Source organism: Pogoniulus pusillus, chromosome 2 (genome assembly GCF_015220805.1).
Source record: "Pogoniulus pusillus isolate bPogPus1 chromosome 2, bPogPus1.pri, whole genome shotgun sequence".
Classification (NCBI taxonomy): Eukaryota; Metazoa; Chordata; class Aves; order Piciformes; family Lybiidae; genus Pogoniulus; species Pogoniulus pusillus.
Window position 1 is genome coordinate 10,483,868 of NC_087265.1, and position 1,153,433 is coordinate 11,637,300.

Consider the following 1,153,433-nt stretch of genomic DNA (forward strand, 5'->3'; position numbering starts at 1 on the left):
GCTGCCCAAACCCAGTGGAGTTTCTACAGAGCTGCTGTTCACATCCTGGGTACCAAACAGAATGCTCAATGCATGGAGCAAAAGGGAATTTGGTTCACCCTGTAGGCATTGTTTAATTTCTAAAATCCATTTTTGTTATACATGAAGGATGGTGGGGTGGGTCTTCTTTTTTGTCTTTTTTTAATTTTGGGGCCAGATTGTCTTTTATTGGGAAATTAGTTTGCTAATTACATGAAACTTCCTTTTTTCCTCCCCTGAGAATTGTCTGATTTCTGACAAAACCATTTTTTCTCCCCTGAGAAGTGTCTGATTTCTGATGAGGTTTTGTTTTGTTTTAATCTGGAAGTGAAATATAATACATTGAAAATCATAGAATCATAGAATCAGTCAGGATTGGAAGGAACCACAAAGATCATCTAGTTCCAACCCCCCTGCCATGGGCAGGGGTGCTCTAGCCTAGATCAGGACACCCCACCCTAGATCAGGAAAGTTGAAAATGAAAGTTTAACTCCAAAACCTGGAATATTCTCTTATAGAAACACTTCCCTTTTGCAACAGCAGCACCACCAGTCCAGGAGTTTGCTACAACCTCCTGTTATTTCAGCAGAGGTTTGTATTCAGAGGCCTCTGCTGATGCTCTAGTCAGCAACTGCCTGGCTCCATACAGTTCTCTGGTGGATGCCAGGCTGCCTTTTTGGATTGCTCCCCAAACTGATAGCTTTCCTGTGAGAGAGGTTTGCTAGTTCTTTCCTTCCTTTTTTGGACTATAAAGGGGTGAGTTGTATATTGGGCTCTCTGCTCAACTGTCATCTTCTAGCAACGCCTGTTTAAGAGAGCTGCCTTTAAATTAGACACTCCACCCTGTTTTAAGCACTCATGTGCATAGAGCTCACAGGTATTTATGCACCTGGCTTTTCTCAAAACAAAATGTTACCTCTTGGGATGGAATTGAATACATTCCACTTCAAGTAATTTGTCAGAGAATTTCTATTTTTCATGCAATAGTGGCATGCATTTTAATAGTCTCCTTAATGCATTCAGATCATTCCCATGGAAAAAAATGAAACCAAACAAATAGAGCAAAACCTTCCTCTCAAACACTCTCAAATATTTTTCCATAATGAATTTTGATAATTTTCCTGGCTCATTTGAGACCACTCAAATTTTGTCTGGGAAATGAATTTTAAAGTTGAAATTAGGAAACAAGACTTGGTATTTCTGCCTGCATATATTCTTACTATACATCCTTATGCTTGTTTATTACTGGTGCAGAAATACAGAAAGGAGGCCAAAACACATCCAATTATAAATTTCTTCTTATTCAGAGGAATTCATACTATGGAAACTGATATAGAACATGTAATGAATTTGGTAAAATACATAATAAAGTGGCATAAATAAGAGAGAGAGAAAGAGAGAGAGAGAGAGAGAGAGAGAGAGAGAGAAAGAGAGAGAAAGAGAATTGTTTTTCTTGGGTTTATCATAACAAATTGATATAATTTGCCAATCAAAATCAGGGCTAGTAAGGCATTTTTAAGGCAACTACTTGCAAACCAGTGGTGTTTTCTGTATCATCAGATGGGCCTGGGCTTTGGAAAACAGAACTCATTCTTGAAACCGTGAAGATCACAGAACAGAATCATAGAATCAACCAGGTTGGAAGAAACCTCCAAGATCATCCAGTCCAACCTATAACCCAGTCCTGGCCAATCAGCTAGACCATGGCTCTAAGTGCCTCATCCAGGCTTTTCTTGAACACCTCCATGGACAGCATCTCTACCACCTCCCTGGGCAGCCCATTTGTATAGGGTTAACACTCCAGGGGGGCGTAACCCTGAACCTGACCCTAGGGGTCTTGGCCCCTCTCCAGGGGTGGGCCACACTCCAGGTGATGGTTAGCCCACTCCCCCCACTTCCTGTGGTATAAAAGAGAGAGGAGCTTCCTGTCTCTTCCTCTCTTTTCTTCGCTCCCTCTCGACACACGCACACACACTGCATACCAGCACACAATAGGTGGCAGCCACGAGGCAGAGACACCATCACATTGCTCGGGTTGTATCCATCCTTTTTTTTTTTGTATTTTGCTGTTTTCCCTTCCTTATCCTTTGTAAACTTCCCTACCTCCAATACCTTTTCTAAGTTATTGTTAAACTTTTCCTTTTTTTTTTTACTTCCAAATCGAGTGAGATTGATTTATTTGGGTGTGCTTACCTCTCTCTCTCTCTCCCTATCTTTGGGAAAAGGAGGGGGAAGAGGGGAGGGCACTCTATAAATTCTATAAATTGTCATTGGATCTATTAAATTTATTAGAGTCTCTGGGAACCTGCATTTGAACCCAAGTTCCAATGGCAAATGACTCTCCCTGTGAAGAATTTCCTCCTAACATCCAGCCTATGCTTCTCCCGGCACAACTTGAGACTGTGTCCCCTTGTTCTGTTGCTGGTTCCCTGGCAGAAGAGACCAACCCCCACCTGGCTACAGCTTCCCTTCAGGTAGTTGTAGACAGCAGTGAGGTCACTCCTGAGCCTTCTCTTCTTCAGGCTAAACAGCCCCAGCTCCCTCAGCCTCTCACAGTATCACCGAGGTTGGAAGAGACCTCACAGATCATCAAGTCCAACCCTTTACCACAGAGCTCAAGGCTAGACCATGGCACCAAGTGCCACGTCCAATCCTGCCTTGAACAGCTCCAGGGACGGCGACTCCACCACCTCCCCGGGCAGCCCATTCCAGTGTCCAATGACTCTCTCAGTGAAGAACTTTCTCCTCACCTCGAGCCTAAATCTCCCCTGGTGCAGCCTGAGGCTGTGTCCTCTTGTTCTGGTGCTGGCCACCTGAGAGAAGAGAGCAACCTCCTCCTGGCCACAACCACCCTTTAGGTAGTTGTAGACAGCAATAAGGTCACCCCTGAGCCTCCTCTTCTCCAGGCTAACCAATCCCAGCTCCCTCAGCCTCTCCTCGTAGGGCTTGTGATAATTCAGTGTTAGCTCCAAAGCATCATTCCACGCTGCTGTGTGCCTGTGGGATGGAGAGCTCTTTGTATGGCAATAATGTGAGACACAGCAGCAAACCTAGCTCAGCATGCAATTGTTGAGTTTACAAGGACGTTGCGCTGAAACACATAGGGTTTGTGTTCCAGGCCTTTCACCAGCCTTGTTGCCCTTCTCTGGACATGTTCCAGCACCTCAACAACTCTCTTGAATTGAGGAGCACAGAAGTGAACACAGCACTCAAGCTGTGGCTTGACCAGTGTTGATGTCCAGGTGTCCATAGGTACAAGATGTCCACAGGCAAGGATCAACCAAAATATGCAAAAAACTAATTGATCTATGTTGCAAGGTGTATATCTGTGATGCAGGTTAGGAAAGCATCAGAGGTGTGGGTAGCTGATGGGAGTCTGTCACTGTGCTCTGTCTGCTGCCAGAGCAGCAGCCCCCTGAGGTTGTAAACCACACAGTAGATGGATAGTGCAAAATGCACCTGGTGGGTGCCCAGAAGGCACAATCAAGCTTTGCGCATGGCAGCCCTCGCATCCCTTTGTGATGCCTTGCAAAATATCCCAAAGCAAAAACCAGTCGTGCAGGGGCAGTGCCAGAATGACAGCACAGCAGTGCTGCAGCTCTAAATGTGGGAATAATTTAGCATATAGATTAGATAATTTTGTCAAAACAGAATGGTGATGCCAAGAAAGCTGATGCTTCTTGGAGGGAGCTGGGAGCTTTCTTCTCTCCTGCCAAAAGTCCCATGGTGATTAGGTGCAGGAAGTTATTATGGTGTTTGGAGAAAGGGGATTTGACAATCATACCAATTATGCTTTGTTTTGCGAGCAATTTCAGGAGCACAATAGGGGTCAGAGAAGAGGACAAGTCTTGTTCCATGTTTTTTTAGTACCACGTTGCTGAAGTATTTTCCAATTTTCCTGCCTTCCCTTCAGTTAAAACAAAAATGCCTCATTAAAACCCAGTAAAAGACACTGGATTTTTTTTATGCACCCAGAGATTTGCCATTGCTTTCTGTCTGCCTTGTGAGAGCTCAAACTGTAATGATTCAAATCTGCCCTTTATGTAACTCTATTCTCTCTAGTTAAATTAAAGCAGGGGGGAATTAGCCTCTTTGATATTTCACTTCCAAAGCTAGTTGCAAGTGTTGTACATGTCGAAAATGAGGTTTTAAATGGAAGGAGAATGACTCATATTAATTTAAAACCCAAACTAAAGAGCTAATTGCATATACTATAACTTCTGTTATAATGGGAAATTAGTCATAAGGGATTAAATACATTACAGAATTCAACTGATTTTGTAAAAATCATGTTTAGAGTTAAATCCTGTCCTGGATGGCACAGAAAATGCAGAGGCATCTTGCTTCTTTGGCAAAGGGGTGGCTGCTGCTGGCCAGACTAATATTTATTGGGGTGGGCTGAGGGATTTGCTGAGGAAACATTTTGTTGTTTACCCCAATTCACTCACTTATCCAGCCAACCTCACTGCTTTTTGGCCAATATGGCATTTATTCCCTATTCCTTAGAGTTTCTTGAGCTTTATGTTCTGATTTGCCTTTTGAAAGCCAAACTTTTTCCCCTCTAATTTCCTCCTCTCCTCTTCTTTCTGACCAAAAGTTAGCTTTCAAAAAAAAAAAAACAAAAAACCAAAAAACAAAACAAAAAAAAACCAAACAAAAAAAGCCACAACCAAAACTATTCCTCCATGTTCTCTAAATACCTTTTCTATGTGAGCTGTGAAAGAAAGGCCCAGCTCTGCAGAGATCCAGTTCCTTATTCAGTTAGACTTACTGGATTGACTTGAATTACAGTGGCAGGCATGATTAGCAGTAGCCAAAGAATAAAATGTTAGGCTTTGTATCAGGAAGCCTATATTCCAAATGCCTTGGCAAAACAGACAGGTGGCTGAACCATCATATGGGGGTGAATCACGCAGATGGTTGGCAAAATCACAGCAATGCTATGGTCTAGTATTTGTTTTGAAATATTGTGTACATTGGAGTCTCATTTTATCTTAACTGTGATGGTCTGGGCGTTACCCACCCCTTCACTCTTATGAAACCACACAGACTAGACTCAGCTGAGCTGGAAATTAAGAATGAAGCTGTGTTTACAGCTTAGCACCATATACAAGCATATATACACAAATACATACAGTTATATACAAATTGAAAGTAACACAGAAACACAATACCCCTCCCAGAAACAATCAAAGTCCCCAGGGGGTATCCCGACCCAAACCCTTCCCCCTCCCTCTTTCCCTCCCTTCAGAAATAACCAGATCAACCCAGTCTATCTCACGTGATAAATCTGGAGATCTGAGGTGAGATGTCAAAAAAAAAGATGACAAGGAGGTTAGAGGAAAAAGGAGTTAGGTGGATTAGAGAGTTAAAGGCAGCCAGCCACTGAGACCAGACTGCCATAAAGAAGGCAGAGCCCGAAGTGAGAGCTGAGCAGTGTGTGTGTGTGAAGTGTCCATCTGATCTATGTTTTGACTAGTTGTGTTTCTCAGCAGAAAACTGAGGGATATAGATTACTGTTGGTTTTTTTCTTTCCTCTCACAGCTAAGGATTTAATTTCTCTCAGTAAAAACAGCCTCAAACCAGCACATTAACACAAATCAGTCTTGCCAGTCCTGATGAATAAAAGTATGGGTTGGACTGGATGATCTTGGAGGTCTCTTCCAACCTGGTTGATTCTATGATTCTATGGGTTTGTTTAATTTACTGATTTGGTTGGTTGTTGTTTTGTTTTGTGTGAGTTTGGGATACTTTTTCTGAATGCTTATACTTAGATCTTACCAAATTCAAAGTTCTTGGAGTAAAATAACAAATCAATACCTCTCCCCTGCACAAAGCGTGATGTTGCGTATGTACCAGAGTAATTGCGCTTTAAAAGCAGAGCTTAGATTTGGAAAGTCTCAGTAGAGAGGCTGTTTCTTTTATGGTCTTTAGGAAGCTTAGTGTAACAGCAGCTCTGATATTTTCCTAGGTCTCACTGAAATTCCTAGAAGTATTTTAGTGCTCTTTATTAAGTTATCCTGTCTTCAGCTTTGGTGGTTCTTGTTTGTGGCAGATACCTCAGGGAAAGAAACAACCAAAAATGTCTCAGTAGCTTAGAAGGGCATTTCCCCATCATTTTGGCATTCAGACCTTTCACTGACATGAAAAGAAATTTTGCTTTTAGAGAGATGCCAGTGTGACAGTTCCTACAAAACAAAACGGATAGGCTGCTACTGCTGCTGCATGATTTCTTTTCTGTAAGATTTAGTTCAAATAAGTGTGTCCTGCATGAAATCACATTGCTCAGCTGCGTATTAGGATGAGAACTCGATAGGTTTTCCAATCGGGGATGTTATTTTGCCACATGTGTCCTATCTCCTTTTGAGCAGGGTCTTCTTCCTGCTGTGATACCACAAGGCTGCCTTCAGCTTCCCAGCCCAGTGCAGTGCTAAGCTGAATGCCATTCAGTGGCACCTGAGCTGAGGAGGGTGTCTGGGACCACAGGAGGTCATTGCTCTCTTTTCAGCATCTTCTTTGTTCTAAGGCAGATGATAAGGCTCCTCTATTTTTGTATTCTATATCTTCTTGTTAGGAGGTGGGGTGGAAACAGTGACATCCTGGGTGTGATGGAAATACCAGTGTTTTTGACTGGGAGAGGAAGTTCCTTGGAACTAATGAGTTCTGTCACCATTACCGGTAATGTACGACACCCTAGAAGGGATGCTTCTAGGCAGTCAAACAGTAAACAGATACATATGTTCATCTCAGACATTTCTGTTTTCTGTTGTGATTTGTTATATGCTAAATCGATTTTTCTTGTTTCTTCTTCTTGCAAATTCTCTCATTAAATTAAATAGTCTGAGAGAAATAGCCATTAAGCGTTCATTCCTTATTAATTAAGTGGTTTAAAATCTAAGTCTTTGAACACTTCCCTAATTAATTGTATAAAGCTGGGTACAAAGTTAACAGGGAATGTAAGAGTATTACTTTAGGGAAGTGCTTTACAATAGACTAGCAAGATATCTACTATCCAAGTAGTGCAGAAGTGGTAAGACATTAGTGTTCTTACAGGCAGAGGTGAAGAAGTCTCTGTCCAGCAGTCATGGATACACGAGAGGAACTTTTAGAGTTACATTCTAATTACAAACCTATGTGATACCAATGTCCATCACATAACTCTTGTGTCCTGTTGTGCTCTCTTCTGCCTTCAGCCTTCCCTTCTTCCTCTCCCCTTCTCCAGCCTTTTCAACAGCTCTTAAAAAAAAAAAAAAAAAGGAAAAACATTTTGGACATTTTAGGTCCTGTTTATCATGCAGCCAAATATTTAGATTGCCATTCCTCTTCCACCTTCTCAGTTGTGGAAGCTGCATTTCACTGGGGATTTTCTACAATGAGCCTCTCACTGCCACAGTGTCAAGATAGTCCATTTCACACCTTTTAAGGACACTTAATGCTTGACATTTTGCAGTTCTAAAATCTGTATTACTCTGTTGGTTGATTTACATAATCTACTAATTCCCAATATTATTGACTACCTTGCTAGTTATTAATCTTACAATGAATTTATTACCAATCTCTTACATATGCTTCTAAATGCAATGTATAGCAGCACTGAACTAAGACAGATACTTGTAAGTCTGTGCTTTAAGATCTATCTGGTCTATAATTTTAATCATTTAGCATGAACTTCATTGTGCAGTCTCATAGAGCTCTTTTCAGTTAGGGCATTTCTGGAAGCAAATCAAATGGGATACAGAAGCCTACTCTGTCAGCATAGCCACTCTGACAGCTGAGTTTGTACTTTCATGGTAAGACAACTTGAATTTTGTTTCAGAAGACCTATTTTCTATGCAGCCATATACACTGCAAAATAAGTCTATTCCCAAGTTCTAACTCCTTATTGATTGTGTGTCTTTAGGCATTTTTTGATACAGAGGTGTTTGTTCTTAGAGCCATGGAGCATTATGTATTTCAGAGGCTGCTATGATTCACAAACACCATCTCTTGAAGATTCCAGTGCACAGGAAAGCATGCAGAGTCTCTCAGCTTGGGCACAACACCTCATGGTGAACTGGTGTGTTTTGCCAAGTGAACCTGCACCCACACCACTCCCTAAGTACCATCCAGGGTCAGGCAGTAAAGATACAGAAACACTGAGCAAAGCAAATTGGAATTGTATCAGTACAGGAAAGACTCAGATCTGTGTCAGATGTATATGAACGACTATTTTTTTCCTGTTTAGCTGAGAATACAAAGATCTGCTGTTCTGAAATGGGGCTGCTTCTGCAATGTGAAGAATTCAGCCCTTTTAAAACAACTTTTTCTCTTAAGGGCATCTAATACAGCAAGGTTTTGTCTGAGCTTAAGGAGCTTCTTTGGGCATCTCTCTCTTCTCCTGCCTTTCTTCCTAATGTTTTAATATCCGGAGATTGCAAAAGACACTTCCATCAAGAGTGTGCCTGGCACTGACAGAAAGTTTCTGTAACTAGAAATAAAACTACAGGATGTGAAATGTCTTTATAACAGAACAAAGCAATCCATCAGTTCATAAAATGGATTTTATTATTTAGCCATCTGCAGTAGCAAGAGACTGGACTGAAAATGTCTTTCTAGTCTGAAATAGTATGACTAGAAACATAGGAGGCAGCAAACATGTATTCCCTGTTATCAGGTCTCTGCAATGATTCTTTATTGAACTCCAAAATCAGTGCAAGACCTGTTGTGCTGATAAAATCTCTGCCATTTCCAGACAAAATTCTCACAACAACTGCATGCCATGAGAGCAGTGAAACCACAGATGGAGATTCATGGAACTGCAAGGGTCATCTAGCACAGACCATTGCAGTTACAAGGTCTATGTTATAAATGTTTTCAATAAATGTATGAACAGAAGAGACACAACAGAACTATGGAACTAACTCCTATCTGCAATAAAGGCAATGACAGGACCTGTTTAATCCAGAATTTACTACAGAATCTTACTCCTTCAATCCATTTTTTTTTCTCTTGCCTCCACTCAGCTTCACGAATCCAGTTTTGAAATCTCTTATTGTCTCAACTGCTTCAGAAAGAATGGGAGAGAAAGAAACACTGTTACTGGTGACACCTGAGTAATACATCCAGCCTAGTCCCTTGGCAGTTATGTGTCAAGAATTTGGGATGAACAAAACAGATTAGCACAGGGCAAGATTCCCAGGTTGTATAAATTGGCACAGCTTCTTTGGGTAGCTTTTCTATTAAATGAAATTGGCTTTCACCTCTTGAAGTTGTGAACCACAAATTGAAGCAGCATAAAGATTGAAAAATAAATAAAGTTCATGTATTTGTTGGTTTACTTCCAGAATTTAGCCCAAACCAGCCTCATTATGAGGTCTGTTATTTATTCACTTTTTTTTACTTGGACATTTGTATCTTAACAGATAAAACAGGAAGCTTGAAATTTCTAAGGACTCTGTAATTAAAGAAAGATGTTTATTTTATTGCCACTTTACCCCCCTCGAAAAGTAGCAGGGAAAATAAATTCAGTGTGAAGCAATGTAATCAACCTTCTCCAGCATCCCCTTATGAAAACTGCTCAAATAATTCACTTGTCTCAGGTATCATTAGGGGATCACCTGTCAGCTCAGGAATCATGAAGAAAGCAAAAACCCTCCCACCCAATCACTTTTCCCTCTGTACCTTCATAGCAAATTCCTGTCTCCCAATTGAGTGATGCTGCAGCTGCCACCCAGGAGTAAAACAGAAATGTGGTGCCATGTGGGAAGCAAAAATGGAAAGATTTCCTCTGATGCTATTTTATTAAAAAAACCCAACCCAACCAAACATCTCCCTCCCCCAGAACAGTTGGCTTTCCTCCTTCCCAAGCCAGTGACTCTCCTGATGATGAGCAGAGAGGCCAATCCTTTGATCAGATTGACAGCATCACATTAGCCATGCAGATCAGATGCTGCAGTCTTGTGGTATGTGCTGTCCTCATTCAATCCATTAAAAATCCTGCATTTCCCTGCCAGGCCTATGTATGCATTCTGGTAGAGAAATGTGTTACAGAGGGCTGAACAAGGGAAAAGAGCAAGTTTCCTGCCCTTGAGATTGAAATGTCCCACGGCATGAGGGTGTTTTGATTCCATTTCCCAATATTAAAATGTAGTAACAATCCACAGCTCCCCTTAGAATGCTGGAGTTTGCAGGGATCTCTTTGGATCTCTTTGGCCTGCTAGGTAGCTTTGCTGTTGCTGGCATCTACATCTCACTTGCCTTTTGGGGATCCTACAAAGCAAACAGGCAGCTCTTTCAAAGTTTGTGTGTCTGCACTTTGAAGACTAAGGAGAGCTAATACAAAACTCCATGTTTATAGAAAGAACCATCAGCCCTTGTCCACATTAAAAAAATGTCTTGAAAATGTACATGGATTCCAAATTCAAAATAGTTATCTCTTCAGTTCCCATAGAACCATAGCATCAACCAGGTTGGAAGAGACCTCCAAGATCATTCAGCCCAACCTATCACCCAGCCCTGACCTGTCCTTCCAGAGGAAGAATAACCTCCCTTGTCCTACTGGCCGCACTGTTCCTGATACAGGCCAGAATGCCATTTGCTCTCTTGTCCACCTGGGCACACTGCTGACTCATGTTCAGCTACTATCTACCAGTATGCCCAGGCCCCTTTCTTCCTGGGTGCTCTCCAGCTGCTCTGTCCCCAGCCTGTAGCGCTGCTTGGGGTTGTTGTGGCAAAGCCTATTGCTGTTTCCCAAGCCTCTTTTCAACCAGCACCCTGGGGTGAGGTTTGAGGACCAGGGAACCAGTAGCTCTTCCACAGAAGCTAATTCTATCAGTTTTTATCACCATAGCCTGGTGCTATTAAGAGCAAGCACACAACAACCCACAGACTGTCTGCTTTAATTTGATGAGCAGCTGGTAGAGCTATCACAGAAGCAGCAAAGGCCAGTATTTACCTAGAGCCTGGATGAAGCTGAAATAAAGGTGATAAAGGAAAAGGAAAGTAAGCATAAGTACAGAGACCTTTTTTTTCCTCTTCAGAAGGATATGCTACTCCTGGTAGTGCTTTAGCTGGGCCCATCCTGAAGTTGAGTATGTCTGATGAGCAACGTTGTATCCAGGACCTCCCTAATTTCTCAAAATAATCAACTGGAATTAAAGAAGGGTTCAGAACACACCTAAACCATTGCTAAATTAGGGACAAGAGGTTGTAATTGATTTAGTTTAAACTACTAGCAGAATCACAGGCATATGTCAAGTTTTGGACTGCAAAGATCCACACTGTTTAGAGAATCCCTCAATTCCCAAGTAGCTTCTTGGCATTACTGTTGTCATATCAGCCACATCTATATTGTATATAAATTGCTTTGGGATCCTCGGGGTGAAAGACTTTAGATAAGTGTAAATTACTGTGTTGCCTCTAATTATTTTGAAGTGGTGATTGCTGGGCCATGCTTTCTTATTCGTATCGCGGGGGTTACGATTCGAGTATAGAGATATGGCAGCTTCAGAATTGGAGAAGAAATATGTTCTGAGACTTTGATTTATGTTTTTCTATTCTACTCTTTGAACACCAGTAGGAGGGCAAGAAGGAGAGCATGAACGTTTAGTGAACGTGCTCCTGCAGTGTAATTCATCTGTGAGACTGAAACAGCGGGTTTATAAAGTTGGTTAAGCAAGTCCCAGTTTCTCTGCTCTTTTTGTTTCAGCTGCTGAAGTGCTTTTGACAAATCATTCACATCAATAAAAAGGTATTTTCAAGATTATTTGGAAAATACACTGCAATTAAAACAATTACTGGATTATGTGTTTGGAGGTAGTGCCCTTTTACTGTATGTTCAGGATGGCTCTGTTACATTTGTCTCTGGAGTTAGAAGTAACTGTAATGAACAGTGCTTGTTTTGTTCATAGGTACTGTAGAATAGAACAGAATAGAATCAACCAGGTTGGAAGAGACCTCCAAGATCATCCAGTCCAACCTAGCACCCATCCCTGGCCAGTCAACTAGACCATGGCACTAAGTGCCTCAGCCAGGCTTTTCTTGAACACATCCAGGGATGGTGCCTCCACCACCTCCCCTGGGCAGCCCATTCCAATGCCAATCACTCTCTCTGGGAAGAACTTCCTCCTAACATCCAGCCTATACTTCCTCCAGCACAACTTGAGACTGTGTCCTCTTGTTCTGTTGCTGGTTGCCTGGGAGAAAAGACCAACCCCCCCTGGCTACAGCCTTCCTTCAGGTAGTTGTAGACAGTAATGAGGTCACCCCTGAGCCTCCTCTTCTCCAGGCTAAACAACCCCAAGCTATCAGGGAAGCCTGCATCTGAAGCCAAATAAGTATAGATTTCAATATTTTATCCTAAGATGAGAGCAGGATAATATAATTTCTAGATTAATTTATTAGAAGATTGCACATTTGCTGGAGAATACATAACTGCACAAGACTCACTTGTTCTTGACAAATTACTCCCAATACTGAGTCCCACAGGTCTTAAACAGTTCCCTGTGGTTTACTGAAAGGCTCACAGCCTGCTAGAGAGAAGAACCCATTCCTATCTCTTGTCTTCTTCCTTGGTTAGATTAAGCATTCCAACACGGAATATAATTTCCTTTGAAACAGTCATTGTTTCATTGCAAAGTACAGGAGCAGTTGATCCACATTGACCAACTTGATCTCCTCTTATGATCAGGTTTCCTGCCTGGTGAATGTGGGGAAGGCTTTGGATGTAGTCTACCTGGACTTCAGCAAAGACTTTGACACCCTCTGCCACAACAAGCTCCTGGCAAAGCTGGCAGCTTGTGGCTTGGACAGATTCACTCTGAAATGGGTCAAGAACTGGCTGGAGATCTGGGCCCAGAGAGTGGTGGTGAATGGTGCCACAGCCAGTTGGCAGCCAGTCACTAGTGGTGAGCCCAGAGGATCAGTCCTGGGCCCAGTCCTGTTCAATATCTTTATTGATGATCTGGACCAGGGGATTGAGTCCAGCATCAGTAAGTTTGCAGATGACACCAAGCTAGGAGCAGCTGTGGATCTGTTGGAGGGTAGGAGAACCCTGCAGAGGGACCTTAACAGGCTGGATGGGAGGACAGAGGCCAGTGGGATGAGATTTAACAAGGCTAAGTGCAGAGTTCTACACTTCGGCCACAACAACCCCAAGCAGCACTACAGGCTGGGGACAGAGTGGCTGGAGAGCAGCCAGGAAGAAAGGGACCTGAGGGTACTGGTAGATAGTAGCTGAACATGAGCCAGCAGTGTGCCCAGGTGGCCAGGAGAGCCAATGGCATCCTGGCCTGTATCAGGAGCAGTGTGGCCAGTAGGACAAGCCCTATGAGGAAAGGCTGAGGGAACTGGGGGTGTGCAGCCTGCAGAAGAGGCTCAGGGGGGACCTCACTGCTGTCTACAACTACCTGAAGGGAGGCTGTAGCCAGGTGGGAGTTGGTCTCTTCTGCCAGGCAACCAGCAACAGAACAAGGGGACACAGTCTCAAGTTGTGCCAGGGGAGGTCTAGGCTGGATGTTAGGAGGAAGTTTTTCCACAGAGAGAGTGATTGGCATTGGAATGGGCTGCCCAGGGAGGTGGTGGAGTCGCCATCCCTGGAGGTGTTCAAGAAAAGCCTGGATGAGGCACTTAGTGCCATGGTCTAGTTGACTGGATAGGGCTGGGTGCTAGGTTGGACTGCATGATCTTGGAGGTCTCTTCCAATCTGGTTGATTCTATGATTGTATGACTTTCCTCATGTAGTGTTCTCCTTTTTTATAACAGAAATATGAAAAAAAAAAAGATGCTAATGTGTAAGGAAATAATTTCTGTGCATGTTTAAGTGATATTGGAATGAGCAGCTGGCAGTCATGTTGAGTCTCATTAAGGAGATAGCATTTCCTAAGTAGTCAAACACAATAGTTGATGTTACTGAAACTCCTTGATATATCTGTGCGAAGGTACATTGGCAAATGCAATGAGATGCAAACATCTCACAGTTCCAACAAAAGGAAGTAAAAGTGTTCACAATGATTTTGGGCAGCCAAAACTTTCACAGCTTGTCAGCTGAAGTGCAGCAGCAATCATGGTGGCTGAGTAGCGTGGGCTTTTGACTGACACCCTTGTGATTGAAATGAAAAAAAGTGAGATAAAGAGAATTTCAGATGTTCTCTTATTGAAGAGGCATCACAAATCTGAAGAGACTGAAAAATGTTACATGTGGCAGAAGAGGGCTGTGTTTCAGGAATATGCTTAGCAGCAGCATTTATAGCTGGAAGCAACAAGAGTCAAGGTTACATCTGGTCTTGGACTGCAATCCTATCACCATCTTTGTAGCTCTATGACAGGGATTATATCTAAAATGTGTGGTTTATTGTCTCCTTCATTACTGGTACTTTAGCCAACATCTTCCTTCAAATGCCTGTCGTCTGTCTTCACCCACCTTCAGGTTGTTTAAGCCTTTAAGTTGTTTAAGCTCCCCAGCAGTGCTTTCCTTGTATTATCTTGTATCCGCATTTACTAAAGCGATGTTTACATAATCACAGAGTCACAGAATTAACCAGGTTGGAAAGGACCTGTGGGATCATTGAGTCCAACCCATCACCCAACCCTTCTCATTAACTAAACTATGGCACTAAGTGTCTCATCCAGTCTCCTTTTAAACACCTTCAGACATGGTGACTCCACCACCTCCCCGGGCAGCCCATTCCAATGGACAATCACTCTTTCCATGAAGATTTTCTTCCTAATGCCCAGCCTAAACCTGCCTTGGAGCAGTCTGAGACTGTGTCCTCTTGTTCTGTCACTGGGTGCCTGGGAGAAGAGACCAACCCCTGCCTGGCTACAACCTCCTTTCAGGTAGTTGTAGAGAGCCATAAGGTCTCCCTGAGCTTTCTCTTCTCCAGGCTGAACAACCCCAGCTCCCTCAGCCATTCCTTGTAAGGCTGTGCTCCAGCCCCCTCACCAGCCTTGCTGCCCTTCTTTGGACACATTCAAGCACCTCAACATCTTTCTTAAACTGAGGGGCTCAGAACTAGACACAGTACTTAAGTTGTGGCCTAACCAGTGCCGAGTACAGGGGCAGAATGTCCTCCCTGGTCCTGCTGGCCACACCATTCCCGATGCAGGCCAGGATGCTATTTGCCTTCTTGGCTACCTGGGCACACTGCTGGCTCATGTTAAGTTGGCTGTCGACTAGTACCCCCAGGTCCCTCTCTGCCTGGCTGCTCTCTAGAAATTGTGTAGAATCCCTAGTTGATGAAGTAGACTCAGTCTCAAACAGCAACACAGCCAAAACAGCCACTATCAGCTTGCATGAGGCTGCTGCTATTCTCAGGCTGCTCTCACTTGCCCCAGAGATGGGGAGGCAAAAACGTGTCCTGGTTACAGACACCTTGGAAATCTGAGCCTCAGTCTTCTAATAAGGCTGTCTGCTATCCCATCTTTCATCATGTTTAATTAATATGATAGCTTTTGCCATTACAAAGAAACATGTATGCAGGCTATGCCCAAACAATAAATTCATAGTGTGAGAAAATAATAAGCAAAAAGATGAATCACTCAGCTGCTGTTCTCTACATGTGGCAGTGATTTAAAGCCTTCTTCAGCGTCTTGAGAGTCTTGCAAAAACATCTTTAAGTGAGGATGTAGGGAAAGAAGACCTTGGATTGGCTTGAGGGATAGAAAAAGCAACTTTTCATTTCTGATGGCAACCTCTCCTTGTTGCTCTTTGAGCAAACAGCTCTGTAATGTTTCAGGAAAATCATTCAGTTGTAAATTATCTTTCATCTGTAGAGAAACATCATGTTATGTGCTCTTGGACTACTTACATCAAGAGAAGGAAGGGAAAGTTTTGACCTCTTAGTAACATTGATGCATAATGTTAAGAACAATTATGGTTTCAATATTATTCTTCTAAAGTTTGAGGTATTTTCCTTATGCCCATTGGTGCCTCTAAAAGTTTGCTTAGGTTTGTATCAACTCACATAGATGAAAGAAAGAGATCTGCTGTTGTCATTGAACATTTTTGCTTTGTTTCATTTGGAAAGAACCTTTCTTTTCTGCAGTCTCTGAGATCTAACACAATCCCATCTACTCTATCACTTCAGTCTCCACAGCTACAAACTATTAATTAAAACTTAAAATAATATAAATACATTTTCCTTTTCTTTCCAGGTGATTTCAGGATGCTGCCTCTACACACAAACAGCTTGAGATAAAATTTCTCAGCCCCACACAGAGGTTCAAAATAAATTTTGCTTGCATGTGATAGCTAATGCAGCTATTCCAGGTGCAGAAAGAATCACAGGTATCTGCTTCATGTCGAGGGGATAAAGAATTTGATCAGATCAAGTTCTGTCATAATAAGCTTGGCAAAGCCTTGAAAAGGCTCCCTATCAGATACATAAATACTTGGAAAGTTGGATTGACTCCCACTGTAGGAATTATGTTTTAGAAGTTTGGCTACTAGCTAAAGTCTGATCTTTAAAAAGGAGGATGGGGGTGAATTACTTCCAAGTGGCTTGTTATAGATACTGTAAATAAAGGAGAGGATCCTGCTTAGATAAAATATCCTCTTTAATTTAATTTTAATTCAAACTTGTGTCCTAATCTTAGACCTTCAATAAAGCCTCTCTGGACTGTGAATTTTGGACATGGTCTCAACCCAGTGATACAATCCTAATGCCTGTCTTCAGCAAGCAAAATTGTCTTTGGAGGATCAAGACTGTGATGTTTTTGCCGAGTAAGTGTTATGTGTGGAGTTCAGTATTTTCCATGGCAAGCAAGGTTTTAAGGCTTAAAGAAGTATAAACTTGTACAGAAAGACACTTCACACTAGTTTTGGATGTCTCTGGTATTTTGTGACAGTTCCTGAGTGCTGTCCAATAAAACTGGGAAACATAGGCAAGGAGATGGTTAGTTGTGTTCCTGTGAGTCTTCACATGTTCAAAAACATTACTCAGCCTGTAGCTCTTGCATGGCAGAAATACTGAATCCTGTTAGTAGTGTGAGTAATAGTTATGCATGAAATTAAATCTACTTCTCAGATCAATCAGGTTCACCTTTTTCTGTTTTATAATGCAGTAGTTCCTGCAAATAGAAGGCTAAATGCATGCAGAAAGATGGAGTGCAGTGCTCCTGGGGTCTACTATGGATTTCACGCAACATAGAAGAAAAAGGATTTGTTCTTCTTTCCTCAAGATACTCAAGTGTGAAGTATGTATATCTGTCATTTCCCCCCCTATTTCCTACATTTTTGTGCATTTTCTGGCCAGTCTGTAAGTGCTGGGTGACAGCTACATTCACGCTGAGCAGAGCATAACTTTGGTCTCTGATATCAAAAGATGATCACAGTGTAAATACTTCCTCTCTTCTCGTTCTCTTTTGGAGTCTGGTAATAAGCATACACAAATCAGAATGAAGGGATCCTAAAGACATTGTTTGCTTCTGCCACAGCTTGTGAATCATTAGAATTCACTTGGCAGCCTGGAGAGACCCAGTAAGAGGTGCATTGCAAAGTACCACTCATAAAGTAATCTACTGTCTGTGCAGGCTTTTGCAGGCAACACATCGAGCTCACTCAGGCACAAACTGCTTTCTCTTGCCTCTGCTTGCAATTTTTTTTAATCTCAAAAACTGCTTGCTCCTCTTCCCTGGCAACAAAGCAGTTGTATGTAAGCTGTTTTTCACTTCCATTGCTTCTGACAACATACTCCTCATATCAAGTCAGTAATATGTATACATTACTGATCCAATTTTCATGATGTCCCATGTTTGCTGGCAAGACCTAGCCACAATAATTCATTATTATTGTAACAGGGAGGACTTTTTTCATTTCCTGGTTGTAATTTAATGCTGTTTACCTTCACTTCTACAGAATATTAATTGAAGGCATCATTGTGCATGTACCAGAGTATTTTAGTATACCATTTTTCTTTTTTTTTTTCCCTCTGAAAGATGTACAAATATTTCATCTAAACATTTTCTATTTAAATGAATGTAGTGAATAAGAACAGAAGTAATCATAATGAAGGTACCCATATACTTCTATGGATATTGGCTTGTGCACATGAAGATCTTTATTTGTTTCTTCATCAGTTCCGTATATTGGACTGGGTATTCTAAGCTTTGAGCACGTATGTCAGCACTGGTGTGAATTCTCCTTGGTCATGTTCAAAGCATGAGTTACTGCCCCACATTGGGCTGCTTAGAAAACACCCCTCAACACCTGAAGACAATAATCTGGGGGGGAATTTCAGGGTGGTGAAAGGAGTGAAAATATTTGTAGTGAGTAAGACAACACCTTGCAGGGATGATGCAGTGCTTTTTTCAATGGGACAACTGTTCATTCAGAGGAACCTCTCATTCTAGTAACTAAACACTGACGCTGAGGGTTAAGAGAGCAGCAGCAGCTCCTGGCACTGCATCCAGACCAAAGCCTGGCATCCCACATGTTTATTGAGTCTGTTTGAAGTTAGGCTTTGCTTGAAGGAATTCTCCTTCAAATCTCCTCCATCAGCTGTAGCTACACAGCCAGTTGCAGGGTACGTGAAGGTGTGCATGTACGAATGCATGTGTGTGCTTAAAGCCACACTGCTGCAGTCTTCCAGAACAGCTTTTCCTGGGGTACCCAGAGCTGTGTATGAACTTGCTGGCCATGACCATCAGCATCATGATAACTGCTGGACTTACTCTTGATAGCTCTTTGAGATAAGAGGAAAGAAATAAGAATTTTTTGCACAGCTGACTGGAGGGAGGCTATGCCCTGTCTTTGTTTCATGCAAGTCCAACATTAACATGTGGTGTGGCTCCTTGAGGCCAGCAATTCTGAAGAAGCTGACTGCCTAGCAGCCATCCCAAGTCCCTTGCAGTATTAAAACTTCTCTGCCCATAAAGAGAGAAGTCTGATTGTGAGCCAGTGTGAATTAGAAATTGAGTTCATTCATGTCAATAGCTGCCAGAGTATGCGAGCACAGAATTAGGCCCTGGGTATATGGAACAGCAGTAAGAGTAAATTTTATGTACTTGCATAAAAGACAGAAGGAGGCAAACAGCTATAGAAAATCATGTTGTCATGAAGTATATCTAACTGCCAATTTACACCTCAATTTTTTATTTCTCAAAATAGTGATCATACAAGGTAATTCATGAAATGTGACCTAGAAAATGAAGAAAGGGTTGGGTTGTAGGATTTTTGTTAAGGAACATAAGGCTTAAAAAGCAAGCAAGCAAGCAAGAGGCAGGAAAACGTGTGACCAGGGAACTGTATCAGGAGTTACTAACAGCAGGTTACTGCGAGGCTTGAATAGTGATCAGGAACCTTTGGGAAATGCTGCCTCCAGCAGCAGATCTGACTGCCAGTGGCCACTTGCTGCATTTGGACAGTCGGACAGGCAGGGTTTTCTATCAAAACCAGAGGTTTTCTTTCCACTTAAACTTTCTGGATAGCTTAATCATTTTCCCTGGTGGATCATGTTGATTTCTTACTCATTTTAATATTTCAGGAAAGAGGTTTGTTCAGTGCACTGAGGGGCTGCTCTGACACCAGCAGGTACCACCTGCTCTATTGCAATATGTACAGAGGCATCTGCTCACTGCTTTAATATTCTCCAGCATATTTTGGTAATCACTCTGTTATTTAATTGCACCCTAAAGGCACTGAAATTTTTGAAAACCTCCTTGCAGGGCTAACATGAATACTCACATTAGCAGTCAACATCCAGGGTGAATTGCATTTTGCTAAGCAGCCAGTTCCCAAAGAAGATTACACACTATAGAGGATTAACAGCTGCAGTGAGAAACCAGAGGGGTGGCAGTGAGTGACATTGCTGGAGAAGAGAGCAGCGGAGCAGTGCTCTGCAGGATTTCAGTCAGCATGTTGTGACACCCCACCTGATTGATCTAACTTGTTTCTGAGGTATCTTATAATGACAAACAATGCACTTACAGAGTCATTACAGCTTCTGATCACTTCCAGTAGGTTCACATTCTGTTTAGGTTCTACCTCCCTCATGAGAGCAGGAGGTTAATCAGTGAAATTTACACTTTCTAGGAATGAATCTATTAAAATTTGTAGAAGTTAATTTAAAAGCAATGCCAGCAAAATATTGGTCTTATCTCAGTCTTTGGCAGATTTTTTTACCCAGGCCGGTTATTCTTTGTTATTATAAGGAAGAGATTTCTGTGTTAGCCTAAAGCTGGTTTTGGGGCTTGCATGGAAGGTCACCCACAATGAAGCATAAAATCAAGTGTAACAACTTCACAAAAAGTTTTCACAGGAGCTTACAAAAATCCACAGATACTTAGTGCAACTAAAAATATCCTGAGTTCATTCTTTTGGCTTAAAGTAGTTCCCATCTGAGGCTGCTAAAGACAAATATATTTCAAGATGAAGAAGAAGAATGTGTTTGAATCTTCCAGGTTGCCTCTGCTTGCTTAAGCTCCTGGTGCAAATAACTTGGAGCTATCATTTTCTTTTCAGTATAAATGTTTGGGCATGAGGCAGAGTATGTTGAAAGCTGGATTGTTAGCCCTTTCCCCAGACAGCTATTTACTCATTCCTTCATCCTCAATATCACCCAAAGAACCTCCAAGTCAAATCATGTTTCATTTTTCTGTGAGGTTTTTCCCCATCTGTATCCATTAAGTTTTACTTCTTGCATATGAGGGAGGGAGGTGAGAGAACACTGCCCAGCCCATGATATGCTTGCTAAATGTGTTTTTATGGCTCAAAATCCAGTAACTCAGTTGTAGTGCAGGAGGCTAATGTGAGCAAGTCCTGCAGGCTAACGACTAGCCCTCATGTTGCATTTGTGGTGCATGGATGTAAACATGTCTGGGCTGGGAGGAACCATCTTGCTATGCCTTTACTCTGTATTTAGCTTCCATGAGAACGACATTTTCCTGAATATCACTGGAGCAATCAGTCTGACTGCTCTTTCCTCTCTGGAGGAGATGTTTGTACCCAGGGCCAATTCCTGTACAGGGCTTCCTCATCATCTCTTTGCAGACTGAGCAGAAGACCAGTCTTTTCCTCACCAACTCAATCTCTTCTTCCATCAGTTTGCAGCAGTCCCTGCCTTTGAAGAGTCTGAGTTAAGATGTGCAACATTAATTTTGCCTTTGGAAATACCAGGTTTGAGATGATTTTAAAAAGATTTCCTTCCAGGGAATTAAAATCTTCTGAAGATGAACTTCACTTAAAGATCTCAAGTGGACATCTGATGTCATGATGAGATTTACAGAGCTTGAAATCTTTGCAGTCCTCCTGGAGTATGTCTTAAGCTGTGAGCAGAGGAAGCTCTCAGACTTCTCTCTTTTCCTGTCCATCTCTTGCAGACTGAGATGGACCTTCAACTAGCATCTCTAGGCCTGAATACAGGTACCTCTGTGTATATGATTGGAAGAGGTGCTTGGCATTTCTTCGTGCCACTCTAGGCACAGCTTGAAGTCTTTAGCAAAACTTTTTTGTTGTCTTGCATCCCTACTTTTTGGACACATCCTTTGTATAGCTTCTTCAAATTACTTAAGAAAAAGTGGGAGTGAGACTAGGTTGAAAAATTGAGAGGCAGAACTAGAAAGTGAGCTCAACCTGGGACCAAATTCCCCAAAGCCATGCTATTTTTGAGCAGTGGCTTCCTGCATGGAAAGTGTAACTTTTGATATGATATGAAACAGTGCTCAACAGCCTTCCTCTTGAAAGAACAGATGCTTCAGAGATGCCTGAAGCTGGAGTCTCATGCAGTGAGAGACTGCAATTCAGTAGTTTCTTTGGGAGATTTGCGCCATGTCTTCTGGCTCAAGTCTGTCCTTTATCTGCTTCTTCCTGAGCTGACTTTAACTGCCCAACTGCAGTTTCACAAACACCTCAGAGATGTCCCAGGAATGCCTTGGTGTGTTTTACTGGGATGTTTCTCTATAGTAAGAGATCATCTAAGAATACTACATATAGTTAAGTTATGGCATGCTCATTATCAGCCTGAGATGTAACAATATGTGCATGGAGCTTTCCATCTTCCGTCTCCAAATCCTCTGACACCAGCTGTAGGTTGGACCTGTGAAGCCCTGTTATGTTTCTGGCAAGTCCTGCTCATGAATTTGGAGGAGATAGTTTTTAAGCTTGTACTACAAACAAACCCAGAAAAAGTTAGAGTTGCCTTTCTTCTGCTCTGTTGCAGTGCTGAGCAGAGCCCAGAGATCTAGGCAGTGCCGTGTGAGCTGGCAGGGGGTGCGGGGCTGATGCTTGTGCCTCGTACCTGTCTTACATAACATTGCCTGGATCCCGGCACCGCTGTGGGCTCAGGCGTCCCACAACCAGAGGCGAAGACAGCAGAAGGGAACGGGGAAAGCGGGAAAATGCCTGGGAGCAAGAAGAGAAAAGCAGCAGCATAAACTTCTGTTGCAATCTCACTAATTTCAGCTAAGAACGCTGCGGGGTTTGGCTTTCACAGAGGGGAGCTCATCAGGCTCAGCCTCTGCCTCCGGGCCCCGGGGGCGAGGGCGGCGCGACTCGGCGGCGGCTTAGTCCTGGCCTCAGCTCGATCCCTGTCGCAGCGTCGGTTCAGTCCCGGTCCCGGTGGACGGCGCGGGGCGGTGCCGGGCGGGGCGGCGGGGGCGGGCGGCCCCGCCGGGCGGAGCTGTCGCGGCGCCCCGGGGTGCGGAACCGTCGCAGCCGGAGCCGCAGCCGGAGCACCCCCGGCCGCTGAGGAGGCGCCGGGAGCTGCGGGCGCCCCGTGCCCGCCCGGCGGTGCTGCCCGCCGCGCAGCCCAGCCGGCACCATGAACCAGACGGCGACGGTGTCCCACCACGTCCAGTGCCAGTCCTCCCGCGCCGTCAAGGTAGGGCCGGCGGCCGGGCAGCGCCGGGCTCGGGTGGGGCGGACGGCAGCGGCCGTGGGGCAAACCCGGCAAATTGGCAGGGCACCGCGGGGCTGCCGCCGCTGTGCCCTGTCGCCCGTTGCGGCGGCGGAGAGGAAGCGGGCCGCGTACGGGGAAAGTTTGCCCAAGGTGAGGGCAAAGCGCGGGAGGATGCTAGAGGTGGAGGTCCGATACCGGCAACTTTGTCCCGCGAGTTTCGCCGAGCTCTGTCGGGCTCCGTGAGGCGGTACCTGGCGACTGCGCTCTCTACGGTCATTCGCCGGGCTCGGCCAGAGCTTAGCCCCGGAGGAGGTGGCTACTGGTCACGGAGATAGCGTTGCCCCTCTAGTTGCTCTGTAGTCATGATGTGGCTGAGGCTGTGGTTGAACAGTACGGTGTAAACCAGGTTTGTTAGTCGTGCTTTTGACGTTGCCCAGTCGGAAGGATCCCGGATGGCAGGCGGCTGTGTGCCTACTGGTTTTGTTGTCCCCACGTGCGAGAGAGGTGTGTGGGTGCTGCAGCTGGGCAGGGAAGATGAGGATGGGGGAAGACCCCGGGGGAATAGCGGTCTCTCTCCGGGCTACCTTCTTCCCCAGCCTCTGACACGGTCCTGCCTTTGCATCGATCTAAGTCTATTTTCCAGCCCACTTACTGCTCTCAACGGCTATAAAATGAAATCCCCGAACAGATTTGTATTCACTAGGAAGTATCTCTGCAGAAATAAGTGTGGGTTTTTTCCTTTTCTCTTTTTCTCTTATTTTTTTCCCCTAGATGCCTGAAATAAAATAAGCAGTCAGTGACAGTATTTGGTTATTGACTCTTAGCTCTGAAAAAAATATCCAGAAACTTGACACCAGCTATTTTGTTTCATAAAATGATGTGAATGCTTAAAAAGTTCTCTTTAGTGCTATGCTGTGGGTGACTCAGGATCACCCAGTGAGAGGCTGCGCAGGTTCCTGCAGGGCGAGGAAAGCTGCTGGGGCTCCCATCCAATCGCAGGCAAAGTTGGGGGGGTTGGGATTTGTTTGTCTTCTCAGAAGGAGCAGCTAACTGCACATTGTGTTAGTAGCTTGTCAGTTGGGCTTTATGCAGTTAGTGCTGGGAAGAAAAGTGATGACTTAGAGCTGAGGCAGGAGGGGATTGAAGGTATAACTCTTCTGTTAGGACTGTTGTTTTCATGTAGGCTGCATTAGCAGTGTACCATTAGTAATGCAGAATGGCTGTGGATTGAGCTGTGGCTGTAATGACCAGGTGTGTAACTGTATGGATAAACGGTTGGTTAGTTCATGCTCACATGGGCATGGTCATTAAAAGTGATGAATTCCTATTGCCATGGCCCATTTCAAGAGTCAGCATATACAGTATTCAATTGTTGAAAACTATTTCATCCTCTCCAGGTCTGGCTCTGAAAGCACCAAAGAACAGAGTACAGTGGGATACTTACTTGGGGTAGTATTCTCCTCTTGCATTTGTTTCAGCGATGCTAATTTTTCACTGACAGCAACACTTATTAAATTCATTTGACAGGACTTCAAAGCCAAAACAACACCACCACCTACCAATATCAATATACCATTAAAAAATAGAAAGAAGACCTAGACAATTCAATAGTCTTCAAAAAGAGAGAACATGAATCAGAGCCTTCTAGACATGAATCTGTTTTACAACCAGTGCAGTAATACTGATGCTTTTAGAAATCTGTCTCATTTTTTTCACTCTTAATTCAATGTGTCAGGTGTAAAATGTGCTTTCTAAATAGTTTCAAGTGCTTCCATGCCAGACAAATGGATACTCCATGAGAAAGTATTTATGACTACAGGCGAGCAGTAGCTGCCCTATGGTAATGAGGACCTTGCATTGGAAATTACTTTGGAAATATATCGTTAGTGACCAGACAAATATAAATTGCATATTAATTGTAACTTACCAAGAAACAGTGTTAGTTCCAGAAATCATGAAAAAAAAAACCCCACCAACTTTACAGGAAACTTCACATCTACTGGCATGGAACCTATACTCCTCCCTCTCTTCTCCCTCCTTTTATTCCCCCTCCCTGTTTTTGTTATACTTTATGTTTCTCCCCAACTCACAAACCCATGACATATTAGCTCCTGGGTGTTCCCATCAATTTAATGTTATTTCTCCATGGTTTTTTTTTTTTTTATCATCTTCTGGCTGCTATGTAACACAGCAGAAACATTTGAATCCATGTAACTAGAAGTGGAATGATCCGTTTGTCCTCAAAACTGAGTTGTTCAGACTTTATCTGTGACAGTTCCTGTTCTGAATCACCCTGGGACTGAGGAGGGCCGGTGCCAAGGTGTAGAGACATCCTATCCTTTTCTCACGTTCTTCCTTGTTGAGGGAATGGTGCAACTTTTTGCATCCATGATCACTGAGAATTGATGGTACTGAATCTAAGTAGCTTTGCTGATGGTGAACCAAGCTGGCAGAGGAAATCCAACACAAAGCAAGAAGAAAAATGCTGAAAGATACCAACTCTCTTGAATAAAATGCAATAAAGCCTTCTTTTACCTCTAAGCCTTTTTACAGCTTTTCTGAAATCACTGCAAATCCTACTACCTTGCTGACACCACTATGAATAATGATCTTTCACTCTTGGATCTGTAACAAAAAACTTCTAGGGACTAGGTAGGAATGCTAAATACCTGCCTTATTCCTGAATCATTAAAGCCTCGACTTCAGGAGCCCCTCCCCCCGCCCCAGGGCAACGAACTTGGTTTTATTCTTCACAGTCTTGGCTCATCTTATCAACACAGCAAGTCAATTAGCTCTTCCACGAGGATCACTCTGTTGTTGTGCACTTTCATGTTGCACTGCTGGCCAAATGGTTTTAAATATTTTTTTTCTCCCTGGCAAAGGGTCTATTAAAACTTTGTTTGCCTTGTTTAGAGCTAAAAATCCCAAACAAACCACAACCCAGAAACAGAAAATAATAATTTATCTTGGCTGGTCAGGATCTGCCATTATAAGTTCTTTCAAACCAGATGTTTGTACTGAAATTGTACTGTACATGGACCAGAAATACTTATGTCTTGCTCTTAACACAGTCAGAAGTACAATTTGCCCTTAAAAAAAACCCAGAGATGAATTAAGCTCATATTCCTGTGGTTTTCTACAGTCTTTAATAATAAAACATTTTCTACTAGATCATGACTCTCTGCTGTTATCAATCTAATATTGATCTGACTGTGAGCTAGATCATGGAGGGAGTTACTAATTGGCATTTCAGAGGCACATAATTACTGTGTAATATAATATGTATGTTATACCCTTTTACCCTACTCTTCCTTCTTCCCTGTCTTCCTTTCACTTTTATTTATTCATTAGCTCTTAGACCATAAACTACAAAAGGCAAGCGCAGATATGTCCTTAACAAACATTCTGCAGCAGCAGGGACAGTATTGGGAATTTTTACATTTAAGGTTTGTTGTAGTAGTATTTTAACACTCAGTAATTGATAGTGGTTTACTATTATTTTTCTTGCTTGCAGCTAGGTTGAGGAGCTTGTGCTTAAAGGGTTTCTTGTGTTCTCTGTGGAATTAGATATGTCTTTGCAGTAGCTAAGATTTTTATACCAGAACTACACCTTAGCAGGAAACATCTGCCTCCTCTTGCAAGCTGCTGTACATACACTCCCTCCTTATAGAGAAAGATGCCAGCTGGTGGCTGTTCCTGTTCATAAAGGCTATTCAGTAGTACTTTTCAGGTTGAAATTCCAGGTAGTTGGATCTTCCAGTGCCCACAGGATGTACACAACCAGGCTTTGTGCAGGTATAAGAATGACTCAAATCTGTCGGCTGTTTAGGAAATAAATCCTTTAAAATGAGGACAGCATTTCTGAAATCCATTACATCAAAAGCAAGTCACTAACAGATAATCTCAACGAGTGTTCAATTATGAATTATCCAGGATGATACGTAACAAAGGGCACAAGTAACACAGGGCTGTTGTCATTGTCAGAAAGGCAGCCTATGGCAGCATAATAATGCAAGAAAGCCAAGAAAATGTAGTACATTTAAAGCAAATAGGTTTGGGTGGTATTTTGCTTAAGGCATGAGTTGATTAGAACACTGCTGTGCTGTGTGGAAACATAGGAGGAGGTGGGGAAGAGCAGTGCGGAGGTGGCAGTGGAGGCTGGAGGCAGGTTGGCTGTGGAGAAGGCAGGTTGCTGTCACACCTCTGGATGTGGCTGTCTTGAAATGGAGATTTAAAACACACGCTTTTTAGTGTCATAAATGCTGAGCAGACGTGCAATGCCCTTGGGTTCATCCTGCCTTTGAGACTCTGTCTGAAGGTGTGCAGTGAACCATTAGGGGACATCAAAAGTGGCTATAGCACTAGTCACAGAGAGCAGCTTGTAGTGTGAGGGGAAAGCCTCGAGACTTGATCAATGAAGGCACGCATCTAGGGATCTTTTGCATCCTCATCATCAGCAGATGCTTTTCATCCATACTGGTTAATTGCCTTTGATCACATTTGCTCTGAGTGGAGTTGCTGGTGTCATCTTGCTGACCAAAACCACACCTCTGATGATACACATGTAAGTACGGGGAGAGCAACCTGGAGGTCCCTAGATGGAATGTTCAATCTAATCACACTTTGTAAATCCTCCTATTTCCACATATTACCTGTTTGTATTGTTTCAGTCTCCTTGCCAACATCTGTACTACCCAAGAATAACCAGTGCCTTTTCTTTTTGAAAAAAACAATCCTCTGAAAATGCCTGGTTACAAACAAACAGCTGCAGAAATGAGGGGGGAAAAAGGCAGGCACTTAAAAACTAATATACTTGAACCTTATGATAAGTTATATTTAATAATAGGTTAGTACTTTCTTGGATTGTAATCTGTATAGGGTTAACACTCCTGGGGGAGTAACCCTGAACCTGACCCTAGGGGTCTTGGCCCCTCCCCAGGGGTGGGCCACACTCCAGGTGATGGTTAGCCCACTCCCCCCACTTCCTGTGGTATAAAAGAGGAGCACTTCCTGCTCCTCTTCCTCTTTTGCCTTGGCTTCCTCTGGGTACACATACTCACACTGCATACCAGCACACCATGTGGCAGCCACGAGGCAGAGACACCATCACATTACTCGGGTTGTATCCATCCCTTTTTGTATTTTGCTGTTTTCCCTTCCTTATCCTTTGTAAACTTCCCTACCTCCAATACCTTTTCTAAGTTATTGTTAAACTTTTCCTTTTTAACTTCCAAATCGAGTGAGATTGATTTATTGGGGTGTGCTCACCTCTCCCTCTCTACATCTAATTCCCTATCTCTGGGAAGGGAGGGGGAAAAGAGGGGAGGGCACTCTATAAATTCTATAAATTGTCATTGGGTCTACTAGATTCATTGGAGTCTCTGGGAACCTGCATTTGGGCCCAGGACATAATCATATGAAATTTTTCTTACCTGCAGTTCATTACTTTAAGAAATGTGGCATTAGGTTTGACTGGCTTTGAAGCCACTTAAGAGAGGGGTCTGTGAGTGTCAGATAACAATTTCCCACTTTCCTGAAAGGATAGCACATCTTAAGGAATTTAATCTTTCTCATTCTAAAATCCCAACCTGTTCTACTAAATATGTGTGAAGATAATTTTGTGCTTATTTTGTTCAGGGTTTTGCTCTTGATCTTAGCATGGTAAGGCTTGCATGCTGTCCGCCCACTGAGCATTGTTTCGCATTTATCGAGGACCTTTCATATTTAAAGATTTTTATCCAAGGTCTTCAAATTGAATTATAAAAGCTAAATTATGCAAGATCTAGGTTAGCAGTCATGCTGTGTTAATCATTAGGCAGTTTTTTGGATTAGTGACTTTGACTTCTCATGTGCTGACAACAGCCAGTGTTAGTGTCATTATGTGCCAGAAAAGAAGAATCATCTTAGGCACCTACAAATTAACCTCTACGGTTCTTCTGAACGAGGCACCTAATAGTGGCAAAATGCTTTAGGGGCTTTTTCTTGCAGAGAGAGAGAATTAGATATGGAGGTTTGTCACACTGTGAATGGAGTTAGGAGTCATTCACAGCAATACAGCCAACCCATGGTACCTAATGGAAGGCAACACCTAGAATCAGTCATCAGCTTAATTGAAGACTTTCCACAGTCCTGAGTTCTGAAGTTAATGCAACTGCTGCAGATGAGGTAATGATTTATTTCGTATGAAATGTAACCACTAAAATAATTTGAGTGAATTGTGCTTTAAAGTTAATTTTTAAATGCTGACAAAGGGAGCACCATCTGAAAAGAGCAGCAGGTACTGCGGGCATCTCACAGGTCTCATCTCCACATCAGGAGTGCCAGAAAGAGGGAGAATGGTGGTGCCATCCAAGGGCCTCAAGGAAAATAGTACAGAGTCCAAGGATTTTTAAAGTTTGGTGTTAGAGTTGCCAACCTCTTTCCTGAGGATATATCAAGAAAATAATCTGAAATTTTACTTTGGAAAGAGGGGAACTGGAACTAAAGCAGTTTGTGACTCCATGACCCAGAGACAGCAGTTCAGTTTGAGTTGATGCGTGATCTTACTGAGGGAAAACAATGTGCAGGGTGAGCCCCATGGAAGTTTTATAGAAAGCTGAGAAGGAAACAGAGACCATATCTGAAGGACACCTTGAGGCAGTGATGGCAGCTTGGCAGGAGAAGGCAGTCACAGGAGTCAAAGGAAGTTGAGATCTCAGAATGCAATTGACTGTTAAAAGCTGCCTAGCGAGTCAAGGAGTATTAGAATGGAGAACTGTATTGTAGCTTCAGCTAGAAAGACGCTACAAGGGATATTGGCTGTTAGATTACATTGCTAAGTCTGGCCAGTCACACTGAAGTTGTTACAGAAAGCCACGGCTTTAAAGGAGAAACCAAGAGGCAGAAGTAACACACTTTCATTGATGATTGCCAGAGGTGAGGTTTATAATGTCATCTAAGCGTGGCTCCCTAGGAGCAAGGCAGCGCAGTGTCTGCAAGCTTCATTCTGAGGAAGGGATCATTTCTTTCTCCACATTAAATATGCTTTCTAAACATAGTTTTATTTGCTGTTTATCTTTCTATATATGTATGTATTTGGAAGAGATATGGCAATAGAGGGGAAAAGTGGAAAAATATAAACAGAGTTAGTTACAAATAGGTCCCTCGGCTTGTGTAGCAACATAGGAACAGCAACAAAAGAAGCCAACCCCCTATTTTTTTGAAATTTATGACAAGAATTATGAATTTTTTTCCCTTTGAAAAAAAATATTTTGGAAGCATGCTGAGATAATATTTTGGTAGCCCTTGTCCAAATTTAGCTACCTGTGCAGCAGTAGTTCAGCACTGTGAGAGTCAATGAGAGCATATAGGTGTGAAAGTCTTAGTATTTTCAAAATTGCAAGTTGCTTTAGATTTATTCTGCAATGATTTAATTGCTATAACTTGTAAAAATGCATATTCCAATGACAATAACAACAATAACAGTAATAATAGTAACAATCATAATCGTAATAGTAGTCCTACTACTTGTAAAACCTGAGCTGCTTCTGTAAGAGATGTCACCTAGAGTAATCCAGTGTCATTTCTGTTCACAGATTGCTGAGAACTTTTGTGTTAACATAGTTGTGGAACAAACAAAATTAAAGATATTTGGGTAAAAAAAGCCTGCAAGCTCTTGTGATTTACGGTAGCAAACATCAGAGGTGCTTAGTGGGTTGCTAAGCATGGAAAAATGGATGTTGTTATATTAAAGGATGACACATAGGTTGTTTTGTTTTCCTATAGCTTGAGAAAGTTATGCCGTGTTAGCACGTAATCTCAAATTTGTGTTACATTTTGTATCACTAAAATGACAAACTTTGCTTTCAAAGGCAAGCCCGTGCTTTGGGGTGATAATCCTGTCCCTTCTCCTACTGCTGACTCCTAGGCAAGCACCGTGTCTTACCCCTTTGGTGATCCTAATTATCCATTGTGCTAATTGTGTGCTGTTCAAGCGACATCGCTGGCCGGTGACTGTCCTGCAGTGGTTCACCAGAGAGCCCTGCTTCAACCAGAGGTGCAGTAGGTAGAGTGATCTCACCCTGTAGATTAAGTAGGTGATGTGGAGATGTTTTCTGTGCTGATAAAACAGAGACCTGTAAAAGGATTCCCACTGGGGAAGGAGAAAACACGGGCAAATGCCTGTGCCCAGCAGTCACATTTGTGACTGTAAATGCTCTGTTTGTGCTCCTGTGTGAGGTGAGGCATTTCCTGGGCGGTGGAAGGAACCACAGATTTGCTGGGAGATCTCCAGTGCTGTGTGATCCAATACCCCAAAGTCCTTTAAGCATAAGGGAAGCTGGTCTCAAGACGGTTAGATGTCAATGGTGAGGGCTGAGTGCCTCTCTGGGGATCACATTTCCTCATCTCCTGCCATTAGGGGAATGATCAGTCAGTGATCTCTCAACTCAGTGTGTCAGGCACTGGAATTACTCTTCAGTACAGCAGCCAAGGCATGAAGAAACTTGATTTAAATAGTGTTGGTTTATTAGCTTTATTTATGGTTTTAAAGTTGTGGCTCCCACAGTGTAAGGGTGAGTGTTTATCCCTTAGCTTAGCTTTCCTTGGATGTTATCGATAAGTAGCAGGTTTGTATTTTGAAATAAACTTCTTTTCTTTTGTAAAATCAATTGCTTATGCAGGACAATTCCTGACTTCCCAATTAAGCAGTTTGTCTAAAAGAAATCTTTCCCCCTTCCTTTTACAGCCCTAAACAGTTAGTTTGAAAGCCTCACCGGTCTGCCAGTTTGGGATTAATACCACAAACAGTTCTCTTCATATTTGCTGCAGAGATGACCTGCAGACATGAGCATCATGTTAAAAAACAGCTTTGTAATCCCTTGTGTGTGATAACTGAGAGCCAAAACCTGCCTCTCTTTTCCTTTATTTTCTATTACTGGTTAGAGGAGAAGATGCAGATGCAGTGACCCTCCTTGATGTGGCACATCCAGTCCCTTGCTCACCCCTGCTGCCTTCTCAGGCTGAGGCAGCTGCAGACATTGCTTTCCGGGTGTGATGGTGCTGGCTCTGCCGTGTGCCTGTCTCTGTGTACACCATGGGAACTCCAGCACGTACGTTCCCCTCCACATTCAGCCCTCTGGGCAGTTTGTGAGCACCTACAGCCTGGTGTCTCCAAACTTGAACTGAACAGCAGGGAGGACTTTGGGCTTACTTGAGCTTTTCGGTAAATCTGGGGAAGGGAGGAGTCTTTTTACTTTTTTTTTCTTCAACCTATTTGTCCATTTTTAGCATAAATAAATTTGGACATGTTCTGAGATTACCACTGCAGTTTCTGAACACTGAAAAGAATCAACCCTCTAAAGTTTTAATTTTTCCCATCACTCACATTCCACCTGTACTAGAAATCCACTCTGTGCGGCACTGAGCGCCACCACAGTCTGTTTATTCAGTCTCTGTCCTAACCTTGCTCCTCTGTGAGACTGGAAGGAAATTGCTGTGCTTCTGCTTTGGCCCCTTGTGGGACATATTACTTTCTGTTGCTGGTAAGGATCCTTTCTCTCTCTCTCTCCTGCTAATCCAAACCCATAAAAGCATTTTAGCAGTGCTGAAATGATTGACTATAGGTTTTCTTTCTGTAATTTATACACATATCAATAATTACTTAGTTGACTTTTTTTGTACAGTCTAATGGCTGGAGATATAAACTGGAAAACTGGAATTTAGAGTAAGCTTATAAGCTCTGTCCAAGACCAAGTATATGCCACCCATGTCTCTCTTTCCCTGTGATAATTTTTAAGTTGTGAACTCCCCACAGTTGCCTTCAGTGAAATACAAATTTACATCTATGAGTACATTTTTTGGTATAGATTTAGTCTGGAGTGTGAAAAAAAAATCTCAGTTTTGTAATTCAACAGCTGTAATGTGTTTTCTGGGAACATTAATCTCTCTGAAATTTGATTATGTAAATATTTGTAGAGAGCAAACAAAAGCTCAGTGAAAACAAATCCATAAAATAATGAAGGAAATGGTGGTGGTTTTCTATTTTTCTATTTCCCAGTCTCTCTGGAAGCTTCTTTCCCCTCACTGATTTAGAACTCTTGAATGACACAAGTTACATCCCAAGTGAGGTCACATCTACTGGAGATGCCATTTTAAGTTGTTTCAAAGATACCCCTGGCAATATTTATAGTTTCTAATGACGTAGCAGCATCAGCAGAATTACAACACTAAACACTGCTCAGATCTGAGGAGTTAAGGAAAAGAATTTTAGATGACCACTGAGATTAGGCCCCTTGATTTTTGGTGAGCAGCTGTTGTTTTCAACATCTAGTACATAAAAATGAAGTAACTGACTTGATGGTTATTCTGTGAAAGATATGTGTTTAATGAATTTTAACTAAACAGCACTTTCCCCCCCCCCCCCCCCTTTCTGTAGGAATGTTGGATTTTTTCATTTGTTTCTTGTCATACACATTGACTTAAAATTCTGTAGGGTCACTGTAGCAATCCCAAGGTAGACAAGATAAGTTTGGATTGAGCTCTGGACACACTGAATCAAGCTGTTTGTGTATCCAGAGCACCAGCTGAAGTCCCAGGTAGGGCTCAGTTGTGGTGGTCTGAGTCAGGGATTCAGCAGACCACTGCTGACTTGTGAAGGTCAGGTGGTGGGGAGCCATATGTGGTCATAAGGGAGATAACATGGGAGACCTTCTCTGGTTTATGTGATAGCTTTCAAAGTGAGAGACTTCTCTACCTGACCTTGTGTACTTAGTGCAGCTCCATAATCTTTGCACTGGATTGGAGCTGCACAAAATAAATGTATTCATAGTCTCAGGCAGTGTTCAGAATGAGTGTTTATGCATAAAACTGTTTGCTGAAGTAACTCTCTTGATGCCACAAGAAAGTAGGGCCAATTGAGGATTTGGTTCACCCTACATAAGAAGATTCTGTAATTAAAACATCTTTTATAGAGCATATTTGCATTTTTACATTGAAATAACTGAAAAAGCCTTTAAGTTTCAACCATTCTATCCCCTTTCCTCTTGAAACATATTTTTATAGATCCAAATCATTTAGTGGCAAATTCTGATACAGAAAAAAGCCAAATCCTCACTGCAGGATTTTCAAAACCTTCTTCCTCCTGTTGAGAAAGACTTTAAATATTTTTTTCCCCTGCCTTTGAATACTTTATATGAATAGGTCTACAGAATAATGCTGGCAGAGGTTACATGCCATGGAAATAAAAAAGAATGAGTTTGAATGAAAAAAAACCAAAACCCAAACATTGACACTCAAGATTTTTGTGTTTCGTTTTCAAACTGCAATCCAAAAAGTGCTGTATGCTCTGCATGCATGATGAATACTGCATACACTGCAGAAAAAAGTGCCTTGCAAGACTTTGGAAAAGTGCCTGCAACTGAGCCAATGGGTTTTGGGCAGAACTTTATTTTTTATGGCACAGAGTTTTTAAAACCAGTAATAGTCATCAAACCTTCTTTTTGCTTGGCTCAGTTTTTTTGGAAGAACAATTCATAGAATCATAGAATCAACCAGGTTGGAAGAGACCTCCAAGATCATCCAGTCCAACCTAGCACCCAGCCCTATCAACTAGACCATGCCACCAAGTGCCTCAGCCAGGCTTTTCTTGAACACCTCCAGGGACGGTGCCTCCACCACCTCCCTGGGCAGCCCATTCCAATGCCAATCACTCTCTCTGGGAAGAACTTCCTCCTAACATCCAGCCTATACTTTCCCCAGCACAACTTGAGACTGTGTCCCCTTCTTCTGTTGCTGGTTGCCTGGGAGAAGAGGCCACCCCTCACCTGGCTACAATGTCCCTTCAGGTAGTTGTAGACAGCAACGAGATCACCCCTGAGCCTACTCTTCTCCAGGCTAAACAACCCCAGCTCCCTCAGCCTCTCCTCATAGGCTTTGTGTTCCAGGCCCTTCACCAACTTTGTTGCCCTTCTCTGGACACATTCCAGCACCTTATCATCTCTCTTGAATTGAGGGGCCCAGAACTGGACACAGTACTCAAGGTACCAGTGCTGAGCAGATCAGTCCAATGTTTTATAGATTTAGAGCAAAGGAATGCAACTGCTAACATTATTGTTTAGTATAAAATTTGCCTTTTATATTATTTATATTTAATAGCTTTATATATATAATTTAAGACATTATTTATATTTAATAGCTGTTACTAATGATGACGTGTGTGATCATGCACACTTGCATGATTAGCTTTTATATTTTAACATTGCAAATTAAAATGTTGGAATTCCTCCCGGCAGGGAATATCCAGAGTACATGTGATAATGTAAGAGTTTTCCAGAATAGGACTATGAATGTTTGACAGAGCCTCATAATGTCAAAGTTTAAATTATTGAATAGCTACAATTCTGATGTAGAAAGTGCAGTGTAGATTAATAGACATAAAAGGGAACTTCATGAAGTTGCTGAGTAAATAGATCATCTAAGTGGTTGATAAAGTAGCTAAATTACTGTAAACAAACAATAAAACATCTTAGTGGAAATATCTCCAAGAAATTGTGTATTGGAAGAGTAAAGAGATAAATGCAAATTGTAAATATACAAAAGGGAAAGGCTGGGGGACAGGTTTTTGATGCAATATGTAGGCTGTCTTGGCTCTCTGTCTAATAAAGTTGATGTTCTGGAAGAGTAATGACTGTTCCCCCTGACGTGGAGTGAAAGGCCTGGAACACAAAGCCTATGAGGAGAGGCTGAGGGAGCTGGGGTTGTTTACCCTGGAGAAGAGGAGGCTCAGGGGTGACCTTGTTGCTGTCCACAACTACCTGAAGGGAGATTGTAGCCAGGTAGGGGTTGGTCTCTTCTCCCAGGCAAGCAGCAACAGAACAAGGGGACACAGTCTCAAGTTGTGCCAGGGGATGTCTAGGCTGGATGTTAGGAAGAAGTTCTTCCCAGAGAGAGTGATTGGCATTGGAATGGGCTGCCCAGGGAGGTGGTGGAGGCACCGTCCCTGGAGGTGTTCAAGAAAAGCCTGGATGAGGCACTTAGTGCCATGGTCTAGTTGACTGGCTAGGGCTGGGTGCTAGGTTGGACTGGATGACCTTGGAGGTCTCTTCCAACCTGGTTGATTCTACGATTCTATGCTAGCAGATGACAATTGATATAAGATGGATACAATCTATGTCTGCCGTTAAAGGCTTATAATGGAAATATTTCTGGGCCTTGTAATATGAAAATGTTCAGTAAAAGTAAAATGTTGTATACATCATTAATTAATGCTAAGCCATTTTAATGCATAATGGAGTGAGAAATCAGAGTCCATAGATACTTGTTTTACTGGTGAACCCAGTCCTGCAAAGTATCAATTGATTGCATGCCACACAAATGGCTTTCTCCCCCCCTTCTTTTTATCATTATCTTTGAAAGTTTTAGTTTGCAAGAAAATATACAGGTTGGAACTGATCACTAAGGCTGAAGAGGTGAAATATATGGGTTTATGCCAAAGGTATTTGTGGAAGCATCAAAATTCTTGTCTTGCAACCAGTGGCTACATGCCATCAGCAGCAGAGGCAACTGGGAGTTTTCAACAGGTAGCTAAGGTACAGCTGTGTTGTAAAATAGTCTTACTTACTTCACAGAGAGCACCTGAAGTACTGCACCTCCCTCTGAAGTCCTCTGTACAGGGAAGATGTGGACCAGTTTGAGTGGGTCCAGAGGAGGGACAGTAAATTGATCAGAGTGTTGAAGTGCCTCTTCTGTGATGACAGGCTGAGAGACTTGGGATTGAGAAAGCACCAGGGAAACCTTTCCATGGGGAGGCTATAAGAAAGATGGTGACAGACTTTTTAGTAAGGCCTTTTCTGACAGGACAGGGGTTAATTGTTTTAAACAAAAATGAGACAGCTGTAGACTAGATATAAGGAAGTCATGTTTTAAGATGAGGGTGGTGGTGAAACAGGTTGCCCAGAGGAGTGGTAGATACTCCATCCCTAGAAGCATTCAAAGTCAGACTGGATGGAGCTCTGATCAAGCAGAGCTTGTTGAAGATGTGCTTGCTTACTGTGGAGGGGTTGGATTAAATGAGTTTTAAGGTCCCTTCTAACACAACCTATTCTAGGATTCTATGAAGAAGGTGAAAATTAAATGTCTTAGCCAAGGCAGCAGAGTTGTCAGTAATGCCCTCTCCCAGCTAACAGGCAGCCTGGAGAAGAGGGAAGAATTTGTGTCTTATGAGATTGTACCTTACTTTATGCTAACTTTTTATCTTTGTATTGTGTTTTTCATCCTGCTTCTAGTGGAGAACTCTCATGTAGATCAAAAGGTAATGGTAACAAGTCAAACCAACCAAGCTTTCATAAGAAAGGGGGAGGAAAAGAAATAAAATGTTGTAACTGTTTTCAGTGAGTATGATTGCTTCAAAATGCTAGATTTCTGATTCTCATTGTCTTCTGAAAATGATGCTGAAAAAGAAAGTATAAAAAATGTCTAAGAAAAGGAAGATAGTTAAAAAAAAAAACACTAAATTACACTGATGACTTCTAAATTCAGTATTATTTAATGTAACAAATGTACTCATTATGATTTACAGAGAACATCAATGGCTACAAAAGCTAGATCATAAACTGTGGGGTTTATTTTTCTTGTAATAACACACCTAATCCCACAAGCATAATTTAATCAAATGTTTCTTTCAGAGGTTTTCTTAGCCCTGAGTCAGGTCTGTGACATTTAACATTTTCTGTAGGTGACAATTTACATTTTCAAAGAACAAATGAAGAAATAGTCAGATTGTTGCCACATGCCAACACGATGAACATTTAAGCACTATTAATTCCCTTTTATGCTGGGCATGGAGGCAAAGGAAACTTAAATGACCTGCACAAGGCTGCTGAGGAATTAGTGATAAAGATGATGAGACCTTGTGGATTCTTTATCTCCTTTCAATACCCAGCTGAAATACAATTATATTCAAGAGGAAAACGACTGACATAACAGTTTGTAAAAACCCTAAGAAAAAAAAGAGAATCAGAAGATGGAAATTCAGCAAAAATGAAGAAGTGCCCCATTTTGACTCATTCTTTCCACCAAATGACAACTCCCTGGTCAGCAGAGACTCATCAGGTGTCTCATTCAGGTGGACAGTATTTTAATCCTTGGCATAATTGCTCATTCATCCTACTTATCTGTTGTGTGAATTACCCAAAAACTAATGACTTTGTCCTCTTACACTGCGTTTATAGAGACTTACAGTCTCTTTGCTCACAGTAGAAGTTGCCTGAATCATGTGACCCAGGGGAGTGCTGCACATCTTTATATGATGTCTCCAAAACCCCAGTCTTGTTCTTTTTTTAAGACAAAGTGGCAAAAGTCCCATTGATTTTTCAAAGAACATAACTACTGGATAGATAAGCTCTGAACTCTCCTGTTAAAATACAATGAGGTTATTTAAGTAAGGTGCCTTTAAGCTAAATCATACCTGAACATGGAAGGACTGCTGGCAGGCAAAGTACATAAAATCCCTCCAAAGCCTGAATCACAGAATCACAGAATTAACCAGGTTGGAAAAGACCTCTGAGCATTGAGTCCAACCTATCACCTAACCCTTCTCATTAACTAAACCATGGCACTAAGTGCCTCATCCAGCCTTCTCTTAAACACTGCCAGGAATGGTGACTCCACCACCTCCCCCAGCAGCCCATTCCAATGCCAGTCACTCTTTCCATGAAGAATTTCTTCCTAATATCCAGCCTAAACCTGCCCTGGTGCAGTTTGAGACTGTATCCTCTTCCGTCACTGGGTGCTTGGGTGAAGAGACCAATCCCTGCCTGGCTACAACCTCCTTTCAGGTAGTTGTAGAGAGCAATAAGGTCTTCCCTGAGCCTCTTCTTCTCCAAGCTGAACACCCCCAGCTCCCTCAGCCACTCCTTGTAGGGCTGTTCTCCAGCCCCCTCACCAGCCTTGTTGCCCTTCTCTGAACCTGAATGGCCTCAAAAATTTCATCTAGAACTTAGTATTTGCTGCCAGATTTTCAGGTATCCCATAAGCCACAGGTCAGCCTTAGTGTATCAGACAAGGTCTGGACTAATGCTGCTGGTGGATTTCTTCCTCTTGCTCTTTCCCACAGCGTCCCCAGATGTGCCTGTTTGCCAGTGGCACAGCACCTACAAGGAAAATGTTGTTCCTTGCCAGGTTTCCTCCATTTTGCATTCCTTAGTAAGAGCAGAGAGCTCTTCTGGGGCAGTGATGGAAGTGCAGTACTTGTGTGTAGCAGAGCTGGAAACAATGCCCTTTGGGATCACACACTTTCCTTTACTGCTGTGTTGAGAATTGCTTTATAAATGTTCCACTTTCAAATTACCACTTCCTTCTAATTTCCCATTTTCATTTATTTTTGGTCTTCATCAATAGTGGTTTTGGCAATGCAGATTATTTCACTTTATTTCCCTAGGTACTTTTTATGGCTCACATTTAAAACCCCCAATATCCTACTGAATAATATTTAGCATTTAAGCCTAGTTTCCTTGAAGAACAAAACCAAAACCAACCAACCAAAGTACTGTGGCAGTTCTATGTTCAAAGTAGTTTGGGGTTTTTTTTGCCTTCCAACCAGGACTTATATGATATATATTTACCTTTCCTAAACAGACAAAATTATCTGAAATGTGGAGGAAATAATATTTAGCATTTGAGCTTAGTTTCCTTGAAGAACAAACCCAAACCCACCCAACCAACCAAACTACTGTGGCAGTTCTATGTTCAAAGTAATTTGGTTTGGGTTTTTTTTTGCCTTTCAACCAGGACTTATATGATATATATTTACCTTTCCTAAAAGACAGAATAATCTGAAATGTGGAGGAAATAATATTTAGCATTTAAGCCTAGTTTCCTTGAGGAACAAAACCAAAACCAACCAACCAAACTACTGTGGCAGTTCTATGTTCAAAGTAGTTTGGGTTTTTTTTCGCCTTCCAACCAGGACTTATATGATATATATTTACCTTTCCTAAACAGACAAAATTATCTGAAATGTGGAGGAAATAATATTTAGCATTTAAGCTTAGTTTCCTTGAAGAACAAACCCAAAACCAACCAACCAACCAAACTACTGTGGCAGTTCTATGTTCAAAATAATTTGGGTCAGGACTTATATGATATATATTTACCTTTCCTAAAAGACAGAATTATCTGAAATGTGGAGGAAATAATATTTAGCATTTGAGCTTAGTTTCCTTGAGGAACAAAACCAAAACCAACCAACCAAACTACTGTGGCAGTTTTATGTTCAAAGTAGTTTGAGGGTTTTTTTTCCTTTCAGCCAAGACTTACAGGACATGTATTTACCTTTCCTAAAAGACAGAATGACCTGAAATGTGGAGGAAATAATATTTAGCATTTAAGCCTAGTTTCCTTGAGGAACAAACCCAAACCCACCCAACCAACCAAACTACTGTGGCAGTTTTATGTTCAAAGTAATTTGGTTTGGGTTTTTTTTGCCTTTCAACCAGGACTTATATGATATATATTTACCTTTCCTAAAAGACAGAATAATCTGAAATGTGGAGGAAATAATATTTAGCATTTAAGCTTAGCTTCCTTGAAGAACAAACCCAAAACCAACCAACCAACCAACCAAACTACTGTGGCAGTTCTATGTTCAAAGTAATTTGTTTTGGTTTTTTTTTTCCTTTCAACCAGGACTTATATGATATATATTTACCTTTCCTAAAAGACAGAATTATCTGAAATGTGGAGGAAATAATATTTAGCATTTAAGCCTAGTTTCCTTGAGGAACAAAACCAAAACCAACCAACCAACCAAAGTACTGTGGCAGTTCTATGTTCACAGTAGTTTGGGGTTTTTTTGCCTTTCAACCAGGACTTATATATATTTACCTTTCCTAAGAAGACAGAATTATCTGAGATTTGGAGGAAATAATATTTAGCATGTAAGCTTAGTTTCACAGTATCTCAGTATCACCAAGGTTGGAAGAGACCTCATAGATCATCAAGTCCAACCCTTTACCACAGAGCTCAAGGCTAGACCATGGCACCAAGTGCCACGTCCAATCCTGCCTTGAACAGCCCCAGGGACGGCGACTCCACCACCTCCCTGGGCAGCCCATTCCAGTGCCCAATGACTCTCTCAGTGAAGAACTTCCTCCTCACCTCGAGCCTAAATTTCCCCTGGTGTAGCTTGAGGCTGTGTCCTCTCGTTCTACAGTTCTACATTCAGAGTAGTTTGGGGTTTTTTTTTGCCTTTCAACCAGGACTTACAGGATATGCATTTACCTTTCCTAAAAAGACAGAATGATCTGAAATTTGGAGGAAATATATTCTGTAAATAATGAACACTAGAGTGAATAGTTTTTAATTATCTCTGCATTGCCTAAGTGCTGAACCAATGTAGTTAGGATCTTCATTGCTGTGCGAAGAACAGGGTAGGGATTGAAAAAATAAGCAAGACATCTAATGAATACCTTCCCTGTCCAACCACATGTGATTGATTTGCTTGTCTTTCAGAGAGAAATGCCAGAGAGCTGGAAAATCTGCCTGGCTCTGGCTCTGCTGAGGGAGTTTGAGTTATGTTTCTTAATAACACTGTGTTATATTTAGTGGTGACTTAGGAAGATTTTGCCCTTCTTTCCCTGAAGGCAAGATATGATCCAAGTTGCCTGATCAGATGAAAGCTGGTGTTGTTGAGTGTAAGCAGCATGTATCAAATAACCTTATTAGGCAACCTGATGGTACAACTTTCTTGAGGCTGACTCTAGGCCTTATTGAATCCATCATTTTTCTGCAGAACAGGGGACGTGCTGGAGGAAGATGCAGCATGTATAATGCATGCCCGAGTAGCACGCTGATGAAATGGGGATGGAATCACATAGTAAAACTGCAGTAATTGTTGAAATCTGCCCCAGGTGCTGAGTGTAATTGATAAATAACTACTAATAACCAGAGTAAAACCAGTGTTGTTATGCGTATACTCAGAAGAAGTTTAGTTTTCCAGGGGAAGTTCAAGTATATCTGAGTTTTTCTCAGCCTTCGATAGCAAGGCTGCACTGCAGCTGCTCTGCATTGCCTTCTTGCGGCACAGCAGCCGCACGGAGCCGTGCTGGGAAGGGACTGTGCTGCACAGCCGCTTTCTGTGCTCCGATGAGCTCAGCTAATCAGGGCTGGGTAGGAACACACAGAAGGTTACACCGTCTCTGCTGCTGTGTGTTGGCTGTCAGCTGCTGGAACAGGATCACATCTGACATGGGTTTGCACCCCTAGTTACTTGACTTCAAGACTGTTTATGAAAGCGTGTGACTGCACTGTGTGATGGGCTAGGAACTTTCCCCCCCACTAATGAAATCTACCAGACTAGCTCAGACGGCCTGGAAGTAAGATGAAGCTACGTTTACAGCCAAGCTACATTTACAAGCATATATACACAATATATTTACAAGTATTTACAATTCATATAATAATCTGTATAGTAATACCAACTAGAAATAATACACAAATCCAAACTCCCTCACGGACAAAGGACTGCCCAGAAGGCTCAAAGCTACCCCGTTTCTCTCTCTATCTCCCTTCCCAGCTAGGCAAACAGAAACAACATCCAGCAAAGCTTAATTGTTACTTGTTAATGGAGAGACAGTAGAGCAGAGTGAAAGGGAAGTGAATAGATCCAGTGACACAGCCCCAAATACAAGCCCTATGAGGAGAGGCTGAGGGAGCTGAGGGTGTGCAGCCTGGAGAAGAGGAGGCTCAGGGGTGACCTCATTGCTGTCTACAACTGCCTGAAGGGAGGCTGTAGCCAGGTGGGGGTTGGTCTTTTCTCCCAGGCAACCTGCAACAGAACAAGGGGACACAGTCTCAAGTTACAGTATCACAGTATCACAGTATCACCAAGGTTGGAAGAGACCTCACAGATCATCTAGCCAAGAGAGGTCTAGGCTGGATGTTAGGAGAAAGTTCTTTACAAAGAGAGTGATTGGCATTGGAATGGGCTGCCCAGGGAGGTGGTGGAGTTGATGTCTCTGGAGTTGTGCAAGAAAAGCCTGGCTGAGGCACTTAGTGCCATGGTCTTGTGGATTGGACAGGACTGGATGATAGGTTGGACTGGATGATCCTGGAGGTCTCTTCCAACCTGCTTGATTCTATGATTCTAAATGACTGAAATTGTTCACATTTTGGCTTTTTTTATCCCTCAGCAAACCAATGAACGATACAGACTTAATTATTTTCTTTGCACAAGCAATGGTCTAATTTCTCTGATTAAAATATTCCAATTAGCCTCAAACCAGCACACACTGTTAATGTCTACTCTGACAGCCAGCTGAGATGGTCTCTCAGCTATGGCAGAAAGACTTCTTTAATATTTAAGAACATCAAATTCACACAAAATAATGGATGACTTTATGATTTAGTGTGATGATAGGCAACTTGCACTGATCTTCTCCTCCTTAATCCCATTTGAGTAGGTGGCTCTTGGACAATAAAGACTAGTAGCCTGCCAATGATTATGTCAACTTTAATGCCAGCTTCTAAATTTTATTTAATCACTGTGAGATTCACTTTAGGTTTCCAAGCCAGTAACATTTTATTAATTAGTGACCTAAGAGACATAGAACACTGCAATAGTCATTTTGATGAAGATTTTGTTGGTTAGAATAGGATCAGGCACTGCTGCTATAATGAAGGGCAGCCCAGAAAGCCAACCAGATCCTAGGCTGTATCAAGAGCAGTGTGGGCAGTAGGTTGAGGAGAGTGATCCTCCCCCTCTACTAGGCAGAAGGTTGAGGGGAGCGATCCTCCCCCTCTACTAGGCAGAAGGTTGAGGGAAGTGATCCTCCCCTTCTACTCTGCACTGGTGAAACCCCACCTGGAGTACTGCATCCAGTTCTGCAGCCCCTGTTACAAGAAGGATATGGATGTTGTGGAATGCATCCAGAGGAGGGCCACAAGGATGATCAGAGGTCTGGAGCACCTCTCCTATGGGGAGAGATTGAAGGAAGTGGGGCTATTCAGTTGGGGCTATAGAGGAGAAGACTCTGAGATGACTTTATTGTGACCTTTCAGTATCTTAAGGGAGCCTACAAAAATGCTGTGGCGGGACTCTTTAGGCTGTCAGGTAGGACATGGGGGAACAGAACAAAGCTAGAAATGGGTAGATTCAGACTGGATGTTATGAAAAGGTTTTTCACCATGAGGGTGGTGAGACCCTGGAATGGGTTGCCCGGAGAGGTGGCTGAAGCCCCATCCCTGGAGATGTTTACGGCCAGGCTGGATGAGGCTGTGGCCAGCCTGATCTAGTGTGAGATGTCCCTGCCCATAGCAGGAGGGTTGGAACCAGATGATTTTTGTGGTCCCTTCCAACCCTGACAAAATATTAAAAAAAAAAAAGGAAAATAAAGAGTGCCTATGAAGATGGAGGACCAGCACAGGCAAGTGGTGAGAGAAGATCTTGCTGCTGCAGATGTATCCTGGTGGGGCAAACAGGCTTGTCAGCTGGAGGGACAGGCAGCTAGTGAAGTCTCTAAGGGGAAGAGGTAATTCCCATGAGTGAATTAAAGACTGTCTTAAAAGCAGCTGAAGTACCTGTCTTCTGGATGGGGTCTCCTCTGCACTTCTGTGGCTGGAAGGGACTCAAGACAGTTTGAGAGAGTTAGAAAGGGTATTTACACCAGCAGCTCAATCTGCAATGCTAAAACCAGTGTTTGTGTGGGCAGGGAGTGATAAAGGTGACCCCTTCCCATAGACTCCTGGCTGCCAAGGACATTTCTTACATGACTGGAAAAGGCTGCTTTGAGGTCTGGGATAGCAATGAGGCAAAGCTGAAGGTACAGCCACAAGCTCTGGAAAGGAACCACTGGACTCAAATGTCATGTGTTGTTAACTGCAAATCTGCAGAAGCCTTTCTAAAAGAGATGTTTACATTAAATCCTCCTGTATCTGTCAGAATGAAGTTGCTAGTTTCAATGAGTGCTTTTGTTCCAACGGGTTCCTTCAAGAATAATGAAGGAGATTTTCTCATTTTTCTATTAATATTTCAGTTAAATATTTATAAACAGAAGCCTCTGTGTTGCACTTTGAAGCCAGACTGTTTCTGAGATACATATTAGTGTCCAAATCTGTCACTGTAAAGTCCTATTTTTTTTAATTAGGTTTGTCAGCTCATAAGCAAAGTGAAGTTTCTACATCAGATGCTGCTTTGAGACACAGAAGCTATTTCCTTGATGTTTTGGGTTATTTAAATTCTCTGCAATGCAAATTCCAGACATAGTCTTAGAGAAGGCTAAATTGGTTTGAAAGACAGAGGTCATATCAAAGCTGCTTTGAGTTTGTACAGTAGAAATTGCTGTAAGGCTTCTCTCTTATGTGGCAAAAGACTTCCTTTCTTCTTCCTTTTAACAGTTTTGCCCAAAGTTGCAATTTAAATTTCCCTATAAATTAACAATATAAAAATATACTTAATTGATAATCCTCTCTACATTTTCCAGAAGGAGCTGTATCATTTTATAGCACATTTTATAGACCATATTTTCTGTGGAAGGCAAGCTTTTCAGATTCAGAGTTTGATTTATTTTCCTTTGGATTCTGCATGGCTAACATGATGAAACAGTCAGAGTCTGCATGTGTCATAGATTCCTTCTCATGACAGGACATATACTGGGGAAAAAAAAAAAGATGCAAGCTTTTACACTGCATGTGAGCAGACAGCATTCCACTGCGTTCTGCCATGCCTGTTGTTCTAAGGAGCAAGGTTTGAAAGAAAAAAAAATGCTACTTTCATTAACCTGATGGTCCTGAAGGTCCAGAGAAGAAGCAGAATGTCTCAACTTGCCTAAAGGTATTTATTTCCCATGCTAATGATGATACAAAGGTTCAGATTGTAGAATAAAGTTGATGATCAGTAACCACTGCATTCTGCCGTGCTTGATGTTCCAAGGAACAAAGTCTGACAGACAAAAATGCTACTTTGATAAATCTGGTGGTCCTGAAGGTCCAAAGAAGAAGCAGAATGTCTCAACTTGCCCAAAGGTATTTAAAGGAGAGATGTTTAAGACAAATTTTAATGAAAAATACTTTTAGAGCACTTGTATAATTTGCACTTAATCTTATCTTTAGAACTTGTTATTCTTTAAAATGGACATGGAACCTTATGTAGAAGTACTCATGCTTTGCACAACAGTGTGCTGTCGTACTTTGCAAGCTCTTTGTGTTGAATTGAGGTCAACTTTCCCATGCTAATGTTGGTATAAAGGTTCAGATTGTGGAATAAAGTTGATGGTCAGTAACAGCTGATTTTGCTAAGTGAAGGTTTTAGAAAACGTTATTACTTCAGAATAGTTCCAGTTCACTGGTCAGGCCACACCTTGAGTCCTATGTCCAGTTCTGGGCTCCTCAATTCAAGAGAGATGTTGAGATACTGGAACATGTCCAGAGAAGGGCGACAAAGCTGGTGAGGGGCCTGGAACACAGCCCTGTGAGGAGAGGCTGAGGGAGCTGGGGTTGTTTAGCCTGGAGAAGAGGAGGCTCAGGGGTGACCTCATTGCTGTCTACAACTACCTGGATGGAGGCTGTAGCCAGGTGGGGTTCGGTCTCCTGTTCCACGCAACCAGCAACAGAACAAGTGGACACAGTCCCAAGTTGTGCCAGGGGAGGTCCAGGCTGTATGTTAGGAGGAAGTTCTTGCCAGAGAGTGATTTGCCCTTGGAATGGGCTGCCCAGGGAGGTGGTGGAGTTGCCGTCCCTGGAGGTGTTAAAAAAAAAGCCTGGCTGAGGCATTTAGTGCCATGGTCTAGTGGATTGGACAGGGCTGGGTGACAGGTTGGACTGGATGATCTTGGAGATCTTGGAGATCTCTTCCAGCCTGGTTGATTGTATAACTCTATGATTCAATTACTGGAAAGAAAGAAAGAAAGAAAGAAAGAGAAAGAAAGAAAGAAAGAAAGAAAGAAAGAAAGAAAGAAAGAAAGAAAGAAAGAAAGAAAGAAAGAAAGAAAGAAAGAAAGAAAGAGAAAGAAAGAAAGAAAGAAAGAAAGAAAGAAAGGAAGGAAGGAAGGAAGGAAGGAAGGAAAGAGAGAAAGGAAGAGAGAAAGGAGAGAAAGGAAGAGAGAAAGAAAGAGAGAAAGAAAGAGAGAAAGAAAGAGAGAAAGAGAAAGAAAGAAAGAAAGAAAGAAAGAAAGAAAGAAAGAAAGAAAGAAAGAAAGAAAGAAAGAAAGAAAGAAAGAAAGAAAGAAAGAAAGAAAGAAAGAAAGAAAGAAAGAAAAGAAAGAAAATAATTTGGCAAAGAATTTGTGGTTAATATACAGCCTTATATGTAAGAATTAAATACAACAGAATTTGGCTTGAATCTAAACCATATTACATGATTCAGATGAAAGGCTTGATACTGCCTTCTCTTCTAGTCTTTAGGCTGACATAAGCTCCAGGGAGACTGATGAGAGTTTACTTCATTAGTGATCACCCATGTGCTTCTCACTGCTAAGCTTCAGACTGCAAAAAACGTATGCATGTCTGTTGTCCTGGAAGAAGGACAAAACACAATGTGAAATATAAGTATGCAGAGGAAATCAGAAGGGAGAAAACCAGCATTTGTTCTGAGCATGGATTATTCTAATAAGACTTTAAGGTAAAAGGAAGCTGTAAACTTTAAATTTTTGAAGACAGGTGAAAATGCTGTAAAAATCGAATGTTTGGCTCTACAGGGAGTAAGACATCTCAAAGCTCTTTTTGTAAGTTAAACTTAACAGCACTCTCAGCCACCTTCTTAAAGGAGTGGGGAGTGCTGAAACACTTTGAAGGCAGACAAATAAATATTCCTTCTCTTTTCATCTCCCTAATTTGTTACAGTTTGTGGAATTTAAACAGGTGAGCAGCAAAAGGCTTACAGGCCTTTCTAGAAGAGAAACAGGATTGCAGGCAAAAATGCCTTTGGAGTTTTGAAAATGCTGAGTGTTTTTAAGAAAAGACACACCTATTAAAGTTTATTTTGCTCAAAGTGGTGATAAAAGACCTAACGTGCAGTGTGTGAAGCAGCTAGTTTTGACAGCAACGATTCAAAACAAATTGCAAGTACCATAAAATTGGAATGCTTTACAGAAGTGTTGAAGACTGACATTTTCCTTCTTCTGTCTGGGACTGTCAGAAGTTTGTGAATCTGACTTCTAAAACTCTCATTACTGCCTTACAGCCATGTTCACAAAAGCAGACACCTCATGGGACACCTCTGTGGGGAGGATTTTTCTCAGAGATGAAAATGATGTTTTCTTTAGATGCAGTCCCATGGCAGCCCTGAAGATATTTTTGGTTAGCTTCTCAGAAACTGGAGACTTAAAAAGCTAGGAGCTGCACTTAGAATTTCTCTTCTAAAAATGATGTAATTTGCAGCTTTCAGTGAGGAAGTAACATCACCATTGGGTGAAGCTGATATCATTTTTTTCCTTCCACTCAAGGTGGCTCAAGCAAGTTTATGACAGGAGCACAGTTGCTGGTGCTCCAGCTACATCAGTTTCAGGCAACCCATCACATTGCACTGCAACCCCATAGTGCTATGTGTTGTCTTTGTCTACTGGAGAGCTGGGCACAGAGGAACCAGATGAAGTTCAACAAGGATATGTGCAGAGTCCTGCATCTGGAGAGGAATAATAAACTCCATCAGTACAGGCTGGGAGGTGATCTGCTGGAAAGCAGTCCTGTGGAGAGGGACCTGGGGGTCCTGGTGGATAACAAGTTATCCATGGCACAGCAATGTGCCCTTGTGGCCAGTGGGATCCTGGGGTATTTTAGGAAGAGTGTCCAGCAGATCAAGGGAAGTTCTCCTCCTCCTCAACTCTGCCCTGGTGAGACCTCATCTTGAATACTGCATTCAATTTTGGGCTCCCCAGTTTAAGAGGGACAGGGATCTGCTGGAGAGGGTCCAGCAGAGGGCTATGAGGATGATGAGGGGACTGGAGGGCATGGCTTATGAGGAGAGGCTGAGACTTGGGACTTTTTAGTCTGGAAAAAGAGAGGACTGAGAGGGGATTTAATAAATGTTTATAAATATCTGAGGGCTGGCTGGGGATGGGGCAGGCTTTGCTCACTTGCTCCCTGTGAGCAATGGGTGTAAGTTGCAGCAAAAGAGGTTCCTCTTCAACACAAGGGGAAACTTGTTACTGTAAGGGCCACAGAGCAGTGGAACAGGCTCCCAGGGAGGTCGTGGGGGTCTCCTTCTCTGGAGCCTTTCAAGGCCTGTCTGGATGTGTTCCTCTGTGATCTGTGTTAGATAGTATTGCCCTGCTCTGGCAGGGGGGTTGGACTCAATGATCTCCTTGGGTCCCTTCCAACCCCTAACATCCTGTGATCCTGTGATTGAGTGTCAATTGAAGACCTTTGGTCTAATTCTTAATTTACAGCAGTTAATTAGTTAATTTGGGAAGTAATTAAAGTCTAATAAAAATTGAGTAAGTGAGCACCTTGGATGGTGGAGTTTACTTCTGTGTGGTAAGGAAAAGCCCATCATCAATGAAGATGTTGAAGGGCTTGGAGAACAGTTCTGTGGGGAGAAACTGAGGGAGCTGGGATTGTTTAGTCTGGCAAAAAGGAGGCAAAGGGGAGACCTTCTCACTCTCTACAGCTCTCTGAAGGAGGTTGTAGCAAGGTGGGTGTTGGTCTCTTCTCTCTAGCAACAGGTGATAGGATGAGAGGAAATGGCCTCAAGTTGGACCAGATAAGGCTTAGATTGGATATTAGAAGAAACTTTTTCAAGTGTTAGCAGAACTTCTGCAAGTGTTACAAAACACTGGGACAGGCTTCCCAGGCATGTGGTTGAATCCCCATCTCTGGAGATGTTTAAAAGATGTGGAAATGTGGTGCTAAGGGACATGGTTCAGCACCAGACATGGCAAGGATAGATAATGGTTGGACTTGATGATCTTAAAGGTCTTTTCCCACCCAGATACTGCTATGATTCTATACTTCTGTGTGAGTTAGTTTTGAATAAGAGGTAACACCCTACAGTGACAGTAATGTGTCAGTATATTCAGTGAAATGGAGATGGTTGAAATATTCTATCAGGAGTAGCAAAGACTGTCAGCAGCAACAGAATTTGTGTAGACACAGCTAATAGAGCCATGGCTGATATGGACAAGTTTTTGGGCACTCCTGTGTGACCAGCAAGTAGCTGTCCAGGAAGCCAAAATTGAAGGCATATTTCTTAGGGTGATTTAGAGTGACATTTGCATAATCTTTAATAAGCTATTAATTAGAAAGATGCCTGCATCTGCAGCCTCACCAGGTACTGCAGAACTGTGCTGTGGAGTGTCTGCTTATGCACGACTAGCACAGGCAGGCTGAGCCGGAGGCAGACAGAAGCCACAGGCACAGAAATCCCTCCAGCATTTGAATATATGCAAATAATGCATTAGCTTTCCATGAGGAATTTGTGGTGGAATTAGCATCCAGGTCACCAAACTGTGTTTTTGTCGGTCCCAGGCTCTCAGAGAAGTAGCTTGCACCACTGCCACCCCCATGCTGCTCTGTGGAAGGCTGTCATTAGTGATTACAACTTTCATATCTTTAATTACTGAGATACTTTAATTCAATCTGATACAAAATGAACTTAAGGCTCTGTGGATTCTCCTTTGTGCTTTTTTGAAAATAGAGTTTCATAACAGAGCCTGAAATTTAGTTCACGGCAAACGTTCTAGAAGTTGCTGTTGTCAGTGAGTTTGAGACCAGTTTTGAGCAAGACTGTTTATAACTTTCTGGGAAACCTCATGAAAATTGGAAGCTTTGGAGGAGTTCCCTTACAGTCATTATTTCATGTCACAAGGGAAAGCCCAGGGTATTAATTTTTTCAGGTTACTCTTACTTTTTAGCCCAAGTCAATAAGGCTGCTGTTCACCAGAGCCCTCCAAAATAGACAGTCTGTATCTGCAAGCTAAAGAGCAATGAAAATAGACATATGGAGAGGAAAGTGATTTTTGAAGATTATAAATAGAACAATGGTAAGGCCAAAAATACTACTGAGCTGCACACACTATTTTTAATCCTTTGCTGTCTCCTCCAGTCTAAAGCCTTCACTGATTCTGTCTGCCTCTTGGCTCAGATGGGTTTAAGCAGTGTTATGTTTATTGCATATAAATACATATGGAAAATGGCAACATTGTAGTGACAAGTGTCTAATTTAAATAGGACTCACTGGTTCACGAGCCTCATTGCAGAGACTTAGGTACATGACATGCACTTTCCATACAAGTGTCTAGCAATAGGACAAGGAGGAATGGTTTTAAGATGAGGGAGAGTAGGTTTAGACTTCTTAGGTAGAAGTTCTTCAATATGTGGGTGGTGGGACTCTGGAATACTCTGCCCAGGGAGGTTGTGGATGCCTCCTCCTTGGAGGTGTTTAAGGCCAGGCTGGATGAGGCCTGGAGCAGCCGAGTCTCATTCAGAGAAGTTCTTCACTTCCAGGGTGGTGGGACTCTGGAATAGTCTGCCCAGGGAGGTTGTAGATGCCTCCTCTTTGGAGGTGTTTAAGGCCAGGCTGGATGAGGCCGTGAGCAGCTGAGTCTAGTTGAGAGACATCCCTGCCCACGGCAGGGAGGTTGGAGTAGATGATCTCTAAGGTCTCTTCCAACCTAAGCCATTCTTTGATTCTATGATTCTTTATAGGACCAGATTCAGACCTGACTTGCAGGCTCCACTCTGCCAAGGTTATTCTACTTGTCCTTCTGGGGCATGAGCTGGATGCCAGCCATGAAACCCTGAAGCATATTAAATGACCCTACAGATGTACTTTTATTGCATTTAAGCATCAAATTTACTCCAGGGATGTCTGATGTATACACTCAGAAGGAGGTGTTTGCAAGAAAACAGACATCACCCATGTATAGAAGTAACTATTGGCAAGTAGTAGGTGCTACTGCAAGGTAAAGTTTTAAAGAACAGTGTGTCCTTCAAAAGTAGCTTTGTAGATGCCTGCAGGGAGCTGTCTGGTGAGACAGCACTAATTTATGTGTGGAGTTGTAATGCATATAAGTAAGAAGATTCTCTTAAATGCAGTTGAGTGGCACTATCGTGTAGACCAACTAATGCAAAATAACAATCTGATTATCTTCCTTTTGTCTTGTGGCATTTGGTATTGATCTAATGCAAAAGTAAGAGCCAGATAAAGAACAGGAGTGAGTTAAGTGACTGCTGTAACTCATCCTTAGTTAAGCATTCTGAGAAACAAAGAAGTGCTATCTGGAGTCAAAACTGCAACTTGCTTAAAGGGATGCCCTTGGTGCAACACTGAGAGAAATGTACTTAATTTTGCTTAAAAATGAATGCTTTGCTTTGAAATGTGAAGAACCTCTCACAGTCTAACAGTAATTTTAGGACAACATAACTGAAGATATGCAGGTATTCTTTCTTTTGCTGTAGTCAACAATGATGCTGTTATACTCTGCAGCCCTATTGCACCTGCCTGGCAAAATGGAGAATCTCTGTTGGGTGGGCTTGCTGAAAAGATGTCAAGAAATGGGTGTGGAAGTTACTAAGGGTATTTTCCTGCCCTCTCCTCTGAGAATCTTGCTTCCAGGCTTCCTAAGGTGCTTGAGAAGAGTGAGAAATCAAAATTATGCTTGGAGTGAGAGGCTGCCTGCAGCTAGCTGGTAGAGTATGTTAGCCCTTTAGAGCTTGTGAGAAGAACCATTCTGTTGCCACCCAGAGATCTGAGGACCAGGCAGACATTTTTCTCAGCAAATGACCTTTCAAGAGGAAACACCTACAGCTTCATTTCCAAGGTCTGAAATCCTGCGTTGGGAATGATGTGCCATGTTGTGTGCTTCCTGACATGAGGACCATTCCCTGCAGGATGGAGCAACAGGGCCAAGTCCCTGCTGAGCCCTGCATTACTCCTCTTTGGGCTCTCGGTTTGCTCACTAATCCATTTTCTCACCTTCTGAGTGCTACCAGAGCAGCCCAAGTTGAAGCCCGAAGACAAGAACTGTAGGCACATAACATGGGGACTCCATTAGTAATGGTGTGTCTCCAGAGACTTCTGTTTCATGGTAACTAACCAGGATGATCAGCATAGAAGATTTTGCTCTCTGCATTTATATACATCAGAGCCACACACAGGAATTAGTGGAACATTTGCTGAAATTAGAACCTAACACAACTAGCTGGCACCGCATATTTTTCTCCCTGTCAGCAGCAACAGCAGAGAAAGTAGGAAGGCATGAAAAATGTGGTCTGTGAGCCTTTTGAGGGGAGATGAAGTGGGAGAAGAGGTGCCAAGCCTCAGGTGTAGATAAGGTGTTTCTACAAGAGTCAGGTGGCAGTCTGGCACTGCAATGTATTAAATCATCCCTGCCTTTAAGTTAGCTCCTGTTCCCAGCTGCTTCTGCCGAAAGCACAAAGTGCAAGTTACCCTTTGCAAGCAAGTAACAACATTTTCTGCAGCAAAGGACACATCCATTGCTTTCACCCTGCAACGGAGGAACAATCCTCTGCAGTGTTATTGTAACTATTTTAAATCTTTTGCTTTGCTCTGACATTATGCCAGAACCTGCTACAAAGAGGCAATATAAATCTCTGTGCTCTTGCGTATAGTAAATGAGATTGTTGAATATGTAAATGGTAAATCTGGGTGGAACTGCAAGTTCATTACCTCAGGTAAAGGCTGTTTTCAAGAAACGTATCACAGACTTTAACCACTAATCTTATCACTGGGTCACACTCACCAGTGAGCTTTAGGAAGGCTGAATAGTAGGGATGTGTCTTGGATTGACAGGAGCAGTGCTGCACTACTGAAAGAGAAGATGCAGTTTATAAACAACTGCTGCTTTCAAGGCAGAGAAGATAACCTCAGTGCAGACAACTAAAATCACCTGAAACCTTCTGAGGAAAGATGCCAGGTTTCCCCAGCAGGTTGACCAGTCTCCCCTTGTTACAAAGCCTTTTCCATACAGACATTCATGATTTTTTGCTGGGACTGATCAACATTAATTGTGCTGGGAGGCTGCTTTGCTGTAGAACTACCCAACTTCATATTTTCTGCAATCTTCATTATTTTATCTGTCCTCACCTTTTCAAGGCAAAATATTCATATTATTCTGATTTTTCCTTATGTAGTGTCATATATTTTATGATTGAAGGCTCATCCAGTCTCATCTCATGTAGATAGCAGGCTCCAAAATGTGCTTAATTACTTTTGTGTTAGGTTAGACTGCAGCAGAGAGGTTCTTGGGAGTCTAAATGCTCTGTTTGGTTTGTACTAACAGTGATGCAAAGACCCCCAGGTCCTGGCCCCTCTAACCTCACATCAGTTTTGGGCTGCTTTAGCCCATAAGCTTCACCCAACCAAGACCTGCCCACTCCTGTTGTGTGGAGTAGGAGTGGATGTGTATAGTGAGAAACAGGGGCAAAGGATTGTTCCAGAGAAGGCTGTCAACTGGGAGGTGAAAGTAGAATCTGTGTTTTATGTCACCTAAAATAAATATTGAACCCTAGAGCAAGATGTTTAGTTTTCAGTTGTACAGTGACCTATGCCTTCCAAGACCTGTTAATAACCCATGAAAGCTTTAATTTTGATGCCACCAGGCAGACTTTTCTCCCAAGGGCTGAGCTCTTAAAAAAAAAAGGAGGGAGAAAGAAAGGGAGTAAGTCCTGAAAACTTTATTCACAAATACTTTTTTAACAGAAAATGTCAGAAAAACATGATGGAATGTGCTAAGTGTGGCTTTCTCTTAGCACATGATCCTGAATGTACATGCAAGTGTTAAAAAGATGAGTCTTTTAAAAGAAAGATTGGCAGCAGAACATCTAGCATTTTCAAGAGAAGATGTATATTCCTCTTGATGCGGATCATTGTGCCAGCAAGGAGGGGTAATCAGAAAGTGTCATATTCACTCAATACCATCTCTTACATAATGCTTTTATGAATAATTTTCATCAGATATGACTAATTTAACACATCTTTTCCTGCTATGGGATATGCTTGCAGCTGTAATTTCAGGTCTTTAACGTTTGTTCTGTCACCCTCTGGTTTGGTTTTATTAAATCTAGCCTGATTGTTTCAAAAATTCTCCAGAATTTTTTATTCCCATATTCATACCATCCCTGGGTTTGCACAGTTTATTAAAAGCTCATATAATATTACAAGTTAAGCCATAAAGCATGTGTGGTTTTGCTAAAGATAGTGTCAGTCATTGTGTCCAGTACTTCTAACATAGATTCCTTGACTAGCAGGAGCATGAACAGACTAGAGAGCCGAAAGCATTGTGCTAGAAAAAAGCATTCCAAAGTCATTTGAGCAAAACACTTAGCAGAGAGCATAACCCGTTGTACAGGTGAGCATCCCATAAAAGCATCCTCTATATGTAAGCTGAGACAGTAAAGAAACACTCAAGACAAATTTGAATTATTTATTTCCACATGTTATCCTTTAAAAGCACTTTAAGATCACTCCAAAACACTCCTGTCAGCACACAGTAATCTCGGAAACAGGAGGAGATGAAAGACGTGCTACTTGGGAGAGGCTTGGGAGAATGGAAGTGCAGATAACTGCTGCTCTAATGGGCCAGCACTGTCTTTCTCTTGTTCTTTAGACAGTGTGATAGGACTGACACGTTTATCTGAATTTTGCAAACGGTTTTGCCTGTAATATCCCCAGCCCTTGTGATCACCACACGACACTGCCCGGCTTTGAGCCACACACAGAACCTCTCTGTCTTCAGACTGAGGCTCAGCTGTGCAGTCAGCCCCAAACCTTTCTTCCTGGTTGCAGGAGCTAAGGGAAGTGGGTGTCTGTGCCCCAAACCAGTGTGAAAGGGCACGGATCATCTCTCCTTTTCTTGAGAGAAAGAGGACAGGCAGCGCCACAGAGCGTGACATGACACAAGCTGTTTCACTGCCTAGCAGGGAGCTGTGATGCAGGCAGCCTCTTGTCATTGCCTTGTGCCACTCGGCCTTCTTAATGGAAAACAGGAAAGCAAACCTGCACTTTCACTCCCTCTTGGTGTCTGCAGGGGCCATGCAATGCTCCCTCTGGGTCTGGTAATCAGACTTGAAAGGTAATGAAACATGTTAGAGGTGTTCCTGAAGGGTGGTTCCTGGAGTTTCTTGTCTTGCTGGTCAAGATTTGTCAGCGTCTACAGTCCCTTACCTTGTTTGGTGCTACCAGTTTGTGATGGTGTGCTGAGCTCTCTGTCTCTGAGCTATCTTCGTGGCCTCTTCATTCCTTGTCATCTGCTTTGTACTAATGTTTATTTTCTTCCTTAGAAAGAAAAAAGGAGTAGAGCAGACAATTTACTCCCACCATCTCTTTAGATTTCTTCCATCTATCATTCTAACTGAAGAGGAAATGAAGAGGATGAAATTCTAGGAGAGTAAGTTGGGTGTAAATGTTTGTAGCTAACAAGTGTGAAATTCTGCAATTCTAGTTTACAGTGCCACATTAACCCCTACGATTATGGAGCTTTAAATTAGCTTTTCCTAGTGCAGAGAGACTGCTGTCAAAACAATTATTTGTATGAAGGTACAGAACTCACAGATGCGATTTACACTCCACTGAAAATCAGTAGGATACGTTTAAAGCACTGTTGTGCTCTTTGAAATCACACCAAGGATGTGGGCTGCCAAGGATGCCAAAGTACTAATTCAGCTGCTTTGAACTCTAACATTGTTTCGAAGTGAATATCTTGCTTGCTTGATGGGAAAGGAAATGCATCGATCTGTTTTTGACAATCCCCACCACAGATCTGAAGGCACAACTGAGGCTGCTGGGTACATTTATGTCTATCTGAAGTTCAGATGCAGTCTGTGGCTCTTTTGACTTTTCTGTCAGAGTAGATTTCTGTTAGGTGATACAGCCAAGGTCGCAGCAGAGAGTAGCGTAAGACTTGGGAGAGTTTTGCATGGTGATTGAAGCCTTCTTTGATGCTTAAGTGGAAAAGCCATTCCAAGAATGTAACTGAACAGTTGGTAACTGAAGAGGAGGCTCAGGGGTGATCTTATTGCTGTCTACAACTACCTGAGGGGTGGTTGTGGCCAGGAGGAGGTTGCTCTCTTCTCTCAGGTGGCCAGCGCCAGAACGAGAGGACACAGCCTCAGGCTGCACCAGGGGAGATTTAGGCTGGAGGTGAGGAGAAAGTTCTTCACTGAGAGAGTCATTGGGCACTGGAATGGGCTGCCCGAGGAGGTGGTGGAGTCGCCGTCCCTGGAGCTGTTCAAGGCAAGATTGGACGTGGCACTTGGTGCCATGGTCTAGCCTTGAGCTCTGTGGTAAAGGGTTGGACTTGATGATCTGTGAGGTCTCTTCCAACCTTGGTAATACTGTGATACTGTGATACTGTAACTCAATTTGGCCTGCTTATAACTGTCTGAATGTCATGTATGGCACTTGGTGCCATTGGACATCAGGGGAAATATTTGTAACAAGGCTTTGTCATTGGAAAATACAGATTTTTCAAGATGGGAAATGGTTTTTGTTAGTGTATTGCTTGCTTGTGGAAAAAAAACCCAAACCACCTTTAAATTGTGGGAATATTTTATTTAAACAATGTTGTGTACAAAGTCACAATTACAATCCTCTCATCATTCAGTTTGGTGAGTCATATATTTTTAAAGATAAACAGAAGTAAAAGGAAACATTTGTTATATGTTATAATAGAATCATAGAACGGCTTAGGTTGGAAGGGACCTCAGAGACCATTCAGTTCCAACCCCCTGCCATAGGCAGGGACACCTCCCACTAGAACAGGTCGCTCAAGGCCTCATCTAACCTAGCCTTGAACACCGCCAGGGAGGGAGCATCCTCAACCTCCCTGGGCATCTTTCTAATATATATGAATATATTAGAATACTGAAAGTAAACACTTGCCTATTTAGCATATTTTTGGTGGTTTTTTTGTTGTTTTTGTTTGGGTTTTTTTTGGTGTCTTTTTTATTTTTAATTTAAAAACTTTTCACCCTGGTTTACCATGAGAAAAAAAAGTCATAGAATCATAGAATTACTTGGTTAAAAAAGCCTCTTAAGATCAGTGAGTCCAACTGTAAACACTGCCAAGTCAACCACTAAACCATGTTCCTAAGCAGCACACTAGATGTGTTGTTTAAATACCTCCAGGGGCGGTGATTCAACTGCTTCCTTGGGCTGCCTGCTCCAATGCTTGATAACTCTTTTCCTAATATCCAATCTAAACCTCTCCTCTGGCCACTTGAGGCCATTCCCTCTCATTCTGTCACTTGTTACTTGGGAAAAGAGACCAACACCTTCCTCACTACAACTCCCTCAGCTCTCCCAGATCTAAAAGGACAGTGATTCAGTACATAGGTAATATCTGAAAGCACGTGAGCTTGTCAGCTTACAGTATGCAGAAAGATAAAGCCTTACCACAAAACCAAGAGCAGAATATAGATTTCCTAGAAATTCTGTTGAACTAAAAAAAGCAAACTGGAAAAACATGGACTTGATGGGTGGAGCACTGCTGGATAAGGAACTGGCTGGATGGTCACACATAGAGAGTGGTGATCAACAGCACAATGTCCACCTGGAGACCAGTGCCAAGTGGTGTCCCTCAGGGGTCAGTGCTGGCACCAGTGCTGTTTAACATCTTTGTCAGTGATATGGACAGAGGAATCGAATGCACCCTCAGCAAGATTGCAGATGACACCAAGCTGTGTGGCACAGTCAGCTTTCTAGAGGGCAGAGGGACCTGAACAGGCTGGAGAGGTGTGCCCAGGCCAACCTCATGACATTCAGCAAAGCCAAGTGTAAGGTCCTGCACCTGGGTAGGAGCAATCTGAAGCATAAATCCAGGCTGGGTGGTGAAAGGCTGAGAGCAGCCCTGAGGAAAAGGCCCTGGGGGTCTGGGTTGATGAAAAGCTCAACATGAGCTGGCAGTGTGCACATGCAGCCCAGACAGCAACTGTGTGCTGGGCTGCAGCAAGAGAAGCATGGCCAGCAGGGCAAGGGAGGGGATTCTGCCCCTTTACTCTGCTCTCTTGAGACCCCATCTGGAGTACTGTGTACAGTTCTGGAGCCCCCAACACAAGAAGGACATGGAACTGTTAGGGTGAGCAGAGGAGGGCCACGAAGATGATCAGAGGGCTGGAGGAGCTCTGCTATGAGGACAGGCTACGAGAGTTGGGGCTCTTCAGCCTGGAGAAGGCTGAAGGGGCCCTACAGGAAGGCTGGGGGGGGGACTATTTAGAAGGTCTTATAGAACAAGGGGACACAGTCTCAAGTTGTGCCAGGGTAGGTATAGGCTGGATATTAGGAAGAGGTTCTTCACAGAGAGAGTGATTTCCCATTGGAATGGGCTGCCCAGGGAGGTGGTGGAGGCACCGTCCCTGGGGGTCTTCAAGAAAAGACTGGATGAGGCACTCAGTGACATGGTCTAGTTGATTGGTTAGGGCTGGGTGCTAGGTTGGACTGGATGATCTTGGAGGTCTCTTCCAACCTGGTTGATTCTATGATTCTATGATTCTATGACAGGACAAGGGGTAATGGGTTTAAACTGGCAGAGGGGAGATTCAAACTAGATGTTAGGAAGAAGTTCTTTCCAGTGAGGGTCATGAGACACCGAAACAGGTTGCCCAGGGAGATTGTGGATGCTCCCTCCCTGGAGGTGTTCAAGGTCAGGTTGGATGAGGCCTTGAGCAACCTGTTCTAGTGGGAGGTGTCCCTGCCTATGGCAGGGGGTTGGAACTGGATAGTCTTTGAGATCCCTTACAACCTACACCATTCTATGATGAGTTATAGACTCTCTTCCACTCATCAAAGAACACCATTACTAAATCAGCATAGAGGTGACCTTTATGAGGATTTCCCCTCCCCAGATTTCCCAGTAACCTCAGCTCATAAGTTAAATGAGTTTTTTCTGAAATGGAAATACCTGGAGGGAAAACCTGCAATATTTGTTGCGCTTTACTGAACAAAATCTGCATTTCCCTTCTGAATAGAAGCAGCTGAAATGATTGTGTGCAGGATGGTTTACAGATTATAAAAGACACAATTGTGGAGAAGGGCCTGAGACTCTTTTAGATGGATGAATTTTCATTTGAAAGGAAGGCTATATAAGTAGGTAATAAACTAAAATGGAATGCAGTTTGCCATAGTCAGAACTTTGTTTTCCAGATACATCACTCATCACAAAATTTAATGTTAAACTCAGGGCAAAAGTTTAAATATTTAAAAGTGAGTCTAAGTAGCCCAATAGATGTGCATCTGTCTAACAAGTTAATGAACTACCTTACCTGCTCTGATGGAACTTCCACCATTTAGATAATTGCATAAACAAAACCTTTTGTGATGGTTTGGGTGTTACCCAGACCCCCATACTTAAGAAAATCACTCAGACTGGACTCAGCTGCTGGAAATTAAAGAATGAAGCCTTATATTTACAGCTTAGTACAATATACAAGCAGATATTTACAATATATACAGAAATATACAAGGTAAAAGTGATACAGAAACACAGCAGCCCTCCCAGAAACCTGAGTCCCCAGGAGGGGCTCACAACCACCCTTCCACCTTCTTCCCACCCCTCCACCTTACCCCAGACTTTACTTTATGTTCAAGGCGAGTTTGGAGAGTCAGCCACGGGGGGTTAGGAAGCAGAGGGATTAGTTAGGCAGCAAGTTAGAGAGGGAAATGCAGCCCAAAGCCAGAGAGCAAAACTGCCTTATCTATGTTTATGTTCTTGTTTTTATACATCTCAGCAAGCCTATGAGTGAAGCAGACATCACCATTGTTTCCTTTTTACAGCCTATAATCTAATTCTTCTCACCAAAATACCCCAGCTAGGCTCAAACTAGCACACCTTTCCATGTTTTCAATCTCTCTCTAGAATGTTGATCTGAACCTCATTTAAGTAATTCAGATTGATTCAATGTAAGATTAATCAAAAAAAAAAAGAGTGGACACTATAGTACATTTTACCAGAGATGCAAGATAGCTTTGCCTTATCTGTGTGTCTTGTCAGGATAGATAGGTGCTTCTTTTTCATCTAAATTCATCTGCATGGTAGTGTATTTGGAAGCTGAATAAACTAAAATTAAGTTATAGTGAAAAAAAAAACCACTAACCTGCCCTCAAAACCTGCTGACAAAATAAAAGTGAGTGCGTCCTTAAATAGATGTCCATAAACCAAAGCTGTGTCTGCTCATAAATCACAGAATCATACAATTATTTCATCTGGAAAAGACTTTTAAGATCAGAAAGTTCATCCCTAAACCTAACACTGCTAAGTCCACCAGTTTCCAAGATAAAATTCTCCATCATTCACCTTGTCTAGTAAAATTCTTTTACAATAGGCCTTCCTGCATTTTGATTTGATTTAAAGCCAGTATAATCCAAAAAGGCAGAGCCGTGGATTCACTTTCTCCTTCTTCCAATGTATAACATTTCATCCTTGTTGCAGAAATTGCAAATGCTCCTTTTAAAATGCATGAGGAAAGTTTAATATAACTTGCTGTAATTATTCAGTTTCTTCACTACATATGAAAGAAGCGAGGAAGAGCGCAGCAAGATTAGCCTGGTTGATGAGAGCAAAGCTTCTGCTGGGTGGAAGAAGAATGCAGATGAGAAGGCTCATGGTGGTTACTCACCGTCTGGGTGCTGCAAATTATTCTGTGAGCACTCTGACAGACCTGCACTTCTCTGCCACATTTGATGTCTCTCTCTCTGAGAAGTGTGACTTACTGCCTAGGAATTGTACACGACAGACAGGTGGGAACTTTCTGGAAAGCGTGCTTCACTCCCCGAGAAATACCAGGAGGAATTTTGACTTCCCAGTCTCTTACCAGGCTGCCTGCTCTGCAGGCAGACCATCAGAGCATGGATCTGTTTCCTGGAGAAACACTTTCATGCTTTCTTTGAATCTCTGACTACAGGGCTCCTGTTATTCTTGCCTTACAGTGTGGTCTACATCTACCTGAAAGGAGGGTGTAGTCAGGTGGGGTTGGTCTCTTCTCCTAGGCATCCAGTGACAGAACAAGAGGACACAGTCTCAAGCTGTGTCTGGACAGGTTTAGGCTGGATGTTAGGAAGAAGTTCTTCACAGAAAGAGTGATTGGCATTGGAATGGGCTGCCCAGGGAGGTGGTGGAGTCACTGTCCCTGAAAGTGTTCAAAAGGAGACTGGATGAGACATTTAGTGCCGTGGTTTAGTTAATTAGAAGGTGTTAGGTTGGATTCTATGATCTCAAAGGTCTTTTCCAACCTCATTAATTCTGTGATTAATTCTGTGATTCTGTGATAATTTTCCCCCTCAAATAAATACAGATCCCATGGGAATTTTCTTTTGGGATTTGGAGTTCCGTATGTCAGGAACATTGCACCAAGTTTCCTTACTAGCACTGCAGGGAACACATGACATCTCCCTGGCCCCGGAGCAGCAACCTGGCTGGTAGCTTCAGGGAAGGCACCAACAATGAAATTAATATGCTTAATATTTTTTGAGGAAGAGCAAAAGGCTCTGCTTCAGTCTCAACAGGCCAGAGGTTGCTCAAGCAGGCAATTTTTGCTCTATTATGAAAATCTGTAAATCTTTAATGGCAGCTATGCTCCTTTTGCTTTTGCTACCTAGTTATTTTTCATCTATGTACACTTGCAGCCCAGAGGGTCAACCAGATCCTGGGCTACATCAGGAGAAGTGTGGCCAGAAGGTCAAGGGAAGTGATTTCTCCCCCTCTACTCTGCTCTGCTGAGACCCCACCTGGAGTAGTGCATCCAGTTCTGGAGCCCCTATTACAAGAGGGTTGTGGAGATGCTGGAGTGTGTCCAGAGAAGGGCCACGAGCATGATCAGAGGGTTTGAGCAGCTCTGCTATGAGGACAGAATGAAAAAGTTGGGTCTGTTCAGTTTGGAGAAGAGGAGGCTCTAAGGTGACCTTATTGTGTCCTTCCAGTATCTGAAGGGGACCTACAAAAAAGCTGGGGAGGGACTGTTTAGGCTACCAGGGAGTGACAGGACTAGGGGGAATGGAGCAAAGCTGGAGGTGGGGAGATTCAGCCTGCATGTGAGGAGGCAGTCCTTCACCATGAGAGTGGTGAGAGTCTGGAATGGATTGCCCAGGAAGATGGTTGAGGCCAGGCTGGCTGAGGCTCTGGCCAGCCTGATCTAGGGTAGGGTGTTCCTGCCCATGGCAGGGGGGTTGTAACTAAGTGATCCTTGTGGTCACTTCCAACACTGACTGATTCTATGATTCCATGTATTTGTATGTTCCCCTTGATTCTGAGAAATGATTTACATGTGTTAGTTTAAGGAATGGCACTTGCTGTGTTAGCTGGAGCATTTCTTTTCTGCCCCTGCAGGACAGAATTTGTTTATAGATATGTCTGCAGTTCAATCCTCTGGAAAAAAAAATGGAGCAGGGAAAAACCATTTAATAGCCTTACCACTTGCTCACCCACCTTTGAACACACATCAAAGCAGCATTTCAAGGGGAAAGAATAACTATTTTGTTTTTGTGGAATAAATTTGTAAGGGCAACTTAATAGTCTGGTAACTGTGGCAACAAGAGAATATCTTTGCTATTTGCTTTCATGTAGATTGAAAAAAAAAAAACAAAAGAAGGAAGTCATTTCTCCCAATAAAAATGTGGGTTGGTTGTTGTTCTTTTTTCTGTTGACACAATTATGGAAACGGTGCAAACAGATTTAGAGCTGTTAAAAACGTTTTAATGCACTGCACTGCATTATATCTAGTATTGTCATGCAGTGTTTTCTTAAGAAATAATAGTTCTGGGATTTTATTGAAAAAACTTAGGGCAAATATAAATTTTAAATATTTTTTTTCTTTGTAGAGCACAATTGAATATTTATCTTCGATGACTTTTTAATGTCAGAAGTAATTTCTGCCTGGAAATTTATAGGGATGCCCTGATTAACTTGCACTAGAATGGTCTAAAAGGTGAAAAAAATAACATTGCCCTTTTCTCCTATAGTGTGAATAAATATTACAGATTAAGGTCAAAACAATTAGCCCAAGAGTGCCAAAACAAGCATGCTAAATTAGGGCCATGAGCATGATCAGAGGGCTGGAGCACCTCTCCTGTGAGGACAGACTCAAAGAGTCTGGAGAAGAGGCTTCGAGGTGACCTTATTGTGGCCTCCCAGTATCTGAAGGAGGCCTACAAAAAAGCTGGGGAGGGACTTTTTAGGGTATCAGGTAGTGACAGGACTAGGGGGAATGGAGAGAAGCTGGAGATGGGTAGGTTCAGACTGGACATGAGGAGAAAGTTGTTCACCATGAGAGTGGTGAGAGCCTGGAATGGGTTGCCCAGGGAGGTAGTTGAGGTCCCATCCCTGGAGGTGTTTAAGGCCAGGCTGGATGAGGCTCTGACCAGCCTGATCTAGGGTGAGGTGTCCCTGCCCATGGCAGGGAGGGTTGGAACTAGATGATCCTTGTGGTCCCTTCCAATCCTGACTGATTCTGTGATTCTATGAAATTTGGTTGCTTTACTCAGGCCAATTTTCAGTGCAGAGCACAGGCTTTGATTTAAGCAGTTAAAATAGAGTCTGATGGCCACAAATAAATAGTTCAAATCCACATGTGGCCACAATGAGTACCAGTGGTGTGGCTATGACTTCTTTCATTGTTAAGTTTTTAGCTAAACCTTTCCTCCATTAGTAGACTTTACTAATTACAGTGATCTTGCTGGTATTAAGTAGGCAATTTAGTGGAAAATAAGTCTATATTCCCTGAATCAGAAACCTCCTTGGAAATCTGATATTTGCTGTTACCTGGGTTTGACCTGCTTGTGAGTGACCCACAACCTGTAGACAGAATGCAGTTAGGTTTCATATTATGTTCTCTGCTGTATCTTATCTGGCACCAGTGTAGGCACTTCCTTCCTAACACTAAGGACAGGCTGGGTGAGGCCTTGAGCAACTAAGTCTAGTGAGAGGTGCCCTCGCCTGTGACAGAGAAGTTGAAGTACATGATCATAGAATCATAGAATCAAGCAGGTTAGAAGAGACCTCCAAGATCATCCAGTCCAACCTAGCACCCAGCCCTAGCCAGTCAACTAGACCATGGCACTAAGTGCCTCAGCCAGGCTTTTCTTGAACACTTTCAGGGACGGTGATCTCTAAGATCCCTTCTAACCTAAGCCATGTTTCTGTGATTCTTTGTAGGACCCAGATTCAGATTTGACTTTCAGGCTTCACTCTTCCAGAGTTACTCTATGTTTATTTTTCACTTGTGTACAAGCAAAGTAATTTACAAAATGCAGCCTCAGCAATCCAGTGTTTCTTGTGAGATTTTATTCTCTAGCTACTCAGTTGAATTTTTTTTGGTGTAGAATGCTCTTGAGGTAAAGCATCATTGCATTGCTTCTGCATCTGAGCTTCCAGCAGCTGGGTTGCCCTCCCCCTTGGAGGCTTGGATGGCAACACTCTATGCTGGGTTAGGAACTGGCTGGAGGGCCGGACCCAGAGAGTGGTGGTGAATGGTGCCACATCCAGCTGGCGGCTGTCACTAGTGGTGTCCCTCAGGGATCAGTGCTGGGCCCCATCCTCTTTAACATCTTCATAGATGATCTGGATGAGGGCATGGAGTCAGTCATCAGCAAGTTTGCAGATGACACTAAGCTGGGGGCAGATGTGGCTGGGCTGGAGGGCAGAAGGGCTCTGCAGTGGGACCTTGACCGCCTGGACAGATGGGCAGAGTCCAATGGGATGGGGTTCAATAGCTCCAAGTGCAGGGTGCTGCACTTTGGCCACAACAACCCCATGCAGAGATACAGGCTGGGGTCGAAGTGGCTGGAGAGCAGCCAGAGAGAGAGGGATCTGGGGGTACTGATTGATACCCGCCTGAACATGAGCCAGCAGTGTGCCCAGGTGGCCAAGAGAGCCAGTGGCATCCTGGCCTGCATCAGGAATGGTGTGGTCAGCAGGAGCAGGGAAGTCATTCTGCCCCTGTACTCTGCACTGGTTAGACCACACCTTGAGTACTCTGTTCAGTTCTGGGCCCCCCAGTTTAGGAGGGACACTGAGATGCTTGAGCGTGTCCAGAGAAGGGCGATGAGGCTGGGGAGAGGCCTTGAGCACAGCCCTACGAGGAGAGGCTGAGGGAGCTGGGATTGTTTAGCCTGGAGAAGAGGAGGCTCAGGGGTGACCTTATTGCTGTCTACAACTACCTGAGGGGTGGTTGTGGCCAGGAGGAGGTTGCTCTCTTCTCTCAGGTGGCCAGCACCAGAACAAGAGGACACAGCCTCAGGCTGCGCCAGGGGAAATTTAGGCTTGAGGTGAGGAGAAAGTTCTTCACTGAGAGAGTCATTGGACACTGGAATGGGCTGCCCGGGGAGGTGGTGGAGTCGCCGTCCCTGGAGCTGTTTAAGGCACGACTGGATGTGGCACTTGGTGCCATGGTCTAGCCTTGAGCTCTGTGGTAAAGGGTTGGACTTGATGATCTGTGAGGTCTCTTCCAACCCTGCTGATACTGTGATACTGTGTTCAAGGCCGTATTGGATGAGACCTTGAGCAATGTGGCCTCTACCCATGGCAGGGAGTTGGAACTGGATTATCTTCAATGTCCCTTCCAACCCAGATCATTCTATGAAGATGTGTAGTATCTTCATAGAACACTGCCTCTGTGGTACAAAGCAGGCAGGAGGTTGGAATTATGACAGGGCTTGTTTGCTTGATATTCCTTGTCTTTTGATACTGTACTACGAAAGGGATAAAAGTAACCAATTTAAATGCAACTATGTGAATAACTTCTAGCATATATATGGTTAGAATTCTGTGAATGCAGCTTGTGGAGGCTGGATGTTGAAAAATGCTGTGAGAGGGGGCACAGTTTGGGGATGCTAAGCCAAACTTCTGTCTCTAATATTGACATATTGAAGATGCAAAATGAACAATCCAGTTATCTTAGAGAGGTCTATGACAATGAAGATAATAAAGGCAACTACAAACTTTCTGCTTTCAGCTTAAAAATAGCCAACTTGTAAAACCAAGTAAGATTACCTAGCTACTGAAGAGACAGGGTGCCTGGTTTTTGCTTGTGGGTTATATAAAAAGATAGCAGAACTGAATGTTAGATGTACTGAAAACATTAACTTTCTTTTAGCTCTGAAGGTGAAAGCCTGCATTGCAGTATTCTTCCTCAACAGAATGTGTGTTTTAACCTTTAATATAATGTTAATTTTGCCCTAAACTATGGGATAATTCAGAATGCAGTGTAACACATCTTAAAATATGTTGTTTAATTGTTTAATTATTTAGACTGTCTAAATGATGTGGCTGCTTAAGAGTTTATGTCCACTTTGAAAATGAGAGGCATTCTTAGAATTGAGATTTAAAAAAAAAAGTAATTCTTTTTCTGCTCTGGAATATTTTCTGAAAAATCAAATTTCTTGGTTCAGAGTTGTAAAGCCAAATCAAGAGAGCCAGTTAAAGGCTTGGACTTTGTTGTGGAGGGGAAATTAGCTGATGCGAGATGATATTTTTTCCCAATATTAATATTGTTTATTAATTTTGCTATTCAGAACTCTCACCACCTCTGACCACTAATTCTAATAATATTTTGGTTCTTACACGCTCATGGAAACATTCTATGGATAATATCTACATCTAATATAACCAGCAAAATATATATACATTAATTGAACTGGAAGAGAAAGTTCCCATGGTCAAATGCCGCTTGCAGTTAATATGCTGCTTGCCCAGTAGGTGGACTCAAGGAGCTCTTTCTGCTCACAGCAGAAAGCAACAGAGAATTACAAAGAGGCATTTAAGCATTTACTCACAAATTATTATTACCCAACTCTCAGGAGTTAGCCACAGTCCAGACAGTGCCCAAATGCTTTCAGGGGACTCTGTCTTGTCGGACATTGAGACTGAATTCTTCCCGGCTTCTGGGAGAAGACACAGGCAGTCTCTGACCTTGTTCTCCTGGCCTCTTCTGGATGATCTGTGTGTATGTGCAGAACTGCTAAGCAGGACTTTGAGGTGCAGAGGCAGATGTTGTGTAGTCTCAGCACGATGTCACGCTGACCACACAGGCTGATTGTGTGCTCCTGGTAACTCACGGCAGTCAGTGGGGTTTACCAGGCAAACAATAAGGCAGTAGGCAATTGCAGCAGGCAACGGCAGAGCATGGCTGAGCACAGCAGAGAAGCACAGCAAAGAGCAGGGAAGCAAAACACGTTGTTTACCTGCATATCTCCTTTGATCAGTGTGGGCCAGGATTAACTGCCCTTTGGACACAGTTAGCCAAACCTTACCACATTAGACAAAGCCATAGGATTTCTTTTACCCAATTTTGGGAAAAGCACAGGCTCTGCACAAGCTAAATGTGTACCTTGTTCACCTCAGGACCCTGGGCAGGCCAGACTCAGTGGCTACAGGTTCTTTTGTGTCCTCTTCCCCCACTTGCCTCTGTGGTGGAGCAGAAAAACATGCCTAGGCAAGGCAGGACATGTATAAGCCTATTTTGGGCCCATCAGGCCTACCACAACAGACTTTTACTGACTTGGTTAAATATGCATATGTGCCTTCAGAACTCTATTTGCATGTATAATCTGAAGGACAGGAAAATATCCCCACTGCTCAGGAAAGCAGAGAGGGAGATTACTCTTTGGTGACACAGGTGTTTGCTGTTTGAGCTCTTGGTATAGCTTTAGATCTGACTCTGCAAATTCAGATACCTGTAAATTTAGCTGCTCTTCCTATCTCAAGCAAAAAAAAAATAATCTTAAGCTTTTTACTGAGTGATCCCTGGCAAGAGCCAAGAAAGGACAAAGCTCTGTACCAAGATCTGTGATGATGTACCATGTGTGTGTGTGTGAGAGTCTAAATCCTCTCTCTCCTTCAGCAACAAAGATAAAGATTGCATCGTCTCTCCTTAATCTTGCTACTTCTGGGACTCAGACTCGGGGCTTGGCCCAAAGCTCAGGGATGCAAATCAACAGACAACACCTTCAGAACTCCTGGACCTCAGCCTGGCTGGAATGCCCAGGAGGCCTACATCTTATCTCAGCTACCCCCAAGGGAAAAGGTTTATGTGCATTCAGGGTATGGACAGGTACAGCCAGGGAGGGGGCAGAGGCCCTCTCCCCGGTGGCGCCGGACCCCTGCGAATGCATGAGAGTACGCAGGAAGATGCCCTGGGGAGCTGCAGCTGGACACTGAGCAGAAAGCTGTATAGAAAGGCAGGAGAAATGCCTGCTAAAGGGTGGCATTCCCAGCGGACCACCAGTGCACTTCCACCGGACCACCAGTGGCATCTCCATTGGACCACCAGTGGCACCTCTACCGGACCACTGAGGGCAGACCACCACGAGACCACCAGAGCTGCACACCACCTGAAGAAACTCTGACAGACTCCACAGCAGACCACCCCTGGGCCACGCACCCGTCTCTCTCTCTCTCCCTTCCATCTGCGACTGAGGGTAATATGATCACAGCTTTTTTTCCTTCCCTGCTCCTTCTTCTCTTCCCCATCATTCTCTTTATCTCTCTCTCTCTCTCCCCCTTCTCCCCTCTCTCCCTCTGTTTTGCCCAACCTTATCCTTTAATAAATAGTTTCATGGTGATCTCTGGTCTCGTTTGCACCTTAATTTCATGACACGCAATCCATAAGAACTGGTCTTGCTCCTCTGGACAGAGATACTGTTAATCTCTGCTCCTCCGGACCTTGACAGTGTGTTCATCTTACTCAGAGTTGAGTTCATTGTAAAGAATGAGCTCAGTGAAGGCAGCATGTTAAAAATGGCTGAATAGATTTTGCTTAAAAAAAAACCAAAACCAAACACCCAAAACACAACAACAAAACCCACAACAACAACAAAAAACCCCACACCACAACAAATTTCTACAGTACTCCTTACTTACTCTGACAAACATCAGAGAAAAGTTAGAGAAGAGTTAAAAATAATTAGGAAATGTTACAGAATAGAATGTGTTTGTTTGTTTGTTTGTTTGTTTTTGAGAAGACCATTTCTTTGTTTTGATTTGTTGGTAGAAAAATAGTTTAATTTCTGTATGGACTGATTTGAAACTTACTGGAATGTGCTGGTTTGAAGCTAGCTAGAATGTTTTGGTGAGAAGAACTAGATTACAGGCTGTGAAAAGGAAAACAGAATGATGTCTACCTCACTCATAGGCTTGCTGAGAGATACAAGAACAAGAATCCAAACATAGATAACTCGCTTCTGCTGGGGAGCTCCAAGCTGCATTTTCTCTCTCTGGCCTCTCTGCTGTCTCTCTGATTAATCCACTTTGCTTCCTAACCCCCTGGCTGAACCTCCATTCTTCCTTGGGACCGGGGTAAGGTTGAGAGTGGGGGAAGAAGGTGAAAGGGTGGTTGGAAGCCCCTCCTGGGGACTCAGGTTTTGGGAGGGGAGTTGTGTTTCCGTATTACCTTTTACCTTGTATATTTCTGTGTATGTCTGTATATACTGTAAATATCTGCTTGTATATTGTGCTAGCTGTAAATAATAAGCTTCATTCAATTTTCAGAACCATCTGAGACTAGGCTGGGTGATTTCCAAAGTGTGGGGAGTGGGTAACACCCAAACCATCACATGGAAGATCTATCCAAAGTCAGAGTGCAAATAATATCATACTCAGCATTGATAACTTTATAGCTGCAGAGGAAAACAAAGCAATGAGCTAAAAAGCCACTGGAAACTATGTAGCTGGTGTAGTGCTGGAGACTTCAGGAACCATTATCTCACGGTGGAGCTAGGGCAGCTGGTTACAGGGACACGGCAACTGGCAGTAGCAGTTTTGTGATGGAGCTTCCCATGGACTGTTTGTGGAATCAATCAAGTTTAATACTTTTATTAATGACCTTGGAACAGATAGGAGTCTGCTGATACGATTTGCTGAAAAAGCAAAGCTAAGAGGAACTGTCAATAAGGCTTGAGATGCCTTACAGGAAGAATTGTATGGTCCTGATTATAGTAATAGAAATGAAATGGAATTCAATAGTACAAACTGGAAGGTCCTTCCCCTGGGAGTTAATAGTCAGAATGCAAGGTACTGGTTGGGAGTTAATTTGGCTGTTGGATGCAGCATTATAACTGTACCTGTAGAGTAGGTAGGGTCAAGTCTTTTTGTTCTTAGTTATCTTTTAAGCTTAACAAGTTGAAATTGTGATTATGAAAGAGTTAATACATGTTGTGTTTTTAATTTTTTTTTATTGGGACAGCTACTAGCTGTGTGTCTTACCCAATTCAGATGTTGTTAAGCACATAGAATCATAGAATCAACCAGGTTGGAAGAGACCTCCAAGATCATCCAGTCCAACCTAGCACCCAGCCCTAACCAATCAACTTAGACCATGGCACTAAGTGCCTCATCCAGGCTTTTCTTGAAGACCCCCAGGGACGGTGCCTCCACCACCTCCCTGGGCAGCCCATTCCAATGGGAAATCACTCTCTCTGTGAAGAACTTCTTTCTTATATCCAGCCTATACTTCCCCTGGCACAACTTGAGACTGTCCCCCCTTCTTCTATTGCTGGTTGCCTGGGAGAAGAACATATGTAAGTATAAACCCGATGGGGTGAATGACACAAAAAAACAACCCCCTTGCATTTATCTGTGAGACAGGGAGGTGAAAAAAGGGAGAAAAAGCAAGGAAGGAAAATTCAGCAGTCACGTACTTAATCTTGACAGATCGCTTAGATTAGCCGAATGTGTTTTCCCCCTTGCCCAGGTTGAGAGAGCTCCTGTAAGAGCTCCAGGAAACCTTTGAAGCTCCAAGCTTCGCTTCGGCGCTGCCAGCTGCGAACAACCGGCACGCGGGAGCAGCGGGCCCGCGCGGAACGGAGCACCCCGCGCGGCTCCTGAGTGCGCGCTCTGAGCCGCCAGCCTGGGCTCTGCGCGGGCCTCACTGCCGCCGCCGCCGCCGTCTCACCGGCGCTACCCGCTAGCACCTGCGGCTGCTCCCCGTGCCTGACCTCGCTGCCGCGGGGCTGGTCTTCACGCCTGTTCCCTCACAGCTGGGCAGGATTTGCCCTTTCTGAAAGGCCTCTTCCCTGCGGTGCCGCGGGGCTGGTTTGCACGCCTTTTTCCCCTCAGCTGGGCAGGATTTGCCCTTTCTGAAAGGCCTGTTCGCTGCGGTGCCGCAGGTTACTGTGGCAGAGGGGACGGCTGCAGTTCGTACTGTGCTTCACAGAGGCTTCGCAGCGCACCCCGGCTGCCGGCGCAGACAGTGCTACCCAGAGTCCGAGATCTGGGAAGTCTTGGGCGTGCAGGGATGCATGTGGCTTGAAACGCGTTTGGCAAGCCGTAGAAAGCAGCCAGTGACTGGGAAGCCCCCTCCTGCCTTCAGCTTCGAGGGTGGGAAATGGACGAAGAGGAGAGCGTGGGTGCGCCGCCTGACAGGAATCAGTGTCCTGATCCTGCTGGAGGAGAAGAGGCACATGTCGTTCCCACTCATGCCAGTCGAAAAACTAACAGAAAAGGTATGTAACTGAATTTGGCACTGCTGTGTATAGTATCATCACTGTGGCTTCAAAAAAAGCTCCCCTCCTCACCTTTTTTTCCCCACCACCTGTGTGCTGAGCTGCTTTGGTGAACCAGTCCCTCTGATAAAGAGTTTTTAATCGGAGAAGGTGAGAGGTAATGGTTTAAAACTGAAACAAACAAAAAAAATTTGGCAGAGAAATAGACGTTTAGTTATGAATATGGTAAGGTATCAGAACAGGTTGCCCAGAGAAGCTGTGGATGAGCCCTCCCTGGAAGTGTTTGAAAGCAGGTTGGATGGGGCTTTGAGCAGCCTGATCTAGTGAAAGGTGCCCCTGCATATGGCAGGGTGTTGGACTAGGTGACCTTCAAAAGGTTCCTTGCAACCTAAACTGTTCTAGGAGAATGAATGTGTCAGGAAAAATTTGGAGTGGTTATGCTTCCGACTTGCTTAATATATTCCTTAATGGCCTTGACATAAATATTATGAGTGCACTTATAAAATTTGCTGAAAATGCAAAACCAAGAAGCTCTAAAGGAATAAACCTGCTGGCCCAGGAGGCCTCCTTCAGTTTGGGATGACCTGAAATGAATTTTTCATCTTTCTTTTCTCTCTTCTTTTTTTTTTTGGTCATTGAACTGAAACGGTTTCTCACACTGATCTAGGAATAATAGCATTTATTGGCAGTGTGCTTTCCTGCCTTTGGGATCATGCTGCTATCAGGAGCAGAGAGGAAAGATGAGCACAAATGTTTTGAGGTTATTCTTCCCCTGTACTCAGCACTGGTCAGGCCACACCTTGAGTACTGTGTCCAGTTCTGGGCCCCTCAATTCAAGAGAGATGTTAAGGTGCTGGAACGTGCCCAGAGAAGGGTGACGAAGCTGGTGAGAGGCCTGAAGCACAAACCCTATGCGGAGAGGCTGAGGGAGCTGGGGTTGTTTAGCCTGGAGAAGAGGAGGCTCAGGGGTGACCTCCTTGCTGTCTACAACTACCTGAAGAGAGGCTGTAGCCAGGTGGGGGGGTTGGTCTCTTCTCCCAGGCAACCAGCAACAGAACAAGGGGACACAGTCCCAAGTTGTGCTGGAGGAAGTATAGGCTGGATGTTAGGAGGAAGTTCTTCCCAGAGAGAGTGATTGGCATTGGAATGGGCTGCCCAGGGAGGTGGAGGAGTCACCGTCCCTGGAGATGTTCAAGAAAAGCCTGGCTGAGGCACTTAGTGCCATGGTCTGGTTGATTGGTTAGGGCTGGGTGCTAGGTTGGTCTGGATGATCTTGGAGGTCTCTTCCAACTTGATTGATTCTATGTGTAGAGGAAAGCAGAAGAGAAAAAGAAACCAAACTGGGAGAAAACATATCCAAGTTAGTAAATAGTAAACACAATGAGAGGGAAAAAACCTCTAAAAATCATAGAACCATACATCTCCATGTGGTGTATCACAATGGAGAACTTTCTTCAGGTGCAAAATATAAGGTTTCTTAAGTTTCCATGAAGTTGTTTCAAAACACCTGTGCTTGTTACTGTAGTAATTTCAGGTACACAGGTGTACAGCGGTGGTGTGAGTTAACTTTCTCACCTGTGGTGGCCTGTGACTATTCTGCTTCAGATGTTCTGACTGGCAGTGGAAGATTAAAGCCAAAGCTGTCCTCACTATTTGCTTAAAGGAAGTCAATGAACACATAAATACAGTATTTTGTACCAAAACAGGTGTATGGATGAATAGTCTTTGGAAGAAGAGGGCTTTTGTTCATCCTTGAGTTTGACTCCTTGAGCAGTCCAGGGTTCACATGGCCACTTGCACATGATAGATGGACCATAAAGCACTGATTTATCTTAAAAATCCTGTCATGAGTGGTAGTGTAGAAGGAAAATATTTATTCCTTGCAGGTATTTGGACCCCTAAGAGTTTTATATTTTTCAGGTGTTTTGACCACACATGCAGGGCCACAGGTAGGAACGTGCTGATCCCAAAATGGGGGAAAGAGAAATGGGAGAGCAGTGACAGGGTAGTGAGGCTCAGAAATAATCTCCCGGGCAGGTTCATATCTGTTCTGAGATGGAGACATGGAGACTTGTTGTGGTTTGGGTTTTTTTTTTCCTATGAATGTTGCTCATCAGTGTGATCTTGGGCACATTGTGGGAGGTCTGGTTGGGGCTGTAACATACTTGAAATCTCTGGGATTGAGTTTCAGCGTACTTCGGTCTCTGCAGTCACCTGAACTAGCAAGCAGGATATATTTTGTTGGACTGCTCTAGGATCAGCAGAGGTGGCCCCTACTGGCCTCTATGATAAGCATTGCTTAGGGAGCACCCTAGAATAATAATATAGTCTTTATAGAATTTCCACTTAAAGAAAAATCTTACTAGGGGAGGACTTAATCCAGTACTGTGCAGCAGATGTGCTTTGGTAAGTGTGGGAGTGTATCTGATGGCTTTCAAGGTAATCTTTCTTTATTGTACATTTATAGCAGCTGTGTAAAAATAAAATTGAATAATGGATATCTTCTTTCTCTAGAGTATGCAGAATTGATTTTTTTTTTTAGTTAATTACTGATTGGATTGATTTTGTGCTTACGATAGTATTGGACAATTAAGTGTGTAAGTGACTTTGATCTCTTGGATACTTTGCTTGATCTACTGTGGCAAGTTTAAGCTTTAGGCATGTTTATCATGACAATTACAGAAGGTAGAAATGGAGAAGTTTCTTAACTCTTTTAGGCTTTCTCCTGACTGGATAGAAATTTTGCTAATATATGTTTATTACTAGCTTAATTCTTTCCCTTTTAATCCTAGACCTATCAATATATATGTATATATTTAACAAGATACCAGTAAATGGACTATAATAAGCACTTAGGTGAAAATTTCATTAGAATTGTAACTGCTTCTCTTGGCACTAAACTTTGTCTTTAGCCAGGATGATTTTTCTGGTATTCGGATTGAAATCTCTTTTTAGTTTTGTTTGTTGCCTGTTAGTACTCAGAGGTAGGTGGGAAGGTGAGATGATCCTGACAGTTATTACTCTAAGTGTGTGTGGAGCTTGCTATTAGATTAGGAAAGAATTTTACAGCTAATAAGTGAAAGAAGAAATCTGAATCCATGGAAAAGATGAGAGATTCATATTAGAGATAACAGTCTGAAGGATACTGAAGAATTTTCTTTGTGTATTCATGAAAGCAGGCCTCCTAGGGGCAGCATCCTACCTTTTCAGGGTGGATTTTTCACTTTCTGATTTCATGTAAGGAGACAGCCTTCTCTTCCGAGTTGTTTACATACTTCTGCATTTACTTCCTGGACTTTTCTTCCTCTTTCACTGGTGCTTGCACAGCCATGGTGTTATATGCTGTTACTGATAGCATTCTAATATCCAGATTATTTTTGCCCTCAGTCTATCCTTCCTCTGTGGTATTTATATCTCATTTCTGCAATATCCAAACACCTCACAGTCTTTATTGTTTTGTTTTATTTTTCCCCTGTTCCCCAGTGAATTAGACAAATGCTGTTATCCTCTGTTGAGAAGTACAGGACTTGAGGTACTTGAAAACTAAAGGCCATAAACTGAAATATATTTGGGAACCTAAATGTGTGAAGTGTCTAATGTGATTTTCTAAAACATCCAAATGCATTAAGCATCCAACTCCTGCTGACTGCAATGGAAGTTAAGTATCTAACTCATCCAGATGTTGTTGAAAAATGAGTATGGTCTCCAATCTGTCTCTCTTCATATTTAGTTAGATAAATATTTGAAAATACAAGGCCAGATGTCTTGCTCTAGTCTACACAGGGAGACCCCCAGCTGATAGCCTATTACATTAACATTTTTTCCTGAGCTTTCCAGCTTTATTCCAATTGGTTATTCTACTTATAAGATAATTTGTAATACTTTATCCTAAAATATTATAAATGCAGCACTTTAGCTATCAAGTTTCCTAGCAATTCAGCAGCAGTACCACACTTAGACTGAATCATGTTTCGATTATATTGCTCCTAAATCAGCTCTTTTTATAACGGCATTTATCAAAGCAGTTTTGAAGCCTGTTATGGCTAAATGCAGATAGTAGCTGAATAGGTAGGGGAGAGATTGTGTACTGACAGTTAGATTTTTGGATAAAAGCTATGTTTCATATTTCTGTTTTTAAAATCTAAATAGTACTTGATAAAGCGATAAAATGTAACAGCTGCATTTTACACTCCTGAATTAAATCATTTAAGTCTGAGACACTGCATTATTGAATCTTTACTGCAAGGTTTCTAGAAGCCTCTGGAGAACCACAAGTACAACATGTACCTGAAGGCAGTGTGAAGCTCCTGGCGGGATCTTCTGTGCACTGTTTGCTATAGGAGCTGCTGCACGTGCACTTCAGACATCCTCCATAAAGGATCTTTCCTTACTTTTGTCATCATGCTTCTGCCTCAAGGCAGAGCAGGAGTGAGAAGCAGAGTCAGACCCTGGGAACATCTGTTCTCTAATCTGTACCTGCATTTTTGGAGATTGACATCTGATCTCTCTGGATCAGCTCACTCCGGCGTGGGCATTCAGTCCTCAAATCCCATGGTTGCAACAGATGAATGCTTGTCACTGACCTCCTGCCACTACCTCTCTGGTGTTTTAGAGAAGGATTGTTCTTTATCCTTAAAACCTTCATTCTCATGTGTGCCCCAGAGCAACTGAACATCACCTGGCAAAGATGAACCTGACTTCTGGCCGTGGCTGGGATATCCTGAAAGAATGCATTTAGCTGTGCCTGAGTCATAGCTAGGCTCTATGAGCCTGGGTTAAGTGCTCTGTGCATGAAAAGGACGGACTCAGGGAACGTTGCTTGCACTTGCTTTCTTCAAATTACTTGCCTAAAACTGCTGGATTTGGTTTCTGTAGTACTATTTATAAAACATTAGCTGTTAATACGTGTCAGCTGTGTTCAGCTGTAAGGGCCTCACTTTCAAATGGTTAAGGGGCTAAAAAGCAGTTAGAGGTGTCAGACCAGTACCACTTAATGGTAATTTTACTTCAGACTGACTTCCAGCAGCTGGTTGCTGGAAGCAAAGACCTACATCTGTCCTCTTTGCCTGTGCACACCGAGTAACACTACTCAGAATTGGTTTTCCACAAAGATGATGCAACTAAAAATTACCTGCTTGTTTAATATCATAGCTCCCTTTGGCAAAAAAAAAAAAGTGCTCTCAAAGTGAGAGATTCCAGAGGGTTCTCCAAGTTTTGTTATTTAATATTCAAACTTTCTTTTTTCTTCCTCTCTAGTACATGATGGAAATCACTTGCATTGAAAGATGAAATTGAAAGGGGATGCCTCTTGTTAAAAGAAACACCAAACCGCTTTGTTAAGCAGTAATTTGGTTTACAAGGGGCTTAAAATTTGTAGTCAAAATAACTTATAGCAGCAAACAATGCTTCTACCATTGATTTCAGACCTATTTATAGCCTACAGCATTAAAACCGCAATTAGAAATCCCACACTTCATTTTAATGAAATAATTATTCATCTTCTACTCTCCAATTAATAGTGTATTATTACATTTTTTACTAAGGAAATTTATTTCTACACTACTGGAAGCAGTTAATGCTGTATTTGATATTTGGTATGTGACAAAAATCAATCTTTAGTTCAGTGCAAAGAGATTACCCACAAAATTCTCCTAAAGTCACACTTCAGCTTTAAATAGCCAAAATCTACTCTGGCAGTGGGCTGCTTACATAGTTTTATGTGGATAGAAAGGAGGGTAAAAATTTAAATGATTGAAGAACTTTTTCTGCTACTGGAACAAAGCTGGGTGTGTTTTGTAGTCAAATTCTGGAGACAGGCTGTATTTCTGAAAGAAAGTCTGAACTGTGAGAGCTGACTGTGCCTCCCGGTGGCAGTGCAGCGCAGCTCATTTTTCCTGCCTGGTGGAAAGTGTGTGACTGTTACTCAAGTGAGGAACAGCTTATGGGAAGTACCTTTTGCTGCATTAAACTCGGATTTTTCTGGACTCTAGAAGCAGACAACACCAGTTTCAATAGATAAAGAAAACTGACATATTTTTCGTTTTGCATGTGACTTTCATATTCAGTGATACTTTTATGAGTAGAAAGATCATAAATTAGTCTTCTGTCCTTTGGAATTAAGTCTGGGTTTATTATAAAATGTGTTTTGGCGCTGTATGTTGTTCAAAATGAACGCCTGTGATCCTGAAAGGAGATAGTCACAAATATTTTGCTGCAGTTATACTGTCATTTTACTCTGATGTAGCCCAGAACAACCCCCACACCACCCCAAGAGGAGGGGCAGTCTGTGTGGTCATCCAGTAAGACCAGAGCATGGTTTGGCATTCACCCCTGTGAAAAAATCCAGCCCAGATTCTTGCTGGAGTGGAGGAAGTAGAGAGGAGGTAGGTCTCTTGGTAGCCGTAGCAGAGTTCTTTTTGTATGGTGAAAGGCTGATGCAGCTACCCATGCCATGGACCTGCTGAGCCCCACGGTGTGGGACATAGACACTGCCCTCAGGAGATGAGACATGCTTCTGCAAAATGCAGTTTTCCGGAGTGAAATAGGACTTCTGTTTTGAAGTGCCAGCGGAGTCCATCCTTTCCCACTGACTTTTTGAAATAAGCCAAAACCTTAAAAATATTTTCTGTTGAAGAACATATGTGGAGGGAAGACACACACACACACATATATATATATATATATATATATATATATATATATATATATATATATATATATTTAATATGCTGTCGTTACCTGAAGTTTCAATCTGAAAGGTTTGTGAAATGGCAGTTATTTGAGACACAGTTGATGTGTAGAAGCTTGATTTCTCTAGTCATGACTTGGAGGTGGCTAAGAGGGTGATCACTTCTATAATGACTTTTTTTCCAGAGAAAGTACTTTTTTTCCCCAATTATATTTCAATACCCTGTCTGAAAGAGTAAAGCCTTCCATAGCTGAAGTATATCATGCTCTAGGGATAGGCTGTACTTGCTGCTCTTCAGCAGACCAAAGTTTGTTACATTGTATGTTCATAGAATTCCTGTGGCTGCGCAGCTGTGTCTATTATCTGTCTCGAAAAGGGAAAAAAGGAAAAGAACTATTTTTCTCTTGGGAGTGCAGCACTGAGTTTGTCAGTATAGGAGCTAATACAGACAGTGAGGTGGTTGTTTTGTGGAGAAATGGTTCACTGTGTTCTGGTGAGAGGTGCTGCACAAGGTTTGGTGGTTAACTGCTGTTAAGGAGTATGTTTGCCCAGCTCTCAAACTTGTTGCTGGGGCTCCTGTAGCATCAATAAGTGAAGAGGAACTAAGGTCTGCTTTGTTAGTGGCTCTCATCTGCCTCTTGTCTCATGTATTCGTCAGAATCCAGATCGTTTGGGGCTTTTTTGTTCTCTGTTTGATATAAATCAGATAAATTCTGAAACACACGACCACTTGAAACAAAACCAAACATCCAAAATGTACTATTTTAAGTTAAAAAATATATACACATCTTCTATTCTGTGAGAACAGTTTTGTCATAAGCTGACTGAGCTACCCAGGGAGAGAAAAATCACAAGGTTGATTGCCTGAAAGGAGGTTGTAGCCAGGTGGGGGTCAATCTCTTCTAGGCAACCAACAGCAGAACAAGGGGACACAGTCTCAAGTTGTGCTCGGGGAGGTATAGGCTTGATATTAGGAGGAGGTTCATCACAGAGAGAATGATTTACCATTGGAATGGGCTGCCCAGGGAGGTGGTGGAGTCATTGCCCTTGGAGGTGTTCAAAATAGACTGGATGAGGCACTTAATGCCATGGTCTGGTGGATTGGCTAGGGCTGGGTGATAGATTGGACTGGATGATCTTGGAAGTCTCTTCCAACCTGGTTGATTCTGTGATTCTAACAGGTCTTCCTTGAAAGGCTATTTGAGTGTCCTGACCTGTTGGAGATTCTGTCTGGTCATCTAGTGGGGGGAGGAAAAAAAAACTTGAAAAGCCAAAATAATTTCATTTAACTATTTTGAAGAATCTGTATTCCCTAAAATTGAGAGGACAATTATTTCATCACAGGATTTCTAAGCAAATAACCCCAGCTGTTTGCATTTCTTTAGCAAGTTTCATCCTGCTATGTAATGAAATGCTTTAAAGCTACATCCATATGTGGAGCAAAAATTACTGTCACTTTCGTCTGTTTTGAAGAGAGGAAACCTAGCTTTTCTGGGGCTCAATGGAGTATCTTGAAGGTGGCAGAAACATCAGATCAGGTGGGGAATTACTCTTAGCATTTCTGGAAGGTTGAGGCATCGAGTGGTATGTTTCCAAATGTTGACGTTTTCCTTTTCAGGGCATGGTTGTATTGAGAGGCAACCTGAAACCTCACAGCTCCATCAAGTCATGACAGCATCAGAGAATTAGAGTGGGAAAATTTTCATGTGTGCCAGCAATGGGCTTTGTTTAAAAAACGTGAATATTGCTTTTGACACTTGAGGCAGTAGTTGTTGCAGTCGTGGTGTCTTTTCTTTCCACTTGCACTACATTACTGGGTTTTGGGTCACAGATCCAGCACCTTCTCTAGGTAAAAGTGTACCTTTATTTGTGAATGGTCAGAAATAATCCCAGTCTTCCATGTGTAGTTAACACTAGGGCAATAGTCTTGCTTTGTATGTTGGGTCCTTAACTTCTAGAGTCAGATTTGTACATCAGTGTCAACAAATCAGGCTCTATATCCATAGCCTATGTTTATAAAGCGTACATCAAAATGTCTGTTCTGTTTTGCAGAGCTTTTTGCTTTTTAAAATGTCTCTACTTGCTATGTATTTTCTGCTCCTGCTGGTTATCACTTGTCAACTCTCAATCAGCTGTCCTCATACATCACACCTCATCATCACATCCTTTGTCATCTTGTCTTCCATTAAGTATTTTGTCTGCTGTATTCATCTGCTGCTTAAATCCTTCAGAGGCTTGAATGACTGTGCAGCCCTCCATTTCTAGAATGACATCTCTTTGGCCAACCTTTCAGATACGTTTTGTCTGGTTTAGATGGAATGAAGGGCTTCAGTATGCACTTTGGGATTTTTTTTTCCTCATCTCCTTCTTGGAATTGTCTCAGATCACTTTCAGGCAAAATCTTATATATAGAAATTATGGCTTTGAGTGCAGCTAAAATCTTGGCAGTATTGGCACACTGCTCACGGGGAGATGCAGTAGAGCAAAATAACAGATTTCTTGTGACTGGAGTCATAAAACAGCATTCTTGATGGCAAATGTATGTGTGAGTTGTCTTTGGACTGTGGGATTTTGGTAGCCTTCCTGAGAACAGATCAGCATTTATGGAGACCAACTGTGGCTTATTACAATGAGAAATGATGATAACAGAAAAATTAGGCATTTTTTCCTTGGTTTTTAAGGTGATATTTTTGATGGAGCTTAGCCAAAACTATAAAATACTCTACTATATTGAGAACCTGATCTGCATGAAGCATTCCACATCTGAAGATGCTGTTCCCTGACTTTGCCCTTCTGATGTTGCACTTATATATCCATGTGTCATTTATTCACAAGCCATGATGGTGTTCTGGTTTTGGTTGTGTGTTTTCTCTTTTTTTTTTTTTTTTTTCCTTTTTTTTTTTTGGGGGGGGGTGTGCCTATTTGCCTCTTTGTGCTTTTTGTTCAGAGTTTTTGTTTGTTTTGTTCTTTTTTGTGAATTTGGGTTTTTTTCTTCTGGCAGTTTCTGTCTTACAGAGATCTGCACTTGTACCTTTGCTTTTCATCCACTTTTGTTTATAGTCCTTCATTTTATCTTTCTACTCCTATTTATCATCTCTCATTCTTTCAGTCTCTTCCTGAGGCTTCTAATACCTTTCTGCCAGTTCTGGCAAGTGGTGTTCTGTGGGGTCGTGTCCTTGAGCGTGTCTTCTCTACATGGCTCAGATCTGCCTTTTCCCCCACCTAACCTATGGCACTACTAGGATGCAAATGCCTGCAGAAACCTACTCTAGGCATTCTAATAACTTCTGCAAAAAATAATATCAAGAAAGCAGAAGTCAAATCAAGGGCATGGCCATTAAATGGAAAGGCAGAGAAAGCAGCAAGTTGAAAAAATGAGCCTTGAAGTGCTGCAATTAATTTGAATTTCTCTTTACCTTGACATATAAAAATGTATTTAGAAACAACTGTTTGGAGACGCATGTAATATTTAATGAGGTGCATTTAGTCCTTGTGAAAGTTAATTATCAGAGCAGCCATTATAGCTGAGAACAACATATGTTTCCTCTGGAGTGCCTTTTTGAACTCATCTAAACTTTTTTTTTTTGTTCAAAGAAAGTGATCCTTGGAAGTCTGTCTGGTGTGTGGTGTTTCCAAAGAATTGAGAGCTGATCTTCCCTTGCTCAGAAGGTACCCACTGCTGTTGGGTGCCCATTACTTGGATTTGTCATCTTGGTGCTTTCTTCTTCCTTTCTCTGTTTGGTAATTACCAAATTTGGTATAATAGAGGCTGAAAGAAACATTTTTTTTTTACTCCAAAGATTATTTTGATTCTGTACAAAGTTATGGAAGGTTACTTGGAAGTGATTTGAGGAACCTGGACAAAAGGAAGGGAAATGAGAGACGGGTACAATGGTGGATGAAAGGAGGACTGAGATTAGATTATGAGCAGGCTACCTGCAGTTGAGACTCTCGGCCTGTAGCAGTTGAAGGGAAGAGGAGTCTCCCATGTGAAGCTTCCTGGTGTAATTGCAGGAAGGTGACACAGTGCTTATCCTCGTTAACATGCAAACAGTCAAATTGTTGTTGGCATTAGAGTGGTTCATTTTTTGATCTTTAGTTTTTTTTTTTTTTTGCTGCTGTGTTACTCTCTTGACGTGCAATGTGCTATTTCACACAAACCCAGGAGAAACAGTTTGCTTTCAGAAAAACAGTCTAATGGTTGCACCTGTTGTGCAGGCAAATGAATTTTAGTCCTGAGCATCATGAAGTGTTTCCTAGTCACAGAACTGTGGTGTGAAGTTTGTAGGAATAACTTGCTATATTGCTGGGGGAAAAACACAAAATGAAACAAAATCTTCTCCTCCCCCCCCCCCCCCCCCCCCCCCCCAGAAAAGAAACAAACCTCAAACAAAGAAACCCCACCAAACAAAATAAAGCCACCAAAACCCCAACCAAACAAAATAAACAAAAAACAAACCCTCAGCCAAATAAAGTAACCCCAAAACACCACGTACATCAAAAAAATCCTCCCACAAACAGCAAACTCTATCCAAAGCCCACCCCAAACTGAGCAATATTATCTTGCAGTAAGGCTACAGACTATAAGCTAAGTATTTATATTTTTGTTATGACTTTTTCAGGAGCAGGAAATGTGCTGTTAGAGTAACTTTTTGTGGGGTTGTAGTTATCTATAGAGATTTGGTAGGGCTGCAAGTTTTTTTTCTGAACTCCTTAGGTAACATAGTTCTTGCTAACAAACTCAGTTTGTCTAGAGCCTCACTGATTTGATCCTTATTAAAATCTAAGATTTTCCCTACAAACGTGACCCTCTAGGATAATGAAGTGAAAAAGCTCACAAATTTGAGATTACTGAACCATCAAAGAAATATGCAGTCTTTACTCAGTGACTGAACTATGAATTTACAAAAGAATAGTTGCCTTTAAGAATTGATTTCTTTAGAACTTAACCCAGGAGGGGCTTTTGATGGTGGCTATTTTTACCTTCTCCATGAGAATCTCCTTATAAGTGAAGTTTGGCTGCCAGTTGCTGGCAGCAGTGCACTCCGGTTGAAATGTTCACCGTTGTGTTAGACTCTTTCTGCAGTTGCTTTCACCAGTCCAGTGCAATGCAATGCTCTGAATTTAATTTGATAAAATGTTTGATTTGAATATAATGCTTAGATTCTGGAAGTAAATGAAACTTGCATCAACACACACTGTTGAAGGATGTTGTTACTTATTCAGTTTATAAATCAGCCCTGTTTCTGTGCTGCTGAATGTAATCCAAACACTGGCAAAGAAAAAACAATGATAACATACATCATTGCTGCATAATTTTAAGGATTTTATAGCCAGAAGTGTGTGGTGCATTCTATGAAAGTGATGGATGACACACCACTGTAATAAATAGCCATAGCTTATGCATTTTGAACTGAAGTTTAGACTCAAATGGAAATTATTTTCCAGCAGATTGGATATGAATTCAATCTCACAACCTCTCTGTACAAATGATTTTGATCTCCTTTTATTTGTCTGTATTCTAATGGTTGTATGCACATTTCATTAGGTATAAATACAGTAAAGCTTGGTCATATTTTAAAGGTATATGAAATCAGTTACACTTTGTACTATAGTAATTGCATCTTAACATGCATCTATCTCAAGGAATAAGACAAAGTGCCGTGACTGAATTCATAATGACTGATTTGTTGTCTGTTTATGATGTTTGTCTCTTACTAAGTTTAAATGAATGAATCAGGTATGTGCTGCATCTTTATCATGTTAATTAAATCCATCTCACCAAGGGGAAAAAAAAGGTACTTCAATTTAACATAAATATTTACAAAAAATAAAGTTGCTTGGAAAATCTTAAACTTACTAGAATATAGGGTGAGTTTTCTGGGAAACAATGTTCCAGTGGTAGTCTTACTAATATTGGGCAGATGGATTGCAGTTAGAGTATTTGTGGTAATGCAGAAAAGCATTACTATGGGATAGAAGACTGCAAACCAATATTAGACTCAGTACCTCACGGCTAATTAAGCAATGTAATAAGTAATCATAAGGCTCAAACAATCTGTGGGCTTTGCTAAATTATTCTATGGGTAGGTTGATTTACACAATATCACTAAGTAAACTTTGTCTGCAATTATATTACTGTTTACCAGACTAGAACAGATTCTGCTCAGCCTTAAACAAAATTAATTTCTAATGGTGCATCACAATGATGTTTGAGACTTCACCACTGTGGCTGAATCAGCTTGTAGTGGGGAATACAGCAAGTCCATGTATTGCTGATAGGCTTCATGACAGATTGGACAAATGCACAGTACTGTAAGAGAAAGGTTTCTGGTTGCATCAGTAAACCAGTATGGTTGGGTCACAAGGTCAGTTTGCAAAACTGCAAGGTAACATACCTCAAAACAAAACACACTCTTTTGTTTTGCACGGTAGTTGTTGTACCAGGTTGGGCTGTATCAGAGCTACTCCATGTCTGCTAGTGCTTGTCGTGAGCAACATTTTGGTCTGGAGGAAGGCACAAACAGTCCTGTTATGGAAACTGCAATCTTGCCTTTGGAAAACGTGTCCCATCTCCCAGAGGTTACTTTAAACTATGAGTCTGCGTTTGCAAACTTCAAAACATTAATTAAATCTTTAGTTACAGTTCTAGATATTTCATTAAGCTTGATACTGCTTAAAATGACATCTACACACTGAGGAATCAAGTTGAGGAGAACATACTGTATCAACAGAACAATTACCCATATGGTCTGGAGAACTAATACTGTGCATCAAGTAGTGAAATTAACAAAACATCAGAATAATTAAAATCTTCCTTTTAAATGCCTGTACATTAAGCACCTATGCAACTACAGTGATGTGTGGCTTTAAGAGCTTTGTTTTACTCTAGGGTAAATAGATATTGGGAATTGCCAAAGAATTAAAAAGATGTTTAGATCAGGTTGCTGAACTACTGAAAAGAAAGAATCTGCAAGTGGTGTGAAAGCACAAAATGAATATGAAATTTAGCTGCACTAGTGTGCTGTATCTTGGAAAGCTTGAAGTAGCACAGTGTTCTACTAAGAAGGTTAGTAGTGCTTAGAAGCCAGTAAGTGTCCTATAAAGATGTAAATCTTCCCATGATCTGAATGCATAAATCCCTAAGGACATGATATTCCAAGTTTTGTGACCATTTAAGCTCCGGGTCAGTTAAGTCACTTGAACTTGTGCTTCGTTTGGTTTAAGAGGGTTTATTTGAATATAAGTAGAGTACTCTGACTCAAGGCAGAGTATGTGCTCAAATGTTCCTTGAAATCAATGTCATTTGTTTAAGTTCAAATTGCTGTAATTTAACATCTTTTTCATTTAAAGGCAGCACAGCTCTGCGCTTGAAGTGCTCAGAGCACCAATTTCTAAGCAAAAGTATCCAACCCACATAATAGTGTCCAGTGCTTTCCTCATCACGGAAACAGAAAGCAGTACCTAATGCAGAATCCTTTGGACTTGAAACTCCAGGAGCTGTTAAAGTATATTTTTCACTCAAGAATATTTCCAAGCTATTGCATTTATTCTGGAGTGCCAAAGCACCAATAATTTTTATTCTCAGCTGTCCATGACGTTTAAGAACAGAAACTAAATATGTGTATGAATATATTGACTCTAAATGGGCAGTTAGAAAGTGCTGTAGAAATGGCACATTTTTTCATGTTGATAATGGTACTTGGTAGATTGAGCCAATAATTTGCAAGTTGCAGAGTGAGCTGATGTGGAGCTGGGTTTCAGAGCTCATCGAGGGCAGCACAGTGCTGCTGGATCTGTAGGGATGCTCTGTCTGTGCTGCCGTCTGCCAGCTTTGGTGCCTGGTGCTGCTTCAGTTTGAGATAAAGCTGAGCAACCTAGGTAACAGACCAGCAGTGGTTTATTAATTTACCAAATTTTAAGGTTTTATGCTAACAGTTTTGTATATTATCATATCTGTATTATAGATTGAGAAGTCCTCTTGGCATACAATTTTTCTCTCTGGAAGAGTAGTATGTTTTTAGATACATACTAATATCTTTGCTTCATGTATCCAAACTGGAAAAGATAACCTCAGGCCAGGGGCTGTTGGGAGATTTTTGAGTAGTTCAGGTTGCATTCTTACAACTGGGTGGTAAAATGTAGCTCTGTATCTTGTGTACCTCCTTGTGTTACTGGCAGGAAGTAAAGCAAAGCCTCCTGAATGCTCAGCTGCAATGCTTAGGTGCTTATATCTCCTTTTATGTTTTTATTGCAAAATAAATTCATACTGGCTGGAAGTTACAGATACCCTTTATTCTTGTAGCTGCAAGTAGTGAAATAAAGGTTCATCTGCAGTGAACTTTCTCGAAGACTGCTTTTTATTCCTTCTAGGAGGCTTGCTTAGTGTAAAGTAAGCCACTTTAAACTTAAATGTATCTTTGTTCATTAAGTATGAAAAAAGAACATCTTCAAATGTTGACATTACAAGGTTCTTTTGAAGGGAAATTCGCCCTACTGCTCTCTTATACACTCCTAATTTGTCTTGAATAAATTGTTGAATATATTTAAATGTGGAATGAGTTATATTGCTCTAAGAAAAAACTTCATGGAGTTGTTAGCCACTTCTATTTTTGCTGCTATTTAAAGATTTTATTTTTGTTTTCTAAACTGGCTAAGATGTCACCATGCCCAGATCTTGCAGCTGTGTCTCCCATGATGGCAATTCTCACTTCTGTTTTTCAAAGCAATCTTGACAAGTGAAAATGTATGCTAGTATTTTAGTGTTTCATAAGAAGCTGTCACCTAGAATTTGCATTAGCAAAAAGCTTTTCAGTTGCTTAACAAACTCCTTAGCTGAGCATCATCAGACAGGGGAGAGTAACGAAGTAAGTGGCATTTAGATTCAAGGAGCTGAGACCCACTGTTTGAGCAAACTGTCACAGGGCAAGAAGTGAGAGAGACCCCACCTGACATGTCAGGTTTAAATGATCTACAGGCTGTGTCTAGGCAGGATTGTACTAGAGCAATCAATGACAAGTCCTACCTTCACACACATTGCAAGCCAGCCTTTTTCACAAGGACCTTGCTGTCATCAGCCTTGAATATACAAATGGGATTTTAGCATTGAGTTAAGATATTGAAGCTGGTGTTATTAAAAGGACACAGAGCTGGTATAGTTAAGAGTTGAAATCACTGTTCTCTAACTGTGTAAATCTCAATAGTGCTAAGGGTATCACTGCCACAGTGAAGTAACACATGAGACAACAGACACTGCTAGGACTCATTAACATCCACCTAAATCTGAGGAATTTGTGAGTGGAGGCTGATTGGAGTGGCAATTACTTGAATGCATGGCAAACATGAAGGACAATCAGAGGCTGAAAGGAGGAGTAGAGAGGTAGACTAAGGTTAAAAAGAAAAAGCCTTTGGGAAATTTGAGGCGATAGTGTGTTGAACCACTTTGATTTAGTTGGTGAACTCTGGGCAGTAATAGATTTATCTCCAATGTATTCTCTGGGGGATGAATACAGAGCCTCGATTTTTGTACTATTTTCTAAAGTGACTTCTTTTTTTTTAACCTAGCTGAACAGTAAACTTTATAGCAAAGTTTAGGAGACCGTTAGAAATTGTGAGGTCAAAATGCAATTCAAGATGAAATGTGAAGGAGGAGTGTGGTAGGTCCTGGTGTAGCTAAAGCTGGTGGCTCTAGCAGTACCTTCACACAGAACTGATGCAAGGATCTACTACTGTGTAGTAGTAGATCCTTAGAGCAGGAAGGGTGTGGTACTGGCATCCATATTAGACATCTTTTGTGGGTCATGGCTGTGTTGTGGTTGTGGAACTGAGCAGCCATCAACAGCCTGATGTGTGCCTTTGGCTGATGCCCTGGGAGTGTGCCAGCCTGCTGACTTGGTGCTGCAATCCCAGTTTGGTAAGAAGCCACGTTGGGGACAATGGCATTCCCTCAGAACTGTATTCCCAATCTGAGATAAAAGGTTTGTGTAGACTTACTCATTAGTTGGAACATGGAAACTTGACCTCTGTGTCCTCTTATTCATGGTTTGTGTTTTGAGTTTGGTTTTTTTTGTTTGTTTGTTTTGTGGTCTTTGTTTTGTTGTTTTTTTTTCTACCTCGTTGCACCCACGATGGGTCTCTGGCTTTAACAGTAGGTCTAGAAGCTCAGGACAATGAAAAAAAGGATTTTTTTTTTTTAAACCACTCTGTGAATCATTTTACTTCTGTGTGTATCCATTAAACTGAATAATGGCTTGCTGATTATATACAATACAATTTGTATGTATATATGCAATATAGATAGATTTGGAAAAATAATTACATTTTTATTGCAAATATTTACTGCAACAAAATATCTCCTTTATTAAAAAGTATTAATATAATGGAGTATATTATTTATCTGTATAGTCATTGCTTTTACAACATGAACTCCTACAAAAAGATACATTCTAATAATTTATTGAATTTATAAAATGTAAATTGAGTAAAAAGGCCTTGGGCAAAGAATAAAGACAATTGTTAAATTTCTGTCATTAATTTTTAATTGTACAAAAAAATTAGTACCTGAGCATTTGCCTTATTATGCTGAGGGATTACAGCTGCACAGTGCAGCCCTGCAAATAAAGCAATTTGACATTAGTTTTGGATGACATCCTACACAAATACCAATTAAATGTTTATGATTAATTCTGATTTCTTAAACTCTTTCCTATATTCCAGTAACAGGAGTTTAGAAGGAAATTCTACAGCAGGTTTCAGGCTGCACTTCACATGCAAATTGTTTTTCAAGGCATTACAAGCTAGAAGTGTCCTGAAGGGGAAGAAGCCATGGGAAGATACATGTTTTAATTGAAACAATTACTGTGAGAAGATCAGCAATCTCTATCCCAGTATCTTTCAAGTAGGTTCAAATGTCAGCATCTTCCCTACAGGAAAGTTGTTTCTTTCTGCAGAGCCACTAATGGGGTACCTGGGGAAAGAAGATTGTTCTCATTGTGATGTTTGTTTTTTTTTAAACCCACTTGGTAGTTCACTTATTAAGCCATCAAATATGTTAGATAAAAGGCTGTCATTAACAGTGAACATACACCCAAAAGGAAATAGAAAGTCAGGTGAATAGTGCCTGAATCTAAGATAGTGGTCAAAGTTCAGAAAAAATGTCTGAAAGACTAAAAAGAGACTTCTCACCTCCACAGCAAGAAGAATCATGGAATCATCATAGAATGGCTTAGGGTGGAAGGGACCTTAGAGATCATCTACTCATTTGGTTGCTCAAGGCCTCACCCAGCCTGGCCTTGAACACCTCCATGTGAGGGACATCCTCAACATCTCTGTGCAGCCTATTCCAGAATCTTGCCACCCTCATACTAAAGAACTTCCTAAGATCCCATCTAAACTACTTTTCTTCAGTTTAAAACCATTCCTCCTTGTCTATTGCTAGACACCTGTATGAAAAGTCCCTCTCCAGCTTTCCTTTAAGCCCTCATCAGGTATTGGAATCCAGCTATGAGGTTCCCCCAGAGTCTTCTCCAGGCTGAACAGCCCCAACTCCCTCAGCCTGTCCTCATAGCAGAGGTGCTCCATCCCTTAGATCACCTTCGTGACCCTCCTCTGGACTTGCTCCAACAGTTCTGTGTTCTTGTAATGGAGACACCAGAAATAGATGGAATATTTGAGGTAAAGTCTCGGAAGAGCAAGGGGCCACCTCTCTTGACCTGCTGGCCCCACTCCTCTTGAAGCAGCCTTGGATACATTTGCCTTCTGGGTTGTGTGAGGACACTGCTGGCTCATGCTGAGCTTCTCATCATTCAACGCCCCCAAGTCTTTCTTCAGGGCTACTCTTGACCCACTCTGCACCTAGCCTGTATTTGTGCTTGAGATTGACCTGACCCAGATACAGAACCTTGACCTTTGACTTGTTGAACCTCATGCAGTTTGCACTGACCCACTTCTTGAGCCTGTCAAGGTCCTCCTGGGTGGTCTCCCTTCCTTCAAGTGGGATTTGTCCCTGATATTTGGGAATGGAGGCAACTTTCCAGTGTGGCTTGCCATGTGGCACTCTCATGTACCTCTGCTATTCAGGTGTACCTGAACTTCAGTGAATGTTCTTGGTAGAACAAAGGTATGCTTGGTGATTCTTGCCAGCTTTGGTGATTTTGGGATAAGTTGCTCTTCATGATGTTGAAGAGTATAGAAAGAATTTCTTCTTATTTGGTAGTAAGAATAAAGGAATAATTAATATTTCTCAAAAGCATATAATAGCTTTACCTGACTATTGAGATTGTGCCTTCCTTTCCCCTTAGCTGCCTGTTGGACATTTAACACACATTCTCAGAAGTAGTTATCTAAAATAATGTGAAAACAATCTGACAGCTACGGTACTTCACTATTACGTATCCATTGGACTAAATTTGTGCTTATGAGTTCGATATAATTCCAATATATATGTGCTAGTATGAAGCTAGCTAGAATGTTTTGGTGAAAAGAACTCAGTTACAGGCTGTGGAAGGAAAACAAGGCTGATATCTACTTCCCTCATAGGCTTACTGAGCGGTATAAAAATAAGAATCTAAACATAGATAAGGGAGTCCTCACTTCTCTTGCTGGGGAGCTCTGAGCTGAATCTCTCTCTCTAACCTCACTCTCCATTTTTTTTCTTACCTCATCCACTTTGCTTCCTAACCCTCTGGCCGAACCTCCATTCTTCCTTGGGACTTAGGTAAGGTTGAGAGAGGTAGGGGGAAGGTGAAAGGATGGTAGTGAGCCCCTCCTGGGGACTCAGGTTTCTGGAAGGGGTGTTGTGTTTCTATATTACCTTTTACCTTGTCTATTTCTGTATATACTGTAAATACCTGTGTGTATATTGTGCTAAGCTGTAAATAATAATCTTCATTCAATTTCCAGAGCTGGCCGAGTCTAGTCTGGGTGAGTTTTCCAAAGTAGGGGGGGAGGGGGCAGGGAACATCCAAACCATCACAATATACAAAACTTTCAGGTGTCTGCTGTGGATCTGGGCAGGATTTGGGATCATATACTTCTGTATTCCAAACAGTTTGAAAATCTGCCTTATGCCTCCATTTTGTCTGATGACAGTGAGCTTTGATAGTTTCTGCATAGTTCTGTGACAATATGGAGTAGGAAGGGTGTTGTGCAGAGGCATGTGTCTCTTGGTGCTCCTACTGCATTCCAAGTCCCTTTGTGTTCATAAAAGAAGAACAAGATGGAGATGGTGCTCACAGAGATACACAGTTAGAGGAATGGTAAGGCGTGGTAAAAAAGCATCACAGTGCATGATTTATCCTCTGACTGCTTCTCCTGCATTTCCCCAAGTGGAAATCCAGTCCTATGAAGAACAGACTGCTCCATGGACTCTTATTTTAGATAATGCCAAGTGTCTCAATCTTGTACTTGTCTGGTTATTTTGAGTAATTTTCCTTCTAAGCAACTCGACTGATTAGAAGAATTTGTTCCGTTCAGAAATGCTGGACATGGTGACAGATGCTCTGTGGACATCATTCCCATAGGCAGCAATAGAGGATCAAGACAGCAGGAAAGATGTTTTATTTTTTTTGGCTGGTTTAAGAGGCAATTTTATGAGTCAAGTACTGTTAGGCCAGCCAGAAATGACAAATCCAGTAAGGCATTTATGATCATTTTATGCTAATGAGCTGCTAAAGTTGAGATATTGCTAAAGCAAATATTTGCCTGTGTATTTTCAGCTAGTAGGGTCGATTTAGATGGAGTTGTTTGTGGTCTGCAAGGTTTTTCCCTCTTAAATGTTACTTTAAATTGCTTGTGGTAGCATGAGAATGAAAAAATCTTATTTGTTACTCATGCTTAAGAGTCAGCATTTAATAATTTTAAATTTTTGGCAAATTTATACTGACTTGAATTGTAGGGATGTGAGATTAAAATAATCTCCAATAATGACAGAAGGTAGTTTAACATTTATAGGGCCTCAATCATTCTACCCTATGAGGAAAGGCGTTTTTTGCCTTTTCTTTTTTTTTTAACTTTGTGATGGAGTTTGGTTCAGCTGATTCATTTTGACTCTCATATTTCACATGGGAAGAATCACCATGATAAATTGATATATTATGGATTTGATGAATGGTTACTTCCTACTCTGTATAATTATCAGTTTCAATGAAAGATGCTAGGAAATGAAACTTTTCACTTCGGATAACCATCCACCCTGTCTGGCAAGAAAAATGGATCTCAATTTTCAATGTATAACTGTGGATCAAGGCCAACAAGGGGAGGGCAACAGTCTGTAAGCTGTGAAAGATAGGATGAATTTGAAAAAGTGCCTGTCTAAATGAAGTTGTGAAAGAAATTCTGATGACAAATAAATGAACGTGCAACACTGAGAAGCCTGATTGTTTGAGAGAGCTGACTTTGATTCATATCTGGCAGGGAAAGGAATAACCATTTATAAAAGGCACTGGAATGTGCTTGTGATCATATAGGCATGAGGCATCCATTCAGAAATAAGTTGGATCTTGGAGGGATGCAAAATGGACTCTGTATGTACTTCAGAGAAGACGTTACAGCATGTTATTCTCATGAATAAAGGCAGCATCTGTGCAATCTCAGTGCTCACAGAAGTTGCTTGTTGCTGCTTTTAGTGTTGTTTGATCCAGAATGTGCAGATGGTATGCCTGGAAGAGCGCACACATTGTTCTTCCAGATTTTGAGAGAGAGTTGTGGGGAAACATGGTGCAAATGGAGCAAACAGAAACACCAGGTCTGGGTCTACTGTCCCAGTCTATAAATGGAACTCAGCCACTATGCTGCAAGTGCTTGGATAATAACAGAGGTACTTTGGAGAACATGGCTGTTCTTAGAGATGTTTTGGTCTTATTTCTGTAGTGGGTTATATGCAACTAGCAGATCTAATAATAGCACACAAACAGTTTATTGTGGACAGAGGTAAGATAAGAGATTGTTATATTCAGATGAAGCCCATAATAGCATCAAGATGCTTGTGTAACATTAAGAAATTTCTTTCTAATCACTCTTAGTCTGAAGGACTATTCCATCTCTCATCTTCAATGAGGGAAAAAAGTGTTAAATGCCAGGAGAAGTTCACAAAGATTAATTCAGGAAGAATAAAATTAATATTTTTGTCTTATATCAGTTTAGAAATGCTCACCTGTGATGTTAGTAATTAATTTCTAATTTTCAGCTTGTTTCTGAAAAGCCTCATGTTGTAAGGTCAATTGGTTATTATATGCCATTAAAGCAGAAGTATCAGCCTAGCTAACAGCTTTGCCAGTGTTTACTTCACCTCTCGTTAAAAATCTTGTTAGAATTTGAAGCAGTTTCTCTTCTGAAGTGCTTTAAGGAAAAGTTGTTTCCTGCAGAATTGTGCCAAGATGCAAAAGAGTTGATGTTCAGCTTTTTATGTTAAATGCCATTACAAAAGATAAAACTTTCAATGTGCAGAGAACGGTTTATTTTCAAATGATATCTCATGACTTAAGATATGGCAACGTTCTCTACTACAAAGATGACTTGGGGAAAATGTATTAATTTATTCATTTGTGGGATCTGAAAGAATCATAGAATCAACCAGGTTGGAAAGAAGTTCTGTGTTAAGCTCCACCAGCTGAGCTATGTTGAATGGGAATGGGTTCTCAGCATCTTTGGCATTATGTAGTCATTTTCCTATAGATCTTCATTTTAAACTACCTCTAGGTTTTATTGCAGCTTAAAAAATAATGATTTTTATCTTTTCAATTTGTCTCCTTGTTCTTTTAAAGCGTATTTGGAGAATATCCAGCAGAACAAAAATCACTTTTCTTTCCAATTTTTCTTAGCCTTGTAAGATCAACCACATGGCAAGGGGAGGATGTTTCGTCTTTTCAGTTGGTCCTTCCTTTTAAGAGAACTGTAGAAAATCACCCGTCCTTGAGAGTATTCTGCTTGCTTGTAGAATGAATATAAGATGCAGAGTTTCATCAGGAATATTTGTTCTGCTCCTCCCTAAAAAAGATTATTTTGTTTTGCCAGATTTGCTTGAGACTCTTATAGGTCCAAAAGATACTGGGATGAGGACAAAATGGCAGGTGGACATCACAGATGTTATACCCATGTGCAGAACTTAAGCCTGATTTTCCAATAGCTCCTATACTTTTAAGGATAGATTGAATAGGAAAATCCACATCCAAATGTGGAAAAAGACTTATTAACTTAGAGTGTGATGTTCCATTAAATTGAAATTTGACAGCTGTTCTATTACTGGAGAAAAAGAACAACCAACTATAACATCTATACTAGAGATCAGTACTGCAGATGAAGCTTTAAGGCTAATGTGGAATTACAGCAAATTATCTATGAAACAATTATTTTAATACAAGAATCAGGTTAAACTAATTGAGTAAAATAAATGAAGCATGTCATGTTTTAACCTTGTGGTATATCAAATACATATAATTACATACAAACAAAAAAATCCCAAACCAAAACCCACCTCATAACTACTCTTTTGTCTCCTGAGGTAGGATAAGGACACACTTTGAGTGTTGTGTTCAGTTCTGGGCCCATCACTATAAAAGGGATCTTGAGGTGCTGGAGCATATTTAGAGAAGGGCAGTGATGCTCATGAAGGGTTTGGAGCACACAACCTATGAGGAGCATCTGAGGGGGCTGAGGTTGTTCAGTCTGGAGAAGAGGAGGCTGAGGGGAGACCTCATTGCTCTCTACAACTACTTGAAGGGAGATTGGAGTGAGGAGGGAGCAGCCTTGTCTCATTAATGTCAAGTGATAGGACTAAAGGAAATGGTTATGAGTTGCACCAGGGGAGATTTAGGCTGGATGTTAGGAAACATTTCTTCACTGAAAGGGTTATCAAACATTGGAATGGTCTGCCCAGGGTGGTGGTGGAGTCATCATCCCTGGGGGTTTTTAAGCAATGTGTGGGTTTGGCACTTAGGGACATGGTTTAATGTTTACTTAGGGACGTGATTTAGTGCTGATCTGAGGGTTGAACTGGATGATCTTTGAGGTCTCTTCCAACCATATATATTCTGTGTGAGGAAAGCTGGTATTGCAGAACTTATTGTGATGTGTGTTTTGTTGGAGAAACAGAGAAAAGAGGTGTTTCTTTTTCAGCCTGAGAATTTATATTTCTTTTATAATGAACAAATGCCCTGTAACTCAGTTTGAATGAAAACTGACTGACTAATTATCTGAAGTTCCTGTTAGTGTTAATTCATAGTTTTACAGACATGCAATTGCATAGGACTTTTGTTTCCAGAGAATGTACTGGTAGATTGTTTTTCTCCCATAACTATATATTATTTTCATGTTCTGTGGCTTTTGAGGAAATGAAGCAACAAATTGCAATGATGAAAAAAGAAGTGGCTGTGCTGGCAAAATGATCAGAAACATGCTTGCTGCATACTGGGGAGAACTCTTTCTGTGGCCTCTGTAAAAGATATGAGAGGGCTTTAAAGGATGATAATTATGTATGCTTGCAAATAAATGTCACTCTCTTCATAGACTTTGCTGCTTTCCCAAGTCTTACATTTTTTTCTTTCATTTGAACTCCACAGCCTTTGGACCTCATTTCATGTAAATTAACCACAATTTCACCATCAAAGCTCTGACTTTTCAGATCTTCCTTAGTGGTTATTTTGCTTCACTTTATGGTTTGCATCATACTCGTAACATTCCATTTATTAACAGAACAGCTGCTTGTCCTGTCGGGTTTCTCTGGAGCGGTGCACTGGTCGCCTTTCTCCACTAGGGTGTACAAACAGCCTGTGCAATTCCAGGCAGTGGGATAAACATGATCTTAATTCTGCACAAATTTCAATAGTTGCGAGCTGGCTTAGATGAATCCTTCACTGAAACAAGCAAGCAGATGGAGAGATTTTGCTTTCTGAAGCAGAAATTGCTGAAACCAAATCTAGAAAAAATCGCATTTCAGAGTAAATGAAAAGTGTATATTTCAATCCATACAACTCCTGGAAATGTGACATAACTCAAATGTTGCCTTGGATTTCTATTCTCTTGAAAGTTACCGTCTATTGTGGTAAGATTAAAGGATTGACAGCATCATTCAAGTAAATCTCATACAAATATATTTTGAGTGGATCCCTCAAACATGTTGAGTGGGATACTTAAGACAGATATGTATCTAAACATATAGGAATACCAATCTTTATTCCTCAGTGGAAGCTAACCTGAATACTTTAATGATAAGTAGTATGAGAACCTTAGCTAGAATGTGATTCCTGATGTGGCGACTTGAATTTTTATTTCCCCAGTCTGAGTTACCTCTAAAAGCTTATTTCCTAGAATATCCTTAGCTTGCAATTTGATTTGGGCTATCTGCTTTAGCATATACTAAAGATGTGATAGCCCACTCCATTTGTTAGTCAGGGAGGCTGTGAGGAGTATGTACCTGATGGGTTAAATGAAACCTGTTACACAGAGTATGTCACATCCTAAGAGCACCCTTCCTCATTGCTCAACCTTACCATGACAGTGGTTTCTTTTCTGGGGCAGTGCATTTGGTTGTTGTTGTAGAAGCATTCTCACATATGCCACAGACAGCTGAACAAACAGCAACACGTTACTTCATGTTAGATTGGATGATTGTGGGTTCAGTTGTCCACCTGAAGACTGGCCCACAATGTCATAAGCCATTTCTGACTCTCTCCATTATCACTGTGCTGGGGGGGTTAGCAACAGAGGTCTGGTTCTACTCCATCTCCCTGGGAAAGGGCATGGCTGTCTGCTGAGCCTCTGAAAAAGACAGGAGTAATAGCTGTTAAACTGGAAAGCATTAAGTGTATTGTGGAATGGTGGAAGTAAGGCTCATAAGGGGAGAAATGCAAAGCACAGATTTGCTCAGCTAATTTGAGCAATACCTTTTCTTCTGAGAGAAAAGGAAAGATGTGTTAAATTGCTAATTTCATTAGATACTCAGAGCATTAATATTCTTAGTTTAACTTCCTGCCTGAAAGCTGAAATGGAGCATCATAAAAGTAGAGAACATGCCAAACCCCAAATCTTGAATTCTTCATGCTAAAAAATATAGCTGAACAGCCTGATTTCTGCCATAGGATACAGCAAATTGTTTTACACAGATAAATGGAAGACACATGGGTTTTGGAGAAACAGGCAATTTGCTTGTGTGTGCATCCATCTGTCCCAGTTTGGGCCACGAGCTACCTGGGATTAGAGGACAAGAAATGACTCTTAACCCTTTCCAGCTGTAAGAATGAGGATGCTGCACACTGATTGGATGTTAAAGAGAAATTCTGTTTACAGGAGTATATATACAAAAGGCAATCAGGTAGAGTAAGTGCAAAACTCACTAGGCCCAAACTGGCATTCTAGAATCCTCCATCCTTTCCACCTTCAGTAGGCCTGAGGGTGGGCTGAAATCGCCCTCCCCAGCTGGGGCCTACAAGGCTTCAGTGCGCCACATAATGCAGCTCAATTCACTACCAGCCACCTCCCACATGAATCACGAGATAAAAATGGGTGCTCTTCCCAGAGAAGTGAAGGGGAAGAGATCAGTTGGGCACTATCCTTTAAGCTATAATATTGAAAGATCAATAGAACAAGGGGACACAGTCTCAAGTTGTGCCAGGGTAGGTATAGGCTGGATATTAGGAAGAAGTTCTTCACAGAGAGAGTGATTTGCCATTGGAATGGGCTGCCCAGGGAGGTGGTGGAGGCACCGTCCCTGGGGGTCTTCAAGAAAATACTGGATGAGGCACTTAGTGCCATGGTCTAGTTGACTGGATAGGGCTGGGTTGGACTGGATGATCTTGGAGGTCTCTTCCAACCTGGTTGATTCTATGATTCTAAGATGGACTAGAATAACAATATTACAATATCCTGGGATGAGCAGATCCATCCCCCTGGGATGGGTCTCTGTCCTTATGTTTTTTTTAAGGGAGACCTAGTTTGAGGTATCCTACCACACCATGTTAGCAACAGTAAGGGGAAATAAAAGGCCTGTGATACCAAGATGCTTTCTCATGCCTTTCTAATCCATCTTTATGACTTCAGGTGGTTTTGTGCCTTTGTGGGGCACTGTGAGAAATGAAACATAAAAGATATCCTTGGCTCAATTTGAGTTAAGCTCAAAGTCTGCCTCTTTTTTCAGTAATACTTTATTTTCTAAAATGCAATTTAGATGATGCTAGATGGAAGCTTCCTTTCAATGAAAATATAAAACGAGATATATCAAATCTACCTTGAGCTTCTTTCTCAAGGTATTTCTGAATGTTAGTAACAAATACAGTTTATTATTAAAATAAAAGCAAAGATTAGGGCAGCAGTATGTAGTGTGCTCTACTTACATGAGTATATATATGATTAGTTTTCAAGAAGCCGCTAGCAGATTTGTCACATGCTTCATATTTTTGATATGTTCATATGCCAACTTTAATATGTGGGAGTATGCCACAGGCCTCAATACCACGGGTATCAGAAGAGACGGGGAGAAGGCTTAACATAAACAAGTTCCAATTCAAATCCAAATGCAGTTTATTGCACCCCAAGCATGGGCTTATATACTTTCTACCAGAAGGCTACATAACAGGGTTACAAATCATGTTAGACTCTGATTGGTTACATGCATTTGCATTAGGACGACGCTAGGATTACACACTAATTAGCGTAGACATTCTTCATATTCTCTCAGCTACACACATACTGTGTCTAAGCAGTCAGTCAGCAGAGACAGGTGGAAACCACAGACTCCAGCCTTACATTTGTTTATATTTGTTTCACCATTCTCTAAGGTCATTCCAACCTTCTACTTTAACTCTGCGCTTACTGAGCTCATGCACTCTCACCTGTCCTTGGCTTATATTCCACTGTATACTATTCCAATGGCTGTACCACATTCAGACAATTCTATAAAATCACTACATTTAATATTACTATATCCAACAGGAGTAGTGTAGTCTTGATCAGTTGTTTCCATCCATGACTATCACAGTTGGCATCGGTAAGAAAATATCAATTCCTTAGAAGTAATGCACTTGGGTGAGGTTGAGGTGCCCAAATTCAAGTCAAAACCTTCATCTGAGTAAACGACATCAACCTTTTATGTGCTATTACCCACCAGAAGCTGGTAGTCCCAGCTATGCTGTTCTTGCATTCTGTTGGTGTTTCATCATTTTATTTCTTCCAATAGTGGAATATATCCACTGACTTTTACTTATATACATGTGAGGTATCTGTATGAGACAGGCAGAGGACACACTCTTGGAGGTTAATTTTCTGGTGGCTGTTGTGTACTCACAGTGTCACTTGCAAGAAGATTTTCCAGTGTTGTACAGAAAATGTAATTAGAAATGGGAAGATTTTATTGAGGAATTGGTTTCTCTGAAGGCTGAATCTTCATTGTCTTCTGTACCTTAGTCTATCTTGAATTAATGCTTATGTGACTAGTTAGGCAGGTACATCTGGATGGTGAGGGATTCACTTAGTAGAGACAATAATGATGAGAAACTGTTCTTGACTAATGACCAGATCTGCAAGTTTGAAGCTAGCTAGAATGTTTTGGTGAGAAGAACAAGATTAAAGGCTGTGAAAAGGAAAACAGAATGATATCTACTTCACTCTTAGGCTTGTTAAGAGGTATAAGAACAAGAATTCAAACATAGATAAGAGAGTTGCTTCTGCTTCTTCTGGCAGAACTGGCTGAGCTGCATGTCCCTCTAGCCTCTCTGCTGTCTCTCTGATTAATCCACTTTGCTTCCTAATCCCCTGTCTGAACCTCCATTCTTCCTTGGGACTGGGGTTGAGAGTGGGAGGAGAAGGTGAAAAGGTGGTTGGGAGCCCCTCCTGGGGACTCAAGTTTCTGGGAGGAGAGTTGTGTTTCTGTATTACCTCTTACCATGTATATTTCTGTATATATGTGTCTATACTGTAAATATCTGCTTGTATACTCTGCTAAGCTGTAAATACAAGCTTCATTCAAATTTCCAAAGCCATCTGGGTGATTTTTGAAAGTGTGGGGAAGCAGGTAACGCCCAAACCATCACACCAGACTTTTTTTCTGTTGTGGTTTGATCAACCACAACCTACTGCTGATGTTTTCCCTTTCACTCCTTTCTTAAGAGCCTTTATCTATGGTAGTGTATGCTGCCAGCATAGTATGCCACCGTGGCAGGATGGAAGAGAAATTCTGTTTTTTTAAAATCAGCCTGTATTAAAGATTAGGCTTGAGACTCTGCAGTTCACTGAATATATATAAATAATAATGTGGATTTTTTTTCCATATAGGATTATATGAGTGCTTTTGCTTGATACTGTATAAGCAGTTTTACCTTCTTAGAAGTGAAAGATAATATTTATCACAGAGTTAGCTACCTGCTTGACCTCAGCAGAAGAACAAACATTTTATGCTATTACTTCTCATAGAATTATTTTTACTTTTATTTCTACTTTTACAATGCATTTCACATGGGTAGAGAACTGCCAGTTTGGATTCAGTTGTAGGATTTCTTGAATTAAAATTTGAAAATAGAAGAGTGGGTCTCAGCTTCCATTTGCATTTCTAATACAATCATGCAGCTCTAACTGACATAACCAGAAGCAAATAAATTGTTTTGCAATGCTGTTCTAAAAAAGCCTACTTTAAAATTTGTCTTGCAAGCGCAAAATATATTTCAAGGCACACAAAGAATACACTTAAATGTGTAATAAATGTGAAAATAAGTCTTTGTAAGGTATTTTAAAAATGTTAAAATAATACTTCTACTGTTCACTGTATTTACTCGCACAAGTATTAATCTCTTACCACATAAGAGTTTTGAAGTGGCATCTTCTAAAACCCCTAGCTCTTGCTTTTTCCTGAAATTATTATCTTGGTAAATGATAATTCCATAGATCTTCTACTTAAAATTCTGCCTTATTTATGACTTGGACTGTAAACCTGCAGACCTATATGGAATGCACTTAGCTTGTAAGCCCATTCCTGTGCATCCATTGCCCTGCTAAATAAGGAAAATGACCCAGATCATACCTTTTGAGGCAAAATCACTTTCCCCCCTGGTATACATCTCCTACATATTGAATAATTCTTAGGCTAGAAAACAGCATGGTAGAAGCCATTGTCTTCCTTTGTGTAGTGTTACAGCATAGTCTTGTGAACAGCTTGGTGTTAATGTCCCTGTGGAAACAATGGAAATAAAAGGAAGTAGGAGCTGGATAGAAGAGTTTTTGACTGACTGCAGATGCAGTTCCTTTGTTTGCATTCCTTATGCACTGCTGTTGTTCCCAGCCATGTTTTGCTTCATACAGAATTTTAATACTCTTGTGGGAAATGACCATCTTCCTCTTTTGTATTTGGAAAGTACTCAATACAACTCTGTGTAAGTAATGGACACCTTCTCCCTTCCCTGTCTTGTTTGCATGCTATGTTTCAGCTGTTTGTATGACAGATGTACATTAGTCAGGTGGATGAGAAGAAACTGAGCACTAATGTTTGGAGGTAGATTCCTGGATGCAGTGCCACAACAGTCTGACTCTGCAACTTGGGTAAAGCTTAGTCAACATCAGGCATGTTGGCTGAACTTTCTTATGTGCTTGTTTAGGTGTGGCTACCAGTAGGAGACTAGAGTTTAAGTTTGATCTTTCTTGGGAAATATATTTAGGTGCTTATGCATTTTTACTCCCCCTCTCCCCCAGCCCAAATTATTCTTGTTAACATTTGTAGGAATTTTCCTAGCTAAATGTATGCACTTTATGTTAAATGTTAACTGCTACTTATTCAGAATGTTAGTGAAGTACTGGAGAACTGTAAAAATCCACATCTTCAATATGGTGGTTTATGAGAATGGTTCTTGAAGTGGTAGAGTATCCTGTTACTTGTTGAGACCTGAAAATATGTGTTACTTGGGCCGTGGGATTTTATAACAGGAAGCACAAGAAGGATGCTGCACAAAGGGGCTACACGTTCAGAATGAATTCAGTCTGCAGAGGAAAAATTTTCTCATCAGTCATTTTTAGTAACTGTAATAGAGAGGAAATGCAGTATGGTCTGAAGATTAAAATCCTGTCAGGTGAATCTGGATTCAGTGCTCCACCCTGAGTGCTACTGAAGTCTTCTCTCTATTCTAGGAGACCATATATGTGAATTGAATATGAATAGTGAAGTAGAAAGCATGAATTAGAGATCTCCAGGATTTCAATTTAAGTGTAATATGCTGTCCTGAAAGACTCTTCCACTGAAGCTCTTCAGTGAGTGCTGTAAGCATTGTTTATTAAACTCAGATGTGCCTCAGCTTAAGGCAGTTACACTCCTTAGATTTTAGTGTCATGGGAATTTCTTGATTTGTATTCTTATATTCTAATCATACCAGAAGCAAGCCAGAACTTTGACATTGGTACTCTCTAGCTTATTTCAAAGATGTGGGTAATTCAGCAACTTGAGGAGTTTTCTTAGACATTCTTGTAAGTGAGAGTTACCTCTCTGATTCTGTAAAGTGCCATTAACTGCATAATATTCACAAATTCTTAAATATTCTGTAAACTTTAGTTAAACCAGCCTTTATCTTCATCAGAAATCCTGTTAGAGGTATGAGAAACATCCGTGTTGGAAAAGCCCCTCAGGATCACCAATTCCAACCAATCTCTACAAGATTCACCTTAAACCATATCCCTAAGCACCACATCCAAATGACCCTTACACACATCGAGGATTGGTGACTCAACCACCTCCCTGGGCAGCCTGTTCCAGTGCCTGACAACTCTCTCCATGAAAAAACTTTTTCTTAGTATCTAAACCTTATACTCCCTTTCCCTTTACAAATATTCTTGTATCCAGATTGCCACCTAGCATTGAGGATGTAGTAGTATATTTAAGTTAATTGATAAGGTAATGCTAAGATGTTTAACCTCACCTGAGTGATCATGCCTCCATTCTTAAGTCTCAAGCACTGGTCACTACGCATCTAATGTTCAGGTTAGGTTTTTTTGTTTGGTGGTTTTTAGTTTGGGTTTTTTTTCTTTGCTTATAGCCTAAAGACATCTCTGCCTAAGCTGTTATGGGCAGCGTTAAGAGGTTTACACCATTTGGTACATACGTCATTCGACCTCTTCACAAGGGCTGATTGGTCTCCTATTAGGAAACTCCTGTGTTTCACTCAATTAAGATAGATTCCTGATAAGGCTTTCCAGATGTGGCTTCCTAGCAGCTTTATTAAACTGTCCTCAAGATAGAGTTTTCTGATTGTACTTCTCAGGTGTGCTTTCCTAATTGCTTTTCCTTAGGCAGCATGCACATAGCAGTTAGGTTATTTGGATAAGTCGTGTTTGCATTTTTGGTTTAATTTTGGAATGGGCTGTCCAGAGTGGTGGTGGAGTTGCCATCCCTGGAGGTGTTCAAGAAAAGCCTGGATGAGGCACTTAGTGCCATGGTCTACTTGACTGGATAGGGCTAGGTGATAGGTTCTGACTGGATGATCTTGGATGTCTCTTCCAACCCGGATGATTCTATGCTACCATAATTCACTAAAATAACAAATGTATAAACTTATTAATGAGTTAATTGCAAAATAGATAATTATGGCATTTTAATGTCAGTACTTTTATTTTTAACTGAAGTTCATTAATTCCCTTCTGGTTGGAACAATATCTGAACCTGTATTTTTACTGTAACAAATGCAAAAATCTTGAGAGCCTAGAAAATGAAGGTCATGACATTAATTACTCTCATTCTTGTCAGTAGATTGCAGTTGCAGGTGTTAGGTCTGGTTAACACGGCCAGGATCTGTGGCAAATTGTTACAGGATGTCAGATGATAAAAATACAGCATGAAGCACAGTGTTACTCAAGAACTCTCCAAATGAGATCTGTCTGTATATAAACAACTAATAAATAGTTAATGTAATAAATGATTCTTCAGAAGATGTTTCTGTTTTTTTCAGACTGGTAAAAATTATCCTTTGCAAATGCATAATTCATCATGTCTCCAAAAATACACTATCATTTGCTGTTTCCTTTCTGAGATCAGCAATTTGAAGCCCCAGAGGCAAGACAGGAGAATATCACTTTATTACTTTATATTCTAGCAGCAAAAGTTAAAAAACAGACCACCTCAACTTCATTTTTCTTGCCAACAGGTCAAGCAAGAAATGTTTTTGCTTACATATTTTTGTTAAATAAAGTTTTGGCTGAGGAGTTATTTCATTGCTAGGCCCTAGTAACAAGTAAGCAGTAGAGCATTGATAAATATGCTTAGGGCTGAGGACCACAGCAAGGAAACTCCTTTATTCAGCAACAGTGAATGGAAACGTAGAATTTCTTATGCTGTGGCATTGGGATGTGGCTGTATAAGGCAGGATCCTGTCTGAGGCATCAATGTGTTCTCAAGTCCTTACCCCTCCTTTCAAAATTTCTGTACCACAGTAGCCGAGATCTCCATGAAGACCCAGCCAGATATGAATTAAAATGCAAGGCATGTTCTGTTAATGTCTTGAAATGAAAAACTAGTTCAGGAGAACCCTGCTTAGGGTGTCCTTTTGATGTGGAAAAAAAAAGAAAAACATTTGTTCTAGGAAGTGTTGCTGAATATCAGTACTTGTAAGTACTCACTAGTCTCAGAACAACAGGGATTGAACAGGATTGTAATTTTGGACAAGATAGGAACTCTTCTATATATCTAGAAAGTGGATAAAACTTCAAGTGTTCACAAACTGGCTGAGATGTCACAGATCTACAAAGCTTCTGAGAGGAGTTTGTACATTGTGAATGTAGTGCACAGCAGGAGAAATAGAGTCCTTAAAAAATAGAGCTTATACACTCCACAACTGACTAGTCCACATCTTTGGGTTCAGTGTATCCTGGATTAGTCTTCTCCAAACTTTAAGGTGCTGTCTAGGTGACTTTGCTAGGACACTTGGCTTTCTAGTGTGTTTGTCATGGTAGACTTGGTAGGCTGAAATAGGCTTATACATGTCCTGGTCTGCCCAGGCATGTTTTTCCTGCTCTCTCTCCTTCTGTTTTGGTGAGAAGCCACTGCAGGAAAGAGGACAAAGAACCTGGAGCCACTGAGTCTAAGGACTTGTTTACATTCTGTGATAAACAAGGTACACACACTTAGCTTCTGCCTGCCCTGTGCAAGGCCTGTGTTTTTTTTTTTTTTTTCAAATTTTGATTTTGGAAAAATATAATCTCACATTAATTACTCCTTCATTACATGGGCATCCAGAGATAAATGGCTCAAGGTGCATTGCTCTCTCTGTGGGAAGAAATCATGAGTAATTTGCTTCCTAATTCAGTTGCTCTAGAGATGATTCTGATGACAGGTGGGACAAGTCTAGGCCTTGTTATCTGTAGCAGTAAAAAGTAATTGACATCAACTTTTTCATGTGGTGATGTCAGGGAATGACTTGCAGGTTACTGATGCCCTGCATCATTTGGTTCATAAATGGGTACCTGCAATAATGAAAAGGAATCCCAGTTCCTTGTGCTGGTTGGAATGACTCATGTTGGTCTACTCCATCACCAATGTGTGCTGCCTGTCCTAGGTAGTTTTGGAGCAGCTGTTCCTCTGGTGCTCGCTGTCTAACTGTGACCATATTGTATCACAGAATTAACCAGGTTGGAAAAGACCTCTGGGGGATCATTGAGTCCAACCTATCGCCTAACCCTTCTAATTAACTAAAGCAAGGCACTAAGTGCCTCATCTAGCTTCCTTTTAAACACCTTCAGGGATGGTGACTCCACCACCTCCCCAGGCAGCCCATTCCAATGCGCAATCACTCTTTCTGTGAAGAATGTCTTCCTAACATCCAGCTTAAACCTGTCCTGGTGCAGTTTGAGATTGTGTCCTCTTGTTCTGTCACTGGGTGCCTGGGAGAAGAGACCAACCCCCACCTGGCTACAACCTCCCTTCAGGTAGCTGTAGAGAGCAATGTGGTCTCCCCTGAGCCTCCTGTTCTCCAGACTGAACAACCTCAGCTCCCTCAGCTGCTCCTTGTAGGGCTTGTGCTCCAGCCCCCTCCACCAGCCTAGTTCCCTTTCTCTGGACATGTTCAAGCACCTCACCACCATCCTTCTTAAATTGAGGGGCCCAGAACTGAACACAGTACTCAAGGTGTGGCCTAACCAGTGTTGAGTACAGGGGCAGAATGACTTCCCTGGTCCTGCTGGCCACACTATTCCTGATAGAGGCCAGGATGCCATTGGACTTCTTGGCCACCTGGGCACACTGCTGGCTCATGGTTAGTTGGCTGTCGACTAGTACCCCCAGGTTCCTCTCTACTTGGCTGCTTTCCAGTCACTCTGTCCCCAGCCTGTAGTGCTGCATGGGATTGTTGTGGCCAAAGTGCCGAACCTGGCACTTGTTAAAACTCAGGACGTTGGACTGTGCCCATCTATCCAGCCTGTCCAAGTCCCTTTGCAGAGCCTCCCTGCCCCATGCTCCCAAATTGATGTTGACTGCAAACTTACTGATAGTGGTCTCAACCCCTCATCCAGATCTTCAATTAAGATAGGAAACAGGACTGGGCCCAGCACTGATCCCTGGGGCACACCACTAGTGACTGGCCTTGTGCTGAGCATGACCACAAAATATCTTGTTCTAATTGTAGTAGAGTTTAAAACCAGCTTTTGGCTTCTGTTGTTGCCTTTCTCAGTGCCAACTGGATGGTCTTGTGGATTTATTTACTTTGTCCTGGTGCTCTTTAACTTATGCTCTTACTTGAAAGAGCAGCTGTTAAAATAGAGGTCTGCTTGTATGCCAGTATCTCAAAGGAATATGTTCTTTAATGTAGCAGTGAAAAGGATTAATAAACTACCTGACATCAGAATCTGATTGAAATTGCTCAATTTAAAGAAATTGGAAACGTTTTGAAGTACAATACTGGAAAATTAAGCTCTTAGAAATAAACTTTAAACTAGATAAAAAAAAAACCCAAAACACTTAACATCTTCCCATTATTACTTTAAAATGGGCTCAGATTTAAATGGGTTATGCACAGGATCAGACTGAAAGGGCTGCTGCTGCTGTCCCATGGCTGGAGGGAGGGAGCAGTAGAGACAGCAGGGGCATCCAGTATGTCTAGCTCACTTTGAACTGCACAAGTTGCAGTAGTCTAAAATTATTCATGATCACTGAACTTTGTACAAATTGCCTTTTTTGTTTTCCCACTCCCACCTTTTCCCATAAATAGTAGGAATATACTGGCAGCATTACTCTGCCTAGGCTGTTACGGAGTTTTTCCCTTAATATGCATGCTCAAAAAGTCAGAACATGCAGAGCTTGATTTTTATTGGTTTTAAATGCTAATAGCATTGCCTAGTTGAAATATTAATTACATTTATGTGATGCTAATTTAATTGGAGGAAAAAAAATCTTAACAGACCACTTCAGATATCTTGTCAACATAAACTGGATGACCTGAATAGATGTTGTGCACAGGAAATTACATGACTGAAAATTTGGTCTAATTTTATTAATGGAATTGTTGATTTTGATGTGTGGTTAGACATGGTGTTTGTATACAAATTCTATGTTAATGTATGAAAATTGAGGAGGAGTATGAAGAATTGCATTCGTTGGGTGAAACTGGACAGGCGATAAATGAATTGCCTATAATAGCTCTGGCAACCTTGACAAATTAGTAGGGCATAGTTAGCAATGTTTGTAAATTGGATACATCATGCCTCTGGAAGTCTTACCACTGAGACTGCTGTGACTTGGCTGCTGGTGTAGTTCCTAAACCTCTTGACTGAGGCACAGGAGTGCAGTAACAAATGTAGAACTCTGCTTCTTGGTATCTTCTGCTCTTATCCTGACAGACTCTTTTTACATGTGCCTAACTTTCAGAATACGAGTGTTTGCTGTGAAGATTTGTTTGATGCTTTGCTGGATTAACAAGTCTCCATGCTGCTCCAAATATGCCTCATTTTTAAATGCTGAATATTTTTTTTGTGTGTGTGGATTGACAATTAGTCTTGAAAATAACAGAAGGTGCAAATTGATAGCAGTATGAGGTAAGCCTTTGTAATACAAACAGCCGTGAACTAGTGTAACAAGCCATTAATACCTGCAGTTCCTAACATTTTCTGTCATTACTAGTTGAGAACAAATTTGAGCCTCTGTTTTGGAGGACAGACATTTAAGTCATTCAATGCCTAAGTCTTTGAGGATGTTGCATAATGCAGTATTTAAGTAGGCATGTACTGGGTGAGATGCGTGAAGGATTCTTGCAGGGATAAGAGGCTGCATTCAGGTCTGAGCATTATGTTTTCTGAAAGGTACACAGAAATAGAGAATTCAGATGAGGCAAACAGCTAGAAGTCTTGTAAACTGTGAAAGAACTGTAGCTTATAAGTGTGTGGGAGGAAAGTGAAGGAAGACACATGTCCAGCTCTATGAGATATGACATTGAATGAAATAAGCTACATACACTGTGGATGAGACAGAGGGTAATAGGATTCAACTTAAGTGTAGGAGACAGATCAGATGCTCTCAAAAGCTTTCCATTATCAATAGGAATAGTGAGACATGAATAAGTTTGCATGGGAAGGCATTAAAGTCTGCCACTATGGACTGTTAGAAATCATAGAATCAACCAGGTTGGAAGAGACCTCCAAGATCATCCAGTCCAACCTATCACTCAGCCCTATCCAGTCAACTAAACCATGGCACTAAGTGCTTCATCCAGTCTTTTCTTGAAGACCTCCAGGGATGGTGCCTCCACCACCTCCCTGGGCTGGTTGGACTGGATGATCTTGGAGGTAGGTCTCTTCCAGCCTGGTTGATTCTATGATATGGGTGTTACAGAAAGGATTGGACTCAACAGCCTCTTTTTTAGATTATTTTCAGGTGCTGAACTATGAAGATTGCTATATTGCTATAGAAATGCCTGTGGTTAGGGCACAATCTCTGCACATGGCACAGAGTTAGGGGCCACTGGATTTTACTATCATTTGGTGTATCCTTTAGGTTTTCGAGCTCTGTCTCTGTTCAGTGTGAATCTGCCCCAAATCTATTTAGTGAGTATGTGCTGGGAAGTATCACTGCCAGAATGTGACCCTGATGAAAACGCTGTTATGTTTGCCAGGTGATTGATCAACAACTTGAAGTTAATGATTTGCAGAGATGTGAATACTTTAACCAAAAACCTTGCGCATAGTGAGTGTGTCCTTTTAAAATGTCAGCGAATTGCCAACTCATGAAAAGGTCCAAATCTTACTTCTCTCAGTTCTGTGGCGCTTGCTACAATCACATTGCTGCTATTTAAGAGGATGGCTATGTCTCATGTCAAAAGTCCTGACATGTGTTTGAACCTTCAGGTTTTTGAGCGCATTTATTTCCTGTGTTCTTGTACTAGTGTCACCTTTTTAAAGCCTACTTTGTCACTAATAGCTCTAACTCTGGATGGATAAAATAATCCTGCTGCTAGTGAATGCTTTAATAGATACCATATGCCATAAAAGAATATGAATAGAGCAGACATAGGCAAAGATGTGTTTGCTTCAGTGATAATCCTGTTTGACTCTTTCTCTGACAGTTGTTTATCAATATTTGGGTAGATTAGTCCTATGTGAATGTGGAGATATGCTGTGATTTCACAGAAAAGGAGACATTTAATCTCTAAGATTTAACCTGAAATCTTCCTGCATGCTGCAGTTCTGAGGATGACATTGGCATTGAATTTGCTGTCTACTAGAAAGCTGGTGATTTAGCACTGCTTCTGACAGATCTGTAATACAGATGGTATATTTATAGAAATGTATGGCTTCTTTAAAGACTGGAGATATTTTTAAAGTTTGTGGATTTTAAATTACATTTAAATATGTGGCTGTGATATATTACTGATGAAACCTCAGTAAGGCCAAATGACAGGTCCTGCACTTGGGCCATGACAATCCCAAGCAAAGCTACAAACTTGGGAAAGTGTGACTGGAAAGCTGTCTGGCAGAAAGGGACTTTGGGGTTATAATAGACAAAAAACTCAGTATGAGCAAGCAGTGTGTCCAGGTGGTAACAAACGCCAATGGCATTCTGGTTTGTACTGGAAATGCTGTGTCCAGTAGGGATAGGGAGGTGATTGTCCCCTTGTACTTGGCTCTGGTGAGGCCACTCAAGTATTGTGTTCAGTTTTGGGCACTTCATTACAAGAGGGATGTGGAGGTGCTGGAGCCATTGCAGAGGAGGACAACGAAGCTGGTGAAAGGCCTGGAAAAGAAATGTTTTGAGGAGCAACTGGGGGAGCTGGGGCTGGTTGGTTTGAAAAAGAGGAGGCTGAGGGGAGACCTCATTGCTGTCCACAACCACCTGAAAGAATGTGGTGGAAAGGCTGCTGCTGGTCTCTTTTTATAGGTGATAGAATAAGATTGAATGGCCTCAAGCTGTGACTGGGTGGTTTTAGACTGGGTATTAGGAAACACTTTTTTTCACAGAAAGAGTGGTCAGGCACTGGAATGGGCTGCCCGGGGAGATGGTTGAGTCACTGACCTTGGATGTATTTAAAAGTCATTTGGATGTGGTGCTTGAGGATATGGTTTAAGGGTGAACTTTGTATAGTAGGGATAATGGTTGGACTTGGTGATCCTGAAAGTCTTTTCCAGCTGGAATGTTTGTGTGGTTCTGTGCAATGTAAAATTTGTTTAAATCTGGCTGGAGTGTCCTGATTCCCATGAGATACTCATATTGGATGGTTCTCAGCTGAAACTTGTCTGTTTTTGAGTCAGAGTGGCACTGCTCTGCATTGGCTTGAGTCTGCTTTCACTGAAGACACTGGAAGGAGAAACAGCCTAAGGCCTCTGCTTCTCAATCTGTCAAACTTTGGCCTTGTCCATTCTGTGCTTTGGAGTGCTATACATAGACGTCTGATCTACTTACTGACTTGGCTTTGGAGCTGAAGTGGTTCTCAGACTAGATGTGACTGAGCTTCTAGTTCCAGCTAATTATCTTAAGCATAATACTGAGAAAATACAGTTATGTAGCCTTCAGGTCCTGAACTAATAATGACACAGCACCGTACTGAGCTGCATGGTTGTACTGTAATAAGTTTGAACTCCTGCTGGGATCTTTGCACCTTACTCTTCCATCTTGTAAATTCCTATTTTATTCTTTTCTGCTGGAAGATGACCTAGAGTTTTACTATCTTCTATTTTCCAACACCTAAGGAGTTTATCTGTCAAAAGGAAAAGCAGCATTAAAATAGAACACAATTACAGCACTTTCACTTCTCTCTGGACTAGGGAACACTAAATACAAAACTAAAAAGCAACTAGTCCTCTTTAACAGTAAAATATATTTTTCTGAGAAACATGTATTATTTAACAACGTTTAGAGTACTTAATTTTAATATGAACTGTAACTGTGATTTGCAATCTCAGCTTGTGCAATTTTTCTTTGTTATTGAGTATTCATTACAATAGTGATGAATAGTATATTATGATATAAACTTTAGAATAAAATATACACGCAGTCATTTCAAGTTCAGTTATCCTGGAGCCTCTGCCCTTGATTATAATCAGTTTCACATACTTGTAAAAGGAAAACTTTATAGCTGTATTAAACAAAAATTGAACCTTGTGAAACTGACCTCCTCAGTGGGTAACACGTAAATTGCAGTTTATGGTGTGGAGGTAACTAGTAAAACATAACTTCCAGTGAATTTGGAGATGGTCAAGTTGTTCTAGGTCACTTGAAGAGGGATATTTAATCTTTGTGGGGAAAAAAAAACACAAAACAATTTAGACGTGGGAAGCAATTTACTGAAAGGGAGGAGTTAAGCTATTAAGATTGTCTTAGTCTGTTTCTTGGCAGGTTGTCCTTGTCCTAGTGGTATGGTTAGTCAGCATTGCTTCAGTAGAAACAAATGGTAACTGGAGCCTTGGAGTTGATCTGAGAGCAGTGAAAATGGTGAATGTGCATGTTTGTATCTCCATTCAGCTACAGATGTAATTCTTGAGTTTATGATCATGCAGCCTCAATGTATGTCACTTCCACAGTGAACACTGACTGAAATCCCTTTCAGCTTCTGTTCTCTTGCCAAATACTTGTATTTCTAAGGCTGGGAAAAGAGAGAATTTTGCACATTTTGCATCTGGTTATGTGTTTGTTGCTGAATCTTTTGTTTTCTCCCATGCACTTTCATTTCCAGATTCTCCCTCTTCTCTCTGCAGTTGGAAACCCCAATGGAGGCCATTCCATTATTGCAGAGAAAAGGTTCAAGATGCTTTTACCTTCTGGTTATTTTTTTTTTGGTCTTTGTTTACTTTTCCCTTCAGATCCCCATTTTCCCTTACTACCTGTAACATAAACAGTTCTTTGCATCTGTACCCTCAAGCTCTGTTTACTTCTTTGCAAGGGAAAACAGAGTTGTCTTTCTGTTCTTGACATGCTGTTTGTCTTCTTCCAAGGTCTTTCACTTGATTTTTTTTTCCCCCCATAGATCTTGGTTTTTCTTTCAGCTTCCCAAAGTTTCTTTCCTTATAGCAATGCTTGTAGATTCCTTTAATCTCTGCTCATAACTTTCTGCCCCAAAACATCAGAGAAGCTGTTTCTGCTTCCCATTGCTTCTCTGCTTTGTCTCTGTGTCCTCTGTGCAGCACTGCTCCAAGGATCCTGATCTGTCTGCTACCTCCTCCCTCTGGTGCCAGTAGGCATCTTGGAGACTGTGTGCAACCACTTTTGACCAGGGGTTGGGTGAATGTATATATAGAATTTGGTGTGCTCGAGGCTATAGCTAAGCTAGGCACAGGACATAGAAGTAAAGGAGACACATGAAAACATTAACATCTTGAAGCACATTTAAAAGTTTTTGATACGTAAGGGTCACGGTCAGAGGCTTTTCTCCTTCTGTGTTGTAATGAATATATATATATGTGATTACAACAATACATCTAATTCAGAAAAAGAAAATCAGTATTTCAATTGCTACAAAAAGCAAGGTCCATGGTAAATGTTGTAGAACATTTTTATAAGGTTTCCTGGCTAAAGCAAAAGTCTATTTTAAAGTTATTAAAGTTCTATAATAAGCTACCTTTCTAAGCTCACCAATAAAAGTGTAATATTCTGTGGCTCAGCATAATAATTCAGTGAAATTAACCAAGTAAGTGGTCAATGAAGCAAATGATTAAAAAGCAGAAGATTGAAAAATGAAGATTAAGAAGAGATAAAATTGCATTTTCTATTACTGTACATTTTGTAGGTCATAATTAAAGTCCACTGCATAAAGAGGAAAAACATCCTTTTAAAATGTGTGAAAGTATACTGAGGTGCTTACATCTTTGCCCACTGTATCAAACTGTGTTGCTAACTTTATGCAGTGCATATAAAGGGGGGTGACAATCTTACATTCATGCCTGCTTTCACGGCTACAAAATAGACCTTCAGCAATATTCACTAGAGACTTCAGACTTCTCTATTTCTGATAAGCACTTTTATTTTAAATTAAGTATACAGATTGTCAAAACTAAAAGCACATTAGCTAGGACACCTGCTCATTTTTCATTCTCATATGTAAAGCGGATTACAAGGTTTAAAACATGTGCAAGAAAATCTTCAAACCAGGAAAAAAAAAAGGAATAAATTATTGAAATGATCTTCAGCAGCTGTTTCAGCTTTCCTGCCTTTCTACTGGATTTTGCTAGATACCCTTAGCTGGATTATACAGGCACTGTGGGGTATAAAAATTACCAATATCCTGGAAGACAGAGCATTTTTATTTCAATTGCTTATATGAATAGCTGGGAAGATTATGTATTTATTTTAATGATTGTATGTATGTATTTTTATGATTGGCCTGCATTGTAAGATCTCTTATTTCATATTCAGCACTGAGAGAATTTTAAAACTAGAGTGGTTTGGGAGAAGTGCATCACATTTTGTGCAGTGGAACAGGGTTATCTGAAAATCAGCAGGCTACAGAATAGTGACTGAGACTACTTAATTTCTGCACCCCTTATGTCAGAGGTTGTTTCAGAAACATGTCATTGTCACCTGATAGCCCTTTTTCCTGGGAGTCTGCTTATGCTCAGGGCATGTAGCTTAAGATTTGAAGGATCAGATGGACGTTGTAGACTGCATTTCAAAAACCATGTTTGTTCCCAGTACTCCTTTGGTGTGAAAATTTATCAGTGTGTTTCTTCTGAAATCTGCATAGAAAATGTGTCAATAATTTTGACATCAATTTGCAGCTTTGGTGAGCCCAGCAGAAATGCTTGGACATTGGACATATAATCTATTGTGCTCTGTTTTTATTTGATAGGCTTCTGTCTCTGATTGTCTTGTGCATGGAAAAAATATTTGCAGTTAGGTTCACAGAGCATATCAAGGCCATGTTCAGCCCTCATATTTTTCACGGAGACAGAATATTTGAAGGAGCAATGGGGACACACATAAAAAAAACTAAGCCCCAAACCAACCGAAACACCCCACACACCTCCCAAAACAAAAAAAAAAAAAACCACTTTGGAAGTTTCTTGAGGTGTTTTCTAAACTCTTTCTGTCATTGATTTGGTATCAAGCAATAGGTGGATGTGCTTGTGTGAACAGAGTAGCTACAAAAGGGAAGGAAGAGACTCCGGGTTAGAGATCCTGCTAGGAGCGATGTCAGTGGAGATGTGTTTGGAAGTTGTCAGGAGCTGTATCTTGACAGGCTGAGCTATATCTGTTAAAAGCTAGCTGCTCTTAAATGTTATTAATTGTCACTCAGAAAATTCCTTTAGACTTTCAGTGTTGATGGTAATAAGCAGCAGACTAGAGACTCTCAGATGTGCTTTGCTGTCATTTGTTGGCTGTGCTACATGGTTGACCTCACGCAAAGACATTGCTACAAGATTTGTTTTCTTAACTTTTTGACATTACCTCCTGGCATTGATACCCATGTCTGGATTTTTGCTTTCATCACATGGCTGGTATATTTTTACCTTTGTGTTCTTGACATGAAGAGAATTTTTTATCTCTGTGCATGAATTAGTGGCCTGGATTTTATCAGACTTCCCTAATTCCTACTGGTGTCAGTGGAAATAACTTGATCTTAATGCCCCTGAATTTCAAGCCATTAACTTTAAATATGTAAACAATTGTCCTCAGGCAATTGAGTGTAAATGTAGTGGCTTGAGTTTAGAAACGCTAGTTCTGTAACCAGCTAAGGACTACTACTCAATTTTGGCATTATTAATTTCTTTTAACTAATATTTAGCAATATTTCAACAGCATAGGTATTACACAGGAGTCTCTGACAGTCTCAGTGTATTCAGTTTTCATAATTAAGTATAATTTTTGTGGTTACCTTTTAATATCCCAACTTGGGGACCTCAATTGAATCTAATTATGTTTCAATTGAAAATAAGATATTCCACAGACTGAGGCTGTAGATCAGGGCTCATTACTAAAGCAGCTCATTATTTTTAATGAGCAACTTCATTATATCTGATTCTGCTGAGAACAAGACATAATTCTGTTGATGCAGAGAAGCTTGTTAAACTTTGGTAGCCAGCAGCATGTGACTTAGCAGCCTGAATTAGGCAACAGACATTAACAGGGTTAAAGAAACTACCTCAGGATACTTCCCATGGGACAGTTACTGCAGTCAGTCTGCAAAATAATTTTCTATTTCTTCTCTATTGGTGTGAACTCATTAGGTTAGAATGGTTGTATATTACCTTTTAACTCTGTTTTAGAAAAAATGCAAAGAAAATTCACAATGAAATATAATTTTCAGGGAAGTTCTACTCTAAAGAAGGTGGTGACAACATCTTCCTGCCAATCCAAGTGTCTGCTGGGAGCATTGCAATGCATGAACTGTTCCCTAGTGCAGCATTTTGTGTTTGGTCTCCGAATTAGCTTACAAATGTGTGAAATTGTGTTACTCAACAACTGTCTGGGGAGGGTACAAATTAGCAGAGTATCTCAGGAAAACATACTGTTAGTACATGATACTGGTATTTGTGTGCCTCCTGGCAGGGAGCTCCATGCTGTTCTGCTGCACTGAATCCATCAGGGATCCACTCTGAAGGTGCAGGAGCTTTGTCATCTGTGCTGAGAGGAAGAGTCTGTGGCTCTGCAAATCTACTCCAGGATTTCCATTAATGTTTAAAAGGAAACAGGTAGTATTAAACAGTGAGGATGTAGCCAGAAAATGGGCTTACCTGTAAGCCTGATCAATCTTTTTGTCATCTTGGACACACAAACTATTGGTGAAAAAGGTAGCATTTTAGTTAAATTTATTAGGGACTTCTAGCTTATTTATTGGTGTCTGTGGTCATAAAGTTGATGTTGTCATGTCTCTGGCTTTCATGCTCCAGCCCCATGGCTATAGACAGTTCTGCAGGGTGTGGAGAGCTCAGCATCAGTTTGCCCCCCCTTCTGCCTAGGCATAATGGAGCCAGCACCAGCCCAGATCTGCTGGTACAGGATGATTGTGCTTGCCTTTGTGCTCTCATACCTGCACTTAAAGAAATAAATTTGAGGATCTGGGTGTAAAAGCAAACTGAAATCCTGCAGTTTTTGTCCAATCTTAAATTTGGGCCTGTCTGAACTCTGGTTAACTGGAAGAAATAAAAAGGGTGGTCTTTTCTGCTTAGCATCTTCCCTTTCCCAGTGGTGGTAATAGGATTTCTGTAGGACTTGGGGCTGCACACGTGTGCTGACTGCTTTGGCACAGGCACCAAGAAAGGCGAGATAGAGATACTAAGTTTTCAAAGGGAAAGAGGAAACAGCACCATTCACATTTCTTCATCTTGTCTGGGAAACTGTTGAGTTATTTGTGAATGAAACTATAAACACCCTGAAGCAGACACAATACATACATTTCAATGCGGTCATTCTGGCAAAGTTACAAGCAACTGAAAACAGAGCTTTATAATAGGAACTGGCTTTTCAGGCTGGCCTGTCAGCCCTGCCTAGAATCTTTTGCCATGATTCAGATTCTACAGAAAGATGACTAGGTTAGTACACACTTAGATGGGCATCTGATTTAAAACTTTAAATTGTGATGCTGGTGAGGCTCCTCTTGGTGAAGTGACAAATCTCCATGTTTGGGTAGAGGTTTTGTGTGCTGTTCAGTGGAGCGGATGCAAAGATTGCTACTCCCACTTGTCTCTTCTTATGTTATGCGAAGCTTCTGGGGTTGGTAACTGAAACAAAAGCACAAAACAGAGGACTTTCCTTAGTGCTTTGATTGGACTGTTTCTGAAACATTATCCCTCTACTTAGATGGGTAAGAAAGCAAAATGCAAATCATTTCATGTGCAATGCATTTACTGTTCCGTTTTTCCCATTTTAGGGATGCTTTCTTGCTTTGATGTCACTAAAGTTGATGTAATTATCATGGCAGTTATTATTATTTCTCCCATCTGCAACTTCAGACACCAGTTAAGACTGAAGTGCTTTGGGATCTTATTGATTTTTAATACCAGTAGAATCAAACTGTGATGAAGTTGGCTGCGCTGTCTGTCTCAGAGGAGCTTTGTGATTTGGTTTCTGTGACTGCAGTTGGTATCACTGACCACTAGCCACACAGTACTTGTTCCTCTTTTATTTTCCATATGTGAAATTTTAATGTAAATCTCTCAAAGCAGATAAAGATCATCAAGAACATTACAGGAGTTTGTTTTTACATAGAAAGCAATCCAATTTATTTCCTGCCTTACTGGTACACTTTCTCCTACTACTTTTGAACTTAAAGTACATTTGTACTGTTTTAAGTTCATAATAAAACCTTTCTTCTTGTATATCTATTCTGTTTATTAATTCCTCTCCTTATGATATAAGAGAGCATTTCTACAACATATAATCTTCTATTTAATTAATTTCTTCTCAACTTAAAGCTGAATAAACAGAGTGTCCATTTTGTTGGAAAAAAACTTCCAAATTTTTTTCCAAGTCAAAGCATGTCAGAACTGGAATTGATCAGGAGTGCTCCTGTCTATTCAAGTCAGAAGCAATTATCAGTAGACTCAAAAGATAACAGTATCTGCGGAACAAAAGCAGCTGATAACAAGGCTGAAACTACATTTAGAAGGTGTACTTCAGGCACTGTTTTGATGTGCTGCAAGATGCAGTGAATAGACTTACTGGCTTTGTAACAGCACCTGCTAATGTCCCATTTCTGATCTCTAGACATCTTGGTACTTTGGCTTTGCTCCTAGAAAATAGAAGTTTGACCTTGAAAGAGGTTGATTGTTGAAATGAACAGACCGATGCAGAATTCTGTACAATGCAGATACTTCTCAAAACCTGTAAACATGATAAACCAGAAGTCAAGCCTAACAAAAGCTAGTACTTTTTTTTTCAGTTGGTTTTTAGTTATGTCTGTCTAGCTCTGCATAGAAATAAATTGTGTGACTCCTGATGAATGCTATGTAATTGTGTAACAGAATTTGCAAGATACTTAAAAGAACGTGGGGGAGAATAGTTTGCTACTCTAAATCTGGAGCATCTGTTTCCTTGATTCGGTCATAGGTCTGTAACCAGAAGTGCTTTAGTCTTTGGGTTTGACACAGCACTGAATTGTTCCTACCTACCAGTTTGGAAGTGTCCTCACATCTCAAAGTGGATTCCTTTCTGATGATATGACATCAATACATGCTCTCCAAGAGTGGAGCCTATGCTTCCAACTCCTGGATAACACTCACAGTAACTATAGACCAAAGTCCCAGAAATACCTGTGCTGTGGATGTTGGCTTCTCAGCATGTTGTACTCTACAGAAGCATAGACCCTGACTGTCACTCTTTAGCTTCTTTTGTCTGAATAGATGGGTGTCCCAGAGGAGTCCTGTTGATACCTCATGATTATCTTAACAATAAAAAGCTCATGCTCCTGGATTTTCTTGCCCATGTGCAAATCCTACTAATTACTGTGCAACACAGGTTTATCTTTTCAAGCTTAACTCTTCCTTTGGCCACCCAAAATAAATATTCATGGTAGTAAATGAATTAAATGGCATGTAGTTGATCTATGTTCAATTAACAGTTCCATCTTAAGAACTGAATCTTCACTATATTTTTTCAAGCAAATTGGCATTTGTTTTTACTCCTTGTCTCAGGTAAGAAAAACTGCCATTGACCAACAACTACACCTCATTTGCTATGTATATGTGATTTTATTCCTTTATCTTGCTTCAATTTAATGGCCTTTTGTAGTGGCCTATATTTACAACATCTTATAAATGGTGAACCCTCTCTTAGTTATAAGAACAACTTTGCATAAACAAAACTTCTGACTCCATTTTCACCATTCTTCCCTGCATTCTGAACAAGAGATGGAGGAATGCTTTATTTATTCAACTTGATTGTATTTAGCAGTAACAGATATACAAATGCCAGTTTGATAATTAAGCTTCTATTTTAATACACATTCCCGTGTTAAGGCTCGCTGCTTTGAGGTATTTATAATTAAAGATGTGGATGGAAAGCAATGCATTTTGAAATTCTCAGATTTTAAGAAAGGAGTAAATAAGCCTGTGTAATGCGAGATAATCTTGTGCTAGTTCCTGCTGGTGTTTCCACATTGGCCTTTAATCTCAGAAACTGTTTTTCTGATACAACCTGAATAAATTCTGACAATTCAGTAGAATTCTCAGAATTCATTAAAAAAAAATATAAATGGGATCAGGGAACTGTGATTTGTGTGATTTAATAACATATTGCTAAAGCAGCATGTCTTTGTCTTGAGTAGTTCTGTGGTAGTATTCCTTATCACAGTATCAGCAGGGTTGGAAGAGACCTCATAGATCATCAAGTCCAACTCTTTACCACAGAGCTCAAGGCTAGACCATGGCACCAACTGCCATGTCCAATCTTGCCTTGAACAGCTCCAGGGACGGCGACTCCGCCACCTCCCCGGGCAGCCCATTCCAGTGTCCAATGACTCTCTCAGTGAAGAACTTTCTCCTCACCTCCAGCCTAAATTTCCCCTGGTGTAGCTTGAGGCTGAGAGAAGAGAGCAACCTCCTCCTGGCCACAACCACCCCTCAGGTAGTTGTAGACAGCAATAAGGTCACCCCTGAGCCTCCTCTTCTCCAGGCTAAACAATCCCAGCTCCCTCAGCCTCTCCTCGTAGGGCTTGTGCTGGAACCAGAATGGGATTGTATAGGTAGTATGTTAAAATTGTGCGCTAACTGCATTTTATTCATAGTGCTAATCCAGAAGGGTGATGCTTCATATTCACTGTCCTCTGAATTTATGCTACATACCTTAGTGTTTGTGCAAGTACGTGAGCAACAAGTGTACCTATATAGTTGCTAACTGTTGTGGGGCACACATAGCACTTGGACTATTTAACCTATTTTACTGTCATTTTTGTGCTTGAATATATGTGTGTGTGTGTATATATATGTGCGTATGTCTATACATAAAAAGCCATTTGTTTTCAGGTGTAAGTGGATATTTCATCATGTCATTAATAACAGGCATAAACTGGCATTCATGCAAGTTAAGGCTTTAATAGAGTTGCAGGAATCAAGCAATGTACAGGCCCGGGTACGAGGGGAGACTCTGCTCTACCTCAACGCACACCCTTTGCCTTCAGTTTTCTCTTTTTATACCCTATTCTATTACATATCCCTGAATAAATTCTAAGGAAAGGTTGGGTTTTCTTTATCAGTTTTTAGGAATGTGAGATGTCTCTTCCACACATGTCTCCTTTTATCTGGTGGTCCCTCTGGTAATCTTTGATGAAGTAAGGGGTCTTGCTTAAGTGTCTTCCTCATGAACTTCAAAGTCCTGGTTCTTCTCTTTGCTCATACAGAAAGGTGGCACCAGGAGGAATGCATTTCCATTTAAATATGCAAAAGACTATCTCTTCCACATGCCTCCCTCCTTTGCCAATCTAATTACTCTTATCTTAAGCTTATTGCATACCTTTGCGACGGTGGTGCAAGCAGGAATGCAGTTTTATTCAAACCCCCCCTTCCTCCTTGTCTGTGACCTCTTGCCACGAATTGATCAGATCAAACACATGACTATATATATTTCTCACAATCATGATTGTAATACTAGTTTTTAAGTGTGGTGCAAAAGGGGTTGATTAGCACAATGTCAAAGTATGTACATAGTGAAATTGTATACAAGACACTGCTATCTATGTGGTCTATGAATACTGCTGCTTTGAGTGGCCCCGTTCCAAATATTCCAAACATCTATGGGTGTTTAAATCAGAGGTTCATAATAAAATGAAGGATGGTATTCTTAGTTGAATTTTCGGAATTAAAGTGGGGTGGAAGTGTGGATTCGTGCTTTAATGAAATAAATTGGTTCCTGTAGAATGACAGCAGAAACCTCCTGTTCTAATTTGTTGCAAATAACCTATAATGTTTTTTTAAACAGGGATCTGATTGTAAAGGAAATGGATTGGCATTTGACTTTCAAATGCATAGTCCATTAAAGTGTCGAGTGAATATTGAATAAAAATAAGCTGCACATTTTGACAGTGCTTCCACATGCAAAAATTAAAATTATGCAGCCATGACTTAAAGTGAGATTACTCATTTCTGTTAAATGAAGTTATGTAAAAGATGTGTTGAACTATCACTAGCAAACTTCAGTTATAATGCTGTACATAATGCACTTGATACACTTAAAAAACAGGAAGAAGATCCTAATTCTGCTTATACATGTGATCTTTGAATGTGCTTGCACTCCGTAATGTGCCAAGTGATTAATACTTATCAGTAACAAAACCAATAATTAATAATATGGATTTTATTGCATAATAATGTTTTTAAAAGATGATGCATTTCAGTTTTATATGACAAGCTCTGATTGTATGTATGCAAATGCATATTTTTCACATCAACTTTTCTTCTTTTGTGCTGAGATTCCTTCAAAGGGATCAGAACTGGATTATATCTACGGGGAGATAATTGTAATTGATTCAACCTTTCACGCTGATTTTGCCCTTTCTTCGTCTGACTGTGATCTGTGTTGTTCAATGACAGTGAATCCACCAAGTTATAGCTAAGTGACCTGCAAAAAAACCCCATTGATTTGGTGCCTCTGCCACCATGTTCCCTAGTTTGTAGCTTCTTCAGGGGGCCGGGAAGATCAATGAAGCTGATGACTTGTGCAAGAGCAGAAAGATCTGTACTAGCAGGCATTTCTTTTCTCATTGTCCTGGTAGGGCATACATTCTGCCAGGCCAGTTTAACCCTTGCTCCCCTCCTGTTACGGGTCTGGGAGTTGAGTGGATGAGCCACTGGAGTGTTTGGCTTCCTCAAAGCCTTGAGGCCTAGGGGCTTAGCACCAGATGTCAGGTGTCTTGTGGTGCCCCTCGACATGTCTGTCTGATCGCACGAAGCTCTGAATTCATTGGCCAGAACAATGATGCTAGTGCCTATTGGCCAGTTGAATTTTCAAATGAATGTATTTAATGGGGGGGGAGGTGTGTGTGATTTAGAAACTGCCTTTCTGCACTGCCTCTCCACCGGGAGCAGCACCCCATTCCCAGCTCGTTAACTGGGAATTATTGCAGCCATGTGTTTGCAGCTTGCGCTAGCTCAGCAGCAGCAGCAGCTCAGTAGTTCTTCCCTCTGCCTGGAATGTTTTGTATTTTACCCTGGGATCATTATCATGAGCTTTGGAAGAGTCTTTGTACAGGAAACTTGCTCAGGGACCAAAACATCATGAGTACATATGCTGGAGTTAATGCTAAGACTCCATAAGCATAGTTAGAATTTCCCTGTTTTCGCATTCCTATTTTTCCAAGTTCTGATTGTTTAAACTGTTTAATTCTGTGTTTATAAATGCCCTTTGTGTGACTACTTCTTGTCGACTGAAAATTCAAAGTATCTCAGGGAATTTCCCTGTATGTTTGAATATTAATATTAACAATATTAATATAAAAATTAATATTACCGATAACCTATTATTAATTTCCACAACACTCATTTAGAAGTCCTCGGAAACTTAACTTTTCTTTGAAGAAATTATATTGGAAAACTTTCTCTTACACCTTATGTAGGATTGGCTTATCAGAATTTCTGTTGACAGCCCTGCAGATTTCTTGTTTGGAACAAGAGGTTGTCCTTGGCACTAAGCCTAGTTACACAGTTTGTCTTGCATATACTGGCAGTTTCCAGATGATGCTTCAGTACAGGATAATGCTGGGCTCTTAGCTTTCATTGTTTTCTTCAGTTTTTGTTTTTCTAGCAATAATTCATTGTCACAAAACATTGATATAGAAGGACCTGGATACCTTGTATGTGTATATATTAAAAATTAACAACAAATTGCTGTTTCCAATGACAGTAAAGTCAGTGAGCTAGAGAATTCCTAAGCACCTCATAGAATATTCATGGTCAGTAAGTACTACTTCATGTACTATACTTCTCTAAGTAGAACTCAATGGGTGTTAAGTAAATGCTGTAGCTGAGGTGATAAGAGATAAGACTTGAGAAAATAAATGTGCCAATAGAAATTGTGCGTTTTTGAGGAAAACAGTTGCATTGCTGTTAGGAATAAATCAGACCCCTTGACCAAGAGTTTTGGGAATGAGCATACTACTTTTTCGAGTGTGCTGTTTGATGTTTATCAGAAATAAGAATTCAAATTGTTAGTTGAATAGTGTGAAAAGGATTTTATTTTTTCATAAAACTGATGTGCTTTTACAGGTAGTTTACATTTACAAGCAAGCCAGTAAGTAATTGTCATAGTTTTTTGTGTGAGAGTGCAACAGACTGAGTTTATCTTACTTTACTCCTCTTCTAAGGAAAAAGCGCAGTGTGATGGTTTGGGTGTTACCCTCCCCTCCACACCTTGGAAATCACCCAGACTAGACTCAGCCAGCTCTGGAAATTGAATGAAGCTTATTATTTACAGCTTAGCACAATATACAAGCAGATATTTACAGTATGTACAGTTATAGACAGAAATATACAAGGTAAAAGGTAATACAGAAACACAACTCCCCTCTCAGAAACCTGAGTCCCCAGGAGGAGCTCCCAACTGTCCTTTCACCTTTCCCCTACCCCTCTCAACCTTACCCCAGTCCCAAGGAAAAATGGAGGTTCCGCCAGAGGGTTAGGAAGCAAAGTGGATTAATCAGAGAGATGGCAGAGAGGCTAGAGAGAAAGCAGTTCAGCCAGTTCCCCAGCAGAAGCAGCGACTCTGCCTTATCTATGTTTGGTTTCTTGTTCTTGCACATCTCAGCAAGCCTATGAGTGAGGCAGACATCAGCCTTGTTTTCCTTCCACAGCCTGTAATCTAGTTCTTCTTACCAAAGCATTCTAGCTAGGCTCAAACTAGCAGAGGCAGTAAAATAATAATGCTCTCTGTCTGAATTGGAGATGAATGCAGAAAGGTTGTGTTTTAAAAATGCTCAGGAAAAGATAAGGTGTACGTGAATCCTTAACACCTAATACAGATACAAGATACATGAGAATTCCTCAAAACCCTTCCTCCCTCAAGCAAACCACATCTCGCCAAAAACCAGAACCCCAGCGCTCATTTTCTCCCATCCCCCATCCTCCCAGTTAGACCCAAGCAGGCCGAAATTCACTTTGTCCTGCAGCCTTGAAGGCTGTGGCCTGCAGGGTATTGCTTACATAGTTACAAGATAAGGATCCTTGTAGAGAGTTGGAGAGGCAGAGAGAGAAGAGAAGGAATTGATCTTGCTGCTTACTTTTCAGATGTTTGCAGGATTATGGAACTGAATAACACAATTACAGTGTCCCTGGGGGTATTGTCTGTCCCCTGGGATGGATCTTGTCTGTGTAGTTTCTTTGGGAAATCTGCGGTAACCTGGAACCCCTCACACCACAACAGTCATTTAAAGAAACATAAGCAAAAGGAGCCTAAAGCAAAGATTGAGTGAAGGCAAAGACTTTTATTAAAGCAGGTTAAGAAAGAGAGGCTGCTGTACCAAACATCATTCTCAACTGCACTGCAGGCTGTCATAAAACCATAGAATGGTTTAGGTTGGAAGGAACTTCAAAGATCATCCAGTTCCAACCCCTCACCATAGGCAGGGACTCATCCCACTAGAACAGGTCACTCAAGGCCTCATGCAGCCTGACCTTGAACACGTTCAGGGAGGGAGCATCCACAGCCTCCCTGGGCAACCTGTGCCAGTGTTTCATCACCCTCACTGGAAAGGACCCTTTCATGATGTCTAGTTTGAATCTCCCCTCTTCCACTTTAAACCCATTACCCCTTGTCCTGTCAATACAAGACCTTGTAAACAGTCCCTCCCCAGCTTTCCTGTAGGTCCCCTTCAGATACTGAGAGGCTACTATAAGGTCTTCTCAAAGCCTTCTCTTCTCCAGGCTGCAGAGCCCCAACTCTCATGCCTCTCCTCATAGCAGAGCTGCTGCAGCCCTCTGATCATCTTTGTGGCCCTTTTCTGGACTTGCTTTAACAATTTGATGTCCTTTCTGTGTTGGAGGCTCCAGAACTGCACACAGTATTCCAGGTGCAGTCTCAGGAGAGCAGAATAAAGGGGGAGAATCCCCTCCCTTGCCCTGCTGGCCACACTTCTCTTGATGCAACCCAGGACACAATTGCTGTCTGGGCTGCTGGTGCACACTGCCAGCTCATGTTAAGCTTTTCATCAACCCAGATCTCCATGTCCTTTTCCTGCAAAAGCCTGACTTCAAGAGCTAACTCATGACTGGCACTGCAAGAAACTTCATGGGGGGAAAAAAGGTAGTCAAAATTTGTGGTAAAGTTAGGAGTGACCTTGTGCTGTGCTAAGTAGGATTGTGTGCTGACACACGAGCAATGCAGGGGCGTTTGCAGACAGAAATAGTCATTACATTAGGTGCCCAAGTGGCACCTGGCCATGGAGATCCAGAAGAAAAAAGGAGCTAATCATTACTGGATTAGAGTTTCTTAATGTAGTCTATGGATTTCAGCAGCTGTAAATATTCTTTGTGAAAGAGCCATGCTGCCAGGGTCTCTGTGATGAATAGCTGCCCTCAGAGCTGTCTCCTGGGAAGTATTTAGGAACAGTGAAGGTAGAAATGGCATAAATGGAGCACACTCCCTTTTCAATAACTTGGCCTGGCTTTGCATACTGAGTGTTTTATTGTTGTTGGTGGTGGGGTTTTTTTGTTGGTTTTTTTTTTTTTTTTCTGTAATGGGAATGATCCAGAAGAATCTAAATAACCTTCAGCCTTGCAGCATCCTGTACTCAGAGCTTCTTTTTGGCTCAAATCTTATGGAGGGTTTGAAGAAGGCTGCTGCTATGTCAGGGAATAGTTTTGCTTGATCTGTCACTAGAGAGACCTCAAGAACAGCCTAGCATTTTCAGTTTTCCTCTCCCAAAATCATACTTCCTGGAAAAAAATGTGTGTAATTGGAATTGAATGAATGCCAGAGTTGAGAAGTTCCTAAATTGTTTTAGTGAACTGTATTGGGTAATGCCATGCATTTAGGAATTGTGTAGATTGTGATGGGCTCTCAGATAATTCACGAGGTACAGATCTGGAAGATAGAGGTAGACATCACTTGAACTTAATCTTCATTTGCTCCAAGGAGCAATGTTAGTAGCTTTTTCAAGTCAGTGACAGCAGATAGCTGAAGACTTGTATTTTCCACAGAAACTCGTACATAAACCACCCTCCCCAGCTGTATTAAGTAGCATAGGGAAATCATCTTAATTTTGATGTTTTAATTAAAACTACTACTTTTTTTTTTTTGTTTTAAACATGACTGGGAAACTAACTCACAGTTAAGAAAATTGTGCAATGATTTAGCAGTGACCAGAGGACACAAGTGATTTATGGAATTAATAGCCGTTAAGTTCTCAGTGGTCACTGGTGGCTTTAGAAAGCAAAACTGATTACTAAATCTTTTCTAAACACTTTGTATTTAGAGATTAGGCAGTTATTCTGCCTTGCTCTTGATAAAAGCCTTGTTGTAGTTCTGCCAGTTTTCAAGTTTTGTCCCCCTTTATGTAATTTCAGAATTTTTTGTTCTTAGTTGCAGTGTGTTCCTTTTATGCATTGCAGTTAGTCTGACTCTCTTGCAAAGGTGGACTATGTGCTGACTAATGTCTGTAGCAGGAATATTGCTGAAGGGTGATTTACAGAGGCATATTGGGTGGGACTGCAGACTACTGACACCAGATTGTCAGTGATTTCAACCTCTGGCTACATAAGGACTTCTTAGCCTGTGATTGCAATTGGTCAACAGAGTAATGAGGTATTTTTTTAGGAACAAAACTTTCAGAAATATCAGTTGCTATGCTTTTCCCCCCCCCTTCTTTCAATGACATTTTCAATTAAAACTCAAAATTCAACAGAGAATAAATAACTTCATTAAAGAGAGCTTTATTAAAAGGGAGACCAAGTTTCAAGTCTTCATTGTCAGCAGGTTAGGGGCTGCCTAAATGTAGTCGAAGATGGATTGTCTGTGAAGAGTACTTTCTAGTGTGCTTCCTCTGGCCAGTCTCTAATCTTTTTTTTTTTCTCCTGAAAACATGTCAAAACCTCAATGCTTTTTGTGTAAAAGAGAATTATTGGTTTCTGGATGACCCTCTGCTGATCTATGTGGCAATCACTCAATTTTCTGCAGCAAATTGATCCAGAGAAGCCATTAAAGATGAGTGTAGTGTGAACTGATTATTAATGTTGAATAAAACTGGGGGAAGTCTTAAAGTGTGGATATTTACTGCTTGTACTGGGATTAGTTCAGGGAATCTAAACATGTACCAACAGGTATTCTTGAATCTGCACTGTAAGCAGTAATTAATGCCCTCACAACTGGTATGTCATGAGATGATGGAAAATCCCCAAATCTATATCCTTATGGATTTCAGGATTTCTGAAGCTTCTTTAGCATCTATCTCGGTATCTCTTGTTTTAACATCACACTCTTCCATGGAGCACTTTGAGAGCTTGTTGTGAGATTGTGTGGCAATTGAAATGCATGTGCAGCTCAAAAGTTGCATTTTGTTGTCTGTATTCTGCCTCTGCAACTGAAATTGAAGTACTGCAGCCTGACAGCCTTACAGCTCTCCAGTTCTTACTTTTATTCCCTTGTACAACTGGTTCATGACATAGAATCATAGAATCAACCAGGTTGAAAGACACTTCCAAGATCATCCAGTCCAACCTAGCACCCATCCCTAGCCAGTCAACTAGACCATGGCACTAAGTGCCTCAGCTAGGCCTTTTTTGAACTCCTTCAGGGACGGTGAGTCCACCACTTCCTTTGGCAGCCCATTCCAATGCCAATCACTGTCTCTAGGAAGAACTTCCTCCTAACATCCAGCCTATACCTCCCCTGGCACAACTTGAGGCTGTGTCCCCTTGTTCTGCTGCTGGTTGCCTGGGAGAAGAGACCAACCCTTATCTGGCTACAGCCTCCCTTCATGTATGTGAAATAAATGCCTAATTAATTTCCATAGTCCCTAATGCCTCTTTTGCTAGCCTGTACATTAGGTTTGGTGCCTGTGGTGGTTTTTTCTGTTTTACATGCTTTGCTGACTCATCTTACTCATACTTTTGTATGCTTTTTAAAACTCTCTATATATGTGTCAAGGTCCAGAGAACAGAGATTAACAATATCCTTGTTCACAGGAGCAAGATCTGTTCATATGGATTTCTGTGTTGTGAAATTAAGGTGCAAACAAGACCATATATCACCACAGAGCAATTTATTAAAGGACAAATTTGGACAAAACAGAGGGGGAGAGAGAGAGAGAGATAAAGAGAATGACAGAGAAGAAGAGAAGAAGCAGGGAAGGAAAAGAGCTGGGATCATATTACCTTCAGTCGCAGATTGGGGGGAGAGAGATGGGTGCATGGCCCAGGGATGATCTTCTGTGGAGTTCATCAGGGGGTCTTCTGGTGGTGGTGCAGCTCTGGTAGTGTGGTGGAGGTGCACCCTTGGTAGTCTGCTGGAGGTCCACTCTTGGTAGTCTGGTAGAAGTGCCCACTTTTGGCAGGCCTTGCTCCTGTCTTTTATACATTTTTTTTTAGATCGGTGTCCAGGTGCAGCTCCCCAGGAGATCTTCCTGTGTATTCTCATTCATTTGCAGGGGTCTGGTGCCACTGCAGGGAGGGCCTCTGCCTCCCCCCTGGCTGTACCTGTCCATACCCTGAATATACAGAAGCCTTTTCTCTTCATAAGATGTAGGCATCCTGGGCATTCCAACCAGATTGAGGTCCAGGAATTTTCCAAGGCATTCTCTGTTGATTGGCATCCCTGAGCTTTCAGCCAAGCACCTAGCCTGAGTCCCAGACGTTAACAAAGGTAATCTTTATCTTTGTTGATTAGGGAGAAACGATGCAATCTTTATCTTTGTTGATAAACAAGAGAGAGGATTTAGACTCTCACAATATAGTACAGAAATTTCATGCACAATGAAATTTGATTAATAATAGTCTAAAAATTCAAACAAACAGAGGCTTTGAACTACTACATCCATCCTGAGTTTTTCAAAACAGAAATCTATCAACTTCTGAAATTCTAAATTATTTGCCCTTCAAATTATGAAATTTTCAAAGGTGAATAATCAGCATGTTCCAAAAAATATGTATCTGAGCATCAGAAAGTTCTGAAACTACTAGCAGATTAAAGTATCACTCATGGAAACATGAGTGGCAGAATTTGATTAGCTTATCTGTCTCTTACTGATTGCCGTGGCAATGCATGCAGCTATCACTAAATAGTAAATGAATATGGCTACTTGTCTTTTCCTTTGGGGAAAATAATTATAATAGTTGTGGTGTTAACAAGATATCTGCCACTGTCACTTTTATTTGTTCCTGTGGAACTCATTAAAATGAGATTCTAGCCTGACTAGGATGTTCCATTCTAATGTAGTACTGTCAGAAAAGAATAGCTAACTTACTCTAATGATATGCTGTGTCCTGCTATCCATCTTCCTGTTTGCTTCCCAAAGTTGCAAACATTTTAGGCTGATGATTGTCATTATCTGCTTTACAATGTCTGAAACAATGCAGCATGGTTCTCAGAAAAGTATTATAGATAAAATAATAATCATTTTAAAATCAGCACTATGATTCTCTGTGAGTCTGTAGTTTAAAATTTGTATCTAATTATTTTTCATCTGAATTTATGCTTTGATATTAGGCTAAATATTTGTATTTTTGCTTTGAGGGTTAAAGTGAGACTGCTCCTCCTCAAACCATTGAAGAGCAGCAGATTAAATTAAAAATGAGGCTTTCCCAATACAAGGAAAGTGTACAGGTTCTGCTTTTGGCTTGGAGGAATTTATAAAACCCACTATGTGGGACCTGGTGTCCCAAATATACACCTTGATTGCTCCATGTTTTTGAGCTCGTCTGTTCTAGATTTACTCTAAGCTATGGAACGGGCTAGGTGTCTATTCCTTTCCTCACACCAGTACGACTCTGTGTGCATCAGACACCTCTCCATGGTTAAGAGCAGGATTCTGTGTGGTGGAAAAAAAGGCTCCTTCCTCTTGGGAATGATCAAGACTGACTTTTAGCTGTGGTTCTTGAGGAGATGCTGTAGAACAGCTACTGACTTCCACACAGTTGATTCCTGTTGAGAGAATTGAGCAATTAAAAGCTGCTGCAACACTGAGCTACACAAAGTGCTGAGCCACTGAGCTAATCTAGCAAGCATAACATCATCTTCTGACTTTGAAATTGGACGATAGTTTTATCAAGTATATGAACAGTCCTGACTGACTACCTTTAGAAGAGAGGAAAGGAACAAGTATTTCCTTTCCTTGGGGCTGAGCTGGGTCTTGTTCTGAAGGCAATAGCAGGGAAGGTTCACTCTAACTCCTGTTTTACTTTTTTGTCTCCTTGTGAGGATCTTATGGCACTCTCAAGTTTAAGATGACATTCTTTGAGGTAATATTTGTGCCCTCCTGATCATGTAACTTATCTAACATGTACCTAAACACTGTGAAGTTTAGGTACATCTCAGTCGCTTTTAAGGTAGTTAGATCTGGTTGTGGCTTCAGGAGAGGAAACTTAGAGATGGCTTATATACTCTGTTAGACTTACCTAGGATGCTGTCTCGGCTGCTCAGTGGTGCCAGAGATGCAGGAGTTAGCAGTTCTGCTTCTGGAGATGTGAGAGCTAGACTGTTTTAGGAAGAAGAGGAAGATAGAAATAGGAAGGGGTTGGATGGGAAGAACTGGAAATTCAAGCTTAGAGCTCTTGTACTGTGCACTTGCAGATACCGAACTCCTCTGTGACACCCCATGTCTACAGGAGAGAGAAGCACCCTTCAGCTGAGCACTCTGGCACAGAGAGAGCAGGCAGCTGGCCTGGTCTCATTTAGTTGCTTTCAGCAGCCCACAGTCTGAGGCATCTGCCCAGTTTGTGCAGAGACAACTTTGAACATAATTTAAAACCAGAAAAAGGGACCTAACCATCAATTACATGCACACACACACACACACAAAAAGATCACATATAAGCCTAAATTTCAAAATTAAAGTTTTTTTAGGAATTCAAAGTATATGAAAAGAAATTCTCTAGTGGAAAAAACTTTAATACTTGTATGTAATGTTTTGCAAATATGAGCACCAACAAAACCCAAGCCCCTGTGTGTTCTCAGACAAGAGTAGCAGTAATTAGTGTTGCTCTTGTAGATGACAGTAACGTACTGTCTGCTTTAGTTGCTCTGTAGTATGTAATGAGTATTCCATTTGGGTTATAAAACAACATGATGAACGAATTGGGCTGTATCGATTGAACTTCTGTACCAGTTAGTAATCATTTTGTTTCTCAAGCTTTTATGCTCTCAGAGTGGGAATTAAAAAATGGTTTAATTAGAACATAGGGAGCTATTCCCTTCAGTCAGCATCTGCTAACAATAAAGATAAAGGGCTTAAAGCAGTAAAGACCAATGAGTTGTTAAAGAAAGTAAAAAGTCCTGAAAGATGGCGGTGATTGTTTCATCAGACTCTAAATATAGTCAATCTGGTTTACATTTTTCTTATTAGTTTTTCTTCATGTTACTACCTATTTGAACAGCCTATTCTTTTTCAATAATTTATCATTTAAAAAATGTAATAAAATCCTCAGTATTTAATTTAAACAAAAAACATTTGAAACATCTAGTGATAGAGAATTAGGGCAAAACTGCTTTTTTTTTTTTTTGACCAGCCTGTTTCTCATGTTCCTGATTCTTCTACAAGTTAAAAAACCCAAAGCAAAACACAGCTGAATTCTTCAGGAGTTATTGCAATGTCCATACTCACATGTCCATCCTATTACTTTTTTCTTACCATTCCCATTCCTGTAGAGCTGTTGACTAACAAAAATGTGTTTCCTTTGAACTTGATTCTAACATTCTGTTTGGCTTTAGGTTTGTATGGTCTGGTTATTTTGTGTCCTAGCAAACAGGAATTGCCTTCAACTATGTAGACTGATGACATACATATGGAGGGACACTGGATTTGTCCTATCAGTGGTGAAATTTAGTCTGCCATCAGGGACCACACCTTATGTAGCATCATGGATCTTTTGAAGACCCTTCATTAGAGGTGAAAGTCATGGTATCAGAGGAAGAGCTTGAAATACAACAGCTGAGTTTTTGTTGTGGAAAATCAACCTAGTAACAAAAAAGTTGAGTAGCCAGCTGTTCACTTTTCTCTGTAATACAATTTAGAAATAGCTCTTTAATACCTCCATTCTTTGTTGCTGTGTGCTTTGAGTTCATTCTGGTCTTTGATAGGACTTGTGATTTTTCTTTTTAAAAATGCCAATGCAACCCTCTCAAAGAAAACCCAAAATACTCTGAAAATGGATTTGAAGTGATTTCAGAAAACCCAATAAATTCAGAAGTGTATGACTGAAACATGTTTTTCTCTGAGTTATAAGCTGGCTGAGGACAATAGGTGGGAATTAAGGCTCAATGCGGAGCACAAGGGGAACAGTGATTCAGCTGGTGGCAAACAGAGCTTATTTTGTGCTGTATGTTCTGGGGGCACCTCCTGCAGCTTCTGCTCCCAGGACCTCTTGGTGTTGTTGCTGCTTCAGCAAAGCTAAGGAGGCAGGGCTGCAGCTCAGTGTCCATGGAAAGGAGAAAACCAGCAGGGCTTTAAGAAAGATTAGGGCCACAGCTCAGGGTCCAAGGAAAGGAGAAAACCAGCAGGGCTCTAGGAAAGATTAAGCCAAGAAGTTTAGGTGTGGTTTACTCTTAAGACAATACTTTTTCAGCGTCCATTCTGATTTCTGGGGAGAAAAGAGAAGAGAGGGACACGTGCTCAAGTAATGAAATTTAAGATGAAGCAATAGTGATTTTTGGTAGTCTTTGAACACCCTGGGACAGAGATGTAGGGATGGCAGAGTAGGTTACCAAGCAACTGCTGGAAGGTGATTAACTCCTTCATACCAATCCTTTCTGCATCTGAATGTAGAAGCTGAATTTCTACAGAGAAAAGACTGAGAAGATTCCTGCTTTTTGCAGTGTAATGTTTTGTAGGGGCAGTAATTAAAATGTTAGTAAATAAAAAGCCCTTGAAATAATGTAGCTTCTGTTTAAAGCACTGTAACTATTTCTAGGGTTTATTAGTATGTTTATAACCATGATCGATGTCTATCACTAGCTCTAACATCCCTGCAGTACCGTAGTCTGAATTTCTCTACCACGTAATATGTATGTGATGTCAGTCAGTTACTGACCTTCTGCACATCTGAATTTCTTGAAGATCAGAGATATTTTTTTATTACAGATAAAAATTGTAGATTCTATTACCTCTTTTTTTTTTTGGTAGATCAGACTGACAACAGTCATCAAGATTCTCCAGTCAAGAACCATAGTTGTTGCTCCAGTCAAATTAGTTAAATCCAAGCACCTAGACCAGATAAAGATGTAACTGACAATATAGCATTACTGACTAATAAAGCTTTTATTGACATTAAATCTCTTTTTAGGTGGAGGCTATTCAGAAGGCAGTAGGGAATAACAGGTTAGACTCAATTACAAATGTTGTAAACCAAAATAAAGAGAAGTTGATCTTAAATTACTGCTAGTCTAGTTGTTGCTGCCTAGTCTGCACAATGATTGCTCTCTCTCTCAAGGTACTTGCAGATATGTGGTATTTTTTAGGTGTTCTAGCTGCTATATGGATTTTTTTTTTTAATTACCTAGGCCATACCTGCAAAGAGGCACCAGATAGAGCAGTCCATTGATTCTTCTGTCAGCAGTGGAAGAAGGAATTCCATGGTTCAGTGGGTAGATAGGGATATATTCTTATATGTTTGTGTATCAGGGTGAAATTAGAAGGTATTGTAATTTTTTTCCTAGTGGCATTGCCATGTTACTCTGTGTGTATCAGCTGCAAATTTATAGCGCAGAGTTGCAGGCAGTGTGTCTTGGCAGTCTGCTGCTAGCCAGCAGTCATTAGAGTTGTTGCTTTGTAAGCCTCTGTTCTTTTGAATGTCTTCATGGAAACTAAGATGCACAAAGTTAATTCTCTTGGGTGTGTGGGTTTTGTTTGTTTGTTTTGGAGTTTTGTTTTGTTTTCCTTGCCTTCCTTTTAAAAAATGTGTTTAGCTTCTTGCAGTTTTCTCATACTAGGTGAGCAGAGATTTAATAATAATAGATTTTATTATGCAAGAGCAATGGCTGAAAACAGGGCTGAAAATTCCAGAGTAAGAGGAATATGGTATGATAATAGCTACATGGACAACTTTAAATTACATCAACTGTAATACTATTACTGCCTGTATAGCTGAATACTGACCTTGATTTTGATTGTGTGAGGTTATGTTTTCTTACACTTCCTCATATGAGAAACATAACTGAAATTCTAATTTTTGGCATGTCAAGTATTATTCATGTTTTAGGTGACAGTTTATGAATCTCATACAAGAGAATCTTTCAATTTTTTCTTTTTTTATTATTCATGATTCTTTCTGACCTGTCTGGCTCTATGCTGAAGCAGTGAAAGTGTTCACCTGAACCCTCAATTACAGTTGACTGTGTCTGTACTGAAGGTAATCCAGCCTTTCATCTTGATTCTTTCAGATGAGGTGAAGAATTTCTAAGAGAGAGTAAGAGCAAAAATAACTTTGTGTTCACCTCATGCTTGCTGTAGCTGGTGATGACAAGGAAATTGTGGGGTGGTCATTGAGATAATTACTCCTGGCTTTAATTTTCATTTCAAGCAAGAATATAAAGTATTGCAGTATGTAATTTTCTTTGCATTGTGGCATTAACAGGCAGCTATTTTCAGGAAAAGTGCCTTTGAGGAGGTGGTCGTAGTAGTTCTGCAGGGCTTACAAAACTCAAAACAGGAGGACTGCAGAAGCTGTGGAAGTCTGACCAGTTCACCTTCAGTTACGTTGTGCAAACATTACAGAAACTTAAGGCTAACAGCTGGCAACGTTTTTACCTAAAGCATGGCATAGTAAAGCATCTTGTCCTGATTTATGGCCATCTGTAATTCCAGTACATGGAATGAAGCTTATCTGAAAGGTTGAATAGTTGGGACCATAACAAGTCCAGTTTCAAACCATGTTTCTCCAAACACAGTAGTTCCTCTGAGCAGTTTGGCTGTGGATGGCACATATCTCTGCAGAGAACCACAGTGTGATCACAGGGTCTAGCAGAATTCCTGTGGGTTGAACTGGGAATTCATCCTGTACTTTTGTGTATGCCATCTCGTGTATCACTTCAGCTCCAGTACTAGTTATTATCTTTCTTCTGACTTCATGGAATTGATTTAATGTTTAAAAATGCTCACTTATTCTGCTAGTTTTAGGAAACATAGAGTTTAATTGACATTTCCCACTTTGCCTGGTGAGCTGTAGTGAATAGCATCATATTCTCCAGGTATCCTCTGTCTGTCCCACACAGAACACACTGATAGCTCTGGATTTACACTTTCCAATTCCCAAATTTCCCTCAAAGATGTCCAAGGAGAGAAGAAAGTAGTGAATCTTGTAAGGTGATATGTATCACCCTGGCTACTTCATTTCTGTCCTTACAGTTTTAGGTAATTCTTTCAGGTAGTGATTTTTCTGAGTTTATGGAGGTGTCACAGCCTAATGAAGCAAAACATTGAAATTGGTTTCCTTTCCATCTTACTGACATGAGACTGGCATCTCCTCTGTGCCATTCTTTTTATCATGTAAGCATCTCAGTGTGCTTTCCACTGTGATTCCTCACTCTGTGAATAACCCAGGGTGACCAGAGACCTACTCTACCAGGCATTGTGCAAACACTTCTGAACAGCTTTCATTATATTGTGGCTGACTTCATAGAATCACCTCTCCAGAAATAATTTCAACAGAAGAAGAAACAGTGTAAACCCTGGGCAGAGAAAGCAAATATTCATCTTCATCTATCAGGACAGCAATTGTGCCACTGAATATATTATTTTCTGCTTCTTTTTCCTCAAGTTTGAGACCTGTCTCTCTTTTGCTATGAATGCTGGATGAATTTTTTGAGTTGACTATTTGCTCTTCTTATTCAAAACCATCCTGCCTCATGCCAGCCTCAAAACAAAAGCGCTGGCTGGAGCAAAGTATTATGGGCCTTGAAGTTCAGATTGTAATGTGAGAGGTTTCCTGTCATGGTTGCTGCTTTTGGGTTCTGGGGTTTGAGGTGTTAGCTGTCTTTCATTGAGATGGCATTTGGACAGGGGATGGGGAGTAGCTCCCTGGCTTGTGTTTTTAGCTTACTTGCTTCTGCTTGCTGCTGCTTTCTGCTGTGCTATCTCTGCAAATAAGCTAAGGTTGTTGTGCATTTATTTTGTCTCATTTATATTAAACTCTTACCTCACTCTCTTTGTCTCAACCCAGAGGGTAGGGTCAGGCTTTCTGTGTGTTGCATTTCCCCTCCATTCTGTGCTGGGGAAAACACACAGGTTAACCCATTGGTTTGTTTTAACTTGTTATGCTCAGTTAGTTACACTCAGAGACAATCTGAGTGTCTGCTTATCCCAGCCCTTTTCTTTTCAAGATCCTTTCTCAATTTCTCAGCTATTAAAATTGGAGATGATCTCCCTAAACCAATCAGACATTATAAGAGAGCTTCACAAGTGGATTTGACTGAACACTATTTTTAACTTAAGCAAAAGACTTTGCAATTATTTCATAAAGATCTACTTATTTACTATCACTGTGCATTTTTAAAAACAGTCAAACAAGACTGGAGTCTTAAAATGTTTCTCAAACATAAGCCTGAAAGGCATCAGTGGTTATTAAAGAGACAAATTTCAGTTTTGAGGTGATGTAGGCAAACTTACTTGCCTCCAGCTGCATCCTGTGGGTTTTGGGGTTTTTTGATGTGTGGAGTTTTTTTGTTTGTCTTTTTGAATACAGTAAAAGTTAGCTTTTGAGGCTTTACTGATGAAGTGTAGTCAGAGTGTTCTTGATGTTTCTCTTCTTTCTGCTGATTCAGAGAGTAATAAACAAGATATGGGACAGAATGAAGTTGATATTAATTGCTCCTGTTAGGAGCAGTTTAGGATGGCTGCAAATGCAGCTATTCAGGGTCATCATTCATTTCCTAAGGTGGAAATACTCCAGCAGGAAGTACATGTCCACTAACCCAGTCCTAAGCTAGTTCATGTTACAGGATGGACAATAGAACTTTAATGACAAATTTTTAATTGCAAATCCTTTCATGAAGCAGCTACATTCCAGGATAGCAGAACCTCTGTTGGTGTGATTTCTGTGAATTGTTGTCATCCTGATGGAAGAGTAGAGGCTAATAGAGATCAAAAACAGAGAGGAAAAAACCAACTGTTTAGTTTCTGTTGTGGAGGGAATTTCTCTTATTCCATCCCTATTCGGGGAAGGTGAGAAATTAATTTGAGGCAATATTATTTTTTAATAAAATTATTTATTAAAATTAATATTCACAAATCTGTACCACCCCCAACCACTATGTAATTAAATTCATTGTGCAAAGTTATGAAAACAGTTTGGGATATATTTACAGGGATTGGATTATCAAATGGAAATATCAAATTATCGACAACTGTAGACAGAGAGAAAGATTCCCTTAGGCTTAATGCCTCTTAACAACTATACTGTTTGCCCAGCAAGGGCTAAAACTGTGTGTGCTCTTCAGACAGAGGTAACTTATATTACAAAGGAATTAAAGATTGCTTAAATGTGTTGCTCTTAAGTATTAATCATTAATCACCCTCCCGGGATCGTGTCACAGTGTGTGCCCCGTATTCGGGTCTTGGTGAGGCTGGAATCTGTCCCGGCTTGCAGGAGAATGCTAAGTGTTCCCAGTCTCTGGGGTAAACAGGATTTCTCTGACCTTCTCTCCTGCTGTGAAGTGGTCTCTGCCTCGGTGCTGCTGCTGGTTCTTCTGGATGCCGGTGTCCAGGGATGGTCAGCTGGCAGGATTTCCAGGTGCAGGAGGAGGATTTGTCTGTACAGCTAGCAGGCTGTGTTTGTGTTCGCAGACAATCTGGAAGGATCTGCTGAGCCTAGATTTTTCCAGGCTTACAGGGCAGCTGGCAAGCAGGGTCTGCCGGGCTGCAGGGAGACTTGAGCTCCATAGCTAAATGCAAGATAGCAAGCCAGTATGTACAGCTGCTCTAGGCTTAGGCAGGGGGCTGTCGGCTCCCCATATATGTACCAAATGCAGGCGTGCATGTGCTCTGCTTCTCAAAGGGTTCACAGACAGCCTTGAGATCAATGCAAGAGTGCTGAGCTTCAGTAACATTTGCAAGAGAGTGAGGGCCTGACTCTGTGTCTAGGCCATGCAAGCAGGTCTGTGGTGCTATGTGGATCAGAGAGCTGAGCTTGAGCCTCTGAACACTCTGAACACGTGGTGCTCCTTTGCACTCCTCTTTATAGACTCTGAGCCTAGATTCGTGGCTCATTTGGCCATCTAAAGTGACCAATCAGGCTGGCAGTAAGCCCAAACCTTACCTTAATAGGCAGTAGCTGTTTGCCTGGACCCTCCCAATAGGGGATTACCTGGGCGGACCCCAGGGGTACACGGGCTGGGTGTGTGTGTGTTACACAACCTGTTAACTGCCATAGGTCCCTGGCAGAAAAACATGTCCAGGCATGTAGAGGCATAGGGAGGCCTCTGTTTTGGGACTGTAGCCCCTCCACCACAGTTCCTCACGCTGTTTTGTTGTGCATTGGACTGCATTTATACAATAGGGGAACCGCCAGTGGAAGCGATCAGTGGTTAGCTTTTGAGCTGTGACTTGCAGGCTTTTTGGATACTGTGGTGATGCTTGTTCTCTGGCAGGCAAACAGTAGGAATTTCACGCTTCCTGTGCCTAGCAGCTGAGTGCAATGAGAGAGCAACACACACTGTTGCTGTTGGCCCTGCAACAAGTCTTGAGTCTTGCACTGGAACTGATGTAGTGGGACTTCACTTTTGAGAATTTGGGCAGTGGTCATCAAAGTCAGTCAGATAAATACTCTTAGTATTTTTCTCAGAAAGGCACTTCAGATTTGAGCTCTTTCCTCCCTTGTTCAGCCCTGCTGGGTTCAAACCTTTATGCCCAGGGTTATACCTATGATCCCAAATTACATACCAGAAATGGTACCAAGGGACATGTATTTTGTAGAGCTAGGCAATAATATAGATAACTGACTTGTATGTTGTGATGGTTTGGGTGCTCCTCGCCCCCCCACACTTTAGAAATCACCCAGACTAGACTCAGCTGGCTCTGGAAATATGAATGAAGCTTTTATTTACAGCTAGCACAATATACAAGCAGATATTTACAGTATATACAGTATCACACAGTATCACAGTATTATTAGGATTGGAAGAGACCTCACAGATCATCAAGTCCAACCCTTTACCACAGAGCTCAAGGCTAGACCATGGCACCAAGTGCCACATCCAATCTTGCCTTGAACAGCCCCAGGGACGGCGACTCCACCACCTCCCTGGGCAGCCCATTCCAGTGTCCAATGACTCTCTCAGTGAAGAACTTTCTCCTCACCTCCAGCCTAAATTTCCCCTGGCACAGCCTGAGGCTGTGTCCTCTCGTTCTGGTGCTGGCCACCTGAGAGAAGAGAGCAACCTCCTCCTGGCCACAACCACCCCTCAGGTAGTTGTAGACAGCAATAAGGTCACCCCTGAGCCTCCTCTTCTCCAGGCTAAACAATCCCAGCTATACAGTTATAGACAGAAATGTACAAGATAAAAGGTAATACAGAAATACAACTCCCCTCCCAGAAACCTGAGTCCTCCGGAGAGGCTTTCAACTGCCCCTTCACCTTTCCCCTACCCCTCTCAACCTTACCCCAGTCCCAAGGAATAATGGAGGTTCGGCCAGAGGGTTAGGAAGCAAAGTGGGTTAGCCCAAAACGGAGGGTGAGGTTAGAGAGATGCAGCTCAGCCAGCAGCCCGAGCGAGAGTGGTGCTGAGTGTGTTATCTGTTTTAACTTACGTTTTTATGCATCTCAGTAAGCCTATGAGGGAAGTAGATATCACCATTGTTCTCCTTTTACAGCCTGTAACCTAGTTCTTTTCACCAAAACGTTCTAGCCTGCTTCAAACTAGCACATATGTAATGAGCCGAAAGAAAGTAAGCATTTTTCCCTGAGCAGTAAGGCTTTGTTGGTTGGGTTAATTTGGGGTAATCATAAACATCCATGAATGTAAATAGCATTTTGTTCATCTTAGACTAAAATTCTTGCTTGGTATTTCATTTACTGGTTCATTTTAAGTTAGAGCCTTGCCTTGGAGTTGACCAGGAAATGCATGGATACAGGCGACAAGGCTTCTCTGGTTGTACAGTATGGTGGTGTTCTGCAGAAACAGATTGCTTGTGTCCATGGACATGTAGAGTTGAACTGCTTTATGGTTTGTTTTTCAGTATCTGTGCTAGGCTTAATGTGTCTGTTAATGTGAAGTGTTCAAAATAAGATATATGTTTCATAATAGTAATGTAAAGAAAAAAATCCATTGCCCACTGTGTGACATCAGACTTCAGAGTTAGCTTTTCTCTCTGGCTTCTTACAGTGTTCAGTTAAATGGTAATTACTGATGATTCTGTCAACTTCCTACCAAAGGACTATTGCATTTCAAAGGCACAGCCCAATGTAGAATGTGAAATTGTGATAGGACAGCAGCAGATGTTTTTAGGTGGGTGTTTGAAATGCTAAGCTACACAGATTCCTTTACTTTCTGATTTTTCTCCTTGTCCTTTCATAGACATGAATACAACTCAGGCTTGGAATATAACATGATATGGAGCAACAGCAATAGAAAAGAGGTTTTTGAAGCTGTTTCTTTTTATCATGTGTTACCCTTAACAGAGTTCCTCTGGCCTAATTCCTTTGCAGTTCTAAAGAGAATTACATTTCAAGTTCCATAATTGCACCAGGGAATTGAAACCCTGTGTAAAAAGAAAGAAATTTGTGAAATCAGTCTGTGGCAAAATGCTTTTATTATTGGCTAGTGTTGATGGTGATGTATCAGAAGATACATCAGATCAGAACTGTTGTATTATAAAAAAATCCTGCTTATTAAGAATGTCTGCAAAAAGGACCACAGACATTAGTTTGGGTACTTTTAATAGAGGCTTTTTGACCTCATGGAAACATGTTTGAGAAGTTATGCCAGCACTAATGCTACAAACTTAATAATCCTGTCTTTTTAACTGAAATGGAGCTGTGACAGTCATTGCTTATTATCTAAAATGTGAGGTCCATGATGCTGCTTTATGTATTTGTGTGATATTTGTAGACATGTTAATTTACCACTTCCCAACCTATGACATTAGATTTTCTGAACTTTGTGCTGAACTGAATGTGACTTTGCAGTACCTTACCTATTTTCCCAACAAGATTGACCAAGAAAACCTGATGGTATCTCTGTCTTATTTTATTTGGAGTATTTAGCAGAAACTGCTGAAGTGGGTTTGCCTTGCTTGGACTTCCAGAGGAGGCTGCGTGGTACACAATTCCTCACAATACTTTGCTGATGTGATCTCCTTCTTTTGGGTGTCCTCTTAAGAAGGCTTGGTGAGGTTCTGCTGTATTCAGTCAGTTTACATGTGTAAACTGACTTTACGGATGTTGTAGGTCTTTATCTCTCCTGGAAGTATGCAAATACTGCTGCATGAGGGTTTTTATCATAACTGGAAAAACTCTGCATAAGTCAATCCAAATATAAATTATTTGGGAAACTGAAAGTCTCTTCCTGCAGCTGAAGCATATGATATAGAGGAGCTATGTGACTGAAAACCAGCACATCCTTCTACTGGTGTAGCACCTGTTCTGAGCATAGGTGCAGGTATTGCACCCAGCGTCTCTGCTTACACACCAGGCAGCTTCACCACTACATTGGTCCCAGAACTGATTGTACTGACAACAAATCAGTGCAATGATGGAATTGTTAGCTAACAGCCCTTTTGAAACTCAATTATATACAGAATGTTTGAATAACAAGACTACAGTTGCAGGTGAAAAATCTGAATTGCTTATGAAGTTTTCTGTAGAACTTAGTCAATACTTTTAAAATGACCTTCCATGCAAATCTCTGCAGTTTCCATTTGTTTTTTTATGTTGGAAACATTGAGCTCTTGTGTGTCTCAGGAACCCAGAGTTTGCAAGCACAGAGACTCTGTAATAGAGCATTTTTGAAAATTTAACAACGTGAACAATCCACTGAGCAATATTACCCAGAGAAACTGTGGATGGCACTGTGGATTTGCAGCTATGTCTCTGCGAAAGTGAAGGAGGGCAGGTCAACCTTAAAACCCAAAGCAACAACCCATCAAAATAAACCCCAAACCATCTAAAAACCCAAGCCTAGGCTAAACCATAAAACAGTGCTTTCTTAAAGTGGGTGGGTTGATTCTCCAGCTGTCAGCACTCAAATTCTCAAGCAGATGAAGATAACATGTACGATTCATAAATTATTTAAACAAAATACTTCTTAAATTAGGTCATTTGTTTCTGTTTTATGTTGTGCTTTTGTCATAGGAGTAAACAAGTTCAGTTGGCTGAAGTGGGAGAATGGCAGTAAATTAGCTTGGCAAAGGCATTAGAAGAACAATGCCTCCCTTACTCAAGCTAGCATAGTGGTATCTATGTGTTTTGAGGCTTACTGCAGCAAGATCACACCTCTGCAGAGGAGCAAAGGGAGTGTATTCAGTCTTTTGGAAACTATTTACACATGTTGTTTAGAAAATAAACTGCAGTCATCAGTTTATTGGAGGGGGGATGATAATTGGAGGGGTGGGTGTATGTGGTGAGGTGGTGGAGTCGCTGTCCCTGGGGGTGTTCAAAAAAGCCTGGATGAGGCACTTAATGCAATGGTTAGTTGATTGGATGATCTTGGAGGTCTTTTCCAACCTGGTTGGTTCTGTGATTAGATGACTTTGAATTTTTGTTTTTGAAAAGATCAAATTCATGTTTGTGTTGCCCAGTTTTCTCATAAGGTCTGTGATACGCTTGAGATATGGGCCTGTCAGTGTGCAGTAATCAGTGCAAATTATAGGCACAAAAAAAATCTTAGAACTGAGCAAAGAGCTTGCTAGGTATCACTCATAGGACTTCATACTTTGTCATCAAACACTGAAACTGAATTTAATTCCTGTCATGTAAATATCATTTCAATAGAGAATTAGTCTGTTAAGGGGAAATACCAAAAGATCAGTGTAACTGTCATTATCACTAATCCTTATTTCCAATGACAGTAACATCTCCAAAGAGACAGAAAATTTATATCCAGAAGGTTTAGTCTATTTTGAAAGTATGAATTTAGTGTTGTGACATTTCTAAAATCCACCAAATATCTAAGCCCTCGAGAATTATATAGATGCTTGCTAGCTAATAAATGTGCAGGGCTGTGAGTCTTTTATCCTTCTTTAGAAAGAAGATACCTGTTGTAGTTCATGGCAGTGATGGTAAGAACTCATTTAAATTTATGAGGAAACTACTGGTTGACTAATTCAGTCCAAAAATAAGCCCAATGGCTGCAAACAGAAGTACCCTTGTGTATAGTACCAAATAACTGAATTCAGCCTGCTATAAATACCACTACAACATTCTTCAGAGAATGAAAAACAAGGTGTAAACTATGGAGCTATAATGCAGAATGTCCTTTTTTTTTTTTTTTTTTAAATAATGTGCATTTTTAAGAGAATTAGCATCAAATCGGGTTCAATACTGATGAATTTGAAACTCAGCCTTATCTTAATTTTGTCAAAGGAAAAGATCTGGTGGATTTAATGAGGCAAAGTGTGTACTTCTTGACTAAATGAGCCATTTCAGTGAAGTGTGAGTACATGCATGGCAGTTTTGCTCTTCAGTTTTTTGTCCAGCTTATTACCGACAACACGTAGAGACCAAACAAATGCAAGAAGAAATGGCTTAACTTACTGTGAGCTCTTAATTCTTTTCAAACAAAAGCACTGAATAAATCCCTCACCGTGACAGACATTGACTGTCCTGTGCTCTGCAGTCAGCATGTTGTGTATGGGTGTAGGGGTTGCTGCTCTTTTCTGTTGCTTCATGTTGACTTACAGAGCAGAACTTAAGATGTACAGACAAGTTCTGTCTGTTCTTATGAAAAATTCTGGTCATGATTATGTTTCTTCCTGTAGTTCAGATCTACATAATTCCACAGTTGTGGAATGGGTCAGTTATAGGTCAAAATTGTTTTGACCAAGGATAGTAGTGTTAATTATCAGCCCACAGATAATAGACTTTCCTCCATAGGCAGAGACTTCTATAAAAGGTATGTCTCAAAAGTGATTAAAAACATTCCTATGGGTTGATAAATTTGGAATTTAAAAGGGAAGTAGATTATCATAATTCCACCAAACTTCTTTTATTTAGAAGAAAGACTGGTGCATTGTCTGTGTTTGTGTTCTCTATTAAGACTGCATGTGCTTTAAGGAGGGGCTGGTCCTAAATTAACACCTTTTAACACCAAAGCAGTTCCTAATATTGATTCCATAGCTATTTAATCTGCATCCTGTAATCATCATCGAAGGCAGTTTTTATTTACAACACATTTGTAGTCTAATAATGCATCGCATTTAGGAGATGGTAATGAAATTATAGCACTCTCAGTGCTAATTTTCTATATCTAAATTCCCTAAAACATATCTTCTGGCATTTGTGCCAGATCCAAAAATACCACAGTGTTGCCAGATGATTCTGCGGCATGTTTTTAATGTGCTGTGGGGTGAGAAGGAGCGCTTATGCTTCCAAGGAGACAGTGCCATTTTTGCACACTTGGGCCCTAATGCAGTCAGTTCAGCCTGATTTTGACCATTTGTATGGATCCTTATAGCTTGTGTAAAGCTGAGCATTAATGATTGGTTTTAACAAGTTAAACATGACCTTTTCTGGTCTGGATGGAAGGAGAAGAGAGACCTTTGTCTACCCCAATATGACCAAGCAGCCAAAACAATCTTACGCTCATGTCTGTTTTTCCCACCTCAGGAAAAAGGAAATTTAGAACTTCCACTGTCACAAAGGAATTTTGCCTAATTTGTTACCTTTTGCTTTACCTCTTTCTTTGTTTTCATACTACATAAAACCAAGGTGATTTTTAACTTACAAAGTAAGGGCTCATTATCATGCCTTAGATGAGAATCCTTTACAGTGATGAACATGGCTGCCAATAAAAAGGCTATAGGAGGAAATGAAACAATTTGGTCAGGGAGGAGGGAGAGAAAAGTGCAATTCAAAGAAACAAGGAGGGAAAAAAAGATAATGATAAAATAGTAAGCTGAAGCTAGCTTCAAAATTTAAGAAGAATGCCGAGCAAATCCCTTTTTCTGCTCAAATTCCTGGAGAGGAAATTGAATGCAGCCTTCTGAAATGCTAGGGGAAATAGGCTGTGCTAATAGAAAAACCTCAACATGGATATCAGCCAGCAGCAAAGTAGAAAAATATGAGTTTGTGCCAAAAAAGGGGGCTAGAAATATTGACTAAAAATGCAGCTTCAGTGTTGAGCTTGCCTAGCTTGCAGATCCTAATAAATCTTCTTTCTAAATAGGCTTCTGGTTTACAATCGTGTTGTGACTGATGTAGTTTGTTCTTTAATTTGTTTAAAGTCTTTCATGAAGATAGAAAACAAACAAAAAAATTAGATTGAGAAGTGACATTACTCAATTTACTAATTCCAGATTATTCAGTATACATTGTTATATGCTGTGTATGTATGGTTGTATAATACGGTCTGTCTGAGCAGATAAAGTGTTTCTATTATATGAGTGACTCTTACTCCAGAGAAGGAGTCTCTTGAAAAGCCTTGTTGCTGCACCAAGTGGTTAACATTCTGGGTATCACTTTTGCTTAAATCCACACTGTCCCTCCTGTGGAGTTGATAGAGGTAATTAGGGATTTCCAGGAAGTGATGTCCACAGATGGATAATACAAGCAAATAGAAGTTCAACAGCTTTCTATATGGCTATGTTAGGGTTATTATGCACTGGAGTGGGTTCCCCAGGGAGGTGGTTGTAGGCTCATCCCTGAAGGTGTTCAAAATATGCATGCGTGTGCTGCTACGGGACATGGTTTAGCACCAGATTTGGTAAAGTTGGGTAATGGTTAGACTTGGTCTTAAAGGTCTTTTCTGACTGAAATGATTCTATGTTGAGGTGTCTATTGTGTTTAAAGGTAACAGCAATTTTGGAGAAAAGGGGAAAAAGTAATGGTACAAGTAACAAACCTTGAAGAGCATGCAGAAAAGTCAGTGGTAACTGCATTACTGGCAATATGATGAGGTAGATGTTACAATATTTTTTCAAGTCCAATTCCTCTTTGCATATTTGCAGATTTCAGCAAACTTAGGCTGAGTTAAAATTTTATAAGCAAACCATGAACTTTGTGATTTGTAAAAGCTGTGTTTGGATTTTGTTTCTGAAGTCTAGATTATGGTTGGCTAGTACTAAGGGCTCCAGAAATGTGACCATTAAGAGGACTAGTATTAGTTGACTGTGGTAAATGCTTAGTTATAGTCTTAAACCAGATGAGGAGCTTTGCTGAAAGGCTACAGGACTAGCTGTGACATGAAATCTTTGGATGATGGGATCTGTGTAAGCCAAAAAAGATAGAGCTGCCTTGTACTAGTGTCACTGCTTCCTACTGTGGATGGCCTTTCATCTTCATTAGGATTTTCTCTCTCTTTCCCTTTTTCCAAAGCACTTTAAGAGTCCTGTGATAGTCTGTCCTTTACTGTACTGGCTCTCAGACAGGGAGATGCATTTCTGTAGTGTGATTTTTGTCCAGAACCATCTCTCTGGGCTATGCTTTCATAGACCACTGTTAATTTTTACTTCTTCCCTATCCAGACCTATGTCTTTATTATGGTAACTGTTTGGAAGTTTCATAATTAGATGCTTGGAATATTGAAGTTTGTCAGCATAAACATTATGTTGGAAGGGCCTAGTTAGTGTGCCTGGCTGGCCTTCTTGGTTAAAATGTCAGATTTAGCTGTGTTAGCTCATGGGTAGGACACTGAGAGCCTAATAAATCTCTCCTATAGGAGCCAGACTGCTTAGTGAATCTGCTTTTATTGAAGCAACAACCTGAATCTTGGTTATGCACATTTGCCATGTTCCTAATCACTAAAGAGTCTCTTTTCTTCTCTGTTCTCTCTGCCTTCCTGTGTGTATGATTTCTCAGTAAGATGGAGGAGAAGCTGCATAATAGACACAGTGATTTCAGAATTCAGATCTGTGATAAAGACTGTCACTTGGAGAGTTCTGGTGACCTTTAAGATTCTATCTCTGAACAGCATATTACCACTTGTGGATAATCCCCTTCTTGTTTTGAAAAATTGTGAAGGTTTATGGTTGTTACAGTACAAAACAGAGTATTTTTTATGCTTTCAAAGCTAAGGAATGCTGTTTATGTCCAGATGAGAAACATTAGTGATGTTTTTTCAGGACCAAATGTGTTATCTTTCAAACTGACCTCAGCCAAAGGAGTGGTCTTTGTGGTAAAATGATTTCATGTGAAGATAAAACCAGCTATGTCATTTGGATGACATCAGTGCCAGTTACATGAAAAACCAGGGATGGGAAGGAATGACATCATAAAGAAAACCCTTTAAAAATATAAAGTCAAAATACCAGAAGGATAGATTTAAAAAAAGGGTAGCAACAAATGACTGCAACCCTGAACGTTAACTTCTGGAGAGCATTAACAACACTTGTGTACAAAATGTAGATTCATTTTGCTGTATACAGCTGGCCATCAGGAGGTGGCAGTAGTGCTTGCTGAATTGCAGAATATGAATACTAAGGAGAACCCCCTAGACATTAAAATAAGCCATTTTGTAAGTTTGCCAGAGCACATAACAGTGTTGTAATTTATTAGAGCTGTGTACAGTCCTCCTATTTTAATTGCACCTTTTATTGACTATTTGGTATGCTTAGTATAAAAGGTATTAGTTTTTATTTAAAAGTCTTGAGAACTGTCATGTGTGTTTATCAATAACATATGAATATTAGGAGTTTGAAAGACTTTCTAGAGCAAATGTCTGATTTTATCCTTGGCCAAATTTATCAGTTGTGTCTCTTGAAAGGTTAAAGCATCTGTCTTATTCAGGGGAGCAGGTACTACATAAAGTAGTAATTGCTGCTTCCTAGACCCAAAACTGTACTGCTTTATATACAGTCATTTAATTTTACTGAGTGTGTGTGACTCAGAAATATACACTTGAACTCTTTGTATAAAATAATGAAAAGGGAAACTCTTCTTCTGTGTGCAGAGTTTCCACATGTGATCTTTGCATTGTAAAAGTGTCTTTGGTTTCCTTCAGCACGTGCCTGATGTTTAAAATATGTTTTGGAGGCTAATCATAGTTTAAATGCTTTGAAATGCCCCAAAAGGAGGGAAAAATGTTTTTATGAAGTTAAAGGAACCATGTTTCATAGGAAATGGAGTTATATTCAATTAGTACAATGGTCAACAATAAATGTTGAACAGTAGCATATAATGTGTAGCTAATGAATAAATGAGACTATGTGGGGTTTTTGCATTTATGGAAGAGAAAATTCTGAAATGAAGATCATGTGGAGAAAGTATTTCCTTAATTTCTGATTATTCTAAGAATATTGTCTTTATCCTTAAGACGGTGAACAGCTTGGGGTTTTTAAAGAGAAACATATGTTCACCTTAAAAGGTTAGCATTGCTAGATAGCAGTCCCTACAATAAACACTGAACTGGAGGACAGGAGACTGCAGGAAGCCTTCCAGTATCTCAAGGGGGCCTAAAGGAGGGCTGGGGAGGGACTATTTACAAGGTCTTGTAATGACAGGACAAGGGGTAATGGATTTAAACTAGAAGAGGGGAGATCTAAACTTGATGTTTAAACTACATACAAAGAAATTGTTCATGCAACCAGAGCTCAGGTTAGGAAAGCTAAAGCACAGCTAGAATTAAATCTGGCTAGGGACATTAAGTGGAACATGATGAACTTCAGGTATATTAGTGAGAAAAGGAGGACTAGGGATAATGTGGGACCCTTCCAGAAGGGAGGTGGAGAGCTGATAACAAAGGATAGGGATAAGTCTGAGGTGCTCAGTGACTTCTTTGCCTCAGTCTTCAATGGCAAGGTCTCCAACCACAATGTCCAAGTCCCAGAGGGCAAAAGTAAGGACTGGGAGAAGGAAGATCTGCCCACTCTAATTGAAGATCATGTTTGTGAGCACTTAAGGAATCTGAACATGCAGAAATGGGGCTTGATGAGATCCACCCACAGGTCCTGAGGGAACTGGCAGATGAAGTTGCTAAACTACTGTCCATCATATTTGAAAGGCCATGGCAGACTGGTGAAGTTCCTGCTGACTGGAAAAGGGTAAACATAATGTCTATCTTCAAGAAGGGAAAAAAGGATGACCCCAGGAACACCAGGGCAGTCATTCTCACCTCTGTGCCTGGCAAGGTCATAGAGCAGAATCCTCCTGAAGGCTCTGCTAAGGCAAATGGAAAACAAAGCAGAGGAGATTGGTGGTAACCAGCAATGGCTTCACTAAGGGCAATCATGCCTGACAAAGCTAGTGGCTTTTCATGATGAAGTCACAGCAACAGTGGGCAAGGGAAGGGCAACTGAGACCATCTACCTGGACCTGAGTGAGGCATTTGACTCTGTCCCACATGACATCCTGGTCACCAAACTGGAAAAAACACAGACTTGATGGGTGCAGCACTGCTGGATAAGGAACTGGCTGGATGGTCACACACAGAGAGTGGTGATCAATGGCACAATGTCCACCTGGAGACCAGTACCAAGTGGTGTCCCTCAGGGGTCAGTGCTGGCACCAGTGCTGTTTAATATCTGTCTCAGGTTGAGAAATATAGGGTTAAAAAAATCCTTTGGGGACTAGAAGATTATTATTCAATTCCCTAATTCTGCTCTCTCTTTGTGAACTTACAGTGAGGTCAGCTCGTTCTCCTTTCCTCCTCCTCCTCCCCTCTGTCTGTCAGGAGCCACTTTGCCAGGAAAAACATGTAATCAGTAGGCCTGTTCTGGGGCCTCCAGAGCCTTCTGTTTAGGCCTCTTGGATGGTGGAGGCACTGGGAGGGGAGGATTGGAGTACTTGGGATTATAGATTTAGTTTTTGGGTTGGGAGAAAAAATTCAAGGGGGTTTGCCAGGGATGTGGTAATTACTTTGTAATATCTTCTCTGTATCTCTCTCCAAATATAAATCTGTATTTTTTTCTCCAATTTCATTTGAGAGCTTCATTTCTGTTGACTACCTTTCAAAAACCACAACAATATCTTTGCCTGTGGTATGGACAGAGGAATCGAGCAAGTTTGCGGATGACACCAAGCTGTGTGGCACAGTTGACTTGCTTAGTGGGCAGGGATGCCTTCCAGTGGGACCTGGACAGGCTGCAAAGGTGGGCCCAGGCCAACCTCATGGCATTCAACAAGGCTAAGTGTAAGGTCCTGCACCTGAATCGGCGCAATCCCAAGCACAAATACAGCAAGGTGGCGAATGGTTGAGAGCAGCCCTGAGGAAGAGGCCCTGGGGGTCTGGGTTGGTGAAAAGCTCACACAAGCCAGCTGTGTGCACATGCAGCCCAAACAGCAACTGTGTCCTGGGCTGCATCAAGAGCAGTATGGCCAACAGGGCAAGGGAGGGGATTCTCTCCCTTTACTCTGCTCTCCTGAGACCCCACCAGGAGTACTGTGTGCAATTCTGGAGCCCCCAACACAAGAAGGACATCCAACTGTTAGAATAAGTCCAGAGGAGGGCCACAATAATGGTCAGAGGGCTGAAGCACCTCTGCTATGAGGGTGGGCTACAAGAGCTGTTTGCTTTTCCAGTTGTGCTGATTCATATTTGAAACTGTTGTGACAAGTTCAAAGATTAGAAATAAATATCAGGGGAAAAAAAGCAAAATGCAAAGTATCACACAACTTGGAGTAAACATTATGTTAATCACTTCTGTATTTGTGAGATCAGCTTTTAAATCCATCTTCATTGCTGGCTCCAGCGATCAATCCAATAATTTATTTACACGTGTGTGAAAGATTTTCCTTTTGTTCTAAAGCTGCTGCCTGAAAAATTCATTTGGTGTCCATTAGTTGTTATTTTATGAGCAGTAGTGACTAATCATTCTTTAGTCATCCTTTCTCACTTGGCATTTTTCCTCAAGTGAGGAGTCTGACTCGGCACTCTCCTTATACTGAAGCATTGTATCCCATTGGAATGGGCTGCCCAGGAGGTGGTGGAGGCACCATCCCTGGAGGTGTTCAAGAAAAGCCTGGCTGAGGCACTTAGTGCCATGGTCTAGTTGACTGGCTAGGGCTGGGTGCTAGGTTGGAATGGATGATCTTGGAGGTCTCTTCCAACCTGGTTGATTCTATGATAATCCTGGTTGCCCATTCCTTTCATCATGTTGTCCTTGCGATGGGGCAATCAGTGCTATAAGCACTGTTCAGGATGCAGGAACACCATGAATTTAATGTGGTGAAATAATATAATTATTTGTGTCCTTTTTCTGTATTCCTTTGCTAGGAATTCCTGAAACTCGGCTTGTCATCTTGCTGGCTTGTGAATGATGTGCTGGTGTTTCAGTAACTTACTGAAAAGATAAACTTTCTGAGTAGTATGAGCCAAATGCTCTGTGGGTGTAGTGTGGTTACTTTTTTCTCCATTTACAGAGTTTTGTGTTTATCAATACTAAGTTTCAGCTGGCATTTTATTGTCCAGTCTCTCACCACTATGAAATTCTTTCTAGTCAATTTTAGGTTTTACCACCCTGAATAATTTTGTATCATCATGAGATATTATCACTTCTCTCTTCAGCCTCTTTTCGAAGTACTTATGTGTGTCTCAAATAGCACAGGTTCCTCTACAAAGCTGTCAATGTGACCTCTCTGTTCTGAAACATCTTTTACTCCTGCTGTTCCTCTGCAGCTGCCTTATTTATCCCTCTCAGCTTTTGGGCGGATAATGAAGGAAGAAAAAGCTTTTAAAGTTACAGCTGTTAAAGTAGTTTGTTTACACTCTCTTTTATGTTTCAGTGTACAATATTCCAGCCTTTTGCCTACATGAAATTTTCTTTTGGTACGTTTTGACACCCTCATGCACATTCTCTTTTTGAAATGAAACTTTCTTTTTTAGGATGGTTTTTATTTTCTTTCTTTCACTCTAAGGGATGTTGAATTAGAGTACCAGGTAAACACAGTATTGGACTAGTTACATTGTTAGAGTAGTTACATTGCACAACGTTAACATCTGAATCAAGAACATTTTTTCTACTAGTTGCTACAAAAGGGTAATTATTTATTTAATGGTGTGCTAATTTGAAGCAGGCTAGAATGTTTTGGTGAGAAGAACTAGATTACAGGCTGTAAAAGGAATACCATGGTGATGTCTGCTTCCCTCATAGGCTTACTGAGATGTATAAAAACATAAGTAAAAACATAGATTACACACTGGGCACCACTCTTGCTTGGGCTGCTGGCTGAGCTGCATCTTACTTTCTGACTTCACCCTCCATTTTGGACTAATACACTTTGCTTCCTAACCCCCTGGCCGAACCTCCATTCTTCCTTGGGACTGGGGTAAGGTTGAGAGGGGTAGGGGAAAGGTGAAGGGGCAGTTGAAAGCCCCTCCTGGGGACTCAGGTTTCTGGGAGGGTTGTTGTGTTTCTGTATTACCATTTACCTTGTATATTTCTGTCTATAAGTGTATATACTGCAAATATCTGCTTTTATATTGTGCTAGCTGTAAATAATAAGCTTCATTCATATTTCCAGAGCTGGCTGAGTCTAGTCTGGGTGATTTCTAAAGTGTGGGGGTACAGGGAACACCCAAACCATCACAAATAGTGTTTTTTTTTCCTGTGATCTCACTTAATGTTTCATACTTGGTGCATTAAAGTTGTGTTTCACTTGCACAATCCTTATTATATTTGTGCAGGTAATGAAAATCTCTGGCTGTTCTGCAGCTTTTGTTACACTAAATTTATTACATTTGGCTGTAGGCTTTCTTTCACAAAAAGTCACAGCCTTTTCTGGCACATCTAATTCTGCCATTCCTACAAAGTCAGTTTTGAAATATTAGTGTTCTAGTGGTTTTCTCAGAAAACAATTTTCTAGTGTTTTTGTCATTAGATTGTAACATAGTTGCTGAAGACATTATTGCATTTGTAGTGTGAAGACCTGGCATGTCAGTGTTATGTCTCTTTATGACTGGACATTTGAAAAGATCTATGAGGTGACCCAAAGCTGTTACATCTGTTCAGTTTGGTCTTCTCTCTGTAAGGAGTTTATTGACTCATCAGGGGCAGTAGAAACAAAGTTTGACTTAACTTTGTAACACAGATAATTTTACGTGTCTTGCTTAGGAGAAAACATTACTATTATCTCCAGTCCTGCTATTAACCGTGTGACCAAAGTTTTTTCCCCAAAGGCTTTGTTCTTTTCTATTGCTTCTCTTTACAGCAGGTGTATCCAGAAGAGTTTGGAGAATGAGAGATGATGTGTGTTGTGCTGTGTTTGACAGTGTGGCTAGTAAAGGTGACCGACACATGTCGATTTGCTGTGCACACAGAGGGCCAAAATCTTGGCTAAGGATACTCTACACATGTTCAGCACATGCCACAGAACCTTTATACCCCCTTGCATGCCAGGAACCTCACCTCAATAAGCAAGGTACTGGTCTGTCCTGCCCAGGATGCAGCTCCCTAGCTTGGGGTGCAGGGGCCTGTTCCTGACCCTGGGGCAGTGCTTACAAGGTAGGGAACTGCAAGAGTTCTGTGCACTGAAGGCTGGAAGCTGGTGTTTTCTTGAACAGGGAGGAAGTCTGCTGCTCTGCCAGCAGCTTGGTAACCACAGAGTAGATTCAGTGCCAGACTGGCAGCAGGGGCCCTAGGACATCAGTCCTTCAAAGTGTCTGTACTGGTTTAGCCGCAGACATGCAGAATGTCTTTGAGGAAGAGGTGAGTTATCATTCTGGGAGGCTTCCTGTTCCATGGTATTGCGGAGCTCCATCTGCTGACCTGGGCAGTTGTCTTGGGAGGTTTATGGCTTGAACCCAGGAGCTTGGATCTGGGATGTAGTGGAAAGGCTGTGAAGACTTTTCTGTTCCTTGGACTGTCCCCTGCCATTTGTCTATGTGGGCAGCAACAATACTGTTACAGGAATCTTGGAGCATATTAACTGCAACTGCATGGCTGTAGCAATGATGATCAATAGTGTAGGGGCCCGTCTGATCTTCTATTCAATCTTCTCCGTGAGGAAGAAGTGTTTCAGGAAGAGTGAATGGATTCTGAAGGTCAATAAATGGTTGCACAGCTGATGTAAATAAGGATTAAGCTTCTATGAGCATGAGACCCTCTTTGAGGATCAAGGGCTGCTAGAACAAAGAACAGGATCCATTTGACAAAGGGGATTCACTCCACTAGGGAATAGAATAAAATTCTTCCATGATTCGGTTATCTATAAAACAGTTCTCTTGCTGTGAGGAGTAGGATCAGAGATTTCAGGAAAAGGAGAATTTCTGGCCTAGTTCATGGGATGGTCTGCTCTGGTTTGGGAGTGTTAGGCTGCTCACTAGAAGGAGAAAGGAATATTTCCTATGACATTCCACTAACAGCAAGTTTAGCTCTCTAAGGGTAATGTAAAGCTTTCACCTTGTAGGCTGTTAAACTACATGACAATGTTATCAGTCTGTCAGTGGGTAATGATTTTTTTTTTAGTACCTATTTGTGGAAAATGAGAGTTATTCCTTGGAACAAACAGTTGTTAGTTCCTAACAACAACACAAAAAGCTTATTGATACTGAAAGTTACATCAAATTCTGTTTTGTTTGTGGTTTTCTTTTAGGGAACACTTAAAATCGTGGCAAAATGTTCTACAGTGGTTTGATCTGGAATCTTTCTAATTTTAATCTTAGTTTTTATTATGATAAAATTGAGGTCTATTTAAGTGTTGCATTGCTCAATAATCTCAGGGCAGTAGCAGATAACTTCAGATATTCCTGTGGAGTAGTACTACTGGAGATGTTCTTCTAGCAGAAAACATAGTGTTCTACTACTCTAGTTACAATACTGGTTTTGTATTGAGGACTTCAAACAGAACAATCATTAACTAATGGTTCTACAAGTAAGTTAGAATCAAGTAAACTAAATATTGGAAAGCTATTTTCACTGAAGTGTTGGAGCACTCTTAAGCCTGAATAAAAAGCAAGAGTATAACTGGCTAGAGAGTGCATCTTTAGCAGGCTTTTGTTTCTTCTTTTCTGATCTCATTTCACAGCCTGATACTTAAAAGGTTCTTCCTGTTCTCTCTCTCCACAGCTTGATGTATTTGATGTGAATTCTAGTATAGAAATTTAAGTGATTTGATTTAGTTCTCTCCTCTGTCCAGACTTGCAAGCTCTCACCAGAGAAGACTGACAAGTGAAGACTGCAATTTTCCTCCCTTTTCCATATATCTGCAATACATGACATGTTCAAACTCTGTAATAGGAATTGATGTAGAAAATGAGTGGAGAACCAGCCTTCCCTTGTTCCTTTGTCTCCCTTTTCCATATAACTTCTCAAGTGTGCTGCTATTAACCCTGTGGTCCTCAGCTACTGTGTCCTATCATAGAGGTGCCTGCCTGCACGCTCTCATCCCCACTGTTTGATCTGTTATGTTCTCTCTTTGCTCTTAGAATCATAGAATTGTTTCAGTTTGAAAAGACCTTTAGGTGATTGAGTTCAACCATCAACCTAACACCACCGTGGCCATTAGAGCAGGTCCCAAAGTGCCATGTCTGTGCATTTTTTTAACACCCCCAGAGATAACAACTCCACCAAATCCCTGGGCAGCCTGTTGCAATATTTGACCACTATTTCAGTAATGATTTTTTTTTTTTTATAGTCTATTTGAACCTCCTCTGACACAATTTGAGTCCATTCCCTTCCATGAGCCATAAAGAAGGAAGGCAAATGATAAACTGATCTGTGGGCTGATGCTTGTGCAACATAGTAGCACTACTATGATACTGTTCTACACCTTACTACTCAGTGTTAAATCCATTATGTCTGAGAACAGAACTAACTCTCTCCAGTGCTTTTAGTTTGCCTCTCAGTCTCTTCTCAGTAACTGCACTTTCTGAAGTTAATGGCATGTTTTCACAGTTCAGGTGACCCTAAACTGACCAACGTGGCACTCCATTCCATATACATCATATTTGGTATACAGCTGAGGGATCGTAAGAGTAAGTTTTCTTTCTCTTTTGCAATGACCAGCATGCAAGGACTGCCTTCTGCCTTCAATCCTAATCTATGAGTCTCTAAATCCAGCTCCTGAATCTGGTTCCATTTGCTGCTGAATCCAGTCTAGGACTTCAGCCACAATGTCTAATTGCCATCAGGGAGTCGGGTTCAATATTAGTGTTGAATGTATTTGTATGTAGTTGTATATATTTCATTTTGTTGTTTTCATTTAAGTAGTTTTAGTTTTCTGGTTCCTAAGTCTCACTCCCTTATTCCCTTTCTTTTCTGCTTTGAGAAAGGAAAAGTGTTAATAGGGAGCATCTGTCCCTTGTTTAGTGGCTGGCCCAGCTCTAACCCTTCATACTATAGAAACCAATGCAGATAGTAATGGCAGCACATCTTATTAGGTGTCATGGTGAGGACTTAATTTATAGAGTTAGACAAGTCAGGCTCTGCATAATCTTTATTAGTGCCAAGTGCATTTGCAGCAGTTATTTTGCTGCCCTGGCCTGATTAGGAGACTTTTCATAGAGATGAATCCATTTGTTGTGAAGTCCATCACAAAGCTTGCATTAATGCCTAAAGGAACAGTCTCTTGACCAAAAGAGAAATGCTTAATTATACAATATGCCACTATAGGCAGGAAAGTGAAATTGTATCACTAGTAATACTTGAACAAAGATTGCTGAATGCTTTCTCACATCATCTTTTCTGTACAGGCAATGAATTCATGTTCAGCCCTGACTGAGTGAAATCTTTAAAGATCTAATGACTTTCTTATAGCACTTTCACGAATAAGAAAATGCAAAATGCATTTCAAATGATTAATAATAGTGAAACTATTAAAAGTCATAGTGGGACTGCATTATATGAGCAGGGACATTGTCAAGGTGAGTAAAATCTGGTGTAGTATATTGACTTGATTGGCAAGTAACCATGGTTTCTGCCTTCCTCCTGCTCTCCATTCACACACTTTCATTTAGTGGCTAAATACATAGGACTACAGGGGGGAAAAAAAACATTTTACACTGCAAAGAAAGAGAATCCAAGCAAAGCATTCCTCGGTCCAGAATGGCTATGTGAATCATGAAGAAGATGGGGAAAAAATACTCTATAATTATTCTAAGGAGGTTTTGTCACAGTTGCTTGGAATGATGTTACCAGTGGTAGGACTGGCAAGCACATAGTCATCTGTCATTAACATGATGCCAGAGAGCTAAAGCTTTAAAGCTCAAACATGAGCTTTAGGCCAAATCTCAAAGGCTGTGTCTATGCCCCAGAAGCAGCTGTTGTTCAGAAATCTTTTCTGTTCTCTTGAATTGTGCCTGTTAAAGAGAAACTTTGCTTTTTATTTCTAAGAGCACAATAAATACAATTATATGGTAAATCTTGGAGCCGTATGTTAGAAGTCTAGAAGTCATATGCTAAGGAACTACTTTAGGTTGAATAACAAAGACTTTTGTAAAGCATTCATAGAAACATAGAATCAGGTTCTGTTTTACTTTGGTCTATGAAGTATAGCTAAAGATATGACTACTTTTAAATTTAGATGAGAATAAAAATTAAATTTACACACACACACAAATCCTACCTCTAACTAAAACTCTGAAGTATGCACAGGTCCCCAAAAAATGATCCCCACAGCTTTTGAAGTCTGGAAATGCCCTGTTAGCTTTGATAGGATTTTATCAGGCACTTACACTTGCAATTTAACTTTGCATTAATAAATTCCATGGCAAAACACATATTGGGTAGTTATTTTTCTTGGACTGTCTCCTGGCTACCTCATTTTTATTTTCTTTTGAACTTTTCTTGACAAAGTAATTTGTGATTTCATCTTACTCTTTTGTAATAACAATTATTATTATGGAAAAAGTGCACTAGTATTCTCAATAGCAAAGCCAGACATTTCAATCAATAATTAAAATTTACGTTAATTAACATTCTTTTAAAGTTCAGATCTTCACAATAGAAATAATGGACTGTATTTAATATTCTTTTTTTAATATTAGCCTTTGAGATGTCTGTTGAAGTAATCTAAACATTCATAGCTTTAAAGTTGATTCTTTCAACAAGATAAAGCAAAGATCTGGCATCTAGAAAGAATCTTTGGGGTGGACTGAGCTTCGTCTGTCTCAAATCTCTTGAAAATGTTAATTAGCATGAAAGTAAGAACAATGAAAAATGTCTGTACTTTTCCTTGGAGACTAAGATTTGGGACAAATAATTTTGCAAGTGAGTTGAATATGCAAGTGTAAGGAGATTTAAATATCTGATTTTAATAGGTTTCATCCCACTGGGAGCGGCATTTGTGATTATCTATGACCTGTATCAATTATTGTGATTTTCCCTGTAGGCCAGCCATAATTTTAGTAACTAATCAAACTAAGCTTGAAGGTTCTGTAAAATACCAAATATGTACTTTTGCTAGTTACAGAGCTCATACTTGCTGCCTGACCTTGTTTCAGTTTCTTAAGTGACTTATTTTCAATCTATTAAAATACTTACCTGTTAAAGTAGGATTTATTGGAAAGCAAAATTAATAACAAATAATCACAGCTTTGTTTATGGTTTTGGATCAATTGTAGTCATAAAATTGGGTTAGACTGTCAGTTTAAACACCAGTTGGCTTGCTGAATGCTGAGGCATGAGGTGTGTCATTAGTGCAGTTGTACAAAGTCAAATCCTAAAGCAGTGGCTCCATTAAAAGGCAGTTGACGGCACTGACCTCTCCTTGCTTTTTAGGTCAGTAGCACATCTTGGGTATCAGTATATACACTAAGATAACTTTCTTCTGCAGAGCAGGCATTAGGAAGCTCCCTAGAATCATAACTGAAAGTAAGGTGAGGTCAGGGGTGCTCTTGTAAAGTACATTGGCTGAGATGAAACAGGAAATTTTGTCTTTATTCATCATTGTGATGGTTTGGGATTTACTCACCCCTTTTCATAATGAAATCAACCAGACTAGACTCAGCTGGCTGGAAGTTAAGGAATGAAGCTATGTTTACAGCTTAGCACAATTTACAAGCACATATACACACAAATATTTACAGGTGAATGCAAGTAATACAGAAACTCAAAATCCCTCCCAAAACAATCAGATGCCAGGAGGCTCTGGACCCATACCTTTTCCCTCCTCCCCTGTCTTTCTTTCCCTTCAGATGTACCCAGATCAATCTCTGTATATGTCAAGTGATAAAACTGGAGAAATCTGAGATGTCAAAAAGATGCCAAGAAGGTTAGAGGAAATAAAGGGTTAGATTGGATTAGAGTTAAGGCAGAGGCAACCATACAGACTGCCAGAGAGAAGGAGCAGAACTGAAAGCTGAGAAGTGTGTGAGAAGTGAGTGTCTTGTCTATATTTTGACTAGTTGCGTTTCTCAGAAGAATAAATGAGAACAAGGTTACTGTTGTTTTGTTTTGTTTCTTTTCACAGCTAAGGATTTAATTTCTCTCAGGAAAATATTCCAATTAGCCTCTGTGGTGCTTTGGCTGTTACCTGCCCCCCCACACTTTAGAAGGTACCCCAGCTAACTCAGCCAGACTCTGGGAATATAAATGAAGCTATTTATTTACAGCTAGCACAATATACAAGCAGATATTTACAGTATATACAGTTATAGACAGAAATATACAAGGTAAAAGTAATACAGAAACACAACTCCCCTCCCAGAAACCTGAGTCCCCAGGAGGGGCTCTCAACCACCCCTGCACCTTCCCCCTGCCCCTCTCAACCTTACCCCAGTCTTAAGGAAGAAGAGAGGTTCAGCCAAGAGGTTAAGGAGCAAGGTTAGTGGCAGTGAGGTTAAGGAGATGCAGCTCAGTCAAAGCCCAGCCCGAAAGGTGAAGACAAAATGGCCAAAGTGTTATCTAATGTTTACCCTTCTTGTTCCCATAGCTCTCAGCGAGACTGTGAGGGGAGTAGACATAATCATTGTTTTCTTTTTCACAGCCAATTATCTACTTTTTCTCACCAAAACATTCTACTCTGCTTCAAACTAGCACAGCCTCAAAACCTCAAAGGAAACTTTAGGTAGTCTGCGTCTTTGTTCACTGTTTATAGCCATGTGTCATGGTAACACGAATTGAAGAAGATTGCAGAATCACAGGATGCTAGAGATTGGAAAGAAGCTCATTTAATTCAGTTTTCCCTACCCAGCTCTCCAGGCTGTCCAGGTCTCCCTGAATGGCAGCAGAGCTTTCAGGTGTGTCAGCCACTCCTCCCCATTTTGTCTTATCAGCAGACTTGCTGACAGCGCACTCTGTTCCCTCATCCAGGTCGCTGATGACTGCATCGAATAGTACTGCTCCCAGTACCAGCCCCTGAGGGACTCCACAGATAGAGAATTTACATTGCCTTGTAAGAGACAGCATGCTGAGCTTATGCTGGTGTGGGTCAGGGTAAATTTATAGACATGATGTCTAGTAAACTATTTTAGCTGTGTATAGCGTTGCATATGGATCCTGGAGTCAAACCAATTTCTCAATCTGAAATGTTTTAAGAGAGTCCCTGTTAGAGTGCTGTCCATAGTTGTGTATAAAGTGAATGCATGTCAAAACCTAGTAGAAGTTAGTAGAATTATACATATCTATATGTAAGTAGCTTTTAAATGAAAGGAAATATTTTCCTCTGTCTTCTGCTAAACATCATGTGTATGTAGGAATTCCTATAATACAAGTACTTGTAAGAATGCTGGGATGGAGAAGGAAATCCTATGCTAACAGAACTAGAATGAAAAATGACCATTGAAGGGAAAGACGCTGAACAATGGCTACTGCTAATATTCATCTGCCTCATGTATGGCCATAAATACCAGTGTTGTACATTTCAGATGAACTCTGAGCTCCTGACTTACCTGGTGGGTGAGCTCACTATGAAGACGTAAGACCGCACATCATATTAGAGATGGAAGTAAGCTATACCTAATATTGTGTCTGTTTGACACCTTAATTGTGTCATCATGTCCATGGAACAGAAAAATGAAGACCAATTTTTTGGTTTCAGTTGCTGCAGACACTCCTTGTATGTTTCTGTTTCTTGGACCCTTTTTTGCTTTTACATCTCCTTTGTAAAGGGGTTGATAGTTCCTATGTGGTTGTTACTTTTCTTTTCTGCACCATGGCTGTAAAACACAAAATAAGGAGGTCTTCTCATTTTAAATTATCTTCAGGTCCTGGTGTTTGGTCCTGGCAGTGGCCATTACATTCAGACTGCTTGCTCAGAAATCAAAGAGGATTTGGTTTGTGTCTCCTTGAACTGTCAGAATTTTTTTAACAACATCAAGAAAAGGAAATTTCCAAACCTGGCAGCATGCTTGCCTGTGTGCTTGTCTTTGTCTGTTTCCTGTATTTGAGTGCAATGGAAGGAGAAAGCTCCATTTTTCTGTGTTGTTTCTGGGCAGCTGTAATTCACTTTGATTGGAGACTGTAGCATGCTGAGTGATGGAGAGCTGATGCTAAATATCTCATCTTTTACACCCAATACAGTATATCTGTAGAAATCTTTTCCCAGTTACAATTTCTCCATGTCTGCAGTTTTTCTGTTTTTCTTACCTTGACTAGGTTACAAAGTTGGTTGGTGTTTGGTTTTTTTTTTTGGTAGAAATTGCATCAATTCTTTTCCGTTCCTCTGTTGCTGCCTCTCCTACATTCTTTCAGCCTTTTCTGTAGGTGCCACTCTTATTTGTGCCTTCCTTTCAGTTCACGTATACTTCTGTTATGCTCCTTATCTCTCCACTGTGTTACTACAGACTGCTTTTTTGGCTATAATTACTAATGCTTCAAGGCTACTCCTTAATGCTGTTGGGCTCTTCTACCTGCTCTTGTCAAGTTACAGCTTTACATGGCCAATTCTGTATGTGGTTCTATTCTGTTTTGCCACGCACTACTACGGCAGCACCAGACTGTGTCCTATTCTGACACGCTTGGTAACAAAAGAAATTATTACTACACTCAAAATGCAAACCTTGAAAGGAGGTTTAGCTCCATGGAAATAAAAAGCCCATAAAGTTTTACAGGTTTCAGATTTACTTTCATGCGTGCTGCCATCCATAAAAAAAAAGTAACACTTCTATCTCAAGCCAATTAGAGGTGTTTAAGAGTGTATAATTTTTAAATGTTAGTACTTCAAGTGGTAAAGTTATGCTGCAGCTACTTTCTGTTACTTTGTGGTATACTCTAACACATTTTTATACTGATATCAAGGCTAATTTTGTCTTAAATGCTGGGGAGAAGCCCTGAGTTTCCCCCCCCTCTCTATACACAACTGTGCTAGTTTGAGCCTAGCTAGAATGTTTTGATGAGAAGAATTAGAATACAGGCTGTGAAAAGGAAATGATGGTGATGTCTACTGCACTCATGGGCTTGCTGAGATGTAGAAGAACAAGAACATAAATATAGATAACAGTCACTCTCTGGGCTTTGTAGGGTTCACTTCTCTCTCTAACCTACCCTAACCTGCCGTCTCTGTGACTAATCCATCTGCTTCCTAACCCTCCTGGCCGACCCTTCCATCTTTCTTGGGCATAAGGCAACACTTGGGTAAGGTAGAGGGGTGGGTAGAAGGTGGAAGGATGGTTGAGAACCCCTCCTGGGGACTCAGGTTTCTGGGAGGGCTGTTGTGTTTCTGGATATTTCTTGTTTCTTGTATATCTCTGTATGTAGCTGCATATATTATAAATACCTGCTTGTATATTGCACTAAGCTGTAAATATAAAGCTTCATTCAATTTCCAGAGCCGCTGAATCTAGTCTGGGTGATTTTCCAAAGTGTGGGGGGGCGGGGAACACCCAAACCATCACAGCAAGGCTGCTCAACATTTAAAAATGTAATTTCTGTTGTTTCTTGTCAAAAACATATCCTCTGCTTGTTCTGGGACTTCTGAATGAATGCTAGTTTTTAAGATTTGCTTTTGAGGAACATTATGGACTGCCAGTGCCAGAGTGGATAATATAACTTAACTTTGATTTTAACTTTAAGAGCCCCAGGATAGGGACATTATCTTCCAGGAAGAAAAAAATGGCAAAGCCAACTCAGTGGATTGAAAGTAGTTCATTTTTCTTTCATTTTCCTTTTCAAATAGGGGACTTGACACAGATGCTGTGTGTATCTAAATATGTTTATTCATGTGAATAACACCATTGGTAAAACCCAACATGTCTTGTGGTAAAAGCAGAGTAAAAACAGCTCAACAGTAATGTTTTCAGAACACCAACCTACCAAGTGCTCAGGTAACACTCCAAGTGCATTTGGCTTGGTACTGATCAGTCAGAGAAGCTCCCATCCTTCTGCTTGCCCTTGTGGATATAATACTGTAAATACCATTTTAATTACTACATTCTATAGTTTAAAGTATTCCCCAGGTGATGCTTTATAAAACACTGTCCTGATGTCCAGGGAGATTGTATCTACTATTTGTTTTTTTCATCAAGCAAGTCAGTTATCCTTCAAAGAGGATACCAAGTTTATCTGGTAAATCCACACTTACTAAATGTTTACTTTCTTGTCTTCCATTGCACATTCCTTTAAAATGCTTTCCAAATTCTGTGTCAGAAATTAGTGTAAATTAGTGTCGTATTAGTGGATGTGCATCTGGATGATCATTCCCTTCTTTTATGAACTGAGGTACCTATTCTCCATATGGCATTTGCCTTCTATACCTGCAGCTGGCTTAGTCAACTGCCTGTAGGGTCAGATTGCTCCAAGGTAATAAATCAGAGTTTCTAGGCTTTTTTTGCTGCAATGCCTCAGGCATCAGAATTCAGTCTCTGAGACAGAATTATTTATCAGTAAACAAAACACTTCATTTGTTAATAAATTATTTCTTTTGTCTTTCCAAGGAAGGCTTAAATATGTTTGTTCCTTAGTGCAGAATGGAGCATAGTGCCTTGGGTTCTCCCTCTCCTCCCTCACATCCCTGAAGGTGTTTCTGATTAGCAGAATATGCAAAGGATTTCTGACTGAGAAAGTGTGAATTTTCTCTAGCTGTTGCAGGCAAGGAGATGGCTGTTATATGTGGATTTACTCCAGGGTTTGAATTACTGTAGCCCACTGGTGCTCATGCACAAGTGCACTCTCAACAAAGAAAGTATATGGCCTAAGAGCTGAGCTCTGTTTCAATTTCGTATCTCATCCTTAAGGAAAATATTCCCTAATTAGAAAGCTTTGCCTATGCCAGGACATGCTTTTGGGCTGTGTAAGAGGAAAGAGTTGGTATGTGTCTGACCACAAGTAGACAACAGGCCAAATAGTTGCCAGGTTACCAGAGCATAAGACCTGAGAGCTACGGGGTCTTTGAGCTCTCTAGTGATAAACAGAGTTTCCAAGTACCATCCCTGTAATCAGAGGCTGGAATGCAGTGTTGGCTAAATGGTATGTGGAGCCAGCAGTGACCTTCAAAGGCTCTGCAGATGGTGATCAGCTGCAGAGTGAACAGAAGAATGATGAAGGCTCCCCTTGCTAGGGGTTCATGTGACCACTGAAGCCAGCAATGCGCATGGGCAGTAGGGAAAGTCATTATGTAACAAATAGTGAAAGAAGAGAGGAGCTTGGTTCAGCCTTCTGGGACCACTGGACACATGTCACAGAATTCTGAACACATCTAAACTGAGAAGAGCATAGGTAGGGGAGCTGGAGTGGCACCAGTCTTACCACCATGAGGGTGCGCTTCCCAGTGGGGATGCCTACCTTCTGAGATAGCAGCTGACCAGCTCTGCTATCTACACATCTCAGGAGCTCTGCTGGCCAGTGGGATAGGGTGAGCATAGCCTGCCCTTTGATCAACAGAGCTACTCAGGACTGTTCATCATGTCTTATTCAGCGTTGTAGTTTCTCCCTGTGGCTGTTGCATGTGAGCCATAGGTATTGTGGTTTCCAGTGTACCTTTCTCGTTATGGTTTTAATGTTTAAGCTATAATAAAATATTGAAACTGTACCCATAGCAGGGTACCAATGTGCAAGAGTGTTCCCTGTCCCCAAGAATTCACTGGAACAGGCTGCTGGGATTTGATTTCGTTTGTGGTGTGTCAGCCAAGGCAGTACCTACAAAAAAAAATTACTTCACCTCTTTATTGATAATTTATAGATCTAAATGCACATGCAGATCTTGCTAAGAGAATTGTTTGGTTATTAAATCATTTGCCCACAGCTTGAAGTCTTCATTGTTTCCTGAATCATGATCTCAGAAATTGGCCCGTGGATTGGCATATTTAATCAACTATCAAAGAACATGAATACTAGCATGCAGTAGGGGTTTAAATTACCACAGTATCACCAAGGTTGGAAGAGACCTCACAGATCATCAAGTCCAACCCTTTACCACAGAGCCCAAGGCTAGACCATGGCACCAAGTGCCACATCCAATCCTCCTTGAACTGCCCCAGGGACAGCGACTCCACCACCTCCCCGGGCAGCCCATTCCAGTGTCCAATGACTCTCTCAGTGAAGAACTTTCTCCTCACCTCCAGCCTAAATCTCCCCTGGCGCAGCCTGAGGCTGTGTCCTCTTGTTCTGGTGCTGGCCACCTGAGAGAAGAGAGCAAGCTCCCCCTGGCCACAACCACCCTTCAGGTAGTTGTAGACAGCAATAAGGTCACCCCTGAGCCTCCTCTTCTCCAGGCTAAACAATCCCAGCTCCCTCAGCCTCTCCTCGTAGGGCTGTGCTCAAGGCCTCTCACCAGCCTCATCGCCCTTCTCTGGACACGCTCAAGCATCTAAATTGTCATTAACTTTCCTTACGTTAACGTGTATTAATTTTTATCTTAAGAGTAATCTTAAATGCTCTTTCCAATTATGATTCTGCTTGAATTACCAATCTTAATTTTAGATAAATTTCAGGTAGTGCTTATTATTAATTTAGCTTTGTTTGAACTTGGGGCCTTGAGTGAGAATTATGCCTAGTTAAATGATATTTCACAGAATGTGTATAGATAAGTAGTTTGTTAAAGAACAAATGATATAATATTAGAGTTAGAATTATTCTAATGTATTAAGCAGCATATAAAAATGTATTTTATACTAAAATTAAAAAAAAAAGTGAGATTGAATATAATAGATAGTAAACAATTTTGTAAAATAGAACAAAAATAAAGGCACCATAGAGCTAGATGGAAAAATCTGTGTAAGAAGTGATATGACAGACTTCACTAGACTGGCTAAAGTAATTGGAAAAGACTTGATGTCACTTGGAATGGAGTTGAGATTTTGGGAACAAAGCACAATGGCTGTCACTCAGTTACTCGTTAGCATGATGCTCTTTGCATGTTTTATTTTGTTTACAGTTGTAGTTTTGGCTATTGAGAATAACTTTTACATTGTTCCAACGCTTTGTCTGTTTCTTTCTGACCATTTAATTCAAGAGAGCTCTTTTCCTAATCTGGCTTAAATGGTTTGCTTCCTCCAAAAATGTGGAACAGACTTTTTTCAAAAGATCTCAACAATCCAAGATATTTGGACCTGAATAGAGGATGAGGGAGCTGGTGTTGTTCAGCCTGGATTAGAGGAGGCTCTGTGGAAAGCTAATAGTGACCATCCAGTACCTAAAGGAGGCCAATTAGAAGAATGGGGAGAGACTTTTTACAGAGGCATGTGGTGATAGGACAAGGGGCAATGGCTTCAAACTATAGAAGAGTAGGTTTGAACTAGATGTTAGGAACAGATTCTTTACCATCAGGGTGTTAGAACACTGGAACAGGTTGCCCAGTGGGCTGGTTGAGGCCCCTTCCACATTCAAGGTGAGGCTTGAGAGGACTCTTGGCAACCTGATCTAGTTAAGGATGTTCCTGCCGACTGCAGAAGGGGTTGGACTAGATGTTCTTTAGAGGTCCCTTCCAACCCAAACCATTCCATAATTCTATGAATGTAAGAGATTAAATTTAAAACTAGCAGAGTGAATAGAGGAAGAGAGTAATAGGCACTCTCAAACAGGAAGTGAAATGTCCAGCTGAGCATTACTGCAGTTATTTGAGGTAAATGTATAGCTAAAAGCAGTAGTAATATCACTTCATTTGGAAGGAAAAGATTGTTTTTAATGCTCATAGACAAATTTTATTTGAAACCCCAAATAAACATAAGTTGTTTTTTTAAAAACTTCTAATGATTTCTGAATGTTATTTGTATTATTCCATATAATGGGTTACAGAGTGAGCAGTATATTGCCTATGCCTATATAAATAGTGTTCAAAATCAGTATAAAGTAGAATTAATCTAATATCTGTAAAATCCATTAGGTGGATTTTCAATATATTTTAATCCTGCCCATTGTAAATAAGACATTGGAGATTTAGGTCTAAAACTGACCTAACACAACCCTTAGTTTTATCATGGTTGTATTAAATGGGACACACCAATGGTTATAAATTACAAAACTCTTAGAAAATCTTAATTATGTAGATTATTCAATGATTCAGCTACACATAATTCATAGTAATATTAGTTTTTCACTAAGCCTTCTAGCAACAATGCAGTGGGATGCTGAAGTGTTATTCCTTAGTGAGAATGTATTGAACAGGATATTTCTGCATCTGAGTCACCAAAACTGAACAAGAGCCACTCTCAGCTGTCATCACTCCATGAAGCTAATCAATAGCCTTCATAGTCTCACTGCTTATCTTCATTTTACTAGATAGTCAGAAACAAATGTATGAGTTCAGTTCTTCATTGCTCCCGAGCAGCTCCATTTTGGTAATAAAATTGTAGGTAGAGCTCTAGCATGGGATTAGTTTGGCATCATGTTATCAATGTCATGTTATCCAGAACAGACAGTGATGAGATTCAAACATGATACCATCAGTTTCTATATAAGAGCCTATTGCCTTCAACAAGTCTTACCTGCTCTCTTCTGCTGCGTTTGTACAGCTAAATCGAAGAGGGTTGGGGATTGATTGCTGAAGCTAAGTGGCATGTCCTGATTATTCCCAAAGGAGGAGCTATCCTTCTTTAGAGCATCTTTGTATCATAGAGACAGAACTGGATCTATCAAAAGTGAATTATGGAGTAAGCTAAGAATTAAACTGGTGATCAGAGATCCAGTGTTTTAAATTTGTCAGCAGAAACCTTTTGGAGTGAATAATCATTGAGTAATCTTAGTTGTGTTTTCATAATCTGGATTCAAATGTTACTACTTTGATCTTATTACTGAGCTGCTCACACTTTGGAGTTGTAGGCTGCTTTATGGCAAAGGATTACTCCATGTCTAAAGTTTTTGATAATGAAGTCTTTTCTTTGTGCATGTGTGCAAATGCAACAGAGGAGACAGGGCTATAGAAGTAACCTACCATGCTGCCAATGCTAACACAGCTCTCCAGCCCCTTTTAGAGCTCTTCTGTCAATAACGATTTACTTTGAAGGACACCCGATCAGCTGCCTTCAGTTGTTCACTGAATCAGAGGCCTGCCAGAAATCTATAAACTGTGGTGTGCAGAGCTTATGAAATACAGTTATTTTCTCCAAAAGCTGTCTCAAGATGAAGTGCAGGTCAATACTGGAATTACTGAGTTTAAAGCTGCTCTGGCTATGCCAACTTTTGCAACACAGTTCATCCCTGATTTGAGATGGTACTTCAGGAAGAAAAGATGGTTGCCTTCTCAGAAACCAAGAGCAAAGTATCACCACTTAGGTTACTGTACTTGATATTATCAGCCAGGGGGACTTGGGACTGATGATTACCATATGGTCTCCTGTTCAAGAATATGTTTGTATACCTACAGAGATAATCTTGCAGTAAAGGATTGTGTATCTCAAACACTGAGTGGCCTCACATAAGAATAGCTGACTCCCTCGGCAATGACCCAAAGACCTCAGTTAGGACTGAGTTAAAGAAATGTATGGTCTGATATGCCTGGCAAGTAAGGTAAATTGGAGAGTTTTTGTAGGTAGTGACCATTGCCATTGGTGCAAGCAAGATATTTTAAAGATACAATTATTTTAAGGGAAAGTGGAGTCCAAATCTGTCAGTCCTTCAGTATGTATTAGCAAGGACCCATGAAATTTTCTCATCATAAGGAATTTTCAACTACAACCTGGTAATACTGATTTCTAAACAGTTATCTGCTGACTATTCCTTGTAAGTGAGGATTCAGGGTTTTTTTTCTCTAGTGAAATAACAGAAGGTCCTAACACTTGTAACACTCACTTGATTGGGGAGAGGGTGTGTATGTATAAATCAGGACAATAGTCTCTGTACCACCTGCATATATGTCAAGTTTTATTCTGAAACCGACCCTGCAAAAGAGACCTTGCTGCATAATTGAAGGGAAAAAGTGGTTTTTTGTGTTTCCTAAGGCTCTGCTTGGTGTGAGAGACAAAGATCTGCTGTTGGTGCAGGTTGCTTTCTGGAATGCTATTTGAAATTGTTTTCTCTAAGTTAAGCTCTCTCATTAAGTCTTTTTGCAGTGAAAACAAAAGTTGTGGATGCTACTTAATTTAACTTAAAAAGGTTTGTATTTCCATGTATTTGTCATGACTGTGCTTGAAGTATCTGTTTGGTTTTGGCTTTTGTTTCCTTCCAAGCTCTTAAATACTCATGTCACTTAAACATGCTGTTTTCAAATCTTAAGATGCCTTTGGATGCTGCTCTGGCCTTTTCAGGCTCATCACTGTGAATCTTGCAATTGAAAAACAGAGATTTTGTTTTTTTTGCCACCTAAGGAAGGGAGAAAATCCCTCAGACACAAAGAATTCAGTTGCAACTTTGTAATTTGTAGCTGGTGGAATGCCTGTGTGTGCCTCGTGTTATGCTCCAATAGGTATGTGAATGCTTCACAAGCAGATATAAACAAAATCCTCTATCAACTTTTCTGAGCATCATAGAGCTGTGTTCACTCTTGGGTGTCTGTGTGGACGTACCTGGGTTCAATTATGTATTTATTTATCTTTCAGTTACTAGGGATTGAAATAAATGCCCAAACAGTTGACTTCTTTTACTTCCAATTCAGAATTGTGCAGTAAATGCTGAATTTTGCAGCAGTCAATGTTTCTACACTGAAACAGAGTGGATTTATCCAATGTATGAGCCCCTGAATCAATGTAGCTATTCAGCCCCTAAATCAGTCAACTTCAATCACTTCTTCAGCAGTGTAAATTTAGAGATCTTGTAACTCTCAGGACAGTTTGGTCTCCATGGGACCATTTATGTAATACATACCAGAGGAGGAGGAGTGAGGTGGACTTCTGAACTGACTTGCTGAGGCCTGTGTCTCTCATTTCATGTCTAAAGAACTTGGATACCTTAATCAAAAGCCTGAAGTTAATGTGGGCAGCTGTTTTAAATATTATTTTCACATTCTATTTCAATATGTGTCTATTTAAATTAGTGCATATGTGAAATAGAAATAATAAACTTACAAATATTCTAGAGCTGTTCATTTCCAGGATAAGAAAGAGAATTTCAATTGCCTTATATGGCCTTGATGTTGATGAGTTGCATTTGTTCACAGTGACAAACTAAGTCAGTGGAGGCAAGCATTCTTGCTCTCGAAGCAGAATGGATGGTAACTGTGGCCTTAAATTGTTTGAAATGATAGATACCTGCCACTGTATGGTAAATTCAATTTGAAATTACATTGTGGGTAGTGGATGCCCATTTTGCTTTTGAGCTTAGTAATGCACAAAGCCCCAGTGACTTCAAACACTTCTTGTGTCACCTGTTGTAATAAATTTAGCTAGATGCTGCTCCACCAGAATGGCAAGAATCTAAAATGTCTGCAGTTCACTGGAGTTGCAGCACAGTAACTGTGTTTCAGTTTTGCTGTAAAATTATTGTTCCCTTCTGCTTCTTAAATTAGAATTACTATTTCTTTTGTAAGTTACTCTATGCATCTATTGTTATCTGGAAAAGTAGATGTTAGGAATATAACCTTACAAATGCTGGTGAGAGGCCTGGAACATAGCCCTGTGAGGAGAGGCTGAGGGAGCTGGGGTTGGTTAGCCTGGAGAAGAGGAGGCTCAGGGGTGACCTCATTGCTGTCTACAACTGCCTGAAGGGAGGCTGTAGCCAGGTGGGGGTCAGTCTCTTCTCCCAGGCAACCAGCAACAGATCAAGGGACACAGTCTCAAGTTGTGCCAGGTGTAGGCTGGATGTTAGGAGGAAGTTCTTGCCAGAGAGAGTGATTGGCATTGGAATGGGCTGCCCTGTTCCAGGGAGGTGGTGGAATTGCTGTCCCTGGAGATGTTCAAAAAAAGCCTGGCTGAGGCACTTAGTGCCATGGTCTTGTTGATTGGACAGGGCTGGGTGCTAGGTTGGACTGGATGATCTTGGAGGTGTCTTCCACCCTGGTTGATTATGATTCTATGTTTGTGTACTGAGCACTGGTGTAGAATATGTTCAACTTACAAAGCAAAACAGCAAACACAACTTTAGTTGAGCTATTCAGGACTAATTAAGTTTCTTTTTTTCCTTCCCCCTTGACTTACCATGAAGTTAATCTCTTATTAAGAAAAAAAAAAATCCAATTAAAAAAGCTGCATTATTACTTTAAATGTGGACTCTGGTTTTGATTTCTCAGCAATCTTGCTGTGTATGAGTCAAGGTCCAGCTACCTGATAGGTATCCTGGGCAATCAGATAATAAATCACAAATTCACCACATTTCCCACAGGACACATAATGAGAAAGAGGGTGAGCTACTTTGTATTCCAGTTTGTGCTGGGCAATTTATGTTGAATGGGACAAAATCCATTTCTGCTTTTTGGAACTTACTGGAGTGAAGTGTCCCAAAGGAGCTGCTGCATAGGAAACTAGTTTACTTTGTTGGCAGTTAAAACTGATGCAATTTCCCAGAATTTGTGGTTTGTTGTGTTTTATATATATATATATATATGGGCTCAATAACTGCAACCCCCTAGCCCTTTGTTGTGAGTGACAGTATTTTACAGTGCTGAGTTAATTTTATAATGCCTAGTATAGCTAGAGTACATGTAGGACCACGTGAAGCAAGATGGAATCTCTGAATTGGCACATGCTGATGCCTTGAGTCTGTATCTGTAAGCTTGCCACAGCCTGTCATTTAAGTACAGCTATGTAATATATATGAGTAATGTGTAAGCAATAAGTATCACATCAAAATGAAAAGCTATTGAAGTTGTCTTTGGTGCTTGAACAGTTATGGCTCCAGTCATGTCCTGTGGTTGAAAAAGGCTTATCATGAATATTTATGAAGTAAGGCATACATGTAAAATCATAGAATCAGTCAGGGTTGGAAGTGACCACAAGGATCATCTAGTTCCAACCCCCCTGCCATGGGCGGGGACACCCTACCCTAGATCAAGCTGGCCAGAGCCTCATCCAGCCTGGCCTTAAACACCTCCAGGGATGTTTCAGTGCTAACTGATGTTTCAATGAAAACCTTGATAAGAAAAGTGAACCCTCAAAGATTAATATGCTTTGAAGGAATACGTGGATTTTGGATGCACCCAGAAGACATACCTACTTTAGTTGAGTCATCTGCCATAGTGGAAGCAGTTTAAAAAGTGCCTTTTTGCAGCAGGACTTTGTCTTTCTGTATTCTATATAAAATATAGAGAGTGAGGATGGTATTTCATCAGAGCCACAAATGTGTAGTCAAACCTTTCAGTAGCACCTACATATGTTTCCATAGCATAAATTCAAGTTGAAGCTAGTTAAAAACAAACAAACAGAACCCCCAAAAAGCTAAGATCTGTAGACGGTAGAAAATGTGCATTTTTCACCTGCTGAAGACTGTATAAAATATGTATTTTCTGGAATATTTCCTAGAAACCCCATCCCTTTAGTTTTTTCTAGGATTATGTAGGGACTCTGTGCAAATTCCTCTGGTAAAATTTACTTTTCAGCTTCTCTGTTGCACTTAGCAGCATTGTCCTCAAAATATCAATCAGCATTTCATTGCACTGCTGCACTGTGCTGCTGCGTGAAAGAGTTATTTCTTACTCCGCAGTCCCGTATCATGATTGCTTTCAGCAGTAATCCATGGTTACAATATAAAATGAAAATGCATGATTGCAGAGGGAAGTTTTTATAGCATTTCAGATACACCAAATGTGCATTTCTGCCCAAATGCTTGCTAAACAAACTGTAATTGTGGTTAGGAAATGGCCTTTGCCAGCTCCTTTTGCTTAGGAAAATTCAAAAGAGGAATTAGAAAGGCAATGAGTTCCAGAACTGTTAAACTTCCATTAAAAAGTCAGCTTTATGTGCAATAAATATAACCAATTGATCCCTGGAAATTTGGAATATGTTTGTTAGGTGAGTTGGGATAATAGTAACATATGAAATAAATATGAAGACTTATGACAGAATGTTTGATTCAGGTATTGTTCATCAGTCACTTCTAGAATGTAGATGGAGGCTTGTCTCCGGGGATTTCCACTGCAAAGGAACATGTCTGGCTCTAGCTTATTGTTTTGCTCATCAGGTCCCTGCCACTGCCACTGCTTTCAAATTGACTTACAGGAATCCTCTGAGGATGTCCCATCCCCATAATAACAGTTGACTTGATAAAGATGACTGACTGTTTGTAGCTTCATTGTATATCATGAGACAAGATTTACAATTTAAAAGCTGATTCAGTAAGCATTATATTACACCCTCTGTGATGTCACCTGTACCTCAGTGCATAAATGAGCATATGACAAATTGAAAAATCTAATCTTGATTCAATTTAATCCCACAAAAGTAACACAATCTCACTTCCTTTGGCACAACTTCAGAGCAATGTTAATATTGAATTCTGTCCTTTGACATCGACTTTTCAGAGTCAACTCTTCAGAGTTGAATGTGGGAAATAAGCTTCAAGGAGTTAACCTTCTGTTTTTCACTGGACTCATGAACTACTTAAAACTCCTAAAGTAAATTATTCAGCAGATTCAAGTATTTTTTGGATTTAAATATAGATTATTTACTACATCAGTAGGCTTTGAGTATCAAGGCTCGTAGATCCCCAAGGAGGCTTGCTCAGAGTTGCAGTGCTGAGCTCTCAGGTGTCTTTGATCTGAGTTGCCTACAGTTTCAGTAATACAGTCAAGAAGAGTTAGCCCAGGAAAGAGACTTGCAAAGATCTAGGTACTTAGTAAAAGATCTAGATACTTAGTGGGAAACCAGCCAACATCTATTAACTAATCTACACAATTCCATCTTCTTGGATATTTATCTTCACTGGAGATAATTACTTTCTGCTCAGGTCTGCTTCTCAATTCCTTTGCATATACAAGGAGAAGAAGCTGGAGAAAGATTGCCTTAAATAGAGCCAGGTGAAATGTCTTCACTTACAATCAAATGTTGAATAAAATAGCCCAGTCTGTATCACCTCAAACAGTACAGAGATGGTTTCTCTCATCGTTCTCTGTAACACAGGGCTACGTAAGTTATAATAGTAATGTGTCTATTCATATTGTAGGAATTGGGTGAACTTTTCAACCTTACATTAGGAGAGATTTTTGATTATTCCTTTTCTTTTTTCCCCAGAGAAATTCAGAACAATTTTAATTGCAATCAATAAAATTAATAATTTAAAATACAGGAGGAAAAAAAAAGAAAAACTAGAAATAGATTGATTTATGACTTAGAGTGTATTGGATAGGGTTTTGGGTAATGTTATGGTGGTGAATAAAATTCAGCATCTTAAAGGATAATGGTAGGTTTTAAACAAAAAATAATGTTTGAAGCATTATGTTAGGCCTTAGTGATAAGCAGGAAATGAAGAACAGTAAATATTTAATTGTTTTATCTGTATCAAATGAACATGGAGATTTTTCTGCATGGTGTAGTTTCAGTACTAGGATTTTAGTATCTACTTTAGGTAAAATGTTCTCTTCAGTGAAATAGTAAATCAAGAAAGCTTGGTTCAACTGCCTGAGTGTGCTATGGGCACAGTAATCAGAGAAATAAGGAGGTAATATTTCTGGTACTACCAGTAGTATTTCTTCTGAGTAGTAGTTCTTCTGAGAACTAAAATGCACTGCTGCTTCACCAGAGGCTTTCTTCTTCCAAGAATGACTTTTCAGAGCTGTTGAATATTATGGGGAAGAAAGCATCTCTTGCAGTGTCATTTCTAGTTTTGAATATGATCTTTTTGGCCAAAACATCTTCCTTGCATTCTGTACAGCCTGTGATGTTTGATTCTGATCAAAGCATCAAAGAAATGCAACTCCTACACTTCCCTAGGGCTGTAAAGTCCTTTTTTTTTTTAATTATTTTTTTTCTTTTGCACTGGGATTTTGTGTTCAATCTGAAAGCTGACATAAATGTGTACAGTAATGATAGATATGGATAAAGATGAGGGAGTGAGATAGTCACTGTTATCCATGGCTGTATTAAACCTACTTGGTTTATGCTTTGTTTCTTAAATACTGAAATGTGAACCCTTCAGCATTTAACATCTATAAAAATAACCAAAACCTAGATTTTTATCAGAAAATGTGGAAGGTGATGAGTAAAGGATACAGTTTCAGCATCTGACTAGCCCAGTGCCACTTTCCAGAGGAGATGTGAGCAGTGACATCTTAAATGGAAATTAGTATTTGAAGGGATCAATGAAAGAATGATATGAGCAGCTCAGACATCTGATTACACTAAATAATCATGATTGGAATAACTGACCATCCTATTAGTAAGCTCAGATGCAAAGGCAAGTAAGTGAAAATTACTATGAAAAAAAGAACAAAACCAAAAGCTTTTAGTCTGATTCTGCTCTGACTCTTAAAAAAGGTTATGTGAAACTGATGTGATGGGGAGCTAGCATCTAGTCTTTTGAGGAAAGTATTGTATAATGAAACATTAGTTCATTAGCTAGATATGGGTGCAAAATGCTATTAATCTTCTCTAGGAGACATTAATTTTTCTAACCTCATGCTTTAGGAGGTGGACATTTTGTTATGTAAAACTTTTGAGAATGTAAGCCAAAATAAAAGTTAACAAATGCATAAAGGTGGCTAAGTTAACTTTATGATGGAAATGCTCTGTGTTCATCCTCGTTCACCCAGAGATAATAAATGTCAGCTTTGGATTTACCCTTTGAATGCTTCACATTCACTTCTGAAACAGTGTACTTGATAAACTGTAAAATTTTAGCCTGAAAACTCTTACTGGGTTGTTCTTCCACTAAAAAAGCTTGAAGGTTATCTTAATTGCTTGCATTACACTAATTCCAAATATTCTAAAAGTTAGATTTTTTTTTTCCTACATCTTCTAGAGATTTGAAGGTAGTTCTTATGTCAGTCTCACAAAATGGAAAAGGTACTTGGTTACTGTTAAATGTCAAGCTAGCTATGGAGCACTAATATGTGAAATACTCTGCTACATAACACCTCTGAGGCCATAATGTGGTAAGACTCATTAGCTCATTTCAGTGCTTCTGATGAAGGAGCTGAACAATAAAAGAAAGAAGTATGTGCAAATTGTGAACCTTAGGTACTAAAGTACCATAGTTAAACTTGGCTCATGCAAACCCTCAGATACTAAAGCCTGAAGATATTAAACATACTAAACACTGCCCTTACCTTTTGTAGATTAGCTGTGCTGCGTATTAGTTGCTCAACATGGCTAGAACTTAGATTCCTTTTTTCTGTTGGTTAACAAATTATAATGACCAATGTTCTCTGAATTGGAAGAGACTGAATGCTCTGGTTTGGATGTAGGAAGGTCACAGTTTACACAGTCTCCTTGCTACAATCTTGCTCACTTCGGTCAGAACTCAGGACTGATCAGTTCTCTTCTAATGTTACATGGGGTAGGTGCTGGCTAAGTTCATGTTGTTACAAAAATGTTACTTAAAGTATTTGGGTTTTTTTGTTGTGATCTGTAAAACAACATAAACATTTAGAAAATGAAAACTGCAAAACCTCAGTGCAGAACTTGACAGAGTTATAAATAGGAGCTTCATGGAAGCTGGTACTGAATGAATTTGGAACACCAAATGAACCAAAATTAGGGGTTTTGTTTTCCTCATTAATAAGAAACTTAAGGTTTGTTTTCATTTCACCTTACTGCAGGCACTTACCTGAGGTCTCGAAGTTAAGAGTCTAGACTCCCAGTAGCCCTTCTATAATCCAAAGAGAGGTAAGCACTTATTCAATTTAGATAAGACAAGAGGAGGCTCTCTGTACTTACCTGTCATTCTTCACAGAATAGAAGGTGATTAAGAGCGTGTTTGAACTGTTAGATTACATCGGTCTTCCTTCACTGTCCGACCCCAGTGGGTTCCTGCAGTCCGTATGTTCTGCTCTGTGTCTTTAACTTTTTGCTTGCTTGGATTTTCGTTTGTTTTTCCTCTGTGAAAATCATGGCAAGTGGTTGGTAAAAAGGTCACACAGATCTCTTGATTCAGAGCTGGTATGTGAGAGGCAAACATAGGAAGCGCTCTCATTTTCCAGAATTTACTACTGCCTTTTTTTTCTTCTTTCTGTTGTAGCATCATGAAAACTTCTATGCCTGAAGTTTAAAATTCTTTGCTGGCCTTGATTTCTTTGAGATTACTGGAGTGAAATTAGGGCGAGTGTTTACCATAAGCAACCTTAAACCTATGTGTAAAGCGATAGAAGTGTGCTTAATTTAAAAAATGATTCATTCCTAAAGATGAAAGAAACAGCATTAAAAAGGTCTGTCTACTAAATATTTGGACTGCTTCAAAGTATGAGAAAAGGAATTTCATAAGCAGGCTTCTCATTCTGAATTTCCATTTAAGAAAAGAAACTCCTGGAAACTGTATGTATTGCACACGCGGCGTACAATGTTCAATGGCTCAGTGTGATCATACAAAAATGTACTTCAGCCTCATGGCAGGTCCCTAAAAGGTTGGTTAGCTGTCTGTCTATATCTATCTGTAACTTTTTTAGTGATAGGAATGTATCTTTATTTGTGATACCCCCATTTATGAGTCTACAGCACACAAGATTAGCAGAGAAGACTGTGCCTGATGCACACCTCTGTGTATTCTTTGTGACAGTTCCACATGCTGTACTATAAAAATAGGCATACTTTTTACAGAGGGCCTCAGGAGCTGTTGGTACAGTTATACTGCTCTTATGTTTGATTTCAGTGCGTTTCCAAAAAGTTTAGTCACTTTGTTATGCAAAATCTCATTCCTGCCCTCAAATTACCTTAATTCTTTGCCTTCTTGCTATGATAGTTTAATTGAGTGTAGGGTATAAAGTGAATTTATTTCCCTTTTGCCATTCTAATAGTTCTCACGTTATTGAAAAAGTAATTACAGCCTTTTGATACAATAACTGGGAAATTGCTTTTTCTAATAACTCAGGTTATCATATCATCGTCATAGTAAAACTCACTGATGCACCAAAAAGGGGTCTATGACTTCAAATTAGTTTAACACAGATGATACTGCTATAAAAAGTTACGTTTGTATGGTCACCATTTAACCTTCTGTGGCGCATTTAAGTGTTCTGTATAGAATGATATAGACTGGAAAAAGAGCAAGGAGTTAACTTTTCTGGTATTTCACCTACTGTTCTTATGTTAAGGAATGTATCCAATTCTTTTAGACTAAATTTGCTCTTTCTGCTGTATTTATCTGTCCATTGAAAATGTCTGAATGAAGGCAGTTAAAGAAACAAAGATTTAGTGATCTAAAAAGAGATCTTCTCTGCAATTACGTAGATAGTGAAATAGTAGGCTGAAGATGAGCCAACAGTGTGCCCAGGTGGCCAAGAGAGCCAATGGCATCCTGGCCTGTATCAGGAACAGTGTGGCCAGTAGGACAAGGGAGGTTATTTTTCCCCTGTACTCAGCACTGGTCAGGCCACACCTTGAGTACTGTGTTCAGTTCTGGGCTCCTCAATTCAAGAGAGATGTTGGGGTGCTGGAAGGTGTCCAGAAAAGGGCAACAAAGCTGGTGAGGGGCCTGAAACACAAACCCTATGAGGAGAGGCTGAGGGAGCTGGGGTTGTTTAGCCTGGAGAAGTGGAGGCTCAGGGGGGACCTCATTGCTGTCTACAACTACCTGAAGGGAGGCTATAGCCAGGTGGGTGTTGGTCTCTTCTCCCAGACAACCACTAACAGAACGAGGGGACACAGTCTGAAGTTGTGCTGGGGGAGGTCTAGGCTGGATGTTAGGAGGAAGTTCTTGCCAGAGAGAGTGATTGGCATTGGAATGGGCTGCCCAGGGAGGTGGTGGAGGCACTGTCCCTGAAGGTGTTCAAGAAAAGCCTGGCTGAGGCACTTAGTGCCATGGTCTAGTTGACTGGCTAGGGCTGGGTGCTAGGTTGGACTGGATGATCTTGGAGGTCTCTTCCAACCTGGCTGATTCTGTGATTCTACATAGATAAATGCCATGACAGAAGGTTAAAGTGCTGAAAAAGAACAGTGCAGTGTTGGTAATACCTTAAGATGATTATGTGTGGCCTATGTTAACTACTTTAAAAAAAAAAGAGAAAACCAGCACTTTAAAAACGTGTATCAGAAGAATTACTGTGTAAGCACTTCTACACTGGATATGGGGGCAATTAAGGGTGATGCAAGGAATTTTTGATTGCTCAGCTTCTGCAAACTGAAGGCACAGCAAGTGCTATAGAGAATAAAATTGTGACTTCTAGCGTCTATGGAACATACAATTAAATTTTCCTCTTGTGCCTCTTTAAGTAATTCAGTGCAATGCATTTTTATTAAGGTATTCATCAGACAAGGTAAGTTATAAATTGGACTGTTTTCTGCCTTTGGGTCTGTGGTCAATAATTGTTTTGCGTGTAATGAGTAACTGTCTTCCTGTAGAGGTCTGTATATATCTCGGAGTAAGCTCAGAGTCGTTACACAGCAAAACAGGAGAGGGCTGTATGAGACAGGTGGAGTGTGACAGCGTCCAAGTGTCAGATCTGAGGAACTTTGTACCAAGCTGTATTAAATGTAGGGAACTGGGTCATGATAAAATGCTGTAAATAATAAAGAAAAAAATCTGTTATTTTTAGGACTCACTACCTGATTACTATTGAGTCTTTCCATGATTTCACTAGCCCAGAGTCCCAAAGACTTGAGATTTAAGATGTGCATGGAATAGTATACACATTCCTATAGTTACCATTGTGAGAATGCTTTTCTGACAGCCATCAGTTTCTAAGAGAAAAATGTACAGTGCAGTATCATTTAATTTGATAATTATAAACCATTAGCAAGTTTCCTTTATTAATGATTATTACTGTCATTTGGCAGAATGAGTTCACCTGACTGATATTTGGACACTATTTAACTACAGCTCTGTTAAGAGTAAGAATAATGATGTTCCAGGTAGCTGGAATATGTTTAATGTCTCGTTTTAAAAATTATCCATAAAGTGCATAACCATAAAAAACAAACCCCTGGATATTCTGGGTGACAGTGGTAGTTCCTCCCCCCCACACCTCCTCTCCCCAAAAAAAGATAATCAATTTGATTTTCTTTCACTCTAAACTTGTTTCAGCCATGAACTTTGTTCCCTTTGGAGACAATTCCTGATACTAGTTTTGAGGTTGCTGTGTCATACAAATGTTAAGCATCTCCAGCTTAACATTTGTATCTCAAGCAGCTGCTACCTCAGTTGCTTTTCTAATGTATGCATAGCCTGATAGTCCTGCTGAATGTGTTGAAAAGGGAGTTTTCAAACAACATACAGTTTATGTGTTGCCTGAGTTGTTGCAGTTCAGGTACATGACATCATCCTTCAGTCCATATTGAACCTCAGTTCCAATGACAATATTTGTCACCGTTTCAATGGTCCTTTCTCTTAGAATATGCAAAAAACAGTTCTTGGTGCTTCATATCATTGAAGATCTCTCCGTGACTCTCCACAAGTGTTGATTTGATTTCTTATCATTTACTGTCAGTTATAATCTGATATCCAGCATGAGATATAACTGGCTTTAAGCCTGGGGCTTAGTACTGAGTGAACTCCAAGTTTCTCTGGTGTATTTTTGATCGATGCACTCCCATATGTGTGATTCCATGCATAGAAAGACTCAGGCCAGATACAGTGCAAACACAGGCTGTTTCTTGCTGTCCTGAGCTCTGAATTCTGTAGTCTCTGACACTTTTGGTGAGCCTCAACATAAAAGATTCTCTATGCCAGGAATGGAGAATTCAGAAGAGAAGGTCTTGTCTTGAGATTGCCCCATGCCAGTTCCAAATATCTAGTTGTGGCTGCCAATGCTCAGTCATTGATGTGTCTGAAGACCTATTTTATTTGAAATATGACAGCCCTGGGCCCCAGGATCTCAGCTGGTATTATTGAATTGATACAGTCTCATGAAGTTACTATGTTTTGTCCCAGAAATGAGTTGATTTCAGTGTCAAGGAACCAATTTATTTAAGGCATATTAGAGTGGGATGTGATATGAACCTTCAGGAGTTTTTGCAGAACCTGAAGTACCTTGGATATTGTTCTGTAGCAACACCCTAAATTGGACTGCCTTTGTATGTGGGAAGATTATCAGAGCTGAACGAAAGATAATGGAGTAGTTTTATTGTCATATGGCAACCTTGGCTTTCCTCTATATTGTGGTCTCACAAAATAGCAAAAGAAAGTAAAATCACAGTAGATGCCTTCTTTCTGACACCATTCCATCTCTTTGGAGACATAAATACAGTGATTTATGACCTTTACTTGTAGTACCACTTCTCAAGACTTAAGCTGACCAGAGTCAGTGATTTTCACAGAATGGTGTACAATTATCCATTGCTCTTTTGTGATAGAATTTAAAACAATGCAGTGTACATATAATTGCTTGTCCTCATCTTTTTGTGCTTTTAGATCAGAACCTTCTCTTTTTACCTTTCTCTGCATCACTGCACACATCAATACCAGTGGTAGAAAAGGAATTATGATGCCACTGCATGCCTCCCAGGAGATTTGGCTCAGTTAATGCTGGAAGTTTATTTCTCTTCTATTGTGCAAGGTCATTCTCTCTTCTTTTAGTGGTGAAAGACACCAGATGCTCAGTGTTGCTCTCTGCCTAGCATATTGGCTAGGAAATATGACACAGCTCAGCTCACAGACTTCCCAGTAATAAACTATGTTTTCAGTACTTCCAAAGTGAAGAAGATAACAATATCTTTGAATCAAAGATACTGCAAATAGAGAGGTCTTCCCCTGAAGACATACACATCAAACTATTAAAATGGAATGGGAAAAGACAGTGAAGAGAGTCCCCTCTGAAACATTTTGCAACAAACTCTGTCACAGACACAAGCTAAAGCTTGTGTTGTAATGACTTCCAATTGTAAAACATCACCAGGGTAGTTTATTCATGGCATAACTCTTTTGACTTCAACAGCCTTATATGTTTTGAACCAAAGCTCTCATTTGCCAGAAAGAAAAGAGTGTTTATTGTGACAGTTATTTTATTCCAGAATAGTGCTAGCTTCAAAGTAGAAAGAATAGTGGCAAGGATGAAAGAAAGAAGCTTCAAGGCTGTTCATTGCAAACAACAGGAAAACAGTTGACTGCATGAGCGGTGTAGCTCTTACTATGAGATTTAGTCAGTAAGAACATTTATAACTGTATTAGGAACCTTTAATAAGAAGTGTACAAAACTATGGTCTCTGCACATTCATTTTGGAGGTGCTTAAGCATGAGGATGTCAACAGCTTAAGCATGGAGATGTGAACATCAAACAAGCCTGATTAGGTAGAGTTTTCAGATCTCGTAAGGCCTGGAATGAGGCTCCTTGGAGAGCTGCAGGAATAAAATCTTACAGTACATGTTGCAAAGCTGCTTATTCATTTGAATGTGTGTTGGATTAAATGGATTGATAAGGATTGTTTTTTTTCCTCATGTTAATATGCTGCAAAATTTAATGTTGTTTTGTACTTATGAGATTGTAGCCAACTTCATTACATTCTTAGGAGAATGTGGGAAAATATGTCAAAGAACTATACCTGCTTCTGAATTTATTGGTGGGATTATCTAGAGATACATAGCCGCTTTGAAGTAAATACTCTTACTTTTCTTCATGCAGTGTTTCTACTGTAATTTACCTGAGTCTGTCTGTCTGATTTGATAAATTTGTTGGCTTCTACATTTGGTGGGCTGATCTTTTTTCTTTTTCATGATGAGAGCTGTTACAGCATTGCTTTATTGATATTCTTAGTAATGTGAAATGTAATTGCTGTAGATATACTAATAAAGCTTCAGCCTCTTCTAACACAAACCAGGAAACAGACTCTGAGCAACATTTTTAACCCAGTAGCTTTTGAGACTGAGTTACTATCTGAAAAAAAACAAAACCAAAAACCAAACCCAAAAACATACCATGAAATATTTGTGGGGCCAGAGAGAACATAACAGGGATCTTAAGATTGCAGCCTGAAAATATGAAGTCCTGGGTACTACCTATGCATAAATATTTCATTCAGGTCCTCAGCAAGTGCATCTACCTTTGAAGTTAGCCCTGCTCTGAGCAAGAGGTCAGACTAGATAACCTCCTGGGATCCCCTCCAATCTGGATTATCCTGTGAATTTGTGAAACTATGTTTAAACAGTTGCTAAATTACATTATTCTCTAACTCATTTCTTTGCCACTATGACCCGAGTTACTAGAGTATGATATGCAGCTAATACTGTTATTAACTAGGGATGCAAGCTGGGAGAGTAGAACAAATTACTTTGATTTGATGTTTTTATAGTAAAGGTTCCTAACCTCTCTTCTGTGTTCCACACAAGCAAAAAGGCTTCAAATGTTAAAAAAAATGTAAAATGCTTGAGAAGTTATTCATATATTTAGTCTGAAAACATAATTTAATTATGCTACAGTGGTACATCTTTTTAAAGGCCAAGTTTAGTGTTTAGCAGAGTCTAGCTTAGACTCTGCCAGCCTAAACATTTGAGCTATTGTGCAGGCTCATTTGACTCTGATGCACAAAAGAAGATGACCATAAATAAGGGCAAATAAATCTCACAAAATCACAGAATGTCAGGGGCTGGAAGGGACCTCAAAAGATCATCCAGTCCAGCCCTCTGCCAGAGCAGGATCACCTATAACAGATCACACAGGAACATGTCCAGGCAGGTTTTGAATACCTCCAGAGAGGGAGACTCCACAGCCCCCCTGGGCAGCCTGTTCCAGTGTTCTGTCACCCTCACAGTGAAAAAAATTCCTCCTTATGTTTAAATGAAACTTCCTATACCTCAGGTTCCACCCATTGCCCCTTGTCCTGTCATCAGGCATCACCGAGCAGAGCCTAGCTCCATCCTTCTGGCACTCACCCTTTATAAACATTGATGATATCACCTCTCAGTCTTCTCTTCTCCAGGCTAAAGAGCCCCAGCTCCCTCAGTCTGTCCTCATAAGAGAGATGTTCCATTCCCTTAATTATCTTTGCGGCTCTGTGCTAGACTCTCTCCAGCAATTCTATATCCTTCTTGAACTGGGGGGCCCAGAACTGGACTCCAGATGGGGCCTTACTAGGGCAGAGTAGAGGGGACAGAAGAACCTCTCTTGACCTACTAGCCATGCCCCTTTTAGTACACCCCAGAATGACATTGGCTCTCCTGGCCACAGGAGCACACTGCTGGCTCATCTCATCTTATGGGCTAAGTGGAAAGTCTGGAAAAATAAATCCTGCTTCTGAGATTTGACTGTAAAACACACAAATAATTATTTCACCTGCTGTGGCTCTATAGACAGGAAAGAAATGCTAAAGCCAGCATGTTACATCTTCAAACACAGTACTTTTAATGGTTATACTCCTGACTTTTTTCCCCTGTAGGGAAGTTTTCATGATCTAGTAGCATGAACTCAAACCTCTCGGAAGGTGCACTTTCTGTGTGTACAAACTGACCTCTAATTGCCAAAGATAATGGAGCATAAAATCTACATTTGTATTAGGGTTGTCACACTGACAGAAAGGAGGTGTCCCTTTGTGGCTCATGTCCTTTCCAACTTAAAATTTTATAAACAGCTTTAGTGCTGCTGCTGTGTCTAAGACAAAGGTACATGGTTTAATGCTAATGAAAAGCTGGACTTCAGGTATTCCCTTGATAACTATTCTGAGAATTTTAATTATATGAAAAATGGAAGTAGTTTCAGATAAATTTACCTCTGCATCTCACCGCTTCCTTCAGTGCTACGCTGAAGAAATGATCTTATGCAAAATATTTGCTCTTTGCCTTGGTTTCTGCAAATGTCTTTTCCATGATGTGCAGCAGCCACTATTTTTTTTCCCCCCTCTAATTGTTATGCAACATATTTGGGGGTTGGTCTCTTCTCCCAGGCAACCAGCAACAGAACAAGGGGACACAGGCAGAAGTTGTGCCAGGAGAAGTGTAGGCTGGATGTTCGGAGGAAGTTCTTGCTAGAGAGAGTGATTGGCATTGGAATGGGCTGCCCAGGGAGGTGGTGAAGTCACTGTCCCTGGAGGTGTTCAAGAAAAGCCTGGATGAGGCACTTAGTCATGGTCTAGTTGACTGGCTAGGGCTGGGTGCTAGGTTGGACTGGATGATATTGGAGGTCTCTTCCAACCTGGTTGATTCTATTTTATTCTAAATACGTTGTATGATGATGGTTAAGGTGAGCCACTGTTTGGAGTAGTTGGTATTATTCATTGAGTTATAAAAATGAGGACTATAAATGATATGAGAATATTTGGAGTGATCAAAGGCTTGAGATAATGCTCGCTCAAGCAGGGGGCATCCTCCCTACAGATTTCTGTCTTTTGATCAGGCTGTTGAGACCTTGAATTTATGTTGTCTCTACAGTCTTTACTACCCATCCGTTCCACTCCTTTGTCGTGTTGTATTTAACATTAGGTCTGTAAACACTTAGAGTGAAAGTGACCAGATCTTACTTTGCTTCTAGGATAGCAAATCCTTGATCTTGACTAAGGAATGTGGATTCTACCAGGGTACCAATTGTGGCTGTTTGAGCTAGATTTCTAGCTCAGACATAGAAATACTCAGAACAGAGAAACATAGATGTAGAAGCTCTGAGAGGGGAGGTGAGCATTCTAGGGATAGGCCATATAATGTCACCAATGGATAAGTTAATATCATTTCATTGGAGCATCAAGAGCTTTATGTCAGGAAGCACAGCTTGTACCTTCCCCTTGCTGCCTCTGTCACTTCAGCTGTGCCCACTGCTGTCTTCCCCTGTTGCTGTTTTGGCTGCTGCTGCTTTTGCTGATTTGCCGCCACTTGACCCTTTTCCCATGTTAGTTAAAGTTATTATATTTCTCTAGTAGTTCATTTCTTATTATGCTGTTATATTTAAACTATAAGAAATACAATTTAATTTTCCCCTGACTTTAAAAAAAATAAAAATTCCATGTTGTATTAAGTTTATTCTGCCAGGGAAGGGATCCACCCTAACCCAGGATACTAATATAACTAGTAGTAGTAGTAATAATAATAATGTAATTAACATAATTTCTTACACTCAGGTGTGCTTTCAACTTGTATCTGTCCAGGCTTATATCGGGCACGTGAATCACCTGTTGAAACAGGAGGCACTGATATGATGGAAATGTGTATATCCTTAGAAGCATAATTTGTGTCATTCAGCTTCATCTCTTCTCCAAGTTCCATGAAATGTAGGCAGAACTCATTTACAGGGTTTCAATATGTGAGGTCCAAAATTAAGCTGTGCAAGTCTTAGCAAAGATTTAACAAAGGTTGCAGTTGTACACTTTGTAATTTTGGTACAGATTTTGTCATGGGAGTGGATTAATGTCTTGCCATTATCTGTTCTTGTTACCTATTTTTTCTTTTTCTCACAGACTGTCATATCAGAATTTTAATATCTTGTATAATCTCTGAATTATATCATTGTTCTCTACTGCTTTGACCTTTTCTACATGCTGTAATTTGATTGAGTAGCCATTCCACTGCTGTCTTTTTTAACTGCTTTATTATCCCATAGGGAATGTGGAAACTAGGCAGACATTCAGAATACACTCCACCCTCATTTTGACATCAACTGTCAGCCTTTTCATTGCTTTGCAGGGCTGTTACTCAGACTTCATGTTCATTAATTGGTATCTAGAAGGGAAGTAGCCTTATCAATGAATGTCATAAAAGAAAGGAGCTTGGAAGGAATGACATGTATTAGAATGCTGAAAGGTCAGAGTAGTGTTGCACAAGTAACATATTTCTTAGAGTAGTGTAACTATGTGTGTTCCCAGATGACATAAAATTTATCTGTCCTATGACAGAAGTCATCTCAAAGTGGAAAAGAAATAGTTTTCACCAGTTTTCATTATGAACTGGAGATAGTACATTTTTGGTCTTAGCACCATAATAATAGCAAAAATTATGGTGGCAGATAGCACCAGACATTACATTTTTAAAGGGTATGGAAATACCTTTACATTATCAATGCCACATCTGTGGCTAAATGAGATCCAAATGTTAAAACTGTAAAAACATTGGTTGAGTTTCACACTGTTTTCATTTGAAGGTTCATCTTGAGAATGAATTACTGCACTTTCTCTGATGTGTTTACAGAGGAGCGAGTGCTGTGTAAACGCTTGGTGTCTGTTATGTGTAAAGAGTTCATTAGGTGTATTTTGCCCTCCTCTGCTCAACTTCCTCTAGCTTCTTACTGTCGAAAATTTTTTTGAGGTCTTCTACTTACTGTACAGTTTGAAACTGAAGAAATACTAGAATTCACTATGAATTAAACAGTTTGGAAAGAAGGCTCAGTTATGGCTAAGGAGAAACATGTTTTGAGAAGTAGAGGTAGGTTATGAGCACAAGTTATTTTCAGTGGACACCAGCATTTGTGAGTGGAGTTGACTCAGGATCAAAATCCTAAAACTTACAGTTACTGTGCTTTCATCACTTAAAATTTGAAACAACTCATAACTCATAAGAAAAAGCAATTATATATACACTATTGAAATAAAGCCAAGAGATCTAAAAATTTGGGAGTATTTTTCTGACTCTTCACCTCTGTTCATGTGGAACAACAAATGTTTTTAATTGCCAGCAGCAAAATATCTTTGTAATACAGAGAAACTTTTCATTTTCACACCTGTTGCTAAGTGACTTTTTAAAGTCTCAGCCTACAGACCTCAATTTATTGAGTGCTTTGTGTCATTCCTTTCTTGCCTCGGAAGCTCTTGTATGCAGTGTTTCCTTGTGTGAGATAGAGGACATAAAGAGAGTCTGGTTTAGGTTTGCCTTTAGGCTATGCCATGATACATATAATTAATCTAGGCAAAATTTACTTAGACTTTTGTGTGAAAACAACTTTGTGGAAGCTTTTTTTGAGGATTGGTCTATAGAACCATTTTAGTTGGAAAAGACTTAGGATCATTGAGTCCAAAAATTATCTAACTCTACTGAGAGTCTAGTGCCAAATCATGTCCCTTAGCACCACATCTATATCACAATATATGTATCATAGAATCAACCAGGTTGGAAGAGACCTCCAAGATCATCCAGTCCAACCTATCACCCAGCCCTATCCAGTCAACTAGACCATGTAGTACATAATAATGTTCAAATACTTTGTCCAGCTAGAGGTAGTCATAGTTCCTAACTTCTACATCACATAAACAAGTAGCTAAGCATATGAAGGTTGACATTGTATAATATTTCATAATTTAGTATACTCAATAAAGTCAATTTCTACTGAAGTGTTACCAGATGATGCTGTCCTTATTGTTTTAAGCAATATGCAAACTATTGCATAAATGCAATTGCTGCTCTGCAAATTTTACAAATTAATTACATATATGAACAAAAATAAAAAATCCAACCTATGTTACCTAGGTTAATTTTTAGGTTGTTGGTAAACAAACAAGCAACCAAAATTGCAATAAATATACTTTAGATTTTAAGGAGAGTTGAAAAATGAAGCTTCCAAATGCAGCTTGTTCTAGGCGATTATGTCTTTCTCTTCTGACCATTCTTTTCTCACTTTGATGAAACTTGCATACTGTATGTGATCCAGGATCCAGTAAAATTCAGATTCAGTTGGCTAATATTACTCTCCTGTTAAATTTCTTTGAGGATCCTGTGACCACAACAGAGCTATGCATTATTAAAACAAAATGTGATATGTGATGATGCAAAGAAGGATATGAGAAGTGATAGTGACAGTAAAATTGAAAGGAAAGTTATGTAAAGGAATATAAAGGCTAGAGAGTGCTTACAATTAAGAAACAATCAGTCCTTCTTAACTCTTCCTATCTAACCCAAACTATTTTTAGCTACATTTCACAAGTGTTTTGGTAGCAGTCCTTTTGCAGGTAAGGAATAGTTACAAGGGTTACAGGGCTTCCCATAATCCATGTTCATTGACTCTTAAAGAGAGTTGTGTCTTAGGCTAACAGGCATAGCTCTAAGATGGGGCCTCTACAGACCCTATTCTCTCTTGCTCTTTGATAATATACAAAGGAAAAAGAAAGACTGTGTAGGAACCAGGCCTAGGGTTAAGCACCCTACAGTGTCCTTAACATAGGTGCTGTGTGTTTGCTTTATGAGAATTGATCATCCTTCAATTACTTTTGGTGCCACTGCACTCTGAAGACAGGTAATAATCCCCATGTGTATATGTTGTTATGGGATTAATGGTTACAGACACAGAAGGCTTGAAAATGACATGAGGGATGCACAGGGACTTTCCCTGTGGTGACTGGGACCTTTTCCAATGATTTGACTGGTAGTACTGTTCAACACTACTGTTTGCAGAGACCAAATCAGAGGACAGGTGAAAGAATTGGATTTTTTTTGTTAATAGAGAACAACAAAAAAAAGTGTTGCTGGGTTAAGAATGTCTTGCAGCTTCATTATCTTCTTAGGACTAATGTTATACAAAGGAAAAATTAGAAGCTTCTTTATATCTGACTCCAGTTTATTCTGTTTTAAAAAATTTGAATTTCCCTTTCTTCACCACTGCTAATTTTTGGTCCTTTCCTCATCTTTTGTACACTTACCAATCAATGTCTCTCTTAAACCTTCCCCAGAAGATTGTCTTTTACAATAATTTCTATAATCACCCATCTTAGTGATACGCTGCAGAAGGCACAATAGCTCCAAAACCAGACAGACAATTGCTTCTTATTTTCAGACAATTTTCATTTATGTGATTTTTTTTTCCTTACATATATTTTTCCATTTCCTCTTTCAAATGCCAGTAAGTAACTGCTTGACTCTTTCAAGGTCGCTTCGATGTGACTTTGCCTTAGGAAGATGAATCATTATTCTGACCTCCAGTTCTCTCTCCTCGTTTTGATGAGGCAACTTTCCATTTTATAAAACAGAAAGCTGTTTTCACTTGCAAAACCATTTTATTGTTCCAGATGAATTGCACAAGTCATAGCAGGATGAATCTCTCTGATTTACCATGAAGGCTAAGAGTATGTTTAAATAATCTTGGTTTATGTGTACTGGGCTTTTCTGGTTTCTCTTTGAGAGACAACTCAAAACATTTGCAAGACAAATCTTTGTTCTTCATTAACTAGTTAAGTATTTTTGGTGTAGATAGCTCTTAGCAAGCAGTTTGAGTCCTGATATGCACAATTATTTCCTTCTGTTAAGAATCAGGTGTTCTGACCTAAAAATATCTAAGATTTTCCTGATTTAAGGTTAAAGGGAAAATACAGTTACTGTTTAAAAAACAAAACAAAACAGCCCCCCTTGATGAAGTCTCCTAGAAAGTGCACACACTGCACACAGGATTGTGCAAAATTGGTCATGCTTGTGGTATGTGTTATTTCTTTGAACTTCTAGTAGTAAAAGGAAGCAAAGTGGTTTTTAGAATAAACTTCAGATATATGTGGAAGAAAGAAATGAAGCTGTTCTTGAAGTTCAAGTAGTATCTCAAGAACAATGTGCTAGTTTGGAGCTAGCTGGAATATTTTGTTGAGAAGAATTAGATTATAGGCTGTGAAAATGAAACAGTGGTGATGTCTACTTCACTCATAGGCTTGCTGAGATGCATAAAACCAAGAACATAAATGTAGATAAGGGAGTTGCTCTCTGGTTGCACGCACTTCCCTCCTTAACTTGCTGTCTGTGTAACTAATCTGTCTGCTTCCTAACCCCCCTGGCCGATTCTCCAAACTCACCTTGAACATAAGGCAAAGTCTGGGATAAGGTAGAGGGCTGGGAAAGAGGTGGAAGGGTGGTTGGGAGCCCTTCCTGGGGACTCAGGTTTCTGGGAGGGCTGTTGTGTTTCTGTATTACTTTTATTAACTTGTATATTTCTGTGTATAGCTGTATATATTGTAAATACCTGCTTGTAAATTGTGCTAAGCTGTAAATACAAAGCTTCATTCTTTAATTTCCAGCTTGGCTGAGTCTAGTCTGCGTGATTTCCTAAGAGCGTGTGTGTGCGAGGGTGGGTAACACCCAAACCATCTCAAGCAATTTCTTACAAACCTCTGTGCTTTCTGATATTTTTATTTACCATTCAAAGACCTTTAAAAAATGTTAGTCTCTGTTGCTATTTTAAGCTTTACAGAAATAAGGAAGTTGCATTACTTTAATCCTCTCAACATTTCCATAATTGCAGACTTAACCGCTGTGTGAGAAAGCCATATGAATGATCACTTTTTTATAGCAGTTGCCATTGTCTGTGCCACTCTGTTTTGGTTGTTAAAGTGCTAACTGTGCTGTATGGCTTTGTCAGTGCACATAGGTAAATATATTTGACTTGATTTCTGGCTGTCTTTAATTAGGAAACACTTGAATTATGATGAATTGTTGGAGCAGTCTTCAGATATTTTTCTGTCTGGGTGAAAAATGGGAAGGAATAAGAACATCTAACTTGCAGGAAACGGTACTCATCTGGCCAGTACTTTGACTCCAAGACAAAACAGTAATTGCAAGTCAGTCTTATATGAGGATTTTTGTAGGACTTACTCCAGATCCGTGCAGTTTCCATGTAAAGCTGCATCAGTGGAATTTTTTTTTCTGACAAGAGTGAAACAAAGTATTGATCTGGCAATGTTTAGATGATGGAAATCTAGAATGGTTTCAAGGTGAGTTGTAATAAGGAATGAAGTTTTTCCACAGAGTGTTACATTAAGTGTGCACATTGAGGCGATATCATCTATATGTGCACACTCTATTTCCTGAGGCTTGTTTCAGCCTGATACCTTCAATGCACAAGATCCAACAGGAGTGCATGCGACATGAGATGCTGCAATACCAGAAATATGAAGCTGTTTTGTACACATGCTCTAAGGTTGATGAGATGAAAACAGTACCAGGAGACAAAAGACTGCCTTTGGGATGTCTTCTCAGATGATGTTCACAGTAACCACGTTATGATGAATTTTATGACATTTGAATACAGAATGCAAGATATGTATTGTGAGTTGTGTTTTTCAGTTTTACACAGAATGCAAGATGTGAATCGTGAGTTTATTCCATTTGAAAGCCAAAGTGAATGAATTACATATTAGTGTTAAATCTGAAGAATTTTCAGTAATTCCTTGATATTTTGATTTTTTCTTGTAGTAACTTACATAAGTCACATTTCTTCAATGCTTCCTGAACCTCTGCAGATTATTTATCACTTTCATATGTCAGAACCTACTTTCCTCTCCCTTCTCCCCTTTCCTGTTTTAAAGAGGATCAACAAGTTCTTTAATTAGGGTATAATACTGGAGAGTTGCAAATTATATTGAATTAAATCTTAATTGCTGGATTTTTTTTTTTTACTGTCTTTGGTTCAAGACATTTGCTGTTGAAAATCACCCCCTTCTTCACTTTCCTCATGGGGAGCTATTTATGGTGCTGTAAACACAAATGCAGGTATCATTCTTTGTAGTTTATTCCAGTGTTTTGAATTTATGAAAGTGGTTTTCAGCCAACTTAAAAAAAATTATTCTCTGATTTCCCTGATTTATAGTTCTGTTGGGACCTATATAATAGTTACCTAGTGTGAAGAACTTGCATTTCTCTGGATCCTATAGAGCATTTCACATTCTCAGAACATTCTTTTCATAAGCAGGCAACCAGCATTAGAACAAGGGGACACAGTCTCAAGTTGTGCTGGGGTAGGTATAGGCTGGATGTTAGGAGGAAGTTCTTCCCAGAGAGAGTGATTGGCATTGGAATGGGCTGCCCAGGGAGGTGGTGGAGGCACCGTCCCTGGAGGTCTTCAAGAAAAGCCTGGCTGAGGCACTTAGTGCCATGGTCTGGTTGGCTGGCTAGGGCTGGGTGCTAGGTTGGACTGGATGATCTTGGAGGTCTCTTCCAACCTGGTTGATTCTATGATTCTATGATTCTGTGATTCTATGATTGTTGACCTCCTGTTCCTGACACAAACAGCACTGCTGTTGAGTGCATTTTATAATTTTAGAAGTTTGGGGGGAAAAAAAACTTTGGAAGATTATAGGAAACAGCAAATGTTTCAGTTACTCCTTGCATGTGCTTCTTCCAACATGAAGGCACAATATTTCATCAAAGAGGAAAAACAGAGCACTACTGAAGGAGGAAATTAAGTTACAGAGAAACATGAAGTCACTAAAATACTAAATAAGGCAGAAAATAATTTATTAGGGAAAACTCTGAATTTGGGCTATTGGTATATTTTGCTAGGGTTTTTAGAGTAATGTGTCATTCATGTCTTATAGAGAATACCAATAATAATAACAAGGGTTCTGCATCCTTTATGGCTTTCCTGGGCTGATTAATTTTCATTGTCTATTGCATCTTCAGCTTCTTTAACATTTTTAAAAGCATCTGCATGAGAAATTACTTTTAGATGCTTTTCTAGTTTAAAGCCATTGTTGTTGTCTTATTTTAATAATTCTTAGAGGTAATTGATTTGCTCTTTGCACATAAACCCTCTGGATTTGGTAGTTTATGAATGTTTTAAAAGTTCTATAGCTCAATCTTATATTTAAAAATTATTTTAATTACATTATGTGTGCTTCCTTCCTGCTGCAGACCATAATCTTCACACATGCTGTGTTCTTTTCTGTTTTGTCTGTTTGGGAGTATAAATCCAGATGCTAGCACACACTCCATCATTAAAAACTGACTTAATGACCATTGCCTTTCAGTCCTAGATGACAGGACATTAAGGAAAGATGGAACACTTTCCAACTTCAAGTCCTTCCTTCCTCTTCAAAGCCTTCAGCTGATGGCATTCTGTTTGTGCAGCAATCACCACCTCCAGAAAAAAGGTTGTAAGCTCCTCTGTTACATCTTCCACTAACATTTACTATACCTGATCCCAATCTAACACCTGTCATGATTGCTGCACGAGATCGTAGTTGCTTGTTTGGGAAAGTGCTGGACACTCTTGGCTCATGAACTGATAGAGAAATCTTAATGCTTAACAAGTATAAAAGTGAATGGACACGATTCTTTGTTTAAATTCTTGAACAATGTATTACCATACTTTGCAATGTGGTTGTCTGTGTTAGAAGCTGAGAATGAGTTGTTAGAGCTCACTGTGAAAACAGTCACATTACTGGGTTTGAGAGAAGCAGCTTTCCCCCGCTGCCCTGTTGATTCAGAAGGAAAGGCTTTTCTTGCATGTTGAAAAATATCAGCTGGGCAACTGCTCTCTTTTCTTGTGCACTGCTGTATATATGAATGCTGGGTAAATAGAAAAATAATGGTGTGAATTGTTAGGTTGTTAAACCAATTTGACCTGGTGTGACATTGGAATGGGCTGCCCAGGGAGGTGGTGGAGTCACCATCCCTTGAGGTGTTCAAGAAAAGCCTGGATGAGGCACTTAGTGCCGTGGTCTTGTTGACTGGCTAGGGCTGGGTGCTAGGTTGGGCTGGATGATCTTGGAGCTCTCTTCCAACCTGGTTGATTCTGTGATTCTATGATTCTATGTATAGTGTACTGTCCCTTAGAGGCTCTGAAGGAGGACTTTGTTGTATTCCTGCAGTGAATTTTATTGGTTGTCTTTGAAACTCTTCACTTTCTGCGGTTTCAGAATCCCTAGCGTAGCTTTCAAAAGAGCTAAGAGACAGAGTTGCACTCTTTGTTCTAAATTTACAGAGCTTTTAAACTTGCTACCTAATCCTGCCCAAATATGATGGAGGTTTTGACAACATTCATCCCCTTTACGTTCTGTGAAAAAATTTGGTGGTTGTTGAGGGGTTCGAGATGAAAAGAGTGCTGTGGTGGGAGCTCAGGTTGTGTGGGGGCTGTAACTGAGCTGGCAGCCAGTGTGTCCTCAGCCCTTTCTATATGCTGTAGGGTGGCTGCTGCCTGCAGTGTCTTCAGCTTGTAGCAGTATCTGTGGAAATGTTAATTAACTGGGAGTCTTCATAAAGCAGATGTTAACTTCAGGTTTATAGAGGAATGTGGAAGCTTTTGAGTGTTCAGGTTTCTATTTAAATTATGGACCTGTTGTGAGTGTATAGAACAAAGCTGTCCTTTTCTTCAGTGTTCCTAGGTCACTGCTTTTCTTCCAAATACACCAGCTGATCAATTTTACTTTCTTCTGTGCCACTTGGAGGCATAGATGCATAAATAGTTACAGGTATCTTAACCTGTATGAAATCCTCAGGCTGTATCATTATGGGGCAGTAAGAAAAAAATCAAGACTATCTCTCCTTGGAGACTCTGTGATCCTTGCAGTAAGATTAGACTTCTCTTGCTAGAGTTTCTGACTGAAGTAATAGTTATCCTGAGCTGAGTTCTTACCTCTTTCTAAATATACTCACCCTTGAAAGATGTTTAAGGTCAAAATCTATAGGAATTTGTCTTTCCCTTCTTTTGTCCAAATTATCTTGGAGAAAGACATTTCCTCAGGATTTAGGTATAGTCAAACAGACAGTCTTAAGAGGAACTCTTGATACCTAAACATCTCATTAGGTGATCCTTACCTGTCACAGGAGATTTGATTCTATAGCTTCCTTTCTTCTGGAACTGATTATAGAATCATAGAATCAACCAGGTTGGAAGAGACCTCCAAGATCATCCAGTCCAACTCATCCCCCAGCCCTATCCAGTCATCTAGACCATGGCACCAAGTGCCTGATGCAGTCCCTTCTTGAGCACCTCTAGGGACGGTGCCTCCACCACCTCCCTGGGCAGCCCATTCCGATGGCAAATCACTCCCTCTGTGAAGAACTTCCTCCTAATATCCAGCCTATACTTCCCCCAGCACAACTTGAGACTGCATCCCCTTGCTCTGTTGCTGCTTGTCTGGGAGAAGAGACCAACCCCCACCTGGCTACAACCTCCCTTCAGGTAGTTGTAGACAGCAGTGAGGTCTCCCCTGAGCCTCCACTTCTCCAGGCTAAACACCCCCAGCTCCCTCAGCCTCTCCTCATAGGGTTTGTGTTCCAGGCCCTTCACCAGCCTTGTCAACCTTCTCTGGACACCTTCCAGCACCTCAACATCTCTCTTGAATTGAGGGGCCCAGAACTGGACACAGTACTCAAGGTGTGGCCTGACCAGTGTTGAGTACAGGGGCAGAATAACCTCCCTTGTCCTACTGGCCACACTGTTCCTGATGCAGGCCAGGATGCCATTGGCTCTCTTGGCCACTTGGGCACACTGCTGGCTCATCTTCAGCCTATCTACCAGTACCCCCAGGTCTCTTCCTCATCAATTTTAGTAGGAACAAGGTTCCAATCTTAAAAAAGTAGTGTAGAAGTATGCAAAGTTGTGTGAAGCTGAAGAAAGACTGTTAGAAAATGTTGATGCTTTTACAGTTTTTCCATGGCAGCCTTTATGAAAACTACTTACTTGACTGCAGACATTTGTTTTCCAATGGACAAAAATTTCCAGACAAAATCTGAAAATCTACACAGAGTGGATGGAACCCTCCCTGGTGTCCTGTCAGTGTGAGGTTTCTGTGCAAAAATGTTAAAAGGAGCCCTAAAAAATCCCACAAGGACTTAGATATGGAATGCTTACATTTTTCTAGTAAATTGCTGGCTGTCTTTCTTATTGTCCTATGAATCTGTATTTTTCATTCTTCCTGCTGTTAAAGTAGCCCCACTAAACTCTGGAGGGAAGGAGAGGAGCTGTAGCAGATGGTAGATAATGTTGAAGAAAATAAAGCCCCTTTAATTTCTCTTGGATACTTAGGCATCCATCATGAGATGCATTCCATTTGGATGCAGAAATAGAGTTTGTGTTTTGTTAAATATTGATTTGATCACATCCTGGAGACAGATGAAAGGGAGATAACTTGGTTTAAGTGGAAGCTGAGGGCTAAAAAAAAACCCATCTCAATAGCAAGGAGACAGTAATTACTGAAAACTGCTCTTGTCCTTCAATCATATTGGCCGTTACCCTGAGTACACGAAACAAGGTGTGCTGGTTTGAAGCTAGCTAGAATGTTTTAGTGAGAAGAACTAGATCACAGGCTGTGAAAGGAAAACAAGGCTGATGTCTACTTCACTCATAGGCTTGCTGAGATGTATAAGAATAAAAGCAAAACATAGATAAAGGAGTCTTCTCCTCTGGTGCTGGCGAGCTCTGAGCTGGATCTCACTCTCTAACCTCACCCTCCATTTTCTTTTCTAGTCCACTTTGCTTCCTAACCCCCTGGCTGCACCTCCATTCTTCCTTGGGACTGGGGTAAGGTTGAGAGGGGTAGGGGGAGGGTGAAGGGATGGTTGAGAGCCCCTCCTGGGGACTCAGGTTTCTGGAAGGGGAGATGTGTTTCTGTATTACCTTTTACCTTGTATATTTCTGTCTATAACTGTATATACTGTAAATATCTGCTTGTATATTGTGCTAGCTGTAAATAATAAGCTTCATTCATATTTCCAGAGCTGGTTGAGTCTAGTCTGGGTGATTTCCAAAGTGTGTGTGGGGTCAGGGAACACCCAAACCATCACACAAGGTTTCAAAATGTGGTGCATCTAGTGCATTGTAGTGCTTCTGCTCTTGGTCTTAACCCGTAACAAATCAGCCAGGTTACATAGATGTTTACAGGACCAATTCCCTTGCCTGGCCTGTGGTGAACTTTGCACCTAGTAACATTTGTAGGAAAAAAAGAAAAGAATCAGTGGATACTTTTGTCTGGCACCGATGCCTCGTCATTTCTGGGGCTGCAAGCAGCAATGTTGGCTGCTAATTTTTATCTATTTTCTATCAAAAGAAGTATGGAAGTTACTAAAATAAAACAATTCCCTCAATTCTAGTTGAGAATCATGCACATTTGCTGAGATAAGAAAGAGAACTATTTGCAAATTCAGAAATTCCAGCTTCCAGTGAAATTGAGTTACTGAGCCACCTCCAACCTTCTAGAAAATGTATTCTAAAATAAAGTATGACTTACTGGGGAGAGTCTTTATCTTTTTAAGACATTGTCCTTTCTCTAGGAAATCTGGGTGCAATTTCTAACCTTGTAAAGGTTTGGAGATCATAGAATTGTATTGGTTGGAAAGATCATTGAGTGAGATGATGTAATGTGTTTTAGAGCACCTCATCTATCAAGCTTTTTTACCTTCTTCAGGTATTAAGAGTCCACTAAATAGCATAATTTGTAGACTGCCTAAGGTATTAGAAGACTGCTTTACCCAGTGGCCTAATACCAGCACTAACACATGCAGCTTAATAAAAGTAATAATGTAAATCAAGTAGCAAACCATAATATGATGTGAGCAGTATAGATGAAACAGTTTCCCCGCCGTGTAATTGAAATCCAGACTCTATAACGACAGTAGCAATGCACCCTATTTGCAGAACTGCAGTCTGACCTAAGTGTATTGTGTACTTACAGTTTGAATTAATCATGTGCTTTCTTATGTGCAGCTTAGTTCTAGCTCAGTCTGTTAAAGGGCCTTGACTCTTTCTTCTCTAAGCAAAGACAACTGAAAACAGGTTTGAAGGCAAACTGAAATTCTCTTGGGGTGGTCTGTAATTGAGTTTCTTGTACATTTGCTTACAGTTCCTTCTGACATTCCTTATAGGTATAAAGGACTGTTGCATGTCTGCCATGAGTCTGATGTAAGGAAAATTATCTCTTCCACCTAGAATAATTCATTACTACCCCGAGGAGTTGCATGGAAAAAATCCTGTCTTTTCCTCCTTTTAGACATACACCTAAAAAGGAAGTGACTTGAATTTGAAGGAGTGGAAACTATCACTTGCTCTGATGCTGTGCTGATGGAGAGGTCACAGAGTATCTCAGGGACATTTAGATAGCTTTGAGTGTTACAGTTTAGCAGAAAAAAAGTATCAGGAGACATCTCAGAGGCGTACCCTTAATGTTGCTCTTATTTCATTTGAAGTCTCATAGAGAAACTAAGTGTTGTGCTAGTTAGAGCCTAGCTGGGATATTCTGGTGAGAAGAATTAGATTATAGGCTGTGAAAAGGAAACAGTGATGTCTACTTCACTCATAGGCTTGGTGAGATGTGTAAAAACAAGAATATGAACATAGATAAGGAGTTGCTCTCTGTGGCACTGGCTGCATGCACTTCTCTCTAACTTACTAACTGATCTGTCTGCTTCCTAACCCCCCTGGCCGACCCTCCAAACTCACCTTGAACATAATGCAAAGTCTGGGATAAGGTAGAGGGGTAGTAAGAAGGTGGAAGGGTGGTTAAGAGCCCCTCCTGGGGACTCTGGTTTCTGGGAGGGATGTTGTGTTTCTGTATTGCTTTTTAACTTGTATATTTCTGTGTATATCTGTATATATTGTAAATAACCTGCTTGTATATTGTGCTAAGCTGTAAATATAAGGCTTCATTCTTTAATTTTCAGCTGCTGAATCTAGTCTGAGTGAGTTTCTTAAGGGAGGGTGGGGGAAGGTAACACCTAAATCATCACAAGTCTCAAATTGTGCTGGGGGAAGTATAGGCTGGATGTTAGGAGGAAGTTCTTCACAGAGGGAGTGATTTGCCATTGGAATGGGCTGCCCAGGGAGGTGGTGGAGTCACCGTCCCTCGAGGTGTTCAAGAAGGGACTGGATGAGGCACTTAGTGCCATGGTCTAGTTGATTAGCCAGGGCTGGATGATAGGTTGGACTGGATGGCCTTGGAGGTCTCTTCCAACCTGGTTGATTCTATGATTCTAAGTGTAAATAATTAAATTGTAATGATGCCAAAATCCTCCCTCTGTAAAGCAGACACAGCACGTTGAGCTTACATCTGATAGCGAAGGCATTTAGAAGAAATGTGCATTCTAAACTCTGCTGGGACTGTTCCTATTGGCTGTGTGGAAAGAAATTTGTAAGGTGCTTGAAATGCATTCGCTGCTTTCATGTTGATATACAGAACATTTGATGGGGAGAACTACATTTGCTCTCTGCACTCATAGAGCCTGTTAAATGAGGCTCAGTAATGTCATGATTGTATAGAGACGTGGGACCATGTTCCTTTCTGACTCACTATGCAAGAAGAGCAGTGAAATTAATTCACAGCACTCTGCTGGAGTGTGACCAAAGTCATGCTCTGGTCTTACAGTAGTGATGGTCTGATGTGGACACATACATTTCTGAAAGCTATGCTTACCTGCTCTTCCTGTCAGAGGTTATGTTTTGAAGTCTCCTTTGGAAAAGTTTCATTCCAGCTGGGATGTACTGTTTAATAAATAGGTAATATGTGGCCTCCATACCAAAGTTTTGAGCATTCAGATCCCATGAGGTGATTATGCAATGAATGCTTCAGGTGAAAGGTTTTTCTTTTTCTGTTTTTTATTGTACTTAGATTTATTAGAGATCAGTAATAGAAAAGTTGTGCCATGCCATGCTTATAATGTGAGCATGTATTTGCCATGAAGTGCTGGACCTCCCTCTAGAAGTGGTGGTGTGTGGTGGTGCTCGACAGAGAATGAATTTTGGATGTTCCTCTAAGCAGCAGTTTTAATATTTACTATTTTAAACTGCTGCTTAAATTAGCAACGTTTGGTGGGAGTGATCTAACAATAGTTTGAAGATGGTAGAGTCAGTCCTCCTGGGTATTCTCTCTAGTTTGAATGCTAACTTACCATGGGAACTTTTAAACTGCTTCATCTCTCTTATATATATTAATTTCTCTGGTTCTAAAGTGAGGGATCCAATGATCATCTCCATGCAAGTGCTTCTCTAATGAGGGTTTTCAAACAATCATTATAGGCTTTTGGTAGACTTGTGCCTACTGATATATCCAAGCATTGACTGATTTTTCTCATTATTTTCACAAGTTAAAAATTCTCACTCAAAATATTAGCTGTATGAAGAAGCAGTACAGAATAAAAGTTCAAAAGGAGCAGAATGGCTTTGCAATATGAAGTGACACATCTCTTAATGGCATCAGCCAACACTTTGTGAAGTGTCCTGAGTTTCTCTAGCTTCCTTCTTTGTGGTCCTAGACTTTCAGCTATTGTCATGACACCTGAAGAAATTGTTGAAACATGTCAGAGTCTCATCTCCTTTTCATACCTTCTTGAAATTCCTTGGCTCAAATGAAAACCAGAGAATCTGGGAGAGCATTAGAAGCTTGGGGAAAAAAAAATCCTGTCTCATTTAAGCACATCATTTCCCCCTGCTTTACAAACAGGTTTATTTATTTGTTCCCTTTCCCCCTCGTTTTCCTTTCTGTTCCTTGCACAAAACTGGAAGAGAGGAATAAAAAAACCTGGGAAACCTGTTTGCCACTTTTGGAAACAGATATTCACATGACTTTTAAAGCATTTAATACATTGCTTGCAAATGTTAGTTAGGACAGAAGATTGCTTTGATTAAATGGATTTTCAAACTGCTGCTGTTTGTAGCCTTGCTGGTGATAAATGGTGGGAACAGTGTTTGATAGAAATACCAAAGAACTAATTCATGGGTTTCTGTTAAATTCAGCTGAGGTAGAGAGATGTGCAGACCTGGTACAAAAGACCTGGTACAGGTCTTTGTTCATAAACAGTGACTTGAAGGATTTAGTGATAAAATTCCTTGAACAGTTCTAGTTTTAAACAGTTTGTATATTTTTTTAGTAATAGAAATTTTGGTTTGGTTGTGGGTTTGGTGGTTTTGTTGGTTGTTTTTTGTTTGTTTGTTTGTTTGTTTTTTGTTTGGATGGTTTTGGCGCTTTTTTAATTTGCTTCAGAAACTTTGGTTACTAAGATGCATTAAAATCCAGAATATAGTCAGGAAACACATATCTTGGACACTACAGGAGTGCATTTTCCAACCTAGAGAAAAGGGAAGAATTAGTTTTTCTTGTGTTGGTCCAAATAAAATTTCCTGGTGCTTTTATATGATTCAGTCAGATACTCATAGAATCATAGAATCAACCAGGTTGGAAGAGACCTCCAAGATCATCCAGTCCAACCTAGCACCCAGCCCTATCCAGTCAACTAGACCATGGCACCAAGTGCCTTATCCAGACTGCCCTACTGCCACATAATGTTGCACAACCTTTAAGTCACCTTGACAATATAAAGAAATAGAAAAAACAGTCCAGAAAAGTCCAGACACCACTTCTATGTTGCATATGCCCTTACCTGGAAAATTCTGCATCACTGCCCTGTTTGCAGCTGCTGCAGCAGGACTGAGCAGTAACATCCTATTTCACTTCCTAGGAGCCTATGCTGTTCCTCTGTGTAGAATGAAGTCAGGGAAAGAATAAAAGTAAATTATAAAAGTAGGGAATATGTGATTGTTTTAATCCATGATGTCCTATCTTAATATCCTTGTTAAACCTTTAACCAGTGCACATTTATGAGCAGTCACACCCTTGTAGTAGAGGCAGTCTAGATCAGGATTTTTAAGGGAGCTGCTTCATGAGTGTTTACTTTTTTCTTTTTCTTGTGTGGAACTGAACCTGCTTCATTTGGTGACAGTTGCCAGGTTTTCTCCAGGAAATTCTCTTTATTTCAAGTGTTTGGATAATGGCATTTATAGATTAGTATTTACCATTCAGTGGTTGATACCTTGGTGAAATTCCACATGGCCATGGCATGGTGAATGTGAAATCTAAGGTGTCCATGGATGTTGCCTTCTCTAAAGCTAAGTATACATCCCAAAAGCTGACAGTGTACTGAGCATCTTTGAAGTGTGCAGAGATTTGCAGAAGCAAGATTGACCTAAGTCAAAGTTTGTTAATTTAGAATAAGGTTTGCATGGCTGCATTGATTGGTTACATTCATCTAAATCACAATGAGGAAACACAAGCCAGTTACCCACCACTAACATTTTATGCTTAATTGCAAGAAATAAATAGTAATTTTGCTTTTATTTAGAATGTTTGAAGTTCAGTGTGGGAAAATTGTGTACCCAGAGATCAGTCAATGATGGTAGGATTGCAGAGTGAGAAAGTCATATTGGAGAGCAGCAGGACAATCTGAATTTTATGCTGGATGCCTTTTACCTTTTCTGGCTCTCTAGGTTTGAAGTTAATCTAGAAAAGATTAGCTTTTAACACTAATTAGGTTGCCTTGGAGAGCTGTGTCATGAAATTTCCAGAGCAATTGAAGCTAATGAGTTTGCTCACAATTACATCAGTGTCCCATTTATACTGCCACAAGGAGGCACTGGAATAAGAAGTCATGGGAATTCCTTCCTTAGTAGTAGATAACTAATAGGTTTTATCGTATATGTATATACATACCACATACATATGTGATGTGTATATATACACACAAATATATGTGATATGTAAATAATACACATATATACATGTGATGTGTAAATATACACATACATGATGTGTGTGTGTGATGGGGATCTGTTGGAAGGTAGGAGAGCCCTGCAGAGGGACCTGGATAGGTGGGCAGAGGCCAATGGGATGAGATTTAACAAGGCCAAGTGCAGGGTTCTGCACTTGGGCCACAACAACCCCAAGCAGCGCTACAGGCTGGGGACTGAGTGGCTGGAGAGCAGCCAGGAAGAAAGGGACCTGGGGGTACTGATAGATAGTAGGCTGAAGATGAGCCAGCAGTGTGCCCAGGTGGCCAAGAGAGCCAATGGCATCCTGGCCTGCATCAGGAACAGTGTGGCCAGTTGGATGAGGGAGGTTATTCTTCCCCTGTACTCAGCACTGGTCAGGCCACACCTTGAGTGCTGTGTCCAGTTCTGGGTTCCTCAATTCGAGAGAGATGTTGAGATACTGGAACGTGTCCAGAGAAGGGCAACAAAGCTGGTGAGTGGCCTGGAATACAAACCCTCTGAAGTGAGGCTGAGGGAGCTGGGGTTGTTTAGCCTGGAGAAGTGGAGGCTCAGGGGAGACCTCATTGCTGTCTGCAACTACCTGAAGGGATATTGTAGCCAGGTGGGGGGTGGCCTCTTCTCCCAGACAACCAGCAACAGAACAAGGGGACACAGTCTCAAGTTGTGCTGGGGGAGGTATAGGCTGGATGTTAGGAAGAAGCTCTTCCCAGAGAGAGTGATTGGCATTGGAATGGGCTGCCCAGGGAGGTGGTGGAGTCACTGTCCACGGAGGTGTTCAAGAAAAGCCTGGATGAGGCACTTAGTGCCATGGTCTAGTTGACTGGCTAGGGCTGGGTGCTAGGTTGGACTGGATGATCTTGGAGTTCTCTTCCAACCTGGTTGATTCTATGATTCTATGTGTATATACACACCTTTGTATATATATAGGTAGTGTGTGCATATACATCTGCAATGATATGGACTCTGAAACAATTATCTTAATATATATGAAACAACATGTCTATATTGTTAATCATTTACCATTACTCATTTATATATAAATACAAATATCTGCAGAGAAAAGGTAATTTTATTCATGCAGTAGCTGCACTCAAACAGTAAAGTGATTTTGTAGGTCAAGAACCATTATTATCTAAATACTGATTTTGCCCTCTGGCCTCATCATTGTCCTCTTGTTAAAATTACAGTACTTTTTTTTTTTTAAAGCAAAAAAATGTCATATTAAAATGTTTCAGCCAATTCCATGGTTTAATTGCATCTCTTCTATCCACTCTTAATAACAGTATGTAAAACAAGGCTTATATTTTTTTTTTCAGTACTGGATTCTACATTAAAAAAAATAAAATTATATGTCACATGAGATAGTGTTAAAATACAATTTGTTTTCATAATAAGTGATGTTATGGAGAGATATATTGTTCTGAATATTGAAAGCATTCTAATAACTGTGTGAGGTCCTTGTAATGCTATTATTACCTTAGCCTGTTGATTGGAAAACAAATAATAATGATAAAAATGAAATAAAAGTGTAAAACAAAGGACAGAAAATTTAACTGCTCAAAAAGGGAAATCTACTTTAAGTGACTGAAAGGGAAGAACATACATTTAATTATGAGATTGGGTCTCTCTGGTAGTAGTTCACTTTAGAATATATCAGTGTATTGCAAAAATCCCTTGTAGTACTTGAAAAATTAAAAGAGCCATAATTACACTGATCCCATATTTTGGAAAGGAAAAAGGAAGTGTATGTGTGTTTTAGGGAGGCTACAAATGGAGTCAGTTTAGGAAAGGTCAGTTAAATTATATGACATCTTAATGTTATAGGTAATGTCTTTTCAAGTTAGTGTTCCCAGCCTAACGCAGGTAATAGGATAATGAGGCCTTTATGGAGATCATCTTTTAGAAGTTATAAATGTACTACTTTCTAGGCAGCAAGATTGCACACAAAAATAGGAGTTGGGTCGTTCTGGAAATAATTGGAGATACTTGTAGCATAGAAGAGAAGATATCGAACTTTGCTTCATTTAGTGGCTTTTCCTTCTGTCCTAAAGGTTTCAGATGTCCTTTTTAAAAACAGTTCTCCCTTCTGTAGTGCAGTAACACAGCAGTTTTCAAACGTGTTTTTCATCTTCTCTGTTGCAGGGACCAAATGCTTAATTTCTCTCCTATATTTTCTTTCTGGAGAACAAATATTAAGAAGTTTAAGGAGATGCCTGCATCTTTAGCATTGTTCTCTGTGACGATTTCACGTGTGTGTTTTTACATTCTAAACCTCACAACTGATGTTGCGTTGATGTGAGCGTTCAGAGTATCCTTAAGGATATGTTGTTGCAGTAGTATGTTCTCACAAGAGAAAAGGTGAAAAAAATCTGGCTTTTAGCAGCTATTATTTCCTGAAATTTAATTCAGGAAATTCAGAATTCCTTTCTCAATTAATTGTTGTTTGGTGGATTGAAAAACAATCATTCATCTGCTTAAGAATAGCTCATACAGGCTTTTGTGGTATTTAGAAACTTGAGAATTCATACATCTCCTTCCTAAAAGAGTTGGACAGCAAAGGTAGCATCGTTTTGAGTCAGGATTTTGAGTCACTCACTAAATTTAAACTTTAATAGGGTTTACAGAAAGCAGTTAACTAAAAAATAATGGGCTGCATAAGAAAAATAATTTGTGGGGTATAGTTAAAGATTCACTCTAATTAAAAACACCATAGTACATTAAAAATGAGGGAAATGTTTTCTTGATAACTATACTCCTGCAAATAAATTAGTTTTTCCATTAATAGTTTGTTTAATGTTCCTCATTAAGCTAATGAAATGCTGAGTGATAATTTTGGATATATAGTTCTGTGAATTTGTCTTAGCCTAATCCCGTGTGTGTTTTCCAGTCCCACACTGATTATTTTTCAATAGGCTGTGAGGCTTACACCCAGTAAAAAAGCCCTGCAAAAGATGATCTGAATCAGCTATGTAAATTTATCTCTGTTAACAAAGTACAGGTCTCAGTAGTCTCTGTTGGTATTTATTTATTTCTACAATGTTTCTACATATACAAGCAACCAATAGAAGTTATTTGGAACAGATGAGCAAAGTGTGAGTGTGGGTGCATGTGCTGTGTGTGTACATACATACGTGGATGTACTTCTAAAAAGCATATTTGCTGTGCCCTGATGTTTCTCTTACCCCTCCAGCTACTGCCAATATGAATTGAAAGGTAAGAGCTGATGGAAAGGATTACGCTTGTAATCTGGCTGCACAGATACCTGGGCAGTTAAACACCTTTGCAAATCTCTCCCCTTTCTATTTCTTCTATTGCTGTTTGTTTACAATAGGACCCAGAAACTTTATGCAGAGATCAGTCTTCCTTTTAGACCAGCATAGGTAGGATTTATTGTAAAGACCACCTATGCTTGATGTCACATCCATTTCTCATCTTCATCATCTTGTAAAGAGAAAAACAAAAGCAGCGGTTCAGACTTGAAGAGCTGAATCTAGAATCTAACTGACCAGATGGAATTTCTTTTCCCATGAGGAAGCAGACTGTCTTATAAAAAAAAAAAAAAAAGGGAAAAGGAAAAAAAAAAAGAGCACAATGTGCTAGTTTGAAGCAGGCTAGAATGTTTTGGTGAGAAGAACTAGATTACAGGCTGTGAAAAGAAAACAATGGTGATGTCTACTTCGCTCACAGCCTTGCTGAGAAGTATGGAAACAAAAACCAAAAACATTTGATAACACACACTCAGCACGATTTTTCACTCTTGCTTGGGCTGCTGGCTGAGCTGCATCTCTCTAACACACCCTCCATTTTGGGCTAACCCACTTTGCTTCTTAACCTCTTGGCCGAACCTCTATTCTTCCTTGGGACTGGGGTAAGGTTGAGAGGGGTAGGGGGAAGGTGAAGGGGCAGTTGAAAGCCCCTCCTGGGGACTCAGGTTTCTGGGAGGGGAGTTGTGTTTCTGTATTACCTTTTATCTTGTATATTTCTGTATATACTGTAAATATCTGCTTGTATATTCTAGCTGTAAATATAAGCTTAATTCATATTTCCAGAGCCAGCTGAGTCTAGTCTGGGTGATTTCTAAAGTGTGGAGGGGTGGGGAACACCCAAACCATCACACACAAAGATGCCACTAATGTTTTAACCATCCCACATGAAATTAGGCAACAGTTTAATTACAAATATGTAAGCTATTATCTGAACTACCAAGCAAATAAGCATTAGAGACATCAGAGAAATTCTCTGTGAGTATGAACTATGCAAGCTGTTGATTAGGTGGTTAGCATTAAGCTCCAAAAGGTAGACTTGAGAATTTTTTGGATACTTTTTTACCTTCTTCCCGTCACTTATTGATGCTTTAATAAAACTTCCACAGAAATAGTCAGCATCCTCTCTGAAAGAAGCAGGACACTGTTTTAAAACCTTGGAAATCCTATGAAAAGCCTATGCTACTGGTAGTACAGCTAGCACATGAAAAAAAATCTGTTCTTTGTGTGCAAGAGAGTAATAGCATTAACTAACTCCTCCTAAATATCAGCAATCTAAAAATCTGCATATCAAAAACCCAGTACAGCACAAAATTAACAGCACCTGGTGTCCTGCAGCAGCCTTCCTCTTTGTTTTGGCATTATTTGGAGGATGAAATGTGAAAAGTGTAAGGGGGTGAATGGAGATCTACAAGGGCTTTGTCTTTGTATGTGCCTATGTGTGTCTGCATACACAGAGAGCCAGGAGGCACTGTGGGAAGAGCATTTGTGCTTAAATTGCATCGCTGGATTTTTCTTTTCAATACCATTTTGCCCCTTAATTTCTTTCTTTTCTCTCTGGATTCTCATCAAAAAACTAATTGACAGAGTAAAAGAGCATTGGCTTAGAGTACCTTTCATACAGCTATTTTAATCAGCTTTCAGTAGTATATATGGGTTCATATTAGACCTTCAATTAACTTGCACATTAATGTTGGTAAAACAATTTTAGATCTTTAACTTATCAGAAATGCTGTCTGCAAGGAAGTTGAATAGCTGAGCAGAATTTGTCATCAGACAAATTTAATCTCTGTGCTCATACAATGCTGCTCACCAAACAAAAAAGGAAACAAATGATTTGAAACTGTTGCTTTTCTGAGATTTCCCATTCTTTATGCATAAATGTCTTCTGCGTATTTACTGTCTCACAAGCTCAAGTAGATTTTCTGAGGGGAGAAGTACTTGCTGTTCCTGTTGACCTCACTCAGAATTGAGGGTATTCTCTACATAAAGAAGCCCACCTCATTTGGTTTTGTAGTGGTTTGTAACATTTTATTTCCTCTTTATACCACACATTATCTCATCTCTTAGTAGTAGCTATAAGGAAACTTCAGTTCTAAAGCAGTGCTTCACTTTTCCCATTTGAACAGCACACCAAAGCCAATACGGGAAGCCTCTACCTTTGTTGAGTCACTTGCTCTCTTGGGAGTGGATGTTGTTACTAGACAAGCACATAAAAAGACTAATGCATCTCAGATCAGTTTCTGCAACAGTTAACCAATGAGATTAAATTTTTTTTTAATCATGCAGGTGTCAGAAAAATCTACTAAAAACAAAGAGGATTCTTTTTGTGTCTCTGTGTGTGTGTGTGTTCATTTTTATACTTATTTTTATCAGTGTATTACAAACATTTGTATGTCTCAGGGTTTTTTTTTTTTTTGATCCTGATAAGAAAGAAGAACCTAATATAGTATAGACCATAAAGTTTATAGTGCCCACTAGTCCTCACCACAAAGGGCACATCATTTTACAGTCTGGTTTAGTCATAGAATCATAGAATCAACCAGGTTGGAAGAGACCTCCAAGATCATCTAGTCCAACCTATCACCCAGCCCTAACCAATTAACTAGCTCTGCTTTCAAGATAAATCCATATCCTGTGAATGAAAAGTATTTTCTTGCACTGAATAGGAGCTAATGTTTCTAATTATTCGAAGATGCCTGCAGTATTTTAACCTGTTGTTATAGAGGGGTTTGAGTCTGCATTTGAGGTGACATATGAGGCCGATTTGAAGGTTATTAAATGATTTATTAATATATACAAAGAGGATTTTCCCCAAACTTATGTACAGCTAACCCACACAAATTCTTTGTATGCAGTTGGTGAAACTATTTTACAGAATGTCTATTTACAGCTGAATTAAGCAACTTGGTAGAGGTTTTAGAAATGTCCTGGTCAGAGACTCTTGTGGCATAAAGTGCCACTGGTAAAGTTAGTAAAATTCCCTAGCAACTTGAATCAAGAGAGTTTGAATACTCACTAACTGGAAGTCTTAGTATCTGTGGTTCCCAAAATATATATAGCGAAAGCCACGGGGTTGATTTCATGTGGAGCTAATAGCTCAGTTCAGATTTGGGGCACACTGTCTGAGAAGATTCCATGGACACGATCGGGCTGATGCAGCGAGCTGGAGCAGCGTCCGGGAACGCCTCGTTCCATCATCCACTGGATCAGTGCAGAGTGCTGTGGCACAATGGATCACGTAAAGTGAACAAAGGCAGTGGCCACAGGCAGCAGGCAGGGAGAGGTGAGTGGCAGGAGTGGCAAGAGCACCTTGTTTGCCTGCATCGCCCTGTTTATCAGACATGGGCTGAGATGGATGGTCCTTTGGCCACAATATCGTCCAATAGGCTTCTGGCAGCCAGCCAAAACACACCAAATTAGGAAGGGTCTACAAGTCTAGTACCCCCAAATATGGGCATGCTGTGGGTGGGCCACACTCTAAGCGCCTGGGCTTATGCAACTGTGTTATACAACCTGGGCCCTGAGCAGGCCAGACTTTGTGGCACCAGGCCTATTGTGCCCCTTTTGTCCGTTTAAATGTGTTTACCTCTGGTTTAGGCAGGAAAACATGTTTGGGCGGGAAAACATGTCCAGGCAAGTCAAGGCATGTGTAAGCCTATTTGGGCCTATGTGGCCCTCCACTACAATGCACAATGTAGTGCATTGGTTTGTCCAAATTATTTTGTATCCAGCCTAGAGTGATATAATAACACTTTTCCTAGTTAGAAGATACAACTGAGTTTCAAATGCTTAACGTTTCTAATGACTGGATGACATTATTATGGAAGTTTGCAGTGATACCTATTGGCATTACTGTCATAGTAATGCAAGATAACAATCTGTTGGTTTAGAGGTGTGGCAAAGACTTTGATTTAACACTCCTTGGTGACCCTACTGGTTTTGAAATTAAAGCAGCTCTTGAGTGGGCATGATCAGGTCCATTCTTGGCCCCTGAGGCTGAAGCACATCTTTGCATTAAAGGTTTTTGATCAGATCTGGATACAAAAGCCAAGCACTTGTACAGTGAAGAGCAATGAACTCTAGCAGAGTTAGCACATTTATAAAACTGCACAACATCCCAAAGCACCTGTTGGTGGAACTGTGTGTGAGATGTATTTCCTGATGGTATTCTTTACAGAAATCAGAAAACAGGAGTTTGATGTGGAAGATACATGTCTTGACTTACCCAGGCATGATCCCATGGTTCCCTTCCTTCTGTTGGGAGGAGGGGGGGAAGCAGAGTGCAGGGAGAAGACAAAAGGCTTGGAGACACCCACCTGGATGGTCCAAGGCTTGTCCAGAGTTTTTCCTCCCAAATAAAGGAAAGCAAGCTTCTGACCTTACCTAATACGGTCAGAATGGCAAAGTGCTATTCTGATTGGTGAATCTCTGTGGCCAAGATGGCCATTACGTTTGGGCAAAACAATGAATAGGCTTCTGACACATGACATGGGAAAAAGGTATAGAGAACATAGAGTGTAGGAATCTAGTTGAATTGTTAACTGTGTGAGCACTGATATAAAGCATCATCAATCAAATGATTGATGATAACCCACAAAAGAGGTGGGTTAAGCTTGAGAGGGTCTTGAAACACTCTCATGGAGAAGAAGAATGCTACATTCAAAGATAAGAACATCAGAGGCTCCAGCCAAGAATGTGACCCACAACTGATGCCAGGTGAATGAAAGGTAGAGAGGTCAGACTGAGGAAGACATCAGCCTTCCTCCCAAAGACCTCAGAAGGTGACCACCAGGTGGCAATGAGCATGTGTGATGAGGTGGGACATGATGGAAATGAGTTCCAGGAACTGATTGTAATAAATCCTCCTATTCCCAGAACTAATTGTAGTAACCCTACCCCTGCATTAAATATGGTTTTGTAGTATAAACATTTCACCTGAACAAGGTGAAGGTGGCAAGGGCTTTGGAGCATGACCTCCCCTCTTGTCATCCAGTGCTGATTAAACATACCTTTTCCGATAACACTCTGCATGTCGTGAGGTCTCATTTTCTGTACGTCACACATGATTTTTTTGCTTTTACTTTTGCTTTGCCTGCTCTGCCCTGCCACATTATACTCTGCTTTGCCTGCGGCGACTTTCAAGACACCAACAGAATTCCCCTCAAGTTTTGGGTACTGTCTGATACTAAATATTCAAAGCCTTTCTCTAAGCAATTCTGCAACTAGATTCTATTGTGCCTTTCTGCCTTAGTAGCAGAAAGGAGCTTCTCAAGTCCCCTGGTGGGCAAGAGGTATACTTAAAACTAAGAACCTCTTTCCAGTTTTAAGTTTAATGTTTGCATTTGCTAGTTATTGCTTTAAGTGTTCTTGTTTTGCCTGTTTCCTATGTGCATTTTGAACATTGTAAATAGGTTTTCTGGTGAAATTTAATGTTAATAAACAATTTTCCTAGTTTGCTAACAATCTTCGCCTGGATATAAAAATTAATGTAGATTATTAATTTTACATAATTTGTAGCAGAGTTTGATAAAGTCTTTGCATTTTTTTTAATGATGATTTCCAGTCAAGTTGTGTTATATGATGAGCTCTGTGTGAAACTAAATCCCTGCCATCTCTGTCTCGCATCTAACTCTGGGAGCCTTGAAGACTGTACACGATTACCAGATGCAAAAAGAAGTCAATTAAAGTAGTGCATTCTCAACACAGAAATGCATAATGTGCTAGAGTCTAATTAAAGAAGTGAGCACACAGATCACTAGGAATTGGCCAAGAATAAAAGTTCACTTGAAAATAAGGTAATTAAGCTAATCTTCTGATAGTAGAATTTTGCAGTGAGTGCGTGTATCAAATATGAAAGTAAGGAACTTAAGAGGTAATTAAAAGTAATTCAGGCATTAAATTAAGCTTCAGCTATATGAAGTGGTAGTAATTACAGACATCAAAATTAGACCCATATTGTAATCAGAGTAACTACACTGTAATTAATGTACCTACATCAGAAACTGTCTATAAAAGTAAAATGCAAGGTGTTGATTTCACAAAAACCATTTCTGTTTTAACTGGACAGCAAGGCTGGCAAAACTTGAAGACATCAGTACCTGATATGTGATCTATATCTACCATTTTCCAAGGGCAGAAACAAAACTTCATTTCAAGAAATAATAGATTGGCATCCTCACTGGATTTTACTATTTGGAGGTATACTTGTACTGTGCCTGAGCTCTGCATACTAGCTGGGAAGCCAGGAGTTACAGCTCTGAGGCAGGCAGAGCCTCTACAGTTGCTTTCTGCAATTAGGCTTGTCAACATCTCTCACAGGGAAGTACTACTGGCTCATTAAGGCTAATTGCTGGCAGACACCTGATTCCCGAAGAGGAGAGGAGCCGGCTTGTGAGGAGGCTGTGATGGGCAAGGTTAGGAGCGCCTGCCAGGCAGGTGGATGCACCTTTAATCATTCCTGCAATTGACTTAGAGCTACAGGAAACTTGACCTTTTCTTTGATTAGAATCTGAGCTGATGAAATTCCCCTTCTTCTCTGCAATCAGTTGCCACACATGAATTAGGCCATTAGATATGTGTATCTACCTGTGTGCCCTAGGCATGCTGCTGCTGCTGTGATTAAAGTAATTTATTACAAATTATTGGGTGTGAAAAGGGATCTGATACTATAAAGTAATGTTTTAAATTTGACATTCTAAAAGGTGCAGTCAGTGTCATGCTTTGTTTTCAATTATTTTATAGGGCAATCTTGATGATTTTATCTCTGGCATGAACGGTAGATTATCCAGTAGAGACCTCGTGTTGCAGGGCAACCTGTATATGATCTGTGAAACAAATGAAACTAAAAAAATCTGCTTAGTCTTAGCAGAGACTACATCTCAGTCTTAGCAGAGACTGTAACAGAGACTTTCTATGTTGTAGAAGCAGATTAAGCACTATAAAGCTTGGTTTCTATATATTCTTTTACTGCAGAGTTAAGTATAAACCAATCTGAATTTCACAAAAGGTTTATTGCATGTTATTACCCTCTTTCCTTTTCTCTTGTGTCCTAATTTATTTATTTTTACGTTAGTATTGAGCATTTAGCTGCATCTGTATACCTGTAAGCAAGAAGTCCAGCACTTGTCCAACCATATTAATTTCATGGATTTTTACTGTAGAGTTGGCAAATTTTTGGCCCAAGGCTGTTGCCATGCAGTGAGACACACTGAAAGCCCTAGAATGGTGCAGCTCTACATGAGTTTTAATAGCATCAGGCGTGCACCTCAAAGTCAGTTTTCAACTATTAAGTGTTTTAAATGGTTTGGAGGCTCTTCTAGATATGTTCAGGCCCACCCCTCTTTGGTTGTGTGAGGAGAGTGAAAGATGCTGAGACCCACATTGATGCCTTTGTGTTTCTAGGGCTTTACTCCACAGTTTGTTATTGTGAATTGCTTTGTGTAATTACCCAATTTAAGCACTGAAGTTGCCTGAAGGATAGATTGTATATCACACTCATGGCATTTATTAATTTTTCATCTGAGTGAAAATAGAAAAAAAGAGAGCAGGAAAAAAAAAGGAGATTGCTGTATAAGCCTAATCAAAATAAGCACAAACCCACAAAAGTGTGTTTATTAGCAGTCAGAAAAATGACATAGCATAAGCAAGAATCACTGAAAAGTCTCAGCTGTACCTTAAAACCTGTTGACTGCTCCTTTGTGGTCTATCATTGGAAAATACAATCTTTTTTTCTGTAATTTCAGATTAAAGTAACAGGATAATGAACATGAGAGTAAAGAATCAGAGGAGACAGAACATATCTCTGTAATTTGAAGCTGTGGTTAATTCAATAATATGTGACCCTCCAATATCCTGCAGAGAAAGCTATTTTGTGTGTGGACTGCTGTTATGAGTTGGACAACTGTCCAGTAAAACTGGAAAGAAGTTACTAACCCCTCTCCTGAGAGATTTTCCCTAACGCCTATAAAATTCTTAGTCATCTTAATCTTCTTGGCTGATGACATTAGATGACTTTTTTCAAGGAGTGAAAATCAGGAATGATATAGACTTGTAATTATTGGTTTGTGTGCTTTTATCTTAAGGATTGAAATATTCTCTATTTCTCTTTTGAAAATATGCATGTATTCCTCACGTGGGGATCCTATCTTAATATTTTAATTCCCCTTCTTTGCAATTCTGTTGGTCAGGATTATGTAGTCACATAAAACTTTGAAGAAAGCATAATAACTTTTCATTGTCAAAGGCTGTGTGTTTTCTCTCTGTTTTAGTAAAAGTACAAGAAATCTCATCCACCAGTACCTCCAAGTCCATTTCTGTAGGTTTGCTGTCAGCCTGAACTGATATCAAGGATTTCCCTGACCTAGGTGCAGGACCTTGCACTTCACTGTGACTTCAGGCATGTGATGTAGGTCACCACCAGTTAGTGAGGAATGCCACACAGACTCCACATGATTCAGTGTGAATCCTCCTGGAGACTTTGATTGTTTGCTCTGACTCCATTTATATAGCCTTGAGCATAGACCACAAACCTACACATCAGCATAATCTAGGCGAGAACAACCCAGTCTTTTACATACATCATGCTTGTTTTTCTCATTAACTGGGTGGCCACTATCTCTTCTCTCCCATGGGAGACATCCTGAAGCTGTGGGAACCAAGGCCGAGTGGTCACAGATTGGCCGTTATTTCTCTTCCTCACATTGCACTCCCACATTATTGAACCTCATGACATTCTCCTCAGATCGCCTCTCTAGCCTGTCTAGGTCCATTTGGGTGCTGCAGAAAAATGGAATCAGCCATTGGAATGGGCTGCCTGGAGAGTTATCAAGTCACCAACCCTGGACATGTTAAAAAGTTGTTTGGATGTGGTGCTTAGGGATATGGTTTAGGATGAACCTTGTAGAGTAGGGATATCGGTTGGACTTGGTGATGCTGAGGGTCTTTTCCAACCTGAATATTTCTGTGATTCTATCCCATCCTTCAGTCTTATCCAGTCTTACCATGGCTGGATAAAGTTATAAACAAGCAGTGGAGGCAAAACCCCTGAGTTAGGATGTGCGGTATACATGCTGCTATGAATTAGAGCCTGATAGAAACTGTTGTTTGCTGCATGACTTGCTTGCACAGAAATTGAATTAATACATTTTCTAAAAAGCCTGACTGACCACTACAGTTTTCACTTCCAAGGGCCTCAATCTGGCTTGTAGGAGTGTGGCTCACATTTTGTCAGAGTAATGAACTGCAGGCAAAGCAGACATCAGATCTGCAGATATAAAGAGCAAGAGAATTTATACCTGCAACTAAGTGCTTTCCCAATATTGTGGGTACTAAGTGAAAAGCAGGTTGAAGACTGCAAAATGTGTTGGTAGGTACCACGGGAAAGAAAGTGAGATTTGTGGGCAGTTGTATTGTCTCTCCAGTAAGTTAGGGCTGTGTAAGGATTGGAAATGGCAGTCCTATGTTGTGTTCATGTTCCAGGAAGTTGCGAGAGGTTAGGGTTAATTTGTTGCTTCTGCTGTCCTTGTCTTATTCAGGAAGTTTATTCCAGAACAATTATAAGTGCAGTTGAATTTGCAGGTATTCTGGAGTTTACCAAGCAAGCAGTTAAGACTGTGGGGGAAAAAAGTATCTCTTTTAATCTAATTCTAGGGAGTCCAGCTGGCTGTGCAGACAACTTCAGCATTTGAAATACAAGCAGGTGAGATAATTCATTTCCAAGTGAGCATAAGCAGTGGCTTTTGCCTTTCTCCTTTATTTTCTAGATCATTGTGCTAGTCTGAAGCAGGGTAGAATATTTTGGTGAGAAAAAGTAGATCATAGGCTATGAAAGGAAAAAGTGGTTATGTCAACTCCCCTCACAGTCTCGCTGAGATGTATGGGAACAAGAAGGGTAAACATTAGATAACACTCTCACCATTTTTGCTGCACTCTCTGGCTGGGCTCTGGCTGAGCTGCATCTCCCTAACCTCACCTTCCACTCACCTTTGCTTCTTAACCTCTTGGCTGAACCTCTTTTCTTCCTTAGGACTGGGGTAAGGTTGAGAGGGGCAGGGGGAAGGTGCAGGGGTGGTTGAGAGCCCCTCCTGGGGACTCAGGTTTCTGGGAGGGGACTTGTGTTTTCAGTATTACTTTTACCTTGTATATTTCTGTCTGTAACTGTATATACTGTAAATATCTGCTTGTATATTGTGCTAGCTGTAAATAAATAGCTTCATTTGTATTCCCAGAGACGATTGAGTCTAGCTGGGTATTTCTAAAAGTGTGGGGGGGCAGGGTACACCCAAACCATCACAATCATCTTATTATAACAGTAGAGAAAACCTTAGTGCACCTCTGTGTTACAATTTGGAGTGACAGATACTAAGTTTTTGAGAAGCTTGATTCTTGCATGGCAGGTAACACAAATAGACACTTCAGGCCTTGGTTTTCTAAGCAACAGCTGCCCCTCCTAGGAATGAGATTATTTCCTACTTGTTCTTGGAAGCACTAGTGGAAACGTTGTGGAACCATCAGGCAAATTGTCTTGTCAAAGGCTTTTAGGAAGGTAAGCTGAATGTGTCTGCTGTTGTACCTTGTCCTGCAGACAGTTCTGTTAAAGACTTTGCAGATAAATGTTTGGAGTTGGTTTCTGAATAACAAGAAAAACAAAATCAGTGCTTTCTTATTTTTAGGGACATTAAGGTCTGCAGTTGAAACTGTTCTTCAAAATTGTGATGGTGTAAAATGTGTAATTTTGTATGGTTTATTTTTTAATTCCATAGTTTTAAGTCAGCTGAGACCTTAAATCAGGTATAATTTTTCAAAATTAGAAGCATTGCACTGATCTTGCTTCCATCTGAGATCTAGCTGATGCTGAAGGAGTGAATCTGTGGGAACACCTAACCCATGATACAGGAATGTCTTTGAAGTCAGACCCAAAGCCAAATTTGCTACGTGTCTACTCAGGTGTTTAAAAGTGTCCTCAGATCAGACAAACTAGTACTTAAGAGCTTGCCTCAGAGCACGTTTGTCTGCAATGTGGACAACCTCTCACATAAGTCATCTCAGTCTTTGATGGTATCTGAATGATATTGGGCAGAAGGTACTACAAGTGCCTCAAAATCACCTGCCACAAGGAGCAATGAAGCTTAGGAACAGTGTGAGGGTTTGAATTTAGACTCTCTAGCTGGCCAGTGTGGATGCATGGAACCAAATTTTACAACTGCTCTAGGCTAGTGGCCACTCCAGAGCCAGTGCATATCAGTCTGGATCATGCTGTGCCTGGCTCAGTCCCCAAAGCCCTGGGTGGAACAGGGTGCAATCGGGTAGCTGGGAGCACTCTTTGTCTCATAAGTGAGATTGAGTTGAATACCTTCCCTTCATGCTGCAATGAACAGTAATCTCGATCTTAAATATTATCATGTGGATGTTGGATAAGTGAGCCTCACTGATATAAAGAAGGCAGCAGTCACTGATCCACCCCCAGTCTCTTCATTTTAACATTGTACCATATGAATTAAAGTGTCTTTTGAGTAAGAGCTTTGGATGTCACATTAGACTGCTGTCAGGCTTCATCTCTGCTTCCCATTCCAGCCTGAATGAGTGGCTCTTGTACGGCATGACCTGATCACCAGGACAGGTCAGCCAGGATAGAACTTCAAATTGGGATGGATGTATCTTGAATTTAATTAACTCCTGCTGTTTAGGCCACTTAGACCTCACTTTTTCAGCTGAATGGTTTACTCTTCCACTTTTAACTCCTAAGGATGAAAAGCTGGGTCCAAAGACCAGAGAATTGAAAGGACCTCAGGAAACTTTGTAGCCTGTTACAATAATAATGGGGGGAGGGACAGCAGAAACTACCTTTTGAGCAGCTACGCTCCAGGTGAGAGCAAACTTTCTAAAGCGGAGGGCAAGCCTACTGGAGTGCACCATTCCTTAGTTTTTGTTCTTGGAGCTGGAGATGAATGAGGCCAGCTTCTGCTTTCTGCTCCACATGCAGCCCAGACTTTCCAGTAGGGAGCAGAAGAATGGACTGAAATGAATGAAAAGCTCCCAGGTTACTTAAGGTCTTCTTGATTCATCTTTGTTTTGTTCCTTACTAGAGGCACAACTCAACACACCTGTGTAACCAATGGTGCTTTTAAAGTCTCAGACAGTAGAAGGCTGCCCTCCTGCCCTCAAATGAAAGGCTGTGTTGGATCTTTAGAAGGGGAGTTGATATGTACTTGGAGGATGATACTTGCAGTTCACTCTCTCATATTGACCCATCAGTTGTAGTACTCTCAGGTGCATTTGGAGGGTGACCACAACTGCCCTTGCAAGGTATTAGAGGATACACTGGTGAGGAGAAGGTCATGTGTAGGAAATACTGAGCTGTTTGTTTTGTTCCCCAGACTAAACTGTTATCTTGAGTTAATGGGTTATCTTTGCTAGTATCACAGAATCACAGAATGGTCTAGGTTAGAAGGGACTGCCAAAAGTCATCTAGTCCAACCCCCTCCAGAGTAAGCAGGGGTCATAGATCAGGTTGCCCAGAGCAATATGCAGAGGTAAACCCACAGAACTGTCTCCCCAGGTTCTATGGAGCTACTCTGTAGTTGAGATGATGATTCAGTGGCCCAGCGGCAGATAAGGCTTTTGATCCTCGATCAGCCTTGCATCTTAAAATGGGGCAGATCAAGGACAACCCATTTGCCTTCATAACTCAAGGGTGTTTTGGAGAGATTGTTTAAAGTTTCCCCCTTTTAAGCCAAATTTCTAGTATCCTTATTCCCATCCACAAAGAGATTTATGCTTAGATTGAGCCTGAATGATCACTTGCCCAGAGGAGTTAGTTTCTTGATGGCCTGAGTGCATATAAAGCTGATAACTTATTGGAAAGGATGATGTCTCTTCCCAGTAAAGAAACAGATATCTAGATCATCCCTTTCCAGTTGTGTGAGGTGTCTGCCTTTTCAGTAGATTTTTGTTTAATGTATTTTATATGTGTTTTTTTTATGCCACATTTTCTGCCATATGTCTTATTTCTTCCTGGGAATAAATGTCTCAATACTCACTTAAAACTACCAAAAAAATTAGTGTCTGCAGCTGAGCTCTCAAGGGCAGTAATCTAATAACAAATGTGTGGATGAAAGGGAAAAAGAGACTTGATTATGCATTCCTAAACCTTTATGACTGACAACAACAGGGAGGAAACGTTTTTAACCTGTGAAACTTAATTAAATTTTATCTTCCACTATAAAATCCTTTGGCCATGATCCAAGAAGGACTTGAGCACAAATGCCTCCTTCCTCAGTCCCTGCCTTCTCAAGTGGGTTGTATGACCCTATGTCAAGAAGTTTGGCTCCCTGACTGTGTAATGCTGGTTTGAGCACATACTGTTTGCTCCTGCCTCTGTTCCTATCACTTGCATCTCAGTGAGGTGATGGGGTCATGAACACAGGAAGGATAGGGAGCAGAGGGCTGCTGAAAAGAGCTTGAAACTTTCTGAAAGCAAGCCTAAGCAGGGCTTTCTTCTTGGTTTGATATGGAACTGGAGAAAGAAGACAAAGTGCTCATCCTCATGAAAATAGCCTTCTTAGCCATTTAAAAAATATTTGATGTAAAATGCATAATTTACATTAGATAAAATGTGCAAGTCTCCTTGAAGAGGAAGCTGGATTGCCTTTCCTAGATATCAAGGAGACCTTCCTCTTTCCATGCTGCTGCTCAGGCACTGGAGTGCATGGTATCTTTTGCACTAATGTGGAAAAACTTAAGGACACATGAAGTTACAGAGGCTAAAAAATAAAGTAGCAGGGAATTTGGATGAAATTGAAATGGATTTTGTAGTTATGTGATTTCGGTGTTAGGTCTCAACATTCTACATGACTCCCACTGTAGTTCATAGAATCACAGAATAAACCGAGTTGGAAGAGACCAGTCCAACCTATCACTCAGCCTTATCCAGTCAACTAGACCATGGCACTAAGTGCCTCACCCAGTTCTGCAGCTTCCTTTTTTTGGAACAGTTGTCTGGGTTTAGGTTTGTTGATTGTTGTTTTCTGTTTGGTTGGTTTTGTTCTGATCTGATCTGTCACATTTGGGTTTTTTTTGGGGAGGGTGTTGGGGTGGTTGTTGTTAAAAACATAGCTTTAAACTCAGTTTCTTCTCAGTATTTTCTAGTTGCTGGTGGTCTTCAGGGATAAGTAATGATATTTTGCAATTATTTCAAAGCCTTTTATTCAAACTTTGGTCTAAATATCCTTTTGGTGAAATAAATTGTCCATCATCGCATCACTATGAAGTTACTTACTATGAGGGAACACAGAAACAGGTTGCCCAGGGAGGTGGTTTAGGCCCCATCACTGGAAATATTCAAGGTCAGGCTTGATAGGATTAGGAGGCCAAATGTCTTTTGATTTATATTTGTTGCTTTGAAATTTGCTCTTAGCAAGTAAAGTTTACTAAAATCCTGCCTCTATGACCATATAATTTATATGTAAGTCTCACTCACACCTCTTACATATTTTGTGTTTGACAGTAATTCCATGGTAACATAGATGTGGAAAATAGAAGGGGAAAAATAGTGATAATATTTTTCTAATGGAATTCCCATAGCACGGTAGCTGTGGGTAGGAAACCAAAGGAATGGATGAGTATTTCAGACTTAAATGAAGGAGGTTTAGGCTTATCATCTAAAGATGATAACTCCTTGTTAAGTAGTCCTACTGAGACCAATGTTATGTTGGGGCACTGAATAGTGGGAGAAGCAGCCCTTAGGAATGCCTCCTTGCATGAGACAAATACTGTCTTACAGAAATAAAACACAGTAATAGATTCTCATATATAAATTAGAGCAGATGGAACTTACTGGGCTTGACTGTGCTCTCCCAACATTATAAACCACTTAAATTATTATTCAAGTTGTTGTATGATCATTGAAACCCTTTAATAACAATGCACTTATGCAGACATAGTATCTTATGATTAAGCACAGCAAATTTTATCTTTTCTTTCAGGTCTATAATTTAGGTAGTGAATAGGAAATCTGTGAAACATTCCTGTAGGATGCTCAGAGAAACACCAGTCAGGCCACACCTTGAGTACTGTGTCCAGTTCTGGGCTTCTCAATTCAAGAGAGATGTTGAGGTGCTGAAACATGTTCAAAGAAGGGTGACAAAGCTGGTGAGGAGCCTGGAACACAAAGCCTGTGAGGAGAGGCTGAGGGAGCTGGGGTTCTTTAGCCTGGAGAAGAGCCTGGTTGTTTAGCTCAGGGGTGACCTGAAGAGAAGTTGTAGCCAAGTGGGGGTTGGTCTCTTCTACCAGGCAGCCAGCAACAGAACAAGGGGACACAGTCTCAAGTTGTGCCAGGGGAGGCATAGGCTGGATGTTAGAAAGAAGTTCTTGCCAGAGAGAGTGATTGGCATTGGAATGGGCTGCCCAGGGAGGAGGTGGAGTCACCATCCCTGGAGGTGTTCAAGAAAATGCTGGCTGAGGCACTTAGTACCATGGTCTAGTTGTTTGGACAGGGCTGGATGATAGGTTAGACTGGATGATCTTGGAGCTGTCTTCCAACCTGGTTGATTCTGTGATTCTATGGTGAACTGGAGATGTGATTGTTGGGCTAAACATGGAGTTTAAATTTTTTTTCCTCTTGGTCACACCTCTTTTCTAAGCTGTTTATTGCTTATCTTGGCTCTCTTCTGCAGGTGATCTGCAAGCGTGGTTACAGAGGTGCAGGTTGTAACTCTGGAGCAACCTTACAAGCAATTTGATAGCAGCAAGTGCATTTAAAGCACACTGACTTCCAGCAAGTTCTGTTTAGCATTAGGTAGGCAGCTAAAGGCTCAACAAGAGTATATTAGATTTAATATCTTAGCTGCTGAATTGGAAGGTGAAAAAGAATGTTTCAGATGAAATGGAGTCATCTGGTTTTTAGCTTGTATTTGATTCTCCTCAAACAGTGCCAAATTTAACTGTTGCTTACTTTTTTACATGTTTATGTTCAAGCAAAAGCTTGTGTTTTGCACAAAGTGATGGAACTGCATAAAAACTGCAAATGATCTATTTTTATGGGTCTGCCATTGATATCCTGAAGTTCAGTCTGTGTGAGCTATGTTGTACTGCATAAAGCACGGTGAAGGCACAGAAAATAAATGCAAGAAGTAATGGAGGAACAGCTGCTGCAGAAGATGGATGTTTTGCTGTAATGATGTTGCTAAGATTATTAATTTATTTAATAGAATTCAGAAAGGATTCATCTGTTAGCTGTCACGATTTTATCACTGGGAGTCTGCAGGTTGCCATAGGCTATGGGCATGCTGTTAGCCTGTTAACAACATCCAAGGGGGGTCAACTGACAAATAGCTTTGTTTATTACCATTTGGTTTATAGTTCAGGATTTATTTGGAGTGTCCCAGCTAACATTTGGGCCCTTGGTTTTCTAATATTGCTGACACCAGCTGTAACAGCAGCTTTTATCTCCTGGAAAATCTTTCTTCCTTTGATGAGCTTGTTCCCATAATTGGTTAGAGTGCTTTTTTCCCCCTCTTGGCATTTTATTAATGTTGGTATTGCAGAAGTACCTGCAGGCCAGTTAGAAAACATGACCTTGCTATTTTAGCCATAGTCTCTACACACCACAAAAACACATACATTGTTCTTCAAATGTCTTACAGATTATTTTTAAGATGAGAAAAAAGGTTGATTAAAAACAGCAAATGCAAGGGGTGGAAAATGAAAGCGAGATGACAGCAATTAACATAAAAAGCCCTTTGCCTCTAGTAACTGTCAAGCAGTTTAATAAGAACAACTTACTATCAAATGTTTCAAGAAAAAAATGATGGGAATAGTTCCTACTAGGTGAGGCTTGTAGGATGCCATGATTTTGATGTCTGTTCCACTGCCATTATTTTAGCTTTGGGGTTTTTTGTCAGTCTTTCAGTGCGGTATAGGAAACAGAACTTCTTACACTGGAGCAACAGCTGCCTTAAAGTTATGCTGGTATCACTGGGAGGCAGAGAGGTCACAGTGATTTATCTTGATATGTGTACTGATAGCATCCATATAATCTCAGTTGCCAGCAGTTACTGATTGTAATTTGGGGCTGTAATTCAAGTGGTCTGATTGAATATGAGGGGTGATAAAGCTTGTTCTCATTATTATTATGGAGAAAAAAAATACCAGTAAGTAACCACATAGCCATGACTCCCTCATCATCTGAAAACTCTGTGAGCCAACACTCTCTGATTTGATTTTTGACCAGCTACTGGAAAAAAAATGTGGGAATATCTAGTTCTTTATTTCTTTCTTTGGTGTTTGTTTTTCTTGTTGTTTGGTTTGGTTTTTCGCTATTAAAATATAGGGCCTTGAATGTTCATCTTTTAGCTATCCTACCAGAAATCTGACATAGCTTTAGAAAGCAATTTTACTTTAGTTTCATGTGATTTGTTTGTGACTTGTCGAAGAAGGAAGGCAAGTAACAGCAATCCAAGCCATATAATTTGAATCAAATTATTGTTGCAAGTCAGGCAGATTACCCTGCTGAATTCTTTCTGTGTTTGTTGAAATATGGCACAGTGATTCATGAAACTGCAGAAAAGCCACAGGTTACAGGAGTTACACATGCATCAATGCTTGCCAAGTAAGGAAGAAAATAGACCCTAAATTTAGCACACTGATGAAATAAAACCAAAGTGTGAGTGCTGAAAAAACCCCAAACCCAGCAGCTTTATTTTTGGAAAAGGGAACATTTTAGGCTATATTCCTAAATCTCATATCCATGCTTTTCTGAATTTCAAACACATTATTTTCAGTCTCAAGACCAGTTTGAATAATGGAAGCTCTATAACATGAGCTTGCATTACTGGGCTGCTCTGCTAATGTCCTTGTTGTTGCTCACCTTGTCTTCCATCTTCCCACATTCCCTGACAAGCAAATAGCACAAAAATGTGGCAAAGAAATTTATTACTTCTTTGACTTACATATTGCAAACAAGTGAAAGGAATGTAGCAGGATTTTAAGAGTACTGTGTGGTGGCAAGTACTGTGTCTGGCTGAAAAGTAGCTGCACCTGCAAATATTAATCAGAACTCAAATGAGCTCTTTACCACTGTGACTTGAACAGGAGCTGTCAGCCTCTCACTGAAACTCATCTAAGGTGGTTGGCAAGTCAGATGGTCCTGTCCCAGAGATCAGGATGCTACTCACCAGTTGCATCTGGACAATTACTAACTGAAAGTGCAGCTTGTTATTGATCAGTGCTACTCTTCTGAGATGCAGAAGCCATGAGCTTCAAGTCTTTGGGGTTTTTTTTGCACCAGAAACTACCCTTAACAGAGAGAGACTGAAAAGGGTGGTCTTTTATCATCTCTCTGCTTTTTCCAGCAAAGCATAAGCCTACCTTTCTGGAGACTCCATAAACATGAAAAGGTTGGCTTGCAGAAAATGGCAGCTGGTTTGTCACGAGGGTCAAAGAGCTTAATTTGGGCATTTGAAGCTATTGTTAGACAAAGAAGAAAGAGATGCATTCAAGTAACGATTTAGAATTTTACTGTTCTTAGTTTGAGTAGATGGAATTTACTAATAAATAATGGATGTATATTAATTGCATAACTAAAATGCTGCCTGCATATTTATTTGAACCTATATACTTTTTCCAGTGCTGCCTTGGCCCTTCCAGAGCAGCTCAGGGATGGTGTAGTCAGGGATGGTGTTGAGGGGTGGGTGTCAAATGGATGGGGCCAATCTCTTTTCAGTGGTCAGCAGCAGTAAGATGAGGAGCAATGGCTACAAACTGGAACACAGAAGATTTCACTTCAGCATGAGGAGAAACTTTACAGTGAGAGTGGCAGACCACTGGAACAGGCACCCGGGGAGGCTATGGAGTCTCCTCTGGAGACTTTCAAAACCTGCCTGGATGCATTCCTGAGCCAACTACCTTAGGTGATCCTGTCTTGCCAGGGAGGTTGGACTTTGAAGGTCCCTTCCAATCTCTGAAGTGATTCTGTGAAAACTAACTGGCTAGGGTTAAAATTCTTTTCAACCTTCTTCATATTTTCTAAGGCATTTTGCATTTATTGGGTTACGGAGTAGTTTAAGATGCATAGTTTATTTTTCCCTTTCTTCTTAAAAATTAACATAGAAAACAAGTTGAAATGAATCTGTTTAAATGATTGGGGGAGAAACCACACTGATGAACACAGTAAGAATGGTGACACACATTTGGACATAAATTGTATTTTAGAGGATTTTCCATAATATACTACCCTTTAGTGAGTAGCCTTATCTTCATGTATGTATGCATAAACACATAAAAATTTGGGTCTGTGCTCCACTGTTATGCCTTTTCCTGTGAAATAACAACGTTGCAGTGATACAGAATACCTGCTAGGTATGATATTATTGTGTATCATCAATTGTATTTCTAAGGATTTTCTAATGGTTATATGAAACTTAGAAGAGCTGAAACCAAAGTTTGGAGGGCAAATATGTTCTGCTTTCTGTCTTTTAAAATGTGAGACTTAGAGAATCCTTGGAATCTCTGGAATATTATGGTATCATATGAAAGAAGGTTCGGAGAGAAATTAGCTCTCATGATATTGAGAGATGTAAGATCTTAACATAAACCTGGTACGGCTGGAATGGGCTGCCCGGGGAGGTGGTGGAGTCGCCGTCCCTGGAGCTGTTCAAGGCAGGATTGGATGTGGCACTTGGTGCCATGGTCTAGCCTTGAGCTCTGTGGTAAAGGGTTGGACTTGATCATCTGTGAGGTCTCTTCCAACCTTGGTGATACTCTGATACTCTGATGGCAGACAGTCTGCTCAATGCGTTGGATTTTCAGTGATGTCCCACAGGCATGACCTGTACCACAGCTGTTGCTGCAATCTGAGTCTTTCTGAACAAGACAAATGTCACTTATTTCATAATACAATGCATTAATACATTAATTAAACCCTCTTAGGACTTTACCAAAACACCATGATCTTGTTTTTCAGTTTGGGCTTCTTTCTGCTTGTGATGCTACATAAAGTTCTGGAGAAAGAGTAAGGGAGAAACCCTGAGGGGATGCTTAATGTAAGACAGAGAGAGGACAAATCTATGCTGTCAAGCAGGGCATCGTTAGTATTGGTCTATTTTTCATTTGTTTTGTTTTCAAGATCTGTTTCTAGATTAACAAAGTGAAATTTTTTTAAGGTTGAGGGAAAAGATCACATCTACATATATTTAATCTCTAATGTAATACAGCAAAGCCTAATTTAAGTGTTAATCATGTTTTTGTGTTATTTGTAGAATTTTGCCTGAGACAAAATGAAGAATATTGTCTCATTAAAAAATCTGGCAGTATTACTGTGACAGTAATCACATTTTCATTCTATTTTCATAACCAAAGCTTCAAAGCATCTTAAGAACTATTCATTATTGATGCAGGCTTGAACATGCAAGTGAATAGCTGTATCAGCACTGTCATATATAATTTCAGCAACACTATCAAGCACAAGAGAAGTTTAGCTAACTGAAGGATAAAAACAATGGACTGCTGGATAAGATTAATGCAAATGCTTCTTTAGAAGAAAATAAGCATCTTAGAAACAACAAAACAAAGCAAATGGTAATTTTTTATTAAAGTGGTAAATGCTGCTGGTTTATTGTTTGTTGTTGATAAATTAATTCCCCAAGAAATGAAGCCCACTGGATTTTAAAGATACATTTTTATATGGTTTTGCTCTGAGAGGAAGCAAGGCAAAGAAACAAAAAATTCAGTAATGTGGTTTATACTTCATATGCTCAAAATCAGATGTGGATTCTATCCCTGTTTCTGTTATTCATAGAATCATAGAATCAACCAGGTTGGAAGAGACCTCCAAGATCATCGAGTCCAACCTAGCACCCAGCCCTATCCAGTCAACCAGACCATGGCACTAAGTGCCTCATCCAGGCTTCTCTTGAACACCTCCAGGGATGGCGACTCCACCACCTCCCCAGGCAGCCCACTCCAATAGCAAATTATATTCCTTTAAGATGTTTTATTATCATTAGGTGAAAACTCTGAGCTCCTCTAAAGCTTTTGCCTACAGTAGAAGGTCCTAAGTGAGAGGCTTTGTGCACTTCCTGCTTGTTCTTTTTCATACTTAAACTTCACCTTCCCCAGCATTTTTGTTTTCCTGGGTCTGTGCTCTCAGTTTGAGGGAGTGAGTTACAGTTCTCTGCTAATTTTGGATCTTGTCCGGGTTTGTTTATTTTTTTCTTCATATATCCTTAATATATTTTCAATTCTTATTAATTACCTGAAAAACAAACAAACAAAGCCCCAAACCGCCCAACAAACTAAGCTGTTTGCAAAATGTTTGCTTTGAAGTTTCCTACCCTAAGGTCTTTGGTGTAAAATGAAAACTAAATGTGTAATAGGCTGATGTTGGTCCATTTGTAAGGTAGACATATAGTTGGTCACTCACACCTTTTTGTGCTATTTCTATTAATTATGGTAAAGAGAACTTTGAAAACTGTGACTAGAGAATAATTTTCTTCAGTTAAAAATGGAAATTTTGGAATATTTTGTGGTTATGCAAAAAACTCAACATAATTGCTAGGTCTAACAACCTCCTTGGTTCTGGGCTGTATTTGGAAGTAATCATAGAATGCTTTAGGTTGGAAGGCACCTCAAAGATCATCCAGTTCCAAGCACTTGCCATAGGCAGGGACACCTTTCACTAGAACAGGTTGCTCAAGGCCTCATCTAACCTAGCTTTGAACACTTCCAGGGAGGGAGCATCCACAACGTAACTGGGCAACCTGTTCCAGTGTCTTACCATCCTCACTGTAAAGAACTTCCCAATATAGAGTCATACACACTCATACTTGTTACTGAAGAAATGGTTGCAGATTTGAAGCTGTGTGTATTTAAGGTTACACAGCGAGGCAAACTGCTTTTGTCCTTTAAATAATTTTTTCATGGAGACTGCAATTTCACTTCTATTACAAATATTTGAAGAAGTCAAATAAAACAGGTGGAGTGGGAAGCAGACACAGTGATGGCATGTTAACAAAGGCCAGCCTTGTCATACTGCAGATTGTATGAAGTATTTATGTTGTATGCTTTCTGCTCAGCTGTTAGCAACAGTAAGGTGTCCTATGGCCTGGGCTAAAGGAGATATTACAGGGCTTAGTAAAGCAAATGATACATAAGAAACTGTTCTCAGGAGTTTTCTAGAAGAGTGAACCTGAACAAATTACCTTATGTAGGGATTGTGTTTAGAAAGGTATGCATAAAAAAAAAGGAATGATTAAGTCAAATTTAATTGGGGTGGGTGTTGTGTGAAAAGCTTTTTCCCCTTTAAGTTAAATTATTTTACTTTAGCCCCACCTTATTTTTTAGGCATTTATTCCAGATGTTGTGAAGCAGCAGTTTTTCTGTAACATTCTCTATCAGAGCTTGCCAGTGGACCCATACAAACTGCCTTGTCACATTTTACAGCGTTTCCCAGCTCATTACTCATGGATACAATTGGTGCTTTCCCCATATTTAAGTTTTCTGGAGGTTACTGAATACGCTGCACAGGAAAGCTGTATCTCTGCTATTCAAATGCTGCACAGGAGCATGGCTTGGAAGTGTGCAATAAATGAGAGCCCATGTTCAGTTGCTGATATACTGCAGCTCTCAGGATGGGTTGCTACATGAAAAAAGACTGTCCACTGGTGGAGGAGATAACAGAGCATCTTTTCTTTTGGATCAAGATTTGGAAGCTGCACGTTGTGTGTCTTCCCCTAAAAAAACAACCGAGACCTCCTCTATGCTACAGCAGCAGTGCTGAGTATTGCTGAATGCTTTTTCCTTGAATCTTCAGATATTTTTGCTTCTTTTTAAGTTCTCTTTTCGGCAGTTGCCTGACCCTGTGGGCACCTCTTCAGTTGTCTTGGTGTCCCCTGCAGGGTGTGCAGGGCTCATGCTGGGCTTGCATGCTTGAGGGGGTGAAAAAGGCAAAGCTCCGTGTGCTTGTCTATACTGCTGCCAAGGGCTCAGAGCTCTGCCTTGACAGAGTAGGGCACACCACAAATTGCTCTAAAGAATGACATCTTTTGGGCACGGCATTGTGATGCATAGTTTTCTGAACCAATAAGCAGATGTTGCTTTCCTATTAGTGCTGCTTTCCCTGGACCTAGAAATACAGCTAGGTCTGAGCATGAAAACACCTTTTTTTACCTTTCTCTCTCTTTTTCTTTTCTCCCCTAAATTTATGTCACTCATCTCAGTTCTCTGAAATTCTGTCTTGTGCCATTTCTCTACACTCACTGTAGCAACATCTCTCTATGTCTACCAGTTACTGACCTGCTTTTGTTTTGAAACTGACCAGATCCTTCTTCACTCCTTACATTATTTAAAGCGTTTTGGGCAAGAGTGAGCATTATTTTCTGTCAAGTCTTGCTATTGCCAGTCACTCCCAAGTTTACTTAATTCTGTTTTCCCCTTTTTTTCCTTTTTTCTCCCCCCTCTTTCTTCCCCCCTCTTTCTTCCTCCCCTCTTTCTTCCCCCCCTCTTTCTTCCCCCTCTCTTTCTTCCCCCCCTCTTTCTTCCCCCCCTCTTTCTTCCCCCCTCTTTCTTCCCCCCTCTTTCTTCCCCCACTCTTTCTTCCCCCCTCTTTCTTCCCCCACTCTTTCTTCCCCCCTCTTTCTTCCCCCCTCTTTCTTCCCCCCCTCTTTCTTCCCCCCTCTTTCTTCCTCCCCTCTTTCTTCCCCCCCTCTTTCTTCCCCCACTCTTTCTTCCCCCCTCTTTCTTCCCTCCCTCTTTCTTCCCCCCTCTTTCTTCCCCCCTCTTTCTTCCCCCCTCTTTCTTCCCCCCTCTTTCTTCCCTCCCTCTTTCTTCCCCCCTCTTTCTTCCCCCACTCTTTCTTCCCCCCTCTTTCTTCCCCCCTCTTTCTTCCCCCCCTCTTTCTTCCCCCCTCTTTCTTCCTCCCCTCTTTCTTCCCCCCCTCTTTCTTCCCCCTCTCTTTCTTCCCCCCCTCTTTCTTCCCCCCTCTTTCTTCCCCCCCTCTTTCTTCCCCCACTCTTTCTTCCCCCCTCTTTCTGCCCCCCTCTGTCTTCCCCCCCTCTTTCTTCCCCCCACTTTCTTCCCCCACCTTTCTTCCCCCCCCCTTCCTCCCCCCCTCTTTCTTCCCCCCCTCTTTCTTCCCCCACTCTTTCTTCCCCCCTCTTTCTTCCCCCCTCTTTCTTCCCCCCTCTTTCTTCCCCCCTCTTTCTTCCCCCCCTCTTTCTTCCCCCCCTCTTTCTTCCCCCCCTTTCTTCCCCCCTTTCTTCCCCCCTCTTTCTCCCCCCCTCTTTCTTCCCCCCCCCCTTTCTTCCCCCCTCTTTCTTCCCCCCTCTTTCTTCCCTCCCTCTTTCTTCCCCCCTCTTTCTTCCCCCCCTCTTTCTTCCCCCCCTCTTTCTTCCCCCCTCTTTCTTCCCCCACTCTTTCTTCCCCCCTCTTTCTTCCCCCCCTCTTTCTTCCCCCCCTCTTCCCCCCCCCTTCCCTCCTCTCTCTTCCCCCTCTATCTCCCCCCCTCTCCCCTGTCTCTCTTTCCCCTCTCTCTCTCCCCTCTCTTTCTCTCCCTCTCCCCTCTCTCCCCTGTCTCCCTCTCTTCCTTCTACCTTTTTTCCCACTTCCTTTCCTTTCCCTCCCCCCCCCCCCCCCCGGGCTTTCCAGAGCAGTGCAGGATTTGTGATGCTTCCCAGAATTATTTTCTGAGGAAGATGTGATGACTGTCTAGGGCTGATTTGAACTTTCACTCTTTATTGGAAAATAATTACAGAGAAAAGGTGTTCTGGAAGTTGCTGTTTCCCAAGAAAGCCATGGTTTGCTTCTGTTTCACCTGTGGGGTTTTAAGACTTTATCTGCAACATATTTGATGATGGTCCCTTAAAAATTGTCAGTTCATAAGAGAAGAAAAAAAAAGGATTAAACAAAATTAAGTAGGACCTTAGTTAAGACTCAAAAAGGAAAGATTAGAGCAGCAAAATATCAAAACAAGTGAATTGAAATCTAGCTCACAGTTTAAATGCACAGGAAGACAAGAATGGTTGGTGGATATGTGTGTGTGTGTATGTATATGTGTGTGTGTGTATATATATATGCATATATGACTTTCTACATTTGTCACTACTCCATTTGTACTACTACATTTGTCTCTATTACTGAAAATCAAATGTTGCTTGAAGGAAAGCAGCCTCTATTAATAAGTGGAGAAAAAGGAGACTAACATGGCTTGCAAATAGCTGCAAGAAAAAATGGTACCAAAAATGCATTGGTGATTCTGGAGTAATGCGAACCTTGGTCATGCTGAGAAAACTGAGAAACTGAAATATTGGCATGTAAATGTACCAGCAAAAATGATGAGAGTGTATCAGTAGTAGAGCCCAGTAGGAAATTATCTGGCTAAGCTGTTGATTTTATCTTTTCATGATTCTGTTTCTAAAATTGGGAGATATTTAAGTGCCTATACATTTGATTAAATGGACAAAAAAAAGTTGGAACTACCTAGAAAGTTGTTACTTCATAAGATCCTGTGTTAAGTATTAAAATATCAAAATGCATGTCAGAAAATAAGGTCTGTAATAATGCAGGAAAAAATCTACCCATGAGGCACAAACATTTTGAGTGCAGTGATTTGAGCTCTCGTGTCCCATTAAGCCTAATACAATACTGGCCATACTCAACAACTAGCTGTTCCTGGCTGTACTGATAGTATTTCATGTAAACCAGTGAAATGAGTACTTGTGTTGCCTTCTTGCACATTCTCAGCCTCCCTCTGTCATTTGAAACTAATCTGGACGCTTGTCACGTGGCGTAGTTCGGTTCCAGAAGTGATGGAGGATAGCCTAGGTGACCTAAATGTGCCTATTGTATCTCAGACTGTTATAATTCCATTTAAAGTGGTTTTCTCTCTATGATTGTGTAATATAGAGATATCTCTAATCTCTGTTCCTCCATCTTGTCCTGATTGAAGTATAGACACTATCTGGGAAGTAACTACCTTCGTGATTTTGTACCTTCATGGTAGTTCTATTTCTGGGACCTCCAGTTAGTTTTTTCCAATATCATTTGTTCAAACATGACATTTGTCTGCTATCTCCAGAACCCAGCTTTCACATTTACAGAGAGTTTAGCATTAAGGACTAAGCTCAGGCTCCTATCATTCCAATTTTGTGCTTATCAACACAGTCCATCCCTTTTCCATGAATGTAAACTTTTGTGGATGTCTGACATGCACTGGAACAATCTTGAAATATTACCAGGTAAAAGCACTTTTATCTGCTTGCTTTATCCATTTTCTGATAAACACACAGCATTTGTCACTTTATTATTTGAACTAATTATACTGCATTTCTATTAGAAAGCACAGCCATGCATTAAAATGTGGATACTGTATTGCATTAGCAAATAATTTAGGCTGTTCCTTCAGCATCAGGAATGTTACGCTTCCTAGATTTACTAGTGAACTTATTCACCCTCTGATTTTATCTGATCTCTTCTGACTAATGCTTTTATCAGAACTTTACTATTAGCTTTCTGGCATCCCATTCTCTGGCTTTTCTTTCTCAATTCAACAACCCTGCAATAAATGAGGCACAAAAATTACACCTGATGAGTGTGGAGGTAAGCAGGACAGTATTTTGGCCAAACTCTCCAGTTTGGGTTGAAAGTGTTGTGCTTGTTCAAATTTTGTCATTAAAAAACACTACAGAATTGTCTCAGTTGCTGTTGTCACAATGACCTTAACGTTCATTATTGATGTAAACATTATTGACTTCTCTGAGGTGCAGGTTAACTGCTGTAAACAGTAGAAATATGAGGCAATATTAGCATTGACACATGTTTATAGCATTGATTTTACATCTTCTTAGCCCAGCCTGCAATATATTTGTTTGCAGAGTAGTTAACCTGGCAAAGCATTGAATATTTCATTTTGGCCATAATGGTGAGATTAAATGTTAGTGGTAAACTCTCTGAGAAGCTTCTCTTTTTAGCTGATTTCCCTACATCATGTTTCTACTTTCCTTTCTTGTTAAGATAAAATTTTAGTGGGAGACTCACTGAGAAGCTTCTCTTTGTAGATGATTTCCTTACATTGTGTTTCTCTGTTCCTTTCTAATCTGCAGCCTGTTTCTTTTACTGCCTGCTTCTTCCCTGCTGGCTCTCAGTATAGGCACACTGGAACAGACTAATGGTCTGTTATCCATTGCTTCATGTAGGTACTGGGTTCCCTGATATAATTTAGTTCTTGAGAAACTCAAATGCAGGTCTTTAGCTCTATGTGACACTGCTGTCTGCTTGAAAGTTTGCTCTCCCCAAAAGGCATGGCCCATTTAATAAGATCTGGTTGCAAGCCACAGTATGCCAGCAGAGCTATCCTAGAGGTTGCATGATTTTACCCAGAATTACAGAGAATGAAACCTGCTCATTCAACAACTAATGTGAGCAGTCGAGTGTGTTGGTGTGAACTGTGAAAGAGTGATTTCAGACTTGGTTCTCTTTTCTAGATGTATGAAAAAGAAACACTTCTTGCTCTTCTCCAAAGAGAGTTGAGTGTGCATCTTTGAGAGACATGTATATAAAAAGGGAAGAAAATAATGCTTTTTATTCTTCTTTTCTGTCTGCTTTTGTGCCAAAGCAGGGTACAGACTGCTTATAGTGCACAAAGTCAATCATTTTACTGCCCTTTATTGCAAAGCATTTCTTTTTCCTTAGGAGGATGTATGCTCCTGAATGGATTGTCCCTTTTCTTGATGAGACAAATGGAGATTGTCAATAAGTGAAGCAGAGATAAGATAGATAGTAGCTTGTTAGAGATTTAGGAGTGAGGTGATATGGCACATTAGATTAATGCTTTGCCTTCATTTGTTGACATTTAATCTCTAGATTTTGCTTTGTATTCAATACACGAAGTAACTGAAAATGTCTCCCATTTGATACTTGGGAAGGTGGTATTAGACTCTCAATCAGTTTGTTTGCTCATTAGTATGGCTTTTTTTAAAGAACTGGGTTTTTTTCTGAGAATGAACATAGTTTCACCATTTTCTCTTTGAGGAATTCAGTAATTATGACTCCGTAGCATAGCTTTTCTTTTTTGACCTTTTTCTCCCTTTCTCCCACCACTGGTCTTCAAGAAAAGACTGGATGAGGCACTCGGTGCCATGGTCTAGCTGACTGGCTAGGGCTGGATGCTGGCTTGGACTGAATGATCTTGGAGGTCTCTTCCGACCTGGTTGATTCTATGATTCTATTACTCTGGTCTGAGGCTTGTCGTTATGCTACACTACTTCCTGCACTGTCTGCATTTCCCTCCATTGTGGGGCACTCCAAATCCCTTTTTCCCCCCACTCTGTCTCTGGACGTTTGAATAGGAGAAGCAGAAGGCATGAAAAGTGCCCCTGTGGGCTTGAATGGGTAAGACATTTCCACACATGTACTGACTTGTGAGAAAGCCCATGCTGGAAGTAACTGGTCATTGGCTGGACTCCTTGTGCCCCATATATGTAGCAAGTGGACACATTGTCTATGAAAAGATTTTAAATAGAGTGAGGAAAAACACGTGCTCAGTGCCCACTTCTGCACCATTCCTGCTTTCATGCCATTCTGTGCAGTTCTGCTCTTGCACAGTTTGTGCCACTCCCCAGCAAGTCTGCACGTTTGGTCTATTTGAGAGAGAGAGAGAGAGCTGCCAGCAGCACCAGACCTGGCTTCTCTCAGACCACACCATATCCTGACTTTCTGCTTGCTATCCCAAGCTAGGCAGCAGGCCAGCAGTTTAGCTTTTCCTTGTGCTGCTAAGGTGGTGCTGCTCCATGATCTTTTGCCTCGTGGAAGCTGTCTCTGACATGCTTTGACTTGGGTGGATTTTATTCACCTCGGACTTTGCCATGTGGGTCCGCAACGTGGATATAACTTGCAGTTTCAGAGGCTGCTGCAGAGAAATTCAGCAGGGATTGTCACTAAAGTCCTACTTCACCTCCTTGAGTAAAATCTGCTGTTCCTTAGGTTCTCTGCTCTGATTTATAATTGGGGTAAAGCTGTCTTGCAGCTTAGCCTTTTCCATTTTCTGACTTTCCTAAATTACTAAACTCATCCATAAACATCCTTGTGAAGATTTCCTGACCAAATTAGAGCCTGTAACTAAACCTTAACTAGTTCTGTATATAGTTTGGGGGTGGGGTTTTCAGGAAAACAAAAATAATCCTATTTTTATAATTCCTGCCTCGGCCAATTAATCCCCAACCAAATCATCCTCGTGGCCACTTGGCCTTCTTTGCACCAGTCCTGCATCTGACGAGAAAGGGACCCTGAAGCAGAGGAGTCTGTTCCCTTTCTAGACATAAAATGAGTGACAGTGTCAGCTTACTGCCTTTCTAGCTGAGTGGAACAAAACTGTCTCAGATAATTCTGAAGACCTCTTACAGGGAAATATTATTAATTGACATCTTGCTATATTTGCTGAATTTCAGGACTTCCTGATTTCTAGAGTGCACACATGTAAGAGTGAAGATACGTTCTATGGACTAGACAGAGCATGTTGTTTTAATATGCAACAGCTTTAATAAGCTCTGAAAAATATGGGAGCGTGCATCAGAGCAGAATTATCTCTGTAAATATGAATCTCATGAGGGTAGAGGCTTGTGCTTGTTTTTCTGAAATGACATTACTCACAGTGTGATGCTGAGCTGATCATGAATTCAGGTTGGGAAACATAGGAACTCAGAACTGCTTCTGGAAGCATGCATAGCATCCAATTAGTAAAGGGTGACCACATAGAGGTGTGCTTGACAGAGAAGCCATCTTAAGGGCACTGGTGGTTGAAGCTGCATTTTGCTCAAAGAAGCTCAGTGGTGTGAGCAGTATTGTGTATGAGTTCAGAATGAATGCAGCTGCTTTATTGCTGTACTAGAAAGCTTCCAGAAGCTCTAGAGAGTTTACATCAACTACTGAGCAATTAACTCTGCAGGTCTGGGGAAGGGTGCCAGCATGGCTGATGCATTTGATGATGACACCCCTCTTTTGGGAACTGCCCCTGCCATTAAGGCATTTCCTACTTGAGTGTGACTAGGTGTGACATCCAGGAGGGGCTGGATAGCAGAGAGACAAGCTAAGAAGGTGCTCTATGACAGTGTGTGAAAATGAAGAGGGAGCCATTACAGTGCTTCCTCTTCCCATAATCTCTTCCTTGCGGAAATGATGATGATGATAGCCACAACTGCTCTTACCTAGCACACAACTGTCTTTAACGTTGCCAAGATTTTACAGGCATAACAGATCCCTAAGAAAAGAAATTGGATGGCAAAGTCAGGAAATGGGTTTTCTCTGCTGGCACAGAGGACTGTGTAGAAGAGCCTTGTGCAGCATGCTGCTGCAGTGTGTCTTGCTTAGGGCCAATGTTCTTTTTCATTCAGAAAATATCAGTTGAGGGAAAAAGCCAGTCTATTCATATATTTACTAGTGATGGAAACTGACCCCAGAAACTACCTTGTTTTAATACAAAATAAATGAATAAAGGTCACATGCTCAGGATCAACATAAAAATAACATTTTGCAATGCCCTTTCCCTTGGAAACAGCCAGTACTTCTGTCTTTTCATTTTAACCAAATTTTCTCTACCATGTCTCTGTCTTCTATAGCAGTGTTGTGGAAGGCTAATAGGCCTAGATGTCCTGCCTTGCCCCACCCTTCTGCTGATGAGGAAGCAAAGGCAGGAGGAAAACAAAGGCTTGGGCCGTTATGCCCCCTTCCAAAGTGATAAACAGGTACCCATAGATGCTTAGGTACTTGTCAGTGTCTTGCCCAAATAAGAGTAGTCAAGCCCTGGTTTCATCTAGTATGGTCAGTTTTGCAAATGCCATTTTGCTTGGTGAATCTCTGTGGACAAAGGAGCCATTACACTTGGGCAAGTAATACAAGTTGAGCTAAGTTTCAAGCAGTTATGCTGCCTCTGCCTCACTGCTCTGTCTCAGTGTGTGCTGCTCTGCTCAGACAACGTGCTCTGCCTCCCTGCTCTCAGCTAGGACAACGTGTTCTGCTCTGCCTCATGCATCAGACCAGCTTAGCCCAAATGTTTTGAGCTTGAACTATCTGGAAACTTAAGTGCCTCAAGTTTCCCAGGAGAAGGCATTAAGTGCTGTGGACATTGTGCTGTCTGCACATCTGCAGGAGATCTTGCCTGTACCTCTTCAAACCTCCGTGCCAAGAGGAATCAGGATGAGGTCAGAGATCATCTGCTTCTTTCTCAGCACCCTGATAGAGCCTGGAAAGATCTGGAAGCCTCTCAAAGGCTGAGCAGTTCCAACGCTGCCACAAAGGAGTCAGGGACTACCTCAAAATTTCTACTCCACCACAGTGAGTAGAACAGACTTTTTGTAAAGTCAGGGAAAAACGAAATTGTATTTCTTATAGTTTAAATATAACAATATAAAGAGAATAAGCTACCACCCGGGAGAGGTATAGGCTGGATGTTAGGAGGAAGTTTGTCACAGAGAGAGTGATTGCCATTGGAATGGGCTGCCCAGGGAGGTGGTGGAGTCACCATCCCTGGAGGTGTTCAAGAAAAGCCTGGATGAGGCACTTAGTGCTGTGGTCTAGTTGTCTGGCTAGGGCTGGGTGCTAGGTTGGGCTGGATGATCTTGGAGGTCTCTTCCAACCTGGTTGATTCTATGATCTATTTATAAGTGGGACAAAGCCGTTTTGTGGCTAAACTTTTCCAGTGTTCTGATTCTCCTAAATTAACAAATTGCCCATAAGCATCCTCAGGAAGATTTTCCTAACCGAATTAACCCCCAAATTTAACCAAATCCAGCAGTTTTCTATGATTAATATGTTCTACCATCTTTGATTAATTCATCTAATCTCTCCTAAATCAACGTTTTTTTGGTCTTTTTGTACAGAAGAATGCTAATATATGTTGTTTCTAAATTTTCTAATGTACCCTGGAAGAGTCTACTACATAGCTGACCTCTGCCTCTTCAACATTTAAATTAGTGGACTTCTGTCTGCACAACTGATTTGCATGGCCATTGTTTGGGTATACAGCTAAATGGCTATTGTCAAATCCCATATCACCAAAAAGAGCCTCCAAAATGTCTTAAGAGGATAGTTAAAATAAAACTTTGTGTTTTTTTTCACTCAGCTGTGCTTGACTTGCTTGCAAAAAAACATAGAACACATTCTTTTTTGTTCATAGAGGTATATATCCGTGATATCCTCAGCAGTACCAGATTTAGTTTTACTTCCTTGAGGTCAAAATCTATTAAAGTTCTCTGAGGCAATCTGTCCTCTACTTTCTGGGAAGGTCAATTAAGATACTTGTTTCCACATGTCATCCCTCAGGACGTTGTTAGGTTTTAAGTTCAGCACTGTTTTCTCCATTCTCACAAATGTGATGATTTCTGTGGAGTGTCTGAAAAGTTATGAGAGCAATCTTCTCCCTCTTGAGCTGCTTGCTGCTGCATGGTATATTCTTCTCCAGCATCTCCTAGGGTGCCTCAAGTGATCACCTGTGGAGAGGTTGGGGAAAAGTGACTCTGACATCCTCCTGCTACCTTCTTGATAGTTTACTCAAGTTAATGAATATGTTTGTCCTTTTGGTACTGATAATGTTCCCTGGTGCTTGCTACTGTGAGAGAAGTGGAAGGCATCATTTGACTGATAAGTACTGCTCTGTACCCCTGCACATCCTTGATCCAGCACTAAGATTTGAGATGCTGGAATCAGTTACCTGTTTCTAGTCTTAAAATATACCTCCTTGCCTTTGACTCCACCAGTTTACTTATGCTGTCTAATGCACCCAATGTTAAGAAATTACATTACAGGGCTTGTGTCTAGTTTCTCAAGCTCCTTAATAAGAAAATCACCAATTCAACCCTGGATGTAGAGACTTTGGGTTGTTTTGTGCTTTGATGCTATTCCAAAAGCAGATATGAAGCTGTAAACAATAAGACTGAGCAGTGAGTGTTTAACACCCTGAAGAGAATCCTCCTTTGAGGACTTCCTTTCTCTGTTAGCCACAGTACAATCTGGAAAGCAGGATAAACAGACTTGTGATGTTTTTCATGTGTTTTGCATCATCATTTTAATTTCTGTTCTAGAGATATTTTTTTTAACAGCACTACCTGCAAAATTGCTACATTAAACTACTTATATAAAAGTTCTTTAATTGTCTTTTGAATTTTGGTTTTAGTATTTCACTGGTTTTGCCCCAGTATTTTACACTCTATTTCTTAAAACTTGTTGTATTTATTTTTGTCTGCAGTCCCTGCTCCAGTCTGATTAGATGGACTAACTTGGGTTTGATGGCTGTATACACTTCGAGTCAGAGCACACAGCTATTAGAGTCTAGACACCTATTACACAATTGCAGTTCCTGTAGAGGAGCCAAAATAGAAAGAAAACCAGCATTCTAAAATAGACTGTGCTCCACTGCAGATTCAGTAAACAAACTCTGCCAAAATATTTGTGATGCTGATTACTGGAAGGCTTGCAAAAGTGAACAAAAAAGGTCACTTGCTGCCTTCTTGTGATGTTCATGACTCATTAATCAGAAAGCAGAGTTTGCATTTATAATTTCTCTGTTCAGACAGCGAAGTCTTGAAGGGGCAGAGACTATTGGAATACATAACAGATTTAATACTAAAGTGGTTAAACACATGTCAGTTCAGTGTAAATCAGAGATTTGTGGAGGTCATGCTTTTCTCTAGCTGGATGGAGAGGCAGTACTCCCATACACTCCCTAGCAGTTGATTTAAAGTTGAATTACTGCTTCAGCAAAAGCTGTTAGTCCTTTCCCCTTTGGGGTCAGTGCTGTGATTCAGCAGAATACAGATAAGGAATGCAAGTATTCTTTTAAAGTTTCAAATCACCCTTCTGGCAGATGAAGGGATATCCCATACAGGTGGCACTCGTTATTTTAAAGCTTCATTCTCTAGCTGAAGCTTTGGAAGTCCCTTAGATGATGCCTTGTTCAGTGCTTTGGTATGGAGAAGCAGCTGTCTGCAGTGTGGTTTTGGACATGCAGAGACAAGATACAAAAACCTGAGTTTATATTAGGGCATGGTTTGTGCTATTTATTTCTCCTGTGCCTATGTTGACTGTATCAGCTTGTCAGCCTAACAAGCCCCCGAGCAACCTTCGGAGGCTCATGCCAACCAAGTTATTCTCTGATTCTATGACAATGTTTTTATTCCACCTTAAAAGCAGAAGAAGAATTTTAGGAAGATGAGGGAGTGGTTATGAAATGTGAATTGATTAAGGATTCCTGTTTGAACAAAAGACATTTACAGAGAATTAACCTTTTAACACGAGCCCTCTGTTCCCTACAGTGAGTTCAGAGTGTACATTGACTAGGCTGTATGTCTCTACTGTGGTTCAGTAATATATGTCTGCCTGGATAAAACAGCACTGATAGGATTTCAGTGGATCTTTGTGAGGACCAGCTTAACACATCAGACTGCTGCCTATTTTCATTTATGTGATACATTCTCTTATATATAAGTTGGCACAAACATAGATCTACATTTTATTATTCCTGGTTATTTTTAATAGAAAACTCCCCTTTTTCACAGAAGGGAGGGTCCTTGAGGACCTGTTGGACTTCTGATCTGTTACAAGATTATGGGTTGAGTGGTTGTTAGTGAAGATGCTGTTGTGTGTTCGCATTTGTATATGTTTTCTCATCTCAGTTTGGCCTGCTCCTTTGATTTTGCTGCTTGTAGTTTTAGACATTTTCTTGACTGCTCACACAGATCCTTTCAAAGGACTATTTAAATCCAGCCTGCTTTGTTTCAGACATGGCAGGAACCTGCTGCTGTTCCAATATATTTGCTTCCACGTTATAGGAAGTAGATAAAGAATTTAAAAGGTGTGTTCAACTGTTTTTTACATTCATGAACATCTGCATATGCAGCCTGAATGAAGAAATCCAGATAGCAGGGAAAAAGAGTATACTTCTCTTCTTTTACATTGCCTAGCACCTTACATTTTGTGAGTATACAGTGGGTTGTATTGCTGAGGACGGAGGGAAGGCTGCTAATTCACTAGGGAGATATGCCTACAGAGCTCACTACTTGTCCACTCCTTGATGCTTTTTGTGCTGCAGATAATGTCTGAATGTCTGCAGCTGCTGTCTTCCTCCCTTCCTGGCACTGGACTGAATGACTGCACATTTCCTGAAGAAACCCAGAGGACTGGGAAGTTTGCAGATGTAGATGTTGGTCTGTGCATGGAGAGATAGCTCTCAGTTACAGGCTACCTCAAAGCCCAGAATCTGGTGTCCTTATTTCTCCTACTGAGCGCACAGAGTACAGTTTACTAACTGGTCCCCTCTTGCAGCAGACAGTTTGAGTTTTGTAAGCTTTGTTTAAAACGAGCAAAGAAACCCATGATGATTTCCTGTGGCACTTAGAAGAGTTGGGAGGGTGGCATGCAAGCTTTCCACAAATAGTTGCATAACTTACTGTAACTGCTACATGCATTATTTTAACCCAACATTGTTTACACCTAGTAGATAAAATTTAGCATTGCACTATAATCAACATTTAGAATATCTGTTATATATATATATATATATATTTTTTTTTTTTTTAAATGAAAACATTGTAAACCCAACGAAATTCAAAACCAAAACCAGTTTGTTGGTTTATTTTCTTGATTTCAAAGAATCAACCAGGTTGGAAGAGACCACCAAGATCATCCAGCCCTTTGTTTTTTTTTTTTTCTCTTAAAAATCCTAAAGAGCAATGTATAATATTTTCATCAGTAATTGTTAAACTTGGGGTTTTTTTATGTGTCAGAGAACTTATAAAGAAATATGGAAATTGATTTAATAAATGCAAATAACATTTGGAACTACTTTTTAAAATATCACCTTTGGTCTATCTTTGCTTCTGATCCTGATCTCAGATTTTATCATAGCTGCATTCCCACCTCAGAAGTAATTATTCTCGACTCTATATAACACATGAAGATTCAGAATGAGTTCTGTAAGCTAAAACAAAATACTAGCCTGAAATATAGTTCTTTTTTCCCCCTCCAGGGTCAAGTAGCAGTGCTGCTCTTCCAGTACAGCTAAATGCAGGTGTTCAAATAGTCTAAGCAGGAAAAGGGCACTCTTAAAATGTGTGGGTTTTTTAGTGTTCACCAGGAATGCTTGAGCAGTAACTTCCAGAGAGGAATCCCTGGCATGAGCACAGCAGGATGCTGTGCTGCACAGCTGTGATCCATGAAAAAAAAAGCCTGTGTGGTGAAGAGCCATTGCTATGCAGGCTGACTTCATACCCTTTATCTTTACATAGTTATTGCACAGATTTGTGGGTGTTTAAATTCAAGTGTCCTATTTGGATATGTCTGTGTATGTTTAAGAACTGGTGTTTAGTTAAGGCAATAAGTATTATTTAGAAAAGCAGGGGCAGTGTATGTGTATATGCATCTGAACCACTTGTATTGTGCAAGATGCAAGGCATTGATGACCTCCTCCTGTGCCATCCTTCTGCACTTTTAGAGTTTTAACAAATACAATTCATTTCACAAAGCTACTTGAGGCTGTCTCTGATGTGCAGGCCTTTGGAAACAGTGAATATCTTGTTCCATTCTCATTGATACACTAATCAGCTAAAGGACAGACGTATGTTTTATTATAAGAACAAAAGACATGCATCTGCTTGAGGGATCAGAGAGAAAGATGCAAGGTTTGGCAACTGTAGACTTCTAAAATAGGCTGGGCTAAAATGAATTTTTACAGAACAAGAGCTGTTACTGTTGTGATAATCAGTTTTCATCTAAATAACAACATTTTCACCAAAGACATCTCTGAAATGGTGACAATTTAATAAGATATCTGCATGTTTGAATTTGCACAATAATGTAGTAGAGCCACAACTTTCCTTATCAAGATCTAAAGCCTGATCGTGCTGTATGTCAGGAGAATAGAAATGAGATAAAAAATAAGAAATTACAATGCCAAGGTTAAATAATAAAAAATAGTAAGTGGTGAGAAAGCCATCATGGGATCATATTTACCTTAGATTGACTAGGGTAAAGCTCCACAAGGCTAAAATGTTCATTTTGTTCAGATGTACTAGTAAATTGATTAAATGTGCTTTTCAAGAAACATTATTTTTTACACTAAGTGTATTCTTCAAAGCAATTAACCTTTTTTTCTTCTTTTTGTAAAGTTCTTATTCCTGAGGTAATTAACTCCTCTTTTAATGCCAACGTTGAAGTGATTCACAGAACCCACTGAGTTTTAGCAGTGCTGCTGAGATAAAAAATACATCTGTAGGGTTTAGTTTGGATGGTAATGCTATACAGCAACTGACCTTTTGAGGAGAAAACCAAGAAATCTAATATTTTGTGGCCTCAAAAACTTCATAGAGTGTGTGAGTTGGCATTTCTGATGGAATCTGGCATACCAAAGGATAAACTCCTGCATTTTTGTCCAATGCACTTGTTCAACTTAAGTCCAACATGGCATTTTGAATTTCCTCCTCCTCCTCCTCCCCCCCCAAAAAAAAAAGGAAGAGAATATATTGTTCCTCAGTATGACTTGTTTTTGGAATCATGTGTTTCTGAAATATGCTGTCAATCACTTCATGCACATCCAGAAAAAGATAGACCTAATAAAAACTGGCAGCTGAAAACTAATATTCGGAACTGTCACCAACTAATTAATTTTCTCATTTGTATTCTAACTACACTCCCAACTCACATGGACAACTGCCAGGGAATTTGACAATAAAATGTTCATTTAAAATTCCTCACAATAAGAAAATATTGAGAGACTGGGCAGAAAAAAAATTCAGACTAACTAAAAATTCAGATAAAGCAGTCTTAAAATTGTGTATTTGCAAGTTTACACCAAAATGGCCACCACTTTGAAATAATCACAGAACTATAGCAGCTGAGATTGCCCTGTCTTTTGGAGCAAATGGAGCTGCCCTTTGTGACATGTTAGCGTATCACAGTATTATCAGGGTTGGAAGAGACCTCACAGATCATCAAGTCTAACCCTTTACCACAGAGCTCAAGGCTAGACCATGGCACCAAGTGCCACGTCCAACCTTGCCTTGAAGTGCCCCAGGGACGGCGACTCCACCACCTCCCCGGGCAGCCCATTCCAGTGTCCAATGACTCTCTCAGTGAAGAACTTTCTCCTCACCTCCAGCCTGAATTTCCCCTGGTGCAGCTTGAGGCTGTGTCCTCTCGTTCTGGCGCTGGCTGCCTGAGAGAAGAGAGTAACCTCCTCCTGGCCACAACCACCCTTCAGGTAGTTGTAGACAGCAATAAGGTCTCCCCTGAGCCTCCTCTTCTCCAGGCTAAACAATCCCAGCTCCCTCAGCCTCTCCTCGTAGGGCTGTGCTCAAGGCCTCTCACCAGCCTCGTCGCCCTTCTCTGGACACGCTCAAGCATCTCAATGTCCCTCTTAAACTGGGGGGCCCAGAACTGAACACAGTACTCAAGGTGTGGTCTAACCAGTGCAGAGTACAGGGGCAGAATGACCTCCCTGCTCCTGCTGACCACACCACTCCTGATTCAAGCCAGGATGCCATTGGCTCTCTTGGCCTCCTGGGCACACTGCTGGCTCATGTTCAGGCGGGTATCAATCAGTACCCCCAGATCCCTCTCTGTTTGGCTGCTCTCCAGCCACTCCAACCCCAGCCTGGGTAGTTTCAGACCTTCAGAATTTGCTGGGATCTTTTTCCCCCTATGTCTTTTAAGAATATCACACAAAGCAATTGTTTAGCATGCTCTTAAAATTTAATATTGCTTACATTAAATGATTTATGTGGAGACTGATCTGGAAACTTGGTATCCACCTACGAGTCATTATTTTGTAATCTGCAGATGCTGAATTCAGTAACGACATTTTTTGTATGTACTGATGTACTTAGAGGTGCAACTAATGAGATGTGTTAGAAAACATCTAAGGACATAATTCCCTCAATACTAAAGGACTGTAGAAACTCCTTGAGACATTAACTGCATCACTAAACATCTGTAAAACTCCACCACTACAATGCCTATAGCTGTAGATTGCCAGAGCATGGCTGTGCTCGCTCTTTCTTCTGTGAATTCCCATTGATTTCATTATGTAGTGTATAAAATTTGTACTCATGTGCACTGTACCTGGAATTATATAGCAGTGTTCATCCAGAAACCTGTCTGCAGAATTTCTAGATTGGTAACTTCTGCATAGTGGTTGCTCATGTTGTTTGACTGCATGATTAAACAACGTGCTTGTGAGAGCAGCATTGTGCTGGAGCCTCATGTGACACCATAAAAACATACTAACAAACAATATATGTATTCTGACACAGAGAGGAGAAACATCAGCTAACTTTTTTCTAAGATGCTGCTTGGTTTGGATATTGAAAAATTGGTTGAAACTCTGCTAAGAATTGAAACTAAATGAATTGGAAATACAATGTATTATAATGAGACAGATGTGAAGCTCATTTTCCTCAGTGCAGGTTCATGGACTGTGCATTCACTTGGACTGCCTGACATTTAAATTTGAGTAAATTCAGTGGTTTATAAGAAAAGCATCTGTTGTTGGAATGACAATAGCAAGATACAATACCAAGGAAAAGGAATCTAATTGTTATTAGATATTGCACCAGAATGTCAATGAAGGGGCTTTCATTGTGTTGAGATTCTGGCATCAGCCTGGGTATTAAATTGGCCAGCTCATCAGGGAATATAGCACATTAGTGAGTGATTCAGCTGTGACTGAGTGTGTGCATTAAAATGCGTGACTTAGAAAGTTTCTAATGCCATAAATCAAGAAGAGGCTTAATAAACAATGCATTCATAAAGGGAATAGAACATAAATTAGTGTGCTTTACTTCCACTGAGTTTAACCTGTAATCACGTTATACCCACCAGTTGATATTTGAATAATGATCATTTATTGTCATGTTTGCTGTCCACTTTGTAGAGCAGGTAAAACCTTGGGTTTTGCCATGTATTCATCTTGGGCAAACTGCAAAGCCTGTAGCTTATAGCTTTTGGTTTATTTGGGTGTTTTCAGCAGCTGAATATTGAGGGTTGCCTTTAACGACTTTTAATTAAATCAAAAAAGCTCTGAGATCATAAACCTGCTGACTTCATTTCCTTTATCCAGTGCACTTCAAAAAAGTAATTACTGTACTGCACATAGAGGCAAATCATGTAAAATGCCCTCAAGATGCAACTCAAAGTGAAGACTTCTGGTAATAAACAAAGTCAGTAATGTTTTCAAGTGAAGAAATGAACCAAAAGCTAAACTATTCTTCAAAGCACATTTGGGAATTTTATTTCTGTTCTATTTCAAAATAAAAATTCATAAGACCCTGTGCTTTCAGCCTCAGAGAAGGTTAAATGTAACTGTATTATTTCATGATTGCTTTCTAACCGCTACAGCAAATTTAGAATCTGTAGTGTTGTCCATGTCTTTTATAACTGATTTATCTATATTTTAGGTGCTCCTTCATTAAAATTTGACCAAGAGACTTGATGTGAGAAAGTGTAACAGATAAACAGGATTTTGGTTAGACAGATGTCAGAAGTGGAAGGCTATAAAGATGAATAAAAAGTGCCCACATATTATTTTACCCCAAATATTTAAAGCTAGTTTATTATCATTTCCACCGTCTCTGGGCCCAAAGGGCATTTTGAATCATAGAATCAACCAGGTTGGAAGAGAACTCCAAGATCATCCAGTCCAACCTAGCACCCAGCCCTGTCCAATCAACTAGACCATGGCACTGAGTGTCTCATCCAGTCTTCTCTTGAACACCTCCAGGGAAAGTGACTCCACCACCTCCCTGGGCAGCCCATTCCAATGGGAAATCACTCTCTCTGGGAAGAGCTTCCTCCCAACATGCAGCCTAGACCTCCCCTGGCACAACTTGAGACTGTGTCCCCTTGTTCTTTTGCTGGTTGTCTGGGAGAAGAGACCAACCCCACCTGGCTACAATGTCCCTTCAGGTAGTTGTAGACAGCAATGAGGTCACCCCTGAGTCTCCTCCAGGCTAAACAACCCCAGCTCCCTCAGCCTCTCCTTTGAAAATTGAAAATACTAAACCCAAATGTTTTCTGAGTAAAGTCTTGTCCTGATTACTTTGTGATTACAATATTTTCTGGGAAGCAGATGCACCCATTGAAAGCCTGCACTTTTGGTCAGGGAAAGGAAATACTTGTTGAAAAAAGATTCCCATCTTTGTGTTTCTTTAAGGAATAATCCTTAATAATTCTATGCCCTGTGCTTTCTGTCATGCTTCCTGTGATGGTTTGGGTGTTACCTGCCTCCCTCACTTCCAAGAAATCACCCAGACTAGACTCGTCTGAGCTGGAGATTAGAATGAAGCTCTATATTCACAACTTAGCGGAATATACAAACAGATGTTTGCAATATATACTGCTATAGACAGAAATATGCAAGTTTAAAAAACAATACAGAAACACAGCAGCCCTCCCAGAAACCAGAGTCCTCAGGAGGGCTCCCAACCACCCTTCTACCTCCCTTCCACCCCTCTACCTTATCCTAGAATTTGCCTTACGTTCAAAGTGTCTTTGGAGAATCAGCCAGAGCGGTTAGGAAGCAGACAGATCATTTATACAGACAGCAGGTTGGGGAGAGAAGGGAGACAGCCAGAGACAGAGAACAGCTCCGTTGTCTATGTTCTTGTCGTTATACATCTCAGCAAGCCTATAAGTGCAGTAGACATCACCATTGTGAATGGGCTGCCCGGGGAGGTGGTGGAGTCGCCGTCCCTGGGACTGTTCAAGGCAAGGTTGGACGTGGCACTTGGTGCCATGGTCTAGCCTTGAGCTCTGTGGTAAAGGGTTGGACTTGATGATCTGTGAAGTCTCTTCCAACCCTGATGATACTGTGATACTGTTCCCTTTTCACAGCCTATAATCTAATTCTTCTCACCAAAATATTCCAGCTAGCTTCAGACTAGCACCCTTCCAGATTTTTACTGTACTGCAGTGGTGGGTGCAGAACATATGGCAGTGCCCTGTCAGCCTGGGCCTGCCTATGCACTTTCCTCTCCCATGCATAGAATTCTTATTTTAAGCTAGTCTTAGTTCTTTTTTTCCATTACTTTACACACTTTTGATCAGGATTTGCTGTGTCCTTTATTATTCTGATACAACCAACAACTACCTGTCTATTTAGATACATATTTTTACAACATTCTTCTTTAAAATAGACAGGCTGGTATATTCTACCCTTCCCCTTTCTTGCACCTGTGTTTTTGCCTCAACTCATACACGATGGAGAGACCTGATGTTTTCTTTTGACTTCTAAGAACATAAAGTGTTTGGTCTGTGAATTTGGGGTACGTGAAAGCCTGCTAGCTGAATATCCATTTCACCTGTATTTCACTTTCTCAATTCCCTGCTTGAATATCTAATAGATAAAATGATCTTAACAATTGGAATGGGCTGCCCAGGGAGGTGGTGGGGTCACCATCCCTGGAGGTGTTCAAGAAAACACTGGATGAGGCATTTAGTGCTATGGTCTAGTTGACTGGATAGGGCTGGGTGCTAGATTGGACTGGATGATCTCGGAGTTCTCTTCCAACCTGGTTGCTTCTATGATTCTATGAATTAAAATCTCCTATTCCTTCTGTAAATTATTTTAATCCACATTTATACTACTTCTGGGGGATTGTGTAAAGCTACACACCTTTAATGTTAATTTGAACTGGAAGGGCGGGTTTGTGTGTGGTTGCTTTTGTATTAAGCTAACACTCTTTTGGAGGCAGGGGTGTGAAATACTTTTTTAATACCTATCATCTGAAAAGCAATATCTGTACAAGGTGAAGAACCAGGACAGTCATTGCTGAAAAGACTTAATTTTTTTTTCCACTCCTATGCTTTTTCACTAATTTGTATTTTCACAAGTAGCCTGGAGAAAAGGTGTTAAAACCCATAAAATATACATTACTAACTGCTCCATCCCCAGTCTCCCAGCCTCTAAAGCTGGTGGCTTCCTGAGGCAAGGGTTGCTTTTATATCTTTAGAAATCTTAGAGGATTTCTCCTCTCTGACCTGGCCACCTTCTCTGTGAACTGCTATAAAATATCAGCATCTACAGTATCCTGTGGCAAAGATGTCCACAACCTGATTACTTCTCTGTGAAGGACAAAACTTCCTTTTAGTTGTTTATAGCCGTCCCCTTGGCTGTGTGTTGGAAGAGGCAATTAGCAGTGAACATTGGAATGGGCTGCCCAGGGAGGTGGTGGAGTCACAGTCCTTGGAGGTGTTCAAGGAAAGACTGGATGAGGCACTTAGTGCCATGGTCTGGTTGACTGGATAGGGCTGGGTGCTAGGTTGGACTGGATGATCTTGGAGGTCTCTTCCAACCTGGTTGATTCTATGATTCTATGACATTTCTCCCTATGGCTCATGAAGGGTTTCATGCAATATTTTGAGGCTGTACCTACAGCTGAGATACAAACACTTGAGAGAGATGTTTCTAGTAGACCAATATGGCAAGAGTAGCAGGATAGGCTCTGATGAACACTGCATTCTCGTGAGAATCTGGTCAGAAATCTTAGAACAGCCAGAGACTTTTTTTTTTTAAACATTACCCACCCCCTTGTCTTCAATGTGTGCATCCTTCTGGATGTTTTTTTTTTAGATAGTCTCAAAGTCATCATTATGGATCACTTCAAGATGATAATTTCATGCATAGGAAATAGCACTGAGGAAATCTCAGAGGTTGTTTTTCACAGCGCAGGCAGCTTTTCTAACCCCTGGACTATGCTGTCTGCTCCCACCAGTAAGATGTAGTATCTGGAGCGGTAACAACTTCTGTGCTGCAGAGAAGAAAGTCTTTTTTCCTCATTGCAATTCTGAAATATAATTATCTAGAAAGAACAGCCACTGTGTCCCAGTATTGTACCTTCCATTTACACAGACCAATATAAATGTGAACGTCTTGTACCTTGCGGTACCCTGCTAAGATTGGCAACCACTTGAGATTTTATTTGGCTTTGGTGTTTTTTTTCCCCCCCTTTTTTTTTATTTAAGAGAGCTGAATTAAAATGCAAGCAAGGAGGTAAAAGATGCAACTATGCAGTAAATATTCCTTTTATAATATCAGCCAGTTTGTGAGGAGATTAATAATATGGTTGGTATTTGAAAGACACTGTAACATCTGGAAGCAGAAAGAATAGTTAGAAAATAAAAACATAGGTGGATTGTACTGACATTTATTATTTATCTTCTTCAGTTCTTATGCTTTAAGTCAATTGAGACTGTGCATCCTCACGTGAAGGAATCACCTGTAGACTAGCACTGTTGCATTTCATCACAGCGTAACCTACAAAGATGGAGGACTTTGGAAATATGTTTTGCTTCTAGGGAAGTAAAATATCTTAATTGTATTCTCCTGTAGCTAACAGAGGCGATGTATTCTCCAGCAATGCAGCAGGTGAAGAGCGGGCAGAACACAGAGTATAATTCTGCTGTCAGACTGCATGCTGCTGGATGCTGGTCCCTGGCTGGGGACTGAGGAAATGAATATAATGTATTGGAATTGCTGCTGGAGTCATACAGCTCACTTGTACAACTGCTTCAGAAAGAATGCTGATAGCCACATTTCATTTTTCATCTAGGTCTTGATTTATTGAAAATAAGCTATTGGACTTCAGGCAGTAATTACTGGAAGAATGCGGATCCAGTTCAAATGACATTTAAATGTAGCAATTTTGTATTAGATTACTGGTCATTACCTTTGAAGTGAATAGCAAGCAAACTTGATGGCCTTTACTAGACCAGACCAGGATTGGTTGTCTGAGAATTTAAGTGTTCTACTTAGCAAAAATACGTCGTGTGTTTTTTAAAGTAATGGTGATGGTGTTCCAATCGGTTGTTCAGACCTGGCATCTCAACTGTTCATGTTCTGCAGAAATCATTTTTTTACCCTGAGATTTTAAAAAATATTTATTAAATTAGATTTTTTTTGTTTCACTTGAATATGCAGATCTGGTGTTGTTTCCAAGAAATACTTCTTTACTTTACTTCTTCTGCCTTTCCTTTCTGTCTCACTCTCTTACTAACAGACTAACTTACTAACAGACCTGCCTAGCATAGAATGTTTTGCATTTACAGTACTCAAACTGTTTCTCACTTCTGGGTCGCTGAGGTCAAAGCAATTCACCACTGCAAGAGTTTATGTTGTCTCTAGGAACTTCAGCTTTTTAGAAGGTATCATAGTATCATAGAAGCCTAGTATCATAAAATCAACCAGGCTGGAAGAGACCTCCAAGAGACCTCCAAGATCATCCAGTCCAACCTAGCACCCAGCCCTAGCCAGTCAACTAGACCATGGCACTAAGTGCCTCAGCCAGGCTTTTCTTGAACAACTCCAGGGATGGCGACTCCACCACCTCCCTGGGCAGCCCATTCCAATGCCAATCACTCTCTCTGGCAAGAACTTCCTCCTAACATCCAGCCTATACTTTCCCCGGCACAACTTGAGACTGTGTCCCCTTGTTCTGTGGCTGGTTACCTGGGAGAAGAGACCAACCCCCACCTGGCTACAACCTCCCTTCAGGTAGTTGCAGGCAGCAATGAGGTCACCCCTGAGCCTCCTCTTCTCCAGGCTAAACAACCCCAGCTCCCTCAGCCTCTCCTCACCGGGCTGTGCTGCAGGCCCCTCACCAGCTTCATTGCCCTTCTCTGGACACGTTCCAGCACCTCAACATCTCTCTTGGATTGAGTAGGCCAGAACTGGACACAGTACTCAAGGTGTGGCCTGACCAGTGTTGAGTACAGGGGAAGAATAACCTCCCTCATCCTGCTGGCCACACTGTTCCTGATACAGGCTAGGATGCCATTGGCTCTCTTGGCCACCTGGGCACACTGCTGGCTCATCTTCAGCTACTACCTACCAGTACCCCCAGGTCCCTTTCTTCGTAACTGCTCTCCAGCCACTCTGTCTCCATCCTGTAGCGCTGCTTGGGGTTGTTGTGGTGATATAACTGGCAACAAATAACTGCTATTGGACTGATTTCTCTTGCATTGGTTAGGAGGAATGCAGATGTTAGAACTGGATTTTTGTAGTTAAATACTTTAATGGAAACTCAGTACTAGTTCTGGCATTGTAAAATGCAAGCTTCTTTACAGTAGATTTGTCCCACAAGTGATAGTGAGGCGAGTTTATGTGTGCTCCTGTTGAGATGAACCCCAGCTCCTCATAAAGAAGCTGACACTTCTTTCTTGATCTTTCTGTGGGCCTGCCAACCCTGGAGGCATTTTTCTGTGGAACAATGCACAGAGATCATCAAGATGATGCTTATCTCCAGCTACTGTATAGCAACTTGCTGTTTCATAGGGCTAATGCCATGCAGAAGTGAAGCAACATCTCTTTTTATGTACTTAGTCCCAAACATACGGAATTTGCTATTTCCAAGCAAATTATGCAGTGCTCAATCTCATTAACCACTCACTCCCTTTCCATGGGAAGCAAGCTCCATTAAACATTTAATGGTGTTCATGGAAACAGAGGTAAAAGCAGGCTGATAGGAGATGTTCTCTTCTTGACTTCACAAACTGTAGGGTTCAATGCATGTAATAAAATGGGCTGGAGTTAGATAAAACAAAAAATTACTCTCTCTGTGTTTTAAGCTATGGCCTTATAGTTCTGTTGAGGAAGACATGAAATATCCCTAGCATATCAATTAGTGGTCTGCATGTAGCAGTAAGATAAGGTGTGTTTACTAGAGAAATGTAGTTAGAGGAGAAGTTGAATTAGCTGTCTGTAACATCATTTTCTAATTTGGCCTTCCCTTCTTTAAGAGAATAAAATAGTTGCAAGTGAGGAATTTGGTACAATATTAGTTGAGATGTTAAGGATGAGAGAAGGTAGCATGTAATGTGAGCTTATATTCATCTCATTTTGAAGGGATTTGTCAAAGTATGGAGCAATAAGTTTCAAATTACTTTGCCAGTATGAAATAAAAATGGCTTTAGCCAGTTGGTATAATAGCCAAACAGGATTGCTTATTCCAAGAGGAGGCTGGGAGAGAACATATTTTAGGCAAGCATGCTGGATCTGAAACAATGGAATCATAAAATCAACCAGGTTGAACAGACCTCCAAGGTCATTCAGTCCAACCTAGCACCCAGCGCTATCCAGTCATCTAGACCATGGCACTAAGTGCCTCATCCAGGCTTTGGTGCCATGGTCTAGCCTTGAGCTCTGTGTAAAGGGTTGGACTTGATGATCTGTGAGGACTCTTCCAACCCTGATGATACTGTGATACTGTGTGATACTGTGATAGCTCCAGGGACAGTGACTCCACCACCTCCCTGGGCAGCCCATTGCAATGCCAATCACTCTCTCTGGGAACAATTTCCTCCTAAGATCCAAACTATACCTCCCCTGGCACAACTTGAGACTGTCCCCTTGTTCTGTTGCTGGTTGCCTGGGAGAGGAGACCAACACCCACCTGGCTGCATCCTCCCTTCAGGTAGTTGTGGACGGCAGTGAGGTCCCCCCAGGCCTCCTCTTCTCCAGGCTAAACAACCCCAGCTCCCTCAGCCTCCCCCAACAGGGCTGTGTTCCAGGCCTCTCACCAGCTTCACTGTACTTCTCTGGACATGTTCCAGTACCTCAACATCTTGAACTGAGTAGCCCAGAATCAGACACAGTACTTAAGGTGTGTCCTGATCAGTGTTGAGTAGAGGGGCAGAATGACCTCCCTTGTCCTACTGACCACACTGTTCCTGATGCAGATCAGGATGCCATTGGACAGTATTCTGTTTTTTAAATAATTAGAAAAGACAAAAAACATTGCAGTAATAATTGCAACTAAAGTTTCACTGAGTATGGAGAGTGTTTTGAGGAGGTTTTTTGCCAAAAATGACTCCTTGGTTTGATCAGATTGGCCAAATAAGAAATTTGGAGCTTGAAAGTATAAAAAGTGAATGTCCGTTTAATAAAGAGAATAAACAAACAACCAACAAAACCAACAGGTATCACAACATCTTTACTAGCATGGTTAGCAGCAAGCCTGGTTGTCTTTACTCAAGCAGTACACTGTAGATAAAGGATGATCTCATGGCAAGTGCAGAATAACAGTGGGATCAGGCCCAGCCATCATGGGTTCATGAAGGGCAGGTCCTGCTTCATCAACCTTATCTCCTCCTATGACCAGGTGATCTTCCTAGTGGATGAGGGAAGGGCTGTGAGTGTTGCCTAGCTAGACTTTAATAAAGCCTTTGGCACTGTCTCCCACAGCATTCTGCTCAAGAACCTTGCAGCCCATGGGGCTCTGCTGGATTAAACACTGACTGTGTTTAATGTAGCACATGGCCAGACCCAAAGAGTTGAGGTAAATGTAGTTAAATCCAGCTGGTGGCTGGTCACAAGTGATGTCCTCCAGGGCTTGGTATTTAGGCCAGTTCAGTTTGATGTCTTTATTAATGGTTTGGATGAGGGGATCGAGGGCACCATCAGCAGGTTTGCAGATGTGATCTGCTCGGGGGTATGAAGGCTCTGCAGAGCCTTCTGTACTGTGTCCAGTTCTGGGCCCCTCAATTCAAGAAAGACGTTGAGGTGCTGGAACATGTCCAGAGAAGGGCAACAAAGCTGGTGAGGGGCCTGGAGCACAAATCCTATGAGGAGAGGTTGAGGGAGCTGGGCCTGTTTATCCTGGAGAAGAGGAGGCTCAGGGGTGATCTTATTACTGTCTACAACTACCTGAAGGGGCATTGTAGCCAGGTGGGGGGTGGCCTCTTCTCCCAGGCAACCAGCAATAGAACAAGGGGACACAGTCTCAAGTTGTGCCAGGGGAGGTATAGGCTGGATGTTAGGAAGAAATTCTTCACAGAAAGAGTGATTTCCCATTGGAATGGGCTGCCCAGGGAGGTGGTGGAGGCACCGTCCCTGGGGGTCTTCAAGAAAAGCCTGGCTGAGGCACTTAGTGCCATGGTCTAGTTGATTGGTTAGGGCTGGGTGCTAGGTTGGACTGGATGATCTTGGAGGTCTCTTCCAACCTGGTTGATTCTATGACTAGATTCTATGACTAGATCTGGACAGGTTAAATCTATGAGTTGAGATCAACAGAATGTTGAGTGAGATGAAGTGCTGGTCATCGTGTGTGACCTGCACTTTGGTCACAGCAACCCCAAGCAATGCTACAGGTTCGGGGAAGAGTGATTGGAAAGCAGATCTGGGGGTGCTGGTGAACAGCTGGCTGAATATGAGCCAGCAGTGTGCCCAAGTGGCCAAGAAGGCCAATGGCATCCTGGCCTGTATCAAAAACATAGTATCCAGCAGGAATAGGGGAGTGATCGTGCCCCTGTACTTGGTCCTGGTGAGGCCACAGCTGGAGTACTGTGTTCAATTCCGGGTGCCACAGCATAGGAAAGACCTTGAGGTTCTGGGGTGTTTCCAGAGAAGAGCAATGAGGGTGCTGAGTGGTTTGGAGGGCATATCATAGGAGAGATGAGAGAGATGGGATTGTTTAGTCCTGAGAAGAGAAAGCTGAGGGGAGAACTTATTGCTCTCTACAACCTGAAAAGAGGTTGTAGTGAGGCTGGTGTTGGTCTCTTCTCTCATGTAACTAGCAATAGGACAAGAGGAAATGGGTTTAAGTTGTGCCAGGGGAGGTTTAGACTGAATGTTAGGAAAAACTTCTTTACTAAGAGAGTAGTGAGGCAGTGAAACAGGCTGCCCAGGGAGATGGTAGAGTTGCCATCCCTGGAGGTGTTCAAGAAATGTGTAGATATGCCACTTCAGGATATAGTTTCATGTTGTAGTTGGATTACAGTTTGACTTGATGATCTTAAATGCCTTTTCCAGCCTTGATGGTTCTGTGATTCTATGACTTCTAGCATGATTGCATAGCTTATAGTAAATTATCAGTACTTGCATAATACAAATACAAAGTTCCTCACTTGTCTCATTGTGGGTCTCTAGGCATCAAACACAGCTTTCAAGAAATCATAGGAACGGAGCAAACCTTATGTCTGGTTGAGTTGTTTGTTCTAGGATCCAACTATTTATTTCACTAAATTGATGTTTATATTCCCATCAGTTACTAAATGCAGGAAGAATATCATAGTCATAATTACACAAACATGGAGCTTAATTTGCATCTTGATATTTTGTCCACATAATGATTCATCTGGTAAATGCTTTCTCACTGTTCTGTGAAATCAGCAAAATTTAAACGAAATAAAAACATGCTTGTCCTCCCTTTAGTTTCAGCAGTAGAATCAAAGGTCAATAGGTGTAGATAAATACTATGTCCTGATGGCTGATTGGTGAATAGTTGTTTCAGTCTACAATAGTTTGACTTGCTTATGCCAAGAAATATGATATTTCTTGTTAAGTGTTACCTTGGGTATAACAATTATAGACAGATGTATTTTTCCAGGAAATTTAAGGAGAAAAATATTGTGTTGAGACACTGGTGAAAGGCCTGGAACACAAATCCTATGAGGAGAGGCTGAGGGAGCTGGGATTGTTTAGCCTGGAGAAGAGGAGGCTCAGGGGTGACCTCATTGCTGTCTACAACTGCCTGAAGGGACATTGTAGCCAGGTGGGGGGTGGCCTCTTCTCCCAGACAACCAGCAATAGAACAAGGGGACACAGTCTCAAGTTGTGCCAGGGGAGCTCTAGGCTGGATGTTAGGAGGAAGTTCTTCCCGGAGAGAGTGATTGGCATTGGAATGGGCTGCCCAGGGAGGTGGTGGAGGCATCATCACTGGGGGTGTTCAAGAAAAGTCTGGCTGAAGCACTTAGTGCCATGGTCTAGTTGACTGGCTAGGGCTGGGTGCTAGGTTGGACTGGATGATCTTGGAGTTCTCTTCCAGCATGGTTGATTCTATGATTCTATGATTAAATTGAAGTTTTCTGCTGAAAATAGTGTAAAGTCTTTTGAAAAAAAACAAAAACAAAACAAAAAAACCCAAAACAAAACCCAAACCCCAAAGTATTTTGGAAAGTAAAAAGTTGCAGGTGGGGATTGGTGCCTTCTTCCAGGCAACCAGCAATAGAAAAAGGGGACACAGTCTCAAGTTGTGCTTGGGGAGGTCTAGGCTGGATGTTAGGGGGAAGTTCTTCCCAGAGAGAGTGATTTGCCATTGGAATGGGCTGCCCAGGGAGGTGGTGGAGTCACTGTGCCTGGAGGTGTAGAAGCGAAGCCTGGATGAGGCACTTAGTGCCATGGTCTAGTTGATTGGATAGGGCTGGGTGCTAGGTTGGACTGGATGATCTTGGAGGTCTCTTCCAACCTGGGTGATTCTATGCTTTCCTGTAGGGAATGTGATTTCTCTGAGCAATGTATGGATATTTCAGGGTGCTACTGCCCTTGGTAGTCTGAGATACTTCATATGTCTCAAAAGCCACAAAGCTTTGGGAAACTATGGTGAAAAAAAAGGAACTGCTTTTTTCGTTTGTTCAACTGGTAGAAAATTAAACATGTGTCCTGAGTTAACAGAGTCCCCTCTCTCCACACAAATGGGAGAGGATGGTAACACAAAAAACCCTAAACTCTGGCTTGAGATAAACAGTTTTACTGGCAATGATATAACACACAATGGCCTTAGCCTGTTGTGATGGTTTGGGTGTTCCCCCCCCTACACACACTTTAGAAATCACCCAGACTAGTCTCAGCCAGCTCTGGGAATATAAATGCAGCTTATATTTACAGCTAGCACAATATACAAGCAGATATTTACAGTATATACACTTATAGACAGAAATATACAAGGTAAAAGGTAATACAGAAACACAACTCCCCTCCCAGAAACCTGAGTCCCCAGGAGGGGCTCTCAACCACCCCTGCACCTTCCCTCTACCCCTCTCAACCTTACCCCAGTCCTAAAGAAGAATGGAGGTTCAGCCAAGAGGTTATGAAGCAAAGGTGGGTTAGGCCAAATAGAAGGCGAGGTTAGGGAGATGCAGCTCAGTCAGCAGCCCAAGGCAGAGAGCAAGTCAAAATGGTGACAGTTTTATCTAAGGTTTTCATTTCTCCTTCCCAAACTCCTTTGTGAGACTTCTGAGGGAAGTAGACATCAGCCTTGTTTTCCTTTCACAGCCTGTAAGCTAGTTCTTCTCACCAAAACATTCTAGCTAGCTCCAAACTAGCACACATGTTCGTAGAAACGCACAGTAAAATGCAGAAGCAGCATCAGAAGGCAGGAATTCGCCTTTATGCCCCAACCCACAACCTGCCCAGCAGAAAAGACCAACACCCTAAACCCAGAAACTGGAAGCAGCAACCGGAATTGGAAACCTCTTATGAACTTCAAGCCTCATGATACTTTGCTCCAGCCAGCACTTTCATTTTGAAGCTGGCACCACAGCAGCATGGGGTTGAGCGTCAGCAGCAGATTCAACTCAACCCGTGACAACCTACTAAATGATTACATTTTCTTCCCCCCTTTGGAGGCATTTAGTTGCATTTGTTAGGATCTCTGACACAGTCTTTGTCTGCTTGGTAGTTACGACTGTATTATAATTAGGTGCCGCATCACAAAAGCTCTTCTCCCGCAGACCGCGATGGTTATGATCAGATTTCCAAATTAAGTTGCTAAAGCTGACCAGGCTGTTGAATGCTCTTTAAAATTCCAAAGAGCAAACAGTTCTCATGATTAACACTTGCGTTGTCATAATAGTCATTAATTTTTAAGCAATATACAACATGTTGCAACATAAAAAAAGATGATCTAGTGTGGTAAGAACATAAAAGCAGTCTTGAAACACATTGCAGACAGTGTATATTTTAAGTAACCCTACTCTTTTTACAGACTCTGTGTTTGGGTTATGATGCTTGTCATCGAGAGCACCTCAGATGTAGCAGGTGGACACAATGAGATTAAGATGAGAAAGTAGATTTTTAAGTAACTGGTAGCCTTTGCAGGTGATTGGGGAACTGACACTCAATCTGCACGCCCTGATCCTTATTGCCACATCAGCTGAAGAGATACTGCATGAAGTGGCCGTCAAATTACATGCTTTAGCAGTCTTTGTAATTGAAATGGTTGCACATAATAACTGTATCATGTCTGGGTACTCTGTATCTAATGCAGTGCTGGAATGAGTTTTGATTTTTCCTCTTTATTTCTCGTTCTTTGCTTGAATGCCAGAGTAATTGTGAAGAAGTGGAATATTACACCTCCAGTAAGTGACAGAAAGTTTGTTTTGTGGTTGTTACTGTTATTTGATTGACTTTAGGGATCTTTTTTAAGAAACTTATTTTCATTTCAAGTCTTGAGAAATGTATTCCAAAATGCTAAATGAAAGACTGCTGAGGTGGATCTGAGGCAGCTGTGATGAATCGCTGAAAGAAATCAAATCATGGAAACACAGAATGCTAGGTTGGGAGGGACCCCCAAGGATCATCTGGTCCAACATTTCTAGCTGATAGTGTAGTTTAAATTTATGGCCCAGCACCCTCTCAAACTGGATCTTAGAACTGACCCATGTAGGGGATCCACTGCTTCCCTTGGGAGATAACTACAATGTGCAGCTGTTCCAGAGTCCAATTGGAATCTCCCCAGAAGTAACTTGTGCCCATTACCCCTTATCTTTTCCATGTGACTCCGTGTAAAAAGGGAGTGTCCATCATCCTGGTAATCACCCTTTATGTACTGGTACATGGTCTCCTTTAAGTCTTCTCAAGTTCTCTCAGTCTTTCTTCACATGGCAGGTCTTCCAGTCCCCTTCTCTGGACACTTTCCAGCTTGTCTGCATCTTTTTTTGTACAGCAAGGACAAAACTGCATGCAGCACCTAAAGAGGTTCTTTTGGAGAACCTTGGCCACAATTAATTATGAATTTTGTGTCTTTTGCATGTTTTTATACTGTTTTATGTAGTTACGAATAATACTTCTACTGAGACTCCTAATTCTTTCCAATCTGGTGTCAAGGGGAGGAAGTTCATCCCAGAGAGAGTGATTTGCCATTGGAATGGGCTGCCCAGGGAGGTGGTGGAGGCACCGTCCCTGGAGGTCTTCAAGAGAAGCCTGGATGAGGCACTTAGTGCCATGGTCTAGTTGACTGGATAGGGCTGGGTGCTAGGTTGGACTGGATGATCTTGGAGGTCTCTTCCAACCTGGTTGATTCTATGATTCTTTAACTCCTTTGAGGAGGGTTAATGAGCATCTGTCATCTGTCTTGCCCCTTAAACCAAGACAACAACCTTTTTTTTCCCCCAATTAACATTTGTGATGTTGAAACAAACTCTTTCTATCCTGTGTAGGTGCAAACCAGAAAATTGGAGCAAAGCACAGAACATGTGCAGGGCTTTATTTTCACTGAATGTGTGCTATGCCACTAAACACATGGTACACACATGTTGGATTAAGGTAGTTCCTGCAGACTGATTTGCCTCTAGAGCTATCAGAATGATGAAATACAGTTACCAAAATTTCACCCTGAAATTGTGCCCCAGGGACTTAACTGCTGAAACCTCATGTGTTTGACATTATTTGTTGAACTCGTAATCCCAGTGTTAGTTATTACCTTTTCATAAACACAGCAAAGATAGAGATCTGTGTGGCCAGGAGGAGGTTGCTCTCTTCTCTCGGGTGGCCAGCGCCAGAACAAGAGGACACAGCCTCAGGCTGCGCCAGGAGAAATTTAGGCTGGAGGTGAGGAGAAAGTTCTTCACTGAGAGAGTCATTGGACACTGGAATGGGCTGCCCGGGGAGGTGGTGGAGTCGCCGTCCCTGGGGATGTTCAAGGCAAGGTTGGATGTGGCACTTGGTGCCATGGTCTAGCCTTGAGCTCTGTGGAAAAGGTTTGGACTTGATGATCTGTGAGGTCTTTTCCAACCCTGATGATACTGTGATACTGTGATGATGCTGATACTCTGCTTGGTGGAATAACTATGCAGTTGCCTTTAAAGAGTCTTTCTAGTATTGCATGTCTGTCCTCAAGTCTTTCGTTGCAGTTTTCTAGGAAATGAAATGTTGCAGCAGGGAAAATACTTAACCTGGTGGTGTGAATGTGCATTGCACGTTGGCACATCTGGCTGTAGTGGATTATGTGCCTTTGCCAGGGGAGGATAAATGTTAATGTGGGAGTGGCAAAGGAGCGATTACATTTAGACCCATCCAAATCATCTTGGCATATGGAATCATAGGTTGGGTGAACTCTCAGTGGAGGCAAGTAGAAGATCCTATGTGTGCTATGTTTTTTATTTGTTTAATGTAATTTCCTTGCAGTCTGAAGTTGTAGTGCTTTATCTGATCAAGTCACAGGAGCTCTTTCATAATGAAGACTTGCAAAATGACTGTAGTGACATTACATCATCACATCATTACAAATTAAATGGGAGATATTAATGAATTATGATAACCACTATCCATATCTGTGACACTAACATGATCTATGCTTTTTAACAAATACCTTATCTATTTTTTAACTGCATCTAGAGAAGTCCTGTGAAGACCTGAGATAATTTCATCCTGAAATTTCTTTCAAAGTTTACACTGCAAAGCTTTTTGGTGTCAAGTAGTTTTAATTTTATGTAAGTCTTTTCAGTTGAGGATATTCTGTTTCCATGTAAATGTAACTGTAAGCTGAATGGAATTAAGTATTCAAAATGAATGCTGAAAGGGATCTTTTCTGCCTTCTTCATCTGACAAGCTCAAAATTCTTCATTTTCTACATTTCTCACTGCAAAATGTTTTTGATTTGCTCAGACTGCATTCTGTTATGGAGAATGATTCCATTCACATCATTCTAGCTGTAGCCTCTTCTATGAATACTGCAAAAATATTGAAAAGTTCCAGTATTTGAAATTTCTTCTGTCTGGAACATTTTTTTAATATGATGGAATATTAGAGATGGAAAATAGTTTTGTTCTGAAAGGTTGAGTAAGAATGGCACTTGGTGCCATGGCTTAGTTAATTAGGTGTTGGGTGATAGGTTGAACTTGATGATCTCAAAGGTATTTTCCAACCTGCTTAATTCTGTGTGATGGTTTGGGTGTTTCCCACCCCCACACACACTTTAGAAATCATCCAGACTAGACTCAGCTGGTTCTGGAAATATGAATGAAGCTTATTATTTACAGCTGACACAATATACAAGCAGATATTTACAGTATATACAGTTATAGACAGAAATATACAAGGTAAAAGGTAATACAGAAACACAACTCCCCTTCCAGAAACCTGAGTTCTCAAGAGGGGATCCTAACCACCCCTGCACCTTCCCCCTACCCCTCTCAACCTTACCCCAGTCCCAAGGAAGAACGGAGGTTCGGCCAGGGGGTTAGGAAGCAAAGTGGGTTAGAAAAGAAATGGCAGAGAGGGGTGAGGTTAGAGATGCAGTTCAGCCAGTTCCCCAGCAGAAGTGAGACTCCCCTGTCTATGTTTTTATTCTTATACATCTCAGCAAGCCTATGAGCAAAGTAGACATCAGCCTTGTTTTCCTTCCACAACCTGTGATCTAGTTCTTCTCACCAAAACATTCTAGCTAGCTTCAAACTAGCACACTCTGTGATTCTGTAATGTATGAGATACATCTAAAGTGACACGTAAAGCTCTTCCAAACCAGAAATTAATACACAATTGTGTTGGAATTCTGTGAAGTTAAGGTTAATTTAGATTTATTGTTATGTGATGGAGTTAGGCTGATTGTGCAATGAGCGTGGTTCTTTGGTTTGTTCACTTCATGAATACACATTTCCTCAGGTCATCCCCAGAGAATGAATTTTAGGGCAGCGGCATATATTGCACTGAACAAAAAGAGCAGCTGCATAAGCTAGTAGTGGTAGTTGCTTTATAACTCATGAGTCTAGGGTGTATGGCACATATTTTTAATCTATTTTTTGATATTTTACTTTATTAGATCCACTGATTTTTGTTGTTTGTTTGGTTTAATAGACAGTTATAAGCAGTTCTCTGCTCAGCTTCGGGGAAATCTATATATAACACAATCCCCAACTTGATTAATTTTGGTTAGGAGCTTTGTGAATAAACTCTTTCCACTGGAAAATAGAGATTTATTGAGTAATTTCCTAGTTCAAGAGCGAAATTTGAGAGAAAAAATACCTCCCAGAATAACAAGCTGGCCAGTAGTTGCTGACAGAACCAGTCATCTGTTTGCTCATCTGGCTAATCTCTTACTTTTAAGACGTGTCATTTCAGTTTGCCTGATTTAGCTTCCAAGGACTCGTTTTTCCTCTGGCCTCACAACTGGATTATGCTGCCTTTTAGTACCAATGGCTTTTCTTTTTCAGTGATACATGCACTCTCTAGTCAAGCCTCCTTCCAGTCATCTTTCTGATCAGCTTCAAAAGCTCTGCCATCATCTGTAATTCTTTCTTGCCTGCAGTATAATTTCTAGCTCTTCATGTTTTTGTTGTAAGCTAGTAGATACTAGAGCTGTGCCCAGCTTCACCACAGTGAAAATGCCTCCCTATTAATATACATCAAGTATTTAGCATTTTAAATCACATTATCATGGTGCTAGCTTACTCATTAATGCACTACAACCTCTCCCCCTTTCAGGGACATAGTTTCTCATGTTGTGAGGCTCTTCACTGTGTATAGCACAGTTTTGCAGTGAACTGTGTTAAAATCCATCTCACCTGAATACCACCAGCTAATCAAGCAGTTTGTATTTACTTTGGTGGTTGCTGTGTTCTAGAGGCTTATTACCTGGTCAGATTTTTTTTTTTTTTTCATCATCTGTGGATTTTATCAGCATTGACTTTAAGTCTGTTTCTAAGTTCAAGAGTATCCTGGTTAGGACCATATATTGTTTTTTCTCATAGAGTCTTTTTCAGTTCCCCCTAGATCTGCTTCTGGTAGTGTCCCAGGTTAGGGTGGATCCCTCCCCCTGTAGAATAAACTCACCACAACACAGATTTTTTTTGAAAGTCAGGGAAAGATGAAATTGCATTTCTTATAGTGTAAGTATAACAGTATAAAGAGAAATAAACTGCTAGAGGAAAAAAAAATATATAAAAACCCTAAGGGAGATGGGGAAGGAGTCAAGCAGCGGCGAAGCAGCAAAGGCAGCAGCAGCCAAAACAGCATCTGGGGAGGATAGCAGGCAGGCACAGCTCAAGCAGCAGAAACCAGCAAGGGGGAAAGAACAAGCTGCGCTTCTAGACATAAAGCTCTTGATGCTCCAGTGAAATTATATTAATTTATCTATTGTTGTTATTCTATGGCCTATCCCTGGAATGTTCATCTCTCCCCTATGTCTGAGCTAGAAAATCAGCTCAAACGGCACAGGTAGGTAACTCCTTCTTGAGTTTTAGCAGATAGCCAGCCAGTTCCTTGTTTTTGGGTTATTTCCTAGTAAAAATGCTTGGGTCTAATATCTTGCAACACTCTATTACAACTGCACACTTTTTCAGTCTTCTGGAGCATACGTGAACCCCAAAGATTTATGATACTATGAATCTTGGGTACAAGCAGCCTACAAGTCATTCTACGTAGCTGCTGTCTCTTGCCGACTTTTAATTACTGTTGAAGGAAGAGTTATGCACATTATCTTTCCAAATATCTGTGGGAAGCAGTTCCTGAACTCTTCTTCCCTGTCTTTGGTACTGCTACCCTTTTCCCTCATCATATTGTAAAGTGTTTTGAAAATGAACAAAAGCAAGTCCCAGACTCCCCCTTCATTGCGCTGCTGTTCATCTCCCCTCCCTCCACGTCTTTAGGTTCTCTTCTCTTATTGGTATTTTACATTTTCAAATTTCTGTTTTCTATTGACTGCTGCTAATTTTTTTTTCTTCATCGTAAACATCTCTTTTCTTTATACCAGTCCAGTGAATTAGGAAGTTTGCAGTCCTGCTCTTTGTGTGCTGTGACTGAACAAATAGCATCCACAGCATCTCAGGCCGGTACAACAGCTGATCACAGAATTGCAGAATCAGCCAGGTTGGAAAAGACCTCTAGGATCATTGAGTCCAACCTTTCACCTGACCCTTCTAATTAACTAAACTATGGTACTAAGTGCCTCATCCAGTCTCCTTTTAAACACCTCCAGGAATGGTGACTCCACCACCTCTCAGGGCAGCCTAAACCTGCCCTGGCACAGTTTGAGGCCGTGTCCTCTTGTTCTGTCACTGGGTGCTTGCTAGCAGAGACCAACACCTGCCTGGCTACAGCCTCCTTTCAGGTAGTTGTAGACAGCAATGAGGTCTCCCCCAAGCTTCCTCCTCTCCAGGCTAAACAACCCCAGCTCCCTCAGCTGCACCTCATAGGGCTGTGCTCCAGCCCCCTACCAGCTTTGGTGCCCTTCTCTGGACATGTTCCAGCACCTCAACATCTTTCTTAAATTGAGGGGCCCAGAACTGGACACAGTACTCAAGGTGTGGCCTACCCAGTGCTGAGACTTCCCTTGTCCTGCTGGCTACACCATTCCTGATACAGTCCAGTATTCCCAGCCAGATATTTTTACAACCTGTACAAGGATAAAAATGGAAAGGAAAATTGGTTTGTTCCCTTCCTTACTTTTGTATTTCTTTCTTCAAAGTTCATTGGTGGGTTCAGTAGAAAAAAAGATTAACAAAAAAACAAACATCAAAAAAAACCCCTTGCATGGAAAGAACCTGATACAGAGTTTTTGGCACCTTCAAAGTACTGCTGAGTACTTTTTTTGCACATCTGCTTAGTATTTGCTTCCTACGATACAAAGTTTTTTGAGTAATGAATAAGAAAAAAATGCATTGCTTATGTTATTCATATCTCCTGCAAAAAAAACCAAACCCAAGAACAAACCTCAAAAAAAACCCCACAGCACCCAAATTTAAAACTATGCTTTCTCTTTCCGTGCTTTGTTGAAGCAATTTCTAATCTAAGATTTGGATGTGTGGATATGTCGATGAAAAAATAAATAACCAAACAGAAGGGAAAAACAAACCAGTGGAATCCATAGTTTTAATTGAAAAGTGTTTCTACCATCTTCAATTCTATTGTTTCTTTTCCCAGTGACAATGATGTAGAAGTGTTGTGGGAAGAGTATTTGCAAACCCAGTTTTATCAGTGTGCTATCAGCAGTATGTATGAACAGATTTCTTATTGCTGCTCACAGCTGCTCTTCTGCTTTACAGATGTGCTCCTTGGAGTTCATTAGAAGGGATCTACTGCAGACTGTCACTGGCACGTGGCCATGTCTGAGGCTCTTTGTGGAAAAGTCTAGTTGATTGGACAGGGCTGGGTGAGAGGTTGGGCTGGATGATCTTGGAAGTTTCTTCCAACCTGGTTGATTCTATGATTCTATGATCATGTCTGGAAGGATCTTTTCCCATCAGCTTGTGAGCATGAATATCAGTGGCCATTTTTCTCTTTTGCTTTCTGGAGGTAGGAGAAGGTAATATACAATTGATAGTTATGTGTTCCATTGATAGTTACGTTTTCCATCTGGAAAAACTGACTCTGTGTGTAGGAGAACACAGGCACATGGCAACAGCTGGAGGGGTTGGAAAGACTTTGTGTGTTTGTGCATATGACAGGACTGTGGATTTCCATGTCCACACATGGAAGTCCAGGATCTTTTACTCATCCCTGATTATTTTACTCCTGCTTGAAGAGGAAGAGAGCAAATCTTGATGTACTTGCTCCCTTCCCTGTGGGTGAGTTATTTCATATACTTTCCTTTCCTAAACTTCTCTAATGGTGTCAGATGTCTGCATGACCCTAACAGATGGCTGTGCACAATCCATGCCTCTTGGGCTCTAATGCACAGTCTTCAGTATCGGAAATGCGTTTCTTAATATGCTGTGTCATAATTTTGGCATTGCTTTTTTTTCTTTCCTTCTTAAGACTAGAAAACAAGTGCATTTAACCATGAAAGCAGGTACAAATGTATTCCTGTTAGTGGATAATAATGAAAAGTCAGAGAGATTAATGTGCTGTTACTATTTATTCAGTACTGCATTGCTCGTGACTAACTGCAATGGATGAGACCTTCTTTCTGCCTCATTAAATAAGTTAATCATGTAAATCAGGTGAAAAAACATTTTGTGTAATGTGAGTACAGGCTGAGCATCAGATAAGCACTTTTTACTACCATGTATTAAAGGAAATTTGACAAGATACAGGTGTCTCACCTACAAAACATTAACATCAGTCTTTTTTTATCTCTAAAGTAAATGAAAACAAAATTAAAAGGTCATACCAGTGCATGTTTCAGTCAGGACTACATGGCCACTGCATGGAATTTCTCTCAGAAAAAGAGAGGAACTCTTAAGTGGAATGGAAGTTCTTTGAGAAAATAAATTATAATGGACATTCTGATACGGCCAGGAAAAAAAAACCCAACACAAACTTCTATGGCTTTTAAACTATGAACAAAGAAAGGATAATTCTTTTTAATAATTATGAAGTTACTAAACCTTCTAGGTATTGCTTTCTTGGCTTATCAAAAAGAATGTTCATGAGTTTGTACTACAGGTTTGAAGCCAAAAGAATGACAGTGTAAATTAGAACATAGTCTTGACTACCTGGGAAGGAACAGGAATGAAACTATTTATATGAAACCAGCAGTGGAGTGGTAGAGAAAAGTAACTTTCAGGATTAAAAGACAAAATTAGGAAGAGGAAAACACATTATCTGAATTTCTGCCCAAACACTTTTCAAGCCAAAGCTGAGCTGCTGAGACTCAAGAAAGTTTGGATTCTGATACACGATTCTTATTAAGACCAAGTGGTTGCATTTTGTGACTATAGATGGAATGGAAGAAAGTACTCCAAATATTGCTTTTTTTTCAACTTGAGAACTGCTCTAAGTCTCTGTTTCTTTTCACCATGAGGTTTTTAATCCAGACACTTCAGATAAAGAAATCCTAACAACTATAACTCCAAAACAAGGATAAAATGCCATGTAGATAATTGACAGAACTTGAATTAGAGGATGTGGAAGGATATTGCAGAACTATTGCTTTCCTTCTTTTGTTTTCAATTAAAGAATAAAGTAAAATCCATTATCTTTTTTTTTTTTTTTTAAGAGATGGGAACAGTCACAGGGGAAGCAAACAGGGAAGCCTGCAAAAGGATATTGAGAAAATGCCAACACTTTATTGGTTAGAAGGAAATGAGTATGGATCTAATGCAGAACTTTCTGAAATCAATGGAAGATACTCATTGGTTTCAGAGATGTTCATATAAGGATCAATGTGGGCTTGAGGTAATGTTACATAATTAGATTCCTCACTGCTATTTAACTCAAAAGATTGTACTTAACTGTTGGAACAAACTAGATTTAAAACAAAAGTATTAATAAAACTATGTAAGTATTAATAAAACTATGTATTATGCCTTTGCATTGGACTTAATCATAATTTGAAATCAGAAACATTTAGGATCTGAACCTATTCTTCCACTTCTGAAGGACATAGCAGCTATTTACTTTTAATCAAATGCATAAACAAGTTTGTTATTAAGACTTTCCATGAAAGTAATTGTAATTGATTTTGAACTCATGTTTGCATGCATTTCAATTTCATCATAATAATAGATCTAAATTAATTGTGCCACACATAAAAAATGAGAAAATTCTATATTTAAAGTTGTATCCTAGATTCAAGTTTGTACTGTAGGCTTTGTTATGGCTGTCTGCATTTGGCCTGGATGCACTGAGTTTGGGTTAGTTTTTATTTTGTAGCATTTAGCTGCAATGTGAGAAAAATCAAAGTCTGAGTGCAAGCTGGGGTCAGCCCCGTATCAGCTGATCTTCCATTTTGTCTGTGATCAGATGAATAATTTTTTTATCTTAATCTAGTTTTGCTGAGGTTTTGATTTACCCTAGAAGAGGACCTATAACTACAATAAATATGAGATGGGATGGTGTAAGAAGTGCTATCCTCATAAGGGTTCTGTTTCTGGTGATAGAAAAATGACCAGAATGCCTGAACTTGTGACATTTATACTACTGTATGCAGAAATGTTTTCAGAACAATTGCTGGCACTTTGACATTCCTGAAACAAATCCTTTCCTTCATTTCACCCTTAGTGATATTCCTTTTACTGGTAATTGAAATAATGTGCAGCTTTATTTTTTACTGCAAAAATAGGGGGATTTGATTACTTTTTCTTCCTGTTGCTAGCCTGTAGCAGTACAAGCTGTAATATGGTATATGGCTTACAATGACAGAAAATTATGTTTTCAATTTGCTAAGTCATTTTCAATTGAAAATATAATGCATTCCTGCATAAGACATATTGCAGTGTGGCAGACTGTAAGTATTAGGGAAGTCCTACTATATTTGAAACAACATAATTAACACTCTTTGTTCATGATAGCGAAATAAACAACCCAGGCAGGTCTTTTGCAGTGATGGATAGCATCTTTATTAAAGAATTAATCTAGATCTCAAACCAGGACCTATCTAGTACATAAATCAGGGGCTTCTGGTTCCATTTATGGTTCCTTTTACAACCTAAGTGTTAAGTTTATTGCTGTGTAGCCCAATAATTTATTGTTGAGGGTTGCCAAGCCCCATTCTCTCTTCTCTATTCTCTCTGCAAATGGAGACAGTTTTAGTTCACAATACCATCACCAGTTTGATCTATTCTTAGCAAGTAGCTTAAGTTCTGACTGTCTAATGTTAATTGCATACCTTTAGGAAGGACATTGAAGTTCTGCTGATAAAATGTGTTTTTATAGGCCAAATATTTAGCTCCTTCAACTTGTATACAAAGTTAAGATTCCCTTGCCTGGGAGCTCCTATGTCAGGGACCTCTGCATTCATTCTGTTAAAATGCTCATGTTTGGAATAACAGAGAGACTGCCATAGTGATTTATTAGCTCATGTTTGGACATGATGGGCCTATTCCAGGTACTTGGTGGATGCCATGATCTGTGAAAACTTAACCTGACCACACATGGCCAGCATCTTACCTCTTTTTCCTAGTCAGTAGTTTCCTATACATCTTTGAGCCACAAAGAAGATTGGGGGACTTGAGTGCTTCCCCTATGGAGAGAGACTGAGAGACCTAGGGCTCTTTAGTCTTGAAAAGAGAAGACTGAGAAGCAATCTCATCAATGTCTATAAATATCTGAGGGGTGGATGTCATGTGTATGGGCCCTATCTCTTTTTGGCGGTGTGCAGTAGTAGGACAAGGAGCAATGAGTATGAACTGGAACACAGAAGGTTTCACCTCAACATAAGGAGAAACTTCTTTACAGTGAGGATGACAGAGCACTGGAACAGGCTGCCCGGATAGGTTATGGAGCCTCCTTCTCTGGAGACTTTCAAAACCCACCTGGCTGCATCCCTGTGTGGACTGCCCTAGGTGATCCTGCTTTGGCAGGGGAGTTGGACTCAATGATCTCTGGAGGTCCCTTTCCAACCTCTAAAGTTCTGTGATTCTGTGATTACAGGTGCTTGGGGGACCCCCAAAGGATTTTTCCTTACCAGACTCCATTGCAAAATAAGCAATGATAACACAGAAGATGTACATTCAAGATTGTACTTCACCTTTCATTGATTAATGGGAGATCAAACTAATGGACTATGTCAGATCACTATGTACATGCATATATGGTAAACTACAATCAGTGGATAGCTTGCAAAATCCTTTGAGGCACTCCTAAAGCTCTTGGATAACTTACTTGTTGGTTTAGAATGCTGCTTATGGTAAGGTTTGTACATTGTTTGAACTTTGCTATATTAATTATATCTGGCTGTGAGCAGACTATTTGATTGATCACTATAGGAAGTTAGTTATGTTTTTATGCTTTGATGTGTGATGGTTTATTAGCTGAGGCTACTGTTATTTAATGAATCGTCAGAGATAGGGGAGATAGCTGCTAGTGAAAGGTTGTATCAACTTCAGTTGCATATTTTTAGCAAATGCATGTGGATGCATCTTCAGGGATTACACTCCTCAGACTGGAAAGTTTCCAGGACAAACCTAGCAGAGTTCTAACTTAAAAAAAATAAAATAGTAGTAGTAGTGTAGTGAAAACTAAGATTTTAGAAAGCACTGAGAAGCTTGTTTACAAGATTCTCCGACAGATGCTTCTGCTCATTAGGAAATGTCAATATAGAATTTCTCTGTCTTATTGGTCTATAAAGATTGCAAGTACATCAAGGAGATGGATTATACAGCTTTAACATCAGTGGAAAATCTGCAGTCTGCATAATTTCTACAATATGCCTCATCCACTTCTCACTGAGACCTTGGAAGAAGGTTGGTCTGAAAAAAAAAGATAAAATCCTTTTTTTGGTGCTGTTTTATTTGTTAGGAGTTTGTCCTGGTAGGGCATAAATCTGCCAGGCCAGTTTAACACTTGCTCTCATCTGCCTGTTGTGCCGGGGTCCACGAGTGAAGTCAGATGAGCAAACAATAAGGGTTTGGCCCCAGCAAAGCCTCGAGGGCTAGGGGTCTCAGCACCACGTGTCAGGTGTCTTGTGCTGCCCTCAACGTGCCTGCATGCTCAAATGAGGCATGAAGCTTTGAATTCATTGGCCAGAGCAATGATGCTAGTCCCTACTGGCCAGTTTCATTTTCAAAATGAAGTATTTAAGGGGGGATGATTTGGAAACCAAGCCTTTCTGTACAGATTCAGCATTTTGTACAGATTCAGCCTCTCTGTACAGATTCAGCCTTTCTGCGTCCTGCTTTCTCGCATTCAGCACGGAGCCTTTCCACCTCTCATCACTTGCGGCTTGCTAAAGGCAGCCAACTGTTGCAGCTAACCCTAGCAGCTTAGCAGCAACTCCTTCCCCTCCACCTGGAATACTTTGTATTTTACCCTGGGATCATTATCATGAGTTTGAAAGCATCTTTGATAAAGGAGACTCACTCAGGGACCAAAAGCATTGTGAGTACATATGCTGGAGTGAATGCCAAGACTCTATAAGCATAGTTAGAATTTTCCTGTTCTCACATTCCTATTTTCCAAGTTCTGATTGTTTAAACTGTTTAATTCTGTGCAATTGCTTCCTGTCGACCAAAAATCCAAAGAATCTCAGGAATTCCCCCCGTTTTTAAAATATTATTAATAAACCAATGTTAATACAGAAATTAATATTCATAATTCATAACGATGATTAATGCCTGATACAGAGTTCATTTTGGGAAGGCAAGTGAGCTACTGAGTAGCATAACAAATCTGGCGGCTGTGAGGTACATTGTGAAATAAGGTGCTTTTCAGCAGGGAATAAATAGCTCTTTAATTCTATGTAGCCAAGCAGTGTTACTTTCCAAGAATACAGGCATAGGATACTGTGATGGTTTGGGTGTTCCCCCCCTCACACACACACACTTTGGAAATCACCCAGGCTATACTCAGCCGGCTCTGGAAATTGAATGAAGATTATTATTTACAGCTTAGCTCACTATACAAGCAGATATTTACAGTATATGCAGAAATATACAAGGTAAAAGGTAATACAGAAACACAACAGCCCTCCCAGAAACCTGAGTCCCCAGGAGGAGCTCCCAACCGCCCTTCCACCTTCCCCCTACCCCTCTCAACCTTACCCCAGTGCCAAGGAGGAATGGAAGTTTGGCCAGGGGGTTAGGAAGCAAAGTGGATTAATCAGAAAAACAGCAGAGAAACAAAGGGTGAGGTTAGAGAGAGAGATGCAGCTCAGAGCTCCCCAGCAGAAGTGCTTTATCTATGTTTTGATTTCTTGTTCTTATACATCTCAAGAAGCCTATGAGGGAAGTAGACATCACCATTGTTTTCCTTCCACAGCCTGTAATCTAATCCTCACCAAAACATTCTAGCCTGCTTCAAACTAGCACAGATACTGTTAACATTTTTAATTTCAAAAATTGAAAGCTTTTATTATTTTATGTCTTGATATCAAGCAAAACGAGGCCCAGATTTCTGAAATGAATAAGTGAATTTTGGGATAATCTCAGTTAAATATAATTTGTGATCTGAGTAAAGATGTACAGAAGTATGTTATTTTTGAACCACACTTCTCAGAACTTTACACAGTTTTCCAAGATGGAGCCTTAGTCATGTTTCTCACAGCTCAGATACATTTCTATGGTCCTTTTCTCATCTCCTAAATCAACCTACAACTTCTCTAAGACTTAAAAAAATACAGTGACCCAGATCTTATACTGCAGCTGAGGTAGCAGCAAAGCAAGCTCCTGAGTTTTGATTTTGAACATGAGGTATCACAATCTTAATACTACCCAGGTCCTGAGTAACACCAGTTTCATTGGGCTGATTTTGCAGCTTGATAAAACAAAGCCATAGTCCTGCATTTCTTCTTCTGCATTTGCCATTTTTTCCAGTTGCTGTGTGTGAAGCATCATGAGGATTTTATATGTTCCTTCAAATTATTCTCATGATGCTTTTGAGATTATGGGGCTGTTAATGCCATTATGTAGCACTGCATAAAGGTGTGAAGGTGTAGATGTGATGGTAAATCCTCTAAAGGTGAGGATGGTGAAGTATTGGAGGAGATCGCCTTTAGAGACTCGGGAGTATTCCTTACTGGATATCTTCAAAACCAGATTAGGCAGGAATTATTGGCATATAGCTGATCATGCTGCAACTCCAAAGCATGCCCTAGGTCATTGTTTTCTACTTTTGATCTGTGATTTCTTTTTTAATTGATTTTTAAATGGGTTTATAAATAAAATTATTACCCTTTAATAATTCTTTCTGATCAACTTTATCGAGGCACTTAGTGCCATGGTGTAAATTGACTGGCTAGGGCTGGGCGCTAGGTTGGACTGGATAGTCTTGGAGGTCTCTTCCAACCTGGTTGATTCTCTGATTCTGTGATCTACTTGACTTGATAATTATTTTGGTGTATACTTTTAAGCCTTTGGAACTCAAAAATAATGAACTGTTGCAAGATGGGTACTGGTGGAGTTTTAAGGGGACTGTCAGCACTGCTAGCATTCTCAGCCCAAGTAGCTGCCTGCAGATTATCAAGCAAAAAATACGCTCTGGAAAGGAGGAGTGCAAATGGAAAACAATGTATAAAAGGAGAAATAAAGGCAAGATAGTTACAACCACTAATAAGACCCCAAACTTGGTATCATTAGAGCAGCGCTGCAGGAAAATGAAAAGTGGTGCAGTAACTGCATCTTCTATAAAGATCAGCCCTGTGAGAGAACGGCTTCTTCCTTTGTCTTTAATCACAGACTTCTTTAATCTGGAGGGAAAGTATGAAAGGAATTGCACCTATGGACTTGTTGAACTGGACCGCAACAGTAGTGGCTAAATAAAACACATCTCCATCTGGCAAAATGAAGCAACCCAAAGAGCTATGAGAGGCAGCTATGGAAGTGGTACACTGTGCTAGTTTGAAGCTAGCTAGAATGTTTTGGTGAGAAGAACTAGATTACAGGCTGTGGAAGGAAAACAGTGGTGATGTCTACCTCACTCATAGGCTTGCTGATAGATATAAGAACAAGAATCCAAACACAGACAGGGCACTTCTGCTGGGGAGCTCGAAGCTGTGTTTTTCTCTCTCTCTAGCCTCTCTGCTGTCTCTCTGATTAATCCACTTTGCTTCCTAACCCCCTAGCCAAACCTCCATTCTTCCTTGGGACTGGGGTAAGGTTGGGAGTGGGGGAAAAGGTGGAAGGGCGGTAGAGAGCCCCTCCTGGGGACTCAGGTTTCTGGGAGGGGAGTTGTTTCTGTATTACCTTTTACCTTGCATATTTCTGTCTATAACTGTATATACAATAAATATCTGCTTGTATATTGAGCTAAGCTGTAAATAATAAGCTTCATTCAATTTCCAGAGCTGGCTGAGTCTAGTCTGGGTGATTTCCAAAGTGTGTGTGGGGGCAGATAACACCCAAACCACTACCTACATCATGCCTTTATTATGCCAGTCCCAGTTTACAAGGTTCTTCTGATGTAGAGCTCTCTACAGTTACAGCTAGTTTCACTGAAGTTCATTACAGAGTCAGTAGATGCTACTTTTATGACTTACCTCCTGATAGAATATGCAAATTTCCTAATTTCCAGGAGCATGCTGTGAGACTATGCTTCACTCCAAAGTATCAGATTTTCCTGACAGATAACTTAGAAAACCCAGCAGTTAAAAAAAAATATATATGATTCTTCCTGCTGTGTACTTTTTTTCCTCCCAGTTAATTGTCAGAGGACCTTCCTTTACTTGCAGCATGATGACGAAAAGCAATGTGGAGCAGGTCAAAGGAAAATAACACCAGGTGTAAGATGATACAACAGTAATATTTCTGTGCCTCTATTTTCCTCTGTTGCTAAGTTCTGCTTGATTGGAGAGGAAAGCAATGTCGTGGTGGGTATTTGGGGAGCCACTGTGTTTCCCTGTCTAACATCAGTGAGCTGAGCGTGCTCATTAAGGCTCAGTGGCATTGTGGGGAGTGTGCTTTGTCATGTGCTCTTCTTTGAACTCATTCTGGATTGAGTGTCCTATTGGCAGTGGGAACGAAGAGTTTGTTCAACTGCTATGTCTTAGAAGAGCTAAAAAAGGCAGAAGAAACCCTTGTCAAACAAAATACTAGAGTTGCTACTGGCTTATCCAATCTCGTGGAGCATTAGAACTCTGGATACAGATTTTCCTTGCACTTTGTAGTCAAGAAGCTGCAGTTTTGAGAGGCAGTGCCACATCTCCCATGCTACTCCTCATACATGGCACTTCCTCCAGAACTGGTTGCAGTTTTTGGCATGATGCCACTCTTTGGGCCCATGATCTGGATCCAGGTAATGAGGTAAATGATCTTGGGGAAGTAGGTAGGTTGTTGCCTATTGTTAGCTAATCTGTTTCCTTTGATGGTTGTCCAATCTTTTCTCACCATATTTCTATACCACTGGGTGCACAAAAAATGTCTTATTCTTTTCCTTTGGAGCTTGTTCTTCATGAAAAGGTCTTGTTCATTATAGTCTGAGGCTTTTACCTTTTCTGTCTGTCATTTGGGTCTTTGTGTCATTTGTAAAAGAAATCCTTTTTCTCCCTGATAGCATGCTTGGTGAGTAACTTTCAAATTCATCTCTAGAGTGTCACAAATCCTCTGAGTTTGCATCTGCTGTGTGAGCCTCAAGAGTTTTTGTGCTTCACCTTGAGTTTACAATAGCATTGACCAAGTTCAGTGGGCTTTCGTGTCAGACACCTTGCTTGGATACTTAGTAGTGTGGCAACACCTCTGCTTCTTGGTGAAAGATGACTTCAGCATATTGGAATATAGGTAAAACATGAAAAATTATGACCCTCCTGTTTTCTAAGAACTGGGAATTTTAATGAAAGACTGCATTGTGCAGAAGAGAGAGGTTGTAAAACCTTGCTCTACTGAAGCTACAGAGCACTGAAGCTGGAGTAAGATTATTCACATGAAGATTTTTAATAGGTTCAATAGTGTGTTTCCTTGCCTGTTTGGGCAAATAAATCTGTTGATTTCAGAGCACCTTTCTTATATTACTTGGGATACGGTATAGGTGATGATTTGGGTGTTCCCTGCCCCCCCACACTTTGGAAATCACCCAGGCTAGACTCAGCCGGCTCTGGAAATTGAATGAAGCTTTTATATGTACAGCTGAGCACAATGTACAAGCAGATATTTACAGTACATACAGTTATACACAGAAATACACAAGGTAAAAGGTAATACAGAAACACAACTCCCCTCCCAGAAACTCAAGTCCCCAGGAGGGGCTCCCAGCTGCCCCTTCACCATCCCCCTACCCCTCTCAACCTTACTCCAGTCCCAAGGAAGAATGGAGGTGCGGCCAGGGGGTTAGGAAGCAAAGTGGATTAATTAAAGAAATGGAGGGTGAGGTTAGAAGAGAGATGCAGCTCCAAGCTCTCCAGCAGCAGAAGTACCTTATCTATGTTTTGATTCTTGTTTTTATACATCTCAGCAAGCCTATGAGGGAAGTAGAGCTCACCACTGTTTTCCTTTCACAGCCTGTAATCTATTTCTTCTCACCAAAACATTCTAGCCTGCTTCAAACTAGCACAGTCTGCAACAGCTCGAGCAGCGTTATATTCAATCAAGGAAGCTACAGCCTTTTTTTAACCTTCTAAATTAAAAAAATCCAAACCAACAAAATGCAACTAATGTTAAAGCTTTTCTGATAGAAACTGGTGCATTGAAACTGTAGTCAAAAAAACACACCAGTCTAAAGTGGTGTTTAAAATGCTATTTGCCCAAATTATGATTCACCCCTGATCATCATTCTGCAGGAGGGTTTTTTCTCCCAAGTCAGCCTGGTATTCTGGCAATGTACCTTTTGTGACAGGGTTCTCCAGAACCATAGGATCCATCTGCTTGAGACTCACTGTGGCAGCAAGGCTATACATAATGTTAGTGCAAAGTGTAAATCATAGATTAGTATGCAGCATAAAAATGGGCATTACCCGTGGAACTGGACAAGCCAGGTGGTGTAAATCCAAAGGAGAAGGAAAACATTAGTAATGGTGAAGGCTAGAAAATAATAACAGTTTCTTCCAGATTAGAATCATAGAATCAACCAGGTTAGAAGAGACCTCCAAGATCATCCAGTCCAACCTAGCATCCAGCCCTAGCCAGTCAACTAGACCATGGCACTAAGTGCCTCATCCAGGCTTTTCTTGAACACCTTCAGGGACGGTGCCTCCACCACCTCCCTGGGCAGCCCATTCCAATGCCAATCACTCTCTCTGGGAAGAGCTTCCTCCCAAAATCCAAACTATACCTCCCCAAGCACAACTTGAGACTGTGTCCCCTTCTTCTGTTGCTGGTTGTCTGGGAGAAGAGACCAACCCCCACCTGGCTACAACCTCCCTTCAGGTAGTTGTAGACAGCAATGAGGTCACCCCTGAGCCTCCTCTTCTCCAGGCTAAACACCCCCAGCTCCCTCAGCCTCTCCTCACAGGGCTGTGTTCCAGGCCCCTCACCATCTTTGTCACCCTTCTCTGGACACGTTCAGCACCTCAACATCTCTCTTGAATTGAGGAGCCCAGAACTGGACACAGCACTCAAGCTGTGGCCTGACCAGTATTGAGTACAGAGGAAGAATAACCTCCCTTGTCCTACTGGCCACACTGCTCCTGATACAGGCTAGGATGCCACTGGCTCTCTTGGCCACCTGGGCACACTGCTGCCTCATCTTCAGCCTACTATCTACCAGTACCCCCAGGTCCCTTTCTGCCTGGCTGCTTTCCAGCCACTCTGTCCCCAGCCTGTAGCACTGCTTGGGTTTGTTGTGGTCAAAGTGCAGAACCCTGCACTTGGCCTTGTTAAATCTCATCCCATTGGTGTCTGCCCACCCATCCAGCCTGTCTAGGTCCCTCTGCAGGGCTCTCCTACCCTCCAACAGATCCACACCTGCTCCTAGCTTGGTGTCATCTGCAAACTTACTGATGCTGGACTCAATCCCCTCTTCTAGATCATCAGTAAAGATATTGAACAGCACTGATCCTTGGGGAAGACCACTAGTGACAGCTGCCAACTGGATGTGGCACCATTCACTACTACTCTCTGGGCCTGGCCCTCCAGCCAGTTCTTGACCCGTATCAGAGTGATCAGTTACAACTACAAAACAGTTAGCAGTTACAAAAAAACCCTAGTACATTCTTTGGATTAAATAAAAGAACTACAGTTCTTTTGTAGGCAGCTGCTTTAACTGCTACTTTGTTTCCATAAGTCACTGCATATATTAAATCTCCTCCAGTAATTCTCTTTGTTTCTGGTTTTGCCTCCTGGGGGCTTAATTTATCAGACTTGTCATTTCTTGAATATTATCACGGATTGAAATGCACAGTAGACACCTGGAGGCTCTTACTTTTTTCCATCCTTGGGCTTTGTAGAAATAGGACCATCTGGCCTGTAGGTCTGGAAGCATCAACATTCACTCATTAAATGTGTCTGAAGCCCTCGCTTTCAATCTGCCTCATTTAGCTACCTTAGGACTGTAGTTAGGTGGTCTTTTGTTTTCACCTGTTATTTACAAGCAGTTGAAATCTGTTTGCCAAAGTAGAGGCAAAATCTTCTACACCCATCTCAATCTTTGTGTCATGTTTGTGACCATTTGGTTATTCCTGCAATAGGAATCTGTGGGTAAAGAATGGTGAGATTTCCAAAATTTCTGTCACTACTTCAGAAAAGGTTCTCAAATAGGAAGCCTAAAGATGACCCTAATCATAGAATCAACCAGGTTGGAAGAGACCTCCAAGATCATCCAGCCCAACGTAGCACCCAGCCCTGTTCAAACAACTAGACCATGGCACTAAGTGCCTCAGCCAGGCTTTTCACAGTATCATCAGGGTTGGAAGAGACCTCACAGATCATCAAGTCCAACCCTTCTTCAACACCTCCAGGGACAGTGACTCCACCACCTCCCTGGGCAGCCCATTCCAATGGCAAATCACTCTCTCTGGGAAGAACTTCCTCCTAACATCCAGCCTATACTTTCCCTGGCACAACTTGAGACTGTGTCCCCTTGTTCTATTGCTGGTTGCCTGGCAGAAGAGACCAACCCCCACCTGGCTACAGCCTCCCTTCAGGTAGTTATAGAGAGCAATGAGGTCACCCCTGAGCCTCCTCTTCTCCAGGCTAAACAACCCCAGCTCCCTCAGCCTCTCCTTACAGGGCTGTGCTCCAGGCCCCTCGCCAGCTCTTCTCTGCACATGTTCAAGTATCTCATCATCTCTCTTGAATTGAGGAGCCCAGAACTGGACCCAGCACTGGAGGTGTATCCTGACCAGTGCTGAGTACAGGGGAAGAATAACCTCCATCGTCCTACTGGCCACACTGTTCCTAATCCAGGCCAGAATGCCATTGGCTCTCCTGGCCACCTGGGCACACCGCTGGCTCACATACAGCCTACTATCTACCATGGATTATCTTGGGGTACTTCTCATAAGATACAGAGGTACAGTGTTTGCTCCCTGTAGCAAGTGCTACCAAAAATCCCTAAGGGATGAGTGGTGCAAACCTTTGCCATATCAAACAGGGCTGAGGTGCCCCTACATTACCTGCTGGGCATGGAAAGATGAGTTCAAATCAGTGAGCTCAGCTCTCTTGTTGTTCCTGGGAAGGAGCACAGTTCTCGTGCTGGGAGGGAAAATGAGTTCTAGTTGTGAACTAACTGAAGATTGTCGTATTGCAGAGTATCCCTGGGAGAAGTCTGACCCCAGAAGGGAGCCTTGTTGTGATTATTAGCAGTGACTTACCTGCCTGTCGGGAGATGGTGACAGGTTGTAAACCCCTCTAGTAGTTTGCACATGCTGGAAACGTTGACAACAGCTTATTGTGAACTCAGCAATAAAGTAATTGCACTGTCTTGCCAAGCTACTAGTGACTAGTTTTAAAACTCTGAAGTAAAAAAGAGAATATTCCAAACAGAATGCCAACAATTATTTGCTTTCTCATGTGAGTGTATCTCCTCAAGTGAATGGTACTGGTGACCAGTGAGGCTAGTTACAAGAGCAGTCATTACAGGCATGTGGGACAGCCTTGCTTCCATTGAAGATATGAAAAAAGAGTTCTTTCCTATGTAAAAGGCAGTGTGCTGCTGTGATTTAAGCATGAAAAACAGTTTAGCTTAATCTGGAGAGCCTCAAGTTCAGAGAGAAGTTTCAGTAGGAATTTCTCTGGAGCACAGATCAGAGTACATTTACAAAGGTGAGGTTTATGTTTTCACAGCAGTTAGGCTGCCGAGGATGCTGATGGGTGCTGTATGCACGATGTTGGAATGTGAGGAGACACACTGAGCTGCAGGCAGCTGAAGTTAGGTGTGTGTCTGTGTCTCTGAAGGACTGAGCTGATCATTTCTAGTCAACATCTGCAGACTTTTTAACCTTCACTTGTACTTCCTGTGGTTAAACATCATGCTCACCTTGCAGAGATTGCTTTCCACAGTGACTCCATCAATTAATTGGCTCCCTTCTGTATTGTTCCACCTTACTGGTGCCTTCAGGGTGTGACTGATCATAGGTAAAGTAGATTTATAAATGTAATTTCACACCAATGAGATTTGAATGTTGTGATTCACAGCCAGGCTAGTAACTTCAATAGCTAGGACTACTTAGAGAGTCCAAATAAATATTGATGTTCTCTTCCTTTCCTCCTTTTGCCTGAAACATACTTACATATATCACTTACTCAGAATAAAAGTAGATCTGCCAGATAGCTGGAATGTACAAACCAATCCTGTCTGTTTGCATATTTCAGGTCTGTTTTGATATAATTTCTTGCTGATGATCCCATTTTCACTGTATGGAGATAGATCTCAAAATTAGCATTCCAGCAGGAGGTGAAATGCAGTATGACTATATATAATAAGCACTATTGGTTTCTGGGGTTTTTTAAGTTGTTTGTAAGTGTGGACATAAATCATGCACCTTTTTGCTCTAGAGCTTAGAGAAAGTGGGGGAGAAGGTAAACCTGGGGAGTTTGACCTTCATCTGCAGGTATTCCCTCCACAATAGCATGATGTGCCCTGTGGGTCAGCTCTGTAGACCCTGCCCAGGCAGGGCGCACCAGTGTTCTTTGAGAACACACACTGTACCAGCCATTCTCATCATGCCACAGTGTTCTCATTACCCTGTGTGGAAAGATCTGTGCCCTCTACAGGCAGATCTGACTTCTCTGTCCTCTGAGGAAGCCATGAGCAAAGTGGGTGCTGTCTCCTCTAGCCTCATGCAGTCAGACTGACTGCGATTCATGCCAGTTTTAACATAAACAGAGAAAGCAGGAATGAGTGAGGGGGCAAACTCATCAGTTTACTTAGTAATTTTGTCTGGGAGTAAACTGTGCAGATGGAGTCAAGAGTCTCTTCCTAATCACTTTGCCTGTTGCAGTTGCTGTACATCTGCCTTTTCCTCTTGTGTAACCTCTTTCTGTACAGTTCTTCACATGCCTGGCAGAGAGGTCTCTGGGGAATGTGTGAGGTGAAGAGGTGTCAACTCCTCCTGGTGTACTAGATGTCAAAAGCCTCTGCCCTTTACTTCCAGCTTCAGTGAAGTCTTTCTTTATGCTGCCTCCAACTCCAGCAGGCCTCTTTGTGTGGGAAATACCTGTGCTGACTACCAAATTACAGATGTATTTTGTTTATCCTCCTTGTCTAGTGGCCTGTACCAATATGTGCTCTGGGAAGCAGGGAAACAAGCACTTTTGCAGAGAAAGGATTCCTGCTCGTGCAGCAGGCACAGCAGCTCATAAAACATAGCTTTGCTCTAAATCCCAAACTTGGGGTCAAACAATGAGAAGAGCTAATCTGATGGGATTGTGGAGTTATTTCTTCTCCTCTTCTACCATTATTATTATTCAATTGTTGTCTATCTTTCTGAGTTAAACTTTAACAGACAGGATAAAATGGAGTCTAGTTGGAGGCCTATGACTAGTGGGGTTCCACAGGGGTCAGTACCGGGACCAGTTCTGTTTAATGTATTCATCAATGACCTGGATGATGCCACAGAGTGCACTGTCAGCCAAATTTGCTGATGGCACGAAATTGGGTGGAGTGGCTGCCACACCAGAAGGCTGTGCTGCTATTCAGCCAGACTTGGACAGGCTGGAGGGCTGGGCAGGAAGAAATGCAATGAAATTCAGCAAGGGCAAGTGTAGAGTCTTGCATCTGGGAAAGAACAACCCCAGGGATCAGTATAGATTTGGGACTAATCTGTTGGAAGGCAGCGAGGGGATTTGGGGGTCCTAGTTGATGGGAGGTTGACCATGAGCCAGCAATGTACTCTTGTGGCCAGGAGGGGCAATGCCATTCTGGGGTGTATTAGAAGGGCTGTGGCTAGTAGGTCGAGGGGGCCTTTCTACCCCGATGAGGCTCTATCTGGAGTACTGTGTCCAGTTCTGGGGTCCCCAGTTCAATAGGGACATAGAACTGCTTGAGACTGTCCAGCACAGAGCCACAAATATGATTGAGGGAATGAAACATCTCTCTTATGAGGAGAGACTGAGGGAGCTGGGGCTCTTTAGCTTGCAGAAGACTGAGAGGTGACCTCATCAATTATTATACATATGTAAAGGGTGAGTGCCAGGAAGATGCAGTCAGGTTCTTCTTGGTGATGCCCAATGCCAGGACAAGGGGCATGGGTGGAAGCTGAGGCATAGGAAGTTTCATTTAAACATGAAGAGGATTTTTTTCACTGTGAGGGTGACAGAACACTGAAACAGGCTGCCCAGAGGGGTTGTGGAGTCTCCTTCTCTGGAGATATTCAAAACCTGCCTGGGTCTGTTTCTGTGTGATTTGGTATAGGTGATCTTGCTCTGGCAGGGGAGGTGGGCTAGATGATCTTTTGAGGTCCCTTCCAGCCCCTGACATTCAATGATTCTATGATTAAATGTCAGTTCTTTCTCCAGCAAAGGAGCTAGGCTACTTTTCAAGATGTGCAGCATCTGCTGCCGAAGCCCTGGAAAAGAACCCCATGAGATCAAAGCACCAAACTGAAAGAAAGCAGTCATTTAACCCCTATACCTTCCTTGAGGGCTTCCTAGCAGCATAAAAATTGTTTTAGTCTCTGCTATGATCATTTGGTACATGAATGATCTGTACACCTAATGCAGCAATGGTGAGGTAAAATGACTGAAATAAAACCCAGGGGCAGAATACTGCAGTGCCTTGACAGAGTCTACCAGTATCTCCTTTCCAGCTGTTCATCTGGAGTTTGAAAATGTAAGGATAAAACTAGTTTGCTGAATTCTGAGTTTCTGAGAGTTATAAGAAACAATCACTAATTGATGTAATGAACCATTGGATATGGTTCATTTGACTGATGGTTCAGTCAAAACCAAAGTCATAGTTGTGTAGAGAGAAAGCATAAAGCATCATCTCTAATCTCTAAAGAGGAGTTTGCACTAAGAGAATCTGTCATGTGAATGTCATGTAAGGATGCATGTGCCTCTGTGCAAACTTGAGTCAGCCATAACCAATGTGTCTGCAAAATACAGAGGCTGTTCTGCCGCTGCTCTGCACCTGCACCATGCCAGTGCTCTGTCTGAAGTGTCCAAGGTGTGATAGACTGGGGTATAAACTTGGTGTTGAGTCAATTTGCATGTGAGCAGTCATGCTTCCAAATAGCCTAAAGCTGACAGATCAGTGCTAGGATAACAAACTTGCCTTGATGAGGCTGTGAGATTGGAATTTCATCTGGAAAGCCTTAAAAAAGTGTAACCTCTTGGATTTTGCCTGTTCTTTTCCTGCATCAGACTTGACTCTGCTGTGTCGTAGTTATTCCAGGGAAGACTGTACCAAAATAATTTTAATTACATCAGTGTGCAAACAGTGGTGAATCAGAAATATGTTTCTTAGAAACAGGGCATTGTTTTATCTTTAAATCAATTCACAATTAGCTCCAATACATAATAGTACACAACCCATCTTCAGTTGCAGTTTGTTACTCTAGATGTGTGTGCTTTTAGCAGCTTCCTATATTATCATCTATGAATAAGCAAGGATAGGTTAGTACAAACACTGTCTGAACTTTACTTACTATAGGAGATCTGAAATACAGTGAACAACTGAAGTGGGCTCATTTAGTCTTCCAGCCAATAATGAAGGCTGACTGCTGAAACCATTCATTACATAGCAAACTGTTTCATGCAGACTTCACCCAGCTTCAGCTGAGAAAAATCCCAGAACTTGGTCCCTACTTCCAATACAAAAGGGTAAGTTAGAAGTTACTGTACTAGTGCCAAGTCACACTAGCCTGAACCTGGTCAGGATGGACAGAATAGAGCCCTCTCTGTTCACTCATGCTTTATGAATGTGAGTTAAGTATCTTGCTCTGTTTTCTAGCAGAGGAAGAAAAATGTACTGTTCCCTGTGAGTCTGCAAATCTGTATGAAGTGAAAACTGCCAGTTTCTGTTTGCAATATGAGATAAAAATCCAGTGAGCATAAGCTTGAGAATTCAAGTAATGCCATGACTGATCACTGTTATACAGGGGGAAAAAAGCGCCAGAATATAACATTAATTAGCTTTGATCACAGACAAATAATTCTGTTGGATAGAAATATGAATAGCAAAGAGCAAATACCAGAAGCACTCATTAGAAGTTAAATCTTTTCACAGTGGTTTTCAACCACACTTTGCAGTGTATGAGTAAAGACAACGCAATGCTAGACAGCTGCTAGTGCTCCTGAGCGTAAGCAGCTATCCAAAAGTCACCCTACAGCACAGATGCAATCTTTATGTATTAAGTTGATTTAGCTGCATCTACTCAGCTAACACTTCCAATTTCAGATCAAACTTTTTCATGCAATCCAAGGTCGATGTCACAAATGCCTTAAAATAGGACACACCGTATTGTAGTGTAAGTGCTGACAGCATTGATTTAGACCCTAAGCAGTCTGAAATGTGATTAACATTTTAAGATAACATCCAAATCAAGTTGTTATTTTTATATCCTACCAAATGAAAATTATGAGGCTCTTAAAAACCCCTTCAACAACAGGCTCATAAAGGGGATAATGAGCGAGACATTAGCTGTTTATAAAAGACAATATCTCATGCAAATTTGACATTACATGTCTTTGCATTGGCTATGCAAATATTAGGAACTTTTGTAAATGTCTGCTTCTCAGTCAGTAGAAGGAAATGAGCTTCAGTGCCATGGTTTAGCATTTTTCCATGACAACATGGAAGAGCTAGACTACGCTCTTGTCTTCGGTCAATGCTTAGAATAAAAGGAAGTGTTGGGGAGGGGAAGATGAATTAATGCGAGATGATCTTTCCCAAAACTAATATTGGTTATTAATTTTGCTATTCAGAACTCTTGCCACCCCCCACCACTAGTTTTAATAATATTTTTGTTCTTACATGGGTATGGAAACATTCTATGGATAGTATCTACATCTAATATAAACAGGAAAGTATATAAACAGTAATTGAACTGGCAGAGAAGGTTCCTGTGGTCAATGCCACTTGCGATCAAATACGCTGCTTGCCCAGTAGCTGGGCTCAAGCTCTTTCTGCTCTGTGGCAGAGGGCAATAGAGAATTACAGAGAGGCATTTAAGCATTTACTCACAGATTATTATTACTACCCTTGCAGGGGCTAACCACAGTCCAGACAGTGCCCAAATGCTTTCAGGAGACTCTGTCTTGTTGGACACTGAGGCTTGAATCTTCCCAGCTTCTGGGGAAAGGACACAGACAATCTCTGACCTTGTCTCCTGGCTTCTTCTGGACTATCTGTACAGATGTCCAGGGATTCTAGGCAGGACCTTCAGGTGCAGAGGAGAGGATGTCTTGCAGTCTCAGCATGATGTCATGCTGGCCACACAGGCCAATTGCATGCAGGCATCCAGGGTCTGCTCCTGGTAACTCTTGGCAGTGGAGTTTAGCAGGCAAGCAATAAGGCAGTGTGCAATAGCAGCAGGGCTGGGCACAGAGCAGGCAAAGAGCAGGAAGCAAAGCAGTGAAGCAAAGGCATGTTGTTCACCTGTGTATCTCCTTTTATCAATGTGGGTCAAGACTGATTGCCCTTTGGACACAAGAATAGCCAGTCAGGATGGCAGTTAGCCAAGCCTTACCATATTAGGCAAAGCCACAGGCTCACTTTTCCCTAATTTGGGAAAAGCACAGGCCTTGCACTAGGCAGGCACAAGCTAAGTGTGTGTACCTTACACCACAGGACCCTGGGCAGGCCAGACTCAGCAGCTCCAGGTTTTGTGTCCCTTTCCTGTGCTCTGGTGGAGCAGAAAAACATGTCTAGGTAAGGCAGGACATGTATAAGCCTATTTTGGGCCTATCAGGCCTACCACAACAGGAAGATATTAATCCTTATTTCCAATGTGCTTCTATGAGGTGACAATCAGTTATTCAATGCTTGCTAAATATGTTTAAAATTATAATAAGAATGCATGATATGGCTGGTTCATAATTTCTAAAAGTATTGCCTCTTCACATTTATTCTGTTAATAGCACAAATATATTGGAGACTTAAGGTAACTATAGGCTAGCATGAGGAAGATCCAATATTGGCATCTTTAATTTAGTGAGATGCAACAAGACAACACATTTAAGGTAGCTTTCAGTAGTATTTTTCAGCTGTCCTACACATACATGACAATTGACCTAGCTGGACAGCATGGTCTGGGAGAGAATCAGACATGAATTTTCTTGAGATGGAATACACCTTGCTTAAAGTTGTCCTAATTTCAAATAGAGGGGCCAGGGAGGCAGGATTTCCAGAGCTTCTGGGTCATCAAAAGCAGTCTTCTGATGTGGTGTGTGAATATATCATCTAATCCTTTACATAAACTAAATAAACCCCATCTGTGAACTGTTCTGGGTTTTTTCATTTGTTTTGGTTTTGGGTTTTTTTCCCCAGTTACTCCCCCTTGGAGGTTGTTTTAGGACCACTCTCTTCTGATTGAAATCATCTTTATTGTCCTGTCTAAATATATCCAAGGCAATTTATATCCATTTGTTCTGGTGCCAGTATTATACTTTAGATTAAAAAATGTCATTTCCCTTCCTATTGTGTCCCTGAAATGCTTTCTAAGAGTAATCATACTTTTTGCAAGCCCTTGTTTAGTTATGCTAAACAAGTCAGGATCGAAGACTTTCCCTTGCTTATGATATCTCTGTTCTATTCAGGCTTTAATGCTTCTTTTTATTTAACACAGATCACAGGATGTTAGGGGCTGGAAGGGACCCAAAGAGGTCATTGAATCCAACCTCCCTGCCAGAGCAAGAACATACAATCTAGCTCAGGTCACACAGGAACACATCCAGACAGACCTTCGAAGTCTCCAGAGAAGGAGACTCCACAGCCTCTCTGGGGAGCCTGTTCCAGTGCTCTGTGTCCCTTAGAGTAAAGAAGTTTCCCCCTGTGTTGAAGAGGAACTTCCTGTGCTGCAGCTTATATCCATTGCTCCTTGTCCTATCACAGAGAGCAAGTGAGAAGAGCTTGTCCCCCTGCTCCTGACAATCAGCCCTCACATATTTATAAACATTTATTAGATCTCAGTCTTCTCCAGACTAAAAAGCCCCAGATCCCTCAGGCTCTCCTCATAGAGCATGTTTTCCAGTCCCTTAATCACCCTTGTAGCCCTCTGTTGGCAGATCCCTGTCCCTCTTAAACTGGGGAGCCCAAAACTGAATACAAGATGGGGGTCTCACTGGGCAGAGTACAGTAAGAGGAGAACCTCTCTGAATCTGCTGGAAACACTCTTCTTAATGCACCCCAGGATCTCATTGGCCCTCTTTGCCACAAGGGCACATAAACAGAGTTGTTTAGAGCCTTTGAGACAAGGCTGGTGCATTGCTCAGTTCTACTTAGGACAGACCATATCTTCTGGACAATATTTCTCTGCACCCACAAGACATTACTTTGTTTTTCCTTTTCCCTACTTCACAGCTTGATCCCTTACCTCCTATGCAGTTTCTAACTTTAGTATGATAGTTTAACTGAAATTTGTACTAGTCACTAAGTTGATGGCCTTGTACTCAGTAGGACTGAATAACCTTGTGTAGTCATTGCTTCAGTCATGCCATTCCTCTTGTGGGTCAGCCCAATTCGCTTACGTATCAATGGTATTGCGTATTTGTATTATCATCAGACTCCATAAGGACTTTTTTACCTGTGCTACTTCTGCTGTATGGCCATCCCCAGGGCTCTGCCACATCCAGCTGGCCTTCCTCTGTGCCACTGCATGCCAGTTTTAACAAGTGCATTGCTTTGTGTTTGTCCCAGAGCTGGCAGAAACTCCAGATCAAAGTGCTCTTCTGCAGTTCTTCTGCAAGTTAAAGACCACTGCAAACACCGACATCTACTCTTGGGGTAAATTAGTGGGGTGGCATAACACAGGACAGTGTGACTGGCTTCAGTGAAGTTACAGAATGCTGGAAATCTGTGTACAAATTTGGGCTGGGCTTTGTCTTTCATGTGCACCCCTTGCCAGGCTGCTTCCAGGTGGGGATCTGCTGCTCGAAACAAGGTTTTGTAGATCCAGGTACTCTGCAGTTTCAGTTACACTTCACCCAGACAGTGTACATTAAACACCCCTAATCAGCACTGTGTGTTTCAGGCCACAGCACAGACAGTTCCCTTTCTTTAAGAAAAAGCCTTGTGTTGTATGTTATCCATAGAGACATTCCCTGTGCCATTGCCTTGCCTGGTTCCTGCTGCGTACAGATGCGAATGTAGTGGCTTTAAATTCACCTGCCTGCTGCATATGTCCTTGAATCAGAAGTCTGCAATGCTCTTAGCAGCATTATGATAGCTATTATTTTCCTGCTTCCCAGTGGGCTACCATTCATTCCAATCCTGTCAATGCCTCCAAGTGTCAAATCCAGAAATTTAGCATTCAATTAGCACTCTGTCTTGTTCAGGAAGCCTTCTATAATGGCAATGTGCTGCTTGTGTATCGTTACAAGATAATAGTCTTTCTTTGCTAACAACTTGCTATAAAGTGTGTCACAAAGGACAGCTGAAATGGAGCTATAATTGTATACTTTAATAAAGCACAACCCCATTGGTAGCTTACCTTAAATTTCAGCATCTCATGATTTAGAACAATTTCTCTTGAAATATGTTTTTTTTTTTTCATGTGCTGCTTATGCAGGAGATAATTTCTTCTTTGCTCTTTTGTTGGTAAGAGTTGCAATTATGATCTGCTGGTGAGTTTCTATGATTCGTATGCCTTGGCATTTGATCCAACCACTATTTTTTATGACAAAAATCCCTCTCCCTGTGGAAGGATTTAAGATATCTAATGTGTATGTCTGAAATATAAAGGATGTTGCTGTCTTTCAGCTAAAAAGAGCTTCAGGAAGTCTCAGAGAAAAGCTTCAGCTTCCCAGAGTTGAATTTTAGGCAGTATAGGAGGCTCATATATATATATTACTAACAAGCATAAAAATTCCAAGGTAGAGGATGAATTTGGGCTTACAGAGGGTGTCAGTATCTCTGAGCAGATCAATTCAATCCAAAATGTCTTTCAGCTAGATGGAGTTTTGTTGCTTGTTTTCCAGTACCCAATTTGCATTTCCTCAACCTGATTAGGTCACTTAAAATTCCCCCAAAATGCCAGATAAGTAACTTGAGGGAGATGCAGTTCTTAGCTGGGGAGAATAAACCAGGAGAGAAATCAGGTAATTAACAGACCTATGAAAGTGTGGGACTACCAAATTATTTTCCTGTCTAGTCTTGCACAATTGAGTTATGCAAGGATATGTAAAACTGCTGCAGTTCTACTGGGACTGGTGCAGACTGACAGGGAATTTATTATCTGTTCAGTACAGCTGATTGGGATGTGGGTGTAAGAGAAAAAGGACTTAAGAAAACGATCCCAACATTTCACTTGAGGTTTCACATTTGCTGGAAGCTTAAATTCAGATGTGTTAAAAACATTCCCATTTTCCCACCTCTTCCATCAGAATCTGTCAGTGCCTGTGTAGGCTTTTACTGTTCTCTGTCTTGCTAGGTAGTCAGCTAAGAAGACGACTGAAGTTTAATAGCTGACACTGGCAAAATAAATAGGAGGGGCATGTAGTAAGGAATGTTTTAAGTACTCTGAGCTGTAAATCCACTATTTTTTTCCCCTGACACTTCTCACCTGTCCCTGGATCCTATAAACAGATAAATGGACCCAGAATACCCAAATGCCTTTCTGAAGTCTTTGAAAAGGTGTAGCGTTTGCTCTACCTCTTATGATAGTGGTGACTCACTAGGAATGTTCTCATTTGAAAGGTCTCTTTCCTTCTTCTCCTACTCACAACACCTTATCCAAGAGTTGAAGAGGGATAATATTCCTTTCCTATTGAAATGCAGCAGCTCAAATGGCATGTTTGTATGAAGGTCTTCTGCTCAGTATTCTTTTGACTCTCTCTTTCAAATGCCTCCTTGTATTTCTGGACAAAATGGAGTAACTGAGTGTTATTATTATTTGACATTCTTTTATATCAGACAATGGAAATTGCCTGATTGCCTATTCAAAGTGCAGATTATGGGGGGAGGAGGGGGGGAAGGAATTTTCTGCCATTTTCCAGAACCATTGTGTGCAGCTGTTGAACCTTGGGAGATACCTGTGCTTCCTGGCAGAGGACAGCAGATTAGGAAAGTGTTTTTAGGGCATTTCAGTAAAGGAGGAGAGCAGCAACAGCTACTTTGCTTCTTAATGTTAATGGAAGCTTTCCCACTCTTAGGTTTCTGCTGATCTGTCTTTTCTACCAGGTTTCATGTGGATAAAATATATATATATATATATATATATATATATATATATATATATATATATATGTGTGTGTTAAAGCATTAGAGAATACTAAAAATCTTACTCAATCCAAAGGTTATAAGCATCATAAAATTGTATTGGATTGGTTTGTGTCCAAAGTACTTTGATTGCAGTTCCCCACTCACTGTATGCCTACACTGACTTAAAAAGGGTTACTAGTTTTCAAGAACTGAGCACATTAGCTTGTGTAGGTTTGTGGTTGAAACCCATCTCTACTGAAGAACTGAGCAGTAGTATTTACTGGTGGCCAGGATTACTGAGGAATTGAGCAGTAGTATTTACTGGTGGCCAGGATTACTGAAGAATTGAGCAGTAGTATTTACTGGTGGCCAGGATTACTGAGGAATTGAGCAGTAATATTTACTGGTGGCTAGGATTACTGAAGAACTGAGCAGTAGTATTTACTGGTGGCCAGGATTACTGAAGAACTGAGCAGTAATATTTACTGGTGGCCAAGATTACTGAAAAACTGAGCAGTAATATTTACTGGTGGCCAGGATTACTGAAGAACTGAGCAGTAGTATTTACTGGTGGCCAGGATTACTGAGGAATTGAGCAGTAGTATTTACTGGTGGCCAGGATTACTGAGGAATTGAGCAGTAATATTTACTGGTGGCTAGGATTACTGAAGAACTGAGCAGTAGTATTTACTGGTGGCCAGGATTACTGAAGAACTGAGCAGTAATATTTACTGGTGGCCAAGATTACTGAAAAACTGAGCAGTAATATTTACTGGTGGCCAGGATTACTGAAGAACTGAGCAGTAGTATTTACTGGTGGCCAGGATTACTGAGGAATTGAGCAGTAGTATTTACTGGTGGCCAGGATTACTGAAGAACTGAGCAGTAATATTTACTGGTGGCCAGGATTTCAGGAAAAGAGAATTGTTTTAATAAAAATGCAAAACAAACCCTACAGAACAAAAAAATTGATTCTGAATGTACTCATTCTGGGCTTAACAGTTCTTCCTGATAGGATGAATGTGTTTCCACCTGTAAGACTCTGGCAGCAAACTATACAAACTTGAAAGTTATAGAGTCCACTTGAAATTCTCTCTCTCTATTTTTTTTTAGTATTAAAAGTCCTTCACTCTGTAGTATCCTAAGATATTACAAAACTTTACTGTGTGCTCAGCAGAGAGCTATTTTACAAAGACTACCTATGTATGAGATGTTCCTAATGCTTGTGTCAGTGTAAGGTAACAGGACTGGCAAACGTTACAGTAAATGAAAGATGTGTGAATATAAAGAGATTTGTATTTGAAAAGAAAACAACCCTTCATTACTGCAAAGATCTGCATTGTGTCACCTGCAGACTGGACCTCTGAAAACATGTCCAGATTATAATCAAATAGTACTGCTAATATAATGAAGCTGAGAGACATTCACTGTAATGGAGATTCTGAATAATGAAATCACACAGGAAGTATAGGTTTATCTATTCTTAGCTTTCATTCCAGTTGCAAGCCTTACTGCAATTTCCAGTTAACACTGCCCTGCTAGCTAATCATAGAATCAACCAGGTTGGAAGAGACCTCCAAGATCATCCAGTCCAACCTAGCACCCAGCCCTGTTCAGTCAACTAGACCATGGCACTAAGTGCCTCAGCCAGTCTTTTCTTGGACACCTCCAGGGACAGTGCCTCCACCACCTCCCTGGGCAGCCCATTCCAGTGCCAATCACTCTCTCTGGGAAGAGCTTCCTCCTAACATCCAGCCTATACTTCCCCTGACACAACTTGAGACTGTGTCCCCTTGTTCTGTTGCTGGTTGCCTGGGAGAAGAGACCAACCCCCACCTGGCTACAGCCTCCCTTCAGGTAGTTGTAGAGTGCAATGAGGTCACCCCTGAGCCTCCTCTTCTGCAGGCTGCACACCCTCAGCTCCCTCAGCCTCTTCTCATAGGGCTGTCTTTCAGGCCCCTCACCAGCTTTGTTGCCCTTCTCTGGACATGTTCCAGTATCTAAACATCTGCCTTGAATTGAGGAGCCCAGAACTGGACACAGTACTCAAGGTGTGTCCTGATCAGTGTTGAGTACAGGGGAGGAATAACCTCCCTTGTCCTGCTGGCTCACACTGTTCCTGACACAGGCCAGGATGCCATTGGCTCTCTGGCCATCTGGGCACACGTACATACATAATACAACATAGCAAGCAGTTCTTGACTGAAGCTGTAACTCCAGCCATGGTCTGATTATTTCATGGAAATGTAAGTTCAATATTTAGTTGAACTGATCATGCTGAACTATTTTAAGGGAATTAAAACCAATGATTCTGATAATAATTGAATTTACCAAGATTACAATAGTTCACTTATCTTTGTTTTCCTGAGGGGAAATAAAGTATTCTGAACTTCTTACAGTTACTGATTGTTTTGAACAGTTAGCAGTTATTGTATACAAAAGTTATTGAATTGTAAGATGGAACAAATAAACTAGGAACTAATCTAGAAGAAACAAAACAACAACAACAACAAAGGTACAAAGCACCAGAACAATAAACAGAAATGTAAAGAGATTTTTACCAGAAACAAATATAATTCTAATGCATGGTTTTGTCAGTTTTCTCAAAACTGAAAATGAAGGACATGAAGTTCAAAGCAGGTGAATAGAAGATGGAAAATACTGTAGAAAAGAACGAACAGTTCCCTAGGGACTCTGTAAATTATTCTTACCCTGAGGGAAGGACCAAATGCCATTTGATTGTCAGAGAGGACAGCTGGGATTTGGTAACTTCTGAGAACAGTTCCCATGAGAAGCAGTCCAGAAGTATGTTCACTCACACAAATGAGCACTGAGAGGCTGTAGCAGTGAAAGGCATCCCACTGCTGGGGTTTTAACCTGTTTAGAAGGACACTGGTTGTGAAGAAATGCTGGTATGGATTTCAGCTCTGTCTGCATAGGTGCCTAGAGCTTCTGCATTTAACGTGGACTAACAATCTATGTGGAAGGTCTTCACAGTCATTGATTCTTGATCTGTATCAAAACTGGCTTGATACAGGATGTACAAGTGTACTTATATTGCTGCTTATACAAGGAGGATGTCTATTTAGCATCTATCTGAGTTTTGTTATGGTTGTTTGGGGTTAGATTCCTCTTTAACTATTTAAAATAAATATGATAGGAAGGAAATGATGTGGAATGGTTCTGGAAAGGAGAATTAAAGCAGAATGTAACTACAGAAGTGCTGGATGAGAGCACAGAGTTGTGGCCAGAGTGTATTTACAATCACAGAACTCATGCTTTCAAATAACATTAAGATTGCTCAGCAGACTAAATTATTACTATCGTCTGCTCTCTTTAATGTGTTACCTCTGTGTGCCAAAAGGCTGAACGGGACCATGAGAAAGAAGGTAACCCACGTTATTCTTCTGGATGAGGCACTTAGTGCCATGGTCTAGTTGATTGGACAGGGCTGGGTGCTAGGTTGGACTGGATGATCTTGGAGGTCTCTTCCAACCTGGTTGATTCTGTGATTCTATGATTCTATTATCTTATAGAATCATAGGCATCAAGGGCATGAACCTTACTTCAGTATTTCAAAATCACAACAAATGTTGTAGCTTTGTGAGAAAGATCAGGAACTTCTGAGATTTTATCTGTTCATAAACTCCAGACTACTTACTCAGATGAGTCTGATTTGATTTTTCTTAATTTTTAAAAGCATACAAATAAGCACACAGGTGCATCATTAACCTATCATTTTTACCAGCAATTTATTCCCCCTCAAATATTGAAAGAGAGTTGAACTCAGAGGAACGAGACTCAATATTTTATCCACACCCTCATAATTTATGTACCAGAATGGATTAGATGTTAATCTCCTAATACTCCTTAATGAAACAAGAAAGATTTCAGAAATTGGCACTGTTCAGTTGTCAGATGCCACCTTGAAAGAAATGCTATTTGTTAGTCAAAGCAGGTTCTACTCATTCCTGGGTTTGAAAACAGACTGTTTTATTTCTCCAGGACAAAGCACCACTGCAGCAGCTGGAAACTGTATGGTTTAATGCCTGCAGATAAATGATATGAGTGGTGTAAGGCTGTCTATTGGAGGCAGACACATCAGCAGTTTGAAAGTTGTTGATAAGCAGTCTCCCTCATTTGAAAAGTGAGGTCAAGGGGAAAAAAGACACATGGGATTCATAAAAGCAGTGAAATTAGAGTATGGAGAACTAGGTTCACACATCACAGTCTTCATGCTGTGGAGTCTTCCATTGTATGGAGTGAATGAAGGAAGAGCAGCGATGAGCTTTGACTTAAGAGTGTTAAGATCTTCAAGAGCAACAGGGATTTAGCATCAAAAACAAACCACTAGAGATTTCTGTGGTTTTCTGTGATCCATTTGCCATTGTTAAAATGCAGTGAATATGAGTTTGTCTGAGCTCTGCAGTTACAAGAAATAAATATGTGGAAATAGCAGACTTGCCCAAGTATAGGAAATTACTTAAAAACACTTTGATATGTAACAGGGAAAATTCTTATAGGTGCTCCTTGCAGGAGGAAGAAACCTGTGACTGAGCTGTTCATGGAATCATAGAATCAACCAGGTTGGAAGAGACCTCCAAGATCATCCAGTCCAACCTATCACCCAGTTCATGATCTCCTTTATTTTCCTTATCAGCCATGGAGCTCTTTGTGCAGAGAATAAGGAATAATAAATCTGTCACAGAAATCATCTTGAAGGAACACATCTAAAAGAGTCTCTTATGTTTATCTTATTTTTATCTAACCCTGTTTTTCTTTAATCAAGTTGTTACCTAAAAAACATGCCTGTGTTTAACACTAAGTCAGTGAAGTGTTAGCTCTGTCTGCCTGACTTGATGAGGCTTTTTTCCAAAATAAGTTTGGATAAAAAGGAACAAAAGACTTTTATATTTATAAATGAAAAGGAGTTGAGGTACCTTGGAGCTGGCTTCATCATTACATGAAATTAAAAAAGCAGCAGCCAGAGGAATATGTAGTGAAGGGTGCTTTTATTATTCCAAAATCTTCCTGGTACCTTGCCAGCCTAAGTGGAGTAGGAATATTGATAGTCATAATAACAATAATAATAACAACATCAGTAATATAATCTCCAAAGTGTAAATATAAATGCAATGCACATTTTTAGACATTGCATCATGATTTTACCATCTAAATAGTCGCAAGAAAAACAAGCAGACACAGCAGGACCTACGTAATCTGAACATCCCTCATTATTCATAGAATCACAGAATCAACCAGGTTGGAAGAGACCTCCAAGATCATCCAGTCCAACCTAGCACCCAGCCCTGTTCAGTCAACTAGACCATGGCACTAAGTGCCTCAGCCAGGCTTTTCTTGAACACCTCGAGGGACAGTGACTCCATCACCTCCCTGGGCAGCCCATTCCAATGCCAATCACTCTCTCCGGGAAGAACTTCCTCCTAACATCCAGCCTATACTTCCCCTGGCACAACTTGAGATTGTGTCCCCTTGTTCTATTGCTGGTTGCCTGGGATTGAGACCAACCCCCACCTGGCTACAGCCTCCCTTCAGGTAGTTGTAGACAGCAATGAGGTCACCCCTGAGCCTCCTCTTCTCCAGGCTAAACAACCCCAGCTCCCTCAGCCTCTCCTCACAGGGTTTGTGTTCCAGGCCCCTCGCCAGCTTTGTCACCCTTCTCTGGACACACTCCAGCATCTCAACATCTCTCTTGAATTGAGGAGCCCAGAACTGGACACAGTACTCGAGGTGTGGCCTGACTAGTGCTGATCCTGATGTAATCACTACCGTCACAAGGTGACTTGCATCCAGACAGCTCCATCTGTAGAAATAGTATACACAACTTGGTCTCCCTTGTTCCTGTCTCCTTCAGCTAAACATCTTACACTTGAACTTTTCCTGCTTACAATTAAGTTAAACAGATGAAAATAGCATTTATGTGTCATGAGTAGCATTTTCTAATTAGATTTTAAATAAAGGTAATAAGTACAGTCATGCAACTTCTAATATTTTCATATTTGTTACTTATAAGAGCAAACTTCCTAAATAAATCATACTGGAAAATAATGTTCTAGGAGAAAAGGAATAGAAAGTACTGAAGTAGCAGATGGGAAAAATCAATTTACTTCCCCTGGAAAAGAGGTAAGGAAGGAAAAGAAAATGAAGCAGGAGAGTTCCTTACAAGTGATGCTAGTAAAAATAATAATGAAAAAAGTCTATGGTAAATGATATTTGCAAAGAAAAAAAAGTATTGTTTGTTCCTCATGTCACTGAATTGAACAAAATGCTGTTTGTTATCTCAGAAACATTCCCACGTTCTGCTTTCAAAAAATCCATTGCAGAGTGAGTTATATTTTCATAATCAGAGAGTTCATGAGCTTGCTCCACTGCTCAGTCAGAGCAGTCAGTTTTTCACCCTTCCTAGACCTAATAACGTCAGGATCATTTTTCTTCAGTTGTAATCTGTCTGTGAAGGCACAGCAGATATAATTTAAGCCAAAAGAGAAGTGTGTTTATTTCAGTGTTGGAGACATACAATGCCTATGTTTTACCATTAGATAATGTGACATATAAATCTTCACCTACGGCAAAGCTAGAAAGGAGCCCTTGTCTCACAGAACCTGGGCTGTGGGAAGGGCTCTCCAACACATGCTACTGACTAAGACAAACTCTTAGATGGAATGGGCTGCCCAGGGAGGTGGTGGAGGCACCGTCCCTGGGGGTCTTCAAGAAAAGACTGGATGAGGCACTTAGTGCCATGGTCTAGTTGACTGCATAGGGCTGGGTGCTAGGTTGGACTGGATGATCTTGGAGGTCTCTTCCAACCTGGTTGATTCTATGATTCTATGATTCTATGACTCTTTTACTCTGATATGGGTTAAGAACTGGCTGGAAGGCCCGGCCCAGAGAGTGGTGGTGAATGGTGCCACATCCAGCTGGCAGCCAGTCACTAGTGGTGTTCTCCAAGGATCAGTGCTGGGCCCAGTCTTGTTCAGTATCTCTATTGATGATCTGGACGAGGGGATTGAGTCCAGCATTACTAAGTTTGCAGATGACACCAAGCTAGGAGCAGCAGTTGATTTGTTGGAGGGTAGGAGAGCCCTGCAGAGGGACCTAGACAGGCTGGATGGGTGGGCAGAGGTCAATGGGATGAGATTTAACAAGGCCAAGTGCAGTGTCCTACACTTTGGCCACAACAATCCCAAGTGACTCCATCACCTCCCTGGGCAGCCTGTTCCAGTGCCTGACCACCCTCTCAGTAAAGAATTTCCTCTGAACATCCAACCTAAACCTCCCCTGACACAACTTGAGGCCATTTCCTCTTGTCCTATCATTAGTAATTTGGAAGAAGAAACCAGCTCCAGCCTCACTACAACCCCTATTTTAGGTAGTTGTAGAGGGCAATAAGGTCCCCTCTCAGCCTTCTTTTCTTCAGACTAAACAACCCCAGTTCCCTCAGCCGCTCCTCATAGGTCATGTTTGCCAGACCTCTCACCAGCCTTGGCATGCTTCTCTGCACCCACTCCAGCACCTCAATGTCCCTGCTATACCATAATGACCAAAATTGGTTTGCTTCAGACTCTTTACTGTTGTTTCTAGTGGACAAGGAGAACAAGAACTTCTGTCACCTCCCTAATAAGTTCAGAGGCTTTACTTTTGCAATAAATATGTCTTATAAAATGCATAAATAATAGACCTGAAAGGCTGTTTCCATGGAACTCAGCTTTCAGCTGCAAAGTTGACCTTTTCGTTCTCATATTGTGATATGGTAGATAAATAGAATTTTATTCTGATTGAGCTGTAAGTTCCTTTTTAAAAGTTTCATCAATACATGGACCTTGCCTCTGCACTAAAATGGAATGTATTGGGCAACGAACTCTATTTCAAACTTAAATGAGGAAATTAAGCTTTAAAAAGTGATGTCTATCTGCAGACGTAATTAATGATCAAAGATGCAATTAAACATTAAGGGAGTTTTAAAATTTGTTGAATAGTTTCCTTAATGAGTTCCTAATATTAAGAGATATTAAATAACATTGAGAAATAGTTTTAAGTAGCCAATTGCTTTTGGCAAATGTGATTTGTTAAACACATTTTATTTTAAACCAGAGAATGAAAAGTATATACTAATGGAAGAAGCCCAGGATTGATCAGTGGCATATTTTCAATATCTATTAGCTGTTGCTAAGCTGCCAGACTTAGAAAAATGTATAGTTGATGTTGGCATCAATACCAACACTTTGCCATTATAATAGGCATGATAAATTCATTCCTCATTTTGTTGCTTTGGGATATTCCCAGAGAAACTTTGTTCAATCAAGTAGTGCTTTAACTCAATAGGTAGACTAAACATTTAGTGAAGCAGAAGCTGCACTTCTTGAGTGAGGGATGGCTGATTAAAATGTTTCTAAATGACAGCTTTTAATCAGAAAAAATGCAATTTTATGGGATATTAATAATCTCAATAGGAACATGCCAATTTCAATAATAATTCTACAAGAAATGGCTATTTCTCCAAGAAAAAAAGTGATAAAGTGTTTTTGTTTGGACTTCTTCTCTTTTGATTTTACATTTACAGAATGCAGATCAAGGGAGGTTCTCCTCCCCCTCTACCCTGCTGAGACCTCATCTTGAATACTGTGTTCAGTTTTGGGCTCCTCAGTTTAAGAGGGACAGGGATCTGCTAGAGAGGGTCCAGCAGAGGGCTACGAGGATGATTAGAGGACAGGAGGGCATGGCTTATGAGGAGAGGCTGAGGGACCTGGGGCTGTTTAGTCTGGAGAAAAGAAGACTTAGAGGAGATTTGAGAAATGTTTATAAGTATCTGAAGGCTGGCCAGAAACAGGGGGGACAGGCTTTTTTCTCTTGCTCCCTGTGATAGGACAAGGAGCAATGGGTGTAAGTTGCACCAAAAGAGGTTCTGCCTCAACACAAGGGGGAACTTCTCTAGTGTAAGGGTCCCAGAGCACTGGAACAGACTCCCAAGGGAGGTCGTGGAGTCTCCTTCTCTGAAGACTTTCCAGGTCTATCTGGATGTGTTCCTCTGTGATCTGTGTTAGATAGTATTGTCCTGCTCTGGCAGGGGGGTTGGACTCGATGATCTCCTTGGGTTCCTTCCATCCTCTAACATCCTGTGATCCTGTGAATACAGTTCTACTTCTTAGTTCAAAACCTCAGAGTGAGACTGATTTTTGTTGGTCTTTTAAATAATTTTTTAATGACAGAACTCTTACCACTTTTCCATTTGTCTAAGCAAAATTTTAGTGGAGATGAACACATTTCTATTAAGAAGGCTGTGTGGTAAATTTAGTTGAAAAAACTAAAAGAGCCTTTGATGAATTTTTAAGTGAATTTTGAAACCCATTAAAGCAAATATGACTGAAAGACTGTAAGTGCAGGTGGGATGGTGAGCTTTACACTATTACTGCATGCTATCTTATTCCTTAATATCTTGGATCTGAGTTTTCAGGTTCAAACAGGTATTAGATCCTTAATTTTGAAAATCCTCCTCCCGTAAAGAAAAATGAATTAGATTGAGGACTTGTGCTCATGTGAGAGAGAAAAAAGTAATGAGATAAAGGGAGAGAAAGAGGTGCAAATCAGGATCTAGTTTCTGAAGGCACTAGGTGTGGTTTCAGGGCCATGATGTCTGATGTTGTAACTGTTTTACAAGAACTAGATTTTGGCTACTTTAATTTATTAAGCTTTACATATCAGGTTCAAAAAGGCACAGGTTGGGAATTTAGACACTCAGGGGACAGGCAAAACTAAATCACTTACTTCTTAAAGTGGCAAATGCAAATATTGTACTGGAAGAGGCTTTTAAGTATTTACTCACAAAGTATAAATCAGAGAGTACCCAAAGCATGTGGAACTCTGTCCTGTTGGCTGCTGAGACTTGATTCTTCTTGATTCTGGGGAAAGGAGGCAGACAGTCTCTGGCCTTGTCTGCTGGCTCCTCTGGACAATCTGTGTATCTCCAGGACTTCTTGTCTTAGCAGGAGACTTTCAGCTGCAGGCAGGACATGTTGTGATGTGCAGTCTCAGCACAATGTCGCGCTGGCTACGTGGTCTGATCGCATGCAGGCATTTAGAGCCTGTTCCTGGTAAGCTCTCCAGGTGAATTCAGGATGCAAAATGAGGCTGCAGCAGCCCCTGTGCTACCTGCTTAGCCCTTTTAGCAATATCCAGCCCAAGACTAATGGAGCATTGGACATAGATTAGCCAATCAGAATGGTTCTTTGCCAGGCTTCACCATATTAGGTGAGGCCAGGGCTTTTGCCCTCCCCTCCTACAGTTGCTTCCCACAGCACAGTGGGGGCAGAGGAACATGTCTGGGCATGGATAAGCCCACGTTTACCCCATCAAGCTTACCACCATAGTTCTAGCTTTCAATTTTTCTCTCTCTCTTTCTTTTCCCACTCTCCCCTCCTCCCCCCCCATCTGTTGAGACTTGGCATGAAGATGTGCGAATATTAACCTTTTCTCAGAACTGAAAGGAAGGTTAAACCCCAAACCGTTTTGGGGCCTGATGTGTAGCACATCTTTGTCTGTAATGATGTCCACAGAGAGTGCTGTTTCTGTTCAAATCAAGGAAAAAATATTGCTCACCATACATACCCCTAATGACATTTCTTCATACTGTGATTCTAGAACCTTGTGCTTGCCTGGCAGGTTTATCTAAAGGCTGTGGTACTTAGTACTCATTTCTAATTGTCAAATGCTTGTTTATTAAATTTTCTCTAGGAAGTTAGAATTGCTTTCAAATTAAGTATTTTGGCACTGTCATTCTTCTTTAGGATTTAATGGTGTTGTAATGCTCTGTTGTAATGCATGACTCATACTGACTCATTGTTTCATTGTTTCTACACTTTGCTGATGCTTTGCAAATGTTCAGGGTCTTTGGAGATGAATGTGTTCAGTTTGGTTGTAGCCAGTCTTGGAGGGATCAGTTTTTCTGCCACTGATTTTTAGGAACTAATTATTGGTCAAATTAGGAACTAATTACAGTATCACAGTATCATCAGGGTTGGAAGAGACCTCACAGAACATCAAGTCCAACCCTTTACCACAGAGCTCAAGGCTAGACCATGGCACCAAGTGCCATGTCCAATCCTGCCTTGAACAGCCCCAGGGACGGCGACTCCACCACCTCCCCGGGCAGCCCATTCCAGTGTCCAATGACTCTCTCAGTGAAGAACTTTCTCCTCACCTCCAGCCTAAATCTCCCCTGGTGCAGCCTGGGGCTGTGTCCTCTTGTTCTGGCGCTGGCCACCTGAGAGAAGAGAGCAACCTCCTCCTGGCCACAACCACCCCTCAGGTAGTTGTAGACAGCAATAAGGTCACCCCTGAGCCTCCTCTTCTCCAGGCTAAACAATCCCAGCTCCCTCAGCCTCTCCTCATAGGGCTTGTGCTCAAGGCCTCTCACCAGCCTCGTCGCCCTTCTCTGGACACGCTCAATTAGCAGAAACCTTCAGGAGACATAGTGTGCTTCCACACGAGCAGGGAGCAGTGGCAGCATGGGTTATGGGGTGCCATTTCACTCAGTATTTAGGGCTCAGCATCATAGCAACCACTCGGTATAGACCCCATGCCAGAGGACAGGAGAAACCAAATGCAATGCTGCAGGCCCATTACAGCAAGGTTTTGAACCCATGAAGAGGCTCACACACTTTTTGTCAGGTCTTTGGAACAGCTTTTCTCATGCCCATGTGCCAGCTTGAGGTGGCAGATCTGTCCTGGAGCCAGGGAGAAGCCTGGAATTAGGTTGGCTGTGAATGCAGGGGTGGGCTAGCATGACTATGGAACAGATGTTCGAGACTCACCCATTAAAGGCGAGACTTGCTGTTGTTAAAATTGCTAAGCAGGCAAAAGCAACAATGCAGGCTTCCTCCAGCTCTCCTATTTTCACTAGGATAGCAGGTCAGCATGGGTGATGCTCCATGCTGCAAACACACCTATGCTGCAACCACACCCATGCTGCAACGTCCAGGCTGAGTCAGAGATGTAGACTTCTAGCAGGGTTCTAAGTAATGAAAAGAATGTAAGAGCAAAACCTATGAAAAAGTGTGGAATATGTTATTAGTGCTAATGATAAAACTGAAGCAGGTAAGTGAATTAATTACAGCTGGTAAAATGGGAAAGTTATTGCAGTATAGTCAAACTTTTGGTGTGTTGTTACCTAGTGCTAACAAGTACCATATTTGTGCTAGTTTGAAGCTAGCTAGAATGTTTTGGTAGAAGAACTAGATTACAGGCTGTGGAAAGAAAACAATGGTGATGTCTACTTCACTCACAGGCTTGCTGAGATGTATAAAAACATAAGTCAAAACATAGATAAGACACTTGGCACCACTCTTGTTCGGGCTGCTGGCTGAGCTGCATCTCTCTAACCTCACTCTCCATTTTGGGCTAACCCACTTTGCTTCTTCACCCCCTGGCTGAACCTCCATTCTTCCTTGGGACTGGGGTAAGGTTGAGAGGGGTAGGGGGAAGGTGAAGGGGAAGTTGAGAGCCCCTCCTGGGGACTCAGGTTTCTGGGAGGGGAGTTGTGTTTCTGTATTACCTTTTATCTTGTATATTTCTGTCTATAACTGTATATACTGTAAATATCTGCTTGTATATTGTGCTAGCTGTAAATATAAGCTTCATTCAATTTCCAGAGCTGGCTGAGACTAGTCTGGGTGATTTCTAAAGTGTGTGGGGGGACAGGGAACACCCAAACCATCTGTAGCCGTTTGAGCTGATCCTCTAGCTCAGACATAGGGGAGAGATGAACATTCCAGGGACAGGCCACATAAATGGCAACAATAGATAAATTACTATAATTTCATTGGAGCATCAAGAACTTAATGTCTAGAAGCACAGTTTGTTCTGCCCCTTCTCCCGCTGGCTTCTGCTGCTGCAGCTTCGCCTATCTTCCCTGGCTGCTGTTTTGGCTACTGCTGCTTCTGCTGCTTCGCCGCCACTTGACCCCTCCCCCATCTCCCTTAAGTTTATTGTATTGTTTTTTTTTTCCCCTTCCCTCCTTCTCTAGTTATTATCTCTCTTTACATTGTTATACTATAAGAAAATACAATTTCATTTTTTCCTGACTTTCAAAAAAGGAGGGGGGTTTGTGTTGTGAATTTTCTTCCCGGGGGAGGGATCAGCCCAAACCTGGGACACCATCACAATATTTGACTTCAGAAGAGGAGGTTCTCTAGTAACAAGGCAAGTATTGCATTATTAGAGAGAATAAAACTTGCTCTTATGCCACTCCTTCAGAAGAGCTTCTGCACACATGGCTAGTGTTAGAATATCTTCATTTTATCTAAAAATGCAATTGTTTATTATTTTGTGGAGCACAGGTTTGTGTACAGGATTAAAGGCACATGACTGTTTAATGATTACTCTTTTGAAAGTGAGGGTGTCTAGCAACCAGCACTATTAGGTATTTAGAGCTGTGATAGTCAATATATATACACAAAATCCACAGCCTTTTAAGACTCAGAAATGTTAGGGCTTTTTTTCCCTGAACACAAATGTTTGGATTTTATCCCATAGACCATTTAGTTTCACCTGATTTAAGTGATTAGTTACTGGCTGGTGGTTATTGCTGTAACAAGATGTTGTTAGTGCTCACTGAAATGCACAGATGTTCCTTTTAGAGGGTAAACATTATTTCTGGTATTACAGGTGCAACCTGGGAGAGGTTTTTCTTGTTAAAGGATATGTAGCAAAGTTAATTTAGAATTACCCTAATGGGAGAAAGAGTGTTTCGTTTTGTGTATTTTGGGATATCAGCTTTGACACTAGGGAGAAGAAACAGTGATTTTTTTAAGGGGCTGTGATGCTGTGGAAGGCCAAAATAGGCCTAAACATGTCCTTGTTTGTCTAGACATGTTTTCTGCTCTCCCTCCTTCTGCTGTTGGGGGAAGCAACTGTGGGAAAGGAAGACAAAAGACTTGGTGCCACCATGTCTCCTTCTCTCTGATAGGCAGGGTACCCATACATGTCTATACACTTGTGTTCTGCCCTAAAAGGGTAAAAGTAAGCCCTAGCTCACCTAATATGGCAAAGTTTGGCAAACTGCCATTCTGATTGGGTAAGTTCTGTGGCCAAAGAGCCACTAGTCTTGGGCTGAACTGATAAAGGGAGATGAGCAGGCAAACACAACGTACTTCTCCCTTTATGTGCTTCTGCCTCATTGCTCTCTGCCATTGTATCTGCCATGCTCTGCCATGCTTTTGCCCCATTTGCTTTGCAGCATTATGTCTGCTAAGTTCCAAGCCAGCTCTGCTGTATAGTAACAAGCCCTGATGCTTGTTATTGAATTACCTGGAAGCTTGTTGTGCCTCATGTTTACCAGGGAAGAGGCATTAAGTGCTTCACAACATGGCAAGAAGTGCCACCAACGTTGTGTCTGTCTGCACATCTGCAAGTCTTCTGCTGAGACTGAGAGCCCTGGAAAGGATGCAGAATCAGGATCAGGTCAGAAATCACCTGCCTCTCTCCCAGCACCCTGTTAGAGCCTGGGAAGATCTAGAAGCCTCAACAGCTATTAACCAACAGAACTCCCTTCAAGTTTTTGGGTACTGTCTGGGAAGTATAATTCAGCCCCAGGAGTCCAGAGATACTCTTTTGTGAGTAAATATTGAAAAAGCCCCTCTGTAAGAAATTATCTTTAAAACTTTGTAACGGAATCCAAGTGCCTTCTGCCTGAAGCAGAAATAGGCTTCTCGAGTCTCTCTAGTAGACAAGCGATATATTCGACCACAAGAACCTCACTTCCACTTCAATTAAGTTTAATGTTTCTATTATTGCTAGTTATTTCATAAGTGTTCTAGATTGCCTCTGTGTTTTCATCTGAGTAATGTTCTTTCATGACCATGCAAAGAACCTGATTAAAAATAAGTTATGTGGCAAGACTAAAAATGTTAATATTAAAAAATAATAAACTATATTAATCTGGAAAATAAAATCCCACCCAAATCACTACATCTGCAGGAGGTTTGCCATGTTACTTTTCCAGTAGATAAGAATCCATGAATGTCTCATGGATGACCCTTCCAAATTTATTTATCTGGGGACAGAATGGCTGGAGAGCAGCCAGGAAGAAAGGGACCTGGGGGTACTGGTAGGTAGTAGGCTGAAGATGAGCCAGCAGTGTGCCCAGGTGGCCAGGAGAGCCAATGGCATCCTGGTCTGTATCAGGAACAGTGTGGCCAGTAAGACAAAGGAGGTTATTCTTCCCCTGTATTCAGCACTGGTCAGGATACACCTTGGGTACTGTGTCCAGTTCTGGGCTCCATACTTCAAGAGAGATGTTGACATACTGAAACATGTCCAGAGAAGGGTGATGAAGCTGGTGAGAGGCCTGGAACACAGCAACAGAACAAGGGGACACAGTCTCAAGTTGTGCCAGGGGAAGTATAGGCTGGATGTTAGGAGAAAGTTCTTCCCAGAGAGAGTGATTGGCACTGGAATGGGCTGCCCAGGGAGGTGGTGGAGGCACCGTCCCTGGAGGTGTTCAAGCAAAGCCTGGCTGAGGCACTAGTGCCATGGCCTAGCTGATTGGCTGGGGCTAGATGATAGATTGGACTGTACGATCTTGGAGGTCTGTTCCAACCTGGTTGAATCTATGATTCTTCAATTATTGCTCTATGGCTATACAGTGAGACTGCTGTCAGTCAGCAGGTAAAAGGTGTTTATTGCAGTGATGTGTAGGTGCTTCATTCACCTGATGGTGTTTTGGTTTTTTTTTTTTTTTGTTGTTGCCTTTTGGCTTGGCTATTGCTTAGAAAATAAACATTTCTTTTTGTATAACCTATAATGTGTCCTGCATTCAAATTATTAGCTGCATTTAGTATTAAGATTTGCTATTCTTCTTGCAGTAGATAATGTTTTTTTTCAAGGCAAGCACACTTTGAAAAGCATGAGCTATGTTAATAGGTTCTTTTTTAATGGAAATATAAAATGGTTGACCTTTTTTTGACATGCTACCAGAAGAATGGCTTGCTTCTCTTTTGCTCTCCTTTTTCAAATTGGAAATGACATTCTCTACTAGCAAACAATAATATTCAAGGGTAGAAGGAAGTTAGGACTTAAGAGCAATTTGGAAAGATGGTGGGTTTGATTATCCACTGGTTTCCACCTTCTGTAATTTGCAGAATGAGTTTCCATAAATATATATGTTACCTAGTTTACAGAGATGTAAATGATTGAAAAAAAACCCACAGAAGAACAGCAAAATAGGCTCAGTGTTTGGCATTTGTAATGCTCCAGAATGAATACAAGTATTTATTCACTGGAATAGTCAGTGGAAGGATAGCTTGAGGAGTTACTATACCTTCTTTTATTTATTCTCTGGAAATGAGAAATAATCAAGTTTTGGCAGAAGTGGTCTACTTTCTGCTGCCACAGAAGAAAACCCAGCGGACAATTTGCTGGGTTAGAACAGAAAAATACTTGAGCAGTTGCTCCTGAGATATGCTGCCTCATTTTCTAATTTTATTATTGCTCTACTTGACAACCTCTTCAGAAGGGTTTGAAATGTTTGTGCACTTTCAGGAGTGCACTAGCAGCAGGAAAAGCATTCAGAATGTTTTTTACTTCCCCCCTTGTTATGAAAGTTAGATTGGTTTGTGTTTAGATTAAGAAGACAAAGCAGCTTCACACCTAGTAGAATCATAGAATCAATCAGGTTGGAAGAGACCTCCAAGATCATCCAGACCAACCTATCACCCAGTCCTATCCATTCAACTAGATCATGGCACAAAGTGCCTCATCCAGTCTTTTCTTGGTCTAGCCTTGAGCTCTGTGGTGAAGAGTTGGACTTGATGATCTGTGAGGTCTCTTCCAACCCTGATGATACTGTGTGATACTGTGATACCTCCAGAGATGGCGACTTCACATCTCCCTGGGCAGCCCATTCCAATGGTAATTCACTCTCTCTGTCCTTAGGTAGAAAAGCCAAAGACTAATCTGCTCAGAGATGGTCGGTATGCATCAGTTTTGCAAGCATAAGAGTGTGTTACATCTGAGAAATGCTGTCAGTGTCTCAGTGATGCCAGTGCTGCAAGAGGGTGTGAAGCCAGTTCTGTCTCCCATAGTTAGTGACCACTGAGCCTCACTGGAATGCTGAGCTTAAGGTCCTATTTTATGCTTTAAGCAGTCCATGTATTATTGCACATTTATCACGTACTTCACATCAAATGGTCTACAGTCAGGCACTGTAAGTTAATACTTCAGTCATGTACTATGTAATACTGAATTGTTTAACCAAACTAGCGGAGAGCAGAAGGTCCCTTTAATCTTTAAAGTTTCAGTCAATTAACATTCATATCCATAAAATTTCTGTTGGAATGAGATACCCAGTTCTGTGTTTGGAAGCTAAAATCAGCACCAGCACAGTGAAATACCATTGGTAGCCCTGACTGTGTGGCAGTGTCTGAATATCTGCCTGTCGCTTTCAGACTTAGAATGGCTGATGCTGGAGCTAACTGAAGAAGTGCAGGAGTCTGGAAAAAGCTTCAACTTTGGTAAATGCTGTCCAGAGCAGACACCAGGAATGAAATCGTTTCCAAATGCCGAAGTATTCACAATTTTCTTTCTCTGTTGAAAGCTGAATGTTACAGAGCATTGTGGCTACAGGATAAGATAATGGAACTGTTTTGTTAACCACCTTCAAAATGTCCATTCAAGCTGTTATTTTTAATGAAGCAGTGGAGAGTTTACTTTGTTTCCTTCAGTTAGAGTTGAGATTTCTTTCTAATTAAAAGGTAAGAAATGACAAACAAGGACAAGTCCCTCAGTGGGAAAGAAGTAATTTTGAATGTGTTACCAAGCACTTATTTTGGATTGCTAAATGTCATTAATGTATTAAAAAAGGTGTCCAATTATGACCCAAACTCAGTGATTAAGTAACATTTTAGAATGTTTAATACATGACCATATGTAGAATTTCTATCACCTGGAGCTATCCTGGCATCATTGTGATGGCTTACTGCATTTTTGCAAATTACTTTGTCTTCTTTGTGGCTTTGCAGTTCTTGTTCTTGATGACATATCACTGATAATGTCACTTTCAACAGTGACTGTGTGAACACTAAGAATTACTAATAATTATCTGATGGTCTGTTTCTTACATGATGATTTTCTTGTCCTGCTTTCTTTCTTTATATTTTTCCCCTTGCAAGTCCAGTGATGACAGACTTTCTGATAACTGGCATTCAAATATTTGGTTGCAAATACAATTTTCTTTCTGCGGTGTTGTGAAAGGGAAATTAATTGATGCAAGATGATTGTTTTTTTCCAAATGAATATTGTTTATTAATTTTGATACTCGTAACTCTCATCACCCCCAACCACTAATTTTAATAATAACTGATTCTTTGCACTGTCATAGAAACATTTTACAGATCATAACTAAATCTAGTAGTAACCAGCAAAATATATAAACGTTATTTAAACTGGAAGACTCCTGTGGTCAAATGCTGCTTGTGATCAATACATCGCTTGCCCACTAGATGGGCTCAAGGAGCTCTTTCTGCTCATGGCCCAAGGCAATGGAGAATTACAAAGAGGCTTTTAAGTATTTACTGACAAAATTGTTGTCACCTGACTCGTGGGGCTAGCCACAGACCCAGACAGTACCCAAATGCTTTCAGGGAAGTCTGTCTTGTTGGCTGCTGAGATGTGATTCTTCCCAGGCTTCTGGGGAAAGGAGGCAGACAATCTCTGACCTTGTCTGCTGGCTCCTCTGGATGATCTGTGTATCTCCAGGACTTCTAGTCTTAGCAGGAGACTTTCAGGTGCAGGCAGGATGTTTTGCGATGTGCAGTCTTAGCACGATGTCACGCTGGCTATGCAGGCTGATTGCATGGAGGCATTTCGAGTCTGTTCTGGTAAACTCATGACAGTGGAGTTTCCATGCAAACACTAGGGCAGTAAACAATGGCAGCAGGCAACGGCAGGCACAAATACAATGGCAGAGCACACTGCATTTACCTGGGTATCTCTTTTATCAATGTGGACCGAGATTAATTTCCCTTTAGACACGGAATAACCAATCAGAATGGCAGATAGCGAAGCCTGACCATATTAGGCAAAGCCATAGGCTTGCTTTACCCAAATTTGGGAAAAACATAGGCCTTGCACAAGGCAGGCACAAGCTAAGTGTTTGTACCTTGTTTACCACAGGACCAAGATAAGTCTGGGCAGGCCAGAGTCCTTAGACTTATTTGCTCCATGTTCTTTTGTCTTCTTTCCTGCAGTTGCTTCTCCCCTTAGCAGGAGGGAGAGCAGAAAAAAGTGCCTGGGCAAGCAAGGACATGTACAAGCCTATTTCTGGCCCACCAGCCCTACCACGACATGTGGTAGACTGTTCTTCAAGATTTGAGAGATAACATGATATATTGTTCTTTAAATAAAGTTGGGTTGAAAGATGAAATGTGGAATACCTCTGTAAGGATTTCATTCTGCAGCAAGTAATTAAGTGCAGTTTAAGCATACCATAAAACATGCAATTAAGAAAAAAAAAAGTTCATGAATGCTGGAAAATAATACAGTAAATTACAGTCCTGCAGTTTCTTTTGCTTGCTACCATAAAAGAAAATACAAATACTGACTTTTGGTGAAGGGCTTTTGATCAGACAGCTAAATATTGACTAAACTGAAGTATATGTCAATGTTCAAACTCAAGGGTCAGAATAAGTGTATGTTTAGAAGGCGTGAAAGAGCGAGCCAAAAAAACAAAAACCAAAGCAAAACAAAACAAGATGAAAAGCATATGGATTACCATAGTTCTGGGGTGTGTGTGTGGAGGGGTGTTGTTACCCCCCAAAAAAGTAATGAGTTATGAGACCAATCATGTTTGGCGGCATTAAGGCAGCCATCTAGGTTTGGAATTTTTTTGCATTTTGCATTTTTTTGGTGGCATTAAGGCAGCCATCTAGGTTTGGGATTTATTGCTTGAAAGTCCTCAGATATTCAGAGAACCCTCCTGTTCCTTCTGCTTTAAAATTGTCTTTGAGTTTACTGCATAATGCTGATTTGATGAGGTGCACACAGCTTGTTAAGTTCACGTCTTTGTACTGGAGCTCTAAGGCCAAAGTCACCTATGTGTTCAGTGATATTGAACCTAAAATTTGCATGGCAATTGATTACAGAAAATACCTCTCTAGGAATAGGACTGTGCAGAAGACTATCATTTTCATCAGTGTGCTCAGAAAAAAAAACCTATGCATGTGCAAAATGAAGATTAGAAGTCTTTTGCATCCTTCTTCCCCTTTCTAGCTCTCTTTCTTGGAGCAGGCAAATGCATTCCTGTGTAGCAATAATTTAGACCCATGTCACCATTGTAATGACTTTGGAAACAGTTTGCAGAGTTTTAAAGTGTGTGCTTAAAGTATATTGCTGTTGAGCAAAGCACTTAAGCATGTGCTTAATTTCAGATATGTAGTAAAGTGTCACTGCATTTATTTATACAGCAGTTTAAGGATGGACGAAAGGCTAATTCAGAACTGTATTCAGCTACCACGCAGAGCTGGGATTGTTTAGCCTGGAGAAGAGGAGGCTCAGGGGTGACCTCATTGCTGTCTACAACTACCTGAGGGGAGGTTGTAGCCAGGAGGAGGTTGATCTCTTCTCTCAGGTGGCCAGCGCCAGAACAAGAGGACACAGCCTCAGGCTGCTCCAGGGGAAATTTAGGCTGGAGGTGAGGAGAAAGTTCTTCACTGAGAGAGTCATTGGACACTGGAATGGGCTGCCTGGGGAGGTGGTGGAGTCGCCGTCCTTGGAGCTGTTCAAGGCAGGATTGGACGTGGCACTTGGTGCCATGCTCTAGCCTTGAGCTCTGTGGTAAAGGGTTGGACTTGATGATCTATGAGGTCTCTTCCAACCTTGGTGATACTGTGATACTGTGAGTGCCAGAAGGCAGGGGATGCTGGGGATCATAAAAACTGAGAGTTTGAAGGAACTCCTCATATTCTTCTTGTCTGTTCTTGAAGTGCCTGTGAACCACCTCTGACAGCACCTGGTCAGTTAAGATCTGGTTGTTAATGAGGGAAATTCTTTATCACTAGAATTACAGTCCTGAACCATTCTAGTGGCTCCTGTACTGAAAATGCTTGTTTGCCCTGTAGCAGGCTTTTGAAAAGCAGGTGTCCTTTGTCCTTTAGCATTGGGAGATTTACCAGACTTAGGCAACTCAAACCTAATAATGTTTTCTCTAGATTGAACAAACCCCATTTCTTTAACTTCTCCTCAGTTTCAGGCTTCCAACTACTGGTGGTTTTGTTCCTCACGTTTTTTTGTAGTGCTGTGACTAAAATTAACCACAGTCCCACAAGACTGATTTGTTTTGGGCATGTATATAGAAACCCTGCTCTTCATCCATCCCAGGAACGATGTCTGCTTTTTGGAGACCAGCATCAGACTGCTGAGCTGTACTTAGCTTGTGGCTTACTGCAACGTGGAGCATAGAACAATGTTTCTCTACTGCTTTTGTGCATCTGGTTTCAGCTCTGCTTGGGTGGCACTTTACCCACTCTGAATTTCACATTGCTTATTACAGACCATTTTCCCAGCCAATTTCAGTTCTGATCCTGTTCTTGACATTGTTTGTAATCCAACCTTCTGAACATTCCCAAGTCTGAGTTTTGTACTTACAAGTGTCTGTAAGAATACTCCCTAATAACTGAAATGATGATGAATAGTGATGGACTTGCACAAAAGTCCCTGAAAGTTCCTAATTGAAAATACTTCCCCTTTTGGCAATCTAATATTAAGAATTGACATTTAATGTAGTTTGTGAAGCAGCTGCACAGTACTAATTTCAACTAGAGCTCACTTTTTTACGAGAGAATCATATGGTATTGTTCTTGAAGTCTTCCAGCACTTTCCTCTGATTATTCAGTTTGTCTCTTAAAGAGCAAAACTAGATTGGCTGGATATTACCTGGTCTGCATAAATTAATGCTGACTGTTCTTTTTATCACCTTATCTTCTATGTATTTATGTGGGGGTTTGGTGTTAGTTGGGCTTTGGGTTTTTTTTATGTTGTTTTGTGTTTGGTTTTGGTTTTTTTTTTGTTTCTGTGAACTAAACACTGAGATGATTATGTATACTCTGCTCTCTTCTGTGTTTAAGGGAAACACAACTTTTACCAGTCTCCAATCCACCAGAAGTACCCCTTTTCTTTTTAAATTTTGCAGAGATTTCTCTTAAATGGTTGAGAGATGGCTTAAATTTCAAAATATATCTGAGTGAGACTAATTTCATGTCCTGAAGGTTGATTTATCTATTTATCTACCTAATTTCACAGTTATCACAGTTTCACCAAGGTTGGGAGAGACCTCATAGATCATCAAGTCCAACCCTTTACCACAGAGCTCAAGGCTAGACCATGGCACCAAGTGCCACATCCAATCCTGCCTTGAACAGCTCCAGGGACGGCGACTCCACCACCTCCCCGGGCAGCCCATTCCAGTGTCCAATGACTCTCTCAGTGAAGAACTTTCTCCTCACCTCGAGCCGAAATTTCCCCTGGTGCAGCCTGAGGCTGTGTCCTCTTGTTCTGGTGCTGGCCACCTGAGAGAAGAGAGCAACCTCCTCCTGGCCACAACCACCCCTCAGGTAGTTGTAGACAGCAATAAGGTCACCCCTGAGCCTCCTCTTCTCCAGGCTAAACAATCCCAGCTCCCTCAGCCTCTCCTCATAGGGCTGTGCTCGAGGCCTCTCACCAGCCTCGTCGCCCTTCTCTGGACACGCTCAAGCATCTCAATGTCCCTCCTAAACTGGGGGGCCCAGAGCTGAACACAGTACTCAAGGTGAGGTCTAACCAGTGCAGAGTACAGGGGCAGTATGACCTCCCTGCTCCTGCTGACCACACCATTCCTGATGCAGGCCAGGATGCCAATTTTATTTACTTCAGGCTTTCCTAATTAGTGAGCACACAGTTAACTAAGTACCTGCTCTCAGGTTTTTGTGGATAACAAAATATTAGGAATATCAGACTTTTATCTTTTCTCTTTCTTCTTTTGGAGTCTACCTTTGCTTATGGCTTCTGTCTTCTTTTACCTTTTCTCATTTGTCCTAATCACTTCATTGGAATAACTTTCAAACATTAGATTCTTTACCATTTTTTTTTACATTGCTTCTATTTCCCTGATGGTTTCTCCTTTCTTTTGGAACATAAAATACTTCCCCCAGTATATTCAGAAAGCTGACATGTCATCTTGATACGTCAACTGTATTGCTTTTCCATCAGCCATTTGTATAATAAAAATCCCCTTTGTTGCCTTATCCTTGCCTAGGATGTCTCTGCATATTACTCCCTTCAGTACAAAGACATGAATCTCAGGGCATTTGTGAAGACTAAAGCTCGTGCTTGATTTTCAAGGTTAAATAGGGAAAGAATGACTCCCTACAGAATAGCACCCTTATTCCTGGGCCCTTTAATGTTTACACAGAGTCATTCAAGAAGACAGTAATTTCTTCTGACTTGCTGAACTGCAGACTTCAGAGCCAGGATGTGTGTTATTGATGTAGAGGCAAGGCCACCTTTCTTCTCTCTTCCTTCCCTTCTTGAACAATTTATTACCAGTTTACAGCAAAATCCCAATTCTGCAACACATCCCATTAAGGCTATAGTGCTGCTTATGTTTTTGACTGTGTGCTAAAACTTCCACTCCTTGCAGCTGTTTTTCATTTTCCTGGCATTTACATATCAGTATTTTAGATACTTAACTGGGGGCTCTGTTATTCCCTTTCCCATAATTCTGTTTCAATTTCTCAACCAAATAGCTGGCCTGAGAGTTTCAGACTTTCATAATACCTACTTTTTTGCTTGTCTGTGTGATTTTTTTCACTGTATCAGCCTAGCTTAGGGGAGTGATGCGAAGGATAACTCTTACCCTTAATAGTATTTTTTTCCCTCAAACTTACTGGGTTCTCCAGGGTTAGAAGCATCAGCAATTCTTTATCTGCCTCTCCTGCCCGATAGCCTGTCGAAATCCTCGAGAGATTTTCTGAACGTAGCTCCCAGATGACTAATGATGCTGAGGCCATGTTTTAGATAGTTATTTAGAATCAATGCACCCGTGTGCCAATATGTGGTCCTCTAAGTCTCCTGAGAGGACATTATCAACACAATTGGGAAGTCTGAGGTTTGTGTCCAGTTCTCAAGGTTAAAAATAATCTCAAAGTTTCTGTGGCATTTCTTACCGTGTCCTTCCAAGTTTCCAACTATATTAACTTTCCAACTGTCTATGTTTTGTTTCTCATTAGAGACTCTTGGTAATTAGGGTGAGAGCTCTAAAGGAGCTGGGATTGTTCAGCCTGGAGAAGAAGATGAGGGAAAACATTGTTCTCTTAGAACTACCTGAAAGGAGGTTGTAATGTGTTCAGTTCTGGGCTCTCCAGTTTAAGAGGGAAATTTAGGCTCAAGGTGAGGAGAAAGTTCTTCACTGAGAGAGTCATTGGACACTGGAATGGGCTGCCCGGGGAGGTGGTGGAGTCGCCGTCCCTGGAGCTGTTCAAGGCAAGGTTGGATGTTGCACTTGGTGCCATGGTCTAGCCTTGAGCTCTGTGGTAAAGGTTTGGACTTGATGATCTGTGAGGTCTCTTCCAACCCTGATGATACTGTGATACTGTAATGAGGTGGGAGATGGCATCTTCTCCCAGCTAACAAGAGGAAATGGCTTTAAGCTGCACCAGGGGAGGTTTAGATAGGATATTAGGAAAAATTCCTTCACTGAAAGGGTCATCGGGCACTGGAACAGGCTGCTCAGGGAAGTGCTGGAGTCACCCTCCCTGGAGGTCTTTAGAAGACATTTGGATGAGGATCTTCAGGTCTTTTCCAACCAGGTGATTCTATACTGAAAGGGAAAGAGCTTTCACACTCTATGACTTCTTCAAGTACTCTTAAGTATCTCTGCCACCTTCTTTATTGAGAAGTGCTAAAATGACTGCCAATCTGAAAATGCTGTGCAAACTAATGGCATATTATCCAAATGAACTATCTGGTCACCATCATCAAATTACCCAGACCTAGGTCTGGCAAGTTCAGCCATGTGCAGTCCTTGTGGCAGTGTCAAATTAGGGTGACATATTTTGTTTTGGAAACACTTGGTTGCATAAACTTGTGCTGATAGAAATTGAGCAGACTACTGCTGAGTAAAGTGCTGTATTCATTGGATTATTCTTTTCTAGCTTTTCTAGATATTTCTGTTTCTTGACTAATCTTTATCAATAGAACTTTATTATTATTATTTATTTATTGTGACACCAGGATTTTGACTCATGAACAAAGACATACAGTAAACTAATCTTACAGTGTTTGGCTTCTCAATCATCTCACTGATTTTACTTACTGGCAATCCCAAAATGTGGTCTGTATCCTATTCTGTCAGGAGGCAATGGCACACTTCTTTCTAAGCCAGTTTTTAAGCATGAGGCTGGATATATTGCCTTGCTGTGTTTTAATGCAGTTCTTATTAATTCTTAATAGGCTGCACACTTAGATTATACCTATCATTCTTATTACTGCACTTAATATTCTTAAGCATTTATATCTTTCAGTTAATGTTATGATTGTCGGTGTTCAAGAGACATCCAACTGTGTTCTATTCAAGACTCACGACCATAAAAGCAAACTTCTTCCTGAATCCTGTGTATTTGTATGTTGTATAATTAACATCTTCCTCACAGTCTTGACTGGAGAATAGTTCCTTCATTTGCCAAGTTTTTTGTGTGTATATTTATACAGTCATTCTGCTTTGCCTTGGGCTGTACTTGTGTTTCCTTGATGGATGAATAGCTTTCTGCATGGATAATTTGTATATCAGTTTGTAAAACATTTTCAGATCCTTTGGGAAAGGAAAGGTATTATACAAATCTAGTGCAATATATATGTGTATTTGAATATGAACATTTGATACCTTTCATTCTATAATGTCTGCTATGGATAAATAGGCTCTTATCATATAGTTCTCTGACAGCTCCACTTCATGTTGTAATAACATTATGGGAAAATGCTCAATGGTATAATTTAATACAAAATCTTTTCTCCTTCCCTTTGATGTAGGAATAAATCTTTCAGGATGCTAAACCCTACTCTATCAATGAGTCAGAATTAGGGGTATGGAATAGAGAATTCTGGCTGCTAGTCAGAATTAGGGGTATGGAATAGAGAATTCTGGCTGCTAGTCAGAATTAGGGGTATGGAATAGAGAACTGGCACTGCCGTTCTCCACTTTGTTTCTCCCATTGTTTTAAGGCATTCCAGAACCACAATGGCCAATACAGTTAAATTCAAACTGTGCACTGTTAGATTCACAAATTCATAGAACCACTTGGGTTGGAAGGGACCTCAAACATCATCTACTTTCAATTCACTTGCCATGGACAGGGACACATTACACTAGACCAGGTTGCTCAAAGCCTCATCCATCTGGCCTTGAACACCTCCCAGGGGTGGGGGAGACATCCATGACCTACCTCCCTGGGCAAACTGTTCTAGTGTCTCACCACCCTCACTGTAAAGAATTTCTTTCTAATATCCATTCTCAATCTACCCTCCTTAAGCTTCAATCCATCTCTTCTTGTCCTATCATAGAATCATAGAATCAACCAGGCTGGAAGAGACCTCCAAGATCATCCAGTCCAACCTAGCACCCAGCCCTAGCCAGTCAACTAGACCGTGGTACCAAGTGCCGGACCATGACACTTCAGACAGAGCACTGGCATCACTACAACCCCTTGCAAAAAGTCCCTTCCCAGCTTTCTTTTAGGCCCCTTTCAGGTATTAGAAGGTCTCCCCTGGAACCTCCAGGCTGAAAAACTCCAGCTCTCTTAACTTGTCACTACAGAGCAGGTGCTCCAGCCCTCTGATCATCTTTGTGGCCCTCTTCTGGACCAACTCCAGCAGTTCAATGTTCCTCTTATGTTGGGAGCACCAGAACTGGATGTACTGCTCCAGGAGGGGTATCATGAGAGCAGGGCGGAGTGGGCAAATCATCTCCTTCATCCTGCTGGTCACACTTCTTTTAATGATCTTTCTAATTTTCAGCATAAAGTAAGTGCATATAGTCATACCTCTGTTTCAGAGGGAAAAATAACTCTCAATAGAAAACTGGGTTTTAATAGTTGCTAGCATCACCAATGTGGCTGTTTGAGCTAGACTTCTAGCTCAGACATAAAAAAAAACAGAACAGAGAAACTTGGAAGTGGAAGCTCTGAATGGAGAGGTGAGCATTCTAGGGATAGGCCATATAATGTCAACAATGGATAAGTTAGAATCATAGAATCAACCAGGTTGGAAGAGATCTCCAAGATCATCTAGTCCAACCTAGCACCCAGCCCTAGCCAGTCAACCAGACCATGGCACTAAGTGCCTCAGCCAGGCTTTTCTTGAACACTTCCAGGGACGGTGCCTCCACCACCTCCCTGGGCAGCCCATTCCAATGCCAATCACTCTCTCTAGGAAGAACTTCCTCCTAACATCCAGCCTATACCTCCCCAGCACAACTTGAGACTGTGTCCCCTTGTTTTGTGGCTAGTTGCCTGGCAGAAGAGACCAACCCCCACCTGGCTACAATAATGTAATAGTTTGGGTGTTCCCCACCCCCCCACACTTTGGAAGGCACCCAGACTAGACTCAGCAACTCTGGAAATTGAATGAAGCTTTATATTTACATCTTAGCACAATATACAAGCAGATATTTACAGTATATACAGTTATATACAGAAATACACAAGTTAAAAAGTAATACAGAAACACAACAGCCCTCCCAGAAACCTGAGTCCCCAGGAGGGGCTCTCAACCACCCTTCCACCTTCCTTCCACCCCTCTACTTTACCCCAGACTTTGCCTTAAGCTCAAGGTAGTTTGGAGGGTCAGCCAGGGGGGTTAGGAAGCAGATGGATTATTCAGGCAGGTTAGAGTGAGAGGTTCAGCCCCAGAGAGACAGAGCACGACTGTTGTTTATGTTTATGTTCTTGTTCTTATACAGCAAGCCCATGAGTGCAGTAGACATCACCATTGTTTCCTTTTCACAGCCTGTAATCTAATTCTTCTCACCAAAATATCCCAGCTAGGCTCAAAGTAGCACAAATAATTTCATTGGAGCATCAAGATCTTTATGTCTGGATGCACAGCTTGTACCTTCCCTCACTGTTTCTGCTGTGCCTGCTGCTATCTTCCCCTGCTGCTGTTTTGGCTGCTGCTGCTTTTGCTGCTTCATTGCTGCTTGACCCCATCCCCATCTTCCTTAAGGTTATTATATTTCTATAGTAGTTTGTTCTCCTTATACTGTTATATTTAGTTTAAACTATGAGAAATACAATTTCATTTTTTTTGACTTTCCAAAAAGTGTTGTAGTGAGTTTCCTCTACTGGAGGAGGGATCCACCCTAACCCAGGACAAGTCTGATTGGTTTAGTCATAGAGGGAATTAGATCTGGGCAAAAGATATTTCAGAGAGCAATCATCCTGCAAGAATGAAATCTGATGAAAAGGGCCAGGGGGATTATACAGATTTCTACAAAATTGGAGAAAAAGGGCAGAAAATAATTCATATTGGTATTAGAATGTTTTCCCTAACTTTCTGCCTTAAATTAATTTCGATTTTTGCAATGACGTAAAATTATCATAATATCATTTCCATGTAATACAGAAAATTAAGCTTAAATAATATAATAAGGAGCTGGGATTGTTTAGCCTGGAGAAGAGGAGGCTCAGGGGTGACCTTATTGCTGTCTACAACTACCTGAGGGGTGGTTGTGGCCAGGAGGAGGTTGCTCTCTTCTCTCAGGTGGCCAGCACCAGAACAGCCTCAAGCTACACCAGGGGAAATTTAGGCTGGAGGTGAGGAGAAAGTTCTTCACTGAGAGAGTCATTGGGCACTGGAATGGGCTGCCCGGGGAGGTGGTGGAGTCACCGTCCCTGGGGCTGTTCAAGGCAAGGTTGGATGTGGCACTTGGTGCCATGGTCTAGCCTTGAGCTCTGTGGTAAAGGGTTGGACTTGATGATCTGTGAGGTCTCTTCCAACCTTGATGATACTGTGATACTGTGATTTTGCTTCAGTAGTAAGAAAATATTTCAGTGGTATTAAAATTTTAACTTAGGTGTTTCCCCCCCCCACAAATTTAATTTCATTGTAGGTTATGACATATAATTAAGATTCTATTCCACTTTTTAAACCCTCTTGTTCTTTCTCTCTCTTCCCCCCCCCCCCCCCCCCCCCCCCCCCCCTTTTCTTCCCACTCTTCCTCTTCTCAACTCCCCAGATTAGCAAATTAAATTCAGGCTTTCTAATCTATCCCATCTGATTTATGTGTTGTATAAGGGCAACATCTCCAAAACTGCTCAATTAAATGAAGCATTCAATCTAGATAACTTTTAGTAATAAATAAGTGCCTAATCTATTGAGCCTATTTTTAATGTCCTGCTTACTTCGTAGTCATGCTTAAATATCTGTGAATCTGACAGGTTTTCCAAGAGCAGCAAGGAAATTTCAACTCCTAAATGTGCCAATGTTGGTTTCATAAACTGTGGTCTAAATCTTAAAATGGTTTTGAATATTAGCCTGATTTATTTATCATTTATTTACTATTGACAGGAGATACCCAACGAGCCTTTTAATGTTACTGCACTTGCATGCTTTGTGAAGTTATTTAAGAAGAGCTGTATGGCAAAATGGAAAAATGAATCAGTCTTGCTGGTTGTGCCTTCAAAGATGAGCTTACACTAGTGTCTTTTTGCCTTTTCTTTCTAGCTATCTTGGGGTTTAGTGAGGTCAGTATGGGGCTTCTGAATTCTTGGCTCAGGCATATGTTGGCCAGGTTTTACCTGATTAAACCTTAAAAAGTTGGCAGATCTGTCAATGTATGGTTACAGTATAGTTATATTTAGAAACAAGTTCTTTACTATGAGAGTAGTGGAGCACTGGAAGAGGATGCCCAGGGCGATGGTTGAGGCCCTTTCCTTAGAGACATTCAAAGTAAGGCTTGATGGGGCCCTGGGTGACCTGGTCTAGTGGGGATGTCCCCACTGACTGCAGTGGGGATGGACTAGGTGGCCTCTAGAGGTGCCTTCTGGCCCAGACCATTCTGTGATTTCTGAAGTCATATATTTTACTACAAATATGCATCAAGAGAACTGTAAAGATCTATTATTTTTCTTTCTTTTTTTTTTTTTTTTTTTTTTTGCTATGCAGATTGATCCTCAATACAAAAAGTTACTGTATATAGAACTTTGTGGGTGAGGAGTTGGTTGGGTGACTTTTGCCAGATTAGAGACACAATGCAATGGCTAAGGAAGGGGACATATATTTTGACATCTAAGATGTACTTTGGCCTCTTCTCAGCCTAATCCATGACTTTTATAACTGCTGTAACTTTTATAACTGCTTTCTCGAGTAGAAGTAGTTTTAGTGATGAGCACAAGTAGTGCTATTTCATATTAGTGAACTGCTTGTGACATTCAAATCAAGATCTTTTACTGTGAGCTACCACTAGGATTTAAAATTCACTAATCCACTTGTACAGTGATACTTCATAGAGACCTCTGGAGTAGGGCATGCCGTTGTCAAAATATTCTTATTACTTTCTTTTTTACTTCATAGTTATGTTTTGCAAATTTGCTCCTTACAGCCTTGGTCATCAAGCTGGTCAGAACTGCAACAATCCAAAAGCTTTCCTCTGAACGCATGGAATTCTTCCCCATAGCCACAGAGACTTCATATAAAGCCATGCCTGGCTTCTGGCTGCGGCACACAATGAGATGAGAGGGGAAGGGCTTGCAGGACCAGATCAATGCAGGTGGTTTGGATAGCTCAATAGCTCAGGACATCTCTAGTGGCACATGGTGATTGTAGTAGCCATATGAGTCTTGGTTTCATGCTGTGGTATCTGATGCAAATATTTGTGTACCTCTGACTCTCTTAGCAACTGCTGTGATTTATGACTCCATACATTAGGTAACCATAAGAGGATGCTGTAGATCTGAAATCACAACTCCTGTGCTGCTCTTTTATAACCTATTCCTTCAAACACTTGTGAATGCTGTGGCTGTGCTTTTTGTTTGCTTAATGAGGGATATTTGTGGAAAAGTAGTCCTGCTCTGTGTAATTTTTTTGAAATATTTGCATGTCTGTTTTATTAAGTCCTGTAAGTTTTCTACTGGAATATCTTTGCATTTATTTGTAGTGACTCAGTGTTTACATTGATTGTTTCTTTCTGAAACAAGACAAGGAAAGAAACATACAAAGAAAAGAGCTTTTCAGTGAGGCAGGTATTCGAATATGTGTTTCTGAATGCAGAAGGTACTTGAATTTTCCCTCTATGAAAGAATATCCTAAGAAGCAAAGTGCAAATATGCTGTCATTTAAAGCCACAATTGAAAAAAGCATTCTGTACAAGCCCACATTTTGTCTGTTTTTCAGGTTTATGTGACTCAGAGTGGTTCTTCTCTGGACAAGTATTTTTAGTTTTAGCGAGCCCACAGATGCACTTAGAACACCAGTGATGAACAATCACTTTAACTTTTCCTGGGTTTTGGTCACAGTGGTTTGACTTTTAAATTCATCTTCGTCATTTCAAGGATTGTTCTAGCTCAGTTGCTAGAGCTTTAAGAGGAATCAGGGACACATAATCAGACTTCATAAGATCTGATTTGGAAAAAGCCACTGACAAGCTTTCAAGCTATGACTGTACAGCTTTCATAAACACATCAATGTTGGGATGCACAGAGTCTGTGGCTTATGTGACGAGAGGCTTTTCTCCTCAGTTGCAAGAACCTGAGCAGTAAGGCTGCTACCAAGTAGACACAAACCTCAGCTTTCAGCCTTGGGCTGATCAAGGATCTTTGATCTCAGTAAACTGACTTTGTGGAAAAAAACACCCCAGAAACTGTAGAAAGGGTCAACTGAACCTAAGACTTCTTATTTTTATGGGTTTTAAGTAAATTCCTGGTTATCAAGTGATTTAACTGCCTGGTGTCAAACAGTTGCTGATATTGAACAGATCACCATGAAGAGGCACAGTCATGAGTAGCACAGTGAAGATCTTGTCCTTTCCTGTGGGATTGAGTTTTATGTTTGGCAAGTCTGCTGCTGCTTCAGTGGTGGAGTTTCACAGAGCAAGACTGTGATGGGTAGTTTTGTTTTCCGTGTAATCTATATGGCGCTCATCACTGCGTAATTACTAACTGAAAACTGATTTCTGATTATAAACATTTCCTTACAAGTAAGAAGCCATTACATCTTTTAAATCCAGCTGACCCATTCCTGCAAACAATGTCTGGGGTTTTTGTCATACAGTCAGTTGATATCAAAGATTGCCAGTCATCACTGGCCTGAAAGTTCAGGTTAGTATCTCACTTGGTAGCAGCCTTACTTCTCAGGCTCTTGTAACCCCAAGGAGAAAAATCCTCTTGTCATGTAATCAACAGCCTCTGTGCAGCCCAGTGCTGATGTGTTTATGAAAGCTGTAAGGTCATAGCTTGAAAGCTTGTTGGTGGCTTTTTCAAATCAGATCTTATGAATATACTCTGATTATGGATTTCTGATTCCTTTCAAAGCTGTAGCAAATGGGCTAAAAAAAGCTTGGTTATTAATTCACAGTGTATTCACCGTGAGGTTTCAGAACTATAGTGGACTGACATACAAAGCATAAGTTTCATAAAGGTCATGCATGCTGGTTGTTGGTGTGTATAAATCAGAATTATTTGAAATGTATTTTGGGGGGTGGGAGTTTGGCTGCATACACACTGAGTCTTATATAAGCTTTTTAAAAGCAGTACCAAATCTCATACTAAGAGTTCTTGATCAACCCTTTTAACTTTATTTTTGAATGCTGATTTGTTGGTTCATAATATTGATTCTTTTAGGATATCAAATTAATTCTCCAGTTTTCACTACTGCCCATCCCAACTGTTGTTTGGGTGATCTTTAGTAAATTACTGCTCAAAAGTCCTTTGACTGGGTTGCTGAAAAGAGCAGTTGTTCTACAGCCTTTAATAGGACACCTCTTTGAAACTGGAGCTTGGTACTGAAACTGGTATCATAAGGGTAAAAGCAATTAAGATGTAGAGTATTTATGGTAGTTTCTTGTACCATTCTCACCGAAGTGCCTTATAGTATCAGCAGAGAAAGCACTTAAGGCTTGGGTGAAATAGCTGCAAAAAGAAATAAATTTATGCTCTTGATCAGTTCTTTACAGAGTCATTACATTAATTCTAGTCAACTGAAATGTTATGTTACAGACTCTTTTGAATTTCCTCTGTCTCCTCATCAGGCACGAGATCTGAGTGTGTGAGTCAATGTAGCATGATTATTTTGTCTTCCATGTAAGCTAAAGATCAGCTCCATCAGAGTATTTGATCATTACAGCTTGTGCCACACGGTGACTTACTAACATACCTGCTTTCTTGACGCAGCAGATAAATATCTCGTGCTGGTTTTGGACAGACAGTAAATAACCCAGGAAACTGTTAGAGAAGTAAAAGGCCTGGATGTACGTGCAGAAAGGACATAGCAGAGCTTGTCGCAAGTGAGGGAATTCTTTCTTTTCTCTCTGAAAGAAACCCTGGTTTACTGCTCTTCTGACCAGCTCCCACTTCAGGCTAGAGGAATTATTGAGAGCAACCCATGGGCACCAAGGGCTGCACTTGTGCTATGCGTTTGTGACTCCTGTGCCCTTCGAGTTGGGCTGGGAGCTGCAGCGTCTCCGCTGAGACAGATTGCCAATGTCTTTTTCCATCTTGATTAATAGTGGAACCCCATCACAATGAATCTCAACAAAAATAAGCTAAAATTAATGTCTTTTGAAACATGCCCATTCAAAGCCTAAATGATTAGAATTCTTCAGCTCTGATGGGGCCTCAGTAATTACTGGAGTTGCACTAGACCTGTGCCATAAACAGCATGAATCAGAACACATCTGCTTCTAAGACTTATTATTTGTATTACTGTAGCACCTAGAGGCCACAGGCAAAATCTAAGTCTCCCTGTGCCATGCATTGCTTAGAAAAAATATTGCCCCAAGTGCTACAGAATGCAGACTAGGCACAGGCAGGACTGGCAGTATGGGCTGCTCTGCAGATAGATTGGACTGGATGGTCTTGGAGGTCTCTTCCACCCTGGTCGATCCTATGATTCTATGATAGGTATTGGCATACAGAAAATGCCATCTTGGTCACTCTTTTGCTTCTTCTTTGTTATCGTGCCATTATTATATGAAAAGAAACAGTGGTGAGGGCATGAAGGTAAAGGGACAGGACTGATGGCAGCAAGGGTACAGAAGTTAAGGAATTACATATATATATATATATATATATATATATATATGAATTATAGGAGAGAAAAGAGGGATATGAAATGGAGAGGTAAGGGCAGAGATAATGTGAAGAGGAGTGTAAGAGCAGGTGGTGCCTAAGCTGAAAGAAAGCAGCTGTGCAGGATGACACCCACGTGGAGCTGTGGCAAGTCCCTTGCAGCTGAGTCTCGTGAGGGGGGTTGTGCATGGTTCATAGTGTCATGCTAGAAAAGAATTGTAAAGACAGCAACAGAAAGAGATTGAGTCGGTTAAACAATTCTTATGCTCTAGGCAACACCAACTATACTCATATAGCTCCAGACAGGCACTTCTTTTTCAGCTTCCAGGGCTGAAGGCACCCAAACCTTCTGATGCAACTGTCCTGGTTTGGCAGCAACCCAGTGCGTGGCTTTGTCTTTGCCCTACCTTTGGAAATAATTATGGGCTTTTCCTAATGTTTACTCCAAATATTTCTTTCCACTTTTAAAACCTGTTGCTGTTTATCCAACCCACCATATACACAAGAGACTATTTAGTTGTTTTCTAGTATCTTTTAATCATTTCAATGTCGTTTCTGTATCTGCCTCCAGTTTGTCACCTTACCTGATCCAAACAATTTTCAGTTTACTTTCAGTCTTGAGATCCTCTGTAACATCCACTTCTCATTTCACAACGTTATCTAACCTGCTCTCCATACCTCACACAGTTCCTCACACACATCATTGCTGGGCTGCACCCAAGTTTTTATGTCTGTCAAGATCACATTTAACTCTGATTGTGTCCTCCAACATTCTTGGCACCCTCCCCAGCTTCCTTCAGCTTGTGAATCTGTTTGTCAGCATAGTGTGCTCAATTACTCTGGTGCTGATGGAAATGGGAAACCCCATGAGGGTGGATCATTGAGGAACCCAAGTGCTGCAGCCTTGTGCTTTGGCTGCAGGCTCCTGGAAATGATGTGGCAGAGACAGTTTTGTAGATAATTGTTTTACTTCTATTCAGATTGTTTCCCCTCTACCACACAAGACTGCCCTGAAAGCCAGTGCTGGAAGCCATTCTGAATCCAGATAGATGACATTTATTGCTCTCCTATCCACAGGCTTGTTACCCTATTAAAGAAAGAAATTAAATTTGTTTGACATGATCTGCTCTTGACAAATTAATGGTAGGCATTATTTGTCTTCTGGTATTTGTCTAGGTGCTTGTAAAACTCACTTGAATATTTTTTCTGGAACTTTAATTGAGACTTTGGGGGAACTTGTGTGTGTCAATTGGAGGCATCAACACAGTGGTGAGTGGTACAGGAAGATGGAAATACTCAATGCTCTGTGTTCTGTGGCTGGCTGCTCTGTAATTTCTCAGTTCTGTGTCATTGTCCTGTTCCTAGCAAAGGTTGAAATCTTAGCTCTTTGCTATTAATTGTACTCACCATCCACTCAGAACTAATCTTTCTTGTCAGGTTTGATTTAAATATATATATATGCATGTGTATATATATAAAAATATATATAAAAGATCAAACACCTCTCTCATTCTGTGCTGACCCAGATTGGGACCCAAGCTGGCTAAGAGAGCAATGGGGCCGTTCCATCAGCTGTGCAACCACGACCTAGCCTACTAGCTCCATCAGTGATAATCTGGCATTCTGTGATCCACCTGTGAGCTGGATCACAAAACACCTGACAACAGAACCGCCCAACCCAAGTCTCAGTGTTTCACTTGCTGGTGTTTGATGTTCTTTACGATGGCTCATGTTCACTGTTCCTTCAGTCAGCACCGACCTTCAGGTTTTCAAGTGTTGAGTCTTGCTGGTTAGAAAACGTTTTAGATGGTCTCCTTATAAAAGGATGTCTTTATAAACATGGAAACTATTTATAGGGAAAAAAAAAGTGAAACCAACTGATGATACAGATTTGGGACTCACAGTGAAACGTATCCCGAAGGTCTCCCTAAATCTCTCTGTTTTTCCTAGCTCCATATCAGGGCTCCCTTTGCCGAGCTCAGTAAAAATGGGTACTCGAGACCTTTGTAACAGCCATGGCCTTCGTCAGATGATCCGCTTCATGAAAACAAGGGCCGTGATGCCCCATGGTGCGCTCCCGAAGCTAGGGGACTTGGCCACATGGGAGCCCACCTTCAGCTGGCGGCTCACTGCTGAGCAGCAGCGGCTGGGCTGCGCGGCGGCGGGGAGAGCCTGCCCTGCTCGTGCGGGCGGCTGGAGCTGCGGGGGGCAGGAAACATCGCATGAAATCCAACGGCACAACTCTGCGTCCTTCTGCTTTCTCTTGTACTGCACCTCGTCTTTTCTCTCTGCCGGCGGGGCAGCAGCGCCCGACTGAGCTCGGAGGAAGCCCCCACCGCGCCGGGCCGGGGCCGGGCCCTGCGGGGCGCTAGCGATAGGAGGGGCAGGCAGCGCGCCCCCACCGCAGCCGCCAGCGACGCCCCCGTAGCGGGGGCGCGGATGGTCTCTCCCGGGCCGGCGGGAATCGCTGTGACACCTGCTGGCGGCGGCGGGCCGAGGCGGGCCGGCCCACGGCGGGCGGAGCGGAGGGGAGCGGAGCGGAGCGGGGCGGAGGAGCGCCGAGCGGGGCGGGCGGGCAGGCAGAGAGTGCCCGCCGCGGGGCGCTCCGCGGCCAGCGCCTGGCGGTGATGCGCGGCTCTACCCCGGTGCGGGACACGGCGGCAGCGGTCACCGTGGGGCCGGGCACCCCCTGAGCACCGGCGCGGCGGGGCACTGCGGTAGCGGCTTGGCGGCGGCAGCTCCGCGCCCCCCGCCCGTCCTCCCCTTTCTCCTCCTCCTCCTCCTCCTCCTCCTCCTCCGCCGCGCCACTTCCAGGGGAGGCTGGTGTCATGCGGCTGGCGCCGAGGGAGGGGTGCCCGGGGCCACAACGGCAGTGAGAGGCGGCGAGCCGAGCCGAGCCCCCTGCGATGACAGCCATGAAAGAGCAGCCGGCGCACCCGGGCGGCAGGGGGAACCCGCCGCCGCAGCCCGACCAGGTGGGACCCGTGGCGGGAGGCGCTGAGGGCCCGGGGAATGGACAGAGGGGTGGGCATGTGGGGGGGACAGCTGCCGTCCCGGAGAAGTTGTGCGGAGCAGGGTAAAAAGTCCGGGGGGTTGTGCAGTTGCCCTGGGAGCGGGTCGGCCGGAGGAAGCGAGACCCCTACGGAGCCGCCCCGGGGAATGCGGGGGGGAGCGGCGAGGCCACTCGGAGGGGACTCAGTCTTGTCCACCTCGGAGCTGGGGCTCGGCCAGTCCCGGTCCCCGGCGGCAGTGGGTCCCGCAGGAGTTTGCGCTCCGCTTCCCCGCGAGTTGCGCCGGGGGGAGGCACAGGAACTAGGGGCATCCTACTCTTCCAGCGGCGCGGAGACGGAGCTGCCAGCTGCGAGGGCTGGGCAGGCAGCAGTGGCACCTGGGGAGCGGGCCGTGGCTGCCGGTGGCGGTGCGTTCCGGTACGCCCGGGAGCGGGGCGCAGGGGTTTCCTGGTACCCGCGGCAGTGCTGCCCGGGGCGCCGCGAACCCGCGCTCCTCATCACCGCCCGGTCCGCGGTGGGGTGGGAGCGGCTGGCGATGTTTCCCAGAGGGGTTCTGACAGCGCCCAGGCGGCGGTCACGTCTGTCGGCTCGACCGGTGCCTCCCTGCCGGCTGTCGGGTGCGAGGTTGGCAGGGCTACGGGTGTCTCTGGGCACTGAATCGCTACAGAAAGGGGCGAGTCTCAGTCGGCCGTCGCCGAGGGATGGGGAACAGGGAAGCAGCTGAACTTGGATGTCACCATCACGAAATCGAAGTTTTCGTTACCAGACCGCCGTCGCTCTTGATCTGAGGCGGTAGCGCTAAGGGATGAGGAGGGATAGGGCTGTGCGTGCTCCCGACGAGACCCCCAGTGCGGATCTTTCGGTACCCGCTGCCGCAGGGCCGGGTGCGGGGCGGCGCGGTCGAGCTGGAGCCATGCACCTGCTCTCCCGCCCGCCGGCGAGGCCCCGCGACTCAGGTCGCCCTGTCCCTCCTGCAAACACCTACAGAAGTGCGAACTCCGGCCGTATGCCGAGACGGAGGGGGTTTTACATTGTTGTCAGTACCCTCCTCTCTGCTTTGGGCTCCTGCATGTGGGATAGTGCTGACAGGACATGGGGAGGCATAATTCGCCTTGCCAGTCTCTGTTATGCGCGTCTACAGAGCTTAGTTTCTCTCTGGTACACTCAAGCCGGGTGAAAAACGCCAGCACTGAAAGCTGCTGCCCACAGTTATGCTTTAGGAAGCCCATACCGTAGTGCCCAGTCGTGCACGCACAGCCAGGCTGCCTGTTATGCTTCTGGCTTCCCTCTTCCAGCATCAGTGAATCCATTCATTCAAATAAACTCACAAATGTCTGCTTTTTGCTGAGAAGTCTATGCATAATGACACATTTTGGTGTAATGCTAATAAAATAATACATTTGAGCTTGCAGAGCCTTCTTGAATAAATTAACTGTGTAAGTTACATTATCTGAAAAAGATGAGTAACTTCCATCAGCACTTAAATTTCATGCAAATGTTAGGATTTATGGAAAAGTCAAGATCACTTTCAATAGACTCAGAGGTTTACAGAGCTCATAAGTTTTGTGGACATGGCTTTGCTTTAGAGGGATTCTGCTTTTATGTGGAATAGAAAGTATTTGAACTTAACTAATCTTTATTTCTTTTTATTCAGTTCAGACATGTTGAATTGCTGCAGTGTTTTGTGTCTTTTTTTGTTCTTGGAGGTGGAAGTATTTTCGAAGGAAGCTTAATATTATGTGCCAAAAACTACCATTTTGACTGCTGTTTTAGGTCGTAATGAGAAACAGCAGCAAGTTCTCAACTTAAAGCACACTAAATAGTAGGAATTTATTCTAAATACAGAAATATTATTACCTAAGTGTTGTGGAGTCGTTGTTCTCTTTTGGTGTGGATAGGTGGTCTGCTGCTGTGTCTGCTTACATATGGGGTGTTAAGTCCTGTATACCTGCATCATGTTTCTCCAAACCAGGTTTGGTTAAAGCTGGCACTGAATGGATTTTGGTTGCCTTGTTATCCTGGGTGCTAGAGACATCACACTGTGTATAACAGCGTCACATGCAAAGTCTTGCTCTTAATGGATGGCAAGTCTTTGGCTTTAAATGCTAAATATAAGGGTGCAGGCCAAAGTCCTGCAGTGAACTCCCTACAGTGAGGCTGTGGTTGGTGGATCTGTATGTGTGAGGCCGCATTCACCTTTGCAGGAGCTGAGATTGAGAATCACACAATCACAGAGTGGTAGAGTTTGGAAGGGGCTTGTGGAGATCATTAAGTCCAATGCTCCTGCCAAGGCAGGCTCACCTGGAGGGGGTCATACAGAAACATGTCTAGGTGGATGTGGAATGTTGCCAGAGATGGAGACTCTATGACCCCTCTGGATGGCCTGCTCCAGGGTTCTGCAACCTGTAAATTAAAGAAGTTCCTCCTCATGTTTAGATGGAACTTCTGATGTTTGAGTTTGTGTCTGTTACCCCTTGTCCTGTCACTGGGCACCACTGAATGACTCATGCTCCCATCCTCTTGACACCCACCCTTTAGTTATTGATCAGTGTTGATGAGATCCCCCCCTCAGTCTGCTCTTCTGACTAAGAAGTTCCAAGTTCTTCAGCCTTTTCTCATCAGAGATGTTCCATGTGATCATAGTTCAGCCCTGGCCAAGACTTGCCCACAGGATGGATCTGACTCTGGGTTTATGCTGGAAACAGTTCTTAGCACAGCAGTGGGATGTGGCTGTGATCCTAACAGAGGATATTATGAATTCAGAGCTTTTGTTTGGCTTTTTTTTGGTTGCAAGTAAGGGGCTGCAGCCATGGTGGGTGCTGTGGTGTGCATGGGGAGGAGAACAAACTGGGGCTCATATGTTCACCCAAGTTTTCCATACTCTTGCAGCACTGTGATGGGCTGCCCTGTGTGTAAAATGCATCCCTCTTAGGGCCTTCCATAAATCCATCTCTGTAAGAGTACTCTTGTTTAGCACTGCATTTTGCTTGGTGAGCTTGTATAAGCCTTTAGTGTTGTTACAAATGACACCTGTAGTTTGTTTATTTACTTTTAACAAGAAGCCACAACTGCACTGAAAGAGTTTCTTGAGGTTGGAGCAGCAGATTTTTCTGGTAGTGAAGTGTTTGGCCCTGTAGGAAATCCAAGAAAGAACAAGGAATTACACCAAAATTTTTGGAGAGTAGACCTTCTTGATTTCAAAATCAGCTACCTCTGAGAACGGCCACATTGAAGGTGATGCATTTGTGGTAAATTTGTAGGCTTGGGACTTGAACTTTAATTTCAGATTACATCAGGCTGGGACTCTCTGCTTAAATAGAAGCTTGGATAATCAGACTGAAGCCTCCACAGCCATCAATTTATGAACAAATTGGATACAGCTTCATATGCAACACGTTCCCGATGGTATTTTTAAACCCAGCCTCCCCTTGGCCAAGGCATCTAATAACAACTTCCATTAACAGTGCTATTGATGTTTTGGTGATCAGCCTGATAAATTAGCCAGATTTAATCTCAACTCTTTGCTAGATGATGAGTCATATTTATTGCCAAAATTACAGTTTTATGTTCAGATGATCTATCTGTCGAAAGGAAAATAGCTGTAAATTATTTGCATTTCTACTCATTTCTGGAAAGCTCTATCAAAGTGCTCAGACTTCTGTCACTTGAGCACTTGTGACAGGAGTGAATGTGCCTCCCTCATTTCCTCTTTAAGAGTACCAAAAATAGTGGTTTTCATCTTGTTGCTTTTAAGGACTGCCCTGGGGTCTCGGACAATGATGTTTAGTGATCGTTTTTAAAAGGCATAACCATTCAGTAGTCAGCAGAGACAACATACTTGAAAAATATAATGTAATTGTGTGGCTTGTTGGTTGATGAATGTTGCTGTCTTTGCAGATGACAAACTAAGATAATTCCTCTAGGTATTACTTTTGTGAGGCTTCAGTGTGTTTACAAAAAAGCAGATGATCTACACCACCTGGTGCTACTTGCTGTTCTTTGTATAGAAGACAGACCTTTGAAATTTATGGTCATTCTCTCATGAGCCCTCTTGCTCTTCCAGCTTAAGGTCTTCTTAAAATTGATTTTAAAATAGAAAAAAAAAAGCAGCTGGATTTTTTTTTCTTTTACTGTATGTCATTTTAGAATCTACTGTGTTATTCTGCTTAAAAACAGGTAAGGAAGGATGAAATCAGACTAAACAGAGAAATTACTTGCTAATCATTTAAATTGCATGCCTAATGTATCTACAAGGTCAATCAACTTCATTGCCTTGATTTAAGGAGCTGAATTTTCTCTGTCTCAGGACCAGTTTCTCTGGTCATGAAAGAAGGGGCATATTCTACAAGCACATCTGAACAAAAGAGAATAATCTGTATTTTATTACTCAGTGACTGACGCCAAAATGGTTTATGTTCTTATGTCTTCCTTTATTGCCTTACCTCTTTTTCCCAAAGATAGACTGATCTTGCAGTAGGAAAAATGTTGATGGATAGCTGTGTCTGTCCAGAGCAGTATTCATCTTAATGGGGTTTCATCAAGGTAAAAGGGCTCTCCCCTACCCCACACAGGTCACATTTGGAATGTGACAGGTCAGGGAGAAAGTTGAACTCTTTAATCCTGTATGCACCACAGTTCCAGTAACTTGAAAGATTTAGTTAGTTGAATCCATGTCCCTTGCTACTGGTTGTGTTCACAGCTGGCTGCGGGCTGAAATAAGAAATTCTGCTGAAGTATATAATCCAAAGTGACTTTTGCATTTTTCCTTCTTACCAGCCTAGCAGGACTTTAACTTGTTTTATTGCAGCAATACATCAAGTCTTCTGGTTTGCAAGATGCAACATAACACCAGAAACGTCAGGTGAAAATAGCCAATAAAGGTGGAGAAATAAGGTTATATTATTATGCCTAGAATAAGAGCTTATATCTAAATCTTAGCTTCAGTATTAACATTCTATTCCATGTATTCTGTATATCCCATACTATATCTGTGCTGCATCCAGAAAGAAATATTACAGGTCTGCAGTATCTCTTGGATAGATGACCATCAGCATACATGAAAAATGAATTAACTGGTGGTTTGGAATGTTGTCCAGGATTGAAGTTCTAGGGAAAGACATGGGATATGTCATATTTCAAACACTATGCTTGGCTTTGATTCGGTTTCTCTTTGCCATATGTCTCTTTCAATGTAGTTCAATCATATACTTGATTGTGGTGATGAACACAAAAAGCACGAAGCTCGTCTTCCATCTTCATTACATTTCTAGTCTGCTCTGAGCTCTGTGGAGCAGGGGCAAGAAGGATCTCATTTTTGGTGAAATCCCTCTCGTGTACATTGAGAGGCATCATTTTATATGACAGCTTGTAAGTAGTGTGTGTATGTATAGCATTACAGGTGTGTGGTTGTATAGTATGTGTGTTTCCCTGTACATCCCAAATTCGGAAGCAATGAGTGTCTCTTCATAAGATTAGTTGCTTAACACAGAGTACTTTACAGAGGGCTTTCTAATGCTTGATCCACCCTCTGCCCTAGGAACTTGTTAGAATCACAGTCTTGGAGAGGTCTCTATTGGTGGACATAGGGCAAGGCAGTTGTGCTTATGCTGTCTTGCCCCTAGTACCCTCCCCTTCATGGTTTCCATGCCATGTGTTTTTGTAGGTTCTCTGTGTCTTGCTTTGAAAAAAGAAGTGTGGGAATCTGCAGCATAGCACAGGATCTGATTTTTCAGAGCCTTCCACTTTGCAGGTGGATTAAAGGGATTACTTAATGTAGTACATAAACCACCCCCCTGTGAAACAGGGCAGTCCTCTTGGCTTTGCTGTGTTAAAGTGTGTTTCAGGCGTGATGCAGGTTACGCAGTAGTCTCAGATGCTGGAAACACATATTAGCTACTTTAAAACAGGCTTTCTGTATTGCTTTCCATTGTCTTGCAACTGAAGGTGTTGCCTCAGGCAAGCTATTTTGATAATTAACAAGAGGGAGGAACTCTCGAAGTAAACTGAGAAGTTGTGTGATGTTATTCTAGAATTTGAAAGCCATCATCTTAGTGCTTTTTTTAACAACTTGTGGGCATTCAGAAATTGCAGTCTTGTGTTGCTGACTTGAAACTGAATTCAGACTTTCTTCCCATAGTGGTAATAAGGTTGAATGTAATATGTGATCCCTAGAGAACTATTTTGGTTGTGGTTTTGGTTGTTTAGTTTGGGGTTTTTAAAAATTTATTTATTTGTTAGTAGAGCTCTGAAATGTGCCTGGCCTATGGAAAAAACTTGTAGGTGTGCAGGACTGTACTTCAATCATTTCACTTCTTGTAAGATTGTACTGGGAGACCCAGGCAGACTCATTGGTTGCTACGAATGCCTGCGTGCTGCCAGCAGGTAACTGTATTTCAGTGACACCCTTTTTGTACCACTTATCAGACCTGTGTCACATTTCAAGTCCATGCATTAGCCACGAAAACTCAACTGTCTCAAACTCTGTCCCTTTCCACTTGAATCATGCACTTCTTCTGCACTCCACTCAGCTGCATCAAATAATGCTCATGAATATATGACAGCAAAAGGAACAATGCTGATGGTGACTGATGGTAATGAATTACTGTATTTATCCATTAGGAAGGACATTGCATGGCTTACAGATCTGAGGCTGAAGCTAAAAGATCCTTTCTAATCACTCTTAATACTGCCAGTACCAGCAACATAACTTAATATTTGTTGTTTATGTAGATGTTCTGTAAATACTTTGATTCTAAAGCAAGATAAAGACCTCTGATATTTGGAGGGTGTTGTCTAAAGAGAATCAATTAGGAAGGAATAAAAAATGTGGTGATTTAAGGAAAAATAAAGATTCTTTAAATGCTTTTGTATTATTTTAGACTGCCTGGGGCAACATTTGCAATTTACATTCCTTCAGGAAGGAGAAAGCCCAATGGGCAAATGTTAAAGTTTTCTTTTTGGGAATACAGAGAGAATTCCAAATGCCAGTGGGAAAACCATTAAACTTGTTTGAAATGCTGGGCGAGTGCAGGAAACTAAATCAAATGCTGCCAGTGCAACTGATCATTCATCCTCTGTGTTTGTTCTTTCTGCTCCTGAAGGTGCAGAGGCTGCTGACTCCCTCCTTTTCCATCCTAAAGGCTCAGAGGCTGGTGAAATCAAAGCATTTAATAAGTATTAGAGCAGTCTTTCTGAGTAAGGATCTCAGCTTAAGTACACTGAATTAGGAGTAATGCTATGCTGAGGTTTTGAGTCTTACAGAAGAGCTGTTTAGATTAGGTGGTCTAATGTCAGCTCTAAATAGAACAAAATGACTATAAAAATAGGGTGGCTTTAGTAAGAAAAAGAGAAGATCTTGGCAGTCCCCGCTGGGAATCTCAGTTTAGGAATATATACCTGATTTGGGGATATTTTTGCTGTATCTTGATGTGTAGCAACACAACACATCCTACTGGAAGGTTTAGTCAAGGGCTTTCTAGTTCTAAGGTGTGGATGATTATATTGGGTAATCAGATGTTATCAAGCATAAATATAAGTTTAAATCTTCTTGGAGTAATAAGCCCACAAAGTCAGAAAACTTTGAAGTGAGTGGGCAGCCACAGTGTGAGGAAATTAGCTGAAAAGTTTCCTTTGTATTTCTAGTTCAAAAGTTCCTTTGTTGTGGCACATTAACTGAATGGTACCTTTTGATCTCTGAATATTTTTCTATGTCCTGGCCCATTTGTAACATAGAATCATAGAATCAACCAGGTTGGAAGAGACCTCCAAGATTATCCAGTCCAACCTAGCACCCAGCTCTATTAAGTCATCTAGGCCATGGTACTAAGTGCCTCATCCAGACTTTTCTTGAACACCTCCAGGGATGGCAACTCCACCACCTCCCTGGGCAGCCCATTCCAATGCCAATCACTCTCTCTGTGAAGAACTTCCTCCTAACATCCAGCCTAGACCTCCCCTGGCACAACTTGAGACTGTGTCCCCTTGTTCTGTTGCTGAACACACGGTAGAAGAGACCAACCTCCACCTGGCTACAACCTCCCTTCAGGTAGTTGTGGAGAGCAATGAGATCACCTCTGAGCCTCCTCTTCTCCAGGCTGCACACCCCCAGCTCCCTCAGCCTCTCCTCACAGGGCTGTGCTCCAGGCCCCTCACCAGCTTTGTCGCCCTTCTCTGGACACGTTCAGTACCTCAATCTCTCTCTTGAATTGAGGGGCCCAGAACTGGACACAGCACTCAAGCTGTGGCCTGACCAGTGCTGAGTACAGAGGCAGAACAACCTCCCTCATTTTACTGGCCACACTGTTCCTGATCCAGGACAGGTTGTCATTGGCTCTCTTGGCCACCTGGGCACGCTGCTGGCTCATCTTCAGCTACTACCTACCAGTACCCCCAGGTCCCTTTTTGCCTGGCTGCTCTCCAGCCACTCTGTTTCCAGCCTGTAGCACTGCTTGGGGTTGTGGCCAAAGTGTCGAACCCTGCATTTGGCCTTGTTAAATCTCATCCCATTGGCCTCTGCCCACCCATCCAGCCTGTCCAGGTCCCTCTGCAGGGCTCTCCTGCCCTCCAACAGATCCACATCTGCTCCTAGCTTGGTGTCATCTGCAAACTTACTGATGCTGGATTCAATCCCCTTGTCCAGATGATCAATAAAGATGTTGAACAGGACTGGGCCCAGCACTGATCCCTGGGGCACACCACTAGTGACAGCTGCCAGCTGGCTGTGGCACCATTCACCACCACTCTCTGGGCCTGGCCCTTCAGCCAGTTCTTGACCCATTTGCCCATTGAAGTCAGTGTGACTACAAATGCAAATGAAGTCTGCAGGACTAGGGATACAATCTGCACCATAGTGATTTCCATAATATCATAGGAGAAAAAAAAGTCTTGTGCTATACAATAAGAGCTGCAGTTCTCAAGTTGTATGAGAGGTGGCTATCAAAATGTTGTCACTGGCGTTCTCTGAGGTTTTTGGTGATAAATGTTGAGTGTTGTGGCATGTTTTCAAATTCAAAAGGACAGAACTGTATTTCTAGTATTATGTGTCAGACTCTGAAAAGGTTCCTGAAGGCAGCTGTCAGTTTATGCAAGCTGTTTGCTCACTGGATCCAAGAAAGGCAGGCTTTGCACCTATATATAGTATATATGGTTTTTAGTATGCCTTGCAGCATCTCTGCATGCAGTTCTCTGCTGAACAAAGGATTAGCCTGTCTTGTGTCTTGTTACTATAGGTAGAAATTGGGTTAAATCAGCATGGCTTCACCAAGGGCAAATCCTGGCTGACAAACCTGGTGGTCTTCTATGAATAGGTCTCAACATTAATAGATGAGGGGCGAGCAACTGATGTCATTTATCTGGACCTGAGCAAGGCCTTTGACACTGTCCCACACCACATCCTGGTCTCCAGGCTGGTGAAACATGGGTTTGATAGGTGGACCACTAGATGGGTAAAGAATTGGCCTGATGGCCTCAGCCAGAGAGTGGCTGTCAATGGCTCCATGTCCAAGTGGAGGCCAGTGACAAGTGGAGTTTCTCAGGGATCAGTCTTGGGACCAGTCTTGTTCAACATCTTTGTCAATGACATGGACAGTGGCACTGAGTGCACACTCAGCAAGTTTGCTGATGACACCAAGCTGTGTGGTGCAGAAGACACACTGGAGGGCAGGGATGCCATCCAGAGGGACCTGGACAGGCTGGAGATGTGGGCACAAGCCAACCTCATGAGGTTCAGCAGGACCAAGTGCAGGGGCCTGCATCTGTGTCGAGGCAATCCCAAACACAAATAGAGTCTGGGCAGTGAGTGGCTGGAGAGCAGCCCTGAGGAGAGGGTCTTGGGGGTACTGCTGGCCAAGAAGCTCAGCAGGAGCCAGCAGTGTGCACTTGCAGCCCAGAAAGCCAACCAGAGCCTGGGCTGCATCAGAAGAAGTGAGGCCAGCAGGCTGAGGGAGGTGATTCTCCCCTTCTATTCTGCCCTGATGAGACCCCACCTGGAGTACTACATCCAGTTCTGGAGCCCCTATTACAAGAGGCATGTGGAGATGCTGGAGTATGTCCAGAGAAGGGCCACTGGGATGATCAGAGGGCTGGAGCACCTCTGCTTATGAGGACAGACTGCAAGAGTTGGGGCTGTTCAGTCTGGAGACGAGGAAGGCTCTGAGGTGACCTTCTTGTGGCCTTCCAGTATCTGAAGGGGGCCTACAAAAAAGCTGGGGGAGGACTTTTAGGCTCTCAGGAAGTGACAGGACTAAGGGGAACGGAGCAAAGCTGGAGAAGGGCAGACTCAGACTGGACAGGGAGGTGATTGAGGCCCCATTGCTGGAGGTGTTTAAGCCCAGGCTGGATGAGGCTGTGGGCAGCCTGCTCTAGGGTAGGGTGTCCCTGCCTTGTGGCCCCTTCCGACCCTGACTGATTCTATGATTCTATAAATGGGTGTGATGTTATAATCCTAAGTAGTGGTGTTGAGATCCTGCATTTCTGGTTTCATTACGGCATAAGTAGCGACAACTGAAGCAAGGAGAGTGAAAGCTCATCTTTGCCCTGGTGAGACCTCACCTCGAATATTGCTTTCAGTTTTGGGCTCCCCAGTTCAGGAGGGACAGGGATCACTTAGAAGAGTCCAACGGAGGGCTGCGAAGATGATTAAGAGGCTGGAGCACTGCCCTATGAAGAGAGACTGAGGGACCTGGGGCTTTTTGGCCTGTGAAGAGAAGATTAAGAGAAGATCTAATCAATGTTTGTAAATATCTGGGACTGGGTGTTAAGAGGGAGGAGACAAACTTCTCAATTGCAGCCTGTGATAGGACAAGAGGTAATGGGTATAAACTACAGCACAAGAAGTACCACCTCAACATGAAGAAGAACTTCTTTACTGTAAGGGTCATACAGCCTGGAACAAGCTGTCCAGAGAGGTTGTGGATTCTCCTTCTCTGAAGACTTTCAAGACCCATCTGGATGTGTTCCTGTGCGACTTGAGCTAGATTCTATGGTTCTGCTCTGGCAGGGGTGTTGGACCTTGAGTACTGTGTTCAGTTCTGGGCCCCCCAGTTTAGAAGGGACGTTGAGATGCTTGAGCGTGTCCAGAGAAGGGCGACGAGGCTGGGGAGAGGCCTTGAGCACAGCCCTACGAGGAGAGGCTGAGGGAGCTGGGATTGGTTAGCCTGGAGAAGAGGAGGCTCAGGGGTGACCTTATTGCTGTCTACAACTACCTGAGGGGTGGTTGTGGCCAGGAGGAGGTTGCTCTCTTCTCTCAGGTGGCCAGCACCAGAACGAGAGGACACAGCCTCAGGCTGCGCCAGGGGAGATTTAGGCTCGAGGTGAGGAGAAAGTTCTTCACTGAGAGAGTCATTGGACACTGGAATGGGCTGCCCGGGGAGGTGGTGGAGTCGCTGTCCCTGGGGCTGTTCAAGGCAGGGTTGGACGTGGCACTTGGTGCCATGGTCTAGCCTTGAGCTCTGTGGTAAAGGGTTGGACTTGATGATCTGTGAGGTCTCTTCCAACCCTGATGATACTGTGATACTGTGGACTCAGATCTTTGGAGGTCCCTTCCAACCCCTAACATCCTGTAGACTGTGGCAGAGTCTAGTTTTTTTTTGCCTAGTGACTATTTGGATTGTGTCCTCAGCTATTTTGTTCTGTCCTTTTACACTCTGTTTTTAGAAACGTTTCTGATTCTGTAAAGTCCTGTGTTTGGCATGAGTGGTTCTCAGTACTCTCTGACTTCGTTTTGTCTTCAGTTCAGTTTCATCTCCATGTGACTCTCTTCTGTACAATACTTTTCTACCCAGCTTCCCATCTTTAATCTTCTATAGATGGAGTTGTCCTAATAATTTTCTTCTCACAGCCCTTCTGCCTTTACCAGTGTCGTATTTCTCTTTGTAAGCTAAACAACATCTTTGTCATCTGTTTCCTTGTTTCCCTATTGCTAGTGATTTGAAGAACTCTATCTCACTTAAGTGTACTACTTCTACTCACACTGTAAAAGGAGCCTCAGAATGGGGGCCAGTAACATGCATATAATGAATTTATGTGGTTTGGTACTTCCACTATGATCCAGTAATTTCATGAAGTACTGAGAAACCATTAGCTTTGAGGGCATGGAAGAGAATAGACTTAAGTAAACAAGAGCATCATTGTAGTAACCTGTCTCAGCTGCCCAGGTGAAAGCCACAGAAGAGAGTCAGACATTTAATAAGATTCTGATAGAACAACTCATGCTTTTAATTTCCTATCCCATAACATTAATATACAGTGAGCTTGTAGTTTCAAGAATGCACTGATCAGCAAATGAAAATGGACTAATCCTTGTGGAATATGTATTGGTATGTCACAGTAGATCTGAATTCTTCATATTTATGGTTTGTGCTGTATTTATTATACAGTAAACATAAACACATGCCAGCAAAATGTAATTTAGGGAGAGGAGGTTCCTTCCTTGTATCCTCGTGGTATAAATAGTGTAGAAAGCACTTGCTTTTTCAAGAAAATGGAAAAAATGAGGAGAAAAGGCTTTAGTGCACCAATTCTGTGGGCATTGCAGCCCTGTGTATCAGCAGGGGGGATATCTTTTTCTGTCTTTACATCCTATAAACCAAACGCAAGAATCTGCTCGTGCAGTATTGGAATGTGTCCAGGGAATGACAAAGAAGCTGGTGAGAGGCCTGGAACACAAACCCTATGAGGAGAAGCTGAGGGAGCTGGGGTTGTTTAGCCTGGGGAAGAGGAGGCTCAGGGGTGACCTCATTGCTGCCTACAGCTACCTGAAGGGAGGCTGTAGCCAGGTGGGGTTGGTCTCTTCTCCCAGACAATCAGCAACAGAACAAGGGGACACAGTCTCAAGTTGTGCCAGGGGAGGTCTAGGCTGGATGTTAGGAGGAAGTTCTTCCCAGAGAGAGTGATTGGCATTGGAATGGGCTGCCCAGGGAGGTGGTGGAGTCACCATCCCTGGAGGTGTTCAAGAAAAGCCTGGCTGAGGCATTTAGTGCCATGGTCTAGTTGCCTGGCTAGGGCTGGGTGCTAGGTTGGACTGGATGATCTTGGAGATCTCTTCCAACCTGGTTGATTCTCTGATTCTATGACCATACCACACATATGGAGAGTTGATAGATAACTTCTGACAGAGGTTCATGCAGGGGCATACGTCTGTCAGCAAGAGAATATATTCAGTATGTAAAGAAAAAATATGCTTCTTCCTTGAAAACTTACTTTTTTCTGCAGTCTCTTTAACTCTCATTCTGGCCTCCTCCCTGCATTGTTTTAATTTGGGGCTACAATACACAGCCTAGCTGGGAATGCAAATTGGCCTGGATGTTTTTACTCTAAAAGAACAATTGATCAACCCAACAACAGTAGCAGCAAAATACCCAAACTCAGAACAACTCTCCCCCTTAAAACCAGCTTAGAGAGTTTTTCCTCTTTGTCTTTTGTTTCTGTTCTTCATAAATCTTGCCTCATTTCTGAGGATGAAGATTCTTTCCTATCATGTAAGCTGAACAGGTACAATTCCATATAGGGCAAGCTTTTGCTTTGGTTCATCTCACCATTGCCAGCCTAAGTGGACTTAACAGCACTTCTTTTCCTGGAATGAGATGATGCTTCAGTAATGGAATTTTTCTTTTCCCTCTGAAAATGAAGTTTCTGCCAAAGTAAGACATTGAAAGTGTAAAGTAGATAAATGTCCTTACCTGGTGGTGTTAATACCTTTTAAACTACTCTAACTTACAGAGGTGTAATTCTCTTTACTTTTAATTACCTATTCCATTTCTTTTTGTCAGGCATCCTCTTTCATCCCCCCTGCAGTGGGGTGGGGGAGATGCTGAATATGTTTGCTCATCTTTAGGAGAGGAAGTACTTCCACTGAAATAATATGCTCTGAGTCTTTGCATGTAACCCTGCCCTTTGGCATTCCTTTGGTGTGCAGTAAATTTTGCTGTTGCGGTGCAATAACTCTTGGGTAAACCCAGGGTAGCATTTTAGTTTGGATCACAAATACACCAGTGAAACAAATCTGATCGTACTTGCTGAACTTTTTGACTTGCAACTCAGAGCAGTTTCAGAATGTAAGGTGGATTCCTTTAGAAGCACTCTTGGCATGCTTCAGCTGCCACTGGGTGTGTGGTCCCCAGGATTAGACTAGAGCCAGTCCATGTAACCCCAAGAAACACAGTTATATGAATGGTTTCTCTCTACAGTTTTGCTTCTCTCTCCTTGCCAGTATAAACCTAGCTTTAACAGAGAATGTGATGCAGAAATGCATATATGTAAGAGTGATTGCTTTTGCTTTGCTTTTCATTTGACTGTAGGCCTGAGATGCAACTGCCTTGTAAGACTTTTTTGTTTGTTTGTTTGTTTTAATTGCAACAGTAGATTTATTTTTTTCCTGAAGCATTTGTTGGTATTTATTTGCTATTTTTCATGTGTGCCAGTGTTTGCTGCCTCTGCACTGAAGATGGAAACAGTCTGAATGGATTGCCAGTGAGGAAGAGTTCTCATTTGCACTGGAGTGGTGGCAGTAGGGACTACTCAGGATCTGAGGGTGGAGGGGGAGCAGACACAAGGGCAGCAAATGAGGATAAATTTTGCTGGAGGTTTAATAGATCATAGGATCTTTTGTAAATGAGATTTTTTTCCCATAGTGCTACGTAGGTGGCTGTCCTTGATAGAGGACCACTGAATTGGAGGAAGATGAAGATTAGGAAATCAGAGATAAAAAAACTCTCTTCTTCTTGTCTGGTTGCAGAATTTTTCTGTAACTCAAGTGGGTCCTTAAAGGCTGCATTTTCTGAAGTGCTTGCAGAGTTTGAGGTGTGTTGTTGTTCTGGAAATTAGAAAGGTCAGAGTTGCCTGTGTTGGACAAAAAATACTTACAATACATTGAAGATTAATTAGTATTTGGAAATACTTGATTGCCTTTTAAAAATGTTAATCACGCAATAAAATAGAAAAGGTTTGTTTGAGGAATGGTCTGATGTTGAGACAGTGGTTGCTAATGTGAGCCTAAACTTGCTTATCTTTATGTATTTATTTGAGACTAACAGAAAAAAACAGGAGTATGCTCACAGTCCAGTTGAATTGCAGAATGGTAACATTGGTAGGTTGTCTAAGGCTCTAGATTTCTTCCCTGAATTCAGGAACCTTGGAGGTCTCTTCCAACCTGATTGATTCTATGATTCTATGACTGACTGAACGTGAGATGCTATTAAACATAATGATCACAGTGGTTGCCATTCAAGGTGCAGTTACCAAAGTGTCAGATTTCTTATTTCTTGGGCTTCCTATGTTACTGGAGCAGCTCCATGGGTGGCTGCCATCAAGTGTGTGCTGCTGCTGCTGAAGGCTTATGGTAGTTTGGCCACCCTCAAAACCACCTACACAGGCTGATCCTGCAAGTGCCATGTGCAAGATTTTCCATTCCTTTCAGTACAGGTTGCCTCTGCACATGGAGTTTCATGTGAGTAAATTTGTGAACTCCTGAAAAAAAAATACCCAAAGACCTCATATTAAAATTGAATGAATGGAAAGTATAGGCTGGATGGTAGGAGGAAGTTGTTGCCAGAAAGAGTGATTGGCTTTGGAATGGGCTGCCCAGGGAGGTGGTGGAGGCACCGTCCCTGGAGGTGTTCAAGAAAAGCCTGGATGAGACATTTAGTGCCATGGTCTAGATGACTGGATAGGGCTGGGTGCTAGGTTGGACTGGATGATCTTGGAGGTCTCTTCCAACCTGGCTGATTCTATTCTAGTCTATTTTAATCTTATTTTCTCATACTATGCATTGTGGCATCCATTGTTCTAGAAAAATACTCTTAAATTGTACCTCTTGAACTTGAGGTATGATCCAGTGTATTTTTCAGTGGTCTGCTATAAGAGTGATTTTTTCAGTGGTCTGCTATAAGAGTGATTTGCCATTGGAATGGGCTGCCCAGGGAGGTGGTGGAGTCGCTGTCCCTGGAGTTGTTGAGGAAAAGCCTGGCTGAGGCTCTTAATGCCATGGTCTAGTTGATTGGAGAGGACTGGGTGCTAGGTTGGACTGGATGATCTTGGAGGTCTCTTCCAACCTGGTTGATTCTGTGATTGAGCAAAGTTGCTATTCACTTTTTTTTTATGTGAATTACTCCATGATTTTGGGTAGAATCAGTATCTAACCTCAGCAGATAGGGGCTGTAAGTTCCTGATCTGTTCTGGCTGTCAAATAATCCTTGGCTGAGCAGAACAGAATCTTAACCACTCACTTGTTTTTCAGTATTCTGTAGCCTCTGAGGACTACCAAGATTGAGTCTTTCCATCATTTATAGTTCCATCATTTATAGGAATCCACACAAGTAATAAGGGCAAGAGGAGCAACACACAAAATTGTTAGCAAGTATCAAAATACCTGAGAAAACCAAGTAATATTTTGTCTGCCTGTGCTGCACATGGACAGTGTGCTCAAGTGAGTATAGAGTAATGAGCTGTAGTCACATGTACAGGAAAACCAGTTTTCTTAATGAGAGAAATGAATGACATTGACTGTTTTACTGCAGTGGAGTAAGGAACAGGGAGTTCACCGTGCTCACTGTCTGCGATGTGTGCTGGGCTGAACTTGGTGAAAACAACTAAATAGCAGGAACGAATGAGGCTGAAATCCCTCACTGTGACTAGTTGAGGGATGAAACAGGCGCAGTAAGTCTGTGCTACTCTTCACATGCTGATTTGTGTCACACACAGGTACTAAGTGTCACAGAAATTGTAGGAAGAACTAATAGATATATAAAAGATCAAAGGGAAAGTGAAATAAGGACTGTATTTTTCAAGTGAGATCATTTAACCCTTGACTAGAAAAGCTGAGGTAAGTTTTGAATTCTCTACGTTTGAAATACTTGACTTAAAAATGCCCTCCCTTCTGCTGCTTGACAATGATGTAAAGTTCCTCCTTACCATTTTATATGTCACTGTAAATCTTTATTGTAATAGCAAAGGGATAATAAGTTCTTTTATATATGAGCAAAAAGGAACTTCTCCTGAAGAGCTGCAAACTTAAATATCGAGTCCTACTCTTAGGAAAGTTTCCATGGAGCAGTTGACAAAGCTTAATGATTCAACTTTATTGATTTTTAATTATTTTAATGATTAGTTTACTTTTGGATTTGAAAGCTGTAGCTGTGACCATAAAAGGGATTTCAAAGTCTGTACCTCTGCATCTCTCAGTAATAAGCAGACTTCTTTCTTCTTCATTTCTTTTGTTGTTGGTGGTGGTTTTCCTCCTTGATAGCATCTCACTTGCTATATAAATGTTGTTGAAAATACTTCTTTCTTTTCCTGCTTTTTATTGCCTGGACTATTGCAGTGAAAAAAGACTTAATGAGTGGCTTCCTTGTGCACAGTGGTGGTTCAGTTAATGCAAGCTCAGAAGTACCTGAACACTTTAGCTTTAGCAGATGCGTGTTTGGCCATGCAAGTGAATAATGTCCACTTAGCTCTAGTGGAGTGACTCCATCTGTTTAGTGTGTCAGGTATTTTGTATTTCGTGGAGGACTTTTTCTCCCCAAAAAGAAAAGCCTTGTTTTACATCTGGTATATTTTGAGACTGGGTCAAATGTAAAATACTGTTTTGCCATATTGTGTATCTGAAAGAGTTTGTAGAAGTAGTGTTTAGTCATTGAAAATGAGTTAACTGTTTCTCTGAAGGCTCCCAGATTTAGCTGATAGATTACTGGGAGGATTTTGCCCTTAAGGACTTTTCTGAGTGTCCTAGTATGGAGAACACTCTGCTTTGAGATTAAATTATTTAGCAAGTGTTTTTCAGAGTAATTAAAGCTGCTATCATTTAACGTTTTATGTATGTAGATTAAAAATGAAGGTTGATTAAACCACGACAAAGGGAAGTTTATTTGCAAACAGAAGACAGTAGTAATATCTCTTTAATGACTGGTGGAGCACTGTTGAGCCTACTTCATTATATTGAATGTTAACCCATTATATTAGTTCAATTTTTACCAAGTGATGGCATAGTTAAAAAGCAGAAAGTAGAATTTGATGCAGTACAGCCCAGGCTTTGCTAAATAGTGCAGAATACTTCTTTTCCTGTCGGGTACTTGATGTACAGACAAATTTTCAGCTTGTGTTTTTGAAATGGCCAGGTGAGCTGGCCTTTTCCACTCAAGAAAATCAAGAGGCAGGCCAAAATAATAATTTTCTTTTTGGAAACTAGTATACATGCTAGTATAGCATGCAATGAGAGCAGGCTTTACAGCACGATGCAGAACAGTAGGAATCTGACACACGTTGGATAAATTTCTGCCAACTTCTGAGCTACAGTAACTCGTTCATGATTTCTTTGAGTTACATTGCATCTTTCAGCCATTACAGATTTTTACCTGGCTATCTCCTCCAGATTATCTCTTCCTTTGAATGCATACACTTGCTGTTTGAGAATCAGAGAGTGCTCATCTTTTCAAATGAAATGTCACTATTAGGAGCATAGAATCAAACAGGTTAGAAGAGACCTCCAAGATCATCCAGTTCAACCTATCACCCAGCCCTGTCCAGTCAACTTGACCATGGCACTATGTACACATTCACATGCACACCAAGAGTGATACTATGAGGATATATTTTCATGTCAGGTGAAAATTGTTCCTTGAGTTGCTACATGAAAATGTTTTGTCATCCTAAGGAATTTGGATGTGTGTGATCACGTGGAAATTAAGGTAGTTCTTTAAGCTGCCACGCTGAATTGTGGAATTGCACAGTCACAGAATATGTCTGGTTGGAAGAGACCTGAAAGATATCTCGTCCTGCCCTCGACCCAGCACTGAAAGGTCAACACTAAGCTATGTCCCTAAGTGCCAGGCCCGCATGCTGCCTGAACAGCCTCAGGGATGGTGACTCCACCACTGCCCTAAGCAGATGGTTCTAATGTTTGATGACCCTTTCAATGAGTAAATATTTCCCAATATCCAGCCTGAACCTCCCCTGGCACAGCTTGAAACCATTTCCTCTGGTCATGTTGCTTGTCATCAAGGAAAAGAGGCTTGCCCTTCCTCACTCCAAGCTCCCTTCAGGTAGTTGTAGAGAGTGATGAGGGCTCTTCTCAGTCTCCTCCAGACTGAACAACCCCAGCTCCCTCAGACACTCCTTGTAGGCCATGTGCTTCAGGTCCTTCAAAGTATCACAGTATCACAGTATCATCAGAGTTGGAAGAGACCTCACAGATCATCAAGTCCAACCCTTTACCACAGAGCTCAAGGCTAGACCATGGCACCAAGTGCCACGTCCAATCCTGCCTTGAACAGCCCCAGGGACAGCGACTCCACCACCTCCCCGGGCAGCCCATTCCAGTGTCCAATGACTCTCTCAGTGAAGAACTTTCTCCTCACCTCGAGCCTAAATTTCCCCTGGCGCAGCCTGAGGCTGTGTCCTCTCGTTCTGTTGCTGGCCACCTGAGAGAAGAGAGCAACCTCCTCCTGGCCACAACCACCCCTCAGGTAGTTGTAGACAGCAATAAGGTCTCCCCTGAGCCTCCTCTTCTCCAGGCTAACCAATCCCAGCTCCCTCAGCCTCTCCTCGTAGGGCTGTGCTCAAGGCCTCTCCCCAGCCTCGTCGTCCTTCTCTGGACACGCTCAAGCATCTCAACGTCCCTTGTAAACTGGGGGGCCCAGAACCGAACACAATACATGAGCTTTGTTGCCCTTCTGATGAATGAAAATGTTTATTGTACAGTAGATTCTCTGACAAGATTGCCCTGGCAGGATCTTTCCACTATCCAGTGAATGCAACTTCTGATATATCAAAGGGATGGAAGTTTGTCCTTTATCCAAAAAGTGAGGGGTTCCCACCTTGCTATAGGGATGGGCAGGATGCTCTGGGCTTCTTGGTGCTGTGTTTCCTGTAGATAAGAAATGCCTTCATCTGATAGAGACCTTATATTCTTACCGTGGATGAGCCAAGCCTGTTCCTATCATTAGGGCAGGAATAAGCATCTGTCTAGTCTAGCAGTGCGCTTAACAGACGTTGTTCAGACTATATTGCTTATGTCAAATACATTGAGAGCATACATTGATAGCTGTGGCTTAAGCAGTGTGCAATACTTCTAATACATCTTTTCTGTCATCTCACTAAGGACATAAGGTTTCCATTCAGTAAATGGAACTTTCTCTAGATTGTAATTAAATTTTCCAATAATGCTTGCTTACTGCACTGGCAGTTCATCTAAACAAGCAAATAAATAGTTACATTTATTTGGCAAAATACTCAATTTACTTCTAGGTGACTGATCAAGTTAAATCCAAGATCAAATGTCCAGCCTTTAAATAACAGTCTCCATATATGCTGCAGTTAAAAATAATCTGAAATCTCAGTGTTATCACAGGAGTTGGTTGGACTCCAGGCAGAACAGTGTTTAAAACTGGTGTTTGAGTTTTTGGTTTTGGTTTGTTGGTTGTTTTTTTTTTTTCCACTTTGGGAACTACAGTCTAAGCTCCAAATGATAAAACTGAAAACAGTTCTTGGTGGAGCAAATGCAAAGAGGAAATATTCTTCAGCACATTTGGGCATTTCATAGTTATTCTGAAGTGAAATCAGGGAGGTCAGGAAAGATTGGCCGGGATGAGGAGTGGGCAGGAAGTGAGATGTGGGGAAGGCACCACACCAACAGCGTTACAGCTGCTGAAATGGGACTCTAAGCCATGACGGCTTGGTTTTTATAGCTGGAAGATGCTGTGGCTTCTTTTTTATAGCTGGAAGATGCTGTGGCTTGGTTTTTATAGCTGAAAGATGCTGTGAAGTGTCTGAGCTGAACTGAGAAGCCTGTGTGGAGAGCAAGCGTGATGGCTTCATAGAGCTCTCTGTAGATGTGAGTGCTTGCTTGACCTTTGTCTCACATTCTTTCAGGGTTCCTCCAGCATGAACTTTTCTCTGGTTCCCCTTTTCCTATTACAGTAGCTCTGTTTTTACTGAATGTCTGTGATGCCTGAAGAGCCGCTTACATATCTGTCTGCACATGTGCAGACCATGGTGGGATTTATCAGTGTTGCTGTGGAAACTTTTCAAGTTCCAATTTCCTCTCCTCATCCTCTTTGCTATCAGGAAAAACAACAAAGAAGCACCCATTATACAAATTTAGAATATCTGCCACACTGTGTAAGTGTGAGATAACTTTACCTTACCTTTAGTATTTCTTAATTATTATGAGTCTGCTTTCTTGGCTGCTTCTTCGTTAAGGGTTGCTGCCATAATGCTGGAGCTTTGTACTCTTCTGATAGTGTTTCTTGGTCATGGAAGAGATGTGGAGGTGTATTTTGAAGTGCTTCTTGGTCGTGGAGGAGATCTGGAGGTGTATTTTGAAGCAAACTGTGATTCAAGAAGAGACTGGATGAGGCACTTAGTGCCATGGTCTAGTTGACTGGCTAGGGCTGGGTGCTAGGTGGGACTGGCTGATCTTGGAGGTCTCTTCCAACCTGGTTGATTCTGTGATTCTATGGTGCGTTGCCTTCAGTTTCACTGCAGAGCTCTTCAACGTGGTTTTGTCCCAAGCCAGGTCAGACTTGTTTCAGTCCCTTTAATAACTCGTTATTCTGGTTTTTCACTTGTCCATCTTTTTTGGTGTGTTTTATATAACTGCCTACATTGTGCTTTGTCCTGCAGTATGCCTGGTGTTTTCATTTCTCTACTCCTCAGCCTATACATTGTATTATAACAGCTCACGCCTGTGTCTGTGTCTCAAGCTGTGCCAGGGCAGGTTTAGGCTTGATGTTAGGAAGAAGTTCTCCACAGAAAGAGTGATTGGCATTGGAATGGGCTGCTCAGGGAGGTGATGGAGTCACCCATGCCTGGAGGTGTTTGAGGAGACTGGATGAGACACTTAGTGCTATGGTTTAGTTAATTAGAAAGGTTAGATGATAGTTGGACTTGATGATCTTAGAGGTCTTTTCCAATCTGGTTAACTCTGTGATTCTGTGGTTCCTCTACCGTGTTATCTCTTTCACAACATCGGGGAGATGTTGTGTATCTCCTAATCATTTCTGCAAAAAAAAGCAAAGTCATCAGAGAGCATAACCCATGAATATTTGTGCAAAGCTGGTATGTGATGGATCATTTCAGGCTAGAATTAAGAGCCCTAATTCTTGAGAAGAGACATGTGAAGAGTGCAGAGCCTTGAAATTTCACAGGCATTTGAGGGATTTGCAGCCCCCACCAAACAAACTGTGAAATAGTTTGACTGTCAGTTTCCACCAGCCCTCTAGAAAACACAGTAGTAGCTAGTTCTTAACTAGCAAAAGTTTCATGGTTTTGTTCCACAGGGGTGGACGCTTCCAGATAATATTAATGGATCCTTTCAGAGGGAAAAAGGTTCTGCTTTTTGAATGGTTTTGTCCTACCCTGAAGAAACATTTTTTTTTTTGGTGAGGTTACAGTGGGGAAAGGGAACAGAGTTATGGATATAATTTTCCTGTGTTGTGAAGTTATTTGACATACTGAGTCTCTTACAAATCCACCTTGATGAACCAACACAAAAGTGCTTTCTGGTTTGCTTTGGTTCGTGTTTGTTTGTTTTGTTGTAGTTGGGATTTTTTGGATTTTGTTGTAGTTCTTTCTCCCCCTCTTTTTGTCATGTGCCATATTTCATGGCTGTCTCTGTCTCTCTGACTCCTTTTTGCCAACAAAAAGTTCCTTACCCCTTAGCACCTGAGGCCCTTCCTGCATTTATAGACTGTAATACTTCTGGAAAATACATCTACTTTCTGATCATGTTACAGTCATCTTCTGAGACTTAGAGGTGTCTACCTCACCTTGAAGTGTTTGAAAACAGTTCCCTGTTACCAAGATCTAACATCCCTTGGGAAAAATCAGAAATTAGTCAGCTGTTAAGATATCACCCAAAGGCACTGCATTCAGGTTGCAGCCAGCCCTGATGCTGCTGAAGCATGAAATTTGGGACTCTGCAGAAGTTCACCTCGAGTATAAAACTTCTAAGTAAAAACAGGATCTGGAGGCTGCTCGGAGGTTAATCTGGGTGAGGGTGAGTTGTTTGCACCAAGAAAAGGCTGCTCTTTTATGGATCTGTGAACCAGGGCTTTTGGTACAGAGGCATGCAGCACTGAATCTGTCAAAGTTGCTGAAATGTCCCATCTTTTTTAGTGAGCAATGAAAGATTTTTGTACAAGGTTGTAGGACCTTTCATTATTTCTCTTCAAAGCAGCTGCTGGTTTTTTGAGGGCTCCATTCTTCAGCTCCATGGCACCAAAGACTTTATTTCTGTGGTTTTGTACTTCAACAGTTCCAGCTTAATTCTGAGAGAGCAGATGGCTGATCAGCATTTCTGAAAGTTGTATTTATATTGTGACAAGGCTTTAATCCTCATCCAAGATTGGATTGCTATTCTAAGATCAAGGGAAACAAAAGCATTTTTCTGAAATCTAAATAGATAGGATAAGTATCAAGCAGATGAAAGATAATACTGTTATCCCTATTCTGTGATATGCCATTTTTTCTATTTCTGCTCCTATCAAATGGAAGTGAATTGCTGTAGTCTGACAAACCTACCAGCAGCTTGCATTGGCTGTCTGTGAAATGGGGACAGAGTCTTTCCATGCAGAGGGAAAGTACAAAGGGAAGAGTATTTAATTTTCTTGAAGTGATTTGGTTAAAAAAGAAAAGAATCACCACAGAACCAGGGTATTGGCAAACAGTCTCATCAAGCTGGGAAAAAGCAGTAAGTTTGTGTGCTGGGAGAAGAATTAACTGCAGGGTGTCAGCGTGGCTTGGTTGGAAACTTAGAACTAGAACTTCAGGATTGTTTTCATGATGACTTTTCTTGCTCAAGCACTCTTGGTGAACACTAATGATTTTACACATGTAAGGAATTAAATGAAGATCTTCAGCATCTCGTAATAACAGTAACTTACATCTACTGCAGTCTGTGTTATAATTATTTGTACATGCTGACTTGGAGAGTTCACTCTCTACCTACCATTGCTATCTTGAACCCTGGGGTAAGTTCCTGACATTTGGACTATGCCAAGTGTGGAGCTATTATGGTTCTGCTTTGCTGTATGCCTTAAGAGTTGGGCACCAGAGCTTGAACCACTGAGGCTGGAGGCTGCAAAAAGCCTCTGGAAAGAGTCTGTGTAAGGTAAACCAGCCAGCACTTCTGAAAAGGGTGATGAGTGCATTTGTCCTCTCTCACAGCTATAGTGATGCCTTTCCTCCTTTCTGGGTATGTGCCCCATAGCAGTTCTTTCAAAGAGTCTAAGCTTTAATTTCTGGAAAAAAACAGTGTGGTTTCTTCTGAGTTCCATTGCATTTCCACTGACCAGGACTAGTCTTTTTGTGCCTGGATTTACGACAGCTAACATGTATAAAGGCCATTGTCAGCCTTTCCCCTTCTGATTATTGGTTTGTTTTTTGTTTGTTTTCCTTTCAAAATTCACTCACGTGCCTAGAAGATGCCCTGGTGCTTACAGCTGAGCTTGGAAGTTTGGAGGCACCAAATCATTAGTGATACTAACCCAAGCTGTAATTGTTTGTAATGATACCTGCTTCCCAGGACAGTTAACATTTGTGAAGCTGTTTGAAATGCTGAAGTAACAGGTGCATGGAAAATGCAAAATGTTGTTATTATTCCCCAAGATACAGAGCTTGCCACTAGAAGCACTCATAAACATACAGCAGTTACTGTTGAGAATTACTTAAGTCTTTATCTTGGGCTATGTGCTGTGTAAGTTTGTACTTTATTGGTATTTTTCTTATTAAATAATGAATACATATCCCAATGCATTGTGTTATGGCTTTGGAGAAACCAGTCACAGAATCATGGAATCAGCCAGGTTGGAAGAGACCTCCAAGATCATCCAGTCCAACCTAGTACCCAGCCCTCTTCAATCAACTAGACCATGGCACTAAATGCCTAACCAAGCTTTTCTTGAACACCTCCAGGGATGGTGACTCCACCACCTCCCTGGGCAGTCCATTCCAATGCCAGTCACTCTCTCTGGCAAGAACTTCCTCCTAACATCCAGCCTAGACCTCCCCTGGCACAACTTGAGACTGTGTCCCCTTGTTCTGTTGCTGGTTGTCTGGGAGAAGAGACCAACCCCCACCTGGCTACAGCCACCCTTCAGGTAGTTGTAGACAGCAGTGAGGTCACCCCTGAGCCTCCTCTTCTCCAGGCTAAACAACCCCAGCTCCCTCAGCCTCTCCTCATAGGGTCTTACTGGAGCTTCTCCATTCTTACAAGGTATTGAACTGGTAATATTGGATGTCACCCTTATTAACTCTTGACTCCAAGTGTTATAGTTATCTGCAAATAACCCTTTCCTCTAAGCAGCACTCCTCCTCCATGAGATAAACCAGTCTTGAGAGGACTAACACAACAGTGAGTTAAAAGCTTTAATCTAGTCATCCAGTCCCCAAACATTAAACTAAAGCTCCAAATCCCATTTTCTTGTTCAGAAAGCTTACATAATAGGAACATCAGTTATCTGGATATAATCTGCCTCCTGCTCCCCTGCTGCTGACCTGCACGAAGGGCCTCTGCAGTAGCATGTGGGATTGGGGCCTGATACAGCTGAAACATAAAAAAGATGCTGTAACACTTTGTGTTGTTTTTGTATTGCAATTGGAGATTTCAGATAAGGTTTGGTAGCTTAAATGCTGGAGGAGAGAGTGATGTGGGTGAGCTGCCTGCTGTGCACCACGCTGCAGATTAGTGCTCACAGAATGTGTCTTCAGTGACACACAATCAGGGTTGAACCATTGCCCAGTGAAGCTGCTGTCCTTGGGCCATGTGTGTTTTGAGATCATAGAATACAGTTACAGAATGGTTTGGGTTGGAAGGGACCTCTAAGGGTCATCTAGTCCAAACCCCTCTGCAGTAAGCAGATACATCCTCAACAGGATCAGGTTACTCAGAGCCCTGTTGAGCCTCACCTTGAGTATCTCCCAGGGTTGGGGCCTCAACCACCATTCTGGGCAATCCATTCCAGTATTCTGCCACCCTCATGGTAAAGAACATCCAGTCTAAATCTTCTGTGGTTTGAAGTGATTGCCTCTTGCCCTGTCACTATGGGCCTTGGTCTCTCAGATGTGGTAATGGAAAAGACTGGGGAAAGAGGTGGATGTATGACAGCAGCATGTGTGGCCAGGGCAGTGCAGCATGAGCATGGTGTCACAGATACTGCAGAGTTAGCACCTGGTCATTTTGGTGTGAGCTGGTACAGCACACAGTGGGGGTACCATGCTGGTGTCAGTGTCTTACCTGTCACCAGCATATTGTTGGCTCAGCGTTGTCTCACTCCACCTGTTTCTGAGTATGAATCATAGAATCAACCAGGTTGGAAGAGATCTCCAAGATCATCCAGTCCAGCCTATCACCCAGCCCTAGCCAGTCAACTAGACCATGGCACTAAGTGCCTCATCCAGGCTTTTCTTGAACACCTCCAGGGATGGTGACTCCATCACCTCCCTGGGCAGCCCATCCCAATGCCAATCACTCACTCTATGAAGAACTTCTTCCTAACATCCAGCCTATACCTACCCCGGCACAACTTGAGACTGTGTCCCCTTGTTCTGTTGCTGGTTGCCTGGGAGAAGAGGCCAACCCCCATCTGGCTACAACCTCCCTTCAGGTAGTTGTAGACAGCAGTGAGGTCCCTCCTGAGCCCCCTCTTCTGCAGGCTGCACTCCCCCAGCTGCCTCAGCCTCTCCTCATAGGGTTTGTGTTCCAGGCCCCTCACCAGCTTTGTCGCCCTTCTCTGGACATGTTCCAGTATCTCAACATCTCTCTTGAATTGAGGAGCCCAGAACTGGACACAGTACTCAAGGTGTGGCCTGACCAGTGTTGAGTACAAGGGAAGAATAACCTCCCTCATCCTACTGGCCACACTGTTCCTGATGCAGGCCAGGATGCCACTGGCTCTCTTGGCCACCTGGGCACACTGCTGGCTCATCTTCAGCTTACTATCTATCAGTACCCCCAGGTGCCTCTCCGCCTGGCTGCTCTCCAGCCACTCGGTTCCCAGCCTGTAGCACTGCTTGAGGTTGTTGTGGCCAAAGTGCAGAACTCTGCACTTGGCCTTGTTAAATCTCATCCCATTGGCTTTTGCCCACCCATCCAGCCTGTCCAGGTCCCTCTGCAGGGCTCTCCTACCTTCCAACAGATCAACACCTGCTCCTAGCATGATGAATGGGATGATTTATCACCATTTGGAGCTGCAGATGCTGAAGTGTGGTTTCACTTCTCCCATCCATTGGCAGACTCAAGAAGAAAGTCACAGACTGATTTTGCAAACTCATGTCCCTGGAGTGGAACGTAACTGATCAATATGCAGCAATGCCAAGTGCTCTTAAGAGCCAGCCTCGAGTACTTGGGCTCCTGAAAACCACTCTGAGGCAGAAATAATTACAAACCAATAGATAATAACTCATTCTCACACCACCGTGACAAAGCCGTTTCAAATAACTGCTTGAAAATACAACTCTGAAAAGTGTTTTCTGTATTTCTAGGGCTGTTTAATCAGATAAGCATCATGTTGTTAAAATTAATCTTCATTTACAACTTCTCTTTGTTTTTTTTTTTTTGAAGCAGAGCCCTACTGCTCTGCCTACTGTTTTTAATCTCTTGAGTTTACCAACATGTGGACATCAGAAGGGATGTTGCTTTGTTTTGATTGGGCTCTTGTGCTTAGGAAAACAGCACATGCTCTGCCCATCTGCTTCGTTAAACTAAAACTGACTCAATTTTTTGACATCTTAAAGGACTTTTCCAACCAAAATGATTCTTTCAACAGATTTTAATGCATGGGCATTAAATATTTTGTAGACCTTAAGTAGACATCTGGCCTTTGCATTTTTAAAGTGGATTTAACATCCTGTCCTAGGTTTCTGGGTTGCTTTTTGTTCTTTGAGGTTTATTTTAATTTATTTTTAATTTGAAAGTCTTCTTACCTGACTTTAAGGCTTTAGATGAAGTTCTTAAATGTGCAGGGAGGATGAGGCAGATTTTAGATATTACAGCAGAACGATTCAGGTCATCAGTCTTTTGCTGTTAATTATAGTCGGAAGCCTGGGTAACCTTGCTCTTAAATTAGATGTCTGCAGTGATAGTGGAAGGGTTTCAGATCCCAGGATAGGCAAGTCAAATACAAAATGTAAAACGTTGTTTGTGGCTAGAGAAGGCTGTGGGGAGACCTTACAGCAGCCTTCTAGTGCTTGTAGGGGTCCTACAAGAACGATGGGGAGGGATTTTTTACAAAGACTTGTAGTGATAGGATAAGGGGTAATGGCTTCAAGCTGGAAGAGGGTAGATACAAGGAAGAAATTCTTTGCAGTGAGGGTGTTGAGACACTTTAACAGGTGCCCAGGGAAGTTGTGGATACCTCCTCCCTGGAACTGTTCAAGTCAGATAGGACAGGGACTTGAGTGACCTGGTCTAGTCTGAAGTGTCCCTGCCCGTGGTAGGGGGTTGGAACTTGATGATCTTTAAAGTTCTTTCCAAGCCACACCATTCTATGATTCTTTGATGATTAAAAATGCATTCTCAGAATAAATTTTTATGAACATCTCCTATGCATAAAACATAGCAATGTATGAGCTGGCTTTTCTTCATATCTTTGCCTGCAATTCCTTTTGAAATGGAGAGCAAGCAACAGAAACTTCAGTGGAAGGAGGAACTAGATAAGACAGTCAAAGCCAGCAAAGAGAGGAGGCTTGGTCTGCAAGATCTTTGAGCAGTGTAAGACTGTTTGAATCTCCTTCAGGATTCCTTTATACCAAATAATTGTAGGGATTTATTAGTTATGCCATGGTTTGAGAGTTAGCTCAAGCTGCTGGTTCCCAAGAGAGAAAGTGGCATTGTGTCAGTGCGTTGTGCTGTCACAAAAGGTGAAGTGCAAACAAAGGCGATTGACAAAGATGAATGTTTTGTAATTGTGAGCCAGAAGAGGAAGCTAAAGACCTTTGTAATGTGCATTTTTAAAAACAATCAGCAAGCTGTTAAGAAAAGTGTGTGTGTGGATTGGCATAACAGTTCTCTTTTTTTTTTTAGTTCTGTGCAATGAGAACCTTAGTGCTGAGTAGAAATAGCACTTTCCTTGGAGTTGCTTACTGGCCTTGTTCATGAGAGCGTTTTGCTATCACATGTGTGGTACAGGACAGTGACGTCTCTGAGGTGCTTGGCAAGTCCCCAGATATGCTTTGACATCCACAATTAAGTTTTGCAGCACAAATGTGATGTTTTTCACTACTGTGATGTTTTTCTGCCTGAAATGAAAAATTGTTCTTTATGCAATATTACCCAAGTGGTTAACAAACTTGTTTAATGTTTTTCCTGTCATACAAAGAGAGTGGGAATCATCAGTGCAGCAACTGTGGCTTTAGAATGGAAAGACAACAGTATTACTGTTCTCCTTGACACATCAGCCACAAGATGGGTGTCTTTTTCCAACTGTTTTCAGCAGCTGGTAGCAAACCTCTCTTCTCTGTTACATTTGTGTGCTTTCACTTTGGGTTCAAATCCAGGTCCACAATTAAGTGGCTGAAGTCAGGAAAGTGATTCACATAGAACACAGTAAAGCATAACATCAACGAGGAAGGAAAGAGGATTAAAATACTTTTTATCAATGAAAATATCTGTCATTGCCCTGAGCTTGCACTATCTGAATGGCCTCACTCGTTGGCATCAGGGTGCTCTCTGTTCAGCTTAAGCTGTTCACATCTTTGCAGGCTTCGTTTTGGATAGCTTCCTTTGGTGTTTCATTGCAGCACAAGAAATTCACGGTGGCCCTTAAAGGAAGGAGGTGACAGAGGTGAATTATTTTTGACCTGTGATCAAATAGACAGTACTTTCAATTGAAAAAAAAGGGAAAAGAGAACAGGCTTTATTGTGGAGTCCTCCTGATTTCCCCTTCCTCCCACCCCATGGCTCCCTGGGTTTTGCTGCACTGGAAAACAGCTCGTGTCTTGCTTCCCTAGTGCCTTGCTTCCCTGCTGCCTGCCAGCTTCCCTGGGGCTGCCCCACATCCATGTACAAGCACTTGATGAAAATTTATTTGAAGGTACATTGGCAGTGTAAGGCGAGGATTTGTGCTACGTGAAAGCCTCGGCCCATATCATGAGGTCCACAGTGGGATAAAGCCTGGCAGAGAACATAGCTCAGCCGCTGTTGACAGCAGGACAAAGTTAAGGAGTAATTTCTCCCTTCCCAGCAATGTGGGGTTTTATCTTTGTTCATTTGTGGTGTGAGTACATCTTCAATACACAATCTGTATATTTTTCCCACAGAAGAACAAAGAGAAGATGTATGTCAGAGAAATGCTTGATTACTTTTCAAGATTTATAGTCTTATCACCCTTTCCCTAGTACCAGCTTCTCTAATAAGCATGCATAGCCTTACTTTGTAATAATGGTGGGACTTCTTGGAAAAATGCTTCCAAGAGAAATCTAGATGTCAGCTAGTCAAACTAAAAGTCATTTCACTGCTATAGTGCTTTCATCATTATGTGAGATAAAGGAGATTCTGATGGAAGATCTTTGTAACAGATACATCTCTAAAACCTTTCTTAGCGGCAGAGCCTGCAGGTTGCTCTCAGTCAGTTCTTGAGCTTCAGAGCAAAGCTATGTTCAGGTTTATCTTGTTTCGCCAACCACTCTTTGTAAGGTCCTAATTATGTGCTGCTCCCCACCTGTCTGTCTTCTGGATTAGTGTGTTAAGAAGATGAAAGGCTCCAAATATTATGTTTTGGAAATAAAAAGTTATAAGCATCCTATGGTTTTGCTATTTTTGGTTTGCCTCCAGAAAAAAATGTGTCCATGTACCAGCTTTGGTCTCAGCAGTATGTCTTTTTCTCATTCTTCTTGAAAGTAGGCAGCAGCAGCTCCTTCACTCACACCCAGCTGGTACTGTAGGGCAGGCTTGACTAGTGTTCCTTCAGGCTATATGTAGCCGTTTCATCAAGGCAAGAGCACTGAGAGACAGATAGTGTCCCACTGGAAGTCAGGACATTTTGGGAATAATTTTCATTGTATACCTGGATTAGTCTTTTCTGTCAGCAGTGAAGAGGACTGTTTGCTTATATGGTCCCTCATTTCCTCTCTTCACAGGCCATTCTCTGCTGATGCAGCACAGCAATGTCAGGGCAGGTGCAGGTGTGATTGTCCCTTCCCACACGTTTTAGGGAGTTGAGAGGTGTCTTGTTAAGCTGATGGGAAGCTCTGGACTGTTGAATGTGATTTAGATGTGGGTGCAGATCACATGCGCTGCACCTCAGACCCTTAATCAGGATGCAGTTATGGCAGCTGTGGCACCTTCTTCATGACCAAGAACCCCAGGGTTCCCCTAAACTACAGCATTTTCTGTCAGTGTCAAAATTTATGTGAACATCTGGTTGCAGACAGGGATCCTGTAAGTGCCCATGTACATGTGTCTGTTTAATTCTCTGTCAATGAATCAGTGAGGAGGGTAGAAGGACAATATTGGAAATGCTTTCTAGCACTGCTGGCAATAAGCTACCTGGGAGTGACCCTGCCCAACTCAGCTGTTGGTGAGTGGTTATGGCAGAGCCTGCTGCTCAGGACAACCTGCTGGCTTTGTGCCACATGAGGCCTGGAGAGTGTGGGCAAGCTGTGGGATGATAGCTTAAGACTCTGGTCAAGCCCAAGTGCTGCCTTTTTGGTGAGCTGTGGGCTGTATTTGCAGGTCCAGGATCGAGCTTGGTCTCTGAAGAGAAGCCTGTGATCTCGTGCAAGGACATACACAGAGAAAAGCAGACATTACCCTGGCTAACCACAGCCTCCCTCAGGAAGCATGAGCAGCTGTCTAGGAAATGGCATTTTAAGGAACTGTTAAATTAGCAGTTGGGAGTAATTGCATTGTATCTTCTATATTGCTTTTGTTAGGGTCTCCTGGATTTAAGTTGTTTGTTTATTAAAACAAAGAACCCCAGAGAGCTCTCCTGCCTGCAAAAGGCTCAGGCAGGTTGTTGCTGCTTGCAAGGTTCCAATGCCATAGCACAACAACCTGTGTTCATGTGCTGCACTTTCAGCATAAAATCACAGAAGAAATAGGATCATTACTTTTCATTAAAGACTTAATTATGCTGCTTAGTTTACTGGAAAAAACTATGCATTGGTAGTAGAGAGCATGATCTTGCAGGTAGCAGAGAGAAGTGACCAAAGTAATGAAATTCATTTTTGCAGTCCATTCTGCACCTGACCAGAACATTCATCCTGTTTAAAATCCTGCTTGTGCTCATGTCAGAGTGGGGTGCAGAGCTGTTACCCCTAGTAGAGATCCCTGGACGTGTGTCATATCCATGGGATATTCCAAAGGAGAAAGATGTTAATTTTCTCTATTAAGACAATGCCTTTTGGTCCTTATCTGAGATGGGAAGTGAGGAGATCCCTGCCTGTCTCTTTGAGGGTGTCTCCTTCAAAGCCACAGGATGGATCCATTCTTCTGCTTCCTTTCCACTTTAACTCACAGTCTACAAAGGGGTGGAAGATATTCCTTGTGCCATGCCCTCCTCTTGTTAACGTTTCCAAAAGAGGTGTGCCCCTGCACCATCTTGGCAGTAGCAGAGTCTTTCCCCAAAGGCTTGTCAAAGCATCCTTCAGTTATCCCTGCAATGCTTTTATCTATTTAGAGGTAAGGAGTATTTAAAGGGAACAAATGATCTGTGTGACCATTCCTGTGTTCATTTTTAATGCATTTAATTCCTGATGCTGACACTTTGTTTCTCAAAGTAGGATTAAAATTGCCGAGGATAAACAGTGCCAACATTACACACGGCAATAGAGGGGGCCTGTGTAAAGCTCAGCCAGAGTTTCTTATTGACAAAGCCTAATTAAAAATGGATGAAGTTAAAGATTTTTTTTTTTGTTGTTAGTCAAATGTCCTGGCATGAACTGTCTTGTGCAGTGATTCTTTTAGTGGTAGCACAAAGAGATTGAACCCGGGAGTTAGTAAAGGCTTTGTTGCGGGTACCAGTGGTCTGTGGGGACTCAGGAAAACCATGGTCTGGAGCATGCCATTTCCATGAACAGCATGGCTAAACCCTTCAGCACAGCTGCCTTCTCCGTATGTATTCTATTTAAAAGGCTTAGATTCATTTCCTGGAGCAATTCCTCAATGCAGCCAGATTGAACATCAAAGGATTGCCCAAAGCCCTGGAGTAGACCTATTTATTAAGGCTGATTAACACGATGAACATACTGCATATGAATTAATGGCTCCCTTAAATATGGGACCTTCAAGAGTGTGCAAACAAGTCTCTGCAGAAGACAGCTAGGAAGTAGTGCTACAGCCATTGCTTTGCATTTACTCTAGTTGCTCCGGATTACCTGAATGTTCTGTTATGTTTATTCTGTGGTTAGATGGATATCATGTTTATAACAGTCAGGGGTGTACAGGATGTGTTTCAGAATGGAGAGCAATTTTTCCTTTGTTTGTTTTTGGAGGGGATGAAGAATGACTTATGAACAGCTTTGTTGTATAGCGTGTTTTGCTTTAGGTTTACTGACGAATGGTGTTTTCTTCAGCCAGCAAGCTGGCAGGGAATTGCAAACGGTGACCTCATTTATCCTACTAGAGCTCACTCTTCTTGATGGTTTCATCAGCCAGTGGGAAGACATTTACTGCTCAACTGCTCCCAGCAAAGCTTGGGCTTATTTTTATCTTGGCGAACTCAGTGAATATTCTCAACACTGCATCAGCTTAAGCAGTGTTACACTCATCTCACAGAGTACCGACTTCTGCTGCTGAGATAGGAGCTGAAGCAGACCCACTGTGACTGCACCAAGTCAGTTACTTCAGTGAAATATTTATTGCAGTTTTGTGCAGCATGTTCTGTAAGGCTGCATATAAAGGCTGTACATAATTTGAACCTCGTTATTGGGGAACCCTTTGCGAAAATAGAGCAGCATACTGGTTTCATGCAACTGGTATTTTTCCTCACTTGTGAAAGGTGAAGCAGTATTTACACATATGTCCTATTACTGCCTTGATTTTTAGGAAAGAAGCTGCTGAATCAATTGTGGATTGATCATTTTCATAACTATTTTTAACTTTTAGCATGGAACTGAGAGGAATGCTTTGCAAAATTTGGGGTCAGTACATCAACCAATAGCGAAATGAAGTTTCTGAAAGAAAACCAAAACTCCCAAAACAAACAAACAAACAAAAAAACCCCTAACAAACAAAATTAACTCCCCCAAACCAACTGCAGGTTTCCTAAAAACAGTGGAAACTAAACATTTTCCTGAAGGCTCTCCTGCTCCAGGTTAGTTGTTTTCATTTTGTAAATTCATGCTTCTTAGACTTTTTGTACAGTACAGAGATTGTGTGAAGTGCAAAGTGCATCATAACTCAAGTATCTCTTTTCATGTTGTTACCTGAAATTAGCAATGCATCCATAATGTCTGCAGTGTTTGGTGTGGTAGTGAAAGGTAAACACATCCTTGCTGCAAGCTGGCAGACATAAGTTTGTTGACTGCAGATTGTCAGGTTTCTTTTGTAGGTGTCCTGGCAGTGATTTTGATGTGTGTCATATTTAATGGAACTTCCTGGGACATTTGAAAGAATTAAGCTATTTACTCAATAGTCTGTAATTTAAGTTACCCCAAGCAGCGCTATAGGCTGGGGACTGAGTGGCTGGAGAGCAGCCAGGCAAAAAGGAACCTGGGGGTACTGATAGATAGTAAGCTGAAGATGAGCCAGCAGTGCGCCCAGGTGGCCAAGAGAGCCAATGGCATCCTGGCCTGCATCAGGAACAGTGTGGCCAGTAGGACAAGGGAGGTTATTCTGCCCCTGTACTCAGCACTGGTCAGGCCACACCTTGAGTGCTGTGTCCAGTTCTGAGCCCCTCAATTCAAGAAGGATGTTGAGGTGCTGGAACGTGTCCAGAGAAGGGCAACAAAGCTGGTGAGGGGCCTGGAGCACAAATCCTATGAGGAGAGGTTGAGGGAGCTGGGAGTGTTTAGCCTGGAGAAGAGGAGGCTCAGGGGTGATCTTATTACTGTCTACAACTACCTGAAGGGGCATTGTAGCCAGGTGGGGGGTGGCCTCTTCTCCCAGGCAACCAGCAATAGAACAAGGGGACACAGTCTCAAGTTGTGCCAGGGTAGGTATAGGCTGGATATTAGGAAAAAGTTCTTGCCAGAGAGAGTGATTGGCATTGGAATGGGCTGCCCAGGGAGGTGGTGGAGGCACCGTCCCTGGGGGTCTTCACGAAAAGCCTGGCTGAGGCACTTAGTGCCATGGTCTAGTTGATTGGATAGGGCTGGGTGATAGGTTGGACTGGATGATCTTGGACATGTCTTCCAACCTGGTTGATTCTATGATTCTATGATTCTATGAAATTCATCAAGTGAAGAAATGCCACCTAAATAGTTAGAAATGATGGTTATAATTTCATCAAGTTCTCAGACTTTGTACTTTTATGGCTCATAGAATATACAATGCAATGTTTCTTTTCCTCCCTGTTTTGCACACAATCCCAGCAGGATGTCAGTTTTGATCTGATTAGGGTACCTGCATCTTGTTTTAAATTACTAATAGGTTGGTTTGACAAACTGAAGATTTGGTTGAAAGGTGCTGGGTATAATATTCAGCAAGTATCCATTAATATTTGAACATTTTGGATGTGTCACTCAGGAAAATGCTTTTCTGGTGGCTATTTAAAGATTAAATAGTTAGATTTGTCTTTTCTTCTGTGGTTCTGGAGAAAGAAGCATATTTCCAGAAGAAGTCAGACAGCCTGTCTGTGTGCTCAGATGCTTAGAGGGAGCTTTGATCTTGAGAGTGCAGGAAAGAAAGGGAATATTATTCTAGTTGTATGATGCCAAAGCTGCTTCCTGAATAGGCAAGACATCTTTAGAGATGTCTCACTGGCAGATTGTATGTGAAAGGGAAAAAAAGCAATAGTAAACTGAATGTGAGGGCCAGGCTCTGATAGATCATGAGGTGTTGAGCCTTTTGATGGAGTCTGCTAGGAGGCTGAACTGCTGCTTAGGTGCCTTGCTGGGATATGCAGCAGAGATGGGAACAGTGACATACTGGTTCAAGTGCTGAATGTGCTCTTGTTTCCTGAGTCCTTTTGGGAGAAGGCTGAGCACCAGAAGAAACCTTCTCAGGGATTCTCTTGCTATGACAGCATGTGGGAGGATGACACAGGGGGCAGCCTTTGACCAGTGTCTAAAACATGTATTTTACTGTGTCATATAGAAGTCACTTGTTTTCTACTACCAGTTTGTCTTTGAAAGCTATTTCTGTATCTTCCAGGAACATTTCTAGTTTAACTGAGAAAAACCTGCAGTGGATGCACTCCACAAAATAAATAATTTTAAATGTATAAGACCTGTAGTTCTTGTCACATCTCTGTTAAATTTGAGTAGAGTTTTACAAACATTAGGGTTAAAGAAAGACAGACTACTAATATTTTTTTTTGAGCAGCTGAAATCTCATGGAGTTTACTAGCAAGACTTTTCTTAATCATGTAATTCATTAATAGCAAATATTTTTGGAAACTGCTGCTATTCAGATTACCTTTTCTGACTTCACATCCTTCTGGAATAGGTTGAACTCTATTTGCTCTGCAGCATACAAATGCATCCATCCCAAAGACAAGACTTGCTGGCTTGCTCTGGAAGCATAATGAAGTCATACTGATTTCTCATTTATTCAGTGTCTGCTGTCCATATCACTGTGTCAGTGTTTAATCCTTTACAAAGCTGCTTGTCACTGCTCTTAGTTTCTGATTCTAAACCAAGATGTAAAGAGCATAAAGTTCCTGCTGTGCCCAGTGACAGGACAAAGGGCAATAGGTAGAAGCTGAGGTATAAGAGGTTGCATGTGAACCTGAGGAAGAATTTTTTCACTGTGAGGGTGTCATAGCACTGGAACCAGCTGCCCAGGGAGGTTGTAGAGTCTTCCTCTCTGGAGAGATTCAAGAACTGTCTGGGTGTGTTCCAATGTGATCTGCTCTAGGTAATCCTGCTCTGGCAGCAGGGTTGAACCAGATGATCTTTAGAGGTCCCTTCCAGCCACTGACATTCTGTGATTCTATGATTCATTGTGCTGGACTTGGAAACTAATTTGCTTTGCTGAATTAAATAAAACCAAAAGCAACACAGTACCTTCATGTACTTGAAACCATTCTGATGATTTTGGTCATCTACCTCAGGAAATTTTAGAGGCATCTTTGACATATGAATTATGTCCTGTTTCATATTCCTATTAAAAAACCACTATTGTATTTTCTGATTTTAGCAGCTGTTTGTCTGTAGTCACCACATTATTCTTGTAAACAATGTTTTAAGGTATCTATATTCTGTGGGTTTTTTTTTGTTTGTTTGTTTGTTTTTTCCCAAATAGTTAAATATGGCTGCAAATACAGGTAGATATTGGTATCTTAAAAGCATGGAGCTATTTTTTATAGATAAAGACATCTATTTAACAGTGCAACATAAGGCTTGCAGTAATATAGAATCAGAGAATCAACCAGGTTGGAAGAGACATCCAAGATCATCCAGTCCAACCTAGCACCCAGCCCTATCCAGTCAACTTCTCTGGACATGTTCCAGTATCTCAACATCTCTCTTGAATTGAGGAGCCCAGAAGTGGACACAGTACTCAAGGTGTGGCCTGACCAGTTTTGAGTACAGGGGAAGAATAACCTCCCTTGTCTTACTGGCCACATTGTTCCTGATCCAGGCCAGGATGCCATTGGCTCTCTTGGCCACCTGGGCACACTGCTGGCTCATCTTCAGCTACTATTTATGAGTATGACCCAGGGCCCTTTCTTCCTGGTTGCTCTCCAGTCACTCTGTCCCCAGAATGTAGCACTGCTTGGAGTAATGTATGCATGAAGAGTATGTGTCCTTTCACCATGAATACTCTGGGCATGCAGTACACTGCAAAAATCCTTTGCTTCTTTCTTCACACTAAGGTTCTATTCCCTGTCACCCATGTTTGGTCATTCCTGATTTCTCTTTGGAGAAGAAGAAGGGCCCAGTTCTTTCTTTTTGAAGCAAAACTGACGTGTGTTTCTGGGCTTATTTCTGGGCTTAATTTGCTGCAGGAAATACTGCTCATTGTAGGTGCTATTGTGCAGAATGCATTGAGTTTTCATCCCTCCTAGTCCCTTCCACAGTCTCCATGTATTTCTCCAGTAGTGCTCCAGAAAGCCTGGCACATACCATGGGGACGTGCTCTATATCACCTCTCCTGTGTGCTGTTAAAGAAGGCTTTTAATAAAGCAACACAGATCTTGCTTTGTTTTGTGCATTTTGAACTATAAAAGTCCCTCACAAATAAATAACTGCCAAAAAAGATGCCTCATGGGGCCCAAAGGAGACCTGCATCAAGTGCTGTGCAGCATCACTGCAGCTCTGAGCACTGTAAGCAAAACTTTTCTGTGCAAGATTTTTTTATTGACTAGAGAGATTGATATGGTCAATAATTTAATATGCATTTTAGACACTTAGAATAATTTAGTGTGCTACATAAGTGGGAGGGGGAAAAGCTCTATCTATTTTTTCCAGTTCGTTGTTCATGATGATAAAAGGAGTTTTATTAACTTCACAGTTGGTGCTACTCTGTTTATGCTCTTAATCTTTACTGTGTTTTGTTTTAATCCATTGTAAAAGATCAGGATTATACTGAGAGTTTTTTTGTGCTTTGGACTTTTCTTTTTCTTTTTTCTTTTCCCCTCTGGTCTTGTGTGTCCTGTTAGGAAGCTGCAATTCTTCATAAAACTGGCAGGTATATTTTTTTTTGAGTATTCAAACCTGAGCAAGACTTTCCATAACAAGCATGCCCAATACAGGCACTGAAGCATGGAGGAAGGGCAGTCAAAAGCTGTATTTTCTTAGTTTGAAGATTGACAATGCCATGTAAAACACATTTTCCAGTAAGTTACTAAAACATTAGAGAAGGAAACATTAGACATCCATTACAGAAATTATGGACAAGTAATACAGGTGAAGAGTTCAAGAGATGTCCTTGTCACTTTTGCCTGTGAAGTGTTGTCTGTCTGCAGTGGAGTGAGGCAAAGCTTTTGGTTTCCCATACTCAGTATTACACGGAGGTCGGTTGTGCACATTTGCTTGATCTGTAAAGAAGAGGACATGAACGATTTTTAGTTATATTTTCCTTCTGTGATACTTGTTTTGCTCTGTAGAGTCCTTAGATGAAGACCAGCAATTCACAGAATCACAGAACTTTAGAGGTTGGAAGGGACCTCCAGAGATCACTGAGTCCAACTCCTCTGCTAAGGCACAGTCACCTAGGGTACTTCACTCAGGACTGCATCCAGGTGGATTTTGAAAGTCTCCAGAGAAGGAGACTCCACAACCTCTCTGGACAGCCTGTTCCAGTGCTGTGTCAACCTCACTGTAAAGAAGTTTCTCCTCATGTTGAGGTGAAACCTTCTATGTTCCAATTTGTAGCCATTGCTCCTTGTCTTATTGCTGCTGACCAGTGAAAAGAGATTGGCCTCATTCGCTTTGACACTCACCCTCAGATATTTGTATACATTGATAAGATCTCCTCTCAGTTTTCTCTTCTCCAGACTAAACAGCCCCAGGTTTCTCAGTCCCTCTTCATAGGCAGCATGCTCAAGTCCTCCAGTCATCCTCATGGCTCTCTGCTGGACTCTTTCCAGGAGGTCCCTGTCTTTCTTGAACTGGGGAGCCCAAAACTGGACACAATATTCCAAGTGTGATCTCACCAGGGCAGAGTAGAGGAGGAGAAGAACCTCCCTAAACCTGCTGGCCACACTTCACCTGATGCACCCCAGGATGGCATTGGCCCCCTTGGCCACAAGGGCACATTGCTGGCCCATGCAGAACTTGCTGTCCACCAGGACTCCAAGGTCTTCCTCCACAGAGCAGCTTTCCAGCAGGGCAGCCCCCTGTTATTTCTCCCCAGATGTAGGACCCTGCATTTGTCCTCATTGCACTTCGTAAGGTTTGCCTTCACCCAGCTCTCCAGTCTGTCCGGATCATGTTGGATGGCAGCACAGCCTGACAGACTGTCAGCCACCATCCCCTAGTTTTGTATCAGCAGACTTGCTGAGGGTACGCTCAGTGCCCTCATATAGATCACCTCATCAAGATCTGGAGATGTTTGTTATGATTTATAAACATTGATAGCATGGACAGTAGAAAATCCTGCATATAGGTAGGAAGGATAAATCCTGAATAAGAAGCCAGAGTTTGACATGTTCATAGGAAAAGGAACTTGATTAGGCAGTTCTTTAAGACAGGTTTATGGATATTTGATAGGCAAAACTAACAGCAATTTACCACAAAAGTGCAGTAAGATACAGGAAAAAAATAGGAAGTTAGTAAAGGATAAGGAAGAAAAAAACAGTGAGAAATTGGAGTAAGAAAATATAAGGAGTGCAGGCAGAGGACTTTCTCTGCATGATACCTGCAGACAGTTCTTTTTTGAACAGGGAGTTCTTTGTGGTCCAAACAATAGCCGTAGAAACCATTGGAGGTGATTACCAAGGCAGCTTTGTAGGATGCTGTGTAACAGATAGATTATCACTTAAAACTACTGAAAAAGTGGTGAGTGTAAACACTGCAAGTAATAGTTCAGCTTTGTGGAACATGCATGGTACATCATTGAGTGAGCATTTAGCAAGAGGCTCTGGAGCTTCATTCATGCCGTAAGCAAAGTTTGAATGCAGAAGGTTTCAGATGAAGTACTGAAGCTTAGACTCGCTTCATTAGAAAAGCAGCCTGCATCTTGAAAATAGATTGTTGGTATAGAGTGATTCTCTGTTCATTACTGTGATGGACACCTAGTAATCCAGATCCAGGTTTACCACAAAATAGCAGTTATGTGCTCAAATAGGGATGCATGGGTACTCAGAAGGATCAAAGAAATTGTAAGGTGTTTTCTGTTGTCTAATTTCCAAAAGGGCAGTTCATTTATCATGAGAGAGCTACAGAATCTAAGAAGGCATTTCAGGATGTGTGGAGAAGTCGGTAAGGATTGTCTGCTTCAGAAACTTTCATTGTTCAAGTGTTGTGTAAAAAGAACCTGCAGAAGTACAGGTCTGTAGTCCTAGATGGCTTCAGGGCTCACTCAACCAAAGCATTAGCAACTTTGAGAGATCATCAAGGGCACAGCTTCAAATGATGATTTATGTAGAGGTCTGCATTTGGATTCAGTCCCCATGTTCTCTGCCTGAGGTAGCTGGCATGCCTGATCATCAGCAGAGCCCTCATTGTTGAGGGGAAACTCATAATGAACTCTTCAGTAGGGCCTGCACTACCTTTTCTTTAAAATATACTGGTTTCAGTCTGCTGCCAAAGGGGATCTTGTCACTGTCTTGAAATTTTCTGTTTGGGCATCTCCCATACCTTAATCCAGTGAAATGCATAGTGCCCCACTGTGCTCTGCCTAAGAAAACAGTGGGCACAGTTTGGGTACTGCTGCTCCAGAGTTGTAGTTGGTATCAGAATCTGTCCTACTGTGTTGTTTGAGAAGCTGTCCAAAAAAACCCAAACCCAAACCCAGTTAATATTCCTGTGAAGATGCATGCTGTGAGATACAAGTTTCTGAAGCCAGATAAACCCTAATCTTCAGCTCTGTCTTTTTGTCTTTACTTTCTGTCAAGAAGTGGCTGTTAACCCTGAAATAGGGCCCTGATTCATGGCAACCTGCAAAAAGAGAATTATTTCCAGGAAATTAGAAGAACATTTCAGATGCTGAAATGAGGAGGGAGGAAAAAAAAACCCCAAACCTCTACATCTCTTTACTTTTCTGCAGTCAGAAAGTGAAAAAGACCGATATGCAAACTCATACCATTCATCATCTTTCTCAAAAGTCATCTTCTTCTCAGTGTTTGGCAATCTTTAAAATCTTGGCTGTGTGTGTAGAATGCTAATTGAGGTGATTTTAAAATTAATGTTACATCAAACAGTTTTTGAATCAAGTTCCTATGTCTTTAATTAATGATTACTTCTCTGGCAGTTCAGATTTACACGCTCTTAAGGCTGGCTCTGATCCATGTTGGCATCCAAAACACAGAGATCAGAACTCTTCTGACTAATAGAGTGGGGCACCAAACAAATGGTGAAACTTGAAATGATGTGTGTGAATTGTTGCCTCCTGCCTAATAATAAACCCTATGGATTTGGCAGGCTGAAGAAAGAGTTTAGAGCTGCTAAAAAGTGTCTAATTCTGAAATGTGCCATTTTCTCTAGCAAGGCAGTGCTCTCGGGTGCCTGTTTGCACTGGAAACCATAATCATGGGGAGCACCTAGAAAGTTGTTTTTAGACTTACCAAATCAAAATGTTTAGAAAGCAATACATCACCATTCTCGTAGTATTATCTTAGCTGTCACCAACAGTCCAAGAAAAATGCATCTCTTAGATAAGAACCAGTGGAGAAAAACAGTAATAGAAATATCTCTTCAGGACAGATATGTCATGAAGGATGTGCAGAGGATGAGTAATGCTATCTCTTGTTAAACTGAAGTTAAGGAAATGCTTACAAAAAGATTTGAGAGAGATCTCTTCAGCACATGAGCATGATGTGAGGTAGATGAGAGTTGAAGGGCCACAAAGATGATCGGAGGGTTGGAGAACCTCTCCTCTGAGGATGCACTGAGGGAGTTGGGGCTGTTCAGTGTGGAGAAGAGGAGGCTCCAAGGTGACCTTATTGTGGCCTTCCAGTATCTGAAGGGGATCTACAAAAAAGCTGGGGAGAGACTTCTCAGGATATCAGGGAGTGACAGGACTAAGGGGGAATGGAGAGAAGCTGGAGATGGGTAAGGTCAGACTGGACGTGAGGAGAAAGTTGTTCAGCATGAGAGTGGTGAGACCCTGGACTGGGTTGTTGAGGGACGTGGTTGAGGCCCCATCCCTGGCGGTGTTTAAGGCCAGGTTGGATGAAGCTGTGGGCAGCCTGATCTAGGGTAGGGTGTCCCTGCCCATGGCAGGGGGGTTGGAACTAGATGATCCTTGTGGTCCCTTCCAGCTCTGACTAATTCTGTGATTCTGTGCTTCTGTGATAGGCAATTTTAATGGCTTAGCTGTAGAAGAGCATTTGTAGTTATGAATTGTCTCTTTTGCTGCTGCCATCAATAGCAGAAGTGGGAAAAAAAAGAGTCTTTCCTCCAGTAGAAGCTTCTGGGAAAGGTGAAGGGTTGTTCTTCTCGGTAGACTGCTTAGTGCATGCATGGCTTTAGGATTGGAAGTGGTGTCACTGTCAATGGAGAGGCAATAGAAATTGTCTCATCTCTGTGTGAACATCAAAGGAAAGTGAGCTGCTGGTGTGCAGGTTTCCTGCAAAAGTGGTTAAGCATTACAGTGTGTGTGCAACTCAGCCCCTGCTAAAAAAACACAGAGTTTCTCTTTCCCATCCAGTCGTCTGGCTTCATGAAGTGGACGTTCAGTAACTATGGAAGGAGAGCTGATTGCATGTTTTGCGGCTGCCGCTGTTTTGTTTGGTCTTACTAGACACCACTTTCTGTTAGGAGGAGTGCAGAAATAGTCAACTTTCCAGGGGAAAACTAGTTTGTAAAGGATCCAGCATCAGTGAAGAGGCACATGCTCTTGCTTTGCCCAAGACTGCGTGGCTACTGGGTTGGTTTGTTTGGTTTTTTTCCTTCCCTTTCCCTACTTGTGCTTTCTCTCATATGGTTGACTTCCAAAAGTCTGTCTCCATTTGTGACAGCATCTGTTGCTTGTTAACTACCATCTCTTACCAGCACTTCAAACTGATCTGTCTTTTGTGAGGGATTGCTGTGACAGTTTTTATTTTGAGGCAAAATGTAGAGCCTTAGCAGATTTGCTTCCTGGCTGCTATGCATTAGATGAACATTGTCTAACTTGCTCTTCAGCAGCTTTAATTCCTCACTTAAATCTGAGCAGCGCTTCATACCCCTATTCCATATCCTTCATTTAGGATGATGATCCAGCTGTAATGGTAAAAACACTGCCACTCTTCTGGCTGTAATCCTCCCTCTAAGCTGAAGATGAGCCAGCAGTGTGCCCAGGTGGCCAAGAGAGCCAATGGCATGCTGGCCTGCATCAGGAATGGTGTGGCCAGTAGGTCAAGAGAGGTTATTCTTCCCCCTGTACTCAGCACTGGTCAGGCCACACCTTGAGTCCTGTGTCCAGTTCTGGGCCCCTCAATTCAAGAGAGATGTTGAGGTGCTGGAACATGTCCAGAGAAGGGCAACAAAGCTGGTGAGGGGCCTGGAGCACAAATCCTATGAGGAGAGGCTGAGGGAGCTGGGGGTGTTTAGCCTGGAGAAGAGGAGGCTCAGGGGTGATCTTATTACTGTCTACAACTACCTGAAGGGAGGTTGTAGCCAGGTGGGGGTTTGTCTCTTCTCCCAGGCAACCAGCAATAGAACAAGGGGGGACAGTCTCAAGTTGTGCCAGGGTAGGTATAGGCTGGATGTTAGGAGGAAGTTCTTGCCAGAGAGAGTGATTGGCATTGGAATGGGCTGCCCAGGGAGGTGGTGGAGGCACCGTCCCTGAGGGTCTTCAAGAAAAGACTGGATGAGGCACTTAGTGCCATGGTCTAGTTGACTGAATAGGGCTGGGTGCTAGGTTGGACTGGATGATCTTGGAGTTCTCTTCCAACCTGGTTGATTCTATGATTCTATGATTCTTCCAAAAGTCATTAAAAGCTGTTTCATGAATGCAGCCTGCATAGGTATGTGGATTTGGGCTGATGGAAGCTGGGAGGTTTTGCTGCTTAGTACTTCCACTTGTGCCTCCGTGCTTAAGTTCAGCATGAAACGATTTGGTATCATTTTGAGAATGAAAGTGTCTGTAACTTTGCACCACTTCTCTCTCGCATAGAGCCAGAATTGTATTTTTAGTGTTAGCAACTGTTGAAATAATTTTTTTGTAATGATCTGTTATATTTTAATTAAAAGGTCATATTTGAAGACGGGAGTCTATTTTTTGTGTTTAATGAATCTGCTTCTTGAGTGCCTTTGTTCATTAAAATTAGAAAATTAGAATAGAAAAAATAGACAAGGGAAGTGAGGCATATTATGCTATTACTTTCGTGTTTGGTTTTGGAGGTAAAACTATGTCAAAATGATAATTAGGTTTTGTCCTCAAAATGGCCTTGTCTAGAGTACACACATTGATGGAAGAAACTCTGGTACTTCTTTCCTTTCCTTTCCTTTTCCTGGCTAAGTAGCCTCAGAATGCCTCCAACCACTCCACTAAAATCAAATTGTAATACCTAAACCCAAGATACCTCTAAGCTGTAAATTCATGTGTGAGGAGTTGAAGATACAGACTCTAGAATTGCTTTTACTTGGAAAAATGTTCACTAAGAAAAACTGTTGTGTGTGTAAAACCTATGGGCTTGAGGCTCCTGGCAAAATGGCACCCTTCCTAAACTCATTTTGTTTTAATACTTTCACACCCCAGGTTTAATGTGTGCTGCTTTTTTTTTAACCCTGTGAAGTTACAGTACATATTTCTATTTGATATGCAAAAGTATTTATATATCCTTTAAATTAGATGCACTGAGTAGCAAAATACACATCCCGTGATGAAAGAAATCACATACTGTGATAACCTTCCACTGTGGGAAGGTGCTGTTGATGCCTGAGGTAGGTTGCTGTTCTTTCTGTGGGCACATTTTGAGGATAAATCACTGTTTCCTCATCACTTGGGCAACTCAGCTCATCTTGGCTGCCTTGGAGTCCTATTTGCTTTCCAGTTGCTGCATCTGTCCTTGTATCGGTTAAGCTTTCTGCACTGTGATTTAATTACTGATTCCCGTAGAGTGGTTTGGGTTGGAAAGGACCTCCAAAGTCCAACCCCGCCCTGCAGCGAGAAGGGACATAGAATCCATCAGGTTGGAAGAGACATCCAAGATCATCCAGTCCAACCTAGCACCCAGCCCTAGCCAGTCAACTAGACCATGGCACTAAGTGCCTCATCCAGTCTTTTCTTGAAGACCCTCAGGGACGGTGCCTCCACCACCTCCCTGGGCAGCCCATTCCAATGCCAATCACTCTCTCTGGCAAAAACGTCCTCCTGACATCCAGCCTATACTTTCCCCAGCACAACTTGAGACTGTGTCCCCTTGTTCTGTTGCTGGTTGCCTGGGAGAAGAGGCCAACCCCCACCTGGCTACAGTGTCCCTTCAGGTAGTTGTAGACAGCAATGAGGTCCCCCCTGATGAGGTTAAACACCCCCAGCTCCCTCAGCCTCTCCTCACAGGGTTTGTGTTCCAGGCCTTTCACCAGCTTTGTTGCCCTTCTCTGGACACATTCCAACATCTTCTGTTAGATCAGATTGCCCAGAGCCCCATGTGCACAAAATGGCTGATCCTCTTTAATATCTCAGCTAAGCTTTGTAAATAAGGGAGGACTCTAGTCAGGTGGACAGATTTTCTCTGATTACGCACTAAGATAGTAAAAACTAAAACTAGTGTTGTAGCCCAAACCAAATTTTCAGCTGGTACTTGGGTTTGCTTTTATGCTTTCTTTGATTTTGAAGGGTGAATGATTGAGTAGTATAGGGTAGATTTGCATGCTGCTATGTGTACGTAGTAAAGTACAGGGAAATTGAAACAGTACTTTTCATAGTAGTTTAACCTGATTAGGGTGTTAGTGGAACTGTTTGTACCAAGGTAAAGTAAGTAATCTCCATTGAAATATAGAGACTTACTTTAGGGTGCTGTTGAAAGCATGACTCCGAGAGGGTGCTGAGGACTTTAAATCAGGACTGAAGTCCATCCATGTTTCTGCATAATCCATTCATAATAAATGAACCTTCACAAAGTATGTGCAATACAAATACATTTACAGGTTATACATTGCAAATCAGTAATTCACATTAACAAAAAGACTCAATTGTCTATAAACATGAACTGTTTTATCTCCTTTTATGATTTGAAAATTAAATGCTTCTGAAATTTCAGTGAAATTTCTCTCCCTTTTAGAGAATTTTTTTTTATATTAAACTTCAAAATTTAGATACTAATTTAGAAAAAAAAACACCAACCTTAATTTCTTCCAGTCTAATCATACCTAGCATAATGATGCAATTCATTCCGTCACGTGTCTATCAAAAGTAAACCTCAAACGTGTAAAATGTGAGGTTCCTTCAGTGGATAAAGAGCACAGTCCACACCCAGACCTCATATTCAAAATTCACTTAAAGAAATGAATGCCTCATGTTCAGGAGTAATTTATACCTTTGAGTTGTACCTGTAGTATCTGGTCAAGGTTTCTCCACTATGTATTTACAGTTGCTTAAGTTCTTCATTTTCGTTTCTGGCATTCTGAAGTTTTGCCTGTTGCTAGGGAGGCTGTAGGAGTATCGTTGTCCTTCCAGGTGCGTTGCTGTGTTTTAGTTGTGTAGGCAGTCATTGTGCATGCATAAAGTTCTAGTATGAAGTAGTGTTTCTTGTAAATACTACAAAAAGGTGTAAAGTGCTACCTTCACTCAAAACTAGAGTGGTAACTTGAAAGCGTTGACTGAAGTTTTTGGACTACAGTAACAGAGAAATGTGTGGATTTTATTTAATTGGCAGTGCTACTTATTTCTGACAAATCCTTTTTGACATGGGCTAATAAATATTGCAGCATTAAATCCTGGAGATTACTACGTCTTTGGAGAGTATGTCAATTGTCTTTGCATTGTATGCTCAAAGCACTGCAGAAATGCAGGAGCTACTGAAGGCTGCGTAGTAAGTCTGTTAATTCACACAGCAGGCACTGCAAACGTATCACTAGTGAACTATCTGCAGGGTGCCTTTGCATGTGTGCTACCGTTCACAGACACTGCAGAGGGGGAACTCAACCTTGCCTCTCTTCAGTAGTAGTTGAAACAATTTTACCAGATTCATAGGCATTAAAACTTTGAAGATTGTTAATACTACCTTTAATGATTTTTGGGATAAAATATACTTGACCATGAACTAGTTTCACAATGCAACATTGCTCATAAATGGAATTTTTACTTAGATCTTATTTAATACTGTTCTTTTCAAAGAAAGCCTTATGTGCTTATATGCATTGAAAACGTTAGAAGGAATTCTTATGACCAGAAGCATTTGATAAAGCAGAGTGATTTGGCTTTATCTTTCATGTTCTTAATGGTCACTGTAGATAACAGGGCTACTTACCCTTCTAGGTAGTAAAGCTGTAATGTAAAGAAAATGAGAATTGTGGAAGGGAGAAGATAGAGTTATATGGTGTCTGTAAAATGTGGGGAGGTAAAGATGAGAGGCAACAGAGAGCTTTTGAAGAAATGAAGGTAATTTAAACTCTCTTCTACCAGTGTTAGGGGTAACAAAAACAAGAGTAAGAGTAGAATAATAGGCTAGGTGGGAAGAGGAATAAAATTTCAGTGACCTGCTACAGCAGCTCTTCTCTGCTTGTGCTTCCAGTTTTATCAATCAGAATAAGGGAAACAGTTTTCCAAATGAATTGAGGATTAATGAGGATTTTAGTAATTTCAAGAGAAGTCTTCAAACAGTAGTCAGAAAGTTCAAAAAGTTTGAGTAGATACCCTTGAAGACTGAATTTGGTTAATCTATTGTTGAAGCAGCAAGGCAGATGTTATGAGTCCAAGAAATAATAAAGACTACTGGAAATAATTGCACCTCAGGTGGTAATTTTTGAATGACTGAGTAGATCAGGGTTGTCGTTTTCCTCAGTCCTTCAGCTAGATGATTTCTTCCGTGGCACAATAGCGAGATAAAAAGAACTTCAGAAGACTTAAGAAACCAGTCAAGGAAAGACTTAAATTACTGCCTTGTGAATTTTTTTTTCTACTGGCTTTATTATTCTGAAATGGACAAGCACTCAGTGTTCAAATAAAAGTGTTACAGTACTGAGAAGTCCACTACAAGGATGTTGCTTTTCTCAGTCTACTGAAAACTTCACTGATATTAAGATACTTTATTTTTCCTTCTAAGATTACTAAGACTATCTAATTACATGACTACTACGACACTAAATGCTATATTTTCATGAAGCTTTGAGCACGTAGATTTGCTTGCCTTACAACATTTTGAATTGCTGAATTTATGTGCTTTGTCTTCTAAAGGTTTGATTGTTTTTCCCCTCCCTTCACCTCCCCCCGAATTTTCCATTCTTTTGCTATGACAGACCCATGATACCAGTTTAAATGTGGTGTTAGGTGGACAACTGGTAATTGAGACTGAAGATTTGTAAATAAGAAGGAAAAAAAAAAAAAGAGGTGGGAGTGAATTATATTGATACATTTTAGGCAGCTCTTCAGGCTTAGATAGTCGTGATGCTTCTGCAATCAAAATTTTCATGCTCATCTTGAGTAATATGTTATTTTATTTTGACCTTAAATCATCTATGTTACCTGGGGTATTAAGCTTGCAGCCAGACTCAGAAACCCCTGTGAGAAACAAAATACCTCAATTTTGGCTGTGGAGTGGTTTTGGTAGAAGGCAATATAAACTGAGGAGGTAAAGAGCATGGCTAATGTTTGGGCTGCTTTGGTGCCCGTGTTTCTGTTAGCATATGCAAAACATATTTTAGTGCAGTGTTTTATGCCACTATTTACAGTGCTTAAGTTTTACCTATGCTGTGATTACCAGTCTGAACTAAGTATAAAAATTACTGTTGTAATCCGAGAAGACAATGACCTATATAAAAGAGGTATGATTGGAAATCAGATATATAATTGAAAATGTGGTCATTGTTCCTTTATATACACATTTATGTTAGTGCTATCTAGCAGTAGCTGGATCTGCCCCTAATTTAACTATTATTAACTGACACAGGTATCAGGATAGATGTGGGTCATAAAGATACTCTCCTCTGAGATCAGAGTGGCCTCGTTATAATTTATGTTTCACATAAGAACAAGTTTTTTGTAAACCCAGTTGCAGAAGAAGGAACCACTGGGGAGGTAGAGCTGTATATGGTTTCTTGTGCTGTTAGAGCTGAGTAAATTCCCCTTCGCCCTGTCGGCTCCTGTCTGACAAGAATATTTCAGAAGTTGTCTTCTGCATTTGAGCTGCAATTAGTTGTACCAATGATTTCTTCCATTCATGTGCCTAATTACCTGATGGAGCCTGCAAATCAACGTGTCTGCAGTCAGGGCACAAGTAATTGCACTTTCAATTTAGAGCACAAGTGGAGGACTCGGGAAGATTTGCAGCCCGAGTGTGTGGTCATGAAGGGAACCTCGAGTATTGTTTGTGGGCACTTCCTGATACAGCTACTGTAGTTAAGGCATTGATTTGATTCTTCTCCTTTGTTTCATAACAATAGCTTGACTTGTAATCTCAGTCATATGTTTTTCTTTTCTGTGTAACCTTTGCATTAACACAGTAATTACTGGGTAGCTGGCACATCACAGAACAGAGTCTCTTTTTTAAAGCAGTTTATGCTCTTTTCTTGCTTGGTGCACTTAAATATTTGAAGTTACAGTCTTGAAATAAGCTACTTGACAAAAGCACCATGGGTTTCTTTCATTGCTCACTTGCAAGGTTACCTAAATGTGCAACTAATAACCTCAGGGAATGAATAGAAAACAGAAAATAAAACATTCTTATTGCGGTGTCTTGCAGTACATTGACTACTGACAGATATATTCAGAGAGGAGGTTGAGTGTGTTCCTTGATAGATGCTGAGTGGTATATAGACAGCTTTTGGGTAAATTGCAATCTTTGATTGCCTCTTTGGTAAAGGCATCCAGAAGAATTAATGTATATATTTTTAGTAGCTTCTTGTTTCAGAAGCTGACATATAAAATTACTGTTGATGCAGCTGTACTTGGCAACACTTTTTTCTTACTCTCTTGGATATTTTCACAGATCTAGGTTTTGTTTCTTCAGTTTTTCTGTCCTTTCTTAAACAACAGTCTCATCTTTCTGCTTGTATTGAGATGTAGGTACTCCTCATACCTTCACAAGATAAAAATATTCAGGTGATAAAATGACCAAGGCAAAAAATGTTTTAGGGTTTTTTGTTTGCTTCAAATTCCTGTTCACATAATCACATGAAGTATAACTAATGTAGATATACTCCTCTTCTAGGCGAAATGATGAAATAATTACCACTAACATCTGTTCCACAAGGTCAGAAAAATGACTTTTGCCCACATTCAGTATGTTACATAGTCATTTTGATATATTTTAAGTAAGAATAACATCAGCAATGTAGATATGCAGTTGTTTTTAGGCTGGATTAGAAACTTCAAATACTTCTCCTGTAAGGTGTATTGCTTCAATTCCTTTTATCACAGTATCACACAGTATCACCAAGGTTGGAAGAGACCTCACAGATCATCAAGTCCAACCCTTTACCACAGAGCTCAAGGCTAGACCATGGCACCAAGTGCCACGTCCAATCCTGCCTTGAACAGCCCCAGGGACGGCGACTCCACCACCTCCCCGGGCAGCCCATTCCAGTGTCCAATGACTCTCTCAGTGAAGAACTTTCTCCTCACCTCCAGCCTAAATTTCCCCTGGCATAGCTTGAGGCTGTGTCCTCTCATTCTGGTGCTGGCCACCTGAGAGAAGAGAGCAACCTCCTCCTGGCCACAACCACCCCTCAGGTAGTTGTAGACAGCAATAAGGTCACCCCTGAGCCTCCTCCTCTCCAGGCTAACCAATCCCAGCTCCCTCAGCCTCTCCTCATAGGGCTGTGCTCAAGGCCTCTCACCAGCCTCGTCACCCTTCTCTGAACATGCTCAAGCATCTCAATGTCCCTCCTAAACTCGGGGGCCCAGAACTGAACACAGAACTCAAACTGAACACAGTACTTTTGCTGCATCATGTTGAAATACCATGCAATTAAAGTATCATATTGTTTTGCAGACGATTGTATTGTGGACAGGTAGTTCTGATGAACTGATGAGATTCATACTTCAGCTTCAAGTGTATGATAAACCATGATTTTCACCCTCAAAAGACCTCTGCAGAAAGTATTAAAGGAAATTAGATTCTGGGTTACTGACTGATTTGATTTTTATACTGACACAAGTGTTCACGAAAGAAAACATTACTGTGCACTGTCCCCATTTACATCCAAGGAAGTGAAGGGGAGAAGACTATGCACAGAAAAGTGTCTTGGGGTGTTCGTTCTGTGGCTAAGAGATAGGATGAGGTTATTTGTGAGGCTTGTGAAGACTGATACAACCAGTGGCAGGCAAGGGAAATTTGAGGTTTTGAGCTAGCTGGTCCATCAGGTTGTTTCGTCAGAACTACTTTTGGTTTGTTTTGCCCCAGTTTTTATCTTTCCCTATGTTCTGACTGTGTTGGTGAGGAAGTTAGAAAGCATAGATGGGGTTCAGTTTCTGGGTTTTATTTTCTTATTCAACATCTTATTCAACATCTTATTGATGACCTGGACGAGGGCATTGAGTCCAGCATCAGTAAGTTTGCAGATGACACCAAGCTAGGAGCAGGTGTTGATCTGCTGGAAGGTAGGAGAGCCCTGCAGAGGGACCTGGACAGGCTGGATGGGTGGGCAGAGGCCAATGGGATGAGATTTAACAAGGCCAAGTGCAGGGTCCTGCACTTTGGCCACAATAACCCCAAGGAGCGCTATAGGCTGGGGACTGAGTGGCTGGAGAGCAGCCAGGAGGAAAGGGACCTGGGGGTACTGGTAGATAGTAAGCTGAAGATGAGCCAGCAGTGTGCCCAGGTGGCCAAGAGAGCCAATGGCATCCTGGCCTGCATCAGGAACAGTGTGGCCAGTAGGACAAGGGAGGTTATTCTTCCCCTGTACTCAGCACTGGTCAGGCCACACCTTGAGTACTATGTCCAGTTCTGGGCCCCTCAATTCAAGAAAGATGTTGAGGTGCTGGAACATGTCCAGAGAAGGGCAACAAAGCTGGTGAGGGGCCTGGAACACAAATCCTATGAGGAGAGGTTGAGGGAGCTGGGCCTGTTTAGCCTGGAGAAGAGGAGGCTCAGGGGTGATCTTATTACTGTCTACAACTACCTGAAGGGACATTGTAGCCAGGTGGGGGGTGGCCTCTTCTCCCAGGCAACCAGCAACAGAACAAGGGGACACAGTCTCAAGTTGTGCCAGGGTAGGTACAGGCTGGATATTAGGAAGAAGTTCTTCACAGAGAGAGTGATTTGCCATTGGAATGGGCTGCCCAGGGAGGTGGTGGAGGCACTGTCCCTGGGGGTCTTCAAGAAAAGCCTGGCTGAGGCACTTAGTGCCATGGTCTAGTTGATTGGATAGGGCTGGGTGCTAGGTTGGACTGGATGATCTTGGAGGTCTCTTCCAACCTGGTTGATTCTATGATTCTATGCTGCACAGCAGTTACTTCAGTAGTTGGTTTGTGTTTTCAGTGTCATATACCCAGCAGAGAGACATGGGGATGTGGCCGATGTCTCCACAATCTTTGAGTTGAGGAGTTGTTTCCTCCGTGTGCCGCTGTAGCCAGAAGTCCTGGGTGCAGCATGTAGCCGGCTGCCTACTTCGCCACTTGATGTGTATCATATCAGCTTCAAGGCTAGTTTTAATGTTATTTGAAGTTTTGATCCTGTGGGAAAGCTGCCTGAAGTTGTAACTTAATGATTTGTAATATAGCTGCTCCCAGAAAATAAATTGTTTGCACAAAGGAGACAAGGTTATAAAAGATGATTCGGTTATTCAGCAGGGAATAAGCAACATACAGTACTAGGAGCTGTAGAAAACAGAAAGAAACCCCACAGGTGTAGAATCAACAGAATGTGTGAAGAAGGAAATCTTCCTGCAGAAGTCCAGTATTTAACTACACCTGCACTTTTGATAGACACCACTTTCTTGTTGTGAAATAGCTAAAAAATAATTATTGGGAAGTTTTCCACACATTTGGTAATCATTACCACTTGTCTGTGAGGAAATTCACACTTATATTCTCTGGGTGCTTTGTTTTAGTTGGGTGTTTTCTTATCTCTGCTCTTTAAGCTGGAAAGCAGCCAAGAGGAGAGGGACCTGGGGGTACTGATAGATAGTAGGCTGAAGATGAGCCAGCAGTGTGCCCAGGTGGCCAAGAGAGCCAATGGCATCCTGGTCTGGATCAGGAACAATGTGGCCAGTAGGACAAGGGAGGTTATTCTTCCCCTGTACTCAGCACTGGTCAGGCCACACCTTGAGTGCTGTGTCCAGTTCTGGGCTCCTCAATTCAAGAAGGATGTTGAGGTGCTGGAACATGTCCAGAGAAGGGCAACAAAGCTGGTGAGGGGCCTGGAGCACAAATCCTATGAGGAGAGGTTGAGGGAGCTGGGGGTGTTTAGCCTGGAGAAGAGGAGGCTCAGGGGTGATCTTATTACTGTCTACAACTACCTGAAGGGAGGCTGTAGCCAGGTGGGGGTTTGTCTCTTCTCCCAGGCAACCAGCAACAGAACAAGGGGACACAGTCTCAAGTTGTGCCAGGGTAGGTATAGGCTGGATATTAGGAGGAAGTTCTTGGCAGAGAGAGTGATTGGCATTGGAATGGGCTGCCCAGGGAGGTGGTGGAGTCACTGTCCCTGGAGGTGTTCAAGAAAAGCCTGTCTGAGGCACTTAGTGCCATGGTCTAGTTGATTGGTTAGGGCTGGGTGCTAGGTTGGACTGGCTGATCTTGGAGGTCTCTTCCAACCTGGCTAATTCTATGATTCTATAAGTGGTGCATGTTTTATGACCATTTGAGGTTATCTATGAACCTATTTTGCTGTGTTCCTTCAATCTCATTGAAAAATAAGCAACAGCTGACAAGTTATCGTGGTTTATAAGCGGGACAGGTTGCTCTTTTACCTCTTCCAGGAGGGGCAAAAGAAAACTGCTTACAGAAAGAACTGGACAGCATTGGAAAGTTTAAATGGAAAGGCTATTTACAACTCCTTACCAACAGTATGGAAATACATAAAATACATAGTACATCTTTGCCACGTTTCACTTAGGTCAAAGTTTCACACAAAACCCCAAATCACAGGCCCAAATGCCTCTCCCCTGCCATAGCTCTCTCTCCCACACTCAAACCCATTTGTGATGCAGCACTGTGATGGTTTGGGTGTTCCCTGCTCCCCCCAAACTTTGGAAATCACCCAGACTAGACTCAGCCGGCTCTGGAAACTGAATGAAGCTTATTATTTACAGCTTAGCTCAATATACATGCAGATATCTACAGTATATACAGTTATAGACAGAAATATACAAGGTAAAAGTCAATACAGAAACACAACTCCCCTCCCAGAAACCTGAGTCCCCAGGAGGGGCTCTCAACCACCCCTGCACCTTCCCCCTGCCCCTCTCAACCTTACCCCAGTCCCAAGGAAGAACAGAGGTTCAGCCAGGGGGTTAGGAAGCAAAGTGGATTAGTCAAAGAAACAGAGGGTGAGGTTAGGAGAGAGAGATGCAGCTTGGAGCTCCCCAGCAGCTGAAGTGTGACTCCCTTATCTATGTTTGGATTTTTCGTTTTATACATCTCAGCAAGCCTGTGAGTGAGGCAGACATCAGCCTTGTTTTCCTTGCACAGCCTGTGGTCTAGTTCTTCTCGCCAGAATCATAGAATCATAGAATCAACCAGGTTGGAAGAGACTGCCAAGATCATCCAGTCCAACCTAGCACCCAGCCCTATCCAGTCAACTATCACAGTATCACAGTTTCACAGTATCACAGTATCACCAAGGTTGGAAGAGACCTCACAGATCATCCAGTCCAACCCTTTACTACAGAGCTCAAGGCTAGACCATGGCACCAAGTGCCACGTCCAATCTTGCCTTGAACTGCTCCAGGGACGGCGACTCCACCACCTCCCCGGGCAGCCCATTCCAGTGTCCAATGACTCTCTCAGTGAAGAACTTTCTCCTCACCTCGAGCCTAAATCTCCCCTGGTGCAGCCTGAGGCTGTGTCCTCTCGTTCTGGCGCTGGCCACCTGAGAGAAGAGAGCAACTAGGCTCAAACTAGCACAAGCACAGCTTGGCAGCTCCAGGCCCAGCTAAGCTACTCTGGGCCTAGTTGGCAGCATTGCCAAGGTTGACCAGGCCTTATCTCCTCCACAGGAGGTAAGAACCCGCTCGGCCTTCCTGGGAGGAGAAAGGGAAAGGGAAGAATCTGTCTTTTCAGCCAAATTGATAGGGATGCAGGACTTGCAGATATGAAACGCAAAGATTACACTTTCCTCTCTACCTCCTGGACCTTTCTAGCTTCTGGAGGTCTGTAACTCTGTGGTGCTCTTAAGGACACCTAGCCTCAAATGGCCACACAGACGTTTAGAAACATGAAATTAAGGTGGATGCTTCTGTCATTATTAATCTGTGGAATCCTGGAGTATCCCATTTTAAACCTAGAGTATATCTCTGTAAGTACACGTAAGAAAACCACAGCATTAGAGCCTGTCTCGCAGCCCAGAGCAGAATCACAGCATGGCCTTCATTTCAGTCCCAAGTTGTGCCAGGGGAAGTATAGGCTGGATGTTAGGAGGAAGTTGTTGCCAGAGAGAGTGATTGGCATTGGAATGGGCTGCCCAGGGAGGTGGTGGAGGCACCGTCCCTGGGGGTGTTCAAGAAAAGCCTGGCTGAGGCACTTAGTGCCATGGTCTAGTTGACTGGCTGGGTCAGACCAGACCATGGTCTAGGGCTGGGTGCTAGGTTGGACTGGATGATCTTGGAGGTCTCTTCCAACCTGGTTGATTCTATGATTCAGTCAAATACTGTCCTCAGCATCAGACCTTTCACTAGTGGGTCTGAAGGAATTATTTGACTCTGACATTAAAGCTCAAGGCCAATGAAAGATTGCAAACCAGGCTTCTCTCGTGAGTACTGGACCTGTGAGCAGAAAATCATGCTCAGGGCAGTAACTTTTCATCCAGTTTAGTGTAACAGCTCTGCCAATGCCCAAGTACCCCACCTAGGGTCTTTGCCATCTTTCTCTGGCTATGGTCAACTAACTTCTCATTATAACTCTTCTTACTCTCAAAGTGGCAAGGAATCAAAAAGAAAATAAATAGTAAGTGTTTTGTAAAGCCCATCTTTGCCTTATTTGCAATGAGAATCAGCTGGAAAATGACAACATGACTCTGGAGAAAATGAAAGGTGCCACTAATTTCTTGCTCTGAGTCAAAACTCCTGATTTGGATGGATTTCTGCCAAAATATGTGAGGTATTCAGTGATATGCTTTCACCTTTATTGCTACAAATACTAAAGTGTGCATGAGGTGTGTGACAATATCATTGCCTTTCATGCCACTATCTGTTATTCTCCTGTTAAGAGTATGACAGAACCTCTAAAACTATTTTAGTGCCCCATCTCCCTTTTAATCTCAGAGTTCTTATGTTGTCTTTATTTTACAAAAAACAAACCAAATCAACCAACCAAACCAACTCCTCCAACAGACAAACCCCCAAAACAACAAAAAAACCCAAACAACAACCCCCCCCCCCACACACACACTACTGATGCTGATTTGTCTAATTTTGGTTGTTCTGCTTGTGATCCCTGTACTATTACAACTATGTATAAATGTACCTGAGAAATGGGAGGTATACTGTGTATAAATGTATCTGATAAGGAAGGTTATTCTTCCCTTGTACTCAACACTGGTCAGGCCACACCATCAGTACTGTGTCCAGTTTTGGGCTCCTCAATTCAAGAGAGATGTTGAGATGCTGGAATGTGTCCAGGGAAGGGCAATGAAGCTGGTGAAAGGCCTTAGAGCACAAACCCTGTGAGGAGAGGCTGAGCTGGGGTTGTTTAGCCTGGATGAGGCACTTAGTGCCATGGTCTAGTTGACTGGACAGGGCTAGGTGATAGGTTGGACTGGATGATCTTGGAGGTCTCTTCCAGCCTGGTTGATTCTGTGATGCTTTGGTTTTGCTCTGGCAGTGGTAGTGCTTGCATGGATCAATAAGAAATTAATATCTTACAATATATGTAACTTTGGTTATAAACCATCCATACACCTCAGAGAAATCTGTCATCACTACAGCAATTACTGCTTCCATATTGTTTTGCTTGTTCAAATCATCTAAATATTTTTCCCACAGAAATGTGATGAAACCCCCACAAACCAACTGAATTTTTACATTATCTTGAAGCCTACTGTTGAAGTCAATGAATCCTGTAAAACAGCCAAGAAATTCCTGATAAACTTTTTTTCTTAGTACTGCCTTTACTTTTTAATTGAGTGGAGTGTAAGTAAGGAGGTGATCTAGTGACCCATAGTCTTTCAACAAATGCCTTTTTATTAGCTCTCTGTGTGTGTAGGTGTGTGAAAAATGTAACATCGTTAATGCTGTGAGGACTTGGGTTGTTTTTAAGTGAACTGTGGTCTTGGTTCCACTGGGTTATTACATATATTATTTCTATCTGGTACATAGTGTCCAGTATACAATTTCTAATCACCTCTCAGGTCTTTATCCTCTGAACAAATGTGATTGTTTGAGTGTTACCTGCCCCCCCACTGTGGAAAATCACCCAGACTAGACTCAGCCACTCTGGAAAAATTAAATGAAGCTTTATATTTACAGCTTAGCACAATATACAAGCAGGTATTTACAGTATATACAGAAATATACAAGTTAAAAAGGTAATACAGAAACACAACACCTCTCCCAGAAACCTGAGTCCTCAGGAGGGGCTCTCAACCACCCTTCCACCTTTCCCCCACCCCTCTACCTTACCTCAGACTTTGCCTTATGCTCAAGGTAGTTTGGAGGGTTGGCTAGGAGGGTTAGGAAGCAGATGGATTAGTCACACAGACAGCAGGTTAGGTTAGAGAGAGAAGTGCAGCCCAAAGCCCAGAGAGAGACTCCCTTATCTATATTTATGTCCTTGTTTTTATACATCTCAGCAAGCCTATGAGTGAAGCAGACATCACCATTGTTTCCTTTTCACAGCCTGTAATCTAATTCTTCTCACCAAAATATTCCAGCTAGGCTCAAACTAGCACAAGGAAATGCAGGAGAAACCCATGTCTTTATTTCTGATTAATTTCTGCTTTAAATGAAGTGCCATTTTTGAATAAAGCAGGTAATGTAATTGTGAAGAGGACTGTGAAAAATCAAATGACAAATTCCTAACCAGAGCCCAGTGATACTGGCCAAAATTTTTTGTTTGCTACGCTTTTGTTCACAAATATTTGCATAAAGAGATGCTGGTTTACCATTCTCACATGACCTTGGGAAACTCATCTAGCTTTCTACCACCTCAGATCTCCCTAAACACAGAGATCACAGTGTTCTCTTTCCTGGCACTGACACTCTTTGGCCTGTTTACCTTTTAATTTATTTGTAAGAATATTTATCTGTATACATATGCAGTGATAGTTCACAGTATCACAGTATCACCAAGGTTGGAAGAGACCTCACAGATCATCCAGTCCAACCCTTTACCACAGAGCTCAAGGCCAGACCATGGCACCAAGTGCCACATCCAATCCTGCCTTGAACAGCCCCAGGGATGGCGACTCCACCACCTCCCCAGGCAGCCCATTCCAGTGTCCAATGACTCTCTCAGTGAAGAACTTTCTCCTCACCTCCAGCCTAAATTTCCCCTGGTGCAGCCTGAGGCTGTGTCCTCTCGTTCTGGTGCTGGCTGCCTGAGAGAAGAGAGCAACCTCCTCCTGGCCACAACCACCCCTCAGGTAGTTGTAGACAGCAATAAGGTCACCCCTGAGCCTCCTTTTTTCCAGGGTTGTATGTGTGTACATATGTATATGCACGGAAAGGCTTATTAGGGCACATTTAGATTTAAAATTACCTGCCTTTGTGGGTAACTTCTGTGTAAATCTGGAAACAAATATAAAAAAAAGACATTTTAGAAAAAAATTAAAACCAAAACAACCCCAACCTTTACAAATTTGTTCCATACTTTCACAACTCTTGATTTAATATCACTCATCTGAAAGAAAGGGGTTTTTGTCAGATTCATTCCCTAGGACTCTTAAATAGCAGGAAATTAAAGCATGCATATAAATATCTGAACAATGAGAGAAAACCAGGAGATAGTTTTGATTCTTCTAATCTAACAGTGGTCTTGGCTTAACGTAATGCTGTAGTGCAGAACTCATTGTTATCCCACTAAATGCCCGAGTTCTGTGATGTTACTGCAGTGGAATAAAAATTCCTAACCTTCTGTGAAATGTAGTGTTAGGCTGACATACAGATCCACTCATTGACACCAAAATCAACAATGTCAGTTGAAAAAGTCATATGTTATGGGACCTTACAGAATCACAAAATCATGGAATGAACCAGGTTGGAAAAGACTTCTAAGATCATCGAGTTCAACCTCACACCTAACCATTCTAATTAGCTAAACCATGGCACTAAGTGCCTCATCCAGGCTCCTCTAAAACATCTCCAGGGATGATGACTCCACTACCTCCTTGGGCAGCCCATTCCAATGGCAAATCACTCCTTCCGTGAAGAATTTCTTCCTAATGTGCAGCCTAAACCTGCCCTGGCACAGCTTGAGACTGTGTCCTCTTGCTCTGTCATTGGTTGCCTGGGAGAAGAGACCAACCTCCACCTGGCTACAACCTCCTTTCAGGTGGTTGTAGAGAGCAATGAGGTCTTCCCTAAGCCTCCTCTTCTCCTGCTGAACAACCCCAGCTCCCTCAACTGCTCCTCATAGGGCTGTGCTCCAGTCCCCTCAGCAGCCTCATTGCCCTTCTCTGGACACATTCCAGTACCTCCAATGCCTCTTGAATTGAGAGGTCCAGAACTGGATACAGCACTCAAGGTGTAGCCTGACCAGTGCTGAGTACAGGAGAAGAATAGCCTCCCTTGTCCTACTGGCCACACTGTTCCTGATATAGGCCAGGATGCCATTGGCTAATTGGTTTATTTCTGTGTAATCTTGAGGCAGTCTTCAAGATAGAGCACTAGCTTCTCATATTCAGACAAAAATGTCATTAACTTCAAGACTTATGTGTGGAAGAGAAGGTGTAGCGTAGTGTGAAAATTGGAGCTTTGGTCCACTTACGGCAAAGGGGGCATAACCCCAAAGCACTTCAGGATTAGCAGTGACCTGCAGACCCTCAGAAAGGTGCATGACTTCTCTTGATGACCTACTGTCTGAAGGTGAGATTTACAGGGGAGATTGGACGAGTATTGCAAATAGGTGTATTTAATAATGCATCTGTTCAGTAGCTGTGCAGTTTAGGAGTCTGCAAAAATCTCTGCAGGAGGATATCTGTAGTGTTCATGTACATAGTTACTTCTGAATCTCAGGATACTTCCATCTTGCCAGAACATTGTTATTCTCCTTAATTCTTCAAGTGATCTTATTACTGTCTACAACTACCTGAAGTGGCATTGTAGCCAGGTGGGGGGTGGCCTCTTCTCCCAGGTAACCAGCAATAGAACAAGGGGACACAGTCCCAAGTTGTGCCAGGGTAGGTATAGGCTGGATGTTAGGAAGAAGTTCTTCAGAGAGAGAGTGATTGCCCATTGGAATGGGCTGCCCAGGGAGGTGGTGGAGTCACCGTCCCTGGGGGTCTTCAAGAAAAGCCTGGCTGAGGCACTTAGTGCCATGGTCTAGTTGACTGGCTAGGGCTGGGTGCTAGGTTGGCCTGGATGATCTTGGAGGTCTCTTCCAACCTGGTTGATTCTATGATTCTATGATTCTAAGTATTTCTGCTGGACTGGGAAAAGAATACAGTATTTTTACTTCTGAAACTTTGTTGGAAACAAACTTTGAAGGAAGGTTGTAGCCAGGTGGGGGTCAGTCTCTTCTGCCAGGCAACCAGCAACAGAACAAGGGGAGACAGTCTCAAGTGCCTGGGGAGATATAGGCTGGATCTTATGAGGAAGTTCTTCACAGGGAGAGCGATTTGCCACTGGAATGGGCTGCCCAGGTAGGTGGTGGAGTCAGCATCCCTGCATGTGTTGAAGAAAAGCCTGGATGAAACACTTAGTGCCATGGTCTAGTTGACTGGTTAGGGCTGGGTGATAGCTTGATCCAGGCTTTTCTTGAACACCTCCAGGGATGGTGACTCCACCACCTCCCTGGGCAGCCCATTCCAATGCCAATCACTCTCTCTGGGAAGAACTTCAAATATTAATATTACTGTGTTAAGAAAAGGTGGGTGGCCACAAATTTTAACTTGGCCATGTGCCATGCACATGTGTTTGGTTGTGCTAACCTCACTTCCTCCTTGCTTTGTATTTGTTGCATGTACAAGTAATGTTCAAAAGTTTATATCAGTTTACTCTGGCTAGACCTTGAAGAAGGATTTCAATGGAATGCTTTGGAAGTTAGGCTTTTACTTGTTTGTCTAGTGTAATAGCTCACTCATTGTGTTTGAGTGAATGTTGTAAGGCACACTGCAAAATGAGTTGGAAGATGTGAAATGCATTCTTAATGCTAGGCATAGTATGCTAAATGAATTCCATAAATGCTTCTGATCTGTTTTGTCAGTAGTCACAACCAAAGAGATTGAAAAAAATCTTCCAGAATGCCAAAAATTACCAAAATTGAGCTTATGAGTGGGCACTTGCAGATCCAGGGTGGAAAAAAAAAATCTTTCTGTTTGGAAAAGAAATGGTAGAGGTTGTAAAAAGGCATAACATGTTTTAGAAGATCAAGAAAATACCTAACCAGTGTAGATGATTAACACTTCTCAGAATGACTTACACATGCACATTTATTCTTTTAGTTGATTTTGCTGAGACAGGAGTGGCTTTTGTTGTGCTTTATTTGTTTGGATTGGGTTGGGATTTTTCAGCTTGGCTCTATAAAAGGAGGGATTCTCTTACCAGCACAGCCCAATGAAATGAAAATATGAAGATGGGTTGTTCCCATATCCAGATCCTGCACCTGTTCTAAGCAGGGTAATTGCTAACAGGCTGCTCTCTTTTTAAAATGCCCATTACCCACAGAGCTGACAGTCATGAAAGTGGCATTTTACAACAGCTCTGAAGAGAAGCACCAGTGTTTTGATGAATAAAGATATTGACCAGGGAAAGTAATTGTATGACCATAATGAGTCAGACAAGAACTGGAGCTATAGGATCTTCTGACACAGTGAATTGTAAGGGGAGCATGAGGGATGAAAATGATAGGTACTTATGCAAATGGATTATAGCTTTTCTGTGTCACGCTGTGGCTCTGTCTCTTAGTCTCTTGCCATCTAGGCCGTGGCATTAGGCAAAAACAGCTGGGAAGAAATAGATGGAATCATTTCATCAGAAATCCTAAATGCTTGCTGTGGTAATATTCCTGCAAATAGCATACTGCAAAATCAAGACAGGTAGTAGTTAATAATCAGTTGCAGGACCAGCTATATAAAGAACTCTGTGAAGACTACAGTCTTTCTATTAGAAAGTGTCCTGGGTCTGTCTTTTAGAACACCTGAGATGCAAGGTGAAACAATTTGTCTTTTTATGATTATCACCTCTTTCTTTTTTTTTTTTTCATGTTTGGGGAATGCAAATGATAGAATTTAATGAAGTAGATCTTGGCAGAGTCATTAAGTATTATTGTGCTAATTACATCTAGGCTACAGAGTGAGACTCATTCCTACTACAAAGTAAATTACATTTGTTTTTCCTACTCCAATGCACTTTGCCCCTGAAATTTTTGTCAAAATATGGGAAGGCTGTGATGATTCTTAAACTCTTCCTTGGTAGGTTTATTTCTGGTGACAGCATAGAAACAGTCTGAGGAAAACAAAACCCAAAAAAACACCAAAAAAGAAGACCATTCAAGGCTTCAGATGGTGCTGTACTGGCAGAAACTGCTCCAGCCTGTGGCCCCTGTAACTAAGATTCATAGACTCATAGAATGTTTTGGATTGGAAGGGACCTTAAAAATCATCAAATTCCAACCTCCATGCCATGGGCAGGGACACCTTCCACTAGACAAGGTTGCTCAAGGCCTCATCCAACCTGGCCTTGAACAGCTCCAGGGAGGAGCCACCCATAATCTCCATGGGAAACCTGTTCTGTTGTCTCATCACCCTTACTGTAAATAATTTCTTTTTACTATGCATTCTAAATCTACCCTCCTCAAGCTTCAGTCCATTCCCTCTTGTCCTGTCACTACAAGCCTTTGTACAAAGTCCCTTTCCAGCTTTCAAGTAGGTCTTCATTTGCTCTCAGTGCCCCAACACAAAACCAGCCGACCAGCGGGCACTGCTGCAGTGCTGTGCTGATAGGTTTTCTGTTTCAGACACCCACGGTCTAGGGGTAAACACCAGTGTGCATCTGCACTCCTGTACCACTGACTATGTCTGGTAAGTAAAGTTCACTCTGGGCTGCAGAAATCATAGCAGCTCTACACAGCAGAAAGAGTTAAAAATGATGGAATTTTTGTGCTTAATTTTTATAGACAAATGTCTGTGTTCTCCATTGAGCTCTTCACACCATTTATCAGCTAGGTCAGTCTCAGCATGGACAGGTTAGTCCAATGAGAAAAAGCAGTTCAGTTAAACACCAGGTCTCAGGGTTAGCTTCTCTCATAGAGTTTGTTTCTCATTTCTTCTCCCAGAGAGGATGAAGCATTTTAATGAATCTCCCTCTTCTGGGAAAGCCTTGCAGAGGCACTCTTCAGTCCCCAGGCTTTAGCAAGTGCCCCTCAGTCTACCTGTTTGTACCACTGCTTCTGTCATTATTTCCATGGCAGAAATTGTATTGTGGTTTACATAAATAGTTTTCCACAAAACCAGGAAAATGCTATTAATTGAAAAAAAACCCTTTAGTTGTTAATATATTAGTTAGTATATTAGTTATAGTAGTATTTCAGCTTCTTAATATACTCATTAAAATAACCCAGAATTGCACAAGAATATGCTGTTTGCTCTTAATAATAACAGGACATGTTTATGACCTAGGCAGGCAACCAGCAACAGAACAAGGAGACACAGTCTCAAGTTGTGCCAGGGGGAGGTATAGGCTGGATGTTATGAGGAAGTTCTTCTCAGAGAGAGTGATTGGCATTGGAATGGCCTGCTCAGGGAGGTGGTGGAGTCACCATCCCTGGAGGTGTTGAAGAAAAGCTTGGATGAGGCACTTAGTGCCATGGTCTAGTTGATTAGGTAGGGCTGAGTGCCAGGTTGGACTGGCTGATCTTGGAGGTCTCTTCCAACCTGGTTGATTCTATGATTCTATTAATGCAGTATGTTACAGCAATGTTTTCTGACCTTTTATTGTCTCCTTAGTTGTACACTTTTGCTAGAAAAAGTATATATTAAAGGCTTTTCTATCTTCATTGGTTAACAATAAAGTTGTGCAACTTGTTAAGCTTTAGGAAGAAAGCTGTGATTTCTTTTCTGATTATGCTGCTTCCAAGAAGGTTGGTAGTTCATTCAGATGACAGTAATGAAAACGTTCCAGAGGTTTGTTTTTGTTTTATGTTAGTACATTCTTTTCCCCAAATCACTATCCCCAATACTACTTAAAAGGAAACAGCATTCTTAAATTATAAGCATTTACGTTTCTGTGTCAAGGGTTAAAAAATCCTTCTATGTGAAATACATTCAATGGAAATTAGTTTCATGTTTTTTCTACTGCAGTAGGAACTTGACTTGTGTCACATCAGATTCTGTGTGTTGTTCAAAACCAGAGAACAGCTCCTCAGAACTGCTGGATGAGGTTGCACGCCATAGATTGCGAAATTCAGAGCTATGACCTGCTAGTGCCTAAAAGGTTTTCATGCTTGTAGTGGAACAGTTCATCATCAGTCAGTAAATTGTGCTTACAGAGGGAGCTTATATTTAGAAATCAGCCTAGAAAAAGGGAGAGAATAATGCATCAGAGTATTTGATTTGTATTTCCTGGATATAGTTTTTCAGCATTCCCTCTGCACTATCTTGTTTTGTGGTGGTGAATGGGATTTAGCTTGGAGAATTGCTAATGGGTTGAAATGACTCATGCTTTCCTTTGAGCATTTGGCCTTTCTTTTAGTTACTCTTGTAAAATGTTGGTGTGATCACTTAATTATGCTATTTGCATCTTCTGTAATGCCACATTATACCTGGTTTTGTAACATAGCCTGACAGCCAGTTGCACATGTTCTTTTAGGGGTCTTTTCAACAGGGATTAAATGGAGACAATCACAGAGCATAAAGTTTTAAGTTCCTAATCTACAAACTCCTTTACAGTTGCATCTGTTGAATTCATTAATGGTGGTGATTAAAAACTCACGGTAAAACATGGCCTTTAGCATTTCACAGGAGTAGGTCAAAAGCATGTGGGCCTATAACATCGGTGTACAGTTTTCTGTGTATGCAGTGTAATGATTTTTTTTTCTCTTTGTAGTTGTGTTTTAGTAAGGAATTAATCACAAACTACATTCAGAGATTTATCTTACCTAAGGATTGGTTTTGGCAACAATGCAATTAAATGGCTTGAGACAAAGGTACTTTTAGTGCCATGGTCTAGTTGATTAGGTAGGGCTGAGTGCCAGGTTGGACTGGTTGATCTTGGAGGTCTCTTCCAACCTGCTTGATTCTATGACTCTATGACTAAATAATGAGAAGATCTTCAGTGTCTTGTGGTTTGAGCAGCCACTTTCTGATTCATTAGACATAAATTGTAAAATCTGTAGTGGTACCGTAGATAGTATTCTTCTAAAAAAAGCACCAGATTAAAAAGTTGATATTTTTTCAAACCATATTAATAGAAAAGCCTGTTTAGGAATTAAATCCTTAAATCTCCATGTGTGTGTTCGTCATTGTTACCTACAGGTTAGCAGTTAGTTATGGGGAAACCGTATGATGTCAAAAGCTTCTCATTGTGTGACTCTAAAGCTTCTTATTGTATGTCTCCCTGTGGTGTTTCCTCTTGAATGCCTTTGTCTTCTAGTCATTCTCAAAGATGACAGTTTCTGTTTTGCCAGTGACACATGGTCTAAAAATCTGCTGCCTTACCCAGCACAAGGCTAAAAATATTCTATTCTTGGAGCTTACTCTATTTAAAAACTTTGTAGGTTATAGTCTCAGAGTTGCACTGGTTAATGTCAAGAAAGTTCATAGAATCATAGAATCAACCAGGTTGGAAGAGACCTCCAAGATCATCCAGTCCAACCTAGCACTCAGCCCTATCCAATCAACTAGATCATGGCACAAAGTGCCTCATCCAGGCTTGTTTTGAACACCTCCAGGGATGGTGTCTCTATGAATTCAGCTTATAGTAAATTTTCTAGTATTTTATCAGATTTTTTTTGTAAGTGTGCATTTACTGCACAAAATCGTAACAGAATGCTGGCCACTGAATATTGAAACATTGTCATGACCTTTTAATGACTTCTTATCCAATAAATTGGAACAACTCAAATTTTACCAAAATATTAAACCCAAGTGCTTTATTCCTAGTCAGAGATAAGTCTTTCTCTTTATGGCATTCTCCAGGATTTGCACTGTGATTACCATGAAGCTTTGTATGCCTGACACTAGATTGATCCTTTTGCCATTGTTCTTCTCAAAGTTTGCAGAAGCATTTAAAATTGAGCTTTAATTTTAGGAACTGAGCATTATCTATGCCTGCAGAGATGAACATTCTGACAAAAGAGGACTTGGTACATTTTTTAGAGGCTTTGGTACATTCATCAAGTTGTCCAGATTCTGTCATTTTAAATCAGTCCTTTGGAATAAGGTTTCACAATTCTCTGGAGGTAACTACTGCTTTCTCACCACCACCACCACTTGTTCATACAAGCTGCTGGCTCTTCAGTTAGAATTGGGCTCTGTTTACATGTCATTGAAGAAATTTGTATTTTCTAGAGTGTATAATTAACACTAAAATAATTCTTACTTAAGGGAAAATAAGTTTGGCTCTGAGTTTACATGAAGGACATGAAAGGTTTGTATTTCTGTGAAAATGCCAGGGATTCTTGCAGTGACACTGTGGCCAGGGCTGTCTAGAAAGGAGTGAACTGTGCAATCCTCAAAACCTAGGGATTGCCACAAGAACCTGTGAAGCCATCATGCAGTCATCTTTAAGGCCAGTGAGGAAGTTGCTCTGATAATTGGTGATAAGTGAGGTTGAAAGATGTGTTGTTGGTTATGGTAATCAGACTTGCCCCGTGTGATGAGTCCCAGGGAAGTTGCACAGTACTCAGTCTGAGAGGGGATGCTCACTGGCCCTGTGCTGCAGCTGTCTCCAGTGATTTCCTTCTCTGTGCTGTAAGTGAAGGTCGTCCATTGTTTGCCATGCAGTCAGTATCAAGCCATGTCAGGGTGGTGAGTGGCTCCTTTCTGGGAGCTGAGGTGGGCTGAGGGATTCTCTGAGACTGTGGGATTGTTTAGAGCCTTTTTGTTGGAATTCTTTTTCAGTTGCTGGATAGAAAATGTCTTTTACAAATAGAAGTTAACCATGAGTGATACTGTTCTGGGTGGTGTATGATGTCAAGGTGGTCTACAACAGCTGAGAAGTTGCAAGTGTTGTCATAGAACAAGATGTCTGAGGTGACAGTTTCCCCCATCCCTCTGCCCTTTTGCCTGCCTGAAAGGGGCAAGGTTAGCAAATCAAGTAAGAGAGACTCCAAGTAACCTCATCTTTTGTGGCAGTTGCTCCTTATGTAATCAATGTAGAGGTGGCTTTGCAGGGCTCTGCTCAAAGCACCTTATCACAGCAGTCCTGAAGAGGGAGAGAGGCATTTTTGTGTTGTCAAGGGCAAATATGGGCTAAAGCCCACATTTTTTACCCCACCTAGTATTTATTTGGACCTTAGTGGAAGCTTGTGCAAATTGCAAAGGTCTGTAAGCAGGCTGAAGTGAGATCTGACTAACCCCTTCCAGGTTTCTCTTCACTGAGAGTCTTACTTTAGCAATTTAATTTTGAGATAGTAAAGGATTGGGTAATTGTAGCAAACAAACATTTGTGCCTGCTAGCTGTAGAGAAAAAAAATGTTTTCTGTGAAAGTTAGGACAGTGTGAAGCAGTTGTACTGTTTGTCATTCTGTTGTTAGGTGTTTGCATGTCATTTGGTCTGGGACTGTACCACGAACACAGGCACTGAGAAACTACTGAGAAACCTAAATGTTATCTCCCTGGAGTTCATAGAAGTTAAGTATGCAAGCGGAGAGCAGTAGGTGTAAGTGTACTAGGTAGTTACAGAAGCATTCATTTAATGCTTGTTGTAACCTACTGCTGGTTTTTGATGAGTAATGGGGGAGCAGTTTGCGGTTGAGCTACTGTGTGGGAAAGAAGAGCTGTGTGGCTTCAGATGGAATACTTGGAGCCTCTGGCACTTTTTAAAGTGTTTTCTATTACAAATAAGTTGAATCAAGTGCATTTAAATGAATGTGTATTTAAATGTTTATGGGCCATAATACATTAGGTGAAATGACAGTAAATTGCTACGTTTCATTTCTGTAATTATCTTATGAGCTGCAAGTTGATATTGTCCTGAAGTTTATGTTCAGCGCATTGTAACTCCACTCGTATTTCAGACAGCTTGTATAAGCTCATTTGATTGTCTTTTAGGGGATAAAATTACATATATATATATATATATATATATATATATATATATACATATATATATACTGTGTTCAGTTCTGGGCCCCCCAGTTTAGGAGGGACATTGAGATGCTTGAGCGTGTCCAGAGAAGGGCGACGAGGCTGGTGAGAGGCCTTGAGCACAGCCCTACGAGGAGAGGCTGAGGGAGCTGGGATTGTTTAGCCTGGAGAAGAGGAGGCTCAGGGGTGACCTTATTGCTGTCTGCAACTACCTGAGGGGTGGTTGTGGCCAGGAGGAGGTTGCTCTCTTCTCTCAGGTGGCCAGCACCAGAACGAGAGGACACAGCCTCAGGCTGCGCCAGGGGAAATTTAGGCTGGAGGTGAGGAGAAAGTTCTTCACTGAGAGAGTCATTGGACACTGGAATGGGCTGCCCGGGGAGGTGGTGGAGTCGCCGTCCCTGGGGCTGTTCAAGGCAGGATTGGACGTGGCACTTGGTGCCATGGTCTAGCCTTGAGCTCTGTGGTAAAGGGTTGGACTGGATGATCTGTGAGGTCTCTTCCAGCCCTGATGATACTGTGATATATATATATAGTTGGTTTGTTTTAAAAAGAGGCATCTGTTTGAAAAAAATAAGAGTTAAAAACCTCTGGATGACTGTCTGCTCTTGAGAGTGGAGGGGTCACAGTCACCTCCCGTGCTGTAATGATGAGTACCCACTGTGCGATATTCCTATCACTGATCTTTCTAGAAATATAAGATTATGAAACATGGTCTTTTCCTTTTATTTTATCTTTTTCCATTCCTGTAGGAACTTGGAAGTAACAGCCCTCCGCAGAGGAACTGGAAGGGAATTGCTATTGCGCTGCTGGTGATTCTAGTTGTTTGTTCACTCATCACTATGTCTGTCATTCTTTTAACCCCAGGTAACCTACTTCTTTATATTATCTTACTCAAGGTGTATGATTCATAATGCAGTTATTAAAATGGCTTATAAGTGTTAAAGAATTTCTTGCCCTTAAGTATTTTTAACTCCTGGTGACTATAAATTTTGATGCCTGTTGAAAGATACTAGAGGCCTCGTGGAGCAGAAGCATTTGGCTTTGGCAGCAGGTCCTCAGGACTGTGTCAGCCTTGACGCAGCTATCAGCAGTCCTCAGTAGCCTCATCAGGTTTGAGCAGACTTTAAGATTTTGTCACTTATGTTTTTATGTAAGTTCCAAGTCACAGATAAACTATGAGATAACAAGGGAACACAGTCTCAAGTTGTGCTGGGGGAAGTATAAACTGGATGTGAGGAGGAAGTGAGTGATTTGCCATTGGAATGGGCTGCCCAGGGAGCTGTTGGAGTCACCGTCCCTGGAGGTGGTTAAGAAAAGCCTGAATGAGGCATTTAGTGCCATGGTCTGAATGACTGGCTAGGGCTGGGTGCTAGGTCAGACTGGATGATCTTGGAGGTCTCTTCCAGCCTGGTTGATTCTATGATTCTATGTTATGGAAAACTAATACTGAGGGGGAAACTTCTCCCTGAACTAGAAGCATACACATATTCATGACCTTCCCTTTTGCTTCTCTCAGAAACAAAGAGAGGAGAAACTACTTAAGAGTTTATTTGCAAAAAGGGAAAGAAGAGCAAGTAAGTAGACAAAAAATAAGCAGTGGAACATATTAAATAATTATTCCTCTTTTTTTTTTTTGGTTCTAATTTGATCTGAGTTATTTTGCAGCTGGGACAGCAACCATTTAAATGTGTAGGAATGTAAGCAAAGGAAACACTGCACAGCTTCTAAATGAAAGTGTATTATTGAATTCTTTTTGTCAGATTTTAAGTTATGCCAAGCATTTGATCAGGATGTCATGCTAAGATAGTGAGCACTGGTCTGCAGATTTCTGCCATGCTGTGATGGTTTGGATGTTACCTGCACCCCCCACACTTAAGAAAATCACCCAGACTAGACTCAACCCCTCTGGAAAATTGAATGAAGCTTTGTACTTATGTCTTAGCACAATATACAAGGAGATACTTACAATATATGCTGCTATATACAGAAATATACAAGTTAAAAAGGTAATGCAGAAACACAACAGCCCTCCCAGAAACCAGAATCCCCAGGAGGGGCTCTCAACCACCCTTCCACCTTCCTCCCACTCCTCTACCTTACCCCAGACTTTGCCTTATGTTCAAGGTGAGTTTGGAAGGTCTGCCAGGGAGGTTAGGAAGCACAAGGATTAGTCACACAGATGGCAAGTTAGAGAGAGGGAAGCTCATGCAGCCCCAGAGACAGAGAGAGACTCTTATCTATGTTTGTGTTCTTGTTCTTATACATCTCAGGAAGCCTATGAGTGAAGTAGACATCACCATTGTTTCCTTTTCACAGCCTCTAATCTAATTCTTCTCACCAAAATATTCCAGCTGGGCTCAAACTAGCACACATGCAAGGGCTCAGTTTATATAAACAAAAGTATTCCTGAAGTGTTTTAATTAAATTATGGTTCCAGACTGCATGAATCATCCAGGGAAGTTGGGTAGAACTGTTCACAGGCAGATGCAACAGTAGGCTGCTTCTGCTTGAAGGGGGAGTGGTGAGACTGAATGGTATAGGATGAAAAAGTTTTGCCTGTCAGAGGGAACAAGACAGCTGGAAAGACTTCATAGGAATGCTGTGAATTCCTCTGCTTCCTCTCTTCAGTATACCTACTACATATGCATGGTGCTGTCCAAGGAGAGGACTGTATATTTAGTTCCACTTAGAACATTTTGAGAAAGATAAAAGCAGAGTTGTGCTGCTGTAGTCTCGGTTTCTTCAGGGACTAATAAAAACCAGTTGTTGAGGGCAAAATGTGTCATATCCTGGTACACTTTAAGACAGAAAACTGTTTTCAAGGAGATGTAACTTTTTCTTTCTTTCTTTTTTTTTTAAGCTTGTAAAATCTCAGAAGTGTTTTACTGGAATTCACAATAACAAACATCAGTTCTAGCTCTTATATCCATATAGAATTATTAATGGTGTAAAAACATAAATTGAAGTCTTTGAAGGCCCTAGTGGGAAAAAGAATAGGCAACCTAGGGAAATGTTAATTTTTTTTTAACATGTTAAAGAAGATGAGTGAATTACAACATCTCTGAGGCTGCTTCAAAATCCAGAGTTTGCCTGAAAACTTCGTGTAAGCTGGGACCTACATTTCATTTCAAGTCAAGCGAGTGAAAACTGGTTCTGTCAGCTCAGATGCTCTTAAGATATCCCATAGAGACTGTAGAGTTTGATATAAATAAAACCTTTTTCCCAGAATGATCTAGGTCTGTAAAACTGGGATTTCTTGTGGGTTGGAAGAAAGCTTTGGAGGTACATTGCAGGGCAGCTACTTTTCCTATTTTGATTCCAATTAGTGCTGCTCTCCCTTTGCTTTCATGATTAATTAATATGTTTTGGGAAGAAAATATACTGATACTCTGCCACTTTGCTGGTAGGTGCTAAGCACTGTAGCTGAAGTTGTCTGGTCTTGAAGATAGTTAAGATTACTTTGAGATGTCTAGCATTTGAGAAGAGGAAAAACTTGGGAGGCTTTTACAGGTCTGGCTACTGCAAGTTGCTGAATCCTAAGGTGCTCCAAATCTCTTATTGTAAATACTTGGTTTGAAAATTCTTCTCATAAATTATAACAGACCTGAATGAAGGTATTCAGTGCAATAGTGAGAATTTTGTCCTATATTATAGAATCCTAGAATGGTTTAGGTTGGAAGGGACGTCAAGGGTCCAACCCCCCCACCATAAACAGGGACACCTCCCACTAGAACAGGTCGCTCAAGGCTTCATCTAACCTAGCCTTGAACACCTCCAGGGAGGGATCATCTGCAGCCTCCCTGGGCAACCTGTTCCAGTGTCTAACCACCCTCACTGGAAAGAACTTCTTTCTAACATCTAGTTTAAATCCTCCCTCTTTCAGTTTAAACCCATTACTCCTTGTCCTATCATTACAAGACCTTGTAAATAGTCCCTCCCCAGCCTTCCTGTAGTTCCGCATCAAATACTGGTAGGCTACTACGAGGTCTCCTTGAAGCCTTCTCCAGGCTGAAGAGCCCTAACTCTCATAGCCTGTCCTTGTAGGAGAGGTGCTTCAGCCCTCTGGTCATCTTTGTGGCATCCTCTGGGCTTGCTCCAACAGTTCAATGTCCTTCTTGTGTGGGGCATCCAGAACTGCACACAGTACTCCAGGTGGGGTCTCAGGAGAGCAGAGTAAAAAGGGAGAATCCCCTCCCTTGCCCTGCTGGCCACACTGCTCTCGATGCAGCCCATCACAGGGTTGCTGTCTGGGCTGCACTCACACTGCTGTCTCATGTTGAGCTTTTCATCAACCCAGACCCCCAGGTCCTTTTCATCAGAGCTGCTCTCGGCCATTTGCCACCCAGCCTGGACTTGTGCTTGGGATCATGCTAAGCCAGGCACAGGACCTTACACTTGGAATAGTTTAGAATGTGTTGCTTTTCATTTCAAATACTATTTTGAGACTTCTTTCCTTCACTGGCTCTGCCTGTGCTGTTGAATGCTTCTTAGATTTCACGTAAATTCCCCTGAATCCTGCACAGCACACTGTCTCTTTTTATGGAGATGATAAAACATTCAGATGGTGGCTGCTCAGAAGCCTGATTGTGTATTTACACTGCAAAAGTGTATTTACTGCTATGCCAAATCCAACAGAAATCATCTCTTATGCTTGCAATTACCTCTGCATTGCTTTGGCCACAATATATGGAACTTTAGGTCCATGTGCACATGCTTTACCAGTTGTCATTTGACTTCACTCAGACTTTGAGCAACAACTTTCATGTCTTTTTTAATAGAGGGATCAAGGCTTCCATATGAGATAAAAAGCTTTAAAAACAAAATCATCTCTGAAAGTTATAGGCAAAAAGCTTCAAAGAGGCTTTATCTTCTGATAAAGGTAGAAACACTATTAAAGCTAAATGGAAATTCTTGATAAATGTTATTATTTTTATTACATGAAATGCAACTTGAATATGTGGCACTGGGCAGGAACTATATTGAAATAAATGTATTTTGACCTACTAATATATTAGCTTTTGTTAAAGTATGAAGTATTTGTGTTGCAGTTTTGGCTGTGGTTTTAGTAAATTGTACTGTGATGGTTTGGGTGTTACCTGCCCTCTCACACTTAAGCAAATCACCTAGACTAGACCCAGCTGCTGGAAATTAAAGAATGAAGCTTTATACTTACAGCTTAGCACAATATACAAGCAGGTATTTACAATATATACAGCTATAGACAGAAACATACAAGTTAAAAGCGATACAGAAACAGCCCTCCCAGAAACCAGAGTCCACAGGAGGGGCTCTCAACCTCCCTTCCACTTTCTTCACATCCTTCTACCTTACCCCAGACTTTGCCTTACGTTCAGTGTGAGTTTGGAGAGTCTGCCAGGGAGGTTAGGAAGCAGAAGGATTAGTCACACACACAGCAGGTTAGAGAGAGAGAAAAGTGCAGCCCCAAAGACAGCAAAACTCCCCTATCTATGTTTGTGTTCTTGTTTGTACACATCTCAGCAAGCCTATGAGTGGAGTAGACATCACCATTGTTTCCTTTTCACAGCCTCTAAATTCTTCTCACCGAAATATCCCAGCTAGGCTCAAACTAGCACATGTACTCAGAATATTAATAGTGGTTTTGGTTCCCTTTATACTGCTTTTTATCTATACTAATACTCAGAAACTTTATAAGTATATTAATTTGCTCAACAAAGAGATGGGAAAATGAAATTCGGTAATGTAAGAGATCAGTGGTAGAGCCTGAATGGACTCCCAGGCCTGTAACCTTTTACTGGGGCTCAACAATTCTTTATCAACCTGTGTGGACTAAGGACTACATGCAAAAAAACCAACCAGCCAGCCACTGGATGAGTACAAATTGCTACACTTCTCTGTAGCCTGGAGTAGGCTTGCAGACAAGTACCCCTGCTAGTTTTCTTCACAGTTAGATAAATGCAACAATAAAGAAAATGAGTGATGTTACCAGAGAATGAGGTTATCCTTGTTAAAGGGATTGGAGTGTGGAAAAACTTAAGAGTATCAGGATAGGAGTCTGTCTGTTCTCTGGGGCAATTTAATTATAAATCTAGTGATTTTTGTGCAATATTTGGAAACTGTTACTGGAGAATTATTTAAGAAAGAAGGAAGGAAGAAAATACCTTGGAAATAATCTTACAGCTTTCTTTACATTGGGAATTAGTGGCCAGTACAGAGACATGAGTAGCTGTTAATGAGATGCTATCATCTGATTTGTATGTCCATATAAACATAATCCAGGTATCTTTCTGTTCAACTGTTACTCTATTTTGTGTTTTCAAACTCTAATCAGGTGCTGCAAGTACTGAAACATTCATAGGTAGATTTTCTGGGATCAGCACCTCACTCCTGCCTTTAATTCAGCATGTTGTTGTGCTTTGCACCATGACAGTATGTTCCACATCATAGGAATTATCTGAAGACCTATCTGTCAGGCCCATAATGAAAAGCAGCCTGAAGTGTTGATCTGTATTTCAGAACTGAGAAATACTCATTTGGAAGTCCTAGCAGCTGAAGGCTTTTATATGGAAAATTGCCTAAGAACAGCCTGAGTTGTATAGACATTGCTACCCTTGTACAGGTGTTACACCACAACACTTCAGGCTGCTTTTCATTTGGGGCCTGACAGTACTTCTACTTTGATGTTAACTTACTGTTTCTGAAGTTGTGGCAGGCTCAAATGAGTTATGTGGGATTCCTTTACTGAGATTTTGATGTTCACTTATAAACCATGCATGCTGATCTATGATAATTACTGTTGAGCAAAGGGGCATGTAACTCTAATCATTGACTCAAAGCAGAGTCAGAGTTTGCTTTTGCTGTCTCTTGATGGGAAAAAAAATGAGCCAGCTTTGCAGGAAGATTCCTCTAGGGAACATTTAGGTCAGCCACACTGTCAGAAAATGCTTTTTTGAGGTTGGCTCAAGTAAAATCAAGCTCTGCGAAGAGAGTCCATTTGGATTATAACCAATAGAGAAATACTTTATTTAGAAGGTGTTGGGACTGACCCTTCCACACTGTCTCTCGTGATGCTCTTAAAATAATAGAAAGCAAGTGGAGTGTCATTAGCAGAAGATTCAGATTTCTGTTTGTGCTGTATTTTCATCCCTGTAACTACTGTAAATTGGCAAACAGGTTTTGACATCACACTACTTTACAGCGAGTTGATTTTTCCCTTTGCATGCAAACATAATATAAACTACACTAATTCCCAGATATTGATATACCTGTTAGCTTGCATGCAGTTCACTAGTGATGTTTTTCCCTTTGCCAGATGGCATTTAACATCAAGCCTTTATTGTAATTTCTAGTGTTAAAAGTTGTTTTCCCATAGAAAAGTCAGTAAGGAGTTTGGTTTAATACTATACGACACTACATCAGTGTTAGTTTTATTTGCTAAGTTACAAGGTAAATTTTATGAAGTGTTTAGACTACTTTAAACTGCAAAAATAATATCCAGTAAACTCATGAAAAGTAACAAGGCTGTTAAGTTCTGCTTTTGTAGTCCTCTAGTTCAGTAACCACAGACAGGTTTGTCATTTTGCAGTTACTGAACTGTTAGTCTGATGCGTGGTTAAGAAGTAGCCGTTTAATTTTTACCAGTTGATTTTGTTTGTGTCTTCTGTCATCTGTGTTCACTTTTTATACACAGTAGATCAAAATGTAGACATCTCTGGGAAATAGTGTGGGGACATATTAGAAATATGATTCCTTCAAGGAATAATGGAGTAAAATATAAAATGGAAATAAAAAGAGGTAGTAGGCTAGTCGGGAATAAACATAAAGTGGAAAAAGACAGTCTTTACAGGAAAAAGGATTTTGTGAAGTACTAATCTGTGCTTGTGCTCAGGTATCGTGGAAGGCCAGGAAAGGATACTGTGTTCAGCTCTGGGTTCCTCACCTTAAGACCTCTTGGAATGAGTCTAATGGAGGGCCACAAAAATGATCAGGCAGGTGGAGCACCTCTTTTATGAAGACATGCTGAGAGAGTTGGGGATGTTCACCCTGGACAAGACTCCAGGGAGAACTTACAGTGACCTGTCAGGACTTAAAGGGAACCTACAAGAAAGCTGGAGATGAACTTTCCCAAGGGCATGTAGTGATAGACTAAAGGGTAATGGCTTTAAACTGAAAGAGGATAGATATATATTAGATTCAAGGAAGAAGATTTTTACTGTGAGGATGGTGAAACACTGGAACAGATTGCTGAGAGAAGTTGTGGGTGCCCCCTCCCTGGAAGTGTTCAAGGTCATGCTGGAAGGGACTATGAGCAACTTGGCCTAGTGGAAGATATCCCTGTCCAGGGAATGCCTCTCCCCCAAAAGGGATTTTAACTAGGCGAGCTTTAAAGTCCCTTCCAAACCATTCTATGATTATCCCAGTAGAGTGTTTTGAGAGTTCACTTGATGTGTAATTCATCTTGCTACATAGAAATTAGTAATTTTGAACACTTTAATTACTCTCTTAGAGTCTTTTGATGTCAAATTAACATTAAAAAAAAAAGTTATACTCCATGAGGTATCGATAGGGTGGAAAGCTAATGTCAGGGATCACAAATGAGGTTCTATTTTGGTAATGACTTAGCACTAGGAAAAAAATCCTTCTCAACATTATAGTAAAGTTACTTCAAGATGCCTGTTGTTTTTTTTTTCCATTTAGAAGTGCAAACAGCAATTTAAAAAGTTACTTTAAAATCCAATTTATGCCAAGATTACTTGGCAGGCACATGAATTAAATGGAAGACAGAGTGCAGAGCCAGTGTAGCTTTCTTCTCTGCTAGGCTTTTTCTGCACACTGTACATTGTTTAGTGATCTTTATGAATAAAAACATATAAAAATCAGTGAAAACTAACCTATCTTGGGTAAGACAATTCTTGGCAGCATAACAGTTTGTGTGAGGTTGATTGATAGTAGGCAAACTTGCAGGATGTAAGGGGTCACAATAAATAGAAACAAACTCAAGAAAGGTTAGAAAAGGAGTCCTTTTGGGACCACAAACAGTGTCAGGACTAGGGCATGTTGAATCGGAGCAGGTGATGGAAAACAGCTTGTTCAGAGGTGGTTGTCAGCAAGGTTATGGAGAAAGGGGAAAATGGACATATGAAGATTTGATGCTGTTAAGTTAGAAGTAGTGTTTTGATGGAAGGAAATGTGTTTGTGGAGCCAAGTAGTGTACCTATAACAACATGTGAGTAGAAACTCAGTGTGTGGCAGGAGCAAGAGCTAACAAGATCCCATGATATGTAAACAGAGGGATTAGATAGAAATCAAGAGAGATAATGTTACTCTGAATTAAAGCTCTGGTAAGACTGCAAGTGGAATGCTAGGTCCCATGCTGGACTTGGAGACTGAAAAAAAGCCCCAACAGGCTATTTTGATCCCTGGACAGTAGGAAGAGGGCAAAAAGCTTATTTAAGGATTAGAAGGTTTGTCTAATAAGAGAGGATTTGAACAACTCTGCATGCTTAGCCTTATAAGACATCAAGTACAGGAAAAGTTGATTATGATGAGTAAGTGCTTACTGGAGACCTGCTGAGACCTGGGAGGGAGGTGCATGCAAATTGCAGCAGCACTGTGGAATGAGCAGCTGTGATAGCTTTGTGTCTATTGTAAATTTGATATGCATTAGAAAGGAGTTTCTCTTCAATACAGCAAGGATGAACCTTATTAATACTAACTGAAGTGGCTGCAGCAGGCACTGCTGACATTTAAAGGCAAAACAATCTTACTGTTGATTCCAGTGAGCTTTCAGCTTTTCTGATTGAGAAACTTGCCTAAATGGAGACCAATACCAAAACTATGATTGACTTTTTTTCACTGTGAAAGGGTCACCTTTTCATCTGAAATGTATTACAGGATATGACCTTTACAAAGCACATTTCTTTGTTAAAAAAGTGCTGGTAACATAATGGGTCAGCATCAAGATAACAAGATTGTTCCTTGACCGCTGTGATTTAGGTATTCTTTATCTGTGAGTCTAACGTCAGTGGAGCTGTTTGATATCAGCAGCTTGTAAGGGCAAAATCTGAGTAATGAGAAGTTCCTCTATAGAGAAGGTGGATCTGACACATTGGAAGGAAAAGCTCACAAGAGCAGAGAAATACTGCAATAATCAATGCCAAACCTTCCCAATGATGATAAAATGATTAAAAGACCTGGCTGAACATCTGTCTGGTTGATTGTGTAGGAAGCACATAGGTGCATATTTTTTTTGCCAGTGCACAGGCATTGTATAACAGCTTTTGGCAGCTGCTGTTCTCCTGAATAGCCCAAAGCAGTCAGGTGAAGTGCATAGCTACTATCAGTGAATATTCATTGGAAACTTTGTGTTCTGACAGCAAAACTTTTGCTTTAATAATACCTCTGATGTCACGTTAGTGTGACAGTTCACTGCTGAATTTCTGTTGCTTATTATTTGTTTAACCTACTGCACAAGAAAAGTGGAATTCAATAAAGACTCTTTTGTTTCCTCTTCTGAAGCATGGAGATGATTTTAGTAGCTGACAAATTTTTTTTAGTGGTGTTGTTTTGGAAATTAATGTTGACTATGTTCAGAAGCACAATATTCCTGGATTCTATCATGTTTGGGATGAACACAAGGCTGCTAGCCATATTCTCTGTTTTGCTTACCATAGAATCATAGAATCAACCAGGTTGGAAGAGCCCTCCAAGATCATTGTGATGCTTTGGATGTTACCCACCACCCACACTTTGGAAGAATCACCCAGACTAGGTTCAGTCTATCTGGGAACTGAATGAAGCTTTTTATTTACAGCTTAGCACAATATACAGTATCACAGTATCACCAAGGTTGGAAGAGACCTCACAGATCATCAAGTCCAACCATTTGCCACAGAGCCCAAGGCTAGACCATGGCACCAAGTGCCACGTCCAACCTTGCCTTGAACAGCTCCAAGCAGATATCTACAATATATATAGACATGTACAAGTTAAACAAGTAATACAGAGACACAACAGCCCTCCCAGAAACCTGAGTCCTCAGGAGGGGCTCTCAACCACCCTTCCACCTTTCCCCCACCCCTCTACCTTACCTCAGACTTTGCCTTATGCTCAAGGTAGTTTGGAGGGTTGGCCAGGGGGGGTTAGGAAGCAGATGGATTAGTCACACAGACAGCAGGTTAGGTTAGTGAGACAAGTTCAGCCCAAAGCCCAGAGAGAGACTCCCTTATCTATATTTATGTTCTTGTTCTTGTACATCTCAGCAAGCCTATGAGTGCAGTAGACATCACCATTGTTTCCTTTTCACAGCCTGTAATATAATTCTTCTCACCCAAATATCCCAGCTAGGCTCAAACTAGCACAATCAGCCAGTCTAACCTACCACCCAGCCCTGTCCAGTCATGAGAGAGCAAGCACAGCCTATGAAGTGTGCATGTAGAACTGCTACTTTTTTACATTTTGATTTGTGGAATGGATGATATTCGTTCCAAATTTTCTCACGGGAGGGTTTTCATTAGTTTCTGTCTGTATGAGGTGATCAGTAAGGCCTATGCCCTTTGGCTGTCACGTTTTATAAGCAAGCTTATGGTATAGAGCTGTGGGAAGAAGGAGTTTTGACACTATAATTCCAATGTAATAAATAGTCAAGCTCTACATTCTTTGGTTATCCTATTCAGCTGGTGGCCAGTCACTAGTGGTGTCCCTCAGGGATCTGTGCTGGGCCCCATCCTCTTTAACATCTTCATAGATGATCTGGATGAGGGCATGGAGTCAGTCATCAGCAAGTTTGCAGATGACACCAAGCTGGGGGCAGATGTGGCTGGGTTGGAGGGCAGAAGGGCTCTGCAGCAGGACCTTGACCGCCTGGACAGATGGGCAGAGTCCAATGGGATGGGGTTCAATAGCTCCAAGTGCAGGGTGCTGCACTTTGGCCACAACAACCCCATGGAGAGATACAGGCTGGGGTCGGAGTGGCTGGAGAGCAGCCAGACAGAGAGGGATCTGAGGGTGCTGATTGATACCCGCCTGAACGTGAGCCAGCAGTGTGCCCAGGTGGCTAAGAGAGTCAGTGGCATCCTGGCCTGCATCAGGAATGGTGTGGTCAGCAGGAGCAGGGAGGTCATTCTGCCCCTGTACTCTGCACTGGTCAGACCACACCTTGAGTACTGTGTTCAGTTCTGGGCCCCCCAGTTTAGGAGGGACATTGAGATGCTTGAGCGTGTCCAGAGAAGGGCGACGAGGCTGGTGAGAGGCCTTGAGCACAGCCCTATGAGGAGAGGCTGAGGGAGCTGGGGTTGTTTAGCCTGGAGAAGAGGAGGCTCAGGGGTGACCTTATTGCTGTCTACAACTACCTGAGGGGTGGTTGTGGCCAGGAGGAGGTTGCTCTCTTCTCTCAGGTGGCCAGCACCAGAACAAGAGGACACAGCCTCAAGCTGCGCCAGGGGAGATTTAGGCTGGAGGTGAGGAGAAAGTTCTTCACTGAGAGAGTCATTGGGCACTGGAATGAGCTGCCCGGGGAGGTGGTGGAGTCGCCGTCCCTGGAGCTGTTCAAGGCAAGATTGGACGTGGCACTTGGTGCCATGGTCTAGCCTTGAGCTCTGTGGTAAAGGGTTGGACTTGATGATCTGTGAGGTCTCTTCCAACCCTGATGATACTGTGATACTGTGATAAGGAGATGATATTTTGGGTCTCTGAAGCTTCACTGAATTAAAACAAATGTTTTCTTGTAGCAGAAAAAATAATCAAAGCAAGGTATTGTTGCTGTTTCTGACAGGATTTTGAACTGTTCATTCTGCTTCTGTAATTCCAACATTTTACAAACCGCGCTGACTGTATTTGTTTTTAATGACTGTCTGAAGTGATTTTGTTATGTCTGTTTTAGATGAACTTGCAAATTCATCAGAAACCAGGTTGTCCTTGGAGGACCTCTTCAGAAAAGAGCTGATAGCTCACAATCCAGAAGCCAAATGGATTAATGGTAAGTGCAAAAACTCTCACATCATTTGAAACTGGGGAATAATTTTGAGTGCTGAGCAATACCACTCTCCAGACGCTGAGGAAGAATCAGTTAAAATTTCAGACTTTGGAGGCTGGCCAGTGTCCCACTTTCCCTTGTAGTTGTGAATCATGTCTGTTTCATTAATTTTTGAAGTGCCTTTCTAATTTTAAAGATTCCTCTAGTAGAAACCCACTAAAATTTTCTTTTTATGCTACTGACTCCGTTGGAAGCAGCGATGAAGAATTGTTTTTAAGAACTGGATGTTGTTTATAGCCTCACAAAAATACCAATTTCAGAAAATTCAATTTTCCTATTAGTACCCTGAATTCTGGGATTTGAGAACTGGTTCAAATTCCTCACGTTTGGAATGGATTTTTAAATATTTCAGTATACTTCTGCAGCTCTTATAATTTCCTGATGTCTACAAGTTGTATTTTAGTATTCCACTTTAAATGATTGATAAGTTCTCTGCAGGGTCAGAGAGAATTACGTAGTTTTATTGCAAGAAAGAAAAGAAATTCAAATTTCTTTCTGTCAGCTCCTTGGACTCCTTTTCTCTTGATCACATGGGTTGTTGTCATTACCTGGTATCCCATGCCAGCTCTGGGTGGCAGGAGAAATCATGCTAAGATTCATATATTCCCTTGGACTAAATAAAAGCAAACTGACAGAAAATGGATGATGAATTGGATTTGTTAGAGCTAGTGAAAACTCTCAGCAATGGACCAGGGCAGAAGTAAAATGGATAGAAAAAGGAGAAGAAAAAGGAGAGAGATATTTAAGAAGTAAAAGAAAGATATCACCACCTGTGACTCCCACAAGGTCTCATGGTCACAGTCCAGGTTGGTTGTGGGTGTGCATTCCAGCAGGGTCTTCTGTAGTAGATGCAACAACCTAGACCTAGTTACAACTGCTGCCTCCTCTTCCTCAGGGGAAGGAGTCCTCACACTCTTTTCTCACTCCAGTATGGAGTCCATCCCATAGGAGACAGTCCTCCACAAACTTCCACTGTCCTTCACACAGGCTGCAGTTCTTCATGAACTCCTCCAGTGTGGATCCTTTCCACAGGGTATAGCAGCAAGAGGCTGCTGCAGCATAGGTCCTCTGCTGCAGCATAGGTCCTCTGCTGGGTCACGACTCCTGCCAGCAAACCTGCTCCAGTGTGGATTCCTCTCTCCATGAGTTTATAAGTCCTGCCAGGGACCTGCTTTAGCAGGGGCTGTCCAATGGGGTCACAGCCTCCTTTTGGCACCCAGCTCTCTGTTGTGAGGTGCTTTGAAAATTCCCAGTTTGGTCAATGAAATTGGTATCCCAGATAATAAATGAAATGAGAAGCCTCATTTCTTCTTCCTGCTTCTGGTTTTAAGGTTGAAGATTATATTTTCTTTCCTGATATGGTAGCATTGCCATAGTGGCATTATATGCATAGAGAATTAAATATAGAGCAAAATTCAGTATTCATTTCTGTGGAACTGGAGGGGAGCATTTGGTACTTTGGTCATTGGCAAGGTAAGTACTTCTGGACTCTGCAGAGGAATATTTTAGTAGAAATTATGTAGCTACTCACTACTGGGTTTTTCTCCTCTTGGATTGGCATCATTTGTATCCTTCTGAATTACCATCTTCACCTCCTGAGTAGAGATGGGAATAGAGATTGAAGAAGTGATTCCTGCAGTAAGCAGTTTCTGTAGGGTCTAGAGAATATTTTGTAGAAAAATAGCTAATTATAGGACTTCAAGTGCCATATGAAGCCTGGTGTTCCTAGGTAAGGTCTTGTATTTAACTGCTGCTAGCTAATGAAACTCCATACCAATGTTTGAATAACATTATCTTCCAAATACAGTGTTGCTTCTTCCTTGTTTGCAAGCTCCTCCACTACAGAATTCATCCCAACGTAGTTATTTCTAGTGTACTCTTTAATAAGAAAAGCTCCTGCATACAGAAGTTTTTACAGTCCATTTGCTGTTCTGCTTGAAACTGACTCCACAGTTTTATGTACTTGCCACCAAAGTTAATAATTATGCAAATGTTGAAAGCTACAGAGGAAATGTTGTTCTTTATCTGAGATAATCAGCTGTTGCCAAAGAAAAGAAAAAGAATTCTGAGCTAGCTTTAAACGTGACAAAATGTATTAATATTTAATTTAATTTGAACATGTATCTGTGCAGGCATCTTTCAGATTTCCTCCTCCCTTTTTTTTTTCCTTTTACTTCACAGGCAATTTTTAAAAGCTCTAGCTTGGATTTTTGTCCTTTTTTTTTATTATTATTTTTGTGGTAAGCATTTGCAAAGAGAAGGAAAATATGAATGATGGATAATGTTTTTCCTGAAAAGAATAAGGTAGTAATTGACTAAGCTTTTTCAGTTATAAATCCAATCTCTTCAACTGTTTAAAAAAAAGGCCATAATGGAAAGCATACACAAGCATCATTCACATTGTTCCACATTATCTAAAAGAGCATTTGATTTCAGAAAGCCTTCCAGTTGCTTGGCATCATTTCAGAGATGTTAAATAGGAGTCTACCTTCCCTTCTAGATCTTCTGGCTTTACAGTAGGAAATGAGAATTTGGGGGTAGTGGAGTCACCATCCCTGGAGGTGTTCAAGGAAAGACTGGATGAGGCACTTAGTGCCATGGTCTAGTTGACTGGATAGGGCTGGGTGCTAGGAATTGGATGATCTTGGAGGTCTCTTCCAATCTGGTTGATTCTATGATTCTGTGATTCCTATGATTTAATGTGTTTGGGTTTTTTTAAAGATGATAATGAACCACTGTGTCCCAAGTCAGATATAGGATCATAGAATCATAGAATCAACCAGGTTGGAAGAGACCTCCAAGATCATCCAGTCCAACCTAGCACCCAGCCCTAACTATACATTATATTATCATTATATATATATAATTGTATATTATATTAATTTATATATAATTATATATTATATTAATTTATATATAATTATATATTATATAATTGTCATATGTATAATTATATATTCCATTTTAATTAATTATATATAATTATATTTTCACTCTACCTCGAGAACAGTATTAAAGACGTAGATGTCTGGTTTTGTTTTTACTGAAGCTCTTGAATGTTTGGGGTTTTGTTTGTTTGTAATGTTTCCACATTTCCTGCCTTAGTTCCAGCAGAGGAATGGCTTTCATTTTCTGAGTAATGTATACAAGGTGTGAGGTGAGCATCTTTATTTAGTTTCACATCAGTACACATGGCAGTTTTATCAACATGGAAGAAAGAAGAATGGGTGATGCTACCCCCTTTGAATATGAGTGAAGCTTGGGGAGTGGTTTGTGAAGGAATTTATTCTCCCCAAATCACAGTGTGTTTTACACATATTTATTGTATTTAGTAGTCTCTCTCTCAAAAAAAAAGGCCCAAGGACCCAGTGGCTTCCCATAGATTTATTTTAGGTTGTCCCTGGTAGCTTTCTCATGCTGTATGCTGCCCTTATCACCTGGGAAGTGAAATGTGTTGGCTGCAGCCTTTGTTTGAGCTGGTGCTTGCCTTGATTCTCTGTTGGCTCTTGTCTTTCCTGAAAAAGTAAGTCTGGAAAACTTGACATGAAGATGGTTGAAATTGCTTTAAAATCTGTGAATGATGAAACTGGAAGTGGTTTGAGAAGCAGAGCTCAGATGCTATACCACCTCTGCTATGATTTAAAGCATTCAGCACTTTTTAGAGGAAGCTTTTCCTGTGCATGTGACGCAAATATGAACTGTATTTATCAGAGCTGAGCATGTTGAGATGTTAGCTAGTGGGTATAGGTCAAGTGCAAGAAATCAGTCCATCACTGAGCAGTAAAAGGAAATATATTCTACTCCAGAAATCTAATGCTGAATTGGAATCGATAATCAGACAAATAGGCCAGGCTGGATGAGGCTCATCTAGGGTAGGGTGTCCCTGCCCATGACAGGGGGATTGGAACTAGATGATCCTTGTGGTGCCTTCCAACCTGACTGATTCTGTGGTTCTATAAATATCTCTATTAGATTTGTGTATCTATATAGGTTGGTATTACACTTGTAATTTATACATGTAAAGGGTGAGTGCCAAGATGATGGAGCCAGGCTGCTCTCAGTGATGGCCAATGACAGCACAAGGGGCAATGGGTGGAAGCTGATATAACATTTGGTGGGGCAGCAGCAGGCATGGACTTCAGAAGGCTTTTCCCCAGTGAAGACGTTTGCTTGCACAACTTGTACACTTATATACACTTAAAGTTCTATTCATACGGCAGTCTGCAGATAGTCTTCAGATCACACCCTTCACTCCCCATGCATACTAATTACATTGATTAATTAAATCAGACCTATGCCTGCATTCCTTCTGTTCACACTTCCATTTATCTTATCTACCATCTACACGCAGGTGACACACCATTGTTTCATACTAAACTGAAATATATCACTCCCATAAGCTGAGGCATAGGAAGTTCCATGTAAACATGAGGAAGAGTTTTTTCACTGTGAGGGTGGAACAGGCTGCCCAGGATGGTTCTGGAGTCTCCCTCTCTGGAGATTTTCCTGACCCACCTGGATGTGTTCCTGTGTGATCTGGTATAGGTGATCCTGCTCTGGCAGTGGAGTTGGACTGGATAATCTTTTGGGGTCCTTTCCAGCCCCTAACCTTCTGTGGTTCTGTCGTCCTGTGAATTTATGATGGATATCAAGAGATGATTTTTTATTTCTGTTCTTTAAATGAGATGAGAATCTGAAGTCGCCAGGTTGTAATGCAGCCATTGTGCAGAAGTGCATTTTTGGTGTAGCAGGAGCTGTGTTTGACATTCAGGTATTTAGGCTGTGATATTATGCCTTAATGTTCTATCAGGGACTCTAGGAGAAGGGAAGAGGGATATGTACAATGGAGATTTTGCCAGGTCTGCATATAGATTTCATTATTTATCTGAATCTGTCTGTGCAGAACCTGAAGCTGAAAGCCAGGGCAGGGAGTTGTTTTGTTGCCTGTGGTTCGGTGTGAAGGGTTTATTACTGAAAAGAAGCAGAGGGTGGTTGGACTTTGATTCCTCATGTAGGGAAAATCAGCACACAGAAGAGCAAATTAAAAAAAATCTGGATAACAGTGCAGTGTTTGAGAGCTTTTAGCTAAATTTCTTTTGTGAAAGTCTAGCAGTGGTGTGAATTACATGGCTGCTTTTTGCTGAGTCTGATGATTAAACTTTGGAAAATCTGCAGAAGATTTGAAAAGATCCATAGACTGTCTCCAGGCTGGCTACATTTCTCACAGAAACTGCTAAAAAGCAGAATGAAGGCTTTGATTAATACCATTCTACTGATTCCTTAAAACAGCTTGTTAATAGGATTTAAGCAATGTTGTTGTGAAATGGATTGAATAATTCAATTCTCTCATTAGGACGAGGGAGGTTATTCTTCCTCTGTACTCAGCACTGGTCAGGACACACCTTGAGTACCTTGTACAGTTCTGGGCTCCTCAATTCAAGAGAGATGTTGAGGTGCTGGAATATGTCCAGAGAAGGGCGACAAAGCTTATGAAAGGCCTGGAACACAAACCCTATGAGGAGAGGCTGAGGGAGCTGGGGGTGTGCAGCCTGGAGAAGAGGAGGCTCAGGGGTAACCTCATTGCTATCTACAACTACCTGAAGGGAGGTTGTAGCCAGGTGGGGGTTGGTCTCCTCCCAGGCAACCAGCAACAGAACAAGGGGACACAGTCTCAAGTTGTGCTGGGGGAAGTATAGGCTGGATGTTAGGAGGAAGTTCTTGCCTGAGAGAGTGATTGGCATTGGAATGGGCTGCCCAGGGATGTGGTGGAGTCACCATCCCTGGAGGTGTTGAAGAAAAGCCTGGCTGAGGCACTTAGTGCCATGGTCTAGTTGCCTGGCTAGGGATGGGTGCTAGGTTGGACTGGATGATCTTGGAGATCTCTTCCAACATGGTTGATTCTATCATTCTATGAATGAAGGCAACTGGGGCTTTATTTTACACTGATGCTGAGGATTTTCCTGCTTCCCTGGATGTAGATGGGTAATTGGCCATTCAGGTGAAGTTGTGGAGGTACTTCTGGTACCTTGTATGCTTTGGTGCAGGAATTCTGGCTTCTCAAACAATAGCCAATCTTAGATTAGAAAGGTTTCATATTCTTGTTGGTTTGAGTTTTTTTATGGGATGATTGCTGTTGGGATTTTGTTTGGTTATTTTTTTGTTCCTTATTATAAAGTTTAAGTGCAGTAGTTCTTTGGTTTGATTTTCTATTAGTTTCTTTTGTTAGAGAATGAATTTATTCTTAAACATGAAGCATGCATGTAAAGTAGGAGATAATAGTATGAGGTTCTTGAAGCTACAAAAGTGTTAATGTGAACAGCAAATAGAAACTGAAATCAATTATACAGCATTGTGAGTAGGATTGCAAATGATAAAGCATGAAATAATTTGGATTGCAGCTGTGCGTGAATTAACACACTCCCTAAAAAAACAGAGTGGGGAAAATCCTATACATTCTTCTGCATGGAAGTGCAGATTTCATCTCATATCTCTAGGGGTTCATCAGGGGAAAAAAAAGGCCTTTTCATCAATAATATTATCTTTTCATCATAGTTTTCTTCCATGAAGCAGAGATGCCTTTGTGCTTCATATTCAGAGATTCGTCCTTGCAAGTGGATCTTGCCTGTTTGGATGTTGTGGCTCTGCAGCTGTAGGACTGTCATCAGGGTGACAGCAGAGCTCTCCCCAGTTGAGGAGGCAGCCAAAGGATTATTGGTCCTTACATCTTCTAATTCACCACCCTGAGGATGAGTAGTTGTATAGCCTATTTCTCAGGAAGGTGCTTTGTGCTCCTCATTACATTTCTTTTTTCACCAGTTATAACACAGGCAAGTTTTTCCCTCGTCTGTTTTTTCCTCTGGACTATATGCAGTCAATGTTAGTTAGTGACTCTTTTAGCTGGTCTTCCCTGCCTGACCACATTAGGATACACTAGACTTTTTCCTGCTCTTGTATTATTGATGTCTATACCACATGACTTGCTTACTTAGAAGTAGATCTTGGGTAATTTCTGCTCAGATCAACTCTGTTAAGCCCCATTGCTATATCGATACTGGTGCCACTGTTAATGACTATTAACAAGCATTAAGTAGTGCTATGTATTCAGGGCCATTAACTTGTGTCACCATTGCATTTTGTAAGTGACTTCTTAGTGCACTTCCTCAGACATCTCGCTTCCTTCACCATATTCTTCATACACTAATATGATATTGTATTAGTCATGACCTCTACACTGTCTTGTAGCTCTCTATACCATTAATGATTGCAAAAGTATTTTCATGGGCATTTGTTTCCTGACCCTTTGATTTCTTTTTGTTGTTGTTGTTGTTTTTCTGTTTGGTTTTTTTGTTGTCATTGTTATTGCCTTTTTTTTTCTCCCTCTGAAATTTATTTTCCTTAAGAGTCTTTGCTTCTTGTAACAACTTACTTAATACTAGCTGTATTCATTAGGATGTGGAATGATTCCGTGCTAATTGAAATCTATGGTTATGGGACAAAATCCACAGATTAGGGTATGTTAGGAAAAATTAAATCAAGTTTTCCAGCTAAAAGAACAACAAACTACCTTTTGTGACCTTCACCCAAAAAATATAGCTAATCATTGCAATCCTTCTTAAAATTTATGTCCCTATTGATTTTTGGCTTATTCCAAAGCCCTAAGCATCAAGAATTTAACAGAGAGATCAATGTTCTTACCTAAAAAAAGTTTACATGGCAGAGTGTGCCTGTTGTACAAGGTATTGTATTTTGAAAGAGGTTAGCAAAATGGTTTATGTCTTCCAAGCTGTGTTTATAGATAGCAACCTAATGTGGAAGGGTTAAGTACAGTAATTGTGTGTGTGAACTGCTAAGAAAGTGGACCAAACGCTTCATAAATCTTAGTTCTCCCTGTTTGTTGAAGCAAAAGTCTCCTGAGTGTAATGCATATATTAAGGTTACTATTCCAGTTACCATAGCAATGTCCATGACAGAGAGAGACCTTTTCTCAGTAATATATTTTTGACTAAGAGAGCAGTCCCCTTAATGTGATGAACAAGTATAAACTGGACATGCTGTGCCATTACTCTTAGGATGCTACATTCTAGGATAAATACTTTTACTACATGAGCAAACTGGAGCGGTGGATTGAGAGCTTCGGGATGATAACAGATGGGGAGTGCTACACAACAGATTTGTGAGTTCCCTCCAGAATGCCATACTTTTTTCTGTTACACATAAAGACTTCAGGGATGTATGTGTTCATACATCATCAGGTTGTGAAGAGTATTCGTTTCATCCTGTGCCTCCTTGTTCTGCCTTCCCCACTTACTAGAAATGCTCCTGAGCAGAAATGTACCTGTTACCCAGATGGAGCTGTAGTCCTTTCCTTATGGGTTGGATTTGTAGTGATCTGTTTCCCTTTCCTTTGGAAGCTGCTGTTTATACAAGTCGTATGGTTTTATGGCCCTTCTTACAGGCTCATTTAAGTCAGCTCTAATTTGCTCATCAGCAAGTTGATTCTCTTCAGAGGAGTGCTGCAGGAGGGGGATACCCCTTTAGTTGTTCCTGTGTGCACTGTTGGCTGATTCTGCCTTATTTAATTTTGCTTAAAACAAATTCTTCCAATTATCTTCAGTTTTCTTACTTATTTGCCTAAATAGTCCTTTAACAAATGCTCAGTTGTGTTTTGTGGCAGATTAGTAAGCTGTACAGTGTTTAAAGGGGTTGTCAGGGTGTGGGAGCACCTTCGCTACAAAAATAGGCTGAGAGAGCAGGGGTTGTTCAGCCTGGTGAAGAGGAGACTTAATAGCAACCTTCCAGTACTTGAAGTGGGCTGCAAGAAGGATGGAAAAAGACTGATTACAAAGGCCTGTGGTGATAGGACAGGAGGCAATGGCTTCAAACTGGAGTAGAATAGATTTAGGTGTTAGGAACAGGTTCTTTACCATGTGGGAACAGGTTGCCCAGGGAGGTGGTTGGGGCCCCTTCCCTGGAAATATTCACAGTGAGGCTTACTGCAGAGGGGGTTGGACTCGATGACCTTTGGAGGCCCCTTCCAACCCAGACCATTCTATGATTCTGTGATATTTAAACCCCACAATTTTACATTTGTAATCCCTATGCTTTGTTGTCCTTTTTTTCCTTGACTTAAGAGGCAGTAAAAGCAGTGCTTTGTGCACCATCCTATATTGCTCAGATGTTTACATAATGGCTCCATAAAAGTAGTTTTGAAACCTATATGTACCTATGGATATGTACATAGGTTTATTTCACCTTTAGTCTTTTTTTTTTTCCTTTCTTTCTCAAGTTAGTTGATGCAGTTGCACATTTACTGACTTTACTTTTCACTTTCAAATAGCAAATTTCAGAAACACTGTCTCATATTTGCCATTCATCCACCCATTTTCCTCTTTTGCTTTCTGTATCATTAATGTTTTTTCTTAAATGGATGAACTGTTCCTCTGGCATGTCAAGGCAGTTCAGGCACACAGAAGTGGGTACCAACCCAAGGTCATTCTTCATGTGAAAATACGTGCATGAAAGATTTTGCTTCTCTTTCATTAAACTGAAAAAGAACTTTTGCTTTCAGTATGCTTGGGAAAGGGGATCTATCCATCTACCAATCTGTCTGTCTATTTATCTGCCATTTAGACATACTTAGGTCATATATTTGGGATTCTTTCAAGGGTGTATTCAGTTCATCAGTTGTGATAAACTCTTCCACGAGCTGCTTGCTTGAGCAGCAGGAGGTGGCACAAGTGTTACACAGTTTTGATCCAGTCTGCATCTTGTTGCAGTTGTTTGGATCTATTCCTTTAGGTATGTTGATATTAGAAGGGAAGGCACTGGAGGGAGGGATCTATAGAGTAAAAGCATAAAATGCATAATGACAAAAAAAGGAGAAAAAAAGTAAAACAAGGGGCCCCAGAGAAAGCAAAAGCAAGAGCAGAAGAGAGAAATTAAGGAGCAGTCCAACAGAGAGCAGAAAGGCCTATGCTAGAGCTTCATCAGTGCCGTAGGATGCATTTGTTTCCCATTACAGACATCTCAGATGTTCTGTAGCTTCTGGGAAGATGTGTATAGGCAGTGAAAATTTCTACCTCATCATACAGTTCATGAGCTTTGAGAGACGAGTCTGCCATATTGATCAACAGGAGACATGAGGCTGGTATTAAAAGCACTCATGTGATGTGTCACTCATGTGGCCAGCTCTAAAACTGGACCACAGCTGTACTACTGCCCTGTTGCTGCTGGCACAAATACCTGAGAAGCATCATGCCTGCTCTTTTCTCTGGCCAAAAGTTGTGCTTTACAATTGTGTCTTTCTCTTTATTTGGGCATGTGTCAAGAAAAATGCAATGAGCTTTAAATTCTTTGAGACTCTGATTTAATTAAATTTTTAATTTACAATTTACTGAAAGCATATGTCCCCACCCCCCCATACTGTCTGTATGAAGAAGTAGAGTTGAGATAACCTAAGACAACTTGGTATTTGCCAGCTGTTAATCATCCTAGCAACCGTGTTAGCATTTTGACAAATCCATGAATATAGATTTTGATCCATTAATAGAGCTATACAAACCCATAGCCTCTCTACTGAGAGAACTATGTTGAAATAAAATTGCTAAACCACAAAACAATGGGACAAACAATTGATTTTTTTGGAGAGAATTTAGATTCTGGACTCCCATGCTCTGTGCAGTTAAATTCAGATTTTCCTGAGGTTTTCTGTGATCTTTATTTGTAGTTAAGAACAAACACCAAGCTAGGAGCAGGTGTTGATCTGTTGGAGGGTAGGAGTGCCCTGTAGAGGGACCTTGACAGGCTGGATGGGTGGGCAAAGGCCAATGGGATGAGATTTAACAAGGCCAAGTGCAGGGTTCTACACTTTGGCCACAACAACCCCAAGCAGTGCTATAGGCTGGGGACAGAGTGGCTGGAAAGCAGCCGGGAAGAAAGGGACCTGGGGGTACTGGTAGATAGCAGCTGAAGATGAGCCAGCAGTGTGCCCAGGTGGCCAAGAAAGCCAATGGCATCCTGGCCTGCATCAGGAACAGTGTGGCCAGTAGGACAAGGGAGGTTATTCTTCCCCTGTACTCAGCACTGGTCAGGCCACACCTTGAGTGCTGCGTCCAGTTCTGGGCTCCTTAATTCAAGAGAGATGTTGAGATACTGAAATGTGTCCAGAGAAGGATGACAATGCTGGTGAGAGGCCTGAAACACAGCCTTGTGAGGAGAGGCTGAGGGAGCTGGAGCTGTTTAGCCTAGAGAAGAGGAGGCTCAAGGGGTGACCTCATTGCTGTCTACAACTACCTGAAGGGAGGCTGTAGCCAGGTGGGGGCTGATTTCTTTTCCCAGGTGGCCAGCAACAGAACAAGGTGACACAGTCTCAAGCTGTGCTGGGGGAGGTATAGTCTGGATGTTAGGAGGAAGTTGTTGCTAGAGAGAGTGATTTGCTGTTGGAATGGGCTGCCTGGGGAGGTGGTGGAGTCACTGTCCCTGGAGGTGTTTAAGAAAAGCCTGGATGAGGCACTTAGTGCCATGGTCTAATTGGTTGGATAGGTCTGGGTGCTAGGTTGGACTGGATGACCTTGGAGGTCTCTTCCAACGTGGCTGATTTTATGATTCTGTGACGATCATCTTACAGGACAAGTGCTTCAAATGGAAATGTAGAGTGTGCAATCTCTACTTGCAGCCTGCTATAGGCTTATGGCTGACAACATTTCTTCTAACAACGCCACAGCTGATCTGAGAGCTACAATTTGAGAATAAAAATTCGAAGAACTTTAAACTTTATAAATATGCCTATGAAAACTCAGAAGCTTAGAGTGAAATAAACATGAAGCAGGTTAATCTATTTTATTGCAGGACAGGTGCTTTATGAGAATTGTAAACGTTTCAAGAGTAATTATTCTTGACCTCATCCTAGGGCACCCATCTTTAGGATAGGCTTGGAGTTACATCCAAAGCCCTGTCTGCCAAAATGGGTCTGTTAATTGTGTAATGATGTTTCAGATATTTATGTATTTATAACTCAGGCAGCTCATCTGTAAAGGTCACTAGGCAGCTGTCAGGTGATGATAACTTTTCATTTACTACTGTCATGAGATAGAGTCATAGTAACAGTTACAGTTGGCTGAAGATATAATGTCAGAAAAGAAAAGACTGGATGAGGCACTCGATGCCATGGTCTAGTTGGCTGGATAGGGCTGGGTGCTAGGTTGGACTGGATGATATTGGAGGTCTCTTCCAACCTGATTGATTCTATGATTCTGTGATTCTACTTGTAAGTTTTGTATGGAGCACTGTTAATTGGAGAGGCTTTGTTTAAAAGGTGTAAAGAGTTCACTTCTGCTTTCTTTTATTTTGGGGAATGTGATTTTTTTGTTGTTGAAATCTTTTTAGTGTAATCATTTTGTTCTGACATTTCTCTGCCATTTTAATGTATTTTCTTACTTGTGCATACTTCTACTCATGCAAAAGTACTGTATTGGTATTATCAGAGGGAACAATTCAACAATTTAAAAGAAGTGTTTCAGAATAGTCTATTTGAAATTCTGGGGAGTCTTTTCAGAATCCCGATCACAGAATATTTATCTTGTTGTCAGAGACCTCCAAGATCATCCAAAAAGCCTACCCTCCCACCCCTCCAAAGCCAAACCCAACCAAACCAAGACAAAACCAACCAACCAACCAAAAAAAACCCCAACCAAACCAAACAAACAAAAAACCCAAACCAAATAAGAATTTCAGTTTATTCTAATTAGGAATGAAAATGATTATACTCTCCAACATTTTGTTTCTTAGTAACTTCTGTTTGCAATTTAGGTAAGAAGGCTCTAAGCTGTGTTATCAATTTCATCTCCAGTCCATATTATGAATTACCCAAATGTTGATATCTTGTTCCATTCATGGAGAGCAATTGCAGTGTTACTAATAAAGCTTGCAGTATTTCCATTGGTATCTGATGGATTGCAGACGTATAACAGTAAAGAAACAGGCTCCTGTTATGAGATGCTCCCAAGGTGTATGCTAGTTCTTTGCTTTCCAGGTGACTGCACATGTAATGAGATTTATGCAAGTTATGAATTTTTGTCTTTTTTCCATGCTCATAGCCAGTGTTGAGTCCCTTTAGAGGCAAGGACTCACTATGCTGGCAAGTAGATCCTTTCTTTTTTTAGCAGTTTGAAGTGATCATAGAAAGCGTTACATAAATGTTCCTCTCTGTCTTAGTATTCATTTCTCTTTTCCAGCTCTTTCTTAAGCTCCCATTATGGTAAATTATTAGTTGAAAACAATTTGGCTTCAGAACTGTTTCTGAAGAGCTTGATTAGCCCATGCATGTTACTAATGGAAATAGTAGCAATAGTTCCATTGTATCCTTCCAGTAGAAGTTATAAAATTAGATTATGTTTTTTTAACTACTGAGCTAATGTATGAGGATGAAGAGTATTGAAAAAGAGCTCAGAGTGAAAATGCACAGGTTTTTTCTTCAGGTAGTGTCATTGAGGCTTCCCTCCCCCCCCACATTTTGTATATAGGATGTGGAAGTAGAGGCAGACAATAAGACTCAATCTCAGGGGTGACCTTATTGCTGTCTACAACTGCCTGAGGGGTGGTTGTGGCCAGGAGGAGGTTTCTCTCTTAGGCGGCCAGCACCAGAACGAGAGGACACAGCCTCAGGCTGCGCCAGGGGAAATTTAGGCTTGAGGTGAGGAGAAAGTTCTTCACTGAGAGAGTCATTGGACACTGGAATGGGCTGCCTGGGGAGGTGGTGGAGTCGCCGTCCCTGGAGCTGTTCAAGGCAAGGTTGGACGTGGCACTTGGTGCCGTGGTCTAGCCTTGAGCTCTGTGGTAAAGGGTTGGACTTGATGATCTGTGAGGTCTCTTCCAACCCTGATGATACTGTGTGTGATACTGTGTGTGATACAATAAGACCTCCAAGACTAAATACTTTCTGCCTCATTACCATCTTCAAAGTGATATTTTCCTAGTTTTAACCATTGTTTTTATTATAGGATGCATCTATTCTGGTTAATACAACATTCAGCCATTGTTTGACTCACCACTAAATTAAGATATACCCTGAAGTAACAGTGTCTTTTACTCTAAACCTTGTTATGAAAATTAGCAAGTCTCAGTGCTCAGTAGATCACATTTTATTGTCTGAAGGCTTGATGTTTTGTTTAGATTAGGTAATGGTGGACTTCTGAGGAAATAAAAGTACATTTGAGAGAGACTTTGTTTTCATCTGAGAGCAAGATTTCCCAGAGATGAGAGCATTATGAATTAGCTTAACTCGTGGCTGGTTTGTGGAGTTTTCTGAACGTCAAGTAGAAGATATTCCCTTTGCTGAAAACCATAACATTTCCAAATGCTGAACACTGGGAATGTGTTGGAGGAAAGTTATTTTATAAGGTAGTAAGGCTGTTGATTGGCTGGCTGTTTTGTTCTCTGCTCCTCTCTTTTGTTTAGTAAACACACAAGGCTTCACATCTGTGTTGGTTTGGGTGTTACCTGCCCCCCCAAGACTTAAGAACATCACCCAGACTAAACTCAGCCGGTCTGGAAATTGAATGAAGCTTTGTGTTTACAGCTTAGCACAACATACAAGCAGATATTTACAATATATACAGCTATATACTGAAACTTACAAGTTAAAAAGTAATACAGAAACACGACAGCCCTCCCAGAAACCAGAGTCCCCAGGAGGGGCTCTTAACCACCCTTCCACCTTCCTCCCCACCCCTTTACCCAGACTTACGCTCAAGGTGAGTTTGGAGGGTCTGCCCTAGGGATTAGGAAGCAGATGGATTTGTCAGACAGCAAATTAGGGAGAGAGAAGTTAATGCAGCCTCAGAGCCCAGAGAGGGACTCCCTTATCTATGTTTATGTTCTTGTTCTTATACATCTCAGCAAGCCTATGAGTGAAGTAGACATCACCATTGTTTCCTTTTCACAGCCTGTAATCTAATTCTTCTCACCAAGGTATCCCAGCTAGGCACAAACCAGCACAACATCAAAACTTCTCAGTTGGTTCTATTCAGTAAGTCGATCTGGATACGTCGATCTATCTCTGGCTGCACAGTGCATAGCTGCTCTTTCAGTGCTTAGTGCTGAAGGTCAGTACTTTATCATAAGGAGAGATATTTTTGAGTTAAAATGGGGATTCAAAGAGAGGATATTTCAGTTTAAATGAAGTCAGAATATATGGATATTAATTTTTAATTACAATTTGGAAAAGGCTTGAGAGTTTTTGGTATTTCTAGTAGGTGTAATGTCTCTGCTGAATAATAGTTTATAATGTTTTATGTGTCAAATAGAAAAAAAAAGAAAGTATTTGCATCATAACAGAAAACTTTATTTTTTTTCTTGAGTTCCAAGCACCCACAACTCACTGTGATGCTCTTCTGTATACTAATTTAAATATGAGACTTTGCAAAATAACATTTGTTCTTTCTTAGGTGTAAAACAATTTAGGGAGTTCCTTCTTTGGTTAGTTGCCTAACTGTTAGTTGATGCTTAGACAATTGTGAAGAGCTGAGGGATTAGGAAAAGCATTGGGTCTTCTACTAAATAGGGAACCTGATATTGAGAAGCTATTAACAGCCACTGACTTTGATAGCACTACCAGGTTCAGAGTGCTGAGCATAGGAAAATTCTTTTCTGATATGACAGAACAGATGGCTTCTTGCATGCCTTTGCAAGAAGCTTTTTTGTTATTGTTTGTTGTGTTTATTTTTTTTTCCTCTGTTGAAGCTTGTGCTGGAGTAAGATCTGGAATCCAGTGCTTTGATTGGTCTTAATGAACAAATAGTGTCACAGAAAAGAGATGGGCATATGTAAGACTTCTGTTAGAGTAGGTCCAGAGCAAGGCCACAAACATGGTTTGAGGATTAGAGCACCTCTCCTATGAGGAAAGGCTGAGAGTTGGAGTCACTCAGTTTGGAAAAGAGAATCGTAGAATCATAGAGTGGTGCAGGCCAGAAGGGACCTTTAGAGGTCATCTAGTCCAGCCCCCCTGCAGTCAGCAGGGACATCCCCACTAGACCAGGTCACTCAGGGTCCCCATCAATCCTCACCTTGAATGTCTCCAAGGAAGGGGCCTCAACCACTGCCCTGGGCAACCTGTTCCAGTGCTCCACCATTCTCATAGTAAAGAACTTGTTCCTAACATCCAATCTAAATCTGCTCTTCTCAAACTTGAACCCATTGCCCCTTGCCCTGTCACTGCAGGCCTTTGTAAACAGCTTTTCTCCATCCTTCCTGTAGGCCCCCTGCAAGTACTGGCAGGCTGATATTAGGTCCCCCCAGAACCTTCTCCAGGCTGAACACCCCCCAGCTCCTTCAGCCTGTCCTCCAAGCAGAGGTGCTCCAACCCTCTGATCATTTTGGTGACCGTCCTCTGTATTCGCTCCATCAGGTCCATGTCCTTCCTGTAATGAGGGCTCCAGAACTGGATTTAGTACTCCAGGTGAGGTCTCACCAGAGCAGAGTGAAGTGGCAGGATCACCTCTCTGGCTCTACTGGCCACACTTCTTTTGATGCAGCCCAGATATGATTTGCCTTCTGGGCTGCAGGCACGCACTGTCTGCTCATGTCCAGCTTCTTGACCACCAGCACCCCTAAGTCCCTTTCCACAGGGCTGCTCTTTAACACCTCGTTCCCCTGCCTGTACTGATAGTGAGGCTCTGAGGAGACCTTATTATGGCCTTTTGATACTTGATGGAGGACTATAAGAAAGATGAGGGCAATCTTTTTAGCAGAGCCTGTTGCAATAGGACAAGGAATATTGTTTTCAAACTAAGAGAGGGTAGATTTAGACTGGAGATATGGAAGCCCTTGCTGAAAAGTCTATCCGAAAGAGAACATCTGGATAGGCAAAACCAGTTTGCTGGTAGACAGACTTGTAACTGTTCCTTGGGAGAGTATTGAATAACAGACCATAGACAGGAATCACTTGATTACATCTTCACCAGAATGGCATTGAAAAGCTCTTTCAATAATGGGATTTTAAAAAGCATTTTACTGTGACAACCTTTAATTATAAAGGTAATTATTTTTATTGCATTTTGCAATGTATTTTTTTTAACATAATAGCAAACTGATTTCCTGCATTCAGTCCTTCCAACGAAGGAAAAAAATCTTTTCTAAGTGCATAATTTGAATTTAAATGAATGCAAACCTTTGTGCTCAGCTTGCATAGCACGCAAGTGATAACTTGAGAAAAATACAGCTTTGTGACACACTGATTACTTTTGTAAAGATAGAAGTATGTTCTCCCTTTGATGAGTGTGTCTAACTTCCATTAGTGCTAATGGGAGTTATGCATTTATGCTTTGAAGAGTCTACACTCCAATTAATGATAACACTTTAAAGAAAATGTGAGATGTTATTGAAAGTGGAGATTCTTTGGTGTTGAAATATTGTGATTGGTTTTTTTTTTTCCCCTGAATTTCTATCCTGTTCTTTCTTCTGTGAATGTTTTGACACTGACTGACATATTTTAATGAAATCTTGTCGATACTAGTATTGTGTTTAGTTGACATTACATTGTGACATATCAATAGTTCAAGTCATCTCACATCTAGTTTTTAGATACCTAGCCTAGTTCCTGTCGGTCTCTTTTTTCCCCCTATTTATCTTTAGCTGATAGCTGAATAACTGTGCCATTAAGTTACCAATTCCAAGGTTAACCTCAGATCTCAACTTTTATCTGACTGGATTTGAGATAAACAAGTGCATTGTGTTCCTTGTGCCTTTCTTTAATTTTCCTGTTGTGAGCAGACACCAATGGCCATCAGAAAGCAAATAAATTGTTCCTGGATCCTGTGCTTCAAATGTGATTACAAACATTAAAAGCACTTGAGAAAAGGTTGAATGGCTTGAGGAAAACAAGGATGAGTTGTTGCTAGTAGTCACTCCTGTTGAAGGTGATACAGGTGCAATAGGTTCATCTGGAAATATAAAGCAGTTAGGCAATTTAATCTTTAGATGAATAGGTAAGTGAAGAAGTTCAGCACGAAGTGAATGAATCAGTGTGACCAAAGACACCTAATTATTTCTTTTTTCCCAAAAGCAGTTAATTAATATTAGTCTCTCTTGTTTCTCCCTGATGTATGATTTTTAGAGCTGCCCAGGCACCTGGCAAATTCACTCTATGATTGAAATCTCCCTCTGAACCACAGAGGTTGTGAGGGAGCAGAGGAGTAAAAATTGCATTCAGCTTCTAATTCACAGATCTCAGACCTGAGCAAGATTGATAAGGATGTAACTACTTTTTTTATTGGTTGTTGTTCACCCACAGTATAAAATTTGAAGCTCAGCTTTGCCACAAGCTGGACCTGAGTCCTCAGGTTGGACTGGATGACCTTGGAGGTCTCTTCCAACCTGGTTGATTCTGTGATTCTGTGAAAATTTCTTTTGCTTGTGGACTGAAGGATTGTGTTGGTGGTGAATACATCATCTGGAGTATCTGCTAAAAAGAAGGAGCAGGTTTAAGGAATGTACAAAGCAGAAAGACTAATTGTTGAGTCCACTGTGTAGAAATAGAGGATGTACAGAGAGATGCAAAGAAGAAAATAAACTTTCTGCTAAGATGACAGAAATACTGAAAAGACTTTGCTGCAGAACCCATAGCAACTTCAAATCAAACCACCTCAAGCTCACAGCTCTAATATGTGCAGGAGAGCAAAAGGGCAAAAAGAAAGTCACACAACTGTTTCACCTTAGGCTGTCATTTGGTGGAGAATACACATTATCATTTACCTTCTAGTTATCATAGTTCTTTGGATGCAGATTCTGTTGAGAAGAGGAATGGAATTTATGGAACTAGATTACCCAAACATTGTCAGAACTCAGCTGAATTGACAGCTGGAAGAGAAGGCAGTCGCTGCCTCCAGTGATATGAAAGGAACCGCAGGAAAAGCTGTTTTGTACTCCAGAAGGCTCTAATAACAGCCTCGGTGCAGCAGTGCACAGCTAAGTTTAGATGGGACAAGGTGCTTCGTGCTTCCCTGTATGTGGACCAAAGAAATTAGCAGATGCACAGGAGTGAGTGACTCTGCAGCTTCTTACCTGAGCCTTTTGAAGGTGGAAGCTACAGGCAGGTGAATGAGAAGACACTAAAGACAGATTGGGAGTTAGATTTATGGAACTGCCAGACTGCAAAGTCATTTTTTGGTGCAAGGGCAAAAAAAGGTGTCACCAAACTAATCTCCATGATTGACCAAATCTCGGGCCAAAATGGTTAGCAGAACAGAGATAAATGGTTAGCAGAACAGAGATTTTGATTCACTGTGATATATACCTGCAGTCATGATACTTTGTTTGTCCTACTGTGACTTACATTATATGTGTTTTTTATATGTATTTTTTTCTTACTGTAATTCTACAATAGCATAGTTTTCTAGAGGGACTTTAGGCTGGAATTATGATGCTTCATGATCAAATTAATTCCCCTTATTTATTCTAACATTGAGAAGTACATTTTGAAATTAAGTATTTTTCCTTTTGCTGACACATTGAACTTCATAGAATCATAGAATGTCAGGGGCTGGAAGAGATCTTGAAAAATCATCTGGTCCAGCCCCCCTGCCGGAGCAGGATCACCCAGAGCAGATGACACTGGACCGCATCCAGACAGTTCTTTAATACCTCCAGAGAGATATTCACTCTGGAGTGACATCCACACTCCAGATGTGATAGATGTGGACTCCACATCCTCTCTGGACATTTGGTTTCAATGCTCTGTCACCCTCACAGTAAAAAAAATTCTTCCTCAGGTTCACATGAAACCTCCTATTCCTCATCTTTCACCCATTGCCCCTTGTCCTGTCACTGGGCATCACTGAGAAGAGGCTGGGTCTGTCCTCCTGGCACTCACCCCTTATGTATTTATAAACAGTAATGAGGTCATGCCTTAGTCTTCTCCTCTCCAAGCTAAAAAGCCCTAACTCCCTCAGTCTCCTCATAAGGAAGATATTCAGCTTCCTTAGTAATTTTTTGTGGCTCAATGATTAAGGAACTCCATATATAGATATCATTTCTTTCTGTCTCCACATTCTTAATACCCAGTACACATATTTCCTACATGTAGAGAGATGTCTTTATATTTGTGTATTTGGTTTCATGAGAGAAATTATTTCTTTCACTGGCTGAAGCCAGGCTGATGATGAAAATCCTGACATCTTTCACCACAGAATGAGTGTGCTGATGTGATAGTTTAGTTTGAAAACATGTAATTATGATAATGGCAAAAGAGCAAGTCTCTGTGGGGACTTAGATTTCTTTGCATATTACCAACAAAAGACACTCTCAAAATGCAAGTTCTGTTGTTTCATCTAATATAATGGGCAATTAATCAGGACACAGTGAGAAAACTACACTGATAATGGTGAAAGCTGACACGTATCTTTCTAATTTGTATTGCAACAAATTGAGAGATGTAATCGCAACAGAGGAGGATGTTAAATAAAATTAGAGCTGTGATATGAAATGACAAAGGGGAGAAACGGAGAGTTAAGTGTGACACTTTGTCTTATTTTAATGGAGCTGTGAAATGGGAAAAGACCATCTCAGTGGCATGAGTTCTGCTGAAACAGAAAAGCTGTCAGCCGTAACTACCAATTTCTGGCTTCATATTTGGTCATGATACATCGGTTGCACTAACAGGATATCATAGAATCATAGAAATAATAGTTCAGTCTGTGAGTTTCTTGCCTTTGTTGTCCTTCAGTACAACTGGGGAATAGATTTGAAATGTTTTTATTTAAAATGGGACAAGGTGGCAAAGCTTATTTTCTAACCTGCATTGAGATTGATTCATTAATATACATATAATATATGAATTATTTTCATATATTGCTGATTTTGCTTACATATCTTATGCCTGGTAACTTGTTTTTTACTTTTGAATCAGAAACTCATAATGCTACCTGTGGTTATGGGTATATTAGAGCTCTAACAGAAAAACACTTCTTTTTCTTCTACAAAATGGACTGCCATACCTGTATTTGGAGATAGGCCAACCTGTTTTTCCTATGAGTGTACACTAAAAATGTCTCTTAAATGAAGAATGGAGCTAAATGCCATATGCTAATATAATCCCCAATCTTTAAAAGAGTATTTGGGTGCTACAGTACATATTTTAGCAAAAAGCCATTCTACTTGTAAAACAAAGTTTCTGTGAACTAGTAAGTCATTACCTAGTAAGTAGGCTGCAATTTCTTCTTTTGCTTCAGTACTTGTTCCTTTGAGTGGGAATCTCTTATCTCTGGAACCTTGGAAATAATGACCTCAGTGAAGATATGCATCATCTTCACAGCACATTTTCTGCCATAGATAAACAGGTCCTTTATCAATGAGAAGCGCAGTCACTGTGCCTGGTCTGATGTAGGGAAATCAAGACATAGATCAGAAGACAGTAAAGTGGTAGTTGAAGAGAAAGAAATTACAAACTCTGTTTCCAGAGATGAGATGGAAAGAGATGATTAATTTAGGCTGCATCTGTGTTAGCAAGTAGTGTGAGGTTGCAGAGAGAGACTTTGAGAGTGAATCAGCTGATGTTGAGACCAGCTTCCATCCTGTATGCTATCAGGGATGTTTTATTTCAGACTATCTTCAGTCTGGTCCCATAGATGGTAAGACAAGTGCTGCTGCAGCACATCTGGTGCTCTCCTAGAAAATGTAGTTCTGTTGTTCAGGACTCCAGTTTGTGTGCTCCAAGATTGCTCTGTGATGTGAAACCGAATATGGCTAAGTGAGAGAAATCAAACCATGAGACAAGCATCTGCTAGGGGCAGTTTAGGTTGAGCTGGTTCTAAGCAGTTCAGGGGAAGTTGCAGGAGGAGGAGATCAGGGGGAGAAGGAGTTTCAGGGAGAGGAATAAATGCTTTCTTTGTGTCTTTTTTTTAGCATGTCTTCCCACTCTCTCTTTGCCACTCTGCCCCCTCATTTCTTTTTCAGAGGCTTTTCCTTGAAGCAGAGAGGAAAGGGAGTGTTCTGGGAAGTGAACACTTTCTTCACTCCCTTTCCTGTGTTTTCATTGTTGCAGGACATTGCTCCCCTTCAGGAATATTGATTAGTCTATGAAATCCATCATGAACCTAGTAAAGGTGATTAGGTGATTTTATCTCTGTATCTTCTGCATATTATTGTGATGACTGCTTTGCAATACCAAATTCTGAGACAAATATGTTCCAGGATTAAAAACTTTCTCTGCAAAACTATAGAAGGACTTTATTTAGATCTCCTGGGTAGCAATTAAGGGTAAAGTTTAATTAAAAAAAAAAAAAGGCAGAATCAAAACACCCTCCCCCCCCAACCAAATCCTGATGTGGTTTACATAATATGTATATTAAATCCTGAAGACTGTATCTACACTTCTGGTCTTAGTTAATTGGACTTAACTGATTATAAAGAACAATGCACAAATGTTTGTGTTATGTCTAGATTAGCACTTACACTTCTGTGCTTAACTCAGTGTAATGGCTGTTTAATTAATGTGAATTAAAAAGATAACTTGTGCTGGATGATCTTTTCACATTTCATCTCCTGATGGCTTAGAGGTGCCAAGGAGCATAATCTGAAGCCATGCAATTAATCACACAGGCACTCAGGGTGGTTGACTTTCATGAAGTGAAGTGAAAAATCTGTGCTGCACAAGTACTCTGCTAAAGCCCAGGTATTCTGAATTACAGCACATACTGCTGCAAAGCATATTTTTCTTGGTGTTATTTTCTTGAGGACTAGATGGAAAGAGGAGGGATACACAATGACCTCTAATGGCAATTGTATGTTAGGTTGTGAGTTTTAGGTACTGAATGTTGTATATACTTTTCTTACACATGTGCCCAACAATGTGCATGAAACTGATGCTTACTTAGTAAGGTTACTTTAAGCAAATATATAAGCAAAAGTTATTTTTTTAAAGTAAATAGTCATTGACAACATTTTTTACCTTCAGTCTCTTGAAAAGTGATGATTATTGTGATGCTTTTACAAAGAATGTACTCGCACCCTCATGTTCTTATTGAGTGGAGCTCTAAAGAGGCTAAATATATGTTACAAGAAAGGAGCCACCTTCTACCCTAGCCTCAGTACATACTAAATTCTTTCTTGTGTGGCCTTTTTAAATAAGCAGTTTCCCCAAAAAGCTAACAGCAAAAAAACCAAGTCAATATAAAAAGAGAACAAGATAACATCTTTGAATAATAATCATTTACACCATGTTCTAGACCTGTAAGTCTTTTCTTATATCAAAATAGCTTTTCAATAACCAGTGACCTTTTTTTCACACACCCCCATCTGTCAGTGTTTAAATATCAATATTTAGTACTTGATGCAACAACAAAAAAAAGTGATTGTGCTCTCACCAATGGCAAAAACACTGAGAGAATTCAAGTCAAGGTGCTTAAGGGGAGTTCCTGTAACAAATGGAATTCAGTGGCTTTATTGAACCTCACAATTTTCCCCTGCTCCAATATGCTGCCTTATAGGTGAATGTTGAAGTTGAAGTCAAACAAAGAAATTTACTGAAGCTGGAGAAACTGTTAAAAAACAGAGGAGTTTGGAATCGTAGAATCATAGAATCAACCAGGTTGGAAGAGACCTCCCAAGATCATCCAGTCCAACCTACCCCCCAGCCCTATCCAGTCAACTAGACCATGGCACTAAGTGCCTCATCCAGGCTTTCTTTAACACTGCCAGGGATGGTAACTCCACCACGTGCCTGGGCAGCCCATTGCAACAGCAAATCACTCTCTCTGGCAAGAACTTCCTCCTAACATCCACCCTATACCTCTTCTGGCACAACTTGAGGCTGTGTCCCCTTCTTCTGTTGCTGGTTGCCTGGGAGAAGAGACCAACCCCCACCTGGCTACAATTTCCCTTCAGGTAGTTGTAGACAGCAATGAGGTTACCCCTGAGCCTCCTCTTCTCTAGTCTGCACACCCCCAGCTCCCTCAGCCTCTCCTCATAGGGTTTGTGTTCCAGGCCCCTTACCATCTTTTTTGCCCTTCCCTGGACACATTTCAGTATCTCAGCATCTCTCTTGAATTGAGGAGCCCAGAACTGGACACAGTACTCAAGGTGTGTCCTGACCAGTGCTGAGTACAGGGGCAGAATAACCTCCCTTGTCCTACTGGCCACACTGTTCCTGATTCAGGCCAGGATGCCATTGGCTCTCTTTGCCAGCTGGGCATTGTGTGTTGCTCAAAAAACAGTGTTGCTTTTCCTGAAAAGCTATACATTTCCATGCACATCAGCAGCCAATGAGTCAGGGCTGCTAAAACAGATGAAAGAGCAAGTAATGTCAGAATGCTGCCTGTGCCCTGCTTCCTCCTGTACCTGCATTATAAGATAAGCATTATTTCCAAGTAATGCATTAACTCTTTAAATAATTCTGTGACATAATTCCAAAGGAATTGCTGTGTAGAAACTGTCATTTGGCCACAGGGAATAAATGTGAGACAAACCCTTCCTCTGTAGTAGGTGAAGGATGACAGATTTAGAGCAGTCCAATTTTAGGTAGCAGTGTATCCACATGGAAACTTGTGCAAAATGAAAGCCACGCAAAAAATAACATTGGAAGCTGAGTTTTTGTTTGTTTTGCAACTCTGTTAATAGATTTTGGGGGTATGTAAATTTTGTTTTACTCACATTTGTTTCATAGCAGCACATCTCCGGGGATTTAATGTGCTACTTTATTGTTTTCTGTAGTAATAAACTTGGGCTGAAATATTCTTCATCTACAAACTCCCTCTCGTTCTGCTGGTAACAGTGAGCCCAACAAATGAAACTGGCATTTTTTAACTACAAAGCTATGTTTAGAGATGAAAAACTGAAGAAAGAGTCCTATATTGCACCATGCAGTTGAAACACTAAGAATGCAAGGAGTTACCTTTCTCTATCAGTGTGAGAGAGAATAATTTAGCTTCTTTACTTAGAAACTGTGATGTTGCTTTATCAGTTGGAAACAAAAAGAACAATTTTATGTCTGCTAATCTATGGAAATAACCAAAATCTTGTGTTTCTTCAAAGTCTCATTTCTGTTCTTTCTGGAAGCTTGTGTCATATCTGACTGAAACTTGAGTATAAGTCTGCTTCCTTACCTTTGACTTTCGTTAGGTTTTCTCTATGGAAAACTCTGCTCATTTGTTCAGGTGTACCCAAAATACAGCAGGTGGAAATCCTTAGTTTTGTAGAGCTGCAGGGTAAGAACTGTGTTAGTGCAAGCAGGTCAAAGAGATGAGAGAGGTCAGCCCTTACAGCTCTTATAACTCACTGCAAGAAGCTTGAATCTGTTCCTCAAAGCATAATAAGACACGCTACATGCTTGCTATTGAAAACTACTGCATCGACAGCCTCACTCCATCATACTTAATGTGGCAGGGATAAGTGCAGAACACCCTTAGGTGAGTAACTTGTTCAGATACAGGATTAGTGATGTGTTTCATGGTAGGTGATTCTCCCAGAGGTTATCTGAGTTTGGTTTTTTTTTTAGCCTTCTTCTTTACGGTGGAAATCTTTAAATATGATTTACCTGGGGAGCTAATATTTTCTGACTGAAGGTAGGAAGCTGATTAAATGGCTAAAGTAAAACTTAGCACTGTGGTAAATTTTTAATTCAGAAATTCTTGTGTGCTGCACCCTATCCTTGCGTTGTAGAGATTTGGGATTCTGTAGGCTCTGATCAGCCATCTCATTTGTGTGTTGGTATTGCAGGGTGTTGGTCATAACTGGAGAAGAAATGACTGTAAATCAGATTACCAAAAATTATTTCTATTGATTATTTTACCTTTTCCTATGACAGAAAATGGGAGGGGGTGGATATAATTTGTATTTCCTAAAGATCTGAAAACAAAGAAGGAGCATCTCCTTATTAAACTGGAACATTTGTGTGCTCTTTATACCTGTACTGCTAAATACTGATTGCAGTTTTGAATCCAAGCCAGTAGAAACCTGAACAATCAAAGGTTTCCAAAAAGGGACAATCAGTTTTAAAAAAAATTTCTTCCTACAAGGTAGTTTTAGGGAAAATGTGTGACACTAAGAACCATGAATCATAGAATCATAGAATTAACCAGATTGGAAGAGACCTCCAAGATCATCCAGTCCAACCTAGCACCCAGCCCTAACCAATCAACTAGACCATGGCACTAAGTGCCTCATCCAGTCTTTTCTTGTGCACCTTCAGGGACAGTGCCTCCACCACCTCCCTGGGCAGCCCATTCCAATGCCAATCACTCTCTCTGGGAAGAACTTCCTCCTAACATCCAGCCTATGCTTCCTCTGGCACAACTTGGGACTGTGTCACCTTGTTCTATTGCTGGTTGCCTGGGAGAAGAGCCCAACTCCCACCTGGCTACAACCTCCCTTCAGGTAGTTGTAGACAGCAATGAGGTCAGCCCTGAGCCCTCCTCTTCTGCAGGCTGCACACCCCCAGCTCCCTCAGCCTCTCCTGATAGGGCTGTGTTCCAGGCCTCTCACCATCTTTGATGCCCTTCTCTGAACATGTTCCAGTATCTCAACATCTCTCTTGAGTTGAGGAGCCCAGAACAGGACACAGAACTCAAGCTGTGTCCTGACCAGTGTTGAGTACAAGGATAGAAAATTCAGTTACTAACTGACACAGTTACTTTTATTGTAATCATAGAATCATATAATAGTTTGGGTCATCTAGTCCAATCCCTCTGCAGTGGCCAGGGATATCATCCACATTGCTCAGAACCTTGTTGAACATGACCTTGAGTATCTCCAGGGATGGGGCATCAACTAACTCCATGGGCAGCCTGTTCCTAACATCCAAACTAAATTAACTCTTCTCTAATTTAGAACTGTTACCCTTTGTCCTATCACCACAGGCCTTTGTAAAGAGTCCCTCTCTAGGCATCCTGTAGGCCCTCTTCAGGTGCTGGAAGGTCACTTTTAGGTCTCCTTGGAACCTTCTCCTCTCCAGGCTGAACAATCCCAGCTCCCTCAGTCTGTGCTCATATGAGAGGTGATCCAGCCCCATGATTGTCTCCGTTGTCCTCTTCAGGTCCATGTCTTTCCCCTGTTCTTTCAACATCACCGTTTAGATGCAGGAAACTGCAGATAAAAGCAATTGAGGGTTTTAAACATGTAATCAGAAACTCCATTTTTTGGTAACAGAAATGTAGCCAAATATTATAAATGTAATTTGTGTCAAATTTGGGAAAAAAACCCAAAACAACCCAAAACCCACCAAAACCCAAACCAGGAGCTACTCTCAATAACTGTAAGTTAAATGAGGAATAAATCAGCACACCTTGAGTACTGTGTCCAGTTCTGGGCCCCTCAATTCAAGGAAGATGTTGAGGTGCTGGAACATGTCCAGAGAAGGGCAACAAAGCTGGTGAGGGGCCTGGAGCACAAATCCTATGAGGAGAGGTTGAGGGAGCTGGGCCTGTTTATCCTGGAGAAGAGGAGGCTCAGGGGTGATCTTATTACTGTCTACAACTACCTGAAGGGGCATTGTAGCCAGGTGGGGGGTGGCCTCTTCTCCCAGGCAACCAGCAATAGAACAAGTGGACAGAGTCTCAAGTTGTGCCAGGGTAGGTATAGGCTGGATATTAGGAAGAAGTTCTTGCCAGAGAGAGTGATTGGCATTGGAATGGGCTGCCCAGGGAGGTGGTGGAGGCACCGTCCCTGGGGGTCTTCAAGAAAAGACTGGATGAGGCACTTGGTGCCATGGTCTGGTTGATTGGATAGGGCTGGGTGCTAGGTTGGACTGGATGATCTTGGAGGTGTCTTCCAACCTGGTTGATTCTATGATTCTATAGCAATCAAATCAAGGTCAAGACAGCAATCTGACCTCAACCTTGTATTTGCATTAAGTAATCAAATTAGTTGAATTATTAGATTGATACTAAGATAATAAATGCTTTTAAATCCTAAGACGCATCCGAAGAGGCCTCTGTCATTTTAATTATAAGCCACATCTAAAGGCTTACAACACATCGTAAACAAGTCTTTAATTTAGAGCCAAATAAATATTTAATGTCAATACTCCTATATAAAGTTTGAGCAGATGCCTTAGGACTTTTTATCCAATAGATAGCACATTACAGTCATTTTGTCTTCAAGCAATTAGGAAACTGCCATGAAGCCTTAGTGAAACATTCCAATTAACTAAAGTCAAATGTTCAGTTAACATTTGACTCTGTTAGATTGTTCAGGATTCAAACAGTACAGCAGACACTGAGAAGCATACCCCCTAAGCCAGGTTTTAGAGGTGTTGCAGCCTGTAGAATATTTCCCTCACTAATGCATGTATGGATTTTACTGCAGCTTATATGGGCTCACACATAACCATAAAAAAAATCTTACTGATAAAGGGTTAAAGTAAAAATAATAAATTAGATCAACAAACAAACTGTGCTGACTCTTAGCGCTTGCAAATAAGTAGATATCACAGAAAAAAAGTAGTCTAGGTCTAGCATGACTGGGATGTCCTAATTTTTGCCATCGGAACCCTCCTGCTAAAGCCTATTAGACATTACTCTTTTGTAGAGTCATAGAATCAGCCAGGTTGGAAGACACCTCTAAGATTATCCAGTCCAACCTAGCACCCAGCCCTAGCCAGTCAACTAGACCATGGCACTAAGTGCCTCATCCAGGCTTTTTTTTTAATGCCTCCATGGATGGTGACTCCACCACCCCCCTGGGCAGCCCATTCCAGTGGCAAGAACTGTGAAGAACTTCCTCCTAGTATCAAGCCTTTATCTCCGGCACAACTTGAGACTGTTTCCCTTGTTCTGTTGCTGGCTGCCTGAGAGAAGAGACCAACCCCACCTGGCCACAGCCTTCCTTCAGGTAGTTGTAGACAGCAGTGAGGTCAGCCCTGAGCCTCCTCTTCTCCAGGCTGCACACTCCCTGCTCCTTCAGCCTCTCCTCGCAGGGCTGTGTTCCAGGCCTCTCACCAGCTTTGTTGCCCTTCTCTGGACATGTTCCAGTATCTCAACGTCTCTCTTGAATTGAGTAGCCCAGAACTGGACACAGTACTCGAGGTGTGGCCTGACCAGTGCTGAGTACAGGGAAGAATAACCTCCCTTGTCCTACTGGCCACCTGGGCACCCTGCTGACTCATGTTGTATTGCTACTTAGTCTTACATTCAGTCTTGGGATTCTGGTACATTATCAGTGTTGTAAGTGGTCTGCTGAACAGAAGAAAGTAAGTTTTTGTCTTTCCCTTACCTCTCACAGTTTCTCTCATCTCTGGTCATACTCGGTACAAATCAGACACACAGCTTCCCTCCCAAGCACACTAACTCATATTTGTGATGTCTCCTTTCCCTAGCATCAAATTGGAAAAGCTAAAAGCTTAAAATTTGTGATTATGAACCACAGACACACCACAGAATTTAGGAGGCTATCGAAAAACCTATTTTTAGTATATGAGGGTTTATATCCTGAGATCTCATCTTAAATGAAATCCAAAGAAATAAACTTCTTTAGCAGTCAACACAGAGCACCTCAGAGGATGAGTTGTATGAGCCTCTTTCTTTCATTTGAGCAGAAAGTACCAACTAATCTATCTCAAGACTTTCAATGTTAACCTCTGAGATGGTATTTTCTTCTTCCTTTCACAACTTCCCAGCATCCCATACTGTGATATTTTAACACTGGAAGTAAAACCAAAATACCCAATGACACCATTTTGGAGGCACCTGGCATGACCTCTCCTGTAGCAGCTGTGGGAGAATGGGGGAATGGTTTACATAGATCAGTATGATCAGAGCAATGCCACGTGGACTCCACACGATTCAGTGTGAATTCCACTGGAGACCTTTATTGTTCGCTCTAACTCCATTTATATAGTCTTGAGCATAGAGCACATACCTACACAGTAGCATAATCTAGGCAAGGACAACCCAGTCTTTTACATACTCCATACCTTGTCTTTCTCATTAACTAAGTGTCTGCTATCTCTCATTCCCCCTGATAAGGTATCCTGCAGCTCTGGGCACCAAGGTTGGAGTGCTCTATCTGCTTGTTATTATTCCTTCTCACATTGCATTCCCACACTCTCCTAGGTGAAGAAACCTTGTGATGACACACCTGTCACCAATTTACTAAATACTCATCCAGAAATTAGTAGAAATAGCTGAAAGAAGCTAACAACTGCAGCTACTCAGCAACATTAAAAACAACTTTGAAGTCCTCGTGACTAGATGTCACCCTTCATCTTGCAGACAACCTAGATTTAGTGGCAAGTAGGCTGTAAGCCAAAGAGCCCAGCTTTGAAACCTTTTGGTCTGAAAACAGAACAGGTGTTTCAGAACTTTACAAAATAGACATCATTTTAGAAGGAAAAATAAATTGTATGAAAGGACTGTGTCATCATACCCAGGCTGTTCCACATACCTGCAGTTACAGTCTGATAATGCTGTACAATACTGCTCTAATCAGACACTCTAGAAAAAAATACCCCAAGCCTTGGAAGCTTTTCCCACTACAGCATTATATTGCTGTCCTTTGTATTAAATTATATAGAAGCTTCTCACTAATCACTTTCTATTCCAGCATGCAGGCACTTAGCTAACCAGAATTTAGGGAAACTAGAAAAAAAGAGCATTTTTCAGAGCCATGGTAATGAAGACTTTTCTTTCAGTATTGCTTTTATCAGTTCTTGTTTTTCCTCTTGTTCCTCTTTCAGATCAACAGCACTTTGTTATGTCACACAGTGTTAGAGATTAGAAGGGAACTTGAGCGGTCATCTAGTCCAAGCTCCCTGCCAGAGCGAGATCACCTAGAGTAGGTCACACAGGAATGCATCCAGGCGGATTTTAAGTGTCTCCGATGAAGAAGACTTCATAGCCTCTCTGAGCAGCCTGTTCCAGTGTTCTGTCACCCTCACAGTGAAAATGTTTTACCCTATGTTCACATGGATGCTCCTATGCTCCAATTTGCACCTCTTGCCCCTTGTCATCACTGGCTCCATCTTACTGACGCTCACCTTTCACATCTTTGTAAGCATTAATGACATCCCCTCTTCTACAAGCTAAGGAGACTCAGCTGCTTCAACCTTTCCTCATAAAGGAGATGTTCTGCTCCACTGATCATCTTTCTGTCTCTGTGCTGGACTCTCTCAAGCAGTTCCCTGTCCTTGAACTGAGTGCCCCAGAATTGGATGGTATTCTAGATGTGGCCTCAACAGGACAGAGTAGAAGGGGAAAGAGAACCTCTCTGGACCTACTAGCCACATCCCTTCTAATACACCCCAGTATGCCATTGGCCTTATTGGCCACTAGGTTACTTGTCTGCAATGTGGAAACAAATGAGCTGTCAGGCTTACCTTAGTGATCATTCTCAATCTGGTTTAAAGCTCTCTGAGATCTCTTCTTATCCATGCTTACTGATTCCTTACGTCAGATGAACAAATAACTGGCATTAGAATCCTTGATGAACTGGTTTAATTACATGATTTTGAGCTATGCAACAGCAGGTTGCATAAAATATATTGCATGCTTTTAACATCTACTTAGTGAGTCAAATACCCTACTCTGAGTCAAGTAGTTTAAGCCTAATCTGTGCAGCACTCAAAATCAATGAATATTTAATCATTCTATCCACAATGAAGCCACCACAGCACAAAGCACTGAAAAAAATCTCTTCTCCAGGACGTGCCAGAGTGGTAACTTCTATCATTTATCTAGAAAACAAAATTCAGTTTCAAGTCCTCTACAGCTTCATGATGCCAGTCTGAAAAAAACCCCAAACAAACCAAACATAACTGAAATCAAACAGAATGAAACAGAATAAAACTGTAGAGGATTAAATGTTCACTGCATATACACACCAAACAAGTGATCCACCTATGGACAGCGCAGCACTAGGTACAACTTTGAACCAAATTGATTTTGCAGTTTCCAAAGAAGGGCAAGATATTGGGTCTATGCAAATGTGATGAGGGTGAATGATCGTAGAAACTATTGATAAAACAGAAATGGAGTCATCTGAATGTTAATCAAAAGTTCCTGCTGTTTCCTCCTGACAGATGGCTGGAGTAAGGGCTGAGGAACCTTGAAAAGAATTCAGAGGTTTAATATTTATGAAAAGGGATGGAAATTATTTGCATTGTCATGGATGAAGGATGCTCAAAGATCAGGACTAACCGATCTTCCCTTGAATTCTACAGCACAATAATTATTTATCCAAAGTACAAGAGAAGAGTTATAGATCTGACATTGCCAAAATAATGAAGCAGGTAGAAAGATATAAAAGTTAATATAATTAAAGAGATGAAACTAACCTTCATATTATAGTAAAGTGACCTTCCTTTATTTGTTAATTCAAATCTTTTAGGACTGCAACCTTTAGAAACCATATTTATGGTGGCTTAACCACTGACAACACTTCATTAAATTTCAAACTCCAAGGACTAACCATGGATCACCATAGGTGATAGTAAATCATCCCCAATGTCGTCACTTGATCTATTCTGTCAGTGATTGTTTTAGTCATTAAATAAATAACATCAACATTAAGCTCAAAAAAAACAGGTGAGATTTTCTGAATCTCATCTTTTTAACCCAGGCTTATAATTAGCAATTTTTTTCCCTAATTACCTAATTCATCTATTTGGGAGGTTTTTGTCCCTTCTCATCACTGCAGTATTCAGCCTCAGTCTGAATTAGTTTGACACAGAGAAAACCCTGGCGTGCTTTCAGAATTCCCTGTCTTTGTTCACCTTGGAGTTAGATATTCAACAGAGCCTGCAGGGGAGACTGGATGTATTTTGGATTTTTTAAGACGAAAGGAAAAGACTTGCACTGTAGAAGACTTTTCCTCCTTAGCACCAGAGCATGTAAGTATTATGTACAGGGGAGGTGGCTACTTACTGGTGGTCGCACCAGGACTTGTCTTGCTTTACTCTGTATACTATCCTTACATCAATCCCCATTTGTCAGGTATTTCTTTTGCTTTACTCTCTACACTGAAGAGAATAAGTTGCCTGATCCCACTCCCAAAACTCTGCTGTAAGTGATTCCTTGTCACACAGTCCCAAGCATGTGCTTTGGTGGTTGTAAGCCTCTGTGATGCCACTATTAAAGTTTATGTGTATCAGTAAAAAATGTGCTTTCACCAGATACATCAGTGGCAGCAGAATCAAAAGGATAGTGTTAGTTTACTTAGCCCCTCAAAGGCAACAAGAGGCCCACCAGGGAAACATCATGGAAATCAGAAGAACATTTAGTGTGAGGATAATTCATCATTTCATTTGCCACATTAGAGAAAGCCCTTTGCTTCAGAGTTGATGGAGGATTAGCTCAATAACTCAGACAACAAAATAAATGAAGCAGAGACAAGTGAAGAGGTACTGGTGTCTCCAAAAGGTTTTTGGAACTAGGCTGTCATTGAGGGAAACATGTGCATAGATTAGTTTTGACACAGTAAGGAAAGGGACAATTTCAGTTCACATCTGCTGCTGCCCGCAACTCATGCAGCAGCTTTGGAGAAATTACATCATCTTTCTGTTTTAAATGGGAACCACTTGTGCTAGTTTGAGCCTAGCTAGAATGTTTTGGTGAGAAGAATTAGATTACAGGCTGTGAAAGGGAAACAGTGGTGATGTCTACTTCAGTCATAGGCTTGCTCAGATGTATAAGAACAAGAGCACAAACATAGATAACAGAGTCTTTCTCTGCCTCTGTGAGGCTGAACTTCTCTCTCTAACCTAACCTGCTGTCTGATTGACTAATCCATCTGCTTGCTAACGCCTCTGACCTACCCTCCCCACTACCTTGAGCATAAGGCAAAGTCTTGGGTAAGGTAGAGGGGTGGAAGGAAGTTGGAAGGGTGGTTGAGAGCCCCTCCTGGGGACTCAGGTTTCTGGGAGGGCTGTTGTGTTTCTGTATTACTTTTTTAACTTGTACATTTCTGCATGTATTGTAAATATCTGCTGGTATATTGTGCTAAGCTGTAAATAGAAAGCTTCATTCAATTTCCAGAGCCGCTGAATCTAGTCTGGGTGATTTTCCAAAGGTGGGGGGGGACAGACAAATAACATCCAAACCATCACACAATTCTATAAGCTTTGCATTGGTGTCTGGTAGTCAACACACCCTACATCTGCATATGAAATTGGAATTTGGGCTGGTCTTTAGACAGAATCATGGATTTGAGTCCAGTTTTGAGCTTTGAAGATCAACTATATCCCATCACCTGGCACTTCTGTACAGACAGCAGATCACGTTAGAGCGTTTCAGTGCTCCCTCTTCTATCTTCCAGTAAAGTGCAACAGCCCCCAAACTTAGGAACTACATGCTATCAACAGAGACAAGCACAAGCAAGTGCACATCAGGAAGAAAGGTAATTAAAAAAAGTCAAACAACAAACTGTTTACAAGAGTTCTGAATTAAGTGTAATGTTGTGATGGTTGGAATGAAGCTATATTTACAGCTCAGTACAATATACAAGTAGGTATTTACAATATTTACAGCTATATACAGAAATATACAAGTTGAAAAGTAATGCAGAAGCACAACAGCCCTCCCAGAAACCTGAGTCCCCAGGAGGGGCTCTCAACCACTCTTCCACCTCCTCTCAACCCTTCTACCTTACCCCCGACTTTGCCTTATGTTCAAGTTGAGTTTGAAGAATTGGCCAGGGAGCTTGGGAAGCAGATGACTTAGTAACACAGACAACAGGTCAGAGAGGGAAAGGAGGCAGCCAAAGCCAAAGAGCAACTGTGTTATCTATGCTTATGTTCTGGGTTTTATACATCTCAGCAAGCCTATGAGTGAAGTAGACATCACCATTGTTTCCTTCTTTACAGTCTATTAATCTAATTCCTCTCACTAAAATATCCCAGCGAGGCTCAAACTAGCACAAACGTCTTAGGAAAAGAAGTCAGAAGAAAGCAAGAAATTTTGTATTTTCAATGCAGTGCAGGATCTGACCGTGACAATCAGACTGCAGAAGGAAAAGGGACGTGTTGAGAATGATGCTAAAAACATAGTCATTCCATAGAGGTACATCTTCAATTTGTTTTCTAAACCTACGACACAAAAGCAAAAGGATACAAATCAGAAACAGAGATTTCCACTTCTAAAAAAAAAAAAAATACAGGCAATATACTCAATTTAGAGAGGGAAAAAAAAGATGATAGTAGAATGCCCCAAGTACAGTACCAAACAACATTTATATTGCTTTCCTTCTCTGTAAGGGGTCTTTTCATGATTGCACTAAAATGGATATGTAATATGGATAGAATAAAAGTGTGGGTTTTTTTTTCTCAGAACATATAAGAAACCTTTTGATCTTGCTGTCATGGGAGAACTTGAGGCAAGTGGTAATTTGACTGAGCAAAGCTTTGACAGCATGAAGTTAAATTTATGGTGAAAGCATAACCCTGAGTGAAATATTTTCAGTCCTACTGATTTTAACTGTAATAGTCTAATAGTCTCAGGATCAGAATGAAACAGCATTTCCCAGAAAGAGAGGAGTTTGCCTAGATTTGATTTTCTGGTAGATCAGACTACTGCTTGCCTACCTGGGTGCACTCTATAAATGTATTAACTTTTTTTTTTTTTAATGGCTGCATGCTCTATGAACACCCCTGTGGAATATTGCTTATAGAAAGGCCATTATTCCAAAGGCAACACTCCATCTGTGGAAGAACTCGTCCTTCTGTCACATCTGTGCTGGGAAGTGAGGCAGGACACCTTCTGCTGTCACTGTCACCATCTTCTACGCTGCCAGAAAGAAATACAGCCAGTCTGTATCTAGAGGGCAAAGGACAGAGCCCATTGTTTTCTCAAAGTTGTCAGTCATTGTCTTTGCATATTGCCAGTGGAGCACCTGGGTAAAATGACTCTTTGTTCACCAGTATGGTTAGATGGTCATAGTCTGTTTTATTTCCGTGATGCAGACTTATATGCATTCTTGCAAGAGGCATGCTCCACCAAGATTGGTTACATAGAGAGGGTACAGGGTTACATTTAAGGCATGGATAGGGTAATATACCATAACAATCTGAGGGTCAGCCTCTGGGGCTGGCTAACTCTGCCCACATGCATCTGGCACTCCACCCCCTGCAGCTGCATGTAGGGGGTGCTACCCAGCACCCCATGCAGAGATACAGGCTGGGGTCAGAGTGGCTGGAGAGCAGCCAAACAGAGAGGGATCTGGGGGTGCTGATTGATACCCGCCTGAACATGAGCCAGCAGTGTGCCCAGGTGGCCAAGAGAGCCAGTGGCATCCTGGCCTGCATCAGGAATGGTGTGGTCAGCAGGAGCAGGGAGGTCATTCTGCCCCTGTACTCTGCACTGGTTAGACCACACCTTCAGTACTGTGTTCAGTTCTGGACCCCCCGGTTTAAAAGGGACATTGAGATGCTTGAGCGTGTCCAGAGAAGGGCGACGAGGCTGGTGAGAGGCCTTGAGCACAGCCCTACGAGGAGAGGCTGAGGGAGCTGGGATTGTTTAGCCTGGAGAGGAGGAGGCTCAGGGGTGACCTTATTGCTGTCTACAACTACCTGAAGGGTGGTTGTGGCCAGGAGGAGGTTGCTCTCTTCTCTCAGGTGGCCAGCACCAGAACGAGAGGACACAGCCTCAGGCTGCGCCAGGGGAGATTTAGGCTGGAGGTGAGGAGAAAGTTCTTCACTGAGAGAGTCATTGGACACTGGAATGGGCTGCCCTGGGGCTAAGGCAGGATTGGACGTGGCACTTGGTGCCATGGTCTAGCCTTGAGCTCTGTGGTAAAGGGTTGGACTTGATGATCTGTGAGGTCTCTTCCAACCCTGATAATACTGTGATACTGTGATACTGTATCTTAACTCCCAAGATGGACTCAAGGACGCTCCCAGCACGGATTGCTCATGTTTATCATTTTGTGTCCTCTGCTAGCAAGAATCTCTCCAACAGCATATCAGTAACATGATTAAGTGACCCTATTTACCCATATATATGATACATCTCATGGTATTTTATACTGCATATTATGCATATATATCTTATAATACCATGCTCTATATATATCCACATTCCTATGACATGTATTTGTTTAATAATGGTTTTTATAGTGCTAGCTGTTCATGCAAGACAAACAGCATATTTCAAGTGTCTGGAGCTATGCTCTGGTTAGGTTTTAGTCTGGACTGAAAATATCTCAGCTTTCAAGTCTGAGGTATCCTGACAAAAGCTAGAACTGCTTTTGTATGACTGACTTATAAGTGTATTAGAGCAAATGCCTTATTGGAAGATCATCAGACTTTAAGAGGAAATAGAAAAATGTTTGCCCAGAAGTCTTTCAACAGTCTATCTGCAGAGAGCTGAAATGCTAACTAAAAACTCTGCGAAGCAACACTCTCAGCCATGTGTTATACCTCACGTCACACAAGACCTGTTCTTAATAAAGGAACCTGCACTTCTACAGGAAACTGAGTAGTGCCTCCAGAAAACCATGCTGTAGAACTTGCCACATTTCTAACTATGCTCAAACTGATGTAATTCACAAATGTGGAATTATTTACTGTTACTTTGTACAACCTGCTATTCTTTCTGCTAACCCCAACTGCCTAAATAACCATGTATTGTAGTCACCTAAATTTAGGCTGCAAGGCTTTTATGAAAGGTCTGATTTTGAAGATGGCCCTACCAGGTGCTGCCCATTTAGTAATGAACAAGGATCAGTGGACAAGGATTCCATCCCTTGAGATATTCAAAGTCAGACTCAAAAGGCTCTGAGCAACTTGATCTAGTGGAGGTTGTCCCTGCTCATTGCAGTGGGAGTATGACTAGAGGATATTTGGAGCTGCCTTCCATTCTGTGTTATTTTGTGGCTTCATTGCAAGCAAGGCAGATGAAAAGTGAAATTTTCTTAGAGAATCATAAAATAGTTTTGTTTGGGAAAGACTTTTAAGACTGTCTAGTCCAGCTATTATCTAACTGCCAAATCTGGTGCTAAACCATGTCTCATAGCACCACATCTATGCATCTTTTTGACTTCTCTTAATTTTTTAAACTTTTCTCAAGTTAAAGCAGACACATCTGAAGAGTAATGAAGATTTTGTTCTCTTAAAGCTTATATTTTTATTTCTTTTTCCCCAGCCATTGTAAAAATCTAATGAAATATATGCTTTCTTGGTACAGAAATAGATTCTTTTATTCTCTCTTGCTATTATATGTACAGCTATAGGACACTGATTTCAGCACACTTTAAGATGGTAGTCAATGAAATTCCAATAAATGTTTAATGCAAAAACTTGAAAAGGTCCATCTCAAGAGACAGATGTGGCATTGATGTCAGTGGTGTTACATTGATTTATGTCAGCTAAGTTCTGTCTTATATTCAGCACTTGATCTCCAGAATCTTAACTATTGGTTTGTTGAGATTTGTTTGTTTGGTTGGTTTTGTTTGGTTTGTTTTTTTTTATCACAGAGAGTAGAGTAGTAGTAATTTATAGCCAGCTTCACACTATGAAGCATTTAAGAGAGACCAATTATGTTGATCTATAAAACTTTGGAATTGAGAATCACAGTGATTCTGATTTGCTGTGAAGGTGTTGCGGTAAGCCTGAATTAGCCAAAATAGCTCCCTCTCCTTCTGCTATGGAGAGAAGCAGCCACAGGAAAGAGGACAAAGAACCTGGAGCTACTGAGTCTAAAGACCCTAGCTTGTGCAGACTTGTTTTACTTCTGTTTAATTCCTGTGATAAAATAAGGTGTGTACACTTGGGTTGTGCCAGCCATGTTTTCCCCTATACGGCTAAAGTAAGCCTATGGCTTTACCTAATAAGTTCAAGCTTGGCTAACTGCCATTCTGATTTGCTATTCTGTGTCCAAAGGCCCATTAGTCTTGGGCTGTATTGATAAAAAGAGATGAGCAGGTAACACAACGTACTCTGCCGTTCTGTTAGTGCTTCCTTGCTGCTTACTGCTGCTGCCACTGACTGCTGCTGCTGCAAAGTACTGCCATTGCTCTCTGCTTCTGGCATTGCCTTCTGCAGCATTATGCTATGCTAACTATAAATTAACCATTCTGCTTAATAAGAAGCCCTGATGCTTTGGGCTTATCTGCCTGGAAACTACACTGCTTTGAGTTTACCAGGAACAGATTCTAAATGCCTCCACGTAATAGACCAGTATAGCCAGAGTGACATGCATGCCAAGACTTCACATTGCAAGACATTCTGCCTACACCTGCCAAGATAAGGAGTCCTGGAGGGACACAGATCATCCAATAGGGGCCAAGACTAGGTCAGAGATAGTCTACCTTTCCCCAGCATCCTGTCAAGTCTGGGAAGAATCAGAAGCCTCAGCCACTGACAAGACATCAGTAGGACTCTCTGAAAGCATTTGGGTGCTGTCTGAAGCTATAGCTAGCCTGACAAGTCAGGAGCTAATATTTGTGAATAAATACTTAAAGCCTCTTTAGCAAAACTCTGTAGTTGAATCTAATTGAATCTAGCCTTCTGCCATAAGCAGAAAGGAGCTCCTTCAGTCCATCTAGTGGACAAGTGGTATAGTTAACCACAAGAACTTCTCTTCCAGTTCAATTGAGTTTAATGTTTATATTTTTGTTAGTTATGTCTTAAACGTTCTAGATCCTATATTATCATCTGTATAATGTTTCCATGACCGTGCAAAGAACCAATTATTACTAAAATTAGTGGGAGGGTGAGACTGTTGAATATCAAAATTAATAAACAGTATTAATTTTGTAAAAATATAATCAGTTAATAGCCCTCCAGTACAGAAGGTGCCTCAAAACGGTTTCATCTCCATCAGGTTGCTTAGGGCTGTTTCTAGGCAGGTTTTAGTATAACAGCATATATTAATATACTAAAGCATAGTAGCTGAGTAAGGACTATCCAGAAATTGAATAATATGAGCTAGCTTAAAATGGGGAGGACTGCACACAATGTCTGTGATGGCTGAGGAAGAATTCAGAGAAATAATTTCATAAAGAAAAAGAACAAAATCTTTTCTTACCTCATTACATACTAAAGTCATCATATAATATATTGCCTAATGAGTCAGTGTTTTAAGCAATTGGGAATGTATTTTTTCAGCCATATTCCCTTCATTTTTTAGAGAAGAAAAAAGAAAATAAAAAGGATTAAATATCTTTGAATTCCCTCGGCAGAGTTTCAGTTAAATGGAAAGACGTTTTCTGTTTGGCAGTGGACTATGTGCTGGTTTTTGAACCAGTTGAAGAAGTTCATCTGCATGTTTACTACCAAAACCTTCTTAATTGAACATTTAGTTTAGCACATAGCATTCACTGTGACTTTTAGAGGTGCGAAGGCAGAGAGAGGTGACTATATAATTTGTAAGAGCCATCTCTTGGCAGTAATTGCATTGGAAATAACAGATGCAGCATCAGTTTTCATCTAGGGTTGAAGGGCCGTGCTTGCTGTTCTGTTTTTTGTGCTCTGGGCTGTCCACAGAGCTTGGCTTGCCTAGGTAGAGCCATAGCAAGTGTTTTGTTTGGAGTCACATATGTTCATTCTGCAAGGAAAGAAGACAGCTCCTCTCTGCTGCTCTGTTGAGTTGTGCCTATTTGGAATGTAGTGGTGGGGTTAGTTCAGAGGATTGGGAAGGTAACCTCAGGAAGTGTTGCTTTTGGATTCATTTCTGTGAGAAGATGACAGGTTTTTGTTCAGATTTTCCTTAACTTGTATTTGCTGATTCAGGGTATGACATCACCACAAATGGTTACACTGAGTCTGCATCTGCTATGACAACACAGCAAATAGAGTAGGGTACACATGGACAGAAATTACAGTCCAGGACATTGGAACTATAGAATGCTTGGATTTTAGTCTGTGTCTGAGTAGCTAGGTAGTACCAGAGACTAAGCATGGGTCCTTGTCTCTTCCTCTCCTACCTCCCATTTTCCAGGTTTGGAAAATAGGACAGTATTTGGGAAAGAAGTATATGCATCAGAGAAGTTGCTGTGCTTGCAACTGCTGAGGGTGGTGCCAGTGGCATCCTTGGCCTGCCTCTGCTGTGTTTCCTATTTCTCACAGACCATGTGCTTCTGTTTGTCCAGTGTACATCAGCATGCTGCGTGCCTTTGTTACTGGAGCCAGGGGCATAGCTCCAGGCTTTGAATAAATCCACTCTCTCAAGCAATGTCCTATGTTTGTAATTCTAAGTATCTATATTTATCTTTTTCTATCAGTAAAAGTAGACCAGGATGGAGAATACCAAACTATGCAAAGCAAATTAAACCAAGGCAGGTTCAGAGGAATCAAAAAATGGAGATACTCCTCTGTATTTTTAATGGGAATTGCTTTTCATCCTAATTAGGTTTTCTGAAAGCTACCAGGATGAATGGTGCTGATTTTAACTCTGGAAGATGACAACTTCAGTACAGTGGTCCTAGCTGTACACCAGGGGGCCCATGCATTATTAAGTTACTGGAGTAATATCCTGTAGGAAGCAATTTGGAATGACTTCAATCTGCCTGCCTGTCTGTTTTAATTTTGAAATAAGATTATTTTGTGTAAGCTTCATGAAATCATTGCATGTCTAGTAAGCTGCTTACTGAAAAAATCCTTATAAAATAAAATAGGTGCTGTGAATTTGCAGTAGGCGTGCAAAAAAACTCTGATTTTTCACTTGTTTCAATTAATAGAATCATAGAATGATTTAGGTTGGAAGAGACCTCAAAGATCATCCAGTTCCAACCCCTTGTCATAAGCAGGAACACATCCCACTAGAACAGGTTACTCAAGGCCTCATCCAACCTGGCCTTGAACACCTTCAGGAAGGGAGCAACCACAACCTCCCTGGGCAACCTGTTCCAGTGTCTCACCACCCTCACTGTGAAGAACCCCTTCCTAACATCTACTTTGAATCTCCCCTCTGCCAGTTTCATCCCATTACTCCTTGTCTTGTCATTACAAGACCTTGTTAATAGTTCCTCCCCAGCTTTCCTGTAGGCCCCCCTCAGATACTGGAAGGTCACTATAAGGTGTCCTTGAAGCCTTCTCTTCTCTGTGCTGAAGAGCCCCAGCTCTCATAGCCTGTCCTTATAGCAGAGCTGCTCCAGCCCTCTGATCATCTTCGTGGCCCTCCTCTGGACTCACTCCAACAGTTTGATGTCCTTCTTGTGTTGGGGATTCCACAGCTGCACACAGTACTCCAGGTGGGGTCTGGTGAGATCAGAGTAAAGGGGGAGAATCCCCTCCCTTGGCCTGCTGGCCATGCTTCTCTTGCTCTAGCCCAATGCACGGTTGCTTTCTGGGCTGCATATGCACACTGCTGGCTCATGTTGAGCTTTTCATCAACCCAGACCCCCAGGTTCTTTTCCTCAGGGCTGCTCTCAGCCATTCACCACCCAGCCTGTGTCTGTGCTTGGGTTTGCACTGACCTGATGATTAATTTGTTAAAAATAATTTGCTTAGCATCTGGGAGATTGTAGGTGGCAAGTTTGAGTGACACTGATGACTTGCAATCCCTTAAAACCTGGTTAAGTTGTAAAAATATTAGTTTGCCTGTTAGGGGTATTTATTACCTTACAACTGTGGTTATATTTATTTGTGGAGGAATTAAAATGCTTTCATTTTGTTCTCTTTTAATAACTGAGGAAATGAGTGAGAATGTGAGTGATATATCTGCCATCAGGCAAGATCTCCACCTACAGAATGGAAAAAAAATGAACTATGTTTTTTTACATCCCAGACTCTTACCTTTACTCAGGAGTAATAATGCACCCCCAAATTGACTCATTCTCCTAAACCAGGAATTGCAGAAGTGTGGAATACAGTCTGCACTCTCTCCCACCTCTGCTAAGGGACACATATACTAGAAATTCTGAATGGGCTGTATTTTTTTTCCTTTTCAGTCTTCCTAGAGGAAAAGGAAATCCAAAGAAGATAATGTTCCTGGTTTGCATGCATTGACCACATGGCTTTACTGCTTTCCTTTCTGTTCTTCTCTTAGTGACACCTTGCAGCACTGCTGAGGCAATGGAGAACTGAGACTTCAGAAATACTACTTCACCCTTTATGCAGATTGAATTTACCTGCTTTTGAAAAAGTGTTATGTATGTATAGTACTAGTGGTTCAAAAGTTAATACAGAGAACTATCTCATAGATTTCAAAGGGCTTAAGAAATGATAGAGGAGTTGAGGGGAGAAGGTAATCAAAGACGAGTTTCCAAAACTGTTAGCATTGTCTCTATCCACACACTGTTTCTTTCTTCATTACCTTGCAATCAGGTCTGTATTCACCTTTCCAAGAAGAGTGGGTTGTGTAAGCCACATTCTAGGATAAATCTGAAATCTAGTAGCCTCGTAATTCAATGACACCTTCTTTTTTCCTTTAGGTGACTGGGTTAAAGGGCAGTCTCAAAACTCCAGTAAATTGACTTCCCTTTACTTTCCTTCCTGTTAACCGATAGAACATTATTACAGAAATCAAGGGGTTGATCCACGTATAAAGGCTTATTATAAAGGCATATAAAGGCTTATATGAAGACTGGATGAGGCACTTAATGCCATGGTCTAGTTGATTGGTTAGGGCTGGGTGCCAATGGCATCCTGGCCTGGATCAGGAACAGTGTGGCCAGTAGGTCAAGGGAGGTTATTCTTCCCCTGTACTCAGCACTGGTCAGACCACACCTTGAGTGCTGTGTCCAGTTCTGGGCTCCTCAATTCAAGAGAGATGTTGAGGTGCTGGAACATGTCCAGAGAAGGTTGACAAAGTTGGTGAGAGGCCTGGAGCACAAATCCTATGAGGAGAGGCTGAGGGAGCTGGGCCTGTTTAGCCTGGAGAAGAGGAGGCTCAGGGGTGGTCTTATTACTGTCTACAACTACCTGAAGGGGCATTGTAGCCAGGTGGGGGGTGGCCTCTTCTCCCAGGTAACCAGCAATAGAACAAGGGGACACAGTCTTAAGTTGTGCCAGGGGAGGTATAGGCTGGATATTAGGAAGAAGTTCTTCCCAGAGAGAGAGTGATTTGCCATTGGAATGGGCTGCCCAGGGAGGTGGTGGAGGCACCGTCCCTGAGGGTCTTCAAGAAAAGCCTGGCTGAGGCACTTAGTGCCATGGTCTAGTTGATTGGATGGGGCTGGGTGCTAGGTTGGACTGGATGATCTTGGAGGTCTCTTCCAACCTGGTTGATTCTATGATTCACCATATTCATATTTGCAAGCCAGTGCAGATGAACCATTACAGCCTGTCTGCAGCACTCAGGATCATAATCCAGGTGCTGTTTTTATGGTAGATGTCTCCAGATTTTTCCCCAATGAAGATCACTTGTTAAATATTCTTAGGAGGGGTGGGGCACTATGATCTAGTTTAACCTCACTCTGTGAAGGCACAGGCTCAGAGTTGAGCATCCCAATTGCATGGACCTGTAGCAGTTTTCTCAGGAGGGTAGTGTCTTTGAGTGCCTCTACAACCACCTTTTGGCTTGGATTGAATTTGCACTTGATAACTGAGTTACCCCATTGCCTTCACTTACTGTACTTCAGCATGCAATGTGCACTGGTTACAAAGCATGTGAAATAGCTTCTTTTCAGATGAAAGAAATCCAAGATGGATTGGTGGATCCAGGAGTCCCTGAAGGAAGTTCAGTTCACCCAATTTAAAGCTGGTCTGAATGAAAAACCTTGGTAGTTACTATAGGAAGATGTCAGATCTTCAGCACTCTTTCTGTCTACAGGTTAAATCCTGCTGGGCTGCAGCACTTCCCACTATACATTTGTTTTCTTTTCTGCAGAAGAGTAACAATCTAGTAAGAGAGATTTACCTTCTTTCCCCCCTCCCTTTTTTTGGAGGAGAATGGTAAGATACCAAGTTCAGGCTTAGCTTGGAAGCTCTTACACCATTGGAACTGTAATCCTTTTTGAACTGAATTTCCTGAACCATCTTTGTGTTACATAACTCAAGACCTTAGCAATGTGCAAACGATTATACCTTAATTTTGAGTAACCATTACGTGAGGAGTTCTTCCAAAGAAACATTGAGTTTGGTGATGTTACTTGTGCCAGGAGGAAATCTTACAATCAAAAAATTCTGCCCCTGTACTCTGCACTGGTTAGACCACACCTTGAGTACTGTGTCCAGTTCTGGGCCCCCCAGTTTAGGAAGGACATTGAGATGCTTGAGCGTGTCCAGAGAAGGGCAACGAGACTGGTGAGAGGCCTTGAGCACAGCCCTATGAGGAGAGGCTGAGGGAGCTGGGATTGTTTAGCCTGGAGAAGAGGAGGCTCAGGGGTGACCTTATTGCTGTCTACAACTACCTGAGGGGTGGTTGTGGCCAGGAGGAGGTTGCTCTCTTCTCTCAGGCAGCCAGCACCAGAACAAGAGGACACAGCCTCAGGCTACACCAGGGGAGATTTAGGCTTGAGGTGAGGAGAAAGTTCTTCACTGAGAGAGTCATTGGACACTGGAATGGGCTGCCCGGGGAGGTGGTGGAGTCGCTGTCCCTGGGGTTGTTCAAGGCAGGATTGGACGTGGCACTTGGTCTATGAGGTCTCTTCCAACCTTGTTGATACTGTGATACTGTGAAAATCTTGGTGGTTGATTACTTTTGTGCCCTCAGTTTGAGATTCTTGGAATGCTTAGAATGACCTTATCCGAACTTCCCAGAAGGTTACTTTGAGTTACATTTAGTATAATACTGTTGCCCTCAGTTGGCCGCAAACCAGGGCTCTTGGCAGGTTTAACAACAGTTTAACAAAGACAAGCAAACAAAAAAATACCCATTTCTAGAACAGTAACATTTTTAGGTCTTTCTTTTGGCCGACTCCTAGGTTCTAGGGATTTGGCTGAAAGACCTCCCTTTCTTACTTCTTTCTTGCTCTCTCTTTTCTTGATTTGTTTTGTGATCATGAGAACATTTTATTAATTCTGTGACTTTGTAGAAGTCATGAAGACCATGGGCCACATGATGATGCTCTATTCAATGTTTTCTTGCCACATGATGTGACTTCTGCAGCTTCATTGTGTTTCTTTATTAAGCACACTTCACTCAGCCTGTGCTGCTTCAGGACATCTGCCCTTAACATTCATGATTTACATTTAAGGTAAAACTTTCATATGGGACACTGTACGACATCTGATTATTATATATAGTATAGAGGGGTACATGTGTAGCAAAAATGTTCAGAGAATTAAAGAAAACAGGTGACTGTGCTGTGTTTCTCATCATAGAATCATAGAATTGTGAGAACCAAGGTCAGCATCTGCCTGTTATTATTCTTCTTCACTCCGTTCTCACATCCTTCTTAACTTTGCATTCCCACATAGAATCAACCAGGTTGGGGGAGACCTCCAAGATCATCCAGTCCAACCTATCATGCAGCTATATCAAATCAACTAGCATTTGAAAGTAGTGTTGGATTAAAAACAAGACAGCAAACAATCTCTGCTTCATCACCTCAGAAAGTCACAAAAATCCAAATTACATTTGTTGTTTGATGAAAGGCCATTATCAGCCAGAATGGATCCATTTATCTTGGGAAAGCAGTGTTTTGATCCCTCTTTGATGGAAAATGCATTGAAGATTTTGAGAAGCAGAGTCTTTTTTTTTTTTTCCTTTGGATATGTGTTTGTCAAAGTTGTATCTAAGGCAGGACAGAACATGGCAAATGATGCACTATTGCAGTTGTCAAAATGCAGTTTATATGCTGTTGGTTCTTACACAGTTTATTGTAGTATGTTTGTTGTGCCAATAAAGGTATTATAGAATAATATAAACCAGCTGCTAATACAGATAGAATTCAGTGGTGGCTGTTCAGTTAAAACATACAGAACACCAGGTTGGAAGGGACCTTGAGGATCATTTGGTCCAACCTCTCAAGGTAGTAGCATAGTTTAAATCAGATGGCCCAGCACCCTGTCAAACTGAGACTTAAAACTGACCATGTGGGGCAATCTACTGCTTCCCTTAGGAGATTATTCCAATGTCTAACTGTTCTCATGGTGAAAAGTTTTCTTCTGGAGTCTAATTGGAATCTGCCCAGGAGCAACTTGTACCCATTACCCCTTGTCATCTCTGTGTGACTCCTTGTAAAAAGGGAGTCTCTGTCATCCTTGTAGCCACCCTTTACGTACTGGTACATGGTAATTGAGTCTTCCCTAAGCCTTCTTGTCTCAAAGCTGAACAAACTCAGCTCTCTCAGACTTTCTTCACAGCCATAATCTATAACTCTTAAAATATGTGACAGGTTTTTGTTGTTGGTTTTGGGTTTTTGAGGGGTTTTGTTTTGATTTGGTTTTGTCTGAGAAGATTCACTGGTTTGGAACTGAAGACTTTGGAGTTGATAGATAAGGAGGAACTAAATGTACAGACAGGTGTGCACTTGCTTCATTGAAATTCAAATTAGCTACGAATTCTCAGGAATGAAATCAGCATTGTCTATCAGGAGTTCCTAGTGGTATTTCATTCAGAAATGCAATTGCCTGCGGTTGTGCCTGTGTTTGGTTTGTGTTGTGAAAGAACTGAAATCTTAATGCAGTCAAAAAGTTTGCTATAATGTATATTTAATTGGGATCGTGGAGCCCAATTTTCTTTTTATGTATGTGGAGGCCTATTTTTATGGTTAATTTGTTTCTAAGCATAGTGAAATTCCAAGCGTTGTCTTCTCAGTCCCCACATAAAATCACTGATGAGATGGTGCACAGAGAAGCACCTTAGAGGTTATGAGGAAATTGGTCTGCCTTGTCTGGGGGTAGAGTTTTTGAGTGGCCAGTATTTCATGTTCAGGGCTATTGAAGCCTCCAGGGGCACAGTTTCTTCCCAGCCTTTCTGTCAAGGATGTCTAATTCTGGGCAGCCATTTGGCCACATACTGTTATTTTTCATTTCAAAGAGCTTTTCCAGTCATCCTGTCTTGCTCTGTTTCACACAATTCTGCAACCTGTACTTGAGATGGAGGATCCTGACTACAGTTTTTCATCTTTAAGTTTTGAGAGAGTAAGGCACAAACTGTCATTATCTTTAAAGGCTTCTTGTCCTCTAGGTGTGATGGTTTGGGAGTTACCTCCCCCCCCTTCCCACTCTTATGAAGTAACCCATACTAGACTCAGTTGAGGCCAGCTTCATTGAGAATGAAGCTATATTTACAGCTTAGCACCACATACAGGCATATATACACAAATATATAGTTATATACAAATTAAAAGTAACACAGAAACACAATACTCCTCCCAGAAACAAAGTCCCCAGGAGGCTCCCAACCCTCCCAACCCAAACCCCCTTCCCCTTCCTCTTTCCCTCCCTTCATAAATAACCAGATCAACCCATGTCTACCTCACATGATAAATCTGGAGATCTGAAGTGAGATGTCAAAAAAAGGATGAGAAGGAGGTCAGAGGAAAAAGGAGTTAGGTGGATTAGAGTTAAAGGCAGCCAGCCACAGAGAGCAGACCGACAGAAAGAAGACACAGCCAGAAGTGAGAGCTGAGCAGTGTGTGTGTGTGAAGTGTCCATCTGATCTGTATTTTCACTTGTTGTGTTTCTCAGCAGAAAACTGAGGGATATAGATTACTGTTGGTTTTTTTCTTTCTTCTCACAGCTAAGGATTTAATTTCTCTTGGTAAAAATTAGCCTCAGACCAGCACAGTAGGATGTATTTAAAAAGCTCTGTGGTGGAAAAGGTAGATGCAGATGAGATACTTGAAGCCATGACTGCTTTTCAGTAAATACTGATGTTTGCAATTATGCAAGTTATCACAGTATCACAGTATCACAGTATCACCAAGGATGGAAGAGACCTCACAGATCATCAAGTCCAACCCTTTACCACAGAGCTCAAGGCTAGACAATGGCACCAAGTGCCATGTCCAACCTTGCCTTGAACAGCCCCAGGGACGGCGACTCCACCACCTCCCCGGGCAGCCCATTCCAGTGTCCAATGACTCTCTCAGTGAAGAACTTTCTCCTCACCTCCAGCCTAAATTTCCCCTGGCGCAGCCTGAGGCTGTGTCCTCTTGTTCTGGTGCTGGCCACCTGAGAGAAGAGAGCAACCTCCTCCTGGCCACAACCACCCTTCAGGTAGTTGTAGACAGCAATAAGGTCACCCCTGAGCCTCCTCTTCTCCAGGCTAAACAATCCCAGCTCCCTCAGCCTCTCCTCAAGGCCTCTCACCAGCCTCGTCACCCTTCTCTAGACACGCTCAAGCATCTCAATGTCCCTCCTAAACTGGGGGGCCCAGAACTGAACACAGTACTCAAGGTGTGGTCTAACCAGCGCAGAGTACAGGGGCAGAATGACCTCCCTGCTCCTGCTGACCACACCATTCCTGATGCAGGCCAGGATGCCACTGGCTCTCTTGGCCACCTGGGCACACTGCTGGCTCATGTTCAGGCGGGTATCAATCAGCACCCCCAAATCCCTCTCTGTCTGTCTGCTCTCCAGCCACTCCAACCCCAGCCTGTATCTCTGCATGGGGTTGTTGTGGCCAAAGTGCAGCACCCTGCACTTGGAGCTATTGAATGCCATCCCATTGGCCTCTGCCCATCTGTCCAGGGTTGTCACCTACCACGCTAAACAGAATGGCAGTAGAATTGATTTTAAATTAATTAAGAATTGTCTGATTGGCAGGCCTTAAAATATAGCTGTCAGTGGGAAGTCATGTTAGGAGAATGGTTCAAATGAAGTTCAGATGAGCTGGGGCCTCACATTTCCAGCTATGGTCATTAGGGAACTGAAAGCATATCACTGCTGCTACAGTTTGCTGTAAATGGTGTGAAGATATTTGCGTGAGTAAAAGTAATCTGTGTGTCTGTCTGTGTTGTATGTTCCTCATGCGAGTAAAGGTGTTTTGTATTTCTTTCTCTGCCACATACAGCAGTAATATCGATCTATGTGCACTCAAGATGGTTTTATATTTCTTTTAAGGGAGCAGAACCAAAAAAAAAAAGACCCTCAAACCAATGCTTGTAGTTCTAGGAAGGAAATGGCTGTGGTACAGTCATACTGCTCTTGTGAGATGTTTGTATTTTAGAAAGTGATGACCCTGAGGAAGATTGAGCTATGATGATAAGCAAGGACATGTGAGTTACTGGTGATGCTCTGACAAAAACTGGCAGAAGTGGTACCATCACACAGCTGCTGGAACTGTTAAAGCAAGAGTAGAAGCAGAGCCATGACTTTCAGCTCAGGATGTGGAATTGTCAATATCAGTACAGAATTCCAGTTGAGAGGTCTCCAGTTTTCAAAGTGTATTATGAAATTATTGATGATGCGTGGAGAAGCCACATGTAAATTTGAGAGACTTGAAGGGATGCCTTTGGGTAGTCATAGATACAGACTAAATTGTGTTTGCTCTGTGTAGCTTTTAGGTAAAAAAACAGAAATAAACCTTGTGATGGTTTGGGTGTTCCCTGTCCCTCCACTTTAGAAATCACCCAGACTAGACTCAGCCGGCTCTGGAAATATGAATGAAGCTTTTATTTACAGCTAGCACAATAGACAAGCAGATATTTATAGTATATACAGTTATAGACAGAAATATACAAGGTAAAAGGTAATACTGAAACACAACTCCCCTCCCAGAAACGTGAATCCTCAGGAGGGGCTCTCAACCACCCCTGCACCTTCCCCCTGCCCCTCTCAACCTTACCCCAGTCCCGAGGATGAACAGAGGTTCAGCCAGGGGGTTAGGAAGCAGAGTGGAGGGTGAGGTTAGAGAGATGCAGCCCAGCCAGCAGCCCAAGCGAGAGTGAAGTGCTGAGTGTGATTATCTAATGTTTTTATTTCTCGTTCCTATACTTCTCAGCAAGCCTGTGAGTGAAGTAGACATCACCATTGTTTCTTTTCACAGCCTGTAATCTAGTTCTTCTCACCAGAACATCCTAGCCTGCTTCAAACTAGCACAAACCTTTACTTCAGTTTCTCCTCTAAAGAATCTCACATTCCCAGATGAAAAACTGAGCCACTAAGCTGCAGAAGTGTGTCCCTGTTAGTCCTGCTCATTTATGTAGTGAATCATTATTTGTTATGTATGTGTATATATATATGTATGTATGTATAACTTCATTAAAGAAGGAGGGATGTGTTTCCTAAACAAAACCAATGTGAGACCTGATGCACTGGCAGCATTTCTGAAGGAAGATAGGTGATGGAATGTAATGTTTTGAAGGAGAATATGGATTAAAAGGTGTTTTCCATCTCTTGTCTGGATGGTGCCATGATACAAGATAAAAAGTATTTCTACCAAATTGACTACGAACAGAAGCTTCCAGTCTGATTTCTATCTGCTTGCAAATGCCTAGATTGAGATGCACAGGGGACTTAACTGTAAGACAGCTAATTTATTGATCTGGACTGGGGCTTACATGCAGGTAGGTATCAGGATGCTCAGCTCTAGTTGTGTAATGAATGCACAGAAGCAGAAGGTAAAGCATCTGGAGAAAGGTGACATTAAAAGTAAAGTTCTTTGCCATTTAGGAGTCCCTCTGTTTGGGCAGTAATTGGGGGCTTTCAGGATCACGGTTTTGGCTTCAGGGCCACAGAAATTGAGCACATTTATCTGGAATGCTGAAGGCTCACTTTTTCATTCTGATGGCCCAAAGGAATTTGATTGTACTCTCCTGATTATTCATCCATTTGCTCCACCAAGTGAAGCCTTTTTTATTGCATTACCGTGTCACATTTTGACAACTAAATAATTCTGAACGCTGTTCTCCCAAAGAAGTAGAAAGTGTCTCAGAACAATTGGCACCTCTCTATCTACTATCTACAGACTGCCTTAAAATGATAGATGACTTCCACAAGCTTCAGAAAGTAAAAAGTTAATTCAGGGAACGTGGCCAAATACTGCTCTATGATGGAAGGCCAGAGTTAAGCTGTTCCGGAGCACAGCCTCGCCTCTGTGATCTGCTGTGGGCTTTGTCTTCTTGGAAAAAAAAACCCTACAAAACCAAGCACCTGTGCATTGTTTTGTCATTATTATAATGTTATAATTCACATGCTGATTGTTTCTTCAAATTCAGTAAAGAATTCATAGTTTGTTGCAGGATCTGTAAGTACCAAGGTGTGTTTTGCAGTTGTCAGAGTACATGCCATTCATTCTACCTGTTTACTTTTCCATGCTTACACACGGCCCGCACAGTAAAGGTATCACAGTATCACAGTATCATCAGGGTTGGAAGAGACCTCACAGAACATCAAGTCCAACCCTTTACCACAGAGCTCAAGGCTAGACCATGGCACCAAGTGCCACGTCCAACCTTGCCTTGAACAGCTCCAGGGACGGCGACTCCACCACCTCCCCGGGCAGCCCATTCCAGTGTCCAATGACTCTCTCAGTGAAGAACTTTCTCCTCACCTCCAGCCTAAATCTCCCCTGGCACAGCCTGAGGCTGTGTCCTCTCGTTCTGGTGCTGGCCACCTGAGAGAAGAGAGCAACCTCCTCCTGGCCACAACCACCCCTCAGGTAGTTGTAGACAGCAATAAGGTCTCCCCTGAGCCTCCTCTTCTCCAGGCTAACCAATCCCAGCTCCCTCAGCCTCTCCTCGTAGGGCTGTGCTCAAGGCCTCTCACCAGCCTCGTCGCCCTTCTCTGGACACGCTCAAGCATCTCAATGTCCCTCCTAAACTTTGAATACTCTACCTGAATGAATGAAGGAGAAGGAGGAACTTGTAAACTGGACTTATATTTAGGTTCTTCGTATCTGCAAACTTTTTTAAAGAAAAGGAGCAGCTGAATTGTTTTTGAAGGGTGACAAAGCTGGTGAGAGGCCTGGAACACAAACCCTATGAGGAGAGGCTGAGGGAGCTGGGGTTGTTTAGCCTGGAGAAGAGGAAGCTCAGGGCAGACCTCATTGCTGTCTACAACTACCTGAAGGGAGGTTGTAGCCAGGTGGGTGTTGGTCTCTTCTCCCAGACAACCAGCAACAGAACAAGGGGACACAGTCTCAAGTTGTGCCGGGGGAGGTCTAGGCTGGATGTTAGGAGGAAGTTCTTCCCAGAGAGAGTGATTGGCATTGGAATGGGCTGCCCAGGGAGGTGGTGGAGTCACCATCCCTGGAGGTGTTCAAGGAAAGCCTGGCTGAGGCACTTAGTGCCATGGTCTAGATGACTGGATAAGGCTGGGTGCTAGGTTGGACTGGATGATCTTGGAGGTCTCTTCCAACCTGGTTGATTCTATGATTCTATACTTCCTCTGAAGCTTGGCTGCTCTTAGCACTGCTCACAGAAAGTTGCAGCTTGTATTTTTTTTGTTAGTGAAAGGTCTGAGTTGTTGAATAGCTGTCAGACTTGCTTTTATCCTATTACATGCTCTCAGGGAGTTGAAGGTGCAGTTTGACATTTAGTGGGGAAAGGCTGAAACTTTACTCCTAAATGTTTCTCTCTTTCATGTTCTTCCCAGAATGATTTATATTCTTTTTCTTTTGTTCAGAAATCACAACAGCCATGTAGAGTGTACTTCTGTTAAGGCCAAATCTTTGTGTGTTTATGTGGTAAATAATTGCAGTGATAGCAAGCAGTCACTGTGTAGATGGCTGTGGACACCAGTCAAACCACAAAAAAAATTAGCATGGACACTTGTCAGTGAACACGTTGGAACTCTTGCTTGGCTGGAAGATCATGTCGTTGCTCTTAAAGCTGTTGAGGCAAAAGCATCTTTTCATCTTGCACATTTACAGATGTTTTGTTGTTCCTCATGGGTCTCTTGATTTTGTCATTTGAGCACTGTTTGAGAGCTGGAAATAGAACATGGATGAGCAATACTCCTTGAAGGCTATAGGTTTCTAAATTAGAATAAATCAACAAACACTTCCATCTGTGGTAGATTCTGGTGTTGGACTGACAGGTGAGAATCCTTCTGCTGGACTTGAAAGATGAGAGTGAACACCTTAGCAGAGAACAAGTGTTGCCACAGTTGGTATAGTAAGTTATTTAAAATTGGAATTCAGTTCTTATATCAATCTGATTATTGAAATCTTCACAGTTTCAAATGTTTCCCTGCTCTGTCATGTTGCATACTCAAGAGACTGAAAGGAAGGAAGTAGGAGTCATCAAAGATAAGAAGTGCCTCTAAGCATGACTAAGCTGAGACATAAACATGAGAATTTAGCACCACTGCTTAGAAAATGTTCTGCTCCAAGAGTGAAATTCACCTTTGGAGGAATTAGGCAGCCAACAAAAGCACTGCTTAAGCTATATATAGAAGATGCTTATAAGTTGAGCATAGTATTTCTGCCAGCACCTAGGGTATAGATAAACATCACCTGTGTTTCAAAGGAAAGTACTGGCAATTTTTCACCAGGTTCTTTGTTGTTAAGCTGTCTTGTGGATTTAATTGGTTGATCAAACCCACTCAAACTTCAATTTTTATTCTGTTTTGGTTACTGTTTGTATCTGTAAAATAAAAAGCCAGGAAACAAAAGACATATCCAGAGTACCCAGAGCTAATGTCAATTTGCGTCTGGCCAATTGAGTTACTGATGGCATTGCAGTGAAATATATCAGTAATTTATTTTTATCTTTGTACCTTTGTTTTTAAGTTGGCAGAAGATAGGATTTTTTTTTTAATATGATTGGAAAGGTTCTTGAATGGCAGTGAAACCAATAATGTTGGATCATCATCTTGAGCTATTACAGGCATTTAAATATGGCAGAATCTAGAGCTCTGAACGTGCCACTTACAGAAATGTTCATAAACAAGAATCTTTACATTTGCTTGTCTAAAAATCCAAAGTCAAATCAATAACTGGACTGAGCTTCAACTTGATTCGGTCTTTGTTGATTAACTGAAATTGCCATAGCATTGCAACCAAATCCAAATGCTGAAAACTGAGTGTTTTGTTCTACTGCTTTAAGTCTGTTGCAATGGCTCTTGCCAGAATCAAAGAATATTACCACTGGTGATGATAAAGTAGACTTCACTGCCAGTGAGAGACTAAATGATGACTCATGCCTTTTCCTTTTTCAAGCTTGGAATACATCATGTGGGGAGGAACTGAAATAGAATGAGTCAGGAAATCACTTATATTGGGAAGAAAGGAATTAGCTGCATTTTTTTTTGAGCCTCTGGAGCTGATAAAGCAAATATTTATTACTCATGACAATGCTGCAAAGAAAGCAGACAGCAATAAAATATGTGATTAATAGACCGTTCGTTAAGAAGATTACCAAAATGAATAAATAGATAACGCTAAGGTAGTATTCCCATTTTAACATATGTATTAAATATTATTGGAACTTAATTTTGCTTTGTCTCTGCCTAGATTGCATCTCAAATAATAAAACAGCCCTTAGCTTGAGCTCCCACCTCAAGTTTTCATATCTCTATGCGTGCACTTCAGCACCGCAGTACTAATATTGCTTAATACTAAGCTTTGTGTAATTGATCTCAGCCCACTTATTCCTATTGATCAGAGTGAATAGGATTTCAGTTGTGTTCACGATAGCTCCATTCCCTCCCATTTGAGGATTTCATGCATGTTTGTGTGATATAATAGCTGCATTATGCAAGCATACTGCAGTTCTACAAGCATTGCCATGGATGGATCATAATGGGTTTGCATCTTTCTTTTGTGACATAAAACTAGTAGGGAGAAACATAACAAGAGTAGTCATTGTGAGCAACTGCTGTGCTCTTCTGGAAACAAATAGCAAGAAACACCATGGTTCCTTACTCATCCGTGTTACAGCACTGCTCTAAATCACTGCAGTGATTGGGATAATTGCTGGTACGCATGGTGGCCCAAACCTGCTCCATTATAAGACCCTGAGATTTCAAGTCACCCACCGTTTCTTGGAAGATAAAGGTGATAGTGCAGATAACTCAGAAAAGGTATTCTTCCCTGCTTGATCTGGGAGCTGAACCTGCACATGATCATTACACATAAGAATCCACACGTGAAATTCTGTTACCTTTTTAATATGCTAAAATTGTCTGGGTTTAACAGCTATAAGGTAATAACTGATTTTTTACAACTCTGTCACAGCTAGTGTGCTGTGGGATGCAACAGTATTATACTGTCTTATATAGGAAGACATTGTCAGGATGAAAGTAAAAATGTGCCAAATAGTAGTCTTTGTAAAATAATTTTCTTCCCCATAGCAAGTTGGAAAGTCTCATATATAAAGGCCTTTTTAAAGGGGAACATCAGTGCCTACAAAGTAAGGGAGCTAAGTGTACGTAGAGAAGACCATTCTGAACACAAATTTCAAATCTTTTTGTACTCCTCCTCATTACAGTTGGACTGTCCCTGGAAATACTGTATTCAGTTCCCACTCACTACTCAAAGAAATATTCCATGCAGATACCAACTTTACTTCTCCACATTCACGCCCATTTTCACATATTAAAGCTGAAGCTATATCTTAAAAAGCTTGGTCATTGTTCATTCATCATTGTTCCTACTCAACAGAAGATGATGATCACTTCTAATAGTGGAATGAAGTGACAACACAACTTGAAATTCCAGAGAAAGATTCTAACATACTGTGCAGCCAACATTTCTGCGGATGCATTATTGCTAGAAACAAAAGTAGCATGAATTATTTACCTAGAAATATTAAACTGGCTTGAGAACATTGCTGGAAATGGAGGGAATTATGAGCCTTGTGAATCATTCATGAAGCTTTATTTAACACAGACTTCTTTCTGTGTTCACAGACAAGTGAATTGTATTTTATAACTTCTAGAGTGTTTGTATGTGTGTTCCCTTCTGCTCATAAGTAGGGGTAGTTCTTTCAGTGCCTTCTAAGGAAGCACTGAGCAGTAAATTTATCATTTTGTGTTGACTGCTGTGTACCTGTTCATTTTTTTTCACAAGTAAGGAGATAAGGAAAAAGAGGCAAAGTGTTGTAGTGGAGGAAGAGGAGACAGTCTCAAGCTGTGCTGGAGAAGGTTCAGTCTGGATGTTAGGAAAAAAATCTTCATATAAAGAGTGATTTGCCAGTGGAATGGGCTGCCTGGGGAAGTAGTGCAGTCACTATCCCTGGAAGTGTTTAACAAAAGACTGAATGTGGCACTTAGTTTATTTGATTAGGGGATGTTTGATAATAGGTTGGCCTTGATGATCTCAAAGGTCTTTTCCAACCTACTTAATTCTGTGATTCTGTGATGTGTTTGATTATGTACTTTGTCTCCCTTTTGTGGATATTTAAAGCTGTGTTAACTCAGTAACTTAACCCATGGATAGTATGATCTTTACCTACTTAGATTTGCTCAGCAGCTGCTTCCTTTTCACAATTCTGAAATAAAGTTGCTATTTATAAATAAGGATTTGATTAAGCAGACCATGAAAACCTATGTTATCTCCTTCAATGACAATGACAAGCGATATGTCAACAGTCTCCTTTATCAGACTGTTCCAGAGGTTATCCCAAACAGGGATGTCAGCCTGGACCATAAAGTCTTAGCACTAGCGATATGCTTTTTCCTTGTAAATAACATGTCCTAGGCCTTCTTAGAACATGAAGTGATGAAGCTTGATCTATGTGGATCAAGAACTGAGGACAGACTGAAAGAGTTGGGGCTGTTCAGTCTGGAGAAGAGGAGGCTCCAGGGTGACCTTCTTGTGTCCTTCCAGTATTTGGAGGGGGCCTACAAAAAAGCTAGGGAAGGACTTTTTAGGCTACAGGTAGCAACAGGACTAGGGGGAATGGAGCGAAGCTGGAGATGGGTGAGTTCAGACTGGACGTGAGAAGTAAGTTCTTCAGCATTAGAGTGGTGAGAGCCTGGAATGGGTTGCCCAGGGAGGTGGTTGAGGCCCCATGGCTGGAGATGTTTAAGGCCAGGCTGGCTGAGGCTGTGGCCATCCTGATGTAGGGTAGGGTGTCCCTGGGCATGGCAGAGGGGTTGGAACTAAATGATCCTTGTGGTCCCTTCCAGCGCTGACTGATTCTACGATTCTATGTCTCCAAATGAGAATAAAAAGTGTCTTTCCATTAATTTGTACACAACCCACATTAAATTTTTTAACCACATTCACACCACAAGTGATAAATGCATGTAGACATTTGATATACTGGCATGAAAAACATTGCATGCTAGTCCTCAGTAATTAAGATGAAAAAAATGTGAACCAAACACCCCTAAAGTGCTCTAATGTTTACTTGTTTGTAAGATCTTATTAGAAATACTGTATAATGTGGCCAGAAGTTTGTTATAACATGTATGAATACCTATATTGTTGACATTATGAGACATGTCAGTTAGTGTTAGTTTGATGAAGTTCAAATGTGAGCATCTAATAATCTGGGCCTTTTAAAGTCTTAATAGTTTCAACATCTGAAGCTTGCATTGATGTGTGAATAAAAGGAAAAGCAATGAGTTGCTGTGGAACCCTAATGCAAACACTTGGTTCTTGATGTGGTATCACTGATCAGTGGGACCTTTCCTTTAAATTAGTGTGTGATGGATTATGCAAAATTAATAATCTCTATTAATTTTGATGTCCAGGTGAAGATTTTTAATAACTGTAGAAAGTATTTATTAACATTAAAACTTGCCAGAAAACTTATTCACAAGGTTCAAAAATGCATGGCTTGGAAATTTATACATGCAGGGAATGGGCAAAAGTAGACCACTTATTTTCTTAAAGTGGCAAACATAAGAATTATGCTGGAAGAGAAGATTCTTGAAATTAATCATGCTGCTTATCCACTAGGGGACACAGGAAGCTCCTTTCTGCTTATGGCAGAAGGCAACTAGTGAATTAGAAGAGGCTTTGAGTATTTATTCCCAAAATATTAGCAGATGGTACCCAAAGCACGTGGAGGTTTTGCTGTTGGTGGCCTCAAAGCTGTTAGAGGATTTGGAGTTTCCCAGTCTCTTTTCTCAAGAAGCTGGGAGTCTATAGCATAGTCTCTGACCTGGTTCCTCTTGATTCCTGATTCAGCAGAAGCCTTGCAGAGGAGCAGGCAGGATGCAATGTGATGTGCAGTCTTGGCACAATGTCATGCTGACTGTGCAGACTGACTGCATGCAGGCATTTAGAGTCTGTTCCTGGTAACCTCAAGGTAGTAGAGTTTCCAAGCAGTTTCAGGATGCAATGAGGAGGCAGCAGCAGCACACCATGCTACCTGCTCAGCCCTTTTTATCAATACAGCCCAAGACTAATGGGCCTTTGGACATAGATTAGCCAATCAAAATGGCACTTCACCAAGCTTGACCATACTGGGTGAAGCCAGGCCTTTCGTTTTCCTTTCCTGCAGTTGCTTCCCCCAGCACAGAAGGAGGGGGAGCAAGGGATCATGTCTGGACAAGCCAGAGTCCTTAGACTCAATGGCTCCAGGTCCTTTGTCCTCTATCCTGCAGTTGCTTCTCCCCACGGCAGAAGGAGGGAGAGCAGAAAAACATGCCTGGGCAAGCCAGGGCTTGGATAAGCCCATTTTTGGCTTATCAGGCCTACCACGACACAGTGCTCCCTCCATGAATGCTGTTTGTTAGGATATGTGTCAGCAGGTACAGGGACTTTGCTTTTCTTACTAAGGAGGTGGAAGTGGGGGCCGATGATACTGTATCAAAGCTCACCAAGGTCTCTGAAAGTACTTGGGAAGGTTGTGCTTTGGCACCATGACTTCCAGAGATACCACCAATGTTTGCTTGTGAACCTGTAAGGCCTACAGACTAGGATAGTGTGGGAATCCAATGTAAGAGAAAAAAATAATGAGCACTTGACCTTCATTCCCACAGCTTCAGGATGCCTCCTCTCCTGGCCCTGGAGAAAAGCAAGACGTGATGTATGTTGAAGACTGGGCTGTGCTCGCCTAAATTACGTTAGTGCTTTGTTTGTGTGATGGGATAAAAGGAGTCACCGTGAGGGTGACGGGGCAGGGCTTTTGATCCTTTGCTTTTGGTCCTCTGTCCTGCACGGCTCTTACACTTGCACTGGCCTGGAATAAGGAGCACCTGCTTCAATCCAAAGCATGGTGTTGCATTTGTCAGATTCCTGGCAGCAACAGGTGGTGGAGAATGCGGGCCAAGACAGAACGAAGCAGTGAGAGGACAGTATCCTATCTCATAATGCTTGTTGAACTGCCATTATGAGTCAAAATAAGATGCTGGTTCATTTACATGAATAGTGGCCTTTCTGTCATACTCTTCTGAAGAAAATGTGGTAATATAACAAAACAAAAAGGAAGTAATTGTAGCTGAATTTGAGGAAAAGCTAGAAGTACCGAAACAGCTCAATTTACAGTGACAGTCCTCCTCTCTGATCAAAAAAGAGGCTGTGACTGTTAATTACCATGAGAGGCAGAGGTAGCACAGATCACAATGACATCCTGAGTCTTGCTTGTGCACCTACAGTCTGTATGAAATAGAAGCATGCTGAAAAAAAAACCACTTGAATCTATTTACAGGCAGTTTAATTTCACAACAGCTCATCCTGTGCACGACACGTGGTCCAGCAGATGTGATTGCACAGTGTTTCTTCACATTCCATTTTCTTTTAAAAGCTCTGGTTGTAAGATAGATGTCTCAGCAATATTGCTCTTTCCAAATACACATCTAATAAAAAAACATGCAGCATCCAACACCTACAGGTGGTTTTCAGATGATTTACCTGTTTGTAGCATAAGTCTGATTTAATCTAACTGCTTGGTGCTGGAAATTACACACTTGGAAAGAACATTTCAACTAATGAATAAGGTGTTTTTTTCTGCTGGACAGTTTTTCTGTACTTTTTGGCCAAGAATTTTTTACACCATGTCAGGAGAAGTCAATTAATTTGGTTTATCTTCATAGGAAGATGAGAGCAGAAGTGGCCTGTAGTGCCTACATTCTAGAGAGAGAATGGAAAAAATCTAAGCAGTAATTAATTTCTACTGATAGCCTTAATTTTTTTGAGCTCCCATGAGGACCCTCAACAGGAGTGAGAAAAGAGTTGTTTTTCATTCTCTGCTGCTTACACAGTTGTTCTTCCTTAGGTCACTGGAAGCAAGAGATCTTTAGTTATCCAATGGAATGGATAGCAATGGAATACTAACATATCTACTTACCTCTAACAAAAATTTGTTTGTATCAAGGGGACACAGTCTCAAGTTGTGCCAAGGGAAGAATAGGCTGGATGTTAGGAGGAAGTTCTTCCCAGAGAGAGTGATTTGCCTTTGGAATGGGCTGCCCAGGGAGGTGGTGGAGGCACTGTCCCTGGAGGTCTTCAGGAAAAGCCTGGCTGAGGCACTTGGTGCCATGGTCTGGTTGACTGCATAGGGCTGGGTGCTAGGTTGGACTGAATGAGCTTGGAGGTCTCTTCCAACCTGGTTGATTCTGTGATTCTATATAAAATAGCCTGTGTTTTTATGGTACATACAGAAATACATTGGGTTTTATCCTAAAGCTATGAATAAAATTGAGAAAATTAGGGTGAAATGTATGGTTGCTGCAGCACTTGGAAGTCTTTTTTTCCTCTCCTTCCAGCAGGTTGATTGATTCAAGACAAAATAACAGTTCTTAGTTCTTTCTCAAGAGATGTGTCCACTTCAAGCCAGGCTGCTGTGGGTGCTAGAGTGAGTGTGTTTTGTCCTTTCTGATGTTCGTGTAAAGGTCATTTTCAGCTGAAAAACTGACTGCAGTGAACAAATGTTTTGCTATAGCAGCTGAACTGAAGGAAGACAGAGTGTGTGTGTATGTTAAATGCTGATTGTGGATCAGATCACATGAAACTCTCAGGCAATAGTGATAGAAGTTGATTGTGCAGAAACCTTCAGTCATCACTACATGTCTGGGGAACAGTCAGGTATATCCTCTAGCACTGTAAAAATATCATTAAAAATAGAGCATCATTTGAATAAAGGCAGAAGTTTTAAGCATGTTGTGATGACACTGCTTCTGTTATGCTCTGTGCTAAGATCAGTGTCTTTCAGAGCTGAAGAAGAAGCAGTAAGGGCATATCTGCTATAGATGTCACGAAAGATATTCCTTCTAATTAAAAAGAAAACTAAAGGCTATTATGTGAGTGATATGCAAATTACAGCATACAGTCTGCAGGGAGTTCTGTGAATCACCAGAAGGTTTCAAATAATGTCCTCAACATTTCAGAATGCCAAAGCTGCATTTCAAGTTGCAGGCTCTTATTTTGTCTCTTTTGGACGGCCACTGTTACCTGCAGGGGTTGTTGACCTGGGTACTTAGTTAAATTGTATGTAGTATTTTGGCTCATAGCAAGTTTAATCTCAATACCCTGGGCCTAAAACTTCAATAAATACAGTCTGTGCTGCTACCTTACATCAGTACTGGAGTAACCTGTGCTAAAAAATCCTGTCTGCAGTTAAGAACTGATAAAGACATGTACTGAACTCCCTCCAAACAGCCTTAAGGTGAAGTCTGCCTGGTGATATCATATACCTTACTAAGTTGGTTAGTTTATAGATTTATAAGACAAAAATACAATAGTAATGTTGCATGTAGCACTATATAAAGTGTTGTACATAAGGAAATAGGTTAAAGTCACTGGAAGATAACAAAAAGCCAGTGGTAAAAGTCTCACCATTTATGTGTTGCTGCTTCTGCAGGAAATGTACATTTTCATTTTCTGGCTGTAGCAGCATAGAAGTCACCATAGTTCTCTTCCTGTTGTTGCCACCATAAATCTATCAAAGCAACTGTTAGGTGATTCAAGAGAGAATGTTGCTCCTCGACCATTTATTTATACTCCATGTGCAAATGCTGTCTTCATGCAGCCACCAGATATAATATGTTCATGACTAAGTCCTTGATTTTGAATGCAGACTCCAACACCTTCATCTTTGCTGAAGGTTTGATGGGATCTGTTCCAGGATCTCTCCTGATGAATGTCTAGGGGAGCTGCTCTTATATCTTTAGTTCAGATATCTATTAAAAATAGCAGAATGAGGAAGGAAAGGTTTGTCAGCTCACTTTCTCTCCTTTAGATTTGAAGAGACTGTGAAATGTTTGTCTGTAAGTGTGTATTTGCTTCTGAAACCAAGTGGATTGACATTTTACTTTAGTGCCTTCTATTTGCTGTCTGAAATCCATGTAAGACTCAGACATTACAAGCACAGACCCTCCATGAATAGCAATAACTCTTCATGTTGACTGAATGCAAAATTTAAGTGTTACATTTAGTGGAACTAGTTTGAATTTCTGTGCCTTTCCATGTTACAGGAATCACCAACTGGTGAACTGAAACAATCTCTTAAGTCTTCTGCAATGAAAATTCTTTCTTAGTGTTAGTAGTTTCTTGTGAGAAGGAAAGATTTATTTAAGGAATTCACTAGTGAACTTTACAAACAAATGTAGGCAAGAGTTTTTCCATGGTAAGTATATAAACAAGTAAATACCAATCTTTTACTTTTTTCATCTAGGTCATAAATTTCCATTTTGGTTCTATCTCAGGCAGTGCCTGTTAACTTCTGCATCGTAGTCCCCAGATCTTTCCACGTCTGCATATAAATAGGAGAGTTTTTCTATTGCTTCTTATAGAAGATGCTTTCCACCAAGATAAAGCACATTTGGATGTGCATTTTGTGCACCAAATGTCCCTCACTGTGAGAGCATCTCCTTTTCTTCTTCTGTTTTATGATTGTATGACATGATATGGCTTTTGATTCATGGGATCATAGAATCAACCAGGTTGGAAGAGACCTCCAAGGTCATCCAGTCCAACCTAGCACCCAGCCCTAGCCAGTCAACTAGACCATGGAACTAAGTGCCTCAGCCAGTCTCTTCTTGAACACCTCCAGGGATGGCAACTCCACCACCTCCTTGAGCAGCCCATTCCAATGTCAAATCACTCTCTCTGTGAAAAAATTCCTTCTAATATCAAGCCTATACCTCCCCAAGTACAACTGGAGACTATGTCCGCTTGTTGTGTTGCTGGTTGTCTGAGAGAAGTGACCAACCCCCACCTGACTACAGCCTCCCTTTGGGTAGTTGTAGACAGCAGTGAGCCTCCTCTTCTCCAGACTAAACAACCCCAGCTCCCTCAGCCTCTCCCCATAGGGTTTGTGTTCCAAGCCCCTCACCAACTTCGTCACCCTTCTCTTTACTAGTTCCAGTACCTCAACATCTCTCTTGAATTAAGGAGCCCAGAACTGTACTCAAGGTGTGGCCTGACCAGTGTTGAGTTCAGGGGAAGAATAACTTCTGTTGTCCTACTGGCCACACTGTTCCTGATCCAGACCAGGATGCCATTGGCTCTCTTGGCCACCTGGGCACACTGCTGGCTCAATGCATCTACATATTTTTTACGCATGTCCTAGGGATAATGACTCCACACATTCTTGGGCAGCCTGTTGTCAAACTCCTTTGGGAAAAAAAATATTGCTAACGTCTAACCTTGGCACCACTTGAAGCCCTTCTCAATCTAACATCCTTTCAGGTCGTTGCAGAGACAGGTAAGATTTCCCCTGGACCTCCTTTTCTCCAGACTGAGCAAACCCAGTTCCTTTATCCACTTTTAATATATGTCTCCTTACTCCTATTCTGTGTCTTCTTACTTGTTACTGCCTTTTTAGAAGAATTTCTGTCTTTTTGGTAGTTTTTTTTAATTAAGGTGATGTGTAAGAGGTCAGGCTAGGTGAGTTTTAGCAGTCTCTTTTGGCATCTGTGGTCTCTGACTGCATGAATTTCTCTGGAATTGGCTTCAGATAACTGGCTCAATAAAGTCTTATTACCCATTTAGCTTCCAGCCTTGAGTTTAGGTGGAAAAAACTTTCATGTAAATAGAACAAAGCCTGCTGAAAACAGAGCAAAACACACAAGAGAGAGAAGTGATGCGAGGTTCAGACTACCAGTAAATGCTTTGACTTTCTACTTGATGAAACCTAAGGCTGCTGGAAAGAGCATCCCTTCCAAGAAAAGTGTCTGTGGAAGGAAAAGTTGGAAAATGTTGTCCTATGCATTCTTCTAGTCTTGGCACCTTCTAGCAATTTTGCTAGGGTTTTTTGGGTATTAAAAAAAAACCCAAACAAACCCAAAACTCCAAGGAGATGTGTTAAACATTTAATAGAATAATTTCTTGGTGTTCCTAGCAGTTATTGAACAAGTTAGCAGTTCAATGAAAATATGACACATTCACTTAGCAAAGACCAGAAACTAATAATAGCAGTAATAATGTTAATCTGAAAGTGAAGCAAGATTTAAATGTAAAATAAAAGGTAGATTGCTTGAATTTTCTGATCAGAAGCAGTGTAATTTCACTGGAATAGTCAGTAGGATAAATTTGGAACCATAATGTAAATATTTATTATTTGAAACTGACTTATCAGTAAAATATGGAGAAAAGTTCTGTTGTTTGGCTTGCATATCACACCCAGAACAAATCTGAGCTCCTCCTTTTGTGGGTAACATGCAGTTAAATCGCACCTAACTGCTATTAAAGAACAGTTGTTGGCTTGCCAGGAGTGCCATTGTCCAACCTGTCTTGGATTTTCTTCTTGTTGTAATATTGCCATTCACATACATTTTATTTTAAATTAATTGCTTAGATGAGCTGCACAGAATATCTCTAACTAATCTGTTGCCTTTGTAGTTTTTAAAGGCATAAAGTAAAGGACGTGAAGATAATGTTAATATTGAAACTTAATTGCTTGTGTCTCATTCCCTTTGGAAGTAAGACTTCGTCTTTGAGCCAAATAAAATCTCTTCCTGTCTGCTCTAAAACACAATGAGAATCCTTTCCAAGTCGTTATGAGGGGCTGTAGCTGATCTTTTTCTATCAGAAGGTTTGTTTGTATGAGCTCACATCTGAGTTTCCCGTTTGCGTCCCGAAGATAAGACTCATGTCCAAGTCATTTCGTCCTCCAGACCCACTTACTGCTTTTATGGAGCTTGCAGTGGGTATGCCATATGGGACAGGAGCCCAAGATACGCACTGTCCTGGTGATTCCACACAGTTACTGGCACTGCCTAATTCTTCGTGCTTCGGCAGCCCGGTAGAATTACTTGTACAGACTACACAATGATAACAAAACAAATGAATGCCATAGGAAATTCTGCCAGTGTTTTCAAATGTTGGTGCCAAATCTTTGTTTCCCTATCTATGTTGATTGGAGACCTACATGCTCACCACCTAATTTTCTAATTAGCTAGCATGGCTATTTCCCAAGAACTTCAGCCATATGGTAAGCAACGAACACATATGAAAACAAGATCTCTTAAGTGCTTTCATTTCATAGCTTAAATTGAGATACACAGAATTTAATATTTCTGGACAAAAATTTTAATGGCTTATGCACCTTTCATATGTCTGGTTTCTATTCAAAGTCCAGATGACTGATAAGCTGAAACAATTTAACATAGACTGATCTTTTAGGTACAAATGAAATCACAAAACAGTGCCTTGGTGTGGTTTATCTGTTACTGGTTGCATGAAATAATGATCCCTGGAGCTGTTCAAGGCAAGATTGGACGTGGCACTTGGTGCCATGGTCTAGCCTTGAGCTCTGTGGTAAAGGGTTGGACTTGATGATCTATGAGGTCTCTTCCAACCTTGATGATAACTGTGATACTGTGATCTTCATTTAATCAACATCTTTTTCTTGTAAATCAGAATCAGACACCTGTTATTTGGAAAGAGTAGGTTAAATAATTATAAGTGAGCAGAAAATTCCCTACCTTTGTTAGTTTTTTTTATAATCACTTAGGATGCTTTGTTTATCTTTTGATAGTATAATAATAATTAAAAAACCCCGAGTCCTCTCAATGGTGTATTTTTGTGACATTTAGCTGCACTTGCTAAATTGTGGGTCCACTGCACTGTGAAGCAAAACTCTCATTAACTCCAGTACAGTCAGGATTTTAACAAAGATGTCTAAGTTGTAGCAACCCTGCTGGGTGCAGTGCAATGAAATTGGAGCACATGATAGATATGTCACAGAAAAGAGCTTTCTGAGCTTTTTCCTACTGTTTGTATGGTGTATGTGTGCCATAATGATAAGTATTTATTAAAATAAGAAGCATTTCTATTGCACACAGATACTTAAAGTTATTAATCATAGTCTGAAATTTAATTTCATTTTTAGTGGCAGAAAATTGTGAGCTGCAAAATATGCCTTTTTATTGCCTCTGAATAAATATTTTGAAGTAGATTTAAACTGCATATCTAAGATCACAAACTTTTACCTTTTGCTACTTAATAATTAGCAGATAGCCTCAGAAATGCACATAAAGTAATAAAAAAGAAGGGACTGATTTTCACAGATAACTTAATGCCTTCTTCTGCGTGTTCAGCATCTCAAGTTCTGTACATTAGCACCATCCAGTTGGTGATGACATAACTGTTTCTAGAGGTAGAGAACTCAGACTTTGAGCTGTGGGCATACCTTGTTCTCTCCTAGTCAAAACACTAGCTGTGTTGACAAGCATTTACAGCAAGTGACAGTGTATTTGAGGCACTTAAGAAGGTTTGCATCCACTTGTGCAAAGCCTTGAGGAACCATCTCTGGTTTTTGTTATTAATATATTATTATAGTAGTAAATAAATCCAAAGTATTTTTTGTCAAAAAGCGTGCAGACATGGCACTTTGAGACATGGTTTAATGGCCATGGTGGTGTTAGGTTGATGGTTGAACTTAATGATCTTAGAGCTCTTTTCTAACTGAAGCAATTTTGTGATTCTTTGATGAGGACTAAAGATGAGCCCAGCAGTGTGCCCAGGTGGCCAAGAGAGCCAATGGCATCCTGGCCTGCATCAGGAACAGTGTGGCCAGTAGGAAGAGGGAGGTTATTCTTCCCCTTTACTCAGCACTGGTCGGGCCACACCTTGAGTCCTGTGTCCAGTTCTGGACTCCTCAATTCAAGAGAGATGTTGAGGTGCTGGAACGTGTCCAGAGAAGGTTGACAAAGCTGGTGAGGGGCCTGAAACACAAACCCTATGAGGAGAGGCTGAGGGAGCTGGGGGTGTTTAGCCTGGAGAAGAGGAGGCTCAGGGGTGACCTCATTGCTGTCTACAACTACCTGAAGGGAGCCTGTAGCCAGATGGGGATTGGTTTCTTCTCCCAGGCAACCAGCAACAGAAGGGGACACAGTCTCAAGTTGTGCCAGGGGAAGTATAGGCTGGATGTTAGGAGGAAGTTCTTGCCAGAGAGAGTGATTGGCAATGGAATGGGCTGCCCAGGGAGGTGGTGGAGTCACTGTCTCTGGAAGTGTTGAAGAAAAGCCTGGCTGAGGCACTTAGTGCCATGATCTAGTTGACTGGATAGGGCTGGATGCTAGGTTGGACTGGAGGATCTTGGAGGTCTCTTCCAACCTGGTTGATTCTGTGATTTTGTGATTCTATGAATAAAGATTTGAAATTTCTGGGCCAATCCATTGTACCTGATTAGTTTATCATAGAGCTGAAGGAAGTAGGACAGGCTATGTGCAAATGCCTGCAATCACAGTTTGTGCTAGTAACCCCTTTCTGCACAAATATGCAACATGCAATAAATATAATCAAAAACTAAATTCAGGTTGGTTTTGATTAGGCTTCTTGATCCATCAGTATCAACATAACAGTTGAGATCTGCTCTCTTCATGTTAATATAGCTCTGAATAATAACTGAGAAGTCTACCTTCTGAATTTGCTCTTGTCCAACAGGATGCTACACTGACCATGCTGCTTCCATTTCTATACCTACTGTGTCATAAGATCCCCTCTTTTTATTTTTGTTATTTTGTGTTGAGCATAGGAGGGAATGGAAGCAGAAGATCTGTAGAAGTCATAAAGTACAGGAGTTGCCTGTGCCTACATCTGTACAAGAAATTTGAATAGGGAGGGCATGGAGTCAGTCATCAGCAAGTTTGCAGATGACACCAAGCTGGGGGCAGATGTGACTGGCTTGGAGGGCAGAAGGGCTCTGCAGCAGGACCTTGACCGCCTGGACAGATGGGCAGAGTCCAATGGGATGGGGTTCAATAGCTTTAAGTGCAGGGTGCTGCACTTTGGCCACAACAACCCCATGCAGAGATATAGGCTGGGGTCAGAGTGTCTGGAGAGCAGCCAGACAGAGAGGGATCTGGGGGTGCTGATTGATACCCGCCTGAACATGAGCCAGCAGTGTGCCCAGGTGGCCAAGAGAGCCAGTGGCATCCTGGCCTGCATCAGGAATGGTGTGGTCAGCAGGAGCAGGGAGGTCATTCTGCCCCTGTACTCTGCGCTGGTTAGACCACACCTTGAGTACTGTGTTCAGTTCTGGGCCCCCCAGTTTAAAAGGGACATTGAGATGCTTGAGCGTGTCCAGAGAAGGGCGACGAGGCTGGGGAGAGGCCTTGAGCACAGCCCTACGAGGAGAGGCTGAGGGAGCTGGGATTGTTTAGCCTGGAGAAGAGGAGGCTCAGGGGTGACCTTATTGCTGTCTACAACTACCTGAGGGGTGGTTGTGGCCAGGAGGAGGTTGCTCTCTTCTCTCAGGTGGCCAGCACCAGAACGAGAGGACACAGCCTCAGGCTGCGCCAGGGGAGATTTAGGCTGGAGGTGAGGAGAAAGTTCTTCACTGAGAGAGTCATTGGACACTGGAATGGGCTGCCCGGGGAGGTGGTGGAGTCGCCGTCCCTGGGGCAGTTCAAGGCAGGATTGGACGTGGCACTTGGTGCCATGGTCTAGCCTTGAGCTCTGTGGTAAAGGGTTGGACTTGATGATCTGTGAGGTCTCTTCCAACCTTGGTGATACTGTGATACTGTGATCTTCTATATAATGAAAGGTTGTCTGGAAGATTCACAGTTTACATTTTAAAACTAGCACAGAATTAATAATTTTATTGAAAGCACTACCAAGAGGAGCCTAAACTTTCAGCAAAGCAGTGGAAATCTTGCTCAGCTGACACGTGACTTATCTGGCATATTGAGATGTGGGCTGCCTCTGTAATACCTTTGTAAATTACTATTTTATTTAATTAGTAAGCACTTAATCAGACAAAGATTTGTCTAGCACCTCCTGTTTGTTAATAAGAAAGCATTCTTTATTTTAATTAGCATGACATTTTCTATAATCAATTTCAGGAAATGCCATCTGCAGTTCTAATAACACTGTGTACAGCAAAGTCTGACTGACATGTGTTGGCAGCAGGGTATCAACCTTCTTCTATGTTTATGCTTTTTCTAAAAATAGTAAAATGCAAGGGAAAGGAGGACTCTGACTTGCTAATTCTGCTGTCTGTGCTCCAAACCAGAATTTTACTTAAACAAGCCAAATCTTAATAAATATTTTCTGTGGGAAAACAAGAGTTTACAATCTTTGGTTTAGCACTGGAGAGCAGCTCTGAGGAGAGGGACTTGGGGGTGCTGGTGGATGAGAAGCTCAGCAGGAGCCAGCAGTGTGCACTTGCAGTTCAGAAAGCCAAGCAGAGCCTGGGCTGCATCAGGAGAAGTGTGGCCAGCAGGTGGAGGGAGGTGATTCTCCCCCTCTACTGTGCTCTGCTGAGACCTCACCTGGAGTACTGCATCCAGTTCTGGAGCCTCTATTATGAGAGGGATATGGAGATGCTGGAGTGTGTCCAGAGAAGGCCCATGAGCATGATCAGAGGGCTGCAGCACCTCTGCTATGAGGACAGACTGCAAGAGTTGGGGCTGTTCAGTCTGGAGAAGAGGAGGCTCCGATGTGACCTTCTTGTGTCCTTCCAGTATCTGAAGGGGGCCCACAGGAAAGCTGGGGAGGGACTTTTTGGGCTGTCAGGGAGTGACAGGACTAGGGGGATTGGAGCAAAGCTGGAGGTGGATAGGTTCAGGCTAGACGTGAGGAGGAAGTTGTTGAGCATGAGAGTGGTGAGAGGCTGGAATGGGTTGCTGAGGGAGGTGGTTGAGGCCCCGTCCCTGGAGGTGTTTGAGGCCAGGCTGGATAAGGCTGTGGCCAGTCTGATCTAGTGTGGGGTGTCCCTGGGCATGACAAGGGAGTGGAAACTAGATGATCCTTGTGGTCCCTTCCAACCCTGACTGATTCTGTGATTCTAACACCATCAGTAATTTCAGAAGACTTCCCTGAGGCCTTCTAATTCTAGATATTGTGGAGCAGATTTTCAGTGCTGCTGGGATGTCTCTCCTTCACTCTCCATATGCTACTTACATCCTCAAGAGTGTTTTATAGCGTCTTGACCAATGATTTCTACTACATACTGTCTGACTGCTGATGCGGCTCCTTGGAGAAACTCCTTGGACCCTGTCTGTGAGCAGCAGTCCCAGAGCTCATCAGTAAGGTGTCCTCCACCCAGGTGAAAAGCAGGAGCTGGTAGAGGGGTGGGAGGATGTATCTGCTCCTCTTGCTATGATACTCCCTTTATAGGGAAAAGCCCCAGATTTGGGTCCTCATTCTATGTTGTCATGAGAACTGAGAAAACAAAGTGGACAGAAGCTCATCAGATTTCTGTAGCAATCATTATTTGTGATGGGAGTCACAAATGTCAATGTGTGCTACTTCTGGGCTTCTGCAGGCAACTACCTTAGGCTGTGATTTAGAGTGCTATGAACAAGACAGCCAGCAAATATCTGTCTATGCTCTGTGTATCTTCTTTGTAAATCATTTACTTCTTCAAACTATTCAATATCAGTAACAGTAAATTTACCAACAGTAAGACAGGTTTCACATAGTGCATCTTCAATGAAACTGATGGATCCACACAAATTTGTCTCAGGAATTGCCATGGAATAATCCTTACTATCAGAGTCTGGTAAATATTCTGCCAAAGTAAATTGAATCACAGAGTCACAGAGTTAACCAGGTTGGAAAAGACCTCTAGGATCATCAAGTCCAGCCTATCGCCTAACCCTTCTAATTAACTAAACCATGGCACTAAGTGCCTCACCCAGCCTCCTCTAAATACCTGCAGGGTGACTCCACCACCTCCCTCAACAGCCCATTCCAATGGCCAATCACTCCCTCTGTGAAGAACCTCTTCCTAACAGACAGCTTAAACCTGCCCTGGCACAGTTTGAGTCTGTGTCCTCTTAATCTGTGACTGGATGCCTGGGAGAAGAGACCAACCCCTGCCTGCCTACAACCTCCTTTTAGGTAGTTGTAGAGAGCAGTAAGGTCTCCCCTGAGCCTTCTCTTCTCCCATCTAAACAACTCCAACTCCCTCAGCTGCTCCTTGTAGGGCTGTGTTCCAGCCCCCTCACCAGCCTTGTTGCCTTCCTCTAGACATGTTCAAGCACTGTAGTGTATCAGCAAAATTAATACCAACAGTACTATGGATTTGGTAGGATTTTCTTTTCTTTACCCCTAGATAGGTTCTGTTGATTCTGATCTCTCTTGTCACTGTTACCATCTGCAGAAATCTGCAGTTGATCTCCATGAACACAGTGGCAATGTATATTTACAAGCTTAGCAACTTCTAGTTTTATAATAAGCTTGTGTATGATGAATGTTGAAGGCTGGAGGACAAGTACGGTGTGTATTCACAGGTTAAAATTCACAGCTTAAAACCTCATTGAGTAGAATAGAATATTATTCAGTAAGAGAAGCCTACTGGTAGCACTGTAGATCTTGCTTGGCTAAGATGAAGCATGCACTGAGTATTGGAGGCTCAGATTCAGGAATCCTAACTCCTGTGGCCTTAGTAAGACTGTAATGCAGCTTGAGGTTTTCACAGATTTAGAGTCCACAAAGGGCAGAGTTGCTGCTTTTATACTTCGTAAGGGAAACTCTATTTGTTCTAGAAGCTGTTGGGATCTTTCTAAGTAACAACATTGATGACTCAGTACTTAACTGACTGCTCATGTCTCCTATCTGTATTGAATTGTGATCCCTTGTGATATATCCCAGATGTAGAAACCTCCAGGACTTCACATCACCTTTGTTCATTCATGAATAGAACATGATTAGCTTTCTCTTAGCACCTTAGAGCAGAAATATGCCAGCTAATAAATGCATCAGCAGTTTAAGGCACACAAGGCATCTCTAGGAACAACTCAGTAAGAGGAAAAAAAAATTAAATTAAATTAAATTAATTAATTATTAATTAAATGAATAGGAAGCCTGGAGCTGTTTGTGTCGTGTGAAGGTCTGACTACGCAGATACCACCAATAAGAGGAAAACTTTGAACTGCTATAAATTTGAAGTAGTTTTGAGGTGAAAGTGAATGTGTTACTGAACTAAAACCAAGAGACTGAAGTTCCCCAATGTGCTATTGACAGGCCATGTGACCTGCAGCAGATCAGTTCTTTGTGTATCTTTATCTATTACATTTAGTACTATTGTTTGTAATTCCTTGCAGCAGGAAACTGATGATATGTAATCAAATTTTTAATGAAATGGACTTGTGCATCTTTCAACAAAAAAGATAGGCTTTGGAGGAGAGAGCTGGCCTACTTAATTGTATCCTTGTGAGTTAGTCCATTTCCCTCCCCTCAGATTTTACATAAATTTTCATTAGCATTTAAAGAGTTTTCTTTAGATAATCACAGAATTGTAGAATGGTCTGGGCTGGAAGGGACCTTTAAGGGTATTCTGGTTCAACCCCTTTTGCAGTCAGCAGGGGCATCCTCAACTAGATCAGGCTGCCCAGAGCCCTGTCCAGCCTCACCTTGAATGTCTTAAGGGTGGGGCCCTAACCACCTCCCATGGCAAGCTGTTAAGATACGTGACACCACGTGAAGCTAGTTAGAGCAATGAGTACTGCAAATGAATTCTGCAGCATTTTGGACATGGCATACTGTTGTCAGTTCAATACATAAGGGGAAATTCAATAAATGTGGGTAAAAGAGTGATTGGAGAATTGATGGAGGTCAAGCCACTTGTCAAAACCAAAAAGTTTTGCATTGCTTTCTCTGCATTTTGTGATATTTTGCTTGCATTTTGTCGTTTTCTGGAACAACAGTTCCAGGCACAGTACAGAGCTGCATCTCCTCCAACAGTGCATATCCTAATGTTAAGCAGAACCTTTACCAGTGTTGATTCTAACCCAGGAACAACAGCCTTCATAAAACTATTTCTGTGAAATGCTGCTTTCATTTTGAATGTGTATGCAATGTGTATGCAGTAGCTGCATCCCTGGGTGTTGTATTTATGATACTGACATGTACATCCAAGCTATGATTAAAACTGTGTGGGTTAATCATTTCAGAAGAGACATGTGTTCTGTGTTCATAGCCTGAAGATAGAGCACGTGGTGAAAAGATTTACTTACAAGAATATGCAATAGCATAAGAGTTTGAGCATTTAGCCTCATAATGACAACATAAATTATTCTTGATTCTATGGCTAATATAATTCTGTAAGAAGATGGAGCTTACGTTGCTGACTGAGAGGAAATTACTATGCTGTGATAACAGCAGAAGAATTTTGGGCTTAGGCTTTGTTTTAATGTAATATCTTATTTAATGCTGCATTCTTTGTGAAATCCAAGTAAGCTGTAGAGAAGCAGCAGGTTTAGTCTACAGGGCTTTATGCCCACTAGGCAGCCTTCTTCAAAGTCAGCTTTTAAAATAAGCTCAAAATCACAGTGGTGAATTCTCCCCAAAGATCTATAGTCTCATCTGAGTGTACCATAGCCTTTCCTGCCTGTCGTCAAAGTGACTGCTGAATTGCCATAACTACATATGTACATGACATAGGTATCTTTGAATTTTCTCTTTGATAACATGAACAATTTTAGCCATTTCAGCCATGCATTTTTGTTTGCCTTCTGATCCAGAGTAGCACTGACAACTGCTTAGCATTCCTCAATGACCATTCTCATAGTATGCATACCAGCAACAAGCCATTTTGCAATAGTGTCAGTCTCACTTGTGGTGTGAGTAGACACCAGATCACCCTTGTGATCTACTTACACTAAAAAATTGTATCAACTCTTTTTGCTATGAGGCTGTACCGAGACCACATAGTACAGTACTAATTAGTATAAGCCCACAAGCTTTTCTTTCCTTCACTGCTCTTCAATTCCTCTCTTCTGTCTACAATTATGTGCAGCTAGCCAAGTGAGAGAGAACACTTGGTAGGAGTACCCTATCTTTCTCTTTGTTTTTCTTAGTGGTACTGTTTTTAATCTTCTTAATATGTTTCTCATTAACTCTGTGTAACATCATAATCTCAGAAAAGAAATCAAATACCTTGAAGAAAGCCCAAACCAGAGTTTCATCATAGTGACCGGTATCAAAGCAAGTGCTGTTAAACTTTGTTTAACAGTATCTGTTTTCCTTAAAATGCTACCAGGTGTTAATTATATTGTTGGCCACTATTTTGTGGGAAGAAAGCTGGACTTACCGTGCCACTATTGCATTTGGGACTGATGTCAGGATAACTTAAATACAGACCCTTGGTTGTCTGTCTTGACCTTCTCGTAACACAGAATAAGCTTTCAAGTTATCCAGTGCTCTGGAGTTTGCAAAGTTTTCAAGTAGGAGATTTTCAGTGAACTTTTTAGAAGACTTCTGTCTGCACCATCCAGGGTTAGAGAGTTCTTTATAGAGGATTCCTCACATTCTCCTTTGCCCAAGACAAAATGCTTTCTATTTTAGTGGTGTCCTCAGACAGATAATGTGGCTCTTGAGTGCGGCAATTTGTGCCTAGACAAAGAGCACTATGTCACACTGCTCTTTGTTTTAAACTAAGCCAGGATTTCTTTGAAGTAGGAGCTCTGCATCTCTGATGGCTTTGTGAACTCTCATGGATTCCTGAACTTCTTTGTGATGAAGGCACCAAGATAATAAGCAAAATAAATCGACCAGTTGTGCAGATGGACAATGTTAGGGACTAGGTATTAGTTTTTTTCTGTAGACTTTTTTACTCTAGGTAGCAAAAGCTTCAAAACAAATGTATGGTTATGGCTCTTACTTACGTTTGAGATATCAAATGAAACATCAACATCACATTCTCTAGTCTGGCAAGAAATTGACTGGTATGAGATTTCCATATAAATTAATGTGATTACTTTTGGAGACTGTATTTATGCTCAATGCCTGCATGGTATTGTGCTATGTGTTTCAAGGGAGAATTTCTATGTGTTCTAGAATAGAATCATAGAATGGTTTAGGTTGGAAGGGACCTCACAGATCATCTAGTTCCAAGGCCCCACCATAGGCAGGGACACCTTTTGCATGTGTTTGTTTAATTTATGCATTTTAGGAGTTAGTTACTGAAAGCAAAACAGAGATGAAAGCCCATGTTCAGTGAGAGGTATAATTACTGTCCAGTAAAGTCTGCCCTCTGAAGAAGTCTGACTTTTCTGTTAATTTGAATGAATTTTCTTCTAACTTGAGAACAAAGGCTCCAGTTTGTGTCATTCACAGCCTGTGAGATGGTATTTTCAAAACTAATACTGTTTATTAATTTTGGTATTTAGGAGTTTCCCCTCCCAATCACTAATTTTGATAACAATAATTAGGTTCTTCTGCAGCGGTCATGGAAACATTATACAAAGGAATAACTAGATCTAGAAATAACTAGCAAAAATATATGAACATTAATTGAACTGGAAGAGAAGATTCCTGCAGTCAACACACAAAGAAGATTCCTGCAGTCCACACACAGCTTGCGGTTGATTATGCTGCTTGTCCACTAGATGGACTCTAGGAGATCTTTTCTGCTTATGGCAGAAGGCAATGGTGAATTACAAAAGGCTTTAAGTATTTACTCACAGAAATTGTCTCCTGGTTCCCTGGGGCTAGCTACAGCTTCAAACAGTACCAAAACACTTTTAGGGAATTCTGTTACTGTCTTTTTAGGCACTGAGGCTTCTGATTCTTCCCAGGCTTCACAGGATACTGGGGAAAGGAGGCAGACAATCTCTGATGTGGTCCTGGCTCCTCTGGATGATCTGTGTGTCTCCAGGACTTCCCATCTTGTCAGGATACTTTCAAGTGTAGGCAGGATGTCTTGCTAAGTGCAGTCTCAGCACAACATCATGCTGGCTATGCCAGCCTATTGTGTGGAGGCATTTAGAGCCTGTTCCTGATAAAGTTGAGGCAGGCAGCTTCCAGGCAGTTCAGGATACAGTAGGGCAGTGATCATAGAATCATAGAATCAACCAGGTTGGAAGAGACCTCCAAGATCATCCAGTCCAACCTAGCACCCAGTCCTATCCAGTCAACTAGACCATGGCACCGAGTGCCTCATCCAGGCTTTTCTTGAGCATCTCCAGGGATGGTGCCTCCACCACCTCCCTGGGCAGCCCATTCCAATGCCAATCACTCTCTCTGCCAACAACTTCCTCCTAACATCCAGCCTGTACTTCCCCCGGCACAACTTGAGGCTGTGTCCCCTTGTTCTGTTGCTGGTTGCCTGGGAGAAGAGGCCACCCCCCACCTGGCTACAGCCTCCCTTCAGGTAGTTGTAGAGAGCAATGAGGTCACCCCTGAGCCTCCTCTTCTCCAGGCTGAACAACCCCAGCTCCCTCAGCCTCTCCTCATAGGGTTTGTGTTCCAGGCTCCTCACCACCTTTGTCACCCTTCTCTGGACACATTCCAGCACCTCAACATCTCTCTTGAATTGAGGGGCCCAGAACTGGACACAGCACTCAAGGTGTGGCCTGAGCAGTGCTGAGTACAGAGGAAGAATAACCTCTCTCTGACATCAGGCAGTAGCAAGCAGCAAACAAGCATGAATACAACAGCAGAGCACATTGTGTTACCTGCTCATCTCCTTTTATCAATACAGCCCTAGACTGATGGGCCTTTGAACACAGAGTAGCCAATCAGAATGGCAGCTACCCAAGTCTGACCATATTAGATGAAACCATGGGCTTGCTTTACCCAGATTTGGGGAAGAACATAGGCCTTGCATGAGGCATACACAAGCTAAGCCTGTGTACCTTGTTTACCACAGGATGTAAACAAGAGTAAAACAAGTCTGGGCAAGCCAAAGTCCTTAGACTCAATGGCTCCAGGTTCTTTGTCCTCTTTCCCATCATTGCTTCTCCCCATAGCAGAGGGAGAGAGAGCAGAAAAACGTGCCTGGGCAAGCCAGGACATGGATAAGCCTATTTTGGCCTATTTAAGCCTACCACAACAGGACCATTTAATCTATTTCAGGTCACACAGGAATGCATCCAGACAGGTCTTGAAAGTCTGCAGGGAAGGAAACTCCACAATCTCCTGGGAGGCCTGTTCCAGTGCTCTGTGACCCTTACAGTGGAGAATATCCTCCTCATGTCTAGGTGGAAGTTCCTGTGGTGTGTGTGAACATGGCAGAGAGTTAGACCTGATGATCTCCAGAGGTCCCATCCGACTCTCTCATTCTGTGACTCTGTAATTTTCTATTCCAAATGCTGTTCCACGCTGTGCATAGAACTTGCAAGAAGAGTCCCAGGACTGCATATTTTATATGTGGGCCTGTTAGCAATTGTAAGGAAAAGGACTTTAATTTGGGTGAAATGTGCTTTGTAGGATTAATTAACAAACCATGATGCTCTAAATCCTGTTGGTCAAATGCACATGGCATGTAGAAAGTAAGAAAGAGTTACATTCTGATCCTGTATGGATTTGAGTAGCATATTAGTGCCACTCTGGAGTCTATTTAGGCAGGGAGAATGAACAAGGCTAGTTGCTGGCAGCTGTTCAGTGTCTCTGGGTTACATACATGTGCCATTTCTTGTGTTATAGTTCACTTATCACAGTATCACAGTATCATCAGGGTTGGAAGAGACCTCATAGATCATCAAGTCCAACCCTTTACCACAGAGCTCAAGGCTAGACCATGGCACCAAGTGCCACGTCCAACCTTGCCTTGAACTGCCCCAGGGACGGCGACTCCACCACCTCCCCGGGCAGCCCATTCCAGTGGCCATATATATAATTGAGGACAGCTCTGCAGACAGACAACCTCTTTTTTTTCTTTCTCTTCATAATACTGCTTACCATCACAGGACAATAGTATTGGGGATTTTCAGTGTTAAGAGTACCAAGCAGGGATACATGCAAAAAACCCCTAAAATTAGTTGCAAAAGCTATGTGATGGTTTGGGTGTTCCCTGCCCCCCCCGACTTTAGAAATCACCCAGACTAGACTCAGCTGGCTCTGGAAATATGAATGCAGCTTATATTTACAGCTAGAACAATAGACAAGCAGATATTTACAATATATGCAGTTATAGACAGAAATATACAAGGTAAAAAGGTAATACACAAACACAACAGCCCTTCCAGAAACCTGAGTCCCCAGGAGTGGTTCTCAATCACCCTTTCACCTTCCCCCTACCCCTCTCTACCTTACTCCAGTCCCAAGGAAGAACAAAGGTTTGGCCAGAGGCTAAGAAGCAAAGTGGGTTAGCCCAAAATGGAGGGTGAGGTTAGAGAGATGCAGCTCAGCCAGCAGCCCCAGCGAGAGTGATGTTTTTGTTTCTTGTTCCTATACATCTCAGCAAGCCTGTGAGTGAAGTAGACATCACCATTTTTTTCTTTCCACAGCCTGTAATCTAGTTCTCACCAAAACATTCTAGCCTGCTTCAAACTAGCACAGGTCTGTAGTAGCCAGTAATGTGATGGTTTGGGTGTTACCCCTCCCCTCGCTTATGAGATCACCCAGGCTAGACTCAGCCATCTGGAAATTAAGAAGTGAAGCTTTATGTTTACAGCTTAGCACAATATACAAGCAGATATTTACAGTATATACAGTTATAGACAGAAACTTACAAGTTAAAAGTGATACAGAAACACAGCAGCCCTCCCAGAAACTAGAGTCCCCAGGAGGGGCTTCCAACCACCCTCCCACCCTCTTTCCACCCCTCTGCCTTATCCCAGACTTTGCCTTACGTGCAAGGTGAGTTTGGAGGATCGGCCAGCAGGGTTAGAAAGCAGAAAGATTATTTACACAGAAAGCAGGCCTGGGAGAAAAGTACAGACAGCAGCTGCAACAGAGAGCCACTGCAACTGTGTTATCTGTGTTTGTGTTCTTGTTTTTATACATCTCAGCAAGCCTATGAGTGAAGTAGGCATCACCATTGTTTCCTTTTCACACCCTATAACCTAATTTCTTTCACTAGACTCTTTCAGCTAGCCCCAAACTAGCACACCTTTTAACTCAAATGGAATATTCAAAATCTTTTTCTTTGTAAGAAGTTGCTAGTAATTCCACACTTCACAGTCACATTTGCCTTCTTAAACAACAGCTCCAGTAATGCTTTCCTAACCTCTATCAATCCCCCCCCACTTCCCAGCTGTGAACCTAAAATAGCTTAGTAAGCTCCTCAAATAAGGCTTCATTAATTTTACAGAACATAGGAGGGGACTCTCACTAGTGCTGTACATCTTGAGTTTCTGTGCAGTCAATGAAAATACAGCAAAGCATATTTTTAATGATAGCACAATATTTTTCTCTGATCATATTTACTTCCTACTTCATAAAATGAAATGTAATGTCTGTAATGAATTTCCCAGACATTATTGATGATCAGTAAAGTTCTTTTGTGTTTTCTTTAGACTTAATTCAGAATTTTCCTTATGCTGTCTATATTTTTATAATGAAACATTTGATTGAATGTAAAACTCTTAACATGGGTTTTAAACAACAGGCAAGAGTCATAACTCAATCTATTCAATATGTTATTAGAAATAGTGGGAGATTTGGAAACAGTTTTTTAAAACACTGAAGGCTTATGCAGATATTGAGTATTACTTGGTAATTTTGCAAGTATTAATTCAAACAGATCCAAAGCCTTTTTCACAAGAGCCACAATTAATTCTGATTATTATTTTTTTTCTTTAGTTCAGGTGTATGCAATTATTTTTCTTACAGAAACTTATAAATCAAGTCAGTGGTAGACAGAAAAAAAAATTACAACAGTTCATGTTTCAAATGTTTTACAAATGGACCTGTTTATCTTTAACCCTGCTCTGCTAACATTCAGCTGATGTGATGATTTGGTGATCAGTGACACAGGACACTGCGAGATATAGACAGAGTACACAGTTTGTCAACCCAGCTACCAGAGATACAGAATAGTGCAGTTTTGTTAGAATCCCTTCAAAGGAGATATGTTGACATGCTGTTCAGCAAAAGCTTTCTCCTGTGCAAGATTTTGTGTTGGCATGTAGCCCTTTTCATGTTGAACGTGTGTCATGGTTTAATGAGCAGACAGATTGCTCGATTGCTCCACAAGGGGCAAAAGAATAATGCTCACCCAGTGGATTGGAGAATTAAGTGAAAGTTTAAATGGTGGACAAGAAGCTCAACGTGAGCCAGCAGTGTCCTCTTGCAGCCCAGAAGGCCAACCAGATTCTGGGCTGCATCAAGAGAAGTGTGGCCAGCAGGTCAAGGGGAGTGATCCTCCCCCTCTACTCTGCACTGATGAGACCACACCTGGAGTATTGTGTCCAGCTCTGGAGCCCCTATTACAAGAAGGATGTGGAGATGCTGGAATGCGTCCAGAGAAGGGCCATAAGGGTGATCAGAGGGCTGGAGCACCTCTCCTATGAGGAGAGACTGAAGAGTTGGGGCTGTTCAGTCTGGAGAGAAGGCTCCAAGGTGTCCTTATTGTGACCTTTCAGTACCTTAATGGGGCCTTCAAGGAAGCTGAGGAGGGACTCTTTAGGATGTCAGGTAGTGATGGGACATGGGGGAATGGAACAAAGCTAGAAATGGGTAGATTCAGACTGGATGTTTGGAAGAAGTTCTTCACCATGAGAGTGGTGAGACCCTGGAATAGATTGCCCAGAGAGGTGGTCAAAGCCTCATCCCTGGAGATGTTTAAGGCCAGGCTGAATGAGGCTCTAGACAGCCTGCTCTAGGGTGAGGTGTCCCTGCCCATGGCAGGGGTTTGGAACTAGGTGGTCTTTGTGGTCCCTTCCAACCCTGATTAATTCTATGATTCCATGATTCTATAAATAGATAAGCAATCCACAAGCTACAGCATTCCAGTTCTACATTGTGGTGAGCATAGCAAAGTGTATAAAATATACAAATTCGTATTCAATCTTGGCTCAGTTCTTTGACCTGGGCTTACAACAATCTTGTTAAACCAAAGCTTCACACAAAACCAGAAAGCCCAGGCCTGAATGCCCCCTCCCTACCATGCCTCTCTACCCCCTTACCAAAAAGCATTTGTGACACAGCAGAAAAATTCAGCTTGGCAGCCTCAGCCACTTTTGGCGTAACTGTCAACATCACCAAGGTTGACAATGAGGCCTCACTCCTTCACAGGAGATAAGAACCTGGGCATCCTTCTCAGTAGGAGAGAAAAAGGGGAAAAGGGCAGATACTACTTTATAGCCAGTTTTATAGGGATGCAGGATGCAGGGGATACAAAGGTTACACTTTGCGGTACACCTCCTGGACACTCTGGACACTGGAGGGCTCAGCACTGTGGTGTTTCTTTTTTAAAGGCACCCAGCCCAAACTGCCACAATGTGGTTGAACCTTAAAGTGCCACAGCAGCAGTGATGTTTTTGGGGAGAGGAGTTTTACATTCAAGATGTCACTTTCTTCACAGGAAAACCATTGGATATGATTTCACCCTAAAAATGTTTCCATTTAAACAAAAGACTATTTTTGAGTGAGATGAACATGCTGTAAGGCATAAACTGGTGTTTTTGAAGCTCGTTAAGGCAAATCAACAAAACTAGATAGTAGGAATGCAATTGTTCTCTCAATCTTGTTTCCATAGTGCAATAAAGATACTGTAATGACCTTAATATGCTGGGTTTCTCTACAGATTTTGCATTAAATACTCAATGCGCTTGCTAAATTTGAGTGGTTTTATCGTTGCAGATGCAGCAGTGGTGTATAGAACCAGGAATGGACATGTCATTGAACTGAATGTAGAAACAAATACAACTACATTATTATTGGAAAACACAACTTTTGTAAGTAATACATATTATGTACTTATTTCTTAGAGCAAGCCTGTTACATTTTTTCTTGCAACAGGAGCAAGAGAATATAATATTTAAAGGTTACAGAAAATACGTTTAGAACCTAGGCTACGTTATATATAAATGAAAAGCATAATCCATTCCTCTGTCAGTGCACAGTTTCTGGCTGAAGTTTGTTGTTTTATTCAACCTATGTCTAAATAACTGAGATGTTGGTGGATATGTTGTTGGCTGTATTGCATGCCTTGCTCAGGCAATTTGAAGGATCGTGCCTGGAATATGTGCTGGTGAGTCTACCTGGTGTCTGCTGTAATAGATTTCATAAAATGAGGGAGTGACACTCAAATGTTCAGAGCTTTTCACTCATTGAATAGGGGAAAAGTGTTCAAAAATTGTATGAAGATTTTCCTTTAAGTATTTAAATGTGAAAAATCAAATGTAGTCTTTGTCTGTTGCAAAAACCTGATTAGCTTGCTGCGGGAACACGATCAAGGCCCCACATGTCAGTGTGATCAAGACGATGCCACATGGACTCCGGACAGTTCACTGTCAATTATGCCAGAGACCTTTATTGATCATTTTGGCTCTCAATAAATACCCTCAGGGCATAAAGCACACACCTACACATTAGCATAATTAGTCAAGGACATCCCACTCCATCAGCATAAACCATGCCTTGTTTTCCTCATTAACGAGGTGTCTGCTGTCTATCCCTTCTGAGATAAGGTAGCCAGCAGCTGGTGGGAACCAAGGTCAGCATCCTTCTTCACTTTGCATTCCCACACTGTTCCTCTGTGCTTTACAGGCAAACTAGATGATTATGGATTATTCCTCTTCACTAGTGCATAAATGAGTGCTTTACATATGTTTCTGTCTAGCAGTATTTGCTAAGAAGTGCTTTAATGCTTTAGTCTATGATCCTTTTTTCCTCTGCTTTATGCTGTTCTTCTCAGTGATATCTGTAGTTCTTGTTTATCAGGGTTTTGCAGCATTAATGTGTGATTTGTCAATTTTTCTTCATAAATAGTCCATACAGACCACTGACTGTTACTATTAATCCCTGTATTTTTAATTTAGAAAAATCTTTTGCACCTACAGCCCCATAGGAAGTCTCATTTTTGTCAGAGGTCTTTGGCAAAGGCTGATTTTATTCCTGATCTGTTCATGGCCTTTGCTGATGCAGATTCTTCCTTTCAAAGCTAAGGCTCATGGTGACCTTTTCTTCTGACTCCTTGAACTAGAAAGAGGAGAGTAGAACCTCAGGAGAAAGAACTTGATTCTGACTTCCTAGGTCAATGAAAAGATGAAGGAGAGGGGAGGAAAGAACTGCATTTTAATGGTGTGTGCGAAGCTCCCTTTCTGTAAGATGAAGCCATCCATATGCTGGGAAGTGCCTTAGGGTACTTCTTCACTCAGAAAAAGGCTGACAGAGAATTAAAAATGGGTGAATAGACCAATTTCTGTAAAGCATAAACCAAAAGGTATTACAGAAATGTTTTTTTCCTCTTATCTGTGTATGTGTGTGTGTGAGCACTTGCCTGGCCAAGTAAAGGATTAACTGTCAGGACTATGTATTACCTTTTGTTAATAACTTCAATGCAAGCTGCTTGGGCATCCTTGACTATAAAACTTGACTTTAGTGATGAGGTTTTAGTTTTCTCCCAGATGAATTCATATATTTGTGGCTCATGTGATGTAAAGTGTAATGCCAAGATGACAAGCTATTATGCTAAAGCCTTGCCAAGTAGCGATGGATCGGTACGGACAGGCTGCTTCACACTGTGAGTGTAGCTGCTTGTCACAAACTTGCCCTTCCCTGGGCTTTTTATGGAGATGATTTATCCATAAGTCAGGCAGACTGAGAGAGCTCTAGACACTAACTATTGACTCTTAATTAGACATGTGGGATACCAATCCATAATGAATATTATTCAAGTAACCATTTAACAATTATGGACAGAACTGAGACAAATAAAAATGTGTTGGGTTTTTTTTTACTGCAAAGCTCCTCCCTGTGCACAGTCGAAAGCTAAGAAGTAAATAAAGTGAATTCCAGCAATGATCATTCATATGGAAGTAGTTGGTGTATGCTTGGCAGAGAGCAATGGGAAATACTGCTTTGCTAATCTGTCTGCTGACAAAGTGGTCAGCAGTCCTAGCAAAAGTGCATAACATTGCAGAGGCAGAGTGTGTGGCTGAAATCAAAAGGTGTCCTGTTCTTCTAAGCCTCACTGTCCTGAAATTCACACTACTAAATGTACTCTTCCAAAGTTGGACACCTGGATCGTTAATCAAACATTTTCCTTGCTCAATGTCACATCTGCTTAATCACTGGTGCATAATTAGCATGGTGCTGGTTTAATGACTCTGCAGACATATCTTGTAAAATACCACACAGATCCAGCATAGGGAGTGGCAATACAAGTTCCTGTGTTCTTCCCTGTCAAAGGATTTTAGTCATGAGTCACCTTTTGATGGGAGTTATTAGTCTGCTTTCAATCTGCCTTCCTTCTTCTGTTTGCTCCTCTGAAAAAAAAAGAAGTGCCAGGTTTTTCTTAGTAATGTTGATAATTGTCCATTCAAAATTGAGCTGCCACGGTGAACTCGCTGCGCAGAGGCACGGGGCTAGTAATGACTCTTTGTCCCTACTGGTTGGGCTGTATTTGAACCAGCAGTTTGGAAGATACTTTCTTTTTTCCTCCTTACTAATCCCCTAAAGCAGTCTTCCACTGTGTGCAGATCACTGGCTCTTCTTTTGCATCTCAGAAACTGCCATCTTTGTGCAAAGTACCTTTCTTTTTTCCCCCTTTGTCCAAAATTCAAGCAACCCTACCGAATAGCTGCCGTGCTTAATATATGTGTGTAGATACAAAAAATCAGACAGCAGATTTTGACAAAAATCATCTATGCTACATGTATAAAACATTTTACAGCTTTAAAAAACGACTTTAAAAATATTTATGCACCTGAAGAGAAGGAAGGGCAGTGTTTTGCCATTTTAAGATGCTCATTTCTTTTACACAGGGAAATGTGTCCCACGTTCCAAAATTAAAGTATTTTCTTTGCAGTTTTGTTAGGTTTTATTCAGAAATAGAAGGAATTACTGCACCTTGTCCTGTTCCTTTGTCCTTTTCAAATGGTATCCTTTTCTGTAATCAATCTGTTAGCAAAATAATCTGTCCTTTAGATAATGAAACCATATGCAAAGTAGTACTACAGATAATTACAGTGACATAACTGAAAGGAATATCTTTTAAAGCACAGAGAATATCTATTAGCATCTCTGGATATCATGACTTAAAGGCATTTTCTCATGCATATTTGTCCTCTGAGAGTATTCATGTAGCATATTCTGTTCAAGCCGTCTAAGAAACAGTTAATATTCTGAGCCAGTGGCATACAAATGTTAACAGCTGGATGCTGGGCAAGTCTTCTATTAACTGAAGCCAAAAAAAGCCATAGACATTAATCATTGTGTGGCATCCTGATGCTTGTGATGCTGCCTCGATGTGTGATTACAATATGTTCTCTATCATCTATCTGAGGTGCCTATCACCGTGATCATAAGTGGCATGCCTCCCAGTATTTCAGCGTTTAGCAATACTTTATAACACATTCCAGCTCCAAAAGAAGTAATATTCTGCCACATTTATTGGAGTCATTTCAGTTTTTAACATGCATTTTATTTATTTGGTTTGCCATCGAATATTAGGTAGAGCAGGTAAGCAGTTCACACAAAGCCCACCCCAAGATTTGGCTAAGCTGGAGAGGAGTGTGTGCAAGACCACATGGATTCTCTTGCTTAGAGGAGGTTGTCCATCTGGTTCCTTATGCTTCCAGCTCAGCCTCTCTGATGTGTTTTGCAATCGTTAAGCCCAAAACAAAATTAAAGAAAAAAACTAACCAGGCCCAGAGATGAGACAGAATGTGTGCAAGGGCTGGGTTCTGTTTGGTATTTTCCAAATGTCTTAAATCATAGAATCATAGAATCAACCAGGTTGGAAGAGACCTCCAAGATCAGCCAGTCCAACCTAGCACCCAGCCCTAGCCAGTCAACTAGACCATGGCACTAAGTGCCTCAGCCAGGCTTTTCTTGAAGACCCCCAGGGACGGTGCCTCCACCACCTCCCTGGGCAGCCCATTCCAATGCCAATCACTCTCTCTGTGAAGAACTTCTTCCTAATATCCAGCCTATACTTCCCCTGGCACAACTTGAGACTGTGTCCCCTTGTTCTATTGCTGGTTGCCTGGGAGAAGAGGCCACCCCCCACCTGGCTACAATGCCCCTTCAGGTAGTTGTAGACAGTAATAAGATCACCCCTGAGCCTCCTCTTCTCCAGGATAAACAGGCCCAGCTCCCTCAGCCTCTCCTCATAGGATTTGTGCTCCAGCCCCCTCACCAGCTTTGTTGCCCTTCTCTGGACATGTTCCAGCACCTCAACATCTTTCTTGAATTGAGGGGCCCAGAACTGGACACAGTACTCAAGGTGTGGCCTGACCAGAGCTGAGTACAGGGGAAGAATAACCTCCCTTGTCCTACTGGCCACACTGTTCCTGATGCAGGCCAGGATGCCATTGGCTCTCTTGGCCACCTGGGCACACTGCTGGCTCATCTTCAGCTTACTGTCTATCAGTACCCCCAGGTCCCTTTCCTCCTGGCTGCTCTCCAGCCACTCAGTCCCCAGCCTATAGCGCTGCTTGGGGTTGTTGTTGCCAAAGTGCAGAACCTTGCACTTGGCCTTGTTAAATCTCATCCCATTGGCCTCTGCCCACCCATCCAGCCTGTCCAGGTCCCTCTGCAGGGCTCTCCTACCTTCCAACAGATCAACACCTGCTCCTAGCTGTGGAAGAAACCTGTAGAAATTTTGCCTTCCTTTCTTCCTCTTAGGAGAAATTGCCACAACTATGGAAGTGCTAAGACTGTTATTTATTAGCCCTGGTTTCTACTGCTGTCATGGTGGATAGCTGCGAAATTATTTGGATGACAAATATATAGAATGGCTCAAGTTGGAAGTTCAAACCCCTCTGCCATGGGTGGGGACACCTCCTACTAGACTAGGTTGCTCAAAGCCTCATCAAGCCTAGTCTTAAACACTTCCATGGATGAGGGATCCACAACTTCTTTGGGCAATCCATTCCATGCATACACCTTAACAAATTCTCACTCTGGGTTTCTTGATCAGAAATTACTCTAGTGTGACTCCATAAGCATTTCAGGTGTAGCTGATGGGATATATTTTGAATCATCAAATAAGAGGCTGTTGGTTTGTTTGCAATACACAATGATACAAGTATAAATGCTTTCAGTTTGGAAAGTAGAATAGGGACCCATATTTGCAACAGCTTCCCCTTAGCTGTATGCTTTGGATTCTTTTGAAACCCAGGATCTTCTGACTTGATCTTCCCCCTTGATTTTAGTGCCTTTCCACAGCTGTTTTCTATTATCTTTGTGCACAGCAAACAAATATTACTGGGTTGCAAGCCTGTTTCCACGGGTTAGCTGTGAGTATACTCCAGAGTATGTTCTGTTGTCGTATTACTGTAGACCATCTTTTACAAAGGATGGAGAGAGATGTGTTACTACTTGCTGCCTGCTAGGTAGGGGATGGCATCAGGAAGGTGAGCAGAGCAGGAGTAGTCTTGACTCATGAGTCTTGCTTAGGCTGTGGCAGCTCAGCTGTGAAAACCCTGTGGAGGCCTTGCTGCCAAAAGCAGAGAATGAGAGCATTAGTCCGAAGAGAGCTTTTGGCAGGGATTGTTTTGTGGTGTTTTACGGAGTGTTGCTCACCAACAGCCCTTTTTGTTGATAGTTCTCTTCTGTTTGATTTTCTTGTTCATTTTATATTTACCACCACCACACCCTCTTTTGATGGGAAACTCAGTACAGCATCTTAATGCAATTATAGTTCCTTCGTTGATTAATGTAGATTTAATTGCAAGAGTAGTTTACGTGCTTATATTTTAAGAGCCTTGCATAAGAGATTAATGAAAGGCTGAATAACAATAAATACATTAAATAACATTACATAACCACATAAATATTAGTAATTGTTGTAACACTGGACATTTTAATGGCCCTTGCATGTTGTAAATAGGTGGTTATGAATATTGTGAACATTATCTCTACTCTCCCATGCTCCTTTAAATGTTAAATAATCCCCTCAGCGAAACCTCTTCAGTAGAAGAGGTTTTATGAGTTAGGGTTTAATGTTGCAGTGCACCACTGTGCAGAGATGGGAAAGCCTGACAGATGGAGGGGTTTGCAGTCACTGTGTTTTGGTGTCATGGGTTTTTGTCCAAGTGAAGGATGTTTCAACATAAAAAAATGGAGAGAACAGTACTCCCCTGTAACTGGCAGGTTGGGATAGGTCTGTATGGAATCTCTCCAAATAGTAGTCTTGATGAGGTCATTCCTTGATATAGAAAGTAGTTAAATGTTAGCTATCGAAGATGGGGGATAAAAGGAAGAAAATTCTGTGATTTACTGGGTAGAGGTTATTATGTGTTAAAGAAGCAATGGTGTGAGGCTTCTGTGTGCTTCCTGAGTCTGTTCATGTCTCTTTTGTGTCCTACAATCACCTGCTTATGTGAGTGAAATTATCTTGGGACTACATGAGGAATATCAGATGAGATTTGGTAATTTGATTTGTATTTTTGAGAACCACCCATTCAGGATGGTCCCTGTCCATAGCATAGAGTTCAGCTTAGGTCATGTTTTAAGGGACATTCAACTTTTACACTGGACAGGAAACCTACGTGTTACAGCAGAGAGCATTGCAGCATTTTGGGGTCCAGAGAGCAGCCAGACAGAGAGGGATCTGGGGGTGCTGATTGATACCCGCCTGAACATGAGCCAGCAGTGTGCCCAGGTGGCCAAGAGAGCCAATGGCATCCTGGCCTGCATCAGGAATGGTGTGGTCAGCAGGAGTAGGGAGGTCATTCTGCCCCTGTACTCTGCACTGGTTAGACCACATCTTGAGTCCTGTGTTCAGTTCTGGGCCCCCCAGTTTAGAAGGGACATTGAGATGCTTGAGCGTGTCTAGAGAAGGGTGACGAGGCTGGTGAGAGGCCTTGAGCACAGCCCTACGAGGAGAGGCTGAGGGAGCTGGGATTGTTTAGCCTGGAGAAGAGGAGGCTCAGGGGTGACCTTATTGCTGTCTACAACTGCGTGAGGGGTGGTTGTGTCCAGGAGGAGGTTGCTCTCTTCTCTCAGGTGGCCAGCACCAGAACGAGAGGACACAGCCTCAGGCTGCGCCAGGGGAAATTTAGGCTGGAGGTGAGGAGAAAGTTCTTCACTGAGAGAGTCATTGGACACTGGAATGGGCTGCCCGGGGAGGTGGTGGAGTCGCCGTCCCTGGGGCTGTTCAAGGTAAGATTGGACGTGGCACTTGGTGCCATGGTCTAGCCTTGTGCTCTGTGGTAAAGGGTTGGACTTGATGATCTGTGAGGTCTCTTCCAACCCTGATGATACTATGAAATACTCAGCTGACACAAGAGATAGTACATTAAAACATGTAACCTTGGAAAGCCAAGTTTTTCAGTATTCTAATTATCCTGTGTTTTCCTAATTACAACCTGACTGTCTTCTCAGAGGTTCCTTGTTTTTTTACTGCTATAAGGCTTGATCTTCTACTAGTCTCCACTCTTTCTTTCTCCTTTAACCTCCCCATGGACCATCTTCTCCTTTCAGTCACAGCAGTGGTAGTAGAGGGAGAATTCTATTGTTCACTTGATTGCTGATACCACACAAGGAAGCTGCTACATGGCAAATACCTTCTCATTTTGCAGCTAGTGTAGTTCTGGCCTGTCTGATTCCTCTTATGCATTTTCATTTGGTCAATGCCTGTCTGATAAGTTGGACTGAATACCTGTGAATGCTAATGAACTTCCAGACATTGATGTTCACCTATACCATTAAGTGAAAATTCTGATACAGATGCAGGTATGTGATATAGGGAGATGTAGAATTTCTAAGTAGTAGTAATGCTACCAGGCTGTAAAGTAACATTCTAGAGGTCTTGAAGTCTTTTATCTTGGATGAATAAAAAATAAATAAAGTCTAAATGTGCATAAAGTGAGCACTAAACAAGATTTGGAGAAAACTAACAATAAGAGTGTGGATGATAGAAGTTTCTGGGGAGAGTGGCTGTATGAGAAACTGAAACAGAAGGAGGGACAAAACTAAAGAGAAAAAAAATCCAACAACGAATAAGTAAACTCCACAAAAGTGAAAATTTCTTCTAATGATTTTTGACTGTGATGCATTATTTCACTTAAAAGTAGCTAGCTGAAGTTATGAAAAAATCGTGCTATGAAGTGTTTGACACAACTTTAAGATACACTTCTACAGCTCTGGGCTACACTATGCCCAGGTGGCCAAGAGAGCCAGTGGCATCCTGGCCTGCATCAGGAATGGTGTGGTCAGCAGGAGCAGGGAGGTCATTCTGCCCCTGTACTCTGCACTGGTTAGACCTCACCTTGAGTACTGTGTTCAGTTCTGGGCCCCCCAGTTTAGGAAGGACACTGAGATGCTTGAGCGTGTCCAGAGAAGGGCGACGAGGCTGGTGAGAGGCCTTGAGCACAGCCCTACGAGGAGAGGCTGAGGGAGCTGGGATTGTTTAGCCTGGAGAAGAGGAGGCTCAGGGGAGACCTTATTGCTGTCTACAACTACCTGAAGGGTGGTTGTGTCCAGGAGGAGGTTGCTCTCTTCTCTCAGGTGGCCAGCGCCAGAATGAGAGGACACAGCCTCAGGCTGCACCAGGGGAGATTTAGGCTGGAGGTGAGGAGAAAGTTCTTCACTGAGAGAGTCATTGGACACTGGAATGGGCTGCCCGGGGAGGTGGTGGAGTCACCGTCCCTGGAGCTGTTCAAGGCAAGGTTGGACGTGGCACTTGGTGCCATGGTCTAGCCTTGAGCTCTGTGGTAAAGGGTTGGACTTGATGATCTGTGAGGTCTCTTCCAACCCTGATGATACTGTGATACTGTGATGTTACAGGTAACTTCCAGCTGTCTGTTCTATAGCATATTCTTGAAAGACAAGGAATAAGGCAGTGATTAAAATGTTATTGTGGTTAAAATCCATGGACAGAAAGCCCAGCCTTTTACAGCAGGTGAAATCATAGAGCAAAGATGGAGGGAGTAACCAGTACAGCAAGAGCTCAGAACCTGGCTCTAGGGAAGCAGAAGAAATAAAAGGGAGCTGACACTCAGGGGCCCTTGCTGAGGAGGCAGAACCTAAATCCAGCATAAAGCTTACCTTAAACAGAGTCAGAACAGGCATTTCCATTAACAGCAAAACACAAATAAAATGAAAAATACTGACATTGGAAATAATATTTGAATGAGTAACATCATAGAGTCAACCAGGTTGGAAGAGACCTCCAAGATCATCCAGTCCAACCTAGCACCCAGCCCTAGCCAGTCAACTAGACCATGGCACTAAGTGCCTCAGCCAGGCTTTTCCTGAACACCTCCAGGGACGGCAACTCCACCACCTCCCTGGGCAGCCCATTCCAATGGCAAATCACTCCCTCTGGGAAGAACTTCCTCCTAACACCACATATTGTTTTTAGGAATTTCTTTTTAGATTTTAATCATCCATATGAAAAGGTGGGAAGAAAGCCAACATAGGCAGCTGTAGGGTGGAATTGTCCCTTACATTTATTTTTTGCAGCATCACCTTTTCTTTTGCTTTCATTCCTACTGTCTCAATTTGTTTTCACCTGTTTTCCATGCAAAACTATGTATAGCAGGACACACAGAGTCATAGAATCAGTCAGGGTTGGAAGGGACCACAAGGATCATCTAGTTCCAACCTCCCTGCCCTGCCCAGGGACACCCTACCCTAGAGCAGGCCTCAAACAGCCTCATCCAGCCTGGCCTTAAACACCTCCAGCCATGGGGCCTCAACCACCTCCCTGGGCAACCCATTCCAGCCTCTCACCACTCTCATGCTCAACAACTTCCTCCTCAACTCCAGCCTATCTCTCCCCACCTCCAGCTTTGCTCCATTCCCCCTAGTCCTGTCACTCTCTGACAGCCTAAAAAGTCCCTCCTCAGCTTTTCTGTAGGCCCCCTTCAGATGCTGAAAGGCCACAAGAAGGTCACCTGGGAGCCTCCTCTTCTCCAGACTGAACAGCCCCAACTCTTTCAGTCTGTCCTCATAGCAGAGGTGCTGCAGCCCTCTGATCATGCTCGTGGCCCTTCTCTGGACATGCTCCAGCATCTCCACATCCCTCTTGTAATAGAGGCTCCAGAACTGGCTGCAGTACTCCAGGTGGGGTCTCAGCAGAGCACAGTAGAGGGTGAAAATCACCTCCTTCGGCCTACTGGCATTTGGACATTTGGAGCGTGAGTGAGAGAAGGAAACTGGGCAGCAGAAGGTCAAAAGTCTGTTTGAGTGTACTGTGTCCTTTTGCCTTCATTTGGCTTTTGCCCTTGCTACTTACAGTGAGAGTGAGACTAGCAGCCCTTGATTGTCCACGGGATTTTCACATCGTGCATCACTCCCAGTAGAAGAACTGAAACGGTTATCAAATGATGCATTTCAAAGAATCCTAGAAAGGCAATATTTAGCATGATTAGTCCTAATTATTCTGTCAGTGATTGTTTGGGGTGAGTAAGGAATGGGAGCTCAGATATAAGATGATTCTTTAATATCTGAAAATGTAAAAGTATGTCAAATACAGCAATACAGAAAAATGGATGACAGATCTGTGAATGAGAAAGAAAGGCAATGTACAGGTGCTTTAAAACCCCAAATTTTTATCTCAGAATTATGAAACTGTGAAGTTTAACTAATTTAGGGATTCCAACACTCTATCTAGTTGAAGTACTTGCTGGTTGCATACAGCCCATGGATTTTCTGGGGATTTTTAGTCTTGATGAGGCTGTGTAAAACTGGGAAATATTAGAGACATAAGGAAATTACCTTCAATTTTTCCTTCACTTCTGCCTTTCCTCTATTCATAGAATCATAGAATCAACCAGGTGGGAAGAGACCTCCAAGATCATCCAGTCCAACCTAGCACCCAGCCCTGCCCAATCAATTAGACCATGGCACTAAGTGCCTCAGCCAGGCTTTTCTTGAACACCTCCAGGGACGGTGCCTCCACCACCTCCCTGGGCAGCCCATTCCAATGCCAATCACTCTCTCTGGGAAGAACTTCCTCCTAACATCCAGCCTATACCTCCCCCAGCACAACTTGAGACTGTGTCCCCTTGTTCTGTTGCTGGTTGTCTGGGAGAAGAGGCCACCCCCCACCTGGCTACAGCCTCCCTTCAGCAATGAGGTCAGCCCTGAGCCTCCTCTTCTCCAGGCTAAACACCCCCAGCTCCCTCAGCCTCTCCTCATAGGGTTTGTGTTCCAGGCCCCTCACCAGCTTTGTTGCCCTTCTCTGGAATACAGGTTGTGAACTTAACCATGTCAGGCAGGAGGAATGAGTCAGGTGACTTTTTGAAATTAATTTTGTTTTTTCCTTTTGGTAATGTAGAAGTGCTGCTTCTGTGCATAGAAGTAGACAAATTCTGAATTAATATCCATAATGGTGCTTATTTTTACTAAAAAAAAAAGTAAACAATAAAAAAAAAAAACAAAACAAAAAACCCAAACAGGAACTGTAAGGAAATTGAAATCATTATAAATGACTTGAAAATACTTAGCTTTCTCTGAAATTCTGTTACAAATAAACATACATTTCCTTAAAAGCTTGATTTTAAATCCAAACTAATAAATGGGCTGATTATGGTAATTTAAAGAATGCACCATTGCTATCAGCTTTGGCAATGAACACATGACTTCTGCTGGTCTCATTTTCATTCCCTTGTTTCTTAAATGAAACATTAAAAAGTATGAAACAGCTTTATGCATCTTTTAACAAGAATAATGGCATTCTATTAACAAAAAGAAAACTATTTAACAAGAATAATGGCATTATGCTAACAAGGAGACTCTTTTGCCAAAACCATTACCTGCAATCAAGAGATTATGGCTCATTTGCATAGCATGTACACCATGTATCTGAGGTGTTTCTGGTGGCAAACATTAATTTGCAGGTTAGTGCAAGCTGAATGAGTATGGTTGTCTTCATCAGGATCCAAATGATTTGAAACCCCAAATACACAGTGCTCTATAGTTGGATCCAGGCTGCGTGAGTAGCTCTTGTTAGTGTTGCTTCTAACTGCCAATAGTTTGCAGCTGAGCTACTCTGGTGTTTGCACTCAGTGCATAATTACTTCCGTGGTGCCATAATCAGTGGCTGAATGTTCTTACTGAATGCCTGAAACGGTAAGCACCGTGATCCCTGAGAATGAATTTGGAAAGTTGCCTGGGTTATATATTGCAGAAGACTGAGGCAGTGGAGCAATAATTAATAAGCTGCTAGAGTGTAGAGAACTTTCACATCTAAAATTGTTTGCAGTGATGTGTCAAAAAAGAGAATGATTCTCATAGATTAACTGTAACACGGTCTCTGTTTAAAGATGCTTACTGTATAAGAGACAGTTTGGGCACAGTAGAAATCTGTTCTGAATGTTTTGCAGATGTGAAGGCATACTTTTAGTTTTTTGTTTGTTTTCTCCTTTTCTTTCCTCAAGACTGTAGATATATCTTCTAATTTTTGATACTGCCATGCTCTTGCATCAAACTAAGAGACAGTTTGTCTTCAAAGCTGTTTTTCCCCTTGGATTTCTTTGAATACCTTGCTTCTGATTTTCTTGTCTAGGGACCTGAGTTTAATCTGCATATCAAAATGTAGCATCTTCTGAGTTTATTGGAAGATTAGCTTTTGCTTGGGTTTCTTCTAGGAATGACTCCTTAGCTACTCTGAATGTATTATTTTCTGACTTGGTTGTGTACCTTAGACCCCCTTTGAATTCGTTAGTTTAGCAGTGGGATTAGGGTAGATCGGAGAGGATGCTTAAGAAGTAGAATAAGGGAAAGCCTTCCTTGAACAGCAGCTAGATCTTATTTTGTACAGCTATGTGTTTTCTTCCATCTTGTACTTTTGTGGTTCTTGTATTTTTTTCTGTCCTACTCTATTCTGATTTGCATTTTACATTTCTTCTCACTTTTCATTCTGCACATATGTCTTGAGATTCATTTTAAATTATTTCCTTCACTGCCCTTTAAAGCACATTCTTATCTTCAGTAGATGTATTCAGTACAGTAGTACATTAGATGTATTAAATTCTTTCTGACATCAGCATTACCTCTTGATTACATTACAGCCCTGAATTCAATTGGGTGCTGTGTAGTTTTGCATAGACATAAAGCAATGTTAGTTTTATATTGCTACCTTATGTTTCACTTTGATGTCTGCTAGGCATCTTCTTTCTCTTAGGAAAGAGTTTCTCTCCAGTGCAAGTTGCCTTTCAATCTGTTTATGTATGTGGCCTTAAACAGGTGTGCACTACATCTCTATTGCTTTTATTTTCTCGTATGTTATCTTTAAGCCTAACCTGGTGATGAATCTCCTTTATAACCACTCCTGAAGTACACACCAACCAAAGTGTCTTCCTTCATCTTCTGTAAATGAATTGGTTATAGTAGTCATCTTTGAATAACTAAGGAACCATGGTAAAAAGTGTTATCAGCTTCTTAATTGGTATTTAGTGTTGAAGCCACATTCATCTGCTGCTATTGGACCTGCAAAGCAGACCAACAATTATTTAAGCCTTTCTTTTGTGAAAATTGTATAGATGTTCTAAACCAGACCTCTGTTTAAAATAGGAAGTTCTTAACTGCAAGAAAATTTGGAAAACAAAAATCTTTCTTACTACAAACTCACTTTTATTTTACTTCATTTCAGGTAACATTCAAAGCATCAAGATACTCTGTTTCACCGGACTTAAGATTTGTTCTTCTTGCATATGACGTTAAACAGGTAAGGCAACAATTCTTAATCAGAGAGCCTCTAAATTGAAACTCTGAAGCCCTTGCTGTTTTGTATATTTCATGTGCAATTCCAGATAATGTAATGAGATTCATATGGTAGTTTTCTTTTCCCTAAACCTTCCGATGCAATGATAGTGAAGTGTGTACAGAAATGACAGAAGGTAAATTGCTGTGTGTCCTCTGAAGTGTCATGCTGGTTTCTTTAGGAAAGGTTTCAAAAGCCTTAAACTGCTCTGTGGCCAGCTGATTGTGTGAAAGCCTGTCTTCTGATGTTCCTTCTGTTTGAAAAAAACCCTCTATATGCCATTTGTGGACTATATAAAAAAACAGTATTCTTGTTTCATTCATGTGTTATTCCTGATTTTGATAGTCTGAAACCTGACTGTCTAAAAGTCTCTTGGACTATATAACGTGGTGTATTTGTTTCTCATAGTACTCAGAGATTTTGCAGGCTATTATGTTGTCAAAAAACAGTTTCAATCATTACTACCACAGAGAGATTTCTTAAATCTTTGAAGAAAGCCAAAATGGAACTGGCTTAATTACTTTCCTCTGTGTGTGTTGGGTGTTTGTATAAAAGGTTCTATCAAAATGTGAGTTGTTCTTCATGACAGAACAGTTCTGGATTTGATTGGCTCAGTGGTTATTCAAGCCAGTTTGATTAGGATCTTTTAAATTTTATTTTGGATCAATGAAATTTACAAATGCATGTTAATACTTGTGACCTTAATATCAGAAGTTTAGAAATGAGAAAATACTGCTGTTGTTTATCACATTAAACTACAGTGCAGTAGTTTACTTAATGTTTGAGTTGGTAACTAATAGTGCAATAGATGTGTGTTGTGAATTTAAATTCTTAGAATAATAAAAGATTGACTTCCAGGCCAATATACAAACTTTTTTTGTCTCCTGCTGACATGACCATACAGATCTCTATACCTGCACCTTTAAGAATTAGAGCTGCAAACTCGAAAATATGCTGGAAGCTGATCTGAAATATTTGAGAGGTGTTGATGTAAAATGATTTGTTTATTTGGTGCTAGAGCCAAGTAGAGTTTCCTTCTACCCATTCCAGTGCATTTTTGATCAAGCTCTTTATACAATACACAAATAAGAATATAGAATCATAGAATCAACCAGGTTGGAAGAGACCTCCAAGATTGTCCAGTCCAACCTAGCACCCAGCCCTATCCAATCAACTAGACCATGGCACTAAGTGTCTCATCCAGTCTTTATTCTTGAAGACCCCCAGGGACGGTGCCTCCACCACCTCCCTGGGCAGCCCATTCCAATGGGAAATCACTCTTTCTGTGAAGAACTTCTTCCTAACATCCAGCCTATACCTACCCTGGCACAACTTGAGACTGTGTCCCCTTGTTCTATTGCTGCTTGTCTGGGAGAAGAGGCCACCCCCCACCTGGCTATAGCCTCCCTTCAGGTAGTTGTAGACAGTAATAAGATCACCCCTGAGCCTCCTCTTCTCCAGGCTAAATATATAGTAGGAAAGAGCTGCTGTTCAGTCCACTGGTTTTGCTTTGAAGGTTTCCAGTTTGATTGTTGCCTGAAAACTACATAACTCTTTGCTATTTTCCTTCTTGATTGCTTCTTATTTTGTGATAGAATTTAATAATCCCTCATACTGACTTAATTTCCTCATCTGATTCTATTGAAATACTAATTTTAGATGGATTGTTTGTTTAGGATTTTTCTTAGTAATAGCATATGTAGCTGATACAGAAAACTAAGGAAAACATGTACATGTCCATTACATTTGATTATGTAAATGTTGTAACATCAGGGTGAATCCCTGCCTCATGATGAAGACAGTCTGTTGACGTGCAGATTGCTCTCAATATATGCTGCATATATCACTTTGCAGTGTAGCTCCTTTCCTGTATTTAATGCTTGGTTTTGTTGCAAAAAGAATTTTTTCACACCTACAGTCCAGTTGCTGGCAGCAACTTAGAGGGCTGAGGTTTGCAGCATTGATGTTTTGCATCTGGCTCTTCCCTTTACTCAAGTTTGTTGTCAAGAAGTAATTAAAATGAGAAATTAAAAGAGGTTTACAGGCAATTTGTGGTGGTAGTCCTGGATGGCTTTGGATGAGGCTTGTGATGCTTGCTCTCAAGGGCTCCAGCTGGGCTCATGGCTTTCAAACCAGAAACATGCATCCTCTAGAAGTGGTTCTGATGGTGCTAAAATTGGTTAATAGCTGCATGTTGTCAGTCAGGTGTAAATACTAACAAATGCCATTGGTGTCTGCTGCATCCTGAGAAGAATTGGTTACTTAGAATAAAAAGGAGAATAACCAAGAAGACTCTAAACCAATTCTTAAAGTTACAAAAGAATGTTATTGTGGGAAAAAGCCTTTTTCCTCCCTATTTTTTTTTTCACTTTTACTTTTTTAGACCCTAACTTACTGGGTCTTGAGAGGAAATCAACCTGTATACCTTACTCCTTCACCTGGCTATCAACTGTAAATTATTCAATTTATTTCATATAAGATTAATATTAAACAGCATAACTTAATTGGACATTAAAAGAATTATTTTCAGTAGAGTAAGTCTCATTTGAGTTTAAAGTTTTATGAAGCTGAGGGATACTTATTGTCATGTGCTACAACATGTGGTTGAGCCTTTAATGATACCTGTTTCAAGGAACCATAGGTAATTACTATAAGCATTTAATTGATCTCACCGTCCCCTATAGATTTCCACAGAGCTCTGGATTTTTCTCCCTATGTTTGCCCCTTATTTTCCCTTCTTTGTTAGGAGTTAGGTGCATAATCATTCTGTGATGTGTTTGATGGGATTTCTGCTTTTGCAGACTGTTCAGGCTTTTCCAAATTCAGGTTTTTTTCCAAATGATAATGGTTGTTTAGGTACATTAATCTATGTTCTTTGCAACATGCAGTAATACAGCTGGAACAGATTTATTAATCAACAGTTTTATAAATAAGCTACTGTGTTCCAGCTGAACAGATTGGAGAAAAAATAGAGACAAATGTTTCTTCAAGACATTTTGTCATGAAATCCTAATTAGAAACAAGGTTATTTTGAGGTCTGGATTAAAAATAAATGTTGAGTTAAATTAAATAGTCGAATGTTTATTTTAGTATTGTCAGCATTTTCTTTAATCTATTTTATGCCTCGAATGGCAAACTTTAATTAAATTTGCAGTTGTTCAGTGCTATTAAGAATGTCCTCTATGCATAAGGGGACATAAATCTGCATGAAAATAAGCCATCTTTGAATACAAAAGTAATAATTGAATGAATCATTTAAATCATGCTTAATAGAAGGAACAAAACTATATCCTGTGGCATAGCAGCTGTTTTGGTATAGCTTGATAAAATTCATGTGGAAGAAAATTCCTTTGCTTAAGAAATCAAAGTGCTGTAAATTGACTTCTGTACACCAGTTTCCCCTCCATCTGTATCATAGAATGTAAGGCACTGCTTATGGGCACAAGCAATGTGGCTGCCTGCCTTTTTCTAAGGTTGTGACGATTTTAGAGGTACTTTCTGAGTGTTCTTTGCTGCACTACTCCATAGTTCTCCATATCTAAAACACTTTAATTGACTCTGCAAGGTCTGGGGTTTTTTTAACTTTAGCAAAACTTGCATGGATTCACTGTGTGTAGTTCAGACTTTATTCCTGTCACTCACCATAATTCGGTCAGCATCACTGAAAAAGTCTCATTTTTCAAGGCAGCAGATCAGTAAGTAGGAACTAATTTGAGAACTGAACATGTACGTTCTGGCTGAATGTCCTGCCATCCTGATTCTTCTGGGACAGTGGGAACAGCACGGCAGGGAGACAGTTGTATGGATTGTATGCAGAGAGGAGACATTTCTGTGGTGCTGTAACTTTTTGATTTTCTTCTGAAGACTGCCAAGGTACGAGCAAAGAATGTGATGCTCTGAGAGGCAAGGTATCGAAGCCAGTGGAGAGTTCCAGAGGAAGGTTATTTCACTACTGCTTTTAATAACCGTTGTGTTTAAAATCTTTCTCACTCCTCTCATAGTGTTATTCACAACTACAAAAAATGGATTTATAGTTTTGATTAGAAAATGGAAACCAGACATTCTGTGCTTGGATTAATGGTAAAGAATGGGACAGTAATTTGCAGCTTGCAGTGTACTGAGTACTAAAGTCCTAAGAATGACTTTTACCATTGGGGAAGTTTGAGGATTTAAGAAAGTCCTTTACTGTTGGTGTCCCCCAGCAGGAATTTGTACCTTGCAAGTTTGCCCTGGAGCCCACATAAAATGAAAACAGGCTTTGTTCTAGACATTGGTGAGGGTTTTGCTCAGATGTTATAAGCACATTCTGCCTGTACTCTTGCTTAGAACATAACATGCCACAAGTGAAGAAGTAAATTAGTTCCTCTTTTATAAGTCACCTTTTTCCCCCTCACTTGATTTAGTAACCCCTTTCTTTGTCATTTTGGTTCTTCCTACAAACTGTCCTTTCCTTCTCCTTGCTTTCAAGTCCCTTTTGAATACTAGCATTCAGGATTTTTTCCTGCTTTATTCTCTTTACTGTTACTAATGCATAATTTCCTGCTTTCAATGCAAGATGAATTGTGTGCAGGATTTTTTAGCTCTTAGTTCATAAATGTGCTTAAAAGACAGATTAAAGTTCAGCTGTAGTTTAGAAACATAATCATTTATAAACTCTAAAAAAAGAAACATTTGGGGTATTGGTTTTTTGTTTGGTGGGTTTTTTGGTGGTTTTTTTTTGCTGAATTAGGACTTCAAACTGTAATCTTCTTTAGCTTAGATGCTTTTGATAGGATGGGGGCAGGGAATTGACGTGGCTGAGTCAGGAGTTACAAAAAATATAATTATTTTATTTTCCTGGAACTCCACCCCCAAAACTATATACAACAATTAATTTAGTTTATTAACAGATTCAGGTCACTGAATGCTAGTTTATCTATAATACTGTTTTCCAAACAGTATTATAGATAAATCTAGATATTTAAGAGTTCAGTAAATGGAAAAGGCTAAGCTATAAACGCAGCTTTACCCCATTATCAATCAGGCTGAGCAGAAGATTAAGGGAATAGCATGCCTGACTCACAGAGGTGAGATAGGCATTTGGCAATGATGCCTTGCTGGGCTCCTCGGCAGGAGCAGCCTTCTGACATTGCAGGCAACATCCAATAATGGAGATGCACTTCTTCCCCAGTGGGATGGTTGTGGAACAACACTGCCTTCATAGCAGTGGGGGGGAGCCAAAACTGCTAGCGTCCTCAGTCTCAGGAGGCAGACGGGAAGTTGGCTACCGATAGGGTCTGAGAAGGGGTGGTCCAAATGCTTCTGGCTCTCTCTCAAAGGACCCCAGGCTTGCCAAGCCTGCTGGTTTGCATAAAAGGGTGCAGAAGTGGAGAGAACCGTCCAAGAGCAGGGACAGGGCAAAACCAAGAGCTGTACAAAGGTAGGAGCTGTCCAAAAGTGGGCACGGTCTAGTCACAGCAAGAACTTGTCCTTCGCAGTGGCAGGGGACTCTCAAGGTGGGAACCCCTGCTCTGTTTATCCTTTTTCTAGACAAAGTGTCCATTTACCATTCATACTGGGCACGAAAACCCAGCCAACCACCAGCCCAATTCCAACACGGGCTCACCCATGGGTCAGCCCACGTGCAGAAAGGCACCTTTTGCTGCCCTGCTTCAAGCCCACAGGGTGGGGGGTGGTGGATAGTTTTCATACCTTCTTCTCCCATTCAAATCTGCACAGTGGAGGGGGGAGAAAGGAATTTGGGGTACCCCAGGACAGAATGTATTTAGTTCAAAACACCATGAAAATAACTTTTAATAATTCTTAGGGAAAGATCAGGATGAAGAATAACCCAATTCTTTTCAGAAGAGCAGGAGCAGAATAGTTATAAATGGCATTCATTCAGTAGGAATGAAAAAGATTTTGAAATAGTCTAAGATGTTGAAGTAAAGAAGAGAGTCCAACACACCATCTGAAGCAAAGAAACTCCAAGAGAAAGAAGCTGCTTATCTGCTCTGTGCTGATGCCTGTCATCACTTTGCTGCTATAATATCTATTTTTAGAGGATAATGATAGGGAGCACTGACCACAGTCTGCAGTGAATGGCAACAAGTGACACACTCATCGAGCTTTTAGAGATTAACATTGATGCTGGCCTACTCAAGTGCACTGAAAGCATCTTCAGGAGTTTATCTGCAGATTAGAGAAATTCATGAGTGGAAAAATACAACGAACCCTTAATTTATGATTTTCTGTTCTGCATTAGCAGATTATCTTTCTTCCAGTTAAGTGGAACCCAAATGTTCAGTGGTCACTAATCTTCTTGGTCAGCGAAATTGATTATTGGATACTTGTTTTCTGCAAAATTTGGAGGATACAGAAATTACCTTGCATTAAGTTGTATTTTTTAATGAAGTCATTGGTTAGTGTTAGCACGTGCAGGTGTTTTCAAGATGATCATTTATGTAACACTTAGGAAAGTCTGACTTTGAAGAGTACTACTGGCTAATGTTTGGAAACATGCACACTGAAGATGAAATGAAATCTTTCTTCTGACATGTTGAAACAATGTTTTCTCAACAAGATTATTCCATACAAAAGAATAGCAGAAGACTTCTTATACCAGCAGTGATTTTTGACAGCATTCTTTGTAGTGCTGTCTGTCTGATTGTTGTGGAAGGGTAAATTAAGTCATGCAAGGTGATAGTTTTTTCCCAAATTAATATTGTTTATTAATTTTGCTGTTCAGAACTCTTGCCACCCCCAACCACTAATTTTAATAAGATTTTGGTTCTTACACAGTCATGGAAACATTCTATGGATAATATCTAGACCTAGTAACAACCATGAAAATACATAAACATTAATTGAACTGGAAGAGAAGATTCCCACGGTCAAATGCTGCTTGCAGTCAATATGCCACTTGCCCAGTAGATCATAGAATCAACCAGGTTGGAAGAGACCTCCAAGATCATCCAGTCCAACCTAGCACCCAGCCCTGCCCAATCAACTAGACCATGGCACTAAGTGCCTCAGCCAGGCTTTGCTTGAACACCTCCAGGGATGGTGACTCCACCACCTCCCTGGGCAGCCCATTCCAATGGGAAATCACTCTCTCTGGGAAGAACTTCCTCCTAATATCCAGCCTATACTTCCCCCAAGCACAACTTGAGACTGTGTCCCCTTGTTCTCTTGCTGGTTGCCTGGCAGAAGAGACCAACCCGAGCTCTTTCTGCGTATGGCAGAAGGCAATGGAGAATTACAAAGAGGCATTTAAGCATTTACTCACAAATTATTATTATCCGACTCGCGGGAGTTAGCCACAGTCTGCACAGTGCCCAAACACTTTCAGGGGACTCTGTCCTGTCAGATGTTGAGACTTAATTCTTCCCGGTTTCTGGGGAGAAGGAAGCAGATAATCTTTGACTTTGTCTCCTGGCTTCTTCTCTGGACAATGTGTGTAGTTCAGGACTTCTAAGCAGGGCTTTCAGGTGTAGAGGCAGGATGTCGTGCAGTGAACAATGGCAGGATGTCGTGCAGTGAACAATCTCAGCATGATGTCATGCTGACCACACAGGCCAATCGTGTGCAGGCATCCAGGGTCTGCTCCTGGTAACTCACAGCAGTGGAGTTTACCAGCAGACAAGAAGCCAGTAGGCAACTGCAGCAGGCAACGACAGAGCATGGCTGAGCACAGCAGCAAAGCAGGTTGTTTACCTGCGTATCTTCTTTGATCAGTGTGGGCCGAGATTAATTGCCCTTTGGACACAGAATAGCCACTCAGGGTGGCAGTTAGTCAAATCTTACCATATTAGGCAAAGCCTTAAGTTCTCTTTTCCCTAATTTGGGAAAAGCACAGGCCCTGCACAAGGCAGGCACAGGCTAAGTGTGTGCACCTTGTTTACCACAGCACCTTGGACAGGCCAAACTCAGTGGCTACAGGTTCTTTTGTGTCCTTTTGTCTTCTTTTCCTGTGCTTGCCTCTCTGGTGGAGCAGCAAAACATGCCTAGGCAAGGCAGGACATGTATAAGCCTATTTTGGGTCTATCAGACCTCGCACAACACTGAGACAATGTCATACAGCTTTTTTCTCAGGAAATGCATGCTTATTTTAGATAAAGACCAAGTTTTATCAGCAAAGCTTTGGGGGGGGGGGGGGGGGGGGGGGGGGGAAGGAGAGACTTTTAAGTGAGATCCACCCTCAAAATTTGAACTTCTTGCTGGTATTTTTAAAATACACTTTCTTCCTCTCAGGCATGATTGAATCAAATGTTTAAAAGGTCAGATACTGAGCAATTCCTGGAAGTGGGCTTCTCAAATTTTCCCCTTTTAAAGGCTGTTGTTTTACTTCAGTTAAAGTTTTAATCTGGGTCGATTAGAATTTGTTAACATAAGAGCGAGGCTGTAAATGATCTTGGCATACTGTTCACTCACTCACATTTGACTTCTTGTAGTGTTATGCTTTGATCCCAGGCAGCAAGTAAGCACCACACAGCCCCTTGCTCAGTTCTGTTATAACATTAGTACAGTATAATAATTAATATACAAAATGAGTGATACCCAACAGAATTGCCAAACCAACCCCCAAGCCATGGCCCCCCCGACCATCTCCCTGCAGTTTGTATATATTGGGCACAAATGCAGGCTGGGCAGTGACTGGCTGGAGAGCAGCCCTGAGGAGAGGGACTTGATGGTGCTGGTGGATGAGAAGCTCAACGTGAGCCAGCAGTGTGCACTTGCAGCCCAGAAAGCCAACCAAGAGCCTGGGCTACATCAGGAGAAGTCTGGCCAACAGGTTGAGGGAGGTGATTCTCCCCCTCTACTCCTCTCTGGTGAGATCTTACCTGGAGTACTACGTCCAGTTCTGGAGTCTCCATTACAAGGAGAATGTGAATGTGCTGGAGTGTGTCCAGAGCAGGGCCATGAGGATGTTCAGAGGGCTGGAGCACCGCTGCTATGAGGACAGACTGCAAGAGTTGGGGCTGTTCAGTCTGGAGAAGAGGAGGCTCTGATGTGACCTTATTGTGGCCTTTCAGCATCTGAAGGGGGCCTACAGAAAAGCTGGGGAGGGACTTTTTAGGCTGTCAGGGAGTGACAGGACTTGGGGGAATGGAGCAAAGATGGAGGTGAGGAGATTCAGACTGGATGTGAGGAGGAAGTTGTTGAGCATGAGAGTGGTGAGAGGCTGGAATGGGTTGCCCAGGGAGGTGGTTGAGGCCCCATGGCTGGAGGTGTTTGAGGCCAGACTGGCTGAGGCTGTGTGCAGCCTGCTCTAGGGTAGAATCATAGAATCATAGACTTAGGGGGTAGGGTGTCCCTGGGCATGGCAGGGGTGTTGGAACTTCGATGATCCTTGTGGTCCCTTCCAACCATGATTGATTCTATGATTCTGTGTCATATGATATAGAATACTTCTTAGACTCATTTGGATCAGCTGTGCTTGCTGTGTCCCCTCCCAGCAGCTTGTACACCCTCAGCCTCCACTGTCAGGGCATCATGAGAAGCTGCAGAGTCCTTGACTTAATTGCTTAGCAACGACTGAAGCATCAGTGTGTGACCAACATAATTCAAAATCCAAACCGCAGCACTCTACCAACTACTGTGGCAGAAATCAACTTTATTCCAAACAAAAGCAGGGCTTACAGCTCTACAGATGGGAAAGGCATTTTAAAGGTGTAAAACTACAAGATCTTTGCCTGAGAAGATGAACTCTTTTGTAGTACATCCTGGCAAAATGAATTTGTTGATTTTTACATGCTATATGGAGTTATGCCATGTAAGTGACTATTCATATGAATTATGCTACAGAAGTGACTATTCACAGTATTATTAGGATTGGAAGACACCTCACAGATCATCAAGTCCAACCCTTTACCACAGAGCTCAAGGCTAGACCATGGCACCAAGTGCCATGTCCAACCTTGCCTTGAACAGCTCCAGGGACGGTGACTCCACCACCTCCCCAGTAGATTGTCTAACTTCTGTCCAGGGTTTCATCTCAATTATGTAGTGCAACACAAGAACCATCAGGGAAAACAGAGTGTATTTTATGGCAAGGATTGTGATCATTGATGTTTGTTTAGTATTTGTCTGATAAACAGCCTTTTCACATGTCATCCATGGTGAAGTGCAGTCAAGTACTTTAAATTCATCACAGAGCTTACTTATTAAAAGTTAGTTATACCTGAATGTGCTAGTTTGAGCCTAGCTAGAGTGTTGTGGTGAGAAGGACTAGATTATAGGCTGTGGAAGGAAAACAAGGCTGATGTCTGCCTCACTCATTGGCTTGCTGAGATGTATAAGAATAAGAATCAAAACATAGATAAGGCACAACTACTTCTGCTGGGGAGATCCAAGCTGCATTTCTCTCTCTAACCTCACCCTCCGTTTTTCTGATCAATCCACTTTGCTTCCTGACCCCCTGGCCAAACCTCCATTCTTCCCTTCCGTGACATGGGGTAAGGTTGATAGGGGTAGGGGGAGGGTGAAGGGGCGGTTGAGAGCTCCTCCTGGGGACTCAGGTTTCCGGGAGGGCTGTTGTGTTTCTGTATTACCTTTTACCTTGTATACTTCTGTATATACTGTATATATCTGCTTGTATATTGAGCTAAGCTGTAAATAATAAGCTTCATTCAGTTTCCAGAGCCAGTTGAGTCTAGTCTGGGTGATTTCCAAAGTGTGGGGGGGTGGGTAACACCCAGACCATCACACTGAAGTATGTGTGTCTCTTTTTGCATATTTTTTTCTTCATGTATGCATTAATATATTGGCATCATTGCATATTTTTGATGGGAGAGGAGAGTTGCTCTTTGCAAGGGCACCGTGTTGGTCACCTGCAGAACAAGGGGTGAATTGTCACAATTTCTCCCTTTAAAAAAAAAGTGAAGTAAAAAAGTAGGAAAGCTGGGCACTTCCATGAGGATTTTTTGGGTTTTAAAAAAATCTGTTGAACAAGAGCTGTCTTGTCACTTAAGTGTCCATATGTATCCATTTACCTATCTTTCAGAAGGATTGCTTAAATTTCTTCTAGGAAGTGCTTGATTTAATCAGCTGATAGGCAGGTTCAATGTTGTGTAACAGTATAAGAAACATAGATCACCCTCCCCTTTTCATAGGAAATGACATGAGACAAGGTCTTCTTAGATAACTTAGAGTCTCTGTGTTGCATTTGTTCTGTTTTTACATGTTAACAAAACCAAATAATTTACCTGTAAGATAGCTGTTTGGTTTTTTTCTCATGCAGAATTGCCAGAGTTTAAAAATCAGAATTCATGTTCTCCACTTCTTGCTCAAAGACAGCATTGAAGAAAGAATATTGTGCTATGCTTTTGTAAAAATGGAACCTAGGGCATTTGGCTTTTCAAACAAAATGTTTATTGTCAGAAAAAAAGGTATTGGTTTTCAATAATATTGTCATTTGTATCAGGTATGAATGCTGTTATTTCAGGAAGACTGAAGCAGCATCCAGCTGGGTTGCCAAGATCCAGTAGTTTAGAAACTCAGTCTTAACTCTAATTTTCACATGATAACATTCCTACTACACATAATAATCCACAGAGACTGCAATCCCTGTGTTCTAATGCTATATAAATAGGCAGTATTACACTATTTAAGACAGCAGCTATCTTTTAAGAACAGCAGAAGTCATACTTTCAGGTGTGAAACTGCCAGCCCTGTTGTATCCTCTCTATTTGTAGTGCCCCAGAAATACCCATTGTAAGTGAAGGGTATGTTCATCATAGCCCACAAACAACAAAAAACCACTTTTAAAACAACCCCAGGTTTTTTTTTTTTAAAGCACACTTACCTCTTGCTACAATCCATTGTGTGTGGTGATAAGTTAGCAGAAACTGCACAAATGAAAGTTAGCTTCAAAATCACATTGTAATATATGCATTTTTTTTAGCAGTGATATTTGTATCAAATATCTGTGAGATTGTTCTTCTTTAGCAATGTGGAATGGAAAAAATAAGGGTTTGTTTTTTGGGTTTGTAAGGGTTTTGGTTGGTTGGTTGTTTGGGGCTGTTGTGGTTATTGTTTGGTTTGGGTTTTTTTCTTTGGTTGTTTTGTTGTTGGTTGGTTTGTTTTAAGAAGGAAAGGAAAACATACAAGGACAGCCTGAATAAATAACAAGTCAAGGACTGTTAGGAGTTCCAATTGGAGACTGTATCAGTAGCTGTTGGGGACTGGAAAAGCTGAACAGAGCTTTAATTTGGATTAAGATCTGCCAGAGCTGACCACAAGCAACTAGGCTCAACTGATACTCCAGTCTGATTTGAAAAGTTCTTTGTTCCATACTTCCAAGAAATAGTAATTCCTTTCCTTGCTATCAAAAGAATGTGAACTAAAAGAGCATTTTACACATCTCTCCGTTTTGACAAGTTTTACCCTGAGCATGAATCATCGTTAGTTCTACTGCTACAGTTATTGATTTCTCAAATATAACAGCTGGCTCACATCTTCAAATAGAGTGAATAAATGACTTCTGAGGAGCAAAATCACTAAAACATTTTACTGAAATGCCATGTATGTTTTTTTCTGATGTAGACATCAGCATGTTCCATAATGACTAACTTCAGATCTAACTTAAAGGCACATTCAACCTGTACTGAAAGTAAACAAGATGAGATTTCTCAGAGGACAGCTCTCTTACAAATACCTACAGGCCACTTCATGTGTTCAATACACTTAGAAAATCTCTTTTAAACAATGGGTGGGGGTTTTTTTGGCCTTTATTTCATTTGTCAGACTATCCTCTATCTGAAATCCAATAACCATGTATCTTACTGAGGAATGTCCTATGCATTATAGCTTTCCCATTAAAGTTTTAAATAAGATACTATTAGTATTGATTAATGTAATCCCAAATGGTCACTTAATCTTAAAATAGCCATTGATCACACATTCAGATTGCAGCCAAACCAGTATATGTTCTCATTGGTCATGAATTTTGTACCAAAAGGAATTAACACCTTTCTTTGGCTGCAGTGTCAACAATTAGATTTACAAACTAGGCATGGCTTAGTGAGTTTCTGTGTTTGGTTTGGGGTTTTTTTTGTTGTTGTTTTTAGGGTTTTGTTTGGATTTGTTTGTTTGGTTGGGTTTTTTACTTTTCAGATATATTTGATATATGAAATAGAATCCTTGAGCACAATCTAGAAGCTCAAAGTCTTGATGCTCTGAAGTATTTTGCCTTTGACTGTTCAACATTATTTGTAAAATGAAAAGAGGCAGAATTATTCCACAGTACTGACTGATGGGCTACCATGTGGTTGCAGTCACATTAGTAGCAGAGATACTAGATTTATGGGTTTTCTAATATCTTTAAAGAAGATAAAACACATCTCTGTGTAGAGAAGCCCTGCTGTTTTTCACATCTTAAGTGTATCTGAGGATCCATTTAAATATATATAAATACATGAATACTTTTAAATAAATGCAGATTGAAACATTTAAAATAGCCTAGAACTTAAGTAATCTGGACAAATTGGAAGTGTGCACAAACCAACAGAGTTAATACTTCTCTAGTTTTGTCACTGTTGTCATACATCTTTGGAATAAAGTCTGTCAGTGATGCTATCCTGAAATCAACACCTCCTCCCCCAACATTATGTGCATCTCTTTTTTATTTGTTGAAATCAATCAGGCATGATTAAACTTTACCCAGAAAGGCTGTACACTTCCAGAACAGCGTCTGAACCAAACCCTGGGCTCTTGTCTGGATTCAGTGCTAATCCTTCTTTCTGCAGGAAGCTGGACTAATGACTTCCTAAGATCTTTTCAACCTGGGTGGGTCTGTGAGTCAATATTATAATGTCAGTGGTATTTCCCTTTGTGATAAAGATCCCCATTATTATATACATTTTAAAGCTGTTTGGGGTTTTTCTGTGGGTTTTTTGTTTGGGTTTGTTTTTTTTTTCGTTTGGTTAGTTTTGGACAGTAAGTCATAGAATCAACCAGGTTGGAAAAGACCTCCAAGATCATCCAGTCCAACCTAGCACCCAGCCCTAGCCAGTCAACTAGACCATGGCACTAAGTGCCTCAGCCAGGCTTCTCTTGAACACCTCCAGGGACAGTGACTCCACCACCTCCCTGGGCAGCCCATTCCAATGGGAAATCACTCTCTCTGTGAAGAACTTCCTCCTAAAATCCAGCCTGTACTTCCCCCGAGCACAACTTGGGACTGTGTCCCCTTGTTCTATTGCTGGCTTCCTGGGAGAAGAGACCAACCCCCACCTGGCTACAGCTTCCCTTCAGGTAGTTGTAGACAGCAATGAGGTCCCCCCCTGAGCCTCCTCTTCTCCAGGCTGCACATCCCCAGCTCCCTCAGCCTCTCCTCATAGGGTTTGTGCTCCAGACCCCTCACTAGCTTTGTTGCCCTTCTCTGGACACGTTCCAGCACCTCAACATCTCTCTTGAATTGAGGAGCCCAGAACTGGACACAGTACTCGAGGTGTGGCCTGACCAGTGCTGAGTACAGGGGAAGAATAACCTCCCTCCCAGTCTACCCAAATGTCCACTTTTGTAAAGCAAACATATCTATTCCTTAAACCATTCTCAGTATTTTTATTCATCCTTCTCTTTTATGTTTACTTACATTCTTAATTCTCTAAATGTTTCTATACCTTTGTGTATATGAGCTCTCATCCTCTGCCTCATGAGATACATAAAATTCTCACTGCAGCAATCACATTTGGATGGGAAAAGTTCTACAATATTTGTGCTCTGCAAAATGGTGAAAATAGATGAAGGAGAAGCCTAAGCTCTGACTGACTCAAGGTTCACAGTTACTTCTTATTATGATGAAATAATGAACCAAGCTGGCCAGATCTGTAAACCAATTATGCTAAAACAGGAGAGGAGGAAAAAAAAATCACCCCCCCCCCTCCCCCCCAGTTATTCTGCATAATTCTGTCCCTATCAGCAGCACAAATTGAATAATAATTAAATTTTGCTTAAAATAGAGAAGTTGGGGGGAAAAGAAAAGTCACTTTAAAAAATAAATGAAGACATCACAGTAACAGATAAGACTTGCAACTGCTTTTTAATTCCAGTCTGCAAGTTTTTGGTCAGAAGAATATCAGGCAGGGACTAAATGTGTAATTGTAGTGTTCTTAATTAACAATTGGTTTTAGTCTTGAAGGAGAGATGTTTTGTGTTGTGCATTAACTCAAATTGCTTCAGTCAGAGGTGGTTGACTTTTGGTTTTGTTTTCACAAGAAGGACAAAGCAGCAAAATCCTGCAGGTTGAAATCTTGAAATCCTGACATGTTTTTTGTTAAATATTAGTCAGATCAAAGTAAGGTTCAGGTGTCACTATCTGTAGTAAGCACAACCTGTAGCAATGGCAAATGGCCCAGAACATAATCAGACTTGTTTTAAAAGTTTTACTCTAGAGAATATTTGCTCGAGCCAAATGCTTGTACAGATATGATCTTGAGGTTGGAGGGTATTCCATGCCACGGGAGCTCCAAAGCTTCTTGCCACGTTTCAAAGAACCAGTGCAAACACATGAGAATTTAGTTTTCTTCTATGCTCTTTCACTTTCACTGTGCAGGCAATGTCATTAACTTCATATTTAAGTAGCAACCTTTATCTAGCAGGAACCTGAAGTACTTATAACTTCTGAACTTGATGAAAATGCCATTAAAGTCAGTGGAACTTTTTCCATTGACTTTAAAATGGACTTTTGTATTGTTTCTTCTCTGCCTATCACACAAATGTAATAAAGTCATCTCCGGAGTGCAACACTGAGATGGACAATGAGTAAGGCTGAGTGTGCTGCCAGGATTTTCAGCAGGATCTTGTAGAGGATAGCTTTATCAATTATTTCAGATTGTCATCTATGCTGTAAGTCAGACTTTAGGTCTGTAGGCTGTGCCTTTGTGAACATTAGTCATCTTGATTCCCACGGTGTTCCTTCTCTTTAGGGACAGCCACAGCAGAGACTTTTGACAGCTTGCTATCATCATTGCTATTTTCTGTAGCATTTTGAGTGCAATTCAGTGAGCCCTGATGCACTGTCAGCTTGTGGTGGTTCTAATTGCTGTCTTCAGTGTCATTATCATAAAGATATTTTGAAATTACATTTTCCTCTAGTGGAAAGCTTCCAGCATGTGACCTTCAGCTGCTTCTTGATTCAAGTTCTTGTCACTGCCAACTTCATCTGTCTGTGTTTTTATAGGGTTTTTTAATTTTTTTTTGTCTTTTTAAATGAATTCCTGTTCATTTTTGTGTCAATATTTCAAACACAGCACTTTCACGTACATGTTTGAGATCAAGAGGCTGTATAGAGGAATGGGAGCAACCTTATTCTTCTACTTCTTCCTCATGGGAAGTTGGGATTGGATTGGTACTACTCCTACTCACATCAGCTGTTCTCTCTTTGGGATTTATGATCAATGAGTAATCAAGAGATGAACAGGGCCTTTATGTCACTCCCTGGTCTTCAACTGTGCTGGCAGACTTGCAGAGTGAGAAAATAAGTCACTGATGCTCTGTGCTAAGTGTATCTGAAGCTCCATGTTTCCTGTGATAATTCCTTGTCTCTGTACTGTCCCCTATGTGCTTGTGTCTGAAACTGTGATCTAACAAATTCAGCTCAACAGCTCATCAAGTTCCGATGAAGAGGAAATTGTTACTGTGTGTAGTTCACCCCTGCAAAAAATATCTCTTCTTTCTCAACATGGGGTTAGTAGGAAGTGGCTGTTGATAGCATAGGCTCTTACACACCTTGCTTGTTTCCTTTAGATAAGTAAGATTCAGATACTCTGGAGCAGCAATGTACCTACTGGCTCTAGTCTGTACTAATGTGTTTCAGTCCTTATGTTCTAAAAATGTGTCTGGCTTTTTCAGTTTTCTTTAACCCTTTGAATTCAGTCCTTAATAAGATAAAGATGATCTATGGCAGAAGTAAACTCATGTCTCTTTCCAGCATATGATGCCAGTGCTGCTTTATTTTCGCTTCAAGTGTCTTCTTGAGTCAGCAACACTAGCAGTAATGGAAGTTTTGGTACAGCAGCATAGAGCAGATCTTAAAGGACATAAAGCAGATCCTAAAGGACGTGATGCTGAATGTGCTTTTAGCTCATAAAAATAGTCTAGAGGTTAAGGGCAGATCATTAGTACTATTATAATAACCATTTTTTAAAGCTTCTTTCAGATACTTTGTTGTGAGGTTTCTACTTGTCATGTGGTAATGTCTGAATGTTGGTGAAAGCTGAAGAGCCTTTTCCTGGAGAAACACTCTGCTACCTTAACTTGGCTTTGTATCAGGAAGGCTCAAGTTACCATAATGGTTGAAGACCTTACTTGAAATAGTGTAAATGTACTGTATTAGTAAATGGAAGTGGTACTTGAGTTTTGGTAGAGAACCTGTGACTATTTCTCTGTTGGTTTCTTTGTAACCTGATCTTATATGTTTTAAGTTAAACAAGGCTTTTCTATGAATGTTAGAGAACTTAGGTCAGTCTTAGTTTTGAAATGGTGGTTCTTTCTTCCATGTGCCTCAGTCTCAACCCATATCTGATCGCAGAATGCCATACTTGAGATTCTGTGTCATAAAAATGCTCTGTAAAGCAGCCACTTGGCTAAGATCAAGTGTAGTATCTGTTCTTATCAGTTTAGTATCTGATATGTCCTCAATGAGAGGACTTTATAGTAAATGGATTTTTGGGTGTGGGAGTTGATCTGGAGCCTGCTCCCTCTGCTCCATGCATCGTCCTGGTATTGCAGTGCCTCCAGGAATGGTGCACCAAATTTGTATTGTGTCCAATTCTGGGCTCCTCAATTCAAAAGAGATGTTGAGGTGCTGGAACGTGTCCAGAGAAGCTGGTGAGGGGCCTGGAGCACAAACCCTATGAGGAGAGGCTGAGGGAGCTGGGGTTGTTTAGCCTGGAGAAGAGGAGACTCAGGGGAGACCTCATTGCTGTCTACAACTACCTGAAGAGAGGTTGTAGTCAGGTGGGGGTTGGTCTCTTCTCCCAGGTAACCATCAACAGAACAAGGGGACACAGTCTGAAGTTGTGCTGGGGGAGGTATAGGCTGGATGTTAGGAGGAAGTTCTTGCCAGAGAGAGTGATTGGCATTGGAATGGGCTGCCCAGGCAGGTGGTGGAGTCACCATCCCTGGAGGTGCTCAAGAAAAGCCTGGCTGAGGCACTTAGTGCCATGGTCTAGTTGACTGGCTAGGGCTGGGTGCTAGGTTGGACTGGATGATGTTGGAGGTCTCTTCCAACCTGGTTAATTCTATGATTCTAACTGATGTACACCCGAAGTGACATGAAAATATTCATGTTATATCTCTCAAGAGTCCAACAAAGATGCTTTTGAATTTGAATATATTATATATTTATAGATTAAAAAAAATGCAGTAAAAGTGTTCTCTGTTAGCCATATGTCCACATGTATTTATTTCTTTTTAATAGTTGGTGGGAAACTTAAGGGTTATCTCATGATGTATTATTAGGCCTAATTAGTTACTTGGTTTGTTAAAAGGCTAGAAACATTTGGTCTGGATGCTTGGTATGACTTCCATGTAGGAAGATTAAGTACAGTTAAGCTAATATATGTAGAATAAAAGTATATCAATTGTATTTGAAGTAAGCCATGTGAAAACTACTCCTCCCCAAAGGGGCAGATTATCAAGGAAACTTGTAGTAGTATTTCTCATCAGTGGAATGTCACTCTGACTCTCAGCTGTGGTATTCATTACAGCAGCCATCTGCTTTGCCAGTGCCATAATTTCTTTTTTTCCCAGTTTTTCAGATGAAATTTAAGTCATCATAGAGTGAGCAGTACTAGGAAACTAAAAAAATCTAAATATGAGCTTGGCATTACTGTAGCTCATTACAATTTATATTCCATTTGTATATTGTTCCAAAAATATGCTATCCAGCTACTGTACTGTCCAACATTAACTAGTTTGAAGTCACAGGGAAAGGCTGTCTATTGGGGTGGTTTAGCTTATATCACTGTTCCATTAATTTTTTCAGCTGTAGAGTCAAATAGGATTTTAGAACTTGTAAATGTGACAAGCAAAAGAATGTGGATAAACAGTGAATCAACTAGGGTCACAGTGAGATACCAATTGCTCTACCACTCTCTTCCCCTCTTACTGATATTCAATGATATGTGAATCTAATTTTTTTTGTTGTTGTTGTTAGGGATTGTTCCCAAATTCTAGCTGTGTACTTTTGGTATGCTTCCATAATCAGAACGGTAAATATCCAGCTGTGAAAACTCAACCTTCCTTCTGTTTTTTTCTTTCCTTTCCATTTCTTACTTCTCTTTCCTCTATCTTGTTTATTGTTCAGGAGACCAACTTTGTTTCACATCCTCTCCCAGAAATAATTAGGCAGTCTAACTGACTCCATTTTCCTTTTCTTTCAGTCTTTCCCTAAGAGAGAAAGCTCCATTCTCAAATATATTTGTGACCTCAAAAATCCTCACTTAACCAATGTTCTGTCTGTTATGTTGCCTGTTCTCACATTTAGTAGTATCTACTTCCTTATTACTTGTCTTGATTTTTATTTTCTTTTTTAATAATCATAATCTTAGGAAATGTGAGTTAAGTATATCCCAGCAAAAGATGGGAATCCAGACTGCACAGTCACAGCAGCTTATGATTTGGCTGCAGTGTGACACTAGAGCACACTTAGTGATTAAATGTACAAAAATACCTGATTCCAGAACTTCTTTGCTCATTTTTCTGATTGTATCTGAGGCTCAGAAGTGGTCTATGACTGACATGATAGGTATCTTCTCATGAACTGGGTAGATGGTCTTCTTCGTGCTGAGTGCAGCTCAATGGCATGAACTCCAAGGGTCGCCCATTCACGTTCCCAGGGAGGGCTTGCCCTTGCGATGCTTTACCAAAAAAAGTCTGAGACTACAACAAGTTCCATGCATGTAAAAATGAATTTAAATAATACACAGAGTCAGAAATGAATACAGTAGATGATAAATGCTGGCATCTAGATTTGGTCACTGTTGTGTACTCTTTTATGTCTGAGAAAGTACTCAAAATGGAAAATCATTGCCAATAATGGCTAGCATATATATCAATCTATACATTTACTTATCTGAGATAGTGGAAATGAAAGTCAATTTATGAGCTGTATCTCAGAAATATTTCAGGCTGCTTTTTTTTCCCCTTTAACCTTGAGATAGTATATGGTAGTATATTAAATTAGCATAAAATGGTATGATCATTGAAAGTGATATATGGTCATGTGTTCTCTTACAATGCATCAAGAATAATGAGTGATAATTGGTCCAGGACATTGATTAAAGAGCTATTGAATAAATTTAAGATGTAGTTTACTATACATATGGCATACAGAATTTCATCTATGTTGTACTTGCTACTTTATTAGTCTAAACTGAAAGTATGGCTGGACATGCATGTATCACTTCATATATTCATTTAAACTGGTGGGGAAAAAAATCGTAGAATCATAGAATCAACCAGGTTGGAAGAGACCTCCAAGATCATCCAGTCCAACCTAGCACCCAGCCCTATCCAATCAACTAGACCATGGCACTAAGTGCCTCAGCCAGGCTTTTCTTGAAGACCCCAGGGACGGTGCCTCCACCACCTCCTTGGGCAGCCCATTCCAATGGGAAATCACTCTCTCTGTGAAGAACTTCTTCCTAATATCTAGCCTATACCTCCACCGGCACAATTTGAGACTGTGTCCCCTTGTTCTGTTGCTGGTTGCCTGGGAGAAGAGGCCACCCCCCACCTGGCTACAATGCCCCTTCAGGTAGTTATAGACAGTAATAAGATCACCCCTGAGCCTCCTCTTCTCCAGGCTAAACATCCCCAGCTCCCTCAGCCTCTCCTCATAGGATTTGTGTTCCAGGCCCCTCACCAGCTTTGTTGCCCTTCTCTGGACATGTTCCAGCACCTCAACATCCTTCTTGAATTGAGAGGCCCAGAACTGGACACAGTACTCAAGGTGTGGCCTGACCAGTGCTGAGTACAGGGGTAGGAACGATCAGGTGTTTGGAGCACTCCTGTTACAAAAACAGGCTGAGGGAGCTGGGGTTATTCAGCCTGGAAATGAGGAGGCTCCAGGGAGACCTAATAGCAGCCTTCCAGTACCTGAAGGGGTCTTACAAGAGGGATGGAGTTACAAAGGTGACATAGGCCTGCAGTGATAGGATGAGGGGCAATGACTTCTAACTAGAGAAGATTATATTTAGGTTGGATGTTAGGAGCATGTTCTTTACCATGAGGGTAGTGGATCAGGTAGCCTGGCAAGGTGGTTGGGGCCCCATCGCTGGAGATACTCAAAGTGAGGCTCAACAGGGCTCTGGGCAACCTGATGTAGTTGAGGATGTCCCTGCTTACTGCATAGGAGGCTGGACTAGGTGACCTTTTAGGTCCTTTCCAACCCAGACCATTCTATGATTTTGTGTAGTTTAATAGCCATGGTGGTGTTAGGTAGACAACTGGATTTAGAGGTCTTTTCCAACTGACACAATTCCCTGATTCTGTTGGAAAAACTAAAAATGCTTGGTTTGTTTTACAAAAGAATGGAGTAAGGAAGTGTTTTGTGTGTGATGAGAACAGAAGAACAAATAAATTCATGTAAACTACAAAGTAAAATAGTAAGTACAAAAGTCTTATTCTACTGAGCAGTAAGGCCTTGTGTCAATGTACCAATAGTAGAGTGGAGGCAACAACCTGCTGGGTTTGAGGGGGAAGTTTGATCAGTCTATGAGATTCTGGGAGAGTGTTGCCTGTCATAGCAGTGGGACACATTTGAGAGGCAAGAGATGTTTTTAAACCTTATTACCCAGTAGGTGCAGTTTACAACCAGTGATTTCAGTGATAAACCAAAACAGAACAAAAGCGACTTGCAAAGTAAAATAGAAGAAGTTTATCTCTGAGTTCTTTAGAACCAAAGAATTCAAAGAAAAAACCTGTAATGAAAGTTCTGTACTATGAATTAGGTGGATTGGGTGATACCTAAGAAGAAGATTTCCATATCTAATTGTGTTTGATCCCTCTGATATATTCCTCCTTGATGATTCTCTGCTTTCAACTGCCTTGCATTCATTTCCAGTGCTGCACAAAACACTCCTGCCTAACTCTGCGCTGTTCATTTGTAATCCCTCTCCTTCCTCTCCTTCCTCTCCTTCCTCTCCTTCCTCTCCTTCCTCTCCTTCCTCTCCTTCCTCTCCTTCCTCTCCTTCCTCTCCTTCCTCTCCTTCCTCTCCTTCCTCTCCTTCCTCTCCTTCCTCTCCTTCCTCTCCTTCCTCTCCTTCCTCTCCTTCCTCTCCTTCCTCTCCTTCCTCTCCTTCCTCTCCTTCCTCTCCTTCCTCTCCTTCCTCTCCTTCCTCTCCTTCCTCTCCTTCCTCTCCTTCCTCTCCTTCCTCTCCTTCCTCTCCTTCCTCTCCTTCCTCTCCTTCCTCTCCTTCCTCTCCTTCCTCTCCTTCCTCTCCTTCCTCTCCTTCCTCTCCTTCCTCTCCTTCCTCTCCTTCCTCTCCTTCCTCTCCTTCCTCTCCTTCCTCTCCTTCCTCTCCTTCCTCTCCTTCCTCTCCTTCCTCTCCTTCCTCTCCTTCCTCTCCTTCCTCTCCTTCCTCTCCTTCCTCTCCTTCCTCAAAAAGTGAGTGTGATCGAACTTTTCTGATAGCGGAATACATTCTCTGGAGCCCTGGTTTAGTGAATTTCAGGGATTTTCAGACCAAAAAAATCTCCAGTTCTTTTCAAATGTCCTGTGTAAGCCAAGAAGAAAGATTCAGTAACTTAAATGAGAGGGGCAGGGATCTGCTGGAGAGGGTCAGGCTGGAGAGGCTACGAGAGCAATTAGGGGAATGGAACACTGCCTTATGAGGAGAGGCTGAGGGACCTGAAGCTTTTTAGTCTGGAGAAGACTGAGAGGGCTGGGTATCAGGAGTGGGGGGACAGGCCCTTCTCACTTGCTGCCTGTGGTAGGACAAGAAGCAATGGATGTAAGATACCACACAGAAAGTTCCACCTCAACACAAGGGGGAACCTCTTTACTGTAAGGGTCACAGAACACTGGAACAGGTTCCCCAGAGAGGTTGTGGAGTCTTCTCCTCTGGAGAATTTCAAGGCCCCTCTGGGTGCATTTGTCTGTGACCTGAGATCAATTATATGGCCCTACTCTGGCAGGGGGGTTAGACTCGATGATCTCTTTGGGTTCCTTCCAGCCCCTAACATCCTGTGATCCTGTGAGACAAAAGTAATAAATAGTAGTCTGAAGTCTGCACGAAGGGTTTTTCCCTCCACCTCAGATTTTGGCAGTGGATGAAAGTGACTATATAAAGGTGGACTGGATCCAGTCAATAGATTCAAAATGCACAAAGATACCTAAGCAGATTATGTTTGAAATCAAAGCTGATTCAGTAACAAACTTCAGTGTAGACAGTGAAATGTGATAAGACAACACTGAAAACTGTTATCTAGATCGTACATTGAATAAGAAGAAATGCTAATGTACACATGAGTAAAATTAGGAGTAATCTCCTCTCATTCTAAATATTTTATCACTTATAGAGATTACCTTTGCTATAGACTCTTCTAAATTTCAGTGTTTTAAGACTATGTAGAAATGTATCAGTGTCATGGCTTTGGTGACCTGCTTTTGTTCTCTATAAAAAAAAAGTTCTCACACTGTGCTGTATTACTTTCTTATGCCAGTTTATACCTAGTCACTGCTTTGGAATAAAGTGAAAAAAAATTGGTTGCTGGGAAAAAGTAGTCATGAGTGCAGGACAGTGCATGTCATGATCTTCACATTCAGTGTGGATGTGAACAGTGAAAAAGTTTTTGACGGGCAGTAAATATTGTTGTGACCCCTTTGTATTACCACTAGATTTTAGCTTTTTTTTGGTCAAGTGTGACATGTAAAATTTCTGCTTCTGTAGGCATCAGAAGAGATGGGGAGATGCTTGGTGCAAGCAATCCCAATCCACTTACTGCATTCCAAACATGTGTTTATATACCTTTCATCGGAAGGCTACAAATTGTATTAAACTCTAATTGATTACACGTACTTGCGTTAGAAATGACATACTAATTAGCGTAGACATTCATCATACTCTCTCAACAACACGTACACTGTGTCTAAGCAATCTAAGTCAGCAGAGATAAGCGAGAACCACAGGCTTCAGCCTTACATTTGGTTATATTTGTTATGCCTTTCTCTAAGGTCATTCCAACCTTCTATTCTATCTCAACTCAGCACTTCTATCACAGTATCATCAGGGTTGGAAGAGACCTCACAGATCATCAAGTCCAACCCTTTACCACAGAGCTCAAGGCTAGACCATGGCACCAAGTGCCACATCCAACCTTGCCTTGAACAGCCCCAGGGACAGTGACTCCACCACCTCCCCGGGCAGCCCATTCCAGTGTCCAATGACTCTCTCAGGGAAGAACTTTCTCCTCACCTCCAGCCTAAATTTCCCCTGGCACAGCGTGAGGCTGTGTCCTCTCGTTCTGGTGCTGGCCACCTGAGAGAAGAGAGCAACCTCCTCCTGGCCACAACCACCCCTCAGGTAGTTGTAGACAGCAATAAGCTCACCCCTGAGCCTCCTCTTCTCCAGGCTAAACAATCCCAGCTCCCTCAGTCTCTCCTCGTAGGGCTGTGCTCAAGGCCTCTCCCCAGCCTCGTCGTCCTTCTCTGGACACATGCTCAAACTTCTCAATGTCTCTCCTAAACTGGGGGGCCCAGAACTGAACACAGTACTCAAGGTGTGGTCTAACCAGTGCAGAGTACAGGGGCAGAATGACCTCCTTCTGAGCTCGTGCACTCTCGCCTGTCCATGGCTTATGTTGCAGTGTATGATATTCAGGGAATTCTGTTGGGAACTGGCTGAAAAATAGGGAGCACGAGCCCCTAGAAGCTTGTACAATCAAGCCTTGGATGTGAGGTCTGAGTACTGGAACTGCAGTAAACCACAGTGCTGTGTGTGTGCAGAAGCTCAAAGGAATTTGTCCTTGAGCCCTCTGATAAACAGCTTCTGTGGGACTGTGTCCAGATTAGGAGGGAAATAGGAGGAGTGTGCAGATTCCAATATTTAGGTGCGCTAAACGCTATAGCAGTAACTGCAAGTAGGGAGGATTATGCATATTCCAATATTTAGATGCACCAAGTGCTAGTGAACAGTACCACATTACATGCTGCGTGCGCTCCCTTTTCTCACCCTAACTGAAAAGTAAGTGCTTTGTAGCTTGAAGTCTGATGCTCTCGATACAGTGCAGATTGCTTGGATAGCTAACTCACATTGAGTCATCTCCTTGCTTTCTCTTCCCATCCGTGCAATTCCATAGAATCACTACATTTGATATTACTATTCCCAACAGTAGTTGTCATTACTCCGAGGCATCTGATTAGATGCACTTCTGCAGTGTGAACTGACTTGCTGGGCACTGGCATGCTGGGCAGAGACCTTTGACTAAGCACTGCAAGCAGCAGGGAGGTTCAGTGTCATGGCCAAAATATTCTGTGCTATGAAGAGGCAGGGATTAACCGTTCAGGTCAGTGTGTGTCTTGCACAGGTGAGCTGTCTTGAAGGCTGTCTCCACAAAAGGCTGCATTGGATTGTGCTCTTGCCTAATTCCCTAGCTCCTCACTCAAATGTTATTAGATATCCTGCAATAATATGTTATGTGTTATTGCAAAGTTCTGTAGATCTTTGACTTCATCAGCATTGGTGGTTTGTTTTGTTATGTTGTTGTGGGTTTTTTTTATTGCTTAGACGTGTTACTTCGAGTTCCATATATGTCTACTAAAACTTGTGGTGGCACAGTTATTAATCTAAAAGCTTCTTAATGGACCAACGCACAGTATCTGTTTTTTTCTTCTGTTCACTTGCTTTGGAGTAGCAAATATAATATTCTAGAGGACAATATTTTGTATTGATTTTACTTACAAAATCAATACCTAAAAATAACTTGACACCAGGGAATTCTATTACAGTCTTCACAGAAATTGTTGGAGGACATAATGAAACCCTACAACTAAATAATATGTGTAAGTAATCAAACTGTGTTGATTACATCATTATGAATTACAAACTTTTATGAGATAAAATGCTTTCTTAGTGCCAAAGGTCTATTTTTATTTGTGACTCTTCCTATTCTCATGGACACAGCACACAAAAAAGAACTATATTGTTTATAGAAGTGTTAGAAAAGCAGACTCTTTGAGAGAAGTCCTAAGGCATGCTCTTCATTTCTCTACTGCTTGTCTTCAGCTTAGTCTTCAACTCATAATATTCCCAGTAAGAACTTGCAGTAAGAACTATTGTACTGAACTATTTGGCAGTGGGCGTTGCTAGTGGTGCTCTGTAGTATTTAGCTTGATTGAAGCCACAATTAAATAAGTTCAAGCAGCCACTGTGCATAGAAATTAAGATGAGATGTAGACTAGCATATGTGAAGGCAGGATAAGATAAAGAATGCTACAGCTGGAACAGTTGACTCCTGAAGCCATTTTGGAACTCCTTTGGCCAGTGGTGAACTAGAAAGCAGGACATCACCTGCAGAAGTTTTGCCCATTTAATATATTCCTTTTAACTCGCCCCTCAATTATAGCTCATTATATTTTTATTATAGCTAGTTATAGAAAGAGGAAAATTCTGTGATTGTAGGTGAAAATACATTCTCAGTTCCATATTACAGATGAAACAAAAAGGTTTGGTTAATTACGAGCATTCTCCTGTCTCTGGAATTGAGACATCAATAAACACCTGTAAAGACTAAAAGAACTTAAAGAGAATAGAATATAAAGGTTTAGGATCTCCTTTGCACATCTGTGGAAAAGGTTCCCTAAATTGTTTCTACAAGATTAAAATTGGTTGCTTCTTGATTGTCATTATTTAAAAAAGACAACTCTGTTAATGCAATGTGTACAAATATCTGAGGGGTGAGTGTCAAGTGGATGGGGGCAAGCTCTTTTCAGTGGTCCACAGCAATATGACAATGAGCAACAGCTACAAACTGGATCACAGAAGGTTTCACCTCAACATGAGGAGAAACTTCTTTACACTGAGGGTGACAGAGCACTGGAACAGGTTGCCCAGAGAGGTTGTTGAGTCTCCTTCTCTGGAGACTTTCAAAACCTGTCTGGTTGTGTTCCTGAGTGAACTACCTTATGGAATCCTGCCTTGGCAAGGGAGCTTGGACTCAATGATCTCTGGAGGTATGTTCCAACCTCTAAGGTTCTGTGATTCTGTGGTAAATCAGAATTGCATTTAGTTGAAGGTCATATGACGTACTGAAGTTTGCAGCTTAGGATTTTACAATCAAGCTTCTTTAGAACTCTTTTACACCCAAAGGAAAATATTACAGTTACACTCCAAGAAGTTCATGTGGGTAGTATTAGTTTATCACTGGCCCGATTTATTTCAGGTTTTCCTGAAGTTCAGCTTCACTCATGGTGCACAAAGCTAAATTAAAATTCTTTCAAAACTGAGAGTTGAATGGGACTTGAAGGTAAAAGATTTTTCCTGCTTTGAATGGCTCTCCTTGCTACTCCAAAGGGTCCCTTCATGTGAGTCATGGAAGGAACAAATGAGAATCCTGTAAGCGGTTTTTTGGAGGACTCATTGTCATTGTTTTACTACAAAGCATGAGAAGCTACCAAAATCCTTCTTGTAGCTTAATACTTACTTGGTCTTTTTTTCACTTCTAACCAACACAGGGACCCTGATATTTGAAATATGCTTATCAGGAGTGCATTTTTAACTTTCCCTTCCATATGCAAGTTATTAGACTGATGTGTATTGAAAGAAAGAAAGTTGGCCCTTATTTTATTCTTGACTGAGGAATAATTTATTGTGTCCCTGCATATAATCATCTCCTCTTTAAAATCCAGTCATTTTGACAGGAAAGAGTAAAGGGAGAAGGATACCTGAATAGTGGGAATATTGCAGCTTCCATCATTGGATCCAGACACTGTTTGTATTACCCTGTGTTTTATTACCTAGGTCAAAAGAGCAGTGGCAGTGGTACAGAAACAGGCAGGTAGGGCATGAAAGCATAAAGAACAATTATATGATTCAGCATAGTGCTTTTTGCAGCATTAGGGACTGTATTGCATCCCCTCCCTACCAAACACAACAATTATATTCAGAGAGATCTTAACCACCACTACACTGAATGTGTAAAATTGTCAGAGTAGAATTATTCTGGCACACATGGCTAATGCTTGTTCAGTTGAAAAAGAATGCAAAAAGTAAAAAAGAAATGCATTTACATTTTTTTTTAATAAAGAAAACTTCTGCAAATGTCTGCAAAAATGTGTGTAAAAATCTAGGCAGCCTTTGAAGAGGGAAAAAAGAAAAGAGCTGTGATCCAAAGAAGAAACTAAATTTCTAGTCTACTGCTTTTTAGGTTGTCTACCATTCTAGAAAGACTTTTTCTTACTTTAATTACAATTGAAATTGTGCTATCTCTGCTGCCTGTGGGGCTTTTAGGGACTGTCACTCCTGTTTTCCAATTTACAGATGTGCCAAGAAAGTATATCCATTTCTCTGTAAATTCGGAGATTATCAGCCTTCTATGAGGAGAGTAGTTTGCTTTTGACCTGGGCTGTTCTTCGTGGTCACATATTGATCTTCAGAGGGCGCTTTCACACAGCTCTCTGAGAAAACTGCATTAAAGTAAAACTGGGGAAGATTCAGAGTTTAGCTCGAAGACACATTCAGGCCTCTTTTAATCAATGGAATGGGTAGCAGCTTTCACCTTTCAGATGACAGAATTTTCTTTATCTGTTTTCCAGATTTTTTTTTAAGCAGCTTTCCCATTGATGCAAAGTAATGAGAATTTTCATGTGTCATAAAACGTCTTTTTTGTTTATTTTCATGAGGGAGAAGGCCATGCATTCATTCTATTTCTTTTTTTTTTCATTCATCTAAATTGTATATGTAGACATAATCCTGTGGTCCTCTTGTGCTTGCCAAAAAATGATTCCTAGTGCCAACAAACAGAGGAGAATTAACAGTGGTGAAAACTGGAAGAATTAAATTGTAGGAAATTTTGAGAGGAGCCATTAGAGCTGTGACAGTTTTGCCATTTCAAGACTGTGGTGGTTTAGGCTGTAACCTGCCCCCCCACACTTTTGGAAATGCCCCAGCTAACTCAGATGTGCTCTGGGAATATAAGTGAAGCTATTTATTTACAGCAGCACAATATACAAGCAGATATTTACAATATATACAGTTATATACAGAAATATACAAAGGATAAACAATACAGAAGCACAACTCCCCTCCCAGAAACCTGAGTCCCCAGGAGGGGTTCTCAACCACCCCAGCACCTCCTCCTGCCCCTCTCAACCTTACCCCAGTTCCCAGAAAGAAAAGAGGTGCAGCCAAGAGGTTAAGAAGGATGGTTAGTGGCAGCAAGGTTAAGGAAATGTGGCTCAGTCTGAAGGCAAAAGCAGAGTGAGAATAAAATGGAGAATGTTATCTGTTTACTTCTTGTTCCCAGAGCTCTCAGCGAGACTGATGAGGGAAGGAGGCACAACCATTGTTTTCCTTTTTCAGCCAATTATCTAGTTCTTTTCACCAAAACATTCTAGCCTGCTTCAAGCTAGCACACAAGACCTACAGTTTTCAACTTTCTTTTTCCTTGAAAATTCAAAGAAAAAAATCTTACTAAAGCATTTAAACTCTGAAGTGTTTCAATTTAAGGTAGTTCCAGCCAGGTAATACATTTATTAAGGCATGCAGCCAATGTATTTTAGGTTATGATGGTTTGGTAACAGCCATGTGTGTGTATTTAAGGTGTGGAGAGGCTAATCAAGGGGGGGGCTTCATGTGGTAATTTGAGAGACCTGAGCAGTCAGCTCGCAGAGTATACAACAGAAATGAGACACTCTTCATAGAATCATAGAATCAACCAGGTTGGAAGAGACCTCCAAGATCATCCAGTCCAACCTAGCACCCAGCCCTATCCAATCAACTAGACCATGGCACTAAGTGCCTCATCCAGTCTTTTCTTGAAGACCCCCAGGGACGGTGCCTCCACCACCTCCCTGGGCAGCCCATTCCAATGGGAAATCACTCTCTCTGAAGAACTTCTTCCTAATATCCAGCCTATACCTACTCTGGCACAACTTGAGACTGTGTCCCCTTGTTCTATTGCTGGTTGCCTGGGAGAAGAGGCCACCCCCCCACCTGGCTACAATGTCCCTTCAGGTAGTTGTAGACAGTAATAAGATCACCCCTGAGCCTCCTCTTCTCCAGGCTAAACAACCCCAGCTCCCTCAACCTCTCCTCGTAGGATTTGTGCTCCTATGAGGAGAGGTTGAGGGAGCTGGGGTTGTTTAGCCTCTTGCAGCTGTACAGCCTTGTTGAGTTGTACTACTAGAGACTGAATGAACATACGGGCTTAAGTAATGTTCAGAATGGACATTTGGTGGCTTTCATGTTTCCTTTCACTACTAAAAAAAATGGTTAGGGATTGGTTGGGGAGGGCCCAGTTCTATCAAGTGCACATACCAGGTACGGATGCCATCAGTTGATACCAGCACAGCAAAAAAAAAGTACAAACAAAAAGTCTCATGATCTTCATTCCTTCTGCCTGGTCAGCTCCAGAGACACATGTCCTGCAGAGGAAGGATTTCCTAATAAAGTGGTAGTGCTAAAAAATATTTGATAAACACTGACATTAGAAGGAAAATTAAAAAAGAATGCAGTAAATGGTATTGTTTTGTTTTTAAAGCAATGCAAACTGGCATCAGCTAATTGCACCCTTATGTCTGTGGTACTTAAACAGATATTTGCTCAACAGAAGACACATGTTGCTATGGCAATCATTTTGTTTTTCAAATGTTAGGTAAACTTAAAAAAAAACCTACTCCTTGACTTTTTTTTGTCTGTTGTGACTGGTATCTCCAGCCCACACACAGCTGTTGTAGAAATAGCTGCTGGTCTCGTAGTACACAGGATTTGCATTCTGAACTGGCAGTAGCATGACTGCTGCCAGAGGTGGTATCTGCATTGCTAGGTATCTGTACACTTGGCTTCAGGCATGATGTAGACATAACACCTTTCTCCGCCCACACTGTTTCACCATGTGCTAGGCACAGCTTGCTCATGCTGCATTGCACTTGCCTACCTGGTTTCTGAGGCCTGAGTCCATTTTCCCTATGTGCCTCCTATCCCTTTAAGCCCCCTGTGGGATAATTCACTTTTCCTTATGGCCTTGATGAAAAGGATGTCCTAGCCTATCATCACACACAGCTACAGAAAAATGTGCAGTTTTGTGAATTTGTGATGTTGCTTTGGAAAAGGCTCCTATTGCCTGACTCAGATACTTACACAGTAGGGTGGATGTTCAGGTTGATGTATTGCCTATGTTCCTCTCCAGGAGGGCAGAAACCCTGATAAGATCCAGAAGTGCTGTTCACCTCTAGCCGTTACTGACATCATCTCTGCTCAGAGCTACTACAGTGGAAAAGGATGCAATATAATGCTTAGCACTTTACCTGATATTTTCTCATTACTAGTGACTACTGCTGGTAAGGATTTTTTTTCCCAGTGCTATCCAGGCAGCAGTTTGCAAGGACATACCTAACAAATGTTGTTTATGGGAAGGACCTTCTTTTTCAAAGCAGCTATTACATTTCTTTGAGTACTGTCTTAAATTCTCATATATGAACAACATGCTCTCATAACCTGTGACAAAACATTGTGAGAAAGACACGTTTTGACTGCTTGTGAGAACTTCTGATGGACATGTAACAGTGATAGCACAATGAATCGTTTTCCTTTTTCAAGTTCAGGCACTTTCACACAAGTCTTTGTTTCTTGTCCCTCATAGCCATTTTGAGATGTGCAAGTGCGATTGTATTCTAAGAAGGAAGAAATAAGCTGTGGCATAAATCTCTCACACAGATTCTGCCCTTACTGGATCGTATCCAAAATCATTCTTAATGGCCTCTTCTCCCAGGCAACCAGCAACAGGACAAGGGGACACAGTCTTAAGTTGTGCCGGTGGAGGTCTAGGCTGGATGTTAGGAGGAAGTTCTTCCCAGAGAGAGTGATTGGCATTGGAATGGGCTGCCCAGGGAGGTGGAGGAGTTGCTGTCCCTGGAAGTGTTCAAGCAAAGCCTGGCTGAGGCACTTAGTGCCATGGTCTATTTGATTGGAGAGGGCTGGGTGCTAGGTTGGACTGGATAATCTTGGAGGTGTCTTCCAACCTGGTTGATTCTGTGTTTCTAATTTGATATTTACTCTGGAAAAGGCCTCAGGTCTTTTGCTCCCTCTGAAATAGTAGCAATGATGTGAGCACTTTATTGCAGCACCGGTTTTGACACTTCTATCTCCATGGCCAGGCCCATAATTTCACAGCTTGATTCAGAGCTCTTTGGGATGTGAAAGCTTTGTCTCACACAGAAGATCCTGCCAAGAAGTGGGTGGAGTGCAAAAAGAGGAGTTCATATGTCTTACTTAGGCATAACTTGGACACCTGCCTCTCCCCTCCCAAAGATCACAGTCTTGCTCCAGTCTGCCACAACTGTGCAGAGAGCAGCTGTTGCAAAGATCTTTTGTCTTTATGAAATACTGCCTTTGTCAGGGCTCCTGCAAACCTGGGAGCACAGTCCAAAGCCAGGATTATGCTTATAGCTCGGACTGGGTGCTGAGGAAAACAGGGTCAAGTGCAGAGGCAGATACTGCTCTTGAAACGCAGGAAGGCTAAAGAGGAGGTAGACAAAAAAGCAGAGACAGGAAAAAAAGTAGAAAATTATCTGTGTTTCACTTCTACAACTCCCATTTATGCTGTAACTTTACTATATGGAGGTGAATAGTGATTGATGTGGGCACAAATCCAGATCAGGAAGAGACTTGCCAGTTTTGACAAAAATTATGTGCATGTTTTTTTGGGGAGGATGATAGGGCTGTACGGGTAAGGATTTATATTCAGAGATCCTGAAGTTCAGTCATATTATAGGGATTGCTTTCAGCTGTTATAATGAGAAGAAGATGCCTTAGGGTAAGAAAGGGTGTTCTGAAGGAGACTTAACTGATGCATTGGTTAAAAGGAGAATAAAAAAGTTAAATGCATTTATATAATGTATGTGAGATGCAAGCAAAGTTATTTTGCCCCAAAAGACAAACCATCTCTGCTTTCCTGCATCTTAACCTAATTAAACTTCTCAGGAAGGCTAAATTGGGAAAAACATGGATTTTGTGTTGTGCTCTGAAACAAAACACACAAAGCAAATGACAACAACAACAATAACAAAAAGGAAAACCGACAAACAGAACCCAACAACATAACAAATAGTTGACTGAAAATAGAAACCTTGTAGAGAGAATTAGTAAACTCTCAGCCTTATAATCTTCATCAATGTCTGCAAGTCAAAGGCTGATTTCTGCTCAGGATAATACAAGAGCCTTTATGGTGGGCACTTCTTAAGGATTCTGATTCAGGCTTCAGTAGGATTCCGTCAGCACAAAAGCAACAGCAATTCAAGGATTTGATGATGTTGGGCAGGGCATTGAAGAGACCTTTGTGCTTTTACCAAAATAGAACTGTTACATTTATATGCTAATAATAGTTGTTTTCTCTCTAGTGTTTTTCACTTCTAGACATTTCAGATGTTTGGACTTTTTTCCCCCTGAACTGCTATGATGTTGGTCAGACAGTTGTAGTTTCTGAGACCACTCTAAGTAGTTTTATCACACTTCCAAATTCAATGGGAAGAAGGTCAGTAGCAGATCACCTGCAGCTTCTGAGCTACGAAAACATTTTGTAGCCAGGTTGATGGTTGTAAATTTCTATATGAGGTGAAGGCAATTAATTTGAATTGGCAATGGCACTATTTATAATTTGTCTTCTCCCAGTGGGGTAGTAAATTTTAGAGAGCTGTTGGATTCCTAAGTTCCAGCCAGCCTGCTGGAATTCCATCAGACTTCTGCTGTGTGGAAGTCCTGGTGAGAACAGAAGCTGCCGGTGTTCCCTTCTAGAGGATCTGGAAACCCCCATTGCCTATAGATTGTAGAGGTTATGTGCTGGAATAACTTGAGTAGTCATATGGGCAATTTTCTGTTAAGCACTTTTCAGTAGGGCAGTTGTTGCTTTCCTTTCCAGGGTAGTGGAATCTTATTACAGAAGAAAGACTCTTAAATGAAAAGCCTTCAGCTTATCAAGCAGTAATAAGTGCAGGGCATTGGAGTTAAAATTTTAGAGCTATTTTGCCAGAGCTGTGAACTAAAAAAGGGTACTACATAGAATTCTTTTAAGTTAACTATGCAACAGAAACCACATGGGGTGTTCAGTATGAAAGAATTTTAAAAGACACTAAGATTTTATAATGAAAAGCTTGTGTTAGTCTAATTCAGAGATAAAATTACTATGGAGAAACTTTGCTATTACTCTTATCATCAGAGCTGCTCAAGGGACCTGCAGATGTTGCCAGTTTGCAGGTTGATTCTCTGTGTCTGCTAAAGTTGGAAGGCTGTTGCCCTTCGCCTTGCCTCCTCCTCTCTTTGCCTCATTCTAAGAAATTCTGCTGGGAAAACTGCGCAGTGTGTTGGCAGTAAAGATCTTAATGAAATGTCACCTTTATGCGATCCGTTAGGCGTTCAGTCAACGTTACAAGCAACGTTTTAATTTGGGAGCCTGAAGCTTTTGTAAACAACACCTGAAATATTTTATAGATCAGAGAATAAGAACAAAAAATAAGTTTTCTCATGGATTTAGTGTTGCTTACCATTTCTATGATAGTATGTGGTTTTCTTTTACTGATTTTGAGGGTTTTGTTTTAATTGATAGCTCTGATTTTGGTGCATGTTTAGTGAAACACATTTTTTTCTTAGGTTTTATTAAAAAAAAAAATCAATGTCATAGTGTAATTATAAAAGCCATCCCTTTCTTTCTTCAAAGCATTCTCTCTGCCTCTAAACTCTGAAAGAACACAGTGGCTGAACTTCAAACAGAAGTACTGTCCCAGCCATTGCCTTCAGCCCCTCTGGAAAATATTGAAAGGACTTTGAAATGTCAATGCTTAAAAGACTTGACTGGAATTGTGTCATAGGCTGCTTGCCATAGGTAAATGGGGAATAAGAGAGAGGGTGAAGGCTTAACATATGTGAGTTCCAATCCAGTTTATTGCACCCCAAGCATGGGCTTATATAATTTCTATTAGAAGGCTACAAATCATCTCAGACTGCGATTGGTCACACACACCTGCATTAGGACTACACTAGGATTACACACTAGTTAGCATAGCCATTCTTCATTTTCTCTCAACAGCACATATGTTGTGCCTGGCCATTCTAAGTCAGCAGAGAAAGGCGAAAACCACGGACTCCAGGCTTACATTTGTTTACATTTGCTACACCAGTCTCTAAGGTCATTCCAACCCTCTATCAATAATTCTGAACTTGTGCACTCTCTCCCATCCATGGCTTGTTTTCCACTGTATAATATTCAGACAATTCTATAAAATCACTGCATTTAATATTACTATATCCATCAGAATTGCTTCTGATTAACTTTCAATTTAAATATTTAAGTTTTTTATAAATTATTACTATATATATATTTTTTTAAAAACTTTTTCAAGCAAAGACTTCAGAATAATTTCTGAAGCACAGTTCTGTGTGCTTCAGACCTGCTGGAAAAAAAAGACTCACTAGGAAATGTGATTTGACAATGTATTGCTTGCTGAAACGTCAAATATTTATGATAAGCGTGCTTTTGGTACTGGAAAATAAATTTGACATGTATTGTAGTGATTTTTTTTTAACCCAACCCATTTATGCCTGTCTATGCCATGATATATATAAGTGAGATGGTCTGATGACATGCATGACCTGCATTTAATCTGAACCTGCAACAGCAATGTGACTGTGACAGCATGTGTTTACTCTGAGCCATACAGCAATACAGCAGATAGAGCAGAATGTCAGAGACTGCATATGGGGTCTTCTCCTCCCTATTACATTTCAGGCAGCAACATTACTGCCTTCCTTTGGGGGGGGGTGGCTGTTATTCTCAGATCTCCCTGTTTTGTTTTGGTTTCGCAGTAACACTGCGGGTTTGTTTGGTACTTAATACAACTGGCAGAATTTCAAGTGTCATGCGGGAGGCTTTGTCAGACAAGCTATCAGCTGTGAAGCTGAAGATTCTGAATGCACACATGTGCACAAATAAATGGAGGCTGAAAGAAGAAAGATGCTGTATAAAAGGTTAGGTGCAAAGTGTTTCAGCTGTTTATGTGCAAATACAACCTGCATTTGCCAACTTGAAATTTTGGCTACCAAAGTCTTTATTTCTTTCACCGTGATTCCCAATTATGATTATCAATGTAAAAAGAGCAATGCAGGAAATCTTCTTGCATTTAGTCTCTGAGTTAATCAATGAATGCTTAAAGCCTGTTTATACATAATAGCTGTTCCTGTGCACAATACTTGGAGGTGTGATGGATGCTTTGCGGCATGAAGCACTATTCTGTATCACTCAGCTCTTGGTTTTGGAGCATCTTTGAAGCGGGTGGACTGAGGGAAGTGTCATGCACAACATTCTGTATTATACAACATAATTGGTGTAGTCATTTCTTTTTAATTTTGTAGCTTGTTTCAAAGCTGTCAGTTGGAGGAAGCCAGCATATATGGGGAAATGAGGTTGAAGGTGACAAAAGGAGAATCAGTTTTGCATTTCTACAGGCTAATTGCTAGTTCTTTGTATTTCTTTAATAGTTATCTAGTCAGGTGGTGTTTCCAGCATCAAAAATTACTATTCATCTGATATTTCCTTTTTAAATTAGTGCCTGTACAATCTGCTGTGGATAGTGGATTCTGGCTTTCAGGCTATAATATAAATATCTTTGACTTGAACAGAAATTAGTTTTCTCGGTACTTCATCCAGTTCTACACTGTGATGATGTCCTTGAAGTCTGGGATTGTTTCACTGCTTGACTTAGCTTGTGAGCTCTTAAGAAATATGAGTAACAACTAGATCCTGATTCCATTGTTTTTATTGGCTCGATTCAGTGGTGACAGGTCAAGTTTTTTGTGTGCAACATGCAAGGCTGAAATGCAGACTTTGAAACCATTTTTTCTCCTCAGTTAATGGGGATCATTCTGACACTAATTTTTTTTACTAGAAGCTTGTTAGATAAGTGAGAATTTGAAGAATGTCAGATAGGAATAGCTGCCAAACCTGCTAACGTATCAGGCTTGAATATGTATGTAATACTCCAATCTGCTATGAAAACATTTTGTAGCCAGGTTGATGGTTATAAATTTCTATATGAGGTGAAGGCAATTAATTTGAATTGGCAATGGCACTGTTTATAATTTGTCTTCTCCCAGTGGGGTAGTAAATTTTAGAGAGCTGTTGGATTCCTAAGTTCCAGCCAGCTTGCTGGAATTCCATCAGTCTTCTGCTGTGTGGAAGTCCTGGTGAGAACAGAAGCTGACAGTGTTCCCTTCTAGAGGATCTGGAAACCCCCATTGCCTATAGATTGTAGAGGTTATGTGCTGGAATAACTTGAGTAGTCATATGGGCAATTTTCTGTTAAGCACTTTTCAGTAGGGCAGTTGTTGCTTTCCTTTCCAGGGTAGTGGAATCTTATTACAGAAGAAAGACTCTTAAATGAAAAGCCTTCAGCTTATCAAGCAGTAATAAGTGCAGGGCATTGGAGTTAAAATTTTAGAGCTATTTTGCCAGAGCTGTGAACTAAAAAAGGGTACTACATAGAATTCTTTTAAGTTAACTATGCAACAGAAACCACCTGGGGTGTTCAGTATGAAAGAATTTTAAAAGACACTAAGATTTTATAATGAAAAGCTTGTGTTAGTCTAATTCATCTGGATCCTAAAGGGATCTGTTTTGCCTCCCAAAAGCAGATGCTGACAAAATGGAATAAATAAATGTGATTAATCAAGATGTCAAGATGTTAGTCTTCATTTTGATTAACAGCGGTCTTTGACATAAATAAATTTTGATGTTCATTTTCTTCAGTTATATTGTTTGTAACTGGATAAAATCCAGATATCTAAAGTGACTAAAGTGTAAATTATTATATAGCTTAATGGACTTCATCTTTGTTTTCATTAAATACACTTAAACAGTTCAGATAAATTTGTCTTGGAGAAGGCTTACTGCTAAATATACTGAATCCTGCTTTGTAACCTGGACATCCTTACTAAAGAGCTGCTCTGAAGAAAAGGATGCAGGTTCACTTACCTGCTATCATAGAATTAACCAGGTTTGAAGAGACCTCCAAGATCATCCAGTCCAACATAGTACCCAGCCCTCTCCAATCAATTAGACCATGGCACTAAGTGCCTCATCCAGGCTTTTCTTTACTACCTCCATCACTTCCCTGGGCAGCCCATCCCAATGGCAGATCACTCTCTCTGTGAAGAATGCTATCTTGCATCTTTCTCCTTCCGAGGAGTCCAAAAGCTTGGTCTCCCTTTCTCCTAGTGCAGTTCCTCAGACTGTCAGTTCCATGTAATTAAATGGCTCTCACAATGAAGAAATATTTCATAGATTATAAGGCTGAACTTGCAAAAAGGCAAAACAAAACTGTTCCATTTTGTCCCTAAAAATGTAAGGAAAAAAATGACACTCATCAGTAGAAATGAGCAGGACAAAAGCAGGACGTTTCAGTAAAGATGTGGAACAGGTAATAATCCACAGTTTGAGATATGTAAGATAGGAGATTTGTTTTTCTGGTGTCTTAATATTCTCCAGGGGTGATTAAGAGCAGAAGCTTAATTTAGAAGAGTAAGCTAGTAAAGTTAGATTTGTGATACTGATTTAATAGCAAAGAAACAGAAAAACCAAAGCCTGTAATTATAAATGCCCAAACAGATCGTTCCAGTTTTGTCCAGCTTTACTAGAGGAAATGAAGAATGTTGATTAACTGTTTTCTGTAAGATGAGCAGAATGCCACTATCAGGTGTGGGGATTTTTACTTGGAAACTGCTTGAATTTTTGGGGGTTTGTTGGGTTTTGCTTTTGTGGGATTTCTTGGGTGTTTTTTTCTTTGCTTGTTTTGGTTTTATCTTTGTTTGTTTAGTACAATGTTAAACAGCATAATATAACTCCTAAAGGACTGTAGAGCATTTTCAGGTTTCATGAAATTATAACATTCAAGCAGATTTCAGATACCTGAAAATCTTTATACAACAGGAATTATCTGGGGTTTAGGAATTTAGGGCCATTGGGTTGATCAGAGGGCTGGAACACCTCTCCTGTGAGAACACACTCAAATAGTTGGGGCTGTTCAGTTTGGAGGAGGCTCCAAGGTGACCTTCTTGTGGCCTTTCTGCATCTGAAGGGGGCCTACAAAAAAGCTGGGGAGGGATTTTTCAGGCTACGAGGGGGTGACAGGACTAGGGGGAATGGAGCGAAGCTGGAGATGGGTAGGTTCAGGCTGGCCATGAGGAGGAAGTTGTTCAGCATGAGGGTGATGAGAGCCTGGAGTGGGTTGCCCAGGGAAGAAGTTGAGGCCCTGTCCCTGGAGGTGTTTAAGGCTAGACTGGATGGGGCTTTGGCCAGGCTGATCTAGTGTGGTGTGTCCCTGCCTATGACAGGGGCATTGGAACTAGATGATCCTTGTGGTCCCTTCCAACTCTGACTGATTCTATAATTCTAATTTTGTCCTGCATTAAATACTTTGCAATATTTTAGCTGTTAATGCCTTCTTGTATAATTAAAACTGAATATGAATCTGATTACGTGGGCTATTCTCTAAGTTCCTCAGCATAGGCTGGTTATCTTTTTTCATGCAATGACTTAGTAATTCTGTATAACTGTCAAAACTCAAACTAGTATACTTGAGAAGTAGTTATTATTTTCATGGAAATGACCTATGGTCATCGTATGGCAGTGGTCTCTTTTCTTGCCATCAGGTTTTTTCAGTCTTTCTGTGATACTGTGCTCTGATGATTGGTTGTTTTTCCCCCCCTTTTTTTCCTCTGATGTAGTGCTGCTGAAAACAATTATATTTTTAAACAAATGGTTTATAGTCATTTTACCTGTTCTGTTCATCCTGCTGAGAGTCAAAAGCTTATCAAAGTGATCAACATTTCAAGTTTTCAGACTGATTTACTAAAATAATCGTGTTTCTTGCAGTTGGCCATGAGTTATTCTCTCTAAATCTTTTATGAAACCTTTAGCATTTCTTATCCAGCTTCTGTGAAATTAAACTGGGAAAATGTGCCAGTTTGAGCCTAGCTAGAATGTTTTGGTGAGAAGGACTAGATTACAGGCTGTGAAAGGAAAACAAAGCTGAGGTCTACCTCGCTCATAGGCTTGCTGAGATGTATAAAAATAAGAATCCAAACATAGATAACTACAACTTCTGCTGGGGAACTGGCTGAGCTGCATCTCTAACCTCACCCCTCTCTGCCATTTCTTTGACTAATCCAGTTTGCTTCCTGACTCCCCTGGCCAAACCTCCATTCTTTCTTGGGACTGGGGTAAGGTTGAGGGGCAGAGGGAAGGTGAAAGGGCAGTTGGAAGCCCCTTCTGGGGACTCTGGTTTCTGGGAGGGCTGTTGTGTTTCTGTATTACCTTTTTACTCCATATATTTCTGTATATACTGCAAATATCTGCTTGTCTATTGAGCTAAGCTGTAAATAATAAGCTTCATTCAATTTCCAGAGCCGGCTGAGTCTAGTCTTGGTGATTTCCAAAGTTGGGGAGGGGGGAACACCCTAACCATCACAGAAAAGTGGAAGTGTCAAGGTTTAAAATCATTCCTCAAATTCTCCGCTACTTCTCTTCCCATTTTTACTAAGGGATCCAAATTAATGTGTGGTGGAAGAAATCCTTCCATAATGAATTTGGTAAGAAAAACAAACTAAAACAAAACAACAACTGTATTTTGAGAGGTTAAATCAAAATTTAAAAGTAGTTAGTCTCTTTTACTTCTGGGGCATCCTGAACTGACCCCTCTTTTGTATTTAGCTTTCTTTACATTTATGATAATCCTCAAGAATTTGCAGCATTGCTGTAATGAGTGTTGTCTGGGCTTGGACATCCTCTTCAACCTTTTGCCTTCTCTGACTGTTTGCAGGATGCACTTCAGTTTTTGTATGGCATTAGCAAGCTACCATTACTAAGTGTAATGGGCTCTCAAATACTATCATCACACATGATGAGAGGCCATTAGGTAGCTACAGGTTACACCTTCACTGCACTTGCCAACTCAACCTTTTGTGTTCTTTCCTCTTTCATCTCTTTTTGAGCACTGTTTTATATTGATTGTTCTCAGCTGTCTCACCAGCTGGTGCCAGATCAATTTTCCTGTTTCTTTTTACGTAATACCTATTCATATTTTCATTTCAGCAACTTACCTGTGTTTTGTTCATCTGCCATCTTGCTCAACATTTGAATTCTACCTGTGTAGTTCTTAGGAACGTGTCTGTGCTGAAGGCAGATGTTTCTTAGTGATGTGGAATTGATTCAGCATTAAGACAATCGAGGTGGGGGTTTATTTAACCAGTCTATTTAACATTATATCTCTGGTAAAAATGACAGCATGGGCACGTTATAGAGCATCATGTTATTCCACAATGGGCAGAAGGCTTTAATTTTTCTAGTGCATCTTCAGATAACTAAGGCTTTGTCTGGCTTAATGTGACTCAGTTTTAGAAACCTGCAGACCTGTCTTGCCTTTTCAGCCCAGAATCTGAAAAACAAGAAAATCTCCCTGATTGTATAATTTTTTAAAAAACCAAACAACAACAACAAAAAAACAAACCAACCAACCAAAAAACCCACAACTATTTATTTGACCTAACAGCCTTGAATGCATCCTGTTAAACCAGAGAGCTTGTGTATGTATTTTTCTTAGGTTATGGGACGTTGTAAGTGGCTGTTTGCAATTTTCTTAACCCCTGTTGATGTTGGCACTAATTGAGTTAGAAATTATGTCCTGTAGCAGGCACTGGGACCTGTTTGATTGATGTGAATAGTCCATAGAATGGTCTAGGTTGGAAGGGACCTCAGGGATCATCCAGCTCCAACCCCTCGCTGTAGGCAGGGACACCTCCCACTAGAGCAAGTTGCTCAAAGCCTCATCCAACCTGGCCGTAAACACCTCCAGGGAGGAAGCACTCACAATCTCCCTGGGCAACCTGTTCCAGTGTCTGTAAAGAACTTCCTCCTAACATCTAGTCTAAATCTCCGTTCTTCCAGTTTAAACCCATTACCCCTCATCCTGTCATTACAAGACCTTGTCAGTAGTCCCTCCCCAGCCTCCCTGTAGGTCCCCCTTCGGATACTGGAAGGCCACTATAAGGTCTCCTCGAATCCTTCCCTTCTCCAGACTGAAGACCCCCAACTCTCGTAGCCTGTCTTCATAGCAGAGGTGCTCCAGCCCTCTGATCATCTTTGCAGCTTCGTGGCCCTCCTATGGACTCGCTCCAATAGTTCCATGTCCCTCTTGTGCTGAAGTCATCAACAATAAATGCTAAAGTTGCATTAATTTGCAAAGTTCTATTGAGATAGAAGATACTTTATGAAGTACTTACTAAATCCCAAGAGCAAGGACCTTGGGGTTAAAATTTCAGATGCGTTTAGGGCATATCAGAAACCAAATGATTTTCTGCTACAGTACTAATTACACCTTGGTTATTAGTATAATTTGGAATAGTAAAACCATGCACTTTGGTTTTCTTGAACACAAGTTGGAATGCACTTGTATTGACTTCCAGAGATACTCAAAGGGAATTGAAGATAAAGCTCTGTATGAGTTTTACGAGCAATTTTGTACCAGTTCTGTTCTCATTATTCTTTGTGAGCTGCATATACTTAGGCATTTCTACCTGACTTTTTTTTTTCTTCAATATTTCTATATGTTCATGTATTTTTAACGTCTTCTTGTTTAAATGTTTCAAATAATCCGTTTCATCATCACTTGTTATGGGAAATGAATATGTGCCTCATTGAATTTGAAGGCAAATTTAAATTCTTTAAAGAGGCTATGGCCTATGACCATCGTGTACAAAGACAGAATTTCTAACTTGTAGCAGATAATAACTTTGAAGTTGACATTTCTTTTCTCTGGCAATGATTGCAACTTCAGGTTCTGCATAAATGGCATATTACATAAAGTGAAAGTTTAATTATAAGGGGAAACTTAATTGAATATTCCTGTTTGATTAATAATAAAGAAACAGGGACATCACATTTGATTTTAGACAAGCCATGTAAAGGATGTTGAAATACTGCTGTTGGTGAATTAAACCTGATACAGTGCTAAGATGTACTTTCTTTCACTGTAATTCTCATGACTGGGCGTGGGCTGTGACCTTGCTGCTTTGATTTCTGTTGTATGTGGTATTAAGAGCATAGTCCAAGGCTGACAAGATATAGGTCACAAAGCTTTTACTAGGAACCCTCTCGGCTGGTTGTCAACGCGTGCTGTCTTTGTCTTAGTGAATGTAGCACTGTTACCTAAGAGAACAATACAACAGCTCTATTTAATGAAGTGAAAACCTACTCAAATGGTGAAGAGGCTGAATATAGTCTTTTCCTCACACCACCTGATGAATAAAAGACCCAGCAATTTCAAATGAGTGGACCCAGGCCGCCTCTTATGTAAAATAATGTGAATCCAAAACAACCACAGAAGACTCAGTAAAGTCACTCCATGAGGAAGTACCAACCAGACACAAAGGTGATTATTTTGTCATTTGGTTGGTTGGTTTGTTTTTTGGGTTTTTTTGTTTCTTTGGGGTTTCTTTGGTTGGGGTTGATTGGTTGGGGGGTTCTTTGTGTGTTGTTTAATATATCAGCTTTTCAGCTTTGGTGGTTGTTTTTTTTTTTTTTTTTAGTTTAAGATGCTTAAAGCTTTTTTATTTTTCCTGTTGATCATGATGGATTACTGAAAAATGGCCGTGTACTTACAGCCACAGTGACATCTCTGGTGCCTTCTTGCTGAGCTTTCAAACTATCAGCTTCAGAGGAAGCCCATTCTGCTGCCAAAGACATGTGTTTTTCCCTGGGCAGACCATTTATGGCACATAGTTCCCAAATGATTATCATCCCATTTGGCAAACAGCTGTTCCTGAACACATTTACTTTATGTACAAGGGTTTTTTTGCCAGCAAAAATACTTAACATTTTGATGTACAGAAACTAAAATAGAAAATGCTACTGAAAATTCAGATGGACATTAATTGTCAAAATATGCTTAGTGTGGTTACTTCACTGAGCAAGGAACTTAAATCTCCTCCTCCTAGCAAAACCACTTGTCAAACTTGTAACTTGGAAGTAACCTGTCAGGCTTTATTTGTTGTGGATCTCCGAAGAGTGATGTGGTTTATGTTGTTATGGGATATTAAGATAAAATAGTCCTGAGTAACCACAACCACTTTTAAGTGCTTCTGTTTTCCTTAGAATTTTCTGTCCAAAAAATCATCTAACTTGGTGATAGCATCTGTCACAGCTAGAGATGCAGACATGGTGTGATGGGACCTTATGCCATCCTATGTAATCTTTTTTGTTGATATTGTTGCTTTTAGGGTTTGTTTTTGTTTGGTGGTTTGGTTGATTTGGTTTGTTTAGGTTTTTTGGGTTTGTTGTGTTTTTCTCTTTGACTCACCCTCATTAGGAACAAACAATGGGTGGAGTCCAGTTTCTGATGCTAAATCACAGAGGAAAATTTGGTTTGATTTTCAGACTATTGTTCAGCTTCAGAGACTGGTGCTTGTAAATACTTCCCCCACAAAGTTAAGTGTTCCTGGAAATAACCATTTTTACTGGAGCATTAGCACTGCCTGGTTATTTTGATAAATGGATCTGTCCTCTTGATGATGTTTTTGAATGTGCACCATAGGGAACCTGTACTTGCTAGCACATCTGCTCTATATCTAACCCATGCCTTTTTGCTGGAAAAACTGAAATAGAAGCCTCATCATTCATCTGAAGTGTATGCCAGGGCTCCTATTCTTATAGCTTGGTGGTGCTGTGTGTGAAGGAGGAGAAACTTCTGAATTTTTCAGTAGGGGATTTAACGTATATCACTGCAAGTAGATCATTTGAAGTTAGTGTTCTGTACATTTAGGATAGGCTGTATTTTTTACTCGTGCATAAATTGCCTCTGAACATGATTCAAAAACCCAATCTTAGACTTAGCAGTGAGCATTGTAAAGAAGTGAGTTAATATCCTTGCAAGGAAGAAATACAGTTTATTATGGAATCACCTACTCTTGCTACTGTCATTATGGCTTTGACAGTGTTTCTGTGGAAACTTTTTTTTTGGGGGGTTTTGGAATAAACTTCTTTCATAGAAAGATCTATCACAACCTGCAGCTTGGCAGGCAATGTCTGCACCCAAGGCCTGTCCTGCACCTTGAATAGACAAGTTGAACTTCTCCCCTGTGAAAGGTCACAGATGTTGTTAGGAGACGCTGGCTTTTTAAAGTAGGAACCATCAGGTCTAGGATGCCTTTAACAGAGAGCTTTTCTTGCTGTCAGTGTCTGCCAAAGGATTCTAAGGAGACTGGTTGAAATCTGAGTTTGGGGTAAAATGCAGTGAGGTCATTCAAAAGTTATTAAATAATTTATTACTATATTCCAGAGAAGGGCGACGAGGCTGGTGAGAGGCCTTGAGCACAGCCCTACGAGGAGAGGCTGAGGGAGCTGGGATTGGTTAGCCTGGAGAAGAGGAGGCTCAGGGGTGACCTTATTGCTGTCTACAACTACCTGAGGGGAGGTTGTGGCCAGGAGGAGGTTGCTCTCTTCTCTCAGGTGGCCAGCACCAGAAGGAGAGGACACAGCCTCAGGCTGTGCCAGGGGAGATTTAGGCTGGAGGTGAGGAGAAAGTTCTTCACTGAGAGAGTCATTGGACACTGGAATGGGCTGCCCGGGGAGGTGGTGGAGTCGCCGTCCCTGGGGCTGTTCAAGGCAGGATTGGACGTGGCACTTGGTGCCATGGTCTAGCCTTGAGCTCTGTGGTAAAGGGTTGGACTTGATGATCTGTGAGGTCTCTTCCAACCCTGATGATACTGTGATATATGAAGATCATTCCCCCAAAGCTATTTACAACTCTCCACACAAGTCCTTGGATGAGGTTAGCAGAAGTATTTTACAGAATGTCTCTATACAGTGGAACTTTGGAAGGTTTTAGAGATGTCCTTGCTAGAGAGTCTGGTGACTTCATTTGCCGCTTGTGAGGTTCTTTTAGCAACTTGACTAAAGAACTAAGAATACTCACTAGTCCTAACGTCCATGGCCCAAAACATAGGCGGGAAAATATTTGACAGAAGCCCTGTGGCGAATTCCATGTGGGCTGTGAAGTGGAATCAGCTGCTGGCTGAGGCGGCTGAGGTGACAGGCAGGCGAGCGGCAGGTGAGCGAGGAACAAGGAGCAGGCAAGCAAGCTGCTTAACCCCCTGTTCACCCCCATGTATAGGGGAATGCCGAGGCCAATGGCCTCATTGGCCACACAATCACCTCTGGCAGTCACCCAAGTAGACCCACAAATGGCAGAACCCACAGGCTGTTGTCTGCCAAAACTGGGGGGCGCACAGGCCTTGCACGCGACAGGGGCGTGGTGCCCACAAAACCCCCCTCAGGCAACCGGATCAAACCAGTCTGGGTTGCCTGGGTTTCTTTGTCCTGTTTTCCCGCCTCTGGCTGCAATGCAGACAGGCAGGTAAATAAGACAGGACGTGCTTAAGCCCATTTTATGTCCTTTAGGACTATTCACCACAGTCCTGCCCCTCTTGCGGGGCTGATGGTGGCAGGGCTGAGGGAGTACTTGCAGCCTCCAGCCTCAACACCAGTGGCTTCAGGGGCCTGTGCAACTCATTTCTGTGAGAGTGATCATAGAGCAGACTCTGCTCTCTGCAGGGTATGAGTACTGCCTGTCAGGCTCTATTACATGTTTCTGTTTCCAGCGAGCACCTGGTCCTCTGTTAGAAACTTCTCATGCCCAGGTAGCCGAGAAGGCCAACAGCATCCTGGCCTCTGTCAGAAGTAGTGTGACCAGGAGTAGGGAAGCAATTGTCCTTCTGTATCCAGCAGTGATGAGGCCTCACCTTGAATACTGTGTTCAGTTGTCTTGACAAGAAAGACATTGGGGTGCTGAAACGCATCCAAAGAAGGGCAACAAAGCTGGTGAAAGGTCTAGAACACCAATCTTATGAGGGGTGGCTGAAGGAATTGGGATTGTTTATCCTGGGGAAAGAAAAGCTCAGGGGAGACCTTTTATCACTCTCTAAGACTACCTGAAAGAAGGTTAAAGTGAGGTGGGTGTTGGTCTGTTCTCTCAAGTAATGTCACAGAATGAGAGAAAATGGTCTCACATTGCAGCAGGGGAGGTTTAGATTAGACATTAGGAAAAATGTCTTCAACTACCTGAGAGGTGGTTGTGGCCAGGAGGAGGTTGCTCTCTTCTCTCAGGTGGCCAGCGCCAGAACGAGAGGACACAGCCTCAAGCTGTGCCAGGGGAGATTTAGGCTCAAGGTGAGGAGAAAGTTCTTCACTGAGAGAGTCATTGGACACTGGAATGAGCTGCCCGGGGAGGTGGTGGAGTCGCCGTCCCTGGAGCTGTTCAAGGCAGGATTGGACGTGGCACTTGGTGCCATGGTCTAGCCTTGAGCTGTGTGGTAAAGGGTTGGACTTGATGATCTGTGAGGTCTCTTCCAACCCTGATGATACTGTGATACTGTTGTCAAGCATTGGAACAGGCGGTCAAGGGAAATGAAGTCACCATCCCTGCAGGTATTTAAAGGATTCGTGGACGTGGAATTTAGGGATGTGGTTTAATGGTGGACTTGGCTGTGCTGGATTAGTATTTGGATGTGATCTCAGTGGTCTTTTCAAACATAAATAGTTTTGTGATTTCTTTGCTTTCCTTACAGTAAGCTAAAGAGGCAGTATCTGAAATTATTTACTTACTACTAAATTGGCTTTTAAAATATCAACTGTTGCTGGATCCCTTGGCACAGGAAAGACCTATAACTTGGTCTAAATGTGCACCTCAAAAGTAGTGCATATATATTTAAAGAGTAGTGATTGATACTGTAAATGGCAAAACCAAATTTAATTCAGATTTCAAAGCTATTTATTAGCCCAAGATAGCGATATAAGTTTGTGAGAAAATTTGAATGTATGAACTAGATGCTATTTGACCACACTGACTTTTTGCTTCAAAACAGTGACTTTTATTTTCATCTCTTCTCCAGTTTGTGGTCTTTACTTCATAGCTGGTAACTACCTTGTGGTTCCTAAAAAAAAAATCTTTTGAAACTAAAAACTACAGCTAAATAAGTGAGATTACTGGAAGTATTGACAAACTTGCAGCATGAGTGCCCTGATGTCTCATAATTTTCTTGTAATGTGAGCAAAATGGAGAACAGGGAAGTAATAATTAGAAATCTGAGAAAAAACATTAATGCTCTCTTTAGTCTGCAATCAGGCAAGCAAATTTTAGTCAGGAGTGTTTGTCAGGATAAAAAAAGGTACAGATTAAAAATTCTATTGCTTGTAGGATTTGTGGAAGGAGAAATCCAATCAAGGATTCTGAATAATCATCTAATCCACAGGTTATTTTAATTCATTCTATCATTGTTAAACCTGCTCCTTTTGCTGGGCTTTGGTCTTGTTGAAAGCCCTAAACAAAGTGGAAAGATAGTATAGTGCCATGGTCTAGTAGATTGGTTAGGGCTGAGTGCTAGGTTGGACTGGATGATCTTGGAGGTCTCTTCCAACCTGGTTGATTCTATGATTCTATAGAGCTTTCCTTTATCTTTAGTAGAGTCTTTGCATTGGTGTCATCTTCTAAGCAGGGAGAATCCTGGTCTGTTTCCTGCTAGGAAATCCCATTTGGTGTAAAGATCTGGGGAATTCTAATACAGGATAGAAAATTTTCATCGTTACCCACACTACTGTGTCCTGGATAATTTTTTCACAGTTTCTACATTGGCCAAACATTTTGTGAGAACATCTTAGTGGTAAGATGCAAAATTTAAGGTATCACAACATTTCCTTTGCTTTCCTGTGAAACTGTGGCCTGGTTACTGGGAGCAAAAGAGATTACCTGAGTCTGAAATGTGTTACCCACAGGCTTGTTCAGATAGGAGGCTGAACAAGCTCATAAATTTCTAGAAATTGTCTTTCATTCTCAGCAGGACTATGTTTCATTGCAGAAACCTACCACCTCTGGGAACTTCTAAAGAATGGAGAAGGAAAAGAAGGAGTTAGGAGGAAGAGGTGGGGGGGTGGGGAGGAGAAAGAAAAGTTTTTAAAAAGAAAAAGCAAAATGTGCAGCAAGCACCATCTTTCTGTGGGCAGTGACTAAGAAAAAAAGGACAAAACTAGGAGAAATTAAAGAAGAAAGAAAGGAACCTAAATGTGAGAAACCAAGATAAGCGCAAAACCATAGATGAAACAGTAGGGCATAAAAGTAAAAAGACTGTGGTGCAGAAAAAGAATCAGAGCCTCCAAAAAATGTAATCAATGAACTTAATTTCCAAGTCATGTAATTCAGTAGAACTTAATCATAAGACAATCAGACTGCAGCACCTTGGAATTATCATCATGACACACATTTTGTTCTAACCACAATACTACTGTGAGTGGATAAGTGGTAGAGAAGACTGACTTCACTGTGTCTTCTTGTGGTTTCCCAAACACTTTGCAACAGTGATTTCAAGAAAAGAGAATGACTGTAGCTACATTAGCATTTGATGCATCTAATCCTCAATGAGCTAGGCATTTCAGGCAAGATGCATGTCCCAGTCAGTCCCTCCACATCTGGTCATGGTGTGGTGCTGTGGGGGTGCAGGCTGTGGGTCTTGTTCAGGACTCTTCATCCAGAAAACCCATCCAAAGCCTGGCTTGACCAATTGATAGGGAATGCAGATTCGTGGTGCTATAGTGTCTGGAAGAGTCTCTCAGGAAAAGAAAGCTTAAATAATAAGTATGAAAATCTTGTTTTTTTAAAACTAGGGGCTGGATGTTAGGAGGAAATTCTTCCCAGAGAGAGTGATTTGCCATTGGAATGGGCTGCCCAGGGAGGTGGTGGAGTCACCGTCCCTGGAGGTGTTCAAGAAAAGCCTGGCTGAGGCATTTAGTGCCATGGTCTAGTTGACTGGCTAGGGCTGGGTGCTAGGTTGGACTGGATGATCTTGGTTTCCAACCTGGTTGATTCTATGATAACTCTTTTCATTCCGTCCAGGAAAGGCATCATGCTAGTGTAAGATAAGGCAGCAGGGAGACAAAGGAAGATGCAGTTGCTTTGAGAAGGGAGCATACTTCATCCTGTCCTAGAGTCAGAGGGCTAGGGCAGGGAGAAGTGCCTCCTCTATTTTTGTGAGCTTTGGTTCAAGGAGTGAAGAAATTCTTCCACCCCTCCATCACCTATCATTACACATCAGACATCACAGTAAATCAGTTCTCTCTCTATGCCTGCCTGTCTGTCTTTCCAGAGTCCAGAGAGCTAAATGTGAAGTTTTAAAGACCTTCACAAGTACAATTCTCCTCCACTCATAATGGCATTTGTTACCAGAAAGTATGTTAATGAGTTATTTAAAATGGGCATAATTTAGTTTTCTAAGAATGCTACTTGCTTTTCGCAATTTGCAGCATGTGTTTAGATTTAATGAAGTTTAATTGGGTCACAAGGAAAGAATTTTAACTTGGAGAAAAGGAAATCCTAAGGGGGATTTTTCTGAAGAGAAATGTGAATGTATTTGTTTTGTTTTAGTGATTGGCTAAACAAGACAGGATTCGTCGATGCTGTAACTATGGCTATAGAATGAAAATGGGCTGACTCTAGGCTGTAATAGTGGCTTGATGATTTTCTTCAAGGAATGTTCAAAATCATACAGAAATTACAGGCAGGATGCATCAGTAGTGGGTTAATATGTGCCATTAGCACAAATTTAAGAGCTCAACAGATGGGATAATAATGCTTACTTTTGGGCTTGAAAAGTCCAGTACTGTTCTCTGTGTTCATCTCTGGCACAGAAGCTCTAATTTCTGTTTAGTCTTCTAAAATACCAGAAACTGGATAGCTTTTCAAGTTCTATTTATTGCCTGTGAAGAAGTGTGGTTTCTAACCTCTTAGTAGTATGTTGTGAGATCACAAATAATCAGTTTGTACAGCTTATCTTCACTTCAAATCTTAAAATTACACTCACCCTTTAAATAAATAATTGGATGTGGCTTTCATGAGTACAGGAGGGCACAGCTTTGTAAAATGGCATTGTAATTTGCAACAAAAAACACTTGGAAGATAAAATGTAGCCTGTAAATGGCCAATGGTACTGTCCCACTCTGCGTGTCTTGAGGAGTGTATTTATTCTCTACTAATTCTGTTTACTTAAATGTCATTAGCAGTTAATTGAGGTACTACTAAATATGAATAAGGCTGCATGAATTTGTGACAGAGTAAATGGAAGACAGGAAATATTGGTTGAAAGTGTAACTTCTAGGGCTAATACTTCAGTGTTAATAGCTCGTGCTCTCTTTTCTTGTACTTAAATGAAGACTGATACCACATCTGAACAGGAGCAATTTGTACTGATTTTTATGAGGTCGAGTGTTTCCAGTAGCCCAGCCCTAATTTATAACATAATCAGAATATATTATGAATATAGCTTTAATTTCTACATGCTTGAATCATCTTCAGGTTTATCTTAAATAATGAAGCAGTGCCAGAATCCCATCCTGTCTGTCATACTAACCACAAAACAGTGTAAAAGTTATGTAGAGTGGGCAATTTATAAGTGGAAGACAAGATAACAAAGACACAGGAATGCTTCCAAACAATACTTCAAATATAGGCATATAGGTGTTTAAGCAGCATGTGGGCCTCATGCTTAGGTATGTGGTTTAGGATTGACCCTAAACAGGGTTGAGGGTTAGACTGGATGATCTTTGAGGTCTTTTCCAGCTGGATCTTTTCTGTGATTGTGTGAGAATTATTATTTTTTTCCTTTTAGTGGAAATAATTGTTTTACGTGAGTGATGTTGTTTTGATTTGGTTTGGTTTTTTTTTTCCTTACATTTTATGGCAAATTAGGAGAGTTGCATCACCCAAAGCATCTGCCACAATGATTTTTGTGGTACTAGTAAATTAAGAAAAGAAAAAAATTAAAAGAGCATTCTCCTAATTTTCAAATTAGCTCAGACGAGTGAAATCATTGCTGTTAACTTTTTGGGTGCTGGCAGTTACACATAGGCTGCCAGGGACACCCAGTTCATGCAGGGACCAGAACGATGCTTTGACACCAATGTGATGCATAAGTTGAACCTTTATTGCAGCTAAAAGCCACGCTTATGTAGAGAGTTACTACAAGGTGTATCGTTCTGATAGGTTACATAGCAGAATATGGGCTGTCCACATGCCCTAGGAGCAAATCTGACTGACTGGCCGGCCCCAGCTTAGTCCCCTTGCACAGCTAACTTTGCAGCTTCTCTGGTAGCTTTCTCAAGGTTATTTTCCCTGCAGCTGCACTCCTTATCTCTGTGTCCTAATGTTACTCCTCTTACTCTCATATTTCAGATCACGCAGCTCTGCCCAAACCCCAACAGTAGGCCATGGTAAACACTTGAAGAAAAAAAAAAAAGCAACCCAACTGTGACGGTTTGGGTGTTCCCTGCCACCCTACACTTTGGAAATCACCCAGACTAGACTCAGTCAGCTCTGCAAATATGAATGAAGCTTATATTTACAGCTAGCTCAATATACAAGCAGATATTTACAGTATATACAGTTACATACAGAAATATACAAGATAAAAGGTAATACAGAAACACAACTCCCCTCCCAGAAACCTGAGTCCCCAGGAGGGGCTCTCAACCACCCCTTCACCTTCCCCCTACCACTCTCAACCTTACCCCAGTCCCAAGGAAGAATTGAGGGTTGGACAGAGGTTAAGAAGCAAAATGGGTTAGGCCAAATGAAAGGGTGTGTTAGAGAGATGCAGCTCAGTCAGCAGCCCAAGCAGGAGTGAGAGAAAATGGCAAGAGTGTTATCTAATGTTTTCATTTCTTCTTCCCATACTCCTTAGCAAGACTGTGAGTGAAGCAGACATCACCATTGTTTTCCTTTCACAGCCTGTAATCTAGTTCTTCTCACCAAAGCATTCTAGCCTGCTTCAAACTAGCACACCAACAAAAAAACCCCAAACAAACCCAAAACAAACAACAAGAAGGAATGTCTAGGTAGCTCCCAGAAGACATGAGAGGCAGACTTTTCTCAAAACAGCCTTAACTCGTGTTGTATTTTAATCCCAGCTGTGCCACTGAAAAGACTTGCACAGGAGGTTCTGTGCAGCCAGCTGTGGGTGTGTATAAAACAGCCCATCCAGTCAATCATAGAGTGTGTCAGGTATATGCTACTTCTTTTCCCTGTCCTGCTGCAGGGGATAGTTAGGCTGTGCCTGAGACTAGATTCTTGGTAGAACTTTGTAGTTCTCTTCTTCCAGAAATTTGTTACTGCATTTAAGATATTGCATTTGACAACAGAGGCAAACAGGCATCTTAGGGATAGTTGTTGTGGTAATGCTTTAAAACACAGAATGGCATTTGCGTGTTTTGCATATTCCTTTCATCTTCTGCAGAGTGGAATATATCCTATATTACTGTGAGTACCTGTGGCAATTCCACATCTTTCTCTTTGATTCCCTAAGATCATAAGAGTATGCTGAGACTGTTTTATATAATGGTTGATTTAGTGTCATCAAAGATGAAGCTTCAATTTCAATTTCTCTGCAGCTACTGATGTTTCATTCTTAGAAGATGGAATATATATGCACACACACAGAGACACATATACTCAGTCTTCCACTTTTTCTTATTTTATAACTTTTTATACTACTGGTTTCAGATGTCCCCAAAATAAAATGGGAACTTGTAAAACGAAATTAAATAATTTCAGTATAAATAGAATAACCAATTCCTGTAAGATTGTGTCTGGTGAAGGATTGTGGAACATATGGTGATGTTAATATATGCATATATGAATGTAGAGAGCCCTCCTCTTGCCTTTCCTTGAGAAGGGGATTCATAAATACACTTCTTTCTTTCCTCTAGGGAAAAAAGGATGAGTTTCTTACTTTAACTCAGGCAAATCCAGAATCTCATTTTGTTAGGCTCAGAGCCACAGGCTTACAGACGTGTGCAGGCTTTTAACAGGGGTTCAGCTAACCCTGAAGAATCAATACTGCTCCTGGTGCTTTGAGAAGCTGTTTGCTGCTGTGCCACACACAATGTTGTCTGTCCTGCTTCTCTGCTTCGGGAAGGAGTTCCTAGACTTATTCCCAGAAATAACAGAACTGTTTTCCTTGAAGCCTTCAGAAATAAGGGAAAGCAAATCCAGTGCATTTCGCTGAAAGTCCCCTGTACTGAAAAAAAGGTCAATGCAAATACTTGTGTCCAGGGTTTCCCAGTCTGTTCTTAGAGTACTTTCCCTGCTTCTCTTTCACCTCTTTGTGAAACATTTCACACTTTTAGTTGATTGCTTTCTGGAAAGTTATCAACTTTATTGCATAACTGTGGAAGATGCTTTTCTAAATGTCAGGTATTATCAGAGCACAGCACATTTGGAAGAACTCAGACTGTATAACCTCAAGGTTATATGTATTTAAATCTGACTTCATTATATTTTATATAAAACAGAATACTTCTATCTAAAAAGGTCTGATATTTTTTTCCTCCCAATAGTTGCCATAATTTAAAATCAGTAGAAAAACAAATGAAAAGCTGAGCCACGAGGGCCGGAGCTTCACAAAGTCCTGACGTACTAAAGTTGTGTATGTTTACTTCTGTGCTGTTCACTATGCCAAAAAACACCTCTTCAATACCAGAGTAATTTCTTCTGTGCTAAGGACTGCAAAAAGAAGGTTTAATTATTCACTAATTTTCCCATTTAGTATTATAGGTTGTCTGGCTTGAAACTGAATTTGCACAGAAAGATGTCCCTATAATTCCAGTTTAGAATTGGTTGGATCATTGAACTCTCCCAGAGTGACTCAGGAGTTCTCCTGAGATTGACTATGAAAGCAGGGAGAGCTAATTTCAAAACAGGCTGGAGAGGGAGTGTCTGAACCACATCCCTCATGTCCAGACTAATCTAATCATTGCATGAGCTGCTTCTGTCTGCAGTCCCCAGCTGAGGTCCTTGCTGTAGGCTCTTGTCTCTTCCTGCAGATAGTTGTGAATGACAGCAGGAGCCCTTGAAGTCCTAGTCTCTTTGGATATGTGAGCAGTGGTCTCTGAGGGGATCAGGTCTCTGCTTCAGTGTATCTTCAGAGAGAGAGTCTCTGTTGGAGGCAGAGTTGAAACCCTCCCTTCCTGAACATCCCAGTGCTTGAAGTAGCCAGCAGGTGTGGCACCATGGTTCCTACCTTCTTGAGTAGTGTTTGAAAGGGCAGCAATGATTGCTAGGGCTTGGCATGTGAAGGTGCAGTGAACAGTGGTCTGAGGATGTTCCATCCACAAGGGCAAAGAGTTCAGTTTGTTGGGGATATCAAATGATATGTTATTGTGACAGCAGAGCAACCTAGCACCTGTTTCAAAACTGTGATGTTTATTTTTCCTTCATGTGACAAATTTTAATGTAGAAAGGGCACCTCTAGGTGTAGTCAATAACTGAGTTTATTCCAGTGATTCTTTTACCCCCAGGACTTTAGTGTTGGGTTGCAGCTGAGATTTTGCCTATGATCCACTTTAAAAAACCTGAATTCTATTTCACATCTGGATTTTAAATGACACTGAAAAATGCATACTGTATTCATATAGTCTTCCACCTGAAATTAACAGAAAGCTTGACTAGATAATGCAGTTAAGTATTTAACTTCCATCTGATTCTTGATGCACAAGTGCTTAGCTGAGTGACTGCACAAGCAGCATGGTTGCTCTAAGCTGCCTGAGTGGCTTACAACTGTACAACAATAGCTGATCCTTTTTTTTGTGTGTGTGTGGTTCTTTTATTTGCAGTTTATTGGACCAGTAGCTAGAAATCAGACTGTTTCCTGTTTTCATATATCATCTCCTTTGTTTTTTCTTGCATGGGATTTGCTGGATGGCTGCAGAAAATACGTGACTCAAAGAAACAAATGTTTATGCCAAACTTGGTACAGAAATAGAACAGTGGGAGAAAATAGAGGAAATCAGTCAGATACCATAGCCAGAGATGTGAAAGTTGTGTATGAGTTGCACTGCAGATGGTGGTGCACTGGATGGTGGAGAGGATGCTTAGGAGAGCAGCACAGATCCAGACCCGGCACCATGGCTAGCTCTCCCATAGTGCATGCTGGAAGTACAAGATGGGGGAAGAGATGGAGGAACAAGGAAATTGTCATGCACTTGGATTTTCTGTCTGTGTGTAGACTTGTAGAATCATTTTGGTTGGAGGGGACCTTTGAGATGAATTCCAAATGTTAACTAAACACTGCTAGATCACCACTAAACCATGTCTCTAAGCACCACATCTACATTGGAATGGGCTGCCCAGGGAGATGGTGGAGTCACTGTTCCTGGAGGTGTTCCAGAAAAGACTGGATGAGGCGCTTGGTGCCATGGTCTAGTTGACTGGCTAGGGCTGGGTGCTAAGTTGGACTGGCTGATCTTGGAGGTCTCTTCCAACCTGGTTGATTCTATTCTTCTATGTTGACTAATAGTTACATATGTCTAGGACACATATAGGACCCAGCATCTGGAAAGGCTCTCTGGGGTGACTGAGTGAAGGTGGAGAGTCATTAGAAAGTACTTCAAGAATAATGAAAGAAAAAAATGAGGGAAAAGTCACTGTGTATCTCAGAGAGCAGGAATTTCAGTAACAATGAGGGCTAAAGTGTTCAAAAGGGAAGTTAGCCATGACCTGACAATTAATGCATTTAATGTTACTCACAAATGGGTAAGAACTGGCTTAAGACAGTGAAATTAAAGGTTAGAATTGCTCTCCTGGTCCTAATAAAAATTGCTGGTGGGGGGAATTAGCCAAGGTAATGTAATTGTCATTATTTATTATATGTAAGACATATGGAAGATAGCTAAGATGCATAAAACTGAAGAGAACAAGCAGTGGTCTTCCCCTAAAAGAGACCAACAGGAGGTTCTGGGGAACTTTGGAGAAATGGAGTAAGTTAGATATTTGCAAGTGCCTGGAAGTTCACAAGGCCCCTCCCTAGAAATGTTAGAGGCAGGGTTGGATGAAGCCTTGAGTGACCAAGTTTATTTGAGAGGCATGCCTGCTCATGGCAGGGAGACTGGAATAGATGATCTCTAAAGTCCCTATCAGCTAAGCTGTTCTATGATTCTATGGTTTGCTGTCAGGGAGCTGAGGAAACGTCGTCTAAATGGGGCTAGCCTAAGTAAAAGCAGAATGCAGTTCTGTGCCTGGCGTGAGTGCTGGCAAATAAATGGTCAGAAAAGATGGATTTATAGGTCACAGGCCTCTGGCCAGAGATTCAACATTTTCCTTAAAGATTCAGATTTGGAGCAGAGATTTGGTTTGCTTTGGTTTTGTTTTGTTTTGTTTTAATTTGCAGATCATCTCAAACTGGGTTACTGGCAGCCTCAGGGACAAGCTTAGAATTGAAAGCAATAGAACAAATTGGAAAAGTGATTGGAATATGGGAGTTATATTTCAGTAGCCATGAAGGCAAGTTCTTACAATTACCTGAGAATAGATCTAGTAAACAAGTATGCAGTAGGCAGTGTATTATAGACAGTAGTATTGTAGAAAAGATATGAGAATGTGGTGCAGGCTGCAAATTGTCATAGAGGGGATTTCTCTATTCCTCCTCTGTTAGGGGGAGGTGAGAAATTAATTTGAGGTGGTATTAATTTTTTATAAAATTATTTATTAAAATTAATATTTACAAATTTGTACCACCCCCAACCACTAAGAAATCAAGTTCTTATGTGCAAGTTTATGAAAACAGTTGGGATATATTTACAGGGATTGGATTATTAAATGGAAATATCAAATTATCAACAACTGTTGATAATTTGATCAGTGCTGGGCCCAGTCCTGTTCAATATCTTTATTGATGATCTGGACGAGGGCATTGAGTCCAGCATCAGTAAGTTTGCGGATGACACCAAGCTAGGAGCAGGTGTTGATCTGTTGGAAGGTAGGAGAGCCCTGCAGAGGGACCTAGACAGGCTGGATGGGTGGGCAGAGGCCAATGGGATGAGATTTAACAAGGCCAAGTGCAGGGTTCTGCACTTCGGCCACAATAACCCCAAGCAGCGCTATAGGCTGGGGACTGAGTGGCTGGAGAGCAGCCAGGAGGAAAGGGACCTGGGGGTACTGATAGATAGTAGGCTGAAGATGAGGCAGCAGTGTGCCCAGGTGGCCAAGAGAGCCAATGGCATCCTGGCCTGCATCAGGAACAGTGTGGCCAGTAGGACAAGGGAGGTTATTCTTCCCCTGTACTCAGCACTGGTCAGGCCACACCTTGAGTACTGTGTCCAGTTCTGGGCCCCTCAATTCAAGAAAGATGTTGAGGTGCTGGAACATGTCCAGAGAAGGGCAACAAAGCTGGTGAGGGGCCTGGAACACAAATCCTATGAGGAGAGGTTGAGGGAGCTGGGCCTGTTTAGCCTGGAGAAGAGGAGGCTCAGGGGTGATCTTATTACTGTCTACAACTACCTGAAAAGGGGCATTGTAGCCAGGTGGGGGTTGGCCTCTTCTCCCAGGCAACCAGCAATAGAACAAGGGGACACAGTCTCAAGTTGTGCCAGGGTAGGTATAGGCTGGATGTTAGGAAGAAGTTCTTCACAGAGAGAGTGATTTCCCATTGGAATGGGCTGCCCAGGGAGGTGGTGGAGGCACCGTCCCTGGGGGGTCTTCAAGAAAAGACTGGATGAGGCACTCAGTGCCATGGTCTAGTTGATTGGATAGGGCTGGGTGATAGGTTGGACTGGATGATCTTGGAGTTCTCTTCCAACCTGGTTGATTCTATGATTCTATGATTCTGTAGACAGAGAGAAAGATTCCCTTAGGCTTAATGCCTCTTAACAACTGTACTGTCTGCCCAGCAAGGGCTGAAACTGTGTGCTCTTCAGAGAGAGGTAACTTGTATTACAAAGGAATTAAAGATTGCTTAAATGTGTTGCTCTTAAGTATTAATCATTAATCACCCTCCCGGGATCGTGTCACAGTGTGTGCCCAGTATTCGGGTCTTGGTGAGGCTGGAATCTGTCCCGGCTTGCAGGAGAATGATAAGTGTTCCCAGTCTCTGGGGTAAAGAGGATTTCTCTGACCTTCTCTCCTGGTGTGAAGTGGTCTCTGCCTTGGTGCTGCTGCTTCTGGATGCCGGTGTCCAGGGATGATCAGCTGGCAGGATTTCCAGGTGCAGGAGGAGGATTTGTCCGTGTAGCTTCTGACAGTCATCTCACAGCTAGCAAGCTGTGTTTGTAGGCTAGCACACAGTCTGAAAGGGTCTGGTGGGCCTAGAATTTCCAGGCTTACAGGACAGCTGGCTAGCAGTATATGCCGGGCAAGCAGTGTCTGCCGGGCTGCAGGGAGACTTGAGCTCCATAGATAAATGCAGGATAGCAGCCAGTATGTACAGCTGCTCTAGGCTTAGCCCAGGGGCTCTCAGCTCCCCATATATGTATGAAGTGCAGGCCTGCATGTGCTCTGCTTCTCAGAGGGTTCGCAGACAGCTTAACTGTGCCTTGGGATCAATGCAAGAGGGCTGAGCCTCAGTAATGCTTGCAAGAGAGTAAGGCCTGACTCTGTGTCTAGGCCATGCAAGCAGGTCAGGGCAGCTATGTGCTGCTGTATGGATCAGAGAGCTGAGCTTGAACCTCTAAGTCTGAACCTCTGAACTTTCTGAACGCTCTGAACACGTGGTGCTCCTTTGCACCCCTCTTTATAGACTCTGAGCCGAGATTTGTGGCTCATTTGGCCATCTAAAGTGACCAATCAGGTTGGCAGTAAGCCAAACCTCACCTTAATAGGCAGTAGCTGTTTGCCTGGACCCTCCCAATAGGGGATTACCTGGGCAGACCCCAGGGGTACACAGACTGGGCGTGTGTGTGTTACACAACCTGTTTACTGCCATAGGTCCTGGCAGAAAAAACATGTCCAGGCATGTAGAGGCATAGAGAAGGCTCAGTTTTGGGGCTGCTGCCCCTCCACCACACAAATCAAACAGAAAAATAATATCCTACTATTTAGGAAAAAAAAGAGGAAGTATTACACTTCACTGTTTAAGCATGTGGGTTCTGTATGAAGTTTTGAAAGAATTATTTAGGTTAAGAATGAACTTGGTTTCCTTATTGTCAGTCTGGTCAGCAGGAGCAGGGAGGTCATTCTGCCCCTGTACTCTGCACTGGTTAGACCACACCTTGAGTACTGTGTTCAGTTCTGGGCCCCCCAGTTTAGAAGGGACGTTGAGATGCTTGAGCGTGTCCAGAGAAGGGCGACGAGGCTGGGGAGAGGCCTTGAGCACAGCCCTACGAGGAGAGGCTGAGGGAGCTGGGATTGGTTAGCCTGGAGAAGAGGAGGCTCAGGGGTGACCTTATTGCTGTCTACAACTACCTGAGGGGTGGTTGTGGCCAGGAGGAGGTTGATCTCTTCTCTCAGGTGGCCAGCACCAGAACGAGAGGACACAGCCTCAGGCTGCACCAGGGGAAATTTAGGCTCGAGGTGAGGAGAAAGTTCTTCACTGAGAGAGTCATTGGACACTGGAATGGGCTGCCTGGGGAGGTGGTGGAGTCGCCGTCCCTGGGGCAGTTCAAGGCAAGGTTGGACGTGGCACTTGGTGCCATGGTCTAGCCTTGAGCTCTGTGGTAAAGGGTTGGACTTGATGATCTGTGAGGTCTCTTCCAACCCTGATAATACTGTGATCCTGTGAGGATGCAATTCAAATATGTAAAATGTTCTTATTAATAGTGAGGTGGTAAATGTTTTCTTTTGTATTTTCTTATGGTAGAAGCAATAACGATTTTACCCTGTACCTAAGGAGAGATTTCAAGGTTGGAGTTAAGAGAAACCTTTCTCATTCTGAAGATAGTCACAAACTAAAATAAATTTCTTAGAAAGCTTCTAAAGTTTCCGCTCTTGGGTACTTCCTGTAACCTGGTTAAGCCAGTATCTTCTGTGTCCTTTAGGGGCTGCTTGTTCTGTCTTGAGGCGGAGCTGTGACTGGTTTTCAGTCAGACTTTGCATCAAGTGTTGATATGTTGGATGCTTAATGTTTTAGTTGGGGGCTGTGTTTGTGCTCTCCTCTGTTTTTATTCATCACACAGACAGCAGATTGGGTTAGGGAGAAGAGCAGCTCCGGAGACACAGAGCAAACGAAAGCCTTACCTATGTTTATGTTCTTGTTCTTATACATCTCAGTGAGCCTATGAGTGAAGTAGACATCACCATTGTTTCCTTTGCACAGCCTATAACCTAATTCTTCTCACCAAAACATCCCAGCTGGGTTCAAACTAGCACAACACTCCTTAGTATTAGTCTCTTACTCTGATACAGTACAGAGGTAATCTACTAGTAAAGTCTGTTTATGCACATCTTTGAGGCTTAACAAATCCCCTTTTTCTGTTGATTGTGAAACCTGTTTAAATTGTATCAAGTATGATCAGAATGCTTATCAGTTCTTCTGCAGCAGCAGACAGGTTTGTAAGATTCCAGTATCTTAACTACACTGAGGTCTCTTCTTGCATTAGTATGGTAGAGAAATGCCCATCAAGCCAAATCTGATACAGCATAAATAGAAACCACAACATGGTTGGCAAAATTAGGTAAATGGGAAGAATTAAAAAAAAAAATCCAAAGGAAGTACTTTAAAAGATCATTAACTAAGGACTACTTGCCAGCAGATATAAATGGAAAACTGAATTTAAAGGTAATCATCTGTAACAGTAGTGCCTGCCCTATTGAAAATTAATGTAATTTGATGTACTGATGTGCTAGTTTGAAGCTAGCTAGAATGTTTTGGTGAAAAGAACTAGATTCCAGGCTGTGAACGGAAAACAAGGCTGATGTCTACCTCACTCATAGGCTTGCTGAGATGTATAAGAACAAGAATCAAAGCAGATAAGGCACTACTCCTGCTGGGGAGCTCCGAGCTGCATCTCTCTCTCTAACCTCACCCTCTGTCTCTCTGACTAACCCACTTTGCTTCCTAACCCCCTGGCCAAACCTCCATTCTTCTTTGGGACTGGGGTATATAACTGCATATACTGTAAATATCTGCTTGTATATTGAGCTAAGCTGTAAACATAAAAGCTTCACTCAATTTCCAGAGCCGTCTGAGTCTAGTCTGGGTGATTTCCAGAGTGTGTGTGGGGGGTGGGGAACACCCAAACCATCACATCTTATAAAACCTTAGTATTTGTGAATTATGAAAAATTGCATTTAGTTGTCCCTTATTATTTTATTATTAACAAATATTTAGTTAAAGTAAATAGAAGTTGCACATGAAAAGTCTACTGAATAATATCAAGTTCCCTTGTACTCAACACTGGTCAGGCCACATCTTGAGTACTGTGTCCAGTTTTGGGCCCCTCAATTCAAGAGAGATTTTGAGATACTGGAACATGTCCAGAGAAGGGCAACAGAGCTGATGAGAGGCCTGGAACAGAGCCCTGTGAGGAGAGACTGAGAGAGCTGGAGTTGTTTAGCCTAGAGAAGAAGAGGCTCACAGGGGTGACCTCATTGCTGTCTACAACTACCTGAAGGGACGTTGTAGCCAGGTGGGGGGTGGCCTCTTCTCCCAGACAACCAGCAATAGAACAAGGGGACACAGTCTCAAGTTGTGCCAGGGGAAGTGTAGGCTGGATTTTAGGAGGAAGTTCTTCCCAGGGAGAGTGATTGGCATTGGAATGGGCTGCCCAGGGAGGTGGTGGAGTCACTGTCCCTGGAGGTGTTCAAGAGAAGCCTGGATGAGGCACTTAGTGCCATGGTCTAGTTGACTGGATAGGGCTGGGTGCTAGGTTGGACTGGATGATCTTGGAGGTCTCTTCCAGCCTGGTTGATTCTGTTCTATTCTGTGATCTAGTTGATTGGCTAGGGTTGGGTGACTGGCTGGATTGAATGGTCTTGGAGGTCTCTTCCAACCTGGTTGATTCTATGATTCTAAGTTCCAATCTTATTTTTTTTTTTTCCAAAGAAGAGTTTTTTTGTCAGTTTGCACACAACAATTTATTATTCAGAGTTAATTACATGCTAATTTTATTAGACAAGGGTTCACAATTCAGTTTTAGGAAGTTAGTAATAACTTAGAACTTGCTACTAAAATGCTGTTGACAGAGCACTCTGTAGTCATACCATTCTCTTAAAATGTATTTATGGAATATAATGCAACACTTGGTGATAAAAATCTTTGAGAAGATGGTAGAGAAATAAATATGTTGTACTTAGTATGGAATAAAAATGGGTAGCTTTGGCTAGACACAATCTTGCTGTACAAAGCATTACAATGTCTTTATCTAATCTTTGTATTTCAGTGTTACAGTCACCAAAAGGGTAATTGCTTGAGGAGCTCTGTGGTCAGATTAGTTGCAGAGGCCACAGTGGGAAGAACAGTTACATTTAGTGTTACATTTTACGTCTAATAGAGATTCTTTCAGTTAGGAACTGTGCCAGAATGCAAATGAAAATTTAAAAAGGTCTGCTTGGGAATACTGGAAAATGCAGGCTCTCCTTGATAAAAATACTAGCAGGCTCCTGGATGTCAGCTCTGTTGAAATAATACATGTGTAAAGAAAGCAGACTACTGTAGGAAGCTCCATCAGTTAATAACTGGAATGGATGATGAGAGTTGAAATTTCTTCTATCAAAGCAGATCATTAGCTGCCTGACTAAGTTTACCTGCTTCTTAAGTACTGAACAGATGTGTCTGCTAACAGAGGCAGGAGTTATATATATCCCAGCCGTCAGGTACCACTGACCTAGTTCTGAAAAAGAAAAAAAAAAAAAGAGGAGAAAAGAAGGTTAAATTTCTTAATAGACTCTTAAGAATTCCTATTAAATGAATACGCAATTAATCATATAGCTTCCACTCATGTGTAAACCAGCAGTAGGCTACAGACACCTGTATGTGTCTTATAGTAAAGCGTCACTTACAGGTGTAGTGCTCTTACTGATCATCCTTCTTTAATATTGAAAGAGAGAAGGAAAATGATCAGCTTTTTAACAAGTACTAATTCTTCTGGTCGCATTTAATCTCATTCCCAAGGCATTTACATGTAAACCATAGCTGCCTGTGCTCTTTTAATGGTAGCTGGGATGGGAATGGTACAAAGTGTTATGAAAAATCTATTTGTTTAATTGCAAGCTGAGGTCTACCTTAGAAATACATGCCTGAAATAGTTCTTTATGTTCCTGAGCATAGCTGTGCTCTGTACCGTTAAAGACAATGTAATTTTGTTACTGAATTCAATCAGAGAAGATCCAGACTTGGAGAGAATGCTGAGCTGGTCACCATCACTCAATTTTGGACCACAAAACCACATGGGGATGACTCTATGAGAGACTGGGTTTACTGGGAATTCTGCTCCTCATATCTGCCATGTGCAAAGTCTGTCTGCTTTATTAATCTGCCATAAGGTTCTTATCTTTGAAGGAAGCCTGAATCTCATTGTATATGCTTCTGTGTGTTGCTTTTTCTTCTTTGTCATCATTGTCTTTTTTTTAAAACTCAGTTTCTATATTGGAAATATAGATCTTGGAAAACATAACTAAAGGAAAATGAGTAAAAGTCACTCAAACTGCTGCACCAGGATTAGCATCAGAGATTCTGGAATGGCTTTGATATATTAACAATAAATTTCTGTAAGGAAAAAATAAAAAGAAGCTTTCAAAGAGCTTGACTGATAAGATACAGACCACACAGAAAAGTCTGTTCTCTGTCTTGACTGTGTGCCCTGTTCCCTATCTCCTGTGACAAATAAAACATGTTTTTTTAAACAAAAAAATAAAGTATTTCAGAAGAGGATAAAGATGTTCAGAGTTGACATAGGTCAGTAGAATCCAAAATCAGAAAAGATTCCAGCAACTGAGAATCTGGCCAGTAGATTATCATAAAATAGCCACTGCTTATTTAAAAATCTAAGAAGCTTAATTTGATTAAAGTCCCATTATTACCTTTCAACAGGACACAAATGTGAATTTTACTTGGTAGTTCCTCATATTAAAGGTGCTTAAACATTTTTACAACCCCTACTAATTAAATATATATATATAAAAAGATTGATCTGTTTTTACTCATTATGTACATAATCACTTTTAGGTTTAATCACTTAATTCTGCCCATTGAATTACAAGAAAGATGAATTAAATGTCAAATAAGTGGTTATACTGTGGAATTTTCTCTGCTTGAGTGTGTGAAAGGAATATATGCACTTTGCATCAGGTATTTGAAGTAAAATCACTTGGATTTCATTATGTTTTGATTATGATGACTTTAGCATGTGTGGAAGGGTTAGGGGTTAAATTGCCAAGCACTTGTCAGATTCACAAGGGTACTTAAATGCCTAAAGGTGCAGATAAGCAATGAAGATTATTTTTAAGAATCATCGTAGCGATATGAATCTCATTGACTTACTGACATCTCATTTACTTTGACGCTTAGATTCATCCATCCATCTTTAGAAAGTTTGGAATTCTATTCCCCACATATCTTTTATGCAGGAGATTCATTGAAAATGGTGTCAAATGTGGCCACAAGAGAGACCTGGTGTTTCTGTTGTCCCTTCGAGAGAGCTCCAATACAGAATAGGCTGCTGAAGTCTTAAGTTGTTCCCATGCGTTGCTGACTGCTTAGCTCATCTCTATGAACAAATAGGTCTTTCTTTGTGCAAACTGAACGTCTCCAATTGTCATTCATTTATATATGAGTGAACTGTTGTGACAATCATAGAATTGTAGAATCAACCAGCTTGGAAGACATGTCCAAGATCATCCAGTCCAATCTATCACCCAGTCCTATTCAGTCAACTAGACCATGGCACTATGTGCCTCAGCCAGGCTTTTCTTCAACACATCTCCAGGGACAGTGACTCCACCATCTCCTTGGGCAGCCCATTCCAATGCCAATCACTCTCTCTGTGAAGAACTTTCTCTTAACATCCATCATAGACCTCCCCTGGCACAACTTGAGACTGTGTCCCCTTGTTCTGTTGCTGCTTGCCTGGGAGAAGAGACCAACCTCCATCTGGCTGCAGCCTCCCTTCAGGTAGTTGTAGACAGCAATGAGGTCACCCCTGTGAGCCTCCTCTTCTCCAGGCTAAACAACTCCAGCTCCCTCAGCCTCTCCTCACAGGGCTGTGTTCCAGGCCTTTCACCAGCTTTGTCGCCCTTCTCTGGACACCTTCCAGCACCTCATTAAATCTCAACTCATTGGCCTCTCCCTACCCATGCAGCCTTTCTAGGTCCCTCTGCAGGGGTCTCCTACCTTCCAACAGATCCACACCTGCTCCTGGCTTGGTGTCATCTGCAAACTTATTGATGCTGGACTCAATTCCCTGGTCCAGATAATCAATCAAGACATTGATCAGGACTGGGCCCAGCACCGATCCTTGGGGCACACCACTAGTGCCAGCTGCCAACTGGCTGTGGCACCATTCACCACCACTCTCTGGGCCCAGCCTTCCAGCCAGTTCTTGACCCAGCACAGAGTGAATCTGTCCAAGCCATGAGCTGCCAGCTGTGCCAGGAGCTTGTTGTGGCAGACAGTGTCAAAGGCTTTGCTGAATGCTAGGTAGACTACATCCACAGCCTGCTCCACATTCACCAGGCAGGTAACCTGATCATAAAAGGAGATCAGGTTGGTCAGGCAGGACCTGCCCTTCTTAAACTTATGCTTGCTGGGCCTGATTCCTTGGCACTCAGGACGACTTGTTCCATGACCTTGCCTGGCACTGAGGTCAGGCTGACAGGTCTGTAGTTTTCTGGTTCCTCCTTCTGGCTCTTCTTGTGGATGGGCATCACAATGATGTGGATGAGCATATGTCAATCCAAGAGTAGTGCATGTTTAAATGTATTACTATCTTATTTCTGGATACGAATAACACATTCCTGAACTAAATAATGTTTACAAAGATCATTAAAATGTTTTTAGCAGAAATACAAGTTTCTTGTAGCAATCTCTCTTCAGGTACAGTCACATCACAGGTGGGAGTGGTTAACAGCATGAAGCAATGAAATGGGTTTTTATCAGTACCTAGATGTGATAGGCCTAAAGTGAGAGAATTTCTTCTGTCAAAAATCTTTTCCTTCCAACTTTTCTCTGTTGGGTGACCTGCTAAAATCTTGTGATGGTTTGGGTGTTCCCTGTCCCCCCCTTTAGAAATCACCCAGACTAGACTCAGATGGCTCTAGAAATATGAACGAAGCTTATTATTTACAGCTAGCACAATATACAAGCAGACATGTACAGTATGTACAGTTATAGACAGAAATATACAAGGTAAAAGGTAATACAGAAACACAGCTCCCCTCCCAGAAACCTGAGTCCCCAGGAGGGGCTCTCAACTGCCACTTCACCTTCCCCCTACCCCTCTCAACCTTACCCCAGTCCCAAGGAAGAATAGAAGTTCAGCCAGGGGGGTTAGGAAGCAAAGTGGATTAGTCCAAAATGGAGGGTGAGGTTAGAGAGATGCAGCTCAGCCAGCAGCCCAAGTGAGAGTGGTTATCTGTGTTTTTATTTCTTGTTCCTATACATCTCAGCAAGGCTATGAGCAAAGTAGACATCAACATTGTTTTCCTTTTACAGCCTGTAATCTAGTTCTTCTCACCAAAATATTCTAGCCTGCTTCAAACTAGCACAGATCTAAATCTAGATTATTTACTTCAAAATATGATTTGAAACATTTATGTTAGATTCCACAGCAATACTTGAATTTGGTTCTCACAGAGTGGCTGTTGAGGTTGTCAGTCTTTGCTCTAGCAAACCCCACCAGAACTTTTACTCATTTCTTACTTCTTTTCTACTATTATGGTTTGGAAGAAGATTTATGTACAGTATAGCATTTTTATATATATAAGCTTCATTCAAAAGTCACAGTTCCTACATGAAGTTCATAAGCAGAGTTGGTTTTAAAGAAGTAGTGAGGTTACCAAGGCAGAGGCTCTCAAAAGAAACAAGTCCCTGTGAAGATCGCATTCATGATCATGTTCAACTCAGTATATATACAATGATAAATACTTTTGAAATCAAGTGTGTTACCAGAAAAAAAAATTGCAAAAGCAAGGTCCACGTAATGAATGATAGAAAGATCTGGTTTGTTTAATGAACTTTTATTTATCTGAAATCACTGGCTTTCTCCCAACGGTATTGGGCTCAGGATAGAAGCTCAGAAAATGTGCAAGTGGGCTGTCAGAAGCTTTTGAAAAGTAACTTGGGCTCCCCAGTTTAAGAGGGACAGGGATCTGCTGGAGAGAGTCCAGTGGAGGGCTACGAGGATGATTAGGGAACTGGAGGGCATGGCTGATGAGTAGAGGCTGAGGGACCTGGGACCTTTTAGTCTGGAAAAGAGAAGACTTAGAGGGGATTTGATAAATGTTTATAAGTATCTGAAGGCTGGCCAGGAACAGGGGGACAGGCTCTACTCAATTGCTCCCTGTGATAGGACAAGGAGCAATGGATGTAAATTGCAGCAAAAGAGATTCTGCCTCAATACAAGGGGGAACTTCTTTACTGCAAGGGTCACAGAGCACTGGAACAAGCTCCCCAGAGGGGTTGTGGAGTCTTCTTCTCTGGAGTCTTTCAAGGCCTGGATGTGTTCCTCTGTAATCTGTGTTAGATAGTATTGTCCTGCTCTGGCAGGGGTGCTGGGCAGGATGATCTCCTTGGGACCCTTCCAACCTCTAACATCCTCTGACCCTGTGAGCTTAAACACATACAGTGGTGTTTAAAGAGCAACTCCATCTGAGTCCTTAACTTGGTGTAGTAAATGAATCATGAAATTGTTTAATTTATGTGTGAGAAAGTGGGCATCATTATTGGTACTTGCCTGGCTAATGCCTGACGTGAAACATTTTGAGCACACTTGCTGCAGCTCTTTCTCAGAAACTGTTAGAAAAAGATTGTAGAAGCATAATTGCTAGTGCAGCTTTGTGCCTGAGATAGCAGCGATCTGAGGTTGCACCTCACAGTAAAATGTGCCCTACTACAACCTGAAACAAGTTCAATGTCCAGATGCTTAGCAACCACTCTGAGAGGCAGTTTGTAAGCATGATGCTTTCCCTTGTAAATCTTATTTGTAGAGATTATGAGAACAGAGCTTTAATGAAGTACTTGGAACTGATGCCCCTGGATGGAAATAGGAAAACTAGTGAGTTGACAGATGGGGAAATCCATAAATATGATTAACAAAATTATGAAATGTTGAAAGACAGGAAAAAAAAAGGTCTACCATCACAACAAGATAGATTCTCAAGGGAGCCATATTAATACCAGCAATACCATCTGTGCTATCAGTTATGCAGCAATATCTGTGACCCATACTTTTGCTGTGTTCAGTACCAGCCAAGAGACAGATAAAATACAGAAGGCTTTTCTATTCTGTTGAATTAATTCTTGAAGTCAAGCTTGCCTTTCTCCGCTTTGACAGTGCGGTAGGTGAGGATGATGAACGGCAGGGTTGACAGTGCTCTTTTAAATGTCTTCACAGTGTGTTACGTGGAGGTATGGGAAGGAAGATTTGTGGCAGTAATGAAGAAATTCTGCCAGCAGCCACTGCTATGTACACCATTAATTGTGATCTCATTCAAGAGTACTAAGTAAAACCAACAGAAAGAGTTGTTTTTGCCATTCCTTAACAAAAATGAGTATCTGGTGCAATCTAGCAAGTGGTCTGATAGTTTTTTTGGTGACTGTCACATCTGTATCATCAGGGTTGGAAGAGACCTCACAGATCATCAAGTCCAACCCTTCACCACAGAGCTCAAGGCTAGACCATGGCACCAAGTGCCATGTCCAACCTTGCCTTGAACTGTCCCAGGGACGGCGACTCCACCACCTCCCCGGGCAGCCCATTCTAGTGGCCAATCCAGTCAGAGCAGAAGTTAGTTCTCTGTGAGATGCTTAAAATCAGCTACAAAGTAATTATTTTGAAAATAGAATATAGGTGTGGTAAAAGCAGTCTGCAAGGGAAAAGGGTAAAAAGAGTTTAAGAAATAAAACAGAATGCAAACAAAATCACCACCACTTTAAGAGTCACTTCTTCAAGAAACAAACAGAATAAATAGATAAGGCAGCAAAGTATGAGGCTAGCTTCTTTCTCTCTGGAATTTGCTGTGTCTTCATTGAAGCAGGGATGTGCAACCTTCAGGGAAAACCTGTGCCTTTCTTGTAATATAGAATTACTTAGCCTGAGAGAAAAGGGTCAGCCTGACCCAGGTCACCACTTGAAAAATGCCAAGGCAGAGAGCTTCCTTTCACTATTGCAACAACATAATTGAGTCCACCAGGCAAGTGGATATAAATGGGAATGGTTGGCATTGCTTTTATTTTTAAGTAATACATAATCCTGTAATTGAAAATTTTGTCCCAGAGCAAATGCCCAAGGGCAAAACATTTTTTTTCCCCCAAACATCTTAACTGCCCTGTTTGACAATTCTCTTTTTGTAGCTCATTGTATGTCCGAGGTCTCTCCCGTTTACATTATGCATGAGGGATCCCACCTTTCTCAGAAGAGGCATTGGCTCAATTCCTGGCTCCTCGATCAAAGACAAAAACTGGCTGGCTGTCTTTTCTATGACTAGGCCAATAGGTCAGTCAGGAAAGCAGAAATGTCTGCTGGCATCTCTCAACGGTGTTGAAAGGAGGAGTGTTGAATAAGTGAATCCCTGCAAAATGAGACTTAGCGGTTACTTTAGTACAGATAGAATGAAAGATCTTTTAAAATGCATACATAGAGCTGAAATACCTTGAAGTAGATGGCAAAGATTAGACCTTTATGTAACTGTCCCAGAGAAATGTTTTAAAGAACATCACTGCAAAGCTGTCTTTGTTGCACATGACACTTTAAACCAAGCTTCAGTTTCATGCTCGGAGGAACACCGATAGTGTGACAGCCCTAACAGATCAAATGATTTGGTCCACTTTTTAGAGAAATATTAAGATGTGCCCCTTTATTATCCAATTTTTGTGTTCTTTTTAATTAAGGACAAGTCTTATTAGGTATTTGAGCGTGAAAGGTTGTTAGCCTGGGGTCTTAGGTGATAAATTAGTGTTTCATTGAAGGCAGTCAACTACCTGCACAAATTTAACCTTTTTAATTCTATTTATTGTCTGCAAATATAGCCCCAGATTAGATGTTTCCTGGAGAGCCGAGTTTGGTGTGAGGTATTCATCACTTTATTGTAGCTGCTTTGAGATCACCGTTAAGTAGTCCCTTGTACCAAATGAATAGTTCTCTTATTATGACCTTTTAATCGCTTCATCATGAGGAGGTCTTTTATTTGCTGCAAGAGTCTACTTCATGTTGCCCCATCAAAGGATCTATAATGTCATAAAACGGCCACAACAGAGACTAATACAGAAATATGATACAATAAGAGAAAATTAGGGAAGGCAGGCCTAGTTGGCTGCAGCAGCATCATGACTTGCTAATGGGGAGTGCTGGAGTGGATAATTAGCTGTGAACTCGATTGTTGGAAACTGGGTACAGAGGTGATATTTTGCTCAGTTTTGTAACAAGGTAGTGGAACAGAAGGGGAACAATATAAGCCAGCTGGCAGGACCAGCATCACCAAGGATGATAAGGAAGATGAATAGGGCATGACCAAAAAGGAAATTTAAAACTAAAGATGAAATTTAGCTGTAGTGATACCTGTGGAATTTACTGCTGTGGCAAGGTTTTCTTTTCATGCTGTCTTAACATAGGTATCATTTATTGAAGAGACTGGAGTTCACACTCCAGTGCAGAATTGATGTAAGAAGGGAAGAAATCTAAATTGTAGTGTTTAAATCGTTTGAAGAGTTTAAAGAGATTTTCTAAAGGGCTTGGAGTGGTGGAGTTCTGGTCATGTTGGCTGCCTGTGTCATAAGGTTTGATGGCAGTACAAGTATGTTTAACCACATAAACTTCAAAAGTAATTGGGAAACCTGTAGCTCAACCTGCAGGGAGATAAATACTCAAAATGAAGGCAGACACAAAAGACTAAGGAATTACATACTATTGGAAGAAAAAAAAAAAAGCCACTACTGGCATAAAAAAAATCCCTAGACAGCCTCATACTCTTGTACCATTGAAAGTATGGTGTGTCTGTGGGACACTGCCAAAGATGAGAAAATGAACTATCCTATGAGAAACACCCACTGCATTCCCACTTCTCCATATGGGGTATCGGTGCTCAGCAGTTAGTCATAGTAAGTAAGGCAGTGAAAGACAGAAAGGTCATGTATTCAGGTACTGAACTATCAGATTCCTGAGGAAAGGGGTTGCCTTTTTCTCTCACATCTTCTATTCTCCAAAAGGTTAGGGCTTTGAATTTTAGACTGCTCTGCATAAATTTCCTTCATCAGTCCCAAGAGGCTGTATTTTCCAGCCACCATGCCCACACACTATAGATCTGCTTACTGCTTTCCTTTCTACTGCCTGTTCTCTTTTGATTACTCTCTTCATTTTTTGACCCTTTAGGGGAGTCAGTTCTCTGGGTTTTCTGAGCTTGTTCTGTCTCTTTGTTGTTTCTGTTTTCCTATGCTGATATTTTTAACCCTATTTTATTATCTTCCTTCTTCCATCTTATAGGTTTGCTGGTTTACCCATCTGCATCTTTCAACTCAGTTTTCTCCCCCATTTTCTCTCCGTATTTCTTCAGACCCATAGGGCTTTTATCTCTTTGCTTGTGCTTTCTCCAGCTGCACAGGGTCTTTTCATCCCCTTATGCCATTTGTAAGTAAACAGCAGAGGAGCATCCAGTATCTGCTTTCTTACTGCTGTCTGACTGAGTCAGATTGTTAGGAGAAGAAAAAAAAATATTGAGAGACTGTTGCCTAGTCTTCAAAACGGTCCCATTATGTGCCTTGATTTTCTTTTCCTCATCATTTCAAGGTATCTTCAGTTCAGTTTTGTGCTCAGAAACTGGATGTTTCATTTTATATGAAACCTGATTTTAGGAGATATTGACAATAGAATGTTTCATTTTAATCAGTTTATGTACGTTTTTGTGAATGTCATCACATGCAGAAGTGTATCTTCTAAACAAGGTGGTGTTTTTTCTGCTTTTGCCAGTGTTCTCTTTAGCAATATGTTTGAGGAGCTGAGGAACATATTATCTTGTTAAAGTAAACCAAGACTGAGCTCAGTTCTTTCTTCCACACTACCACAAAGACAAAACTAAATTAAACCGTCACAAAACTCTCTAAAGAGACTTGATGCAGCTCTGCCTTCAGTAATGTATATTTTAAAATGTATTTTGATTTCTCTTTATAGTTTTTAATGTGTGTGGAGGTAATCCAGTCTTTGGGATTCAGGTTGTACTAGAAGGACACTGTAAAGAGATTATAGATTTGTAGAATGTTTAAGTTTGGAAGGGGCTTTAAAGATCATCTTGTTCCAAACCCTCTGTCATAAGTAGGGACAGCTTATGCTACACCAGGTTGCCCAAGACCTCATCCAGTCTGACCTCGAACACCTCCAAGGTGTTGCTCTCGGGGCAACCTGTTACAGTGTCTCATCCCCTCACTGTAAAGAATTTCTTCCTTATATCCATTCTGCATCCACCCTCCTTAAGCTTAAAGTCATCCCCCTCATCCTGTCACAAAAGTCTTGTAAAAAGTCTCTTCCCAGCTTTCTCCTAGACCCCCTTCAGGTACTGAAAGGCTACTATAAGGTCTTCCTGGAGCCTTCTATTCTCCAGGCTGAAAACCCCCAACTCTCAGAGCCTGTCTCCATAGCGGAGACATCTCCACACCTCTGATCATCTTTGTGGCCCTCCTCTGACCCGCTCCAGCAGTTTGATGTCCCTCTTATGGAGGGGGTACCAGAACTGGATGCAGCAGTCCACGTGGGGTCTTGTGACAGCAGAGGGAGAGAATTACCACCCTTGTCCTGCTGGTCATACTTCTTTTGATGCATCCCAAGATATGGTTAGCCTTCTAGGCTGCAAGTGCACCTTGAGTTTTTTATCAGCTGACACCCTGTATCAGGCAGTATTAAACTACTGTGATGGTTTGGATGTTCCCTGACCCCACACGTTGGAAATCACCCAGACTAGACTCAGCCAGTTCTGGAAATTGAATGAAGCTTATATTTACAGCTTAGCACAATATACAAACAGATATTTACAGTATATACAGTTATAGACAGAAATATACAAGGTAAAAAGGTAATACAGAAACACAACTCCCCTCCCAGAAACCTGAGTCCCCAGGAGGGGCTCCCAACCGCCCTTCCACCTTCTCCTCCCCCTCTCAACTTTACCCCAGTCCCAAGGAAGAATGGAGGTTTGGCTAGGGGGTTAGGAAGCAAAGTGGATTAAGCAGAGAAACATTAGAGAGGCTAGAGAGAGAAAAAAATGCATCTCCAAGCCCCCCAGCAGAAGAAGCAGATGTGCCTTATCTGTGTTTCGATTCTTGCTCTTATACATCTCAGTAAGCCTATGAGTGAAGTAGACATCACCATTGTTTTTCTTTCACAGCCTGTAATCTAACCCTTCTCACCAAAACATTCTAGTTAACTTCAAACTAGTACAACTAATGACGTTTTTATTTTTCTAAGACAGATTTTGTATACCCAGCTGCAGTGACCAGAAGCAAATACCTTCACCAGCCTTATATTTCTAATGGTTATAAAGTTCTGGTTGTGTCATCAGAATCAAAAGCCTCCTGTTTATTTTTACACTAGTCCAGATCAATGTACAACATGAAGTTGCCTGCAAGTGAAGTTACCTGGTGCTCTTCAGCCTGGAGAAGAGAAGGCTTCAAGAAGACCTTATAGTGGCCTTCCCAGTATCTGGAGGAGACATACAGGAGGACTGGGGAGGGACTATTTACAGGGTCTTCTAATGACAGAACAAGGAGGAATGGGTTTAAACTGTCAGAAGGGAGATTTAAACTAGACATTAGGAATATGTTCTTTACAATGAAGGTGGTGAGACACTGGAACAGGTTGCCCAGGGAGGTTGTGGATGCTCCCTCCCTGGAGATGTTCAAGGCCAGGTTAGATGAGGCCTTGAGCAACCTATTCTAGTGGGAGGTGTTCCTAGCTATGGTGGGGGGTTGGAACTATATGGTCTTTGAGATCCCTTCTGACCTAAACCATTCTATGATTCTAATCAATTCAGGAAATTCAGGTTTCCATAAATCCCAAAACATTCTCAAAGTGAAAATGTTAATCACACAGAATACGAGTGTGAGCATACATATGAGAATGATGTGCATGTACATGTGTATCAGCATCAGATTAGCATGCAGTATGCTTAAGGCTTGAGATTTACCAGCCTCACCATCATGTAATAGTGATGGCAGTGAAGTCATACCTGGTTTTTAATGCTGCAAGTATGAATTTTTGTCGTAAGTCGTCTCGTACAAGACTCAAGAAACATATTTTACGTGGTAGTGTAACTAATAGAATTTCAAATGACAGTGATAGATGAGGCTTTCAGAAGTAGCAATGCAGAACATTCTTTTTTGAATAATTCACTCATCTGAAGTTATTATATATTCCAAAATGATTGAGTTGCGTATCCAGATATAGGGCGCTCTATCTCAGTGCTTGGTGTAGAAGAAAAAGCAGCTTCTGCTGTGATTCTGAATTGTGGTTTGGATCACATTACTGCTGGTTAGATGAACTGAGTTTAATTGATTGTGAATTAATTAACATTCTGTAGTGGATGTCTTTTTCTTGAGATAATTAATCTTACTGAAAAATTATATGTGGAGCACTTGAAGCTTTAGCAGATTTTTTTCTAGAGGTCTTTTTTTTTTGTTCAGGCTTCCTTGACAGACTTTTTTCTCACAGATAAATTATGTGTCTAGAAATGTCTTGCTTTTTTATTTATATTGGTTTGGCAATACATAGTTGTTATGGCTGGCAATATTTCATCCCCAAAGTATTAATGCTAAACATAAATTATTACCAATGATATGCAGTAGTTCTTATCAATCATGACAAGTAATTGATGTTGATTGAAACAAATAAATACAATGCTTTGCAAAGTTATAACCTTGTCAATTAACTTCAGTGCTCAAATGCATCAAGCTATCTTGGATTAATTCTTTGCAATTAGATACAGAGCTTTCAGAAACAAGCTATGCCACCTCTAAAGGCCAAACATTATGCAAAAATAGATAAATATTTAGACACAAATGTTGGCAAAATTTATCTCTTCTATTGTATAGAAACAATAGGATTCGGGAGACGTGTGGAAATTCATCATCTCATCATTATAGTCTCTTTGTTTGGTTGTTTCTCAGGGCTTACTCTGAAGCCTGTTGAAGAATCTCTGTTTGTGTATCACACAATGTCCTATAAACTTTCTTTCAGATATAGGAGGTCAGGCATGATAACCATATTGCTCCTTTCTAGCTGTATGAATGATGAGTTAATAATGTGTCATTACCTGCAGTTTAAAATTAAGGTAAGATGCAAAGATTAACTGGATTATGGTGCAAATCCAGAATTTGTGAAGGAGTAAATGTCTGTGCTTCTCTTTACCCCATATGTAATCCATATAAAACTGGTTATTAACTCATAAATATCTGACCAGCAGGATGCAAGAGGTGATTCTCCCTCTCTTATCTCCCTCTCTGATCTCCTCTCATGAGACACAGCCTGGAGTGTGCATTCCATTCTGGTGCCCGCAGCACAAGAGAGACTTCTGGAGCAGGACCAGAGAAAGGTCACAAAGATCATCAGGGGGCTGGAGAACCTCTCTTGTGGAAACAGGCTGTGAGAGTTGGGGCTTTTTCAGCCTGGAGAAAAGAAAGCTCCAGGAAGACCTTATAGCAGCCTTCCAGTACCTGAAAGGAGCCTACAAGAAAGGTGTTAAGGGACTTTTTCAAGGGCTTGTAGTTATAGGGTAAGAGGGAGTGGACTTAAGCTTCAAAAGGGTAGGTTTAGACTGGATGTTAGAAATTCTTTACAGTGAAGGTGGTGAGACACTATAACAGGTTGCCCAGGACAGTCATTGGTGCCCCTTTCCCAGCGATGTTCAAGGCCAGCATGGTGTAAACTACTTCTGGTGTATAGCCCAGAGTGATTTGAGCTTTGTTATCAGTACAGAATCTGAAGTTTCACCGTGTTACATGCCATGGCATGAAATAATAATCTTTAACCATGTTAACTTTAATAAATGTCCCTTATTGACATAGTTTGTGTTTTATTCAAATTCTCCATTGTAGTGTAAGTGTTATACAGTGGTTTCATACATATGTGGCTCAGGACTTAGCACTGCAGAGCTCTCTCTTCACTTTTTGCATGTTCAAGCAGCCAATTACATGAAACCCAAACATGACCGTGCCAGATTTAATTGTTTAATCCTCTTTAGAAGCAGTCCCTATGCTGAAGAACATATGGGGAACATTTGAAGTGAATGTTAATGGGGTTTTAAAGAAAGATGTATTTCGCCTAATAATGTTATTGATAGCATTAACATTACTAATGTATTTAGCACATAAATTGCAGAATGAATGGAGAATTCATCCAGCAGCTGTACTTTGCCTTTGGCAGTGCTCATGCTGCTACTAATTTCGTCTTATTAACTCCGTCGCAGGTTTTACTAACAGGGGTATTGCACATCTTGTAATACAAAGGGAAGGAAAGAATATATCAATTTTATTGTTTTGTGGAAGTTCTGGCTCAGCACATTAGGTGCTGATTCCATTTTCTTTGCACTGCAGTCCTAGCAAGTCACATGTCTTAAAGCTCATAAAAGGAAAATGAGGAATAGAAGTTAGTTATGTGATTGTTGATCCATGGGGTTTGGGTGTTTGGGTTTTTTTTTTTGTTTTGGTTTTTTTTTTTTTTTTTTTTTTTTTTTTTTTTTTTTTTTGAGAGTGAGGAGTTGTTACTTGCAATTCTGATGGGGCACAGCCAAGACTAACACCCTCCCATTGTGACTCATTTGCTTTCAACAAACTACCATAGAGGACGAAATCTGGCTGCAAATATTTTAGTGTTCTCCAAATGTGTAGCAGAATAAAGAGTTTGCATATGATAGGCCAATGGGGTGAGATTTAACAAGGCCAAGTGCAGGGTTCTGCACTTTGGCCACAACAACCCCAAGCAGCACTATAGGCTGGGGACTGAGTGGCTGGAGAGCAGTCATGAGGAAAGGGACCTGGGGGTACTGATAGACAGTAAGCTGAAGATGAGGCAGCAGTGTGCCCAGGTGGCCAAGAGAGCCAATGGCATCCTGGCCTGCATCAGGAACAGTGTGGCCAGTAGGACAAGGGAGGTTATTCTTCCCCTGTACTCAGCACTGGTCAGGCCACACCTTGAGTACTGTGTCCAGTTTTGGGCCCCTCAATTCAAGAAAGATGTTGAGGTGCTGGAACATGTCCAGAGAAGGGCAACGAAGCTGGTGAGGGGCCTGGAACACAAACCCTATGAGGAGAGGTTGAGGGAGCTGGGCCTGTTTAGCCTGGAGAAGAAGAGGCTCAGGGGTGATCTTATTACTGTCTACAACTACCTGAAGGGGCATTGTAGCCAGGTGGGGGGTGGCCTCTTCTCTCAGGTAACCAGCAATAGAACAAGGGGACACAGTCTCAAGTTGTGCCAGAGGTAGGTATAGGCTGGATATTAGGAAGAAGTTCTTCCCAGAGAGAGTGATTTCCCATTGGAATGGGCTGCCCAGGGAGGTGGTGGAGACACCGTCCCTGGGGGTCTTCAAGAAAAGACTGGATGGGGCACTTAGTGCTGTGGTCTGGTTGATTGGATAGGGCTGGGTGCTAGGTTGGACTGGATGATCTTGGAGTCCTCTTCCAACCTGGTTGATTCTATGATTAATTAAAAGACTTGAGAGTATTTTCTTATTTTCATTGCTTGAAAGCTGAATTACACCAGTATACACTGAATAAAACGGACAGTAACATACCAGGAGACATAATTTTTTCACAATTTTTATAGCTAATATCTATGGACTTCTTAGAAATTCAAGTTGTGTAGACTGTGGTTTTGTATAGAGAGTAAATTTGAATACATAGTAACTGAACTTACTGCAAATACATAATACAGTTATTTGTTTTGTCTGACTAGTTTTATGCTAGCAGAAAAATAGGTAAGAAAAGTCAGAACTCTGCCATACAACAGAATATGTTGTAGAGCCATCCAGCCTCCTTTTAGTCTTAATCTGTAGTCGTCGCACTGTGTGTAGATACTAATTGTGGTCTGAAAATGCTGTGGTTGAATCAATGCAGCATCGTGCTGCAGAAGCCATGTCAAAGCCCTGTATTGCAAGTTCATGCACAGCTAGCTCAGTGTTGCACTTTATTGCACGCCCTGTTAACTGGAGTTAAATCACGTAGAGTTAGATGGGTTGTGCGCCTCTGTGGGATAGATTTACCCAGAGCCGTTAGCACAGCCTCATACTGTCTGCTGTGTTACTTGTTTTTGATGTGACTGTGTCACAAGCAAAGAGCTCTAATTTCAGTAAGCACTACAAGAGATCTTAGTAACCATCCTGTGCATCTATATTTCATTATGTTCCCCTTGTATTCTCTCCACTCTTATTCTGGTGCTTGCTTTGTTTTTATAGCTCATGGCATGTTCTGCAGACTCCATTTTTCTTCCAAGATGCTGTTATCCCATAGGCAAAAGAAGAAGAAATATATGTTTGCATTTCTTCTCCTAAATTGAATTTTTGAGTCTTTCATGAAGGTTTATTGAAGGTTTAATCTTGGACCCGTGGATGAGCTTCTATGTGGTAATACTTCCTCGCATGAATGACGGATGAACGATTAGTTACCTTTTATCTTGGCCTTGTAGTCGCTTTACCATGGTAAAGTCTTTTCATTCACTTTCAAGCATAAGTATATTTTTTTGGTAATTCTTCAAATGCTTAATTCAGTGGTAGAAAAGAGGACAAAGGCAAAATCCTACTCATGTTTCTATTCTACAAACTGTGCACAACAGGTTACTGTGTCTGGCATCCACTAAGGCAGTTTGAAACCATGCTGCACCATTTCACTGATGTATTAAGAAAGATGTTAAAAAGCAAGAAGGGTTGCAGCTGAATGGAAAAGTGAATGTCCTTGGCAAGATGTATTCCTATTTATTTCTCTGCTTCACTCTCTCATCTCTCTTGATTTCTTGATTCATTTTGTGATATATACTGTAACACAGGTTATTAATTAGAAAAGATTATTTTTAGGTATTGCATTTTCTTTCAGGTAGGCTCAGGACTATGTTTGTTTCTTGGTGACATTGTTATAGATGTGATGGCCTGTAAACATAAATGAAACAAGATTTATGGGAAGAGCTAATATCTTTTATTAGACCAACTGATACAGCTGGGAAAAACGGAAAAGCTTTTGGGCATACAAAGTCTTTTCTTTTAGCTTTGAACTGCCTAAACTTCTGCCTGTGAAGCAATAAAAGCAGTTCCTTGATAATTCTCTTTTTTATGAATAATACTACTTGGAAGGAATCCTGATATTGCAGCAGTTAAAACTTTGTCAGCTAAAATTTTTCATTCAGACTGCTAGTCTCTTAAAGTATTAGATATTATTTTACATGTGAGCAGAAGTGTGAATTAACCCACAAAGGATTTGTTACTTCACTGATGAGTCCTAAAGAGCTGTACAGTTCTGAACTTGTCTGAGAAACTGCATCTATTTTCAAGTCAGTGTGTATGTTTTGAAATGAGATGACATATTGTGCATTTTCAGTTATTTAATGATACTCTCTGTTTTTATTTTTTTTTTTTAAATCAATGGGAAAGTCATGGCTTTTAAATAATCTCTTTGCTATTTGCTAGGTACAGGGCAAATAAATAGGTATCTACCATATATCAACCAAATGCTGTGTGAGAGATTATGTATTCTCTGGCTGATAAACTTTGGAGTAACTGGAGGTGTTTCTGCAGATGCTGAAATATTCAGCTTATTTCATATACCATCAGTTCTACTGTTTGTGCTCAGACTGAGTGCTGTTACGCCTTGTGAGGTCTTGTTTTAACCAGAAAGGAGAGTTTACAGAATCCAACATCACTGAGAACTGCAGAGATGAGTTCAGGGTATGACTGTCTGCATGAGTGAGAACAAAAATATAGTCCAGTCAGTTCACTACCTTGCAACAAGCTGTGCTAGCAAGAAGGCTGCATTATTGCTCTAAATAAATAACACGTGAACAAGTATAATTTATTTATAATATACGGAATGGATAAAGGATGTGTCAAGGTGTTTGGCATGCCTGAGCATTTTGTGATTATAGCAGTCTGAGGTTCTAATGTCATCAGCTCTCTTCCATTTCCCTGGAGCTCAGGGTCCTCATCATCCTGCAGAAATACTCCTAGTGACGTTTTCTTGGCAGCTTTTTACCACAAGCACTGTTCTGCTGAGGGATGTTTTCCAAATTACCCAAGAATAATGAACTGAATATTTACTGGAGTATATTGCAGAATTACTGGAATGCATTTAACTAAGTATATAGGGCATATTGTTTTCCTGCCTCTTGCTGGGCTAGGCATTGAGTTCCATGACAGTATTTCATTTTTACAAATCTCATACAGGCACAGACATTCCTTGAAAGGTAGAAAATAAAGGACATCTAAGCCCCCAAACAACATGCCATCTAAAAGTTCAGATTGTGACTGATAAGTATGGTTGTTGGGGTTTTTTTATGTTGCTGGCCGTTAGCTGAATAATGGATTGTTATTTCAGTAAGTTTTGACTGGAGTAATTTGTCTTGAAGTACTTTTTTTCAACTTTTTCTTTTAAGTCTTTGTAGTTCTGTTACTGTTGTGGTAGGTCTCACAGGCCTGAAGTAGGCTTATACATGTCCTGCCTTGCCTAGGCATGTTTTTCTGCTCCACCAGAGAGGCAAGTGCAGGAAACGGACACAAAAGGACCTGGAGCCCTAGAGTCTGGCCTGCCCAGGGTCCTGTGCTGTAAGGTACACACACTTAGCTTGTGCCTGCCTAGTGCAAGGCCTGTGCTTTTCCCAAATTAGGGAAAAGTGAGCCTGTGGCTTTGCCTAATATGGTAAGGTTTGGCTAACTGCCATCCTGATTGGCTATTCTTGTGTCCAAAGGGCAATTAATCTCAGCCCACATTGATAAAGGGAGATAGGCAGGTGAACACTGTGCCTTTGCTTTGCTGCTTTGCTTCCCTGCTCTTTGCCTGCTCTCTCTGCTGTTCCCAGCCCTGCTGCTATTGCACACTGCCTTACTGCTTGCCTGATAAATTCCACTGACAGGAGTTACCAGGAGCAGACCCTGGATGTCTGCACGCAATTGGCCTGTGTGGCCAGCGTGACATCTTGCTGAGAGTGCACCATATCTGCCTTCTGCACCTGAAGGTCCTGCCTAGAATCCCTGGACATCTGTACAGATAGTCCAGAAGAAGCCAGGAGACAAGGTCAGAGATTGTCTGCGTCCTTTCCCCAGAAGCCAGGAAGATTCAAGCCTCGGTGCCTAACAAGACAGAGTCTCCTGAAAGCATTTGGGCACTGTCTGGGCTGTGGTTAGCCCCCGCAAGGGTAATAATAATCTGTGAGTAAATGCTTAAATGCCTCTTTGTAATTCCCTACTGCCTTCTGCCACAGAGCAGAAAGAGCTTGAGCCCAGCTACTGGGCAAGCAGCATATTTGATCACAAGCGGCATTGACCACAGGAATTTTCTCTGCCAGTTCAATTAATGTTTATATATTTTGCTGGTTATTACTGGCTCTAGATACTATCCATAGAATGTTTCCATAACCATGTAAGAACTGAAATATTACTAAAATTAGTGATGGGGGGTGGCAAGAGTTCTGAACAGCAAAATTAATAAACAATATTAGTTTTGGAAAATAGCATCTCACATTAATTAATTTCCCCTCCCAACAGTTACTTTTTTTTTTTTTTTCATGCAGAAATAAAGCCCAGTTTTTCAGTGTTGGGCTGCATCACATGAAATCCTCTCTTAGGTTTCTGAATTGATTTGTAAATTGATGAAAGACTGAATTCAGAAGGAATACCGGATAGTCAATAGTCATTACCTACTACAATCCATGGAAAAAAAATAAGGAGAAAATATGCCACCTATCTGATCTAAAAAGCCAGTTTCACAGTTCTTAACATGGGGGAGAATGTTTCCCAGCTTATCATAATAGAAGCAGGGAAGTTAGTTATTTGTCAGAAAATCCTGAACCCTCATAAGCGTGTCTGTCACTTGTGGAAGTAAGGCTCTGAGTGTCCCACATTAGCTTGTATAGTTTTATTAATAAATGATGCCATGCCATTTTCTGGTGCTCATTTTCCTCCACTGATATGGCAGTGCATAAGTTACTGTCATACATTTAATATTTTAAAAGGCTTTGTTCTCCTACATTGCTCAAGTTGTGCTGTGGGAGGTATAGGCTGGATGTTGGGAAAAAGTTTTTTCCCAGAGAGAGTGATTTGCCATTGGAATGGGCTGCCCAGGGAGGTGGTGAAGTAGCTGTCCCTGGAGGTATTTAAGACAAGACTTAGTGCCATGGTCTAGTGGATTGTCTAGGGCTGGGTGATAGGTTGGACTGTATGATCTTGGAGGTGTCTTCCAACCTGGTTGATTCTGTGATTCACTTAGAGATGTTCCCTGGTTCTTCTCTTTGTACCTAGAAGATGAGTCTGTTTTCGCTAGAAACTCTCCCTTTTCCTTGTCTTCACGCTACTTAAATACATCTGTTTTACTGTCAGTTGGAACAATTTACTGCCCATTTTAAAATACTAGCCTTAGTTCAGTCTTTCAATACCACCCCAGTTAGAAGGGGTGGAGTACAGAAAGTGTATGAAAGCATTCTGGAATAGAAATAACAACACTGGATTTAAATGGTGAAGACAACAACCATCCTTTCACTGTAAATATACCATGAGAGCGGTCAGTACAACCTGAACTTTGCCCATGTGGGCTCTCAGTCTGCTTATTTACCAACTTCATTATAAATTACCAGGTTTTTTTTTCCCCTTATTAGTGCATATCCCCAAAAAACAAGTTGCAGGGCAGAATCCCCAAGCCTCTTCTAAGGGTGATGCAGTTTGTGGCTAGGCAGAAGAGTTGGGTCTTTTCTAGTGTTTTAAGGTCTGCTGATGCTATGGCTACTGTCATGCTTGGAGCTTTCATCTGGTCTGCTGTTGTGTGATGCCAGATCTGGTATGGTAGGGATCAAGAGATGTGTGGTTCCAGCCACTTACATGGTTCTCTGCAAAAGGGAGGCAAAAAGCTAAGACTTTATGCAAAACTACAAGAGATTCCTAAACACTTTATATATAAGCCAGACTTGAGAAAGAAAGGCTTTTTAAGTCCCCTTTTTTAGTTTAATGGTTGTGCTTCTGTACGTGGCTGTTGCAAGTCTGAATTAAGAAACTTCTTGCTTGTAGTTTATGTACAGCCTTCCCATTAAGAACTAAAACAAGTAACTGAGAAAAATGTCCACATCTTGTCTGAAAGTACCTTTGTTGCAGTTTTTCTATCCTCTGGTTGTGTAGCTCTTCCAAATGTATTAATACTTATAAAGATATTAATACTTCTGCATAAATATTGAGATAGAAATTTTATCACAGGAAAGTTTCCACATGAAATATGACGTAGTGTGCTTGTTATTATAACTTATTTTCTGTTCAGGCTGCCAAAATGACTTACTGGTTTAGCATTTCTTGTTGAAATATGTTCTGTCTAATCATTTACTTAAAAAATATTTCTATTCTAAACACTTAGAAGCCCTCCACACATTATTTGTGATATATTTCCCTCTTTTCCTGGAAGGACAAAAAACCCCCGATTCCCCTTTGCTGTAACTAGCTGTATGAGACTGTCCTCTTTAACAGCTGTGGGCAAGTGCCCCCTGGGTAGCCTCTGGCAAGGTAAGCCCTGTGCAGAAACCACCATGATTTAACCATTTATGTCTCTTTGATCTGCTCTCTCTTACCTCTAGCAATATAAGATTCATAAAAGAGAGCAGGAACTTTGAAACCAATGGTTTGTTTCATTGTCTTCCCAGCAGTACTTGACTAACTCTATCCTGCAGTCTTCAGTCATGTTGTTGCCAAATCAATTTTTCCTGGAATCCCCACTGAACTTACAGGGCCAGACTCATTTCAGTGGTGCCCAGTAACAGGGTAAGGGGCAGTGGGCACAAACTGAATCGCAGGAGGCTGCACCTGAACATATACAAAAACTTCTTTATTTGAGGGTGACAGTGCTGAAACAGGCTGCCATGAGAGCTCATGGAGTCTCCTTCTTGGGAGACTTTCAAAACCTGCCTCTGTGCAAGCTGATCAAAGTGCTGTTCCCCAGAGGTTCCTTCCAACTCCTACCATGCTCTGATTAGCAAATAGTCTATATCTGCATCTACTATGTATATAAATGAATATAAAGGCACTGTAGGGAGTATGTTTATGATAGCTACTTAGAGAAAATCAGTTTACTTAGAATATTCTTCTTGGTGTCTCTCTACCTCCTACAGCAATCATAATATTGTTATAATTTATCTCTCTTTCTGTCACACTTAGCACTTCTCAGAAGAGGCTTGTATTTTATACAAACAAGCACTCTTTCATAAGCTGCAATTTAAAAGCAACTAACAGCTTGGGGTGTACTTATTAATACATCTATGATTCTTTTCACTGAAGCGTATTTTTTGTGTTAATCATCATAGACTTGGAAAAATGGAAGTGATTCTTGTCTAAAAGGGAAATTTTGTGGAAAGGAAATTAAGTTACTGCACAAAGTACTGTTGGTAGTCTTACAGACCTCTGTGGGCTTGTTGCAGCTTCAGCCGATGAGGATTTAGGACATGATGAATTCTTGGTGTGCATTGACAGGGAACTAATAGCAGCGAGTCAGTGGAAGGAGGTTTCAGATGATTCTGTTACCAAATGACCTCCAGACAAAACAACAACCTCTGAAGCCCTTTTCATGTGTGACAGGCAAATTCCAACGCCTCTGCTTTGCTTAGTATCTCTTTGGAGGACTTACTGAAAGATTCCCAACATGGGTAATATAAACTGAAGAGGCTCCTCCACATACATCTATGTGGAGGTTTTGGCATTACAGCTGTATCTGTTTCCATCTAACCAGAACTAGCCTGACACTGTCCTGAAATAAGTCCTCTCTTTATGGTCCAAGCAGGGATACTGTAATTCTGCAGATGAGAAGCTGCAGTAAATGTAGTGGATCACAGAACTTTCGAGGTTGGAAGGGACCTCCAGAGATAAGTCCAACCTCCTTGCCAAGGCAGGATCCCCTAGGGCAGTTTGCACAGGAATACAGCCAAGCAAGTTTTGACAGTCTCCAGAGAAGGAGACTCCACACCCTCTCTGGGCACCTTGTTCCAGGGCTCTGTCACCCTCACTGTAAAGAAGTTTCTCCTCATGGTGAGGTGAAACCTTCTGTGTTCCAGTTTGTAGCTGTTGCTCCTTGTCTTACTGCTGCTGACCAGTGAAAAGAGATTGGCCCCATCCACTTGACATCCACCCCTCAGATATTTGGATACCTTAATCAGGTCTCCTCTCGGTCTTCTCCAGGCTAAACAGCCCTAGGTTTCTCAGTCTCTTTCTGTGGGGGAGAACATAGACTGTCACCCTATGTTTCATTCTGACAGTAGTTTACATTAAGAAGAATTTCTCATAGTACAGTAACAATTAGTCACAAATGTACTTTATATTCCAAGACCAGGAAGTAATTTCAATTCGTAATCAAACTAATTAACTATGCTACTTTCATAATGTGAAACATAGCAGGAAAGAAACGAGCTAAGTTAAAACCAGTCACCAAAGCCCAGAAGATAGCAAAATGTTTGTTATTCACTATATGTTTGACTTCAGAGAAAGGCTGTAATTGTTTGCTTTGAATTTAGACCTTCATTGTACTGGTGTATCGCATTATACACTGTACCATGCTGTTCCCCACCATGGGTCTTCTGGGTCTACATACATCAGGCCTTTATATTTTGCACTCAAAGGACAATCTTGTTTATGTCAGTTGATTTCAACAAAATTTTCAACAAATGAAGGTAGCAGCATAAAATTGTATGTTAGATTTTGTTTTGTCTTCCACCCAGAGAATCCTGGGGTTTCTAATAGTAGAAGCCACTGGTAACTTCCTGATGAATTTGGAAGGTTTACTGAGAAATAATTCTTTGTTTTACCCAAAGTGTTGCATACAAAAAAATCTCAGATGAAACAAACTTTCCCTGAATTTCAAAGAAAGTTGGTTAAAATCAAGCTGAAGCATGTTTAAGGAAAACCAAGCCAAAAAGAGCCCCAGTAAGCACTGATTGTGTTATTTTGTGAGCCTTAGTTCAGAATATTATTCAAGCAGGTGGTCGGAAAAGTATGACTACATTTCAAGTACAAGAACAATGCTACCTGTGCAATTATTTTGAACGTGAATTAATGGAGAAGTACAAGGAAAAGGGTTTTTTTGTTGTTTGTTTGCTTGCTTGTTGTGTTGTGGGAATGTAAGTTCTTATGGATTTTTGTGTGGTTTTGTTTTGTCTTTTAAAAGCCTATTGCTGGACAGGAACAGAAATTTCTGTGCAGTCGTTTTACAGGTTAAGCGTCTGGTGAAATGATTAGTGAGTCCTTCATACAACTCTCAAACCCTGACTCAAGTCTGTCAGATAGAATTAATTCTGCAAAAATCTTTCTGTACTAAAGATGTTTACAGACTGTTAACTGTCATAGTGGTAGTGCCTATTTAACCTAGTATTCATGTTTTTGTAATTCTTACACTTTCTTTTGTTGCAGGTTTTTCATTACTCTTACACGGCTTCCTATGTGATTTATAACATACAGACAAGGTAGGTCACATTGTTTTTTCAATATGATGTTGTCGTTAGCAGTTCTATATGTAAATGTGTTCATGTAAAAATGTTTACATTTTTTCAAGGGAAGTTTGGGAGTTAAACCCTCCAGAAGTAGAGGATTCAGTTTTACAGTATGCAGCCTGGGGTGTCCAAGGACAGCAACTGGTAAGTACAGTCATTAAAAATGCTGTGGTTTAGTAATGAATTTACTGAGGCTGAAGTAAAAAAAAAAAACAGATCATAAAAAGACTTAAAATCCATTTTGTTGTAGATTTATGCATGATGCTAGCATTGTCCTGTAACACTTTTTTAGAGGTCCTGTCTATTTATTTATGTTTATTGAAAACATGTAAACATGTTTTTCCAATCTAATCCTACTAAAAAAATTGTACAAGTGTTAACCACATTTAATTGTAGAACTACTGAAAGAATCACATCTTCATCTAAATATGCACTCAAGTAATTCTCAGCATAACATCTTTATAAATACTACTATGAGAGGAAGAAAGTTGAAGGTGAAGTTTTTAAGTTCATGATCAGTGAAAACTGTGTTAGAAGCAAAAACTTAGCATCCAAAGGTGGATGTGATGTATTCAATGAAAGTAGTATTTTCATTTTGATATGAAAACAGCTGCCAAGGTCAGTTGTACCACATTGAATTCAGGACAATAATCCTGCTGCTTATATTGTCTTCTACCAAAAGTTTTCTAATGTTTTATGAACACAAACCCTCCGTGATCGTCACCACCACTCTCAATGAGATTAAAGAAATGTGAGTTTAAAACAGCAATGATTTTAAAGTGACCTGTGTTGGGAGGTGAACCCAAGAGACTTATAAAATCTTCAACTCTCTGAATAAGAAATTCAGATAATCCTTGTTACAGTATTCTAATAAGCTCATTAATGCCTGCAGGCATGATCTCGAAGCCTCTTTCGCACATTTGACTTGTTCAGACAGAAAGGCTATAAGTTGAGTGTCTAGAGAGACTGCCCCCATGTACATATCGTTCATCAAGATGGTGGGAATGGAAAAGGTGCTTCTGGTTGAAGTGTATTACATTAAGCAAGTGGAAGCAGGAAAGAAAAAGTAATTGGAAAATGCTTGTTATGCTTTAATAATTAAAAACATTGATTTATTAGTAATGAGTGCGCATAGATAGGATTGATGGTAACAAATACGTCGGTTATTTGCCAGATAGTATTATGGAATGTCTTAACCTATACAGGTTGTAGGAGAAAGGTGATGCATTTGCAAAAATGAACTGAATTTTAAAATATTTTAAAATAAATTGTAGTTCAGAATATTTGTCTATGCTGCATCTCTGATTAGTAACCTAAAGTACACCTAAAGTTACGTGCATTGATTGCTGAGAAATTAATTTTCTCTTTTCCTGGGGTGTATACAAAGAACAGGGGCAGGCTTATGAATCATAAACTTCAGAAAAATAATGCATCAGAATAATGCTGTCTTTGTCAGTTTTGCCTAGGGCAGAGACCAATGGGATGAGATTTAACAAGGCCAAGTGCAGGGTTCTGCACTTTGACAACAACAATTCCAAGCAGCGCTACAGGCTGGGGACAGAGTGGCTGGAGAGCAGCCAGGCAGAAAGGGACCTGGGGACACGGGTAGACAGTAGGCTAAACATGGGCCAGCAGTGTGCCCAGGTGGCCAAGAGAGCCAATGGCATCCTGGCCTATATCAGGATTAGTGTGGCCAGTAGGACAAGGGAGGTTATTCTTCCCCTGTACTCAGCACTGGACTGGCCACACCTTGAGTGCTGTGTCCAGTTCTGGGCTCCTCAATTCAAGAGAGATGCTGAGGTGCTGGAAGGTGTCCAGAGAAGGGTGATGAATCTGGTGAGAGGTCTGGAACACAGCCCTGTGAGGAGAGGCTGAGGGAGCTGGGGGTGTGCAGCCCGGAGAAGAGGAGGCTCAGAATTGATCTCATTGCTGTTTAAAACTACCTGAAAAGAGGTCATAGCCAGGTGGGGGTTGGTCTTTTCTGCCAGGCACCCAGCAATAGAACAAGACGACACAGTCTCAGGTTGTGCTGGGAGAGGTCTAGGCTGGATGTTAGGAGGAAGTTCTTCCCAGAGAGAGTGATTGGCATTAAAATGGGCTGCCCAGGGAGGTGGTGCAGTTGCCGTCCCTGGAGGTGTTCAAAAAAGGCCTGGCTGAGGCACTTAGTGCCATGGTCTAGTTGACTGGCTAGGGCTGGGTGCTAGGTTGGACTGGATGATCTTGGAGGTCTCTTCCAACCTGCTTGATTCTGTGGTTCTGGAAATACATACAAATGCTTTCAGATACAAGCACAGTGGGGCTTCCATTAAGTCTCAGAGCTGCAAAAACTGGGTGGTCATTTCAGGTGCAATCTTTATCATCCAAATTTGAAAACGTTGGCATACTTTAGGGAGGATAACATAACTCATCTTCGTTAATGTCTCTAGTAAAGTTAATGTCGTGCTTCAACAATATCTGCTTTACCGTGGGATTTATGATGCCATATAGTCTGCAGAATTAGGAAATAATAACTTTGATTGAAACACAAAATCTGTGCGCATCAAATGATACCAAGTGTTGTTGTATAGATGTACATCTGCAATCACAGCATACTGAAGGTCACTTCCATAAGCATTACCAGTAAGAAGGATGTTCTCTTGAAGCTTTTTATGGGATAAAAGGGGTCTTCTAAAGTGTCAGAAGTACCTTGCCACACTACCTTCCCACCTCAGCAGGAAGCCAAAAATGTAGGAGGAGCGTTAATGAATAAAGACTGTTGTGAATAATGGTTGTTGCTACTGGCCAAAGGAGCAGCTGCTTCTACCAGAAGCAGGACAGTAGAGATCATTCCAGCAGAGTAAGTTAGGCAGAGAAAATATGTAGGGCACATTGCCATGATTGCTTCTAGTTATAAAATCGGTCATTAGAGTAAAACAGTTTACCCAGTGATTTTGAAGAAGGTGGTACAGGAAGCAATCAGCAGAGAACCTGAGTGAAGAGGAAGCTGTAATGGGACAGTCAGCAACAGCTTCTGGTAGCAGTAGCACATAGCTAGGCTCAAAGGTGCAGCTTCATGCTAAAGTCCCTCCCTAAACAATACTTAATATGTCTTTTCCATATAATAAGGAAACAGTAATAACTCATATTAAGTAAAACAAACAATGGAATGCTTGTGTATTCATAATGTATTAACCTGACTAATCTCCAAGAGCTGTTTATTTCAACTGAAAAAAAGTGGAAAACAAGTAATATATATAAAAAAATTAATCAAGAAAGATGCAGGACATGTACCCTGTGGCTCTCACACAAGCCAAATACATATAAATCCCTAAAATAAAGAGGAATAGAACCCTTTCAGGTGCAGTGTGGAAAAGAATACTAGTATTGTAGCCATGACTGCTCTGCAAAGTTAGAACAAGGTGTGAAACAAAAGGCACAGGTATACATGACTGAGCCAAAGATCCTAACTGTGTACTATAACTATCTGGAAGGTCTTGGATTACATCCAAATGTTGAAGGATGACACATGGAGTTGGGTCAGCTATTTTCATAAACAGAATATAGTGTAAAATAAGATGTTTTTAATCCTTAGTCCTGCAGAAGAACCATGTAGCTTACATGTGAATCTTAATTCTCCCTCATTCAAAAAAAATCAAATTGTCAGGAGTTTTGAAGAGATAATATAGTAAGTTGAAGAGGGAAAAAATGGTGGAAATTGAATGACTGAGCAGGAAAATTCATATGAAGGCAGACAGAGCTTGTTGGACAGAGGAGGGAATATGGCTGCAGTGAAGAAGAGAGTTAGGTTTTATATCAGATACCAGGTGACTGCCATGATTGAAGAGACAGGGAAAGCAGCTTGATGCAAGCTTGGGTCCGTTTGTTGTACTTTCAGCACTTGGTTATATACCTTAACATACATGCTAAAAGATCATGCCAAATCCTAATTGGTCATTAAGACAGACCTCGTACGTTACCAACTAGATAAGCAAAGGTTAACAAACCTCAGGCTCATATTCCACATAATTGTCTGCTGCAACATTCTTAAGGTCATTTCAGCCCTCTCTTTACTTAACTCACTACTTTTCCCCTTTATACATTCTGAGCCCATGGCTCATGTTCCAGCATGTCAAGATCAAGCAACTGCACAGCACTAGAAGTCCTGCCATTCCCAACAGATGACTAGACCAAAACACCTCTGTGTTGAAGCTGGGGTGGTGTTTGAAAGCTATTTCAGTTTCTTGCTGTTTACCTAGAGTAGGGAAGGAAAGCTCAGAGAAGTGTCTGCTTTTTGAGTCACGTCACTGTGGCAGTGAAATTGAACATATTTGCCATTGGCAAGAAGAAACTTTTGTGCAGTGAATTAATGTATTTCAAGATCACGTAGCTGCTGTTTTGCAGAACCGTTTTCAAGGTCACACTCCTTAAATTGCTGTCTTTTAACTGTGTTAGATCTGTTTTGTGTGTCTTAGTGTGTTTGGGAACTGTTTGTGTACTTGCTAAATATTTTTCATATTTTCTCATGTTTGATTAAATATTTGAAAGGGATCAGTTGGTTATCTCTTTGTTTCACACCTACAGAATTCATTACTGCATCATTAAGTTTCCAGAGAAAGCAAACCAACACAACTAGATACCTAACTGGTTTCATAAAGACTTTTTCTGCCTGCAGTTTACCTGATTAGAGTCCTCATTGTATGTGTCTGAGAAAGAGATATCCCATGCCTGTGAAGGAGAAGAATGCTTTGGGGGCTTTTATAGGGTCTCTGGTGTTGAAATATCTAATTTTTATGCAACAGTCTCTCCTTGACCTTATCTTCTCCAATAGTTTGTAGCTATGGGTTTTATGTTTCTGTTCTGGACCTGGCTTGTATCTAATGCAGCCCTTTGTGTCTAGATTTGTCTATGGAGATTTACTGCAGTAGTAGCCTGAATATAAAAGCTGACCTCTGGTCTCCAGTGTATGCAGAATTTTCTATAAAAGATGTAGTGTTTCTCTTTGGTGCCTCTTGTGATACAGAGAATTCTTCTGATTAGTTATCAGATGGATTACTTCAAGTAGCTCCCAGTGAAGTGTGTTTAAAAGTTGTTCAGTTTGATATAGCTGTCTATTAAAAGTTTGGTATAAAGTTTCTTCTGCCTGAGTGGTAACATGTTGTTTATTTTCTGTGCACTACTTTATTGTTGCTTTATCCTATGAACATATACCCATGCACATCGCTTTGCCTTTGTATTCATAACAGGTGTTTTATTTATTGCACTGAGCTTATTTTTCTCATGATATATTAAGATGGTGGAGGCACCATCCCTGGAGGTGTTCAAGAAAAGACTGGATGAGGCACTTAGTGCCATGGTCTAGTTGACTGGATAGGGCTGGGTGCTAGGTTGGGCTGGATGATCTTGGAGGTCTCTTCCAACCTGGTTGATTCTATGATTCTAAGTGTTTTTGAAGGGAGCTTAAGTTATATGTTTGGATGGATCAGGCTAAATAACGATTGATTGACTTAGGGCTGTGCATAAATAACTGCATATTTAGCAAAGCAGAAATCAAAAACATGGTAAAGCTCTCCAGAATACTAAAAAGGGCAATCTGGAGAAGCTTGATGGCCTTTTTTGTCAGAATTTGATGCCATCAAGAAAACACAGCTTTATCAAATGGCAGGACTGAAGATGAGCTATTCCTATGCTGTAATGTAATTTAGATCATCATTGGGTAGAATTACCTAGTATCTTGCATACACGAAGCACAGTTTTTTGACTGTAAGGAAGTTCTGGATTCACAATTACTCTAATTTTTGGAAAAGATCTTAAGTGCTAAAAATAACAAGCAATTACTCTCTTGTACTCAGAAATAATAGGGCTTGAAAGACGAAGCTTTTACAAAAAGAGTGGGGCAAGAAGGCAAAACCAAACAAAACCAAAAAAATCAAAACAAAACACACAACCAAGAAAAAACTCTGTGAAATAAGACCTCACCTTTATAGTAAATCTATATAAAACCAAGCATGCAAACAAAACCCAGAAACTCAGTAACCAAGCATGCAAAAAACCCAGAAACAAAACAGACCAAAATCTGCTTTAATTGTTGTTAATAAATGTACCACTTCAAAAACCCTCTACCCTTCTGCTTTGTGTTTGGTTACCTTTACCTTGGTTGTCTTATTTGGAGGTTAATTTTGCCATCACCCCCATCAACATCTGTTGCTCCACAAGAATGCAAGTAACTTGCAGATTGTCGAACTAACGTAATAATTCCTTACAACTGCCTTCTCTTCACAATTTGAGCTTTGTTTCTGTTTCAAATACTGCTTTAGACAAAAGAAATACTGCAACAGAGAAGTTTTTTAATGCTACATTCTTTATCAACTACCCAGCACTAGACTCATTTTAGTAAAATGAGACATCAGCAGGACTATGCTGGACACATACCTTCCCCGACAGATGCTTTAACAGCCATTAGCAGCTGAAGGCTTCATTTACTATCTGCTCTATCAAGGTTCAAAGTACAACTACTATAAAAAAAAATAGTTTATTATCTTTCTGTAAAATATTTGCTGTGTGTTTTTATTTTTGGCATAATTAATGCCGTGGGTGCTTGGCACCCCCTCCTGGCAAAACCACTTCTATTTGCAAATGAGGAAGTAAAGGTCTCTTAGGGTACATGAGTCAAACAAGCTTAATTAATGCTAATGAAATAAGTCCTAAATAAATATATTTACTCTGCTGTTTCCATTTTCAAACTATTATGCTCTTTTGACTGGCTGAATTTTTCTATACGTAACTTAAAATCACGTATGGAAATGTCAAGGCTTTGTTTTCTTGTAATTTCAATGCTAATGAGGAAAATGGCAGTAAACCTGAGAGGAAAATGTCTGCTTTGACTTACTCTGAAAACCAGAAACAAACAAGAACTTTGTAATGTTGCGTTAACCTCAGGTGTGATTTCTTATTTAGAGTGTATGAGGAGTTCTTTACAGAGCTCCTGTACTTCAGAGTATACTCAGAGATCTTCTGCCTTGCTGAGGATGTTTCTCTGAAGAAAGGCAAGCTGTATGGTTAAGCATTGGCCACCTAGTTAAGTTTTTACTACAATTATGGCTAAATCCCTGGAAGCATTGAGTCACGTCTTCCTAAGGCAATGAGAAATTAGGGAGGCTACTAAAGCTTTTCATTTCCTCTTCCAAATATTTTGATTACAAGTGGAAACTTACTGTACCAGAGCCTCAGGATTCAAACCAGAAAATTAAAATATTTGCAGAAAAGCCACACAAAAAGACTGTTTTAACAGCAGCTTTTGATTAGCAGTTCTGTGAAAGTGGGCTCTCTGGGGTGATCTCATTGCTGTCTACAACTACCTGAAGGGACATTGTAGCCAGGTGGGGGGTGGCCTCTTCTCCCAGGCAACCAGCAATAGAACAAGGGGACACAGTCTTAAGTTGTGCTGAGGGAAGTGTAGGCTGGATGTTAGGAGGAAGTTCTTGCCAGAGAGAGTGATTGGCATTGGAATGCGCTGCCCAGGGAGGTGGTGGAGGCACTGTCACTTGAGGTCTTCAAGAAAAGCCTGGCTGAGGCACTCAGTGCCATGGTCTAGTTGACTGGCTAGGGCTGGGTGATAGGTTGTACCGGATGATCTTGGAGGTCTCTTCCAACCTAGTTGATTCTATGATTCTTTTCTGTTTAGGTGCAATGTAGTAAATGGTCAGATCCTGTTATGAAATTATGTGAAAGCCATTTACTGGCCTACTTGCAAAACCTTTCTGCTGCTGTATTTTTTATTATACAAGAACTGCTTTTTATTAGGGCCATAGTGAACACAGACAGTGTGATATTTTTCCTCCTAAGCTGCTGCTGCACATCAGATTTCCTTTTGGATTTCTCAGGCTAGCGTTGTAAAATGTAAATGTTTTTCTGCCTTTCCATCTAAATCATTTAATTCAAACTATTCTTCAAAGAAAAAAAATTAAATTACTAGTTTCTCTAAAGGCATTCTTCTGAACTGCTTTCCATTTTCAATTATTAATTTCTAGGTGCCCACTTCACTTAAATATGGATGAAGCTGGAGAAGAAGTTAAGCATTAAATGCATGCTCTCTGGTTTCAAAAGTGGTAGGCCATGCAAAAGCAGTTTCCTCCATCTCAGTAAAGGGGAATAGAGAGTGCAGGCAGCAAACACAGGCAGTTCTGGAAAATAGGGGAAAATACAATTTTACGTATCAAGGTTGAATATATTCAATAAAAGTTTTGTGAAGCTCTAGAGAGCAGGAACATTTATAAATGGAAGCAAAGCTGTCTGGAGCATAGAAGTTTCTTCACCATTTTGCTTAGCAAAATGCAGTGAAGGTGTCCTGGTATCAGAGGCAACTTAAAAATATTAACTATTGAGGATTAGATATTGCTGGCCCTTTGTTAGAATAACTACTTGGCTGTATCTCAAAGATGTGAAGAAATAATGAGAATATCATATGTTTTATAGGAGCATTATTCTTTTACTACTGTTTTTCATGTGGAACAATAAAAGGCCCAGCAGCTTTATAGTGAATAAATTGAGAAGGGAGATAAAAGATGTTTCCTTTCCCTGATTCTTATTCTATTATCACTGCTCTTGCATGCAGCTAGAATCGAATTTGAATCAGTCTGTAAGCAGTGCACATGTGTAGTGCATTTTTCTATCCAGTCACAGGTCAATAACTCTTTTGTAAACAAATCTATTGGAAATTTGATGCATCATTGTACTAGAAAGCTATTTATTTTTTTCATGTGGATTATTTGTATGTTTGTATATATAGATACATTTTCATGTAAGAAACATGAAAAAAACCCTGGACACACATATTCAATAGGGGCAATCATCAGGACTTTCCTGTGCAACAACCTGTAGTGAATGACAAAAATAACTACACATATCTCTTATCTGGACTTGGATGCTGTTCTACATGTGTATGTGGAACAAAGCATATTTGAACATTCTCACTTCTGTCTGTCATTATTATCTGCAAGTCCAATGACTCATAAAATAGGACTGCTGTGCTTGTGTGAAAATTGCATAGCTTCATATAATGCAGAAACAGGGAAGTATCCAGTGTAGGCTGGATGTTAGGAGGAAGTTCTTCCCAGCGAGAGTGATTGGCATTGGAATGGGCTGCCCAGGGAGATGGTGGAGTCACCGTCCCTGGAGGTGTTCAGGAAGGGACTGGCTGAGGCACTTAGTGCCATGGTCTAGTTGACTGGGTAGGGCTGGGTGCTAGGTTGGACTGGATGATCTTGGAGGCCTCTTCCAATCTGGCTGATTCTATGATTCTGAGTTATTCTTCAGAAGTCTAAAATCCTTTAGAATTAGCTAAGTATACAGTCAGTGTTGAACAGAGGTCAAAATCAGACTGAACCTTTTGCTAAATCAGAGTTCATAGCATACTAGGGTGGAAGGGATCTCGGGAATAAAAGTCCAGCCTTTCCTCCAAAAAGCATGGTCTGGCCAGCATGGTCCAGCACCTTGTCCAGCAGAATCTTGAAGGAGTTGCAAATATATGGGTAACAAATTTTATTATTATCTGTATTTTCATGTAATTCCAAAATCCTGCCACTAAACACTGCAGGCTTACTGATGTCCCTGGGTCATATAATCACTTTGTCATTTCATCTTTAATACCTTTAAAGTTCTCATCTCCCCTCTAGGCTCTTTCTCTCTGTTTTGGCCAGGTCTGTCATGAAAAAAAAGACATTAAATTCCATCGTCACCAGCCCTTAAATGTCCTTTCATGTGTTGTCATTTGTTGGTTTTGGGTTTTTTTCTCCCCACTGTGTTTGCCCTATAGGGTCAAAGCAGGTTTATCTCCTGCCACACTGTGTTAAAGTGACTTAGGCTTTCATGTTGACTCAGCCTGAACCATGCAGGGAAATGCAGAGAACTTATTGTGGATGTGTAATTGTGAGGCTTGACAGCTTCAAGGCCAGGCTGGCCCTGGAGAATAATGATTAAAAAGTCAGTTACTTTTGATTTGTAAGGGAAAACAAAGCACTGATTGGAAGGGAAGAAAGAAGGCTGAAAGGACCCAGCAGTCAGCCAACACTTAAAACTTTTATTTTTGTGGAAACAAAGTGATATTGGAAGTGGAAATAGTATTAATGAGGAAAAGAGAAAGCTGTGCAGATCAAAGTATTTAGAGCTGTAGAGGTTGTCTATGGTGAGTTAAAGACCTAATATACTAATAGTATGCATGTGCTTGTGTAAACCTATTACATGTTATGAGCAGAATTTGATCAGTAGGGACTAATTGTACTGGTAATACAGAAACTGTTTCAAGAACACTGTACATGACTGTTTATGGCAGATACCAGTGCATTTACAGAAATAGGAGATGTTTTGTGTGGAAAGAAGGCAAATGATTATTTTCAGGTGTTGCTTCACAGACTGAACTATCCCAATCAGAAATGCTATTATAAGAGTCAGTCAGAAAGTTCTTATTCCTGTTTCTCTCATTCCTGCTGAGGTATTCTAAAACAAATTGTCTTTCTTGCATTCTGTGCCCCATTTGTGTGAAGTGATAAATGGCTGTGGAGTCTGTACAGGTAGATGTCATCCAGTAAAATACTGGCCCTCCACAAAGACAATTGGCAACTTGAACAGTGTGCACAGTGAGAAGACAAAGGCACGTGTACCATATGACAAAGTAAGCTGGGTCAATAATAGCTGCTGCAAGAAGAAAGCTTTGTGTTAAACCCTGCTTGGATTGGGTTTCTCATGTAGAGGATACTCCAAGGCATCCTGGTCTACTTCATCGCTTGAGTAATTTATGAAGTTCTCCAAGACCTTCTAATACTGTAAGGATAGGAGAAAATTTTCAGGTTTAATTCTGTTGAGTTTTTTTTACTTTGGCTTTGCTTTTAGGTTGCTACTTTCTTATATTTTGACAAAGAAAACAGAGAAAACTTCTCTGGCATCCAGTCTGAACAGTTATCTTAGCTATTTCCTGGTCTCCCAATGCTGTCTTTTTTCTTCTGGAGTAACTGGGTTGAAAACTTTTCATTGTAGCTTCTGTCATAGGCTGATCAGTCTGGGTGTAACCATGTTCTTGGTATGAGTGTGAGATGAACTTTTGATGTACTAGTGGACAGCTCAAAAGGTTTTATAGTAAGGGCAGATTATGATTTTGTTGTAAATCTGTAGGGATGAGTCAGGAATGTAAGTGTGGCATTTCTGTCCATGCTTTTCCATGCTGATTCATTAGTCAGAAGCTACCACTAAATGTGAGAAACAAGAAGTGTGAGTTCCTGTTTATAGATAAGCCTGTCATACACCTCATAGACAGAGACCAAAGAGCTGAGCAGTCCAATCCCTTTAAGACATTTGCACAGTGCTGCAACAAGCTGTCTACAACTACCTTGCTGTCTACAACTACCTTTGCTGTCTACAACTACCTGAAGGGAGGTTGTAGCCAGGTGGGGGTTGGTCTCTTCTCCCAGGCAACCAGCAACAGAACAAGGGGACACAGCCTCAAGTTGTGCCAGGGGAAGTCTAGGCTGGATGTTAGGAGGAAGTTCTTGCCAGAGAGAGTGATTGGCATTGGAATGGGCTGCCCAGGGAGGTGGTGGAGGCACCATCACTGGAGGTGTTGAAGCAAAGCCTGGCTGAGGCACTTAGTGCCATGGTCTAGTTGACTGGCTAGGGCTGGGTGCTAGGTTGGACTGAATGATCTTGGAGGTCTCTTCCAACCTTGTTGATTCTATGATTCTATAAGCATAATGCTCCAGGCAGCTCCATGGGCAAAGCAGTAGCTCTAGGCTATCAGCCTGGGGACAAGGCAGTTTTACTGTAATCTTCTGTGCAGTCACAAAGATTTATTAAGTGGCTTTTTGTGTAGGTCATAGTTCAGATATTACATATGATTTTGTTTATATAACATAGAGCACAACGTTTGCACTCATGAGTTAAGCTGTCACGGGATTAGGCAGGGTGTGAGTTGAGTGAACATCATGATCCAATATCACTGGAAAGGCAACACAATTAATGTGTGTCTGAACAAAAGAGGGCAATGCTTGCTCACTTTAATTGGAAATCAAGGACATATACATCACAGTTATCATCAAGTTGCTGATACTCTGTGAGTTCATGGCCTGGTTTAGTTCATGCCATTAGTAACGAATCTTATAGTTGTATCATGAGTATACCCTTGCTGTTGTTTACAGTAGATTTATAAACTGTCTGAATAGCAATTAAATATAATAGCCTTGTAGACTGTTTGCAGTTGTTCAGAAACAACTGTGCTAGCACATTGCTGCGATGCAGTGGCATTAGTCTAGATGGTGGAAAGGTGGTGCTTCAGTATTCTGTTGGTGCTATGTATGGCAGCTTGATAACTGCAGAAATAAAATGAACATGTTGTAACTGACAGAAAAAAAGGTGGTATATGACACCAGGATGTATGTGTTTTGAGGCCTTGAAGCTGATCAACAGCTACTTCCTGTCTTTCCTAATTGCAACATAATCAAAATGTTTGAAAGCTTCCTCTAAGAATATTCCTGTGAAGGTCAGTCACAATATTTAGAAAATTGGTATCTTTAAGAATGAGTATAGTTATTATTGCTTACAATTACAGTAATTCTGTTACTATCTATTATTTGGTTTCTGACTCATTTGCAATGTGCCTGGTGATTTCGAAACACAGATCAAATAAGGGTGGATTTTTGTCTCCTGCCATAGCTTGCTTAGCTGCCTGATGATACATGCTGTGTCCAGGAACTGCATAATGTAGTTGTCTGTGGTGTACACTGAACTATGGGCAAGAGCTGACACCAGTCAGAGCCAAATAGCTCTGAACATTTTATACCACTGTAGACTGACTTGCAAAAGAAGAAAACGTCCGGAGATCAGAGCCATCCTGCACAACTGGAGACTTGCAAAGCAGCTCTATTGCAAACTGTACCAGACATCTTAGCCTGCAGTTCCTCTTCTTGGGAGCTCAGTGTCTAGATAGGCTACAGATATAATCACAGAATCACAGAATTAACCAGGTTGGAAAGGACCTCTAGGATCATTGAGTCCAACCTATCACCTAGCCATTATAATTAACTAACCCGTGGCACTAAGTGCCTCATCCAGCCTCCTCTTAAACACCTCCAGGATTGGGGACTCCGCTACCATCCTGGGCAGCCCATTCCAATGCCAATCACTCTTTCTGTGAAGGTCTCCTTGGAGCTTTCTCTTACAGTATCTAAGAACTAATCAACTTCAGTATCGAATACTTCAAGCAGTGTGAATTGCTCAGTCACTGAGCTGCAGAATAAAGAAGCGTTTTAGTATTAACAAAGCTCAGCTTTGTTATGTAGGGGAAAAGGATATAACATAAAGCTGCTTTGCAACACAATTCCATAAAACTTTCCATGAAACTGTCATCTCTTAACGTACATCATCTGAATAGACAATTTGTGAGACAGAGGGGGAAAAAAAGGATTTTTTAAATAATCTGTGTAACTGTACTGATAAAGTCACTAATGAATATTATAACCATCCAGAAGTCATGTTTCTAGAAGCTTTATAAGCCACTTTCCTGTGTATTGTATCATCCATACTGTAGCGATTCTCTTTGATTCTGAAGATAACTGCAGGACCTGTAAGAAAGGCATGAGCAGAATAATCAGTTCCACCAATGTTATCACAGTATCATCAGGGTTGGAAGAGACCTCACAGATCATCAAGTCCAACCCTTTACCACAGAGCTCAAGGCTAGACCATGGCACCAAGTGCCACGTCCAACCTTGCCTTGAACAGCCCCAGGGATGGCAACTCCACCACCTCCCCGGGCAGCCCATTCCTGTGTCCAATGACTCTCTCAGTGAAGAACTTTCTCCTCACCTCCAGCCTAAATCTCCCCTGGCGCAGCCTGAGGTTGTGTCCTCTTGTTCTGGTGCTGGCCACCTGAGAGAAGAGAGCAACCTCCTCCTGGCTACAACCACCCCTCAGGTAGTTGTAGACAGCAATAAGGTCACCCCTGAGCCTCCTCTTCTCCAGGCTAAACAATCCATGCATCTGGTTTGGGTAGTAGTTTGCCATCTTGCATTTTACTTGCCTCTCAATGTGTTACTCAGTTCATTACAAAGGAGCTTCTTCAAAAACCTATTACCATGAGCAGGAGTGGTAGATACTCACCCTTTGCCTTTCTACTTTTCCCACATGTGCAAAATACCCCCTAGAAATCTGGTTTGTCCATGTGGTTTCTGTCTACAACAGATCTCACTTGCACATGTATGGCCCAGTAAATCAACACCTAACTTGGAAACACCCATGTATAAGTGCATTGTCACAGAAGAGTGGTGCTGTATGCATCTTCCTTACCCTGTGTGGAGCAATTTGAATGACCCTTTCCCCAGTACTTTGTTCAGTAGTTGTGTTGAACATGGTTGCTGAGTCTCAAGCTGTGGAAAGAAACACACCAAACGGCATCACATCACTGCTTTGTCACAGGACACAGGAATAGCCACTTCTTTCCTGCAACCAAATACAGACCTGAAGGGTTTCTGTGATTCACTACAGCATGTGCTCTTCTGGCCATAGAGGAGCTTTGATACAAATCAGGAGGTTTGGATTGCCATCTTGGAATTTCTGACTGGGTGTGATAAACAGCTATTTCTACATAACGCTGTGTGTTCACTTCTTCTGGATGATGTTAGAAAGTCTTTTCTTCCCTAAAATGAGCTTTTGGTTTTGTTGTTCTGTGAGGGGAAAAAGGAAAATAGCAGCTATACTGCTGTGCTGACAGGCAACCACCTTGTTCTTCACTGGGAAGAACTTCAGTGCTTCAATTAAATGAGATTTTGGCAGGGGAAAAGGCATAAAAGCATACTCATCTTCTGTAGCAGTGTGCATAATAATGGTCTGGCAAAGTCAATTAAAGTCAGTAAATCCCAGGAGTATAGTAAGTGGAGTCAGAGATGACAAGAAAATATTTGTTCACTTCAGACTTGTAGAAGAGAACAGACATTACATGTGACTGTCATTAACATCATCAGTGGCTCTATTAGAAAAAATACCTCTGTCAGATCTTTAGAGAATGCTGGATATTGATAGAGAAGATGGCAAGACAGGTGTGTAGTGTAATGGTAATACATTGACAAACACTCTGGCTGATTTGCAGTGTCTTTTTAATTGGTGAAAAGTAGCTGTTTGTATAGTTCTTTCCAAGCTGTGAACCAGCAAGTGGTAACAAATACGTTAAATAATTAAATGAAAGCCAAACTTGTTATCTTGACAGCAGGTGTAGAAGAAAATGAAACAGGGGTTTCATTTCAACTTATTCCTATAACCCAAAGTTAGTTCAGATATTATTTACTAATCAAAGTGCACAAATATCTTCATTTACCATAAGTGGGCCTAAAACAGAAGGAGGAATTGAAACCATTGGTTTTTTTTTCCTAAAAAGCAGTTTTAAGTTATTTTAAAATAACTTATTTAAGATGTATTGTATTTAAGATGCTATTTATTTATTTAAGATCACTTGTTGGTGCTGAACTTAGTATGTGAAACAGCATGCTGTTCAGGAAACAAAATCATAGAATCAACCAGGTTGGAAGAGACCCCCAAGATCATCCAGTCCAACCTATCCCCCAGCCCTATCCAGTCAACTAGACCATGGCACTAAGTGCCTCATCCAGGCTTTTCTTGAACACCTCCAGGGATGGTGCCTCCACCACCTCCCTGGGCAGCCCATTCCAATGCCAATCACTCTCTCTGGGAAGAATTTTCTCCTAATATCCAGCTTATACTTCCCCTGGCACAACTTGAGACTGTGTCCCCTTGTTCTGTTGCTGGTTGCCTGGGAGAAGAGGCCACCCCCCACCTGACTACAATGTCCCTTCAGGTGGTTGTAGACAGCAACTCTTTGGAAATATATATATATATATATGTACACATGAAGTATAAACACAGCAATCTATCTTCAAACTAATTTTTCCTCAATGCCAGTTATGTTACTGGGCTTTACCTGCTAGTTAAACTGGCTATATGAAAGGTATTTAAACTCTGCTTACATACTGCATTTCTTTAGCTGTGGTTGTGGCAGCATGCAAGTCGTTCTCATTCTTAGGGACATGGTTTAGCAGTGGGCTTGGCAGTGCTAGGTTTAACAGTTAGATTCAATGGTCTTGAGAGTCTTTTCCAACCTAATTAGCTTTGTGATTCTGTGATTCTCTTCTACGGTTGCTCCATTGCTGTGTGTTTTGATCCACCACATGCTCCAGCATGAACTCTTGAGAGAAATACAGCTACTGCATGTGTTGTTGGATATTCTTTCTCTTCCTGGTATGAACTGCAAAGTAGTTCTCTACCCACTTATTATTGTACCTGAAACTAGAAAAGTAAAAAATTTGCTAAATGACCAAGAAAATATTCTTTATTTGACTTTCTTCTGTTTAATGACTACTGGATATTATTATCTTGTTAGCAAGAAGGCATACTTCATCTGGAAATTTCAGTGACTGATCTCACTAAGGGCAGTTGGGTTTGGCCTTGGTTAATGTATGGTAAGGCAGGAGTCAGAACTAATGGTAAGAGGCAAGCCCAGATGGAAAAACATCTTGAAGCTTTTGAAGAATTAATTATCCAACTAATTAGCTGGCAGTCTCACAAGAAGGAGGGATGGAACTTTGCCATATGCTTAGGAAATAAAGAGTCTAAATAGCTACATCTCAGCATAGGTTTTATCAGCCATGATGATGGTGGAGTTAGCTGGTTAGCCACAGTTTCTATGTGGATGCACAGGATGCTTGTTTAGGCATCAGTAAAAATACTTATTCCCTGAAAAGAGCAAAAAGTGCAGTTGAGTGATCTGTTACATAGAACACTGGGCTCTGAAGTCACCTGTGCTAGTGCAGAGTGGTGAACTGCACATCCTTGATGAAGTCCCACAGGAATATAACCAGAAATGGGCTGCTTGAAGATGCTTGGGGTCAAAGAATCACAGAATCAACCAGGTTGGAAAAGATCTCAAGGATCATCGAGTCCAACCTGTCACCTAATCCTAATTAACTAAACCATGGCACTAAGTGCCTTATCCAGTCTCCTTTTAAACAACTCCAGGGATGGTGGCTCCACCACCTCCCCAGGTAGCCCATTCCAATGGGCAATCACTCCTTCCATGAAGAATTTCTTCCTACTGTCCAGCATAAACCTTACCTGGCACAGCTCGAGACTGTGTCCTCTTGTTCTTTATCACTCTCATTAGCAACTGTCAGAGTTTTGCAACAGAAGCATTTCCTGAATGCCTGAAGGTCTCCTTCTGGGTAAAATCAAATACCTTAGTTTTGTCAGAGTTCATATTCCCTATGGAGAAGACAAGGAAGAAGATTGTCACGGTCTCTGGGGTGTTAGGTGGGAGTGTTGAAGTTGTTTCTAATTGGAATAGTTACTTGTATTTGTTGGTCGGTGACACTGTTGACAAATCTGATTTCTTAGTTTATTTCTTAGTAAGACACACCTGCACAGGAAGAGACCATTGCCTGTTGTGGGGATAGTTTTTTTAACTAGAAGTGAATTGATAGAGATGCTGCCTTGGTTTTCTTCCTCCCATACGCTAAGCAGAGTTTGGTTGGTGCTTTCTTTGAACCAGATATTTGTCTTCATGAGTCCATGTAGTGACAAACCATGCTACTCATTTCCTTCAAGACAAGATCACAGTATCACAGTATCACAGTATCACCAAGGTTGGAAGAGACCTCACAGATCATCAAGTCCAACCCTTTACCACAGTGCCCAAGGCTAGACCATGGCACCAAGTGCCACGTCCAACCTTGCCTTGAACTGCCCCAGGGATGACGACTCCACCACCTCCCCAGGCAGCCCATTCCAGTGCCCAATGACTCTCTCAGTGAAGAACTTTCTCCTCACCTCGAGCCGAAATTTCCCCTGGCGCAGCCTGAGGCTGTGTCCTCTTGTTCTGGCGCTGGCCACCTGAGAGAAGAGAGCAACCTCCTCCTGGCCACAACCACCCTTCAGGTAGTTGTAGACAGCAATAAGGTCACCCCTGAGCCTCCTCTTCTCCAGGCTAAACAACCCCAGCTCCCTAAGCCTCTCCTCATAGGGCTTGTGCTCGAGATGCAGGATTCTGTGTATTTTTTTTTAACTTGAAAAGCTAATGTTAGTAGCTGTTAAACTTATGGAAGGATAAATCATAGTTGCGAAGCTCACTGTCACTTGCTGTTTACATTACCCATTTCTATTATTATTGATGGCAAAATGTGTTTATGGTGGTGATATGAATCAGGAAGTCAAACAAATCTGCTGTGCTCAGACTCTGGAGGATTAATTAGAAAGAGTCACTCATCATGTTAGGAAAATAAGACCTTGATATATTAAGCATTATGGGACAGGTGCCCAAGTTTTCCATGTAATAAATACCAAGACTATTTTAAAGGCTGTACTAACTGATTTTCTTTTGGTTTTGTTAGTTATTAGAAACCTCTGCTATCATTTACCATCAGGTGTGGAAATATTGAACTGGAGATTTGTGAATCTGTGGCTTTTAAACTGTGGCCACACAATGCTGAGAAGTGACACAGGACAGAGAGAATGTGGTTCTGATACAGGCTGGGGAGACATGCCTTCCTCTTTGGTAAAGCATGGCATGAGCCACTAGTGGTGTTCCCCAAGGATCAGTGCTGGCCCCAGTCCTGTTCAGTATCTTTATTGATGATCAGGATGAGGGAATTGAGTCCAGCATCAGTAAGTTTGCAGATGACACCAAGCTAGGAGCAGATGTGGATCTGTTGGAGGGTAGGAGAGCCCTGCAGAGGGACCTTAACAGGCTGGATGGGTGGGCAGAGGCCAATGGGATGAGATTTAACAAGGCCAAGTGCAGGGTTCTATACGTTGGCCACAACCACCCCAAGCAGCACTACAGGCTGGGTACAGAGTGGCTGGAGAACAGCCAGGCAGAAAGGGACCTGGGGATTCTGGTAGATAGTAGCAGAAGATGAGGCAGCATCCCAGCCTGGATCAGGAACAGTGTGGCCAGTAGGACAAGGGAGGTTATTCTTAGGTTGGACTCGATGATCTTGGAGGTCTCTTCCAACCTGATTGATTCTATGATTCTTCCCCTGTACTCAGCACTGGTCAGGCCACACCTTGAGTGCTGTGTCCAGTTCTGGGCTCCTTAATTCAAGAGAGATGTTGAGATACTGGAACATGTCCAGAGAAGGGCAACAAAGCTGGTGAGGGGCCTGGAGCACAGCCCTATGAGGAGATGCTGAGGGAGCTGAGATTGCTTAGCCTGGAGAAGAGGAGTCTCAGGGGTGACCTCATTGCTGCCTACAACTACCTGAAGGGACATTGTAGCCAGGTGGGGGGTGGTCTCTTCTCCTAGGCAACCAGCAACAGAACAAGGGGACACAGTCTCAAGTTGTGCCAGAGGAGAGCTAGGCTGATATTAGGAGAAAGTTCTTCACCTAGAGAGTGAATGGCGTTGGAATGGGCTGCCCAGGGAGGTGGTGGAGTCGCTGTCCCTGGAGGTGCTCAAGAAAAGCCTGGCTGAGGCACTTAGTGCCATGGTCTGGTTGACTGGATAGGGCTGGGTGTTACCTTTCTTTTATGCACTTTGTCACGAAGCCTGCAGTGCAGTCTCACAACATGAGTGAACTTGAAATTCTTTGCAGCAAATGAGCAAGCAAAGAAAAGCAGACAAGGCTGAGAAGTGGCAGTTAAGGAGGAGAGGACAGTCTGTCTAGTCTCTTACTTAAAGGAAAAGGAGGAATGTCTCTTCCAACCTGGTTGACTCTACAATTCTGTGAGTGATGTATCTATGCCTGAGGTGTTTCCCTTTCATACTGAGGAACAGCAGTGGCAGGACAGAATACCTGTATGGTTAATCTTTGTCTAATCCATTTTAAGAACTTCCTGCATGGTAAGGTACCTTACCATAGCCATATTAAAATAAGTTTATCCATGAATAAGTTAGAGAGAGGACTAGTGTCAGATTAAGTCTCCCTCCTTAACATTAGTGTGAAGAGAAATTTGCTTCATTTTGGTAGGTTCTCTCTGCATATGTGACTGATGGCTGGTTCCAGTGAAGAAGATAGATTTATCAACCAGGGCTGCAGCTCTCTTTTTCGTCCTGAAGAAAACTAGGCTCTGGATATAAGTACAAGTCTAAACTTTGGTGGCTGGATGAATTTCTAGGACACATACAAATATCTGATAGTGGTTCTGTTTTAACTGCCAGGACTAACCAGCTGCTGGCAGCCTCTGGTAGAGAAGCTGCCCCTGCTTTGTTAGAGAGTTCAAAGCCCTGCTTCACAGAAGCTCACACAATCACATGGTGACCTCCACACAGCTCCAGGCAAACTACTGCTGCTGCCCAACTGCTGGGTAAAAAGTTTGAACTGTTGCCAATATGCTGCCCTGCAATCAGAGGAGTGATTGAGTGTGGATATGCCCAAGCAGGAGGCTATAATGGAGCACCTAAAGGGAAAAAGTGGAGTATTTTTCTGTAATTTAGTGGCTTTTCTCTGCTTGTAGTGTTTGAAATGATTAAAGATACACAGGGGGCCTCTCCAGCTATTGGCACTGGGTTTGCTGTTCAGCTGTGGGATTAGATGCCTCTGTGTTTTCACAGCTGTCTGCCATCTGGAACTAACTGCTTGGACTGGGTGCTCTGCTTAAGACCTCAGCCTGAAATAAAGTCATGTAATTGTGAAACATGTTGCAAACAATAAATAAGTGGTTCTGGAAGAAATTAATTTAGGAGAATATTTATGAAAAAATAGTTTCAAGGCTGACAGATGTGGAAGAAAGAGAAGGATTAGTGGTGTAGGTAGAATATTAGAGCCAGCAGAGCTTCACATTCTTCACAGTCAATTGAAATAAATGTGATCATTATCAATAATTAATCTCTCACTAATCCAAAACATTCTTGCAGATGTTTTTCATTAATTGGAAAACACTTCATAAAGTAAAGAAATGCTGTGCTTTTTCCTTCATCTGCTTCCAGGCTGGCTGTGATTAGCTGTGCAAAGTGTCTAAGAAAACAAAGTCAAATAATTTTGCAGGCCATAGAGTTTGATATTTATCCCTATTTGCAGCATTATTAGCTAGGAATCTTAGCTGAAATAATAATTTCAGATACTTTAAAAAATACTTGGGAAATAGATGGTGAAGAGAAGAGGTTTAAAAAAAAGATTGTACTAATAATTTTCCTATAAGATAGCACAGCCTGGTTCCACTTTGTGCCTTTTTCAATTTATTTTCTTATCGGCGTGCCTGGAAGCTGCAAAAGCATTTTGGACACAAATCCACTGGTGTATTCATGAGAATACCTGTCTGATACACAGTGAGCAACTTCTCTTTTGGCAGTTTTGGAAGATTCACCCGTTACAGTCAACATTTTAGTACTCACAATGTAGTAATTAGACTCAAGCGTATACTAAGAAAACCTTTTTACTTTTGCTTGCTTTGAATTACCTGAATGGAGAAAGACCAGCAAGGAACATTCAGTTTATGTGCCATTGCCCACAACACAATGCACAGAGTAATGAATCATGTGAAGGTCCCCAACCTGGAAACCTTTGGGCATACATTTACTTGCTGACTTACTGAGGGCATATGTATTTGCAATTTCTGCTCCAGGAATAATTTGGTTTGTTTTGATCAGTAATTCTTATCTCAGTGTTGTGATTTGCTATGTGCCTTGCAGTACTTGAGAGCTGTAAGTCTCTGTTGTAGTCTGAGCTCTCTCCCAACCACTTGCTCTCTCTTTCACTCAATTTTGAAGACCAAATTGTGGCTCATAAATACAGTTTCTCTATATTGCTGTACTGCAGCTGAGCAGCAGCCACAGCTGCCACCTAAAAAATAAAAATTTCTATCTAGCCTTTGTGGCTTTGATATAAAAGCTTGGACATATATTTTAGTGCAGCATAAAGTAGAACTGTAAGGAGTTTTCTACAGATGCAGTTTTCAACAGAAAATACTGTTGGCAATGTTTAAATAGAGCAAGAAAGCTAAAAATGTATGAACCAAAGGAAAGGAACTTAGATGCTTTGCGGCAAGGATAGAGGTTGTCCATGGTATATAAGGACTTCCTCTGCTTCTGAAGCCTAGTGTAGACTTTTTTTGCATGTTTCAGCTGAAGAACATTTCTATTATTAGTTGATGGACCTGTAATAATCCACATAGAACTAGTATCCATCTTCCTCCTGAAGTCACTTCAGATATGACACCGCCTGTTGCCGCAGGAAGAGAGCATGGAATGGTGTTATGGCCGCAGCAGGCTGATAGGAACTGAGGGTTTGCCAGGGAGAAAAAGTCCAACTCCAACTATGGTAAAACCACAGTTGCTGTACACATGCTTCTTCTAGTCACAAGTGATTTAGAGGGCCGTGAAGCCATGATGCTTAGCTGCTGCTCAGTGTCATATGTGGAAGCAATAAGCATAAATGAGCAAGATCCTATTGACTCTCCTGTGGGTGCAAAAAAGCCAAGCAATCACCCATTACAATTTCAGTATGTTTAGAGTTGTACATTTTATACCATGTAAATACTTTACTGTGAAGAACTCATACAATGAGTATGACTTTGAGAAATGTCTTTCTTGGCTGCATTGCTCTGGTTGTAATGTCAGATAGGAGGCTGGGTTTTGTAACTACACTTAATGCTGAGTTGAATCCATAGCTTGGATTTAAAGGGAGCAAAGCAAAGAGCTTCATGCACCAATTCACAATAATGTTTTCACTCCAAGTCTGCTGCCTGTTTTGCTGCAGAAGTCAGTATTTTAGCTCCTAAATCTTTATTTCCAAGAAACAAATGAATCAAATAATTATAGAGGAGCACTCTGGCATATTCAGGAATGTGGAGTTTAGGCAGCATCATTGTAAGGAGGTGTGTGCAAAGCTGTTCCTGACAGTACAAACAGCAGCCTGTGTGCTTCAAGTGGAAAGTGGCACCACTTGAAATAGAATAAATATTCAAAATTACAGGTGAGATTAAGTGATGAACCATGATGGTGAATCTTTATGAGATGTTTCTACAGGCTTAAGCATGGGGATATTGATCTTTCAGAATGCTGCAGGCAGTGCACAGCAATATTTGCAGGTGCACTAACCCTAAATCATTGATGTGCATTTACAAGCTGTTTAGTTATGTGGAGTAACATGGACATTGCATTTCATAAACATTTTCAAAGGAACATAAATTCATTTTTAATGTTAAGTTCAAGTAAGCAATAAGCTTGAGGCTTGCTAGGGAGAGAGCTGCCAGATGACCTTGAATTTTTCAGGAAATTAGCAGCCAGGTTGGAAGAGACCTCTAAGATCATCCAGTCCAGCCTATCACCCAGCCCTAGCCAGTGAACTAGACCGTGGCCCTAAGTTCCTCATCCAGGCTTTACTTGAACACCTCCAGGGACAGTGACTCCACCACCTCTCTGGGCAGCCCATTCCAATGTTCCAATTCATATATTGAATATTCTTTGGGGTAACTTTCAAAGTTGAAAGAATCACAGAACATCAGAGGTTGAAATGTACCTCCAGAGATCATTGAGTCCCCCTGCCAAAGCAGGATCATCTTGGGTAGTCTGCATAAAACATATATCATAGGTAATAAGGAGAGAAGGAAAACTTTAGCTGACAAGTGTAGACTAAGAGGATTGTGGACGTGTTCAGGGAGTGGCTGAGAATTGATTGTGGATAGAGACAAAGGTTTATGGAATGAATGGGGGATAAGGCTGAGGAAGCCAGCAATCAGTGGCACAAGGGTGAGATATTTACTTATCTGAAATGTGTCAAATGGAATTAGCAATGCCTAATTAGTAATAACAGGATTAAAGACCTTTTCATGGTTCAGTCATAAAACAAGTAGTTCTTAAGCCTATACTTTGTCTGCCAATGATGACTTCAAATGTTTTTTACTACAGACTCTAAATGCTGTATCTTCCCCACTGAAAGTACAAATGGCTTGAAAAGGGGAGAGAAAAGCAAAAAAATATACTTCTCATCTTCAAAAAGTAATTAGATTGATCTTACTTAATTGAAGGTTAAATAAAATAGAATGATTTGATCAAGCAGGATTTTTGTATAATGTCCTGAAAGTAGTTGTTTATATAAGAAGAGATTGTCAACTGGAACAAAATGCTTGGTGCTTACTAAGCAGTAGTCAGTGGAGTTGTTCCCATTGCTTGTATATAATTCAGTGTAATAGGAATATTTTTAATTCACTTAATTAGCAAGCACTTAATTATTTCTTCTTGGTTAAGCAATTAACCATGTCTTATTATGACTTGTATTTGTTTCTTTTACCTTAGGAGAAAGTGTACATTTTTACTATGGAAATATGCATTGACAGGAAGCATTTGTTGATCTTATTTCAGATGCTTGATATGTTTGACACCCTCTAAGTTGCTTTCTTTTGGTGCTAGTGCTGGATCATACATCAGCTTCCCATAAGTTTTATTAAGTCTTATTTGTAAAGTTTATTACCAGCCTGTGCATTTTGCATTGTTCAAACCAGATCACTTAGTTTTACCTCAGTTGTGAACTCGCTGCCAAGTTTTGAATTTCTGACCATAAAGGACTTTGTTCAAAGTCAGCCTTGATTCCCAGTAATGGTTAAAATCATTGCATTGCTTATGGTATGAAAAAAACCACTTCAGCTTTATTGCTCTCTACAGCAGAAAGCATGAAGTGGCTACTGCTAGAAATCCAGAAACGCCGTTAGTTTGGGGACTCATAGGGAAATCTACTTCAGATGGTAATTTAGAAGCAAAGAGAACAGCAGTAATAGTGATAATAAAACTTTGCTCTCTGGTTAGTATTTTCCCATAAGTCGTTTATCATAGAAGTAGGAGGGATTGATAAGTGACTAGCCTTTTCATAGAATCATAGAATCAACCAGGTTGGAAGGGACCTCCAAGATCATCCAGTCCAACCTAGCACCCAGCCCTATCCAATCAACTAGACCATGGCACTAAGTGCCCCATCCAGTCTTTTCTTGAAGACCCCCAGGGACGGTGCCTCCACCACCTCCCTGGGCAGCCCATTCCAATGGGAAATCACTCTCTCTGTGAAGAACTTCTTCCTAATATCCAGCCTATACCTACCCTGGCGTTTTGAAACGGTCTGTGGTGGAAGTGTATTTACTTCATGTTAACACTCTCTGAAACTCCTTAAATCAGTGTACACTGATGAAAACATGTAATAAAAGCATGCAGTATATGTTGCCTCTCTAATGCTGTTAGCTGCATTTTCTTAATGTGAATCCAGATGGTGCATAACTAGTCTGATTGCAGTGTTAAGCTCATACGTGGCCATTGTAATTTAAGAGAGGAGTAAAGAAAAAGGCTACAACTCTGAGATGATAATAGCTGAAGCAGCAGTCTAGTCACAGGCATTGGAACTCAAGAAAACAAGGAATGAAGGAGCACAGGCAAAAAAAGATGGAGAGTGTTGCTACAGGGTATGCTAGTAGCTGTAGGTCTGCTTTTTATACCCATCTGTAGCTTTTGGGTTGTTAGTATCTTGCTTGGATGCTTGTTTCTGATTAGCCTGGATTGGGAAAGGTAAGGCCAATGGAGAAGTTCAGGACAACACACATCAAAGCAGTGAAGTGCTTGAAGGTCTCTGTCCCAGGTTGAGAATGATAGGGTTAAAAACCCTCTGGGGACTAGAAGGCTGTTGTTCAATCCCATAGTTCTGCTATCTCTTTATAAACTCAGGACAAAGCCAGCTTGTTCTCCTTTCCTCTCCCTCCTGCCCTGTGTCGAGCGGCAGCCACTTTATCGGACAAACATGTAGGGAGTAGGCCTGTTCTGGGGCCTCCAGAGGCTTGTGTTTAGGCCTGTGAATGGCAGAGGCATGAGGAGAGGAGGATTGTAGCACTGAGAACTATAGATTTAGTTTTGGGCTGGGGAAAAATTCAAGGGGTTTGCCATGGATGCTGTATTTGCTTTGTAATATCTTCTCTGTATCTCTCTCTTTCTCTCTCTCTCTCTCCAAATATAATTCTAAATTTTTCCTCCAATTTCATTCAAGAGCTTCATTTCATAGAATCATAGAATCAACCAGGCTGGAAAAGACCTCCAAGCTCATCCAGTCCAACCTAGCACCCAGCCCTATCCAGTCAACTAGACCATGGCACTAAGTGCCTCACCCAGTCTTCTGCTGGCTCTCTTTAAAAACCACGACAGCCTCCCTGCCGGTAGGAGAAAGGTAGATACATAACCTGTTGTGGCAAAAATCTGAGAATGTGATGATTTCCATGTCATAAACCCTCCTTATCATCACTGTATTTGTCTTCTGCCCTTTTTGCTGTCAACTCCTGAAGGTGCAGGCGCAGGCTGTCCCAATGTGCCAAAAGATGAGCCAATGAGGGAGACAGCCAGACTGGATGGGCAAGGAGCTGCTAAAGGAATTACAGATAAAGAGAGTGCTGGTGAGGGGCCTGGAGCACAGCCCTGTTAGGAGAGGCTGAGTGAGCTGGGGGTGTTTAGCCTGGAGAAGAGGAGCCTCAGGGGTAACCTCATTGCTGTCTACAACTACCTGAAGGGAGGCTGTAGCCAGGTGGGGGTTGGTCTCTTCTGCCAGGCAACCAGCAATAGAACAAGGGGACACAGTTTCAAGTTGTGCCGGAGGAGGTATAGGCTGGATGTTAGGAGGAAGTTCTTGGCAGAGAGAGTGATTGGCATTGGAATGGGCTGCCCAGGGAGGTGGTGGAGTCACTGTCCCCGGAGATGTTCAAGAAAAGACTGGATGGGCCACTAGTGTCATGGTCTAGTTGACTGGCTAGGGCTTGGGGATAGGTGGGACTGGATAATCTTGGAGGTCTCTTCCAACCTAGTTGATTCTGTGATTCTATGATTATACCCCTCCAATGTTTTTTTTGCTTATCTTTCTTTCTTCTCCCTCTCTGCCTTGCCCCCCACACCCTTCTTTTTTTCTCTTTATGCACTTTGTCACAAAGCCTGCAGCTCAGCCTCACAACATGAATGAACTTGAAATTCTTTGCAGCAAAGTGAGCAAACAAAGCAAAGCACACAAGGCTGATAAGTGGCAGTAAAAGAAAAGAGGACAGACTGTCTAGTCTCTTACTTGCAGGAAAAGGAGGAGTGGCCTAGGCTTGAAAATAAAAGGGCATTTACGTATCACACTTGAAGTAAAATATTTGTGTGTCATACTCAGAAAGTGTCAGCAAGCTGAGAAAAGTGAACAGCAGCCTGCTATTTATTTGACTTCTCCAGTATGTTCTCACACTGTGCTGTAAAGCTGGGAGTTATATTTCTGATGCCTGTACTGCACTATATGTACTTGGAGAAGTGTGTCTCATTTCACAGCTAGAAAAACAGATGATGTTGTTAGGTAGAATGGAATTAATGGAAAATTTCTTTTATCTATTCAACTGGTATGAAACTTGTCTTCTGTGTGATTCTGCAGAGTATAATAATATTTCTTAAGGTGAATGGAAACATTTCAACTGGAAAAACAATTTCAAAGGAAAAATTTGGCATGGCATAAGTATTAAAAGTTCTCTTAGTTTGTCCAAATTGATAGTAAAAGGAAATATGAAGGCAGTATTGGTGAAACTCAGGTTGAATTATTCTGTAGACTGTTCCAAGCCTGAGGAAATTATATATGCATTGCTGAACATTCATTTATATCCACCAAAATGTTCTTCTTTTCTCTCCATCCCTTTTACCTCATCTAGATTTATATTTTTGAAAACAACATCTACTACCAGCCTGATGTAAAGAGTAGCTCATTGCGCCTGACATCTTCGGGAAAAGAAGGAATTATTTTTAATGGAATTGCAGACTGGTTATATGAAGGTAAGCTGGACAAAAAATGCCTGTTTATTAAAACAGATGAGAGGTTCTTGTACAGACCCAACAGCACAAATCTGTTCATTTCAGAAAATGCTATATAAGGTTGGGTTTGATTCTTTGCCTTCTCATTTTCTTGCAAGATTGCCTTTGTACCTATTCATATTTTGCACTGACTGGTTTTTTGTTGGTTTTTTTTTTTTTTGGCAGAGAGCAATATTTTCTGAGAAGGAGTGATTTATTTTCAATCAGAAAGTATCAACCCCATTATGAACACTAGGTAGTATTTAAAAAATGCTCTAGTGGTGAAATATTGATGTGAGTTATTACTACCAACTTCAGTGCAGCCAGCGTTTCAAACAGAGCTATTCAAGTACAGCTAAAACCTGTGGGTGTTTTACGTATGTAGAGTAACTCCCTACGTGTGGAGCTGTTGTGAGATTACAACAGAAGTGAGGAGAGAGGACTCTCTTGCTTCTGTGAATAAGAGTCCTGTTACGTTTAGAGTGAAAGCTTCCTGACAGAAGGCAGCATGGAAGAGCCATAGCACAGAAGCAGCATTGGCTACATTTGCCTTTATGCTGCTGGCCATGGAGCAGAAAGTGATCAGAGACAGTACTGCCTGGTGCTTCTTTTTGTGGTTGATGTGCTGCATGTTAAGTATGATTCACAAGAGACTCCAGTCCCTCAAGCCAAGCAATATCATTGTGCTCTAATTTAAGAACATGCCTGAATTCAGATGTTTTGACAAGATCTAAAAGCACCATACTGTTATCTCATGGTGGATGCTATGATTGCATAAACCAATCTGGGCTAGACTCCTGGAAAACTTGCTGTTCCTGGCAAGCAGTGCTAAAACAGAGTGGAGGACAGCAGAGTCTGTGATGTCCTCTGTCTTCTGAAGCTGGCTAGCTTCTCTGTACTGCAGTAGATTGTTTCTCTCTCTATCCGAAGTGTTTTGAATGTAGCGACAGATAAATGGAAATGGGATCAGATTACCAAGCTGGTACAAGAGCTTAAAATGAATGCACATTTCAATTGTTCTTTAATTTTATAGATAAATAGCTCAGTGTTAATAGTTACTGAAGTACAAATCATCTCATATATAGAATTTTGCAGGGCAGAGTGCTTTTTTTTGACATGTTGTAATCCCACACAGCAATTTCCATGTATTCCTTGGAAATGGTCTGTCTATACCTCTTGGCATTTCCATAGTTATGAGCAGACAGCTCACATCAGGATTTTTAAGAATCTCTATCAAAGTAAACTCTGAAATGAGAATGGTCCTTTAAATGCCTGTGTCTGATAGTTAACAACTTGCAAGGTTGCTATGAATTATATGAATTGTTTTAATGTGGCAGCATATTTCAAAACCTAAGGACAAAGGACATCTTTGGAATGGAATATAGTTTGAGATGCACTTCAAATTCTTCAAACCTAACATGGCCACATGACAACTGAGGAATTTAAGCATTTATAGCTTTTTGAAGTTGAAACAGTATTTCAAGCTTTTGCTAAAAGAGTGAAATCAGTAGGAGTCACAGCCATAACAAGGCAATTACGACTCCAGTTCTGCAAGCGCTTTGGAGACACCTGGTCAGAAGAGGGTTTCTCTTCTCTTTGGGGTGCAACTGATTGCAGCATGGAGCTGCAGCAAAAGATGTGCAGTGAAGGATCACTATAAGGCTCTGCATCACAGAGCAAAATAGAACATGAGATTCTTTTAAAAACATTTTTCTCCAATCTGTAAAAGATCATAAGGATGTCATAGGATGATTCAGACTGAAAGAGACCACCAAAAGTTACCCAGTGCAAGGGGTTATTTCTGGTGTTTTCCAGGCATTTTATTTGAGCTGTCTGGAAGGGATGGAGTAGACCACATCTCAGTGTTACACAGATAGAATTTTAAGATGTATTTCATGGAAGCAGTGTGAGGGTTTTTTTTAATATGATTTGTACCTCTATATTCATGAGGTCTACATTTGAAAATTGAAGAGAATCAAAACTTTGAAACATGCCAATATGCTTTTTAAATTTAAGTGACATTTCAGCTTAACAATGTATCTCAAAAGCAATATCTGAAAGAGGCTGATGTGGATTTTATTGTATCTTAACATTCTGAAAGATCAACGAAATTGTTGATAAAAGACTGTTTCTTTAAGCTGCAAATGTTTCATAATAAAAGAGCTATCTTGGAAAGAATGGGAGCAGCTAACACAATAACAGCAATGATGCTTGTCTGAGGTTATGCTCCTGCTTCTGTGTGTGCCCTTCACTCCTAAAGATGCATTTTATTTAATATGGGAGGACTGAAATTCTGAATATACATAAAGTCAGAGAAAAAGGAAATTCTGTCTGTACACACTGGAGAACCACAGTCCATGTCTGTTGTCATTAACGAATATACTGCTTCTTGTCCATTAACTAATGTTTAACTTAGTATTCTGCTTTCTGTGGTAGAAAAAGAGCTGAGCAGCCCAAATGTTGTTCAGATAAAGCTAAAAGATTTTCAATTGAATCAGGAGCTGTTCCTCCTTTTGACCTCGTTTGTTTTCTTTTATCATTTGCCTGAGTTTGTTGCTAGCATTTTACTTTGCAAAACACTTGGGAGCAGCTTTTCTTTGTGTGAGTAACCTTGTTTAAATGCAAGCAGCAATATTTTAAAACAAACACAGATGTGATTTTTGCTGCTGATATTCACAATTCGTTCTCTGCTATTCTCCTGTGTAAAAGGTTTTAGTTATCCTGCTAGGAAGAGAAGCATGACCTAAAGTATATGACTTTGAATATAGGTTCCAGCTTCATTGAACATAACCTTAGATAATCCAACCCATTAAGTCACCTCAAAACTTTCAGAATGTGATAAGCACCTTGGAGAGTCTTCATTGGCAATTTAAGTAGCTTTGTGTGTAGGCTCTTAAAACATGTATGCAAGTGGTCCTTTGTTCCTGTCGGTATTCTATTCTTAATTTTCCAGCCAAACTCTTTAAGTTTAAATACAAAATGCTCACCAAACAAGTCAACATGTCAAATAGATAATGAAAAAGAAATCTTTCCACAAGTGGAAAGCAGACCCTTGAATTTGAAACTGGTCAGGAGCTGCTTTTCTGGGCTTCTAGGAGTTTAGGTGCTGATTCTGTGGTTGGTTCTGTTTTGTTTCTTTTAAATAAGAAACACGGTGACAGTAAATGCAAGAATGCATCACATCATGTTTTTGAGAATTACTTTCATTTGGAAATGAAAATTTTGATACAAATACATAGATTTGTTTGGATTTTCCAAAAGTTACATTGCAGAAAAAAAAAAATGGATTTACTAAGGATTAAAGAGGCCCAGTTGACTGAGAGAAAAAAGTCAAAATACAACACTCCAAAAATGATTGCATCAATGTCACTGTGTGAGGATGTGTGTGTTGCCAGGTACCACAGCTCAGACAAATCAGGACAAATCTTTTTATTATTATTATTAAAAGAAAAAAATCAAAAGAAAAAAATACAATCCTAAAAACTCTATTAAAATGGCCCAAATAATTTTAAAAATTTAATTGGACACATCTAACACAATGCAAAAGAATTAAACTTATGACAGTTACAATTATCTTTCGTCATCTTTTTGATGATTTATTGACATCAAAGAAAGTATTCATTTGAGGCAAATGGTTGAAGTTTGGTCCTTTAATATGCTTTGTTATTCAAACATTCAACCCAGGATAACGTGAAATTACTGTAATTGCACCTGATGCATTTTAAGTAGGCACAGAAAGAATGAATTGGTGCCAACTGAATGAACTGGAAACTATGGGATAATTATTTTTATGGACCCTAAGGAAATCTGGTTTTGCAGAGGAACTTCTTCATTCTCACATTGCCCACTGGTGGTCTCCAGACGGTGAAAGGCTGGCGTTCCTCACCATAAATGACTCTCTGGTACCAAACATGGTTATTCCCCGGTTTACTGGAAGTCTGTATCCAAAAGGAAAGCAATATCCATATCCTAAGGTAAGATGAGTCTAAATGCAGCCCTCACCTTCTCTTCCTTGCTCAGGAGTATCTAGGTAGAAACAAAGACTTGTTTTGTTCATATTGTGCTTCAGCAAATATCATAGAATCAGCCAGGTTGGAAGAGACCTCCAAGCTCATCCAGTCCAACCTAGCACCCAGCCCTATCCAGTCAACTAGACCATGGCACTAAGTGCCTCAGCCAGGCTTTTCTTGAACGCCTTTTGCTAGAAAGAAGCTATCAAGTGAGGGAGCATCAGACAAACTAATTCATAGTAATTTAATTTACTATGTAAATTTACTTGTACTTAATTTACTTGGTAAAATCAATCCACCACTTCTGAGAGAAGGGTAATATGTCTGAAAGCACAGGAAAAAAAAGATACTGTCAAAACTCCGTTGGAGTAATATACACTGTGTGCAGAGCAGAGGGCATGTTCCATTGCTGTTACACAGATCTCAGTAAATCATGTTGTTATTAATAAATGTGGCAGTCTGACCTTGAATAAGATAAGCTACAGTAAAATATGTTCCTAGCCATGAAAATGAGAAAAGTAATAAAATATGAAAAAGAAGACTGTCACAAAGTTTCAGAAGACACAGAGAAGGGGTTTTAGATTCTCGTTGGAAAGCAAAAGAACAGCCTTGACAGAGATTGTATCTGAAATCACCTCTTATTTTCAGGGGGTTTCCTCATTAGGTGCCTCCCTAGCTGTCATTTTTGTTCTGAGCTCCAGCACAGGTATTATCACAGTATCACAGTATCACCAAGGTTGGAAGAGACCTCACAGATCATCATTATAGTCCAGCTTAACAGTTTATCCATCCCTTGTGTGCAATTTGAAATCGTCTGAGCTCCTTCCTGACAGAATGTGTGTGTCCGTGGGCAAGGTACTCCTTTTATGTTTTAAGGGGAGCTCATGGAAGGCTTCAGAAAATATTACTCTATATCTCCTCCTGGTTTTTGGTGGTGATAATTCAGAATGAGTGAACAGTTAGGCCGTATCATGTACTAAGAAACAATTATATGCATGATACAGATGCACTTTATTTTAATTGTCCCATTGGAATGGGCTGCCCAGGGAGGTGGTGGAGGCACCATCCCTGGAGGTGTTCAAGAAAAGCCTGGATGAGGCACTTAGTGCCATGGTCTAGTTGACTGGATCAGGCTGGGTGCTAGGTTGGACTGGATGATCTTGGAGGTCTCTTCCAACCTGGTTGATTCTGTGATTCTATGATGTCCTTGTTCTATGAAGTAATGTCCTAAAATAATGAAGTAGCAGTATTTTCAATGGTAGTTAACATATTTGCATTGGCAAAAGGCCTTGAGTGGCACAGGAAAGGAAAAAAAATGGCAGTCAGCTTCATAAACAAGAAATGAGTAATTCCATTTCATTAGCAATTCAGCATAAAAGTGATGCACAATACTACTTCAGTAATCTCATTAATGACAAAACATTATCTTTATTTAATGTCTCCATTTAATGCCAATTTAGCTACCCGTTAAAGATCATTAATTGGTAATGAGGCTTGTGGTATAGCAACAGAGATGAAGATGAAAGAAAAAAAAAAAAGGTTTGGTCTTTATTATAGAATGAAACCATGAGAGAAAATTATGCCTATGATTAAAAAATGAAATGGAACCTGCATGTGCTTGTGAATACTGGAATGTGTTCATCTGTGTACGTGTCAGATGCAGAGACTGTGTTCTATAAAGAAAGCCAACCAAACAAAGGAAAAAAAGGATGAAAACCAAAGTTTAAATTCTATTAAATGCATTGAGGGCAAAGTAGGATTTCAGTGTAAAGAGCTCTGGAACTACTGAGCAAATGAGGGTATTAAACAAAATTTAAATTGTCATGAGGAGACCCAGAGTGGCAGAGGAATTGTGGCTGTTAATTGTCAAGGGAGAGATGTGGATGTTAGTGATTTTTCACTCGGGTAGGAGAAGAGCCTTCAGATACCCAAGTCCACTGCAGGTGGTGGCAGCACTCAGTGTTTGCCCCAGACAGCTGTAGAGCCACTGTTGTAAAGCTGTAGCTCAGACATACCCACACAGCAGAGTAGGACATGCAGCAAACATCTATAGCAGAGAATATGCTGGGAAAGTGCGGCATTGAAGAGAGATTAGCTCAGGCTGGCAGCCTGTGTTGAGCAGTGCCAAGGCACACACCCCTCTGGAGGGCTGGGGATGGCAGAGCTGGAGTAGTGCTGTACATCTATACCTCATGGTCAGGAGCTAACACAGATCTGGCCAAGTCTGCTGTGAAGGTGTGTTTTGGAGTGTCCCTCCAGAGCTCATCTTGATATTGGATAGTAATCACTCCTGGCAGCCCTGCTAGTGAGAATACTTGGATCCCAGTTAATGTAGGGTTGAAAGGGTAGGAGGAGACTGCAATTGTGTCTTAAGGACTTGATCTCTCAGTGATTTTCTTCCACAGTTTTTTTTATTTGTGTAAACTGTGTTCATGCCTTTGAGAGACCACATTACTTTGGAGGAAAATGTGAAGGTTTAATTGAAAGAAAAAATAATTACTTAAAATTCAGGAGCCTAATCCATTTTCAAAACTTTTTATTTTTTAAAAGCTACTGAAAATACACAAATATTTTGCATTTCTAAATACTCCTGTGAAGAGCCAGATACCCCATTTTCTAGTTTACTATGATTAGATCTGTATTAGCAATGATCTTACCTTGTCCTTACTGTATTATACAGGGGTCAGCCCCATTGAGACGCACTTTTTATCCCCCATGTTCCAAGGATGCTATAATGGCTTTGATTCCGGTGACTTACAGGAAAAAGAAGCTTGAATATGTCTCACAGCCAGCCCTGCACATCCTTGCCTTTTGTCTTCAGCCCTTTCTCTTCATCCCAGGAAGCTCCCATAGCAATGAGCCATGTTTCTGGGAGAACAAATTCTGACTTCTGTAGATCTTCAGGATTTAGCAGACTTCTCCCATTGGATATATATCAAACTGCCATTTTATTCTCTTTTAGGAAAAAAGAAGCATTTTATTTCATTTAGAGCTGTCCTGCCAAAGCAGCTGGGTCCTGAACAGCAACAGATACAGAGGTTTCCATCTCAGCAAGCCAGGGAAGGAAGTCTGGGTTAAAACTGTAAAGGAAGAGGAGGAGTATTATCCCACATGCAGAACAGCTTTTTTGGAAGAAGGAAAAACCATGTCTGGAAAATACTTTGCTGAAGGCTGGGCTTAACTGCTGTTTTAGGAACTGGCTGTGTTTTCACAGCTGACTTTACTGAACTGAGGCAAATTGCTTTAACATCAGTCCCCTGATCTGCACAGGCAGGTCTGCTGTTGATAAAGTGCAGTGAGAGAATCAGCCAATTAATACTTCATTTCTTAAACTCTGTAACTTATATAGCTGTAGGAGTATTTTTTTTTTATTAAAATTTTTAAATGGTAATAATTTCTCATTATGGAAAAGATACTGAATTATGTTAATGAGTGATTCTATTTAGCTGTCACTGATTCAGTGCCTCTAAAGCTCCTATTTTCTGTTTTTTCAAAGGCAGGTCAAACAAACCCAACTGTAAAGCTGTTTGTAGTTAATCTGTATGGACCAGCACACACACTGGAACTGATGCCACCTGACAGCTTTAAATCAAGGTATTTAATTTCGTTGTTTTGAAACTCATAGTTAATTTAACCTGACTGTCTCTCAAGCTAATTGTTGCCTTTATACATCAGCACACTCATCTTTGATGGGAATTCCCATAGATGCACATAATGGTGATAAAATAGAGTACAGCGTTGTTGGATTGATGCTCCTCTTAAAAATCACATGGATCTGATATTTGGTCATATCTGATGTCCTGGGAAGCTCCAATTTGTTTGAAATTTATGACATTAAGAATCTGAAGCTATGGTCAAAGAGGCCCTGTTTCTGCAGTCCTTTAGTGCATTCACTCCCAGACGTTCCTTGTCATGTGCCAGCTTCCTACTTTTGGTTTCTGATAGAAGATTGCAGAATATAGAAGTATATTACAAATGCACAGAACATAAAATCAGGGTGTTCCATCATTTAGAAATACTCTGAACTTTCCAAAACCAGCAAGTTCCGAAAGGCTGGTTCTTATCACAGCTGACAGATGCAGAGAGCTGACAGAAGATGAGATCTGATGCCACAAGATCACACAGACTAAGAGCTGTACTGTGTTTTTAAGGATAAATTGTGCTAATTTATCAGTCCCTTTGACTTTGGGGCTGAAGAAATGAGGTCTGGCTGGAACTAGTGAACCTCCTGCCAAAGTTACTACCTTAAGCTGAGCTCCCAATTACCTGCTCTTGCTTTGAGATGTTTTGAAACTTAACTGTTTGAGAGCAAGAAAAATTTCATCCCTTCCAAAATGTATATTCGAGTTAGTAGGATTGCAGTTGGATAGATTAAATTGCCATTCTGGTTTCAGTGCCCATGCTAATGGTCTTCTAACTCTAAAGTATTATATAAGTAATAGAAGAGAGTTACCACAGTCTGGATCTGAATGCAGTCTAAGGGCCAATGCAACTTTCTGTCTTCACTCAGGGCATTCTCAGATGGAGAAAGACATGGAAAGGATTGGCAAGTATAAAGCAACTTTGAGCCTCTGAATGGATTTGCTGGTTGTGCAGTTCCTACAAAACTAAAAAGTTTTTATGGCAGTTGTTCCCAGAACAATCAGAATATTAATAGTGGATACACTGCAACTGATTTTAAGATGACAGAGTGAGGTACCTAATAGTGAATTATGCCTTGCACTTATTTATGTCATCTGGAATACTGACTGATTGTGTTGGTGAAAGGAATGATTCTGTGCAGTATTTTCTTTTCATTGGTGGGCTACTACTGAAAACCACAGTAAAACCTCTTGCTGCTTGTTAACCTTTCATTAACTTAAGTGATAGTAAACGTCTGAAAGAGGTTCTTTGCCATAAACATTGGCATCCTAATTCAGTTAAACAGTGTTAAAAAATGTCCTTTGACTGTCAGAAGGCACAAAGAAATGAAACAAGTAAGCAATATGTAAATTCATCCACCCATATATCCCCTCCCCCAGAAAAAAATACTCTTACAAATGTTGTTCAGATGTTACAATTTCATTCTAGAATTTTCAGATTCTTTCCCTCTAGGTTTTTGATGTGTTTTTTTTCTCCTCCCTAGCAGTCTGAAAAGTAGTTTCAGAAGAGTGAATATTGGTACCCCAAAAGCTTGGGGGTTTTGCATCTTGGAGCTAAGGGTTAGCAGTAGGTCAATTTGAGAAATTTCTTTTGTCAGCCTTTGTAAGAGGTATCTTTCCCAGGTTTTTGAGTCCTTGATCAAGATATTGTTGCTGTTTAATTGAAATAATACTCCTGTTTAAAATTCTGGTTTGCTGCTGTATCAAAAGACAGAGTAAAACTGTTTATATCTATGAAGATATAATTTCTGTGCCATAAAATTTAGGGAAATTATATAATTGTTAGCCAAATATCCTGTAAATCTGGCATTCTGACTCTGAGTAGCAGTCAGTCATCACACTGGTCATCAATCCATATCTATTCCTGTATCAATGTATATACAATGTGAAGAATGAGCTTTGAACAGGGTTTTCTAGAGTAGAGAGGAGGAAGTTCTTCACCTTGAGAGTGGTGAGAGCCTGGAATGGGTTGCACAGAGAGGTGGTTGAGGCCCCATCCCTGGAGGTATTTAAGACCAGGTTGGATAAGGCTCTGGCCAGCCTGCTTTAGGGTAGGGTGTCCCTGGGCATGGCAGAGGGGTTGGAACTAGTTGATCCTTGTGGTCCCTTCCAACCCTGACTGATTCTGTGATTCTGAGCATAAGTCTTTGGAGTTTGTTATGGTTGAGAGGATATTTTTACTAAATGTAGTAGTTCTAGTGGTCAAGTCTTTTCAGTGCCTTTCTAACTGGTTCATTGCAGAGTCATTAGTAAATAGATAATGGGTGTCTTTCAGAATTAAATGGAATGGGACACTGTCATACAGAGTTTTATGGATCTTTCAAGGCAGAAGCATTTTGGAAATTGAATTGTACAAGTCATATCCAACCACTGTTAAGGGAGAGGCTAAATCTTATGCAAAGAGGCCACACAAATGTTTGGGAATGAGGTTTCTGTTATTTGTAACTGTAAAAAGGCCTCACCAGGCTCTGTGCAGTGCAGGATCTCTGAAGACAGAAAACTATGTCTCTGATTTTTTAGGGCATCTGGAAACTTGATATAAGATTGAGTAAATTCAATGTTCTGCCTTGATTTACTTCTTGCAGTGATTCTATAAAGCTCCTTGGTAATATTTCCTGAGTTTTCTTCAAGTTAGTCTGATATGAAGTTAGCAATAACATTTGTAAGTATACTCCTAAAAGTTTTGTTCTGGGGGGGAAAAATTGCCATCTACTGTGCACTGTTAATGCAACGAAAAGACTTGACAGTCTTCCTTAAACATGTGATTTTATTCTCTGCAATTACTGTGCTCCCCTTGGTGTTCCTATTCCATGTGTACAATTACATTCTATTTCCTTTTGTTTCCTTCAGTGGCAAACATGATTTTGTACTGCAGAGCTTTTTTCCTCATTTGTCCTAGAAAGCCAGTGTACATGTAAGATGAAATATGTGTGCATTCCTACACTGCTAGCTCCTGAAGTTCTCACTGGAGAGCTAATACTTGCCTCCTGCTGCAGATCTTGAAAGAGCAATATGGTGTGCCAGCCCTCGGCTCAAACCACCATAAATAGTGATGTTTAGATATAAGATATTAATGATATTAAGAACTTACATAAGCTGGTATTTCAAAACCCATGTTTGAATTTAAGACCTGTCAAGCAGAATAATTTAATGGCTTTTCCAAAGTGGAAGGAAAAGGTGAAATAGCAGATGAAAAGAGTTGTAGTTGAGTTGTTAGAGCTGTGCTTCAGTATATGATGAAAAGATTTTTCTGCCAAAACTGTGTGTTGGGTCTTGAAAGTCTCAATTTGGGAATCATCCACTGCTTGCTTACCTCATTCTCAGCCTTAATGAGCAAGCTGTATTACTCTGCACTGGTCCCAGTCACTGCTGACCAAGTAGTTTTAATACAAGCAATAAGAAATTAAGTCAGTTCTTTTCCTCACTTTTTTTTTCCAGTAGTATTTAAATGCCTGAAGAAAATGCTGGATCTTCACATTCTCATTTCATGTTTACTAGCTTTTAAAGAGACTGGAATATATGAGACCCTCCTGACATTATATGATAAAGTTAAATTATTTTAATGTATTTGAGTGAATATTTTGTAACGAAACTGAAAACACCCAAGAACTTGTTTGCATAAATTCAAATAATGCTCTTAAAAGCCTCATCAGTGTTTTTATTATCCTCACATTTCCCAATCAACAAAGTCATTTTGATATTTATATACTTCTGGTTTGAAATCACCTTCTGAATCTAGAAAGTCTGGGTTCATACTCAGGCAGACAGCTTATCTGAGCTTTGCTTTGGAATTTAAAGCATGTTTGTCTCTAACTGGAAATGTGTAAGAAAGAGATGTGTGCAAATTGGTATTATGGAAAATGGGATTTGCTTCCAGCTTCTCTTCAGTGTGCTATATCTAGTAATTTCCTCCATGCTTTTGTCCCTCTTCTCTTCTGTAACTTGGCAGTAATAGTGCTTGTCTCACAAGGTTAATGTAAAGGATTAATTCACTGTCACACCTTATAGCAAATGGCTATACACAGCCTGCAGGCTAAAAATATATTCACAGACTTTATTTTTTTGAAGTCTCCCCACACAATGCCAAGGCATTTATTGATTATTCCCTTCCTGTTCAGTGGGAACAAATGCAAGTTCTGCACATGGGCCAAGACAAGCTGCTGGGTCAGCATGGGCTTGGACCCAGCTGCCTGCCCAACTGCCCTGCCTGAGGTGTTTGTGGTTTGGGCTGGCAACTGCACGTGCTTATCATCACCAGTGCTGGATAGCTCTGAGGACTGTGGCCAACAGAGTGGGAGAGGTTGCTCTGTCCATCTCCAGTAAAGGCAGAGCATCACCCGTTTCAGCTTGGGTGCTCGTGGGGGACAATGAGAATCCATCAGTGTGTATGAGAACCTATGGCTGCAAGGAAATGGAGAGGAAAGCTTCCTTAGCCACCAGCACCCATGGCCAAAGGGAGTTAGCACATCTGACAACTGAATACTTGTGGCTTAGTCTTAGAAGTAAACTGCAGTACATCCTTCTATGTATGCACAGAAAAAAAAATGTGTATACCGTATCAAAATACTAACAAAATGTAATTATCTTAGCTGCCTTGTAGGTCATGTCTGAATCTGTGGTGTTTTCCATGTGTGGCTCTGAGAAGGACATTTTCTATTAATATCTTTAAATTCTCATGCACTTTTCAATATACTATAACATATGTCATTTAAGAATGTAGTAAGTATCCGAAAGCATTGTGCTTGGACCATATTTCTGTTGTCTGTCTTCTTGGTTAACAACTTGCCAGCAAACTGGTGGAACATGATTGCTTGGCTTTCTGTCCTGTTTTTTTAGAGAGCTGACAGAAATTAAACTCTCAAACCAAATTGGAATTATATTTAAAGAGAGGAATACAGAGCTAGACATTATAAAGCGATTTCCCCATCCATGGCAAACCCCACTGCCTTTTTCCCCATCCCAAAAACTAAATCTACACTACCCAGTGCTCCAATCCTCCTCCCCCCTCAATGCCTCTGCCATCCAAAGAGGCTTACATGGTCCTGATAAAGTGGCTTCTGCCACACACACAGGGCAGGAGGAGGAAAGGAGAGCAAACTGACCTTGTTGTGAGCTTATAACAAGATAGCAGAATTATGGGATTGAATAACAATCTTCTAGTCCCCAGAAAAATTTTTAACCCTATAGCCTCAACCTGGAACACCACTGGAATGGGCTGCCTGGGGAGGTGGTGGAGTCGCCGTCCCTGGGGCTGTTCAAGGCAAGGTTGGACGTGGCACTTGGTGCCATGGTCAAGCCTTGAGCTCTGTGCTAAAGGGTTGGACTTGATGATCTGTGAGGTCTCTTCCAACCCTGATGATACTGTGATACTGTGTGATACTGTATTTTATGATCTAAATCAAAATCTTTTAAAACCATCCACAAAAGTAAAGATCCTTTTCCCACTGCCGTAAGTATCAACTATGTTCTGCCTATCCTTATTGTCAGATGTCTTTCATAATAAGCTCATTGGCCTAAACTAAATCAGCTTTCTTCAATATGGTGAATTGTATGAACATGCAAACTTTGGCTCTTGCTCTTGAAAGGTTTTATTTTTCACTTTCATCCTGTGGGTTATCGCCTTGTGATTTTGGTCTGTCTAATTCAAACCTAACTATCTAATTTTCAGATTTAATTGTCACTGTAACTCTGCTTCCCTTGTAATGTAGTGCAAACCCCTTTCCTTTGTTTGGCTTATAGTCTCTGTTGACTTTGTTAAGCACTTGCAATCACAGCCAGCAGCACAGACATATGTATCTTTCTAGTCACAGGCATCGAGAAACTCACAAGTGAAACAAGACGTGCTGGATATTCCTGAGTGATGATAAGTGTAGTAACAAAGTGAGGAAATGCCTTCATAGTACTGTGTGTCAACTGAGATAATCAAAATAAAGGAAAACATCCTATAAGAACAAAACACTTTTTTTCTACATTGGGTCTGTCATCTTGGCAAGTTGTAAACACCTTTGATATTTAACCATTTTTTTTATCAGCAGTGCAAAATGAATCCAGATTTCATCAGGTTACCAATATTTTGGGGAAAAAAATTGCTGTATACTCAGGAAACACGTTTGCTTTCTTAACACATACAGTTGGGGATTGTTTTTTTCTTACTGAATATTCTTCATCCCCCTCAGGCCCCAAGACCTGACTTTTTTCACTGCGCAGCATTACCTTGGCGCACATGAGATTTTCTAGCTCCTGCTGTTGAGCTGGCTGTATATGTGTGGTGTTCTGGGTTCACACACCTAAGGGAAAGCTCTGCCTTCTTTATACTGACTATCTGAAATAATTACCATAGGCAACAGGTTTAAATGTGGAATCAGAAGTAGCTCACTGTCTGGTCAAGGAGATTGAAGCTTTTATTTCTATGCAGTGCTTGGCTCAATCCAACTTAGAAAGGAGTGAGTAACATACCAGCTCTATCCAACTTAGAATGGAGTGAGTAACATACCAGCTCTGTCAATACTGATTGCTCATGGGATGCTGTGGAGGGAGACTCTCTTCTGTGTTTTCAGTGTTTTCTGGCAGCTTTGGACAGAGGAAAGAAAGCTAACTCTGGAATTCAGTAAGGGAAAAAATCCTAAGGGAGATGCAAGGAGGAGACTGAAAGTCAGAGACAAAAACTTGGCTAGACCATGAAATGGGGACTATCTGAAGAATGAAAAGTCAGGTCTAAGAGGCAGGAATTGAATGAGGTTTTATTAACAATCAGTGATTTCACTGGGGACCTGGAGAACTTGTGAGATGGTGGGAATAGAGGAAATGGGTATCCACAAGCAGTTTTTATGGTTCTAATGATCATCTTACAATGACACTACTGTGAGAGGAGATTAATAAGGAGAAACCTTGAACTGACTACACAGAGTGTAGACACAGCTTGAATAAAACAAGAGCTGACTTTTCTCTCTTGTTGTGACTGATTAAGCCAATTGAATGCTAAATGTGGATTCTGTCTCAACTGCACAGCCCCTGTGTGACACAGTGAGTTTGAACCACCCTTGCAGAGGTGATCAGTAATTGTGTTTGTTACTCTTTGGACATGAAGTAAATTAATCCACAGTCTGGTTTAAGAAATGTTCCTAAACAGGGATGAAAGTAAAGTTCTGAACATGCAAAGTACTGTGGAGCACATAATTAAGTGGCTATCAGACTGAGGATTTTTGTCTAGAAATCAGTCTTAGTCTTTCTGTAGGATGATGTTGTGAGGAAACTTACTGCCTGTGCTGATGCAAAGGTTCTAATAATCCCATTACATCTGTGGTTTTGGTCTGGAGAAAAAGAGAGTGCTTGTTTCATTACTAGAACAATAGATTAGTTGGGAAAAAAAGCCTGAGAAGTTTGGATACGTAAACTAAAAGCAGCTTCCTCAGAACTAAATCAGTTTTTGCCCTGCAGACTTCTTTATTTCTATTCATCAGTATCAGCCAATCTAATAAAACATGATTTTCTTCTATAAACTTTGACTTGGCTGTGATTCAGAAGGGTATGTGTCTACACACACACACACACATATATATATATAAAAAAATAGAATCATAGAATCAACCAGGTTGGAAGAGACCTCCAAGCTCATCCAGTCCAACCTAGCACCCAGCCCTATCCAATAAACTAGACCATGGCACTAAGTGCCTCATCCAGTCTTTTTTTGAACGTTTCCAGGGACAGTGACTCCACCACCTCCCTGGGCAGCCCATTCCAATGCCAATCACTCTCTCTGGTAAGAACTTCTTCCTAACATCCAACCTATACATCCCCTGGTATATACCAACCTGTACCTATGCAACTTGAGGCTGGTTGCCTGGGAGAAGAGACCAACCCACACCTGGCTGCAGCCTCACTTCAGGTAGTTCTAAACAGCAATGAGGTCACCCTGAGCCTCCTCTTCTGCAGGCTGCACGTCCCCAGCTCCCTCAGCTGCTCCTCACAGGTCTGTGATGCAGGCCCCTCAGCTTTGTTGCCCTTCTCTGGACACATTCCAGCACCTCAACATCTCTGTTGAATTGAGTAGCTCTGAACTGGATGCAGTACTCAAGGTGTGGCCTGACCAGTGCTGAATACAGAGGAAGAATAACCTCCCTTGTCCTACTGGCCACACTAATCCTGATCCAGGCCAGGATGCCATTGGCTCTCCTGGCCACCTGGGCACACTCTGGACTCATGTTCAGCTACTACCTACCAGTACCCCTAGGTCCCTTTCTTCCTGGCTGCTCTCCAGCCACTCTGTCCTCAGCCTGTAGTGCTGCTTGGGTTTGTTGTGGCCGAAGTGTAGAACCCTGCACTTGGCCTTGTTAAATCTTATCCCATTGGCCTCTGCCCACCCATCCAGCCTGTCCAGGTCCCTATGCAGGGCTCTCCTACTCTCCAGCAAAGGGCATTTTAAAATTAGCTTTTCCTTTCACTTCAGTGATCAAGGAGTTTTTCAGTGGTGGAAGATGATGTTATGATTTGATTTTGACTATTAGTTACTATATCAACTAGATTCTGAATGATTACATCTTCTATTTCTGGCCCTCACTGAAGAGTTTTTAAAATACGACAGCTCAGAATTGGGCTCTGGGATAATCTGGCTTTAGATATATTTTTACTATCTTCATGTTTCTGTGTGCACAATTACAGTGATTTTTGGATGGCCTTAGGGAAGCACAACTGCAGAAGGTGAAGTTTTCAACTCTTGTTTCTTGAGTTCTTTTATGAGGAACCAATTACTTGAGTTTTGCTGTTGCATTCATTGGTTTGGTTTTGGGATAGTTGCTTTGTTGGCTGTGTCACCTGGTCTCACATTGATCTTGTATTACCTCTAGAATACATTTTTGCTCCTCAGTAAGTTGAAAAGCTTTTTAAACTGAACTTCATAAGTATTAGACTGTGAATATGCCTGAAGTCACTGTTTCTGGTCACCATTCTGGTACTAACATGTGAAAATATCTGACTTATTAAAAGTCAAACATATAATGAAAGAAAGTTTTGCATACTGGGTGTTCAGTGATGTTCTTCAAACATAGCAGTAGCCTGAGGCTGAATCAAGTTGCAGTGAATTGGTGTCTCCTGAATCACCTGTATGCAGCACTAGGCTTGTACGCAATTTGGTGTTGGCTCTGCTTAGGATCTTTGATTTAGTAAGAAGTCCTTTGGATGTGTAATTTAATGTGTTGTCAAATAGTAATGAGAACTCCATCAGCATTACATTAAAAGCCTGATTATATGCAAGCTAAGACCCTTCATTTAAAGGGGGAGCTGAGTTTCTGATTTTGCCCCACTGTTGCACACAACTCAGCCTGACTGTGAAAGCTGCCATGAGTAGAAGGGTGAAGCAAAGAGCCTGGCTGGGATGACAAGCTGGGTCTTCTTCTGTAACATCTGAAGTCTGCTAGCCTCCTCCTTCAGGGAGGAGGACAACAAATACTCCATACCATGAGTTTGTGCCTGAGAAGCCTCCCTTGCTCAGCCAGGGTCATTCAGGGACAAACAATTTTACCACTGTTGTGAACTACTGATTTAAACAGAAGTTGACTCACACTCATACTGAGTGTGACTTCCTTTTATGCAGAATTCTCATTATAAAATGCTTATTTTTGTAACAAGTGACATTCTAAAGTGGTCGTGCCTCTAAACTGAGTTCTTTTCAAAAGTGTGTATCTTCTGAAGGTGTTTGCTATAGGGAAATACTGGCTACTGGTTTAGCTTTTAGTGTTTGTTTCTAGTCTGGCCAACAAGTACTGGTTCCTGTGTATTTGTAAAGGTATCTTTCACAAGCATATGCATTTAAACTGGTGAAGGCTGAGATAGAGGTGCCATCAAACTGCAAATTCTCAGGGGAGCAGAACACTAGGAGCAAATCTTCCTACTCATAGGAACACAGATTCCAGGAACGCTTTGAGAGTGGCAGAGCCCAGAGAGGCTGCAGACTCTCCTCTTCTGGAGGCATTCAGAACCCACCTGGGCATGTTCCTGGGTAAGTGATCCTGCTCTAACAGGGGAAATAGACTAGATGATCTCTTACAACTCCTGTCATTCTGTGATTTGGCATTGTTTTCTCCATCCCTCAGTGCCAAGACTGATAGGGAGTACAGATCCTACATTTGATGAACCCTGTATGTTGTTGTTTGTTTCTTTAAAAGTCTGCTCTGAAATAGTGACCTGAACATTGTGTTTTCAAATGTTTATTTAGGGAGTATTACATCACCATGGTGAAATGGATAAGCAACACCAAGGCTGTAGTGAGGTGGTTAAACAGACCTCAGAGTATCTCCATCCTTACAGTTTGTGAAACCACAACTGGAGCTTGTGCCAGGGTAAGTTGGATATTTTTCCTAAGCCGTATTTTGCTTTTCATAGTCAGAAGAAAGATTTTCAGAAGTCACTTTGCAGTTGTAGTCATTGCAAGCTGAGTGTAATTAGTCAACAGGGAGGAAAGAGATGTGAGAAAATTCCAAACCTGGTGAAACGATTGCATGCCATTAGCAACTCTGAGCGACGTTTTCACGATTACTAAGCTTTGTTCATTCATTAACTTCAGTGAAAACTGCAGTTGCTGAACATGACTATAGCTAGTGCAGTGGCAAGCTTGCCTTTGCTGAACATGACTATAGCTAGTGCAGTGGCAAGCTTGCCTTTGCTGAACATGACTATAGCTAGTGCAGTGGCAAGCTTGCCTTTGCTGAACATGACTATAGCTAGTGCAGTGGCAAGCTTGCCTTTGCTGAACATGACTATAGCTAGTGCAGTGGCAAGCTTGCCTTTGCTGAACGTGACTATAGCTAGTGCAGTGGCAAGCTTGCCTTTGCTGAATGTGACTATAGCTAGTGCAGTGGCAAGCTTGCCTTTGCTGAACATGACTATAGCTAGTGCAGTGGCAAGCTTGCCTTTGCTGAACGTGACTATAGCTAGTGCAGTGACAAGCTTGCCTTTGCTAAACGTGTCTATAGCTAGTGCAGTGGCAAGCTTGCCTTTGCTGAACGTGACTATAGCTAGTGCAGTGACAAGCTTGCCTTTGCTAAACGTGACTATAGCTAGTGCAGTGGCAAGCTTGCCTTTGCTAAACGTGTCTATAGCTAGTGCAGTGACAAGCTTGCCTTTGCTAAACGTGACTATAGCTAGTGCAGTGGCAAGCTTGCCTTTGCTGAACGTGACTATAGCTAGTGCAGTGGCAAGCTTGCCTTTGCTGAATGTGACTATAGCTAGTGCAGTGGCAAGCTTGCCTTTGCTGAACGTGACTATAGCTAGTGCAGTGGCAAGCTTGCCTTTGCTGAATGTGACTATAGCTAGTGCAGTGGCAAGCTTGCCTTTGCTGAACGTGACTATAGCTAGTGCAGTGACAAGCTTGCCTTTCCAGCAGATGTATCCAGGTGCCTGGTATCTCTTCCCCTGCCCCTACAGAATCTCGATTCAAGCCTTTCTGCTTCTCACAGCTTACTTGTATTTAAGGAAAAGGTGTACATTTCTGATAATTCTTGCAAATTCAACAGCAGAATTCAATAACTTTAGAAAAAACAGATTGAAAGTCAACAAGGATGTTTAATTTTGAATGCAAGCAAGCTGAAATTGCAGCTTTCTATATGAATCCAGCCACATCCCATCCCTTGACCCAGACTTTGACTTCTGACAGCCCTGCATTACATCTCTCCATTTTCACACTCAGTCTCTTATCTGGGATGCAGCTGGCCACTTTCCCGTTCTGAGTCATAATCTCTTCCCAGAACCAATTAAAAGAATAATTTCCATACACACTAATATCAGTACCAACAGATGCTCCAAAGCAGAGGGTACAATTTGGCAGTGTGAGTATGAGTGATTAATATATGTTTAAGTCGGGTCTCCGAGTCAGTGCATGCTATACCGGTCAGTCATGTAAAAGTGTTAAGGGATTATATTTGACCTTGCCTGCTTTTGCTACATAGTCTGGCTTGCTTTTCCTGACTCAGAAACTGTGAATATGTCTCCAAAATATGTGTTAAGACTGGGAATATCAACATTTGTTGATGGAATTGGTTTTTTACCTTGTTCCTGCAAGCCTTGTGTGATTTTGTTTCGGAAGTCGGTCATGAACCTTTGTGAGCAGTCTCTTCTAAAAGGAACCCTTATATGCTCCAAGGTCAATTGGACTTGTCTGAAGTAGGTATCCAGGGACCTGTAATCCAGGACATAATATGAGACAGACTGAGAAGTCCCACTCCAGAAGAGATAAAGTGCAGTGAAGGACCTTTTTAGGTTGATGAGAAAGGATAGTGATGTACTCTCACTGCAGTGGATACAGCTCAGACCATGTTCACGCTTGTATCCCTGTGTAGTTCCAGCACTGCATCCACTGGGATAAGGTGATGCTATTCATCGAAGTAATGGGTGAAGAAAGGTCTTATTGTGAGAATTTAACATTGTATCACAGCACTTGATTTCAACTGTTAACTGTTTTTTTCAGCATTTTGCACATGCTATCGATCCCAAAAAGTACTGCCTAAAACCAGCTGCTATAATGGCTACATTCCAGGCTGTGTATATACAGATGCTTCTGTAGCTAATAAATTTTCATGACTGCATGTGACTGTGGCATTTTATAACAGTTGCTATATATTCTATATTGTGATGGTTTGGGTGTTACCTGCCCCCCCACACTTAAGAAAATCACTCAGACTAGACTCAGCCGATCCGGAAATTGAAGAATGAAGCTTTATATTTACAGCTTAGCACAATATACAAGCAGGTATTTACAACATATACAGCTATAGACAGAAATAAGCAAGTTAAAAAGTTATACAGAAACACAACAGCCCTCCCAGAAACCAGAGTCCCCAGGAGGGGCTCTCAACCACCCTTCCACCTTCTTCCCACCCCTCTACCTTACCCTAGACTTTGCCTTACATTCAAGGTGAGTTTGGAGGGTCGACCAGGGGGCTTAGGAAGCAGATGGATTAGTTAGGCAGCAAGTTAGAGAAGTGTGTGCAGCCCAAAGCCCAAGAGCAAATCCTTTATCTGTGCCTGTGTTCTTGTTTTTATACATCTCAACAAGCTTGAAGCAGACATCACCATTGTTCCCTTTTCACAGCCTATAATCTAATTCTTCTCACCAAAATATCCCAGCTAGGCTCAAAGTAGCACATGTATTTTTTTCAACAAAATGTGCATGTTGTTTGGTTGTTTGGTTTGGGTTCGTTATGTTTTAATTTACTTTTTTTTTTTTCAGATGGTATGATGTGAAATATGAGTGTGGCCAGAAAACAAACAATCATATGCATTTTTTGGGGGTTATTTTTTCTTTGTTTCTTTTCTTTCCACTAATGTCACTCCACAACTCATTAAAGCAAGGGGCCTGCGATTTGAGAAGGTCTCACCATTTGAGTTTGATAACGGCTGTTTGCCTACTGCTGATGAATGACTTAAAATACTCCCTTGTCAGATGATGCCTAGAGGTAAAAAAACAAATAGAACTGTTATGTAAAGCTTCTTGATAACTAATCAGAAAGGACTGGAAAAGGCAGTCTTAGATCCCCTGTGGTGCTCTACCAAAAAGAACTCTAAATAAAGCAGCTTTGTAATGAAATTAGCATTTGTTTCAGTGTAAGCATCAGTGAAAAGATGTGAAGATTGTAACACAACAGAAGAGAAGCATGAAATAGCTGGAGACCTTTGCTGATGTGGGCAATATGTCTGTTCTATAGCTATTCCATACAAGCAAGTTTTTCTTTGTTTATTTCTTTTAGAAATATGAAATGCAGTCAGACCTCTGGCTCCCTAAACAGGTATAGTATCAATGCTGTTTCTGGGTCTAACTACTTCAATGTCATTCTTATTTAATTATATGTTATTTTATGAGCTCTTAAAACTCATATAAAATTGAATACTTTTTAAGAGCCTAAATTAGTTGAACAGCTGAAGATTATAGCAGTAGCTGTGTTAAGCATGCAAATGGCAGATTGTTTATCTGGTAGGGGGAATCTTGTCACTTTGCATCACACAGAGGACATTTTGCTACCTAGCTGACCGTGTCAGTGGCAGAAAGGGACAGGGATTTCCAGAGAGCAATTCTGTCCTTCAAACTGAGACACCTGCTGAGTTTCAGGAGCAATATTCCCTTCAGTGTCTGGTCTCTCTGCATTCATTTAAGTAAGTACTTTCATGACCAGCTGATTACCTAACTCTTGGATGGTTAAACACAGATCAGAGAAATACCATTCCAAGCATGTCCTATGTCCTCTGCTGATTTATTTTTCTTTTTAAAATATCCTGACCCAATTAAACCCAAAAGATTGGAGGTCATAGGGGCTAAAATTTGAATGCATAAGAACAATGTTTCTAAATTCATACCCAGAACAATACGTTGAACTAATATGTCAGCAATTGATTCCATTTTCACAGCTTTAGAAGAGTTCTTCAACCAAATAAATGACTGAAATGCATTCTATTTAAAGCACATTTCAGGCTTCATTTTGCAATTTGCAAATGAGAAATCATTTTTAAAAGCAAGTTTTATAGCAGGATGTTTTCCTGTGATATTTCTGTGCAAAGTTAGGCATGGGGAGGTGATGTCACATCAGGCTACAATTTATGGTAAGAGCATGGTTTCAGAATATCTCTTTAATGTACTTATTTTTTTTCCATACAACTCTATCAAAACCAGTGAGTGTTAAGCATGTAATTAGAAATATTTTGCTGAGTCCAGACCATGGAAACATTTGCTCTCCTCATTGCTAGTAGGACTTATCTCTGTCATTAATTGTGTGTCTGTAAGGAAATGTATCCTGGAAAGTTCCTCTGCATTAGAGATGAGGCTAGTGGACTTTTTGTTGTGAGAACGAGCTTTGCAAGGGCTGTGAGCCATGATTTAGCACAAAACTGCACAATGGTAACTGCTGGCATGAACTGCATTTGGCTTTAGCCACCACATTTTTCATAGAATGGTTTAGGTCAGAAGGGACCTCAAAGATCATCTAATTCCAACCCCCCACCATAGTCAGGGACACCTCCCTCTAGAACAGGTCACTCTAGGCCTCATCCAGCTTAGCTCTGAACACCTCTAGGGAGGGAGCATCCACAGCCTCTCTGGGCAACCCTTGCCAGTGTCTCACCACCCTCACTGGAAAGAACTTCCTAACATCTAGTTTGAATCTCCCCTCTTCCAGTTTAAACCCATTCCTCCTCATCCTGTCTTTACAAGACCTTGTAAATAGTCCCTCCCCAGCCCTCCTGTAGGCCCCCTTTAGATACTGGAAGGCCACTACAAGGTCTCCTTGAAGCCTTCTCTTCTTCAGGCTGAAGAGAATCACAGAATGTCAGGGGCTGGAAAAGACCTCTAAAGATCATCCAGTCCAACATCCCTGCCAGAGCAGGATCACCTATAGCAGATCGCACAGGAACACATCCTGGCAGGTTTTGAATATCTCCCTGGGCAGCCTGTTCCAATATTCTGTCACCCTCACAATGAAGAAATTCCTCCTTGTGTTTAAATGAAACTTCCTGTGCCTTAGCTTCCACCCATTGCCCGTTGTCCTGTCATTGGGCATCACTGAGCAGAGCCTGGCTCCATCCTCCTGGCAGCCACGCTTTACGTATTTATAAACATCGATGAGGTCACCTCTCGCCTCCTCTTCTCCAAGCTAAAGAGCCCCATCCCCAACTCACGTAGCCTGTCCTCACAGGAGAGATGCCTCAGCCCTCTGATCATCTTCATGGCCCTCCTCCAGATTAACTTTTTGTTAATCTTAGCAGAATACATTTAAAATCTTAAGGATTTTTCTTCAGCTGTCTTAGGAGCACAGCAACCAGCAAAACTAAGGAGACAAAAAACCTAAGCTGATCTTTTGTTTGGTAGCATAATGTGAAGTGTGACAAAGTACTACAATCTTATGTTTATAGAATGAAGAGCCAGTGTTCTCCAAGGATGGCAGTAAGTTCTTCATGACTGTCCCAGTGAAGCAGGGAGGCCGGGGAGAATTTCACCACATAGCTATGTTTATTGTTCAGGTAAGATTTCAATTCAGAATATCTTTCATATCCTAGTGGACTTTTACTGACCCAAGCAAAGGCTTCCATTTCAATAGGAGTGGAAGTCATTATCTGAACATGTGTTGTGCTCATTTGTCCTGTCCAGGTTGTTTGGTGCAGAGTGATGTATTTGTAACTTCTTCCAGAATTACTGGAGTTCTTTCTGCTTTCATAGACCTCTGATGTAGTGGCACATAAGGTCTGTAAATGAAAAATGCTTCCAATATATAGAATCACAGAGTGGCTTAGGTTGGAGGGGACCTCAAAGATCATCTAGTTTCAACCCCCCCACCATAGGCAGGGACACCTCCCACTAGAACAGGTTGCTCAAGGACTCATCCAGCCTGGCCTTGAACATCTCCAGGGAGGGAGCATCCACAACCTCCCTGGGCAACCTGTTCCAGTGTCTCACCACCCTCATTGCAAAGAACTTCTTCCTAACTTCTAGTTTAAATCTCCCCTCTTCCAGTTTGAACCCATTACTCCATGTCCTGTCATTACAAGACCTTGTAAATAGTCCCTCCCTAGCCTTCCTGTAGGCCTCCTTCAGATACTGGAATGCTACTGTAAGGTAATCTTAAAGACCTCTCCTCTCTAGGCTGAAGAGCCCCAACTCTCGCAGCCTGTCTTCACAGGAAAGGTGCTTCAGCCCTCTGATCCTCTTTGTGGCCCACCTCTGGACTTGCTCCAACAGTTTGAAGTCCCTCTTGTGTTGGGGGCTCCAGAACTGTACAATACTCTTTCTAGAAGATTTCTTCTGTATTTTGTAGTTCTATAGACAAGCAGAGACACTTGCTTTTTAAACCCTGCTGTCAATAATAATGTTTTATAGCCACAGAAATTCATGACACTTGCAGAAATGCTCATTTTACCCTCTTTATATACACTATATATGCAGAAGTAATGTTTTAAATGTCAATTCAGAATATTCAGAATCTGGTCTTACACATAAGAGTGAAGGGAGGCAATATCCAAAACTTCAAATGTTGTGAAAATTAGGACTCTTATATTACCCTTTACAACATTTTCCAGTGGCTTCCATTTACCAGAGTCATTTCTTTTGCCAAAGAGGAATCTTGAAAGAAGATTAATTTGTGCTGTGACTTTGAAGGTCACCAGTATGAAGTTGTGATGAACTAATAAAGGAAATTATGCCCTGGAACAGAATACTCCAAGGCATCCTTTTAAATCAGCAGAACATTAATCCAGGCACTTTAACAGAGCCATATAACATAGAAGGGAGTATCAGGGTACCCAAAACATCAAAATAGCACCAGGCAACTCTGCTGTCTCCCTTTATGACAGTGTTCTGGTATGAACATTGCTAAATCTGAAATGTATTCACTATATACTGCAGACAATAGAAGAGCAAAAGAAGTGTAATGAAAATTTAACCTGAAGAAGCAAGAACAAGACACTCAGAGTAAATATATCAAGAAAGAGTAAGATAGGAACAAAAAGATATCAAATTCTATCTTATAAAGAAAATAGTCTGGTAAAGATGTATTAGTATAGGAACCACACAAAAAAAATCACACTGAAGCAAAGCTTATTTATTCAATCAAGATTTATTTTTGTTTCTTTCCCATTATACACAATTGCCTTTAAAATGCAGGAAATAGTAATAATGTAGATGTGAAAATTAACTTGTAAGCTTCCCTTGGATGTTAGGTACAATCAGATTTGCCTTAAACCTGTAGGCTCTGACACTTCACTGTTAAGGAGCCCAGCAAATTTGATCGTAATTATGGAAAATATTTCAGCAAAGTCCACTCCTATTTAATAAAATATGAAATATATACCTACTTGTCCATGCATGTTTAGTCCCACCAGAATAAGATTTAAAATCAGGTTTACGATTAAGTGTTTAGCATTCTATCTTTTTTCAGACCAAAGTAGAGCTTAGGGTACTGCACAGCTCTGAAAATCAAAAAGTACTTCTATTTAGATCACCATCAGCATGAATACACAAGTCTGAATGGTGTCAAGAATGAAAGATTTGGCTGTTAGTATATATCTACCTGAGAAGAAGAGCAGCTGTAATACCCTGTGTATCAACCGTTATTCATCAATAGGCAACATTCTGCGTGGTAATGGGCCTGATACAGAGCAGTAAAAGACAGGGAATGTGTTTATATGATGTGTTTTACACACTGCATTAACCTGATTGTCCATTATTTCTCAAGCAAACATGGAGGCATAAAAATGATATTCACCATTGCACATAAAGTCTGTTGTCATATCAAATGTTTGTCACACCCTGTGAGGGCCACAGCAGCTAACGGGTGCGCTGCAGGATTGAAAGCAGTCGGCAGATCACCAGTGCCTGGATCATCCCAGGTTTTTTTCATGGGGGCACCTGGGTAACACTAGAAATTTCCATTCAGATTCTCATTAATGCTCTGTACTAATCAGTACAGACATCAGCTCGTGTATAGAAATCAGCCTCCAAGTGTGGGAAAGTTAAAACACAGAACAAATGTCAGACAGTGACAAAGAGGTATAGTTTTGTGACTTGCCTTAGGTTAATTTAATCACTGTCAGTCAGATTTGTCAATCTTACAAAAAGTGTTGACAAATGATCATCATTTTTCTTGGGCTGCATGTCTTTGAACTGTAGTTTAGAAAAGCATGTGTCAATTAGATAATCAGAGCAGGTCATCAAAGGCATCTAATTGCATCTTGCAAGGGGAAGTGGCTGTTTAAAACGTTACTGTCTGTCATACGTTATTTACTCTGACTGTAGAACTGCCTGGACTAGATGTGTGCTTTGTTGGTGCCAAATGCTTTTGGTAACTTACAAAATACTGAAAAAAGGAACTAATCTCAGAATGGGATTGAACCATGTGGTATGTATCTTGTCATGTCTTATGTGGGGTTTTGCAGTTCTTGAAAGTCTTTTCTCCAAACGCAAAATAAGAATTATAAAGTAACTTTAATGGATCAAGGCAAGAACTTTCTGCAAGCTTCATAAATTATGTATTATGGCTGCAACCTTGAAAAATAACCATGTTTATTAATGCTTGGCTGGGCTTTTTATTGTTGCTTCTTGTTAGATTCTGTGATCTCAATGTTTAAATATCTCTTTCAGTAGTTTCAGCTTCCCTCTCTCACTCTTGATGAAATAGTCACTTAGAATAAATCACTAACTTACATTTTAACCATTCCTAGAGACAACACTGAATATCAGAACATTCCTAAACGAGGGAATCCTGATCATGAACATATGTGCAGCACCTAGCACCGTGTTCTGGTTGCAGTTGGTGCCTGCAAGACTTGTCTTAGAGTTGCTACATCATTCCTTCCTTGTGGATCTGTTAGGAAGCAGGTCCTCTTTGAGGGACTTGTTTCTGCATTGCCAGTTCCAGACATGTCTCAGAGGTGTCCTTGAGCATTTTCTGCTTTGTAGTTACTGCTACTGTTGATGTCAAATGCGGAGTTTACAAGATACAGTTCAGAAATAGAGGGTTTCAAAAACCCTTTTAAACTTTATGACTTTTTGTAGGCCATGAAACTGCTGAAGCCACTGCGTTTACTGGCGCTCAAGATTCACATGGTGTGACGCCTAAAGCAAAAATGTTACCTTTTGCATTAGGAAGCACTCTCAAGTGAGCTGCTTGCTCTTCAGATAGCAGTTTTTTAACCTATGTCTGATCAGGAGTCTGCTGCAGCTTCCAGCCAAAGGGTTTGGTTCATCACTGGGATGCAGTGGCTGAGAAAACTGCCATCACTTTCTCTGAAACAGGCTTTTAATTTCCCCTTGTAGCAGCTGCTCTTCTAGACTTGTGCTGGGATAGAAACAATGGGAGCACTCCTCAACTTGTAAGCTGTTGCTTCAGTTGCCAAAATTTGGAGCTACTCTTAGAGCCTGGATAAAGAAAGGCTTCTCCAGAATGCATGGTGGAGCAGGCACTTTAACTAGTTTTAGATCATGTGAGTTTCTGTGTCAGTGTTTATGCAGTGGATTTCTCATAATGTTTGCCTGTCTCTTTGGATGAAAGTGGTATTGATGTCCTGTCCTGGCACAGAATCTTTGCAGTAATTTTGGCTCAGTACAAGCATACAGTAAACATCAAAGCTTGGTGAGTACACTGATGCAGATATTAGGTTCCAGGGGTGCTGAGCAGCCTCAGTAGGCCATGCAGGAGCAGGAAAAACACGAGCTTATACCAGTATGATACATAGAACGTCAGTCCGTTTATTGAAGCTAAGAGTGATGCTTATATAGTAGATTGGATGCATGCATACGTACTTCTGATAAGTTTCATTGGCCAAAACATTTGCTTGTTCCCAGGGCTGACCAGCCTGCCTCCCTTCAAGGCCCCCTTGCCCAGCTCAGTTTACAGACAGCAGCTAGACTTTCCCAGCTTCTACCCAAGGCCGCTTCCCTGCAGCTGCACCTCTTATCAGTTCTCAGACTGTTCAGTACCTCAGCCCTGTTCAGACCCCCAGCACAGGGGTCTGTTCAGATTCCACTGCTATGCAACCATGAAGAAAAAGAAATGTTCAGTTCTGGGCCCCCCAGTTTAGAAGGGACATTGAGATGCTTGAGCGTGTCTAGAGAAGGGCGACAAGGCTGGTGAGAGTCCTTGAGCACAGCCCTACGAGGAGAGGCTGAGGGAGCTGGGATTGTTTAGCCTGGAGAAGAGGAGGCTCAGGGGTGACCTTATTGCTGTCTACAACTACCTGAGGGGTGGTTGTGGCCAGGGGGAGGTTGCTCTCTTCTCTCAGGTGGCCAGCGCCAGAACGAGAGGACACAGCCTCAGGCTGTGCCAGGGGAAATTTAGGCTGGAGGTGAGGAGAAAGTTCTTCACTGAGAGAGTCATTGGACACTGGAATGGGCTGCCCGGGGAGGTGGTGGAGTCGCCGTCCCTGGGGCTGTTCAAGGCAAGATTGGACGTGGCACTTGGTGCCATGGTCTAGCCTTGAGCTCTGTGGTAAAGGGTTGGACTTGATGATCTGTGAGGTCTCTTCCAACCCTGATGATAACTGTGATACTGTGTGATAAAATATGTGTAGTGACGTAATTGTTATCCTGAAGTATAGGACTTCAACTGTTTGTTGGTATCTGGGCAACTGAAAGAAAAATTATGATGGCAACTGAGATGATTTTAATGACTTAGTGATAAGTTGTACTGGATGATCTTAGAGGTCTCTTCCAAGCTGGCTGATTCTGTGATATGATTCTATGACTTTGAGATGTTAGTATATGGGAGGGAAAGGATACTTGAAGTTCAGGCCTGTCAGAATGTGAGATTTAAAGATGTTATGTTACATTCTAAAGAGTAAAGACACATACAGACAATCCTGCTAGGTGAGGAAAAATGTAATAAGTAGCAGTAAAGTTTTAATATTTTCCATCTCTCTCTCTGTAGACTAAAAATGAACAAATCAGCGTGAGACACTTGACGTCAGGAAACTGGGAAGTTATCAAAATCCTGGCATATGATGAAAATACTGAGAAGATGTAAGCACTGGGGTTTTTTTTTGTCTGTTTATGAAAAATATTGGGCTGTTAAAGTGGAATCCATTTAACTGGAAATGGCATATCTAAAATTAAGTAACAGTATTTCTTTCATTTTGGAGCATTACCATAAATTTCACATTCCTCAGCACACAAAGTGCAGATGCAAGATAATTTATCTGCCGGTGTGTTCCTCTGTGTGTTTTAAATGCAAAGGCAAAAAACAAATCCGTGACATCAGCTGACTCATTGTATGTTTTTAAATAAAAGAAAACAACACACCATGCAGCAGTAATAGCATTTTGGTGACTTCTTTCTTGAATTCCAGTTTTTAGTATGTGAGAAATGCTAAAATCTGCAGTTTTCATGCTTGTTTGTTTCTCAAATGAGGTCTCTGCACTTTGGGGACCTGGTTCAGCCTCATAAATTCAAATTATATAGAAAGATTATGCAAACCCCTGATTCTCACCCAGCTTGCTCAGAGATATCTTTCCAAAGCCCATCTTAGTGCTACAGTGAGAAGGAAACGCAACACATGCTTGGTGATCATTTTGAGCAGTACAGAATGGACACAAAGCTCCACAGAGCTTCAGTAGATTTTGCTTAGTCTTCAAATGGCAAAAGATAGAGATGTGCCTAATTTTCTTTAAAATCAGTGATATTTCAGCAAGGATGTTTTTGAGGCTGCAGCAATGCCTGTCATCTCCACTGGTACTGGAGAGACACCCTTTCTGACCAGTCCTTCCATGGGTTTTGAAAATGTATCCATAGAGAATTTCTTGATACTTCTCCAAGTTTCAGCTGAAAAAGCTGAAGTCTAGATGCAGTCAGCCTGAAGAGAAGTGGCAGACTGCAACTCGGTTGTCTTAACCACTTAAGACTTCCTTGCCCTCCTTTTCCCCTTCAAACAGAAACTCTGGAGATCCCATGTGAGACACTCCAAGGACTTGTCGTGATATTCTTGCAGCAGCACTCTTTCCACCCACATAATCTTGTCTGTAAACCGTTGCCTAAGGTGCTAGCTTCTGTCTCTAGACAGAAGAAAAAGTCGCTCTATAGTTCAAAAAGGCTTTTGGGTATCATAAGGCCTATTGAAATTTACGATACAATTTCATTGTGACCTTTTTCTGCTCCTTGGATTTATATTTCAGGCTCTTGGAGTGAAGGAGAGGCTTTCTCTTCTGTATTTGAGCTTCTGGCCATTACAGAAATTAAACAGAAAACATTACTTTGTTCATCCTTGTTTGAATATAGAACCACAGAACCAGAATATGAGCTCATACAGCCTCTGAAATAACTGCTCTGTATGTTGAGTCTCAGTTTAATCTTGGAGCTTAAGTTTATATACAAATATTTGATCTTCATATGTATTTGGGATTTTTTCATTGTAAAAAACATTAGTTATACCATCTCTCACTTCTCTAAACACCACACAAATTAGGCAGTTCACCAAGCTGAGTTTAACTTTGTTTGTCTTTTGGGCACAGTTATTTCTTAAGCACTGAAGAATCCCCAAGAGGAAGACAGCTGCACAGGTAAGAAGTACATGGGGCTGTGTTAACAGGTTCTTTGTCCCGTTTGATTCCAATGAAAATTGTTTCTGATCATTTCTTTCCCCAGTGTATCAACAGTGGGATCATTGAATCGTCAGTGTCTCTCATGTAACTTCTTGAAAGACCAGTGCACATACTTCAGTGCAAAGTTTAGCCCCATGAATAGACATTTTATACTGCACTGCAAGGGTAAGTCAACTGCACAACATGCAATACTACTGTATTTGCTCCAGAATTAATGTATTCCCTTGAGAAGTGCATTAGGCTGGAGTCTAACATAGAGCTTTGTAGTGGATTACTTGAAGTTCTGTACAGAGCTCACTGCATGACTGTATGTAAAGATCCTCTGTGCCAAAACTAAATAACAACTGATATCAGAAAGCTGCTCATCCTTTAGGCCTAGCAAGGGACATTAACTTTAAAAATGACCATAAATAGAAGTACATGACAAGAAAGTATGTAATTTATAGTGATAATACTGTGATTTGTAGCAGCTCCATCTTATTATGTATTGGCATTGATCCTGTGCAACTATACCTAGTTGAAAAATGAGAGCCTGCTTTCTGTAACACTCTCTGTGTGTATATTGTACATGTATGCATGCAGTGTATATTCACACACCCACATATATGTGTGTGTCTACCAAAACCCAGGTATGGCTTAACCCACATAAGCAAATCTTTATCAATACAATTGCAATAAGCAACTGCTAGATTGTTTCATTGTTAGCTGCATGCCAGTAGCACTAAATTGCCCCAATTGTCTTCAGAGTTTCTATATAAACAGAGAACTGGAACCATCCCACATTGATAAATTTATAACCTCCACACAGGAGATGAGCAAGATTGTAGCACAGGTTCAGAAAAGCATGAAACAATCAATAATAAAATGTATAGGTAGACTTGTTGACCTTGAAACTTGCTATATTATACACACAACCTTTTCCCAGTAGTTTTGCTCAGCTAAGCATCAGACTGAATAGAGTAGAACACAATTCATCTGAAATATATATGAAAAGCCCATTCTATTTGCATGGTTTTTTTTTCCCATTTATTTTCAACTCTACATTTGTTTTGCACAAAAATAAAGTATTTGCTGGCTTGTGAATTGAATCTATTCAAACAAACAAACCATGAATATATATTGGCTAAAATAAGATTGGTGGAGTTTTTTTGTGCATCTCTAATACATAGTTGATTGTGGGGGGGAGGGAAGAAAACTAAACCAGCTGTGTGGTTTAGAAATGGTTAAAGCCTCAGCAGAATTTATGGGGCTAACTCCTGAAGCCCTTACCTGAGCAAAGACTGCGCTAGTAATGAGATCTTTGTGGTTATCCCTTGTGCTTCACATAGTCCCTATGGGAAAGGTCTCAGACTCCTGCAAGAGGAAGGCGTTTGTAAATTGGGGATTTTTTTTTGCACTGAATCAGTAAGGTGCTAGGGCCCAAAGGCTTAGCTTCTGGTAATTGTTTTAACTGAGTATATTCAGCCTGTAATTTTTAACATGTTCCTTTGATATAAAAACGTGGGTACCAGTAGGAGGCTGCACATGGAATTTACTCACAAGCTCATGACTTTCAGTGACTTTGCAGTTGTCAGTTCTCTGCTTGAGCTGGTAAGACTGTAGATCATCCTAGTATTAAACCTACACTCCACTGAGTTGCAGTAGACTCCCCAAAGCTGCCAGTGTTGAGCAGGGATGATAAAGCACTGCCATGAAGTTCTTTCTATCTCTAACATTGATGTACAGTTGTCAACTTGGGGTTATTCAGAGGTCTTCTCTTGTGTTCTCTTGCTCTTCTCTGTTCCATCAGAGCTTGACAATTACAACAGCAGTGGGGCCCACATGTACTGCCACAGCTGCATGAAATGCCTGCTGTGGGTTGAATACTTGATAGCATCAAAGTTGATGGCACCACCATCATAAAGCAGATATTAAAACCCTTCTGTGGGGAGCTGCTTGTAAGAGTATGAGGTATACTGCTTCAGGGAGACAGCTGACACCACCTCTTCATGCACAGGCATTCATTTTCACACAACAAAAAGCCTGATTAAATTGTTACAAAAGCAATTTGCCATTAGCCTAAAAATGTCCTCAGGAGACTCTGGACTGGTTTCTGTAGAAGTTTCAGTTCTTCCACCTGCTGTTTATGTATGAACACCATTATTAGGACAGTTTTTCCTTTTTTAGTTACCTTCAGCCAGGAGTCCTCTTAGTATACCAGCTTTATGTATCTCTAAGGACTGAGATAGGTAAAGTAACTGAGTAAGAAGTTACAGCTAGGCTGGTAGGAGGAAAACTGGGTCTACAACATTGCAACTTTGGGCAAGCACATCCTATACACTCGGTTTCCACATTGCTCATGGATTGTCCCTTTAGCATTTCATAAACAGTAACAAATGTTAATCTTTCTACTCCAATAGGATACTTCACAAAGGGAGTTATTATTTTTCCCATTTTATACAACAGGAAATAAGTTGTGGATTTAGTGTTAGTTATAAAAAGTCAAGAGGAAATCCAAGTTCTGTGTTAGTTTTGATAAGCTGTGAACTGATCCCTGTAACTCAAATCTGCCTTTCTGTTTTCTGATCAGCTTTTTGATCTACTCTAATCCCTCTTTATAGAAATTTGTCACTGTTCTTCCACCATTTAGTGTGAAAAATAGAGTTGGTCCTGGAAAATGCCAGTGCTTTGCCCTATAAAAATTGTCCATTTTAAATCAGAATTCAAAGCCAAACATCCAATTCAGAAGTAAAAGGAGATGGAATAAAACAAGACAAAACAAAAAGAGAAACCTGAAGAAATTACCTTCTTGAAGAACTAAGGCAGAAAGTTTTGATTTGTCAGCAATCTACCTGTAAGATTTTTGTCAGTAGCCTCCCGTGAGGCAGAGAGTGAAAATGATCAAAGTCTTTGGTGGAGGCTGGCAGAGGTTGTGAATGGCATCATGCTATTTATTTCAGGTCTAAGTTTCCCTAGGCTCATGCTGTAATTAGTTGAGAGAGACAATGTCTCAGAATGACTCAAACTACATAAATTAAGATCTGTGTCTGAATTGCTCTCAAAGGGATTTTTTGGGGTTTTCCAAAAAAGTGGAATATTAACTTCTAATTTGAGAGGATTCATGCTTTCATCTGCCATAGGGTCTTCAGGGACTTCAGCTTGCCTTCATCCTTCCTAGCCCAATAGTGGTTGCCTACATGTAATTTAAACTTGCATCAGAAAGATAAAACCTGAGTTTCCTATGCACAAATTCCAGGTTAGGGGTGGGATGCAGCATTGCTTTTCCAAGTTTGTACTAGAGCAGGCACAGCAAACTCAGAGATACTTCTGAGTGTGCAAAATACTTGACCACCTGTGATGGTTTGGGTGTTACCCACACCCCACACTTTGAAAATCACCCAGACTAGACTCAGCAGCTCTGGAAATTGAATGAAGCTTATTTACAATTTAGCACAATGTACAAGCAGGTATTTTCAGTATAGACAGAAATATACAAGGTAAAAGGTAATACAGAAACACAACAGCCCTCCCAGAAACCTGAGTCCCCAGGAGGGGCTCTCAACCGCCCTTACACCTTCCTCCCAACTCTCTACCTTACCCCAGACCTTGCCTTATGCCCAAGGAAGATTGGAGGGCTGGCCAGGGGGATTAGGAAGCAGGTGAATTAGTCACACAGGCGTCAGGTTAGGTTAGAGAGAGAAGTGCAGCCCACAAAGCCCAGACAGCAACTCTGTTATCTATATTTTTGTTCTTGTTCTTCTACATCTCAGCAAGCTTATGAGTGAAGTAGACATCACCATTGTTTCCCTTTCACAGCCTGTAATCTAATTCTTCTCACCAAAACATTCTAGCTAGCTTCAAACTAGCACACCACCCCAATTTCCTGTGCAAGCTTGTGCACTTGCACAGTACCTATTGACAAGGACAATTCTTCTTGGTGCATTTAGTTTTAGTGCTACAGTAAAAATATAGTATCTGACAGTACCATTAAATAAGATTAGATTACACTTCCATTTAACCATGATGCTGTTGGTCTTGCAGAACTGACACACCAAAGGAGCTTCTTAAACAGATAATTACATGAAAAATGGGGTAATTTTTCAACACCTCTGCAGATTTTTTCATTGAATATAGAGGTGAATGTTATCAGAAATTCTCAGCCTAAATTTCTGTGTTTGAGACAGTGACCTTAAGTGCCTCCATAATAATTTATTCTTCAGTCATTGCTAAACCATGGAGATTAAAAAAAAAAGGCTTATTCTGGGTGCAGGGTACTAGACTGCTTGCTGAACAGATTTGCTGGTACTGTAGTCTAACTTGGATCCTTCCCAGGAAACAGCAGTGGAGTAACTGCTTTGCTTGAAGGGAAGCCTGTGTGGGCCTTCTAGGATCTGGTCTTAAGTGATAAATGATGCTCTCATTCTTTGTCACCGAAATACTGACCACTAACTACACTACACTTCTGTTTTTCTTCTCTCCTCCTAACAGGGCCAGGCGTTCCAGTTGTTAGTGTGCACAGTACAAGTAATACTGCAAGTGAGTATTCCTTATGAAATAGGTGTATTATAGCTGTATTTTATTATCATTCTTGATTGTTATATAGGAGAAGAAAATCACAAGCAAATGAAGATTAATGGATGGCTTGTTCACATAAACTGCTATTAACATCCACATCTGCAAGTGATAAGGAGACAAGTCAATGAACTTCCCTTGGCTTTTCAGATATGTTTTATGCTAAGTTCATGTAATTCATCTATTTACTCTTGAGTTAATTAGCTGGCAGGTTGGTCTTCATCCATTTTGCTTTCTATGTAAAATGTGCTGCCATTGTGATACACCTTTTGTGGTTTTAGAGATCTTTCTGAGGTTACAATCCAATTATCTTGAAGTAAGATACAGTCTTTGGAGGACTGATCATAAAATCTAACCTGAATCCAATGAACTTAGTCCTTCTCTTGTATTTCTCGAATCAGAGCAGCTGCACTGATGTTTGCAGTGATAGCAAATCCAAGAATAAAGGGATCAGATTGAGTATTCAATACCTCTAACTTTCAAGTTTTGCTCACTGCTTTTTTGTATATTGTCACTGAATCTGTTGCTGTCCCTTGTTGCTTGAGGTGCGTTGTAATGGAAGCCTGTTATTCAGCCACAGAATTTTCCTCACTTAGGTATTTCTCTGGTGCAGTAGAGGTGACTACTCTGCTACATCCAACTCCACTATGGCTCCACAAACCATGAAGAGGTGAATTAAGGAAAGCAGACGCCTTTCAATTCAGAACCATTAAACCAATCCTACTTGATTTGTTAGATTATCCCAAGAGTTTTTCTTAGACTATGAATGTCCTGAACTATATTTGTCTGCCTGCACTTTGTCATGGGCCAGCTACTGTTCAACCATTGCAGGTGGAGGCAATCTTGCATGTTGAAGTAGCATCCTGATCAAGAGCATCATGCTGTGAGCTGTTAGCTAACATGCATGCTTCTTTGATTTTTGGTTTAAATGTCACTGTTGGCAGAAGGGAATGGGAAAGCAAAGGAGATGGCTCAATAGGAGCTATGCTATCCAAGCAATTCAGTTCTTTATTGAGAGCATCAGACTTCAAGTTACAAAGCACATACTTTCAGTTAGGGTGAGAAAAGTGCACATGCACAGCATGCAATGTGGTACTTTTCACTGGCATTCGGCGCATCTAAATATTTGAATATGCATAATCTTCCCTACTTGCAGTTACTGCAAAAGCATTTTTAGTGCACCTAAACATAAGAATTTGCATATTCCTCCTATTTCCCTCCTCCTTTGTACACAGTCCCACAGCAGCTGTTTATCAGAAAGCTCAAGGACAAATTCCTCTGAGCTTCTTCACACAGTGCTGTGGTTTACTGTGCTTCAATACTCAGACCTCACATCCAAGGCTTGATTGTACAAGCTTCTATGGGCTCGTGCCCCCCATTTTTCAGCCAGTCCCCAACAACTGTTAGTGTTTGCAAAGCTTACCACAGTAGAACAGTAAGGGGAGAGCATTTTATCCAACTCAGTAAGCGGTAGCTACTGCCTATAGTAAATTCAATGACTTCTGTAGAGCTATGCAATTCCGTGAAGGTAGAATTTCACTCATTGCTATTTGTATCTAAAGTACTGCTGAAAGTGAATTATTGTAAAACAGATTTGTGTACAGCATTTTAATGGAAAACAAAGCATGCCAGGTTAAGGGGATGTCATTTGTTATAACAACAAGAAACCAAATAATGAGAGAGATAATTTACCGTTAATGTTTCACTGCAAGATTAGATTATCCTCTTCAATTCATAAAAGAATGATTAAGGATTACTTCAATTATTCCATCCTCGGAGTATAATTATACCAGTTTGGTTTACTGCCCAGAACAAACATTCTCCTTAGATTATCTGTTTGGGCCCTAAGTGGAGGGTTTATTGTCTAATAAAAAAACCTCACCCAAATCTACATTTTGGAAGCAAGGTTGGTAATTTGAATTAAAAAAAAAAGGAAAAGAAAGAAAAGAAAAAAAAACCCAAAAAACTAATTAATTGTGTTTTCATGTGTGAAAACAGCTTTAAACCAAACTGAAGTCTTAGTCTTCATTGAAGTGCAGAAAGCAGAGAAGGGAGTGCAGTAATCAAGTAGAGCAATACTGGCTAGATGTTGAGTTGGAACATGTTGAGTTGAGTTGGCGATGTGCCCTGCTAGCCAAGAAGGCCAGTGGGGTGCTGGGAGGCATTGAGAGGAGTGTAAGCTGCAGCACAGGAGGTTCCACCTCAACACAAGGAGGAACTTCTTTACTGTAGGGGTCACAGAGCACTGGCACAGGATGCCCTGAGAGAGCATGGAGTCTCCTTCTCTGGAGACTTTCAAGGCCTGTCTGGATGTGTTCCTGTGCAATCTGAGCTAAATTGTATGGTCCTGCTTTGGCGGGGGGGTTGGACTCGATGATCTCTTTGGGTCTCTTCCAACCCCTGAGACATCCTGTGAGCCTGTGAATATATAGCTTGGAAAGGATGCCAGCTTGAGGCTCGGGATATTGACCAGCAGGCTGACCTTTTCCTGTGACAGCTGCTGTCAGTATTTGTAGGGATACTAGTGTTCATGTTGTTCATCAGCACATTCATTCTTAGTGCTTAATGGAAACAAAGCCTGCTGAAGCCAGTGAAGGGAATAGAATCATAGAATAGAATCATAGAATCAACCAGGTTGGAAGAGACCTCCAAGATCATCCAGTCCAACCTAGCACCCAGCCCTAACCAATCAACTAGACCATGGCACTAAGTGCCTCAAATAGATGTGTATGTTTTGAATTAAGCTGATTGCTCAGTTCCTGAATCGCAAAGCAGTCGCACTAACAAAAAAGAATTTGCAAAAGGAATTCGTGTACAAGACTCACTGCACATTTGTCTCTTCTTCCTTTTCGAAATCATGATTTATCTCTGATGCGATGATTCTCTGCACCTTTCAAATTGCCTTTTTTGCTTTTCCTTCCTCTTTCCCACAGAGTTTCATATTTTGGAAAATAATGCTGTGCTGAAAGAAGTCGCCTCGAAGAAAAAGAATTTCAGAACTGAAATTAAAATGCTTCACATTGAGGATTACGGTAAATTTGGGAAAATACTATTTTACCAAACCCAAAGCTTTCTCACAGTGTTACTGTTTTTCATCTGTGTGACTACCAGCCCTTAATGTTCTGCTCTTTTTTTGAAAGAACTCCCTTTACAGTTGTCCCTGCCAAAAGATTTCACGGATCGAAACCAGTATGCCCTTCTGTTAATAATGTAAGTATCTTTGTAGAATCACTCCCAAGAATGCAAAAGTACTTCATTACAAAAAATAACTCTGTAATTGGATTTTTCTTTTTTTTACATTGTATAGGAAAATTGCCTGGTGGATTTGAGTTGATAAATGAAATGGCTTGTTCTAGGGAAGGTTTTGTTATAGGTACTGTCTGCTAGATGTTTTGTGGGCTTTTCTGAGCTTGTCAAACCTAGCTCTACTTTAGTGTGCTTTTATGTATATGGGACACTGGCCCTTCTGGTGCAGCTGTGAGCACTTCTGCAGGCTTTCTTGGACCCACACTGATACCTACTCTTAGAGGACCTCATTCAGAGCATATTGCTTTTTATCTTTGACAGAAATGGGTATTGCTTTTAAGAGGGACTCGATTAAGAATCATAAAGCGAAACTGCTTTCAGGAGCACTGCAAACAAGGGGGAAAAAATGAGTATCAGTGGCTGAAGGCATCATAAGTAGGATCCAAAGTCTGTTGATGTTTGTAGAAAGCCTCTATGGGAGGAAGGAGGTACTCCCTGGAAATCTGCACTGTTCTCTTGAAAAGAAACAGTTATGTATTCCTTTTAGAGAAAGTCAACCTTTAAGCTGCATGTCTCCAGAATGAGCAGAGCAGAGGCATGAGTGCATCTGCAGCCTCCCTAGGAGAACCACTGATGGCCAGCTCAGGGCATCATTTGTTACTCTCCACCTGGGTTTGGCCTGGCTCTGCCGTGGCTTTCCTGTACCTACAGATCTTCCAGTCCCATTTGAAGGAGTTTATATGAATTTCACAGTCACAGGTGTAGGAGTGCGCTGCTAAATTCATGAAAACATCACCTTAGCTGAGCTGTACCACCTGGAGTAGACATCCCCTTGTTGTTTTTAGCTGCAGTTTTGGAGGCTCTCTGCTTTAAGTGGCTCGTGAACAAGCTTTTCTTTTCTTGTGGAATAACAAGACACGTGGATTATTTTCTCTTTGAGGCATTTGACAGCAGGATCTTGAAGCATGATTACATTTTAAGTAGCTCTTTTAAGAGTGCCAAAGACAAACCTACTCTGTTAATTGACACCAGCAGCATAACAGGGAGTTTTAAACATTCTTGCCTACTCTTTTTTTGTCCTGTGAGTCAGGGAGCACTAAGGTGTTAGCAGTGTAACACTTTCCTTCCTAAACATCCCAGTAAATAGATAATCTGCAATATACAGTTATGGTAAAATATGAGGTTATGTGCTTGTGTGGAACCTAGAGAAGGCAAAATGGAATGAGCAGAAATGAGGAGAAGGCTGTGGCCAAAGCTGACAGGAGAAGAAAAATAAAAGCTAAAGAAATTCTATTATGAAATGGGTTTAGATATCAAGAGTTGAAATAGCACAGGCCAGTATTGAGGCAGGACCTGGATTTAAACTTACCAAAGTTGGAAGCAAATGAAGTGGCCAAGTCATAATGTATGGCTGTGTTTTATAGTTACCTTTTAGTGTTGGTGTTTGGTTAGGTGGTTTCATTTGTTTCTTTATTTGTTTGGGGGTTTTTGGTTTGGTTTTGGTTTATGCCGTGCAGGAGAGATAAAAAGGAAACTTGTCCACTTACACATACAGAATCTGGTGTCTATATTTATTATTGCTTCTTTTTAGTCAAATGCTTACCTTTTCAATGCTGAATTCTAAATGTTAGTTAGCCTTAGCAATTAGTTATTTTTAGAAAAACTGCTGAAAATCTGAAACCAAAAATTTGAAACCTGTTTTGGCTCATTGAACATTGCATGTTGTGTGTCCCTCTCATCCCTAGAAGAGAAAGAAGTTCTATTTCTTCAGCAGCTTTTTATAACTTAAAGTCTTCAGCAGTCAAGTTAGGGGGTTTGTTTGTATGTGTTTTTCTGAATTAAAGACTGAAAACTGTGACTGAAGTTGTGGAGATTCCCTTGCAGGATGGTTGTTTGAGCCTAGCAAATTCTGCTTAGTTCCTCAGAAAGAAAGGTATGAAGTCTGCATGTGTGCAGTGGATAATTTCTTGATCCACACACCTCCATATTGACATCTTTAGGTTCATTTCTTTATCACAAGTACTACTTTAAAAGAAAATACTCCACTGTTCAGGTCATAGAATCATAGAGTCAGTCAGGGTTGGAAGGGATCACAAGGATCATCTAGTTCCAACCCTCCTGCTGTGGGCAGGGACACCCCACCCTTGATCAGGCTGGCCAGATCCAGCCTGGCCTTAAACACCTCCAGGGATGGGGCCTCAACCACATCCCTGGACAACCCATTCCAGGGCTTGTCCAAGGAGAACATGTAGCTTTTCAGGGAACACTGATGTATGTGCTATCATTTCCATCTGTTTAACTTTACTGAGTCCCAGTGCTGTTGGGACTGAATGAAGAACACTCTGTTCCTGCTACTAGAAGTGTCAGACAGGAATTGTATTCGTGGCTGATGACAAGTACTGCCTTTCATACTGTTCAGCTGCACTTACTTTGTTGCTTCCATCTGTAGCCATGATAAGTTATCATTATATTCCAGCTATTGAAAGTTTGAAGAAGCATGCTTAGCAATGTCCTTGGGAAGAATGTTGGTGTAATTGTATATCCATTTTTTAGAGATGAGATTCTGTATAACGTCTTGATTCAGGCAACATAAACTTAGATGTGTATAAAGAGAAGATAGATATCTGGAAAAGTGGAGTATTAGCAGATATGAAGTGGCTTTCACTTTCTACCAGTAGCACTGTAATGTGACAAAGACTTAAGAAAAAGGAGGTGTGATGGTTTGGGTGTTCCCCCCTCCCCCATTTTAGAAATCACCCAGACTAGACTCAGCCGGCTCTGGAAATTGAATGAAGCTTATTATTTACAGCTTAGCTCAATATACAAGCAGATATTTACAGTATATACAGTTATAGACAGAAATATGCAAGGTAAATGATAATACAGAAACACAACAGCCCTCCCAGAAACCTGAGTCCCCAGGAGTGGCTCTCAACTGCCCCTTCACCTTCCCCCTACCCCTCTCAACCTTACCTCAGTCCCAAGGAAGAATAGAGGTTCAGCCAGGGGGGTTAGGAAGCAAAGTGGATTAGTCAAAAAGGCCAGAGAGAGATACAGCTCAGCCAGTTCCCCAGCAGAAGTGAGTGAGTTATCTATGTTTTGCTTTTATTCTTATACATCTCAGCAAGCCTATGAAGGAAGCAGACATCAGCCTTGTTTTCCTTTCACAGCCTGTAATCTAGTTCTTCTCACCAAAACATTCTAGCTAGCTTCAAACTAGCACAGAAGGGAGGAAAGAGAGGAAGGTGAGGAAAAGAGAATGTGAATTTAAACCTGAATTTCACCTGATATGTCTCTACGGTGCAAATTAAAAGTCTGTTTAAGTGCATATAAGCCTCTAAGTGTATATAGATGCTTTGTCCCCTAAGCTGGATGATAAACATGACAGATAACAGAGTCTGACTGTCTGTTTGGCTGCAGTCATTCCTTCAGTAACTCCAAGCTTCTGGTGAAAATTCAGCTTTCTTGTGCCTCACATTTTTCCAAGATCTTCTCAGTCTGTGTGCTCTCATCTCTGCAGAATTTTTGTGCTGGTGGCTGGTTTTGCTGGCTCAGGGGTTTTGATGGCTGAGGTTCATAATTGTACTGTAAGTTTTCAGCAGCAACAACTGTTTCTGTGTGATCTTAATGAGTTTTCTGTATCAACAGGATTACCATTGTGGTAACAGAATTTGGAAATAGTTGAAGGGGAGAAAGCTTAAGACTTCTGTATTTGTACAAGAGTGGTATCTGCAGACAAAATTGGACTTCAGCACATAGCACATATGTGTCTGAGTGTTAAGACTGAATCCTAGAAAGAAGCCTGTACAAGTGGCTTATAGTCCTGGTGAGAAACTTGGATTTGAACTCCAAGTTCAGCTCCATGTACACACAAGTTCAGCTGAAGGACCAGGTTCTGAATACCCCATAACCTTCTCTGTAATGATTGTGTGATAATTCAACCATTAGCAGTTGCAAAACGTGCTACAGTGCTGCTGCAGTGCTCAAATAGAAGATCATTGTATTGCTATGTCAAAGTTTCTGTTCATTTGTGTGCCTGGACTATCTAAAAGCAGAAAACAGTTACATTGCCTAGCACTTTTCTTCCTGGAATTGTGATGCATTGGCCATAAAATGCTAAATAGATTATAACACTCTCCTTTCTTTCACTCATTCTCCTAAACTACTAATACATTTCACACTCAGTTTCCTTCTGATGTAATACATAGAGTGCAGCTATAGATTAGAGAGGTGTACAGTAATTGCCTGAAAGAATGATTGTCATCTCTTTTCTCTATAATTAAGATCAAAGTTTAAATTTCAGTTCCTTTTCTCATTATGGTTCACTTTACTCATTAAAATAAGTTGGAATACGCACTCCTTGGTAACACACAGGAAATGATTAAGTAAAGACTCTGGCATTTAATCTGAGTAATAAAATGAGAGATGATAATCATTCTTTATTTTTTCTTGAACATAATTAACCTAATTCCATCATAATCTGTAGATAATGTATCTTATATGTCAGCATTTATTATTTCATGCCATTTAGAATTATCCAGTATGTAAGTGGATATTGTAAAACTGCATCAGTGGAGAAATGTTTCTGGTTTTTGAAGAGGAAAAGGAACAATTTATTCTCCAAGGGAACAATGAATTGTCTCCAAGAGGTTTCTGTTTGTTTTCTTTTATTTTGGTAAGAAACAGAAATCACTTCACCTGTTACTGACATGATGAAAGTGCTGGGCCTTGCACAGGCAATCAAACCTGTTTATGTCACCAATTAATGCACTCTGAGGACTGATTGCAAGATGAGACAGCAGGGCTGGAAGTGAAGAGTTCTTTTACAGCTTCAAGATTAACTCATTTAAAGGACTAAAAGAAATGTAGAGAGGCATAATGCAAGTGCTGGGATATATTTGAGATCTGAGGTATGGTGACACTTTGCCTGTTAACAGCTGTCTTATGTACCTCTCATTTGTTACAGAGGATTTCACTTGTTTTAACTGTTACAAGGGAAGGAACAGTGCTTGGCTCTATGGTGAAGTGTAAAGACGTGCAGATTCTACTTCTTCAATTGCAATATGCTTGCAAGGGGGATGTCTCTGAAGGCCGTTTTGTTTGGCTAGTTCTTCCTCTGTAACAGAGCTACAAAATGTATTCCTTGAAGCATCCCAAAGTTTTATGCATGATTCACTAATTGCTTTGCTATCCATCCGTTGTGTGCCTGCATTCATGCTGCCTCTGCTGACATTGCAGTATTTCACTTCTCTGTTGTGTTTCTGTAGGTGATGTAGAATCTTTTCTGGTTTACTCTTTTAGATTTCTCCCCATTCTTTGAATTTGGCAATATTTCTCAAAGCCTGAAGGGAGAATTCATTTAGCTTAGGCTAAAAGAAGGATAGGCTGGAGACTCACTACGGCTATTTCATTTGCAGTAGCAGTTCCAGTGCTATGGGCAGCGATGGATCTGCTCACTCCCTTTCTGTTTTTCTCTTTGGTCTTATCACCACAAAAGGCTTTGGGAGCTGTTGAGCTAAGATCCATCCTCTTTCAGCCTCCCCTACTCCCATTTTCCCCACAGCAATACATATCTCACTGTGTGATTAAAATGCTTATTTATTTGTCTTTAGAAATAAAGACAAGATGAGATTCAAAACTTCACACGTACTTATTGGGCACTGGAATGGGCTGCCCGGGGAGGTGGTGGAGTCGACGACCATGGGGCAGTTCAAGGCAAGGTTGGATGTGGCACTTGGTGCCATGGTCTAGCCTTGGGCACTGTGGTGAAGGGTTGGACTTGATGATCTGTGAGGTCTCTTCCAACCTTGGTGATACTGTGTGATACTGTGATACTTATGACACAGGACAGTGTTACATCGCTTATTCTTAGAACTGCATTTTTAAAGGTTTCAGCTGCAAGGGTTTCAGAAAGTTTTTTTTTTTACTATGTTGTCTACTTCAGCCCTGTCTATCACATGATTCTACTCTAGTAATGGAATCATTTCTAGTGATGTGGTTTAATTTCTTTCACTGTATCTGCAGAAGGAGTTGTAAACCCACTGTGCGTTTTCAGTTACAATCTGCTATATTTAGAGAGGATATAAAAACAGAGAGAAAATGTTTGGGATTTTTTTGTCCTCAATGTTTAAAGCAATTAAAATTCCCTGATTTGTTGACCAGTGATGACAGATGTCTTCAAAAGCTGCTGCTTGTGAAAGGGATGGTCATGAAATCTGAAACAGAAGTGGATTACTTTTCTATTACATGAGTTTTGCAAAATGAGCTTTTTCCTCAGTTTCAACATAAGACAAAGATTGCCTTCATTAATGGCATTTCTTTACATAGATTTTATCCTCTGAGTTGTAATCTTTCTGTATCAGATGTTTTGCAGAAATAGAGATGTACTAGAAATTAACCAGTGATGATAACAGTTATTTGGCACATACCTTTTACAGTTGTTTTTCCACACTGACTGGTCAGCTCTGTAGCTTCTGAAATTCCTATTTAAAATCTTACCATTTAGTTTTTAAATAGTGCAAAACCTGAAGAAATTTTGCTGCAGTAGCGATAGGAGAGTGTCAGAGAACTACTGCTCAGGGTACAACAGCAGCAGCCACTCTGCTAACACTGTATTATTCCCTGTAGGCTGTAACTCAAGTCTTCAACAGAGACTAGTTGAAGGCTTTGGTTATAGAATCTAAAAGAAGATATTCTTCTCTTTTCAGCAATATGTGAACTTACAATGAGCTGCCTCTTTTTCCAGACAGCCTGAGATATATGCGACAGCCTTACAAGAAGCATACAAATTACCCACTAAGGTCAATGGTATTGGTATATTATTGATGGCTTCTGTCTGTTTAAATGGTACCTCAATGAAACTTCAGCAGTATGCCCAACTCCTCAGCAGTTGCACTGCCACAGTGGGCTCATAACCTGAGTGCAGTCACTGCCAGAGACATAGCCTAGGCGGCTCTGAACCTTGGAAGTCAAGAAGAAAACTAAAAAAGGGCAAGTGCAAGTGTTGTCACTTACAAGGAATAATCAGGAAGAATTAGGCATAGCCTTCATTTGAGTCATCCTGTGCTTGTTTGCCTCATGAGATGATGCTCCTTAAGGAACCCTTTGTGTATGTTAAAGAGCCTGTAGCCTTTTTTATGATGCCTTCAGTTTTGCTGTAGTGCTTTGGCTAGTCTGTGATTCCCTTGTGGCCACCCATAGTCAGGTGGGAAGAATACTTCTGTGTTTGTATTACACTCGAGTGTTAAAGGCATGGGCTTTCTTCCAGTCCTACTATGGGGTCAAAGAACCACTGAACAGCAGCTAATTATAATTACACTGTGTGCTAGTTTGAAGCAGGCTAGAATGTTTTGGTGAGAAGAACTAGATTACAGGCTGTAAAAGAAAAACAATGGTGATGTTTGCTTCACTCATTGGCTTGCTGAGATGTATAGGAACAAGAAATAAAAACACAGATAACCACTCTCACTTGGGCTGCTGGCTGAGCTGCATCTCTCTAACCTCACCCTCCATTTTGGGCTAACCCACTTTGCTTCCTAACCCCCTGGCTGAACCTCCATTCTTCCATGGGACTAGGGTAAGGTTGAGAGGGGAAGGGGGAAGGTGAAGGGGAGGTTGAGAGCCCCTCCTGGGGACTCAGGTTTCTGGGAGGGGAGTTGTTTCTCTATTACCTTTTTACCTTGTATATTTCTGTATATACTGTAAATATGTGCTTGTCTATTGTGCTAGCTGTAAATGTAGCTTTATTCATATTTCCAGAGCCAGCTGAGTCTAGTCTGGGTGATTTCTAAAATGGGGGGGTGGGGGCGAGGAACATCCAAACCATCACACACTGTAAGTAGTGATGAGCATAAACCAAAACCTGACCTTTGAGATAGATGTAATCCTAGGACAAACTTGACAAATCAGGCTGTGCATCTTCCACTGCACTGTGATAACAAACTTTCTTACAGAGCCCTCAGGGTGACGTTCAAACTTGCAGAAAGGATTAATACCTTGCAGGAACCCCATTTAAAAGGTTAAAAGCAGGGTGTAAATGGTGCATAGAATATATGCTGTCTCTCTGTGGAGGACAGAAGCATACCTCAGATAATCAGTATCATTTTATAGTAGCAACTGAAGAATAAAGAGACCTTTTGATGTTAATGGGAATTTTGACATGTACCTCAGTGGAAATGGCTCTAAATGCGTCACAGACCACTTATATGGACATTCTTGAAATAAATTAGCTACTGGAAAATTGCTTCCAAAAGCAATACGTCAAACAACCCATCATAAAGGAGCAGAAGATGTATAGTGTTTAAAGTGTGAGCCTAAAAGGAGTCCACCTTATACCCTCCAGAGAAGAAGTCTGGGAAAACTCACTGTTAACTTTCTCCCATTGAGAATCTTGCTAAGATTCTCTTACTCCTTTCTTACTAGAAGTTGTTGTTTGATGCTATCATCTGTCATTAAAACCTTTTGTTTGAAGCACTTTCTGATATAAAGAAGGGCTCACAAATATAGCTATTCGTCGCCTGTTCCTAGATGTCTAGATATGTGTACTTATACACACACACACTTTTTATATAAACTGGATATGTAACATATAACAGAAATGCAGACAGTGTATTTGCCTTACTCCTGTAGTAGGTGGGGAATCATGTTGAATCATGGCATTTTCACTTGCATAGGGTGCATTAAGCAGGTGGAACGATAGCTAGCCAAACAAGAATACTGGTTTCAGTTACAATCTGTTATATTTAAAGGAAGAGGTTATAAAAACAGAGAGAAAATGTTTGGGATTTTTTTGTCCTCAGTGTTAAAAGCAATTAAAATTCCCTGATTTGTTGACCAGTGCTGACAGATGTCTTCAAAAGCTGATGCTTGTGAAAGGGATGGTCATGAAATCTGAAACAGAAGTGGATTACTTTTTTATTACATGAGTTTTGCAAAATGAGCTTCTTTACTTCCTCAGTTTCAACATAAGACAAAGATTGCCTTCATTAGTGGCTCCTCAGTTCAAGAGAGATGTTGAGGTGCTGGAATGTGTCCAGAGAAGGGTGATGAAGCTGGTGAGAGGCCTGGAACACAAACCCTATGAGGAGAGGCTGAGGGAGCTGGGGGTGTGCAGCCTGGAGAAGAGGAGGCTCAGGGGCGACCTCATTGCTCTCTACAACTACCTGAAGGGAGGTTGTAGCCAGGTGGGGGTTGGTCTCTTCTCCCAGGCAACCAGCAACAGAACAAGGGGACACAGTCTCAAGTTGTGCTTGGGGAGGTCTAGGCTGGATGTTAGGAGGAAGTTCTTCCCAGAGAGAGTGATTGGCATTGGAATGGGCTGCCCAGGGAGGTGGTGGAGTCACCATCCCTGGAGATGTTGAAGCAAAGCCTGGCTGAGGCACTTAGTGCCATGGTCTAGTTGACTGGATAGGACTGGGTGCTAGGTTGTACCGGATGATGTTGGAGGTCTCTTCCAACATGGTTGATTCTGTGATTCTGTGATATATTACTTTGTTGTGGAAAGTAAGTTGTGGAAAAGTTGAAAAAAACTTCCACCTGCTGTGAGGCTGCTACTACTGGAAGTAGTGGTAAAAGCTCTGTGAAATTATCTATGTCAGTGTAGAGTGCTTCTGAAAACCTTGGTCTGTACAATAAGCAGAAATTGAAAGAATTGTTCTGCTTCTGATCCCACTGTAAATAATAATAATAATAATAATAATACACTTCTCAGGGGTGTGTTTTCTGCAGAGCTCACTTGACAGGCAGTATTTCCAAATTAATTTTTCTGTGCTGTTAGCAGTTAGCATAATCAGAACTGCGTTGGTTAAGCAGAGAAAAAAAAATGCCCTTCCTTTCTTTTTATAAGGCCAAATACAAAGTTGATGCACAAAAGCATGGTGGATCAAGCATAACATGTTGTGACTGGGTCAATAACCAAGTGATCTTGATTTCAGTGCATGATGTATCAACCGCATAGGTAGATTTGACTGAATTTGAGAACATATGTATTCATCATATGCTTGCTAGTTAATAGAGTAATTACCTTGAGGGAGGTCTATATTATCCACAGGCAAAAGCAGATACAGAATCAGCACATTATTGTACATGTAAGACAGGAGTTATTGTAGGAGATTTTATCTCCCTCTCGTGCCCCTAGGTTTATATAAATCTCTTTGGTGCAATAGCAATTTCTGTCTTCATCTTTCTTTCACCTTAGACAGGATATTCCCACAGACACTGTCCAGCCTAATTTCCATACAGCCTGCACAGACACTTTTACGTTTTAATTTGCATTCAACTGGCAGATGCAGCCTGCATAGAAGTATTTTGCATTTTGTACAACTTCATGGTAGTCTGCTCTCTTGTTCTGTGTTTATCTTGGGGGAAAAATAATGACAAGCTACCCTTTTAAAACTGACATTTTATTTTCTTTGGAAGGAAAATAGGGTGTTTGGCTTCAATGGAAAATGCTTATTGTTTCTCTAGAAAATGTATTCTCCCATTCTGTTCCACTTTTTCTGCTGCAAACCACATTTTTCTTTTTTCTTTACAGTCATAAAATAAACTTATCACTCCTGCCTGCACTCATTACTTGCTATGAACTTGGATATAGAAAATATAATTTTCTCTAGTGCATACTTTAGCCTTCTTTGTACCTTATTTCAGAAGATCCATTCAAGGATACTATAATGCAATAATTTTTGTTTTCTAAGATGACATTCTTCTTAATAGTATTATATATCCTACAAAATCATAAACAGAGTACCAAATGAATTTTCCTTTTTATCTCTTCAGTGTGACTTAACAACTTTTGCCTGAGCCCTCGCAGAGCTGAGCTGGGCATTAGTGATTATGTTACTTTCTTTTTCACTTTATTAACCTACAAGCAGCACTACATGCTTTAGTTTTCCGTTTCCTTCGGTAAAGTATATTCAGGTATCAGTAACACTGCAACATAATGGTTGTAAAGATAAAAAAAAAAGTCATTTTGCTTACTGCTGCTGGAGGAATAGCAGCCCTAGCTAATGTGATGGTATTGATGGAAGTGACAGTAATTCAGCAGGATTGCATAACCGACTGAACTCTGCCATCTAGGTTAAATAAAATAGCGGCGAACGGCAAAGTGCATCACATTGTCAATAGTCTTCGTTTGTGTCTGGTGTGTTGGTGTTTGCAGTGATGAAGCTCCAGGCAGCCAGTTGGTTACAGATAAGTTTCACATTGACTGGGACTCTGTGCTTGTCAACTCTGATAATGTCATCGTAGCTCGATTTGATGGCAGAGGGAGTGGATTTCAAGGCCTTAAGATTCTGCAGGAGGTCCACCGGTGCTTAGGATCAGTGGAAGTGAAGGACCAACTAGCAGCCGTAGAGTACGTATGTGCAAACTTTTCCTCTCTTTTACCTTTCTTCCAGCTTGATGAATGAGCATTTCTAATTGAGACTGCCCAAAATGTTGTGCTTGCAGAGTGAATGCTGTCAGTGTTTGTTTTTAATGCAGTTGCAAATTTTGAAGCAGTCATCTTTTCATGGAGAAACAGCAAACAAAAGATCAAAGAGGGGTTTGCTTCTTATGTTTGTGCTTCTCTTTGATAAAGCTGTCTCTCTGTGTATGATTTAAATATGCCATCTGAGCTAACTTGTATTTGTCTATATTCCATAGCAAAACGTCTTGCAATGCAGGTTAGTGTGTTCGTGTTACAATCTGCCTGTGCCATAGGATACTGCTCAGTATGAAACAAATGGAACATTTACAAGTTGTGTAAATGAGAGCAAAATTTGGGCAAATGCCTATTCTCATTTCCATTGTCTTAGACTGATAAATCCACCAGCTGCAGAAGTCATTTCCATGAGTGGCGTAATCACACACGGCTTTGACGGCACTCTTTATTCAGAGTGGTTGTGTTAAGATGGATAATATCAAGGTCTGGGTTGAATTTTTCTGGGGGTTCTCAAGAGAAGGCAGATTTTAACACAGATATTTTGGGGGTTTTGTTCTTCTTATGAAAGGGATTGGATGCTTCAGCCATTCCATGAGTAGGCAACTGTCTGTGACACACCTGGGCTGCTAGTGTTCTTGTCAGTCAGCAACTGGCTGTGTTGAGCAGTGCGATTCAGGCTGACCCTTGTGAAAGGGCCAGCAGAAGCAGGTCATGCACTGTGCTGTGAGAACATCTTCCTGCTCATAAGATGTTTTAGGATAAATAACATCTGGACACTTCTTGGAGGCACTGTGGGAAAATGGGAGGGTACCCTTGTCTAAGAGGAGGTACTGCTTCTGGTTTTGTCTCCTCAAAAGTGGAAAATGGGAGGGTACCCTTGTCTGAGAAGGAGGTACTGCTTCTGCTTTTATCTCCTCAAAAGTGGAAAATGGGAGGGTACCCTTGTCTGAGAGGAGCTACTGCTTCTGCTTTTATCTCCTCAAAAGCCCTCAGATAATTCCGTCTTTTCTATATAAAATTCATTGTTACTGATTAATTGCCTTAATGAGAGAATTAATTATTTGGATAATTACCTAGATTGAAGAAGTTGCGTTCATCTCACCTTCCTTTAGCTGTCTGAAAACTAGGTACCTGGTCAAAGTCAGTCATTTAAGCTCTGGTTGGTAGAAAATCCTGACAGTTCTGGACCATGATTCTCCTCAGACTGGGAGAGGTTTCCAACATGAGTGGGAAGGAATAGCTCTTTGGGAGTGTCTCTCTTCTCTCCTTTAAATGAAGAGCAGGTGTAAGTGGGCAATTTAATCAAGATGCTCAGATTCATATATCTTGAGTTAGATAAGCCCACCACTAACTGCCATACAGAGAAGGAATTTGAAAGCAAATAATATTTCCCAGTGCACTATGACTTTTATTTGTTCTGCTGCCTGATATGCATGTATGACAAATCTTTACTCTGCAAATAGTTTTCTTTACATGCTACATTCAACAAGTATAATTCAACATTTTACTTTGCCAAACTAAACCAGACTATTGAGGTTTTTTTGTTCTTTCAGATCACTATTGAAACAGCCATTCATTGATCCTAAGAGACTGAGCATATTTGGAAAGGTAATGTGCAAGTATAGCAGGATTTATCATCATGATTATTTAAGAAAAATGCTATCTGTTGATAAATAAAAATATTTAACTACTTCCACAAAACAATTTATTTTACTAAAAGAGAGGGAAAACACATCCCTAATTTGCTGTTTCTGTTTTGGCTCCAGTTGAATTGCAGAATTACAGAATGGTAGGAGTTGAAAGGGACCTCCAGAGTTTTAGTCCAACCCCCCTGCCAAAGCAGGATTACCTAGGACAGGTCACAGAGGCATGCATCCAGGAAAACAACATTGCAGCCAGGTGGGGGGTGGCCTCTCTTCTCCCAGGCAACCAGCAACAGAACAAGGGGGGACAGTCCCAAGTTGTGCCGAGGTAGGTATAGGCTGGATATTAGGAGGAAGTTCTTCACGGAGAGAGTGATTTCCCATTGGAATGGGCTGCCCAGGGAGGTGGTGGAGGCACCGTCCCTGGAGGTCTTCAAGAAAAGCCTGGCTGAGGCACTTAGTGCCATGTTCTAGGTGACTGGATAGGGCTGGGTGCTAGGTTGGACTGGATGATCTTGGAGGTCTCTTCCAATCTGGTTGATTCTATGATTCTATTTAGTGTCTCCTATACTTAGTTCTATTTTCCTCCTTGTCACTTATTTTAAAATCCTCTTTAAAAATCCTTTCCTTTTTACTGTGTACAACATTGTGACAGGAATTTTGGGTTTTCTTTAAATGCCTTGAAATTTGAGTTACTGATGGAAATAGAATATGCACTTTGCTTGAAAATAAGATGACTTGAATTTGCTTCGTGCTCATCTCATGGAACTGGACTCATGCATGCTGCAAGGGAACTCTGTAAGAGGCATTAGAGCTACAGAGAAATAAAATCCTTGTCACAATCAGTACTGTGAACTAGGCACAAGAGAAGCAAGACTGTTCAGAAAGGCACAGTGTGGGAAATACCTGCCTCTGAATGTCAGGCAATCTGCCAGTGCCACCATGCTTATCTCTGCGAAGGGTACAAGCCCAAGTGATGCACGATCCTAGGGCCTTTCTGAACTCTGGCACAGTAAATTGTGTTTCCACATGCTATTTTTTTCATTCATGGAAGAAGAAAGAGAGCTTGAAATCAAATTGCACCTTCACAACACACCAGCTTGTGAAGAGTATGGCAGTTAGGCTGTAACCACAGAAATCCAGCTGATGAGTCAAGTACCATATATCCTTGCATCAGGACATATGATCTGTTTTCTCCATTGTCTGTGGAGCACTGTGAAGTGCTTCTGAAAATGTAATCTCACTGTATAATGTATTTTTTTTTTCCTGGAAAACCTGGCTGGAAGCAAGGGCACAAGTTCCAAAGACAGAAATTCCCAGGAGAACTAAACCAAGCTCTTAATGAATACATGGCATAAATAATGAATAACCTGGCAGTAGCTACCCTAAGATTAAAATTGTGCTGTAGAGCTACTGGGAAGGACACAAACAGAATATTAAACAAAAGCAAATTTAGAGAACCCAGGGGCAGAGGAAAGTTGCTTTTCTCTTAAACTCTTTGAATTATACAAGTTACCAGTGCCCACTCAGAAATTCTTTCTTAGATAAAATCTGCTTCTGCTCATGGAAAATTCTGGACACCTGTTGTCCCCCTGGGCTGTAATTTCAGTAGAGCTCTTCACACTCCCTGGAAAATCCAGGTCTTACTCTTTATTTCCTTTATTTAGTGGATCAATTTGCATTTACTATGTTCATTCCAAAGAGTACTCCTCTTTGCTTATTTTTCTTAGATAATATTAAGGGATTTTCAACTACTCTCATTCTTCTGCAGAAATAATCCATCAAATAGTTAGACATGAAGAAGAGAGGCAGGCAGGATTCAGAATGGTCCATGCTGAAAACTCTGTGAGCATTTGATGCACAAGATCCTTTTTTGTGCTTGGCTGGCATTTTACAGTTTTCTTTTCCCTATGATAGGGTAATTTCGTCTTTCTGAAGTGCATTGTGCCAAACACAGCAATGACAAAAACTGGCAAAAATCGATTTTCCAGCTCTGACAAAGGAAAAACAAAAATGGCAAACAGAGGATTTTGAAGAGCCCATAATATATGAGAAAATAATTGATCCCAGACTCCACAATTCAGAATTTCATTTCCCATGGGTCAGGAATGATTACAGCTGTACAGATATGGATTGCCACTGTCATTTCTGGGGAATCTGTTGTCTCAAGTTTAAGTTTTCATGAGTTTGTGACTCTCTTTTGTGTCACAGGTCTTCCCAGAGAGGTGTATTATAGACTTTGCAGGAGAGATGATTCATCCTGATGATTATTTGCAGGGTAGATGTGCCATAAGGACAGATAAATGTGGTGAGGCACATTCCTACCCCATCTCTCCCAGCTTCTTCATGCTATGTCTGCTGCCTCCTTTGCATCAAAGCAGCCTGATGGATGCTTTTGTGGCCAGAAAGAGCATCCAGAGATTAACATAATATTGAGCAATGTGGCTACATACAGCTTGTATTTGCAAAACAGTGCAGGATCTGTGCCTCTCTGGGATGTTTGACAGTGTTGTAGCAGAAACATTTTTAATTGCAATAGGATTCAATCTATGAAGGTTCAGGTGTCAGAGGGAGGACTTATGATAGTTTCACAGGTTTCTTCCATTCTCATACTCTGTCCTGTCAGCAAAATGCTCAGTGTATCTTGGTAAATAGCAAATACCTACATTAATTATATTAAAAACTATTCCCATCTAGTTCCTGAAAAACTTAAGCTTGGTTATTGATTTGGTTTGGGTTTTTTTTCTGTAATTTTCAAATCCTTTTCTAACTATAGGTTAGTCTGCCATGATGGACTTAAGGGAGTTAAATATATTCATTATTATAAATTGCATAGCTTTAAGATCATGACCAGGTCAAATGAGATATTTATTCACCCTTAACAGTAGGCTTCCATTTCCTTCAAAGACGATTCTTGCAGCTATAAATACATAACGTAAATTGGTAACATTGGATTAACACAGTGGCCTTTAACTTGATTGTTGCTAAAAAGAAAGGAATCAACAAAAATGTCAATGTAATTTCCATTTCTAGGGGTATGGTGGCTACATCGCATCAATGATTCTGAAATCCAGTGAACGGCTTTTCAAGTGCGGAGCTGTGGTGGCACCTATTACAGATATGAAGCTGTATGGTGAGCATTCCCTGCCCTATGCCTGGGTGATTTTTCATTCGTGGAGCTATTATCCATTTTAACTAAGAGTGGATAATGCAACTGTATCAGCTGAATTTCACCTCACTGTCTTGCCCTCTCCTTAAACGAAGAGGCAGCTAATACTGGGATGGTTTACTGAAACACAACAGATACAATAGTAATAATGCCACTGATCTTTGCAAAGAAGTTGTGTTTCCAATTTCCCACTGAAAGTCACCCAGGCACCACATTTCCTAAGAATTCTGTAGGTATATCAGCCTGAAACAAGATCTGTAATAGGAATGAATCTGTTAAACTTAATGGTGAATTCCTTATGATACCAACCATGTGATCGTTCAGTCACAGGATATTTAGTGCTGTGTGTGGATTTTTTGGCACAGGTTGTGGACTGTGGGACTCTGATATACAGGAAATCAGAGCAGGTTACTTTAATGGTCTCTTAGTTTTTCCTTTGGTTTTAGGTTAGTTGGTTTGGTTAGAGTTTGGAGTTAGGTTTGTTTCGTGTTGTTTTTTGTTTGGTTTGAGCTTTTGGTTGGGTTTGGTTGATTGGTTTGGGTTGGGTTTTTTTGTGGCAGCTTGATTTTGGTTGTGAGGTGGTTTTCAACCATCTTTAAATGGTTTTAAATAGTGCATGTAAATTAAGAGCTCGTTGTTGATGTCATGGCTTAAATAGCTCCTCCTGATTCAAAGTTAGAACTGGTGCAAGTTTTTGTGGGTGTATTTTATTTTGGTTTGGTTTAGGTTTGGGTTTTTTTTTAAGTCACAAACTTTTGGTTTTTACTTTTATAGCATCAGCTTTCTCAGAAAGATACCTTGGTATTCCATCAAAAGAGGAAAATACCTATCAGGTAAATTAGATTATTCTAATAAGTAACTGAAAATGACCATTTTCCCCTTAAAATGCAATTTACTTAAACCTTTGTGTTTATTTACCAGGCATCCAGTGTGTTACACAATCTCCATGGCTTAAAAGAAGCAAATTTGCTAATAGTCCATGGGACGGCTGATGGTAAGTATTCAGAGACACAGTTATATTTGGAGTCAGGGGTTCTAAGAGGCAGATATGCAACGACTGATGAGGCACATAACTAGCATATATATCCCTGTGATAAGATTTTTTTGTTTTTGTTGTCACTTCTAATTCTAAACTGATGTTTTTCCTTGCTGAGTATTTGTACCTTTTAGGTGCTGTGTGTTCTAATTTGTTTCAATCTTGTGGACTACTGCCTTGCTAGTGAAAGGTGTTACATGAATTATTAATAAAACAACATAAATTTTTAATGGTATTTTAAATTCACAGAGATTCTGCAGTTGAAGAAAGAATTATCAGTACAGTTGATGAGGTGCAGCACTACATGAGAAGTTAAACTTTTCAGTTAATTAATTACAAGGTAGCACCAATGTATCTGAAGCTTGAACCGTAGGGAACCTTTTAATGGCACCAATACTTTCAACAGTAGTTTGAGACAGAATAAGTAAAACAGAGTAAGTTCTGGCACTTCTAATAGTCAATCAAAAGATAAATTGTAATTACTGATCCAAGTTTAACTACAGTATGTGGTTTTGAACTTTAACTGATGTAGATCTAAAGCACAAGCTCTGATGCACGCACAAATTACAGTGCTCCAACAAGCTTCTTTGTAGGCATTATTCACATGAATGCTTCTTTCCCTGGAATTTTCCTGTTGAATGTGGGATAATACAAAGTTTCTTACTCCTCGGTCTGGATGGATAAGTACCTTGCAGCAAAAAGGCTGAGGGGAGAGTGCCTACATGTGCAGTTGGCACAGTGAGGATGGTACCCATTGGCCTTCCACTACAGCATAAATTGTCAAACTTATATTATGGATCTCAAATGCAATGAGAAGGGTGAAAATACTGTCCAGTGTTTCTTCCAATAGCAGAGGAGAGAGGGACAGAAAACATACAGTGGGTGACTGAGCAGGTATAAAGGTCTCAAACTTTGTTCAGTGTAAAAGCTAGCAGCAGTTTCTACCCCTCTGAACTCAATACTAGAGGCAATCAGGACTCTGATAGGTGTCTGAGCAATTCACTGTGCCTAAGAGTAGGACTCTGATTGCTTGCTGCCCTCACTTAATATCCCATCTAGTGACACCATCCATCCCACTTGCAGCCTAAGCTCTGCAGGGCTGAAACATGGTGATAAAGTTGCCTGGTTTTACTACACGAAGATTAAGTTACTGATATGTTTCAGAAAGTCCATTACCTAAAGAAGAGTGTGGGCTGTAATAGTCCTGTGCAAGACAGAGAAAATTCAATGTGCTTTCTTGTAACCAATTATAAACTGCCATGATGTTGGGACAGAATGCTTTTACACACCTCCAAACTATGACAGCATCTGCGAATCTCTACATTTCAGTGTGTGTAGAGAGAGGAGTCCTTGTCGAGTGCCTGGAAAGCATAGGTTCCCTTGGTGCATCCAACTTCTTCTCCAGAACCTCAGCTGTTACACCCAACCTTACTGTTATTCAAGGGGCTGTGCACTTCTGACCAGGTAGTCAGTTTAAGACCTGCTAATTGGAGAGGTTGGAGATGTTCTTGGTCAAAGCTATTTAGTAGATAAATATTTCATATTAATGCATTTTTTTCTAACAATGTCCAAATGTTTTCTTGCAGCTAAAGTCCACTTTCAGCATTCAGCAGAACTAATTAAACATCTAATAAAAGCTGGAGTTAACTACACTATGCAGGTATGTGCATTTGGTATGCATTTCTATAATGGAGGGGTACTTAATAAATGCCAGGTGGTATTTTCAAAAATTAATATTCTTTATTAATTTTCAATATTCAGGAGTATCTCCAGAGAGTGAGACTCCACAACTCCCCTGGGAAGCCTCATGTTTACATGGAACTTCCTATGTCTCGACTTCCACCCATTGCCCCTTGTCCAGTCATTTGGCATCATGCAGAATAGCTGGCTCCATGCTCTTGGCTCTCACGCTTTACATCTTTATAAGCATGAACAAGGTCACCTGTCAGTCTCCTTTTCTCCAAGCTAAAGAACCCCAGCTCCCTCAGTCTCTTCTCATGAGAGATGTTCCATTCCCTTAATCATCTTTGTGGCTCTGCACTGGACTCTCTCCAGTCTCCCTCCCACCCCCAACTACTAATTTTAATAATAATAGGGTTCTCTTGCCAGGGTCATGGAAACATTATACAGATGATAGCCTAGGATCTAGATGTCGTGGAGAGGTCTGTCTGGGTTTTGGGGGAATGAAATATGAGGCCAAATTTTAAAAGAGTTTAAATAATTTAATATTATATACACAAGGAATCCCCTTCCCCAAACTTATTTACTGTTACCCCACACAAGTTCTTTGTATGCGGTTCCGAGATTATATTACAGAATGTCTATGTACAGCAGATTGGGAATTTAGCTAGAGTTTGAAAGGATTTAGGAAGAGAGTCTGTGGCATGAAAGTGCCACTGGTAAATTATTGAGAATTTATGCTGGCTTAGCTCGAGTTTGCTCAGTTACTCACTGGCTGGAGTCAGTTTCGATGGTCCCAAATATCATGGGTTTGAATAGATTAGCTCAGGGGTTATTGGGACGCACTGTCTGGAGCTTCCACGGGCACAGTCAAGCTGGGAGCGGCGGCTGGAGCAGTGGCTGGCCGGGAACGCCTTGGTCAGCTTCCCTGGGCTGGTGCCGTGGGCTGGAGTCATGCAGTGGCGGTGGTCCCCAAAAGCGGCTGGAATCGGCTAGCAGCAGGTGGGTGGTAGAGGGTGGCAGGAGAGGAGCGAGGTATGAGATGCGAGAAGCGAGAGAGGTAGCAGGGACACTGTATTGCCCCTTTTTATGAGTTCTGACCCCATGATTGATGGTCCTTGGCCATAATTCTGTCCAATGAGGGCTTGGCAACAGGCCCAAACATACCAAATAAGGTGAAGTCTGAGGGTCCGGTACCCCCAAATATGGAGAGGGCTCAGGTGAATTCCCCACCCTAGGCGCGTGAGCTTGTGTAACGTGTTTACTTCAACCTTCGAGGAGGCAACCCAGACTCGAAGGCACCAAGGCTATTGTGTCCCATTGTCCCCCTTAACTTGTTTACCCCAAGTATAGGTAGGGCAACACCCTTTGGGGGGACAACATGTCCGGGCATGAATAGGTTTGTAAACATAGTCATTTGAGGCCTGTGCAACCCTCCACCACACTAGAACGTTTAACAAATACCTAGCAAAATATATAAACATGAATTGAACTGGAAGAGGTTCTTGCGGTCAATATGCTGCTTGCCCACTAGATGGATGCAGGAAGTACCTTTCTGCTTAAGGCAGAAGGCAATGGTGAATTACAAGAGGCTTTAAGTATTTACTCACAAAAATGATCTCCCAACTCGCAGGGCTAGCTACAGCCTCAGAGAATACCCAAAACACTTGCAGGGAATTCTGTCGATGCCTTGTCAGTCACTGAGGCTACTGATTCTTCCCAGGCTTCACAGGATGCTGGGGAAAGGAGGCAGATGATCTCTGACCTTGTCCTGATTTCTGTGTGTGTACCTCTAGGGCTCCTTGTCTTGGCAGGTGTAGGCAGGATGTCTTGCGACATGCAGTCTCAGCACAATGTCACTCTGGCTGTGCGGGCCTATCGCATGGAGTTATTTGGTGCCTATTCCTGGTAAAGTTGAGGCAGGAAGTTTCCAGGCAAACCCAGAGTATCAGGGTTTGTTACATTGTGGCAGAGCTGGCTTATAGCTTAGCATAGCATAACACTGTAGAAGGCAATGGCAGAATCACTACCAGAAGCAGAGAGCAATGGCGGCAACAGTAGCAAGCAGCAGGCAAGCATGAATACAGTGGCAGAGCACATTGTATTACCTGCTCATCTCTTTTTATCAATACAGCCCGAGAGCAATGGCCCTTTGGACACAGAATGGCTCTTAGCCAAGCTTGATCGTATTAGGTGAAGCCATAGGCTTCCAAATTTGGGAAAACATTGGCCTTGTATGAGACAGACACAAGCCAAGTGCATGTGCCTTCTTTACCACAGGATGTAAACAGGAGCAAAACAAGTCTGGGCAAGCCAGGCTCCTTAGACTCAATGGCTCCAGGTTCTTTGTCCTCTTTCCCACGGTTGCATCTCCCCATAGCAGAAGGAGAGAGAGCAGAAAAACATGCCTGGGCAAGCCAGGACATGTATGAGCCTATTTTGGCCCGATCAGGCCTACCATGACAATTTCACATAAACAGTCTTCAACATGTACCCTCATGTTGCTGTTTTATCTCTAAGAGGGGCTCTCCCTACCACAGTGACCTAACATTATCTCAATTTGATGTTAAAACTCTGGTTAGCCTCATTTTTCTCACTGTCACTGTAGTCCACATTTGCTTGTCACTCTTCTGGGCTCTTTCTCCTTTCTCCTCTTTCTTTTTTTCCCTACCTGTTTATCCTACACTATACAAAGTCCATATGCACTCTCTAATTTGCAGATACCACTACTTTAGTCCCATTTTATCTAAAAAAAAAGTATTGATTTGTATGAAACGAATTTCCTCTTATTTTCAATGTTTAAGTTTATTAAATGGTAGCTAAAAAGGCAAGAGTGCTGTTCCTTCTCACCACAGCCCTGCAGAGGGTGGGAGGGCTGTGAGAGACAGGCTGAAGTGAGGAGGAGAGGACATGCTGCTGATGTACAGACTTGCATGGGACCCACCACTGAATGTGTGGGTGTTGCTGGCTAAAGGTTCTGATTGCATTAAACATTCTTGAATATCTTAGACTGTGTGGTTTTGAGTCACTTCTCCGTGTATTTCTGATACTGCACCTTGCAAACCTCAACCTTTCTGAAGCCTAAGTAAACCTGTAGTTTCCACAGAAGCCTATGAGCTCACACCAGCTCAGAGGAGCCAACAAGGGAATTAGCATCACTCACAAAGGGAAAAGGACTTTCTGTGATATCTGAGTAGGGTAGAATCTGTTCTAGCTATCGCTGTGATTTCAGCTGAGGTGATGTGGAGGGTTATGGAGAGAAGAGGAGGCAGGAATGACAGAAATATCTCAGAAGAGCTCTTCTGAAATGTTCTCCTTCAACCTGGTGATAACCTGAGTTTGAGGAAGCAGCTGAAGCTTTTTGCCTCAGACAAGTGTCCTGTCCTGAACCCTGTGGCCAGCTATTCTTCAACCTGCAAATTTTTGTTCAGCCTCTATTGGGAGAAATTTCTACAGGAATTAGAATTGAGAGATAAAAATGCCAACGTTCACCCTAGGAGAGAGGTACTGGGGTTTAGATAAGATGGGAAGATAGTTAAAAATATGAATAGAAAGGATTTTCGCTGAATGCTTAGAAGCTGAAATATTGAGAGGTCCCTAAAAGCATGAGGTAATTAATCCTCATTGACATTAATGGGATTTGGATGCCTAGACACAGTTGAAAATGCCAGCTAAGTAAACTGTTGTAAGCACAATGACTGAGAATATAATTTCTTTGACTCCTGCAGATCCCTCTGTAGTCATTGTTTTATGTGGGTTCAAATTCCAAGAGAATGAGTTTTACTTTGCGTTTTATTGGCTTTTCTTGATGCTGTAAAACTAATGTTATCATCCTGTTGTCATCTAAAACAGAAAGAAAATTAGAGCCCTAAATATGTGAAAGGCCTTTTAAAAATTATTTACTTTTTTTCCTTTCTCCTCTGCTAGATCTACCCGGATGAAGGTCATAACATTGCATCTGAGAAAAGCAAATATCACCTTTACAGCACAATCCTCGGGTTTTTTAGTGCTTGTTTAAAGGAGGAGACACCAATTTTACCACAGGAACCTGAAGAAGATGAATAAGAAAGCTTATTTGTGTAGTACTGAAGGGGACTTACTTTGTGGCTCAATAAAACCTTAAATAAAAGTGACTGTAAGATTGCAGATTCTGCAGAAGCTCAAGGGCAGCTAAAGGATATCACAGTGGAACAGCACATTTACAGACAATGAGCTAATAAACTGGAATTCAACTACAAAGTCCAAACATATTACCAAGGGACAAAACCTTTACCTTTGTGGAAGGTCAACAGTTGGTTACAGTTTCCTGGAAGAACTTAGTTTTGCATAAGTGTAGGATTAGTGCATGTTTGTTATGTTAAGCCTCACTGTTGTTTCTGTAAGTGGTTGCTCGTTTTTTAATTTAAATGCACATCTTTATTCATCTTTGCATAATGCACAATCTATCAGAAGTATTATGGCCACTAATAATTTTAAGGATGAGTTGCAATCTAACACTGCTGTAATGTTACGATGAGTGCAATTCTTTTGCTCTCTATTACACATAAGAAACCACAGAGATAATAAAGGGCACGATATTTTCTCTAGTTTCTGCTCAAAGGGGATATATTGTCTAGTGCATCATATATCACTGGTACTGAAGAAGGTTTCTTTTCCCAATTTCAACATTCACTATTATTACTCTACCTACTAGTAACCAATAAGGGTCTTCTTGGTAGTGTACTCTTGGCCTTTATGTATATACCTAGGACTCCCTAAGCAGAAAATCTGTCTGAGCTCAAAGATTCTTTTTCCCAACACAATAATTAACAGCTGCATTTAAAACAATATTTGCAAGTGAAATCTTTTCCCCAGTCGAAAATGTATCTATTGTTTCCTTAAAATATGTTTGAGTTGTGTTTTGGTATTGTTTATAGTAGTTAATAGCATACTGATGACACTTTGATTTTAGAATATGTCACTTTGTCACATGTAAATTAGATACATAAATATTAAATTATAGTTTCAGATAAAGAAAATTTATTAACAATGTATAATGCCACTGAGTAATACTTTACTCTTCAAATGAAGACATGTTTTCTATAGTTCATTTTCCTCTTCTTCCTGTTGGTCTTAGATGTAACTCTGATGCTTATCGAGGTGGCCACATAGCCAGAACACACCATTAGTTTTTATTCCAGAGCTGCTCATTAAGTCTCTTGCAAAAGGATTTTGCTTCAACAGCATCACAAAGAAATGAAATGTTTCTCATTCAAGGCAAAGGAAGCTCCTGACAAGTTAAATGTTATTATTTATTCAAAGGGCGAGCCCTTCATACATCCATTCATTTGCCAAGGCGAATTACAGCAGTAGAAATTGAAACTATGGAATGAACAAGGCAGCCAGTTTGGGTTTGCAGAATGTTAACTCTGATCACTGAAATCAAATACTGTGGTCACTTAATTTGAGATATCTTCCTGAAGGTATGTGAAAGCTCTTGACAGATGCTGTGCCACTTACATGAGAATAGATGTAGTATTTTTTTTCTTTCTGGTTATATTCCAAATACTTTCCTACCCAATTAAGGTTTAATTTCTTGCAAGATTAAAAAGAAGAGTAATTTTTTGAGGGTATCTATACTATTTAAGATGTAAAGTTCTGCATATTTTATGAAGAATGGAAACTGTTTTTATTGTAGTCAAAAATCACCTGAAGCTTTTTACTCACAGCTTTCTTCTGGAATATTTTCTTTCACAGCTAGCATTTCTTTTATGATGCAATTAATTGATTTGTCTGAAGGGTGTGGGCTTATGGAACACTGGAAAGTCTCTGTCTTTTAATGTTTAGTATTTATCTTGTTTTATTAGCAATGTTGAACTATTTTTTTTCAATTAGTTTAATACAATTTTAATGTGTAATGATATCTTGTTTGGGTCCCAGTGTTGCCACAAAGTGCAGCTTTGCTTTGTGGTATTTAGAGTAAATATGGAGTACATATGTATAGTCTAGGTACAGTATATATGTATGGAAGCTACTATATGAGCTACAATAAGACCATACGAAACAACAAGAGAAAAGTTGAAACAAGGTATTCACATCCTGTTTTCTATGAAGGAGCAGCATTTTAGAATCTTGTGTTGGCTAGGACTTCTAGATTGTGATTTTATAAATTACACCCACTACTTAATAAAAGCTCACCTGGCAATATTGCTGCTTTTCCTGACCGAACATAGCAAATGAGGTCCTCGTCCAGTTGTATTCAGTGAGACTTTTTTTTGTCCTGCATTGAGGCAAATATGGAGAAAGAAAGCACAAAGCTGTGTGCTCATACTGAGCATATCCACTCAACATGTGGAGGCTAGGTGAAAAGGCTAAGACTTCTCAGCATGCACTGGCTGTTGCACAGCCACCATGTGCTCAGATTTACTATGTTAAGCGTACGTAGCCTTTAGTTGCCTGCAACAGAAAACAAACAGCAATAGGATTATGCATGTGCTCAGGAAATATGTTGTGCCAGATCTGTGGAACGCACACCTTGTCTCTTCCTTTCCCCATAACTCTGTTTCACACCTCCATTCCCTGCACTTCCTACCCCAACATTTCACCTCCAATTCACCTGAATATGAAGGAGGCATAAGGACAACGCTTCTCCAAGAGTGCTTTTGCCAGGGCTAGAGTGTTTAGAAGTGTGTTGCCTGAAATGTGGGTTATCTGTGTGGAAATGTGCTGTGCTTTTAATGTTTTTAATCTTTCTCACTCTCTTCTACAAATACAGGCATTTTTATGAAACTGTCTATACAAAGGTGAGCATCAGACAGACTAAGTTGGTTTACTGAAATGTTGACGTACAAGTTAAATTTAGGTACTGCAAAAGCATTTGTTTCTAGCTAGACTGAAGAATTTGATTCGAGGGTTATCTCTACTCCTGCTAGCTTGTTCAAGTATTTCTTCCCCTTGTAGAACAACTGTTGTTATCTTTCAGATTCTGTATCCAAACTGGTGGCAACCACTCATTGATTAGTCTATGTGACCTCTAGTATTGATCAGAAATTAGTACATATTGCACAGAAATGGCACCAAAAGAGTACTTTTTTTGGTATATTACCCATTTTGGCATATTACCCATTACTATGGTCACATTTTAGGTCTGAAAAACTACCATTTGATTAATCTTCCCTTAAAATATGACACTTACTAGAAAGCAAGGGAATCAGCATATCCATTTTCTGCTTGCTAGAGCTTAGCTCTGCCTTCTTGAATTCCTCTCTCTTTTTTTCTGATGTTGGGACTGCAAAAACCTGTGAAATCCGTAGGTCATACTGAAATTTTAGTTACATTGCAAAGTCAGGAGTAACTACATTTTTATTGGAATATTGTTTTTTTTTTCAGATTATTAAGGACAAAGAAAGGCTGATTATTTTTTAATTATTTGTTTTTTTAATCTTTTTGCAGTGAGGACAGAGCTACTTATGACCTGGTTTGATCAATATTTGTCATGATTTGTTATAACCAACTGCTCGTTGTTCTTATGGTTTTGGCATATGCAGATCTACCAACATCTGCAAATGAAGATGACTGTTCTCTCAGCTCTGGCACCTATTTTGAGTATGGAGTCAGGTTAATTTAGTTGAGAAATCATGCCTTTTAAGATAGAAGAGCTCATATTTGATCTGAAGCCAAAGAGTGTCCTTGGAAACTTGGGAGTGTTGAGTGTTGGCTCCTTTATAAAGCACAGAGGAGACAAGGTGTGACCTAGTATCCCTCTTTACAGGTCTGTTAGGCACTACTGGAAAAATTGAAGCAAGAGGAAGAAAGACTGACTCAAAGAGACTGCCAGTTTCTTTTGCACAGCCTAAAAAAAAACCCAACCGTAGGCAAGGTGCAGTGGCCCTAGAATTTTATATTTTCTTCCAGTAATTCCTGCTGTCAAGTCTGTTGTCTCTGGGGAAGGAAGAACCTCACCGGAATTGATTGCAGGTGCATCGTCTGCGTAACATCTCTCGGTGCCATTAAGGTCCCTACTCCTTTTCCTTTGAACAAGAGAGTGCTTCAGAGAATGGGGAGCTCTTGGGATATGACAAAGGAGAGTCACAACTTGCATGGTGCCTGGAGCTTTGAAAAGCAAAGAGAGGATTTAGTTAAACTTCTATATGCTGCATTTCATACACGAAAGTCAAGAAGGAGCCTGGCTTCAAGGAGGTAGGTGTATGACGAGTGTTGATGACTCATTGACCAGCACAACATGCTTCCTACAAACCTAGTACCAAAATGTGCAGCAGTAAGTCAAACAAATGTCTCTTTTCCAGTGCCTGAAAATTACAATGCTGTTAGATTAAGCTGATTTGGATAGAATTAAGGATATTAAACCACCTGAGTGTGTGCAGACCAAAGTTTCCATTCAGCTTGGGGCTGGACTTCTTATTAGTTCAGAAATCCAATATTTTACCTTTACATTAGTCCAGAGCAGCAACAACAGAACTGATTTAATAATGGCTATAAACCATGAGGACATGGACGATATGTACAATTCTGTTTAAACTATCCCATAGTTGTTGACAGCCTATTTTTAGATTTCAGACCAATGAGAGGGAAAAAAATAGGCAACTTCTGATTGGTAAAACCAGCAGAAGGAATATAATTGAATTGGTAGGAAGACAGGAAGTTTTCCCTAAGGAAAGTTTTCTGCTAAAAGGTATTTTATGTCACAAGTGAGCCCAGAGTACAGCTGCCAGCAGTGTTTCTAAGAGAATTTAGACAGTGACACAGAGCTGATGTCCACAAGGCTCAGGTAGGGCACAGGCAGATGGTCCTGTCCTGCACCCAGTGAGGAGCCTTTGCAGCTCTTTGTGAAAGAGGATTATAGTCTAGTCAGTCTGTTCTGGATCCAGTAAGGATTCAGAACACTGGAACAGGAATGCAATTGACTTGGGATTGTTATATCAGGAATAAGTTGTTGGTTTGGTTTTGTTTTTTGTTGGTTTTTTTTGTTTGTTTGTTTTTGTTTTTGTTTTTTTTGATAACTGAGCTTAATTTGGTGTAACACCGAGTGTAGTCACCTCACTATTCTCCAGTGAGGCAGAGGTGTGACTGCGAAGTCGGGCAGGGCACTTAGTCTCTGAGAGACCAGCTGGCAGAAATTACAGCTCTGGCAGTGTCTGTAAATGCTGGGACATCACTGGGGGGGGGGGGACAGACAGACATGTTTTTTTATATATATATATATATATTTAATTAAGGAAAGGAATATATGCATGGGCAGAATATTTTATCTCTGTGAATATTGTGGAAAAGTTGTTTTCATAAAATGAGCAGATCCTTAAATCCTTCCAAAAACATAGTAAAGAGCAGACTGAGCTTGAAGAGGCTTTCTGGTTTGTTCCAGCAGCAGTGCCTGTCAGCCTTTTCCCAGCATAAGTATTTGATAAACAATGCAAAGAATCCGTTCTTGAGAAGGTTTTCAGTACCATTAGGAGAGAGGTAAAAAAGAGTGTTGTGAAGAGGCAAGCCAAGAGACTTTTCATTGCAGTATATTGCTCTATTTGGATCTCACCAAGATACAACGTAGCCTGTGCCACAAAACTTAGTAACCTTAGAGACAAATGTAGCACAGCTTGATTCAATAAAATTCCAATAAAGCAGCAGAGTCAGAAGATGCAGGTGCTTTCACAAAATATCAGTGATGAGCTCAGTGGTTTCTTAAGGAGTTTTAGTCCTGTGTTTAATTTGCATCTTACATTTCAGATAATCACAGAAGCATCCAGGTTGGAAAAGACCTCCTGGATCACCAAATCCAACCCATAACCCTACTCTACAAGATTCGCCTTTACCATATCCATAAGCACCACATCCAAATGACCCTGAAATACATTCAGGGTCAGCATAGGAATTGTTAAATGTATCTCCACATTTTAATGAAGCAGTTACAGTGAAAACCTGTTTTGCAAAGCAGGGCTGCATTTACAGCTATTTACATTGTCACGGTAACTGTTTCTCCCTTTGGGTTGTACTAGACGCTAGATTTGTTGGGCTGATGGGAAAGGAAATTGTACTGAACAGGGACAGAGGGAGAGAGAGAGGCTTATCTGGTTTTGTAAGAAGGACTCTGGAAATGCAGAGAATTTGAGTGCCAGTGAAACATTTGAAGGAAGTTTTGTAGAACATCACATGGCAAAATGCACACTACCCTAGGAAGCTGAAGACTACAAATGAAGGAACAAATACAATCATTTTGCAGTCTAATTGGAGTCCAGCAAGAAAAAAGGCAGTGTGGCAAAATGATTTAAGTCTTAATGAAGCACTGTGAAAGAGTCAATGTCAAATTGTGTAGCTTTGCACTATCTACATTTTTGAGTTCCAGAACTTGTTTCTGAGATGGGGCTGGAAGCAAGGCTGTGGTCAGATTTTTCCAAGAAGGGCCTGAATTGACTATCAGTACACTTTATTTACTAAAAAAAGAAAGAATGCAATTCAAACCCAGAGTGTAAGCTCAGCTTAGCAATAGTAAATTGGCAGAGCAGGAGATTCAGCTAATTGCAGTGAGTGGCACAGTAGCTTGTGAAGAGCCATCACCAGAGTAGGAAAAGAGAGCGAGATGCTATTTAACCTGCGTGAAGAAATTGCAGTGTGGTTCATAAACACATTAGGAAGAGACTCTCCTCTATCTTAATGTGATGTAACGAGAATAAGATGAGAAGGTTAAATTCCTTTGGTATGCTAATGAGTATTCATTAATTATAGCAGAGACCAAATGTGTGAGTCTGAGTGCCAAGTGCTTCCAGTGCTGTGTAGTTGCACAACATGAAATCTGACAAGAAGGCTGTCAGCGTTGTCTCTTGATGGTTGGTTTGCTTTCTTATGCCACTAGAGGTGGCATTAAAGAGAACCCATGGGGAGGGAGAGCAGCAGTCCAAAGGCCTCCTTGGGAAAGGAGGGAGAGAAAGAGACATGCTTGGTTGAAAAGAGAACCACCTTCCCTGCTTGTCCCTGGGAAACAGGGAATTTTTCAAGTGCAGAGTTTAAGGCAATATTTAAGATAAGAGGAAGGTGGTTCTCAGATCTCTATGTGGCTGTTCTGCAGAGGGCAAGTGATTAAATCACACCCATCGAAGGGAGAGGGAGGGGGATTTCCTGAAGTGGGCCTGAAGTTGTGCTCATGACCCTGAAGTGTTTGGAATGTAGGAGAGGGCAAGTACTCTAGTCCTTCGCTCACTCTCTGCTTGGCAGGGAAAGAAACCATGGTGGAAACCACACAGGATGAGCACTTCCCTGCTCTGCATTAGAAGCCAGCTGGAGGGAGAGCACGGTGAGGGAGCTGCTGCTTATGGCAGCCATCAATCAGTTAGAATATTTTCCTCATTTTTAATACTATTTTATACTTTCAATAATTATGTTTTTTCTCTGAGTCTTAAAACTTTACATATATTCAACTAATTTTACATTTTAACTGGACCTCTCTGTGTGTGTATGTGTATGTAAAAGGAAGAAGTAGCAATTTAAAATGTAATAGGTGGGGTTGCAAACTCTACAAGTGCAACCCACAGAAATCTTCCTTACAAACAGGGCAAAGATGAAGGAGGGAATAAAGAAACTTGGGAATTCTTCAAGTCTAATGTAAATATGATTTTAAATACCAGAAAATTGAATTAAAATGAAAATGCTTCTGGGGAAAAAAAAACCACAGAGGATTTTGGGTTGTTTCTGCCTTCTAACCCCTAACACTTGTTTTAAAATGGGAAGAGATGAGAAATCTGCTTTCAAGCTTGTCTATGACAAATCTAACTTACTATTGTTTGGAAAAAGTATCAAAGAAATGAGGAGAGCAGCACAGTTCTTGAATGCAAGCTGTCATAGATGAACTAAGCAGTACTGCATTTGCAGTAGGGAGCTGCCACATGGGGTCAAATCCTCAGAAACTCTACTTGAAGGGTGGTAAAAGAGTAATTGCAACTGGACTGAGGCAACCCTGAACAGAAGTCTTCCACTCCTTTCTTTTAAAGGCTAAACAAAGCTTTGACTTAAAGACTAAATCTCTGTTCACGTGTAAGGACCTAAATTATGAGTCAGAATTGCTCATGGAAGATATTTCCAAGTCATTACTATTCTACAGTTAACATTATTTCACATGCCAAAAGTGGGCGATGGGCAGAGGCAGCAGGTATCTTGGCTTTTGCTGTCTGACAGGGATACATTGCAGCCTCGGGTGCCACCTCCAGCATGTCTCTGGTCCTCCTCCAGAACTGATGGCAGTGCTGGAGAACATGCTTAAAACTTGTAACTTAATTCTTAGATTTCCCTCTATAAAGCCATTATAAATCTAAATATGGTGGTGGGAGCAGGTACAAAAGGGAAGATCTATGTCGTGTGGTCTTCTGCTGAGGTGAGCATCTGCTGGCTGAAGCCTCTCCTTTCTCCTCCAGAAAAGCTGCTACCAGGCCCACAAAGCTATGCTTCAATAAGCAGTTCAATAATTTATACAAGCATTTTTTGAAATATGGTGATGGCAAGTGGGAGGTGGAACTAAATGATCTTTGAGGTCCCTTCCAACCTAAACTATTCAATGATTCGAGGTGCAGTGCATCTTCTGCGTGTGATACTTAAGACAGCAGAACTGTCCAAGTGATACATGTATTTCAGATAAACACCTTGCATCCTTAAATGGCATACAGCAGTTAGTGCAGAAATGTTGCTGTGGGTAAATCACATAAATACAGTGTGTTTCGGAAATGTTTCAGGTTTATAAATGATGACTTTTCTGTTAAGAATTTGTTTCTTGTCATATTCAAAACCTGTGTACATACTGTTATAGTTAGGCTTTCCATCTTCTCAAAGAAACCCTGCTGCTGCTTGTGCTCAGACTCTAATTTGCAAGAAGGAAAGGCCTCATATACCTAGACAAAGTTCTTGTTAGTGCAGCATTGATACATGCTTCCTCTTGATCACAGTACTTAGTAAACATTGGAACTAGCTACAAGAGTTGGTGCTCTTCAACCTGAAGAAGAGAAGGCTTTGAGGAGACCTTGTATTAGCCTTCCAGCATCTGAAGGGGGTCTACAGGAGGGCTGTGAATGGACTATTTACAAGGTCTTGTAATGACAGGACAAGGGGTAATGGGTTTAAACTGGCAGAAGGGAGATTTAACCTGGAAGTTCTTTCCAGTGAGGGTGGTGAGACACGGGAACAGGTTGCCCAGGGAGGTTGTGGATGCTCCCTCCCTGAAGGTGTTCAAGGCTAGGTTAGATGAGGACTTGAGTGATCTGTTCTAGTGGGACGTGTGCCTGCCCATGATGGGGAGTTAGATGATCTTTGAAGTCCCTTCCAACCTAAACCATTCTATGATTCTGTAACTCTGGCTTCATCATCCAGGTACAACCAGAGCTGGGATAACTTCCAGGGGAAGAGGACATGCAGCTTTGATGGGGGTGCTGGGGCTGGGTTGTTTGGAACTGTCAGGAGCAAGAAGCCAAAGTGTGATCTGGTTCTTGCTTCTCTCTGCCCCACTGCCTTGAGGTCCTGCAGCACCTCCTTAAGTGTCCCAGATGCTGGAAATTAAGAGTCTCTTCTCATTCCCCACTTGCTCCAAACACGCCTTTATGCACTTCTCAGACTTGTGTGGTGTGTGCCTCTCGTGCTGTGGTTTTGGGTCCAGGCCTGGTCTGGAGTCTCTACTGGATCTTCCAAGGCTTGGCAATGTCCTGCGCTGTGTAGTGCCCAGGGCTTATGCCATGTGTGTGCCTGCCATGAGCTTATGTGATTCCCTTGCTGTACATGGCATGAATGTCTTTTGCTTCTCTGTTTTTGCACATGCACTTGAGCCATGCCTGCAGATTAGTCCCTATAAGTAATGCCTTCCTGCCTGTATAAGACTTATCTTCCCTGCCACAGCTCATTGCTTCTTTTCCAAATTGAATTTGTAAACCTTCCGGAGTGGTTTGCACACAAACACCAGGTGTTATGGCATCTCTCTTTGAATTGGGGCACATGTGGTGCTGAGGTGCATGTTAATGATGAATGTAAATCTTCAGTAGCCCTATGAGGTAAAGTTGTCCAACTCATTTCTGCAAAGGGTGGCAAATGCTCTGAGCATGTTCTAGTTATCCACTGTTGAGCATGATAAAAATTCCATAGCTCTTATTTATTTCTTTTTAGTCCCTCCAGAAAAGGTGTATTGTAAATTTATTTTAGGAGGACTGGAATACAGCAAATCTCCCCATGAGAGAGGCAGTTGACCTGCAAGCATCATTGTTGCATGTACCCTGCTGGTATTTCCAGCTGAAGTGGTGCAAAACAAAGAGTCCTCAGATTCTGCTACTAAGGACCAGTCTGTTTCAGCTTCTTGATGCTGGGGAGAATGAACATGTTCTTTGCCTCTGCTAAGGTGATGGATTAAGGATATCTGCCATATCTAGCACCTTCAGTCCACAGAAGATGGAAAATGAAAAGCAAACCCAACCTATACTTGTAGCTCAATTTAGGATTATGGCTTTGAAAAAAATAATGCAGCCATCCCAAGTGTGTTAAAAATTAATTCAGTGATAATTACTCACTTTTCCATGTATTTGATAGTTTACCCCATCTGCAGAGCTAGCTGACTGTCACGGTGTTCTTCAGCATATCGCTCTTGGTATCATAGTATCATAGTATCATCAGGGTTGGAAGAGACCTCACAGATCATCAAGTCCAACCCTTTACCACAGAGCTCAAGGCTAGACCATGGCACCAAGTGCCACGTCCAATCTTGCCTTGAACAGCTCCAGGGATGGCGACTCCACCACCTCCCCGGGCAGCCCATTCCAGTGTCCAGTGACTCTCTCAGTGAAGAACTTTCTCCTCACCTCCAGCCTAAATCTCCCCTGGCGCAGCCTGAGGCTTCCTCTGTAGTTGCCATAGTGTGAGCATGGCACCCTGGGAAGGTAAGAGAACATATCTCAGAAGCAGTGATATGCAAACTGCATTATGAAAAATGGCTAACTGTCAGTGTGAAAGATTTAAGAGCACTTTTCTAAAGTGGTAGCTGAAGTTTGCCATTTCTACAGATACATATTGATGTTATTGCCATGGAAGCCTTCAGTTCTTCTTTGACTCCTGTTTTGGGTTCCCCCCCCCTTTCTTTATGTCACTGGTAGAGGCTGCCTGTTATGGATACTGAACTGTGCTTGTGACTTTTGTCCCAATTCACCTACTACCCACTCAAAACAAATCTTACACAACTGTTGGGTGTGCATGACCACCAAATGTCACTTCAGCTCAACAGAGAGTCAGCTGGTTTCTATTTTCTTCGTTATGTTGTTAAGTTTAGTATTTACACGTTGATTATTAGAACAAGCTCGTCTGGTTAAAGCTGTAATAAACAGCATGGTTTAAACACATGTCAAAGTATAAAAACCTGCATGTGGCTGGATGTTTCTGAATTGCAGGAGTGTGAATCAGTTCAAGGCAAGGTTGGATGTGGCACTTGGTGCCATGGTCTAGCCTTGAGCTCTGTGGTAAAGGGTTGGACTTGATGATCTGTGAGGTCTCTTCCAACCCTGATGATACTGTGATACTGTGATACATAGAGGACCAAAACTGAAAGCTACATAGCTTTTTGAAGTGATACATGTCACCTCCTGAAGAAAAGGACAGGCATCTGGAAAGTGAGGCTCCGGGAGAGTGGCTCTGACAACACCAGCACTTTTCCTTCCCTCAGAGCATGAGACATTTCTGCTCAGGTCTTTGTGCTGCTAGTCACTGTTTACAAGGGACAAAGTCGTAAGATCTGCCCTCGTGGAAGTTTGAAGAGGTCTCAGGTTCCCTCAAGAAAACTACAGAGACAAGGACCCATCCCAGGGGACAGACCTGGTCGTCCCAGGGTGTTGTAATATCATTATTCTATTCTGTTTTCTTCTCTCACAGCTTTTAAGGCAGTGCCTGGTTGATATCATCCTCTTCCCTCTCTGCCTCTTCCCTTTTCCTCTCCTCCCTTCACATCTGTGATGGTTTGGGTGTTCCCCGACCCCCCCACACTTTAGAAATACCCAGACTAGACTCGGCTGGCTCTGGGAATATAAATGAAGCTATTTATTTACAGCTGGCACAGGGTTGGACTTGATGATCTGTCAGGTCTCTTCCAACCCTGATGATACTGTGATAATGTGATATTTACAGTATGTACAGTTATAGACAGAAATATACAAGGTAAAAGGTGATACAGAAACACAACTCCCCTCCCAGAAACCTGAGTCCCCAGGAGGGGCTCTCAACCACCCCTGCACCTTCCCCCTGCCCCTCTCAACCTTACCCCAGTCCCAAGGAAGAACGGAGGTGCGGCCAAGAGGTTAAGAAGCAAAGGTGAGTGGAAGGTGTGTTAGAGAGGTGCAGCTCAGTCAGCAGCCCAGGGCAGAGTGACAAAATGTCAGAGTGTTATCTAATGTTTTCCTTTCTTCTTCAGCAAGACTCTGAGGCAAGTAGACATCACCATTGTTTTCCTTTCACAGCCTATGGTCTAGTTCTCACCAAAACATTCTACCCTGCTGGCGGCCAGTCACTAGTGGTGTCCCTCAGGGAACAGTGCTGGGCCCCATCCTCTTTAACATCTTCATAGATGATCTGGATGAGGGCATGGAGTCAGTCATCAGCAAGTTTGCAGATGACACCAAGCTGGGGGCAGATGTGGCTGGGTTGGAGGGCAGAAGGGCTCTGCAGCGGGACCTTGACCGCCTGGACAGATGGGCAGAGTCCAATGGGATGGGGTTCAATAGCTCCAAGTGCAGGGTGCTGCACTTTGGCCACCACAACCCCATGCAGAGATACAGGCTGGGGTCGGAGTGGCTGGAGAGCAGCCAGACAGAGAGGGATCTGGGGGTGCTGATTGCTACCTGCCTGAACATGAGCCAGCAGTGTGCCCAGGTGGCCAAGAGAGCCAGTGGCATCCTGGCCTGCATCAGGGATGGTGTGGTCAGCAGGAGCAGGGAGGTCATTCTGCCCCTGTACTCTGCACTGGTTAGACCACACCTTGAGTACTGTGTTCAGTTCTGGGACCCCCAGTTTAGGAGGGACGTTGAGATGCTTGAGCGTGTCCAGAGAAGGGCGACGAGGCTGGTGAGAGGCCTTGAGCACAGCCCTACGAGGAGAGGCTGAGGGAGCTGGGATTGGTTAGCCTGGAGAAGAGGAGGCTCAGGGGTGACCTTATTGCTGTCTACAACTACCTGAGGGGTGGTTGTGGCCAGGAGGAGGTTGCTCTCTTCTCTCAGGTGGCCAGCGCCAGAACGAGAGGACACAGCCTCAGGCTGTGCCAGGGGAAATTTAGGCTTGAGGTGAGGAGAAAGTTCTTCACTGAGAGAGTCATTGGGCACTGGAATGGGCTGCCCGGGGAGGTGGTGGAGTCGCCGTCCCTGGAGCTGTTCAGGGTAAGACTGGACGTGACACTTGGTGCCATGGTCTAGCCTTGATCTCTGTGGTAAAGGGTTGGACTTGATGATCTATGAGGTCTCTTCCAACCCTGATGATACTGTGATACTGTGAAACTAGCACACCACCTCTCCCTGGGAGGAGCGCCCGTTCCTCCTTCTCTCCCGGTTTGTGTGTGGGAGGTGGCCGCGAGCTGTCAGGGAATGCTGAGCTGTGTCATGCGGCCTGCTGAGGCCTTGTAGGCCTAAGGTGGGTGGGGAGGGGCAGGTATGGCCTGCTCATTGGCCTGCTGAGGGTGGAAGGGGTGGAAGATTCTAGATGGATTTAGTCTGACAAACTTGGCTTAGCTTGTGGATGTAGCCATTCTACCTGATTGCCTTTTGCATATAAGCACTAGCAAATAGAATCTCTCTTCAAGTTTCCAATCCATGTGCAGTATCTTCGTTCTTACGCCTCAAATGCAGCCAGAGTCATTGCTGCCTGCCAGTCCTGAGTAGCTCACGGCCCCAGACTGGGGCAGCCCTGTCCTCATTTCCATCTGGGACAGCCCTGTACCCATTTCCAGCTGGGCAGCCCTGTACCCATTTGCAACTGGGCAGCCCTGTACCCATTTGCAGCTGGGCAGCCCTGTACCCATTTCCAACTGGGACAGCCCTGTACCCATTTCCATCTGGGACAGCCCTGTACCCATTTCCAACTGGGCAGCCCTGTACCCATTTCCAGCTGGGACAGCCCTGTACCCATTTGCAGCTGGGCAGCCCTGTACCCATTTCCAGCTGGGACAGCCCTGTACCCATTTGCAGCTGGGCAGCCCTGTACCCATTTCCAACTGGGCAGCCTGTACCCATTTCCAACTGGGCAGCCCTGTACCCATTTCCAACTGGGGCAGCCCTGTACCCATTTCCAGCTGGGACAGCCCTGTACCCATTTCCAACTGGGGCAGCCCTGTACCCATTTCCATCTGGGGCAGCCCTGTACCCATTTCCAACTGGGGCAGCCCTGTACCCATTTCCAACTGGGACAGCCCTGTACCCATTTCCAACTGGGCAGCCCTGTACCCATTTCCAACTGGGGCAGCCCTGTACCCATTTCCAGCTGGGGCAGCCCTGTACTCATTTCCAGCTGGGGCAGCCCTGTACCCATTTCCAACTGGGGCAGCCCTGTACTCATTTCCAACTGGGCAGCCCTGTACCCATTTCCAACTGGGCAGCCCTGTACCCATTTCCAGCTGGGCAGCCCTGTACTCATTTCCAACTGGGGCAGCCCTGTACTCATTTCCAACTGGGCAGCCCTGTACCCATTTCCAACTGGGACAGCCCTTTACTCATTTCCAGCTGGGACAGCCCTGTACTCATTTCCAGCTGGGGCAGCCCTGTACTCATTTCCATCTGGGCAGCCCTGTACCCATTTCCAGCTGGGCAGCCCTGTACCCATTTCCAACTTGGACAGCCCTGTACCCATTTCCAGCTGGGCAGCCCTGTACTCATTTCCAACTGGGCAGCCCTGTACCCATTTCCAACGTGGACAGCCCTGCACTCATTTCCAGCTGGGGCAGCCCTGTACCCATTTCCAGCTGGGGCAGCCCTCTACTCATTTCCAAAGGACCAAGCCCCACAGTACACTTGCAGAAAGAGTTTCTTTTAGGATTCCAGACCTGGTATTTCTGCCTGCAAAAGAGGTAGAGCTGAATAGAGCTAAAATGCTGGTACTAAAAATGGATTTGAGGACTGAAGGTAATGCCACTAATTTTGCATGGTTTCCAATGGCTTGGCTATTAGAAAGATGCCAAAGATTGCCTTCATACCCAGATGCAAAAGTCGAGTGACCAGACCTAATACACAAATAAGCCAGCTGTGGCAGCAGCATAGCGCTTCTGTTGGCCAGCTTTCAAGTGACAAGCTGCTGAACAGCTGCAAGGGAAGCAGCGAGTCAGCTGAGGTCAGGGGCTCAGTGTTCAGTGCTGTAGAGATTTGAACTGCAATGTGGGTGCCCAAAACATCTAGTCTGGTGCAGGTCATAGAGCGACAACACAGAGGGAACCATGTGAGTTGTACTACAAAATACTGAGCAAATACTGCAGGGTTCTTCTATCCTCTTTGAGAGGGGAGTGTCCTTTTTTTTATCAGGGGAAAAAAAAAGTCAACATAAAATCATAATATACAATTAAATTAGGACATATTTTTACCAACATTAAGGAAACAAAAAAGGGTTCTACCTGTGTCTGATACTGTGATACCTATAATCTTTGCTGATGTCCTTGTCTCAGCATCTGAATGTACTAGAGGAGACTTGAAGTTCAGGATTTGTGAGCTGTGCTGGAGCGAAGCCAGTGCAAATGCTGGTGGGGATTTTGGGCATTGACTGGCACAGTATTGTCCCCTTGCTGCAAATGCTGAATGTTTACATCATAGATTTCCAGATGTGTCACAGGTTTACTTTTGACATTCGACATTATAACACCAGGAGAACACCTAGCTACCTGTTTCTGTTTCCCCCTGTGTGCAGCAGAGGAATACACACACAGTGCTGTGAAAAGTTACTAAAGAGTGATTTGTTTTACCTGAAAGACTTAAATCTAATGTATTAGCATATTATCTGCTTATGCTGTACCAACAGAGTTTTTGTTGAGGCAAGGGCAAAGGGATTAAGCAAAATAAACTGCTTGCAGTATATCTAAGGTAAAATAATTATTTGTATTGATTCTTATAGCATTTATTTTCAGAAGAAGTGCAGTGCATTACCACTGCTGGTTGCATTTTGTTTTATCCAAAGGTGGGAGTAAAAACCAGGAGAAACTTAGTCACTGCCTTGCTATTCCCAGCTGAGCATCTCCTCTAGGGTGCCTTGTGAGACTGAAGTATCTGATGGAAACTAAACTCACCACTGATCGATGATCATCCTCACTCATGATGAGGTTGAGTGCTGCATGGAATAGTAAATGTTTAGCAGAAGATAAGGAAAGAATAAACAATTATCACGGTAATTAAGTGGCCCAGAGAATATTTAGCAAACAAAATATCCTTTTCCTTCAGTGGCTATGATGTCTCACCCAATGTTTTTGTGGTTGTTGCCTGTTTCATTCCTCTTTGGTTTAACATAGTCTTGAAATTCCACCATAAACTCAGTGGAAAAGAATAATAAATGCTTAAATGCCCCCTCCTCTTTGGTAGTGAGGAGTCAGATACTTTATATTTCCCTTTGCCTTCCTGATGGAGTAGGCAGGACATGGCTAGCACACAGTGCTAGTTTCTGTGTAACTGCTTTGATTTTCCATCCATCCTTGTCAACACCTTTGGGATTTTTGTGAGAGGCCACTTGTCAGCTCTCATGGTTGGCAGGTGACTAGGAAGAATAGTCAAATGTGCAAATGCCTAAATGCTGTGGGAAAACCTGCTTCTGGACTCTTCTTAGTACCCATGGAAAGAAATGTCTTTAGTTGGTATTTCTGACGCTGCATCACAAAGTTTGTTTAAATTAATCCATTTTGCAGGCTGTAGCAGCACCTCTGAAATATAAATGGAGAATCTGACTCGCTCTACTATGTGTAATCAGTCACATTTTGAAACAGCATCAATGGATTCAAACTATCCCCCTCCTTGGCAGTGTCAAGGCTGCTGGCACATACCTGGTGTGGCAAAAGCATGTGGGTGAAGCAGAAGGGAAGCATCCCCAAGAGGCATGTCTGCTTCCACGTAATGCAACTGCTATTGTTGTGTGTTAAGCTTCCAACTTTAAGAATTGGCATTGAATATGGTCTTGAGTTGCTTTAAAAAGAGAAAGGTTGTTCTTGATCTAGCAAAGAATTTATCAGAGAGTCATTCTGTTTGGTCTTGGTTATGTGAAGTACCTTTCATGTCCTGCATGGGTGGAGGCTGTAGGTGGTGGTTTTGAGGATGCTGCTTCAGAATGAATAGGAATAAGTTCTCTAAATTTAGTGGCATAAACTGCTGTATTACCTTCAGTCTCAAGAAAATCCCCTTTCTTGGTATTTATGTGGACAACTCTGCCCATATGAAATTGAAATGCTCTCTTCAACAAATCAAACCTCTGACACCAGTGATCAATGCTATAAAAACACAGAGTATGGCTATCAAGATTTGTTCAGCCCTAAGCTTCTCTTACTGCCACTCCTGCTGTTTCTTTAGGAAGCATCTGCTGATGAACACATTTTTTTTTCCTCCTGCTGTTGAGAGTTCTGTTTCCTGCCAAAAAAAACCCCCACCCTTATTTCCAAGTAATATGTAATACTGTGAGCTTTTTATCCACACGAAAACTAATGAGATACATTGATACTCCCTTGTTCATATTTGATAGGCATTCAAACTCTGTGGACTTATGTTATATTCATATATCTATATATGTGTGTTAATATATATTTATATATATATTGCACCAGGAACTGATAACAGAATCAAAAATCTCTAGGAGTTATGGCCACTTTGTACTGTGCTTCTAACCCAGTCTTGATCTAAAGCCTTCTTAACTTTGGTGAGTCAGCTGCAGCGATTTGCCAGACCCACAGGGACTCGAGGTAAGCCACTCTATTCTCATCATACCCGTTGATCCAGGCAAGCAATATAACTGGAATACTGGTGGGGTTGCATTAGTTTTCATCTGTGCTGGGAACCATCATAGACTTCTGTGTTCTGCTGCTTTGGAGATGTGTCCTCTTAGGATAGAGAAGTAGAAGGATGTTTTCTGTCTGGCTTTGAGTAAAGATTCTTCAAGACACTCTAGTCTGCATGTTCATCTATAACTGGCCTTCTGTTTTAATGACTTAGTCTGAGTGCAGGACCATAGGTACTCACATGGAAGTAATAAGTAGAACAGGAATGTTTAAATACAGCTTGGTAAAATGTGTAGTGAGAAGAATATAAAATGACAAGCCTGTATTTTTTTTAATAGTAAAACTGACAGAGGGCCCTGGAGGGCATAATCACTCTCTCTTGTTTGAATGATCCATTGATCAACTTCTGATATCTCATCCATGCTGCATGTCCCATGCACAGCACAGTTTTACATGCAGGTATTTCTGTTTTGCTGATAAGGGCTTGATAGAAAGGGACGTTTTTTCATATGAAAATTGATAACAGCCCTGTGAATTTCCTTTGGATTCCCTCTTTTCAAAGTTTCATTCAGTGTTTTGAATGGAAGTGAATTAGCTCTGAAGCCATTAAAAGGAGGAAGTCACAAACACAGTCCATCTGCTTCTACACATATGCTGTCCTTCACTCTGAAACAATCCTTTCTCAAGTGGTTTACAGGTGCAATTGCTCAGCTTCTACCTGCAGGTCTGTTTACAGTATGAGTCTGGAGGAGATAACCTGTTATTACAGGGTAAGAAAAAGGCTAACCAGGCATGACACACAGCTATGCTGATTGATGAAGGGATTCAAATCTTGTCTCTGTCAGTCAATACCACGGATGTGATGGCTCCAAGTTGGATTCTCTGCTTTTTGCCATCTGCTGTAGCTATTTCAGGATGCAAAATCCTGAAAGCAGAAACTGCTTCACCCAAAATATCTACAGTGCTTTATGGTGCTGTGCTCTAATCTGTGTGAATCCAAATTAGCTTTTGGATGGACTATATAGGAAATCTTCCCCCCAAAAAGCAAAATTCTTTCCAATACCATGTGATAATCTCTGCTTTAGGGTGGATTTGTGAATGTAGGCTACTAACCACTTATGTTTATGTGTAACATACTCATTCTGTTACTAATTTGCCTGGTGTTTTTCTGTTTAATTTCCTTGTTACCCAGTTTGCAAATGCAAATCCCATTTGTAAAGGCAGTGGAAATCATAGAAAAAGGAGCTCACTTTTAACACACATTATTTATAAATTAAGTCTTGGATTTCTTCAGTACAACTTTGATTTAGGGTGTGTAGGTCTGCACTGCATTCCAGCAATCAGAAGCATCACAGTTGATGATCCTGAGGTTTTATTCTGCTGAGTAAATCTTCAAAAGCACAGCAGCAACATGTATAGCACTTTGGTAAGCAATATAGATACTCAAAGTTTGTTGTAGGAGAGCCATTAATCTGCAGCCTTTTTATTCCCATTCCTTATTTTACATCTATTTCTTAAAAAAAGTGGAATTTAATTGAATCAACTTGGGGTAATTTGAAAGATAAGATTGTCTGGAGGACATGCTTCTGTAAGGAAACCAATCCTGGTTTCCACATATCAGGAGAGATTTTCTGTTCCACTCCTCCCTTAGCAAACAGGGTAAATATCACATAGGATTTGCTGAAGAGGTGACACTTTTAGAGATGTTAATGTTTCTTTCTTGAATCAAGTAATCAGGGAAGCCAAAGGAGCAAAATCAGCTGGTGATTTAGTTGTGAGTAGTTCATTGAAGCATTTATGTGATTTAGCTGTTGAAGAGCCCCTTGGTATCAGGGAACATTCCATTTCTCTATTCAACATTCTCAGAGATGAAAAAGAGATACCAACTACCTAATATGGTAATGTTAATCATAAGTAAGGGAACAGCATTAAATTAAAAGAACAGTTAAAGGAGCAGCTTTCAGGGGCATAGAGGTTGTTTATTAGATGTCTGGAATAAATGTAAATACCTTATCTGGGGGGGGAAAAAGCAGCATGTTTAAAAGGGAGGGAAATCTGGGTAAAACAGCAGTGTAAAAGATGTTGTTAGGAGTAGTAAAGACACCCTTAAAAATAAGTGATGTGGAAATGGGAAAAGTAGAAAAGCTCCTAAGTTGTGGTAGCTGGAATGTATAACCAAAACAAATGGATTTCAAGGCATGGCTTCCTGAAGTCTAAATGCTGGGGATGGAAAACTTCACAAAACCTGGCAAGGCAGAGAGCCTGCAGGAAGCCTGGAGGGCTGGGACAAAGTGAAGGAAGGGGTGTAAGGGAGCGAGGTGTAAGGGAGCATCACCAGCAAGTGTAATGAACCTCTGAGCAAGAGTTCATGGCAGAGGTGGGGCCTGTGCTCTGCTGAGTCCAAAGAACTGTCCAGCTCTTAGACTTCAATAGAAAGGTTTGTAAAGCAAATAAATAAAACTTACAGTTACAAATTGCCAGGCTATTCTGGTTCCACTGGGACAGAATCACTGGCCAGCCATGGTTTGCAGGCCATTAGTAGTTCTGAGTCAGCCAGGGGCTAAAGTTGAGAGGGCAGAAGCCAGATCAGTAACCTGAGTTACTCAGAGGTGTTCCTCAGACAATAAAGATCATGCTTGGTATAAAGGGTGAATGCTGAAAATCGATTTGTCTCCTCTTCCTTTTCCTCCTGCTTCTCCTTATGCCTGGAGGGACATGCTTGCCATTCTGGTCACAATGACTGTGTTCTGTGATTGTCACACATTTGCTGGGCTGATGCTTCATGTTGGCATTGATACCAAAATTAATTTGGCTGTTCATTGAATCTCTTTTCTTTTCAACCCAGAGGTCTCATCTCCTTTTCCCATTTCCCCTTCTCTGCTGAGGAAGGGGTCACTTAAGAACAGAGCTCCCTGGGCACAGGCCCAGATTCTCATGCCTTAAAGCTGTCTGAGAATCTTAAGTATAAAACTGATGAACTGATGGGAGTAGTATGTAGCATTTAAATACCTCTTAGTAGCAGAGGGGGAAGTGGCAAACAATACCAATCTTTAAAAGCCTGCAAGGAGCAGTTGATGTATTTCAGGAAGCCTGGTTCTGCATCCCACAGAAACAGGAGCTGAGGAAAGAAAGAAATGGAAAGACTCATGGATAGGGATGATAGAGTGGGGAAAAGCTGCTATAAATTTTGCAGAAATCCCTACTTCAATAAAAGTCAAGATATGGGCACAGGAGTGTTCAGTTAGCACCATGTGCACAGATTTTTTTTTCCACAAGGGTTTTCATCAATTTTTCTTACTTGCTTGAAGTCTCATGCCATAGAAAAGAACTGGTTACAAGATGGGAAACGAAGGTGACAATGAATTATTAGGGTTTAGCTATCCCAGGAAAAAAAATGTGTTGGGATTTGTTCTGCTCAAGATATTCACAAATGTTCAGAAAAAGAAACAAAAAGCAAAGCCAAGAAAAGAGCTTGGCTGATGGTACAATAGTGCCTTGTTCTGAGAAATCCAAATCTGATTGCAAACATGTACAGAAGAATCCTGCAATCCCAGATGACTGGGCAATAAAATTGCAGACTAAAGTCAGTGGCAGTAATGCAAATCAATGCATGGAGGGGAGAAAATTATTCTATTTCTATGCATGGTAAGATCTATCTGTGCTATTATTATGCAAGGGAGAGATTATGAAGCTGTTCTGGAATTGAGAGAGTGATCTGCCATTGGAATGGGCTGCCCAGGGAGGTGGTGGAGTCACCATCCCTGGAGGTGTTCAAGAAAGCCTGGCTGAGGCACTTAGTGCCATGGTCTGGTTGATTGGATAGGGCTGGGTGCTAAGTTGGACTGGATGATCTTGGAAGTCTCTTCCAACCTGGTTGATTCTATGATTCTATGATTTTATGATTGTTCTCTGCATGCTGTGTGAAGTTCAACATCAAGAAGGACAAGTAAAGTGTGAGGGATTATAGAGGAGCCATCAAAATTAGAAAAACCAAACAAAACAACAAAAACCCACAACCAAAAACATTATTATGCAGTTGTAGAAATCATGATTTTAGAAAGCTATCCAGAAATCCGGACTATCATGTGTATTGTCCTCCCTTAGATGAGATGTGCAGGAGAGCCCTGCAGAGGGACCTGGACAGGCTGGATGGGTGGGCAGAGGCCAATGGGATGAGATTTAAACAGATCAAGTGCAGGGTTCTGCACTTTGGCCACAACAACCCCAAGCAGCGCTATAGGCTGGGGACTGAGTGGCTGGAGAGCAGCCAGGAGGAAAGGGACCTGGGGGTACTGGTAGATAGTAAGCTGAAGATGAGGCAGCAGTGTGCCCAGGTGGCCAAGAGAGCCAATGGCATCCTGGCCTGCATCAGGAACAGTGTGGTCAGCAGGACAAGGGAGGTTATTCTTCCCCTGTACTCAGCACTGGTCAGGCCACACCTGTGTCCAGTTCTGGGCCCCTCAATTCAAGAAGGATGTTGAGGTGCTGGATCATGTCCAGAGAAGGGCAACAAAGCTGGTGAGGGGGCTGGAGCACAAATCCTATGAGGAGAGGTTGAGGGAGCTGGGCCTGTTTAGCCTGGAGAAGAGGAGGCTCAGGGGTGATCTTATTACTGTCTACAACTACCTGAAGGGGCATTGTAGCCAGGTGGGGGGTGGCCTCTTCTCCCAGGCAACCAGCAATAGAACAAGGGGACACAGTCTCAAGTTGTGCCAGGGTAGGTATAGGCTGGATATTAGGAAGAAGTTCTTCCCAGAGAGAGTGATTTGCCATTGGAATGGGCTGCCCAGGGAGGTGGTGGAGGCACCGTCCCTGGGAGTCTTCAAGAAAAGCCTGGCTGAGGCACTTAGTGCCATGGTCTAGTTGATTGGTTAGGGCTGGGTGATAGGTTGGACTGGATGATCTTGGAGGTCTCTTCCAACCTGCTTGATTCTAAGATTCTATGATTCTATGTGATGGTACTAGAACCACTGGTAGTCAGAAATTTTAAATACTTTATAGATATGATACACAGAGCAAGTAAATGTTTATGCAAGTAAATGTCTATAATCTTGAAACCTTAATCAATAGAGATCTGCTAGAAACATTTCCTAGAAAGCATATAGGTCAGAATTTGCCAGCACTGTGAATAAGTAGTAGTCAGTTGTTACGACTGTCACGAAACTAAGTGAAAATGTGGAAAAAATTGGCCTAGCAAAATTGGTTATTATTCTAGGCAGAGTCTGTTGGCTTTTATCTAAAATGTATTTGCTGGTTTGAGCATTTTCATCCAAAATGCTATACTGAGCACACATGAAGGATCTGTGGAAGAGGTGATACCTGACAGGTAACTGGAGACAACTGGCATAGTTGGCATTACATGGAAAGTTAACAATTTACTAGGGATGGAAGGAAAGAGTTTGAGAGGTGATCTAACCTACAGATTGTGACATCTTTGCATTGCTTTCTAATGGTCCAGCACTGTTTTCCATGCTGTTTATTTCTGCAAACAGTGTCTTTCAAGTCCTGCTGTGTCTGGCACATGCCAAGTGATACAGCAATGCTGGTCCCTGGAGTGTCACTGTTAGAGGGTCTAATCCCTTGTGTAACATCACAGTAAATGTCAAACTACTTCACTGGCATCCAGTGATGTTCCTGGTGCTTTAGATTCTCTTGTGTAATTTCCATACCTTTCAACGTTGCGCTGTGCAGAGGCCTGACTTTTATATCAAAAAGAAAGCAGAAATACAAAACAAGCAGCAGAGTATAATTTTTCTATACAATGGCAGGTGAACTGTCTAAAATTCCTTCAACTTAACTTTGAATTAAAGTTTATACAAGCCGATAAAAATCTAGGTTATGGAACATAGTTTAACATCATGACTTGTTTGATTTCACTGTATCGATTTGCAAGGTGTGATTTATAAGAAACCCCTGGTTCTGAAATGGAATCGTATCATAAATTGCAGCCAGATGAGGCAAATTAGAAGTTAATATAGCACTAAATAATTGAGAATGTTTTCCATTCCACAAAAAACAGAGTAGAGAAATGCTACAGCGTGCTCTAAACTGCCTCTTTCATCATGCTGTTACATAATGGTAATGTGTTATTATTTTTCAAGTACTTTAGTGAGTAGCACAATCAGAATCACAGAACTTTAGAGGTAGGAAGGGACCTCCAGAGATCATCAAGTCCAGCCCCTAAGGAGGATCTCCTGGGGTAGTTCTCACAGGAATGCATCCATGTGGGTTTGGAAGGTCTGCAGAGAACAATACTCCACAACCTCTGGGCAACCTGTTCCAGTGCTCTGTCACCGCCACTGTAACAAAGTTTCTCCTCATGTTGAGGTGAAACCTTCTATGTTGCAGTTTGTAGCTGTTGCTCCTTGACTTATTGCTGCTGACCAGTGAAAAGAGGTTTGCCCATCCACTTAACACCCATACATATACATTGATCAGATCTCCACTCAGTCTTCTCCAGACTAAACAGCCCCGGGGGTCTCAATCTCTTTGTAGGGAAGATGCTCGAGTTCCCCAATCATTCTTGTGGTTCTCTGCTGGACTCCATGTCTCTCTTGAACTGGGGAGCCCAAAACTTGACACAGTATTCCAGATGTGGTCTCACCAGAGCAGAGTAGAAGGGTAGAAGAACTTCTCTAGACCTGTTGGACACTTTTCCTGATGCACCCCAGGATGGCGTTGGCTCTCTTGTCCACCAGGACTCCAAGGTCTGTCTCCACAGAGCTGCTTTCCAGCAGGGCAGCCCCCAGGCTGTACTGCTGCTTCTTGTTATTCCTCCCCAGGTGTAGGGAGGAATTATTGAATGTCATGTGGCTAGCCTTTGTCCAGCACTCCAGCCTGTCCAGATTTCGTTGAATGGCAGCACAACCTGAGGAGCTGTTGGCTACCCTCCTCGCCGCCGCCCCCCCCCCCCCACCCCCCCCCCCCCCCCCCCCCCCCCCCCCCCCACCTAGTTTTGGGTACACTCAGTGGCCCTCATCCAGGTCATTGATACCAGCTATAGCACAATCAGTTGTCAAGGGTTAGTGCACGGCTGACAGCTAAACAAGTTCCTATTGACCCCTCTCACTTCCCAAAGGGGCCAGGAATGGGAATAAAGGAAAGACTTATGGACTAGAAAAGAAAATGAAACTGCTTTAATGAGAAGGGAGGGGGGAAATTTGCAATATAAGCAAGCCTGTGCAAAACCAGTACTGAACCTCACCCACTTGATGGCAATCAGTCACCATCACCATTGATGCTGTGCAGTAAGTACCAGACTGGACTCAGCAGAGATGGGAACCAGATTCAGGACCTTATGGGACAGGATCAAAGGCAGAAATGAAAGTCCTTCAGGGATGCCAGCTGTTGAAGAAGAGGAAAAGATGTCAGCAACAAAACCAAAGCATAGTATATAACATTTAAATTTGTTAAGTTTTAATATCTTTAAGAGCCTGTGTGAGAGGAATTTGTGTGTGGAGAGCCAAATTCTGTCCTCAGCAGTATGTCTCAGAATTAACCAGGTTGGGAAAGACCTCCAAGTTCATTGAGTCCAACCTATCTAACTAGAGGTCTCTGGCCTCTACTTCTTGAACTTTTTGTTTGTTTGCTTTGTTTTTGTATGCACTCTTAGAGGGAATTCTAGTGCAGGACCTGCAAACATTTGTGAATTAGGAGTGCTTTCTTTATTCTCCTGCTCATTTAAAATACTCTCTCAAGCAGTTAATAATCTTTATTTATTTTTTGTTTGATTATTAGCATTTATAACGTTTGAATGCTTTAGAGAATGGTAAAGCTGTTTCCTCAGTGCAGTGCAGAGTAGAAACATAATAGCACATATTAAATGAGATGTGGAAAGTTTGTCTTTTGTTTTGTGAATCTGTTCATTTGCAGTGGCTGAATTAGTTCATTTTGAATGTTGATAGAATGTCTTATTCAATCTTCAAACTATGCACACTCCTTTTTATTTTAGAGGTGCCTTGTAAAGTACACACCACTAGTTTGAGTGAAGGGTATGTATCAGAAATCAATAACAATTATGAATTATGAGTATTAATTCCTGTATGAATATTATTTTTTATTAATAATATTAAAAACTGGGGGAAATCCCTGAGGTTCTTTGGATTTTTGGTCAACAGGAAGCAATTGCACAGAATTAAACAGTTTAAACAATCAGAACTTGGAAAATAGGAACACGAGAACAGGAAGAATTCTAACTATGATTTTGGAGTCTTGGCATTCACCGCAGCATATGTACTCACGACTCTTTTGGTCCCTGAGTAAGTCTCCTGTATCAAAGATGGTTTCAAACTCACAATGATCCCAGGGTAAAATACAAATATTTCAGGCAGAGCAAAGAGATGCTGCTAAGTTGGGGCGGGTGTGAGCTGCATACAGGTAGCCACAAATGAGGAGAGGCAGGAAGGCGTTGTGCTGAATGCAGAAAGGCTAAATACAGAAAGACATAGTGCAGAAAGGTGCAGTTTCTAAATCACCCCCCTTTATATACTTGATTTTGAAAATCAAACTGGCCAATAGGCACTAGCACCATTGTTCTGGCCAATGAATTCAAAGCTTTGTGCTTCCTTTGACCACGCAGGCACAGTGAGGGCAGCATAAGACACCTGACACGTGGTGCTAAGCCCCCCAGCCCTCAAGGCTTTGCTCATCTGACTCACTCCCGGACCCCAGCATGACAGGAGGAGGAGAGCCTGGGTTAAACCTGCCTGGCAGGATTTATGCCTTACCAGGACAGGGTAACACTGTCAAAGTTATTGGAATAACTGCCTAGTGTGCCATGAGACAGAAATGCAGGTTAATATATTGTGTTTCAGGAGCAAGACTGAGATGCTTACATCCAAGAGCTATTTTGTTATTTCTGGGAATATAGATCTATGAAGCTGGCCTGCCAAAGGGCTGCAAAGAAGGGAAGGAGTCTTGTGAAGATAAGCCAGCCCTGTTTCAGCTAAAACTAATGAAGCAAGCTATAACAACAAAAATATGTGGCTTCCAAACAAGTTTTTCCTAATTAATTTCAATATTAAAGTTGGCGTGCCTCAGTATGATAAAGAGCCAAACAGTGCATGTTAAGCATATATGACTATGTTACCTCCTCACCCAAAATCATGTTAAATGTGACCTAAAATCTGAGACAAATGGGATTAGGATATAAAAACCCATGGGGGAAACACCTCGTTAGAGGGACAGACTGTAGAATTAACAGAGATAAGGACAGTCAACAAGCTGTGCTCCTTTTCCTCTACCCCAGAAAGAGACACCTTCTGGTAAGAATTGCTGCATTTCTATTATATATTAGAGCTATTGCAAAGATTAGTATCTCCAGCTGTGACAGATGTTAGCTGGAATCCATTAACTCGAGCTCAATCACTTGCAGTTAGTACATTTGTCACCAGTAATCCCAAATCTGTTGCACCTGTAGCTTTAATAGAGTAAACCTACCCATTATTTTAACTTTCTGAGCCTGTGTCCATGCAAGTCCTTACTGGGACTTTGGAAAAGAGGGAAATGCTAAATTTGCCAGACAGTTCCAGAAAGAGTCCTAGGAGTCTGAGGTGGGCAGGTGTCATGATCTTATCCCCAACATGACACATAAAGAGAGGTCCAGGGACACATTCTGATGTGACTGTAGTTGTCTTGTATATTTCTATACATCAGTCTGTAGAACTACTCTGGGCTTGTACTGTAATCCATGAAGTCAGACTGCAGGAAATCTATCTCCTCATTCTATACAAGCTTGTGAATACTTTACCTCTCCGAAGGATTCTTACATCTGTAATGACCACGGATCACTGTCTGGCCTGTTATGCCTGGTGCTCTACTTTCATTCTGCATCAGTTGGACTCGTGATTGTATTCCTACCCAGGATCCTCTACAAAAACACTCCTCCACTTTTCCTTTGTTTGGTAAAGTCAGTCATTACTGAGGTATACAATAGTTAAGACTTCTTTAAATAAGGGATGTTTGATTTAGTTATGTTGTTACCCTAGGGTTTGTTACATCTCTGTATATCTGTCTGTCTGTCTGTCTATCTATCTATCTATCTATCTATCTATCTATCTATCTCTCCTATATATAAAATTAGTATATGTATCTATCTTCTAGCTATTTGATCTAGTTGATGTTATTGGTGTTGAATGTGGACAATTGAAGTTAAAGATATAGCAAAGAAAGTATTTGCCTTTGCCCTTTGAAGCCAGGAAATCTGTTATGCCTTCTGATCTGCTGACACAAGATTTATTGACAGCACACCTAAAGGGAGAGATGATGGATCACAAGAAGAGGAGCAGGAGTAAGTGAGTAAGTCTGATGGATGGCTTGGATCTCAAATGTCCATGATCAGTCCAGAAATCCCTCTTGTTCATTATTTGCATAATTTAGAAATTACATTAGTCCTTTCCTTTTCTCAAAACTAATCAGTGAGATGTGCTGGGACAGTGTCTATCCAGGTAGTGTGCTAAACAGCCTGCTGGGTGGTGGAACTGGGTCAGCAGGGCTGGGGTTGTATCACAGAAACAAAAGGATGTCCTTTTCAGGCTTTGGTCTCCACCCCCATGCTTCCCATTTTGTGCTTTTAAAGTTGTCATAAGCATTTTACACAGGTGTTGAAGACAAATCCTATATTCCACAACCCTTTCTAGAGAATGGTTCTGATGGAAGTTTTGCCAGGTCTAACTGAACTCATTATTATTTTTTTTTAATCAGAATTTAATTCCAATTTGCCAACTTAAATATCTAAAGCAACCACTTTAAAGAAAGCAGCATGAGGGAACAAACCCTCTGATTGTTGTGTTTCTGAAGAATCTGTCCTCATCAGAATGGATTGCCTCTTGCTCCATGTTCAACTTTCTTTCCCACTGACTTGAATTCCTGTTTGTCTGTTGGTGTAACTTCATGGCAATACCTGGAATTCACTCCTAATGATGACCTCTGTGACTGGCCCCATAAGGCACTGGGAAGGAACCTGGGAATGCAGAGGAGCATCTCCTGCACCAGGGCAGAGACTGACTAACGAGGTTTTGGGGTTGCAACCAAGTCCTGGGGTGCAGACTCCCTTGTTTGCTTCATCATTAGGTTTTACTTGGTAGTTTCATTTCAGCTTCTTGTAGGCTCACAGGTGCTGAAAAGTTTATTTTACCAGCATTCAGGCTGACCTGCTTTTTTATTTGCTGCACAGAGGTTTGCCTAAGAAGAAATCTCAGGGACTGGCACATTTTAGTGCAGCTGAGAGATCTGCAGTTTATCAGTACTATTTGGATGTGGTGTGACCTGCTTTGCATAAACACCAGCACACTTGTTCTCTTCTTACAAAGTGTTTACAGATTTCTGAAAACTTGTTAATCTTTTAATGCATCCTAACAGTTATGTTTCTTAAAGCCTGATAGGCAGTGGAATATTTGTTTTAAAAGTACTCCTGAATCACATCAGCTCACAGAACAAAGGGAAGAGGAGAAGGAAAAAAAAAAAAAATCACAGAATCTGACCCTTTTTCTTGGTGGTTGTTGTAAGTTTTATAGCTGTGCATATTTTGTAACACAGTCTACAATTTAGCTGTTGGAGACTGCATAAGTGAATAAGATACAGGAATAAACGACCCAGAGGAATAGAAATTTCCTGTTCCTTAGAAAGATGCAAGAGTATGTCAGTCTTTTAACTGAATTTCTTTTTCCTCCCTGAGTGGTTAATAGATAAAAAAGAAAATCCAGATAGAGTGCTCATTTGTGAACACTGAAATAAGTTCTCGGTCACTGACCTGACTGAGTAATGATCAAATGTATCAGATGAAGCACAGAAGCGGGAGCTGTTGTTGTTTGTTAAGAGGCACACTGGTTACACACGAGGCACCTCAGACTACAGTAGAAATGCTGGAAACAATTCAGGGTAGGTAAATCCAGGCTTAGGACAGCGGTGGTGAAGTATTGCAAGGATACTGACATTCTGTATGTGAACATCAGGAGCTAGAGGGACAAAACTATCCAGCTCTGCCAGGCTTGCTGACAGTGTGCACCTACTCTTTCCCTGCCCACCATATCTAATCAGTGAAGCACACCTGTAGCACTTGGAAAACTGACCAGTATAACTGACATCATGTGTGTAACTGAGATGTGCTGTGACCTTTCTAGTGTGTCTGAAGACACGAGGAGTTTGAGGTGGAAGGAATCCTCCTGGTTGGGCAGAGGTTCCACTTACAGCTCTGCTTCTTGCCCTTGGTGTGGTGCACAGGGTCCCTCTTGAAGTGCTCTTGGCTTCCTGAGCTGCTCGATGAGTCTGCAGGGGCTCATTAGTGGTGTCTTTACAGAACATCGAGCTCTTGCCTGAAAGCCAAATAGAGTGTTTGTGCATACATTAAAGAAATGAAACTTCCTGCCTTACCTTTATTGATATGTATTTATGCTACAAATGTGGGTATGCCTGTTGCATGGGCAAGGTTCAAATCTCTAGAAGCACAACAAGTTAAAATATTACTTTGTCAAAAGACATCCAGCAAAAAAGACTTGGAGGGATGGTAGAGTCAGGGAGTGGGCAAGCTTGAGCTTCTTTGACTGAAAAACTTTGGTTCTCACTTCATAAATTCTCTCTGTGTCTCCCTGACCCTCTTGACAATAGAGAATGCTCTGTATAGATCTATTATTTTCCCCAACACAAGCAACATGGATAGAATTCAATTCCTTCTCCACCTCTTTCATCAGTGCAAGAATTTCCCATCTGAGCTCTCTGCCTCTGCACCCAAGCCTATTCTTGCACTCAGTGTCCCAAACACTTGTATCTTGTGACCCCTCTGTGATGGGGTCCAAGCTTGAGAAGTGCATTCCTGAAATAGCCTAGCTAGTCTGAGAGCTGTCATACTGCCAGGGAAGTGCCAGGGTTTTTATTGTGATTTTCACTATTGCTTACAACAAATGACAACAAGAAAAATAAAGTGTCATCACTTGTACCCAGATGCTTCTGTAATAAGATATCAGTGTATTCCCTGGGGATCTAGTGCAGTATTCTCTCTGTGACCAACACTGTTTGCACTTCCTTTCCTGAAATGTCCCTCGATGCCTTGTTTGCATGCAGTCAACCACCCTGGATCTGTACAGCTCATTTGATCTCCTGTTTCCAAAGCAATGCTTGATGATGGAACCACATATCACCTCATTTTCTTCTGCCCTTGGGATCGTGATGAGCACTACTTACTTGTGGGTAAGATTCAATTTCATTTTTTTAAAACCTCATCCCTCCTCTGTTGTCTGTGGTCCTGCGGTGGAGGGGCAGCAGCCCCAAAACTGAGGCTTCACCATGCCTCTACATGCCCAGACATGTTCTTCTGCCAGGACCCATGAGGCAGCAAACAAATTGTGTATCACACACACGCCCAGCCCGTGTACCCCTGAGCTCCGGGCAGGTAATCCCCTACTGGGAGGGTCCAGGCATGTCTCTACTGCCTACTGGGGCAAGGTTTGGCTTACGGACAACCTAACTGGTCATTTTAGATGTCCAACGAGCCATGAATCTTGGGCCCAGAGCCTTTAAAGAGGGGTGCACAGCAGCACCACGTGGTTAGATGTTCAGTCCTGTTCAGTCTGATCAGACGATCCAGACTGTTTACCAGTTCAGAAGCTTAGAGCATTTTAGACTCAGCTCTGATCCATAGCAGCATCCTGCTGCCCTGACCCGCTTGCATTGGCCTAGACACAAGATCAGGCCTTGCTCACTTGCAAGCATTACAGAGGCTTAGACCTCATGCATTGATCTCAAGGTGCAGCCAAGCTATCTGCAAGCCCTCTGAGAAGCAGAGCACATTCATGCCTGCATCATACATATATGGGGAGCCGAGAACCCCCTGCCTAAAGCCTAGAGCTATCTTGATCCATCTGTGGAGTTAAATCTCCCTGCAGCATGGCATAAATACTACTTGCCAGCTATCCTGTAACTCTGGAAAGACCCAGAGCTCAGCAGACCCTCAGACAGTCTGCAAACCTGCAAACACAGCTTGCTAGCTGCCAGACCGTGTCAGAAGCAACATGGGCAAATCCTTCTCCTGCACCTGGAATCCTGCCAGCTGATCATCCCTGGACGCATGGCATTCAGAAGAAGCAACAGCTCCAAGGCAGAGGTCCCCCCAGGAGAAAAGGTTAGAGAAAACTCTATTTACCCCAGAGACTGGGAAGACTGGGAAAACTTTATCATCCCTGCAAGCTGGGACAGACTCCAACTCACCAAGACCCCAATACTGGGCACACACTGAGACAGATGATTCCTGGGAGGGTGATTTAGTGATTAATACGCAAGAGCAACACATCCTAAGCAAGCTTTAATTCCTTTGCAATAAAAGTTATCTCTATCTGAGGAGCACATATAGTTTCAGCCCTTGCTGGGCAAACACTAGAGCTGTTAAGAGGCATTAAGCCTAAGAACCTTTCTCTCTGTCAATAATAGTTAATAATTTGATATTTCCATTTAATAATCAATCCCTGTAAATATATCCCAAAGCTATTTTCATAAACTTGCAAACAAACTTGAACTTCATAGTGGTTGGGGGTGGTGTAAATTTGTAAATATTAATTTTAATAAATAATTTTATAAAAAATCAAAACTGCCTCAAATTAATTTCTCACCTCCCCCTAACAGGGGAGGAATAGAGAAATCCCCTCCACAACAGGTCCCCATCCCCCATCTAGGGAAAAGGACTAGTTCAAAAGTGGTTGTTTTCGAAGGGCAGACTGGAAGATGCGGTGAGGCCAGTGTTGTGGTCTCTGATCCTGGCAATGCTGGTCACATTAGAGAAAAACAGGACAAATGCGGGCTCAGGAGTCAAAGAGATGTTTCACAGGGCTGCATGATAGAAATGTGATAGGAAGGGCAGGAATGTACTAGACAAATGCAATCTTTCTCCTAAGCCTGTATGAAGTCATTGCTGAATCTGGAGAGTGCTTAGAGAATTAAAGGCACCATCTATCACATGAGAGCAAGAGCAGAGGGCTCTGTGCCAAGGAAAGAGTTCTGGGTGTTAGCTGAGAATAGGTTTATGTTTCTGCCTATTGTGAGATGGATGGCCATAAAGGAATTCAGACTTCACTGGTATACAGCCCTTACCCTCCTTTTTTCATAACTCCACCTGTGCTTTCTGTGTTGAGACTATTTTTTTCTTTTCTCTCTCTTAACAAAGCCATTGTTAGTTCCATCACTCCAAAAGAAGATGATTTATGCAACTGTGAAAGTATATCTAAGTTAACAAGCTTCTGCTGCTGTGTGCATTGCACTGAGCTTGGGAGTGGAGAATTGGGAGCTCAACTGTGTCTCACTTTGCTGTGAGCCCTTCTCAAATTGAAAGCCATGTCAAGAGTTAAACTTTGGCAATTATTTTTTTTTTAGCCTATTATTTTTGGTAGTTCAAAATGAATCACCTCTGCCACTGTGTCATTTGTGCCAATGGCACAGGATCCCAGAAAATCACTTTCTGCTATAAAACTGACCCAAGAAATTTATTAGAAAAAAAGGGAACAGTATTAGCCCTACAGATACTTTCTCTTTTCCCCTTTTTCTGACAACAAAAATGTCTTAGTGTTTTCTATGTTTCACTTTACCTGATTTTCTTGAACATCTTTTAAAACCTCAGCCATACTCAGCATCTAGTTTAATTAGGCTATATTTAAAAACCAGATCTGTAAGCATGAATGGTCTTTCTGATGAGCCAGTCAAGGATTATACTTCTAAAGATACCATTCCATTTTTGGTTCTTCCCACCTAATGTTTTTCTTTTTTTTCTTTTTTTTTTTAATGGAAACTTTAGAGGTCAGTAGCTGACAGCTTTCTTAACCAGCATCCCTAAATCTTCAGTGTGGTTAGATGAACCTCAAGCCCTAAGCCATGTTTGAAAATAGAGATGTCAAACACTGTTAAACCTTTTGCAATATACTTGCTGACAGTAAGACAAGAGTTTTGAATGTTGTTCTTCTGTTTGAATGGTTTTGCTAATGGGCAAAGCAATTTACCTGCAAAATGTGGAGGAGGTATTTTCATCCCAAGGGTCATCTGACACAAGAACAGAATGCCAAAGACTTGGTGGACATGCTTAAAATTTGACTGGAGAAGGGCCTGAGCAAGGTCCTCCACTGGTTTTGCTTCAGACAGGTGTCAATTCCAGCTGAAGTTGTTCTGTGCTTCTGTCAGATCTAAGAAGTATAAGGTGAACAAGCTGTTAAAATGTTTGTAGCTGTTTTGTCTCCCTTATTCCCTTATACAGGACTGTGTATTTATAGAGGTGACAGATCACAAGACCAAAGCAAGACAAATCCTGTGCCAGTTCCACTGTAATTTAATGAGCTGTTTCCAGCCCACTGATAAGGCAGTATTTATTGTTTCTAGTTCCAATTTCAGGAGGAACAAATCAAAATATTACCATTTCTGTGACTTGGAGAACTGATTTAGCAACCGAAGGGCAGCAAATGACAGTGTTCATAGTTGCCTCACAAAGCTGTTCTTCAAAGGCAGGCAAAAGCCACTGCCTGAAAATGCTGTAGCTGGGGGCATGCAGATAGTTATTGTAGTGATCAAAATAGGTATGTCTATGTGCTAGCCACACATTTCTTCTGTTTACTGCAGCAAAAGGAAAAGGTACCGCACAGCCAGCCAGTAGAGGTGAAGCAGTAAAGCGTGGCATTCAGGGATATTAGAAGAATCACAGCAGCCCTTGGCTGTGTTCTGAAAGAGAAGACCAAGTAGCAGGGTTATGATGACATGATTGTGAGTGTTTGCCTATCATCTGGGATTTCAGAAGTAGGTTATGTTTTTTATGGTGTTGTGCTGTCAAATCTAAACCCTCAGTCACTCTCTAGTATGTTGGATCACATTGTGGCTTCTGCTGTTTGCAAGGATGATTAGTTGAGAACTGATAAACACTGACAGGCACTGGAGGTAAGGTATAAATATTAAAATCCACTGAGAAAGCATAACTTAATCTTCTGAAAAGTCTATAAACTGAAAGCTTTTGCAACAAGAACCAGTTTGCTGCATTATGTATCATGCTATGACTGGTTAGAGTCACCTTTTTCACACAGTGAAATGAGTGGCTGAGATACTGCAAACAGAGCTTTGCCATGCTTCCTGCTGAGCGCCTCTTGTTTCTCCCAGGTTCTAGCAGTGCTCTTGCTCCACAACTCCATTGGCATTGCCAGTGACTTGAGTCACTGGAGCTTAGACTTTCTAGGGTGAAACAGAATGGATAATATCCCTTGTCAATCTGTAAAGCATGGTGATGTATGAAAGACAAACAACCAAACAAAAGAGCAGTCAAATAAAGAAAATGTATGTGACAAGTACAAGACCATTGGTTGCTCTACAGGCAAAACAAGCAATCTGTGTTTGCAGAAATGCAGAAATGAGTTCAAATTAGTTCTTCAGAGAGTGCTGTGTTTGACTGACAGGTGTAATTTTAATGAAGAAATATTGCTGTAAGTATTTTTAAATCTAACATAACTGCATCTCCAACTATCCAGGTTTTCTGCCTCACCAACTACATATAAAGATGTCCTTTAGTCCTTTAAAAGGCAGTAAGTAAGGTAATAACAAAGCTTTTCTTTCTCCAAACCCTAAACTACAATGATAAAACCAAGGATTATTCACATAATATCTTAAAAATGGAACATGGAGGAACACTTAAAATGAGGCTGCAAACTAAATGCATCCTGTATGCTAAACTTATGACATTACCTCTTTTCAAAACTGCTGATTTAATCAGATGTAATGATTTTAATTATTAAGAATATCTGCAATGTTTTGGTGCCTTTATTGATGGATGTGAGGAATAACACTTTTCAAAGTCTGGCTCATTAATGTTCAGGTTGTTCTCATGTACCATCTTTGACTGAACTACTTCTTTTGTGCTTGTGCTGCTTTGAGGCTAGTTGGAAAATTCTAATGAGAGAAATTAGATCATTGGCTGTGAAAAGAAAATGATAGTGATGTCTATATCACTCATTTGTTCTGCTGAGGAACATAATTAGTCAAAGTATAAGATAAGGCACTCACTTCTCATTTCTCCTTTGGCCTCTGTGTCTACATGCACCTTGCCTCAACTCCTTTGCATGAAAATCTGTGTAACCTGATCTAATCAGGTTCCTCTAACCACCCTGTTGGCTTTTGACATCTCACCTCAGATCTCTGCAGATTCATTATGTGAGCTATATGGGAATTTATCTGGTTATTTCTGAGATAGGAGGTGAAGGGGGCAAGGAGGCGGGTTGGTTGGGAGCCCTCTTGGGCAGCCTGTTTGGGAGGGATGTTGAATTTCTCTATTACTTGTAACTTGTATATAAATGTAAATACCTGCATATATTGTGTATATATGCTTGTATATTTGTGCATGCTGTAAATATAGCTTCATTCCTTAGGTTTCAGCCAGCTGAGTTACTCTGGTTAATCTAGCAGGGGGAAGGAAACTCCCAAATTATGGTAGTGCTTTATGATGGTGAGGTGGAACTGCCACAGAAACCTCGGGAGTTTCTGAAGTAGAAAATACTCATGCTCACATGAGGGAAAACAGAAATAACCAGGGAAAAGGTATTATAGTTTACTGTAGGAATAACCAAGTTAATTTGTCCTCATGGTACAGCTGCTTATAATTGCTTCTTATAGAAAATCCCCTCAACACTTTTGGAATAGGCCAGCCCAAGGAATGGGGTCACAGAAACCTAAGCTTGCCTTTCATAAACAGAACTGACAGCTGTTGGACAATATGAGGCTAGTTTGTTATGAAACCCTAAAAGCCCACTGTGGCTAACCCATTGCTCACCACCAGATGGTCTGTGTGTGCTATAGTTCCCCCTGATAAAAAAAATTAAGGAAGACCAATGGATTTCACCAACTGAAATTTAATGAGGAGTGAAAAGAACTGGGCATAGGTTTGAAAGATGTTTGCCTGACTTCTTCAATTTTCAAAATGACCTTGTAGTTTTAATGACCATAGATTAACACTAGTTATGGATCTCAAGTGTCTAATGCACATATATAGACTGAGTTCAGAAAACATTAAGAGATACCTAGGAAGAGTCATAGATTTTACACAGAATGTAGTCATGGTCTTGCAGACAAAATGTTAATTGTTTAAGGCAGAAATGTTGTTCTTACTCCCAAGGTCAAAGAAAATAAATCAGAAGTGGTTGCTTTCCACAGCTACTAATTTTGGGATAAGAACCTTGAGGTAGTTTTAATGATAAAACATGGAGGGACTCAGAACCTGCATCACCACCCATGAAATTCAAAGACTGCAGGCTTATGTTAACTCACAAGCAGAATGCTCATCTACAGGTTATAGCCAGCTCCTGTTGGAAGGCTTATGTCCTTTAGAGAACTAATGGGGAATATTGAATTACTAATTTGGGAACAGAGATGTGTTTGTTGTCAGGAAAAGTTAGACATGGGAGAAGCTACCCTTTGGTACATGTGAGTATGTCTGTTTGAGGACTTTCCCAAAGCCAAGAGTGAGCTGTGGCTCCAGCATCTCGGTCTTGGGCAGTCACTTACACAGCTGAGATAGCTGCAAGTCATTTGACATCTTTTCATGACAAAAGAGTGGTGACTCAGGCTAGTAAAGGAAAGGAACTGAAGCTTTGGATGACCTATTTGCTTACAGATACTTTAATTTTCCCCTTCTTTTTGCCCCTAGAGACTGACCCTGAAGACTTTCCTGCTTGAGGACAGTCAAAAATACACATCTTTGAGATAAATGCTACAAAATACTGAGTAACAGAGCTAGTGAAGGATAGAAAATGCTGAAGATTTGATGGCAACTGAAACAGACAGGAGTTAACACACAGCTGTTCATGAAGACCTCATTTTGAATGTGCCAATACACAACAAAATGGGACAGAATGATGCTCATTAGAACCAATGGACTTAACAGGAAAGCTGATCAAAACAAATTAGGACAGAGGTGGAACTGAAAGGCAAGTGGCCCAAAGGCAGCTTTGAGAAGTGTGACTTAGAGAATATTTTGTCAAATTCAGAGCAAAGATTCTTTAGATGCCCAAACAGAACAAGCAAGTTTAAAGAAAAATAAATAATGTTGCTTTGAAAATTATAGACAGATTGTAAGAAAGCTGTTGAGAGAGATAATTGAGTAATGCAATGTCATTTGATCATATTTGACCAGCAAATGCTTGAGGTCCCACCTTGTGGCCTCTATCAAATTGTTTAAAGTAAAATATTTCAGGAAATGCTGTAATTTTTAATGCAATTTTTATATTCTGTCTGTAATTGGAAGCAAAATTGTGTCCTTCTTAGGGCAAATTTTGAAGAATGTGAATATCGATTGCTAAGCCTTACCCTAACCACGCCTCCAAGGACAGAGTCTCCCATCTCTAAACCAGCAGAAGTTGCATTCCTTAGAAAGTTTGCTGTGCCAAAGTTTCAAAACATAACAGCATTGAAAAGTTGTATCCTACAAAGCCTGGCAGCAGCCACAAAATACTTCTTGAAGTGCCATAAAACCAGGGTGCTGTTACACAAAGTCTGATGCTTTTTTGAACTGCAATTAAAGCTGCTAGTTGGGCTGGGAGTGCTGTGAGGAGTAGCCAAGCTGGGATGAAAGATGAATGAAACAGTATTTGGCTTCTGCTTTATTTACTAATTTGTTTGTTTATTTGTTTATTTTAGTGTGATGGCTTTGGCTTATCTGCACTGTGGGAGAGAAGAAATTTCCTTGGGCAGTTTTTCAGCCCTGTGCTCTCAGAAAACCATGAGGGTGTGTCAGAAGTGATCTCCAAGGTGTGCAACCCAGCTTCTGTTGTATGGAGCACCTGACCTGAGGAGGTGGGTGGCTGGTAGCAGATGTGGGACCATGTCCCACAGCATCCCAGGCTGGTCAATGCATTGCACTACCTGCAAACCTAATTTCCAAGACAAGCTTCTACCAGGCTGTGAGTTTTCAGTTGCAATATGTTCAGTGTTTACTCAAGCCCACTCATTTTCCCATTAAATGGGACAACTTTTTTCCACTCCTCATGAAATGGTGTTTTTTACCAAGTGCTGAGTTCAGAGATTGTCCATGACCTAGTTTAAAGCACACCAGAGGCTTCTGCGAGTTATCCCTGCAGTTTGTGTGAGCCTGACAGTGAGACCAGACATGCACCCTGGGAAAAGCAAAATGGTTACATTTCTGGTTAGCAATAACTTGTATAGTGCTGAGTTCAAAGGCAGAGGAGAAAACATTTGTTGCCATATGCTACAGAGATACAGCAAATAGGATGATAAAGGAGTCAAATATGCAATTGAATTTTTTAGATCTGAAAGGTAAAAATCAAGTTCATGGTGTAAAAATCAGAGACACTTTTATCTAGAAAATAAGCTGTTTCTGTCTGTACTAATTCAAAATGAGAAGAAACTTTTTACCTATTCAAGGTGAGGCTCTGGAATAGCAAATATGAGTAAGAATAATTTAAACTTAAACCCAGACTTTGATCAGTGTATGAAAGGGCCTTATAGAGTATGCATTTAGTTGTAAATAAAGACCAGGCTTGCAGCCCAAGGATGACTTTCAAATCCAGTTCCTAGGCTAAGCCTCACCTGGTCAAGAGCTTTTGGGAGAACTGCATAGAATCATAGAATCAGTCAGGGTTGGAAGAAACCACAAGGATCATCTAGATCCATCCCTGCTGCCATGGGCAAGGACACCCTACCCTAGAGCAGGCTGCCCACAGCCTCATCCAGCCTGGCCTTAAACACCCCCAGCCATGGGGCCTCAACCACCTCCCTGGGCAACCCATTCCAGGCTCTCACCACTCTCATGCTGAAAAACTGCCTCCTCACACCCAGTCTGAATCTCCCCACCTCCAGCTGTGCTCCATTCCCCCTAGTCCTGTCACTCCCTGATAGCCTAAAAAGTCCCTGCCCAGTGTTTTTGTAGGCCCCCTTCAGATACTGGAAGGCCACATGTAAAGGGTTAACCCACCCCAGTTGGTCTTGACCCCTCCCCAGGGGTGGGTCTGAGCACTCCCAGGTGTGGTGGTTTAGCCCACTCCCACTTCCTAAGATCCATAAAAGCAGGGGGACTTCCTATTCCTCTCTCTTTCTTCCTGCCTGCTGGCATCACCATCTGTTTTCCTGCTGCTACGTTTCACCACATGGCCATCACCCACGAGGCAGACAAACCCATTGCCATCAAATGTGGTTGGATTTACACGGTTTGTATCTTGTTATCCCTTCCCTACACCTTTGTAACTTCCCCACCTCAGATGCCTTTTTAATTTATTGTTCAACTTTTCTTCTCCTTTTTAGCCTCCAATTTGAAGTGAGATTATTTATTTGGGTGTGCTTACCTTTTCCTCTCTCTACATCTAATTCCTTTTTCTTTGGGAAAGAAGGGGGAAGAGGGAAGGGCACTTTATAAGTTGTTATTGGTTCTATCAACTATATTTGAGTCTCCAGGAAATTTAAATTAGAACCAAGACACCACAATAAGGTCACCTCGGAGCCTCCTCTTCTCCAGACTGAACAGCTCCAACTCTTTCAGTCTGTCCTCATAGCAGAGGTGCTCCAGCTCTCTGATCACCCCAGTGGACCTTCTCTGGACATGCTCCAGCATCTCCACATTCTTCTTGTAATGGAAGCTCCAAAACTGGAGGCAGTACTCCAGGTGGGGTCTCACCAGGGCACAGCAGAGGGGGAGAATCACCTCCCTCGACCTGCTGGCCACACTTCTCCTGATGCAGCCCAGGCTCTGGTTGGCCCTCTGAGCTGCAAGTGCACACTGCTGGCTCATGTTGAACTTCTCATCCACCAGCACTCCCAAGTCCCTCTCCTCAGGGCTGCTCTCCAGCCAGTCACTGCCCAGCCTGGAGTTGTGCTTGGGATTGCCTCAACCCAGATGCAGGACCTTGCACCTGGTCTTGTTGAACCTCACGAGGTTGCAGATTTGTCAGAATTCAGAGACGTTATCAGAGACCAAAGCAGGGAAATCTGTTCTGTGATAGGAATGTTTCATTGGACATTGGAAGCAAAGCACTGTGAGTTATCCAGCATAAACAGCTGTACTTTGTAGTACAGGTGAAATAACTCAGCAGTTTTTTCTCTTTTTAGTAAATATGTTGTAAAACTTTGGTCCAGCAATGCTTCTCTGTTTGGATATTGGTTAAAATTAACAGCTGGAAGGTGCTGCTGCTCTGATTGGTGTCTATCCTGCTGGGTAGGGAAGTTGTTTAGTAACTGGTCTTCATACTGAACAGCTTATGAAGTTTTGGCTTGGAATTGCTATTGCTCCTCACCTTGTAGAAATCTTCTTGTGCACTCCCTGCCTGTCCATAACAACTTGTCCTGGCTGATAGTAGTTATTCAGTGTGTAGGAGTGGCTCCTGCTCAGGAACCTTCACTCTTCAGAAAGCCTGCAACTCATTACCCCGGGGCTGTTGCAGGCTGAGACCTGCCAAGGGTCACAGTCAGTGAAGGATCTTGGCTTACATTCACTAGTCACTTCTGGGTTTATCTGCTGCTTCAAGTACATTGTTTTCATCTAGGAACCAAGTTCAGGCTCCCACCCAAAGCTTGGGTCTTTTTTATCCAGAGGTATGAGTTACATGTCCGGTGTGCTATGTATATACGTGTAATACACATTGGAAGTATGGCAAAAGTCCAGCTGGCTCCTCAGCACAATCTGCCTCTTTGTGCCTGTGTTTAAGGACTTTGAGCTAGAATTTAACCTGATGTAAACTTAACTAGTTGCTCATCTATTGTTTCACATACATTCCTCCTATTTATTGTGGGTTTTTTCTCAATCTTCTTGGATGGGTAATTCCTTTTCCCACGCAGCTCCAGTTGTTAGCAGCACTGTGTGTTCTGTCCATGCCATTATGCTGTGTTTGTATGCATACCAACCTGCATCCTCCTCTGCATCTATAGACAGTTATTAACATTATAGTGGACAGTGATAGTATTTAGTCTTTTTTTTCCTGTCTCTCAGTTTCCTCATGGCTGCAGTTCCATGGCAATAATAGTTAAATTTGGCATTTTTAGTAATACTTATGCAAAAAGTAAATCTTAATCAGCCTTAAGCAGATGCTAAACTTCATTTTGAGGGGTTTTGTGTGTGTACCCAGCCACAGGATACTGAACTATCTGGCTTTTTGTCTGTCTCAGGAGGGCTATTCTTAAGAACCATTGTCCTGAAAAGGAATACAAATGCCCAGTCCTTGTATTAATGAAAATCACTTTTTTGCTATCTGGTCTGATCAAGATGCCACGACTTGTTTGAACCATCCTTGCACATAATCTTAAGTCACTCCAGAAATATACTAAAAGCTGTGCTTGTAGCTGATGAAATATGCTGGATCAAAACCTTTTAATGTGCTTTTTAGATTATTTTTTTTTGTCAACTGCAGTTTATGACTGACTCAGAGTCATAGCTGAAGGAATGTTAAGTCAGATTGTATGTCCTTGGCACTGTCTTCATTCTTTCTCATGGTCCAGTCTTTAAGGACCTGACATATTTTTTATGTGAGGCACTGAATGGATTAAAAAAAGGATACATCTTGGCACAGGTACAGTCAAAAGATTAGATAGCACTAGAAAGTTACATAGGCAAAAATAAATTATTGAGGCTGACATATAGTCATATTGGAAAGGACTAATTTTCTGCCAGTTTAATGTCCTAATAGCAGATAATCATAGAATCAACCAGGTTGGAAGAGACCTCCAAGATCATCCAGTCCAACCTAGCACCCATCCCTATCCAATCAACTAGACCATGGCACTAAGTGCCTCATCCAGTCTTTCCTTGAAGACCCCCAGGGACGGTGCCTCCACCCTGGGCAGCCCATTCCAATGGGAAATCACTCTCTCTGTGAAGAACTTCTTCCTAATATCCAGCCTATACCTACCCTGGTAATAATGCAGCTTACAGAGAGTTGTCCAGTAGAGCAGGAGGTTGGTTGTTCTTTCCTGGCAGGCCATGTCATACCCAAGCCCACGTATACTGCATAAATGTTGTTAGCATCAAACCTATATCAGAGAAACAACCAGATGATGAATCATCTGCTTGGAGAGGTCCCAAGCCACTGTTCATCTTTATTTACAGGCATTTTTTTCAGACATTTGGTGCTTTTGCCTCTGCAGAGAAATCTTTATTACATGTGGTATCTTTTTTCCTCTGCTTTTTATTTTTTTTAATATGTTAACAGAATAAAGGATTGACAGAGATTGAAAGGGCATAGCAGGCAGGGGGAAACAGACATCTCCAAGACAGAAAATCTGTTTTACAGCCAGAGGAACTTCTGAGGGAACTGGGGCTGTTTAGCCTGAAGAAAGGAAGGCTCAAGGGAGACTTTACTGCTCTGTATAACCACCTGAAAGGTAGTTCTAATGAGGTGAATGTTGTTCTGTTCTGCCAAGTTTCAAGAGGTAGGACAAGAAGATGTTTTAAAGATATGCAGATGTGGTGTTTAGGGACATGATTTAGTGAGGGACTTGGCAGAATTAGGTTTACAGTTGCATTTGATGATCCCAAAGTGTTTTTCCCAACCTAAGCCATTCTACAATTTGGCTTTAAAAAAAAGCCAAGAAAATAAAGGGAAAAGAAAAAAAGAGACAGAATTATCATTGTCTTAAAGCATGGGGGATAATCACTTAGAATCTTTCTAGTTTGTGTCATCTCCTTGTTCAGATCCCAAGAGTCTTTTGGAGAGTAACTGAATTTGATCACCAGAGGAAGCCATATATATTTATCTGTATTTATAGCAGCATTCTCAGGGTAGTTTGATGCAGGTATTGGGAAACACACTGTGTGACAAGGGATGTGCTTAACAGTATGGAACACCAAATAAAGACAGGAAAAGACACTTCTGTCCATAAAACCCCTCAGATGAAATCCCAATAAGTCATCATGGACTTATAGATGGCATCAGGAGGTTGTAGGCAATCAGGAAGTGGAAGGTGTGGTTACATTTGCTTCCCCTGTGAGTCAGCAAGAAGCTGTTGTCCTCAGGGGACTGCTTGTCGAGTGAGGTGCAATTCATTATGAATGAAAGTACTGCCATGGTTTCTGTATCAGCATTGTTTCCAGAATTCAAAATGACATGCCAGGATAAGAGTGTTCAAAAGTTGGATCAAAAAAATTAACTGTTTCTGAGGCAAAAGCCCTCTCTGGAGAGATTTTAAGGGGAAAAGTCTCTTGGTAGTCAAGAGAGAAAATTACAACTAAATCTCTTCTCATAGTGAGAAAATTCCTTGATAAAATAACCAGCTGCTCTCCCCTTGCCATTATGCCTGTCTTTGACTATGATCTTGAGGTATCTTTGGTTTTTTTGTGGCCATCTTTTTTCTGGAAGCAACTGAAGATATAGGAGGTGGAGACCTTTTCACCTGTTTTGGCATGCAAAAATGGAAACAGATTTGCACCAGAAAAAAGGTCAGCAGTGTGTCTCAGTACAATGTGCCATCTAAGTCGAATTGTTGGCTCTCCTATTCCTTATAGTATTTCTGGAACTACACTGCCCTGGTGAGACCACATCTAGAGTACTCTGTCCATTTTTGGGCTCCACAATTCAAGAGATCTGCTCAAGAGAGTCCAACAGAGAGCCATGAGGATGATTCAGGGACTTGAGCATCTCCTCCAAGAAGAAAGACTGAGAGACCTGGGGCTGTATAGTCTTGAGAAGAGAAGGCTGAAGGGATCTGATCAATATCTGAGAGGTGGGTGTCAAGTGGATGGGGCCAATTTCTTTTCAGTGGTCCATGGTAATAAGTCAATGGGTACAAACTTGAACATAGAAGGTTTCACCTCAACATGAGGAGAAACGTCTTTGCAGTGAGAGTAAGAGAGCCCTGGAACAGGCTACCCAGAGAGGTTGTGGAGTCTCTTTCTCTGGAGACTTTCAAAACCCATGGGCATTCCTATATGGACTGTCCTAGGTGATCCTGGTACAGCTCATAAGCTAAGTCCTTCTTTCATTAGCATCACAGCCAATCCAGTGCAATTTAGCTTTAGCAAGAATTTGAATTTTTAAAAAATCAAATTAAAAAAAAAATACGTGGTGACAGTACTTATCATAGAATTAACCAGGGTGGAAGAGACATCCAAGATCATCCAGTCCAACCTAGCACCCAGCCCTGCCCATTCCACTTAGACCATGGCACTAAGTGCCTCAGCCAGGCTTTTCTTGAACACCTCCAGAGATGGTGACTCCACCACCTCTCTGGGCAGCCCATTCCAATGGCAAATCACTCTCTCTGCCAACAACTTCCTCCTAACATCCAGCCTATACCTCCCCAAGCACAACTTGAGACTGTGACCCTTGTTCTGTAGCTGTCTGCCTGGGAGAAGCCCCACCTGGCTACAGCCTCCCTTCAAGTATTTGTAGTCAGCAATGAGGTCACCTCTGAGCCTCCTCTTCTCCAGACTAAACAACTTCACCCCCCTCAGCCTCTCCTCACAGGGCTGTGCTCCAGGCCCCTGATCAGCTTTGTTGCCCTTCTGTGGACACGTTCCAGTATCTCAACATCCCTCTTGAATTGAGGAGCCCAGAACTGGACACAGCACTCAAGGTGTGGTCTGACTAGTTCTGAGTACAAGGGCAGAATAACCTACCTTGTCTTACCAGCCAGACTGTTCCTGATACAGGCCAGGATGCCATTTGCTCTCCTGGCCACCTGGGCACACTGCTGGCTCATGTTCAGCTACTGCCTACCAGTACCCCCACGTCCCTTTCTGCCTGGCTGCTCTCCAGCCACTCTGTCCCCAGCCTGTAGTGCTGCTTGGGGTTGTTGTGGCCAAAGTCTAGAACCCTGCACTTGACCTTGTTAAATCTCATCCCATTGGCCTCTGCCCACCCATCCAGCCTGGCAAGGTCCTTTCATTCTCTTAAGGTGAAACTGAAGTCAAGAAAGCCTTTTCTTCTTAGCCCCCCCAAACTGAAGAAGTTTATTGTTAAAATGTAGCACGTCATCAAAATCTGTAATGGAAAGAGCTTCTGATGCACTAAAAACAAAGTTCAGGTAGATGAAGTAATCTGAAGGGAGTTGACAGTACAGACCCTTCAAAGATGCAGAAAGGTAAGTCTGTTTTCTACTTGTTGCTTAGGAGTAAAGACAGTTGGTATTAGGGGAGTGCACTAATGATGACTGATTTAGGTTGGGTACTGAGCTCAGCATTAGGCATGCAGTGATGAGTCATGCAATTCTGGGCAAAAAATCGTTCTGATTAAATTAAGCCCAACTAAACTACAATAGCTCATGTCACTTTTTGAGTCAGTTCTTCAATGGTGGAGTTAAAGCCTTCATTCAATATGGTGTGAAGACACTCATCTGTCTTTATGCCTTTTGGTGCATTGAATGAAAAAAAGTCCTTCTCAGACTGTGGTAGGGACAGTGTTAAGCTTATTCTGTCTCAGAAATTACCTATTAAAGAGGCTACACTTGTCCTGGCACACTTGTAGTTTTAGAAGATGATACACTTTGCTCTTGAACCATGTGGTGACCCAATCAATATTGATTGAATAACATGGTTGACTTCATGTGTAGAAAAATTTAATAAGTATCAGGACTGAAAGTTCTTTTTCTACCTAATTTTCAATGACTTTGTATCATTGCATTTAGGTCTATGTTTCCAATAGATTTACTTGCTGATGCAGTAAGAGTTTCAAGATCCACTTCTTATGGAGGGTTGAACACAGAAAAAGGTTTTAAGTAGCTGTACACTCTGGATAGTGCATGAGAAGAACTAAATGCTTCACTGTGGCTTCCAGAGCCGTCATGGTGAGCATAATGAAACATGCAGGATGAGAAAAGGTCCTTGCCTTTCTCTAAGCCTTGTGTGTCTTGTGAATGACGAAATTCATTCTCCTATATCTTGAATGAGTGCTCAAAACATTGGTCATCTCCCTAAGTGTAGGCTTTTCTGGATGCTGTGGTCAGACCTGTGGTTTCTGTCAGGATCGTTCCTGATGAGTGTGCAAAGATAAGGCATGACACACCAACTCCTTAGGGAAAATAGGAAGATTTGGATTTTGAGTATCTCAACCCAAGAACAGGAAACGAGAATTAGCATTTCCACCTTTTGTGGCATGTTTTCCAAAACCATAGGGGGATATAAGTAACACTTGTTTATGTCTGTGCAGTGCCATGCCATGTAAGTGTGTGTTCCTGTACCTGCGATGCCCTGCTGGCTTTATGGGGGGAAGAAGTGCATTCACATTTTCAAAGGCAGTAAGAACACTGCAGTGCATCACAGCATCTGACAGGTGTCCTGGTCATGGCCTTTCTGCCTAAAGTGGTTGAATTTTTAGTATGAACTGCACACACCTCCGCATACAGCACACATTTTTTAGGTACTGCTGAAGAATAGAAGGAAGGCACAAAAGAGCCACAAAGACATCATTTGCAGTGTATGGCAGCAAGAGACAAAAAGAACCCAATCCGTGGAACTGGCTACCCTTTACTTGCTAGCAAAAAGCAGAAAAAGTGAAAAATAAGTAAGGCATTAGGCAAAGATTATAATGCCACATTAGACATTAGGCAGGTTTCTTGGGTGTTTGCAGAGATGGAGAGAGAGGAGAGGAAATAATTTCATGTGTGTTTGGGGGGAATTAACCATCAGAACAAACTATTAGAGGAGATGACAGGTATCAGAGCCCTCCCTATCTTTGGTGACAACTGGCTAACTACCAGGAGATGTAAATTAACCAAGGATGGCTTACACTTTGATCAAAAGCAAGCTATTGTGCTCAATACACAGCTGGTATGTAGTAGTTACTCTCACAGAGAAGGTCATGTTTGGTGATTTTATGGTCGTATCAGGCCTTAAATTCCTTAGATATATTTAGCTGTGAGAAGCTCTACTATCCTATTGCTCCCCTGGCAGAAAGCAAACCTTTACTCTGTCAGCAGTCTCTTCTGTTGATATAGTTTCTGCCACAAAAGGACAAAGGGCCTTGTGACAGGATTTCTTCCTGTGAAAGCAAATGTAAAGCAAAGTCAGATTTATCTGATATTGTGCAAAGGGAAAAAATAGTCTATCCATGTATTAAAACCTTAGTACTGTGTGTTGATAATAGGCATTGGATTATCCCAGTCCAGTTCTTGAAATGAAAGAGAGGGCATTGCTTCCAAATATCCCTGAGGAACGTAGCCTTCACTCTGCCTGTAGAAGCAAGGAAAGCAAGTAAACCACTGTAACTGTTACTAGGCTGCACTCTGGTCTAAAGAGAGGAGGGAGAAAAGTAGAAGGAGATGCAGAAAATTCCATTTCCCATCCTCCCTTTCTGCTTATTTTTTGTATGTACAATGCATAATTACCTTCTATAGCTATCTAAGACTATCATGATTTGGGCTTTTTACCCTGCCCACGAGGAGAGCAGTAATTTTCCCTTTTCCCAATACAACATGGAAAGAATGGTGCCAGCAAGACCAATACTTGTCAAAACCTAATCTCAGAAAAAACCTGCAGAGAGTCACCTGCTATTGTACTGCAACAAAGAAACCTCTGAGCCCAATCTATGACCAGGGAGGTGAAAAGAAATATTCCTATTGTGTCCTGGGGCTAGAAGTTGATTCAGTCTTCCAGTAAGGTCAAGTTTTCTCCAATGTTAGCAGGCATAACATAAACGAAGTTGGTATCAAAGATGCTGCACAAGACTTAAGCAGTATAAATATTTTTTCCTGCAAGAGATGAAGACTAAATCTGTCATTTGGTGTTTCTACAGGAAATAGTCTATGCATTGGAATATCTGTCTTTGTTATGTCTCTTTGAATTGGTTTGTGCAAACCCTTAAGCTAAATATTGACTTTTTACATAAAGCATATGTTAGTATATGTAGAAGATGGGCCAAAGAGCCAAGAAAGAATGCAGCCTGGGCAGCAGATCAATGATGAGCTTTGGTTCTACAGAACATAGGGTGAAGTTGGCTGATTATTTGCCTTGCATTTGAGACATAAGAACATCCACTATTTCTCCAAATGCAGTTGTCACATTTGAGTGTTGCTGATTCAAATAATTTTATTCTGGACTGCTGAAATCAATGCATTTTAATATCAAAGAAAGAAAGATTAAGCATTTAGATGAAAAATATTCCTCCATATTTTTTTTTTCTTTCTCAGCAATACATATACTTCTAAGCACCTAAATTTCTGGATATATTCATTCTCATATCCATGGAGCCTTCTTGTATTTCCTTTCAGTCTCTGATTGTAAAAAAAAAGTCTTAACAACCTCTATTCAGCTATAATTATGTGTGCATACATACATGTACATACACATTATATCTATTTATATTTGTACAAAAACCTGTTAATCCTCTAAAATAATATCTCATACTAAAAATCCACTGTGGGCATTTGCCTAATGTGCCATAACAATAGAAATAGATAATGACAATGCATTTAAAGACAAGCTGCTAAAGGCCAATTCCAGGCCTTTATCATGTGAATAGCAACCTGAAGCATTTTTCTTTGATGTGTCCTTGATTTTGACAGAACTATACAAAATGTATGTTGTAAGTCTGTGGGAGTCAGAGCTCTTCGCTACAGTCTAACCTAGATTCTTTAATTCCTCATTGGAGCTTTCTCTTTTATCAACCCAAAAAGCTGTGACACTTCTTGCTCTCATGTAGCGAGGCATTTGAGCAAATTTTGTCTCCATTGTCCCTTTCCTTTTTAATGCTCAGATGGAAAAGCACCCCTTGTCATCACACACTTCAGTTCATCCTACTTAAAAACTCTAAGGTAATTGTAAAAGTCGATTCAATTTGTTTTTCCAGTGCACTAATGGGAGAACAACAAACGAATGACTTTTTTCGCACATTAAAAAATGTATCTTGGATACTTGGAATTTTGTAACCTGATTTAGATTGGTGTTGTGCACAGCACTTTCTAGAGCAGACTTAAGCAGTTGCTCTCCCTCAGGCTCCAAACACTAACTTTTCCCCATGGATCTGTGGGAAACGGGCTGAAGGAAAAAAGCAAGACCGTCATTTGTGCAGGGTTTCAGTCCATCAGCAGTCTCTCCCATGCAGAGGCTGTGGGTGTGCTGCACATCCAGCCATAGGCTTCAGAGAGGAATAGTTCCTTCTCTGTCATGGCCAGCAGGAAGGATTGCTAAACAAGATGCCAAAACACCCATGTAATTACTACAGATACCTGCACCATTTCAGATCACTTACCAGATTTTTGTTATGGTCATGCACACAATGTATGGACGAGCACCAAAGCAAATAGATGAAAATCTACACCTCACCACCACTCCTGTGCACAAGCTCACTTGGAAGCAGTTTCACAGCCCTTGGTGGTACTGATGATTTAGCAATACGCAGAGGTTTTTCTGGCCCATGGGCTACTGAAGCTCATCTGAGCCTGCTACTGGCCTGGTGTTGGGTAGTGGAGGTACCAGGGTGGTATGTAATCCACTGCCTGGGATTTTTTCTGGCTGGGCAGTTTGAGAGGAGTAGGTGTACCTTTGTACATCATGGATTTGGTGTCAAGCCTAGATGTGCCAGGAGGATGAAGGTACAGTCACAGAAATGTGTAGCCCTGGTCACTGGCCCAATAAGTACAGAAGGAAGTCTGAGCCACTTTTACAGATGTGAATGTTAAGCTGCCAGTCGGTGAAGCTGGAAAGTCAGCCTGAAGCCAGATGGTGACTTACAATCAGGTATTTCCTTACTTTCCCCAATGAAGACTGGATGAGGCACTCGGTGCCATGGTCTAGTTGACTGGATAGGGCTGGGTGATAGGTTGGACTGGATGATCTTGGATGTCTCTTCCAACCTGGTTGATTCTATGATTCTGTGACTTTCAGTATTCAAGATTTATGAATTTATTAGTCAGAAATTGGGAAAGTAGTTTTTATTAATATGGACAGCCCAGGAAAATAGTTAAATACCAGCCTCATTTTATCCAATGTGCTTAAGTAGTTTTCTGACTCAGAATCATAACAATCATCTACATATTCCAACTATACCTGGCTTCCATTTTCATGAGTAGTTATAAGTACAGGAATTGTTATTATGGTCTTTTCCCATAAGTATATTTATTTGATTTTGGATCAGTTGTTGCCCTGTATCCCGCTCATTTTTAATCACCTGATTGTAAATACATGCAAATAGTGCTGCAGCTCTAAAGTAAATTCACTGTGATTATTCTTCTGCATATTTAATTAAGCTAAATAATTTCTTAACATGGCTTCATAGTTTATGATTTTTAGGAGTGGGACTCATTATCTGTATTTTAGTCAAACCATGATGATTTTCAGTCAGTAGCTAACCTTCCAATTACCTGATTTAGTTAAAATTATAACCATCAAAAAGCACATGTGGTATAATTAGAGCCATTCTAGAGTTTTTGCAAAGAGGGTGATAAATTATTCTCCATGACCACTTAGAACAGTATAAGAAATAACAGGATTAACTTTCAGCAAGTAAGGTTTAGGTTAGGCTTTCAAAGAACTTTGTATTGCTGAGAGGCAGCAATAAAAAAAACCCTCAAATGTCCCTGGAGCTGTTCAAGGCAGGATTGGACGTGGCACTTGGTGCCATGGTCTAGCCTTGAGCTCTGTGGTAAAGGGTTGGACTTGATGATCTGTGAGGTCTCTTCCAACCTTGGTGACACTGTGATCCTGTGACTCTGAAATGCCAGGTTAGGCAAACATCTGTCCTTAATAGCTTAGATGTGGCATAACTTCTCTTAAGGGATGGCACCTTACAAATCTCTTTCACCCTGTGTTCTGTGTTTTCCTATTTTTGCTTTGAATGCTCAATGCAGCTTTCACCTTTTGTAGAGTTGTTTTTTTTTTTTAAGATGTTTTAGGAAGGTTCATTACACTTTTGCTTTAATAAGAATTTTCTTCAAACATGTATTTATGGCTAGCAACAGATTCTTGAGGGCAAGTGATGTTTTGGTTTCATTTATATGGAAATTTGAAGACTAAATTTTCAGTGGTGGTCCTGCCTAGTGACAAACATTTCCTAGAAATGTTATTTTAATGAAGAATTTCAGCTGACCTTTCAGTCTCTCAACCTCAGTGGTGTGTGAAGAATGCAGAGAGATTTTGTTCTTAATACAGTGTGCATGGTGTTTTCTCAGGAACTTCCTACTGACACCAACAGCTTCAGACTGAGATCATTTAAAGAATAAGGTGGCAACAGAAATATATACACGTTATTATTAAAGGCACTTGTATGTTCAGAGCATCACTTCCCAAGTTACTTATTGGTTTATTATTCCCAAGCGGTATTTTTCACAGGTCCTATAATTTCTTTTCAGTTGTCTTAAACAGGTTTTTGTCCTGGAGTCCTGTATACCCCAAAATTCCTCTCCCTCCATGGTTTGAATGGGAGAGGAAAGTCATGAAAATACTGTTTCCCACCCCCCTGCCATGCAGGCGTGAAGGGGGGTGTGTGATGGTTTGGGTGTTCCCCACACCCCTCACTTTGGAAATCACCCAGACTAGACTCAGCCAGCTCTGGAAATGGAATGAAGCTTATTATTTACAGCTTAGCTCAATATACAAGCAGATATTTACAGTATATACAGTTATACACAGAAATATTCAAGGTAAAAGGTAATACAACTCCCCTCCCAGAAACCTGAATCGCCAGGAGGGGCTCCCAACCATCCCTTCACCTTCCCCCTACCCCTCTCAACCTTACCCCAGTCCTGGGGAAGAATGGAGGTTCGGCCAGGGGGTTAGGAAGCAAAGTGGATTAGAGAAATGGAGGGTGAGATTAGAAAGAGAGATGCAGCTTGGAGCTCCCCAGCAGGGGAAGTAATGCTTTATCTATGTTTTGATTCTTGTTTTTATACATCTTAGCAAGCCTATGAGTGAAGTAGTCATCACCACTGTTTTCCTTTCACAGCCTGTAATCTAGTTCTTCTCACCAAAACATTCTAGCTAGCTTCAGACTAGCACAGGAGGGAACAAAGGGCCCTTCCGGCACGAGGGGTGCCCCGTGAAGATACCCGTGCTGGAGTTGGGCTGGTGATTGGCTGTGGTCTTCGTGCTTAGGAAGTGGTAACTTGACTTTTTGTCTAGGAAGGGTATAAATATTGGGGTACTTCCTGCCTTGGGGTTCCTGCCTTAGAGTTCTCCCCTGCTTGGATAGTTCCTGCAGAAGGAGTCCCCCGGTGCTCTGAAGAACAAATTCCTGAGGGACAGGACTGTCCCTGCTTTGGATGGCTTCCCATCAAAAGCACCCCCTTTATGCACACCTAATAGGCCTAAGGAGCCTCTGGCGGCTTTTGGAAGAGAGTGAGAGGACAAGCACCTGGACTGCCCTTTCTCTCAGCCAGCCTGGCTCACCTGTGAGTAACCTTTTGGCTTGGCCTGATTAATAGTGGGGAATGCTGTGTTTAGTAGCATAGCCTTTCCATCTCTTGACTTCCAAGATAGTCCAATTTATGTATGGTATCTTTGTAAGATCTTCTCAATCAAACCGAATCAGCTAATTAAATTAACTAATTAATTAATTTAACTAATTAATTAAATTAACTAAATTAACAAATTAATTAAATTAAATAAATTAATTTCTGTATATAGTTTTGGGGGCAAGTTTCAGGAAAATAAAATAATTCTATTTTCTTTATATATTCCTGACTGGGCCACATAAATTCCCTGCCTCCACAACAGTATTACAGTGTCAAGGATGTAATTAGAGAAGAAGAGTAGCAAGTTGGGGGGGGGGGGGGGGGGGGGAGGAAGATAAATTTTCACTTAAATAAATTGTGGTTCTGTGGTAGTTTTCTGAAAGCTTTTCAGATTTTGCACTATGAAAGTATTTCAGGAAAAATTAGGAGGTGACAATGCCTCTGTTTGCTGTAGTTACCAATATGTGCCACAACTGCTTGTGATAAATAGCTACCATCTCATAGGACAAAACATAAGAGTAGGACTGCATTACTATGCAAAGTGCTTTCCATTTATTCATTATGCTCTTTCTGAGATTTGTATCTCTAGAGATTCTTTTGTGTTTAGGCCAGAAGAAACCCAGATATTTAAAAGATATGCAAATTCTTTATGGAGTGGACTCAAAATACCAAATGACTTCCAAAATATCTTGTAGTATATTAGAAAGTGACCTGGCAGTACTGATAGATAGTAGCTGAACGTGAGCCAGCAGTGTGCCCAGGTGGCCAAGAGAGCCAATGGCATCCTGGCCTGTATCAGGAACAGTGTGGCCAGTAGGACAAGGGAGGTTATTATTCCCTTGTACTCAACACTGGTCAGACCACATCTTGAGTACTGTGTCCAGTTCTGGGCTCCTCAATTCAAGAAGGATGTTGAGATACTGGAACGTGTCCAGAGAAGGGCAACAAAGCTGGTGAGGGGCCTGGAACACAAATCCTATGAGGAGAGGCTGAGGGGGCTGGAGTTGTTTAGCCTGGAGAAGAGGAGGCTTAGGGGTGACCTCTTTGCTCTCTACAAATACTTGAAGGGAAGCTGTAGCCAGGTGGGGGTTGGTCTCTTCTCCCAGGCAGCCAGCTACAGAACAAAGGGACACAGTTTGAAGTTGTGCTTGGGAAGGTATAGGCTGGATGTTAGGAGGAAGTTCTTCCCAGAGAGAGTGATTGGCATTGGGATGGGCTGCAATCCCCAGAGGTGTTCAAGCAAAGCCTAGCTGAGGCACTTAGTGCCATGGTCTAGTTGATTGGATAGGGCTGGGTGTTAGGCTGGACTGGATGATCTTGAAGGTCTCTTCCAACCTGGTTGATTCTATGATTCTAAGACAGTAAATATGGGATTGTACTGCATCTATTACTGGATGTAATGTAGACTTTGAAAAATCTTCTGCTCCTAAGAGAAAATAAAAATCGCTATTTCTCTATAAATGAGCTGTTTATGATTAAGTCTAGAATCAACCAGGATTGTGGTGTACCCACACATTAATGAAGTCAATAATAAACAGAGAAACATTCAAAGGCTGGCAGTGATTGGTTTTGGTGTTGCTGGCAAGCTATGACAAGAGGTTAATGAAAACACTGAGCTTTTGTAATTAGAGCATAAATGTCTATTTTAAAATAATGACTTTAATCCAAGGTAAATCACCCAAGATCCTACAGAACTGTGTTTGTTTCCTTTTTCTTGGCTAACATTTACCATAGGATAGATTTTCAGTGAATTAGGTGTGTTTCTAATTTGCAAGGTGTCCTGGAGTCCAGTATACCCCAAAATTCCTCTCTCTCTGTAGTTTGAATGGGAGAGGAAAGGCATGAAAAACCTCTTCTCCCCCCTGCCCTGCAGGTGTGAAGGGGAGAGAGCAAAGGGCCCCATGCAGATGCCTGCACTGGAATCGGGCTGGGCATTGGCTGTGGTCTTCACGCCTATGTAGTGGTAACTCTGCTCTTTGCCTAGGAAGAGTATAAATATTGGGGGACTTCCCAGCTTGGGGTTCCTGCCTTAGAGCTCTCCCCTGCCTGGGTAGTTCCTGCAGAAGGAGTTCCCTGGTGCTCCAAAGGACAAGCTTCTGAGGGACATGACCATCCCTGCTTTGGATGGCTTCCCATCATAAGCACCCTCTTTATGCAGTCTTGATAGTCCTTAACAATCCTCAGACAGCTTTTGAAAGAGAGCGAGTGGACAAGCACATGGACCGCCCTTTCTCTCAGCCTGACTCACCTGTAAGTAAACTTTTGGCTCAGCCTGATTAGTCATGGGGAATGGTCTGTTTAGTAGCTTAGCCTTTTCCAACTCCTGACTTCCAAAATAGTCAAATTACCTATGGTATCCTTGTAGATCTTCTCTACCGAACCGAATCTGCTAATTAGAACTAAATTAATTTCTGTATATAGTTTTGGGGATGGGTTTTCAGGAAAATAAAATAACTCTATTTTTCTATATATTCCTGACTTGGCCACATTAATTCCCTGCCTGCTGTCTGCAACTACCTGAAGGGTGGTTGTGGCCAGGGGGAGGTTGCTCTCTTCTCTCAGGTGGCCAGCACCAGAATGAGAGGACACAGCCTCAGGCTGCGCCAGGGGAAATTTAGGCTGGAGGTGAGGAGAAAGTTCTTCACTGAGAGAGTCATTGGACACTGGAATGGGCTGCCCAGGGAGGTGGTGGAGTCGCCGTCCCTGGGGCAGTTCAAGGCAAGGTTGGACGTGGCACTTGGTGCCATGGTCTAGCCTTGAGCTCTGTGGTAAAGGGTTAGACTTGATGATCTGTGAGGTCTCTTCCAACCTTGGTGGTGATACTGTGTGATTTGTTGTAAGAATGGGGCTGATGGAAAAATAGAAGGATTTTAAAAAATCCACCTGAATTAGGCTGAATAAATCTTATTTTCTTCAAGGCCAAAGAGGGTACTGATATTAGTTGATACTAAGCATCATCTTATACAGTTTTGAATTTGAGGCAGAGAGGTAGATCCAAATTGGACTCACTGCATCATTTTCTCTGTGTTTGTTTGTTATTTTGCTTGGTTTTGCTGTGTTTCAGTTCTCCAAGTCTTATTCAACCTAATTGTGCTTACATTCTGTTTTGATCCTGAAAGAGCCTGAGCTATAAAGATAGCAAAATAATGTTATTAGGTCTATGTGTTCATAAGGAAATAGGTGTAATTGCATTATCTGAGCTACATGAAACAAGACTGATCAGAGTAATACAGATTGCATTAGAGGAAATAGATGTCCATGATCAATCTCCTCATATACTTTATTACTCTTTTTTCTTTCTTTTTCTTTCTATTGTGAGTACACAGACAGGAAGAATCAAAACATGAAACATCAGGGAAAACAGCACCATTTGTTTGATTTTGCCATACAAATAGTGGAGATGTTCTTCCTGAGGAAACCACAGGGGCATGAAAGGAGCTCTGGCTACCTCAGTGGCTGTGGCAGGTACAATAGTAAAGCAATGTGTGATATCCTGCCACCCTACTGCTTTCAGATCAAATAATGATTCTTTATGGCCATATGAACCCTGCCTCTGTTTCTTGCTAATGTCGCATTGGGGAATGGAGCTCCAAAGAAGAGCACAGCTGTGTTCAAATGTGTCTCGATGCTTATGCTTATCACAGAGATGTTGGTTTGCCCCTTTCTTGCAGGCTTTTAGCAATGTTCCTTTCTTTGTTGTTCTCCAAAAGACAAATTTATCCTTGCTTTTGTTTTTGAGTTATCTAATTCTGTCTTCTTGTCCTTTCATGTCCATCTTGCTCAGTTCCCAGCAGCACAGCTCTGTCTGCAGGTTCTTCCTTCGTGGAGCTCTGCAAGAGCTATTTTTTTCCTTAAACGAAACTTCACCGAATGTGGCAAACTGCTGCAGAGTGTCTCTGTTTATTAGCTGACATTTGCTGCTTGGACAATACTTTGCTGCAAAATCTCCACCTGGCTAGAGACACAATAATCCTTTAGATTTTGTTTTAAAGCTTCCAGGCCTTTGTCTGAGCAGAAAAAGGGACAATTTTATCTTTGGGTTATTTTTGGTTTTGGGTGGGTTTTGTTTGTTTGGTTGCTTTTGACTAGCAAAGAAAAATCTAAAAAAGGCAACAGAAACCCTACTGAGACCATTTCCACAGCCATATATCCTTGTAGGGTAGCACACATCTATCTAGGGTAAATAAACACGGGAAATACAGACTGGTCTGTATGGCCTGGTTCCACTTTGCAAAAAAGTAACTTCTGCATCATTAATGAAAATTATTTCTAGGCATCTTTACTTGCTATGATAATTTATCCCATGCAAGTTTAGTCTTTTGTAAGACTGGGCCATGCTAAACAACCATGGCTGGAGGGCCGAACCCAGAGAGTGGTGGTGAATGGTGTCACATCCAGCTGGCAGCCAGTCACTAGTGGTGTCCCTCGGGGATCAGTGCTGGGCCCCATCCTCTTTAACATCTTCATAGATGATCTGGATGAGGGCATGGAGTCAGTCATCAGCAAGTTTGCAGATGACACTAAGCTGGGGGCAGATGTGGCTGAGCTGGAGGGCAGAAGGGCTCTGCAGCGGGACCTTGACCACCTGCACAGATGGGCAGAGTCCAATGGGATGGGGTTCAATAGCTCCAAAAGCAGGGTGCTGCACTTTGGCTACAACAACCCCATGCGGAGATACAGGCTGGGGTCGGAGTGGCTGGAGAGCAGCCAGACAGAGAGGGATCTAGGGGTGCTGATTGATACCCGCCTGAACATGAGCCAGCAGTGTGCCCAGGTGGCCAAGAGAGCCAGTGGCATCCTGGCCTGCATCAGGAATGGTGTGGTCAGCAGGAGCAGGGAGGTCATTCTGCCCCTGTACTCTGCACTGGTTAGACCACACCTTGAGTACTGTGTTCAGTTCTGGGACCCCCAGTTTAGGAGGGACATTGAGATGCTTGAGCGTGTCCAGAGAAGGGCGACGAGGCTGGTGAGAGGCCTTGAGCACAGCCCTATGAGGAGAGGCTGAGGGAGCTGGGATTGTTTAGCCTGGAGAAGAGGAGGCTCAGGGGTGACCTTATTGCTGTCTACAACTACCTGAGGGGTGGTTGTGGCCAGGAGGAGGTTGCTCTCTTCTCTCAGGTGGCCAGCACCAGAACGAGAGGACACAGCCTCAAGCTACGCCAGGGGAGATTTAGGCTTGAGGTGAGGAGAAAGTTCTTCACTGAGAGAGTCATTGGACACTGGAATGGGCTGCCCGGGGAGGTGGTGGAGTCGCCGTCCCTGGAGCTGTTCAAGGCAGGATTGGACGTGGCACTTGGTGCCATGGTCTAGCCTTGAGCTCTGTGGTAAATGGTTGGACTTGATGATCTATGAGGTCTCTTCCAACCTTGGTGATACTGTGATACTGTGAACCATCCAGAAGGTTTGTCACAGTGTCACGGGAAGGGATTTTCTAGTTAGTGATTACTGTCTTAGTTCAGATGCTGCAGAGTGTGAAAAACCCAAACTTTCACCTCAGCTGCAGCAAACGATCTTCCTTGAGATGAGTTGAGTAACTTTAAAATCATAAGGATAATCTCAATTGACATGCAAATTATGCAACCTAAATAAGGAAAAAGCTAATCCTTCACTTACTCTTGGAAAATGCAATTTGGTCTCCTGCAGCAGGCGCTTTCCAAGAGATAAATGTCGCAAAATGATTAATATCTCCAGCAGAAAATTATATCAGTAGTATGTGTAGAGCACAAAGGAGGCTTGGAATAACGTGATTCTGCTCAAAATATTAATTTTTCTTTTTTTATACAGGAGAAGAGTAAATTATGCCATCTAGTTAAGCCTCTACATATTTTAATGTGAAGCAATATAATCAAATGCCGTATTCTGCTTGAAAAGGACTAAATTTATATCAGCAGGTCTGTAAACCCTCGAGGTAGTGATTTAAACGAAAAAGTGACATTTTTGGAATGAGGTGAAATTTTAAAATCCCAGCAAAAAAGAAGCTTCTGAGTTGTTAAAATTGTGTCTTGACCGGAAAAAACCTGCTGATATTGCCAAAAGCCTATAGAAAAAGGCATTGATGCTTCCCTTTATTTTTTTTCCCAAAGGGTAGACTTTGTTAATCCTAAACTTTTAATATCAATGTAAAGGGTTAAAGGAAATAGCAGAAATGATATTTTATTAAATAACATGACTAGTTCTAAACAGACTGCCCTGAAATGGTGAGTGGATCTATCTCACCACTTAGAGTGGAGCTTCTCCTGTATCCAGACACACAACCTGGACCTTAGGATTGTTTTATGTTTTCTAAATGAGAAAAGTGTTGTTGTATCAGGCATAGAATCATAGAATCAACCAGGTTGGAAGAGACCTCCAAGATCATCCAGTCCAATCTATCACCCAGCCCTATCCAGTCAACTAGACCATGGCACTAAGTGCCTTATCCAGTCTTTTCTTGAAGACCCCCAGGGACGGTGCCTCCACCACCTCCCTGGGCAGCCCATTCCAATGCCAATCACTCTCTCTGGGAAGAACTTCCTCCTAATATCCAGCCTAGACCTACCCTGGCACAACTTGAGACTGTGTCCCCTTGTTCTGTTGCTGGTTGCCTGGGGGAAGAGGCCACCCCCCACCTGGCTACAATGCCCCTTCAGGTAGTTGTAGACAGTAATAAGATCACCCCTGAGCCTCCTCTTCTCCAGGATAAACAGGCCCAGCTCCCTCAACCTCTCCTCATAGGATTTGTGCTCCAGGCCCCTCACCAGCTTTGTCAACCTTCTCTGGACATGTTCCAGCACCTCAACATCTTTCTTGAATTGAGGGGCCCAGAACTGGACACAGTACTCAAGGTGTGGCCTGACCAGTGCTGAGTACAGGGGAAGAATAACCTCCCTTGTCCTACTGGCCACACTGTTCCTGATGCAGGCCAGGATGCCATTGGCTCTCTTGACCACCTGGGCACACTGCTGGCTCATCTTCAGCTTACTATCTATCAGTACCCCCAGGTCCCTTTCCTCCTGGCTGCTCTCCAGCCACTCAGTCCCCAGCCTATAGTGCTGCTATGAGGTTGAAGACTGGATGCCTGAGGGATAGTCTTTGTTTTCCCTGAGTTAATTAGCTATAGTACATGTTTGTCAAAGAGTAGGTGTATACCTTTTGCCAATAATTTATCACCATTAACAAATTATAAGATAATAGGCTTATGTGGCTTTCTTCCGTGTTATTGGGTTTGCTTAATAATTAAATGCAGCAATTGAAATTCAAAGGAGGGTGCACACTGCATAATCATGTCTCCCACAGATAAGAAACAGAAAAGTAAAACTAAGCAATCCCGGGTGCTCTGAAGAGACATTAATGTCTTGATTCATGTTCTGGCTGAAGGGGAGCTTTCCTGTTCACCCATGAACTCAATAGTCAGGAATTTTGGCTGGCTCTGAAGTAGACTGTCTGCTCAGCTTCATGTATTAGTGGATATTGTTTTGCACTACACATAAGACTGGGAAAAAAAAAGTTTCAAAATTGTAGTTCTTGTGAGGTGCTCATTGCCCCAGTGAGACCTACAGAGGGGTGGTGGGACATGGCTTACCCATGTGCTCATCCAGAAGAGGATATGCCACATTGAGTTAGCTCTGGCCTCACCTGGATTGGGTTAACTGTATGCCCACCCTCCTCTTTCTGAACGCAAATGGAAATGGAGATGGCAATCTCTAGCTAGTATTACAGGTATTGGGTTTGTACTATCTTCCACTTCATGACAAAATAATGGATTCGACTGGAAAATATACTGAGGAAAGATTATTTAAATTGAGGGATAGATAACTGATGCAGAAGAATATTGCTCTTCAAGTGTGTCATTTCAAGAGCCACTCCTTTAACTAAAATGGTAGCAGCTATCCACACACATGAGGTTTTCAGTTGCTTGGGCTTACACCAAGTACTTTTTTTCTCTAAGCTGAGATATCTGCAATTTAGTAGGTATCTCGCAGCAGGAAGGGTCCCAGTCATTGTCCCCCTTTTACTTCTCCTCCCAGTGGAGCAAGTTCTCCCTGTGAATCTGTGCTGCAGTGAGAGGTGAGTGGTTGGCATCTGTGGTCCTGTTACTAGTCCAACCTACACTTCTTATTAACAGAGTGTAATGGCTTATTGGAATATTCTAATAAGATAAATTGGCACAGAACCTGAATGAGCTGGGCATTGGTTGTAAAAGGATAATAATGCTAAAATCTATATTATTCATTGGTTTGCTAGGAGGTATAAAAAGCCAAAGTGCAAACAATACTTTCTTTGTTTTTTGCCACTGGATCTGTTTGCTGTTCCTTTGTTCCACTCTAATCTCTTCCACTAACCTTAACTGACCAGATAACACCTGAGCTTTGCTGGTTGTCTTCTGTCTGGAGAGAGAGAGAGTGGTGTTGGCCCCTTCTGGGCTTTTCTTTGTCTGGGGCAGGGGGGGAGGAAGATTGAATTTCTGGTTTATTTCTGAATTGTACATGACTGCAAATACATGGAAAGCCAAGCCCTCTCCGTTATTTATCAACAGTCCTGGCTCACTGGAGAGACCCCTGAAGGCTAGAAGCTGGCCACTGTGGTGCCCATCCACAAGAGGGGTTGGAAGGAGGACCCAGGAAACTACAGACCTGTCAGCCTGACCTCAGTGCCATGCAAGATAATGGAACAGGTCATCCTGAGTGCAATCACAGAGCACCTACAGAATGGCCAGGGGATCAGACCCAGCCAGCACAGATTTAGAAGGGCCAGGTCCTGCTTGACCAACTTGATCTCTTTTTTTTAATGACCTGGTGGATGTGGGAAAGGCTGTGGATGTAGTCTACCTGGACTTCAGCAAGGCCTTTGACACTGTCTGCCACAACAAACTCCTGGCCAAGCTGGCAGCCCTTGGCTTGGACAGGGACACTCTGTGCTGGGTTAGGAACTGGCTGGATGGTCAGGCTCAGAGAGTGGTGGTGAATGGTGCCACATCCAGCTGGCAGCCACTCCCTAATGGTGTGCCCCAGGGGTCAGTGCTGGGCCCAGTCCTGTTTAATATCTACATTGACGATCTGGCAGACAACACCAAGTTGGGAGCATGTGTCGATCTGTTAGAGGACAGGAGGACTCTGCAGAGGGACCTGGGCAGGCTGGACAGATGGGCACAGTCCAACACCATGGCCAAATGCCAGGTTCTGCACTTCAGCTACAACCCCAAGCAGCACTAGAGGCTGGGGACAAAGTGGCTGGAGAGCAGCCAGGCAGAGAGGGACCTGGGGGTACTGGTTGATAGCCAGCTGAACATGAGCCAGCAGTGTGCCCAGGTGGCCAAGAAGGCCAATGGCATCCTGACCTGCATCAGGAATAGTGTGGCCAGCAGGACCAAGGAAGTCCTTCTTCCCCTGTACTCAGCACTGGGTAGGCCACACCTTGAGTACTGTGTCTGGTTCTGGGATCATCAATTCAAGAGAGATGTTGAGGTGCTAGAAGGTGTCCAGAGAAGGGCAGCAAGGCTGGTGAGAGGCCTGGAGCACATCCCCACGAGGAGCAGCTGAAGAAGCTGGGGGTGTTCAGCCTGCAGAAGAGGAGGCTCAGGGGAGACTTCATTGCTCTCTACAACTACTGGAAAGGAGGTAGTAGCCAGGCAGGGGTTGGTCTCTTCTCTCAGGCACCTGTCCCATGTTGAGAACTATAGGGTTAAAAAATCTTCTGGGGACTAGAATACTGTCATTCAATCCCATAATTCTGCTATCTCCTTACAAACCCACAACAAGGTCAGCTCATTCTCCTTTCCTCCTCCTCCTGCCCTGTGTCTGGCAGGAGCCGCTTTATTGGGAACATGTAGGCAGGAGATCTGTTCTGGGGCCTCCAGAGGCTTGTTTAGGCCTCTTGGGTGGCAGGGGCATTGTAGGGGGTGGGTGGTGTGTGTGTGAGAGAGGGTTGGAGCACTGGGGAGTATTAGATTTAGCTTTTGGGTGGGAGGAAAATTCAAGGGGGTTTGCCAGGGACGCGGAAATTGCTTTGTAATGTCTATCTCTGTATCTCTCTCTAAATATTATTCTGTGGTTTTTTTCCTCCAATTTCATTTGAGAGCTTCATTTCTGTCAGCTATCTTTAAAAACCACGACAGCACCCACTGACAGAACAAGAGGACAGTCTCAAACTGTGCCAGGGCAGGTTTAGACTAGACATCAGGAAGAAGTTCTTTATGGAAAGAGTGATTTGCCACTGGAATGGGCTGCCCAGGGAGGTGGTGGAGTTGCCATCCCTGGAGGTTTTTAAAAGGAGTCTGGATGGAGCACTTAGTGCCATGGTTTAGTTAATTACAAGGGTTAGGTGTTAGGTTGGACTCCATCCTGGAGGTCTTATCCAACCTGGCTGATTCTGTGAAATATATTGTGTACATATGTTTGTGAATTTAGCTTTCCTGTGAAATATAGCTTTGTCTTACTTCCAACTTGTCTCAGCTGGTCTGGTAAATTTTAATTGTGGAGCAGGGGTGGTGAGGGGGGGAAGTACCTTAACCCACCACACAGGGCTCCCAGACACCCCTGACATCTGTGCCAACGTGTCTGTTTGAAATCATGGTGCTGATAAAACCTTTTGAGGTTTAACAGCTGGTCTCTATGGTCTGTAGGTGATGGACAGCATTTACCCCATATTTGGGCAAGTTCATTCAGTTTTGTTGATGTGAAATTCTATTACTGTTTGCTACTAGACACGTTTCTGGATGCAGTTTCCATCTATTTTTCAGACTCAGTTGTCTGCGCTGCGAGAGGAAGCAAAGCACAAGACCAGTTGCTTTGCAGATTTTGCAGATGTTTTGATCCCTTTTTTTTTCTCATCTGGTATTCCTCCAGTGAAAGGAAGCCTGGGACCAGCTCTTTGCTTTCCAAGGCATGAGCTCTAGTTATTTGCTCCCACTCAGCAAAGGTACTCCAGGTAAAAGCTGCTGAGGTTTTGTTTTCCCACCATATGAAAGACCCAAAAGTTTGCAGCCACATGGCAAAGGGAGATCAAAATGAGAAACCTGGGTGTCCTGGAGTTCTGTGTACCCCTAAATTCCTCTCCCTCTGTGGTTTGAATGAGGGAGGAAGAGGCGGGAAAAGACCTGTTTCCCCCCCTGCCCTGCAGGTGTGAAGGGGGGGGAGCAAAGGGCCCTTCCAGCACAAGGGGTGCCCTGTGCAGTGCCTGCGCTGGAATCGGGCTGGGATTGGCTGTGGTCTTTGCGCCTAGGCAGTGCTAACTCTGCTCTTTGTCGAGGAAGGGTAGAAGTATTGGGGGACTGCCCACCTTGGGGTTCCCCTGAGAGTTCTCCCCTGCTTGGATAGTTGCTGCAGCAGGAGCCCCTGGCGCTCTGCTCCGAAGGAGGCTTCCCCCCTTAAGCACCCTTTATGCAGGCCCAATAGGCCTTAACGACCCTCAGAGGGCCTCTGAAAGAGAGTGAGGGGACAAGCAGCTGGACCGCCCTTCTTTCAGCCAGCCTGGCTCACCTGTGAGTAGCTCTGGCTCAGCTTTATTATTAACAGGGAATGCTATCATTTAAGCAAAGCCTGGCTGAGGAACTTGGTGCCATGGTCTGGTTGACTGGCTAGGGCTGGGTGCTAGGTTGGCCTGGATGATCTTGGAGGTCTCTTCCACCCTGGGTGATTCTATGATTCTAATAGCTCAGCCTTTTCCAACTTCTGACTTCAAAAATAGTCAACTTACCTGTGGTATCCTTGTAGAGCTTCTCAACCTAACTGAATCTGCTAATTAACACTAAATTAATTCCTGTATCTAGTTTTGGGGGCAGGTTTTCAGGAACACAAAATAACTCTATTTTAATATAAAATTCCTGACTCAGCCACATTAATGCTGTGGTCAGCAGGAGCAGGGAGGTCATTCTGCCCCTGTACTCTGCACTGGTTAGACCACACCTTGAGTACTGTGTTCAGTTCTGGGCCCCCCAGTTTAGGAGGGACATTGAGATGCTTGAGTGTGTCCAGAGAAGGGCGACGAGGCTGGTGAGAGGCCTTGAGCACAGCCCTACGAGGAGAGGCTGAGGGAGCTGGGATTGTTTAGCCTGGAGAAGAGGAGGCTTAGGGGTGACCTTATTGCTGTCTACAACTACCTGAAGGGTGGTTGTGGCCAGGAGGAGGTTGCTCTCTTCTCTCAGGTGGCCAGCGCCAGAACAAGAGGACACAGCCTCAGGCTGCGCCAGGGGAGATTTAGGCTGGAGGTGAGGAGAAAGTTCTTCACTGAGAGAGTCATTGGACACTGGAATGGGCTGCCCGGGGAGGTGGTGGAGTCGCCATCCCTGGGGCTGTTCAAGGCAAGATTGGACGTGGCACTTGGTGCCATGGTCTAGCCTTGAGCTCTGTGGTAAAGGGTTGGGCTTGATGATCTGTGAGGTCTCTTCCAACCCTGATAATACTGTGATACTGTGACCTGCAAAGAAGAGCATTTCTCTGTTTGATGCCAGAGGTGCATAATACAGCCTCTCACATATTTTTGTGCAGCACAGAGGGTCACAGCCTGGCCCTAGTACCAAGCTGAGTGGCCACACTGCTGGGATGTTTATGAAGGGCTTGAGGTGGGAATTTGTTGACCTTAGGCTTACAGCAGAGAGGCAGAGCTCCTCTGAGGCCCCCTTGCCACAATGCTGAAGCTTTGCTGTGGGTACAACAAACTGATGGTGACCTGTGGGATCTGTCTCAGGATGATGCTTGTGATTTAATTTCTCTCCACACCTTTAACATCTACCTGTGGTTACATACTGCTTTTTGAAAAGCCACTCTTTCGGGGTATGAGCTGTGTTTATTAGGAGAAGCACTCAGTGCAGCAGGCTTTAGCCTGACACCACTGGCAGCTACCACAATGTCATGGTGATACAGATATTGCTGTTTTGTGAGACGTAATGGCTACTGAATCTTACTTCTGCAATTGCTCCATACATCTACAGACTCCACTCCATCTACATCCAGTGAGGTGATGCTTCAGCAGGGCTGTGCTGTGTGGGGCAGAATTGGGCATTGGCAAGGTGAGGATCAAGCTTATTAAGGCATTTACAGTTCTCGACATGCAGTGACTCACAATGTGGGTAAGTCAGACATTATGCTAGATGCTTTCAAAGATGAACTTTGAAAACTGCCAGGTTAATGTGTATGACTGAGTAAATAAGTGCTTTGTAACAACTTTGTATGTGGCCAGAAAGATCACACACTCATGTTTTTAGGGACAGTCTCATTTCTTCCAGGGTTGATGAAGGTTGTACTTCTTCAGAATTGGAATAAAACTAAGATAGGGAGAACTTTTTAGAAATGGCATTCTTATTACCTTACATGCACAATTTTTGCTACAGGCATAAAATTGCACTGTAAATCCTTCCCCAGAGTGATTCTGATTTATACTGGTGAGTGAGCAAGTAGAGTCAGGCTTGACACTGGGTTGTTGAGCTGCATTGCTTTCACTCCTTTCATCCAGAGAGTGCATATAATAAAATTCCAGCTTCCTTTTCTCACACCAGTGCTCTGATTTACTACCTCAAGCAATCTTGAGAAACCTGGGATGTAGTCCTTCTCTGTCATAGGCCTTGTTGATATCCTTTATTATCTTTCCTGAAGAGGCTTTTGGAACTATTCTGAGTTATCCAACAAAATTGCTTTTCACAGAATCACAGAATGTTAGTGGCTGGAAGGGACCTCTAAAGATCATCCAGTCCACCCCAATCCAGGATCGCCTATACCAAATCACACATGAATGGATCCAGGCAGGGTTTGAATATCTCCAGAGAAAGAGACCCCACAATCCCCTGTCAGCCTGTTCCAGTGCTCTGTCACTCTCACAGTGAAAAAATTCTTCCTCATGTTTAAATGAAGTTTCCTGTACCTCAGCTTCCACCCATTGCACCTTGTCCTGTCATCAGCTGTCACTGAGAAGAGCCTGGCTCCATCCTCCTGGCATTCACCCTTTACATATTTAAAAACATTGATGAGGTCACCTCTCAGTCTCCTCCAAGCAGCAGAGCCCCAGCTCCTTCAGTCTCTCCTCATAAGAGAGGTGTTCCATTCCCTTAATCATTTTTGTGGCTGTTCACTGGACTCTCTCAAGCAGTTCTATGTCCCACTCAAACTGAGGGACCCAGAACTGGACCCAGTACTTCAGATGTGGCCTCACCAGGGCAGAATAGAGGGCCAGGAGAACCTCTCTCAACCTGCTAGCCACAGTCCTTCTAATACACCCCAGACTGGCACTGGCCCTGGCCCTCTTGGCCACAAGAGCACATTGCTGGCTCATGGTTAACCTCCCATCAACTAGGACCACCAGATCATTTTCCCCTTCACTGCCTTTGAACAGATCAGTCCCCAACCCACACTGATCCTGGGGGTTGTTCTTTCCCAGGTGCAAGACTCTACACCCACCCTTGTTGAGTTTCATTAAACTTCTTCCTGCCCAGCCCTCCAGCCTGTCCAAGTCTGGCTGAATGGTAGCACAGCCTTCTGGTGTGGCAGCCACTCCACCCAGTTTTGTGTCCTCAGCAAACTTGCTGACAGTAGGCTTTGTTCCCTCATCCAGGTCATTGATGAGTATACTGAACAGAACTGGTCCTAGTACAGATGGCTGTGGGACCCCATTAGTTACAGTTTCTAAATGTTAACATTATTTCTTCTTTAAGCAATGTTTAATTGCTAAAAACTAATTCCAGGTCTGATGCATTTCCACCTCACTACTTAATGTCCTTTTATTCAACTCTAACAAGTCAAAGAGTAGAGAAAGGACAGAAATCACTGTATCTTCATGTCTGCCCATCTAATTAAAAGAGAGATTTCTGTTTGCAGATATCTGCACAGTAAGTTACAGTAGTTCCAGTTTTTAGATAAGCAGATCATAATGAGCTAACTGTACAACTGGAAAAATGGTTGTTGGAGGTTACAAATAAATGGCTAGATTTTTCTGCTGCAGCAATTCATCAGATTTAAATAAACTTCAGTGAATGAAGTATAGAGCTCTATTGCTCCTGAATCTTTACCATAGTATGAACTATGGAAATTCTTGACACACATATTTACCATGGGGAAAAAGGCATGGAGTTAAGAAATGGAGACATCGCAGCTGACTATTGTGGTTGCATCTTCAACCACAGGCAACCAGCTTATAAAAGAAATCAGCTTTGTCTGCATGGAGCAAGAGCACATCCAAATTTTCACCTGGCTCATGTGAGCAGTTGTTAGTCAATGTATGTCTTCTTCATCTGCAAGTTTTGCTCCTGCTGTGTTAGGTTTTTCTGAACAGTGTGATCTCCTGCAACCTCTCAGATTAAATTGCAAAGTATGGCAGTACAGTCATGGTGACTGGACTGACCTCTGCTTTGAAAGGGGAAGAGGTAGCTGGGTTTCCAAATTCAAAGCTGCATCTGACATCAGTCAGTTGTCAAATTTCATTAACTCTCACACCCTGAGTCCCAGGAAGATTGACTGTGCATGCCTTTATGGTTGGGAAGGCACTGAAACTCTGACAAGCTTTGATAACCAAAGTTGCTTGAGAGAATATCATCAATAAGTGTTGGCTCACTTCTCTGTATGGACCAGATTTCTTCAAGTAAAGGCTGTTATCCTGAGCTGCAAATATCTATGTATACAAAAAAAGCAAAAGCATATGCCTATCCAGGTATTAATGGATATGTAGCTCACTCTAGATTTATTTTATATGCATACACTCATGCAGCTATGTACATACATACATGTGTATATATATATATATAAACAAAAAAATCCCGAGGTGTTCAAAGTCTCCCCTGAAAGGGAAACTTCCTATAACTTGCCTGATGAAAGAGCCCACCAACATATTCTGTCATGGAGCAGCAGTGTACAGGTGCTTCTGCATGGATGTGTTAAGAACATCCTCGCATTTAAAATCATGTGTTTCAGGTAAGCAGAGATTCACAAAACCAGGTTTTGCCTTTCTAGCAAGGAACATTTAACTCTTTAATCTGTTGGAGGGATCCAGTTGGAGCATATGCATAAATTACTTTTGTGCTAGTTTGAGCCTAGCTGGGATATTTTGGTGAGAAGAATTAGATTAAAGGCTGTGAAAAGGAAACAATGTTGATATCTACTTCACTCATAGGCTTGTTGAGATGTATAAAAACAAGAACATAAACACAGATAACAGAGTCTCTCTCTGGCTTTTGGTGCTGCATGAACTTCTCTCTCCCTAACTCGCTGTCTGACTAATCCTTCTGCTTCCTAAATCCCCCCTGGCCGACTCTCCAAACTCACCTTGAACATAAGGCAAAGTCTGGGGTAAGGTGGAGGGGTGGGGAGGAAGGTGGAAGGGTGGTTGGGAGGCCCTCCTGGGAACTCTGGTTTCTGGGAGGGCTGTTGTGTTTCTGTATTACCTTCTACATAGATAAAGCATTACTTCTTCTGCTGGGGAGCTCCAAGATGCATCTCTCTTTCTAACCTCACCCTCTGTTTCTCTAATCCACTTTGCTTCCTAACCCCCTGGCCGAACCTCCATTCTTCTTGGGACTGGGGTAAGGTTGAGAGGGGTAGGGGAAAGGTGAAGGAGCAGCTGGGAGCCCTTCCTGGGGACTCAGTTTTCTGGGAGGGGAGTTGTGTTTCCGTATTACCTTTTACCTTATATATTTCTGCATGTAGCTGTATATACTGTAAATATCTGCTTGTATATTGTGCTAAGCTGTAAATGTAAGCTTCATTCAATTTTCTAGAGCAGCTAAGCCTAGTCTGGGTGATTTTCTTAAGGAGGGGGGGCGGGTGACACCCAAACTATCACAACTCTGAAGTGGTAACATTTCTTACTTGCTGTATTATTTCATTACCAGCGACTGCTTAAAAAAACCTCTGTAGTATTTTACACTGAGCAGCAAATGGCCTGGGGTAGATTTGTCCATTATGGAAAGAGCAGAGTGGTGACTCTCTGATATTTGCTACTGTGTCTTTCTAAGTGGTGCTGAACACTGCCAGTCTTCTATTAGAACGTAGTAGATCGTCAGGCCTCTTTTTAAGTACTAGATTTAAGCATGACCTCTGCTTGCTATGTTAAAATAACAAGTTGGGTTTTTTTATTAATAGTAAAGTCTTTATCAGGTTCCTTATTATTAACTTTTCCAATGTAACTCCTATTTCCATGATACATACAAGGCTTTTTATATAGTCTATACAGTGAAATGCATCTCCTAGACACATACCTTGCTTCCCCTGAAATGATGGAAGAAGATAGAAGGTAATTGTGGTAGGCTTGATAGGCCCAAAATAGGCTTATACCTATCCTGACCTGGCCAGGTCTGTTTTTCTGCTCCACGAGAGAAGCAAGTGTGGGGAAGAAGACAACGTGGAGCAACTAAGTCTAGTGTTCTAAGTCCAGTGCTAAACAAGGTACACAGACTTAGCTTGCGCAAGGTCTATGCTTTTCCCAGGTTTGGGTAAAGCAAGCTTGTGGCTTTACCTTCTATGGTTGGGAGCTTAACCACATTAAGTGAAGCCATGGACTTGCTTTACCCAAATTTGGGAAAAAACATAGGCCTTGCAGGAGGCAGGCACAAGCCACATTTAGGTACCTTGTTTACCACAGGATGTAAACAGGAGCAAAACAAGTCTGGGCAAGCCAGAGCTCTTAGAGTCAATGGCTCCAGGTTCTTTGTCTTCTTTCCCATGGTTGCTTCTCCCCAGAACAGAGAGAGTGCCATGGTCTAGTTGATTGGATAGGGCAGGGTGATAGGTTGGACTGGATGATCTTGGAGGGCTCTTCCAACCTGGTTGATTCTATGATTCTAATGCTAGTAGGAAATTGGAGCATTTGGAAAGGTTTGTAAGTACTCTTGTAGCTAAGGACGAATACTTGTTCCAATCACTGTCCTCAGACATACTGTCAGTCCTGGAGCCCAAGAACCTGAGAGTTTGGGGTTTGTGCTTACAAGCACACCATAGTGTAAGAAACAAAGAATACATGGTGGTGGAGAGAGAGAGCAGAAAACCATGTCTGGGCAAGCGAGGACATGTTCAGGCCTAATTTGGCTTATTTAGGCCTACCATGACAATACCTTTAATGAGAATTAAAAGTAATTGAGGATTTAGGAACAAGAACAGAAGTCCTAACTTCAACATCAGGATCAATTGCTATGTTTTTAACAGTGTAAGAAAATAAATTTCTTTATTTTCTGAAGAAGATAATCTGAACAATTCTTAGTAAAGAGTAAATATCAAAGAAAAGGGACATCAGAATGTTTTTAGTGCTACTTATCAAATGTGGATAGCTTTGTTCTTGGAAGAGCGCTAGACTACAGCAAGAGATGCTTACCATTGACACTGGACATCTATGGTCTTCAAAGAACTGCTAGGGTCCTGGGTGTGAAAATCAGCTGAGCAGAAAATATGTCTTATGTCTAATATGCTTCATGTTTAAACCAAGGACTATCCACTTAAGGAACCTTAGTCCCCATTCATTATCCTTGCATAGTTTGTTTGGAATCTAAAGATTGTGGTATACATTTGTGGACTTAGTAGCCTACAAAAAAAATCATACTGGAAGGAAGCTCAATGACTTACAGCTTTGTCTAATGTGATAAATGAAATCACTAGATCTTTGATAAACATCTGATTTCCTCTATTATTAAAATCTTATTGATTATTGAGAAAATAATACAAAGATTTAATTCATATGCCAGCCACAGTGGCTACCTATTTATGTTTTTTTGCTTCTGTTTGGCTTCCACAAGAAGCTGAAGTCAAACTTGTCACACATCTACTTAGCATAAGTAGCTGGTTGGAGCAGTAGATGTATAATTTTTATGTGCTCCATTTTATAGTCACCTAAAATGTTAGAAACTCTGCTGTACACATTGTATACTCAGCTGTATACATGTCAACAACTCAGAACTCATTTTAGGTTATAGTTATTTATGGTTATTTGTGGCAATGACTGCCTTTTTTTCTGTCCTGTCATCCATTCTTCACCAGAAATTGTAATTCTATTTTTTTTGATGTCCTAGCTTTTAAATAAAAATCTTTTGAAGGTTTGTCTAGGCTGGACTATATTTGAAACAAGCAATCTAGTTAAAAGCACAGCAAGTAGGAATTTTTTTTAGTAACTGCTGTATTGTGTTACTTTTCTCCTTTAGCCTTTTAAATCTCAAGATCTTTTTACAAGAAAAAAAATCATAACTTGAAATAAAGTAGGTTCATGATTAAGATACTCATTATAAATTCCATGCACATTGGTTTCTTGCAATGATTATTATTTTTTTTGCTTGTACCTCAGGCAGAAGCTATAAATTAATATGTTTGTGACATTTCTGCAATTCTAGGTTTGAATGAGACTCATGCCATATATTTGATTATAAATACTGGCTTACATTAAGTCCCATGTGTGCATCTCACGTGGAAATTAAACAGACAGTGGGGTCATTATTCAACTTAATTTGCAATATTTATTACCCTTGGTGCATAGGAATGGATTTGCTACATTTGCAATAAATGACCTCTGGGTTTCAGAGGTGTGTGTTATTTTAGGAAAAAAACTTACAAGGTGTAAATAACACTCTTCCCTTTCTCTCTGTGAAGCTTCCCTTCCTGTGATGTTGCTATTGTGTCCTGTATCTAGATTTAATCTGTGCTCAGATGAAACATGCTCACGTTATGGTGTGAAACAAGAGTATTGGTGTAAAAGCAGTGAAAATAATGTTCTAATTTAAATTCCCAGAGACTCAAATATATTTGATAGGACCAATAACAATTTTATGGAGTGCCCTTTCCTCTTCCCCCTTCTTTCCCAAAAGAGAGGAATTAGATGTAGAGAGAGGAAAAGGTAAGCACACCCAAATAAATAATCTCGCTCCACTTGGAAGATAAAAATAAAAGTTTAACAATAAATTAAAAAGGTATCTGAGGTAGGGAAGTTACAAAAGTAGAGGGAAGGGAAAACAAGATACAAAATGTGTAAATACAACCCAGTTTTGATGGTAATGGCTTTGTCTGCCTCGTGGGTGATGGCCACGTGGTAAAACAAAGAGAACCACAAACAGGATGGTGATGCTGGTAAGCAGGGAGCACAGAGAGAAATAGAAAGTCCCCCTGCTTTTATAGACCTTTAGACAGGAAGGGGGAGTGAGCTAACCATCACCTGGTGGTGTTCAGACCCACCCCTGGGGATGGGTCAAGACCACATAGGGTCAGGTTCAAGGTTACACTTCCTGGAGGGTTAACCCTGTACAAAAATGCAACCATGCAACTTACCCAACACCCATAAGGACCACCTGTAGTGTGAATGTGACATAAAGACAATGTTGCTTGCATTACCTGCTGTATTGGTAATTAATAATAGTTATGAATTAGGAATATTATTTTCTGTATTAATATTGCTTTATTATAAATATTCAAAAAAATGGAGAAATTCCCTGAGATTCTTTGGATTTTTGGTCGACAGGAAGCAATAGCACAAACGAAACAGTTTAAACAATCAGAACATGGAAAACAGTAGCACAAACCCAGGAAAAGTTCTAACCATACCTATGGAGTCTTGGCATTCACCCTGGCATATGTACTCACGACACTCTGGTCCCCAAATAAGTCTCCTGTATCAAAGAAGGTTTCAAACTCGTCATAATGATCCCAGGGTAGCATATAAAATATTTCAGGAAGAGGGGAAGAAGTTGCTTCTAAGCCACTAGTGTTAGCTGCAACAGGTGGCTGCCTTTGATGAGTGGCAAACGAAGAGAGGCAGGATGGCTCTGAGCCAAGGCTGGTGCAGAAAGGTTGATGTAGAAAGGCTTGGTTTCTAAATCATCCCCCTTTAGAGACTTCATTTTGAAAATCGTTCTGGCCAACGAATTCAAAGCTTTGTGCCTGTTTTGACCATGCAGGCACGTTGAGGGCAGCACAAGACACCTGACACGAGTTGCTAAGCCCCCTAGCCCTCAAGGCTTTGCTGGGGCCAAGCCAAAATTGTTTGCTCATTTGACTTGCTCCCGGACCCTGGCACAACAGGTGGAGGAGAGCCAGGGTTAAACTGGCCTGGCAGGATTTATGCCCTACCAGGACACCTGCATTTTGCTGATGAGAAAACTCAGGTGAAGAGCAAAAGAGTTAGAACAAGGTCACCAGTGCATTAATTGTGCTCCTGGCACTCACATTCACATCTGCCAATTCCCCACTGTTGAAATGCCAATGAAAAGACTGTCTATAGTCCATAGCTTACCCAAAGGAGCTTTGGTAAGTCTTACAGTTTATTGCTACAGGAGTCTATCAATGCCAAAGCAATTTTTTCTTGAGCCATCACCTTCTAGAATTGCTTTAAAAGTTTTTGTGCAGTGAATTGGCCTGCTTGAGAGTGGGATATAATCAACTAAGTGCTGAACACTTGACATGATTACCTAAATATTGTGGACCAGGACTAACACTTTCTTAAAGCAATCTGATTTGTTTTTTTCCCAGCAGTATCATCATTTTGAATAGCACTCTGAGGCAACAGCTTGTGTTTTTTATCAGCTGCTTCTCCTCTTTTATTAAAAAATCACGCATGGAAGTGTTTGTATTCAACAAAGCTGTTGAGCTCTCATGTGCTGTTGATCTGTACAGCTAGAACTGATGTAAATGGAAAGATCCTCCTTTCCCTCCTAATTCACCTCCTATGTGATTAGCACAGTAATTGCTTTAATTTTCTAAATGCCTTCTTTGCACCACTTCTGAACACTCCAGTGCTGGTTCAGTAAGTATATCTCATGGCAAATTATTGCATTCCTATCTAACCTGGATACACTGTTGGAAACTTTTAATCAGGTGCACTGTCCTTACAATGCACCTGCCCTTAATTGCTTGTCATTACTGCTTACTTAAAGTACACTCAGAGTACTTTAAATGGCCTCTCTCCCTTTTTTTTTGTTTTTTGAAGGGTTTGCCCACATGCTTTTTTTGCTCTCAAGTACTCATGCTGATTTTCCTTGCTTTTCTCTGGCGGGAGCAAAATTGTAATGCTTTTCCTTACCCTCTAAAACCCCTTCCTTTAAAAGCAGCTGTCTATGCAATTGTCTTCTGTGCAGTTCCTTCTGGTTTCACAGTGGATTATGCAGTGTACCTAGCTAATGAAAAAAAAAATTAGTATTATTCAGGAAGCTTTGCTTGTGTCTAGCTTGTCAAATAAAACGTAATGGCATCCTCAGCTCCTCGTGGCTGAAGGTTTGTAAAAGATGCCCTCTTGCTGGGTAGCCTGTATCTTTGCACACTCATCTTCCCCTTGATTCTCAGTATCTTGTGGGAAAATTGTTGAATCCTCCTACTGAATAGAGTTGGCCTGCTTGATAAGAATATATTGTACAAGAAAGTCACAAATAACCATCCCCATATCTCATTGTTTTCTTAACCTCAAGCTCAAACTTTTGGTTAGTTTGTTTTGATATGTAACGGTTCTGGAGATGTTTACTGCTTCAGGTAAGGTAGGTATTTAAAATACAGAATTCTATGTAATCTGCTGCTGAAAAAGGAAATTTTCGTAAACCAAGATGTTTTTGCTTATGAAAGTTAAATATTGAAGCATGCAGCTGGATTTTGCTATGTTTAAGGAATTTAAATTGAATGTATTAATAATATTTTTTTTCTTGTGCCCAGTAAAGGAGCTGTCTAGGACATCAAAGAAAACACGGCAATGCAAGCTGAATCTATTGTTTCTTTATTTTTCCATGTGGAGCCTGCCAAAGCACTTTCTGAATCATAGAATCATGGAATTAGACAGGGTTGGAAGGGACCACAAGGATCATCTAGTTCCAACCCCCCCCCCATCCCATGGGCAGGGACACCCTACTCTAGATCAGACTGGCCAGAGCCTCATCCAGCCTGGCCTTAAACACCTCCAGCGGTGGGGCCTCAACCATCTCACTGGGCAGCCCATTTGAGGCTCTCATCACTGTCATGGTGAAGAACTTCCTCCTCATGTCCAGTCTGAACCTACCCACTTCCAGCTTTGCTGCATTCTCCTTAGTCCTGTCACTACCTGAAAGATCAGCCTTTCACCCAGAGTTCTACATCATACCATGATGAGCTCAGTTTGTAATTAGTACTTTCTAGTTAAACTGCTGCTTTTTCTAATTTGTGAGCCAGTGATGATGCCACTGAAAGTGTGTCTTACAAATACTAGAGGCTAATGGTGAAAAACATCCCTTGCTTCTGAATAAGCTGGTGAAGGATCTAGAGAAAAGGTCTTATTAGAAATGGTAGAGGGAATTGAGATCAGGTAGTTCAGAGAAAAAGGCAGCTGAGAGGAGACCTCATAGCTTTCTACATATGCCTGAAATGAGGCTGTGGTGAGCTGGCTGTTGGTCTTTTCTTGCTAGTAACAAGTGGTAGGATGAGAAAATGGCCTCAAGTTGCACTGGGTGTGATCTAGATTGAAGATTTGAAGAAACTTCTTCACTTGCAAGGGTTATCAAACGCTGGAATAGGGTCCCCAGGAAGGTGGTTAAATGCCCATCCCTGGAAGTTTTAAAAAGATGAATAGATACAATGCTGAGGGATGTGGTTTAGCACCAGACTTGACTGAGTTGGATAATATCTGGACACAATGAGCTTTAGAGTTTTTTCAAACCAAAACAATTCTGTGATCACCACAATTGTTGTCAAAGAAATTATAGTATTCGGCATGGGCAAAGGGACTTTGTGCATTTAGGGCTGAAATCTTCAAATTAGCTTTTTTTACTTTAAAAGAGGATACCTGGTAGATTTTGGATAAGGTTCGGGAAGGCAGTGATGTGATGATGGCAAATACCTGTGTTAGCACATTCCAGGTGAGCTTGCTAGTGAGTGAAAATTTTCACTCTTGTCTGTTCTGTCCATGCAACCTGTTAGTCTTGGTTTATTGATGAGGAAAAGATCAAAGTACAAGTTTTTTTTGCATTAGCTGTTTAAGGGATATGTAAACACCTTGTGTAATCAACACCAATGTTGCCTTTCCAAATACTGGCTGTCACTCTTCATCTCTCATTTACTATATACTGTATTATCTTTGTTACAAAATCCAGAGAGCAATATGATCACATCAAGGAAAATATTGGTGCATGTAAAAAAATTCCATGGTTATTATGACTTAATGAATTAAAACACTTTTTGGCTGACATAATTCATTTCCATTTTGAAGTGCAGATTTTTTTATGTGAAATATGACCCTGGAAAATAGACAAGTGAACAATGAAGAATGGTTTATGGTCAATAATATTTTAATATTTAGGTGCTTTTTTATATCTTCCATACAAGTATAAAAAATAGACCTCAGTTATTAGGCATATTTAGCCATATTGGCCATATCACCTGTGATAACAAAGGTGATGTGTGTCATAAACTGATACAAACCCCACAGATTCTAATTTTTTTGTGTGTGTGCTTTCACGGTGACTTAGCACAAAACCTGGAGTCCACATTAACATATTTCTTAGGCACTGCACAAACAGGGAAAATGTATAGTTGGTCTGATCTACCTCTTCAAAGAACCACAGAATTAAGCAGGCTGGAAAACACCTTTGAGACCGTCAAGTCCAACATATCACCTAACACTTCTAATTAACTAAACTGTGGCTCTATGTGCCTCATCCAGTCTCCTTTTAAACACCTCCAGGAATGGTGACTCCACCACCTCCCTGGGCAGCCCATTCCAATGGCAAATCACTCTTTTCTGGGAAGAACTTTCTCCTAACATCCAGCCTAAACCTGCCCTGGCACAGCTTGAGACTGTGTCCTCTTCTTCTGTCACTGGTTGCCTGAGAGAAAAGACCAACTTCCGTCTGGCTACAAACTCCTTGCAGGTACTTATAGAGAGCAATAAGGTCTCCCCTGTGCCTCCTCTATGCCAGGCTGAAATTTCTTGTGGAGATTAATAATGGTGAAAGCTTAATGACATAACATAAAATAATTTACACTAACATGCTATTTTAGTAATTGTCACAACTGATCTATTATGTACAGGTTGTTTGGGGCTTTTTTTTTTTTTCTGATTTGATCAATGTTAGAAATGAAGCCAAAAGAATTTTCAGTGAAATGTGTTGAAGCTTTAAACATGAACAAGGTGTTTGGTAGGAAGGTTGTTTTTTTTAGGTCCTTAGGCTCAGTGCATGCTTGACTTGAGCAGTATCCCCAGAAGTAACTGTTCTGCCCCTAGTGAGACAATAACCCTGTACAAAGAGTGTAAATTCTGGGATCAAAAGACAGTAAAGAAAGATGATTTTTAAGTTTAGTTTGCAGGGAGCCAGAATCCAAAATAACTTCTAGTCCAGACTGTCTACACTTCTAGATAACAACATAAAAGGGGTGCAATGTAAAATAAAAGCTCCATTTAATTAAAATTGTATTTTGCTTTCAGTGATGCACATTTCTCTTGTGGCAATGGAAAATTTCAGCACTGGCTTTGCATCTTTTGATTCTTTATTAAAGGAACTGGTGGGCCTGGCCAAAATGCAGCAGACCTGAGGACACAGTCTCAAGTTGTGCCGGAGGAAGTATAGGTTTGATGTTAGGAGGAAGTTCTTCACAGAGAGAGTGATTGGCATTGGAATGGGCTGCCCAGGGAGGTGGTGGAGTCACCGTCCCTGGGGGTGTTCAAGAAAAGCCTGGATGAGGCACTTAGTGCTATGGTCTAGTTGACTGGACAGGGCTGGGTGCTAGGTTGGACTGGATGATCTTGGAGGTCTCTTCCAAGCTGGTTGATTCTATGATTCTATGTTGGGAGTCACCCTGTAGTCAATGGCACTGACTTAATAGAGACCCTCCAAGGAAGCTTGGCTTCTCCATGACAGGCAGTCCCCTTTCAATATTTTATGCTTGCTAATATAGGGCAAAGATTGCAGTAAATGAAGGTACTAATAAAATGATCTGCAGAGGAGGCTGGTTTGAGAACTGGCAGAGAGTTCAGATTTGAGATTTGAAGATTATTTTAAACCAAACATTAATAAGTTGGAAGTCAAGAGAGGACGGGAAGAGTAATTTCCATATTAAATACAAAATAGAAAAAGTCTTTCTTGGAAGAAATAGGACACCCTTCATGGCTCCTGATGGTTTTCAACAGAAAAGAAAATCCTCATTTTACAGAAATTCAGATTGCAGAAGGTAATTCTATTCAATTCTTCTATATAAAAAAAATCCTTATACAAAAAAATTTTGCTTTCTCAATTATTCAGATATTTGTTTCACAGGACATAGACAATGAATGTGGTAAATATTTCAACTGATCTTATTTTAACATTTCACCATCCATGTGACAAGATGCCATGCATAAAATCTTATATCAGTTTGTTTATTGGTGTAAAACCAATGAGACCTCAAAACATTATCCATGCTCATGGATGGGAGACTAAAATAAAAAGTCATAAAATGTGCCATTCAGAAATGTGTGTTTTTCATAAATGGCAGCTGAGCTCTCCCCCCATAATGTCACTGCCAAAGCAAAGAAAACTACTTTTTCTTTGGCTTATTTTCTCTACAAATTATATAAACCCAAGCCATATATTTATTACTTATGGAAAGGCTTTTTACTATCTGATGCTTAACTTAGAACTACAAAAGGTCTTTTCTTTCTCAGACTCACAGAACTTACTGAAATGATTCTTATGGCTCTTATCTGCTTGTCTTTGGCAGTTTGACTGGATTCTTCGCTTTTAATTGAGAACATAGGTATTTTAATTTTCTGAGAACTGTACACTGTAAAGGTGTGTAGCACAATATTATCTAGTTTCACCTTGGTAGCAGCTGTGCACTACTTAAAGAGCAGCAGAGTAAAGCCCTAGAATTCTAAATAGCTCAGTCTTACTACACAGTTACATTTAGACAGAAAAAACATTGCTTTATCAAAAAAAACCCCATCAATGTATAAAATAAAAAGAACTATGAGCAAGAAAACTATCTTAAATCATCTTAAGAATAGTCAAATAAAATGAGTTCTCTGACTGAGATGCCAATAGCTTTGCAGAATGTAGACAAAACTCCCTAGAGCTCTGATTCACCTGACCACAGTTTGGAGCATATTCAGTGCTATGTTTTCCATTTCTGTGCTAGTACAAGAAAATAGGATTTTTCTTAATTTTTTTGTTTGCAAATCTTGTTTGTTTCTGACGAAATTTTATGTAGTGGGAAATTTCCTACCAAGCAGCAAATTCCCCAGTCTTTATGGCTCCTGAAATTTACATTATTATCGTGTCAGAGAAATAACCAACTCCTGCTTTGCTATGGCCAGAAGTAGAAAGTCACTGAGCTCTTTGTGGAGTTTTGGAGTTTTGTAGAGCTCATTATAAACAGATTCAAGTTCAGAGCAAGGCATCCTACTATGTTTATATATCAAGTATAGGTATAAGGCATCATATTACATTAGTCTGGTTTGCTAAAAGGATTTCTTCCTAGAAGCACTTTACATTCTTACTGTTCTTTTCAGCTTTTCTGGCTTGGCTGTCACTGTTTTATGGCCCTATTCTTCTCGTTCTTGGAGCAGAAAGATTGAGTACTGGATGGGAACTGCATTAACAACAGTGACAGAGTTATTGCATGGCTGTCGCCTAAAACGTCTTTCTTGATCTTTACTAACACACAAACTCACTTAAATTGAGTTTATCTTCATGTTTCTAGTGAGCTGAAGCAGCCATATATTGAAGTGGTATCCTCAGATACCACTTAGGCAGTACTTGAGATGTACACATGAATAATATCAGGGATTCTTTTTGCTAGCTTAAAAATCCACTCAAAAGCCAACTCAGGACTTAAAAATCTTTAAAGCAGCTTTAGAGCTGTAAACCATAGCCACCTGATGAAACCTGAAAAATCTTCTTCAGCCTCTAGGGATAAACTGAAAGTCGCATCAATCCCTCTCATCACTGCATTTTGTTAGGATTCCCTCTCCCTCCCCCCAAATCACAGAATCACAGGATGTTAGGGGTTGGAAAGGACCTCCAGAGATAATCAAGTCCAACTCCCCCTGCCAGAGCTGGACCATAATCTAGTGCAGGTTGCACAGGAATACATCCAGACGGGTCTTGAAAATCTCCAGAGAGACTCCACAACCCCTCTGGGGAACCTGCTCCAGTGTTCCGTGACCCTTTGTCCAAGGATACCCAAATTCCTCTCTTCTCCATCTCACTTTGAATGAGAGAAGAAAGGCACAAAACCCTGCTTCCCTCCACCCTGCCCTGCATGCTTGAAGTGGGCCAGAAAAGGGTGCCTTACTGGATGTGGGCTGACCTGTGTGCAAGCCCGTGCTGAAATAGGGCTGTTGATTGGCTGTTTTTGTGCCCATATATGGTATAAATGGAAAATGGACTCTTTGTCTAACAAAAGGATAAATAGAGCAAGAGTTCCTGCCTTGAGAGTTTCCATCTTGAAAGAGATGCTGCCTTAACAGAGTGCCCGGACAGGCACTTTGTCTAGAAAAAGGATAAATAGAGCAAGAGTTCCCTCCTTGTGAGTTCCCATCTTGAAAGAGAGTCTGCCTTAACAGAGAGCCCAGCCAGATAGGCTCCTACTGTGACTGGACCATCCCTGCTTTTGGATGGTTCTCCCCACTTTTGCACCTTTTTGTACAAACCAGCATGTTTGGCAAGCCTGGGGTCCTTATAGAGAGAGGGCTGGCAGCATCTGGGCTGCCCTCTCTCAGACCCTATCAGCAGCCAGCTTCCTGGCTGCCTCCCGAACTGGGGCACCCTAGCAGTTTTGGCTCTCCCCTGAAGAAGTGCTCAAGACATTTCTGAGTTTGGCAGCTCTGTGACTCATCTCAGGCCTCTGTGGCATGGATCTCTATTATTGGATATTGCCTGCAACGTCAGAAGGCTGCTTCTGCAGAGGAATCCAGTAAGGGACCATTGCTGAATGCCTATTTCACCTTTGTGAGTAAGCTTTTCCCTTAATCTTCTGCTTAGCCTGATTGATAGTGTGGTAAGGCTGTGTTTATAGCTTAGCCTTTTCTATTTCCTGACTTCCTAAATAGCTACATTTATCTATAATATCCTTTTTTTTGGAATATATTCCCGATCAAACTGAATCTGTTAATAAACTAAATTAACTTTGTATATAGTTTTAGGGGTGGGGTTATAGGAAAATAAAATAATTATATTTTTTATATGTCTTGACTTGGCCACACTAATTCTCTGCCTCCATGACACCCTTACAGTTAAGAAGTTCTCTCTCATGTTGATGAGAGATGCCCCATGTTCTATCCCAGGGCACAACTAAGAAGAGCCTGTGCCTTCCCCCTTGACATATCTTTGAAGATGGCATTTTTCAATGCTTCAATTTCATTCCTAGGTTGACAAGATTCTGGATTTCAAAGAAGCTAAACAGTTTCACAACTTTCTGAAACACTTTAAAGTTCAAGAGGAAATTTTTAGAAGTGGTGATGCTTTTTCTTGCAATACCTCTATGAAAATACTTTTGCAACAGGTCTGAAGTTGCCAGCTCTAGCTCCTGGCTGAAGAAAATATTGTGCCATCCCAAGATACACATTTGCTGCTGCCTGACCAAGATCAAACCTTTAAAGAGTTCTCAAAGATGCAAGTAAAAGCTCTGAACTAAGAACTAGAGATTTATAAAGGAACAGTAAATGCAACAGATAATTCCTTGATCCTTGTCTCTTGCTGAGATTTGCCTGTGTATTCTTCTCTCTCCTTCCTGTAGACAAATTTTTCTATGGAAGAGTCAAGAAACAGGTGCACATGAAATGTATGCAGAAGAATTGGATAAGTAGAGTGGGGTTTATCTTGAAAAAGTTTAAACAGTTTTTACTGCTTTGGAGAAATACTTGAGTTGGAAATCCTTAAGTAATGATAACAAACAAACAAACAACAACAAAAAAAAAAAAGGTAAAAAAAAGGTGACCCAATCCCTATTATGCAACTTCTCCACCTCTTCACGAGAGCTATTTTATGTTGTTATGATGGTTTGAGGGTTCACTGCCCCCCCATGCTTTGGAAATCACCCAGACTAGACTCAGCTGGCTCTGGAAATATGAATGAAGCTTCTATTTACAGCTGGCACAATACACAAGCAGATATTTACAGTATATACAGTTATAGACAGAAATATACAAGGTAAAAGGTAATACAGAAACACAACAGCCCTCCCAGAAACCTGAGTCCCCAGGAGGGGCTCCCAACCGTCCTTTCACCTTCTTCCTCCTCCAACCTTATCCCAGTCCCAAGGAAGAATGGAGGTTCAGCCAGGAGGTTAGGAAGCAAAGTGGATTAGTCAAAAATGGAGGGTGAGGTTAGAGAGATGCAGCTCAGCCAGCAGCCCAAGTGAGAGTGATTATCTGTGTTTTTATTTCTTGTTCCTATACATCTCAGCAAGCCTATGAGCAAAGTAGACATCACCACTGTTTTCCTTTCACAGCCTGTAATCTACTTCTTCTCACCAAAACATTCTAGCCTGCTTCAAACTAGCACAAACTAGTAAAGATAACAAACAAAAAAATGGTGACTCAATCCCTACTATGTAACCTTTCCAGCTCTTGAACCAGAGCTATTTTGTGTTGTCATTTGGTAGAATTCTGTACAGACATGGTCAGTGGAAGTGGTCCTTGCCGTGACCATCACCATTTCCTTCTGGCCTAAGCAACTAGAAAAAGAGTCAGAAATATCCCATTGCAGTCCAGCTCACCTGCACCTCAAGAACAGTTAGAAATCAGATTTTACCAGCTGTGGAACAGCCCAAGAACATATGGTCTTACTTCTGTGGGTAAAATACTGTATCTTTCCTGATGCTGGAATATGTCCAGAGAAGGGTGACAAAGCTAGTGAGAGGCCTGGAAAACAAACTCTATAAGGAGAGGCTAAGGGAGTTGGGGTTGTTTAGCCTGGAGAAGAGGAGAGAGTGATTTGCCATTGGGATGGACTGCCCAGGGAGGTGGTGGAGTGGCCATCTCTGGAGGTGTTCAGAAAAAAGACTGGATGAGGCACTTAGAGCCATGGTCTAGTTGATTGGATAGGGCTGGGTGCTAGGTTGGACTGGATGATCTTGGAGGTCTCCTCTAACCTAGTCGGTTCTATGATTCTATGCTGAAAAATCCCACATTCTTCCACTCTGGGGTCTTGGTTTCACATTGTCTTGTTTCCACTAGAATTTTCAGAGGCTGAAAAGAGAAGAAAGCCTTCAGTTCACAAGATGCACCAACTTCATGTACTTCTTATGGAGTGTGAGAAAACAGAATTTGAGGCAAGGAATTAATGATGATAGCATTTAATTTGCAATAAACCAATCCAACCCAAACCCATTGAGCAGTCCACATCGGACTGGACAATTTATGAATTTGTTTTCTAGTTAAATGCTTTCCTAAGATTTTGAGAACTACATTTTCTATCATAAATCTTTGTAGATTTATAGAAATATTTCTTATTTGATTTGCTGCTTTTGCAGTCTTTGCATTAAGTTCCAGTAAGGTGCCTTGAAACTGAAGTGCACAGGACGTGGATTTCAATTATGTTGCCCTGAGGTAGCTATGTTGTGAGAACCAGATGTATCTGTGCCCTACAGTCTTAGGAGCACAAGAGTCAGAGACCACTTAATGTGATCAACTATTATACCCAATAGTCTTCTCAAAGCCCCAAGGCATGAACTTATGCTGAACGAATGAATGACTTCTGATAACTTGTATGTTTTGTACACATGGGTGAAAGGGAGTTTATATATCTGGCATGTCTTCTCCAGTAAGCTCAAAACCTCTGAGATCTCCCAATTTACTATTGTTGAGGCCAGATTCTTCAGGTTTGAAAGTTTGATTTTGCTATGGTTTCACTCTTCCCTGCTGAATGTCTTGACATGTATAACAGCACCAAGAGTGTGCTGGTTCTTGGGCATCACAGCAAGTAAATTTTACATCACCCTCCAGGCCAGGGCACCCAAACAGAGAGCTGAAATGGTGCTTCCCATGATTCATCCTGTTCAGCCAAACTGTTGGGCCATTGTCTGTTTCTTAAGAGACTTAATTTCTTTCATTAAACCTTTTAACTGTAAAATGGACTGGGTTTATAAAGCATTCATTACTTGTGATTCTGGGTTGAATACCTTGCATTGCATGGCTCTTCATATGGCATTGAAACAGCCCTGGGCAAGATTGTGAGGCAGCACTCCTAGTGAGACACTCATAAAAGTGAGATGTTCATCTCATGCAGCAATTGCTGAGAACAAAAAATGATAGATAAATTATTTTTAATGGTACCTGGAAATGCTACTCACAATGGAAGCATAATCTCTCTTGCCTCCCTTCTGTGCTTCCTCCATAACATCCTCAGCAATAACCTTAGATGTAGCAGACATTGCAGTGCCATTGTAATAGTGCTGGCAGAAGCAGTCATTGCCTTTGCTGTCCTTTCAGGGACAATTATTCTTTGTTTATTGGAGTTGCATATTGGGATTATTTGTAGAGGGCCTTAAAGCTTTCCAGCAGGATCTTCCCCACCTAAAACAACTGTAACAGAGCAACTGTTAAATTTAATTTCTGCTGAAAGAGTGAGTTACCTTTTACTTTATTGCACCCATAAAGTGGGTGCTAAACATATGCTGAAAGATCACAGCTGAATATGAAGGAAGGTTTTTTTAAGCCCTTAAATCTCAAAAATTGAAACTATTGTGCATTTGTGGATAGAGGCATTGATACCTTCCCCCCCCCACTGTCTACAGGATCGTTAGGTGTCACATTTCAGCACTGTGGCTTTATGTTGTTGTTATACAAGTATACAGCTATAAAATAAACACAGACAGAGAATTTTAGTGGAGGCTTAGGTACCAAGTGCCACTGAAAGAACATAATTGTCACTGAGGATGAAATCAGAAGGTAACCCAGCAGCCACTGGACACCTTCAGTCCCCCTGCAGTTTGACAAAGCTTGTGCACTGACTGTTTTCACTGCTCCTGCACCAAGAGCAGAGCTCCACAAAGGCTTTGCAAAATTGTCTTGCCAAATGATAGCTCTGCCTGACCAAACTTTTGTCACAGAGTTTCTACTGCTATGGCAGTTGTAGATGATGTGGTTTAGGATCCCTTCTATTAAAAAGCATGGCTGATAAAACAACTTATAATTGGAGCTTGGTGTAACTGAACTCCTAAGGCAATGGCCTATACAAAAAAGCCCCAAGCATAACAGATGGCTGTGTGAGACTTGTAGATGTTTCAGATCAAGAAGAGAAGGTGAAAATTAATTTGTAGACAATTTATCTGAACAGTTAGTGAAGACAGAGCTGTGAAGAGGAAGCAAAAATGTGTAAGACTTAACAAGCCAGCTGAAGACAAAACCTTTGTACTACTGAAAATGCAATACTTAGTAATCCTCCTTCAGATCTGTAGTAAATGGGGAAATCTGTAAGGGGTACAAAATTTCAGTGTAGTAAAGGATAAGTTTTAAAAGAGGCCCTTATGTAATAGTCAAGGGAGTCTTGACTGATGAGGAAAGAGTATTGGCAGATTCTGTCAGGAGGAAAATGAAAAATCTGAAAGTATGATGGATTTCTCGAGGCATGCTAAGATAGGAATTCTATACAAAAATGTTATTTATGAAAAGGAATTTTCACAAGGGGTTTAATTTGTTTTAACCTTTCAGAAGTTCCTGTGAGAAATAAAAAAAAGCCATGAGGGCAAAACCAACCCCAAAAAAAAAAAAAAAATCACCTTTTCAGGAAGATTTGAGATGACACAGAAGAAGAAAGAATGCATCTTTCAAGACTGTTAGTCCTTACCTGAAAAGTGCAAATGGGAAGGCTGTGAGTTTGTTTTTTTTTAATCTTAAACAGTCTTAGCAAAAGTTGTGGTTGAATTCAGCAAGACATTAATTTGCATGAGGAGGAGGAAAAGTTAGTAATTTTTCAACTTTCTCACAAAGACTTAGTATTCAAAGGTCATTTGACTATACATCTAACAGTGATTAATGTGAAATTAGAGTAATTAGGGATCCTTCATTTATGCACCTGTTACATCAGATTAGTCAGCTTCTATTTTTGTCAGATGTTATTTAAAAATGCCTCTTTTTTTTCCCCTTCCAGACTTCAATCTTCATAAAAATTGCTGTTAGGAAAGTTGTAGAAACAGAACTTACAGCTGATGAAGTTTTCCCGGTATTTTAAAGTGAAGTTACTTGCTACCTTTTCTGAATCAGATGTCTACTGAATTACAGTATCACAGTGTTATCAGGGTTGGAAGAGACCTCACAGATCATCAAGTCCAACCCTTTACCACAGAGCTCAAGGCTACACCATGGCACCAAGTGCCACGTCCAATCTTGCCTTGAGCAGCTCCAGGGACGGCGACTCCACCACCTCCCCGGGCAGCCCATTCCAATTAGTTTTATTAGTTTTATTTTATCTCCTTTGTAAGGTTCAAATGCACGCAAGTAGCCACGTATCAACAAATTAATGAGTCTTCAGCTCCTACTTATGCCTTTCAGGTAAGTTTTCATTGGTAAATGTAACAATCCCTTCCCTGTGCTCATTTCAGGAGGCTGATGTAGCTGTAGTATCCCCATAAAATGGAGAGCCATTGGGTGAGAAATGTGGCGTGAACTCTTTTGCTGCATAATCGGATTCCAGGAACACAGGGAGCAGTGACTCTCAGGAGTCCTCTCAGAAGTCCTTTATTATAGTGTTGTAGAATCCCCAGCGTTGCAGAGTCCCAGAGCATCCTTAATGACAGTAATCACAGAAGACCCTAGTGGCCCTAACCCCTCAATCCCTCTCTGTTGAGCAGAGTCGCTGTTTAAGTATTTTTTCTTATCAATCACCTAACCAATAAACTCCAACCACCTACATAAACTAAAGGATGTTCCATGGAAAAGTTACATCATGTAAGGAGGTTGGTTCTGCAGATTGTTTTCTTTTGGGCAGTTATTGTTTTGTCCTTTGCAATGTGGAATTGGTCAGCAAGAGAGCATTTCACAATCCTATGAGCCCTACATATGTAAACGATTATCTGCGGAGCAGTGGCTGCAACAGCTAAGTATCTGCTGGGAAAAGAAGCTCAAAAATCCAAAATCTAAGATATTCTTACCTCAGGATATGTTTTAAATGTTAATCCAGGATACTTTGTGAGTTGTCATTATGTGGAGTCTCTGTTTAGTTGTGAAGTGCCAAGTTCCCCAATCTGCTCCTGAACTTTGTCAAGTTGTCCACAATTCTCTGCTCACAGTTTCCTAGCCGCTTCCTACAACTTACCTGCTTCAGTGGGTGTTGTGAAGCTTAGCTGCTGTTTGAAAAGAGTTATTACAATGTTTGCTAAGGTCTTTGCTGAAAAATGAAACACAAGTGCAAATTATAATAATCACTATTCCAAGCTATTTAGTATAAACTGTTAAAATAAATTACTCATCAAGTGACTATTTTCATGTTCTCGCTGAATCTTGAGATTTAGTTATTTTATCTGTTATTGACAGCTAAATTGGAGTAAAATCACTAATGTGAAATCTGACCCTTTCATCTCAGGTTAAGTTCAAAAACCAGAAAAGATGTACTTGCATATGCATTAGCAGTAATGATTTACCAAACCAGGCACTAATTTTCTCCGTTAATGTCTTATTCCACACAAAAGAACACTTTGTGAAATTCTGCCATTAGCTGTCTCTCCTACTGAGTTTGAAGCAGTTGCAGACTCTGTTTTAAATTGCATAGGGGAAAAAAAAACCCACTACAAGAAATACCTATTTCATTAGAATTTTGCTAAGGGTAAAAAAAACAGCCTCTGTGTGAGGACTAGTGAATTTCCCAGTGCTTTCAATCCTGAGTGCTTGTGAAAAACAGGCATTGAAACTTTAGCTCCAATAATGCTGCCATAGATGGAATTGCTGTCGTGTGCCAAGAAGCATAGAATGGCTTAGGTCAGAAGGGCTCTCAGAGACTATCTACTCCAATCCCCCCCTGCCATGAGCAGGGGTGCCTCTCAAATAGACTTGGTAGCTCAAGGCCTCATCCAGTCTAGCCTTAAACACCTCCAGGAAGGGTGCATCCACAGCTACTCTGGGCAACCTATTCCAGAGACTCACCATCCTCATACTGAGGAACTTCTTTCTAAGGTCTAGGATAAACTTACTCTTGCTCAGTTTAAATCCCTGCCATGTCCTATTGTTAGACATCATTATGAAAAGTTCCTCTCCAGAGGGCACAGTCTCAATCTGTGCCAGGGGAGGTACAGGCTGGAAAGGTTTGCCATTGAAATGGGCTGCCCAGGGAGGTGGTGGAGTTGCTGTCCCTGAAGGTGTTCAAGAAAAGACTGGATGAGGCACTTAGTGCCATGGTCTAGTTGACTGGATAGGGCTGGGTGTTAGGTTGGACTGGATGATCTTGGAGGTCTCTTCCAACCTGGCTGATTCTATGATTCTATGTTTAAGTATTATTTGATAAAATACAAAAGTCACTATTCACTCATATCAATGAAGTAAATACATGCTTGTTAACTCAGAGACCAAGTAGACTCAATTCTTGCAGCAAACTGAGCAGTCGCACCCTGCCTTCCTAGTGACATAAGAAGTATGTATATATGAACAAAAGATCAATGATCAGGGGGGAAAAAATCACCCCTTTTATTGATCCAAGTTTATCACCAGCTGTTAAAATAAATAAATTTAAAAGCAGTAAAGCATTAAAGAATAGGAATTGCCAAAGTGAAGTGACTGCTTGTAATTCACTGTTGACAGGGATGCTGCTCCAACCAAAGATATTTCGTACTGGATTCATTACCTGGTGTGACAAAAAGCAAGTGCCACACAGAGTTGAGATACTGGGTTGATTCCAATTCTGTACAGAAAAGGGTGCAAGGTAATAATTCCACAAAATTAGCACCTTGTTTGGAATTTGTGGCAGATATTCATACAGTAAAATATAGTAGCTATGCCTACCATCAATGCCTGATAGCTAGCCGTTGGTTAGCTTATTTCTTGCTTCATCTTAAAGATACACCTACTTTTAAATTCACTACACATGCTCAGAGGGTAAGAAGCTTATTTGGGTAGGGGGCTTCTCTAGCTAGGAGATGTGGTTTTTCATATTATAATGAAATTATATATTATAATGAGGTAATTTCACATTATAATGATATTATATATTGTAATAAGGTAATCGGGACTTTGCCGACTGTGTTAATCTTGATAGATGTATGTCTGGTGTTTTGGGAATCTCTGATATTTCACCCTTGATAAGGCTCCCCTGGAACCAGTTATCTCAATATACTCTAAAGATAGACAGCATTGTCACAAATTAATCAATGTTTCTACTTGAGACCATCTTGTCCCAAGGTAAGGAATGCCATCTTAACTTAAAATGGTTAGTCCTCAGATAGACATGCCAACAAATAGGCTGAGCATGAGCCAGCAGTGTGCCCAGGTGGCCAAGAAAGCCAATGGCATCCTGGCCTGCATCAGGAATAGTGTGGCCAGCAGGACAAGGGAGGTTGTTCTTCCTCTGTACTCAACACTGGTCAGAACACACCTTGAGTGCTGTGTCCAGTTCTGGGCTCCTCAATTCAAGAGAGATGTAGAGGTGCTGGAACATGTCCACAGAAGGGCAACAAAGCTGGTGAGAGGCCTGGAACACAAGGCCTATGAGGAGAGGCTGAGGGAGCTGGGGATGTGCAGCCTAGAGAAGAGGAGGCTCAGGGGTGACCTCACTGCTGTCTACAACTACCTGAAGGGAGGTTGTAGCCAGATGGGGGTTGGTCTCTTCTCCCAGGCAACCAACAACAGAACAAGGGGACACAGTCTCAAGCTGTGCTGGGGGAGGTATGGGTTGGATGTTAGGAGGAAGTTCTTCCCAGAGAGAGTGATTGGCATTGGAATGGGCTGCCCAGGGAGGTGGTGGAGTTGCCATCTCTGGAGGTGTGCAAAAAAAGACTGAGGTACTTAGTGCCATGCTCTAGTTGACTGGATAGGGCTGGGTGATAGGTTGGATTGGATGATCTTGGAGGTCTTTTCCAACCTTGTTGATTCTATGAAAGCATCCAAGAAATGTTCTAAGTCCTCACTCATTCTGCAGTCAGACTTCATCTGAAGAGGTGTGGAATGTCAGCAGGTAATTTGAGAAAGGGCAACAATAGTATTGTACAATGTGAAAAACAAGTGAGCTGAAGGCTGAAATCCTTAAGCTTACAAGAATTGCCCATGGAGGAAAATGCTATATATAGCCCAGAAAATCTGTGAATAAAAATGAGCCTGAGGTTGGAGTCTTATTTGAAGCCAACAGTTGATTACTTTTGTCTAAACTATTGAGTTACACACTTTATCAGTCTAAATGTCAGAAGGCATTACAAAACCCTCAGAAATATGACTTTTTAATTTCCCAGAGGTCCAAGATACCTTCATTGAAAAGGAAATTTAATATTGAAATCATGCAAATCCTTTAAGGCCTGTTAAGCAACATTTTAGGATACATATTCTTTTGTTTTTCATTCCATCTGTTTCTATAAACCTTAATATATAATATAGCGTAACAAAATGCCAGCTTTAAAGGGAAAAGATGTCAGACAGCATCAACAGCTGCCAGACATCAGAATTCATCTGAGCTGTTTGTTCTGGGATAATCTACAATGCTACCATTTCCAAGATGTTATTCTTTTTAATCCCAAACTCTGCCAGTTCTGACTTTGTGTATCTGTTCAAAATTGCTATGAAATGATTGGATTTAAACTTGTGTATTTATCTTTTACATATAATATGAATAGTTACTATGTATTTGCTTTTGATTCTTTGTCATTAATGTAGTAGCTTGACTTCAGCCTGACCTCAGTACCAGGGAAGATTACAGAGCAGTTCACCTTGGGTCCACTTACATGGCAAGTGAGATCAGGCCCACCAGCACGGATTCCTGAAAGGCAAGTCCTGCTTGACCAACCTGATCATGTCATGTGTGGAGCAGCTGAGGGAACTGGGGTTGTTTAGTTTGAAGAAGAGAAGGCTCATTGCTCTCTACAACTAACTGACAGGAGGTTGTAATGTAATTGTTGGTCTCTTCTCCCAAGTAACTAGCAATATAATGAGAGGAAATAGACTTAAGTTGTGCCAGGGGAGACTTAGGTTGGATATCAGGAAAAACTTCTTTACTGTCAGAGTGGTGATGTGAGGGCTTGGAACAGGTTCTCCAGTAAAGTGGTGCAGGCACCATTGTGGGAATGCAGAATGCTGAAGAGGTGCAGGTGCAGGAGAGCTGTGGGAATGGAGTGAAGTGACAACAGGCAGATCTTTATAATAACAAACCTTGGTTCTCACATGCAGCTGTCTACCTTATCTCAGAAGGGGTAGATAATGGACCTTTGCTAACGAGAATAACAAGGCGTGTACTTAGGCAGATGTGCTGGGTTGTCCCACATGCTATTGTGTAGGCATGTGCTCCACTGGCTGAGTGTATAAATTCAGGCTGTTATGATCAGTAAATGGAGCTTCTGCATAATTCATAGTGAATCATCTGAAGACTCCCTCAAGGCTAGCCAAACACCACATTGGTCTATGGGCTTGTTTACCCTGGCCCGCAGCAAGCAGAAATGGCAGGCAGCATGGACTGCACCATTCCATCTCTGGAGGTGTTCAAGAAGTGTGAAGATGTGCTGCTTCAGGATATAGTTTTGAGGTTAGTTGGGTTATGGTTGGACTCAATGATCTTGGAGGTCTTCTCCAATGTTAATGATTCTATGATTCTGTGATAGCATTTCCTTACTTTCCAGTAAATTTTATTACTAATGTTTTTAGTAACACAAGTTGCAGTGTGGAGGTGTTTTTTGCTAGGCAGATACATTTCAACCCACAGAATTCTAGTTGCAATAGCACACTTTAATGATGTGAAGATATGTTATGTAAACAAACAGAAAAATCGTTAGGTCCCTGTTGTCCCATTCCCTGGGCAAAACAACCACATGATCTTTAGAGAGCAACTCTGATAGAAAAAGAGATTTTGTTAAGACTTAGGGGAGAGGGGGGAAAAAACAACCAACCAAAAATATCCATCTAAAAAAAATTCTGGCCAAAATAACAATACATGTTCTTTCATACCACTCTTAAGTAAGTCAGCTAGGAAACAGTAAATAATATCTTTTTCATTTCCTTAAGTCAGAGTATAATTCAGAGTATATCAACAGGTAAGAAAGGAAAGCAATTCTGCTTTTTATCACCTAATAATGGAAAGTAACCACCTACCTTCAAATAGCCTGTTCTGTCTGAGCTTTCCAGGTACTCATGCTTGGGATGGACTCATTCCAAAGAAGGACCTAACTCCTCTGTAACTTTTTCATCTTCCACGTTTTGCAAAGCTTAGTTTACTCAAAGTTGTTACAATATTTGTGTGGTAAGAATTATTCATTCAATTTATTTGCACAAAGCTCATAGAAATCCAGCCATGATATTTCCTGAATGCTGCCCATCGAATTGTGGCCAGACAGCCACCTCTCAGCTGTAAATGGCTTGGCAGCATCATGTTGCCTATATAAACAGATGTCCTGTAAATTGTGTTAACCTGCAATGACAGAAATAAAACTGCAAAACTCCAACCTATAAGCATTCCCATTTCTAACCATGCCTACACAGTGTACAACAGAGACATCTACATAGATTCATAGCATAGTTTGAATCAGAGGGAATCTTGAGGATCATTGTATTGGAAATTAATAATTTTTATGAATTGTTGATATTAATTTCTGTATGGATATTATTTTTTATTATTAATATTTTAAATCAGGAAAATTCCCTGAGGTTATTTGGATTTTTGGTCAACAGGAAGCAGTTGCACAGAGTTAAACAGTTTGAACAATCAGAACTTGGAAAATAGGAACGCGAAAACAGGAAAATTCTAACTATGCTTATGGAGTCTTGGCATTCACTCCAGCATATGTACTCACAACACTTTTGGTCCCTGAATAAGTCTCCTGTATCAAAGATGCTTTCAAACTCATGATAATGATCCCAGAGTAACATACAAAATATTCCAGGCAGTGGGGAAGGAATTGGTGCTAAGCCGCTAGTGTTAGCTGCAACAGGTGGCTGCCTTTAATGAGCCACAAACAAGGAGAGGAAGGAAAGCTCTGTGCTGAATGCAAAAAGGCACAGTTCTCTAAATCATCCCCCTTTAAATACTTCATGTTGAAAATCAAACTGGCCAATAGGCACTAGCACCATTGCTCTGGCCAACGAATTCAAATCTTTGTGCTTGCTTTGACTGCGCAGGCGTGGTGAGGGCAGCACAAGACACCTGACCCATGTTGCTAAGCCCCCTAGCCCTCAAGGCTTTGCTGTGGCTAAACCCTTATTGTTTGCTCATTTAACTTCACTCTCAGAAGTGAACTTCACTCTCAGAACTTCACTTCTCCACAACAGGAGAAGGAGAGCAAGGGTTAAACTGGCCTGGCAGGATTTATGCCTTACCAGGACAATCATCTAGTTCCAACCCCCTTGGCACTGGCACTCCACTAGACCACATTTCTCAAGGCCTCACCCAACCTGGCCTTGAGCACCTCTAGGGAGGGGAAATCCGTGACCTCCTGGACAACCTGTGCCAGTGTCTCATCACCCTTATTGCAATGAATTTCTAGTATCTAGTCTAAATCTACCATCCTCAAGCTCCACCCTCTTCCCCCCCATCCTGTCACTATAAGCCCTTTTAAAAAGTTGCTTCCCTGTTCTCTTGCCATCCCTTCCAGGGCTCTTTTTGTTGAAATAACAAAACTCTCTCTAAAGAAAACCACTACAGCTTTATGCCAGAAGACAACTGAATAATTTGTAATTCATAGGCAGAATGTTCTTCTTTGCTTCACTCACTCTTAAAGCTACAAAACAAATAATTATTGGCACTTTCCAGGCATGTTATGCATGTGGTGACATCCTTATTTAAATGGCGCATTAAATGCCGAGCCAAACCTGGTGGTCTGACAAGCAGGTGGATTGTAGCACATCTATCTATCTATCTATCTATCTATCTATCTATCTATCTATCTATCTATCTATCTATCTATCTATCTCACAGTACTTTTTTTGAGACACACAGGGCTAAAAAATCCCCAAATCCAGACAAACTTGTGACTCAATCTTTTTTATGAACAGCTCAAGCAGTCTGTTAAAAGTAGAACTTGTTTACGTCCACTACAATGGGAAGTCTGTTACAAAGTCTTGCTGCTTTGCTTTGTAGGCTTGAGGGTTTTTTTTTAAGTGATAGTAAGAAAAAGAATATAAATTTATTCATTTGCCAGCACCACTTTTTTTTAGGTTAAGAGGCTGTGAGGTTTTGTGTCCTTAACGCCTATGTTAGTTACTCTTTAGACAATCATGTCCTCATTATTTCCTTGCACTAAACAAGTGGGAGATGGCTCTTTCATCTTCCATTTTCAGGTGATATCTTCAGCTCTCAGATCATTCTAATATTCATCTCTATACAATCTCCTGTGTAAATTCACCTTCACTCTCAGCCTCTTACAGAGGACATCCTATCTGTGCTTTGTCAGTTCACTACCTGATAAGTGAGACTGCCAGGGCTGATGGAGTTGGAGTTCGTAGTCAGTCTATAATCCACTAGAACTGCAGATCTTCCTTGAGCTGACATTCCCACATCTTTATCACTTTTGCCATTTTGAGCTGATAAGGTCCATTTTACAGCAGGAATGTACAGTGTTGATCAACACATGCTTGAACCTGCACTTTAATCCCCAAATCTATGATCTTGCTCCTCAGGGATGTACAGTCAGTATAGCACAGTGATTATTATCAGTATTAATGATGCCTCCCACCTTTGTATCATCATCATCAAAACTCAGATTCTCGGTTTTGTGCTGATGAAATAAATGCAGGTCAAAGTAAGGCATAATCTAACCAGATGATTGCCAGGGAACAAGCCCTTTGCAAATTCACTTTCACCCTTCTCATTTGATGCTTTTCTTTTTGCTACCTCATCTTTTGCTAGTCTTTCAACTGCTTCCCAAAGTCTCCAACTAGGGGTGTTTTTGTGGTTGTGTTTTTTTTTTTTTTGTTTGTTTGCTTGTTTTGTTGTTGTTTTTTTTAAACATCTTGGACCACATCACACATGTGGTCCAAGATGTTTAAACACATGGACCACATCAAATGGTCCATGAGATTCAGACACAGGTGAGTATTTCCTTCAAAAAGTTAACACTGTGAAAAAAAAAAGGTTTGATTCCTCTGGCTATATCCTTTTTATGTCCAGTCCCATTGCTATTTCTTCTACTTCCTATTTACCTTCATGTTTTTAATGATTCTTTCAGAGCAATGGATCAAAGTCAGATTAACAGATCAAGGTTAGAAGCAATTTGCTAAACTGCTTTCCTTCCTCATCTTATTTAAATGTGGGTATTTGATTTGCTGCTTTTGATTCCTACAATACCAGTCTCATTGTTATACATCTGTTATAAAAATGTAACAGCAGACTTGTGGCTAACTCAGTCCTCCACTCACACAGAAGGGCCAACTGGGGATGTTATTCTTGGTCTGCAGATGTTGCATTCCTCCAGGATTCCTCTTTCCAAATTTACTATTCACCTGCTTTGCTGCTTGCATGATTACAGTCTCAAAGTAACAAGGATTTCAGCACAAACTCAATACAAACCTTCAGCAGCTCCATACAAATCTAAAGAAAAAAATCACTGATTTCAATAATATTTTGCAGGTGTCTACAGGTTAATGAGGCTTAAGTGCTTTCCTGGATGAGGGCTGAATGAAATTACAAGTTCTCTCTGTATGTCCTCACTGCCAATGCCAGTCTCCCAGCCCTGAACGTGCCTTCTAAGTGCTGCTGAGACCAGGAGCACTCCATGAGCTCAAATACCTCTGCCTCCAGATCTTCAGCTTCCTTTGTGCAGCCAGCAGATAAGACATGCCCAGCCTATGCACTGATACCAGAACAGGCAGAGGCACCCACAAAATGGACAGCAACATGCACCTGAAAAAGGTGTGTTTATTACAATGAATCTGCTCTCTTTCCAACACACTAAAATTACAGATTCAGATGCCAGTTGGCTAGAGAAGGGCGACAAGGCTGGTGAGAGACCTCGAGCACAGCCCTACGAGGAGAGGCTGAGGGAGCTGGGATTGGTTAGCCTGGAGAAGAGGAGGCTCAGGGGTGACCTTATTGCTGTCTACAACTACCTGAGGGGTGGTTGTGGCCAGGGGAAGGTTGCTCTCTTCTCTCAGGTGGCCAGCACCAGAACAAGAGGACACAGCCTCAGGCTGCGCCAGGGGAGATTTAGGCTGGAGGTGAGGAGAAAGTTCTTCACTGAGAGAGTCATTGGACACTGGAATGGGCTGCCCGGGGAGGTGGTGGAGTCGCCATCCCTGGAGCTGTTCAAGGCAAGATTGGACGTGGCACTTGGTGCCATGGTCTAGCCTTGAGCTCTGTGGTAATGGGTTGGACTTGATGATCTGTGAGGTCTCTTCCAACCCTGATGATACTGTGATACTGTGAACCAAAATGTGCACACATTCACTTAGAAAACAAAAATCCCACTGGGGGGTATGCAGGATATATACATATGCACTCACCAAGGAGGGGGATAAGACTCTTTAGAATAGGTCCCATGCTAAGAGGAAAAGACCTGGCTGCCAGGATGCTTCTGTGTGGAGAGAAGCCATTTCTGCATAGCAGGACTTCATTTATACCCTGTCTGAGTCTGGCTGTGGTCAATTTATTAATTAGTTGGAGGGCCAAGTCCTCCAAGCAACAGAAGGAATTCTGGGCTCAGAGATGCCAACTAATGTCTAGGGGGAATTGAACTGATCTTTTTAAGCCTCTAGCAAGCCTGGGCTGTTGGTGCTTATTGGGATGTGGTTTGTATCTGTCACAGCAGGTCTTTAGCAGTTGTGAATTCTGTGTAGATTAAACTGTAGGATAGTGCTTTTGTTCTGCATCCTGCAAGTATGCGACTGACAGTCACACTGGTGGGGCAGTGTGCTGGGAGGTCCAAATTAGACCTAGAATACATATACAAGACATGCCCTAAACACCTAATTGAATACCCATCTTGGCACCCCTCCCCACTCCCCTTGTTCTTCCTAGGTGGAAGAAGCACAGGAAAGCAGACAAAAGCCTTGGTGCTGCTCAGTCTATCATGGACACCATATTTGGCCTTGTTTTGCAGCCTGCTTTGTCTTTGGCAAACACAGGTGGCGGATGCTGGACATGTGCATCTCCTTTTTTGGTGAAATAACGTAGGATTGGTTCTAGGGGTGCTTCTATCTGTTGCTATTGGTCAAGGACACTCATCAAAATGCTTAAAAACCTAGCTGACTTGTTTGCTTGCTGCTGCTGCTGCTGCCTTTGTTTTCTCTGCTACCTGTTTGGCTTGTGTGCCTTTGCCCTGCACTTAGCTGCGGACTTGCCTTCTCCATGAATGGCAGAGCTGACCCTGTCTGCCTTCCACACTGACCCAAGGGACTGAAATGGCTTGCCCCACGCTGGGATACAGCTGTCCGCTGGAGCTGAGCCAAGCCTGAGTCCGTTTGACTCTGGCAATGACACAGCAATGGCCTAGCAGAGTTGTGGCACTAGGACTTGCTGTCCCAATGCTCCAGCCTGAGGGCAGACTCCTTTGCTATACACAGCACTCCATCGGTTTGCTCCAGCCCACAAACCTGGATCCTGCTTTGCCCAGGTGGCTGACCACTCCAATGACCTCCTGAGAGCCACAGAGGATTTGCCTCACATCCGTGGGTCTCCTCAGACAATGTGCTCAATCTGAGCTGCACAAGCAGCACAGCCCCGGTGCACCATCACCAGGTGGAAGGCTGGGAGTATATTTTTCCTCATTTATGATTCTACATATACTTTTGGCTTACAATCACTGAGACTTTAACCAGTGAGTAAAATAACTCTCTTTTCTGAAGTCTGTGCAAGTTTATGTTCAACCTTTAAGCGGCAGCTTATGCTGCCAGGCTCTCCAGGTGTTAAATTTGCTAAATCCTTTCCCAAGTCATTTAAATTTAATCTGTTTAGATACATTCTGCAAAAATAGTTTTATCACCCACGTCATAGAATCTGTGTGTGTGTGTGTTAATTGTAAATATGTTGGGGGAAATGTTATTTATATATTTAGTCAACTATTTAATAATGTTTATCATGGAATCATGGGATCAACCAGGTTGGAAGAGACCTCCAAGATCATCCAGTCTGACCTATAATCCAGCCCTATCCAGTCACCTAGACCATAGAATCATAGAATCAAGCAGGTTGGAAGAGACCTCCAAGATCATCCAGTCCAACATTTCACCCAGCTCTAGCCAGTTAACCAGACCATGGCACTAAGTGCCTCAGCCAGGCTTTTCTTGAACACATCCAGGGATGGTGACTCCATCACCCCCCTGGGCAGCCCATTCCAATGCCAATCGCTCTCTCTGCCAACAACTTCCTCCTAACATCCAGCCTAGACCTCCTATGGCACAACTTGAGACTGTCCCCCCTTGTTCTGTTTCTGGTTGCCTGGGAGACCAACCCTCACCTGGCTACAACCTCCCTTCAGGTAGTTGTAGACAGCAATGAGGTCACCCCTGAGCCTCCTCTTCTCCAGGCTAAACAGGCCCAGCTCCCTCAGCCTCTTCTCTTAGGCTTTGTGCTCCAGGCCTCTCGCCAGCTTTGTTCCCCTTCTCTGGACATGTTCCAGCACCTCAACATCTCTCTTGAATTGAGGGGCTCAGAACTGGACACAGTACTCAAGGTGTGGCCTGACCAGTGCTGAGTACAGGGGAAGAATAACTTCCCTTGTCCTATTAGCCACACTATTCCTGATACAGGCCAGGATGTGCTCTTGGCCACCTGGGCACACTGCTGGCTCATCTTCAGTTACTGTCTATCAGTACCTCCAGGTCCCTTTCTTCCTGGCTGCTCTCCAGCCACTCTGTCCCCAGCCTGTAGCAATACTTGGGGTTGTTGTGGCCAAAGTGTAGAACCCTGCACTTGGTCTTGTTAAATCTCATCCCATTGGCCTCTGCCCACCCATCCAACCTGTCCAGGTCCCTCTGCAGGGCTCTCCTACCTTCCAACAGATCCACACCTGCTCCTAGCTTGGTGTCATCTGCAAACTTACTGATGCTGGACTCAATCCCCTGGTCCAGATCACCAATAAAGATGTTGAACAGGACGGGATACAGTACTGATCCTTGGGGAACACCACTAGCGACTGGCTGCCAGCTGGATGTGGCACCATGAGGCCATATATCAGCCTGATTACAACTCACTTCTAACCCAAATTCAAACCCCTCCTTAACAGGTGGAAGGGACTCACTGAGTGGTAGAGATGGTAAATTCTGTGCGTTGGCTTAAGAAGGAATTTATGCATACTCATGACTGCCTGTAATTTGAAGTATACCAAGTGCAGTAGCTCGAATACTTCATTACACACCTGGTGAATATGACATGAAGCTTATTTTTTACCTTTCAAAATAAGAGAAACATTTTTACAGAACTATCCATTCACCTGGAGAGTTACCATTTCCTTTATGCATTCATTGGGCAAAGATGTTTCACAGTTTCTAGTGATTTATTTCTTTGAATCTTGTGTGATTAAACACCGTAAAGATTTATTTCTACAACACTATATTCCTCATAGAATTTTAATTGTAGACCAGTAGGGAAGAGAGCTGAAGCAGAATAAAAACATATTGATCTAATTCAATTTTTATACCCACTTCAAGTTATTTTACCTTTGGGGGTGGGGGGTTAAATGTGTTTAGGGATGGAATTGGGGAATGCAAGCTATAAATTTGACTTGATTGATCGGTAATAAAAATAAATGATCTCATTTTAAAAATTACAATTAAGCAATGAAATGTGGAATGGCCATATTAGTTTGACAATAGGTGCCATGGGGCATGTATAAAAGGAAGTAGTGACAGAGCAGTAAAAAACTAATTTTAGTCAAAGAACATTCACTATTATCTCTAGAAATATGATGCTTTTTTGACCTACTTTTGGATTGTCTTGTAAATGAAGCTTTGAAATCAGTACATGTTACAAAGAGGTGTCTTTTCTAGCAGCAGAGTTTTAACAAGCTGAAGGAATCAGAGGATTTTTTTTTTGTCAGAATTTGCCCATTTTCAGGTATTTAGAGTAAAAAAGAAATTTGCTACAGAATAATTTCTTAATGGTTTAATCTGAAAGACTGCTAAAGCTCTGTTGTATGGGATAAGGTGCCACTTTGATGGGTGGTAGTAGATCACACAGAGGAAATCATAAAAGCAAGACAGATTGGAATGATGTGCTGAGATCTGGAAAACTCAAAGGCTTCTTGTCTTCCTTCCACCTGTCCTCTTCAGCACATTTATTTTTGGCTGAGTGATGTTTGCTATAAATAATTCTTGGTATTTTTATTACTGAAACATTTGGAGTCCTTAGGCATGATCTAGGTCTCCAGGCTGCTTGCTGCAGTACAGAGCAGAGTGAAAAAGTTGGAGCACAACAACAAAAAAGGTATTATTGATCAGCTAACTAACTCTACCAATCCAGCAGCACAAGGGGTTTTTCCTTGGATTCTTAGCAGAGGACATTTTCAAACAGGAACCTGATGAATGTTTGCTCCTGCTGGGGTGAGCTGTGATGCTGAAGACATGAGGAAGATGCTCCATGGCAATTGCATCGACCCTCTCATCACAGGCTGCTGCCAGAGAAAACATCTTTCCCCAGGCAGGTATGATGAGTAAAAGGAAGATAACTCGTGAATCTTTTGAAAGTGAGAATTCTATTTGATGTAATTGGGCTCGGGAGCTGGCAGGGTCACATCTGATAAGAAGCAACATATCAAGACTTAGAGTGGCTGTCTAGAAGGCTAACAAAGAGGAAAGTGTATTCGAAGAGGCCAAACCCAAGTGTTGTTTCAAGCAAGACATAAAATAACAATTCTAGACAAGAATATTCAATTCTATTGAGAAATGAGCAGTATAAAAGACAGAACAATTGAAATCAGTCTTATGGAAAAAAAAAAAAGAGAGAAGATGCTTAGGGGAATCTTCCAATACCTGAAGAAGATGCTGCCTTCAAATACCTGAAGATGCTGCTGCCTTCCAACACCTGAAGAAAATGTTGTCTTCCAATACCTGAAGGGGTACTGTAGGTGGAGAGGGACTTTTCATAAAGGTGTCTGGCAATAGGAAAAGGGAGAATGGTTTTATACTGAGGAAGAGTAAGTTTAAACCAGGATCTTAGGAAGAGGTTTTTCAGTACCAGAGTGGTGAGACTGTGGAATAGGTTGCCCAGGGATGTTGTGGATAACTCCTCCTTGAGGGTGTTCAAGGTCAGGCTGAATGAAGCTGTAACCAGCTGAGTCTAGTTGAGAAGTATCCCCACCCATGGCAGGGACTTTGGAGTAGAGCAGATCCAGCCTAATTAATTCTATGAGATACATATTCCTTCCATGGGAAAGGGAATGTTTTCATATGGGTATCTAGCTAGGGCTTAAAGCTGGCACAAGTGAAACAAACTTTCTCATTCTTAAGTTGAGTCTGAGCCAAGCTAATGTATTCACTTTCTTGTTTTCAGCTGAAATAATGTTTTGAACTGAGCAAAAAATACAACACAATTTCCCCCACAGTTATGTTATTTCCCCACAGTTATATTATTCCAGAAAAGAATAGTTGTGTTACACATTTTTTCTTACACTTTTCACTTAGAAGCGTTCCTCTCTGGATCTGGTTCCTTTCTGTTTCAACTCTTCCACCTGTTAAATGGCAAAAAAAAATGTTGTTTTTTTTTTTTTTTGTTAAGAGGCAATGAATGGATCTGCTAAATGCATTTAAAATAATCAGTACCATGGATCTGATTTTCAGGCATGCTGAAGAGCTCTAATCCTAAATGACAGTAATAGAAGCAGCAGAATCACAGAACATGAAAGGCGGGAAGGGACCTCAAAAGATTATCCTGTCCACCCCTCTGCAGAGCAGGATCACCTTGAACAGATCACTCAGGTATGAGTCCAGGTGAGTTTTGAATGTCTCCAGAGAGAGAGAGAAAGACTCAGCTGTAGATATTCAACAGTAAACATGGAGATCTGTAAGTGTTTGTTCCTGAGTGTTTCCTCTGTGGGAGAAAAGCAGATAGTTTTAATTTGAAAATGTCAAGGTTTTCCCCCACAATTTTAGCCATATCACAAAATTCAGACTCCTCACCTGAACTACAGACACTTGGATCAAGCTGCAGCCTGCATCCCAAGGAGTTACACTTGCTCTGCCACTTTTATCTTGGGCTGTTAGATTTCACAGGTCTCTCATGTTTCCATTCATAATTAATAAGCAAATATTTAATACAGGGTTGTCAGGGGATAATATTATTATATTGTATATCATGAGTTTAAAGCAAAAGAGACAAAGACTAATCCTTGCTAGTATCTTAGGAGATTTTGCAGACATCAAGCAAGCTGGAAGATATCTGAACATTACTTCTAAAGAAAAGATGAAAGTTTTTTTCCCAGAATATTGATCTGTGCCTGAATGTGAATGATTAATACACTTTTGCTCTGGCTTCATCTAGGCTTCTTTAGATAGCAGCCACAAAGCAGCCTATGATCTCATATGTCATATCTATTGATAGATTGATAGTTTTATATACATATTTGCTTTTATCATCTGTCAGGCCAAGTTACAAATTACATATCAAGTCTGGGCAAAAAGGTATAGAGATGCCAGATTTCTCATTTATGGGCTTTAATATTTATTATTTATTATTTTCAGTGTGAATCTCTCTCTGTCCTTTCTCATTTTCGATTGAGACTCGTGTGATAGATACTATCATTTCCCAAGTTTTCCCCTGTATTGGAAAACTGTCCATGCTATTTGAGATGTATTATGGAAAGAAAGCTAACTCCCCATTACTTTGCTTAAAATAGGCCCTTATTAATGGGTTGATTTTTTAAACTCTCCTTTTCCTTCTAGTGCAAGCCAAAACAAATAAAAAGAAAAAAAACCTTGAAGTCAAAGTAGGAATTTGAAATGAGGCCAAAATGAGGACAAAGGATGATTAATTCTTGCAAAGCAACAAGGGCTTGTCTCAGTGTCTTAGCTGAGTGTCTGAGATGTCGTGTTTTCTGGGGAGAAGGATAAGTAAAATCCCTAAACCTGATGTGTTAAATAATGTAAATGGCTATATTCATCATCTTTTCTGTCAATTTACATGTGTATTTCTTCATAGTGTGTCTTGCAAACAATCCTTTTCCCTATGCTATCACTTCTGACAAGTAAACCTCACTATGTCGACAGAATAATTCTGCTTTCACTGCCATGCACAGCAGACTGCTTTAAATGCCTAGATTACATTTCCACTCTAATACATAGGAAAATAAGAAGTATTCTGAGGAGCTTTGAAAATAAGTTTGAAGGCTCAAACTGCGAAGGGCAGGTTGGTGGATTTTGTGAGGGCTGACACTTAACAGCTGAATGCTCTTATAGCTGCCCAGAAGTCTTGCTTAGCATTTTACATTCTGCTTCAGACTGGTGGTAGGAAAACATTAAGTCAAAATCACAGAGTGGTTTAGGTTGGAAGGGTTCTCAAAGATCATCTAGTTCCAACCCCCCACCATAGGCAGGGACACCTCCTCATCTAACCTAGTCTTGAACACCTCTAGGGAGGGAGCATCCACAACCTCCCCGGGCAACCTGTTCCAGTGTTTCACCACCCTCACTGTATAGAACTTTGTCCTAACACCTAGTTTAAATCTCCCCTCTTTCAATTTAACCCCATTACTCCTTGTTCTGTCATTACAAGACAGGGCAAGGAGTAAATAGTAAATAGTCAATAGTCCCTCCCCAGCCTTCTTGTAGGCCCCCTTCAGATACTGGAAGGCCACTTCTCCAGGCTGAAGAGCCCCAACTATCATAGCCTCTCCTCTTAGCAGAGCTGCTCCAGATCCTCTGATCATCTTTGTGGCCTTTCTCTGGACTCGCTCCAACAGTTTGATGTCCTTCTTGTGCTGGGGGGCTCCAGAACTGTACAGAGTGTGATTATAAATATGTAACCTAAGTAATCTGGTGTGTCACCTTGAAATATTGCCTCGCTGTCATATCCTGGCTGAAGCTGGTGCTTTATGTGGAGTACTTACATTTCTACAACAGTAATCTACCATGAGCCAGTAACAAAAGGCAAGTTAATATGGGAATCACAGTGTCTGAGGCAAACCACACTCAGCACAATGATAACCAGCTCATAATTAAAAGTGAAAACAAAAATTAGTTCTCTTCCCTTGCTTTTAAAACAGGAGATAGAAAAAGGCAATAACTATCTTGCAAAGTGATGGAAGGCCCAAAGACCCTCTTGTTGCTGGGATCTGCGGCTATCTTTAGGATGCTGGGGGTGGGGGGGGGGTGGGGGTAAATTCAACCTACATTTAACTAACATAAGTTATGACTGGTTACCAGGGAGACCTGGGCCTGCTGCAAACTTGTGTCCAGGCTCATTTTCTACTGCAAGCTCTCCCTGCCTGTGCTCCAAGCTGTCCAGCCCCATATTAGCTGCATCTCAGTAACTGTTAGCTCTGATCGGAGTTTAAGTGAATCCCTGTTCTGGGGTAGCTCGGGCAAGTGTCATACAGGTGCCACTCCACTCACAGAGATCAGGGGAATTTGGTGCTGTGGTTTGCTATTCTCCCAGATGCAGCTACCTGTCATCCTGCCAGTGCAAACCTGTCCTGCTGCTGCGTTAGCTCTCTTCACCCTTGCTTCAACAAGTGACATCGCTTTGATTTTCTTCCTCTGCCTGAGAAGAGGTCTGGCCTCATAACAGAAGAAATTGTATCATCTGGGTGTAAGAAGGTCCAGAACAATTGCATGCCTTGTATTGTAAAGCTGAAAGCACCATCTGCAATTTCAGGTGCATCCATGCTTTGATGTGCAAAGTACTGACGACTGAACGGCTCTCCAGCAAAACAGTTCAAGACTGCTGGCTGGGGGGGTCTTTTTCAACAGAGAGATAAAACGTTAAGCTTATTCATGGTAATATCATTCATGGTCACTGTACATTTAGCCTCAAACAGGAATGAATCACTTCTTTTTCATGATTGTGTATCGTGATTCAGAAGAAACCTGGTATAAAGCAAGGCAGCTGACAGCTTGATGGCAGTACCACAAACAGGGATGCAGATGCACCCAGCTTAAAACGTTGGGATTTTTTTTTTTTAAACCAGAGGTATCTGAATTTAATTCTCCAGAAAACAAAATTAAATTTATTCAGAACCAGCTCTGATCAGGTTAGGAACAGGACAAGGCATGAATTACTCCTATTTTCTTCCAAGGGGTTTAGGCTTTGCACCACTAGCTGTCTGTCTGTCTGCCTGCCACCATAACACATGAGTTGCTGTTATTTTCAAGGAAGAGGTTACTCCTAGAGACAATAACTTGAAGAGAAACCTAGCCACAAGCAAACAGACATTTCACAGCAGTGACTGTTTCTTGTCCTACTCAGGACATTTGAACTAGAAACATAAATCCACTGGGATTATATAATTTTATTGCTCAGAAATTAGTGTGCCACATTTCATTAGGACCTGTGTCTGCTTCACTGCAGAATATTGCCTTTTTCATTACATCTGTGATGTGCAGTTGGAAATCCAAAGTGGATCATGCTGGGATAGTGCTATGGTGCAACACCATCTGACAAACCACTTAATAAATGCCACGAAGAAGTGACGTTCAGCCTGCTCCTAAACAGCCTTTCACCAGATGCCAAGGAAAATATCTGCATCTGCTTGATAATAGGAAACCATAATGATTTTCTTGTCATGTAGGTTTTCCTTCACCAAGCTGAACATGGCTGCTCATATCTCAATGACTGGAGTGGCCTCTTCTCCCAGGTAACCAGCAATAGAACCAGGGGGGACAGTCTCAAGTTGTGCCAGGGTAGGTATAGGCTGGATGTTAGGAGGAAGTTCTTCACAGAGAGAGTGATTGGCATTGGAATGGGCTGCCCAGGGAGGTGGTGGAGGCACCGTCCCTGGAGGTGTTCAAGCAAAGCCTGGATGAGGCACTTAGTGCCATGGTCTAGTTGATTGGATAGGGCTGGGTGCTAGGTTGGACTGGATGATCTGGAGGTCTCTTCCAACCTGGTTGATTCTATGATTCTATGATTCTATTATGTATTAGCCAAAGCTGTTGACTTTCCGGCCCCTGAATATCACTGGCTGTAAACACTACATGTTTTCAGTGGATTCCAATAACTGTATGGAAAGAGCAATCACTCTTCCTGGCAATACAGTAATAATCCTTCTTAGTGAGTACAGGAACAAGCTATGGTTTTGCAGATCAGAACATGCATTCCCATTGTATGCTCTCATGTAAAGGAACACAGCGTATGGATGGGACAGAAACCTACCAAGTGAAAAGGAGGAGTATGTGATGGAAAAATTAGAATAAACTCTGGAAGTTAATCTCTACTGTAATAGTTCTGTAATTAGCTCACTAGAACACTGCAGAGTGCTGGCAGCTTTTTGTAAAGACTGTGTGTAGGCTTTGCTCATCAGCCCTAAAGAAATGGTATCCAGAAAGCTTTGCTCTTATACTAAAATAAATTAGTAGAGATTCTTCATGGCAATTTACTCAGGTTCACATAATGTTCTTTGTCTTAAAATATGCACCTTAAGGACCCTGTAAGTGCTTTTGTTTAATATGTCATTACTGGGGGCTGTGCCAACTGATTTTTCTACAGCCACAATGAAATAATTATTCAGATATCTTCACAGGAAATCAGTGAAACCTCTCTCTCTCCCCCCCCACCTTTCTTTTCCTTCTTTTTACCTGCTCTTTTCCTTCTTTTTACCTTTTCTTTTCCTTTTCCCTTACCCTTTTTTTATCTTTTTCTTTACCTTTTAATTTTTAACCTTTATTTTTTCTTTTTTTTTTTTTTTAAATTGATTTTTTACCAACCATTCTGTTTTCATGAATTAAAACAGCCTATGTCATGGTGATATTTCAGCACAACATTTTAAGAATGATCCTCTGCCAGTTATTCTCCAAGTGCTGAAGCTGCAGGTGAGAAAGTTGTTTAAAAAGCGAAGTAAATATGTCTTGTTTAAAGGAGTTGGATATTTTCATGAGGAGGGACATTTTAGGATGGCAGGTAGTGATAGGACCAGGGGAAATGGAACAAAGCTATAAATGGGTAGAGTCAGAATGGATGTTAGGAAGAATTTCTTTATCATGAGGGTGGTGACACCCTGGAACAGGCTGCCCAGAGAGGTGGTTGAAGCCGCATCCCTGGACGTGTTTAAGCAGGGGGGGGAGGGTTGGAACTAGGGAACTGGCAGATAAAGTTGCTAAACCACTGTCCATCATATTTGAAAGGTCATGGCAGACTGGTGAAGTTCCTGCTGACCGGAAAAGGGCAAACATAACACCCATCTTCAAGAAGGGAAAAAGGATGACCCTGGAGCTACAGACCAATCAGTCTTGCCTCTGTGCCTGGCAACATCATGGAGCAGATCCTTCTGAAGGCTCTACTAAGGCAAATGGAAAACAAGGCAGAGGTGATTGGTGGTGACCAGCAATGGCTTCACCGAGGGCAATCATGCCTGATGAAGTTAGTGGCTTTTTATGATAAAGTCACAGCAACAGTGGGCAAGGCAAAAGCAACTGATGTCATCTACCTGGACCTGAGTGAGGCATTTGACTCACATGGCATCTTGGTCACCAAACTGGAAAAACACAGACTTGATGGGTGGAGCACTGCTGGATAAGGAATTGGCTGGATGGTCACACACAGAGAGTGGTGATCAACAGCACAATGTCCACCTGGAGACCAGTACCAAGTGACATCCCTCAAGGGTCAGTGCTGGCACCAGTGCTGTTTAGCATCTTTGTCAGCAATATGGACAGAGGAATCAAGTGCACCCTCAGCAAGTTTGCAGCTGACACCAAGCTGTGTGGCACAGTCAATTTTTGCTAGAGGGCAGGGATGCCTTCCAGTGGGACCTGGACAGGCTGGAGAGGTGGGCCCAGGCCAATCTCATGGCGTTCAACAAGGCCAAGTGTAAGGTCCTACACCTGAGTTGACGCAATCCAAAGCATAAATCCAGGCTGGGTGGTGAATGGCTGAGAGCAGCCCTGAGGAAAAGGACCTGGGGGTCTGGGTTGATGAAAAGCTCCACATGAGCTGACAGTGTGCACATGCAGCCCAGACAGCAACCGTGTGCTGGGCTGCAGCAAGAGCAGGGTGGCCAGCAGGGCAAGGGAGGGGATTCTCCCCCTTTATTCTGTGTTTGTCAGACCCCATCTGGAATACTGTGTGCAGTTCTGGAGCCCCCAACACAAGAAGGACATCAAACTGTTGGAGTGAGTCCAGAGGAGGGCCACAAAGATGATCAGAGGGGCTGGAGCAGCTCTGCTATGAGGACAGGCTACAAGAGTTGGGGTTCTTCAGCCTGGAGAAGAGAAGGCTTTGAGGACACCTTATAGTGCCCTTCCAGTATCTGAAGGGGACCTGCAGGAGGGCTGGGGAGGGACTATTTACAAGGTCTTGTAATGACAGGACAAGGGGAATGGTTTTAAACTGGCAGAGGGGAGATTAAAACTAGATATTAGGAAGAAGTTCTTTACAGTGAGGGTGGTGAAATACTGCAACAGGTTGCCCAGGGAGATTGTGGATGCTCCCTCTCTGAAAGTGTTCAGGGCCAAGTTGGACGAGGCCTTGAGCAACCTGTTCTAGTAGGAGGTGTCCCTGCCTATGGTGGTGGTGGGGGGGTTGGAACTGGATGATCCTTGAGGTCCCTTCCAGCCTAAACCATTTTATAATTTTATGATCTTTGTGGTCCCTTCCAACCCTGACTGATTCCATGATTCTATATAATATCAGCCTGGTGAGGTTTCCAGCTCAGATGGATGAAGATCATTTCTGCTGGGTGCAGTAGGAACACTTGTTAGATGCACATGAAGATGACTCTCCAAAACGCTCTAAGAAGACTTAAAATAAGCTAGGAGGAATGCCAGGTACCTGCCCATGCCCCGAGAGATCACATCAGCACTAACATAAGCACCACAGGGCCAAATACTTGTGAATTTTAACTTACTACCAGTCAAACAGTTTTGGGAAGTTTTCTCTAGGAACCAAGGCTCTGCATTGCTCTTGACAGCATTTCTGTGGGGCTTGCACCATGCTTGTGACTCTCTAATAATGTTGTCAGTTGTACTTTGGACCCCTCAGAACAGCATGAAAGCTATCACTTTGAAGAAACCTTTGAAGAATCACCTGGGAAGGTCTCCATCTGGCAGCAACCCACTAATTAAAGGTTTGCATGTATTGTCCACCTCTATGTATAATTAAAACTCTCTCTTCTGCTGTAATATGGGTAATTATATTATGTGGATAGTCCATTAGAAACAGCTTTTCCTACAGAAACATCTCTTCCAAACTGTTACTTCCCTAGGGCTAATGCAATTCCTTTTAACATTTTTTCCTTCCCCTTTCCCCCTCCACTCATTTTCTTTATTAAAAAGCTGTTGACTGAGTTCAGAATTCTAAAAATGCAACTAATTTATCCCAATGCACCCTAACCCCACCCTGCCTTTATTTCTGTCACATGCAAAGACTCTTTTCCAGTCAGTGTCTTTTCTATTTTCTGAGCAATACTCTTTGTTACTCTGTTAGCAGATTCGAGTACCTTGAGTCTGAAAGGGACCTGAGAATACAATGATTCAGGGGTGAGGGGAGAAAGCATATTTGACTTTTCTGTCTATGTGTCAAGGTGATTGCCTTCCACTCCACAGCAAAGTGGTAACTGAACCCAGGGTCCCATTCTCCTGCTTGCTAAAGGAAGCTGAAAAGGGTATTTATGCCTTCTTTCTCTTTTCCCTTCCATTGTTTTCTCTGAAGTACTTCCTCCTCTGTGAAGAAGTTATTTTTACCTGACATAGCCTTTATATATATATATATATTCCCTAAGGACTCAGCTAAAATTGTCTAGTAGTTCAGCCAGCTTTTTCCTGTTGTGATATTTAACCTTCTTATTTGCCTAACTTGGTGGCTAAGCTGCTGTTATTTTCAGCTTATCAAGCAAACTTATTTTCTTCTTATTTTACCCCCTTTTTTTTGCTTCTATTTTCTATAGAGCCATGTTTCAGTCTTCATAATTAATTACAGGCATAAATCTTTTCCAGTTCAGCCAAATTCCCTTATAAACCTCATGTTTAGCTTCTAACAACTTTGTCTACAAAAATGGATCTGCCTTGAAAATTTCCCAGGCTCATTTTTTAAATAAAGGGCATAAAAACCCAAACCCAACCCAAACCAACCCATTTTGAGAAACAAAAAGTGTTGAAAGGATAATAAATGTTTGCATTTACATTGTGCAAATGCAATTATGCCTCTTTAAAACCTTGCAATTTTCCAAAGAAGGATGAATGATGAACTCTAAGATGAGAAAATATGGAATGAGACTAGGCAGTTTCTGTGACACAAAGCATAGGTAAGCCATTTATATGTTTCAATTGCTCCAAAGGACATTGGTTTGTGATGCTAACCTACTAAATTTGTTGTCCCTTTTCAAACCTCTTTGAGACTTCATACCCACAGAACTGTAGCACCTTGAACTGTTGACTGACTTAGTGATGGAGAGGTATCCCTGCACTGGAAATTGTTACATGCAGCTGGGATGGGAGAACAATCTTTTAGAGAAAGAAACATTGAAAAAATATTATTAATACTACTGTTAATTTTTAAGCTGAAATAGGCTATGAAATATGTCTGTAGGCTTAGTGACTTGCTTTTTTTTTATCTGATCCAAATAGCCAGGTATAAAATATGTCAGTTTGCAGACTGTAAGTAAGCAGTACTGAACATGCTGAGTGAACTTGTTTTGTTTTTCCTGGAGGAGCAAATAAAATCTTTTACCTGAGTACATGAATTCAAAAGTCTGATGATTTATGATAATCTGGGCCCAGAAATTTAAAAATGATGCCACTTCAGAGATATAAATTGTCTATTTCCTCAGAATACTTATTTTTATCCCCTGTCATTTCACAGTGGTGGTGACAAGATCACCTGTTAAAGTACAGGTAGAGCTCTTGTACTAACTCTTGTTTCTTTCCCCAAAAGCCCTTTCCATTTAGTGCAGAATTTACTCAAATGTGGGTGAATAAAGTCATGGATGGAGACTTGCCCAGGAAGCAGGCAGTCCTGAGCTTGGATCAACACTATTGGACTGGATGCTCTTGGAAATCTCTTCCAACCTGGTTGATTCTATGATTCTATTCACACAGATTCACACAAGTAGGAAAGAAAGGAACAGGATGCCCAGGGTGGTTGTGGAGTCTCCATCTCTGGGGATATTCAAAGCCCATCTGGACATGTTCTGTGTGATCTGGTATAGGTGATCCTGCTCTGGATGATGGTTGGACTGGATGATCTTTCAAAGTCCCTTTCAGCCCCTGACATTCTATGATTGTGTGAAAAAAGAATTCCAGTTCTGCTGAGTGCAACAACAGAAGTATGAAATGGAAAACATTTCTGTTCTCATCAAAGCTTCCTACTGTGTGCTGAAAAATCGGAGTGATTCTTGGGGGGGTGAGGGGATGGGAAAGGGAAGAGAAAAAAAAGGGGGGGGAAGGGAGAGGAAAAAAGGGGGGGAATGGAGGGGAAAAAAGGGGGGAGAAAAGGGGGTGAAAAAGGGGGGTGAAAAAAAGGGGGGGGAAGGGTGGGAGAAGGGGGAAAAGGGAGGGGGGAAAAGGAGGGGGAAGAGGAAGGGGAAGGGGGGAAAGGAAAAAACCAGAAAAAAAATAGAAGGGAAAAAAAGAGAAGGGAAAAAAGAGAAGGGAAAAAAAGAGAAGGGAGAAAAAGAGAAGGGAGAAAAAGAGAAGGGAAAAAAAGAGAAGGGAAAAAAAAAAGAGAAAAAAGAAGGGGGAAAAAAAGAGAAAAAAAAAAAACCCTTGTTATTCTATAGTGTTATCAGGACTTAAAAAAAATACACCTCAAATCTATGGAAAATAAGTAATTTCATTGTGTTCTACTTCTTGAGATAATGCAGTGTAATAGCTTCTGAAATGCAAGTATCTTGTTGATATATGGTTCCTTAAAAGTGTTCCCAACCACCTAAGTAGCAATATTTGTGTTAAATGATGCATACTTAACAAAGTAATGTTTAACAGGATATCATGAGGTGTTATACCAGAAGGTAAAATACAGTGAAATAACTCTGGTTCTTGCACCAATTCCATTTAAATAGAATTTCTAGAAACATAAAACCATCAACAATATTTTCATGCAATATATTTATCAACAAATGTATATCACCTGGAGCAGTAAAATTTCTAGAGGAAAAAACATATCCCATTAGCTAATAAGCAAAATGTTGCTACTGTCATTATTACTGCTCCTATTGTCAATCATTACTATCTGATAGTGAAGATGGATGGTGAAATATGTCCAATCTTTGTGAACTGAGAATAGAAAAATCCTATTTAAAAAAAAAGAGAGAGAGAGGAAAAGGAAATCTTTGGGTAGCAGCTTGATTTCTTAATGGAAAAGTTCTTTTGACAGTGAAGTCTTCACAAATTGAACAAGAAAAAGAGTGTGAATGAGTATGAATGTGTGCCAGGGGAGATTTAGGCTTGAAGTGAGGAGAAAGTTCTTCATTGAGAGGGTGATTGGCTACTGGAATGGGCTGCCCGGGGAGGTGGTGGAGTCACCGTCCCTGGAGCTGTTCAAGGCAGGATTGGATGTGGCACTTGGTGCCATGGTCTAGCCTTGAGCTCTGTGGTAAGGGGTTGGACTTGATGATCTATGAGGTCTCTCCCAACCTTGGTGATACTGTGATACTGTGGTCTAGCCAGGTATGTCAATTGTTTGGAATTTCAAAGGACTGGGTTAGATTTCAAATTACATAAAATAGGGGGAAAAAAGGCACATTTTTTGCAATTTAATAGTTCCTGTTTCATATCTAGACTTCAGTCCTTTCTTCATCTCTAGTGGATGGATATCAACTCTCTATAGTCATGGAAAGGAATGTCTTGACTTTCAGGACATCCCAAGGATTATTTTAAATGGGAAATTTCAGATCTTGTCAGAACTGGTCCTTTGTGTGCACATCTAAACACAGCTGTTCAGCCTCACTCTTGAGATTCAGTTAATCAACTGGCAGATCAAATTCTCCTTCCACACAGGTCTACACCAAGTGATTCAACCAGCGTAGGAAATCTCTCCCCAGGGTCGGGGTAGCTGCAGAAGCTGGCCATGCCTGGGTGCTCTGTTAGTTTGAGCCTAGCTGGGATAGTTTGGTGAGAATTAGATTAGAGGCTGTGAAAAGGAAACAATGCTGATGTCTACTTCACTCATAGGCTTGCTGAGATGTATGAAAACAAGAACACAAACATAGATAACAGAGTCTCTCTCTGGCTTTTGGTGCTGCATGAACTTCTCTCTCCCTAACTTGCTGCCTGATTAAATCATTCTGCTTCATAACCCCCCTGGCCAACCCTCCAAACTCACCTTGAACTCAAGGCAAAGTCTAGGGCAAGGTAGAGGGGTGGGGAGAAGGTGGAAGGGTGGTTGGGAGCCCCTCCTGGGGGCTCAGGTTTCTGGGAGGGGTGCTGTGTTTCTGCATTACTTTTTAACTTGTCTATTTCTGTCTATACCTGTATATATTGTAAATATCTGCTCATATATTGTGCTAAGCTGTGAGTATAAAGCTTCATTCTTCCAATTTCCAGAGCGGCTGAGTCTAGTCTGGGTGATTTTCACAAGTGTGGGGGGGCAGGTAACACCCAAACCATTGCAGGTGCTCAAGATTCAACCCAAGCAAATGCCCTTCTTTCAGCTTTCATATATATGCAGCTGCAGAGAGATTTTGCCTGTGGTTTGTCAGGCTTGTCTTTGTCCATTATTTAGCAGATTGGTGCAAGTTAGCTATTATTTCAAAGTCGAGAAGATTCAGGGCTCGAGATGGGTATTTTCATCTTGAACCCTCAGCTATTTCAAAAGGTTAAAAAACTTTGTTACATTTGCCCCACCCCAGTTCTCCACACTATGCAATGAAAAATTAACAAGCAAAATTAATGATATATAAAAACAACCCAGCATTGAATCCCACAGCCTTTCACTGGTGATTGACCTTGCAGCAGGAGCAAGCTGCGATAGGTGATGTTTGAGGTGATTTACATAGAAACTGCCAGCAAATAATTGACTTAATTTTTTCTTTCCAGTTTTCAAAATGACTTATAAGAAGGTGAGGCAAGGACTGTAGACACAGTGCAAAGTGCTTTATGCACATGCCTACAAATGGTACATGCAACTGTAACGCCTGGTAAAGGAAGACTTCAATTTGCACTGCAGCTCTTCTCCGTAACTTCTTTTGCACAAATTGTGCTGTGTTGTTTGGTTGGGTTTTTTCCCTCCTGACAGCTAGACCACTAAATGAAGACTGTCTTAGAGTTCCTGAAACCAGATGGAAGCAGGTTATGTGAAATAGCATGGCACAGCAGTGTCCATGCAATGGTTACAGGTCTCTTTACACTGTAGCAGTAAGTAGAATCATAGAATCAGTCAGGGTTGGAAGGGACCACAAGGATTATGTAGTTCCCCCCTGTGATGCCCAGGGACACCCTACCCTAGATCAGGCTGGCCACAGCCTCAGCCAGCCTGGCCTTAAACACCTTCAGGGATGGGGCCTCAACCACCTCCTTGGGCAACTCATTCCAGGCTCTCACCACTCTCATGCTGAACAACTTCCTCCTCATGCACAGTCTGAATCTCCCCACCTCCAGCTTTGCTCCATTCCCCTAAGTCCTGTCACTCCCTGATATCCTGAAAAGTCTCTCCCCATCTTTTTGGTAGCTCCCTGTAGATACTGGAGGGCCACAAGAAGGTCACCTTGGAGCCTCCTCTTCTCCAGACTGAACAGCCCCAACTCTTTCAGTCTGTCCTCATAGCAGAGGTGCTCCAGCCCTCCAATCATCTTCGCGGCCCTTCTCTGGACACACTCCAGCATGTCCACATCCCTCTTCTAATAGGGGCTCCAGAACTGGATGCAGTACTCCAGGTGGGGTCTCACCAGAGTGGAGTAGAGGGGGAGAATTACCTCCTTTCAACCTGCTGACCACATGGGCTGCTCTGATTGCTGGTGTCAAAGTCTTCAAATCTTTACTTATGTTAGAGTACCTTTTTTGGTGAATAATCACACTGAATTTAAACAGGCTGTTCCATAGAATAGTATGACACTGCTTTCTCTTTCTTCTTTGGAGTTAAATGCACCAGAGGAACTAGACAAAGGCTTTAGTTTTCCTTGTCTTTGTGAGCCTGAAGTTTACTCAGCATACTGCACTGGTCCCCAGCACTGAGAAGAGCAGGAAACTGTAGGCTGAGCAAAGCTCATTGACCTGAAATTGCTTTGCTTCCAAAAAATATGAGTTTTTGACTTTTCCCTGAGTTTTTGACTTCTCCCTGATTTTACAGTGATGGTGAAGGTTTTTTTTGGTTTGTTTGTTTAGTTGGTTTTACTCTTTTAAATGCTCTCCTCCCACAGAGTATTGATGCAGATCAATTGCAGATTGCTTGGTCAATCCCACAGTCACTAAGTTACTAGGATAATTTTACTGAAGGTACTTGGAACCTGGTGAAAAGCCACACACCCAAAGTACTGACAAGTGAACAAAACCAGCAGCAGGGCTTATCCTTCATGAATTTGTTTTTCTAACAGGCTTGGCTTGCAGAAGCAGTGGGCATGAGCTATTCAGTTGAGGATGTGAGTTGTTAGAGTATCTTTAACTGTGATCATTTTCCTAACTGCACTAAGGATTTTTCCTTCTGCATAGAAAAGGCACTGTCACTTATCCTTGACTGAGAATCACTGATATATTTTAACAATGGAATCAGCTATTCACTACATTACAATGACTGCTTTCTGTAATTTGCCATTAATATGCTCCCACCTGAACAGTGCAAAAATGTGAATTAAATTGCCACAGGGAAAAATGATGAACCTATCCTTTGATTCTGTCTAAAAGTGGACAGTTACAGTCTCTTTGCTCATGATAATGTTCATCTCTTTCTTCCCAACAATTTCACTTTAGCTTAAGTTTTTAATTTGTGAAAAAGGGCAGCATGCACAGTGATCTTCCTGTATCACTTTTTAATGCATAGTGTGATGGTGTGGGTGTTACCCACACCCCCACACAGTGGAAATCACTCAGACTAGACTCAGCTGGCTCTGGAAATTTGAATGAAGCTTATAATTACAGCTTAGCACAATATACAACCAGATATTTACACTATATACTGTTATATACAAGGTAAAAGGTAATACAGAAACACAACAGCCCTCCCAGAAACCCAAGTCCCCAGGAGGGGCTCCCAACCAGCCTTCCACCTTCTCCCACCCCTCTCTACCTTACCCCAGACATTGCCTTGTGCCCAAGGAAGAATGGAGGGTCGGCCAGGGGGTTAGGATTAATCAGGTTAGGTTAGAGAGAGAAATGCAGCTCAAAGCTCAGGCAGTGCCCAAATGCCCTATCTATATTTACAGTCTTGTTCTTATATCTCTCAGCAAGCCTACAAGTGAAGTAGACATCACCATTGTTTCTCTTTCACAGCTGGTAGTCTAGTTCTTCTCACAAAAACATACTAGCTAGCTTCAAACTAGCACACATAGTTTAGACATATTTATATATACAACTATGTGTTTGTAAAAGTGTATCATTTATAGTTATAGATCGAATTACAATTATATTAAAATGTAATCTAATTGTAATTTATAAGGAGTAAAAGGAATTACTACTGATCAGGGGACACAGTCTCAAGTTGTGCCAGGGTAGGTATAGGCTGGATATTAGGAACAAGTTCTTCACAGAGAGAGTGATTTCCCATTGGAATGGGCTGCCCAGGGAGGTGGTGGAGGCACCGTCCCTGGGGGTCTTCAAGAAAAGCCTGGATGAGGCACTTAGTGCCATGGTCTAGTTGATTGGATAGGGCTGGGTGCTAGGTTGGACTAGATGATCTTGGAGGTCTCTTCCAACCTGGTTGATTCTATGTGGATTCTATGTGGAATAATCAAGTCTTCCCCTCTAATTCTTGCTCCCACAATGACAGGGTTAAATCAACATTTAGGATTCAGTTGAAGCTCACAAAAGAAACCCCAACCCAATAGGGAGATCATGCTGAAAAGCCTGTTTTAACATACTGCCTACTCCAAAGGGTATCTCAAGCATGTGTCTGATACTATACCTCTATTGACTGTAGTTCTTCCACAAATACACAACCTCTGCTACAGTCTGACAAAGCACAGATAAACTTTGCTACTTCTTATTGATGGCCTCTGTCCCCATGAGAGACAACTGCTTCAGCCTTTTAAATGGGAAAGCATTCTTATGTGTGTGACTCCACCAGCTGTCTGCCTTCTCTCTGAAACCAAGCAGCCTATTGGATGTCAAACTGAAAAATGCTAATGTTGAAAATCCCTAAGTATGTTCTTTGATGAGGCAACATATATTAATGATGTTATATACATTATGGCTTATTGCTTTCTCATCCAAACTGTTATTTGTTAGACATTTGTAAAGATCTGAGGCATTAGGCTATTCACTGTGAAATATTTTTATGTCTGTTGCTAAGTGGTCTGGATAGAAAATAAGACTATGTGTTCTCTATTGCATTATGGTTACCATCCTCACAGTTGAAGATTCAGCTTGTTTTCAACAACAGCAAAGGTTTTGGCAACATATTCCAGGATATAAAATGGTTAAAGTTTCCCTGGCACCAAAATATTCCCATCTCAAATCTAATAGCAGTCTATAGCTTTCATTGATAAGAGCTGATAAAGGAAAGAGTGGAGCAGCAACACATTCCAAAGGAGAGCTCTGGGTGCATCTTGGTTTTCCTGCTTTTAGTGGAGGGATGGCTATAGTGGTGGTAGAGTTTCCTACTGCCACTCCTCACACAACTCCTCACACAAAGGCCTGCAGCCTCTCCCTATACCTGTTGCCCTAAAGAGCTGCTTACTTTGTCACTGATTATGACTTCTAGGTGTGTATTTAATATAAAGACTTTTGAGACATCTCCCATATACCTATAAGAACATAAAAAGATCCATGGTTTGTGTATTTCAATATGCTAATGCCAAAAAAGACCTCCTAAACAGCTGTCCTTGCTGCAAACACTAGGCAGAGAGGATTGCAGGTATGTCCTAACACATTCTGGCCTCCTCATAATCTTCATGGACATTAGTGTAAATAACTTTTTCTTGCTCCAACTTCTTCTTAACGGGGCACATGCATTTTCCATCTCTTTCTCTCTAGGTTTCTGTCCTGCAGTGAAGCAAATACTTTTGTGGTGATGGACAACATCACATTTGAATAAATCTGCCTTTCTATTTTTTATTATTATTTCCTGCCTTTTATCTGCTCCTGCACACAGAAAAGGCATGGCAAATAAGCCACTTTTATCAGTGAACATTTCCCCCATATTAAATCTCTCATTCATTCTGGAATCTACAGGAGCTTAAAATATGCCTGGTGTCAGTGCCGTCACAGCCTGGAGACACATTGCAAAGCTGGGAAGAGATTGACTTTCTGATAGCTGTCTATTTGTGATAATAGTATAGAAGGAGTGTCAGTCATACTTTCCACATCTGCTGCAGCTAAGAAAGAAACACAGTAATAAATTTTATGGCTAGCATGAGCATCTTGGGCAGAACCCCAGCTGATAAGCAAATGCGATGATATCGCTCTCTTGCCTTCAATATAGATTCATAATATATTATTCTAAATATGCTCTTGGCTAAAACCACTGCAGCAGACACAGGCAATTTTTTCCTCCTAAGTGCCTCAGAATCATCACTGGCCTCTCCCATACAACTAAAAAGTCACATATCGATTCTTCCTTTGTCCCATGGAGGATTAAATGTCTGCTACTTCACAGATCCTGCACCTTTGCCTGGGAAATCATCAAGTCTTTCAACCTCATCAGTGGAAAACATAGCAGGGAGACCATTTTGACTCTCCTCATCATTCTGTATCTGGTAATGTTTGCTCACACAACCATGGTGAGCCCCTGTTTTCCATTTTGACTGAATCACATCACAACTCCATGCGGTGCTTAATGTCCTTTGTAGCCCTACTTGTACTTCAGCAGGCTTTCTTAGCTAGAACTAAATAAACTGTGAAACACAACCTACTTGTTTGCCTTTCCACCCAGAGAACTGTCCATTTTCGCTTACCTTGGTTGTGTCCCTCACCACCACAGCAAACTTCTGGCCATGTATATCCATTTCTCCAAAAGGCAGACATATACTTTGCCCCTTGGAGGACATGGTCATATGAGTCACTCTCTTTTAGCCACTTGCTGGAAGTCACATGTCAACAACCCTGTAGAAAGCAGTTTACATAAAGCACACAATTATCACAGTATCACAGTATCACAGTATCATCAGGGTTGGAAGAGACCTCATAGATCATCAAGTCCAACCCTTTACCACAGAGCTCAAGGCTAGACCATGGCACCAAGTGCCACGTCCAATCCTGCCTTGAACAGCTCCAGGGACGGCGACTCCACCACCTCCCCGGGCAGCCCATTCCAGTGTCCAATGACTCTCTCAGTGAAGAACTTTCTCCTCACCTCAAGCCTAAATCTCCCCTGGTGCAGCCTGAGGCTGTGTCCTCTTGTTCTGGTGCTGGCCACCTGAGAGAAGAGAGTAACCTCCCCCTGGCCACAACCACCCTTCAGGTAGTTGTAGACAGCAATAAGGTCACTCCTGAGCCTCCTCTTCTCCAGGCTAAACAATCCCAGCTCCCTCAGCCTCTCCTCGTAGGGCTGTGCTCAAGGCCTCTCACCAGCCTCGTCGCCCTTCTCTGGACATGCTCAAGCATCTCAACGTCCCTCCTAAACTGGGGGGCCCAGAACTGAACACAATACTCAAGGTGTGGTCTAACCAGTGCAGAGTACAGGGGCAGAATGACCTCCCTGCTCCTGCTGACCACACCATTCCTGATGCAGGCCAGGATGCCACTGGCTCTCTTGGCCACCTGGGCACACTGCTGGCTCATGTTCAGGCGGGCATCAATCAGCACCCCCAGATCCCTCCCCAATACATCTACTAATCAAAGACAAAAAAAAATCTGCAGACAAATGCTTAACCACAGTAAATCAACAGGATTCCACCAATTTAAATCAAACTTTGATCACATCTCACAGTATAATTAAGTTTGAAAAGGAGCAGCTTGTGCAGCCTCCTTGCTTGGGTAGGGTCAGCTGTGACCCAAAATCAGGTTGTTCAGGGCTTTATACAAGTGAGACTTACCTTCCTTGGAATCAAAATCTCCTGCTTCCAAAATGAAATGGTAGATGGGACTGTACTAGAAAAAGTTATGTGTTAGTTTTTCTTTAATATGAATTATTTGAAAAAATGACTGAATTTTATCTTATGAGACATAGTTCATCTCCAACACATAGGAATATATGCATGAGTTTGTCAGTTGTAACCAAATATAAGATCAGAAATTTCTTTCTGGCATTTTCCAAGTCTTTTCAGAGTATAACCTTACATTGAAATATAATAAAACAGTTCATATAACCAAATATAAAGTGAAAAATTGGCTGTTTGTGTAAGGCTGGCTGAAATAGAAGTGGAAATGGAAGTAAACGGTGGCTCATAAATGATGAGGTGAAAAGAGGTAGACATGATTGCAGAGTAGTTGGTATGGAGTTTAAAAAAAAGGCAGTTAGGCACACATCATTTAATCAAATCTTCCTCTCCTGCTTTGAGAAGTTACAGGGCACAATCAGCTCAGACACACTGACTGAGATAAATAATGCAAGTGGGTACTCTAATACATTTTAAACAGCTGGCCTGGGGGGGGAAACACATTTATTTCTTTAGGTACTTTCAAAGATTCAAGTTGCAAAATCTCTTTTTCTGTTGCTTTGTGAGTTTCCTCATGCATAAGAATTATTTATTTATGGAGGACTTGATAGTGGCCTCACTGCTAACATCTAACAAAGCCTCACTGAAATCATGAATAGGCTTTTCCAGCAGTATCTAATCTCACTGGCCTGCCCTGCCACCAGCCTAGCACAGGCACCATTGGAAGCAAAAGCTTTGACTCTATTTCCAGAAACACTCTACTGTGCATAAAAGAAAGTATCTCAGATACAACAGTGACAGAAATAAGGTCACCACTGTAAGCTTTTGGGTTTCATCCTACGAGACATCTGGTGATTATAGCAGCTTTGCTTTTCTGACCCCAAGTCTAACAGAAAGGATCACCCCTGAGGCTAAGCACGTTAAAATTTAACCAGGATAGGGCTGACAAGAGTTTTAAGCAGAACATACAAGACCTATAACTTGTCAAGAACATTAATGGGCTTTGGTTATTAAGGAGTAAAATAGCCATGATAGATGTTTGGCCAACAATTATTTCTCTACTCTGCAAACTACAGCATTTTCTGAGCTTTTGTTCTGGTATATACTCAGAAGCCCTTGTAGATTTTTTTTTGCACCCAGAGATATTTGTTTGTTTGTTATTTCCTACAGATCAGACAGTGTCTGTTTACATTGCTTTGATGGGAATTTCAAGTATCACATTAGTCTTTATGAGAAGAGGTGGTCATTGATAACCACGTGGAAACACATAGTCTTCCAAATATAATCCCAACTGTCATAAATAAAAGCATCTGATTTAAAAACAAACAAGTGCTCTACCAGGTTCCATTATAATTAGAGAATTAGCAGCATCTTTGACTCCTCTAAGAGATTTTAATGCATAGCAGAACTCATATTGGTCTCTAAACAAACAATAATTAGCTACATGCCTTGAAGTCTGCATTGGTCTTACAGGTAGCCTTGGCAGTTGTAAGTGCTGATGATTATGTGGAATGCAGTGACTAATACCTCCTTCTTTTAAACCAAATTGTCAATTATATGTTCACAGTAACATAGCTATCTGAAAAAAAATAAAAAGAAAGAGAAAGAGAGAGAGAAAGAGAGAGAGAGAGAGAAAAAGAGAGAAAGAGAGAAAAAGAGAGAAAGAGAGAGAGAAAGAGAGAAAGGGAGAGAGAAAGGGAGAAAGGGAGAAAGGGAGAAAGAGAGAAAGAGAGAAAGAGAGAAAGAGAGAAAGAGAGAAAGAGAGAAAGAAAGAGAGAAAAAAGAAAGAAAGGAAGAAAGGAAGAAAAGAAGAAAGGAAGAAAGGGAGAAAGAGAGAGAAAGAGAGAGAGAGAAAGAGAGAAAGGAAGAAAGGGAGAAAGGGAGGGAGAAAGGGAGAAAGAGAGAGAGAAAGAGAGAGAGAAAGAGGGAGAGAAAGAGAGAGAAAGAGAGAAAGAGAGAAAGAGAGAAAGAGAGAAAGAGAGAAAGAGAGAAAGAAAGAAAGAAAGAAAGAAAGAAAGAAAGAAAGAAAGAAAGAAAGAAAGAAAGAAAGAAAGAAAGAAAGAAAGAAGGAAGGAAAAAAGAAAGAAGCAAGCGAGCTCATGTCCATGCTGAGGTGTCTCATTTTTGCCCAGAGCTTAGACAAGCCAGCTGATATTTCATGGCTTTTGGAGCCTCCTGCCTTTGATGAACATTGCTGTGATGGTTTGGGTGATACCCTCCCCCTCCCCACCTTTGAAATCACCCAGACTAGGCTCAGCTGGCTCTGGAAATTGAATGAAGCTTATATTTACAGCTAGCACAATATACAAGCAGATATTTACAGTATATACAGTATACATAGAGAAATATACAAGGTAAAAGGTAATACAGAAACACAACTCCCCTCCCAGAAACCTGAGTCCCCAGGAAGGGCTCTCAACCACCCCGGCACCTTCCCCCTGCCTCTCTAAACTTTACTCCAGTCCCAAGGAAGAATGGTTTGGCCAGGGGTTAGGAAGCAAAGTAGATTAGAAAAAGAAAAATGAAGGATAAGGTTAGAGAATAAGATGCAGCTCAGAGCTTGCCAGCAGCAGAAGCGAGACTGCCTAATCTATGTTTTCCTATTTGTTCTTATACATCTCAGCAAGGCTATGAGCATTGTTTTCCTGCCACAGCCTGTAATCTAGTTCTTCTCACCAAAATATTCTAGCTACCTTCAAACTAGCACAATCGCTCAGATCAAAACTGAATGTCATCATTGTTCAAGGTTGCCCAGTTCAAGGGCTACTCTGCTATCTCACACTGACTATTTTGAGGTCAGTTACAGAATCGCAGAATCATTGAGGCTAGAAAAGACCTCCGAGATCATCCAGTCCAGCCTATAACATACCACCATGACAAGGCAGGCAAGGCATCACAAATTTCTGTGCTAACTGTAAGAGCAATCTCTTCATAACATTGTTGGCTTGCTGCTTATCTGCTGAAAGTCTCTGTAAGACTGAACTTCTCAAGCCTATATATTAGATAGCATTACCAAATACTGATAAAATTGATAAACATAATTAATATCTTCAAATAATCTTCCAAATTTTAGCTGGAGTTTGACCTTGCTGAATTTTCTTCACAAGTCAATACACAATTAAGATTGTGTGAGCCTGATAGAGGTAACAGGCAAGTTGTAAATATATCCAAAATGCATTTTACAATTGCCTGATTAAATCAATCTGCTTAGGCCAATTTATGTTGGCTAAAGAATTGTCCTTGGTTGGTAGTTTCCTTAAATAAGTTTTCAAGATTCTTCTACTACAATAGATGACTAAATAAGTAATTTTAAATGTTGATGGTGCAGATGAGGTTGCTAGACACTAATGTTCTTCATGAAAGTATTGCTATATACAAAGAGAGTGAGCTTAGAATAATAAGTACATACAGCAGTTTTTGCTTTGAGGTGGGAATGCAATGAAAGGAAACATGCATAATTAGATGCTCAAAGATTAGAAGGTGAAGGAAGCCTTGAGGAAATTATGCCCTTCATATAAAATCTCTTCTTTTTGAATTAGCAAGGTGTTTCATCTGCTAGATGATCGTAATTGAAGTAAATAGTTTATACAGCCAGAACAAGAGCAAGTCCTACCTTTATCCTTTGTACATCCCTTAGCTATGGTGCCATGCTGCTGTCCATCATAAGCAGCCACAACTGCATGCCAGTGGCTGTGAGGAGACAGGGACTAATTTTGACCTGGCAAGTGGCTAATGGGAAAGAAACTACCTGGAGCTAAACCTGCTTGTACGAGTGTGTGGTGAAATTCACAACCTGCCTTTCTGAGCAGAGAGAATCAAAAAGGCTGCAGAAATGCAAAGTCCAGTTAGAGACTCTGACAGACATGGCAATCAAATTTACCTTTGTGCCAGGAGAAGAGCTCCTTCTAGAACCTATTGAAACCACTGTGCTTCTCATCCAATATCAGAAATCATGCACCCATTGCTTCAATAACTCAAATTAGTAACGCTTATTAAAATCATCATTAGCAAATAATGACAGAACAGAATTTTGTATTATCAAGTTTGCTGGTACTCAAACTTTACACACCTTTAGGATGCTTTGGCCCACTGATCTGATGGCTTTATTGTGGAAGATTGCTGCCTTCATAGTCAACCTTGTTGAGGACTACATAAGTGTTGGTTATTGAGATGACAAACTGACAGCTCAGTTAAGCTGTGCATGAGCAGAGAAATTGAATTTAGAACAAAACAGCCAAAGTATCACTTAATAAGTCCCAGTCTATGATTACTTGCAAAGAAACTATGGGGGGAAACTTTAGTCCCTTATAGTTTAACTGTGATAAGGGAGATGGAAATCAGTTTCCGGGAACTGGTTCTTTAAAAGTAGTGGACAGCTAAGGGATCCAGTGGGCAGAAGCTACTTTCCCAAGCTTTCTGGCATGATTTGATTCATTTATCAATGACTGAATTGAAATGTTGCTGCTAAACCACCCATTTTCCTGGTTTTTCTTTTCTTTCATAGTTTTCAGTAACAATACTGATAACAGAATACATTGTTGTGACTTACTTAAGGAACCACAGACAGATCTGACCTTTGTCAAGTAGCAATCAACAAAACTCAGCCTCTATAAGTTGTCATAAGGTAGAGACTCAACAACTGAATCATCTGAAAACATCTAAGAAGGTGTTGCTTAGTTGTTTGAAGAAACATTTGTTAGAATTGTATTGAAGATTATTAGTTAAAAAAGCCTTTTGATAATAAGGGGGGAAAACCTACCATTAATTTATTGCAATTTGGTTGATGTTGATCAGTTAATAATGAAACTAAAATGGTTTCTTATTCAGACAATAACCAAGAGAAAGTATCATACAGAAAGTAAATGTTTAGCTTGTATTTTCCATGGCACACAAAATAGTATATTCCTTCTTTTAAGGTATTGGAAACTGCCAGGAAAACCACTGTTAATTCTCACAAGCACTACCCCCATCCCAGTTACCATATCAAAATTAACCCTGGGGAGAAGAAATAACATCAGATGCTGCCATATAGATATTTCCATACAAGTAAAAAACGTCCACCTATTAATTTACAACTACCTGAAGGGAGGTTGTAGCCAGGTGGGGGTTGGTCTCTTCTCCCAGGTAACCAGCAACAGAAGAAGGGGACCCAGTCTCAAGTTGTGCCAGGGGAAGTATAGGCTGGATGTTAAGAGGAAGTTGTTGCCAGAGAGAGTGATTGGCATTGGAATGGGCTGCCCAGGGAGGTGGTGGAGTCACCATCCCTGAAGGTGTTTAAGACAAGACTGGATGAGGCACTTAGTGCCATGGTCTAGTTGACTGGCTAGGGCTGGGTGCTAGGTTGGACTGAATGATCTTGGAGGTCTCTTCCAACCTGGTTGATTCTATGATTCTATGATTCTTTATCTAAGACTGAAATGGTTTTATGGGATGATTATCTGTTTTATGTTGCAGTTCTCTTTCGCCACGTGAATGCAATGCCATTGAAGCAGCTAGGTGGAGGTGAATGAGAAATTGTCTCAGTTCTAGTGTATATTTCCCAGAGACTCAAATATAGTTAATAGAACCAATAACAATTTTATAGGGTGCCTTTCCCTCTTCCCCAAAGAAAAAGAATTAGATGTAGAGAGGAAAAGGTAAAGTACACCCAAATAAGTAGTCTTGCTTCGATTTGGAGGTTAAAAGAAAAAAAGAATTAACAATAAATAAGAGGTATTTGAGGTAGGGGAGTTACAAAAGGTATAGGGAAGGGAAAGCAAGATACAAAATATATGCATACAACCAGATTTGATGGCAATGGCTTTGTCTGCCTCGTGGATTATGGCCACGTGGTAAAACAAGGAGTAGCAGGAAGAGGAAGGTGATTTTGGCAAGCAGGGGGGCAGAGAGAGAGAAAGAAGAAGTTCCTGTGCTTTTATGGGGTCTAGACAGGAAGTGGGAGTAGGCTAACTACTACACCTGGAGAAAGGATTGGACCCAGCCCCAAGGAGGAGTCAGGAGGACCTGGAGTCAGGAGTCAAGACCAGCCCCCAGGAGGGTTAAGCCTTTACAGAAATACATCTGACATTAGAAGCACTCCACATTATTCTCCCTAAATAATCCATGGTAAGAAGTATGCTCCTAAATTGGGTTCTCTGAATTAGTATTCCAGAGATATCTTCTCTCCATTAGATGTTTATGGAGTGAGGTTCCTAATTTCAAAGCAATGAATAAGCCAGTTGAGGTTGTCTATTAGAGCAAGCAAATACCAATGAACCTCCTTCTCTGGGTATATTCAAGATCCACCTGCATGCATTTCTGTGTGATCCAGTATAGGTGATCTATCCCCTAACATTCTGTGATTCTGTGATCTATACTGGTTTATCTGAAATCTCACTTTATAATTTGGAAAATCTCAGTGTTTTAATATGTTTCAGATGAAATTACATTTCTACTGCCACTGCATGAATTTTACCTTTAGTACAAATACATCAAACAAAATATGGTAGATAAAATATGAAAATCACTTTCTTGATGTAAAAAAATAAACATTTTTGAGACTGTCTGTGGCTATAACTTTTCTTTCCAGTGATGCATTTCTGCACTGGACAATATTTTTTTTGACTACTGTAGATGTTTAAAAGATGTGAAAATGATTCTGCTTATTGATTTCCCTTCATACTTAGCAGATAAATCAATAGGATGCAAAGATGAGGCTCCATTAAAATGATTTCTGGGGACAGCACTTTTGCCTTAAAACTTCCACAATAATGACCCTTGAGATTCTCAGCAAGGGGTCATTCAAACAAAGGAATGCTGTAAAACCAGATTTTGGATCTAAGCTGTAATTTCTTCTTTTAGGATCTATTTTTGTCTTAATATTTCTGCTATGATGTAAGTACAATTTGTTCAGATAAATACAGAAATCAGTTAAAGTTAAATAACCCCAACTGACTTTGTCTCTCAAACATAAGACTGGTGTAATCTACTACAATAAAGCCCATAATATACAGGTCTGTATATACACAGGGCTATACATAGACAGTGGGGTAGAGATGCCAAGGATGTACCACCTTTGTGAAGTTGTTTTGGAAGCTGCAATGGTTACTGTAGAAGATTAGGTGATGGCAATTTGTTTTGGTTTAAGCTTTGTTCCCTGAAAGATTCTTAACCAGGAAGATTGCTGAAAAGGGTCTGGTCACAACCCATGAGCTGAAGGCTTTATGATTTACTATATTGCCACAAAAAAGGACCTCCTCGGGGATGAAGATCCTTTAATATAAGACACCCTAGAAAGAGCAAAAGGAAGGTCCACACACAACACTTTCTACAACCTATATCATACAATCATAGAATCAACCAGGTTGGAAGAGACCTCCAAGATCATCCAGTCCAACCTAGCACCCAGCCCTATCCAGTCAACTAGACCATGGCACTAAGTGCCTCAGCCAGGCTTTGCTTGAACACCTCCAGGGATGGTGACTCCACCACCTCCCTGGGCAGCCCATTCCAATGCCAATCACTCTCTCTGGGAAGAACTTCCTTCTAACATCCAGCCTATACTTTCCCTGGCACAACTTGAGACTGTGTCCCCTTGTTCTGTTGCTGGTTGCCTGGCAGAAGAGGCCACCCCCACCTGGCTACAATGTCCCTTCAGATAGTTGTAGACAGCAATGAGGTCCCCCCTGAGCCTCCTCTTCTCCAGGCTAAACAACCCCAGCTCCCTCAGCCTCTCCTCATAGGGTTTGTGTTCCAGGCCCCTCACCAGCTTTGTTGCCCTTCTCTGGACACATTCCAGCACCTCAACATCTCTCTTGAATTGAGGGGCCCAGAACTGGACACAGTACTCAAGGTGTGGTCTAACCAGTGCTGAGTACATGTGATAGTGCTGAGTATATGTGACAGAAGAGATGACAGGGAGGTACTGTAAGATTGTAGAAGGAATCTACCCAGCCAAATGGGGGAAAAAATGTTACCTAAGTAGTACTGAAATTAGAATATAAGATTTATGTTCCAAGAAAATTTGAAAAGTAATATTCAAGGGTTATGGCATGAGATGGATTTGTATTGTCTATTGTCTTTCTTAGCCACCAGTGGACAACAGCACTGTTCCTTGAAGGAGAGCTATCAGAGGTTAGGACTGAGGAGCAGTGATCATTCAATTTTAGGCTGACCTCAGGTAACTACAGATCCTTAAGCAACAAGACCAACTGGTAGGAAGTTCATTTTTTAACAGAAGACAGGTGGTATTGAGATGTAGATCAGGGAATCGTTTAGTCAAAGATGGTTTTGCTTGTGGGGTTGAACAGAGAACCTAAGCAGAAAGATGAGCGAATAAATAGTTTGGAGAAGGACTAGGAGAAAATTAAATCATCAAAGAAGAATGATATGTGAAGAAAAAGAGAATGGTGGCAGTATTGAAGGCAGCTGTCAGGTCACAGAGATGAAGACAGAGTACAAGTTCTGGGACTTGGCTAAGAATAGGCCATTAAAAATTTTGGCATGAGTGCTTTGAATTGATTGAGTGTAAAGGATGCAAGGCAGAGCTAACAAGTCTGAGCATGAAATTGAGGGAATTGAAAACAGCATGGTAAATAAGAATAAAGATAAATGAGAACAGGAAGGTAAAGTGGTCTCTACAGAAGCAAATGGGATAAAGTGTGAGATTGTTTTTAATAGGAAATTGCAGAGCAGGCTTGTGTAATGAAGATAAGAAAAATAAAAGTCACAGTATATGAGAAACCTAGGAGAGGAGGAACATGTCAGTGAATGACAGAATGGTCAGCAGATGTGATGAGATGCAATAAAGTGCAGAGGTTGGATGGCATTTTTCAATCAATGTCAAGAGGGAAAAAATGAAGAAATGAAAAATAAGTAAGAGAGAGGAATAAGGTCATGTTACATTTGATATTTTTATCTTCAAAGAAGCTATTAAGAATGTTTGAAGACACCAGGCAGGATGCAGAAGAATGGCAGAGATTTACATGTGTCTTGAGATGAAAACATGACAGAAAAAAAGAGCTTTAAGAAGGATGGGAGCAATCAAGAATACACTGATGCTGGTGGACTAAAAAAAAAAACAGAAAGCCCAAGTGATGAGGTCTGATAGGCCATAGAAAATACACTGGAACTGTAGAGGTGTAGTTCAGAAATGAAATGGTCTGGGAGAATAGGACGCGGAAGAGATCAATTAATTGAATTCTCTTTGTGAGAAGAGAAAGGAAGAAAATAGAGAGTCAGTGGAGACACTATCCATTAAAAGGACTGGGGCAAATAGCCCCCATTTGCTTCAAGAATGACCATAACCACAGTGCCTATATAAAGCAGAGGGAGGTTTGGGCTTTAGCGAGCTCAAAGATCTCAGCTGGTCCCTAGTGATCATCCTTGGATATCTAAATACCTCTTTTGTGCCAATCACCTCCTCATGCGTGAACTTTTCCCACACAGAAACCATGTAACTATTCTGGTTTCTCTGATCTTTTTACCCTCTTTCTAATGGGAAAAATCATCATCTGACCTTTGTATAGCACTGAGACAAGGTAGGAACATATGTAAACAGCCTCAAAGCATCTGGGTCATCTTATGACTAGAATTTCATTTGGCCTTTGGCTTGTTACAAGACACAGAAGTGCTGTTTTTATCAAATAGAAGGGGCTATTTAAAATGGCAACTTATTAAATTTTTCTAACCATGCAATTTGCATTAAGCAGTCAAGAAAATTATCACTGAAGTCACTGCACGTAGAGTTGTGATAAGCAGAAGTCAAAATATTAAAGACATTAAATGCAGAGCCACACACAACAAAAGCATTGTAGTATATTTTGGGTTGCTTTTGTTCCACTGTATGTACCTTGCAGAGCAGGTTTTAAGGGGCAGCTTCATGGGAAGTGTTATCCCAAGAAACTTGGACCATCTTCAGGGAGAAAGATACTATAAACCCATCAGTGGGAGTCTTCTTTATATTACACTTAGAATCAACCAAGTTGGAAGAGACCTCCAAGATCATCCAGTCCAACCTAGCATCCAGCCCTAGCCAGTCAACCAGACCATGGCACTAAGTGCCTCATCCAGGCTTTGCTTGAACACCTCCAGGGGCAGTAACTCCACCACTTCCCTGGGCAGCCCATTCCAACGTCTACATGATCTTCCCTGGAAGAAGGGCAATGTTGCTTTGGAGGATGAGGATCACCATCTCTTGTTTGACACTTTAACATGTGGCCAGTGCCATCCTATAGTAGAATATTACTTTTAGATCACGCAGTACAAAACTTCCTGTACAGACAGATTTGAACAGCTGTGTGCAAGTGCAGCCATTCCTGTACTACTCATCACCACTCCATCAATATGTAAGAAACTGAGATCCAAATGCTAATTAGGACAACATTTGTAATGTAGCCATCTTTTCCCTGCAGGAATCATCCTAGAGTGCAGCACTGAGCAGTCTGAACCAGTCCAGAGGTTTTCTTCCTTGGCCTCTTTGATTTTTATCTCCCTCCCTCTTAATCAGTGGGTATTGGCTAATCTAGCCTCTTAATCCCATGTCCTTTCTCTCACAAGAGATCTGGTCTTAGTGTGGGGTCACATATTATATGAAAAGCTGATCTGAACATGTGACATTATATCATACTCTTCGGTGGTCCTGCTGCACCAGAGAGGAACCAGTGGCTCAGAGGTTATTCATTATTTTCAGCTTTTGGTTGATATAAAAAACAGACATCCTATGAAGGGATCTGTATTTATTGAGAAGATCAGCATTATTAATTGAAGCAGAAAGGTGCATCTTGGAACAGAATCCTCTGTCTTACAAACTAGGCAAAGAACTCTTCTTCTATGTGCCAAACTCCATGGCAACCATTAAGTTTCCAGTATTTCATCCAATATTTTGCTGGTGCCAGCTTTCCTGTGAGATCAATCCTCCCAGGGATGCACTTATCCCTATCCAGAACCCTGTGATACCAGCTCTTCCTCTGCCTATGCAACTGCTACACAGTGCAGTCCATCAATTCTAGCTACTCTACAGTAGTGAGAAACTCACACAGATATCCCCTGCCTAGAGGTTTGCCACAGTCTGGGGAAAAGAGGCAACCCTAGAACAGCAAGACAGATGAATGAACTCTTTAAATCAGCTCCTTACATGCTACATTCTATGCTAATGGTGTAAAGGTGGTGTTGCCTGCCTCCTAAATTCCCAGGGTGTACAGTAGCCAGTGATCATCACCAGCATTTTACTATCACTGTGATGTCTTTAGGATGTGTAACTTTGACTACAGTCTGCAGATCACTTTGGCATTCTGTCTTCAATCATTAGAGAGGTGCCTGCCCAGTTCAGCATCCTCAGATAATGCTATGCAATCAAGTAGAATTGATTTAGCAAAGCCTTGTGGTGGGACAGAGACATTAATCTAGTGTTTTGGCTTCCTGTGCTGTTACTCAGGCTGCAAATGGTGTTGCCATCTGCTTTCCTCTGTCTTCCCATCCAGGCTGTGAGATGTGCCCTTGAGAGATTGGAAAAAAAAAAAAAAGGAAAGAATAGAAAGCAGCAGCTTGATGTCAGGCTGCAGCGTGAAGTTTGTGCCAGTCATTGGCAGAATGCTTTGTTTGTAGGCAGCCATGAGGTGTTAAGACAAATGGCTGTTCTGTTATGGGATGTATTTTCCAAGGAAAATGTTGGGATGTAGCCATGAGACTCATAAGCATAATAGGAATCAATCAGGGGGTTATGAATGGTCTACTTTTCCTCTTGGAAACACATCTCCTCCCCTGATGGTAATATATTTGCACTCTTGCATTCAATTCAGGAAGATCAGAAGCTATTTTTGGCGCTTTTTAGTGTTGAAATTTTCCTTACAAGAGGTATGATTATGTAGAACAATACTTTCCCCCTCTCCCTTTAACTACACTACAGGCTTGGGGAAAAGTGGCTGAAGATGTGCCCAGTAGAGAAAGGCCTGGACGTGTTGATTGATATCCAGCTGAATATGAGCTAGCATGTCCCCAGGTGGCCAACACGCCCAACAGCATCCTGGCCTGTATCAGGAATAGTATGACCAGTATGACCAGGGAAGTGGTTGTCTCCCTGTACTCAGGACTGATAAGGCTGTGCCTTGAATACTGTGTTCAGTTTTGGGACCTTCACTACAAGAAAGCCACTGAGGTGCTGGAGCAGTTCCAGAGATGGGCAGCAAGACTGGTGAAGGATGTGGATTGACAGGTTGTGTGAGGAGCAGCTGAGAGAGCTGGGATTGTTGAGTCTGGAGTAAAGGAAGCTGAATGGTGCTTTCTTGAACTACCTGAAAGGAGATTGCAGTTAGATGGGTGTTGGTATCTTCTTCCTAGTAACGAGTGATAGGATGAAAGGAAATAGCCTTAATGGCACTGGGAGAGGTTTTGATTGGATATTAGAAGAAACTGAAAGGGTTCTCAAAGACTGAAATAGTTGGGTTGGGGTTAGATCCCCATCTCTGGAGGTGTTCAAAAGATGCAGAGATGTGGTGCTAGGTGACATGATTTAATACCAGACTTGGTAGTGCTACATAATGGTTGGACTTGATGATCTTAAAGGTCTTTTCCAATCAACACATTTCTGTGATTCTGTGATTTCTGTGATTCTAATTATTTTATAGCCTTTTATGGCCTGTTTAATCAGGCACTCATGTGAAACAGAAACAGAAGAGTCCTGGGAAGAGTCTTTCTGGAAACCAGGTTGTCCATCTTCCTTGTCTAAACAGTCATCTGTGAAATGCATCGAGATAGAGAAGGGAGAAAAAAACCCAAAACACTCATAAAACTTCCTGAACAAAGCCACAATGAAGCATCTGAATAAAATAACCTTTTGTAAACTAAGATAACTTTTGGCCTAACCAGTCAGACTAATCAGACTTCTAAGACCAGACTGTTCTTAGGGGTTTGTAGTAAGTTGAAGATTTCAAAAGCAAACACTAGCTGAGCTTGCAGATATAAACCAGAGATGAGACAAAAAAAGAGGAAAGAAAAGGCAATAATAAAGGAAAGAATGAAAAAAGAATGTGAGGACATGAACAAATTTCTCCTGTAGCAACTTTCATGATTATTTAATGTCACTGCATTGCACTTCTGATATGTTATTTATGATCTGTTTTAAAAGATATAAGATGTTGCTTTCCCCTTTATTTTTTGTTGTTGTTGTGAGAAAGAAATGTTATTTATTCTTACATCTAATTGCAACATGAGCTTTATAGAAAGTTTGGAAGGTGATGTATTGATTTATTTATTTACTTATTGCCTCACACTTTATTTTTGGTAGATTTTACTGCCATCTGTTATGCAGAGAGGTACAGAAATTTTGTGTGTACAGAAATTGCTCTTTGTTCATCCAGTTGAGCACTACTGAGGCAGTTGTGAGGTATGATCTACAAGAATTCTTTCCCTGAGAGCTTTGATCCAGGATCTTGAATATCACTCTCAACAACCTAATGAAGGTTAAACAAACAGGCATTTCCTAAAATTTAAACAGCTCTAATCTTATGAGAAACTGATTTTAAAAAGTAGGTCAAAGTTAATTTGCATGAAGGCTTCAGCTATGCAAACTGAGAACTCCTACACTACTTCACTCCATATTTTCCGTCTTTCCCTCTCCCTGGTTAACTTTCTAATTTACCAGAAGTTTAAGCATATTTTCTGCACAGCACTACAGGGAGGCCTGGAAGGAAGACCTCAGAAAACCAGAAGAGCAACAGGCCTAGTTCTTTCTGTTCATTATAATTCTGCAAAGAAATATTATAATCCAAATTTTAATCTTGTGCAAATGGCAGTATTATATGTAATGTGGCAAAGACACAGAGTCATAGAATCAACTAGGTTGGAAGAGACCTCCAAGGTCATCTGGTTCAACCTATCACCCAGCCCTGTCCAATCAACTAGACCATGGCACTAAGTGCCTCAGCCAGTCTTTTCTTGAACACCTCTAGAGATGGCGACCCCACCACCTCCCTGGGCAAGCCATTCCAATGGCGAATCTAGAGGTCTGATTACTGCACATTACCCACTTCACATAACTGACTCAGCACTACCAAGAAGTAACACAGCAGGGAAGGAGCTTTTAGTTAATAGATTGCTATAATAAGTGTTCTACTCCTCAGGTTTTGAAACAATTGAGCAATGGTCATTACAAACTCCAACAGAGGTGAAAAACAAATTAGCCTTCTGTGTGTCCACATTGAGGTACCGCTCACATAAGCAGTTTTAGGCATAGAGCTGCTCTCCACTGATCCATTAAAATAAACTGCTGTTGACTACTGACATCCAGGCAGACACAACAGCATATAATGATTTTTTTTTTGGCCCATAAATTGGTATGGATATGATGATCACAAACATTTCTTAAAGTTTTAAGCATTTTCATATGCTTAGACTTTAAGTTCTTCCAAGAGGAGGCAGCTAAGGTTAAACCTTTGCAACCTTCAGATAGTAGTGATGTTTTAAAGCACTAAGCATCAGCAAGTTTGCAGATGACACCAAGCTGGGTTGGAGGGCAGAAGGGCTCTGCAGCGGGACCTTGACCGCCTGGACAGATGGGCAGAGTCCAATGGGATGGCATTCAACAGCTCCGAGTGCAGGGTGCTGCACTTTGGCCACAACAACCCCATGCAGAGATACAGGCTGGGGTGGGAGTGGCTGGAGAGCAGCCAGACAGAGAGGGATCTGGGGGTGCTGATTGATACCTGCCTGAACATGAGCCAGCAGTGTGCCCAGGTGGCCAAGAGAGCCAGTGGCATCCTGGCCTGCATCAGGAATGGTGTGGTCAGCAGGAGCAGGGAGGTCATTCTGCCCCTGTACTCTGCACTGGTTAGACCACACCTTGAGTACTGTGTTCAGTTCTGGGCCCCCCAGTTTAGGAGGGACACTGAGATGCTTGAGCGTGTCCAGAGAAGGGCGACGAGGCTGGGGAGAGGCCTTGAGCACAGCCCTACGAGGAGAGGCTGAGGGAGCTGGGATTGGTTAGCCTGGAGAAGAGGAGGCTCAGGGGTGACCTTATTGCTGTCTACAACTACCTGAGGGGTGGTTGTGGCCAGGAGGAGGTTGCTCTCTTCTCTCAGGTGGCCAGCACCAGAACGAGAGGACACAGCCTCAGGCTGCGCCAGGGGAGATTTAGGCTTGAGGTGAGGAGAAAGTTCTTCACTGAGAGAGTCATTGGACACTGGAATGGGCTGCCCGGGGAGGTGGTGGAGTCGCCGTCCCTGGGGCTGTTCAAGGCAGGATTGGATGTGGCACTTGGTGCCATGGTCTGGCCTTGAGCTCTGTGGTAAAGGGTTGGACTTGATGATCTGTGAGGTCTCTTCCAACCTTGGTGATACTGTGTGTATACTGTGTGAAGCAACTGCACATCATGTTTCTGAAAAATAATAAATGAGAAGCAGAAAAAGGAGAAAGGTATGGCTAAACTGCTGGGGAAGGTAGGTTGTTCAACTTGAGAGTAGCAGCTTTCTGAAAATCTCAGTTTCTCTTTAATTGAGGAAAACAAACAGAATAATAGTGGTGGTAAGTTGAATGTAAGAGAGACTGTACAAATGACCAAAAACCCCTTGTACTTGAAAACTATTTACCTGTATTTTTTATACACTTAATACATTGTTCCTTAAAAAGTATTACGAGTAAAAAGCCTTCCAGAGGGTCTCTAGAGTCAGTAGATAAAAAGAGGCATAATAGGAGCACTCATAGGAAGAAAAGGCCAACCAGCAAACTAAATTAATTCTCTGCCTTTGTATTCATTGTGGAAGAGCTTGGGGAGGTTCCCACACTAGAACCCTTCATTACTGTGTATTCACTGAAGTTCTGAATCAAATTGAAGTGTCAATAAATGTTACAGAGCAAACAACAGAACTGAACAGGAGCAAATTGCATCAATCAGCATTTACTTAAGAATTCAAAGGAAGTTCAAGAACCTGAAGGGTGAACAACTCTCAGTGCTACATAAAGTATCACTTAACACCACTTCCATACCTGAGAAGAAGAAAGCAGCAGGTGCAGCAAAGATTCCTTGAAGATTTGTCAAGAAATATGCTATGAATGACCTGGTGAATTGTAAGCCGTTAAACAGAACATAAAAGCAGCAAATCAGGAATCAGTCTGATTTTGCCTACAAAATGAAGGGATCTGTTTTGAACAACATAGCTGACAAGTGTGATTTTGGGGTTATAATCTGTTGTTCAGCTATTCTCCATAGCTCAGAAAGAGTGAAAAGGAAATAACATGCTAGAAGTTATTAAAAAAGGAATAGAGAATAAATAGAAAACATTTACACTCCTGCATAAATCCATACAATTCTCACCTTCACAGTATCAAAGTATCACAGTATCACAGTATCATCAGGGTTGGAAGAGACCTCACAGATCATCAAGTCCAACCCTTTACCACACAGCTCAAGGCTAGACCATGGCACCAAGTGCCACGTCCAACCTTGCCTTGAACTGCCCCAGGGACGGTGACTCCACCACCTCCCCGGGCAGCCCATTCCAGTGTCCCCTACACAAAGGCTCAAAGAAGGGCAACAAAGATGAAAAAGAATATTAAATACTTTCCTTACCTTGACTGAGTAGACAAGGAGTTATCCTGGCAGAGAAAAGGCAGCTGAAGGAGCATTTGATAGAAGCCTGGTGAGGGCAAAAAAACTGATCACCCAGTGTCTCTTCCAGAAGAACTAGGAGGCACCAAATGCAATTAGTTGTGAGCTGCTATAAAAAAACCAAAGCACCACAGACAAGCAGCTTCCCTTGCATCTCAGTCGTTTGAGCTGCAGAGCTGCCTGCTGGAGTACATTGTGGGTGCAAACAATGATTGAAACCAAAACAAAACAAGTTTGTGGGGAAGAAATATATCAAAGTGTGTTAAATAGAAGCTATCCTCTCTGGGTTTTTTTGGAGTGTCTGTCCCATTTTGGTTACACAACTGAATAGCTAAGAAAGTCCACTACACCTCTATGGGACCAAGTTATTACAGTGTGCACTCATGTAAGCTTGTGTTGTCCATATGCCAAAAAGCAACTGATGTTTATTTTATTCAAACGTTGCATACAAGAAGGCTGTTACCATAACCTGTCCCCAGCTTTCCTTCCTAAGATTAATTGCAGAATCACAGAACTTTAGAGGTTGAAAGGGCCTTCCAGAGATCATTGAGTCCAACTTCCCTGCCAAACAGGTTCACATAGGGTAATTCACACAGGAACACATCCAGGCGGGTTTTGAGTCTCCAGAGAAGGAGACTCCACAACCTCTCTGGGCAGCCTGTTCCAGTGCTCTGTCAGTCTTTACTCATAGCTTGTATTTTCTAAGTAAATCCTTATCTCTGTTTCTAGCATAAGTATTTTTTTCCAGTTCCTCAATTGCTCTCCATAGAATAAAGCTTGTATATTACCTGACACAATTCCAGAGCTTAAAGAGCAATTAAAGCACCTGATCTCTACCTAAGACCTTCTTAATCTTCCATTGCAGTATGACACCCTTCAAGCCATATTTGTTGAGTTGTTGCCTTGTCTTTTATAACCTGATAATTACTTTCTACAGGTTTTCTATGGCAGCTCAATAGCTTGTTCTACACTTGCCCCATTCCCATTTTGCTTTCTGAAGTGTAGGACACAGGCTGAATTTGATCTGTATCACACAGTATCACAGTATCACCAAGGTTGGAGGAGACCTCACAGATCATCAAGTCCAACCCTTCACCACAGAGCTCAAGGCTAGACCATGGCACCAAGTGCCACGTCCAATCCTGCCTTGAACAGCCCCAGGGACGGCGACTCCACCACCTCCCCGGGCAGCCCATTCCAGTGTCCAATGACTCTCTCAGTGAAGAACTTTCTCCTCACCTCCAGCCTAAATCTCCCCTGGCGCAGCCTGAGGCTGTGTCCTCTTGTTCTGGTGCTGGCCACCTGAGAGAAGAGAGCAACCTCCTCCTGGCCACAACCACCCCTCAGGTAGTTGTAGACAGCAATAAGGTCACCCCTGAGCCTCCTCTTCTCCAGGCTAAACAATCCCAGCTCCCTCAGCCTCTCCTCGTAGGGCTGTGCTCAAGGCCTCTCACCAGCCTCGTCGCCCTTCTCTGGACACGCTCAAGCATCTCAGTGTCCCTCCTAAACTGGGGACCCCAGAACTGAACACAGCTGAATATGTAGAGTTTTAATCTCATTCTTTAAAGTGATTGTCTCCTTTCCATATTTCATATCCTGTGAAACCACATCCAAAATACTATGGTAGTTTCATCAAATCTGTATTTTCTTGTTACCTCGTTGAAGAAAAAAAAGCTACAATTAGCTTGGTTTGACACAACAGGTTTTTGACTGATCTAGTTTCATTGCCTTTATTACCTCACCTTTTTTCTTCTGCTCACAAATTTCTTTATTCATAAATTTGTTTTCAGTATATTTCCTGGAATTAAAATGAGATAGGCTTGTACTTATTTTTTTCAAGCATTCATAGTCTATCTAGACATATAATCTGGTTGTTTTCCAGTTGTTTTGCAAGAGTGCTCAATTTTGTGGAGGAATTGGGTTGGTTCATTTCTTAAGTGCTCAAGGGTAAATTATTCGAGGCCCTGGTGCTGCGAATATGTTTCTCTAATAAAGAAGAGAATACATTTGTCCTGTGTTCTTCTGGCCCTTCATTTATTGTTTTGTTATCTAACTACTTCTCATAACTACATTTCTCCAGAAATTTATTTGCTCAACTCCCCTGCTATATGAAAACATCTCACCTTATATTCCTCTTGGGTTTAAGCAATGTTGAGAGAATATTTTCTCCTCACCATTTGTACCATTTCTAAATAGTGTACCTGATTAGTATCTTCTTGGGGCTTTTATTAATTGTACAAAGTTCTCATGGAAATGTACTGAGGACCAATGCAGCTGCAAAACTAGTTGTCCTTCTTTACCCATTGTGGTGGAAGGTCCAGATTGCAGCTTGTGCTAGTTTGAAGCTAGCTAGAATGTTCTGGTGAGAAGGATTAGATAACAGTGCTGATGTCTACTTCATTCATAGGCTTGCTGAGAGTATAAGAACAGGAATCCAAACATAGATAAGAGAGTTCTTCTTCTGCCTGGGGAGCTCTGAGCTGCATGTCTCTCTAGCTTCTCTGCCATCTCTCTGATTAATCCACTTTGCTTCCTAACCCCCTGGCTGAACCTCCATTCTTCCTTGGGATGGGGGTAAGGTTGAGAGGAATGGGAGAAGGTGGAAGGGCAGTTGGGAGCCCCTCCTGGGGACTCAGGTTTCTGGGAGGGCTGTTGTGTTTCTGTATTACCTTTTACCTTGTATATTTCTGTCTATAACTGTCTATACTGTAAATATCTGCTTGTCTATTGTGCTAGCTGTAAATATAAGCTTCATTCCTATTTCCAGAGCTGGCTGAGTCTAGTCTGGGTGATTTCCAAAGTGGGGGGGTGGGGGGGTGGGGTGTGTGTGTGGGGATAAAAGGTAATACAGAAACACAACAGCCCTCCCAGAAACCTGAGTCCCCAGGAGAGGCTCCCAACCAGCTTTCCACCTTCTCCCGCCCCTCTCAACCTTACCCCAGACATTGTCTTGTGCCCAAGGAGGAATGGAGCTTCAGCCAGGGACGTTAGGAAGCAGGTGGATTAATCAGGTTAGGTCAGAGAGAGAAAAATGCATCCCACAGCCCAGACAGAAAGCGACTACTTTATCTATGCTTGGATTCTTGCTCTTATACCTCTCAGCAAGCCTATGAGTGAAGTAGACATCACCACTGTTTCCCTTTCACAGCCTGTAATCTAGTTCTTCTCACCAAAACATTCTAGCTAGCTTCAAACTAGCACACAGAAACACTCAATGTATTCTGTAGTCTCTATTATTATTGGTTCCTCTCCTTTGAGTGACTTTCTTAGAGGGCTTCAAAACTTTCATCAATCCATTGCTATCCAGAAAAAGAGGGTTCCTTTCCCTAGCATAGTTCAGAAGAAAACATAAAGGTTCCTAGACACTTTAGGAACATTTCTGTATACAGCATTCAGGAAATCTGACCATTTAATATGAGTGATGTTAGAAATTGTTCCCAGTTTGCCTTGAGCAATGAAAACCCTAAAATCAGGACTATCTGTTTTCTACATAGCAAAACCTATGATGCTGTGCAGGACGTGTATGGTGCACAATACACACAAAGAACGAAACTCCTCCTCCAATTTTAACCAACAAAGCACTCTAAATAGTCAAGAGTCCAAAGGCACCAATGTGCTGTTAGGCTCTGGAACAACTTCAATAACATCAGAGTTAAGTAAATTATTTAGTGGCTTTCTTTGCTATAAAGGAAAACATAATCACATCTCCACTGGGTAACACATTGAACAGTTGTGATCAAAAGCTTTCTTTCTGCTTTGTCTCCTGTACCATCTGCTTATTCCTTCCAGAACTTCACTCTGGCAAGTGACCTACTCATTGCAATACAGCTTGGCAGATAAGTGACATTATAGCATACTTTGTTTATATGTGTCTCTACACATTTAAATTCATAAATATTAATACAGTTACTTTTTAATGAAATCAAATATACAGCAACAAACCATTTATTTCTGTTTGCTGTAGTGAATCTGCAGTGGAATGTATTCCCTGCTTTTACTGTAAGGAAAAACAAACCAAACCAGAATATAAACAATATTTTTAACCTGGAGTTAAAGACAAGGTCTTACCAGATTTTGCAGGACTGCAGGGTTAGGCATGGGAAATTTTGGTTTCCAGTGTAATGAACAGTCTAAAATCCACAGGTCAGGAAAATCATGAGTGAGGGAGCAGCATAAGGCACTAAGTTATAAAGCTTCATATATTTAGTTATATAACTTCAGTATACAATCAGCTGATCTTGGAGAGCAAGTGCCTATTTGGAGGGTGGGCTATTGACCATAAAGATCTGGTGACATTTGTCAGTGGGCACCTGGACAGGTGGTGACATTCTAGCTTCTAGTTCTAGAGTCTTGACTATTATTTATTAATATCAACCTTGTCAGATAATAATGAATGGAAAATCAATGCAATTATTTCAGAAATTGCACTTTCTAAACAAGTTTCTTTAAATGTCAGCCTCTTCAACCACTGGCAACTTGCTCACATATTTTTCTTCATCATTTACTAAGGAAGGTTTGAAAAAATATAGCAACCTATTGTCGACCTTTCTCTAAAATCCTTTGCTTACCACACTGAATACCATGGGTCAGCATCCTTGCAAGCATGTAGCACAAAGAGGTCTTCAGATTTCTTTGAACGTGATGTGACAAAGCAGATAAGCTGCTTAAATTCTGCAAAGCAGTGTTAACAATGTGTACTTTAATTCTGAGCAGCTGTTTGGCTTGACCATGATTGTGCCCCTTTTTATTCTCTATTTATTTGCATTCTTATGGGTATTTGTGGTTCGAGGGGTTTTGTTTAGAGGAATATCTGAATTACCATGAAGCACAAACCTTTACAAGCAAAAAAACAGTGGTTTGTCTTGCATTATTTTTCACTCTATTTTGTTTAATTTAGGTTAGGCCTTGGTTATCTTTTTTAAGTTTCCAACACACCGCATCAAAAGCAGCACTTAGGTGATGGTTTGGGTGTTACCTGTCCCCCCCCACACTTTGGAAATCACCCAGACTAGACTCAGCCAGCTCTGGAAATTTGAATGAGGCTTATTATTTACAGCTTAGCTCAATATACAAGCAGATATTTACAGTATATACAGAAATATACAAGGTATATTTCCCAGAAACCTGAGTCCCCAGGAGGGGCTCCCAACCACCCTTCCACCTTCTCCCCCCCTCTCAACCTTACCCCAGTCCCAAGGAAGAATGGAGGTTCAGCCAGGGGGTTAGGAAGCAAAATGGATTAATCAGAGACAAGGCAGAGAGGCTAGAGAAAAGCAGCTCAGAGCTCCCCAGCAGAAGAACAACTCCCTTATCTATGTTTGGATTCTTGTTTTTATACATCTCAGCAAGCCTGTGAGTGAAGTAGACATCACCATTGTTTTTTTCTCTTTCACAACCTGCGATCTAATCCTTCTCACCAAAACATTCTAGCTAGGCTCAAACTAGCACAACTTACTCCATGTTATCACAGTATCATCATCAGGGTTGGAAGAGACCTCACAGATCATCAAGTCCAACCAGATTCATATAATACCTTAGCAACATTCAAAGTGAACACAACTCAGAGACAATTTGTAACAGAAATTGTTAGTGTCAATCCAACAAATGCTTGTAAAGTGCTGCATTGGGTCACAGTGGGATGAGTCCATGTACAATAAGTGCATTCACATGCCAGCTGCTTTTCTTATCAGAAAACATCCTTCTGAGTGTTTTCTTTGTGGAAACCCTGTCCAGGGCTTGAATCACACTTTGTCAAAAACTGTGTCTTGGCTTTTGCCTTAGCAGGTGCCAAAAAGGCCTGCACAGCAACAGACTTTGATGTGTCTGCTGGAGGGTTTGGTACAGTCTGTGCCTTCCAGCCAGTTGGTGATCACCTCCACCAGACCAGGTTGGTCAAGATTACCCATTCGTGCTCGTTGGGTTATCAAATCTCTTCGGGTTTTTTGTTGCTTTGCTCCTCATTGATTTCAGTTTGGAGGTTTTTGCCCCCTCCCCCCCCAGAGTTGTGACCTTAAAACCAGCATACCATTTAGCCTCCTTCGATTCCAGCTCGTACTGGAGTTCCAGCATGTCTGGCACAGCTGCACTCATGGGTGGAGTCATCTGGCTGGTGTTGTTCTCCCCTCCCCTTCAGGCTCTCTCTCGGGCTCCTGGGGGCTGGGTTTCTGGGCTACCTGTGCTGGGTTAGCTCACCCTGCTCTCACAACCCCTCTCCCCCAACACAGTGGGAGGGAAAGTAACAGAAAAAAACCTCCCACACCCTCTGGATTGAGAGAAAGGGTTTTACTGGAAATGACACGATGCATCTTAGCCTATTTGCAGAAAAGTGCAGCCTCACATCACAGAATCACAGAACTTTAGAGGTTGGAAGGGCCTTCCAGAGATCATTGAGTCCAACCTCCCTGCCAAGGCAGCATCACCTAGGGTAGTTCACACAGGAACACATCCAGCTGGGTTTTGAAAGTCTCCAGAGAAGGAGATTCCACACCCTCTCTGGGCAGCCTGCTCCAGTGCTGTGTCACCCTCACTGTACAGAAGTTTCTCCTCATATTGAGGTGAAACCTTCTATGTTCCAATTTGTAGTCATTGCTCCTTGTCTTATTGCTGCTGACCAGCAAAAAAATGACTCTCAGTTTTATCCCATGCTATATGTGAATGTAAGAGGAGAGAGTTGGTATGTGTCTGATCAGAAGTAGACAACAGGCCAAATAGTTGCCAGGTTACCAGAAGATAAGACCTGAGAGCTACAGGGACTTTGAGCTCTCTAGTGATAAACAGAGTCTCCAAGTACTGTGCTAATGACCCAAACTGTCACAAGTACCATCCCTGTAATCAGAGGCTGGAATGCAGTGTTGGCTAAACAGTATGTGGAGCCAGCAATGACCTTGAAAGGCTTCGCAGAGGGTGATCAGCTACAGAGGGAGCTGAAGAATGATGAAGGCTCCCATTGCTAGGGGTTCATGTGACCACCGAAGCCAACAATGTGCATGGGCAGTAGGGAAAGTCGTTATGTAACAAATAGTGACATAAGGAAGGAGCTTGGTTCTTCTTGGTTCAGCCTTCTGGGGCATACTGGGCACACATCACAGAATCCTGAACACATCTAAACCGAGAGCATAGGTAGGGGAGCTGGAGCAGCACCACTCTTACCACCATGAGGGGGTGGTTCCCAGTGGGAACCCCTAACTGTAGAGACAGCAGCTGACCAGCTCTGCTATCTACACATCTCAGGAGCTCTGCTGGCCAGTGGGACAGGGTGAGCATAGCCTGCTCTTTGATCAACAGAGCTGCTCTGGACTGTTCCTCATGTCTTATTCAGCGTTGTAGTTTCTCCCTGTGGCTGTCGCATGTGAGCCATAGGTGTTGTGGTTTCCAGTGTACCTTTCTCGTTATGGTTTTAATGTTTAAGCTATAATAAAGTATTGAAACTGTACCCAGAGTGGGGTAGCATTCCCTGGTCCCAGGAACTCACTGGAACAGTGATGCAATGGATAAATTCTGCTTTCAATAAATATTTTTGTTTTCTGGTTATCTTTAACCATTTTCTTTACCTTGTGAACTTTTAACTGCAGCTTTCTGGAGCTCTGTTGAAGTTTGGAATATTATGAAATCATCATGAAAGGAACCAGTGAGTAGGAACAAGTGAAAAATAGCTGAAGTTTGTCAGATGTGTTGGCATCAAGTCACCTGATACTACTAATATATTTATGGCATTTCTATTTTAGAAGTGAGAGGGAATTAGTCATAAAACCTTTAAGAACTTTCTCAGACAGTTCTTTGCAAGATTGATTTTGATGGTGCAATAGAGAAAGCACTGACACAGATTGCTCCATTTCAAAGGTGAAGTCGTGTGCACTCGTCAAGAACCCATAGAACTACCTCCTTCTTTGGCTGACATATTGTGCTACTATAATTGGCTCAAACTAGGCTGCTAATTCTGCAGAAGAAATGCACCAGGGCTGCCTAAAAGGGAAGAGTTTTCCTTTTATTTATTTCCTAATTGAAACAGCCACTCTAAAGCCACTTTCCACTCATATTTTTCATGTATTCAAATACCATTTTTAACATGTCAGATGATTTTTTTTCCCTTTTAATGGCCTGATGCTAAAAAAGTCACAAGTTTTGCTTTCAGAAGTATCTGAACGACAGATAATGAGGCAGTTATTAATTAGTTTTATTGCAAAGAAAATTGCCTTGCCAATCATTGTTACTAATGGATAATGACGTGAAATTACAGTAAGACAAATGATTATTCTTACTAACTAGCAAATATTCTGTTCTGCAATGTGTAATTTTCTAAAGTAGACAAAGTGTAAATACAAAAGACCCTGCATCATCTGAAGAACTTCATTTCACAAGCTGTCAAGAAAGATGAAGTTGAGAACTAAAGTGAATGAGTAATCTGAGATACTGCTCTTTCTGGGTTTTATTTCCCCCTCCCTATTATCTTTTTCTTACTCAGGAGTGCTGATGTGGAAAACACATAATTTCATAACTTCTTCCTTCTGAAGATCCTGGCTGTACATGGCTTGGATGAGTAGACACTAGACTGGGTTAAAAACTGTCTGGATGGCCAGGCCCAAGGAGTGGTGGTGAATGGAAGTATGCCCAGTTGGCAGCTGGTCATAAGGTATGCTCCTTGGGTCAGTTTTGGGCTCAGTCTTGTCTACTGTATTTATCAGTGATCTGGATCAAGAGTGATTGAGCTCACCCTTGGTAAGCTTACAGGTGACATCAAATGGAGCGGGAGTGTTGACCTGCTTGGAGGCAAGAATTCTTTGCAGAGGGATCTGGACAGGGTGGATTGATGGGCTGAAGCTGTACGATGGTTAGCAAAGTCTTGTATGTTGGTCACACAAGTCCTGTGGCCAGCACTCACTTGATAATGTCGCCATACTCTGCACTGGTGAGGACATGGTTTATTTGGCATGGCAGTGTTGGGTTGATGGTTGGAGTTGATGATTTTAGAGGCCTTTGCCAACCAAAAGAGTTCTATGTGACCTGAAGGTTTTTAAGTACTTTTAAATGCAGAAAGATAAGATGGGGAAAGTATTTGGACATAGGCTACCAGTGCTTCTCCAGAAAAGTGTTAGGGAGAGACAGGAATGCCAGCATCAGAGCTAAATAATAAAGAGCCTTAAGAGTGTCAGCTCTAAGCAGAATCATTGCCCATCCTAGTAAGAACTGGAGTGCTACTGATAAGATGCACTGCCAGCTCCTGAAACAGAACTTTCTGCATCAAAGCCTCTATAAGATGCCATTGGTGTTGTGGTACACACAGAAAATGAATAAATATATCACTTAGAGCTGTGTAGCCTGAAAGTGTGTAGCTGTCAATGTTGGAAAGCATTCTGAGTTTTTTAAAACAAAGTGCCTGGCCAAAGCAAATAGCAGATAGATGAACAGAATGTGCTTACCAGTCAGTAATTCATTATGTAAGGCATAAAGAAGTCTTTCAAGATATGTAAAGGAAAAGTGTTATTTGCCTTCATTGATTTGAGGTGTGGCCTATGTATGAGCACACCTTACTGTAAAAGCATGCCTCTGCCTTGGCAGGAGTGACATGGAATGTATAGGAGCTCTATATCCATCTTGAATAGCAAGTGAAGGCCACACAAGACACCGTGCAGGGCTATAAATGGCCTGTTTTCAAAGATTTAATCTTACCCTTCAACTCCACTACTCTGTGAAACCACTAAGCTCGACATCAGCCTTTTCAGACTGCCTTGATAAAAAGAAGCCCACCTGACATAATCTACATCAGGTCTACATACACAGCAAAGCAAGGCTCAGCACATCAAGCAGCGCTATAGGCTGGGGACTGAGTGGCTGGAGAGCAGCCAGGAGGAAAGGGACCTGGGGGTACTGATAGATAGTAAGCTGAAGATGAGCCAGCAGTGTGCCCAGGTGGCCAAGAGAGCCAATGGCATCCTGGCCTGCATCAGGAACAGTGTGGCCAGTAGGACAAGGGAGGATATTCTTCCCCTGTACTCAGCACTGGTCAGGCCACACCTTGAGTACTGTGTCCAGTTCTGGACCCCTCAATTCAAGAAAGATGTTGAGGTGCTGGAAGGTGTCCAGAGAAGGGCAACAAAGCTGGTGAGGGGCCTGGAGCACAAATCCTATGAGGAGAGGTTGAGGGAGCTGGGGGTGTTTAGCCTGGAGAAGAGGAGGCTCAGGGGTGATCTTATTACTGTCTACAACTACCTGAAGGGGCATTGTAGCCAGGTGGGGGGGTGGTCTCTTCTCCCAGGCAACCAGCAATAGAACAAGGGGACACAGTCTCAAGTTGTGCCAGGGTAGGTATAGGCTGGATATTAGGAAGAAGTTCTTCCCAGAGAGAGTGATTTCCCAGTGGAATGGGCTGCCCAGGGAGGTGGTGGAGGCACCGTCCCTGGGGGTCTTCAAGAAAAGACTGGATGGGGCACTTAGTGCCATGGTCTAGTTGATTGGATAGGGCTGGGTGATAGGTTGGACTGGATGATCTTGGAGGTCTCTTCCAGCCTGGTTGATTCTATGATTCTATGATTCTATGTGGACAAGGTGGGCTATACAGACAGACTCTATTGAGAGAATGATAATCTCATCTGATTTGAAGACTTGCAACGTGCACAGTCTAAAAGTCAATGTTCTTGAATTTACAGGGCTAGAACATGAGTTCAGAAGGGGGTGAGCAGTAAAAATCAATGTTCTTGAATTTACAGGGCTAGAACATGAGTTCAGAAGGGGGTGAGCAGTAAAATGGTATGTTTAAAAAGGGAGTATTTTTTTTTTGCAAGGGAGCCAGAAAGAAACACAATGGAAAACTTATCAGATTTTTTGCTTCTCCAGAGGTGCCTTACAACCCTACCCTCCTGTGATTGTGTGAAAATTACATAATCTTCATAAATAAGTTCATTTCAGCCTGTGGCTACCCTACTAACTCCAAGGTGACTCTGCTTGAGGTACCCCATGCAGTGCTCTGCTGATTTACACAAAGCTCCTCTCTGACATCTTCTATCTCCTATTGTTATGCTTTATTGTTGCAGAAACATTTGCAACTCCTGAAAGAGTCAGAACAATGTCTCATCATCTTAAATACGAGGCTGGAAATGTGTCTAGATCACAGCTGGAATCAGTGAAAGGTGTTTAGTGTAATTGTTAGGAAAGGGACACTCGGTACAGTCACCACTGTATCTGCAGGTACAAACTAGAATACAGGAGGTTTCACTTACATTTAAGGAAAAATCCTCTTTGATTTGAGGGTGATGGAGCACTGGAACAGACTGCATAGAGAGGTTGTGGAGTCTCCTTCTCTGGAGACATTCAAAACCCTCCTGGATGTGTTCCTGTACAACCTGATCTAGGTGAATCTGCTTTAAGAGGGAGGTTGGACTAGATGATCTCCAGAGGCTCCTTCCAACCCCTATCATTCTGTGATTCTGTAATAGCTGTGGCAGTATATAAAAAGCTTCTAGGGAGCAGTTTATAAAGTAACTACCCAAAATAGTTATTTTGAGCCAGGGGATAGTCTATCTGAAATGACCTCATATGTGACAAGCAAAGCTATCACCTTGTGAAAAGAAGAAATGCTTTAAAATGCTTTAAGAGACTGCTGCTTTCTACAGACACCAGAACACCCACTCAGAAAAGTGAGACAGCCCTTTGAGCACATGGCTTTACTTGCAGAGGGAAGAAGAGTCTATGGTGAAATACACCTCTGCTCCCTTTCTTCCTAAGATGTAGCATGGCTGTATTTGTCCCATTTGGCACCTTGCTTTTGCTCAGTGCTTGCTGAGGTTGTGGGAAGCGTAGTGTCCTCCAAGGAAACAGGGTTGTAGAAGGTGGTTGCAGATGAAGCAGCATGCCCTTAACTCATGGCATGATTTATGAGAAGTTTTGGTCTAACATCCACAGTCATTAGGAGATTTCCCCAGGTCAAATGAGAAAATAAAGCCTAAGCCTCCAGCTGTTCCTCAAGGCTTGTAAAGGCTGTATCATCTTTTTCTGTAGAAGTCTTTGCAGTGTAAGGGATTTTGCAAGCAGGGCATAATTTAAACAGTATATGACATTTTCTTCATTCAATTCTCATAGACTTAAGGATGCAATAACAGCTCCTGTGTTTCTAGTCCATCTGTGTCAGCAGAGGCTGATCTAGAGAGCACACACACCACCATGTTCACAAATTTAGCCCTCAGAATCATAGAATCAACCAGGTTGGAAGAGATCTTCAAGATCATCCAGTCCAACCTAACACCCAGCCCTAGCCAGTCAACTAGACCATGGCACTAAGTGCCTCAGCCAGGCTTCTCTTGAACATTTCCAGGAACCGTGCCTTGAACACCTCCAGGGACAGTGCCTTGTCACAGGGCAGCTTTGCCTAGGCTCAGTTTCTGTCAGTCCCTTTTGAGTTTACTCACATGATATATTCTCCTGTAACTATTTTTTTCTCCACAGTTGTCCTTTCTGCCATTGTTACCTTTTGTTTCTAAGCTCCACTTGTGATTCGGGTCTGACCACTATTTTTGGTTGCCAGCAAAGGATAATAAAGGAAAAAGCAAAACAAACGATCCTTTCCTAACAACACTGCCTAACATCAACAGGAGAGGAGCTAAAAAAGAAAGTGTGCCTCTTTTTCCATAGGTAGGCTTTCTTGTCATGCCTGTATGCCATTCCCTACAGAGCTTTTAACTACTGCAGGATGAGACAGATCAAAATTACATTCAAACTGAGCAATGCTACCTATAGAATTATTTTTTTTTCACATAAAATCTTTCTTTGCTCTGTGCCTGTTTGCTAGGAACTCCTTTGCCCCTCAAAAACAAGGAAAAAGCACAACAGAAAAACTGTAATGAGAACGAAGCTTTTGATGCCCTGTGGAAAAGGTGAGCCTTGAGCTTCTGGAGATTCATTTATGCAAACTAACATGATACTGCAGTGGGGGGGGACACACCTTCCAGGTGCCACAAATATGGATCCACAAAAGCCAGCTAAGCATTCTGCACATGTGGAAAAGGAATGCTAACTGCACTGCTGCGATACAAATGACTTAACCAGAATCAGTTTGAGATGGATCATTTTCAGCCCAACAGTCAACTGTGCTTCTGGCACATACAGAATGTGTGACTTCTTTTGTAGCCCTGATCCTTTCTTAAATAAATGCTTTTAAAAAAAAGAAAAAAAACCCAACTATATATATTTCTATATTTCAATTCAGTTTCCTAAAGAAAAGTGTTCTTTAATGCTGTCCCTTAACCTAACTAGTGCAGTCCAGGATCTAAGCATACAGCACATCGCACAGGAGCTGATTACTGCCAGTGTTCTCAAAAAGTAGTGGGTCCCAAATTGCAGTGCTAAGGTTTACAGCAACAGAGTTGCTAGCATAAAAGACACAAGCAAATGTGTGAGTGCCATCTGTTTTTCAAGAAGGCCTTCTTTCCATCTATTCACTTGTCTTCTCACTCTTTGTCTTTCCTTTCAATGCCAAAGTCATAGGCAGCTTTTGCACTGTTTTTGTTCTGACAAACCAAATCAAATCACTGATCACGACTGTAACCTGTCTTTTTTGCTACACTGCCAAATATGAAGTAGCATCTGTCTACACAAATGACTGAACCCCATCCCATTTCTGAGACAATTTTGAGACATAACAGAGTATCTAATTGTTTGTGCTGGATTTTATACCACCGTGCTTATGATATTGCAGATGCATCATTATTAGCTATCAGAAGGGCAATTACGCCACCACGAAGTGTAGTAATTCTCCTTCCTCAGAATAAACCATGGAAGATTTCATTTAATTTACAAATCTGAACTGGAGAGGAGGAGATGTATGATTATACCAACATTTAGAGTAAATGATTGGAGATTTTCAGTGAAGCTAGATTGCAAAAGAATTCATCTGTCTACCTTTAGCTCTGTAGTCCTGAGAGGCTGTTTAAGGTATAAGAATGCCTCGTGGTTTTCAACATTCATTCCATTGTACTTTATTGTGAAAACAGAGTGGCCATCCTATACAAATGTGACAAGATGTGCTTTAATGAGAGACAGTATTAGATTGCTGAGAAAATAATTTACAGTGCAAGATGCTTGGTGGGAATGAGGTATTAAAACCTCATCTAGCTGAAATCAGTGATAGAAGCCTCATTAATTTCATCTGGGCTGGGATTTCTCACAGTGTCTCTCATCAGCTCTGCATAGCTCAGAACCAAGATGCTACTTCTCGGCTTCACCATTACAAAGAAAACTCACAAATACCTATTGTGTATTCCACATACTAAATAATACTACTTATTTATTCTGCATTCAGAATGGTCATGATTCAGAACTTTAATAGCTGTCACTGCTGGTTTTGTTTATTGGCTGTTTTCCTAGTTTAAGTGACTGTATTGCCTCCACTGATAAATGGATCCCTGCCTCTGCTCATGTATGCCTATGGGTTCCTTCTCCCCTTTCCATAAATTCTTCTGACTTCAGCATCCCTGGACTAGACTATGATGGATAAACTCTGCAGTCACTTCTGCTAAGGACTAATGCACATCCCCACCTTTTTCTGAGAGGTTTCTGAACACAGCATAAATTTGTTTGCTTTGGACTCCTTTCAGTAATCAATATTCATTCTGGTTTAAATTGGCAATGTTAATTCTGTCATCGTTACAGTTTTGATATTTATTAGTATAAGACATGGCACAGTCAAGCTTAAGAGGAATAAACTGTATTTCCAGGGAAGTCCATTACTGTTACTCAAGTCTCAGAGTGCAAAAAATCTCGTGACTTGATCCAACAGATAAGGTCTCAAAGAACTCTACCTCTTGCCCTGCCACCTACTGCCCATTCTCCAGGTGCAGTATCAATTTCTGGCTTTCCTTGCTGCAGACAGCCACTTGCTGCTGAGCAGTACTCAGCCAGAGCACTCTCAATAGGTTCTTAAATTAGAAAGAAATGGTTCTACACTTTTGTGAAGTCATTGCCACAATTCTAATGTCAGTGCAACCAGGACAAGGTTTTCTCATGGATCTTCCTTTCATTGGCACTAGACTTGTGTTCAAGTGGTGTGGTTGACACACCTGAGGGATAGGCTGAGAAACCTGATACTGTACAGCTGAGAGAAAAGAAGGCTCTGGCACCATGCTATTGGGGTCTTTCAACACTTGAAGATGGGGACAAACTTTTTAGCAAGGCCTGCTGTGGTAGGACAAATGATAATGGTTTTAAAAGAAAAGAAGGGAGACTTAGACCACACAGAGGAAAGATATTTTTACAGTTAAGGTGATGAAACACTGGCACAGGTTGGGGGCAAGGTGGTAGAAACCCCATTTCTGGAAACATTCAAGTTTGGGTTGGATGGGTTGATCTAGTTGAAGACATCCCTGCTCATGCCAGGAGGGCTGAACTAGATAACCTTTAATGGTCCTTTCCAGCTCAAAGCTTTCTATAATTCTACACCAACCCTTGCTTGAATAAACTTGTAAGGCAGATTCTGTCTCAAGATTGGGACAGGAACATCCCCAGAATGGCTTGAGACTATAATCTTGATATTTTTTCATGTTTTGAGAAGCTGTGTGGTTTTCTCACTTACTTGGAAGTAGTAGGGGGCAGCAGGGGACTGATTTGTTTCTGATGTTTTCTCATGATGTCGAAGAGTAAATTTCATCCTGACCTGAATCAGGATGAAATACTGTGAGATACTGCAAATTAGACTCACAAAGTGATCAGAATTCATTTATCCTATTTTATTTTCTTAAACACTTAGTAAAGCATCACTCTTAATATGAACTCTCTCATAGAATATGTTTCTATCCACTTATGCTACTAACTGCCTCTCCAACTGTTTCTTCTTATACTGTCTGGTGCTTGTAACTGATAAGAACAGGATTTAAGCTCTGGGATTCATTCTCTCCCATTACAACTTTCATTGAGAAGCTATGTGCCTGTATTTGCAGTTACAATCTGATAGATTTTAAGTCGACAGTATCAGAAAGAACATTAATTCACCTTTGGATTAGATGTTACTAGGGGAAAATGGTAACATATTATCAGACTCTCTTTTTTAGAGCTCAGTTTTATGAACTGAGCAATTATGAAAATATTTAAATAATGAATGTAATTGCTTATTACAATCATTATTGAGCATATAAATATTTATATTCCTAATCAATGTTTCCTCAAAGGCATAGCTGCAAATACAAAGAAAACAATATGCATATTGTACATGCAAGATCACGTATCTAGTTCCTTAGCTGGTATAAATCATCACTGTATAACTGCTCTCAGAATGACACCATTCTGCATGAGCTAAGGACCTGGCTTTTTCAGCCTACACTGGTTATTTCTGTGACTTACCTTTTGACTGACCAGTGCCAGATATTAGGGATGACAGTGGTTTTTGGACAGCAGGAATCCAGCATTGTCTGGCAATCAGGTAACTCTGTGGGTGGCGTGCTGGCCTCCTGCAAGTCAAATCAATTTCCTCCCTTGCTTCAGTAGGTCTGGATTGTCCACAAAGATAGCACTCAGCACTTAATACCTGCATTCATTTCAAAAGGGTAGACATGGACTATTATTCCTCTCCTTCTGTAACATGACCACACTGGAGAAACTCAAAGTATAAAAAGGGGTGAAATTATAAAAGGAGGGAATTTTATATTGCTGTCTACAACTACCTGAAGGGTGGTTGTGGCCAGGGGAAGGTTGCTCTCTTCTCTCAGGTGGCCAGCACCAGGATGAGGGGACACAGCCTCAAGCTATGCCAGGGGAAATTTAGGCTGGAGGTGAGGAGAAAGTTCTTCACTGAGAGAGTCATTGGACACTGGAATGGGCTGCCCGGGGAGGTGGTGGAGTCGCTGTCCCTGGAGCTGTTCAAGGCAGGATTGGACGTGGCACTTGGTGCCATGGTCTAGCCTTGAGCTCTGTGGTAAAGGGTTGGACTTGATGATCTGTGAGGTCTCTTCCAACCTTGGTGATACTGTGATACTCTGTGTGTGTGAAATTCACAGAGAGAGTTCTAGAGGAGTATTGTTAATGTCTATTGAGTTCTAGAGGAGTATTGTTAATGTCTATTACCTTCCAGTCTCTCCAAATCCATTTTCTCCCAGTGTCTCCAAATCTGCTTGCATATTGTTCTCTAAAAAACAAACAACCAACCAAAAGGCCCAAAAAAATGACATTGGAAGTTTAAAAGTAAAAACAGTGCTGAGATGATGCCTAATTGCTTTTTAGCTCTGAAATGCTGTGAACTGTTTTAGCAATTCGCTGCTGTGCACTGTATTACCATATGTAAATAATTGCATTAACCCCTGTGCTCCCCAACCTTGTCTCTTATCACAGGGAAGAGCAGACTGACAGAAAAGTCTCAGCAGGGTATAACAGCACTGGGTGAGGAATAGCAGTATGATTCCTAATTAAGAGTCAGGAGTCTTAGATGACACATTATTACTGGAGCTGAACAAGGATAGATGAATGTCTAATCTAATAGCATGATAGCCAACAATGAAGTACACCAGCAATGCCCTGCTAATGTACTCTTCATTCCAAGGATTCCTATTCATTTAGGTGGGTCTGGAAGACATGGAATGTGTATATGCACAGGTAGCTGTGCATGCCTGAAGGATGACTGTGCTAGTTTGAGCCTAGGTAGAATGTTTTGGTGAGAAGAACTAGATTACAACCTGTAGAAGGAAAACAAGGCTGATGTCTACCTCACTCATAGGCTTGCTGAGAGATACAAGAACAAGAATCCAAACATAGATAACTCACTTCTCCTGGGGAACTGGCTGAGCTGCATTTCTCTCTCTAGCCTCTCTGCTGTGTCTCTGATTAATCCACTTTGCTTCCTAACCCCCTGCCGAACCTCCATTCTTCCTTGGGACTGGGGTAAGGTTGAGAGGGGTAGGGGGAAGGTGAAGGGGTGGTTGAGAGCCCCTCCTGGGGACTCAGGTTTCTGGGAGAGCTGTTGTGTTTCTGTATTACCTTTCTATCTTGTATATTTCTGTATATACTGTAAATATCTGCTTGTATATTGTGCTAGCTGTAAATATAAGCTTCATTCATATTTCCAGAGCTGGCTGAGTCTAGTCTGGGTGATTTCTAAAGTGTGGGAGGGCAGGGAACACCCAAACCATCACCCAACAAAATAACATAGAAGAGCCAGAGGTAAGAGTAGCAAAAATTAATACTGTCTTTGAGGAGACCGTCTGTCTAGTTTACAGTCTGTCCTTCTACTTGTGAGGCCTGGAAAACTCACCCTGAGCAGCAGCCTCTCTGAGGCTGTTTCTCCTTTGGAATGAATGATGAAGAGGAAACACATAAAGTATTTGGTAACAGTATGATTATCTTCTACACAGACAGGTGTTTTTCTAGTCTAGAAGGTAAAAAACGGCTTACCACACCCGGGGAATTTCATTAGCTCCACTCAGACCTAAGTCTCACTCAGTATTTTTTCATATATTCAAAGTATACTGATTTTTTTTTTTTCATAGGTTCACAACAAGATCTGACACAATGACAAGGATCCTGAGTCATTCTTTATTTTGCAGCATGGTCTCTGCTAGAATTCAGCATTCAGAGTCTGGGTGTAGCTTGTAACAAAGCCTATCTCCTACTACTGAAATAATTTTGTGATCAGTTGTTTGGTGGGAGTAAAAGGAGGACTCCTAACAAAAATCCATTCTCTGAATAGACTTCCAAAATTGAAGCTGCTAGGGAAGAGCACAAGTGGGGCCTTTTTTTCCCCAGTAAATTCAAAGTAAAAATTACCATTGATTTAAATGCCAAATCCAAACATGAGATAGAAAAGTTAAGTCTCATGTTTAATATCCTGTACTTATTGGTTCTGCTGCAGAATTTTTTCATAATCTTCTGTAAATCACTTAGGGAACATTTACATTTCATATAGTACCTGCAGCTGGAAGTTTAGTTTCAGGCTTTATCTTACTTAACAAAAGAGAAAGAAAGACATGAGTTAAAATTCTCCTAGTCAAAGGAAGGAATTGAACCAGTACCTCCTTTTCTAATGCCATGTTTACAATGAACACACACACACACAAAGTTTTCTCTTAGATCTTCAAGAAGACCCCATGCTCTTGAACCTGACTACAATACACCAGGGGAAAATTAGGCTCGAGGTGAGGAGAAAGTTCTTCACTGAGAGAGTCATTGGACACTGGAATGGGCTGCCTGGAGGGGTGGTGGAGTCGCCGTCCCTGGGGCAGTTCAAGGCAGGATTGGATGTGGCACTTGGTGCCATGGTCTAGCCTTGAGCTTTGTGGTAAAGGGTTGGACTTGATGATCTATGAGGTCTCTTCCAACCTTGGTGATACTGTGATAATATCTTAAATAAAGGATTTTAAAGTCATGTTGTACCCATTTGTCCATTCTACTATTCTTTGCAGAGTTAAGTTAGACTGTCTGCTTGTTGTGGTGTGTGTTTTGCCTGAGCTCCACCACTCTATCTATAGGGGGCTTGGATTGCCCACCCAAAGCTAAGAAACCCCCTTCCTGACAGGTCAGGTACCCAGAGAGTTTGTTGGTAGATGTTGCAGAGGTTTATTGGATAAGACCTCACAGTCTTTCTCTGTTACTGTGTTGAAATAGACCTTTAAACTGTTGGTGATCTCTCCATGAAGGATGCTTCATGAACACAGAACAAGTTCTGATTCTAACCTAAAGAAATTGTATTTCAGTTGAAAGTAGGGGAAGGATAGACATGGAGGAACAATGGGAAAATAACAACTGGGAATCCAGGATATGGCATTGCAACAGTGAGTGGTATTTGTGAAAAATGCACCCTTTACTTTTTCTTTTTTTTTTTTTTAATGAAATAGGACTATGAAAAAAATGTAAAAAGGGGAAAAAAGTACAATTGTGATACGATTTTTAGCTCTATTTCAGTGTCAAGTATAAACCCATCAAGGAATAGATGAAGCACAACGATAAAACCCCTGAAGAATAGACCATCCAACCGAGCTCTGCAGGAGAACTAAGATCTGTTCTCACAAACACAGCAATTTGCTTTGCAGATTACATTCAATGTGTAATTGAAAACAACTTTTCCAGGTCAAAAGGCTTTAGAGATTTTTAGTGCTTTCCAGTTTTTTGTTAAACTGTTTTGGAAACGATTCTACCACTGATCCAAAATGATAATCATTCCTGGTATCCAATTTTGCATTCCCTTGCCTTACTGGTCTAACACATAGATTTAATATTAAAAGAGAGTGAATGAAAATAATTCTTTTCAAGTGAATAGATTGTTTTTATCAATTTAAAATGGTATCAGCCTACTGTGTCTCACTTTGAAAACAGCAGTAAATATTCTGACAAAACAAGTTTTATGCACATATCAATTGCTCCTATTATTATGCTGTCTAATTTGGATGTATATGTGGCTCCTCAGACTCATTTTTATGGGGCATTTGTTTCTATTCCTAGTTAAAGCCATGCTTATTTCGACTCATAATGACTGGGAAAAATAATAATGAATCATGTAAGCAAGAATAAGCACTTCACTTTCTCTACAAGTTACTCAGCGCCTGCCAATTTGAATAACAGCTGAGGGCTCTGGCTCCTTGTCAGAAACAGAAGGATGATCTTGGGTTAGACTACAATAGAATGTCCAATTTAAGAACAGCAAAATAAGTGAGAACAAAAAGCCTAAAAATCTTTCCATTTGGCCATTCAGGATTTTCCTTCCTAGAAATGAAAGGAAAACCAACATAAATGCCTGGTGTTGAAAGGCAAATGAAGGTGAAAAACAACTCCTGGTGTTATTTCAGGATAAAACTGTATCCAAGCAGCATCCATTGGACTCAAAGGGAAGAGAGTTGTCTCTCTCCAAAAGGAGGGTTAGTCCTACAGCCCCACCATCATTAATCACTTCTGACTGACATAGCTTCTTTTTAAGAGATATAAGTGTGCAGAGCCTACCTTTTCTTGAAAATTAGGGAGAATTGGAGAATGCAACATGGAAAAGCAGGAATTTGTTCAGATTGCCTGGAGGTTGTAATCTGCATGGCAAATCCACTGAATGGAAAGTTAGCAGACATCTCAACACATAACTAAGTATACACAACTACATTTACCTGTGACCTGTTCAAACCCTCCAGAGTTTTTTCCATTGCTTCTTTCTCAAGTGTTCATTCTTTCTGTTTATGTTGAGTCCTGCAAGGAAACATGTTCTGGAGTCACAGATTTTTACCAGATGACTCTTTCTAAATTCAGTATAAATGTAAAGGGCTCCATACAGAGTTCTCCTCTATTACAAAGGAACACTAAGTTGATGTATGATATTTTATGAGAAAACAGATTATGAAGGAATAGAAATAGAACATTAGAAACAGTACTTTATCAGCATCTCTCTTTGTGCTGCTTAAAGTTGGTTGAACCAATACAATAACAAAAGCCTCCTCTTTGGCACACACATATTTGTTCATTTACTTTTGGCTTATTCCTAAGTCACTGACATTGCTGCTTGACCTCCCTGCCTACATTGTTCACAGATTCCTCTGAGAGCATAAGATGTAACACCCAACATTGCCCTATCATCAGGTTTTTCTCTTCCAGGAGCAGATAAGCTTGAAGTAATTGAAAGTATAGACAAAGCTGGTGTGCTAGTTTGAGCCTAGCTGGCATATTTTGGCAAGTCTACACCAAGTTATTCAACCAGCGTAGGAAATCTCTCCCCAGGGTTGGGGGGCAGCTGCAGAAGCTGACCATGCCTGGGTGCTGTGTTAGTTCGAGCCTAACTGGGATATTTTGGTGAGAAGAATTATAGGCTGTGAAAAGGAAACAATGCTGATGTCTACTTCACTCACAGGCTTGCTGAGATGTATGAAAACAAGAACACAAGCATAGATAACACAGTTGCTCTCTGGCTCTGGCTGCCTGCCCTTCTCTCCCTAGCCTGCTGTCTGTATAACTAATCCTTCTGCTTTCTAACCCCCTGGCTGATCTAAACTCACCTTGCACGTCAGGCAAAGTCTAGGGATAAGGTAGAGGGTAATTCACCTAACCCTTTTCCCCTCTAACCTCCCTCGTGGTCTCTTTTTGACATCTCACCTCAGATCTCCAGATTTATCACATGAGATATATGTGAGTTGACCTGGTTATTTCTGAAAAGAGGGAAAGAGGAAGGGGTTAGGTGGATTAAAGAGTTAAAGGCAGAGTGAGCCAGAGACCAGACCACTAGAAAGAAAGCACAACCCGAAGTGAGAGCTGAGCGGTGTGTGTGTGAATTGCCTGTCTTCTCTATATTTTGACTAAGTGCATTTCTCAGCAGAAGAATGGTGATAGAGATTACTGTTGGTTTTGCTTCTTCTCACAGCCAAGGATTTAATTTCTCTCAGTAAAAATTATAGAGCTGGTGAGTGCCTGCTTTACCTACATTTTGACTAATTGCATTTCTCAGCAGAAGAATGGTGAAATAGATTACTGTTGTTGTGGGGATTTTTTCTTTCTTCTGACATCCAAGGATTTAATTTCTCTCAGTAAAAATCAGCCTCAAACCAGCACAGCTGGTCAGAGCAAGCAGAAAACTTTTTTTTTGTTGTTTTGGTTTTTTTCCCAATAGGTTTTACAAGAAAAATGAAAACCAAATCACTCTCAGATGACATGGAAGTCTTTATAAAGGGAAATTATTTGACCTGACTCAGAATAAAAAAGCTGCCTAAATGTAAGGTCCTAATGCCAGTTTTTGATACATCTGGATATATGTCTGTACTAGCTGTCCCTGTCTGGGAGGACTGCACACAACTCGCGTGGCTTCAGTTACAGCTCTTTGCGCACCTACATGGCCGAGGGGGATTCTGCCGCCTACGCTGATTGTGGCAGAGGGGAGAAACTAATTGGTGTGAGATAACATTCTATACAAATATACATTTATTAACTTCAATATTCTGAACTCTCATCACCCCCAACCACTGTAATTTAATATTAAATAGATCTTACACAGTTATGAAAGACATTCTAGGATTAATACCCAAAAATAACTTATTAATAACTAGCAAACAATATAAACAGAGACATTTTCCCTGTGGCTTAATGCTGCTTGGGGTCTATATACTATTTGCCCAGCAGGTGGGCTGAAAGCTCTTTCTGCTCTATGGCAGAATGTAATAGAAATTACAGAGGCATTAAAGCATTTACTCACAAATTCTGATTAATTATCAATCACCCTCTGGGGCTACGTCACAGCCTATACAAGTGTCCAAACTGCCCATGGACTTTGAGGCTGGAATCCTCTGGCTTCAGGGAAAAGGAGACTCTTTCTGGTTTCTGGGGAAATGACAGTCTCTGACCTTGTTCTCCTGGCGAAGGATGCAATCTTTGCCCTTGTCTCCTGGCTTCTTCTGGATGCTCTGTCCAGGGACTTTTGGCAAGACCTCAGGTGCAGGAGGGAGTACGATGTTGTGCAGTCTGAGCACGGTCTCATGCTGGCTAGCAGGCTGATAGCATGCAGACAAGTGGAGTCTGCTCCTGGTTAACACAGCGGCAGTGGCAGGCTTACCAGGGAACGATAAGGCAGCGGGCGTGCAATAGTACACACAGCTGCACTGGAGTCTGAGACCCGTAGGTAAAGACAGGCAATACAGCATCTGGTCCTGGTAACTCACCACAGTGGCATGCAAGTGTGCACAGCTGGCTGGGAGACTATGAGAGATTCTGCCTCCATAATAGCAGCAAAGCAATTAGGCATGCAGGCGTAAGCGGTGTTGGTGAGTTTAAGTCTAATAACGAGCAAGTGAGCCTGAATGTGAGCAATGCAGGGGAGTGCGAGCACATTGTTTACCTGTGTGCCCTATTTATTAAATGTGGGCTGACATTAATGGCCCTTTGGACACTAGAACGACTAATCAGGTTTTGGCAGTCAGCCAAACAATACCACAATAGGCAAAAGCCACAGGCCTGGACTTTCCAAATATGGCAAACACACAGGCAAGCATGAGCTGGGCACATGGACTTACACAACATGTGTCCAGAGAAGGGCGACGAGGCTGGTGAGAGGCCTCGAGCACAAGCCCTACAAGGAGAAGCTGAGGGAGCTGGGATTGTTTAGCCTGGAGAAGAGGAGGCTCAGGGGTGACCTTATTGCTGTCTACAACTACCTGAGGGGTGGTTGTGGCCAGGAGGAGGTTGCTCTCTTCTCTCAGGTGGCCAGCGCCAGAATGAGAGGACACAGCCTCAGGCTGTGCCAGGGGAGATTTAGGCTCGAGGTGAGGAGAAAGTTCTTCCCTGAGAGAGTCATTGGACACTGGAATGGGCTGCCCGGGGAGGTGGTGGAGTCGCCGTCCCTGGGGCTGTTCAAGGCAGGATTGGACGTGGCACTTGGTGCCATGGTCTAGCCTTGAGCTCTGTGGTAAAGGGTTGGACTTGATGATCTGTGAGGTCTCTTCCAACCCTGATGATACTGTGATACTGTGATGTTTACACAATCAGGGCTCCTGGGCAGGCCAGACTTTATGGCACCATGTCTGTTGTGTCCCTTTGTGCTTGTTTTTCCATTCAATGTGTTTACCTCTGGTTTGGGCAGAAAAACACGTCCAGGCAAGGCAAGACATAAATACGTCTATTTTTGGGCCTACAGGCCCTCCACAACAACCTAAACTGCTGCCAAAAGAACTGAGGATCCGAACCCTTAAAAAACAAACAAAAAAAGAAAGTTCTCATGGTGAATAATAAATTTGTTCCCACTCTTGCTGGGAAAAAGCAAAGTAAAATGAGTAAGGACAACAACAACAACAACAAAAAGATCAAAACATTTGCCAGGAATATTTTCCAAGCTGAAGCATGTTTCATTTCCATGTTTCTAAATGAAACTGAATTTCAGTTTTGAAAAGGCATTTTTCATTGAAAAGTGGCAAAAAAACAGGAAAAAAAAAAAAAAGGCAGGTTGGAATGGGGGATTAAGCAGCTGAAAAGAAAGCAAGCAAACTGCATCTGAAAAAAACCCCAAACCACCACCTTGAAGTGGTTTTATTGATTGTTTTTGTGACTGGTTCTCTGCTTTAATAGTACCTTCTGCTTTAATAGTATCACTTTTCAGCTCCTCCTTCTTCTCCATGTTGGCTTCTGGAAGGTAGGAGAGCTCTGCAGAGGGACCTAGACAGGCTGGATGGGTAGCCAGAGGCCAGTGGGATGAGATTTAACAAGGCCAAGTGCAGGGTTCTGCACTTTGGCCACAGCAACCCCAAGCAGCACTACAGGCTGGGGCCAGACTGGCTGGAGAGCAGCCAGGAAGAAAGGGACCTGGGGGTACTGGTAGAGAGTAGCTGAACATGAGCCAGCAGTGTGCCCAGGTGGCCAGGAGAGCCAGTGGCATCCTGGCCTGTATCAGGAACAGTGTGGCCAGTAGGATGAGGGAGGTTATTCTTCCCCTGTACTCAGCACTGGTCAGGCCACACCTTGAGTCCTGTGTCCAGTTCTGGGCTCCTCAATTCAAGAGAGATGTTGAGGTACTGGAACATGTCCAGATAAGGGCAGCAAAGCTGGTGAGGGGTATGGAACACAAACCTTATGAGGAGAGACTGAGGGAACTGGGGTTGTTTAGCCTGGAGAAGAGGAGGCTCAGGGGTGACCTCATTGCTGTAGCCAGGTGAGGGTTGGTCTCTTCTCCCAGGCAACCAGCAATAGAACAAGGGGACACAGTCTCAAGTTGTGCCAGGGGAGGTATAGGCTGGATGTTAGGAGGAAGTTCTTCCCAGAGAGAGTGATTGGCATTGAATGGGCTGCCCAGGGAGGTGGTGGAGGCACCGTCCCTGGAGGTGTTCAAGAAAAGCCTGGCTGAGGCACTTAGTGCCATGGTCTAGTTGATTGGCTAGGGCTGGGTGCTAGGTTGGGCTGGATGATCTTGGAGGTCTCTTCCAAGCTGGTTGATTCTATGATTCTTTTTTCACAGTGGCTACTGTGAGCACGTCTGAATGGGATGTGCAGATATGATCTATGAGTTTAAATCCCTTCTGAAATTTGCTCATAATTCATTCTGCTTAAGAAAAATTTGGGAACACTACCAGACCAGTCTTCCAGCAACCATTACCCACACACTTGGAAAACACAGGCAAGAGTGTGTGGGCACAAGTGGTTCATTCTTCTCGGTGAAAAGTTATCTGCGCTCTATATCCCGTTGCATATTTATGAAGTGTGTGGGTAATGGTGGATGGGAGTCTAGTCTGGCAGCAGTCTTGTTTATCTCATTTTCTATGATCTGTTTCTGTTCTCTTCTTGTTTTATTTATTGAATGCTGCACTTTTTATTGCTTCACCAGACACATTATAATGTCTTTCTTTTCATACAGAAGGTACAAGCCAGGCAGTAGCTGACTTTAAGAACATAGTTTATGCATCAGTAATTGAAGATGCTTTATAAATTGTGAGCCTTTCAGCCTGTGCTAGTTTGAAGCAGGGTAGAATGTTTTGGTGAGAAAAAGTAGATCATAGGCTGTGAAAGGAAAACAATGGTGATGTCTACTCCCCTCAGAGTCTTGCTGAAGAAGGAAAACATTAGATAACACTCTCGCCATTTTGACTCTCTGTCTGGCAGGGCTCTGACTGAGCTGCATCTCCCTAACCTCACCTTCCATTTGGCCTAACCCACCTTTGCTTTATAACCTCTTGGATGAACCTCTATTCTTCTTTAGGATTGGGGTAAGGTTGAGAGGGGCAGGGGGAAGGTGGAGGGGTGGTTGAGAGCCCTTCCTGGGGACTCAGGTTTCTGGGAGGGGAGTTGTGTTTCTGTATTACTTTTACCTTATATATTTCTGTCTATAACTGTATATACTGTAAATATCTGCTTGTATATTGAGCTAGCTGTAAATAAATAGCTTCATTTGTATTCCCAGAGCCGACTGAGACTAGTCTGGGTGATTTCTAAAGTGGGGGGGGGGTGGGGGGGCAGGGTACACCCAAACCATCACACAGCCCTAAATTTAACATTGCAGCACACAATCAGAAAGCATACCTATGGGTTAGATCATTAAAATGTGTCAGCACACATATATCAACATACTAGGAGATGATGTATTAAAAGTGATGTGTTTACTTGCCAAAAGGCTCAAATCACTTACCTGGCATTCTTCTCTTTAAAGCCCCTCCTAGTGCAATGCATATTTCCTCTGCTGAAGATTGTAGTACTACAGTTCTTTAAATTTGCCCTCCAAGCCAAGATCTTCCTAGAAAATTTGCTGTTTTTCCAAGCAAATCTTCCCTATGTATCATTAGCTTCATACTTCTGACTATATCAATTAGAAAGCAGAAGATAACTTGAGATCCACACTGCACATGCTTGCATGGTTATGCTCTGGGCCTGACTCAGCCTGGAATATATCATGTACACAGCTGGAAGGTATTAGGTGCACAGTTGGAAGGCATTAGGTGCACAGCTGGAACAAATCAAGCACACAAGTGGAGTGCATTTTTCAGCTTGGTTTGGTCCACAGAGAGAGTTCCTTATCTGCGCTGAGACTTCTCTACAACATGAATCAAAGCAGAGTTCATAGAGATCTCAAGAAATTCCATAACCAGGAGGTTCAAGTGTAGTCCAGATCTGAACTACCATACTGATACAGGTGGGCCTTATCCTTACCATGTGGGCCTATTGAATACAAAACCTGCTCCTCAGCAAGTAACTGTTATCATCAGCATTACATTAACTATGCTTAGAGATGTAGCTCATGAAATTAAATGTTGTGAGAAAAACTAGTTGTACCTGCAAGTAGCACGCATAGAAGGACCTCATTTCCTTCACAATATCTGTACTTAATTTACTGTTGACTAAAATTTTCAAGTCACTAATTTCTTTAGTCCACATTTAAGTCCTTTGATTGATAACAGGATTGCAATCAATAGAAGCAAAAGCTATGTAAGCTAACACAAGTCATCTGTCTAAAAATCTTGGTGATTTCCATGTCTTCAGCATACCAGGTCCCAGATGAAAAGAAATTTGTAGTTCATTTGCAGATGACCACTGAAATTGCCTCATTTGAACTACTTAATGTTCTCAGCTGATTTCCCTCATCTCTACTGATAATGATGAAATTCAGAATATCACTCTGAAGCACTTTCCAAACTCTGACTCGGGCTATGGCTTCATGGTGAGACCAATGGCATTTGTGATGAATGCCTCAGACCTGGCCCTCGAGTGACTGTTCCAGTTCTTCTGCATGGATACATGCACCAGGGAGATCTGATGTGCTGTGTGGGGCAGAGGAAGGAAGAGAGGGAAAAGGAATTTACATTTCTTCCTCTTATGCTGATCTAAGGGGCAAGAAGGTGGAGAGTGGGAAGGGGACAGGGCACACAGGACTGTGTCTGGCTCTTCAGAGATGCTTTTTCCTCTCTTGGTCAGACACAACACAGGGAGCCTGAGGAAGCTGACTGACCTTGTCAGCTAAGTGACAAAAATGGAGAGTAGTGTCAAGGCTCACTTTTTTTCCCCTTCACTTTTCTTTTTTTGCCTTGCAAGAGGTTAAAGTATGAGAAAGAGAAAATATTCTGGTGACATTATGCAAAATGAAATATCACCAACTAAAATTGACACCAACTAAATTTGCAGATGTGAGGGAGCTTAAATTCAGTTTAATTAAAAACCAAGCAAACAAAAAGCCCAAACTCAAAGCACAGATTTTGAAAAATAAAACCATAAAGCACAGATGACTGATGTCTCCAGCAGAGTAATGGAGTAAGTGTTCACAGGGGGCTGGGATTTGAGAAGCTCGCTTATTTGCATGATAATAAAGAGGATGCATGCCTATGTGGGCACACAGGATGTTTTGGAATTCTGTTCAAGTTATGAAATGCCCATATTCTCTATTTTATGTTCAAAATTTAAATAGGAATCCTTTGATTTAGTAATTCCTGATGTACTACCAATATGCAATCCTCTCTGTTTGGTGTGCAGAATTTGTATGTGCTTGGTTAGAGAAAGGCATTTATTGCATTTGTAATGTTGATTTTAATATGCTAAATCTAGAATATGAAAGGCATCATGACAGCCTTGTAATGTATACATGGAGCTTTGTGTACTAAGTGCAATATGCATCTCAAAATCTGCCTTCAGTACATAAGTTATCACTTGTCCTTACCAGGATACCACAGGATAAAAAAAAAAAAAAGAACCCCCCCCCCCAAAAAAAAAAACCACAAAAACCAAAAAACCCCAAAAAAGGTAATGCATAGAATCAACCAGGTTGGTTGGAAGAGACCTCCAAGATCATCCAGTCCAACCTAGGACCCAGCCCTAGCCAATCAACTAGACCATGGCACTAAGTGCCTCAGCCAGGCTTTTCTTGAACACCTCCAGAGATGGCAACTCCACCACACTCCCAGGCAGCCCATTCCAATGCCAATCACTCTCTCTGGGAAGAACTTCCTCCTAACATCCAGCCTATACTTCCCCTGGCATAACTTGAGAATGTGTCCCCTTCTTCTGTTGTTGGTTGCCTGGGAGAAGAGACCAACCCCCACCTGGCTACAACCTCCCTTCAAGTAGTTGTAGACAGCAATGAGGTCACCCCTGAGCCTCCTCTTCTGCAGGCTGCACACCCCCTGCTCCCTCAGCCTCTCCTCATAGGGTTTGTGTTCCAGGCCCCTCACCAGCTTTGTTGCCCTTCTCTGGACACCTTCCAGCACCTCAACATCTCTCTTGAACTGAGGACCCCAGAACTGGACACAGTACTCAAGGTGTGGCCTGACCTGTGTTGAGTACAGGGCAATGTCATGGAGGGCCTGTAGGCCTGGAAAGAGGCTTATTTATGCCTATGCCTTGCCTGGACATGTTTTTCTGCCAGGACCCCTGGTTGTAAACAAGTTGTGTAAGCCACACACACCCAGCTCGTGTCTCCCTGGGGCAAATCCATGTGATCCCCATATTTGGGAAAGTCCAGGCAAGAGCTTCTGCCTATTACGGTAAGGTTTGGCTGACTGCCAACCTGATTGGTCATTCTAGTGGCCAAAGGGACCACTAATCTCGGCCCACATTCAATAAATAGGGGTGCACAGGTAAACAACGTGCTCAGACTCTGCACAGCTGAGCTCAGCTCTGACTCACCCACATGGCTCAGACACGTGCTCTGACCTTCACTTGCAGCGCTCAGCTGCTCAGACCCCCACGCTCAGATGCCATTGTATAGCTCTGATGATCAGAGGCTCAGACCCTCATGCTCTGACCCTCATTCGCAGCTCACCTGCCTGTGTACCTTTCTTGCAGAGCTCATTTAAGCCTGCACATCTCTCTCTCTCTCTCTCTATATATATATATACATATATATATATGTAAGGAGCCTATAGCCTCCTACGCCAGCTGTGCACATCTGCACACTATTGCTATCAGGACCACATCCTGCACTGCCTTTACCTACGGAGCTCAGATTCCCAGCAGCCATGCACACTTTGCATGCCTGCTGCCTATCATTGCCTGGTAAAAGCCACTGCCACTGAGATAACCAGGAAGCAGACTCTGGATTGTCTGCACACACACGTGGCCTGAAGCCGTGAACAACCATGCCAGAAACAGCACCGATATTCTTCTCCTGCTCCTGAAATCCTGCCAGCTGAGAAGCCCTGGGCACAGCATCCAGAAGAAGACAGCAGCATCAAAGGCAGAGATCATCCCTTGCCAGGAAAATGAACATTAGAGAAAACCAATATTTCCCCAGAAGCTGGGAAGATTCATCTTTCCCCTCAAGCCGGGAAGAGTCCACAGGCAGAGATCCTGGAGAATTGGACATTAGGCACAGGCTGTGACACAGCCCCTGAGGATGATTAATAATTAATAAGAGTTGTGAGTAAAAGCTTCAATACCTCTGTAATGTAAGTTGCCTCTGCCATAGAGCAGAAAGAGTTTCAGCCCACTCTGCTGGGCAAACAGCATAAAGATCCCAAGCGGCATTAAGCCGCGGGGAAAACTCCTCTCTCTGTTTATAGTTTGAATGTTTGCTAGTTAATTAAAAAAATCCTGTACATATTTTATCCTAAATTGTTTTCATAACCGTGTACTGAAAAATTAATACAGTCCCTGTCTACTCTGCCCTGCTAAGATCACACCTGGAATACTGTGTCCAGTTTTGGGATCCCAGTTTTGAGAGAGACAAGGATCTGCCGGAGAGTCCAATGGAGAGCTATAAGGATGATTGCGGGGTTTGAACATCTGACGGAACTGGGGCTGTTTAGTCTGGAGAAGTGAAGCCTGAGGGCTTCTATAACTATCTGAGGGGTGGGTGACAGGATGAAGGTGCCAGTCTCTTTTTGGTGGTACCCAGTAACGGAACAAGGAAGAATGGATACAAGCTAGAACAAAGGAGATTCCACCTCAACATGAGGAGATGCTGCGTCACTGTGAGGGTGATAGAGTACTGGAACAGGCTGCCCAGAAAGGTTGTGGAGTCTCCTTCTCTGGAGACTTTCAAAACCATCTTGGATCAGGTCCTCTGTGGCTCACCTAGCTGATCCTGCTGTGGCAGAGGTGTTGGACCCCAGGATCTCTGGAGATCCCTTCCAACCCCCAACATTCTGTGATTCTGTGAAATATTGTCACTGGAAACGTAAGTGGCATGCTCTGTGACTCAATAATTTACTAGTTTGAGAACAGAAAGGTTATTTCAATGTTGTTTAAAGTACTTGCTGAAATGAAAATATAGATTTTTATTTCATATCAATAAACCTTGACCAGTGGAGTGCAGCTGGCATAGCAGCATGTGTTAAAATGTATTGTTGTGACATGCAGAAATGTATCAGAAACACCTGTTTAGCAGCTCTGCATTTTTCAAGTTAGAGAATATAATCACAGAATCATAGAATCAACTAATCAGGTTAGAAGAGACCTCTAAGATCATCCAGTCCAATCTATCACCCAGCCCTATGCAGTCATCTAGACCATGGCATTAAGTGCCTCATCCAGGCTTTTCTTATCACAAGCTTTTGATTAAATGCTCCAAATAGGTAGTGCCACAAACTACACATTGTACTAAACAATGTGGATTCAATCTGACTCTTCATGGTAAATCTGTGGCATAATCCAACAAATGAGCCAAATGCCAAGTACAACAGGAAAAATCACTGACAAATGCTCTGAGATAAAAAAAAAAAAAAAAAAAAAAGAGAAAAAAAGTTGGTATTTATCAATTAAGGTCCCTGCTGTTTGCCAGGTGCTCACTTCCAGTTGTTATCTCTGCCTGACAGAAGCTCTTAATTTTGCTGTTTGATCTTAATTGTTTTACAGGAACAGCAATATCATGTAATGAGACCGCCAAGGTTGTTCTGCTCCTCAGAATAATGCAGTTTACAGAACCCAGGGCAAAGATAGGGAAGCCAGAGAACAGGAACTGTCAAAGAGTCCTAGCAGAGGTATGAGCTGTCCAAATAATTCACACTAATCAGAATTCCTGAGCCTCTTCAGTGTAGATTGCAAGATCTGCACTCTTGGTAAACCTCTAACACAGTAACTTTACATATAAAGGACCAGACATGACTGTAACTAAATGAAATTAAGAAGGTTCTAGCAGTTCTATAAGGTTCATATTTTTAAATATCAAGTTAATACTTTTCTTCATCATAGAATCAGAATCATAGAATCAGCCAGGGTTGGAAGGGGACACAAGGATCATCTAGATCCAACCCCCCTAAATATATTGTTTATATATATTTATTTCTAACTCATATATTGTTTAATTTACCTTAGAAGTAGTGATAGTGTGCTAGTTTGAGCCTAGCTAGAATGTTTTGGTGAGAAGAACTAGATTACAGGCTGTGGAAGGAAAACAAGGCTGATGTCTACCTTGCTCATAGGCTTGATGAGATGTGTAAGAATCAAAACATAGATTAAACACTTCTGCTGGGGAGCTCCGAGCTGCATCTCTCTCTCTAACCTCACCCTCCATTGTTTTTTCTTTCCTAATCCACTTTGCTTCCTAACCCCCTGGCTGAACCTCCATTCTTCCTTGGGACTGGGGTAAGGTTGAGAGGGGTAGGGGGAAGGTGAAGGGGTGGTTGGGAGCTCCTCCTGGGGACTCAGGTTTCTGGGAGGGGAGTTGTGTTTCTGTATTACCTTTTACCTTGCACATTTCTGTCTATTACTGTATATACTGTAAATATCTGCTTGTATATTGAGCTAAGCTGTAAATAATAAGCTTCATTCAATTTCCAGAGCTGGCTGAGTCTAGTCTGGGCGATTTCCAAAGTGTGTGGGGGGACAGGTAACACCCAAACCATCACATAACTGCTGCTTTTGATGCGGTGTGTTTGAAACTTAAAAAATATAAACAAGGCCTAACCTAAATTAAACAAAATAGAGTGAAAAATAATGTAAGACAAACCACTGTTTTTTTGCTTGTAAAGGTTTGTGCTTCATGGTAATTCAGATATTCCTCTAAACAAAACCCCTCGAACCACAAATACCCATAAGAATGCAAATAAATAGAGAATAAAAAGGGGCACAATCATGGTCAAGCCAAACAGCTGCTCAGAATTTCTTCAGAAGAAATAATACACACCCCCAAAAATCCCAATTCTTTGCCACATGGTTCACAGGGAAGGACTGTGCAGGGACAGATAAAAAACAGAAGGCACACAAGGTCTTTTTTCCAGCCCTTGAACACACTTGGCTTTTGCAGTGGACATCATGTGCTCATGTGTATCTCATGTGCTCAAAAAAATAATTACAAAAAGGGCAATTAATACCTGTCTGTTATAACAATTACTACAGCAAAGGGAAGCCACCTGTCAGCCAGACAGCTCCTCCATCACAGCTAGCCATATATGCTTACCAAAGGTCCCCCCCAGGTATCATTTCAGAGGGAAGGAAAGAAAATATTCCTGTCATTGAAGGCACACAGCTGAGCCATAACTCTGTGGCAAGGAAGTTATGTTTCAGGATTCCCTCTCCAGCACCTTCATCTCTCAGTTGCAGAAGTTAATTCTCCTTTCTGTCTGCAAAAGAGAGTTGATGAAGACATGCATCAGAGCTTATGATAGTGCAAGAGCTGGGTTTGGATTTCAGGGAGGTGATTGCTACTGCAGTCAGAGACTTGCTTCCAGAATCATAAATTCCTGTTTCTCTTACAGACCTCTTCTAGCAGCCAGGTCTGTGGCATATCTGCAAGTACTTAATAGATGTGTGAATACATGTCTAACAGTCAATTCTAGTTCCCTTTATTGCCACTGGAGCCTTTTAGGGACTCTTTACTACTTAAAGTGTGATATGAAGCTCTGCCCTTTCGGAAAAACAAAACCAAACCAAACCCAATCCTATCCACAATAAAGTCAGCCTTAAGTATTTGCCCTGGAGAATGAACTTTGATCATAAGGAGATTAAAAAGGCTTAACCTGACACATTGAAACAACCACATGGGATCCTATTATCAATAGCAGACAAAAGAGGTAGATTTGACTAGAAACTCACTCTCAGCATCTAGGGACTGGCAAATAGTATTAAACGAGACAGGTCTGAAGGTTACAACATACTGGTCATACACATTCCCTATTTCAGACTCTACTTTCCAGAATAAGGGCTGTTACCTAGCTTTACTGCCCACACATCTTAGCCATCTAGATGAAATACCAGAAAAATATCCTAACAGCACATTATGGTTTTCAAGTTCCATCCCTAGTTCTTCACATTTTAATTCTGCTCACTGCTGAAGAGTATTGCAACAACATTCACAGTGAAATGGTACAAATGGGAACAATGAGTTCAATACTAAAATGTTTGATTAGTGCTCACTCACAGGAATCAAATACCTTGCCAAGGGGTATAGGCTGAATATTAATGCTTATATTACAGCACATCTCTAAAGTGTTACTTTAACGACATGGTATCAGTTAAGGAACATACTAGCATTTTTAATAAGTGTTTTACTTGTTTGGGAAAGTGAGTGAATAATTATGTTGGCATCTGCCTGCCACTGCCAGTCAGGGGTGCAGGTAACTTAGCTATTTAAAAGGCAAACCACAGATATGCTGCCCATTCCCTGTTAATTGATGCTTACATCTGATGGTGTTACACCTGATTCACAGCTTAACACTGAGTGAGATACAAATCTACTCATAATTAAATGCTGATTAATTTCTAATATGGATTATGCTGTGAGACCCAGGTCACACAGAAAATATATCTTTCAGTTTTTGTTAATGATTGCATAAGAGAAGGTTCTTGTACTCTGTTTATTTGTTTACACCTGTCTAAAGCACAAGTTGCATGGGAAACCATATACACTTTGTCATGTGCTCAGACAGCTCCTACCATGGAGCATCTAATCTTCTGACATAATGAAGGAGCAATCAGTGAGAAAAGAGATCATGAGTAAAAGGATATACATAGAATCATAGAATCAACCAGGTTGGAAGAGACCTCCAAGCTCATCCAGTCCAATGGATATTTACTTAAAATCTAGCACACAGATATATCAAACATCTTTTACAGATTGAAACTCCTTTTCAATATCCATCTCTACATCTTATCGCAAACTTTCAGCTGAGTCATTTTGTTGGCAAGCTCACAGCATTACACCATAACTCCATCGGCTGAAAGATTAAGGGGATGTTTAATGGAAAAAACATCCTCATCAATTATAAGCTGAAATAAATATGCAGCAGTGGATATCACCAAACTGTTACTACTCAATAAACGATTGTCTGTAGTTAGTAACACCAAACAGAGCGTGAAATGTGTTTGTTTGAAATAAGCGTGGCTGTAATAATGTCTTTGCTATTTATTACATGTAAAGTAGTATGAACTCTCCATCTAAAGCATAACACCTCTCTGATAGCTGCCACTAAGGAAAACAAAAACAATTAAAAATGGTAACTGTCTTAAGGACCAAAGGTTACTTTGCACAAGTTGTGTTTACACAGGTGACAATCTCCAAGAGAGCTTTAAGACAGGCGTAAAAGCCTGAGCTTTCTACTGAGCTGTGCAAGCGAAAAAACAAACATTTGTGAACAGAGGAGACTGGGATGGTAAAAAATATCTGTGTTTCCCAATGTCCTGGAGTACTGTATATCCCAAAATTCCTCTCCCTCTGTGACTTGAATGGCAGAGGAAAGGCATGAAAAACCTGTTTCCCCCCACCCCTGGCCTTGCAGGCATGAAGGAGGCAGCAAAGGGCCCTTCCAGCATGAGGAGTGCCCTGTGCAGTGCCCGTGCTGGAATCGGGCTGGGGATTGGCTGTGGTCTTCACGCCTAGGAAGTGGTAACTCTGCTCTTTGTCATCCACACAGCTGCTTACTTTGCACAATACCAAACAACCCCACGAAACATGATTACCAGGGAAATCACCTAATGTCTGTATTTCCTGTTCTGAGAGTTAAATCACAGTATCACCAAGGTTGGGAGAGACCTCACAGATCATCAAGTCCAACCTTTTACCACAGAGCTCAAGGCTAGACCATGGCACCAAGTGCCACGTCCAATCCTGCCTTGAACAGCCCCAGGGATGGCAACTCCACCACCTCCCCGGGCAGCCCATTCCAGTGTCCAATCACTCTCTCAGTGAAGAACTTTCTCCTCACCTCCAGCCTAAATTTCCCCTGGTGTAGATTGAGGCTGTGTCCTCTTGTTCTGGTGCTGGTCGCCTGAGAGAAGAGAGCATCCTACACCCTTTAAAGTTCTGTTGATATCAATGGGATGAGGTTTTAGGATAGATGTGGATTTGTGTGATTTGCTGCATGCTCTTCCATGACAGCATGAGGTTTTTTTATCTTTGTCCTTAAATCCAAGGATGACAGTTTATTTTTAAGGTAAATGTGAACTATCTTTCTCTCTATTTGCCCATGTATCCAGACAGCTCCTTTCCTGAATTCTCTCTAACACTTGATGTGTTTATCTTTGTAGCACTGACATAGGGTCAGGGAAGTACAGTTAGCCTCAAAAGCACAGATTGAGAGATTCAAAAGGATGCCAAGAGGCGTAAACCCTCTTCATAGGTCTGTACCTGTGAGACTGACACCAAGTGAATAAATGCCTATGTACAAGGATCTGGGTATGGACCTCCCAGCCCCAGGGCTTCCTCAGTAGAGCATCCTGCCTTCCCTTTACTCCTTAACCACAACCTCAGCAATACAAAGGGATCCAAAGAACAGAAAGATTTTCTAGGAATGGAAGCATGTTTCCAGACCACCAAGTCACCAATAACTCCTCTTAACAGTAAAAGAAATCCATTTTCCCAGTTAGTCTTAAAAGTACAGAACACCATGATAAAAAAATAACAAAATGATACAATATTTGGTATTCCCTGTCCCATAGTGACAGCATCCTACAACCTCCTTATGACAAGCAACATCTTTAAGTACCTATGTGTATCTGTGTAAGTCAATGCACAGTAAATTTCCTTAAGGCTTTTCACAGGACATTGAGTCAAATTTTCTACAGTTCTAAAATCCATTTCCACATGGCAAAAAAAAAAAAAAAATCCCTCTTATGTTCTGCAGAATTTTGTAGCTCCATTAAAAGGCAATAAAATTTACACACTTCTGGAAAAAAATCCTCCCCTAACATTTTTCTAAGCAAGGCAAAGTAATGATTCAGCCAAAAACCAGAGGTTTTCTCTAAGTGAGAGTAATAAACCAAAAATATTAAATCCTTTTCATCTTTATTTTCTTAAGTCTGCTGAAAAATATGAACCTTCCAAGTCTTTTATACTCAGTGGGTTTTTTTTTCAGTAATGCTATCATGTGAAACAGAGAAGTAGTGGAAGAGAAAAGGAGATGAATAAATTATGGCACAACTGTCAAAGCAAAGCTCCCCAAGTCTTGGACTTGTAGGAAATATTTAATACATTCTTGTTCTGGGTAAATGAGTAGAAAATGTAGAGATTATTTCTAGATTAATCTTCCACTGAGGATAACCCAGACTAATCCCTCATTGAAGCATTTTGCTTCCATTTCCCCCTTGAGCCTTCAGTAAGATTAATGTGTGAGTTCAGCACATTAGCTTATTTAGCTTCACAGTGGTCATACTTGGTGGCAAATTATTAATATTTATAAAGAGACTGAGGCAAGAGAAGACTCTGTGCTGGATTAGTTTTCTAGGAACTCATTTCTAACTGGGACAAGTGGAAACACTTCAAATGAATGCTCAGTTTTTGAGAGTCAAGCGCCAGTAGTTTCATAACTTCTGGCCTATGTACATCTACACCTTTGAGGACTCTACCAGTTTGGAGACCGCTCATAAAACTGTTCTCAGGTGTATCTTGTGCACCTTCCCTGCATATCTCACAGTATCACAGTATCACAGTATTATCAGGGTTGGGAGAGACCTCACAGATCATCAAGTCCAACCCTTTACCACAGAGCTCAAGGCTAGACCATGGCACCAAGTGCCACGTCCAACCTTGCCTTGAAGTGCCCCAGGGACGGCGACTCCACCACCTCCCCGGGCAGCCCATTCCAGTGTCCAATGACTCTCTCAGTGAAGAACTTTCTCCTCACCTCCAGCCTAAATCTCCCCTGGCGCAGCCTGAGGCTGTGTCCTCTCGTTCTGGTACTGGCCACCTGAGAGGAGAGATCAACCTCCTCCTGGCCACAACCACCCCTCAGGTAGTTGTAGACAGCAATAAGATCTCCCCTGAGCCTCCTCTTCAGAGCCTCCTATCTCCAGAGCATAACTGGACAAGCAGTAGCACATGGCTGCTCCTGTCATTCATATTAACCTTGTCAGGCTGGGTTTCGGTTTCCCTGTGCCTCTGTCTCCTCTGTAAAGCTGGCAGTGTGTGTTCTGGGGTCACATCCTATCTGCAGTGAGGCACGACAGGGTGCTGTCTCTCAGGCTGCTGCAAAGGGCTAGACAAATCAGGTTGCTGTATTTACCACACAGGGAAACAGCAAGCAGTTAAAGCACTTCAGTCATGTTAAGTGTGTTGACCAATTTGCCATCAGAAAGATGAAAAACGGGTCACAGTGCTACACTTTGCTCCCCCTGGCTTCAGTGGGACTAAGGGAATGAACTGAGATTCTGGAGTATTTGGGACAGATCCTGAGGAACAAGGAAACGTGTTGTGAGCAAGGACCTAACTCTGCAGCCACTCATTTTAACCAATTGCATAAAGGGTCATGGGCAGATAAGTTTTCAAACCTAAATTCTGTTATTGCTTGAAAGCAATAACTCTAAAGCAGAAACCAGTGTCTATTCTCTAGATATAGATTTATTTTCTGCTTTGCAGTTCTCAGGAATCACTCCTGAAATGGTGAACTTTTCTAAATGTCAGTTAAAAGGTTCACTGATTTCTCTCCTTATTACCTAAAACTAATCTGTCTGTGTCTGTGTTCTCTCTGAGCCCATTGCTTTAGCTAATCCTGCCTAGCCATTCTGTAAGCAACAAGAAGATCCACACTTCTGTCCAGGACTATTATCAAAGAATCACAGAAACATTCCAGTTGGAAAAGAACCTTCAGGATCATCAAGTCCAACTGTTATCCCTGCTCTACAAAGTTCACCTTTAAACAATATCATAGAGTCATAGAATGGTCCTACAATATCCTCAGGATCACACAATCAGACAGGGTTGGAAGGGACCACAAGGATCATCTAGTTCCAACCCCCCTGCCATGCCCAGGGACAACCTACCCTAGAGCAGGCTGACCACAGCCCCATCCAGCCTAGCCTTAAACACCTCCAGGGATGCAGCCTCAACCACCTCCTTGGGCAACCCATTCCAGGCTCTCACCACTCTCATGCTCAACAACTTCCTCCTCATGTCCAGCCTGAACCTCCCCATCTCCAGCCTTGCTCCATTCCCCCTAGTCTTCTCACTCCCTGATATCCTAGAAAGTCCTTCCCCAGCTTTTTTGTAGGCCCCCTTCAGATACTGGAAGGCCACAAGAAGGTCACCTGGGAGCCTCATCTTCTCCAGACTGAACAGCCCCAACTCTTGCAGTCTGTCCTCATAGGAGAGCTGCTCCAGCTCTCTGATCATGCTCGTGGCCCTTCTCTGGACACTCTCCAGCATCTCCACATCCCTCTTGTAATAGGGGCTCCAGAACTTGATGGAGTACTCCAGGTGAGGTCTCACCAGAGTGGAGTAGAGGGGGAGAATCACCTCCCTTGACTTGCTGCCCACACTTCTCCTGATGCAGCCCAGGCTCTGGTTGGCTTTCTGGGCTGCAAGTGCACACTGCTGGCTCCTGTTGAGCTTCTTGTCCACCAGCACTCCCAAGTCCCTCTCCTCAGGACTGATCTCCAGCCTGTCACGGCCCATCTGTATTTCTGCTTGGGATTGCTGAACCACATCCATTATCTCCTGTTATTTCTCTGCTGTCTTTCAAAGATTGACCCATGTCTTCATCATAAGAAAAGCATCTGGTAAATTTTACTGGTCATTTAACGGGTGACATAAACTTTTGGTATATTTTAGAACAAGTCTGTGCTGGTTTTTATTGAGTATAAATGCACTTGAGAATTCCTTACCTTTGGGATACCTAATTTGGTTTGTCATTTCTTTGCTTTTATCTCTTTTTCACTTGTCCTGCAAAACCTCTTCAGTGCTTTGTGCCTTTGTGTTTTTTTCCAGTGGCATTTTCATGCATCAGAGTCTTCAGGCACAAATGCTTAAGCTATAGAAGAACACAGACTCTATATACAAGGTCTCAACACTACAAAAAGACACTGTAAATAAACAAAATACATTCCTTCCTATCTCTTTACCCTTCAGTGGCTACTGCAAGAACAGAATTGATTTCTGAGGACACTGAGAGGCTCATTTCAGTGGTAGGAAGGAAACAGAATCTGGAATTTCTGTGTTTCTAGCAGCTTCTGGGGAAAAAAAAAAGAGAGAGGTAGTGGAAACCTCTAAAGAAGCTCTATTGGAAAGAAAAAAAAAAAAGATAGAAAGAAAAGAAAGGAAAATGTGTGCTGACACTTCAATGAGACCACTTGTTCATTTATATGAAGCAAACTTTCATATACATTTCTTTAGTACTCTGAAAGTAATTGATTCTTTATTCTTCCTTTCTTGGACTGAAAAGGCAGAATCAAAGCTGAGGAATTAAATCATGTCAGTGTGTCAAAGCTCAAACAATAGTGTTCCCCTCAGCTGGGGCTTTCAAAACAAAGCTAGAAAACATACAGGCCAAAGCTACTGTAAGGAATGAATCTCAGAACATGGTTTAGACAATCTCACAGGCATTCCTCAGCCGTGACTGGGAGCATGAAAAGATCTTGTGAGTTATATGCTTCTGCTTTGTCAGGTTTTATCCTGCTCGCCTCCAATACTAAGGATACCAGAATAACTTAGCATAGAATCATAGAATCAGTCAGGGTTGGAAGGGACCACACAGTTCATCTAGTTCCAACCCTCCTGCCATGGACAGGGACACCCTACCCTAGAGCAGGCTGGCCAGAGCCTCAGCCAGCCTGGCCTTAAACACCATCTTGGGCAAACCATTCCAGGCTGTCACCACTCTCATGCTGAACAACTTCCTCCTCATGTCCACTCTGAACCTACCCACCTCCTTATCTTCCAAAGCTGCCATTTGCACCCATGCTGTTGAGTAGTTACTTGCCTCAATAATCTTCCACAGGCTCCACAAGAGCTACTATGAACCTCTGCTTATGCTGCTGGCACCCATTACACCAGAGGATGTGAGCCATAGAGAGAGAACAGATCTAATTGTGGTGTCCATGACTGAGCAATCTCACAGAGATGGATGGCATTTACTCTGTGATCAGTTTGAATGCATGAACAAAACCAAGATTCTGAAACCTGGCTCTGAGCTTTTTTATAGCTTGAAATTTAATTCTGCTCTTGCTGTTGATATCTGTAAATTTCAATCCTTTCCCATTTCCTCTATGTATTGTTGAATTTTAGCCCAATGACTCTTTCCTCATTTTACATTCCTTCAAAGTTTGTATCTCTCCAAGCCCAGTATATTGGCATTGCCACCTTCTCTGTGGGCCTTCATCAGCAGGATAAACTCAATGACAGAAGAGAAGTCAATGTGCTAAAAGAAGGCTCTGGGTGACACATGATCAAAAGGAATCTTTGACATTTCAATGAGCTAAAATCACATGTATGAAACAGCCTGCTTACCTGAGGTCATCAGCAAGCTCAAGTGCTCTCATCACAACACAATAAAAATGCCACTGTTTTATGTATAGCAGTCCTGTAGTACACTCTTACCTTCTGGTGAGCAATTTGTCCAAGAGTAAAAGGTGAGTATTCACACTATAGTTTATATATGACCATGCCTGTTTGAGCAAACTTATCAGCTAAACTGGAGTTAAAAAACCCAACAAAACAGAACAGGAACCAGCACAATATGGAGGATGAGAGGGGACAAGAAGATAACAGAAAACTGAAACTAAAAGGACAAATTAATTTTGCTTAATGCCATTAAGGTGAACTAAAATAGTTGAAACCTGTCATCAATGAATTCTAAATGACACAATAATATTTACATGTGCTTTAATGGTACAAATTCTCCTCCAGTAATGTCCAGCACCTAAGTAAAATGCATTTAACTCAGTTTCATGCCCCAAATACCAGCTAGCAGTGAATTCTGAGGGCAGAGGATCAGAGCTACATCATCACACAGCCACGTTTCTTTCATATCTTCTCTCAGTTCCAGAGCTTTGGTACCCAAACACAAGCCAAAGATTACTTGCATTTAACAGTTAGCCAGGAAACATTTTTCCACCTGTTTGTCAGCATATTTAAACACAGGTAAATTATTTTGCCCACACAACATCATTTGGCAAGGATTCACTAGGCTTAGCTGTATAGTTCACTACGAGAAATCACTATGAAATACAGGAGCTCCATTTTCACTGGGTGTTTGGATCAGGAATTTGAACAATCACCTCTGATACCAAAACATGTTTTAGGTTTTATATCCACTAATTCCAGACTATTCAGTTCCATATTTATTTTAAAGAAAGAACAACAGGAGAGGGGGAAAAAATCTGCACTTGCTCCTTAAACTTCTTGTAAAAATAAACCAGATGACTTTTATATCTGATAGTAGTTTTGGTGTTTGGTTGTTTTCTTCTGTTTTGTTTTAATGTGTTCAGAGTACATTCAAACAAATGCCAGGAAGAATAAATCATCAGTCCCTGTAAAACAATATGCAGGACTTAGGCTTCTATTTTACTGTAAATTCTCTCTTTTAACAAAACTTGCTACTTGTCTCATTTTTCAGAGCCAGAGGAACATTTCAATAAGAAAATTATAGACACCCACACTCAGCAACTTAATCACTCCAGATGCAATTTTATGAACAGATTCAAATCTTGCATCACTGAATGATGATTAAGTATTTCATGCCACTTCCTGCTAGTTAAAACAGACCCTCTGAGCAAACTGAGCTTACCTCATTGAGCACTCACCCTCCCAGGGCAGCATATTGCACACTGCTGTAGCTGATCTAACGCAGGGCTTGCATCACTCAAGTGTCACACATTCAGCAACCATTTCTGAAGGTTCATGAATGGCAAAAATAGAATAGAATAGAATCAACCAGGTTAGAAGAGACCTCCAAGATCATCCAGTCCAACCTAGCACCCAGCCCTATCCAAGCAACTAGACCATGGCACTAAGTGCCTCATCCAGGATTTTCTTCAACACCTCCAGGGACGGTGCCTCCACCACCTCCCTGGGCAGCCCATTCCAATGCCAATCACTCTCTCTGGCAAGAACTTCCTCCTAACATCCAGCCTATACTTCCCCTGGCATAACTTGAGACTGTGTCCCCTTCTTCTGTTGTTGGTTGCCTGGGAGAAGAGACCAACCCCCACCTGGCTACAACCTCCCTTCAAGTAGTTGTAGACAGCAATGAAGTCACCCCTGAGCCTCCTCTTCTGCAGGCTGCACACCCCCTGCTCCCTCAGCCTCTCCTCATAGGGTTTGTGTTCCAGGCCCCTCACCAGCTTTGTTGCCCTTCTCTGGACACATTCCAGCACCTCAACATCTCTCTTGAATTGAGGGGCCCAGCATAGTACTCAAGGTGTGGCACTAAGAATAAGGACTCTGCACATTTCTGAATTCAATGTCTTCATGCAGGGTTTGGCCTTTTGGGAATCTCTCCACATATCCTGTCTCAAGAAGAGATGTGTAGAGCAGACACATTTTTGGCTTATTCTTACTCAGTGTACAGCAGTCAGCCAAGAAAACGAGAATCTATTGCCACCTGTTAAGATGCCATGTGTGAGGTACTGTGTAAGGCTTGAATCTATGACCTGTACCTCACACAGAGTTATTTGTACAAGGGACAGTTTCAGCAGTAGGCAAACAATAGGATTTCAGCAGTAGGCAAACAATAGGACTATGGAGTATGTTGCCAGTATGTTTCCATAGAAATTCTTCAACGCAATTCCTGCTCTTCTCTCAGAAAAAATATTCATAGGTGACTTTTCACTGCCACTTTAACCTGTCACCTTCCCTTCTTATAAAATGAGATTGTCACTCTAGCCACTCTCCCAAAGGAGCACTGCTGCAGTAATGTGGCTCTGCAGGACTGAGACTCGAGAAGGTTCATGCAACCCTGGTAAAAGTCTGCAAATCAGCTCTTGACAGATTCTTGCTAATAGCCAAATACAGCCTAGGCACACAAACCAAAGCCTTTAAAGCTGTGTTTAGAGCGAAGCTGTGTTTCCTGAACAAAGTCACTGGCGACTTAATTATGCGTTTTATGAGCTACAACTTGGGCACCATGGTAGAATAGGGCACAGTCAGATTTGCAGGGAATGAACAGGAGGAACAGGCCTTTAGAGAGCTGAAACTCTAGGGGAAAGCTACTGAAATAATACTTTTTCAGACACAAAGGCAACTTCTCAGTGTTTCCTTTGAACTGCCTGAAAGCAGCTGTTTGCACTGAGGCATCCCTTTCAGCTCATGGCTTGCATTTAAGAGAAGCAAGAATAGACATTCCTCCTTGTTTAGGGTAGATTTCACAGTATCACAGTATCACAGTATCATCAGTGTTGGAAGAGACCTCACAGATCATCAAGTCCAACCCTTTACCACAGAGCTCAAGGCTAGACCATGGCACCAAGTGCCACGTCCAACCTTGCCTTGAACTGCTCCAGGGACGGCGACTCCACCACCTCCCTGGGCAGCCCATTCCAGTGTCCAATGACTCTCTCAGTGAAGAACTTTCTCCTCACCTCAAGCCTAAATCTCCCCTGGCGCAGCCTGAGGCTGTGTCCTCTTGTTCTGTCTCTCTTTACAACCTCATGAGTATGCTTCTCGTAGGCAGAATAATTTCACTCACATTTTTAATGGTATTTTGTGCTCTAAGATATAAATTAGAATCTACATTTTTTGCTTATAGAAATAGAGCTCACTGCTTGATCACCTACAAACCAATGGCCAACAAAGCAGGAACACTGTGGATTCAAATGGAATCTGTGCTTTCCAGGCAGCTGGGAAGAGTATCAATGTAAAGAGGACAATCTGTCTCTTTTCCAACATGCCTTAGCTGTACAAACTTCCAATGACAGAATAAATTCCTGAAGTACAAAACATACTAATAATGAGGGGCAAATATTTGCAAAGCAGAGATCTATTCGTCACACACACTCACCATCTCCTAAAATCCATGCGTTACAGTTGCCAAGCCAAGCTTTTCTTGCAGATCACATTTTCCTCTTCTGCATTCAGCAGCAGAGAAGAAAAGGGACTGAGGGGTGAAAGAAGGCAAAGTCTGCCAGGCCTTTTTAACGTTATTTGTCTTAATCGCATTCTCATACCAAAGTAATTCAGGAGTGAGATACACATCTATCTTTGTGATATGCACCCACATAACTTATTTCAAGCCATTAGTGCCAGAATGCAATCTCAAAGAATCAACCAAGTTGGAAGAGATCTCCAAGATCATCCAGTCCAGCCTAGCTCCCAGCCTTAGCTAATCAACTAGACCATGGCACTAAGTGCCTCATCCAGTCTTCTCTTGAACACCTCCAGGGACAGTGACTCCACCACCTCCCTGGGCAGCCCATTCCAATGCCAATCACTCTCTCTGGCAAGAACTTCCTCCTAACATCCAGCCTAGACCTCCCCTGGCACAACTTGGGACTGTGTCCCCTTGTTCTGTTGCTGGTTGCCTGGGAGAAGAGACCAACCCCCACCTGGCTACAGCCTCACTTCAGGTAGTTGTAGACAGCAATGAGGTCACCCCTGAGCCTCCTCTTCTCCAGGCTAAACATCCCCAGCTCCCCAGTTGTAGGGAGGCTGTAGCCAAGTGGAGGTTGATCTCTTGGATCATAAGGCAATCTCAGCATTAAACAAACCACACAGCCAGTTTCATAGCAGTGACACATAGAACAAATAAGAGAATCATTAGAGATTTCTTCATATAGATTTTCTCTTGGGAAAAAAAGCAAAATAAGAAGGAAGGAAAAGAAGGAAGGGGGGTGAAGGGAGAGGGAAGAAGGATTAAGGGAGAAGGAGGAGAAAAGAAGGAGAAAGACAAGGAGAAGCTGATGATATCTGACAACTAGTCCCGCCTCTCTTATTTTCTTGTGATCATTCAGATACAATAAAGAAAGCACACAATGAATGCACAAACACAGTGCCAGGCTGAAGTGTTATAAGAGTAAAAGATATCATGGTAGTTTAAACTATTATAGGGGATTTTGTCTCTCTTTACAGAACAGCTACAACACAGATATATCAAGAAGAATTGACAGCTCTATCTTGGAAAGGATATGAAAATTTTAAACTTTTTATTTTCAAGACTCCAACATGGAAATGTGCTAAATGGGCTGGTCTCTGGGGCTTTATAGCTACTTAATTCCTCTCCTGACCTGTCACACACATAAAAAAGCAAGCTAAAACTTGAAATCCTATCTAAGGTCCTGATACTCAATGGAGGTTGATGACATTTGCACAGTGCCTTTTGGTAGCTTGTTATACAGGTTCACACTACGAAAGAGTCCACTAGAGCTAACCTTCATTATGTAGGTATTTCTAAGTTCTGCAGAGCTTCAAAGTAAATAGGTTTTATTGGTTTATAGATTTATTAGCTTTTTATTATTTTTTTTAAGTCTTCAAATTTACTAAGAAAAGTAGAGTCAAATTTCATTTAAAAAGTAACAGAAGGAAAAGAAATTTCCAACAGGTTTCTACAGGCTTTGCCAAAGCAGATGAACAGCTAGAGGAAAAAGATCCTACAGCTGCCCTGGCAGAGAAAAGCCCATAGCAAAAGATGATGTAGTATTCGATGCTGGAGAATTAGCACAGCAGAAAAAAAACAACCTGAAATGTCAGAACTGCTTGGAACACTTCACCTAAAAGTCTGCTGTCAGCAAGGTAGGTTGTAGTCCATATAAACACCATTGAAAAAAGTAATTTATGAGGTCTTATGATTTCAGGACTATCATATATCTGACATCTGAAAACCTTTCATTTCTAGCTTTTATGATCACACCATGCAGTAGGACTGCTCAGAAAATGCACTAGTTACCAGGTATTTGGTGCTTTACACAAATCTACATCCCTATTTCTGACCTTTTCCTTGTCTCTGCAGTCCTCAGCTGTGGATACAGAACTGGCTGGAAGCCCTGAAGCACAGAATTCTGAAAAATAACCCAGCAGACCTGAAACTGCATATTGCTGTAAATAAATGGTAAGCCTATCAGAAAGTGTTGTCCTAGTCCTTTGCACTTTGACCTCCAATAACCCAATCAAAATTCCACCAGAAATGATATACCATCTCTGCTTTCCTTCACAGCAGGCTGTGATGCTGTATTAGCCATGGAGCTCTCATTTCCTCTTCCTTTTATTCCACAGATCATCAATACAAACAGAGATAAGGAAACTGCAATGTGTGACAAAGTGGTGACTCTTTGGCTGTTCATTTTGCAATATAAAATATTATGCTCTTTCTTTTGCTGCTTGTCTCTTTTTTTCCCTGCCTTTTCCCAGCATGAAGTTAATTCCCATCGTAATGCTTAGGGCAGAGTCTATCATTGCAGGGCCCAGATGGTTAGCTATGGAAAATTGTCCTCCATCTGGTTCCTTAGTAATATCCGCAAGCAGATAAGCTTTGCAGCTTTGAAACCATGTTAAGTTTTCCATGCAGCTACTCTCTGTACCAATACATGCTCTGTGTCTAGCTTAAATGTTAATCTAAGGGGAGAAGCATGGTTATGATGCAAAATCCCAGATTAATGTAAAAGTTACTTGGAAACTGCTGTGGAGGGCTCAAAGGCCCCAAAATAGGCTTATATGTGCCTTGTCTGGACATGTTTTTCGGCCTAAACCAGAAGTAAACACATTAAATGGATAAACAAGCACAAAGGGGCACAACAGAACTGGTGCCATAAAGTTTGGCCTGCCCAGGACCCCTGATTGTGTAAACATGTTGTGTAAGCCCTCACATGCCCAGCTCGTGCCTGCCTGGTGTAAGGTCCATGTGGTTCCCATGTTTGGAAGGTCCAGGCTTGTGGCTTTTGCCTAGTATCGAGCAGAAGCCCTACAAGGAGAGGCTGAGGGAGCTGAGATTGTTTAGCCTGGAGAAGAGGAGGCTCAGGGGTGACCTTATTGCTGTCTACAACTGCCTGAGGGGTGGTTGTGGCCAGGAGGAGGTTGCTCTCTTCTCTCAGGTGGCCAGCACCAGAACGAGAGGACACAGCCTCAGGCTGCGCCAGGGGAAATTTAGGCTGGAGGTGAGGAGAAAGTTCTTCACTGAGAGAGTCATTGGACACTGGAATGGGATGCCCGGGGAGGTGGTGGAGTCACTGTCCCTGGAGCTGTTCAAGGCAAGGTTGGACGTGGCACTTGGTGCCATGGTCTAGCCTTGAGCTCTGTGGTAAAGAGTTGGACTTGACGATCTGTGAGGTCTCTTCCAACCCTGATAATACTGTGTGATACTGTGATACTGATACTGTATGGTAAGGTCCGGCTGACTGCCAACCTCACTGCTCATTCTAGTGGCCAATGGGCCATTAATCTCGGCCCACATTTACTAAATGGAGGTACACAGGTAAACACGTGCTTGCTCCCCCGCATTGCTGGCCTGCCTGCGTACTTACTTGCAGAGCTCACTTATGCCTGCCTTTACAGAGCTCACAGTATCACAGTATCATCAGGGTTGAAGAGACCTCACAGATCATCAAGTCCAACCCTTTACCACAGAGCTCAAGGCTAGACCATGGCACCAAGTGCCACGTCCAACCTTGCCTTGAACAGCCCCAGGGACAGCGACTCCACCACCTCCCCGGGCAGCCCATTCCAGTGTCCAATGACTCTCTCAGTGAAGAACTTTCTCCTCACCTCCAGCCTAAATCTCCCCTGGCGCAGCCTTAGGCTGTGTCCTCTCGTTCTGGCGCTGGCCACCTGAGAGAAGAGAGCAACCTCCTCCTGGCCACAACCACCCCTCAGGTAGTTGTAGACAGCAATAAGGTCACCCCTGAGCCTCCTCTTCTCCAGGCTAAACAATCCCAGCTCCCTCAGCCTCTCCTCGTAGGGCTATGCTCAAGGCCTCTCACCAGCCTCATCGCCCTTCTCTGGACACACTCAAGCATCTCAATGTCCCTTCTAAACTGGGGGGCCCAGAACTGAACACAGTACTCAAGGTGTGGTCTAACCAGTGCAGAGTACAGGGGCAGAATGACCTCCCTGCTCCTGCTGGCCACACCATAAGACTCCAGTGCAGCCGCACATCCTATTGCACGCCTGCTGCCTTATGGTTACCTGGTGCGTGCCATTGCCACAAGCTGCCAGGAGCAGACCCACTTGTCTGCACACGATCAGCCTGAGTAGTCAGTGTTAGACCATGCTCAGACTGCAAGGCATTGTATTTGCTCTGCACCTGAGATCCTGCCTATGTATCCCTGGAGAGAGCATCCAGAAGAAACCAGCAGCACGAGGTCAGAGCCTATTTCCCCTGAAGCTGGAAGATTCCAGCCTCAAAGTCCACAGGCAGAGACCCTGAAGAACTGGACACTCATACAGGCTGTGACATAGCCCCAGAGGGTGATTGATAATTAATCAAAACTTCTGAGTAAATGCTTTGATGCCTCTTTAATTTCTATTGCCTCCTGCCACAGAGGAGAAAGAGCTTTCAGCCCACCTGCTGGGCAAAGAGTATATAGACCCCAAGTGGCATTAAGCCGCGGGGAAAATTCTCTCTCTGTTTATAGTTTGAATTGTTTGCTAGTTATCATAGAATCATAGAATCAACCAGGTTGGAAGAGACCTCCAAGATCATCCAGTCCAACCTAGCACCCAGCCCTATCCAATCAACTAGACCATGGCACTAAGTGCCTCATCCAGTCTTTTCTTGAAGACCCCCAGGGACGGTGCCTCCACCACCTCCCTGGGCAGCCCATTCCAATGCCAATCACTCTCTCTGTGAAGAACTTCTATGGTTTGATATTATTCCTAGAATGTTTTCATGACCATGTAAGATCCTTTTAATATTAAAACACAGTGGTTGGGGGTGGCAAGAGTTCAGAATATTCAAATTAATAAATATATATTTTTACACAACATTATCTCACCCCAGTTAATTTCTCCCCTTGGCCACAATCGGCGTAGGCAGCAGAATACCCCTCCGTGACAGAAACATGCAAAGAGTTATCCTGAAAGAAGAATTTCTAATAGGTAGGTTGGGGTTTATAATGAATTTATGTCTTTTGAATTTTCACATCGTTCTGCATTTCTTGTTTTCCAAAAAAAAGGTAGGTGCTGATTTTCTTCACCTGCGTGCCCTTATTGTGAGAATATGGACTGGCTTAAATATCAAGATCCTAATGTTTAATGGAAAATGTGATGAGTTTTTTTTCTTTTAAAGAGGTGAGTGTTGTCAAAAATGAAGTAAAATCAAGGGCACAACTTTCAGTTAGCAATTAGAAAGTCTTTCAATATCCTTTAATTAATTAATGTTTATACAGAAGTAAAGGGTGAGTGCCAAGAGGATGGAGCCAAGCTCTGCTCAGTGATGCCTGGTGACAGGGCAAGAGGCAATGGGTGGAAGCTGAGGCATAGGAAGTTTCATGTAAATACAAGGAAGAATTTTTTTCACTGTGAGGGTGATAGAACACTGGAACAGGCTGCCCAGGGGGGCTGTGGAGTCTCCCTCTCTGGGGATATTCAAAACCCATCTGGATGCTTTCCTGTGTGAACTGGTAAAGGTGATCCTGCTCTGGCAGTGGGGTTGGACTGGATGATCTTTTGAGGTCCCTTCTAGCTTCTGACATTCTGTGGTAGCTGAGACAACCTGAGTGTTAATGTGAGTACAGATGGAATGACTGGATGACAGGGAAGTCAAATTCCAATAGAAAATAGGAGTTATTTTTAAGAGGTCCTAAAATAAAACACAAAAGAGCTTTTTCTTCACTCATGTTGCCAAACTCTTCAAGAAATTATTTCAGCTCCAATGAGACTGGATTTTTGCCCAGGCTGCAACAAGGTTTGTATCAGGCCATTATTTGCACTTACAGAAAACAAATGCTAAAAGTGCTGGAAATTCTTTCAGAAGGACACTGTGAGAGGATTTGATTCTTTGAGAAAGGCAACTCCCTTTATCTACCAGAGTCACTAGTGTTAATAGGAACTAGGATTGCTGTTTTTTCCCCTGCTACCAGAGATGATTGCATCAAACCATCTGTTTGCAAATTCTCTGTAATTTTTTTGAAGTCCAAGAATGAGTTCTCACAATTCTTGTTCATGAATTCCATAGCCCTTTGGAGCACCATCAAATGCAAATGTTTCTAATTCATTTGATAGGGTAAGGGCACTTCTAAAGAGCTGCTGTAATTTTTAGTAACTTTATGTGCTCTCTGGACAACTGTACACTGTGAAAAATAAGGCTCATTTCTGGCAGTATTGTCATATTTTCCTAAAGGAAAAGAAATGGCAATTGTCACTCTTAACTGTTAAAAATTAAGCATATCTCTCTTTGTGAAGGTAGTTCAAATTGTGAACAGAGCAGAGGAGTTTGTTTGCTCAAGTGCAGAAAAGGCTCACATTAACCCCTCGTAGGACTGTGGTGACCTGTTGGTCCAGCACAGGCACCTAACCCCTCCATGAGCATTTTAGACCAGGATTAACTTAAATTTTACTCATGTTCCTCCTTTGCTCTGTTTCTGAGAGGAAGAAGTGTTGATTGCTGTCCCCTTGCTGAGACCACAGGGGGTTGAATGTGCTTTTCTTTCACTGCCTGCAGCTATGTCTCACAGGCTAAAAAAGAAATGGTATTTTCTGCCTGCATGGGTGTCCTGGTTTGAGGCTAATTGGAATATTTTTAATGTGAAAAAAATAGATTATAGGTTGTGTGAAGGAAACAATGGTGATTTCTACTTCACTCATAGGTTTCCTGAGATGTATCAAAACAAGGACACAAAAATAGATAAGCAAATGTGTGTCTCTGTCAGAGCGTGTGTTCCTCTTCTGCTTGGATCTGTGTAACGCAACTAATCATCACAGTATCACAGTATCATCAGGGTTGGAAGAGACCTCACAGATCATCAAGTCCAACCCTTTACCACAGAGCTCAAGGCTAGACCATGGCACCAAGTGCCACGTCCAACCTTGCCTTGAACAGCTCCAGGGACAGCGACTCCACCACCTCCCCAGGCAGCCCATTCCAGTGTCCAATGACTCTCTCAGTGAAGAACTTTCTCCTCACCTCCAGCCTAAATTTCCCCTGGTGCAGCCTGAGGCTGTGTCCTCTTGTTCTGGCGCTGGCCATCTGAGAGAAGAGAGCAACCTCCTCCTGGCCACAACCTCCCCTCAGGTAGTTGTAGACAGCAATAAGGTCACCCCTGAGCCTCCTCTTCTCCAGGCTAACCAATCCCAGCTCCCTCAGCCTCTCCTCGTAGGGCTGTGCTCAAGGCTTCTCACCAGCCTCGTCACCCTTCTCTGGACACGCTCAAGCATCTCAATGTCCCTCCTAAACTGGTGGGCCCAGAACTGAACACAGTACTCAAGGTGTGGTCTAACCAGTGCAGAGTACAGGGGCAGAATGACCTCCCTGCTCCTGCTGACCACACCATTCCTGATGCAGGCCAGGATGTCATTGGCTCTCTGTCCTGGAGTCCTGTACCCCTAAATTCCTCTTCTGCCCGGACTTCGGGGGGGAAAGGGGAAAAGCCGCCTGGTTTCCCCCCCCCTCGCCTGCCCTGCAGCCGTGAAGGGGGAGAGGACTGCCCCGTGAAGGGGGGCGACTGCCCCGTGAGTTCCCGCGCTGGAGCCAGGCTGGGATTGGCCGTGCGCTTTCGCGCCTAAGGTGTGGTAACTCTGCCCTTTGTCTAGCAAAGGTTATAAATATTGGGGGTCTTCCCGCCTTTGGGGTTCCCGCTTTGGAGTTTGCCTGTGCCTGGACGTATGTGTCTGCCTGAGCTCACACACTCCCCTCGGCTGGACTGCAGAGACCTTCAGGAATTCGCTTTCCTACTGACACCTTTGTGTGCCTAACGACCCTTAACGACCGTTAACGATTCACCTGCAGATGCTGGAGGAGGAACATAGACCGCACGAGCCAGCCTGAGTGAGTTATTTGGCTTAGCTTAATTTAGTAAGAAACCGCTATTAATTAATAGCCGACGCCTTTTCCAACTTCTGACTTCCAATATAGTCAGATTATTGATGGTATCCGTGTAGATTAATTCTCATGCAACTGAATCTGCTTATCAAACTAAATTAATCTTTGTATATATAGTTGTGGGGGCGGGTTTTTGGGAAAATAAAAAAATATATATTTTTGATAAATTCCCGACTCGGCCACGTATTCCTGCCCTCCGCAACACTCTCTTGGCCACCTGGGCACACTGCTGGCTCATGTTCAGGTGGGTATCAATCAGCACTCCCAGATCCCTCTCTGTCTGGCTGCTCTCCAGCCATTCCAACCCCAGCCTGTATCTCTGCATGGGGTTGTTGTGGCCAAAGTGCAGCTATTGAACCCCATCCCATTGGACTCTGCCCATCTGTGCAGGCGGTCAAGGTCCCGCTGCAGAGCCCTTCTGCCTTCCAACTCAGTCACATCTGCCCCCAGCTTGGTGTCATCTGCAAACTTGCTGATGACTGACTCTATGCCCTCATCCAGATCATCTATGAAGATGTTAAAGAGGATGGGGCCCAGCACAGATCCCTGAGGGACACCACTAGTGACTGGCCGCCAGCTGGATGTGGCACCATTCACCACCTATAACCCCTTGCTGATCCTCCAAACTCAACTTGTGCATAAGGCAAACTCCAGGATAAGGTACAGGGGTGGAAAGGAAGTAGAAGGGTGGTTGGGAGCCCCTCCTGGGGACTCAGGTTTCCAGGAGGGCTGTCATGTTTCTGTATTACTTTTAACTTGTGTATTTTTGTATATAGCGGTAAATATCTGTGATATATTGTAACTGTCTGCTTGTGTATTGTGCTAAGCTGTAAATATAAAGCTTTATGCCTCAACTTCCTGCTATCTGAGTCTAGTCTGGGTGATTTCATAGGAGTAGGGGGGCAGGTAACTCCCAAACCATCACAATGGGGCAGGTATGGTCACTCCCAAAAGCTGAGCTTGTCTCCATGAGTTCTCAATTGATTCCTGTCACCGGGGAAGAAGATAAGCAGTCTGACTGCACTGCTGAGACCAGCCAGGAGGCAGAAGCTGCTGGTGCCTCCCTCATGGGTGATATTATTATCTGCAAACAAATTAGCCCTTATCACTAGTGGAGCAGAATTGGATGATTCGTAATTCAGTGCTTTCCTTGGTTTTTTTTTTCTGGCTGAGATGAGATAACTGTGGAGAGCCATCATTTCCTGGCCAGCTTGCTGCCTGCTGCTTCCAGCTAGCTTTGGATAGAATAATGCTGAGCTGGTGAGCTTTGCTGGGCTGGAGCCTGAGCTTCAAGCCAGAGTCACATACAAAAGTGGGTAAAACCACAAGCAGCCAGCAGCAGGACAGTCTCTGGTCTCAGCTGTGGCTAATATTTTGGGGGTGGTGTGAAGCATGCTCATCTGAGGGGGCATTTTATAAGTACCTGAGAAAGAAAGTAAAGAGAAAATAAAGGGGAAATGGACATTTTAAACTGTGTTATAACTCAAACTACACAGAATTCCACAGGATGTATTAAAACAAAATTGACACTTTTTGATTAGAGCTATTCTCATGGTCAAATACCAGAGGTGAGACGCACAAGAATGTGACAAACGTAACAACATCCTAAAGATAAATACAATTGACTACCAGTGGGTGCAAAAGTTCTTCTACAGTAACAGTCAGGGACCAAAAATAGAAAAACAAATCCACATGAAATTAACACTGGAATGCACATAGATATGTAATGACTTTGCAAGGGATGACATGATAAATCTGTGAGACCAATGTACTGAGGACGTGGTTTGAGCAGACAGCTCAAAGGTGAAACACTTAGGAACAAAGCAAAACCACAGAAAATGAACCAAACAGGACAAGAAAAGCCCTGTGTTGCTGCTTCACATTCATAACCAAAGGAGCAAAACAAGTGAGAAAAAGGATTCACAGTGAATAAACAAATTCCTCCAAGCTTCTCATAGGGACTAACTGAAGAGAGAGTGAAAATAACAAGTAAATATTGATGAGCTTTCCTCAAGAGCACAGCATGTGGGGGAGGGCAAATTAAAGTATAAAAGAAATAAATTGAAAATTGAACAACATTAAGTGAAAATCACCATTATTAAACATAAAGATTTATTATTTACAGCTACCTCTCCCAATGCCTCTTTCTAATGAGGAGGAAAATTTTCAGAGGTTGATTTTTGCTTCCTTTTCCATTTCTGGTGCAGAACATATTTGGTGTACATCCTCACGACCTTACAACCTGCACTGGTGTCAACTAGCCTGGATATAGTCTCTTTACTTCACCACAGAATTCTGTCCACCATCACCTCATGCTGAGAGAGACACAGGATTACTTATTTCTCTAAATATGTTTACTACAGCCACAACAAATATATCTCTTTTTTTTTTGTATGCTCTTTGCACAGTAATTTTCATAGCAGAAGTGAAGAGCTTTTTGCCACATTTCCTTTTCAATGCATTTGCCATCTCAAAGAAAAACAGAGGAGATTAAAGTCTGTAAATAATTACAAATAGTGAGAGGATGAGACTGATAGGCACAGTGCTACTAGTAAAGACAACTTCCAGGAGTCACATCTGACATAGTACTCTACTGAACATATAGAATAATAGAATCAGTCAGGTTGGAGGAGACCCCCAAGATCATCCAGTCCAACCTAGCACCCAGGCCTAGCCAGTCAACTAGACCATGGCACTAAGTGCCTCATCAAGGCTTTATTTGAACACCGCCAGGGATGGTGACTCCACCACCTCCCTGGGCAGCCCATTCCAATGCCAATCACTCTCTCTGGCAAGAACTTCCTCCTAACATCCAGCCTATACTTCCCTGGGCACAACTTGAGCCTGTGTCCCCTCGTTCTGTTGCTGGTTGTCTGGGAGAAGAGACCAAACCCCACCTGGCTACAACCTCCCTTCAGGTAGTTGCTAACAGCAATGAGGTTACCCCTGAGCCTCCTCTTCTCCAGGCTAAACAACCCCAGCTCCCTCAGCCTCTCCTCATAGGGTTTGTGTTCCAGGCCTTTCACCAGCTTCATTGCCGTTCCAAGCACCTCAATATCATCAACATAATATCTCTATTGCCCTGAGAAGAAAACTCCTATCTGATAGCACACTTCTTTCTTCATCTTATTCTTGCTGATTTCAAGATGACAGACTTGTGAACACTGAAGTCTACAAGGAGACTTAGAAGGCACAAAAGATACATTAAAGTCTTACAGTTGTACTGTTCTTACTCTATGGTTTAAAATAGAGACCCTAGACTGAAGGAGATGCTATGTCATGTCTGGCCATCCTGCTGAGCTGTTACATTAGAACTTCACCTACAAATTGTAGGTGAAATCTGGGATATTCAATTAGACAAACACCTTGCTTCAACATAGACAGCCACCTGTAAAAGAGGATGAAAAGGTGCCAAAAGGAAAAACGTTTTTTCAGTTACTGCTCTGGACATTACACTAACACCAGACACTGGTGTCCAGACTTCTTCCCTTCACAGTTCCTCCCTTAACATAAGCACAAAAAGGTTTTCTTTAAAGAGGAAAGTACCATCATTTGCTGTGGTGGTCTGGGTGTTACCTGCCCCCCCCCCCCCCCCCCCCCCCCCCCCCACTTTGGAAATCACCTAAACTAGACTCAGACAGCTCTGGAAATGTGAATGAAGCTTATATTTACATTTATATACAGAAATATACAAGGTAAAAGGTCATACAAAACAACAACAGCCCTCCCAGAAACCTGAGTCCCTGGGAGGGGCTCCCAACTGCCCTTCCACCTTCTCCCACCCCTCTACCTTACCCCAGATGTTGCCTTGTGCCCCAAGGAAGAATGGAGGGTCAGCCATGGGGGTTAGGAAGCAAGTGGATTAATCAGAGAGACAGAGGGTAAGGTTAGAGAGGAAAATGCAGTCTACAGCCCAGACATCCTTATCTATATTTGAATTCTTGGTCTTGTACATCTCAGCAAACCTATGAGTGAAGTAGACATCACCCTTGTTTCTCTTTCACAGCCTGTAATCTAGTTTTTCTCACCAAAACATTCTAGCTAGCTTCAAACTAGCACATTTGCCTTTTGGAGTATGGTATTTTTATGCTTTTGTTTTTTAAGTAGCTGACAAACCATATCTGTACGTGGTCGATCTTTCAAGGTTTCTATTCTACTTAAATTTCAAGGGAAGTGGAGAAATCATGTGAAAATCTGAAGGACAGCAGCTTCTGGCACACGCTTCTCTTTCACATTTTGTAAATCTAATGGTGCATACCAACCTGAGCTATGAGAGGTGCGTTAGATTGTCATCTTAGCTGTCAAAAATGTGTGGCAGTTTCATTTAGTCTGGAGAAACTTTGACCTCTTTAGCCAACTTTCATTAGGACAAACTTGCAGGTGATGCAGATGCTGTGCATTTCAGCTCCTGGCATTTCGTGTTGGAAGGACAGTTGCTTGCGTAAATGTACAGGTGCAGCAAAGAACAGCATGACCACATAATGTCAAAAGCACTTAAAATCATTAGCAGACTACCAGAAACAAGTCTGAAGCCCAACTGTTAATTATGCAACAACGACAAGAGAATTAAAATTAAAAATATGTTTTAAATTATGTTTAAATGGTAAATTCACTAAGCGATGAGCAGAAGAGAAATCCTAGGCATGAGTTTGTCAGCTTCTCCTCAGGTTTCTGATCCTCTGCCTGCATCTACTTCTTAAAGGACCTAATCCACTTCAAATTTAAATGAAACAAGACTTGAATGACACAAGAGATTTTGGTAAGCAACAGAATCACAGAACTTTAGAGGTGGGAAGGGACCTCCAGAGATCATTGAGTCCAACCTCCCTGGCAGCACAGGATCACCCAAGGTAGTTCACATAGGAATGTATCAGGTTGGTTTAGAAAGTCTCCAGAGAAGGAGACTCCACAACCTCTCTGGGCAGCCCATTCCAGGGCTCTGTTACCCTCACTGTAAAGAAGTTTCTTCTGATATTGAGGTGAAATATGTTCCAATTTGTAGTCATTGCTCCTTGTCTTACTGCTGATGACCAGCAAAAAGAGATTGGCTTCATCCACTTGACACCCACCCCTCAGATATTTATATATGTTGATCAGATCTCCTCTCAGGTTTCTCTTCTCCAGATAAACAGCCCCAGGTTTCTCAGTCTCTCAACCTAGCAGGTGTTTCCAGCACTTGGAGCCTCTTAGCAGTATAGCCTCTCTATCTGTTCCCAAGAACTCTTAACTGCAGATTACTTTCAGTGGTTTTCTGTATGTGGTTTTACATATTCATAAAACTCAGAACTTGTGTAGGATTCCCTGTCATAGTCCCACATGGGACATATACAGAAGCTTCAGCCTGAAAACCCTACAGAGTTCAAAAGGTGTGATGTTTTGTTAGGCAGACAATGCACCACAAAGAAACAAGACAGACATAGTGGTCTACTTAAAGGTTTTTTGAGTAACACACTTAGGGCCTTTTTAGTTTTTCAAGTCCATCCTTCAGATCCTTGTAGCTGCAAGGTGTATCTTCATGGTTGGACTTGATGATCTTAAAGGTCTTTTCCAACTTGAATTATTCAATGATTCTAGATCCGAATGAACGGATCACATAACAGTGCATTAGCCAAGCTTTTCTTGTGCTTCTTATTAAAGAACTACAAACCCTTTCAAGTGCTTTGCAGTGGCTCCCTCAGTGAAACTTTTTAGTATCACAGCAGTTAAGGCTTCATCTGAATTGAGGGAAAAACAGATGTCAAGCTAGAATGTGAGTTTGTGTCATGCTAACTATGCTACTTACCTCCCTGTGCGGGTATTCAAGTGAATGATAAAGGAAGATTTGACATCCATTTGTTGTGGCAGTCTGGGCACTTTTCTCCCTCTCCTGACCACCCAGCTTCTTCCAACATCTCCTCTTTAGGTATGATGGTTCAATTGTTTGTGACACTGTGGGGAGAACTGATCCAGAATAATAGTAGCCATTTTTTTACTGTGTTATTTTAAACCTGTACCAATCCCCTGATGCAGTTCAAGGCATAGATGCAAAAATATCTGTGACAGCACAGCTGAGGAGGAGGTGAAGGAATAGAAACAGGCAGGCAACATTTGCAATCTCACACTGCTAGATAGCTTTCACAACTTACAGCAAACTAACAAACAAGAACAACCCATCACCCAAACCAAAATCAAAACAAGTTGATTTCTCTTTAAGATGAAACTGTCCCACCAAATCAAGCAAGTCCCAACGCTGGTGTGAGGGAAAAGGTGTGAGGTGAAAATGGGCACAGAGAGCAGAAGGGACACAGAGGAAGTGAAACCTCTCTTTTGGTGACTGCTTGCTATTTCATTTTCACCAGCCATAGCTAGAAAATGCCCCATTTGGTATTCATTTCAACCAGTCTCATCAGTCTGTTAAACATGTGCTGGTTGAAGGAACAGCATGCTTCTATGATTCCCATCTTCAGCTCCCAATTTAGGACTACCTGACAACTACCTGAAGGGAGGTTGTAGCCAGGTGGGGGTTGGTCTCTTCTCCCACATGACCAGCAACAGAACAAGGGGACACAGTCTCAAGTTATGCCAGGGGAGGTCTAGGCTGGATGTTAGGAGGAAGTTCTTGACAGAGAGAGTGATTTGCCCTTGGAATGTGCTGTCCAGGGAGGTGGTGGAGTCACTGTGCCTGGAGGTGTTCAAGAAAAGACTGGATGAGGCACTTAGTGCCATGGTCTAGTTGACTGGCTAGGGCTGGGTGCTAGGTTGGACTGGATGATCTTGGAAGTCTCTTCCAATCTGGTTGATTCTATGATTCTAAGATTCTATGACTACTCACATGTTTTGTTCTTCAACCATCTGATAGGAAGTTGATGTGAGTTCCTCTAGCACAGTGCCTCTCTTGGGGTGCTGGAGACTGACAGAAGTTAAATGATCTTTGGAAGCAGAAGGTTATTCTATCTTATACATTTTCTGTGAAAAATCCACGGAGTGTAGCACAACTATTATCTGCTATTTTGGACCAATTGACACTTCATATGTGAACAATCTATAGTGTGCACCACCACTGCACTGCAGTGGAGACACACATAACACCAACGGCTAGGGCTGGGTCAGCTGCTAGATGAGTGACAGATGGTGTCTATTAACACATCTCCCTTCCCAGAGGGGAAGAGAAGCAGAGTAAGAGACAAAGAAAATGTATGCAGCATTAATGAAAATAGTAACATGCCAGAGAGGTTGTGGAGTCCTCTTCTCTGAAGATTGTCAAGGCCTGTCTGGATACGTTCCTGTGTGACCTGAGATAGATTGTATGGTCCTGCCCTGGCAGGGGGGTAGACTTGATGATCTCTTTGGGTCTCTTCCAACCCCTAACATCCTGTGAAACACACACAAACAAATAAAAAGCCAGTATTGAACTCAATAACCCTGATGGCAATTACCTCATTGTCACCACTGAAGCTGTGGGCAGGCACTTGGCGAAATCCCAGCCTCGACTCAGTGGCAGATGGGAACCAGATTCTGGAGCTGAATTCTGGATATGGATTCAGGAATGCATGGGCAGATTGAAGGCAGAATGGACAGAGTCCTCCTTGAACATCAGTGCCTGAAGAATAGAGCTTGATACTCATATTCCTGCAGTTTTGTACAGAATATGATGTAAATGGAATGGAATATCTTGTCAGTGAGTTTAGGGTCACCTGTCCTGCTTATTCCTTCCCACTGGTGCTGCCTTTTACTTATTGCACCCCCAGTGTGGTAAGAAATGACCTTGGTCTGCACAGGAGCAAGCATATGCAATAGATTTTCTGCATACCAGCCCTTAGCAGCAACTAGAAACATTGCGCATAGCCCAGACACCAACAGTGTGCTGGGCTGCAGCAAGAGAAGTGTGGCCAGCAGGGCAAGGGAGGGGACTCTCCACTTTTACTCATCTCTCCTCAAACATCACATGGAGCACTGTGTGCAGTTATGGAGCTCCCAACACAAGAAGGACATCAAACTGTTAGAGTGAGTCCAGAAAAGGGCCATGAAGATGATCAGAGGGCTGGAGCAGCTCTGCTATGAGGACAGGCTACAAGAGTTTGGGCTCTTCAGCCTGGAGAAGACAAGGATTCAAGAAGACCTTACAGTATCCTTCCAGTATCTGAAGGGGAGCTACAGGAAGGCTGAGGAGGGACTATTTACAAGGTCTTGTAACAACAGGACAAGGGGTAATGGGTTTAATCTGCAGAGGGGAGATTTAAACTGTATGTTAGGAAAGGGTTCTTTATAGTAAGGGTGGTGAGACACTGGCACAGGTTGCCCAGGAAGGCTGTGGCTGCTCCCTCCCTGGAGCTGTTCAAGGCCAGGTTGGATGAGTTATTGAGCTACCTGTTCTAGTAGAAGGTGGCCCTGCTACAGTGGGGGGTTGGAACTGGATGATCCTTGAGATCCCTTCCAACCTAAACCATTCTACAATTCTATTCTATCAACTGGTATCACTACTAGAAGCAGACACTGTTTGCAAAACTATTCTGTTAACTTCAGGAAGGGCAGTTACTTGGAAGAGACTGAGCTGAACAGTAAAAAGACTGAACAGAATAAATTCTGTTCTAACTCAAACCAGGATGTATAGCAGCAAAACCAGAGTCAGAACTGAGTATTTTCACTTAAATGTTTCGCAGAAGATGTCACTAAAAGCTCCTCTTTTTCCACACCATTTAAGAAAAGAATAAGCATTTTGCTTATATGAACACGAAAACTTTCCAGTTGATACTACTCCTTGAAATATTATTTGAACAGGCAACTTCTTTCCTTCAACAAAATAAAAACCAACCACAACAACAAAAAAACCAACAGCTAAAAAATAAAGCTCCCCAAAAATGGAGATGTAGAAAATGAGAAAGAAGTGCTTGGGTTGTCCACATTTGGATTAGAAATCACAAGACTGCTAGTGAAACAGAAAGTCTGAGATCTTCCCAGCTGTAATGACATGCCACAGAATGACTCCAGCACTGCATAGTGTTATCTGAGAGGGAGAATACCACTAGCAGTAGCACAAGAGACCTCTGCTGTCGTCAGTCACCAAGAAGCAGATGGCACATCTTGGCTGAGCGGGTTGTCAGGCATCTTATTTCAGCAACCACTTCAGTGTACCTGACAGCCTAGTCAGATGTGAAGCTCGCTGCCTAAACATGGGCTGTGATAACTCAAGCGCGATGAATCCTCAATCACTGCAAGATTAGCAGGAAACAAATCTGTCCTGTACATGGAGAAACTTTCCTCTTGTTTCACACTAAAATAGCTACTTACAAAGCCTGTAGAGTAACAGATAATTTGTTTCTGCTATGAAGACTTAGCATAAAGTGATTAACTTTAAAATTTGATGTTATTAGTATTGCTAGCAGTCTAAGAGTGACAAAATTAGTGCAGGAGAGCAATGAAAATACTTTTTGCCTATTATGTCAACAAAAATACTGTTTATGACTCCTGCCTTATGAGGGAAAATCAGACACTCTACAGGAAAAGAGTTGCCTTTTGTTGTCTGTTATGACCCTATTATTTTGGTGTCTGTAGTAGCCCTGAACTGTGGAGAACTACTTTGCAAGTCATTCAGAGATTGGGATGGGAATTGCCACCAATTGCCCTAAGAGATAACTTAGGCACAGGGTTGTGATATTAGCTGCACCTTTACCTTGAGTTTGGTTTAAAAAGTAAAGTCTACTGTGGTAGCTTCTGGGATCTCTATAGACTTAAGATCTCTGTGTTTAGTTGGTTTTGGTTTGTGGGTTTTTTTGTTGTTTTTTTTGGGTTTTATTTGGAGGGGAGGGGGATGTTAGGTTTTGTTGTTGTTGCTGTTTTGTTGTTTTTAAGAGTTAAATTTGAAGCTCTGAAGATGCCCTTGTACTAGGCATGGTATCAGCACACAGGGAGAAGGGCAGTGATGATGTCTCCTGTGTGGGCCTGGAGCTGTGCTTTCCAGAGGAATGCTGAAAATCCCCATGGACACCAATGCCTTTCTTGGGTATTTTCAAAAGCAGCAACTCTCACTTAGTATTGTAGGTATTGTAAAAAAATTGGCCCTAAGAGACTTGCCTACCATCATACACTGTGAGCCAAAACCAGAAACTGAAGATCAATATTTTCAACACCAGGTCATAGATCACAGGATGTTAGGGATTGGAAGGGACCCAAAGAGATCATTGAGTCCAATCTCCAATGCCCAACACCTCAAAGTCAATGCCTTCAACAGAAAGCATCCATCCTCACTCCATTAGTCTGTAACAATAAGTTCTGGATGTTGCCTTACTCAGTAGGGATTTGGTTAATACAGGCATTAAGAGGTGCAAATAGTCATTAAAAGAGCAAATTTCCTATATGAATATTCAGTATTGTATTAAAGCTGAGAGTAACTGCCTCATAGGTTAAACAAACAAACAAAATAAAAGACATGAAATTCACTTTATAAGCCCAGAAAATTACAAACACCATCATTCTATTAAAGTGCATCAATTCTCCTTGCCCAAGAGCATATCCTAGTTCCTGTGAGTCTAGTATAAATAGAGTGTGCAAGAGAGATCTCAAAGCACATCCATGCACGTGAAATAGGAATGGAGGGGTTGTTTGTAATAAATAAGGCAGAAACTGTTATGCTTATGTAGAGCCCAGACAGCTGAATATCTAATAAAGCCCTGGCATCCCAGTCACTTGCACAGAGGTGCCACTTTATTTTGTCCGAGACTTGCTATGTATTTGTTATATAGCAACCGAAAGGGTAATATTGAGCCATGAGCTTACATTCCAGTATCTAAGCTGAAGACCAAGTTGTAAACAGATAAAACACCTGTAAAACAATTAAAAATCTCAGTAGATGGCCAGTAAACCACTTTATTGCTGATATGTATCACTGTATTGGAGCTAAACCTGTCAATTCTCTTTTGTTTCTGTTGAGGGAACCGAACTGTAGGTATTTAAAATGGGAATTTGTGTAAATATGCATCGTAGCCATGGGACAATTAAATTACTCTGCCAGCACCACAGCATCATAGTTATGTGCTGCAAATACATACTACAGTTGTTGATTTTAGAGATAGTAGAGAGTACCCCAGTGAATGGAAAAGGAATAAACTCACTACAAGCCGATTGTGAAGCAGAGATTCTTGCTGCGTTTCTCCATTCTGTCACCCAACCCAGCAGTAATCTATAACAAAAAGACAGATGTGCTCACAGTTAAGTCTTGTTACTAGGCTTATCTGAGGGAGACTGAGATGGACAGAAAAGGATACAGAGTTCAAAGGCTAATTTTACAGGCTGCAGCCACTGCAACAGTCTTATTAGGCAAGGTTGCACAGCAAAGAGAAAGGCAATAAATCTATATGAGTTCTCCTGCCCAAAAGAAACTACTGCTGTGGAACAGAAGTGCAAGAAAAATGTCCTAGGGAAAAATCATACTGACTGATGCAGCTCTGACTAAGCACTCAATTAAAATGAAATTTATATATGTAACGAGTCTCAGCTATTAATTGGGTTGATCATCTTCCCCCACCTACTTCAGAGAACTCAACTCTGTGAACCTAGAGGGTGGGCAAAAGTACACAAGACCAACATTAGATGCCTTGAGCTTTTGTTCTTTCTTGCAGAGCTGCTATAGATGTTTTATTATTATTAGTGAATGGATATTTGCTATCAATTTTGAAATTTAAAAAACCCTTGGAGGCTCTGCAGCCCCCTTGTGAGAGTCTAAATCCTGTCTCCCCAGTTATCAAAGATAAAGATTGCTGTTGTCAATCTCTTGGGCTCAGATGAGGTGCTTGGCCAAAAGCTCAGGGATGTAAATGAACAGCCAGTGCCTTTGTGGAAATGCCTGGACCTCAACCTGGCTTGAATGTGTACATCTTATGTCAGCTACCCCTAAGAGAAAAGGTTTATGTGTATTTGAGGTATGGACAGATAAGCAACGCAGGGAGGGGGAAGAGGCCTTCCCCTGGTGCTGCTGCCAGACCCATGGAAGTGCATAAATACCCAGGAAGATTTCCTGGGGAACTGCACCTGGACACCCATCTAAAAAAACTGTATAAAAAGACATGAGAAAAGCCTGCCAAAATGTGTACCTCCAGGTGTGCATCTCCACCAAAGCACCATCAGGCCTGCTCATCTACCAGAACTCCTGATGAACTCCACAGAAGAACATCCCTGGGCCACAAGCTCATCTCTCTCTCTCCCCCCCATCTGCAGCTGTGTTAATATAATTCCCTGCTCTTTCCCTCCCCTGCTCCTTCTCTTTTTTCTATGTTGTTCTCTCTCTCCTTCTGTCTCTCTCTGTGTTTTGTTCAGCTTTATCCTTTAATAAATAGCTTTGTGGTGATCTCTGGTCTTGCTTGCAGCCTAATTTCACAGCATGGAAATCCATAAGAACAGATCTTGCTCCTCTGGACAGAGATATTGTTAATCTCTGTTCTCTGGACCTTGACACCTTTCCATTACATTGCTGGTGTGTGCAGGTCACAACGGTAGAGCTGGGAAAAGATTTGGGCTCCATCAGTCAAAAAGTCTATTTTCTTCCCAAATGCTAAGAAGTCTTTAAGTGTGTAATTTGAATCATCCTCAGGTTCCCCAGTACATTTAAGCACTGTGCTAATAGGATAGAAAAGTATTAAAGCATACAATTTAATCCCAGTGCTTTATGCTTTGCTCTCTCGGTGGCAGCTGAGACTTGGAGCAGGAGAGAAGTGATAAGCTCAGATTCCATTTGTGAGTGGTGAGGAAGGATGAGCATCTACCTCAGAGAGAGTCACAACTGAGATTGTAGAGCCACATTCTCCACTCCATCACACTAATTTCACTTCAGTTTAATGATTTCCAGTTCTATAGGGTTAAAGTAAGCATAGGATCTTGCCTCTTAGCCTGGATAAGCAGGGGACATAGGCTGCTTCTGTGTGTGTGTGTGTGTTGTGTCCCAAGACAAAGCTCACTTGTGTGTGTGTGTGTTGTGTCCCAAGACAAAGCTCACTTTTCTGTGAAGCTATTGACAAAAAGGAAGGTTAATAATAATGCCTAGGAGAAATAGGAGGAAACTGAAACTAAAGAGAAGAAATGGATGGGCAAATAGACACAGCTAAACTACTGAGAGGTTGAGAGACCTGGGGCTCTTTAGCTTGGAAAAGAGAAGACTGAAAAGAGATCTTACAAATGCATATAAGTATCTAAAGGGTGGAGGTCATGAGGATGGGGTTGGGCTCTTTTCAGTGTTGGCCAGTGATAGGGCAAGGGGCAATGAGTACAAACTAGAACACAGGAGGTTTCATTTGAACTTAGGGAGAAACCTCTCAGAGGGAGATGGAGAACTGGAACAGGCTGCCCAGAGAGGTTGTGGAGTCGTCTTCTCTGGTGACTTTAAAAACCTGCCTGGACACATTCCTGTGCAACCTCATCTAGGTGTGCTTGGACTAGATTATCACCAGAGGTCCCTTCCAACCTCTACCATTCTATGATATTCAAGTTCAGTATCCCAAGCCCCTCTCCGAAGGCAATATGTGCCCTGTGGGTATATTGTGGTAATCCTTGTACAGATAAGATGTGTGGTACCTTCATGTTAGGAAATAACATATATTGAAGGAGTTCTTAAAACTCTTCAGTTCTGATCCAGTCTATTGGCCATGTTTACAAAGCAACCATGGACATGTCTTCAAGAAAAGACTGGATGAGGCACTTAGTGCCATGGTCTAGTTGATTGGTTAGGGCTGGGTGATAGGTTGGACTGGATGATCTTGGAGGTCTCTTCCAACCTGGTTGATTCTATGATTCTATGTATACATGTAAATATATTTTATAGATGGAATTAACATGGAATTTGAGACAGCTACAGAAATACTTCTACTGGCAGTCACAGGAGTATAAAAGCCCCTGCCCAGGTTTCCAGTAATGCAGATATTATGAGAGGGACTTGGTTCAGAGGGAAAATTTGCAGTGTGTCAGGCTGAGGGCACATTTTGCCATTTACTTTGGATGCTAGCTCCAGCCTTCTGTTGCAGTTACCTGGCGGGGGCTTGCCCTAAAGCACTGCATGCAGCTATTATCGCTGCAAAACAGATCAGCTCCTCTCCTTGAGATACCTTTGTAACTGGCACAGGGGGTCAAAATCATAAAACTTGCATAACCTGGATATTTCCCACAAGGCAGCCATAGATCAGCCAGACAGCATATCTAAGGGGCTGCTAATTGAGAGGACAAATCTTTGGCTGGAATTAATTAGCACACCACAGCCTGCAATGACTCAGGTCCCATCAGCAGGGAACACGGACATGTACGTGCCTCGTAATTTTATTCAGACAGCTTTGTTCCTTACAGTACTTGTCAAATATTAAATAATTAGGGTAAACTACTTTTACTTGATGGAACTTGCTAAAGCTTTAAAAATTTGCAGGAAAAAAATCACAGATTAAACCAATTATTATTTTTTTTAAAGGGAGCTGGTTTCAATTTGCACTAGTTTGAGACTAGATGAGATATTTTGGTGAGAAGAATTAGATTACAGGCTGTGAAAAGGAAACAGTGGTGATGTCTACTTCACTCATAGGCTTGCTGAGATGTATAAAACCAAGAACATAAACACAGATAACACAGTTGCAGTGGCTCTCTGTTGCAGCTGGTGTCTGTAATTTTCTCCCTGGCCTGTTTTTTGTGTAACTAATCCTTCTGCTTTCTAACCTCCCCTTACTGATCCTCCAAACTCATCTTGCACGTAGGGTAAAGTCTGAGATAAGGTATAGGGGTGGAAAGGAGGTGCAAGGGTGGTTGGGAGCCCATCCTGGGGACTCTGGTTTCTGGGAGGGCTGTTGTGTTTCTGTATTACTTTTTAACTTGTATATAGCTGTATATATTATAAATATCTACTTGTATATTGTGCTAAGTTGTAAATATAAAGCTTCATTCCTTAACTCCCAGCTCAGTTGAGTCTAGTCTGGGTGATTTCATAAGAGTGGGGGTGGGGGAGGTGTGTAACACACAAACCTTCACACAATTGTACCCTGCATGTACACTTTTGCCATTACAGTAAATGACACCAAGGAAAAGCCCATGGCAATGTACCTGTTTCTACCCTTCAAAAAAGAAGTCGAGAGCAGACAACAGGTTTTCTGAGTTTGATGGATTTAAACACAGCCTATGCTACTCAGCTTTTAATGGATGTACATACAAAACCCATGCTAGTTTAAAATCAAAGCTTAAGAGAAGCCCAAATAAGGACAAGCTTAGTTGAAGGACTAGCCTGGTCAGAACAAAGTCTGGCTTATTCTTTTCCCAGGTTTTATTAAAGCCCATGAAATAGTCTGCATCCATAACTTCCCCCAAAGGAAATAATGCAGTGTTTGCTTTTTGAACAAACAACAGCTGAGCTGTTGTGCACAGAAACCTTAGTATGATAAACCTGTTCACATCAAGAATAGAGGAAAACAAATTGTGTTCATGAACAGATTGGGGATGCACTTTTTCAAAGACTCTTTGCAAATAATCACTTACAAATGTGTTAGAAAGTTAATAAAGGAAGAGAAATCTTTTTGTTTTCTTCTAGTTTCCTGATCCTGCAACAAAAACTTCACAAATAAGGAGAAAAGACATATGACAGGCAGCACAGACACAATAATAAAAATAAAATAAAGAAGGTTTCTCTTCACATCTAAAACAAAGGTAAAATGAGCTTCTCTGATGTTCAAAGAGGAAGAATTACACTATTTGCATGTCAGCAAACTTCAAAAGATATGAGTAAGTTAAAAGTGAGTTAGAAAAAAAGGAAGAAACCATGTACCATAGTGTGAGCAGCAGGCTGGAAGGGAGACTTGCTTGAAGTTGGTATTTGCTCATTAAAGGGACACTGAAGTAAAAGTCATTCTCCAAGCACACACCCTAGTAATGGCTCTATGCCCAGAAACATTTCTTACCTGCTAAGGACCAGCAATGAATTTCCTTCATGGATGGTGTATGAAACAGCTGCAGAATTTTATCAACTTCCACAGATTCCAAAGCCACATTCTCACCTCCTCCTCTGTCTCAGGATTTTTTAAGGTCTAAAACACAACGTATTGAGTATTAAAGGGACAGCAGTGAATCTACCTATGTAGTTAAATAGGAAAATAAAGGAACAGAAAACTTCATGAGAAGGGTCCCAAAGCTGGTAAGAGGCCTGGAACACAGCCCTGTGAGGAGAGGCTGAGGGAGCTGGGGTTAACCTGGAGAAGAGAAGACTCAGGGGGGAACTCATTGCTGTCTATAACTACCTGAAGGGAGGTTGTAGCCAGGTGAGGGTTGGCCTCTTCTCACAGGCAACTGGCAACAGAACAAGAGGGGACAGTCTCAAGTTGTTCTGAGGGAGGTCTAGGCTGGATGTTAGGAGGAAGTTCTTCCCAGAGAGAGTGATTGGCATTGGAATAGGCTGCCCAGGGAGGTGCTGGAGTTGCTGTCCCCCAAAGTGTTCAAGAAAAGACTGGATGAGGCACTTAGTGTCATGGTCTAGTTGATTAGCAAAGGCTGGGTGCTAGGCTGGACTGGATGATCTTGGAGGTCTCTTCCAACCTTGTTGATTCTATGATTCTCTGGGAGGTAAATCTGTCCAAATTGCTGCCTCCTGTCTGGAAGGGCAGAGAGAAGGTGCAGCTTCAAAAAATAGGAAAGTGGGCTAATAGGAAGTGGGCTAAGTTTCCCTAGGGAATAACTGAGCAACTGAGAAGTGTCTATAATCTGTTCTCTTCTCTGCTTCTGAGGACAAGAAAATATGTGCTGCCCTTTATCCACAGACAAAAGCAATGCAGAGCCCTGGGAGAATGGTCCGGGCACAGACTAATGCATAGTAAACCTGAAGTTTAACATTTCACAAGACTATTGACATAAACACCTAAATGAAGCACACCTTATCAAAAGATAATTAACAGATGAGGAGATAATTAACAGATAAGGAATGCTATTTGCCTATGAGCAAATGTATTAATTCTCTGCCTGATTTAATTGAACATAAAAGGTGTGTGTACACATGTGTGTGGGTGGGTGGGTGAGAGAAGTGCATGGAAATGTATCTAAAGATTCTCACCTATCCAAAATCCAAGGTTGTTTCATTGAGGTTGCTTCATCACCCTATTACCAGCTCTACAGTCGAGTGACCACACATTCAGCAAAATCAATGTAATCAGCTAAGCAGTGAGATCTGATCATCTATGAATTCTGAGTAAAGATTACCCACAGCAGCATAAAGGGCTGATGCCCAAGCAGGCATAACCTAAAGTATAAGCTAAAAAATGCCCAAAGGAGCATTCCCAAAAAGACATCAAGAGAAAAGGATGAATGAGACAAAAAAAAAGTAGTCATCCTGTGCTACTTTGAAGCAGGCTAGAATGTTTTGGTGAGAAAAAGTAGATAATTGGCTGTGTAAAGGAAAACAATGGTGATGTCTCCTTCCCTCACAGTCTCGCTGAGATGTATGGGAACAAGAAGGGAAAACATTAGATAACACTTTTGCCATTTTGACTTCACTTTCTGGCTGGCTTCAGACTCAGCTACATCTCCCTAACCTCACTGCCACTCACCTTTGCTTCTTAACCTCTTGGCTGAACCTCTTCTCTTCTGAAGACTGGGGTAAGGTTGAGAGGGGCAGGGGGAAGGTGCAGGGGTGGTTGAGAGCCCCTCCTGGGGACTCAGGTTTCTGGGAGGGGAGTTGTGTTTCTGTATTACCTTTTACCTTGTATATTTCTGTCTATAACTGTATATACAGTAAATAGCTGCTTGTATATTGTGCTAGCTGTAAATAAATAGCTTCATTTATATTCCCAGAGTCCGACTGAGTTAGCTGGGGTACCTTCTAAAGTGTGGGGGGGCGGAGAACAGCCAAACCACCACACATCCACTTTAAGCAGGAGTTAAAAGGAGCTGTTTAAAATTTCCTTCAGCAACACAAACAGAAGATTTGTGCAAGCTGTACGTTACCATTCGTATTGCTTTCTGAGTTTGTGCCACTTCTCACAGGTAACATCCATCGAATCAATGGTAATCAAATTTTCCATGTTCAAAATTCTGGGCTGATATCCATCTGTTCTGCCCTTGTTTGCCATCGTAGTTCAACAAATATATTTTCCTAACATTTAACTTTGAGGCAGCATCAGTCAGTTGCCAGAACAGGTAATTTGAATCCATTGGCTTTGCTAATAATGATCCCAGGAATTTATATTCCAAAGTGTAAGCTCCTCTGCAAGGATCATTGCTGTGGAGGCAGGGAATTAATGAAGCTGAGTCAGGAATTCTATAGAAAAATAGTTATTTTATGTTCCCCAAAACCTGCCCCCAAAACTAGATACAGGAATTAATTTAGTGTTAATTAGCAGATTCAGTTAGGTTGAGAAGCTCTACAAGGATACCACAGGTAATTTGACTATTTTGGAAGTGAGAAGTTGGAAAAGGCTGAGCTATTAAATAACAGCATCCCCCACTAATAATAACGCTGAGCCAAAGTTAGTCACAGGTGAGCCAGGCTGGCTGAAAGAAGGGCGGTCCAGCTGCTTGTCCCCTCGCTCTCTTTCAGAGGCCCATTGAGCCTGCATAAAGGGTGCTTAAGGTGGGAAGCCTCCTTCGGAGCAGAGTGCCAGGGGCTCCTGCTGCAGAAGCTATCCAGGCTGGGGAGAGCTCTAAGGCAGGTGGGAACCCCAAGGTGGGAAGTCCCCCAATATTTATACCCTTCCTAGACAAAGAGCAGAGTTAGCACTGCCTAGGCGCAAAGACCACAGCCAATCCCAGCCCGATTCCAGCGCAGGCACTGCACAGGACACCCTGGAAGGGCCCCTTGCTCCCCCGCTTCACGCCTGCAGGGCAGGGGGGTGAAAACAGATCTTTTCATGCCTCTTCCTCTCCCATTCAAACCACAGAGGAAGAGGAATTTTTGGGGTATACAGGACTCCAGGACAGTCATTTGCACTGCTTCTTATAGAAACTTAACTCACAAATATATGAATCTACTTCAATCTGATGAAGCAATCAACAGTGTGGCTGTTCAGCTACATTCATTTCAATCCTTCCTGTTCTCAGTCAGTGTATACACCAAAACAACCTTTAGGACAAATACCCAGTGACAAAATTGAGATTAGGACTCTAGAGCCCCCAAACTGGAAAGTACAATTCAGATAGTTAACAAAAAAAATCCAAAGAAGTTTTGGAAATTGGTCATGATGGAGTTACTGAACCATCTCCAGTAACTGCTGAATTCATTCTGCTCTCTGTAAATCTCCTTTCTATCGTAATCATTAAGCCATTGTTACTGAAAGAAGAGATAAAGCCCTCAGCCATAGTGCAACAGATGGAGGTTTTTAAAGGTAGCAGCCATCTCCTTTTCCTGTGGAAAAAAAATGATCTGAAACTATAGGAAAACCAAATCAAAGGAAAAAATTCCCACTGTTTGAGAACTATAACTGGAAAAAAAAATAACTAAAACCAAACCAAAGAAAAAATTTCCCAGTGTTTGAGAACTATAATTGGGAAAAAAGATAACTAAAACCAAACCAAAGAATAAAATTCCCAGTGTTTGAGAACTATAATTGGGAAAAAAGATAACTAAAACCAAACCAAAGAAAAAAAATCCCAGTGTTTGAGAACTATAATTGGGAAAAAAGATAACTAAAATCAAACCAAAGAAAAAAAAATCCCAATGTTTGAGAACTATAATTGGGGAATAAAATTAAATAAAAGGGAGTAAAGAACTTCCCTAACATGCAAGAAGCAGTGGCACAACTATTAAACATTCTCAATGTGCTATCCTGACCCTCAGTTTTGCAAGAAAATTGGCACCAAAATGTCAGCTTTTAAATAAATTGTAGATTTTTGAAGTCAGTTCACTCAGGCAAAATCCCACAGGAAATTTGTGATGGCAGGCCTGAAAGGAGCTTAAAAAAGATAGCCCGTGAAGGTGGCCTGAAGATTTGCAAGTGGCATAAACTCAATGGCATTTGCCTCAGCAGGCTGTCACACCTCTCCTTCCCCTGCTACAAAATGGGCATGAAATACTATTTTCTCCTGCTATGCGGTGAACAAAACATACTCTAGTGAAGGGCAGGGTACAACTCTTGTCAGGTTGCTAAATGAGAAGTCCTCTGTTCAGAGAAATATATAAACTTAGGGTGTTTTTGTTGCAAATCTGTGAGTCAGTCACAAAGAGGCAAATGTAGCCTAATAATTGTCTTTGGTTTTTCATTATTATTGATGTAGACCTCTGCATAGAAAGAGATTATATTTGTTATCTGATAAACATCCACTGAAATTAGCTTGGTAAGAGGGTAACAGAGGCACAAGAAGTGTCAATTAACTCTGCCAAATCTCTACTACCAAGTGGCCTAGACATGATGGAAGGCAGCTTAGATTGTGTGCATGGTATTTATCCCAAACACAGGTTGAGCGCAGAGCCAACATAGCACAAAGCTTCAACAAGTGATTCTCTGCCTTGCTAGCAAAGGATGTACAAGGTGTGTAACAAACAACTGTCAATGAACACAGCCTATAAACATGTTAAACCTAATGTAGTGATGAAGCATTGTGTCATGTGGAAAGAAGACAGGATGGAATAACAAGTGATAAAAGGGAAGAGGTAAGTCACTGGAGGACAAGTGACCTGAAAAGGATCTAATTTGTAATACCATGTGGCCAATCTTACATGTGGGTTTCAGTTAGTTGCAGATACACACAGTAACATTAAAAGGAAGTAAAAAAGGCTGATGAAGAGTAACAATTTTCTTCTTGAGGAAAGAACTACAAAAAAGTTTGAGACTCCTAGGATGTGTCACTGAGTATCACTGTAACACTTTGACTGTGCATTTTAGATGCTTTCCAAGAGGGACACCGTCTTTATGTTCATACACAACATCTCACAACAGTGGGCCTTGGTTTCTGCAAACAAGTATGGGGAACAAAATCCTTTTGATTTTAAATAATATCTACTTTTATAACCTTCTGTACATTTCCCATTAATTTCAAGTGTAATTAGCAATGAAATCCCAGCAAGACCACCCAGATCACACTGTATCTATGACAAATCTCCATTGATTCCCAGTGATTCTGGTACTCCTCTTACTGGGATTGGTCTGTCCCTGATATTCCTAGTTTCATTCCTGTTCTATTGAAATTGAAATCCACCTTCATCCCACTCCACCAAATCATTGTTTTCAGCTACCAGGCAAAAGCCTTGATAAGCAGAATCCTTCAGAATCCCTGATGCTCCCTAGTATTTCTTTCTTGCAGAGCATGAAACCAGCAGTTTTGATCTACTCTTGACTCTGCAAATCTGTGAGTTGTTGTTGGTGGTTTCTCTTTTCCACATCCAGCCATCTGGACTTTCTGCACTCATATTCCATTGCCTGACAGCTGATGGCATATCTGGTGTCTTGGCTTTAATAAGTTTTGGGGAAGCCTTGATCCAGAGCATAGAAGGAAACTCAGTTTACAGGCAATTCAAAGCACTCCACAACTTATCTGTCTCATATTTTTTTCACAAAAATCTGTCAGAAAATATTGACTTTTTTGTTTACAGGCTCCATATTAAGAATTGATGTGAGCTTCTCTTTTAAATAAAACAGTGTGGGATACAGTTTGATAGAGACAAGGAAAAGGGGTAGAGGTGTGTATGTTTTCTTTAAATGCTTTCCCAAGGTGGTAGCAAGGACTGGAATGCTAAAATTTAACCCTGAATTCAACCTGCTGAGAGCAAGAAAGGCCCTATTAACGTTCTGCATCGGTTGGTACCCAATAAAAGAAAGGAAGGATATGGAAGACCTGCTAGCTCTATAGGGGAAATTTGCATATGGATAGATAGGGTTATTCTAGTAGTCCGCTTGAGTTACCCAAACTTCATACTCTGCATATGCATAGAATCATAGAGTGGCTTGCACTGGAAGGAAGTTTAAAGATCATCTAGTTCCAATCCACTCTCATGGGCAGGGACACCTCCTAAAGATAGAGTTGCTCAATGCCTTATCTAACCTGTTTTTAAACACTTCCAGGTATGACATGTCCTTAACTTCTCTAAGCAATCTGCTCTGGTATCTTACCACCTTCACAGTGAAGAACTTCTTTCTAATATCTAATCTATATCTACCTTGCTTTAGTTTAAAATCACTTCCTCTTGTTCTATTACCTCAGGCACCTATAAATAGTTCCTGTCTGTCTTTCCTGTAGGCTTCCTTCAGGTACTGGAAGGCTGTTACAAGGTCTCTCCAAAGCCTTCCCTTTTCAATGCTCAACAGACCCAAGTTCTTCAGTCTCTCCTTGTAGGAGAGGTGCTCCAGCCCTCTGATCTTTGTGGCTCTCCTCTCAACCACCTCCAACACATCTATGTCATTCTTGTGTTGGGGGCTCCTGGTCCAATTGTGCTGGGCACTGACAAGCAAATCCTGAATAAACAGCTTATGTTCCTCTAAATTAAAAACACCTAGGGCTACTCCTCACCATTGAAGCCAGCTATCATGGACTGGACTCTTAAGCACTTTCACCATCCAAAGACAGAATACCTGCTTGCAAACTGCCTGGTGACAAAGAGCCCTGATATGTGCCAGCTACTAACTGTCTTGTTTAAGAGTGAAAAAACATGAGCAACATCACATTGCAAATCTCCATCAAGTAACAGATTTTTAGTGATCAGGAACATTTGCTGTCCTTTTAGAATTTACAGATATGAGTGTTGCCAGAGTTTCCCAAAGAATTGAAAAACTCAGAGTCTTTGACTCTTTTCAGTTTTGAAAGTCTAGAAAACTGGTTGATATGTCAAAACTATTGGTAGGTGTCACTAAAGTATTTGCACTAACAACACAGTGTTTTAAAGTTATTTTTTTCCAGAGATCTCCAGTAGATCTATTACCAAAGAGGCAGAAGACAGATACAATTTCCCCAAAAATCCCATTACAGGTCTGGGATGGAGCTAAAATCTCAAACCCAGTCTTTCGGATTCACAGTATCACAGTATTATCAGGGTTGGAAGAGACCTCACAGATCATCAAGTCCAACCCTTTACCACAGAGCTCAAGGCTAGACCATGGCACCAAGTGCCACGTCCAATCCTGCCTTGAACAGCCCCAGGGACGGCGACTCCACCACCTCCCCGGGCAGCCCATTCCAGTGTCCAATGACTCTCTCAGTGAAGAACTTTCTCCTCACCTCCAGCCTAAATCTCCCCTGGTGCAGCCTGAGGCTGTGTCCTCTCGTTCTGGTGCTGGCCACCTGAGAGAAGAGATCAACCTCCTCCTGGCCACAAACACCCCTCAGGTAGTTGTAGACAGCAATAAGATCACCCCAGAGCCTCCTCTTCTCCAGGCTAAACAATCCCAGCTCCCTCAGCCTCTCCTCGTAGGGCTGTGCTCAAGGCCTCTCCCCAGCCTCATCGCCCTTCTCTGGACACGCTCAAGCATCTTCTGTCCAAATGGTTTTATGACAAATTTTCCTCAAGAGGAAAAATAATAATGAAAACACTAAAGCACACAGATTGGCCTGGAATCTTTCACTAGTGAAACAGTAAATTTGTAGAGGAGGGGTGGGAAATGTGCTGAGATTTTCAGCAGCTGTGAAAACAGAAGTCTTTATTTACTTTGTGCTGGGGAAATGTACATCTTTGCAATCAGGTCAGCTTGCAGTACCACGCTGAAACATAATCACTTTTCAATGTGCAGAGAGTCCCAGAACAACTTTCTAACAACAGTATGGGGAAAAAAAAAGGCCACTTATTCCTTAAACTGTTTGTGCCTCTAACATGTAATTTTGCCATTAATGAAGTGTGATGAAAATCAAGTCAGTTATAGAGCCCAATATGCTCAGTCAATCAGTACTACTTTTTCCTCTTTTGTTACTAACTCAGGACTTTACTCAGCAATAAATTGGTTGTAGAAATCAAGCTGCTAAAAGCTTTTCAAGTCATCAGCATTGCATCCATGCTGCCTTCCCCAGAGCTCTAATCTATAAATCTGATGAGAGGAAGGTCATGCTAAGAAAGATTTCAGAGCCATAACCAAGCTCATGCCTTGAAACATGTCTTCTAACAATAGGTGGTTGGTTGACATTGCAGACAGGCAGCTTTCCAGCTAATATTGATATCAGAAACACTTAAGGAAGTGTAGAAAAGAGGACCCACTAGCCTCTTATTTTTCTTCTATCCATTAATATTTGCATCTTCTTCACTTTGGTAGCACAATTGACTACGAAAGTTCAGAGGTGTGTTTGTGCAGAGACTGCTAATAGAAATAGATTTAGCAAGACAATTCAGTGGATCGTCCTGGCCCAGTAGACTGCAACAACAGACAAAAGCAGACAACTAGGGAGAAATAAAACCAGCAGCAATACTTCCCTATTCCAGTCTCTGAAACTGCTCCCTTTTCAGCCAGGCAAATTATATTTATGTATGGGTTTAGGAACCCCTTCTGTGGAGTCCCCATACATCCCCCACCTCTTCTCTTCAAATCTCTGTGAAATCAGAAGAGTGACTGCCAGACATTTGCAGACATCTCAAACTAAGTAAGCTGGCACACTATCCTTTGAGCTCCTGGCAGTCCTTTGTGACTTATTTTTATCTACCAGAAGAAAACTGACTATGATATAAGCAGCTGGTAATGAAACTTTCTCAGATTACACCCAAGTTGTTTTCTTGGATTTTTTTGTAAGGGTGGAACAAAGAATGCAGTATATAATATATGGGAAGAGTCTCACAGAGACCTGACCTTTTCTAGGCCATCAATTCATATTTCACCAGTGAACTGTTCTGGTCTCCCAAGACTTTAGACGAGATGTAGAGTACAAGGCCAAAGGAAAAAGAAAGCAAAGCTGACACAATTTGCTTGCTTGCTTATCTGTGAAGCTGAGATCAAGGACAGAAGTCAGATACTCCACTTCTGAAAAGCCAGACCTACAATATAACTTCTCCTGTGCTTGCTGCTCGTGTTGCTAGAGGCACTGGGTACTGTTGTACCATCCCAGTGAGTCTGACCTCCTCGTGGAGTAGGAAGATCAGAGTCTGCAGCACAGCAGACAATCGTGCTGCTCATTGCATTACTAAGGGAACAGCAAGGCAAACACCAGTTTGCTTACTACGAAAAGTGAATACACTGATATCTTTTTTAGGCTGAAGTCTTGAAAGCTGAAATCAAATCCTAGCCCAACTTTCAGAGTCTCCCCAATCAGACATGACAATGTGCAGCCATTGTGCCTTCCAAACCACGGGTTATTCAGTGTACTTCTACCTCTCTTCTAGCCATAGATTTTCCTGCCTATTCCCAGCAAAAGGATGCTTGTTCTGGGTACCTCTTGACAACCTGGCACAAATTCTCCCTTTCTGGCACAAGGGCAAGCTGCTCTTTCCCCTATCTGACGTGCAGGTACAGCACTTCACAGCTCACTGAAATGTTCTTTTCGATGTTAGGTTGCAGTCCAGCCTGTCTGCAAATGTCAGTGCCTGTCTCATAGCACAACTCTGCCATCCCTGTAGCTGCTGCCTGGTGCTGCTCTGAATGATCATTCCTTCTCCAGCACATTACTCACTTCATCAGGGGAGGGCAGGGACTGGCAGGAATATTTTCAAATGAGCAGGAGGCGACTGTATCACCAGAGTTTGCAATGCCTTGCTGACACTACCCAGATGTAGTGTGAGCTGCCATGCTGGCTCATTTTATACCCTTGATATGTAATATTGTACTTGTTGCTCTGTCTTGTTACTGTGCTTTTCTTACATTTGCATCAAGACCATTTCTGTTCAAGTCACACAGGCCCTTCCTTGCTTCACAGCCTCTCATCCCTGATTCCTTGTAGCTTATTTGTTCCTTTAGAACTAAAAGTGGATCTGTACAGGTTTTGGGAGCTGTGTCTTTCAATATCTATCAGGAAATACTGCAGAAACTGCCCAAAGACAACAATAATAGGAAGTAATTAATTACAAGAGTTGATTAAAATATGCTGTATTTAAAAATTCCAAGCAAAATTTTCCAGCTACCTCCCCCATTATTTCCCTGTAGATCAGAAAATTAGTATCATGATCTGAATTTCTCTTCTGCTATTTGTTCTACTGACCACAATGAAATTATTTACTTATGTTAGAATAGTGCTCAGAATTCTTTGTCATAACATTAGATACATAATAAGAAATATTTCTTCTACTAAAATGAAAACAAAAAAAAAAAAGGAAATCAGTATCTGTTTGATTCTAGCTCTTTTTTGAGTTCAGAAGCCATTAGAATACTCAAGTTCCATTGCAGTAGTGAAACAAAATCACATTCTTTCACTTCATACAAAAGTTTTTACCTGCCTGCTTAAGTAAAATACAACTTAGTTTCTAAAAATCCAATTTTGTTAATAAATAGTCACAAATGTTATGTCATTTTTATTTATAAAATTCAAAATAGTTTATAAAAAAATCTCAGTTTTTATATATATATTTTTTAATACCATTTTGCTTTAAATGTTTCATACCTTCCAGTCATTTCCATCACCATATTGGCTCCATGCTTGCAGTCAGGAATGTGAATCAGAACAAGCTACATTAGAAATTTTCTACATGATGATGATATTCCCTCCTTGCCAGTTGTGACAGTGGTAATTTTGAGTGTGAATTTACACACAAGAGTTAAGTGAAGTTTGACTGACTGACTTCTTGGGCTCATTCAGTTCAAGCTCCCTGGGCTCATTCCCATAGAAAAGCTTTATGTCTGTATCCTTCACTTTCTAACCCAATATTGTTTTATAATGTCATCTATTACTAAGTATCTAGTATAAAGCTTTCTTAAAACCACAACAAATAACTCAACTTTTACAGACATCAAGTAAATATAGTGGTTACTGCAAATTTGCAACTTGTAAGAGATTTGTGATGTTTTATTGGTTAATGTGTCTAAATTTCAGATGAAAGAGGTTAAGCCCAAAGTATTATTAAGAGGAGGCTCAAGGCAGACCTCATTACTCTCTACAGCTACCTGAAGGGAGCTTGTAGCCAAGTGGATATTGGTCTCTTCTTCCAGGCACTCAGGGACAGAATGAGAGGACACAGCCTCAAGCTATGCCAGGGTAGGTTTAGGCTGGATATTAGGAAGAAGTTCTTCATGGAAAGAGCGATTGGCATTGGAATGGGCTGCCCAGGGAGGTGATGGAGTCACCATCTCTAGAGGTGTTTAAGAGGAGGCTGGATGAGGCATTCAGTGCCATGGGTTAGTTAATTAGAAGGGTTAGGTGATAGGTTGGACTCAATGATCCTAGAGCTCTCTTCCAACATGGTTAATTCTGTGATTTGGTAATTCTGTGATTACTCTTTTCCAAGATATATTATCCCTATTAATTTCAGATAAATTAGCATAGTTATAGTTCTCATATTTGTTACATTTTTCCCCCTTTTTAAAGTAAACAACAAAGCCACTGATGCTGCAATCAGAGCTATCAGTCAACTGTTCATATACCACCAAAGCAGACACATAAAGTAGAAAGGAAAGACTGCAAGAATCATTTCAGTTCCCAGCTTTCAAAGATGTTAGAAAGAGAGCAAACAGGCAATCCAGGCAAAACAAACCCACATATTTGCCTTTCTCTCTGCAGTAGAGTTAAAATAGACATAAGTGCTTCACCCATTGTCCAGCTAAGCCATACTTAGAACTTTTCTCCTTTGTCACTAAGAGCCTCTTCTACTTGAAAATACTGATTACTGAGGAAAGGACATCACCAGGGCTGGGTGATAGGTTGGACTGCATGATCTTGGAGGTCATTTCCAACCTGGTTGATTCTATGATGCTGTGATTCTATGACCAAACAGCTACCCTTCCTTTACTCAACCATTCTTTGCTGGGTTTGTTTGTGGTTTTCGTTTGATGGTTTTTATTTTATGTGTTTGGTTTGGGGTTTTTTGTTCAGTTTTTTTTGTTTGTTTGTTTGGGTTGTTTTTTTTGGGTTTGTTTTTGTTTTTTTTTACTGAGAAAGATATCATGTGAAAACACCACAGGGTAACTGCTGCAGCAAAAAACAAGTGAACAAGATCACTCTTCTCTCTGTAGAGAGAGAAGCAAAAAAGGGGCATTAGCCAGTGAGGCAGCTGGTAAGACACCAGATAATATATGTATCTTGCATTAAACTAAATGTTCTCTTTGCCTGCAAACTATATTTAAACACATTTTAAAACATTATCAGCAGACTAAACATCAGTTTATATACCCACAGCTGTAAACAAGTTGAACACATCCCTTATCATCATAAGTATCAGTATTAGTTATCCAATGAACCCCAAAGAGATCTACAACTTCAGTATCAGTTCTGCAGAATAGATCAGAAAAAAAACCCAACACCAACTTAAATATTCAGCCTACTGCAATGAATTAACACCAGAGCAAAGCCTGAGTGCCATAGTAAGTAGACAGTTAAACATGCAGCTGCTATGCCACCACTCTGCTTATCAATACACCCAGCTCACTCTGTTCTGGATTTCATGGCATACAGTTAGATTTCACTGTGTTACTCTGCCTTACCTTTTAAAGTTTCTCCTTTCAAGGTTGTCAAATCATTTCTAGATGCTCCTCAGACAGCCAGGATAATATCACCCCTCTGTGTATTTATGCCAAGTCAGGTCAAGAGCAACTGTCAGACTACCCAGGCTTAAGACCAGATGTCAGACTTATTTATGCTGTTTAAATTCAGAGTAATGCTACTCACTGCAGTGCATCACTCCAGTTTCATTTTCATGTGGAATTGTATTATCTCATTTTCATCCTGTGCTAAACTATCATCCACTTTCTAAGCCTGCATTTTCTGCAATGGAAACCAATTATTTTCTGTTATTTACCAAAACCCAAGCAAACAAAACCAAACCTCAACAAGCAAACGAACAAAGAAACCCCAAAACACATGAAAAATAAAGAAATTACACGTTAAGAGACAATTTACAGATGCAGATTATTTGGTCATGATTTTCTGGCTGCATGAATTCATCCGAGGAAATGAATACATATAACAATGCCACTTCAAATTTTGGTTGAGAGGGGATATTGTGCTGTTTAGATGAGTCCCTCTGTCACATTGCATTATCAACTGGCACAACCCCATGTTCCTATTTCACAAATGTCTGTCTCCTTGTACAAAAGCAAAAGTGGCATAAACCCATTTATAATTTAAGTTGCTGGCAGTTCCTAAAATGGCTTTCCTGGAGAATAATGAGATAGACTGGTAGGGTAAGAAGCATGATAAGTGATGGCACAGCATAAAGCATAATGAATAGTTGCTCTGTCCCTGGCAGGAGACTACAGTACCAGAGAACCCTGTCATGCAATGTCTTCTATGGCAAGTCATAAATTAAAAGAGCTCTTAATTGTGAAAGCTTCTGTCACTACAAGGAGGAAGAACAGCATAATGCCACGTTTCTTTCCAGGACTGCAAATCAAGGCCAAAAATCTCTGCTAATTTAAATGATGTCAATCCATTCATTTCACCTGAGTTTTATCTACATTTATCAGCAGAAGGAAAAAAGAAAAGTCAAAAGTTCCTTCTGTTTTAATTTAATTAAAGTATCGATTCTTCAAAAGTTTTACATTAAATATCATTTTAGTTGCAAGTGTCTCCCTGTGAAAGACAATCTGGCACAAAAAGTTGATTCTGTGTATAAGTCAATGAGAGTAGACAGAAGGATAGGCTTGTGGGAGATGAAAAAATTGCTATTTGAATTAATAAGGCCAGAGAAGTATCTATCTTTTAGTGTAATTGCCTCAGATGATCAGAAGAAATTACAATGATCAATTACACCCAACACAAAAAGTCATCTAGCACTAGCTCCAAAATAGAACATTACTTATTTGACTAATGCTTCTCCTTTACTGCTCATAATTTAGGAGGAATCAAAGACCTCGGTTAGGCTTAATTTAGGTAGAAATAGTGGCAAGTTCCCAGTGCATCTTTTTTAGAATCCCAGAGGTGCCCATCAGGACAGCAAAATTTTCAGTCACCTTGACAGAGATGTGACAACAATGACAGTTCATCAGGGCTGCCCACACAGTCTAGAGCCTGAACTGACCTCCCAGAAAAATATGTGCCAAATACATTTTACATGTTTGTTTTTTTTTTCCATGTGTTTTGTCTGAATCTATTTATTTTCTGTCAAAGTGCTTTCTTCCAGAAGCATACATATATACATACACACACACACATATATATAAATATACACACACACATACATATACTCAAGAGGACAGCAGAATTGACCCAAGATTCAGCCTGCTCAGGACAATTCCCTGTGCAGTCTCTTGTTTTGCTCTGTTCCAGACATCATTAATACCTCTCTGGCTAATTTCTTTCAGCTCAAACTATCCCCAGGCTATGCTTTTAGTACCTTACACTCTCCTACTGTGCTAGCCAGGCTAATAAAACACAAAGCCCTGTCATCACAGATGCTCTTCGCTCTTTAATTCAATGCTAAGGAAAGTTGTATCAACAGCTTACCTGTACTCAATCAAAACTATGGGGAAAACAATCTCCAAAGGATCTTGTGAATATGCTTAGCATCTTGGCAAACTGTATTTATGAGGTGGTAGGAATGCAAATAAGCATTGCTCTGGTCCTGCTCTGGCAGGGGGATTGGACTCAATGATCTCTGAAGGTCCCTTCCAACCCCTAACATCCTGTGATAAGAAACATCATTGCTCGTGAAATCATTTGGTGTCTGTGTATGGAAGCATGCAGATAAGTGTGTGCCTTTGCTGCATTTAACTGACTGGGCCTGGGTCAGTGCCACACTGGAAGCTGTATCTTAGCAAGGTGTGCATCATAACAAAACTCTCGTGTCTTTCAGCAGTAGTGAAGATCAGGACTGGAATTGGCTTGCACATAGCCAATCCAGATTACAGCTTGGTAAACATGTATCTTGCACACACACACTTATCTAACTACATATATCCACACATTCTGTTTGCAAGGGTTAAAAAGATCAAATTGGCAGATAGTTCTTAAGCAGAGAACATACTGATAGTGAAATAAAGTAGGTTGTATCCTTGTGACCAATACTTCAATTTAGAAATACCACTTTGTAGCTAGAAACACACTTCTAACAGGAAAACATCCTGCCAACTAACCCTAACCCCTAACCCTGACCCAGTGGTAATAAAGGTAGTATCTCCTCAAGGACAAGTATTCTTATAACAGCACTTACTAGGACAGAGGAAAGTGGAATTATTCATGTATTCCCCTGCAGTGAAATTCCATTGAACACTGAGCTGCTTCTGTCTTCAGTAGGATCTGCTCACATCCATGTGCTTTCTGCAGGCCAGACTATAATTTATAGTTTCATATCACTAATCAGCTATTTCCCTCTTGTATTTATTTAATTATATCATATTAATTGTGATGGTTTGGGTGTTACCCACCCCACACACACTTTGGAAATCACCCAGACTAGACTCAGCCAGCTCTGGAAATTTGAATGAAGCTTATTATTTACAGCTTAGCACAATATACAAGCAGATATTTTCAGTATATACAGAAATAGACAGAAATATACAAGGTAAAAGGTAATACAGAAACACAACAGCCCTCCCAGAAACCTGAGTCCCCAGCAGGGGCTCCCAACTGCCCTTCTGCCTTCTCCCACCCCTCAGCCTTACCCCAGATGTTGCCTTGTGCCCCAAGGAAGAATGGAGGGTTGGCCAGGGTGGTTAGGAAGGAAGTGGATTAATCAGAGAGATGGAGGGTGAGGTTAGAGAGAAATACATCCCAGACCCCAGGCAATACCTGAATGCCTTATCTATGCTTTTACTCTTGTTCTAATACATCTCAGCAAGCCCATGAAAGAAGTAGACATCACCACTGTTTTCCTTTCACAGCCTGTAATCTAGTTCTTCTCACCTAAACATTCTAGCTAGCTTCAAACTAGCACATTAATAAACCTAGACAGAAGTCTCTGTGAGGTGTATTCTCAACATGATACACTTGTAACTCCCCACAGCTGCATCAGTGGTTAGGCACACACGGAGAATTGATTATAGCCTTAAGTTTTTAGCCATTGAAAGCTTACTCTCTGATTTTTTTTCCCTCTGGTGATTTCTTGAGCAGTGCCACTTTTTGCTGAGAACCTTCCTAGGAGCAGTATAAAAAAAGATCAATTTATGCAAAATAGACTTTTAATCTAGAAAATGCAGATCTGAGACACTGCATAATGAAAAATAAGAACCTCAAAGTACAGCCAACGAGGTTGCAAAAGCAGGTCACAGAGATTTGGTTTCCTAGGGTGATTCAGTACCTGAGAAAATGTAAGCAGTTAGTGGCAGCTCCAAACTACACACATTAAATGCATCTATAAAGGATTTTGACAGATTTCTACAAATCTGACTTTCTGTCCCCACAGAACATTTCCAGTTCTATGACAAAACAGAGGTAATAAGCAGAATAGCTTCTGTGCATCTCTTTTATATTGAATAAACATTCCTCTGGACAAATATTCCTTGATGTCATTGTCACTTGCAAATCTCTGCATAGACTAAAAACATTTTCATTTCATTTACTGCCTTTATACTGTTAATTTTTTTCCCTATAATAAATGGATATTATGCCTCAGGATGACTGTCTTGGCAATATATTTGTGATTCTGTTGCAGAATTCGAGGCTAGATCAGAAACACCCAGCTAACTGAGCTGAAGAGCAGGTATGAGTTAACAAGGTTTTCTTCTGATCTGTGCAGGTTTTGTCTTAAATGCTCCAACAGTATCTGCTGGTGCTGCATCCAGGATAAGATGACTCTAGGTTCACCAATACAACTAGATGGTCATTCTCTGCTTTCTTTCCTTGTTACAGTGACTCATATGCTTCTTGGAAGAGGCATGCACAGCTAACTTAGTTTAGGATTGGTACATGTGGATAGCTCAGGGTTGGTCCAGGATTATGGGCATGGCACCGATAGGGTGATATACAATAACATTCTACGTGGTCATCCCCTGGGTTGGCTAACCCAGCCCACTTGTGCTGGCTAACTCTGCCCACATGCAGCTGGCACTCCACCCCCTGCAGCTGCATGTGGAATGCTATTATTTACTGCCTAGTATCTTAGGCTCAAGATGTACTCAAGGACACTTCCCAGCATGAGTTGCTCATGTTTATCATTTCATGTCCTGTTAGCAAAAATCTCTCCACAAGTATTTGCAGCTAAGAAGGGTGTACAAGCAAATGAAGAATCCAAAAGTTTACACTAAGTGATGGATGAGTTCTGTTTTCAGAGACTCAGTCTTATCCTAGAGTCATAGAATCAAACAGGTTGGAAGAGACCTCTAAGATCATCCAGTCCAACCTAGCACCCAGCACTATCCAGTCAACTAGACCAAGGCTCTAAATGCCTCATCCAGTCATTTCTTCAACACCACCAGGGACAGCGCCTCCACCACCTCCCTGGGCAGCCCATTCCAATGCCAATCACTCTCTCCGGGAAGAACTTCCTCCTAACATCCAGCCTATACCTCCCCCGGCACAACTTGATACTGTGTCCCCTTGTTCTGTTGCTGGTTGCCTGGGAGAAGAGACCAATTCCCACCTGGCTACAGCCTCCCTTCAGGTGGGAGAAGGTGGAAGGGCAGTTGGGAGCCCCTCCTGGGGACTCAGGTTTCTGAGATGAGTTTATTACCTTTTACCCTTATATATTTCTTTCTATAACTGTATATACTGTAAATATCTGCTTGTACATTGAGCTAAGCTGCAAATCATAAGCTTTGTTCAAATTTCCAGAGCTGGCTGAGTCTAGTCTGGGTGGTTTCCAAAGTAAGGGGGGGCGGGTAAGACCCAAACCACCACTTGAAGATGTTCTAAAATGTTCAAGTTAATGTTAATTACCTTATGTCATTAAAAATGAAAATATAATAATTATAAAAAGTTCAGACTGCAAAATGTGGATCTTTCGTCTGTAACATTTACTTGATCCTGAGATTAGTCATAAAATGCCATGTCTTACAGAAAACGTCTCCCTCTGACCCATAGATGCTGAAATATCAAGTGGTGCTTCCATGTCAGTGAATCAATGCACTATTAGAATTACTTTTTTTCTCAGATGAAGCAGTGTGCTCAAATGCACAACGACTGCAGAAAAGGAAAGCATCAAGTTTATTTATATATCAGCCAGACATTGATAGTCTCGCTCTTCTCCTAGGCAGCCAGCAACAGAACAAAGGGACATGCTCTCAAGTTATGCCAGGGGAGGTATAGGCTGGATGTTAGGAAGAAGTTCTTCCCAGAGAGAGTGATTGGCATTGGAATGGGCTGCCCAGGGGGGTGGTGGAGTTGCCATCCCTGGAGGTGTTCAAGAAAAGCCTGGATAAGGCATTTAGTGCCATGGTCTAGGTGAGGATAGGGCTGGGTGATAGGTTGGATTGGATGATCCTGGAGGTCTCTTCCAACCTGTTTGATTCTATGATTCTACAACTTTGCCACACTGCATACAATACTGTCATCTGATTCTATCTAGAAGGCAAGGAAAATATTAATATATGCAGCTTCTGAGATACAGATGCAACTCAATAAGTCACACTGATATAATTGTACATTGCAGTTGACTGCTGGTTTATAGGATCTTAGAGAACTTTAATGGAAATTTGGTAATAAAATGATCATTGATTTAAAATAATATTCAGTCTGTAATGCTGGGGGGGGGGGGGAAAGGACCTTCCTCTGTTAAGAAAAAATGCAGGGTTTGCTTATCTTTTACTGAGGAGTCCATGTATTTGTGTTTATCTGCTTGTTTTGTACTTAAACTGCCTGTTTCTAATCGAGTGTTCAGTGCCTTTTAGGCACCTGCTCTTCTTTCTTTCCTCTGCAATGTTTGCTGCTGCCCTTGACAGATCTTTTCCCTTGATTGCTAGGCAATGCAGAAGGCTAATCTAGAGCAGCATTGCTCTCCCTGGGTAATTTACAACAGATCAATATTCATTAACATTTGTAATTCACCACACAATGGGACAGTGCTTTTAAACCCCCCCTAAAAGGCAGACCAGCAGGGAAGTGGGAAATGTTACCTGCATGGTGAAGAGACACCTCACATCCATTTTCTACAACCTTTTCAGACATCCCAGGCCTGTGTTTAATCACACGGATTGCCTTTTCCCCTTCTGTCCAGTTGGAATGCCTTCTGCTTTGATTTGCAACTGTTGTCTACCCTCATTTTGCTCTAAGCCTTCTTGATTCTGTTTGCTGAATTATTTGTTTCTCCCAGTAGCCACAGCTTCTGCCTGGATCCTTTCCAGTCCGGACTCAGAACATTTTTCTTTCTCCTGCTGTCAGATTGAGCTTCTGATAAAAATCACAGAGTCACAATGAATTCCTTTATCTTCACTAATATTGTGTAATTGAATCATAGAATCAACCAGGTTGGAAGAGACCTCCAAGATCATCCAGTCCAACCTAGCACCCAGCCCTAGCCAAGCAACTAGACCATGGCACTAAGTGCCTCATCCAGGCTTTTCTTGAACACCTCCAGGCATAGTGACTCCACCACCTCCCTGGGCAGCCCATTCCAATGCCAATCACTCTCTCTGGCAAGAACTTCCTCCTAACATCCAGCCTATATCTCCCCTGGCCCAACTTGAGACTGTGTCCCCTTGTTCTGTTGATGGTTGTCTGGGAGAAGAGACCAACCCCCACCTGGTTACAGCCTCCCTTCAGGTAGTTGTAGACAGCAATGAGGTCACCCCTGAGCCTCCTCTTCTCCAGGCTAAACAACCCCAGTTCCCTCAGCCTCTCCTCATAGGATTTGTGTTCCAGGCATTTTACCAGCTTTGTTGCCCTTCTCTGGACACATTCCAGCACCTCAACACCTCTCTAAAATTGAGGAGCCAAGACCTGGACACAAGACTCAAGGTGTGGCCTGGCCAGTGCTGAGTACAGGGGAAGAATAACCTCCCTTGTCCTACTGGCCACACTGTTCCTGATGCAGGCCAGGATGCCATTGGCTCTCTTGGCCACCTGGGCACACTGCTGGCTCATCTTCAGCTACTATTTACCAGTACCCCCAGGTCCCTTTCTTCCTGGCTGCTCTCCAGTCACTCTGTCCCCAGCCTGTAAGGCTGCTTGGGTTTGTTGTGGCCAAAGTGCAGAACCCTGCACTTGGCCTTGTTAAATCTCATCTCATTGGCCTCTGCCCACCCATCCAGCCTGTCCAGGCCCCTCTGCAGGGCTCTCCTACCTTCCAACAGATCAACACCTGCTCCTAGCTTGGTGTCATCTGCAAACTTCATGACATCTCTATGATAAAGCTTTCCTCATCCATATAAGTAGGTAAAATGTTCAGCAAGGCTCTAATCATGCTGTGTATTTACACTGCCTCATCCTTCAGCACAAACCACTATGTTCTTGTGAAGACCTTCATCTATTCTTCCTCAAAATGAGGTGGGCTTGTTTGTATTTTTTAAAGTACATCAAAACATTGAAGCAAAAACCCACAAAAACAATCCCAGACAAAACCAAAACAAAAACCCTCAACCAACCAACAAAACAAGACAAAACTTACACAAAAAAACCCAAAACCAAATCAAGCAATCTACAAATCACCCCAATTTATCTGCTTCTACCTACTTATTTTCAACTTTCCCCAGTTACCTATGCTGACTACATGAAGGCAAAATACCTTAATGGACATTTTAACACGAGTTTGCTATAATGAATGTTCTGTGTGCAAAGGTAAAGCAATCTGCCTGGCTGTATTTTTTCCTTTAACTGGTGATAGTTGGGGGAAAAAAGTTGGTTTGGATTATTTTTTGGTGAAAATTTTAAATCAAAGAAAGAAATAGAAACAACGTTTAATGTTTCATTCTGACATATGAGTTTGCTTTTGAGTGTATGTTGGCTTTTCACTGCTTGATTGCAGTGAAATTGTAAACTCTCGGGTTAGCTACTATCATTCATTTTTTGTACAACACAATCAGGTCAAGAAGGTTGTTCCTAGATGCTTAAATCTATTGATGCTTGTCACAGGTGGAAAGACTGAGTGGCAAAAATGTCATTTGTCCTGACTGATAAATCCTCTTAAAAATATGTTCCATTAGGTTTACAGTCTCATCTATTTCTTTTGTGAAATAACAGATGCAGTAGTTGAACCACACAAGCCATTGCATATTAATTGTTAAACCTGCAACAGTCTTAACTCAGTAACTCCAATGGCATCACTGGAGTTAAGATGAAATGTTGGATTCAAAAGAGGAGAGTTCTAATATATATTTTAATGCTGTTCATACCTTAACTCCCATGAGCTGGATATTCCTCATGGGCTTGATGAATACTTGATCTGTTGTGTGGTCTGTTTTTATCCTCTGTCTTTTACTTCTTGCTCCTGATACATAATTAAAATGATAACACAGCCATGGTGAGACAACAGTAATAAGCCTTTAAAACAACAAAGGCATTACACAATACATTAATAAATCAGAGACCAGACGCAAAATCCAAGTTGCTAGAATGTAACTAATCTTTTTCACTAATGTCTTTCCAAGCTGAGTTTAATTAAAACAATGACATCTTAAACACATGAAAAGAAAAAGAAATCATTACCATAAAAAGGTAAGGCCAAATGACAATTATTCATGATGACATCTTACCAGCCCTCAAGATGAAGGACATGAACACAAAAGTGAATAACCTCAAGAAACTTAGCCAGCGTTCAGCTTGACTACATGGAGGTTTGTTCCAGCTCTTAACTACTACCTGACAATCTATGCACCTAGAATTCTGCTACACTCTGGGAACTTCTGGAAGATCACTGCCCACTTAATTTCTAATGGGTTAATTATTTCAGATCATTCTTTTCTTAGCCTGCCTTGAGAAATGCTGCATCAAAACTTGCTTTGTTTGGGGGTTTGTTTGTTTTCCCAATTGCAAACACAATTTCTACATGACTGACTTGTTAAAAATTCCCTTTTTTCACCTTAAGGTGTCTCATGTCACCATCACAAACCCAGAAATGCACTATGCCAGCTTCAGCTTGGCTTGACCTCAACATTCTTCTTTCTCTGAATTAAACTTTTTTTTTAAAGTGATCCAAAATGTGTTGTTTTTTCTTTTTTTTTTAATGGAGTTTAACATCAAACTATGTTTCTCTGTTCGGTGCTCTGACTTTGAAGCATTAAAATTATTAACCACAGGTAAAAACTAGAATATGAGGGAAAATGTTGGGAAAAATAATTGTATTTGAAACTGAAAACAAAGTTATCTTGGAACTGAAAAATTAGGTCTTTTCACCCTAAAATTATCTTCAGAGATTGTTCAACATATTTTGTATTTCTGAATAGTACTTGATCATTGGAATGGTGCTTGAACCCTGGAGGTGTTGAAGAAAAGACTGGATGAGGCACTCAGTGCCATGGTCTAGTTAATTGGTTAGGGCTGGGTGCTAGGTTGGACTGGATGACCTTGGAGGTCTCTTTCAACCTGGTTGATTCTATGATGCTATGATTCCATGAAAGTAAACCAACACAAAATGCATGAAAGCTCTTTCTTGTTTATCTGATTATAGCTAAGATTTTTACTTCAAAATGTAGTTTCAAGCACTCTCTTAACCTTCCACAGTCATCACTAAAAAGTTTACAGCTCATGACAGCATGCATTTCATGAAGCAGCCATTTGTTAAGCTCCTTCAAGATTGATTATCAGCTGCTTAACTGATGGTTTTCCTTGCCAGTTTTAATATGCTTATTCATTCCTCCACAGTAACTGCTTGTCTCTGTGCACATTACATTAGATTAAATTGATAATGACTTTAATCTCTCTGTAATTTGATAATGCAGCCCTCTAAATTATATTCCAGCTGCTTGAACTTTGCTGATTGGCCACACCATTTAGCAGGAGGTGTTAATTGGGTAAGATTTGCCATTTTACATAGGGAAATGTCAGTAAACCTGTTTGTTATCAAGGAATAAGCCTGGAGGAACTCCCTGAAGTTAAATCAAATTTGTACAATCAAAATCAGTGATATTGCTACGTATAAAAAAATGTCACAGACAGTTTTCAGTTACTCAGCATCTCTCAAATACTGCATTTAAAAAGAAACTGAAAGTAATCATGCAGGGTAAGCATAACTGTTCTTTGTGGGTTTCAATCTCTTATTTTTGGCAAGCAAAAAATTCCTCTTTGCATGGACTTAGCATTGACAGCAGGAGTAATTATTTTTAAAAATTCTTAAATTCAGACAAACATCCTAATTTATGGAGCAGTCTCACAGAAACTCAGAATGGTAGAGTTCAGAAAGGAGCTCTAGAGATCACCCAGTCCATCCCCTGGCTGAAGGAGGTTCATCTAGCACAGGCTGCAGAAGAATGCATCTGGAACGGTTCTGAAAGTCTTAAGGGATGGACTCTCTACAACCTCTCTGACCAGCCTGTTGCAGTGCTCTGTCATCCTCAAAGTAAAGAAATGTTTCCTTATCTTTAGATTGACTTTCCTTTGTTCTATTTTGTAAACATTACGCTCTGTGCCATCACTGGGCACCACTGAAAAGTGTCCAACCCATCCTCTTGATACTCATCCTTTAGATATTGATAAACATCGATAAAATCCCTCTTCAGTCTTTCCTTCTTGGGGCTAAACGGTTCCAGGTGTCTCAGACTCTCCTTGTCACAGAGATGCTCCAGTCCTCTCACCATCTTTGTGGCCCTCTATTGGGCTCTCCAGCAGCAACCTGTTTCTCTTAACTGGGGAGCTAGTCTTGGCTTATATGAGGACCTCACTTCTATAGCAAATGTAGAAAAAATACTATCTTTCCTTGATTTAAATAGAGTCACTATTCCATTCTCTGAAGACAATTTTTAGGCTCTGTGTCACCTTTGTCTTGACCCTGGTGTCTTACCTAGCTGAAGTACATCTAACTGAGACCTGAAAGTAATAGCAAGCAGAAATTAAGCAATATGCAAAGTATGCCATGAGGTGGCTAATAAAACATGTTGTGACACTTACAGTGAGTCAAAGCAGCTATACACCCTCTGTGCCCTAAGGTCTATCTCTGCCCTGTGCAGCATACATGGGTGAGCAAGGTTATGCAACTGGTAATGAGCTATCACAATGTGATAACCTGCTTGAATGGAACTACAGGGGAATGACAAGCCCACTTTTACTTGCATAAGGAAGAATTTAAATATCTCTAATTAGACCAACAGATACCACTAGACACAGTCAGCTCTGTGACCATGTGCAAAAAAATTTCATTTTAAATAGTTGGATTTAGAATCATAGAATGGTTTAGGTTGGAATGGACCTCAAAGATGATTCAGTTCCAACCCCCTGCCATAGGCAGGGACACCTCCCACTGGAACAGGTCGCTCGAGGCCTCATCTGACCTGGCCTTGAACACCTGCAGGGAGGGAGCAGCCACAGCCTTCCTGGGCAACAGGTGCCAGTGTCTCACCATCCTCACTAGAAAGAACCCTTTCCTAACATCTTTGAATCTCCCCTCTGCCAGTTTAAACCCATTACCCCTCATCCTGTCATTACAAGACCTTGTAAATAGTGCCTCCTCAGCCTTCCTGTAGGCTCCCTTCAGATACTGGAAGGATACTATAAGGTGTCCTTGAAGCCTTCTCTTCTCCAAGTTGAAGAGTTTCACAGTTCAAAATCAGATTACACTTTAAAAACATTTTAAAATGCATCCACATCACTTCACTTGAGTACAAAAGGTTCAGGAATGAATAAAATTAATCATAAGACACATTCCCAGCTGACAATAAATTAGCAGAACATGACATCAGTGGAATATGTGGCTCCAGATGTATTTTCACTGGCAGTGAAGTGTATATATGTATATAGCTTGGACTAACAATGTTGGTTTTGAAGTGCTGACTCGACATATGACTCCATTAACTGAATTATAGTGAGTTATTTTTAAAGCATAAGTTACAAATGACTGACATTTACATGTGTAACTACACGTAGTGATCATTAGCAGAATGAGAAATACAAGTGCATTTGGAAGATCACAAAATGTACATATTGGTAATGTCTATAAAGACATTACCTCTAAGTGACTGAGCAGGAGCTCTGGAGTACAGCAGCACACATTTGATATCAAACCTTCTGTCCTATTGAACTAGGTACAGATGGCAAGTCATATCCTAATGCTAACAGTTTATTTTTCCTCTCTGCTTCCACAAGAAGTTGCTGGCAGTTCTTGATGGGCTTTGAAAGATGTTTTTTTTCCCACTGTTGAAGATTAAAGGTTCAAAAAGTGACTCCCACTGTCCACTGTCTGTCAGTTCTAGGGCCCAGGGAGTGGGACAACTACTATGCTTCACTTTTTCTTATTCCATACTCAATCTCTCCTGCTTGAGATAGGACAGAGTATTTCTATCATCAGCTGCCTTTTCTCCTCTCTTAGATAATATATTTATTATGACTTTGATAATTAATTAAAATAGTTCACTACCAATTAGTTGTGAGTTTATTGATCTCTAAGATTTCTGCATTAGGGTAATGAGATCTGCAATAGTCTTTCATTTAAAGGACTGGAGGTAAAATGTGTCTTGCTAATTTAAAGGCAGAACTTTAAGTTAAACATGTAGAAAGGGCAGGATTACCTCACTCAGAACTCCCTTCTGGCTCTGCATCCTTTCTTCACAAAGCCGTTACAGAAATCATGACTGTTTAATACACTGATGTCTCGACACTTTTCGGTCTTGAGATATAAATGGAGAGATTAAAAATCTGTATTGTTTCTGTATTAAAACAATATTGATAAGTGCCAAAAGCAAGTAACATCCTATGATCTTCTTTGAAACAAAATATAGAGGAAAATGCATAACTAGGATTATACTCCTGCCCATTTCTAGTTGACTGTTACAAGTTCCAAATAGCACATCTTAGTGAGGGTGTACCATCCTTCCTGATTGCAAAACTACAGTGCTGCAGGACTGTTTGAATTTTACTACTCTCATTTCCCCTCTCCATAATTCTCCCAATTCATCCTACCTGAATACTTCTGAATTCTTCTTTACTGGCCTTTTGTGTCTTTCTGAAACTTCACAGTTCATACTTTTCTCAGACTGAGAAATATTGTCTTTTCTTGGTTTTGCAAAAAGGAGAGTGTAGCAGCGACAGGATCTCTGTGCAGAAGCAGATGTACTGTCATGCCTTAACCTTACAAAAAAGCCCAGTAAGAACTCAGATATTGCAGGATATGTGCATAAGATAAGAAAGGAGAAAGAACAGAATAATAACAAATTGATTGTTATAAAAATCACTACATATAAATATATGTTATAATATTATGATATATCTAAATATAAATAAAATATAATTAAATATTAAATAAGCAAAAATATAATATATAGCATATAAAAATATTTATATTAATATACACAGAATCATAGAATCAATCAGGTTGGAAGAGACCTCCAAGATCATCCAGTCCAACCTAGCACCCAGCCCTAGCCAGTCAACTAGACCATGGCACTAAGTGCCTCATCCAGGCTTTTCTTGAACACCCCCATGGACGGTGACTCCACCACCTCCCTGGGCAGCCCATTCCAATGCCAATCACTCTCTCTGGCAAGAACTTCCTCCTAACATCCAGCATATACTTCCCCGGCACAACTTGAGACTGTGTCCCCTTATTCTGTTGCTGTTTGCCTGGGAGAACAGACCAACCCCCACCTGGATACAACCTCCCTTCAGGTAGTTGTAGACAGCAATGAGGTCACCCCTGAGCCTCCTCTTCTTCAGGCTAAACAGGCCCAGCTCCCTCAGCCTCTCCTCATAGGGTTTGTGTTCCAGGCCTTTCACCAGATTCACACCAAGAAAAGGAAAACTTCTGTAATAATCTGGACTCATGAAGAGACACTACTCAACTGAATCTCTTATGTAGGAGAATGCATTGTACTGACTTCCCACTCCTAATTATTCAGATGTGTTTCTATCCAGGAAACCTGGACACACAGTTTCAATCTAAAATGACTGCCATCTTTTCTCTACATATAAAATGCAAAACAGCTGAGCTCACTGAAGAAACACACTGATTGGAAATCAGATTTACAGACAGCATCACTTCAAGAGGAGGAAACTCAGAGATATCAAGTGCATTAAGTTAAAGTAATAATAAAGGCCAAAGCTTGCAATGCAACACTCAGTTGATAACATGTAATATAGATTCAGAACCCTGTTTCCCCAGTGCATGAGTGTCTCTCCAGCTGCAGTGTATGTCTTAAATAGTTGAATGAAGAGAGGTCTGAAATTTTGCCATAGAGGCAGACTGAAAAGAAACGTTACACTCCCCTAAAAGAGAAGAGAAGGCTGCATTTGGTGCAGTTCAGCCAAGAGTTGATCTAACCTTTGGGATCTTCAGTGCTGTTGTGTGTGGTGGGCTGTGAGAGGATGGAGCCACGCTGACAAGGAACCACACCTTTAGATACCAAACCTGTTATCTCCAGTTCCTCATCAGACTAAGTTCAGAAAGTTTTTTCCTGGGAATGCACAGGGAAATGAAATTCATGAGCCAACACAGTGTCTCATATGCATTTTTGAAGAGTTCAGGAAACTGCGTTCAGAAAATGTCAGTGGTTCTGTTTTCTCCTCTTTCTTGCTGAGCTGCTGCGAGCTGCTGCATATGACCTTTTCCTGACTTCATGCTTGGTTGACATCTGGTTACCATATGTTCATATTGTTATTGCTTTACCCTTTTGTTGTAGTCTCTGCAATCTGATAGATATCAATCTACAGCACATGAACTCCTTTATACAAAAAGCACATTTTAAGCAGTTGGCAAAAAAAGCAGAGCTGAAACATATAGGAAATAGCATTGTGCAAATAGAGTTCTACAGTAGGAAATGAAGCAACCAAACAGTAGTAGGTTGATTATTAGGTTGGGTTGTTTTTTTTTTCTAACCAGATAAAGAAAATTAATTTAATAACTTGATTAAATAGGAAAGAACTATCATGACAAATGCTTGAATGGAGGCAGTTCAGCTAAAGACTTATTATTTAGTCTCCACAATGAATGGGAATAGAACCGTTAATAATCAAGAGTTAACATTTAAGCTGTATTGATTCCCCACACATGAGATAATTCTTACTTAGGCGAATGTTGCCACCAACTTTAACTAGTTTACTTGCATAATTGTTAGCAACCTGGAACTTGGAGATAAAGAGAGGTTAAGCTACATCTTAAAAAACCGTGCCTCAGCCACAGGAGGCTGAGCCTGAGTTAGTATTTTCACAGTTCAGTATTTCACAACATCTCAATATTTGCTGATATTAAAAAATACTGATGGCACTACAAGGAAGCGTAGTTTTTAGTGCAAGCTCCACTGGAAATCATTTGAGCAAAGAAGCTCTTCATAAGACTTAGTGTATGGTAGGCAGCAATTACTTATGCAGATATAGAGATGCTCTGGCAGTCGTTCCATACTTGGAGGGCCCATTGATTTCAGCAGGAATCGTAAATAATGGATGAGTTAAACATGAAGTCCCCCAGGGAAAAAATGTGTCATGCAAACAATAGCAAGCAGATCACTCACTCTTGCTTTGAAAAATTCAATCGTCAGTACATGATTTTCACAGTCAGGTAAACAACAGGAGAAATCTTGTCTTGCAGAGATGCTTAGTTTTATGCTAGTGTTACAATGCAAAGGCTCCCAGCATCCGAAGGGAAAAGTTTGTATGCCAAATGGCTGAGGAATGACAGATGAGTGGGAGTGATGGCCTCAGTTACAGATCCCGTTGAGTACACTGGAGTGTCTCTCACCCTGGAGGCTGTTTGAAACACAACATCAGTCTTTTTTTCTGATTTTGTCCTCCTGGCACTGTGATTAACTAACGACTACAGTTTAATATTTTCAGTGTTCCAGGCACATTAGTCAGCTTGGAAAGTTTGTGCCATCACTCACTGCGACAGCGCTGTCTTGCTGATCTCTAGAGCGAGCGTCACCACAACATGTGAGATAAACCACTGCGTAACTTTGCAGAACTTCCTGGGGAGAAAGGTGGAATGAAGGATGCTCTAGAGTACTAAACAGTTTCATTACCCATGTGGTTCTCAGCGATGCTGCTATGAACATGAAAGAGGCTGCTTGCCAGACAGATCAAGGTGAGGCAAGAAAGAGATGTTTTACGTGTGAAACTTCCATGTCATTCTTCATCAGGTCACACAGGCGTTATATAGAACATGGAGACGAGGCAAACACTTGAGCAAATTTCAAGCTCACTATTGGAGAACTTTTCATCCCTCTATCTGGTGTTTTATTCCTTATTACAGTGCTATAAATAGTCACATTACTGAAATATGTAGGAGACCAAAAATGTTTAACTAAGACATTGGTTCTAGAGCTCAAACACATTTTTTTAGCTGGTTTACAGTTCTTTGGACATGCTTCACTGCTCCTTGCTGGGGCACAAGTCTGTCCTAAAACTTCTGTCCCATGTCTGAAGGAAACTGGAGTTTTACTCCTTGTGTGCTAGTTTGAAGCAAGCTAGAATGTTTTGGTAAAAGAACTAGATAACAGGCAGTGAAATGAAAAACAATTGTGTCTCCTTTGCTCACAGTCCCACTGAGAGCTCTGGGAAGAAGTAGTAAAACATTCTCCATTTTGTCTTTCATTCTGCCTTTGCCTTCAGACCTGGTCACATCTCATTAACCTTGCTCCTACTAACCTTGCTCCCTAACCTCTTGGCTGCACCTCTCTTCTTCCTGGGAGCTGGGGTAAGGTTGAGAGGGCCGGGGGAGGTGTTGGGGTGGTTTGAGAGCCCCTCCTGGGGACTCAGGTTTCTGGGAGGGGAGTTGTGCTTCTGTATTGTTTATCCTTTGTATATTTCTGTATATAACTGTATATATTGTAAATAGCTGCTTGTGTATTTGCTGCTGTAAAATAAATAGCTTCATTTATATTCCCAGAGGCTGTCTGAGTTAGCTGGGGCAAATACAAAGTGGGGGGGGGGGGGGGGGGCGGGTAAGAGCCTAAACCATCACACCTTGAAAATAGAGTACTGTATATTCTGTCAAGAAAATAGTTTTCTTGCTAAAGCAATTGATCCAGGCTGATACAGAATTAGCAGCCAACTACAATCATTTGATTTCACAGAATCACAAAATCAAACAGGTTGGAAGAGACCTCCAAGATCATCCAGTGCAACCTTGCACCCAGCCCTAACCAGTCAGCTAGACCATGGCACTAAATGCCTCATCCAGTCTTTTCTTGAGCATCCCCAGGGATGGTGACTCCACCACCTCCCTGGGCAGCCCATTCCAATGGCAAATCACTCCTCCTAACATCCATCTGACTTTACTTAGTATATTGTTTCAGTGTTGAAGAAATTGGATTTGACAACCTGCTTGGGTCATCCCAAACAATGAAGTAGCACCTGGTACATGTCTGAGAAGATATTATTGGTATTATTTTGTTAAGCAGAGGACAGAATTTATTTTCTAGGAGATCCCCACTAAAACAAACAAACAAACAAACAATCTAACAAAAAAAACCTCCATCCAAAAAAACACCTAGTTCTCAAACGTAACTTTTTGCCCAAACCTGTTAAGACAGAAGTAAAGCAGCTACAGACAAGGAAAGTACCCATCCCTAAGAATGATCTCTGTCATCACTGACATCACAAGGATCACTTTCTTTAAACAGACTATATTCTCTATTTTCCTCTTCCTCTGAAGGCCTCTCACTTTCAGATTCATTCATACAATTTTCCTCATATGTCTTAATTTTCATGCCTTCCATAATACACCAAACACACAGCACAGCCTTTGCATCAGCTGTCGCCCTGATAATGACTTATGCGCATCTTTAAAAGAACCTTTTATGTGCTTAGCTCAGGAACTGTGCATCTGGTGAAGCCATACTGAAACCTCTGCTCAAAAGCTTGTCTGTACATTATATTTATATATCAGAAATATATCATTATATTGTGATCATATATTTTATTGTCATTATATTATTACATCACTACATCATATTATGTGATGGTTTGGGTGTTATCCACCCACACCCACCCCCCTCCCCCACTTTGGAAATCACCCAGACTAAGCTGGCTCTGGAAATTTGAATGAAGCTTATTATTTACAGCTCAGCACAATATACATGCAGATATTTACAGTATATAAGGTTATATACAGAAATATACAAGGTAAAAGGTAATACAGAAACACAACACCCCTCTCAGAAACCTGAGTCCCCAGGAGGCGCTCCCAACCAACCTTCCACCTTCTCCCACCCCCTCAACCTTACCCCAATCCCAAGGAAGAATGGGGGTTCAGCTAGGGGGTTAGGAAGCAAAGTAGATTAATCAGAAATATGGCAGAGAAATGGAGGGTGAGGTAAGAGAGAGACATGCAGCTCAGAGCTCCACAGCAGAGGAAATGCTTTTATTTATGTTTTGATTCTTCTTGTATCTCTCAGCAAGCCTAAGAGGGAAGTAGACCTCACCATTGTTTTCCTTTTACAGCCTGTAATCTAGTTCTTCTCACCAAAACATTCTAGCTTGCTTCAAACTAGCATATATTGTTATATTATTACATTACATTATTATATTATCATTATGATATTATATGTCATTATATTTATATATCAGAAAAAGTAGAAATCAGAGCTTATTCTAAAGTTCTGTGTGCTCACATTTCTTCAGAAAATAAGTATGTAGTAGACATCATAAATCCATATCTGGCTTTGACTGGTGGTCAGTTCGCACACAGGACAACAAACTCTGTGGAGCACTCTCTGTGCTATATACACAGGGCATTCTACATTCTGGCTTGTGTTTTAATCTCCAAACTCTTTCCCACCCCCTGTATAATTTCTCCCAAAATCTACACCTTGTATGTAAGAAAGAATCTATCACAATATAGTATGTGACTAAGGAATAATAAGTGACATAGCAAAGTGACATAGAGGAGGTTCTGTGAAGATGCACATCCTTACAACCAGACCATTCCATATTCATGAAGAGAGCTCACCAAAAGCTGCTTCACAAAACAAATAACCTTTTCAAAAGCAACTTCACCCCAATGTCAGGGGAAAGAAAAAGTGTCAGTAGATCTGTACTAAATTTCATGAACAGGATTTTAAGAAGTAAAAAAAAAAAAAAAAAGAGAAAGATGAGCCATTGAGGAAGAGAATAAACAAAAATATTTCAATATGTTTCCAAACCAATGTTACAACTTTTTTTGCTGTAAGCTATCAATGTAACTTACAAAATCACCAGCATTTTCAAAACTATGCAGAAAAGAAGAAAGAAATAAGGAAAGAAGAAAATACCAAGAAGTGGGAAAAGAAAATTATGATTGACATGAATGGAATGGAATTCCCTCCACCTTCTTTACCACATTATCCAGAAACGTGGAAGGTAAGAAAATGTATCTGATATAACACAAGCAGCTGCAAATCTGTTTTTAGAAACTAGAGGCTAATTTAAAATGTGTTGCTTTTACCTTTCAAACATTAATAAGGAGCTATCGTTGCAGCAGGGCTTGCCTGATCATACATCCCTATTCATTGGTCCCTCTGGAGAAGAACTGTGATGTATTTAGGAAGAAGTACTGCTTTCCCTGCTGAATTCCTGTTAGCAAGGGTTGAACTGTAAGCGTGGCTCCTGCCCTCCAATTACTTAACAAAGCTGGCAGCTCCTGTCCTGGGAGTGTGATATTTGCCTTAAATATCGCATCCTATCAGGAGAAATTAGTAACACCAACACTGGAGAAGATGGGGAACCATGCACTCCCTCCAACAGCATTGATTGAAATCTGAGTCACCTTCTGTCTGCTCAAAAGCTAGCCCAGAAGTAGTGCTTGTTTATGGAATAAGGTACTTCTATTAAAACAAAATGCAACAAAATACCTTAACTAAAAGGTGTGACACTCTGAAAACGATCCTACCTACTGAGGAGCTTGCTGAAAGTGGAAAAGCAACATTTTCTCTTCTGATTGATAATTATTGTGTAATGGGCTTCTTTGTTGTGCTTTTAACACACGGCAGATGCTTTGCTTCCAAATCTGAAATGAGTGGTGCATCTTCCCTGCTCTTATGGCAGGAAAGATATACTGTTGTTTCCCCTATTACTTCTGTGTCCCTTTTCCTGCCCCAGCAGGGAAAAAAAAATTAAACATCATGTTACCATAACACAGCAGCAATATCTTCTTTGCTAAATGGAGTCCCAGAAAATATATATATAAATTCCTTTTATTCTGGTGCTGGATTGAGCTGTTGGAGTCAACTTTGTCTAAATGGGATCACCTCAGGATTAAGTGAAAGAAATTCAGATTCTCTCTTTGCCGTCACTGATAGGATGCAGAAGCCAAGCAGAGATGTAACAGTCAGGCTTATTTCCTATTATCCTCCTGTCTGGTCAAACAAGGACTGGGACAATTTTGCCTAATACAAACAGTCAGTGGCACATTTGAAATTCCTGTTTAGAGAGATTTCAGACCGTAAGTCCATTATGCTTCTGCAAGACTCGCACTCTTAAATTAGCAAGGATTAAAAAAGAAAGCAGCTTGCTACCATATCCCAATTTAAACCCTGAAGCACCATAATTTTTCTTTCAGGATCTCTGCGAGTGAAGCATTTTCCTTTCTATTATTGAATTCTGTGGTTCACAATAAAAGAGTAAAACTTTTCTCTAACCTGAACTAATGAACCATAAATCATGTAAAGCATGCAAGCACAATTCAGAGAAAAGGAAAAATCAATTGTAACTCATTGAGTTTCCAAAGTGGATTTTTCTGCAGGATGCTCTTCAGCTCTCCTTTCCACAAAACATGCTTGCTTTCAAGCTTTAAACAAAAGAAAACAAAAAAGGAGGTAATTTTGTTTCATCATATAAAGTGTTAAGCAGCAGCCAGACCAAAGGGAAAAGGCCTAAAACATGTAAAAGAAAACTTGTAATTATTTCCATATGAAAATGTTATTCCTCCTTCTCCTTTCTTCTTTCTTCTTCTTCTTCCTCTTCTTTCTTCTTCATTCTTCTTTCTACTTTATTCTTCTTTTTTCTCTTCTTTCTGCTTCTTCTTTCTTCTTCCTTGTTCTGTCTTCTTTCTTCTTCAATCTTCTTTCTTTTTCTTTCTTCTTTCTTTTTCTATCTTCTTCCTTCTTCTTCAGTGTTCTTTCTTTTTTCTTTCTTCTTTCTTCTTTTTCTATCTTCCATCTTCTTCAGTCATCTTTTTTCTCCTTTCTTTTTCTATCTTCTTTCTTCTTCACTCGTCTTCTTTCTTTTTCTATCTTCTTTTTCTTCAGTCTTCTTTCCTTTTTCTTCTTTTTCTATCTTCTTCTTTCTTCTTCAGTCTTCTTCTTTCCTTTGTCTTTCTTTTTCTACCTTCTTTCTTCTTCAGTCTTCTTCTTTCCTTTGTCTTTCTTTTTCTACCTTCTTTCTTCTTCAGTCTTTCTTTTTTCTTCTTCAGTCTTCTTCTTTCCTTTGTCTTTCTTTTTCTACCTTCTTCTTTCTTCTTCAGTCTTTCTTTTTTCTTCTTCAGTCTTCTTCTTCCTTTTTCTTTCTTTTTCTATCTTCTTCTTTCTTCTTCTTCAGTCTTCTTCTTTCATTTTTTTTTCTTCTTTCTTCTTCTCTCTTACTTCTTCTTCTTTCTTCTTCCTCCTTTTTATTTCCTTACAACAATATTTTCTCTTCTAACTTTCCCAAATACGCTATTTAATATGTCTCCATTAATGTCCCAGGTTAGGGTGGATCCCACTCTGGTAGAATAAACTCACCTCAATACAGACTTTTTTTTTTTTTTTTTTTTTTTTTTTTTTTTTTTTTGAAAGCTAGGGAAAGATGAAATTCTATTTCTTATAGTTTATCAGTAGAAAGAGAAATTAACTACTAGAGAAAAATAAAATAACCTTAAGGAAGATGGGGAAGGGGTCAAGCAGTCATGAAGCAGCAAAAGCAGCAGCAGCAGCCAGAACAGCCATGGGGGAGGATAGCAGGCAGGTGCAGCTCAAGCAGCAGAAGCCAGCAAGGGGGAAAGAACAAGCTGTGCTTCTAGACATAAAGCTCTTGGTGCTCCAATGAAATTATATTAACTTGTCCATTGTTGCCATTCTATGGCTTATCCCTGGAATGTTCACCTCTCCCCCCTACCTGTGCTAGAAATTGAGCTCAAATGGCCACAATTAAGCTTACTGGAAAAAATTGGTGCTATTATAAAATGAAATTACAACCATCAGGACACCTGATAGGAAAGTTATGACAAATTCTGCTAATTTTGATCTACTGTTCTTATCCTCTACAGCATAAGTGCTAAAAAATGACATGTTTGCAATAGGAAACTTAATATTAAATTGTCCAAAAAAATAGTTAATTCAAATAAAACATTTGCCTCTTAGATTATGATTTGTCCTCTACAAACCTTTTCTTTAACTTGCAGCAGACATCTAGTTATACATATTAAAATTTTTATTTAAGAAGCTTGGACTTTCTCATACTGTCAAATATTTGCCTCAAACCCAGTCTCATTTTTGGAACTAACAAACTATTGCAAGCTGCATTTGACAAAAGGTAAATTAAACAAGTATTTTCAGTGTTTAGCCCTGAAATATGGGAGCTGGGTAAAGAGTAAAGAGATCCATAAAAGTACCTGAAGCTGAAAACAGCTCTTTAAATTCTTGACTGTAAGCAGCAGTTTACAATATAGACTAATGAGAAACATTCAGCAAGGAATCACATTTGTGTTGGTTCAGTGTGATTGACAGCCAGATGAACAGTGGTTGTCTAGAAATAATGGTTACATAAAAATAATGGATCTTGTTACATAGTGTTGGGATAACAAGCACTTTACACACCAGGGTAAGTTTTGGTCTTACTAAAGAAAAGTCAGTGTCTTGTTTGTGAAGTTACTAACCTTACACAAGCACAGAATTAACTAGATTGGTGAAGACCTTTGAAATCATCAAGTTCAACCTATTACACCATCTAATCAACTAAACCACAGCACTAAGCACCACATCCAGTCTCTTTTTAAATACTTCCAGACGCAGTGACTCCACCACCTCCCATGGCAGTCCATTCCAATGGCAAATCACTCTTTCTGTCAAGAGTTTTTCCCAATATCCAGCCTAAACCTCCCCCAGCGCAGCTTGACACCCTGTCCTCTCTTTCTGTCACTACTTGCCTGGGAAAAGAGACCAACCCCCACCTGGCTACAACCTCCCTTCAGGTAGTTGTCTAGAATCATAGAATCAACCAGGTTGGAAGAGACCTCCAAGATCATCCAGCCCAACCTAGCACCCAGCCCTATCCAGTCAACTAGACCATGGCACTAAGTGCCTCAGCCAGGCTTTTCTTGAACACCTTCAGGCATGGTGTCTCCACCACCTCCCTGGGCAGCCCATTCCAATGCCAATCACTCTCTCTGGGAAGAACTTCCTCCTAACATCCAGCCTATGCCTCCCCTGGCACAACTTGAGACAGCAATGAGGTCTCCCCTGGGCCTCCTCTTCTCCAGGCTAAAGATCCCTAACTTCCTCAGCCTCTCCTCATAAGGCTTGTGCTGCAGACTCATCATCTTACTGTCTCTGTTACTAGAGAGACTCTGAAGACATCTCAAACTGTTCAACTAGTCAAAATGAGGACCTTCAAACCATGCCTTGAAGCCCAACACAAATCTACAAAAGTGACTACACTTGCAGTTTTAATTGCTCTGTTTTCCCACATATGTAATTATGTAAACCATATTATCTTGCTCAAAGCTCACTGTAGTACATAAGCATCTAGTTTATATATGTGATGTTCCCTTCAGCTTAACAGTCATTCATGAGGAAATTGTCTCCAATAAAACAGACACTCTAAAAAAGTAAACCTTGGGGAACTGATGCTTAACAGACCACAAGAAAAGAGGAGTCTACCCAAACTGATGGGGAGGTCCTGTTTAATTCGTAATTTAGTTAATGAACACAAAGATATATATCTCACAGGCATCTGCACAAAACCAAGGTGTGAGAGTCTAAATCCTCTATCTCTCTCTCAAGATTGCATCATATCTCTCTAATCAACAAAGACAAAGATTGCCTTTGGTAACTTCCAGGACTCAGACTAGGTGCTTGGCTGAAAGCTCAGGGATGCAAATCAACAGACAATGCCTTTGAAACTCCTGGACCTCAGCCTGGCTGGAATGCCCAGGATGCATACATCTTATCTCAGCTACCCCCAAGGGAAAAGGTATATGTGCATTCAGGGTATGGACAGGTACAGCCAGGGAGGGGGCAGAGGCCCTTTCCCTGATGGCACCGGACCCCTGCGAATGCATGAGAGTACACAGGAAGATTTCCTGGGGAGCTGCAGCTGGACACTGAGCAGAAAGCTGTATAAAAGGCAGGAGGAATGCCTGCCAAAGGGTGGCACTCCCACCTGACCACCAGTGGCACTCCCAGCAAACAACCAGTGGCACCTCTACCAGACCAGCAAGGGCACTCCCACCGGACCACCAGCGGCACCTCTACCAGACCACCAGAGCTGCACACCACCAGAAGAACCCCTGATGAACTCCACAGCAGACCATCCCTGGGCCACACCCCCCTCTCTCTCTTTCTCCCCCCACCTGCAACTGAGGGTAATAAGATCACAGCTCTTTTCCTTCTCTGCTCCTTCTTCTCTTCTCCATCATTCTCTTTATCTCTCTCTCTCTCCCTTCTCCTCTCTCTCCCTCTGTTTCGCCCAACCCTATCCTTCAATAAATAGTTTAGTGGTGATCTCTGGTCTCGTTTGCACCTTCATTTCACAAGACGGAAATCCATAAGAACTGGTCTTGCTCCTCTGGACAGAGACACTGTTAATCTCTGTTCTCTGGACCTTGACACAAGGTCATCTCAAGAGCATGTATTTCTGCTTTTGTTTTGGCAATTTGTCATGGAGGGCCCATAGGCCCAAAAGAGGCTTATGCATGTTTACCTACCAAATGGACACAAAGGGCCTGGCGCCATAAAGTCTGGCCTGCTGTGATGGTTTGGGCTCTTACCTGCCCCCCCCCCCCCCCCCCCCCCCACTTTTGAATTTGCCCCAGCTAACTCAGATGGCCTCTGGGAATATAAATGAAGCTATTTATTTTACAGCAGCAAATATACAAGCAGCTATTTACAATATATACAGTTATATACAGTTATATACAGAAATATACAAAGGATAAACAATACAAAAGCACAACTCCCCTCCCAGAAACCTGAGTCCCCAAGAGGGGCTCTCAAACCACCCCAACACCTCCCCTTGCCCTCTCAACCTTACCCCAGGTCTCAGGAAGAACAGAGGTGCAGCCAAGAGGTTAGGGAGCAAGGTTAGTGGGAGCAAGGATAATGAGATGTGACCAGGTCTGAAGGCAAAGGCAGAAGTGAAAGACAAAATGGAGAAAGTTTACTTCTTCTTCCCAGAACTCTCAGCGAGACTGTGAGAGAAGGAGACACAATTGTTTTTCATTTCACTGCCTGTTATCTAGTTCTTTTACCAAAACATTCTAGCTTGCTTCAAACTAGCACACCTGCCCAGGGCCCACGTTGTGTAACGTGGTTGTGTAAGCCCACACACCCAGCTTATGGCCTATTGGGTGCAAGGCCTGTGCTCTTCCCATATTTGGGAGAGCCAGGTGTTATGAAGGGGCTAGCTGAAATCTGAGTTTGGGGTGAAATGCAATGAGGCCGATTCAAAAGTTATTAAATAATTTATTAATATATACAAAGATAATTCCCCCAAAGTTATTTACAACTCTCCACACAAGTCACAGTATCACAGTATCACCAAGGCTGGAAGAGACCTCACAGATCATCAAGTCCAACCCTTTACCACAGTGCCCAAGGCTAGACCATGGCACCAAGTGCCACATCCAACCTTGCCTTGAACAGCCCCAGGGACGACGACTCCACCACCTCCCCAGGCAGCCCATTCCAGTGTCCAATGACTCTCTCAGTGAAGAACTTTCTCCTCACCTCGAGCCGAAATTTCCCCTGGCGCAGCCTGAGGCTGTGTCCTCTCGTTCTGGTGCTAGCCACCTGAGAGAAGAGAGCAACCTCCTCCTGGCCACAACCACCCTTCAGGGTAGTTGTAGACAGCAATAAGGTCACCCCTGAGCCTCCTCTTCTCCAGGCTAAACAATCCCAGCTCCCTCAGCCTCTCCTCGTAGGGCTGTGCTCAAGGCCTCTCACCAGCCTCGTCGCCCTTCTCTGGACATGCTCAAGCATCTCAATGTCCCTCCTAAACTGGGGGGCCCAGAACTGAACGCAGTACTCGAGGTGTGGTCTGACCAGTGCAGAGTACAGGGGCAGAATGACCTCCCTGCTCCTGCTGACCACACCATTCCTGATGCAGGCCAGGATGCCACTGGCTCTCTTGGCCACCTGGGCACACTGCTGGCTCATGTTCAGGCGGTTGGATGCGGTTAGCAGAACTGTGCTACAGAATGTCTGTGTACAATGGAACTTTGAAAGGTTTTAGAAATGTCTTTGAGAGAGAGTCTGGCGGCTTCATTCACCGCTTGTGAGCTTAACCCAATTCCTTTAGCAGCTTGAATAAAGAATTCAGTATACTCACTAGCCCTCAGTCTTAATGTCTGTGGCTCAAAATGTATGCAGGAAAGTATTCAGTAGAAGTCTTGTGGTGAATTCCATGTGGGCTGTGATGTGGAATCGGCTGCTGGCTGAGGTGGCAGGTGAGCGGCGGGTGAGCAAGGAACGAACAAGCAGGCAAGCAGCTTATTCACCTCTTTAGCCCCTTTTATAGGACAATGGCTGGAGCTGGTGGTCTCATTTGCCACACTATCACCCAATCACCTTTGGCAATCACCCAAATATACCCAAAAAAGGAAGAACCCACAGGCTGTTCTCCTCCAAAAACGGGGGGCGCATTCGCCTTGCACGCGTCAGGGGCGTGGGTCTTATGAAACCCCTCTTATGCGACCGGATTAAACCAGATGAGGTTGTCTGGGTTTCTTTTCTCCTGTTTTCCCGCCTCTGGCTGCAATGCAGACAGGAAGGTAAACATGTCTGGACAAGACAGGCCATGCTGAAGCCCATTTTGTGACCTTTGGGACTCTTCACCACACCAGGCCTGTGGATCATTTCTAATTTGGTATGTTTTGGCCTACTGCCAACAGCCAATTGGGTAATATCATGGCCAAAGGACCATTAATCTCAGCTTACATCTGATAAATAGGGGAATACAGGTAAACAAGATGCTCACCTCTCCCTGCTTGTTTGCTGCTTGCTGCTGCTTTTGTTTTGTTCTCTACCTGTTTGCTTTAGGTGCTCCTGTGTGCTACAACACTTTGCATCGATCCAGCGGACGATCGAACCATGTGTTCCTTGCTGTCCCGCCGCTCCAGCCTGCTGTGCCAGCCCAAGGGCCAACTCCTTGCTATACGCAGCACTCAATCAGACTGCTCCAGCCAGCAAACCTGGAACCCTGCTTTGCCCAGGTAGCTGCTGACCATCCAATGACTTCCTGAGAGCCACGGAAGACCCCTCTTGTGCCTGTGAATGATTCGCAGATGGTGTGCTCAATTTGGACTGAACAAGCAGCAAAGCCACATCGCATCATTACCACCTGAAGTCCACCATCTGGCTTTCACTACATATATTTTCCCCTTTATGCTTTTGGAGTGCAAATATTGAGACTTTTGACCAGTGACTACCCTAACTCTCTTTACTCAACTTGGTAGAAGTTTATGCTTGACCTTTCAGCGGCAGTTTGTACTGCAAGTCTCTCTAGTTATAAATGTTTCCAAAGACTTTTCCTGAATAGTATAATTTGATTGTATGTGGACACTCTGCAAAAATAGTTTTACCAACAGCATCAGAGAATTTGTGTGGGTTAGTTGCATATAAGTTTAGGGGAAATTTTCTCTGTATTAATTAATTAATTAATTAATTAATAGTTTTTTAGATCGGCCTCATTACAATTCACTCCTAACCCAAACCCCTCCTTAACACAATTACAAGTTTAAGATGCATTTAATTAAAAAAAGGAAGATCATTTTCTAATCACAGAGAATTCATGAGTGTAAATTGTGGATCCAAGCTATAGATTTAGCCCTGTGCAAGTACATTGTGTCTACAACAATTACATTAAATACGGAGAGTGAGCAGTAGAGTGACCATACCAGACACTACAGCAATCAGTTTCTTTTCTGTTTTAAATAAGCTTTTCCATGGTGGACTATAAGCAATAAGAAGCTGACTCTGCTCTGAAAATGTGCTGGTTATAAAGATAAGGCATCTCTTGCACTAAATGACACAACACTCATCTTTAGAGCTTCAGAGGTCAGCGAGAGATAAGGCAGGCTTTAGAAAGAGGTGCTGCTGCTCTAGGAAGCAATGATAACAACACAGTCATAATGAGGTGCATTCTCACCATAAATTTTCTGACTGGAATGTTGGAGATAATGACGAAATCACCTTTTAGGAAGTTTCAACTATGCTGTGCTTTCCAGTTATTCATTCTGAGCAAAGAAGCCTTGCAATATGTTCTCCTGCACATACAAGTACCAACATTTTATGATCATTTATGTCAACTTGCTATAATATTACAGCCAATGCCATTATACTCATCTTTAAAAAGCATAGAAAGGAGGATTCTGGGAGCTACTGACCTGTCAGCCTCACCTCTGTGCCTGGGAAGATCATGGACCAGATCCTCCTGGATGCCATGCTGAGCCACATGGAGGACAGGAAGGGTATTCATGACAGCATGGCTTTACTAGTCACAGGCTTTCTATGATAAAGTGGTTAAATCATTAGATAAGGGACACCCTGTGGATGTGGTCTATCTGGACTTGTGCAAGGCCTTTGACACGGTCTCCCCACAACATCCTGCTTGCCAGACTGGAGAGATGTGCATTTGATAGGTGGACTGTTCAGTGGATAAGGAATTGGCTAGATGGTTACATCCAGAGTGTGGTGCTCAGTGGTGCAAAGTCCAGATGGAGAGCAGTGGCAAGAGGTGTCCCTCAGGGGTCCATACTGGGACCTGTGCTATTTAATATTTTTATCAATGACATAGACAGTGGGATCGAGGGCACCATTAGCAAGTTTGAAGATGACACCAAACTGTGTGGTGGTATCAACACACCAGAGTGATGGGAGGTCATCTGGAGGGACCCAAACAGGATGGAGAGGTGGGACCAGGTGAACCTCATGAAGTTCAAGAAGAACAAGTGCAGGGTTCTGCACCTGGGACACAACAATTCTCACTACGAGTACAGGCTGGGGGATGAGGTGTGAGAGAGCAGCCCTCTGGAAAGGGACTTGGGAGTGCTAGTGGCTAAGAAGCTGGACTTGAGCAGACAGTGCATGCTTGCAGCTCAGAAGGAGGTAAAAAAAGAAGTGTGGCCAGAAGATCCAGAGAGGTGATTCTGCTCTGTTCTGGTGAGACCTCGCCTGGAGTACTGCATCCAGTTCTGGAGCCCTCATTATAGGAAGGGCATGGACTTGATGGAGCATGTATGCAGGAGGGACACAAAAATGATCAGAGGGTTGGAGCACTTCTGCTAGAAGGACAGGCTGAGGGAGCTGGAGTTGTTCAGTCTGGAGAAGAGAAGGTTCTGAGGGGACCTAATAGCAGCCTTCTGGTACCTGAAGGGGGCCTACAGGAAGGATGGAGAGAAGCTGCATACAGAGGCCTGCAGCAACAGGATGAGGGGCAATGGTTTCAAGCTTCAGAAGAGCAGATTTAGATTGGATGTTAGGAACAAGTTCTTTACTGTGAGGGTGGTGGAGCCCTGGAACAGGTTGCCCAGGGCAGTGGTTGAGGCTGCTTGCCTGGAGACATTCAAGGTGAGGCTTGACAGGGCCCTGGGTGACCTGGTCTAGTGGGGATGTCCCTGCTGACTGCAAGGGGCTGGACTAGATGACCTTTGGAGGTCCCTTGTGGCCTGCACCACTCTGTGACTCTATGATCTCTGAATTTGGTTCAGAACATTATTTTTCCAGAGATTCCTCTTCCATGACAACCTGAACAGACTCATCTCTGAAAAGAGATCTGCTTACAGAAGAACTGTGCTCTTTGACTGGGAGAAGCCTAATGAATGTAAACAAACCTCAGCAAATGAAAACCATGGTAGGTAAAGGACGAAAATACAGCACAAAATTTATACAGTTATGCTCACAAGGGTGCTGAGAGGAGGCTGCTGTTTCAGTCAGCTTCACAATGACCTCTTCCTATCTATTACACAGGACCACAGGATGTTAGGGGTTGGAAGGGACCCAAGGAGATGATTGAGCCCAGCCCCCCTGCCAGAGCAGGACCACACAATCTAGCATAGATCACAGAGGAACACATCTAGACAGGCCTTGAAAGTCTAAAGAGAAGGAGACACCACAACCTCTGGGGAGCTTGTTCCAGTGCTTTGTGATTCTTACAGTAAAGAACTTCCCCCTTGTGTCAAGGTGGAACCTCTTGTGCTGCAACTTACACCCATTGCTCCGTGTCCTATCACAGGGAGCAAGTGAGCAGAGCCTGTCTCCCCTGTTCCTGGCCAGCCCTCAGATACTTGTAAACATTTATTAAATCCCCTCTCAGTCCTCTCTTCTCCAGACTAAAAAGCCCCAGGTCCCTCAGCCCCTCCTCACAAGTCATGCCCTCCAGGCCCCTAATCATCCTTGTAGCCCTCCGCAGGACCCTCTCCAACGGATCCCTGTCCCTCTTAAACTAGGGAGCCTAAAACTGAATGTAGTATTCAAGATGAGGTCTCACCAGGACAGAGTAGAGGGGAAGGAGAACCTCCCTTGATCCAACACACATTCTTAATACACCCCAGGATCCCATTTGCCTTCTTGGCCACAAGGGCACATTTCTGTCCCGTAATTACCCTGTTATCCACCAGCACTCCCAGGTCCCACTCCACAGGACTGCTCTCCAGCAGATCACCTCCCAGCCTGTCCTGGTGCAGTTTATTACTCCTTCCCAGGTATTGCACAAAAGTACAGAGATGCAAGTTTCAGTCTCCTTTAGTATCTTGACTGTCCCTGATCTTCCTTTGTGACTATCGCATTGCTGCAGTCATTTATCCCAGCTTCATTCTACCTGGGTCTGATCAGGATGTTCAGCAGTTGAGCAGTTAATAGTGCCTGCAAGGTGCATGCCCGGCTTTATATACTGAAACATGTCTTTCTGCTTCAGCATTAGATCCAGATCATTTAGCCAGCAGAAAATGTACCAGTCACCAAATGCTATGTTGTGCTAGCAACTAATTATCAAAGAACATAACAGACATATAATTTCTGAGGGTATTGGGAGAGACATAAGGAGCAGAATAAACAAGGAATGAGGTTAAGACCTTATGAATAACTGCTTTGCTTTCTGGTGGAACATTACAACCTATTTCAAAAGGCAGAACAAATGATAACATTGCTGAGGCTGGAAGGCAACCCTGGAGATTGTCTAGTCCAAACCTGCTGCTTAGAGCAGGGTGAGCTGCCATAAGTTTCTCAGTTGGGTTTTGATTATCTCAAAAGATGGAGACTCTAAGGATAACCTATCCTGATGCTTAATCAGAAGAATTTCTTCAGTCTGAATAGGCTCAGCTCTCTCAGACTCAACTTGTATGACAGATGTTTCTACCCTCAATTGCTGCAATGGCTGGGCTTGCTCCAATATATCCATGTCCCACATATACTGGGGAGTTCAGAACTGAGCACAACACTCCAAACACCTCTCACCAGTGCTGAAGAGAGATGCTTGATCTGCTAGCAATGTTCTGTCTCATGAAGCATAGGATGACACTAGACTTCACAGCACTGACTGTTTGATGGCTCATGGCTAGCTTGGTGTCCACTGGAATACATAGGTTTGTGTCTGCAAAACTGCTTTCCAGCCTCTCAGCTCCCAGTCTGTACTGGTACACAGCATTATTCCTCTCCAGGTGGGAAACTTAGTTTCCACTGAAAAACCTTGTTTGAAAGGGTCATATCACCTTGATCTTACCTTCAGAGTACCAATCACTCTATTAGAGCAAGTGAGGAGGTGACCCATACACATTTCTCTTGATAGTGTTTTGCTTAAACTTCAAGTTAAGATATGGAGATGTGCACTGTTTTTTTTCTAGTAGAATTATAAAAGGAGGCTACCAGCTGCTTTTCATCCTGTTTTTTTAAAAGAACATCAAGAAAGTGAAGGATGCACTTAAGAAACATTTCTTTGTCTATGTTTCATCCTCTATTAGGAAAGAAAATGATTTTCAGTTTCTTACATCCTTTAAACTACAATGGACTTCTGAAGTTTGTACGATGCAGCCTATGTGAAGAGAGCTTAAGAAACGGGGAAAAGAGACAGAAGAAAACCAAACAGTGCTTGCTACAGCCATGGCCTGAACAGAGGTGGTCAGCATTCACTGTACATAAAAATCAGTCATTCATTTGTTTCTGCAGCGTTCACCAAGATATCACTAGTGTAATGCTTCACTATCATGCAGTATTATACTGTGCACAAACAGGAGACTTTTAAGTGTTAGGTCACTTAAGAACTAGTTCAATGAAATACTGACATATTCTCAGCTATACACATCCTTGCAAGTTGTCCTGATTGTTTACTCACTTGTATTTGACATAGAGAGACCACACTTGCAGCTGACACTCCTCTTGATGCAGGAAAGAGAAGTATTTGGTGTGGCAGGATGACAGCCTCCCCTCCACGGCACCAGTGACCAGCATTTGGACCTCCATTCCCAGACAGGCAGAGGAGCTAGAGGAAATTTCTCCAGCACTAATACCTGCCACCATCTTTGTTTCATACTCCTATATCAAATATCAAAACTTCTTCTTTGCCTAGCAAGAAATACCCTATCTCATTCTCACCCTGCCACTAATTCTTCTGTTGATGAAACAAATGATTGTAGATGCACAGAACAATATGATTTGTAAAGTATGCCTTGGGAAGTGTCAGAGTGACACTTTTATTCTGAGCCAGATGAGCTCTATCACATCAGTTACATCAAAGAATCATAGAATCAACCAGGTTGGAAGAGACCTCCAAGATCATCCAGTCCAACCTTGCACCCAGCCCTATCCAGTCAACTAGACCATGGCACTAAGTGCCTCATCCAGTCTTTTCTTGAAGACCCCCAGGGACAGTGCCTCCACCACCTCCCTGGGCAGCCCATTCCAATGGGAAATCACTCTCTCTGTGAAGAACTTCTTCCTAATATCCAGCCTATACCCACCCTGGCATAACTTGAGACTGTGTCCCCTTGTTCTATTGCTGGTTACCTGGGAGAAGAGGCCACCCCCCACCCGGCTACAATGCCCCTTCAGGTAGTTGTAGACAGTAATAAGATCACCCCTGAGCCTCGAGATGATACTTGCAGGTTTGCCTAAGAACTGTGAAGATAGAAGAGGTTTTGTTCTTTTTTTATGTGGTTGTTTTGTTGGGTTATTTTTTAACATATGTTTGAGTTGTGGCAGTTGTTTGATGTCATAACATAAAGTACAGGGTGACTGCTCAAATTCAGCAAGGCAATTAATTAGTCTTCCTGTTTTACCTGGTAGAAATTTCCTCATTAATGTGCCAAGCCTTTCCATTCTGGACAGCTCTCCTTTTTGGATGTTTACCTTATTCATTGTCAGACCTTGCACTCACACATCTTTTAAAAGCTAAATGTGCTTAAGCTCCAGGAATTTGTATTGAAATGTGCCCTTTAAGCAAAGTAAAGATAAATTCAGTGAAAAATTCTTAGCGGTTAGCAGCCAATATTTAGCAGCTTTGGTGTCAGATATTGCTAAGAAGTAACCATCTCCTGGGGTTTTCAGCAGGGATTGAAGATAATGTGAATTCCTCCCAGGAGATGCTCAGAAGCATCATGAGGTTTGTTCTCAATAATGAGGATTAGCTGCGATGCTAGTTGTGAGGTCATATGTACTGTAACCAGAGCAGACGCTTGGAGATACAGAGGTGCCACAAATGCACATACCAGCTAATTGCAGACCACTGAAACTGCCATTAATTGTGTGTGGTGCATCACATCTGCCTGAGATTATTTCAGATGGAGAATTTTGGGTTTTTTGTTTGTTTGTTTGTTTTAAAGAACACTAATATCAAAATATTCTAAAGGGTGTAATTAAAAAGAATTAGTCTTTTCCAGATTTGGAAAGATGTAGGCAAAAAAATCCTACTGAAAATATTGTATTGTACAGTCTGAATCCAGATGTTCTGCCATACCCTAAAGGTGGTGTAGCATTACAAAGCAGTCCCTCTGCTTTATAAACTCATGCACTGTCAGTCTCAAGGTTTTCTGTGCTACTGTTGCTGTTATTGTCCAAAACTTATAGCTGCTAAATGAAATAGAAGAGCTAAAGAAGATCACAAGAGCTCTTTTTTTTTTTTTTTTTTTTTTTTTTTTTTTGGCAATTTTGTTTCTTTATAACCCAAGTCATAGCTCAAGCATAGGTTAAGGCAAAACTCAGCTTCTCATTCTTGCCTCACAACTGTTCCAGCAGTGATATTACATAGCAATTCTGGTTATTTCACAAATGCATAGGAGTTAATTTAAAAGTTGAACCTTCAGCTTTAACGTCCCTGGAGTTCTCTCTGGGCGAGTCATTTATCCTTTATAAGGTTTCTTGTTTATTGCTTGACAAAGAACCTAGTCTTGCTGACACAGGTGATAATTTATAGCAGCTAGAATACCTTGGCAGAAGCTTTTCTCACCTTTATTCCCCACCATGGAGATTGACTCACTGGTGGGTTATGGTATAAACACTGAAGGCAATACAGAAATGTTTACTTCACATCTATTCTGTTTGCTGCTACAGCAGCGTAGTCACTCCCCTCTTCACTAGTACTTAACATTTTTACAGTGCTCTGTATCTCCATGTAGATGTAGAAATGTTGAATAAATCATACTATAAGCTCTGCAAGACAAGAGTGTGTGTTTGACAAATGGCCAGAAATTTCCAGGTGTCATTTTCCAGGGAAATTCAGATCTACTAAAAAGTAAAACTACTATTAAATGAGTAAGAAAAGTGCATCCTGTGCTAGTTTGAAGCTATCTAGAATGTTTTGGTGAGAAAGATTAGATCACAGGCTATGAAAGAGAAACAAGGTGATGTCTACTTCACTCATAGGCTTCCTGAGAGGTATAAGAACAAGAATCCAAACATAGATAAGGCACTTCTGTTTCTTCTGCTGGAGAGCTCAGAGCTGCACTTTTCCCTCTCTTTAGTCTCCCTGATGTTTCTCTGATTAATCCACTTTGCTTCTTAACCCCCTGGCTGAACCTCCATTCTTCCCTGGGACTGGCCTCTCCTCATAAGCCATGCCCTCCTGTCCCCTAATCATTCCCATAGCCCTCCACTGGACCCTCTCCAGCAGATCCCTGTCCCTCTTAAACTGGGGAGCCCAAAACTGAACACAGTATTCAAGATGAGGTCTCACCAGCGCAGAGTAGAGGGGGAAGAGAACCTCCCTTGATCTGCTGGACACACTCTTCCTATTACACCCCAGGATCCCATTGGCCTTCTTGGCCACAAGGGCACATTGCTGTGCCATGGTTAACTTATTATCCACCAGGACCCCCAGATGCCTCTCCACAGGGCTGCTCTCCAGCAGATCACCTCCCAGCCTGTACTGGTGCAGTTTGTTATTCCTCCCCAGATGCAGGACTCTGCACTTGTCCTTGTTGAACTCCATCTGGTTCCTCTGTGCCCAGCTCTCCAGTCTGTCCAGGTCTCTCTGGACGGCTGCACAGCCTTCTGCTGTATCAGCCAAGCCTCCCAGCTTGGTGTCATCAGCAAACTTGCTGAGCAGCCACTCTGTGCCCTCATCAATGCCATTTGATGAAGATGTTGAACAGGACTGGCCCCAGCACTGATTCCTGGGGGACAACACTAGTCACAGCTCTTCAGCTGGACCTGGCACCATTGATCACCACCCTCTGAACTCTTATCTTGCAACCAGTTTCTAACCCACCTCACTGTCTGCTCTTCCATCACACACTTCCTCAGCTTCCTCACTAAAACATCATGGGAGGTGGTGTCAAAGGCCTTGCTAAGGTCAAGGTAGACTACATCCACTGGTTTCCCTGAATCTACCCATTATGGCATCATAAAATGAAATCAGGTTAGTTAAACATGACTTCCCCTTGGTAAATCCATGCTGATAGGGAACAGGCATAAATAGAAAGATTTTCCAGTGCTAGAGACAGATTTGGTGGCGTATCCTCTGGTAGACCTTCAGGTTAAGGACTCTTTAATGTTTAAGACTTTAAATCTAGACTGCAGAGTCTGAACAGTTTTGACAGGACTCTGAATTAAAACCACTCTTGAATGCAAAGACCATAGCTTTGCTTTTCCAAATAAAGGTTTAAAAGTTAGAGTTAGTTTTGCTTTCAAGCCAGGAAACTGTGCCTTGGACTCTCCTCTATTCCAATGTATTTGAGCAAACATAAAGAGAGAAAAGAAAGAAACCAGAGGTGCCCATACAGCCAAGCTGCCGTACTTAAAATGCACACAGCACAAAACCCATTACTACAGAACAGTGAACACAGAGCAGCTTGGGAAATCACACAGAAGACTTCTCCTGAATATCTCCATTCACAATTGCTTTAGAAGGTTAATCAGGTATTATGGGATGTACCAAAATAAGTCAATTTCACAGTTATACAAAAAAATGGAGACAGTGATAAATGCAGTTTAAATAATGTGGTGTATTAGATCAACTTGCTCAATGAGGAGAATGCACTGAATAGTTTCAAAGCTGGTATTTTGCCAGACAGAACTCTCATATCTCCATTTCCACATACACCTGAAATCACTGAGGCTCTTGGATTTTGTAATTCTCTGCCATTTTAAATCAAATACAGTTCACTACAGCACTGAGTTATGCAGTGCATTATAAATACTAAGTATATAAAATAACGTGCATGTTGTGCTAAATGAGCACTCTCTAAACTCTTTTGGGGTGAAAAAGACTTTATATCTTTTGGTTTAACTATGCTGTCAATTCTTTCCCTGTAACTACTCACTGGAGTAATATTTCCTGTAGACATTCATAAAGTGAAAGGAATGCATGCTAGCTCAAATTGATACGGATGAGAGTTATGACATCCATACATGATATATTATTTACAGGGAGGGAGTTATTATAAAAGGGATAATGTTTAGCTACAATGTTGAAATCTAGAGGGGAGCAAGTGTATTGCCAGGAGGTGATGTTTACCATATCAGAGCTCCCTGCTGGAGGTGGCAACACATAAGGATGCCAACAGTGATCACAGGGCAAAACTAGCTCTTCAGTTCTGCTTTAGAACCCACTAATGGCATGAAGCATTTCATTGGCACCTGGGTGCTGGTATGTACAAATATTGAACTCATTGATTTAAATATTAAAAGGATAAGGATAAATGAACGTACCAAAACTTGATGTGGTATGCAACATTCATCGATTTCAGTACTTTAATAACCTCAGGTGATTCAAACCTTAGTTAAAACTAGGATCATAAATCTAGGATATTGATTTGTTTCCTTGGTATGGGGACTCATATCAAATAATACATTGAGGCATTAAGCAACCTGTTCTAGTGAGAGGTGTCCCTGCCTATGGCGGGGGGCTGGAATGAGATGAGCTTTGAGGTCCTTTCCAACCTAAACCATTCTATGATTTGTTCTATGATTCTATGATCACCCAAGAGGAAGAATAGATCACACTGATTTAATGAAGGGACATACAGATTTGAAGTCTTAAAGCATATATTTAGCATTAATGCACAACAGCCTAATTTCCCCTCAGAAACTGTACTGAATTCATGTCACTTTATCTTGCAACCAGTTTCTAACCCACCTCACTGTCTCACTGGTTGCCTTGAGAAGGTAAAGGTGTCAATATACACGAAGCTCAGGGTACTTTAATTAAGCACAGCACTGGAAAAGGCCACGTGGAAATAATAATAAAAAAAAAGTCTGAATTTACAAAGAGAATTAGAAGATCAGTAAATAAGTCATGGTGTTACACATTGAATAATGAGAATAAAAGGAAACACTGAATAGCTGCTCATTTAGTGAGACACATTCATCCAGTGAACTGAATGAGGCAGGAGCCCTGTGGAGAAAGCAGTATGCGATCAGGTAATTAAAGGCTGTATCATAATGCATGCACACAAGGGAGCCAAATTAAACTTGCACAGAGCTATCAATGTAGCACTTTCTAACTTTTCCATGTTTGACTTTGTAACCTTAACACTCTTTTAACACAGCAATTTTTGTTTTGGTCCTTTTTACATAGCCATTGGTATACACTACCCATGAAAAAACTTTTGCTCTTAATGATCTGGCATCCATGTAGCTTATCTACAGCTTTTCAAACACTGTAGAAGTGTGGTTAGGAAACACAGACAATCAGCTATAGACTTAGAAAAGAGACATTAAAGGCTGCCTCTTAAAAATGTGAAAGCATACATTACAGGACTGACTGCCATAAAAGCAAGCATATGTATGCACAAAACAAGTATCAACTTCTCCAGCAGAAACTTGCACAGCTTGGTTTTCTAAGGGAATGTAATTTCTGTGACTGTGTTCTCTGCTCACCTACCTGCCTGTTTGTTCATCAATCCTTCTCCTTCCAAATAATTATGAATCTATTTGCTAATTATAGACCAGGCATGGAAAAAACCCACAAGTGTCAAAGAAAACTAATTTTAGCAGGTTTCATGAAAAGTGATGGCTGAGTAGAGATAAGATTAATGACCCGAATGAACTTCACCTAAGGCAAAGACAAGCAAACCTTGGCCATTATGCACCCTGCTTTTCAGTATAAATTATGAGAATCTGTGTTGTGATATCTTGACAGGAATTCAACAATATATAGAAAGATCTAGATTTTTTCTTAGTAAGCTTTATGTGTCACTCACTGTATTATTATTTCTTCATGGATTCATTTAAAAGCTGAAAACTGGCCAGACATGGACTAGTCAACAGAGCCATCCTCACCAAATGCTGTTGGGTGTGCAAAGACATTGATATCAAAGGCAACCTTATAGCTGTGGTTATCCCTTGCGTAAATACCTGGAATAAGGATCCTGCACAGACAAGTTATGATGTTAGGAGGGGTTATGAAGATTATATTAATGACAAGCAAGTCCTAGAACTGTCTTTAGTCTTTGGGCTGAGGTCGTGACTACAGTCCAGAGACTGGAAAACTTGGATGCATAGTCCAGGAAGTAGATTTCATCTTTTTGTGACATTTCAAAACATCCAGCATTTGGCATTTATTTTTCTGCTTGTTGCCTAAGATATTTCCTTCCCTTTTCTTTCAATTCCCTTCTGCATTTACTATGTTTTTTTTGGTTTTTTGGTTTTTTTTGGTTGTTGGTTGGTTGGTTTTTTTTTGTTTTGTTTTGTTTTTTTTGTAACCCCTCCCTACTCTTCTCCATGAACAGTTTTTCATATTTACTGCCCGGGCTTACTAACAACTTCTGAGCTAGCAGGCTGATTCTCATTCTCAGGCCTCCCCTTGGAAAGTTCCGTAGCTTCCCATTGAAAAGAGTTTTAAAATACCTTGCACCAAAGAATTTTGCACTTTTGAAGCTGCCTGGTACTGTGTTGTGCATACAGAAGTAGTCTGTATGCAGATTCCAAGTAACAGAAGGAGTAGCTGGATGAACTGAAACCCATTGACTCATTTTTAAAGGCATGATTTGTTTTTTTTGATGACACCTAACACAGTTTCTAACATAAATAAGACCGTGTCATGCAGCCAGTTCTGAGGCATTCACAGCTACGTTTGACAGGGTCTGAAATCTTAAACCCATAATATCCTGAAAAGTTTTATGCAAAGTGAAGCTGAGAGGACAGGAGAGGTCCAAATTAGCACCATGAGACAAAGCCACACTATGGGATTAGTGAAGGCAAGCTCAGAGAGCTTGCCTACATCTGAAAGTCTCCTGCCAAGATGGGAAGTCCTGGAGATAGACAGATCATCCAGAGGACCAGGTCAGAGATTGTCTGCCTCCTTTCCCCCAGCCTGTGGAGCCTGGGAAGGATCAGAAGTCTCAGCAGCTGACAGCAAAAGAATTCCCTGAAAGCATTTAGGTACTGTCTAACAATATTTTGTGAGTAAATGCTTAAAAGCCTCTAACTCACTGTTACCTTCTGCCATAAGCAGAAAGAAGCTCCTTGAGTCCATCCAGTGGGCAAGCTTTGTATTGACCACAAGCAGTATTTGGCCACAAGAACATTCTCTTCCAGTTCAATTAATGTTTATGTATTTTGCTGGTTATTACTAGGTCTAGCTATAATCTCTAACATGTTTCCATGACTATATAAAGAACCAATACTATTAAAATTGCCAGTCAGGGTTGGTGAGAGTTTTACTGTCTACAATTACCTGAAGAGAGGCTGTAGCCAGGTGGGGGTTGGTCTCTTCTGCCAGGCAACCAGCAACAGAACAAGGGGACACAGTCTCAAGTTGTGCCAGGGGAAGTATAGGCTGGATGTTAGGAGGAAGTTCTTCCCAGAGAGAGTGATTTGGCATTGGAATGGGCTGCCCAGGGAGGTGGTGGAGTCACCATCCCTGGTGGTGTTCAAGAAATGACTGGATGAGGCATTTAGAGCCTTGGTCTAGTTGACCAGACAGGGCTGGATAATTAGTTGGACTGGATGATCTTGAAGGTCTCTTCAACATGGTTGATTCTATGATTCTGTACAGGGTTAACCCTCCAGGGGAAGTAACCTTGAACCTGACCCTAGGTGGTCTTGACCCCTCCCCAGGGCGGGGTCTGAACACCACCAGGTGATGGTTAGCTCACTCCCCCTTCCTGTCTAAAGGTCTATAAAAGCAGGGGGACTTTCTATTTCTCTCTCTCTCTCTCTCTCCCTGCCTCCCTGCTTACCAGCATCACCATCCTGTTCGTGGTTCTCTTTGGTTTACCACGTGGCCATCACCCATGAGGCAGACAAAGCCATTACCATCAAAACTGGGTTGTATTTACACATTTTGTATTTGTTTTTCCTTCTCTCTGCCTTTGTAACTTCCCTACCTCAGATACCTTTTTAATTTATTGTTAAACTTTTCTTTTTAACTTCCAAGTCGAGTGAGATTATTTATTTGGGTGTGCTTACCTTTTCCTCTCTCTACTAATTCCTTTCTTTTGGGAAAGGAGGGAGAAGAGGGAAGGGCACTCTATAAAATTGTTATTGGTTCTATCAAATATATTTGAGTCTTTGGGAATTTAAATGAGAACTGAGACATATTCTATGATCAAAATTAATAAACACTATTAATTTTGGAAAATTCCATCTTGCATTAATTAATCATCCCCTACATTACAGGTTCTTGAGTATATCCAGAGAGGGAGGCTCCTGGGCAGCTTGTTCCAGTACTCTGTCACCCTCTCAGTGAAAAACTATAGGTATAGAACTTGAAGGTAGTTCACAGGGGACCTTAGGATAGCACAGAAAAAGAATCATAGAATCAACCAGGTTGGAAGTAGGTGGAAAAGGTGAAACATGCCCTAGTAAGTGTAAAAGACAATCATGAATGCTTTTCTTATGAGCTCTCCAGGAAAAGCTCATAAGAAAAGCATTCCCACTGAAATGATAAACAGAATTAGAGGCAGGGACAATTTTTTATAAAAAAATATTCAATCATAGTATAGCAAACATTAACAATAAACTGATCAAGGCTTGGCAATGCCTCTATTCCTCTTTCTTATAGATCTGGGGGTGCTGACTGATACCCACCTGAACATGAGCCAGCAGTGTGCCCAGGTGGCCAAGAGAGCCAGTGGCATCCTGGCCTGCATCAGGAATGGTGTGGTCAGCAGGAGCAGGGAGGTCATTCTGCCCCTGTACTCTGCACTGGTTAGACCACACCTTGAGTACTGTGTTCAGTTCTGGGCCCCCCAGTTTAGGAGGGACATTGAGATGCTTGAGCGTGTCCAGAGAAGGGCGACGAGGCTGGTGAGAGGCCTTGAGCACAGCCCTACGAGGAGAGGCTGAGGGAGCTGGGATTGTTTAGCCTGGACAGAAGGAGGCTCAGGGGGTGACCTCATTGCTGTCTACAACTACCTGAGGGGTGGTTGTGGCCAGGAGGAGGTTGCTCTCTTCTCTCAGGTGCCCAGTGCCAGAACGAGAGGACACAGCCTCAGGCTATGCCAGGGGAAATTTAGGCTGGAGGTGAGGAGAAAGTTCTTCACTGAGAGAGTCATTGGACACTGGAATGGGCTGCCCGGGGAGGTGGTGGAGTCGCTGCCCCTGGAGCTGTTCAAGGCAGGATTGGACGTGGCACTTGGTGCCATGGTCTAGCCTTGAGCTATGTGGTAAAGGGTTGGACTTGATGATCTATGAGGTCTCTTCCAACCTTGGTGATACTGTGATACTGTGAATTTGGATCAAAGGGGAAAAAAAAAAGAAGAGACAGCAGAATGCATAGACATCTTCTGTTTACCTCCCTTTACACAACGACTTTAGATCAAGATCTGCAGAAGAAAAAGTTTAATCAATTGAGAATTTCTCTTCCTTTATGAAATTTCAAGATTGAGGTTTAGCATTATTTTTTGACAGATAATATAAGGGTGGTGAGTATCTGGAAGGGCATAGGACATAAAAATATTCACATAGCTTAGCAGGCTGAACTGCTTTAGCACATTCCACTTGGTGAAGAAAGACTGCATAGTTTGACACTACAAAATACTAAACTAAATCTATGAAATATATTCTTTGGGAAAGCAGTATAACAAGGGATGGCAGCTCCACCATCTCCCTGGGGAAGGGAGGTTGATTACATTTGTTTACAGAATAAAGAAGGGGGTTACTATGAAAATTTCAGTGTGTTCAGGAATGTCCCATAAATGAGGATGAAATGTCTTCAGAAGAACTCAGATGAAAATTCTAGGTAGGTTTTCCCCTCTTCTGTTTTGTCTGTGTAACAATGTGAAAAGAATTTAGTACCTTTTATTGTACTCATTTGGGCACTTCAGTTGACTCTTTTTTTTCTGTAATTGTATCTGAGTTACCATTCAATTTTTACTCAGTTTTGTTGGATACAATATTGAAAACAAATTTTCTTCCTGTCAAATGCTAACATACACCCCAGGGAGATGGTGGAGTCACCATCCATGGAGGTGTTCAAGAAAAGCCTGGATGAGGCACTTAGTGCCATGGTCTGGTTGACTGGCTAGGGCTGGGGGATAGGTTGGACAAGATGATCTTGGAGGTCTCTTCCAACCTGGTTGATTCTATGATCCTGTGATTCTAAGTTTAATCTCCAGACACTCTTATTCAGTGTTTTGGTTTTTTTTTTTCCTTAATACAGAATGGCAGGCATCAGAAGAGGGATGCATCTTTTATCATTAAAAATATATGAGGAAGATATTAGAAACCTCACCCAGAGACCTGCTCCTCAGATGAGTTCTGCTGCAGTGAAAATTACAGACTATATGAATCTGTTGACATAGTTCTACTTTACCTATAAAAAAGTAAGTCACCCCTATGGTGTAAGGTAAAATATACTGTGAATCAGAACCACAGGCATAAGGAATCAGAGACAGATTTCTGCCTGGCGAGCTACTCACAGTTTTAAGGCAGGAGTCAAACTCCTTTTGGTCAGTATGTGAGTCCTATATGTAAAATTGTCTAAACAGGTAATGTTAAGAACTTAATTAAAATGGCTATATTGAAAAAAATAAAATATTTCTTAGAAGGAAATCTTGTGCCTGACAACCAGGTCAGAGTTTTCATGTTTCAGTGAATTATTAAAGTATCCCTGTAGTTGAAACACTACCAGTTTGCTAGTTATTAGTACTTCTTAAAAGATAGAATAATCTGTCTGAATGGCTTATGGAACCATGCTCTCTGACAACCAAAGTTAGAGCAGATGTTTGAAGAGTCACATCATCTCCAACTTAAATACAAGATTTTTCACAGCCTCACAGCACATTTTTACCGACTTAAATGACTTTGAATCCCACTTCTGTATTTAAAGCTTTATGCAGACATATCTATACTTCTGCACAGAGCTTGTAACTCATCAGATTTGGCCATAAATTCAGCTAAGCTCAGCACCATGCCAAAGTGAGGGTGTTCTTAGATATCTCACTGCATCCTGTCTCTCCCCGTCACACCCTTCCTTAACTTCTGGACCCTCCATTACAAGAAGGATGTGGAGATGCTGGAGTGTGTCCAGGGAAGGGCCACTGGGATGATCAGAGGGCTGCAGCACCTCTCCTATGAGGACAGACTCAAAGAGTTGGGGCTGTTCAGTCTGGAGATGAGGAGGCTCTGAGGTGACCTTCTTGTGGCCTTCCAGTATCTGAAAGGAGCCTACAAAAAAAGCTGGGGAGGGACTTTTTAGGCTGTCAAGGAGTGGCAGGACTAGGGGGAATGGAGCAAAGCTGGAGGTGGGTAGGTTCTGACTGAACATGAGGAGGAAGTTCTTCAGCATGGGAGTGGTAAGATCCTGGAATGGGTTGCCCAGGGAGATGGTTGAGGCCCCATCCCTGAAGGTGTTTAAGGCCAGGCTGGATGAGGCTGTGGCCAGCCTGCTGTAGGATTTCCCTGTCCATGGCAGGGGGGTTGGAACTAGATGATCCTTGTGGTCCCTTCCAACCCTGACTGATTCTATGATTCTAACTTACTCTCCACACTATAACTAGTGCTCACTTGGGTGGAGCCTGTTCTTGCTTTTCTAGGATAAAATATACAGAATGAAGAGAGCATGCAGAAAGGCAAGCCCTGCTTTAATCCTTGCAAGTCCAACCAACTATCACAATAATTAGAAGACTAAAAAACAAAAAATAAAATCAGAAACTCTTCAGGAACCTGATAAATAGACATCATCTACTTTGAAGTAATTTTTCAAGGATGCCTCTGTCACTTGCAGAGTGAAACTCCACTAATCAATTTTCTGCTACATCTGTTATAATTTTTCATTGAAAACTCTTTGTAAGTTCTGAAACAAGTTCTGTAGGCACTGCTGAACTCCTTTGCTGTGAGGGAAAGTGATTAAAATGCCATTTCTGTGTTCTTTGTAGAATAAGAAGCAGCTTTTATTGGTGTAGCTGACAGGGGATATCACAACAAGATCTTGAAATAATTCCTTCTGCTGCTAGTTTAATTTAAAGTCCCTGAAGTCAGGTAAGACATTAATGAGTTGTGGATCTTGCCTCAGATGTGCAAAAGCTTTGGTTATAAAATAATACTACATGCATATATACTGACAGAAAAGAAATGAACATTTGGACCTGTTTTCTGGGAGACAGCATGTACTCAATCTAAAAGTGTTAGTAACAGGAAAGAGAGAGCTTTGATTCAGAGCCTGTCAAGTTTTATATAACTACAAAATATATATTAACAGAAAAATGAAAACTAATATACAATAGAAATAAAATTAATTAGATAAAGGATAATTACTACATAAAAATAATTGAGTTTGAATATCAACAAAATGTGAATAGAACCTTCCACTGAGGTTATTGAAATAAATCTCTCAGTCCTCTGAAAAATAAAATTAGTAACCAAAAATTATATATCATAATTTGTTCTATTTCTAATTTAGTTTATATGTCATGAACACATACATTTCAAATAAGAAAGGCTTATCTATTAACTCCTTACTGGGCAAGAAATATAAAATAAGAATAGGAAAAATAATAATACTACCACAGCAAAACATAAGTCTGCATTTAAACTAGTAAAAGAGAACTGATGAATAAGAAATGCTACTCTCTTTATATATCCAAAAGAACAAACCACAGCAGATTCTAGTTGAGTGAAGTTATTAATATCACAAATTCAGACCACAGACAATTTCATTGTCTATGAATAGGTCAAAATGCCCGGAGATGAGATATTACAAATACACAAACCCTTGTGGTACCTTCTGGTGGAGATAAACTAGAGACAAATGCAGCTTTCATAGTAACACAGAACAGTTTGTTATCATTAATTCACTGTAAATCCCTTTATTCCATCACTAAGGACATGATTAGAGGAAACAAGACAGAGAGAGAATCATAGAATTAACCAGGTTGGAAGAGACCTCCAAGATCATCCAGTCCAACCTAGCACCCAGCCCTAGCCAGTCAACTAGACCATGGCTCCAAGTGCCTCATCCAGTCTTTTCTTGAACACCTCCAGGGTTGGCGACTCCACCACCTCCCTGGGCAGCCCATTCCAATGCCAATCACTCTCTCTGGCAAGAACTTCCTCCTAGCATCCAGGCTATACTTCCCCTGGCACAAGATGGGGCCTATAGGGAGGCCAAATCAGAATTATCAAACAGTATTGAGAAAAAGGAAAATAGCTGTCTTTAGCTCATCCAATTTGATCTCATAATTGGGTGTTCCACTGTTCTGTATCTGCCAAAGCTGAGAAGTTTTTGTAGATTTCAGGCAATGGATGGTGTGAATAACACCCAGAGAGGACTGGTACACATCCTTCCATAGCTCTTCTACCTGTTTTCAGTGCATAGTCAGATGTAGGCAGAAGGCTGTCACCATCTCCAGCACACAAGTGAGAGGGGTAAAGACATCCTGTGATAGTTTAACAGTCTTTTCCCTACAACACATGATTGAGGGAAAGTAACACACACCAAAAAAAAACCCCAAACTCTGGGGTTGAGATAAAGAGTTGGAATAAGAGTTGATGTAAATGAGATATCATAATGCACAATTACCTTAACCTATTTGCAGAAAAAGCAATCAGAAAGCAACAGTAAGCAGAAAGCCAGGGAGCTAAAATCCCAATCCTACTCCCCCAACCCTCCCTCCATCAAAAACACCCAAACCCAGCAATCGGAACAGAAAGCCTCTCATGTTGTAATCTGAACTTCAAACCCCGTAATACTTGGCTCCAGCCAGCAATTTCATCTTTAATCTAGCAACAGTCAGGATGGTATGAAGAGCAGCAGATTTAAACTCAGCCCATGACACATCCACAGTAAAGGGATCCTACCTCTGAAGAGAGAGTGGGCTAATTATTTTTTACATTTCTATTGATAATTCCCACTGCGACATGAAGGTCAGCAAACACTTGAGATATCAAGGACAGTAGAGTCATAGAATGGTTTGGGTTGGATGGGACCTCAAAGATCATCTAGTTCCAACCTCCTGCCATAGACAGGGACACCTTCCACTAGAACAGGTTGCTCAAGGTCTCATCCAACAGTGGGCTTCCTGTTCTGCAGTAAAATAGCTTGTTGTTAGAACAGGAATCTATAAGAATGAACAGGTAAAAGACACCCAAACAAAAATGTATCAGCTAATAGCAGAGGGGACAAAAACAGGGAAGATAAAAGGCTGAAGTGTCCAAAGCCTGTGATGAAATTGCAGTAATATTTTCCATCCACTAGCTCTAATACACTTTACAAATCTTTGCCTAATATAACAGAAATTTTCATTAAGCAATAAATCCTTGTAATGAGTACGAGGCAAAAGCTGAGCCTGTCTCATGCATTCCAGACCACTAGTGAGAGAAGGTGTAACTATGTCATATCTTATATTTAGTGCCTAAATAATTCTTAAAGACCTTCAACAACAGGCATTCCATAACCTTCCTCTACCGCAGCAGTGGAGTTTTCCCCAGTGCTTAACCAGAATTTCAAGCAGGAATTTGGGTCTCTTGCTTCTTGTGACAGTTTGGGAGTTACATTCCCCTTTCCACTCAAAATGAAGTCACCCAGACTAGACTCAGCTAGCTAGAAGTTAAGGAATGAAGCTTCATATTTACAGCTTAGCACAATATACAAGCAGATATTTACAGCTATATGCAGAAATATGCAAGTAAAAAGTAATACGGAAGAACAACAGCCCTCCCAGAAATCAGAGTTCCCAGGAGGAGCTCCCAACCACCCTTCCACCTTCTATCCTCCCCTCTACCTTATCCCAGAGTTTGCCTTATATGCAAGATGAGGTTGGAGGATCAGCAAGGGGGGTTAGAAAGCAGATGGATTGGTTACACAGAAGCAGACCAGAGAGAAAGCATGGGCTCTGACAGAGACCCACGCACCAACACTGCCTTATTTATGTTTTGTGTTCTTGTTTTTATACATCTCAGCAAGCCTATGAGTGAAGTAGACATCACCATTGCTTCCTTTTTACAGCCTATAACCTAATTCTTCTCATTAAAATATTCCAGTTAGGCTCAAACTAGCACACTTCTGCAGATGGGTAATTTTTTTTCAGTGACCTTATAAGCCCTTGAAGGTCACCTACTGACATTTCTCATCTTTAAGCTAAGCAGCTACAATTCATATTTATCTTTCTGTGATGTGTTTTTAGGTCATGTTTTCTAACTCTTCAGTCATTTTTGTTTCTCATCCCTGGACAAGAGCTAGCCCATATTTTATTTGAAGTGAGGTGCTGAACAGTGAATGTAGAAGTTTCAACAGACTCTACTGAAACTTAATTTTGACCTTAGCAAGTTATTCTCATGCAGAAGTCCACATGGACATATGTATGTGCATGTATTCTTACATAAAGAATATATTCCAAACAAGACTAGAACCTGTAGGACTGATTACAAAGTACAATATGCACTTTACAGGCTCTATTTCAGTTTAGGCTGTGTCCTTTATACATCTGAGAAACACAAACCATTTAAAAGGCCTTAATTTTTACCTATATCATCTATATAATTTGTCATGAGCATTCAGATACTCTATAGCAGAACCTTAATCAGAGTCACCTATAGTGCAATACACTTTCATAATGTACACAACTGTCTCTTGTTTTGCCTCTTCTGCAAACCAGTGATGCAGATGCATATTCTCTATCTGCAACCACATGAAGAAAGTAATTACTTACCAGACTGGAAAGACTAATTTAGTTTATTTGTGTATTTATTTCGAAGAAGGCTAGCTTTCAGTTCAATAGCCTCCTCATTCACATAAGTATGAGAGCTGCCATTTCATTGGCAGGGTATTGACAACACAGGGTTGGGAAAGGGGACTGTAAAAATCTCAGAGAAGCACAAGAGACTTCTGTTCACACATTTATATTAAAACTTGACAGCACCCAAACCCACAGGTCAGAAATTATCCTGATGAGGAGTCAGAGTTCATCTGCCTTACAGGTCACAGAAACATTCAAGTTGGAAAAGCCCCTCAGGATCACCAAGTCCAACTGACAACCCTACTCTACAAGGTTCACTCTAAGAATCATAGAATCATAGAATCAACCAGGTGGGAAGAGACCTCCAAGATCATCCAGTCCAACCTATCACCCAGCCCTAACCAATCAACTAGACCATGGCACTAAGTGCCTCATCCAGTCTTTTCTTGAACACCCCCAGGGACGGTGCCTCCACCACCTCCCTGGGCAGCCCATTCCCCAAGACATATCCCCAAGCACCACATCCAAACAACTTTGAAACACGTTCAGGGTTGATAACTCATATGAATTAGTCACACATGAATTAGCACAATGAAAACAATGCAGTTGTATTTTATAAGTGATGTTTACAGAGTATGCTTCTAAAGTAAACCCCTCAGAACATCCACTTCTAACTCTGCATGTGTGACATTGTGTCTTCTCAGGGGGGATCAGTAATTTAAAGGATAGTGTTTGCCACAAAGTGAGCCGATGCTTCATGTATCAAACTACGGTCAGCAAAAGGGTTCCCTTCAGCCATCAGGTGTTATGATCAACTTCATGCACTGCTATTCAGCTTGCCTTGTCAAAATGACAAGTAGGAGCCACAGTGGTACTAGAAGCTGCTGATGGGGCTGAAAAACCTTAGGTGAAAACCGCAAAAGGGATGTGAAACTCAGAATGTCTCTTGGCTTACCTTGCCAGGAATGATACAATTTAGTTGCTATCTACTTTTCCAAATGCCTGTGCCACTGGCAGAGTCCAGCTGTTGTTCAACACCCACCTACACGGATAAGAATTTTTTTTCAGTAGTTTTTGGACTGGATTTTGAAGGGTTTATGAAGATAAAACAGATATGCAGGCCATTTTTCAGAATGGAAATCAACTCTTAAAAACAAAGGGAACATTATTTCAGCTTAAGTATAAAAGCCTAGAACCTCTTGACTATAGTTGGGCTGCCATGTCATCCAAAATTGTCAGTGAGTGAGCTTCCAGCAGATACAAACTATCTAAGGGAGGGAGTGCTCTGTCAGAATGATGCCAAAAATGTGCAGGAGATATATGTGTCTTGTTATTTATTGCTCAAAGTGAACCCAGGGATCACAGAATCACAGAACTTTAGAAGCTGGAAGGGACCTCCAGAGATCATTGAGTCCAACCTCCCTATCAAGGCAGGATCACCTAGGGTAGTTCACACAGGGACACATCTGAGTGGGTTTGGAAAGTGTTCACAAAAGGAGACTCCACAACCTCTCTGGGCAGCCTATCTCAGTGCTCTGTAACCCTTAAAGAAGTTTCTCCTCATGTTGAGATGAAATCTTCTATGTTCCAATTTGTAGCCATTGCTCCTTGTCTTATTGCTGCTGACCAGCAAAAAGAGATGGGCCTCATCTACTTGACACTCACCCCTCAGATACTTGTACACATCAATGATAGAATCATAGAATCACAGAATCATAGAATCAACCAGGTTGGAAGAGACCTCCAAGATCATCCAGTCCAACCTAGCACCCAGCCCTAGCCAATCAACTAGACCATGGCACTAAGTGCCTCATCCAGTCTTTTCTTGAAGACCTCCAGGGATGGTGCCTCCACCACCTCCCTGGGACCTCCTCTCAGTCTTCTCTTCTCCTGACTAAACAGCCCCAGGTTTCTCAGTCTCTCTTTGTAGTGGAGGTGCCCAAGTCCCTCAGTCATTCTCATGGCTCCTGCTGGACTCTTTCCAGCAGGTCCCTATCTCACTTGAACTGGGGAGCCCAAAATTGATAATGAAGGTAAGTCTCAGCTTGAGGTCTCTTATCTTCTGGGGATCATGAAATTTGATGCATTTTGTGCAAAACTGAACTGCAACTATAATTTAAAATTTATAAATAACAATTGGGTTTGTTTGGGTTTTTTATGTGATGGTTTTAAAGCTGTGCAACACAATGACAGTTGCAATTAGCACATTCTCCTTTTCTGGGAAAGGCCAACATTCTACAAGGTCATTATAGCATGCCCCTCAAGGCAATTTCTGACCAGTTAGTTCCACTAACAAATGTGTCAGCAATGGAAACTATTCACTATAAACAGACTTGGACAGAATTCAAACCTGCATTTTATCTTTGCCAGGTGTCCATCTGCATGTAATAGCACCCAATTAAACCAGAATAAGAAGGTCATACAACGATAAACAAGATCTTCTCCTCAAAAAAAGGCAGACATTACAGCTTGGGTGTAGCTATTCCCTTTCCAGACAGACAGTTTACAAACTTCTATAGAAACAGATGCAATTAGTAAAAGCTTTCTGGATAAACAAAGCTGACAGAGCATAATTTCACCAAATAACCACTGCATTGATTTATTTTGATAAATAAAGGGCATAAGCAGCATCAGAGAGGCTAAAGGAACTGGCAAAAATACTCTGTGCCATCCTACATGCACAGGGCCAAGGTTTACTTTAGTGTTCTCATTCATGGTCGTGAAGCCAAATAGCATAAATCCATCCCACTGTCCCCGGGGCCATCTGTACTATTGCAAGTCTGAGTCCAAATACCCAGCTTCTTTACACATCTTTCCAGTCCTGTAGGACACTTCTTTCTTAAAATGTGATCAATTCCCCAGGCTCCCATGTCTCAGGTTCTTACCTCTGGCCAAGTTGTCTCACACTTCTCTGGCTCCTAGTATTTCACTTTGAAAAGGTGAGAAACCACGAGATGGGCATGCTTACAGCTCCAGAGAAGTTGGCCTTGGGGCAGCTGGAGGATCTCCAGAAGTGGTTTGATGTCTATATCAGCACTCATTGTGTACCATGGAGATGTTGCTCTAAGGAATAAGAAGGGAAAGGATCCATAAGTTGTATGAAGTACTCTGTAGAGATTCAGAGCTGCGTCCAGATTTTATTATAACACAACACAAATGGTCCCTACTGAGCAAGAGGCAGCTAGAGTTACTGTGCAGTGGAGATGAGTCATGCAGTTGAAACTTCATCAGTGTCACACCCTGGATTACAGGTTACAGGACACATTTTTAATACACACGACTCCCAGGGAAGTGGAGGATAGAGATGAGAAACATTGGGAACAGCATCTGGTAACACTCCCAAGCTGCTTATCATCAGATTCCTTGGATGAACAGGTTAATAAACTGCAGATGAGGCTCAGGGAGGGCAGCTGTGGTGCCATGCTGGCAAGAGCAACAAGAGCTTCAGCTGGGAGGCAAGAAATGGCAGCTAATGAGGGGATGAAAGATTCCTTAGTTCTCATGATAAATGAAAGCCTGTCTTTGTCTCTTGCCACTTCTCATTCTACTCACAATGTTGGCTTCAATATCTCTTCATGTGTCTCTGTTTCTATGGTTACTTTGTAGTTGTGCATGCAGAGTAACTCATCTCCAAAAAGCTGAAGAGATCTACAATGTTCTTCTTGCTCCAGTTGTGGAAAGGCTACTTGGGCTGCATTACTCTTTGCAAAAATACCTTTCCTACAGATGTGGGGCATCTATCATCTAACAGCATTTACACCAAGCCATGCTAAACTTTCATCCAGACCAGCATTGATTGCTGGTAATGGAAAATGGCTGGTGCCCAAGGAGAAGTGTAGGAACATGGTGAGACTGCTGTGACAGGTCTTCAGCATGCTCCCAGTCTCCAGCAGATTCTGACTCAGGGATCTGTGGCAAGGGGTGCAGCTCATCTAAGTGTCATGTGAAGGACCTCCTCTTCCTGCTGGACTTGAATGCAACAAAAGTCAAAGCTGTTTTCACTGCCTTAATATCACCAACCGTATGCTTACTGAACCGTGGTGCTCTAGTGCTGATTTGCAATATAGTGATAATACATCAAACCAGATTTGAGTTCTGTTTGCATGCAGTCTTTTAATGTGCAGATGCCTGGAAACATTTGTCGGCAGATCTCAAGTTTTGCAAAAGACAGTTGAGGGCCAGACTTAATAAAGGATGCAACTTAAAATAGAGACTAACTAACTTTTGGAAGAAGAAAGTTAGGAAGAGACTTCAAATGCTCAGCTTTCCTCACCTGAATTGAATGTTAGAAACAGTTTCTCTTGTCGGCAAGGTGCAACTGGTTTCAAGCCCTATGCCAGTTCAGCCACTTGTGCTTGAATCAGTCACCTCCAGCTCAGAAATCATCTCCAATGCTCAGCTTGCTTTGTTTTGGGGCAGAGTTCCCTAAAAGTCTTGCCTCTTTGTTTTTCCAGCCCTACTCAGCCCTTGCCATTCCAACATAGTCTAACTGCATTACTAAGAGCATTGTATTTGGAAATAGGTCTAGTAATGGCTTTAGTAAATCCAAGTGGAAGACTTTGGCTGAGAAACCTTCATCTGCACGTTTCAATAATTCATATTTCATTCAAGTCAAGTCAAGACATGCCTTGTCTCTTTGCTAGATGTTTTCTAGAAGAATCTGTGCACTGCTGCCTGCAACCCATCGTGCTGAGTTGTCATCAGCACACTATTGTGCAGATTCGTGCATAGTGAGAGACATGCTGGCTGCATTAAGAACACACACTATGAGTTCTATTTGTCAAGATGAATCTCCAACCAGGACACAGCAATCATTAGATTTTTGCCTAAAAAATATTCTGGTCTGAGGTTGTTGGCTGTGAGATATGGCAAAAGAAAGAATGGAAAAAAAGAAAATGAGATACAAATTTTCTCCACACCAAAATAGAATCCTCACATTAGAGCTTTGGAGGAACAGAAATCAACAAGGTCTTTTTTTTACACGGTATCACAGTATCACAGTATTATTAGGATTGGAAGAGACCTCACAGATCATCAAGTCCAACCCTTTACCACAGAGCTCAAGGCCAGACCATGGCACCAAGTGCCACGTCCAATCTTGCCTTGAACAGTTCCAGGGATGGCGACTCCACCACCTCCCCGGGCAGCCCATTCCAGTGTCCAATGACTCTCTCAGTGAAGAACTTTCTCCTCACCTCAAGCCTAAATTTCCCCTGGCACAGCCTGAGGCTGTGTCCTCTTGTTCTGGTGCTGGCCACCTGAGAGAAGAGAGCAGCCTCCTCCTGGCCACAACCTCCCTTCAGGTAGTTGTAGACAACAATAAGGTCACCCCCTGAGCCTCCTCTTCTCCAGGCTAACCAATCCCAGCTCCCTCAGCCTCTCCTCGTAGGGCCTGTGCTCGAGGCCTCTCACCAGCCTCGTCGCCCTTCTCTGGACACGCTCAAGCATCTCAATGTCCCTCCTAAACTGGGGGGCCCAGAACTGAACACAGGACTCAAGGTGTGGTCTAACCAGTGCAGAGTACAGGGGCAGAATGACCTCCCTGCTCCTGCTGACCACACCATTCCTGATGCAGGCCAGGATGCCACTGGCTCTCTTGGCCACCTGGGCACACTGCTGGCTCATGTTCAGGCGGGTATCAATCAGCACCCCCAGATCCCTCTCTGTCTGGCTGCTCTCCAGCCACTGTGACCCCAGCCTGTATCTCTGCATGGGGGTGTGGTGGCCAAAATGCAGCACCCTGCACTTGGAGCTATTGAACCCCATCCCATTGGACTCTGCCCATCTGTCCAGGCGGTCAAGGTCCCACTGCAGAGCCCTTCTGCCCTCCAACCTACCCACATCTGCCCCCAGCTTAGTGTCATCTGCAAACTTGCTGATGACTGACTCGATGCCCTCATCCAGATCATCTATGAAGATATTAAAGAGGATGGGGCCCAGCACTGATCCCCGAGGGACACCACTAGTGACTGGCCACCAGCTGGATGTGGCACCATTCACCACCACTCTCTGGGTCTGGCCCTCCATCCAATTCCTAATTGTTTTTAATGCACACACTTTCAGAGAGAGAAAGAACTTGAACATTTGGTACACACATATTGGAATCTCAATTTATACTTCATTCCTACATAAAAACAAGCAAACACAATCCTCCTCTTCTTAGATGTTCGATGCTTTCTCAAGGAAGCATCCATGTTCTCTTCCACTCAAAAGCTGCAGTGCCTAAAGCAGCAACTGGACCTGAGCCAGCCTGCCCCAAGAGAACTGTTCTGTCTCTAAGTATGTCTTCTTCTGTTACTCTGGCATTTTTTTTTCCACATTTGCTGCTTTACAGGACTTAACAAAGTGAAGCATCGCACCATGGTATTACCTTACATCCCAAACTTGTATGTTTTAGTGGATTTTATTTTGCTTTTGATCACAGTGGGTTTGGAAAAACACAGAAAAAGTCAAAGAAGGTCATTAAAACCAGCCCCTATGAATGTAACCTGTTGTTCTCTCAGTCTGTGGTGCTTCCAATACCATATTTACTGCTCTTCATCCAAATAAGCCTGCCACAGTCTAGCAAGTAACTCTCTAGAACAGGAACCAACTTGAAATAGCACATGAAGAGAAGGATCTTTTTCTGCTTTTTGATTTCCTAAAGTGTTAGCATTAAGCCGAGAACTTCTAAAAGGAACACATCAGCATGATGCTTGAAGTTTTGTTATTCTTTTCATCATTTTACAGAGAACTTTTTGGCTGCAAGCACTGCCAACATAAAATTACCTAATGCTAAGGTTAGATTTGGGTCTTTTAAACAGCCACGTAATACTGATTAACAAAAGAAACCAAAGCTATCAGTGTTTTTTAAGCACTGTACTATGCTTGCATCAAATATTTTCTATTATGCTACCCTCAAACCATTATAAACCAAGCAAGATACTGTGCAACTGCAGATGGCTCGGTATAGAGTCCCACATTTCTGAATTCTAGAGACAGAAATACAACACTGATATTTCAAGAATTCATTTTGATGCACTGACAGCTATTAAAACAGTTTCCCAGTTCTATCATGACAACTGGACTAACATGGACTGTGACAGGTATGACACAGCCCAGTGCAAAAGCAGCAATGAACTTCCTTTCACTTGAGGCAACTTCCCTGCTCTGTGGCACTGATTACCAGGCTGCAAAATAGTTTATTTCTTGTGATACTGAGTGATTAAGTGAATTCCTATCATGGACAATTTAGTGAACCCAAACTTTCTAAACTTGAAGTGGATTGAGACCATCCTTTGGGGCTTTTTGATAAAGATGAGCCTGAATGAATAACCATTTTACTGTCACCTACAGCACAGATAACTGCAAGGGTTCAGCAGTTAGCATGTGAGCAGTTCAGATGCTACTACTGGAGGGCAAGAGCTTAGGAATATGGGAGAAAGGAGAGCTGCAATAGCCAAGTAAGAAAATTTAGTGCATAAATAAAAGCTCAGAGATGGGAAGAACGCATCTAAAATGAGCCTCTGCTCACAGAAAGCTGCATGCATGTAATTTCCTTTTGCTAGGTGAATTCCTACAACTTTGATCACACCCATTCCAAGATTTCTAAACGTTTTAAATTAGCTGAATTTTATTACCATATAAAAATTTAAAGACATAAATATTAACCCTTTTCATAATATACTAAAAATGTTGAGACATGCATATGCAGATGACACTGAGTGTAATGCAGATGATACTAAGCTGGGGGCAGATATGGCTGGGCTGGAGGGCAGAAGGGCTCTGCAGCGGGACCTTGACTGCCTGGAGAGATGGGCAGAGTCCAATGGGATGGGGTTCAATAGCTCCAAGTGCAGGGTGCTGCACTTTGGCCACAACAACCCCATGCAGAGATACAGGCTGGGGTCAGAGTGGCTGGAGAGCAGCCAGACAGAAAGGGATCTGGGGGTGCTGATTGATACCCGCCTGAACATGAGCCAGCAGTGTGCCCAGGTGGCCAAGAGAGCCAGTGGCATCCTGGCCTGCATCAGGAATGGTGTGGTCAGCAGGAGCAGGGAGGTCATTCTGCCCCTGTACCCTGCACTGGTTAGACCACACCTTGAGTACTGTGTTCAGTTCTGGGCCCCCCAGTTTAGGAGGGACATTGAGATGCTTGAGCATGTCCAGAGAAGGGTGACGAGGCTGGTGAGAGGCCTTGAGCACAGCCCTATGAGGAGAGGCTGAGGGAGCTGGGATTGTTTAGCCTGGAGAAGAGGAGGCTCAGGGGTGACCTTATTGCTGTCTACAACTACCTGAGGGGAGGTTGTAGCCAGGAGGAGGTTGCTCTCTTCTCTCAGGTGGCCAGCATCAGGACGAGAGGACACAGCCTAAGGCTACGCCAGGGGAAATTTAGTCTCGAGGTGAGGAGAAAGTTCTTCACTGAGAGAGTCATTGGACACTGGAATGGGCTGCCCGGGGAGGTGGTGGAGTTGCCATCCCTGGGGCTGTTCAAGGCAGGATTGGACGTGGCACTTGGTGCCATGGTCTAGCCTTGAGCTCTGTGGTAAAGGGTTGGACTTGATGATCCGTGAGGTCTCTTCCAACCCTGATGATGATACTGTGATATGATACTGTGATATGCAGAAATGAACCATAACTTGATAGAGGAAATATGCTAAGACTGATGAGAATACATTGGAATATGCAGCAGAGAAACCTGGTGACAGGCCACTTACTATTATTTTGTGTAACTGGGACAAAGAATCATAGAATCAACCAGGTTGGAAGAGACGTCCAAGATCATCCAGTCCAACCTATCGCCCAGCCCTATCCAGTCAACTAGACCATGTTTGAGGAGAACTGGCCTCATTTCTCTGCCTGAAAATTATGGCACAGTTATATTTGCTAAAGCATGTGGAGGAATAACCGAGTTCCACTGAAGACAGGTTTTGATACATATCACAAGGAAGAGCAAGAGCGCTGGAGATTATCTCTACTTTACTTGCAGATCTTTTGGTCTGGACATAGGCAAAATCTCTGCAAAGCATTGGTAAACAACAAAGCCTCTGAGAGCCTCTGGAAAAAGAGTTGACAGTTTAGGGTGTGAACTTAGATGAAATTCGTTCAACAAAGGGAAATAAGAGCCAAGATTTCAAAAATGTTATCATCTATGATTAAAAAGAAAGGGTAAAAAGGCAACAATAGTGTAATGATCCAAACAAAGTGATTTGTGAATTTTAACTAGGGGAAAGCTTCCACGCTTTTTAAAGGAGAAAACATGAACAGAGAGTAAATGTGTAGAAACTTAGATGTATCTGGCATGGGGAAGAAATCTCAGCAGCAGGAACAACCTCCAGAAAATCAGATATCTCTGATAGGAAAGGATTTGTAAAGAGTACAGGCCAGGATAAGAAGAGTGATAAATGTTCATTTTTGCAACCCCGACCAAATAAGCATCAGCCTAACAGAAAGCAGCTGATGGAAGCCTAAATAAGAAATAATCAATGGTGCTGTAAGGATAGGGAAGATTGTGTATCTGTTCAGGCAGCTGTTGTTTGCTCTGCAGCAGTGAGCGGTAGCTGGTCATATTAACAAACTGAAGCTTCAATGGATGCCAAAACAATATAGAATATGAACTCTTTCTGGTATGATTTTTTAAGCTGGCTACTCCAATTTTTAGACTGAAATCTGAGATCTGGAGACTGAACACAAAACAAGATTTTGAAGTGGAACTAATTTTACCAGCAACAGAGGCTGAAGGACACTTTCCCCATCACACACGGGAGGAATACATTCAGATTCCTGGAAGATGTTTTTATGATCCTGTGAAGAAAGATAAGATTCCTGCTCTAATTTATAGGAATGTTGCCTGAAAAGAAAGATATTGTATGTGTGTTTAAGGTGATTATATATTTTTGGAGTGTTTCTTTCAAATATTTGGCAGCACTCTTGGCACCAAGTCAGAATTTAAAGTGGTGGCTCATAAGCTTTACCTACATCCATTGTTTAACGTAACAGCAACTTGGCAGTAAGTTTCTTTTGCAAGGGAAAACAGTTCCCTCTGTGTAGGTCAATTACAATGGACACCAGTAGGGCTGATGCTGCCCAGTGAAAAGAATTCTTCCTGGAGAAGAAGAGGCTCAGGGGAGACCTCATTGCTGTCTACAACTACCTGAGGGGAGGTTGTGGCCAGGAGGAGGTTGATCTCTTCTCTCAGGTGGCCAGCACCAGAACGAGAGGACACAGCCTCAAGCTGCACCAGGGGAAATTTAGGCTGGAGGTGAGGAGAAAGTTCTTCACTGAGAGAGTCATTGGACACTGGAATGGGCTGCCCGGGGAGGTGGTGGAGTTGCCGTCCCTGGAGCTGTTCAAGGCAGGATTGGACGTGGCACTTGGTGCCATGGTCTAGCCTTGAGCTCTGTGGTAAAGGGTTGGACTTGATGATCTGTGAGGTCTCTTCCAACCTTGGTGATACTGTGATACTGCAAAAGAAGTCCCTGTTTATAAGTGTTCTATTACAAATTTTTAGGTCTACCTTTCTTTAATGCTGAGTTTCATTTGGTGGACAGAGACTTATGTCTGTCAGTCTATAGGAGAAACGTGTATGGGTGTGCCATGAGATAATGACTTTTTGAATCTGAGTCTGGAAAATTCTTTTAAACTAAGGCAGAGTGCAAGACAGACAAGGCACAATAGCTTCATTACTGTGTTGAAAAGGTGGTGTATCCAATTAGTTATTAAAATCTATCACACTAGTCACCTTCAAGATTTCACACATGAATATTGCATACCCACACAGCTACACCCAGTCTGAAATGTTCCATGTATGCATGTCAGGGATGCTCAGAAGCATGTCTGTGTACCCTGTACATATGTACCCCATGGGCACAGCTGTTGTATGCACCTGTGCACCTGCACAATCAACTTCATGTTGAAAAGCAATTCATGGGGAATCCTTGTGTTTTGGCTCCAGTGTCATAGGCATTGGTGTAGTCAGGACTACATCTGTTGAAGCTTTGAGTCAAACCCAAACACAACCAATATAAACCAGGCTTTGGCATAAATACTAAAAACAATGACACAGACAAATGCTGAGAGGACAGGCTAAGAGTTCTTGTAGGATTACATGGATAATTCTTTGTTTCCTCAGAAGCTCAGTTCATTAGTACATGGAAGCCTTTAAAAGACAGTTCAGAACAGACTTGGTGTGTGTACATTTTCTGCTCCTGCACCATCTGGCAGAAACATGTATAATAACTACCTTTAGCCTATGGAAAGAGCCTGGAAAGAGGAAAGACAGTATAAAGGACTAAGGTTTCACCAGATTGTTTTTAAGCTGAATAATTGGGCTTTAATTGCACTTAGAGGTAAATACTTCTAGACTGTATTATAAAACACTCACCAACATCAAATGTAGAATTTGATTCCTTTAAACAATCTTGTGCAGCTTAAGAAATACAACAAAATAAAATCTCCATTCTTCATTGTGGTAGACATGGTAGAGCCAAGCCTGGAGAGGAAGCCCTGTCTCAGATTGGCACTATGAACACCAAGGCACCCTGACCTACTTGCACCATTTCCAGTAATTAAGTAGCACATCTGTCCTTCAAATGGTGTAAAGTAATAGATAGGAAAGCAAATGTAGAGGCATGCCTCTGCTAGAGGAGCAGGTCCTCAGAAAGAGTCATTATGTCACTAATTCGTTTATCTTTCAAGGGGAGAGCAATTAAGGGCAATTGCTTGCCTGGGCTCCAGCCTGGCTCCTGGCCCATTCTAAGCCTGGGGCTCAGCTTTTCAGTTGCTGCCAAAAGCCATTGCAGACGCTGCAGTGGGGATCACAGCAGCTGGACATCCAGCCTCATCCTCCGGAGAGGTGAAATGCACACTCTGACCAACCAGGAGCAGGGATATTCACAGCATTCTAATACTCTTCTAATCTTGGTTGCATAATTCATTATATCACAAGTTGCAGTAGGATGAGTGTGAAATGTCAGCTCCCCATGCTGGTGAAGGACCGAAGGCACAGAAGGGGTGATGGTACTTAAAATGCAATACCCTTGACACGTCTACATTATAAAACCAAAGCAGATACTGCCATTTATTCCTTATTATTTACAACACATTACTCCTTTAGGCACTGACCAAGATTCACTTTCTTTGCTCAGCACAAGTGTCTTTCTCTTCCTACACACCTGTCAGTTTAAGCTGGTCATGAGAACCTCCAGAAGCTTTCCACAAAATCCATTTACTCGTGTGAAAACTGTTTGAAGATCACAGAAAGTGTTAATGAATTCAAGTCAAATCTGTTGGAGCTTGAATCAGGTAGAAGTCTTAAATGATGTCTCAAAAGACCAGTTCACATTTCTCAAAATTGATTAAATGTATGGTTCGAGAAAAAGGAATATTTCAGATTGAAGTTTAAGCTGAATTGCAGTAGTGGGCTTTCAAATTTCCTGACTAGCTGTGCTGGTTTGAAGCTAGCTGGAATGTTTTGGTGAGAAGAACTAGATTACAGGCTATGAAAGGGAATCAGTGGTGATGTCTACTTCACTCAATGGCTTGCTGAGAGGTATAAGAAGAAGAATTCAAACATAGATAAGGCACTTCTTCTTGGGGCATTGCCTGAGCTGCACTTCTTTGTAGCCTCTCTGCCATCTCTCTGATTAATCCACTTTGCTACCTAACTCCCTGGCCAAACCTCTGTTCTTCCTTGGGACTGGGCTAAGGTTCCCCCTGCCCCTCTCAACCTTACTCCAGTACCAAGGAAGAACAGAGGTTCGGCCAAGAGGTTAAGAAGCAAAGGTGAGTGGAGGGTGTGTTAGAGAGATGCAGCTCAGTCAGCAGCCTAGCCAGAGAGTGAGACAAAAATGGCAAGAGTGTTATCTAAGGTTTTCATTTCTCCTTCCCAAACTCCTTTGTGAGACTCTGAGAGAAGTAGACATCACCATTGTTCTCTTTTCACAGCCTGTAATCGAGTTCTTCTCACCAAAGCATTCTAGCTAGCTTCAAACTAGCACAACAGGGGTGAGAGAAGGTGGAAGGATGGTTGAGAGCCCCTCCTGGGGACTCAGGTTTCTGGGAGGGGAGTTGTGTTTCTGTATTACCTTTTACCTTGTATATTTCTGTCTATAACTGTATATACTGTAAATATCTGCTTGTATATTGTGCTGGCTGTAAATAATAAGCTTCATTCAAATTTCCAGAGCCAGCTGAGCCTAATCTGGATGATTTCCAAAGGGAGGGGGGGGGGGCAGGCAACATCCTAACCACCACACTCACAAACAATAAGATGGGCAAAGTGAAAATTAAATCAGATATAGATAATAAATGTAAAAGGGAAGCAGACAGAGAAACAGTTTGGTGTGTGCATAGAGCAAAGATTTAACAGAGGAATATATGATTTTTACTCTTCCTCAGAAAAGTTAAAGTATCCCTTGCAGTTTCACCTATTTTTATGATCCACTCATATATCTAAGTGTTTGCCTGGCTGCTCATAAAGAAATATTTTCTAAATAGGACACCAGTGATCTGGCTTCTTTAAAAGACTTGATCTAGAAAGTCTCTACATTGCTTTTAAGTGCTGCCCATAATAAATACTTCATAAAATGCTCATAAAAATACAGTTATAGAAGAAACCAGGGAGCTGTTAAAGCAGACTATAATGCCACCACTACTCACATAGGGCCAAACTTATGCTACTAATGAGAATTTAGGACAGGAGATACATGCATAAATAAAAACATATTCAAAACTTAGGGTTTGATTATTACTTGAATAATGATTGTCTTGATGAGGAGTTTAGAAATATGAAGAAGAGAAGAGGAGGCTCTGAGGTGACCTTATTGTGGCCTTCCAGTATCTGAAGGGGGCCTGGGAAGGGACTTTTTAGGATATCAGGGAGTGACAGGACTAGGGGGAATGGAGTGAAGCTGGAGGTGGGTAGGTTCACATTGGATGTGAGGAGGAAGTTGTTCAGCATGAGAGTGGTGAGAGTCTGGAATGGGCGTTCCAGGACTCATCCCTGGAGGTGTTTAAGGCCAGGCTGGATGAGGCTGTGGGCAGCCTGCTCTAGGGTAGGGTGTCCCTGCCCATGGCAGGGGGGTTGGAACTAGATGATCCTTGTAGTCCCTTCCAACCCTGACTGATTCTATGATTCTATTCTATGAACAATTTTGTCCTGCAAAGCATTTTCTCACATAGCTATCACCTTCGAAGAAAGACACAAGCATAAGGTAAAAACTACATCACTGTATAACAGTGCCCCAACAAAGCTTATTGTTCCCTCAGACCAACTGTACATACTTAAAAATAAGTAAATTTTTTTTTCTTCTACTTTCTTCCCCAGTAGTTACCTCAATACAAACTTTTCCAAATGGATGAGAAATGTAGTTTCCATGGCACAAGGTAGATCCTCTGCCTCCATGTTGACCACTTCAAGGCAGTCTACCTTTCTGTCTGCTAAGTAAGTCAGAATTGGCAAATGCCATCACATACCTCACCTGAGAGCAAGGGGCTGAAGGGAACCATTTCCCTTGTGGAAGGTTCAGAGGTGCCCAGCACTATGGTACATACTGAAAAAGAGCTCAGCATTTTCACTTCTCATAACCAACATACTATTAAAAAACAGGTTACCAAACGAGATTGAAGAGACTTTCTGGTACACAGTCAGATGTATTCATCTTCAGATTAACAGCAATTCACCTTACTCAACACAATTCTTCAGTCTGGAAATGTCATGGACTAAAAGGAATAGACTATATTTAACATATCTATTATATGGGAAATAAAGGGGAACTTCTTCACAAATTCTGGCAATAAAACACTGTCAGAGGGAGCAGCACGGGGGCCAGTGACTACTCAACACAGTAAGAAACCCCTTGCAAGAGCTTCTTAATTGAAACAGTTTGCTGCTTCAGAGCACCATTTCTCCCAACCCCACACAATACAGCTGGGATGTGAGGCTGGAGTAGATCATTCTGGCATTCAGACTCCCCAGTCCTTTTATGCAATCACATTCATAACTTAGTATCCACCTAGAGTAAAGTACAATATCCATCTTGCTGTAAATCTGGCTCTGCTGTATGTAACTCCTATTTTACTACAATACACAGACAGTCATCCTTACCATCAGTAAAAGTGATATACAACTTACTCTGGTGTTTACATGAAACCTCCAGAGATCACTGTACAGCAGCATCACCACAGGGAAGTGATTGAAAATGGCTTTGTTTAAGCTTTATGAAGGGCAGACAACAATAACAATTAAAATTGGGGAAAAAAAAACTTTCATAGTGTTTTCTCAAGTTACACTTGCAATATTAGGATTCTGCTGTTATACTTATGTAGGAGGGTCCAGACACCAGTGAGTAAAATGACACTAAGCTGGGGGCAGATGTGACTGAGCTGGAGGGCAGAAGGGCTCTGCAGCGGGACCTTGACCGCCTGCACAGATGGGCAGAGGCCAATGGGATGGGGTTCAATAGCTCCAAGTGCAGGGTGCTGCACTTTGGCCACAACAACCCCATGCAGAGATACAGGCTGGGGTCGGAGTGGCTGGAGAGCAGCCAGACAGAGAGGGATCTGGGGGTACTGATCGATACCCGCCTGAACATGATCCAGCAGTGTGCCCAGGTGGCCAAGAGAGCCAGTGGCATCCTGGCCTGCATCAGGAATGGTGTGGTCAGCAGGAGCAGGGAGGTCATTCTGCCCCTGTACTCTGCACTGGTCAGACCACACCTCGAGTACTGCGTTCAGTTCTGGGCCCCTCAGTTTAGGAAGGACACTGAGATGCTTGAGCGTGTCCAGAGAAGGGCGACGAGGCTGGGGAGAGGCCTTGAGCACAGCCCTACAAGGAGAGGCTTAGGGAGCTGGGGTTGTTTAGCCTGGAGAAGAGGAGGCTCAGGGGTGACCTTATTGCTGTCTACAACTACCTGAGGGGTGGTTGTGGCCAGGAGGAGGTTGCTCTCTTCTCTCAGGTGGCCAGCTCCAGAACAAGAGGACACAGCCTCAGGCTGCGCCAGGGGAAATTTCGGCTCGAGGTGAGGAGAAAGTTCTTCACTGAGAGAGTCATTGGACACTGGAATGGGCTGCCCAGGGAGGTGGTGGAGTCGTCGTCCCTGGGGCAGTTCAAGGCAAGGTTGGATGTGGCACTTGGTGCCGTGGTCTAGCCTTGAGCACTGTGGTAAAGGGTTGGACTTGATGATCTGTGAGGTCTCTTCCAACCTTGGTGATACTGTGATACTGTGAAAATCACTGTAGTTATGAGGTCAAAAAACCTCTCTGCAGAATGACACCCTCTTGTTTAGCCTGGAGAAGAGGAGGCTCAGGGGTGATATCATTGCTGCCTACAGCTACCTGAAAGGAGGCTGTAGCCAGGTGGGGGTTGGCCTCTTATCACAGGCAACCAGCAACAGAACAAGAGGACACAGTCTCAGGTTGTGCCGAGGGAAGTATAGGCTGGATGTTAGGAGGAAGTTCTTGCCAGAGAGAGTGATTGGCATTGGAATGGGCTGCCCAGGGAGGTGGTGGAGTTGCTGCCCCTGGAGGTGTTCAAGAAAAGCCTGGCTGAGGCACTTAGTGCCATGGTCTAGTTGATTGGGCAGGGCTGGGTGCTAGGTTGTACTGGATGATCTTGGAGGTCTCTTCCAACCTGGTTGATTCTATGATTCTAAGATCTGTGTGGAGATCCTGCTGTAGCTGATATTACTCATTACACCAGGCATAAAGACTTTGTAAAGTACACTTTGATTTCTAAATATAGCATATTATAGCTTCAGAAATATTCAAAGCAGGAGGACAATATCACATAGTCCACATCTGCCATGAATGCTGACATTGACAACTAAAATGGTAGAGAGGAAGAAACAAAGAGAGGAATATCTGCAGACTGCCTATAAAAACAGTTTAGTAAAAATGCCCCTCACTAGTTTCAGGAGTGAATTAAAAGATTTTAGTCCTTTGGCTGGTCTACATGGGAAGTTTAGGAGATGCAATGTTTTGTCCAAGCTTTGGAGTCTTTGAAAAATGTCTATTCAGTTAGGCAGGGCTAGGGTCAAGTCCCAAGAGGACTGCGGTGTCTTGTTAGCTCATTTATTATAATACGTTGGAAGAAGTGAATTGTAGCTTCTTGCAGAGAAAGTCCTAACAAGACAATTTTGGAAGTATAATTTCTGGCATAACATGAAATTTTGAAGGTCATGCTGTACAGATATAGCAGACATGTTCAGACTTCTGAAATATCCTTCTTTTTTTTTTTTCAGACACCAGCAGAGGAAGACAGAGTTTCTGAGATTCAGCAGACCCTCTGGCTACAAAGTTTTGCTGATATCTCCGAGAAGTTTGGCAGTTAGCAACTGTCTTGCTGCATTAAAAAGTCCTACATATACTTTGCCTCCTCTACTACTTCTTGTAGCTGTCCCAGAAAAACAATAAACACAGCTTTTAGTCAGCTACATGTGTGAATTTCAACTGATACCATGGATGAGCAGATGTCAGGAAAAGAATAGAAGGTGCAGTGTTCCTTAGGTGCAGCTCTAACATGAATGAGATCAGACACATTCTGCTCATTAGGAAAGAAGAGCTGGCTACAGAAGAGAGTACAACCCATCATGTCCTGCCAAATAAAGTCTTCACTGCAAAAAAGACTACAGGAGCTCCTTTTATCAGCTTCACACTGTGGTAATTTTTCACTCTTCAGACTGAAGAGTACCACCATGGCTGTTCTATTCATGTGATTGGGCATCCAGGCCTAAAACCAATAACAAAAATAGTCTATTTCAATAGGACTGTTTGCACATGTGCTAGTTTGAAGCTAGCTAGAATGCTTTGGTGAGAAGGATGAGACCACAGGCTGTGAAAGGGAAACAGAATGATATTTACTTCACTCATAGGCTTGCTGAGAGGTATAAAAACAAGAATCCAAATGTAGATAAGGGAGTTCTACTTCTTCTTCTTGGGGCATTGCCTGAGCTGCACTTCTCTCTAGCCTCTCTGCCATCTCTCTGATTAATCCACTTTGCTTCCTAACCCCCTGGCCGAACCTCCATTCTTCCTTGGGACTGGGGTAAGGTTGAGAGGGGTGGGAGAAGGTGGAAGGGCAGTTGGGAGCCCCTCCTGGGGGACTCAGGTTTCTGGGAGGGCTGTTGTGTTTCTGTATTGCCTTTTACCTTGTATATTTCTGTATATGAATGTATATACTGTAAATATCTGCCTGTATATTGAGCTAAGCTGTAAATAAAAAGCTTCATTCAAATTTCTAGAGCTGGCTGAGTCTAGTCTCGGTGATTTCCACAGTGGGGGGGAGGGTGGGTAACACCCAAACCATCAAAGCACAAAGATTTGCACAACAAAAGCTTAAGTAGGCAACCTAAGTGGGGCCTCCTGGGAGTCTTCAGTGAATTCTTTGGAGACAGGCTTTTTGCAACCACATTTAAGAGGATAGATCACACTCTCAGCTGATGCAATTGAAAATATTATTGTTCATTCTAGCTATTCTCTAAGGTCTTCTTCGTAAAGATCCAGCCTGTAGAATCAGTTGTATGTTAATATTGTAATTTTTTTTTCTTCTAATCTACCTTCCACAAAAGATAGGTTTAATAAGCAGCCATCTCTTTTCGGAGTGTTCTTACTATGAAACAAAACAGATACACAGCCTGCAATATTCCCGAGGTCAACATGTGCTGCAAAGAACCAGGAGAGTGTTGGAAAGAATGCTAAATATTTAAAGAATCTGCTGCTTAAATAAAATCTCCTGTGCATAAAAATATATTTATTGATCCTACTCAAGATTCAACAGAAGACAAGTTCCAACAAAAGAAAACTTAAAAGAACTTGTCTGTTGCTGAAATACTGTGTTTGGTAAACACGGCAGAACTCATAAAACATACTTAACAAAGGGGTTTGGATCTCTCATTTCTATTCAATATTTAGCCTACATTACAATTGGAGCATAGACAGTGCAAGAAGGGAATCTGGAGAGACACAAATTAAAGAGGTGCATCACTTAAGACATCCTAGCTAATTTATGCAGAAAACAAATAAATTGAAAAGACTCCTACTGTCTGAACTTGAGAGAAATGGAAATCTTCTTTACTCTGTCTACTCTTATCTTTCCTCTCTTTAGTGCATACGAGTCAGAAACCACCACTGGCACAACAACCTCTGAAGTTTTCAATTCCCAAGGAAAAAGAACCTGGGTTTATTTATGCTAATATGGAGTCTGAAATAAACTCATACCTAAGCCTTGCCTCTACCTCCAAAGAAACTCCATAAAATGGAGCACTGTCCTGTCTCAGCACATCTGGAAGTTCTTCACAGAGAGAGTGATTTGCCACTGAAATGGGCTGCCCAGGGAGGTGGCGGAGTCACCATTCATGGAGGTGTTCAAGAAAAGACTGGATGAGGCACTTAGTGCCATGGTCTAGTTGACTGGATAGGGCTGGGTGCTAGGCTGGACTGGATGATCTTGGAGGTCTCTTCCAACCTGGTTGATTCTATGATTCTATGATCTGCACTATTTTCATAATCTCTTTTTGTCTTTGCTTTTCTGTGTTTCAAGTTGCTACTTTCACAAGATGCAAAAAGACAACTCATTTTTGGGAAAGATGAACTCTTCTCTTGGCACTGTTAAACAAAAAACTGCAATGACTTTTTTATTTCCCCCCCCAGTATCAGACTTAGAATCTGTGTGCAATTATGAGTCCTCCACAAATATTTCACCTGTTCCCATCAATACCTACCCAGATTGGAAGAGTTCAGAGAACTGCTTTTATCATCAAAATCTCATCTGACTTTGGAGCATATTTCCTCCTAAATTACTGATGATGCATAAAGGAAACACAGCATGACCTAATTATAAATTGTAGCACTGTGAAAACGCCATTCTGAAAGGTGCCACAGCAATTTCTGCCAGCAAGCAGTGCATTATAACACAGAATACTCTCTCTGTATCACCCTAGAGATTTTGGTGGGCACAATTTTGTGTATGATCAACTCAGACTCTAGACTTTGACTACAAATGGTCTATGGGAGGTTATGAGCTCTAATTTTTGCTTAGTGCATTTCTACCAAAAAGCCCTCTGGTGCCCTTAAAGGTCAATGCAGTACACATCCCTGTGTTTATGTTCCCTGTGTTTTTTGTTCCTGTGTATCTGTATATATCCCTCAGGTGGAAAATGGCAGAGCACATAGAATCTCAAATGGATATTGACTCCAAATGACCCTTAAAAACTGCTTGCTTCTCTTTGTGGAGATCAACAGATGCAAGGCCTTGCAGACACAGGTGATCACGCACCAGAGTCAAGAGCTGGTAACTGATGCATGGCAGAGAAGAACTGAAAGAATATCTTGACTCATAACAGTGGAAACCAGGCTGGACTCCCCCTCTTGTAAATTAATCTGCCAAAGATTCCTACTAATGCAAATAAGGTCCTTTGAAGCCCAATGCTTTGATACACTTGGATTAATAGCCCTAAGCAGGGGATGCTACTGATGTATGCCCAGAACCATCCAAAAATGGTGCACAAGAAGTTGCTAGCAGCATCTGCCCTCAATTCAGTTTATGTCACAGAGCACTGAAAACGTTGGGAAGAATGAGCTAGAGGGGTAGCATCAGGTGCAGCAATCAGAAATGGTTATTAACCAATTAGTGGCAGGACAGAGACTCACAGGTTCCAATTGTTTATTCCAAAATATTTTCCTCATATGAATAGCGCAACGCCAAGTGCGAGGAAATTCTAAACTAGCAAATTGCAGCCAAGTTTCCATTCCTTAATATTATATCCCATAGAATGGAAAACTACTGGGCCAAATGAGGGCAAATTTGACTTGAAGTTCAAGCAATAACTAATTTCTTCACAGATGGAGCTTGTAGAAGCCGCCAGAGCACTAGTGTCTCTCACATGTCTGCATTGAAAAGAAAACTCTATTCATTTTGTCTGTGAAAAGAGATTACTCACCACAATGTGACAGATTTCAATAATATTTCATTTTAAACTGAATTTGTTTTCTTGTAACTTACTATATTAATCCATTCATTAATTCCTTTAATTTGATGTGTGAGCATATAGAATCATAGCATGGTCTAGGCTGGAAGGGACCTCCAAAGGTCATCTAGTCCAACCTCCGCCCTGCCCCATTCTGCAGTCAGCAAGGACATCTTCAACTAGACCATGTTGCCCAGAGCCCTGTCAAGCCTCACCTTGAATATTTCCAGGGAAGAGGCCTCAACCACCTGTGGTGGAGGGTTGCAAAGCCCTCATTTGGACAGAATTGTGGCTCAAAGGACCATCAATCGCGGGGTCAAAACCTTGCTCCGCCGCTGCATGACTACAGCCACGGCACCAGCTGCTGTTCTTAGCTGTGGGAGAATTTCTCCCCCAGCAGGGCATAAGCTGTAAACATGAGACTTTTGTTACGGGAAAAGGACCTTGAATCGGAGACACTATGAGCACCCTACGCACACCTGCTGGGGGCTGACCCTGCCAGCCTCCTTGGGTGGGACCACAGGTTGTTTTTTATAAGTAATAACCTATCTGTGCCTTACACATAACTTTGAGCCAATCAGTAACGTCCACTTGTGCCAGCATCAGTTTGGCTGGATACACCTTCCTCTGAACACTATTTAAGACGTTGCATTGCCCTAATAAATTGGCACTCGCAGCTCTCACACACACACACCACACTGCATCACACGGCACTGATCGAACTGATTGCACTAGGCTGTGTCCCGATCCGCGCCTCGCCAGCCTCTGAACGCCAGCATCCAGCTTGGCTTGTACCCGCGGAAGCTCAGACAGCACGCCTCAATCCACGATATTTGGGACTTTACAAGCTGACTCCGGCCAGTGAGTAACTGAAAACTTGATCTAAGCCAGAATAATCTCTCAATAAACCTACTGGTGGAACTTTCAAGCCATGGACTCTCTTCCTAAATCTTTTCAAACCTTTGCTAAATTCCTAATTTGTTATTCATAGACATTCTGTATAATATAATATCGCAACTGCAGACAAAGAACTTGTGTGGGGTAGTTGTAAATAACTTTGGGGAGGGGGAACTCCAAGTATATATAATATTAAATCTTTTAAAACTCCTTAAAAAAAAAATCGCCCTTGTATTTCATTTCCCCAAAACCCAGACAAACTCCTCCACAACACCACCTCCCTGGGGAATCTGTTCCAGTGTTCCACCACCCTCATAGTAAAGAACTTGTTCCTAACATCCAATCTAAATCTGCTCTTCTCTAGTTTGAGAAATAACAACAACAAAAAGCCAACCTTTTGGGAAGTAAAGATAGATGAAATTATAACATATAAACTCCAAAAAGGACTACCAAGGTATTTCTGACCCCGCTTATCCTGTTTATCACCCAGCTTCTCTACTGTATAATGCTGGTGTAGGAATCCCACAAGTTATTGCTGAGTTACTCATTCAAAGTCAGAATGAGAAGTATGTGGGAAAGAGAAGTATGGCAAACGTTTCTGACATCTAAACTCAAGGTAAAGTTATATAAAGGAGGAAGCTTGCAGATCAATCCCACAGCTAAAAGACTTGTATAAATTAGCATTCTTGTCTCACATATCTGAAACACTTGAACTCATCTTTCAGCAGTCAAAGCTAAAAATATGGAGCAGGTACTTTTGCTTTCAGAAGGACAAGCATTCTGCATAAAATGAAATATTCATAAAACAATGTGGCTATAAACCCCAGTAATTTATCACTCCAATCATAAACACCAGAGGCTCAGACTTTTGTCCATGTCATAGGAAGGATAGGGCAATCTAGTACACAGCTGTCCCCCAAGACATAGTGACATGTCCTGCAAAGCCCTTCTGATATACAAGTCCTGTGCTGTCTGTCTGCTGAATGACCCAAGCAAGAAGTTAGAAAACCATAGTGGAGAAATTGGGAGAAAATCTTTTGTGTTAAATAGAACTCTCTTCAAAAGCTTTCCCAATATCTCTTTAAATTCTTGATATCTGTGCTTCAATGCAGTGCAAGTGCATTTAGCATTCACATAAGCATTCACCTTGAAAGATCATCTAGTCCAACCTTCCTGCCGGCACAGGATCACCTAGAATAGCTCACACAGGAACATGAATGTTTCCAGAAAAGGAGACTCCACAACTTCTTTGAGCAGTCTGTTCCAGTGTTTTGTCACCCTCAGAGTGAAAAAAAAAAATCCTTATGTTTAGGCAGAACTTCCTCTGCTCTGGCTTACACTCACTGCCCCTCGTCCTATCATGGGACATCACTGAGAAGAGCCTGGCTCTGTCCTCCTGATGTTTGCCCTTCACATTTTTATAAGGTCACCCATCAGTCTCCTCTTCTCCCAGCTAATAAGACCCAGTTCCCTCAACTTCTCCTAGCAAGGAAGATGTTCCATTCCCTTAATCATCTTTGTGGCTCTGTGCTGGACTCTTTCAAGCAGTTCCTTGTCCTTCTTGAACTCAGGTGCCCAGAACTGCACACAATGTTCCAGATGCAGCTCCAAGGCTTGGCTATTCCTAATTGATTGACAGTTTTATGAAGTGTACAAATCACAGTATCACAGTATCACCAAGGTTGGAAGAGACCTCACAGATCATCAAGTCCAACCCTTTACCACAGAGCTCAAGGCTACACCATGGCACCAAGTGCCACATCCAACCTTGCCTTGAACGGCCCCAGGGATGGTGACTCCACCACCTCCCCGGGCAGCCCATTCCAGTGTCCAATGACTCTCTCAGTGAAGAACTTTCTCCTCACCTCGAGCCTAAATTTCCCCTGGCGCAGCCTGAGGCTGTGTCCTCTTGTTCTGGTGCTGGCCACCTAAGAGAAGTGAGCAACCTCCCCCTGGCCACAACCACAAATGTGGTATCTCAGCTGAAAGGATCACACATTTTACTGGCTATCAAAACTAGGATTTAAGATCACATATTAGATGGGGCATGGAGTAGGGTGCAGGGTAGTTAGTGCATCAATCCACTGACAGCCAAACCTTGAGACAGAGTTTGAATAAAGCTTTTTCCCCCATGAATCTTACAGAGTTTTTCTACCATGTTTCTTTCATCTAAAACAAAATGCAATGCACTAGAGAATCATTTGTGAAATAATTTGCATGTTTGCATAAAAAGGTTAGTTTCACATATTTAAATTAAAAAAATATTGTTCTTGGTTTACTTGCCTCAAGAAGAGGCAGAAGAAGGAATGCGACACTCATTAAGGTAAAATAAACTAACACCTTTCAGATTAAGTGAATTGTCACACTTAAAAATCTGCAGCTCAAGTGCAAAATATCTGCAAAATGTATGAAACTATTTTAAATACATTTTTCACCAGGTTTATGAATTTTAGAACATTGCCTGGAAAGGCAAAAACTAGGGGGAGGGAGGGGAAATTACAGAGTTATCAGATTAGAACATTATGACAAATTGCTAAAAATAGTCATCATTGTAAGTAGTAGTTGTGCAGGCAGGGAATTAACATGGCTGAGTCAGGAATATATATAAAAATAGAATTATTTCATTTTCCTGAAACCCCACTCCCAAAACTATATACAGAAATTAATTTAGTTTAATTAGCAGACTCAGTTTGATTGAGGAGATCTTACAAAGGATACTATAGATAAATGTGGCTATTTCAGAAGTCAGAAAATGGAAAAGGCTAAGCTATAAACACAGCTTTCCCCACTTTTCATCAGGCTGAGCAGAAAGTTTTACTCACAAGCGAGCTAAGCTGTTTGAAAGGGTGGTCCAGACATTTGTCAGCTCTCTCTCTTTCAAAAGGACATCTGAGGCACATTAAGCCTATTAAGCTTGCACAAAAAGGGTGCTTAAGGTGGGGAGCAGTCCTAACCAGGGACGGTCCAGTCCCTCAGGAGCTTGTCCTTCACAGTGCTGGGGACTCTCTCTGCAAGAACTGTCAAGGCAGGGGAGAACCCCAAGGCGGGAAGGACCCCAATATTTATACCTTCCTACACAAAGCGTCGATTTACCATTTTTAGGTGCGAAGCACAGAGCCAATCACCAGCCTGATTTCAGCACGGCTATCTGCACGGGTCACCCTGTGAGAGTCTGATCCTCTCTCTTGTTAATCAACAAAGATAAAGATAAAGTTTGCATTGTCCCTCCTTAATCAACAAAGATGGCATCATCTCTCCTTAATCTTGTTACTCCTGGGACTCAGACTCGGTGCTTGGCCCAAAAACTCAGAGATGCAAATCAACAGACAATACCTTTGAAACTCCTAGACCTCACCCTGGCTGGACTGCCCAGGAAGCCTCCATCTTATCTCAGCTGCCCCCAAGGGATGTGTACGCAGGGTGTGGACAGGTGTAGCTGAGAGAGGGCGGAGGCCCTCCCCCTGGTGACCGACGCCAGACCCCTGCGAATGTGTGAGAATGCACAGGAAGATGCCCTGGGGGGGCTGCAGCTGGACACTGAGCAGAAAACTGTATAAAAAGGCAGGAGAAATGCCTGCCAAAGCGTGGCACTCCCAGCGGATCACCATTCCCACCGGACCACATGTGGCATCCCCACCAGACCAAGAGTGGCACCTCCATCGGACCACCAGTGACATCTCCACCGGACCACCGAGGGCAGACCATCACCAGACCACCAGAACTGCACACCACTTGCAGAAACTCAGACAAACTCCACAGAAGTGGAGTTTGTCCGCACCCGTCTCTCTCTCTCCCCTCCATCTGCGACTGAGGCTAATATGATCACAGCCTTTTCCCTTTCCCTGCTCCTTTCTTTCTTCTCCATCGATCTCTTTATCTTTCTCTCTCCCCCTTCTTCCCTCTCTCACTTGGTTCTGATCTTTCTCTCTCCCCCTTCTCCCCTCTCTCCCTCCGTTTTGCCCAACCTTATCCTTTAATAAACAGTTTCATGGTGATATCTGGTCTCGTTTGCACCTTAATTTCACAACACGGAGTCCATAAGAACTAGTCTAGCTCCCCTGGACAGAGATACTGTTAATCTCTGCTCCTCCGGACCTTGACACACCCCTCGTGCTGGAAGGACTCTTTTGCTCCCCCCCATTCAAGCCTGCAGGGCAAGGTGGGTGAAACAGTTTTTTTGCACCTTTCCTCACCCATTCAAACCACAGAGTGAGAGGAATTTGGGGTATCCAGGACTCCAGGACAGTAGTCACACTGAATATTGTAAATGTAAAATTTAAATATTCTTAACAAACAAACAAAACCCCAAACCCCAAAACTATAATCCTTGTGGAAAATGTGTAGGAAACAAAGAATGTCAGGATGCTGAGCCAATGGCACCATAATGTTTCCTTTGTTTCATGTACTGTTTGATTTTACAACCGATGGCTTTTCCAATGTTTTATTAACACACTTCTTTTAACTGATAAATAATGGAAACAAGATTCATTTGTGTTTCAAAGAAGAGCTCCAAACACTTACAACAATATTCCAGGCCTTCAAACACTCCCCTGGCATGTTGCATTTAAAGATGTGCTCATGGCTCATTCCTTAATAAGGTGATATGAAACTGACGGGAAACAAGGAATTATCTCCCAAATCTCCAGAATCAAAGACCGTTATATCACAGTATCACACACAGTATCACATTATCATCAGGGTTGGAAGAGACCTCACAGATCATCAAGTCCAACCCTTTACCACAGAGCTCAAGGCTAGACCATGGCACCAAGTGCCACGTCCAACCTTGCCTTGAACTGCCCCAGGGATGACGACTCCACCACCTCCCCGGGCAGCCCATTCCAGTGTCCAATGACTCTCTCAGTGAAGAACTTTCTCCTCACCTCGAGCCTAAATCTCCCCTGGCACAGCCTGAGTCTGTGTCCTCTTCTTCTGGTGCTGGCCACCTGAGAGAAGAGAGCAACCTCCCCCTGGCCACAACCACCCTTCAGGTAGTTGTAGACAGCAATAAGGTCACCCCTGAGCCTCCTCTTCTCCAGGCTAAACAACCCCAGCTCCCTCAGCCTCTCCTCATAGGGCTTGTGCTCGAGGCCTCTCACCAGCCTCGTCGCCCTTCTCTGGACACGCTCAAGCATCTCAATGTCCCTGTTAAACTGGGGGGCCCAGAACTGAATGCAGTACTCAAGGTGTGGTCTAACCAGTGCAGAGTGCAGGGGCAGAATGACCTCCCTGCTCCTGCTGACCACACCATTCCTGATGCAGGCCAGGATGCCACTGGCTCTCTTGGCCACCTGGGCACACTGCTGGCTCATGTTCAGGCGGGTATCAATCAGCACCCCCAGATCCCTCTCTGTCTGGCTGCTCTCCAGCCAATCCGACCCCAGCCTGTATCTCTGCATGGGGTTGTTGTGGCCAAAGTGCAGCACCCTGCACTTGGAGCTGTTATAGATGCATCTCCTGGCAAAAGTCCTATAACTGAGAAGGATGAGCTGCTTCTGTACTTTCTGAGAGCTGACATCAGTAAGAGCATTGAGGGAGCAGGATGGAGGGGTGGGTTAGTTATTTATTTGCTTGTTTATGTATGGTGGAGAGTTTGTTTATATATGTTTACTATGCAAAATTTGTAATTTGGAACTGTAGAAAGAGGCAGCTGTGGGAATGCAAAGTGAAGGAGGATAATAACAAGCGGATGCTGACCTTGGTTCCCACCAGCTGCTGGCTACCTTATCTCAGAAGGGATAGACAACAGACACCTCATTAAGGAGGAAAACAAGGCATGGTTTATGCTGATGGAGTGGGATGTCCTTGACTAATTATGCTAATATGTAGGTGTGTGCTTTATGCCCTGAGGGTATTTATTGAGAGCCAAAATGATCAATAAATGTCTCTGGCAAAATTCACATTGAATCGTCTGGAGTCCATGTGGCATTGCCTTGATCACATTGATCTGTGGGGCCTTGACCATGTTTCCCATGGCAAGCTAAACAGATTTCCCCAACAGGTAGCCAGGCCACCTTTATTGACTTTAGAATCTTTATGATGAAGTTGCTCCCTATGATAGGACAAGGAGCAATGGATATAAGCTGCAGCACAGAAGGTTCCACCTCAAGACAAGGGGAAACATCTTTACTGTAAGGGTCACAGAGCCCTGGAACAGGCTCCCCAGAGAGACTGTGAAGTCTCCTCCTATGGAGACTTTCAAGCGACCTACGATAGATTGTATGGTCCTGCTCTGGAAGGAGTACTGGACTCAATGATCTCTTTGGGTCCCTTCCAAACTCTAACATCCTGTGATCCTGTGACTAACAACATAGATTAATTTTACCAACACAAACAATTTTATTCATTAACTACTGTTTCTTACCTTGAATGTCCCATGACAAATATTATCAGTTAAAAAAGGACAGAACACAGGAAACAAAAGGTGTTTTCTAAATGTTAACCTTACATTGCAAATTTCTTATTTTAATGCTATATCATGGTTACTGCAGGAAAAAACTACCTTGCTCTCCAGTGTGGTTGGAAAAAAATACAACCAGGAGGCAGGATTTTCAGCTGGGAAAAATAGATAATGTAATAGGGTACATATGTTTGGTGGGTTGTTTTTTTTTACAGTGCTGCCACTTGTGGTTTTTCTGGCGTCCTGCAAGACTACAAATCATTGTAGGAGTTTGTTATATGGAAAAAGGGAACAAAGATCTGTGTTAAGCAAGTCTCATGGGATCACATCCAGCCCAGCATAAATTTCTGTCTTTGCTGTGTTGCTGTGATGAGTAATTGGCAGATCTTCACTGACCCTGAGGTGTAGTTTTTACGAATCCACAGAGTTATGCTGATTTCCCCTCATTGCAGATCTATCCCAAACATATCTGACTGATTTACATTTATTGATGTGAGTCTTCCTGGGCTTATAAATATTTCTGAATGTGAGCAATGGCATTTCCAGAACAAGCACATGAGTTATGGTCCCCTAGTAAAAGAAACTTCTCAAAGTACACTCATGGTTACTATTAACTACTCTCTTCCCTTTTCTTTAGATACTTACAACTTCCTTGTATGAAGGAAAAAGTTCATTTTCTACAGGTAATGATAAGGCAGAGGGATTTTATATTTATTATAAAATGATCTGTGTCATTCTGGTTCTTTTTTTTTTATTTCACTAAAGATACAGCTATCATTCTAATTAAGAATTTCAGACCATTAAAGGTACCTAAATAGGTAGTTAAAACTCATTAGTCAAACACTAAGCTCTTCCAGTCATATACTATTTCTACTGTAGTACTTGATATTACTATTAGGGACTTATTAAGTGCAAATATCTTTCATTAGTCTGAAGTGACATAAACTTCATTGTGTCTAAATATTAATTTAATAAAACATTTTTAATGCCAGTGAATTAATGTCTCTGTCTTTTAAAGATTGCCTTTGAACTGCCATGACTCAGAGATGGGGAGCAGCTTGATGCAAGCTAAGTTCTGTTTATTGTACTTTCAGCACTTGGTTATATACCTTAACATACAAGCTAAAAGAGCATGCTAAATCCTAATGGGTCACTAAGACCTCAGTACATGCCTCATCAAGACAGACCTCATATGTTAGCAACTAGATAAGCAAGGATCAACAAAACCCCATGAGTTCATGCTTTACATCGTTTCATCTGCTGCAACATTCTCTAAGGTCATTTCGACCCTCTATTTACTTAACTCAGTACTTTTCCCCTTTATACATTCTGAACCCACGGCTTAGGTTCCAGTGTGTCAAGATGAAGCAACTGCACAGCACTAGAAGTCTTACCATTCCCAATATTGAGCAACTGTCAGTTCAAAGGATTTATAAAGTGCTATCTCCTGCTCTCTGTTGTGTCCAAAAATGCAAAATCCAAAGATCAAATAAATTAATCAGAACTAACTTCTGAAATAAAATTGTTAAAGGAGTCTACCATGCTCTCAAAAAATTCCTGTTCAAATAATTTTATGCAGTTTAAAAGTCCCACAACTTGATGATATTCTGCAGAAGACATAAAATACTCCATGAACAGTGCCTCCTGCAGAGGAATGGAGACAAAAGCCACAGAGAAGACAAGAAAAAATAATGCCTTTAAAATCGTACCACACTACTTTTTCTTTACCTAATTCATTTAATGCAACAGATGTATTACCTATGGGGTTTTTTTTTGTGTTGGCTTCTGTGAGACTCTTGGGAGCCACATGAAATGATGGTGTTTCTGGCACCTCTGTAGGGAAAGTACATCAGGGAAACCTGTAGATGCTGAAAACAGTGTCAAAACGCAGCCGCACTTTAGAGAGACCAAAGTTTTGGTGACACTGAAACTCTACAAATGCATCTGGAGAAAAAGATGTCTATCATAAGGCAACATGAGAACTTGCTACTATAAAGCTTGCATTCTATCCTTCACAGAATCACAGAAACTTTCTGATTGGAAAAGACCCTCAGGATCATCGAGTCCAACCATTATCCCTACTCTACAAAGCTCACTCTTAAACCATATCCTCAAGCACCACATGCAAACGACTTTTAAACACATCCAGGGTTGGTGTCTCAACCACCTCCCTGGGCAGCTCATTCCAATGCCTCACCACTCATTCCGTGAAAAAATGCAGGGAGGCAGCAGAGCTATCTCCTTTCTATACATATTAGAGTTTGATTAGTGTTCACACCATTAAAGTCAACAACTTGCACTCACCTAGCCCAGCATGCAATGCCCTCCTCCTAATCCAGTCCTACAATTCATCTAATTATAGTAAATAGCCTCCATCTGCTTCCTCTGTTTATCTGGATGGAAAAAGAGAGAGAGAGACATCGACTGAATTTAAGTGTATTAAAATTAGCCTAATACAGTCAGTGTGATTTAAGCAGTGGTAGGTGGTCTGGCTACCTATTTCTATGGTTTCTGACCAGACTTGGGCAAATGCATCAGTAAGTTAGTGTTCTGTTTTTAAATGACATTTCTGAGGCTGTTTATTAACTCGGGGAAAGGGAAATGAAGATCACTGCTAAGTATCAGTGGTAAAGGAGTTTCAAAAGCACTCAGCACCAAGATGAACTTTGATCCCATTTAGTGTACTGGAAAGATCACCACCAATTTAAACAAGACTAATGCAAAACATGTTGGAAACTCAGATGCAAAGATGCTTCTTGTGTTGAAAGCTATTTACTAGTTGTTTGTCCTTTCTGGTTTTGTGGTGTTTTTTTTAATACCATCTTCCCCCTTGTAGGTTACAAAGAAAACTTAAACTTATCTTGAGGGCACCAGAAGGAAGAAAAAAACATTTTCATATCAGTAATGTTATTTTTATAAGGTTCAACTTAATAGCTACAAAATATCATAGATCTGTAGCTAGAAGGGACATCCAGGATAGCCTTTGAAGATCTGCTGCTCAAATGAAGAACCTTTTTTTGACTGAAGCATGATTTTGACTGAAGCAAGATTTTGACTGAAGCAACTGGGTATCTAATCTTTATCAGCAGCTTTATCACAAAATGAACATAAAGCAGAAAAAGATTGCATCTGGTAATTGCTTTTCAACAAATAATGCCTTTTGTGGGGACGTAAAGCTGATAATAGCAGCTCTACTATCAGTACTCCTTGGGGTTTGGTGCTGGATTCACCTACACTTGGGAAAAGTGACCCATCTTGGGTCCTCCTTGGTCTGTGGAACAGAAACACCCCTGAGAGACTGTATAACCTATACAGTGCTTCCTAAAAGGGCACTTCTGCTAAATCAAAAGTGAATTAACCACAAACCATGTTTGTTTTTGCCAGTCAGCATCAAATAAACCTAGAAAAAGTGGAGCAGCATCCTGCCCTCCAAATCATTCTCTACTGTTTGTAATTTTCACACTGAAGAGTGGCTCAATACAAGTATTCAAGTTTGAATCTACATGAAGGGAAATACATACATATAAAATACCCACTTTCATGTTCCCTTTCTCTTTCAGGGACCTATGAAGTAGCAAGGAGAATTTTCACCCTGTATTTTCTGTCTGGACAACAGTGGAAGTAATTCATACTTCCTCTGAAGACTACATTGGTTTGTGCTAGGACTGTAGTCTTACTGAACTGGGGGGAGTGGGGTGGGGAGCCTCTGAATCACTGAGATCAACCAAAGGTACAGCAGTACATTAGTTTTGCCAACAAAATGCTCAGATCAGAGCAGACCTTGTCCCAGAAAAGTATTACAAGTTCAGCAGTTTCACAAATAAGAAAGATATTTTCCATTTAGTTACCTAGTATACTTTAGCAACTGCCTGTCAATTTAAATTCATTTTACTTTTGAAATAAATAGCTTTTCATATCTTTCCCCAGTTTTAGAAACAAGCTGCATTCTGAACATTTGTCTTGATATTATTTCTCTTTCTGTCATTATCTTCCTCTGCATGGATTTTTTTTATTCTTGAGCTTTTCAGCTAAAGAGGACTTTAAAAACCCCAAGCTACTGTTTATGCAAAAAGAAGAAAAAACAGAAACCTATAAGGAAGCTCAGATCTTGACATCTCCTTCATTAAAGGAAACCAGAGGGGCAGAGTGCCTGAAGAGCACGTTACCCTAAGGGGCCAGTGCAGATAACATGTTATATCTGAGGTGTATACTAAGTACAGAGGCAAGAGGCAGCAGTGCTTGTCAACAACAATAAAAAGGGAAAAGCAAATTGGTTTTGTCATTCAAAAATGTACTATAAAACAGTACGATAAAATACAAAGCTTCGACTTGAGTCCTGTTTTCTTCAAGCTGATGTTTGCCTCACCTTTGCAAAAAAGTGAAAATCCTTTCAAAGTCAAATACATTTTTCTTGATTCCTAACAATCTCTGTTTTGTTAACAGTTGTTTCCGTGTCTTGCCATTGAATATACATATGAAACAGCAGCTCATGTAGCACAGGAGAGGGAGTGGGGAAATAAACAAGCATTTGGAGAACACAACAAATAACTATTCAGTATTCAGTTAAAAGACTGCATCACATTATGAAAAGATTGAAGCATATTAAGGGTATTTAAAAGCAGCAATAATGTAGGAGGTATGCATGGATTCTGAATTTAAGTTATCTAAACACTTGCTCTCTAATTTAAACCTAAACTTGAACGTAAGCAGACTCAGATCACTCTGGAAATTGCACCTTATATTCTACATATTTTAGGGAAGGTAACTTTTTTTCATTGCTTCTGTGGTCTCAGCTCCATTGCCTGTGATCTATCTCTCCATTCTGTCTGTAACTTTCTATCTTTTGCAGGTGTCACCTTTCTCTTTCCTCTCTTTCTTTTGCCCTTAGAAAGCTACGTTAAAAAAATCAGACAAGGCATCAGAAGATCATAGAACAGCACGCTTCAGACAGCTGTTTGCATGCTGTCCCCTTTTCCCTGTGCTTTGTTTCACTTATTTAAGCTATAAACTCTTCAGAGTTTATTTTGTTATAATATCTCAAACTACATTAACAAGAACTTTTACCTCCTGCCAATGCCAGTAGTAGTTATTGAAGTTCAGAGAGACAGCAGTTAGTACCACGATAGCACTCAGTAACAAGGAATGTTGTATACAAGCACATTAAAAGCATTTTCACAGAATCACAGAATGTCAGGGGCTAGAAGTGACTTCGAAAGATCATCCAGTCCAACCCCTCTGAAGAGGAACCGGGGTGGGGGGTATTTTGGAGGTATTTTATTTTGGAGGAAATAAATCTCTATCTGTTCTCTACTTAGCTAAGAATTACTGTTAATAATTTTAGGGAGAATTTAGCACTATGATGTTTAAAGAAGGCAACCTTACCCAGGGAATAGGAAGCATCAGAAGGCTAATGCCTCTACATCAAAACGTTACTCATTCAGGATAATCTACTAGGGTTAGGAAGTTCACAGTATCACAGTATCATCAGGGTTGGAAGAGACCTCACAGATCATCAAGTCCAACCCTTTACCACAGAGCTCAAGGCTACACCATGGCACCAAGTGCCACGTCCAATCCTGCCTTGAACAGCTCCAGGGACGGCGACTCCACCACCTCCCCGGGCAGCCCATTCCAGTGTCCAATGACTCTCTCAGTGAAGAACTTTCTCCTCACCTCGAGCCTAAATCTCCCCTGGCACAGCCTGAGGCTGTGTCCTCTCCTTCTGGTGATGGCCACCTGAGAGAAGAGAGCAACCTCCTCCTGGCCACAACCACCCCTCAGGTAGTTGTAGACAGCAATAAGGTCACCCCTGAGCCTCCTCTTCTCCAGGCTAAACAATCCCAGCTCCCTCAGCCTCTCCTCGTAGGGCTGTGCTCAAGGCCTCTCACCAGCCTCGTCGCCCTTCTCTGGACATGCTCAAGCATCTCAATGTCCCTTTTAAACTGGGGGGCCCAGAACTGAACACAGTACTCAAGGTGTGGTCTAACCAGTGCAGAGTCCAGGGGCAGAATGACCTCCCTGCTCCTGCTGACCACACCATTCCTGATGCAGGCCAGGATGCCACTGGTTCTCTTGGCCACCTGGGCACACTGCTGGCTCATGTTCAGGAGGGTATCAATCAGCACCCCCAGATCCCTCTCTGTCTGGCTGCTCTCCAGCCACTCCAACCCCAGCCTGTATCTCTGCATGGGGTTGTTGTGGCCAAAGTGCAGCACCCTGCACTTGGAGCTATTGAACCCCATCCCATTGGACTCTGCCCATCTGTGCAGGCAGTCAAGGTCCCCCTGCAGAGCCCTTCTGCCCTCCAACTCAGCCACATCTGCCCCCAGCTTAGTGTCATCTGCAAACTTGCTGATGACTGACTCGATGCCCTCATCCAGGTCATCTCTGAAGATGTTAAAGAGGATGGGGCCCAGCACAGTTATATTCATGACTTATGACTGTAGCTAAAACAAAGCTCATAGTGAGGCTTTCAGGATAAACAGATGTAATTAGAAAAATGTAGGGAGAAGTAAATTGTCACCACAGATAAACAAAACTTGGTCAGTGTTTGAGTGGGGCTGTATTCATCAGGAACTGTGGCCAGCAGATCGAGGCAATTTTGCCTTTTACTCTGCTCTGGTAAGTCCCAACTTGGAGTACTGCCTCCAGCTCTAGAGCTCCAGACATTTACAGTATATAGTTATATACAGAAATATACAAGGTAAAAAGGTAATACAGAAATGCAACTCCCCTCCCAGAAACCTGAGTCCCCAGGAGGGGCTCTCAAGCACTCCTTCACCATCCCCCTACCCCTCTCAACCTTACACCAGTCCCAAGGAAGAATGGAGTTTCAGCCAGGGGGTTAGGAAGCAAAGTGGATTAGTCCAAAATGGAGGGTGAGGTTAGAGAGTAAGATGCAGCTCAGCCAGTTCCCCAGCAGCAGCCCAAGTGAGAGAGAAGACTCCCTTATCTATGTTTTGCTTTTATTCTTATACATCTCAGTATGCCTTTGAGTACAGTAGACATCATCCTTGTTTTCCTTTCACAGCCTGTAATCTAATTCTTCCCACCAAAACATTCTAGCTTGCTTCAAACTAGCACAGTTCCTAAGATCACTGACCAAACAGAAGAACAGTTTCTGAAATCTTAATATGGTATCAGCAACAAATAAGCAGCTGTATTTAGATTTAATCTTTATTCATTCATGTAAATAAATACTGCTCACTTGGAACTAATTAATCTGATGACACAAGTCCTCATTGATTTGTGTAGAAAACAAGAAATCTCTTAACATTTATGTGTGAAAGAGTTTACTCCATGTAAAGCAAAAAGAAAACTCAAATTAGATGCTTTGGTCACTAAATTCAAAAGAACCTGGATTTCATTAGGATTAGTAATTTTAAATACAATTTGCATCTGTAAGAAACAAACATTATCTCAGTACTGGAAAAAAGGAAAGCTGTACACAAAGGCAGTCAGAAATATATATACTCCTCTTGAGGTTATTTTGTGGCATACATTGGTTGATTATTCAGACAATTCAAATCTGCGTATGCCAAAGCCTTATTAAAACCAGGTTTTAGTCCCAGAACCTTACCCTACTTCAGCAGTTGCAATGACAGATAAGGTTACTGACAATAGCACAGAAGGCTCCAGGTTCTCCTTGGAAATATAGGCTTTATCTCAAGCTAATCAGCTTATGAGTAGAAGCTGAAATGTTTTGTAACAGTCAAATGGCAGCTGAACATATTCCCGATCTGATCTAGTATTATTCAACTCTTAAAATGTATTTGTATTAAATCTGTGCTCAAGTTTAAGTTCTGCTTACATTGTCTTGTGCTGCCTAGTACTCCACATGCATGTTACCTCAGAAGATGAAATAGTTGAGCTGCCACATCTGTTTTGCCTGTGATGTCATTGCTAAGGTTTGATAAATAGCCCTTTGGGTTTCTATTTGTCACAAGATATAGTTCAATCAATTTAAACATATTTTCACTTTAAGGAATTGTTCTCAGCTAGGATAAGCAATGAAAAATGATGACATAAAATATTGCCTTATTAACGCTGGCAGATACCCAGACATTCCTATCATCTTGCTTTCCATTATTATGAACCTTCATCATTAGTTGAAAGGGATGGGGCAGAATTCACTCTACTCTGCAGAAAATTAGACAAATTGACATGCATTTATAAGCTCACACTGTCCTATCACAGTCAGTGTAATACTGACCTCAGATCTCTTGACACGAGATCATGTCCCTCCAGCTCACAGGTATCTAATTCCCTGGCACAGATCTGAAAAGAATGTAGCTGTAATTTCCCCTATGCATTTACACATTTTGCTTGGCAGAGAGTTCTGCAGCACAGCACCAGCAGAGAGGTCAAATTTGGATCTTCCCCTAAATTCCATCACCCTATTCTTGTCACAACAGATAAAGAATAACCAAGCCTTTTGGCCTATTCAGTGCTAGTTTTTCTGCTAACAATCAAATGCTTCTATGGTGCATCTTTCTGAGTCTATTTTTGGACCCATGTGCTACAATCCAGTAGGATATACAGGTTCTGAATACAAAAACCTACTTTCGTTTGAAAGGGTAAATAAAAGTACTCTCCAGCTGGGGCCAGGTGCCGTATAAACATTCCTTGCTTGAAGCACATAACAGCGCTCAGGTTTATGTACTGAGCTCCAGTGAAAATCCCTCTGCATGTTGGCCTCGAGTAGGAAGTGAAATAAAAGAAAAATAAAAGTCTCAGCAAAGTCCACAAGTTGAGCAGCACTTAGCATAAATTCAGAGTGTTCCAATTTATGGCAGGCAGGAGTAGACTGTTGGAAACTGTCCCCTGAAACATCACTGAATTATTTTAAATTGCATTACATAAAGACAGAGGAAAGGTCATAGAAGAAACGGTGTCTACATAAAGTTCTGCTGAAAAAAAAATCATTAGAGTAGATTTCCATTAATTGTGTTTAAATCTATCTGAAAACTAAAAGCCCAATACAAATCCTACCATAATATGAACCTCTGGATGCAAGTGGTCTTGAACAATTCAGAAGAAAGCTCAGATAAAATGTTTCTTTCAGAACAAGAGAAATCAGTTTACCACTACCTTCATAACTAAAACAAAAAGCTGAAGCAGTAATTAACGCTCCAAAATATATTCCATCCATCCATGCTATAGCATAACTTGTGTGGCTTCTGTATATCACAGTATCACAGTATCACCAAGGTTGGAAGAGACCTCACAGATCATCAAGTCCAACCCTTTACCACAGAGCTCAAGGCTAGACCATGGCACCAAGTGCCACGTCCAACCTTGCCTTGAACGGCCCCAGGGACGAGGACTCCACCACCTCCCCAGGCAGCCCATTCCAGTAGCCAATGACTCTCTAAACATTAATTATTGCTTTAGTTGTCAGGCAGTGCTCAGTATATAATGCGCAATGAACAGTACCAATCACAAAAAATAAATCACAGTAATTCAATGCTACCTTGGATAAATAGATATGATTAAAGTTGGATTCAGTGTATCTTACCATCTGTGATAAAACCTTCAGAAGTGTTTGAGGACCTGTATTCACTTCTTCAATGAACTAGGTATAGCTACAATTAATTAGGATGCACTCAAAAGCAACTCTCTGGAGTAAAACCATGATATTAACAGAGGCAGACAGGACAGACCAAGAGTTAGAAATTGGCATTTCACCATTTGCTGTAATACCATATGATCATTTTTGATTTCTATTATCAGCAGACTAACACCAGTGATTATCCTCAGTAGTATTCCTATGCTTTTGAGTTTAGAAATTGATTTTCTATATAAAAGAACAGCATGACTTAAGATAGGATTTTTTTCCCCTGAAACATAGCCCAGAGCACGGGATTCATTTATACTATACCAAGCTAATGAACTGTGACTGGGATAAATATTTCCACCCATAGAATCATAGAATCAATCAGGTTGGAAGAGACCTCCAAGATCATCCAGTACAACCTAGCACCCAGCCCTATCCAGTCAACTAGACCATGGCACTAAGTGCCTCATCCAGGCTTTTCTTGAACACCTCCAGGGATGGTGACTCCACCACCTCCCTGGGCAGCCCATTCCAATGCCAATCACTCTCTCTGGGAAGAACTTCTTCCTAACATCCAGCCTATACTTCCCCTGGCACAACTTGAGACTGTGTCCCCTTGTTCTATTGCTGGTTGCCTGGGAGAAGAGGCCACCCCCCACCTGGCTACAATATCCCTTCAGCTAGTTGTAGACAGCAATGAGGTCACCCCTGAGCCTCCTCTTCTCCAGGCTAAACAGGCCCAGCTCCCTCAACCTCTCCTCATAGGATTTGTGCTCCAGGCCCCTCACCAGCTTTGTTGCCCTTCTCTGGACATGCTCCAGCACCTCAACAACTCTCTTGAATTAGGGGCCCAGAACTGGACACAGTACTCAAGGTGTGGCCTGACCAGTGCTGAGTACAGGGGAAGAATAACCTCCCTTGACCTACTGGCCACACTGTTCCTGATGCAGGCCAGGATGCCATTGGCTCTCTTGGCCACCTGGGCACACTGCTGCCTCATCTTCAGCCTACTATCTATCAGTACCCCCAGGTCCCTTTCCTCCTGGTTGCTCTCCAGCCACTCAGTCCCCAGTCTGTAGCACTGCTTGGGGTTGTTGTGGCCAAAGTGCAGAACCCTGCACTTGGCCTTGTTAAATCTCATCCCATTGGCCTCTGCCCACCTATCCAGCCTGTCCAGGTCCCTCTGCAGGGCTCTCCTACCTTCCAACAGATCAACACCTGCTCCTAGCTTGGTGTCATCTGCAAACTTACTGATGCTGGACTCAATCCCCTCATCCAGGTCATCAATAAAGATATTGAACAGGACTGGGCCCAGCACTGATCCTTGGGGAGCACCACTAGTGACTGGCTGCCAACTGGATGTGGCACCATTCACCACCACTCTCTGAGCTCTGCCATCCAGCCAGTTCCTGATGCAGCACAGAGTGAATCTGTCCAAGCCATGAGCTGCCAGCTTGACTAGGAGCTTCTTGTGGCAGACAGTGTCAAAGGCTTTGCTGAAGTCCAAGTAGACTACATCCACAGCCTTCCCCACATTCACCAGGCAGGTAACCTGATCATAAAAGGAGATCAGGTTGGTGAGGCAGGACCTGCCCTTCCTAAACCCATGCTGGCTGGGCCTGATCCCTTGGCCATCCTGTAGGTGCTTTGTGATGGCACCCAAGATGACCTGTTCCATGACCTTGCCTGGCACTGAGGTCAGGCTCACCCATGACAGCGTGGGTCTGGGAAGCTTGGAAGACACTAGGCCATCAGTAAACTGTATTTTCCTTGAAGAAATTGCCATGTCTTCTTTTGCAGGTGCCCTGCCCCTGAAAGCCAGCTAGGAGTATGGAACAGGTTCCTGTCCTCTGTTCAGCTTTGGTCCCCTCGCCACAAGAAAGATGTTGAGGTGCTGGAGTGTGTCTAAAGGAGGCTGATGAAACTAAAACTAGAGCACAGGTCTTGCAAGGAGTGGCTGAGGAAACTCATCTGGAGAAGATGAGGCTCAGGGGACCCCTTACTCTCTACAACTAACATGGAAGGAAGTTGTACTGAGGTGGGTGTTGGTCTCTTCCTCCAAATAACAAGCAATAGGACAAGAGGAAATGTCCTCCAGTTGTGCCAGGGGAGGTTTAGGTTGGACATTAGGAAAAATTCCTTCACCAGAAAAGGTTTTCAAGCACATGAACAGACTGCCCAGGGAAGTGGTTTAGCCACCATGCCTGAAAGTATCTACATATAGATGTGGCACTTAGGAACATGGCTTGACTCAGTGGTGGTTTTGACAGCATTAGGCTTTGTGGTGGAGGGGCAGCAGCCCCAAAACTGAGGCTTCTCTATGCCTCTACATGCCCAGACATGTTCTTCTGCCAGGACCCACGAGGGAGCAAACAAATTGTGTATCACACACATGCCCAGCCCGTGTACCCCTGAGGTCCGGGCAGGTAATCCCCTATTGGGAGGGTCCAAGCATGTCTCTACTGCCTACTGGGGCAAGGTTTGGCTTACTGCCAACCTGATTGTTCACTTTAGATGTCCAATGAGCCACGAATCTCGGCTCAGAGCTTATAAACAGGGGTGCATAGCAACACCATGTGGTCAGACCGTTCAAACTGTTCATTAGTTCAGAGCACTCAGAGCATTTCAGACTCAGCTCTGATCCACAGCAGCACCCTGCTGCCCTGACCTGCTTGCATGGCCTAGACACAGGATCAGGCCTTACTCACTTGCAAGCATTACTGAGGCACAGCCCTCTTGCATTGATCTCAAGGCACAGTTAAGCTGTCTGCGAGCTCTTTGAGAAGCAAAGCGCATGCAGGCCTGCACTTCATACATATATGGGGAGCTGAGAGCCCCCTGGGCTAAGCCTAGAGCAGCTGTACATACTGGCTGCTATCCTACATTTATCTACGGAGCTCAAGTCTCCCTGCAGCCCGGCAGACCCTGCTTGCCCGGCATATACTGCTTATCAGCTAAGTCTGGAAAGATCCAGGCCCAGCAGACCCTCAGACTGTCTGCAAACCTGCAAACACAGCCTGCTAGCTGTGAGACCGTGTCAGAAGCTGCATGGACAAATCCTCCTCCTGCATTGGGAAATCCTGCCAGCTGACCATCCCTGGACACAGCATCCAGAAGAAGCAGCAGCTCCAAGGCAGAGACTACTTCACCCCAGGAGAGAAGGTTAGAGAAATCCCATTTAACCCAGAGACTGGGAAACCCTTATCATCCCTGCAAGCTGGGACAGATATCAGCTTCACCAAGACCCCAATACTGAGGCACACTCTGAGACAGAATCCCAGGTGGGTGATTAATGATTAATATTCAAGAACAACACATCTAAGCAAGCTCTATTTCCTTTGTAATTGTGCTAGTTTGAAGCAGGCTAGAATGTTTTGGTAAGAGAAAGTAGATAATTGGCTATGAAAAAGGAAAACAATGGCCAACAAAAGGAAAACAAGGCTGTGTCTCCTTCCCTCACAGTCTCTCTGGGAGTTCTGGGAACAAGAAAGGAAACATTAGATAACATTCTCCATTTTGTTCTCACTCTGCTTTTGGCTTCAGACTAAGCAACATCTCCTTAACCTCACTGCCACTAACTTTGCTCCTTAACCTCTCGGCTGCACCTCTATTCTTTCTCAGGATTGAGGTAAGGTTGAGAGGGGCAGGGGGGAGGTGCAGGGGTGGTTGAGAGCCCCTCCTGGGGACTCAGGTTTCTGGGAGGGGAGTTGTGCTTCTGTATTATTTTTACCTTGTATATTTCTGTCTATAACTGTATATACTGTAAACATCTGCTTGTATATTGTGCTAGCTGTAAATAAACAGCTTCATTTATATTCCCAGAGTCCGTCTGAGTTAGCTGGGGCATTTTCCAAAAGTGTGTGGGGGGTGGGTAACAGCCAAACCACCACAGTAATATAAGTTACCTCTACCTTTACAGCAGACACAGTTTTAGCCCTTGCTGGGCAAACAGTATAGTTGTTAAGAGGCATTAAGCCTAAGGGAATCTTTCTCTCTGTCTATAGTTGTTGATAATTTGATATTTCCACTTAATAATCAGTCCCTGTAAATATATCCCAAGCTGTTTTCATAAACTTGCAATACAAACCTGATTTCATAGTGGTTGGGGGTGGTACAAATTTGTAAATATTAATTTTAAAAATAATTTTATAAAAAATCAAAACCACCTCAAATTAATTTCTCACCTCCCCCTAACAGGGGAGGGATAGAAAAATCCCCTCCACAACAGGCTTACAGTAGGACTTGATGATCATAAAGGCCTTTTCTAAATCTAAATGATTCCATTCTACAATTCCTCTTCCCCAAGGCAGTAAACAACTTAGAGAGACTGCTCCACAAGTCACACTACCTGTCAAGGCCTCCTGTCAGATGACTGGGGAGAAGAGTTTGGAGAAATCAACTACAATCACATCAGCCTTAAACTGGGTTTGCAACCTTGATATAACTTTCATCCAAAAAGAAGTAATAATGCTTTCTGACAAGAATTTCAGAAGTTCTGGTAGGGTGCTGTCTGCTTTTCTTTCCTGACTCTTAGTATGGTATTGCAAACACAGGATCACTTCCTAAATATACCAAACCTCTGATAATTTTAGGATGTTTCTGAACTTCACAGTTTTATTCCCAGCTAATGTTTCTTTCAGATCCTCAGATCTCAATCTACTTCTTCTGTAAATTAAAACCAGCTTATTCACTTAATTCTCATCATCAGTTAACATCTTTTCACTTACTGGAAGATTAATTTAAATGTTTACTTTAGTAATTCTCAGAATCCTTCTCAGGGATATTAAGCAGTCTGATAGCTGATGTCTGAATACAATATTGAATACCACTGTCCCTCATTTTATTCTGCTCCACCTTTCTAAATGCTCTCAAAGTGATAATTCCTCCTGATCTGGGAATAAATCTGACATGTCTTTCATCATTTCTGTTAACAGTGATTCATCTGATCACTTAATATATCCAACTTTTGATATGTTGGACTACAGCTTGCCAGAAAAAAAGTATCCATTCTGTGCTGGTCAGATGCCTGTTAGGCAAGTGACACACATCAGGTCACATAACAAGCATGCACATACACACAACAGCATGGTAATAGTCCCATCTACACACCAAGTGCGCCTATCAGATGAGGTGGTGTGAGAGTCTCAATCCTCTCTCTTGCTCATCAACAAAGATAAAGATTGCCTTTGCTACCTTCTGGGACTCAGATTAGGTGCTTGGCCTAAAGCTCAGGGATGCAAATCAACGGACAACCTCAGCCTGGCTGGAGTGCCCAGGATGCATACATCTTATCTCAGCTACCCCAAAGAGAAAAGGCTTCTGTGTATTCAGGGTATGGACAGATACAGCCAGGGAGGGGGCAGAGGCCCTCTCCCCAGTGGCGCCAGACCCCTGCGAATGCATGAGAGTACACAGGAAGATTTCCTGGGGAGCTGCAGCTGGACACTGAGCAGACAACTGTATAAAAGGCAGGAGGAATGCCTGCCAAAGGGTGGCACTCCCACCAGACCACCAAGAGTGCACTTCTACCAGACTACCCAGGGTGGACCTCCACCAGAGCTGCACACCACCAGAAGAACCCCTGGCAAACTCCACAGCAGATCACCCCCGGGCCACACACCCGTCTCTCTCTCTCCCCCCGCCACCTGCGACCGAGGGCAATATGATCACAGCTCTTTTCCTTGCCTGCCACTTCTTTATCGTTCTCTTTATCTCTCTCTCTCCCTCTGTTTTGTCCAAATTTATCCTTTAATAAATAGCTCTGTGGTGATCTCTGGTCTCATTTGCACCTTAATTTCACAACATGGAAATCCATAAGCACGGATCTTGCTCCTCTGGACAGAGATATTGTTGATCTCTGGTCTCTGGACCTTGACAGATGGAATTCCTACCTGTCTGCCCTTTAAAGATACATGATAGGACTCAGCATAGGACCCCTGAGCTCCTCTGAGGTAGCTGTCAAACTTATTGCCACTGACAGATTTAGAGAGAGTGATTTCCCATTGGAATGGGCTGCCCAGGGAGGTGGTGGAGGCACAGTCCCTGAGGGTCTTCAAGAAAAGACTGGATGAGGCACTTAGTGCCATGGTCTAGTTGATTGGATAGGGCTGGGTGATAGGTTGGACTGGATGATCTTGGAGGTCTCTTCCAACCTGGTTGATTCTATGATTGTATGATATTGTGGTACTAAAGAATTTGTTCGTTTTTAGCCACTTCAGAAAAAGAAAACAAAGAAACTACAACACAAAGCTAATGAATCACACTGCAAACTCTAAATTTCTCCTTCTAAATATTAAGAGCTACAGCACATCACAGAAATACTTCTCCATGTTTTCATGTAGCTATATGGGTACGAACCACAGTGATTGAAACAATTGAAGATCAGTGGATTTCTAATCACAGATACAATAAATTACTGGCTTTGGTCAGAATGGATTCTTAGTAAACTTCTCCAGGAGTATCCATCTGCAAAAGTATAACGAAAAGAAAAGGTCTTTGGAAATCCCTCAGACTAAGTTTTGATGGAAAGTGTCAGCCATCGAAAACATCAAAATCTGGCAAAGACATCAAAGAATACAGGGTAAAAAAAATTGCTGTAGCTGTATTCTTTGATGCTGAAAAAGTCTTTGATACACCTCTGACAGAGTGCAGAGCAGACAATTTATCTAAAGGCTTTCTATCTTTTCCCTGTACTCAACACTGGTCAGGCTGTACTCAACACTGGGTACTGTGTCCAGCTCTGGCCCCCTCAATTCAAGAGAGATGTTGAGATACTGGAATGTGCCCAGAGAAGTGCAATGAAGCTGGTGAGGGGCCTGGAACACAGCCCTGTGAGGAGAGCTCAGGGAGCTGGGGTTGTTGAGTCTGGAGAAGAGGAGGCTCAGGGGTGACCTCATTGATGTCTACAACTACCTGAAAGGAGGCTGTAGCCAGGTGGGGGTTGGTCTCTTCTCCCAGACAACCAGCAACAGAACAAGGGGACATAGTCTCAAGTTGAGGGAGGGGAAGTATAGGCTGGATGTTAGGAGGAAGTTCTTGCCAGAGAGAGTGATTGGCATTGGAATGGGCTGCCCAGGGAGGTTGTGGAGTCACTGTCCCTGGAGGTGATCAAAAGAAAACTGGATGAGGCATTTAGTGCCATAGTATAGTTCATTGGCCAGGGCTGGGTGCTAGGTTGGACTGGATGATCTTGGAGATCTCTTCCAAGCTGGCTGATTCTATGATTCTATCTTGAAATAAGAGCTCACTAATAACTTCTTAACTTCATCTTCGTAATGAATATATCAACATTACAGCCCATAAATATCTTTGGTTTTTATTTGGAATACCTTTATTTGATTAAAAGAAAAAAAAAAAGTGTTTGTGCATTAGATTGGCTTTTAAAGAGTAGAAGTTTTCTCTAACTATGGCAGAAAACCTCCTGACTATAAGACAATTTGGATTGTTTCCACATAAATATTCACCATTTAGGAAGAACTCTTGCCCTTGGAGATATGCAGATTCACAAAGAACAATAAATGTACCATCCAATATTCTAGTAATGATATCTAGAAAGTAATTTCTGTGGAGATTATTTCTACTGTAATGTTGACTGCTGAAGGTGTGTGCTGCACTCCCCAGAGGGCATAACTTTACTATTTATTGAAACTTGCAGACCTCAGCGAGGAAACTTTAATTAAATAAGCTCCTAAATGGGTTCTTCTATTTGACCTTATGTAGTTTCATAGACTTAGCTTACACAAGGGAGTTTACCACTAGCCCACCCAATTGGAATTTCATATTGTTCTATTCTGCTATAATGCTTCTTTAAAGGAAAGCTGTTATTTGCACAATAGCATCTGGTTTCTTTTCACGTCATTGTGAATTTATTTGTACAGATATGCAGCTTGCCAAAGAGAAGACAGAAATGGCATTTAATTTCTGACAGAGGCCTCACTATGGCTCTTGCTGCTTTTCTTTCCAAGAACAAGATGGTTTTTAAGACTGAGATTTTTTCTTAAGTTATCCTCATGATGAAAATATAGATTCTTAAATCCAACTATGCAAAATTATTCAGCTGTCAAGAACCCTCTGCACAATGGTTTTAAGAGTATGTTTGCATTACAGAACTAAACAGAGCAGTAGGAGAACGAGTTGTTTACTAGGTATGCATAGATCCTGCAGGGAACTAAGGGTAGATATATGGATTTAAAATGTTTATCAGGAAGAGAAAAAGTCAGATAGTCATAATCTGTGATAATCACACTAATATTAAATTACAAACTGAAAAAGATATATATGTAAACTAATTTATGATACTGGCCTACATTTTGCACTATTTAAGCTTTCACAATAAAAATACAGCAAGTAGACTGCCTGTCCTGCCACTTTTACCCAGACTTTAAGAGAACTTTATATACCTCCTACCTATACTTACTACTCTGATAAAAATGAAACTGTTAAACCATCGTTATCTTCAAATCCATTGATTTAGAGGCTTAAATCAATGAGACAACTTTGCACTCCTACAAAACATGTCTTGTTTGATTTGGACAGAATGTGTCTCCACATAGACAAAGATGTGAAAAAGTAATCATATCAGGCCAAAGTAGGATGAGTTTTGTCCTGACAAACACCACCCTCTGGCTTCATGTTGCTAGCATCCAAAAATAGTATTTCGAGACTTTAAACTGCATTTTGTAATTGAAGAAAAAAAAATCCTGTCCTTCAGTAGAAATATTTGAACTGAGCTCATTACAAACACCTCTTGACAGGTTATATTAAGTGCTACAATTATGCCCAATTTTGGTTCAGTACAGTATGTTAATTTGAAGCAGTTTAAGAGATTGTCTCTATTCGGACCATTTTCTCCCTGCTTTCAAAGTGCACTTCACTTCCACCCCAGCTCTAATCATCATTTAATATTGAACTAACTGTGGGGTTTTGTTTGTTCTGGTTTTGGTTTTGGGGTTTTTTTTTGTTCTCTTACTCTGAGGAACAATTTAATAGATACACTGGCCTTACACTGGTGAAGACTGATGTGTTTTTAAAGTAGCATGTTTAATATATGTATTAGAACAGATAGGAGTGACCTGGACTGCTTCAAAACATAATCAGCAAGATCTCTCCTTCCTTGGAAAGTAACAAGAAAATTCATACAGCACACTTGGCAAAAAGCACTGAGAGCTGGAACTGAATGCATACAGTGAACTAGAACACCTCTCTAGTTGAATAAGTGTAAGAAATACTTTTTTTCCCCATAGAAGAGAATTTGGAGACATAGAAGCAATCTTTGTGCTCTTTATTCAGGATGTGCTTTCTCTATTTGTAAGGGTCTACAGCAGATCTAACTGAGTAGAGGCCACTGGAAGAGAGATTAGGGTAAACAGTCCCTTTTGAACTGAAATAAAACCAGCTGATAACATATGTGGAGTCATGTGAACTTCAGGTTAACACAGAGAGCAGTGCTTCACTCTACATTTTCATTTGAGAGAGAAGAATAATGATTTTAATTTTCTCTTCTGAAAGGTACGATAAAACATCAATAATATAAAGCAATGTCTGTCTGGATTGAAAATTGAGATGAGTTTCACCTGCAAAATAGCATATAAAGCCCAGCTCTGAGTTCTTTAGATGAAGTTATTTAACTTTCATGCAGCTGAGCATGAAACCAGGAGTGATAAACATTCCCTACTGTACAAAATACATAGCACAATCTTCAGAAAGCCAAGAGGTGTGAGGCACACAGAGAGCCAAAGTGGGCAAGGAAAAGGTGAGAATGGATTACTGGAGTCCATCAGATTCCTAGTCCACTGGAAAAGTATTTTTTCCAGTATGGAAAGAGTGAGATAGCAACTACAGGTAAACCCTAAACCTAGACCCTACACATGAGGTGAGTAACTGGCATGGCAGCAGCCTTGAAACTTAACAGGGAAAGCTCAAGACCAAAGAGGAAGACCATTTTATATCAAATAGAAGATGGAAAGGTCATCACTTGTCATTTGAAAGATAAAGATCAGAGGAAAAAAACATCTCATCCCTCTCCTACTTTTTAGTCCATCTACTTGTCAGGTTGGGAAGTAGCACAGAATCCTCAGATTATTTGCAATTATTTACAAGATTATGGAAGCAAATCTTAAAAGTCCTGCATTTTAAGAAATTTCTGTTGACTGAAAAGATGCAAGCCATGGACAGAGATTATCTTTGCTCACTGATCTGGATGTCTGAGACATCTCCCTGCTGGAATTGCAGAGGCTTTACCTCCTCAGAGAAGTGGTCAGCAACTGATAGCCAGTTCTGGCTGCTTTTAGGTCAGACCTTTTAGCGAAGAGATTTGTGGATCTTTAAATGTCAGGCACACTGAAAACAATCAATAAATAAACAACAGCAATAATAATACACCATGAAGTTTCAATAGGCACTCTTTACATCAATAAACAATCACATTATGTATCACATTATGCACTCGGTCTGAACATTTTCAGCTTAATCAAAAGCATTAACGTGACAGTCAAGTACTAAAATGCAGAGGCAGGTTTGCTGGCAGATTTCTGCTCTGTGAATAAATATCCTTGTGGAAGAATTCTGCACAAGTACTGGCAACTAGCTTTCCACATTAAAGAAGGTGAGAGAGCTGGAATAGTGTGGTGGAGGGGCAGCAGCCCCAAAACTGAGGCCTCTCTGTGCCTCTACATGCCTGGACATGTTTTTGTGCCAGGACCCATGAGGCAGTAAACAGGCTGTGTATCACACACATGCCCAGCCCGTGTACCCCTGAGGTCCGGGCAGGTAATCCCCTATTTGGAGGGTCCAGGCATGTCTCTACTGCCTACTGGGTCAAGGTTTGGCTTATGGCCAACCTGATTGTTCACTTTAGATGTCCAATGAGCCACGAATCTCAGCCCAGAGCTTATAAACAGGGGTGTATAGCAGCACCATGTGGTCAGACCGTTCAAACTGTTCGTTAGTTCAGAGCACTCAGAGCATTTCAGACTCAGCTCTGATCCACAGCAGCACCCTGCTGCCCTGACCTGCTGGCATGGCCTAGACACAGGATCAGGCCTTACTCACTTGCAAGCATTACTGAGGCTCAGCCCTCTTGCATTGATCTCAAGGCGCAGGTAAGCTGTCTGCGAACCCTTTGAGAAGCAGAGCGCATGCAGGCCTGCACTTCATACATATATGGGGAGCTGAGAGCCCCCTGCCTAAGCCTAGAGCTACCTTGATTTATCTATGGAGTTAAGTCTCCCCGCAGCACGGCATAGACCCTGCTTGCCAGTTATTCTGTAACTCTGGAAAGATCCAGGCCCAGCAGACCCTCAGGCTGTCTGCAAACCTGCAAACAGCCTGCTAGCTGTGAGACCATGTCAGAGGCTGCATGGACAGATCCTTCTCCTGCACCAGGGAAATCCTGCCAGCTGATCATTCCTGGACACAGCATCCAGAAGAAGCAGCAGCTCCAAGGCAGAGACCACATCAGGAGAGAAGGTTAGAGAAAATCCCATTTAACCCAGAGACTGGGAACCCCTCATCATCCCTGCAAGCTGGGACAGATATCAGCTTCACCAAGACTCTGAGGCACACGCTGAGACAGAATCCCGGGAGGGTGATTAATGATTAATATTCAAGAGCAACACATCTAAGCAAGCCTTAAATCCTTTGTAATATAAGTTACCTCTACCTGAGGAGCACACACAGTTTCAGCCCTTGCTGGGCAGACACTAGAGTTGTTAAGAGGCATTAAGCCTAAGAGAATTTCTCTCTGTCTATAGTTGTTGAAAATTTGATATTTCCATTTAATAATCAACCCCTGTAAATATATCCCAAGCTGTTTTCATAAACTTGCAATACGAACCTGATTTCATAGTGGTTGGGGGTGGTACAAATTTGTAAATATTAATTTTAATAAATAATTTTATAAAAAATTAATACCACCTCAAATTAATTTCTCACCTCCCCCTAACAGAGGAGGAACAGAGAAATCCCCTCCATGACAAATAGATGGGTCAAGATTTTCATGTGTAATTTCAACATATCACACTACTAAATACAACAATTTCCTCTGCTGACTTGGATTCATTGTCACTTCCACATCTGTACATAAGCAAGTTCCTACATTTTGCACTTCATGAGAATGTGTGATGTTCTTTACAAGTGGCTTTAAGAGATCAAAACCAACATCTAAACATTACAATAGCTTAAAAGTGGCATTTTTCTTCTCATAACATTGTCCTCCCAAGCACACTCACAGTTTTAGAATGCCAATCTCTTACAGCACATCACATACCAGAGGTGTCTATAGCTAGTGACTCCTCCAGGCAAGTATCTGGAAACTCTGGCATGTCCTTTTTATGTCTGGTATCAGAATATGACCCTCCACAGTGGTACAGAGAAGGTACAGGCAGAAGTTCAAAAAGAGTGGCTCATGTTAGGCTGAGATCCTCAGGGATGTGTAAACATCTAAATACCCTTGAAAATGTCAGCCTGAGACATCAGCCTGCTGAACTGATGTCAGTAGGATTGAAGAGATTTACAGACGTTCAAACCCAGGCCAGGAAAAGAATAGTTGGACAAATCCTTTGGATCTGAAGCATCAATATATTGGCTACTGATACAACTCAACTATATTTTCAGCATATCACCAGAGAACACTTTACCCGACAAATTAAATAATCATAAAATACTGGCTGTGTTCAAACCCCTCCTGGACGCATTCCTGCGTGAGCGGGAATAGGTCATCCTGCTCTGACAGGGGGATTGGACTGGATGATCTTTCAAGGTCTCTTCCAGCCTCTGACATTCTGTGACTCTGTGATGTTTATATCTGACCTGGAGAAAGACTTCTAAGATGCATGCAGTATGTGAGATACAGTCAGATCTGGAAAATGAAGCCATTCAGAGCACATTGTCTTGATTATCTGATGATACAAAGGGGGTTGTTGATGAGGTATCTGGCAAATACTCCACATCACTGCTAGTGGCAAGCTTATCTAGCAGACGTTTAAAATGAAAGGCTGACAGTCTTTAGGTGTCAATTAGATCTTTTTAGTTGACAACTGCAATTTAATTTAATTTTAATCAAGAGTAACAACCACCCATAATTGCTATTATGGTGATGCTCCGCTTTTACCTAGAGCCTGAAGCAAAAATGAGCAAAGGTTTTGCCTGTAGGTTTTAATCTGAAATCTTCTGAGATACTCTTCTAAATATATTAATTCTGAAGTACTTTCGAACAAGAAAGAGAAGAATAAAACTGAAAAAAATCACAAGTCAGTGGAAATTACACAGAAAAAGAAAGTGGGTATGTGCTCCCAGACATGATGAGGAAATACAAATCCAATTTCGTTTCTATTGTTGAGAGAAGCAGAGCATTTAGTGTTAAGGTTGTGAGTTACTGAGACCACTGTGGAGCCATTTGATCCTGATTGAACTGTGGTGTGTCAGCCTCCTACCCAGAGTGTGTCTTGAAGAGCAAGAGTCCAAACAGCAATTGCTTTGTCCAGTGGTTCATAGTCAGCAGTCCCCATTCAGTCTGTGTCTCAGGCAAGCTCACAACAGGCACACTAACTGTCCAGAGAAGGCAAGCATTAAGAAAGTATCTAATATTTTACATAGGTAAAAATTCTGCATTTTTGTTTGCTTAACCTCTCTCCTTTTTCCCTTGAAGAGCTACATAAAAACCTTCAGCAGAAAGAGGAGGCACTAAGGAATAAACTACGCAAAAATATTTCTTGCCTATCAAGTAACATAAAAGTAGCTTAGAGGAAGCCAAGTGCAGGTAAGCAAAATTGAGGTGTAGTCACTTACTGGACCCAGGAGAGCAATCTCAGGGCCAGAAATGAGCTCTCCAGGAATTAAGCCAGAAAATGGATGAGACAAGAAGATCTTATGCAGACTGATTCCTTGCAAGATTTATTGCTGTGCTTTGCCTTGCTCATGTGCAGCTGTATGTCCATACTTATTCTAAGAGCTGGTCTAGCTACAGTGATCGTTGTTGTTACGAGCAGACCTAATGCTTCTTGCAATGCAGAAATGGACAAAGGATCAAAAGCCTTCTTGTCTTCCAGAACAAGCACACTGCCAATCAAATCAGATAACTCCTGCCAAATCGGAGGCAAAAGTCTTGGTTTGTTTCATGATCAGTTAATAGAAGCTAAGCTAACACAGACTTCATCTAAGTAATTTTTCCCACAAAGAACCTGCTAGACAGGTGGCAACAGGAAGAAGTCAAGTCAACTAGACCATGGCACTAAGTGCCTCATCCAGCCTTTTGAAGTGTTGCTCCAGCAGCTGCTAGCCAATATTGATGTCAGCCAGTCTGCCCTCATGAAGTGACAAACTGACTCTTTCTGGTTTTCCAGTTGGTGTAGTTGAGACCATAGCATCTGCCTGACCTCACTATTGTAGGCTAATTAAAACCTTCAAGTTAATTTCAAACTGGCAGATAAGGTGTCTGTAAGAAAATAACTATCATCTGTTTTAAAAATTCTGCCTAGAACAATAGTCAGTAACTTAGATCATTTCCCCACCTTTAAATATCTGTTTTCTGGTGCAAGTTGTATTCAGTTACTTTTGAGTTGCTTTCTGTGTTTAGTTTGTATACTGTGTTACATATCCTCTCAAAACTTATACACTAAAACTGGAAGCACAATGAGTTGATCAATTCAGATAAAGTCTCAAATGTGAATATGTATCATCTAAACAGTAAATTAAGGCTTCTTATTTCACATCTTTTGAGAAGATGTCAAACAATTGTGTCTGTCCAACTGAGCAAAACACCATAATATCCCATATTATAAAACATAAATGAATTACATTTTTCAACTGGTTGAAAAGTGGTTAAGAAATTTAAGAACAACAAGCAAATAAAATAAAAAAAAAGCCAAACCAAACAAGCTGTACAGGGTTAACCCTCCAGAGGGAGTAACCTGAATCTTTAACTGTGCAACATCTTGTTCTAACAACAATAGAGAGGCTGGAAAAGAACGAGGCAAAGTGGCTTTGAAGGAAAAATGAGATGAGGAAAACCAAAAGGGACTATTACTGTTTAGTTACTGCCTTCTATATTATGTTCCTTTTGGAAATAGGATTTCCTCTCCCTTTTTTTCTCCTTTACTTTTTTTGAGAGAGAGGCAGAAAGTATGAAGAAATCTGATGGGTAGGAAACAAAAAATACCATAAAGACAGTCAACTGACTGTGGTGAATGTGTGCAATAAAGAAATGCACTGCTCATAAGACAAAATGCTCTCACAATTCAGTTCCAAGCAAGGGAATGGCAAAAACTGAGAATCTGAGTAATAGCTTTTTGCTGTTGTCACTTTAATGCCTGACTTTTCCTACTGAATTGAGAAAATGGGCTTAAAATTCATTGTAGAAGAGAAGTAGCCCTAAGACATAGAATTATCAGACCTAGAGTCTTCCCTTGATCTCATTCTGATCTTCACGCATTTCTGCTGCAATATGGCTGTTCTGGCAGGTGGAATAATCCAAAGCACTGTGGCCAAAATATCTTCAAACAGCACTGGCAAAAAGTTTTCTCTAAAATACACTGAGTAATTCAGAACCATAGGAGAACATCCAAGTTTTGACCGAGCTTGCTCTCAGAACTTTTTTCTTGGCTCTGTCATGCAATGTCTCATCAGAATTCGAAAGACAACTTTTTTAACATAGCTGTATGTCAAAGCAAGTGTCCAGGTTGTGCAGCACCAACAGTCACAACTTGGCCTGAAGGAAGCAGAGCTGAGCTCCAGATGGAAAGCAAACTGTACAAAATCTGTCCATATAAAAGATGCCTCAAAAGGAAACAGAGTTTCTAAATGCTTCAGAAAAGTCACTTATTTAGCAAGTGGAGGCTGAGGTCTAAAAGTGAGCACTTTGCCTTCTTATATAACACCACAATTGATACCATATCGACACAACTGTTCTTCACTGAGAGAGTCATTGGACACTGGAATGGGCTGCCCAGGGAGGTGGTGGAGTCGCCGTCCCTGGAGCTGTTCAAGTCAGGATTGGATGTGGCACTTGGTGCCATGGTCTAGCCTTGAGCCCTGTGGTAAAAGGTTGGACTTGATGATCTATGAGGTCTCTTCCAACCTTGGTGATACTGTGAACTAGAATAACCATCAGTGATGACTGCACTGTGGTGATATTATGAGAAACATTTCTTTACTATGAGAAAGTTCAGTGCATAGCAGGAATATCTGATGTTTTCATAGGGCAGGAAAACAGTCTGAGGACACACGTTTCAGGCTGTGTGGATCTCATGAAATTCAGGTATACTGTTGGTCAGTTATTAGCACCTGAGCACGCAAAATGAAAGAGCCATGGCAGCAACAGAACTGGTCCCATCAGGAACCACCTCACAAAACTCAGGTGATATGAGTCCAGGAGGCAAACTAGGAGGACTTTCAAGGCAAAGCTCAAGATAATCCAGGTTAGTGAAACAAGATAGCAATGAGTAAAAATTACTGAGAAAAGGTGACTTCAAGGAAAGACAGACTCACTTTTCATTGAAAAGGGTCCAGATAAAACATCACTAAGGAGAAATATTTCTGGCACTGTTGAGCCCATAGGAGTAACAGTGAGTTATAGAACCATTTTCTTTCAAGAAAAACAGAGTAAGTTGCCAAAGAATTTCCTCATTGTGCTACAAATTTCAGATGTTAATAGTTACTTTCTTATTCGCTCTTGATGAGTAATGCTGTATGTGCTTTTTTCTCACCCAAATGGCATCAGTGGGAATGAAGTTAAAAGAATCTTGTACTTCTTCCTTTCTAAATGCAAAGCACATTTTCAACATCAAGGAGTATTTAGCCCTTAATTGCAGAAGATATATCTGTTAGGAAAAAAAAAATCTTGAATATTTGTAATTCATTCCTGCAGATAGAAAGCAGAGTTGCATTTAACGATCACCAAGCAGTGCACCTGTAGTACAGGAGGAGTTAAATTTAGCAGTTATCTTTTGACAAATGCAGTAGGTGTTAGTACCTTTACCAGAAGATAACTAGAAAAAAGCTGTTCAAGTTCTCAGTTTAGAGTTCCTGTTCATTCCATCTACAAGGCTGTATAATATCACCGTAATAGATCACCGGGGCAGCTTTTCTCTGATGTATTGTTGCAATATATCATAAGAACTGCACCTGACAAGAACATGAATTTCAGACATAGGCTTATTTTATATGTTTTATTTGAGGATACTCTTAAAGAAAATCAATGTGGAGTTCAAGAGCTGGCACTGGGGCTTGAGAAATTCCACTGAGCCTTAAAATGCAAGAGGCGTCACAAAAGAAAGTGTGAATGCAGGACGAGATGGGATAGCCACAGATGTTCATTTGGTGAATGGAACACCTAGACATTTGTCTGGATTAATTCTTCCAATTTACAGCTCATCTGTGGGGTCACTTGGGGACTGAAATATTCTGTTGGTCAGAGTTTTGCTGTTTTCTCCATGAAAATAGTTTTAAATGAAAGACCAAACTACTAGAGGAAAAAATGGGTTAGGTGGAGTTTTTTTCATACTTCAGAAAGCCACAGTCCACATAACCTATGGAAGCTTTAAAAACTTGCCTAATTAACAAATATAAAACATGCTTTACTTCATGTAATTTAACAAAGCAGCAGACAATAGCTATTGGCCTTCTCCAGCTGACACCACAGAAATCCTTATTATGGAAGGATTTTAAAGAGGCTAACAACAGTCTTGGCATCAAGTCCACGTTGACTAGCAAACAGGACAATCACAGTGTTTCTTCCCAGAGAGAGTGATTTGCCATTGGAATGGGCTGCCCAGGGAGGTGGTGGAGGCACTGTCCCTGGAGGTGTTCAAGAAAATGCCTGGATGAGGCACTTAGTGCCATGGTTTAGTTGACTGTACAAGGCTGGGTGCTAGGTTGGACTGGATGATCTTGGAGGTCTCTTCCAAAGTGGTTGATTCTATGATTCTCTGACAGTGCATTTTACTTCACATAACTGGTTACCAATTTAGGCTTGTTCAGAAGACAATGTCATATAAGCATATTCATCAGCAAATAAGCCTGGGAGGGGACTTCTCTGGCCTGTGCTATTGAAATGGATTTCTATCGATGAAGATGGGTTGCACTGGTAAGGATGTGAAGATGGGTTTCACTGGTTGGGATACCAAGCTACCCAACCAGCTTAGCTTGGTATTTGCCACACTATTTGTGCAGAGATCAGAGCTGAGCACATTTTATTAGCAGCAACATTCAGGAGCTAAATCAAATCCTTCTCTTTCTTGATTCTGTCTGCACGGGATTCAGAAACTTCCTAAAGCATCAACCTTCATTTGTGGTACCAAGATAGGCATTCTACTATTTTCCTTGCTGTTTTCTGATAATCTGAAGGTTAATCTTCACAATTAAAACTATTTGCACACATTACCATTTGAATTTCCCTAGATCAGCTTCCATGCATGACTACCCAACTTGCCTTAGCAAGATGAAAGGTTTCTTTTGTACCCACTATTTTCTCCACATGAAAATACTTTAGCATTACAATCAAATCATCTGTCTTCCTGAGATACTAACCAGATTCGAATTCTTTAAGCCTTTCACAGCACTACGGTTTTTTTCTGCTCCTAAAAGCTCTTCCGTGGTTCTTTCTGTAATGCTGTAAGTGTTGTGGCAGCACATGAAATATATTGATGCTAGAAATGCATCAAGTATTGCTTCCTCTGTCTCAGCAACCCAGGACAATCAAGTAAAAATAATTTCTTATATCCATATAGTTCACTGCTTCTTATAGCCCCAAAGATAAGCCCTTTCTTCTATTCGTGGACACGAATTTATTTTGCAGGGAGTCATGGAACATAAGGATCTCATGCTGTTGTTTCTTGATTCTAAGCCATAAAATTACTCATTCAAACAAAATCTAATCCTTTCTATTTTCCTTTGGAATAAATCAAATAAAAGCAACCTTCTACAGAACATTTTAAAGTTCATATTTCCACAGTTCAAGGGAAAGGCTTTAACAGAACTGTAGCAAGAGTGAGCCTGCATCTTCACTCTGCAGCTATTAGCCTGTACTGTACAGCACATTGACATAGGGTTGCACATCATAGCCAAATTCAGTACAGATTTGCTTAAAATTCAGCTCAAACTGAGGCCACCTTCTCTGTTCCACAGATTCCAAGCTTTGCCTCTCAGCACACTGAAGGTGGAGGAGGCAATACTGTCTGACAGCAAAGCACTATTCACCAGGGAGGGCTCTCTAGAGAGCTCCAGGACTCCACTTACTGCTATGATGCTGCTCCTCTCTGAATTCCTAATGTCTTATCACTTTCAGCTGCAATTGTTTGTTCGCTCTTGTGTCTGTGTATGTATACACATATATAAATGTAAAATTCTCAGATCTCTCAATCTCTGAACCTGTGACTTTTGCAAAGCTTTGGTCTCTGAAAAGGAAGAAGAGGATGTGAACTTGTAGCCTTGCAGTGCCCCTGTGATCCTTCTGTCATGAACTCTCTGAAAAAGACGGCGAAGAGAATAATCGGGAGAAAATAGCTGCTTTCTTGTTTGAACAGCCATGACTGTCCAGGTGCAGCAGTTATCATTAAGTCTTTTCTCAGCCAGAGTCAGTTTATGCTCTGTGCAGTGGTCTCAGACAGTCCCAGGCAGCTGCATTTCACCTGCTGAATAGCTCTATTTTCACATAACACCACAGTTCAAGCACAGCTGCTGATTACCGTGAGACCTGAGAGTCTGTGCAGAGGTCCTATTCTTCACACCATGTGAGGTGTAGATGGAAAAAGAATAGCTCATGCTTCACACCCTATAGGCTTAAAACAAACACCTTTTTTCTTTATTGGGAAAACAATAACAGGACACTCTTAACCAGTATAATTACATCAGTGTTTACATCCTATATTTAAAAACTTATCTCCCTTAAATTCTCTGTGTGCCACCTTCTATTACATGAAAATCAGAACATGGTGAAGGTGTCCACAGTCTTCCCACTGTCCTGGCTGGCTGGGACAAAAGCAGCAGCAGAAATACACTAGTGTAGTTCTCATTTAATAGACAAGAGATTGCTGGTACTACTCTGCTTCAGCATCAGGGTTCAAAGGGATTGAACCTCAGAAGAGCATCTGTAGCAATTTGGGGGTTTCATTATTCTTCCTCTCAAACTCTGACAACTGTTATCATGGAAAACTTAAATCTGGATCTAAACCTTGAGGATTTGCAGAGTATGAAAGGAAATCATTAGAACTATGATGCTCTGTAATGCTTAAAACATTCTTATTCATGCCAACCTTGTCTTTAAAAAAACCAGAAAACTCAAACCCAGCACTGTCTCTTTGTATAAAAATCTGTTTCTCCTTTGCCATTTCCCTGGCCTGCCAAAATCCTATTACAACACTGAATTTGCACAATTCAGCAGCTGGTCTGGGAATTAATAGACTGCCACCAAAGCAACAGTGTACTGCCATTAAGAGCAACCATTGTATACATGTTCCCGGCTTTACCCTTCTGACTCTTCATGTTCTAAACATGTCAAATAAAATATATGAATTCATCCTGCCACACTGAATAGAACACATTTCTGTTCTGACTCCCTCAGGAAAATCACTCAGTACTATTAGATTCTCAGTAATCCCAGCAGGAATAAATGAACTCCCAGCTGTGGAGTCAGATATTGCCTCCAAGAGACATGTTTCTTCTTGCTGATCTCCAAAGAAGTGTCCTGTTCCCTTATGCAATGCTTTGAAAATAGATTAGAATGTATTACATCCTCCCAAATAAAACATTGTCAGAGATCATCAGAAACCTGAATTTCACACATAAGGACAGCAAAAGCAATGTGTGCACTTCAGGGGGTTGTGTGGTACCTGCAGAGAGCGAGTAGGAAGAAGATGATGGAAAGGTGGAAAAATGACAGTTTGCCTATGTAGCCATCTAGTTGTCATCAGAAGTCACGAAGGAGGGAAAAACCTGAGATACTCAGCAATCTCGAGAAACCTCCTCATACAATGCTGCTAAGGTTTTTAAAATGAATTCCATAGTGTTAACACTCACAGGTAATATTTGGGAGCACAACTTCACAATGCCTCTGATTCCTCCACTAACTGTTATCTTGAAACCCTTCCACAGAGTAGAATTGCTAAAGTTGGGAAAGATCTCTTAGATCAGGTCCAACCTTCGACCTAACATCACTATGACCACTAAACTTTGTCCCAAAGTGCCATGTCTAGATGTTTTTTGCAGACCTCTGCAGACAGTTACTCTACCACTTCCCTGGGCAACATATTCCAATTCCTGACCACACTTTCAGTAAAGATTTTTTTCATAATATCCAATCTAAACCTTCTACACCCTGGCAATGGGATAAGAAATAGTGGAGGGGGATGTAATGTTCTTCCATTCTTTTCACCATTACATTTTGGGGACTATGGTAAAGTTTGACTATGTTGTTCTGTTCTAAGCTTAGTAGAATAATACATGATAAGAAAATCAACTTGGGCAATTTAAATCACGTGTGAGAGAAGAATCTGGTTGCTTCAACCAAAATCAAAACAAGCAGAGAAGGAAAAATAGATATGTGAGCCCATAGTTAGATGCTTGGGCTGATGATTCAACACTTCATGAGAGCTGAGAGCCAAAAGGGTAAAATAAAACCAAATTTGACATCCAGAAGCTGGTCCTGAGTCTGATAACTGGGGATCCTGAATCTATTAACTGAAAATGTTAAGGATCAGGCAGTGTTCAAACACAGTTTGTGTTTCCTTTCTCAAGGGCTTGCACACCATTCTGCAAGTCAGGACCTCGTGCCAGAGGAAAACTCCCTCTGTGCAGTCTCTGCTTATGATTTCTCTATAGCACCTACTGTTGCCAAGTGAAGAAACTGCACACTCAGCTCTAAGGAACTGGGTGCACCCCTTCTGATCCATCTTACATACTTACAAATGAGAGCTATTTCCTGGGTAACTAATACTCTGTGTTTACTTAAAAATGCATAAAACCATAGATTCTATAATCAAGCAGGTTGGAAGAGACCTCCAAGATCATCTAGTCCAACCTAGCACCCAGCACTGTCCAATCATAGAATCAAGCAGGTTGGAAGAAACCTCCAAGATCATCTAGTCCAACCTAGCACCCAGCACTGTCCAATCATAGAATCAAGCAGGTTGGAAGAGACCTCCAAGATCATCTAGTCCAACCTAGCACCCAGCCCTGTCCAATCACAGAATCAAACAGGTTGGAAGAGACCTCCAAGATCACCTAGTCCAACCTAGCACCCAGACCTATACAGTTGACCAGACCATGGCACTAACTGGGACAAGCTTTCAGTCAGCTACAACCTCTAAAATCTGAATATTAGCAGAGTATAAAAGAGACAGAATCACAGACTTGTGAAGGCTTTAGAGAAGGGAGTGAAAACAGTCAAGAATGAGAGACACTGCTGGCAGAGAGCTTGGAACACAAAGATACCTTTAATTGTCACAAACTAAAAGTAATTAGTTAATTTCATTAATTACTCCCTATCATCAACAGAATTACTTCAGGCAAGCACTGATATTATTACCACTTCTATCCTTTTCTTTCCTTCACAACAATGGAGAACATCTCCACAAAACTCTTGCTAGAAAAACACTCTAATGTGTTTCCTTGCTAGGTTACAACAGAAATTTTGAGTCAGTTCTTTAAAAAAAAAGTCTCCTTTTTCAGATGTTATTTCCTAAATTTCAAGAAATACTTTATATGAAAGATAATGGAAATATAGAAACTATTCTGTCTATTCCTTGTCTTGCAGGTATCAGTGCACTCAGCCACGGAGGAGAACAAAAACATAAAACAAGGAATAGCAGTGCTGTAGAGTGTACATTTTTCTTTCATCTATCAGTAGTTTGTCAATGAATTACAATGAAATATATGTTGAGAATATATGAACAGGAACCTTGTCTGATCTTAGGCAGGAAGAGAGAAAATACAAATTACAGAAAACAGCATCCAAACCATTACCAAAAAGATGCAAATCCACTAAGTAGCCAAAGCATATAATATAAAGAGATATCATTTTCCCCTCTAAATATCATGTAAATGCAACAACATTATTCAGGCATATCAAATGCTTGAAGCTTTTCCCATCTTTTGTGTTGTAAGTCTGCAGGCTATTTCACCTTATACAAAGTATAACATTCAGATAAACAAACACGAAATGAAAGGTTCCTTCCCCCCCCCCCCCCCCCCCTTCTTCCTCTCTGATTATGGGGATGCCTTAACCGCTACATCATTTCACAACAGATCTCCATGAATACTAATTCAACTCCTCCTGACTAGAATAGATTCAAAGAAGTATTTGAGATAAACCTAGTTCTGACAGAACAATGTCAGATAAACAAACACGAAATGAAAGGTTCCTTTCCCCCTCCTCTTCTTCCTCTCTGATTATGGGGATGCCTTAACCGCTACATCATTTCACAACAGATCTCCATGAATACTAATTCAACTCCTCCTGACTAGAATAGATTCAAAGAAGTATTTGAGATAAACCTAGTTCTGACAGAACTATGTTTCACCCATTTTTGTGAAAAGCAAGAGAGAGGACCTCCATTTGCATCTTTTAGATACATTTCTGGAATCCATAAAACTTGTATGAAAAAGGAAGATGTAGAACCACTGTCAGGTGTATTTTGTACTATTAACATAACTTTTGTGTATGATCTGCTTCCAAATGACAGGTGGAAAGCATCTCCTCAGCTTGTACTAGACATTCAACTGTCATCCAGGTAATGCATATTGCACAGCTCAGGTTGGTTTCCATACAGGGAGTCTGTCCCCCAGATATTTGGATGGCAGAGGTTTTGTCTTGGTGGCAACGCACACAAATCAGTGTCCTTCATCAGGCTGAATGCTCAGCCTTGAATTACACAAATGCAAAATGTATGTGTAAATAACTCTTGTTCAATTTTAAAACAAGCTGAGTGCTTACAATTCTCAGTGGAAACGTCAGGTGTTAAGCAATTATGTTGAATAAAAATCAGATAAGAACAGTGGTAGCTTTTAAACTCAGAAATAGAGGTTTAGAGGGATAATTATTCCTAAAGTGTTTTTAAAAAGCAGTTTTATTATTTTATCTATACTATTTTTTTTGTTTCACAAAAGAATATATTCATTTGATGCAGTCTGTAGAAATTCTCAGTGCTGTAAAATTCAGGTATGGATGCGTGTTTGTGTGAATGGTGATGTTTACTTGATCACCCACAAAAGACACAATGAACTTTCTGAATGACATCCATAGCAAAAAGCAAGGTCCTGCCAGCCTTTCAGACAGTGGACATTATGATAAATTTAAATCAAAGATGCCCTAAAACAAACCACTTTACCTTGCAGTGATATTATCTTATGGATTCTGTGTTAGTGATGCCTGCAGGGCATTATTTTGGGGGAAAGTAGGGGTCTATGTAATATATTCAAATTTAACAGTGAAGTTTGCTATCATATTTTTGACAGCTGATTTACACTTCTGTAATTAGTAGAAACACTCAGCTGTTTGTTGGTAGCAAGACCTTTGGCTCTGATAATTGAAGTGGTGTATCACTGTGAAGGCTCTCTGTCCATAAATCAGTTTTCATTGCAGTATTATATCCCAGAAAATTCCAGTGAAGAATTTCAACAGCAAAATGTGATCCACAGAACTCATCTGAATCTAGGTCTGCTACACCCAAGATTTATTTTCTACTCTGCTTTATACTATAGTCCATACATGCACATCTGGCAAATACCAGAAAAGCTTTCCTTCCCACTTAAACAAGATAAATTACCCTTAAGAACATTTCTCTATCTCTTTGCATTCTCTTGGTCTATTAATTCACCCAAACACAAAGGCCAGACAGTTCAGCCACTCTATCTTGTTACTGACTTGAAGGAAAATAAGGAAGGAAAAAAAAATAAAGAAAGAAGAATTAAATTTAATTTATAGCTATTTTAGTAACACAAAACCAAGTGAGTGTGCCTTTCCAGTGACCCTGAGATAGCAGCACATGCTGAGCAGGTCTCTGTTTCTGGCTCATTGTGCTAGTTTGAAGCTAGCTAGAATGTTTTGGTGAGAAGAACTAGGTTACAGGCTGTGAAAGGGAAACAATGGTGATGTCTACTTCACTCATAGGCTTGCTGAGATGTATAGGAACTAGAGTGTAAATATAGGTAAGGGAGCCAGGAATCACTCTCTGTCCAGGCTGTGGGCTGCATTTTTCTCTCTCTAACCTAACCTGATTAATCCACCTGCTTCCTAACCCCCCTGGCCAACCCTCCATTCTTCCTTGGGCACACGGCAACATCTGGGGTAAAGTAGGGAGGGGTGGGAGAAGGTGGAAGGGTGTTTGAGAGCCCCTCCTGGGGACTCAGGTTTCTGGGAGGGCTGTTGTGTTTCTGTATTACCTTTTAACTTGTATATTTCTGTATATAGAGTAAATATCTGCTTGTATACTATACTAAGCTGTAAATATAAAAGCTTCAATTTCCAGAGCCAGCTGAGTCTAGTCTGGGTGATTTCCAAAGTGTGTGTGGGGCAGGTAACACCCAAACCATCACACTCACTTAATCTAACTTCTCCAGAAGAAGGAGAAACTTGACTCACTGCAGAGATTTTCACAAGTGAGTTTATTCCCTTGTACCTCAAAACCAAGTACTGCCAGCCTTTTCCTAGCCAATCCCATGGACAACCTTTTGCTTCTTCAAAATCCTAAGACAAGATCTTTCCATGAAGAAAAGGGCAATCTCTCTCTGGGCATGTACACATACATGTCCACACTTCTTCACCTTGAGAAAGGTTTCCAAAATGCAGGCAAAAAAAGAAGCAGTTCACAACTAGACAGCTTTTCTGCTCCCAGCCTAGGAAGACCTACTGCAAGATAAAGCTGATGTGCTCTGCCTTTTTCCTGCCAGAGATGCTCCAACCCAAGTGGTTGATGAACTAGGAAGCACCTGAGGGAGGTTATTCAGGAGAGCCCTATGCAAAAAGCATCTGGAAGGAGCAGCTACAGTTAGGGCTATCCAAACCCAGGTATCAGGGTACCACCAAGCCTTATAAGGAAGCACAAATCTTCTGTGTTTCACTGGTAAAAGAAATCTCATCATCAGTACACGTGAAGAATGCCTATTTTCATTGTTGTCTGAGAAAATTAGTACCAGTGAACTAAAAGCTGATACATATTTTCATCATCACTGTTCAGATACTGCCCACCCTCTGCATCTCCTACTCATCTGCAGCATAAATACAGTGCTTTTCTATCCATAGGACTTCCAGGTCTTACTTTTGCTACTGCTTTAAGTAGGTAAGCATTGCTCTCCTTGCAATCCTGTAGATGCCTATGTGAAGATTTAATTTAACAAGAACTCTGCTTTTCTTTTTCACTCATCTTTACTGATGCACAAAACTCAAGAGATTCAGTTTTAGTTTACTCTTTGGTTTTTTGGAAGCTTTTCTAAGTCACATGTGAACTGGAAAAAAGGTAAAGGATTAAACACCTCCCAGACAGAAGATTAAACAGGCTCTGACTGTTTGGTGGGAATGTGACAGTAATACATTCCCAACACTAAAAGGAGTTTAATATTATCACTGCACTAGAAGAAAATAGATGATTGCTAATAATGTTTAAATAACAGAATGTTGTTTTAATATAGTCACATTATTCTGAGTCTCTTACCTTTTCATTCCAAGTCTCCTAATTGCATGCTTTGCTGTAACACTCACAGTCCTATCTCTAACATCTCCAGTCTTCTGCAGAAGTACAAATTGTGTGTGAATGACACCTGTAGAGCTGTCAGCACTCCAAAACACACCCATGCACAGAGAGAAATGATGATTCCTACACACAGGCAAAGCAAGGATATCATGCCAGGACATCACTTAAGCACACAGGTCTACTGCTGTTGCAGAAGCAGGGAGCTGCCTTTGACACACCTGAACTACCAAAAGGAAAGCAGAATATCAGACACATTGCATATATTTTGCTACTAATACAGGGGGTTTTGCATATGAAGTGTATTTCTACAAAGAGTAGTGAGTCTGTATGTATCTATGATATATCAATACAATAGTGTATACACATGTATGCTATGCACACAAACATGCAGTCTTTCTGTGTTATAGTATATTGTGGTAAGCAATACATTTTAAGCACCAAAAACCCAACTTAACCAAAAATCCCAGATGGGAAAAAACTGAAAGCATCTTTTCTCAGGTGAGAGATGAGGCTACTAGCTGAGGGCTTTCCTCCCTTCTTACGCTGGAAAAACGAAGGTGTTAAAAAGCACTGATGATTGTGAACTGGTCCAAGTATATTTCACCATCATTTTTTTTCTGCTCAATTTTGATTTTACCATCCAACATAAGACAGAGCACCAAATATTTTCAGATTTTATTTGAGCTTCACACTTCTACTTGTATTTTGATGAGAACATTCACTTCTGGAGACCCAACTTATGTTTCTTTCTCTGTCGTGTAATTTTATGTCAAACTGCATTCATTATCTTATCACGACTCTTTGCTTTAGGTATAATCAATCATTCTTGCCTGGAGTTTCATTTCAGATTAGCCAATAACACATGACAGGCGTTTCAACTTTTAGACATTGCCTATTTTTAAAATGGAGATTAATTTTTAAAATAAGATGCAGTTTTAGTGTCAAGATAATTACATTTTTCTAAGAGATACTACCTTTCTTTTTGCTGCATCAGCTCAACTGAACTCCTGCCTTTAGAAATCTGCCACTGTGCTACCCAAATAAAATCAATAGGTTCTGAAGCCCAGCACAGAGGGGTTTTTTTTCCATTAATAAAATAACTTTATTAACTCTGAGAAGCATAAATTACTGAAGCACATTTACTTTTAGAATTGCCTCATCTGCATGAGAATCATCAGCACTATTCGTAACTGTTATTGCCAAAAGACATATTTGATACATTTCCATTGTACATTTTTCAGTGTTGAAGGCTTCTTTTTGTTTGTTTTTGTCAGCTTTGTTTTGTGGCACCAAAAGTGGTCGAGTCAACTTAATAGTGTCAAATGATGTATGAGTTCCCCTGCAGAGTATAGGTTTTGTTCTGTGACAGTTTGGGTATTACCCACTCCCCTACTCTTATGAAATCACCCAGACAAGACTCACCTGGCTGGAAGTTAAGGAATAAAGCTTTGTATTTACAGCTGTATATACCAGCAGATATTTACAATTTATACAGCTGTATATAGAAACACATAAGTTAAAAGTAACAAAGAAACGCAACGCTCCTCCCAGGAATCAGAGTTCCCAGTAGGGGCTCACAACCACCCTTCCACCTTCTTTCCACTCCTCTACCTTATCACAGACTTTGCCTTACATGCAAGGTGAGTTTGGAGGGAGGATCAGCCAGGGGGTCTAAAAAGCAGAATGATTAACTCCACAGAAGCAGGTGTGGGAGAAAAGTACAGTCACTGGGTGTGACAGAGACCTACTGTGTTATCTATGTTTTGTGTTCTTGTTTTTATACATCTCAGCAAGCCTATGAGTGAACTAGACATCAACATTTCCTTTTTACAGCCTATAATTTCACTCACTAAAATATTCCAGCTAGCCTCAAACTAGCACAATCCACCTCTGTCTATTTCACCCAGAGTTTTGCTGAGAACTGTCTAACGTAAAACAATATTTACAATAATAAATATTACAAGTTCAGTTCACACTGTGTTCCAGCTATCTCATGTATAGGTGATTCAAAAGCTCAGAAAACAGGAAACAGTTTGTCTCCTCACAGATGACATGAGAGCAGGGACTCCTAGGGACATTGGGTTCATGCTCACATACTGCAGATTCTCTCTTAGATGGTGTCTTATTGGATGCCAGGTAATACTGAGAACAGAAAACTCCTAACAGCTTGTATTATACACTCTGAACTTAAACTCTCTCAGCTAAAGTTCAATTTCTCTGTGGAATACACTGGATTTCACCTGCTGCACTCATGGGTGGAGTCACCTCATTGAGGGCACGGAATTCTACCATGAGATGCCAGTCTCTGTTAGGCTTGTGCACAGGCCAAATAGGACTGTTGAAAGGTGAATGAGCTTTCTTGACCCAGTGTGTTATCTACGTTTTGTGTTCTTGTTTTTATACATCTCAGCAAGCCTATGGGTGAACTAGACATCATCATTTCGGTTTTACACCCTATAATTTCTCTCACTAAAATATTCCAGTTAGCCTCAAACTAGTACATGTTCATGTTGAGGCTTTGTGATACCTCTCAGATACCATACCTGTTGGTGTTTAGATTTAAATAAAGAGAACCTGTTGGTGTTTAGATTTAAATAAAGAGGACCTGTTGGTGTTTAGATTTAAATAAAGAGGGCAAAACAGAGGATGGTTATCTTGCCATTTAACTTTTCTTTTTTCTCCATAACATTTTTTGCTGGATATTCTAATTCATCTCTTAATTTTGTAGATGAAATACAAAAACTACCTCTGCTTCTAACTGCTCCTTGTCTCAAGTACAAAAATACAAGAGAGTCCAGAAATTTAAAGGATTTTGTTTGTTTGTTTTCCTCCCCCTGGCACAGACAAGGAATCAAATTCCCCTACTGGTAAGAAAGCAATTTTACAATGATAAAACTGGGGTATGCTCACTGGGCTATCTTCTAGCACAGTGCTGTTTCTATTTTTAGTGGCTTTCATTCCAAGAGGACCTGAAGCTAGGCACATAATGCAGCTGCTATTTGTCGCTGTTATGCTGTTCACTAGCTCTCGCTTAGACAGACTACTATTGATTTCAACAAACTTTGGTTCTGACAGCTAGAATTAGGCAATTTTCCTACTTTGGAAAAGAGAAAAAAGAAGAATTGGTCCCTGGTTACTCTCGTATGATTGTCTTTACTGCCTTCAGTATCAATCAAGCAACTGCAAGCTTCCAGTGCAAAATCTATTAACATTAGCTGAAAGGTTCCTAGTGACTTCTATGTGCCTTGGGTCAGAGCTTCAGTGATTGCAGTTCAGCATATTTTATTCCAATGACTTCAAGCTGCACCTGGTTTCAGTTTAGGGAGGGAGTTTTGCCCCTGCATGATTTGTCTTCAACCATACCTCTACCCCATGGTAAGTAGGAGAAATGCTTTCAGGTTGATAATGAGCAATCACAGCCTTGGGCTCCAATGCTTTAGCATTAGTATTGCTTTTAGAACAAGGGCAGATGATCAATCTTTCTGCCCCTGAAAGTACTGTCTAAAACCTACCTCTTCTCTCAAGCTCATCTGCTAGTCAATTTGGTTCCGAAAAGTCTCAGATTTACTTTTTAAATAGGGAGAATAAATCTCCTTAGCATAGCAGACCATGATGTCATAAATAATCAAAAGAAGTCAGATACAACTTTCATCCAAAATTTCAAGTTCTTATTGAAATAAGGAGCATTATTTTAATTATTATTTTTAATCTTCATTATCTTTTTTTCTCCTTTTTCCAGGGTCTCAGGGCCTGTTAGTTTGAATAGTAAATATCCTGATCCAGCTTAAAAAAAAATTACATATGGAGGAATAACTGAGCTTACACAAGAGGAAACAAAATCCCTGAGTCTAGCAACATCCTGCTGTATTTCCTGCCTTAACAGACAGAAGAAAAAAAATAAACATTTCTTTTCAAAAGACTGCAAGAATGTCAATTAGATGTCAATTTGAACCAGAGCTCTAAAACTTGAGACGAGAATTCAGGATAACACTTGTCAGTGGTATGACATGAGTTTCCAGAGGGTTCTGAACTTGAAGGTATGGTGAAAATAAAATAGCAAACTTTCTGGCTTATAAATACTTTAAAATATCTCCTGTTCCGTTTTTCCGAAGTCAGGCTCTCTGGGCAAAGACAATGGTAGAATGCTGAACTGCTCTGAGATATATACTGTACTAGCAAATGAGGAAAATAACTGGAACTATTAAGTATGGAAAGAAACAAACTAAAAAGATTGAGACTAAGATGCCCTAGTTTATAAAATAGCCTTTGATGCCAGGAATTCAGAGCTTTAAACTGATTTCAAAACACAAAAAAAAACCCAAACAAACCAAGAGCTGCACTCAGTCACTTGGACCTCTTAATCTCTGTTTCTCACAAGAGCAATATGAATGTCAAATAAATTATAGACAGTTAGGTGTTCAAAGTGGGAAGATTCAGACAGACAAACTTGTTTCTTCAATAGGAGAAGAGGACAGAGTGGTTAGAAAGCAGATGTATCAAGCCGAGAGGCCAATCCACCAAAGTCCAATGTTCCTGTATGCTTATCTATTTAAGCCTTGCCCTAGTCAGTGTTTGGTTTAGTGATACTGTACTTCTTAGCCTCTATACAAATCAAATTGGTAATATATACTTAATGGGTTGTTTGTAGGATCTGGCTTTACATCCTGCTGAATTCCTTCTCTCCACTCCTGTTCTTAACCTTCACTGTCAAGGAGTCTTTAACATCTATGTACCTTGATGGCTACAACCAAAGAGCAGCTGTCAACAGGTCCATGTCCAAGTGGAAGCCAGAGACAAGTAGAGTCCCTCAGGGATCAGTCTGCTGACAACACCAAGCTGTGTGGTGCAGCACACACAATGGAGGGCAGGGATGCCACCCAGAGGGACCTGGACAGGATGGAGATGTGGGCACAAGCCAACCTCATGAGGTTCAACAAGACCAAGTGCAAGGTCCTGCATTTGGACCAAGGCAATTCCAAGAACAAATCCAGGCAGGGCAGTGACTGGCTGGAGAGCAGCCTTGAGGAGAGGGATTTGGGAGTGCTGGTGGACAAGAAGCTCAACATGAGCCAGCAGTGTGCACTTGCAGCCCAGAAAGCCAACCAGAGCCTCGCCTGCATCAGGAGAACTGTGACCAGCAAGTCAAGGGAGGTGATTCTCCCCCTCTACTCCACTCTGGTGAGACCCCACCTGGAGTACTGCATCCAGTTCTGGAGCTCCTATTGCAAGAGGGATGTGGACATGCTGAAGTGTGTCCAGAGAAGGGCCACGAGGATTATCAGAGGGTTGGAGCACCTTTCCTGTGAGGACAGACTGAAAGAGTTGGGGCTGTTCAGTCTGGAGAAGAGATGGCTCTGAGGTGACCTTATTGTGGCCTTCCAGTATCTGAAGGGGGCCTACAAAAAAGCTGGGGAAGGACTTTTTAGGATATCAGGGAGTGAAAGGGCTGAGGGGAAGGGAGCAAAGCTGAAGGCTGGGAGAGGATGAAGTTGCTCACCACTAGAGTGGTGAGAGGCTGGAATGGGTTGCCCAGGGAGGTGTTTAAGGCCAGGCTGGCTGAGGCTGTGGTCAGCCTGATCTAGGGTAGGGTGTCCCTGGGCATGGCAGGAGGGTTGGAAATAGATGGTCCTCATGGTCCCTTCCAACTCTGACTGATTCTATGATTCCATGAAAAATGAGATCCAGCCTGTACCTCTGAGTATAATATTAAATATCCAACATCTAATATGAACTATCTTACACAGAGAAGAAGCATCACCTTTTCAAAATGTAAGGAGACTGAAATCGAACTGATGCATGGAACCACCTCTTCCAGCTCTCCAGCTTGCACAAGAACACGTTTTGCTGAGCATGTTGCAAATGTGCAATGACACACACAAGCACACAAAAGGCAACATGCTCCAAAAGTTAATAAAATTGTTACAAATATGCAAAACCAAGTTGCATTACACAGCGATAGATTGTTCACTTGTTGTTTGCTTTCCCCCCCTCCCCAGGTATGCAGCCAGAATGGGTTAGTACTGCATTAAACAATAATTACAGATAATCATAAAGAAACCATTCCTCATCGTTGCCCTGAGACAATGCACAAAATACACAAAAGGTTTTCCCAGAGAACTGATGCAGAAGATTCAGCTGTCAGAAAGACAAATACCCTGGTTTAGAAGCTGGTATAATGATAATTTAACCACGGAGTAGGACCTGTTACAGGGTTGAGATTCTCCTTCCGCTCTACCCTGCTCTGGTAAGGCCATATCTGGAGTGTTGTCTCCACTTCTGGGCCACTCAATTCAAGGAGGACAGGGAACAGCTTCAAAGAGTGGAGCACAGAGCCACAAAGATGATTAAGGGAGTGGAACATCATGCCTTTGAGGAAAGGCTGAGGCAGCTGGGGCTCCTTAGCTTGGAGAAGACTGAGAGGTGACCTCATTAATGGTTATAAATACACAAAGGGCAAGTGTCAGGAGGACAGAGCCAGGCTCTTCTTAGTGATGTTCAATAATAAGACAAATGGCAGCAGGTGCAAACTGGAGCACAGGAGGTTCCAGAGGATTACAAGGAAAAACTTTTTCACTGTGAGGGTGACAGAGCACTGGAACAGGCTGCGCAAAGAGGTTGCGGAGTCTCCTCTGGAGACATTCAAAACCCTAGAATGGCTTAGGTTGGAAGGGACATCAGAGATAATCTTCTCCAATCTCCCTCCCATGGGCAGGGACACCTCTCAACAAGACTCAGATACCCAAGGCCTCAAAAGTGAGGAGAGCACTTCTGTAAACTTCTGCAATGTTTCATTCATCCAGCTAAAACCAATACCAAACAGCACTGCACAACAGCTTCTACACTCCCCTTGTCACTGGTGTTTGCTGTGGGGTTAGGTCTTTAACTGCATCCTGTGTGACCTACTCTAGGTGATCCTGCTCTGGTGGGAAGGTTTGACTAGATGATCTTTCCAGGTCACTTCCAATCTCTACCATTTTGTGGTTCTGTAAAATGAAAACGTTCATGGCCTAAGCATGTTTTTAGCTCCATGTAATAAGAAGAGTATATGTGCTGTAGACCCACTCCTAACATATCCTCAGATACCAGAAGACTACTCTTTCCCAGTCCTGCATTCTGTGTTCATTTCTATTGATAATTTCCATTTTCAATTTTATTTTCTCCTGTTATTCAGAAGGTATTCAAATATTATATGATCTTTCTATCACTCAATTTTAAGTTTATAGCCATAATAGAAGAAAATTCTTTGTGTTGAAAAAGGGAAAACGCATCTCAATGGCAAGTCTGGGGATGTGTTTCAGACAATCTGTTGTACATGCTCAAGCAGCAAGAACTGTGATAAATTTTCTCATAAAAATGTTTTATGCAAGTATAACAGGCAGTAATTTTCAGATTAGATGTTTGGACAGAGCATTCATGAAAATACATATTTTCAAATAGCAGGCCATTCAGGCTTCTGAAAGCCCACAAATGTTTCTGCAATCCATGCAATAAAGTACTTGATATTAAAAAAACTTAGTCTCTCCAATAGCTTCCTAATTTATTTTGCACAGGTCTCTGATAATACATTTGACTTCAGGCAGGCTATTCATCACAGCTGAAACTAAACCCAGCACCATACCAGTAATTACGATGGAAAACTAGAGTAAGATAGAACTCACTTCTCTAGTGAATTTCACAGTTGAATTTATTCACAATGACCAAGACAGTACTCCTGTAGTCTTGACCTGATGCTGCAATGCTTTCTGACCAGCTGTCACCCCAATATACACCTACAATGCCCTCCATTTCTGGTGAAACACATAAAGCACAATCACAAGTGTACTACATCAACATTCTCACCCAGGCAGGGTCTTTAGACTAGGTTACTGTTAGCCAAAGCAAAAGAATGCAAAAGTTGATTTCTGATTAATCGTTACCCTGACCAATGATTTTAGCAGTTGCAGGTAGCTGATGTTTGACTGCACATCATGAGAATACCTTCTGTCCACAAATCACTGGCTTCTACAGTTACCCTTCTCTGAGCAATTCTGATTTGCAGCTTCCAGTCTAGAAGAAAGAGTAAACTGAAAACTGTCCAGCTGCCAGACTTGCCCATCCACACTTTTGATGGAGAGTTTCTTCAGCATCCACAGGGGCACAGACAATGATGGTTACACAAGTCAAGGATCAAGCAAATTGATCCTGCACCAGATGCCCATTCATGCAGTATTTCACTCTTTCCCTTTCCCTTGATTTTCTACCAACCTACCAATCCAAAAAAGAAAAGGTGGATAGACTTTGGCTGCATTTCATGGGGCAGGTTCACCATTACTAATGGTTGGCAGGTGAGTTGCATGGATTACCAGGCTGAAAAAGGGATGTTAGCAAAGGCTAACTAAATTCCACCACCTTTGCCACTGACTCTTACAATATCCATACAACTTGAATCTGAAACCAGGTTTAAGTCAAACATTGAAGGACAGTGAGCAAATAAGACTCCAGGATAACACACAGGCAGCATGCTCACCGAAATGTTCATGTTGCACTTGTGTGGTTTTATGACCTGGTACAAATACAAAATGTCCAAGGGTTTGATACAAGCATAAAGAAGACAACTAAGAAAAGAACACACATCAGAACAAGTCATTCACTTGATGTTAAAGATGTGTGTATGTCTCTAGCATATGGAAGCACTTTGATAAACCCCAAGAGACATGACATCAAAAATCCTGAAAGACAATTCTGTACAAACAATGCTATTTGGGTAACTAAAAAATACAGGGGGAAAAAAAGCCTTAAATTCTAAAACCAAAGAACAAAAAACATTGTGTTTTTTTAACTGCTAGTAGCAGTGCTGCTCCCTAGGTTGTCCCTGAGAGGAAAAGCCTGAGCCCACTCTGCACTCTGATGCAAACTACAGCAGAAGAGTAAAGTATTCAGTAAAATACCTTTAAAAAAAAAATCCATGAGCTTCATCAGAGGGCTGCAGCAGCTCTCCTGTGAGGACAGGCTGAGGGAGTCGGGGCTGTTCAGTCTGGAGAAGAGGAGGCTCCCAGGTGACCTTCTTGTGGCCTTCCAGTAACTGAAGGGGGACTACAAAAAAGCCAGGGAAGGACTTTTTAGGATTTCAGGCAGTGACAGGACTAGGGGGAATGGAGCAAAGCTGGAGGTGGATAGGTTCAGGCTGAACATGAGGAGGAAGTTGTTCAGCATGAGAGTGGTGAGAGCCTGGAATGGGTTGCTGAGGGAGGTGGTTGAGGCTCCATCCCTGGAGGTGTTTAAGGCCAGGCTGAATGGGGCTGTGGGCAGCCTGATCTAGGGTAGGGTGCCCCTGCCCATGGCAGGAGGGTTGGAACTAGATGATCCTTCTGGTCCCTTCCAACTCTGACTGATTCTATGGTTTAACTCATTTTTCCTTTTCCTGTCTGTAACACTGAGGAGACTTTTACAGAGAGATTGCTTATATCAATCTCATAGTCAAAATGAAGTGTGAAAGCTGTTGTGCTTTTCAGCACAGGCAACATCTGCTCTAAAACCTAGAGACCTTTCACCGACACAATTCACCAGGAAAGGAATGCTATGAATAAACCAAGAAATACCTCTTTTTATTTTTTTTTAAGGTAAAAATCTGGTTTTAAGGCAATCAGCAGTGCCCTCACCGTCAAATTTGTCAGCAGTGCTTGACACCACCAATCACAACTTGCTACTGATTCATCGCAGACCTGACAAAAGAAGAAAGAATTGCACTGACCCTTCCTGTGGGGAGATCACGACCCAGAGGGCTGCAGATGTTATTTAGGATGTAGAGGATGCAGAGGATTATAGGATTTCTCTTGAGACCTGGCCGGTTTTTTCAAGGCACTCCACAGGTTATGCAGAAAGCTGCTCACACATAACTATGTGAGTAGATTAGCTGGCCCAGAATCAAACCCAGAAACAAGTCTGCATATTCTTGAGCACCATCTACTGGTGCCTTTTCCGTTCGTAGCTGCACAATTCTCATAGAGCACCTCACTGCTAGGCTGAGCAATTGCTAATTCGCCTTTTGCAAGGTACCCACCCCATTATAGATGTTGAAAATAGTTCTCATTGGTAGTCTCAACCTTGGGTCAAACAGACTGTTCTAATCAGTGGGGAAAAGGAAATGATCTCTTTTTATTTAACAGGCTTTGAAAAATTCTTCATATTTCAGAAACCTATAAGAGTGCCATGGGGATGAAGGCAGGCTCTTCTTGGTGATGCTCAACAACAGGACAAGGGGCAATGAGTGGAATCTGAGGCGTAAGAAGTTCCATGTAAATGGGAGGAAGTTGTTTTTGTCTCTGTGAGGGTGACAGAACACTGGAACAGGCTGCTTCGGGGGTGTTGTGTTGTCTACCTCTCTGGAGATATTCAAGACCTGCCTGAATGCCATCCAGTGTGATCTGCTCTAGCTGATCCTGCTCAGGCAGGGGGTTTGGACTGGATAATCTTTCAGGGTCCCTTCTAGCCCCTAACATTCTGTGATTCCCTTTACTAAGATTTTTCGAGGCATTCTCTTTATGTTGCAAGAATTCACCTCAAGTTCTTTAAGTTTCTTTTGGAATGTCTATATACCTGTTACTTATTACATATACCAGTGATTCAAAAAGTTGCAGAGTCTTTCCACCTATTTCTGAAGTCCGGACTCCAGCAGCTCATTGCATCCAATCTTAAGGGAAAATGTGGACCAGTAAATTACAAAATGGATCACAAGGCATGCATTTCAAAGATCCCAGGAAAAATTCTGAACCTCTTCCTGTGTCAGTCAGTGGAGAATGAGCATAGAAGAGTAGCCCATTTTTGGTCATAGTAGGTAAAAGTTGGGCCTACTGCAATCCCAAATTCTCTTTAATGAGATCTTTTCTTGAGCTATGATGTGTCTTGACTGCACCAGAGAGAGGGGAAAAAAACAATCAGTAAACACCAAAGGTTTTGCTGGAATTGTTATACCCTTTTGTTTCTACTCCAGGGTTACTGTGTTTAAGACACAGGTAATTAGCAGCAGCAATATACCCATTTGGGAGTGTTCAAGGTCAAGAGCCTGCTAATAGGAACTGACATTTTGCTGTCCATAGAGAATGCAACAGTAGGCAACCCAAACTATAGTTTTTCTAAATAACCTGTTGTAATATTTGTGCTAGTTTGAAGCTAGCTAGAATGTTTTGCTGAGAAGAACTAGATTACAGGCTGTGAGAAGAAAGCAACAGTGCTGTCTACTTCACTTCTAGGCTTGCTGAGATGCATAAGAACAAGAAAACAAACATAGATAACAGAGTTGCTGCATGGGCTTTGGGCTGAAGTTCTCTCTCTCTAACCTAACCTGATGCCTTTGTGACTAGTCCACCTGCTTCCTAACCCCCCTGGCTGACCATCCAATCTTCCTTGGGCATAAGGCAAGATCTTGGGTAAGGGAGAGGGTTGGGAGGAAGGTGGAAGAGGGATTGAGGTTTCTGGGAGGGCTGCTGTGTTTCTGTATTACCTTTTAACTTGTACGTTTCTGTATATGTTGTAAATATCTGCTGGTATATTGTGCTAAGCTGTACATATAAAGCTTCATTCAATTTCCAGAGCCACTGAGTCTAGTCTGGGTGATTTTCCCAAGTGTGGGTGGTTGTGAGAGTCTAAATCCTCTCTCTCGTTCAGCAACAAAGAAGAAGATTGCATCGTCTCTCCTTAATCTTGTTAACTTCTGGGACTCAGACTTGGGGCTTGGCCCAAAGCTCAGGGATGCAAACCAACAGACAACACCTTCGGAACTCCTGGACCTCAGCCTGGCTGGAATGCCCAGGAGGCCTACATCTTATCTCAGCTACCCCCAAGGGAAAAGGTTTATGTGCATTCAGGGTATGGACAGGTACAGCCAGGGAGGGGGCAGAGGCCCTTTCCCCGGTGGCGCCGGACCCCTGCGAATGTGTGAGAATACACAGGAAGATGCCCTGGGGAGCTGCAGCTGGACACTGAGCAGAAAAACAGTATAAAAAGGCAGGAGAAAGGCCTGCCAAAGAGTGACATCTCCATCGGACCACCACCAGACCACCAGAGCTGCACACCACCCGAAGAAACTCTGACGAGCTCCACAGCAGATCATCCCTGGGCCACGCACCCGTCTCTCTCTCTCTCCCTTCCATCTGCGACTGAGGGTAATATGATCACAGGTTTTTTCCTTCCCTGCTTCTTCTTCTCTTCTCCATCATTCTCTTTATCTTTCTCTCTCCCCCTTCTCTCCCTCTGTTCTGATCTTTCTTTCTCTCCCTTCTCCCCTCTCTCCCTCTGTTTTGCCCAAGCTTGTCCTTTAATAAATAGTTTCATGGTGGTCTCTGGTCTCATTTGCACCTTAATTTCACAACATGGAATCCATAAGAACTGGTCTTGATCCTCTGGACAGAGACACTGTTAATCTCTGCTCCTCCAGACCTTGACAGTGGTAACACCCAAACCATCACAAATATTGCACAGAGCATCCTCTGCAGCAACTAGCTACAGAAATCCTTTGTTTAGGTTTAGAGATTAAGTTCAGACAGACCTACCCAAGTGCTGGCTTGTATCTTCCAAGAAGATGGGGTACAAAGCAGTAAAGCAATTTTAATCCCTACATGATTCACTTACAGTGCTATTGAGTTGCTACTGTGAGGGAATATCAGCATGTGACTACTCCAGTCTTTAAATATCAATTAAAAAACAATAATCCCTCAGCAGTCTTTGAGTAGCTAGAAATTATTATCTTTCCAACAATATATACACATCTTGCAATGTTAGGAAATGAAATAAAAATTATTCTTTATGAAACCCAGAGTCACTCTTATACATTACCATCAAATAGTTACAATGCAGGGCATAACAAGGCCAAGTGCAGGGTTCTGCACTTTGGCCACAACAACCCCAAGCAGTGCTATAGGCTGGGGACTGAGTGGCTGGAGAGCAGTCAGGAGGAAAGGGACCTGGGGGTACTGATAGATAGTAAGCTGAAGATGAGCCAGCAGTGTGCTCAGGTGGCCAGGAGAGCCAATGGCATCCTGGCCTGCATCAGGAACAGTGTGGCCAGTAGGACAAGGGAGGTTATTCTGCCCCTGTACTCAGCACTGGTCAGGCCACACCTTGAGTACTGTGTCCAGTTCTGGGCCCCTCAATTCAAGGAGGATGTTGAGGTGCTGGAACATGTCCAGGGAAGGTCAACGAAGCTGGTGAGGGGCCTGGAGCACAAATCCTATGAGGAGAGGTTGAGGGAGCTGGGGCTGTTTAGCCTGGAGAAGAGGAGGCTCAGGGGTGATCTTATTACTGTCTACAACTACCTGAAGGGGCATTGTAGCCAGGTGGGGGGTGGCCTCTTCTCCCAAGCAACCAGCAACAGAACAAGGGGACACAGTCTCAAGTTGTGCCAGGGTAGGTATAGGCTGGATATTAGGAAGAGGTTCTTCACAGAGAGAGTGATTGGCATTGGAATGGGCTGCCCAGGGAGGTGGTGGAGGCACCATCCCTGGAGGTGTTCAAGAAAAGACTGGATGAGGCACTGAGTGCCATGGTCTAGTTGATGGGATAGGGCAGGGTGACAGGTTGGACTGGATGATCTTGGAGGTCTCTTCCAACCAGGTTGATTCTATGATTCTATATTAAAAAATACTAAAATATTTTTAATCCAATACAAAAAGTGGTTCCAAAAATGTGAATGTAAGAAGTATGCTTATTATTTGATTTATTCCTCTCTTAAGACATCAGCTATACATCAAACAAAACAACGAAAATAAAAATGTAGGGTAAAATGCTGGCATTTTATAAAAGTATTTTCCTCCAGAGATGTGAAATCTGAAAATGTGCATAGTAGGAAAAAGAAATTACAGACTCTTTGTCTTTGTTATTGTCCACTGACAGATGTGGGGGGAAAAAAAACAAACACAACAAACAAACAGTGTTTTAAAAGATGTTTTGGTTGTCTGGGGTTCCTCTAAAGCAAATTTGGAAATATCTATAGTCTCTATGCATATAAAATGGGTATTTACAGAACAAACTCGTTTGCAGAAGCAAGGAAGCCTCACACAGGAGAATATAAAGCTATTCAAGCACAGTAAGTGCAGTCTGTGTAAAAATGTAAGTATTTCTTTTACTTCTGCTAGGTAATTTTGTTGGCTAATCCAGATGCATCACAGCATTTTGTCTCCATGGTTTGAGCCAACAGATGCACTTTCCCAGATGCAGAAAGATATACCAATATGCAGCAGTTATTCATCTTTTTTTGGCAAGGAGGACTAACTTAGAGGGGAAAGGATCACAAAACCAGCAGTTATGAGGACAGATGGAGTGGACGATTTAGGCAATCTGAAGTGTTCGAAAGAAACAAGAATATCTTTAAAGCAACCATACCAATTTTTGCCCTTGTGAGGGACAAAGCCATGTCTCTAGGCTAGTAACACTTCTCTTTCTTTCTGCTCTCCTTGAGAAAATCTTACAAACCTTGAGCCTCACATTAATTTTCCTGAGGCTAATTAACATGATTTTCCAACTCATCAGCAGGGCCCTGAGCCATCCTCTGCTGTGGAGAGCCACACTTAGCTCAGGTGTTCTGACTTCTGTGTCTGTGATTCTCTTCATCTGAGAAAAAAGGGTAATGATGGCTAATGACCAGACAGACTTAAAATCCCAACAAAAGTTAATTCAATACCAAAACACTTAAAAGAAGACATAATTTACTATCTTGGATGTACATAGCTTTCCAAGATGCCCAGCTGGTAGATCTAACCTCTTAGTAGCTTTTCCAGGAGGGCTGTGTTCCTGTGTTCCAGGAGGGCTGGCAGCTGGCCACCAGCTATTTGGCAGTTTGCTACCTCTTCAGTCAGGGGAGTTCAACTCTTCTGTTTTCCTGAGTGACAAATACAGACTCCTGCAGGTGAAAGATTTCCCTAGTGTTGTTCATGAACTTGCCAATTCACTCTAATTTGAAGTTTCCTGCAAAGGCTTCATCAAGGGAAATCTCTGCATGTGAACAAGCCCCAGGTTGTTATTCCTCTTCGATCTACCCACAAAGAGTGAGTAGCCTATTGAGAAAATGACATCTGCTGGTTTCACAACAGTTCTACACCTGTTCTAAGAAGCTTCCCATGGGATAACTCTAATTTTTCTAGTCACCTCTGTATTTGATTAAAAATTGAGCATAATGTTTTACATTCTAAAATGTGTCTGCAGGAGTGTTCTCAGGCATCAACTATTTCAGAGTTCCTTCCAAATATTCTTGCTATCCTGTCTAGCCCCAATTCCCTGCCTATTGCTATCTATAATAAAACTCAAACCATGGCTGCACGTTTGAGACAAATAAAACAATCAAGGCAAAAGCAAACTGAAATAATTCAAAAGGTTGAAAAAATAACTGCAATGACAGAATTATTTGGTAGCAATATAAAGAGAGATTAATTTTCAATTGAAGTTCACAAGATTATCGGCAAAAGCAGCAGTGATTTTAGACATCTTGTTTTTCTGGTGGCTAAATTGGGAAAAGCTCAACTCCCAGTTTGGGAACAAATCTAAAGGCGCTGAGGTTTCTGCCTCTGCTTCCCTAATTCCATGTCAAATCACCATTTTTGCAACTAAAACGTGTTTTTGCAGAAGCAAAAGCAAATCTGTAATATCCTCAACTTTCTGAAGTTTTATGACATTACCGCAACAACACATTGCAACTCAGTGTCTCAAGACAAAGCCTCTAAAAGAAGTCTAAAGTGATGATTTAGGGGGCACTAGAATACAAAGGACTTCAGCTCTGCTAGATTTCAACTTTTCCTATTTTGCGCAGATAGCAAGGAAGCCAGTAGCATAGAACCAGTGACCTAGTGCTGCCAATGTGTCATCTCTACACCTCTGGATGTTAAATCCTGACTGTACACTAAATGGGAAAAAGTAATTTGATACTTAAATGAAATGCCTAGCAAATATCTGCACAAGGTATTACAAAGAAGCTACAGTTTAAGGATATTTCATGAACAGGTACAGACTGTTGCTGTCTACAACTACTTGAAGGGTGGTTGTGGCCAGGAGGAGGTTGCTCTCTTCTCTCAGGTGGCCAGCACCAGAATGAGAGGACACAGCCTCAGGCTGTGCCAGGGGAAATTTAGGCTGGAGGTGAGGAGAAAGTTCTTCACTGAGAGAGTCATTGGACACTGGAATGGGCTGCCCGGGGAGGTGGTGGAGTCGCCGTCCCTGGGGCTGTTCAAGGCAGGATTGGACGTGGCACTTGGTGCCATGGTCTGGCCTTGAGCTCTGTGGTAAAGGGTTGGACTTGATGATCTGTGAGGTCTCTTCCAACTTTGGTGATACTGTGATACTGTCCTTTATTCCTTATCCACAGCAGAAGGAAGCTAAAGATGCTTTAAGGATGTTGTTCCTTACCCGCAACAGAAGGAAGCTAAAGATGCTTTAAGGATCTTGTCAAATCCTTATTTCACCAAATGCAGGCAAAAGAAAAGAAGCTAGACCCTCACTTAGGCCAAAGAGTACTATTTCAGACACACTGAAGTTAAGTTTCCTCTTCCAAGAAGAGTCGCTTTGTTATCAAAGCCCTGTGAGGAATCCCTTCCTGAGAGGTTACGCTTGAACTTTCCCTGTATTATCTGGGGGACTCAAAGGCCCCGTTTAAGCCTAATTACTAGCATCAGCAAGGTTTTTGTCACAAAGCAGAGAGAGTCACTCCTCCTGAGCTTCACTGGACATGACACATTGTTAATTACTCACCTTCTGTGGTGTACTTTTAATGACCAAAACACATATTCCATGTCATTTTGCCACTACTATCAAGAATTGCATTAGGAAACTACAATTTCTGTAACACTTCTTTAGGATGGCTGTAAATGACATGGAACTCAGGAAAACCAGCCCAAAGACTGCCAATGATTTATTGGAAAACCGCTTAAGGAGAGTAAATCCTCCTTTTGCAAGTATGTTTATTTAATGCCATCTTCCAAAAAACAGTCCATAGAAAGTCTACCTAACAAATCACAGGCTATGACAGGATGTCACATCATTACTCTCATATTTGTTATTTTCTGTATGACTTCTAGAGAAGAAGAATTTTTATTGCTTTACCAGAGGAATGAGTAAATAGATCACAGAAAGACCTAAATGACAAGAGTCTGCCCTTAAACTACCCACAATTTCCAGACTGAAACTATTACAGATGTCCATGATAACCTGTAGCAGCTACTTATAAAAATGACATATTAGCTATTGCATTTTCATCTATGACCTTTCTATTATTAGTTGTCAAAATCTACCTTTGGCAGTCATCAATTGCATACTGTGTCTTTTTATGAGGTGAGCTCCATTCCTGCCTTTTTTCTGTCAGAAGAAAGGGAGTGATAGCACCAGAATTCATCTTGTGGCATTTGTGAGCAAACCTATATAGGAGGCTGATGAACAGAAAGTTTCTACCATGTTTCTGACCTGGCTACCTTCGTTCGGTCCTTATCCCATTGTGGGAAGTTGTGCAGTGCTGTATGAAGATAAGAAAATTAGTGAGAGAGTTTAAAATCATCACTTGTTAGAGAGCCAAAATGTATCTCAGGAGCCTCTATAGCTCTGCCATAAACTAGAACAGAGGTGGAAGATGAGACACCCTTTGGAAAATGCTGAACTATTAGTTTCTGGAACTAACCTATGTTAAGGGTGCTGAGGTATCAGAATATTTATTCTGTGGCTTATTTGATCCTGATCATTACTGTTTGTGCCATCTATGCCTTATCCTCATGCTTCTTTTGTAAGTTACGGGTTACTTGAAATAGCTGCTGCTACTTTAGGGTATTTTAGAGCAGTATAAAATAAGGTGAAGATGCATTTTGAGCTATTTTCATAAATCCTACCCATGCACCTAACTGTAAGTGGAAAGAAAAAGCATTTTATGATATCAATACCTTACAGTCATCTTGTAAGGCAGTGGATTTTCTTACTACTGTTGTTTATGCTCCACAGACAGGCACTGTGTGACAGAGAAACTAAATGGCCCAAATAGAGAATCTGGGACACTGGAAGGAATTGATGCAGCTTTTCAGGAGATCCACATCAGTGGTTTTTGTTGCTGACCAAAGTAGCATACCTCACAATTAAGCTTCCTAAAAGATAAGTTTTTATACTTGAGCAAACTGTTAAGACAAATGTTTTTCAAGACAGGTCAGAAAGAGGAATTAAATCTTGAGAAAATACTTCTCTCAATATTAAATAAATTAACTATCTGTTTGTTGTGGAGGGCCCATAGACCCACAATAGGCTTACATATGCCTTGTCTTGCCTGGACATGTTTTTCTGCCCACACCAGAAGTAAACACATAAATGAACACAAAGGGGCATAACAAGCCTAGTGCCATAAAGTCTGGGCTGCCCAGGGCCCCTGGTTGTGTAAGGTGGTTGTATAAGCCCATGTGCCTAGCTTATGGCCCATCGGGTGCTAGGCCCATGCTACCCCCTTATTTGGGAGGTCCAGGCCTATGGCTCTTGCCTATTTTGGTATGCTTTGGCTAACTGCCAAGCTGATTGGTCATTCTGGTGTCCAAAGGGCCATTAATCTCGGCCCACATTTGATAACTAGAGGTACACAGGTAAATAAAGTGCTTAGACTCACCCGCACTGCTTTTTGCTTCTGCCTGCTCACCCACAGCGCATCTACTTTTCTCTACGGAGACAGAGTCCCCCATGGGCTCCCAGCCAGCTGTGCACACCTGCACGCCACTGCGGTGAGTTACCAGGACTACATCCTGTATTGCCTGACTTTATCTACGAAGCTCAGTCTCCTGTGCAACCGAACACTCCATTGCATGCCTGATGCCTTATCACCGCCTGGTAAGCTCCACTGCCGCCGAGTTACCAGGAGCAGACCCTGGATTGTCTGCACTGTATGGCCAGCATGATGCCATGCTGAGACTGCACGACTTCCTGCCTCTGTACCTGAAGGTCCTGCCTAAGAATCCCTGGACAGATCGTCCAGAAGAAGCCAGGAGAACAAGGTCAGACACTGTCCTTTCCCCTGAAGCCAGGAGAATTCCAGCCTCAACGTCCAAGGGCAGAGTCCCTGAAGATTGGACACTCGTATAGGCTGTGATGTAGCCCTGGAGGGTGATTGATAATTAATAAGAATTTGTGAGTAAATGCTTTAATGCCTCTGTAATTCTTTACTGCCTTCTGTCATAGAGCAGAAAGAGCTTGAGCCCATCCACTGGGCAAACAGCATATTGACCCCAAGTAGCATATTGACCACAGGGAAATTCTCTCTGTTTATAGTTTGAATGCTTGCTAGTTATTAACAAGTTACTGTTTGGTATTATTCCTAGAACGTCTTTCATAACCATGTAAGATCCAAATAATATTAAAATTCCATGGTTGGGGGTGGCAAGAGTTCAGAATATTGAAATTAATAAATTATATATTTTTATAGTTTATCCTCTTGCACCAATTAATTTCTCCCCTCTGCCACAATTGGCGTAGGTGGCAGAATCCCCTCCGTGACACTGTTCGGACACAAAAATCTGTCTTGGTACCCTAGTATCAGACTAAATAAATGTGGGAGACATCATAACATTAATAATTATTTTATCTTTTGCCTCACTCTGAATGAAAAAAAAAACCAAAACCTACTTTTCTGTAGATAATTTTAGTGGAAGTATATTTTGAAAGTGCTCAGAACAGCTAGAATGAGTATTACCAAACTTCTTTCCCTGTCATGCCTGGTCATTAAGCTGTTTTTAAACCTGTATTCATCTATTACCCTTAGCAGCTTATAATATTATTGAACCTTTGTTTCTTCCTCCCATCCAGTAACTCCACAGTTAACTGCCCAGCAAAGGAAGGAATACATTCACTGCTCTTCTCCATTCATTTCTCTTTCTTTCTGTCTGTAAAGTCTGACATTTCAAAAGCTTTAATCTTTTATTAAGTTTGAGCTTCCCAAAAGCTGTAGGTCAACTCGATATTGGGTATATATTGCTTCAGTATAAGAGGTGCCCTGGTAAAGTGTGTATATAATCTGCAGCAATATCATGCCTCTGACACTCGTGGGAAGCTCTGGCTGACATGGATTTTGAATTTGTCTCCTCAGCCATTCAATCCATATGTGCTGAACCCCTGGTGCCTTACTCACATGTGTCAGATTCAGATCAAAGACAAAAATGTATTGTATCCTGCACAGAAAGATCACTTGCTGCTGGCCCTGGATTGCAAGCACTAAAATATATCAGAAATAATGTCTTGAGCAGGTGTTTTTTAGAGTTGTTTAGGTGTCTTAAACTTCTATTTCGACTCTTTTGAGTTGAAATTTTGTAGTCATTTGAATTTAACTGTTTAAATGCTGAATCCAGTTCAGGATTTGACTTGTTGCATGGACTGCTTGGTCTGATTTTGTCAGCATTTGTACCTGCTGTTGGCCTTTCCTGAATTATATTGTACATCTAAACAAATTATAGATTTCTCTATGAGAATTGAGTATCTTAAAGCTTTCGTGGTTTGTATGGCTATATTTAAGTATAAATATTTTAAGCACTATACAACTAGGATGCAACTAGTGAACTTACGCCATGGACTTTCTGCTGTTGTTCATTTTGGTAGTATCCTCTGAAGCTGTAATTTACTTATTACTACTGCTAGCCACTGGACATAAGCTGTGCATTGAGTTTGCAAGGCCTCAGGACAGAGGATCATCAGACTTGCCCTGCATGATTGTTTCTTGTCCTGACTGCAGCTTTGCATTATTTGCTTTAACTGTAACAGCAGTTTCCCTAACTGACCAGACACCTGTGGCAAATTTGGTTTACTTTTGTTTATCTTTGTAAGCTACAACCCTCGTTCAGTACAGAAAGAACTAACAGGTAGTCATTTTATGGAGAATTAGATATTTAGAACTGTGGATGTTTGAGCTAGATTTCTAGCTCAGACAAAAAAAAAATGGGATCAGAGAAACTGAGAAGTGGAAGAGTATTGAAGTCTCTGAGTAGAGAGGTGAACATTCCAGGGATAGGCCATAAAATGGCAACAATGGATAAGTTAGTGTAATTTCACTGGAGCATCAAAAACTTTATGTCTGGAAGCACAGCTTGTCTCTCTATCTTCCCCTTTGCTGCCTCCGCTGCGCCCACTGCTATCTTGGCTTGCTGCTTTGCCACTGCTTGACCTCATCCCCATCTCCATCTTCTTTAAGGTTATTATATTCTGTAATAGTTTATTCTCCTTATTCTGTTATAAAAATACAATTCAATTTTCTTTTTTTGTGACTTTCCAACATTCTGAGTAGTAGTGAATTAACTCTACTGGGGGAGGGATCCACTCTAACTAATCACAAGAGCTAATATCATAACACAGCATGAAGTGTGGGCTGGAACCAAAGATAGGAGTCAGTGAAGGGGAGACACACAATGTAGGTCAACAAAGAGAGCATGAGCTGACACAGTGTGACACAGCTTGGCACTGGACACCCCATAAGTATAAACAACTTATCCATGGCTAAAGGTGTGCAGACAAAACAGGTTTTAGAGATAACTGAAAAGAGGAGAAAAAGTACCAGAAACCACATTCATTTGGAAACTGAAGACAGCAAAACATGTAAAAGCATGATAGCAAATACTAAAATGACCCAAACTGGATCCTTGTGCAAGGAAGAATAGAGCACGATTCCCAGCTCAAACTGTTTTCAGTTGACCTTATGTAAACCTCTGTCTGTGTATGTAAGATTCACCTCCTCTTTGCCTGTAAGCAGTGTTTTGAGCACAATGGTTCCTTTACAGTGCTGATACGTACAACAAAATCCCCAACACGTGAGTTTTATGCAGTTCCATTGACTTGCATTTATTTATGTTGGTCTCATGTTCAAGTAAACTGAATTATTAAACAGCACTGCTGAATATCTAAAGTGAGCTGAAGAGCAGAAACTTGCTTTTAGAAACAAAGAGGGTTGGATTAAAGAGATAAAACAAAACCACAATGATTTTCGTAACTGCAAAGCTACATCCTGAATTCTGAATACCAAGTTGCTCATTAATAATGCAAGAATTAAGTGCATGCATCTCTTTTTCATACTGCTATCCCAGGTACTTTTTGCCAATATTTGTTAGTCAGTATGTAGCACTCAAAACAGGTACTACCCTGAGGCTAAGAATGCAAGGATAATCAGACAAACTCATAGGAAGAGAATAAACACATTTCTCTCTAGAATAGAAATCTTTTGCTATGGCTTTCAATTTACTTTGGCTTCTTTTTTAATTTGCTTCTTATTGCAAAAAAAAAATTGTAGAAATACTAGAAAAAAAATTTCCAAGACTAAGAGTAAAACCTAATATCAGAAGCAGCCCAGAGGCTGACACTTGTAACAAATTGGTCATTTGTGGTTCCTGAAATTAATGGCACTTTTTCCCCCCCTAGTCTGGATCATATGTACAAGCAAGGTAAATCGTGTAAACATCCCAAGAAACACATTTTGGTACTGCAATTTTGAAGAAAGGATTCCTCCCACTATGTCCCATGCCTAAAAACTAGAACAGAAAAAGATGTCACGAAGTAAAGAGAGCTTTAGTATTACTGGGCAAGTTTTCTTGGTCTTGAAGCTGGGCAATTGTTTAAGCACTTATCCTGACTTTAAAACTAGAAGCATCCCAATGATTTCTCAGACTGAACTAAATAGTCCTTCAATTATCCATGTGCTGGTTCCTTTCTCTAAACCAGTACAGATACAAAAACTCTAATACTTGCCCTCCTTTGCCCTGAAGGTTATTGATCTGCTAGATAAAGATGCTGCCACTGCGTGCAGAAGAAACTAAAATCAAGATAGTAACATTTTTGATCTAGCTATTTTGAAGGATAACAGACTAAATAGGAAGATAAATTCTGAGACACATGAATTGCCTCTTGATCACAGTAGCAGTCCAAGGCCTTACCGATAAACTCCATCTCTTTTCATCTGTCTGTCTGCAGCAGGAATAGGAATCAGCCTGCCCTGGTGTCCCAGTAATAAGGTCACATGAATTACGCTCATATTTTTTCATGCATTTATATCAGTGCTTTAAAACATTAAAATGAAAGGGCAATTGCAAGATATGAATAAATTATCACAAGATGTAAATGAGAGTAAATGAGGTGAGGACACAAAATGCCTTTGCTGTTCTCACAGAAGACTAAATACACAGGTGACTCGCACACTGATGTAGTGCACAGAAGCCAGGCAGCCCTGCTCTATGCAAGCTGGACTAACGACAAGATACATTGGAAGAGTACATAAAGAGTAGGACTGACTGCAAACTGCCCTGTGTGTAACTGTGTCAAATTGGCCTTTTTGTACCTCATTTCCTCAGAGTGATGCATAAAAAGCTGGACATAAGGTGGCAATGTGAGCCTGCAGTCCAAAAGAGTGGCAAGTAGGTCAAGAGAGATGACTCTGCTAGTCCTGGTGAGATCTTACCTGGAATAACTACATACAGCTCTAGAGCCCTCAGCATAGGGGAAACAGGAACTTATAGGAACAGATCCAGACATAATCAGAGGCCTGGAACATCTTTCCTTTGAAGAAAAGGAGCGGGTCAAGGGAGGTGATTGTCCCCCTCTACTCCACTCTGGTGCGACCCTACCTGGAGTACTGCGTCCAGTTCTGGAGCCTCTATTACAAGAGGGATGTGGACATGCTGGAGTGTGTCCATAGAAGAGCTATGAGGATTATCAGAGAGCTGGAGAGCCTTTCCTGTGAGGACAGACTGAAAGAGTTGGGGCTGTTCAGTCTGGAGAAGAGGCGGCTCTGAGGTGACCTTCTTGTGGCCTTCCAGTATCTGAAAGGAGCCTACAAAAAAGCTGGGGAGGGACTTTTTAGGCTGTCAAGGAGTGGCAGGACTAGGGAGAATGGAGCAAAGCTGCAGGTGAGGAGATTCAGACTGGACATGAGGAGGAAGTTTTTTTACCATAAGAGTGGTGAGAGGCTGGAATGGGTTGCCCAAGGAGGTGGTTGAGGCCCCATCCATGGAGGTGTTTAAGGCCAGGCTGGATGAGCCTGCTCTAGGGTAGGGTGTCCTTGGGCATGGCAGGGGGGTTGGAACTAGATGATCCTTGTGGTCCCTTCAACCCTGACTGATTCTATGATAAAAGGTGAAAGAGTTGAGGTTGCTGAGAAGAGAAACTTCCAAGGAGACCTCATTGGGTTGGAAGGGACCCTAAAGTTGGTGTCTTTCAATACCTAAAAGGGGCCTGTAAGAAAGATGGGGACATGATTTTAGTGGGGGTTGTTATGACAGCACAAGGGGTAACAATTTTAAACTGAAAGAGGATAGACTTGAGATAAGAAAGACTATTTTCGTTATGTGAGTGTTCAAACACTGACACAGGTTGTCCAGAGAAGTGATACAAGTCCCATTCCAGGAAACAATAAAGACCCAGATGGAGAGGTCTCTGAGCAGCCATATCTAGCTAACGATGTCCCTCTCTAACAGAGGGAGGTTGGACTAAATGATGTTTAGGTTGAAAGGCACCTTTAAAGCATTCTATGATATTATATCCCAGGAGCTTGAATGGGGACAAAGTGGAAAATCTTCCCCGACCAAAACAATACAACACATTTTTTCCCCCTCCTCCTTGAACTCCTTCCAAACAGCAACAGAACAAGCACTAGCACAGTATAAGATCAAACAACGGGAGAGGAGAATGGTGCAGTGGAAGCCAAGAACCACAGATTCTCCTCTGCTCCTCCAGCAGATAGATAGTAGCCCCAGCCCAATGTAAGAAATAGAATTAGCACAGCATACTTTTGAACACTGCTTTGAACTGCACAGCTGTGCACATCTATGGAAGATCACTATGTCTTATTTCCAAGAATATTGCTTCTCTGCATATTTAAGTCAAAATTAGATTTTATACTAGTGAAATACTAGAATTCAGCTCAATAAAAGTAATAACTTCTTTATTATCAGCTTAGCAGGGTAGCAAGGGAGTGAGGGTTGTTCTTTTTTAACACTGATTTATAAAAACACTTTTTAATCAACTCTGGCAGCTAATTCAGTTATTTATAATTATGTAACAGCACTGTTCATTATGGAGCCTAAAACAACTTGAGAGAAACTGCTTCTTCCAGAAAACCTGTCAATTTTTCCAAGGTCCAGCTCCAAGATTTGATTCTCATTTCATAGAACTTAGTCTTTTACAATCCACCTCAAAATGAATGCATTGTCATCCAAAATGAGTGAGTTACTTCATGCAACATTTTATGTTGCCTGAAAACTGTCCTTCAGTCTGCTTTTTCAACAGACAGACTTGCAGAATGTTTTTAAAAGTCAGAAATTTGATTTTGCTACCATTAATCTAAAAGTCTCTCTCTGTCTACATGACTTTCTAAGATTGACTTAGTAGGAGAAATGTTAGACCAGCATCTGGATCCTCCAGGTCTGGTGCAGATAGGTTAAGCAGTGTGAATGCCTGAGCGGTGAAAGGATGGCCTGCCCCAGGAGGGTCAGATGGCCTGAAACCAGCTCTCTGTATATAGCAACTTAGCACCAGTGGCAGTGCCCGTTTCAGAATCTTAACAGGAAGATGAAGACTGATACAAATGGGGAAGAAATGGGAACAATAGCAGAAGAGCAGCTCTAAGGCAGGATAGGTGCTGGTGACTCCTGGATTGACAGGTGAGTAAAAGCACACCATTTGAGACGATGTGCAGCTTCCTGGGACATGTGAACCAGAAAGCAAAGGAAACCTTATGATTGTGGTGGAGGGGCAGCAGCCCCAAAACTGAGGCTTTTCTATGCCTCTGCATGCCCAGACATGCTTTTCTGCCAGGACCCACGAAGCAGCAAACAAGTTGCATAACACACACACGCCCAGCCCGTGTGCCCCTGGGGTCCACCCAGGTAATCCCCTATTGAGAGGGTCCAGGCATATCTCTATTGCCTATTGGGGCAAGGTTTGGACTACGACCAACCTAATTGGTCATGTTAGATGTCCAACGAGCCACAAATCTCAGCCCCAGAGTCTATAAAGAGGGTGCATAGGAGCACCACGCGGTCAGATGGTCAGTCAGTCCAGTTCAGTCCGGTCAGACAATCCAGACTGTTTACCAGGTCAGAAGCTTAGAGCACATAGACTCAGCTCTGATCCACAGCAGCATCCTGCTGCTCTGACCCACTTGCAGAATTGGTCTAGACAGGATCAGGCCTCGCTCACTCACAAGCATTACAGAGGCTGAGACACAGAGTTTTTCCTAGTTCTTACAGAAGCTGGTTTTGAATTTTTCACACATCATGCCAAAATTAATATGAATATTAAAATCATGAGACATACATTAAAAATTGAGAGAACTAAAACAGTTTTGCACGAGCAATTTCCTAGACAAACCTCTGGAATCCCAGTCTTAGGCTGAATTATTCGCATCAAAGATGTAGATAAAGCAGAATTTCGATTGATTGTAACATTATTGATAAGTGCTCCTGTAATATTACTGGTAAGGTTTTCAGAGACATTAAAACCAGCATAACCAAGAACAAAATCACCCCAAATCCAGAACATATCTGAGACTTTGGCTTTAGCCTTCTTATAAGCTAAATCAATAAAATAAGCAACAATTTGAGCCTTTATCCAACTAAATGCCAAGAAAACTAAACCAGACCAGAGTAATGCCCCACACAAGTACAATAGCTGCCTAATTAGCTTCATCTTAATTCCCACAGTTAATTACCAGTCACTCAAATAAATCTAGCCCCACGTTGGGTGCCAATTAAAAAAAATGATGGTTTGGGCTCCTACTCACCCCCCCACACTTTTGTATTTGCCCCAGCTAACTCAGACGGGCCTCCAGGAATATAAATGAAGCTATTTATTTTACAGCAGCAAATATACAAGCAGTTATTTAGAACATCACAGTATTACAGTATCATTAGGGGTTGGAAGAAACCTCACAGATCATCAAGTCCAACCCTTTACCACAGAGCTCAAGGCTAGACCATGGCACCAAGTGCCACGTCCAACCTTGCCTTGAACAGCCCCAGGGACGGCGACTCCACCACCTCCTCGGGCAGCCCATTCCAGTGTCCAATGACTCTCTCAGTGAAGAACTTTCTCCTCACCTCCAGCCTAAATCTCCCCTGGCGCAGCCTGAGGCTGTGTCCTCTTGTCCTGGCGCTGGCCACCTGAGAGAAGAGAGCAACCTCCTCCTGGCCACAACCACCCCTCAGGTAGTTGTAGACAGCAATAAGGTCACCCCTGAGCCTCCTCTTCTCCAGGCTAAACAATCCCAGCTCCCTCAGCCTCTCCTCATAGGGCTTGTGCTCAAGGCCTCTCACCAGCCTCGTCGCCCTTCTCTGGACACGCTCAAGCATCTCAGCGTCCCTTTTAAACTGGGGAGCCCAGAACTGAACACAGTACTCAAGGTGTGGTCTAACCAGTGCAGAGTACAGGGGCAGAATGACCTCCCTGCTCCTGCTGACCACACCATTCCTGATGCAGGCCAGGATGCCACTGGCTCTCTTGGCCACATGGGCACACTGCTGGCTCATGTTCAGGCGGGTATCAATCAGTAGCCCCAGATCCCTCTCTGTCTGGCTGCTCTCCAGCCACTCCGACCCCAGCCTATATCTCTCCATGGGGTTGTTGTAGCCAAAGTGCAGCACCCTGCACTTGGAGCTATTGAACCCCATCCCATTGGACTCTGCCCATCTGTCCAGGCGGTCAAGGTCCCGCTGCAGAGCCCTTCTGCCTTCCAACAGTTATATACAGAAATACACAAAGGATAAACAATACAGAAGCACAACTCCCCTCCCAGAAACCTGAGTCCCCAGGAGGGGCTCTCAAACCACCCCAACACCTCCCCTTGCCCTCTCAACCTTACCCCAGTTCTCAGGAAGAAGAGAGGTGCAGCCAAGAGGTTAGGGAGCAAGGTTAGTGGGAGCAAGGTTAATGAGATGTGACTAGGTCTGAAGGCAAAGGCAGAATCAAAGACAAAATGGAGAATATTATCAAATGTTTTCTTCTTCTCAGAATTCTCAGCGGGACTGTGAGCGAAGAGACAACCATTGTTTACCTTTTCACTGCCCATTATCTAGTTCTTTTACCAAAACATTCCAGCTTGCTTCAAACTAGCACATTCACCATCTCAAAGCGCAGTCAAGCTATCTGCAGTCCCTTTGAGAAGCAGAGCACATTCATGCCTGCACCATACATATATGGAGAGCCAAGAACCCCCTGCCTAAAGCCTAGAGCTATCTTGATTCATACGGAGTTAATTCTCCCTGCAGCACAGCATAGACCCTGCTTGCCCGGCACAAATACTACTTGCCAGCTATCCTGTAACTCTGGAAAGACCCAGAGCCAGCAGACCCCTTTCCAGATGGTCTGCAAACCTGCAAACGCAGCTTGCTAGCTGCCAGCCCGACCGTGTCAGAAGGAACACGGACAAATCCTTCTCCTGCACCTGGGAATCCTGCCAGCTGATCATCCCTGGACACTCGCGGCTTCCAGAAGAAAGACAGCACCGAGGCAGAGACTACCTTCACCCCAGGAGAGAAGGTTAGAGAAATACTGTTACCCCAGAGACTGGGAAAAACCCTCATCAACTCCCCTTGCAAGCCAGGACAAATCTCCAGCTCCATCAAGTCCCTAGAGACTGAGGTACATGCTGAGGCAGATTCCCAGAAGGGTGATTTAATGATTAATATTCAAGAGCATCACACCTAAATAAGCTTTAATACCTTTGTAATATAAGTTGTCTCTATCTAAAGAGCACACACAGTTTCAGCCCTTGCTGGGCAAACACTAGAGTTGTTAAGAGGCATTAAGCCTAAGAATCTTTCTCTCTGTCAATAATTGTTGATAATTTGATATTTCCACTTAATAATAAATCCCTGTAAATATATATATATATATCCCAAAGCTATTCTCATAACCTTGCATAAGAACCTGGATTTCATAGTGGTTGGGGGTGGTGTAAATTTGCAAATATTAATTTTAATAAATAATTTTATATAAAATTTAAACCACCTCAAATTAATTTCTCACCTCCCCCTAACAGGGAAGGAATAGAGAAAACCCCTCCACAACAATGATATCTGAAGTGTACTTACAGGAAACCTGGGAAAGACTGTTTAGAAGGGCTGGTAGCGATAGGACAAGGGACAATGGTTTTAAACTGGAGCAGGGCAGGTTTAGGTTGGACATAAGGAAGAAGTTCTTCACAATGAGAGTGGCTGAATATTGGAACAGGTTGCCCAGAGACATGGTTGAGGCCCCATTCCTGGAGACATTCAAGAGCAGACTCAATGTGGCTCTGGGCAGCCTTGATCTAATTGGAGATGTTTCTGGTCACTGTATATAGGAGGAATATAAGGAATCAGAAACTGCTCTGAACTGCTGTAAACCTTTCAGGAATCTGCAGATGAAGGAGAAATGGAGAAGGAAATTGGCTCTTGAATTTTGATAGAATGTACAAAGCAACATGGTTCCCTGCATCTGTCTGAAACTGGAATGCATTCACTTTGAGGTGAACATCAATAAGAACACAGACAACCGGCCCTTGGAAGAGCCAACCACTCATTAGTTGCAGAAACAGTAACATCTGTCTTTAGTTCTTCCTTTGTATTTTGGAAAAGAGAAGAAAGACCACTCCTAAATAACATCCCTCCAGGTGTGGTTCACAAATCTTATCTGTAGAGCCTCCAAGAGCTTTCTGTACAAATACACTGCAGAAACAGATGCAGCCATGAGCTGCGTATAATTCAAAGCACTACATATTAGGGATCTGCTACCAAAAGGCACTATAAATAAAATTAGAGTTTACTTGCACCAATATAAAACTTAATTTAGCATAGCAATATAATCATTATAGCTGATTAGATTCAAATAATTATGGCTATGCACTTTTTGGGAGGATGTACTTTGATTACACTGATCATTATGTTCATACATAACTATGCAAAGTTGGGATTTTTTTCCTGTTTGCTAACTGTGAGTCTCCAAGACTCACTCCAAGGGTTGGGAATTTGTTTATTTCTTTTTTACTGAAGGCAGGCACAGAGCAGCTCTGGGTTATTACACACTCAAAACAAAACAACCAAATCCCCCAAATGGATACTTTAACTCCTATCCTTCCCCTCCAAATGCTGACTATTGCAGAGCTCGTAGGTGAGACTTCTGCGTACTGAATGACAAAACAAAGTTTAGAGAAGTAAACTAGTATGAGACTCATAAAGAGACTTGTGTTTGATGGGATCTTGAGTACTATCAGCTTCACTCGGGAAGAGAAAGAGCTTAATTTCCAATTTCCATCTTTGCCACTGTGTTACTCACCTGAAATCTATAACTGTTTAGTTAGCTAAGAGTTAATCAGAGTGAGGTTGCAGTACTGAAAATGTTCATGATTATCAAGTAGGAAAATATCTTGTAAAGACCTTAGTTAATGCCTGGCACAGGAGATTAAACAATTATTTCAGCTTACTCGTACCCTGATTTTATGTGTGTTTGCCATCTCTGTCAAAGCTACTTTTTATAGAACAGTTTTGTTCATGCACAGGTTGCTCTGTCAGAAATATGCAGAGAAACTGAACCCCTTTGAAGCATCAAGGGTAAAACTGGTTAATTTAAGCAAGGTCAGTTTGCTTCTCTGCCTTCAGAGCATTCTGGATCAGACAGCAAGAATGTGCTGCCACTATCATTGCAATCCACTTCTAAATAAATTCACACTGCACATCTGAAAACAAATTTTAAACTGAACAAATACAGTGGAGCTTTTTCATCAGTGATAGCAGGGTTTTTTTTAAACCAAGAGGGGTGTAGTAGCTACCTATGTGGGAAACATTTAATTAAATATCTGTTGTGGATATTAAGCGTGCCTCTCTGTCCTGGTAGGGCATAAATCCTGCCAGGCAGGTTTAACCCAGGCTCTCCTCCTCCTGTCCAGCTGGTGTCCAGGAGTGAGTCAGATGAGCAAAGCCTTGAGGGCTGGGGGGCTTAGCACCACGTGTCAGGTGTCTTATGCTGCCCTCACTGTGCCTGCGTGGTCAAAGGAGGCTCAGAGCTTTGGATTCATTGGCCAGAACAATGATGCTAGTGCCTGTTGGCCAGTTTGATTTTCAAAATCAAGTATATAAAGGGGCTGCTTTAGAAACCATGCCTTTTCTACACCCTGCCTTTCTGCATCCAGCACAGAGCCATCCTGCCTCTCCTAGTTTGCAGCTCGTTAAAGGTGGCCAGGTGTATGCAGCTCACACCCATGGCTTAGCAGCATCTCTCCCCTCTGCCTGAAATATTTCATGTGTTACCCTGGGATCACATAGGAGTTTTGTGCTAGTTTGAGCCTAGCTAGAATGTTTTGGTGAGAACAACTAGATTACAGGCTGTGAAAGGAAAACTAGGCTGATGTCTACCTCACTCATAGGCTTGCTGAGATGTATAAGAACAAGAATCAAAACATAGATAAGGCACTACTCCTGCTGGGGATCTCTGAGCTGCATCTCTCTCTCTAACCTCTCTGACGGTTCTCTGATTAATCCACTTTGCTTCCTAACCCCCTGGCCAAACCTCCATTCTTCCTTGGGACTGGGGTATGGTTGAGGGGCAAGGGGAAGGTGGAAGGGTGGTTGGAAGCCCCTCCTGGAGACTCAGGTTTCTGAGAGAGCTCTTGTGTTTCTGTATTACCTTTTACCTTGTATATTTCTGTCTATAACTGTATAAACTGTAAATATCTGCTTGTATATTGAGCTAAGCTGTAAATATAAGCTTCATTCAAAATTTCCAGAGCCAACTGAGTCTAGACTGGGTGATTTCCAAAGTCGGGGAGGCAGAGGTGGTGAGGGGTAATACCCAAACCATCACAGAGTTTGAAAGTGTCTTTCATACAGGAGACTTACTCAGGGACCAAGAGAGTCATGAGTACATATGCTGGAACGAATGCCAAGACCCCATGGGTATAGTCAGAATTCTTCCTGTTCTCGTTCCTATTTTCCAAGTTCTGATTGTTTAAACTGTTTAATTCTGGGCAATTGCTTCTTGTCGACTGAAAATCCAAAGAACCTCAGGGAATTTCCCTGATTTTTAATATTAATAATAAAAACATTCACACATAAATTAATAGTCATAATTCATAAAGATTATTAACATCTGATACACTCTCCTGTGCTGAGTAAAGACAGACAAATTGCCTGCTCAACTAGCAGTTCAGAAATTAATTTTAATGTATTGTTTTTAACTGTCTGCTTAACATAAACCTAAGTCTGCAGGTTTCTGGTATACATGGTATGGAACTGAGCACAGCCCTACAAGGAGAGGCTGAGGGAGCTGGGATTGTTTAGCCTGGAGAAGAGGAGGCTCAGGGGTGATCTCATTGCTGTCTACAACTACCTGAGGGGTGGCTGTGGCCAGGAGGAGGTTGCTCTCTTCTCTCAGGTGCTCAGTGCCAGAACGAGAGGACACAGCCTCAGGCTGCGCCAGGGGAAATTTAGGCTGGAGGTGAGGAGAAAGTTCTTCACTGAGAGAGTCATTGGACACTGGAATGGGCTGCCCGGGGAGGTGGTGGAGTCGCTGTCCCTGAGGCTGTTCAAGGCAGGATTGGACGTGGCACTTGGTGCCATGGTCTAGCCTTGGGCTCTGTGGTGAAGGGTTGGACTGGATGATCTGTGAGGTCTCTTCCAACCTTGGTGATACTGTGATACTGTGAATTGAGGTCAAGACTGACACTTTCAAATGTGTATCTTCCTTCTGAGGAAAAGCCAGTTCTAAGAGAAGGTCTACTAAAATTTGACAAGTGTCAGTGTTCTAGTATAATTTTCAGAGTTATAGGTATGAATATAACCTGTTCTAAATATTACTCTACTTTTAAGGTTATGTTTAAAAAAAATGCTGCAATCCAAAATACAATTACCACCTTGAGCTTAAGAAAATCATCATAGAGTGGCATAGGTTTGAAGGGAACTTAGAGACCACCTGCTCCCACCTCTGTGCCATGGTCAGGGACACCTCTCAACTAGACTTGGCTGCTCGAGGCCTCATCCAATTTGGCTTGGTCTGGCCTTGAACACTCCCCATGCAACCTCCCTGGGCAACCTATTTTAGAGGCCCACCACCCTCAGACTGAGGAACTTTCCTCTCCCACTATTGAAATTTGCCAGACTAGCACAGGCAGCTTGGAAGTAAGATGAAGCTATATTTACAGCCAAGCAAAATTTACAAGCATATATACACAATATATTTACAAGTATTTACTATTATATACAAATAGGAAATAATACAGAAATCCAAACTCTCTCCTGAGCAAATAAAGTGCCCAGAAGTGCTGGCAGCTACCCTCTTTTTCTCCTTCTACTTTCCCAGACAGACAATCAAAACAACCAGCAAATCTTACACTGTTATGTGTTAGCCAAGGTTAGTGCAGAGATCATAGAATCAACCAGGTTGGAAGACACCTCTAAGATCATCCAGTCCAACCTAGCACCCAGCCCTATCCAATCAACTAGACCATGGCACTAAGTGCCTCAGCCAGGCTTTTCTTGAACACCTCCAGGGACAGTGACTCTACCACCTCCCTGGGCAGCCCATTCCAATGCCAATCACTCTCTCTAGCAAGAACTTCCTTCTAACATCCAGCCTATACTTCCCCCAGCACAACTTGAGACTGTGTCCCCTTGTTCTGTTGCTGGTTGCCTGGGAGAAGAGACCAACCCCCACCTGGCTACATTCTCCCTTCAGGTAGTTGTAGACAGCAATGAGGTCACCCCTGACCCTCCTCTTCTCCAGGCTGCACACCCCCAGCTCCCTCAGCCTCTCCTTATTGGGTTTGTGTTCCAGGCCCCTCACCAGCTTTGTTGCCCTTTGTGTTCCGGGTTGGGGGAGGTTCCCCCCGGGGAGAAGTCGACTCATCACAACACAAAACCCTTCTTTTTTGAAAGTCAGGGAAAGATGAAATTGTCTTTTCTTATAGTATAAGTATAACAATGTAAAGAGAGATAATAACTAGAGAAGGAAGGAAGGGGAAAAAAAAAATACAATAACCTTAAGGGAGATGGGGGAGGGGGCAAGCGGCGGCGAAGCAGCAGAAGCAGCAGTAGCCAAAACAGCAGCCGGGGAAGATAGGCGAAGCTGCAGCAGCCGAAGCCAGCGGGAGAAGGGGCAGAACAAACTGTGCTTCTAGACATTAAGTTCTTGATGCTCCAATGAAATTATATTCATTTATCTATTGTTGCCATTTATGTGGCCTATCCCTGGATTGTTCATCTCTCCCCTATGTCTGAGCTACAGGATCAGCTCAAAGGGCCACATATGAACACGTTCCAGCACCTCAACATTTCTCTTGAATTGAGAAGCCCAGAACTGGACACAGCTCTCAAGGTGTGGCCTGACCAGTGCTGAGTACAGGGGAAGAGCAGAATGGAGAAGAATCAAAAGGAAGCAGCTTCCCAGACCAGAGTGGGACAAAAGGTTTAGTTTTGACTTTTTATCCCTCTGAGCAAACCAATGAATGATATAGACTTCAGCATTATTTTCTTTTCACAACCAGTGATCTAATTTCTCTCATTAAAACACTCCAATTAGCCTCAAACCAGCACACTCTTCCATGCTAGACCCTTGTCAATACCAATCTTTTCACAGAAAAAAATCCTTTCACAAGTTTCCTTGCAAGTCTGGAAAGAACTATAATTAAAGTTTCTTCCTTACAGAGGTTGGAGACAGCATAAGTTCTTCCACCCATGCACAGTTCCCCTCTCATAGCACAATGCTGTAATTCCATGTTTTCTTATAAAACACACCACTGACCAAGGTGCTTGATACTGAGGAGCAGGGACCTCTCAGGAAAACTTGTAAAGAACAACAGCCAAAGTCTGAATAAGGTCCCAGTAGCTTTCTGTGACCATCTCCATGAGACTTTCACTGATACAAATGCTGCAGAGTAAGGGAAATTAGAAATTGGTCTATGGACCTAAATCTGGAAATGGAAATAAATAAACCAAACCCTCCACAAGCCCCCAGTAGAACAGGTAAAATAATAACATAGTAGGATAAAATATATCAAGGTCATGCACCTAAGTTCTTTACAGAGAGTGTCAAGTTGTGTTGGGGGAGGTATAGGTTGGATATTAGGAGGAAGTGCTTCCCAGAGAGAGTGATTTGCCATTGGAATGGGCTGCCCAGGGAGGTGGTGGAGTCACCATCCCTGGAGGTGTTCAAGACAAGACTGGCTGAGGCACTTAGTGCCATGATCTAGTTGACTGGATAGGGCAGGGTGCTAGGTTGGACTGGATGATCTTGGAGGTCTCTTCTAACCTGGTTGATTCTAAGACAATCCCTCAATAATTTCTTTTTTATTTGTAGTCCTTATCATCATAGCAGTATGTTCCTATGCATTCAAACATCAGCAACATCAACAGCAGTGAATGAAGTTTCTTTACATTTGTGGTCAACTCTAAAAGGAAAATGATTACCCAACTCAATTTCTCTTTTACGTTTGCCATTACAAGGCAGTGATTTCTTAGTTCTTTCTTTCTATAGGCTATAAATTTTGTCACTTGTCACGTAAACCATTCAGAGCAAATAAAGCTGTAGTGGAGTTCTCAGTTTCACAAAATTAGCTAGTTTGCTTCTCCCCAGTTTTTTGATGCAAGCAAAGCATTTTTTTTCCCTCAAGTATTCCGATTAGGCAGCATTTTATTTCATGTTTATCACCACAAGTTTCTGTAAACTGCAGAATGAGCATGGCTGTTTTCTGGGCATTTTCAGTGGATATAAAGACCAAATCACCACACTGCTACTGACTTAGAAATGGTACCTTAAATTTATTTCATCTGCAGCCTTAATCTGTTCAAGAGAATAATCCAGTAACTGCTATTACAGATTCAGTTTTGTCAATGGGATTAAAGGATGAATCTAATCTCACACAAGTCAGTGGGAAAGTTCTACAGCTAAGATTTTCACTTCACTTTCTTTGTTATCCCACAGACAAAATATTTACCCATAGCAGATCTAAGAATAACTACTATGAGTTTATAAGTTACACTGAAACATCCAAATTCCTTTGAGCAAGTACATGAGAGGCATTCAAATAATTCTCTTCAGGTTAACATGAAAACAACATTCACTTTTAACTAACTCCTCCAAAGATTTCCAGGAAATTGAAACAGAAAATGTTCTGTCTTTTGGTGGGGCACTGACTCTGCCTTGTGAGCTGAACTGACCTGACACCACACAGTCCCTTGGGACTGGGACCAGCAAGGATCTCTGTAGGAGGCTCACTGAGGCTGAGCAGCAGAAAGGAATCTCTGGTTTGGAAGTTTGTTTTCTTGGCAAAAGCCAAGAAAGCCTAAAAAAATTCTTTCTTGGGACAAGAATCTTTGCAAATGGTCCCTCCTGCAATTTCCTCAGCCTTGCACTATTACTGCAGTTGTCCTGACTTCTCACAGGAATAAATGTTTTCATTTTCTTGTCTAGGAACCTTTAGATAGAAGAAGTTAAGCTTTATTTTCAGTTTAAAGTCATTTAAACTGCTACTTTCTTTCAGTTGTACTTTAAAGTTTTTTGTGAGTTGCATCTTTGAAGGCTTTAACAAACAGGTTCAACACAAATACTTACAGCATTAAAATCTATAAATGTGTCTTAATTATTAGATTTTCTTGTCCAGTCTGTTTAAGCTGCTAATTATCCTTGTCAGTCTACTCTTGGTAAGATTCAGTCTTTCTGAAAATCTGCATATTGTCCTGAAGCATTGATCATGTTTCTTAGCTTCATGAAACACCATTTGAACTAGCACTCTGTCCCTTGTGCTGACCCCATCAATTGGCAATACAAAGAGTCACAGAATGTAATTAACAACAGAGATGTGCAGAAAAATTATTCCCCAATACACACTTTCTGAAAACTGCATAATAGAAGACACAGTCACTAGTAATAAATTCAGCAGCAGGAATGACCCTGTTATTCAATGTTTTCCATCCTACAGGATTAAAATATAGGCAACTCTGCAATCCACATCTACATTCATCCACTTTCTTTTCAGAAGAAGTTTAGACTACAGACACTTAGAGTGCATAGTTCATTTCACCATGATAAAAGTAATCCAGAGTGCCTTGGTTTTTTTCCTCCACCCTCTCTCAAAATTTACAGAAGTTCAAAGTCTGGACTGTAGATAACTAAAATAACATTCTGTGAATTTTACACATATTGCTGATACAAGAAGTCAGTGAGAGATTTACTTAGATGTGGCACCTCCAGCTGAGCTGATTGTTACTGAGGAGGATTCAGAAAGTTCTGCCATATCAGCAGGTGAAATTCACTCCTCATATCTTTGTCAAGCAAGAATTACCTGGATTGCGCTATTGCTGTGATGGTTTGGGTGTTACCTGAACCCCAAACTTTGGAAATCACCCAGACTAGATTCAGTGGCTTTGGAAATTGAATGAAGCTTTATACTTACAGCTTAGCACAATATACAAGCAGATATTTACAATATATACAGCTATATAAAAGTTTTTTTAAAAAAAGGTACTACAGAAACACAACAGCCCTCCCAGAAACCCCAGTTCCCAGGAGGGGCTCTCAACTGCCCTTCCACCTTCCTCCCACCCCTTAACCTTACCCAAGATCTTGCCTTATATTTAAGGTAGTATGGAGAGTTGGCATGGGGGGTTAGGAAGCAGATGGATTAGTCACACAGACAGCAGGTTAGGTTAGGAAGAGATGCAGCCCAAAGCCCAGACAGTGACTGACTTCGATCTATGTTTGGGTTCTTGTTCTTATACATCTCAGCAAGCCTATGAGTGAAGTAGGCATCATCATTTCCTTTTCACAGCCTGTAATCTAATTCTTCTCACAAAAACAGCTTCAAACTAGCACAATTGCAAAACACATTAAGGCTTTTTGTACAGTGTTTACAGTAGTGACTCTGTACTTGTTGCTAATTGTGTGTGACCTCCCTGATTTGACATACATGGATGAACCCTTCCATGAGACTTCATCTAATGCTTCTTTTCAGGTTCATAGAGTCACAGAATGGTTTAGGTTGGAAGGGACCTCAAAGACCATCTAGTCCAAACCCCCCACCATAGGCAGGGACACCTCCCACTAGAACAGGTTGCTCAAGGCCTCATCTAACCTATCTTCAAACACCTCCTGGGAGGGAGCATCCACAACCTCCCTGGGCAATCTGTTCTCATGTTTCACCACCCTCACTGTAGAGAGCTTCTTTCTAACATATAGGTTAAATCTCCCCTCTGCCAGTTTATACTCATTACCTCTCATCCTATCATTAGAATACATAACAACTACAAGGCTTGATCTCTTCAGCTGTGTCTCTAGACAAGCATTTCAGGCACTGAGCTTCTCACTAGATGGGCATGACAGCTGCTCTGAGATTTACATGTCTTTATTTGAGCTCAAAGTTACTGAGCAATTTAGTGCTCGAGTAATTGGCACAACATTCGTCGCCTTTCCTTCCACATAGAAGTAGTTCAGTCAACTCTGTCTTAGACCTAGTTCTGAAATAAGTGAAATTGTAGGTAATCCTTATTTTATACACAGATACCACAGAAAATTCTTCAGCATAGCAAAGTCCTATCCCACTACTGATCCACTGTAACCCTGGCGTAATTATATCTCAGTTCTCCATGGATTACAGGACAAAGGCAGCAAGCAAGGATGCTTAGGTGATGAGAAAAGCTGCATACCCTGGGGTACTGCTGAAAAGCACCAAACCACCTTTCTTTTGAAAATATACAGCCCTTTTGTATGTCCTAAAAGCATACACGAACCAATGCCACATTTGTGCCAATGAATATGGTGAGGAGAGGATGCAGTGACAGAATACATCTAGCAAAAGCAAGCACCACTGTTTGACTATGTCTACTAAAATACATGCCCTGAAGCCTGGAAGTCTGTGGCACTCATTTAGCAGGGACAAGCTTTGCTAGACCACCAGAGAAAAGAAGTAGTTTTGAGTAGTGCCATCAAAATGTGCACACTGCTTCCAAATTGCTTGGAAGTAAGTGCTCCTGCCTGTTGGGCTCCTGACACTGTGCTGATGCTACTGTCTGAGTCCTTCTTGTTCAGATCCTGAAAGGGGACTTAAAGGTGGTGAGTTGTTACCCCAGGAAGTCTTCCACAGAGGAGGGAAGGTCTAAGCAGCCTTGTATGTTCCTTCTGCCTGGAGTGATCACTCTCTTAGCAGATCTTGCAGAATCATTAAATACTTTAACAACTCAAAGCAACTCACACAACAGAGGAAGCAAAAGAAACAGAGAGCAAAACATCCTGCCCAGGAATAGGAGTATCCTCACTTCCCAACTGTGAACAAAGACAGACTAGAAAAGGGCTTCTACAGTGCATATCTCAGCTGGGTATGAATTCCCTTTGATATTCAAGACAGTCTAAAAAATAAAAGTCAACTCAGTTTCTCACAAGGAAGAGTTAATAGGAAATAAATCAGTAAAATAGCTGCACATTTGTGAAAGGTAAAAAAATAACTTTTCAACATACTCCTAATTTATCCCAAGAAACATGTACAATTATTATTCACTAAAGATGCCACACAATATTGGTAGTCCTGCTTGACTGCCAATTCAGTCAGAACTGAAATTTAAGGCTACTAATTCATTGTGTGATTAAGTGCACTGCAGATTTACTTAATTTATGCTAAGCATCTAAACATCTTCGTGAGCCTGGCCTCAAGTTTTGGGGCTGTCAAAAGTTACACAAAAAAGGTATCATGATTTTCACAACATCAAGCCAAGGAAATAAACAAAAGCTCACTAATGAATTTTCAACAGTAGCCATGTGTAAGTCTGCCAATCCAAGTCACTGACCCCAGTGCAAGAGTTTCTATACCAATGACAAGCAACTGGAGCCAGTTAGCCTCCCTCCATCACCTTTTCATTGCTGTTTGCTGTTGAGTTTTACATCACAGTGGCTGAGATATATTGTTTGTCACATCCTGAGCCTCTCTCATCAATTACAGTTCTGTTTTCAGATGTTTTCTCAGCTTTCTCCATTAATTTCAACCCTTTCCACCTAGAATCAGCTATGGTTGGTCTCTTCTCCCAGGCAACCAGCAACAGAACAAGGGGACACAGTCTCAAGTTGTACCAGGGGAAGTATAGGCTGGATGTTAGGAGGAAGTTCTTCACAGAGAGAGTGATTGGCATTGGAATGGGCTGCCCAGGGAGGTGGTGGAGTCACCATCCCTAGAGGTGCTCAGGAAAAGACTGGATGAGGCATTTAGCACCATGATCTAGATAACTGGATAGGGCTGAGTGCTAGGTTGGACTGGATGAGCCTGAAGGTCTCTTGCAACCTGGTTGGTTAATTCTATGATTCTGTGCCAAAATGTACCTATCATAGGATCTACTTCCCCCATATTAAAGCAACAGGCCTGTTCTCCAAAAAAAGTTATAGACTCATTAGTGGTTTAAAATAAGAAAGTGTTCTGTAGATAAAGCAATTTCATGTTTGTGGAATTGCACTATGAAAGCACAGAAGTGGCATACTGATTTTACAGTCTCTGGAATGTAACTAAGATTAGGCATGATGGGCACTGCGCTCTTGGATGACAGGGAGGGCAACACCTCTCTGAAGAGGGAGGAAATGTATTCAGAAAAGTCAGTTTCCACAGAACTACATAAAGAAGGTGGCTAAAATACAGACAGATGAGCACTGTTCAAAACTCAGAAGGTAAATAAGAAAAAAAAAGAGAAGCAGCATTAGATAAGGTATTTTAAATGCATGAAACCTTGATATAAGCCATAGATCATGGACCAGATGTAGGAAACACAAATCTACAGAGTGCCCACTGGAAAATTTATGCAGGGTGACACCTGAAAGATTTGGGTCTCAGCTTTGCATCAGATTTTCAGCAGTGTCATGTGGCAAGCTTGGCATGCAATTCATGCTGTGGTTCTTTACTCGTGTCTCAATGATGAGGATGCTGGCAGAGGTCTGCTCCCATCTCTGTGTGGGTTTTACCAGACCAGCAGTGCTTGGCACCATTCACACAGTATACTGCTCTTCTCCATCCCCTCCTGACAAAGCCTCTTTAAGGCACTGTTCCCCATATCTCTCCTCCTCAGAAGCACATGAGCATAATACAGAATTTTAGTACTATAAATCAGTGTCAACTAAAACTAGCAAGCTGTGCTTGTTAATCTTGGTGATGCTATGGGAATTTCTTGGCTTCCCTCTCATTCCCACAAGATACCAACAACATTCCCTAATGTTTAGGTTTGACATAGAAGAATCTGAACTACTATAATAAAAAGGTGAATAACAAACCTCTGCATTTCCTAATTAGTTCTGCCTAACTTTAAGGTGATTTTGGGCATACCAGCCAGCTGGTATCATTATGAAAACTAGAGAGGGCATCAACTGCTCAGGCATCTAACATTAGCTCAAAGATACAGGCACTTCATTTCAGGAAACAGCAAAGAGATGAATTGGACATTTTGGCTTACAGTTTTGGAATCTAGTAATTAAATTTTGCATAAATCATGAAGGTGTTTTCCTGATCTAGTCCTAAGAACTCACAAAGAGTAACCTGGAATCACAAATACTGTATGTTATAGCCATATATGCCAAACATGCTATTGCCTTATGCTACTCCCTTCTCGTGCCTGATAGAAATATTACAAGGTAGAGGAATAAAAGGTAATGATTTAGAGCAATAAGAGATCAGAATCTGACGCAGGCGATACATAGAACTGTCAGTGAGGGTCATGCAAATAGTGTTCATAAAAGCCTTGGGTGTGTGATATACCCAGTAAATCAGAGGCAAGTGGAAGTCTGAAGTCAGTCCTTCTAAAATATATATATGACCTTCCTATTAGAGACAGTTCTCAACTTCACTTTTATCTCTGAAAGTCCCTGACCTCTGGCAAGTTTCAGATTCCAAATTTAGAACAGCATCTGAATTTTGCAGCTGGTCTCTCCATTCATAATGAGCCAAGTCAAAACTGAATACATCCAAATTAGAGGGGAGTATCAAACTCTGGCCTCACATCTGAGTTGCGTAGCAGAGACCTCTTTTTCTAATGCTCACCATGTATGCACAGCCATAATATACAATTATCTACACAAACAGTAAACTCAGGTAATCCTGCACTAAACAGTTATTAGTGATATTCAGCAGATGACATCACATATATTAGCAGTGCTAATACAAATTAATCAGTCTAAACATCTGCTGTACCAGACACATATGATTCGTTGGAAGGCAGAGATCAGGGCTACACACAAACAAGATCTAATGGAAGTGAAGAAAAGAGTAATCATCTTTCCTCTATGAGTTTGTCATCTGCTTTGCCAATTCTGTCTAACAAAAAACCTACATAAAATCCTTCCCCAGAGAGAAAACTGAAGTTCAGTTGCTCCTCCAATTTCTATTTGCAGCTTTCTTCTCCTAATGTCAAGTCCATCTGTCTTCCACAGGAACTTAATGTCTTTTGAATCGTCTATTTAATCACTTGCAGGTTTGTCCCCTTGTTTGGCTGTACTCTGCCCTTCATTTGTCAGCTTCAGTGTTCATCAGAGCATCCTCCCCCCACCACTCCCAGAGCTTTTCCTTTTCAGTATACTGCATTTTATCAGCTCACTCTTCTGTTGTCCTGACGTTGCTTTGTTTCTACCCAACATGACCCCATTTCAGTCAGGGAGGCAGTATCTGTGTAAGCATATGCATCCCATCTGCTACCTCTCCTTTTCTATCTCCATTCATTCCCAATCCTACTGGCATCTTTGTGCTTATAATGAGACTGTTTGGTTGTTTGTTTGCCTGAAATGTTACTTGGAGAGAAGGAGTTAAGATTAGAATAAGTTTCTCTGCCAACAGCAGTGTTGTTGCTACACAGTAATTTACTTGGCTATTTAAAAATTATGCTGCATTATTCATTCCTGTATCAAAAAAAGACCCAAATTACCAAAAAGTGCAAACTCCATTGACTAAGTCATATGCACTCAAGTTATAAGTGAAAGCTAACACAATGCAGCATTCTTCTCTTTTATGCATATACAGAGATTCTAAACAGATACTCTTATTCATTCTCTGATCATGTATAAATAGTTGCAGGCCAGCACACACATATTCAACTCAAATATAAACCTTTGTGGTTGTAATGGTTGACGTTTCTCTCTGGCTGCTACAACAGCCTACTCATGATATCATGTTTTCCAGGTACCATAGAGAAAATCAACCAAACATTACTCAAAATAAGTGAACATCAAAAGAAAATTGCTATCTGCTTTATCATTCTCAGGCCTTACACTTAGGTTCTGTGTATTTCTGCTTTAGGAGGAAACAACATTTCTATCAATCACCAATTAGTTGTGCCTGTCAGACTGAAACAAGCACTCCAGTATTGTGGAGATAATTTCTTCAGATCTCTGATTTGATAGGTATTTTTGCAAATATGGGACTGTGTGCCCCTGGAAAATGTAACCCAGCTTTCACTGTATTTTCATCTGAGCATGATGAGGCTCAGGGGAGACCTTAGTGCTCTCTACATCTACCCGAAAGGAGGTTGTAGCCAAGTGGACGCTGGTTTCTTCTCCCAGGTGATCAGCAGCAGAACAAGAGGACAAAGGCTCAAGCTGCACCAGAGCATGTCTAGGCTGGATGATTGTGCTAGTTTGAAGCAGGATAGAATGTTTTGGTGAGAAGAACTAGATCATAGGCTGTGAAAGGAAAACAATGGTGATGTCTACTTCCCTCAGAAGTCTCGCTAAGGATTTTGGGAAGGAGAAATGAAAACATTAGCTAACACTCACCATTTTGTCTCACTCTGGCTGGGCTGCTGACTGAGCTGCATCTCCCTAACCTCACCTTCCATTTGGCCTAACCCACTTTTGCTTCATAACCTCTTGGCTGAACCTCTATTCTTCCTTGGGACTGGGGTAAGGTTGAGAGGGGTAGGGGGAAGGTGCAGGGGTGGCTGAGAGCCCCTCCTTGGACTCAGGTTTCTGGGAGGGGAGTTGTGTTTCTGTATTACCTTTTACCTTGTATATTTCTGTCTATAACTGTATATACTGTAAATATCTGCTTGTATATTTTGCTAGCTGTAAATAAATAGCTTCATTTATATTTCCAGAGCCGGCTGAGCCTAGTCTGGGTGATTTCTAAAGTGTGGGGGGGGGCAGAGAACACCCAAACCATCACACTGCTAGGAAGAAGCTCTTCACAGAAAGAGTGATTGGCATTGGAATAGATTGCCCAAAGAGGCGGAGGAGTCACCATCTCTGGAAGTGTTTAAAAGGAAACTAGATGACACACTCAGTGCCATGGTTTAGTAAATTAGAAGATGTTGGATAATAGGTTGGACTCAACCTTGAAGATAATTTTCAACCTGGTTAATTCTGTGATTTGAGATTTTTATTCATATATATTCAGTAAAGCCTAGGCATGTTTTGCAACGTTCTGCCTCTGTGTAAGCAGATCTGTGAGGTCTTCCAGTGGCCAACCATAAGGAAACTAACCAAACTATCAAAAATACCAGCTACAACTGCCACATCCCCAGAGGACATTTGAAGCTTTCACATATGTGGAGCATTGGAACCACCCTCCATAAATATTTACAGATTGCCCAGTTTCTATGTTGTGTGCTTCCAGAAGCAAGTTTTATATGAAGCTTAGATTCGATGCACTTTCATTTGCTTGAGTTTCATTAGAATAATTGTGTCACAGACTGAGAAGAAAAAACCCAATGTGTTATTTTTGAAACACATCTGTTGTGCTAGTTTGAGCCTAGCTGGGATATTTTGGTGAGAAGAATTAGATTATAGGCTGTGAAAAGGAAACAATGGTGATGCCTCCTTCACTCATAGACTTGATGAGATCTATAAGAACAAGAACATAAATATAGATAACAGAGTCTCTGGCTTTTTGGGCATGCTTTCTCTCTCTCTCACCTTCTGCCTGTGTGACTACTCTTTCTGCTTCCTAACCCCCCTGGCTGACCCTCCAAACTCATCTTGAATATAACACAAAGTCTGAAGTAAGGTAGAAGGGGGGGAAGAAGGTGGAAACCCACAAGAACAAGACTAAAAGAGTTTTCTACCCTTTATCAGTTGTTCTTAGTGTTTGTCAAGATGCATATGCATCCATGTATATAGACATACATGTATTTTCTTTTTGCACTTAATGAAAAGAAATAAACACTGTAACATGACTCACTCCCAAGACTTGGTCATAAATTACAGCCTTAACTCTTAGGGAAATAAAAATATATACAGAAGTGCTTAGTACAGTTTTATCTTGCAATACATGGAAGTTGTGATGTACTCAGTACCTCTCATTTACCAGCATCCCCATGAGTTCTAGCTCCACCAAGGCCTCAGAACACTGAAGACTCAAAATGTTTATCAGAAGTCTGATAACTGCAATCTCATGCCTCATGCTAGCTTGTTTTACAGATCAGCTATTAAAAAAAAAAAATGAGTTCCCATTGCAAGTCTTATAGCTAGACTTCAAAAGATATTGAAAATCCAACATGCTGAGCTCTTTGTCAGACACCCTTATTAATTCATACTTCAAAATTGTTACCTGGTGCAGAAATCTTCACAGCTTCCCATTTACTGTCAGAGACCTGCCTCATTCTAACAACTTCACATGTCTTTGGTTGACCACAGGACTCATAAGCATAAGCTTGCTGGCTGTTCTCTGGCGCTGATCAGAACTCTGCTCCGTGTACAGCAACAACGTTCCTGAAAAGGGTTATTGTAAACCAAAACAATTGCTCAGCCTGTCTTATATGCTTGTTTTTCAAAGCTGTCTGTCCTTGAATAATTACAGTGTACCTAATGTGGCATCCTTTTCCTACCAAAGGTTTGCTTTTTGGTATGCATTATCTCTGGTAACACCCAATTATTACAGAATCAATTGCAGATTAACGATAGTTAGAAGAGGTAATTAGTCAAAGGACTGCAGCAATTAGAGGGTCTCTGCCTTTGCTTTCTAGAAGTCAGATGAAGAATTCTGTTTATGTTTTGCTCTTCTAAAAGATAAACAGCTATGTTCGTTCTAATTCAGAGCAAATCACCAACATTTTAATGGGCTTTATTCAGTGACCATCAATTAAAAAAAAAATCAAACAGAAATGTATAAAAATGATTTTTAAAGTGAAATAATATTTAGTTATCACCTACCCATTGAGGGGTTTGCAGCAGTTATGAAAATACATAAAGGGGACAGTGTTAGCCTGTTAGTAGGAGAAAATGCAAAGCACAGCAAAGCAAGAGAGACAGGGACCTGCTGGAGAGAGTCCAGCAGAGAGATTGGGGGACTTGAGCATCTTCCCTATGAAGACAGACTGAGAGACCTGGGGCTGGCTACTCTGGAGAAAAGAAGGTTGAGAGGGAACCACATAATTGTCTGCAAATATCTGAGGGGTAGGTGTGAAGAGAATAGGGCAAATCTCTCTTCGGGGGTCTGCAGCAATAAGACAAGTAGCAATAGCTATTGGAACATAGAAGATTTCACCTCAACACTCTCACTTCTTTACAGTGACAGTGATGGAGCACTGGAACAGGCTGCACAGTGAAGCTGTGGAGTCTCCCTCTCTGGTGACATCCTAAGTGCCTGGATGCTTTCCTGTGCAGACTATGCTAGGTGATGCTGCTTTGGCAGTGTGATGGTTTGGGAGTTACCTGCCCCCTGCCTTGTGAAATCACTCAGACTAGACTCAGATGGCTGGAAGTTAAGGAGTGAAACTTTATGTTTACAGCACAGTATACAAGCAGATATTTAAAATATTTACAGCTATATACAGAAATATACAAGTTAAAAAGATAATACAGACAGACAGCAGCCCTCTCAGAAATCAGACCCCCAGGAGAGGCTTCCAGCCACCCTTCCACCTCCTTTCCACCCTTCTACATTATCCCAGACTTTGCCTTACATGCAAGATGAGGTTGGAGGATTGGCAAGGGGTGTTAGAAAGCAGAATTAGTTGGGTTACACAGGGAGAAAAAGCACAGACACTGACTGTGATGAGACACACATGCATATCAACACTCCTGCTCTGTCTTATCTGTGTTTTGTATTCTTGTTTTCATACATCTCAGCAAGCCTACAAGTGAAGCAGACATCACCATTGTTTCCTTTTCACAGCCTATAATTTATTTTTTCTCAATAAAATATTCCAATTAGCCTCAAACCAGCATAGGCAGGTGGGTTGTACTCAGTGAACTCTGGAGGTCCCTTCCAACCTCTAATGTTCTGTGATTGTCAGTATAACCACCCACATCAGCAGCAGAAGCCAAAAAGCCTTTCTTTCCACTAAAACACATTAATCACTGGAGAGTGATTTCAGATAACATTACAATCTAACATAAAGTCTGTGTAGTATAACTCAGAGTATAAACTGCAAGGATGCATCTCAGCCACATCTCTTTGACATGTATCCTTTTACACATCTTAATTTCAGACCCTAGAAACCCAAGTCAAAGCACTCTACAAGCCAAGTTAATTATCACATCCAAGATCAAGTAGATAAAGAGAAGAAAAACTTCCCCTTTCTGCCCTCTCTGCAGCAGCTTCTGTTCTTCTAATAGGACATAAGCTTTCAGCCAGGTGATACCTGAGTATAAGTAACTTTTTCTATGCCACATCACCATTTTGTCACCCTTACAAAACTGATCTTGATAACACCCAATAGTTCTCTTTGATCCACTAATGTTGCAATGACTTTGTTCATTAAATAGGAGGTCACACATTGTAACTTTGTTAAACACCCAAAGTGAAAATGCCTTGACAAGCATTCTTGGCAGCAGCCTAATAATTCTTCTGAATAAAAAGAGCCATGAAAAAGCTTAGTTTTATTAATAAAGGTGATAAAAGTGAGCAAATTAGAACATTTTGTTTCAGACAAGCTGAGGGAGCTGGAGATGCTTAGCCTGGAGAAGAGGAGGCTCAGGGGTGATCTCATTGCTGTCTACGACTACCTGAAGGGAGGCTGTAGCCAGGTGGGGGTTGGTCTCTTCTCGCAGGCAATCAGCAACAGAACAAGGGGACACAGTCTCAAGTTGTGCCAGGAGAGGTAGAGGCTGGATGTTAGGAGGAAGTTCTTCACAGAGAGAGTGATTGGCATTGGAATGGGCTGCCCTGGGAGGTGGTGGAGCTGCTGTCACTGTCCTTGGAGGTGTTCAAGAAAAGACTGGATGGGGCAATTAGCACCATGGCAATTAGTGCCAGTTGACTGGCCAGGGCTGGGTGCTAGGTTGGACTGGATGATCTTGGAGGTCTCTTCTAACCCAGTTAATTCTGTGATTCTATGATTTGAAATCACATAATTTGGGGTTGGATAACATCACTGTCACAATTTGGGCCAGTGCAACCCCAAGCACAAATCTAGGCTGCGTGGCAAATAGCTGGAGAGCAGCCCTGAAGAAAAGGCCCTGGGGGTCCAGGCTGATGAAAGGCTCAACATGAGCTGGCAGTGTACACATGCATTCCAGACAGCAACCATGTGCTGGGCTGCAGCAAGAGAAGCATGGCCAGCAGGGCAAGGGAGGGGATTCTCCCCCTTTACTCTGCTCTCTTGAGACCCCATCTGGAGTACTGTGTACAGCTCTGGAACCCCCAACACAAGAAGGACATGGAACTGTTGGAGTGAGTCCAGAGGAGGGTGACAGAGATGATCTGAGGGCTGCAGCAGCTCTGCTATGAGGACAGGCTACAAGAATTGGGGATTTACATCCTGGAGAAGAGAAGGCTTTGGGGAGACCTTGGAGTGGCCTTCCAGTATCTGAAGGCAGCCTACAGGAAGGCTGGGGAGGGACTACTTACAAGGTCTTGTAATGACAGGATGAGTAGTAATGGGTTTAAACTGGCAGAGGGGAGATTCAAACTAGATGTTAGGAAAGAGTTCTTTACAGTGAGGGTGCTGAGACACTGGCACAGGTTGCCCAGGAAGGTTGTGGATGCTCTCTCCCTGGAGCTGTTCAACATCAGGTTGGATGAGGCCTTGAGTGATCTGTTCTAGTGGGAGCTGTCCTGCCTATGGCAGGGGGTTGGAACTGGATGATCTTTGAGGTCCCTTCCAACTTAAACCATTCCATGATTCTATAATTTGTCCTAAAACATTCAATACAAAGCATCAACAATTATTTAGGTCTGTCTGATTCATCAAAATACAGAACACTAACTTATCAAAGCACACATTCGCAGATAGAAAACTGTAAACTCTGAAAGTCTCATGGAGTATAAATCTCATGGCTGACATTTGCCTTTACAGAGAGAGAGCAAGTGTCATTTTGGATATATTTAATCACTACTGTGAGAACATGAGACTGAAATCCTACATGGGCCTGACAATCATGCAACTAAACTTTACAGAATGGGATGTTCAAGGAATAATGATGGATGTCAAATCACTTGCACTCAGCACATTTTTCTCTCTCATTCCTAACAACTCCAAACAAGCTTCACCTTAGGTGATGCTATCTGTTGATGAGGTTGTGCTGTGTTACACACCTGGAGTAAGTGACTATATTGCCCAGTGCAGACAAACAACAGAGTTAATCAACTAAGAAATGAAACAGATCCCAAAACAGATATCAGAACAGCTGCTGCTTTGAAAGATTTGGGACAAGATAGTGTGTCACAAGCTGAAAATGAATCAGCAGTACCATATTACTGGGGAGGAGTTTAAAAAGAATCAGATCTTACAGAAATATAGATATTTTCTACTGGAAGTATAGCATGTGAAAGAATCTTCCATTTATCTCAGCTTTGGTAAAATCTCAGCTACAGTCTTGTGATCTCTGTGGGACACTAACACGTTAAGACACAAGCACAAATTAGAGGGAATTCAGAAGTGAACAATAAAAATTATGCTGTAGTTATCATAGAATCATAGAATCAATCAGGTTGGAAGAGACCTCCAAGATCATCCAGTCCAACCTAGCACCCAGCCCTAGCCAGTCAACTAGACCATGGCACCAAGTGCCTCATCCAGGCTTTTCTTGAGCACCTCCAGGGATGGTGCCTCCACCACCTCCATGGGCAGCCCATTCCAATTCTTCACTCTCTCTGGCAAGAACTTCCTCCTAACATCCAGCCTAGACTTTCCCTGGCACAAGTTTGTAAATAGTACCTATGAGGGTGGACTGAACAAACTGTTACTGGTTAGTCTAATGTCAAGGCAGCTGAGTGTGGGCTGTAGAGCATTCAGTAAATAAATAAACATTGAAAATGCTATAAAGAGAAAAAAAAGCCTGTGTTATATTAAAAAAAAAAATTGAGCTGAGCACTGAAACTGATAAAGCAGAGCTGAATCTTTGTCTTAGGTGTTCCCAGGAAAAAATAGACTAATATCCATGGAATGATCACTGGTGGCTGAAGATGCAAGGGCAAACACTTGAAGATCCCTTTAATTAAATATGGAAAACAACGATGAAGGATTGACCTTGCTCTCCATGAGACTACTCTCTGTGGAATTTCCATCTGGTACCACTAAATTGAACTAAATTTTTTGCAGATGAAGACTAAATCAGCTAAATATGTTCTGCTTTGGCTAAAATATGGTCCAGCTATATCTGTCAAAGATCATCATGACACGAGGACAAGACTGAATGCCAGAAGGTTGTGTGCTTTACTGTAACAAACAAACAAAAAACCTATCTCTAAAAGGAGAAGGATTATTCTGCCTCCAGAAGGCGGCCAGAAAGATGATCAGAGGGCTGGAGCAGCTCTGCTATGAGGACAGGCTACAAGAATTGGGGCTATTCAGCCCGGAGGCTTTGGGGAGACCTTGGAGTAGCCTTTCAGTATCTGAAGGGGGCCTACAGGAAGGCTGGGGAGGGACTATTCACAAGGTCTTGTAATGACAGGAAGAGGAGTAATGGGTTTAAAGCGGCAGAGGAGAGATTCAAACTAGATGTTGGGAAAGGGTTCTTTACAGTGAGGGTGATGAGACACTGGAACAGGTTGCCCAGAGTGATTGTGGATGCTCCCTCCCTGGAGGTGTTCAAGACCAGGTTGGATGAGGCCTTGAGTGACCTGTTCTAGTGGGAGGTGTCCCTGCCTATACTGGGGAGCTGGAACTGGATGATCTTTGAGGTCCTTTCTCATCTAAACCATTCTATGACAAGTGAGGGGGTTTCCCTTAATAGAGGATACTATAATATAAATCAGCTATATGCTTATCCAAACCTTGCAGGCATCCTGGCCTGCATCAGGAATGGTGTGGTCAGCAGGAGCAGGGAGGTCATTCTGCCCCTGTACTCTGCACTGGTTAGACCACACCTTGAGTACTGTGTTCATTTCTGGGCCCCCCAGTTTAAAAGGGACATTGAGATGCTTGAACGTGTCCAGAGAAGGGCGACGAGGCTGGGGAGAGGCCTTGAGCACAGCCCTACGAGGAGAGGCTGAGGGAGCTGGGATTGTTTAGCCTGGAGAAGAGGAGGCTCAGGGGTGACCTTATTGCTGTCTACAACTACCTGAGGGGTGGTTGTGGCCAGGAGGAGGTTGCTCTCTTCTCTCAGGTGGCCAGCACCAGAACGAGAGGACACAGCCTCAGGCTGCGCCAGGGGAGATTTAAGCTTGAGGTGAAGAGAAAGTTCTTCACTGAGAGAGTCATTGGACACTGGAATGGGCTGCCCGGGGAGGTGGTGGAGTCGCCGTCCCTGGGGCTGTTCAAGGCAGGATTGGACGTGGCACTTGGTGCCATGGTCTAGCCTTGAGCTCTGTGGTAAAGGGTTGGACTTGATGATCTATGAGGTCTCTTCCAACCTTGTTGATACTGTGATACTGTGAAAATCACAGGCTCCAGCCTTACATATGTTTATATTTGTTACACCATTGTCTAGGGTCATTCCAACCTTCTATCAGTACTTCTCAGCTCGTGCACTCTTGCCTGTCCATGGCTTACATTCCACTATTTCAATTTCCAATGGCTGTATCGCAGTCAGACAGTTCCATAAAATCACTGCATTTAATATTACTATATCCACTACACCTTCCTTGCTGATGAGAAGCTTAGTTGACATGACACTAAAGCATCGCAAAGCAGCAATTGCTGCTGGATTTTGTACTCACATGGTAAAACAGGTAAAAATACACAGGCCCCAAGGTTCACCCTACTGAGAAGGAAAATCTGACATTTTCCCTAGACTTGGACACATCAACCAGCTCCAAAGCAGCAAGCAAACACAAGCAAACATTTCTTCTGAAGCGATTTTCACACAAGCATGAGGGACTGGTTTCAACAGATTTCATAGCATAAGCAATTACTCATCAAAAAAAAGAAAACAAAGCATGAACTTTTCCCTTCCTGCCTGCTGACTCAATAACATCTAATCAGAGAGAGCTAATCACGGGCAAAGAAGCTGTCAAGACCTTTGAAGCCATTGCATCCGACACAGCTGTAAGCCCACAGCATCTTCCCAAATCCTAGATCTGTGGAAATGCAGCAGACCAGCACAATTCTGTAGCAACATGCATGACTCCAGATAAATGCCCAAAATATAACAAAAGGCAAGTCCATCATTGCTCTGAATCTCTGCAGAGCAGCTGGGCAGGAAAACAGCTTGCTGACACAGTCCCACTCCTCATGAGTAAGCACTGGGATGACACATCTCTCCTCAAGGACACAACTCAAAAGTTATCAGAGGTATTTTTCCAAGCTACACCACTGTAGCAGATGATTAAAGCTGCAAAATGCAGCTTTCTTATGGAAAAGAAGGTAGCTATTTTTCAAACACCTGTGTTCACATTAAATTTTAAGCCATCCTTCTTTTGATCAATAACCATTTTACTCACAATTACTGGTTGAGAAAGCTGAGGTTGTTTAGCTTGGAGAAGAGGAGGCTCAGGGGTGACCTCATTGCTGTCTACAACTACCTGAGGGGAGGTTGTAGCCAGGTGTGGATTGGTCTCTTCTCCCAAGCAACCAGCAACAGAACAAGGCAACACATTCTCCAGTTGTGCCAGGGGAAGTATAGGCTGGATGTTAGAAGGAAGTTCTTCAAAGAGAGAGTGATTGGCATTGGAATGGGCCGCCCAGGGAGGTGGTGGAGTCACCCTCCCCAGAGGTGTTCAAGCAAAGCCTGGATGAGGCACTTAGTGCCATGGTCTAGTTGACTGGATAGGGCTGGGTGCTAGGTTGGAATGGATGATCTTGGAGGTCTCTTCCAACCTGGTTGATTCTATGAATTCCAAAAGAAACTTACTCAAATTCAATATTTGCCTTGCACCCCAACAATGTTTCTTCCAGAGAATCTGCAATGTTGAATCTGTCACTACCTTCATTTCCATGGCAACAAATGGGATGCCATAAAAAGTGTTTTAGTCTAATGACAGACTAGAAGAATAAAAGGTAGATTCTGAAAGAAAGAATTCTTGCTCAGAGAAAAACATTGCAGCTAATTGCAAAGGGACTAGAAAAATCACTTACTGTTAGTTTTCTTTTATACACATTAAAGTTTGCTCCTCTTCACAAAGGACATTCTCACCTTGAATTGCTGAATGCTCGCAATAACGTTTATGGGTGGAGGTGATTTAATATGCTAATATTTATCTCATTTTGCTTGATTACATGACATGCATTTTTTTTCTTATCAGCTGATAAGCTAGTTTATATTAAAATATGAGTAGTTATGCTTGATTATTCTCAGTGGCATCTGCATATTTCAGGAGGCCATAGGTTAACACAACTTAAGGGAGCAGAAAATAGGCACAGTTTTAATGATTTCCGGTTTGATTGATTCCACAACCCCTTATAAACCAGGCTGGATCCAAAAGACAGTCATATTCTTGTGTGTTATCTGCTTACAAATTCCTCCTTCAATTCTTGAAGTGCCAGGGAGATGATCTCAACCAGCGATAGAACAAGGGGACACAGTCTCAAGTTGTGCCAGGGAAGTATAGGCTGGATGTTAGGAGGAGGTTCTTCAAAGAGAGAGTGATTGGCATTGGAATGGGCTGCCCAGGGAGGTGGAGGAGGCACTGTCCCTGAAGAAGTTGAAGAAAAGCCTGGATGAGGCACTTAGTGCCATGGTCTAGTTGACTGGATAGGGCTGGGTGCTAGGTTGGACTGGATGATCTTTGAGGTCTCTTCCAATCTGGTTGATTCTATGAGGGACATGGTCAAAATAAATTTAATCATTTATCTCTTTTGTGCAGTACAGCACCTTTTTAGTTTGCCTTAATGACTACACAAACCCTATGAGGAGAGGCTGAGGGAGCTGGGGTTGTTTAGCCTAGAGAAGAGGAGGCTCAGGGGTGACCTCATTGCTGTCTACAACTACCTGAAGGGAGGTTGCAGCCAGGTGGGGGTTGGTCTCTTCTCCCAGGCAACCAGCAACAGAACAAGGGGACACAGTCTCAAGTTGTGCCAGGGGAAGTATAGGCTGGATGTTAGGAGGAAGTTCTTGCCAGAGAGAGTGATTTGCCATTGGAATGGGCTGCCCAAGGAGGAGGTGGAGTCACCATCCCTGGAGGTGTTCAAGACAAGACTGGATGAGGCACTTAGTGCCATGGCCTAGTTGATTGGACAGGGTTGGGTGCTGGGTTGGGCTGGATGATCTTAGAGGTCTCTTCCAACCTGGTTGATTCTATGATTCTGTGATTTACTTAGGAGGCAAACTCTAATCACAATCTAAAAGCTTCTGTCAAAGAAAAAAACAAACAAACAGAATCAAGATGGTATGGATTAGAGTTCACCTGAAAGATCATCTAATTGCAACAATCCTACAATGGGCAGAGACATCATCTGAGATACCAGGCTGTTCAAAGCCCCACCTAGCCTGGTCTTGAACACTCGCAAGAACATGGCATCCAAATCCTCTCTGGTCAACATATTCAGCACAATACCTCTCTCAAAGCAAAGAATTTCCCTTTTACACCTAATCTAGATCTATTTTAATTTAGCTGAAGGTCATTCATCCTCAATCTATTACTACACGTCCTTGTAAACTATCCTTCTCCAGATTTCCATACATCCACTTTAAGTACTGAAAGGCTGTTATAGAGCATCCCTGTTGTGTTCAATTCAGCCCTCTTACCTGCTTCAACTTAGTTCACATCCTTGTTATATTGAGGGCCCCAGAGATCAAAATAGTACTCCACAGGAGTTCTCACAAGAGCAAAAGGGTAGAATCACCATCCTTAACCTCCTTCCTGTCTTTTAAAACAGCCTAGGATACCAGTCCTGCGAGGTTCTTGTCAACCAACACTACTGAGTCCTTCTCCTTAGGGCTGCTCTCTATGTATTCTCCATTCAGCCTGTATTTGTGCTTGGGACTGAGTGTGTTGAAGCTGTTTGCACAAGCCCACCTTTCCAAGGCTATCAACATCCCTTTGGGTGGCAATCTTTGGTGTGATGACTGCACCACACAGCTTGGTGTTGTAAGCAAATTTGATGCACTCAATTCAACTGTCCTTGCCAACAGTAAAGAGGTTAAACAGCACTCGTCTCAACATCAACCCCCTGAGGGATGCCACTCATCAGTGGTCTCCACTCGGATATCAAGTTGTTGACCACAAATATTTGAGGTCATTTTTGGTTTTAATATAAAGTCTGACTCATGCTCAAAAACAGCATTAAGAAAGCATTATCACTGTGACACAGACTGAGAAAAGCAATAAACGAAATAAATAAAAGCACATATTATACATTATCTTTTTCTAGAGTTCAGGCACAACAGGATACCTAAACTCTTTCCTAATGTGCCCTGCTAAAAGATCAGAGGGCATAAGGGAGAGTTCTGTCCCACTGTCTTTGATGGCACTTCGTAGCTCAGCCCATGCATCCTTGTAGCTACAGGTTTTGCATGTCCAAATCATCATTTCTGTAAACTTCACAGAGCAAAGGACAACCTGTGAGTATTCAAAGTAAGATTCAAACCTGTCTTTGAAGTCTTGACAAAATGAAAAGCATAGATGGAAGCTTCCTAAGTAAGATCATTGGCAATTTTATTCAACTGGAAAATAAGTGGCATTTTACACAACACTAAGTAAGACTTAAGAAATCCTCCAGTAAGATAAAACCTGTCTGGTCACACAATGCCTTGCCACTCAGTGAGCAATAAGAGTAGAAATGATAACCATATATGTGGAGTACTTTGAATTCTGTTTAGAAGTTAATTTTTAGGAGATTAAACACTTGGGAAAAACATAAATACTACACTAATTTAAAATACTCTTATTTTTGTCATGTACTGCATGTGGAACAATTTACACATAAGATACTCACATGTTGCACTGTAAGCTACACAAGTATTTTGAACCTGAAATAATGGAGATACAAGAATATTTAGGACTATGATAACAATTGCCAATAACTTTATTTTCCACAATAATGTGTCTCTTTCCCCATTTAAATCACAGTTCCATGGAACATTTTACATGCTATTTTTTTTTTTCCTTTAGCCAGGTGTTTTCTTCAGTGCTTAATAGTGAGTGGGCAAATCAGTACTTTTATGGTTTGAATCAGTATTCATCAGAACAAAATCACCTAGAGGAATATGAGGTTGTTGAGTTTTTTTCATTATGAAGAGAAAAGGATAACTGTTTCAGTCAAAGAAAGCAAAAAGTGAAAACCAGGGTGAGAAATGTGCTTTCTGAGTTACTTCTTCACTTTTGCTGTGATCACAGGAAAATAAAAGAACCTCCAAAAATTAGTTACTTCAAATTGAATCTCCAAATGGTCTTTTCTGTCCTATGTCAATAATCTGTAGATTGCACTGTAACCTTATGAAGTCATAAATGTATTTTTCTACAATAAAGCAAGCATAGAATCAACCAGGTTGGAAGAGACCTCCAAGATCATCCAGGCCAACCTTGCACCTAGCCCTAGCCAACCAACCAGACCATGGCACTAAGTGCCCCATCCAGGCTTTTCTTGAACACCTCCAGGGACAGTAACTCAACTACCTCCCTGGGCAGATCATTCCAATGACAAATCACTCTCTCTCTGTCACCTTCCAGAGAGAAAGTAATCTGTAACAGTATTATACTCACTTATTGAGAAGACATATTCAGTATTTTGTTTATCCAGATGCACAGAATAATTCTAACATTTCAATAGTTACTACAAATTGTTTATCTAGACTCCAGTGAGTAGCCTACCATATGATCCTCAACTTCATACAGTCAGAGGACTGTTGGTTTTAAGAGGCCTTCAGCACCACAGAAAATTTTGGGTTGGAAGGGATCCTTAAAGGTCATCTTGTTCAACTTTGTCTTTTGCAGACAAAGACTTTAGATAGTCTCAGCCAGAGAATGTCATAGAATCAGTCAGGGTTGGAAGGGACCACAAGAATCATCTAGTTCCAACCCTCCTGCCATGGGCAGGGACACCCTACCCTAGAGCAGGCTGACCACAGTTTCAGCCAGTCTGGCATTAAACACCTCCAGGGATGGGGCCTCAACCATCTCCCTGGGCAACCCATTCCAGGTTCTCACCACTCTCATGGTGAACAACTTCCTCCTCATGTCCAGTCTGAACCTACCCACCTCCAGCTTTGCTCCATTCCCCTTAGTCCTGCCACTCCCTGATATCCTAAAAAGTCCCTCCCCAGCATTCTTGTAGGCCCCCTGCAGTTACTGAAAGGCCACAAGAAGGTCACCTCAGAGCCACCTCTTCTACAGACCCAACAGCCCCAACTCTTTCAGTCTGTCCTCATAGAAGAGCTGCTCTAGTTCTCTGATCATCCCAGTGGCCTTTCTCTGGACATGCTCCAGCATCTCCACATCCTTCTTGTAATAGGGGCGCCAGAATTGGACACAGTACTCCAGGTGGGGTCTCACCAGAGCACAGCAGAGGGGGAGAATCATCTCTCTCGACCTGCTGGCCACACTTCTCCTGATGCAGCCCAGGCTCTGTTTGGCCCTCCAGGCTACAAGTGCACACTGCTGGCTCACGCTGAGCTTCTCATCCACCAGCACCCCCATATCCTGCTCCTCAGGGCTGCTCTCCAGCCAGTCACTGCCCAGCCTGGAGTTGTGCTTGGGATTGCCTCGACTCAGATGCAAGACCTTGCACTTGGTCTTGTTGAACCTCATGTCAAACTGTTAACATAGCACAGCCAAATCACCACTAAACCACATTACTAAGCACCATATCACTTTTCCACACAGGACTCACAGCGTAGCCTAAACCTATGTGGAAGCATGTTTCTGTACCAGTGTTAAATGTAAATGTTTCCTATAACTTCTGAAATGCCTAAGCCAAGTCATGCAGTGTATCATGCATGTAATAACACAGGTAGTTATTAAAATGATTTTAATTAATGTAATGCATGTGTTCCACATGTTCTTCTAATTAGATCTCAATGATACTTTTATGTTGCCTTTAGTTGCTTTTTAAAAATCAGTCTCATGACATAAGGCATATAAAAGTAGTCCTCTATAATACAGTGTTTGAGAAGTCAAGTCAGCTTTCTTGTGCTTCTTGCACCCTAGATGTACATCATTGCTTTGCACACAGTTAATAACAAGACATTTAAATAATACTGCAATGTTAGTTTTCATTCATCTGCCACTGGTATCAGCAAGAATCCCACCTATCAAAAATTAAGGCTTAGTTTCACTCTGCTTCATGTCCAGTTGTCTCTGATATAACTAGACTGAAACCAATAGTTTTCTATTGACTTCACACCAACATAAGAATTAAAGTTTCCCTCTTAACTAGAGGAGAAAGCAACATAATACACAGTCAAGTTTCTTTTTATAGCAAAGTTTGTTTTTTTTATAGGCAAATGTTGAAGTTCCTGCCACTAATCATTCCAAATAATCTCAAGGGTAAACCCTATCTAGTACTTAGCTTCAGCACACAATATTTGATTGACCACCTCCTCACACAGCACATTGTGAAGAGCCTGAAGTATTTGTCACACATGGGCTGGTCACCTCAGGCTTAGAATGACTTTTCCATCTTTTTTTCCAAAGAAGTCACTTAGTCACTGTCTGGATAAGGGAAACTGCAGTATGAGCTTTGCTTAATGCTAAAAGAGCTCAGGGCTTGCTACATGACTACACCAGTTTGACATAAAGAAAAAAATAGTAGGGTATCATGGCACTGTAACCCTCTAACCACTGCTTGTCACTGTTTTCTGAAAGCAAGACAGAGCAGTTTGGAATGGAAAAGACATACTGGAATGATGCCATCCTCCATCCAGAAACAAGAACTTACAGCACTAATACAGTTATGAGCTTCAAAGGGAACTAGATCAAACCAACAGACAGAAAGCAACAGTATTTTTTATGTCTAAACTCAACAGGACATGTAGTCCTAATATAGACAAGGACATTCCTAATCTTCCAACCAAGTCCTTTAGCAGAATCATAAAACAATTGGCATTAGAAACCTGCAAAATGTGTCTGAACTCGAAATTGACAGATGCAACCCACTAAAGCACATGGGAGCTCAGAATCTGTGTCTTTCCGTGAAGAAAGGTTGTTTGTATCAACATCCAAATTAGAAAGGAAGCCATTAACAATTAACAAACTTAGAATCATAGAATCAACCTGGTTGGAAGAGACCTCCAAGATCATCCAGTCCAACCTAGCACCCAGCCCCATCCAATCAACTAGACCATGGCACTAAGTGCCTCAGCCAGTCTTTTCTTGAAGACCCCCAGGGACAGTGCCTCCACCACCTCCCTGGGCAGCCCATTCCAATGGGAAATCACTCTCTCTGGGAAGAACTTCTTCCTAATATCCAGCCTATACCTACCCTGGCACAACTTGAGACTGTGTCCCCTTGTTCTATTGCTGGTTGCCTGGGAGAAGAGGCCACCCCCCACATGGCTACAATGCCCTTTCAGGTAGTTGTAGACAGTAATAAGATCACCCCTGAGCCTCCTCTTCTCCAGGCTAAACAGGCCCAGTTCCCTCAACCTCTCCTCACTTATGTCTTTAAATATAATGCTTAATTGTCTATGAATAGCATCCCCAAGTCTACACATGATTGAATATTTACTCTAGAGAGTCTACATTTTCCCTCCTGTCAAAATAAGTTCAGGATCTTGCTATTAAAGAAATGGGAAACAATTAATGATTCTGTGACTTGTGACTTTTTTTTAGCCTTTCCTCTTACTGCATTGCTGTTTTCTACTTGTGAAGTGTATTGCAAAATGATACTTTGTATGAAACATACTCCATTAACGTATTTATCTGGCTACTAAATTCCAGTGTGAACAATAATGTCCATCAATAATAATTTTTACTTCTGACAAGCCTCACGTTCAGCTTTTTGCTGAGATACTCAAAATGACAGAGAACTCATTGGAGTTCTTATTAATTTAAATACAAGAGATGCATCTAGATCATGCATTTAAAGTCCAAAACTGTTTTATTATCTCAACACATTTTTCCCAAAGGCATGACTTCAATTATGTAAAGATCCAACATGATTTGGGTATTTAATAGTATCTTCTCAAATGTACATTGTTACAGAAGACCAAAGATAATGCAATGATACTACCTTATCTAATTAGGATATGAAACAATAGAGAGTAAGGATGATTTGGCAATGCTTTGTCGCATTATACAACAGCAAACAAACCACCACCTTGATAATTTCTATGTAAAAGCAATTATTTGGAGAGGCCAGCAGGGTCACTGATCAAAATAGCAAAGATTATTTAGTTTTCAGAGTCATCACTGAACACTTTATTTAAACATGAGGCAAAATAAAAATGTTAAACAGTGAGACTATATTTGATAGGTCCTATAATCCTTTCAATATTTAATGCTTCTGTGGGCATATTAGCAAGGAAATCTAACTGAATTAGCAGCATTACAACCCAAACCACTTATTTCTGAGTTTGAGTGGATGGTCATTCTAAGCAGTAAAGGAATTCTCTGTGTCTGGTTCAGATATAGTGAACATATCTCCCCATACTCTCCCTTCAGCAAAATAGAATAAGGAGTAACTAGAGGGAAAAACTGATTTTTAAGACTCAGAATATATTATAGATACATTTATCATTTCACAACTCTTCCAGAAAAATATGGTTGAGCCTTTTTGCTTTAATTATATTTTGGAACTTAGTTGTGTCTAGAACTTGGCAAGGCTTTACACTAAAAAGAGAATTGCATAGCTTAGTAACTTTTTAGTCAATACATGAGCCCCTTCAGGTTTATTAAAGACTTTCACAACTTAAACCACTTAACTAGTGAACAATCTCCTCTAGCCTGTGCTTTGCTACTGTCTGTGCTTTGCAAAGCAGTCAGAACAGCTGCTGTAATATAATGTCTTGTCAAGGTAATCAGTGTATTACCATGGTAAGTGACAATAATTGAATTGGAAACATGTCAAAAGAATAAACAAAGCATAGGATCTGACTGCCTTTTTAGAGAACAGAGAGGGGTGGAAGTGATCATTGTGTGTCAAAATAATTTGTGCTTTTTAAAGACAGTCCTGAGTAGATGAAAGTTAAAGGATATTCCCACACTTAGGCAACTGATAAAATAGATGAGTCAATATCAAGATGAGGGAGAGACAGAATCAAAGCAAGACGTGAAAGTGCTTTTCCATCTCTGTAATTAATGGGAGGGCCAAAGGTTCAGCAGGAAAAGGTGCATCTGATCTGTGATCACCTCTGCACCTCTCAGTGCAACACATAAGTGTAGCTTTCAGCTTCAAAAGCTGTGCTGTAAGATGACCCAAACACCACACATCATATCAGAACAGGAAGATGGATGTCAGAGAGTAAACTCAGCCTGCTGCATGTGTGTGCTTCAGCTGAGCTGTTTTCCAAATGTCAGGTACCGAGTGGTTTAGATCCAGAAGAAAAAACAAACACATAAAAAAATCAGAAGCACTATTAGAAAAGAATAGGCCTCCTCTCTCCATTTTCACATGGTGCCTTACAGGGACTGGTCCAAAGCCACCCAAAATCAAAAGAAATTTTCCACTTACTTCTGAAGCCAAACTTTGAAGCTGAATAAATGCCTGGTGAAGCTATGTTTTTATTTCTAAACCCTCAGGTTCTGAATAGGTTTACAAATGTTTCATTTGGGTGGATTGTTCTGTATTATTGCTTCTTGGAAAATGGCAATATACAGGAGAGAGAGACAATGCTCCTTCAGGTAAAAATCATACAGCAAATTGACTAATATGTATAACCTTTGTTCAAAGGCTGGATAACATAACCTGGGTATTTAATGGTAGGTGTTCAATGTAAACAGGGCTCCAGATTGACACCAGTCTAAGCTATCATAATTTAGGCAACCAAGACCAGATATTGCTGTCTGATGCCCGAGCTGCTGAGCACCACGTGCCCAAAGTGATGGACAAGGGCTTACCAGCTTGCAAACAGGGCTCCCTGCCAACTGAAACCATTCTCTGACAGCTACTTCCTGCACTAATTGTCTAGCTGGAAAAAAAGTTAAATCTACCTGCTCCAATTCTCATCTAGAGAATAATAAATAAGGAATTTTTAGTGTTTCTCAGGTCTCTGATGGAATCCACTACACCATTATCTGAGAATGCTGTGACTAATTCTCCAAAAATTGTTTCTCAGACCTCAATGCAGTGCAGGATTCAGCTGCAATGTAAATGGCAGTGTACTTTGGTTAGTGAGTGTTTTATGCTCTGACAGAGCACCACCAAGACACATGATACTGGCTTTGCCCCTGGCTTGAAAATAAATTTTCCCCAAGTTAGTTTTTGGATATTGTTATGAAGGGGAAATTAATTAATGCTAGATTATATTTTTCCAAAATTAATATTGTTTATTAATTTTGATATTCAGAACTCTCACCACCCCTGACCACTGATTTTAATAATATTCAGAGTTTTGCATAGTCATGGAAACATTTTACAGATAATATCTTGATCTAGCAATAATCAGCAAAATATGTAAACATTAATTGAACTAGAAGAGAAGATTCCTGTAGTCAAATGCTGCTTGTGGTCAATGTACTACTTGCCTACTAGATGGATTCAAGGAGCTCTTTCTGCTTATGGCAGAAGGCAATGGAGACTTACAAGGAGGTTTTTAAGTGTTTACTCACAAACTTACTATTCGACTCACAGGCTAGCTGCAGCCCCAGACAGTACCCAAATGCTTTCAGGGAACCCTGTCCTGTCTGCCACTGAGACTTGATTCTTCCCAGGCTTCTGAGGAAAAGAGGCAGACAATCTCTGACCTTGTCTCCTGGATGCTCTGGATGATGTGCCTATCTCTAGGACTTCCAGTCTTAGCAGGAGACTTTCAGGTGCAGGCAGGAGGTCTTGTGATGTGCAGTCTCAGCATGATGTCATGCTGGCTATGCAGACCGATTGCGTGGAGGCATTTAGAGTCTGTTCCTGGTAAACTCATGACAGTGGAGATTCCAGGCAAATAATAAGGCAGTAGGCAACAGCAGGCACAAATAGAATGGCAGGGCACAGCAGGGCACACCAGAGCACATTGCTTACCTGCATCTCTCTTCTTATCAATGTGGCCTGAGTTTAATTGCCTTTTGGACACAGAATAGCCAAATCGGAATGGCAGTTAGCCAAGCCTTGCCATATAAGGTAAAGCCATGGGCTTGCTTTATCCAAATTTGAGAAGAGCATAGGCCTTGCACAAGGCAGACACAAACTAAGTGTGTACACCTTGTTTACCACAGGGGAAAAACATGCCTGGGCAGGTCAACATCCTTAGACTTAGTGGCTCCAGGTTCTTTTGTCTTCTTTCCCGCAGTTGCTTCTCCCCTTAACAGAAGGGAGAGCTGAAAAACGTGCCTGGGCAAGCCAGTACATGTATCAGCCTATTTTGGACCTATCAGGCCTGCCACAAACAGATATGCTGTCCAAGGATGAAGTAAAAAACTCTCCAACTTTTACCACAATCCAACAGATCATTTATGCAGAGTTAGAAGAGTTTTGACTTGGACAGCTCAACAGATATTGACTCCATCCCACCATCACTGCACCAGATCTTTGTGGAGTATTTATGCTTCTACAGATTCTAAGGATTTTCTCATCAGCCTGTTTTTACCTCTCAGTCCATGTTACTACTTGGGTTGAGACAGAGATTCTGGTCATTGTATACTGTTCCACTCATGGTAATTCATGGATGTTGGATAGACCATGTATGTATGTGATGAATGAATCAGAAGCCTGGGAGACACAGATAAAGCTACAGCTCAAGAATGCAGCTGGCAGAATAGGTCTTATGAAATACTCATCAGAAAATTCAAAGATAAGCCTAAAATTTTTTTGGATAGAAGGTCAGGAAAAAAAACACCATCTAACATTTTTTTAACACTTCAAATGATTCCTACTACCAAGTTATCACACTTATTTTAACAGTTGCCTTGAGTCATTGGGTCATGGTATTCACACATAGTCATGAGCTCCCAAGAGAAATGCATCAAAACATCCAGAAATACAAGAGAGACACTGAAATGTTAACATTGCCTAAGAACTGTAAGAGTTTTTAAGCATTTTAAGTATTTTGTACTGGAATGATTGCACCCAAAGTACTGTGAGAAGGAATTACAAGAGAAACTACAATCAGAGCCATGATATCTCGCCTTTTAATTTTGCTAGGAGGAAATGGAAATATAAAGGGTGACAACTCTGTCTCTCTGGGGTACAATCATAAAGCTCACTGATTTTGGTGGACTTTTGGATGAGGTCCAGGAAAAACTAATGGGCAATCAAACTTGATCAAGGACATCACAAGACAGTTGAAACTGACAAGATTCATTGTAGTCCAAATAAGTTGCTAGCAGTAACATTTTCACAAATATCTGTTGAAGCTAAAAGGGGATTGTAGTTATGTTTAAATCAATGGACCTAGAAACACTTTCAAGATATTAACTATAGGTCTGTGCCTTTGAAGATTCTGACATCACAGAAAGAGGTTTTTGCATACAACAGCCATCATGTTGTGATTTCCTTTGAAAAGAAATCCAGCCCACACATCAGCATGTTCTGCTCAAGTCTTTGATCCAGAACAATCCACCAGGGAACGTACACAGCCAAGTGAGCCATAAGCAATCTACCTGTTAGCACAAATTCCTGTTTCTGAGTAGGATCAAGCATAATTACAGAATCACAGAAACATTCCAGTTGGAAAAGACCCCTGGGATCATCAAGTCGAACCATTATCCCCACTCTAAAAAGCTCACTCTTAAATCATATCCTCAAGCACCACATCCAAATGACTTTTAACCACATCTGGGTTTGATGACTCAACCACCTCTTTGGGCAGCCCATTCCGATGCTTGGTCACTCTTCCTGTGAAAAAAATGTTTCTTAATGTCCAGTCTAAATCTACCCAGTCTCAGCTTGAGGCCATTCTCTTGTTTTATCACTATTTACCTGTGAGAGCAGACCAGCAGCAGAATCTCCACTACGTCCTTTCAGGTAGCTGTAGCTAGCAATGAGGTCTTCCCTCAGCCTCCTCTTCTTCAAATTAAACATCCCCAGCTCCCTCAGTTGCTCCTCATAAGAGTCATTCTCCAGGCCCTTCACCAGCTTCATTGCCTTCATCTGCACTCGCTCCAGCACCTCCACATCCTTCTTGTAATGACATGGCCAAAACTGAACACAATACTTGAGGTGTGGCCTCATCACAGTTGAGTACAAGGAGATGATCACCTTCCTATCCCAGCTGGACACAGGACTTCTAACACAAGCCAGGATGTCATTGGCTTTCTCTGTTACCTGGGCACACTGCTTGCTCATATTGAGTTGTTTATCTATTACCATCCCCAGGTCCATTTCTGCCAAACAGCTCTAATCATCTAAACAGATCAATATTGAACTATCAGTGTGATTTCCTCATTGCACTTGGTTGTTTGGGGTTTTTTTTTTTTTGGTTGTGTTGTATTTTTGTTGTTGGTTGTTTGTTGGGGGAGAAGGGGGGGATTTGTGGGTTGTTGGGTTTTCAATTGTGTTTTGTTTTGTTTTCAAGTGACTTCAGAAGAACATATTTTATAAAATTGATGGCAAGTTCCTGCAGGAATGGAAAGACCATTTGTGTGAAGACAGTTTTTGACAGAAAACTTTAATTTCTCAGAGGAAACAGGACTTCCTACCTCGGTACTCAGCTTATTAACATTGCATAAATATAGGTACTGAGGATAGATAAGACACATTCAATTTACAAAAGCAAACATGCTCACTCCTCCTTGTTCGACCACAGGATCCTTGCACTGCCAGCAAGACAAGTAGCTGGGTACCTTTCTGGATATAGACCTGCCTGCAGCTCTACTGACAGAACATCATTGGGAATATGCCCATTTCTATCATTGGACTGAATTCCCACAAAGCAGGGCCTTAAATTATAAAATAAGCATATTTGCATGTACACTGCTTCTGGATGTAGAAATGGGAGGAAAGAGAAATGAGTTGGTGAGGAAGCTGAAGGGCAAAGAGAAAGATTGTAAGTAAGCGTCTTATATCTTTTCACTATTCTTCATCATAGCTTCTTGATTAGTAAAACTTCTACAAAGAGTTAATAAAAAGTAAATTGCAATCAGTTTGCCATTGCAGCTGGGTACTCTCATAGACTCTGGTTTTGCAGTTGCTGGGAAAGCCCTGCCTTGTCAACGTGTCAGTGCTCAGGATGTCTTGCTGTAGGACTTAATATTCCCATGCAAGCAATAAAATCCCATGGTCAAAGAATGAACTGTGATATACTGCAGATTAGCTGCAAGTACATTAGATAGTGCCTTCCACTTCCTACCAGGTATCTGCACAACATCAATATAAACATTAAAGTATAAAACTTATCTCTTAAAGACCTCAGCATGAGAATAAGATCTGTCCCCTTGTCTAATAGCAGATGACCATCATCATGTCAGTACCTACAGTACAATTGTCTTGCTCTTTTGTGAAGCTGAACAACTACTGGGATTTCTTGAATTCATTTATTCTGTAAGATATTTCTTTCCACAGTGTATTCTTTCACCTTAACTGTCCAGAGCACTCTCAGGTAAAAGGGAGATGTTTCATCGAGTAGCCAGGTACAAGAGAAAATAAATGGATTCTGAATTAAGACTGAAATGTGAAAATGAGCTTTTTTTCTCTTTTTTTTCTTAAGTTTCATGAAAAGATGCTGTAAGTCACACAGCATTTTTCAAAATGTTCCACATTTGGCATCTTTACAGCCTTTGAGAAAGGAAATGTAGCTTCTCAAAATGGAATTGAACAGCATGTATCCACTCCTATGAGCACCACTCTGCTCCCTGTACCATTCCTGCCAACCTCATTCTCAGAGAGTGAGTTTGAATGAACTGGTTAAGCATATACTGAAGGATAACCTTAGAAGGATACTTTTAAAAAAGCATGCAACCCAGCCAGCAGGGAATGTAAGTGTTTCCAAGTGCTGGAGCCAGCAAAGCTGCTGAAACACAAGATAACATTCAACGGAGGATCCATGCATCAGGATCTCATTCTGAATGCGACTTTCATTATTGCTTATTTTTCATAAGAGAGATGGGCACAAGGTCAGTGGCATGACAGCATCACAAAGAGAAAGTAGGTCTTGGCTGAAATGCTAGACTGAATGTTAAAAGCAGAGGAAAATCCAAAATTATCCAAGAGAGGGCTACAGGTGGTGGCAGCCACTATGGAATATGAAGCAGAAGGACTGCTTCCAAATTCAGTATTGTGCATGAAGAATGAAAAACACAAAGCCCAAAAGCAGCAGCTTCTGCATTAAATTCTTTGTCAAAAGAAACAAACAGACTTGAAATTCTTGATTGTGGCTTAAATATATGCAGGATCTGCACACCAAAGTATAACATTAGCTGCTTGAATGGATTGCTGCAGATACAGGCAAATCGTATCTGTAATGCATTGGGTCCAGTGCTCTGCCAGGAGGACAATTAAAGGTAATTTGGGACAAAAAGTGTCCAAGGTTTAACAGCCTGTTACCTACTTGCTAGTTAAGAGAATTGCATGCAGGTTTCTGTTCTGCCTCACCAAGTACCTTTGAAACTCCTGACCAAGGATTTGCTGGACACTTTGGTAGCAACCTAGAATCATGGTGAGAGGCTTGGAACACAAACCCTATGAGGAAAGCCCCCTGTGAGGGAGCTGGAGTTGTTTATCTTGGAGAAGAGAGGGCTCAGGGGTGACCTCATTGCTGTCTACAATTACCTGAAGGGAGGCTGTAGCCAGGAGGGGGTTGGCCTCTTCTTCAGACAGCTAGCAATAGAACAAGGGCACACAGTCTCAAGTTGTGGCAGGGGAGGTCTAGGCTGGATGTTAGGAGGAAGTTCTTGCCAGAGAGAGTGATTGGCATTGGAATGGGCTGCCTAGGGAGGTGGAGTCACCATCCCTGGAGGCACTCAAGAAAAGACTGGACAAGGCACTTAGTGCCATGGTCTAGTTGATTGGATAGGGCTGGGTGCTAGGTTGGACTGGATGACCTTGGAGATCTCTTACAACTTGGCTGATTCTATGAGATCTTCTTTCATTTACAAAGTAGAGGAGAAATATGTGGAACTAGTCCACTGTATCTGAAGTTCTTTATATCTAGAGCAACTGGTAAGACGTTATTGTGGTAGGCCTAAGTAGGCAAAAATAGGCTTATACATGTCCTGGCTTGCCTAGACATGTTTTTCTACTCTCACCTTTCTGCTGTGGGGAGAAACAACTCTGGGAAAGAGGACAAAGAACTTGGAGCCATTGAGTCTAAGGACTCTGGCTTGCCCAAATATGTTCCCCTGCTCCCCCTCCTGTGCTGGGAAAAGCAACTGCAGGAAAGGAAAATGAAAGGTCTGGCTTCACCTAATATGGTCAAGCTTGGAAAAGTGCCATTCTGATTGGCTAATCTATGTCCAAAGTTGCATTAGTCTTGGGCTGTATTGATTAAAAAGGAGGAACAGGCAGCACAGCATGCTTTTGCTACCTCATTTCATCCTGAACTGCGTGGAAACTCTACTGCCTCAAGTTTACTGGGAACAGGCTCTAAATGCCTGTATGTGATTGGCCTGCATAGCCAGCGTGACACTGTGCCAAGACTGCACATATTGCATCCTGCCTGCTCCTCTGCAAGGCTTCTGCTGAATTGGGAATCAAGAGGAACCAGGTCAGAAACTATGCTATAGACTCCCAGCTTCCTGAGGAAAGAGCTTGGGAAAACTCCAAAGCCTCTAATGACTTTAAGACCACCACAGCAACCCCTCCATGTGCTTTGGGTACTGTCTGATACTATTTTGTGAGTAAATACTTAGTGCCTCCTGTAATTTACTAATTGCCTTCTGCCATAAGCAGAAAGGAGCTTCCTGCATCCATCTAGTAGACAAGCTGTACAATTAACCACAAGTGGTGCATCAACCACAAGAACTTTCTCTTCCAGTATTATGTGTGCATTTGCTAGTTACCTCTTAAAGTGTTCTAGTTTTGCCTGCTCCTTGTGTGTATAAATTTCCAAACAGTGCATTCTGAACCTTGTAAATAAGTTTTCTGTTGAGATTTAATGTTAATAAACAGCTTTCATAGTTATTAACAATCTTCACATCAAAATGAATACAGATTATTAATTTTGTATAATTTGCAACAGGTGTCAGAAGTCCTGCCCTACCACATCCCTGGCAAAGCAAAAAGGAGGTTGTATTTTTTATTATTATTATTTTCTTTTGGACTCTGAAGAGAAATGTCAAGTGTGACACTGTATTATCTGACATATTAATTATTGTGTAAAACATGTTCTTTTTAAGTCCTGTGTTTTCCCATCCTTACTCCATGCTCCTTTTGCATTCTATAATGCATTCAGGACAGCTACCATCTCCCTTTTATATGTTAGCACAGCAGCTTGCACAGGAAGCCTTGTTTATTATTTAGCTCTACAGTTCTAGGCTAATACAAACCAAACAAAATAATAAAATCTAATAATAATAGTAATGAAAGTAACAATGTTGCAAATATAAAAGAAGGCAGAAAGCATCCATCCTCAACTATGCAAACAGAAAATTAATGTGCAAATACATCCATAAATTAAAGCGTTGGGTTTGGGTTGCTGTTATTTCTGGAGCTGTATTTATTCATTGTTTGCTGTGTTGTACTGAACTATATCACAGTCTGGTGTGAATTCCCTGACAGCCATATAAAGATGTTCCTTTTACTTGCACATTTCACGAGAGTTAGCAAAAGTAATAATTTGTATAACAAATACAGCAGCTCTGTTACAATATGGAACTTCTTTTGTTCTTTTAAAGAATTTTGATAGTTTGGATAGAAATGCAGACAAATGTAATATTACAACATGTTTAATGAATAGAAGAAAAGTCCATCCTTGACTGAAATAATTTGACAAATGTTTAGGAACAAAAATTATAAGAAATAAGCAATTCAATGCAACTGATTTCCAGAGCCTAAAAGGGCTAAATTCACTGGAATGAACTTACAGACCAACAGTTTTATTGAGTCTTCTACATCTTTGACAACTTCACCAGCTGAAGCTCTGCTTTGTGAACAGGATCTAAACCCATCCTTTCAACTCTTGAGCTAACTATCACTTTTATAAGCTTAAATTGCAGCCTGTGTTCCACATGGAAGGCTCCTAGTTCACACAGGTAGATGTGGCAGTTGTAAAGCCATCAAGCACAATGCCTTTTACCAATGTGATGCTATTTCAGAGGCACCTGTGCTAAACACCCAACCTACTGTGAAAATGCACAGTATTCAGCAGACTTCAGAATTTTTCATTTGTTACCCACCGTGAAGAAGGGAGGAGGTGAAGTGGCTACATACTAGACTGTAGGATAAAAAAACCCCACACTGAGACAATGGATTTTAACTCCTAGAAAGACCTTTCAATAATCTGCCAGAAAGGCACCCTGGGGCTTCTTCACCTGTTGATCAATGTACTTTGTTTGACACTGATATTTAATCACTTCCTAATGGGACTGGAAAGAGTTCCAAATATAACTCCAGTGAAGCATGCTATGAAGATCTAGAACTCAGAGTTTCCATTACTTTCACCCAGAAAACTAAGGTGAACATCAAGGTTTGCTTGTTTAACAAAACCTGAGCCATCTCAACCCATATAGGAGAGAGAGTGTAGGAGTAGAAAGCCAAAAATGGGTCATTAACATGAAGCACACTACAATGCTACTGAGCACCTGAAGTTAAATCAGTAAACTATGAAGTGTTACTAGCAAAAATGACTTGGCTTTAAACTACAATGGATTATGCTATCAGTTTGGAGGAGATAGTTGCTTTAGAAAAAGAGACCAAAAGAATCTCAATTGACTGCTGGCACAGTAGGCTAGAGAATCATAGAATCAACCAGGTTGGAAGAGACCTCCAAGATCATCCACAGTCCAACCTATCACCCAGCCCTATCCAATCAACTAGACCATGGCACTAAGTGCCTCATCCAGGCTTTTCTTGAAGACTCCCAGGGACGGTGCCTCCACCACCTCCCTGGGCAGCCCATTCCAATGGGAAATCACTCTCTGACCTGCAGAGCCCCAGCAAGAGGGTAGTGGAATAAGTGAACAGTGAATCATTTTCATGAATGAAAAGTAAAAAGCCTCCCCAGTGAAGAGAACAGAAGAAATATTGAGACAAAACTGAAGCAGCTCTCTTATATGTAAGATTTAGGACAGAAAAGGAAACATGTTAGAAAAAAAATAATATGACCACACAAACATTTCAGGTTCTGGAGAAATGCCTCAATCTTGCATTGGAATGTATTTACATAAATATTCCAGCTGTAAACATCCACCAGTACTCAGGCAAATAGGCTTGCTCACAATCGCTGTGCCAGAAAAAAAACAAAACCAAACTTACAACCCTGTCTCCTTTTCAGGTGAAGTTACAGTTCCCTACACATGGAGCAGAAATGATCCCACCTGAGTGTTGCAGTTAGTTCTGGAGAGTGCCAAGGAGTTTACAAACAGATGAGATAGAGAAGAGTCCATGAGAAAGCAAACCAACATGCCAAAGTCAGAAACAGAAGCGAAACATGCTAAATACTGTCAAAAACATATGGGTACTTGCCTCTAGATACATCACACAAAGTTTTGGCACTTAGAGTAGGAATCCTGCAAGCATTTATTCCCAGCACGTTCTCTGTCTACCTATTAGTAGGACCCCTCATATAATCTCTGACTGCAGAAGAGCTTTATGTGACCCACAGAAGTCACTCAAGATGCTTATTTTGCTGAACTGCTCATTGACCCACGCTGAGCAAAAGACTTCATGTGGATCACTGGAGAGGAAGATATAAGATCAAAAGGATGAGGTCAATTAAGAGACTTCTTGCTGTTGTAATACAAAATAAGAGAATATTTTCTTTTAAACTGGAGGAGAGGCTGAGGGAGCTGGGGTTGTTTAGCCTGGAGAAGAGGAGGCTCAGGGGTGACCTCATTGCTGTCTACAACTACCTGAAGGGAGGATGTAGCCAGGTGGGGGTTGGTCTCTTCTCCCAAGCAGCCAGCAACAGAACAAGGGGACACAGTCTCAAGTTGTGCTGGGAGAAGTATAGGCTGGATGGTAGAAGGAAGTTCTGCACAGAGAGGGTGACTGGCATTGGAATGGGCTGCCCAGGGAACTGGTGGAGTCACCATCCCTGGAGGTGTTCAAGACAAGACTGGATGAGGCACTTAGTGCCATGGTCTAGTTTGATTGGAATGGGTTGCACTATAGGTTGTACTGGATGATCTTGGAGGTCTCTTCCAACCCAGTTGATTCTATGATTTTATGGATAAGATGCAACTAAGAAAGCTAGAAATACCAACCATATTAAATATGACCAAAAGCTGCCTGCTTTAAGCTAAGTATTCACTATGAGGCTGACAGAGAAAGGGTAAATTTCACAGCTGATGTAGAAGACAGAGTAAAAAAAAAAAAAAATATTAGCTGGGTCATTAATGAAGGTGTTAGAAAATTACAGAGGACCAAATTATAACCTGTTGCAAATAACCTGTTGGTTCATTGCTTTTATCCTAGCTGCCATCAGTAGACATGGAAACAGCGTGTTGGGTGGAAGACAGCAGAGTGGCTGACAGTGACAGAGAAGACAAGGGTTATAGGAGAAATAACTACTGAAGAGCAGAGTTTCATTTAATACTGTAAACTGAATTTAAGCAGGGACTACAGATATCCAGGCTGAGAAAAGTGTAACCTTGAGACTTAATTTGAAAAAAAAAAAAAAAAGAAGAGAACACCAAGAAATGCTTTCATTGTATGCAGCTTTTCCTGCAGGAATGTTTAAAGATAATTTGTCACTTTTTATAAATGTCAGCAAAACTTGGTTTTGTCTGCAAGATCCTGGAATCTGTTGCCAAAACTGTCATAGAAATGGCATGAGCAATTTGATTCAAAGGTCACCTAAGTTATCAGGAGGAGCACCACTTTTTTCATGGGGCTTTGAATGAAACAAATATGCACCCTGTATATATCCGAATATAGGGGGGGAAATCAAATTCAACAAAGAATGAAAAAAGAAAAGAGAAGAGAGACAGTGGAATGATCACCCTAAAATTAAAGTCACTGCACACTTCCTCTCTACCATTACAACTGCTGTTTTTAGAAGAGAAAGACAGGCAAACTCCCATTCAGCACAGCCTATTTAAGTACAGCAGAGCATACCCTCGCAGCAGCCCTATGTCTCTCCTTTATTAGTCTTGCTTTGAGATGCCTGCTTCCGTGCTCCTCTTGGGATGGCCTAGAGCATGTAACTAGATCCACTTCATACGGAGAAAAGAGCCTGTTACCCAGCAGTTACAATAGCAGATGCTTGTTCTCTTGCAAAAATAAAGACAGGATGTTTCCATCAGTCATTTAAAACCCTAACCACAACAGGCTGAGGGAGCTCTCAGCAGCTTTGCTGTGCTTTTTCTAAAACCATGAATGATTTTTTTTTTAAAGCCTCAATACTGATCTTTAAATAATGGTGTAACAGTTAGCAAGAATCACAAAACCCACCCTGCCAGTTGGCAGCGTTTCCTTAGCAATATGTCCCCAATGTGACAGCATCTCAGTACAGATTAGCACAAAGAACCATCCAAATGAGAGCCTTTGATGATGTATTGATGAAGAAAGGGCTGTCCAAAAAGAGGAGATGGACTCAAAGCACAGCCAGCTTTTCTAGGGAAAAAAGGGAAAGGGACTTTCAAAGTGAGTCAATATTAAACAGGGCATATTGCAAACTGCTTTTGATAATGATACAAGTGATCCGAATAAACTAGGACCGAGGCGTGATCCTACTGAGAGACAGCTGCCATCTGCAAAAATAAAGCTGTTTTCTTGCATCACATACAGACACAAACAATCCTCATGGAACTGGCTGCTCTGACTTGGCCAAGTTACGCTAGCCTAACAAGGAAATTCAGAGCAAATTCTCTGGTAAAGGCTATTCACCTGCCTAAGGATCTCCAAGTAAGAATCACATTTTTTCTTATTATCAGATTTTCCCTTTCTTTTCTTTTTCCTTTCCTTTTACTCCCCCCCTCCTTTCTTTCATTCCCTTTCCTATGCTTCCTTTTTAATTTCCCTTTTTTTCCCCCCATTTCTTTCCTTTTTCCTTCCCTATCTTCTTTCCTTCATTCTATTTTCTACTTCCCACCACAATCTTCTCTCCCTTCATTAACCCACAAGGCTTCTTCACACCCTAGATACATATAATTTGAAATTAAACATGTTTCTAGGATGGACAGTATATTCCTTAAAAATGGTAAGTTCTACTAAAGGCATCTCTTCCTTCAGAATTACCACAGCACTGTGGCATCCAGGATGAACTCAAGAGGTCAAACACATCTGTGGAGCAGGGTCACGAATTCCACATTTGCTAACCAGTAAGTCCATAGAATCAACCTATCACCCAGCCCTGTCCAATCAACTAAACTATTGCACTAAGTGGCCCATCCAGTCTTTTTTTGAACACCTCCAGGGACAGTGACTCCACCACCAACCTAGGCAGCCCATTCCAATGGCAAAACACTCTCTGTGTCAAGAACTTCTTTCTAACATTCAGCCTATACCTCCCTCCGCAGAACTTGAGACTGCATTATCACAGGCCAAAATGTAGCCACACATACCTGCAAATTCCTCAAGCCAAGAAGCTAGTAGGATTAAAATGACAGGTAACAAGACCCAGCTGTTAAACAGAAAGAGATTTGCTTGCTGTATTCAAAGTTTAGAAAAGAAAGAAAGAAAGAAAAAATAAAGAGGCAAGCGTCCAAACAATCTTAAAACACAGAATCATAGAATCAGTCAGGGTTGGAAGGGACCACAAGGATTAGCCAAACCCCCTGCCATGTCCAGGGACACCCTACCCTAGAGCAGGCTGGCCACAGCCTCATTCAGCCTGGCCTTAAACACCTCCAGGCTCTCACTACTCTCATGGTGAAGAACTTCCTCCTCATGTCCAGCCTAAACCTACCCATCTTCAACTTCATTCCATCCCCCCTAGTCCTGTCACTCCCTGATAGCCTGAAAAGTCCTTTCCCAGCTTTTTTATAGTCCCCCTCCATAAAGGGACTCATTTATTTTTAAAGTCTTTTTTTTTTTTTCTTAATTCCATGTGTTGAAGACTCCATTCCATCCTATCACATAAGGGATTCAGATTTCATAGCCAGAGCTTTTCCCCTTGCATACCAGAATGACACCAGCTGCTTTGCCTTGTGGCCTTTAGACACATGGGAGAAACAACTGGGATTTGAGCAACAGAGTGGTATTTCCTTGAAATAGCTTGCTCTTCCAGCATTATGCAAAGCTAGTGCAAGACTGCAGGCAATGCAGGCAGCCACCAAGGGACAGCAGAAAATCAAAGCAAATGCAGCTTTAGTATCTAAGCTTCAAAATACAACCAACATAGCAAAAGAGGTGTATTAGCCTTGCAATTCCATACAGCATTCAAATGATTTTTAAGTCATGTGAACAGGTGTTTTATCAGAATACTGTAGATCAGGAGGTTTTTTTTTTCTGTGTGGACTTAGGCAGGAGGACCAATTTTCACAGGAACAAGCAGCACAGCCAGTGAAACAATTGAATTTTAACCTTTAATTTCATCCTTCTTATAAAGACACCAGAGATTTCAGAAAGACAGGAGAAAATTTTAGGCTGGTTGCAGTCTTTTTCTTTCATATAACTACGTGCTAAGTTTTCATATTTCAAAATGAAGAGAACAGGAGGTCTGTGTGTCAAGTACCAGGAGTTAAATCAAACTCTTCCTCTCACCTTCCCCTTCTTGTTAATTTAGCATTGTGTTAAACCTCTTGTGACTAATAGAAGGTAGCAAAAGAACATGTTTGCATCACATGATACAGACAAATGTCTAAGTCTGGAACTACACTGACAAACAGCAGGTCACTGCTAACCTTAGCCAGCAGGAACCTGCAGCAGCAAGCAATCTTCCTCTGCTCAGAACAATCCCAAGTGCTACATCAGCTCCCTAGGGAGACAGCCTCACACACTCCAGCAGCACTCTGGTGGGGGTGCAGCAATCTGTCTCTGCTAGTAAATTCACACATGGACAAAAACTTCATCCCAGCTGTGCACACACTGGCATACATGAGTGTCTTATAACCTGGAGTTAATATTTACAGTGATCAGCATGAAAACAGTTTCTCTTAAACATCTAGTTTTTACCAAAGGCATTACTTTCTGCTTTGATAATGGTAATTGTTTTAAATGTCAGAATTCACTCTAAGCAGAAATGAGATGCAAGAGCACAGTTCAAATAGCCAGAAGCTTACTAAACCACGGACGAACTGCTAGAGATGGTAAATGGTACAGTACCTGAGGAGTCCCTGTGGAGCTAGAGGCTGTTTTGCAGATTGCAGATGCTTAGAAATCTGTGTCCTGCCACCCAGACAGCAGTGTACAGCAGGGTGCTCATCTAGCAGTCTCAGAAAACCAAAAAAAACCAGATGTGTACATGGAGCCTGCAGTCTGCAATCTCAGCATCAATCTGTATGCTGGCAGAGCATACAGCAACACTGTGGGTCCAGGAGGACACAGGTGTCCCAGGAGGAGAGGAACTGGTGTGTCCTAGCAGGTGTCCCAAGCCCTATGTTCCTGCACTACAGAGAAGGGCTCAAACATGGTGAGAGCATGTGGTTGGGTGGTAGGCACAGAGATTCAGGACCATTCACATGGGAGCAGATCAGGATTGCCATAAAGAGCACAGATCAGAGCCAAGCAGAGCCCATACAATCTGCGATGCATCTTTGCTCAATCATTGAGAATTCTGCTGGGAGAGAGAACCAGGCAAAACCAAATTTGAAATGCAGCCCTTTCCCTCAAGAAGTCTGTTTTTCTTATTGAGCCTGCTACTCAATCCATTTCTGTTCACCCACAGAAAAAAAAAACCAACAGGAGACCCAAAAGCACAAATAAATCATAATAAATTGATTGGCTATTCCCCTAGTACCCTAATTTATGCCTTTATTTTCCTCCAGTAATGAAATAATGAGACTAAGAAACATAACCTCATTTATAAAGCTAATTTGCCAAAAGAAGAGTATTCTGTTTCTTTCAGCAAGCTGGAGCTAACAAAACAGCCCTAGAGATATTCAATTCAGTTTTTTCTGGCACATTTCTTCCTAATTATTGCAGAATTGTACTGGACTGTGCAACAAGGGTTTGACAGTGGGGCAAGCTAGAGGGCTGGCTTCAGTGGAAAGCTGCTAGATACTCCCCCGATGTCTTGAAAAGCTAACGCCAGCTGGCCAAGGCTCAGCCCATCAGTGACAGTGGTAGCATGGGATGACATGCATGGTTCTGCACTTTGGCCACAACAACCCCAAGCAGCACTACAGGCTGGGGACAGAATGGCTAGAAAGCAACTAGGAAGAAAGGGACCTGGGGGTACTGATAGACAGTAGCTGAAGATGAGCCAGCAGTGTGCCCAGGTGGCCAAGAGAGCCAATGGCATCCTGGCCTGTATCAGGAACAGTGTGGCCAGCAGGACGAGGGAGGTTATTCTGCCTCTGTACTCAATGCTGGTCAGGCCACAGCTTGAGTCCTGTGTCCAGTTCTGGGCTACTCAATTCAAGAGAGATATTGAGATACTGGAACATGGCCAGAGAAGGGTGACAAAGCTGGTGAGGGGCCTGGAGCACTGCCCTGTGAGGAGAGGCTGTGGGAGCTGGGGGTGTGCAGCCTGGAGAAGAGGAGGGTCAGGGGTGACCTCATTGCTGTCTACAACTACCTGAAGGGAGGTTGTAGCCAGGTGGGGGTCGGTCTCTTCCCCCAGGAAACCAGCAACAGAACAAGGGGACACAGTCTCAAGTTGTGCCAGGGGAAGTATAGGCTGGATGTTTTAGGAGGAAGTTCTTGTCAGAGAGAGTGATTGGCATTGGAATGGGCTGCCCAGGGAGGTGGTAGAGTCACCATCCCTGGAGGTGTTCAAGAAAAGCCTAGCAGAGGCACTCAGTGCCATGGTCTAGTTGACTGGCTAGGGCTGGGTGCTAGGTTGGACTGGATGACCTTGGAGGTCTCTTCCAACCTGGTTGATTCTATCATTCTATTCCATCTATCTTTTATTTACCATTTTCTGAACTGTTACTCTAGCCTCATCAAAGAATTCATGTGGGTACCTTAGTTCCCGGGAGGGGAATCTTCGCACGTTGGCAATAAATCACCTGGTCTTTGCAAGCCAGCCTCGCCTGTTTTCCCCATGAATGTCCCGTGAAACTGCGTTCCACCACATCATGCTTGCTTGCCTGTCGTGGCCTGCTGCTGTTGCTCTCTGCTTCTGGCAGTGTTCTGTCTCATTGCCTTATTGTATCCTGAACTGCCTGGAAGCTGCCTGCCTTGAGCTTACCAGGAACAGGCTCTAAATGTCTCCACATGATAGGCCTGCATAGCCAGCGTGACACTGTGCTGAGACTGCACATGGCAAGACATCCTGCCTACAACTCAAAGTCTCCTGCCATGACAGGAAGTCTTGGGGATCACCCAGGGGAGCCAGGACCAGGTCAGAGATTGTCAGCCTTCTTTCCTCATCACCCTGGGAAGAGTCAGAGATCTCAGCAGCTGATGAGACACCAACAGAACCCTCTGAAAGCATTTGGATATAGTGTGAAGCTGTAGCCCTACAAGTTTGGGGCACCTGCATGCTTTTCAATTACCTAAGCATTAACAGGAGACCACAAAGGTTCTAGACAACCCCTGAGGCACCCTAATGTCTTCAGATGTGCTGCTTTGTACCCAGTAGACCTGAGGTGACTTTGTAAGAGGCACATGAAACTCGGCTTGGCCACCTGCAAATGCTGAGATGCTGTAATAGTGGATGCTACTGAGTCAAAGTGCCCTTGTGGATGCAAGCTTTAACATCCTGCAGCAGAACCTTAGGTCTGAGCAAGCTCCTGTGTAAAGTAAACAGGCATTTAATTGCTAGTGTCAGCGGGCCTTGTATCAGGGGTTTAGAGGTGAACCTCATTCTCACTACCCTCTAGCGACCTGCATTAGAACAGTTCTCAAAAGGATATTTCCATTAATCCAAACAGCTATCATCTGGATCCTTCTCCTCACCTATTTGTAGCACTAGCTGCTTTTATTACAGTTTTTCTTATCTTACTCAACAGAAGCAAAAAATGCCTACAAAATATTTCTTAGATGATACTAAGCTAGTGAACCTGAAGGAAAATACCTTGGGGTCATGGCAGCTTGAAGAACTTTTTTTAATGCTAATTGTATTTGTCCTTAATGAACATGAAACAGTACAGGAAAACAGGCAGTGTCCTTTTATCTTTTAATAAGCAAAAATTAAGAAAAGCAAATCAAATTTAATTTGTTGGCTAAGTACAAGAATTCAATTATTGGGAAGTACAAGAGTAAATATGATCATAGAAGCATTTCATTTGGAAAAGACTTTTAAGATCATCGCATCCAAACACTATCTAAATCTACTAAGCCTGCTGCTAAACCATGTCCCTCAGTACCACATCCATGCATCTTTCAAATTCCTCCAGTGACAGAGATTCAGTCACCTCCCCAGAGAGTCTGTTACCATCCTGGACAACCCTTTCAGTAAAAAAAATTCTTCTAATGTCCAACTTCAATGTATCTTGAGACTGTTTCCTCTTATACATATATTACTAGGGAGAAGAAACCGATGACCAACTTGCTACAACCTCCTTGCAGGTATATGTAGAGCAGTAAGACCTTCTTTCAGCCTTCTCTTCTCCAGACTAAACAGCCTCAGTTTCCACAGTGTTTTTCACAAAGTCTTGTTGTGGTAGGTCTCACAGGCCCCAAATAGGCTTATATACGTCCTGCCTTGCCTAGGCATGTTCTTCTGCTCCACCAGAGAGGCAAGAGTGGGAAACTGACACAAAAGAACCTGGAGCTGCTGAGTCTGGCCTGTCCAGGGTCCTGTGCTGTAAGGCACACACACTTAGCTTGTGCCTGCCTAGTGCAAGGCCTCTGCTTTTCCCAAATTAGGGAAAAGTGAGCCTATGGCTTTGCCTAATATGGTAAGGTTTGGCTAACTGCCATCCTGTTGGCAATTGTCCAAAGGGCAATTAATCTCAGCCCACATTGATAAAAGGAGATAGGCAGGGGAACACTGTGCCTTTGCTTCCCTGTTTTGCTTCCCTGCTCTCTCTGCTGTGCCCAGCCCTGCTGCTGTTGCACACTGCCTTACTGCTTGCCTGCTGAACTCCACTGCTGCGAGTTACCAAAGCAGACCCTGAATGTCTGCACACAATCGGCCTGTGTGGCCAGCATGACATCATGCTGAGACTGCAAAACATCTGCCTGCTGCACCTGAAGGTCCTGCCTAGAATCCCTGGGCATATATACAGATCATCCAAAAGAAGCCAGGAGAACAAGGTCAGGGATTGTCTGTGTCCTTTCCCCAGAAGTCAGCAAGATTCAAGCCTCAGTGTCCAACAAGACAAAGTCCTCTGAAAGCATTTGGGCACTGTCTGCACTGTGGCTAGCCCCCATGAGTGGGTAATAATAGTTTGTGAGTAAATGCTCAATGCCTCTTTGTAATTCTCTACTGCCTTCTGCCATAGAGCAGAAAGAGCTTGAGCCCAGCTACTGGGCAAACAGCATATTGACCACAAGTGGCATTTGACTGTGGAACCTTCTCTTCCAGTTCAATTAATGTTTATATATTTTGCTGGTTACTCCTAGATCTAGATATTATCCACAGAATGTTTCCATGACCATGTAAGAACCAAAATATTATTAAAATTAGTGGTTGGGGGTGGTGAGAGCAAAATTAATGAGCAATAGTAATTTTGGAAAATATCATCTCGCATCAATTCATTTCCCCTCTGCAACAGACCTGTTCTCCAGACAGGCAAACTCCATTACTCATTTTAAGAAAGATTTTCTTTTCCTCAACAAAACACACTACAATAGGTTTCAGAACTACATTTTCCATTACATTCCAATGCTGAGATTATCATCTAGCACCTGAGGAAAAGTCAGGAGAGCACAAACAAAGGGTAGACACCCAGATAAGCAGTCTCAAATGTAAAAATGGCTTCTAATAAATGACATTGAAGGCTCTGGATTTCAGATTCCTGAATAATCCCAACACCAGAGCTATTCTCAGTGCAGTTACATCAGCAGAACAGCTAGAAAAGCAAGCTTGCATTCACCTCCAGGCTTGTTTCCTTGGAGTCATAATCTTTACCAAGACACTCCCTGAGAACATTTCAAGATGCACTTCTAACATTGGTCATGTAACTGCCAGTAACTTCTGAATTAAAGAGATGATATTTGTGTTTGGAGTGGATGAAGTAAGAGTAATTTGAAGGACTTTATTGCTATCAATTAGGAAAAAAACACTGAAGAAAAGAGATCTATCTTCTACTTCACATCTATTTCAGTGGGCCTTGTTCTAACAACAGGAAGTTATAAATGAGAGTGCAAACATAGGTATGGATACATCCTGAAGAGGGCTATCACTTAATAGCAGATGTTGACAAGACTCCAGAGACTGCAATGGGAGCTCCAGCTCATCTTGTAGTGAGGCAACATCCTTGCTAATGAGCCTGCCATTAAGGAGCCTGCCAACCCTACCTTACTACTTATTAACCTATTTTTTCCCCACTAAAGATGGTGTGGTAAAATATCAGATTGCAGAGATAGTTTCCTCTTCGTGCACATCTCTTCTCCACTACAAATGTAGCAAGAAAAGCTCCACAACAGGATCTCAATGCAACTTACCAGTACTTCTTACAATACTTGAACAACAAGAAGTACTTACAGTACTTGAACAATTTATAAGACAGTTGTTCAAGTTCTTAGGCAAGTTCAAGCACATCATAAGTTAGTTCAGGTAGATAAAGTTAGGAATATTCCTGCCAAATGCTTCTGCTTTGCTTGGGACCAAGACACCCAAAACATCAGTTTGGTGCATCAACAAGTGCACAACACAGGCTTCAAGTCTTCATGTGCTTCTGGACATACAATGACTGTATAAACCTGTGCATGGATCACAAATGACTAAGTGTATATGATCAGACAGGCTCTGTAATAGGTATCAAAGTAACAAGAAAATCACTAATACTTGTGATCAGTGTTTCAAAGAGATACTATCTGTTGTCATCATATAATGCATGTTGTTTTGGAAGTTTTTATTATGTCTGAAGGAGAGAATTAAATTCAACTCATTAAAACCTCTATGTAAAATGAATAGACTTTCATTCACAAGTCACATCAGCTGCACATTCAGCAGGTGGCTGAAAATATGCTCTACTGTGACTGAAATGGGACTTAGATGGCACCAAGCTTCATGGAATCATAGAATCAATCAGGTTGGAAGAGACCTCCAAGATCATCCAGTACAACCTAGCACCCAGCCCTAGCCAGTCAACTAGACCATGGCACTAAGTGCCTCATCCAGTCTTTTCTTGAACATCTCCAGGGACGGCGACTCCACCACCTCCCTGGGCAGCGCATTCCAATGCCAATCACTCTCTCTGGGAAGAACTTCCTCCTAAAAGCTTAGTTCAGAGTGCTTGTAAGTATGCACAGCAGCTAAAATGCAATCATGGAAGAAAAAACACTACACAAAATAGGTAAGTTCCTAATAGTTTTTTGCAGCTGCTAGATCAAAGACTTTTCAAAACATCTTCTCAGATTAAGATTCATAATTCCATATAAATGTCTTTCTGGATGTTTCCTTCACCTCCAAATTTTCTAAGCCAACTTCAAGTTTAACCCTTCATTTTCTAGCTTTTCTAAGTGCAGTTCATATTGTTATTTCTATGTCAGATATTCTATTTCTCTGGTTTGGTGGTTATTTTGCTGCTTAATTGTCTTGGTTCTAATTTAAATTTCCAGAGACTCCAATAAATTTGATGGAACCAATAACAATTTGTAGAGTGGCCTTCCCTCTTCCCCCTCCTTTCCCAAAAGAAAGGAATTAGAAGCAGAGAGAGAGGAAAGGTAAGCACACTCAAATCAATCTCACTTGGTTTTTCAAGTTAAAAAGAAAAGTTTAACAATAACTTTAAAAAGGTATCTGAGGTAGGGAAGTTACAAAAGGTTAGGGAAGGGAAAATAGCAAATACAAAATGTATAAATACAACCATATTGTGATGGCTTTGTGGTGAAACAAAAGAGAAACCAGGAACAGATGGTGATGGTGGTAAGACCATCTGCAGGGAGCGCAGAGAGAGAGTGAAACAGGAAGTTCCCCTGCTTTTATGGGACAGGAAGGGCGAGTGGGCTAACCACCACCTGGTGGTGTTCAGACCCACCTCTGGTGAGTGGTCAAGGCCACCTAGGGTCAGGTTCAGGGTCACTCCCCCTGGAGGATTAATCCTGTACATAATGCAAATCAAAAAACTGTTTGAAAAATCAGGGAAGTGGCACACAGACTTGATAGATTATGAAATATTAGCCTCCTGCCCAAGAGAAGAACCAGTTAACAAACAAGTGTACTCTAGCATACAATGCAATTTTTGCTTCCCTGGATCGACATGCACGAACAACTGTCTGGCTTTAGACATTATAACATTCTCTGAACAGTCATTGTGAAAGTAAGCATTGTGCAGAACGTATTACATGTGCAGGTGTGTAGTTCTATCTACAAACCCAAATAATGGATTGACACATCATACAGGTACTGAATAAAAGAGAAGACTAGTTGACTAGCAAGAAGAATGCACCAGAATGTTCTTTTTTTTCCTATATGGAAGAACGGCTTGGATGGCAACACTCTGTGCTGGGTTAGGAACTGGCTGGAGGGCTGAGCCCAGAGAGTGGTGGTGAATGGTGCCACATCCAGCTGGCAGCTGTCACTAGTGGTGTCCCTCAGGGAACAGTGCTGGGCCCCATCCTCTTTAACATCTTCATAGATGATCTGGATGAGGGCATGGAGTCAGTCATCAGCAAGTTTGCAGATGACACTAAGCTGGGGGCAGATGTGACTGGCTTGGAGGGCAGAAGAGCTCTGCAGCGGGACTTTGAACGCCTGGACAGATGGGCAGAGTCCAATGGGATGGCATTCAATAGCTCCAAGTGCAGGGTGCTGCACTTTGGCCACAACAACCCCATGCAGAGATACAGGCTGGGGTCGGAGTGGATGGAGAGCAGCCAGACAGAGAGGGATCTGGGGGTGCTGATTGCTACCCGCCTGAACATGAGCCAGCAGTGTGCCCAGGTGGCCAAGAGAGCCAGTGGCATCCTGGCCTGCATCAGGAACGGTGTGGTCAGCAGGAGCAGGGAGGTCATTCTGCCCCTGTACTCTGCACTGGTTAGACCACACCTTGAGTACTGTGTTCAGTTCTGGGGCCCCCAGTTTAGGAGGGACATTGAGATGCTTGAGCGTGTCCAGAGAAGGGCGATGAGGCTGGGGAGAGGCCTTGAGCACAGCCCTACGAGGAGAGGCTGAGGGAGCTGGGATTGTTTAGCCTGGAGAAGAGGAGGCTCAGGGGAGACCTCATTGCTGTCTACAACTACCTGAGGGGTGGTTGTGGCCAGGAGGAGGTTGCTCTTTTCTCTCAGGTGGCCAGCACCAGAACGAGAGGACAGCCTCAGGCTGCGCCAGGGGAAATTTAGGCTGGAGGTGAGGAGAAAGTTCTTCACTGAGAGAGTCATTGGACACTGGAATGGGCTGCCCGGGGAGGTGGTGGAGTCACTGCCCCTGGGGCTGTTCAAGGCAAGATTGGATGTGGCACTTGGTGCCATGGTCTAGCCTTGAGCTCTGTGGTAAAGGGTTGGACTTCATGATCTGTGAGGTCTCTTCCAACCCTGATGATACTGTGATATCGTAACTCAGTCCCTGCTACCATGAAAAATTTAGAGTGCTAATCTTATAGTAAAGTCAACATCATTCATTTTGTTTTTAATACTTGCTGTTTTTAACAGCATTGTTATAGTTGACACAGGGAGATTATGGTCCTTACATCTTCCAAAGCATCAGAACCTAACAACATGAACATGCATCACTGTGAGTTCTGTTATTGTAGTTTAAGATAAGCTTACAAGTGGCTATTATGAGTGGATTTGTTTGCTTTTATGGCACTTATGTTAGGATGTTTTATGTATAAAGGAAATGAAAGACTAAGGAATAGCTCAGAAACTGTCTATGCCATGCTGGGCTTTGAAGCAAATTCTCAAGATGAGCTCTAATATTGAGAGCAAATCCAAAGACTTCTCTTCCTTTGGCTTGGACTCTCCCACGCACTGATAACAGAAATCAAACCTCTGATACAGCAATATGCGTGCCTACAGACTGTCTCTGAAAAGCTGTGACAGAAAGGAATTGATGTGCAAGATGAGGAAAACAGCGAAGAAAATAAGCCTCTTGAGATGGCTTCTGAATGCTGAAAAATATTTCATAGAAGCAACTCAGTCAGTATTAGATTTGAGAATGATTCCTTAAAGATTGAAAGGAAAATTGCTCCAGTTACTCAAAAAGCATAACTGCAGTAAAGATGTTATTTACCTGATCTGTTCCCTGCATGAAACTGATCTTCTCCACTTTCTTTAACCACACAAAGAAAACTCAGCCTATTTCAACTACTTTTTTTTTTCACTTGATGTTAGCTTTAACTGTCAACATTAAAAAAACCCCCACAACAACAAAAAAAACTAAGCCCACAAAACAAAACAAAAAAAACCAACAATCCTAAACTTGGACTTGGATTCTCCTTATTTTGGTGGCATTTTATCCCAGTAAGAATTTTATTTTCCCATTATGTCAAACAAAAATATGAAGATTCCACTGAAAGGGGTAGTTATCAAGCTTGTCCAATAAATGGACTGTTCCTACATGTGCAGTTCATCTGGAAACAGCATTACCTGAATGACGACTGCAATACTGGGTGGAAATTGTTGTCATCCAATAGAAGGGAGTCAATAAATACTGTACTCCTCTCTCTTCCAATTCAGCAATAGAAAGATTAGGATTTAATAAGCAAAACACCCCACTGAAAGCATTCAGAGTGAACAAAAGCCAATGAATCATCAGAGTTGTGGTAAAGCCTGGCAGCATAGACCAGGTTAGAAAATCTGACAAAGAAAATCCAAGAAGAAAGGGTCACTGGGGAGATCTCAAAGATAAACTGCATCATAAATAGTGGGAAGACATGCTGATTTGACTGACCACAAATAGAACTTATTGAAAGGGGTACGGTAAGCAAGAGATAAATGGCTGTGTAGAACTGCAGAGGTTTGACAATTTGACCGAATCCAGGAATGTGTAGCCTCCAAAATCCCACTGCATCCAAAAAAGATAGAGTGTCCTCATTATTGGTGGGAGCTGCCATGGTGGAGACTTTGTTGATCACATCCTGTGGAACGTGACAGCGACCATCCTGCCACCGCACTCCCAGAAACTGAATTTCTTTGGCAGGTCCTTAGACCTTGTCTCTCTTAATGGCAAAACCTGCTTGCAACAAAATGTCAATGATTTTGTTACCTTTCAAGAAGACTTCCTCAGCAGTTTGGCCACACATTAGGTACCAAAATAAAAGATTGTGATGGTTTGGGTGTTCCCTGCCCCTCCCCCCACACACACACTTTGGAAATCACCCAGACTAGACTCAGCCAGCTCTGGAAATATGAATGAAGCTTATATTTACAGCTTAGCTCAATATACAAGCAGATATTTACAGTATATACAGTTATAGACAGAAATATACAAGGTAAAAAGGTAATACAGAAACACAGCTCCCCTCCCAGAAACCTGAGTCCCCAGGAGGGGCTCTCAACCACCCCTTCACCCTGCCCCTCTCAACTTTATCCCAGTCCCAAGGAAGAATGGAGGTTCAGCCAGGGGGTTAGGAAGCAAAGTGGATCAGCCGAAATAAAAATGGAGGGTGAGGTTAGAGAGTAAGATGCAGCTCAGCCAGTTCCCCAGCAGAAGCAAGAGATTACTTCCTTATCTAGGTTTTGTTTTTATTCTTATACATCTCAGCAAGCCTATGAGTGCAGTAGACATCACCACTGTTTTCCTTTCACAGCCTGTCATCTAGTTCTTCTCACCAAAACATTCCAGCTAGCTTCAAACTAGCATAAGAACAAAAACACTTCTGGACTTTGTGTTCTTGAGCTAGACACCTGCCACTAAAAATTCTAAGCATTTTATACCAAAAGAATAGTAAAAGCATATAAACAAATAACAATATTGCATTAGGTTCCTTAGGGTGTGAACCTGTGGGCACGCAGGAGTATAGACACTACGTATCCTATAGATATATACAGAAATATGGGTAGACATTTTCTGGGATTGGGGATGGCATCATATCCAATGAAAAAAAACCACATAGCTTCCTTTATAATCCCTCCTTGATTAGTTTCCATCCTTTATTTAATAGAGACACTTTTGCTATTTATGCTCTTAGCTGCAGCTACTGTAATTTAGTGGCTAGCCTTGTTTAGCAGCCTCACCTTCGGCATAAGCTTCAGATTAAAGTAATTACATTTAATAAAAGCTGCCCACTTCTGAAGTTGCCCTTGATTTAGAGCTTCAAGGAGAAGTACTTAAATATAATAGAAGTCACAGCCTGCAAACGAAGTCTAGAACAGAGATTAGTTCATCTACCTAGTCTAAATGTGTGGAATGTGTCAATGAGATAGAATACTTTCTGGGAAAAACTTCATACTGAAAGAAAGCTTCATTTGGAGCTCAATAAATGGACGACCCTTCTAGTCTATCATACTAGCAATCTGCTTTTGTTTTAGCAAATAAATGGCCCTTGAAATGATTTTACTATAAAACTTTATGCTCATGTTTGTTTTTAGAACCTTTATAAGCTTATTTTCTGGGGAAAAAAAAAAGAGCAGTGGCTCTGCAGTCAGAAATGAAAAATCATCACTTCCCTCATACTATCTATCTGCATGATCAGATGGTGAGATTTGTTACCTCTTTAAACCTCATACGGTCCACTTGCACCATTGAAGCAGAAGTTGCTTTCTCCTAAGGACTTGCCATATATCCCGTGGTTTAGGGTGGGACAGTATCCCAGAGATGTCTGCAAATATCATTCTTAACAATTATCTCTCAAAATAAGCTATGACAATCATCCTCAACATAAAAAAAACACAACTCAAGGACCTTTTGTTTTCTTAGTAAAAGTGATATTTTACTTTATAGTAATGATGCCAGGAAGAGCTTAAAGTTCTAAAGGGCACTAAATTCCAAGCATCAGTCAACCACTAATAACTCCATGAACAAGTACAGCTTTGTCCATACAAATCAACACAGCTCTTCCCATATCCTGGGGGTCTTTTCTTTAAATCACCATGTGATAGTTTGGGTGTTACCCACACCCCTACACTTTGGAAGTCACCCAGACTAGACTCAGCCAGCTCTGGAAATTGAATGAAGCTTGTATTTACATCTTAGCACAATATACAAGCAGATATTTACAGTATATACAGAAATATACAAGGTAAAAGGTAATACAGAAACACGACAGCCCTTCCAGAAACCTGAGTCCCCAGGAGCGGCTCCCAACTGCCCTTCCACCTTCTCTCACTCCTCTACCTTACCCTAGACATTGCCTTGTGCCCCAAGGAACAATGGAGGGTTCACCAGGGGGGTTAGGAAGCAAGTGGGTTAATCAGAAAGATGGAGGGTGAGGTTAGAGAGAAATGCAGCTCAGAGTCCAGACAGGGAGTGACTCTCTTGTCAATGTTTGGATTCTTGCTCTTATACCTCTCAGCAAGCCTATGAGTGAGGTAGACATCACCTTTGTTTCTCTTTCACAGCCTGTGATCTAATCCTTCTCACCAAAATATTCTAGCTAGCTTCAAATTAGCAAAAATCACCAGTCAAAAGCTGGGATTTTCCACACATTGCTTGTCAAAAGTAGGCACATAAACTACTCAGGTCTTTCTCCAGTGAAGAGAAGAGCAGGGTTTCCTGCCATCATGGAAGTCAGCTGCAAGGAGCAACAGTCTAGAGTCCCTTTTCCACTTCCTCTAGTCAGAAGTTTCAGGACTAGCTCCCTAGTGCTCTTGCAAACCAGGCCAAGAGTTTTCCAGTCTTATTTCAACTCTCTCTGTGTTTCACTCAGTGTACACAAATTAAGACAAATTATTACAATTTAAACAAGAATAAATCATCCATATATAAGAATATGCAGTTCCATGATAATGTAAATATATTAAGTTATATTGTAATCACATTATAATGTTGCATGATGTTATTACCACTACTGTAAGTATACATGCCAGACACAGTAATAAATGTTTTCTTTGCATGTGAAAGAAAGCTGTGATATATTCATCTGTTTGACTGATGACAAAACTCTTCTTGTTGTCCTTCCATAAAAAACAAGCCAGACCAAACGTGCTAGTCTGAGCCTATCTGGGACATTTTGGTGAGAAGAATTAGGTTATAGGCTGTGGAAAAGGTAACAATAGTGATGCCTACTTCACTCATGGGCTTGCTGAGACATATGAGAACAAGAACATAGATATAAAGGAACTCTCTGGGCTCGGAGGCTGCATGAACTTGTCTAACCTAACTTGAGGCCTGACTAATACACCTGCTTCCTATCCCTCCTGACCAACCCTCCAAACTCATCTTGAATGCAAGGCAAAGTCTGGGGTAAGGCAGTGGGCTGGGGAGAATGTGGAAAGGTGGTTGAGAGCCCCTCCTGGGGAACTCAGGTTTCTGGAAGGGCTGCTGTGTTTCTGTATTACCTTTTTAACTTGTCTATTTCAGTATGCATTGTAAATATCTGCTTGTATATTGTGCTAAACTGTAAATATAAAGCTTCATTCTTTAATTTCCAGATCGGCTGAGTTGAGTCTGGGTGATTTCCTTAAGTGTGGGGGGCAGGTAACATCCAAACCATCACACTGAATTGATGTGTACCTATAACGTGGTTACTACTTGGGAGGCTTCAGAACAGAATACTGCAAACATTGGATAACAAGTTACCCATGGCACAGCAATGTGCCCTTGTGGCCAAGAAGGCCAATGGGATCCTGAGGTGTATTAGGAAGAGTGTGTCCAGCAGATAAAGGGAGGTTCTCCTCCCCCTCTACTCTGCCCTGTTGAAGCATCATCTTGAATACTGTGTTCAGTTTTGGGCTCCCCAGTTTAAAAGGGACAGGGATCTGCTGGAGAGGGTCCAGTGGAGAGCTATGAGGATGATTAGGGGACAGGAGGATATGCCTTATGAGGACAGGCTGAGTAACTTAGGACTTTTTAGCCTGGAGAAAAGAAGACAAAGGGGATTTGATGAGTGTTTGTAAGTATCTGAAGGCTGGCCAGGAATGGGGGGACAGGATCTTCTCACTTGCTCCCTTTGATAGGACAAGGAGCAATGGGTGTAAGTTGCAGCAAAAGAAGTTCTGCCTCAACACAAGGGGAAACTTCTTTACTGTAAGGGTCACAGAGCACTGGAACAGGCTCCCCAGGGAGGTCATGGAGTCTCCTTCTCTGGAGCCTTTCAAGGCCTGTCTGGATGTGTTCCTCTGTGATCTGTGTTAGATAGTATTGTCCTGCTCCAGCAGGGGAGTTGGACTCGATCTCTTTGGGTCTCTTCCAACCCCTAACATCCTATGATTTCATTCAACTTTTCTATTTACCTCAGCATGGCAATGGTTCTAGCCAGACTATTCAGGCAACTTATCAGCTAAAGATGACTCTCATAATGAAAGATCTGGGCCCACTGTTTAAGAAATACAGTAGGGGCACAGTATTTTTGCCTGTAATCCAGTTTCACCCACTTGGCAGCCAATAGGCCAGCTGTCATCCCTAACGTGACTGCTGACATCTTCCTGCCTTTTCCAGATGGGCTCTGCATGAGAATCATAGAATCATAGAATCAACCAGGTTGGAAGAGACCTCCAAGATCATCCAGTCCAACCTAGCACCCAGCCCTATCCAATCAACTAGACCATGGCACTAAGTGCCTGATCCAGTCTTTTCTTGAAGACCCCCAGGGACGGTGCCTCCACCACCTCCCTGGGCAGCCCATTCCAATGGGAAATCACTCTCTCTGTGAAGAACTTCTTCCTAACATCCAGCCTATACCTACCCTGGCACAACTGGAGACTGTGTCCCCTTGTTCTATTGCTGGTTGTGTGGGAGAAGAGGCCACCCCCCCACCTGGCTACAATGCCCCTTCAGGTAGTTGTAGACAGCAATAAGGTCACCCCTGAGCCTCCTCTTCTCCAGGCTAAACAACCCCAGCTCCCTCAGCCTCTCCTCGTAGGGCTTGTGTGACTATGAGAATCAATGCAGCTGGCAAGCAGAGGGACAGAAAATGTGAACATGCAAATCACCTTTAAAGTGGAAGGAAATGTAAAACAGAGCTCCCAAACAGGTGTGCTGAACAAAGCATCTTCACCATAAAACTGAAGACAACATTATGTACTAATTAATTTCTATAAGGACCAGCATAAGCAGCTAATTTATTTATGATAACACTTGTTTGATAGGTAAGTTGAACCATTTGCTGTCAACTAAGCAACTACTCTGGTCAGCACTAAAAGACAAATGCAGATATTTTTAGGAGTGAAGACAAACATGGGATATTTGCCTGTACTATTGTCAGCCACAACAGTCAAAGAAGCTGATTGCTGTGCTGCCTGCCAGGGACCTGCCACTACCACATCTCCACAAACAGTTCCATTTGATATCGCTGTTTGGAATTACTGCATTGTGTGTGGAGACACAGAGCTGGACCTTGCATTTGAAATGACTCCAGGATTTCTCAATATGTAAATTTTAGTGTAGAAAATTTAGTAAGGAATAATATTCCAGGTTTAGGTTAAGCATAAAATTCTTGTTGCTAGAGTCAGAATTTTACCCAATTATGCAGACTCAGATATACTTATCTAAACCTCATGATGCTCACTGTTTTAGGGAGGACTCTTGTCCTGTTCTTACCTAATAAGTGGTCTATGAGCATAGCTTTGCCTGGTGATGAGCTGGAAGAAAATACTCTATCACCACTGCATCTAGTAAAACACATTGTAAAAGATATCCTAAGAAGAAGTTGGTTTAACTTCAATATAATGTCATACCTTCCATATAACCATTTCCTTTTCTTTACAAAGAAGCAAAAGTTTTATACCATAACACCTCACAAAAATATAGATGATTTCAAGCCATATGATTTAGAGCCTAACCACAATCATGAGCATTGTATAACAGTAAGTGTTAGAGAGCAAGACAGGATAGTTTTCTGTAAAGACAGAAGCTTCTGTTACTTAAAAATAATCTTTTCGTTTATTGTCATCATCTCCTGCCTTCATCTTTTCCCTACAGCTTGAGAAGAATCAAATTTTGACACCTGACTTGCAAGTTCTCTTTGGGGGAGAACACAGAAGTCAAGAACTGAATGTCACAGAGTTAGCACCAGATACAGCTACAGAAGTTCTTCTGTGTCAAATTGGGGGAAGGAAGTGATCAGGCCTGATGTATGTGGCACATCATTACTTGGCTGAATTTTGGTAGGTAATGCTGGGCTTTATTATGCCAAACAATGTTGGAATGAGCATCATCTTTAGATACTCTAATATATTAGGCTAATATCCAAGTGCTCTAAGGTCCAAAACTTTGCATAAATATTCAGTATAATACATCATTGGTCTGGTCTGTAACCTAGACTGTGCACTCACCAACCTGTCAATGTGAAAGCCAGAACTTGCTGATTTTCTATTCTCCACTTACTCTCTTAAGAGCAGGAGTTCTTCAAGCTCTCACCCTTCTGTCATAGCACTAAGCAGCAGGATTGGATTTGTGAGAACTGTGTTTGAGCCACAGCTTTTTCCAAAAAAGAGAGAAACAAAATGCAAGCTACTCCCATATTTGCCAAACAGAAGGGCAGGGACAGTATTTCTGTTCAGGGTGGAGTACTACAGAAGGGTTTAGAATTGAAATGTGATTTAACCTTAAAACACATGGGAGTTGGAATAAGTATAAATCACCACATTGCACTGTTTTCTTCAAGAGCTGACAGCCTGCCCCTGCATTTTATAAACACAGTTGCAGGGATCTTTCAGTAAAAATAAGGTTCAGAGTTAATCATGTAGTTTTTGCCACAGTTCAGGTGCAAGTGCCAGTTATCTGTAATGTCTGCCTACCTCATTGTGTTTGCAGGTGCCAAACCCAAATACAAACCCGCTCAACCCATCTTTGATAATCACTGGGTAGGGAGATTTAGTAGGACTTTTCTCATTATTCCAATCCAGTATTTTAGTATGTTGTATCCCTAATGACTAGATGTCTTTTTTTTTCCCCCTCCCAAACCCTCCTTTATCTCTCTAGTATTTCTTCTGCCTAAAGGCTTGGAATCATATTAGCTGACTGCTGTATGTATTAGGCACCTTCAATACATTTAAGCATCGTTCCCTGTGAAAAGTGCTGTTAAGTATTACTTTGCTTTGTAATTTAATAGAATAGTGACAACACATTGACACTGTGCAGGTTTGTGACCTCGTGATTTATGAGAAAAGTTATATTTGCAGACATATTAGCTTTGGTAACTGCAATAAATAGAAGTAAAAAACAATTTTTTTTTCTCTAATGTCTGTCTTTCCTCCTCTCCCAATATTTCTTTAGACATGGAACAGCCTCTTTCAAAGCTCTTCAATGCTTTGAAAGAGGTTTTAGGTTATGGCATTACATTTTGAATGACATTTAAAACCTCCCCACACTTGAGAAGCCCTGTGCATCCCAACAAGTGCCAATTAATGTGTTCCACATTGCTGAGTGTTAAGAAGTGATATGATAAAATGCACTGGCTGTAGTAATCCAATTTAAATGATGGTGATAACTTTGTGCCTTGGTGCTCAGACAAAATAAGAAGGACAAGTAATGTGGCAAGCTCATCACATTCAGAGTGCTTTCTTGCATCAGCTGGCAAATGTGGGTGGCCATGTGCAGGAAGAGGTGGACTGCATTACTCAGACTGAACCTACTGGGAACATCTGAGTGGAATTTAGGCTCCTTCACTTCTCATAGGAAAAATGCTTTGCTATGCTGCATAGTAACACAGCCTTACAGGAATCTCATCAGGTAGATTGGATAGGGTGAATTAGGGTAAACAGAGAGGAGTCAGAACATGCCAGAGGAGATAACCCTCTACAAACAAAACAGGTGAAGGTAGGAATTGTCTTGTTTTTTCCCTATCCATACTCTTACATCCATAGGAATGAACCACATGAACCTCATATCAAGGGAGCAAGAACACAAATATTTGCATCAGAAATATGCTACCACGAGTAGCATACACAATTTTGTGTATCCCACAGCTGGCAACCAACAGCTGAAGTGGACACGGGCTGAGAGTGGAGATGGTGTCTGTAATAGCACCATGGCCAACACTTGAATGTTTTCACAGATCAGAGGCAACTGGAAAATAACATACCTGGAGTGTTGATCTACCTGGTTGCTGCTTAGCTACAGCCCTAACACAGGTAGTACTGACTTCCTGGGGACAGGGATAACATGATTGAGGCCCCACCCCAGACATCATAGAACCAACCAGATTGGAAAAGATCTCCAAGATCATCCAGTCCAACCCAGCCCTAGATTCCATCAGCTAGACCATGATGTTCAAAGTGAGGCTTGCCAAGGTTCTGAGCCACCTCTTCTAGTTGAAGATGTCCCTGCTTACTGCAGAGAGGATTGGACTACATGACTTGTAGAGTTCACTTTCCACTTAAACTATTCTACAATGCTATGATTCTAAATAAGACTATACTGCTGTATCTATCTTAAATAGATATTGAGGAGGCTCAGGAGTGATCTCATTGCTGTCTACATCTACCTGGAGAAAGATGGTATCCAGGTGGGGGTAAGTCTCTTCTCCCAGGCAACCAGCAACAGAACAAGGGGACACAGTCTCAAGTTGTGCCAGGGGAGGTATAGACTGGATGTTAGGAGGAAATTCTTCCCAGAGAGAGTGATTGGCATTGGAATGGGCTGCCCAGGAAGGTGTTCAAAAAGAGACTGCATGAGGCACTTAGTGCCGTGGTCTAGTTGACTGGAATGGATTGCACGAGAGGTCGGACTGGATGATCTTGGAGGTCTCTTCCGACCTGGTTGATTCTATGATTCTATTAAACCTAGAAGCTGAACCATATTTTCAGAAGGAATAGTGGGTGCTCTTCACCTTTCCCTCTCCCGGCTCCTGTCTTCACCACAACACCCTGGTGTGTGCTAGCAGAGCAACTTATATTTATTTGTTAACAGCTCAGCTATGTTATTGGGTTCAGCCTGCTTCAATTTATGTCAAATCACCTCACACTTACATCCACTTCACATTTATTTTTAAGCTGTGTTCTCTTTCTCATCAAATATCTTTTCTACCTGTAGTCTGACTTGGATATTATGTCCAGAACAATATTTCTATATGATTTAAAATATTTTTTGGTCAACTTTGTAAACACCATCGCTTGCTTCATTATCCTTTTTCATTTTTTCTGACATTTCCTTGTTAAATGAAACAAAAACAAACAAAAGCACACACTAAATTTGGGATTTTTAAGGGCTGTTTCTTTCAATGCATTTGTACATCCCCAAACAGATTCATCTTACACAACATGATTAGGAGGATTTATAGTTTGCACCAATCAAAAAATATCAGAACTGGTTCTGCAAGATCATTAATAGGAAACAGATGACAGTGGACAACACCCATTAAGTGTAACAGTATGCCCCATTATTTGAGCTAGCTCATTCACAGCTGCCTTGAGTATCTTTACACAGTGCTACCTTGCCCTATATATATATGATAGCAAAAAAGACACTGTAATGTCAACGTGCAAACTGTAAGATGAACAATGTGGGAGACTTAAGAGAGAAAAGAGAGTGGGAAGAAAAAAGAAAAGGGGGCAGACAGTGCCAGAAAACCCTTCTGAGTCATAGAATCAACCAGGTTGGAAGAGACCTCCAAGATCATCCAGTACAATCTATCAACTTGCCCTGGCCAATCAACTAGACCATGGCACAAAGTGAACTCTGTTACAGCAAACTTTCTTGTTACTACCACGAGAAATATCATGACAATATCCAGGATTAAATGACATTTTATTGCTGCAGAAGCACAGGATCTTATCACCAATCCTGCAAAATCATCTATTTCCACCATGACCAACATGAATTTGACCCTGGGTTTAAGCTAACATTCAGGAACATATGCAAAATGTACCTTCTCATTGCCTTACATTACTAATCTCATCCTTCTCCTATCATTAAATTAAATTTTAAAGGAAAAGAAATGTAGGCTTCTGTGAAATTATTGCTGGACTGAAATGTGTGTGGCACTGTGACACACTTGTGGCCATAAGTGGGATGATTAGTCATGTTAAAAGAGATCTGCAGAGGCCATCAGTGTTGGACTGCTGTTCATTTAAGGGTGTTTCAGTAAAAATTGAAAGAACCTGAATGATATTTTTCCTTTTTAGAAGTTAATTTGAGTAAAAACAGTTGCTTGGCAACACAGACTCCTCATGTGACATGAGCACCCCTCACTTACAGGCAAATCTAGTTACAACTTGATTGCTGCATTCTGCAGCTCAGACCAAGTCATGGAGGTCCCCACAGGGAAGGAGACATCTCCAAACAGTGGCTAAACTGACTGCAGTGCTGCAGCCTGTTTTACTGAAGTAATCTCATGGACAGAGTACTCTCCACAGGCAGAAGAGAACAGAATTTAACTCACTCACCCACCCTGCAGCCCTTAAACCCTGATGTTAGCCTGCAACTAGAAGATTACACATGCTCCTCCTCTCTCTACCCAGTCTCCACCGCCCCTCTCTCTACCCAGTCTCCACCGCCCCTCTCTCTACCCAGTCTCCACCGCCCCTCTCTCTACCCAGTCTCCACCGCCCCTCTCTCTACCCAGTCTCCACCGCCCCTCTCTCTACCCAGTCTCCACCGCCCCTCTCTCTACCCAGTCTCCACCGCCCCTCTCTCTACCCAGTCTCCACCGCCCCTCTCTCTACCCAGTCTCCACCGCCCCTCTCTCTACCCAGTCTCCACCGCCCCTCTCTCTACCCAGTCTCCACCGCCCCTCTCTCTACCCAGTCTCCACCGCCCCTCTCTCTACCCAGTCTCCACCGCCCCTCTCTCTACCCAGTCTCCACCGCCCCTCTCTCTACCCAGTCTCCACCGCCCCTCTCTCTACCCAGTCTCCACCGCCCCTCTCTCTACCCAGTCTCCACCGCCCCTCTCTCTACCCAGTCTCCACCGCCCCTCTCTCTACCCAAGAACAACTTTTGTAAACAGCATTGAAGGATAATGAAAGGGTGAGAAAAAATGAGAATAAATCAATGTTTAAAAATACTAACAGAAGCAAATGTATTTAAAATAAAAGCCAAGGACAAAAAACATACAGCAAGTCCCATACTTGCCCTGAGAGAATAGATTTGCACTCTACCTCCCAAGGGCTGTAAGTTCCCATCGCATTTATTCGATCAATATATTGCATCTATTTTCAGAGAAACAACCAGATGCTTTCATCCACCATGGTAGTTAGAGGCAAAAACACATATGACAGGGGAACTGTACATCCCTTACAACAGAGGCTAAGCTGTGCACTGCTCTTAAATGTTTGCTAACTTCCTGATAGGGTGATTATCATTGCAGTGAAAGCACTAAGCTAGTCAAACACATGAGAAATTAGAAATCTAAACATTTTCAGTTATGGTTATTTCACTCTGAAGTCATCTACTCACTTCAGGAAAATCTTCCTAATTTTCAAACTTGCTGGTCCTATTGAAACTCTCCCAATATCCTAAGGGGGGAAAAATCCATCCTGTATTTACTTATTTATTTCATTGTAAAGCAAGAACATCACAGAAGTCATCTCGATTACTTTCAATATTTTTCATATCAATGGATGGCTTAAAGATGCTATCAAACACTGGAGAAAGTAAATACTAAAATGCACCCATCCTTCTGAGAAGCTTCTACTTCTCTTCTACCATTACTTAAAGGCCAGCTTCATGGGATTTTCCCAAATTAGTATACCTTTATCTTTGCTAAAATTCTAAATTCCATTAAAAGAAGCCATCTCTTTGCCAGGGCCCCATCAAAGCTATTCTATCACTCTCCTCCTCAACTGGACAAGGGCTCATGGGTCAAGATAAAGACAGGGAGAGATCACTCCCCAGTTACCATCAGAAACAAAACTGACTTGACATGGGGAAAAACAATTTAATTACCAATCAATTTGGAGTAGAATAATGGATAACAAGAAAACAAAAACATATCTTTGAACACCTCTGCCCTATCCATCCTTTCTTTCTGGGCTTGTCATCACTCCTTATTCTCGTCACTTCCTCCCCTGCAGTGGTACAGAGGGAAAGGGATTTAGGGTTGTGGTTAATTCATCATATATTGCGTCTGCTACTTTTCTGTCCTTCACCAACCCTTATGTCTGCAGAGTTGTTTCTCTCACATTTTCTTACTCCTCTATCCAGCTGCAATTGTAACTGTGGAGCAATTTTTTCTCTTAAGTATATTATCCCAGAGATACTACCACTGTCACTAATGGGCTTAGTCTTGGGCCCTTAGGTCTGTCTTGGAGCCAGGTGGCATTAGCTCTGTCAGACCTGGGAAAAGTATCTAGCAGATTCTCACAGCAGCCACCTCTGTAGCTTGCCCTACTACCAAAACAGTGTCACAAAAATCTAGATATGGGGTTTCTCAGAGCATCTGGAAGACTATCACTCACTCAGGGCATTTCTGACATGCACTGTCAGTTCATCTCCCCTAACAAAAATCAGCACCAGCAGAGATGATCTATTGCAGGTGTCAGATTGGGCATGCAAGATGGCCTAAAGCATTACAAATCCACATATACACAGGCACACACAGACGGTTTCGCAAAGCAGCAAGTGCTGTGTGGCTCAGGCAATCATGATGGGACAGTGAAAAGATTACAGGATTGAAGATGAATACATCATCCTTGGTATCCCAGTAAGAAATACACAAAGCAGTTTGATTTGCTGCAGATGCACAGAAACCAAAGTAGTCATCATTTAGCAAAATAACAGCTGAGACAGACATATACTCAAGAAATCAAAGAACTATAATCTTTGCCTATTTGGTTTTATTGTGTATTTTTTATTCTTTCCAAGAGTACTATAGACTGATAAACCAATCTGAAATCATATCCCCAACAGACAAGTGGTACACAACTGTCAACTAAAATTACTTTACATAAACAGCAATAATGACTTGCTTTTAGGAAAAGACGCAAGAAGTAATTATGAAATGTACTTCTCTTAGAAGTCTGATCTAGTGGGAAAAAAAAAGAGGGAAAAAAAGATGCAAAACAAATCAATTATAAATCAAATACACTCAAGTGGGAAGGACTGACGTGATTCTATGACTGATTTCTGCAGTCAGTGCAAAGTAACTGAAACACTTTTTGAACTTCAGCTATTTTCAGAATCCCTTGGAAACAAAAATGGTTGTTCTTTCCCAACTGTAGCTTGTTCTTAAACTACATGTTAATTTGAGGCTTCAGATCTATAGTAACTAACATGAAATCACAACTGTGTTCTAGCTATTACAATAAAGCTTCATATTACATCGAACGAGCAGACCGGAATTAATCAGTGTACTGAATTTACGATACTACAGTGACCATTGCTTAGCAGTAATTGATCCAACAGCAGGTGTGCATGTAAAAAGCTAAATATAGATTTAATAAATGAGACTAGCTGGCTATTTTTTTTATTTTAGATGCTCATTTATAACCATAATGTCTCAAACACGCACCAACACATATCTTGAAAAGCCTATTTCTGGGCTGTCAGTTTGTTCTGCGTAAGTATATCAGCTTAGCATGTACCAGGGTGCTTCCATGTGTTATTAGGAAAACAAGCTCACAAAATTAAAACAAATTAAAAGTGTCAGTTTTGGACAGCAAAATACAGCATTGTTCTATAACTTCATTTACAGAGATAGGTGTGGTTGTGGCTGCTTGGCAAGGGAAGCACCAACATGGGGCAGGAAGGAGCTAGAGGGACCTCCAAGAGGAGGCAGGAAAGATGAGTTCAGCCTAGTGAGTCATGCCACACTTCCTGTTCACTTAGTATTGAGACGAGTTTCTCTGGTGAACAATTCAGATCAGGAGCCTAACACAGTTGTTTTGAAGCACTTTTAGATAAAAGATTCATTTTAGTAGGGTAGAATTGCCCGTAACTGTGGCTAATGGTCTTAGACATACATTGAGGCTCATTAAGAGTTTGATCCTCCTTTATTTCTGTGGTACCAGAGAGCTCCAGCACCTCCAGATAACACAATGTTCTTGAATCATAATTTAAGACACTGTGGGCAGACAATGGATTGTTGGGGTGCCACAGAAATCTGCTGTTCTGCTCTTTTTCTTGTCTGTTGCATTGCCACCACACTTCCAGTGCCAGGGGAAGGGGTTTAGAACCCAGCTTGCAGAACAGCTGGATGAATGGTAAGTTCGTACAACCTCTGAGATGACTCACTTCAACATTGTGATAACATTTACACTCTAGGGCAAAGACAGTCTTGCATCTGACACAAAATACTCACTGTTGTTCCATCAGGGAGCTTGAGGAGTGCCAGTAATGAAAGAAAACAACTGTCTGTCAAGTCTAATTTATTTCTGCATACAGAACTGAACTAAGAACATTTGTGTGTCTGGGTAAAGGTATGAAATTATTATCCTTAAATATGAATTTGAGCTATGGAAAGCATATATAAGCTACATATTGTAGTACCTGAGGCTGAAATCAGACACTACTCTCTACAACTACAGGAAAAATGAAGAAAAGCTGCCTCGAGGCAATAGTGAGAAACTGTTAAGTCTAGCACTAGGGTCACTTCACTTCCCAGGAAGGCTGGCATTGTGCCAGCTTCAGGAATAGTGCAAAAGCTGGTGGAAAAGTTGCCATACAGGTCATTCCTGTAAATGAGAAAAGAACTCTAGGCAGCAGTAGCAGCCCAAAAGCTTTATCAGCTCAGAATCTTTGGCTTAAACACCCATCTTTGCCAGAAACCATTGATCAAAAGGGTTCTTCAGAAAAGCTAAGGAGAAAAACTGTCAAAGAGGAAATAAATCAACGACATTTTTTGGGCAGAAGTATTTATCCCAACTATATCTTCAACTACTGCAAAAACATTGAAAGAGTGGAAAGGTTCTGCTTCTGGATTTTCAGATTTATTCATCAGAAATACACAATATCTGACAAATCAGAAGACATCTTTAACTAGAAACTGATGACAGCAAACAGAGACAAGCTTTGTCTAAAGGCGTAGGAACAGCGATCCTCCAACACTTCCACCGCAGTAATGTATTTGGGTTTGTATCCCTGCCTGACAACAAATGAACATAACCCCATCTGTTCTATGTGCCTTTCAGTCATGAATTACCAGCTGTCAGCTACATTCTTGGTATTTTGAGGCAAACAAAAGTTAGCTTTTTAAATATTTTAGAAGCATGTCAGCTACCTCCATACTGTGCTTCCCCAATGCCTCCGTACCCACCTAAACAAGTAGTCCGATAACATCTATGCTCTTGAATACAACTGGAGGGAAAAAAAATGTATAGCTGCTATGTTAAACAACATATAAACTTCATATGTTAACAACATATGTTAAACTCCATCTATTGAGAGAATAGTTTATGCTGAAATTCACTTACATGTTTAGAAATCATAGAATCAACCAGGTTGGAAGAGCCCTCCAAGATCACCCAGTCCAACCTAGCACCCAGCCCTATCCAGGCAACTAGACCATGGCACTAATGATTCCTAAAACAGGTAAATGGAAAAACAGTGTCCATTTTCCCACCACAGCAAGTGCCCAGCATGATTTCTCAGTGCCGAGAGTAGCATCAAAGCCTGTGAGGGCCTCAGTTATCAGTACTGTTTACCAAGAGGTACATTACAGAGCACAGTAACACGATCTCTGGCATCCAGGCACTATGGGACATTTCCAGAGCCACTGTTATGTTGCATTCTCTAATTCTATGTCTTTCAGGTGAGGAATAACCTTGTGGTATTACTAAGGAACAAGGAGAATTGTATACACTGCTCATCTTCCTTTTCATAGAATCAGCCAGGTTGGAAGTGTCTTCCAAGCCCATCCAGTCCAACCTATCACTCATTCCTGCCCAGTCAACTAGACCATGACACTAAGTGTTTTGCTCTTATTCTTTTACTGCCATGCCAAAAGCGTAATGGACTGTATAGGGTTAACACTCCTGGGGGAGTGACCCTGAACCTGACCCTAGGGGTCTTGGCCCCTCCTCAGGGGTGGGCCACACTCCAGGTGATGGTTAGCCCACTCCCCCCACTTCCTGTGGTATAAAAGACAGGAGTTCTCCTGTCTCCCCCTCTTTCTCCCTTTTTTCTCCTTTACCTGCGTTCATGATCACACACACACTGATACTGCATACCAGCCACGAGGCAGAGACACCATCACACTACTCGGGTTGTATCCATCCCTGTTTTGTATTTTGCTGTTTTCCCTTCCTTATCCTTTGTAAACTCCCCTACCTCCAATCCCTTTTTCTAAGTTATTGTTAAACTTTTCCTTTTAACTTCCAAATCGAGTGAGATTGATTTATTGGGGTGTCCCTGCCTTTATCTCTCTCCCTGTCTTTTGGGGAAAGGAGGGGGAGGAGGGGAGGGCACTCTATAAACTCTATAAATTCTATAAATTGTCATTGGGTCTACCAAAGTTATAAGAGTCTCTGGGAACTTGCATTTGAACCCAAGACATGGACTTTGAGGCTGGTTCTTCAGATGGCAGCAAAGATGACAATTCACAAAAGACACAGTTGGTCAGCAAGCAAATTCTGCAGTTTTTAAGCTAATCTTCATCCCAGTTCATCTGCTGCTTCTTTGGTCCTTTGATGCTATTGAAGAATGGCCAGATAATGCCAGGTGGATGGCAAAACAGAAGTGCAAATTGGAAATCACAGAACAGAGTCTACAGAACAGCATGCTGATCTAAAAGCTTTTCATCTACTGACCTCAAATCAAACCCTTAGCTCAGAGCAACAACTCAGTATGACTGCAAATCTCTCATCCTCTTCTGGGCCGGGTATTTCATTAGGGCACTACATGGTTCAGCACACCGGGGTTCCTTTGTCCAACTGCAGAATTTGACAGATCTCAGAGAAGTGGTCTAGTGTTTAGCACCAGAAAGGCAATATTTGCCAAAATAGTTACCCCATCCTCAGCTGAATGTGGTATTTCACTGCATCAGAGAAGCAGAAGAAGGACAAAGGCAACACTGTCTGGGAAACATCATACAACATGGACAAGGACTATGCACAATTAATGCATACTTTGTGCCTTTCATAAACGTTGCATTTATGCCCAGTTCTACAACCACATCCATACCTTTGCAGAGCAGACATCTGACATCAGAGGGAAAATCTGCATTCTGTAACACTCAGTGCTCGCTCCTCTGCACGTACAATGGAGAACTTGGGGCCCAAGGAGTTCTGCAGCATCTGTCACTCAAGAATTTTGAGCCTACTACAAACTATGTCTGTTTTCTTGTTGGGAGATATTAACAACTCCCTGTCTCTCGTCACAGGGAGGAGGTTCAAGCAGCACTCCAATACTAAAACCTGCATTCTCCCATCCAATTCTGGCTGAACACTGCAGTCCACAGTGACAATTATTCAAATGTTTTGGGATCTTCACTTTTGCCTCTGGTCAAAAAATAATGCAACATTTTATATCAAAGACTGAAATCAGCCAGTTCCATGATTTCATGTACATAAGAATGTATAGGGAGTAGAACTCACATGAAACCTTGTTTCGTGTGATGGTTACATGCCCATCTTTCTGACTGCTTTAGGTATGAATCTCTAATAAGAGGCTTGTAAATAATCTTTTTATGAATGTATGCTCAGAAGACCTTGCTAGTCAGGGTACCATTATTACCTCTATTTCAAAATGTGTGGAAATGAGCTACAGGCTGATCAATATTGAGGATAAATGGATGAATTCAGGAGCTTCACATGGGATTATCTCAAGACAACAACAAGAAAAAAAATCAGAAGTTCAGAAAACATGAACTTTGTGAGGAAACATCAATAAAACAACAGTTCTTTAAGTTTTAGAAAGAGATTGCATTATTTATATGAAGTAAAAGTTTAAGAAGGAAGTGTTGGAAGAGACTGACAATCCTAGAGGGGTTTTAAAACTGATTCAGGGAGCATTGGCCTAGGGAGACAAATGAAGTTGAAGATTGGGTTGTGTGCTTTTTCCACATTTATGGAAGAAGAATGAACTTACTAAGCTCAGGATGTACTCACTGATGCAAGCTAAAAATCTCTCAGTGCCTTCAGGGTGACTTGAGTCCAGCTCTAGGCAATATAATTCACTAAGGATGACCTCAGTGGGAACCCAACAGGTCTCAAAGTCCTCCTTTCAGAGTCAGTACAGTCTGCTACTGTAGTCTCTGGAGTAGGTAAATTCAGGCTTATCTCATGCAATTTCTTTATAATTCAAAGCTGAAAAGTGTAAGTCACTGCTGTTGGTGGGGAATGTAGACAGAATGTAATTATGCTATACAGTATATATTAAACACAACAGCTGATGCACTGACCTGTTTTAATATTAGGAAACAATAGTCATCACGGATCCAAGCCCCAAAATGCTGAGCATCTGCAGATACTACTGAACTCTTATGGAGTTACTATAAGCTCCCAACATCTGTAGATTAGATTTTTACACATCTGAACACTGTGGTTATTATCAATAACATTAGGAAGTGCAGAAAACCTACATAAAACACAATGTTCTTGATCATTCATTTGTTTCTTTCCTGAAGTAGCCTACTGCATTGCTAAGAATAAAATACAATTATTCAAAATAGCATAACACTTAATTAGCTTTACAAGACTGTCAAGTTGACCTCTCTCCTAGGCTGTGTGGGAGAGAGAGAGACACCAGGCTTACACCAACATGATGCATAATGGTCAATCTGTTTATTGAAGCTAAGTGTGATACCTACAGAGGGGAGTTTGGTAGAGGGGCATGCACTTTTGATAGGCTTACATAGGAGAAATGAGCTGCCCACATGCACAGAGGCAGACCCGACCAACTACCCCCCTTAATCCCCCTTTGCAGCAACTTAGCCACAACATTGCTTGTTCCCAGGGCTGACCAGCCTGCCCTACTCACACAGCTCAGCTTCAGATAGCAGCTCTCTGCCAGCCTCCCAAGGCCACTTTTCTGGACCTGTGCTTCCTTTCCAGTTCAGTTACTCAATCCTGCTTGCTCTCCTTATTTTCTCAGGCTATTCAGTTCTGCCCAACTCCACTCAGTTCTGACCAAACCCTGGCACAAGACAACACTGAACAACACACAAAATGCTAACCCAATCCTGAAAGTCCATTTGGTAACGAAGCACTAACATTTAATTTCAAACTGACTTAGAGATTAGAAAGAGAAACTGTATTTTACAATCTCCAGACCTAGTCACAAACTTGCACGCAGACACTCAAGAAGCAAGCTGACATTATGTGGAGTAGGATTCATAGCTTAAATAAAATATCACTATCAACAATAAACTCCACACATACTCAGGGCATTCATAGGTTTAAGAGAACCATGACAATTGGCAACACTGTGGGTAAATTCCCTGAAAATAAAAAGCAATATCAACTCAGAAATCATGAGTAGTCTGAGATTTTCCTAAGCTACCTTCAAAGAAAAAGATGTGTGATGCATTTGATGAAAAGCAAGTGAAGATCTACAAAGAGGGAGAAATGATCAAAGTATTAAGTCAGGAAAATTATCTATTTGAAATATTTTAAAGCTACTAGTGTGAAGCTCTAAGACTCTATTTCTAACTCAAATGTAAAATCTCTCTCCAAGGGCCCAGTTAAAAGGCAAAGTCATTGAGACGCATAAATTTCAGGTAAGGCCTTTATGATCATCCTGAGGATGTCAGTAATTACTCTCATTGTGCTGTCCTTTCAGTGGGCAGGTGAAAACAGCACATGGTCTCCACCCCTCCTGTGCGCCCAGGGTCCAGAGTAAGGATTCGAGCAAGAGCACCCTGTTGTAAGGACTCCCTAACTGATGGACTTGCCAACAGTAAATGGAGTCTCTCGTATCCCCCTTGCTCATGTTTGGAAAAGATGCTCATGATAGAGAGAGTGATTTGCCATTGGAATGGGCTGCCCAGGGAGGTGGTGGAGTCGCCATCCCTGGAGATGTTCAAGAAAAGACTGGATGAGACACTTGGTGCCATGGTCTAGCTGGGTGCTAGGTTGGACTGGATGATCTTGGAGGTCTCTTCCAACCCGGTTGATTCTATGAACACTCTAAATTGGTGCTTCAAACTCAAATAATTTATTTTCTGATGACCTCACAATGTGAAATGAGTTTTTGTGTGTCTGATGTGCTGTGGAGCTGGAGAATCAGGAAGAGTCAGAGGCCTCTAGGAGATGGGAGAAGCCAAGTAGTTGTCTCAGAACTGCTGGTGAAAGATTTGCAGCTGAAGTGGCTGCTTAGTATTTCCAAGTGTATCAAAACCTGGAATTCTAACCAAAGTGAACAGATGTGGAAGAACATAGATTGAAATATCAGATATATGTGGAAGAGTATCAGATTGAAAATCTGCCTTTTTAATCCAGCATTGCTACAGCATTTCTACCTGAAAGGGCACTGTAGCCAGGTGGGGGGTGGCCTCTTTTCCCAGGTAACCAGCAACAGAACAAGGAGACACAGTCTCAAGTTGTGCCAGGGTAGGTATAGGCTGGATATTAGGAAGAAGTTCTTCACAGAGAGAGTGATTTCCCATTGGAATGGGCTGCCCAGGGAGGTGGTGGAGGCACCATCCCTGGGGGTCTTCAAGAAAAGACTGGATGAGGCACTTAGTGCCATGGTCTAGTTGATTGGATAGGGCTGGGTGCTAGGTTGGACTGGATGATCTTGGAGGTCTCTTCCAACCTGGTTGATTCTATGATTGGTGAGCTGAGGCACTGCACTGCCTTTATCTTATCACAGGCAACTCCCTATTCTCTTAAGCTCCCTGATTGTATTTTACAGCAATCCTCCAGAACACTCCACCTAATGCCAGTGATATTAGAGACAACAGTGCAGTATTTTTTTAAGGACTGAAGTAGCACAGCAACTCTAGAAGCTGAATTGATATTCTACAATTATTGTTCCTCTCTACTCTTTGAAAACACTCAAACTCTATGAAGCAACCACAAAAAGAAACTGCTACACAGGAAGTGAATGCATGACCATAGCCAAAATGCTACTCTTAACTGTATGATTACTGCAGCAACTGGGATAACTCTTACTTCTCTATGGAATGCTTAATATTTGTGGGGGGGGGGGGGGGGGCGGGGTAACCCCCAAACCATCACAATACATAACAGCTAATGGAATGTTGGGAATGGTAGGACTTTTAGTGCTGTACAGCTGCTTGATCTTGACACACTAGAACATAAGCCATGGGTTCAGAATGTATAAGTGGAAAAGTACCAAGTAAAATAGAGGGTCAAAATGACCTTAGAGGATGTTGCAACAGAAGAAACAATGTAAAGCATGAACTTGTGGGTTATGTTAATCTTTGCTTATCTAGTTGCTAGGGTATGAGGTCTGTCATGATGTGTGTACTGAGGTCTGTCTTGATGACCAAGTAGGATTTGACACAACCTTTAGCTTGTATGTTAAGGTATATAACCAAGTGCTGAAAGTACAATAAATGGAACTTAGCTTGCACCAAGCTGCTCCCCATCTCTTCATCATGGCAACAGAACACAAGGGTTTTGAGGAATAGGTGGAACATAAAAATTCATCTAAGAGCTTTATGTGAGACTGTATGAATGCAAAAAAATGAGCAAGTGATGAGACACGTTTTTATTAGCATAATGAAAACTGAACCTAGCAAATTCTCCCTCACTTTCAAATTAGCAGTTGGAGCTACGTTATTATTATGCAGTTCTCTTCCTTACTTTCCTCTCAATTCATTGATTTTTCTTTTCTCCTAATGAACTAGGCACTCTGATAAATGTAAACATGCCAGTATCCAGTAATTTCCATGCACAAACCTACTAGGAAGCATTTACAGAGCTGTTGTGCAGTAGCCACCACACGCTTATTTTGCTAGTCACTTGTTAACCCCTGCTGCATAACTGTACATAATTGCTCAAGTGCTCCATAAGCCACTGTTACCTGGTTGAAGAACTTAAATTGTTTGACTTATGCTGTACTCAGAGTCTCAGCATGACTTGGAAACTCACCAGAGGAACAATCTACCCAACAGATGTTAATTGTGCACCAGACCACCCTGCATGACTCCACATTGTACATGATTTTAAACATTGCAATTACTCAAAGATACCAGGGCAGGCTCTCCAGGGACAGCCTTCTGTACCTTAAAAATCCTTTCTGGAAATGCACAAGGAAATAAGACAAAGTAAAGAACTGAAAGTTCAAGATTAATAGTGATGCTTTCAAGCAGCTCTCCCACATTTTCCACTAAGAGAGAGGCATTCAGAAAAAGGAAGTCATCTTTCCTGGGAAGGAAGGTAGACTGGCAACAACTGAACAGTCTCAAGAAAACCAAAAGGCAGAGAGGGATTTATGCTCCACAGCATACCCACTGTGGACCTCTGGTTAAATGGGAGTTAATACGGATTCAAAAACCCACACTACAGTTTGTGCTTTTGATTTCTAAACCCAAGCTTGCAAATTTCTTCACCTTAGGTATGAAGGGACCTGGGGGGTACTGGTAGATAGTAGTTGAACATGAGCCAGTAGTGTGCCCAGGTGGCCAGGAGAGCCAATGGCATCCTGGCCTGGATTAAGAACAGTGTGGCCAATAGGACAAGGGAAGTTATTCTTCCTCTGTACTCAACACTGGTCAGGCCACACCTTGAGTACTGTGTCCAATTCTGGGCTCCTCAGTTCAAGAGAGAGATGATGAGGTGCTGGACGGTGTCCAGAGAAGGGTGACAAAGCTGGTGAGAGGCCTGGAACACAAACCCTATGAGGAGAGGCTGAGGGAGCTGGGGGTGTTTAGCTTGGAGAAGAGGAGGCTCAGGGGTGACCTCATTGCTGTCTACAATTACCTGAAGAAAGACTGTAGCCAGGTGGGGGTTGGTTTCTTCTCCCAGGCAACCAGCAACAGAATAAGGAGACACAGTCTCAAGTTATGCCAGAGGAGGTCTAGGCTGGATGTTAGGAGGAAGTTCTTCACAGGGTGAGTGATTTGGCATTGGAATGGGCTGCCCAGGGAGGTGGAGTTGCTGTTCCCGGAGGTGTTGAAGAAAAGACTGGCTGAGGCACTTAGTGCCATGGTCTCGTTGACTGGCTAGGGCTGGGTGCTAGGTTGGACTGAATGATCTTGGAGGTCTCTTCCAACCTGGTTGATTCTATGAGTACCAAAAAGGTTTCTTAAATGCCAATCTACATTCTCTGACTGGAAATCACCTTGTCTCACAGAACTTTTTATGTTAGAAACTTAAGATAAAAGCTGTCTGATTTCCATTCCCCCTTTTCCTCCACATAGAGCATTCATCTCATTTGAGCTGTCAGTGTTTCAGACATCTTTGAAGACATCTTTCACCCAGTGTTTATACGAGTTATGTATAATAAGACTCTGACCTTAGTGTGGGTACAACTTTGATTTTTCAGCTCTGTTGTCCTTTAAAAAAAAACAAAAAACACTCAGTAATAAAACTGGGGGGGAGGAAAAAAGATTCATTTTTTAATTTCAGATATTTCTCCTCTCAAAACTGTTTTGGCTGTCAAGTAAATTTCAACTTAAAAGAGAAGATGTTTTCCTGGACATCTGTTGGAGAAAAGCATTTTGTCTTCCTTTAGAGAGCATCACCCAAATACAGTTAGGTTTACAAAAGATTCTTTTTTCCTCTCAGATAAAAATCACATTTTACAGGAGATCTGAATTCAAAACATCTAAGCAGAATCAAAGGAGCTTATCAACATAGAAGTCTTTTATTGTCTGACAGGCAGAGAACTGTTGTCTGACTAGAGATTGATTTGATGCCAGCTCACTGCAATTAGTAAGTAATTAGCATTCTTTCAAAGAGAGGACCAGAAGAATGGCCTGAGGTTGACATTCAGTTCAGTGAATAGGCAAGAAAATGTGTCTCCTGCTCCTGAGTAGTTGATCACAACATTTGAAAACCACTGTCTGTACTGTAAATTCTCCTACCTCTAAGGCTGAGCCCAACGTGCATAAACAAGGACAGTTTTAATTAGCAATCACAGTATTTTGACTGCAACAAAGATACCTGCTAGTAGGTATTCCCAATCAGCAAATCTCTCTTTGTTGCCTTTTAATATACTGTCCTACTGGTATATTGAGTAAGAAAGTTCAGCTCAGTTATGTCTCAAGCACTGTAGCACTACATAGACAACTAGTCCAAAGCCCTGTGGCAGTGCAGAGCTCATCCTCTTCTCCCTAACATCAAGTGATAGTATAAAAGGAAATGGCCTTAAGTTGCACCAAGAGAGGTTTAGATTAGGTATTAGAAGTTTCTTTACTGAAGGAGTGGCCAGGCATTGGAATAGTCTGCCCAGGGAGGTGGCTGACTCGCTATCCATGGAGCTATTAAAAGAAACAAACGACGCAGACAGAGGACTTTGGGACATTGGTTTAGTGGGCACAGCGCTCTTAGCTCAATGGTCTTAGGGCTCTTCACCAAATTTTGATTCTATGACTCTAAGCTGCAACACCTCCAACTCCTGAATACCTGAGAAAGTCACCTCCTTTGAAGGATGACAAAATCCCCCGAGAACAACAGTGGCCACAACAGAAAAGTACTGACCGAAGTTAAGTATCTTACAAATCTGTAAATATGAAGCCCAAGTGAGGCCCCTTGGACATCTCCAGGATCTCAGTAGGCTGTGGCTTATCTTCTCCCAAGCTGGAATATCTCTCAGATCAGACCAAAAGCAGAAAAACTTAAAGCATTAAGGAAAATATTAATGATATTGCCCTTCGAGAGTGAGAAGTAGCTTGGTAAACAATTTGAAGTAGCTCTAAGACAAATTAATGTTGAACCTTCAGTTATATCTCACTGTCATGGGAACATACTGCAAGCTCAGCAGTCCACCATGCACATACTCTCTCAGAGGAGGTCTGATAGAGAACCTATCTATCAGACATAGATAACAGGAGAAGGCGGCAAACAACTTCTATTTAACAATGGAACTGGGGACCAGAAGCTGAGGATTTGCATAGATAAGATGAAGAAAAAAGGAGGCACATTTCTGCTTATAGGGATGCTTAATTTCTGGAATTGCTACTATAAAAAGCTATGGTTTTAGCATGTCTTGTTAACTTCAAATCAAGGCTGAAGATCTTTGTAGAATGGAGGTAAAGTTACTAAAGTAGTAAAGGCCTCCTACATTAGGTCTAAGTGAACGATCAAATGTCCCAGTTTGTCCTTAAAAAGCTATGTTTCCATAACAGGAACAGTTTTTGAAGCAATGGAAAGATACACATACATTTTCTCCATTGATGATGGTAAAAGACTCCTTTTCTGCTTCTTATACCCAAAGAGATTTATCTTTTAAACTAACCTTTGAAGCCACACAAACAACCCCTTTAACCATCAACTGCTTTCTTGCTAACGTAACAATTAGACAATTAAGAATAAATGTCCCAGAACTAATGGTTTAAAACAAACAAGTACCATTATTGTAACACCACATTTAATAACTGTTTAGTTAATGATTCTCATGTTCCACATTGAAGGAAATACTTGAAAAATCCACTTTGTTGCCAGATTGTTACATCTCTTTGTGAATGCAGCAAATGGGTTCATTTATAAACTTAATTAACTGTCTTATTAACCTGTACATCACTTCAAAATAGAAACCCCCAATAGAAAATGAAGTGCCTCTTCTGGAAGAAGTGGTTAAAGATTATTTAATGAGTGTAGCAAAACATAATAAAACTTATTTCTTTTAAGGAGAAAGCTTGAGTATCACAGCAAGTAAAAGGACAGATACTTTCCCCCTCTCAGACTCTTCTTACCCAGTGGATTGGTGAGAGCAGAGCTTCTATCTCTCTTATCAAGTTGCAGTTCAAAACACACCTGAGTTTTCTTCACTCTCCAATTTATCTCTCTGAGAGGAATGAGACAGCCTCCAAGCTGTACAAATTCACACATTATCTGTTCTTTGACCCCAATTAGGCAAATTAGTAAGCTAGCCTCCATCTACTTACCAAAGCTAACCATATGGTACCACATTGGGCCAGAGATCCTCTACAAGTTTCAGCTTTCATAGACTTTCTCAGATGAAAAAACAGCAGAGAGCTGCTGAGAACAAGGTGATATAGGACACAACTAACCATGAGGCCCCATGCCTTTTCCCAGGTGTGGGCATAGCAAGAAATTAAATTGAAAGCAATCATTTTTAGATGGGACTGAGGGAAAATGGAGGCACAGATCAGAAAAAAATGAAGACAACAGTTCAAAAATTTAAGAAACAGTGTTGGAAGCCTTAGAAATACTGCTGAAGTTAGAGAGGAAGAGCTGAGATTCAATATAGTTTGAAAGAAATCAAGAATTGCAAGGGATTCAGCCTGCCTCCTATCATTTAATTCTGGTGTTCAGAAAGAGAGGCTTTGTGTTTTCTAAATGAAGTCTCAGTACATCAACCAACTCTTGTACTAACATAACAGAAACAGAAAATGAGGCCCAGAGATTTTGAGTAATTGCCCATGTCAAGTAGAGAGAGAAGATAATACAACTCTGTCAGCTTTCATAATTACATATAGTAATAAGAGTGATGTCACTGAATATCCTTGGGATCACAATTTCTTTCAGCAATAAAACATTCAGAACCCTTACAGTGAGCATTATGAATGTTTATTAACACAACAGTACCTTCTGTTTCCACAACATGCAAGATGTGTATAATGGTGCCACATGCATTATTCATATTGTCCAAGACCAAAAGTATAGAATCATAGAATCAACCAGGTTGGAAGAGACCTCCAAGATTATCCAGTCCAACCTAGCACCCAGCCCTAGCCAGTCAACTAGACCATGGCACTAAGTGCCTCATCCAGGCTTTTCTTGAACACCTCCAGGGATGGTGACTCCACCTCCCTGGGCAGCCCATTCCAATGCCAATCACTCTCTCTGGGAAGAACTTCCTCTTAACATCCAGCCTATAATTAATTCCTTGCTTCACATAGAGGGATTCATAATTTAGGATGAAGAAGCAGCCTCTTTTTCACAACTTATTTAGTTTAATGTGAGTTTTGTGCAGACATAAAAGCATAGAATGAGCCCTAAAAGTCAATCAATATGCAATGTAATTAACAGCATTTCTGACTATCCCAATAATCTCAGAAAAAAAGCTACCACCACAGCCTCTTTTCTCATGGAAAATATCATGTATTAAACACAAGAGGTGGAAAATAACGTTACTTAAAATGATAGCTTGATACATTCAGAGCAGGACAACGAAGCTGTATGTGTAGAAACCAGAAACCTGTTATTGCCTATGTTGCTTGTTTGGCTCTGGCAGCTCTAAATTTGTAAACAATGATCTTAACTATTTTTTGTGAGCTTAGAACACTTAACAAGCACGAGTTGAGCATGACATTTCATCTCAGTAGCTGTGACTTCCAGTACATCAAGGTTAATAAAGAAGTGTTGAGAGACCCCTACCTAAAACATGCCATGATACCAATCGTCACATTTGCCAAGCACTTTCAACAGCCTTCATGATCTGACCCACTGAAGAGATGACTTTCCCCCTTCTTAGTAGCTTTTCTGGTTTGTTTTGATGTTGTGGTTTGTGGGATTTATTTGTGAGGTGAGATTAGTTCGTGGGGGGTTTTTTCTGTTTGGGTTTTGTTCTGGGGTTTTTGTTGGTTGCTTTTTGTGGTTTCTAGTACTGTGTGCTAGAAAAAACAAAGTAGATTCCAATACAGACTGTAGTTCTAGACCAAGCATACCATTCAGAAGTTCACAGAGAAACTATGGCATACAGCTGAAAAACTCCTCAGAAATAAAATTATGAATGTTGAAATATTGTATCTGAAACTGTCAGAGCATTTTTGTCTTTAAACAAAAATATCAAATCTATTTCACTTTGGAGATGGGAAAAGTATATAATAATTATTATAACTATTATAATAAATACTAACACATATAATAAATATAATAATAACATAATAAAAATACATATTAGAAATAATTATAGAATCAACCAGGTTGGAAGAGACCTCCAAGATCATCCAGTCCAACCTAGCACCCAGCCCTAGCCAGTCAACTAGACCATGGCACTCAGTGCCTCATCCAGTCTTTTCTTGAACACCTCCAGGGATGGTGACTCCAACACCACCTTCCTGGGCAGCCCATTCTAATGGCAATTATATCAACCTCAAACAATAAATTTGGACAGCCACAGCAAAACCAAGAGCATTAACATATGGTTGCACACACTGAACAGAAGGGAAACAGAACATGAACACCAGAAACCTAACCATAGCATTCACATGGAGGGCCTGGTGATTCAAGATCAAGGACTTTAATGAGCCAGATGATATAAAAGTAGACCTGGATGTTCTATAGAAACCCCCAAAATGTGAAACCATCTAACCAGACTTTTAATCCATTCCTTTTTTTTTGCATAACAATTTCCATTATGAATGTATTTCATGACTTTTTGTATGATATTTAACTATCCATTAAATGATCCACCAATGTTAAGCATGCATGATGTAAGACTTGACAATTCACCTAATCCCACAGAGAAAGAGTGTTCAGCAAAGCAATTCTTAGTGCAACTCTTTTGGTTCATAAAGCCACGCATCACTTTCCCTGTAGCTAGGTAATCCTAACAGCAGCACTCAGGCACACAGAGGATGCACTGTGCAATAATCAGAGTTGTTGTTTTCAGGAGGCACAAGTCAGGTAACAGTTTAAAACACCTGTGAACAAACAGTCTCAAAACCTCACTGTAATGTGTTCTGTTTATACATCCCTCTCAAGACTTTCAAAGTTTACTGAGTAGGCATTCAGTTTGACAGGTGTTTTCATGTATAAATGAGACCCATAAATTATGCCTGAAACCACTTTCATGTCTGACAACAAGCAGAAAATAAAGATGCCACTTATCTAGAGAAAGTGATGAAAAATAACATAAAGATGACCTTGTGTGTCCTTGAAAGCAGCACAGGCACACTCAGAAATGAGTGCTCTGTGCTCCAAGTGCAGGGTGCTGCACTTTGGCCACAACAACCCCATGCAGAGATACAGGCTGGGGTCGGAGTGGCTGGAGAGCAGCCAGACAGAGAGGGATCTGGGGGTGCTGATTGATACCTGCCTGAACATGAGTCAGCAGTGTGCCCAGGTGGCCAAGAGAGCCAGTGGCATCCTGGCCTGCATCAGGAGCAGGGAGGTCATTCTGCCCCTGTACCCTGCACTGGTTAGACCACACCTTGAGTACTGTGTTCAGTTCTGCGCCCCCCAGTTTAGAAAGGACATTGAGATGCTTGAGCGTGTCCAGAGAAGGGCAACGAGGCTGGTGAGAGGCCTTGAGCACAGCCCTACGAGGAGAGGCTGAGGGAGCTGGGATTGTTTAGCCTGGAGAAGAGGAGGCTCAGGGGAGACCTTATTGCTGTCTACAACTACCTGAGGGGTGGTTGTGGCCAGGAGGAGGTTGCTCTCTTCTCTCAGGTGGCCAGCGCCAGAACAAGAGGACACAGCCTCAGGCTGCGCCAGGGGAGATTTAGGCTGGAGGTGAGGAGAAAGTTCTTCACTGAGAGAGTCATTGGACACTGGAATGGGCTGCCCGGGGAGGTGGTGGAGTCGCTGTCCCTGGAGCTGTTCAAGGCAGGATTGGACGTGGCACTTGGTGCCATGGTCTAGCCTTGAGCTCTGTGGTAAAGGGTTGGACTTGATGATCTGTGAGGTCTCTTCCAACCTTGGTGATACTGTGATACCTGGCTTGACCAAGTCAGAAAAGCTCTGTGCCCAATTGAGTCCATCACCAACTTCCATTCACATGCAAGCTGTTGACAGGGTTCTTCATATCCCATTTCTAAAAGATGCCTTTAAACATTCTATTATTTTGCTTCCATTAAACAGAACTCACAGCTTGGATCTATTGACACATCATTGCCATTATGTCTGTTCAATATCAAGCCTAAGTTAGAGAAGAAACTGTGTATCCTTCACATTAAAATAGCCAGAAGACAACTGCCTCATGCTTTTATTTCTTAGTTCAATGTTTCAATTTTTGGAGCACAACAGTGGCATTTTTCCAAGTCCAAATCCAATTAGTCTTTTCATTATATGACTGCAATGCAGAGTATAAAAATAATGTATTGGTTTTGGTGCCAGTTATTTAATCTGGGTGTAAGTAAAATTGTTTATCTGATAATTTATCTAGGCATGAACATTGTGTCACGGTTTTACTGATCACATAATTTGATTTGATTTTCATTTGTTATTAGAGACTTCAAATGATGGAACAACAACAGCAAAAAAGGGTATATTTACTACTTGAAATTAAAACTGAAGACCTGAATTTCCCACCTGAGTCGACAAACCATCCCCAGCAAGCAGTGAGCTTGTGTGTGCATCGGTGCCAAGGCTACAGTGGAACATAAGCACGTGCTTGAACAGAAGGCTATTAAAAACTTTGTCAGCAGGAACACAATCAAGGAAGTGTCCTGGTGTCTGAAAGAAAGAGGCCAAATTCCAGAACTGTAAAGGGAATTTTAACAGAGAACGACAGCAGCATTGTTGCCCTAGAACTCAGTATGGCAGTTGTCATCATCACGCAAAAAACAGCCAGCTTCTGCGGTTGTGCAGATATGGAATGAGTGCCACAAAAATAAGGGGGTTGGAATACTTCTGTGAGCACAGACTGAGAAGGCTGGGGTTGTTCTGCTTCAGGGAAACCTAATAACAGCCTTCCAGTACCTGAAGGAGACCTACAAGAAGGATGGAGAGAAACTGTTTACAAAGGACTGCAGCAATAGGACAAGGGGCAACGACTTCAAGCTGGAGAAGACCAGGCTTAAGTTGGATGTCAGAAACAGATTCTTTATCATGAGGGTAGCAGAACACTGGAACAGCTTCCTCAGGGAAGTGTTGGGGCCCCATCCCTGAAGATATTCACAGCTTGACAAGGTTCTGGACAACCTGATCTAGTTGAGGATGCCCTCACTTACTGTGGGGGGGAGTTGGACTAGAGGACCTTCGGAGGTCCCTTCCAATCCAGAGCGTTCCATTATTAGCAGGGCCTGAGAAAACACTAAGCTACATGTCTTTTCTTTTGACTCAATAATTCTATGACTACTTCAGCATGTATAAGGTTGGAAAAGACCTTTAAGACCATTGAGTCCAATTGCAACCCACTACCATGACCACTACACTATATCCTTAAGCACCACATCTTCCGAACAACTTCAGGGATGTCACAAGGTAAACCCTTTTCCTTTCCTAATCCTAGTTACTTGGGAGAGGAGACCAACACCATTCTCACTGCAACTTTTTGTTCAGGTAGTTGTAGAGAGCAATAAGATCTGCTCTTAGCCTTCTCTTCTCCATACTAAACAATTCCAGATTCCTCAGTCTCTCCTCATATGATATGCCCTACAAACCTATCACCAGCCTCATTGCTCTTCTCTGGACATGCTCTTGGACTTCAACGTCTTTACCATACTGTGGCACCCAGAACTGAACACAGTTCTTGAGCTGCAGTCTCAGCAGGGTGGAGTACAGGGGCACAATCACTTTTGTACTCCTGCTGGACACACTGGTTTTAATACAGGGCATTAACCCAGATGTTGTTGCAGTAACCACAACAAGCACTCCCTTGACAATTAAAAATCATAGAAGCACAGAATGTCAGGGGCTGGAAAGGACCTCAAAAAATCATCCAGTCCCAGCACCCTGCCAGAGCAGGATCACCTATACCAGATTACACAGGAATGCATCCAGACAGTTCTTAAGTATCTCTAGAGGGGGAGATTCCATAACCCCCCTGGGCAGCCTGTTCCAGTGTTTTGTCACCCTCACAGTGAAAAAAATTCCTCTTCATGTTTAAATGAAAGTTCCTGTGCATCATTTTCCACCCATTGCCCCTTGTCCTGTCATTAGATGTCACCGAGCAGAGCCTGCCTCTATCCTCCTGGCACTCAGCCTTTACATATTTATAAACATTGGTGAGGTCACCTCTCAGTCTCCTCTTTTCCAAACTAGGTTGCCTCAGCTCCCTCAGTCTCTCCTCATAAGAGTGATGTTCCACTCCCTCAATCATTCTTGCGGCTCTGCGTTCAACTCTCTCAAGCAGTTCTAGGTCCCTCTTGAACTGGGGGACGGGGGGGCAAGAACTGGATACTACTACCTTGGTAATATATATTTTAAGTTAAATAATATTTCACACTTAAAGCTTCCTGTAAAGAAAAAAACATCCTTCTGAGGGGTATCTCCTTTGAGCTGTACCCCATAATATGCTTGCAAAGAAATCAGGACCCACAGCCCATCCATGCAGCCCTATAGCAGCAACTTTCTTATTGCTCCATCATCATACGTAGGGTTGGAGAATAGCTTGCTTGTCACATATGCTCTCTAAGTGTGAAGTCATTGACATGAAATGAAAGACAGTCTGGCATAGCTCATTCATTAATTTTCACAGCAGTTGGTGCCCTGTTGGCATTTCAGATTAACATAAGGAAAAGTTCAAGAGATTTAGCTTCATTTCAAATCATGTCTACCATGATTTTCAAGCAATGTTACAAATATCTTAAATTGCATTAGGAAAAGCTAATTGCAGAGCAAAAGAGAAGAATATTAAATGCCAAGTACCAAACTAATTTCAACAAACATAATTTTACCAGCTGAATCATCCCCCGCATGAAAGCTTGCACTCAAGTGCTGGGCCCCTCAATTCAAGAAGGATGTTGAGGTGCTGGAACATGTCCAGAGAAGGGCAACAAAGCTGATGAGGGGCCTGGAGCACAAATCTTATGAGGAGAGGCTGAGGGAGCTGGGCCTGTTTAGCCTGGAGAAGAGGAGGCTCAGGGGTGATCTTATTACTGTCTACAACTACCTGAAGGGACATTGTAGCCAGGTGGGGGGTGGCCTCTTCTCCCAGGTAACCAGAACAGAACAAGGGGACACAGTCTCAAGTTGTGCCAGGGTAGGTATAGGCTGGATATTAGGAGGAAGTTCTTCCCAGAGAGAGTGATTGGCATTGGAATGGGCTGCCCAGGGAGGTGGTGGAGTCACTGTCCCTGGGAGTCTTCAAGAAAAGCCTGGATGAGGCACTTAGTGCCATGGTGTAGTTGACTGGCTAGGGCTGGGTGCTAGGTTGGACTGGATGATCTTGGAGGTCTCTTCCAACCTGGTTGATTCTATGATTTAAGTATTCCCTTTCTGTATAACAAAGAGAAAAAGTTTCTTGTACGCTATAGTTTCTCTTGCCCTGCAAAGGAATCGGAAGTGTTTATTTTTCTCATTACCTATTTATTTTCCCATTGTCTATAGTCCAGATGGTATCCAAAGCCAGGTAAGTTGAATTGTATTCCCTGGTAAGTGTATGTTACTGAGAACACAAAATGAGGGGTATTTATGAGGCAGGAGGAAAGGTTGACATTTATCAAGTTTCCAGAAAGAATTTACCTAAGGGCAGGACCTACACTGCAGTGGCACCACATCAGTCAGCTCTGTAGCTCTGTTGACAAACAGACAAATTCTCACAGGAATAAAGAATTTCATTGCAATGTTTCTGACCTTGTTTTCTCTAAAACACAAGTTCATGCTGAAGCAGCAGCAAGAGCTGTAGAGTTTCTATGATCACATGAATTAAAAGTTGAGTTTGATGGAGAAACAATATCCAGTGGTACTTCACTGCTACAGGAGGGAGAGAAAAATGTCTGTAAAGGAAATAGTTTTATGCTTGGTGGGAAAAATCACTGAGTATATTTCCAAGCTTAGTAGACATGGAGGACAGCTGTGGCTTGTTTCCAAAGTGGAATTTTACTATTTTCTGAAGACTCAAAAGCTTTTTTTTTTTTTAATAGAATAGAGAAGGGCATTGTAGAATATTGAATACAAAAAGCTAAGTAGCAAGGTTAGGCAACAGAAGGAAAAGCACAGAGCATAGTCTTTTGTGTTGTTAAAATATTTATGCCCAGAGTAAAAGCTGGCCATGATGTTGCCTTAGTCTAAAGCACATCAGCTGTTCCTTCCTTTTATAATATAATCTAAAACTAATATCATGTTATTATTTAACATAAAAACTCCATTTCAGCTGTCTGCATGTGCTCACCGCCTCAGTGCAACTCAGAGATGGCTCCTGTCACAAGGCACACATTTCTTTGTGTCTTGCTACAAAGCCCCTGATGAAATCAGTTTGTAGACCACTGTCTTTTCCTACTTGCAGGCTTCAGAGTAGCAAAGGAGAAAGCAGAGGGGACAGAAGTCAGAAAGAAGGCAGTGAGATGGCTGATGCTGGATTCCTGTGTTCAGTGTCAGAGAGCAAGTTTAAGCTCCTGGAATGTCTCAGAAGCATAAACACTTGGAGGTGATCAGTTAAGAGATCAACTTCAGAGGGTACAGTAATGCTGTATGCTGTGCCTGCACCAGACCCCAGGTTCACTCCAAGCATGACTTTTGCTTTAACTGCTAAAGTTATTTACTCTTTAGGTCTGGGTAACAAAACTCTTCCCTTTCAGATCAGGGGTAGATGACTGATGGAGCAAGCTCTACTTGATGTTTTCTGTACATACGCAGGAGTAGCTTAATGACATTTCCTTTCCCCTGTCTTCTTTTGAGGTCCCTAAAATCTAAAGATGCTTTTAGATTAATTCCTTCTACTCCCTCTCCATACACATTGATATAGGGGCAGAGTCTCATCTGCAGGTTAATCACTGCTCATCTGACATTCATAAAATAAAGCACCAAAAAAAGCTCTATAGAGAGTCTTTGTTCAAAGTTTCTGCAAACTTAACCGTCTGCAAAATGCTCAAGGCTTAAAAGCTTGCAGCAATATGCCCCATCCACCAGGCAAAAAAACAGTAACAATACACATTTTACTCAAAGTTTTTTCCCTCTTCTGCTTTCTCCAGATCTTGGAACTCTTGTTTGTTCACAGGCCACAGGGCTCTGAATAGGAGTTACTGTTTACCAGCAGCTTACTTGTGCATAACTCCTCATGTCCGTAGTTATTTTGGAATGAGCAAATACAAACAGGCATAGCTACAAATTCTACCCAGCAGAATACCAGTAGGAGAGGAGAGACAGACTTTATATAGCTAATTCAGAGCTTTCAGAGTTGTCATTGAAGTGAAGCTTGCAGATTCAAATCAGTTATGAATGAATGCGAGTGATAACATAGCTGAGTTGAAGCATAAGGTAACAGCCGAGCCCAAAATTCTGTGGCACAGTATGCAAAATAATCAAACCATGGCACAGAATGATGGGGTCCTTTCAATGTAAATCCAAACAATTTGTTCACATAAAACCTGACATGGCATATTTTATTTTAACTACCTTTCAAATAAACAGGAGAGACAGAGCAAAACAGGAATATAACAAAACTCCTTGTCTCAAGCTGTTATCTCATCAATCTGAACAAGTCAAGCAAAGTCCTGTTAAATGAACAGTTGGGACCAAGGATCTCCAACTGCTGTCTGGCATTTCAGCACTGCAGTTAAAGGTCTGGTCCTTTGGAGCACCCTCTGCATTTCCCAAGTTTAAATGTAAGAAGATTACAAAGATCAGAAAAGAGATGTAGAAATGACCACATCCAGAGAGGAAGAGGCAGTGATTCACACCTCCTGAGAGATGTTCAGAAGCAATGGAAAGAACTCAGAGAATAACAAATTACCCCTGGGATCGATAGCTTCTTTAATTGCAATTGTCTACAAAACCAATCATGCTTTCTTGCAAGTGCTTTTATCTCTACTAGCAAATATGTAAAAAACAGTAGCAACTGCACAGTCTCAGGATATGTGGTTTCTGGAGTATGTCACAATGGTTTCAGTTTAAAGAGCTTGCCATCAGAAGACAGTGAGTCAATACCTAGATATGTCACAGAATCATACTCAGTTTTAGGTAGTGAACTAAGACAAGGAATGAATTTCTGGGGAAAATCACAATGAGGGTTGGTCTCTTCTCCCAGGCAACCATCAATAGAACAAGGGGACACAGTCTCAAGTTGTGCCAGGGGGAAGTATAGGCTGGATGTTAGGAGGAAGTTCTTTCCAGAGAAAGTGATTGGCGTTGGAATGGGCTGCCCAGGGAGGTGGAGTCACCATCCCTGGATGTTTTCAAGACAAGACTGGATGAGACATTTAGTGCCACGGTCTAAGTGACTGGCCAGGGCTGGGTGCTAGGTTGGACTGGATGATCTTGGAGGTCTCTTCCAACCTGGTTGATTCTATGATTCTAATATCCTGGGAAAAAACCCAATTCCTCTGCTACTGCCCCAATTCTATCACAGTATTATTAGGATTGGAAGAGACCTCACAGATCATCAAGTCCAACCCTTTACCACAGAGCTCAAGGCTAGACCATGGCACCAAGTGCCACGTCCATTCCTGCCTTGAACAGCCCCAGGGACAGCGACTCCACCACCTCCCCAGGCAGCCCATTCCAGTGTCCAATGACTCTCTCAGTGAAGAACTTTCTCCTCACCTCAAGCCTAAATCTCCCCTGGCGCAGCCTGAGGCTGTTGTCCTCTCATTCTGGTGCTGGCCACCTGAGAGAAGAGAGCAACCTCCTCCTGGCCACAACCACCCCTCAGGTAGTTGTAGACAGCAATAAGGTCACCCCTGAGCCTCCTCTTCTCCAGGCTAAACAATCCCAGCTCCCTCAGCCTCTCCTCGTAGGGCTGTGCTCAAGGTCTCTCACCAGCCTCGTCGCCCTTCTCTGAACACGCTCAAGCATTTCGATGTCCCTCCTAAACTGGGGGGCCCAGAACTGAACACAGTACTCAAGGTGTGGTCTAACCAGTGCAGAGAATTCTTTGTGTTGCAACACTTAGCAGAGCAACTCAATGACACCTTTAAGAACCTGAGTCAGGACTTCACATCCCATTAATCCGAGGGTTTATGATGCAGACTTAGTCTACACACCGCACTGCTTAATAAGCATACCTCTGAAATTTCATAGTAGGCAGCCTCTCTAGGGAAAGCACTTATCACACTCTGTGAAGGCTTGAAGTCCCTTTTTCCATCCCAAAAGAATGCAAACACTTGAAATTTAAGTAGACTATGCCTTATCCTGTGAGAGAAAATGGATTTATATCCAAATGATAAAAATAAGATCCAATGGTTGCAATCCCTTAGACGCACACAAACTTTAGAAGTATTGGACATAAACTAAGCAAATTCAAAAGCACTAGAGGAAAAAAATGGAGAGTTTGGGTCCCTCCCCCATAAAATTTGCAGATCTTTTACTTCTGAACAGAATACACCAGGACATACTAAGAAACTTCATCACACAACCAGTACAGTCATTGTATGCCCTGCTACTTCAAGAACATGATTTCCATTATTATTCATTCTTTTCATCATAGAATCAACCAGGTTGGAAGATACTTCTGAGATTATCCAGTCCAACCTAGCACCCAGCCCTAGCCAGTCAATTAGACCATGACACTAAGTGCCTCATCCAGGCTTTTCTTGAACACCTCCAGGGGCAGCAACACCACCACCTCCCTGGGCAGCCCATTCCAACGGCAAATCACTCACCCTGTGAAGAACTTCCTCCTAACAGCCAGCCTATACTTCCCCTGGAACAACTTGAGACTGTGTCCCCTCTTCTGTTGCTGATTGTCTGGGAGAAGAGACCAACCCCCACCTGGCTACAACCTCCCTTCAGGTAGTTGTACACAGCAGTGAGGTCACCCCTGAGCCTCTTCTTCTCCAGGCTAAACAACTCCAGTTCCCTCAGCCTCTCCTCATAGGGTTTGTGTTCCAGCCCTCTCACCAGCTTTGTAGCCCTTCTCATCTGGAAAGTGCTGTAGTAAAGGTCCCATAATAAATCTGCAGGAAAAGCACTTTAAAATCCATTTTTGTTGCTGGCAAGAACACACAATTCAGTCAGCTACTGACAGATTTCTGGTAATCACAACATTTCTAATGAGAGTAGCTGGTCAGATTTGGATGCTTCAATAAAACAGTTTGATAGTAGGAAAGACCAACAGGCCTTTGTATTTTAGGCAATGAAGTTAAAGTGATGTTACTTTGAAAAGAAAAGGATCACCTCATAAGAAAGAAGGAAACATAATCTAACATACTTCTTCTCAGTTATATATAGAACTCTAAATCCTACTAATCAAAATGCAGGCAGAAAACTGACCTAGAAGCCTTTGTAGGAGAGGTGTAAGGTGTTTATGAGACTGCTTTACCCACAGCATGCACCATAGGGAGGGGCTTTTTCCACATTCTTGCATCTTCTGGACACATAGAGAAGGGAACTTAAAAGAACTTATAGACAGCTATGTGTAGATCTACAGAGTTCTGGAGAAATCATGACAGTAATGGAAAACAACAACAATGAGAAATATATCATCATAGAATTGCCAGGGCTGGAAAGGACCTCAAGGATCATCTAGTTCCAGCCCCTCCCTGCTAGATCAGGTTGCTCAGAGCCCCATCCAGCCTGGCCTTAAAAAATTCCCAAAACCTAACAATAAGCATGAGTCCCACTAATACTGTAACACAGTAGCAGACCTTTATATACAAAGATTAATGGGAAGATTTGTCTTCCCATCCTAATGGTGATGAGCAGAAAATTGGCACAGAGGATCTGTACAGGAGCACCAAAAGGCCTTCTGCAGTCTGACAATAAATTCCATTCATAATCCTGACCAACATTGCACAGAACATATACTTAATGTGATAAATAATGCTGCCACCTAACTTTCACCAGTAGCATCCAATGTGTTTTATCATCCTGTCTTATTAGAGGGGGAAACAAAAGCAGTATGAAGTAAAATGATTTGCCAGATATCATCTAAGAGATGAAAACTTCCTGGAACTCCAGACCATTGCTTTATACTGTCAGAGTACTCAGCACAGCATGTTGCAGTGCAGTGTTGTTCTAACCAAGCTAGACTCATCTCTCCTCATTAGTTCTCTGCATTACAGAAATCACTGCAGCTGTTTACAAAATTATGGCTCCCTATGACTCACACAATCTCTTTTAAATAAAGAGAGATATTTCATGGTTCAGATCACTGGGTTTTTGTATTTCCTCCCCCCACACACAACCCCCATAGAATAAACAGCAGGGATTTGACCTGGCCCTCCTTACAGCATTTTATCCTCTCCTTTTTTTACCAAATTGCAAGAAACTATGCACAGAAGAAAGTGCATATGTTTTATTGCCTGCTCTTTAGAAAAATACTGAAAGTGTGTTCATTAAATGGTCACAGAATTCACATAGTCAACAAAATTCAATTATATCACTTCTCTTCACTGCAGTGATGCTGAAAAGGTAAATGCCAAAGACCTATGTTAATCTCTAATTTACCTGAGAAGCTTACAGACATGTGCTGGGGACAATCAGCTTTTGGTTGGTTGGTGTTTGGCTTGGTTTGTTTTCGTATATCCCATACATAGTCTTGACCTAAATCAGTTCCATACTTGAGGTCAGAGGCTTTAAAAAGCTTGGTAGTGAAATTGTTGTAACAGCAAAACTAAAAATTAATCTGACTTAAGACAGAGCAACACCACACATACAGGCAGCAAGCAAAAAAGGAAAGGAGAAGCAAAAGATAGCAATAGGAACTAAGGATCAAGATCACATTCAGCAAACACAAGGACAGATGTGCTAAATTACCAAGATGACAGCAGCTGTCCCAAGATGCCAATCAAACAACACTCACAATGTGGTAGGGCTGATCCTCATAGTTCTAGCATCTCTTTTCAGCAACCTAAGTGCCTTAATCCCAGTGTTACCTGTGTCCTGCTCTTCCCTTCTACCCACTTCCATCCCTTCAGTTCTCTCCTGCACAATTCACCAAGACTCCACACAACAAGGACACATTTCCCCCTCACCTTTCCTCCTACCCATAGCATTTCCAGCTCACTCCCACATCTCAAGCAGGACCACCTTTGTTCCAACACCTCTCACATCTGATGTGTCACACAAAGGAAAGGTCACAGAATGTTCAAGTGTGCAGCAGACTCCACAAGGCATCTTTTGAAATAAACAATGCCTTCTTTCTTTGATCTCAAGGATTTCTTAGGCCTCACCCACCTGTGCTTACACTAATTTGCATAAGGTTAGGGACAATTTATTATATTTACAGAAGTTTGGCAAATATTTTTCATCCTCCAAAGAAGCAGTAGTTAAACTCCTTTTCTTTGCTATTGTTTATTATAGGAGCATCTTCAAGCTGATGTTCCACTGGCTGGAAAAGCAGTACCTCCTACAGCAACTCAACCCACCTAGCACTGTGACACTGTTTCCACTTAAGCTCAGTAAGTCCAAGCTAAGCAGACAACATACTAGAAGATTGATTACATATTTTCCCAAGGGTGGCTGGACCCTTTTTCTACCTATATTCTCATTTTTTGCAGTATGCAAGAAATCTTATCATAAAGCATTCAGATCAGCACAGCTCATATTTATTGCTTAAATATGAAAGAGCAATAATGAAAATGAAAGATGGCAATATGGATTTTCAGTCATATAATTCCTATGTTCCACTTTGCTAAAATAATGTAAAACACCTACTCTTATTAGCCAAGAATATGCTGAAACAGCATTTTAAAAAGACAACAACAAAACCACTACCAGGCAGCATGCAAAATATGCTGTGGACACCTTTTGCTGTCTCCAGTTAAATGTTTCCCTGACACAAGGGACCCAAAATGCATATTTCTGTCTCTATAACACTATATAAGGCACAGCTATCTCAGATCTGTATTCATTGCATAGCATCAATCTCAGATTAGTGCTCTGAGACCTACAAAAAGTGCAACTTCTAACTGGCCAAAAGCTATAGTTTGTCCTTTTATTTGCTGCACAGTTTCATGTGTGGTCACAAGGTACAACTCCCTGCCTTCACAGTTATATGAAATACTGTTCACATGAGTTAAGGACCAAAGCATTACTTGTCTCTACATGAGGCTGCAGCATCTAAGATGTTGCACTCATTTGGTAATTTAAGCAGGGAAACTACTGTATTTAAATTACAGGACATGTTAGTATTTTGATGGAGGAAACTACATACATAAAAATCAAATTAAACCAGCAAACATTAAGGTAACATTAAGGCTGGGAGTTTAATTAACTCCACTAAGTCAGAAAACTCAGTACATTGGAGACCCTCTGGCAGCAGAGAATTCAAGGAGAAGACAAAGCAAAGCAGGGATAAAAGAGAAGAGAATTAACAAAATCAAGGAAGCCTCAGAACAGGAAGGAGCTGGAAGTGACTATCAAAGACAGTGGAAAGAAGGTTTCCACTGACTTAAGACCAAAGAGCAGATGAGTAAGTGATCTGCTGATTCCTGGTGTACTGGGGAGAAACAGCAGCTGGTGTGGGCAGGCATGGAAAGGTTGAAGAGCAGCCTTTGAGAACTTGGAAATCACAGCACAAGGCAGCAAAGCAGATGAGATCTTTAGAAGCAGGGAGTAAAATAGCTTCACAAATTCTTTTATTACAGTGGCTGTGATGGCAGGTGGTCTCCTCAGCAGTCATCTCTGACACACCACCTTTTGAGTACATCTGCGTTCCTTCACTGTCTATAAACAAGCAAATCACAGCAGAAGAGTTTCCTACATACTTTACCACAGGTTTCATGTGCCCTATCTTTTTAAAGACTTGGATTATACTCTGGCCATATTCAAGATGTATTTTTCTCATAGCTCACTTCCCTTCTATTTTAACTTCAGACAATTTTTGTCATGTCTCAGATGCTGTTGAATTCTCAGGAGAGCAGGAATCAGCTCTGCTCACTCACAGCAGCATATTATGGAATTCAGTAGACAAGGTGGCAGCTTTCTCCTCATGTGGATCAACAGATGTGAGGTCTCCATGAGGCACACAGAACCCTTTGGGCACCTCATTGACACTGAGGTCCTCCTCCCACCCACAGGATTTGAATTGTGTGTCTAAAGCCAACCTAGTACTTGTACCCAGGATGACTGCACATGAATCTTCACCAAATACTCTTAACAAGCTGGATAAATTGTTCCAGCTCTAAGAAATCCTTTTTCTATTTCTACCATATGTTTATTTTAAAACAGTGAGAAATATGAGGTTGGAGCTGTTGCCTCTGCATATGTCTGCCCTGGAGCCAAAGAATAAAAAACTCTTCCAAGTAGTATTAAAACACTCAACTTGGATACTGATAGTAGCACATCCACAGCAATACAGATCTTGTTCTGGCCAGCTGCTTCAAGTACATACAGGTTTCTCCAGCTTTTTATCAGCTCCTCACTGCTGTGTTTGGGGCTTTGTGACCCTGAACAAGCTGCTTTGAACCCTGCTGTGATGTGCTACTCTTCTTCTGCATCCTCAGTGCCCCATGTCTGGCAGACAGGCCCTCAACCAAGGTGCCCTTTCTGGTTTTGTATAGCTAATTGGGTTGACCCTGACATCAGCTCAGAAACCTATTGCCAGGAAAGTACCTCCTCTGTAAGCCACCAGAGTTCACAAAGCTTTACTTTGTCAGATGGACAAGAGAGATGATAATAAAGAGCAGACAAAAAGCCCCCACATCAACACACAACTCTTTTCCCCCCTTAGCCCCCCATTCTTGCCAAAGAAGGTAACTTCTGATCACAGATGCATTCGATGGGAGCTATGCAGAAGTGAGAGCTCTATAACCACAGAAGACAGCATAAAATGGTTTCCACTTTACCCTTGCAAATATTCTCTTCAGCAACAGACTTAGAATCAGCTAACACAATGCAGGACGTCTTTATTACAGTTACAGAAGTGACCACACTACATAGCCACTAAGCTGCCTTTGGATGTAGATGAATTGTTTGGTATTATCTTTTCATCATCTCTATGCTACTCAATTTTTTTGTCCTTCATATCACTTGAAAATAATGATTACATGTGTCAGATTTGTAATGTTCCTTATCACCACAATATTAGCAGAAGCACACGTAGCATGAATGTCTGGGAAATTTATTGCTTGCATTCATTCCCCTGTTTACTCATTTAGTCTTAATTTAGCAGCAGAGATTGTTTATCAATATTTTAGGCTCAGAATGGCTGCACTGAAAAGAATTTGAGCAGATGGCTGTTGCATGCAGTATACAGTAAGTGGGTAATGCAGAGATATGCTTCTTGATGTACCACCAAACACTTTGCAAAATTATGTGCTGAAGAAGGCCAGCTCAGGCTGTGTGGGGAAAGCTGACTTGAGTTCTAATTTAATTTCTCATTCTGCACTCTCCAGGTTATTCCATAAATAAAGCAAAGGCATGAGCTACACTACTTCATGTTGTGCAAAGACACAGCTGAACTCAATGCATGAACTTACTGCAAAGTTAGTTTGACCTTAGGTCTATGTAACTTGTGGCCGTTTGAGCTGATCCTCTAGCTCAGATATAGGGGAGAGATGAACATTCCAGGGACAGGCCACATAAACGGCAACAATAGATAAATTACTATAATTTCATTGGAGCATCAAGAACTTAATGTCTAGAAGCACAGTTTGTTCTGCCCCTTCTCCCGCTGGCTTCTGCTGCTGCAGCTTCTCCTATCTTCCCCGGCTGCTGTTTTGGCAACTGCTGCTTCTGCTGCTTCGCCGCTGCTTGCCCCCTCCCCCATCTCCCTTAAAGTTATTGTATTGTTTTTTTCCCTTCCTTCCTTCTCTAATTATTATCTCTCTTTACATCGTTATACTTATACTATAAGAAAATACAATTTCATCTTTCCCTGACTTTCAAAAAAAGAAGGGGGGTTTGTGTTGTGAATTTTCTTCCCGGGGAAGGGATCAGCCCAAACCCGGGACATAACTGAAATCAGAAAAGCCCCAGCAGCTTTAAAGAAAATTTAAATAAGGGCCATAGACAGACATACACAAAACTCTGAGAAGCAGCACTTGAAGAAGTCATTTCAGTTTGCAACATCATAAATTCTTATTAGCAGCTCAAGTGAAAACAATGGCAACAAAGACAGAACGGAAGCATGAGCTCTTCTCTCAGTCTCCTTCCAGCATCAAGGTGGCTGGCTTTGATGTAAGGATGGATCAGTTTTTTTCTGGCAGTGTGCCCAAACTCAAGAACATACTGTGCTTTAGTCTGTTCCTTATAACAGCTTACCCAGCCAAGAAAAGAATAATTGTGTTAAAGATGCCCCCAGCAAAGGTGAAGACAGAGGCCAAGTGGTCTCAGAGCACTCTTTCACTTTGCTCAGTGGAGTAAAAAGTTAAGTGCAGCTGCAGGAGGTTTTAGCACACCCACGATTTCCTGAACATTTCACTATTAACAGTTTCACCATTAACAGTTTCACCTTTCAGGTGGCATTTTAGCTTGTTTTGAGGTAGAACAGCTCTTGGGCTGCTCTTTTCCAGGCCAAGGTCATCAGATCAACATGGTACCCCCACTTCAGCAGTAGCTATGCTCTGCTTACAATTGCCAAGCTGCTGCTCTGTCTGAAGACTCCTTTAAGAGTCTGAAGACTGATTTTTTTAACTTTATGAACATAAGAAATCAGAGTGGTTTCCAGTTGTGTCATTCAGAGTGAGAAGTCCTCAAAGTCAAGAGCATGATAATTACAAGATTGATCCCTGCCTCAATTGTAACTACCTGCCTCATGAATAATTTTCTTCTCTGGGGCTGTCAATCTAACATCTTCTACGAACATTAAATTTATTGCAGTAACTTCAAGAGTGATGTGATTTCAAAATCGTCTCTGACATGAATATTACAAGAACTTGAAAAGGTGAGCATGAGATACCAAGGACACCTGTGTGCCATGCCCATCTGAACTACAGCTTTTCTACCTCTGCTGCCCTTAGGTCAGGATTCTGCATCAAGATGCTGTGGAAAGGACAATGGGAGGGCAAGGGCAGACACAGCTGAGAATTATTCCAGGCCTCTCAACCTGTAATGGGACAAATCTATCTCACATGCTATGCCTACCTGCTGCAGCTGTGTGCCTCTGATTATTTTGACCACCTTTGCATCTGATCTATATTCCCAAAGCAGCTTACTAGTACAAACTGTTTAATGCATCCTTGTCACAGCCTTTGAACTTTTTTAGTCTTATGCCAGGATTGAGTTTTCTTTTGTCTTTTTTTTCCATGAGTGCCAGCGAGCTAAAACTCAGGCACAGAAAAGCACATGCTCCTTCCACAACATTCAAAATATTTCTAAACAGTTGGCAGAAAATGTAACATTTTAAACATGAGAGGATGTCATAATAATCTATTTTTAATCTAACTTAAGAGCTGCTGCAAATGCACAAAGAAGTTCACGTTTCCTGAAGACGATGTGAAGCGTGGATTTACTGAAAATCACCCAGGAGTTGTATGCAATGGAATAGTGTTTAAAAAGCAGCTGCTGGTATAGAGGGGAAAATAACACATTACTTGGCTTTGGAAGGCTTTCACCTCCAAAAACCACATCTCACTGATTATCAGATCCATTATGTGTGTTTCCTATGTTGCTGATTAGGTTCTCTTGCTTATTAATTATGTCTAATTTTATAGTGTTAACTGCCTAATAGTATTAGGTTAATTAAAGGCTCTCTACCAATGACTACTTTACCCCTTTCATATGAACAGCTGATTAACTTCCAGGTGTGCACTAGACTAAAAGGTATATTAGCTATCCTACCCATTTACAGTTACATTATGCATTAAAAATAATATCTTTAATTACAATACTCTCAATGACATTACATGTGGGTGGCACTGCCATTTAGTACCCTTTTAAGCCACAAGATTATGATCTCAGTTTCAGCAACTCCTCTTGAATAATTGATCTAATTTTATACTTTTCTTTAAAGGCAAAGGCAATTTCTATGGAAATCCCAAATAGAGGATAGAAGTTTAAACTGTATTTCTCATATTTCTGATAAGATTCCTACCACACACAGAGGTGAGATAGTCACTGAGTACAAGTTTGACAAGCTAAGGAAAAAAAAGCCCACAATGAAAACCCAACACCCCCCTTGTTTTTTATTCTTAGTCTACTGTATTTCTTTGATAGATGTTTCATACAGTAAATGTTATTGATGTCTAGATAGCTTATCTCGTTTCTGGCTTGTTATTATCTCTAGTCTTTCTCTGTGTAGCTGCAAAACTGCCACAATATCCTACTAAAGACATGCTTAAATGTTTGGCTGTCCTAACATTAATGTTTCTTGCTTCTGCCCTTCCTCCAACAAGATCTTCTTTTGATATGTTATTGTTATTTAGAGAGTCTGTACTCAATCCTAATCCATCCTGTCCCACCTCTGAATGTAAAATGCCACAGACAGTATCTTAGCAGGCACAAAGCCGCTAAAGTTAGGTTCTCAGAAATGTAAAGCACACCATCAGTACCCAAATGGAGCATGTACTTGTTTTTTACAGCTCAATATAAAGAGTTCAAGAGTCATTATTTCTTCATAATTAATATAAACCACTTAATTTACATTAAAAATTATCCTGCATGCAATTGACAGATCTAGAGGCACTGTCTTCTACCAGTCTGGTATACAGCTGCCCCCAGGAAGAACTAAAGGGAGATGTCCTGCATGCTCAACACAAAGCTGAGATTGATTTCATCTATGTGAAGCCAGAAGCCAGTCCTGCAAGCACTGTACAAGGAAAAGATCACAAACAATTGTCCTTTCTAAGGGCCTTTTTAGAGACTCCACCTTACCTAACATATACCTGTCCCTATCACTTCCCCCCCCACCCCCCCACTGCTTCTCATGAAGCTTAGATGCTCCATTGCATACACAACAGCACTAGAATTCAAACATTAACTGTTCCACTATTTTTGTGATGAGGGAAGCAGCTGGCTATCAAACAGGTCTAAAACAGTTTTCTAAGTTCTTAATAATGTTAATCCAGTTCTGTTGAATACTTGTTTGTGGCTACGTTTGCATGCAGACACATTCAGTGCCTGTTCCACTGTGTGATGGTTTGGGTGTTTGCCACCTCCCCACACTTTAGAAATCACCCAGACTAGACTCAGCCAGCTCTGGAAACATGAATGCAGCTTATATTTACAGCTGGCACAATATACAAGCAGATATTTATAGTATATACAGTTATAGACAGAAATATACAAGGTAAAAAGCTAACACCGAAACACAACAGCCCTCCCAGAAACCTGAGTCCCCAGAAGGGGCTCTCAACCACCCCTTCACCTTTCCCCTACCCCTCTCAACCTTACTCCAGTCCCAAGGAAGAACAGAGGTTCAGCCAGAGGGTTAGGAAGCAAAGTGAATTAGTCCAAAATGGAGAGGGAGGTTAGAGAGTAAGATGCAGCTCAGCCAGCAGCCCAAGCGAGAGTGGTTAT

General features: G+C 41.6%; 1 protein-coding gene, 1 long non-coding RNA gene and 1 other non-coding gene across 7 annotated transcripts; 2 read left to right on the plus strand and 1 right to left on the minus strand.

Moving 5' to 3' along the window:
- The first annotated feature begins 22,651 nt into the window (after positions 1-22,651).
- Positions 22,652-688,467, plus strand: DPP10 (dipeptidyl peptidase like 10). 5 transcript variants are annotated; one of them, XM_064156292.1, is made up of 27 exons: positions 72,099-72,180; positions 178,319-178,385; positions 400,462-400,576; positions 412,572-412,667; positions 495,170-495,264; positions 509,082-509,156; positions 596,938-596,990; positions 597,080-597,161; positions 624,669-624,789; positions 628,627-628,781; positions 632,314-632,411; positions 642,669-642,792; positions 646,195-646,233; positions 648,347-648,454; positions 653,851-653,942; positions 655,427-655,474; positions 655,560-655,681; positions 659,984-660,031; positions 663,001-663,099; positions 663,208-663,277; positions 674,469-674,663; positions 676,286-676,340; positions 679,409-679,508; positions 680,319-680,377; positions 680,466-680,538; positions 682,167-682,240; positions 686,188-688,467. In XM_064156292.1, exons 3-27 carry the CDS (start codon positions 400,552-400,554, stop codon positions 686,323-686,325), a joined length of 2,244 nt encoding a protein of 747 aa, XP_064012362.1. In that variant the 5' UTR covers positions 72,099-72,180; positions 178,319-178,385; positions 400,462-400,551; the 3' UTR covers positions 686,326-688,467. The 5 variants fall into 5 exon arrangements, with proteins under 5 accessions (XP_064012352.1, XP_064012371.1, XP_064012362.1 ...); XM_064156282.1 differs by lacking the exons at positions 72,099-72,180; positions 178,319-178,385 and adding an exon at positions 22,652-22,811; XM_064156301.1 differs by lacking the exon at positions 178,319-178,385 and having other exon boundaries at positions 71,773-72,180.
- LOC135187593 (uncharacterized) lies at positions 500,759-507,387 on the minus strand. The gene is made up of 3 exons (XR_010307381.1): positions 507,244-507,387; positions 505,722-505,829; positions 500,759-500,975 (listed from the first exon to the last, which is right to left on the minus strand). It is a non-coding gene; the product is annotated as an uncharacterized LOC135187593 (long non-coding RNA).
- Positions 526,734-526,929, plus strand: LOC135188374 (U2 spliceosomal RNA). Its single transcript, XR_010307678.1, has one exon. It is a non-coding gene; the product is annotated as a U2 spliceosomal RNA (small nuclear RNA).
- Positions 688,468-1,153,433: the final 464,966 nt, after the last annotated feature.

Excerpts from the sequence above, each read along its gene's own strand:
- DPP10 (XM_064156301.1), top strand. The coding sequence starts at position 71,977 with ATGTGGCTTGAAACGCGTTTGGCAAGCCGTAGAAAGCAGCCAGTGACT. Across the intron at positions 676,341-679,408 it reads GACTGAGCATATTTGGAAAG|GGGTATGGTGGCTACATCGC; the intron begins GTAATGTGCAAG and ends TTCCATTTCTAG. Across the intron at positions 682,241-686,187 it reads GAGTTAACTACACTATGCAG|ATCTACCCGGATGAAGGTCA; the intron begins GTATGTGCATTT and ends CTCCTCTGCTAG.